This window comes from Spodoptera frugiperda, chromosome 21 (genome assembly GCF_023101765.2).
Source record: "Spodoptera frugiperda isolate SF20-4 chromosome 21, AGI-APGP_CSIRO_Sfru_2.0, whole genome shotgun sequence".
NCBI lineage: Eukaryota > Metazoa > Arthropoda > Insecta > Lepidoptera > Noctuidae > Spodoptera > Spodoptera frugiperda.
This window is the reverse complement of record NC_064232.1, coordinates 686,713-1,588,589: the sequence shown is the minus strand read 5'-3', so window position 1 is coordinate 1,588,589 and position 901,877 is coordinate 686,713. Positions and strand designations below refer to the sequence as shown.

General features: G+C 39.4%; 31 protein-coding genes and 13 long non-coding RNA genes across 66 annotated transcripts; 16 read left to right on the top strand and 28 right to left on the bottom strand.

Annotated features, from left to right (window-relative positions):
- Positions 1-4,830: 4,830 nt before the first annotated feature.
- On the bottom strand, positions 4,831-87,958 carry LOC126912046 (uncharacterized). The gene is made up of 3 exons (XR_007706663.1): positions 87,348-87,958; positions 51,692-51,790; positions 4,831-5,088 (listed from the first exon to the last, which is right to left on the bottom strand). It is a non-coding gene; the product is annotated as an uncharacterized LOC126912046 (long non-coding RNA).
- LOC118280312 (uncharacterized) lies at positions 7,286-17,648 on the top strand. Its single transcript, XM_050702172.1, has 12 exons — positions 7,286-7,448; positions 9,281-9,398; positions 9,725-9,806; positions 10,256-10,397; positions 10,645-10,818; positions 11,228-11,392; positions 11,780-11,989; positions 12,624-12,749; positions 13,234-13,404; positions 13,916-14,125; positions 14,857-14,972; positions 15,569-17,648. Exons 1-12 carry the CDS (start codon positions 7,364-7,366, stop codon positions 16,166-16,168), a joined length of 2,199 nt encoding a protein of 732 aa, XP_050558129.1. The 5' UTR covers positions 7,286-7,363; the 3' UTR covers positions 16,169-17,648.
- LOC118280489 (peroxisomal biogenesis factor 19-like) lies at positions 20,751-36,252 on the bottom strand. 3 transcript variants are annotated; one of them, XM_035600562.2, is made up of 9 exons: positions 36,100-36,252; positions 31,730-31,888; positions 26,259-26,417; positions 25,877-25,927; positions 25,334-25,434; positions 24,607-24,729; positions 23,414-23,568; positions 22,757-22,877; positions 20,751-22,071 (listed from the first exon to the last, which is right to left on the bottom strand). In XM_035600562.2, exons 1-9 carry the CDS (start codon positions 36,161-36,163, stop codon positions 21,964-21,966), a joined length of 1,041 nt encoding a protein of 346 aa, XP_035456455.2. In that variant the 5' UTR covers positions 36,164-36,252; the 3' UTR covers positions 20,751-21,963. The 3 variants fall into 3 exon arrangements, with proteins under 3 accessions (XP_035456455.2, XP_050558165.1, XP_050558166.1); XM_050702208.1 differs by lacking the exon at positions 26,259-26,417; XM_050702209.1 differs by lacking the exon at positions 31,730-31,888.
- On the top strand, positions 41,971-101,534 carry LOC118280361 (uncharacterized). 2 transcript variants are annotated; one of them, XM_050702094.1, is made up of 50 exons: positions 41,971-42,117; positions 42,760-42,888; positions 43,547-43,638; positions 43,879-43,929; positions 44,860-44,962; positions 45,307-45,433; positions 45,833-45,973; positions 46,849-46,942; positions 47,511-47,660; positions 48,094-48,235; positions 48,499-48,672; positions 49,381-49,513; positions 50,248-50,373; positions 51,104-51,205; positions 51,948-52,075; positions 53,103-53,246; positions 54,378-54,513; positions 60,020-60,115; positions 60,707-60,817; positions 61,783-61,872; positions 62,286-62,460; positions 62,887-63,050; positions 63,905-64,077; positions 64,617-64,675; positions 65,506-65,676; positions 68,634-68,821; positions 69,940-70,044; positions 74,475-74,589; positions 75,238-75,401; positions 75,924-75,996; positions 83,484-83,663; positions 84,502-84,594; positions 86,447-86,548; positions 87,092-87,238; positions 87,965-88,110; positions 88,784-88,975; positions 89,533-89,637; positions 91,215-91,432; positions 92,265-92,438; positions 93,240-93,438; positions 94,195-94,298; positions 95,153-95,306; positions 96,237-96,292; positions 98,417-98,573; positions 98,879-99,005; positions 99,296-99,405; positions 99,711-99,872; positions 100,029-100,127; positions 100,748-100,835; positions 101,383-101,534. In XM_050702094.1, the coding sequence occupies exons 2-50, from the start codon at positions 42,869-42,871 to the stop codon at positions 101,517-101,519; spliced, it is 6,297 nt and encodes a 2,098-aa protein (XP_050558051.1). In that variant the 5' UTR covers positions 41,971-42,117; positions 42,760-42,868; the 3' UTR covers positions 101,520-101,534. The 2 variants fall into 2 exon arrangements, with proteins under 2 accessions (XP_050558051.1, XP_050558050.1); XM_050702093.1 differs by having other exon boundaries at positions 44,857-44,962.
- LOC126912034 (uncharacterized) lies at positions 56,135-59,795 on the bottom strand. The gene is made up of 2 exons (XM_050702207.1): positions 58,435-59,795; positions 56,135-58,143 (listed from the first exon to the last, which is right to left on the bottom strand). Exons 1-2 carry the CDS (start codon positions 58,618-58,620, stop codon positions 57,085-57,087), a joined length of 1,245 nt encoding a protein of 414 aa, XP_050558164.1. The 5' UTR covers positions 58,621-59,795; the 3' UTR covers positions 56,135-57,084.
- LOC118280253 (uncharacterized) lies at positions 69,207-173,369 on the top strand. Of its 7 annotated transcripts, XM_050702200.1 has the most exons (13): positions 159,147-159,939; positions 160,274-160,409; positions 161,493-161,603; positions 162,185-162,274; positions 162,817-162,924; positions 164,348-164,494; positions 164,678-164,758; positions 167,590-167,694; positions 168,217-168,393; positions 170,427-170,507; positions 170,923-171,162; positions 171,923-172,026; positions 172,864-173,369. In XM_050702200.1, the coding sequence occupies exons 3-13, from the start codon at positions 161,549-161,551 to the stop codon at positions 172,972-172,974; spliced, it is 1,299 nt and encodes a 432-aa protein (XP_050558157.1). In that variant the 5' UTR covers positions 159,147-159,939; positions 160,274-160,409; positions 161,493-161,548; the 3' UTR covers positions 172,975-173,369. The 7 variants fall into 7 exon arrangements, with proteins under 7 accessions (XP_050558160.1, XP_050558158.1, XP_050558157.1 ...); XM_050702203.1 differs by lacking the exons at positions 159,147-159,939; positions 160,274-160,409 and adding an exon at positions 69,207-69,227; XM_050702201.1 differs by lacking the exons at positions 159,147-159,939; positions 160,274-160,409 and adding an exon at positions 125,425-125,571.
- LOC118280243 (uncharacterized) lies at positions 110,801-127,379 on the bottom strand. The gene is made up of 7 exons (XM_050702215.1): positions 127,313-127,379; positions 123,789-123,893; positions 123,084-123,260; positions 115,369-115,449; positions 114,759-114,962; positions 113,864-113,967; positions 110,801-113,033 (listed from the first exon to the last, which is right to left on the bottom strand). The coding sequence occupies exons 2-7, from the start codon at positions 123,799-123,801 to the stop codon at positions 112,923-112,925; spliced, it is 690 nt and encodes a 229-aa protein (XP_050558172.1). The 5' UTR covers positions 123,802-123,893; positions 127,313-127,379; the 3' UTR covers positions 110,801-112,922.
- LOC126912041 (uncharacterized) lies at positions 131,629-139,302 on the bottom strand. Its single transcript, XR_007706657.1, has 4 exons — positions 138,889-139,302; positions 136,934-136,996; positions 132,852-133,007; positions 131,629-131,782 (listed from the first exon to the last, which is right to left on the bottom strand). It is a non-coding gene; the product is annotated as an uncharacterized LOC126912041 (long non-coding RNA).
- LOC118280255 (uncharacterized) lies at positions 141,022-155,182 on the top strand. 2 transcript variants are annotated; one of them, XM_050702210.1, is made up of 7 exons: positions 141,022-141,157; positions 148,473-148,568; positions 149,405-149,599; positions 150,108-150,200; positions 151,190-151,399; positions 153,456-153,692; positions 154,187-155,146. In XM_050702210.1, the coding sequence occupies exons 1-7, from the start codon at positions 141,094-141,096 to the stop codon at positions 154,327-154,329; spliced, it is 1,038 nt and encodes a 345-aa protein (XP_050558167.1). In that variant the 5' UTR covers positions 141,022-141,093; the 3' UTR covers positions 154,330-155,146. The 2 variants fall into 2 exon arrangements, with proteins under 2 accessions (XP_050558167.1, XP_050558168.1); XM_050702211.1 differs by lacking the exon at positions 148,473-148,568 and having other exon boundaries at positions 141,025-141,157; positions 154,187-155,182.
- LOC118280547 (fatty acyl-CoA reductase wat-like) lies at positions 147,739-286,566 on the top strand. 3 transcript variants are annotated; one of them, XM_050702184.1, is made up of 11 exons: positions 147,739-147,754; positions 277,761-277,961; positions 278,533-278,623; positions 279,377-279,499; positions 280,067-280,191; positions 280,726-280,884; positions 281,666-281,775; positions 282,889-282,956; positions 283,876-284,074; positions 284,399-284,582; positions 286,136-286,566. In XM_050702184.1, exons 2-11 carry the CDS (start codon positions 277,774-277,776, stop codon positions 286,515-286,517), a joined length of 1,629 nt encoding a protein of 542 aa, XP_050558141.1. In that variant the 5' UTR covers positions 147,739-147,754; positions 277,761-277,773; the 3' UTR covers positions 286,518-286,566. The 3 variants fall into 3 exon arrangements, with proteins under 3 accessions (XP_050558141.1, XP_050558140.1, XP_050558139.1); XM_050702183.1 differs by lacking the exon at positions 147,739-147,754 and adding an exon at positions 274,982-275,107; XM_050702182.1 differs by lacking the exon at positions 147,739-147,754 and adding an exon at positions 275,332-275,352.
- On the bottom strand, positions 179,670-245,157 carry LOC118280191 (uncharacterized). The gene is given in 54 exon segments (XM_050702217.1): positions 179,670-180,474; positions 181,617-181,667; positions 182,974-183,045; positions 186,279-186,379; positions 188,544-188,631; positions 189,255-189,353; positions 189,872-190,033; positions 190,327-190,436; positions 190,915-191,041; positions 192,006-192,162; positions 198,055-198,110; positions 198,610-198,763; positions 199,237-199,340; positions 200,343-200,419; positions 200,422-200,540; positions 201,644-201,817; positions 203,407-203,624; positions 205,269-205,373; positions 205,941-206,132; positions 207,153-207,298; positions 208,031-208,177; positions 208,873-208,974; positions 211,985-212,077; positions 213,132-213,311; positions 213,791-213,863; positions 214,509-214,672; positions 215,217-215,331; positions 219,378-219,482; positions 220,213-220,400; positions 223,170-223,340; positions 223,944-224,002; positions 224,697-224,869; positions 225,238-225,401; positions 226,190-226,364; positions 226,841-226,930; positions 230,220-230,330; positions 230,762-230,857; positions 231,419-231,554; positions 232,133-232,276; positions 232,748-232,875; positions 233,906-234,007; positions 234,808-234,933; positions 236,243-236,375; positions 236,833-237,006; positions 237,614-237,755; positions 238,261-238,410; positions 239,382-239,475; positions 239,815-239,955; positions 240,463-240,589; positions 240,945-241,050; positions 242,122-242,172; positions 242,542-242,615; positions 243,612-243,740; positions 244,994-245,157. Coding segments are annotated over 53 exon segments (6,450 nt in total). The 5' UTR covers positions 243,632-243,740; positions 244,994-245,157; the 3' UTR covers positions 179,670-180,390.
- LOC126912050 (uncharacterized) lies at positions 193,027-197,761 on the bottom strand. Its single transcript, XR_007706667.1, has 2 exons — positions 197,721-197,761; positions 193,027-193,164 (listed from the first exon to the last, which is right to left on the bottom strand). It is a non-coding gene; the product is annotated as an uncharacterized LOC126912050 (long non-coding RNA).
- Positions 209,010-211,268, bottom strand: LOC126912037 (uncharacterized). 3 transcript variants are annotated; one of them, XR_007706651.1, is made up of 4 exons: positions 211,237-211,266; positions 210,763-210,841; positions 210,210-210,446; positions 209,010-209,261 (listed from the first exon to the last, which is right to left on the bottom strand). It is a non-coding gene; the product is annotated as an uncharacterized LOC126912037 (long non-coding RNA). The 3 variants fall into 3 exon arrangements; XR_007706650.1 differs by lacking the exon at positions 210,763-210,841 and having other exon boundaries at positions 210,210-210,525; positions 211,237-211,268; XR_007706652.1 differs by lacking the exon at positions 210,763-210,841 and having other exon boundaries at positions 211,237-211,268.
- On the bottom strand, positions 235,512-236,153 carry LOC126912044 (uncharacterized). Its single transcript, XR_007706660.1, has 2 exons — positions 235,848-236,153; positions 235,512-235,705 (listed from the first exon to the last, which is right to left on the bottom strand). It is a non-coding gene; the product is annotated as an uncharacterized LOC126912044 (long non-coding RNA).
- LOC118280299 (peroxisomal biogenesis factor 19-like) lies at positions 249,287-263,922 on the top strand. Of its 2 annotated transcripts, XR_007706647.1 has the most exons (9): positions 249,287-249,476; positions 253,685-253,843; positions 254,534-254,584; positions 255,214-255,314; positions 256,219-256,341; positions 256,951-257,105; positions 258,598-258,718; positions 259,576-260,744; positions 260,961-263,922. XR_007706647.1 is itself a non-coding variant. In XM_050702214.1 (8 exons), exons 1-8 carry the CDS (start codon positions 249,413-249,415, stop codon positions 259,681-259,683), a joined length of 882 nt encoding a protein of 293 aa, XP_050558171.1. In that variant the 5' UTR covers positions 249,287-249,412; the 3' UTR covers positions 259,684-263,922. The 2 variants fall into 2 exon arrangements, 1 of the variants encoding a protein (XP_050558171.1); XM_050702214.1 differs by having other exon boundaries at positions 259,576-263,922.
- On the bottom strand, positions 264,664-421,757 carry LOC118280546 (pseudouridine-5'-phosphatase-like). The gene is made up of 8 exons (XM_050702216.1): positions 421,747-421,757; positions 269,719-270,039; positions 269,110-269,192; positions 268,338-268,473; positions 267,300-267,430; positions 266,445-266,543; positions 265,781-265,840; positions 264,664-265,404 (listed from the first exon to the last, which is right to left on the bottom strand). The coding sequence occupies exons 2-8, from the start codon at positions 269,735-269,737 to the stop codon at positions 265,258-265,260; spliced, it is 675 nt and encodes a 224-aa protein (XP_050558173.1). The 5' UTR covers positions 269,738-270,039; positions 421,747-421,757; the 3' UTR covers positions 264,664-265,257.
- LOC126912047 (uncharacterized) lies at positions 285,202-285,811 on the top strand. The gene is made up of 2 exons (XR_007706664.1): positions 285,202-285,237; positions 285,408-285,811. It is a non-coding gene; the product is annotated as an uncharacterized LOC126912047 (long non-coding RNA).
- Positions 290,577-310,627, bottom strand: LOC118280548 (uncharacterized). Its single transcript, XM_035600637.2, has 3 exons — positions 308,381-310,627; positions 292,748-292,869; positions 290,577-291,647 (listed from the first exon to the last, which is right to left on the bottom strand). The coding sequence occupies exons 1-3, from the start codon at positions 310,226-310,228 to the stop codon at positions 291,278-291,280; spliced, it is 2,340 nt and encodes a 779-aa protein (XP_035456530.2). The 5' UTR covers positions 310,229-310,627; the 3' UTR covers positions 290,577-291,277.
- On the bottom strand, positions 311,693-331,697 carry LOC118280549 (putative fatty acyl-CoA reductase CG5065). Its single transcript, XM_050702188.1, has 13 exons — positions 331,553-331,697; positions 321,909-321,991; positions 321,060-321,176; positions 320,513-320,670; positions 319,737-319,827; positions 319,031-319,176; positions 318,356-318,465; positions 317,549-317,632; positions 316,771-316,879; positions 315,919-315,995; positions 314,214-314,376; positions 313,365-313,622; positions 311,693-312,883 (listed from the first exon to the last, which is right to left on the bottom strand). Exons 2-13 carry the CDS (start codon positions 321,981-321,983, stop codon positions 312,709-312,711), a joined length of 1,563 nt encoding a protein of 520 aa, XP_050558145.1. The 5' UTR covers positions 321,984-321,991; positions 331,553-331,697; the 3' UTR covers positions 311,693-312,708.
- On the bottom strand, positions 343,008-370,152 carry LOC118280550 (putative fatty acyl-CoA reductase CG5065). Its single transcript, XM_050702197.1, has 13 exons — positions 369,892-370,152; positions 354,474-354,674; positions 353,932-354,089; positions 353,291-353,381; positions 352,329-352,474; positions 351,651-351,760; positions 351,107-351,190; positions 350,079-350,187; positions 349,421-349,497; positions 348,537-348,699; positions 347,748-347,898; positions 346,501-346,607; positions 343,008-345,687 (listed from the first exon to the last, which is right to left on the bottom strand). The coding sequence occupies exons 2-13, from the start codon at positions 354,669-354,671 to the stop codon at positions 345,585-345,587; spliced, it is 1,497 nt and encodes a 498-aa protein (XP_050558154.1). The 5' UTR covers positions 354,672-354,674; positions 369,892-370,152; the 3' UTR covers positions 343,008-345,584.
- On the top strand, positions 393,457-409,931 carry LOC118280293 (putative fatty acyl-CoA reductase CG5065). The gene is made up of 12 exons (XM_035600257.2): positions 393,457-393,604; positions 396,799-396,875; positions 397,266-397,545; positions 397,975-398,220; positions 398,724-398,876; positions 399,407-399,506; positions 404,601-404,660; positions 404,934-405,066; positions 405,703-405,810; positions 406,392-406,523; positions 407,800-408,060; positions 408,506-409,931. The coding sequence occupies exons 2-12, from the start codon at positions 396,832-396,834 to the stop codon at positions 408,582-408,584; spliced, it is 1,596 nt and encodes a 531-aa protein (XP_035456150.2). The 5' UTR covers positions 393,457-393,604; positions 396,799-396,831; the 3' UTR covers positions 408,585-409,931.
- Positions 410,341-448,011, bottom strand: LOC118280282 (fatty acyl-CoA reductase 1). The gene is made up of 14 exons (XM_050702186.1): positions 447,800-448,011; positions 428,148-428,288; positions 427,453-427,546; positions 422,732-422,898; positions 421,616-421,706; positions 420,684-420,829; positions 417,214-417,329; positions 416,158-416,229; positions 415,360-415,480; positions 413,934-414,056; positions 413,356-413,475; positions 412,555-412,706; positions 411,731-411,836; positions 410,341-411,393 (listed from the first exon to the last, which is right to left on the bottom strand). The coding sequence occupies exons 2-14, from the start codon at positions 428,282-428,284 to the stop codon at positions 411,258-411,260; spliced, it is 1,581 nt and encodes a 526-aa protein (XP_050558143.1). The 5' UTR covers positions 428,285-428,288; positions 447,800-448,011; the 3' UTR covers positions 410,341-411,257.
- A 5,891-nt stretch (positions 448,012-453,902) lies between these two features.
- Positions 453,903-461,029, bottom strand: LOC118280294 (BLOC-1-related complex subunit 5). The gene is made up of 8 exons (XM_050702226.1): positions 461,021-461,029; positions 460,544-460,583; positions 459,872-459,985; positions 459,072-459,241; positions 457,899-457,974; positions 456,288-456,400; positions 455,109-455,243; positions 453,903-454,121 (listed from the first exon to the last, which is right to left on the bottom strand). Exons 1-8 carry the CDS (start codon positions 461,027-461,029, stop codon positions 454,041-454,043), a joined length of 738 nt encoding a protein of 245 aa, XP_050558183.1. The 3' UTR covers positions 453,903-454,040.
- An 896-nt stretch (positions 461,030-461,925) lies between these two features.
- Positions 461,926-465,454, top strand: LOC118280305 (ubiquitin-fold modifier-conjugating enzyme 1). Its single transcript, XM_035600268.2, has 4 exons — positions 461,926-462,188; positions 463,379-463,510; positions 464,422-464,589; positions 465,283-465,454. The coding sequence occupies exons 1-4, from the start codon at positions 462,066-462,068 to the stop codon at positions 465,367-465,369; spliced, it is 510 nt and encodes a 169-aa protein (XP_035456161.1). The 5' UTR covers positions 461,926-462,065; the 3' UTR covers positions 465,370-465,454.
- A 736-nt stretch (positions 465,455-466,190) lies between these two features.
- LOC118280514 (uncharacterized) lies at positions 466,191-468,812 on the bottom strand. Its single transcript, XM_035600593.2, has 2 exons — positions 468,458-468,812; positions 466,191-467,917 (listed from the first exon to the last, which is right to left on the bottom strand). Exons 1-2 carry the CDS (start codon positions 468,708-468,710, stop codon positions 466,227-466,229), a joined length of 1,944 nt encoding a protein of 647 aa, XP_035456486.2. The 5' UTR covers positions 468,711-468,812; the 3' UTR covers positions 466,191-466,226.
- A 2,032-nt stretch (positions 468,813-470,844) lies between these two features.
- On the bottom strand, positions 470,845-505,263 carry LOC118280370 (fatty acyl-CoA reductase wat-like). Its single transcript, XM_050702218.1, has 12 exons — positions 505,104-505,263; positions 491,986-492,181; positions 478,727-478,820; positions 477,930-478,052; positions 476,278-476,432; positions 475,638-475,754; positions 475,066-475,072; positions 474,582-474,684; positions 473,731-473,792; positions 472,877-473,096; positions 471,880-472,060; positions 470,845-471,323 (listed from the first exon to the last, which is right to left on the bottom strand). The coding sequence occupies exons 2-12, from the start codon at positions 492,177-492,179 to the stop codon at positions 470,972-470,974; spliced, it is 1,608 nt and encodes a 535-aa protein (XP_050558175.1). The 5' UTR covers positions 492,180-492,181; positions 505,104-505,263; the 3' UTR covers positions 470,845-470,971.
- Positions 505,264-509,219: 3,956 nt separating this feature from the next.
- LOC126912049 (uncharacterized) lies at positions 509,220-509,696 on the bottom strand. Its single transcript, XR_007706666.1, has 2 exons — positions 509,556-509,696; positions 509,220-509,525 (listed from the first exon to the last, which is right to left on the bottom strand). It is a non-coding gene; the product is annotated as an uncharacterized LOC126912049 (long non-coding RNA).
- A 4,753-nt stretch (positions 509,697-514,449) lies between these two features.
- On the bottom strand, positions 514,450-518,976 carry LOC126912045 (uncharacterized). The gene is made up of 2 exons (XR_007706662.1): positions 518,850-518,976; positions 514,450-514,482 (listed from the first exon to the last, which is right to left on the bottom strand). It is a non-coding gene; the product is annotated as an uncharacterized LOC126912045 (long non-coding RNA).
- Positions 518,682-705,221, top strand: LOC126912042 (uncharacterized). Its single transcript, XR_007706658.1, has 2 exons — positions 518,682-518,878; positions 705,159-705,221. It is a non-coding gene; the product is annotated as an uncharacterized LOC126912042 (long non-coding RNA).
- LOC118280458 (fatty acyl-CoA reductase wat-like) lies at positions 525,329-532,934 on the bottom strand. Its single transcript, XM_050702219.1, has 10 exons — positions 532,763-532,934; positions 532,169-532,259; positions 531,219-531,341; positions 530,439-530,563; positions 529,590-529,748; positions 528,690-528,799; positions 528,122-528,189; positions 527,337-527,526; positions 526,633-526,813; positions 525,329-525,724 (listed from the first exon to the last, which is right to left on the bottom strand). The coding sequence occupies exons 1-10, from the start codon at positions 532,930-532,932 to the stop codon at positions 525,361-525,363; spliced, it is 1,581 nt and encodes a 526-aa protein (XP_050558176.1). The 5' UTR covers positions 532,933-532,934; the 3' UTR covers positions 525,329-525,360.
- Positions 544,717-557,283, bottom strand: LOC118280456 (fatty acyl-CoA reductase wat). The gene is made up of 12 exons (XM_035600495.2): positions 557,163-557,283; positions 555,326-555,506; positions 554,526-554,616; positions 553,260-553,382; positions 552,563-552,687; positions 551,930-552,088; positions 551,169-551,278; positions 550,188-550,258; positions 549,660-549,855; positions 546,656-546,851; positions 545,772-545,972; positions 544,717-544,899 (listed from the first exon to the last, which is right to left on the bottom strand). The coding sequence occupies exons 1-12, from the start codon at positions 557,164-557,166 to the stop codon at positions 544,740-544,742; spliced, it is 1,617 nt and encodes a 538-aa protein (XP_035456388.2). The 5' UTR covers positions 557,167-557,283; the 3' UTR covers positions 544,717-544,739.
- Positions 559,948-560,777, top strand: LOC126912039 (uncharacterized). The gene is made up of 3 exons (XR_007706654.1): positions 559,948-560,024; positions 560,187-560,502; positions 560,582-560,777. It is a non-coding gene; the product is annotated as an uncharacterized LOC126912039 (long non-coding RNA).
- LOC126912036 (uncharacterized) lies at positions 566,217-634,880 on the bottom strand. 2 transcript variants are annotated; one of them, XR_007706649.1, is made up of 3 exons: positions 634,503-634,880; positions 634,187-634,423; positions 566,217-566,285 (listed from the first exon to the last, which is right to left on the bottom strand). It is a non-coding gene; the product is annotated as an uncharacterized LOC126912036 (long non-coding RNA). The 2 variants fall into 2 exon arrangements; XR_007706648.1 differs by lacking the exon at positions 566,217-566,285 and adding an exon at positions 566,350-566,364.
- Positions 567,413-579,797, top strand: LOC118280298 (fatty acyl-CoA reductase wat-like). Its single transcript, XM_050702185.1, has 10 exons — positions 567,413-567,658; positions 568,722-568,812; positions 569,499-569,621; positions 573,240-573,364; positions 574,041-574,199; positions 575,371-575,480; positions 576,307-576,374; positions 576,827-577,019; positions 578,137-578,332; positions 579,283-579,797. Exons 1-10 carry the CDS (start codon positions 567,489-567,491, stop codon positions 579,638-579,640), a joined length of 1,593 nt encoding a protein of 530 aa, XP_050558142.1. The 5' UTR covers positions 567,413-567,488; the 3' UTR covers positions 579,641-579,797.
- LOC118280192 (fatty acyl-CoA reductase wat-like) lies at positions 585,706-594,544 on the top strand. Its single transcript, XM_050702187.1, has 10 exons — positions 585,706-585,937; positions 586,904-586,994; positions 587,782-587,904; positions 588,496-588,620; positions 589,303-589,461; positions 590,306-590,415; positions 591,006-591,073; positions 592,709-592,886; positions 593,319-593,502; positions 594,142-594,544. The coding sequence occupies exons 1-10, from the start codon at positions 585,768-585,770 to the stop codon at positions 594,503-594,505; spliced, it is 1,572 nt and encodes a 523-aa protein (XP_050558144.1). The 5' UTR covers positions 585,706-585,767; the 3' UTR covers positions 594,506-594,544.
- On the bottom strand, positions 624,192-650,083 carry LOC118280507 (extracellular serine/threonine protein kinase four-jointed). Its single transcript, XM_035600586.2, has 2 exons — positions 649,868-650,083; positions 624,192-627,491 (listed from the first exon to the last, which is right to left on the bottom strand). The coding sequence occupies exon 2, from the start codon at positions 627,414-627,416 to the stop codon at positions 625,851-625,853; it is 1,566 nt and encodes a 521-aa protein (XP_035456479.2). The 5' UTR covers positions 627,417-627,491; positions 649,868-650,083; the 3' UTR covers positions 624,192-625,850.
- Positions 628,896-631,160, top strand: LOC118271364 (uncharacterized). The gene is made up of 3 exons (XM_035587442.2): positions 628,896-629,704; positions 629,826-630,054; positions 630,345-631,160. The coding sequence occupies exons 1-3, from the start codon at positions 629,324-629,326 to the stop codon at positions 631,136-631,138; spliced, it is 1,404 nt and encodes a 467-aa protein (XP_035443335.2). The 5' UTR covers positions 628,896-629,323; the 3' UTR covers positions 631,139-631,160.
- Positions 682,531-733,217, bottom strand: LOC118280449 (uncharacterized). Of its 3 annotated transcripts, XR_007706646.1 has the most exons (10): positions 732,758-733,217; positions 697,054-697,189; positions 695,314-695,410; positions 693,062-693,677; positions 691,563-691,658; positions 690,172-690,240; positions 688,905-688,988; positions 688,143-688,222; positions 686,908-687,494; positions 682,531-682,786 (listed from the first exon to the last, which is right to left on the bottom strand). XR_007706646.1 is itself a non-coding variant. In XM_050702198.1 (9 exons), exons 1-9 carry the CDS (start codon positions 732,966-732,968, stop codon positions 687,471-687,473), a joined length of 1,413 nt encoding a protein of 470 aa, XP_050558155.1. In that variant the 5' UTR covers positions 732,969-733,217; the 3' UTR covers positions 686,544-687,470. The 3 variants fall into 3 exon arrangements, 2 of the variants coding, with proteins under 2 accessions (XP_050558155.1, XP_050558156.1); XM_050702198.1 differs by lacking the exon at positions 682,531-682,786 and having other exon boundaries at positions 686,544-687,494; XM_050702199.1 differs by lacking the exon at positions 682,531-682,786 and having other exon boundaries at positions 686,544-687,494; positions 732,770-733,217.
- A 277-nt stretch (positions 733,218-733,494) lies between these two features.
- LOC118280499 (uncharacterized) lies at positions 733,495-742,851 on the top strand. Its single transcript, XM_035600571.2, has 4 exons — positions 733,495-733,852; positions 734,988-735,115; positions 736,151-736,256; positions 736,759-742,851. Exons 1-4 carry the CDS (start codon positions 733,642-733,644, stop codon positions 737,217-737,219), a joined length of 906 nt encoding a protein of 301 aa, XP_035456464.2. The 5' UTR covers positions 733,495-733,641; the 3' UTR covers positions 737,220-742,851.
- A 7,511-nt stretch (positions 742,852-750,362) lies between these two features.
- On the top strand, positions 750,363-772,465 carry LOC118280388 (uncharacterized). Of its 3 annotated transcripts, none has more exons than XM_050702175.1 (7): positions 750,363-751,605; positions 756,037-756,142; positions 762,538-762,713; positions 764,393-764,505; positions 768,665-768,820; positions 770,603-771,404; positions 771,621-772,465. In XM_050702175.1, the coding sequence occupies exons 1-6, from the start codon at positions 750,560-750,562 to the stop codon at positions 771,175-771,177; spliced, it is 2,172 nt and encodes a 723-aa protein (XP_050558132.1). In that variant the 5' UTR covers positions 750,363-750,559; the 3' UTR covers positions 771,178-771,404; positions 771,621-772,465. The 3 variants fall into 3 exon arrangements, with proteins under 3 accessions (XP_050558132.1, XP_050558130.1, XP_050558133.1); XM_050702173.1 differs by having other exon boundaries at positions 770,603-771,434; positions 771,651-772,465; XM_050702176.1 differs by having other exon boundaries at positions 770,603-771,542; positions 771,651-772,465.
- An 8,051-nt stretch (positions 772,466-780,516) lies between these two features.
- On the bottom strand, positions 780,517-874,753 carry LOC118280284 (scavenger receptor class B member 1). 2 transcript variants are annotated; one of them, XM_035600250.2, is made up of 12 exons: positions 874,495-874,753; positions 840,435-840,737; positions 816,494-816,585; positions 807,495-807,655; positions 806,355-806,496; positions 791,592-791,798; positions 790,338-790,564; positions 788,490-788,644; positions 787,836-787,957; positions 786,620-786,745; positions 785,621-785,763; positions 780,517-785,114 (listed from the first exon to the last, which is right to left on the bottom strand). In XM_035600250.2, exons 2-12 carry the CDS (start codon positions 840,490-840,492, stop codon positions 785,003-785,005), a joined length of 1,545 nt encoding a protein of 514 aa, XP_035456143.1. In that variant the 5' UTR covers positions 840,493-840,737; positions 874,495-874,753; the 3' UTR covers positions 780,517-785,002. The 2 variants fall into 2 exon arrangements, with proteins under 2 accessions (XP_035456143.1, XP_035456144.1); XM_035600251.2 differs by lacking the exons at positions 840,435-840,737; positions 874,495-874,753 and adding an exon at positions 827,793-827,954.
- Positions 874,754-875,340: 587 nt separating this feature from the next.
- On the bottom strand, positions 875,341-876,360 carry LOC126912040 (uncharacterized). Of its 2 annotated transcripts, none has more exons than XR_007706655.1 (3): positions 876,072-876,360; positions 875,598-875,676; positions 875,341-875,439 (listed from the first exon to the last, which is right to left on the bottom strand). It is a non-coding gene; the product is annotated as an uncharacterized LOC126912040 (long non-coding RNA). The 2 variants fall into 2 exon arrangements; XR_007706656.1 differs by having other exon boundaries at positions 875,598-875,755; positions 876,151-876,360.
- Positions 876,361-879,415: 3,055 nt separating this feature from the next.
- On the bottom strand, positions 879,416-885,728 carry LOC118280454 (zinc finger protein 729-like). Its single transcript, XM_050702179.1, has 7 exons — positions 885,496-885,728; positions 884,366-884,492; positions 883,979-884,068; positions 883,366-883,428; positions 882,693-882,743; positions 882,175-882,357; positions 879,416-881,348 (listed from the first exon to the last, which is right to left on the bottom strand). The coding sequence occupies exons 1-7, from the start codon at positions 885,634-885,636 to the stop codon at positions 880,129-880,131; spliced, it is 1,875 nt and encodes a 624-aa protein (XP_050558136.1). The 5' UTR covers positions 885,637-885,728; the 3' UTR covers positions 879,416-880,128.
- An 11,615-nt stretch (positions 885,729-897,343) lies between these two features.
- On the bottom strand, positions 897,344-898,448 carry LOC126912051 (uncharacterized). Its single transcript, XR_007706668.1, has 2 exons — positions 897,945-898,448; positions 897,344-897,836 (listed from the first exon to the last, which is right to left on the bottom strand). It is a non-coding gene; the product is annotated as an uncharacterized LOC126912051 (long non-coding RNA).
- Positions 898,449-901,877: the final 3,429 nt, after the last annotated feature.

Sequence of the window (901,877 nt, the reverse complement as noted above, 5' to 3'; positions counted from 1 at the left end):
GACCTTAAATAACTAAGTTTTAAATTATTAGTATCCAACAGGATTGCAATAAAACGTAATAAGTAAATCATTAGGTACGTAGTGTTATGAATCAGCTGATACCTACGTTTTCTTTGAAGATACGAGTACTACTTTTTTATTGATTGTTTCTGCACTCTAAGATTATTGAAAATGTGTTAACAATCAAATCATTAATAAATGTTGGTGATTATTTTTCTTTTCGCTTTCTAACTGCCTACTCGCGCGGCGTCTCGCGTAGCCCCGCCCACTGACCTTCGACGCTGTCTTGTTACGCTGTGTGCGTGACATGTTGGCCGATTCTGAAATATTCAGAATCGCCGGTGACGAATTATTCTGAAAGACGGCCAATCTTAAATAATTTATTATAGCTGTGTTTTTAACTATTGGCCAGAAACCTTATTTTAAATTGAACATTTTTTACTTCCGTAACATGCTCCCGAGTTCTGTCATGGTTTCAAATCTGCACCCTGTATATAATTTTAATGCGTTGCAAATTATTAATAATTACAAAATTTATCCTGTTTCGAAAATGGCTATCAGAAATGGCGTCGTCTCTGAAACCGTGTCATAATAAGGCAAATTGTTATATTAAAATATTTTCTGTACCTATTTATAGGTATATTATTAGTACTGGTGACGGGATATTTACCATGTTTATTAATTTCTATGAGTTTCCAATATTTCGACTCAATTCATCACGAATAAATTCCTATTATGTACCTAACTATTGATACTCAATATCTTTTGCGTATATATGTATAACATTCCACTTTATTCTATTTTCAATTCTATTCTGAATAGAAAAACATTACAAAAAATAAAATAACCTACTTCACTGAAGAAAGACTGCCTCGTTGGTCGAGTGGTCGCAAGTGCGACTGCCGAACAAGGGGTCTCGGGTTCGATTCCCGGGTCGGGCAAAGTATTACAGGGCTTTTTTCGGATTTTCGAAAAAATTCTCGGTAGTAGCACGGAGTCTGGAATTGTGTCCAGGATATGGCAATAGGCTCACCACCTATTACATGGGACTTATAACACAAATGGTGAAAAGTGGGTGTACATTGTATAGCGGCATTACGTGCCGTAATGTGCACTTCTGCCTACCCCTTCGGGGATAAAAGGCGTGAAGTTGTGTGTGTGTGTGTGTGTTCACTGAAGAAAGACATTGAAAGGATCAAATTGACTTTGATTTCGAAAGTTGAGGTTTCTCATTATTGTTTGTTTCTTATTTAACACTGACCTCCGAAATAAAAGTTATTTTGACCATTTTAGTGTTCTTTTTAACCGATTTTCTTCAGTGGAGTTAGTTATTTTTTTTTTTTTTGTAAAATATTTTTTTTACTTTTTGAATGATACCTAATACGCAGAAAAAAAATTACTGGTGATTAAAAAATCAGGCTGTATACAGGGAGTTTGGCGCATGGACTGAGACTTTTTTCAGTGATTTGGTAGATCTTTAGCTACCTTGGTTGTTGGTGTACTAAGGAGTCAAAGTCAAAGTCAAAATTATTTATTTCAATTAGACCAGGAAGGCACTTTTGAACGTCAAAGCAATTATAATAATATTAATAACATCTGTCTGTCAGTCAGTCCTCTAGTGAAGCTATTTGCTCGTTCCAAAGTGTAGATTCCTATAGGGATGATGTCGGGGTTGGTTTTTAGTATTTAAAAGTTTGACACTCCCTCTTACTTCGCCTAAGGCGAGAGAAGTAATTGGATGACTTTCCCCCCTTAAAATATATTTTATTTTATAAAAAATCTAAATCCAGGATTTTGGTTTTTGATGTTAGAAATCGTTATTCTACGCGGACGAAGTCGCAGGCAACAGCTAGTCAAACATATAATTAACTTCTTATAGAGATGATGTCGGGGTATGAAAATTAAAAATCTAATTAGTCCGTCAGTTCGGTAATGAAAAAACTTAATCAAAATTCCAAAATTTAATAATTTCTACGATAGCATTGATTTGAAACATTGTGTTTTTTATGGAATAGGGGGCAAACGAGCAGACGTGTCACCAGATGGTAAGCGATACGCACCACCTATGGACACCCGCAACACCAGAGGAGTCACAGGTGCGTAGCCGGCCTTTTAAAAAGGAGTACGCTCTTTCCTTGAAGGCGTAATGATACGATTTACATTTACAAAGTAATCTACAAGACGGACATTAAAAAAAATATATTCTACCATATTCCGGCTTATGTGACCACTGAAAACAGTCATAAAAATAATTTCCCTTTAAAAAGTAAAAAATAATAAAAGAAACCTAATCTTAAGGTACCTAAGAATGTACTAATAATTCTAAGAAAAAAATACGTCGCGTTAGGGGACCGCTCCTAATTATTTCTTACCTACTTCTCTAAGATTTTTTCATAAGTATCACATGCTTGGTGTTAACATTAAAGTAAATTGATGTTTAAGTACTTAATTATAACGCAGAAAATAGAAATACAGCGGCGCGGGCGGCGGTGTGCAGTCCGTATTCTTGTGGTCCCCCAACGCGACGTATTTTTTTCTTAGAATTAAGTACATTCTTAGGTACCTTAAGATTAGGTTTCTTTTATTATTTTTTACTTTTTAAGGGAAATTAAGTTTTTGTGTCGGGGGTTTTTTAAATTTTTAATTTAATTTTTTATTTCATACTTTTTATAGGTATTACATATACTTACTATAATTTCAATCCTGGTTAAGGTAAAGATTACATTCAAGGTCAAGCTCGTTTGCTTTGATTTTTTTTCCCTTATTAATTACTAGTTTTTGTTTTTATAAGTAGGCTAAAGATTACATTGGTGCAGGTTTTATATTTATGTATTTTATAAAATTTCTGATTTTATTTTTAATTTTTTAAATATTTTTATAGTTTTTTTATTTTTTTTATTTTTTTTTATTTTTGTTAATACGAAAAAAATATATCTTTCAATATTTTCTTTCAGTGCGGTTTCATTTGAGACCCCATCCCAGTATATTTGCAGACCTTCGGTTAATCTCCCGCTTACGTTACTTTCACCGCCCATAACTTTAAAACGGCTCAACCGATTTTCATCAAACATGTCTAAAAACACTCGCACATAAGTCCCCTTTAATACGAAAAAAACTAAATTGAAATCACTGCATCCGTTCGGGAGTTATGATGCCACAGACAGACAGACAGACAGACAGACAGACAGACAGACAGACAGACACGTCAAACTTATAACACCCCTCTTTTTGCGTCGGGGGTTAAAAAAATTCGTCTTGTCATATTTTACTGTCTCATTGGTCGAGTGGTTGCAAGTGCGACTGTCGGGAAATTATCACAGAGAAAGGAGGATGCAAATCCTGGTCCCACCTTCCAATAGTGGATTGGAAATTTATGTTCGGGAATAGGGGATTGGGAAGATTGGGAAGGGGGGTAATTGGGCCTCTGGTAACCTCACTCACACAACGAAACACAACGCCAGCTTTGTTTTACGTCAGTTTTCTGTGAAGCCTCACTCAGGCCCATTCGTGCCGAAGCATGACTCTCCCACACTTATATGTTTGTTATCATTTGTACTATCTCGTGATTAACTATTTTAGTAGTTAAATTACATAGTGAGACAGCGGAAAGGATTGGGCTTTTTCTAACATCATTAACAATATAAAACACAACGCAAGTGTTATTTCACGCCAGTTTTCTGTAAGACCGTTGTATCACTCCGGTCGAAATGATGCATACGTGTCAAGCATGCCTAATTGCCTATCCCTACGAGAAAAGAGTTTTCGATCACCCAATGTTTTTGGGAAATATATTGTAATATAGCTACATTAAATGAGTATTGAGCATAAGGATAAATCAAATTATTCCTAGTATATGAATAATGCTTTGATATCAATATTGGAACCATGAGAATTGGTAGAATCAGGACAGTCTCCACTACATAGTATAAAACAAAGTCGTTTTCTCTGTCCCTATTTTCCTTTGTATGCTTAAATCTTTAAAACTATGCAACGGATTTTGATGCGGTTATTTTAGTAGATACAGTGATTCAAGAGGAAGGTTTATATGTATAATGCATGCGTAATGTATCACCATTGCACCAATGCGAAACTGGGGCAGGTCGCTAGTTTCTAAATAAATCACTGAGCCACACTTGAAAATGATAATGATAATTAGAAATTAATTAATTCTGCCAATGGCTTCATAGCCAAAAGCCTCGACCAACACCTGAGTAGGCTAACGTTAGACGGTTGGATCAAGAGCCTGATGCAGTGATGCAGAAGGCAGTACTTCTGGACACGGCGCGTATTGTCCAGAAATTCCTCTCTCTTGAGCCCTGACCGCCGGTAGCTTGGATTTCTCCCGTTATTGGTGGGCTACTGCTTTTACGAAAAAATAAAATATCTTGACTTGGCTCTTGTGGTTGTCGACATGTGGAATGTGGATTCGGCTATCATTGTGCCGATAGCCGTGTCGGCCAATGGGTTAATACCCAACAGCCTCGACCACCACCTTAGGAAGCTGGCTTTGGGCAGATGGATCAAGGGCCTGATGCAGAAGGCAGTACTCCTCGAAACGGCACGTATTGTGAGGAGGTTTCTGTCTCTGGAGCCCTAACCACCGGTAGCTTGGACCATACTCCCGCTACCGGTCGGCTCCTACTTTCATATATTTTATACAGTAGTATTTAAAAAATGAAATTTTAGAGAATTTTAAATAAATATAATATGTTAATTAGACAGAGCGTGTGTCGCGGAATGCTGCTCATGAATATTAGCCTCTAACATGGCTTGAAACTAGTCGAGTTCCTCGTCAAACAGTTACGTGAGTAAGCCGGTAACATAAAAAAAGGTAATTTAAAAAACTAAAAAACCCGACTGCGTTTCTTTATAATATGAAAATGAAAAAACCCTAAAACAAGAAAATCATCGTAAAATTGAAGCAGTCGGGACCCATTCTAAATATGAAGACTTAGTGAGGGCACATATGGCTGGCTTTCTAGAATGGGTCCCGACTGCTTCAATTTTACGATGATTTTCTTGTTTTAGGGTTTTTTCATTTTCATATTATAAAGAAACGCAGTCGGGTTTTTTAGTTTTTTAAATTACCTTTTTTATTTTATTTTCTTTTAGTTTTATTATTTTTATATTTTAATATATCTAGTGTCACTCTCACAGTAAATACGAATCAAACGACCCCTATCAAGCTGAAATCCATCGAGCCGTTCAGGCTAGAGAGTGAGCAATATTCGAATTTGGCGCCAAAAATCCGCCATTTTGTTTTTTTATTATTTTGATATATCTAGTGTTACTCTCACAGTAAATACCAATCTAATGACACCTCTCAAGCCAAAATCCATCAAGCCGTTCAGGCTAGAGAGTGAGCAATATTCGAATTTGGCGCCAAAAATCCGCCATTTTGTTTTTTTTATTATTTTGATATATCCAGTGTCACTCTCACAGTAAATACGAATCCAACGACACCTCTCAAGCCAAAATCCATCAAGCCGTTTAGGCTGCAGAGCGTGCCAAACAATTATACATACATACATACATACATACATACATACATACATACATACATACATACATACCTACATACATACATACATACACTCGAAAAACATAACCCTCCTTCTGGCGCAGTCGGGTAAAAATTAACTTGTGGTATGTCTCACGAAAGTTATAATAAATATAATATACAACGTGTAACAAAATACCCATATACATCAAGAAGGGCTGATGAATACAGGTTGAATAGAATCTCTACACGAAGTTTCAGCTTAAAATACGTTTAAAAAAAATAGTACCAAATACTTGGTATCGCATGGTTCTTGATTTTAAATCATACAAACGTGTCACAACACTACAGAGGTCACTCGCTAATATTACGAAACATTTCTTCTATAAATCTGGTCGCCTAGTACCTGTCTACCTAATTTTGAATCACGCGGCGGCGCGATTTGAAAAAATCATAACTTGGTACCATCAAAACATGAGCTTAAATAAAAAAAGTAATTTAAAAAACTAAAAAACCCGACTGCGTTTCTTTATAACATGAAAATGAAAAAACCCTAAAACAAGAATACAAGAAAAATTTAAGCAGTCGGGACCCATTCTAAATATTATGAAGACTTAGTGAGGGCACACACGGCTGGCTTTCTAGAATGGGTCCCGACTGCTTAAATTTTTCTTGTATTCTTGTTTTAGGGTTTTTTCATTTTCATGTTATAAAGAAACGCAGTCGGGTTTTTTAGTTTTTAAATTACTTTTTTTATTTTATTTTCTTTTAGTTTTATTATTTATTATATTTTGATATATCTAGTGTCACTCTCACAGTAAATACGAATTAAACGAACCCCTATCAAGCGGAAATCCATCGAGTCGTTCAGGCTAGAGAGTGAGCAATACTCGAATTTGGCGCCAAAAATCCGCCATTTTATATTTTTATCATTTTGATATATCCAGTGTCACTCTCACAGTAAATACGAATCAAACGACACCTCTCAAGCCAAAATCCATCGAGTCGTTTAGGCTGCAGGGCGTGCCAAACAATTATACATACATACATACATACTTACATACATACAAACATACATACATACTTACATACATACATACTCTCGAAAAACATAACCCTCCTTCTGGCGCAGTCGGGTAAAAACCCTTCCCGTATCGTTTGTTATGTTATCTAGAAGTCGTGCACTTGATATGTATACCCCCTTTTTGTTACACGTTGTATAATAAGAAATTGTAAACTCATGTTGTTTTCTTACACCGTATGTAATTGGTGCATTTTAATAATCTATATATTAATACGTGATGCAAAAACTTTATATTCCTTTTTACGAAAATTGCGCGGACGTAGGAGCATAAAATTTGGTACACTTATAGTTTATGTGTAGGAGAAGTACAGAACGCTAATATTTTTCAATAATAATGCTTATAAAGTACATTAAATCAATAAATAAAACATTACACACACATGCATAGTATCTGATCGTATCTGACAAAACGTCAAAATTGACAGACATTGCGATGATATTCTCACGTCTCATATGAAAAGAGGTTTTTCATTGAAGGAGGTTTGGTTATTCATGATGCGTTATAAAAGAGTTTGTTTGAGTTTGAGTTAAATAAAAATTATCCTTGAACGTATGTTAAGTGGTATTGTAAATTAAATCGTATATGGTCGAATTTCGACCACTAGGCGACCACTAGTCTTAATAAGTAAGTAAAACTATTGTTAATATATCAATATTACCAGGAAAGACCGATGTAAATGTTTTAACATTTTGTCCTGTTTACATATTTGTTAATTATGGTGTCTGTATTTCAGTAATTTATATCATTCCGCCATTAATCGTTGACGCGTAATGCCAGTATGAGGTGTAAAATTAATAATTGTGTGAAAGTATTGATTTATTTCGTAATATCAATATTACAATGTGAAGCTTTTGATACTACAGGTATGTTAATCTTTTTAATTAATTTAAAATAAATAAATAATAGTTTAAAAAAACTAAACAACACGCTTTTATATGCAACCGAACTAAAAATTAGAAAATAATTTTTCATTACAAAGAGTTTGTCACTTCAGAGTAAAAAGCGTGGGGTGCATTTTACTATTTTTTCATAACTTTTCCCTCATAGATAGCAAATAGAATAATTATAACATTTAATATATTAAGCACCCCACAGTGACAAACTCTTTCTAATGAAAAATTATTTTCTAATTTTTAGTTCGGTTGCATATAAAAGCGTGTTTTTTTTAGTTTTTTTAAACTATTATTTATTTTTAATTTTTTAGTTCGATATACCAATTAGTTTTCTGCGGACATGTGATATTGAAATGTTTTACGAACTATTTCGTAATCTCATCATTTCATTTAAAGCTTCACTGTTGCATGGAAATATGTATGTATGTATATTTATATGTATGTATGTATGTGTGTATGTATGCATGCATGTATGTATGTAAGTATGCATCTATCCATCTATGTATGTATGTAGTCGCTATAAAAGTTTCACCCTCACGCATATATCCAACCAACGCGAAAAGTCAGTGTCAAACTTGCGCTATATTACATTCGCTTAGGCGGCGGCGGATAGTTCGCAACCGCATCCTGGCGGTCCTAATCAGGATAACGGGATACCGTTTTCAAATTATAGCATTGTCATCGGTCCTTGATACGTGTGCAAAGTTTCAAAGAAATCGAATCGCTGGAAGTTGGTGAAAATTAAGCTTAAAGATTCCGTTACATAGATACATACATAAATACATAGTTACAACCCAAGCTAATAAAAGCGTGTTAAAAAAGCCACGGTTGCGTTGTGTTTCGTTGTGTAAGTGAGGTTATCGGAGGCTCAATTACCACCTTCCCAATCTTCCAAATTCCCATTCCCAAACAACCCTTAAATTACTAACCATCAAAATGCCGTCAACGCACTTGTAACGCCTCTGACGTTTCGGGTGTCAATGGGCGGCGGCCCTCGGCTCAACCGAATTTGATACGATTTTCAGGGAAAGTATTTGTTACGCTTAAAGTTTTAATAAGTACTAGCAAACCCAGCGAACTCCGTTTCGCCACCAATGATGTACCCTGTTTTCCTGCTTTTCTCTTGAATTTTTCCTATACTTATATTGCTATAAACCGCACGGAGCCCGAGACATTTCAAACGAATGCAAAACCGTGGAAATTTGTTCGTGTGTTCTGGTGTTATAGCGTCAGGGAGGAAAACCCGACTTATTTTTATATTATAGAAGATAATATTAACCCATTTATTATTAACAAGTTTCGAAAAACAATTGAGGCTGAACGCTATGGCTGAGAACTTAGCTAAGTAAGCTCTTTTGAACGTAATATTATACAATACAAATATTACTACCCCTACTCTTCCAACGGCTATCGTAAGAGCCGACTAAGTACTTTCTGATAAACCTGAACCTTTTATACTGGGATCTCCAACCGATCTACCGAGCAAGATTATGGCAAACTTATCTCAAGTAGAGGAAGTCTGTAGTCCAGCAGTGGACTGTTCGGGCTGTTATACAACTAGCTGCAGTTTTGTCCGCGTGATATTCAATAGGTTTTTCTAAAGTAGGTCCTGATTCTGTAGGAATATCAAGGTACAACGTACCCCGTTACTTCTCGAAGTGAACTTTCCGATGATCGCAGGATTTTTCAAATCAAGCCCAGGGTTCTGGAGACTTTTCAAGAAAACAAACATAGAAGATAAAGAATATACTGCTGCTAATTCCTAGATGAATAGTACATTAATTAATTTTGTGTATTTTCAGAGAATCCAGTGATAACGCTAGAATACGGGAAGGATATAAACAACATAAATACGTACTACGTTGAACAAAATAAAAGTTTACAAATAATATTTAAAAACAGCCACGCTGGTTATGTAAGGTTTGTAATGTGCGATGCCCTGGGTGAGGCGGGAGGGAGTGCTGTTACTGAGTAAACACCACCCGTTCCTACTCCTGCTTTAAACCGGACCACTGGCTGGACATCGGTCCCGCCTGTAGTGGTCTGAAAGCTTAGTACGAGTTTGTTTTACGTTAACTTGATACCAACTAACAAGAACAAGAACGAAAGAAACCAACCAATTAGATATGTTCCGATGTCGTTAAACTTACTAAAACTTGTACTAAGCCTTGTGATGGCTCTTTGAGACGCGCGGTCCGGGTCTGTTTTTGACTGGACGATTAATAAAACACTTTTAAAATTTTCAGGTGTTATGATTTTAAAATAAATCATGTAACCACGTTTATAAAAAAGGAATTTCCAAATTACGATAAGGACAGTGTCATTAACGTAAGTATATTATTGTAGGCAGTAAAGCAATAAGTAGGATACTTGTATCTGATTTGTTCAGTTTTATGTATACTTACAGTAATGCTTTCTTTTATTCTACACATATTATTTTATATTATGGTTAAAAATTTAACTTCTTCATGCCTCATGTTATACTTTTATAGTATAGCATGGCAAACCAGCAGACGAATCACCTGCCGGTAAGCATCCCATGGGCGCTTGTAACACTGAAGAAGTTACAAGTAAATTGGCGGCCCTTTAGAAATTGGGAAATTGGGGATTTGGCTTCCAGTAACCTAACTCACAGGACAAAACACAACATAAACGTTGTTACACCCCAGTTTCCTGTCAGGCGGTGGTATTACTCCGATCGAGGCGGTCCATTCGTGCCACAGCACGGCTCTCCTCCTACGTTTAATATTTTAATAAGTAACATTGTTTTGTTTTAGATTACAAGTGTAACTCCTGACATGAGCACAAGATGGGCATGCGTAATTCTACAGAAATATCATGGAGGTGCAAGGGAAGTGTATAAGTCGGCAGAGCACACAGCTGTCCAATATTATATTCATGTCCATGTGAAAGGAGCTCGTAAGGATATATTTACTTTCTTTCCCAGACATTCCTTGCTTGTAAATAAAGATTTTTAATCCTGATATGCTTTACACTTTTTTTCATAAACATACAATTTCACATACACATGTCACCTAGACCCGAAACAGCAATTTGTGGATCACACAAAGAGTTGCTCCGGGCGGGAATCGAACCCGCTACACGTTGCGCGGCAGCTGGTTGTCCAGTCACCGCTCGACACCTTAACTTCGCAATTCATTTTCAGGATCTGTAAATGTATCAATAAACGGAGACTCCCTGAATTTCACTAAAACGGGTTTAAATGTGCAACACGATGGCGAGACCTTCTTTTCCTTCATTGAACATCAAAATATTGAACTCGTATGCGCCAATATTGACGAAGAATGTAAAGTGTCGTTGGAATATTTTAACCAAAACGGTAAAATAAAATTATGTTACTTTTAATATTTCCGAAGCATGGAATTAGTTAAGGTCACAGGCAGCAACTGGATGCAGGTTGCTTCCAACCAGCCTATGTGGAAGTCATTGGGGGAGGTCTATGTACAGCAGTGGATGTCTTGTGACTGATATGATGACGAAGGTGATGATGAAGCATGGAGCTTAACCATAGACTAAGGCTTACTGTCCAAGACGCGTTAAATGACGAATGCATGCAACCTACAAATGGTGAGAAGCGGATTTGAATGAGTATGATAACGCGACGTTGCCGCTTCGTGGACACAATATTCAATGTTTCTATGCAAGATGCAAGCATTCGTCTTGCAATCGACGAAAGCGTGCGCTTTAAGAGCAGTAGATAAAAATTGGTGTAATACTTTTGTTTTCAGGAGAAAAGATATTGGAAATACCACCAAGAGGTAAAACGAGTATATTGTTCCGAACCAGACTAACTTCGAAACAAGACAAGTTTTATATAGACTGTATTTGTCACACAAACAATAAATATCGATACAGAACTTACTTTTATAAACAAGAATTGCACTACAACCCAGGTAATCAATCACTGTCACTTTATCATACTCGTAGTATAGAACAATATATTTCATTCAGCTGTCTGTCGCTGTGTATGCTTAGATCTTTAAAAGTACCGTACGCAATAGATTTCGATGTGGTTTTCTGAATACATACTATGAGTCAAGAGTATAATGTTCACATGTAAACAGCAGCTCATGTAGTGTAGATGTCCAGTCAACAAGGATGTAGCGAGGTTGACTGTCCAGGCGACACACGTACTTAGGTATCGTCATGAGCTAATGTTCACATGTAAACAGCAGCTCATGTAGTGTAGATGTCCAGTCAACAAGGATGTAGCGAGGTTGACTGTCCAGGCGACACACGTACTTAGGTATCGTCATTTATGCTTATTTTTCTATTTCTAGATAAACAAGACAATATATTGATAGTAACAGTGAACGGATTGTTGGAACGCTACGTAAGAAGAAATGGTTTATATTTTGACTATCCGATATTCAAATATGTAGACGGAGAAATGATCATCGTCACTTGCGAAGCTAAACGACCGTATTCAAGTATTCCATTACAGTTTTATTTTGACATTAACCAAGTAACTTTGTACCATAGAATCAAAGGTTAGTATTAATATAACATCATCAAAGACGGAAACATACGTACGTACCGTGGCACGTCAGGAGCATATTGGTTTCATAAAACTATGGTTGAGTTAGACACACGTGCAATTATTGTGTTGGTATTAGATGAGATGAGCATGCAGTATTAGGCTGCAATCGACGCGGTCTGATGATGGAATTGGAAGAGAGAAGACTGCCTCGTTGGTCGTGTGGTCGGAAGTGCGACTAAGGCGATTAGGGGATACCCCTTATCCGGCAGCAGGCCTTATCGATTCTCGGGTCGGGCAAAGAATTGCTGGTCTTTTTTCGGTATTTCGAAAATTTCTCAGTAATAGCACGGAGTCTGGAATTGTGCCCAGTATATGGCAATAGGCTCACCCGCTATTTCATGAGACTTATAACACTAATGTTGAAAAGTAGGTGTACATTGTATAGCGGCATTGCATGCCGTAATGTGCAACTTTGCCTATTCCTTCGCGGATAAAATGCGTGACACTGTGTGTGTAAACATATAGACTAATATAGAGTTTGGGCTCATTAGATCGACCCGTTTCTCCTGATTATCAGGACGTATAACTAAAAGCTTATTTTGCACATTTGTAACTAATTTCATAAATTAAAATTTCACTTGCAGTTAAGGACATTGATGACAAAATAGTTGGTACTATAAATTCATCTGCTGTTACCCTGAACAAGAAAACTCTTTCGTGTGGATTTAAGGAAGAATATGCTAGGATGACATTCGAGTCTGATGTTGCAGGTTTGTAAATTATATTAGTAAGTGTGGGAGAGCCATGTTTCAGTACGAATAGGCTCTACCGGACCGATGCCACGGCCTCACAGAACACGGGCGGTACCGATTGCTTACCATCAGGTATTCCTACTGCTCGTTTGCCGGCTTATCCCATAAAAAGTAAGGGTGTATACTATTGACTAGTCGCGTTTTTTTTTTAATATCTGATGGGTATCTCGCCTTATGGTAAGCTATAATGCAGCCTACGATGGAGCACGTCTACCTATAAGCAATTTATTCATTCGGGCCTTGAGGACACTCAGGTTACTATATACCCTTCAGGAAACACAGGCTCTGGCAAATATCTCTGACGGTGGATGAGGGAACATCTTGGTTCTTCTCAGTCAACGCTCTTAGCAGAGCGGTCATGGTCATGACCACGAAAAGCTTCGTACCTCTGCATAAAATAAAAATATTGAAATGTTTGCTTATTTGAATTTTTCTATATCAGATCACACGGTACGGGTGTTCGGTCTGGCCAGACCAAATATTCTGTACCAGTACCGCAGCGGTGACGTTTGGACAACCGTCTACCAATACTCGGTAAACGAAACTATAAGCTTGGGGTGTGTTCTGAATATCGTACCCTTAGAAAACTATAAATTGAAATGGAATTTTAATGGTAAGTTGTAACAAAATAATATAATCAATGTTTAAATGAGTATTCTTCTTCATAACAATCCTATCGGTTTTTGTCTATCCACGAATTTATTTTGATGGAGATTACTTATACCTATAATTATAATTATTATTTCAATGAAAACAGTGAATTTTAAAAATATTAATAAAATAAATTATTAAATAAATCAAGTATTAAATTCTGTGTGAACAGCTCCATGTTCCTTGACATGTTTTCCTTGTAACTCTTCTGTGGATCAAACAAAATGTAACTCTTCACGGATGTCCGCAACATAGGAATGTTACAGACATGTGGCGCAGCTGTAATGCCGTATTTGTAAAGAGTTTGCAAATGAGTTTAAAGAGAAAAATGCACTTTGTGGCTTAACTACTGGGTATTTAGCTCATTTTGCGTATATTATCAGCCAATATGATAACAAATCTATCCTCTCTTAGTACTTCCGTACTCCCCACAACGAGCAGCATGTATAGCCTTTTTTAATTTATTTTTACAGGAGAAGAGTCATCTAGAAATGGTTATAGAGTATCGGGCATGATGAAATATGCAGATGAAAATTTTACAAAAACTTTAACTGAACACGATGATAAAAAAATTATCAAATGCATTGCTTCTGAAAACTACAAAATATTGAATTTTGCTGAAGTACGATTACAACTGAAAGAGATATCAAACTCGGAGAATTTTGCGGATGAAATTAATCCACGTAAGTAAATGACGGGACAACAGGAGTGTTCACATTTTAACATATTGTCTATCTAAACAGTATGGAGATCACTCATATGATTTAAATGAAACTATAAGTAGTCGTCTATAGAAGCATAATACAACTAAATATTTCAACGAAAACCGAAAAGCGAGCAGACGGATCTTCTGATGGTAAGCAATCGCCGCCAGTCATGTACATCCGAAACACCAGAGGCGTTACAAGTGCGTTACCGCCCTTTTGGGGGTTAGGAATTTGAGGATTCTCAGGGAATCGGGGTTTGGGAAGGGGGGAAATTGGGCCTCTGGTAATTTCACTCACACAACGAAAGAAAGCAAGCGTTGTTTTACGTCAGTTTTCTGTGAGGCCTCACTCAGGCCCATTCGTGCCGAAGCATGACTCTCCCACACTTATATGTTTGTTATCATTGGTACTATCTCGAAAAAAATTAAATAGTTAAAGCACGAGAAACGTAAATTTAACATAGGTCTCGGGTTCGATTCCCGGGTCGGGCGAAGTAATGCTGGACATTTTTCGGTTTTTCGAAAATTTCTCCGTAGTAGCACGGTGTCTGGAATTGTGTCCGGTATATGTCAATAGGCTCACCCTCTATTACATGGGACTTACAACATAAATTGTGAAAAGTGGGTGTACATTATAAATATGTATCGATTATAATATTATGTACTTACATCCAATTTTTTTTTTTGATATTTTTTTTTTATTTACAGATACGACCATGCCATTTATACTACTTTACGTAGTAGTCAGCGTGGCTGTCGTTGCTTTCTTGATATGCATCCTTATTTTCTGGTACAAAAGGTTCAAAACGGCGAAACTACTTAAAGTAAGTTATAACTCTATGCTACTTGCTGACGTAGGAGGTTCTAGTATCATTGTTGAGTATAGAAAAATATTAAAAATAATGTGATAGGGGTGGGACTTCTAACCCGTTAAGGCTGAGTACTACATCTAATTTTATCGACAAAAAAAAATATGGGGTGTTGGTTGCGTTGCGGTCGTTTCACGTCAGTTTTCTGTGAGGCCTTAGTATCACTCCGATAGAACCGACCGAGCAGTGCCGAAGCATGGCTCTCCCACATGTTAGACCGCAAACATATGTAATTTAACAAAACCAAAGTAAGTGATGGTGATCACTTACTTAGTAATACTTAAACACACTACATCATTACTTAATAATAATACATACTCTTAGTACGAGTTTACTTTACGTTGAACGAAAACGAAACAAGAAAGATTTCGGCGTTCTGATTGGTATATTTACGCTGGCCAATCAGAGCGCCGAACGCGCTCTCGTTTCGTTTTCGTTCAATGTCAATGAAACTTATACTAAGGGTATAGGTGACAAGATTGCTCATTTACTCTTTAAATTAAAAAATAAAAATAGTGCTTTATAATTAAATTAGTTAAATAAAATTTCAGAACCGTTACAACAACATTTCAAATCAAAAGGAAAGTCCGATACCACCTTTTCCGGCGCAGTGGGATGAAAACAATCATTACGAGAAAACCGACGAAGGTGTTACACAAGAGAATTACTCATACGCATATAGTAACAAGATACCCAAATATCCAAACCTAAGACAGAGTCATGCTCCATCAGAAAATCACTATACAGAAATTGATGATTACAATAAATCAACGAGCAATGATGCCTACCAAGTAGTAAATGTTAATAAGAATAGTACCCCGGCTACTAAAGATGCTAAACCTAATGAAGACACATATGATAAACTTATACGTGATGGTAAACCAAAGAAACGAAATACTGGCAAACCTGATATTTATGCAGCAGTAGATGCAAAGCATAATAGACCTGAACAGCAAGATTACAAGAATGTTAATGCTATGGCAGATATAAATGATAGTGCCTACGCTTATGCTTATGATACACGACCTGTTGCTGCTAAATGGCAGGATAAGGACAGAAGTGCTTTGGATTATGATGTCCCATATGCTACAAGCGGAGTTAGTAGGGAAAACGACTGTTATGTAGGCCTAGACACACTTGAAAAAAAATGATCGATATACCGGCTGTAACAAAATACTCATATACATCAAGAAGCACTGAAGAATACAGGTTGAATAGAATCTGTACACAAAGTTTCAGCTTAAAATAGGTTAAAAAAAATTGATACCAAATTGGTGTCGCATGGTTCTTGATTTTAAATCATCATACAAACGTATCACAACACTACAGGGGTCACTCGCTAATTACGAAACAATTCTTCAGTAAATCTGATCGCTTAGTACCTGTATCTGCCTAGTTTTGATGTTCGGTTTCTTTATTGTATATATTGGAAAAATTCATAACTTCAACTATGAAAACATGAGTTTAAAAAACCCTTCCCATATCGTTTGTTATGCTGTTTAGAACAAGTGCACTTGATATGTATACCCCCTTTTTGTTACACCGTGTATATTTACTTTTATATCTATATGCTTTAAATTAAGATATTTTAGAGAATATGTTCTCAGTAACTATAGACAGAAATGTGTGTCTTCTACTGAAGTATTACTACCTATACCAGGTATGGCGAACGTTTACATATTGTCGTGCCAATAACTTTGAAGAAATGTGTATTGAGGTTGTAGGTCTGCCATCAAATAAAATTTACTTTTTATACTACCTACTTATTATCAGTAGTAAAAAAGTCTGAAGTTAGTCTGATTGTAAGCAGTCTTCGCATCGTTAGATTATCTACGATACTAGATGGCAATACTTGGTACAAATGAATTGAAAAAATGAAAAATATTTATTAGTTCATAAAGGATTGTACAAAAAAGATTGTGATTGGAGCCTCCCGTTAAGCATAGACAGCCTGTATTTGGAGACACCGCTTTTCCATAACTTATTAATATTATTATGCTTAGAACTAATAAACTTGTTTATTAATTATTATGTTATCGGCTTACTCACGCAAGGGTCATACACATATGGGTTTTCAGATAAAATAACTTGAAAATGTATGTCCATATTTGAATATTTTTATTTTTTAGCTAAATTATAGTCACTCTTCTATTTACTCATAATGTTTCTAGCTAAGAAATGATATTTTTTTATACTAAAAATAAAATGTTTCAAAAGTCTCGTCGTGTGGACTGTTCGGATTCGTGGTATGTGTGTTTAGATAGATGTAGGGAATTATTTTGTCATGTATTTATAAAAATGACTGTTGTATTAAACTAATATATAATGAACATTATATTTTTTACTAGATAGTTGTAAATAATTGCAGAAGATATTTTTTTTTATTTCCAATAAACATGGTGTTATAGGAATTTAGGTCATTTTGGTGGACCTAAAAACCCACTAAATGTTTGTGTCTACTAATGCTACCTACTCCTACTGCTAAAATGAGCTACTAAAGCTAAATGAATATTTTTTTAATTGACAAAACCAGATAGCCGTCGTTTTTTGGAGTCGTTATAAGTACAACCACGGATTATTTTCTAACTTACGAAGTTTTAAAATAAAATAAAGTTTTTTTGTCCAAGATCATTGCGTCTTTTCTGTTCAGGTTGTATTTTGGAAAGTTATTATTTAATATTTTAGTAAATATTTTGCCGATATGTCTTGTGAGGAGTAGTTTGAAAATGTCTTTTGTTTCTCTTCTAACCTTAAAAACAAAATTTAAAATCTCTCTTTGGTGGTCATTTTTCCTGTGATTTTAAGTGTCCATAGGAAAGAGGCACGTCCAGAAAAAATAAAATTTTCACTGGTTTTCGTGCTAACAAAGCTACAATGTTGTTCAAACAAACGGATAAGTGGTGTAGCATGATTTAAATACTGCATTATTGGTATCGACGCCCAAAACAAGTGCTTGATTTATGTTTTTCTAAATGTAGGGCGCTTAGCATGGTGTGGTTTGTTTTAGGTATAATGGCTCGATTAAACCGAACTAGATCCTTAACTGAAGAAGAAAAACAACTACACAATCTCGTTCTTATTTACGTAAATCTGACGCCTATAATTGAAAAAAATTAAATAATCTCGCCACACTTAAAGGAATTACATATTTTAAGTGCCTGCAACACAATTTCGGAACAAAACTATGTTTCATATAATTTTAAGTTATGTAATCAAAATCTACAATGCAGAAAGGATCGTCTGGTCACGGTAGGGTAACATATAACAATTTTGTTTCCATAGAAAAGAGATCTAAAATATTGAAACTTATGTCAGTTGTTTGAAGGATAATTATGTAAAGTATTAAGTGTATAGTTATATACATTAGTAAATTATTCCTGTTGATGTTACCCATATTTCTGAAATACAATAAATAGCAAAAATAGCTAAATAAATAATAAAATATAAATCTAAATTAAAAAAATAAAAACAACCCTAGATGATTTATATATACCCATTTTAGGTAATTTAAATACCTATTTTTGTATTTGTTTAATTATATTTTAATTAGTTTGACGTTGTATTAATTAAGATTATGAGAAAAGACTAAAATTAAAAATAATCACAATATTTCGAATATTTTTAGTTAAAAACCTTGGTTTGACACAATATAATTTATTTATTTATTTAGGATCTCCATCAAAGTATATATACAGTTACAGTTACATGCACATTTTACATTAAAGTATATAGGGTACTTTGTAGGTGTACTTCTTCACTTATAGGAGACCACAGCATGCGCTAAGATTACAACTAAGATAAATTATAAATAATAACTAACTATCAAAGGAAATGTTAGATTTTTTGGTTTTATTTTCCAAAGTACTTATATAGGTACTAGGCTGAATAACTTTTGTTAATTATAACAAATTTAAAAAGCAAATAAATGACAAATCAGACAAATAACTTATCTTCTGTGGAAATGAATCTTTCCTGTGGACATATAAAAAATTAAAAGTCAAATAACTTGCTGAAATCTAAATAACGATCTGGTTTTTGACTTGCATCTTATTACTTGTAACATTACCTAAGAAATTAGACTATTTTGAACAAAAAATAACGATTTTTTATTTTTAATATTTTTTATGCCGTTTTGTGTATGACTCATTTGTTTTTACTTCTAGTGTTTATATTATGTATATCACAATACTTTTTGTAATAAATTAATGTTTTTGTGAGCATACACTACATTTTCATAAATGTATTGAGAGGGAACAGTCAATATATTAATTTCTTTAAATAGTTCCCTAAGAGAGTTAGGACTAAGATTTTAAATTGATCGAATGGCTCTTTTCTGCAGCACAAAGACAGACTGAATGTCAGCAGCATTTCTCCACAGGAGAATATCATATGACATGATACTATGAAAATAACTAAAGTATACTAGTCGCGCTGTATTTGCATCGGTAAAATTTCTAATTTTTTGCGGCATATGCTGCCGCACTGAGCGCTTTTCGACAACTTATCTACGGGAGCACAATGACCAGAACCTAACGTCGGTTGATTTTTACATGAAGACAGTTGAATCTACAGGGTCGAAATTGGCTCGTTAGTTAAACTTAAAAACATTTTCTTTAGATAATTTCAAGAAGAATGATTCTTTCAAACATATATTTTTGGTACCTTGAACCGTTTTCGCAGCACTGAGAATCAATGTATCCGACCATTGCTGCACAGTCTAAAACTACAAAATGAACCAGTATGTTTTTGATTTATTGATGTTTTTGTGATCAATTCACCAAAATTCAAAAATGTTGAATATTTTGTAAATAATTTTACGTTTCAAGGACCTAATAAACCAAGGAACCGGTTTAAAATAGTTTAATACCGGTTTATATCGATCCGAATTTTCTTAAGAATCGGTTTATTGACGAAATTAGTGACACAAAACGTTGAAAGAAATTATTGAATATAATCTGAACAACGAATAATATTTCTGCCATTATTAGTATTAACAAATTTAACTTATTGATTTAAACTGTTTAAAACTAAAAAACTAAATGAAAATACTGTTCCAAATACCGGTTTTTGTAAAAATCGGTTTCGCGAACGAAACCCAATGTAAAGGTTTTGCGTACAAGTACATAATAACTTTGAAAATTTAACCGCTATCCGAGCCTTGCTTAGGGCTAATTTTGTATGAAATTAGTTGTATTATCACCTCCCGAGAGGAATACGTCGAATGCAAAGTCACCCTGTATATTAGAGGGGACGAATAGGTACCTTAAAAATAATATTTTTAATTAAAATATTAATTGGTCCTCTACCAGGAGACCAATAGGCACCTATATAGGGGCCGAATCTACAACTGTTATGCTGGGGGACGAATTTTAGGGGACGAATGGGCTCTGACCCGCTATAAATAAGCTTTAGTTTTAAGATAAAACACTTATTTCAACATAATTTATCTTTTAAATAGAATTTACCTTCAATTTAATAAAGAAATGAATAACTAACATCCATAAAAACTCCTAAGGACATTAGCAAACACTCATAAATGTTAATACGTTGAAATAAATCCTTGTTGACTGGACATCTACACTACATGAGCTGCTGTTTACATGTGAACATTAGCTCATGACGATACCTAAGTACGTGTGACGCCTGGACAGTCAACCTCGCTACATCGTTGTTGAGTGAATCAATCGAAAAACTTTTTATTTTATTTAAAAATTATATTACAATGCTACTATATTGTGTGGCGACACTCTGACAAGTGACAAGTGACAAATGACAGATGACAGAAGTCGCACATAGACTATAGACGAGCAAATCAACGGATGACGTCACAAATATCCTGCATCGCACATACGAAGTTTACATGCGAATTAACACGGATAGAAAATCCCAACGAACAACAGTCGGGCAGAAAGCCCGCCAGGCTGATCACCTCGCCTGGTCGGAGGATCCTCCTTTTCTTAGGGAACTTTACTCTCTGTTCCCTAAAATTGTATACGGATTTTCTACGAACTAAAATAAGGCATTAACATTACATTGAACAAATCAAGTCTTACAAAAAAACATAACATTATCTTTTTTTGTATATATATATTTCATCATTTGTGTTATAAGTCCCATGTAATAGGGGGTGAGTTGTATTACCTACTGGAATTAACTAAAAATCAAGGTTTACTTTACATACATTAATAGAGAAAAGCTCTACTAGTTTCCAGTCACAGCTCGGCACAGCATATGAGCTTTGACGTTCAAAAGTGCCTTCTTGGTCTATTTGAAATAAATAATTTTGATTTTGACTTTGCAGCGTGCGCAGATGCGGCGACGTCGCGTAGCCTACTCGAAACTAGTAGAGCTTTTCTAGCATTAATGTATGTGAGTAAACCGTGATTTTTAGTTAATTCAGTATGTCTCACGATACGTTATTATAAAAAGATCTATATTTTCGGGTAATATTTCAAGCTCTCTTCTGTATTTTTATCGATAAAATGAACATAGAATATGCGATACAAAATGCATAAGAATGAATGTATCGGAAATTCGATACTTAATAAGTTTGTTAGATGTAGAAATTCCGAACGTCGTATCGTCACGCCTTTTATCCACGAAGGGGTAGGCTGAAGTGCACATTACGGCACGTAATGCCGCTATACAATGTACAACCACTTTTCACCATTTGTGTTATAAGTCCCATGTAATAGGGGCTGAGCCTATTGCCATATACTGGACACAATTCTAATTGCGGAAGAAATTCCGATACATCTTAAAAAAACATAATTGTTTACTTTACAAGCCATTTAGTATAATTAAGTAGTAGTTTCCATTCAAGAATTGGAAATTCGAGTCGCACCATACTCGGTATCGAAATTTCGATACATGTTCAAAAAATATGTCATTTTATAATTGTAATATAATTGATTGGTTCAATGTGATGTTACCAATGTGTGGTTTACTACATGATGTTGCATTGCGCCGCGTCTGGCACGGTCGGGGAAGCGAACCCCTGCGGGGGGTCCATGTCTCCTACTAGCTCAGTGGGGGGCTGGCCTAAGTCTTTCATCTGTGGAATGAAGATTTGAAGTCAGTTAACATATCTTTTTTTTAAGGGGGGAAAATCATCCAATGACTTCTTTCGCCAGGGCAAGGCGAGAGGGAGTGTCAGAATCTTACTGACTAAAAACTACCCCGTTCCTACTTTTGCCTGTCGAGCCGGAACCCTGGCAATCCGCAGCCCCGGATAAGACATCAGCCCTACTGGGCCCCATGTTTGGTGATCTGACCCAGCTCCGGAAACCTGCTCCGAATGGAGCGAATGGCCCGGCTCGACCGGAGTGATACCACGACCTCATAGAAAACCGACGTGAAACAACGCTTGCATTATGAGAGTGAGGTTACCGGAGACCCTTCCTAATTATCCTTCCTTCCTAATCCCCGATTCCCCAACAACCCTTACATTACTAACCCCCAAAAGGCCGCCAACTCACTTGTAACGCCTCTTATGTTTTAAGTGTCCATGGGCGGCGGACATTGCTTACCATCAGGTGATCCGTTTGCTCGTTTACGTGTTTCATAAAAAAAGCTACCGGTAGAAGCAAGAGTAACGATGGAGATTCTTGTTCGTTTTTCTCCATGTAGCTAGCTCTAGCTTCACTGACAGACAGACTGACATGCAATTCTATATAATTTTGTTGAAGTGAATGATTTAGGTAGTTGAAAAAAATATTTTTCTTTGACTTTTGACTTACTTTCTGCATCAGATCGAGTACGACTTTGAACCTCTTCCTCTTGACGTCGTCAGGGTCTGACTCCTGCTCCGGTTCCAGCTCAGCACACACCTGTTCCATTAGCTTCTGCTGCTTCTCAAACCTGGAAGTGGGATGAGGATTGATTAATATCTTATACTATATCTATATTACGATATATCGACTGGGCTTCTTCTCCCAGTTGTGGAGTCTCTTTGTGCCTTTAGACTTAAGCCATTCTGTCTCCTGCATTAAATTCACCGAGGGAAGTGGAAACTGTTGTGTTCTTCTCCTCTAATGACATCTTCTGATTTATTTCGTTGCGGGATCCAAGACAGTCATTCATGTCTCTGGGACGCGCCGGACTTCAATGTTCCGGTGTTTTCATGGTTGTATCTACTGTAGATCCTGGCGCACAGGAGTTGCAGCGGTATGAGAGGTAGTGGCGGGCTTATATACTGGACACAATTTCAGACACCATGCCACAATTGAGGTATTTTCTAAAAAAAAAAACAGTAATACTTTGCCCGAATCGGGAATCGAACGCGAGACCCCTTGTCCAGCTGTGTCTCCATTAATATACGTGAGTTAACCGTGATTTTTAATTAATTTAGCATATCTCACGATAGTTATTATAACCATAGGCTACTGATACCTCACCTCTCATATTCACTCTGGTCGATCTTGCCCTTGTTGTCAGCGAGCCACGCGGGGTACTTGTCCACCAGGTCCTTCAGGGAGGGATACAGCACCTCCTTGGAGAAGAGGGACTGCATCATGCCCTGCATGAACGGCACGAACATGTTGCCTTCTTGCTGGAATGGGAAACATAATAATATAATTACTACACCAAAACGGTCAAAAAGCTGCAAGTTTAAAATAGAACTGGGCTGGACATGTCTGCCGCATGTCGGACGAGCGGTGGACAAGACTCTCAACTGAGTGGAGCCCGCTCAACGTCAACAGACGTCGCGGCAGGCCCAGAAGGAGATGGCGGGACGAACTTGACACCTACGATAAGGATTGGCCGCAGAAAGCTCTGAACAGAGAGGAGTGGAAGGAGGGTAGGGAGGCCTTTGTCCTGCAGACTTAGAGAGACTGAGACACATCTTCAAAAGGCGCCTAGCTTTTTGTGGAGAAAGACTAGGGAGTGTGGGATTTTTACCTAAGTAAAATCACCGCGGTGGCCACCCTCAGCACCTGTTTAGGGGGCACCGGGTCCCGGAGTCCTCACGGTGCGACGCCTGTCTCGGCACATCCGAGTCTCCCTTAGAGAGACGCGACCCTTATATCTCGCTGCCGCTATCTGTTCTTTTCTTCTCCTTTAATAACATCTTCTGATTTGTTTCGTTGCGGGATCCAAGATAGTAATTAATTTCCCTGGGACGCGCCGGACTTCAGTGTTCCGGTGTTTTCATGGTTGTATCTACTGTAGATCCTGGCTTACGGGAGTTGCAGCGGTATGGGAGGTAGTGGAGGGCTTGCCGCTATCTGTCTCTTTGTATATTTATGGCTGTTTTCACCAACCACCCACTAAACCATCTCTTAATTAAAAGTTACCTGAGGAAGTACCTAAACTAACCTATTATCACTTAGGTTAGGGATTCCTACAAATTTAGGTTTCAGGGGTGGAAGTTTGTATGGAGCGTATCGGAATGTTTTGAGGCAGAAAGTAAAAAATTTGACGCGGATTTTTATTCTAAATGTTTATGAAATTAAAGTGACTAACAAAAATATATTGCCTATATTTTTGTAAATATACCCCTATCCCCTTAAAAGAGCGTAAGCGAAGGCGCGAGCAGAAGCTTGTATCAATAATATATAAAGATGTAACAAATATTCTCAGCACATACCTGGCCTTCACCGAGAGTGATGTTGTTAAACATACTGGCTAGATCCTGGTCGTTGAAAGGAGTATTCAGTGTTTCGGAGTTAGTGTTCAAGTTCTTCATAGTCTTTGATATCGCTGTTGATACCTGCAACGATATGGAATAACATCACGACTTTGGCATTTGTAAAAGTATCACCAAAAGCACGAGTTTGAAATATGGCAAGTACTAATATGACTGAGTGAAGTGTGGGAGAGCCATGCTTCGGCACGAATGGGTCGGCTCGACCGGAGTGATACCACTGCCTCACAGAAAACCGACGTGATACAACGGTTGCGTTGTGTGAGTGAGGTTACCAATCTTTCCAATCCCCGATTCCCCAACAGCCCTTAATTTCCAACCCCCAAAAGGCCGGTAACGCACTTGTAACGCCTCTGGTGTTTTAAGTGTCTACGGGCGGCGGCGATTGCTTAACATCAGGTGATCCGTGTGCTCGTTTACAGGCTTATAGCGTAAAAACACTTCCGAGTTATATGTACTATCTAAGATTATTTATTTTAGACACCACTGACAAACGGTGAAGGAAAACATCGTGCGGAAACCTGGGCTTATAATTTCTTATTACAAGTTTGAAATAGCCAACCCACATTGAGCAAGCGTGGTGATTAATGCTCAAACCTTCTCCGTGTGAGAAGAGGCCTTTGCTCAGCAGTGGACACTTATAGGTTGTTGATGTGAGGTGTTTGCTTACCTCATCTATATTCCCTTGGACCTCAGGGTCTACTGCCGCTACGGAAGGTACTCCAGCCTCCTCAGGAGCACCTTCAGGTTTTAGCACATGAGCTGCTGCCTCTGAAAACCAGATATTGATCATTATATATTATATAGGGTGAACGATATTTAAACACGTGATTGTACTCATGATTGCAAACAACTTTCCCAAAGAAACTTTTTTTGTATACTCATTAGTTGTTATTTTTATCACAATACAAAGTAAAGTTCCAAAATAAGTGTGGGAGAGCCATGCTTCGGCACGAATGGGCCGGCTCGATCGGAGTGATACCACGACAACACAGAAAACCGACGTGAAACAACACTTGCGTTGTGTGAGATCACCGGAGACCCAATTACCACCTTTCCCAATCCCCGATTCCCCAACAACCCTTAAATTCCTTGGCACGCAAAGGCCAGCAACGCACTTGTAACGCGTCTGGTGTTGCGGGTATCCGTCCGGCGGAGCAGCGAGTGAAACTGCGCGCATGTAGCTAGTATATTAAAAAAGTTACAAACATACCTGCCATTTTTGTGAACGTCTGTGCAATCTGCTCCTGTGTTATTTGGACCTCTGAAAAAAAAGAATAGGGGTAGATAACTAATTTTAATGTCCGTCTTGTAGATTCTTTTAAAACATTACACATGAATTCTTTCAAAGATAGTTATATCGATTTGAAATATCGCGTGATGTCACTTTTAGGTGCATTTTATACGTATCTTTACTTCCACTCCTAAACTTCTATTTGTTTTAACTTATCAGTACCATTGTCTTATATGACAAAATAAAATAATACTTGTGTAATATTTTTTTATTATCTAAGTGACGGACTAAATAGATTTTCAACTTAACACCCTGTCATCGTCCCTATTATGTTTTAGTGATGACATTTTACATTTCGTACCAGGCACGCCACTGAATCTGCTGAATATAGCCGACATGTTGCTCTCGAACTGTGCCGCAGCCTCTTTGATGAACTCCTCGCTCCACATGTTGGAGGGCACCTCGCCGGAGCCCTCCGCCGCAGCGCCCGCCTGCTTCTTCGTCATGTCTTGGAGAGCACCTGGAAACAATGTTACTTGGTGTTAATATCAGCACCTGCATGTGGCGTTGTCATTATTGATCTTCAAGGGCGTAGCGTTCCTTTGCGGTATAAAATTTTTTTGGGGGCCTTTTCTTCTTTTTTTGAGGGGGGAAAATTCTCCTATACCTTTTCCCGCCTTGTCTCCCAAGCTACAAAGAGTGGACCGATGCTATAATAATGTGCCCATGTTTGAGGGTCCTTACGAAAATGTTTTCTTTTCTAAAGCTGCTGCCAACTTTTGAATGCTTTCTAAAGGCCGGCGCCCACTGCCGGCACGGCACGGCATGGCACGGTACGGCATCCCGCGGCGTGCCGTAGCATGCTGCGGCATCGTGGTATCAAAATAAAGTAACATAAATTCTAAATTCATTGAAATAAGGTTCAAAATAACTTAATTTGTATTAAAATCCTTGGCCGTGCCATGCCGTGCCGTGCCGTGCAAAAAATAAATATTCCAAAACAAATTAATATGCACTAAAAAGTAAAAAAATTATTGCGAATTTTTCGACAACTTAATAATAGATCAACTAACTTTACTAACTCATCACACACATTATAATGTAAGTAGGTACAATTATTGTTACTTCTGGAGTCGGTGTCAGCCAACTAAGATGGGTTTGTTATTTACCTATTATCACAACAAAACATTACAGTTTTACACCAGTTGTAAGTAGGTAGTTAACCACCACTCCGCCCGTGCCGTGCTAGTTGTTGGCGTTTCCTAGGCTGACACAAACTCCAAAAATAACAATAATTGTACCTACTTACATTATAATGTGTGAGATGAGTTAGTAAAGTTAGTTGATCTATTAAGTTGTCGAAAAATACGCAATTATTTTTTTTACTTTTTAGTGCATATTAATTTGTTTTTTTTTTGTTAAAATTGTTTTTTGATTTTATTGTAACTTTCGTGAGACATACTAAATTAATTATTATGTTATCGGCTTACTCACGTAACGTTTTGACGAGGAACTCGACTAGTTTCAAGCCATGCTAGAGGCTCATATTCATGAGCAGCATTCCGCGACACACGACGCGGCGATTGTCGCGCTGCTACTGGCGATTCGAGGATCGCGCCCATCGCGCCCTCTGTCTGGAATCGCGCGCACTATCTGGCGCGCGCGACGATGTTGGCTCGTTAGACTCGTTCGCCGGCGGCTGCGCAGGTGTTAGATTCGATTCTCGGGTCGGTGCAAAAACGGTGCCACATACCGCGCTCACTGTGTCACACTCCAGACCCGCAACATTGTAGGTTGACGCAGATTGTAGACTCGGCTTCCAGGCAGGTGGTAATGCCCAGCCACCGTCTCTGTTGAAGTTGGGACGGCGACTTATTTCGATGGCCTCACGTACTTTCCGCGGTACAAAGTATTTCTCCCTCGCTAGTACGGAGACCTTGTCGAAGCGAAGGAAGTGAGCCGTACCCGCGCTACAAGCATGCTCGGCTACTGCCGATGTATGGGTGTCCCTGTTCTTCACACTGCGTATGTGTTCTTTGAGTCTGGTTGTGATGTTGCGGCGAGTTTCCCCGATGTAACTCGAGCCACAGTCGCACGGTATCATGTAAACTAGTCGAGTTCCTCGTCAAAACGTTACGTGAGTAAGCCGATAACATAATAAGTTTTTTATTTCTTGATTTTTAGTGAATTACTTATTTGAGTATGGGTAGACCTATTAAACGCGTTGCTCATATGAGACAGCGCCGTTTATATCAATAATATTAATATCTATCCATATTGACGCACAAGTAGGTACATTATTTTCAAATGTATATTAACCTGATACCTTTACTTATGATCTGCTGAGCCAACAGCTGACAGTAACCTGTTCATAAGCCACATACATAGTTAGTTGTCAAACACACAAACAGATTAGGTAGATACCTACATATACAGTCATGTAACTCAGACAGCACATCAAGCTACCCATCATTCTATACCAGATATACTACTATCTGTCCTGAATTTTATGGTTACTGAGAAAGATAAGCTAGTATGCATCACTTAAATGTAAACGCAGAGCTCATTCTGCTCATTTTTAAGGAGTTCCCTGGATTATCTTCCACATTTATAGTCAGACTTTGAAAACAATTATATGGGACCACACTGACATCGTACTCTTTCAAACACAAAAAGAATTTCTCAAATCGGACTATAACTGCCAGAGATATGCCTTTGTCAAACACAAACAGATTAGGTATTATGAAGATTTAAAGAGAAATTTATTAGGTATTTTACATAAGTGATTAAATTAATAGATAAAATTAAGTAGCTAGGAATAATTATTAATCTAAACTAAAACATTATTTACAACTTAAAAATACCAAAAAAATAAGGAAAATAAATCAAAATTATCAAAATTTCAGGAAATAGCTCCCAATATCAAAATTAAGGATAAAAATTCACTTCACCTCCTAGGTTCCCCAATATTCGATGAATGTTTTCCTTCATTCATCGAAGACAAAATAGAAAATTTCAATAATATTTCGGATAGACTACACAAAATCAACTCACATTCGGCTTTCACTCTGATTCGGTATTGTTGTTTTGGACCAAAATTTACTTATGTTCTCCGCGCATCTCATATATGGAAAAATTCACATATTTTGGAAAATGTAGACAAAATTATCAGACACACATTATCATTCATACTTAATGTGGCTTTGGATGACCGTGCTTGGCAACAAGCTACCCTTCCCATTCGCATGGGTGGGCTCGGCGTCCGCAAAATTTCAAGTATTAGCTTACCAGCATTTCTCTCATCGGTCCACAGTACCTCTGAATTAGTCAGGAAAATTCTTTCTCCATCAGGCTAGTTTTGAGGTGCCGTGTTTGACTGATGCAGTGGAAGCTTGGAAAATGGCCTGTCCACTTACTGATTTACCTGTTCACCCTTCTTCTCAGAGACAATGGGACGTGCCGCTGTGCAGTATTATTCGTGAGTCATTAATCAACTCTTCTTCTAATGCTGCAGAGCGAGCTCGCTTATTGGCTGTGGGAGAGTGGGAATCAGGTTTGTGGCTTCAGGCGCTCCCGTCACCCTACATAGGAACTATGTTGGATGACATTATGTTCCGGCTAGCTGTGTGCTTACGGTTGAGTGCTCCCTGTGTCTCTCCGCATTGTTGCCACTGTGGAGAAAGAGTCGATGGCTCGGGACACCATGGTCTTTCATGTCGTAGAAGTGCAGGCCGCATAAGTCGTCATGCCAGCATCAACGACATTATTCGTCGTGCTCTCGCCTCAGCCGGCGTACCAGCCGTATTAGACCTAATGGTTTGGTACGTGATGATGGCAAGAGACCAGATGGTATGTCGTTGCTGCCTTGGAAGATGGGTAGGCCTTTGGTGTGGGACGCTACGTGTGTAGACACCCTTGCGCCATCTCACCTTCTAAGTACTGCTGCATGCGCTGGTGCGGCTGCTTCCGCGGCAGAGGACCTCAAGCGGCGCAAATATTCTAACTTAGTTGGCAATTATTGTTTTGAGCCGTTTGGGGTCGAAACACTTGGGCCATGGGGTCCTGGTGCACATTCTCTATATAAAGAAATTGCACATAAGCTATTCGACTCTACGCGTGACCAGAAGGCTGGCTATTTCTTCGGTCAAAAGATAAGCATTGCCATACAACGTGGCAATGCGGCCAGTCTTCTGGGAACGTTCCCCAATGACAGCGATGCGGACGAGTACTTCGACGCCTAACCACACCTAACCACGCCTATTGCCTTTATTTTAGTTTTAAGTTAGTTTTTATTCCTTATTTTTTTGGTATTTTTAAGTTGTAAATAATGTTTTAGTTTAGATTAATGATTAGGTACCTACATACACATGTAAATCAGACAGCACATCAAGCTACCCATCATTCTATACCAGATATGCTACTATCTGTCCTGAATTTTATGGTTACTCAGAAAGATAAGCTAATATACATCACTTAAACTCAAACGCAGAGCACATTCTGTTCATTTTTGAGGAGTTCCCTGGATTATCTTCCACATTAATTTATGGTCAGACTTTAAAAAAAAAAATATGGGACCACACTGACATCTTATTCTTTCAAACACAAAAATCATTTCTCAAATCGGTCTATAACTGCCGGAGATATGGATTAACATACATGAAAAAAATACGGTCGAATTGAGAACCTCCTCCTTTTTTGAAGTCGGTTAAAAATGAGATACCACTTTGCACATTATGTCTTAAATTCGACACAAAAAAAAATTGTCGTGTACATGGTGTTAGGTAGTGATATAATAATAGTCTATCCCTAGTGAGGTTAGCTGCGGACTACCTAGCGGGTTTACCGGGGCTCCGGCTCGAAAAGCAGGAGAAGAAACGGGGTGGTTTTTAGTCAGTAAGAGTCTGACACTCCCTCTCGCCTCGCCCAAGGCGGGAGAAGTCATTGGATGATTTCCACCCTCAAAAAAAAAAAGGAGCTATTACTAGAAAATAAACCACACGACGATAGATCGTTGCAGGAAATGACACGACTACGAAATCTGTCTTTTAGTAGTACATAAGTTATACCTTTTTTTTTTACACCTTTTTTTTATTACGAGGCAAATCATCCAATGAGTCCTCCCACCCTGGGTGGAGCGGGAGGGACTGCCAGACTTATACTGACAGTCATACTCATCCACAGTGTTCCTTCAATAGCCCTTTACGTTTTCAGGGTCACGGTTACCCAGGGACAGTACCGCGACCACGGTTCAGCTAACGTAATTAGGACTTTAGGACGCATGAAATTTAAAGAGTTTTGTTCATGTAACCGAATATCTCATCAGAACTATCTAATTATGTTTATTTTAGTTTCAGTATTGAGTTTTTTGTAAAACGTTGTAAATGGCCTTGAAAAATTTTTTTTTCGAAATAGTTTTTATAACCTTTGTAGTGAGTACAGGCGTGATTTATGTTGTGTGATGGCGTAAACAATGCTTAGATATGCTATAGCAACAATCACGGCTAATCTGCTGTTATTTATTGAAGAGTTCCCCCGATTTCTACAAGATTCCATCATCAGATATTGAAATGGTGATAATGAGACCATACGGGAAGCACCAGCTTTCAAATAAAAGAATCATGAAAATCGGTGCACCCAGTCGCAAGTTACGAGGTAACAAACATAAAAAAAAATACAGTCGAATTGAGAACCTCCTCCTTTTTTCGAAGTCGGTAAAAATAATACTTGTGTAATATTTTTTCATTATCTAAGTGACGGACTAAATAGATTTTCAACTTAACACCCTGTCATCGTCCCTATTATGTTTTAGTGATGACATTTTACATTTCCTACCAGGCACGCCACTGAATCTGCTGAATATGGCCGACATGTTGCTCTCGAACTGTGCCGCAGCCTCTTTGATGAACTCCTCGCTCCACATGTTGGAGGGCACCTCGCCGGAGCCCTCCGCCGCAGCGCCCGCCTGCTTCTTCGTCATGTCTTGGAGAGCACCTGGAAACAATGTTACTTGGTGTTAATATCAGCACCTGCATGTGGCCTTTTCTTCTTTTTTTCACCACTGACTTAAGTGGTAAGTAAACTAAGTGGCCACTGCTGACCAAAGCCTCGTCTCACACGGAGAAGGTTTGAGCATTAATCACCACGCTTGCTTAATGCAAGTTCGATATTTCAAACCTATAATTAAGAAATTATAAGCCCTGGTTTACTCACGATATTTAATGTTAAATCTTCCTAATATTATAAATGTGAAGGTTTGTAAGTTTGTCTGTAAGTTTGTTATTCAATCACATCAAAACAGCTGAAGGTATTGGGATGAAAGGAGATTGACCAATTTGTATGGGACTTTGGCTATTTTTGAACAAACAGTTCAGCTAATAATATATGTTTGATTTAATAGTTCATATCAGTAAGAATAGAAGATAAAGAACTTTTTATTAATTTGCGGGTATCCGCTGGCAGAAGCTAGTATAGCATAATTACAGTGTTATAAGTCTCAAACGAGACATAGGAAATGTAAATATAGAAAATTACAGCTTTTTTCAGAATTTTTGTAAGACCATGTAGATTTTTCCATTCAGTAAACTATAACATCAATTTGACTTAAATTATGGGCTAATGTTTACTCCATGGCGATTTTATGGCAAAGAGGTCTTGGCCTAAGGAGGCTTTACGCAAAATTTCAACTTGCGGAAACGCTTGTTTTGCTGAAAAACCAAATAATAGTCAAAATTATTCGTGCACAGTACAATCTACTGTTACAGGTATTTAAGCGTTTCCACTCGTAGTCAGTTGCAGCAGATATTAAAGATTAATAAAAACCCTGGAATTCAGAACTGTTATTTTCGCATATAATATATTGCAAAATTATGTTTTTCTACTAATGTCGTCTACTATGTATTTTCCCACGCACATAAACTGCAGTTGACTGAATGGGGACCGGGAAACCTTCCATTGAAGAGAATAAAAGCTACGTTTTGATATTGCACTATTTTTTTATTGAATTAAATTGCAAGTCAGTGTAGGCACAACGGCAAGTTAAGACAAGTCAAGTCAAGACTTGACGCGCAAACACTGGCTTCGTGGGGGAGAATAATAGCGCACTTAGTTTTTTGGACAATTTTTGTGATTCAGATAATCGGCGATTCGAAGACTTAGAAAAATTGGAGTTCTACTGCATAATGCAAAAGAACAAAGCGAATAATATCTGTCATTTTGACGAAAAACACAACAGATTGACAGCACTGAAGTCAAATTCAAAGTCAACTTACTTGGTTATCATAACAAATACTAAAATAAATGTGATTTTTTATACTGCTAATTGATACAAAGTTATTAGGATCAGACATTGAAGAGAATAAAAGCTACGTTTTGATATTGCACTATTTTTTTATTGAATTAAATTGCGGGGGTAAGTCAGTGTAGGCACAACGGCAAGTTAAGACAAGTCAAGTCAAGACTTGACGCGCAAACACTGGCTTCGTGGGGGAGAATAATAGCGCACTTAGACTTTTTTGGACAATTTTTGTGATTCGGATAATCGGCGATTCGGATAGTCGGAGTTCGGATAATTGGAGTTCTACTGCATAATTATACCAAGTTTCATTGAAATCGAACCGTTAGTTTTCACATGATGCCTTAACATACAGACAGACAGACAGACAGACAGACAGCTAAAAATTTTTAATCACATATTTGGGTTTGGTACCGATCCAGTAACACCCCCTGCTTTTTTTTTTTTTTTTATTTATTAATCTGTTACACATATAATAATATATGTTACGGTAAGAGTGAATAATTGAAAATTATTAATAATTATCTACTATTATTAATAATTACCGAAACTCGAGGTAAATAATGTGATAAATTAATCACATTTGTCGCTTATTATTAATAATTTTACCCTAGTAGTAATAAATGTAATAAGTGGCCAAGATGTTATTTTTATTTAAATTTAAACGGCATATTTATATATTTATTTGTACGGGTTGACGTCCATACTTTGGTTTAGCCACAGCAAATATTTGTTGAATTCTATGATAATACTTTTAAAATTTTAATTTGATGCATTTATAGGAGCTACAGAAGATTTACAGGCAAACCAAAAATGATTGTTGATGATTGCTTTTAGGATTCGTGTTGATTTAGTTAATGAAACAATAATTGTTTAATTTTATTTTAGTTACAATTTTATGTACCATGATAGACTTTTTTGCATAAGTTTGAAGGTAGATTAGATTTTTAAAAGGTTTTTATTGTTAATTTTGTGATAAATGTGCCCTTTTTGGCGAGGCGAGAGGGAGTGTCAGACTTTTACTAACTAAAAACCACCCCGTTCCTACTCCTGCTTTTCGAGCCGGAGCCCCGGTAAACCCGCTAGGTAGTCCGCAGCTGTCCGTTGACAACAACGGTTTAAAGCAAGTACAAGTAACCTTGTTTGTGTGATCTCTAATTAATATAATCGTAAAGTGATTAATATTATAAATAAATACATGCTGGTCAAAAAACATTGGGTTTATATAAATTTTATTACTTTCACCAATATGTGTCGTGAATTATTAATAATTACTACTAAAAGTAATAAATTTCGATCGATTATTCACATTTACCAAAACGCGAGGTTATTATTAATAATTTTGTAAGATTTTCTATTAATCAGATTTACCGTAACATATATATATATGTATAGATGCACAAATAATATTAGGTATATTTTCGAAAATGGGTGTAAATTTAAATTAATTTTTTCATTGAAATAACCTTTCAATTTTAATTTAGTTTCGCGATGTGAAATTGCAGAGCAACGAAACGTAATTTACGACGCCATTTTCATTGTTATTGTTTACCAATTTATTGTTTACCAAACTTGACAAATTTTGACAACCATGGCGCCTAAGAAGCCCCAGTGTTCCAATTCCGCTTCATTGAGGAGGAAATATAACTGGGGCAGCCATATCGAGGTTCACTGGATTATAGGCATGCTGGATATTGATGATTTAAGACTAGAGGTGTGTCCGGATAATCAAAGGTCAATTGTACTGTTAATACCATTAATTGAAAAACATGTAGAGGTAGGCTCAGTAATCCACACAGATTATTGGGGAGCCTTTTTTTTTTGAGGGGGGAAAATCATCCAATGACTTCTCCCGCCCTGGGTGAGGCGGGAGGGAGTGTCAGACTCTTACTGACTAAACACCACCCCGTTCCTTCTCCTGCTTTGAGCCGGAGCCCCGGTAACCTTTTACGTTGTCCGCAGCTCCGGATCAGGCATCAGCCCTACTGGGCCCCATCTGATTGGAGAACCTACCTTAGTCTTCCAGAACATGGATATATACTCAAAAGAGTGAACCACAGCGATCCAGAGCAACGCTTTATTGCAGGTGACGGTACACAACACACATACTCAGCGAATCGGGAGCCAGTGGAGAGGTTTAAATAAAGCATTCAGACATTAATAAATAAAAAAACTTTTTTTTCTTTTGTTTTATTATTTTGAAATATCCAGTGTCACTCTCACAGTAAATACGAATCTAACGACACCTCTCAAGCCAAATACATCAAGCCGTTTAGGCTGTAGAGCGTGTCAAACAATTATACAAACATACATACATACATACATACTCTCGAAAAACATAACCCTCCTTCTGGCGCAGTCGGGTAAAAATAAAGAGGACTTTACTGACTGGCTCACTGGCGTATACATTTATTAATAGAATATTGATTACCAAAAAAATTTTAATAGAATTATTAAATTTTAGGTCAAATTTAGTCACAAAACCGAATCAGTCTACCCCGACTCCCACGTGGGGCTGTCTGTGACACCCCTAGAGTGTTTTTATAAAATCGGAGGCGCGGAGGGAGAGCCCTCGCCCGCTGTAACAAAGTAGAGGTGCATGTGAGAGCCGGAGCGGCTGAGGCGACCGTATGCACCTCTACTTTGTTACGCAAGGGCGAAAGGGCTGCACTTCCCGCAGCGCCGGAGCAGTCACAATAAGAAATGATTTTTTTACAAACTTTTTACTTAAATCTTTATTATTGTAGTACATCTGAGTCAATATAAACTCAAAATTTTTATTTTCGAATTTCTCAAAAGCTACGGGCCGTCGCACCCCCCCCCCCCATTTACAGGGGGTTCCTAACCCTCCCCCCTCAATTCAACGGTCCAAGAAGTAAATTTTTACCTTTACGAAAATAAACCAACTTACTTTCAAGTAAATCGTCCAATTCCGGGTCGACATTAGATTTGTCAACTTCCTTGTTATCCGACATGTTTAATTTGTTAATTAAAGGATTATAATATACAATTAAAATAATATAAAATATCACGTTCTTTTATATATTTTTGTGACAGTACTGTCCATAGATTATACACTTATACGGGAATAGATACGCAACTCTAGGATTCAAAAATAAGTTTCTAGACCTTGAGCACCAGGTGGCGTGGCTGTCGTTTAGTACCAATAAAATACGCCAGACTACAGACTACTTTTTGTTGCTTTTTAACTTATTTAATCTTGAATAATACTACATTGACTGAAATTTATATTCTAACTATAAATCAGAGTTAGAATATTTATTTCAATCAATGTAGTATTATATCAAGTAATTTTATATTATACTGGTACTATTTTTTAATAAAACAACGTAATTGATTTAATTATTTATTAACGATTTATTATATTTATTATTTATTTGCGATGCGGACGAGTACTTCGACGCCTAACCACGCCTAACGCCTTTATTTTAGTTTTAAGTTAGTTTTTATTCCTTTTTTTTGGTATTATTAAGTTGTAAATAATGTGTTAGTTTAGATGAATAATATAATATTGTAAATTAAAAAGATTATTTATTGGTTTCTTTTTAAGTAATCATAAGCTTGCTGTTTGACATGGTCATTCTTATCGAATGTCATTATTTTGCCCTTTAAAATTCTGTTTACCCCTGTAACCAACTGTGTATAATCAACTTGATTGCAATATTGTTAATAAAGTCAATCAACAACTCTTTGTGTTTTATACAGGTTATTATATTATAATCACATGCACCATGTTTTTTTTCTTTTAAAAAACTTTGCCCCACATTAGGATTTTCTCCTGTGTCGTGGGTGCGTTTAAAAACATACAATTTCACATGCACATGACACCCAGACCCGAAACAACAATTTTTGGATCATACAAAGAGTTGCTCCGTGCGGGAATCAAACCCGCTACCCGTTGCGCGGCAGCCAGTTACCCAGCAACCGCACCAACCGTGCAGTCAAATACAATACAATTAATTAGTACAATTAATCATAAACTTTATTTTTTTATATAATACATTTGATTCTGGGCCATCACGTAAGCATGCTACAATCAAATGATAAATATCTGCCATTAAATTGTGGAAATTATCGTTGGGATGAAATAATGATTTTTTGTATAATCAACTTCATAATTGAAAGATTGCATATCAACTTCTGAACTACATAAATCACGCATGCAAGTCTTACACGTCCTGAAAATGTTAGCTTTAATTTTTTTTTATTATGTACCCCGCTACATATTTTTTTGATTCATTATAAATCAATGAATCATTTATTTTAATTTCATTCATCACTATTAATAGTGCATCAATATCACATGCAAAATCATCATTATCTGGCTAATCAGGTTTATTAGCAATCAAATTAAAAATGATTTATTGAAATGATTTATTGAAATCGTCCTCACAATAAAATTGGCTCTAACAGAATGAACAGAATTAAAATTATTAATCAGCAATATTTTATAAGCATTCATAAATTGAATACAATTGGGATTAATATTACGTACACCATTACTTCTAATACCACTAAAAAAGTTTTCCAAAGGATCCTGATTAAAGTTTCTAGTAAGATTTATTTTATAATCAACATACAACCACATTTCCTTAAGTTTTTATATTATGAATCCAATTTTCGATTGAAGGAATAGACTCATGCTTAATCAATACAGAATCATTTCTTCTAACTACGCGGTCTCCACTCCAGGACTCGCTTACCCCAACGGTTGTCGGTCCTGCGGCTAATATGGCCGGCCCACTGCCACTTCAGCTTGCTGATCCGGTGGGCTATGTCGATCACCTTGGTTCTCTGCCGAATCACTCAGGTGAATATAATTTCAAAAAAGAATAAGCCAAGTAACATAACAAATGTCAACGATTTTATATTATTCATCACAGCCTTTCTCCACGGTACACAATGGTACTAATAAAGAAAGAAAATATAATATAAGAAATAATATAATAATATAAAATAAAATCTATACTAATATTATAAAGCTGAAGAGTTTGTTTGTTTGTTTGAACGCGCTAATCTCCGGAACTACTGGTCCGATTTCAATAATTCTTATTGTGTTGAATAGTGCATTTATCGAGGAAGGTTATAGGCTATAAAACATCAAAGCTATGACTAATATAGCCATTCCCCTGCAGAACGGGTGATCGTTTTGTACCGCGCGGAAGTAGCTTATATAATATACTTATATAATATAAGAAAGAAAAGAGAATATGAAGGTGTAGATACTAACTTGACAAAAATCTCAAGGCACTAGACACTCTCTGGCTGTACACTTGTGCCGCAAACTTGAATTTCATTTTGGGTATTTTGTTTTTATCGACATGTATTTCTGTGAGTTTATTGACTAATCAAATTTCGTCATCCCCATCATCAATACCTAATAACATTTTTAGATGTTCCCACTTAGTCCATTTGACTTCACCATTTTGAACAAATTTGGCATTTTTACTTAATAAATTGTTTCTCTCACATTATCCTCTATTTCATTGTCTGGACTTTAAAAGAGACTATGACCTCTGAGTTTGTTTCGGCATTTCTTCTCAGAGTAGTCGGATAGGAAATGTCGGCCTCATCTAGCTATTTGAAATATTGACGTGTAAAAGTGTTATTTTATAACCTATTTACAGAAATAAATATCATTTATCTGACTCCTTTGAGAAGGTGCGGGGTTTCGAACAGGGGAAATATTTTTTGACCATTAATTTCAAAGGCTTGACTATTATAACTATTCCCCTGTCGTACATATCTTTCTCTTGTATCGCTTTGTAGCTCCCGCACCACTCTTACATTTGTTGTGGCATAATAATAATTTATAGCATATGATTTATTCTCACGTATTAAGCTGTATATTTACAAAGTTTCATCACAATCTATTCGGTAGCTTTTGCGTGACCGATTACTACACAACTTAACTATAGATAGGATGTACCTAAACCTTTTCGTTGTACATTAATTTACAAAGTAGCACTTCAATCGTGATTTATTAGGCATGGTTATCGAGTAACAACTCCAAAATCGTGAGCAGCCAGTATTCCGGATATCTTGCCAAGCTATCGCGAAAGCAGTTATCAAAATCCAAATTCGAAGCCAAGTAGTATCAGGTGTGGTAGAAATTCAAAATCCGTAGGAAGATAGCCAAGTCGTCAAAAAAATTAATAAAAAAGCACAATTATAACACCAGCGAAACGTTCAGAAATAAAAATAAATTAATTAAAAAAATTAAAAAACCCGAGCAAAGAAAATTGTTCTGAAAGTTTTGAAAACAAAATGGCACTTCAAATCCCCAACCATAGACACTCCAGCACATAAACTATATCCGTGACTATAACTATTAAAATAATTTGTTTTTATTAAAATGACTAGACGTGATACTTTAAAATCATATTTTATTTATTATTTACATAAACAAACATAATTATTATATTGTTGTTTTTTACAATGTTTGTATTAAGTCTATAAATATATTTGAAATAATGCCATCTATTGAGAAAAAAAAGCAAAATCTAAAATGTATTGTTGCCCTTAACCACGAGATGACGCTAGTTTCTATGAACATTTTTGTAACTGTCATTTTTGTATAGGAGTTTCACCCCCCGGTACTGTCAATTATTAAACTGTCATGCGTTTTAGGAATTTCTTTTCTTTGATGTATGAATGGAGCGCATGACAGGAAGGTGACAGTGTTGCTATTTATCAAAAACAAAATTACCGATTGATATTAAACAGAAAAGTAGATTTTCCTTATTACTCTTTCATTATAGAGAAAAACTACCTACTGAATCCGCTTAATTTTGAAAATGATAAAGATTAACTTTAAATGGTTGCAACAGTTACTTATTTTTTTTACTTTTTTTTTTTATGAGACATGCCGGTAATCGAGCAGACGTATTACCTGATGGTAAGCAATCGCCGCCGCCCATGGACACTTGAAACACCAGAGGCTTTACAAGTGCGTTACCAGCTTTTTGGGAGTAAGGAATTTAAGGGTTGTTGTTCGGGAATGGGGATGGGGAAGATTGGAAAGGGGAATTGGGCCTCCGGTAACCACACTCACACAACGAAACACAACGAAACACAACGCAAGCGTTGTTTCACGTCGGTTTTCTGTGAGGTCGTGGTATTACTCCGGTCGAGCCGGCCCATTCGTGCCGAAGCATGGCTCTCCCACACTTAGTTTGAAATTGAATGATACTATTTGAAATGTAATGGTTAGACTTAACTGTTGTTTTTTATTTAGATATGCACGTGACTACGTTTAAAGATCTAGGTAATATCCAGTTAATCCAGTATAAACTACTGATCTTTGCATTTGTGTAAGTTCGTACAAAGCGAGACTAAAATAAACTTGTACTCTTTGTCTAGCCGTATGTACTTAAACATTATTGTTCTAATATTATTCTTAAGTGCACTAAAACGTTAATTTAAATATTGGTACAAATTAAAATAAATGATGACATTTTTGTTCAAAATCAAAATATATTACCACTTATATTCGAAATATTTCAACGTTGGCAACACAAAAATGTATGAATGAAGGTCAGGTGACTTTACGTTTCGTTATTGATCAGAGTTATTTTCCAGTTTAAATATTTTATTAATGAAAATAATTTATAAAGAGAGAATTATTGATCTATGATTACTGATATAGCGACATAATAAGTTACAACGAAATTTAAACTAACAAGAAAAGAAAATATATCTATAAGTAGATCTCATACATTATGTCTCAGGGAAATAACAAAATCAGAGATTTCACGAAATCCCGACACTTTTTTTATGAAATAGGGGGCAAACGAGCAGACGGGTCACCTGATGGTAAGCGATCAGCGCCGCCCATGGACACGAAACAGGAATGGGGAATTTTGTTAAGAGTTGTCGAATATTGTTGTTCATTACACTTTCTCACCAGAAACTAACTATTGAAATAATTAAAAATAAAGAATAGGTAGGTACTGTAATTGATGAATAGAATGAAGTAGGTACTCGACTCGACTGCACGGTTGGTGCGGTGGCTGGGCAACTGGCTGCCGCGCAACGGGTAGCGGGTTCGATTCCCGCACGGAGCAACACTTTGTGTGATCCACAAATTATTGTTTCGGGTCTGGGTGTCACGTGCATGTGAACTTGTATGTTTGTAAACGCACCCACGACACAGGAGAAAATCCTAATGTGGGGCAACATTTTTTTAAAAGAATAAAAAAAAACTTAATTAATTTATGAAATAAAATAATAATTGCAAAGTTACTGGTTCTAGTAAAATGTCTGGCCTTTGTTTAGTTGTGGACATCTTCCATGAACTGATTCTTAGATGAGCAATCACGCTCTTGGGTGTTTTGCTTTTAACCTTATGATAATGACGATGAGGATAAAACTGGATGGGTCACAGATAGGTAGGTGGTTCGACTAAGTGGTTTTCGTAGGTAGGTACTTACTAACTTAAAATATCTCGATAAAACATCATCAGCGCTGGTCGTTTAACATCAGGTGATCCATTTACTCGGTTACCATATTCCTTAAGAAAAAATCTGTGTGGGAGATATTTCTTTAATTAAAAATATAAATCCATAAAAAATTATCCAACTTGAGCCTACACTAATACACAGCTAAAAAATCAGGGATTTCGTAAAATCACTGAAGTAAGATACCAGATTCTACGAAATTGCAGTGATTTTACGAAATCCCTGATTCCATAATCTTGCTACAACATAAACATATACAAACTATTGGCTTCACAAAAAAGTATTTGGCACATAATCTATATAAAAAAACGAAATAAAATCGAACGAGAAAATTACGAAGACAAAAATAACTGTTGATCCATGGACAAGAAAATAAAGAAATGTGGTGATGTTGTATAAAAAGAAAGCTTTTTCGTAAAAAATACAAAACATAAAAAAATCGTATAAAGGTGAGTTGAATAATGTGCTAATTTAAATTTATTATTTTACGTAGGAATATTTATAGGAAACTAGCAAACCCGGCGAACTCCGTTTCGCCACCAATGATTTTCCCTGATTTTCTGCTTTTCTTTTAAATTTTTTCAAACGCTTGCGTTGTGAGTGAGGTTTTAGGAGGCCAAATTACTCCCCGTCCCAATCTTCCCAATCCTCGATTCCCCGACAACCTTTAAATTCCTAACCCCCAAAAGGCCGGTAACGCACTTGTATTGTAACGCCTCTGGTGTTTCAAATGCCCATGGGCAGCGGCCCCGAAGGCTACCCACTGACCGGCGATTGCTTACCATCAGGTGATCCGTCTGCTCGTTTACCGGCTTACACCATAAATTATGGTGATGACGATGTCCATATCTTGCGTTGCAAATTATCACTACATAGTATAAAACAAAGTCGCTTTCTATGTCCCTATGTCCCTTTATATAATTAAATGTTTCAAACTGCGCAACGGATTTTGATGCGTTTTTTTTAATAGATAGAGTGATTCAAGAGGAAGGTTTATATGTATAATACATGCATAATATATCATCATTGCATCCATGCGAAGCTGGAGCGGGTCGCTAGTACAAAATAAACTTTTATCCGTTTGTTCACAGATTAGAAAAATCAAGGAAAAAACAGATAATCCAATAAGAAGGATAGATGTCGCTTTAAGTATATACAGTTGGAAGTTAATCCAGTGTGTTGGTCCAATCTATGTGAACCATGAGTACTAACAAGAAACAGTAAGAAACAAATTGTTTTTAATACTTAACATTTATTTTATGACGTTGCCCCACACTAGGATTTTCTCCTGTGTCGTGGGTGCGTTTACAAACATACAAGTTCGCAATGTAATGTATGTAGGCATTGCCGATGATGCGGTCCGTACGTTGCGGATCAGTGGACGCAGTTGTATGAGTTTCTATACAAGATAAACTAAAATCCGTTGCGTGCGATGCGATGCGGGCCTGTGGATACGTACCTTTAGCCGGCCAGTCGACTGCCAGGCATCCAGTGAAACTGTATATTACAAACAATATTTTTATCTTTTTAAACTGACATGGTCACTAACACTATTATTAGAACTTATAACGGGATATTTACCATGTTTATTCATTTTATCTTAACACTATTCGGCCCGTACCGGTTCGCGATATAAGTTTTTAAACTGACATGGTCACTAACACTATTATTAGAACTTATAACGGGATATTTACCATGTTTATTCATTTTATCGAGTTTCCGATATTTCGGCACTGTTGCAAGCGCCATGTTCACGGATTAACTCTTGCAACAGTGCCGAAATATCGGAAACTCGATAAAATAAATAAACATGGTAAATATCCCGTTATAAGTTCTAATAATAATATTTTTATCTACTTACTACCCTTCCACTTTCAGAACAGCAAGCGGACAGAAACAGCAAACAGCAAGCGGGGATGGACCCGCAGATAAAAAGAAGGATAAACATGAAAAAGATCTGAAGGAAAAAGGTAAAATAAATTATAAAAAATTATAGGCCAAATTAAAAGTACCCTTAATCGACGAGCATGCGTGAAAAGACTGATGACTGTTGATGAAGCAAAAGTGGTGTGTAAGAATCGTAGCAATTAGCTGCCTACCCCCATGGGATGTATAGAGGCATTACGTGCCGTAATGTTCACCTCTGCCTACCCCTTCGGTGATAAAAGTCGTGGCGTTGTTGTTATGACCGATGTTTCTGTTCATTTTAGGGACCAAATCTTCGAATCTAGATGCCTATTCGAGAATGATGTCAGATCGAGGTGAGTACCAACCATTATGTGCCCTCGGGTGCTAGGTACCCAGCGGCAAGAGTGTGTAAGATGCTTTTATCAGGTCGACCTGTAACGAACTATGTAATAAAATCTAAGAATCTGAATTACACACACTTGTAATTGTTGTATCATCATGAAACTTGGCAGTTGTATGTAGATTGGATGACAATACAATATTATGGTACCATCGAGCTGGTCTGATGGTGGAATTGGAAGGTGGCTGATGGAACCTTAGACCTTGCCTACTAGTATAGGGTGACTGGTAATTAGTGAACGATATTTAAACACGTGATTGTATTCATGATTACAAACAACTTTCCCAAAGAAACTTGTTTTGTATACTCATTAGTTTTGTTTTTATCACAATAACAAAATAACAAAATTTTGCCCGCGTATGCTTTGACATGATCTGCTGTTAGCAGGCGAGACGCCCGCGCCCGCGGTATCGGAAGAATAGTAACTAGGCAGGTATTTTGCAACTTTACACGCGCTTGCCTATGAAATTTTGTTGTTTTGTTAATATAAATGATATTTATTTTTGCGAATAGGTTACAATGTAATAATGTAACACGTAAATCTCTTAAATAACTAGATGAGGCCGGCATTTCCTATTGGATTACTCCGAGAAGAAATGCCGAAACAAATTCAGAGGTCATATTCTCTTTTTAAACACCAGATTTGTGATATTGTAATAAAAATAAAACTAATGAGTATAAAAAAAATTTTCTTTGGAAAAGTTGTTTATAATCATGAGTACAATCACGTGTTTAAATATCGTTCACTAATTATTTATCAGTCACCTTACATAATGCCGATTTTTCCTGATAACGATGACATTTCAATCAGAAGCATATTTTAGGTTTTTATTTTTAACTATGAATTTATCACATATGTTAATATTTTCTTCATTTAAAGAAGGCAAAAACAAAGTTGAAGCATCGAAGTCAAGGATGGCCAAAGAAGAGCCCCCGCCAGTCTCGGAGATAAAGATTGTGAACACACCGTCTCAGATTGCTAGGCAGTAAGTATACGAGACAAGCTCTACTAGTTTCAGAACACACCGGGTCTCATGAGCAGCGTGCGCGGTTATGTCGCGTGGCAAATCTTATTCATTAATTTGTAGGGTAATTAGTGAACGATATTTAAACACGTGATTGTACTCATGATTACGAACAACTTTCCCAAAGAAACTTTTTTGTATAAGTACTCATTAGTTTTATTTTTATCATAATCATCAAGTTTTTTCTTTTTAAAGCGTTAGGCAAAGACATCATTCAGTTCAACGGTTCAACGCCCACTTTTAACCATTTATATTATAAGGCAGATACAATTCAAATCCGTGTTCAATTCATTCTTCTCGTCTAGCGATGCAGAACTCAGAGCAATACGTAGGAAACAACGCTTCAAACGTCGCTGGCCGGAGGTCACCAAGGTGATATTCAAGACTAAACCCTGGCATCCACCTCCACCACCTCAAAAACCACCTCCAGTGGTAAGTAGACCACCAGCTGGTCCGAAAACAGCAGCTCATGTAGTGTAGATGTCCAGTCAACAAGGATGTAGCGAGGTTGACTGTCCAGGCGACACACGTACTTAGGTATCGTCATGAGCTAATGTTCACATGTAAACAGCAGCTCATGTAGTGTAGATGTCCAGTCAACAAGGATGTAGCGAGGTTGACTGTCCAGGCGACACACGTACTTAGGTATCGTCATGAGCTAATGTTCACATGTAAACAGCAGCTCATGTAGTGTAGATGTCCAGTCAACAAGGATGTAGCGAGGTTGACTGTCCAGGCGACACACGTACTTAGGTATCGTCATGAGCTAATGTTCACATGTAAACAGCAGCTCATGTAGTGTAGACCCCTGAGCGATCTTCTTGATTCTAGGTGATAGAACGTCCTGATTTCCTCACTCGCACCTGGGTACCGCCTTATGCGAGGAGAAGGCGGCCCAGAGCCAAGTTGCCGAGGATACCACCAGAGCAAGTCACACAGCCATTGCCTTTAGCACCTTCCAAGTTGAGAAAGGTTAGTTCCAAGATCATGATTATCAATTTAATAAGAGTTAGTTAAGGCTGTATCATTACCAGAGAAAATAATACATTTGGCACCATCTCTACTCTTCCCGCGGGTGTCGTATACCCAACTAAGGTACTATACATTTGACAGAGACCGGGCAGTAGCGCTCTCTGATAAACCTGAACCTTTTAAACATCCAACCCCTTTAAGCGAGAAGATAATGGCTCTTATGTAGAGGCGGCGCATAGTCCAGTAGTGGACTATCATGGAGTAATGATGATGAAGAGGCGTTTGGTTTGGTTGATTAATTTTCTGTTTAGTAAACGAACAAACGGAGCATCTGATGGTAAGCAATTGTTATCTTCCGAGGACACCCGAAACACCAGAGGCGTTACCAATGTCTTTTGGGGGTCATGAATTTGAGGATTCAAGATTTTATTGAGGAGGGGGTATTTTTTTTTTTAAACATTGCCTCACATTAGGATTTTCTCCTGTGTCGGGGGTGCGTTTACACATATTAAGGTCACATACACATCACGCCCAGACCCGGAACAACAATCTGTGGATCACACAGAGAGTTGTTCCGTGCGGGAATCGAACCCGCGATACGTTGCACGGCAACCGTGCAGTCAAAATTGGGCCTCACCTCACTCATACGACGACTCACGTCGGTTTTCTGTGAGACCGTATCATTTCCGTCGAGCCGGCCCATTCGTGCCGAAGCATGGCTCTCCCACACTTCTTATGGGCACAAGCTGTATGTTAACCAGCATTCATGTAATCGGCCATTGACCAGTCTCCAAGGAAAGGCGAAAATACCAGACCAGAAATACTATGTCAAGAACTTGGATCCTTACTAATGTGATATCTACTCCTGAATCCAGATCTGGCACAACTTCAGCCAGGTGGACAAGAACAAGATGATATTGCAGGGACGGCTCGGATGCAACTCCAAGAAGTACTCTTCAACTCATTGTGGTTAGTGGTTTACGTCTTATTATCCACTTCTAGTCTTGCTAGCTTGGGGTCTTGTTGGTCACCAGATTGCGCAATTTTTCGAGCAGATGTATCACCTGATGGTAAGCAATCGCCGCCATCCATGGACACTTGAAACACCAGAGGCGTTACAAGTGCGTTGCCGGCCTTTTGGGGTTAGGAATTTAAGGGTTGTTGGTGAATCGGGGATTGAGAAGATTGGATGGGGGGAATTATAGCTCTGGTAACCTCACGCACACAACGTAAGCGTTGTTTCACGTCGGATTTCGGTGAGGTCGTGGTATCAATCAGATCGAACCGGCCCATTCGTGCCGAAGCATGGCTTTCCCACACTTGAACTTGTCACTTGTCCAATCACTGCAGTTGTTAAATATTGAACGTCTAATATTGGAAGTAGATCGAGAAGTTCACACTAGTGCCAGTAGAAGTAAGGGGGAATTCCTGAAGTAAAGGCAATTAGGCTGTTCGAAATATTCGCTATGGATACAACAAAACTTAGAAAATGTCACAACGTTCTTGATTCTACTCTAAACCAGTCTCCTCTCTCTAGGTGCCCAAACTGGATGCATAGCAGTGGTCTGTCGCGCCCTCCTGGATGAGAAGACTCCAGCAGAGTTTGTGAGGAGCGACGTGGATGAACTCATTGATGCTGGTGACAGATACTACAAGCAGTGCATGATTGCACTCAAATGTTATAAAGGTAATTTTGGCAATATTTTTGAGCCTGCCTCGTTGGCCGAGTGGTTGCAAGTGCGAAGGCCGGGCAAGGGGGCTCGGAGTTTCCCGGGTCGGGTGAAGTATTACTGGGCAATTTTCGATTTTTAGAAAATTTCCAGTGGTAGCACAGAGTCTGGAAATGTGCCCGGTATATGGCAATAGGCTCACCACCTATTATATGGGACTTACAACATAAATTGTAAAAAGTGGGTGTATGTACATTGTACAGTGGAATTACGTGCCATAATGTGCACCTCTGCCTACACCTTCGGGGATTAAAGGCGTGACGATATGTATGTATATGTAGACGCGGCCAAACGTCGACCCATCAAATGAATGGTTGAAAAAAAATGGTTGTGGCGGGCCAATAGCTACCACAATATCTGTCTCTCAATTTCTTTACAAATCTCCTCCAGGGAAACCAGCTCTTCAGTTAAACCAGCTCCTGACGTCATTCTACCTCCACGACACCAAGTATACAGTCAAACTACTGGAGATGGACAAGGGTCTTCTGGCGAAGCACCCTGATAATATTCAAGCTGATCAAGACTTTATGGCGTGAGACTTAAAATTGAATTTTGCTTGTAACATAGTTTGTTGTTAGGATGAATTTTGCTCTTCAGGCAGATTAGCTGTATGGTGACGGCTGAGTAGAATATTTTTAGGTACTCACCCCACGCTATTTACTCTAAAGTGACAAACTCTTTGTAATGAAAAAATATTTTCTAATTTTTAGTTCGGTTGCATATAAAAGCGTGTTGTTTAGTTTTTTTAAACTATTATTTATTAATTAATTCAAATTCATTATCTTTCCTTCCCAGCCTGATGGAAAAGAAAGTAGGTACCCAGTACATGCTGATCCTGTCTATCGGTGGTGACCGTCACTTCTTGATCTGGGGCCATCCACCAGACCCTGAAGTTGGCAGCCAAGCGAAGACCATCTGCTATATCTTCGATCCTCACATGCTGAATGATTTGGGACAAGTGGACAAGCTGTAAGTAGACTTCAGTAGACCTGGGGCCTTAGTCTGCTATTACAATTGTGTCATAATGTTCGATCATTGAGCAGTGCAAGAGGGACGGAGCTATGTAGGTTGTATAGCCCCTGTTCTGTGGTAAGTAGGTTTATGAAACAATCTTTGAAGATATTGTGATTTTTGATGTTCATAGATATTTTATGGTATTAGCCGATAAACGAGCTGACGGATCACCTGATGGTAAGCAATTATCACTGGATCTTGGACACTCGAAACACCAGAAGCGTTACAAGTACGTTGCCGACCTTTTGGGGGTTAGGAATTTAAGAGGATTGCGAAGATTGGGAAGGTATTTCTCCGGTCGAGCCGACCCATTCGTGCCGAAGCCTGGCTCTTCCAAACTTGTCTGTGACCGAATCATTAGTCGAGGATTATAGTTATAATTATAAAAAATGATTTGGTTAATGCAACTTTACACTTACAAACAAAAGTTAGTAGGTATCTAAATCTCAAAATCATTCAAGGAATGAATCCTAAATAGCTTTAAAATTGTCATCATCATACAATCAGCCACGTACCGTCCACTGCCCCCCACAGTCCTCCCCCAATGACTACACATCGCGAGGTTGGAAGCGACCTGCTTACAGCGAATGTCTACGACTTCTACAAGGTCATCTCTCCACCTCGTTCAAGAACCTTCATTACTTCTGTATTTTCCATCATCAGGTCTGGAGCTGGCGCCTTCCTTCGTTACGCAGGCATCACATCCTTCGTCCTAGATTTCTTGTCTAACTATGGCGATTTGGATGCTGCGAAGAAGGGAAACCCGAAGCCACCCATCACCCTCACCAGTGTTGAGGTAAGATAAACAGCAGCTCATGTAGTGTAGATGTCCAGTCAACAAGGATGTAGCGAGGTTGACTGTCCAGGCGACACACGTACTTAGGTATCGTCATGAGCTAATGTTCACATGTAAACAACAGCTCATGTAGTGTAGATGTCCAGTCAACAAGGATGTAGCGAGGTTGATTGTCCAGGCGACACACGTACTTAGGTATCGTCATGAGCTAATGTTCACATGTAAACAGCAGCTCATGTAGTGTAGATGTCCAGTCAACAAGGATGTAGCGAGGTTGATTGTCCAGGCGACACACGTACTTAGGTATCGTCATGAGCTAATGTTCACATGTAAACAGCAGCTCATGTAGTGTAGATGTCCAGTCAACAAGGATGTAGCGAAGTTGACTGTCGTGTTACTTCTTACTAGTATTATAATTACGAAAGTTTCTGTATTTGTGTGTATGTTTGTTACTCAATCTCGTCAAAATTGCTTGGGATGGGGATAAAATTTGCATAGGTGTAGTTTATGGTCTAGAATAACATAGGTTTTTTATCCTACTGGAACGCAGGCGAAGCTGCGAGCAGAAGCTAGTAGATACTCACATCAACCGTCCCTTTGGATTCAAAAGCCAGTAGCAGCGTGACAATCGCCGCGTTATGTGTCGCGGGATGCTGCTCATGAATATGAGCCTCTAGCATGGTTTGAAACTAGTCGAGTTCCTCGTCAAACAGTTATATGAGTTCTTCTGATAGATCGTTCAACGTGAGCCATTGATTCGGGAGCCGACGTACGAGTTGGACCTCAAAGCCCTGAAGGTGCACTGTCGGAGTGAATGGGACAGCCTGAACATCAACGCGCTCATTGAGAAGAAGAGAGAGGTAACCTTGGACACATTAAGCTATGCACAACCAGTGTAAACTGACCGTTGAATAACAGCTCACGCATAGGGCCCACTTAGTTTTAAGTCAAATTTCCGTGGTGCTTGGCGACTGGGCTTCTTCCAGTTGTGCAGTCTCTTTTGTGCCTTTAGGCTTAAGTCATTCTGTCTCCAGCTGTGACACTGCTCTCAACCAATCCAATAAAAATAGGATGATAATAAGCTACCGCGATGTTTAATGATTCGTTAAAAAAAATAACGTTTTTTGAAAAATCACCCTCCTGCATTAAATTCACAGAGCGAAGTGGAAATTATTGTTTTCTTTTTCTTCTCCTCTAATAATATCTTCTGATTTATTTCGTTGCGGGATCCAAGACAGTCATTCTTTCCCTGGGACGCGCCGGTCTTCAGTGTTCCGGTGTTTTCATGGTTGTATCTACTGTAGATCCTGGTGCACAGGAGTTGCAGCGGTATGGGAGATGGGAAAGGTAATACAAAGCGAGGTGACACTAACGACGACGACGACTAAGTGACATTAACAGCAGTGCAAAGGAGCCTAACTCCGTCCCTCTTGCACTGCTCAATGATCGACCATTCTGACACAATTATAATAGCGGACTAAGGCCCCTGGTTGTGTATAGCTCGTAATGAGTACCTGTGTATAGGTTATAATATATTAGAGATGCCTATTAGATTTCAAGTTGCCATGGTTTGGTTTCCCTTAATTTCAGGGGCAGTATCCGCTTGCATCGCTCAGTGCAGTCAGTCTGGCCACGTCCAGGGCGACGCCGAGGAGGAAAATCAGGGAATTCTATCAGAAGATGCCTAAAGACGTAAGTGGAAGTCATTTTAATAAGAAATTTGAGTTACAAATTTGAATTTTGAGTTCCGTGCTCGATTTCTCGGTGCCCTAAAGAAAAAAGGTGTCAAATATTATATTTTTGAAAAAAAAAATGGTGCAGTAGCTAGCCAACATATCGTCAGTCCGATTCCTGAACGGGAAAATACTGTTCAGAAATTTAATGCATGAAATATTATGTTTGCAAATGCACTCACGATGACGAGCGGTGGGCAAAACTTACTACTGAGTGGAGTCCACTCAACGTCCACAGACGTCGCCGCCCAAAAGGAGATGGCGGGACGAACTCGACATCTATGACAAGGATTGGCCGCAAAAAACTTTAAACAGAGAGGAGTGGAAGGAGGGTAGGGAGGCCTTTGCCCTGCAATGAGACGATCATGGCTGAAATCTAAATCTAAATGCACACACGACACAAGACAAAATTCTACTGCACCAATGTTTAAAAAAGTAGCCTCACATTTTTTTTTACATTTGATGGGTCGACGTTTGGCCGCTATCTCACCTGATGGTAAGTGATGATGCGGCCTACGATGGAGCACGTCTGCCCATAAGCAACCTATTCATTCGGGCTTTAAAGACACCCAGATTATACCCATCAGGAAACACAGGAGTCCGGCAAGAAGTTCCACTCCCTAGCAGTTCGCACAAGGAAGTTTGAAGCGAAGCGCTTCTCTTTTTATTTTCCCTATTTCATCTATTTTCATGTCTTCTAGCCTCCTCCTATCTTGCCCATGAATCCGGACAGAGCCCCTCAGAACCCCACCAACGAGCAGATTATGTCACTCCGAGGTGAGAACTTCTTCCTCTACTCCCCAAGACTGGATGGACATACCTTCGGAAGGTGAGGAGTTTTAATCACTACATAGTATAAAACAAAGTCGCTTTCTCTGTCCCTATGTCCCTTTGTATGCTTAAATCTTTAAAACTACGCAACGGATTTTGATGCGGTTTTTTAATAGATAGAGTGATTCAAGAGAAAGGTTTATATGTATAATACATGCATAATATATCATCATTGCACCCATGCGAAGCTGGGGCGGGTCGCTAGTAAATGATAAATTATATTTATTTTTGCAAATAGTAACATATGATAACACTTTTACACGTCTATCTCTAAAATAACTAGATGAGGCCGGACAGATTTCCTATCGGACTACTCTGAGAAGAAATGCCGAAACAAACTCAGATGTCATAGTCTCTTTTAAAGTCCAGACAATGACATAGAAGATAATGTGAGAGAACCGTGCAAGTTGATTCTGTAGTGGCCTTACAGGAAAGAACCACAGCAGTGGTCTTGTTCAGATGGCAGTACGCATGTGTCAGTTTACAATCAGCTCAGCTAACGGCTGTTGCTGAATGATCCGACGAACAATATCAACGAAAAGAACATCTGGGTAGGTCTCATAAATGCTCACACTGTCAGAATATAATTAACTAAAAGTGAAATGACTAAGCAAACTCTCGCACGGTCCTCAAACTAACAATTTCAAAAATAAAATGTTAAAGAAAATATATCGAATGATATTAATGTATATCATGTCAAATTGTATAAAAATGTAAGAACCACAGCAGTATACACGGACCTGTTCACATAGCAGCACGCATTAATTTGACTGCACAGTTGGCGCGGTGCCTGGGCAACTGGCTGCCGCGTAACTTGTAGCGGGTTCGATTTCGGCGCGGAGCAACTCTTTGTGTGATCCACAAATTGTTGTTCTGTCTGGGTGTCATGCGTATGTGAACTCGTATGTTTGTAAACGCACCATCTCTATCTCTATCTCTATTTCTATCTGTAATCTCTTGGTCATGACAAGCTTACACTTCTTTCAGAGCCCCCTTAAAATCAAATGTCTTCTTTCTACCTTTAGGGATGACATGATCCCACTACCAAAGTCGGAGACAGTTCTCCACAGCCCAGTGGAGATAGCTGACCAGAATTATCACTCGCAGTACGTTCAGCTCGATGTGGAGAAGTGGATCCTGAGGGGTACCAGGCATATGGCCAGTCATAGGTGAGTATTTTTTTTATGAGCAGATGTATCACCTGATGGTAAGCAATCGCCGCCGCCCATGGACACCTGAAGCACCAGAAGCGTTACAAGTGCGTTGTGGCCTTTTGGGGGTTAGGAATTTAAGGGCTGTTGGGGAATCGGGGATTGGGAAGATTGGGCAGGGGGGAATTGGGCCTCCGGTAACCTCACTCACACAATGAAACACAATGCAAGCGTTGTTTTACGTCGGTTTTTATGTAAGGTATAGGCGGTTCGTTTTTATGGTATAAGCGACAAACGAACAGACGGATTCCCTGATGGAAATCTGGTGGTATATGGCAAAGGAAAAACATCACCTGATGGTAAGCAATCAGCGTCGCTCATGGACATTCACAACACCAAAGGAGATGTAAAGGTGCTTTTCCACCAGAGATGTGCTATGCTATTTTGCTGTGGATGCGTTTGGCTTCCACCAATCATAGCAATATTTTTCATGGTATAGTGGGCAAATGAGCAGACGGTTTTTTTTTTTTTAAAATCATTTATTTATTAAAGTTTACATATTTAACTTTTACATCAAAAATCGCCAAACTGTATTACAGTTTGTTGGCGATAGTGGCGCTCTTATACTTATACAATATTATTACTTATTACTACTATTTATGGTTACAGAATATATATCTTTATATTATATCTAAAACAATGAACTTTAATTTTAAACAGGTACTTCTGTGTTTAACATATTTATAAATTCCTTCTTCAGTCTTTTCTTTAAGGATAATTTGTTTACCTGATGATAAGCTATCAACTGTTGCGTTGCCAGCCGAATGTTGAATGTCGTATCGGTTCGAAAATACCGCCGACGTCAGCTCATTCTACAGTTTAGCTGTGCGAGGCAGAAAGCTTCGTGAAAAACGCACATTTGTATCACTACATAGTATAAAACAAAGTCGCTTTCTCTGTCCCTATGTCCCTTTGTATGCTTAAATCTTTAAAACTACGCAACGGATTTTGTTACGGTATTTAAATAGATAGACTGATTCAAGAGGAAGGTTTATATGTATAATATAATATCACCATTGCGCCCATGCGAAGCTGGGCAGGGTCGCTAGTATTATATTTTTTTTAAATATATGTGTGTCCTTTTCAAAGGTACCAGGTCTTCAAGACGTTTACTGGCATTGCTTGCTGTGTGGCAGCATTGGGCATGCTGAGACGGTACCGCGCCAGGGCGTGGAACGAAGACATGTTCGATGAAACGCTCGATATTGGGTTTAATATGTTTAGGGTACGTATATACCTATATTATGCCTTTTTATTATGCATCATCATCATCAGCCGAGAGATGTCCACTGCTAAACAAAGGCCTCCCTTTTATAAAACGTTTTTATTTAGTTTGTTCCTATTTGTTGGTCGAGTGTTCGCAAGTGCAACTGCCGGACAAGGGATTTCGGGTTCGATTCCCGAGTTGGGCAAAGTATTACTGGGCTTTTTTCGATTTTTCGAAAATGTTTCAGTGGTATCACGGAGTCTGGAATTGTGTCCAGTATATGGCAATAGTCTCACCCCCTATTACATGGGACTTATAAACACAAATGGTGAAGAGTGGGTGTACATTGTATAGCGGTATTAATGAGCACCTCTACCTACCCCATCGGGGAAAAAAGGCGTGACGTTGCATATTCTATTTGTTGGTTTGTTTGAGTCTTCAGTAATTGGAATTCCACTCCCTTCTTGACGACATATCGATCTGATATTTGGTACACACTTTTAATCTTGATGACGCGTCAAAGTGGCATCTGGCTAGAGGGACTTTTTTTAAGGGGCGAAAATCATCTATTGACTTTTCTTGCTTTGCGTGAGGCGAAAGGGAGTGTGACTCTTACTAACTAAAAACACCCTGTTCCTACTGAGCTGAACTGCTCTTTGAGCCGGAGCCCTGGTTAACCGGCTAGGTAGTCTGAAGCTTCGGAATGTCAGCTTTACAGGGCCTCATCTGTGGTGGTCTGATGGCTCTTTGAAGCGCACGCAGAACGCAACGCGCCGTACTACCGGGTAGGTTAGAGGCACTAGATCATATCTTTCGTTATACAATTTGGTAGTATCCTCGATCAAAAATAAATTATTACAACTTTTCAATACAATAAAATACTGAAAAATAATCACACTCTCGTTCATAAAGGACCATGCCCATATTAGTATGGAGCTAAAAGTCAGCACTGTCATGCGATGCCCAAATTGCAGCCCTATGTCATATGATAGCCTTTTAATAGTATTTTTATAATATCTAGATTTTATGTCATTTAAAGCACCGATTCACAAGTAATTCTATATTAAACATGATAACTTACTACTGATATTTTATATGCATTGTATCGTTTACGGACAGCAATGCTATTAGTTTTTTATTAGGAACTTCATGATCATCACTTATATTTAAGTATAAAAGGACACTGATCTGGCCTACGTCTACCTACTAGTCTTGTTTCCATAGTATAGTGTCAATATAAATGTGAAAACGATTAGGTTCGATGCAAAACTTGTACTCGAGTAAACAGAACTCAATATGGAAAGAGACTAATGACTCACAACAAATGGGTATTTTTGATGAGATTATAAAAGCATATTGTGATAAAATAGAACGGGTTGTATTAAACTATATTTTTATATTTGACATCAATTAACTGCTTGACTTAAAGGCAAATAAAAATACCAACATTTGTATTAGGTAGGTACTGTCTGATCTGTAAGCATTTACAATAATAATTTTATTAACAGATCTAATACTTAGGTTGTTTCAATTAAATGGGGTAAAATAATGTTCTCTGACTGATAAAATACTGATCTATTGCTGCATTCAAGGTTTGTGGCGATTGAGTACAAGTTTCGAATAAAATAAAAAAGCAGTATAAGTGTTAAATGTTTTATTCTTCAATTACAAGTAATATATTGTCTAAGAATGATGCTGGCGGCGATATATTGTCTTGGTGTCTAGCCCAACCCAAATACCATATTATGGCCATAACGTGGCAACAGCATCCCACTGTTCTGTTACCCACGAGACAGTTGCAACAGTAACCTAATATTGCATCTAAGCAATTACTACTCGAGGGCTGAGTGTCAATTAAAATATACGTAAAATATTTACGCCGACCAACATGGCGCGACTGGATTCGACCCCTTAATAAATAAGGTCTATTTCCTCCAACGGCCGCAACCATTTCTTCAGAGTGTTCCAGCTCAGGACATATTTCAATTTCATACAAGCCATTTTGTCGAACATGTTCGCCATAATATGATCGTGCTTGTTTTACCTGATATGGGCCCAATGCGAAAATAATCAATTCTGAGTAACTAAATACGGGAAATATATTTAATTGAGGAAACCTGCCGTCTATGCGTCTAAACATAACCGATCGCCTGTTTAAATTATAATTTGTTACAAATTCTGCTAAGTAATTAGGAGTATGTTGATACCTCAAGGCTCTTTCTATAATAAGAGAAGCATCTGGCCGATCTTGAAGCGTGGGGTGAAATCTGTTAATTAATGAAGCTGCAATTTTAAAATCACTCATTAAATGTGCATGAGCTCTATTAAAAAATCCTGGCGAAATAATTTAAAGTCCCTTTTAAATCGTCCGTTGACTACTTCCACTACCCATCGACATAATGTCACTAATCGACTTTTGTTTGCCTGAATAGTTGTTAGTTGTCGTTCTCCCTCGTTTAACGACTCAGGCTTCTGCACATTATAATTACAGGCCTCCAACAGTGGGATCGCATCTCTGAATCCTCGGTCGAGTATAAATACATCTCCCTCTCTGTAAAATGATCGCATGGGTCCAGATTCATCAGTAAATTAATCTTTCATTATTTCTGCATCGGTTTGAGTGGCAGCATAAGGGCCGATCACATCAATAATGTGCCCGTCTGTACACACACAAAGAAATGGTTTAACGAGGTTCACATATTTGTGTAAACTATAAGTTTCCTTTTGATAGAAATAATTGGAACTCTTTTCAATATATATGTAAGTGCCATCACATATTGTGATTGCAGGTCTGGTTTGATCAGAGCCATTTGGATTGCCAAACAAAGCATTTGGAATACTCAGATTTCTTCTTATGACATCTTCTCTATTAAGATGCTGCAATCCAATATGTAATGGTACAAAATGTTCCATAAAACATAAGCGTACAATGTTCATGTGCCTCTCCATAGTTGATCGAGGTATGTTAAATAATGAAGACAATCTCTTGTTACTGTCCCCTGTCCTCATTTTAATTAAAAAGATAGCCAAAGCAGATTTTGGTGATGGTACCTGATTAGCTAAAGGTAACTCATTAAATAAAATAATGAATTCAGACACTTCCAGTCCAGTCCAATAATGGCATATGTGGTTGGGCATTTCTTCAACACATTCAAAATTAAATGTGACAGTTTTTTGTTTTGCCATATTAACTAAATCTTCTATTTGATTTATACTAAAACTTGATATTGAAGATGATTGTTCTGGTAATTCACGCCAAGTATTAGAATACAAATGGTGATGGCAAACACGTGAATACCGGGGCACATAATAGTTGTAATCTACAATTAACATATTTTTAATAAATGTTGGTATTAAATGCATAGGTACATAACCGCAGTCGGAATAAATGCAGTGTCTTGATGTACTAGCAGCTCTCTTGTAATGAAGTAAATTGACCATTCCAACTGATCTCTGGCCCAGCTGAGAGGCAGAAGCAGGTGCAGGTGCCGGGACAGGGGCAGGTGCCGGAGCAGGGGCAGGTGCTGGAGCAGGGGCAGGTACAGGTGGCAATTGTGGTATAGCCATTTCTCGTTGAGAATCTTGTTCAAATTGTCGGCTAGCTCGCCGCCAGCAATTATGACAAACAGCATAGCTATCTCTTCCATTCTGAAAATATTTATGATTGTTAAAAATAAAGCAGTGTTAAAAAATATAAAATACACAATCTCTTGATTTACTAAGTTGAATAAACAATATAATGCAAATTAAGAGAGCTCTGACATTTATCATACTTGAATATATTAAAAAAATGCATAAAATGATTGTCATTGTAAAAACTATTACCACTGATATAGTTATAAGGATTATTTTCCAAATTGTTATAATTATGTGTCATTACCATTAATCATATTCAATGTAAGTAGTACTTAATAGGTGTTTAAGGATTTAGATAAATACCTGTACTGATCTAATCCATGGAAAAAAATCATATAATGGTCCATTTTCTTCGAGAGAATGAAGTCTAGCTTCATTCAAAGAACAGCCACAGCCAGCACAGATATTAGTATGACCTAATATTCTAGGTGTGTTTACATCAGCATTTTGTAAGAATACATAACATGCATGACATATTACAACTTCCATAGGGAGCTGAAAACAAAACAGTCGGTGTTAGTAGGTCTCACATACCATAAGAAATGATTAACTAAGAAAACAAAAAAAATATTTTACACGTCCACGATAAGAGTTGAAGTTCGACTGTATTAAGTAATATATTTTTCTCGCAGTCACGTTTCAAGTTATCGTGCATGCATACTCTATACAAGGTATAGTTTTGAAGTTGCACGATATTTCAGAAGGTAATTATGTTAGTTATTCTGAAAATCAGTTAAAATTAGAAAAATAAAATAACAAGTATTATAAAGTATTATTGATTTTTGACGAAGTATCGTATTTTTACATAATTATTTATGAGTTTTATTATAATCTTCTGATATATTGTAGTTTCAAAACTACACCGTGTATAACCGTCCTGCAGATTCTGAATGTATATAATAATGATACTTACATATTCAATTCTCAGCCAAATAGACAAGATAATTAGCAACTCTTGAGGAAAAGTTGTAACAACATGCCTCTGTATGCGTTGAACGCGTAACCCACAGTTCAAGCAACGCAACATTTTGTGTCACAAACGAAAAGTCCAAATCACAAAACACAACGAAGTCCGTATAAGAAAAGCCGAAGTCACTGAATAAAACGACACTATCAATATCCATAAAACGTAGCCGAAGTAGATTTTAAATTGAACGGAAAAGCACAATCGGAGTAAACGTAAACACAGCAGCAGACGCAGAGTGAATGAATGAATCAGTGTTGCCAGTCTTAAAAGATGTTAAAAAAAATAACGTTTCATATTTTTTACTAGTAAGATAATTTACATGCGGTTACTTATTATGAAGTTAATCTTACCGATAGTATCATTAATATACAAATAAAACAGCAACACTATAATACTAGTTTATCATTATTCAAAATAATTTGTAAAAACACAACGAGTGAATAAACCGGCCAAAAGACATGATTCCAGACCGTGATAAATGCAAAAAGCATGAATGAAACATTATTCTGTCAAAAGCCCCGATCGGTGGTCAACAAAAAGTCGTATTTTTTTATTTTTATCCAGTGCTTCTTAGGACTTAAAATTAACAATTTAATTCAAATTTTTATTTATTACCTCAATCTTGTAATTTACTTTATCTGGGCGTTTCTGGGGCAAAAATGGGCATGGTCCTTTGATGAACTGCTTAATTTTTTCTTGCTAATTTTCTAGAAATAAGTCTCCTATTTGACGTGTAAAAATCTGATGACGTCATAACGCACTATTTCATACAAAATTCATGGAAAATATCGTTTTTGACGTTTCGAAAAAAGTATTGAATTTGACTAGTAGGAAACTAGCCTATTTGGTAACAAGAGTTCTAGCTTTTTGCCTTTATGTAAAATTATTTAAGGTTTCTATTTTTGTTTGTACTTTGTAAAGGAGTCGCTGGTAGAACGCGGTGGTCCCATCCGAAGGTTGGTACTTGGAGAGCTGAAGGATACCTTCAGGATCCGAGATCGGGAGTATAAGCATAAGGTCAGTGCTTCTTAAGGAGTTTGATCATTGTGTTACAAAAAAGACTTCTTATGAATCTGAATTACACACACTTGTAATTGTTGTATCATCATAAAACTTGACAGTTGTAAGTAGATTAGATGACAATACTTGAGATATTGAGCTGGTCTGATGATGGAATTGAAAATTAGTAAGCATATCGCGTGTGGCCATTCGGTTTTTATAGAATAAGCCGGTAAACGAGCAGATAGATTCCTTGATAGTAAGCAATTGCCGCTGCCCATGGACGCCCGAAACACCAAAGGCGTTACAATTGCGTTGTCGGCCTTTTGGGGGTTAGGAATTAAAGGGTTGTTGGTAATCGGGGATTAGGAAGATTAGGAAGAGGGTTTTTGGGCCTCCGGTAACCTCACTCACACAATGAAACACAACGCAAGCGTTGTTTCACGTCGGTTTCTTGTGAGGCCGTGGTATCACTCCGGTCGAGCCCGCCAATTTGTACCGAAGCATGGCTTTTCGACATTTGAAATGATTATATCCATTTCTCCTGATGACGAGATCATTATGATTAAGAGCATGTTTTTAGTTTTTTAATTTATATTTTTTGTTTAGATTCGAGGTATCGCCGTGTGGGGCAAGTTGTTATCAAATAACCCGAAAGTGTTTGATCTCTGTAGAGGGCTCGAACACTTCTTCAAGGAGTCTGACTCGGGGGTCCTACAAGTAAGTGGATTTCTAAGAACTTTAATAATGTGCCTTCAAGATTTTGTCTTGGTGGGCGCAATTACGTGCATCGTGTATTTTTTAAGGCTAAAAAGAGAAATGTATAGGTCAAATGTAGAGCCATTAACAATGAAAACGGGCAAAGTAAAAAAAAACAACGTCATGAAAGGACAATTTAAAAAACCATTTAAAAGACCATCCGCAAATGATAACGTAAAAGAAGGCAACGTCAGGAAAGCAACGTGAAAAAGTGCAACGTTGACTAAATGCAACTTCAAAACAGGCAATGAAAAAACGGATAAGGTAAAAGAGAGGCAATGTCAAAAAACGTGAAGATAAAAATGGCAATGTCAAAAAGTATAACCAACATTTAGGCCAAATAATGCAGCGTCTAAGTTCAAGTTGAATTCAATATCAAAGTCGTTGTCAAAGTCAATTCGCTTATTTTCACTTGTACCTCTACTTCGGGGTTTACTGATCTGAGGGCATAGAAGAAGTTTAAATGAAAACAAGTGATTTTGTTTTAAATTGTACGAGTTTGGAATGAGACCGCGTTCGGCGGTCTGATTGACCACCAGAGTAACACGGTCTTGTTTCAATTTCGTTAACGTTTATGAAACAAGCCGGTAATCGAGCAGACGTATTACCTGATGGTAAGCAATCGCCGCCGCCCATGGACACTTGAAACACCAGAGACGTTACAAGTGCGTTGCCGGCTTTTTGGGAGTTAGGAATTTAAGGGTTGTTGTTCGGGAATCGGGGATGGGGAAGATTGGGAAGGGGGGAATTGGGCCTCCGGTAACCTCACACAACGAAACACAACGCAAGCGTTGTTTCACGTCGGTTTTCTGTGAGGCCGTGGTATCGTAAAACAAATTACAATTTATGTAAAAACTTTGAATAAAATTATAAAAAAAAAAAAAAATTCGCCCTCTAAACTAACCACTCTGTCCATTAATTGCCAGGTGCCTGGAGAATACGAGACGGCGATCTGGTTCGAGGGTGGCAAGTATTACCTGTATCACCCGTGGCCAGCTGACAGATATGGCACTAGGGTAAGTTGCATTTGGCCTTTGGTTAACAGTGGCTAATAAGGGTACGCGTCCACAGACCTGCATCGTACGCACTGCCCAAACGCATTCGTGCTAATAATTTTTTTATTCTATTCTTTTTTAAAAACTTTGCCCCACATTAGGATTTTCTCCTGTGTCGTGGGTGCGATTACAAACATACAAGTTCACATACACATCACGCCCAGACCTGGAACAACAATCTGTGGATCACACAAAGAGTTGTTCCGTGCGGGAATCGAACCCGCGACACGTTGCACGGCAGCCAGTTGCCCAGCCACCGCGCCAACCGTGCAGTTATTTCCTTCGTCGACTCGTCGATTCGTCATACGGAATGCGTACGATGCGTGTGATGCGTACCTTTATAGACTGTTGATGTGATGTGACCTTGATACTAGGTGGGGCTTCAAGACGGAGGCAAAGGCTGCGTGATGTACTTCCCGAGGGTGTCTCGTCTCTGCGAGCACTTCATGGACAACGTGGCCAACATGAAGCGGAAGCCGTTCAGCATCAGCGACGTCGCTGTCACCCAGCAGAGCGTTGACATGCCTGAGCCTGTCAATAAGATGAAGCGTGAGTGCCATATGTTCTTTAGACATGTTGTTTTTATGCTGGTATTGGGAGTGACCGCACAAGAGGTTTTGGCTTCGATTTTCGAGCAAAGTATTATAAGGGGTCAGACAACGTAAAAGGTTACCGGTTTTTAGTCAGTAGGAGTCTGACAGTCCCTTTCGCCTCACCCAAGGCGAGAGAAGTACATACATAGTATTGTTAGCATCTCCATCTACCCTTTCGCGTAGAAAAGGCGTGACGCTACAAAAAAAAATGGTAACAAAAAATAAAGCTTACGATCCGGTTGACAGTAAGTGGATCCGTACCTAAGTAAATCTAAAGTTGCAAAACCAGATACCGGGACTACGGATGACCAGTTAGTTTGACACTTCCTCACGCCTCACCCAAGAGCCATTTAATGACCCCTCTTCGTTTCCCCCACCACAGCGGTGGCTCCAGGTCGTTGGATAATCCGCGGCAGTTTCCACGAGGCTGACGCCCGCTTCCCTGAGGAGCACCGCGGTAGACAGGCCACACCTGTCTCCATCGCAGCCCTCGCCATGACGCAAGTTGTAGATCCTGCTGACTGGACCTCTGATGATGTTGATGAGGTGAGATAGAAGGAGGATAACATGCTTGTCACGTTTAAGGTAAGCGTTCACAGGCACGCATCGTACGCATCGGACGGATCGCATCAAACGGATTAATTTTTTAGACTGCGTCCACTGTATTGGCAGCGGTCGGATTGCCGACGCGAGTATTAGTTATCGGATTGCTGATACCACTTTAAATCGGATCGTTATTGGCATCGCATTGCCGATGATGCGGTCCGTACGATGTGGATCAGTGGACGCTGTTGTATGAGTTTCTATACAAGACAAACTAAAATCCGTTGCGTGCGATGCGTCCGATGCGTAACGATACGGGCCTGTAGACGCGTGCCTTTATTTAAGCCTACATATCTCTGCATCACCCTATGGTTAACCGACAGTGTAGGCCATTTGGAATTAAAGACTGAAATTAATTTTCTATCTAAATCCAAAATCTGTGGTAAAGATCAATTTTTAACTGAAACTCCATATAACTAAAGTATTATGGGTCATGGTTTTAAACTTAAACCCATCACTACGTCACTACATAGTATAAAACAAAGTCACTTTCTCTGTCCCTTTGTATGCTTAAATCTTTAAAACTACGCAACGGATTTTGATGCGGTTTTTTTAATAGATAGAGTGATTCAAGAGGATGTTATCATTTCAACAAAGCGAAGCTGAGGCGGGTCGCTAGTTATAAATAAAAATTGAAGTAACCATGGTCTGGAGTTTCTTGCACGTTCTTCTCCATAGGAATCTACATTTTAGCAAATAGCTTCACTAGAGGACTGACTGATAGACTGACATTTTTATTTTAATTTAACATTTCCTTAATCTTCAAATATATAATTTTACTTCTGATTTTGCCTTAGACCCTCGTGCGTGGAGATATCCTATACCAAAGCACGATGGAACATCTTGAGAAGATGGGCATCAGCTTGGACTCTCCGAAGTCCTTCGAGGAAGGTGGCCCTGAGGAGGAAGACGCTGGGTCTGGCGAAGCCTCCTCTGGTGGTACCTTGGCCGCAGCTGATGTTCTGAACAGGTGATGTTTTAAACTCTAGTGCTCATCAACCTCTCCCAAGGATCATTTAAGGAAAAAGAAACCCTTTAAATTTAGGGGAATAAGTCACGTTTGTAAACATTTTGGTTTTCTCCTATGAATAAGTGTCACCTATTAGTACAAGTAAGAGGCCACCGTAAGTGCGGGTCTGCGGACGACGAGCAAGGGTAGCTCGCCGCCCGACCAGAACCAGACCAGTGCGTACGGCGCGTAGCGTTCCGCGCGCGTTTCAAAGAGCCATCAGACCACCCAGTCGGGCTGATGCCTGATCCGGAACTGCGGGCTACCTAGCGGGTTTACCGGGGCTCCAGCTAGAAAAGCAGAAGTAGGAACGGGGTGGTTTTTAGTCAGTAAGAGTCTGACACTCCCTCTCGCCTCGCCTAATTAACCCATCAAATGTAAAAAAAAAGGATTAGTTTAGGTGCTACGTCACACTAAGTTACTTTAGTTGAAATGATTTAGTTGTTATGAAGTAGTTGGTAAAAATTGAAGATTTGATAAATATTTTTTTTCCATTTCAGATTCAAAGTATCAGAATACGACTGCATAGAGACCGAAGTTATGGACAGTGCGTTTAATGGTAAACAGGCTTTTCTAAAACTGAGTTTCTTTTGTGAACGTTATATTAATTTAAGTGTAGGAAAGCTTTGCTTCGGCACGAATGAGTCGGATCGACCAGAGTGATACCACGGCCTCACAGAAAACCAACGTGAAACAACACTCGGTGTCCGTGGGTGGCGACGGTCCATGCTTAGGTCTTTAAAACTATTGAATGTATTTTGATGCGTTTTTTTTTTTATTGATTGAAGAGGAAAGTTTATATAAGACTGATTAATGCGTGCAAAGCCGCGGGCAAATGCTAGTAAAAAATGCTAGTATTTTTTTTATGACGACTGGAAACCTTCAAAAGGCGGGTAGCTTTTTGGGAAAAATACTAGGTAGTGTGGGATTTTTACCTCACTAAAACCTCCCCAGTGGCCACCATCTGCACCTAAAGGAGGCACCGGGTCCTCTTAGTAGACCAACTCCGGAGACTCAGTGGTGAAACGCCGGTTATGGTAGTGCCCGATTCGATGCTCTCTGTGCAGTGTAGTGCGCTTCATCATCATCACACTAGCCATAAGATGTCCAAGGATACAGGTCGCTTCCAACCGGCATATGTGGAAGTACCTGCTTAAGTAAGCTTTGACTGCACGGTTGGCGCGGTGGCTGGGCAACTAGCTGCCGAGTAACGTGTAGAGGGTGCGATTCCCGCACAGAGCATCTCTTTGTGTGATTCACAAATTGTTGTTTCGGGTCTGGGTGTCATGTGTATGTGAACATGTATGTTTGTAAACACCCCCACGACACAGGACAAAATTCTAGAGTGAGGCAATGTTTAATAATGTACCCTTTATCCTTATTTACCAGGTACTCTAAACCCTGACGCCGGAGCCGGTGCACCAGTTCTGAAGGACGTGCTGAAGCAGTTCTTCAAGGAACACACGCACGGAGTGTTCACGGCACGAGGTGGTTCCACGGCTATATGGAAGCACGATGGACACTTCTACTTCTTCGATCCTCATGGGTGCGATGAGAATGGTGAGTGTCTAGAGTAGGTGCATCGACACAGGACAAGTGACAGATGACAGAAGTCGCACATTGAGTATGGACGAGCAAATCAACGGATGACGTCATAAGGTTGATGACTGCACGGTTTGCGCGGTGGTTGGGCAACTGGCTGCCGTGCGACGTGTAGCGGGTTCGATTTCCGCTCGGAGCAACTCTTTGTGTGATCCACAAATTGTTGTTTCGGGTCTGGGTGTCATGTGTATGTGAACTTGTATGTTTGTAAACGCACTTACGACACAGGAGAAAATCCTAATGTGGGGTAAAAAAAATGTAAGCGTCCACGGGCCCGCATTGTACGCATTCCGTATGACGTCATTCGGTATTGCTGATGACGTCATACGGAATGCGTACGAAGCGTGTGATGCGTACGATACGGATATGTGGACGCTTACCTATAAAAATCCTACATCGTACATAATATATGAAGTTTACATGCGAATAAACATGGATAGAAAATCCCAACGAACAATAGTTGGCCAAAAATCCCGCCAGGCACGATCACCTCGCCTGGTCGGAGGATCCTCCTTTTCTTAGGGAACTTTACTCTCTGTTCCCTAAATAGGTACTTTTTGATTCTTGTGTTGAGATAAAATTGCTGGAACTGCGACGACTTTAAACCGCGTAACATATATTTGTATTGAAATATGGTACTGCCTCGTTGGCCTATTACGATGCTTTTACACCAGAGATGTGCTATGTTACGTTACTGTGGATGTGTTTGACTTCGACTAATCATAATCATTGGTGCACATAGCTTAGCGCTGGTGGAAACGAATTCGGCTAAGCCACAGAATAGAGAAGAAGAGATAGAAATAGTATACCGCTTGTGTTAGTATCAGAACCAGCGTGGCATTTTTTCTGAAGCCACGCCCAAATTAACACATCTGCAGGATAATCATAACATGTCACACTACAAAATCTTTCTGTGACTGGGCCGTGTTAAATAGCCTTTAAATCAGCCGTCACCACTTTGAAAAAAACACATTAATTACATATTAATAGAGTTCACTCTTGTCTACTAATTTTAAAATAAAGAATCTTCTTTTTCAATGCAACATAATTTCAAACAAGTTCTGCTACTCGACGCTAGATGTCACTATCATAAATGCATTCAATTACGCTGTATTGCTATCATGTTAAGGTTGACATTTGTTTAACGAGCTACTTTATTGCTTGTATTTTCTCTAGTGATGTTCCGATATCGAAAGCTTACTTATCGATATAATTAAAATGTTCAACACATTTTAATACTCGTATACATTATAATATTTTATCAGATTTCTATAGGAATAAACATCTTTTCTTGTAAAACTGTAAATATATATTTTTTTCTTTTCTAAACTTTAATTTTAAAGAGATAATAATTGAAGGATTTAGATTTGTTAGTACACAAAATAATAAAGTAAAATACATGTATTTGAAGTAAGCAGCGTCCTCTGATGAACTAATGTAGAAAAGGTGTACTAGTTTCAAGTCACATCGGGCGCAGCAAACTGAAACTGGACTGAAAAAGAAGTACTTAGTATCTATCTATCTATCTATCATCATCATCATCAATAGCCTATAAGTGGCCACTGCTAACCAAAGGCCTCTTCACGCACGGAGAAAGTTTGAGCATTGATTACCACGCTTGCCAAATGCGGGTTGTCGATTTCAAACTTATAATAGGTAATTAGAAAATAATAAGCCCAGGTTTCCTCACGATGTTTTCCTTCACCATTTGTCAGTGGTGTCTTAATGATCTTAGTTAAGTACATATAACTCGGAAAGAGTCACATGCCGTTCGTAGTATTCTAACAAAATTTGTATTGCAAAAATAAAAAATCATATTTTATATATAAAGTATTTTTTATTACGGTCGTATGTTACAAAAAATAGAAAATAAAACTGAACATTAAACAAAGTTAAACAAATATAACGTGATTAGGTATTTCTGCCTGCACAATCTGGAAATTTAACTGATTAAATAGTCAAAAATTGCGCATTTTTTTTTCGGTTATACTCATAATATAATATCTTGTTGTACAACATGGTCCAAACAAATTGTACTAGTTAGTGGGAGGAAACCAATTTTGTCTTCCAGTCATCTCGATCCATTTTCCTTTTATTTCTGGATCCTTCGGAAATCTAAAACAACATAATTAATGTTTAATAGTTACTTATTATCCATTTTTTTTTGTATTTTTCTATATTCGTTATAAACAGTTTTAATTATATCGACAGCTTGTTATCGATAATGTCAATCCCTAAACGAGTAGCAAAATTTTAGATGTCACGAATGAAATCTTCTAGAACATCAGGTTTGCGTTTGAAAGAAAGTAGACCCTATCATCTTAGACATAAACTTATATTTAGTTTGTAGATTTAAAAAAATATATGTCACTAGTTTCAAGCCAAATATAAATTAAAATAAAATAAAATAGCACTTACCGATGATACGATATACCACTACAAGGCACATTTTTGTCATGGCTTTCATCTTTTCACTATAAAATAGCACATTTCGTCATTTTTATATTTTTTTTCGATTTTTGACGGTTTTTTCCAAGTCTAGTTGACGTTATGCAGTCCAACGAAGACTGATATGCGTACAAACGTCTAAATGACGAACATAAGCATATCTGTACTTATCAGGGGCTACGCGTGCCCCGCCTACATACTACTTCTACTTCTTTTTCTCTGTTCTGTGGGCTAAGCTATTTTTTTATATGGAAAGATGCTATGGATGTGTGGTTTCCCTACTATCGATATATCGCATACTGAAGCTGCGCATTTTCCTCGCACAGCTACATAACTTAGTATCACAGTTTAGCTATTACATCTTCGTAGCATACCTACACAGCACATCTCTGGTAGCACAGGAGACAAATACTAGCGTGGGTACATTTAAAAAGACAGTTATTAAGGGATTTATCACGTCTCCACAGGTCTACCATCAGAGGAGCCCCGTGCCACAGCCTGCCTCGTCCGTATAAAAGGCAAGGAGAGTGAACTAGCCGACGTGCTGCTGAGCAACCTCGCGCCAGGCAGCGACGACAGCTTCAACATATCGCCCGTGGCCATCACTGCAACTAAACTCAATATGGAAATCGGAGCTCCGGAGACTAAGCTAGAAGTGAGTATCAATATTAATGTATAGAAATAAGTGTGGGAGAGCCATGCTTCGGCACGAATGGGCCGGCTCGACCGGAGTGATACCACGGCCTCACAGAAAACTGACGTGAAATAACGCTTGCGTTGTGTGAGTGAGGTCACCGGAGGCCCAATTCCTCCCTTGCCAATTTTCCCAATCCCCTGTTCCCCAGCAACCCTTAAATTTCTAACCCCCAAAAGGTCGGCAACGCACTTTTTTAATCACGCCTGTCTCCCATGGACGTAAGCAGAGACAATTTTTTTTTTTTTTTTTTTTGAGGGGGAAAAATCCAATGACTTCTCCCGCCTTGGGCGAGGCGAGAGGTGTCAGACTCTTACTGACTAAAAACCACCCCGTTCCTTCTCCTGCTTTTCGAGCCGGAGCCCCGGTAAACCCGCTAGGTAGTCCGCAGCTCCGGATCAGGCATCAGCCCTACTGGGCCCCATCTGTGGTGGTCTGATGGCTCTTTGAGGCGCGCGCGGAACGCGACGCGCCGCACAATAAAGGTTCTGTTCGGGCGATGAGCTACCCTTGCTCACCGTCCGCAGAGCCAAACTAACGGTGGCCGGAGATCGTCACGCGATCCCCGACGCCCAGAGTGTCTCTCGCGACGGCTGGGGCGTGAGGAGGTTTGTTTAACCCTCACGCGCCCCGCCTCCTCCTTAGCTAGCATGACTGCTTCGCAGAAGGAGTGTGACGGCATCCCAGTCCCTCTCGCTCCGCACCATGGCTTGAACCAGTGCCGGGCGCGAGAGGTCGCCGTCGCCGACCACATCCCTGAGGACTTGGCGGTGCTCAGCCCACGCAGGGCACACCGCCACTGTATGTTCTACAGTGTCCTCCGGGCGGTCCTCGCAGTGATGACACCCGGGCGTTTCCTCCCGCCCAATAAGGAACAGGAACCTACCGAAACTAAGCAGAGACAATGGAACGCCAATTGATACGATTCTTACATACCTCTTTTGCTTCATCAACAGTCATCAGTCTATTCATGCATGCTCGTCGGTTAAAGTTATTTTTAATTTGGCCCTTCTTTAATAGTGTGTATGGTGTGGGTTCATAATAATTTATATCTAATTAAAGATGTAATTTGTTTTCAGAGCAAGGCCTTTGAATGGATCAACAAGGGGACGGCCGCCATCATGATGGGACCTCGAGGTGAGAACGCAGCCATCGGCAAAGCGGCTGAGAAAGCCGGCATCAATGTAAGTACCTACAAACACTACATAGTATGAAACAAAGTCGCTTTCTCTGTCCCTGTGTCCCTTTGTACGCTTAAATCTTTAAAACTACGCAACGGATTTTGATGCCGTTTTTTTAATAGATAGAGTGATTCAAGAGGAACTTTTATATGTATATGTATGTATGTATATAATACATGCGTAATATATCACCATTCGGGGAGCCAGTGGATGCAGGTGGCGGCTTGTCGTTCTACGTGGAGGACCAAGGGGGAGGCCTTTGTTCAGCAGTGGACGTCTCTCGGCTGATGATGATGATGATGATATCACCATTGCACTGATGCCGCCCATGGACACTTGAAACACCAGAGGCGTTACAAGTGCGTTGCCGGCCTTTTGGGGGGGTTAGGAATTTAAGGGTTGTTGGGGAATGGGGGAATGTGGCCTTCGTGGAATATATATATTATGCTACTTGTACTTATGTGAACGTTTCCACTGATACTAAGCTATGTAGCTGTGCGAGGAAGATACGCAGCTCCAGTATGCGATGTATCGATAGTAGGGAAGCCATCCATAGCACGCATCTTTCCATATAGAAAACATATCTTAGTTGAAACCGTTTCCACCAGTGCTAAGCTATGTGTACCAATGAATATGATTGGTGGAAGCCAAACGCATCCACAGCAACGTAGCATAGCACATCTCTGGTGGAAAAAAGCTATAGTCCAATCAGCAGAACTGCCACGATTTAAATGACTGATGATTTGACATTATCGTTATCGACAATGATTTACCCCCTTAAAAAAATCCTGCCTCGTTGGTCGAGTGGACGCAAGAGCGACTGGCGAACATGGGGTCTCGGGTTCGATTCCCGGGTCGAGTAAAGTATTACTGGGCTTTTTTTCGGTTTTCCGAAAATTTCTTAGTACTAGCACGGATTCTGAAAGGAAAAAGTTGTAATGGTGAAAAGTTTTTGTACATTGTATAGTAGCATTATGCGCTTTAATGCAGGTACTTCTCAGCCTACCTCTTCGAGGATAAATGGCTTGACGTTGCATTTACAGACTGACTGGTGAGATACGTTCAATATTTGAGGACGTGATAGTATGCGAACATATATTATAAAATAAAATGTCATAAAAATAAAATATTAAATAACCTCTTAGTAAACTTCATACACAGTACACCGAGAGTCCAGTATTTATTCATTTAACTGCGGAATACTTGGACACCGCGCGGACGCACGGGTCGCGCAGCGCGCTATCAACACAGAATACATAGGTACATACACTGTACAGCTGTTGCCTACCTACATCGAGACGTATCCAAATTTCACTTATTTTTAGAGAAATTTCGATAAAAAATTAAGCACCTATTTTTATATCAAGTTAACGAGAATCGAGTACCGAGTACTCTCCAAACTCTTCATAAGTATTGAACGTATTTCACCAGTCATCTCCGGGCGTCGGGGATCGCGCGACGATCTCCGGCCACCGTAAGTGCGGGTCAGCGAGCAAGGGTAGCTCGCCGCCCGACCAGAACCAGACCCGTGCGTGCGGCGCGTCGTGTTCCGCGCCTCAAAGAGCCATCAGACCACCACAGACGGGGCCCAGTAGGGCTGATGCCTGATCCGGAACTGCGGACTACCTAGCGAGTTTACCGGGGCTCCGGCTCGAAAGGCAGGATAAGGAACGGGGTGGTTTTTAGTCAGTAAGAGTCTGACACTCCCTCTTGCCTCGCCCAAGGCGAGAAAAGTCATTGGATGATTTTCGCCCCTCAAAAAAAAAAAAAATCTCACCAGTCATACTGTAAAAAAATCCTTTTCGACAACAGACCCTGTGCTACATGCCCAAATCCCTTATTTAGTAAGATATCCATATTTCCCAGAAAGCAGTGGCACCGTTCGGGGCGAGTGCGTGAGTTTATTTTTAATGACACTGTTTCAATTTTATTTTTGGTTTTTTATTTCGGCAGTCATGATAGGCTCGCCGCTATAATTAGTTAACTGGGAATTAGCGATTACAACTTAGACTAAGTATTTTTTAGGCTTATCTATATTATAAAAATAAGTCAGGTTTTCCTTCCTGACGCTATAACTCCAGAACGCACGAACCGATTTCCACGGTTTTGCATTCGTTGGAAAGTTCTCGGGCTCAATGAGATTTATAATAAAGAAAATTCAGTAAGAATTAAAGAAAAATGCAGAAATACGGGGAAAAGCATTGGTGGCGAAACGGAGTTCGCCGAGTTTGCTAGTGACCATATCTTTAATAACTTGAAACATACTAAATTAACTAAAAGCCTCATTCCTTATTCTCATTCAAAATTACGTTCTTATTTATTTATCGAGTACCTACATAGTAGCTATCTAGACATTGGTAAATAAACCCTAAATATTTTATAAATTCTATATCTCAAAAGCCAGATAGGTTATACACGATTTTAATCAAAATTCCAAATTATGTTTCATACAATTTATGGCATTTTATTCAAGCGGGATTCGAACTTTGGCACCTCCCATTGGTGATTTAACAGTGCTATGAACCAAATCGTCGGGGAGGTAAGTGCAAAACCGCAGATCTACCATTGGTAAACGCCGCGTATCTGCATTTGATCTAATTTAATACAGGGGCAGATTAAAACTCCTTTATATCGTTACTTTAAGGGCAAATGGCCTCGTTTTTACATGAAAAGTTAGTAAAATTTATATTTTCTTTGTATTTTCACCAAAGAGTTAGCCAATCGGGTTATTACGTGGAATGCCCGCTAAATTGAAAATTGGCTACATTTGTCAGATACGCGGAATTATCCAAAGCTGGTTATGCGTATTTGCACTATCCCCGACGTAATGCCATTTTACCCTTTAAGTGCCCAGTTAAAAGAATATAAATTATCGTGTCACTAGCGCTCGGCTATAAATCGAAAAAAATATATCTTCACTAAATAAGGAGGAGCAATCGTGTGCATAGAACGAAAAAATCATGCATGTTGTACTCTGTCGCAACAACACGACAGGAGCGGTTGGGACACGAAAGCAGTTAATGCGTTAAATGATTATATTATCTACCGAGACAGTAGAAAACTCTATATAAATGTAAGCGTCCACAAAGCCGCATCGGACGCATCGCACGCAACGGATTTTAGTTTGTCTTGTATGAATTCTCATAGAATTCTGCGTCCACTGATCCGCATCGTACGGACCGCATCATAGGCAATGCCTACATGCGATGCGTACTGATGACGTCATACGGAATGCCGATGTCAAAAAAATCGAGTGAATGGTATCGGCAATCCGATCGCTGTCGATACGGTGGACGCAGTCTGAAAAAATATTCCGTTTGATGTGATCCGTCCGATGCGTGCGATGCGGGTCTGTCGACGCTTACCTTTAATATGGAATTGATGTAAATTTTGACTTTTGTCACTGGTATTTGGTTCATAGCAACTGGTTCGAATGCCGCTTGAGTAATTTTTTTTTCGAATTGTATTAATCGGTCATCTGTCTCTCCCACAGTTTGCCGGGTTTTGGACAGACAGTTGGCTTTACGAGGTCGCGCAGAGAGATGGCATTTACCAGGCAAATGTCGTTTGCTTCAACGATGAACATAGGCTCTTCCAACGATTCAGGAGTTAGTACTTTTATCATCATACCCAACACATAAGTTATAATCAGAGATAGGAATTATGTAGGTAGCTGCGGACTACCTAGCGGGTTTACCGGGGCTCCGGCTTGAAAAGCAGGAGAAGGAACGGGGTGGTTTTTAGTCAATAAGAGTCTGACACTCTTTCTTACCTCGCCCAAGACGAGAGAAGTCATTAGATAATTTCCTTCTTCTTTGTGATGTTTTTTTTTTTATATGGAAAGATGCGTGCTATGTATGGCTTCCCTACTATCGATACATCGCAAACTCGAGCTGCGTATCTTCCTCGCACAGTTACATAGCTTAGTATCAGTGGAAACGGTCACATAGTTTCGTAGCCGACACCGCCACTGTATGTTCTACAGTGTCCTCCGGGCGGTCCTCGCAGTGATGACACCCGGGCGTAGCTATTACATCTTCGTACCGTAAAACGGGGTGAATAGAAACAAATCTGGGGTGGATAGGAACAACATTTTGTTGTGTTTTCACGTAATTTAGAACTGTTTACACCATTAAAATATTTTTTAATAATTCAATATTAAAACCAAAACTGTTCTATTAAAACCAAAAATATGAAAACAAACTAATAATCCTAATAAAAAAAAAAGCTGCGTATCTTCCTCGCACATCTACATAGCTTATTCACCCCCTGAGTTTCTATTCACCCCATTTTACGATAGCATAACTACATAACACATTTCTGCTCAAAAACACCCTAATACAGTTTTAGTTCTAAGATTTTTATGTTTTTGATATGTGTTCGAGCTTACAACTCACATTATTATTAAACATTTTAAAAATGTTTGTCCACAGGCCGATGATATGGCTGGAAGGACGATCGGCCTGCCTGCTGCAGCTGCCTTCGCGGCTGCCACCGAGTCTGTGCCTCCACCTCACATGCACCAAGACCATATGTTTAATTTCCTCGGTAAGTCAACGTCTCCAGCATGAGACAAAATTGTTCAGGTAGAGATTCAAACACGGTAATCACACCTACATGCTTTTTTTGGAAAACGTGAACGAGCAAACGTTTCACCTGATGGTAAGTAATCGCCGTCGCCCAAGTGCGTTGCCGGCGTTTTGGGGCTTAGGAACTTAAGGGTTGTTAGGGAATCGGAGATTAGGAAGATTGGAAAGTGGGAATTAGGCCTCCGGTAACCTCACTCACACAACGCAGGAGTTGTTTCGCGTAGGTTTTCTGTGAGGTCGTGGTACCGCTCGGTCGAGCCGGCCCATTCGTGTCGAAGCATGGCTCTCATTCATACTCGTGTGTATGTACTCTATAAATAAAACATTATAAATTGACCTACAAATTAGCCATTTCTCAGTACCTACATAACATTCACGAAAATCAGCGCTCCGATTACAACATTGCACTCATCCAACATTAAAATCAATATTTATTTATTTATTAATAAAGGTTTACCAACAGCTTCTGTATACATAATATTAAGTGTAGTAAATACATATTAGTTTTGGACTTATACAGTCGCCAATTATAGGTTAATCAGCATTTAATATCACACAAAAACCTTGAAAATCCCCACACTCTTCAATGCACTCCTTTCGCCCACAGACGCCGGAGCAGACTACTATCTGAACCACATAAAGAAGACCGGTCGCAACACTATCGAGCCGGAAGATCTGACTGAGAAGTTTGAGATGGGCGCCAACACTTTCTCCATAGAGCTCGGTGAGGCTGTGAGACTGCCGCTGCGATTGCCGGACGAGACGCCAGGAGTGAGTCGTTTGTGGCATTACGTTGTTTAAGCTTCTGCTAACGGTCTTTGCCCGCGTTGCCGTGGGATAAAAATTATCCTATCATCCAAGTCAGCTCAGCTATATCTGTATACCAAATTTTGTCAAAATCCGTTTAGTTGTTTTAGCGTGATTGACGGACATACAATCATATTTCCAAACAAACAAACATCCACATTTATAATATTAGTTTGACAAGCAGACCGGATTATCTAACCTAACGCCTGATGGTAAGCAATCGTCGCCCTCCATGGACAGTTGAAACACCAGAGGCGTTACAAGTGCGTTGCCGGCCTTTTGGGGGTTAGGAATTTAAGGCAGGGTTGTTGGGGAAGCGGAGATTGGGAAGATTCAGAAGGGGAGAATTGGGCCTCTGGTAACCTCACTTACACAAGCGTTGTTTCACGTCGGTTTTCTGCTCGGCGTGGTATCACTCCGGTCGAGCCGGCCCATTGGTGCCGAAGTATAACACTCCTTATTGATGATGACGATGTATTTGTGTAGGAAGGCGAAGGTGGTGGCGGCGGCAAAGAAGGCTTAGGAGAAGGAGAAGAAGAAGAGAAAGAAGAGATGAAACGTGAGTTGTAAAGATAATCTATTATTTAACTAGACTTATATTATCAGTAGCATCACAGTGTGTAAGAGATAAGCGGACATCGTATAATGTAGCCTGACGCGACGTCTAGCGATAGCGATCTAGAAGCAAACGCGACGCGCTGCGGTGACAAAAATAAATAAGGTTTAGTGCCTACGTGCCATGGAGCTGCTTGTGGTAAATGTATCGTGTGCCAACTCTTTGCACAATTTATTAAAATCTTTACTCATTAGCAAAGAAGCTCTTTTGGACGACAAACAAAAATGTTAGCTAATATTAAAAATGTATGTGTAGCTATTACACATCACACATCAACAGCCGATAACTGGCCACTACTGATCAAAGGCCTCTTCTCACACGGAGTAGGTTTGAGCATTATTCACCACGCCTGCTCAATGCGGGTTGGCGATTTCAAACTTGTATTATAAATTATAAGCCAAGGTTTTCTCACGATGTTTTTCTGCTCCGTTGGTCAGTGGTGTCTAAATAATATAATGTTAGAAAGTACATGTAAGTGAAACTATTTGCTCGTTCCAAAGTGTAGATTCCTATAATGGAGAAGAACGAGCAAGAATCTCCATAGGTTACTGTGCACGACAGCAATGGAAAGTAACGAGCCACCCGCGACGTGTTACAAACATGATCGTTCCTGTTAAAAAGCATGTCTAAACACGAATATCAAAGGTGAGCGGCGGCAATCCTTTGTTCCGCGCCGCCGCTGTCTGGTTTAGACATGCTCCTGGGCTTGTACGAACTTGTCGGTAACGCGGCAACGCCCGCGACGTGCACCCAGGACAGGAACGATCTTGTTTGCGCGGCCCGCTTATAAAAAGACGGCTCCTCGAGAGACGTCGCTTAGTTGTAATTGAACCTTTGTTACGTCACGTACTTATTATATTCGTCAGAGTGTGTTAATGTTAAGTTAATTGAGTAGTCGCATAAATCCACTTTGTGTTAATATCGTTTTTTGTAAAATCAGTTCATTAAAGTATTGTGCTAAATCAGTATGTAGGCTACACACACACACATTGTACTTTGGACATAAGTATAAAATTAAGTATATATGTATGTGTAACTTACAGCGTGCGGCTGCGCCGCAGTGATGTAATACTCAGTCGCCAATATACCGTGATCACTTTCGGATGTTTTATTTTCCTCGACACCTTTCTGATATTACGTAGTTGGATATAGCATGTGAAAGACTCTATTCATATTAGCTAAAGTGGTGACCCCGATCAGAACTATTGACTATTGGTGTTAAAAACATTGTGTGTATTTTACGAGGAAATACGGAAGATGAATCCGCAGTCCCCCGTTGTATGTAAAAGCGACGAAAATGTCGAAAGCGGTGAAAAGGCGTTAGCGAGTATCACTGTAGCTTCGCGGATACCGGAATTTTGGGCGGATCAAACGCGACTCTGGTTCGTTCAATTTGAGGCCGCCGTGGAGAACCAGCGATTGAGTGATGCAGCTAAGCAAAACCTGGTGGTAACAAAGCTCAGTAAGAGTGCGATACAGCAGGTTAGCGATCTCATACTAGCCCCACCGGAAGCAAGAAAATATCAAACTTTAAAGGAGAGATTGTTACAAGTTTTCGAAGAGTCCGAGACGCGAAAACTGCAAAAATTAATTGGAGAAATGGAGCTTGGAGACCAGCGTCCATCACAATTGTTGCGGCGAATGCGGGAGCTGGCTAGAGGAAAGGTACCGGACGATACTCTGAGACTGATGTGGCAGTCCCATCTACCGACTGCAGTTCGAGCTATATTGACGGTGACGGACTCAAAGGACCTGACGGTGCTCGCAGCAGTAGCGGACAAGGTGCTGGAAAGCACAGGGTCAAACACAGGTCAGATTGCCGAAGTCAAAACTACAACGTCACAGGAACAGACACCAGCGGATGGAGCGGACTACAACCGGATAATGCGAGAAATAGCCAAAATTAACAAGCGGCTTGACGGGTTGGAGCGTGGCAGGTCTACGCAGCGTCAGGGTAATAGGCAGCATTCTAAATCAGGATCAAGAATGCGTAGCAAGTCACATTCAAGAAAAGGCTCAAATTGGTTGTGCTTTTACCATTTCCGTTATAGGGAAAAGGCGACCAAGTGCGTGAAACCCTGTAACTGGAGCGACGGCCAGGCGCAACCGACGGAAAACTAGGTGTCGTGCAGCAGCTGGCGGGATCCTGTGCGAACCATAACCGCCTAACTATATGCGATAAGAGTTCAGGTATGAGATTTTTAATAGATACGGGAGCTAACGTGTCTGTAATTCCTGTTAATAAACATAGTTTGCGTAGGACCAATAGCGATAAAAGTAACTATAATTTATACGCCGCAAATGGGTCAGTAATTAAAACATTTGGTTTAAAAACTTTAGTGCTAAATTTAGGTTTAAGGCGTCCATATACGTGGAATTTTATTGTGGCGGACGTTAAACAACCCATTATCGGTGCAGATTTTTTATTAAAGCATAAATTGTTAGTAGACTTAAGTGGGCATAGATTGTTAGATCAAGTTACTAGTATAAGTGTTATAGGAGCAACTGTTAAGTGGAATGGATCATCGTTAACTACTATCGATAATAATAACCCCTACTCTGATTTACTTTCGTTGTTTCCTGAAATTACAAAACCTGTCTCATTTAAGGAAGACCCTCCTATTGCAGTGTTTCATCATATTGAAACATCCGGCCCTCCGGTAGTTGCGCGGGCTAGGCCGTTGGCGCCCGAGAGATATACCAGGGTTATGGAGGAATTTGAACGCATGCAGAATCTAGGCATTTGTAGGCCATCTAAGAGTCCTTGGGCGAGCCCACTTCATGTGGTACCCAAAAAAGATGGCAACCTACGACCGTGTGGAGATTATAGGGCCTTAAACGCTGTTACTAAGCCGGATAGGTACCCCATACCACGAATTATCGATTTTACATATATTTTAGGAAACAAACGGATATTTTCACGGCTCGATTTAAACCGTGCTTACCATAACATATTAGTGGCACCGAAAGACATAGAAAAAACCGCAATAGCTACACCATTCGGTTTATATGAGTTTATGCGTATGACGTTCGGGTTGCGAAACGCAGCTCAAACATTTCAACGTTACATGACTAATTCAGTTATGCAGGGCTTAGAAACGCAATTTAAAATGGAAGGCACAGAGGTAGATCCTGGCTTCTGTTTCTGGTATATTGATGACGTAATAGTGGCAAGCGAAACACCGGAAATGCATAGGCTACATTTAAAGGCAATTTTCGAGAGGTTAGATAGATTCGGTATTACTATAAATTTAGCTAAATGTTGCTTTGGCAAAGAGAAAATAGACTTTTTGGGGTATGAAGTAACATCAGAAGGTATCAGACCATTGCCAGAGAAAGTGCAAGCTATTATCGATTTCCCGAAACCCACAACTGTAGATCAGCTAAGGCGTTTCTTGGGAATGGTTAACTTTTATAGAGCCAGTTTACCAAAAGCGGCCGATGATCAAGCAGAATTAAATAAATATTTAAAAGCGGCTAAAAAGAAAGACAAAACAGTCATACACTGGTCCCAAGAGGCGGATGCTGCGTTCGCGAAATGCAAAACGAACCTACAGAACGCTGCTATGTTATGTTATCCAGTTAAAAATGCTGAACTTGCTATTATGGCTGACGCGTCGAATAACTGTGTAGGTGGTGTGTTACAAATAAAGGTTGATTCACACTGGAGACCTTTAGGTTATTTCTCAAAGAAATTTAATGAGGTACAATTAAGGGTAGTTCTTCAGAGACAAAATTTTCGATGTCTTTGGGAATATTTTTGAAACCAACTAACAAAACGGCATGTAATATTTTTTTTAGTATAGTTTAGCTATATCAGTTACTAGGACAAATAATATTTTTTAAATAATTGCAGTCTAGGTACAAAATAAATTTTTTTAAAGCTTGTTCTTCTGATTCATATGGTGTGTCCGTTTGCCATTTTCCGGAACAAAGTAGTTGATTTCGCATTTTCCCTTTGATACTTCAATATAAAGTATAATTACAACGAAAGGAGATGAGTTGTCCTCTTCAAAAAAAAATATGCATTCGTTATAACTATGTTAGTATGATTATAAATAAATAAATAAGAAGTGTCCGGCGTATAATACTGATTAATATGGCGTAAGCTACGAATGACCATACTTAGTCGGGTATTAATAATGAGAGTCTGGCTTCCTGTGCGGAGGGAAACCAGGCGTGCAACGGACAAGCTAGGAGGCGGACGTGCGGCTGGTTGGCTTAGATCCAGGTGTTACTAAGGTAAATATCTGATTCATCTGTGTTTGGTTTACATGGCATCCTGATTACAATGCCTATTTTATAAAATTTACTTTACAGTTTTAAAACTTCTATCTATGTTTTGTGTGAAGCTTTTTGGTTATACATTCGTGTAGCAAAATGATAAGAATGATGTCTGTATATACGATGAGTTATGCATGATTGTAAGCAAAATCCTGATTCATCTGTGCCTGATTCGTATGGTCAAAACCGCATATAAATCATAAAATAATGCTCTTGTTGCGTTGTCCATTTTTTTACTAGTCTTATTTTTAAATTAACTTAGCTATAAATGTTATAGGTACAATTTAAAAACTTTTTTTTGAGGAATGTAATTAATATGAGTCTGAAATTGCTAATCCGCCCTGAGCAAGCGTGATGATGAATGCTCGTGACTTCTCTGTGCGAAAGTACTCGAAAATGGTATGCTAACAATTAAAATAAGTACAGAGCTCATTTACATACAATTTTCAATTGTTCAACAGATTCATCTGTAACAATTTCTGATTCATCTGGGCAGAAAATATTCAAACGTCGATATCTCGAAAACTATTTTTTTAAAACGAGTCCCTCATTCGAATATACGTTATTTGGTATAACTATTTTTATATGAACACGTGTTACAGATCTTAAAGTGGAATTAAATTTTGGCCATATGAATCAGTCGAAGAATCAAATTTCGAAGAACTACCCTTAAAATATAGTACGTACGATAGAGAGCTGTTAGCAGTATATTTATCCGTACAACATTTTAGATATATGGTGGAAGGTAGACCTTTTGTAATTTATACTGATCACAAACCTTTAGTGTATGCTTTTTCAAAAAAACCTAGCGATAACGAGACACCGCGGCGCATTAGACAGCTTATGTTTATTAGCGAGTTTACGACAGATATTAGACATATCAACGGTAGCGATAATATCCCCGCGGACACTCTCTCGCGTGTGGACGCGATCTTATGTCCAACAGCGTTAGATTTCGCAGAATTAGCAGCGGCACAACAGACAGACGACGAGTTGGCTAAGTTGTTATCGCAAAGTAACGAGCGATTGCAATTCAAGCAAATTGTTTTACCCGACTGCAAAAAGGAGGTAACGTGTGAAGTTTCTACTAAGACGATATGACCATACTTGCCTGTAGGATTTAGAAAAAAAGCATTCCATGCAGTGCACGATTTGTCACATCCCGGTAATCGAACTACTAGAAAATTAGTTGCGGCTAAATACTTTTGGCCGAATATGAATACAGATGTCAGGAATTGGGCCAAAACCTGTATTCAATGCCAAAAGTCAAAAGTAATTAGGCACACCGTGTCAGGGCTAGGTCGTTTTGAAACCTGTGATAGGTTTGAACATTTACATGTCGACTTGGTGGGACCGTTACCGACCTCGTCGGACGGCTATAGGTATTGTCTAACCGTGATAGACCGAGCCACGGGCTGGCCGGAAGTGTTTGCGTTGAAGGACATTAACGCTGTAACAGTAGCCAGGGCACTCTACGAAGGATGGATTACCCGTTATGGTTGTCCTGTTAGGATCACAACCGATCAGGGCAGGCAGTTTGAGAGTGGTCTGTTTAGCGAGTTAATGACATATTTAGGCGTAAACAAATTAAGGACTACAGCTTATCACCCTCAAGGAAACGGCGCAGTGGAACGATTTCATCGAGTGTTGAAAGCATCTCTTATGGCTCGGAGAGTAAAGGGTACCTGGGTCGAAGAGTTGCATACCGTTTTGTTAGGGTTACGTGCGACACCTCGGAGTGACACTGGAGTGAGTGCGGCTGAGTTGGTATTCGGCAAAACACTTAGGTTACCTGGAGATTTTTACGGAGGTACAAGCGTAAACGTTAGCGATTCAAACGAATACGTAGGGCAAGTTAGAGAGAATATTAAAAACCTTATACCAAGACCGACAAAGCAACGAGACCCACGTAGTGTCTTTGTACACACAGATTTACGTACTTGTTCACATGTTTTTGTACGGGTTGATTTAGTTAAGAAGTCATTGCAACCACCCTATGAAGGACCATATATGGTCTTAGATAGGCGGGAAAAGTACTTTAAATTGCAAATGCAGGATAAGCAGGTGAATGTCTCTATAGACAGACTTAAACCCGCGTATGTACTTAACCATGATCCAATTTCACTAAACCCGCCAGTGGAAACTAGAGACTATAGTAATAGAAGTATGACACATGATAGTGATAAGTTTAGAAATAAGCCGACTAGCAAAACTATAGCTAAGACCACCCGGAGTGGTAGGACGGTCAACCGACCGATAAGATTCATGTAATTATTTATTGTAATCAGATACCAATGTTTGTGTTAGACACCATACTTAACGTTTGCATCTGAAGATATACTTAGGTTGATTGATAGAATAAGTTTAATATACTTTTGTTTTTCTTTAATTTCGTAATCAATAGTAATGTATAGAAGCATTTTATGAGTAATGTATGTCATGCAACGTGACAAAATTTGTTATTGTAAGTACAACGTAGAATTAAGTTACAAATTGTGTTGGAAAATACATATTATTTTTTATTTTTGGAATGTCATAATTACTTATAGTTAATAATTTATTATTCATAACTGTGTCGTAGCGAACAGTAGACTATTGTTTGTAATAAAATGGGTTAATGTTATATTTCAAGCAATACTTCAGTAAACCTGTATTAATTTTGCGAATGTAATGTATACTAATGTTCAATAAACATTTTTTTCTTAAGGGGGAGGTTACTGTAGGCTACGCACACACACATTGTACTTTGGACATAAGTATAAAATTAAGTATATATGTATGTGTAACTTACAGCGTGCGGCTGCGCCGCAGTGATGTAATACTCAGTCGCCAATATACCGTGATCACTTTCGGATGTTTTATTTTCCTCGACACCTTTCTGATATTACGTAGTTGGATATAGCATGTGAAAGACTCTATTCATATTAGCTAAAAGTACAAGAGTTATTTCTCCACCACCATCATACAGTCCACTGGCTCCCTGACCACATCGCGGGTACGTCGAGGAAACGATCCACACCCTGATCCCTCCGACCCGCACAGTTACTCTGTCTCAGTCAGATTCACAATACAATAAAATTCTTGGTTACATTGTTGCTAATTTTTTCCCCACCTCACTTACACCCAATTAATTTCCATTTATTTAGACATGAAGGATCTGCTCTTCAAAATGTGGTATGACACCACGAAACCCACGACCATATCGTTGCTTGTCGGCGACTACCACCAGCTCGGGCTGTGGATGGCAGCCGGTGGTAAAGTGGTGGCCTTCGACCCTGCACCTACACTGGTCAAAGGGCTGCTGACCACACAGAGGATTAAGAAAGGTAAGATGTGAGCTGACCAATAGGGCTACTCCGGTTCTCGAATGCGAAGTTTCGTTCAATCTTCGGCCGTAGGTTTTATTGGTGTACTAATAGAATTACTTAAAATAATGTTTTATTTTTTTTTAATTTCAATTCAAAACCTATTTATTTATCTTCGTTTCATTCGTTAATTTTTGTTCACAAAAATTATCTGAAGTTTCGGATGAAACTTCGTTTTCGTTGAATTAGAGTAGGACTGCAGGGGTGTATGACTGAAGAAAATGGGGTCATTTTAAAATAGCATTGTTTTGTTTTAGATAGTTAGATTGTGGAGACTTCCGTACTAAGATACATTAAATGATTTACATCATTATCAATCACATCAACAACCTATTAAGTGGCCACTGCTGACCAAAGGCCTCTTCTCGCACTGAGAAAGTTTGAGCATTAATCACCACGTTTGCTCAATCCGGGTTGGCCACTTCAAACTTATAATAAGAAATTATAAGTCTAGGTTTCTTTACGATATTTTCCTTCAGTCAGTGGTGTTTAAATAATCTTAGAATGTACATATAACAGTCACATTGGTACTTGCCGTTAAGTTTCGAAACTGCACACTCATAAATGAGAAGCGGGCGACTTAAATCTCTGGGCCACCACGACTTTCTTATTTAATGATTGCCTTAAACTATTCCTCAGTAACGATTTTGTCCCAAAAAATGGACTGGGTTATGTAACCATTAAACTGAGTACGGATGTAAGGAGCAAATCAAAGGCCGTAGCCAAACAATCAGTTACTTCCATAGCCAGCAATGAGGAGTTAAAATCAAAGATCAACTGACTAGCTGAATGTTACCAGGTGATGAGCTGAGGCTGCAGCGACTGAAGGATGAGATGACTGGCGAGAGCGCTGGCGACGCAGGAGAGGAAGACGATGAAGAAGCCGGCGGTGGTAAGTATACCATCAGATGTATGAATGTGATGGAAGCTAAAGAAGTATGTAAGGAGCGTAGTAGGTGGCGCTCTGTAGTTTCTGTATACCATCAGATGTATGAATGTGATGGAAGCTAAAGAAGTATGTAAGGAGCGCAGTAGGTGGCGCTCTGTAGTTTCTGTATACCATCAGATGTATGAATGTGATGGAAGCTAAAGAAGTATGTAAGGAGCGCAGTAGGTGGCGCTCTGTAGTTTCTGTATACCATCAGATGTATGAATGTGATGGAAGCTAAAGAAGTATGTAAGGAGCGCAGTAGGTGGCGCTCTGTAGTTTCTGTATACCATCAGATGTATGAATGTGATGGAAGCTAAAGAAGTATGTAAGGAGCGCAGTAGGTGGCGCTCTGTAGTTTCTGTATACCATCAGATGTATGAATGTGATGGAAGCTAAAGAAGTATGTAAGGAGCGTAGGAGGTGGCGCTCTGTAGTTTCTGTATACCATCAGATGTATGAATGTGATGGAAGCTAAAGAAGTATGTAAGGAGCGCAGTAGGTGGCGCTCTGTAGTTTCTGTATACCATCAGATGTATGAATGTGATGGAAGCTAAAGAAGTATGTAAGGAGCGCAGTAGGTGGCGCTCTGTAGTTTCTGTATACCATCAGATGTATGAATGTGATGGAAGCTAAAGAAGTATGTAAGGAGCGTAGGAGGTGGCGCTCTGTAGTTTCTGTATACCATCAGATGTATGAATGTGATGGAAGCTAAAGAAGTATGTAAGGAGCGCAGTAGGTGGCGCTCTGTAGTTTCTGTATACCATCAGATGTATGAATGTGATGGAAGCTAAAGAAGTATGTAAGGAGCGCAGTAGGTGGCGCTCTGTAGTTTCTGTATACCATCAGATGTATGAATGTGATGGAAGCTAAAGAAGTATGTAAGGAGCGCAGTAGGTGGCGCTCTGTAGTTTCTGTATACCATCAGATGTATGAATGTGATGGAAGCTAAAGAAGTATGTAAGGAGCGCAGTAGGTGGCGCTCTGTAGTTTCTGTATACCATCAGATGTATGAATGTGATGGAAGCTAAAGAAGTATGTAAGGAGCGTAGGAGGTGGCGCTCTGTAGTTTCTGTATACCATCAGATGTATGAATGTGATGGAAGCTAAAGAAGTATGTAAGGAGCGTAGGAGGTGGCGCTCTGTAGTTTCTGTATACCATCAGATGTATGAATGTGATGGAAGCTAAAGAAGTATGTAAGGAGCGCAGTAGGTGGCGCTCTGTAGTTTCTGTATACCATCAGATGTATGAATGTGATGGAAGCTAAAGAAGTATGTAAGGAGCGCAGTAGGTGGCGCTCTGTAGTTTCTGTATACCATCAGATGTATGAATGTGATGGAAGCTAAAGAAGTATGTAAGGAGCGCAGTAGGTGGCGCTCTGTAGTTTCTGTATACCATCAGATGTATGAATGTGATGGAAGCTAAAGAAGTATGTAAGGAGCGCAGTAGGTGGCGCTCTGTAGTTTCTGTATACCATCAGATGTATGAATGTGATGGAAGCTAAAGAAGTATGTAAGGAGCGCAGTAGGTGGCGATCTGTAGTTTCTGTATACCATCAGATGTATGAATGTGATGGAAGCTAAAGAAGTATGTAAGGAGCGCAGTAGGTGGCGCTCTGTAGTTTCTGTATACGATCAGATGTATGAATGTGATGGAAGCTAAAGAAGTATGTAAGGAGCGCAGTAGGTGGCGCTCTGTAGGTTCTGTATACCATCAGATGTATGAATGTGATGGAAGCTAAAGAAGTATGTAAGGAGCGCAGTAGGTGGCGCTCTGTAGTTTCTGAAACTGTGTGAGTTTATGTATGTATTTCAGAGGGTGAAGAGAAACCAGAGCCAGAGCCAGAAGCGGTGCCGCCGGAGTCATGTCCAGTGCTCATTGTGGCCGCCAGTCCCGGAGAGTTTATCGATAAACTCAGTAAGTATTAGGTCTATATTCTAGACAAACCACTCTAACAAAATACTATTTATTTATGTCTTTCTTTAAAAGCTATCTTTTATTATAATACTTATGGATTTTTTTATGGTCTAAGCCGCTAAACGAGCAGACAGATCACCTGATGGTAAGCAGTCGCCTTCACCGATGGAAACTCGAAAGACCAGACGCGTTACAAGTGCGTTGCCGGCCTTTTGGGGGTTAGGAATTTAAGGGTTATTGGGAAATCTGGGATTGGGAACATTGGGAATGGGGATAATAGGGCCTCCGGTAGCCTCAATCATACAACGCAAGCGTTATTACACGTCTGTTTTCTGTGAGACCGTAGTATCATTTCGGTCGAGCCGGCCCATTCGTGCCGAGGCATGGCTCTACCGCTGTTAAAAAAATACAGCAGTGGACCTGATGAAGGTCACAGGTCGCTTCCAACCTAGCGATTTATTCGGGCTAGTCATTGGTATGAGGCAGTAGACATCTTGTAGCCTGAGTTACATGATGGCCATGTAATCTTGACATTCCAAACAGCTCGTCAAGGAGGTCTGGACCCGAAGCAGTGTATAGCACCATACAAGCTGTACCCAGTGAAAGTCATCAATGAGCTGACTACAGTCCTGCGCGAAAAGAGGGGAGGACCTCCCAAGGAGAAGGCAGAAGGTGAAGAGGAAGGTGGAGGTAAGCGAAGACTTTTTTTTACATTTGATGGGTCGACGTTTGGCCGCTATCTCACCTGATGGTAAGTGATGATGCGGCCTACGATGGGGCATGTCTGCGCATAAGCAACCTATTCACTCGGGCTTTGAAGACATCCAGGTTATACGTATCTTGAAATATCTTGAAGCGAAGCGCTTCGTGCGAGTGGGTTGGATGGTGGTGGGTCTACCATGAAGCAGTAGCGCTTCGCCGATTATCTTGGAAAGGACTAAGGGGAATCGAGCTGTGCAATTCCCCCGCACTAATCAAATCACCTTTGAATTAATTTGTTGTTTTATAAGGACTCATCGTCAACATCGCCTGTAACTATGCCATTGCTGAAAAAACGGTATCTTCTTACACGGAGAAGAAATAACTGTTATGTTCTATGAAGAGTCATCATCATCATCGTCATCCTATAATCTTCCACTGCTGAGGAAAGGCCTCTTCTCACAAGGAGAAGGAGTGAAGGAATGACGATAAACGACGAAAGAAGAAAAATTAACGGGATCTGGCTTTAAAAGCAGGAGTAGGAACGGGGTTTAGTCAGTAAGAGTCTGACACTCCCTTGGATGATTTTCCCTCAGATAATTGGTTTCTAGTATCTATTCACCCCTCTACCTCTCTATCCCTCTATCTCTCTATCCCTCTCGATTCCTATCCTGACACCACAAGCTTCTATGTCCCATATCTTCCTATTAAATACAGCGGCAGAAGAAGTGCTGGTTCCGGCACTGGAAGACGCTGCGATGGGCAAGTACATGGATCGCCTGTCTCGGTCCACTGCATCGGTCAGAGCCAGGCTGGCACAGAACGAGAACTACTTCATGGATCAGCCTAACAGGGACAATCAGGTAAGCGACAGTTTTGTAGCTTTCTACAATTTTTATAGAGTCGATGCCCGACCAGTAGGCCTACTCCAATTCAACGAAAAACGCAGTTTCGTCCGAAACTTCACAGATTTCATACTGCAATTCAATTTACTGCGAACTTTCGTGAACAAAAATGAACGAATGAAATGAAGATAAATAAACAGGTTTAGATTTGAAATTAAAAGTAATTTTAGTAGTAAATCAATAAAACCTATCAACGCTTACGTTCGAAGATTAATAGAAATTTTGCATTCGAGAACCGGAGTAGACCTGATCTGTGGACGACTTAGCGCATTACCGGCTTCAATTCAAAGCAGCAGTAGGAACGGGATGGTGTTCAGTACAAGTGCGACTGCCGGACAAGGGGTCTCGGGTTCGATTCCCGGATCAGGCAAAGTATTACTGGCCTTTTTTAATTTTTTCGAAAATTTCTCAGTGGTAGCACGGAGTCTGGAAATGTGCCCGGTATATGGCAATAGGCTCACCACCTATTATCTGGGATTTACAACATAAATGGTGAAAAGAAATGTACACCCTACATTGCTTACCGGCATTACGTGTCGTAATGTGCACCTCTGCCTACCCCTTCGGGGATAAAAGGCGTGACGTTGCTTGGCTATTCCCCCTTAACCTACCACTTAACATTTGTTCTCAGGACGCAGCGAACGCAGTGATGGGTATTGTGGTACACCACATAGAGCCCTATACGTTCTGGAAACCAGAACTCTTGGATGCTGTATTGAAGTATGGAGACAGGCTGTACACCATGTCCATAGGGAACGCATCGGCACCACCACAGCTGAAGCCCAAGGAAATGGTGTCACAATTCCATGTCACCAATTTCAATGTAAGTTTGGTTTTTTTTTTGGTGATCATCATCATCTTCATCATCGCTTGAGTCAAGAGAAATCCACTGCTGGATATACGTCTCCCAATCTGTAATATAAAAATAAGTCGGGTTTTCCTTCCTGACGCTATAACTCCAGAACGCACGAACCGATTTCCACGGTTTTGCATTTGTTGGAAAGGTCTCGGGCTCCGTGAGGTTTATAGCAAAGAAAATTCAGGAAAACAAGAGAAAAGCAGGAAAACATGGAACATCATTGGTGACGAAACGGAGTTCGCTGAGTTTGCTAGTTACTTATATTATTTTTATTGTTTGAAACCAATAGGAATTTTAAAAAAAATTTACTTACCACCATACTTGAGAGTCATTTAATGGTTACTTAACCAAGTCCTTAGCAATTGTTTTCGGAACAAAATCATTACTAAGGATTAGTTTAAGTAATCATTAAATATCTCTGAGTACGGCAGTTTGAATATCTGTCATCACCTTTTAAATCGATCTTCCTTCAACATCATCAAAATTCTTAAGTCATCAATGTAACCAGTTTTGTTCTACAGGTGAAATTGGAGATAGAAGGTGATGTGATCGGAGGCGACATCAAGGCGGGCGAGACGGGCAGTGTGAACAGTCTGAAGAAAGCTATCACCAGTTTCTTTACTTCGGTACGTTTTCCCATCACCATACATGTATACATATGTACATCATCATCAATGGAAGTCATCATCATCACTGCTGAGCAATACCCTCGCGGTTTCATCTGTTGCTTGGGCTCGGTGGCAAAGGAAGGTTTCTCAGTAGTAGCACGGAGTCTATAATTGTGCCCAGTATATAGCAATAGGCTCACCTCCTATTACATGGGACTTACAACACAAATGGTGAAAAGTGACTGTACATTGTACAGTGGCATTACTTGCCGTAATATGCACTTCATCCTACCTCAATAATTGGCCTATCAAACACAAAAATAATCATCCAATTCATACCAGTAGTTCCAGAGATAAGCGCCATAAACAAACTCCTTAATATTAGAACTTACGACGGGATATTTACCATGTTTATTTATTTATATCTATGAGTTTCCGATATTTCGGCGATCAGGGGTCTTAGTCTGCTATAATGCCCGGTTTACATTATTTCAGTCCAGCGATCCAGTCCAGTACTGGATCGCTTACTGGACTGGATCTGTTACGTCTATATTATTCCAGTTATTTAGAAGCCGTTGAAGTGTGAACACTACAGTGACAATGATTTCAAGAAGAGATCAGTTTCGAAAATGTTTTAAACGTGCTCAATCACTCTTGCTACAAGAAGTTATTAATGAGGTTGATAAGGAACTAAAAAAAAGGAACGGATTTGGGTGAGAAATTGGATCAGCGAAAGAGATCAAAAAGGAGGGTCAGTAATGCTTTTGCAACAACTGAAGGTAGAAGATCCCAATGAATATAGACTGGCATTGAGAATGACAGCAGAAAACTTTGAAGAACTGTTATCATTAGTTTCTATTAATATCCAGTGCAAGAATACGTTGTTCAGAGATGCTATACCCGCAAAAATAAAATTAGAAGTCACTCTTTCTTTTTTAACTACTGGAGATAGTTACAGAAGCCTCAGTCGTATGTTTCGATTGCCAAAACTTCTGATAACTTCTTCACCATTGTTAAATCCTTTTTCTTCGCAAAAAAGTCCGCAAAAACAACCAACACGTGTGTACTTCGTCAGCACTGGAATGGCACTGGATTGGCCGTCTACATTATTCCAGTTGCACTGGATTGATCGCACTGGACCGAAAAGTAGACCGTGAATCCAGTTACTGGACTGGAATGCTTATGGATTCAGTTCATTCCAGTGTCGGTTTCCATTTTTCCAGTGCAATCCAGTAATGTGCACCTCTGCGTACCTCAATAATTGGCCTATCAAACAGAAAAATAATCATCCCATTCGTAACAGTAGTTCTGGAGTTAACCGACATAAACAAATTCCTTAAAAACATTAAAACTTAAGACGGGATATTTATCATGTTTATTTATTTCTATGAGTTTCCGATATTTCGGCTCATTAGTTCATCCGTGATCATGGCGCTTGCAACAGTGCCGAAATATCGGAAACTCACAGACATAAATAAACATGGTAAATATCCCGTCTCAAATTCTAATGTTAGTGTTAGTGACTATGTCAGTTTAAAAACGTATACATATAACTAACTCCTTTATTCAGCTTCATAGATAATTCCACGTTTCAGCAAAAATACGGTGTTCTATGCGCGAAAGGTTACTGCGTCGGTATATGGAAGGGAGCTGATGATAAATCCTTCGTTATGCTGGAGCCTCACGCCGTGGGTCCGGCTGGGAAGACATCGCCAGCTGGAGCAGCGACCCTGGTGGTGTACTCCAACGTCGATGAGCTGGCGGACACCTTCAGAGCCAACGTTGAAGGTCACATGAGACCTGGAGATAACAAGTAAGTAGATATAATACCTGCCTTTGTTTTGTTTCGTTGCGGGATCCAAGACAGTCATTTATTTCCCTAGGACGCGCCGGACTTTAGTGTGCCAGTGTTTTCATGGTTGTATCTACTGTAGATCCTGGCTTACAGGAGGTGCAGCGGTATGGGAGGCTGTGGCAGGCTTGTCCTATAAAAAAAAATAACTGCCAAGGAACATAGCCAGTCGTAGTGTGTTGTTTTATAGCATAGCTATCTGTGTTTCCTGATGGGTATAACCTGGGTGTCTTCAAAGCCCGAGTGAATATTTGTCTAATAATGTTTTATAAAGCATATATAAAAATCAGCCATCAGAATTTAAGTTTAGTCCTATTTTTACTTACCTTTCTCACCTGATACCTGTAAATCGGCCGTCTATCCAACTTACCAGGTAGTCCAGGTACATATAAAAGCTACTCGGTATCCCACGTTTTGTCTTTCAGAAAATAATTTATGTCTGGCAGACCTGGGCTCTTACTCTATTAGTAGTGGGAGCAAATACGTCATTTCTACGTATAAAATGTACCTAGAAGTGACATCACGCGATATTTCAAATCGATATGACTTCTAAAGTATTGGTTTCCGTAAGAAAAAAAAAATAACGTGTCTAATGTTTTAAAATAATCTACAAGACGGACATTGAAATAAAAATTAGTCATCTACCCTATTCAAGGGGTCCCCCTTGAATAGGGTAGATGACAAATTTTAGACAGACGAAGTGGGGAACGAATAGTGAGCCAATGTTTAAATTCCAAACCCACAACTCCTCTGGTGTTGCGGGTGTCAATGAGCATTTTCCCTTCATCTCCAGGTTCTCGATATCATCAGTAAAAGTATTCTGGGAGTTTTCGAAGCTGGCAAGTCCTGTCACTCCTCAAGGAGCCGTGCCTGATGAGGGATACGAGTGGAAGGTCCTCACTGCTTATGTGGAGACGGCCAGAGGGAGGACCATATTGAGAGGGACCAGACCTCCTGATCTCATGAAGTAAGTTTTTTGATCTTATGGCGGAGATACCTATCGGTAGGTAGATTTTTAATGTTTATTCTATTTTCTACCAGCTATGTTATGAGACCCATGTAATGGAAAATGAACTTTTTGTGTTACAACATGCAACGTCACGCCTTTTATCCCCGAAGGGGTAGGTAGAGGTTTTGTTTAGTTAATTTAGTATGTCTCATAATAGTTATTATAAAAACTTTGCCCTATGGTAAATGGACTATCTGACACAAAAAAAAAAATCCGGAGCTGCGGACTACCTAGCGGGTTTTAAAAAGCAGGAATAGGAACGAGGTGGTGTTTAGTCAGTAAGAGTCTGACACTCCCTCTCGCCTCGCCCTTTTTTTTTGAGAGGTGAAAATCATCTAATGGCTTTCTCGCCTTGGGCGAGGCGAAAGGGAGTGTCTGACTCTTACTGACTAAAAACCACCTCGTTTCTACTCCTGCTTTTCAAACCGGAGCCCCGGTAAACCCGCTAGGTAGTCGGCAGCTCCGGATCAGGCATCAGCCCTACTGGGCCCCATCTGTGGTGGTCTGATGGCTCTTTGAGGCGCGCGCAGAACGCGACGCGCCGCACGCACGGGTCTGGTTCTGTTCGGGCGGCGAGCTAACCTTGCTCGCCGTCCACAGGCCCGCACTTACGGTGGCCGGAGATCTCGCCTCGCCCTGGCGAGAGAAGACATTGGATGATTTTCCCCCTTAAAAAAAAAGAATTATTCAATTCGAAACAATAGTTCCAGAGTTTACTATGGTCATACAAACTCTTTAGCTTTACTTTGTCGTACCCAGGTTCACAAGAGATGCGCTGCTTCAATCAGCGTGTGCGGCAATAGTTGGCGCGGCCATGTCTCACGTCCGACGTCCCCACCTTTGGACCAGGAAGACAGTGGACGAAGTCATCTCCGTGGCCTGCCAGCTATTCACGGCGTCTCTCGGATCCCTTGGCTATGAGTTCCGACCTGGTGAAGATGTTTTGTTACCATTGCAGGTTAGTAGGTTAGGTTTTAATGGATCTAGAGGAGAGGATCTATTCTACTAATCAAACCGTTTTGTTTGATATCCATAATGGAGGTAGTTGTGGAGAAATTCGATTGTAATATTGTATTGTGAACAAGATTAAAAGTGTGTACCGAATATCAAATCGATCTGTCGGCAGGAAGGGAGTAAAATTTCAATTACTAAATTTGACCCAAAGAAACAGACGAGGTAAGATTAATGAAGCCATGTAATACGAGTAATCATCACTAACCATTAGGCGCTAGATAGCAGCGAAATGTTGGAACATTAGGTACTTACATGATGAAAAATTGCTGTTTCTTTTCGGCAAGCGAGCAGAGGGATCGCCTGATGGTAAGCAATCAGCGCCGTCCATGGACAACCGCGACACGAGAAGTCACAAGTACGTCGCTGGCTTATGGAGAGTAAAGTAGTAAGTTGCGTTATGTTTCTTTGTATGAGTGAGGTTACCGGAGGCCCAATTCCCCCCTTCCCAATCTTCCCAATCTCCGATTCCCGAACAACAACCCTTTAATTCCTAACCCCCCAAAGGCAACGCACTGGTAACGCCTCTGGTGTTTTAAGTGTCCAAGGGCGGCGGCGATTGCTTACCATCAGGTGACACGTCAGCTCGTTTACCGGCTTATACCATAGAAAAAAAGGGTCGAGCCGACAATCTAACTCACACAGCTGCACACAACACACAATCAACGTTCTTTTTGATGATGATGATGAATTTACTTCGTAGGTGCTAAAACGATTCGTCCTTGGAGTGAACTACGTCCGCTACAACCTCGAGGAAGTCTTCTCAGGGAAGTTGGAACAGAAGGAACCGACACAAATGACTGTCAGGTATGTAAGCCTCTTAAAAAGGGACATTAAACCACCACACAGTACAGTAGGGGCCTTAGTCTGCTATTACAATTAAAGTGCAAGGGGGATGGAGCTATACAACCTACATAGCTCCGTCCCTCTTGCACTGCTCAATGATCGACCATTCTGACCCAATTTTATTGTAATAGCAGACTAAGGCCCTAGGACTGATGTCCAATACGGGTCCGCGGCAGACTTAACGGGTTCCAGCTCGAAGTAAGAGTAGGACCGGGCTGTGTTTCAGTCAGTAAAAGTCTGACACTTCCTCTCGCTCCACGTAGGACGCCGCTTTTTCTCCTCTAAAAAATATTTTTATTTATTTAACTTTTTGCAACTTTATTGTACATCGTGTTGGTTTAATGCCATAGGCATTCTTGTGTTAATGTGTCAGGTTTTAATATATCTTCTTAAGTGTTGCTTCTTATAGACACCACCATGGGCGGAGCTGACTGCTTACCATCAGTAGATTTTATGAAACACGCCGGTAATCGAGCAGACGTATTACCTGATGGTAAGCAATTGCCGCCGCCCATGGACACTTGAAACACCGGTTACAAGTGCGTTGCCGGCTTTTTGGGAGTTAGGAATTTAAGGGTTGTTGTTCGGGAATCGGGGATGGGGAAGATTGGAAAGGGGGGAATTGGGCCTCCAGTAACCTCACTCACACAACGAAACACAACGCAAGCGTTGTTACACGTCGGTTTTCTACTCGGCCGTGGTATCACTCCGGTCGAGCCGGCCCAGCAGGGCCGAAGCATGGTTCTCCCACACTTAAAATAAAGATCCATGTGACGCTTGAAATAAAGCAATAATTTTATTGTTTATTGGTACAGATGTGCTCTGGAGCGCTTCTTCGAGTCACATACCCATGGGATACTGTGGTCAGTGCCCCATGCAGTATGTGTGTGGAGGGTGGCTGGAGCCCCGGCGTTCTACATGTTCGAGCCCCATGCCTGTGGACCGACCGGACTGCGAGTCGACGCCATGGTCAGTAACTCCTCATCTAGTTAGATATCAGGTAGTAAACAGCAGCTCGTGTAGTGTAGATGTCCAGTCAACAAGGATGTAGCGAGGTTGACTGTCCAGGCGACACACGTACTTAGGTATCGTCATGAGCTAATGTTCACATGTAAACAACAGCTCATGTAGTGTAGATGTCCAGTCAACAAGGATGTAGCGAGGTTAACTGGGCAACCAGAAAATAGTTTATCACTGGACGCTGCTTAGTAAAAGTTGAAATATCCAAGCTTGGGTCTGCCAAGCAGCCATGCAGCAGTGCTCTCTGATAAACCTGCTAGACAACGCGGAGATTATGGCAAACCCATCTCATGTAGTGGAAGGCATACAGGCTTATACATGATCATCATGGTGGCTGGTTGAAGCTTACTGTTCTGAAAGGTCCAGGTTTATCAGAGAGCGCTGCTGCCCGGTCTCTGTCAAATGTGAAGTCCCTTATGGTCAAATACTCAAATATCACTCAACTTTAAGACGCTCTCAGAAATAGTTCTGTCACTATAATTTTTTCTATAAAATGACAGAGGCAGCACGAGGTTTAACTTTTTTTTTAACAAAATCATTTCCCCACACTATGATTTTCTCCTGTGTCATGTGTGCGTTTACAAATACACAAGTTCACATATAGATGACACGCAGACCCGAAACAACAATTTGTGAATCACACAAAGAATTGCTCCGTGCAGGAATCAAACCCACTACACGTTGCACGGCAGCCGGTTGCTCAGCCACCGCACCAATCGTGCAGTCAAACAACAACTGCGACTTTAAATTGAGTAGCGTTTCAGTATTCGGGCTTTTGTCGGGTATATGACACCCGCGGGAAGAGCGTCCAATATGCCGTTACCAATCGACTGTATATTTTATCTTGTAAACCTTCTTCTAATTAGTGTGTTGTCGTAGGATGACGGTGCTGCCTGCGTTCTCACTTTCACATCTCCGAAGTTGATGGCTTTTGCGTTAGTATTCCAAACAGTATATAGTAATAGTATTGTAGTCTCCAGCACAACTAGTAGCCAGAATTTTCTTAAAGGAAGGGAAACACTGGCTATTGTTTAGTGCCTTAGATTTATCATGATATGATAAATAATCTAAAGCTTTAGCTTCCATCACATTCATACATCTGATGGTATACAGAAACTACAGAGCGCCACCTACTACGCTCCTTACATAATTCTTTAGCTTCCATCACATTCATACATCTGATGGTATACAGAAACTACAGAGCGCCACCTAAAACGCTCCTTACATACTTCTTTAGCTTCCATCACATTCATACATCTGATGGTATACAGAAACTACAGAGCGCCACCTACTGCGCTCCTTACATACTTCTTTAGCTTCCATCACATTCAACAAACACGTTGTTAACAGTAGGTAGTCTGCATCTCTCTGCAAAGTCTTGGACCTTACCAATCATCATCATCACCACTCATCATTCATCTTGTATGTTGAGAGTTCTTCCACTTCGTGCAGTCTATAATTCTGTCTTTTTCTAGCAAACGAAAGGGATGATGACGGGGTATGAAAAAAAATCTATTTAGTCCGTCAGTTAGGTAATGAAAAAATATTAGACACGTATTTTTTTTATTTTGTCGTATAAGATAACAATGCTTAGATGAAACGAAACAAAACTTAGGAGTAGTAGCAAATACGTAATTTCTACGTATAATATGCCTAGAAGTGACGTCAAGCGATATTTCAAATCAATATATCTTCGAAAATATTTGTTTCCATAAGAAAATAAAAAATACGTATCTAATGTTTTAAAATAATCTACAAGACGGACATTAAAATAAGAATAAGTCATCTACTCTGTTGATTCTATAACTATAATATTGGAATTTTGAACAGCATTCTTGCTTTCCCAATTTGTGATAGGGTAAATATTTTATAGGAAACTGATGTATAGACCATTAGATCACACACACACACACACACAACGTCACGCCTTTTATCCCCGAAGGGGTAGACAGAGGTGCACATTACGACACGTAATGCTGATGTGCAATGTACACACACTTTTCAACATTTGTGTTATAAGTCCCATGTAATAGGGGGTGAGCCTATTGCCATATCCTGGACACAATTCCAGACTTCGTGCTACTACCGAAAAATTTTCGAAAATCCGAAAAAAGCCCAGTAATACTTTGCCCGACCCGGGAATCGAACCCGAGACCCCTTGTTCGGCAGTCGCACTTGCGACCACTCGACTAACGAGGCAGTCAGAACGAGGCCATAAGATCATATACCCTGGGGCCTTAGTCTGCTATTACATTTGTGTCAGAATGGTCGATCACTGATCAGTGCAAGAGGGACGGAGCTATGTAGGTTGTATAGCTCCATCCCTCTTGCTTATTGCTTATTACCCGACTGCGCCAGAAGGAGGGTTATGTTTTTCGAGTGTATGTATGTATGTATGTATGTATGTATGTATGTATGTATGTATGTATGTATGTATGTATGTATGTATGTATGTATGTATGTATGTATGTATGTATGTATGTATGTATGTATGTATGTATAATTGTTTGTCACGCTCTGCAGCCTAAACGGCTTGATGGATTTTGACTTGAGAGGTATCGTTGGATTCGTATTTACTGTGAGAGTGACACTGGATATATCAAAATATTAAAAAAACAAAATGGCGGATTTTTGGCGCCAAATTCGAATATTTCTCACTCTCTAGCCTGAACGACTCGATGGATTTCCGCTCGATAGGGGTCGTTTGATTCGTATTTACTGTGAGAGTGACACTAGATATATCAAAATAATAAAACTAAAAAAATAATAAATAAAAAAAGGTAATTTAAAAAACTAAAAAACCCGACTGCGTTTCTTTATTATAATATTAATTGAAAAAACCCTAAAACAAGTTTTAAAGTCATCGTAAAATTTAAGCAGTCGGGACCCATTCTAAATATAAAGACTTCGTGAGGGCACATACGGCTGGCTTTCTAGAATGGGTCCCGACTGCTTAAATTTTACGATGACTTTCTTGTTTTAGGTTTTTTCAATTAATATTATAATAAAGAAACGCAGTCGAGATTTTTAGTTTTTTAAATTACCTTTTTTTGATTTAGGTATCTTCAAAATGTACCGGTGGTGGAACGGCCCAAGCACGATTTCCAACTGTACGCCATGTCGATCACTGTGCAGCCGATTAAGAAATTGGGAGGAGTCGAGCCTCCCATAGTGAGGGCACCGCCTGGAGTCAAACTTGTGCCTGCTACTAGTAAAGTAAGTTCACTTCTCTGTCTTACAGTTTATTTAAGAAGAAAAACTGCTTTTAAAACACCTACTTCTTTCTTTGTTTACTATGTAGTGATGACTATGACATATTGTGTGTAAAGTCAAAGTCAAATCATTTATTCCAATTAAACCATACATGAAGACTTTTGAAACGTCAACAAAGAAAGAAAGAAATAAACAATAGTCTGTCAGTCTGTCCGTCAGTGAAGCTAGGTGCTCGTTCCAAAGCGTAGCTTCGAATGGAGAAGAACGAGCAAGAAATTCCATTCGTTAGTCTTTTATCTTTATCCCAGGTGGGTATAGATGGCAGCAAGCGTAGGGCCGAGGAGAAGGATCGCAAGCATCCGCCAGGGAGCGCCACTTGCATGGATGCTCAGCGCGCCGCGGAGAAGGCAGACAAGGAACAAACCAAACTGAAAGGTTTGCATGACCATCAGCATATCATTCATCCGTAGATATCCTTCATCAAGTGTAGGAGAGCCATGCTTCGGCACGAATAGGACGGTAAATAAAACGTTATTTGTTTTATTTTTAATTTCATATCAAGACCTATTTATTTATCTTTATTTAATTCGTAAATTTTTGTTCACGAAAGTTCGTAATAAATAGAATTGTAGTATGCAATCTGCGAAGTTTATTCTTATCTATCTTCGAAGTTCGTTCGTTCGTTGAATTAGAGCAGGCCCTCTGATGATGACTTAATTTCGCAGGTCAGCGAAACACCAGCGGCTGGCTGGTCCTCAACGATGGTACTCAGTTCATGTCTGCCATGCACTCGATTGCCTGCAGGAAGTTCTCTTGCGCTTCTAGAGGATGCCAGGTAATATTGGCTAGGCATGGTTTCTTTTACAGTTGTATAGTGGAGTGCCTGGGGGTTTTCACCTCGGACCTTTTAATCTCCCCATAACGCGGCCGCGGGCGCCTCGCTGCTAACAGCTGATAATGCGAAAGGACGCGCGCGCGAAATTCTGTTATTTTGTTATTATGATAAAACTAAAACTAATGAGTATACAAAAAAAGTTTCTTTGGGAAAGTTGTTTGTAATCACGTGTTTAAATATCGTTCACTAATTACCAGTCACCCTATATACAAATTGCGTCAAATTAATGTATATCCTAATTTCAGGCTTTAGCATGCTCAGTAATGGCAGTGGCCATGTCCCGAGTCGAGGACGTGTGCCGCTGGTGCTCCTCCACCCTCGACCAGATCCTGGAGAGCGGAGACCAGCTCTACCAGGACAGCTACCTACACTTCCATCCAGAAACTAAGATCTTAAACATTGAACAGGTAAGCAGCTCATGTAGTGTAGATGTCCAGTCAACAAGGATGTAGCGAGGTTGACTGTTCAGGTGACACACGTACTTAGGTGTTGTAAAACATTAATTTAATATGACACGAGAGATATTATGATACTTACAAGGGATTATTCTTCCAATTATACAGATTCTTCGTAAGTTCTATACTCCTGGGAATTGTGTGTGTCGTGTGGTTGTCTACAAGTCCAGACACAGGGGCGTCGTCGATGTCAACTTGGTTGAGCAGGTATTTCAATCCTATCTATTTTTCTTACATATATTGTGGTAGAAGCTAAACAGCTCTCCTTGGTCGCGCGGTTCGGAGCGTTTCAATGGCACCCTTATAGGGTTTGAATATGACTTATGTACTTTTTGATTTTTTAAGTTTTTTAACCATAGTTTTGACAAATTTTATTTAGTTTAAGCTTTTGGGGAATCAACTTTTACAAAATATTGCCTTAGTTTTTTATTTAATCAATCGCTATGGCCGCGGTCGAAGCGGACACTTGGATTTCTGTACCGTTCTGTTCAATAAAATAAATAATGTTAATATTTAATATCTGGACTGCCTCGTTGGCCGAGTGGTTGCAAGTGCGACTACCGGGCAAGGGGTCTCGGGTTCCATTCCCGGGTCGGGCGAAGTATTACTGGGAATGGTCGGTTCTTCGAAAATTTCTCAGTGATAGCGCGAAGTCTAGAAATGTGCCCGGTATATGGCAATAGGCTCACCACCTATTACACGGGACTTACAACATAAATAAAATTGTGAAATGTGGGTATACATTGGCATTACGTGCCATAATGTGCACCTTTGCCGTACGTCTTCGGGGATTAAAGGCGTGATGTTATATTTATTTAATATCTTAGATAGGAGAATTCTTCAGAGAAGAGAGAGCGGGCGTCTTCGTCGCCGGTAAGGGAGACTTTGCCGTGGCGCTGTTCAGGACGCCGCGCGGTAAGTGATGCACCTACCTTTACAATAAAACTTGCTACTCTGCTGCATGAGCAATTATTTGCATTTTAAATATTAATTGCGGGCGGGAGGGCGGTGCTGCACGCCGTATGTTAAAAAATACATTGTATTAGCGGAATTAATACTAAAAATCTTACTGTATTGTTAGTGTAGCATGAATTTCCGCAAAGTAGTAGTAAGCCTGAATCTATTCTATTTAATAAAACATGTTTTAAAATATTACGTTGATGGGATGGGAGGAGGTATAGAAGTGTCGGGCCTCTGATTAACAATCTATAATACAAAAATAAGTCGGGTTTTCCTTCCTGACGCTATAACTCCAGAACGCACGAACCGATTTCCACGGTTTTGCATTCGTTGGAAAGCTCTCGGGCTCCGTGAGGTTTATAGCAAAGAAGATTCAGAAAAAAATAATAAAAAAGGCAGAGAATCAAGGAAAATCATTGGTGTAACTGACGGATTAATTAGATTTTTAATTTCCATACATCGTCATCATCCCTATTGCCTTGTACCTATATTCTGTTTGCAGGGTATTACATGTTTGATCCGTCTGACCGAGACCGCTACGGGCGCGCAGTGGCGCCCCCTTGCATCGGCCGAGCTAGAGCCTGCTTCTCGCAGTATCCTAACGTAAGAATCCAACATACTACATACATACATACATAACCTCACGCCTGTTTCCAATGCGGATAGGCAAACACAATGGAACGCCAATTGCCACGGTTCTTACACACTTCTTTCGCTTCATCAACAGTCATCAGTCTTTTCACGCATGCTCGTCGGTTAAAGGTACTTTTAATTTGGCCCTTTTTTATTATATCACCACTCTGGTCGCTATATGTCCGTCTGGGGCGCCCTCTACCGACGGTCCCACTCATATTCGCCTTGTATATTTCTTTCGTGAATCTGCTTTCCTTTCTTGGCAGTATGTCCATCCAACATACTGCCAAATTCAATTACTAGACTATCTGTAGAATTACTTAGTCATATTATTATAACTTTTGTGAGACATACTAAATTAATTATCATGTTATTGACTTACTCACGTAACTGTTTGACGAGGAACTCGACTAGTTTCAAGCCATGCTAGAGGCTCATATTCATGAGCAGCATTCCGCGACACACGACGCGGCGACTGTTGCGCGTTAGAATGCACGGTTGGTGCGGTCGCTGGGCAACTGGCTGCCGCGCAACGTGTAGCGGGTTCGAGTCCCGCACGGAGCAACTCTTTGTGTGATCCACAAATTGTTGTTTCGGGTCTGGGTGTCATATGCATGTATGTTTGTAAACGCACCCACGACACGGGAGAATATCCTAGTGCAGGGCAATGTTAAAAAAAAAAATTTACTCGTCATCATCAACAGCCTAAAAATGCCCACTGCTGAGCCTCTTCTCATACGGAGACGGTTTGAGTATTAATCACCTCGCTTGCTCAAGGCGGATTGACGATTTCAATTTTATAGTTACAAGTCCAGGTTTCCTCACGATGTTTTTCTTCACCGTCGTCGTTCGTCTATATAATCTTAACAACAGATCTGTATATCGTACACCTAGTAATATATTGGCACATTTACGGTTTAGTTTTAAGTTTACTGACCAATGAACGGTTGTTTTACGTGTGCGTGAAGGGGGAACTACAATAATGGTATAATGACACTTACGACCTTTCTCGATGAATTAAGTGTGGGAGAGCCATGCTTCGGCACGAATGGGCCGGCTCGACCGGAGTAATACCACGGCCGAGCAGAAAACCGACGTGAAACAACGCTTGCGTTGTGTTTCGTTGTGTGAGTGTTACCGGAGGCCCAATTCCCCCCTTCCCAATCTTCCCCATCCCCATTCCCGAACAACAACCCTTAAATTTCTAACTCCCAAAAAGCCGGTAACGCACTTGTAAAGCCTCTGGTGTTTCAAGTGTCCATGGGCGGCGGCGATTGCTTACCATCAGGTAATACGTCAGCTCGATTACCGGCAAGTCCCATAAAAAAAATGAATATGGAAATAAATAGATTAATATGCACTTTTTAACACGTATAAGCCATATAAAGTCAATTTCTTTTTAGCAGATGTGCCAATATATTACTAGGTGAGCGATATCTGAACCGGAGTAGACCTCTACTCCGGTTCTCGAATCCGAAATTTTGTTTAATCTTCGGCCGTAGGTTTTATTGATTTACTAATGAAATTACTTAACAATAGATCTGTTATTTTTAATTTCTAATCAATATATTGGCACATTCACGGTTTAGTCTTCAGTTTACTGACCAATGAACGGTTCATTTTACGTTCACGTGAAGGGGGCAACTACAATGGAATTGTATAATGAAACTTGCGAAGTTTCGAACGATGACTTTCGTTTTTCGTTGAATTAGAGTAGGCCTCCTGATTTCATTCAGGACAGTAGTCCCACGTGAAACAACGCTTGCGTTGTGTATGCCAGACGGCACTAGGGTGGACCTCCCATTCTTCGTCCAATTCTCGAATTAGCTAGTGTCACACCAATGGATGTTCATTAGTTAACATGCTGCAATGATTGTGACGCTTCACGCCATCTGGTGATTGAAAACGGTAGCCCCCATTGGACAATTGTACCTGGTTTTTTATGGAATGATCCGGTAAACGAGCAATCGTATAAACTGATGGTAAGCAATCGCCGCCGCCCGATTTCGTTGACATTTGAAACACCAGAGGCGTTACAACTACGTTGTCTTCTTTTGGTAAGTGTGATGTTTGGGCCTTCACGGTCACACCCCTGTATATTCAGCGTTATCGTATATGACGCCGATGTACTGTAAGGCTGCGGTTCCACTGACGCGGAGCGAGGCGGAGAGGAGCTTAGTGTGTTTGCGGTGCACGAATTAACCAATCACTATGCTCGAAATCTCCGCACCGCTTCAATGGAAACAGCATGAGCGGGGCGGAGCAGAGCTGAGCGGATATTCATACAAATATATAGCGAGACGATGCGGTGCGGAGTACAGCGGGGCGGTGCTGTGCGTAGGACAGCGGGGCGGTGCGGAGCAGCGCGGTGCGGAGCGGACTGTACTTAAGACAGGAATAGTGACATTAACACGACGCCAATGCTAACGTGTGACAGAGACATAACCGAGTACCGAGTATTGCCGAATAAGCACGAAGATTCACGAAGTAACCAAAAAGGGATGTCCAAGTAGCGTGTGTGAGGGTGTTGTTTAATCGATTTTCTTAAAATCGATTACTACGAAATAAATTACTTATCAAACAAAAATATATTTATTTTCAATGTTATATTGATGTTTTAAATATTCTTAAACAGTCGTTACTCAAATAGTCGTTAATGATAATTGATATTCAAGTAAATCATAACTTTCAATTGAGAAAATACTTTCTTTTAGTTTTATTTTACATGTCGAAATATCGTTTATTAATGACAAAATTAACTATATTTTTAAATTTTATTTCGTTTAATATATCATATAAAAAACAATAAACTCTAAATAAAAATATCGATTGCGATATTTGATCGATAAAGGGTCTTTTGTATTTAGACATGGTCACACAGCTTGCTACGCGCAATAAGATTCCAAAAGCTGTGTACAGTCTGTCACTCTTTCGGCACTCCCCTACACTCCCCTAGTACGCTACATGTCACACAGCTTGCTACGCGCAGTAGTTACAGCTGTGTACAGTCTGTCACTCTCTCAGCACTCCCCTACACTCCCCTAGCGCGCTACATGTCACACAGCTTGCTACGCGCAGTAGTTACAGCTGTGTACAGTCTGTCACTCTCTCAGCCACTTTTATAAAGTAACCTATGCCCATAATTCCATTCGCAAAGTCCTGTAGTTTTGTATCTTGTTTGCAAAATTCCATCTAAACAGGATAGGATATGATAGAAAACGATTGAAGAGACTTGAGTTAAACAATTTAAAATGATTTTGTTCACAGCCAAGAAGAATTAGTAAGCAATTGGAACCTGTAAGTGAAGATGAAAAGGAGGTTAGTATACTTCTACCAATATATGTATATATGGCACTAAAGTACTAATCACATCACATCAATAAAGGTACGCGTCCAAAGGCCCGCATCGTACGCATCGGTCGCATCGCACGCAACGGATTTTAGTTGTAGGTCTAGGAACCCACTACTTGGATCATCCTACATACCATATGACGTCATCGGTACGCATCGCATGCAGGCATTGCCGATGATGCGGATCAGTGCACGCAGTTGTATGAGTTTCTATACAAACTAAAATCCGTTGCGTGCGATGCGTACGATACGAGCCTGTGGACACTTAATAAGAACAGTCGCCCAATGAGCTGCCGTATATTTAATACCATACCTGAAATCATTAAAAACCTAAAATTAAGCAATAATTTTAATTTTTAATGTATAACTGAGGGAAAAGATTTCTACTCGGTAAATTACACATTTAATAAAAAAGGTAATTTAACAGTAACAGCCTCGACAACCACCTTAGAAGGCTGGGGTTGGGCGGATGGATCAAGGGCCTGATGCAGAAGGCAGTACTCCTCGAAACGGCACGTATTGTGAGGAGGTTTCTGTCTTTGGAGCCCTAACCACCGGTAGCTTGGACCTATGCTCCCGCTAATTCGGCTTCGCAATAGTCCTGTAGTTATTTTGTATCTTAATAAGTAATGTTTAAAAATATAATTTTAGAGTGTTATAAATAAATAAATATACTAAGGTAATTTAAAAAACTAAAAAACCCGACTGCGTTTCTTTATAATATGAAAATGAAAAAGTTCTAAAAACAAGAAAGTCATCGTAAAATTGAAGCAGTCGGGACCCATTCTAAATATGAAGACTTAGTGAGGGCACATACGGCTGGTTTTCTAAACCGGCAATTCTGATTGGTTGGTTCGTTAAAGCAAACTCTTACCTACTTAGAATACAGAATGCCACACTTGGTTATTGTTTGGATTTCGTTAAACTTAAAAAAAAAAAAACTTCGTATCGCTTTGTTTCATTTATTGGCATCGACATACCATATGACGTCATCAGTACGCATCGCATGTCACTAACACTAGGCATTGCCGATGATGCGGTCCGTACGATGCGGATATTTACCATGTTGTATCAATTTTAGAGTTTCCGATATTTCGACAAACTAAAATCCGTTGCAAGTACCACGATGCGATAAACTGCGGGCCTGTTAGTCTGCTATTACAATTGTGTCAGAATGGTCGATCACTGAGCAGTGCGAGAGGGACGGAGCTATACAACCTTCATAGTACATGACACAATTGTAATAGCAGACTAAGGCCCCAGTTTATCCGTGATCGTGGTGCTTGCAACAGTGTCGAAATATCGGAAACTCACTAAAATTGAAAAACATGGTAAATATCCCGTTTTAATTTCCAATTCTAGCATCAATATTTTGTTTATTTTTCAGGTGAAATTCACGGAACCAACGTCGTTTTCGATTTACGGTATGGATGTAACCAGTTTACGTAGACTGAATCAACACGAGCGATAGAGCGACAACTAGGCGCTGCCCTACGGTCAGATTCAATACCTGTAATCTATTATTTAAAAATAAGACGGGTTTTCCTGACGCTATAACTCCAGAACGCACGAACCGATTTCCACGGTTTTGCATTCGTTAGAAAGGTCTAGAGTCCGTGAGGTTTATACCAAACAAAATTTTGGAAAATGGAAATTTTGACATGAGCTCTTATACATAATGCATCAACATTCCGTTTCTAGTAAGAAAATCTATGTATATAAATAGGTATAGGTTATTGAAAACGGCCGTAAATTGCGAATAGGTATAAAACACCCGAAAAATGGTGTCACGTCACCACTACGCAAAGCGGCTTCGTACCGCGTCGTAGTCCTGGCGTTCCCAACCGAATTGTTTTGTTATTGTCGTTTTCACACTAGCTCTTAACTACGAAAGTCTAACGTAAACTGGAATACAATCATACGCTGTATCGGAACTACGCCGTTCTGAATTGTGCCAATAGTACGCCGATTTGAAATGTTCTCTTGCAATACTCAGATATGAATATCTACTGCATGAAAAACAAGATTATGGCTTTAATTATTTTTTTATAACTTTTCTAGTTTGTAAGTGATTTTGTTTGTTAAGGACGCGTGTGAAAGGGACAAGTATAATATAAATTGTGAGTGTACTGTTCTAGTCCCGCCACACTTCATAAGAACGCTTTTTTAATAAAATAAGTTTTTAAAATCATTTGGTTTCATTTTGTGTCGTTCATACTTTAAAAAAAATTAAGTATAGGTATATATATGTCGGGATCGAGGGTAGAATTGGAACACTAGCGCCCCTCTCGGGGCTCGACGGAGTCAAGGATTCATCGGCTGAGCGGCGTGTTGATCACTTCTCGTGCAGCAGCCGACCAGGGGCCTTAGTCTGCTATTACAATTGTGTCAGAATGGTCGTATATGAATGTTGTATAGCTCCGTCCCTCTCGCACTGCTCAGTGATCAACCATTCTGACACAATTGTAATAGCAGACTAAGGCCCCAGTGCGGTCGAATATTGAACCGTCGCGTGTTTCAACTGTATACCTAGTCTGTAACCTGTTAGTTTGATATTGTAACAGTTAATTATCTTTCATGTACTTTGTAACCATGTTTGCACTTTGCCAGTGACTGAGACCTCTGAGTTTGTTTCGGCATTTCTTCTCTGAGTAGTCGGTAGGAAATGCCGGCCCCATCAGTAGCTTAAGTAAAGTAACAGTGCAATGTACAGAATTAAACAATAGTTCCATATCGAAGACTTTATTATTTTACTGCTACCTACGTCATAATGCCCTCATGTATTCCTGACATCAGAAGAGATTCTCCTATCTCCGACACTTACATACACAAGGTGACTTTGAATTCGACGTATTCCTCTCGGGAGGCGATAATACAACTAATTTCCTACAAAATTAGCCCTTGGGCGGAAAGTGGCTAGTTTCCGAGATATTCAACATTTTTGGTTTTGGTAAAAAAATCCCGAATTGATTACAAAAACATTGATAAATAAAAAAATACTGGTTGGATTTTAGTTAAGTACTTTAGTTTTCATCAGTTGCCAATACATCAGTAATTATTTATAAATACAGTAAAACGGGGTGAATAGGGATCGAGAGGTGAATAGGGACAGAAGAGGGGTGAATAGATACTATGAAGAATTTCCCTATACCTATTCACCTCTCGATCACTATTCACCCCGTTTTACGGTACTAATAATGGCAGAAATATCATTCGTTTTAAAATAGCAAGTAATTTCTTATCAAATTTTGCTAAAGAGAAAAAGGCAATTTCATATTTTGCAAAATTTTGTTCAAAGTGATCTCCCCTACGACGAATACACGCCTAAACACACTACCTTATCTCTATGACGTTCACTCTTGGGCTGAATATGCGTCTTATTTCGTCAAATATGTTTCGGAGAACATCGATGCACGGCCAATTCCCTCTGTATAAACAAGGGACTTCATGTAAAAATCAACCAGCGTTAGATTCTGGACACCGCGCTTGCCATGGAGTCCGACCCCCGTGCCAACATAGCGCCTGGGACCCGAGGTATCCAACCATTGCCCCACAGTAGTTCGATAATGCACTTGACAATCGTCGTGTGGAATAAATTCGTCAATCAAATTAATAAATTAATTCAATAAGTTAATTCATCTTGTTTCTAAATTAAAATTTAAAACAATGACCCTAGCTCATTCCTTAAAAATTCTTCGGTTAGTTACAAATCGGTTATTTTAACATTTTGGTGTGTTTCCTGATCTCATGAAGAATAGTAAAATAATTCCGTTATTTAAATCGGGTAGTACTTCTGACCCCACTAACTTTAGACCTATTTCAGTACTACCTACATTCAGTAAAATTTTTGAAAAAATTATTCTACATCAGTTGCAAAGATTCTTTAATAGAAATAAATTATTACATGGAAATCAGTTTGGTTTTACAAGGGGTCGTTCAACAACTGATGCCGGTGTTGAACTTCTTAATCACATTTATGATGCATGGGAGGACTCGGCCGACGCATTGGGTATTTTTTATGACTTATCCAAGGCGTTCGATTGTGTCCCTCATGAAACACTGATCAGGAAGCTATCCCATTATGGAATACGGGGCAGCTCTCTGGATCTTCTTAACTCATACTTGAGTGATAGGATTCAGAGAGTCGACATTAACGGAAAAGTTTCCTCCGGGTCTATTGTTAGGATGGGTGTTCCGCAGGGGTCAATTCTCGGCCCGTTTCTCTTTCTTATCTATATTAATGATTTACCTTACCTTGTGAAGGATAACCATGGGATAGTACTGTTTGCTGATGATACATCTTTATTGTTTACAATTAGTCAGTGATCATGTAAATAGTGCTCTCTCAAAAATAGTACGCTGGTTTGGTGCCAATAATTTGTTACTTAATGAATCAAAAACTAAATGCATTAGATTCACAACACCAAATGTTAGACATGTGAAAACCAGCGTGCTAATCAAGGGCGAGGAGTTGGACCCTGTAGATTCAACTGTCTTTTTAGGTATAACCCTGGACGCTAAGCTACAGTGGGCTCCACACGTAGATAAGTTATCGAAAAGGCTCAGCTCTGCAGCATATGCCGTTAAAAAAATTAGAAATTTGACCGATGTAAATACAGCGCGATTAGTATACTTTAGTTATTTTCATAGTATCATGTCATATGGTATTCTCCTGTGGGGAAATGCTGCTGACATTCAGTCTGTCTTTGTGCTGCAGAAAAGAGCCATTCGATCAATTTATAATCTTAGTCCGAGGCACTCTCTTAGGGAACTATTTAAAGAAATTAATATATTGACTGTTCCCTCTCAATACATTTATGAAAATGTAGTGTATGCTCACAAAAACATTAATTTATTCTTCTTAAATATTCTTATATACATAATATAAACACTAGAAGTAAAAACAAATATATAGTTCCCACTACTAGACTTAAGAAAATAAGTGGTTCGTTTAGATGTCAATGTATACGCTTTTACAATAAAATTCCCAGTGATATTCAAAGTTTGAGCCTGAATAAATTTAAAAATGTTATTAAAGAAAAACTGTATAGTAAAGCTTTTTATAAAATTAAAGACTACTTAGATGATAGTCAGGCTTGGGAGTGAGCCGTTATAATGTCCACACAGGTCATGTTGACATGTTTGTAACACAAGTTACATTTTTATACAATTTGACATGATATACATTAATATCATTCGATATTTTTTATTTTTATTTTTAACATAGGTATTATTTTTAAAATTGTTAGTCTGAGGACCGTGTGAGAGTTTGCTTAGTTATTTCACTTTTAGTTAATTATATTCTGACAGTGTGAGCATTTACGAGACCTACCCAAATGTTCTTTTGGTTGGTATTGTTCGTCGGATCATTCAGCAACAGCCGTTAGCTGAGCTGATTGTAAACTGACACATGCGTACGGCCATCTGAACAGGTCCGCTCATACTGTTGTGGTTCTTTCCTCTAAAGACCACTACAGAACCAACTTGCACGGTTCTCTCACATTATCCTCTATTTCATTGTCTGGACTTTAAAAGAGACTATGACCTCTGAGTTTGTTTCGGCATTTCTTCTCAGAGTAGTCAGATAGGAAATGCCGGCCTCATCTAGCTATTTGAAATATTGACGTGTAAAAGTGTTATTTTATGACCTATTTACAGAAATAAATATCATTTATCATTTAACATGTATTATGAAAAATAGGATATCAAAATAGCATAATATATGTATGTGTTTTATGGGCTTCGTGGAGCTGCGGACTACCTAGCGGGTTTACCGGGGCTCCGATTCGAAAAGCAGGAGTAGGAACGGGGTGGTTTTTAGTCAGTAAGAGTCTGACACTCCCTCTCGCTTTGCCCTGGCGAGAGAAGTCATCGGATGATTTTCCCCCCTGAAAAAAAAAAAAAAAAAGGGCCGAAGGTTGAAATTAAACTCAAACTTAAACTCAAAATATTTATTTGCACGTTAAGGTAGGTATTACAGGTCTTAATTTAAATGTTATGTACAGCTTAACTGCCTTTTTCAGGCGTTGCAAATTTGAGGGCTATCACTAACTTATCCTAGACTACATTTACTTAACCTAGGACTTAATACAAACTTAATATACACACACAACGTCACGCCTTTTATCCCCGAAGGGGTAGGCAGAGGTGCACATTACGACACTTAATGCCGCTATACAATGTACACCCACTTTTCACCATTTGTGTTATAAGTTTATTATTGAATACAGACTTGCGTATGTCATAGATGTATATGGATGGTAGTGTTAAAAGATTGTATTTGATGAAATAGGGCCTGCAGGGGTTCCCCTACCTGGCAGAATTTTAATGCTCCGAAATTTGTTTGGCATAACACACTTGGCAGAATCTTTTTTAAACGAACATACATATGGCATAAAAATCATTTAATATAATTATTGTGTTGCCGAATGTTTAAATATGTCCGAATTTACAAAGGCATACTTTTAAGATGGTAGAATTTTATTTAGCATAATTACGTTTGGCAAAGCTTAATTTTCCATATTTTTTTTCACATAACGTTTATTTAGAGCGACGATTGTCATAATGCATAATTTCACTTGGCATATTAAGAAGATGGTAGAATAAAAGTTAGTGAAGTGACAGAACCGAATCTTAGTCTTGTCTGCCCTACCCCTAGAGTGCAATTTAAAATCGCGTAGGCGCGGAGGGGCGAGGCGGCCCGCGGGCTGAGGAGCAGGCGGCTACGAGCGAGCCGCCGCTGCTGAGGCTGGCCAAGCTGAGCCGAAGCTGCGGTGGTGAGCGAAAGCCGTCTGCGACGATTCTCCGGGGACCTCCGGAGCCCCGCAGCTCCGGAGCCGTTACAGAAACCATGCTTGCTTGCTTGCATGCTGCATGCTTGCTTGCACGCTGCATGCTTGTTTGCTTGCTTGCATGCTGCATGCTTGCGTGATAGATGAGTCTTTCAATTATTATGGATATGAAATTTATGCCAAAAGATGATTCTGACAGTGAACTTTCTGCAATATGATGGTTCTACTCTTTAATTATTATGGGTATCAATATATGCCTAAAGATGAATCTGACTTACAAAATTATGCGTTTAAATGTATTACAAATCGACACCAGCAATTTATACTACGCTAACTCGATTTGGAAAAAACGTTTTTTTATGCCAAGTTGCTTAAAATGTGTGTTTACATACGTCATAAAAAAATTGAGAAGAAATATGCAAAAATAAGAAAGTTACAAATCTTATAAAACGCTAAGTAAAGGTACTTTTTGAAATACTCGATTTATATTACGCCATACGCATGCGAAGTAAGCTGATAGTGCTGTTTCAATATTAGTACTGCATTTAATTTGAAAAAGAGCGTATGTGAATTTTGATAATTTTGATTTTATATGGTCTATGTGGGTTTTCCAATTTATATGGGTGTCTATATTAGCTAGGACCGTTAATATAAATGCAAAAGTTGGTTGAGTTTGTGTGTAAGTTTGTTACTCAACCACGTCAAAACGGCTAATGGGATCGGGGCGAAATTTGGAACAGGGGTAGATTATGTTCTGGAATAAATCATAGGATACTTTATCCGACGGAATCGCAGACGAAGCCGCTGGCAGAAACAATATTTCTAATATATATGTATATAATAATAAAAGTGGTACAAGCATAATTACCAAGTAGACTGATACAAGTGACTTTAATTAAAATAAAAACGTTCTGGCCATTACAACGCCCACGATGGACGGGTAGCCAAGACCGGCGCGAAGCACCAGACGACCTCACACGTAAAGATAGCCATGAACACCTTCCGAGTTACCACAGCCACGACGACTCACAAGTGGATAGTACAGCGGTTCTAAAATATAATCAACTATTCTACGTACTTAGGTACATTACCTGCGTCTTACAATACTAACGTTACAGCAACTGATTAACACAAGCAAATATTAAAATTGGCATTCTAGATTTCTTACAAGTCTAAAGCATTGGACCTAAAACTACATAAAATTACATCTGTTTAGTCGTCGCAAAATAAGATGTCTTCGCGAGGTGTTACCAAATGTCGTGTAAGCCTATGATACTTGTTCGTATTCAGGATCATTATTTTCTGGAAGAATATAAATTCCTCTGTTTGGTTCCCTTGGGAAGATTTGGTTACCGTAATATGGCTGCGACGTAGGAACCTGAAAATAAACAAAAAATCCAAAATATTAGACAGATCTAGCTTGATACTCTGTGTACACTAGGGTCCGCTGAATATTCAATGAGTCACGACTTAGTATCTGATTACTAACTGTTAGCAGAGCCGTATTATCGCTGTTAAGGCCAACTAGCCAACTGCCCAGGGCGCCAGGTCACAGAGGGGCGCCGCGGACGCGCGTGCCAACTGCACATAGTGGTGGCGAAGCCAAAATCAGTCCGGGGCGCCCATGAGCTGCTTGCCTAGGGCGCTCCCTAGGTTTCATCCGGCTCTGCCTACTATTCCTATAATCTCCAGGAAATAATTTACAATCAATTTCAACAGCCTGGTATTGTCATTTTGTTATTTGCCGTTTTCAGTAAATTCTCAGCTGTAGCAGTGCTAACTTTTGGACTCAAGCAATGTGTTTGTGTGTAAATGTTAGACAGTATTGAAGTACGGTAGTATGTAGCTGCTTTATACAAGTTGAACGTGTCGGCTCGACCTTACAGCAGGGGCGGCGTAGCATTCGTTTGTTGGTCGAATTGTACATTTAGTGAGGAATTACTTAGTGTTGTGCTACAATAGTTAGTGGCAGAACAGAATGGGGCTGCCATATTTTTGGCCACCAGATGGAGCACATGTAGCAAGAGGAGATTTCGGCTAATTACTGCAGAAACGGATTTCTGTAAGGTTTAACGCAATGGTCGTCCACGGTAGAAGGTTTAAGTATATGGTGTTGCAAGTTAGGCAGAGTGTCCGCTTGCCACGAGGCGGGCCGTAAGATTTATTGCTACCAAAGAAATACAAAAATGTTGGTAGGGAGATACTTACGGTGGGGTTTGGCAGCGGTTTCTTTTTGCGGCAAACGTAAACAACTGCTACGAATGCGGCAGCCAGCAGTACTGTTGGTATCGCCACGTACAGTCCCAGGTAACCTGTAGTGAAAGGGTGTGAGAACCAGACCGAATGCTTGGAACAGCCAGACCAAGCGGACGGGTGTCTCGTCTTAGGAAGAGAATAATATTCTTTACTGACGCAGGTAACAATTATCCCCTCCCCTAATACCACTCCCAAGCGTTTCCCCCCAGCGATGCCGTATCGACTAGAGATCCATCGAGGTGCTGAAGTGTTTGTAAAGAGATCACGAAATCAATCCAATTGTAGCAAGATGTAAAACAGAGAGACGGAATTTCCCTGAAACTGTTCTGTTTTCTTAGCTCTGAGCTGGCCCGACTGACTGCCGCGGCCCGGGCATCAATATCGGTGGCGAACTCATCACACACCTCCGCTTCGCCAATGATATAGTTAGCATGGCAGTCTTTGGAGGACTTGAACACCATGCTCAGCGACCTCAATACCGTCTCCCAAATGGTGGGTCTTAAAATTCGAATTCAAATTCGTCCAAAAATGTTAAAATAATCGATGTACAACAGTACAAAACTACAAAGTATCGGGGAAATGAAATCGTTCAATTTCAATAGGCAATCTAACTCAAGGGCCCCCGTTCGTAATTGCTACGGGCCCGCGGCACTGTGTAGGTGGCATCATTGTTTACCATCAGGCGTGATAATGGACAAACGTTACCCATTTCATGTATGTATACAAATATGTAGTTGTGGCCACAAAGAAACAGATCAATGTCGCTGATAGACGCAGTCGAGTGAAAACAAATTGTTAACTAAACATTTCAATTACCTCTACGCGTAGCCTGTTTCAGTTTCATTACCTTTCATTTCGTCCTTCTTGTACAGCAATAAGGTTTTATTTGCAATGACCCGAGTGATATCTGCAGTTACGTCTGAGTCCACTTTATAATATATACAACACAGCATACTTCCATTTTTACTAACATCAAGTAGCTCGTTGTATGAAGTTCCTTCTACCGTCTCTATCTTGTACCCACTACTGTCAATCAAACCAACCGATGAATCTGTAAAATAATAATAACTTGATTATTGTATTGTGATAATAAGTAACATGATCGACTGCACGGTTGGCGCAGTGGCTGGGCAACTGACGGCGCTACGTGTCGCGGGTTCGATTCCCACACGGAACAATTCTGTGATCTTTGTGTGATCCACAAAATATGTTTATTCCGGGTTTGGGTGCGGTTTTAACCGCATATTTTTAATGCAAGCGGCTGCACTTGCGATTTGTTCCGCGACTGATTTTCATCCAATCACATGTTACGCGGTTAACAACCGATGCGGTTCCACTCCAGTGCGGCCGGCGCCTTGAGTACAGGAGACTATCGTAGGGTATTGACCATGAATACACAAGTGAAATTAAATAAAATCTGGCAATAATACAATTAACTTGAAAACATAGCTACTTACTTTGGCCTATATATTGCTCACAGGAAAATATTACACGTTCCGTATCCGAATAACTCATTACGGCGTAGTTGTGGTCTTTAACTGAAAAATATTCATCATCATCATCATTAGCCGAGAGACATCCACTGCTGAACAAAGGCCTCCCCCTTAGTCCTCCACGTAGAACGAAAATAGATATAGATAATATTATAGATTATAGGTATAGTATATTTAGGGATACTAGTGGTCGCCTAGTGGTTGAAATTCAACCATATACGATTTAATTTATAATACCACTTAACATATGGTACGAGAGCTAGCAACGTCGAAAAAACAAGCATTTCAAGAAGGCCAGTTTTTAGATATATTATGTCTCTCAGTCTCCCAGACATCATACGGGCTATCTGGCACCTGGTAGTCGTTGCGTTCATCAGTGCGCATCGCATTTGTACAGGTAAAATTTCAATTTTTCAAACCATTTTAAGAAGTTATTTTTTATTATTATTATTTTTATTGAACTTATAGTAACATGAATCTCTTATTGCCAGGCATTTTTCATGTTGTTTAAGGTCTGCCAGGCGCCAATTTTGAATTAAAAAAAATTTTTTTTCAAATCATTTTAGTATGGCTGAAATTTTAGTATGATGTTATTTAAGTAAGAAAAGACCCAAAATTAATTTGCCAAGCAGTTATTCGGTTGTTAACCTTCAGCCAGACCGATCTAAAACTGAAAAATGATGTAGTATCATTTCGCTTGGTCTAGAAATATTTGTCGAAAGAATTACAGAGAAAGGGATTAAACAACCGGCCAAGTGCGAGTCGGACTCGCCCATGAAGGGTTCCGTAGCAGCAAGTAGATGACTAAATAAAAAAGTTATAAAATAACTTGGTTTTACATAGTGTTTTTATGAACGACAAAGTTATATTTGTGTTTTGGAAAATGTTTTATTTCCTAAAAACTAATAATGGTATCTCGTTCAAACCAATTTTAGTTGAAACATTTTATTGAAATGTATAGCATATATTTTTTTTAATTTCCTCACTCTCTTATTTTAAAAGTTAGAGGGGGGTACACTCATTTTTCCACTTTGGAAGCGTCTAACTTTCAAACGATTGATTTTGACGAAAAATGGCTTTAGGAACCTTAATGTCTTTTTTAAAGACCTATCCATAGACACCCATCACGGATATGTTAGCTGAAAAATATTTTTTTAAACCAGTTCCATGTATGGAGTGGCCCCCTTAAATTTATTAATTTTTATTCAAAATTCGAATAGCGGTTACCGAAACACATCAACCTACAAAGTTTCAAATTTGTAGGCCCAACAGTTTGGGAAATAAATGGCTGTGACATACGGACGGACGGACAGACAGACGGACAGACAAACAGACATGACGAATCTATAAGGGTTCCGTTTTTTGCCATTTGGCTACGGAACCCTCATCGCAATGTCTATCGATTTTGACGTTTTGTCAAATACGATCAGATACAATGCATGTGTGTGTAATGTTTTATTTATTGATTTAATGTACTTTATAAGCATTATTTTTGAAAAATATTAGCGTTCTGTACTTCTCCTACACATAAACTATAAGTGTACCAAATTTTATGCTCCTACGTCCGAGCAATTTTCGTAATAAGCGGTCCAAAGTTTTTGCATCACGTATTAATATATAGATTATACCTATAATCCCTAGGTATAGTATTAGTCCATTGAAATGTTACAATTTGAGGGCCGAATAATGCATTTTTAGAGGACGCAATTTTATTTTTTGATCATGTTGGGGCGCGTTCTCCGCCCTCTATCTCGAAAACGCTTCACCGTATAAAAAAAAACTTAGTCAAATTTGTAGAGAATTTTGTATTCTACAATATTAATAGTGAATACAAATACCAAAAACCCATAGGAAATGCAATATTTCCAAAAAACCGCAAAAAACGATTTTTGGGACCTTTGATCCTGAATTTTAAGAGTTGCTTACACCCTACCATATATACCATGGTTTTGAGACAAGTTTTAGGCGGTCAATATACAAGTATATACAAATTTACAGCTGGGTATCTCGCATTCCGAGATTCTTACCTAATTTAACCTTATTTGACTGGACTAATTTGACGAACCCGGTTAACTTCGGAGCGCTGTAACTGAGTTTCTAATGAATGAAATTGAAAACAGTTGTAGAGAAAATTTTTCTCGAAAAATATTCTACAAGATTGGTCTGAAGCCATTTATTTATAAAATGTAAAAAAAAAGTTATAGAGCAAAAAAGAAAATTTTATTAAAAAAAATCACTTTTTTACTTATAACTTCTTTAATTGTTAATTTTGGGCAAAAAGGTATATAACATATTTGTAGGCAAAATAATTTTCTACAAATTATGATTTTAAAAATTTTATTACGATGTATAGTTTCCGAGATATAGCAAAAAAAGTGTTTCCACCCCTTTTTCCAAGATGGCGGCCGGGGGACAAGGGTGGCGACCCCACAAACTTCAAGTTAAGCTTCTATTGACCCCCCCTACATGTTCAAAAAATAAAATTGCGTCCTCTAAAAAATGTAAAGCTCATGTAACATTTCAATGGACTATACAATGTGATAGGCGTGGGACTTCTAACCCGTTAAGGCTGAGTACTACATCTAATTTTATCGACAAAAAAAATAATATGGGGGGTTGAATCCCTAATTGAAAATATAGGAAAATAGTGATTTTTTCGGTAAGAATAAGTCACAAATGATTTTTTTTCTCACCAAAACATTATCAAACATATGAAAAAAGTAATGAATTAGTTAGCCAAGGTTATTAGCTACCGTTTGTCGTCTTTTTTTTGTTTCTACGACGCATACAACCTTTGATATCAAAAAAAGTAATAAAAATATTAAAATAGCCATAATTTTTAGGGGGAGAGGATTCGACCCCTTCGACCCAGGACTTTTGTCGATAAAATTAGATGTAGTATTCAGCCTTAACGGGTTAGAAGTCTCGCCCCTATCACATTGTATAGTATATTTATAGTATATTTAGGTATACTATACCTATATTCCCCCTCACATTCTGATAATAAATCTTTAAGTGCTCTAAACCCTTAACATTCCTATTCCTTATCATACATAATGTTACACAGCTCACTGCAAGTTGTATAACGAGCCGGTATCTCTGATATATACAATGTGATAGGGGTGAGACTTCTAACCCGTTAAGGCTGAGTACTACATCTAATTTTATCGACAAAAGTCGGGGGTCGAAGTGGTCGAATCCCCTCCCTCTAAAAATTATGGCCATTTTAATATTTTTTTTTACTTTTTTTGATATCAAAGGTTGTATGCATCGTAGAAACAAAAAAAAAACGACAAACGGTAGCTAATAACCTTGGCTAACTAGTTCATTACTTTTTTCATATGTTTGATAATGTTTTGGTGAGAAAAAAATCAGTTTTGAATTATTTTTACCGAAAAAATCGTTTTTTTTTCAATGTTTTCAATTGGGGGTTTAACACCCCATATTTTTTTTTTGTCGATAAAATTAGATGTAGTTCTCACTCAGCCTTAACGGGTTAGAAGTCCCACCCCTATCACATTGTATATATATACTCTGCACCATCATCTTTCCCAACAAAAATCTTGCCGCCACGGACCCACACATATTTGTAGCCTAGACTCTTCGCTTTAATCCTGGTGGCAGCATGCAGTGCCTTGTTAGGGGGTGATAAATGTTCAACTATATAGACATTTTCTTTTTTACCGCCAATCCCAACAGAACGGAGAACAGTGTTGAGTTTCTCTTCAGAAGTTTTATTTCTATTAAACTTGATAGAGGCCGCCAGAAAGTGGTCGCAAACCCGTGGACTGCTAAACTGGACAACGTTAGACTTCGGTCGATGACTAGATGGGGTTTGCTTTGCAATTCTTGTAACATAATGTATGTTGTTCTCATTTAAGTTGCTAGAGATTTTCTCACTAATATTTAAGACAGTTGATACAAGATTTTCATTGGTGTTTTCTGGAAGACATTGAATTTCAACATTTGTAGAGCGTGATTGTTGTTCTAACTGCGTTAGTCTCACGCCTTGGTCATTAACAATAGCTTTGAGCTGCTCATTTTCCTTTTTAAGATCGTTGACAACTCTAGTGCTCAAAGAAAACTCATTCTTCATTTCTTCAAATTTTGCGTTCATAAATTCCATTGATGTATTGATGTATTGAGACCTTCTAATTTATCCGTGATCGCCTTCAACTGCGTGTTAACGTAGTTCGCCAAAGTTTGATTGAGATGCCGCATAAGTTCGTCTATCTGTTTTTCCATGATACGAGACATTTCGCCAGAAGTAACAGGAGCTTCATCGTTAAGGATAGTTACCGAAGGCTCTTTCTTCCTATGCGTTACATTGCTCGACTGCTGCGCACTGGGGTATTATCTCCGTTTCGGTTCTTCGACTTGCATGTCGGACATAACCAATTTTGCAAATCAGTTTGTTGGAAGTCACAACCCAACTGCGTAAGGCAGGAATGGTGGTAGGATCCCTGGCACGATTAGCATTTAACAATTAAATAGACTAAAAAAACGTAAAGTTACTGGTTTTGCATTCGATGAAGCATTGATTGCGTTTAGAGTTGCCAGGTCACGCTATAGGGCTTCAGTGCAGAAAGCTACGGGTAACCTGTTGCGGAGAGTAGTGCAGAGGCTGGATAGCGAGGGTCCGTGGTCGCCTCTGTACCATGAGTTCAAAGCCAACAGATCCGTCGATCTGGCGTTCGTACAGAACATTAAAGTCAACAATATTCACACCACTGGTATTGAGGAGACAACGGAAGTTCTACTCGATGAACTCATCCCTGACGATGTATCCGAGACAGATAGCGATTATCATCAACAGATTAGGTCGTGGGCAGCTATACCGCCCGATTCACCGGTGTCTGATCTACCTTCCATCAATGAGCTCGTAACTGTTATTAAAACGTTGCCTTTGAATAAATCGTCTGGTGAGGATAAAGTTTCAAATAAAATGATAATAGAAGCGTGCAAATCTGCGACTGATGCGATCCTGTCTGTCTTTACTCGTTGTATAGCGGAGGGCGTCTTTCCTCGTATATGGCGACGTGGATTCATTCTCAGCTCAGCTCAGCTCAGCTCTCTCTGTCCGAACCACGGTGACTTCATCTGAGCACAAATATGTAGTAGGCATTTCCGGTGCCTTTGATAACGCGTGGTGGCCAATGCTACTCCTTAAACTGAAAGGTCGTGGTTGCTTTAGTAACGTATACAAACTATTATACACTTATTTTCTTTCACGGTTCTGTAAAACTGAAACTTGGTAATTTTTCTCGGTCGAAGTCGTTGTCAATGGGATGTCCTCAGGGCTCGGTTATTGGCCCGTATCTGTTTAATTTAGGGTTTGATGATTTGCTCGCGATCCCCCTTCCTTCTGGTTGTACATTGACTGGACATGCGGATGATGGCCTTTTGTTAATACAATCAAATACCCGCGCCGGACTGGAGAATTTAGCTAAAGACTGCCTCAGTGAGATCTCGCGATGGGGCGAACGTAATCGATTAACTTTTGCCCCACATAAAACCTATCAGCTATTGCTTAGTTTTTAAGTTATTTTTTATATAAAAAATGTATTAGTATATAGTTCAATTGTATGTAATATCTATGAATAGTATTTTTCTATGGGCCTTAGATGCCTGAAGTAAATAAATAAATAAATTAAAGGAAATTTAAAATCATGGCCGTCTATTAAATTCAATAACGTTCCCGTCAAACGAAAGAAGTCGGTCTGCTATCTCGGTCTAGTCTTAGAAAAAAATTTTCTTTCATTGAACACATCAAAGCTATTGCGAAAGCAAAAAAAAATTTCTATGCGCTCACGCGAATTTCAAAGGCTACCTGGGGTCTCTCTTTTCTTACGCTCAGGACCATATACGGAACAACCTATCTGGGCGGATAGGGCCACAGTGGGCGCGGTGCGGTGGAAACTTCTCCAAGGTCAGCGTCTAGCCTTGATCTTTCTGTGTAAAGCGTATAAGACGGTTAGCACAGAGGCCCTACTTGTGCTCGCGGGACTACTTCCAGTCGATCTTGAGGTGCAGCGACGTGCTGCCATGTTACTATAATGCGAGACCTAACTTTACAGCAAACTTTCTAGCACAACGTGATCGAAGCAAAATTGCTAGATTGCTTAAGCCATTAACGGACGTCTGGGATGAACTTCTGACTGAGTGGCAGTGTAGATGGGAATCTTCTACCAAGGGCCGCCACCTCTATCAGTTCTTTCCATCCGTGCATAAGCGACTGGAGAGGACATGGTTGGAGGTGGATCACTGTGTTGCCCAATTTCTTACTGGCATGGCAACTTTAAAAACGAATTGTTCTCATTTAAACTCGTTGAGTCACCATGGTGCCAATGTTCGACAGCGGAGTTGCAACATGAGCAATCCGCCCATCACATACTCTGGGAGTGTGGTCTCCGGCAATCTGAGCGTAACACTATGTTAGATAATTTAATTGTTTCATCAGGCGTAGTTTATTACACGGACCTTGTGGAGTCTCGAGCAAATTTCCGTGCGTTTAGGCGTTTTTGCCATACCTATTATTGGAAGCAAGTATAACAGCTCACGCATAGGACCCATTTAAGTATTTAGTTTTAAGTAAAATTTCCGTGGTGCTTGGCGACCGGGCTTCTCCCAGTTGTGCAGTCTCTTTTGTGCCTTAAGGCTTAAGTCATTCTGTCTCCTGCATTAAATTCACCGAGGGAAGTGGAAACTATCGTTTTCTTTTTCTTCTCCTCCAATAACATCTTCTGGTTTGTTTCGTTGCGGGATCCAAGACAGTCATTCATTTCCTTGGGACGTAGGACTTCAGTGTTCCGGTGTTTTCATGTTTTGTATCTACTGTAGATCCTGGCTTACAGGAGTTGCAGCGGTATGGGAGGTTGTGGCGGGCTTGTCCCATATTTAAAAGACAATATTTTAATTTACGATTAAGAATATGATTACACACTATAAAAAGGACAATAATTATGACTAATAAAATTATTCCAAATGATATTCTACCATCTTCTTAATATGCCCAAGTGAAATTATGCCAAATAAACGTCGTTCTAAATAAACGTTATGTGAAATGAAATTATGTAAAATTAAGCTTTGCCAAACGTAATTATGCCAAATTAAATTCTGCCATCTTAAAAGTATGCCTTTGTAAATTCGGGCATATTTAAACATTTGGCAAAACAATTATTAAATGATTTTTATGCCATATGTATATTAATTTAAAGAAGATTCTGCTAAGTGTGTTCTGCCAAACTTTCGGAGTATTAATATTCTGCCAGATAGAGGGAACCCATTATTTTTAGTCACTATTTGGTTAATTTGAGTAAATCGCATTAAATTAATAAAGTTTCTCGTGTATTAACGTTGATATATCAAAGTTCATAAGAATTTGTACACGGCACTGACTATTTTATAGTTTTTTAATTACTTAGACGGAACAAATTAGTACAGGTAGTACTTGCGCTCCGTCGACTTCCAATGGTAGATATTATTAATATCCAATATAGGTAGATATTATGTCGTTAGATACGTACTCAGTAACCCGAGTGTCGTATCCCACGATTCTGACATACCTCTCTCGCTACATCTACATTCATCAATCTCTTCATGCATGCTCCTCGATTAATTTAAACACCTTATGTTTAAAATAATAGTTAATTATAGTTATTACCCATATCTTTTCTTACCGATATCTCTTTCGCCGATGTTATTAAGATCATGTAAAAGTTTTTTATTGTCGTCTTTGTACTGGTGCAGGCGTGCAACAATTGTACTATTGAAATCAAATCGTTCTATTTCGATGGTAAATACAATTGTTTGTGCATAATGTATAATTTGCAAAACAATACCAATGGTTATATTAGCTGAAAAAATAAAATTGTTTGAAAAACAGAATCCGATTGACGCAATTTGTGGATTATCGTTTGGTGTAATGAACTAAGCAGAGCCAGACAGTATCACTAAAGCAAACTAGGCAAGTCCCTGGGCGCCAGGTTATAGAGGGGCGCCGCGAGACGCGCGTGCCCAACTGTCCATAGAGCGGCGGCGGGGACAAACAAAATTTAGGGCGCCTGTGAGGTGCTCGCCTAGAGCGCTTTCTAGGTTTAGTCCGCCGCTGGAACTAAGGAAGTCTAAGGAAGGTTCAGCAGTGGAAGTCTTCCTATTTACGATGACGATAGAAGATCTTGTGGCTCATTGACAGTTAGCCGATAGAAATACAGCATCATTTGTTAGTAAAACTACTTCATCAGAAACAAGCATTTATGGTCATGCAAACTAAATGTGTATACAAAATATCAGCTCAATCGGTTGACGACTTACATACACAAATACACACACACATACACACATTGCGTGTTAAATAAAAGCTTGTATAAGAATGAGGTACTTACTTGTTGAATACATTTGGTGTATTGTATACGAACTTAAGTTTGGAAGTTGGTTGTTAAATGTACAAACATATTTACTCGACTCGGTGATCTTGCATTCCAACTTTGCTGAAGGTGAAACATTAACTATTAGTAGACTACACTGTATAATATACTTGTGTAAACATATACCTACATGTCATAAGTGCGTTAGTAAACAGGGTATGAAAATAAAATATCAATTTAGCCCGTCAGTTGGGTGATTCATCAACTCGTCGCACGTTACTTTTTGGGTGGGATTTTAAACTTTATAATCGTTTGGTATAGTCAGTTAGACAAGATAATTTTAATAATATTTTATAGTTAAGTATATTTAGTTTCGTTTTGTTCATAGATTGTTCAATAAAATACTAATGAGTACTACTATACGAAGTGGTTTTATTAATATTTTACATCAAGTTCTCGAGTTTCACATTTACAAGCGATTTTCTAAATAAAACAAACCGCCACTCTAACAAATATACACATATTAATAGGTCTATTCATCAGCATCATAAAACAATCTGCACGGATCTTGAGCGCGTCCTTAATTTTTTTTATTAGTATAGATTTTACACTAATTCTTCTGCTACTGATTGTACCTTTCTCAATTTGAAAGTAACGTGGGACGAGTTGCAGAATGAAAATAATATTTATTTTGATTTTCTGCAAGTTGCCGCAAATGGACCATAGGCATGTGGGACGAGTTGATGACTTACCCCGTCATTTAGATACATTTACAGATATATTAGACACATATTTATTATTTTGGTATAAGGTATCGTGTATTACAATACTCTGATAAAACGGAGTTAAGTTTGGACGTGGAAGGCCCCTATACTTATTATACTCTTTGGTGGGAGGTCGTTACGTCACGTTACGCTATAAAATGTAGCACACTTATAAACCGCTCCTTTCATCTCACATTACAAGTTACATCACGTCAGTGTGTACGCGACGTTACAATAAAGTGTCCCGCGACGGGCAGTCGACATTGTTTCTGCGTACATTACAAACGGGCTTACTGTATATCGTTACGGGTGCGCATTGTGCTGCTTTAACCTCGCCACGGCCCAATCGTCGCGGGAGACAACCACTTCGGGTCTCGGGGATCGCGGGACCATCGTACTGCACGGGCAGCTCGCGGACCGTGCGCGCCTCAAAGAGCCATCAGACCATCACAAATGGTGCCCAGTAGGGCTAATGGCCTATACAAAGCTCCAGAAGACTTCGTAGGAACGGAATGGTTAAACCTCTCGTATGGCGTATATAAGACAACAATAGAAAACACATTGTGTCTCGCGTGGATCCACGCTCCAAACATACGAAGGGTTTAAGTCAGAGAAATGGTTTTAGTGACACCTCTTTCGCCTCAAACAACTAACAAGCCTGAAGAAGTCTTAACCTTTTCACCGCCAACGACTTCTATAGAAGTGCATTGTATCTACCTACTATAAAAAATACTTGTTATAACATATTATAGTTGTAATTTTGTAAGATGGACACGAGTGAAATCCTATGTATTATAATATTTTCTCATGCACAACTGGCTATTTTCTGTTTTAAAATGGTAAAACATAAAAGGTCTCAAATACTTTAATATCCCGCACGCCAACGACTTCATGTCAAGTAGGCTTTTTTTTTTTTTTTGAGGGGGGAAAATCATCCACTGACTTCTCCCGCCTTGGGCGAGGCGAGAGGGAGTGTCAGACTCTTACTGACTAAAAACCACCCCGTTCCTTCTCCTGCTTTTCGAGCCGGAGCCCCGGTAAACCCGCTAGGTAGTCCGCAGCTCCGGAATGTCAAGTAGGCTAGTGATGTGACGCGAAAGTTGCATTCATTAGAATCTACCATATTTTTGAGCGTTTTCGGTATTCAATAAACTAAAAACAAAAACAAACAAAACTCTATAGAAAGTAAGAAAAGCATAGACAACTCTATTCCTTACGAAATTTATCGTGCTATGAATGCCAATGACTTGATGTGAAGTCAACAGACTACGTTATGAAATGAATAATGAAGTGGCTAATGTTACGCCTTATTATTACTATCTCTAGCAACTCTACGCATGTATCTTTCTCTCCGATAACGGATACTTATTTTTCTTACTATAAATGTTCGTAAAATAAAACAAACTAGTGGTCGCCTAGTGGTCGAAATTCGACCATATACGATTTAATTTACAATACCACTTTCCATACGTTCAAGGATAATTTTTATTTAACAAATTGCTATTAGTTTTGTGAAATTCAAATTAATATATTCCGGCGGATCATGAATAACCAAACCTCCTTCAATGAGAAACCTCTTTTCATATGAGACGTGAGAATATCATCGCAATGTCTGTCAATTTTGACGTTTTGTCAAATACGATGCTATGTATGGTAGTGTGTGTAATGTTTTATTTATTGATTTAATGTACTTTATAAGCATTATTTTTGAAAAATATTAGCATTTCACTTCTCCTACACATAAACTATAAGTGTACCAAATGTTTATGCTCCTACGTCCGCGCAATTTTCGTAATATGGTTCCGAAAGTTTTTGCATCACGTATTAATATATAGATTACCATTATAATTTAACAGTTTGTATTTTTACCCGTCTGCGCCAGAAGGAGGGTTATGTTTTTCGAGAGTATGTATGAATAATTGTTTGGCACGCTCTGCAGCCTAAACGGCTTGACGGATTTTGGCTTGAGAGGTGACGTTGGATTCGTATTTACTGTGAGAGTGACACTGGATATATCAAAATAATAAAAAAATAAAATGGCGGATTTTTTGCGCCAAATTCGAATATAGTTCACGCTCTAGCCTGAACAACTCGATGGATTTCAGCTTGATAGGGGTCGTTTGATTCGTATTTACTGTGAGAATGACACTAGATACCTATAATTATCAAAATATAAAAATAATAAAACTAAAAGAAAGTAAAATAAAATAAGGTAATTTAAAAAACTAAAAAACCCGACTGCGTTACTTCATAATATGAAAATGAAAAAGCCCTAAAACAAGAAAGTCATCGTAAAATTTAAGCAGTCGGGACCCATACCAGTAAGCCAGCAGTTTGCACCCTCAGTAAGTCTTCATATTTAGAATGTACCAATTGTACCAAGTTTCGTTGAAATCTGTCGAGTGGTGTCTATAACGAACATACAGACAGACAAATTTTTATGACTGCATTTTTGGCGTCAGTGTCGATCACTAATCACCCGCTGATAGTTATTTTGGAAATATATTTCATGCACAGAATTGACCTCTCTACAGATTTATTATAAGTATAGATATAGATTTATACGTTGGCGTAGGTACAGCGACACATGGTGTTTAGTATAGCTGGGCGGTGATAAGGTTAAAAAACTCTTAAAATTTGGTTGTTTTGAAATACATTTTCAGCTTATTCTATTCAAAATAAAGTAAACTTTGTATCTGGTAGTGGCTGGTCGTAGTTTCAAGACACATCTGGATGCTTGCGTCAGGGACAGTCAAACAATTAATAACAAATACTTACCATCGCATGGCTTTTGAAGGTCTACCACCAGTGTATAGGAGTAATTCTTCCGAGTTGACCCTGGAATACATAATACAATTATTTAGTCTCCTCTCGCCTGTGGTGCAGATTTTTTCTATTTTATGAGTAATTTAAATACGCGAGATCTGTATAGTTTAGTAAAGACTAGCTTTTGCCGTCAGCTTCACCCGTGTTCCCTGCGATAAAAAGTGCCTTATGTGTTATTCCAAACCAGGGATCACTGGGTGGCGGACTTGGACGGCTCGGTGACCATCATCTCGTCGGCCGCCGCCGGTACCTCGACTCTCGAGAACGCTCAGAGAGGCCGGGGCTGTGTCGCAGCACGGTTCGGAGAGATAGCTGTGGTGGGGGTGTATTTCTCTCCGAACCGAACTCTCGTCGAGTTCCACAACTCCCTGAGGGAGTTGGTCGCCGTCGTCGTCGGGTTCCGTTCCCTCCCCGTACTTGTTACTTCCGTCCTCGGGGACTTCAATGCTAAAAACTTAGCTTGGGGTTCCCGGTTCACTGACGTTCGGGGTAGGATGGTGGAAGACTGGGCTCTGGAGACAGGCCTAGTCGTCCTGAACCGGGGTTCTGTCCCCACGTGCGTGCGGATGCAGGGCGAATCGGTGGTGGACATATCGTTCGCCAGCCCCGCTCTGTCACCTCGTGTCGTTGACTGGCGCGTTATGGAGGAGGTGGAGACGTTCTCGGACCACCGGTACATCCGGTTTGACGTCTCCGTCGAGGCCGCGAACCCGCCAGTCAGACAGGCCCCATGTGGCCCACGTTGGGCGCTGAGACAACTGGACCGGGAGCTTTTCCTGGAAGCCGCAATCGTGCAGGCCTGGGTGATACCACCGAACAGGCCTGCCAACATTGACGAGGAGGCAAGTTGGCTCCAGGACGCCATGTCCAGAATATGTGACGTGGCAATGCCCCGGGTCCGGCCAGGTCAGCGCAAGCGCCAGGTATACTGGTGGTCGCAAGAGCTGGCTGCTCTGCGCAATGCGGCACCTAGGCACCGCAGGCTCCGTATCCGCCCTCCAGACACGGAGGTTAGAGAGGCGGAGTTGTACGAGGGGTACAAGGCGGCAAAGGCCGCCCTCAAAGCGGGGATCTGGCGGGCTAAGGAGGAAGCCCGTCGGGAGATGCTGGAGACTCTGAACAGAGACCCATGGGGGCGCCCCTATCGAATGGTGCGTGATAAGCTCCGCACTTGGGCTCCCCCACTGACTCAGAGTCTCCGGCCAGAGGTCGTGGAGGAAGTGGTCGGCGCCTTGTTCCCCCGACTACGGAGGGGTTTCACCCCTCCATCCATGACTCCGCCCCCTGCGGTGCCCAATGCGGGCCACAGCGACGACGACGACGACATCGTTCCGGAGGTGACCGAGGCAGAACTGAGAGCGGCGGTGCGCCGGATGGGCGCCAAGAACACCGCCCCAGGACCCGATGGCCTGCATGGCAAGGCGTGGGTCCTGGCCTCAGAGGCTCTCGGGCCTCGATTAATAGGTCTCTACATGTTACATGTTTGGAGAGGGGCCAGTTTCCACTTCAGTGGAAGACGGGGAAACTGGTCCTCGTGAAGAAGCCAGGGCGCCCTGCGGACTCTCCGTCCGCGTACCGGCCCATTGTGTTGCTCGACGAGGTGGGAAAAGTTTTCGAAAGGATCATTTCGAACCGCCTCGTCGCGCACTTGTCCGGATTTGGGCCGGATCTCGCGGATGGCCAGTTCGGCTTCCGCAGAGACGGTCACGACGGGGGCTGCAGTGTCCAGGGGTAAGGTCGACGTACCACCGGATGCCTACCTACCTTCGTCGTGTAATCGAGGCTTACCTATCGGATAGGTACGTTACCTACCCCGGGAACCGACGAGAGATGTCGCGCGGTGTTCCACAGGGTTCGGTTTTAGGGCCGCTCCTGTGGAACATCGGTTACGACTGGGTGCTGCGCACCGACCTCCCGAACGGCGTTAGCGTAGTCTGTTACGCCGACGACACGCTGGTGCTAGCGCAAGGGAGGTCGCACCAGGCGGCGGCCAATTTAATGACGAGAGCGGTTGCGATAGTCGTTGCAAGGATCCGGCAATTGGGACTCGAGGTGGCGCTCCACAAGTCCGAGGCCATGTGTTTTCATGGCCGCGGGAACGCGCCACCTCCGGATGGGGTCCCAAATAACGGCAGGAGGGGTTACCATCGGCGTCGAGACGACGATGAAGTACCTAGGACTCGTCCTCGACAGTCGATGGAACTTTGTGGAACACTTCCGACGTTTGGCTTCTAAGTTGGAACGGACGGGGGCTGCGCTTAAGCGGCTCCTGCCCAAACTCGGAGGGCCAAATGCCTCCTGCCGGAGGTTGTATGTATGCGGTCCATGGCCCTTTACGGCGCCCCTGTGTGGGCGCCGAACTTCGCGCCAACGCCAACTCGGACGCTGCTCACGTCCCAAGAGGGTCATGGCCATCCGGGTGATCCGTGGATATCGCACGATCTCCGGGGAGGCGGCGAACCTCCTTGCCGGATTACTGCCGTAGGATTTGGAGGCGAAAGTGCTCGCGCGCGACTTTAGTTTGCGCGCCGACGCGCGTCGCCGGGGCGAAACTCCGCTGCCGCGCCATAATCTGGCGCGGCAGCGGAGTTTGCGTGGCGGGACGAGCTCCGGCGCGATCTCATGGCGGATTGGCAGCAACGACCGTCACAACCGAGGGCTGGGCTCCTGTCATTGCAGCGGTAAGTCCCCTCTTTGAGGAGTGGCTAGAGAGGCGCCATGGCATCCTCACCTACCGCCTGACGCAGGTGCTTACCGGACATGGGAGTTTTGGTAGGTTCCTGTTTTTGATTGGGCGGGAGGCAACGCCCGGGTGTCATCACTGCGAAGACCGCCCAGAGGACACGGTGGAACACACGGTTGCGGTCTGCCCTGCGTGGGCCGAACACCGCCGTGCCCTCAGGGAAATGATCGGCGACGGCGACCTCTCGCGTCCGGCTTTGGTTCAGGCCATGGTGCGGAGCGAGGGGGACTGGGATGCCGTCTCCTACTTCTGCGAAGCAGTCATGCTAGCTAAGGAGGAGGCGGGACGCGTGAGGGAACGAACCTCCTCACGCCCCAGCCGACGCGAAGGACACTCCGGGCGTCGGGGATCGCGTGACGATCTCCGGCCACCGTAAGTGCGGGTCTGCGGACGGCGAGCAAGGGTCGCTCGCCGCCCGACCAGAACCAGACCCGTGCGTGCGGCGCGTTGCGTTCCGCGCGCGCCTCAAAGAGCCATCAGACCACCACAGATGGGGCCCAATAGGGCTGATGCTTAATCCGGAGCTGCGGACCACCTAGCGGGTTTACCGGGGCTCCGGCTCGACAAGCAGGTGAAGGAACGGGGTGGTTTTTAGTCAGTAAGAGTCTGACACTCCCTCTCGCCTCGCCCAAGGCGGTAGATGTCAATGGATGATTTTCCCCCTGAATAAAAAAAACCCGTGTTCCATTCATCATTGGGTAACAAACATATCCACAAACTCTCGCATTTGTAATATTATTAAGATATCTTGTCTTGCCTGCCCTTTTAATTAAAATAAGCATTGATACTATTTGTTTCATGCCTGCAAAGATAAATAATCATAAATGATCGTCTGATGTGTAAAATTAGGTTTGGAAACCCTGTTCTCGGCGTCCAGGTAGTATATTATATTATGTACATATGTTACCGGCCAAACCCAATTTCAGGACCAAGTTTTACCTAGGCAAAACTAGTTCTTCCTATACGCGATAGGATTAACTAGTACAGCCTAGTATAAACTAACTTGTCCTTAGCTCGATAGGATAGACCAGTTTAGGCTAGGACAAACCAGTTGATCGTGATATAAATACGCACACTCTTTTCTTCTCAGGGTAGTCGGTAGGAAACGCTGGCCCCAGCAGTAGCTTCATTAAAGTAACAGTACGATGTACCATTTCTGTACATTACAACAATTTCATATCGAAATCTTTCAGGTCATGACTTTGACTTTGACTATTACTGCTACCTCGCCTACATGTATTCCTGATATCAGAAGAGATTCTCCTTTCACCGACATATCGAAAGTGAGATATCTCCTATCTCCGACATGCATAAGTTATTTATTCTCTAAACTCCCACACCCCACAAGAAAGCAACCCTTACCATGATACACTACAAACATTTTATTCTTATGTCCTCACAATTTCACTTCTGTCCGCCGTGGGTTTTCCCATACTATTTGCCCATAAAAAAAAATATTTTAAAGTTTTTGTATTAAGATTAATTATTGTACTATATTAATTACTTACAAAAATTATATTTTTTACTTGCTGATCCTTTCACCAGGTTGTACCTACATATTGTGGTACTATTATAGATTATATGCATGCCAATATTTATATAAGAGTCCGTTAGCTGATAAGTTTTGTAGTCAGTAGAGTCAATCAGTTCCTTCAAGTTTGTACAATGTGGATACAATCCTGTAAAAGTGTAAAACATTAGGTACCTATATATACTCAATACTCAATTTTATTCTTTATTGCATTCCACAATGTAGGCTTAGGTGGTAAACATTTGGTAGGTAACAATAGTGGACCCTGTCGGGCACAGCAAAATAAAACTATGGATATAATAGTAGATATACAGTATGGAGATCACTCATATGACTAAAATGACCACAAGACTACAAGTATTATTAGTCCACAGAACCATAATTCCACTAAATATTTTAAGCAAAACCCGAAATTAATCAATTGAAATTTTCAAACTACATAAATAATTAAATTAATCAAGTCTCAAATTCTGAGGAACTGTAATGTTGTAGGTTGCCTAGGAATGTTACGGGCCTGTGGTGCGGCTGTTGCTATGCCGTATTTGTCAAAGTAAGTCAACGGCAAAAATGCAAGTTTTGGCTTATTTTTGCCTATTTGGCTCATTTTTCGTATATTGTCAGCCAAGATGATTAAAAATATGTGGTTTAAATTAAGTCATAAGAGGTTTCCCATTACGGTATACGGTCGACGCTCGATAATTAAAACCTTCGATAATAATTCGAGCCTCTTGGTAATTCGAAGTTACCGCGAGGTCTCTAGAAAATATCTATACATTTCCACCTAAATCAATCATTTTTTGTGCACTTAATTCGAATTCATCGGCGTCAAACTCTCGATAGTTCAAAGTTGGAAAGAGAATGGGACAAAGATCTCAAGTTCAAATTTCAGACCCTGAAGTCTATATTACAACAGTAATTATCAGAAAAATATATTGAAAAATTCTAAGTCTTAAATCATTTTTCCAATTATATTGATTAATGTGTCATCCACAAAGAAGTACACCGCCACCTATGGATGTAGGCAGCGGACTGCAACTCTGGTAACGTCACGCATACGTCGACAAACGTTGTTTCACATAGTTTCCTATGAAGCCGTGGTATCACTCCGTCCGAGCCGGTCCATTCGTACTAAAGCGTGGATTACCACGTGTTAAATGTTATAGAATGAAATGTTTAAAAAGTAATCAATATAACTAGAAGCTTTATCATTCTCTTACCATTGCTGTAAAACTTGACGATGGCGTTATCACTGTGATATGGTACGTTTGTCGGGGCGACGTTTATATATAAATTATCCCCCTGATTATATGTAAATCGATCATGTGGTATATAATACTCAGGAGGTTTAGCACTGGACTCAATGTTTGAAGAACCTAAACGCAAAATAAAAATAAAATGCTAAATTAAAACACAAACACATTAATACAACAATGTTATTTATAATTATCAGGGGAAACAAAAAATATTGCACGATATGAATAAAATAATATAAAAGTAAAACTATAAAAATATCGCATGCAAAAACAAGGTGGCGATGTGCCCAAGCCCAAAGGGTTGCCACCTCAGTATGAGCTGGGCACCGAGAGAACTCTGTTGAACGTACTGTTGAAATAGCCTGTGTGGAATTAGAGCGGTTTATTGTTTTGAGTGTGTATAGACCACCTACTGGTTTGTATGACTGTTTTGAAACAGTATTAGATGAAGTGTTAAATAAACTCAGTAGTTCAAATAAATTCATTATTACTTGTGGCGATTTTAATGTAAATTTGTTAGAAAATTCTAGTTTAAGTACAAAAATTGTAAGTTTATTTGCCTCATTTAACCTCACGAACCTGTTTCTGGAGCCCACTAGGATAACTCCTACTAGTGCCACTTGCCTAGATAATATTTATACTGACATTGTACCAACTAATAAACAAATTATATCATTGCTTGATTCAGATCATTGTGGACAATTAATTTCAATAACAAATAAAGTAAATAAAGTGTCGAAACCACATATTATTGTTAACCCAAAGACTGAAAGACGCATTGAAACTTTCAAATCTAAACTCACTGACAAAATACCTTTATTATTAAGGAATAAAAATTCTAATAACTTGTGTGATGAATTTTTTAACATTTACCATACCGAGTTTAAGTCCACCTTCACACCTAAAACCATACCAGCTCATGGCAATGCGTCTTTCAATCAATGGGCAACTACTGGTATCTATAAGAGTAGGAAACGCCTATATGAGCTTTATAACGAGAGGACATATATTAATACAACTGAATTTAGTGAATATGTAAAGAAATATTCTAAATTATTTAAAAAAGTTTGCTCAATTGCAAAATCGTTATACTTGAGCTCTAAAATAAAAAACAGTGACAATGTAATTAAAGCGACCTGGAGTATTATTAACAGTGAAACAGGGAGGTCTAAAGAGAGGAGTAGTGAATTTAGTCTTGTAATTGATAATAATGTAATTAAATCAGATGCAGAAGTCGCAGCTGCATTTGAAAACTTCTTTTCGGACGTTCCTGTATCCACTACTAAGTCTTTGAACTCATCTCCCACAGTTGCAGAATCTTTACTAAAAGAAAATGTTGCAGCTTGCAATTTAGGCTTCTCTTTCGAACACATAGATTATACAGATATAGTCAAAACGTTCCATACCTTGAACAAGAAAAAGACTGCAGATCTGTGGGGTAATTCTGTGTACATTACCGGCTCTGTAATAGATATTGTAGCACCCGTATTAGCTCTAATCTTTAATAACTGTGTCGATCGTGGTGTGTTTCCTGATCTCATGAAGAATAGTAAAATAACTCCGTTATTTAAATCGGGTAGTACTTCTGACCCCACTAACTTTAGACCTATTTCAGTACTACCTACATTCAGTAAAATTTTTGAAAAAATTATTCTACATCAGTTGCAAAGATTCTTTAATAGAAATAAATTATTACATGGAAATCAGTTTGGTTTTACAAGGGGTCGTTCAACAACTGATGCCGGTGTTGAACTTCTTAATCACATTTATGATGCATGGGAGAACTCGGCCGACGCATTGGGTATTTTTTGTGACTTATCCAAGGCGTTCGATTGTGTCCCTCATGAAACACTGATCAGGAAGCTATCCCATTATGGAATACGGGGCAGCTCTCTGGATCTTCTTAACTCATACTTGAGTAATAGGATTCAGAGAGTCGACATTAACGGAAAAGTTTCCTCCGGGTCTATTGTTAGGATGGGTGTTCCGCAGGGGTCAATTCTCGGCCCGTTTCTCTTTCTTATTTATATTAATGATTTACCTTACCTTGTGAAGGATAACCATGGGATAGTACTGTTTGCTGATGATACATCTTTATTGTTTAAACTCAAACGTGGACAATTAGTCAGTGATCATGTAAATAGTGCTCTCTCAAAAATAGTTAGCTGGTTTGGTGCCAATAATTTGTTACTTAATGAATCAAAAACTAAATGCATTAGATTCACAACACCAAATGTTAGACATGTGAAAACCAGCGTGCTAATCAAGGGCGGGGAGTTGGACCCTGTAGATTCAGCTGTCTTTTTAGGTATAACCCTGGACGCTAAGCTACAGTGGGCTCCACACGTAGATAAGTTATCGAAAAGGCTCAGCTCTGCAGCATATGCCGTTAAAAAAATTAGAAATTTGACCGATGTAAATACAGCGCGATTAGTATACTTTAGTTATTTTCATAGTATCATGTCATATGGTATTCTCCTGTGGGGAAATGCTGCTGACATTCAGTCTGTCTTTGTGCTGCAGAAAAGAGCCATTCGATCAATTTATACTCTTAGTCCGAGGCACTCTCTTAGGGAACTATTTAAAGAAATTAATATATTGACTGTTCCCTCTCAATACATTTATGAAAATGTAGTGTATGCTCACAAAAACATTAATTTATTCAAAAAGTATTGTGATATACATAATATAAACACTAGAAGTAAAAACAAATATATAGTTCCCACTACTAGACTTAAGAAAATAAGTGGTTCGTTCAGATGTCAATGTATACGCTTTTACAATAAAATTCCCAGCGATATTCAAAGTTTGAGCCTGAATAAATTTAAAAATGTTATTAAAGAAAAACTGTATAGTAAAGCTTTTTATAAAATTAAAGACTACTTAGATGATAGTCAGGCTTGGGAGTGAGCCGTTATAATGTCCACACAGGTCATGTTGACATGTTTGTAACACAAGTTACATTTTTATACAATTTGACATGATATACATTAATATCATTCGATATTTTTTATTTTTATTTTTATCATATTATTTTTAAAATTGTTAGTCTGAGGACCGTGTGAGAGTTTGCTTAGTTATTTCACTTTTAGTTAATTATATTCTGACAGTGTGAGCATTTACGAGACCTACCCAAATGTTCTTTTGGTTGGTATTGTTCGTCGGATCATTCAGCAACAGCCGTTAGCTGAGCTGATTGTAAACTGACACATGCGTACGGCCATCTGAACAGGTCCGCTCATACTGTTGTGGTTCTTTCCTCTAAAGACCACTACAGAACCAACTTGCACGGTTCTCTCACATTATCCTCTATTTCATTGTCTGGACTTTAAAAGAGACTGTGACCTCTGAGTTTGTTTCGGCATTTCTTCTCAGAGTAGTCAGATAGGAAATGCCGGCCTCATCTAGCTATTTGAAATATTGACGTGTAAAAGTGTTATTTTATGACCTATTTACAGAAATAAATATCATTTATCATTTATCATTTATCATTTAGAGTACCCAGCACTGGTTTTCAGTTGGCACCCATTGTACTGACCCACGGATGGAGACAATGTAACATATGGCGACAGAAAAGTAACACTATAAAATAAAAAATGGCGAATATTTAAATAAACATACATACTTACATATTTTGAAATAGATAATTCATTGTGTACCGACAACAAGTGAAAGAAAATAATAATTAATTAATTTAATAATTTTGTAGTCGTGGGTTTGCCCTGCAGCATAAGGATATCATCAACACATTATTACATTACTAGCTTCTACCAGCGGCTCCGCCCGCGATCCCGTGGGGTAAAAAGTAGCCTATGTGTTATTCCAGACCATAATCTAATCGTTTCAAATGTAATCCCGATCCCTTCAGCCGGTTTGATGTTCACATAAAATTAAGTAGGATATACTAATGTTAGCTACTCCCGCGCGGTTTCACCCGCTCTGCTTGGCTCCTATTGATCGTAGCGTGATGTGGGACTGTCCAACACAACAACCTCTTTAGCTGTATGTATTAGTATATATATGTAGGTATAGATAAATGTAATTACCTGCGACACCAGTCAACTGCATCGACATGTAGCTTGCGACAACATACGCGAGCAAACTCATTTCTAAAACAAAAGAGGACGTCATAACATTCAGGTATACAGAGTTTTTAGCGTATGGAGTCAGTGTAGTCAATGAAAAAAGTTATTACAAAAAGCCGACTTTAAAAACAAAAATTAAAATCTTTGAAAAGGTAAAAACTAAAAAGCAAATTGTATCCGACAATTATCAGAACCTTAAATGATAAATGATATTTATTTTTGCAAATAGGTTACAATGTAACTCTTTTACACGTCAAATCGGTCTCATCTAGTTATTTACTCTTAAATAAATAAATAATACTGAGTATCGCAACTAAAAAGTGTGAAGTAAAATATTTTATGATGAGAGGTAAGTTCGGAATACTATTCATTCGGGTTCTCAACTTGGGTCATATTATATCGTTTTAAGTTTGACATAACAAATTAAAATGATACCTAAAACATTAATATTGTTGAGGTTATTTCTGTTTATGTAATTAAAAGGACTGTACCTAAATATTTTAGGAAGTAATTAGATTCAGAGCTGGGCACCGCTAATCGTTAATCTGAATAATGATTATGTTCCTTTGGGAAAGTGGTGTAGTTTTTACACATATTAATATGACCAATTCCTAAATTTGCTCTTTTCTTTAGAATATCCGGAATTTCATATTTGTTTTTTTACTTAATGTTTTAATTGATATACATTTAGTTGGCTTTGGGTTTAAATTTAAATATTGGTTACAGATTAATTATGCCACGAAAATATTTTAAAAAATCGCTTCGTGCCACCAATTACACTCAGGAAGATTTAAATGCTGCCTTAAAAAACATTGCAAAAGGGGAAAGAAGCCAATATGCTGCTGCAAAACATTACAGAATACCAGTATCGACACTCAATGACATGAGCCGTTTATAATATTTTTGTAATGTTGTATCTTTCTGTAAGTATCTTGCACAACTATTATGATATAAAAACAGTTGAGAACCTCTGTCTGAATTTGGTAGAAGTGAGGAAAGACCGGATTATAAAATTCATTATTTTACAATATTTAATGCTTTTTTTACTTTAAAATACTTTGATAAAGAAACACGTATACTTTTACTCGTTGTACACAATTTGTCAGAGAACCCGGGGAGCTAGAACAAAAATTTAAAGAAATCCCACCAATTGCCGGTCTTCCCCCCTACATTACGATCTTTACCCGTTTTCATTATTTTCGTTTGTGTGTATATTTTTATTAATATATAAGAAAAATGATTCTCAGTCTGGTGTAAAGTAAAGTACCTACAATATGTGGGTTCTATTGAAAGTTTTATAATTTGCTGCTAAATCATGTGTTTCGGAGCCATATAGATGCTTAAAAAAATATACCTCATCTCATCAAAATCGCGTCCGATGTTGCCCCGATCCACCTTAGTATGATTTCTAGTTAAAAATAATTGATACACTTATTGACAAGATAATATTGCCTACTCAAAAGGTACCGTAGATATTTTTCATGAAAAGCAACTAGTATAGGTGGTGCCAATCAGAGTTCAGTATTTTAATAACTCGTGTCCTTTATACTTACTGGACCCAATGACAGAATCAATGGCATGCTAAAGTAAACTGACTTTTTAGACAGACTCTATTATAAAAATATTTAAAGGCCTTTCGCACGGAGAAGGTTTGAGCATTAATCACCGCGCCCGCTCAATGCGGGTTGGCGATTTCAAAGTTATGATCAGAAATTATAAGCCCAGGTTTCCTAACGATGTTTTCCTTCACCGTTTGTCCGTTTGTAGTATTAGTGATTACTATTAGTGAACTTGTATACCTTACTATTAGTGATTAGGATGGGCCTTTACAGTACCTACCGAATCATGTCAAATCTCCATTATTCCAAATAATGAACAAAGAAAATGTCTTAAAATTTAAAATAAAAACAACTCACCGCTTGTTTCAAGGAATAACAAACATCTCCCGAATTACTGCACCGAATCGGATGCGATATTTAGTATCGGATGGTCGGAACAAGATTTTATAATAGAAGGAATTTTAAATTAATCTGGAAAGTTAGAAAAAAGAACTTGTACGATACCGTGCGGATTATATATGTATATTCACGACCGACAGAAACCTTGCTATATATAGTTCGAGTTAGAGCCAGTCCACACGGCGCGTTGCGTTGCGTTGCGTCGTCGCAGCGCTGTCCTTGCGTTGTTTTACATACAAATAACCAAGGTGTTCGCACGGCACACATGACGGACAGCAGCCCCCGAGACGAAGCGAGAGGGGGTGTACTCGTGCGACGTCTACGTTTTTGTATTTAAGACGTGAAGACTGCGTCATAGTAACGCACCGCAACGCGCCGTGTGGACTGGCTCTTAAGTTATAAAATTAAGTGAACATTAAATAATAATTTTCCTTTAAACCAATCTGCGCATATAGTAGGTACCAGGGAGGAAAATGTTTATGCAGAAATGATAGCGGAGTGAGTTAAATGTAAGCGTCTACGTAAACCTTAAAATTAAACCGTAATTAGTACCTACAGGAAAGTCGTGTTAATTACACCATTTATGACTCAAGAACAGCTAAAACGTTTGGCTAAACGTTGGTGAGGAGGTAGCATAGAACCATGAGCCGGACATCATAGAAAGTTTCCCCCGCGGTACTTAAACCTTCACCAATTATATTTATTCAGCTCTTTGAACAATAAATCCGTTCCGTAGTTATTGAGTTCACCCCGCACTAGACGCGGTGCTGAATACGTTCGATAATGCGTATATCCCTGGCCACATTATTAGACGCACTCTTGTGTTTTGTTCCATTTGTAATTTCATTGAGACGATTTTACTCTTTATGTTGTCTGTTTATGTATGTTGTGCATGCAATGCATGTTTATGTATGCAAATACAAATGTGACATTTTCCGAGTTACATGTATTTTCTAAGATTATTTAGACACCACTGACAAACGGTGAAAGAAAACATCAACATGGGCTTAATTTTTAATTATAAGTTTGTAATCGCCAACCCGCTTTAAGCCAGCGTGGTGATTAATCACCACGTGGTACGCTCGGTACTTTCTCCATTTGAGAAGAGGCTTTTGTAGCATAAGTGGTGTTGTGGAAATGTATTGTATTTTTTGGATTTGTATTTACTTTATAAATATAGAATTACAGTGTTTATTAATTCATATATCTTTACTACATAATTATAAAATGGAAATCTCTTCTATTCTAATGCGATCATCTGCGGAAGCACTGGTTCCAATTAAACTACATTTTTGTCGAGGATAGTCCATTTGTCAAGGAAGGTTATGCGATATAACATCATCACGCCATGCTTTAATAGAACCTCTAAACTTTTAAATATTTAATTACCAACTCGAAATGCTGGTGCGTCATGAATGTATAAAACAAAACCGTCCACATGGAATGACAGCTACATGTGCACTTTTCAAACAGTCGCATCAAACAAAATGCCGAAATGTTTTCTGAAGAATTGTATGATGCCGCAAAATATCATTGCCGCTTTTTCAATATAAGAACGATTCATTAGGTTTCCTTTTATTATAGTCGCATAATATATAATATATTAAAGTCGATTTTCTTTAATTAGTAGGATATCAAGATTGTTGCGTACTTTGTGTGTCACTAATGGCGCAACACTTCACAATAATTGTGAACTGCATGAAAACTTGTGTATTTTAGGTTTTCTTCTTTTCTCATCAAATGTATTTGGCGGCGTTTGTTCAAAGCAGTTTTTGGACAAAGATTGGTCATTAAATGGACAACAGAACATAATTTCATGCACATGTTATTTGTGATAATTCCTTTTTTTATGTTTCATTGATATACATAATGCCTTGACCAACTAGCCAGCGTCAATAACAAATACATTTTTATTGTTTTTCGTATGATTTATTCTAATAACAATTTCAATTGTGCATCTTGGGTTTCATAAATCAATGATTTGCGTCTATGCTGTAATGTGGCCAGCGACTGTGAGTAACTATAATGTATAAATATTATTGCGTCGTGGAAAACGAATTGTTTTTTCCTTATAGAACTTTTTAAGATAATCTATATATAATTATTTTATATTGTTTACATAGAATAGTTCATTGTGCGCTGAAGTGAGGTGAAGACGACATTATGTTGATTGGTCTTATATATATCCTGATTTTAATTATACAAACATACGCAGGGATAGTCAAAGGCAAGTACCTAGTGAATTTCAATATTTATTTTAGAAATTGCAAACGTTTCGAACGAGGATAAAACCATTTTTTAACAATATTATTTTAACAATATAAACCTTAATAATTTGTTTGTTTATTTATTTAATCTCTGTTTGAATAATTCTGTTTAAAAAATATCACGCTACGACCCACAGGAGCCGTACAGCGGATGAATTGAAAGGAATAGCTAGTATTAAATTTTAATACTTATTGTTGTATTAACACACTTAACTAGAGTATACATACAATAAAACTGTAGAAGTGTCAATTCTCTTCATTGAATACTGTGATTCAATATACATATATACGTCATCGGAAAATAACAAGATCCGTAAGTTTATCAATTTACTAGGAAGTTTATAAACTTTCGTAGGATTCTAAACGGGCGATAAATTGTAATATTCTACGTCCACATTTTCATAAATTTGTCATACGGTAAAGGAGATGGCTAAATGACTGACCCAGGCATAATAACAAGAATACGAATTTCACGCTAACCCGTATCATTTAAATATTCACTTATGAATTATTTTGTGTTTAACTAATTCTTATAACTTGGTGAACAAAAATTAACAAAAATTAAGTTTCATAATTGATTTTTTTCTGTTGTGGTTTGACATGACAACACGGAAGTAGGTACTGCAAGCTATTATTAGGACATTAGTTTCCCCGAAAATCAAATCGAAATAATTAAACGAACATCAATTTTTAATAACGGTAATATAATGACTTTTTTCTGAAACCAAATAATTGTAAATGTTTTGATCGACACAAAATATATATTTTGTATAAGATTGCACAATCTTACTATATATTTTGTGTCTGTCCTTGGTTACTTTGTGTTCATTATCTAGTATAAGCAGAATTGTTTACCTATCTACCTCATATATAAATAACTTTCGGCTCAGGTTCATCAAAACGCCTTGGTAAAAGTTCACAGCAATGTTATATTTTGAAGTTTTTGTAACGTTGTTTGACGTAGGAGCGCTACTTTATTTTCAGGATTGCGCAGGTATGCCAAGTTTCTGGACCTTCTTAACTACAAAATATCAATTTTTAATTATGCGGCTTTATTTATTGCTAGGTACCATATTTATACAATATTTATTTGTACGGGTTACGACGTCCATACTTTGGTTTAGCCATGTCCTTTATAAACTAAACTTTTATACATGTTTCGGTGACATATATAAAAATTGGTGTTTTGCGTTGCTGTACGCAAAAGCCAAAAATATTGTTAAAAGTATTTTTTGTCTGTCTATCTGTCAGTGCGCGGTGACACTTCCTGCATTTGTCGTTCTGTATAGTGGGATCTTTGAGTATATATTTTTTATAATTCCGTGTATTAATGACTTGGTCTTGGATGGCTATCATAAAACCTTCAGTCTCGGGGAAAAGTGAACCTGTTATATGTATGTTAGCCATTTATTCGAGGCGTCCATATCTACGTGGGGTTGCTCCAAGTCATGCAGGTGTCTTCCGTGTAGTTCCTTGGAGCGCCATCTATTCATCTTCTCAGTGGTATGGGTTTGCGGGGTTTTGAAACTAATAGTATTGTTAGATAAATTAAGTGGGGTACAATTTTTGTCGAGTTCAACTATCGCTGAGTGAATGTTACTAGTGGTGATTTTACCGAAGAAGAAATTTCGAAGGTTTTGAATTTGACCTTGCCACAATACGTTTAAATCTATGAGACCTCTTCCTCCCTTTTCTCGATTTATTGAAATTCTCTCAATGGCTGACTTCGGGTGTAGATAATTATGTTTTGTTAGTGTGGTCCGGATTTTGATTTCTAAACTGCGGATATCTGTGCGTATCTAGACACACGGCAGTGTGTCCGCCAAGTTCGAGCAAAAAACCGACACACCGGCCGTGGGTTATATTACACGAACCATTTCGGGCCAAGTTCGACCCACCTATAACTCAAAATCTATTTTATCTACGCATATGAAATTTCTAGTATCTGTCGAGATCTACTTACTTATCTAAAATACAAAATTTCATTAATGTACCTATTGTAGGTCTTGAGATATTGACGTCAGAAAATCGCTATTTTTACTATACACTCACTGACTGACTGACTCACTCACTCACTCACTCATCAAAAACCTAGACCACTTCCAATGGTCGTATTGACTTGAAATTTGGCATGGAGGTAGGTCTTTAGGTCAAGGTAAAGGAAAAAATCTGAAAATGGCCAAGTGTGAGTCGGTTTTAAAAATAATGAAGGTGTAAATTCATACCCCTAAGGAACTAAAACAAAAAAATTATCTATATCTTCCAATGGTCGTACCGACCTAAAATTCGTTACGAAGGTTTGTATTTAGTCAAAGTAAAGTAAAATAAGAAAAAAATAAAATAAACCTTACAAAAATAAATGAAATCCCACCCAAAACATAAATGTGAAAGGCTGCCAAGTTCGATAATATTGGAATGCTTCGCCTATAAAAGAAGTGAGATATAAATAAGTACCAAGTTCCATACACAGACCTCAGTTAAAAATGATATAACTTGGCAAGTTTTAATAGAAAATTATATACTTGACTCATTGCGTTTAGTAGGTTTATAACAAAGTGTGTGAAAACTTGCCAACTTGTTATATCATTTTTAACTGAGGTCTGTGTATGGAACTTGGTACTTATTTATATCTCACTTCTTTTATAGGCGAAGCATTCCAATATTATCGAACTTGGCAGCCTTTCACATTTATGTTTTGGGTGGGATCCATTTTACTATACCAAATGAGAATGTTAATACGGGAATTGCAAAAGTATTGATTGCTTTGAAAAGATGTTTTGAGTGAAGTTGTTTTTTACATAATAAATTCAATCGATGTGTGAACTGTGCAGATAAATCCTTTTTAATTTTAATGTGATCTATAATGTTAGACTGATGGACACCTAAGTATTTATAAGTATCAGTAGGCCCCATAGATTCAAACGCAGCAGGAGGTTCGTCTGTATTATTAAGAGTACTAATTAATTTACCTTTTTGAATGTGTAGTGTGCGGCATTTATCTAGACCAAATGACATATTAATATCTCTAATTAATAATAATTTATTATTTATTGTTGTTTATACTTGGATGTTTTCCTCGTAAATTATAAAATTAATTCTAAATTGTTTTCATTTCTAATAATATAATAATAATAGCCAGTTATGAATCACACGCAAATGAACAAAGGGGGTTTGAATCTTATTTGGTTTAGTTGGTTTCGTAGATGACGCATGGACAAAGACAAGATGCCATAATGGGATTGTGGACTGTGACATGACAAATGGGTCCTGCCCAATGTTATATACCTATTATAAGTAAATAAACAGTACTCCGGTTCTCGAATGCGAAGTTTCGTTTAATCTTCGGACGTAGGTTTTATTGATTTTCTAATGAAAATACTTAAAATAACGTTTTATTTTTTATTTCAAATGAAAATCTATTTATTTTCATTTCATTTGTTGATTTTTGTTCAAGAGAGTTCGCAATAAATGGAATTGTAGTACGAAATTTGCGAAGTTTCGGACGAAACTTCGTTTTTCGTTGAATTAGAGTAGGTTTCCAGGTTTAGATCGGTAATAAGCGCTCAGAAAGTGGCATACACGTGGCACATTAAAATGTGGCCAATTGATTGCATGTGCGCCCGTCATTGGTCGAGATTATTCTCACAGCCAATGACGTGGCGGGTCGCGATCGAGTTTGGCTGCTCGGTCAAGCTTGCCTACGAGTATCTAATTAGGTATAGGTGTTACGGTAAATCTGATTAATTGAAAATTATTAATAATTTTACAAAATTATTAATAATAACCAAACGTTTTGGTAAATGTGAATAATCGATCGTAATTTATTACTTTTAGTAGTAATTATTAATAATTCACGACACATACTGGTGAAAGTAATAAAATTAATATAAACCCAATGTTTTTTGACCAGCAGGTACCTATTTATTTATAATATTAAACATCGTCTTACGATTATATTAATTAGAGATCACACAAACAAGGTTACTTGTACTTGCTTCAAACCGAAAGGACAACAAATTCACATATTCTGAACTTGAATATTAAATAGTGCCTTCTAGGGCACATTTATCTGGGCTCGCTGTCATTGCAGCGGTAAGTCCCCTGTTTGAGGAGTGGCTAGAGAGGCGCCATGGTGTCCTCTCCTACCGCCTGACAAGGTGCTTACCGGACATGGGAGTTTGGGTAGGTTCCTGTTTCTGATTGGGTGGGAGAAAACGCACTGCGAGGACCGCCCGGAGGACACGGTGGAGCATACGGTGGCTTAGTGCCCTACATGGGCTGAAAATCGCCGTGTCCTCAGGGATGTGGTCGGTGACGGCAACCTCTCGCGCCCGGCATTGGTTCAGGCCACGGTATGAAGCGAGAGGGACTGGGATGCCGTCTCCTCCTTTTGCGAAGCAGTCATGCTAGCTAAGGAGGAGGAGGAGGCGGGGCGTTTATCACAATATTAACAATAAATTTCTTTTAAAAATCTAATCTACCATCAAACTTATGCAAGAAAGTCTATCGTGGTACATAAAATTGAAACAAAAATAAAATTAAACAATTATTGTTTCATTAACAAAATCAACACGAATCCTAAAAGCAATCATCAACTATATGTAGCACCTATAAATGCAACAAATTAAAATTTTAAAAATATTGTCATAGAATTCAACAAATACATATTTGTTGTGCAAGTACAATATATTGCCGTTTAAATTGAAATAAAAATAACATCACTTATTACCACTTATTACATTTATCACTACTAGGGTAAAATTATTAATAATAAGCGACAAATGTGATAAATTTATCACTTTTACCTCGAGTTTCGGTAATTATTAATAACTAGCTTTTGCCCGCGACTTCGTTCGCGTGGAATAGTGACTTCTGGCAAAGGAGATTGTCCAAAACTGGCTATTTTTGAACAGGCTGCTCAACAAAAATGTAATTTACCAATAATTTTATTTGTATTTTAGTAAATGTCTGATCCTAATAACTTTGTATCAATTAGCAGTATAAAAAATCACATTTATTTTAGTATAGCTTTTGCCCGCGACTTCGTTCGCGTGGAATAGTGACTTCCGGCAAATTTTTGGTTTTAACCACATAGTTCCCGATCTCGCGGGATCTCTTCAAAAATGAGATGTGGAAGATATTCCAGGGAACTCTTCAAAAATCAACATAATGAGCTCTGCGTTTGAATTTAATAGATGTATACTCACTAGGGCATTGAAAAAATAGTTTAAAAACGGACTTAAACTAACTTAAAACTAAAGAAAGCTACGAATTACGAATTTATAACAATTAAAAAAGAAACTATATTACAACCTATCCTCTATGCTATAATAACCAAGCTTAAACTAAATAATTTAAAAGAAACGACTTAAATCTAATCTAATTAAAAAAAAAATTAGACTTACAATTTTATTAAAAAAACTAACTACAGTAACTACTAATAATCGATATCAAACTAAACCTACGTTAAATAGTTTAACCAAAAAACCAGGAAAACCCAACAAATAAACTTATTAATTGACAAATACAACGAAACCAATTTAGAATATACGAAACAGCAGGACCACTACAGACAAATAATAATACGACTGATAATACACTTTTTCTACGATAGTACCGAAGCGCTCGGCCGATACCCAACCAAATGAATGTAACGAAACCATAGCGCGATCTATTTCGATCCCAACGCCATCTATCGATGATAAAGACAACTTGGATTATTTATTTATACTCCGTTCGGGCATTTTCTTTGTACTAAAAGTTTAATTATATTGATATTATTTTTTTCATACCTTTTTACTATTTATTTACTTTTTTTCGATGAATTAAAACAATAACATGAACCGAAGTCGTGTAACGATCGACATAGAATTATCTATACTCCGTTAGAGCATTTTCTTTGTACTAAATGTTTTATTATTATATTGATATTATTTTTTTCATACCTTTTTACTATTTATTTACTTTTTTTCGATAAATTAAAATAATAACATGAACCGAAGTCGTGTAACGATCGACATAGAATTATTTATAAATAATTTATTTCTTATTTTTATTTTTTGATTTTTGAAATAAAAATATATCTATGTCCTTTCTAAGGTTCTAAACTATATCTGTACCAAATTTCAACCAAATCCGTCAAATAGTTGCGGAGATTAATGGTATAAGCATAGAATGTTCGACGTGATTCTTTAATTTGACATAACTTTTTTATTTATGAACCGATTGACATGAAACAAACACTAAATGTAAATTTAAGCATCCCACAATATATTCGTGAAAACCGCATCCAACTCGGATCAGCCGTTTCTGAGATTAGCGCGCACAGACGAACAGACAAACAGACAAACAGACAAACAGACAAACAGACAAACAGACAAACAGACAAAAAAAGTTAATTACATTTTTGGGTTCGACATCGACATAACAATAACCCCTGCTATTTTTTTTATTTTTATTTTCAATGTACAGACAGCACTTTTCTACGATTTTATTATATGTATAGATAGTAGATAATTATTAATAATTTTCAATTATTCACTCTTACCGTAACATAGGTACGTCCAAGCGTGCGAATGTCAATCGTGTCACCTGTTTACCAAAATCTTTTCTGGGGATACCTGCATCATAGAAGCTTTATGCATGCAAATTCTCAGCCTGATCGGTTTAAAATTGACGTAGTTTCATCTATTTTATCCCCTTGAGGGCACAATTAATGAAAACCCTTTGTTAGCGTATGCCTACGTTATAGCATTTACCTGCATGCCAAATTTCAACCCGATCCATCTAGTGGATGTGGCTGTCCGTTGATAGATCACTATGTTGGGGTTGAACCCTCAATTGAAAATATTGAAAAATAGCGATATTTTTGGTAGAAATAATTCAGAAATGTTGTTTTTTCTCACCAAAACATTATCTAACATATGAAAAAAGTAATGAATTAGTTAGCCGAGGTTATTAGCTACCGTTTTTTTTGTTTCTACGACGCATACAACGTTGAATATCACATACATTAAAAAAAATATTAAAATAGCCATAATTTTTAGGGGGAGGGGGTTAAACCCCCCCCCCCCATATTATTTTTTTTGGTCGATAAAATTAGATGTAGTACTCAGCCTTAACGGGTTAGAAGTCTCACCCCTATCACATTGTATATATTTAGAAGATAGATATCAGTCAGAATCAAAGGCAAATATGGCGCACAGCGCGCTTTTGTGCGGCATACGAACTCGTTGGCAGAAGCTGGTAAATTTTAAGACATGTTATAATTTTCAGGCCCTGATTCAACCCTCATTATATCAAGGGTGTTATCGTTATCTACCAAAGTCGACACGATTGGACCCCATCAGTGGCATCACAATTATGATATAGGTAAGCAAACACATTAGTGGTCTTTTTTTATGGACGGATCACCTGACGGTAAGCAATCGCCGCTGCCCATGGACACTCGAAACACCAGAGGCGTTTTTAACACACATAGCTATTGGAAGTGGGACCAGATTTCATAGAAACTCTGGCATCCTCCTTTATAATTAGAAATTATAATAAGCCCAGGTTCCCTCACGATCCGGACCTGGGGACTACCTCAGGAGCTGCGGATTACTTAGCGGGATTACCGAGGCTCCGGCTCGAAAAGCAGGAGTAGGAACGGGGTGGTTTTTAGTCAGTAACAGTCTGACACTGCCTCTTGCCTCGCTTAATGCAAGAGAAGCCAGTGGATGATTTCCCCCCTTAAAAAAAGTTTCGTCACGACGATTTCCTTCGCCGTTTAGTCTGTGTCTAAATTATCTTAGAAAGTACATATAACTCGGAAAAAGTCGCATTAGTAGATGCTTGCTGTTGGTAGGTTTCGAACCCGCACGCTCATGCCCTCATGCGTGAGAAGCGGGCGTCTTAAACCTCCAGGCCAAGACGACGTCAATTATAAAACATTCCATGTATATTATGGACACTGTTTTGTGCTTATGACGATAAGATATTATTCACCATTCTACCACCGGCTTCATCAGCGTTCCCGTGGGATATAAAGTAGCCTATGTGTTATTTCAGACGATAATCTACCCCTCTTCCAAATTACATCCTGGTCCCTTCAGTCGTTTTGACGTGTTTGGGTAATCAATAACATATACATACTTTACGTATTTTCGCATTTATAATATTATTAAGACAGTAAGAAGTGAGATAGTAATATAAGATTTTTGTTCAAGGTAATGTTACTGATCTCATGCCAGTCGTCAATGGAACGAAAAGTACGTATAAGTTTGATATTGAGAAATTTGATAATGGATCCAACTTGTACTGCAAGCACGTTGACGGTGGTTTCACTGTCAATATCAGAAACGATCTTTTCTCCAACTGCGGAGTGCAACCAATGAAGCTGCTTTTAGTCGATGATGGTTATTGTAAGTACTTATATGGAATCTGTGTCTATTTTTATGTAATTAGTTACTTTAATTTATTTAAGTTTTAAGGAAGATGCAAGCTTTGTTATTTGTAGCTCGCTTATTGTCAGTACTACATTTGAGAGCGTCTTAAAATTGAGTAGCGTTTGAGTATTCGGGCATAAGTGACATTCGTGAGTAGCGATGTTGTCACGCTTGAAGTGAATGCGCCACGGCATCGCTTCAAAAAGTCAAAATGAATGCCCTAAGCTACACGCTTGCTACCTCTCTACAAGGGATTGCAATTGCTGGATCTAGCGAGCCGTGCTAGATCAAACATGTGACAAGTGCGATTGAACGTTATTTTAAGTCAATTATTTTAATTTTGGCGTACCCATTTATTTATTTTGATTCCATTTTTTTGACCTAGTTAGATTCAGACTAATATTGCAAAAATCCAGCTGGATTGCAATCCCTACTTTTTATTAACAGATTTCATTCAAATTTATTAAGTTTGGTTTATTTCCAGATGAGGACAGAGTAGATAAAATTTATGAATATCACGAGAACGAACAAATCGTATTTGACTGTGTCCAGCATCCTTTGGCTCCCAGTGCTTCAAGTACGTACCGACCGTTTCCCCCACTCCTGGACATAGACCTTTAGCACGCTGTGGAGCGCAACGTGTAGTGGTTTCGATTCCCGCACGGAGCAACCCTTTGTGTAATTGGTTTCTGGTCTAGGTTTTATGTGTATGTGAACTTGTATGTTTGGAAACGCACCCACGACACAAGAGAAACTCCTAGAGTGGGTCGTATTTAAGCGGCGCTTTATTTAAAAAAAAAATCGTAATTTTTTAGGATTGCGTCACGTCGCGCCGTAATCATCACTCACATTATAGGACACCTATTTTTTATGGGATGGGCCAGTAAACGAGCGGACGGTGATCCGTCTGCTCGTGATTACTTACCATCAGGTGATACTGATGGTAAGTTATCGGTCACTAGAGGCGTTACAAGTGCGTTGCCGGCCTTTTGGGTATTAGGAAATTGTTGGGAATTGGGGTAATTGGGCTTCCGGTAACCTCACTCACACGGTGGAACAACGCAAGCGTTGTTTCACGTCGGTGTTCTGTAAGGTCGTGGTATCACTCTGGTTAAGTCATACTTAAAATAAATAACCAAAATTATTATGTGGAAATGAAAATTGTGCGGTTGAGGAAAAACACACACATAAGACGTGTCGACAATCACAGTGATAGAAAATTATAAACACTTCGATCAACTCGAGCTCCTAACATCTACGAGGAAACTAGTCTACCTTATTATATAAGTGTATCTAATAGTCAATATGATATGTTTTTATATTTATGTCCGTCTTGTAGATTTTAAAACGTTAGACACGCCACAAACACAACACGACATAAAAAAATACGTGTTTAATATTTTATCATTACCTAACTGACGGACTAAATAGATTTTTAATGTTCATACCCCGTCATAATTCCTATTGTAACGAAAAATAAAGAATAAAAAGTATAATATCCGCTTAATATTTCTCCTACTAATTTCTACTAGGAAGTCTGACACAATCATGACAAGTGTGCTTCAGTTTCAGATGTTTTTATCGGTTGGATTTACCCGGAATCAGGGAAAATATCACTGCACGGCAAGAACCGAGGAGCTATGAAAGGAATAGTAACGCTTAACAAAGAATATAATTCTAGCGTTATATGTTGTGTGTACTATATTACGACGGAATCCAGCTCACACACACAAATACTGCGTTACGTTACTAATAAAACTCGTTTAATATGGAAAGGTAGGCCAATATGTTATATATTTCTGTCAGTTTACTTAACAGCAGCTCACGTAGTGTAGATGTCAGAAGAATGACCAGGCGACACACGTACTTAGGTATCGTCATGAGCTAATGTTCACATGTAAACAGCAGCTCATGTAGTGTAGATGTCCAGTCAACAAGGATGTAGCGAGGTTGACTGTCCAGGCGACACACGTACTTAGGTATCGTCATGAGCTAATGTTCACATGTAAACAGCAGCTCATGTAGTGTAGATGTCCAGTCAACAAGGATGTAGCGAGGTTGACTGTCCAGGCGACACACGTACTTAGGTATCGTCATGAGCATGTGTCCAGGCGACACACGTACTTAGGTATCGTCATGAGCATGTGTCCAGGCGACACACGTACTTAGGTATCGTCATGAGCTAATGTTCACATGTAAACAGCAGCTCATGTAGTGTAGATGTCCAGTCAACAAGGATGTAGCGAGATTGACTGTCCAGGCGACACACGTACTTAGGTATCGTCATGAGCTAATGTTCACATGTAAACAGCAGCTCATGTAGTGTAGATGTCCAGTCAACAAGGATGTAGCGAGGTTGACTGTCCAGGCGACACACGTACTTAGGTATCGTCATGAGCATGTGTCCAGGCGACACACGTACTTAGGTATCGTCATGAGCTAATGTTCACATGTAAACAGCAGCTCATGTAGTGTAGATGTCCAGTCAACAAGGATGTAGCGAGATTGACTGTCCAGGCGACACACGTACTTAGGTATCGTCATGAGCTAATGTTCACATGTAAACAGCAGCTCATGTAGTGTAGATGTCCAGTCAACAAGGATGTAGCGAGGTTGACTGTCCAGGCGACACACGTACTTAGGTATCGTCATGAGCTAATGTTCACATGTAAACAGCAGCTCATGTAGTGTAGATGTCCAGTCAACAAGGATGTAGCGAGGTTGACTGTCCAGGCGACACACGTACTTAGGTATCGTCATGAGCTAATGTTCACATGTAAACAGCAGCTCATGTAGTGTAGATGTCCAGTCAACAAGGATGTAGCGAGGTTGACTGTCCAGGCGACACACGTACTTAGGTATCGTCATGAGCATGTGTCCAGGCGACACACGTACTTAGGTATCGTCATGAGCTAATGTTCACATGTAAACAGCAGCTCATGTAGTGTAGATGTCCAGTCAACAAGGATGTAGCGAGATTGACTGTCCAGGCGACACACGTACTTAGGTATCGTCATGAGCTAATGTTCACATGTAAACAGCAGCTCATGTAGTGTAGATGTCCAGTCAACAAGGATGTAGCGAGGTTGACTGTCCAGGCGACACACGTACTTAGGTATCGTCATGAGCTAATGTTCACATGTAAACAGCAGCTCATGTAGTGTAGATGTCCAGTCAACAAGGATGTAGCGAGGTTGACTGTCCAGGCGACACACGTACTTAGGTATCGTCATGAGCTAATGTTCACATGTAAACAGCAGCTCATGTAGTGTAGATGTCCAGTCAACAAGGATGTAGCGAGGTTGACTGTCCAGGCGACACACGTACTTAGGTATCGTCATGAGCATGTGTCCAGGCGACACACGTACTTAGGTATCGTCATGAGCTAATGTTCACATGTAAACAGCAGCTCATGTAGTGTAGATGTCCAGTCAACAAGGATGTAGCGAGATTGACTGTCCAGGCGACACACGTACTTAGGTATCGTCATGAGCTAATGTTCACATGTAAACAGCAGCTCATGTAGTGTAGATGTCCAGTCAACAAGGATGTAGCGAGGTTGACTGTCCAGGCGACACACGTACTTAGGTATCGTCATGAGCTAATGTTCACATGTAAACAGCAGCTCATGTAGTGTAGATGTCCAGTCAACAAGGATGTAGCGAGGTTGACTGTCCAGGCGACACACGTACTTAGGTATCGTCATGAGCTAATGTTCACATGTAAACAGCAGCTCATGTAGTGTAGATGTCCAGTCAACAAGGATGTAGCGAGGTTGACTGTCCAGGCGACACACGTACTTAGGCTAATTTTCACATTGATACTATTTCAGATAATAGTGAGTCTCAAGTGGAAACCATTTCTACGAGTACTGCTGTAAATACTGAAATAGAAGTGGGATCAACTGAGAGAGATCAAATTTTCAAAGAAAACGTTACAAAATATTCGCCAGATACTCCAGAGAGAAATAAACTTTTGAGAGGCAAATCGACATTAAATGGAAATAAGAATAACGTCTTCCTTAAACAAAACATTTCCGACACGCCTAATGACACACACGAAACTAAAGGTTGGTATGTAAAGCCATCGATCGTCTAAAGTAGTCTAAAAGATGAGCAAGTTCGTGTGCACAGGGGCCTTATCTGCTATTACAATTGTGTCAGAATGGTCGATCACTGAGCAGTGCGAGAGGGACGGAGCTATACAACCTACATAGCTCCGTCCCTCTCGCACTGCTCAGTGATCGACCATTCTGACACAATTGTAATAGCAGACTAAGGCCCCAGGTTTAATGTAGGCTACACAAAGTGTATCCAAGCCCTGTATGCTGCGACGAGATCGCCGAATTTCTACATCCAGAGTATAAACCCTGGATTGGATGTAGAAGCCCTTTGCGCCCGATCTTGGGCCGGGGAAGACTTCTCGGGTTGCCGGCGCTCCGGGGTTGTTTTTAGTCGATAAGAGTCCGATTCACTCTGTAGCCTCACCCAAGGCGAGAGGAGTAATTCTACATTCTAGTACAGAATTATAATGTTTTTGTGTACATATCCTTGTTTCTTTCAGTTAATAACTCTCTGATAATTGGTGTCGGTTCCGCTGTATTCGTTCTTACAATTATTGTACTAGCGGTGCTGGTGATGGTCAAAAAACACAGCAGTACTTATGCAAGTGGAAGTCCACGACTGGATCAGAAAAACGTGAGTTAACAGCGTCTTATATTATAAATGCGAAAGTGTATCTTTGTTACTCAATCACATGAAACGGCTTAAAGGATTTGGATGAAATTGACATTGAATGATACTGGCTACTTTTTATTCCACGGGAACGTAGGCGAAGCCGCTGGCAAAAGCCAGTGACGATATCATGTAGCATAGCGTAGTCTAGCAGTGTTGTTGACCAATGAAATCAATCGAAGGTGAGACGGTACTTCACACCGAAACACCTGCTGAGCCTGTACCAAGCGCAGGTTCGGTCATGTATGGAGTGCTGTTCTCACCTTTGGGACGGCTCGGCTAAATACCAGCTGGATGCCCTCGAACACATTGAAAGGCGTGCCAAGAAGCTCATCAATGATGATGCGCTTGTGCAGGCCCGACTTCAAAACCTTGAACACAGGCGCAAGGTGGCAAGCCTTTCCGTTTTTTACCGGATACATTTCGGAGAGTGTGCGGGGGAATTGCACAACTTGATTCCTCCTAGTCCTTTCCATCATCGAACCACAAGACAATTGGCGAGGCGTCACCGTTTCATGGTGGATATCCCACCCACACGCACGAAGCGCTTCGCTTCAAGCTTCCTTGTGCGAACTGCTAGGGAGTGGAACTCCTTTCAGGAGTCTGTGTTTCCTGATGGGTATAACCTGGGTGTCTTCAAAGCCCGAGTGAATAGGTTGCTTATGGGCAGACGTGCTCCACCGTAGGCCGCATCATCACTTACCATCAGGCGAGATAGTGGCCAAACGTCGACCCATTTAACATTAAAAAAAAAATATTACATCTTGCTTAGACACAGTGAAAACTCCACAAAGCGGCAATGTTAAATCCGCAAATGATTTTTGAAAAATGACAAATGTCACATCATGGGCTGTAGTTTTGAAAAGGGATGTAAGTCTAAAAATGCAACTTTACAGGAGACGCAAAAAACGCTCCGCGCGATGTTTCAATATTTGTAGCGGTCAAACTGCTGCCGAATTAAATACATGTGATGTGTTTTATAGGTAAACGATGTATGCTCTTTCCTTTTATGTAGTTATTTTTTATGTAAACTTAGTAGTTTCCGAAATAGTGACTTATACCAACCACAAAATGAAAGCCTCAAGGGTATAAAATAAGTTATACCCCTTTACATTTAAATCAAAAGTTCATTTACACAAGTGAAAAAGGATACGCATTTGGAATAATTTTTATGATAACTAAGTAATGCAATGGATTAATAAGTGTTTAACTATCAGAAACACGTGTATTCTTAATAAACTTACCATCAACATGATTAAAATTTAAAAAATATGAAAAATTATTATTTGTCCCCTTTTTCACATTGATTATAGACAAGTTAAGGGGGACATAAAGACTTATGTGAATCATTTTGTGTAACTTATATCCCACCCAAAACATAAATGTGAAAGGCTGCCAAGTTCGATAATATTGGAATGCTTCGCCTATAAAAGAAGTCAGTTAAAAATGATATAACAAGTTGGCAAGTTTTCACACACTTTGTTATAAACCTACTAAACGCAATGAGTCAAGTATATAATTTTCTATTAAAACTTGCCAAGTTATATCATTTTTAACTGAGGTCTGTGTATGGAACTTGGTACTTATTTAGATCTCACTTCTTTTATAGGCGAAGCATTCCAATATTATCGAACTTGGCAGCCTTTCACATTTAGGTTTGGGTGGGACATTTTTTATTTTTGTAAGGTTTATTTTCTTTTTTTCTTATTTTACTTTACTTTGATAAATACAAATTTCGTAACGAATTTTAGGTCGGTACGACCATTGAAGATATAGAAGTTTTGTTTTAGTTCCTTAGGGGGACATAAAGAAAACCGACTCACACTTATGTTGACCTAAAGACCTAATCATTTTCAAGTCAATACGACCATTGGAAGTGGTCTAGGTTTTTGATGAGTGAGTGAGTAACTATAGTAAAAATAGCGATTTTCTGACGTCAATATCTCAAGACCTACAATAGGTACATCTTTTGTATTTTAGATAAGTAAGTAGATCTCTACAGATACTAGAAATTTCATATGCGTAGATAAAATAGATTTTGAGTTATAGGTGGGTCGAACTTGGCCCGAAATGGTTCGTGTAATATAACCCACGGCCGGTGTGTCGGTTTTTTTGCTCGAACTTGGCGGACACACTGCCGTGTGTCTAGATCTATTTTTTAACACAAGTAAAAGTAATAAATTACTTTATAGTGTTTTTTATTATGAAAATAATTTATAAAATCAATTAAAAAATAAAAAGTGTCATTCACACATAGCCCTTGGAGAATAGCTTTCGGAACACGGTGGTATAGATTCGTCAGTAACCCAATCATCTTCGGTCATCATTGCCATATCTTTGTGAACAAGATCTATCAAACGATTAATGCGACCGCGATCAGCAATTCAAAAACAAAATATTATTTACTTTAAAAAAATACCCCTGGGAAACGCTGCAAAAACCTTTGGCGTATAAAGTGGCTGTAAGTACGAAATCGAAAAGGAAAATTGGTGTACTTATACAACTTAGGCAGATTCCATAGCACGGTTCTAAACCTTAGTGGTTTTTTGGTTGCTATTTGTTATTTATTGTATTATTGTTTTGTGTAAATAATAAATAAAGTAAAAAAAAAACTAATACTGAGTCATTCCCGCTCGTCCACACCCTGTCACCTCACGTCTAGTCTAAGAGTTAATAAAGAAAATATGAAAATTACTTTAAAAGTACATACCTACTAATTCTAAAGTATTCTTTGCGTATTTTATATTAAATGTATAGCATAAAATGTTTCACATTTTAATTTTACACACTGAGTATTGTATCAATATGAGTTTAAATACAATTAATATATAAAAAGTTTTAAAAGATACAATCTCCTGGATATACTAATATTTATAATAAAAAATGTAAAATGAAAATGTGACACATTTTTATGTTATACATTTAGTAGGTATAAAATACGCAAAAAAATCTTTAGATTTATTAGAGAAATGTAGTTTTAAACTAATTTTCATATTTTCTTGATTAATTCTTAGACTACACGTGAGATGACGGGGTGCGGACGACTAGGAACAATGCATTCTATACGTCCACAGAGTAGATGAACAGAACGCAACATTCCCAGTCGTCCGCAGTGGGGACGAGCGGGAATGACTCCTAATACTTAGTGATAACAATAATAACATAAAATAGGTCCGCAAGGCAGCTTGTGGCGAGCTGTTGGGCAGTGGCGACCCCACGGACCTGACTCCCGAGAGAGGCCCTATTTTTCGACTCCGGTTAGTACCTGCGACTAACCGGAGAGGCCTCTCCTACCTCATTCTTGCCTTAACCGGCTGGTTTGAGTGGAGATTCGCAAGAGTGGAGTTGCCTTCAACTCCAACTCGGGGGAAGGATGTATCCCAGTAAGATGCTGGTACCAGCATCTTACCTTGACCGTACTTCCGGGATTGCTCTAACAGCCGTGGGATGCCTCTACTTCCTCAAGCAGCTCAACGTATGTTGCCCCCTTGTCGCTACATGCTAGCGGTCGTTTCCGGGGTTCCACTATTGAGTTTGCGAGTCACCCCCTGCCTGTTTATCCGTATGTATCAATATTGGTCAGGGGCAGGGGCCATAGTACCCCCCCATAGTTAACCGGTTAACTATTCCACAGCCACCCACACCCATATCCCTATCATTTCTTTTTACCATATCTCACAATAGTTCTGCATCAACCGGGGATTGTCCTTTGGTGTACTTCCATAGTGCATACAGGGATTCATATCGCCTTCAGGGATAATCGCCGGCTGATGTCCCATTACATTTAGATTAAAAATTTTCAACGGGCCTCTGCGAGTTGGCTTCGGCTCCTCGTATGCCTTCCAAAGGTCCGGGACCCTGTGGTCCCGAGATAGGAAAATAACAAACATAAAATAGTAACAATTAATAAACGGAATAACAAAAAAAGCACCGAGTAGTAAGTAGAATAACCTATGTCAACAAGTTACGACTCTTTACAGGAATAAACACTTATCATTCGTATTTAATTTTATTATTGTAGGAAATATTATTAGAACAGAGACTAGAAACTCAGTGTAAAACGGTACATGTTGACTAAAATCCATAAAATTTTATGATAACATTGAAATAATCGACTAAAATAAGTGGAAAAGGATACAACTCACTCGCGTAATTATCGATTTTCAAAAATAATAATCAATAAACGGAATAACAATAACAGCTTTGGTTTAGCAAAAAATGCATCGAGTAAATCGAGTTGCAGCGCGCTCCCCACCCACCCGCACTGTACCCCGAGTCGTACATTCGTAACTTTTTTCACGTAAAATGAAACATACTCGTAGGATACAAATACAGTTAAATCGATTTAAATTTATTAATTTCAATATTAAAAACGTGAAAACAGATGTCAACAGACTTGTTTTTGATTTTTCTGTTTTATGTAGGTGAAAAGAGATTTATGTCTAGTAAAACCATTATTCACTAAACATTTTTTAAAGAACAAGTACACTTAAGCCGTTTTACGCCAAATAAAACGAAACGCTGGAAATCTATAATTAGTTAAATTCCTACTCACAAAGTAAAGATGTCATAGTTCTGTATAAAGAAATTTGAATATACTTATACCCGAACTTTCAATTTTTTTTTGTTTGAATTAAACCCTTTTGCACACAGTAACTTCTTTATTTTTAGAGATAGGTTAGATCCGTTTTCACCAATCGATAGAGCATTTTTTTCTGAACACTTTGGTGTACTTAACTCATTTTCGGCAAAATCGGACTTATACCCCTTTTCACTAGGGCCACAGACCACTTAAAGCCTCCTGTTCCGCCCGAACCCCCACTGCACCAAAGGATGGAATTTGGAACATATTATGGTTTGGAATAACACATAGCTCATTCTACCTAGAGGACTAAGGGGGAGGGGGGGTTGTTCAGCAGTGGACGTCTCTCGGCTGATGATAATCATGATGATGATAGTTCACTTTTCATCCCACGGTGACACGGGCCGTGACACCAGTAACATATATATTAACGTACCTACATTAGAAATAATAATAATATATTTGAGTCATGCGGTCAAACCCGATGAATAAGTAAATGACAACTTGCATGTGTCATTACTAATTATTATTTTTCATAATTTATGTGACTAATTTTTGTCATTATTATTTGGAAAAGGGATAATTTGTCATGTACCAGTATTTTTAATATATCATATATACAGGTGTCCCTAAAGTTGACGTCCAAGTGACATCAGGTGATCGGCAAGATTCCAACTACAACCATACGACTTCACATACACCGGTGGTGTAGCTGACCAAATGCCTTGCTTGCTCAGTGTGGGCAAACGCTACTAGGATATATTCTATTTCAGGACTCGCATAGGAAGGGGAACTGTTTAATAAACCTTGGGACTCTATCTTTTAAACTACTGAAACTGTTTGGGCGATGGGTAAATGGATGACTTTCCTCCTTCAAAAAAAGTACCTATCAATAGAAGTGATTCTGATGACACACTCGTAAAATGCATATTGGCAAGGGCGAAAATCCCAAATTCGGCCGGCAGGCACAATTCCACGCAATGACGCGGACGAATATGCAGGTATAGGTTGTACCTAATATTTTGCAATATAATATTACCTAATATATTATGTAGGATAAATAAAACATGAAACGATTTGAATAATTCAGTAGTGGGATGTCGTTTTGGTGAGTCTTGACGCTTTTACACTTATAATGTGCATATGTAGACTCCGAAAGTAAATTAGTATTCATTGTATAATATTTAAATTGTTACTCGTTCAACTTTAATAATTTTTTGATTAGAGAGAGGGTAAGTACGCATTAAGAATTTTAATGGTCTATTCATGTTAAAATGTGAAGCAAATACAGTCATATAGAATAGACAATAGTGTAACTATTTTCTCTCGTTTTAGAACGAGAATAAAATTCATTTGACAATCATCCGATGACTTCTCTAGCCTTGGGCGAGGCGCGAGGGAGTGTCAGACTCAGGCTAACTAAAAACCATCCCGTTCCAAAGCAGGAGTAGCTTTTCGAGCCGGAGCCCCGGTAAGCCCGCTAGGTAGTCCGCAGCTGCTTAATTCATTCGACCTTAACAATCCATTAACGTTTTGGCTTTGCTAGCAATTTTAATAATTTCTTGCGTCTGTGCCGCTCTGTCGAGCGAGGAGTGGATAGGTATACTACCGGGCCGGGATATTATTAGCCCAAATATGAGGAAAAATTAGTTAGTTGACAACGGCTTGATTTTGTTCACATATTTTGATGGGTTTGCGCGCATGATGGCATAGTCTATTTATACACATGTTTTAACGACCTATAGGTAATTAGGTATTAAGTAGCGGGCCACTTGATTGACTGATCAAACTATTTCCAGCTTTGTGTTCCATTTTACTTTGTATATAATACTAGCTTCTGCCAGTAAATTCGCCCGCGTTCTCGCACCCTGCGACCTTGCGTTATTTTTTCTCTGCATCGTGAATGGGCCCATTCACGATGTACTAGGAGTTTTAACAAATTAAATATACGATAGTCGTATTTATTTAATTCTTTATTAACTGAATTCTTTTTTACTTATTGACAACTTGAGTAACATCAATCAGTCTTTTATTCAGAGTAGTCGTAAGATTAAGAAACATAACACAAACACAATATTCCTAATTAAATGAAACTCTCAGGAAAGGCACAGGTTCCACGACCCCTAAAAGTCAACTACAATTATTTCAACTTTGTTATCATTTTCTGAACTTAACTAACAGCAATTGCAAGTAATGTTGTGGACAAATCTTCGCGTAAGTGTCGTCTTTGGTAGGTACTCCATAATTCCTGCTTGCCTCATGCCGATCAATGTCTTGTTTGCCTAAAGCTTGTAATGCCAGTTCCATGCTTTCTTCATTCCATGCGTGTTTTCGTGTGAACGTTAGCTCATGACGATATCTAAAAACGTGTGTCGCCTGGACAGTCAACCTCGCTACATCCTTGTTGACTGGACATCTACACTGCATGAGCTGCTGTTTACATGTGAACATTAGCTCATGACGATACCTAAGTACGTGTTTCGCCTGGACAATCAACCTCGCTATATCCTTGTTGACTGACAACATTAACTTATGACGATACCTTTTCCCGCAGATATGCCTGCCATTACTGCCAGCTAGAACGTCTTCAGACAAAGCAAGTTATTAAAGATGATCAGTTTTCAACTAGTTTTCTTCACAACACTGGCGGTGAATGTATATGGCCGTAAGTATCTGTGTGTCTGATACATAATGATAGCCACTAAGGTCGACGTCTCTCACTCAGCTAGTTTAGTTAAATATGAAGAATTAGTGAGGGCACATACGGCTTGCTTTCTAGAATGAGTCCCGACTGCTTTAATTTTACGATGACTTTCTTGTTTTAGGGTTTTTTCATTTCCGTATTATGAAGAAACGCAGTCGGGTTTTTTTAGTTTTTTAAATTACCTTATCTTATTTATGGAACGATCACTTCACTTCACGATTTCTGATTACTCCTCGCTGAGATACTATAAGGTAGTGGTACCAGAATGATTTCTAACAGCCAAATTGAGTTACCAGTCTCAATCCAAAATCTGCGTGTTAGATCGAATTTGACATGAGTTGTATGTTTTATATTAAATGTAAGGTCAAGTCGGAGATTTTGAATTTCAATTGTTCATTTCTCCTGTTGTCTTTATGTTTTCCATTCTCTCGACAGTAATACGTTTTTAGTTCATTATTACGGATTGCCCCAACGGCCGAGTGGTCGCATGGGACAATGTTACGCAAAGGTCAAAAATATAAATGAAGTGTTAATATTTTCAGGACGATCTGAATTCCGGGAACAATGTCTGAATCCTTTTGGTAAAAACTATTGTTCAATAAAAGTAGATTTCAAGAACAGATGCGAAGACGGTATGTATATTCTATTACCATTTACAACCACATTTTCTGTGCAAACCCTGAATTCGTTTGTTCAGAATAAGCAGCGGGCAGTGGGCTGGGTTTGAAGTATTCAATTCTGTCCCAAACGTCAATGAAAATTAAAATGTGACATTTTGGACACAGGGCCAAACTCTTGGTCATGGATTTCGATGCATATTTATTACATAAGTCAAACGAGAATATGGACTTTAGATTGCACCAGTAACGAAACCTTTTAGCTTTAACTGAAAGAAACTACAAGCCAAAGCTATGGGGAATGATCCAGAAGTTGATAACTTGAAAATAATAATAATTTTACATAAGCCATAACATATGGCTTATGTAAAATTGTGTCCAGCATGAATCTCCTATCTTTGAGGCTTTGCTGTTGATACCTCTCCAGTAGGTTTTCGGAAGTGCACGGCCTTTAAAAACTTTCTTGTAGTGTCATGTCATGTTATGAGTTTTCTCCATACAGTATAAGGACAGACTGGGAAAGTGACTGTTTTACTTGAGGCTTTTTGTAATTACAGATTCAAGTTTGGAATGTCATGTGAAAGATGAGACTTTGACCAGTTTCTCTGGTAACAATGGCCACTCCGAGGTGACAGCATGGTCTCAGCATTACATAGCTCGCAAAGGTAGTAATATACATAACTATTAACTGCTTCATTGAACTTGCTTTTAAACTGTTTCATTTAGCTTGGCCCGTTTGTGTGTTTGGGTTGGCAAAGTTTGTAATTGGACCTTTATCCCGACAGATCGGTCTGATATTTGGTACAATAATAATTTATTCGTTCCACAACTATCCCCATCACGGATATCAAACGAAAGGCACTCATTGGTAGCACAGAAATCATTAAAGCCGTTTAACATAAAAATATATTCCGTAATAGCTTCCGCCCGCGACTCCGTCCGCGCCGTCCGGTCTTCGCGTGGAAGTTTTACTTCTCCATTTTGAGTAACTGAGACAATGACATCTTATAAATATCTATTGGATCCAAATACGGCAAGGCCCATAATAATTAAGGAGATCCCTCTATTGAGCTACTGCTGTTGAGCTCGCGTTCTGTAGGGCGTGGCGTCGTGCGGCCGGTGTGTGCCGCAAACGGTTCAAGCCAAATCTGACTTTCGGCGCTACAGGTTACGGCGCGGTTTTACAGGACAACGTCTATGGATAAAACTGAAAAATTAAGATTTTTTTCTACGTATTTTTCCAGGATAAAAAGTATCTCATTTTATGCCCAGGATCAGCATAATAATAATTATTATACCTTATTATCCGATTTCGATGAAACTTGGTATAATAATTCGTTTAGTCCACTTTCGGACCCTCGGCCCCTAAAAAAAGATTTGCTCATTGGTATCAACTCGTCCGCTAAACATAGTCCACACTCGACCCCCGTGGGACGAGAGTGGATTTTCATAGAAAAGACATTGAAACTTCGTCCACTCTTGTCCCCTAGTCAGAAAAATAAATTTTTCTTCTTCTTCTTTGACAGCCAGACACTAGGGCTGTATTTCTTTTTATTTAATAACTAGCTTTTGCCTATAAAAAGTAAAAAAAAAACGGTTTTGTCCGCCACTTTATCCACGTGGAATACTGAATTCTGGCATCATTTGGCCATACAAATATTTTTCGTTTAAAGTGGAGGACTGAGGGACAGGCCCTCACTGCTAACAGCCGTTCATGTGAAGCTTATATTCACGAAGGTTGGTATTACACTGAAGTAACACCACATACAAATTATAGTCAGGGTATTTTAATAAATAGTATGGAATACCAAGTTTCATCGGATAACGAACCGTTAGTTTTCACGTGATGCCTGAACGTACAGACAGACAGACAAAAAATTTAATCATATATTTGGGTTTGGTATCGATCCAGTAACACCCCCTGCTATTTATTTTTTCAATATTTTCAATGTACAGAATTGACCTTTCTACAGATTTATTAGGTATAAGTATATACAGGGTGTAAGCGGAACGCTCCCGAAAAGCGCCACAAATTGTTTATGTTTTTATAATTTTAATCGTTTTTGTGTTATTATTTTTGTTTTACAGAATACAATGTTGCACCTTTGACTAAAGTAAAAGGAAACAGCTACATGAAAATGAAAATGTATAAATTTAAAAACAACACTCAGCTATCGATGAAAACAGAATTTTCAAAGAAGTATTACAATGTGTCAGTACCCTTGGATAAAGCAGGTCAGTTAATAGTTAAAAAGTTATTAATAAAATAAACCTCTCCTAAATTTTAAGGAGCCCCTTAGCTACGATAGGTTACAGCTTATCGACTTCAAAAGAGGAGAAGGTACTTTGTTCCGATGTTTGTTTCTTTTTTTTTATTTGTTCACCAATTATGAATCGATTTTGAAAATAACTTTTTAGGTTATACCATCGAGAGGGTCCCATTCACCAGGTCAGAATCTGATGAAATCCTAAGGAACGCGAGAGGAACTTTTGAAAATGGTAAGGACGAGTAAAGCGTTTGTTATGTTTTTCAATAAATATGTTTTTTTTACAACTACATTCTACTAACTAATAGGGGTCTGAGTTCGGCCCAATGTTGGCGCCGACTTACAGTCATAGGAAGTCCTCAACGGCTTACAGCTTAGACCTATGTGCATTGTAAGTGGTAAAACGATAAATTTACAATAGTTGTAATCAGGTTTTGAAGACAAAAGTATAAATACAGTCAACGTCTGGGGACCCTGAGCTCCGGTTTAGTTGGTCCATTAAACTATGTATATTTAAATAAGCTTAGCGGGGTTTATATACAGTGGACCAAGTAAGAATAGTGGACCAATTTATACAAATAGGTGGGTAACCCACTCATGGCCCTGTGAGGCCTTTAACTGGTAAGTATGTATAAGTCTTACGTATACAGTAGAAGCTCTTTATTCGCGGGGTATGCGTTCCGTAAATATGCCGCGAATACAGAAACCGTGAATATGGAATGGCAATTTGTATGGGGTTATAGGGGATACGTTCCTAGATGACGAAATCAAGAAGCAAATTGTAAATAAAAAAATATTTAATTGAACTTTCTGATCATACAGATTGATGAATTACATAATATTGTCATCAAGTTTAGGTCACACTAGGTTTAGGCAGAAGTTACAATCTAGATGTAGTTGTAATGAGGCTATTTTATTTTTTTATCCTTCTACTGACGCGTTGACCAAGGATAGCAAATGTATTTTTTTAGGTAGGTACATGCACGCACCGATATTCCGATTCGATCCGCGAATAAAGAAATCTTGACCGCGAATATAGGAATTGGGTCGCATTTTTTCAATCCGCGAATAGTGAAAACGCGAATGAAGGAAGCGCGAATAAGGAGCTTCTACTGTATTCTGTTTGCTGGATCTCAAGTAACATTAATCGCGTGGCGGGGCTCGTGTGTAATAGCTCGTTAGTACCCATGGCTTCACAGAAGACTGGGAAGTCACGGCACTGGAATGTCTGACTGTGAATGGTTGAGACATATCTTAAAAAATAACTATAGTCGGCACAACCTGAGAGGTCTGCTCCGACGTTTGTGTGTCATGTACAGCTACAACTTGTTATGATCGTTTTGGACCTTTATTATCTCGATATTATATCCGTAAAAATTCGAATTCAACAGCAGGCAGGTTACGTCGTTCTGTGTCACGTGGTTGGGTGGGGTGTAAAAATAAGAATTTCTTATTAGATTTTTGTAAATATTCATTATAAATATTCAAGTTTTTAACGTCATAATTAACGTATATAGCTTTTACCAACACTTTATTTTTCATACAGTCAAATAGTCTATTTCAAACCTTCAGGTTGGTTATCATAGCGACGTTTGTCCGATTTCAGATCTTTGATACTGTGTACAATGGTGCGGATCTTTCAAAATCTTTTTGTCTTGATGTCATTGATTCGTCAGTGCTCTACGCAATCTCATGCTTTTGGAGATTTAGCTAATATGAATATTGTCTGTTCACAAGTTATATCCAACTACGTCAATCACGTCGGGGTCACCTAATATGAATATTGTCTGTTCACAAGTTATATCCAACTACGTCAGAAGGGTGTCGAGGAAAAAAACATCCGAAAGCGATCACGGTATATTGGCGACTGAAACAATTACATCAACTCGGGCGCAGCCGCCTCGCTGTACAGTTACACATACATATATACTTAATTTTATACTTAGGTCCAAAGTACAATGTGTGTGTGCGTAGCCTACAGAGATATTATCATATTTTACTAATTCAGCGATTAGAAACTCTAATTATTTTTACTCGATGGCTATGGCTTAGAATTCGGTCATAAACAGAAATAGACCTCTCCCTACATGGCAGTCAGGTAACCAATATATTTTAGACATTCGCGAATGCGAATACGAATATCGACTTAAGCATTTGGACCAATTTATGTATTGTTTATTTTGACAGTTTACTTGACGCGCGAGTCGTAGCACACATTTGTAATTGTTTGCGTCTACTTCTACTGTGGGCAAAGTAGGAAAGAGCCAAACATTGGTGGAGACCTTAACTTATCCATTAACAAATATAAAGAGTTTAATAGGTAGACGATTTTAAGATCTCCGTCTGCCTGCACCTCTGCCTACACCCCTTCGGGGATAAAAGGCGTGACGTTGCATACAATTTTAAGACCTACAACTTTGCTTTACTTTATGATAATATGACATTTTATTCCTAACCTAACCTAACTCGAAGGAACCAACATGTCTCTTACCAAGTTTTTATTGTTCTGTTGGATATTTTACTCAGTCAATAATAAATAACGTCGACTGTTCCATACCTGCCATGCAACGTCCAAAAATAATTGCACTTTCATTACTTAATTCTTTGCTCAATACATAAAAGTAGTTTTTGTATTTTTCTCACACTTTTTTTTCACGAATATGTCACTTGCCCCAAAATATGATGACGTCATTAAATTGTATTTCATCAAAAAAACATAAAAATCTGTTGTTGATATATTTTTATAAAAGTATTGAATTCGATGGTTTTATAATAGTCTGTAGTCATCTGCGGGTAACCTGACATTCGACAAACTTATATTTGCGTTTGGCACAGTCGTGTCTAGGGGGCGAGCCGCACTTATCTAAATAAAGAGTAGGGAGAGTAGTGTCCTGCCCAGGATGATAAAGTATTATGTGATGGTTTTGCGTGATGCGTGGACATATAGACAGACAGACTGACAGCCAAAATATTACATGTTGTAAATATCTGTCCAGTATAAACACTTCTACAGTTACAATAATTTAAGTGTAGATATAGATACAATTCCTTCCTTCCTTTCAGCAAAGTTGGAATGTAAGATCACCGAGTCGAGTAAATATGTTTGTACATTTAACACACAACTTCCAAATATATATTCGTATACAATACACCAAATGTATTCAACAAGTAAGTACCTCATTCTTATACAAGCTTTTATTTAACATGCAATGTGTGTATGTGTGTGTGTATTTGTGTATGTAAGTCTTCAACCGATTGAGCTGATATTTTGTATACACGTTTAGTTTGCATGACCATAAATGCTTGTTTCTGATGATGTTGTTTTACTAACAAATGATGCTGTATTTCTATCGGCTAACTGTCAATGAGCCACAAGATCTTCTATCGTCATCGGAAATAGGAAGACTTCCACTGCTGAACCAAGACTTCCTTAGTTCCAGCGGCGAATTAAACCTAGAGGCCGCCCTAGGCAAGCACCTCACAGGCGCCCTTAATTTTGTTTGTCCCGCCGCCACTCTATGGACAGTTGGGCACGCGCGTCTCGCGGCGCCCCTCTATAACCTGGCGCCCAGGAACTTGCCTAGTTTGCTTTAGTGATACTGTCTGGCTCTGCTTAGTTCATTACACCAAACGATAATCCACAAATTGCATCAATCGGTTTCTGTTTTTCAAACAATTTTATTTTTTCAGCTAATAATACTATTGGTCGTTCTATTAGAAGTGTATATTATCCACCTACAACTGTACTTACCATCAAAATAGAACGATTTGATTTCAATAGTACAATTGTTGCACACCTGAAAAAGTACAAAGACAAAAATGAAGATTTTTTACAATTTGATCTTAAGATCGCCGAAAGAGATATCGGTAAGAAAAGATATGGGTAATTACTATAATTAACTATTATTTTAAACACCTTAATCAAGATTTGAGTCAAAAGACTGGCCCAGGTGTACTTTATCGTGGATAACACATAAGTCCCTGTAATTTAAAAACTGTAGGACTTAGATTTTTTTTACATTTTTCTGATAACAGTCGGAACCTTGCCAATCACCTGGTTCTATTTTCACGTCGACTTATGGGACACTTTGTATTTACGCATAATATAGGCATACTTACTTTAAGCATAATCTAACCATAATAATGATTAAGCGTAATATCCAAAAGCATACGTTTATTAAGCATGCAGCAAACAAGTAAACTTACAGCAGGCAGGGTTTCTGTCACGGCTCCGGTGCTGCGGGCCTCCGGTGGCTCAACGTGTGCCAACCGTCGCACACGACTTTCGCTCACCTCCGCAGCTTTGGCTTGTTGGCCGGTTTGGCCGGCCAGTCTCAGCCGTGACGGCTCACTCGCAGCCAGCTAGGCGCGTAGGCCGACGCGATTTTAAATTAAACTAGCCACGCATCGCACGCAACGGATTTTAGTTTGTCTTGTATAGAAACTCATACAACTAGTTGTATGACTGCGTCCACTGATCCGCATCGTACGAACCGCATCATCGGCAATGCCTGCATACATGCGATGCGTACCGATGACGTCATACGGAATGCCGATGCCTACTCGATAGTATACCTAGATACATATCGATACAGTGGACGCTCGAGTCTGAAAAATTCATCCGTTACATCCGATGCGTGCGATCTGTCCGATGCGGGTCGGAGGACGCTTACCATGATACAAATTGTATGGGATTTTTTTTTTTTTTTTAGGTTGGAAAATCATCCAATGACTTCTCCCGCCTTGGGCGAGGCGAGAGGGAGTGTCAGACTCTTACTGACTAAAAACCACCCCGTTCCTACTCCTGCCCGTCGAGCCGGAGCCCCGGTAAACCCGCTAGGTTGTCCGCAGCTCCGGATTAGGCATCAGCCCTACTGGGCCCCATCTGTGGTGGTCTGATGGCTCTTTGAGGCGCGCACAGAACGCGACGCGCCGCACGCACGGGTCTGGTTCTGGTCGGGCGGCGAGCTACCCTTGCTCGTCGTCCGCAGACCCGCACTTACGGTGGCCGGAGATCGTCGCGCGATCCCCGACGCCCGGAGTGTCTCTCGCGACGGCTGGGGCGTGAAGAGGTTCGTTCTCTCACGCGCCCCGCCGCCTCCTTAGCTAGCATGACTGCTTCGCAGAAGGAGGAGACGGCATCCCAGTCCCCCTCGCTCCGCACCATGGCTTGTATCAGTGCCGGACGCGAGAGGGCGCCGTCGCCGACCGGCGGTGCTCAGCCCACGCAGGGCAGACCGCAAGCGTATGTTCCACCGTGTCCTCCGGACGGTCTTCGCAGTGATGACACCCGGGCGTTTCCTCCCGCCCAATCAGAAACAGGAACCTACCGAAGCTTCCATGTCCGGTAAGCACCTGCGTCAGGCGGTAGGTGAGGACGCCGTGGCGCCTCTCTAGCCACTCCTCAAAGAGGGGACTTACCGCTGCAATGACAGCAAGCCCAGCCCTCGGTTGCGACAGTCGTTGCTGCCATTCCGCCATGAGATCGCGCCGGAGCTCGTCCCGCCACGCACTAATCTGGCGCGGCAGTGGAGTTTCGCCCCGGCGACGCGCGTCGGCGCGCAAACTAAAGACGCGCGCGAGCACCTTCGCCTCCAAATCCCACGGCGGGAGTCCGGCAAGGAGGTTAGCCGCCTCTCCGGAGATCGTGCGATATCCGCGGATCACTCGAATGGCCATGACCCTCTGGGACGTAAATTCTATGGGATAGACGAACATTTTGCCACTTGCTTGTCCCCATACATTGAGTTTTCTATTCTCTCGGTAGACAAGCGCTTGGCATCGGCATTTGGCAATAGCACTATGTTCCAACTGACTAGCGGTAATGTATTCGGCTGATTACACAATCCAACTACGACATACACACAAACTGCTGTTTTTTACATTTTGATATTTTTCAGTTAAAGACCACAACTACGCCATAATGAGTTATTCCGACACGGCACGTGTAAGATTTTCCTGTGAGCAATATATAAACAAAGGTATGTTTTCAGATTATGTTTTTGTATTATTGCCAAATTTTATTTAACTTCACTTGTGTATTCAATAGCATGCGATAGTCCACTGCTGGACTATGAACCTCCTGTACACAAGGCGCCGGCCGCACTGGAGTGGAACCGCGGCAGATTATAACCGCGTAACATATGATTGGATAAAAGTCATTCGCGGAACAAACCGCAAGTGCAGCCGCTTGCATTAAAAATATGCGGTTAAAACCGCACCCAAACTCGGAATAAAAATATTTTGTGGATCACACAAAGATCACAGAATTGTTCCGTGTGGGAATCGAACCCGCGACGCGTAGCGCCGTCAGTTGCCCAGCCACTGCGCCAACCATGCAGTCGATCATGTTACTTATTATCACAATACAATAATCAAGTTATTATTATTTTACAGATCCATCGGTTGGTTTGATTGACAGTAGTGGGTACAAGATAGAGACGGTAGAACGAACTACATACAACGAGCTACTTGATGTTAGTAAAAATGGAAGTATGCTGTGTTGTATATATTACGAAGTGAATTACTCTCACATAACTAGATATATCACTCGGATCATTGAAAAAAAAACCTTATTGCTGTACAAGAAGGACGAAATGAAAGTTAATGAAACTGAAACTGAGGCTACGCGTAGAGGTAATTGAAATGTTTAGTTAACAATTTGTTTTCACTCGACTGCGTCTATCAGCGACATTGATCTGTTTCTTTGTGGCCACAACTACATATTTGTATACATATATGAAATGGGTAACGTTTGTCCACTATCACGCCTGATGGTAAGCAATGATGCCACCTACACAGTGCCGCCGGGCCCGTAGCAATTACGAACGGGGGCCCTTGAGTTAGATTGCCTATTGAAATTGAACGATTTCATTTCCCCGATACTTTGTAGTTTTGTACCGTTGTACAACGATTATTTTAACATTTCTGGACGAATTTGAATTCGAATTTTAAGACCCACCATTTGGGAGACGGTATTGAGGTCGCTGAGCATGGTGTTCAAGTCCTCCAAAGACTGCCATGCTAACTATATCATTGGCGAAGCGGAGGTGTGTGATGAGTTCGCCACCGATATTGATGCCCGGGCCGCGGCAGTCAGTCGGGCCAGCTCAGAGCTAAGAAAACAGAACAGTTTCAGGGAAATTCCGTCTCCCTGTTTTACATCTTGCTACAATTGGATTGATTTCGTGATCTCTTTACAAACACTTCAGCACCTCGATGGATCTCTAGTCGATACGGCATCGCTGGGGGAAACGCTTGGGAGTGGTATTAGGGGAGGGGATAATTGTTACCTGCGTCAGTAAAGAATATTATTCTCTTCCTAAGACGAGACACCCGTCCGCTTGGTCTGGCTGTTCCAAGCATTCGGTCTGGTTCTCACACCCTTTCACTACAGGTTACCTGGGACTGTACGTGGCGATACCAACAGTACTGCTGGCTGCCGCATTCGTAGCAGTTGTTTACGTTTGCCGCAAAAAGAAACCGCTGCCAAACCCCACCGTAAGTATCTCCCTACCAACATTTTTGTATTTCTTTGGTAGCAATAAATCTTACGGCCCGCCTCGTGGCAAGCGGACACTCTGCCTAACTTGCAACACCATATACTTAAACCTTCTACCGTGGACCTTACAGAAATCCGTTTCTGCAGTAATTAGCCGAAATTTCCTCTTGCTACATGTGCTCCATCTGGTGGCCAAAAATATGGCAGCCCCATTCTGTTCTGCCACTAACTATTGTAGCACAACACTAAGTAATTCCTCACTAAATGTACAATTCGACCAACAAACGAATGCTACGCCGCCCCTGCTGTAAGGTCGAGCCGACACGTTCAACTTGTATAAAGCAGCTACATACTACCGTACTTCAATACTGTCTAACATTTACACACACAAACACATTGCTTGAGTCCAAAAGTTAGCACTGCTACAGCTGAGAATTTACTGAAAACGGCAAATAGCAAAATGACAATACCGCCAGATTCAATAGTCTACCAGGCTGTTGAAATTGATTGTAAATTATTTCCTGGAGATTATAGGAATAGTAGGCAGAGCCGGATGAAACCTAGGGAGCGCCCTAGGCAAGCAGCTCATGGGCGCCCCGGACTGATTTTGGCTTCGCCACCACTATGTGCAGTTGGGCACGCGCGTCCGCGGCGCCCCTCTGTGACCTGGCGCCCTGGGCAGTTGGCTAGTTGGCCTTAACAGCGATAATACGGCTCTGCTAACAGTTAGTAATCAGATACTAAGTCGTGACTCATTGAATATTCAGCGGACCCTAGTGTACACAGAGTATCAAGCTAGATCTGTCTAATATTTTGGATTTTTTGTTTATTTTCAGGTTCCTACGTCGCAGCCATATTACGGTAACCAAATCTTCCCAAGGGAACCAAACAGAGGAATTTATATTCTTCCAGAAAATAATGATCCTGAATACGAACAAGTATCATAGGCTTACACGACATTTGGTAACACCTCGCGAAGACATCTTATTTTGCGACGACTAAACAGATGTAATTTTATATAGTTTTAGTTCCAATGCTTTAGACTTGTAAGAAATCTAGAATGCCAATTTTAATATTTGCTTGTGTTAATCAGTTGCTGTAACGTTAGTATTGTAAGACGCAGGTAATGTACCTAAGTACGTAGAATAGTTGATTATATTTTAGAACCGCTGTACTATCCACTTGTGAGTTGTCGTGGCTGTGGTAACTCGGAAGGTGTTCATGGCTATCTTTACGTGTGAGGTCGTCTGGTGCTTCGCGCCGGTCTTGGCTACCCGTCCATCGTGGGCGTTGTAATGGCCAGAACGTTTTTATTTTAATTAAAGTCACTTGTATCAGTCTACTTGGTAATTATGCTGTACCACTTTTATTATTATATACATATATATTAGATATATTGCTTCTGCCAGCGGCTTCGTCTGCGATTCCGTCGGATAAAGTATCCTATGATTTATTCCAGAACATAATCTACCCCTGTTCCAAATTTCGCCCCGATCCCATTAGCCGTTTTGACGTGGTTGAGTAACAAACTTACACACAAACTCAACCAACTTTTGCATTTATATTAACGGTCCTAGCTAATATAGACACCCATATAAATTGGAAAACCCACATAGACCATATAAAATCAAAATTATCAAAATTCACATACGCTCTTTTTCAAATTAAATGCAGTACTAATATTGAAACAGCACTATCAGCTTACTTCGCATGCGTACTCCTGGTTGAGATACGGCGTTATGTTATGGGGAGATAGTGTAAATATTCACGACCTATTTATATTTCAAAAAAAAAAAATGCGTACGAATCATAACCAAATAAAAAACCAAGATAGCTGCAGGCCGGGTCTACCTTTATTAGTAGAATTTTTTGGTCATAATTTTATTTTGCATAACAACGCATGGCAGAAACTTCATTTCGCAGAAAATCATTTGGTATACCATCATTTGTAATACATTAAAACGCATAATTTTGCAAGTCAGAATCATCTTTAGGCATAAATTGATACGCATAATATTGAAAGGTAGAACCATCATATTGCAGAATGTTCACTGTCAGAATCGTCTTTTAGCATAAATTTCATAACCATAATAATTGAAAGACTCATCTATCACGCAAGCATGCAGCATGCAAGCAAGCATGCAGCATGCAAGCAAGCAAACAAGCATGCAGCGTGCAAGCAAGCATGCAGCATGCAAGCAAGCAAGCATGGTTTCTGTAACGGCTCCGGAGCTGCGGGGCTCCGGAGGTCCCCAATTTAACGGAGAATCGTCGCAGACGGCTTTCGCTCACCACCGCAGCTTCGGCTCAGCTTGGCCAGCCTCAGCAGCGGCGGCTCGCTCGTAGCCGCCTGCTCCTCAGCCCGCGGGCCGCCTCGCCCCTCCGCGCCTACGCGATTTTAAATTGCACTCTAGGGGTAGGGCAGACAAGACTACGTGCAGTCGGTTTTGCAGCGATTCGGTTCTGTCACTTCACTAACTTTTATTCTACCATCTTCTTAATATGCCAAGTGAAATTATGCCAAACAATCGTCGCTCTAAATAAACGTTATGTGAAAAAAAAAAATGGAAAATTAAGCTTTGCCAAACGTAATTATGCTAAATAAAATTCTACCATCTTAAAAGTATGCCTTTGTAAATTCGGACATATTTAAACATTCGGCAAAACAATAATGATATTAAATGATTTTTATGCCATATGTACGTTCGTTTAAAAAAGATTCTGCCAAGTGTGTCATGCCAAACAAATTTCGGAGCATTAAAATTCTGCCAGGTAGGGGAACCCCTGCAGGCCCTATTTCATCAAATACAATCTTTTAACACTACCATCCATATACATCTATGACATACGCAAGTCTGTATTCAATAATAAACTTATAACACAAACGGTGAAAAGTGGGTGTACATTGTATAGCGGCATTAAGTGTCGTAATGTGCACCTCTGCCTACCCCTTCGTGGATAAAAGGCGTGACGTTGTGTGTGTATATTAAGTTTGTATTAAGTCCTAGGTTAAGTTAATGTGTTAGTTTAGATTAATAATTATTCCTAGCTACTTAATTCTATGAAATTTGAAAATTAAATATGTAGTCTAGGATAAGTTAGTGATAGCCCTCAAATTTGCAACGCCTGAAAAAGGCAGTTAAGATGTACTTTAAATTTAAATTAAGACCTGTAATACCTACCTTAACATGCAAATAAATATTTTGAGTTTGAGTTTGAGTTTAATTTCAACCTTCGGCCCTACGAAGCCCATAAAACCACATATATTATGCTATTTTGATATCCTATTTTTCATAATACATGTTAAAATAACCGATTTGTAACTAACCGAAGAATTTTTAAGGAATGAGCTAGGGTCATTGTTTTAAAGGGGATTGACCAATTTGTATGGGACTTTGGCTATTTTTGAACAAGCACTTCAGCTAATAATATATGTTTGATTTATTAGTTCATATCAGTAAGAATGAAGATACAAACTTAGTTTTGTATCCAGATTTATATTTAGATATTTTTTTACATTTTATTGAAACTGGTTATGCATGAAATAAAACTTTTTTTTCTATTAAAATGCATTATTAATCCGATTCATATGTAATTAAAATATGGTCAAGGAACTCGGCAGGTGGATTCATAATTTTCTGGTACCTTGCCCAGCTTAAAAACCAAATAATAGTTATTATATGTGCACATCAACCTACTGTTCTATGACCCACCATGCAGTTGCAGCAATAATGTTTTATGGCTGTCCTGCCTTTAGTGTTATTTTCATATAATATATATACGAAATATGTTTTCCTACTTTGTATTTTCGCACGCAATAAATTGGAGTTTCAACACTCACAATGCAAAAGAACAAAGCGAATAATATCTGTCATTTTGACGAAAAACACAACAGATTGACAGCAGATTGGCAGCACTAAAGTCAAATTCAAAGCCAACTACTATAAATACTTGGTCTTATCATAACAAATACCAATAAAAATCGATTTTTTTAAAGTACAAATTGATACAAAGTTATTAGCGTCAGACATTTACTAAAATATAAATAAAATTATTGGTAAATTACATTTTTGTTGAGCAGCCTGTTCAAAAATAGCCAGATTTGGACAATCTCCTTTTAATTTAGAAACAAGATGAATTAACTTATTGAATTAATTTATTAATTTGATTGACGAATTTATTCCACACGACGATTGTCAAGTGCATTATCGAACTACTGTGGGGCAATGGTTGGATACCTCGGGTCCCAGGCGCTATGTTGGCACGGGGGTCGGACTCCATGGCAAGCACGGTGTCCAGAATCTAACGCTGGTTGATTTTTACATGAAGTCCCTTGTTTATACAGAGGGAATTGGCCGTGCATCGATGTTCTCCGAAACATATTTGACGAAATAAGACGCATATTCAGCCCAAGAGTGAACGTCATAGAGATAAGGTAGTGTGTTTAGGCGTGTATTCGTCGTAGGGGAGATCACTTTGAACAAAATTTTGCAAAATATGAAATTGCCCTTTTCTCTTTACACTCTACTTATCATCATTTAATTCATTTGTTTTTGAGAATTTTCTAAATAATTTAACGTTTCTGTTTATAGTGGAGTGCCTGGAGCATTCAAAACCGTAAAACCTCGGATTAGAGTTACAGTGAATGAATTAATATGATGGATGTGGGATATTGTTTTTTAAACTATAAATTGCAATGTTTACCCAAAATTTTTTTGTGCACTCCATTTTTTTATTGTTTAAACAAATTATTATAAAAAATTAATGTTTGACATATATTTTCACTTTAAACAGTATTTTTTTTTATTTATATGTTAAATCTTACCTGAGTAGACATATAGGCACATTTTTCAAAGATACCTGTGTATAAAAATAGCAGTATCTCGAACAGGTAGAAAAACGTGGAGGGGAGAGCGGAGCGACAGCTGCTATGTACAATGGAACTTCTTGGCCAGTTTAATTATAAATGAAACGCACTCTATTGTGTACATTTAAAAAAATAAGGTAATTAATTATGACTAATGAAAAGAAAAAAAAATATTAGTACAAAATCTGTTTATAAATATATTACATTGTTGTCTACATCAAATATTTTCTTCTACTTCACCTATCTGTATAATAGGTGAAGTATTGGAACAACTATTTCCGCTGCACTGTAAACATGATACACTGCAGTATAAACTACACTCGCGAGCAACCAAATCGACTCAACCTACATGTGCGCATTCGAAGATGTTTTCTTAAAAATATACTGAATTGCTTTTAAAAAGATATACCATTAGAAAGCTTAAACTTCAGCTTTATATTGGTACCATTATTATAAAAATTGTATCAGTACTTTTTAAAATATTTAACTTAATTTAGCGGACTAGAGTATTTGCTCACTACGACTCCAACAAGTTATAACACAAACTACCCCTATAAAACCTCCACATTACCTTAATGTTTAAACTTTATCTGTGGCTTATCGAAAGTTGATCGTAACATCTCCCCAAAAACGCTTCATAAATTTATTTTCCAAAAATTTTGGATACGACACCAGAAGAATTCAAGTCGTTGCTCTACTGGAACAAGGATTAAGTCAGCTAAGAGTTGCTGCTCATCTGAGTTTGAGCCAATCTGCAGTATCAAGCGGGTACAGGTAGTATCAAGATACTAGTGCTTTCAATCGAAGACCAAGAATAAGCCGCCACCGGTCCACCTCGGAGAGAGTGAGAGTTCTCGGGCAAATTGAATGCGCGCTTGCCGATGGCGGGTCGTCAATTTCGGGCCTGTGGCAGGCCGTTTAGGGGTGAGGTTGGCTTCCTCCAACCATCTCCGTACTGTCCACTCGCTGACAGCCACTCTTCGAACTCTTCTGAGTTCCTGTTGAACATCGACACCGGGTAAGTGACGATTTCGTAGCGAAGTTGAAACAATAAAACGGTCGTCTCTCTCCGAGGTGGACCGGTGGCGGCTTATTCTTGGTCTTCGATTGAAGGCACTAGTATCTTGATACTACCTGTACCCTCTTGATACTGCAGATTGGCTCAAACTCAGATGAGCAGCAACTCTTCGCTGACTTAGTCCTTGTTCCAGTAGAGCAACGACTTGAGCGGCTTCTTCTGGTGTCGTATCAAAAATTTTTGGAAATAAAATGAAGCGTTTTTGCGGAGATGTGTACGATCAACTTTCGATAAGCCACAGATAAAGTTTAAACATTAAGGTAATGTGGAGGTTTTATAGGGGTAGTTTGTGTTATAACTTGTTGGAGTCATAGTGAGCAAATACTCTAGTCCGCTAAATTAAGTTAAATATTTTAAAAAGTACTGATACAATTTGTATAATAATGGTACCAATATAAAGCTGAAGTTGTAAGCTTTCTAATGGTATATCGGTTTTTAAAAGCAATTCAGTATATTTTTAAGAAAACATCTTCGATTGCGCACATGTAGGTTGAGTCGATTTGGTTGCTCGCGAGTGTAGTTTATACTGCAGTGTATCATGTTTACAGTGCAGCGGAAATAGTTGTTCCAATACTTCACCTATTATACAGATAGATGAAGTAGAAGAAAATATTTGATGTAGACAACCATGTAATATATTTAAATAAACAGATTTTGTACAAATTTTTTTTTCTTTTCATTAGTCATAATTAATTACCGTATTTTTTTCAATGTACACAATAAAGTGCGTTTCATTTATAATTAAACTGGCCAAGAAGTTCCATTGTACATAGCAGCTGTCGCTCCGCTCTCCCTCCACGTTTTTCTACCTGTTCGAGATACTGCTATTTTTATACACAGGTATCTTTGAAAAATGTGCCTATATGTCTACTCAGGTAAGATTTAACATATAAATAAAAAAAAAAAACTGTTTAAAGTGAAAATATATGGTCAAACATTAATTTTTTATAATAATTTGTTTAAACAATAAAAAAATGGAGTGCACAAAAAAATTTTGGGTAAACATTGCAATTTATAGTTTAAAAAACAATATCCCACATCGATCATATTAATTCATTCACTGTAACTCTAATCCGAGGTGAAAACCCCCAGGCGCTCCACTATTAGGTAATAAACCAAGGAAGTTTTTCTAATAGTTTGTACGCATGGTGTCATATATTTTTTTATTTTTATTTAGGAGATATCTCACTTTCGATATGTCAGTGAAAGGAGAATCTCTTCTGATGTCAGGAATCCTTGTGGGCGTTATGACGTAGGTAGCAGTAAAATAATAAAGTTTTCGATATGGAACTATTGTTTAATTCTATACATTGCACTGTTACTTTACTTAAGCTACTGATTGGGCCGGTATTTCCAACCAACTCAGAGAAGAAATGCCGAAACAAACTCAGAGGTCTCAGTCACTCTCAAAGTGCAAACATGGTTACAAAGTACATGAAAGATAATTAACTGTTACAATATCAAACTAACAGGTTACAGACTAGGTATACAGTTGAAACACGCGACGGTTCAATATTCGACCGCACTGGTCGGCTGCTGCACGAGAAGTGATCGACACGCCGCTCAGCCGATGAATCCTTGACTCCGTCGAGCGCCTAGGGGGGCGCTAGTGTTCCAATTCTACCCTCGATCCCGACATATGTATACCTATATTTAATTTTTTTAAAGTATGAACGATACAAAATGAAACCAAATGATTTTAAAAACTTATTTTATTAAAAAAGCGTTCTTATGAAGTGTGGCGGGACTAGAACAATACACTCACAATTTATATTATACTTGTCCCTTTCACACGCGTCCTTAACAAACAAAATCACTTACAAACTAGAAAAGTTACAAAAAAATAATTATAGCCATAATCTTGTTTTTCATGCAGTAGATATTCATATCTGAGTATTGCAAGAGAACATTTCAAATCGGCGTACTATTAGCACAATTCAGAACGGCGTAGTTCCGATACAGCGTATGATTGTATTCCAGTTTACGTTAGACTTTCGTAGTTAAGAGCTAGTGTGAAAACGACAATAACAAAACAATTCGGTTGGGAACGCCAGGACTACGACGCGGTACGAAGCCGCTTTGCGTAGTGGTGACGTGACACCATTTTTCGGGTGTTTTATACCTATTCGCAATTTACGGCCGTTTTCAATAACCTATACCTATTTATATACATAGATTTTCTTACTAGAAACGGAATGTTGATGCATTATGTATAAGAGCTTATGTCAAAATTTCCATTTTCCAAAATTTTCTTTGCTATAAACCTCACGGACTCCAGACGTTTCCAACGAATGCAAAACCGTGGAAATCGGTTCGTGCGTTCTGAAGTTATAGCGTCAGGAAGGAAAACCTGACTTAGTTTTATATTATAGAATACAGGTATTGAATCTGACCGTAGGGCAGCGCCTAGTTGTCGCTCTATCGCTCGTGTTGATTCAGTCTACGTAAACTGGTTACATCCATACCGTAAATCGAAAACGACGTTGGTTCCGTGAATTTCACCTGAAAAATAAACAAAATATTGATGCTAGAATTGGAACTTAAAACGGGATATTTACCATGTTTTTCAATTTTAGTGAGTTTCCGATATTTCGGCACTGTTGCAAGCGCCATGATCACGGATAAACTGGGGCCTTAGTCTGCTATTACAATTGTGTCATGTACTATGAAGGTTGTATAGCTCCGTCCCTCTCGCACTGCTCAGTGATCGACCATTCTGACACAATTGTAATAGCAGACTAAGGCCCCAGTTTATCCGTGATCATGGTGCTTGCAACAGTGTCGAAATATCGGAAACTCACTAAAATTGAAAAACATGGTAAATATCCCGATTTAAGTTCCAATTCTAGTGTTAGTGACCATGTCAGATTAAAAAAAAAATTGATGTGAAGATAGTTTGTGGGAATAAATGAAACAAAGCGATACGAAGTTTGCTTTTTTAAGTTTAACGAAATCCAAACATAACTACGTATGGCGTTTTGTATTCTAAGTAGGTACGAGTTTGGTTTAACGGACCAACCAATCAGAATTGCCGGTTTAGAAAACCAGCCGTATGTGCCCTCACTAAGTCTTCATATTTAGAATGGGTCCCGACTGCTTCAATTATACGATGACATGCTTGTTTTAGGGTATTTTCATTTTCAAATTATAAAGAAACGCAGTCGGGTTTTTTAGTTTTTTAAATTATGTACCTTTTTCTTATTAAATGTGTCATTTACCGAGTAGAAATTCTTTTCCATCAGTTATACTTTAAAAAAGACATTTTGAGAATTTGCTTAATGTTAGGTTTTTAATGATTTCAGGTATGGTATTAAATATAATTGGGCGACTGTTCTTATTAAATGTCCACAGGCCCGCATCGCACGCAACGGATTTTAGTTTGTCTTGTATAGAAACTCATACAACTGCGTCCACTGATCCGCATCGTACGGACCGCATCATCGGCAATGCCTACATGCGATGCGTACCGATGACGTCATATGGTATGTCGATGCCAAAAATCCGAGTGAAAGTGGAATCCTAGATCTACAACTAAAATCCGTTGCGTGCGATGCGACCGATGCGTACGATACGGGCCTTTGGACGCGTACCTTTATTGATGTGATTAGTACATTAGTACCATATATTGGTAGAAGTATACTAACCTCCTTTTCATCTTCACTTACAGGTTCCAATTGCTTACTAATTCTTCTTGGCTGTGAACAAAATCATTTTAAATTGTTTAACTCAAGTCTCTTCTATCGTTTTCTATCATATCCTATCCTGTTTAGATGGAATTTTGCAAACAAGATACAAAACTACAGGACTTTGCGAAGGGAATTATGGGCACAGGTTACTTTATGAAAGTGGCTGAGAGAGTGACAGACTGTACACAGCTGTAACTACTGCGCGTAGCAAGCTGTGTGACATGTAGCGCGCTAGGGGAGTGTAGGGGAGTGCTGAGAGAGTGACAGACTGTACACAGCCGTAACTACTGCGCGTAGCAAGCTGTGTGACATGTAGCGTACTAGGGGAGTGTAGGGGAGTGCTGAGAGAGTGACAGACTGTACACAGCAGTAACTACTGCGCGTAGCAAGCTGTGTGACATGTAGCGCGCTAGGGGAGTGTAGGGGAGTGCTGAGAGAGTGACAGACTGTACACAGCCGTAACTACTGCGCGTAGCAAGCTGTGTGACATGTAGCGCGCTAGGGGAGTGTAGGGGAGTGCTGAGAGAGTGACAGACTGTACACAGCTGTAACTACTGCGCGTAGCAAGCTGTGTGACATGTAGCGCGCTAGGGGAGTGTAGGGGAGTGCTGAGAGAGTGACAGACTGTACACAGCTGTAACTACTGCGTGTAGCAAGCTGTGTGACATGTAGCGCGCTAGGGGAGTGTAGGGGAGTGCTGAGAGAGTGACAGACTGTACACAGCCGTAACTACTGCGCGTAGCAAGCTGTGTGACATGTAGCGCGCTAGGGGAGTGTAGGGGAGTGCTGAGAGAGTGACAGACTGTACACAGCCGTAACTACTGCGCGTAGCAAGCTGTGTGACATGTAGCGCGCTAGGGGAGTGTAGGGGAGTGCTGAGAGAGTGACAGACTGTACACAGCCGTAACTACTGCGCGTAGCAAGCTGTGTGACATGTAGCGCGCTAGGGGAGTGTAGGGGAGTGCTGAGAGAGTGACAGACTGTACACAGCTGTAACTACTGCGCGTAGCAAGCTGTGTGACATGTAGCGCGCTAGGGGAGTGTAGGGGAGTGCTGAGAGAGTGACAGACTGTACACAGCCGTAACTACTGCGCGTAGCAAGCTGTGTGACATGTAGCGCGCTAGGGGAGTGTAGGGGAGTGCTGAGAGAGTGACAGACTGTACACAGCTGTAACTACTGCGCGTAGCAAGCTGTGTGACATGTAGCGTACTAGGGGAGTGTAGGGGAGTGCTGAGAGAGTGACAGACTGTACACAGCTGTAACTATTGCGCGTTCACGAAACCTCCTTATCTACGTAGTCCAATTATTACTTACTGTTTCTTCCAAATTCTCAACTTCAACCGTGGGCGGGATGTTTGGACCGAGCTTCTCAGCAAGGCATTGTACCTGTAAATTATCGAAGCGGTATAAATTTACGTGGGAGAGCCATGCTTCGGCACAAATGGGTCGGTTCGACCGGAGTGATACGACGTCCTCACAGTACATGGGCGATAAACGATAACGCTGTATACAGGGGCGTGAGTGAAGGCCCAAACATCACACTTACCAAAAGAAGACAACGTAGTTGTAACGCCTCTGGTGTTTCAAATATCCATGGGCGGCGGTGATTGCTTACCATCAGTTTATACGATTGCTCGTTTACCGGATCATCCATAAAAAACCAGGTACAATTGTCCAATGGGGGCTACCGTTTTCAATCACCAGATGGCGTGAAGCGTCCAATCATTGCAGCTGTTAACTAATGAAAATCCATTGGTGTGACACTAGCTAATTCCCTATTGGACGAAGAATGGGAGGTCCACCCTAGTGCCGTCTGGCAAACCCCATTTCAATAGAAGTTGGACAGGATAGAATAGTGGGACTACTGCCCTGAATGAAATCAGGAGGCCTACTCTTATTCAACGAAAAACGAAGTTTCGTTCGAAACTTCGCAGATTTCGTTCTACAATTCCATTTATTGCGAACTTTCGTGAACAAAATGAACAAAGTGAAATGAAGATAAATGAATGGGTTTTGATTAGAAATTAAAAATAAAAGGTGTATGTTTAAGTAATTTCATTAGTAAATCAATAAAACCTACGGCCGAAGATGTAAACAAAATTTCGGATTCGAGAACCGGAGTAGAGTGTCTACTCCGATTCAGATATCGCTCACCTAGTAATATCTGCAAAAAACTGTATACATTGACTTTATATGGCTTATACGTGTTAAATGTAGCGCGCATATTTGTACCTAATGCGCTCTAACAAGGTGCGGCTGACAGATTCAGTAACGATTCGTATCACTCTTGACAGTTGCTGCGATTTAAAAATTATGCTTTAATATTTTAGCTGTATCACATTCGTATTATGTTAAATCATTCGGATGCGTAGTTAATTAAATTAAAACCAACCGGAATGTTCTAGTATTCAATTAAAATCTAATGAAATGAAAAATAAAGTAAAGTGTTATGCGTATAACGTAAAGCCATAGTCGTGTTTAGTGATGGGATGTACGGCTACGATGGATAGGTAGTCGATGTTTTTTGCGAATAAAAAACGAAAATCGTGCGTCGTTCAATTATCATTCTTAAAAAACCTTTAATTATGTGGGTAAATCCACTGTAGACGCGGCTTCTCTGCCCAAACCACAGTGACATTATCTGAGCAGAAATATGTAGTAGGCATTTTTCTAGACATTTCCGGCGCCATTGATAATGCGTGGTGGTACTTAATCTAACATATGGGTGAATATCCCAAATGACTTTTTTTTGTCGTTAGTGAAGGCCCAATTCGTATTTGAAAAAAGAAATATTGTTCTGGATTATTTTTTTTCAAATTCAATAGGCAGTTATTGGGTTGTGGCAAAAATATAATTTGCCTAGGACTATTTAAGGGTAGAATTCCATACATAAACCTCAATTTTTCTCATATCGGTGGCTACCCTTTTTTTTTACTGATCAAAAATGCTTATACACTTGTCCAAATAATTGAGTTTAAGTGATGTAACTCTATTAGTTTTATTATTAACATAGAGCATATTTTAATACATAACCGACGTTTATAATTACTGAGAGGCCAAACATACTTGTCTCGAAAAATGCTCTCATATAGGTGGCCAAAAGTAATTTAAACCTAACTTTACATCGGCGGGTCCGTAATCGGTGGCATTTTTTACCACCGATATGATAATTTACACCGAAATGATAAGAAAATTCAATCGGTGTCCTAGGTTATCATATCGGTGTTATGGACGTACAGTTTCTTTCACATCGGTGTATGCTTTATCATATCGGTGGATTGTTTTATCATATCGGTGGATTGCTTTATCATAACGGTGGATTGTTTTATCATCTCGGTGTCTTTTTATGCATATCGGTAGATCCTGTGTAATTTCGTGCGGTGCTCTCGGCGCCAGCGATGGAGCGATGTTGATGTATGCGGTTATTATAAAAACTTACTATATAATACTAATAATGTTTATTAGTATTGGGTTATTGGTAAAACACTAACAACCTCTCAGGACTATATTAGTGACACCATAAACAACAACTTTTGTTTTATGACTTTTTACAAAACGTTATTATGATGTTGTTATGATTTTTTATTTATCTTTGTGCTTCATTTTAATAAAGACATTGGTAATACAAATGTATATTCTTTATTAAAACTCTAAGAACCTTAGTAAAATTTAAAAAGAAAAAGTAGAAAGTAAATATAATAAAATAGTATAATTTATTTTTAAATCAATTCTCGTTGGATGTAGTCTTCTTTCATGAGACCAGACAGTTCAGGTCTTCAGTTCTTCACCCTTGTAAAAATATATAGGCACCTATACTAACTATATTTCAAAGATAGATAGATTATCATATCGCTGGATATGTTATCATTTCGGTGGATAAGTTTATCATTTCGGTGGATAAATTTATCATATAGGTAGATAACCTTTTCATAGGTGTACATAAAAAAAAATCGGTGACGGTTTATCATATCGGTGGAAACCAGAATTCAAACCTTTAAGTTTTACATGATATGTTGATGATGTTAAATTTGGGAATATATACTATCCTAAAGATTACATAAAACCTAAAAAATAAGCAAAATATGTACATAAACAAAAAAAGCACCGATATGATAAAAAAAAGATGGCATTTGTTGAAATTCACCCATATACAAACTAATATATCCTTGTTTTCTTCACGGTTTTGTAAAACTGTAACTCTGAAACACCTCAGGGCTCGGTCATAAAATATTTATTTTGACAAGTATATACACGTAGTTAGACTGCACGACTAAATAACACACACATTTAATAAAAAAATTAAAGAGAATTAAATGTATGCTGCGAGTATCGATAGCGATAAAAAAAGATTTTTCTAATGTCCATCCCTAAAGAGAGACGTCAACGTCATACTGGCATCTGTCAGCCGCACCTTGTTATAGCGCAAAGGGTATAAAAAGGGCCAAATTAAAAGTACCTTTAACCGACGAGCATGCATGAAAAGACTGATGACTGTTGATGAAGCGAAAGAGGTGTGTAAGAGCCGTGGCAATTGGCGTTCCATTGTGTTTGCCTATCCGCATTGGAAACAGGCGTGAGGTTATGTATGTATGTAGGTATGTAGTATGTTGGATTCTTACGTTAGGATACTGTGAGAAGCAGGCTCTAGCTCGGCCGATGCAAGGGGGCGCCACTGCGCGCCCGTAGCGGTCTCGGTCAGACGGATCAAACATGTAATACCCTGCAAACAGAATATAGGTACAAGGCAATAGGGATGATGACGATGTATGGAAATTAAAAATCTAATTAATCCGTCAGTTACACCAATGATTTTCACTGATTCTCTACCTTTTTTTTCTGAATCTTTGCTATAAACCTCACGGAGCCCGAGACCTTTCCAACGAATACAAAACCGTGGAAATCAGTTCTTGTGTTCTGGAGTTATAGCGTCAGGAAGGAAAACCCGACTTATTTTTATATTATAGAATGTTGATCAGAGGCCCGACACTTCTATACCTCCTCCCATCCCATCAACGTAATATTTTAAAAACATGTTTTATTAAATAGAATAGAATCAGGCGTTACTTTGCGGAAATCCATGCTACACTAACAATACAGTAAGATTTTTAGTATTAATTCCGCTTATACATGTACTAGCTACTTCCGCGCGGTTTTACCCATTCTACTTGGCTCCTACTGGCCATAGCGTGATGTTTTATAGCCTATAGCCTTACTGGATAAAAGCGCTATCTAACACAAAAATAATTATTCAAATCGGACCAGTAGTTTTGGAGATTAGCGCGTTCAAACAAACAAACAAACAAACAATCAAACAAACAAACTCTTCAGCTTTATAATATTAGTATAGATTTTTTAACAAGTAGGAGGCAGCACCGCCCTCTCGCCCGCAATTAAATGCTCATGCAGCAGCTCATCTATACTAATATCAAGTCCGGACTTATGCAATTATGCAAGTATACTGTATCGTGTGTTGGAAGATAATTGTGCAAATTATTCACTTGCACAAGTTCATTAAAAAGTTCAAAATTTCAATTCCCAACTTGTGCAAATTTGCGTTTGTGCAAGTTTACATGAACTTATGCAATTATGCAAGGATACTGTATCGTGAGTTGGAAGATAATTGTGCAAATTATTCACTTGCACAAGTTCATTAAAAAGTTCAAAATTTCAATTCCCAACTTGTGCAAATTTGCGTTTGTGCAAGTTTACATGAACTTATGCAATTATGCAAGGATACTGTATCGTGAGTTGGAAGATAATTGTGCAAATTATTCACTTGCACAAGTTCATTAAAAAGTTCAAAATTTCAATTCCCAACTTGTGCAAATTTGCGTTTGTGCAAGTTTACATGAACTTATGCAATTATGCAAGTATACTGTATCGTGAGTTGGAAGATAATTGTGCAAATTATTCACTTGCACAAGTTCATTAAAAAGTTCAAAATTTCAATTCCCATCTTGTGCAAATTTGCGTTTGTGCAAGTTTACATGAACTTATGCAATTATGCAAGGATACTGTATCGTGAGTTGGAAGATAATTGTGCAAATTATTCACTTGCACAAGTTCATTAAAAAGTTCAAAATTTCAATTCCCAACTTGTGCAAATTTGCGTTTGTGCAAGTTTACATGAACTTATGCAATTATGCAAGGATACTGTATCGTGAGTTGGAAGATAATTGTGCAAATTATTCACTTGCACAAGTTCATTAAAAAGTTCAAAATTTCAATTCCCAACTTGTGCAAATTTGCGTTTGTGCAAGTTTACATGAACTTATGCAATTATGCAAGGATACTGTATCGTGAGTTGGAAGATAATTGTGCAAATTATTCACTTGCACAAGTTCATTAAAAAGTTCAAAATTTCAATTCCCAACTTGTGCAAATTTGCGTTTGTGCAAGTTTACATGAACGTGTGTGGGAGCGCGCGCAAGTTTCAGTCTGTTCTAGCCACCGTAGGCACGCACGTCGTTTAATGGTTATTAATACCTAATGTTTAATATTAATGGTTATAATGGTTGCTTTTTATTAACCAGTCTTTAGTTCATACTTTTCGATTTCTCTTGTGAGTTTTCAGTTTTTTCGTAGCTATAATAAAGCCAATTTGTGCTACTGCATCATCCATAGCACAAAACAACGCAACCAGGTAGTTCAATTTCAAGAATAATGATATTGTTTTAAAATTTAAATGGAGCAGGTACGCACGCTTGTACGAATATCAGTGAAATGATATTTGTGCAAGCATGCTTGAGCCGTTTGTGGTCGGCTCCGAAATACGTGAATTTGTACAAGTCCAAGCTTGCGCAAGTATACTGTATCGTGTGTGGCTGCCATTACTGTATTGTTAGTGTAACATGTTTTATTGTAAAGGTAGGTACATCACTTACCGCGCGGCGTCCTGAACAGCGCCACGGCAAAGTCTCCCTTACCGGCGACGAAGACGCCCGCTCTCTCTTCTCTGAAGAATTCTCCTATCTAAGGTATTAAATAAATATAACATCACGCCTTCAATCCCCGAAGACGTACGGCAAAGGTGCACATTATGGCACGTAATGCCAATGTACACCCACATTTCACAATTTATGTTGTAAGTCCCGTGTAATAGGTGGTGAGCCTATTGCCATATACCGGGCACATTTCCAGACTCCGTGCTACCACTGAGAAATTTTCGAAAAACCGAAAATTCCCAGTAATACTTAGCCCGACCCGGGAATCGAATCCGAGACCCCTTGCCCGGCAGTCGCACTTGCAACCACTCGACCAACGAGGCAGTCATAAAATATTAAATATTAACATTATTTATTTTATTGAACAGAACGGTACAAAAAACCAAGTGTCCGCTTCGAACGCGCGGCCATAGCGATTTATTAAATAAAAAACTATCCCAAAACATTGTAATAATTTGTAAAAGTTGATTCCCCAAAAGCTTAAATTTGTCAAAACTATGGTTAAAAAGTAAACTTAAAAAATCAAAAAGTACATAAGTCATATTCAAACCCTATAAGGGTGCCATTGAAACGCTCCGAACCGTGCGGCCAAGGAAATCTCTTTGGCTTCGACCACATTCATACGTAAGAAAAATAGATAGAAATACATACCTGCTCAACCAGGTTGACATCGACGACGCCTCTGTGTCTGGACTTGTAGACAACCACACGACACACACAATTCCCAGGAGTATAGAACTTACGAAGAATCTGTATAATAGTAAGGACAATTCCTTGTATCATAATATCTCTCGTGTCATATTAAATTAATGTTTTACAACTAAAGTACGTGTGTCGCCTGGACAGTCTTTCTGGTCAGTTTTTTTAATGGGACAAGCCCGCCACAACCTCCCATACCGCTGCAACTCCTGTAAGCCAGGATCTACAGTAGATACAACCATGAAAACACCGGAACATTGAAGTCCGGCGCGTCTCAGGGACATGAATGACTGTCTTGGATCCCGCAACGAAATAAATCAGAAGATATTATTAGAGGAGAAGAAAAGAAAACGATAGTTTCCACTTCCCTCGGTGAATTTAATGCAGGAGACAGAATGACTTAAGCCTTAAGGCACAAAGAGACTCCACAACTGGGAGAAGCCCAGTCGCCAAGCACCACGGAAATTTGACTTAAAACTAAGTGGGTCCTATGTGTGAGCTGTTATACTTGCTTCCAATAATCGCTACATCCTTGTTGACTGGACATCTACACTACATGAGCTGCTTACCTGTTCAATGTTTAAGATCTTAGTTTCTGGATGGAAGTGTAGGTAGCTGTCCTGGTAGAGCTGGTCTCCGCTCTCCAGGATCTGGTCGAGGGTGGAGGAGCACCAGCGGCACACGTCCTCGACTCGGGACATGGCCACTGCCATTACTGAGCATGCTAAAGCCTGAAATTAGGATATTTTTGTATATAAGTTGACTGGTAATTAGTGAACGATATTTAAACACGTGATTGTACTCATGATAACAAACAACTTTCCCAAAGAAACTTTTTTTGTATACTCATTAGTTTTAGTTTTATCACAATAACAAAACAACAGAATTTCGCGCGCGCGTGCTTTCGCATCATCAGCTGTTAGCGCTCGCGGCCGCATTATCGGAAGATTAAAAGGTCCGAGGTGAAAACCCCCAGGCACTCCACTATACAACTGTAAAAGAAACCATGCCTAGCCAATATTACCTGGCATCCTCTAGAAGCGCAAGAGAACTTCCTGCAGGCAATCGAGTGCATGGCAGACATGAATTGAGTACCATCATTGAGAACTAGCCAGCCGCTGGTGTTTCGCTGACCTGAGAAATAAAATCATCATCAGCCTACTCTAATTCAACGAGCGAACGAACGAACGGATAAACTTCGCAGATTATTCGTTCGTTCGTTCCATTATTCGTTCGTCCGTTCATCCGTTCATTGTATTAAGTCCTAGGTTAAGTAAATGTAATCTAGGATAAGTTAGCCCTCAAATTTGCAACGCCTGAAAAGGCAGTTAAGATGTACATAACATTTAAATTAAAACCTGTAATACCTACCTTAACGTGCAAATAAATATTTTGAGTTTGAGTTTGATTGCATACTACAATTCTATTTATTGCGAACTTTCGTGAACAAAAATTTACGAATTAAATGAAGATAAATAAATAGGTCTTGATATGAAATTAAAAATAAAACAAATAACGTTTTATTTACCGTCCTATTCGTGCCGAAGCATGGCTCTCCTACACTTGATGAATGATATCTACGGATGAATGATATGCTGATGGTCATGCAAACCTTTCAGCTTGGTTTGTTCCTTGTCTGCCTTCTCCGCGGCGCGCTGAGCATCCATGCAAGTGGCGCTCCCTGGCGGATGCTTGCGATCCTTCTCCTCGGCCCTACGCTTGCTGCCATCTATACCCACCTGTGTCAAAAGATAAAAGAGTAACGATGGAGTTTCTTGCTCGTTCTTCTCCATTCGAAGCTACATTTTGAAACGAGCACCTAACTAAAGCTTCATTGACGGACAGAATGACAGACTATTGTTTATTTCGTTCTTTGTTGACATTTTAAAAGCCTACGTATATGCCTATATGGTTTAACTGGAATAAAAGATTTGACTTTGACTTTGACTTCACACACACTTTGTCATAGTCATCACTACATAGTAAACAAAGAAAGAAGTAAACAAAGTCGCTTTCTGTTCTGTCTGTCTTCTATGTATACTGAACTGGCAACCCGTTCGGGTAGGGCACGTTGTCACCTTGTTTTTGTATTTAATATTTTTATAGACTTATAATGATTATACTTTGAACTAGGTATCTTTTTTCCTGATTTTTATAAAAATACTACCTGACCCGGCAAACTTCGTACCGCCTCAGACATTTTTTTTTTTCACCTTTTAAACCTTATCTGGATTTTCCCGGACATCTGCTTTAATAATGTTTAGAAATACTATAAATATACCTATATTTCGACACCAGCAATAAATAATTCAAGAGCAAAATACGCCAAATTGGTCCAGTCGTTCTCGAGTTTTAGCAAGACTGACGAACACCAATTGATTTTTATATAATTATAAAGATTTTTATTGTGTCAATGTCAAAGACAAACTACATTACAGCTCTTTTGTGGTCAACAAGCATTAAGCATAATTATTTATTTTGTTTGAAAATTTCAATTTTTAATTTTCAGGTTTCGTTGAAATATTTATTTGTATTATGCTTTTGTGGACGAGTACTACTTGTAGTTTCATTTAAATCATATGAGTGATCTCCGTCGGTGGGTAACCTATCATTAGTAATTTTTTTGCTTTTTATTTGTTTTTAGTTATTGGTTTTTGAAATTTTTCTTCTTAAAGAAACTGTAAGACATAGAAGTGATCTTACTTTACTAGTAGCAGGCACAAGTTTGACTCCCGGCGGGGCCCTCACTATGGGAGGCTCGACTCCTCCCAGTTTCTTAATCGGCTGCACAGTGATCGACATGGCATACAGTTGGAAATCATGCTTGGGCCGTTCGACCACCGGTACATTTTGAAGATACCTAAATCAAATAATAGGGTCTTATTCTAATGTCCGTCTTGTAGATTATTTTAAAACATTAGACACGTATCTTTTATTAGGCGGTCCTCTGTAGGTTCTGTATACCATCAGTGATAATGGGTGATTTTTTAAGTGGTTAGGATTTGATTTAAAAAAAAACACAAAATTAATTAAAAACTTGATGAAACCTTTATTGGAATCGGTAGAACGATCAATATAATTTAATGTTTAATGATGATTTCATCCAAATGCGGTCCCATTCGCAATACACACTCTCTCCAACATACCAGCCGGTATATCACGAATAAATGCTTCAATATTGGCTCCCAGTGCGTCAATAGTTGCTGGTTTATCCCTGTAGACATGAGTGTTAACATGAAACAAACAAGAAATAGTCCAAAGGCGTTAGATCACACGATATAGGCGGCCAATTGACGGGCCCAAACTGTTTACCGAAGGCGGCTCTCATTGTTTCGCGTATCGTGTGGCATGTGGCCCCGTCTTGTTGAAACCACATGTCAGGCATATCCAATTCTTGCATTTTGACCAAAAAAAAATTGCCAATCATCACACGGTAGCGTGCGCCATTCACAGTAACGTTTCGGCCATTGTTGTTGGGCCTTGTGAATGGGCCATCTAAACGGCCAGCATTTGGATGAAATAATCATTAAATATTAAATTATATTGATCGTTCTATTGATTCCAATAAAGATTTCATCAAATTTTTCATTATTTTTGTGTTTTTTTTGAAAATCAAATCCTAACCACTTAAAAAATCACCCGTTATAAATGTGATGGAAGCTAAAGAAGTATGTTTAGAGGGTGGTAGTGTGTGATCTGAGGTGTAGACCAAATGAAAGACCGATGACGACTGAAAGTATATTGTTCCTTAATAAGACGGATACACAGTGCGCGTGTTCACATAATGAACAATGAAATAAATAAACAATACCTATAATTTATTACATCCGAAATATAAACTGTAACTTTGTTTACGTTGCAACTTGACACGCCTTAAGTAGTACTTATACGCTATGCCGCTACACTACTCCCCCTTTTTAAAAGAAACACTTTAACAAAACAAAGCGGGGTATTGATTTAACAATCACTTAAAACAATATTATAGCTAAAACTAACAAACTAACAATAAGTATATTTATTATCAAGTACACTCTAGTTTAACAATTAACAATGGTTCGAAATTTAATAGGTTTATACAAATACACTTAAATCACTAATAAATCTTAACTCTAAATTAGACAGGAAATACAAATAACATTAACTTATTACTATAATATGTTTACTTAAAAATTAAAACGTACAGGTTTTTTACTGACTCGGCCGCTGCGCGTTGTAAGCAAAGGCGCAGATTCATTAGCGAGCGCGGAACGATTATCGCTAATCGCTGTTGCCGGACCTGTACTTATATCTATATTCTTATTATCTAACTTATTTTTATTACTAACTATGTTACTTGTCGATTCTTTACACATGTAAGCAGGTTTGAGTCGATCAATGGATATGTATGCCGTACGGCCAGAGAAATCTATTAAATAAGTCTTATCTTTTCTACCTATCACTCTAAAGGGACCATCGTAAGGAGGTTCTAGAGGTCTCCTTACTCTATCAGATCGTACAAACACATGCGTGCACTTGTCTAAATCCGGGTATACAAATAATGTGCGGGCGTCCTTATGTCGCATCGGCTTCGGTTTTAAGTTTTTAATGATATTTTGTAATTTCTGTACATATTGGCAATTATCTAAAATTTTAGTGTCTGTATCGTTATAGAAATCGCCAGGTAAACGTAAAGGTGTTGCGTAAGTTAACTCTGCAGCACTAACACCTGTATCATCGCGATTGGCGGCACGTAAACCTAACAAAACTATTGGTAGCTCGTCTACCCAAGTCGTTGAATTTAGCCTCGCCATTAGAGCTGCTTTTAAAGAACGGTGCCAACGCTCGATCATCCCGTTCGACTGAGGATGGTAAGGCGTTGTTCTTTTCTTATCGATGCCTAAATATCGCATAAGTTCTTTAAAAACACTGCTTTCGAATTGTCTACCCTGGTCGCTTGTCAGCTTAACAGGGCATCCAAAACGTGCAATCCATCCTTCGAATATTACTTTGGCTACAGTCTCTGCTGTGATATCCTTTATAGGATAAGCTTCGAGCCAACCCGTTTGGCGATCTATTATTGTGACTAAATATCTATAATCTTGTATGGAGGTAGGTAAAGGGCCTACTATATCGACATGGATATGAGAAAATCGCTCTGCTAGTGAAAAATGTCCTAATTCAGTTTTTACATGTCTGGATACTTTTGCACGCTGACATTTAATGCAACTTTTTGTCCATTTGCCTATGTCACTATTCATTCCTTCCCAGAAAAATCTTTCCTTGATTAATTTTCGCGAAGTACGGATTCCTGGGTGACTCAAGTTATGTACTGATTCGAACGCTTGTTTCCTAAAGTTTAGCGGTATATACGGGCGAATCTTATTTGTTGACGTTTCACACGTTACCGGAAGGTGGCTTGTCGGTATCGCTATGTCTTTGAAAATTAAATTACGTTTGTTATCGTTACATTGATTACGCAATAACTTTAAGTTCGTATCGTCTACTTGAGCTTGGGCAATCGCGGCGTAATCTAATACTGTAGCGCATGTTATTGTTTCAACTCGTGATAATGTGTCGGCTACGACGTTTTTGTCGCCATCTATATGTCTTATGTCGGTAGAAAATTCGCTTATATAGAGAATTTGTCTAATGCGACGCGGTAATTCATTATCAGAATTGGATTTTTTGAACATAAACGTTAATGGTTTATGGTCCGTATAAATAATCAAATGTCTTCCTTCTACCATGTTCTGAAAATATTTTATGGCTAAATAAATTGCTAAAAGTTCTCTATCGAAAGTACTATATTTAGTTTGCGGAGTCGACATTTTCTTTGAAAAATAGCCTAAAGGTATCCATTTATTGTTTATAAATTGTTGAAGAACGGCTCCTACGTAAGTGTTCGACGCGTCAGTCATGAGTGCTAAAGGAGTATCAGGTTGTGGATACGATAACGTCACCGCGCTTTGTAGCGCAGCTTTACACCGTAAGAATGCCTCGTTTGCGCTCTCTGTCCATTCTATTTTTGTTTTATCTTTTTTCTTTGATTTTACTAGATATTGGTTTAAATGACTTTGATATTCTACCGCATGAGGTAAATGTAAACGATAGAAATTTACCATTCCTAAAAATCGTCTGAGCTGTTCGACAGTTGTTGGTTTAGGAAAATTATTTATAGCGTCCATTTTCTCTTGTAGAGGTCGAATGCCTTCCGTGGAAACTTCGTAACCTAAAAACTCGATTTTTGATTTACCAAATTCACATTTTTCGAGATTAATTGTTAAGCCAAATTTACTTAAACGACTAAAAACTTCTCGTAAATGCTGTTCATGTTCAATTTTATTTTTACTAAATATTGCGACGTCATCGATGTAGCAGTAAACGTAATCTAAACCAGATAGGACTGTGTGGTTCATAAACCGCTGGAAGGTTTGCGCTGCGTTCTTAAGTCCAAATGTCATTCGGGGAAACTCGAATAAGCCGAAAGGTGTGATAATTGCCGTCTTTTCCACATCGGCAGGATTAACCGAAATAAAATGATATGCACGACAAATATCAACACGTGAAAATATTTTTGCGTTAGCTAGCGAGTATGTAAAATCATGTATTCGCGGGATAGGATAGCGATCGGCCTTTGTAATTGCGTTAAGCGCTCTATAGTCACCACAAGGACGTAACTGACCATTTTTCTTACTAACAATATGTAAAGGACTTGCCCATGCACTTTTTGACGGTCTGCAAATTCCTAATTCCTGCATTAACCTAAATTCTTCTCTTACCTTAGCGTAGCGATGAGGCGGCAGCGGTCTGCATCGTGCGTATACCGGCGGGCCGCTGGTTTCGATGTAATGTAATACAGAATGTTTCGGTGGCTCTTTAAACGAAACAGGTTTAGTTATATCAGGGAATTCAGCGAGCAGATCATAATAAGGGTGACTTATATCAACGGTTTTGATCGACGACTCATTACTACTTACAATGGAAGCTAAAACCTTTAAGTTTGTGACTTCGTCAATTAATCTACGGGCACTTATATCCACTAAAAGCTTAAAGTTCGCTAAAAAATCGGCACCTAAAATAGGCGCATTCACGTCGGCTATCACAAATGTCCACCGTAATGCGCGACGTAAACCTAGATCTAACACTAAACTTTTGACACCATAAGTCTTTATTTTAGTTCCGTTGGCGGCAAATAGGTAATAGTCTTGACACTCACTATTTTTATTGTTTTTTAACACTAACTTACTAGGTAGCACTGAAATGTCAGCACCGGTGTCCACTAAAAAACATAAGCCACTGTTGCGATCCGTGACTCGTAGGCGGTGACTAGGTACGATGGTACAAACCTCCGCCGCAGTTGGTACCTGAGCTAGTTTTCCGGGGACGATTTCCAGGAACAAGGCTCATTGCATTTCTTTGCCTTTGTTCTGAACCGATAATGATAATAACACAACCAGTCAGGGCTCTCAGGAGTTCTTCGTGACGCAGATCGTGCTCGGCTACCGGTTCTGGATGCTGATCTCGAACGATTCCAATTCCGTTGCTGCGGTCTCGATCTAGCGTTTGATCTTTCTAGTTGCTCCACCTTCATCGTAAGTTTGGCTATTTCAGCCATGATGAGGTCTGTTTCCTTGGACGTGCTTGGCTGCTGTTGGCTCACTTCGCTTACGTGTGTTGCGCGCGTGGTCTCAAATACATTGTCTGCAAGGACGGCCAAGCTATCTAGATCTTTTAATTCCGTGGCCGCTAAGACTGCACGTAACGGAGAAGGTAGATGACCTTGCCACAGCATTCTTAAGGTGTCGTCGGGAATCTTTTCTTTCGCCAACTCTCGCATGCGACGCAAAAGTTGCGAAGGTTTTTGGTCTCCCAGGTCCATCTCGCTTATCAACTTTTGTAGTTGTCTGTTTTTAGATTCCTCGTAAATAGAGAGAAGTCGTGTCTTTAGCGATTCAAACTTTTTACCTTCGGGTGGATCCATTAGAAGGTCTGTGACTTGCTGGATGGCCTCCTTGGTTAATTTCGACACGACAATGTCGAAACGCGAGTCGTCTGATAATTTTTGCGGTGCCAGCATGGCCTCTATTCGATAAAACCAAACGCGGGGCGAGTCGACCCAAAATTCAGGGATCTTCGATGTAAGTGTAATTGCTGCGAGATCCACTGATGACTCTACTGTACTTTTAGCCATTTTGCGCACTGTTTACACTATCACAACTACAGAAAAATAATCACGTCGGGTACACCAATTTAGAGGGTGGTAGTGTGTGATCTGAGGTGTAGACCAAATGAAAGACCGATGACGACTGAAAGTATATTGTTCCTTAATAAGACGGATACACAGTGCGCGTGTTCACATAATGAACAATGAAATAAATAAACAATACCTATAATTTATTACATCCGAAATATAAACTGTAACTTTGTTTACGTTGCAACTTGACACGCCTTAAGTAGTACTTATACGCTATGCCGCTACATATGTATGGAGCGTAGTAGGTGGCGCTCTGTAGTTTCTGTATACCATCAGATGTATGAATGTGATGGAAGCTAAAGAAGTGTGTAAGGAGCGCAGTAGGTGGCGCTCTGTAGTTTCTGTATACCATCAGATGTATGAATGTGATGGAAGCTAAAGCTTTAGATTATTTATCATATTATGATTAATCTAAAGCACTAAACAATAGCCAGTGTTTTCCTTCCTTTAAGAAAATTCTGGCTACTAGTTGTGCTGGAGACTACAATACTATTACTATATACTGTTTGGAATACTAACGCAAAAGCCATCAACTTCGGAGATGTGAAAGTGAGAACGCAGGCAGCACCGTCATCCTACGACAACACACTAATTAGAAGAAGGTTTACAAGATAAAATATACCGGCGATTGGTGACGGCATATTGGACGCTCTTTCAGCGGGTGTCATATACTTACCCGACAAAAGGCCGAATACTGAAACGCTACTCAATTTAAAGTTGCAGCTAAACATCGCGTTGCTTCTCTCATTTTATTAAAAACTAGCAAACCTGGCGAACTCCCTGTATTCCTGCTTTTCTTGTACATTTATTTTCCTGAATTTTCTATCGCTATAAACCTCACGGAGCCCGAGACCTTTCGTGGGTCGCCTGGACAGTCAACGTCACTACATCCTTGTTGACTGGACATCTACACTACATGAGCTGCTGTTTACATGTGAACATTAGCTCATGACGATACCTAAGTACGTGTGTCGCCTGGACAGTCAACCTCGCTACATCCTTGTTGTCTGGACATCTACACTACATGAGCTGCTGTTTACTACCTGATATCTAACTAGATGAGGAGTTACTGACCATGGCGTCGACTCGCAGTCCGGTCGGTCCACAGGCATGGGGCTCGAACATGTAGAACGCCGGGGCTCCAGCCACCCTCCACACACATACTGCATGGGGCACTGACCATAGTATTCCATGGGTATGGGACTCGAAGAAGCGCTCCAGAGCACATCTGTACCAATACACAATAAAATTATTGCTTTATTTCAAGCGTCACATGGATCTTTATTTTAAGTGTGGGAGAACCATGCTTCGGCCCTGCTGGGCCGGCTCGACCGGAGTGATACCACGGCCTCACAGAAAACCGACGTGAAACAACGGTTGCGTTGTGTTTCGTTGTGTGAGTGAGGTTACCGGAGACCCAATTCCCCCATTCCCAATCTTCCTCATCCCCGATTCCCGAACAACAACCCTTAAATTCCTAGCCCCCAAAAGGCCGGCAACGCACTTGTAACCTTTGGTGTTTCAAGTGTCCATGGGCGGCGGCGATTGCTAACCATCCGGTGATAATCATCAATTCCATAAAAAAAAACTAAACACAGCCCGATCCCAACCCATTAAGTCTGCCGCGGCTCCATATCGAACATCAGTCCCACTGTGCCCCATCTGTGATGGTTTAATGTCTCTTTGAAGAGACTTCCATACCTGACAGTCATTTGTGTCGGTTCCTTCTGTTCCAACTTCCCTGAGAACACTTCCTCGAGGTCGTAGCGGACGTAGTTCACTCCAAGGACGAATCGTTTTAGTACCTGCGAGGGAAATTCATCATCATCGTCATTATCATCATCAAAGAGAACGTTGACTGCGTGTTGTGTGCAGCTGTGTGAGTTCATTTTTTTTTTAACACGTTGCCTCACATTAGGATTTTCTCCTGTGTCGTGGGTGCGTTTACAAACATACAAGTTCACATGCAAATGACACCCAGTCCCGAAACAACAATTTGTGGATCACACAAAGAGTTGCTCCGTGCGGGAATCGAACCCGCTACCCGTTGCGCGGCAGCCAGTTGCCCAGCCACCGCACCAACCGTGCAGTCATTGTCGGCTCGACCCTTTTTTTTCTATGGTATAAGCCGGTAAACGAGCTGACGTATCACCTGATGGTAAGCAATCGCCACCGCCCATGGGCACGCGAAACACCAGAGGCGTTACAAGTGCGTTGCCTGCCTTTTGGGAGTGAGGAATTTAAGGGTTGTTGGGGAATCGGGGATTGGGAAGATTGGGAAGGGGGGAATTGGGAAACATAACGCAAGCGTTGTTTCACGAATCCCCCCCTCAAATCCTTTACCCTCCATAAGCCAACGACGCACTTGTAACTCCTCTCGTGTCGCGGCTCGGTCGCTGATTGCTTACCATCAGGAGATTAGTCTACTTGCTTGCCGAAAATAAAAAGAAATTATTGTGTAATGTTCCGAATTTTCGCCGCTATCTAGTGCCTATGGTAAGTGATGATTACTCGTATTAAACGGTTTTAATAACCACTTGTATGCCGGTATAATATAAGACACAATAGAAAACACATTGTGTCTCGCGTAGATCTGCGTTCCGACAGACAACGGGTTAATCTTACCTCGATTGTTTATTTGGGTCTTTAGTAATTGGAATTTTACTCCCTTCCTGGCGATAGATCGATCTGGGGGCCTACTCCGGTTCTCGAATTTTTTTCGACCGAAGTTTCGTTTAATTTTCTTAGATATAAAACAAAACGGTTTGATTAGTAGAATAGATCTCATTAAAACCTAACCTACTAACCTGCAATGGTAACAAAACATCTTCACCAGGTCGGAACTCATAGCCAAGGGATCCGAGAGACGCCGTGAAGAGCGGCAGGCCACGGAGATGACTTCGTCCACTGTCTTCCTGGTCCAAAGGTGGGGACGTCGGACGTGAGACATGGCCGCGCCAACTATGGCCGCACACGCTGATTGAAGCAGCGCATCTCTTGTGAACCTGGGCACGATGAAGTAAAGCTAAAGAGTTTGTTTGACCGGGTTAAACTCTGGAACTATTAAGTTCGAATTGAATAATTCTTTTTTTTTAAAGGGGGAAATCATCCAATGTCTTCTCTGCGTAAGTGTAAGTGCGGGTCTGAGGACGACGCGCAAGGTGGAATGCCGCCCGAACAGATCCAGACACGTGCGTGCGGCGCGTCGCGAAGGTGCGGACGTCTCAAAGAGCCATGGACGCACCACAGATGGGGCCCAGTAGGGCTGATGCCTGAAGCGGAGCGCCGACTCTTAACGTGTTTACCGGGGCTCCGGTTCGAAAAGCAAGAGTAGGAAGAGGTGGCTTTTAGTCCGTAGATAGATAGATAGATAGATAGATAAAACATTTATTCAGTACAAACAACAGACACAAAGAAATTGACAGACACAAAAAAAGGCGATAATAAAAAATAAGTGGGTACACAATACAATTTACAGTACGGTAGGAGCAACACAAAGGAAAAGGAGAAAAAAATAAAAAATTAACGGCGCGGTTCAGTGTGTCTCTCAGTTTGCACCGAATGGGGCCCAGTAGGGTTGATGCCTGATCCGGAACTGCGGACTACCTTGCGGGTTTACCGGGGCTCCGGTTTGAAAAGCAGGAGTGGGAACGGGATGGTTTTTAGTCAGTAAGAGTCTGACACTCCCTCTCGCCTCGCCCAAGCGAGAGAAGCCATTGGATGATTTTCACCTCTCAAAAAAGGGGGCGAGGCGAGAGGGAGTGTTAGACTCTTACTGAGTAAACACCACCTCTTTCCTATTCCTGCTTTTTGAAACCCGCTAGGTAGTCCGCAGTTCCGTCCGTAGCTCCAGAATCCTTTTTGTGTTAGATAGTCTATTTATCATAGAGGTTTTTTTTTATAATAACTATTAATTATGAGACATACTAAATTAACTAAACAAAACCTTTACCTATCTCTTCTTGGATAAAAGGCGTGACGTTGCATGTTGTAGCACAAAAAGCTCATTTTCTATTACATAGGTCTCATAATATAGCTGGTAGAAAATAGAATAAACATTAAAAATCTACCTACCTATCTAACTCCTTAATAAGATCAAGAAACTTACTTCATGAGATCAGGAGGTCTGGTCCCTCTCAATATGGTCCTCCCTCTGGCCGTCTCCACATAAGCAGTGAGGACCTTCCACTCGTATCCCTCATCAGGCACGGCTCCTTGAGGAGTGACAGGACTCGCCAGCTTCGAAAACTCCCAGAATACTTTTACTGATGATATCGAGAACCTGGGAATGAAGGGAATATGCTCATTGACACCCGCAACACCAGAGGAGTTAGGGATTTAAAGATTGGCTCACTATTCGTTCCCCACTTCTTCTGTATCTGTTCCCCCTTGAATAGGGTAGATGACAAATTTTTATTTTAATGTCCGTCTTGTAGATTATTTTAAAATATTAGACACGTATTTTTTGTTTTGTTACGGAAACCAATACTTTCGAAAATATCGATTTGAAATATCGCGTGATGTCACTTCTAGGTACATTTTATACGTAGAAATGATGAACCCACTCCTAAACTTTGATTCCTTTTATCTTAGTTTTGTTATCTTATATGACAAAAAAAGCTATCTCACCTGATGGTAAGTGATGATGCGGCCTACGATGGAGCACGTCTGCTCATAAGCAACCTATTCACTCGGGCTTTGAAGACACCCAGGTTATACCCATCAGGAAACACAGATAGCTATGCTATAAAACAACACGCTACGACTGGCTATGTTCCTTGGCAGGATTTTTTTTTATGGGACAAGCCCGCCACAACCTCCCACACCGCTGCAACTCCTGTGCACCAGGATCTACAGTAGAAACAACCATGTAAACACCGGAACACTGAAGTCCAACGTCCCAGGGACATGAATGACTGTCTTGGATCCCGCAACGAAACAAAACAAAGGCAGGTGGCAGGTATTATACTTTGGCCGTTCAGAGAATGCGTTCCTGACACCTATCAGTTCACCTATCAGTTATCACATAACACTGAGTTCGTTACCGTTCCTCCAAAATGAACCGCCGCATTATTTTAAGATTATTTTCGCTTTAAATTCGGCGGAATCATTTAAAATTTATATTTTAGTTATTTAAGTGGAGACCAAAAATATATAATAAAATTGTTATTTTGTGTTGTAAATACATATATATTCATACTAGCAAACCTGGCGAACTCCGTTTCGCCACTAATGATTTTCCCTGTTTTCCTTGAATTTTTCATATTTTTTCTTTGCTATAAACCTCACGGAGCCCAAGACCTTTCCAACGAATGCAAAACCGTGGAAATCGGTTCGTGCGTTCTGGTGTTATAGCGTCAGGAAGGAAAACCCGACTTATTTTTATATAATAGATAATACAATTATTCTTTGTTACCAAGTTACAATCTGTATTTGTATGCAATAAAGTAAGTATATTGAATTGAATGTGCGTACAGAATATTAATCAGACTCCGATCCGATCCAATCCGATTCCTGTATAAGAACAGATTACGATACTTGCCTGTTTTTTTAGCACAGCACTACAAAATATAAAGCGCTGACATAACCTTGTAATAGCGCAGTATAGATTTAGAAAAATATTGTTTACCAAGTTATTTGACACTCAGTTTGGCACAAAATTATAACATTCATTGATTATTGATATAATAATGTTGTTTTAATACTCGTTAAAACGGTAAACAACCAGCAAAAATATTTTTATCGTAACTGCAACGCCATTACAAAGTTACGTCGTCGTGTGTCAGGAACGCATTCTCTGAACGGCCGAACTTTATGTTATAAAACAACACACTACGACTGGCTTTCGTGTCTGGTATAATATCTACTTACTTGTTATCTCCAGGTCTCATGTGACCTTCAACGTTGGCTCTGAAGGTGTCTGCCAGTTCATCGACGTTGGAGTAGACCACCAGGGTCGCTGCTCCAGCTGGCGATGTCTTCCCAGCAGGACCCACGGCGTGAGGCTCCAGCATAACGAAGGATTTGTCATCAGCTCCCTTCCATATACCGACGCAGTAACCTTTCGCGCATAGAACACCGTATTTTTGCTGAAAGGTGGAATTATCTATGAAGCTGAATAAAGGAGTTAGTTATATTATCCTCTATTTCATTGTCTGGACTTTAAAAGAGACTATGACCTCTGAGTTTGTTTCGGCATTTCTTCTCAGAGTAGTCGGATAGGAAATGCCGGCCTCATCTAGCTATTTGAAATATTGACGTGTAAAAGTGTTATTTTGTAACCTATTTACAGAAATAAATATCATTTATCATTTATGTATCCGTTTTTAAACTGACATGGTCACTAAAACTAACATTAGAACTTAAGACGGTATATTTACCATGTTTATTTATGTCTATGAGTTTCCGATATTTCGGCACTGTTGCAAGCGCCATGATCACGGATGAACTGAAATATCGGAAACTTATAGACATAAATAAACATGGTAAATATCCCGTCTCAAGTTCTAATATTAAGGAGTTTGTTTATAGCTGTTATCTCTGGAACTACTAGTATGAATTGGATGATTCTTTTTGTATTTGATAGACAAATTACTGAGGTACGCAGAGGTGCATATTACGGCACGTAATGCCACTGTACAATGTACACCCACTTTTCACCATTTGTGTTATAAGTCCCATGTAATATGAGGTGAGCCTATTGCCATATCCTGGGCACGGTTTAAGACTCCGTACTATTACTGAGAAACCTTCCTTTGCCACCGAGCCCAAGCAACGAATGAAACCGCAAGGGTATAGTTGTATGTTATAATAGTCGCAAGATTTTCGATTTTAGCCTTTTTCAAAGGAGTAATCATTGGAAGGAACCCCTCCTAAGACTACTCCTTTGGGTGACGCGAAAGTATCAGACTCTTACTTTTTTTTTTTATAAAACGTTGCCCCACATTAGGATTTTCTCCTGTGTCGTGGGTGCGTTTACAAACGTACAATTTCATATGCACATGACACCCAGACCCGAAACAACAATCTGTGGATCACACAAAGAGTTGTTCCGTGCGGGAATTGAACCCGCGACACGTTGCACGGCAGCCAGTTGCCCAGCCACCGCGCCGACCGTGCAGTCAAAAGTTACTGACTAAGTAAGTTACTGACTAAACACCACTCCGTTCCTAATCCTCCTTCGAGTTCGCCACAGTAAGCTTGTTATGTCTGCAGCTCTGAATCGGGTATCAGCCCTATTTATAGGTTGGTCACGTAGGCCACAATAGATTTTGACAATGTTATTTTCGCGCCGCGCCGTACCTTATCACCTTCGTGGCTAGGCACCGCATCGCCGTCGCACCTAGATCGCGTACGACGCGACGTCGCATTAGGGGCCTTTGTTCAGCAGTGGACGTCTCTCGGCTGATGATGATGATGAGACCACTACATATGTGTAGTGTGACCTGTCCAAAGTATGCCTTGGACAGGTCATTCAGCTAGGTAAGATGTACGTAGCTCAATCTTCGAAAAACAGGTCGCCCGAAGAATACTATTCGGATGGGCAGCGTTCGGAAAGCAAAGTCTTCTCGTCGAATATCCCCAGGGTGGCTAAAGGCCAAGATTCTCCAAGGAAGTTGCAATGGACAGGCCACATCACTCGAAGAACTGACGGCAGATGCGCCAAGAAAATGCTCGAGTGAAGACTGATGAGGGTGATGAATGTCTACATGTATGGTGATGGAAAAACGTACCGATGTAAAGAAACTGGTGATAGCTTTCTTCAGACTGTTCACACTGCCCGTCTCGCCCGCCTTGATGTCGCCTCCGATCACATCACCTTCTATCTCCAATTTCACCTGTAGGACAAAACTGGTTACATTGATGACTTAAGAATTGATGCTATTGAAGATCTGAAGATTGAGTTTAAAACGTGATGACAGAGATTCAAACTGCCGTATTGAGAGATATTTAATGATAGCTTAAACTTATCCTTAGTAATGATTTTGTTAAGAAAACAATTGCTAAGGACTGGGTTAAGTAAGCATTAAATGACTCTCAAGTATGGTGGTAAGTAAATTTTTTTTTTTGAAAATTCCTATTGCATTCAAACAATAAAAATAATATAAGTAACTAGCAAACCCGGCGAACTCCGTTTCGCCACCAATGATGTTCCCTGTTTTCCTGCTTTTCTCTTGAAATTTTTCCTGAATTTTCTTTGCTATAAACCTCACGGAGCCCGAGATCTTTCCAACAAATGCAAAACCGTGGAAATCGGTTCGTGCGTTCTGGAGTTATAGCGTCAGGAAGGAAAACCCGACTTATTTTTATATTATAGGTTGGGAGACGTATATCCAGCAGTGGATTTCTCTTGACTCAAGCGATGATGAAGATGATGATGATCACCAAAAAAAAAACAAACTTACATTGAAATTGGTGACATGGAATTCCGACACCATTTCTTTGGGCTTCAGCTGAGGTGGTGATGATGCGTTCCCTATGGACATGGTGTACAGCCTGTCTCCATACTTCAATACAGCATCCAAGAGCTCTGGTTTCCAGAACGTATAGGGCTCTATGTGGTGTACCACAATACCCATCACTGCATTCGCTGCGTCCTGAGAACAAATGTTAAGTGGCAGGTTAAAGGGGAATAGCCAAGCAACGTCACGCCTTTTATCCCCGAAGAGGTTGGCAGAGGTGCTCATTACGACACGTAATGCCGGTACGCAATGTACACCCACTTTTCACCATTTGTGTTATAAGTCCCATGTAATAGGTGGTGAGCCTATTGCCATATACCGGGCACATTTCCAGACTCCGTGCTACCACTGAGAAATTTTCGAAAAAATTAAAAAAGCCCAGTAATACTTTGCCCGATCCGGGAATCGAACCCGAGACCCCTTGTCCGGCAGTCGCACTTGCGACCACTCGACCAACGAGGCAGCCCCTTAAAGAGGAATATACAGGGTTAATTTTAAAACACCAACAACCTCTTAGGACTATGTTACTAACATCATAAACAACAACTTTTGTTCTATGACTTTTTACAAAACTTCCTAATCCCATAAATCTTGAAAAAATATTGACAACGCAATTGCAGTGTTGCGGACGTCCATAATAGGCCTCAATTGCTTACCATCAGGTGATTCGTCTGCTGGTTTGCCGACCTACTTTGAGGGAGAAAACCATCGAACGTCTCCTTTAGTCATGAGTGAGGCGAGAGGCAGTGTCAGACTCTTACTGACTAAACACCACCCCGTTCCTACTCCTGCTTTGAACTGAAACCCCGGTAATGTGCTAAGTCATCCACAGGCCTGTAGGTCTACTCCGGTTCTCGAATGCGAAATTTCTATTAATCTTCGAACGTAAGCGTTGATAGGTTTTATTGATTTACTACTAAAATTACTTAAAATAACGTTTTTTTTTTCATTTCAATTTCAAATCTAAACCTATTTATTAATCTTCATTTCATTCGTTCATTTTTGTTCACGAAAGTTCGCAGTAAATTGAATTGCAGTATGAAATCTGCGAAGTTTCGGACGAAACTGCGTTTTTCGTTGAATTGGAGTAGGCCTACTGGTCGGGCATCGACTCTATAAAAATTGTAGTTTTGTAGCTACAAAACTGTCGCTTACCTGGTTGTCCCTGTTAGGCTGATCCATGAAGTAGTTCTCGTTCTGTGCCAGCCTGGCTCTGACTGATGCAGTGGACCGAGACAGACGATCCATGTACTTGCCCATCGCAGCGTCTTCCAGTGCAGGAACCAGCACTTCTTCTGCCGCTGTATTTAATAAGAAGACAAGTGAGGTGTGAGGATAGGAATCGAGAGGCGATAGAGGGATAGAGAGGTAGAAGGGTAGAGGGGTACAAGAATACAAAAGTTGTTTAGGAAACCAGTTGCGAAACCCCGGTTTCTTAGCAAATTATCTTTTAGACCATTTTATTTTGTGATGGTAAAATCATCCAATGTCAGACACTTACTGACTAAAAACCACTCCGTTCTTACTTCTGCTTTTCGAGCCGGAGAACCTTAGTTCTTCCTACTGGGTAATCCTAATTCCCGATTGGGCTGTCTAAATTTATATACACCACAGACATACGGTGTAAGAAACATTGTGAGGAAACCTGGACTTATAATTTCTAATTTAGTAGAAGAGGCTTTCCTCAGGAACAGCTATACAGAACTTAACGGTCATTTCTTCTCCGTGTGCGAAGAGGCCGTTTTTCAGCAAATTACAGATACTTTATAAAACACCAAATTAATTCTAACGTGAAACAACGCTTGCGTTGTGTGAGTAAGGTTATCGGAGGCCCCATTACCCCCTTACCAATCTTCCCAATCCCCGATTCCCCAACAACCCTTAAATTCCTAATCCCAAAAGGCCGGCAACGCACTTGTAACGCCTCTGGTGTTTTAAGTGTCCATGGGCGGCGATTGCTTACCATCCGGTGATACGTCTGCTTGTTTACCGACTTAAACCATAAAAACCTGATTTGATTAGTCTTCGCTTACCTCCACCTTCCTCTTCGCCTTCTGCCTTCTCCTTGGGAGGTCCTCCCCTCTTTTCGCGCAGGACTGTAGTCAGCTCATTGATGACTTTCACCGGGTACAGCTTGTATGGTGCTATACACTGCTTCGGGTCCAGACCTCCTTGACGAGCTGTTTGGAACGTCAAGCATATATCATGGCCGTCATGTAACATGGGCTACAAGCTGTCTACTGCCCCATAGCAATGACTGCACGGTTGGTGCGGTGGCTGGGCAACTGGCTGCCGCGCAACGGGCGGCGGGTTCGATTCCCGCACGGAGCAACTCTTTGTGTGATCCACAAATTGTTGTTTCGGGTCTGGGTGTCATGTGTATGTGAACTTGTATGTTTGTAAACGCACCCACGACACGGGAGAAAATACTAGTGTGGGGCAATTTAAAAAAAAATTACTAGCCCGAATGCATCGCTAGGTTGGAAGCGACCTGCGACCTTCATCAGATCAACTGCTGTATTATTTTAAGAGCGGGAGAGCCATGCTTCCGCGCGAATGGGCCGGCTCGACCGAAATGATACTACGGCGTTGTGTGATTGAGGTTACCGGAGGCCCTATTATCCCCATTCCCAATGTTCCCAATCCCAGATTTCCCAATAACCCTTAAATTCCTAACCCCCAAAAGGCGTCTGGTCTTTCGAGTTTCCATCGGCGAAGGCGATTGCTTACCATCAGGTGATCCGTCTGCTCGTTTAGCGGCTTAGACCATAAAAAAATCCATAGGTATTATAATAAAAGATAGTTTTTCAAGAAAGACATAAATAAATAGTATTTTGTCAGAGTGGTTTGTCTAGAATATAGACCTAATACTTACTGAGCTTATCGATAAACTCTCCAGGACTGGCGGCCACAATGAGCACTGGACATGACTCCGGCGGCACCGCTTCTGGCTCTGGCTCTGGTTTCTCTTCACCCTCTGAAATACATACATAAACTCACACCTTTTCAGAAACTACAGAGCGCCACCTACTACGCTCCTTACATACTTCTTTAGCTTCCATCACATTCATACATCTGATGGTATACAGAAACTACAGAGCGCCACCTACTGCGCTCCTTACATACTTCTTTAGCTTCCACCACATTCATACATCTGATGGTATACAGAAACTACAGAGCGCCACCTACTACGCTCCTTACATACTTCTTTAGCTTCCATCACATTCATACATCTGATGGTATACAGAAACTACAGAGCGCCACCTACTGCGCTCCTTACATACTTCTTTAGCTTCCATCACATTCATACATCTGATGGTATACAGAAACTACAGAGCGCCACCTACTGCGCTCCTTACATACTTCTTTAGCTTCCATCACATTCATACATCTGATGGTATACAGAAACTACAGAGCGCCACCTACTGCGCTCCTTACATACTTCTTTAGCTTCCATCACATTCATACATCTGATGGTATACAGAAACTACAGAGCGCCACCTACTGCGCTCCTTACATACTTCTTTAGCTTCCATCACATTCATACATCTGATGGTATACAGAAACTACAGAGCGCCACCTACTGCGCTCCTTACATACTTCTTTAGCTTCCATCACATTCATACATCTGATGGTATACAGAAACTACAGAGCGCCACCTACTGCGCTCCTTACATACTTCTTTAGCTTCCATCACATTCATACATCTGATGGTATACAGAAACTACAGAGCGCCACCTACTGCGCTCCTTACATACTTCTTTAGCTTCCATCACATTCATACATCTGATGGTATACAGAAACTACAGAGCGCCACCTACTGCGCTCCTTACATACTTCTTTAGCTTCCATCACATTCATACATCTGATGGTATACAGAAACTACAGAGCGCCACCTACTGCGCTCCTTACATACTTCTTTAGCTTCCATCACATTCATACATCTGATGGTATACAGAAACTACAGAGCGCCACCTACTGCGCTCCTTACATACTTCTTTAGCTTCCATCACATTCATACATCTGATGGTATACAGAAACTACAGAGCGCCACCTACTGCGCTCCTTACATACTTCTTTAGCTTCCATCACATTCATACATCTGATGGTATACAGAAACTACAGAGCGCCACCTACTGCGCTCCTTACATACTTCTTTAGCTTCCATCACATTCATACATCTGATGGTATACAGAAACTACAGAGCGCCACCTACTACGCTCCTTACATACTTCTTTAGCTTCCATCACATTCATACATCTGATGGTATACAGAAACTACAGAGCGCCACCTACTGCGCTCCTTACATACTTCTTTAGCTTCCATCACATTCATACATCTGATGGTATACAGAAACTACAGAGCGCCACCTACTACGCTCCTTACATACTTCTTTAGCTTCCATCACATTCATACATCTGATGGTATACAGAAACTACAGAGCGCCACCTACTGCGCTCCTTACATACTTCTTTAGCTTCCATCACATTCATACATCTGATGGTATACAGAAACTACAGAGCGCCACCTACTGCGCTCCTTACATACTTCTTTAGCTTCCATCACATTCATACATCTGATGGTATACAGAAACTACAGAGCGCCACCTACTGCGCTCCTTACATACTTCTTTAGCTTCCATCACATTCATACATCTGATGGTATACAGAAACTACAGAGCGCCACCTACTGCGCTCCTTACATACTTCTTTAGCTTCCATCACATTCATACATCTGATGGTATACAGAAACTACAGAGCGCCACCTACTGCGCTCCTTACATACTTGTTTAGCTTCCATCACATTCATACATCTGATGGTATACAGAAACTACAGAGCGCCACCTACTGCGCTCCTTACATACTTCTTTAGCTTCCATCACATTCATACATCTGATGGTATACAGAAACTACAGAGCGCCACCTACTGCGCTCCTTACATACTTCTTTAGCTTCCATCACATTCATACATCTGATGGTATACAGAAACTACAGAGCGCCACCTACTACGCTCCTTACATACTTCTTTAGCTTCCATCACATTCATACATCTGATGGTATACAGAAACTACAGAGCGCCACCTACTACGCTCCTTACATACTTCTTTAGCTTCCATCACATTCATACATCTGATGGTATACAGAAACTACAGAGCGCCACCTACTACGCTCCTTACATACTTCTTTAGCTTCCATCACATTCATACATCTGATGGTATACAGAAACTACAGAGCGCCACCTACTACGCTCCTTACATACTTCTTTAGCTCCTTACATACTTCTCCTTAGCTTCCATCACATTCATACATCTGATGGTATACAGAAACTACAGAGCGCCACCTACTGCGCTCCTTACATACTTGTTTAGCTTCCATCACATTCATACATCTGATGGTATACAGAAACTACAGAGCGCCACCTACTGCGCTCCTTACATACTTCTTTAGCTTCCATCACATTCATACATCTGATGGTATACAGAAACTACAGAGCGCCACCTACTGCGCTCCTTACATACTTGTTTAGCTTCCATCACATTCATACATCTGATGGTATACAGAAACTACAGAGCGCCACCTACTGCGCTCCTTACATACTTCTTTAGCTTCCATCACATTCATACATCTGATGGTATACAGAAACTACAGAGCGCCACCTACTGCGCTCCTTACATACTTCTTTAGCTTCCATCACATTCATACATCTGATGGTATACAGAAACTACAGAGCGCCACCTACTGCGCTCCTTACATACTTCTTTAGCTTCCATCACATTCATACATCTGATGGTATACAGAAACTACAGAGCGCCACCTACTGCGCTCCTTACATACTTCTTTAGCTTCCATCACATTCATACATCTGATGGTATACAGAAACTACAGAGCGCCACCTACTCTGATGGTATACAGAAACTACAGAGCGCCACGCTCCTTACATACTTCTTTAGCTTCCATCACATTCATACATCTGATGGTATAACTTACCACCGCCGGCTTCTTCATCGTCTTCCTCTCCTGCGTCGCCAGCGCTCTCGCCAGTCATCTCATCCTTCAGTCGCTGCAGCCTCAGCTCATCACCTGGTAACATTCAGCTAATCAGTTGATCTTTCATTTTAACTCCTCATTGCTGGCTATGGAAGTAATGATTGTTTGGATACGGCCTTTGATTTGCTCCTTACATCCGTACTCAGTTTTATGGTTACATAACCCAGTCTTTATATTTGAAACAAAATCGTTATTGAGGAATAGTTTAAAGTAATCATTAAATGAGAAGACATAAAAGAGAAGAAAGAAAGTCGTGGTGGAGCGGAGATTTAAGACGCCCACTCCTCATATATGAGTGTCCGAAACCTACCAACGGCACGTACCAATGTGACGTTTTCCGAGTTGTACACATGACATGTACTTTCTAAGATTATTTAGACACCACTGACTGATGGAAAATATCGTGAACAAACCTAGACTTATAATTTCTAATTATAAGTTTGAAATGGCCAACCCGGATTGAGCAAGCGTGGTGATTAATGCTCAAACTTTCTCCGTGCGAGAAGAGGCTTTTTTTCAGCAGTGGCAAATTTATGGGCTGTCGATTTGATTGATGATTATGTAAATCATAAATATTTCTTAGTACGGAAGTCTCCAATATCTAACTATCTAAAACAAAACAATGCTATTTTAAAATGACCCCATTTTCTTCAATCATACACTCCTGGAGTCCTACTCTAATTCAACGAAAAACGAAGATTCATCCGAAACTTCACAAGTTTCGTACTACAATAAAATTCCATTTATCGCGAACATTTGTAAACAAAAATGAACGAATGAAACGAAGATAAATAAATAGGTTTTGATTTGAAATAAAAAATAAAACATTATTTTAAGTAATTTTATTAGTACCTACATCAATAAATTCTACGGCCGAAGATTAAACGCAACAACCCTTAAATTCCTAATTCCCAAAATGCCGGTAACGCACTTGTAAAGCCTCTAGTGTTTCAAGTGTCCATGGGCGGCGGCGATTGCTTACCATCAGGTAATACGTCTGCTCGATTACCGGCATGTCTCATAAAAAAAAAACGGAAACTTCGCATTCGAGAACCGGAGTAGCCCTACTGATCAGCTCACATCTTACCTTTCTTAATCCTCTGTGTGGTCAGCAGCCCTTTGACCAGTGTAGGTGCAGGGTCGAAGGCCACCACTTTACCACCGGCTGCCATCCACAGCCCGAGCTGGTGGTAGTCGCCAACGAGCAACGATATGGTCGTGGGTTTCGTGGTGTCATACCACATTTTGAAGAGCAGATCCTTCATGTCTGTATAATTAATAAAATATTGGGTGTAAGTGAGGTCACTAATACTATTATTAGAACTTGAGACGGGATATTTACCATGTTTATTTGTGTCTAAGAGTTTCCGATATTTCGGCACTAATAAAATATTATTATTTTTTCATTAAAAACTTTAAAACTCTATTGTATTTTGGTGGCATATTTAATAATATAAGTGCCATAATTAATTGCAAACTTAAACACTAAACAAAATACTTAAAAACTTAACCATAAAAATTAACAACAGTAACTAAGAATTGGGTAGTTTCCTAGGTCAAAAATTAATTATTTTGACTTTTCAATACAATAGAATATCTCAATATAATCGTACTTTCATTCATTAATTTGGCGACATACATACTCAATTTTTTAATTTTTTCTTGCAATTTTTTGCGAAACGAGTATGCTATTTGACGTAAAATAGTATATGTCTAGTTAAATAATAGATTATCTTTACAACTCACGTTTCATCTCTTCTTTCTCTTCTTCTTCTCCTTCTCCTAAGCCTTCTTTGCCGCCGCCACCACCTTCGCCTTCCTATGCAAATACATCGTCATCATCAATAAGGAGTGTTATACTTCGGCACCAATGGGCGGACTTGACCGGAGTGATACCACGGCCGAGCAGAAAACCGATGTGAAACAACACTTGTGTTGTGTTTCGTTGTGTGAGTGAGGTTACCGTAAGCCCAATTACCCCCCTTTCCAATCTCCGATTCCCCAACAACCCTTAAATTCATGACCCCCTAACGACCGACTCGAACGACGAATTTGTTTGTTTAGATATTTTTCCGTCAATCACGATAAAACTACTAAACGGGTTATAAGCTAACTTAGATGATAGAATACTTTTTTATCCCATAGAAACGCGGGCAAAGCCGGTAGCCATAGGCGTAGCCGAGGGGGGGGTCGATATCCCCCCCCCGAAAATGCGTACCTAGGCATTACAGAGCGTTATTTTTCTAGTTAGCATAGTACATCCCCTGTTTGGCAAAGGTCTCTATGACTACCTATGAATCTGTTTATTACATAAATTCCTTTTCTCATTCTCATGTATGAAGGTTTTTTTTTTTGGTCACACATTTAATGGGTCGACTTTCTTGAACCCCTCCTGATACTAAAACCTGGCTACGCCTATGCCGGTAGCAGAAGCTTAAGCAACGTAATGCCACAAACGACTCACTCCTGGCGTCTCGTCCGGCAATCGCAGCGGCAGTCTCACAGCCTCACCGAGCTCTATGGAGAAAGTGTTGGCGCCCATCTCAAACTTCTCAGTCAGATCTTCCGGCTCGATAGTGTTGCGACCGGTCTTCTTTATGTGGTTCAGATAGTAGTCTGCTCCGGCGTCTGTGGGAGAAAGCGGTGCATTGAAGAGTGAGAGGAAGATTTTCGGTGTGATCTCAAATACTACATTTATCTGTGTTTTCTGATGGGTATAACCTGGGTGTCTTTAAGGCCCGAGTGAATAGGTTGCTTATGGCAACTACTATGCGGCCTACGATGGAGCACGTGCAGACGTGCATCATCACTTACCATCAGGCGAGATAGCGGCCAAACGTCGACTCATTAAATGTAAAAAAAAAAACGTCATTCCTTTTATCTCCGAAGGAGTAGGCAGAGGTGCACATTACGGCACGTAATGCTGCTATACAATGTACACCCAATTTTCAACATTTGTGTTATGCATAAGTCCTATGTAATAGGGGGTTAATTTATAACACTAAAATTATAAATGTGAAAGTTCCTCTGTTGGAATGTTTGTCCGTCAATCACGCTGAAACTACTGAACGGATTTTGATGTAATTTGGTATACAGACACGCCCTTAAAGGGTTAAAATCCTGTTATGACATCTGCTCTTGTAGTTGCTACATACTGTAGATGATAACTTACCGAGGAAATTAAACATATGGTCTTGGTGCATGTGAGGTGGAGGCACAGACTCGGTGGCAGCCGCGAAGGCAGCTGCAGCAGGCAGGCCGATCGTCCTTCCAGCCATATCATCGGCCTGTGGACAAACATTTTTAAAATGTTTAATTATTGTGGGTTGTAAGCTCGAACGCATATCAAAAACATAAAAATCTTAGAACTAAAACTGCATTAGGATGTTTTTGAGCAGAATTAGGCTATGTAGCTATATTATGAAGATGTAATAGTTAAGCTATGAAACTATGTGACTGTTTCCATTGATACTAAGCTATGTAGCTGTGCGAGGAAGATGCGCAGCTCGAGTTTGCAATGTATCGTTAGTAGGAAAGCCATCCACTGCACGTATATTTCCATACAAAAAAAAAAAACTGTTATGTACACGTCAATGAAAGGCAGAGATCTGGTAACGACTGCTTTATTAGAAAATATAGTTTACCCACATACATATTAATATTTGGTATTATTCAGATACCGACATAACAAAACATATCAAATGTATAAAAAAAGGGAGAAATTATCCAATGATTTCTCCCGCCTCGGATGACGCGAGAGGGGAGTGTCAGACTCTTACCGACTAAAAACCACCCCGTTCCTACTCCTACGCTTCAACCCGCTAGGTAGTCCGCAACTATCTATTAGACTATAGATCTTAGATCTTAATACTGGTTAATCCTGATACCTGATTGGGTTGTGTAAGATTATATAGACACCGCAGACTTACGGTATAAACATTGTGAGGAAACCTTTTTTATTTTAGTGGGCGGGGGGAATCATCAAATGACTTCTCCAGCCTTGGTTGAGGCGGGAGAGAGTGTCAGACTCTTACTGACTAAAACTACCCCGTTCCTACTCCTGCTTTTCGAGCCGGAGCCCCGGTAAACCCGCTAGGTAGTCCGCAGCTACCTACATAATTCCTATCTCTGATTATAACTTATGTGTTGGGTATGATGATAAAAGTACTAACTCCTGAATCGTCGGAAAAGCCTATGTTCATCGTTGAAGCAAACGACATTTGCCTGGTAAGTGCCATCTCTCTGCGCGACCTCGTAAAGCCAACTGTCTGTCCAAAGCCCGGTAAACTGTGGGAGAGACAGATGACCGATTAATACAATTCGAAAAAAAAATTACTCAAGCGGCATTCGAACCTGTTGCTATGAACCAAGTGTCATTAAGCGTTTGTCTAGTGACTAATGTCAATATTTACGTTAATCCCATATTAAAGGTAAGCGTCGACAGACCTGCATCGTCCGCATCGTACGCATCGTCCGCATTCCGTATGACGTCATCAGTACGCATCGCATGTAGGTATTGCTGATGACGTACGATGCGTACGATGCGGGCATGTGAACGCTTACCTTGAAAGACCATTGGTTTGCTTTTGGCTCATAGCACTCTTAAGGCAGTTGTCCCACCGGCAACGATGAACGAGTAACGAGTAGAGCTAGAACTAGAAACGAGTTAAGCGAGACGTGGCGAGCGAGTGTGTAGTTCTGATATTTGTGTAGCTCGGCTATAAGCGAGTGTGCGAGTGAGGCGGGCGATTACACGCACTACGATACGCACTGTAGAGAAATGACCACTGGTTGCTCGCTCGGCGTGAGTTTTAATCGCTTGGCGAGTGTCGCCGAGCGAGTGTTATCTTTCATAGCTCTTGTCGCTCAGCGACAAACTAGTGAAGCGAGCACTCGCCGGCAGTGTGAACAGTCAGCGATCAACTATTTGTATATGCATCTCTTTTGTTTACACGGAAAGTATATCTATTGTACGTTTCTTGAGCGAGAAAATAGCCGATAGTCAGTCGTTCACTCGCCGTTGGTGGGACAACTGCCTAAATTACAATTTGGCAATGAAATAGCCAAAGTTCGAATCCCGCTTGAATAGAATGTCATTTATTCTATGAATTAATTATAATTTGGAATTTTGATTTAAATCGTGCATAACTTATTTGGCTTTTGAGATTTAGTTTTTTTTTTAATATTTAGGGCCTATTTCCATTGGGAAATGTGATAGGCATTGGACTAGATAGCCTCTATGTACTTGATAAAGAAGAAAGAACGTAATTTGTATCAACTATCTGTCACATAAATTCATCGGGTACTTATATGGAGATTGTAAAACAGCCGTGGCGGTAGACTTTTGTCAAAATGTTCTATACAGCTACATTCTAAAGCCTAAACTCTAAAGATGGTCATATTGGTCATAACCTAACTAAAAATTCACGGTTTACTTACGTAAATGAATGGAGTAAAGCTCTACTAGTTTGGGGTCAAAAAGTAGGCTACGCGACGCTGCGCGTCTGTGCACGCTGTTTATGATGAAGAGTCCCTCTGTGACTCGAAACTAGTAGAGCTTTTCTCCATTTACCTCTGGTCTGCGGGTATAATTACGTGAGACAATACAATAGGCATGTTTCCTACTAGTCAAATTCAATACTTTTTTCGAAACGTCAAAAACGATATTTTTCTATGAACTTTGTATGAAATACTCTATTATGACGTCATAAGATTTTGACGTCAAATAGCAGACTTGTTTCTAAAAATTTAGCTAGAAAAAAATCGAAAACGAAGTAGTTCATCAAATTCATAAATGAGATTATTTTTGAATATTTTATTGTATTAAAAAGTTGTAATAATTTATTTTTGACCCAGTCATCATCCCTATTGTCTCGCGCAGATTTGCACTTCAGCATACTACGGGTTAATGTACGTGAGTAAACTGTGATTTTTAGTTAATTTAGTATGTCTCATCATTATAAAATATGGTAATAAGCCTAAAAACACTTAGTTATAATCACCAATTACCAGTTAATTGGGGGCGAGCCTATCATGACTACCAAAATAAAAAACCAAAAATAAAATTTAAACATAGTCATTAAAAATAAACTCACGCACTCGCCCCGAACGGTGCAACTGCTTTCTGGGAAATACGGATATCGTACTAAGTAAGGTAGTATTGCAACGCTAAAGGAAGTCGTGTAGCAAAGGGTCTATTGCCTTTTATCCCCGAAGAGGCAGGCAGAGATGTATATTAGGGCGCGTAATGCCGCAATACAATGTACACCCACTATCACTATTTATGTTATAAGTCCCATGTAATAGGGGGTGAGCCTATTGCCATATACTGGACACAAATCCAGACTCCGTGCTACTACTGAGAATTATTCGGAAAACTGAAAAAAAGCCCAGTAACACTTTGCCCGATCCGGAAATCGAACCCGAGACCCCTTGTCCGGCACTCTACCAGCTAGGATTATTTTATAATCATTGTCGACAACGATAATGTCAAATCATCAGTCATTTAAATTGTAGCAGTTCTGCTGATTGGACTATAGCTGGTTTTCCACCAAAGATGTGCTATGCTACGTTGCTGTGGATGCGTTTGGCTTCCACCAATCATATTCATTGGTACACATAGCTTAGCACTGGTGGAAACGGTTTCAACTAAGATATGTTTTTTATATAGAAAGATGCGTGCTATGGATGGCTTCCCTACTATCGATACATCGCATACTGGAGCTGCGTATCTTCCTTGCACAGCTACATAGCGCAGCATCAGTGGAAACGGTCACATAGTTTTCCAGATTAGCTACATCTATGGTAGCATAGAAATTATTTTTTGTAAAAGTACCATATACATTCCACGGAGGCCCAATTCCCCTCTTCCCAATCTTCCCAATCCCCGATTCCCAAACAACCCTTAAATTCCTAACCACCAAAAGGCAACGCACTTGTAAAGCCTCTGGTGTTTCAAGTGTCCATGGGCGGCGGCGATTGCTTACCATCAGGTGATACGTCTGCTCGTTTAATACACTGTCCATCCTTTTAACTATCTTCACTTAAAAAATCACGTTAATTCGTCGCTCCATTTTGTCTTGAAAGACGGACAAACAGACAAACTCTTCAGCTTTATATAAGTACTAGCAAACACGCCCCAGTTTCGCATGGGTGCAATGATGATAAATTACGAATGTATTATACATATAAACCGTGCTCTTGAATCACTCTATCTATTAAAAAAACCGCATCAAAGTCCGTTGCGTAGTTTTAAAGATTTAAGCGTACAAAGGGACACAGGGACAGAGAAAGCGACTTTGTTTTATACTATGTAGTGTTTGTAGGTACTTACATTGATGCCGGCTTTCTCAGCCGCTTTGCCGATGGCTGCGTTCTCACCTCGAGGTCCCATCATGATGGCGGCCGTCCCCTTGTTGATCCATTCAAAGGCCTTGCTCTGAAAACAAATTACATCTTTAATTTTAGGTACGGATTATGAACCCACACCATACACACTACTAAAGAAGGACCAAATTAAAAGTATCTACCCTTAACTGACGAGCATGCATGAAAAGACTGATGACTGTTGATGAAGCGAAAGAGGTGTGGAAGATTCGTAGCAATTGGCGGTCCATTGTCTCTGCCTACCCCCATAGAAGACAGGCGTGAGGTTATGTATATATGTACTACAGACACCAGCATCTTATAAATGGCCACTGCTGACAATAGGGCTCTACTCACACAAAGAAGGTTTGAACATTAATTACCACGCTTGCTTGTAATCAAAAATTATAATATCCACAAGTTGTTTTCCTTCTCCGTTTGTCAGTGGTGTCTAAACAATCTTAGAAAATAGATATAACTTCGAAAATTGAAGCATGAGGAGCAGATGTAGTTGTTTCACGCCAGTGTCATGGTTGAATTTGTAGGTTCAAAACCTACGAACGGCAAGTGCTAATGTGACTTTTCCGAGTTATATGTATTTTGAGGTCGAACATAGATATCACTTCGGTCGAGCCGGCCCATTCGTGCCGAGAATAATACTTCCCGCCCTGGGTGAGGCGAGAGGGAATGTCAGACACTTACTGACTAAACCACAGCGACACTTTAAGTCTTTCGCAGTTCCAAGGCAGGCTTTAGCCCTAGCCCCTTCTGTGGTGGTCAAATGTCTTGATATTGATACTCACTTCTAGCTTAGTCTCCGGAGCTCCGATCTCCATATTGAGTTTAGTTGCAGTGATGGCGACAGGCGATATGTTGAAGCTGTCGTCGCTGCCTGGCGCGAGGTTGCTCAGCAGCACGTCGGCTAGTTCACTCTCCTTGCCTTTTATACGGACGAGGCAGGCTGTGGCACGGGGCTCCTCTGATGGTAGACCTGTGGAGACGTGATAAACCCCTTAATAACTCAAAGTCAAAGTCAAAATTATTTATTTCAATTAGACCAGAAAGGCACTTTTGAACGTCAAAGCAAATATAATAATATTAATAACGTCAGTCTGTCGGTCAGTCCTCTAGTGAAGCTATTTGTTCGTTCCAAAGTGTAGATTCCTATGGAGAAAAACGAGCAAGAAACTCCATAGGTTACTCTTTTCCAATCAGATTCACAACACAATTCTTGGTTACATTGTTTCGATTGCTTCGACTGTTTTTTTTTTAAACGTACCCACGCTAGTATTTGTCTCCTGTGCTACCAGAGATGTGCTGTGTAGGTATGCTACGAAGATGTAATAGCTAAACTGCGATACTAAGTTATGTAGCTGTGCGAGGAAAATGCGCACCTTCAGTATGCGATGTATCGATAGTAGGGAAACCATCCATAGCACGCATCTATACCACGCATCAATAGCACACGTCTTTCCATATAAAAAACAAGCTTAGCCGAGTCCGTTTCCACCAGTGCTAAGCTATGTGTACCAATGAATATGATTGGTGGAAGCCAAACGCATCCACAGCAACGTAACATAGCACATCTTTGAGGGAAAAGCGCTCTAATAGGCCAATGACGCAGTCCCATGTTTCAATATAAATAAATGTTACACGGTTAAAAACCGTTGCGGTTTCACAATTTTCTCGACACAAAATCAAAGATTTTAGAGAACAGAGAGTAAAGTTTTCTAAGAAAAGGAGGATCCTCCGACCAGGCGAGGTGATCGTGCCTGGCGGGATTTTTGCACAACTGTTGTTTATTGAGATTGTCTATCCATGTTTATTCGTATGTAAACTTCATAATAGGGAAGATGCAAAAATAATATTTATGAAAATTTTGTTATTAAAATGCTAAAAAAGAATAAAAGAAGGGCCATAGCAAGGTTTTCATTTTATTTAATGTTGATTTTTATCATAAATTATGAATAAAAAGTTACATGTAAAGAAACGTATTTCAAAACACCAATCAGTGTTTAGTGACGTTACTCCTGCTATGTCAACTATTGACAACTTTGAGTTGTGAACATTTTAAGCGAAAATTATTTTGCATTTATCGGCTAAAAATGGAAGCTGGGTTTATCAAAGCAGATTCTAGGAATCTACCAAAAGTTAGCGTAGACATGGTTGTAACTTTTTTATGGAAAGTGCGGAGTTTTCGAGTGTAGAAATAATATGGCGATAACCCAATCGGCTATGTTCAAATCAAAAGAGTTGGAGAATTATGTATAGTAAAAAGTCGAGTTACGCCGGAGCATGAAATACGTAAAGAAGGTTATCGTGTTACAGCCATTATAAATGAAACGCAAAGCTTGGTTCAGTCCTGCCAATGCGAAGATTGTGCGGCTTCTGAAGGTAAACATTTCAGGTTATTTTAAATAGTTAATCTGTAGCATGGATAATTTAGACTAAAATCTATTTCCAGGTGGGTGTAAGCATGCTGCTGCACTATTGCTATGGTTACACAGAAGATCTGAGGAGCCTCCGATAACGTCCATAACATGTTATTGGAAAAAGACAAAATTATCTATATGTACTTCTAGAAAATCATTTATAAAAGCGATACAATGCTTTTATAAATGAAGTTATGAATGCTGCAAAGAAAGTCTGGATAGATGCTGTGTTTCCAAAATTAAAAGATATTAATTACATGTTTTTTCTGTAACCATTTTGTAGATATTTTAAATAAAACTTTGTTTTTTAAATACTTTTTTTTTATTCAATTTTAATTAAAGGTGATTGCAAATTGACAAGCGCACAACAAATGATTATACTATAGTCTAAATGGGGAATTAGGAAATGATAAACACAGGAATGTGGCTTCAAAAAGCAAACTCACACAGTCTTCTGATCACTCTTTCAATATGAATTCGCAGGCTTGCAATTTTCTTTGACCTTAGTACATCATCTCTTGAACTTTTCTTAGTGTTGCTAACACTAGGTGGTCTTATTAACTGAAATTGCTTGTGCAAATGTGCTTGAAGCCTCTGTCTGCCATGATACAAGCTCCAGGTGGTAAAATGTCTATACATTTTTAGCTTGGAACCACTTTTTTCTCAGTTTGGGATTAGAAGGCCTAGTTAAAAACAATTTATTAGGAAATTTGGTTGAAGTTGATGGACACAATGGCACGAAACATGAGTCAATACGGCTTTTTTTGGTGCTGTTGTTGTAATAACCAGATGTTGATGGGATGTCCATTTTTAGTTTTATCAAAATATATCTTGAAAATAGAGGAAATTTTGAAAAAAGCCAGCGACGGTAACAAACAGTGAACAGTGACAGACATCGACAAACAGGTATGACGTCATCGGAACTATAGGTCCGTTTCCGCGCGAAAATTTAAACTGTCAGTTTCAAAACGCATTTTTTTGCAATAAATTAGGGTTTTTTTTAATTTTTAATATACTTGTGGTCTATTCTACATGGAATGCTTTACAATGAAAACATAAATAAAAATATTGCATCTTCCCTATTATGTACGATGTAGGATCTTTATACGGAAGCGTCCACATATCCGCATCATACGCATCGTACGCATTCCGTAAGACGTCATCAGCAATGCGATTCGTACTGATGACGTCATACAGAATGCGTACGATGCGGGCCTGTGGACGCTTACCTTATAACGTCATCCGTTGACTTGCTCGTCAAGAGTCTAAGTGCGACTTCTGTCATCTGTCACTTGTCCTGTGTCGACACACCTACTCTAGACACTCACCATTCTCATCGCACCCATGAGGATCGAAGAAGTAGAAGTGTCCATCGTGCTTCCATATAGCCGTGGAACCGCCTCGCGCCGTGAACACTCCGTGCGTGTGCTCCTTGAAGAACTGCTTCAGCACGTCCTTCAGAACTGGTGCACCGGCTCCGGCGTCAGGGTTTAGAGTACCTGGACAGTAAGGACATAGGATACATAAATGTTCAATGAATTTTCCACTAAGCACTTTTTTTTTAATACGTTACCCCACATTAGAATTTTCTCCTGTGTCGTGGGTGCGTTTACACACATACAAGTTCACATACACATGACACCCACACCCAAAACAACAATCTGTGAATCACACAAAGAGTTGCTCCGTGGATCCGTGTTTCGGGAATCGAACCCGCTACACGTTACACGGCAGCCAGTTGCCAGCCATAGCGCCAACCGTGCAGTCTAATAAATTTTCCACTAGGTAAGTAGTTACTTCCAGATAGGCTGGTTGGAAGCCACTTGCAGCCTTGGACGTCTTGTGGCTGATATGATGATGTTGAAGCGAACTACATTGCACAGAGAGGTATAAGCATAATTACCCCCTTCCGAATCTTCCCAATCCACAATTCCCCAACAACCCTTAAATTCCTAACCCCAAAATGCCGGTAACGCACTTGTAACGTCTCTGGTGTTTCAAGTGTCCATGTGCGGCGGTGATTGCTTACCATCAGGTGATACGTCTACCCGTTTAAAACTGTGTTCCATAAAAAAACCTCAGTTTTAGAAAAGCCTGCTTACCATTGAACGCACTGTCCATAACTTCGGTCTCTATGCAGTCGTATTCTGATACTTTGAATCTGAAATCGAAAATATTTTTTTATCAAACGGTCTTCCATTTTTATCTACACATAAATAATTTCACCTAAAGTTACTTAGTGTGACGTTTCACGTAAACTATCTCCTTACTTGTAGTAATAGGTGACACTTATTGATTGGTGAAAACCAAAATGTCTACAAATGTGACTTACTTCCATACTCAAAATCATTTAATGATTACTCAAACTATTCTTTAGTAACAATTTTGTTCCGAAAACAATTGCTAAGGACTGGGTTAAGGGTAAGTATCATTAAATGACTCTGAGTGCGGCAGTTACGCCCGAATACTCAAACGCTACTCAATTTTAACACGCTCTCAAATGTAGTTCTATCACTTTCATCTATTATATAAAAATAAGTCGGGTTTTCCTTCCTGATGCTATAACTCGAGAACGCACGAACCGATTTCCATGGTTTTGCATTCGTTGGAAAGGTCTCGGGCTCCGTGAGGTTTATAGCAAAAGAAAAGCAGAAAAACAGGAAACACAGGCGAAACAGAGTTCGCCAGGTTTGCTAGTTCTTTATAAAATGACAGAGATAGCACGATATTTAAGTACAACTAAAAATTGAGTAGCATTTGAGTATTCGGGCATTAGTTCCCTAAATTTCAAAGGTTTCCTTATCCTTAAAAGTTCCTTAGGAGAAGTTGATGAGCACTAAAGTTTAAAACATCACCTGTTCAGGACATCAGCTGCGGCCAAGGTACCACCAGAGGAGGCTTCGCCAGACCCAGCGTCTTCCTCCTCAGGGCCACCTTCCTCGAAGGACTTCGGAGAGTCCAAGCTGATGCCCATCTTCTCAAGATGTTCCATCGTGCTTTGGTATAAGATATCTCCGCGCACGAGGGTCTATGGCAAAATCAGAAGTCAAATTATATATTTGAAGATCAAGGAAAAGCAACGTCACGCCTTTTATCCCCGAAGGGGTAGGCAGAGGTGCTCATTACGACACGTAATGCCGCTATACAATGTACACCCACATTTCACAATTTATGCTGTAAGTCCCATAAAATAGGGGGTGAGCCTATTGCCATATACCGGGCACATTTCCAGACTCCGTGCTACTACTGAGAAATTTTCGAAAGACCGAAAAAAGTTCAGTAATACTTTGCCCGACCCGGGAATCGAACCCGAGACCCCTTGTTCGGCAGTCGCACTTGCAACCACTCGGCCAACGAGGCAGTCGAGTCAAGCGTGTTCTCCTCCTTCTATCTCACCTCATCAACATCATCAGAGGTCCAGTCAGCAGGATCTACAACTTGCGTCATGGCGAGGGCTGCGATGGAGACAGGTGTGGCCTGTCTACCGCGGTGCTCCTCAGGGAACCGAGCGTCAGCCTCGTGGAAACTGCCGCGGACTATCCAACGACCTGGAGCCACCGCTGTGGTGGGGAAACGAAGAGTGTTAGTTTTCTGGGGTTTTATTGATCATAAAATGAATTCTGGGTGAGGCGTGTGGAAGTGTCAAACTAAGTGGTCATCCGTAGCTCTGGTATTTATCGTAGCCGTTTTTTATGGGGGAACATCATCCAATGACTTCTCCCGCCTTGGACGACGCGAGAGGGGGAGTGTTAGACTCTTACTGACTAATAACCACCCGGTTTCTGCTGCTGCCTTTCGCGCCGGAGCCCCGATAAACCCGCTGGGTAGTCCGCAGCTCCGGATCTTGTAGTACCCTTGGATTAGCAACTTTTCAGGTTTACTTAGGCTACGGTATCCGCTTACTGTCAATCGGATCGTAAACTTTAATTTTTGCTATCAATATTTTTATCCGCTTTGGGGTAGGTAGAGATGCTAAAAATACAATGTTCGCCCACTTTTCATCAGTTATGTTATAAGTTCCATATGCCAGAGAGTGAGCCTATTACCGTATACCAGACACAATTCCAGACTTTGTTCTACTACTAAATAATTTCGGAAAAACCGAATAAACCCCTATACTTTACTCTAAAATCAACCCAAGACCTCTTGTGCGGCCACTCCCAATACCATCATAAAAACACAATGTAAAAGGGTGTCTAAACAACATCTAGCACTTACGCGGTTCGAAAAGCAGGAGTAGGAACGGGGTGGTTTTTAGTCAGTAAGAGTCTGACACTCCCTCTCGCCTCGTCCAAAGCGAGAGAAGTCATTGGACGATTTTGCCCCCTCAAAAAAAAAAAACACTCACGCTTCATCTTATTGACAGGCTCAGGCATGTCAACGCTCTGCTGGGTGACAGCGACGTCGCTGATGCTGAACGGTTTCCGCTTCATGTTGGCCACGTTGTCCATGAAGTGCTCGCAGAGACGAGACACCCTCGGGAAGTACATCACGCAGCCTTTGCCTCCGTCTTGAAGCCCCACCTAGTATCAAGGTCACATCACATCACACCAGGATCTACAGTAGATACAACCATGCAAACACCGGAACACTGAAGTCTAACGTCCCAGGGACATGAATGACTGTCTTGGATCCCGCAACGTAATAAATCAGAAGATATTATTAGAGGAGAAGAAGAAATATGCAACGTCACACCTTTTATCCCCGAAGGGGTAGGCAGAGGTGCACATTACGGCACGTAATGCCGCTATACAATGTACACCCACTTTTCGCCATTTGTGTTGTAAGTCCCATGTAATAGGGGGTGAGCCTATTGCCATATAGGTACTGCCGTACTGGGCACAATTTCATTATTGAGAAATTTTTCGAAAAACCGAAAAAAGCTCAGTAATACTTTGTCCGACCCGAACACCTTTATCCGGCAGTCGCAGTAGCGACCACACAACCATATAGAGGCAGTAGAAGAAAAAACTAAATACTTAGTTAAAATGCAACTTACCCTAGTGCCATATCTGTCAGCTGGCCACGGGTGGTACAGGTAATACTTGCCACCCTCGAACCAGATCGCCGTCTCGTATTCTCCAGGAACCTGGCAATTAATGGATACAGAGCTTAGTTTAGAGGGTTTTGAGTTAGAGAGAATTTGTTTCATGTTGGCCAGCTCTTATGAATGAACCAATCAGAGCGAGCGAGATCTCGATTCAATCTCATTCAAATAGTGAGAGAGGTTACCCGAAGACCAATTTCCCGCCTTCGGAATCTTCCCAATCCCCGATTCCCCAACAACCCTTAAATTCTTAACGCCTCTGGACTCCATGGGCGGTAGCGATTGCTCACCATCAGGGGCCTTAGTCTGCTATTACAATTGTGTCAGAATGGTCGATCACTGATCAGTGCAAGAGGGACGGAGCTATGTAGGTTGTATAGCTCTTGCTAGATCAGTGATCGACCATTCTGACACAATTGTAATAGCAGACTAAGGCCCCAGGTCGTCTGTCTGCTCGTTTGCCGGCTTATGTCATATAGAGGTATAAAATTAATATAAGTGACTTGACTTTGAGAATAACTTTGATATTGAATTCAATTTGAACTTTGACGTTGCATTATTTGGCCTATTGACTTTTTTACTTTGTCCGATTTAAGGCGCTGTGCATAGTCAAAATAGGATTGATTTAACAGTGTTTTTGCCCAATGTTTACATGTCAGAGCAACAAAAAAAATATATGTTAATCTTGATCATTTTTATAAATGGACCACCTTCTTCAAAACACGTTTTCTATAAATTTTCTCGATAGAAAAAAATCATAAACTAACCATTTAAATTTAAATTCTAGCCATTGTAACTATATTATTTATGAACATATCTTAATAAAATTAATAACAGTGACGTAATTTAAAATAATAAAAGGATCTGCCGCATTTATTTATCGATTGAAATGAGATATTTGTAAGGATTAATATAATTCATGATAAATAACTCAGAACGAATCGAACAAAATGTCGTCCGATCATGACATCTATTCGTTTCTCTTTCATTCCAACGCGGACCGGCAGTGACCGCTAAGGCGCGCTGCTTGGTGGACCTATGTCAGTTTGTGTCAATCGCCGCTCAGAAAATAATCATTCACTAACATATCTTTTTGCTGTTTGTAATATTTTATTTTGTAATTAGCATTTTCTAAGTTGGGTTGTCAGTATATTTTTTTGTACGAAATCAATTTGAATTATAAGTTGTGTAAATACAATTAATTTTTTCTTATACTATTACCGCGTAGCATGGTGCAGATGACACATTCAGTAACGTTCCGTATCATTCTTAAAAGGAGAAGGGGACTTTTGGGCCCAGCAGTTAACTAGTTGAAATGTATATTAAAAAAAACCGTCATATTTTTCTAAGGGAAATCACAAAATATGGTACCTTGTTTCTATCTAGGAAGCGAGAAAACTTAAATTAAGTTGTGTAATAATGTATGTAAAATAATGTATGTATAACGTACTCTTTGATTTAAACTTCTTAAAACACTTCTGTCTGACTTCAGTCAGTCACCGATTGACAGATGACACTTTCCCTATACTTATTATACTCTTTGGATGACACTCGTTCGTTGTGTTTCGTTCTAAGTGCGCACGTATTTTCCATGTTTTATTGTTTAACCCCACGACCTCGGCTTTATAAAGGACTTTTGACGGATCTTGAATCTATAAATTACCTGACTCGCTATTTTGGACAACTGCAACAAGCCTATCAATCGAATATTGACGACATAGATCGCTGTGTAAATTGTACGATTGCGACTGGTCGCTGTAACTCTATTGGCAGAAGAGTCTTGGAAGATGAGGCGACTTTATCAGTTATTCGTCAGTGGCGTGCATCTCAGCCTGTATAATATGGTATCTCAGTTGGGAAAGATACCAAGAAAATATACGTACCCCGAACCCCTACACAATTCTAAGATGACATTCTCCTAATTATTCAAGATGATTAATACATATTTTATACTAATATTGGTGTTTTATTTATATATCCTCCTGTCCCTTTTTTAGTTTTTAAAAGGTTAGTGCCTACCTACTGCTTCTAAGGGCCTATGCACACCACGTTTTTTAAACGCGCCGGGGCCGCGCATTTGTATCGATACAAACGACAACAAACTGCTCTGTAGGAGAAAAACGCACCGTCGACGCGTGTTTGTAGCGATACAGTCGCGATGCAAACGCGCGTGTGTAGTGACACAGACACGCGTGTGTAGCAATGCAAACGCGCGTGTTATCGATCCACACGCGCTAGTGCCGCGCGTTTGCATCGATACAAACGACAACAAACTGCACTACAGGAGAAGAGAACGGCCGGCGACGCGCGCCCCTAAGTGCAGAATATTGAATGTAAAAACTTGTATTCGACTGTAGCGACTGTTCGGGGCGCTGAAGAGCCAAACGTGTCAGATCTTCGACACGTCACACACGCTCCTTGCTTACAACCATAACACAACCAAAATTATTCAAAAGTATTTCGTAAAAAACACAAAAAATGATATAATATAACCTCACTTTTACTACATTAGGTACATATAACTTGATTCAACTAACACATATTGAAAGCAAATTCAATGTACGCTGCGAGTATCGATAGCGATAAAAAAGATCTTTCTAATGTCCATCCCTAATCATGTGGTACTGAGAGACGTCAACGTCATACAGGCAACTGTCACTAGCGCAAAAACTATAGTAGTAGTAAGTTTATGTAAATTATTGTTCGATTTCGGTTTTAGTCATAAAAAAAACAAAATAAAAAAATAAATAAAAATAAAATAAAAATGTATACAACATAATAATTGAAAAAATAAGAAAACAAAAACTAATACGAGTAATGAGATTCGATCTTAAGGATCACGGAACGCGATTCTAGACAGCAACGCATTGGGCCAATCGTCCATGAAACTATGGAAGCGAAATTACGCTCCTAAATAAAATGGAATACGCGTATCAATGACATTTGCGCGGTGCACCCCTCAGTACACGAGACCCACTTCACCTGCTTCACCCCCTCAAATACATAAAAGTCGTCTATTCACCGCGCCTTAACGTCTCCCGTTCTGAATTTGCTTTAATTTATTCAACGTTGCACTTTTTCACGTTGCTTTTTCCTGACGTTGCTATTTCTTACTCTACCGTTTGCGGACATTGTCCTTTTGAAATCATCTTTTATGACGTTTGTATTTTACTTAAGTTCGCTTTTTTGTTTTTTTTTTTTTTTATTGATATCTACATCCCATACTTTGCTCTTTTTGGCGTTGAAAAAAATACAGTACAATGCGCGAAATTACGCCCACCACGACAAAATCTAGAACAGCTACATCTACAGTTCTTAGAAATCCACTTACTTGTAAGACCCCCGAGTCAGACTCCTTGAAGAAGTGTTCGAGCCCTCTACAGAGATCAAATACTTTCGGGTTATTGGATAACAACTTGCCCCAGACGGCGATACCTCGAATCTAAACAAAATATATACATTAAAAAATCTAAAACATGCTCTTAATCATTAATGTTTTCGTCATCAGGAGAAATTGATATAATCATTTCAAATGTCGGAAACGCGCTACAAACCTTTAATTCCTAACCCCCAAAAGGCTGACAACGCACTTGTAACGCTTTTGGTGATTCGGGCGTCCATGGGCGGCGGCAATTGCTTACTATCAAGTTATCTATCTGTTCGTTTACCGGCTTATTCTATAAAAACCGAATGCCCACACGCGATATGCTTACTAATTTTCAATTGCATCATCAAACCAGCTCAATATCTCAAGTATTGTCATCTAATCTACTTACAACTGTCAAGTTGTATGATGATACAACAATTACAAGTGTGTGTAATTCAGATTCATAAGTAGTAACACAATGATCAAACTCCTAAATAACCACTGACCTTATGCTTATACTCCCGATCTCGGATCCTGAAGGTATCCTTCAGCTCTCCAAGTACCAACCTTCGGATGGGACCACCTCGTTCTACCAGCGACTCCTGTACAGATGAAAATAGAAACCTTTAATCATTTTTTAAAAGTGTGTACCAAATAATGAGATCGATCTGTCGTCAGGAATCTCTTTCAGCTCGACCGGAGTGATACCACGGCCTCACCGAAACCCGACGTGAAACAACGTTTGCGTTGTGTTTCGTTGTGTGAGTGAGGTTACCGGAGGCCCGATTCCCCCTTTCCCAATCTTCCCAATTCCCGATTCCCCAACAACCCTTAAACTCCTAAAAGCCCGGCAACGCATCAGGTGATACGGGCATCGGAATGGGTATACAATGTACACCCACATTTCACCATTTGTGTTGTAAGTCCCATGTAATAGGGGGTGAGCCTATTGCCATATACTGGGCACAATTCCAAACTCTGTGCTACTACTGAGAAATTTTCGAAAACCACTCGACCAACAAATATAAGACAAACTAAATAAACCCTTTTAACAAATTAAACGCCGTGGTGGTCACCGGTGACCGACGTTAGCGGAGGATTTGCCTTCAACAGTTTTCTATTGGCAGTCAAAGACTTAATGATAAAAATGAATTTATACGTACCCTAAACATATTAAACCCAATATCGAGCGTTTCATCGAACATGTCTTCGTTCCACGCCCTGGCGCGGTACCGTCTCAGCATGCCCAATGCTGCCACACAGCATGCTATGCCAGTAAACGTCTTGAAGACCTGGTACCTTTGAAAAGGACACACATACGTATAATACTAGCGACCCGCCCCAGCTTCGCATGGGTGCAATGGTGATATATTATGCATGTATTATACATAAAAAGCTTCCTCTTGAATCACTCTATCTATTAAAAAATACGCATCGAAATCCGCTGCGCAGTTTTAAAGATTTAAGCATACGAAGGGACATAGGACAAGGTAAAAAGAACCCTTACAACTCCTTTGGTGTTGTGAGAGTCCATGAGCGACACTGATTGCTTACTATGAGGTGATTCGTTTCCTTTGCCATATACCACCAACTTATTGTCAGGTAATCCGTCTGCTCGTTTGTCGCTTATACCATAAAAACTAACCGCCTGTACCGTAGATAAAAACCGACGTGAAACAACGCTTGCATTGTGTGAGTGAGGTTACCGGAGGCCTAATTACCCCCTTCTCAATCTTCCCAATCCCCGATTCCCCAACAACTCTTAAATTCCTAACCCCCAAAACACCGGCAACGCACTTGTAACGCCTCTGGTGTTTCAAGTGTCCATGGGCGGCGGCGATTGCTTACCATCAGGTGTTCATAAAAAAAAGACTCACCTATGACTGGCCATATGCCTGGTTCCCCTGAGGATCCACTTCTCCACATCGAGCTGAACGTACTGCGAGTGATAATTCTGGTCAGCTATCTCCACAGGGCTGTGGAGAACTGTCTCCGACTTTGGTAGTGGTATCATGTCATCCCTAGGTGAAAAGAAGACATTTAATTTTAAGGGGGGGGGGGCTATGAAAGAAGATTAATGTTGTTATGACCAAGAGAATAGAGATAGAGATAGAGATATAGATAGATAAATGTTTAGGGTAGCGAGTTCGATTTCCGCATATAGGAATGGGGCGGGCGCCCCAGCAACGCTGAAACAACGCTTGCGTTGTGTTTCGTTGTGTGAGTGAGGTTACCGGAGGCCCAATTCCCCCCTTCCCAATCTTCCCCATCCCCATTCCCATTCCCGAACAACAACCCTTAAATTCCTAACTCCCAAAAAGCCGGTAACGCACTTGTAAAGCCTCTGGTGTTTCAAGTGTCCATGGGCGGCGGCGATTGCTTACCATCAGGTAATACGTCTGCTCGATTACCGGCATGTCCCATAAAAATAAAAATATAGGGACAGAGAAAGCGACTTTGTTTTATACTATGTAGTGATTAAAACTCCTCACCTTCCGAAGGTATGTCCATCCAGCCTGGGGGAGTAGAGGAAGAAGTTCTCACCTCGGAGTGACATAATCTGCTCGTTGGTGGGGTTCTGAGGGGCTCTGTCCGGATTCATGGGCAAGATAGGAGGAGGCTAGAAGACATGAAAATAGATGAAATAGAGAAAGTAAAAAGAGAAGCGCTTCGCTTCAAGCTTCAATTCTGCGAATTGCTAGTGAGTGGAACGCCTTGCCGGAGTCTGTGTTTCCTGATGGGTATAACATGGGTGTCTTCAAAGCCCGAATGAATAAGTTGCTTATGGGCAGACGTGCTCCATCGTAGGCCGCGTCATCACTAACCATCAGGCGAGATAGCGGCCAAACGTCGACCCATCAAATGTAAAAAAAATGTGAGGCTTCTTTTTTAAACATTGGTGCAGTAGGATTTTCTTTTGCATCGTGACTGCATTTAGATTTAGATTTCAGCCATGATCGTCCCACTGCAGGGCAAAGGCCTCCCTACCCTCCTTCCACTCCTCTCTGTTTAAAGCTTTTTGCGGCCAATCCTTGTCATAGATGTCGAGTTCGTCCCGCCATCTCCTTTTGGGCCTGCCGCGACGTCTGTGGACGTTGAGCGGGCTCCACTCAGTAGTAAGAAAAAACTAACTAACTAACAGAAACTTCTACGGTTCGGACTAAGCGTTTTGCTTCGTCGTTTATTCCGCGTACATCGAGGGACTGGAACAATCTGCCTGCTGCGGTTTTTCCATCGGACTACAATGTGGGTGTCTTCAAGTCTAGAGTGAATAGGCTCTTAAGAAACTAGTGCGCCTCACCATCAACGATTACATCACTACTTACCATCGGGTGGGATTGTAGTCAAGCATTAGTATTTGTCGAATAAAAAAAAAAAAAGTTTAGCCCACCGCTCGTCGGCGTGAGTGCATTTGCAAACATAATATTTCATGCATTCAATTTCTGGACAGTATTTTCCCGTTCTGGAATCGGACCCACGATATGTTGCCCAGCTAGTGCACAAATTATACACCGTATAACGACCCAAAGTTCTTTTTTTTCAAAAATATAATATTCGACACCTTTTTTCTTCAGGGCATCGCGTAATCGAGCACGGAACTCAAAATTCTTTGTAACTCAAATTTCTTATCTAAAATGATTTCCACTTACATCTTTAGGCATCTTCTGATAGAATTCCCTGATTTTCCTCCGCGGCGTCGCCCTGGACGTGGCCAAACTGACTGCACTGAGCGATGCAAGCGGATACTGACCCTGAAATTAAGGGAAACCAAACCATGGCAACTTGAAATCTAATAGGCATCTCTAATATAACCTATACACAGGTACTCATTTCGAGCTATACACAACCAGTTGATGTCGCTAAGTCGTCGTCGTTAGAGTCACCTTGTATTACCTTTCCTATCTCCCATACCGCTGCAACTCCTATAAGCCAGGATCTTTAATTGATTTTGTCTGGACTTTAAAAGAGACTACGACCTCTGAGTTTGTTTCGGCATTTCTTCCCAGAGTAGTCCTATAGGAAATGCCGGCCTCATCTAGTTATTTAAGAGATTGACGTGTAAAATAGTTACATTGTAACCTATTTGCAAAATAAATATCATTTATCATTTACAGTATACATATACAACCGTGAAAACACCGGAACACTGAAGTCCGGCGCGTCCCAGGGACATGAATGATTGTCTTGGATCCCGCAACGAAATAAATCAGAAGATGTTATTAGAGGAGAAGAAAAAGAAAACAATAGTTTTCACTTCCCTCGGTGAATTTAATGAAGGAGAAAGAATGACTTAAGCCTTAAGGCACAAAAGAGACTGCACAACTGGGAGAAGCCCAGTCGTCAAGCACCACGGAAATTTGACTTAAAACTAAGTGGGTCCTATGCGTAAGCTGTTATTCAAGTAACGCTTCACTGACGGACAGACTGACGGACAATTCAATTTGACGTTTCAAAAGTGCCTCATTTAGGATTAATTGAAATAAATGCTTTGACTTTGACTTCGACGGTCAGTTTATACTGGTTGTGCATAGCTTAATGTGTCCAAGGTTACCTCTCTCTTCTTCTCAATGAGCGCGTTGATGTTCAGGCTGTCCCATTCACTCCGGCAGTGCGCCTTCAGGGCTTTGAGGTCCAACTCGTACGTCGGCTCCCGAATCAATGGTTCTCGTTGAACGACCTATCAGAACAATTTTTAATCATTATGTTATTGGCTTATTCACGTAACTGTTTGGCGAGGAACTCGACTAGTTTCAAGCCATGCTAGAGGGTCATGTTAATGAGCAGCATTCCGCGGCACACGACGCGGCGATTGTCGCGCTGTTACTGACTTTTAAATCCAAAGGGACTGTTGATATGAGTACTAGCTTGTGCCTTCGGCTTCGTCCGCTTTCCAGTAGGATAAAAAACCTATGTTATTCTAGACCATAATCTATACCTATACAAATTTTATCCCCATCCCAAGCACTTTTGACGTGATTGAGGAACAAAGTTTGTGTTGCGCAATTATAATTTTAATTATAATATTAAAATGAAAAAACCCTAAAACAAGAAAGACATCGTAAAATTTAAGCAGTCGGGACCCATTCTAGAAAGCCAGCCGTATGTATCCATATTTAGAATGGGTCCCGACTGCTTAAATTTTACGATGACTTTCTTGTTTTAGGATTTTTTCATTTTAATATTATAAAGAAACGCAGTCGGGTTTTTTAGTTTTTTAAATTACCTTTTTTTATTTAATATTTTTTAGTTTTATTATTTTTGTATTTTGATATATCTAGTGTCACTCTCACAGTCAATACGAATCAAACGACCCCTATCAAGCGGAAATCCATCCAAGCTAGAGAGTGAGAAATATTCGAATTTGGCGCCAAAAATCCGCCATTTTGTTTTTTTTTATTATTTTGATATATTCAGTGTCACTCTCACAGTAAATACGAATCTAACGACACCTCTCAAGTCAAAATCCATCAAGTCGTTTAGGCTCGAGAGTGAGAAATATTCGAATTTGGCGCCAAAAATCCGCCATTTTGTTTTTTTATTATTTTGATATACACAGTGTCACTCTCACAGTAAATACGAGTCTAACGACACCTCTCAAGTCAAAATCCATCAAGACGTTTAGGCTAGAGAGTGAGAAATATTCGAATTTGGCGCCAAAAATCCGCCATTTTGTTTTTTTATTATTTTGATATACCCAGTGTCACTCTCACAGTAAATACGAATCTAACGACACCTCTCAAGTCAAAATCCATCAAGCCGTTTAGGCTGTAGAGCGTGCCAAACAATTATACATACATACATACATACATACATACATACATACATACGTACATACATACATACATACATACATACATACACTCGAAAAACATAACCCTCCTTCTGGCGCAGTCGGGTAATAAGAAGTAACGCATGCAGGCAGTAACTAGTTTCTGAATTTCTTCTTGACTGGACATCTACACTACATGAGCTGCTGTTTATCTTACCTCAACACTGGTGAGGGTGATGGGTGGCTTCGGGTTTCCCTTTTTCGCAGCATCCAAATCGCCATAGTTAGACAAGAAATCTAGGACGAAGGATGTGATGCCTGCGTATCGAAGGAAGGCGCCAGCTCCAGACCTGATGATGGAAAATACAGAAGTAATGAAGGTAGAGATATCACCTGGTAAAAGTCTGCGACAGTCAGTTTCAGCACGAATGGGCCGGCTCGACCCTTGCATTATCTTTCATTGGGTGCGTGAGGTTACCGGAAGCCCAATTACTCCCCTTCCCAATATTCTTAATCTCCGATTCCCCAACAACCCTTAAATTCCTAACCCCAAAAAGGCCGGCAACGCACTTGTAACGCCTTTAGTGTTTCGTGTGTCCAAAGCCGGCGGCTATTGCTTACCATCAGGTGCTCAGTCTACTCGTTTACCGGCTTATACCACAAAAAATAACATACATAGTTGAAAATTCTGAGGTACGAAGAGAAAATATCCCAAATCATCTGTGAACACCAGAAAACCCAATTTCTTCAAAAATTGTTCATAAAACTGACTACTACCGAATACCTGGTCTACTGAATTCTACTTACAGCTTATCCACTTGTCCCAAATCGTTCAGCATGTGAGGATCGAAGATATAGCAGATGGTCTTCGCTTGGCTGCCAACTTCAGGGTCTGGCGGGTGGCCCCAGATCAAGAAGTGACGGTCACCACCGATGGACAGGATCAGCATGTACTGGGTACCTACTTTCTTTTCCATCAAGCTGGGAAGGAAAGATAAAAGATTTTGGATTTGAATTGACAAAAAATTACGGGTTACCCATATTAATATCTAGAGAAAAGCTCTACTAGTTTCGAGTCACAAAGTGGCTCTACATCGTGAGACGACGTCGCGCATCGATTTTTTTCCAGATATTTTACGTGAGATAATTATTATAGAAATATATGGTGTAATATGGTTCAATCAGCTTAAAAGGTTCAGGTTTATCAGAGAGCGCTCGGTCTAAATGAGCACTGGTGGAAAGAGACTCAGCTAAGCTATGTTTTTTACATGGTTTCCCATGTGCTATGGATGGCTTCCCTACTATCGATATATCGCATACTCGAGCTGCGCATCTTCCTCGCACAGCTACATAGCTTAGCTTCGGTATAAACAGTCATATAGTTACACAGCTTAGCTATCACATCTTCGTAGCATAGCTACATAGCATATCTCTGGGGGGAAATCCTTTAGTCGGGTATACTACACCCGCGGGAAGAGTACCTACAAATATTCTACTCAGCCGTCTTCATACGGCTAATCTGAATGCCGAGCAAAATTCGTCCTAACGACATACAAAGTTACAAACAAAATTCAATTTTAAGTCTCACGCCATAAAATCTTGATCAGCTTGTATATTGTCAGGGTGCTTCGCCAGAAGACCCTTGTCCATCTCCAGTAGTTTGACTGTATACTTGGTGTCGTGGAGGTAGAATGACGTCAGGAGCTGGTTTAACTGAAGAGCTGGTTTGCCTGGAGTGACAAATAGATATTGCGGTATCTATTCTAAAAGGCCGCCCCAACCTTTTTTTACATTTGATGGGTCGACGTTTCGCCGCGTATACATAAACATACATATCGTCACGCCTTTAACCCCCGAAGGGGTCGGCAGAGGTGCACATTATGGCACGTAATTCCACTGTACAATGTACATACACCCACTTTTCACAATTATCTTGTAAGTCCCATATAATAGGTGGAGAGCCTATTGCCATATACCGGGCACATTTCCAGACTCCGTGCTACCACTGAGAAATCGAAAAATCGAACAAAGCCCAGTATAATACTTCGACCGACCCGGAAAACCCCGAGCACCCTTGCCCAGCCGTCGCATTTGCAACTACTCGGCCAACGAGACAGGCTCAAAAATATTTGCAATTTTTTATTTTATGTTTAATGGGTCGACGTTTGGCCACTATCTCGCCTGATGGTAAGTGATGATGCGGCCTACGATGGAGCACGTCTGCCCATAAATTACCTTTATAACACTTGAGTGCAATCATGCACTGCTTGTAATATCTATCACCAGCTTCAATGAGTTCATCCACATCGCTCCTCACAAACTCTGCTGGAGTCTTCTCATCCAGGAGGGCGCGACAGGCCACTGCTATGCATCCAGTTTGGGCACCTAGAGAGAGGAGACTGGTTTAGAGTAGAATCAAGAACGTTGCGACATTTTCTAAGTCTTGTTGTATCCATTGCGAATATTTCGGACAGCCTAATCTCTTTTACTTCAGGAATGGGGGAAACCTATTTTTACTAAAAAGACCCGCATCGTACGCATCGCACGCATCACATGTATCGTACGTATCGGACGCATTGCACGCAACAGATTTTAGTTAAACGCGGATAAACTCCGTGATCATGGCGCTTGCAACAGTGCCGAAATATCGGAAACTCATTAAAATTGAAAAGCATGGTAAATATCCCGTTGTAACATCCAATTCTAGATTTTAGTTCGTCTTGTATAGAAACTCATACAACTGCGTCCACTGATCCGCATCGTACGGACCGCTCATCGGCAATGCCTATTAATGCGATACGTACCGATGACGTCATTTGGAATACCGATGCCAAAAATCCGAGTGAAAGTGGTATCGGCAATCCTGTGGACGCTTACCTTAATAGAGAATTAACTAGCGTCACACCACTGGATGTTTAATATTTGATAGCTACAGTAATTGGACAAAAAACTTCTTGTGCTACATTTGCTTTACTTGCTTTAAGTGTGGGAGAGCCATGCTTCCATACGAATGGGACGGCTCGAAAGGAGTGATACCACGGCCCCACAGAAAACCGGCGTAAAACAACGCTTGCGTTGTGTGAATGAGGTTACCGGAGGCCCAATTCCCCCCTTCCCAATCTTCCCAATCCCCGATTCTCCAACAATCCTCAAATTCCTAACTCCCAAAAGGCGGGTAACACACTTGTAACATCTCTGGTGTTTCAAGTGTACATGGGTGGCAGCGATTGCTTACCATCAGGTGATACATCTGCTCGATTACTGGCGTGTTCCACAAAAAAATTGCGCAATCTAGAGACCAAAAAGTCTCCAAGCTAGCAAGACTTGAACTGGATAATAAGACCTAAACGACTAACCACAATGAGTTGAAGAGTACTTCTTGGAGTTGCATCCGAGCCGTCCCTGTAATATCATCTTGTTCTTGTCCACCTGGCTGAAGTTGTGCCAGATCTGGAAGCAGGAGTAGATAGCACATCAGTAAGGCTCTAGACAGACGGACTGCATAACAACTGCAATCCAACTGCAAATTGCAGTTCTAGGGCAGTTTGAATGCAGTTGACACGACTGCAATAGGACTGCAAATCAAACGTGACGGCCGCATCCAGTTCGCGCGAAAATATCAAGCCAACCGATTGCGTTCACTTCGCTACTAGATCACTCACGTAGGCCGTCGCCTAAGAGACAACACTCAAGGAAAGAGAAGAGCTGGAGACTAATAATATATTCTTCTCTTACGACAGAGCATTAACAAACACTTATTTAATTGATAATCATGATCTTGGAACTAACCTTTCTCAACTTGGAAGGTGCTAAAGGCAACGGCTGTGTGACTTGCTCTGGTGGTATCCTCAGCAACTTGGCTCTGGGCCGCCTTCTCCTCGCATAAGGCGGTACCCAGGTACGAGTGAGGAAATCAGGACGTTCTATCACCTAGAATCAAGAAGATCACTCAGGGGTCTACACTACATGAGCTGCTGTTTACATGTGAGCGTTAGCTCATGACGATACCTAAGTACGTGTGTCGCCTGGACAGTCAACCTCGCTACATCCTTGTTGACTGGACATCTACACTACATGAGCTGCTGTTTACATGTGAACATTAGCTCATGACGATACCTAAGTACGTGTGTCGCCTGGACAGTCAACCTTGCTACATCCTTGTTGACTGGACATCTACACTACATGAGCTGCTGTTTACATGTGAACATTAGCTCATGACGATACCTAAGTACGTGTGTCGCCTGGACAGTCAACCTCGCTACATCCTTGTTGACTGGACATCTACACTACATGAGCTGCTGTTTACATGTGAACATTAGCTCATGACGATACCTAAGTACGTGTGTCGCCTGGACAGTCAACCTCGCTACATCCTTGTTGACTGGACATCTACACTACATGAGCTGGTGTTTACAGACCAGCTGGTGGTCTACTTACCACTGGAGGTGGTTTTTGAGGTGGTGGAGGTGGATGCCAGGGTTTAGTCTTGAATATCACCTTGGTGACCTCCGGCCAGCGACGTTTGAAGCGTTGTTTCCTACGTATTGCTCGGAGCTCTGCATCGCTATTCGAGAAGAATGAATTTAATATGGATTTTAAAATCTTATTATAATAAGATTTTTAATATAAATGGTTAAAAGTGGTCTTTGAACCGTTAAACTGAATGACGTTGAACCGTTAAACTGAATGATGTCTCTGCCTAACGCTTTAAAAAGAAAAAAAAAATGAGTGTGATAAAAATATAACTAATGAGTATACAAAAACGTTTCTTTGGGAAAGTTGTTCGTAATCATGAGTACAATCACGTGTTTAAATATCGTTCACTAATTATTATAGATTTGCTACGCGACGTAACCGCGCACGCTGCTCTTGAGTCCCGTTGTGATCTGAAACTAGTAGAGCTCTCCTCGGATACTTACTGCCTAGCAATCTGAGACGGTGTGTTCACAATCTCTATCTCCGAAACTGGCGGGGGCTCTTCTTTGGCCATCCTTGATTTCGATGCTTCGACTTTGTTTTTACCCTCTATAAATGAAAAAAATATTAACATTTGTGACAAATTCATAGTTAAAAATAAAAACCTACAACATGTTTCTGATCATAATGCCATCGTTATCAGGAAAAACCGGCCAAGTGCGAGTCGGACTCGCCCATGAAGGGTTCCGTAGCAGCAAGTAGATGACATAATACAAAAGTTGTAAAATAACTTGGTTTTACATAGTGTTTGTATGAACGACAAAGTTATATATGCGGTTATTGAAATACACCATTCTACAAAGTTTCAACTATGTAGGCCCAACAGTTTCAGAAATAAACGGCTGTGACATACGTCCGTATGTCACAGCCGTTTATGGACGGACGGACGGACGGGCAGACAGACAGACAGACATGACGAATCTATAAGGGTTCCGTTTTTTGCCATTTGGCTACGGAACCCTAAAAATGGCCATTATGTAAGGTGACTGGTAATTAGTGAACGATATTTAAACACGTGATTGTACTCATGATTACAAACAACTTTCCCAAAGAAACTTTTTTGTTTACTCATTTGTTTTTATCTTTATTACAATAACAAAACAACAAAATTTCAATGGCACGCGCGCGCAATATTCCAGAATACCTACCTACTAGTCTCCGATAACGCGGGCGCGGGCCCCTCGCTGCTAACAGCTGTTCATGCGAAAGCACGGGCGCGCGAAAATTTTGTTGTTTTGTTATTGTGATAAAAATATAACTAATGAATATACAAACAAAGCTTCTTTGGGAAAGATGTTTGCAATCATGAATACAATCACGTGTTTAAATATCGGTCACTAATTACCAGTCACCTTATACTAGTAGGCAAGGTCTAAGGTTCCATCAGCCACCTTCCAATTCCATCATCAGACCAGCTCGATGGTACCATAATATTGTATTGTCATTTAATCTACATACAACTGCCAAGTTTCATGATGATACAACAATTACAAGTGTGTGTAATTCAGATTCTTAGATTTTATTACATAGTTCGTTACAGGTCGACCTGATAAAAGCATCTTACACACTCTTGCCGCTGGGTACCTAGCACCCGGGGGCACGTAAATGATTGGTACTCACCTCGATCTGACATCACTCTCGAATAGGCATCTAGGTTCGAAGATTTGGTCCCTAGAAAGAACAGAAACAATTGTTAGGTTATCGGCTTACTCACGTAACTGTTTGACGAGGAACAATCGTCACCTCATGATATTCATGCCTCAGGCAGCCTCAAGCATAGCATACATTTTATACGTAGAAATGACACTACTAAAGTTTGATTCGTTTCATCTAAGTATCAGTATATATAAGTATCTTATACGGTCACGCCTATCTCCCATGGGGATAGGCAAAGACAATGGAATGCCAATTGCTACACACGTAGCGTAGCCCTTACACACCTTTTTCGCTCCATCAACAGTCATCAGTCTTTTCATGCATGCTCGTCGGTTAAAGGTAGTTTTAATTTTGCCTATATTTTTTAATAATATATTTTTTTACCTTTTTCCTTCAGATCTTTTTCATGTTTGTCCTTCTTTTTACCTGCGGGTCCATCCCCGCTCGCTGTTCGGGTTCTGAAAGTGGAAGGGTAGTAAGTAGATAAAAATATATTCTGTAATATACAGTTTCACTGGATGCCTGGCAGTCCACTGGTTGGCTATATGTATGGCACGTATTCCGTATGACGTCATCAGTACGCATCGCATGTAGGCATTGTCGATGATGCGGTCCGTACGATGCGGATCAGTGGACGCAGTTGTATGAGTTTCTATACAAGACAAACTATAAAATCTGTTACGTGCGATGCGTACAATGCGGGCCTGTGGACGCGTACCTTAAAATTTCATATTACATATTTTATGTGCTGCGGACAATTTAACGGGTTACCGGAGCTCTGGCTCGAAGCAGAAGAACGTACAGAGTGGTGTTTAGTCAGTAAGTATGTTCTTAATCCATGCAGCCAGGGAATGGAACAATCTGCCGGCTTATATTTTTCCTGACAAATACGACCCGGGTCTTTTTAAGGTCAGAGTAAATAGGTACTTATTAAGTCTGTGTACTCCATCCTAGGCCACATCTTCGCTTCGCTGTCCTGGCAGAAAGCGAGTTGGTGCCCAAAAGCAAACCCATAAAAGCTAAAAAAAAAAGAGTCTGATACTCTGATGCGTCAGAATATTTCCCTAAAAATTTAAATACTGTAACGTGTACCCTTTTTTTGAGCGGCAAAAATCATCTCTCTCGCCTTGGGCGAGGCGAGAGGGAGTGTCAGACTCTTACTGACTAAAAACCACCCAACCAGAGCCCCGGTAAACCCGCTAGGTAGTCCGCAGCTCCGGACTACCTATCAGCTCTACTGGGCCCCATCTGTGGTGGTCTGTTGGCTCTTTGCGGCGCGCGCGGAAAGGGACGCGCCGCAACGTGCACCCCTTAGAGAATAAAAAAAGAGTATTGCCGAAGTCTATGTTGGTTGCTCTTAGGAAGGTCTCCATCGTCAAAAACATCATTGCTTACCACCAGGCGAGATGGTGGCCAAGTGCCATCCTGTTAAATATAAAAATTATGTTTCTTACTTTTTCTTGTTAGTACTCATGGTTCACATAGATTGGACCAACACACTGGATTAACTTCCAACTGTATATTCTTAAAGCGACATCTATCCTTCTTATTGAATTATCTGTATTTTCCTTGATTTTTATAATCTGTGAACAAAAGGATACACGGATACATACATATTGTGAATTTGCAACGCAAGATGTGGATATCTATTATAATATCAATAATGGGCAGACCTCCCACTAGGTGGACCGACGACATCGTTAGAGTGGCGGGGAGCCGGTGGATGCAGGTGGCGGCTTGTCATTCTACGTGGAGGACTAAGGGAGAGGCCTTCATATGAATATCGCCATCACCATAATTTTTTTATGGTATAAGCCGGTAAACGGGCAAACGGATCACCTCATGTGAGAAATCGCTGCCGCTCATGGACACCCGAAACACCAGAGGCGTTACAAATGCGTTGCCGGCCTTTTCAGGGTTAGGAATTTAAGGGTTGTTGGGAAATCGAGGATTGGAAAAATGGGAAGGAGGGTTATGTGGCCTCCGGTAACCTCACACAACGCAAGCGTCGTTTCACGTCAGTTTTCTGTGAGGCCGTGGTATCACTCCGGTCGAAGAAGTTTTGAAATCGATCGATAAGTACATACTTGGACCTATTTAATGCAGATAAACCAAAAATTTGTGATTTACAAAAAAAAATTAAAAAGTAACATTAATTTACGACTAATTAATCAACCACTAGACGGTATTGTTATTAATCTATTATATAAAAATAAGTCGAGTTTTCCTTCCTGACGCTATAACTCCAGAACGCACGAACCGATTTCCACGGTTTTGCATTCGTTGGAAAGGTCTCGGGTTCCGTGAGGTTTATAGCAAAGAAAATTCAGGAAAAAATCAAGAGAAAATCAGGAAAACAGGGAAAATCATTAGTAGCGAAACGGAGTTCGCCGGGTTTGCTAGTTTCTTATAAATATTTCTACGAAATTTTTAATTAACACATTTTTCACGTCAACAGAGGTCGCGGTAGGCCTAGAAGGCGATGGCGGGACGAACTTGACACCTACGATAAGGAATGGCCGCAGAAAGCTCTGCACAGCGAGGAGTGGAAGGAGGGATGGGAGGCCTTTGCGCTGCAGTAGGATGACCACGGCCAAAAATAATCTATTATATAAAAATAAGTCGAGTTTTCCTTCCTGACGCTATAACTCCAGAACGCACGAACCGATTTCCACGGTTTTGCTTTCGTTGGAAAGGTCTCGAGCTCCGTAAGGTTTATAGCAAAGAAAATTCAGGAAAATTTAAAAAAAAAGAAGGAAAACAGGGAAAATCATCGGTGGCGAAACGGAGTTCGCCGGGTTTGCTAGTATAAATAAAATAACATTATTCAACTTACCTTTATACGATTTTTTTATGTTTTGTATTTTTTACGAAAAAAATTCTTTTTATACAACATCACCATATTTCTTTATTTTCTTGTCCATGGATCAACAGTTATTTTTGTCTTCATAATTTTCTCGTTCGATTTTATTTCGTTTTTTTTATATAGATTATGTGCCAAATACTTTTTTCGTGAAGCCAATAGTTTGTATATGTTTATGTTGTAGCAAGGTTATGGAATTATGGATTGCGTAAAATTATTGATTTCTTTAAACGTGTAGACTCAAGTTGGATTATTTATTTATTTTTTATTATTATTTTCACGAAGGTAGCTAAATTTATTAAATTTTTTTTTTTTTAACGCGATGGAAATCCTCATGGACTTCCCACGCCGTGGGGACGACGGGGGGTGTGCCGGACTCTTACCGGCTAAAACCACCGCGGTGTTCCTCCACTGCCTGTGGCCGTGATCCGGGCTGCCCTCGCGGATTCACCGCACCCGGCAGGCTTCGACCTACCGCTACGTTTGCGGCAGGTCCCGCCACGTTAGCGGCCCTGGGAGGCTGCTTCCCTTCCTCGAGTAGCGCGCGTGGAACACTACGCTAACGCCTACTCTCGCCTATACAGCGGACGTCTGACTCCCCCAGTCAGTCGCAGGCCTCTTTTATGGAGGTTGTAGATCGGCTGCCGCCTCACGGCGCTGACGATCGGCGCGTCTACGGCGGGCGGGAAGAGATATTGATTCCCTCTCCCTTTCAGCCGCTTCCTTTGTCAACATGACTTGTTCACAGAAGGAAGCGACTCCGTCCCATGCACTCTCACTGTCAACCATAGCTTGTATAACAGTCGACAGTGAGAGGTCTCTACCGCCGAGTACTGCAATGAGTTCACGGCGCGGCTCTGCCCATGCAGAACATTCTTCGAGCGTATGCCGCGCCGTATCCTCCAAACCACCATCACAGTGATGACACACCGATGTCTGCTCCCGGCCTATGCGACACAAGTACTTTCCAAAGCAGCCATGTCCGGAAAGTACCTGTGTTAACCGGAAGGTTAGGACACCATGCCCTCTGCCGATCCACGCCTCCATGACGGGACTTACTGCCGCTATAATGGCGTGCCCTGCACTAGGTTGCGCAAGTCGTGTTTTCCACTCCGTTATTGTGTCACGACGGAGTTCAGTCCTTCGTGCCTCAAGAACTCGAGGTGGGTATCGCTCGCCCCGGGCAGCCAGCTCCCCGCGCCACCTATATAGTGATGCGAGAGCCTTTGCTTCCAAGTCCCAGGGTGGGGATCCAGCTAAGAGGCTTGCAGCCTCGAAAGAGATCGTGCGGTAACCCCTTATCACTCTGATGGCCATCGCGCGCTGCGAACTTCGCAGTAAAGCGATATTGGGCGCCGTCAGTCCATCCGCCCAAACTGGTGACCCGTAGAGGGCCATTGACCGCACGATCCCCATGTATAGCCACCGGCAAGATGTATTGGGATTCCCCAAATTGGGAAGCAACCGCGAAAGCGCCGCTGCTGCTCCCCTCAATTTGGGAACCAGTTGCCGGAGGTGGGGTCCGAAGCTCCAACGACTGTCGAGGACCAGACCAAGGTATTTCATAGTCGAATTGACTGCGATATGAACCCCTCCAACCACAATGTGTGAACCTGCCGGTGGACCCCGCCGAGCCCCATGGAAGCAAATGGCCTCGGATTTATTAAGAGCCACCTCCAGCCCCAGACGCCGGATCCTTGACACGACTTGCGCAACACCTGCCGTCGCCAGTAGCGCAGCTTCACGGTAACTCTTTCCGCGTGCTGTTACCAGTGTATCGTCCGCATAGCAGGTAACTACAACGCCGTGCAGAAGAGCACCACGAAGTACCCAGTCATACCCGATGTTCCACAGGAGCGGTCCCAGGACCGATCCCTGTGGAACACCGGTCGATACCTCTCGCCGACCCCATGTTTGAGCACCCGGGTAGATTATTGCCCTCTCCGATAGGTAGGCCTCGACTGTGCAGCGCAGGTAGGTAGGCACTCCATGATACCGGAGTGCCTCCTTGATACAGTTCCAGGGCAAGGTGTTAAATGCATTAGCGATGTCTAAAGACACCGCCAAGACCACCTCACCCACGGGACACAGCTTCATTCGCTAAGGTCTTCACTTGCATAATGGCATCCACAGTCGAGCGCCCTTGACGGAATCCAAACTGGTTGTCTGCCAAATCTGGCCCTTCTGATGACAGGTGTTTGACGAGGCGGTCAGTGATGATTCGCTCGAACAACTTGCCTACCTCGTCCAGCAGTACGATGGGCCGATAGGCAGACGGAGAATCAGCCGGGCGTCCTGCTTTCCTGATCAGAACCAACTTTCCAGATTTCCATTGCTGTGGAAACCGTCCCTGTTCCAGGCATGCGCTCATTAGACTTCGCAGTCGAGGCCCGAGTGCCTCCATTGCCAGAACCCATGCCCGACCAGGAATTCCGTCAGGCCCAGGGGCGGTATTTTTGGCCTTGAGTCGAAGCACTGCCGTTCTTAGTTCGACCTGGGTAACCTCGGGTATTTCGACATCTCTCACGATGGGTGCCGACGGCGGAGCCATAGGTGGTGGTATGTGAGCTTCTCCTGCCGGAAAAAGGGCACTCACAATATTTTGCAATAGCTCAGGCCGCAAACTCTGGGTTAATGGAGGCGCCCAAGGGCGAAGCTTACCCCGGACAGCGAGGTATGGGCGTCCCCACGGGTCCCGATTCAGTGCAGCAAGCTGCTGCTTGCGGGCCTCGGCCTTGGCCCGCACAATGGCAATTTTGAGTTCCTTTTTCGCCGCCCTATAGGCGTCATAAAGATTCGCCTAAATAATAACTATGGCTTAATTGTTTACAACTTAAAAAGTTATAAAAACTAACTAAAAACTAAAATAAAATTAAAATAAAAATTATTTATTTGGATGACATTTTTAAAGAAAATCTCTCAGATACAGATTTTTTATGGAATAGGAGGCAAACAAGCAGACGGATCACCTAATGGTAAGCGATCAGCACCATATTTCATCGAGATATTTAAGTACCTTCAACCTGCCAATGAAAAACCCTTAGTCGAAGTATCTAGGTACCTAATTGCCTTGTGAAAACTTAACATATAACTTGGGTCACCTTGACATATTTGGTTAGATCTGCGACCCATCCAATTTTATCCTCATCATCATAAGGTTAAAAGCTAAAAGACCCAAGAGCGTGGATTGCTCATCTAAGAACCAGTTTTTCATCATCAGCCTGAAGATGTCCACAGCTGAACTACTTTTATTTTACAAATTACCTACTTCTACTCTATATATTATTTACAGTATTATTGTTTTTTAGTTATTTCAATAATTACTCCTGGTGAGAAAATATTATAAAAAAATATTCGACAACTCCTAACAATATTCCTTTGGCGTTCCGTGTGTCCATGGGCGGCGCTGATCGCTTACCATCAGGTGATCCGTCTGCTTGTTTACCCCCAATTTGGTAAAAAAAACTGCCGGGATTTCGTGAAATCCAATTTTGTTATTTCCCTGCGACATAATGTATGAGCTCTACTTATAGATATATTTTCTCTTCATGTTATTTTAAAGTAAGTTGTAACTTGTTATGTCGCTATATCAGTAATCATAGATCAATAATTTCCTCTTTATAAATTATTTTAATTAATAAAATATTTAAACTGGAAAATAACTCTGATCAATAACGAAACGTAAAGTCACCTGACCTTCATTCATAAATTTAATGTTGCTAACGTTAAAATTTTTCGAATATAAGTGGTAAAATATTATGATTTTCAACAAAAATGGCGTCTTTTATTTTAACTTGTCCTAATATTAAATTAACATTTTAGTGCACTTAAGAATAACATTAGAACAATATGTTTAAGTACACACGGCTAGACAAAGAGTACAAGTTTATTTTAGTCTCGCTTTGTACGAACTTACACAAATGCAAAGATCAGTAGTTTATACTGGATTAACTGGATATTACCTAGATCTTTAAACGTAGTCACGTGTATATCTAAATAAAAAACAACAGTTAAGTCTAACCATTACATTTCAAATAGTAGGTATCATTCAATTTCAAACTAAGCAAATGTTGCAACCATTTAAAGTTAATCTTTATCATTTTCAAAATTAAGCGGATTCAGTAGGTAGTTTTTCTCTATAATGAAAGAGTAATAAGTATAGTATAATGAAAGAGTAATAAGGGAAATCTACTTTTCTGTTTAATATCAATCGGTAATTTTGTTTTCAACAAATAGCAACACTGCAACCTTCCTGTCATGCGCTCCATTCATTCATCAAAGAAAAGCAATTCCTAAAACGCATGACAGTTAGACTTGACAGTGCTGTCACAAAAATATATAAAATAACGTGATATTTTAATTGTAAATAATCCTTTAATTAACAAATTAAACATGTCGGATAACAAGGAAGTTGACAAATCTAATGTCGACCCGGAATTGGACGATTTACTTGAAAGTAAGTTGGTTTATTTTCGTATAATTATAATCACGGTCGTATTACACAATCATAACCTGGGTTTCTTATTAGAATGTAAATAATATAGTATTAATTGCTTTCAAGGACGATACGGAGCATTAAGTATGCGTTTTACACGTTCTTCTAACTACTAGGCCTTAATAAATACGCAATTAGGAATTTTATACTGATGAAATTGTCGACATGATTGCCTATTTTAAGAATGCTAGAAAAAAATATATTTCCTTAGTAACTAAGGTAGTTTTTATACGTATTTTCGCTACTTTAAGTAGCATAATTTAAGTCCAATTGATGTTATAATTTATTGAATTGAAAAATGGGCATGGTTTTGCTAAAATTCTGAAAAAAACATCTTAATTTTATATTCTATATTTACACTTTCATCATGTGATTTGAGACTAATAACACTGTAATTATGTTATACTAGCTTCTGCCAGTGACTTCACCCGTGGTCCAGATTGATAAAAAATGTCCTATGTTTTATTCCAGACCATACTACCAAATTTACCTGCACTTGTACCAAATATCATCCTAATCCCTTCAGCCGTTTTGATGTGATTGAGTAATAAACATACAAACAGACTTACAAATCTTCTCATTTATAATATTAGTAATATTTAACATCATGACAAATCCCGAGCTTATAATTTCTAATTATAAGTTAGAAATCGTCAACCCGCATTGAGCAAGTGTGGTGATTAATGTTCAAACCTTCTCCGCGTGAGAAGAGGCCTTTGCTCAGCAGTGGCCACTTAGTTTACTTACCACTTTAGTCAGTGGTGTCTAAATAATCTTAGAAAGAATAACTATGTATAACTCAGAAAAAGTCACATTCGTACTTTGCTATTAGTCGCTTTCAAATCAGCACCCTCATTAGCCTTCGGGCCTCTACAACAGTCTGTTCTCACCTTGAAAAAATAAAATATTAATGTGATGTTATGTTAAAAACATATAATGTTGTTTAATATAACAACTTGACGTTATGTTAACATTGATTTGTTATATGACCTTTGGACCGTTCTACCATTCCTACGTTTGTGCGTAATTTACATTTGAATAGATGCATATATTGTTAATCAATATATTTATTTGTTTATTTAGAGGTCACTAAGTTAATTATTTAGTGTCATTTGTGAATAAAAGTGTTATTAAATAGCTATTAAAATTTCATAATTAAATAAAAATCTATTGCTGTTCATCAGTCTCGCAAAAACTCGAGAACGGCTAGCCTGATTATGACTGATAATGGTCTTGAAGGAAAATGGATATGTTACGGTAAGAGTGAATAATTGAAAATTATTAATAATTATCTACTATTATTAATAATTACCGAAACTCGAGGTAAATGTGATAAATTAATCACATTTGTCGGTTATTATTAATAATTTTACCCCAGTAGTGATAAATGCAATAAGTGGCCATTTTTATTTCAATTTAAACGGCAATATATTTTACTTGCATAACAAATATTTGTTGAATTCTATGATAATACTTTTAAAATTTTAATTTGTTGCATTTATAGGTGCTACGGAAGATTTACAGGCAAACCAAATATGATTGTCGATGATTGCTTTAAGGATTCATGTTGATTTTGTTAATGAAACAATAATTGTTTAATTTTATTTTTATTACAATTTTATGTTCCACGGAAGACTTTCTTGCATAAGTTTGATGGTAGATGTAATCTTTAAAAGATTTTTATTGTTAATTTTGTTATAAATGTGCCAATGTGTTTTGAGGGGGAAAATCATCCAATGACTTCTCCCACGTTGGGCGAGGCAAGAGGGAGGTCTCTTTTACTGACTCAAAACCACCCCGTTCCTACTTCGCTTTTCGAGCCGGAGCTCCGGTAAACCCGCTAAGTAGTCCGCAGCTACGGATCAGGCATCATCCCTACTTAATATAATTGTAAGACTGTGTTTAATATTATAAATAAATACCTGCTGCCCAGCAAACATTTTTGTCATATAATCAAACATTTATATAACTTTGAGTCGTATTAAAGTTATTTTACAGTAGTTTTTATAACTCTTTGTCGTTTACTGGTGCCTTATCTGACCGAATAGTCATATACATTTTTGGTCGTATTATAATGTCATATAGACGTTATTACGACTTTTTTATACAATCATCGTATAATAGTGTCTACGACGACATCTTTATAACTTACATACACAACTGTTTCGTCGTGTAAACGTTTTCGTAGTATAAACGTCGAAATACTGACAATTTTGTCATATAATTACCTTTTACACGACTGCTATACGGATAATTGTTGTTTAAACGTAGTATTAGTAACCATCACATATAAGTCGAATATTAGTCTTAAGAACGACCTCTATACGTCCTAAAGTATCACAAACATGATAATACGACTGCTATATAATTAATAGTCATGTTAAAGGTTTATAATAACCTTGTATCCCACTTCCACCATTTTTAAATCAAATTTATAATATTTATTTACAATGAACTCGCAGCTTATTGGTCGGGAAGTTATATAGTTGTCATATAACGCAGTCACATAGTAAATTATTCATAAAAATATGTGATAACATTAAAATTTTGAAGGCGCATTAAAAATTTGTTAAAAACTAACTTCACATTAATCAGTAAACTTGATTGCCCAATGGTTTACAACTGATGGAATGGTTTTATCACCTCAAATAACAAGAAAAAAAAACAAAATAAATACCGCTGTCAAAAACACTACTCCATTAAAATAATATTTTATAATATTCGTTCTTAATATAATCTTTAAACGACCATTACATACCGATTACATCATATAAAAATCATATTTGTGACATTAAGTCGAATACACGTCGCACCAGCTACCACTACACGACATGTAGTCAAATCGCCGACGCGTATATGACTACTATGCGACTAATTAGGTGTTTTATATGACTGCTATACGAAACTCTTAGCGCCTTAAGTTATATAAAATGGGCCCAAATGCCGTCGAGTAAACGTCCTTATGACGTTTATACGACTAGACTAAATAACATTAAGTTGTTACCAAAACGTCTACTCGACGTCTTAAATGTTTCTTGTCCATGGACAAGAAACATTGGGTTTTTATTACTTTCACCAATATATGTCGTGAATTATTAATAATTACTACGTAATAAATTCCGATCGATTATTCACATTTACCAAAACGTGTGGTTATTATTAATAATTATGTAAAATTATTAATAATTTTCAATTAATCAGATTTACCGTAACGGATACACCTGATTTATTAGAAAATACCTCCCACCTGCTTTCCATGCATAATTATATTGAAATAGCAACTCTAGCGCGGTTTTACCCGTTCTGCTTGGGTCCTATTAATCGTAGCGTGATGTTATATAGCCTATAGCCTTCCTCAATAAATGCACTACGCAACACAAAAAGAATTATTCCATTTGAATCACTAGTTTCGAAGATTAGCGGATTCAAACAAACAAAGAAAGATAATTTATAGATAGTGAATTGAAGATAGTGTATTGTATATAGAATGTAGATCCTTACTAATAAACAGGGGCGTAACAAAAACAGCGCTTGTTTTGCCGTTTTAATTATATGGGGTCTCTAAGACACGGGCAAAAAATTAAAACTTCCCAATTTTTTTTTCATTTTAAAAATTACAAAAGTTCATTAATCAATTCCTTCTTCTTCGCGTAAGGGCCCACTGCCGGCACGGCACGGCATGGCACGGCTAAGGATTTTAATACAAATTAAGTTATTTTGAACCTTATTTCAATGAATTTAGATTTATGTTACTTTATTTTGATACCACGATGCCACGGCACACCGCGGGATGCCGTACTGTGCCAACTGTGTAAAGGTATAGGATTACTAGCTACTTCCACGCGGTTTCACCCGCTCTGCTCGGTTCCTATTGATCGTAGCGTGATGATTTATAGTCTATTATAACCTTCCTCGATAATTGCGCTATCCAACACAAAAATAATTATTCAAATCAGACCAGTAGTTCCTGAGATTAGCGCGTTCAAACAAACAAACAAACAAACTCTTCAGCTTTATAATATTAGTATAGATTTTCCCCCTAAAAAAAGGAAAAGAAAGGGGCCCTCCCCAAAAACATATTTATATGGGGAATGCTACGTCCCTGAAGATTAAGGATGACAACGCTACATGCAGGTGCTGATATTAACACCAAGTAACATTGTTTCCAGGTGCTCTCCAAGACATGACGAAGAAGCAGGCGGGCGCTGCGGCGGAGGGCTCCGGCGAGGTGCCCTCCAACATGTGGAGCGAGGAGTTCATCAAAGAGGCTGCGGCACAGTTCGAGAGCAACATGTCGGCTATACTCAGCAGTTTCAGTGGCGTGCCTGGTACGAAAATATACTTTACTAGCTACTTCCGCGCGGTTACACCCGCTCTGCTTGGCTGCTAGTTATTGGTCATAGCGTGATGTTTTATAGCCTATAGCCTTCCTCGATAAATGCACTATTCAACACAAAAAGAATTATTCAAATCCGACCAGTAGTTCCGGAGATTAACGCGTTCAAACAAACAAACAAACTTACAATCAAACAAACAAACTCTACAGTTTTATAATATTAGTATATACTTTATTTATATACTTCTTCTTTTTTATTACAACGTCTCTCCTTTTTATCTCCGAAGGGGTAGGCAGAGGTACACATTACGGCACGTAATGCCGCTATACAATGTACACCCAGTTTCCACCATTTGTGTTGTAAGTCCCATGTAATAATAGGTGGTGAGCCTATCGCCATATACTGGGCACAATTCCAGACTCCGACCTACTAAGGAGAAATTTTCGAAAAACCGAAAAATGGCCAGTAGTACTTTGCCTGACTCGGGAATCGAACCCGGAACGAAACGAAACGCGACCAGATTTTACACCACTTTAACGTAATGAAGTCGAACAAACGTTAGATAGATCGCCCTCTACCATTCTGAATTCTGATGCGTGTCCCAGTACGATACGTAGAGTGTACTACTTGTAGTTTCATTTAAATCATATGTATGATGTATTTTTTTTATTTTTTTTACAGAGGACCAAATAACACAGGAGCAGATTGCACAGACGTTCACAAAAATGGCAGGTATGGCTGTAACTTTTTTAATATACTAGCTACATGCGCGCAGTTTCACTCGCTGCTCGGCTCCTATTAATCGTAACGTGGTGTTTTATAGCCTATAACTTTCCACGATAAATGGTCTATCCAACATAAAAATAATTATTCAATTCGAACTAGCAGTTTCGGTAGTTTTTATGATAGTATAAGCCGGTAAACGAGCAGACGGATTACCTGATGATGAACAGTCCTCACCGCTCATGGACACCCGCAACACCAGACGCGTTACAAGTGCGTTGCCGGCCTTTGCGTGCGTAAGGAATTTAAGGGTTGTTGGGGAATCGGGGATTGGGAAGGGTGGGTAATTGGGTCTCCGGTAACCTCACACAACGCAAGCGTTGTTTCTCGTCGGTTTTCTGTGAGGCCGTGGTATCACTCCGGTCGAGCCGGCCCATTCGTGCCGAAGCATGGCTCTTCCACACTTATTTTGGAACTATACTCACTTTACTTTGTTATTGTGATAAAAATAAAACTAATGAGTATACAAAAAAAGTTTCTTTGGGAAAGTTGTTTGTAATCATGAGTACAATCACGTGTTTAAATATCGTTCACTAATTACCAGTCACCCTATATAATGATCAATATCTGGTTTTCAGAGGCAGCAGCTCATGTGCTAAAACCTGAAGGTGCTCCTGAGGAGGCTGGAGTGCCTTCCGTAGCGGCAGTAGACCCTGAAGTCCAAGGGAATATAGATGAGGTAAGCAAACATCACCACATCACATCATCAACCTTTAAGTGGCAACAGCCTATAACAACGCTTGCGTTGTGTTGTAAATGAGGTTACCGGAGGTTCAATTACCCTCTTCCCAATCTTTTAATCCCGAATTCCCCAACAACCTTTAAATTCCTAACCCCCAAAAGGCCAGCAACCCACTTATAACGCCTCTGGTGTTTCGGGTGTCCATGGGCGGCGGCTATTGCTTACCATAAGGTGATCCTACTGCTCGTTTACCGGCTTATACTATAAAAAAACTCACGTAAACTGAGGAAAGCTTTGCTAATTTCAAGTCACAACATTATCAACAGCCTTTTGGTGGCCACTGCTGACCAAAGGCCTCTTCTCACACGGAGAAGGTTTGAACATTAATCACCACGTTTACTCAATGCGGGTTGGCGATATCAAACTTATAATTAGAAATTATAAGCCCAGGTTTCCTCACGATGTTTTCCTTCACCGTTTATCAGTGGTGTCTAAATAATCTTAGAAAGTACATATAGCTCGGAAGAAGTTTTTTTTATGCTATAAGCCGGTAAACGAGCAGACGGATCAACTGATGGTAAGCAATCGTCACCGCCCATGGACACTTGAAACACCAGAGGCGTTACAAGTGCGTTGCCGGCCTTTTGGGGGTTGGAAATTAAGGGTTGTTGGGGAATCGGGGATTGGGAAGATTGGGCAACCTCACACAACGCAAGCGTTGTTTCACGTCGGTTTTCTGCTCGGCCGTGGTATCACTCCGGTCGAGCCGGCCCATTCGTGCCGAAGCATGGCTCTCCCACACTTCACACAGTTACATTAATACTTGCCATATTTCAAACTCATGCTTTCGAAGACCCTTTTACAAGTGCTATAGTCGTGATGTTATTCCATATCGTTACAGGTATCAGCAGCGATATCACAGACTCTGAAGAACTTGAACACGAATTCCGAAACACTGAATACTCCGTTCAACGACCAAGACTTAGCCAGTATGTTTAACAACATCACTCTCGGTGAAGGCCAGGTATGTGTGTAGAATATTTATATTGATACATAGTACATTGGATGCCATTTTCGCATTGTACGCATCGCACGCAACGGATTTTAGTTTGTCTTGTATAGAAACTCATACAATTGCGTCCACTGATCCGCATCGTACGGACCGTATCATCGGCAATGCCCATATGCGATGCGTACCGATGACATCATACGGAATGCCGATGCCAAAAATCCGAGTGAAAGTGGTATCGGCAATTCGATTGCTGAAACTCGCGTCGGCAATCCGATCGCTGTCGATATATGTAGTGGACGCAGTCTGAAAAATTCATCCGTTTGATGCGGTCTGTCCGATGCGTGCGATGCGGTCCTGTGGACGCTTACATTAAAGTTTCCTAAGAAAAGGAGTATCCTCCGACCAGGCGAAGTGATAATGCCTGGCGGACTTTCTGCCCAACTGTAGTTCGTTGGGATTTTCTATTAGTGTTTATTCGCATGTAAACTTCACATGTGCGATGTAGGATTTTTATGACATAATCCGTCGATTTGAACGTCGATAGTCTACGTGCGACTTCTGTCATCTGTCACTTGTCATGTGTCACTACAATATAAGTATGTATTATTTTCCCCATTCCAGCAAGAAGGCAACATGTTCGTGCCGTTCATGCAAGGCATGATGCAGTCCCTCCTCTCCAAGGAGGTGCTGTATCCCTCCCTGAAGGACCTGGTGGACAAGTACCCCGCGTGGCTCGCTGACAACAAGGGCAAGATCGAACAGAGTGAATATGAGAGGTGAGGTAGTTTATATTACTGTTATCTATACTAATACTATAAAGCTGAAGAGTTTAATTAGAACTTATGACGGGATATTTACCATGTTTATTGAATTTGGTGAGTTTCCGATATTTCGGCACTGTTGCAAGCGCCATGATCACGGATTAACTGGAGTAAATGCGGGTGGGTGTTCACGAGCAGACAAATCGGTCTACCCGCTTTCTCGTTCGTTTCTTGCTGACGTCACTAACACCACTACCATTGTCACTTGTATCTCGGTTTAACTCTCGACACACAAAACTCACTGTGTCCGCTCGCGAACTTTTTTCTTTCTTGGCACTTTTGCGGGTTTTACACAGTTGGACCACTGGATTCCAAGCCCTCGACAGTTGAAACCCATCCTCCATCCTCGTCATAAGTTCTAATTATAGTGTTAGTGACCATGTCAGTTTAAAAAGCTGAAGAGTTTGTTTGATTGTTTGTTTGTCTGACCGCGCTAATCTCCGGAACTACTGGTCCGATTTGAATAATTCTTTTTGTATTGAATAGCGCATTTATCGAGGAAGGCTATAGGCTATAAAACATCACGCTATGACTGATAGGAGCCAAGCAGAGCGGGTGAAACCGCCCGGAAGTAGCTAGTATTTTATATTACTGGTATTATTCGACTGCACGGTTGGTGCGGTGGCTAGGCAACTGGCTGCCGTGCAACGTGTAGCGGTTTCGATTCTCGCACGGAGCAACTCTTTGTGTGATCCACAAATTGTTTTTTCGGGTCTGGGTGTGATGTGTATGTGAACTTGTATGTTTGTAAACGCACCCACGACACGGGAGGAAAACCTAATGTGGGGCAACGTTTAAAAAAAAATTGGGCAAAGTATTACTGGGCTTTTTTCGGATTTTCGAAAACTTTTTTTTTAACATTGATAAGTCTGCGTTTGGCCACCAACCCGCTTACTGCCAGGACGGCGAAGCGAAGATGTGGCCGAAGATGGAGCACACAGTCTTAGAAAGTACTTATTCACTCTGACCTTGAAAAGACTCGGGTTGTAATTCTTAGGAAAGATAGTAATATAATTTCTCGGTAGTAGCACGGAGTCTGTAATTGTGCCCAGTATATGGCAATAGGCTCACCCCCTATTACATGGGACTTATAACACAAATGGTGAAAAGTATGTGTACATTGTATAGCGGTATTACGTGCCGTAATGTGCACCTCTGTCTACCCCATCGGTGATAATAATAAGCGTGACGTTGAGTTGCGTTGCGTTACCTATCTATACTATAATATTATAAAGCTGGAGAGTTCGTTTGTTTGAACGCGCTAATCTCCGGTACTACTGGTCCGATTTGAATTATTCTTTTTGTTCTGGGTAGTGCATTTATCGAGGAAGGCTATAGGCTATAAAACATCACGCTATGACCAATAGGAGCCAAGCAGAGCGGGTGAAACAGCTCGGAAGTAGCTAGTATAGTATAAGATATTAATCAATCCTCATCCCACTTCCAGGTTTGAGAAGCAGCAGAAGCTAATGGAACAGGTGTGTGCTGAGCTGGAGCCGGAGCAAGAGTCAGACCCTGACGACATCAAGAGGAAGAGGTTCGAAGTCGTACTCGATCTGATGCAGAAAGTAAGTCTAACACCGGAATACTCAAACGCTATTCAATTTTAAGTTGTACTTAAATATCGTGCTATCTCTGTCATTTTATAAAGAACTAGCAAACCTGGCGAACTCCGTTTCGCCACAACTGAGTTTCCCAGTATTCCTGATTTTGTCTTGAAATATTTCCTGAATTTTCTTTTCTATAAACCTCACGGAGCCCGAGACCTTTCCAACGAATGCAAAACCGTGGAAATCGGTTCGTGCGTTCTGGAGTTATAGCGTCAGGAAGGAAAACCCGACTTATTTTTATATTATAGATTGATAGTGACAGAACTACATTTGAGAGCGTCTTAAAATTGAGTAGCGTTTGAGTATTCGGGCATAAGTATATCTTTTTATGGTATAAGCCGGTAAACGAGCAGACGTATCACCTGATGGTAAGCAATCGCCGCCGCACTTGGACACTTGAAACACTAGAGGCGTTACAAGTGCGTTACCGGCCTATTGGGGGTTAGGAATTTAAGGGTTGTTGGGGAATCGGGGATTGAAAAGTCCTCACTCACACCGCAAAACACAACGCAAGCGTTGTTTCACGTCGGTTTTCTGCTCGGCCGTGGTATCACTACGGTCGAGCCGGTCCAGTCATGATGAAGCATGGCTCTCCCATACTTATTACACTTAGGGAGCAGGTTTCCGGAGCTGCGGACTACATAGCGGGTTTACCGGGGCTCTGGCTCGACAGGCAAGAGTAGGAACGGGGTGGTTTTTAGTCAGTAAGAGTCTGACACTCCCTCTTGCTTCGCCCTGGCGAGAGAAGTCCTTGGGTGATCCCCCCCCCCCCTTAAAAAAAGTGTATTAATGGACTTCAAATCATTCTTCAACAGATGCAAGACCTAGGCCAGCCCCCCACTGAGCTAGTAGGGGACATGGGCCCCCCGCAGGGGTTCGCTTCCCCGGCCGTGCCAGACGCGGCGCAATGCAACATCATGTAGTAAACCACACATTGGTAACATCACATTGAACCAATCAATTATATTACAATTATAAAATGACATATTTTCTGAACATGTATCGAAATTTCGATACCGAGTATGGTGCGACTCGAATTTCCAATTCTTGAATGGAAACTACTTAATTATGCTAAATGGCTTATAAACTAAACAAATATATGTGTAAAATGTTTTTAAAGATGTATCGGATTTTTTTCCGGAAATGGAATTGTGCCCAGTATATGGCAATAGGCTCACCCCTATTACATGGGACTTATAACACAAATGGTGAAAAGTGTGTGTACATTGTATAGCGTCATTACGTGCCGTAATGTGCACCTCTGCCTACCCCTTCGGGGATAAAAGGCGTGACGATATGACTATCAGAATTTCTATATTAACTTATTAAGTATCGAATTTCCGATACATTTTTATGCATTTTGTATCGATAAAAATACAGAAGAGTGCTCGAAGTATTACTCGAAAAATAGATCTTTTTATAAAATCTATCGTGAGACATACTGAATTAACTAAAAATCACGGTTTACTCACTTACATTAATGGAGAAAAGCTCTACTAGTTTCGAGTAGGCTACGCGACGTCGCAGCGTCTGCGCACGCTGCAAAGTCAAAGTCAAAGTCAAAATTATTTATTTCAAATAGACCAGGAAGGCACTTTTGAACGTCAAAGCTCATGCTGCTTATGATGAAGAGTCCCTCTGTGACTCGAAACTAGTAGAGCTTTTTTCTATTAATTTACGTGAGTAAATCGTGATTTTTACTTCATTCAGTAGGTAATACGACTCACCCCCTATTACATGGGACTTATAACATAAATGGTGAAAAAAATATCAAAAAAAACTAAATGCAATGTTATGTTTTTTTGTAAGAATTTGATTTGTTCAATGTAATGTTAGAGCCTTATTTTAGTTCGTAGAAAATCAGTATACAATATAGTAGCATTGTAATATATAGAATTTTTAAAATAAAATAAAAAAAGTTTTCGATTGATCCAGTCAACAAGGATGTAGCGAGGTTGACTGTCCAGGCGACACACGTACTTAGGTATCGTCATGAGCTAATGTTCACATGTAAACAGCAGCTCATGTAGTGTAGATGTCCAGTCAACAAGGATGTAGCGAGGTTGACTGTCCAGGCGACACACGTACTTAGGTATCGTCATGAGCTAATGTTCACATGTAAACAGCAGCTCATGTAGTGTAGATGTCCAGTCAACAAGGATGTAGCGAGGTTGACTGTCCAGGCGACACACGTACTTAGGTATCGTCATGAGCTAATGTTCACATGTAAACAGCAGCTCATGTAGTGTAGATGTCCAGTCAACAAGGATTTATTTCAACGTATTAACATTTATGAGTGTTTGCTAATGTCCTTAGGAGTTTTTATTGATGTTAGTTATTCATTTCTTTATTAAATTGAAGGTAAATTCTATTTAAAAGACAAATTATGTTGAAATAAGTGTTTTATCTTAAAAACTAAAGCGTATTTATAGCTTCTACCAAGGCTTTGCCCGCGTTACTGTCATAAAAAGTACCCTATATGTTATTCTGGACTATAAACCTATCTGTTTTTATTATAACTTTCATAAGACATACTATTTTTTTTTAACCTTGCCCGCACGGAGCAACTGTTTGTGTGATCCACAATTGTTGTTCCGGGTCTGGGTGTCATGTGTATGTGAACTTGTATGTTTGTAAACGCACCCACGACACAGGAGAAAATCCTAATGTGGGCCAACGTTTTATAAAAAAATATCACATAGTCTGGAATTGTATATGGCAATAGACTCACCCCCCTATTACATGGGACTTATAACATAAGTGGTGCAAAAGTTTTTAAGGTAAAACACTTATATTTACATATGAATTGTATATATTATATAATGCTCATTATATTTCTTGAAAAATACTTGATTTTGTCGATTGTACAGTGATATACAGAAACTACAGAGCGCCACCTACTACGCTCCTTACATACTTCTTTAGCTTTTATCACATGGATCGACGAAATCAATTATTTTGATACAACCAAAAATTCATTTTTAAATACTTTTAACTCACAATAGTTTTAAAAAGGTATAAACATAATATATTATGTATGAATTATATAGAATCGAAAAGAACATGTGCATTTTTATACTAAACGTAGTATTTTAAATAATTGGTGATGAATTTTTAAACATAGGATTTTGACAAAAAATATCAAAATATTTAATCGGCTCTTTGAGTGCCAAATATTTTCTTTAACATGTAGTAATGCTGCTTAGCTCCTATTGGTCGTAGCGTAATGTGCGCGGATAAAAAGTATCCTATGTTATATTCCAGATCATAATCTACCCCTGTTCCAAATTTCATCTCGATCCCTTCAGTCGTTTTGACATGATTGAGTAATAAACTTTCGCATTTATAAAATATTAGTTAGGAAACTCATTACTATGTGTTAAATTGAATTAATTTAAAGAAATACATTTTAAAAGAACGATAAAATTATGTTAATGAATGGGATACGCCCAAAGGCAAGCGTCCACAGGCCCGCATCGTACGCATCGCACGCAACGGATTTTAGTTTGTCTTGTATAGAAACTCATACAACTGCGTCCACTGATCCGCATCGTACGGACCGCATCATCGGCAATGCCTACATGCGATGCGTACTGATGACGTCATACGGAATGCGTGCGATGCGGGCCTGTGGACGTTTACCTTAATATCGGTGACCAGAATTAAGCCTTTTAAATATGGTTGGCGGCTATTTTAATATTATAATTTAAATTAAATATGTATTACCTATACCACATTGGTCCAGTTGTTGCAAGCACGACTATCGTTCACGATATCCAAGGTACTATTCCCGGATCAGTATCCTTAGTTATTTTTTGCTTTACGTTTAAAATCGAAACTAGAGTGCGTTCGGCGTTCTGATTGGTTAGTTCATTCGCTGGCCAATCAGAGCGCCGAACGCGGTCTCGTTTCGTTTTCGTTCAACGTAAAGCAAAACTCATACAAAGGGTACAGAGACTCATTTGTGAAATTCTCAGTAATAGCGCAGATTCTGGGATAATACCGTGTTTATATAAAATGAAAAAATATATCTAAAGATAAAAAACATTGACATTTGGTTCCTAATAAATGAGTGTAAAAGTAAGAAGCATAATTAATTAATGTATTTATTTAATATCCTCTTAAAATTACATTTTTAAATACATACGTACATAAGCTCACGCCTGTCTCCCATGGGGGTAGGCAGAGACAATGGACGCCAATTGCTAGGTACTTCAGGCGCAAAATTGCAAGCCTTTCCGTTTTTTACCGGATACATTTCGGAGAGTGTGCGGGGGAATTGCACAACTTGATTCCCCCTAGTCCTTTCCATCATCGAACCACAAGACAATCGGCGAGGCGTCACCGTTTCATGGTAGATATCCCACCCACTCGCACGAAGCGCTTCGCTTCAAGCTTCCTTGTGCGAACTGCTAGGGAGTGGAACTCCTTGCCGGAGTCTGTGTTTCCTGATGGCTATAACATGGGTGTCTTCAAAGCCCGAGTGAATAGGTTGCTTATGGGCAGACGTGCTCCATCGTAGGCCGCATCATTACTTACCATCAGGCGAGATAGCGGCCAAACGTCGACCCTTCAAATGTAAAAAAAGAGCCGTCGGGGTTGCTAGTGACTATCGACAAATACTATTGCTTCAAACTCATGGTACAGGTACTAGTTTATCTCTATACAGCGTGTAACAAAATACCCATATACATCAAAAAGCCCTGATGAATACAGGTTGAATAGAATCTCTAAACAAAGTTTCAGCTTAAAACTAGTACCAAATACTTGGTGTCGCATGGTTCTTGATTTCAATTCATACAAACGTGTCACAACACTACAGGGATCACTCGCTAATATTACGAAACATTTCTTCTGTCAATTTGAAAAATTCATAATTTGGTACCATGAAAACATGAGTTTAAAAAGCCCTTCCCGTATCGTTTGTTATGTTATCTAGAAACCGTGCAATTGATATGTATACCCCCTTTTTGTTACAGATTGTAGATGCTTCATACTTTTATACTCTAAAGATTTAATTTTGCACAAAAATACCTATTATATTTGTAAGAGCTCTGCTTACCTCGAGTAAGGATATTATAATTTGTGTAATTATTATTTAATTATTGTTTGATTATTATTATTTATTGTTTCTTAGTTAAATAAAAACCTTGAGTTATTAATTTTTGTCTTGTTATTTCTACTCGTTTTGAGAGTAAAGTTTCCTAAGAAAAGGAGGATCCTCAGGAGGTACTAATGACCTAAGACCTAGGAAATAGGTAACTTAACGAAGGCACCATTATATTTATAACCTACCGATCTTTCAAATCTTCATCTAGCTAATCTATCTCAATACAAAATCTTATTAAAGGTCCACAGGTCCGCATCCCACGCATCGGTCGGATAGCACGGATCGGTCGGATCATACGTTTCGGACGGATCGCACGTATCGGATGGATCGCACGCATCGGATGGATCGGACGGATCGCACGCATCGGACAGATCACACGTATCGGACAGATCACGTTTCGGACATATCACACGTATCGGATGGGTCGATCGCATCGGTCGGATCGCACGCATCCGACAGATCGCACGCATCAGTCGGATCGCACGCATCGGTCGGATCGCACGCATCGGTCGGATCGGACGCATCAGTCGGATCGCACGGATCGGTCGGATCGCACGGATCGCACGCATCGCACGGATCGGTCGGATCGCACGCATCGGTCGGATCGCACGCATCGCACGGATCGGTCGTATCGCACGCAACGAATTCTAGTTTGTCTTGAAATGAATTCGATTGATGCGATCCGTCCAATCCGTGCGATGCGTACATTACGATGCCGGCCTGTGGACGCTTACCTTTTAAAATCGCTTCAGTACTTCACTAGTAGATTTACAAAAACAATACAAACAAAAAATGTTTGAAAGCAAGTTTATTTGGTTCAAACTTGATAATAAAATTATTATAAAATTCACCGTTGTATATTTAAAAAGCTACTTGAAAATTTCATTTGAACAACGAGTCCGCTACAGTGAAATAATAAAATGTATTAAGCATAACTTGAAAACCGATCAATACAATTTTGATTGGTAAATATTTTAGCAAAACGTAAAGCGTGCGCGGTCTACTTAAAGCTAAGTAGAGAATTTCATTATACCAAAAACGTGGCAACACCAACATAGTTTCAAATGGCAACCCTGTAGCGCAAAGCCAACAGATTTTTATTATTTACTTATTAAGGCAACACTTGTAATTTTAATCATTTTTGAACTTTGCGCAAAGGATTATAATTTTAAAGATTTTTGATGAAATGCTGTAAAATATAGCATCTTGGCAAGCGTCAAAAACGCCTTCAAAATATAGTACTTGCGCAAAATTGTTTTTCAGCAAATCAGCTTCGAGAAATGTTCTTTAAAACTCTAGAAGTTTGCGCAACACGTTTTTCCACTTGCGCAAAATGTCTACCGGTCTCCAAAAGTTACGTAAATCCATATCCAACTCTTATATGTTCTTATATGAGCGTTGGTCTTCTCTTGATATCGTCCTGAAATGGAGGGAGCCCAAAGTATTCTGGTCTGAAGTCCTGAAGTGATTTTAAGACTAGAGTAGCTTTGCGGTACTGCTGCGGCGGTATATGCTTAGGTGGTGTCATTACAACCTGTTGGGTAAAAGATGAATTGATAACTAATTGAATGTCATGTAGAAGAGCCATGCCAAGCCCAATTTCCCAATCCCCGATTTCCAAACAACCCTTAAATTCCTAACCTCCAAAAATCCGCCAACGCACTTGTAACGCCTCTGGTGTTTTGGATGTCCATGGGCGACGGCGATTGCTTACCATCAGGTGATACGTCTGCTCGTTTACCGGCTTATACCATAAAACACAACGCAAGCGTTGTTTCACATCGGTTTTCTGCTTGGTCGTGGTATCACTCCAGTCGAGCCGGCCCATTCGTGCCGAAGCATGGCTCTCCCACACTTATACATATGTTTTTTTATTTAGTAGCAGTGTAGCAGAGTTACACAGATATTACCTGCATGCCGGCTGCTAGTCCTGCCTCCAAGCCGACCACTGAATCTTCGAATACGAGGCACTGAAAAAAATATTAGATATAAGGAGCTTTAAAAGTATCTGCCACGGCTTTAATGGGACGTAGTGTTGTGTTTGAAGATTACAATTCTAAATATAAATGATTGATACATATTTTTTTCGTACAAAAAATCTACGTAGGTATGAGTTTTTTTATGAAAGAGATACCTCTTTCACTGTCTCTGTCGCTTCGTCAATAAAAATAATTGATAGCAATTGCGAATGACGCATCGTGCTTATTTGTGAACCACTTTATGCAGAGTAGAGTCAATGTTTATTTAACTTTATTATGTTCTCAAATTGAATTAACTGGTCTGGGGTACGAATTTTTTTCAGTGCTAAGCTATGTGTACCAATGAATATGATTGGTGGAAGTCAAACGCATACAAAGCAACGTAGCATAGCACATCTCTGGTGGAAAAGCACCGAAAGCCTTCGGAAAATTTACCGGGGCTCCGGCTCAAAGCAGGAGTAGGAACGGGGCGGTTTTTAGTCAGTAAGAGTCTGATACTCACTCTCGCCTCACCCAGGGCGGGGGTAGTCATAAGATGAATTTCCCCCCTCAAAAAAAAAGCCTTCCAGGATATAAAAAATATGATGATCAATACCTTCACTGGCTTTGGTTTGTCAGGAAACTTGGCTGCAGCCATCAGGTAGATGTCAGGGTGTGGTTTCCCTCGGTCTACCTCAGGATCGCCAGCACAAACCTGGACAAATTAACGTAGCTACACTCACCAGCTTCTTACGTACAGGTTCGAAACCTAGGGGGCCTACTCTAATTCAAAGAAAAAAGTTTCGTCCTAAACTTCGCAGATTGCATACTACAATTCTATTTATTGCGCACTTTTGTGAATAAAAGTTATCGAATGAAATGAAGATAAATAAATAGGTTTTGATACGAAATTAAAAATAAAACGTTATTTCAAGTAATTCTATTAGTAAATCAATAAAACCTACGGCGTAGGCGAGTAGACCCCCTGGTAAGTATCAATGTGATATAAACTTAACAGAGGTAGATACCATTGCTATACAATGAAGGAAGGAAACTTAGACTTATTCAAATTATAAGTTTGAAATCACCAACCCGCATTGAGCAAGCGTGGTGATTAATGCTCAAACCTCCGTGTAAGAAGAGGGCTTTGGTCAACAGTGGCCACTTATAGGCTGTTGATGTGATGTTGTGACTTGAAATTAGTAGAGCTTTCCTCAGTTTACGTGAGTAAACGAGCAGATGGATCACCTTATGGTAAGCAATAGCCACCACCCATAGATACCCGACACTCCAGAAGCATTGCAAGTGAGATTCGGAATGGAGGTAATTAGGCCTCTGGTAACCTCACTGACACAACGCAAGCGTAGTTTCACGTCGGTTTTCTGCTCGGCCGTGTTATCACTCCGGTCGAGCCGGCCCATTGGTGCCGAAGCATGGTTCTCCCACACTTTTTGAGATGGTTAAAACATACCATATGATGAAACATAGCGAACAGTTTCGGTTTCGCTGCGACATGGAGCCGCACAGCTTTCCGCGTAGAGTTCGTAGCTAAGGCGAATGAAATGCCATTATCACGGAGATGTTTCAGCAGGCGTTCAGCTCCTGAAATAATAAAAAACAGGGTATATTATTCAATGGGACTGCATTGCACAGCTGGGCCAAAAAAGTGATCGAGTGGCGACCGCGGACCGAAAGACGTAACATGGGCAGACTTCCCACTAGGTAGACCAACGCCGGAGCTGCGGACTACCTAGCGGGTTTACCGGGGCTCTGACGCAGAAAGCAGGAGTAGGAACGGGGTGGTTTTTAGTCAGTAAGAGTCTGACACTCCCTCTCGTCTTGCCCAAGAAGTCATTGGATGATTTTTCCCACTTAAAAAAAAAAGGTGGACCGACGACATCGTCAGAGTGGCGGAGAGCCAGTGGATGCAGGTGGCGGCTTGTCGTTCTACGTGGAAGACTTAATGACGTCTTCTGGCTGATGATGATGATTCAATGTGAGAACCTCCCAGAACCTCAGCAACTCCTATACACCAGGATTTACAGTAGATACAACCATGCAAACCGGAACACTGAAGTCCAACGTCTCAGGGACATGAATGACTGTCTTGTATCATGTAACGAAATTAAGTCCATGTATGTATGTTAAAATTTAGGTATGCGTGTGAATTGAAATCTTTTAACATAATATTTAAGCAGATATTTTTGACCGATTAAGCTGAAATTTTGTATACACGTTAAGAAGTCGATTAAAAACATTACGTTATACCAAAGTAAAAGTCAAAATTATTTATTTCAAATAGATCGAGAAGGCACTTTTGAACGTCAAAGCAAATATTACAATACAAAGAAAACAAAATGTCTTTCTGTCGGTCAGTCCTCTAATTGCTCTATTTGCTCGTCCCAAAGTGTAGATTCCTATGTAGAAGAACGAGCAAGAAACTTCATAGGTTACTCTTTTTCAATCAGGTTCACAATAGAATACTTGGTTACATTGTTTCGTTGGCTACCTTTCGACAGTGGCGCGAGAGGCAGCTTGATCCTACATAGCTCCCGTAGCTCGGACTCCAGTTGGTCTGCCGAGCAGTTCATGTGCAGGTCCTTCACCAGGCCCGTGCATATCTCTTGGTCCGTGCCTCCCATGTACTGGAAAGTGAGCATAAACTTAAATTCCCAAAATATGTACTGCAGTTGCTAATTTTCTGAATTATGAAAATCAAAATACAAGGTATATTTTACTCGCGTTCCGCGCGCGCCTCAAAGAGCCTGATTCGGGGTTGCGGACAACGTAAAAGGTTACCGGGGCTCCGGCTCAAATCAGGAGAAGAAACGGGGTGGTTTTTAGTCAGTAAGAGTCTGACGCTCCCTCTCGTCTCACCCAAGGCGAAAGAAGTCATTGGATCATTTTCCCCTTTAAAAATAAAGGTAGATATATTTTACAATTATCTGCCACGGCTTTGATGGGAGGTAGTGTTCTATTTGAAGATAACAGAGAAATAATTTAGTTAATCAAGTATTAAGTACCTTATTGACCACAGAAGAGCTGTAATGTTGTAGATTGTCTAGAAATGTTACGGACATGCGACGCGGCTGTTATAACTTATAATGCCGTATTTGTAAAGAGTGTACAAATTACCTCAAAGAGAATAATGCATAATGCTTTTTGGCTTACTGAGCCTATTGCGCTCATTTTCCGTGTATCGTCAGCCAAGATGATAACAAATATGTGGTTTACATTAAGTCATAAGAGGTTTCCCCATACGGTATATGAATGACACTCACTTTGGCTTCCAGATCCGGCGTATACTTCTTGCCATGTCTAGCACAGATCTCCTTCAGCATCACAGCATACTGTGACTCCGAGTCTGCAGACAAAATTAACATGTAGTAGAACTTGGAACTGCAGATGACCTAGCGAGTTACCGGGGCTCCAGCTCGAAGCAGGAGTAGGAACGGGGTGGTATTTAGGCAGTAAGAGTCTGACGGTGCTTTTCCACCAGAGATGTGCTATGCTACGTTGCTGTGGATGCGTTTGGCGTCCACCAATCTTATTCATTGGTACACATGCTTAGCACTGGTGGAAACGGACTCAGTTAAGCTATGTTTTTTATATGCGTGCTATGGATGCGCGTTTTGGATGGCTTCCCTACTATCGATACATCGCATACTCGAGCTGCGTATCTTCCTCGCACAGCTACATAACTTAGTATCAGTGGAAACGGTCACATAGTTTCACAGCTTAACTGTTACATGTCCGTAGCATAGCTACATAGAACATCTCTGGTGGAAAAACCCAGACACTTCTCTCGCCTTAGCCACGGCAGAAGAATGTTCACATATAAACAGCAGCTCATATAGTGTAGATGTCCAGTCAACAACTTCCTTACTTACCGATAATGGTGCCATCCATGTCAAACAGGCAGTGGGTTACTTTTTTAAAGTTCCTCGCTCGATGTGAAGACCGCGCCGACTGAAGAGGGAAGAACTGCCTTTGGCAGTCAAATATACGCGTCGCCAAGAAAGGTACATCATTGCAGCGGTAGCGTAAGGTATAGATTTTCGACGAAATTTTCGCGAAAAATAATCTTTACGTTTGCACGAAAAATTTATCAAAAAATTGGTCTCAAATTACACTTGTACGCTTTTTCCTAACTGTTCCTGTTAAAGGTTTTATGAAAAATGGTCTTATTGAAACGAAAATTTGTTTGTTGACTTATAAAAGTACGCTTTCGAAAAAAATTTTAACGTGAATTTTTGTGATGTTGTTTTTTTGGCTGTCACATTTTGAAAGCGGTTGTCAGATGATTTAAAAAAGATTGTGTAGTTACATATTTATGCTTAGTTGCACGAGTTTCAGTTAAACTGTTGGTGCACTATGATTTTTAAATTGTGTGTCTGTTACAGAATAAGAAACACCACGCTATCATAAAGCCGCCATCTTGAAATGGAACTGGGCTGGTGACGTCTGCCGCATGTCGGACGAGCGGTGGGCAAAACTCACTACTGAGTGGAGCCCACTCAACGTCCACAGACATCGCGGCAGGCCCAAAAGGAGCTGGCGGGACGAACTCGACATCTATGACAAGGATTGGCCGCAAAAAGCTTTAAACAGAGAGGAGTGGAAGGAGGGTAGGGAGGCCTTTGCCCTACACTGGGACGATCATAGATGAAATCCTGGTTGAAATCGTGTCTGTTGTTTCTTTCTTCATTTTACTAAAATAATTGAAGGGGGAAAACCGTGCTTGATGCATGACTTTTCTCGCCTTGGGTGAAGTGAGAGAAACTGTCAAAATACTATACTTAACACCACTAACACAAAATAGATTTGAACCATTGGTGACCCATTTTTAACAAGTTCAATGGTATCGCTACGTATCGATACACTACATATGCATAACTGAAATGTACTTACGTTATTGCTACATAATAAAGCGATACAAATCCAGTTTATCATCGTCTTTTTTTATTTCTTTTAAGGGGAAAAGTCGTCCAATGGCTTCCCCCTCCCTTCTTGGGCGAGAGGGAGTGTCAGACTCTTACTGACTAAAAACCACCCCGTTCCTAACCTTGCTTTTCGAGCCGGAGCCTCGGTAAACCCGCTAGGTAGTTTTCATGATCTGTTTGTATGATCTTTCAGCACATTCGACGGTCAATGTTTATCTGTCTGTTTGTTCTGGCTTAATATCTAAAATGGCTGGACCTATTTTGACGGGATTTGGCACGTAGCTGATGTACTAAGGAGTAACTGGGGCTACATTTATTTAAGAAAAAAATTGAATTTTTTATGAAATAAAATATAAAAGCGAGTCATTATTTTACGCGGACGAAGTCGCGGGCAACAGCTAGTTGACATATAAAAGTAAAACACGTGTTTAAATATCAATTAGCACACGTTTTTGACCAAACGTTAAACGTAAACTTAAACTTCAGTCAACTACTTAAGTTTAAGGTTAAGTGGTGTCAAAAGATACATAATATATCGACAGAATTAGAGAAACAAAATAAATTAACAATTTCTTCTAGAAATGCGTTGGATGGACGTTTTTTTTTCTTGGGGAAAATCATCCAATGACTTCTCCCGCGCGTGAGGGAACGATCCTCGTCACACCCCAGCCGCCGCAGAAGACACTCCGGGCGTCGGGGATCGCGGGACGATCTCCGGCCACCGTAAGTGCGGGCCTGCGGACGGCGAGTAGGGGTAGCTCGCCGCCCGACCAGAACCAGACCCGTGCGTGCGGCGCGTCGCGTTCTACGCGCGCCTTAAAGAGCCATTAGACCACCACAGATGGGTGTCCTACCGGAGCTGCGGACAACGTAAAAGGTTACCGGGGCTCCGGCTCGACAGGCAGGAGTAGGAACGGGGTGGTTTTTAGTCAGTAAGAGTCTGACACTCCCTCTCGCCTCGCCCAAGGCGAGAGAAGTCATTGGATGATTTTCCCCCCACAAAAAAAGCCATTACCAAAATCCCTGACGCATTTACAACGAAACTTCAAAACTAAAAACAAAATATTTTTACATAATAGTCCATTGAAATGTTACATGAGCTTTACATTTTTTAGAGGACGCAATTTTATTTTTTGATCATGTAGGGGGTGTCAATAGAAGCTTAACTTGAAGTTTGTGGGGTCGCCACCCTTGTCCCTCGGCCGCCATCTTGGAAAAAGGGATGGAAACACTTTTTTTGCTATATCTCGGAAACTATGCATCGTAATAAAATTTTTAAAATCATAATTTGTAGAAAATTATTTTGCCTACAAATATGTTTAATAACTTTTTACCCTAAATTAACAATTAAAGAAGTTATAAGTAAAAAAAGTGAAATTTTGTTAATAAAATTTTCTCTTTTGCTATATCACAGAATTTTTACATTTTATAAATAAATGGCTTCAGACCAATCTTGTAGAATATTTTTGCCGTGCGTTCTCCGCCCTCTAACTTGACAACGGTTCACCATGTAAAAAAAAATTTAGACAAAAGTTGTAGAGAATTTTGTATTCTACAATATTGATAATGAATACAAATACCAAAAACCCATAGAAAATGAGATATTTCCAAAAACCGCAAAAGAACGATTTTTGGGACCTTTGACCCTGAATTTTAAGAGTTGCTTACACCCTACCATATATACCATGGTTTTGAGACAAGTTTTAGGCGGTCAATATACAAGTATATACAAATTTACAGCTGGGTATCTCGCATTCCGAGATTCTTACCTAATTTAACCTTATTTGACTGGACTAATTTGACGAACCCGGTTAACTTCGGAGCGCTGTAACTGAGTTTCTAATGAATGAAATTGAAAACAGTTGTAGGGAAAAATTTTTCTCGAAAAATATTCTACAAGATTGGCCTGAAGTCATTTATTTATAAAATGTAAAAAAAGTTATACAGCAAAAAAGAAAATTTTATTAAAAAAAATATCACTTTTTTTACTTATAACTTCTTTAATTGTTAATTTAGGGCAAAAAGGTATATAAACATATTTGTAGGCAAAATATTTTTTTACAAATTATGATTTTAAAAATTTTATTACGATGCATAGTTTCCGAGATATAGCAAAAAGTGTTTCCATCCCTTTTTCCAAGATGGCGGCCGAGGGACAAGGGTGGCGACCCCACAAACTTCAAGTTAAGCTTCTATTGACCCCCCCTACATGATCAAAAAATAAAATTGCGTCCTCTAAAATGCATAATTCGGCCCTCAAATTGTAACATTTCAATGGACTATAAGGAAACTAGAACGCAGTGGCCTATGAATATTCACAGTACCAGTACATACTAAAAAAAAACAAGTGCCTAAATAGATATTGACCTAAACCCCGGTCAATAATAGGCGCAGTGACGTCATACTTGCATGTGGTTTCAAGTATTCCGTATGACGTCATCAGTACGCATCGCATGTAGGCATTGCCGATGATGCGGTCCGTACGATGCGGATCAGTGGACGCAGTTGTATGACCTTTTCATTTCCCTTTTCATCATAGAACCACAAGACAATCGGCGAGGCGTCACCGCTTCATGGTAGATATCCCATCCACTCGCACGAAGCGCTTCGCTTCAAGCTTCCTTGTGCGAACTGCTAGGGAGTGGAACTCCTTGCCGGAGTCTGTGTTTCCTGATGGGTATAACTTGGGTGTCTTCAAGGCCCGAGTGAATAGGTTGCTTATGGGCAGACGTGCTCCACCGTAGGCCGCATCATCACTTACCATCAGGTGAGATAGCGGCCAAAGGTCGACCCATTAAATGTAAAAAAAAAACGTTTTTTTTTTTGTGCGGGGAAAATCATCCATTGTCAATTTTCCGGCTTTGGGTGAGGTGAAAGGGAGTGTCAGACTCTTACTGACTAAAAAGCTCCGGATCAGGCATCAGCCCTACTGGGCCCCATCTGTGGTGGTCTGTTGCTCGCCGTCTGCAGCCCCTCAAATTTCAGTGTTTACCGTGTAATTCCATGACGTTTCTAGTAATAGCGGTACAAAGACAAACGTCCCTATTGACCTCTTAAATTGTGCCGACTTACCGTTACCTTTTGATTGAAAATTAGACGTTATACTCCAAATTTTAAGTCACAAAATACAAAAGGTGAATCACCTTTAATGTAAAAAAAAATTGATTATTCAAATTATCACACTAATTTCTAGTTATTTACTAAAACTTATTTGTTCTAGACTTAGGTAAAATGTACAACATAACATTGTGTCTTAACAGACAGTAGGGATATTCTGCATTTTTAGTACGAGTTTGCTTTACGTCACACCTTTTATCCCTGAAGGGGTAGGCAGAGGTGCACATTACGGCACGTATTGCCGCTATACAATGTACACTCACTTTTCACCATTTGTGTTATAAGTCCCATGTAATAGGGAGTGAGCCTATTGCCATATATTGGGCACAATTCCAGAATCCGTGTTACTTTACTGGGAAAATTTCGAAAAACCGATAAAAGCCCAGTAATTCCCGACCCGGGAATCGAACACGGGACCCCTTGTCTGGCAGTTGCATAAGCTACCAATCGACCAACGAGATAGACAAGGAGACCGCGTTCGGCGCTCTGATTGGCCAGCTCAAATAAACCAACCAATCAGAGCGCCGAACGCAGTTTCGTTTTAATCTACTTTACGTAAAGCTAACTCGTAATAAGGCCACTGTAATAACATTTACATTAAAACTAAATAATTTCGTTCAAAACATTTGCAAAAGGAAATGTAATATGTAGGTAGGTCAACAAGGAAGTAGACAGGGTATGCACATTAAAAATTTATATTTAGTCCATCAGTTATATAATGAAAATTATTAGATACGTATTTTTTTTATTTTGATGACAAAATACAATAAAGTTACAATAATACAAAACGGAGTACCTACATATAAAACGGAGTTTAGTTTACCAGTCGTTACGTGTTGTTGTTTGACACGTTACCCCTTTTTTTGAGGGGGAAGATCATCCGATGACTTCTCCCGCCCTGGGAGAGGCGAGCGGGAGTGTCACACTCTTACTGACTAAAAACCACCGCGTTCCTACTCCGCGCTTTTCGAGCCGGAGCCCCGGTAAACCCGCTAGATAGTCCGCAGTTCCGATTCTCTCTGTGAGCTGAAGCCTAACGGCTATACTTACTAAACTTACTACCATTTAATTGCAGAATGCCCCAGGAATAATGATTTTTTCTAACCATGAATAAAGATGATTTGAACCCAATTAATACAATATATTATGTAGTCGTCTGCTCGACAGTTTCAGTGACCAGTTGTTTGGTAGTTACTTGTGACAGTGCGCCGTAACATAGGTAAGTTTAACTTTAAACATTTCATTTACATTATTTAAGTTTTTTTCACCGACTTCTCGAAAAACAGGAGGTATTTGTCTTATAACTTTATCGTCAGTGATTTCTTAACCGATTTTCCAAAAGGAGATATATTTTCTTATACTTTTATCAGTCAGTGATTTTTAACAAACTTTCCGAAAACAGGAGATATTTTCTTATAACTTTATCAGTCAGTGATTTTTTAACCGACTTCCCAAAAATATGAGGTATGTTCTTTACAACTTTATCAGTCAGTGATGTTTAACAAACTTCCCAAAAAGGGTGGAGGATCTTTCTTATATGTCAGTGATTATGTTCGGTGGAATTTTGGCAAAAATTGTAAGTCGCGGGTGTAATAGGAACCAACTAGTGGTCTACAGATTTTTGACAAAAAAAAACAAGCTGCAGCGATCTCTAAAAACCTGTACTAGTTACTAAACCTCCTCCTTTCCCCCTATTTCCTCGATGCTGATTTCTGCATCACCTAGTACTAAAGATTTCATCATCATCCTAGTACTAAAACTGGCGATTTCGTCATCATCATCATATCAGCCATAAAAAGTCCACAGCTGAACATAGGCCACCCCCAATGGCAGAAACTGAACCCAATGAATAAATCTCGCGATTCATCTCAATAAAATAAATTAAATATTGTCAGCACGACTGCTGGAGATTATGGCAAAACCCTCTTATGTAGAGGAGGCTCATAGTTCAGAAACAGTGGCAAATATAAATATTTTCAGACTTCAGGAAGTCTAGAATTGTGCCTAATCACCTATATGAATCACTCGTCATTTCATCAACAGCCTATAAGTGGCCACTGCTGACCAAAGGCCTCATTCTCACACGGAGAAGGTTTCAGCATTAATCACCACGCTTGCTCAATGCGGGTTGGCGAATTCAAACTTATAATTTGAAATTTTAAGCCCAGGTTTCCGCACGATGTTTTCCTTCACCGTTTGTCAGTGGTGTCTAAATAATCTTAGAAAGCACATAATATATACGTTTTTAAAAAAAATAAAAATAAAAAATAAATAAAATATAACTCGGAAAAAGTCACATTAGTACTTGTCAGGTCTTGGATAGCACGACAGGTTTTATGACGCACATAAGCAATCAATGCGTTTGTATGATTACAAACTATTACATTATGTGTAATGATGTAATCTTTAATTTACTATGTATAACATACGTACATAACCTCACGCCTGCCTCGTTGGTCAAGTGGTCGCAAGTGCAACTGCCGGATAAGAGGTCTCGGGTTCGATTCCCGGGTCGGGCAAAGTATTACTGGGCTTTTTTCGTTTTTTTTTAAATTTCTCAGTAGTAGCACGGAGTCTGGGTATGTGGCTATAGGCTCACCCCCTATTACATGGGACTTATAACACAAATGGTGAAAAGTGGGAATACATTGTACCACGGCATTACGTGCCGTAATATCCACCTGTGCCTAGCCTTTTGGGGATAAAAGGCATGACGTTGGACACAAAAACACGCCTGTCTCCCATAGGTAAAGGCAGAGACTATGTAACGCCAATTGCTACGAATCTTACACACCTCTTTCGCTTCATCAACAGTCTTTTCATGCATGCTCGTCGGTTAAGGGTACTTTTAATTTGGCCCTTATTTGAATTATGTATCATTATGTGAACAATTAAATAATGAATATGCATTGTTGTGATTGTTTGTGACAAAATAAACCATACGGAGGTCAGTGGTGTCAGTTTATTGAATAACACATTAGGTATACAATAAAGTAACTATTTGTTTCCTTGTCAGAATATTTTTTTGTTTCAAATACTGTTACAATACGGTTTTATTTAACTGTATTATGTGTACCGTTCGTTCGTTTGTTTTGGGTCACATTTAGTTTTTAAAAGGCGTATGTTAGTTTCTATGAAATCTGGTCCCTACTTCCAATAGCTATGTGTGTTACATCATTGGATAGGTAATTTTGAGCTGTTTTTTGTTATGGAACACGGCCGAGAGATGTGCTATGTAGCTATGCTACAAAGATGTAATAGCTAAGCTTTGAAACTATGTGACCGTTTCCGTCGACCACCGATACTAAGCTATGTAGCCGTGCGAGTAAATTGTGCTATGAAGATGCGCCGCCGCAAAGTAGCTGTGCGACGAACATAGCACGCATCTTTTTATGTCAAAAACATAGCTCCGTTGAGTCCGTTTCCACCAATGCTAGCTACTACTTCTACTGCTAGCTATATATACGAATGAATATCATTATGGGAAGCCAAACACATCCACAGCAACGTAGCATAGCACATCTCTGGTGGAAAGCAACCCAACTCTAAACTAAACCAGTTTTGATACCTCGAGTCGAGTGGTATATTGCATATCGTGTGTGTGTTTTATGTTGCACCTCTGCTGCATGAGCATTTAGTAAAAATACATCTATATTAGGAATGTAAACTAAAAATCTATTATATTGTTAGTGTAGCATGTATGGAGAGTGCGGATTACTTAGCGAAGCTCCAGCTCAACAAGCAGGAGTAAAAACGGGGTGGATTTTAGTCAGTAACACTGACACTTCCTCTCACCTCGCCCAAAACGAGAGAAGTCATTGGATGATTTTCTCCCCTTATTCCTTGTTCTATTCTATTATGATACTCTCCAGGTCTCCAACAAACATGGGTGAAACAGAAGCCTTGGACCCCGCACAGGAGTTGGAGCTGAACTTCCTGGCGCGCCAGAAGCCGATGCATGAAGCGACTGCCCGAGGAAACTCAGCCATACAGCAGTTCTATAATGGGCAGAATGTGTTCGTTACTGGAGGCACCGGGTTCCTGGGGAAGCAGCTCATTGAGAAAATGTTCAGGTAATTAGAAGACTTCATATCTTTAAGTCTTTGACTGCCAATAGAAAACTGTTGAAGGCAAATCCTCCGCTAACGTCGCCGGTGACCACCACGGCGTCCAATGTGTTAAGCAATATTTTTTATAGGATTTGAAACGATTGGATTCCTTAGCGCTTCGCTTCAAGCTTCCTTGTGCGAATTGCTAAGGAGTGGAATCCTTTGCCGAAGTCTGTGTTTCCTGATGGGTATAACCTGGGTGTCTTCAAGGCCCAAGTTCCTTATGGGCAGACGTGCTCCACCGTGTTCCGCATCATCACTTACCACCAGGCCAGATAGCGGCTAAACGTCGACCCATCAAATATAAAAAAGCGAGCAGACAAATCACCTGATGGTAAGCTATCGGCGCCGTCCATGGTCAATGGCAACGCCTTACTTATGTAACCGTGACGCCGCGCACGCTGCTCATGAATAAGAGTTCCTTTGTGACTTGTAACTGGTAGAGCACTTTGCAGTCATTCCACTTACGAAGCCCAAACTGGTGAAGAGGGAGTTTACCCGACTTAAACGTTTTATTTTGTATGTTTATTTGCAGGGCAACAAATGTGTCAAAGGTCTTCGTCTTACTAAGACCAAAGAAGGGGAAGGCTGTGGAGCTGAGAATCAATGAACTACTACAGGATCCGGTAAGTAGCAATTTGATGGTGTGACAAACGAGTAGACGGATCACCTGATGGTAAGCAATCGGCGCCGTCCATAGACACCCGCAACACCAGAGGAGTTTCAAGAACAAATTAAACAAAATTTCGCGCGCGCGTGTTTTCGCATGATCAACTGTTAAGGTAGGCGTCCACAGGCCCGCATTATACGCATTCCGTATGAAGTCAACAGTACGTACCGCATGTAGGCATTGCGGATGATGCGGTCCGTACGATGTGGATCAGTGGACGCAGTTGTATGAGTTTCTATACAAGACATACTAAAATCCGTTGCGTGCGATGTGTGCTTTTGGACGCGTACTTTTAGCAGCAGTTATAATGACGCGCGTGCTAATGAAATTATGTTGTTTTGTTATTGTGATAAAAATAAAACTAATGAGTATACAAGAAAAGTTTCTTCGGGAAAGTTGTTTGTAATCATGAGTACAATCACGTGTTTTAATATCGTTCACTAATTACCAGTCACCCTATATAATTAAACTAGCTACTTCCGCGCGGTTTCAAACGCTCTGCTCGGTTCATATTGATCGTAGCGTGATGTTATATAGCCTATAACCTTTCTCGATAAATGGGCTATCCAACACAAAAATAATTATTGAAATCGGACCAGTAATTCCGAATTTTAGCGCGTTCAAACAAACAAACAAACAACCAAACAAACTCTTTAGCTTTATAATATGTATTAGTATATATTAGTATAGATTTTCTCTTCTTCTTCAGGTTTTCGACTGGGTCAAAGAGCATAAGCCCAAAGCCTTGAATAAGATCGTGCCCATAGCTGGTGATGTGGCTGAGATGAGGCTGGGGATTAGTGACAAGGATTGGAAGATGCTTGCTGAAGAGGTACTTTGAGTTAGCTTTATGGTGACAGCAAAGTAGTAGTATAAATATATTTATCAACACCCCTACTCTTGCCGTGGGTGTCGTATACCCGATTAAGGGGCTTTCCCCTTCAGGGTGCTCTACCACTAGAGATGTGCTATGTAACTGTGCTACGAAGATGTTATAAGCTATGATATAATAAGTCAACTTAGCTGTGAAACTATGTGACTGTTTCCACTGTTACTAAGCTAAGCTGTGCAAGGCAGATGCGCAGCTCGTGTATGCAATGTATCGATAGTATATCCATCTATCAGCCATCCATAGCACGCAAAAATATAGCTTTACAGAAATAAATACTTACAAAGATACATCGTTTTGAAATATCGCGTGACGTCACTATTAGATCCATTTTATATGTAGAAATGACGTAACTAGCTCCCACTTCTTTGGACTTTGATTCGTTTTATCTATGTATTGTTATGTTATATGACAAAATAAAAAAAATACGTGTCTAATATTTTTTCATTATCTAACTGACGGACTAAATAGATTTTTAATTTTCTTACCCCGTCATCATCCCTATTGCAGATAAACATAATATTCCACATGGCAGCCACGACCAGATTCGATGAGACACTTCGTGTAGCTACTATGATCAATGTGCGAGGCGCCAGGGAAGCTCTCATACTCGGCAAGGCTTGTAAACAACTGAAGTAAGTTTGTTTCTTTCATTTTAAAAACATGGACTAGTTTCAAGGCACACTGTGCTGTAGCAAAAGTTTTTTTATGAGATGAAGGTAAACGAGCAGATAGTTCATCTGATGGTAAGCAATCGGCGTCACCTAAAGACAATATTTTACTGCCTTAATGAAAATTATTGATAACAATTGTTTTCATTGACGAAGTGACGCATCGTGCGTATTTGTGAACGACTAATGTCCGTAAGGATTGAGGAGCCACATCTCTTTCACTGTCTCTGTCGCTTCGTCAATAAAAACAATTGCTATCAATTCTTTACAAGCGACGCTTCGTGCGTATTTGTGAACTACTCTATACAGAGTAGAATCAATTTTTATTTAACTTCATTATGTTCTCAAATTGAATTAACTGGTTCGTGGTACGAAATTTCTTCACTATTGTAATGTTCAAACACAACACTACCTCCCATTAAAGCCGTGGCAGATACTTTTAGAACATTTTATAGGTATATCGGACCAAGACGTGAGTTTTGTATTGCTTGTTTTCAGGTCCTATGTCCACGTGTCAACTGCATATTCCTACGCCTGTGACAACCTGATAGATACAGAGGTTTTGGAAGATTTCTACAAATCCCCTATAGATCCTGATACGCTGATCAAAATGACTGAAACCGTTGACGAAACCAGACTGAACAGTATTACTCCTAGGTAAGCTAAACAGGGATGGTGACGGGGTATGAAAGTTAAAAATGTATTTAGTCCGTCAGTTAGGCAATGAAAAAATATTAGACACGTATTTTTTATTTTGTCATATAAGATAACAATATTAATACTGCCTCTTTGGCTGAGTGATTGCAAGGGGCAAGGGGTCTCGGGTTCGATTCTCGAGTCGGGTGAAGTATTGATGGGCATTTTCGGTTTGTCGAAAATTTTTCAGTAGTATCACGGAGTCTGGAAATATGCCCGGTATATGGCAATAGGCTCACCCCCATGTCCCATATAGGACTTACAACATGAATTGTGAAAAGTGCGTGTACATTGTATAGCGGCATTACGTGCCATATTGTGCACCTCTGCCTATCCCTTTGGGGATAAAAGGCTTGAAGATGAAAAAGAAGAAGAATATTTAGATAAAACGAATCAAAGTTTAGGAGTGGGAGCAAACATGTCTTTTCTGCGTATAAAATGGAGTCTGAAATTCATTTCCGGGTGGGATTTCTATAATATAAAAATAAGTCGGGTTTTCCTTCCTGACGCTATAACTACACAACGTACGAACCGATTTCCACGGTTTTGCATTCGTTGGAAAGGTTTCGGGTTCCGTGAGGTTTATAGCAAAGAAAATTCAGGAAAAAACGCAAGGAACGGACCATTTTTCGCGTACAGCGCCATGTCCGATACAAAAATAAGCGAATTTATCTGATGGCGAAACGGAGTTCGCCGGGTTTGCTAGTTTGTAATAAAACATGTGTTTGTTATGTTTTTCCAGTTTGATTAAGAACTGGCCAAATACATATTCGTTTGGGAAGGCGGTTGCTGAGGAGACTGTGAAGAATATGTGTGAAGGCTTACCCCTATGTGTGGTCAGACCAGCAATAGGTAAGGCATTATTCAAAGTCAAAATTATTTATTTCAAATAGACCAGGAAGGCACTTTTGAACGTCAAAGCAAATACAATAATATTAATAACGTCTGTCTGTCGGTCAGTCCTCTAGTTGCTCTATTTGCTCGTTCCAAAGTGTAGATTCCTATGGAGAAGAACGAGCAAGAAACTTCATAGGTTACTCTTTTTCAATCATATTAACTAGTTTAAGTGTGGGAGAGCCACGAATGGGCTGGCTCGATCGGAGTGATACCACGGCCGAGCAGAACACCGACGTGAAACAACGCTTGCGTTGTGTGAGCGAGGTTACCGGAGGCCCAATTATTCCTCTTCCCAATCCCCGATTTCCTAACAATGCCTAACCCCCAAAAGGCCGGCAACGCACTTGTAACGCCCCTGGTGTTTCAAGTATCCACGGGCGGAGGCGATTGCTCACCATCAGGTGATCTGTCAGTTCGTTTACCGGCCAATATGATTTACCGATGCTCCGGCTCGATAACCGGGGCTCCGGCTCGAAAAGCAGGAGTAGGAACGGGGTTGTTTTTAGTCAGTTAGAATCTGACACTCCCTCTCGCCTCACCCAAAGCGATAGAAGACATTGGATAATTTTCCCCACACAATGAAGTACCTATATGATTTTTTCAGACATGTGGCGACCTATTATTATTAAACTCTTTGGAGTTGCGACTCCTGTCAATTGACTTGATTTAATAAAAGAAAATAAAAAGTGACAGGTGTCGAGAGTCGCACGTAGGCCATCAGCGAGTTGCGTTTGTGTGTTAGACTTCTAGTTACTCGGATTTAATTAAAGAGTTTTACTCCGATTCAATTTCGTCGCGCTTTTATATATGTTTTCCTAACTATCGTTTTCATCTATCCGTTCTCATCTAATATTTCACTCCTTCTGTAAACTATACTTGTGTTGTGCTGAACTCTTGTGACTTCTGTATATAAAAATAAATTATATATTTCTACCGTGAGAGACTTTTAATATCTATCTTCTAATTCTTCAATCTTCACAATCCACAACCTACAGACATATAATGTATTGTCTTTAGGTTATTTAAACATCTAGACAATCTAGATATAATGATTTTTCAAATTTTCAGTAATATGTGCTATGAAGGAGCCGATGCCGGGATGGTTGGATATGTCCAATGTTTATGGAGCCAGTGGAGTGAGTATACTTACTACTTATATGCAACGGAAGGGGTAGGCAAAGGTGCACATTACGGCACGTAATGCCGCTATACAATGTACATCCACTTTTCACCATTTGTGTTATAAGTCCCATGTAATAGGGGGTGAGCCTATTGCCATATACTGGGCACAATTCTAGACTCCGTGCTATTATTGAGAAATTTTCGAAAACCAAAAAAAGTCCAGTAATACTTTACCCGACTAGGGATTACCGTATTTTTAATTTTCTTACTAAAACAAATAGGTGCTTTCGAAAATATATCGATTTTAAATATCGCGTGACGTCACTTTAAAGTACGTTTTATACTCAATAGTGATGTAGTAAGCTGTCACTCTTTTTGATTTTATCTAAGTATTGTTGTCTTAAATGACAAAATAAAAAAATACATGTCAAATATTTTTTCATTACCTAACTGACGGACTGAATAGATTTTTAATTTTCTTACCCCGTCATCATCCCTATTTAAGTAAATACAGGCTGTAACAAAATACCCATATACATCAAGGAGCACTGAAGAATACGCAGCTTAAAATACGTTGTAAAAAAATTGGTACCAAAAACTTGGTGTCGGATGGTTCTTAATTTTAAAACATATAAACGTTTAACATATCACAACACTAGGTTGAGGGATCACTTGCTAATATCACGAAAACATTACGCTAACATTTCTTCTGTAAATCTGATCGCCTGGTACGAGTATCTACCTAATTTTGATGTTCGATTTCTGGAATTTTATGTATTGAAAAAATTCATAACTTCGTTCCATGAAAACATGAGTTTAAAAAACCCTCAGGAACCCGTATCGTTTGTTATGTTATCTAGAAACCGTGCACTTGATATGTATACCCCTTTTTGTTACACCGTGTATAGAATTATATGTTAATCTTCCTTCCAGATCGTCCTAGGTCCAGGTATAGGTCTGATGCACTCGTTCATGGCCCGTGATGATGTCCACATCGGTTTGGTGCCAGTAGACTATGTGAATAACGCTATCCTGGCCGCCGCATGGGAGACTGCGAAGAGAGTGGCAGCCGGGCAGACCGCACCGAAGATATACTCCGTCACTGCTTCCACGAGGAACCCTACGCGATGGGGTGAGTTCTTTTAAGAGAAGATGGGTTACCTGATGGTAAGCAATTTGTGCCGCCCATGGCTAATGGTAATACTGGAAGAGGTAAGTGCTTTACGGTACTACTTGACTACATGATTGGCGCGGGTACAAAGTGTAGCGGTTTCGATTCCCGCACGGAGTAACTCTTAGTGTGATCCACAAAACGCACTCACGACACTGGAGAAAAGACTAATGTGGGACAGAAGAGAGAGAAAGAGAGAGAGAGAGAGAGAGAGAGAGAGAGAGAGAGAGAGATAGTTAGAGAGGGAGAGAGGTATTAAAAAAAGTATTGTTGTTTTCTTTCCAGACAACTTAGTAAATATAAACACATCAGAAGTTAGGACAAACTACCCTACGCCCGCAGCAATAGGGTGGAGTTTCGTTTGGCAGACCCAATACCCTTTGGTATTCCTGATCTATTCATGGTTCTTGCATTTCATACCTGGACACGTTGTGGACGGAATATGCGCTTTACTTGGGAAGGAGAGGAGGTAAGAATACCAACATATTTTTTAATTTTAATTTCCAATCCACCCAATTCCCCCCATCCCAATCTTCCCCATCCCCATTCCCGAACAACAACCCATAAATTCCTAACTCCCAAAAAGCCGGTAACGCACTTGTAAAGCCTCTGGTGTTTCAAGTGTCCATGGGCGGCGGCGATTGCTTACCATCAGGTAATACGTCTGTTCGATTACCGGCATGTCCCATAAAAAATATACAACGTGTAACAAAATACCCATATACATCAAGAAGCGCTGATGAATATAGGTTGAATAGAGTCTCTACACGAAGTTTCAACTTAAAATACGTTTAAAAAATTTTTTGTACCAAATACGTGATATCGCATGGTTCTTGATTTTAAATCATAAAAACGTGTTACAACACTACAGGGATCACTCGCAAATATTACGTAACATTTCTTCTGTCAATCTGATCGCCTAGTACCTGTCTACCTAATTTTGAACCACGCGGCGGCGCGATTTGAAAAATTCATAACTTGATACCATGAAAAAATTAGTTTAAAAAACCCTTACCGTATCGTTTGTTATGTTATCTAGAAGCCGTGTACCCCCTTTTTGTTACACGTTGTATATATATATATTTTGTACTAGCGACCCGCCCCAGCTTCGCATGGGTGCAATGGTGATATATTCATCCGGAGCTGCGGAATACCTAGCGGGTTACCGGGGCTCCGGCTCGAAAAGCAGGAGTAAGAACGGGGTGGTTTTTAGTCAGTAACAGTCTGACACTCCCTCCCGCCTCGCCCAAGGCGGGAGAAGTCATTAGATGATTATCCCCCTCAAAAAAAAAAGGTGATATATTATGAATGTATTATACATATAAACCTTCCTCTTGAATCACTCTATCTATTAAAAAAACCGCATCAAAATCCGTTGCGTAGTTTTAAAGATTTAAGCATACAAAGGGACATAGGGACAGAGAATGCGACTTTGTTTTATACTATGTAGTGATGTAAGTAGATGATGCGGCCTACGATGGCGCAAGTCTACATAAGGGTGCTTTTCCTCCAGAGATATGCAATGTGTGTCGTTTTCTTTTCTTCTCCTCTAATAATATCTTCTGATTTATTTCGTTGCGGGATCCAAGACAGTCATTCATGTCCCTGGGACGTTGGACTTCAGTGTTCCGATGTTTTCATGGTTGTATCTACTGTAGATCCTGGTGCACAGGAGTTGCAGCGGTATGGGAGGTTGTGGCGGGCTTGTCCCATTAAAAAAAAAAAATATGCTATGTAGCTATTCTACGAAGATGTAATAGCTAAGCTGTGAAACTATGTGACTGTTTCCACTGATACTAAACTATGTAGCTCTGCGAGTAAGATGCGCAGCTCGAGTATGCGATGTATCGATAGTAGGAAAACCCTCAAAATGCAAACTCACTTATTTCTATCTGGTATATTTTGTAAGAATGCGTCAGAATAAGTCCACTTTAGTTAAAATCGCATTTAGGAATTTTTTGCAGTTAATGTTTTCTTGCAATAAGCCAACGATTTATGAACGACTGATTTTTTCTATTCCAGATTCCTGAAAATCTACCAAAAGATGTACAACATGTGTTCAGCACTATCCTATTTCACGACAAACAATTGGAGATTCGTTGACGACAACACTGCAGCACTATACAACAGCTTATCTACAATTGACAAAGAAATATTTGACTTTGACGTTTGTAAGATCAATTGGCGCGAATACATGTACATTTGGTGTATAGGTTTAAGAAAATATATAATAAAAGATGGTTTGAAAAACACAGTTTATGCTCGCAGAAAGCAATTTGTGTTCAAAATATTAACTTGTATGTTTATGCCGCTATATGTCTACGCATTGTATAAAGTCTTCAGCTTTTTCGTCCTAACATTGTTTTCATTTTTAGGTTATATCTTGCATGCGTTAGGTTTTTAGGTTATGTATTTGTAGATTTGTAAGTTTAATAAATTAATTTTAAATGGTATTTTATATTAGATTTTTTTATATTATGGAACCTGAATTATTAAATCTTCCTTTTTTATGGTATTAGCCGGTAAACGAGCAGGCGAATCACCTGATGGTAAGCAATCACCGCACATGGACAACTGAAACACCAGAGGCGTTACGAGGGCATTGCCAGCCTTTTGGGAGTTAGGAATTTAAGGGCTCATGGGGAATCGGGGATTGGAAAGGGGAGTAATTGGGCCTCCAGACTCCTATCTCCTTTAGACAAAAATGATATAAACAGTTAAATCAAATAAATAAGTATACCTACTAATATTACTTATTTAAATAATTTGTCGGATGTCAGTATCAATCCTATCTTTTTGTTATAACGAATCATCCAATGACTTCTCCCGCCTTGGGCGAGGCGAGGAGTGTCAGACTCTTACTGACTAAAAACCACCCCGTTCCTACTCCTGCTTTTCAAGCCGGAGCCCCGGTAATCCACTAGGCAGTCCGCAGCTCCGGACTGCACGTAGGCTACGATTTCACGAAATTTTGTCGAAAATGGGTATTTTACGAAATAAAATAACCAAATACGTTACATACAATATATTTACGAACACCAAAACCTTTATACAATAACAAACTAGCACAATTTAAAGTTTAAATCAATTGAAAATTATACAATATCACTATAAAGTGGCAACACTACCTACAACAATTTGTGTGATGGCAACACATGTTGTTTAACGGTAAAAAAGAGATATTTTGACATTGGAACACGACAAAAATTAAACATATAACTTTGTGAATTTGATTTTATACACACTTTTTTCAAAATATCTTTTTTTTGGTACGTATAAAAGATAAAAGTAAGCGTCCACAGGCCCGCATCGTACGCATCGCACGCAACGGATTTTAGTTTGTCTTGTATAGAAACTCATACAACTGCGTCCACTGATCCGCATCGTACGGACCGCATCATCGGCAATGCCTACATGCGATGCGTACCGATGACGTCATACGATGCGAGCGATGCGTACGACACGGGCCTGTAGACGCTTACCTAAAGTGACAAAATACAATTACCAATCAAATTAGACATAATTATACGAACTATTTTGGTACATTAATGTAGGAAGGTACAATTATATACAAAATAATATAAAAGTCAAAGTGTTTCAAAGCGAAATATTTCAGCGATTTTACATGCTAACTACAGCAATATAAAGCTTATTTTCACATGACAAGAGTCTCTATATAAAGACTATGTGTTACTGTACAATTTAATATTTTAAAACCCGTATTAAAAAAACAAGCATATTATTATTTTGAGCTGTTTTTGAGCCGACGTCATTATCGGGTGACCTCGTATACTTTCGAGCTTGTTTGAGAGTGCTTAAATTAGTCTCGAAAATAGGCAGACATATGCGAAACCATTTTCGAGTGGCGTCGAACATAATCGATCTCGGAGAGAGTCGAAAGATCATGGTTTTTTTAAGCTCAAAAGTGTTCGAGCATTTATACATAGTATTCATAGACGAATCAAAACACAAAAGTAATATACATCGCTTATAGATTTCGCTCAAGTGTAGTAAACATATTTTTTATTTATTAATTATTAATAACAAATCTTGATGTGAAAACATTAATTTTGCCCATGAAACATGGACAAATAGACAGAACAGATTAGGATCAAATAATATCTTTTCTCATCGATTATACGCCAAACGCCGCTGTGGGCTAGGCATATAGTATTAAGTCCAATATAGAATAGGGATGATGACGGGGTATTAAAATTAAAAATCTATTTAGTCCGTCAGTTAGGTAATTAAAAAATATTAGACACGTATTTTTTATTTTGTCATATAAGATAACAATGCTTACATAAAACGTGTCAAAGTTTAGGAGTGGGAGCTAACTACGTCACTATTGAGTATAAAACGTACTCAAAAGTGACGTCACGCGATATTTCAAATCGATATATCTTCGAAAGTATTTGTTTCCGTAAGAAAATAAAAAACACGTGTCTAATATTTTAAAGTCATCTACAAGAAGAACATTAACATAAAAATTTGGATTTTTGAAAATACTCCCATATGAGGCTCAAAATTTTGAGTTTTAAAACGACAAGTTATAGGATAGAGAAAAGAATCAGGCATTAATTTGCTGACCGCTCACGCTTGGCAAAATATAGAAAAAATATTTTTTCTCTATACAGTAGAACTCCAATTATCCGAATTAATGGGGACCGGGACCCATTCGGATAATCAAATATTCGGATAATCGGATTTTTTAAAAAAAATTGCCATTGGAGAGAATAAAAGCTACGTTTTGATGATTTGATTTGATTTTTTGCACTATTTTTTATTGAATTAATGAAAGAAACATGATATTTTCAAGAAGACAAGTCAAGTCAAGACTTGACGCGCAAACACTGGCTTCGCGGGGGGGAGAATAATAGCGCACTTAGACTTATTTCGACATTTTTTTGTGATTCGGATAATCGGCGATTCGGTCTAGATCGCTCACGCTTGGCAAAATATAGAAAAAATACAATATTTTTCTCATATTTATGAATTCATGCTATACATATAAATGCTTTTCCTTCATTTAACTCCAATATTTAATCATTTAAAATGAAGTTTAGAATTCGGTATTACATTTCAAACCGAGTCGTGATTTAAAAAATTATTTTTTATGTAATACACAAACGATAGAGCGAACATTTTTATACATATATACGTATGTATAACAATTTATACAATGTTTTATTTATTCTTTATATAATTATATTTACATTTAAAGAAACATATAAATGGTAGTTACATTTGCAAAATATATATTTTTTTGTTTGTATTTTAATGAACTTTCTTATTTTTTTATATTAAAGAAATGAATTGTCAGTACAGTGGTTGGATGACTTGTTGCAGGTTCGATTGAGGCGTCAGGTAAAAAGCCTAATGACTTTTTTAACTAAAATAACGTAAGAAACATGGTCACGTCGAGCTTATGATTAAGAGCCCCGGTGTAGTTCGAAATTAGTCGGACATACCCGACACATGTAATAACACAAAATAATTTGTATCATGACAAATAAAATTACTTTTAGACACCTAATCTAAAGTTCTGAAGATATTAGAAACGGTCACCCATCCAAAAACCAACCTGGACTAATGTAGCTTAACCTCGATTTGGTTAGTTTAATATTAAAAAAAACATGTTTTAAATAAGAAAATTCATTAAAAAAATATACTAAAACAGTGATTTAGGTGCAAATGAAAATATAAACCCCTAAGAATAATGTTTAAGTTACAATATACACATTAAAAAAGTACCGCCAAAGCTAAACCAATGAGACGAATTGTATTCTGAACCTTATACTTGAAGAAATAAGAACCAATTACCAATATAAGTAACATTTTTAATACAAAATCAACTGAGTTTACTAGAGTATAAGGTATAAATTTGCTTGTAAATTGAATTTATATATAAAATTTCACCACTGCTGGATTGTGGACCTCACCAAAAGAGGGGTTTGCTATCTCCACATTTGGCAGGCAAGGTTGGAGATCTCTCAGTTACTCTCTCGGGTATGAGACACCCACATGAAGAGTAGAGGTGGTGAAAAGTAATATATCTAAAATTTCGTATTTCTCGTCTCATTGGATAAGCTTGGAATAAATAACTTCGGTACTTTAGTTAGCTATTGATATCATCAGTCTCTTTATGTGAAAAAGGCACCGGACAGAGTGACTCGAGTTCTATTTAAATAAAATATTGGGTAGCTCTAGCTTTTTTTTTAATTTCACGACATAATAAAGCTGTAAAATTTATTTGAACGCACTAATCTCCGAAACTACTAGTTCGAATCGGATAAATTTTTAACCGATTTTTAATAAAGAAGGAGGTTCTCTGTGTGCGATTATCCCGCGATTTTCTAAACCAATTTCGATGCGACTTTCATAAAAGTGTTTGTTACACTTAAGAGCAAGATTTATTATACTAACCGACTTCAAAAATAAGGAGATTGGATATTGAAGTCGGTTTTACATTTCATGGGTGGACGTTTAGCCACTATCTCGCCTGGTGGTAAGTTATGATGCGGCCTACGATGAAGCACGTCTGCCCATAAGCAACCTATTCACTCGGGCTTTGAAGACACCCAGGTTATACCCATCAGGAAACACAGACTCCGGCAAGGAGTTCCACTCCCTAGCAGTTCGCACAAAGAAGCTTGAAGCTAGTTTTTATTTATACAGATATAAGATATGAAATATTATTTGGGTATCAATATGAATAAAACATAATTTAAGCAACGCAAGCCTGTCATTGCTAGACACGCTTACACCTACTTAAACTACAGAATTACTCTTTACCCAACTCATATTACAAATGCAAAAGTTTGTGTGTATGTATGTTTGTTACTCAATCACGTCAAAACGACTGAAGGGATCGGAATGAAATTTGGAACAGGGGTAGATTATGATCTGGAATAACACATAAGCTACTTTTTTACCCACAGGAACGCGAGCAAAGCTAGAGGATACAATATGTCGTGAAACCAAGCGTGTCAAAAATATTTTTTTTATTTTTTTCCAATTCCCACATCAATTTAAAAGTATACTTTTTTTAAACAGAAAAAAAGTATACCTAAATACACCAATCGTAATAGAGTTTTATCCTTTTTAAAACCAGAGCTACCCAACACCATAATAGGCTTAAACAAAAGCAAATAGTCACATTTGTCAAGTCTGAACGGCCGGCACTTTATAATCTGAGGCCAAATCCAAAATCTTTCCATTAACCGGTACAATTTGGTAACTATTAACATTATCAATTTTAACATTATTCTTATTATTCTCTTCTTGAACGGAGATAGGACATTGTGGTTGCTTCTCTTCTTGACCGTCACCTTCTGAAACGGCATCACGATTACCTGATTCAAGTTTCTCCAATTCTTCTTTTCTGGCTTTCTCTAAAGCTTCTTGTTCCTTCTTTTCGGCAAGTTCTTTACGCTTTAAAGCGTTCCACCAAGGCATGAAGCGTTGGAACATGACTCTAGAACGGTGTTGTGGTTTGAGGACCCAGGAGACTGCCATGTCTACGTCTGCAATCCTGGAATTTGAGAATTTCATGTTAAACTTCTACACTAATATTTAAGTTGGAAAGTTTGTTTGAAGGCTTGACTGGAGTGATAACGCGGCCTCAGAAAACCAACGTAAAACAACGCTTGCGTTGTGTTTGTGTTGTCTGAGTGAGGTTACCGGAGGCCCTATTACCAGCCCTTCCCAATCTTCTTAATCATCGATTTCCTAACAACCCTTAAGTTCCTAACCCAAAAAAGGCCGGCAACGCACTTGTAACGCCTCTGGTGTTTCAAGTGTCCATGGGCGGCGGCGATTGCTTACCATTAGGTGATCTGTCTGCTCGTTTATCGGCATATGCCATAAAATAACTATTTAAATAGCTTGTAACCTATTTACGATAGTGAATAGGGTTAAACAATTAAGTACATAACATAATTAACTAACAAAAATAAGGTAATGGGCCATCCTTAATTATAATGTAAACATCGATTATTGCACCATTTTAAAGTTATTATCTATGCGGGCTAAAAATTCCGAGATCCGACGTTTCCACTGTAGCTGACCAAAGGCCTCTTCTCACACGGAGAAGGTTTGAGCATTAATCACCACGCTTGCTCAATGCGGGTCGACCCAGGGATTCAAACCAACATAATTGCACTTTGTAATGTAAGCTGATGCAATTTGCGAGTGAACTTGTGTACAGTATGGTCTGCCAAGCGTGGAGATTACGGCGAAACTGTCCTATCTAGAGGAGGCCTTAGGTTTTAGTTTTTTTATGGTATAAGCCGATAAACGAGCAGACGGGTCACCCAAAACACCAGAAGCGATACAAGTGCGTTGCCGGCCATTTAGGACTTTAAGGGTTGTTCGGGAATCAGGGAAAATTGGGAAAGAAGTGTAATTGTGCCTTCGGTAACCTCACTTATACAACGCAAGCGTTGTTTCACGTCGGTTTTCTGCTCGGCCGTGGTATCACTCCGGTCGAGCCGGCCCAGCAGTGCCGAAGCATGGGTCTCCCACACTTAAATGTCAACAACTTAGTCCAGCTGTCGACTGTCCCGGATTATATGAATCAGATTGCCATTGGCCCTCTAAAACTAGCTAAATGTGATAATAAAGTTTACGTACCGTCGCTTGAATCTATCCCGATCTAAGGCGAATCTCTCCCAATGACCGGCTCTGGCCTGCCGAGCCGCGAACGACCAGACTCTCATCACGTGGACCTTCGGGGGCTGTTCCGAGAAGTGGACCTGGAAACGAAGGAAACACAACGTTAGTATGAATAAAAATATGTGTCACCGGTGTGACACTACCAAAGCGTTATGTGAGTGAGGTTACTGAATCCAAATACAATCCCTCCGAACGTCAAAATGTTACGTACATAATAATTAATTTTAGTATGTCTCACGAAAATTATAATGAAACTAGCTTTTGCTGGCGACTTCGACGGCGAAAAATTTTAAAAATTTAGGGTTGTACCCCTAACATTTAGGGGGATGAAAAATAGATGTTGGCCGATTCCTATAGATACTGGATAAGCACAAAAAATTTCATCAAAATCGGTCAAGCCGTTTCGGAGGAGTACCTATGGCAACGAATTTTACTATGACACGAGAATTTTATATATTAGATTATAACTTAAGCAGCACCTTTAGTTCACACGACCTACATATACAGTCAAAAACACACCTACAAAGGTTCCTTAACCCCATAGCCCGAATCATTGAATCGACTTACAAACGGTACCTATTTTTTATCGACCGCGCGATCATAGTTAAAAATATGAATCATCCCACGTGTGGTTACTTCTCCGTCTTGTATGATGACGTTATAAATGAGATGGGATTTTAAAATAAACATCAGTGGTCATTGGAGAATCATTTTTCATGAACACGTATGTACAGTCCCTTATTAGGTTTGGTAGAAGCATTCTCTATGTAAGGGGGAGGCCTTTGTTCAGCAGTGGACGTCTCTCGGCTGATGTGATGATGATGATTCTCTATTGACGCAATACAACGTCACGCCTTTTATCCCTGAAGGGGTAGGCAGAGGTGGATATTACGGCACGTAATGCCGCTATACAATGTACACCCACTTTTCACTATTTGTGTTATAAGTCCCATGTAATAGGGTGTAAGCTTGTTGCCATATACTGGGCACAATTCCAGACTCCGTCTTACTACTGAAAAATTTACGAAAAACAGAAAAAAGCCCAGTAATACTTAGTGAAATTATTTTACCGTTTCTACTGATACTAAGCTATGTAGCTGTGCGAGGAAGATGCGCAGCTCGAGTATGCAATGTATCGATAGTAGGGGAGCCATCCATAGCACACATTCATAGCTTAGCTAAGTCCGTTTCCACCACTGCTAACCTATGAGTAGCACATGACTGATGGAAAAGCACCATAAGTCGGCTCTTACAACACCCATAGAAAAAGCATGTTACTCAAAATGCACTGTGTATTTATTATTGCATACATATTTTAAAGTGGGTTAGTGGCACTAGCATAACACTGACCACCGAAAGAGAAAACTGTCGTAATATTACAAGTAAATACGTAACCTTGCGGACATTTTCTAACCAATTAACATTTGCCTTCACGCTATTTAATTTGGGAGGGGGTCAACATGGACAGTAGGTGGCGCTCTGTAGTTTCTGTATACCATCAGATGTATGAATGTGATGGAAGCTAAAGAAGTATGTAAGGAGCGTAGTAGGTGGCGCTCTGTAGTTTCTGTATACCATCAGATGTATGAATGTGATGGAAGCTAACCCCAATTGGTAATTCCAGAGAAATTTACCAGGAATGTTGGGAAATGAGACGCGTGCAAAGAGGCGCGTCGGTCAGCGAGCTTGAAATAAATAAACAAATGACGAAATGATTCGTCAGAGCCGTGGACGATGAGTCATCATTATGACGATGTATCAAGAGTCATCAGCTAACTTCGTAGTTAGTATTTAGTTTAATCAACTTTGGAGTGTGGGAGTTTCCTGATTTATGTACTTAGTAATGACATTGCTCATTAATTAGGGGGGACATTTCCTACATTTATTATAGTGAGGTAATTTCGGTTATTCCTCTTTTAGTGTTACCCTTCTGATGCTTAAGAAAATCTATACAAACGTGAAATCCTATATTAGTTATTATAATACATTACGATGGGGATCAGTGGACGCAGTTGTATGAGTTTCTATACAAGACAAACTAAAATCCGTTGCGAGCGATGCGGGCCTGTGGATGACTACATTAAGTCCCATGTATGGAAATTTAAAGTAAATGTCCTATCATTTTAGTCACTTATTCTAGTGCCTATATCACTATAATTTTATAAGATCAATTAATAGCATAAAACCAGTATATCGTGCGACACGGAATAATATCTATACGGCAATATACTGACAAGGTTAGCAGGTTTGAAAACTAGTTATTGTTGATCAATAATAGTTAACATTAATTTAGTTTAGACACTGCTTGAATGAATACTGTATCACTACATAGTATAAAACAAAGTCGCTTTCTCTATCCCTTTGTATGCTTAAATCTTTAAAACTACGCAACGGATTTTAATGCGGTTTTTTAATAGATAGAGCGATTCAAGAGGAAGGTTTATATGTATAATACATGCATAATATATCACCATTGCACCCATGCGAAGCTGGGGCGGTTTGCTGACTGCTCAGCTTCTATTGACCGTAGCGTGATGTTTTATATCGATAAATGGGCTATCGAACACAAAAAATAATGATTCAATTCGATATATAGTAGTTCCGGAGATTATCGCGTTAAAAAAAAAACAAACAAACTCGTCAGCTTTACTAGTAACTAGTTATAGAAGATTTAACACAAAATTGAGATGACAATCTATACAAATATCAGGACAAAAGCATGAGTTATAGTTATGCCTAAAATGTTTAATGGTATAAGCCGGTAAACGAGCAGACGAAACACCTGATGGTAATCAATCGCCGCCGCCCATGGACATTCGCAACACCAGAGCTACAAGAGCTTTGTTTTGGCATTCCGGTAACCTCAGTCACACAACGCAAATGTTGTTTCACGTCGGTTTCCTGTGAGGCCGTTGAGAAAGGCCCCGGCGACCCTATTACGCGACCGTGAAATAAAAATTTTACGCGGAAAATAAACAGCTGAATACTATTTGCGTAGCGCAGACGATCAGATCAGAGTTTTAAATTAAATCATTCGTCGGCTGAGCGTCGATATATTTTTTGTGGAGTAGACAACACTAGGATTTACTTTTACTTTATCTATCTATACTTACTAATATTATAAAGCTGAAGAGTTTGTTTTTGTTTAAACGCGCTAATCTCCGGAACTACTGGTCCGATTTGAATAATTCTTTTTGTGTTGGGTAAAACATTTATCGAGGAAGGCTATAGGCTATAAAACATCACGCTATGACCAATAGGAGCCAAGCAGAGCGGGTGGAACCGCGTGGAAGTAGCTAGTAAATTCATATACACATTACATTCGAACCCGAAACGACCGTGTGCTATAAGATGGCAAACGACTCTTCTCGCACGGGATTTAGCTTTACTGACAGACAGACTGACGGACGCGAATTTGACGTTTCCAAAGTGCCTAATTTACAATTTATTTATGTGTTTATTTACCTCTCTTACACTACCCTTACAGATTAATTGAAATAAATGCTTTGACTTTGGGAGCATATAGCATGATTAATGCTCTAATCAACACGCTTGCTGAGGACTGATTGTCCAAGTTTCGTCACGAAGTTGTCCTTCATTCTCAACAGCAGTTTACATAAACTAAAGAAAGTACATATAACTTCAATAAAACATACATTAGCACTTGCCAAATACCAATCTATTACGTCTAATCAAGCTCATTCGCTACCAAATCAATTTACGTCCAAAATGTGTTCACTCGGGCATCTTCGGCTCGCGTTCGTCAATCTTCGGTAAAAAAATGGCGTACTTGAAACAATGAGGAATGTATTCTACTATGTAGACAATGTGTTGGATTGATTCCAACGAGCTTGGCCAAGGTTGGAACCATTGTCCACCTAATTAGGCGTCATCGGTCATATAGGAGAACCCCTAATGTATTTTTTACCTTATATCAGACTTTTATTTGCCCTTTGTTTGTAGGACAACGGATAAATAACTAACCGCCGTACTTTTCTTTTCCTCTAATAATATCTTCTGATTTATTTCGTTGCGGGATCCAAGACAGTCATTAATGTCCCTGGGACGCGCCGGATTTCAATGTTCCGGTGTTTTCATGGTTGTATCTACTGTAGATCCTAGCTTACAGGAGTTGCAGCGGTATGGGAGGTTGTGGCGGGCTTATCCCATTAAAAAAAGCAAAATAACCGCCGTACTTAAGAGTCATTTAATGGTTACTTAACCCAGTCCTTAGCAATTGTTTTCAGAACAAAATCGTTACTAAGGAATAGTTTAAGTATTTATTAAATGACTCTAAATGCGGCAGTAAAAGTGATGTTTAACTACTACGGTCCTTTTAAATTACAGTGGCGCCATCTGCTCTTGGAGGAAATAGCAATTTTATTATATGTAATAATGACTGTTGTCATTGAAATTAAGTAGTTTTTCCTCGTAAAGTATTTTATTTCATTCATCGGACGGATCACGAGCTAGTTTACTAACACAGAAATATAACAAATACCTATCATAGTGACTATACTATCAATGGCGTAGCTACAATAAAAACTAAATGAATATTAATTAAGACATACAACACGACTGTATAGGTTAATGCCCTTACCCCTAATACTCTATACCGTTCAAAGATCACGTGAATTATATATTTTATACTACTGTCAGTAACAACAAAGCTTACAGTTAACCAGAGTGGTTACTCTTTAATCAAATTCCGATCGATCGATATTGATATTGTGAAATTTCATACTCTTGAGATGCAATCCTAGCGCCCATTGCACCCGTATTGCGTGGATATTGAATGAACAAAATGGTATTGAGTTTGGCTTTATATTCCGTACTCTGGATGCTATTTTAACAGCTACGATTGGGGTTGTATAGTTTTGACATTATGCTTTTAAAAACGTTTTAGGATTTTCTCCTGTGTCGTGGGTTCGTTTACAAACATACAAGTTCACATGCACATGACACCCAGACCCGAAACAACAATTTGTGGATCACACAAAGGCTGCTCCATGCGGGAATCGAACACGCTACACGTTGCACGGCAGACAAGTGCCCAGCCATCGTACCAATCGTGCAGTCAAATGAAATCATAATTGATATTTTATTGGATTGAAATAAAAAGGGCTAATTGGGCCTCCGGTAACTTCACTCACACAACGCAAGCGTTGTTTCTCGTCGGTTTTCTGTGAGGCGGTGGTATCACTCCGGTCGAGCCGAGCCGATTCGTGCTGACGCATGACACTCCCACACTTCTATTGTTGATTATGTAGAAAACTGCCTTTATTTTCGTAAAGATGATGAAATAATGTTACTCCTTATATTAGTAATCAAGTATTGTATAGATAGTTATACTATTGTCTATTATATTGTTTATATGGAACAAAGATAACTGATTATGAACAATGATGTTTCCACAAAACGCGTAGTAGTAGATTCATAGATTCAATCGCATTTAAGACATACTGACGTGAAACATAAACTCCTTTGTCTAATATTGTACTCACTACGCTCCATACATACTTCTTTAGCTTCCACCACATTCATACATCTGATGGTATACAGAAACTACAGAGCGCCACCTACTACGCTCCTTACATACTTCTTTAGCTTCCATCACATTCATACATCTGATGGTATACAGAAACTACAGAGCGCCACCTACTACGCTCCTTACATACTTCTTTAGCTTCCATCACATTCATACATCTGATGGTATACAGAAACTACAGAGCGCCACCTACTACGCTCCTTACATACTTCTTTAGCTTCCATCACATTCATACATCTGATGGTATACAGAAACTACAGAGCGCCACCTACTACGCTCCTTACATACTTCTTTAGCTTCCATCACATTCATACCTAGTTAATCCTTTTTCGAAAATATCTCCAATGAGGAGCATTACAATCTCCAGACTCTACCTGCATATTAGTAAGTCCAAAAACAAAAACAGATCCGTCAATATATTACCCGCATAACTCCGAAACAACTGCATCGAATCGGATCCCTTTTTTTGTTAGAAACGAAAAAAGAATTGGCAACCATTTTGTAAATTGACTAAGGAATGGTCAAGCGAAACAAGGTTGGGGCAGCTATTATATTAAAGTTACAAATTACCAAACTGCCAAAATTGATTTATGGTCAGACCTTTTCTACATGACAAGGCCTTAATACCCAGCTGTAAAACAGCTGACGTTAAGCTACATTTACTTTTAGAATTGGTCCCTTGTAAAGGGTCTATTTTGACAAAAAATTGAACCTTTTCTATTGTTATATTCTTAGATAAAAACTCAGGTAGTTAAACCAGGTAAAAGAGAGGCAATTGCGCCTTATTTTGTAGCTGTGAATGCTTGATGTTATAAATGGACGCTCTGTAGAATTTGTGGACGAAATACGACTGTGTTTGGCACAAAGACTTACGTTATTAAATTCATACTTTCATTTGATTTATGGTGTTTTTCCTCCAGGCATGTGCTAAAGCTACGTTGCCGTGGATGCGTTTGGCTTCTACGAATCATATTCATTGTTACACATAGCTTAGCACTGGTAGAAATGGACTCGGCTAAGCTGTTTTTTTATATAGAAAGATGCGTTCTATGTATGTGCGCTATTGATGGTCGCTATGTACAGAGCAAAGTACGTAGGTACTCTGCAGAAGTTAATTTGCGGCGACGCATCTTCATAGCACATATTAATCGCAGAGCTACATAGTTTAGTATCAGTGGACACGGTCACATAGTTTCACAGCTTAGTTATTAAATCTTCGCAACATAGCTACATAGCACCTATAGCTATACTGATAGAGTTAAGTCGTCAAACTATTTCATACCCAGTAAAGTTATATTAAGAATGTTGTTTTTTACTCAAAACAAATTTAACCTTCCTCCGTAAACTTTACCTGAGCCAAATTTTACAACCTCTCTCTCCGTGAATTATCACAAAAACGGCAACAATTCTCATGTTTTTACATTCCACAATCCTTACCCATTTCCTTTGTTGCCGGTGCACTTACTCAGACAACAAAGAAACGCCCTTTTTTCAAGTTTTAGTATTTTTCCACTACGAAGTAATAGCTAAGCCGTGAAACTGTGTGACCGTTTCCACTGATACTAAGCTACGTAGCTGTGCGAGGAAGATGCAGCTCGAGTATACGATGTATCGATAGTAGGAAAGCCATCCATAGCACGCATCTTTCCATATAAAAAACATAGCTTAACTGAGTCCTTTTCCACCAGTGCTAAGCTATGTGTACCAATGAATATGATTGGTGGAAGCCAAACGCATTCACAGCAACGTAGCATAGCACATCTCTGGTGGAAAAGCAGTCTAATCCACCAGTAGCTTGCCACTACTACGACAATCTTCATGTAGATACAATAGAGAACAAAAATTTCAAAAAACTCACAGTGACTAATCACCTATCATCAAAACTTTTTACGTTACCTAAAAATTACAAGTCACCCTGAAGGCGACCAAATCATTACCTGCTGATTATTCTATTCCCAATCAAATTGCATCAGACTTTCCTTTCTTAGTGATACGAGTGATGTTATTGCTGTGTATATTGACAAAAATATACAGAGAAAACGTAAACATTGATGTTTGTTTGTTATCTGTTACGCTTCAACTGGAAAACAGCTGAAATTGATTTGATGAAGTGTTACACAGAGATAGAGAGATAAATGAGATAAAGATTTAGAGATTTTGGGTATCCCTAGATGCTTGATCTCATTGGAGAGATCATACAAAAAGATTAATTGCAGAAGTCTTCTTTGTCCTCACAAAAATTCATAGAAATCTCTCTGGTCCACTAAACTCTTCAAGACAGTTACAAATATTTTATCAATTCTGTCACATGTCATGCCAGGTTGATAACAACCAAATCATAGATAAACTACACAAATGTAAGATTTCAACCAAAACAAACCATCCACCAATGGGATTGCTTACATTAATTGCCGCTGCAAATTGAGTGATGTGATTGGCTGATTTTTGTATCGTGAAAGATGATTAAATAGCATATCTTTTTAAATCACAAAGTGGCAATATCAGCAGTAAGTTCTCTTTCTTGTAAGTTCTATTTGGGAGAGCCATGCTTCGGCACAAATGGGCCGGCTCGACCGGAGTGATACCACAGCCTCACAGAAAACTGACAAGAAACAACTATTATGATATTTCGCCGTGTAAGTGAGGTTACCGGAGGCGCAACCAGCCCACTCATCTCCATAAGACTAGTAAAAACTCCTCTAGTGTTTCAGGTAACTATCCATGATCTAACCCATGACTGACCGTCGAATGTGTGGACAGACCGTACAAAGCTAGACCATGATAAACCGGATTAATATTATTATGTGTAGACTTGTGGAGGTGAAAGGAAAGCTCAATAGGACCGCTTTTCTATTTAGAATGGACCTAACTACATTAAAACGCACCTATTTTCTATTAGAACTAGTTTTGTGCAGAGATCAGTACCCTTAGTGCGAGTTTGCTTTAACTACGTTTAAAGTAATTATCGAAACGAGAACGCGTTTGGAGCTCTGATTGGCCGGCCCGAATAAACTAACCAATCAAAGTACTATGTAGCTATGCTACGAAGATGTTATAGCTAAACTGTGAAACTATGTGAGCGTTTCTACTGATACTAAGCTATTTAGTTCTACGAATAAAATGGGATATGAATGATCGATAGTAAGGAAGCCATCCGTAGCATGTAAGATGCATGCATCCATATAAAAAAACATAGCTTAGCTAAGTCCTTCTGAGACCTATGTGTACCAATGAATATGATTGGTGAAAACCAAACGCATCCACAGCAACGTAGCATAGCACATCTCTGGTGGAAAATCACCCTTTAGTACCGAGACGTAGTTAAATGTCATTCGGGAAATAACCGCTGTAATTATTACGTAATATTACAATAAACTACCTATTGACATTAACTATAAATAAACTTGTTAGTAAACACGATTACTCATCAAACAAATACAAAGTACAAAAATGAAAATCTGCTTAAAATTACTCAAGCAATTTCCGAGTAATTGGGTAACAAACGGACAAATGAATACCTTGGAAGCGTTGTGTACGAATACGTGGCGAATCGCCATTGATAGCGGTAGAGAAATAATGCATTTTCATTGTGTAACTAGTAGTTAGTTCATAAGTTAAATATTTCTCTGTATTGTTTCATTCATTGACGTTTTGTGTTGCAAGATATCATAGATAAATATTGACATACCGGCTTTCGTCAACCAAGGAAATAGTATTACTACTATAAGTTGCTGTTTACATGTGAACATTAGCTCATGACGATACCTAAGTACGTGTGTCGCCTGGACAGTCAACCTCGCTACATCCTTGTTGACTGGACATCTACACTACATGAGCTGCTGTTTACATGTGAATAGCTCATGACGATACCTAAGTACGTGTGTCGCCTGGACAGTCAACCTCGCTACATCCTTGTTGACTGGACATCTACACTACATGAGCTGCTGTTTACATGTGAACATTAGCTCATGACGATACCTAAGTACGTGTGTCGCCTGGACAGTCAACCTCGCTACATCCTTGTTGACTGGACATCTACACTACATGAGCTGCTGTTTACATGTGAACATTAGCTCATGACGATACCTAAGTACGTGTGTCGCCTGGACAGTCAACCTCGCTGCATCCTTGATGACTGGACAAAGACTATGACATAAGAATTATTAGGAATTGCATGATAGTTATTGTATTTCACAGTTTAATAGCAAAGGTCGCCGTATTTAGATCATAAACAACAGCTGTGCTATATGATAAAATAATTTGACCCAGATCGAGAATGAGTGAAGCCAAGATATGAAATTGTGAAAGCAGATTGAAGGAATGAGGGCAGGTGTAAGGTAACGTGTTCAGTACTGCTTTTATCCAAGGTAAGTCTTGACAAGATATGTGGTGGTGGTGGTTTAAAGCTTCTGGCGTTTCTTCTACCAACGGCAAGTACCAATGTGACATTTTCCGAGTTATATGTACTTTCTAAGCATATTTAGACACCACTAACAAACGGTAAAGGAAAACATCGTGAGGAAATCTGGGCTTATAATTTCTAATTATAAGTTTGAAATCGCCAACCCGCATTGAGCAAGCGTGGTGATTAATGTTCAAACCTTCTCCGTGCGAGAAAAGGCCTTTAGTCAGCAGTGGCCACTTATAGGCTGTTCATGTGTGATGATGTGAAGACTTGACCGCACTCTAAAATGTTACCGAGGCTCCGGTTCGAATCAGGAGTAGGAACGGGGTGGTGTTTAGTCAGTAAGAGTCTGACACTCCCTCTCGTCTCATTCAAGGCGGGAGGAGTCATCGGATGATTGTCCATTCTCAAAAAACAAAGCCTCTTGACTGCACCACGGTTAAAATGCAGCCGTTTTTAAACATGTCATATTTTTTGTTTTAAAACGGTGAAACAATAAAGACAAACGGCATTGTTTCGATTTTTGCTTTTGATATGAGTAATTCGCGCTTTCATTGTTCGCCAAAATCTCGAAAACTACTAAACGAATTTAAATAAATTTTCACCAGTAACGAAATAAATTGATTCTTGACGAAGGCTTAAGTACCTATCTATAAATAATAGCAGTTTTAAGTATCACAATGAAGCTACGGGCGGAAAACCTAAATTACATAAAACAGTACGGGGAAACCCGGTGTGACGTAACATTAATGCACTAAACACAAAACCTCTTTTATTTACAATCGGGTAAATGCAACGTCGGTATAAATTGTATCATGGTATGAGTCACTCGTTCCCATATAGTGTTTACACATAACAAAATAGTATTTCATATTGTTTTAATACACATGAATCATTGTTTATCATGCGTAGGTTAAGCATTTCATTCATAATTTTTCACAGGGTAAAAATAACCGTGAGAATTTCGAGAAATCCTCTCTCAGCATTCCTCTAGCGCGCTATATGTCACACAGCTTGCTACGCGCAGTAGTTACAGCTGTGTACAGTCTGTCACTCTCTCAGCACTCCCTTTTTTAAGGGGGGACAATCATCCAATGCCTTCTCTCGCCTTGGGCGACGCGAGAGGGAGTGTCAGACTCTTACTGACTAAAAACCACCCCGTTCCTACTCCTGTTTTTCGAGCCGGAGCCCCGGCAAACTCGCTAAGTAGTCCGCAGCTCCGGGCAGTCCTCCCCCAATGACTACACATAGCGAGGTTGATTTTCTTCGACTTTACAAGTGTTAGGATGATTTTCCTCCCTTAAAAAAAGGGAGGACAGTGGGAGGTAGTGGACAGTACGTGTCTGATATGTGCATGAAGATTGCAACATAAATAACACAAATACAACTTTGTTTGATAACATTAAAGACCATTTCCTCATAACAGCGCCGTTCAAGGTAACGACGTGGTTGCACTATCAATGAGATCCTTACATGAACGGATATAAGGTACAAATTGCCGTGGCACGGTAGAACCTTGTATGCGCAATACCTACTTATCATTTGATATTTGATTTACTACGTATTAATTTTAAACGCATTAAGGTCGAATTTCGATCGCTTTTGTTACAAATTCCCTTTGAAAATCCCCATATTATTCTCCTTAGTTATGGTCGTCATGATTTCTACTTTTTAAGGAATTAACGAGCAGACGGATCACCTGCTGGTAAGCAATCACCGCCGCCCGTAAAACACCCGAAACAACAGAGGTTTCAAGTGCGTTGCCAGCCTTTTAGGGGTAAGGAATTGTCGGGGAAACGGGGATAGGGAATTTTGAAATTGGGTCTCCAGTAACCTCACTCATACAACGAAACACAACGCAAGCGTTGTTTCACGTCGGTTTTCTGAGAGACCAATTCAATCGAACCGGCCCATTCGTGCCGAAGCATAGCTCTTCCACACTTAAAATTCCCTACTTCCATTCTCCCCTATCAGACGTCATCACATCACAAACACGTCATTTCTACGTATAAAGCGTACTCAAAAGTGACGTCACGCGATATTTCGAATCAATATCTTCGAAAGTACAATTGTTTGCATAAGAAAATAAAAAATACGCATCCAATATTTTAAAACAATCTACAAGACTGACATTGAAATAAAAATTACTCATCTACCCTACCCTATTGTATTTTTATCAGTCTTTGTCTATTAAAAAAACATTTGAATAGCGGTTAAATCTTTCTGAATGCAATTAGCATTCATTATAGTATATTTATGTATATAAAGTCCAATTGTTTTTTAATTAGACTTGGCATCGTAAAACAATAGGTATTCGGTAGTCGATGAGAGAATGTTTTAAACTATCCAATAGGTAAGAATTTAGATAGGTTACTGATATTGTTATATCGATAAAAGAGTGTGGCTATGGAGTTTCTTGGTCGTTCTTATGCTTAATCTATACTTTGGATTAGTTACCGGAGCTGCAGACTACCTAGTTTACCGGGGCTCCGGCTCGAAAAGCAGGAGTAGGAACGGGGTGGTTTTTAGTCAGTAAGACTCTGACTCTCCCTATCGCCTCGACCAAGGCGGGAGAAGTCATTGGATGATTTTCACCCCTCAAAAAATAAAATACTTAGGATTAAAAATAAAATGATATTTTTACGTCGTTAAGGAAATTGTGCTAGTTCAAAAACTCATCAAGGTTTTTCAGAAAGGTTTAGGCATAACTACAGATAGACAAGCAAACAGATGGCCTGATGATAAGCAGTTAACGCCACCCAAATATTTTAAAGGATGAGCCATTTGAAACTTTAAAATCTTTTAATCGCAACTCATATTATAATCAGTGACAGCATATCAAAACATTCGTTGATATATCGTATCACATATCAGCACATTTCGAGTTAAAACATTATCAAGTAAATACCCAATTTCGAAAATTATCAACCACTACGTCATAAAATATGTTTCGAGTCTCGAAAGTTATTACTAAGAATTTTTAATACGACAATAATTAGGTATTTAGAAGAACGGGGAATTTATTTTTCCCCGAGGGAAAGTCATCCAATGACTTCTCTCGCCTTGGGTGACTAAAAACCACTCCGTTCCTAACTAACTAGTGTACATTAATGTGGGGAAGAACGAATAAATAACTTTACGGTTATATTTTATCGACACAATGATACCTAACTACTTTAAATAATTTACAGTGGAGGACTAAGGAGAAACCTTTGTTCAGCAGTGGACGTCTCTCGGCTGATGATGATGACGATGATGATACTTTATGAGATATTTGGGTTACGAAAAGTGGTCCTATGTCTTATGCAATAGAGGTTAAACTGATGTCAAATTGCAACTACGGCCTTGTATTTGTTGACTGTGTAAAAGTGCAGATAAAAATTAATATGTTCAGTTAACTATCACACGATAAGTGAGATCGATAAGCTACTAGTGCATGTGATAATAAAGTGCAAATAGTAATCATAACTAAGTAGGTGTGTGTCGCCTGGACAGTCAACCTCGCTACATCCTTGTTGACTGGACATCTACACTACATGAGCTGCTGTTTACATGTGAACATTAGATCATGACGATACCTAAGTACGTGTGTCGCCTGGACAGTCAACCTCGCTACATTCTTGTTGACTGGACATCTACACTACATGAGCTGCTGTTTACATGTGAACATTAGCTCATGACGATACCTAAGTACGTGTGTCGCCTGGACAGTCAACCTCGCTACATCCTTGTTGACTGGACATCTACACTGCTGTTTCCTTATAACGCCAGTGAATTGGTGACGTTATTTCTATTTACATATGGTTGATAATGCTACAACGAGGTAAATAACCGCAGAATGGTTAGACGCAGAATATTTAGGTAGGTCTGATAAGGTTTCGATAGAGGAAAAACAGTTACAAACTTAGCACAAGGTTTTCCTTATCACATGTTATGTTTTTGACCTCAAAACGATAGGTTACGAAGGAAGAGTACTACATATAAATCAATAATTATAATCAAACTGATTGAAATGCATGCATGAACCATGAACTGTTTGAAAAAACCAAACTAGTTAGTTTTAAACCACACTGGGACTCATAAATATGAAATGTATTTAGTGTAGGTATGTACTTAGGAATGTATGAATGTAATTGAAGCTAAAGAAGTATGTAAGGAGTGTAGTAGGTGGCGCTCTGTAGTTTCTGTATACCAGCAGATGTATGAATGTGATGGAAGCTAAAGAAGTATGTAAGGAGCGTAAGCATATACCATAGAACAAAGGCGTTTATGCTTTAAACATAGGTACAAACAGTTTTTAAAAATGCGACACTAACAAAATTATCTTCAAGATAAATAATTTGTTTGAACTAGTATTATTCATCACTCAAAAATAACAAAAAAGTAAATAAGGATAACATTGTATTTACTTGTAAAAACAGTTATTTACCAAATACCCACTTATTATCTTTGTTAGGTACATATTTTTTGTAGGTAAATAGTATTTTTAGATGCCAGAGTAATGTCGAAAGGGAAATGACTTTTAAGTCATGTTTTTAAAGGTCGACTAATTGTTGAATTCTAGGCAAATAGGTATATTGTATATTGCTATGTAAACGTCAAGATTTCTGAGAGTATTCGAAGATTACAGGACACAGGCTCCCCACACAGACGCGTTATTATCGGTCGATAATATCGCATGCATAACGCATAGATGATAGTTACCTATCTGTTTTCAGTACATTTTGTATTAGGATGGTCATGTAGTTACACATTGCTGCGATAATAACGCCGCAATGGAAGTAGGATGTTGCGTTTCTTCGACCTGTGATATTCCGATATGAGTTCTAGAATGTTTTGTATCAGGACGCAAACGACCGTACACACGATAATAACGCGCTCTCTCGTAAGAAATATATCGGACGATAAAAACGCAGCTGTGTGCAAGGAATCGGGACGCACTATCGCAATAACGCAGGCATTAATACATTGTCCGTCTTAGGAATTGAAGATGAAAGAAAACAAAGAATTATTTTATTGATTACCTTATCTGAAACAGATAGGGGAACCAATATGAATAGTATGATGCAATTTTGGTAGTATTTATCAAATATTTTGAGAAATTGTATTTATTTACTTGTTACATTCACATCAGATGAAGGCAGAATGCATTTGCCACAAACCCTACTCTAACCGCGGGTGTCGCGCAAAGTGCAATGCATTTTATTATACTACCCCACAAATGCAAATAATAGTTAGGTAGTTCTACACTTTTGCAGCTCATAATCTTACTACCTTCATAATCTTAAATGCTTTAGGCAGATTACAGACAATTTATCATCAGTAAAAGGCCGATTCTTCAAAAACAAAATCACAAAAAGTTAACGGCGTCATTATCCTCAACCAAAAGTTAACAATTCTGCCGATTGAAACACATTAGGTTTCAATAAATTAAGCTGTGACACTGCTCTCAACCAATCCAATAAAAATAAGGATGATAATAAGCTACCATGATGCTTAATAACGCAGGAGGATAATGATTTGTTAAATAAAAGTTACAGTTTTTGCAGAAGATTAAAAAACAAGGTAAAATATCTAAAACTGTAGCACCAACAATATTTTCCTGTAAAATTAAAAGAAAATAAACAAAAAAACTCACCTTCTTTGCTGGTAAAGCTCTTCGCAACTTCTTCTTTGTCTCATCCAGCAGTAGACCGCTGGATTTCTCACTCTCCAACTCCGCTACCTCACCGACACCCACTCTATCACACAATGTCACATTAGCACAGTCCACCTCATCCTCTGCATCACTTTCTTCGACATACAGGCTGTCATCCGCTAGATTATTAACACTTTTAGACAACTGAGAAGCCGCCAATGAGAAATTTCCACATCCAGAGTCACTCATGTCATCCGAATCACTGTCGTACTCCTCCGAGTCACTGGAATCTCCAAATACATCGTTCGATGTGTAACAGCTGTCCGGTGAATCCTCGAACACAATGAAAGAGTCTTCTGACTCGCAGTCCGATGTTCTACGTAACTTAGGACCGTCATTGAACACAATTTGGAAGGAATCCTCGCTTTCTGGCAGCGAACTTGGTTTGAAACGACCAGAGACTTCGTCGAAATAATCTTTGTCCGGTTCTGTGGGTGTTGGGATGTATTTATCGAAGGTAACAGGGTGAAAGGATGGGGAGCTTTCAGGGGTGGCGATTTCATCGACGGAGATCTCATTTGCAAATTGTAAGTCATCCAGGATGCTCTTCTTCATTTTAGACTTTGTTCTCTTACTGCAAGTGCGGTTAGGGTTCTTAAACCTTTTGTCCCTTACTTTAGTAGGTGTTTTAGGCTTTGGAAGATCAATCTTTTCTGTAACCTTGACTGGTTCAGGTTTTGGAGGGTCAATATGCTCCGTAACCTTCACTGGTTCAGGCTCCGGAGTAGGAATCGGTGATTTGGACTTCTTCTTCCTCTCCTGCATCAAAGCCTTCAGCTTGCTGAGCTTGTCTTCACAAGAGGCGACCAATTCTTGCTTTGTATCATTCACTAACTTACTATCATTGGTAGTTTCAATTTCAGGTACATTTTTAACGATTTCCGTGGTCTCAATGATTTGTGGAGGCTCCGGGATTGGTTGAGGAGGGTCTGTTGTGACTGGAGGAGGCTTTTCAATCTCTGTTTTGACTGGAGGAGGCTTCCCAATCTCTGTTTTGACTGGAGGAGGCTTTCCAATCTCTGTTTTGACTTTAGGGGCGTCAATCTCATGGAAAGCGTTGTCATGGTAACAGATAGGACTGGAGTATTCAAGGTAGGAGTTTTTGGCGATGTTTTCGAAGTCTTCTGGCGAGAAGGCATCCTCGAAACAGTCTTCTACAGAGCTGGCTTCCACGAACACTCGTTTGGGGCGTCTCCGAGTCCAGGTGTTGCATGGTACAGGCTTGGTACCGAGTAATAGGCGGACCTGGTCGAGTTTGCTCTGACAATGGGCCACCGCCTTCTTACAATCGGTCATTTCTGAGGCCGCAAGCTCACTAGACTTATCACCCGAACGATTTTCATCCTGAATAATTTTATTTTCATCCAAAACTTTGGCGGGATGCCACATCGCCGGTGCCGCCATCTGGGGGACCGGGGGCGCAACGAAATCAGCTTGTTTCCGCTTACTAAACATCGCACTGGTGATTACGTTCATGACGCCAGTGAAAAAACTTGTGATGCCTGATAAAGGGGAGTATTCAGGTTCAATGTGCATTTCTTCTTCTGTTTTCACATCAATTTTGCTATTTAATTTTGATTTAGGCGCCATTTTTTCCTCTGTAATGATGGTGTCAGCCAAATTCTTCATCAAAGGATCGGGAATTAGATGAAGGTTGTTTGGTACTAAGAAAATGTCCTCGGCAAACGAATGCCTCATTTCCTTCTTTGTGTCTGTACTGTAGTTGGCGATGGAATACGGAGGGGTGAAAACGGCGCGTCTATCGGGGCGATTAGCAGCAAAATTCATCTTTGTTATTTTTTTTATATATTTTTTACACTATTTCCTATACACTTGTAACTAAATCACAGTTAGGGCATTTTCACTCACGCGCACATTGTTGAGACTCTACAATCTTGAACAATGTCCGGAGAAGGCCTATGCACGAATCTGCAGCACTTGCTGATGTTTTCTACAGAGTGTAAAGGATAATCTTGAGGGGAAATCCACACGCGTTCACGAAACGAAATCACTTCGGGTGTACACACTGATGTAGATTTAACTCCGCAAATCAACACGTCTGTTGTCGAAATATTAGATAAACACTTGTTTTTGTTGGTATATTGAACGTTATTTAGCTCCATTATGACGAATATAACTTTAGTACGCGTCTCTATAGTGCAGCCATTTTGTAAGAAATAAAGGAATGACAGATAAAAATATTACTTATGTTGTCTTTGTTCGAGTAGTGATGCGAGTAGTCCAACCAAAATTCGATTCTAAATAATCGATTTGATACACGATTTACAAATATTATTGTTTATGTTTTTAGGTTTTTAGCTAAAGTATTATTTAATGTACTTTAATGCATGAAAATACTTTTGTTCTAATAACTACTCAGATTTATCTGAAGGGTCCATAAATTAGGTTGATTTTTGTTGTTACTTTGAAGAAATAATAAAAGTATTTTCTTCAGTAAATAGAAAAAAAAATACTCTTAAAGATAAAGATATTTTTATTTGCATTAATTTAATAAAATCTTACTAAAGTTTGGTTAGATGTACAAATGTAGATATTAAATTTCTTTCTATCATTCAAAACTTTTTTGAAAAGAAAACAATCATTCGATTCGATTAATAAGTTCCTCAAAAACAAAGTAAATTTGAACTATTGTTTTAGCCATATTTTCTCCTTTTTTTTATAAAGTCAGCACAGGTACTCGACCTTTAATATTCCTATTGTAATTCAAAATCAGTCATAACACTAATCGATTCTACAGTCTATCCGATTTGTATAATCGATTCCAGCGAGGAATAGACAATATAGAGGTCCTTGAGAATTTTCTGATGCAATAGTATGTTTTCGATGACGCATGGTCTGTTCTCGTTGAGTCATAAGATTATTTTGATTGGTGTAGAAAAAGCATAACAAAGTGCGTCATTGGGTAAAAATACATTGTACCGTATGATTGGTTGTTAGAGTATAAGGCCAATGCGTAGTGAAGAGACGAGGTCATTGTTTGTTCCGTTGAATGTCATGTTTCTGGAAATTCTGCATTCTTTACTGGATTATCAATTTTATGCTTAAAGAGATAAGAATTAAAATGTATTACCTACATTGGGATAGTTTGACGTGCTTGTGACGACAGAATGTCCGACAGTAATCTCGAAATTACCAGAACATAAAATAAAGTAAGTAGACTTATTTTGTTCAAAGGGGAATTTTGGAATTGAAAAGTTTAATGAATGGGCATGGAACAAAATAAAGAAGTCATAAAGTAAAATATTTTTATTTATTTACACTCTTACATCACAGACAAAAATAAAACACACCTGATACTCAAACAAAAATTGACAAGCAATTAAACGCCTAAATGAGGATTGCTATGAAATTTTGATCAGGCGTTTAATTTTTTCGAAAACGTTTTTTCATTTATTTAGATACTTAATTGTTTATTTACACTAAAACCCGACATAAACGTAACAAAAACATATTATGATAAGTACATAACAAGCTGATTTTGTCAAAAGACATTGTGAATATTTTCAAAAACAAAACAGTTAAAAAAACAAAAGAGTAGACAGTATCTTTGGTAAAAATTACAGAAAGACTAAAGAAAAAAATGGTAACTACATATTCTATAGTGTAAATATCAAACGAGACATAGTATCACGCCTTTTTCCACAAAGATGAGGCAGAGACGTAATATTCAAACATAATTATTAAACGTATCACCCACTTTTCGCCAGTTACAATTATGAAATTATATCAATAATTATAACTACCTAAATCTACATTATTAATTTGCATTCTGTGAGCATTAAATTTTAACTTTCAAACAAATTGAGATAAACATTTCAAACAAGTTTACAAGAGGAAATGATGACACTATTCGCCGCTAGATGTCGGGATTGTCAAATATTTTATGCAAAATGTATAACTTTTGAGTAGGTCTATAGTTCAGGAGTGGACTGTGGAAAGTCCTGGGCATTGTCCATTATTCTTTTTATTGGCACTATTTTGTGATCTTATGCTCAATACCTCAAGCAAACTTAAACAATAAGATTTTTTTTTCTATATTACAAAACGCAAAAGAAATATGTTTACAATAACAACTCTAACACAAAAACTACTGAGCAGATTGCGATGAAATTTAGCATACGTATAGACCAAGACCTGATTGAACACATAGGACAACATTTATCTCGAAAACACGGACAGAACCGTTGGTATAAGCTACTTTAAGTTAGTTATTTTAAACATTATGTCTAAAAACGAGCTAGCGAGGTTTAAAGTGCTATATTCGGTATTTCTTCGGCGTTTGCTTGGTTCATGAGAGGTAGACTCTTCAGGCTGTTGTCCAGGAGTTCTACTGATGATGTGAAGACGTTGGAGTTGCTGTACAGGGTCCAGAGGACGAGTATGATGAAGAGTAACTTGAATAAGCGGTCTGCAAAGTAACGACTGGAAAGAAAGATAAATAATTAATTTTATAATGTGCATTAGAAAGATATATTAAACAAGGGCCAAATTAAAAGTATCTTTAACCGACGAGCATGCATGAAAAGACTGATGACTGTTGATGAAGCGAAAGAGGTGTGTAAGATTCGTAGCAATTGATTCGATTCCTGCACGGAGCAACTCTTTGTGTGATCCACAAATTGTTGTTTCGGGTATGGGTGTCATGTGTATGTGAACTTGTATGTTTGTAAACGCACCCACGACACAGGAGACAATCCTAGTATAGAGTAAAGTTTTTAGAAAAAAAAAACAAACAGAAAAGTACAACAGTTTCCACTCGGCGAATTTAATGCAGGAGACAGAAAGGCTTAATAAGCCTAAAGGCACAAAAGAGACTGCACAACTGGGAGAAGCCAAGTCAGCGAGCGTCACAGAAATTGGAATTAAAAGTAAACTGGTCAGGTTAACGTCTGATGGTACTTACATTCGATGCAATTTTCTGGCTCTCGGAAGATTAGCAGGGTCCTCATGGCAGCAGAACTTCCTGGTACCAAGCACGTAATTCTTCAGGTATTCATCAGGGTTCAGGGTCGAGGCGTCAGTGTAGAACTCCTCATTATCTTCAGGAGATACTCTGGTCCTCAAAGCTTTGTAGTTGTTGTTTCTGAAGTGCCATTCTTTGGTTGTGTAGTATTGGAGCACGTTGAGGCCGTGGCTGATCCGTTTTTGAAGGTTGATCATGCTGGAAATGGTGGTAAGGCATTAGTTTTCAGTGTGGGAGAGCCATGTTTCGGCACGAATGGGTCGGCTCGACCGGAGTATTACCATGGCCTAGCAGAAAGCGACGTAAAACAACGTTTGCGTTGTCAAATCCCCGATTCTCCAACAACCCCTAAGTTCCTCATCTCCAAAAGGCAACGTACTTGTAACGCCTCTGCTCTTTGAGGTGTCTATGGGGGACTGCGATTGCTTACCATCTGGTGATACGTCGGCTCGTTTACCGACTAGGCGACGTGCCCGCGCCCGCGTTAACGGAAGGCTAGTAACTAGGTAGGTATTTTTGAACTTTACTTACTTTATTTTACTTTGTTATTGCGATAAAAATAAAACTAATGAGTATACAATAAAAGTTTCTTTGGGAAAGTTGTTTATAATCATGAGTACAATTTTATTATACCTGTTTAAATATCCTTGACTAATTACCATTCATTACCATTCATCCTATATATGGAAAAATATATCTCGAAAAATAGAAATCTTCCTTATAAAGTCACTTAAAAAAAAGAAATAGATCCACTATTTCTTTTTTTTAAATACTACTCTGAATACTCACAAGGTTTTCTTCCCCAGTAGAAACAGTAGAGCATCCACCAGGTACGCTGGCACCAGATGACTGAAGAACTTGTCAATCTGGTGGGTGAAGTTATAGGACTTGATGCTGCCGCCAGGGTACCAGAGAGCCATAGTGTAAGGGTACTCATTTACCCATTTTTCTCCTGTAAAGAATATAAAATAGAACGTTAGGCTTGGCACAACGCGCGCGCCTCAAAGAGCCATCAGACCACCACAGATGGGGCCCAGTAGGGCTGACGCCTGATCCGGAGCTGCCGACTACCTATGGTGAAACGCGCGCTCTTCAAAGAGCCATCAGACCACCACAGATGGGGCCCAGTAGGGCTGATGCTTGATTCGGAGCTGCGGACTGCCTAGTGGGTTTACCGGGGCTCCGGCTCGAAAAGCAGGAGTAGGATTGGGTGGTTTTTAGTAAGTACTAGCTGGTGCCCGCGAACTCCGTTTCGCCAAGAGATGTTAATGCGCCAACAGAAGATAAAAAACTATTATAATAGAGTCATTTCCGTATGTTGATCAGGACACTTTGTACTTCCACCATACCGAACGTCGAAATACATCGCCGTTAATTTTCATCGATTTAGCTTCAAAATTAACGGAGTTTCATGGAAACTTACCCCCCCTTTTTCAGCCCCTATTAGGCATATTTTCCAAAAATCCTCATTGCATCATTCTTAATTTGTAACCAAATAGCCGAATATTAATTTTAATCGAATTAGCTTTAAAACTGACGGAGTTTCATACAAACTTACTCCTCCCCTTTTTACCCCCTTAAAGGGCGAATTTCCAAAAAAAGGATAGCCTATATGTTAGCGAGGACTAATAACTATATAACAAAAAAAGTTTCATCAAAATCCGTCCAGTAGTTTTTGCGTGAAAAGCGAACAACAAACAGACAGACAGACAGACAGACAAAAATTTTTTAAATCATGTTTTTCGCTTCTATTGGTTGAATAAAGATCCCCCATCTTATTTTTTCTTAAATATCTGTAATGTACAGACATGGAGTTGTTATAATTTTATTATATGTATAGAAGAGTCTTACAATGTCTCTCACGACGCCCAAGGCGGGAGTTCCAGATCTTCGATTCCCCAACAACTCTTAAATTCCTAACCCCCAAAAGGCAGGCAATGCACTTATAACGCCCCTGGTGTTGCGTGTGTCCATGGGCGCATTGCGGATTGCTTACCACCAGGTGATCGGTCTGCTCGTTTACCGGCTTTTTTTTACCCCAAGGTGGGATATCCTCATAGATCCCCGTCGTCTGAGGAGGACGAAAGGGACTGTCAGACTCTTATGCCCGAATACTCAAACGTTACTCAATTTAAGACGCTCTCAAATGTAGTTCTGTCACTATCAATTCTTTATAAAATGACAGAGATAGCACGATATTTAAGTACAACTTAAAATTGAGTAGCGTTTAAGTATTCGGGCGTTACTGACTAAAACCCACCCCGGTGTCCCGTATCACCGGCTAATCCGCAAAAGTATACTCTGTGTGTTGACAGTTGAAGAAAAGGAACTCTGTCAGAGTCTGTGTTTCCTGATGGGTATAACCTGGGTATCTTCCAAGCCCGAGTGAATAGGTTGCTTATGTAGGCGTGCTCTATCGTAGGCCGCATCATCGTGCACCACCAGGCGTACATAACCAAACAAAACATATATGTATTAAGTGTTATTTACTTACCTAATTTTATGATTTCCTGCCACGTCAGACTAATAACACCGGATAGAGTAAGGTTATACACTTGGGTTTCTTTTGGCCTGAAACAAAACAAAATAATACATTATCATCATCATCATGCAATCAGCCACGTACCGTCCACTACCCCCCACAGTCCTCCCCCAATGACTACACATCGCGAAGTTGGAAGCGACCTGGGGGCCTACTCCGGTTCTCAAATCCGAAGTTTCGTTTAATTTTCGGCCGTAGGTTTTATTGATTTACTAATAAAATTACTTAAAATAACGTTTTATTTTTAATTTCATATCAAAACCTATTTATTTATCTTCATTTCATTCGTTCATTTTTGTTCACGAAAGTTCGCAATAAATGGAATTGTAGTATGCAATCTGCGAAGTTTTTTCGTTTGTTGAATTAGAGTAGGCCACCTGCATACAGCGACTGTCGCAGACCTTTACGAGGCCTTTTAGATCAGGGAAAGGTTGATAATTTCTCGTCTACATCCCCAATTCCCAATCTCCAATCTCCAATCACCAATCCATAATCCCCAATCCCCAATCCCAATCTCCAATCTCAAATCCCCAACCCCCAATCCTAAATCTCGAATCCCCAATCCCCAATCTCTAAAATACCCATTCTCTAATGCCAAATACCCATTTTTCTAAAAGCCAGGCAACGCACTTATTACTCCTCTGGTGTTGCGAGTGTCATGGGCGGGGCGATTGCTTACCATCAGGTGATCCATCTGTAACTTCTCTAATGTAGCGAGTATCCATGGACGGCGCCGATTGCTTACCATCAGGAGATCTGTCAGCTCGTACCCATAAAAAGAAATATTAAAATGGGTTAACTTACTTGTCCAATCCCGTAACGTAAGCTATCAGGATGCAAGCGTTGGCGACGACGTCCACTGAAATGGCGTCCGCTTTGTATGATGGTTCACAATGCATTGTGCGGATCACTCCTGTGAACATGAAAAACATTTGATACAGAAGAGATGAAGCCAAACAACGGCGAGTTTCCATCTGGGAGAGCCATGCTTCGGCACGAATGGGCCGGCTCGACCGGAGTGATACCACGGCCGAGCAGAAAACCGACGTGAAACAACGTTTGCGTTCTACTAGTTACAGAGGGACTCTTCAGATGCGGTGACGTCGCATCCGCGTGTGCAGAGTAAGGTCTGCAGGCTAATGAAGAGTCCCTCTGTGACTCGAAACTAGTAGAGCTTTTCTCCATTAATGTACGGGAATAAACAGTGATTTTTAGTAAAAATTCTCTACTTTATACGTCGAAGTACTCGTTCGCATCGCTGTCACTGGGGAACGTGAACGTTCCCAGAAGACTGGTCGCATTGCCACGTTGAATGGCAATGCCATTCAGCCGGCCTTTTGGTCACGTGTAGTGCATTGTCAGTAATTTTTAGTTAATTTAGTTTGTTTCTCGATAGTTATTATAAATTATATAAGTAGCGCTCGTGAGACATACCGGAGGCTCAATTCCTCCTCTTTCCAATTTCCCCGATCCTTAAACCCCCAATTTTCAACCCTCAAAAGACTGGCAATGCACTTTTTGTAATTAGAAAGAAAACTAGCGAGGGAAACACCAGGAAAAGTTAAAATGGGATGTTTGTTACCTTTGCCGCTGCCGATGACGATGCCCGTTGGTCCATTCAGGTTGTCCACCCACCCAGGGATAGGCTCTTTCCAAGCAGCAGTTACTGTGAACAATTATCACATCACACACATTACTAATGTGAAAGTGTGGGAGAGCCATGCTTCGGCACGAATAGGTCGGCTCGACCGGAGTGATACCACGGCCTCACAGAAAACCGACGTAAAACAACGCTTGCGTTGTGTTTCGTTGTGTGAGTGAGGTTACCGGAGACCCAATTACCCCCCTTCCTAATCTTTCCAATCCCCGATTCCCCAACAACCCTTAAATTCCTAACCCCCAAAAAGCCGGCAACGCACTTTTAACGCCTCTGGTGTTTCGGTTGTCCATGGGCGGCAGCAATTGCTTACCATCAGGTGATACGTCTGCTCGTTTACCGGCTTATACCATAAAAAAATGTATAGAGAAGGCCTATAGTCTAACAAACTGTCACGTGCTGTTGATAGAAGTTATACAGAAGTTTAGTACAACTTGAGACGGGATATTTACCATGTTTATTGCCGAAAGTATAAGATTTTTTTTGTACATTTAATGGGTCGACGTTTGGCCGCTATCTCACCTGATGGTAAGTGATGATGCGGCCTACGATGGAGCACGTCTGCCCATAAGCAACCTATTCACTCGGGCTTTGAAGACACCCAGGTTATACCCATCAGGAAACACAGACTCCGGCAAAGAGTTCCACTCCCTAGCAGTTCGCACAAGGACATTAAGTTCTAATATTAGTGTTAGTGACCATGTCAGTTTAAAAACTTATATAAGTACATACCAATGGAAGGCCTGGCGATGGCAATCGGGAACTTTCCTGAATATTCGTTGACCAAGTCTTCCGTGATCGCCTTTGTGTAGGAATATGTGTTGGGCTCCGATTCAATTATCCTGGAATACAAAACGATATGTCAGTGATGGTAAACAAAACAGGTGAAGCTACGACTTTGGTGGACACGATTAGAAAGGTATTAATTTAGCTTACTGCCAAATATTTTATCTGGTCTGCGAACAGAACCAGACCCGTGCATACGGCAGCGTCGTATTCCGCGCGCAGACACTTAAAGAGCCTTCAGACCATTACAGATAGGGCCCTGTAGGGCTGATGCCTACCTGGAGGTGCGGACTATCAAGTGGGTTAACGGTCCAAAACCAGGAGTAGGAACAAAATGTTTTTAAGTCAGTAAGAGTCTGACACTTCTTCTCGTCTCGCCCAAGGCAAGGAGAAGAAATTGGGTGATTTTCCCCCTCAAAAAATAAAACAACATTGCCCAAACTTCTGCAGGAATTCGCTCTTAAATCTAATCCTCAAATCTCTAACCACTAAAAAGCCGGCAACAGGAACGCGCATGTAACTCCTCCGGTGTTGTAGGTCACCATTAGCGGCGCCGACTGCTCACCATCAGGTGATCCGCCTACTCTTTTATTGTCCTGTACCATAAAAAATTCTGCTTACTTAGGTTCTAAATGGTCCAAAGTGTCATTGTCCATCCACTCCACGATGTCCATGATCTTGCGTGGTTTGTGGACAGCAGCGTAGACCTTCTCCTCAAGCACATCTAAATCGCAACGGCAGTATGCTGTTGATAGATGAACAAATACCTGGAGAAATGGGAGAAAAGTTAACCAATCTTCAATAATTCAGTATAAGGATATGTAAATTGTAAACACGTGATTGTACTCATGATTACAAACAACTTTCTCAAAGACACTTTTTTTGTATACTCATTCGTTTAATTTTTATCATAATAACAAAACAACAAAATTTCACGCGCGCGTGCTTTCGCATGATCAGCAGGTGATCATGTGAGCTTTCACATGATCACCCACAGGTTCACACGTGCTTACTTCTTCTCAAACTCTTCTCCTCGCTTCTAACAGCAGCTGTTAGAAGCGAGGCGCGGTTATCGGAAGACTAGTAGGTATTTTGAAACTATACACGCGCGTGCTAATGAAATTTGTAGCCACCCCAGAAGTCAGAAGGCACCCCCTTCTACTGGAGCTCATGAGCATGAATTTATCTACTTGATCCGATCAACCATTTTGTAGGGAACAGGGTCTTTTTACTTGTCAGTAAGAGTCTGACACTCCCTCTCGCCACACCAATGAAGAGATCATTTGGTGATTTCATTTCGTCAAAAAAACTACCTTGGGATACTGACCTCTAAATTCTGCATAGATTCAGCAAGGGTCAACATCCTCAGGGTACCAGAAGTGTTCATGTTGACCGCATCTTTCAGTTTCTGGTCAAATCTGAAAGAGACACAAGATATAATGGAGTTTGTCGAATTTCTTGATTGAATGGTGAAAAATGTGACATGATTTCATCTGTTTTGATACTACTCGTACTGCTACTAATGTGACCATAGGACCTGGGAGCCACTTAATGAGTTACTACGGCTCCAGCCACCACGAGGTGGCCCAGAAGTTAAAATTGCCCGCTTCTTATGCGTGATAGTGCGGATTCTACCAACAGCAAGTTCCAAAACTTTTGACGAGTTATATGTACTTTCTAAGATTATTTAGACACCATTGCCAAACGGTGAAGGAAAACATTATGAGGAAACCTGAGCTTATAATTTCTAATTATAAGTTTAAAATCGCCATTCCGCATTAAGGGATGTGCATTAATGCTCAAACCTTCTCCATGTGAGAAGAGGCTTTTAGTCAGCAGTGACCACTTATAGGCTGTTGATGTTGATAATGATCACCAGAGAGGGCAAAGATTTATTGAGTATTTTGGGTTTCGGAACTTCTGATCTATAACATAATAATTCATAACTTTTTCCTTCATAACGCCGACTTACTATTTCGGCTATGAAACGTCCAGCCTATGATACATTTAAGAATAATAGCGAAAAAAGTGGCGTTCTATAGTTTCTTTATGCCATGGGACAAAAGCGTCAGTATATTGTATATATGTAAAAGTGACTCTCACCGCACACATGCAGCACTATGGAATATAATATTGCACTCCTTCTGCAGTAGTCTCACATCTTCTTCGGATATACCAAGACCAGGCTCTGTAATATCTCCATTTATAATCCTCAGCTTCTTGAATCCACTAGGATTCTTCTCTCTGACCATATCAAAAACCTGAAAGAATAATACAGAAGTTTGAAAAAAGCAGCTCATGTAGTGTAGATGTCCAGTCAACAAGGATGTAGCGAGGTTGACTGTCCAGGCGACACACGTACTTAGGTATCGTCATGAGCTAATGTTCACATGTAAACAGCAGCTCATGTAGTGTAGATGTCCAGTCAACAAGGATGTAGCGAGGTTGACTGTCCAGGCGACACACGTACTTAGGTATCGTCATGAGCTAATGTTCACATGTAAACAGCAGCTCATGTAGTGTAGATGTCCAGTCAACAAGGATGTAGCGAGGTTGACTGTCCAGTCGACACACGTACTTAGGTATCGTCATGAGCTAATGTTCACATGTAAACAGCAGTTCATGTAGTGTAGATGTCCAGTCCACTTACCGGTTTGCTGCAAAGGTCTTTGAGTCTCTCCTCAGTACTGACTCCCTTCTTCTGTCTCATTAGTAAGTAGATAGCATTCACTTCTGAGCAGCTTCGAAGTAGTTTCTCCACAAGGGCCTGTAATGAAAAGCATTTTTTTATAGTCAGAGCAATAATCGTCTTATTATCTTCTTCCCAATCCCCGATTCCCCAACAACCCTTAAATTCCTAACCCCCAAAAGCCGGTAACGCACTTGTAACGCCTCTGGTGTTTCAAGTGTCCATGTGCGGCGGCAATTGCTTACGATCAGGTGAAGTAGTCATACAAAACTCATCAATAAATAGTTGGTCATGACACGATTTAGTCATCCGTGACACAGTAATCGAACCTGTATACAGACGGTGATTTAACTAACAATACAGTATACTAACTTTCACCAGTTGTAGCATGTTAAGTAAATAATAGCTAAATTGGTATCGGAAACCTTAATAGCACTTTGACCATTTAAGTGGGAGAGCCATGCTTCGGCACGAATGGGCCGGCTCCACCGGAGTGATACCACGGCCTCATAGAAAACCGACGTGAAACAACGCTTGCGTTGTGTGAGTGAGGTTACCGGAGGCCCAATTACCCCCTTCCCAATTCCTGATTCCCCAACAACCCTTAAATTCCTAACCCCCAAAAGGCCGGCAACGCACTTGTAACGCCTCTGATATTTCGGGTGTCCATGGGCGGCGGCGATTGCTTACCATCAGGTGATCAGACATCGGGAGACAGCTGTCTTTTTGATGGCATGACTGACTGAAACGGAAACTGGAAATATGCGAAGCTGGAAGAGGAGTGTATTACTGAATATAATTTTTCCTCACCTTCCCGACGAAGCCTGTACCTCCGGTTATAAAAATGTTCTTGCCCCGGTAGTACTCCAGTACATTTGGCGCCATGGTTACTCCTGAAACAAAAACCATCAAATTATTATTTAACTAAATTAAGGAAATCCTACTAATTTCATTAACATAATAGTTTTATTGTAACTTTCGTGAGACATACTAAATTAATTATTATGTTATCGGCTTACTCACTGAATATGCTCATGAATATGAGCCTCTAGCATGGCTTGAAACTAGTCGAGTTCCTCGTCAAAACATTACGTGAGTAAGCCGATAACATAATAATTAACATAAAAGTTAGTTACTTTTTTACGCAAAAACTATTGAACGGACCCGAATGAAATTTTAGACAGAGATAGATTATAATCTGGAATAACACATGCTTTCTCTATAGATAAAAGATCTCTTTCAAATGTGTAGTCTCTTAGCTGGGTATACGACACCCGTGGGAAGAGTAGGAACCACACACACATCACATCAACAGTCTATAAGTGGCTACTGCTGACCAAACGCACACCGTCGCAACCCGAAACACTAGAGGTGTTACAAGTGCGTTGTCGGCCTTTTGGGGGTTAGGAATTTAAAGGTTGTTCGGGAATCGGGGATTGGGAAGATTGGGAAGGGGGTAATTGGGCCTCCGGTAACCTCACTCACACAACGAAACACTATGCAAGCGTTGTTTCACGTCGGTTTTCGGTGAGGCCGTGGTATCACTCCATGTATCACAATATATTATAATAGTCATAAAGACATTCAGTTAAAACAATACTAGTTAAAAATAACTACAATAAGTTACTAGTTCAATGTATACACGGCCGCATATCAAGTTATGACAAACCAGTATATCATGGTCTCGCTTTGTATGATTCTTCAGCACATTCGACGGTCAGTTTATACTGGAAATGTATAAGTCAAAGTCAAAGTCAAAATTATTTATTTTAAATAGACCGAGAAGGCACTTTTGAACGTCAAAGCAAATATTAATACAATATAAAAAAAAAACTAAATGTCTGTCTGTCAGTCCTCTAGTTGCTCTATTTGCTCGTTATAAAGTGTGAAGATTCCTATGGAGAAGAACGAACAAGAAACTCCATAGGTTACGCTTTTTCAATCAAGTTCACAATACAATTATAGCTTGATGCGTACAAAAACTCGGTAACAGTATAACTGTTACGGTCAAATTACGTAAACTACAGTTAGTGGTTAGTGTAGGTATCATAACTGGACCGTTAACGCAGTGGTTTGGTGATTGGCAGTCTAATTTTTTTATTGATAACTAATTTGATAGTCGTTATGTATAAAGATAAATAAAATAGAAAGATATTATTATTAAAAAATTATATTATTATTAATACTGCCTCGTTGGTCAAGTGGTTGCAAGTGCGACTGCCGGGCAATGGGTTTCGGGTTTAATTTCCGAATCGGGCAAAGAATTGCTGGGATGTTTTCGGTTTTTCCAAAAATGTCTCTATAGTAGCACGAAGTCTGGAAATGTGCCCAGTATATGGCAATAGGCCACCTATTACATGGTACTTTTTTTTAAGGGGGAAAATCATTGGCCGGAGATCGTCACGCAATCTCCGAAGCCTGGAGTGTCTCCTGCGGCGGCTGGGGCGTGAGGAGGATCGTTCCCTCACGCGCTCCGTCTCCTCCTTAGCTAGCATGACTGCTTCGCAGAAGGAGGAGACGACATCCCATTCCCCCTCGCTCCGCACCATGGCCTGAACCAGAGCCGGACGCGAGAGGTCACCGTCGCCGATCACATCCCTAAGGACACGGCGGTGTTCAGCCCATGCAGGGCACACCGCTACTGTATGCTCCACCGTGTCCTCCGGGCGGTCCTCGCAATGACGACACCCGGGCGTTTCCTCTCGCCGATCGCAGGCAAACCTTGAGTGTGGACTTCTGATATTTTGCTGCCATATTGCCAAATTAATTATGCCCTTGAAAACTTGAACAGAGCCATTCGCCAGCTATGTTATAACTATGAGTCCCATGCAATATATTGCTACATATAGCTATGTACAATCACAATTATGGTGACCCCTTGCCTAAGAATTATGACATAGTATGTTTTGAAGATTCTTACATTACGTTCATATACATATATGTATAAGGTGTTCTAAAAGTATCTGCCACGGCTTTAATGGGAGGTAGTGTTTGTTTGAAATTATTGATTATGAGTATTTTTTTCATACAAAAATATCTACGTATGAGTTTGTTATGAAAGAGCTATCTCTTTCACTGTCTCTGTCGCTTCGTCAATGAAAATAATTGATAGCAATTGTTTTCATCGCATCGTGCGTATTTGTGAACCACTTTATGCAGAGTAGAGTCAATGTTTATTTAACTTCTTTATGTTCTCAAATTGAATTAACTGGTCCGGGGTACGAAATTTCTTCACTATTGTAATCTTCAAACACAACACTACATCTGCGGACAACCTAGCGGGTTACCGGGTCTCCGGCTCAAAAAACAGGAGTAGGAACGGGGTGGTTTTTAGTCAGTAAGATTCTGCCACTCCCTCTCGCCTCAACCAAGGCCCTACCAAAGATATTGGATGATTTACCCCCTTTAAAAAAAATCCTCCCATTAAAGCCGTGGCAGATACTTTTAGAACACCTTATATACAGTTGTAATCGCTTCATACAACAGTTTGATGTTAATATAAAAAGTAAATAATCAAAAATTGCATAACATATACTTGTCTACGTTTTGAGGTTACGCTGTCTTCTGTAAGATTAGCACATAAATGGGTACATATCTAGCTATGTATAGCCACTGGCACTTGCCATTGGTAACTTTCGAACCCGCACACTCGTACATAAGAAACGGGCATCTTAAACCATCGGGCCACCAGTAATTGAATTTACGATAATTTTGTTTTAATTTTCATATTTGCGACTGCCTCGTTGGTCGAGTGGTCGCAAGTGCGACTGCCGGACAAAGGGTCTCGGGTTCGATTCAAAGTATTACTAGGCTTTTTTCGGTTTTTCGAAAATTTCTCAGTAGTAGCACGGAGTCTGGAAATGTGCCCGGTATATGGCAATAGGCTCACTACCTATTACATGGGACTTACAACATAAATAGTGAAAAGTGGGTGTACATTGTGCACCTCTGCCTACCCCTTAGGGGATTAAAGGCGTGACGATATGTATGTACATTTTGAGCTAACTGGCTTAATTTAGACTTCAGGAACAACCAGTATATAGGTATTGTATAAATTATGTATTTTTTTCTTTTCATTGTTATATAATGTATTGAGTAGTGTAATAATTAGTTTTACGTACATACCATTCAATTCAATTAAATAATTAAATAAAGAAAAAAAACCACGATGAATTTGTAAAAAAAAAATACAACAAAACCGCTGTCCATTTGATTTTAAACCTTATATTGTAGATGATAATGTACATTTTACGTTAATCACTCTAACAAATACATAAAACATAGGTACCTACGTTCGATTGTGCTAATCAATATTCCTGAAAGGTCGTTTTCAGGTTCAATTCATTTGCAAAAGTTTCTAGAGTATATAATAATATGTAATATGTATATAGATAGGATGACTAGTAAAAAACACTGTCTTTGTCCGTGGAGTAAAGATTAATTAACAAGGTCTCGGTGTCGATTCCCGGGTCGAGCTAAATTTACTAAAAACTAATCGAGTTTTAAGTGTGGGAGAGCCATGCTTCGGCACGAATGGGCCGGCTCGACCGGAGTGATACCACGGCCGAGCAGAAAACTGATGTGAAACAACGCTTGCGTTGTGTGAGTGAGGTTACCGGAAGCCCAATTACCCCCCTTCCTAATCTTTCCAACCCCCGATTCCCCAACAACCCTTAAGATAGTTAAGAACTTAAGATACTTAGTTAAAAAAATTATAGTGCAATGGTGATATATTACGTATATATATAGTATACATAATATAAACCTTCCTCTTGAATCACTCTATCTACTAAAAAAACCGCATCAAAATTCGTTGCGTAGTTTTAAAGATTTAAGCATACAAAGGGACATAGGGACAGAGAAAGCGACTTTGTTTTTTTTTATACTATATAGTGATGTAGTTGTGTACAGGTCGATCTAATAATAAGCATGCTGAAAATCATTGACGTAAGTAAATAAATTTAAATACTAATTATTAATTAAAAAACTAAAAAACCCGCCTGCGTTTCTTTATAATATGCAAATGAAAAAACCCTAAAACAAGAAAGTCATTGTAAAATTGAAGCAGTCGGGACCCATTCTAAATATGAAGACTTAGTAAGGGCACATACGGCTTGCTTTCTAGAATGGGTCCCGATTTTATTTTCTTTTAGTTTTATTATTTTTATATTTTGATATATCTAGTGCCACTCTCACAGTAAATACGAATCTAACGACCCCTATCAAGCTGAAATCCATCGAGTCGTTCAGGCTAGAGAGTGAGCAATATTCGAATTTGGCGCCAAAATCCGCTATTTTGTATTTTTTTTATACTTGGATATATCTAGTGTTACTCTCACAGTAAATACGAATCAATCAACCCCTATCAAGCTAAAATCCATCGCGTCGTTCAGGCTAGAGAGTGAGTAATATTCGAATTTGACGCTTAAAATCCGTCATTTTGTTTTTTTATTATTTTGATATATCCAGTGTCACTCTCACAGTAAATACGAATCTAACGACACCTCTCAAGTCAAAATCCATCAAGCCGTTTAGGCTGCAGAGCGTGCCAAACAAAATTACAAACACATACGGTAAAATGGGGTGAATAGAAACTCAGGGGGTGAATAGAAAAAAAATATTAGGATTATTAGTTTGTTTTCATGTTTTTGGTTTTAATAATGAATTAATAAAAAATATTAAAATGGTGTAAACAGTTCTAAATTACGTGAAAACACAACAAAATGTTGTTCCTATTCACCCCTGATTTGTTTCTATTCACCCCGTTTTACGGTACATACATACTCTCGAAAAACATAACCCTCCTTCTGGCGCAGTCGGGTAAAAAAACATAATGTACCTATTAATAAATCGGTAACGACAATTAATTAATTTGTTAGGCATACTTTTAATACCTAAACTAAATTTAATTTACCAAAATGTATGCGCGCCTATTACTCATAAACGGCTTAACCGAATTTGGTAATACTTTTTTTGTGTGAAGTTCATTACATTATCGTTGCGACAACGACCTTTTGTATAAGTATGTTTATTTTGGACATAGTTTTTTTTTATTATATTATAAATGTGAAAGTTTGTTTGTTTAGATATTTAGATGTTTGTAGGTCAATCACGCTGAAACTACTGAACGGATTTCGATGAAATTTGGTATACAGACAGGGTATAAGCTGACTTGGGTGATAGGATACTTTTTATCCCATGGGAACGCGGGCGAAGCTGGCAAAAGATTAAGAATAGTTTTTAATGATCACCAGCTAAAATAGAATATCGTGTAATTGCCTTAACTACTTTAGAGGCTCAATTACTCCCTTTCCTAAGCTTAACCTCCAAAAGGCCGGCAACGCACTTGTAACACTTCTGGTGTTTTGGGTGTCCATGGGCGGCGGCGATTGCTTACCATCAGGTGATCCGTCTGCTCGATTTCTGGCCTATACCATAAAACAATGACCCTCCTCTACATAAGAGGGGTTTGCCATAATCTCCACAAGCAGCATGAAGATCTCAGTTTAAAAGGTTCAGGTTTATCAGAGCGCTAGTCAGACATGTAATCCCTTAATCGGGTATAAGACACCCACATGAAGAGTAGGGGTGGTAGCAAAAGTCTTCAACTCTGACATCACCATTACCTGCTTCTATTATGTATATACATACTTTGTATGACATTATGTATGTATGTAATTAGAATGTTGATGAGGGCGTATGGTCTCTGTGACCTAAAGTGGCTGTAGGTCTTTGGTTTATAAATCATTATGTATGATGCCTAGTACTTTACAGTAAAGTAAAGTGTGGGAGAGCCATGCTTCGACACTACTGGGCCGGCTCGACCGGAGTGATACCACGGCCGAGCAGAAAACCGACGTGAAACAACGCTTGCGTTGTGTTTCGTTGTCTGAGTGAGGTTACCGGAGGCCCAATTCCCCCCTTCCCAATCTTCCCCATCCCCATTCCCAAACAACAACCCTTAAATTCCTGACTCCCAAAAAGCCGGTAACGCACTTGTAAAGCCTCTGGTGTTTCAAGTGTCCACGGGCGGCGGCGATTGCTTACCATCAGGTAATACGTCTGCTCGATTACCGGACGTTTCATAAAAAAAAAAAAACAGTAGCTATGCTTTCATACAAATGCCAATATACTAGCAAACCCGGCGAACTCCGTTTCGCCACCAATGATTTTCCCTGTTTTCCTGCTTTACTCTTGAAATTTTTCCTAAATTTTCTTTGCTATAAACCTCACGGAGCCCGAGACCTTTCCATCGAATGCAAAACCGTGGAAATCGGTTCGTGCGTTCTGGAGTTATAGCGTCAGGAAGGAAAACCCGACTTATTTTTATATTATAGAAGATATAAAAATAAGTAGATTATAGAAGAGTTTGTTTGTGTGTTAGTTTGATCACGCTAATTTTCTGGAATTACTGGTCCGAATTCAATAGTTCGACAACGCAGTCCAATTTTAATTATTAATTGAAAATTGGGAGACCGTAATTTTCCGTTTCGTGAAACAAATTACTAAAATATTTGCTTATCATATTACACTAACGAGACAATTTCTTCGAGTCTGGTTTGTAATTATTATCGCATTAGATATCAACATTTGATTTTAATTGTACATTAAGTACTCAACACAATAAAATAATAATAATTTTATGACTTTTTTTTGAGGGGGCTGCTACCGCCTTAGGCGAGACAAGAGGGAGTGTCCGACTCTTACTGACTAAAAACTACTCCATCCCTACTCCTGCTTTTCAAACCGGAGCCTCAGTAAACCCGCTAGGTAGTCCGCAGCTGGATGTCTGCAGCACATGACACCCAGACCTGAAACAACAATTTTTGGATCACACAAAGAGTTGCTCCGTCCGCTACACGTTGCGCGGCAGTCGGTTGCCCAGCCACCGCAACAACCGTGCAGTCAATTACATTTTTTCACACACACACACAACGTCACGCCTTTTATCCCCGAAGGGGTAGGCAGAAGTGCACATTGTACACCCACTTTTCACCATTTGTGTTATAAGTCTCATGTAATAGGGGGTGAGCCTATTGCCATATACTGGGCACAATTCCAGACTCCGTACTACTACTGAGAAATTTTCTAAAAACCAAAAAATGCTTTAATACTTTGCCCGACCCGGGAATCGAACCCGAGACCCCTTGTTCGGCAGTCGCACTTCCGACCACTCGACCAACGAGGCAGTCAATTATATTTTTCCACACAGAAAATAGTATCGGTAGCAAAAAAAGGCTCCGTTTTCTCAATGTCCTGTATCGCGTCGCAATTTAGAATTACTAATACATTAGATATTGCTATCATATCCTTTGTTTCATCAATCACCGATCCAAATTACAAACAGCCGGTGAAGCACTTAATAACCGGAGTTGATATACTGGCAAACTAAGTGATTATAATCAGACAATAAGACAGACAGAAATATACATGTTTTGTAACCTATAGTCACTTTTAGGCGATCCCCAACCAATTTTATTTATGGGCAAAAAGGCCAGCCCGCTACAACCTCCCGAAAATCTGCAACTTGATTAGCGACCCGCCCCATTATATATATAAAAGTTCCTCTTGAATCACTCTATCTATTAAAAAAAAAACGCATCAAAAATCTGTTGCGTAGTACAAAGGGATATAGGGACAGTAAAAGCGACTTTGTTTTATGCTATGTAGTGATAATATGAAAACACTGAAGTCCCAGGGACATGAATGACTGTCTTGGATCCCGCAACGAAATAAATCAGAAGATATTATTAGAGGAGAAGAAAAATAAAACGATAGTTTCCATTTCACTTTGTGACATTTAACGCAGGCGACGCTTTTAGGGATATTAACTAAAAACCTTTAAAAAAAAACTATTAATCTTTCTTTGAGAAGGGAAAGTCATCCAATGTTTTCTCCCGCCTTGGGCGAAGCGAAAGAGTGTCAAACTTTTACTGACTAAAAACTTCCCCGTTCCTACTCCTGCTTTTCGAGCCGGAGCCCCGGTAACTCGCTAGGTAGTCCGCAGCTCCGGAATAAACTACTCAATTGGCAAGAGATTTTAATATTACACCGATTATGGTATTTCGATCTAATATGTATAGTAAGGTAATAAATAATATTTGTCATCTAATATACTTGTGATCACTTATTTACTTAAAGAGTAAATAGGTTTTATTTACTTTTGTAATTAGCGAAGATCATATTTATATTCTATAGCTGTTGCCCGCGACTTCGTCCGCGTTTTTTTTTTCCTATGACATAAGCCGGTAAACGAGCAGACGGATCACCTGATGGTAAGCAATCACCGCCGTCCACGGACACTTGAAACACCAGACGCGTTAGTTACAAGTGCGTTGCCGACTTTTTGAGGGTTTGGGTATTTAAGGGTTGTTGGGAAATCCAGGAAGTGGGAAGACTAGGAAGAGGCAATTGGGCCTCCGGTAACCTCACTCACACAATGAAACACACAAGCGTTTCCTGCTCGGCCGTGGTATCACTCCGGTCGAGCCGGCCCATTCGTGCCGAAGCATGGCTCTCCCACCAAAAATAATTCTAGATCATTCGAAACTTAGGTTTCAAATTAGGTTACGCTTTGCTAAAGATGCACTAGACCAGATATATTTTAAAAAATGTTTATTTAAAATTGAAATTATAATATTGCACATCAGTTTTTTGTTTTATTTTTTACTTTAGATTCAACTCGCTATTTTGAGTTCCTACTTTACGTAATTAATTAAAATAATTAGATTTTGCTTTTTTGAAAATTATAATAATATTCATTAAAATAAGTAATATATGAATAATTTAACTTCAAGTAATATCCTGATAATAAATACATATGCAACGTCACGCCTTTAATCCCCGAAGGGGTAGGCAGAGGTGCACATTACGGCACGTAATGCCGCTGTACAATGTACATCCACTTTTCACCATTTGTGTTATAAGTCCCATGTCATAGGGGGTGAGTCTATTGCCATATACTGGGCACAATTCCAGACTCCGTGATACTACTGAGAAATTTTCGATAAACCGAAAATCCCCAGCAATACTTTCCTCGACCCGGGAATCGAACTCGATACCCCTTGTCCGGCAGTCGCACTTGCGACCACTCGACCAACGAGGCAGTCAATCTGATAATAACGAGCACATAAAAAAAAGAATTATCCAATTTGGTGCATTCGTTTAGTAGTTATACACTTACATATATTTTCGTAATAATGTTTTTTGCGATACTAAAATCTTCACGAATTACGAATACACTTAAATCTTCTTCAACAATCAATCACTCTATAGATCCATTAGCGGAAAATCGTATCAAAATCCGTTCAGTAGTTTTTGAGTTATATTGCTAACAGATAAACCATTGTTTTACTTTGATTTCTATTTAACAATTATTTTAAATATTTTTCTCCAATTTTTTTTATTACCAATTACTCCAATTACAATTTAATTAAATAAAAAATATAACTTACCTATTTTTTTATCACAAAATCACAAACACGACTTTTCACTTTGGCTACTAAATTCCGACTGTCCGTTAAATCGTTTGATACGTCAACGCGATGCGCACAGGCATGCCTCTAGCGTACTAATAAATCAATTCGTCTGACCATACGTACGTATGGCGGAGTATATACAGACAAAATTAAATATACACGGTGTAACAAAAAGGGGGTATACATATCAAGTGCACGGTTTCTAGATAACATAACAAACGATACGGGAAGGGTTTTTTAAACTCAAGTTTTTATGGAACGAAGTTATGAATATATAAAATTCCAGAAATCGAACATCAAAATTAAGTAGATAGGTACTAGGCGATCAGAATTACAAAAGAAATGTTTCGTAATTAGCAAGTGACCCCTGTAGTGTTGTGACACGTTTGTATGATTTAAAATCAAGAACCATACGATACCAAGTATTTGGTACCAATTTCTTTTTAAACGTATTTTAAGCTGAAACTTTGTGTAGAGATTCTATTCAACCTGTATTCATCAGTGCTTCTTGATGTATATGGGTATTTTGTTACACGCTGTATATGATCAAATAAGCACCTTGAATTTAGAGTCAATTGTAATTTGTATTGAGTAATGATTATAATTATACAAAAATTATACAAATTATTGAATTTATTTTTATTGTTTCGTTTCTTTTGGTATATTATGCTATGTGGATGCATCTCATTAATATTATAAATGGAAAATTTTATTAGTTTGTCTGTTTTTGTGTGTGTGGGAGAGCCATGCTTCGGCACGACTGGGCCGGCTAGACCGGAGTGATACCACGGCCTCACAGAACCGACGTGAAACAACGGTTACGAGTGAGGTTACCGGAAGCCCAATTAGTTGGAATGCCGGTATTGGGAAGATTGGGGCCAATTCCCTCTCAATACCGGCATCCCAACTACCCTTAAATTCCTAATTATTTCATGGGCGGCGACGATTGCTTACCATCAGGTGATCCGTCTGCTTGTTTACCGTTCTATAGCGTAAAAAAAACTTTTCTAAACATTATTTTCTAAGATAAGTGATCTACATTTTCCTGTGGCTACCCGCAACACCAGAGGTGTCGCTATTTAAGAAGTAGAATAGAAGAAGTATACTCGTTTTTAGTAAATACTCTCCATAGGGATCTGTAAAAGAACTCAAAGGTATTTCAATAGTAACTCTACTTCTAGTTTTTTTCAGGTTTTTTCAGGAATATTCAATAGTTTTAATTAGTATGTTTTATGAACAAAGTCGGTAGCTAAATATATAGTTTACGTACTATTAATTTCTTCTACGCTCTATATTTACTAAATATACAAAACTTAAGAGTTTGTTTGTTTGAACGTGTTCATCTCCGAAACTACTAGTCTGATTTGAATACCTATTATTTGTGTTGCATAGTCCATTTTTCGATGAAGGATATAGGCTATAAAACATCACGCTACAATAATTAAGAGCTGAGCAGAGCGGGTGAAACCGCGGGAGTAGCTAGTATATTATATTGTTATCAGATAATTATATTGGAAAGGAATTTTAACGATTTAACATATAATATAATAATTAATGAAGGAACAACACAATTAAATTTCACTTGTAATTATAAATACCTCATTATCACGCCATTTATTCTCCGAAGAATAAACAGAAGTGTAGGTATACAATGTAACACCCAATTTTCACCAGTTATCGAGTGGTCGCAAATGTGATTACCGGGCAAGGGGTCTTGAGTTTGATTCTCGCATCGGGCAAAATGTAACTGGACTGTTTTGGGTTTTTCAAGTCTGAATAGTAACGTAGAGTCTGGAATTGTGCCCGGTATATTGCGATAGGTTCACTCCCTATTACATGGGACTTATGACACAAATGGTGAATAGCGGGTGTACATTGTATAGCGGCATTACGTGCCGTAATGTGCACCTCTGCCTATTATTTCGGGGATAAAAGGCGTGACGTTACTGACTGACTGTTAGACTGCGTAGTTCCTACTGAGAAATTTTCGAAAAATCCGAAAAAAGCCCAGTAACACTTAGCCCGACCCGGGAATCGAATCCGAGACCCCTTGCCCGGCAGTCGCACTTGCAATCACTCGACCAACGAGGCAGTATAATAATATAAAACAAAATCAAATAATACTAGCCTCAGACCCCGACTTCTCTCATCGTGTACAAAGTCGATATAAATATTTGTTTCATAACAACCTTGAACCAATAACGTAAACGACAGACAGAATTATCCAATTCGGTGCAGTCGTTCCTGAGTTAAGTGCGCACATACATACATACATATATTTCGATGATTCATTTTTATTAGCTAACTAGCGACCCGCCCCAGCTTCGCATGGGTGCAATGGTGATATATTATGCATGTATTTTACATATAAACCTTCCTCTTGAATCACTCTATCTATTAAAAAAACCGCATCAAAATCCGTTGCGTAGTTTTAAAGATTTAAGCATACAAAGGGATATAGGGACAGAGAAAGCGACTTTGTTTTATATTATGTAGTGAAGTATCTACTATGTCATCATAGAAAATATATATAACTCAAAGGTGACTGATTGACTGACTGACATAGCGTTCTATTAACGCACAGCCCAAATTACTGGACGGAATGGACTGTGAAAGGATTTTGATCAATTCTACCCCCAAGGGTATAAAATAAGGGATGAAAGTTTGTATTACCGGAGGCCTAATTCCCTCCTTCCCAATCTTCCCAATCTCCAATTCCCCAACAACCTTTAAATTCCTAACCCCCAAAAGGTCGGCAACGCACTTATTATAACGCCTCAGATGTTTCGGGTGTATTTTCTTTTATATTGAGCTCGCCGATAAACGAGCATATGTATCGCCTGATGGTAAGCTATCGCCGCCGCCCATGGACACTTGAAACACCAGAGGCGTTACAAGTGCGTTACCGGCCTTTTGGCGGTTAGGAATTTAAGGGTTGCTGGGGAATCGGGGATTGGGAAGATTGGGAAGGGGGATAATTGGGCCTTCGGTAACCTCACTCACACAACGAAACACAACGCAAGCGTTGTTTCACGTCGATCCATATCCATGAGCGGCGGCGTTTGCTTACCATCAGGTGATCCGTCTGCTCGTTTACCGGCTTATTACATAAAAAATAAAAGTAGTTTACCGGGTTATTATTTGCATTTTTTATAAAAATAGGTCACTCTTTTGTTTTGTTCTATTTTTGGTAGGAATCTTCACCTCTGTGTTGACAATGACATTTAGTATTGACATCAATACATTTCTTAAATTAATTAGTTTATTTATAGTCCGGTCAAATTAGACCGAAAAATCAGGAAACTCACGACAAATTCACACCTAGCTGAAAATTGGTACAATTAATGTTCAAATCACAATCATAAATATTGTGTCAAAAGTCCCAATTGGTCCCGTTTAAGGAATTACTTCAAAATTACTTCAGACAAAATTTGTAGATCAGAAAATTTCCTATAAAAAGGTATATTTTTATCAATAAAATTTTCCACTTTGAAAGCGTCTAACTTTCAAACGATTGATTTTGACGAAAAATGGTTTTAGAAACCTCAATGTCTTTTGTAAAGTCCTATCCATAGATTTATTTTTTTTTTCAGCTGGGAAAATCATCCATGTATGCATAAATCTTTAAAACTACGCCACGGATTTTAATGCGATATTTTTTGATAGATAGAGTGATTCAAGAGGAAGGTTTATATGTATAATACATGCATAATATATCACCATTGCACCCATGCGAAGCTGGGGCACTAGTCTTCTATATATTTCTACAATATACGAATTTGTTCTAAAATATATTATGTATAACGAACAAAAGACGCCCTAATTTGGAGTCTAAATAAGTCTACAATGACCTTGAAATGGTCTCAAACTATTAAACTCTGCACAATACATTGACGTGATTAGAATATTAAATTATATAGGTATGTACATAATATACAATACATATATACAGCTTCATATAAAGGTATACAAAACCAGTTTACATTGACCCCGCTTTGTATGATTCTTCAGTACATTCGACGGTCAAGTTATACTGGTTTATCATAGAGGTATACGAAAACCAGTTTACATTGATCCCGCTTTGTATGATCTTTCTTACATTCGGCGGTCAAGTTATACTGGTTTGAAATAGAGGTATACATAACCAGTTTACATTGACCCCGCTTTGTATGATTCTTCAGTACATTCGACGGTCAAGTTATACTGGTTTATACACAGCGATATCACGGCTTCATATAAACTTAAACATAACCAGTTTATCATGGCCTCGCTTTATATGATTCTTCAGTACATTCGACGGTCAGTTTATACTGGTTATACATAGCCATACTTTGGCTGCTCTTAAAGGTAAACATAACCAGTTTATCTTGGCCCCACTTTATATGATTCTTCAGTACATTCGACGATCAGTTTATACTGGTTTCACATTGGATGATGTGTACCTATCATCGATTTTATTAATTTAGTTGCCTAGCAACGCTATGTAAGTTATCAAACTAAATAATGGTCCGAGATCCCAGAGCTGTCAGACATATCTTATTTTTACAAGCATTTAACCTTCGGCTTACAGTAGTCTTGTATGTACTTTTTAATGCCTGAATGTTTGTAAAGCTTGCCGAGTGACACCAGCGCAGGTACCAGGTGAGAAAGGTAACTAAAAATTAGACTCACTTAACGTAAATTTTTATGTCTGATTTTTATATATGTTTTGTAGAATATAATTACTTTGAAATCATATAAAAAAAATCAGACACTTTCCATGGACCAAAACTTTTATCAGACGGCTTAAAGCTCTATATGGTGCCCCTGTAATGCAAAACAGTAGTACAAATCATCATAGTTTTACCAGATAATTTGCACGAACGTCATTACCATCGTGAATGTTACAAATGTGCTACTGCTTTGCCGAAAAGATATTTCTCTCCAACCTCACATATATTGCTATTACAATTTTGTAAGGCGCACTATTTTTTAGAGCTTTAAAGCGTCTGATAAAAGTTTTGGTCCATGGAAAATGTCTGATTTTTTTAATATGATTTCAGAGTAATATTCTACAAAACATATATAAAAATCAGACATAAAAATGTAAGTTAAGTGAGTCTAATTTTTAGTTACCTTTCTCACCTGGTACCTGCGCAGGTGTCACTCGGCAAGCTTTACAAACATTAAGGCATTAAAAAGTATATACAAGACTACTGTAAGCCGAAGGATAAATGCTTGTAAAAATAAGATATGTCTGACAGCTCTGGGATCTCGCTCTATAAGGTTACGGACATGTATTCAATGTCATTATGGCAAACCCCTCTTATGTAGAGGAGGCTCAGGATGCTTTTCCACCAGAGATGTACTATGTAGCTATACTACGAAGATGGAACAGCTAAATTGTGACTGTGTGCTGTGTTGTACTAAGCTATGTAGCTGTGCGAGGAAGTTGCGCAAGTCTAGTATGCGATGTATCGATAGTAGGGAAGCTATCCATAACACGCATCTACAGCACACATCTTTCCGTATAAAAAACATAGCTTGGCTGGATCTGTTTCCACCAATGCTAAACTATGTGTACCATTGAATATGATTAGTGGAAGCCTAATGCATCCACAGCAACGTAGCATCGAACATCTCTGGTGGAACAACACCTTGATAGTCTAGGGGCCTTAGTCTGCTATTACAATTGTGTCAGAATGGTCGATCATTAAGCAGTGCGAGAGAGACGGAGCTATGTAGGTTGTATAGCTCCATCCCTCTCGCGGCAGACTAAGGCCCCTGCTGTGGACTGTCGCTGTTTTTTTAATCAAGTATTGAAACGTTGCCATTCACCTCTTTAAGCGTCTACAGACCCGCATCGCACGCATCGGACGGATCGCATCAAACGGATTAAAATCATCGGTACGCATCGCGTGTACATTGCCGTAGGCATTGCCGATGATGCGGTCCGTACGATGCGGATCAGTATACGCAGTTGTATGAGTTTCTATACAAGACAAACTAAAATCTGTTGCGTGCGATACGTACGATGCGGATCAGTGGACGCAGTTGTATGAGTTTCTATACAAGACAAACTAAAATCTGTTGCGTGCGATACGTACGATGCGGATCAGTGGACGCAGTTGTATGAGTTTCTATACAAGACAAACTAAAATCCGTTGCGTGTGATGCGTACGATGCGGGCCTGTGGATGGACCTTTATGTAGAGGAGACCCATTCTCCAGCCTGCAGTAGACTGTCACAGACTGTTTGATGTGTGATTTTTTTTTTAAACCAAGCATTATGTCTTTAGGGAACAGAGAGTAAAGTTGCCTAAGAAAAGGAGGATCCTCCGACCAGGCGAGGTGATCAGCCTGGCGGGCTTTCTGCCCAACTGTTGTTCGTTGGGATTTTCAATCCGTGTTAATTCGCATGTAAACTTCACATGTGCGATGCAGGATATTTGTGACGTCATCCGTTGATTTGCTCGTCGATAGTCTATGTGCGACTTCTGTCATCTGTCACTTGTCAGGTGTCGCCACATATCGTTTCCATTCAACTCTTTAATACAAGCTTGGTACAAATTCGTTAATCAATAATTTCATTTCATTAACTTAATTAAGAATCTGTAATGATTGACGTAAATTCCATTCCATGTGTTCGTATTTGTTGGTCAAAGTTCGAAACTAGACATGCGCACTTTGGTTACATAAGCCAATTGGGAGAGCCATGCTTCGGCACGAATGGGCCGGCTCGACCGGAGTGATACCACGGCCGAGCAGAAAACCGACGTGAAACAACGCTTGCGTTGTGTGAGTGAGGTTACCGGAGGCCCAATTACCCCCCATTCCAATCTTCTCAATCCCTGATTCCCCGACAACCCTTAAATTCCTAACCCCTAAAAGGCCGGCAACGTACTTGTAACGTCTCTGGTGTTTCAAGTGTCCATGGGCGGCGGCGATTGCTTACCATCAACTGATCTGTCTGCTCGTTTACCGGCTTATACCATAACAAAAGACCAGTTTAGTAAGAAAAAGTAAACAAAAATTTCAACGGAACTTTAAAAATTGAATTTAAAATCTAAAATGTTGAGAATTGGAAAATAATTATACCTAATTGTAGGCATAATATCGCTGAAGTCAATGGCTGAACCAAATTCATTCACATATGTATAGGTATATATTTTTTTTCAAAATTTTTCTTTTTATATTGTAGGTACCTATTCCTTTAATTTGATTGTGTCTCCTGTTTTAATTAATGATTAAATTAACGTTTAATTATACATACTTAATTATACTTACATGAGTTCCTGAAAAAACGTGTTTCAGCATGATATAACACAAAGGAACGTGATGACGATTTAGTTTTTTTTATGGAACGTAAATGAGCAGACGTATCACCTGATAGTAAGCAATCGCTACCACACATGGACACTTGAAACACCAGAGGCGTTACAAGTGCGTTGCCGGCCTTTTGGGGGTTAGGAATTTAAGGGTTGTTGGGGAATTGGGGATTGGGAAGATTGGGGGTAATTGGGCCTCCGGTAACCTCACTTACGCAAGCGTTGTTTCACTTCGGTTTTCTGTGACGCCGTGGTATCGCTCCGGTCGAGCCGACCCATTCCCTGTCCCACCCTTAAATTCCTAACCCCAAAGGGCCGGCAACGCACTTGCAACACCTCTGGAGTTTCTTGTGTCCATGGGTGGCGACGATAGCTTTCCCTCAGGTGATCTGTCTGCTCGTTTACCGGCTTATACCATAAAAAAGCTGCTTTAAAATATGCCAACTTGATCAACAAACGTGCTGAATAAACAAGCATTAAGGCTCTGCTATAAATGTTACGCTTTTCCCTATTAGATAGGTTATAAAATGCTGTAAGATTTTACTCCAATTACTTTATTATTGATTTCAAATAATTTAGTTAAGTAATCTTATAAATATCTAGATTTACTAACATCCTATGGTTTCTATAATACCTTTAAGAATTTTGGTAAATCCTGTGCTATCTATTCGAGATCCATTTCGATAGCCCATCTTTTATGACGGAGAAAAATCATCCAATGATTTCTCTCGCCTTGACTGAGGCGAGTGAGTGTCAGACTCTTACTGACTAAAAACCACCGCGTTCCTACTCCTGCTTTGAGCTAGAGCCCCGGTAACCTGTTACGTTGTCCGCAGCTCCGGATCGGGCATCAGCTCTGCTGGGCCCCATCTGTGGTGGTCTGGCCCTTTGAGGGGCGCGTGGAACGCGACGCGCATGGGTCTGGTTCTGGTCGGGCGGCAAACTACACATGCTCGCCGTCCGCAGCCCCGCACTAACGATGACCGGAGATCGTCACGCGATCCTCGACGCCCGGAGTGTCTCCTGAGGCGGTTGGGCCGTGAGGAGGGTCATTTTGATAGCCCTGATGGCTTTATTTCACTGAAACGTAAGCTATTACGGACTACTAGACATCATCCCGATACCAGAGTCGCCACACCACACTTCATTTTTAAGTGGAGAAAATTATCCTATGACTTCTCCCGCCTTGGGCAAGGCGAAAGGGAGTGTCAGACTCTTACTGACTAAAAACCACCCCGTTTATACTCCTGCTTTTCGAGCCGCAGCCCCGGTAAACCCGCTAGGTAGTCTTCATTATTCGCAGTGGAACCGATATTCAGTCAAAAAATAGAAAAAGAAAATAACCTTGAGGACAACAAAATTAGTAGACAAGACAAATTAACAATTTTATCTGACGGTATAACATTACCGCGGTGTATGTAAAAAACTAGATACGAATACGTAATGGAAATTAATTAATTATGTAAATTGTCGTGAAAACAATATGTATACCTACACATGTAGAGTAGTGAATGACGTATTTTTTTCCGTTAAACGGCAATACAAATTAGTCTGAATTGACTATGTAGGAATAGGTTAAACTTCACTATTAATAACTATTACTAATTGTTTACTATTACTCTATTTATTTATACTATTAACTGTTTACTATATAAATAAACTGATTGCCTCATTGGTCGAGTGGTCGCAAGTGCGACTGCCGGACAAGGGTTCTCAGGTTCGATTCCTGGATCGGGCAATGTATTACTGGGCTTTCGGTATTCGGAATTCGGAACACAATTCCATACTACATAGTCTGGAATTGTGTCCAGTATATGGGAATAGGCTCACCCCCTATTACATGGGACTTATAACACAAATGGTGAAAAGCGTGTGTACATTGTATAGCGGCATTACGTGCCGTAATGTGCACCTTTGCCTACCCCTCCGGGGATAAAAGGCGTGACGTTGTTGTTGTTGTATATAAATAAAAGTGTGAGAAGCCATGCCTCGGCACCACGGCCTCACGGAAAACCCACATGAAACAACTTGTATTTCGTGGTGTGATTGAGGTTACCGGAGGCTCACACAACACTTTAATTCCTAACCCCCAAAAGGCCCGCAACACATTTGTCGCCTCTGGTGTTTCAAGTATCCATGGGCGGCGGCGATTGCTTACCATCAGGTGATACGTCTGCTCGTTTACCCGACGTGGTCCAGAAAAAAAAAATCCAAAATTAAATATGATATCATTTTGTCTCATCATTGACTTTGTTGATGCAGTTTTAGTATTGTAAAATAATAAAATGATAAACCACATAAATTTTATAAACCATCAAATTCTTTGTTTTCTTCATAACTTTGGGTGCAAATTAACAACAAAACAACTATGAAATATATTGACATATTGTATCACATATTACTTACATCTACTAAGGGTATTGAACCTTTTAAACTGCGACATCCAACTTAGCTTAGCTGCGGCAGGTTATACAGAAGACCGAGGAGTATAACTTGCCACTATGCTTGGCGTTTGTGGACTATGAGAAAGCCTTCGACGATGACATAGTCGTAATGGCAGAGTCGCTGGAAGAGCTGAACACCATGCTCAGCGACCTCAATACCGTTTCCCAACAGGTGGGCCTTAAAATGAACATGGACAAGACGAAAATCATGTCAAATGTCCATGTTGCACCTATACCGTGTTTCTTATTCTGACCGATAGTCGAAATTTTTTTTTAAACTTTGCGCCACCAGCTAGGTATTTTCTCGCTGTGTCCAACTCGGATGGGCGCATTTACAAAGTTGCATACAAGTCTCACATACACATGACACCCAGTGTCGAAGACGATGTACAATTTGTGGTGTATGCAGTGAGACGTTACGGTCCGTGACGGGAATCCCTAACGCGCTATCCGTTGTGCGGCAGCCAGTTGCCCAGCGCCGCTATGGAGACCGTGCAGTGCTCGGAGTACTGCGCTCCATGGCATCGCTGGCAAACTTTAAGTTTGTCAAACGAGTACAGTAGCTCTCAAAATCTTGGCAGGTCTGAACAACGTGCAGAAGTCGCTGTGCAGGATAAGTCTTTTGGGCCAAAGGTGACATGAGGCGAGGTGCGGGACGGCGTGCGATCTAGGTAGAGATTGACCATTTCTAAAGTACAATTGACCCTTTACACTTATTGGCGGCTTTCGTTCTACGTAGTTCAGGGGGAGGCCTTTGCCAAGATCCGTTGAGACGTCTCTGTAGACATTATTGCTGATCCAACTTGTGTCAGAGGGTAGCCCTTAGTCCAATGATCATCCAGTCACAAGAGTCTGACACTCTCACGCCTCACACATTAGCACATCTCTGGTGGAAAAGCAAGCTCAGTCAGTCAGTTAAGGGTAATTTTAATTGAACCGATTCTGGATGATTTCTCCTTCTCAAAAAAGACTGTGGATTATAATTGTGAGGTTTCACGATAAGTAAGCCAACATTGGCTATAAGTATATACGAGTATAAAAACAATATAGAATCGAATGCAAGTTACTTAACCTAGTTGTATGAGTAACTGATTATTTAACAGCAGTTTTATTACGGTTCAATTAAAACCAGTAAATATTACGATGCTACTATTACTGACTTGACTGCATGGCACGAATGGGCCGGCTCGACCGGAGTGATACCACGGCCTGACAGAAAACTGACGTGAAACAACGCTTGTGTTGTGTGAGTGAGGTTACCGGAGGCCCAATTACTCCTCTTCCTAATCTTCCCAATCCCCGATTCCCCAACAACACTTAAATTCCTAACCCCCAAAAGGCCGGCAACGAACTTGTAACGCCTCTGGTGTTTCTCTCTCTCTGATTGCTTACCATGTCTGCTCGTTTACCGGCTCATAAATGAATTGCTTACCATCAGGTGATACGTCAGCTCATTTGTCCCCTTATCCCATAAAAAAAGAACTATTAAGCTCTATTTAAATCGATCATCAAGCCTTTAACCCGCTCCGGCTCGAAGCAGGAGTAGGAACGGGGTGGTGTTTAGTCAGTAAGAGTCTGACACTCCCTCTCGCCTCACCCAAAGTAATTGGATGTTCATGCGTCTTAAAAATGGGTTATTAACCTTTTGTAATAACAAAGGGTGAAGAATAAAAAGAAAGAATTTTTTAAAGATTTTTTTATTTAATTTAATACATTTTTCAGTTAATAATAATTAATGAATTACAAACTACAATTTACAAATTTTATCATAATTATTTATTGAGGTAAACAATTAAAAATACCTACATATTTATTATTATTAAACTTTACATAACATCACGCTTTTTAAATTCCATAGGGGATAGCCAGAAGTATATACATTGTAACATACACTTTTCACCAATTATGTTTTGAGTCCCATGTAATAGGGGGTGAGTTTATTTGTCATACACCAGACATAGTTTTTAGACTCCGTATTTTTGTTAAAACATTTTAATACAGTATGGAGATCACTCATATGACTTAAACGAAACTACAAGTAGTACTCGTCCACAGAAGCATAATACAACTAAATATTTCAACAAAAACCGAAAATGAAACATTCAACTTTTCAAACAAAGTGAATAATTAAATTAATCAAATTGTATTAAATTCAGTTTTAACAGCTCCATGTTCCTTGATCACAGAAGAGCTGTAATGTTGTAGGTTGTCTAGGAATGTTACGGTCATGTGGCGCGGCTGTTTTAAAGCCGTATTTGTAAATAGTGTTCAAATTTGCTCAAAGAGAAAAAAGCGTCATAACTAATACTAGTGGTCGCCTAGTGGTCGAAATTCGACCATATACGATTTAATTTACAATACCACTTAACATACGTTCAAGGATAATTTTTATTTAACGAATTGCTATTAGTTTTGTAAAATTAAAATTAATATATTCCGGCGTATCATGAACAGGAAAACTCTATTCTTGAGACGTGAGAATATTATCGCAATGTCTGTCGATTTTGACGTTTTGTCAAATACGATCAGATAATATGCATGGTAGTGTGTGTAATGTTTTATTTATTGATTTAATGTACTTTACAAGCATTATTTTTGAAAAATATTAGTGTTCTGCACTTCTCCTACACATTAACTATAAGTGTACCAAATTGTATGCTCCTATGTCCGCGCAATTTTCGTAAAAAGGGGTCCAAAGTTTTTGCATCACGTATTAATATATAGATGTTGTTTAAATTAAGTCATAAGAGGTTTCTCCATAAGGTATATTTTATTACAATGCTAGTCCTTTCCCATTGACTACACATCGCGAGGGTGGAAGCGACCTGCATACAGCGACTGTCGCAGACCTTCACCAGGTCATCAGCCCACCTTGTGGGTAGACATCCTGCGCTGGACTTGCCGATACTTTTTTACGCAACGTCACGCCTTTTATCCCCGAAAGGGTAGGCAGAGGTGCTCATTACGACACGTAATGCCGCTATACAATGTGCACTCACTTTTCACCATTTGTGTGTTATTAGTCCCATGTAAGGGTGAGTCTATTGCCATATACTGTACATAATTCCAGACGCCGTGCTACTACTGAGAAATTTTCGAAAAAAGTCCAGTAATACTTTGTCCGACCCGGGAATCGAACCCGAGACCCCTTGTCCGGCAGTCGCACTTGCGACCACTTGACCAACGAGGCAGTCACGATACTTTTTTAATATTAAATAATTCTAAATATAACTAAAAGAGTATTACAGGCTGCTTTATAATAACTATAAAAGGTATATAGGAGGTTAAGTTAAATAAGAAACGTAATCAAGAATTATGTTTAGTTCGAATAGGGTAGATGACTAATTTTTATTTCAATGTCCGTCTTGTAGATTATTTTAAAACATTAGACACGTATTTTTTATTTTCTTACGGAAGCAAATACTTTCGAAGATATATCGATTTGAAATATCGCGTAACGTCACTTCAAGGTACCTACGTTTTATAGAAATGACGTATTTGCTCCCACTCCTAAACTTTGATTCGTATTATCTAAGTATTGTTATCTTATATGACAAAATAAAAAATACGTGTCTAATATTATTTCATTACCTAACTGACGGACTGAATAGATTTTTAACTTTCATACCCCGTCATCATCCCTATTAGAAGTATTTGTATATGCATACTTTTATCATATATTTGATTAAGAAGACATATTATGCCAACCACAAGTAAATTGAGATAAGAATAGATAGAAAGAAAGAGATAGATATATGTATATAGAACAGCAAAAAGTTTTTGTTTCGGGTCTGGGTGTCATGTGTATGTGAACTTGTATGTTTGTAAACGCACACACGACACAGGAGAAAATCCTATTGTAGGGCACCGTTTTTAAAAGAGAAAAGGACATCTCTTATTTAACCTAATCACCTATTTTGAATCTCAAAGTATATTCAGATGGGGTGAGCAGTGAAATTTTATTTCACCAGTTGTGTTATAAGTCCCATGTAATAGGGGGTATATAAGTCTTAAATAATAATGTTTCATAATATAATACATTTTCAAAAAAGGGGGCTTATTGCCTACTAAAATTAGTCTAAAATTGGCATTTAATTAATATAAATTCACATTTCAAACTAGATTTCAATATAAATTGACTGGACATCTACACTACATGAGCTGCTGTTTACTCCAACAGTTTTTTTTAATGAATATTTATATGTATAGTATTGTTTTCTTACTTAATATTAATTAATATTTAAATTAATCACATATATTATGAACTGATCACAGAATATAACATGTTAAAATAATAATAAATGAAGTATGAAACTAGTAATCCCACCATGATTTGCACGGCTTTGTCCAAGTAGTATAACCTGTGAACAAAACAGAAAGAAATTAAATATTTTGAAAAAAGTTAACTTAATATAAACTTTCGTGAGACATACTAAACTCACGTAACTGTTTGACGAGGAACTCGACTAGTTTCAAGCCATGCTAGAGGCTCATATTCATGAGCACGAGTCACGATGACTATCGCCGCGTTTTGTGATCTCTAGCATGGCTTGAAACTAGTCGAGTTCCTCGTCAAACAGTTACGTGAGTAAGCCGACAACATGATAATTAATTGAAAAATGTCTTTGACTAAACTATCGTGAACATCGGAACACTGAAGTCCGACGTCCCAGGAACATGAACAACTGTCTTGGATCCCGCAACGAAACAAATCAGAAGAGACAGTAGCAGCGCGACAATCTTCGCATCGTGTGTCGTGGAATGCTGATCATGAATATAAGCCAATGAACATGATTGAATAGGGCTCGGAGCGTACCACTTTTGTGGTCCAGGCTGAACAAGTTTGATGAAAGCCTAAATGTCTTTAAGTGTCACCTTAAGGGTTCCTTAAAATTAAGACAGGCTTTAACATAAGGAAGAAGGACTTTTTTTTTGAGGTGGGAAAATCATCCAATGACTTCTCCCGCCTTGGGCGAGGCGAGAGGGAGTGTCAGACTCTTACTGACTAAAAACCACCCCGTTCCTTCTCCTGCTTTTCGAGCCGGAGCCCCGGTAAACCCGCTAGGTAGTCCGCAGCTCCGGATCAGGCATCAGCCCTACTGGGCCCCATCAGTGGTAAGGAAGAAGGCCTAGGTCTGTAAAACTACCCAAGAAACGTAAAAAAAACTACTTACTGTTTCTGTAGCCGCCTCGCTGCGGGCAGAGTGGAGGGGTCCTCCTTGCAGCAGTACTCCCGAGCTCCTTTGATGTAGTTCCTGATGTACTGGCTCCAGTCCATCTCCTGAAACATTGAAATGTCGTTTTTAACATGAAGCAACAAATGTAGGCTTACGGTGAGATAAGAAGGGTTTATAAGTGTGGGAGAGCCATGCTTCGGCACGAATGGGCCGGCACGAGCGGAGTGATACCACGGCCGCACAGAAAACCGATGTGAAACAACGCTTGCGTTGTGTTTCGTTGTGTGAGTGAGGTTACCAATTACCCCTCTTACCAATCTTCCCAAGCCCAACCACTCTTAAATTCTTAACCCCCGAAAGCGTGCGACGCCACCCTGCTCTTGATGAAGAGTACCTCTATTACTCGAAACTAGTAAAGCTTTTCTCTATTATTTATTTATTATATAAAATAACGCATTCAATATTATCGACTTATAGTTTTTAGAAAATTTCAGTGGTAGCTCGGAGTCTGGAATTGTGTCTAGTATGGCAATAGGCTCACCCCCTATTGCATGGTATTTATAACACAAATGGCAATGAAAAACAATTTTAACAAAAAAAAACCGACTTCAAAAAATAAATATTCCAAAACAAATTAATATGCACTAAAAAGTAAAAGAAATAATTGCGTATTTTTCAACAACTTAATAGATCAACTAACTTTATTAACTCATCACACACATTATAATGTAAGTAGGTACAATTATTGTTATTTCTGGAGTCGGTGACAGCCTAGGATGTACCTACATACACATGTAAATCAGACAGCACATCAAGCTACCCATCATTCTATACCAGATATGCTACTATCTGTCCTGAATTTTATGGTTACTCAGAAAGATAAGCTAATATACATCACTTAAACTCAAACGCAGAGCACATTCTGTTAATTTTTGAGGAGTTCCCTGGATTATCTTCCACATTTATGGTCAGACTTTAAAAAAAAAATATGGGACCAGACTGACATCGTACTTTTTCAAATACAAAAAGAATTTCTCAAATGGTCTATAATTGCCGGAGATATGGATTAAGATACATAAAAAAAAATACGGTCGAATTGAGAACCTCCTCCTTTTTTGAAGTCGGTTAAAAAGTGGGTGCCACTATCCCACTGATAAAAAGGCGGGAGGTTGTGTGTGTGTATAATAACGCGTCTATGCCCAGAGCTTTTACTCCTATTAAAATAAAACTCATAACAATCTCACCTTCATATTAGTATAGAAGACCTGGTTGTCTCGTTCGGAGATCCGGTTCTGCAGCGAGACGAAGTAGTCGTTGGTGAAGTGCCACTCCTTGGTGGTGTAGTACTGCAGCACCTCCAGACCGTAGTTGATGCGCTTCTGGATCTTTATCATGCTGGAACAGGTGTATTTTAATATTAGTGATTGCTGTAGGAGGTAGGAACAGGTACTATGTCTGTTGGATGATAAAAAGAAAAAGTTTTTTGAATTCTCTTCCACATACTATACGCGAGAGCTCATCATTAGATATCTTCAGGAGACGAATTAAAGTCGTTTTTTGTCAACATGATCATATATGATTTTATTGTAACTTTCGTGAGACATACTAAATTAATTATTATGTTATCGGCTTACTCACGTACTGTTTTGACGAGGAACTCGACTAGTTTCAAGCCATGTTAGAGGCTCATATTCATGAGTAGAAATAGTAGTTTAAACATATAACTCCACATACATATCAAACCCAGACCCTAAACAATAATTTGTGGATCACACAAATAGTAGCTCCATGCGGGTATCGAACACCGCTACACATTGCGCGGCAGCTGGTTTCCCAGCCACCGCGCAAACTGTGCAGTCGTGTTGGTTATCAAAACTATCATTAAAAGCAGAATCTAAAATTGTGAATAGTCAAATACAAATAGAATAGAGAAATAACCGCTATTTATTACATGAGACTCATAATAACTACAAAAATTAGTTATCTGCCTACAAAAATCTTCAATCAATAACCGACTCTACAAAAACACTTACAAAGTCTTTTTTCCCATGAGGAACATGAGAAGATCCACAAAGTATGCTGGTAGCATGTGTGTGAAGAACAGTGCGAACTGGTGGGCGATCCAGGAGCTCTTTGCAGACCCACCAGGGTACCAGAGGCAGACGGTGAATGGAAACTCTTGGACATGGACCCTGCCTGCAAAGGAAAACAAAAACACTGTTTTAGTCAAAGTGAAAGTCAAAGCATTTATTTCAATTAATCCTAAATTAGGTTAAGGTGAAGCTCGGTGCTCGTTCCAAAGTGCAGCTTCGAATGGAGAAGAACGAGTAATATAGGCATACGAGCAGACGGGTCACCTGATGGTAAGCAATCAGTATCACCCATGGACATCCGAAACACTAAAGGAGTTACAAGTAGATACGCCACCGCTTCATGGTAGATATCCCACCCACTTGCACGAAGCGCTTTGCTTCAAGCTTCCTTATGCGAACTGCTAGGGAGTGGAACTCCTTGCCGGAGTCTGTGTTTCCTGATGGGTATAACCTGGATGTCTTCAAGGCCCGAGTGAATAGGTTGCTTATAGGCAGACGTGCTCCATCGTAGTCCGCATCATAGCGTACCATCAGGCGAGATAGCGGCCAAACGTCGACTCATCAAATATATGTTTAAAAGCCTGCATTGTGGAGATACCTAGTTTGGTTTAACTATAATACGGCTCTGGTTACTATATATTTTTTTAACATTGATAAGTCTGCGTTTGGCCTCCAACCCGCTTACTGCCAGGACGGCGAAGCGAAGATGTGGCCGAAGATGGAGCACACAGACTTAGAAAGTACCTATTCACTCTGACCTTGAAAAGACCCGGGTTGTATTTCTCAGGAAAAATAGAATAATTAAAAGAAAAGTAATAACTTACCCATATCCAAAGCTTGGCCCCAAGTGATGGGGTTGATTTGTGACTGTGTGATGTTACAGAAGTTTATCTTCTTGGGCCTGGAAAAGGAAATAAGGGTGTAAAAATAATTATGTGATTAAAAATCGGGATCCATACGACATGGGACTCATAATAACATAATGGTATTTTGTAAGTTCCTACGTGTACGCATAGTTATTTAGCGAACGTTTGTTCGTTTGTGGATCTAGTAATTTTTATTCGATCTCGCAAATAAACCCCGAGCATAGCTCTTTCCATAGTGCTCTGAGCCACCCTGAGCTTAACAAAAGATATGATTTATTTAAAAACCATAAAATGAATAAGAAGGTACTGTCTCTGTACTGAATCAATCAATCAATCACTGAAACTGATCAGTAGTGATAGTACGAGTTTGCTTTACATTGTATTACATACATTACATAGTAATCTAAATGAGAGCGCATTTGGCGCTGTGATTGGTAGGTTTATTAGCTATCTGCTCCCTATCAGGCATCATCCCTATCAAATTTTATTAGCTCGCCGGACGCGCTCTCATATCGATTACTTTAAACGTAAAGCAAATTTATACTAAGGTTACAAGCTGTACATGTATGAGGTTTCAAAAATGCTTTCGTTATATGAAACAATGACTTAAACTTACCGTTCCATGCCCGTTAGGTATCCTAGGATGATGCAGGCGTTCACCGTCACATCGACAGGCACCACATCAGCTTCGTAGTTCTCATTGCAATGCATTGTTCGAATTACACCTGGAAATAAATTGAATATTTTTTTTATAACGTCACGCCTTTAATCCCCAAAGGTGTAGGCAAAGGTGCACTTTACGGCACGTAATGCCAATGTACACTCACATTTCAAAATTTATGTTGTAAGTCTCATGTAATAGGTGGTGAGCCTATTGCCATATACTGGGAACATTTCCAGACTCCAGGCTACTACTGAGAAATTTTCTAAAAACCGTTAAATGCACAGTAATACTCTGCCCAACCCCGGAATCGAACCCGAGACTTCTTGTCTGGTAGTCCCTCTTGCGACTACTCGACCAACGAGGCAGTCAGCTAATTTAATATATTAGTGCTATAGTGGTGACAGCAGAGTAGAATATACATGTTACCACCGCCACACTTCCCGCGGGTGTCGTATACCATCAAAGTCACAAACAACAAAATTTCGCGCGTGTGTTATCGAAAGACTAATAGGTAATTTGGAACTCTACGCGCGCGTGCTAAGTCATATAAAAATAAAACTAATGAGTACCTATACAAAAAAGTTTGTATGGGAAAGTTGTTTGTAATCATGAGTACAATCACGTGTTTAAATATCTTTTACTTTCCTTTAACCTTTCCCTCTATCTATTAAAAAAACCGCATCAAAACCCGTTGCGTAGTTTTAAAGATTCAGCCATACAAAGGGACATAGAGACAGAGAAAGCGAGTTTGTTTTATACTAAGTGACTAGCGACCCGCCCCAGCTTCGCATGGGTGTAATGGTAATATATTATGCATGTATTATACATATAAACCTTCCTCTTGAATCACTCTGTCTATTAAAGAAAACCGCGTCAAAATCCGTTGAGTAGTTTTAAAGATTTAAGCGTACAAAGGGACATAGGGACAGAGAAAGCGACTTTGTTTTATACTATGTAGTGATGATGAGTGAAGACTGTACCTTTGCCAGCTCCCACCAGTAGACCGGTGGGTCCATTCAGGTTGTCCACCCAGCCTGGTAGAGGTTCCTTGTATGCTGCAGCCACTGGGGATAGGAAAACGAGAAATAAATGAAAATGTTTGATGAATGGATCTTTTCTGGAAGTACAAGCTTTACCTATCAGTTTGGGTTTCTGATATAAATAATATGAAACATGTAATTATTTAAATAAAATATTTGGGTCATTATTAAATCAAATTGAACAAAATCTTAATAAATGTGTCCTAATTCTAAATCTTTTCCCTTAAATTCGTAACCTCCAAGAGGCTGGCAACGCACTTGTAAAACAGAATAATAAGTAACGCTTCTGGTGTTTCGGGTATCCATGGGCGGCGGCGATTGCTTATCATCAGGTGATCCGTCTGCTCGTTTACCAGCTTATGCCATAAAAAATAACCCAACCATTACCTAGTCGCGAAAAAAAAAAATACCTAGTCGCGAATAAAGAAAAAAGGCAACCTCCTCCATTTCAAAGTCGGTTAAAAACATTAGTTCCGCTACTCACCGATAGATGGCCTTGCGATCACGATGGGGAACTTGCCCTCGTACTGTGATACCAGGTCTTCAGTCAGAGACTTGGTGTAGGCATACGTGTTGGGTTGCGGTTCGATTATTCTGGAAACATAATACATAAGGTTATATTGAAACTATAAACAGTTCCTACTTATCACAGATAATTATAATATCACCTTACTCGATATTATATAGACCTTAAATTAATTGAGTATAGATAACTAACTTATGCCAGTGGTTTAATTTGCGATCTCGCGGGATAAAAAGTAGCCTATGTTCAGGGGTAGATTATACCAGACCATAATCTACCCCTGTTCTGAATTTCATGCTGATCTCTTCAGCCGTTTTGACGTTATATATAATGACGCAACAAAAATACACACAAACTTTCGTATCCTCTCAAAAATCAATTGCTGTTCGTTAGTCTCACTAAAACGAAGTTTGCTGGGCCAGCTCTATGCTAATATTATAAAGCTAATGAGTTTGTTTGTTTGAACGCGCTAATCTTTCTACTGGTCCGATTTGAATAATTCTTTTTGTGTTAGATGGCGCATTTATCGAGGAAGGTATCAACAAACATCACGCTATGACCAATACGAGCCGAGCAGAGCGGGTGAAACCGCGCGGAAGTAGCTAGTTTATAATATTAGAAAGATTCCAAACTCCTTACTTCGGCTGCAGATGCCCGAGGAGCTCGTCATCCATCCAGTTGACGCAGTGCATCACGTGCTCAGGTCTGTGCTTCGAGGGGTACAGCTTTTCCTCGAAGAGTGGCAGCTCGCAGCGGCAGTACGAGGTAGACACGTGCACGAAGGCCTGGTGGTGGAAAACAGGTGTTTGGGTGAAGAGGAATAAGGGTTACCGGTGACCGACGCGCGTTAGCGGAGGATTTGCCTTCAACAGTTTTCTATTGGCAGTCAAAGATTTAAGAGAATAATTATTATTTTACAGCATTGCTACAGACTAGGATTTTCTCTTGTGTCGTAGGTGGCCCACTTTTCACCATTTCTTTATAAGATCTAATAGCTTCTACCAGTGGTTTTGCCCACGTTTTCGTAGGATAATAAGTAAGTAAGTATCACTCAAGTCAGCTCATACCCTGTCTGTATACCATATTTTATCAAAATTCGTGCAGTAGATTCAGCGTAATTGAAGGACAAACAAGCAAACAAACAATCTTTCAACTTATGTATAGAAAACCAATAGATAGACATAATTAATAAACTGCAGGACTGGCGCAGTGACTGGGCAATTGGCTGCTGTGCAACATATTGCTGTTACGATTCTTACAAATTGTTGTTTTGGGTCTGTGTGTCATGTGTATGTGAACTTGTATGTTTGTAAACGCACCCACGACACAGGAGATAACCCTAGTAAGGAGCCAAATTTATTTTAACAAATGCTATTGAAAGGCCAATGCTATTGCTATTAAAAGTACCTTTAACCGACGAGCATGCATAAAAAGACTGATGACTGTTGATGAAGCTAAAGAGGTATGTAAGAGTCGTAGCAATTGGCGTTCCATTGTATTTACCTATCCCCATGGGAGACAGGCGTGAAGTCATGTATGTATGTTAGAGAGGCCAATGAGTAAAAAATTACTGATGATAATGATGAGATGGATATCCATACCTCTAAATTCTTGACTCCCTCAGCCAGCTCCAGCACCTTCTTGGTACCCATGGTGTTCATCTTTACAGCATCACGGAGGAACATGTCGAATCTGGAAGTAAATATAATGTTCTGTTAGAAACAGCATCGATTTAAGTGTGAGAGAGCCATGCTTCGGCACTGCTGGGCCGGCTCAACCGGAATGATACCTGGCTGCACAGAAAACCGACGTGAAACAACTCTTGCGTTGTGTGAGTGAGGTTACCGGAGGCCCAATTCCCCCCTTCCCAATCCTAAATTCTCTGACAACCCTTAAATTCCTAACCATCAAAGGGCCGGCAACGCACTTGTAACGCCTCTGGTGTTTGGGGAGTCCATGGGCGGTGGCGATTGCTTGATTGCTTACCATCAGGTGATCCGTCTACTCATTTATCGGCTTCAGTACATAGTATAAACAAAGTTTCTTCCTCTGTCCCTATGTTCCTTTGTATGCTTAATTTTTTTAAAACTACGCAACGGATTTTGATGCGGTTTTTTTTTTAATAAATAGATAGAGTGATTCAAGAGGAAGGTTTATATGTATAATACATGCGTAATGTATCACCATTGCACCCATGCGAAGCTGGGGCGGGTCGCTAGTATAACATAAAAAAAAAACTAACCTCACGCAAGCAGCACAATGGAATATGATCTGCGCTTCTTCTTGTATCAGAAGACGGTCTTCTGCCGATAGACCGAGGTCTTCTGACAATATGTCTCCAGCCACTACTTGTAACTTCTCGAACAGTTTCGGGTTTTCAGCTTTTAGGCGATCGAATATCTGAAAATTGAGTTTGGAAATGTTATATTTAATTTTTTTATCGGTATTAGTGCAGTATCTAAGTGAATATGCTTTAGAAATGTTTGTTTTATAAACCTTTAATAAAATGAGGAGCTGATGTATTAAAGTTTGTTTATAAGGTAATATATTTTCAAAATGCTTAGAGGTGGCTTTACGGTTTAAAATAATCGAACGGGGCTCAAATTTATTAAAAAAAAATTGGTAATCAAACCCAAACAGTTTTAAGTTTATTAAAATTATTTGAATCTTGATATTTTCCAAGGATTGATTTCCATAAATTCACATTAAAAAGAAAAAAATAATAATCGTAGAATCTTTAAACTAAACTAGTTCCGCTACTCGATACTAGATGGCGTTAATCACCTTAAAATTTAAAAGTTCGTCCAATCTCTCTTTACTGCTGTGCCCCTTCTTAGGTCTCATGAGTAGATACATCTTCTTGACATCAGAACAGTCCCTCAGGAGTTTCTCTACCATCACCTTCCCCATGAAACCAGTGGCTCCAGTGATGAAGAGCGTTTTGCCTGCGTAGTACTCTGCTATGCTCATAGATGGCGCCATGGTCTGTGAAAAATGAAATAAGATTGTCATTAATTTTATTTTTGTTATTAGTAGGTATTAAGGCATATCAACAGAATAAACATGATCTTGTGTCTTCATCTTGTTTTTTTATTACACAAGACACAAGATCATTTGTGTTTATGCCAATTATAGACATGCACCACATTCACAGTGTTAACACAGTTAGATATAATTAAGAATACAATGCAATTAACAATATTTTGTACTTAAGTCTAATAGGAACTTATAAATAATATTTTAAAATAACATAATAACAGGAAAGTTCAAATAAATATAAAATTACCAAAAAATATAACAACAGTAGGTAATAAACAACAATTGTTAATATTATGTAAGTTGTTAGGAAAAGAAGTATTGTGACTTTTATTACGTCGATAGGATGGGCAGAGATGCAAAATTAAAATTATAACTTAAATTTTAATATATTCATAATTTTATTATTTTATATATTTAATAAATTATGATTATTTATAATAAATTTTAATACTTAATTATTTACTTTTTATTTTAATTTATTTTTCATTGTATTAGTTTTAAGTTTATTAGTTAGCATTAGTTTTTATCAAATAAAAATAAGTTATAGTATTATTAATTTTATTTTTCTTTATTTTAGTTTTAAGTTATATTTATTAATTACTTATTTAAATTTATATTTCCTGTAATTAAATAAATGTATAATTACAGGATGAGTATTATTATTTGTCTATTAAAATACAACTCAGTAAATAATACAAGAAATACATATTAAAAAGAGAATAAAAGAGTAACCTATGGAGTTTCTCGCTCGTTCTTCTCCATAGGAATCTACACTTTTAAACGAGCAAATAGAGGACTGACCGACAGACAGATGCTTTTTTTGATATTATTATATTTGCTTCGTTCAAAAGTGCTTTCCCGGTCTATTTGATATAAATAATTTTGACTTTGACTTTATTACTACCAAGTCTACCAATCTACTAGAGAACTAGAAACGTGCTCATTTAATTATCTATTAATTAATTTACTTAGAATACAATAGAATTGTGTACCTATATAACGTGCAATTCTAACTACTGATACTTATAGGTTTTTTATGGGCAGACGGATCACTTGATGGTTAGCAATCGCCGCCGCCTATGGACACTCGAAACACCAGAGGCGTTACAAGTGCGTTGCCGGCCTTTTGGGGGTTAGGAATTTAAGGGTTAGTGGGGAATCGCGATGGGGAAGATTGGGAACCACCGGTAACCTCTCTCACACAACGAAACACAACACAAGCGTTGTTTCACGTTGGTTTTCTGCTCGGCCGTGGTATCACTCCAGTCGAACCGGCTCATTCGTGGCAAAGCATGGCTCTCCTTTACTTAAAAGTTTTGTTATATAACTTTACCAACAACGCAGACAAAGTCACAGGTTCCAACTAGTAAATAATAAACCGATTTATATTCCGTCTAAACAAAGTAACACGCATTACATTGAAGGCTGTGCTCTGCGCGGGCGCAGCGTTGCGTAACTACACCATCGATGTAATTAATTATTGTTAATTAGTCTGCGGACGTGTCGCAAATTTATTATTATTATGGGAATAGGTTGCAACAGGATTATAAGTATTGTTTAGTGTGGGAGAGCCATGCTTCGGCACGAATGGGCCGGCTCGACCGGAGTGTTACCACGGCCGAGCAGAAAACCGACGTGAAACATCGCTTGTGTTTCGTTGTGTGAGTGAGGTTACCGGAGGCCCAATTACCCAATATTCCAATTTCCCGATTCCCCAACAACCCTTAAATTCCTAACCCCCAAAAGGCCGGTAACACACTTGTAACGCCTCTGGTGTTTCAAGTGTCCATGGGCGGCGGCGATAGCTTACCATCAGGTGATACGTCTGCTCGTTTACCGGCTTATACCATAACAGTACATAGTACTGTTTTAGGTGAAAATATTAAATTTGACATATCTTAGTATGTCTGGGAAATCCCATATATTACGTAATGTTACATTTATAGTTGTGATAAAATAGTTAATGTCATTAATCTGTATGTCTGTCACGATAGAACCTTGGCAGCTAACGCGCGAACGAACACAGCATACTAACTTTTTGTCAAGTCGGGGAAGCATTTGTTTTGGATTAGTTTATCGTAATAAATTAGGCATTTTAGGTTTAATCCGACAAAGGATTTGCATTAAATGCGTTATTTAACACATTGAACGGCGCGTCGCGTTCCGCGCGCGCCTCAAAGAGCCATCAGACCACCACAGATGGGGCCCAGTAGGGCTGATGCCTGATCCGGAGCTGCGTAGGTACTACCTAACGGGTTTACCGGGGCTCCAGTTAGAAAAGCAGGAGTAGAAACGGGGTGGTTTTTAGCCAGTAAGAGTCTGACACTCCCTCTCGCCTCGCCCAAGCTGAGAAAAGTCATTGGATGATTATCACCCCTCAAAAAAAGTGTAACCCGGATCTCGGTCACAGGCAGTGGAGGAACACCGTGATGGTTTTAGCTGGCACGCCCCCCCCTCCTGTCGTACCCACGACATGGGAAGTCCATGAGGATTTCCATCGCGTTACAAAAAAAGGTTTGATGTTGACAGTTGTAGAAGGCAACGCAACTTAATCTTTTTTTTATGGTATAAAGCCGGTAAACGAGCAGACGGGTCACCTGATGGTAAGCAAGGACGCTCGAAACACCAAAAGTGTTATAATTGCGCGTGGTAGTGACACACCGCATGTTGAAAATTCATCTACCTACAAGCGGAATCATAACTCCGGAGCTGCGGACAACGTAACAGGTTACCGGGGCTCCGGCTCAAAGCAGGAGTAGGAACGGGGTGGTTTTTAATTAGTAAGAGTCTGACACTCCCTCTCGCCTCACCCAAGGTGGGAGAAGTCATTGGATGATTTTGCCCCCTCAAAAAAAAGTGGAATTAAAACTATAAATCTATTGTATTGTTAGTGTAGCATGGATTTCCGCAAAGTAACGCCTGATTCTATTCTATGTAAAGATTATATATATATACTTAAAATTATTTAAATAAACGTACAATACTAGTGTTTCTTATTAAAATAAATCAGTTCATACAATAGGAAATGATTTGTTTGTCACGCTGTGTCTGAGTTTAAACTAGATACGTGATGTTTGTTTTATTTAATATTTAATATGTGGTAATAAAAGTGTGGGAGAGCCATGCTTCGGCACGAATGGGCCGGCTCGACCGGAGTGATACCACGACCGAGCAGAAAACCGACGTGAAATAACGCTTTCGTTGTGTGAGTGAGGTTACCGGAAGCCCAATTATTCCCCTTCCCAATCCCTGATTCCTAACAACCCTAAAATTCCTAACCCCAAAAGGCGGGCAACGCACGTGGTACGCCTCTGGTGTTTCAGGTGTCCATGGCCGGCAGCGATTGGTTACCATTATGGCTTATTCCATAAAAAACGAATGTACTGGCTCGACCGGTGTGATACCACGGCTTTACAGAATACTTTGCTTTGATTTTCTAAACTGCCTTCGCGGTCTATTTGAAATAAATAATTTTTAGATAGATAGATAGATAGATAGATAAAACATTTATTCAGTACAAACAACAGACACAAAGAAATTGACAGACACAAAAAAAAATATAATAAAAAATAAGTGGGTACACAAATACAATTTACAGTACGGTAGGAGCAACACAAAGAAAAAGGAGAAAAAAAAATAAAAAAAATACTTTGACTTAAGCATAGAACATTATATTTGCAAGTAACATAATATTATGTTAATTTTTATTCTGTAAAAATACAAAGTGATGATTTAATCGTCGGAATGGCGATTCATGGTATAATGATAGATCATTGCAGTGATGATACGTCATCTCAATAGATGACTTGCATAGAACATGCGATGATCAGCGGTTAGTCACTAATGGGTTAATCTGGGTTAAACACTAGTTAATTTTCCATGAGATGTAGGTAAAAAACTTGGTTACAATTTAAGGTAATTTGTAGACATGGACTGTCTCGTTGTTCAAGTAGGCGCGAGTGCGACTGCCGGGCAAGAGGTCTCGGGTTCTATTCCGGGGTCGGGCACAGTAGTACTGGACTTTTTTCAGTGTTTGAAAAATTTCTCTGTAGTAGCACGAAGTCTAGTATTGTGCCCAGTAAATGGCAAAGGGCTCACCCTCTATTACAGGCATTACGTGCCGTAATTTGCACCTCTGCCTACGCCTTCTAGATAAAAGGCGTGACGTTGCGTGTAGATATAGATAGATAGCTTGATATTTTGTTATGATTTTTTTTAAGGGCGGAATTATCCAATGACTTTGTCGCTAAAGGCGAGAGGGAGTGTCACACTCTTACTGACTAAAAACCACCCCGTTCCTACTCCTGCTTTTCGAGCCAGAGCCCCGGTAACCTGTTTGGTAGTTCGCAGCTCCGGAATTTTGTTACGACACGACATACATGTGATATTGTATGTTATATAACATAATAATACTTAGATAAAACGAAACAAAGTTTGCGTGTGCGAGCAAATACGTCACTTCTACGTATAAAACGTACCTAGAAGTAAATCACACGATATTTCAAATAATATATCTTCGAAAGTATTATCGACAAAAATAACTGTCTAATATTTTAAAACAATCTACAAGACGGACATTGAAATAAAAATTAGCCATCTACATCTACACTATTATTAAATCTTAAACTCCTTGCTTAGAGCTATTGTATTGCAATTGCTGGGTCACTGACGTTGATACCACAAAAAAAGAACGGGATTTTTATACATATTATAACTGAGGTTTATGACCTCAATTAAGTACCAATATTAATAGGGGAAAACCGGATAAGTCGGACTTGCACACTGAGAGTTCCGTAAAAACCTTTAAGTAAGAATTCAAAAGAAAGAAAAAAGAAAAAAAAAGCGAAATAGGACCAGTAGGTAGGCAAAAAGTGCATTATTCTCTTTGAGCTAATTTGAACACTGTTTACAAATACGGCATTATAACAGCCGCGCCGCATGTCCGTAACATTCCTAGACAACCTTTTTTTTTTTTTTTTGAGGGGGAAAATCATCCAATGACTTCTCCCGCCTTGGGTGAGGCGGGAGGGAGTGTCAGACTCTTACTGACTAAAAACCACCCCGTTCCTTCTCCTACTTTGAGCCGGAGCCCCGGTAACCTTTTACGTTGTCCGCAGCTCCGGATCAGGCATCAGCCCTACTGGGCCCCATCTGTGGTGGTCTGGCTCTTTGAGGCGCGCGCGGAACGCGACGCGCCGTACGCACGGGTCTGGATCTGGTCGGGCGGCGAGCTACCCTTGCTCGCCGTCCGCAGACCCGCACTTACGGTGGCCGGAGATCGTCCCGCGATCCCCGACGCCTGGAGTGTCTTCTGCAGCGGCTGGGGCGTGAGAAGGATCGTTCCCTCACGCGCTCCGCCTCCTCCTTAGCTAATTCCTAGACAACCTACAACATTACAGCTCTTCTGTGGTCAAGGAACATGGAACTGTTCACACAGAATTTAATACTTGATTATTTTCATTTGTTAGAATTAACAATTTTTAATTTCGGTTTTCGTTGAAATATTTAGTTGTATTATGCTTCTGTGGACAACTACTACTTGTAGTTTCATTTAAATCATATGAGTGATGTCCATACTGTATTTTATATATTCAATTAAAAAAGATTTATTCAAATCGAAACAGTAATTCCTGAGATAAACACGTTCAAACAAACTCATCAGCTTTATGATATTAAGTACCGTAAAACAGGGTGAATAGAATACAATATCTCTGCGTAGTGCAGTAAGACAAACTGACCGCTCATTTCTTACCTTAATACTAAATAACTTGGTTGAATGTACACTCATACAAGTACATTGATAATTACAGTAATCACAGTTTTATTCCACCATCTTTCATGCAAATCATTTCATTGAGTGTAGCAGTAGCTATGATTCATTACGGAGTTTACGTTTTGCGTAAAAAAGTTATTGTTTATACATACATAATATGTATATTATACTACGCGCAGTAGTTACATCTGTGTGAAGTTATGTAAAAGACTACCTAGCGACTTTACCGGGGCTCCGGCTCGAAAAGCAGGAGTAGGAACGGGGTGGTTTTTAGTCAGTAAGAGTTTGACACTCCCTCTCACCTCGCTCAAAGCGGGAGAAGTCATTGGATGATTTCCCCCCTCAAAAAAAAGCGTGGAGATTATAACTCGCTCTGCTCAGCCCCTATTGGTTATAGCGTGATGTTTTAACCTATAGCCTTCCTCGATCTATTACATGGGACTTACAACATATATTGTGAAAAGTAGGTATACATTGTACAGTGGCATTACGTGCCATAATGTGCACCTCTGCCTACCCCTTCGGGGATTAAAGTCGTGACGACGACCTTCCTCGATATTTTTTTTCGAAGTCTAATATTTCAAAATAATCTACAAGACGGACATTAAAATGAAATTTAGTCATCTACCCTATAGTCATAGTCACCCATCCACTTTCTGACCTCGGCGACCATAGCTTAACTTCTAAGAACGCGAATGATTCAATATTTGCCGTGCGCATTGCGAAAATATGACGAGATAGCGCGCATAGTTGCGTCGATTAAAACTTTTAGGAAGGATAACCTTCGGATTCGCGACGTTTCGAAATGAAATGTGAAAGATTACGAATATACTATTTTTACCCAAGAATACGGAATTAAAATATTCAATTTTTTTGGCTACATGTTGGTCGTGGTTGAATCGTAGAATTCATCAGTGGTGAGGTCAGAGTATAAAATATAGGTCACCAACCCCTACTCTTCCCGTGGGTGTCGTATACCCAATTAAGGTACTGCAGTATTTATTTATCTTATATTTATAAACCCAACATTAATAAAAAAAAAACAAGAGAAGAACGGGCGATAGCGGTTTCTGATAAGCCTGTTGGTTTAGATTGATATCTCAAATCCCCTTGCCAAGTTTGCTAACATAGCTTAGCTGAGTCCGTTTCCACCAGTGCTAAGCTATGTGTAACAATGAATATGATTGGTGGAAGCCAAACGCATCCACACCAACGTAGCATAGCACATCTCTGGTGGAAAAACAACCTCAGTATTTTACACGATTCTGAATCTTAATTTAGGAATTGAAAGGTCAATATGAATATTAAAATATTTACCTATTAAGCAAAAAATCTAATATTTCCGGGGTTTCCAAACAGAGCGTCTACCAATATAAACTGACCTGTGGGAGAGAGACCGGAGTGATACCACGGCCGAGCAGAAAACCGAAGTGAAACAACGCTTGCGTTGTGTTTCGTTGTGTGAGTGAGGTTACCGGAGGCCCAATTAACCCCCTTCCCAATGTTCAAATAACTCTTAAATTCCTAACTCCCAAAAGGCCGGCAACGCACTTGTAACGCCTCTGGTGTTTCAAGTGTCCATGGGTGGCGGCGATTGCTTACCATCAGGTGATACGTCTACTCGTTTACCGACTTATACAAAAAAACATCACATTGTAAGGACTTCCTGAAGAATTATAGACCAAATTATATTGGTATTTTTTGATTTAGGTATTTCAATGTTAAATAATAAGTATTGTGAATCATATGACTTTGGTATGTAAAGTTCAAAGTCATTTAATTATACTATTTATAAAACTTCCGTCATCTATACCGGTGGCATTTTGGATGTTTTTACCAACGACCCCATTTTTTGAGGGGGGAAAATCCAATACAAAAAGTCAAAAATATTTATTTCAAATAGACCAGGAAGGCACTTTTGAACGTCAAAGCAAATATAATAATATTAATAACGTCTGTCTGTCGGTCAGTCCTCTAGTTGCTCTATTTGCTCGTTCCAAAGTGTAGATTCCTATGGAGAAGAACGAGCAAGAAACTCCATAGGTTACTCTTTTTCAATCAGATTCACAGATCGATAGCCGATAGATACCATCGGTCGATGGCGGAATGGATTGGTCGACGTCGTACAATTACGAGTTTTTTATTTGGTATAAGCCGGTAAACGAGCAGACGGATCACCTGATGGTAAACAATCGCCGCCGCCCATGGACACTTGAAACACCAGAGCCGTTACAAGTGCGTTGCCAGCCTTTTGGGGTTAAGAATTTAAGGGTTGTTGGAGAATCGAGGATTGGGAAGATTGGGAAGGGTAGTAATTGGGCCTCCGGTAACCTCACTCACACAACGAAACACAACGCAAGCGTTGTAGTCTATAATATAAAAATAAGTCAGGTTTTCCTTCCTGACGCTATAACTCCCAACGCCCGATTTCCACGGTTTTGCATTCGACGGAAAGGTCTCGTGCTCCGTGAGGTTTATAGCAAAGGAAATTCAGGAAAAAAATCAAGAGATAAGCAGGTAAGTTAAGTGTGGGAGAGCCAAGCTTCGACACGAATGGGCCGGCTCGACCGGAGTGATACCACGGCCTCACAGAAAACCGACGTGAAACGACGCTTGCGTTGTGTTTCATTGTGTGAGTGAGGTTACCGGAGGCCTAATTTTTTAATTCCCAATCTTCCCCATCCCCGATTCCCGAAAAACAACCCTTAAATTCCTAACTCCCAAAAATCCGGCAACGCACTTGTAATTGGTGGCGAAACGGAGTTCGCCGGGTTTGCTAATAGCTCATATAACAAAGGTTTATTATCATCCAAGTATTATGAAAAGCATATTTATGCGAAATCATGTGTCAAACATTATTTCGATGTAACAGCACTATTAAAATTTATATGTGCTGTCAACTTTCATACATAAGTGTCAAGTCATAGTTATAAAATTGTACAATGAAACTGCACATTTATTTTTAAAGTGAAATAAAGTGCATTTTGGATTGAATAGGTTATCTAGACTACCTAGTTTTCACTGGGCTGTTTCTTAGATTTACCTAAAAATATGTTTTTTCATATACTGATGCTACAAACTATGAAGCAAGTACAAAAAGGAGATATAATCTACTCCTGTTTTGACTTAATTAAGTTACAAACATACACAAAATAAAAACTTTTTTTTACATTTAATGGGTCGACGTTTGGCCACTATCTCGCCTGATGGTAAATGATGATGCGGCCTACGGTGGAGCACGTCTGCCCATAAGCAACCTATTCACTCGGGCTTTGAAGACACCCAGGTTATACCCATCAGGAAACACAGACTCCGGCAAGCAGTTCCACTCCCTAACAGTTCGCACAAGGAAGCTTGAAGCGAAGCGCTTCGTGCGAGTGGGTGGGATATCTACCATCTAGCACTTTCGCATTTATTATATAAAAATATACCGTAAAAAGAAAACACATATGACTTAATTTAAGTCACATATTTGTTATCAATCAAGTTCCAGCAAGGCAAGCGTAGTGTAGGGCGCCCTTCAGATAGGTGGAGTGACGATATCCGCAAGGTGGCTGGTAGTGGTTGGATGCGTAGAGCTGAAGATCGAGCTCAGTGGCGTGCCATTGGAGAGGCCTATGTCCAGCAGTGGACGAAAATAGGCTGATGATGATGATGATGACGATTTGTTATCATCTTGGCTGACAGTGTATTGTAGTTTTATTTAATTCATTACGAGTGATCTACGAATACCTTTAGAAGTAAGATTCTATACCCACGGAAAGAAAAAGGGTGATACTACAAGTAATATACTCTAACTAACAAACAGATTACACTATCTCTGCCTACCCCTTCAAGGAATAATCAAGCATTATATAACATCAATCTAAATAAACTATCTGTGAGAAAAATCTATGCGTTCTAGCATTCTTACATCACATCACACAAAGAAATGAAATTAAGCCGTGTGACTCGAGACAAACTTCTTGTAACTATTTTAAAACCTTAGTTTAATGACACGTACGGTAATTGTTTTATCTACGTGAGCTATTTTCTATTGAGGCCGTGTTCTCTAAAATGCACATTGATAAGTAGGTTATAAATATAAATAATAATTATTCATTTAAGTGTGGGAGAGCCATGCTTCTACTCGACCGGAGTGATACCACGGCCTTACAGAAAACCGACGTGAAACAACGCTTGTGTTGTGTGAGTGAGGTTACTGGAGGCCAAATACTCCCTTCATAATCTTTCCAATCCCCGATTCCCCGACTACACTTAAATTCATAACTCCCAAAAAGCCGGCAATGAACTTGTAACGCTTTTGGTGTTTCAAGTGTCCACGACGGCGATTGCTTACCATCAGGTGATCCATATCCTCCTTTACCAGCTTATTCCATAAAAAAAACTTAGGTACTAAAGTATTTATAAATGCTCAGCCTACACCCTTGACTACAACGCGCAGATCAGCTGATGTTTATATTAGAAAACGTTGTAAGTTCACACAGGCCGACTATAAAATTTCACAACAGACTCCAGTACGCAAATCTCTGAGACATTGGCCTCGATTTTAATCATAACCTCTTAAGAAACACCCAAACTGGTTTTTGAACCACATCATGTATAGAAAGAAGGTTTAATTTTTTAATCATACTATTTATTACGAACTAGCGACACGCCCCAGCTTCGTTCGGTGCAATGGTGATGTATTATGCATGTATTATACATATAAACCTTCCTCTTGAATCACTCTATCTATTAAAAAAACTGTATCAAAATCCGTTGCGTAGTTTTAAAGATTTAAACATACAAAGGGACATAGGGACAGAGAAAGCGACTTTATTTTATGCTATGTAGTGAATACTAGTTTATGCCAGTGGCTTCGCCCGCATTCCCGTGGGATAATATGTGTCTTATGTGTTATTTTACACCATAATCTACCCCTGTTCCAAACATTTCAATTCCTTCAGCCGTTTTGACGTGATTGAGTAACAAAAATACGTACAAAAGCATAAACTTTCGCATTTATAATGTGTTAGTAATATTGGCCGCAGCTCGGCTCCTATTGGTCGTAGCGTGATGGTATATCGCCTATAGCCTTCCTCGATAAATGGACTATACAACATAAAAAGAATTATCCAATTCGAACCAGTAGTTCCGGAGATTAATGCTCATATCTTCTCCGTGTGAGAAGAGGCCTTTGCTGGTGGCCACTTATAAGCTTTTTTCGGAGGGGGAGAATCATCCAATGACTTCTCCCGCCTTGGACGAGGCGAGAGGGAGTGTCAGACTCTTACTGAGTAAAAGCCACCCCGTTCCTACTCCTGCTTTTCGAGCCGAAGCCTCGGTAAACCCGCTGAGAATATCGCAGCCCCGGGGTATGGATACAGTACACTTTTACCATAGTAGCAGTGTCATGTGTTCGATTTCCGAAGAGCAACTATTGCTAAGCAGTCCACAGCTTCGGATCAGGTATCTGCCCTACTGGGCCCCATCTGTGGTGGTCTGATAGCTCATTCAGGCACGCTAAACGCAACACACCGTAGGCACAGGACTGGTTCTGATCAGGCGGCGCAGTTACGCACATTAAGGCACAGTTGAAACCAGTATTTTCATCCACTAACTCCTAAATAATAGTCTGAATTGAATTAAAAACTTTAATCCCAAAAAAAACTTAAGTCTATTGAACTCAAACAAAACTTTATTATTGTGTTTTCCCATATATACGGTGCAAAGTTCTTTAAGTTCAAAAATAGTTTTTTACTACTAGGATCAATGTCCAAATCTATTTAAGGATATATGAGTAATTTTAATGCGTAGATAATATTATTACCATTGAATTTTTATGGTTTAATTGACCAGCCATTATAACGTTACCAAGATTATGTGATGACGTCAGTGTAGAATACCATTGTCACTAGCCCTAGTCTTCCCGTGGGTGTCGTATACATGAATATTTTTATGATATGTCAATGACAAAGACTAATTTATGAAGTTCACGACCAACTTTCAGTAATGAAGTGGTAACACAAGAAGAACCGGAGCTGCGGACTACCTAGCGGGTTTACCGGGGCTCCGGCTCGAAAAGCAGGAGTAGAAACGGGGTGGTTTTTAGTCAGTAAGAGTCTGACACTCCCTCTCATCTTGCCCAAGGTGGTGGCGAACTCATGGCGAAGTCATTGCATGATTTTCCCCCTTAAAAGGAGGGAGTTTCGGTACTCGGAGTTGATTTCCGGATCAGGATATTTTCCTTTTGGAATGTTACATATTGATATTGGACTTTTAGATTTTCTTGCTCACGGTCTCGATATTGTCCCGGCTTCAATTCTCAAGTTTAGCAGTGTTACATTAGTAAATATGCACGTACTACATATTTCAGAGAAAATAATAATAAATCACGATTTAACAATACCTAATCAAAAATGCGGTGTTGCACATTTTAATTTGAAATTATAACATTTCTTGTGTTGTCATGTTTCACATTGTGAAATTAATTCGACCGCTAAAATATCTAAGTGTTTGCTCATTTCTTACATACAGACGGATTTTGGTATTTAATTATTACATTATATAAAGTTTATTAGCCGTATCTGCCGGAGCTGCGGACTACCTAGCGGGTTACCGGGGCTCCGGCTCGAAAAGCAGGAGTAGGAACGGGGTGGTTTTTAGTCAGTAAGAGTCTGATACTCCCTCTCGTCTCGCCCTGGTGAGAGAAGTCATTGGATGATTTCCCCCCCTAAAAAAACCCTATTGCAAAATGTTAAATGCTAATTAAGTTTTTTTTTTTATTATAACCCAATTAGTAGAACTCGTTGCTTAACAAAATGGCGTAATATTACAATTAATAATAAAATAGTTTAATGTAATAATATACATAGTAATAATTGTGTAGGTATAAACAATGTAATAAAAATGTTACTAAAAACATTTTAATTTACGCTGTGTCGTTTGTCGAGTTTCCGCAGTCATAACTGCTGCCTAAGTCGTCTTGGGTTTGATTTCCGGGAAAGTACCCATAATTGGAATTTTAAGTTTAAGTATTTCTTTTTAATAGTATTGAATTTATAGGCTAAAGATATAACATGAAAGAAAGAAGAAAGAAAAACAGTTTATTTGCACCGAATACAAAAATAATAAACAAACAAATTGATAAAATAAAAATAAAATTATTCACGCTAACATAACATCAAGCTATAATACTTACGTACTAAGCAGGAAGATGTAACAATGCGTACTATTTATTAAACTTTTTCCTTTCATTATTATTGACATTGAAATCGATTAGACAATGGAACATTATCCTTCTACCTACCCTCCTAGACATAACATATCTTCACGACATTTTCCTTAAAGGTAAGACAGAGATGCACATTACATATATGTATGTAACACCCACTTTTCACCACTTATGTTATCATTTACGTAAAGTATTAATAAGTAAGTATTAGTTTAGTTATTAATAAATATAAGTATTTACATACATACATAACTTCACGCCTTTAATCCCCGAAGGGGTAGGCAGAGGTGCACATTATGGCACATAATGCCAATGTACACCCACATTTCACAATTTATGTTGTAAGTCCCATGTAATAGGTGGTGAGCCTATTGCCATATACTGGACACATTTCCAGACTCCGTGCTACCACTGAGAAATTTTCGAAAAACCTAACTATAATATAGGTTTTTAATTATGGTATCATATATTTATGTGGTATATGGATCATTTGATGGTATGTTATCGGCGATACTGGAGATCTTACAATTCGAACAAAGTGCCGGGCAATGTGTAGCGGGTTCGATTCCCGCACAGAGCAACTTTTTATGTGATCCACAAATTTTTGTTTCAGGCCTGGTATTTTTTTTTTTTTTGAGGGTGGAAAGATCATCCAATGACTTCTCCCGCCTTGAGCGATGCGGGAGGGAGTGTCAGACTCTTACTGATTAAAAACCACCCCATTCCTACTCCTGCTTTTCGAGCCGGAGCCCCGGTAAACCCGTTAGGTAGTCCGCAGCTCCGTTCGGGTCTGAGTGTCATGTGTATGTGAACTTATATGTTTGTAAACGCACCCACGACACGGGAGAAAATCCCAGTGTAAGGCAAATTTTTTTTCAAAAAATCGTATACAAGACTGTGTTACCGGTCTTAGTAACACGTATATTATTTTTACATAACATACTAGCATCTGCCCGCGACTCCGTCCGCGGAAAATTAAAAAAAAAATAGGGTTGTACTACCCCTAACATTTAGGGGGATGAAAAATAGATGTTGGCCGATTCTCATAGATACCGGATAAGCACAAAAATTTTCATCAAAATCGGTCAAGCCGTTTCGGAGGAGTATGGCAACGAAAACTGTGACACGAGAATTTTATATATTAGATATAATATGCATATAAACATACATATATACCTACTAGTTTGTTTACAAATATATATATTTTAATGCGTTGTATATATTTGGATAGTCAGGAAGTTTCCGTACGTGCTTATATATAAAAAATAAACGTATAGGTACATAAACCTACTTTAATATTATGTATAATACTGCACGGTTGGCGCGGTGGCTGGGCAACTGGCTGCCGCGTAAACTGTAGCGGGTTCGATTCCTGCACGGAGCAACTCTTTGTGTGGTCCACAAATTGTTGTTTCGGGTCTGGGTGTCATGTGTATGTGAAATTGTATGTTTGTAAATATAACACAGATACAGGAGAAAATCCTAGTGTGGGGTAAGGTATAAAAAAATACTTACTTAATACCTATACAATACATATATACCTAATTTAAAAAACTATGTTTGTATGTTTGTTTCATCGCCATGTATTTCAAAACTAGTGAGTGCAGAGTAGAATACACTCGTCACCACCACTACTCTTCCTGTGGGTGTAACATACCCGACAAAGGAAATACTTTTTTTCGCATTGAATTGGACCTTTCATCTTTATATTGGAACTGATAATTAAATATAAGTAATTGGTAAAAATAGGTTTTTTAAGTACTTTTCTGCTTACTACCTAATGATGTTATGGTATCTCATTTTATCTACCTATTCAAATACTATCTACAAAATAAATATAGGTATATTTGATTTTGTCATACCTAAATACCAATGTTTATATTCAATTTAGGTATTAACTCAGAAACCACTGAACTGATTTAGATAAAAAATTGTTTACTGATAGATCATAAATCCTAGATTGATATATAAAAAAATATCGTATATACAGACAACTGCGCATAATAGATTTTATTTAAATTATGTGTAAACAAAGAATCAGTAAAAATATGTTAAACATTTTTAAAAATACCCGCAGTAAGCAAGTATTATAAAAATATTGAGACAGTTCTATAAATAAAACACAGAAAATAAACTAAAAATTATAAAATAATAACTAAAAAAAAAACACTCACCGAAAATTAATAAATAAATTATGGCACGATAAAAGTAAAAATCCAATAAAAAAATCCAACACGCAACACTAAAAAATCACTTTTATTTTAATAAACACATTCGAATTTCGAATATTTTACTTTAACTAAAACTCTGATAAATAAATATTATTATTTAAAAATAAAATATTTAACGTGTTTTTATTTTATTTTAGTATTATACTTTTAGTTTTATTTTTTAACGCGTCCGTCCGTTTGCTTCGAATGCACACAACGGAATGCCAATGGGCCAATTGTACCAATGTATCATTATCGATCATCGAGCGATGTTGTTGTGCTTATTATGATTCTAGGGTTAACCCCGCGCCTACTCACGGGGTTTAAGGGTCCAATTAAAGCCGTTTTTTCATAACCTTTTACAAAAAAATATTGTTTTGATTATTTTTTTAGGTCTATGAGTTAAAAACAACTATTGTTTTTCAAGGCTGTTTATTATCAACACAGCAGTTTATTTTAACAAGTTTTATTCCATAGATTATTGAATGATAATTAACTGAAATGATATGATGACTGTTGATGAAGCGAATCGTAGCAATTGGAGTTTCTTGCTCGTTCTTCTCCATAGGAATCTACACTTTGGAACGAGCAAATAGAGCAACTAGAGGACTGACCGACAGACAGACGTTATTAATATTATTATATTTGCTTTGACGTTCAAAAGTGCCTTCCTGGTCTATTTGAAATAAATAATTTTGACTTTGACTTTGAAAATTGGCGGTCCATTGCCTCTGCCTACCCCCATGGAAGACAGGCCTGAAGTTATGTATGTATGTATGAATATTGATTTCTGTATAGCTTCGTTCGCATCACGAAGCAAGTACAAAGAGGAGATGCCATAATATGATTGTGCACTGTGACACAAAAAATGGCCCTGCCTAATGATATTATTAGTAAAAAGGTGTAGATAGGTTATAAGCGCTCAGAAAGTGACACATTAAAATGTGGACAATTGGCAACGTGTTTGTAGTATGGGACCGCTAGATGGAACATAGAGAGGGGCGTGGTTTGTAACGTCCCGCGCTCCCCGTAAAGTGTCACGTATTATGTTAAAGGGAAATCCAGTTATGGCATCTCCTCTTTGTATTTGCTTCAAGGTACGTGTTATCGGGTTAAAATACATGCAAACATTGTTGGGAAGGGGGGGTAATTGAGACTTCGGTAACCTCACTCATACAACGCAATCGTTGTTTCACGTCGGTTTTCTGCTCGGCCGTGGTATCACTCCGGTCGAGCCGACCCATTCGTGCGGAACCATGGCTTACTCAATCACATAAAAACGGCTGAAGGGATCGGGATGAAATTTGGAACAGGGGTAGATTTTGGTCTGGAATAACACATAGGCTACTTTTTATCTCACAGAAACGCGGAAAGTCGCTGGCAGAAGCTAGAAGGCTATATTTTATCCCATTATTCCTACAGGATTGGGACCTACTTAAGAGTATTCACACACACAACGTCACGCCTTTTATCCCCGAAGGGGTAGGCAGAGGTGCACATTACGGCACGTAATGCCGCTATACAATGTACACCCACTTTACACCATTTGTGTTATAAGTCCCATGTAATAGGGGGTGAGCCTTTTGCCATATACCGGGCACAATTCCAGACTTCGTGCTACTATTGAGAATTTTTCGAAAAACCGAAAATACTTCTACTACCAGCAATACTTTGCCCGACCCGGGAATCGAACCCGAGACCCCTTGTTCGGTAGTCGCACTTGCGACCACTCGACCAACGAGGCAGTCAAGTTTGTTAAGAGTATTTATTTTCGAAATTTGACGCGAGTGAAACCAAGCGCAAAGCTAGTATGTTAAACTCGATTTTCGTAGTTGCAATGTGCCATACATGCAAACAACAGGTTTTATTGTATCGATGTCAAGGTCGCCGGTTCGATTCTCGGTTCGTGACAAAATATTTGTGTTGGTTATTTATATTATAATAGACTCAATTTTTGGAATTGGTTGCTGGGTTATAAGTTAAAGATAGGATTTTGGGTTCGGATCCCGGGTTGTGTAAAAAGTATGTACTAGGTACTTATGTATCAAAGTTTGTTTTTTTACTTATCCTACTATTATTATAAATGCGAAAGTTTGTATGTTTGTTTGTTACTCTTTTACGTCAAAACGGCTGAAGGGATCGAGATGAAATTTGGAACAGGGGTAGATTAGGTCTGGAATAATAGGTTTTGAGGGAGGAAAATCATCCAATGACTTATCCCACCTTGGGTGAGGTGCGAGGGAGTGTCACACTCTGACTATAGTAGCAGTGTCACAAGTTCGATTTCCGAAGACCAACAATTGCTTAACACACAATTTATTGTTCCGGGTCTGGGTGTGAGCAGTGAACTGGTATTTGTGTGAACACAACCACAACACATGAGTCATAAAAAAATCCTAGTAATGGGGCTATATCTGATGGTTAAAAAAACCAATGAATTTAATGGATGTTAGAAAAACATGTTTTGATTGGAATACCCCATTAATAGCTTCATTCATTATGTACGTAGAAGGCAAGATATCATGTTGACGCGGTGGCTGGGCAACTGGCTGCCACGCAATGGGTGGAGCAATTCTTTGTGTGATCCACAAATTGATGTTTGTAAACGGACCCACGATACGGTAGAAAATCTTAGTGCGGGGCAACGTTTAAAAAAAACAAAAGACGAAAAAGCAAACGAAAATGTTCATGACACTCCACTGCTGGACTATAAACCTCCTCTACATAAGAGGGGTTTGCCATAGGGGGTTGCCATAATCTCCGCAGGGTTGGAGATCGCAGTATAAATGGTTCAGGTATATCAGAGAGCGCTGCTGCCTGGTCTCTTTTTTATGGTATAAGTCGGTAAACGAGCAGACGAATCACCTGATGGTAATCAATCGCTGACGCCTATGGACACCCGAAACACTGGAGGCGTTACAGGTGCCTTGCCGGCCTTTTAGGGGTTAGGAATTTAAAGGTTATTGGGGAATCGGAGATTGGGAAGAGGGGTAATTGGGCCTCCGGTAACCTCACTCAACAAAACTAAACACAATGCAAGCGTTGTTTCACGACGGTTTTCTATGCGGTTGTGATATCACGCTGATCGAGCCGTTCCATTTGTGCCGAGGCATGGCAGTAACTGCTTACTTTCTGCAAGAGGAATAGTTTCCACTTCCGACGGTAAATTAATATGATGAATTCGATCTTCAGCTCATTGCATCCAACCACTGCCAGCATAAATCATAAATCATTACTTTATCAAAAGATTACCAAAGATGTAATGATTGCTTAAAGGCTCTATAATTTAATAGTTAGATGACAGTATAGTAAACTAACTTGTTTGCTTGTTAAATTGTAAGGAGCGAGGCTATTGCAAAACATTGGACATCAATTCAGACTACTATTGCATACAACATCAGTTGCAAAGTCGTATTATCCTTTTTTTTATCATCCAATGACTTCTCCCGCCTTGAGCGAGACGAAAGGGAGTGTCAGACTCTTACTGACTAGAAACCACCCCGTTCCTACTCCTGCTTTTTTTTTATTTAAACTTCATCACAAATACAGTGAAAGGCGGACTTAATGCCTTAAGGCAAGGCTTTTCGAGCTGGAGCCCTGGTAAACCCGCTAGGTAGTCCGTAGCTCCCGATCGCCGTATTATCCCTAAATCAAACTAGGCAAGTCCCTAGAGCGCCAGGTTATAGAGGGGCGCCGCGAGACGCGCGTGCCCAACTGACCAGAGAGTGGCGGCGGGGACAAACAAAATTAAGGGCGCCTGTGAGGTGCTTGCCTAGGGCGCTCTCTAGGTATAGGAACACTGAAGCCCTGTCTTGCATCCCGCAACGAAATAAATCAGAAGATATTATAAAACGATAGTTTCCACTTCCCTCGGTGACTTTAACGCAGGAGACAGAATAACTAAAGCCTGAAGGCACAAAAAGAGACTGCATAACTGGGAGAACCCCAGTCGCCAAGCACCACAGAAATTTTACTTAAAACTAAATGGGTCCTATGTGTGAGCTGTTATATTTGCTTCCAATAATAAGTATGGCAAAAACGCCTAAACGAAAATTTGTTCTAGACTCCACAAGGTCCGTATAATAAACTGCACAATATGATGAAACAATTAAATTAACTAAAATAGTGGGTTGTGATTGCCAAATGAGGTTCCTGTTTTCGAAAGAATGTGCCTGAAAGTGTTATAATACTTATAAAAATACCGCAAATTAATTAGTAACTGTTTTTAGTAATCATAACGATATAAATTAAATTTCAAAAAACCTAATTAACATTTTTTTGTAACTCGTTCTATTTAAGCAGGTAATTAGAAATCGACTCAATTACTGCTGAATTGCTGAAATTAAACTGCATGGTTGGTGCAGTTGCGTACGGTGCATCGTTAATGACCACCGAAGAGCTATCAGAACACCACAGATGGGGCCCAGTAGGGCTGATGCCTGATCCGGAGCTGCGGACTACCGGGGTTTACCGGGGCTCCGGCTCAAAAAGCAAGAGTAGGAACGGGGTGGTTTTTAGTCAGTAAGAGTCTGACATTCATGTCCCTATGGGACGCCGGACTTCAGTGTTCCGGGTTTTTCATGATTGTATCTACTGTAGATCCTGGTGTACAGGAGTTGCAGCGGTATGGGAGGTTGTGGCGGGCTTGTCCCATAAAAAAAGAGTCAGACACTCCCTCCCGCCTCGCGCAAGATGTGAGTTTTTCGAAGACTAGACGATTTTCCTCCCTCAAAATAGTGGAAACGGATAAGAGACTTCTGTTCACAGTCACGTGCAAAATCGTGCGAGCATTCAACTCAAATAAAAACAATTATATTATATTATAATCAAACGCCTACGTAAAATTGACAAAAAGTTATAATTAGGCGCAGTGAATAAGGTACAAAAAACTGATAAATACGTCAATTTCTTTGATACAATAATTTGTATAGAAAATCCCACGAAAACATGACGCAAATGAATACTCTGTTTGGTAAGCAGAGTTGTGGGATTTTCACAAATTAGAATATGATTGGGATGATCTCATGACTCGACTGCCTCGTTGGTCGAGTGGTCGCAAGTGCGACTGCCGGACAAAAGGTTCTCGGGTCGGGCAAAGTATTACTGAGCTTTTTTCGGGTTTTCGAAAATTTCTCAGTAGTAGCACGGAGTTTGGAATTGTGCCCAGTATATGGCAATTAAAAAAGTCAAAATTATTTATTTCCAATAGACCAGAAAGGCACTTTTGAACGTCAAAGCAAATAAAATACGGTAATATTAATAACGTCTGTCTGTCGGTCAGTCCTCTATTGAAGCTATTTGCTCGTTCCAAAGTGTAGATTCCTATGGAGAAGAACGAGCAAGAAACTCCATAGGTTACTCTTTTTCAATCAGATTCACAATACAATTCTTGGTTACAATAGGGTTACCTCCTATTACATGGGACTTATTGTATAGCAGCATTACGTGCCGTAATGTGTACCTCTGCGTACTCCTTCGGCAAAGCGCCACCACTTCATGCTAGATATCCCACCCACTCGCACGAAGCGCTTCGCTTCAAGCTTCCTTGTGCGAACTGCTAGGGAGTGGAACTCCTTGCCGGAGTCTGTGTTTCCTGATGGGTATAACCTGGGTGTCTTCAAAGCCCGAGTGAGTAGGTTGCTTATGGGCATCAAACGTAAAAAAATAAATAAATGGCGTGACGTCAATCTCACAACAATCTCATTTTATTGGGCCGATTTATCAATAACAATTCATGTATGCAAAATTTTTCCATTCATTTAGGTATTTTGGATTTTTGGTGCCAAAATTTTCCGTAGCGCTTAATTTTTAATGTGATCCTTTTTTATTGGAGTTGGGTCCAAACGAGCTGATGCATATATTATAACGACATTTATTTTCGGTGTCAAAATTTCCAAAGAATCTAATTTTGAATCAGATCTTTTTATTTGTGCAGTTGTTTTTATCGCATTAGGGGTAAACGAGCAGACGGTTCACCTGATGGTAAGCTTTTAGCACTGCTCATGGTGATCAGAAACGCGAAAAGACGGTTTTTTCGTTTAATAGGTATTTACATTTATATTTTTCTATCTTTTCCAGGATTTAAGTGTGAGAAAGATGTTTCAGCATGAACGGGTCGGCTCGACCGGAGTGATACCACGGCCTCACGGAAAACCGACGTGAAACAACGCTTGCGTTGTGTGAGTTAGGTTACCGGAGGCTCAATAATCACCTTTCGTAACCCCCTATTCCTTAATAACCCATACATTCCTAACCCCCAAGAGGCGGGTAACGCACTTGTAACGCCTCTGGCTGGTGTTTCATATGTTCATGGGCGGCGGGGATTACTTACAATCAGGTACAGCAGGACCTCTTTAATCCGAACTCTGAAAATTTTGCCCCCGTTCGGATTGGTGGAGCGTTCGGATTACAGGGATATAGATGATAAGGGTATTTTTTGCGAATAAAACTACATAATAGGTACATACATAATACAATATTTGTATTAATATATAAACGTTACATATTTTATTCAACATTTTTGAAGAAATCCCGTATTTTGACGTTCGGAAAGTAACTGGCGGGCGAGAGCGAGACAGCGCGGACTCGGGTCGGGGGTTCGGATTACAGAGGTGTTCGGACTAGAGGGGGTTCGGATTAAAGAGGTCCTGCTGTAATCTGTCTGCTCGTTTACCACTTGTTCCATTAAAAAAAGGATTCAGGATAGGACGTAAAACGCGGGTTTTTTCCCTGGGATGCGCCCGAAGAAGAAGACTGAAGTCCGGACTTCAGTGTTCCGGTGTTTGCATGGTTGTATCTACTGTAGATCCTGGTGCACAGGAGTTGCAGCGGTATGGGAGGTTGAGGCGGGCTTGCAATAATAAAGAAACCAGTATCGTCAGTGGTATTTCAAAACCAAAAATATCAACGGGTAGTGTTATAAATAGCCCAAAATTTAAATCGGATGGTATTTGAAAATGTTATCGTTTTTTTACTCGTGTCCGTTTGACCTTGGGGAGACATGTACGCAACTGTGGCTTCGGCCCGCGGTCACACAACTTGTACCTAACTGGGACAAACGAGAGAACTGGTCGAGCGTTAGTCGGGTGTTTAGGTGGGAGGTTCCGTATTCATAATAGTATATTAGTCTAGTTTGTCATAATTAATTATTATGTTATCGGCTTACTCACGTAATCTTTTGACGAGGAACTCGACTAGTTTCAAGCCATGCTAGAGGCTCATATTCATGAGCAGCATTACGCGACACTCGTCAAAACATTACGTGAGTAAGCCGATAACATAATAATTAATTTAGTATGTCTCACGAAAGTTACAATAAAATCATAGTTTGTCATAGTTTGTTTCGGCATTTCTTCTCAGAGTAGTGGGTAGTTCTTCAGAGACAAAATTTTCGATGTCTTTGGGAATATTTTTGAAACCAACTAACAAAACGACATGTAATATTTTTTTAGTATAGTTTAGCTATATCAGTTACTAGGACAAATAATATTTTTTAAATAATTGCAGTCTAGGTACAAAATAGATTTTTTAAAGCTTGTTCTTCTGATTCATATGGTGTGTCCGTTTGCCATTTTCCGGAACAAAGTAGTCGATTTCGCATTTACCCTTTGATACTTCAATATAAAGTATAATTACATCGAAAGGAGATGAGTTGTCCTCTCCTATGCATTCGTTATAACTATGTTAGTATGATTATAAATAAATAAATAAGAAGTGTCCGGCGTATAATACTGATTAATATGGCGTAAGCTACGAATGACCATAGTTAGTCGGGTATTAATAATGAGAGTCTGGCTTCCTGTGCGGAGGGAAACCAGGCGTACAACGGACAAGCTAGAAGGCGGACGTGCGGCTGGTTGGTTTAGATCCAGGTGTTACTAAGATAAATATCTGATTCATCTGTGTTTGGTTTACATGGCATCCTGATTACAATGCCTATTTTATAAAATTTACTTTACAGTTTATTCAAATGTTTCGTGTGATTTATTGGTTATGCTTCAACATTTAGTGCGTAAGAAATGATATAAATATAACACCTTCTTATAATATCAACATGATTACATACGTATGAATATTAGTTATGATTTCATCTGTTGAACATAAACTAGCTACTCGCGTCGGTCCAGTAACCACCAGATGCCCAATCATAAAATATGTCTCGCCCAAGGTCCAGAGGAAGTCATTAGTTGGTTAAATTCCCTTAGCTAAAATGTTAATCTACCCAAAAACTTTTTTTGACCAATGTTATATGAGTCTAAATGCTAATCCCATGAGCAAGCGTGAGATGGCTCGTGACTTCTTGTGCAAAGATACACATTGGCAGTAACAGTGCTAAAATAAAAAGAGCTCATCATCATCATCAGCAGATTCTTGTAACTGTCTGATTCACTGACCAAAAATATTCCGTCGATTCTCACAACTATTTTTTAAAAACGGTCCCTCATTCGAATATACGTTTTTTGAGCTATTTTCATATCACCACGCTTACAGATCAATGTGGGTTGGCGGTATTCAAACTTCAAATTTCGAAGATTATAGTCCCAAAGGAAATCCTCACGATGTTTTCCTTCACCGTTTGTCAGTGGTGTCTAAATAGTCCTAGAACGTACATAGGTACATATAACTCGGAAAATGTCACATTGGTACTTGCCAAGTTTCAAATCCCACGTGTAAATGGATTACATATTTTGATTGCGGACCCCTAAAAAATCTCGTAAATTTTGATTTATAATAAGACATTTTAGTTTTTGAAAGAGGTTATCCTTCTAATACTTCTCTGTGTAAGTAAAACTCGTGTGGTCAGCAATTTAAATGTCGTGAGATCACAGGTTTGACTCCCAAGTCGGGTAACAATAAATGTGTGGTTTGAAATTCTTAGTTATAATTTGTTGACATGTTGGTACCTGAACTTCTCTGTTTCAATTGGCAAAACCGGACCGGAGTGATACCACGGTCGAGCAGAAAACCGACGTGAAACAATGCTATATGTTGTGTTTCGTCTGTGAGTTTAGGTTACCGGATCATTGGCCCGATTCACTATACCTTCCCAATCTTCCCAATCCCCGATGCCCGAACCCCGAACAACAACCCTTAAATTCCTAACCTTAAAAAATGGAAGCCCTCTGCCCAACTAGGGGACATAGTTAATTAAGTCAAATTAAGTCACCAGTAAAACCATTACTATGATTATGGTTGTCTAGCCCGGTGTCTAACCGAGTAGTCTTCACCTTTCTCCAGCTTAAGAGGTAAAATCACTAAATAACTCCTCCCGTATTGGGTGAGGCGAGACTGTGACCACCACTTTCCTACTCCTGCTTTTCGAGCCGGAGCCCCGGTTAACCCGCTAGGTAGTCCGCAGCTGGGTCATTGAAGTCGCTGACTTAAATCAGTACTTACTAAGTGTTAGTGACCATGTCAGTTCAAAGTGAGCCATGCTTTGGCACGAATGGGGCGGTATGACCGGACTGATACCACGGCCGAGCAGAAAACCGACGTGAAACAACGCTTGCGTTGTGTTTTGTTATGTGAGTGAGGTTACCGGAGGCCCGATTTCCCAACAACCCTTAAATTCCTAACCCCGAAAATGCAGGCAACGCACTTGTAACGCCTCTGGTGTTTCGGGTGTCCATGAGCGGAGGCGAATGCTTACCATCTGGTGTTCTTATGAACTGTAAGAATTTCCGTTAGTTCAACACGAGAATCTAATAAAGCTCGTTTGATGGTACGACTCCTTTTTCATACTAACACAATACACATACTAAGTAGAGAGCTTTAGTCAGTACTTTACGCAGTCAGTTTAATCAGATAGATTCATAAACATACCCAATTATTATAATCACGTGTACCTCAAGCCTCAATGCTAACGAGTTGACTTAACTATCAAATATCACGTGTTTGAACTTCTTTATCAAATTAATTACAAAGCTTACAGCCAAGGACTTTGGGTCATGGTTGAGTTATAACCTTTCATGGTTTCAACTTTCAGCACATCGAAGCTTTTGTTTAGCTATGGCCGTAAGGATTTGTTTGAGGGGGAAAAATGATCTAATGACTCTTCCCGCTCTGGGTGAGGCGAGAGAGAGTGGCTTTGAGCTCTAATTCGTATGGTAGAGTACTTCGCAAGTATTACCGAAATAGGGTGAGATTCCCGGGTCGGGTAAAGAATTGCTGGACTTATTTCGGCTTTTCGAAAATATCTCAGTAGTAGCACGCACTTTGGAATTGTGTCCTGCATATGGCAATAGGCTCACCCCCTATCACATGGGACTTATTACACAAATGGTGTACATTGTACAGCGGCATTACGTGCCGTAATGTGCACCTCTGCATACCCCTTCGGGGATAAAATGTCGTAACGATACACTTTAGTTTATTTCATGTGTCGCAAATGTTGCAAATATAATCTGTCTATTTTTAGAACCTAATCAGAATATATAATAGATATCTTTCATGTATAAATAAATTATAAATAAGTATGAAAGTTTCGATGTATGTATGTATGTTTGTCCGGAGCTGCGGACTACCTAGCGGGTTTACCGAGGCTCCGGCTCGGAAAGCAGGAGTAGGAACGGGATGGTTTTTAGTCAGTAAGAGTCTGATACTCCCTCTCGCCTCACCTAAGGCGAAAAAAGTCAGTCGATGTTTTTCCCCTCTTAAAAAAAAACATAGGTATATATGTTGGTAACTCCAGAGCTGGTCTATCTTATTCATATTACCTATAAATGCGAAGGTTTGTGTGATTATGTGTATAAATGACAACACACTTGTGACTTCTCTGGTGTTGCAGGTGTCCATGGGCGGCGCTGATCGTTTATTTTATTTATTATTTTCAGCCATGATCATCTCTCTGCAGGGTAAAGGCCACCCTACCCTCTTTCCACTCGTGCCTTCGTTTGCCCCCCTACACCATAAAAAAAACGTTACTCACACGAAATTTGGTACAGAGGTAGATTTTGGTCTAGAAATACATAGGCTAATTTTTATCCCACGGTAACGCGGGCAAACCCGCTGGCAGACGCTAGTAAATTAAATAAACCTAGATACTCATTACACGCGAACACGTTTGCTATTATCTATCTTTATACAGTTTTCGCAATAATACAGCCCACGTCTATGGCCATAGGTACACGTTACACCCATGGTTTAGTAATACCGACCTTCATTTTACTCAAATAATCAAATTCGCGCCCGACTAAGCGTAGAATCGGACAAAGTGACGTAACAAATACGTCATAAAACTACTATTACGCAAATATAACACCACTATGTTTCATAACGGAATGTTTAAATTGATTATTTTGCAACTTCTGTTATTTATCTTGTGTTAGCGACATCTTGTGGGGAGTAGTTGAAGTTTTGAGTGTTGATAGTTCCGCTATTTGATCATAGATGGCGTTGAATAGTGTAGTTGAAGTTCTTGTGTAACAAACTAGATGGCGTTGTCATGCGGAAAATTGCTTCAAAAACATTGTGGCCAGCAGGTTAAACTTAAACTATTCTATTCTGTTAATCTTTTACATTAGATTTTTAATTTTACATCTAAACTATAGAAGTGAAAATCTAATTAAATTATAAGTTTTAACTACGGGTCATTGGACAAGGACCTGGTAAAATAGAACCGATTAACGGTAAACATGTAAGCAATCTCCGCCGCCCATGGATACCTGAAACACCAGAGGCGTTACAAGTACGTTGCCAACTTTTGGGGGTTAGGAATATAAGGGTGGTTGTGGAATCGGGAATTTCGAATATTGGACCTCCGGTAACCTCACTCACACAACGAAACACATCGCAAGCGTTGTTTTACGTCGGTTTTCTGCTCGGTCGTAGTATCACTCCGGTCGAACCGGCCCATTCGTGCCGAAGCATGGCTTACTTCCCATCTGTGGTGGCTCTTTCTAAACTAAACCTTAAGAATGAAATCCGTTTAACAAAATTCATTAAAGAGCTCCCTTTAACAGGATGATTGGATAAAGACAGTTGAACTCACACCACGGTTCAATCAATAAATAATTACTAGTTTAGTTAAATTGACCGACTCCACTAACTTGTTCCACTTTAACTTACATGCCCCAAATAACTGAAGCCGTGACTGAAATTACAGTGGTAGATATACATATAGGTACTTAATTAAAGAAATCAATACTTTCATTAGATGTAAGGTTTCCCTGATAAAAGTTATCTAAGAATGTAAGTGTATTATGTAGCATTTAAGTGAAAGAGAGATAAATAGGTCGGCTCGACTGAAGTGATACCACGGTTTCACAGAAAACCGACGTGAAACAACGTTGCATTATGTGAAAGAGGTTACTGGAGGCTCAATTACCTCCTACCCAACCTTTCCAATCCCCGATTCCCCAACAATCTTTAAATTCCTAACCCGAAAAAGCCGGCAACGCACTTGTAACGCCTCTGTTTTCGGGTGTCCATGGGCGGCGGCGATTGCTTAACATCAGGTGATCCGTCTGCTTGTCAGCTCATCGCTCGTGGAACTTAAGGGTTGTTAGGGAATCGGGGAAAGGGAGGATTGTGAAGGGGGGTAATTGGGCCTCCGGTAAACTCAGTCACACAACGAAACACAACGCAAGCGTTGTTTCACGTCGGTTTTCTGTGAGGCTGGTCGAACCGGCCCATTCGTGCCAAAGCATGGCTCTCCCACACTTAAAGCATGGCGCCACTCATAACATAACTGGTGAAAAGCGAGTTTAACATTGTGCTTCCCCGCACCTGTGCATATATGAGCACCTGACATCATGTTATGAACAAGAATGACTACTCTACAAGATCCTGGTCGTATTCGAGTCCGGGGTCACGGAAAAGAACTGGGTTTTACAATTCTGTAATACTTGATTCCTAGAATTATGTAAACAGCAGCTCATGTAGTGTAGATGTCCAGTCAACAAGGATGTAGCGAGGTTGACTGTCCAGGCGACACACGTACTTAGGTATCGTCATGAGCTAATGTTCACATGTAAACAGCAGCTCATGTAGTGTAGATGTCCAGTCAACAAGGATGGAGCGAGGTTGACTGTCCAGGCGACACACGTACTTAGGTATCGTCATGAGCTAATGTTCACATGTAAACAGCAGCTCATGTAGTGTAGATGTCCAGTCAACAAGGATGGAGCGAGGTTGACTGTCCAGGCGACACACGTACTTAGGTATCGTCATGAGCTAATGTTCACATGTAAACAGCAGCTCATGTAGTGTAGATGTCCAGTCAACAAGGATGGAGCGAGGTTGACTGTCCAGGCGACACACGTACTTAGGTATCGTCATGAGCTAATGTTCACATGTAAACAGCAGCTCATGTAGTGTAGATGTCCAGTCAACAAGGATGTAGCGAGGTTGACTGTCCAGGCGACACACGTACTTAGGTATCGTCATGAGCTAATGTTCACATGTAAACAGCAGCTCATGTAGTGTAGATGTCCAGTCAACAAGGATGTAGCGAGGTTGACTGTCCAGGCGACACACGTACTTAGGTATCGTCATGAGCTATTGTTCACATGTAAACAGCAGCTCATGTAGTGTAGATGTCCAGTCAACAAGGATGTAGCGAGGTTGACTGTCCAGGCGACACACGTACTTAGGTATCGTCATGAGCTAATGTTCACATGTAAACAGCAGCTCATGTAGTGTAGATGTCCAGTCAACAAGGATGTAGCGAGGTTGACTGTCCAGGCGACACACGTACTTAGGTATCGTCATGAGCTATTGTTCACATGTAAACAGCAGCTCATGTAGTGTAGATGTCCAGTCAACAAGGATGTAGCGAGGTTGACTGTCCAGGCGACACACGTACTTAGGTATCGTCATGAGCTAATGTTCACATGTAAACAGCAGCTCATGTAGTGTAGATGTCCAGTCAACAAGGATGTAGCGAGGTTGACTGTCCAGGCGACACACGTACTTAGGTATCGTCATGAGCTAATGTTCACATGTAAACAGCAGCTCATGTAGTGTAGATGTCCAGTCAACAAGGATGTAGCGAGTTGACTGTCCAGGCGACACGTGTAGATATATCTTGCACCACAATAGGTCTCGCTAATAGTAGGAGAACTGAGTAAACAATTTCACCACGCATTTCTCAATATGAATAGACCGACTTGAAAAAAAAATCGTGTAATGTATTACGAGGCGATGGCACGGGAGTGACGTAATGTTGCCTACATACATGATTATACCCCGGACCGGTTTGGATGTAGTGTTGTGCTGACATAGTTATCGATGTCGATAGATTATTAATAAAGTATTTTGTTACACAGTTTTTCTAAAAAGTGATGCGTTTTTTTATTGTATAAGCCGGTAAACGAGTTGACGGATCACCTGATGGCAAGCAATGGACACCCGAAACACCAAAGGCGTTACAAGTTCGTTGCTGGATTTCTGGTGGTTAGGAATTTAAGATTTGTTGGGGAATCGGGGTTTCGGAATATTGTGAAGGGGAGTAATTGGGCCCCCGGTAACCTCACTCACACTACGCAAGCGTTGTTTCACGTCGGTTTTCTGTGAGGCCGTGGTATCACTAGATGGTCGAGCCAGCGTTTTGACGTTTCAAAAGTGTCTAATTTAGGATTAATGGAAATAAATGCTTTGACTTTGACATATTTTGGTGGATATTTTGTATCTTAATTGTGTGGAATTCAGAATAGGATCAAAAGGACAAAAAAATGAGGTAAGTAATAATATTTAGTTTTCAAAAGAATACTAGGAATAAATAATTATTTTATACGGTAATCTAACCGCCACACTCAGAGTAATTTAATGGTTACTTAACCCAGTCCTTAGCAATGATTTTCGGAACAAAATCGTTAATAAGGAATAGTTTAAGTAATTATTAAATGTCTCTGAGTACATTAGTAAGTAGAAATTAAAAATGGATAACACTTATGGTTTTATTTTAGTAACAAAATTAATTCGATTTAAAATATTATTTGACTTTAAACACAAACACTTAATACTATACTTTCAAACAAATTAAATATTTACTGTTCCTATACAAAACGACACTCCACAAACCTATCGACTATCGACACAATTTCACAACGCGCTCACCAAAATATCGACATCAACAACAGTGTCCCAACACTAGTGTAATGAAGCGAGGTAACTTTCACTGCCCAGCGCAAGTTCCTACATAAACACATAATGTTCATTACCTACATTATTCGATACTACAGCAGTCCACTGCTGGACTGTGGCCTATAAGTGTGGGAGAGCCATGCTTCGGCACTGATGGGCCGGCTCGACCGGAGTGATACCACGGCCGAGCAGAAAACCAACGTGAAACAACGCTTGCGTTGTGTGAGTGAGGTTACCGGAGGCCCAATTGCGTAATTGGGTCAAGTGGGAAGATTGGGAAGGGGAGTCCCTAAAGTTAAATTCCTTACCCCCAAAAGGCCGGCAACGCACTTGTGTTTCAAGTGTCCATGGGCAGTGGCGATTGCTTACCATCCGTTTGCTCGTTTACCGGTTTATACCATAAGACATTTTTTAGTTGCTTGCTACGGTTAATCTCTGGCTCAAAAAGCAAGAGCAGGAACGGGGTGGTTTTTAGTACTAAAGGAACGGAGTCAGTACGAGTCTGACTCTCCCTTTCGCCTCGCTCAAGGCGGGGGAAGATAGTGGATGATTTTCCCCCTTAAAAAACAGGTTCGGAACTAACCAACAGCAAGGACCAATATGACTATTTTCCGAGTTATATGTACTTTCTAAGATTATTTAGACACCACTGACATATGGTGAAGGAAAACATCGTGAGGAAACCTGGGCTTATAATTTCTGATTATAAGTTTGAAATCGCCAACCCGCATTGAGCAAGCGTGGTGATTAATGCTCAAACCTCCGTGTGAGAAGAGGCCTTTGGTCAGCAGTGGCCACTTCAAAAAACATGTCAGTTTGTCGGTCAGTCCTCTAGTTGCTCTATTTGCTTGTTCCAAAGTGTAGATTCCTATGGAGAAGAAACTCCATAGGTTACACTTTTTCAATCAGGGTCACAATACAAGTCTTGGTTACATTGTTTCGTTGGTAAAATTATGTGAGAACAATGTAACACCAATATATTGTAACGATCGGATCGAATCGGCGAGGCGTCATCGCTTCATGGTAGATATCCCACCCACTCGCACGAAGCGCTTCGCTTCAAGCTTCCTTGTGCGAATGGCTAGGGAGTGGAACTCCTTGCCGGAGTCTGTGTTTCCTGATGGGTATAACCTGGGTGTCTTCAAAGCCCGAGTGAATAGGTTGCTTATGGACAGACGTGTTCCATCGTAGGCCGCATCATCACTTACCATCAGGCGAGATAGCGGCCAAACGTCGGCCCATTAAACATAAAAAAAAAAAACGATACACGTGACCATAACTATTGGAAATTACTAGTACACTATAATATGCTTAGATTAGTCGTACTATCACGTTTTTAGCCTAGTTTCAACCGTTATGTAATAAGTTTACTATGTACTACGGAAACTTGTTTATGTACAATTTCTTAATGTGAATTTTCTCTTGTTTTTAATGCGGTACTTAACACCGTTTATTTTTTAATCGGCTTATAAATAAGGAGGTTCTTACTACCTGTAATCCGGAGCTGCGGACTACCTAGCGGGTATACCGGGACTCGGCTCGAAGGGCAGGAGTAGGAACGGGGTGGTTTTTAGTCAGTAAGAGTCTGACACCTCTGGCCTCGCCCAAGGCGGGAGAAGACATTGGATGATTTAATCCCCTTAAAAAAAATATGCATGTTTGAGCGCGATTATCTCGCGTTTGGCTGAAGCCATTTTGATGCGGTTTTCGGCTTAGTTTTTTTTTCAGACTTAGAAGGTTTTTAGGAATATTACGGGGTTCCGCCTGCTAGTTTACAGTTTTATACCATAAAAAACCTATGGTTATCGAACTTACATACTCTTACTCGGCTATAATTGAGATCACTAGACCAAATAAAGCAAGAATTAATGAATTAATTTCCAAAAATTTGTATTCAAGAATTTTTAACTACCTATGTATATTTAAATATGTATGTATGTATATAAAAGTTACATAATCTACTGAGCACGTGTTTTCTGACCGAGTTATTTTATACATATATGTATATCTCATTCACTATGTCATACATAATACATACACATTAGATATATGACCGACAAATAGTAGGTCAGTTCGATACCCGTGCTATGTACACCAAGATGAGTGACAACAATAGAGTAGAGTACATGTTGTCACCACCCCTACTCTTCACGCGGGTGTCATATACCCGACTAAGTTACTACATGTTTAACAGAGACCGGGCAACAGCGCTCTCTGATAATCGTGATCGTGAGAGAGCCATGCTTCGGCACTTCTATGTCGGTTCAGCCGTGTGATACCACGGCGTCACAATACGCCGGTGTGAAACTACGCTTGTGTTTAGCCGTGTAAGTGAGGTTACTGGCCTAACCTCCCCCCTCCCTCCCTATCTCCAAAAGGCCAGCAATAGACTTGTATCTTCTCTAATATTCCGGGCTGCGGATTAGCCCCGCGCGCTTCAAAGAGCCATCAGACCACAACAGATGGGGCCCAGTAGGGCTGAGGTCGACCCGGAGCTGCGAACTACCTAGCGGGTTTACCGGGGTTCCAGCTCGAAAAGCAGGAGTAGGAACGGGGTGGCCGGCGTGAAACAACGCTTGCGTTGTGTTTAGTCGTGTAAATAAGGTTATTGAAGGCCTAATCCCTCCCTCCCTCCAATCTCTAAAAGTCTAGCAACGCATTTGTATCTCCTCTAGTGTTTCGGGTGTCCATGGGCGACGCCGATTACTGTCCATCAGGTGATCCGTCAACTCGTTTGCCGGTCTATACGAATAAAAAAATATATATTTAGGTCTTCCATTTCTGCCTGCCATTCTGCGACCTTCATCCGATGCGTTGGAGTTGCAATACTCGTATAAACCGCTCGAGAGCTAGGATCTTGTGAAATACTTTTGTTGGTAGATTCGTGAAATATGTTACAAAATACGAATCTAGTCTTGTTTAGTATCAACGAATGACTAGACAAATCTACTAACACAATCAACAGATTAAGTTACTTTAAGTGTGGGAGAGGCTCCGGTGCTGCGGACTACCTAGCGGGTTTACCGGGGCTACGGCTCGAAAAGCAGGAGTAGGAACGGGGTGGTTTTTAGTCAGTAAGAGTCTGACACTCCCTCTTGCCTAGCCCAGGGCGGGAGAAGTCATTGGATGATTTTCCCCTCTTAAAAAAAGTGTAGGAGAGCCATCCTTTGGCACAAATGGGCTGGCTCGACTGGAGTGATACCACGGCCTCACAGAACACCGACGTGAAAAAACGCTTGCGTTGTGTGAGTGAGGTTACCGGAGGCCTAATTAGTCCCCTTTCCAATCTTTCCAAGCCTCGTTTCCTCAACAACCCTTTAATTCTTAACCCCCAAAAGGTCGGTAACGCACTTGTAACGCTTCTGGTGTTTCGAGTGTTAATGGGCTGCTTCGAGCATAAAAAAACAATGTAACCATGAATTGTATTGTAAACCTGATGCAAAAAGAGTAACCTATGGAGTTTCTTGCTCGTTCTTCTCCATAGGAATCTACACTTTGGAACGAGCAAATAGAGGACTGACCGACAGACAGACATTTTTAATATATTCGCTTTGACGTTAAAAAAATATTTTGACTTTGACTTTAAATGTACACCCACTTTTCATTTCTATTATAAGACCCATCTAATAGGAGGTGAGCCTAAATGTAACATAGACTCAGGAATTTAGGCACAATACTTACCCAACTTTCAAAAAACAGAGAAGTTATGTTCAAAGTCAAAAGTCCAAACAGTTGTGTTGCGATGTTCACAAGCCGGGGTTCTGACCCACTGACCTCCAGACCATGTGTTACTCAACCGTTCAACAAACCCATAGGCAGTTTAACCGACTGTGAGATAATGAAAGTGCAGTTATGTGTTTTAGAAGCTATTGTACTTTGAAATGGTTTTTTTTATGAAACACGCCGCCGGTAAACGAGCAGACTTATCACCTGATGGTAAGCAATCGCCCCCACCCATGGACAGGTGAGCAGGCAACGCATTTGCGTTGCCGGCTTACTAGGGAAGATTGGGAAAAGGGGTAAATGGGCCTCCGGTAACCTCATTCACACAACGAAATACAACGCAAGCGTTGTTTCACGTCGGTTTTCTGCTCGTGATATCTCTCCGGTCGAGTCGGCCCATTCGTGCCGAAGCATGGCTCTCCCACACTTAGTCAGATAGACGAAACCCGCGAAAAGAGTAGACGTGGAACTGGTGACTGGTAAGATCGTGAGTGAGGGCAGAGTAGAATATTCTACTCTGCCCTCACTCACGATCTTAGATATTTAATCAAAATAAATGCAATACCTACATAATATTTATTTTGAGCTCAGTTTCTGTACAAGTCAAGGCCAAATATGATCGGTACTTTCATAATGAGTGGTCAGTGTCAATCTTACGAGTTGCTCATGTTTTTGTGTTTTATTTTTACTCTTTATAATGTCAGGTAATTTGATTAATGTAATTTGGTACATACTGTATCACTACATAGTATAAAACAAAGTCGCTTTCTCTGTCCCTATGTCCCCTTAAATCTTTAAAACTACGCAACGGATTTTGATGCGGTTTTTTTTATAGGTAGAGTGATTCAAGAGGAAGGTTTATATGTATAATACATGCATAATATATCACCATTGCACCCATGTGAAGCTGGGCTGGGTCGCCAGTTATTCAATAAACGGAGGAACGGCTCGACCGGAGTGATACCACGATCTCATAGAAAGCCAACGTGAAACAACGCTTGCGTTGTGTGAATAAGGTTACCGGAGATTCAATTACTATTTCTCAATCTTCCCAATCTCCGATTTCCTGACAACCCTTAAATGTGTTAGTTAATACCTATATTGAATTTTTTTATTTAGTAATTATCTGGTGTGTCACTCAAGGGCGAAAATAAACCCTTAAATTCCTAATCCTCAAAAGGCCGGCAACGCATTTGTAACGCCTCTGGTGTTTCGGGCGTCCATGGGCGGCGGCGATTGCTTACCATTAAGAGATCTGTCTGCTCGTTTACCGTTTTATACTTATCATAAAAAACATCATTAAAACTCTTTCGGGAGTGCTGAGAGATGTTTTTTATGGTCAGCTAACGACCAGACGAATCACCTGATGGTAAGCAATCGCCGACCATAGTCATTCACAACTTTAGAGGAGTAACATATGCATTATCGGACTTTTGGTGTTAAGCAATTGAGAAATTTCGCAAAATTCATAATGAATTAAGGAAAATATTGTATTTATATGAGTTGCAATTGAAACTGGTACCAACATATGAAACAGAGTCACGCTTGACTTCCTATTGGTTAATTTAAACCTGTTTGCAGTCACATATAGTAAATAGAACGAATCCATTTCTTTCAAACCACACATTGTTCCAATTTGGAAAGATAACTCGTTGTTCATTGGCCAATTAGTTATTAAAAGGTCAAATTCATTCATTGTGATTGGTCAGTTTTTGTTGTTTGTCAATCAAAATATTGTTTTTTTGATGGAACCCGCCGGTAAACGAGCAGACGGATCACCTGATGATAAGCAATCACCGCCGCCCATGGTCACCTGAAACACCAGAGGCGTTACAAGTGCGTTGCCAGCCTTTTGGGGGTTAGTAATTTAAGGGTTGTTTGGGAATTCGGGATTAGGAAGATTGGGAAGGGGTAATTGGGCCTCCGGTAACCTCACTCACACAACGAAACACAACGCAAGCGTTGTTTCACGTCGCTTTTCTGCTCGGCCGTGGTATCACTCCGGTCGAGCCGGTCCATCGGTGCCGAAGCATGGCTCTCCCACACTTAAAGGTTCGTGTAATTAATAAATCTCGAGATTTCGATCACGGTGGACAGTATGTCTAACTAGACTAGCCCACGATGCAGGAGATATTATAATGCACAAGTGTGTGCGCAAACACAGGTGCACTCTCTGTTCCCTCACTCTCTGGACGATGGGACGGCAGATCGACACGACAGGAGAAAGGTCAAACGCAGGACCAACGGCTTTACGTGCTTTCTGAGACACAGGGGTGAAACACCGCCTAACTTCTTAACTTCGGGCTAATAATGGTCATATTACTCAGAAAATACTACATTTGTCCGGCGCGGGAATCGAATTATATTAAACTAGCTTCTGCTAGCGGATTCATCCGCGTTCCAGTAGGATAAAAAAGTCAGCAAGTTAAAACGTATCCTATCACTTAAGTCAGCTCAAATCCGGTCTGTATACAAAATTTTATCAAAATTCATACAGTAGTTTCAGCGTGATTGACCGACAAACATTCAAATATTTAAAGTATGTATGAAAATGTATTACTTAATTTCACACTTATTATTTCAATATTAATGTACCAGTAGTTCCGGAGATCAGCGCGTTCAAACAAACAAATAAACTATTCCATTTTTTATATTAGTTTGTATAATAATTTATAACTCACAACAAAAAGGCAACGTCACGCCTTTTATCCCCGAAGGGGTAGGCAGAGGTACGCATTACGGCACGTAATGCCGCTATACAATATACACCCACTTTTCACCATTTGTGTTATAAGTACCATGTAATAGGGGGTGAACCTATTGTCATATAAGTACTGGGCACAATTCCAGACGCAGTGCTACGTTTACTACTACTAAATACAGAAAAATACCTAATAACTCTTTGCCCGACTCGGAAATCAAACCCGAGAGCCCTTGTCTGGCAGTCACACTTGCAACCACTCGACCAACGAGCCAGGGCAGCAAGTTAATTTGAGTAAATTATTAAAAAAATAACTAACTATATAAAAATTAACCCAACATTAGACGCGTATCGATTAAAACACAGAATCACATCGTTTTCTCCGAAACCAGGTTATGCCCAACAGTGGGCTACTTATGTCCACAAACCGGATATACAATTATTAATGACGTAAGGTTATGTCAAAATTGGAAATAGCCCTATGCGTTTTAATGAATGGGTATGAACGCAAGATACGCGTAATTTGAAAACATACGGGCGAGTAGTTGGAGCGGTTACGTTGTTGCGTTTTTCCTTGTGTAAGTACCTAATTCATTTCAATTCAATTCAATTCATTTATTTACTTCAGAACATGTTGATCCATATAGTGTTAGTAAAATCTTAACCTAATGTTAGTACATAGAAATAAAATAATTTAAACTAATTGGCGACATGTATGCCTGTACGCACAAGTTTACCCGCCCAGTGCCTAACAAATGGACCATCTATTTTGTCCGCCAGTGTAACCAAAATGTTGTTTGAATGAATGGTTCATCTCGACTTATTTAGTCTTTCACTCATTATATTATGTACAGTACCCTTAGTAGGAGTTTGTGTTACGTTAAACGAAAACTAACCGAGAGCGCGTTCAATCAATCATGTGATGGTAAAAATCGCCGCCGCCTATGGACAACGAAAATGCTGTGGGCTTGACAAGTGCATTGCCGGTCTTTTGGAGTTTAGGAATTTAAGGGTTGTTGGGGAATCAGGGATTGGGAAGGGGGTTATTGGGTAACTCCGGTAACATCATTCATAACGAAACACAACGTAAGCGTTCTTTCACGTCGGTTTTCTGGTATCACTCCGAAGCATGGCTCTCTCACAATTAGCACGTTTAACAAACGGATTATTTTTCATAGACAGTAACTAATGTCATGCATCATAATAATATCACCACACAAAAAGGTATGTAATACTTTCTTTCTACACCATACGGATTTACACTTATTAAAGTGAAACAGTGAATCTGTTTAAAAAAAAACAGAGTTGAACTGATAAAGCAATCTAGGTATATTCTAGCAAAATCCTACTTAACAATTAGAATAAAAAATATTTACTTATTAAAAAAAAAGGTATTTTCAAATAAATCGCTTGACATTGTGTACCGTCGTGTGAGTGAGGTTCTTATCCATTATTTATAATTCATCTCCCATCCGTAATCTTCAAATCCCTAATCCCTGAAAAGTCGGCAAAGTAAGTGTAATTTTTCTAGTGTTTCGGGTGTCTATGGGCGCCGCTGATCCCTTATCATCAGGTGATCCGTCTAATGATATTTCATACTAGCTTCTACCAGCGAGCGGTTTCATAAAAAGCGTTTCCATTCTATCACCTAAGTTAATTCAAAACCTGCCTGTATACCAAATTTCATCAAAATCCATTCAGTAGTTTCAGCGTAATTGACGGACAAACATTCAAACATGCAAACAAACAATCTTTCACATTTATAATATTAAGTGTGATACCTTAAAAATACCTTATACAAATCAATATCATTTATTTATTATTATTATTTATTTATTTAGTACAAAAAACATGCATAATTTTACAGCTTAAGGCAATACATTATACAGTTAAAGATAAAATAAAGTAGTATAATAATTTAATCATGTACATAGAAAAAACAGCTCCAAGTATCTTTACCGTCCACAATATACCACCGTGTGTATACTCTTTGATACAACTAGTATTACGTGAGTCCAAAGCCAGTGAAAGCCAGCCCGCCGCGCGAGGCAGTATACTGCTACGTCGGTACACACACTAAAAAAAAAATGATATAACGGACAAAAAAAATATTAAAAAAAAATATTCGAGTCCCATTCTTAGGACCGCGGCCGCTTCAATTTATTTTTGGTGAGTTTCATTCTTATTTTAATTTTTTTATTTTTATTTTTATGTGATTATTATTAGTTTTATTTTCCGGTGATTTTTCATTTTATTTTTATTTTATTTTTTGTTTTGTGTGTGTGTGTGTGGTTTAAGGGTTTGTTTTTCTTTTATTATTTATTTTTTTGGCTAAAAATGACAATCCTAATATTAGTTGTAATATTAAAATTAAGTGTTTTTAAAAAATATCTTAGTAGTAGCACGGAGTCTAGAATTATGCCCAGTATATGGCAATAGGCTCACCCCCTATTACATGGGATTTATAACACAAATGGTGAAAAGTGGGTGTACATTGTATAGCGGCATTATGTGCTGTAATATGCACCTCTGCCTATCCCTTCAGGGATAAAAGGCGTCGATACGACGATATTCAAATTATATATCAGTTTTTCATTTCTATTTTAAGTAACGGTAATTTCATTTTTGTACCTATGATAGTGGCTATTAGATTTTTGAAAAATTTACAATTATAATTTACTAGCGACCCGCCCCAGCTTCGCATGGGCGCAATGGTGATATATTATGCATGTACTATACATATAAACCTTCCTCTTGAATCACTCTATCTATTAAAAAAATCGCATCAAAATCCGTTGCGTAGTTTTAAAGATTTAAGCGTACAAAGGGACATAGGGACAGAAAAAGCGACTTTGTTTTATACTATGTAGTGATAACTATATTGCATACAAAATACATTTCTTACATTTTAAAGCTGTGTAACTAAATTACATAATTAACATTTTATGCCTCTGTGCGTAAGTACTTGGATTCGTTACCCAAGTCGAGCAAGGTATTATTTTGATTACGAAATGAATCAAATAGTAGCGTGTGGTTCAATTTTATTTGCCAGTGTATACCGCTATGCTCGTCCTATTTTAAAGCGTAAAATATTACATATACAACGTATAACAAAATACCCATATACATCAAGAAACACTGAAGAATACAGGTTGAATAGAATCTCTACACGAAGTTTCAGCTTAAAATACGTTTAAAAAAAATTGGTACCAAATACTTGATATCGCATGCTTCTTGATTTCAAATCATACAAACGTGTCACAACACTACAGGGATCACTCGCTAATATTACGAAACATTTCTTCTGTAAATCTGATCGCCTAGTACCTGTCTACCTAATTTTGATTCGCGCGGCGGCGGCGCGTGCGTAGGTATTGGAAAAATTCATAACTTGGTACCATGAAAACATGAGTTTAAAAAACCCTTCCCGTATCGTTTGTTATGTTATCTAGAAGCCGTGCACTTGATATGTATACCCCCTTTTTGGTACAGGTTGTATAATATATTAATATATATTAACATAGTAAGTTCTACCATCTGTGTTGCGCGTTGCAATGTCTCTGCATTGTTCTCACATATATGTACAATTACTGATTGGAAAAATGTATCAGAGAAATTGTAAACATATATTTTTTAAAAGAGTAACGAATGGAGTTTCTTGCTCGTTCTTCTCCATTCGAAGCTACACTATGGAAGCACCTAGCTTCGCTGACGGACAGACTGACAGACTATTGTTTATTTCTTTCTTTGTTGACGTTTCAAAAGTACCTAAGTACATATATGGTTTAATTGGAATAAATGGTTTGACTTTGACTTTGAAATGTGTTCATTAATTGTTAAATGAAATTGCAGACAAATGTACCTTATAATTATTATTTTATTAATTACATTAGATCTAGATTAGATTTCAGCCATGATCGTTCCACTGCAGGCTAAATGCCTCCCTACCCTCCTTCCACTCCTCTCTGTTTAAAGCTTTTTTCGGGCAATCCAACAATCGCTGTTGAGTTTGTCTCGCCATTTTTAATTACATAGCTGGGAATATTATTTACATACAAAAAAAATATTATAATAATTGCTTTTGTCTTAAAAACCCTTAAGCAATTAAATGATACATGTTTAAAAGCACTTAAGCTTTACATTTAAATAATACATGTATAATTTATTTATACTCCCAACAAAAGATTAATTAGGTAATAAATATTTATTATACTTCGTGTGTTCAGGCGTTCATCCTTGGTTAAGGCAAGAGGGAGTGTCAGACTCTTACTGACTAAAAACCACCCCGTTCCTACTCCTGCTTTTCGAGCCGGAGCCCCGGTAAACCCGCTAGGTAGTCCACAGCTCCAGATCAGGCATCAGCCCAATTGGGCCCCATCTGTGGTGGTCTGATGGCTCTTTAAGGCGCGCGCGGAACGCACGGGTCTGGTTCTGGTCGGGCGGCGAGCTACCCTTGCTCGCCGTCCGCAGACTCGGAAATTGGACTTTGAACTACCCAGCGGGCTTTCCGAGGCTCCGGCTCGAAAAGCAGGAGTAGGAACGGTGTGGTTTTTAGTCAGTAACACTCTGACACTCCCTCTCGCCTCACCCAAGGCGAGAGAAGTCATTGGATGATATTCTCTTTAAAAAAAAACCAACAAGAAGCTACATTACTGCAATATCACTAGTTAAATTCTTGCTTAACATCAACATCAAAAACGTTAATAAATACTGTCAATAAAGCGGTGGAAACCGCGTGAAACACTATGTTAATAAGTCCCAATAACCTCAATAGATATTATATGAAGCAACGCATATTTAGTTGTTATTTTTTTATATAAGAATTTTCGACACACGCCGCGTGGATTTACACGTGACTGCTTTAGGCAGTTCGATTCAGATTTAAGTAAAAGTACTTGATTGCACCGTTGGCACGGTGGCTGGGCGATCGACTGCCGTGTCGTGGGTCCGATGTAACGGAACAACTCTTTGTGTGATCCACAAATTGTTGTTTCGGATCTGGGTGTCATGTGTATGTGAACTTGTATGTTTGTAAACGCACCCACGACACAGGAGAAAATCCTAGTGTTTTATTTTCTTTTTAATAAACGGGGCAACGTTTTGTAAAAAAAAACTGTTTCATTATCAGTTTTTTCAGTTGCTCCACACTAGGATTTCCTCCTGTGTCGTGTGTGCGTTTACAAACATACAAGTTTACATACACATGACACCCAGACCCGGAACAACAATTTGTGGATCACACAAAGAGTTGTTCCGTGCGTCGAACCTGCTACACGTTGCACGGCAGCCAGTTGCCCAGCCACCGTGCAGTCAAGAGTGACGTGATTGAGGATGATGATGAGAAATAAGTATTTTTGTTGCAGATCATAATATTTTGGAAGTGACTTCTGTTCAGAATGGACTCAAAATTTATGTCATCGGATAAAATGGACGAATATCAGTAAGTACAGACATACATACATATTTGTAGGACCAAAGTTAGTAGTTAGTCGTTGGCGGTATTTCCAAACCGAGAGGATCTTCAAACTTTTAAGAAAAGAGCGTATTCCTTTTCTGCTGGCTGGCTGATGCATATCTGTGACTCCTCTAGTGTGGCGGGTGTCCATGGGCGGCAATTGCTTGCCATCAAGTGATTCGTCTGCTCGTTTCCCGGCTTATAACATAAGAAAACTCAAAGTATTCATGATTAAGAAAAAAATATAAAATTTCCAAATAAACTACTTTAATGGACTTGAGCCCCATTGAAGTGAAACCACGATCACTCATGAATCGAAATCACGACACCTTACCTACTAATCACACGTATCTAAAACCTCATCTCCCATTCTAGAAAACACATAGAAATGATGAACGGCAACGATTTGAACGTGCTGAACCTCAATTATGAGAGCCACATGAACATGGAACATCCTGACAAGACCTCGGAAGCCATTGCTGACTTCTACGAAGATTCCATAATCCTGGTCACAGGAGGAACTGGATTTGTTGGCAAAGCGCTCCTGGAGAAATTGTTGAGGAGTTGTGCTGGTATCAAGACTGTCTACGTCCTGATGAGACCGAAAAGGGGTCTGACAGTAGACCAGAGGTATAAGGAATTGCTTAAAAACCAGGTAAGTGTGATATTTCAGGGGTTTTCCGAAGGTACGTATATTTTTTTTTCTATGTTCTAAGTTATTTTGTATCTTTAAACTGTTTTGGGTAATGAGTGGTTGATGAGATGGATGTGGATGATCGTAAGGAAGATTGTATGTTATGTGTGTGTTTTATGTTGCATCTCTGCTGCATGAGCATTTAATTGCGAATGGGAGGGCGGTGCTGCACACCGCATGTTGAAAAATACATTGTACCTATAAGCGGAATTAAAAAAAAATCTTACTGTATTGTTAGTCTTTAAAAGTTTGCCTATTGGTCGTCGGGTTTCACCAAGAGAGATGACACAAAAAAACAAAAAAGCTATCCCAGGCTACTAAACTTTATAATGTCTTAATCCATCATACACACACAAAATACCAAAAAATCTAAGACCAGTTCCTCCCCAGGTCTTCGACCGCATCAGGGCAAAATGGCCAGAGCGGCTGGGCAAGCTCTACCCAATAACTGGAGACGTCTCCGCTCCAAACCTTGGAGTCAGTCCCGAACAGCGTGAGTTACTGGGCAAGGTGACTGCGGTGTTCCATTCTGCTGCAACCGTCAGGTTTACTGAACCGCTCCATGTGGCCACGACCCTCAATGTCCAAGGAACAGCTTCCCTGCTGAAGTTGGCTGAAGATATGCCTAAGTTGAAGGTAATTATGGTGTTTTCTTCTGAGCTGGGGGAGCTTCTTTTCGGGAGAAGATTTTGTAGTGTATTTGTTTGTTTTGACTGCACTGTTGACGCTGGCTGGACAACCGGCTGCCGTGCAACGGATAGCGGGTTCGAGTCCTCTTTGTGTGATCCACAAATATTGTTTCGGGTCTGGATGTCATGTATATTTTTGTAAATGCACCCGCAAAAGAAAATCCTGTTGTGGTGCAACATTAAAAAAAAAATGATATACTTTTATTACTTTTGAACATATTCAATTTATTAAATCTTTATTGAGCTTTGAAGGGGTAGACAGAAGAATAATAATAATTTACATAATTAATAATAGATATTAGTTTATCGGATTTTCGCTCTTCACATTAGTATTACCTACTTAAATAATCTAAGAATCTCTACATTAGAGCTCGCAAAAGCTCGCTTGTTATTTGACTGTTCACCTATATATACCTCATCATATTCTAATCTCCATCTCTCTCCCACCAGGCCCTGGTGCACGTGTCAACAGCGTACAGCAACGCCCCCAGGTCTCACATTGAAGAACGAGTCTACCCACCACCTTATGACCCTGACAGCATAGTGAGGTGCACCAAGATGCTGCCCCCAGAGACTGTGGAAGTCATTTCAGATACCCTGCAGGTTGGTCTTTTAGTCTTTCGGTCTTTTGGTCTACTGGTCTTTTGTTGAGTAGACCGTAGTGTTTTACTGGGAACAGTCATATTTAGTTCGTTGTGTAGAAGGTTAATTTAATAAGAAACTATTCCTTTTCTTCTCCTTTGATAATATCTTCTGATTTATTTTGTTGTGGGATTTAATAGGATGAATCACCTGAAAATGGTAAGCAATCGCCGCTGCCCATAGACACCCGCAACACGAGAGGCATTACAAGTGCGTTGCTGGCGTTTTAGGATTAGGAATTTAAGGGTTGTTGGGAATCAAGGGATTGATGCGATGCGTACCGGATGATGTCATACGGAATGCTGATGTCAAAAATCCGAGCGAAAGTGGTATCGGCAATCCGATCGCTGTCGATACAGTGGACGCAGTCTGAAAAAAATATCCGTTTGATGCGATCCGTCCGATGCGTACAATGCGGGCCTGTCGACGCTTACCTTACAAAGGATATTTATTTAACAGTTCCATAAATTAACGCCTTATTCATCTTGCAGGGTGAACATCCGAATCCCTACACACTGACGAAGGCGCTGGCAGAGTCCATAGTGTACGGGCACACCAACCTGCCAGTCTGCATCGTTAGACCTTCGATTGGTAAGTACATAATATAGCTTTATTGATTGTTAAGCAAAGGTATACTTCAACTAGAGCTGTGGACTACCTAGCAAGTTAATGGGGCTCCGGCTCGAAAAGCAGGAGTAGGAACGAGGTGGTGTTTAGTTATTAAGAGTCTGACACTTCCTCTCGTCTCACCCAAGGTGGGAAAAGTCATCGGATGATTTCAAAAATAAAGACTAAATATAAATTATAAATTTTCGAAATCTTGCAGAAATTTATAAAATAATTACTAGCTAATGACCGCGACTTCGCTCGCCTGGATTATGTACTTTGTGTTAAATAAAAGTAGCCTAAGTTACTCTTTTTAGTACATCAGCTTCCTAATAATAAAAGTCTCGTTAAAATCGGTCCAGCCATTTTAAAGATTAGCCAGAATGGATAGATGGACAGACAGACAGACAAAAATTAGAAAAATATTTTGGTAAAAATATATTTTATTACCCAAAGAGTTGCTCCGTGAGGAAATCGAACCACCACAATCGCACCATCAGACAAAAGATACATACGTACATATATAGATATATTATTTAACGCCACAAGTCAACCAATGATATCACAGATCGATATGACTTATGACTTATATATGAATGTCATGCGAAACGGGCGTACCAAGACAGCTTGTGGGACATTATACGCCTTAACAGATGGTGTTCCTATCGTTAATTCCCAGGGAAAAAGGGCCTGAATTTGTGCCTCAAAACTTTAAAGGTATATAATTAAAGTTTCACCTGGAAATGACCTGGTTCGGTATTGATTTTGTTTTTATCACACATAAATGGAATTCATTGATTCTATTCATCATCATCAACTGTCTATAAGTGGTCACTGCTGAGCAAAGGTCTCTTCTTACACAGATGGTTTTTATGGTATAAGCCGGTAACCGAGCTGACGGATCACCTGATAGTAAGTAATCACCGACGCCTATGGGCATCTAAAAAACCAGCCGCGTTACAAGTCGGCCTTTGAGGGGTTAGGAATTAAAGGGTTGTTGGGGTATCGGGGATTGCGAAGAGGGGTAATTGGATCTCCGGTAACCTCAATCATAACGAATCACAAAGCAAGCGTTGTTTCACGGCGGTTTTCTGTGAGGCCGTGGTACCACCGTATCACTCCGGTCGAGCCGGCCCATTTGTGCCGAAGGATGGTTCTCCCACACTTAAGCTGTTTGCGCATTGATCACCCCGCTTGCTCAATGCGGGTTGGTGATTTCAAACTAATAATTAGAAATTATAAGCCCATTTTTCTCACGATGTTTTCCTTCACCTTTTGTCAGTGGTGTCTAAACAATTTTAGGAAGTACTCAAAAAAATCACATTGGTACTTGCAGCCCTCACGCATGAGAAGAGGGCATTTTAAACCTCCAGACCACCACGACAAACAGACGCCTTAAAAATATATACCAGTAGATATATATCATAGTTTATAGTACATGTCATTGTTGCTATTAAAACTATGGTTAAGCACTCATTAACATACAACTTACATATATAGTGAGACAGACGGACAGCTGTGAATTATTTATGTAATAAAATCAGACGTTAGTAGCTTTGAAACGACTTAATAAAACTCAACTCGTTCAAAGCAGTAGTAGGAACGGGGTGGTGTTTAGTCAGTAAGAGTCTGACACTCTCGCCTCACTCAAGGCGGGAGAATGGATAATTTTCCTCTGTCGAAAAACTCCTCTTTGATTCTAAATTCGAAACTTTGACCTTTTAGAAGTCAAAGTAGTAATTTAACTAATTAGTACTAATTTTGTGGTTTTGTCGAAATCATTGACAATAATTATGAATTAGATATTTTTATGGTATAAGGCGGTGAACGAGCAGACGGATCACCTGATAGTAACCAATCTCCGTGCCCATGGACACTTGAAACACCAGAGGCGTTACAAGTGCATTGCCGGCCTTTTGTGAGTTAGGAATTTAAGGGTTGTTGGGGAATCAGGGATTGGGAAGGGGTAATTGGGCCTCCAGTAACCTCACTCACACAACGCAAGCGTAGTTTCACGTCGGTTTTCTGTGAGGCCGTGGTATCACTCCGGTCGAGCCGGCCCATTCGTGCCGAAGCATGGCTCTCCTACACTTAAAACTGCGACAACTTGACCATTGAGGCATTGTATTACGCACGTTTAAGAATACTTAGATTAAATTAATTAGTACTTGATTGTATGCTCATCACATATTTAATACATACATATATAGTCGTCATATATAATGTACATACCATATATATATGTACCTATGTGATGTCCTTCAGAAAGGTTTAAGGTCACTGAACGAACGAAGTTTCTTTAATTGATTTTTAATTCTATTTACAAAGCGATACGATTGAAATTTGGGATAGCTAAGTTTGCTAGTGACGTCGGTGTAAAATATATTTGTCACCACCGCTACTCTTCACGTGGGTGTCGTATACCCGACAAAGGGGTTATAAACACAGAGACCGGGCTGCGGCGCTCTCTGATAAACTTGAAACTTTTTGTACTATAATCTCCAACTTATTTGCCAAGTGTGAAGATTCTGGAAAATGGCAAACCCTTTTTAAATAGGAGTCTTAGACATGTCCAGCATTAGACTAACAACAGTCTCTTCCTTTTCATAAGTTACCCAATGATTTCTCCCGCCTTGCGAGAGGCGAGAGAAAGTATCAGACATTACTGACTTAACACCACCTCGTTCCTTTTCCTGCTTTGAGCCCGAGCCACGGTAATACTAGGCTATCCACAGCAGATAGGGTCTAGTAGGACTGATGCCTGATCCGGAGCTGCGGACTACCTAGCGGGTTTACTGGGGCTCCGGTTCAAAGCAGGAGTAGGAACGGGGTGGTTTTTAGTCAGTAAGAGTCTGACACTCCCTCTCGCCTCGCCCAAGACGAGAGAAGTCATTGTTTGAAGTCCCCCACTCCCAAAAAAAGGTTATCCGCAAATCTACCCAGAAAGGCTTTATTACATAATTAAATTACTATAATTTTATAGGTTAGGTTAGCTGGTAACAAGTACTATGGCCTATTACTCAATGGAGTTTATCTCGAAACCAGTTGCGAGAAAGCGACTAGAAGACATGTCAACATAGCTCTTATGTAATGCTTGTCATATCACCACGATGTCTTATCTGGCTGTGGTTAGGTGGTATTGAACAACTGATGCTATTTTAAAACTTTTTTTTTTATGACTGCACGGTTGGTGTGGTGGCTGGGGAACTGGCTGCCGCACAACGGGTAACGGGTTTGATTCCCGCAAAGAGCAACTCTTTGTGTCCACAAATTGTTGTTTCGGGTGTGGGTGTCATGTGCATGTGAACTTGTATGTTTGTAAACGCACCCACGACACAGGAGAAAATCCTAGCGTGGGGCAAAAAGAAAAAAATAATAATATAAAAAACGTTAGCCCACAAAAACTAAAACAGAAAAATAAATAATTAAATTAATCTATTATATAAAAATAAGTCGGGTTTTCCTTCCGTGACGCTATAACTCTCAGAACGCACGAACCGATTTCCATAGTGAAGCATTCGTTTGAAAGGTCTTGGGCTCCGTGAGGTTTATAGCAAATGAAAATTTAGGAAAATATTAAAAAAAAACTAATAAGTAGTATCATGGTCCACATAAACATAATACGCCTAAATATTTCTAGTCAAAAGTATAAAATTGAAAACAATTAATTAAATTAATCAACAACAACCTCACGTTTTATCCCCGGATGTTCCTTGACCAGAGAAGCACATACTCCACATTACGGCACGTAATGCCACTGTCTATTTGAAATAAACCCACTTTTCCCCCACTTGTGTTTTAAGTCCTGTGATAGTTGTAGGTGAGCCAATTGATGGCAATTGGCGCACCTCCTGTTGTAATTTGTTAAAGTATATGGATACTGAGCACACTTCTAAACTCCGCGATACTTAATACTCTTGACCGACCCGGGAATAAAACTAGCAACCCGTTGTCCGGCAGTCGCATTTACAACCACACTTGAGACGGGATATTTACCATGTTTATTTATGTCTATGAGTTTCCGATATTTCAGCACTGTTGCAAGCGCCATGATCACGGATGAACTGGAGTATATGCGGGTGGATGTTTAAGAGCAGACGAATCGGTCTACCCTTATACTCTTCCTATAACTCAGACATAAATAAACATGGTAAATATCCCGTCTCAAGTTCTAATGTTAGTGTTAGTGACCATGTCAGTTTAAAAAAAAACTTCCTAACATATTCGCGCGAAGGAAACGAGTGGTCTAACTCTGACCTCAAATACAAGGTTTAACTACTAGTATCTTATAACACCTGAAATCGATATTTCAGGCCTGAAAACTGAAGGGTATCATGAATTTTTAATTGAAATCGCTATTTCAGAATCGATACCGTGAAAATCGATACCAATGGCGTATTTTATAGTTCATGGTTAAAGCAAAGGAAAGGTCATTTATGGCACTTTCATCTATACTCTATATACTAAAATATATACTAATATTATAAAGCTGAAGAGTTTGTTTGTTTGAACGCGCTAATCTCCGGAACTACTGGTCCGATTTAAATAATTCTTTTTGTGTTGGATAGTAAATTGATCGAGGAAGGCTATATGCTATAAATCATCACGCTCTGATCAATAGGAGCCAAGAAGAGCGGGTGAAACCGCGCGGAAGTAGCTGGTAGAATATAATATAATGTTATGTGATTTTTATATTCAATTTGTGTGAGGGACTTTTTTTAAGGGGGAAAATCATTCAATTTCCTTTCCTTTCCTTTCCTTTCCATGCCTTCTCCCGCCTTGGGTGAGGCGAGAGGGAGTGTTAGACTTACTGACTAAAAACCACCCCGTTCCTACTACTGCTTGTCGAGCCGGAGCCCCGGTAAACCCGCTAGGTAGTCCGCAGCTCCGGATCAGGCATCAGTCCTACTGGGCCCCATCTGTTACTAGTACGTTCCCTGCCTTTTGGGGGTTAGGAATTTAAGTGTTGTTGGGGAATCGGGGATTGTGAATATTGGGAAAAGCACCTCTGTCTATCCGGACTATTCAGGATTGAACCTTATTACTTTAGTTAATAAAAGTTATTTTTCTTTATTCCAGTGACAGCTGCCCTGCAAGAACCTTATCCTGGATGGATAGACAACGTCTATGGAGTTACTGGTTAGTATAAAAACTATATGAATCATATTTTTCATATTTCCGATAAGACCTTCACAAACCTTTAAGATAAGAGGTTAGGTGTCCCGTCTACTCCTATAAAAAATACTGCTTTTAATTCATCGTTACTTGTGGTCATCACAATACGTCTCAGTCGGGTATACGATACCCACGTGAAGAGTCAGAGTGCTGAATTGTGACTTAGCCGTCACCATTCACCATATCTTTGTCCTCATTGACTCTGATGAATTAATCATCTACTGCTTCTTCTTCCAGGCATCATCATGGAGATGTCTCGTGGAACCTATCGCTCAGGGTACTGCCGGGAGCGGTACGTGGTGGACCTGGTGCCAGTCGACATGGTCGTCAACTCCTGCATCCTGGCTGCTTGGAGGCAAGGAGTTAAGCAGTGAGTATCAACAGATTTCAAATGATGATGCAACGTTTTTTCTCGTTACTATCGAGAGAGCCATGCTTCAGCACGAAAGGGCCAGATCGACCGTAGTGATACCACGGCCTCACAGAAAACCGACGTAAAACAACGCTTGCGTTGTGTGAGTGAGGTTCCGGAGGCCCAATAATCCAATCCGATGCCCCGAATAATCCTCCAATTCCTAACCCCCAAAAAGGTCGGCAACGCACTTGTAGCGCCTCTGGTGTTTCGGGCGTCTATGGACGGCGTTGATTGCTTACCATCAAGAGATTCGCCTGCTCTTTAATACCGACTTATCGCATAAAAAAAACCTAATCACCTTGAAGAAAAAGAGATTCAACGTTTCTGTAACCCTCAGACTCTCTGGGTGCACAAGTGCGGTTTTAATTGCTTACCATCAGGCGATTCATGTGTCTTGCTTGCCTCATATCACGTAAAAATATAACAGGTATTTAGAAAATTGCAATGATTATGAGAAAAAATTCTCACCGTTCGGATTCAAAACTAAACTTATATCATAATACTTTGCAAAAGTTGTATTCTGCACCACGAACTAGAATCGTACTTTTATTTTAAAATACAGTATTTTCAATAATATCTCAACATTTCCAGGCCGGGTCGCTGTCCAGTGTACAACGTGACCTCAGGGTCCATCAACCCCCTCCAATGGGGCCAGTTCACCAAGCTCTGCGTCAAATGGGCACTGGAAAACCCCACCAAGTAAGTTTCTTACTATCTTAGAATATAAATACAAAAGTTTGTGTGTATGTTTGTTACTCATTCACGTCAAAATGGCTGAAGGGATTGGGATGAAATTTGGTACAGGTGTAGATTATGGTCTGGAATAACACACAGGCTATATCTTATATACTTTTTATCCCACTAAGCTGGCAGAAACTAGTCTGGAGGCTTTCTCCAATTCAACGAAAAACAAAGTTTAGTTAGAAACTTAGCAGATTTAGTACTATAATTCCATTTATTGCGAACTTTCGTGAACAAAAATGAACGAATGAAATGAAGATAAATAAATAGATGGTATTGATATGAAATTAAAAAATAAAACGTTATTTCAAGTAATTCTATTAGTAAATCAATAAAACCTACGGCCAAAGATTAAACGAAACTTCGCATTCGAGAACCGGAGTAGGCCTACAGGTAGGTTAGGTTATTATGAATGGTAGGCGAAGGAACAAACGTGCCCTCTACCTTTTCAAAGCATATTCTTCCGCTCAGCCTTTTTGAGGGTTTTACGATCGGCGAAAATGTTGTGATGTAATAATAATGAAATGCTCTATTTCTAGATACGTGATGTGGTACCCGAACTTCGCGTTCACCGAGTCGAGGTTTATGAACACGTTCTGGGAGATCACGTGTCATTTCCTGCCTGCCTTCATGTACGACCTGCTGCTCAGGGCTCAGGGACGGAAGGCCATGTAAGTAGACCATTATTCATCATCATTTTAAGTGTGGGAGAGCCATGCTTCGGCACGAATGGGCCGGCTCGACCGGAGTGATACCACGGCCGAGCAGAAAACCGACGTGAAACAACAATTGCGTTGTGTTTCGTTGTGTGAGTGAGGTTACCGGAGGCCCAATTCCCCCTTCCCAATCTTCCCAATCGCCGATTCCCGAACAACGACCCTTAAATTCCTAACTCCCAAAAAGCCGGCACACGCCTCTGGTGTTTCAAGTGTCCATGGGCGGCGGTGATTGCTTACCATCAGGTAATACGTACGCTCGATTACCGGCTTGTTTCATAAAAAAAAATCATCACCATCCTGCAATCAGTCACGTACCGTCCACTACACATGGCGAGGTTGGAAAGCAGTTTGAGGGTGATTTTCATCCAGAGATGTGCTATGCTACGTTGCTGTGGGTGCGTTTGGCTTCTACTAATCATATTCATTGGCACACATAACTTAGTACTGGTAGAAACGGGCTCAGCTAAGCTATGTTTTTATATGGAAAGATGCGAGCTATCTTTCCATATAAAAATTTCGAGATGGATGGCTTCCCTACTATAGGTACATCGCATACTCGAGTATCTTTCTCGCACAGCTACATAGCTTAGTATCAGTGGAATCGGTCATCATAGTTTTCCAGATTAGCTATTACATCTGCGTAGCATAGTTACGTAGCACATATGTGGTGGGAAAGCACCATTATTTAACAATTTGTAATGAAAAGAAAAGAACTTAAGTCGAAGGACTTACAAGATTTTCCCGTTTTCATTTTCATTCACAATAAACAAAACCATAATTATTAATAATTATTATGTTATCGGCTTACTCATGTAACTGTTTGACGAGGAACTCGACTAGTTTCAAGCCGTGCTAGAGGCTCATATTCATGAGCAGCATTCCGCGACACACGACGCGGCGATTGTCGCGCTGCTACTAAGTAAGCCGATAACACGGTTGACTGCACGGTTGGTGCGGTGGCTGGGCAACTGGCTGCCGAGCAACGGGTAGCGGGTTCGATTCCCGCACGGAGCAACACTTTGTGTGATCCACAAATTGTTGTTTCGGGTCTGGGTGGCATGTGTATGTGAACTTGTATGTTTGTAAACGCACCCACGCCACAGGAGAAAATCCTAATGTAGGGCAACGTTTTTTTTTTAGAAAAAAAAAACATTGCCTATAATTAATTTAGTATGTCTCACGAAAGTTACAATAAAACCATAATTATTATTATTTATTAAACTTTCAGAATGATGAAACTGGCACGCCGTTTCAAAATGGCGGCTGCAACCGGAGAATATTTTGCCAACCACGAATGGCAGTTTGGCATCGCTGAGTTGACGGCGTTGCACGACGATGCCAGTTATGCCAGAGACTCTGGCGCCTTCCCCCACTGGCCGGCTGACTTTGACTGGGATTCTTATATAGGAGCATATATGTTTGGTATAAGGAGATATATACTGAAAGATACTGCGGAGTCTCTGCCAGTAGCGAGGACTAAGCTGAGGCGGTAAGTTTTCTTGAAATTGTTTTGTTAATTAATCATTTGACCTGACTTACATAAGCTCCATACAAAATGTGTCAAAATTCTATCTCTAGTAGGCAAATCTACAGATAGATAGGTTATTGAAACTGGCCGTTATAGTATGGGAGAGCCATGCTTCGGCATGAATGGGACGGCTCGACCGGAGTGATACCACGACCTCACAGAGAACCGATTTGAAACAACGCTTGCATTGTGTGAGTGAGGTTACCAGAGGCCCAATTACACCCTTCCCAATCTTCGATTGCTCAACCATCCTTAAATTCCTAACTCCCAAAAGGCCGGCAACGCACAGTACGCCTCTGGTGTTTCAGTGTCCATAGGCGGCGGCGATTGCTTACCATCAGGTGAACCGTCTGCTCGTTTACCGGCTTATACCATAAAAAAAACTTATTTTTAATGTCTTTTTCAGGCTATACTGGGTTCACAAGCTGTTCCAAGCGGCAACAGGATACTACATATTCAGATTTCTAGCCGGCCGCTTACGGTAAAATAAATTACAAGATGTATTTTGTAAATAAAATTAACCATTTCGTCCTCACTATTAAGTTTTAGCCTTTTGACCGCCAAGTCGCAAAAATGACAGATTTAAATCATGTCAAATGTCAGGTAAAATGTCAAGAGTTAGGAATAAAATGTCAAAAGTCAGATAAATTGTCAAATGACCACACAGAACTGTGTCATATTTGAATCGAAATATTTTTGAATGTCACCTTATGTAACTATGTATGTGAAAACAAAGAAAGAAATTAACTTCATATATAAATCATAATATTATTAAAGGAAATAAAAACTTTAGTTCATATGTCACTGTGGCGGTCAAAAAGCTAAACAAGATTTTAAATAAGGCTTTAAAATAATTATATTAAGCAAAGAAACCCTATGAAATACTCATATAATTTCTCAAACATTTGATAGACATAGAGGCTATCTATCTTTGAATATATATCAAAATAAAATATATTATAATTATTATATTTATGTCAAATGTCAGATGAAATAATGACACATTTCAATAATGTCAAATGTCAGGAAAAAATGTCAAAGCTCACATACAAAAATGTCAAAAGTCAGACAATCTGTTTGGACAGTTCACAGACTCAAAATTAATTTCTTTTTTTAATTTTCTGGTCATTTATGTGATGACACTTCTTATTATGTAATAGTTATTAAGTCATTTGAGTGTACCTGTACTGTTAGAAAAATATATATAAAAACTATATATATTTTAGCTTTTCTATAAAAACTGAAAAATTCACCAAATATCTTAATTTGTAATGGCTTTTTTTAATAATGATAGTTTTTCAATGAATTTCCTTAAAATACCATTACAAAATACCTCAAAATACAAAATAACTTTTTTATAAAAAAAGGAAACCGCTTTCGATTTTCTTTTACAACCTTCATTTGAAGTCGAGTAATATACCTAAAACTTTTTCCTAAGTCTGAAAAAATACTATGCTGAAAACCGCATCAAAATCAGTTCATCTAAAAGTGGGTTAATCACATATAAACATACATAGAGGTAAAACTAAGAACTTCCCGTATTTGAAGTCGGTTAAAAATGCGTAGTTTCACCATTTCAATAATTATTATTTACTAATTTTTCTTTTTATTTGGTTTTTCATTGAAAAACTATACATTGTAGACTTGTCAACATAATTATTTGTGTCATATTTTTATTACAAATATTTTGTACATCAGATATTATGTTTTTTATGAGATTTTATATTTAAGTTATTGAATACGTTTCTGTATAAGTGTCTACACTGATTAAGGTAAATAATTTTAATTATTAAATCAAAATAAATAATAAAAACTGTGCATAATTAGATGTCTATAGTTGTTTTTCTTATAATCCAATAGGGTTTTGAAAAATACTATGTAACGTCACGCCTTTTATCCCCGAAGGGGTAGGCAGAGGTGCACATTACGGCACGTAATGCCGCTATACAATGTACACCCACTTTTCACCATTTGTATAATAGGGGGTGAGCCTATTGCCATATACTGGGCACAATTCCAGACTCCGCGCTCCGAAATACCAAAAAAAGCTCGTTAATATTTTTCCCCGACCCAGGAATTGAACCCGAGACCCCTTGTCCAGTAGTCGCACTTGCGACCTACGAGGCAGTTGAAAAATACTAGACATGCATTTTAAAACAATACATTGACTCACGTAGGCTTACTTTTTATCTCACGGGAATGCGGACGAGTAAGTTAGTAATAAATAAAATAAACAATACGTATATTTCTTCACTCTCTTTATTTACAAAATAAGTATCCAATCTAGGTTAGGTACAAAAATCGTATACACACTTATATCTATATAAGACCTAAAATTCAGGTCTTTCAGAGTCTTATAACGCAGGTATTTAAAGGTACCTATTTTATATCTAAGAACTTAAATGTAATGCCTACACCTTAGGTATTTATACACATATAGTAACAATTTTTACAATAATTTTTGCATTGTAGAACTTCTTAGACGTTGACAATTTCCTGAGTTCGAAACCTGGGTAAATACCAATGTGTATTTTCAGTTCAAGTTCAATATTTCTTCATTTAGCTTTTTTGTACGTCAACGCCTTTTTATTCTCAAAGGGTAGGCAGAGGTGCACATTACGACATGTAATGCCTCTGTACAATGTACACACACTTTTCACCATTTGTATTATAAGTCCCATGTAATAGGGCGTGAGCCTATTGTCATATACTGGGCATATTTTAATTTCCATCTCTTCATTAATGTACGTGAGAAAACTGTGATTTTTAATTAGTTAAGTATGTCTCACGATAGTTATTATAAAAATAATGGCTGTTTATTGATATTATGGTTAATGAAGACTTAAAACTTACTTTAAAATTACAGACATGTTCCCTAACATTCTAGTATTGAGCTGAAAGTCTTGACAAAGTACTATATTCTACAAAATAAGTATCAAAACATTACATAACCAATAACATTCCTCCATTTTTTACATCTAATTACAATAAAACATGCATTACTACACTTCTTTAAAAACAACCAATAGCAACACTCAAGTTTAATAAAATAACTTGACAGATGTCAAAAGTGACGCGTGTCAAAAGTGACAGGTGTCAAAAGTGACAGATGTCATCAATGACAGCTGTCAAACTTCAAACATCCAAGATGGCGGTGTTTACGCGTCCATGGCTATGACGGTGGGTGTGGCGGTGTCTGGGACGATGGCTTTGGTCGTGGTCATCCATCCGCTGAGCCAGTACAGCAGGAAGCCCCAGAAAAGGCAGTTGACTATGACGTCGACCCAGTACATTCTGAAAATTAGGATTGGAGGTTAGGTCTTGGATTTTTAGGTGAAGATTGACTTGTTTTGTAAAGGAAAACAATTTGTGTATCATATAAATATTTTTTTTTGTGCGAATTAAGTCTACTCGTACTACATGTTGTATAGTAGCAGTTTCCCAACTACTGCATCGGCTACTGACTAATGTTATAGTCGCAAAACCCAATATGCAGTGTCTATTACTAGTACCAGTAGTAGTAGTATAGAGTGAACCGATAACATAATCATTAATTTATATACAACCATGCAAACATCGAAACACTGAAGTCTGTACTTCTGCCCCTCTTCTTTAAGAGATTTATACTCACATTCTCATATGCCTCCTAGCAGCCGGTAGAGTATCATCGTACTCCTTCAAAATGAAGATTCGAGCGGCTCTGATGCAGTCTTCAAAGTATTTTGAGATGTCCAGACCTGGGGAACATACATGATAAAAACATAAGCAAATGTACGCAGGTCGCTTCCAACCTCGCGATGTGTAGTCATTGGGGGAGGACTGTGGGGGGCAGTGGACAGTACGGGGCTGATTGCTTGATGGTGATGATGGTATTATATAAAGAAAAATCTTGTAAGCTGTTCTAGTGGTGATTGCTCACCATTTGTTACGTGGTGACAGTAGAAGGCTTTTTTTATTTTTTAAGGGGGATAATCATCAAATGAATTCTCCTGGCTTGCGCGAGGCGAGAGGGAGTAGTGTCAGACTCTTATTGACTAAAAACCGCCCGGTTCCTACTCCAGCTTTTCGAGACAGTGGAAGGCTTAGTACTAGTTTTGTTCTACGTATAAGAAGATCGAAATATAACTGCGTTCGGCGCTGTGATTGGTTGGTTCATTGGAGCAAGCCAATCAAAGCGCATAGCGCGGTAACGCTTCGATCTTGTTATACGTAAAAATTAAGAGGTCTGTAACATTAGTACGAGTTTGCTTTACGTTTAAAATTATCGAAACGAGAGCGCGTTCGGCGCTCTGATTGGTTGATTTATTCGAGCTGGCCAATCAGAGAACCGAGCAGAGAAAGCAATCTTATACTAAGGGTACTCTTCTCAGTAGTGTGTTGCTACAGACGATAGTGATTACGATTATAAAAATTAATGCTGAATTCTTTTTTTATTTATCTATCTATCTCACTCACCCACAGCGTCGACCTTATAGTCCCGTCTCTCTTTGGCATTGAGTTTCTGTCTCAACGTCTGAGCGATGTCCGATTTGAAGTCCCATTGGTTGTTTGTGTAGTATTCAAATACTTCGAAACCTTTGGTGATACGGCGTTGTACACGGCATAGTCTGGAAAAAGAAAAGATAATTCATATATTAACACGTTAAACGCCTAGGGGACGAATGCACTTGGGATGCGGTGAGCGAATTTGCGTGTCACCGCACCGCTTCGCATTCGCTTCTAGATCGCTCATACAAGACGTAGTGTAAGAGTCCTAGTGTAACTTAAAACCAATAAAGTTTTCCTCTTTTAGTTTATTCCAGTGATCATTATACATTTTCTTTGTCAAATCTGCATACCCATTGGGTTGAAGCATGCAGGAGTAGGAACGATGTGGCGTTTAGTCAGTAAGACTCTGACTCTCTCTCACCTCACCCAGGACGGGAGAAGAGACTGGATGATTTTCCTCAACAAAAAATTGGCTTTTAGTAAAAACTAGGTTACTTAATAATATAGTAAAAAAAAATATAGTGAGCAAGGGTAGCTCGCCACCCGACCAGATCCGTGGGTACAACACATCACCACAGTAAGGCTGATGCCTGACCCAGAGCTGAGGACTACCTAGCGGGTTACCGGGGCTCCGACTCTAAGAGCAGGAGTAGGAACGGGGTGGCAATTAGTCAGTTAGAGTCTGCCACTCCCTCTCACCGAGCCCAAGGTGAGACAAGTTTATGAGTTTCCTCCCTTAAAAAAAGGGGTACTTAATATCATACTTACACTGGCTTATATCCTAGACAGAAGAGAAGTGTGTCGATGATGAAGGCTGGAATCCAGTGGAAGAAGAACACGCAAATATTGTGGTACAGCCTAGAATGCTTCATTGAACCACCTGGATACCTGTAGCAATGGAAAATAATCCTTAGTATTAAAGTAATTGGGTTAATTATTGTATGACGACTATCGTAAGTTTTTTAGTTAACGAGCAGACGGATCATCTGATGGTAAGCAATCGTTACCGCTCATGGACACCCAAAACACCAGAGGCGTTACAAGTGCGTTGACGGTCTTTTGGGGGTAAGTAATTTGGGGATTAGGAACATTGGCAAGAGGGGTAATTTGGCCTCCGATAACCTCAATCACACAACGCAAACGGTGTTTCACGTCGGTTTTCTGTGAGGCCGTGGTATCACTCCGGTCGAGCCGGCCCAATCATGCCAAAGCATGGCTCTCCCACACTTATCTTTCCCCATTCTATTGGTGGAGGCTTCCCCCATTTTCTGCTATACTTCAGGTGATCCATACATCTCCTTCGCCCCCCAATACCCCTTAAAATGGACATATTCTTCTTTACTTACCACACTACTCCGTTCAAAGGTACTCTGTTCATGATGATCTCCCTGCCAGCATCTATCATCTCGGACCAGGTGACCTTAATCTCCGCTGATGATGTGAAGTTTATTATGTTGCATTTCGTGTCGCTGGAAATTAAAAAATATACATAATAACTATCGTGAGACATGACTAAATTGAGGTGAGGCATGGCTCTCCCACACTTACTTAAATGCTACATATACACTTATACATTTACAATTTGGTTAATAGAGAAATATGAGTAAGAAAGATAAGGCTCATAGTCCAGCAGTGGACTTGGTAGGTAGGATTGCCAGATTTGATGGTCGGGATTTTTGGGATTGTCCCAGAATGTTGTGTGCTGTCCCGTGTCCCAGTAATTTTACTTTGCTGTCCCGGAATTAAAAAATATTAGATTTTTTACAAAAATACAATACATTTTTTTGAGTGGTGAAAATTATCCGATGACTTCTCCCGCCTTGGGCTAAGCGAGAGGTAGTATCAGACTTTTACTGACTAAAAACCACCCCGTTCCTACTCCTGCTTTTCGAGCCGGAGCCCCGGTAAACCCGCTAGGTAGTCCGCAGCTCCGGAAAATACAATACTATGGCTGCAAAAGTCAAAACAAACGTTGTTTCGTGCTCGCAAAACGTGCTGCGTGATTTGAGGGGCAGGAACGGCGAGTTGTGGTACCTTCTTAATTCCTACTTTTACATTTTAGTCTCGAATAGGCCACAAAAACTTAGTTGATGTCTCTTCATTTGTCTCAACCAATGGCACGGTGGACTGGCGATCGAGTTCACTTCGATCTTTTGAATTGAACATTTCAGAATAGCCTTAGCAGGTTTGATTCCCGCTCTTGTAATTTTTTTCAAAACATACCTAAGATATTCTCTAAAATAATGTACAGTAATACCCCGACTTACGCTACCCCGTTTTACGCGAATTCGGAGATACGCGGTTTTTCATTTTGATTGCCGCGCGCATCGGCTCTCTCGCTCCGCGCACTCAGTGTTCAATTTGCGACAAGTTTAAACGTTCCGCGTGCAATTGTTTTACGTGCGCAGTGCGTTTTACTTATAATCTCTAATTATGTCATCTAAAAGAACGAAAAATGAGTCATTTGAACCTAATATTTTATATGCAACGTTGAACCCCGACTTACGCGACAACCGCTCGGGCCCACCTATCGCGTAACTCTGGGGTATTACTGTATTGTTTAAAAAAAAAGCGTTGTCTCACACTAGGATTTTCTCCTGTGTCGTGGGTGCGTTTACAAACATACAATTTCACATACACACGACACCCAGACCCGGAACAACAATCTGTGGATCACACAAAGAGTTGTTCCGTGCGGGAATCGAACCCGCGACACGTTACACGGCAGCCAGTTGCCCAATAAATAGGAATTGTAAGTATGTTTATACGTACCCATTCTTAATATAATTCCACGCGACAATCATGATGCCGTTTATAAATACGTCGACCGGCAGGTAGTCAGCATAGCTGTTGCTCTTGCAGTACATTGACCTGATCACTCCCTTGCCAGCTCCTGAAAATTAAGGTGAATGAGGTATGTCATATACTTATTGGCACCACCTTATAACGTCACGCCTTTAATCCCCGAAGGGGTAGGCAGAGGTGTACATTACGGCACATAATGCCAATGCACACCCACATTTCACAATTTATATGTTGTAAGTTTCATGTAATAGGTGGTGAGCCTATTGCCATATACCGGGCACATTTCCATACTCCGTGCTACCACTGAGAAATTTTCGAAAAACCGAAAAAAGCCCAGTAATACTTCGCTCGACCCGGGAATCGAACCCAAGACCCCTTGCCCGGCAGTCGCACTTGCAACCACTCGGCCAACGAGGCAAAATGGGTGTCATATAAGGGATTAAGGGACTTCACGTTTGATAAAGAGCAAGTAAGTATCTTGTGTCTTTGATAAATTCCGAGTTTCCAATCCCTAAAAGGTAAGCATCACACTTTTTTTACGTTTGATGGGTCGACGTTTGGCCGCTATCTCGTCTGATGGTAAGTGATGATGCGGCCTACGATGGAGCACGTCTGCCCATAAGCAACCTATTCACTCGGGCTTTGAAGACACCCAGGTTGTACCCATCAGGAAACACAGACTCCGGCAAGGAGTTCCACTCCCTAGCAGTTCGCACAAGGAAGCTTGAAGCGAAGCGCTTCGTGCGAGTATTATGGAAAACTTACCGATAAGCAATCCAGTGGGTCCGTTGATATTGTCAGTCCACCCAGGAACGGGCTCTTGCCAGATTGGAATTACTGGAAGAGAAGATATAAGTTATAATCACTACATTCAAACAAAGTCGCTTTCTCTGTCCCTTTGTCCCTTTGTATGCTTAAATCTTTAAAACTACGCAACGGATTTTGATGCGGTTTTTTTAATAGATATAGTGATTCAAGAGGAAGGTTTATATGTATAATACATGCATAATATAATATCACCATTGCACTTTTACGAAGCTGGGGCGGGTCGCAAGTAAATGATGATATAAATTATATTTATTTTTGCAAATAGGTTACAATGTAACTCTTTTACACGTCAATCTCTTAAATAACTAGGTGAGGCCGGCATTTCCTATAGGACTTTTTTTTTTTTTTTTTGAGGGGGGAAAATCATCCAATGTCTTCTCCCGCCTTGGGCGAGGCGAGAGGGAGTGTCAGACTCTTCTGACTACTCTGAGAAGAAATGCCGAAACTAAGTCAGAGGTAAAATAGACGTTAAATATTGCTTTGTTGGTTAAAACGTCCGGTAAACGAGAGTTTGTAGACTATTCATTATACATAGTTTTTTTTTTGTTGTATAGGAAGCGCAAAAGAGCAGACTCATCATCTGTAATCATCTGATGACAACAACAATCTGATGGCAACACCAGATGAGTCACAAGTGCATTGCCGGCCTTTTGACAATCGAGGATTTGAGGATTTAGTGATTGGGGAACGGGGATTGGGGATTGAAGATTGAGGATTGGTGTTTGGTGATTGGGATTGGGGATTAGGGATTGGCTATTAAGGATTGGGGATTGGGAATTGGGGATTGGAGATTGGTGATTAGACATTGGATATTAGTTATTGGAGATTAGTGATAGGTGATAGGTGATTGGAGATTGGGTATTGGAGATTGGAAATTATGAGGGAAGGGATAGAACCTCCAGTAACCTCACTCACACGGTGAACGCAAGCATTGTTTCAGACCGATTTTCTATGAAGCCGTAATCAGAATATATAAATTCAAAAGCTGCTTACCAATGGAAGGTCGGAGTACCATGGCTGGCAGGTTGGCTTTCTCCATGGCTTCCACGACTAGGGCTTCAGCGAGAGCCTTCGTGAAGGCATAGGAGTTGGGTAGCTTGTTCAGTAACCTGATAAAAAAACAACCCACTTTTTTATTTTTTAAAAAACGTTGCCCCACATTAGGATTTTCTCCTGTGTCGTGGGTGCGTTTACAAACATACAAGTTCACATATACATGACACTCAAACCCGGAACAACAATTTGTGGATCACACAAAGAGTTGCTCCGTGCGGGAATCGAACCCGCTACCCGTTGCGCGGCAGCCAGTTGCCCAGCCACCGCACCAACCGTGCAGTCGAACTGTCACCAGTTATGTTATAAGTCCCATGTAATAGGGAGTGAGCCTATGGTCGTATACCTTACGCAGGTCCAGAAAAAACAATAGGCTAGTTTCCTACTAGTCAAATTCAATACTTTTTTCGAAACGTCAAAAAACTATATTTTCTATGAACTTTGTATGAAATACTCTATTATGACGTCGAAAGTTTTTGACGTCAAATAGCAGATTTATTTTTAGAAATTTAGCTAGGAAAAATCGAAAATTAAGTTGTTGATGTTGTGTGATTATTTTTGAATATTTTATTGTATTGAAAAGTTGTAATAATTTATTTTTGACCCAGTCATCATCTCTATTGTATCTAAAAGTAAGCGTCCACAGGCCCGCATCGTACGCATCGCACGCAACGGATTTTAATTTGTCTTGTATAGAAACTCATACAACTGCGTCCACTGATCCGCATCGTACGGACCGCATCATCGGCAATGCCTACATGCGATGCGTACTGATGACGTCATACGGAATGCGTACGATGCGATGAAATTGGACGCGCAACACATTGCGTTACCCTGTTACCGTAATATTTCAAACATCACCATCATCAATAGCCTATTAATGACCACTGTTGACGAAGGTTTGAGCATTAATCACCACACTTGCACAATTTGAGTTGGCATGATATTTCAAACACATAAATTTAATTTGGCTATTTTTAAAACATACTACCTAAATATCACTACATAGTATAAAACAAAGTCGCTTTCTCTGTCCCGATGTCCCTTTGTACGCTTAAATCTTTAAAACTACGCAACGGATTTTGATGCGGTTTTTTTAATAGATAGAGTAATTCAAGAGGAAGGTTTATATGTATAATATATCACCATTGCACCCATGTGAAGCTGGGGCGGGTCGCTAGTTATTTATAACTATCTAACCCAATAATCTAGATTGGATACATTCATAAAAAAACCAAAAAGGATTAAACACTAGGTCAAGGTTTTAAGCACTAGTCTGCAATAATATGCCCTAGATAACAGAGGTTATTGACTTGTGTGCCAAGGCTATCTAACTACATATAAGGGTGCGGTTTTAGAGAAGCGGAGCGTTTTTATGGAATAGGGGGCAAACGAGCAGACGGGTCACCTGATGGTAAGCTATCACCACCGCTCATGGACACCCGCAACATCAGAGGAGTCACAGGTGCGTTGCCGGCCTTTTAAGAAGGAATACGCTCTTTTCTTGAAGATTTGAAGGTCGTATCGGTTCGGAGTTATGCCACGATTCACCAATCGCATTACATCAACAACCTATAAGTGGCCACTGCTGACCAAAGGCCTCTTCTCGCGCGGAGGTTTGAGCATTAATCACCACGCTTGCTCAATGCGGGTTGGCGATTTCAAACTTATAATCAGAAATTATAAGCCCAGGTTTCTTCACGATGTTTTCCTTCACCGTTTGTCAGTGGTGTTTAAATAATCTTAGAAAGTACATATAACTTTAAATTTGACTAAAGTCACATTGCTTCTCATACATGAGAGTGCGGGTTCGAAATCTACCAACGGCAAGTACCAATGTGACTTTTCCGAGTCATATGTACTTTCTAAGATTATTTAGACACCACTGACAAACGGTAAAGGAAAACATCGTGAGGAAACCTGGGCTTATAATTTCTAATTATAAGTTTGAAATCGCCAACCCACATTGAGTAAGCGTGGTGATTAATATAAGTTTTTAAACTGACATGGTCACTAACACTATTATTAGAACTTATTACGGGATATTTACCATGTTTATTAAATATCGGAAACTCATCAAAATTAATAAACATGGTAAATATCCCGTAATAAGTTCTAATAATAGTGGTGATTAATGCTCAAACCTCCGTGTGAGAAGAGGCCTTTGGTCAGCAGTGGCCACTTATAGGCTGTTGATGTGTTGATGTGAAAGTAGCTTCGCTCCGTCCCGCTCCGCTTCACTATAACCGCTATCTAATCGAACCGACAGCCGGCTAGTGAAAGGAAGTAGAATGCACGTAGCAATAATTGCATCATCTAAGTCATTTTTTTATGGGACGGTAAGCGAGCAGACGTATCACCTGATGGTTAGCAATCGCCGCCGCCCATGGACACTTGAAACACCAGAGGCGTTACAAGTGCATTGTCGGCCTTTTGGGGGTTAGGAATTTAAGGGTTGTTAGGGAATCGGAGATTGGGTAGATTAGGAAGGGGGTTTGGGCCTCCGGTAGCCTCACTCACACAACGCAAGCGTTGTTTCACGTCGGTTTTCTGCTCGGCCGTGGTATCACTCCGGTCGAGCCGGCCAATTCGTGACGAAGCATGGCTACTTATCTATATAAGTAGCCATGCTTCGTCACGAATGGGCGAATGAGGCGAATGGACGAATGGTAAACAAGTTTAAAGTACAACGTCTGACACTGTACCACATCTACTCTTGTCATGGGTGTCTTATACCCGACTAAAGCTATTGTATAGAAATTGTTTTGCACCTTTACTCTTGTTGTGGGTGTCTTATACTCCACCAAAAAGTGTCTAACTGAAATTAGGTTTAAGTTTGTAAACTGACATGGTCACTAACACTAGTATTAATCCGTGATCATGGCGCTTGCAACAGTGCCGAAATATCGGAAACTCACCAAATTCAATAAACATGGTAAATATCCCGTCGTAAGTTCTAATTATAGTGAAATTAGGTTGCACCTCTACTCTTTTCGTGGGTTTGTTATACCCAACTGAGAATATTTAACAGAAATCGGGTTTCAACAAATATAGTATGAAACTCATAAACATGGTAAATATCCCGTCTTAAGTTCAAATAATTATGATTGGTGGAAGCCAAACGCATCCACAGCTACGTAGCATAGCACATCTCTGGTGGAAAAGGAACCTTAAGGTAAGCGTCCACAGACCCACATCGTACGCATTCTGTATAACGTCATCAGTACGCATCGCATGTAGGCATTGCCGATGATGCGGTTCGTACGATGCGGATCAGTGGACGCAGTTGTATGAGTTTCTATACAAGACAAACTAAAATCCGTTGCGTGCGATGCGTGCGATGCGGTTCGAGTCCAGCAGTTTTGCCAACCCTTTATTTGCCGACCCTTACTTGGTTAAATCCAACTTACTTGGGCGTCATAGTAGCAATAGTCTCCTCGTCCATCCACTCCACTGCCTGGATGATCTGATGAGGGTCGGCTGGTGGGGGATACGCCTTCTCCTCCAGGAGTTTCTCGTGGAGGTGGCAGTATGCCGTCGATATGTGGATGAATACCTGCAAGATGATTTTATGGTAACTTTCGTGAGACATACTAAATTGATTATTATGTTATCGGCTTACTCACGTAATGTTTTGACGAGGAACTCGACTAGTTTCAAGCCATGCTAGAGGCTCATAGTAAGCCGATAACATAATAATTACCTACAAGATATTTAGATTTAGATTACAAGACTGATGACTGTTGATGAAGCGAAAGAAGTATGGAAGAGTCGTAGCAATTGGCGTTCAATTGTCTCTGCCTACCCCCATGGGAGACAGGCGTGAGGTTGTGTATGTATGTACATCTCCTCTATTGAAATATAAAATATAGCACTTTTAAAAATCAAACAAAATGTTCAATAAACGCTAAGAAATTTTGTGTAGTATTTTTTGCATAGAATCGGGAGCAAACTAACAGACAGGTCACCTGATGGTAAACCATCAGCATCCCGATGTTGCGAATTACCTAGCGCGTTAACGGGGCTTCAGTTCGAAGAACAGGAGTAGGAACGGGGTGGTTTTTAGTCAGTAAGAGTCTGACACTCCCTCTTGCCTCGCACAAGGCGAGAGAAACCATAGGACGATTGTACCACTCAAAAAAAAAATACTATCAGCATTGCCCATTGACATTCGCATTACTAGAGGAGTTGCCTTGTAACATGGCTCTCACACACTTAAGCTTCATCATCATCATCATCATCTTATCAGCCACAAGACGTCCACTACTGAACATGGGCCTCCCCCAATGACTTCCAGATAGGCCGGTTGGAAGCGACCTGCATCCAGCTTAAGTATACGTACCTTCAATTTCTTACAAGCCTTGCCCAGTTCCACCATCAGCTTGGTACCTCTCACGTTTAGAAGAACAGCCTTCTTCAGCTCTTCATCGAACCTGAAATACAGTTTTAATTAGTTACGACTTTGCACATTACTTTATAAAAGTTACTAAAGTATAATTTTAGATAGATAACAGCAGAATAGTAAGCCTTACTCTTCCCGTTGGTGCCATAAAACCCGACTAAGGGACTACACATTAGACAGAGACCGGGTAGCAGCGCTCTCTGATAAACCTGAATCTCATAAACTGCGATCTCCAACCGTTTTCACTTACCACCCAACGTGTTAAATTGTGAACTTGATTGAAAAAGAGTGACCTATGGAGTTTCTTGCTCGTTCTTCTCCATAGGAATCTACACTTTGGAACGAGTGAATAGCTTCACTAGAGACCGAATGAATGACCGACAGACAGATCTTTTAATTTTATTATGTTTGCTTCTACGTTCAAACGTGCCTTCCTGGTCTATTTGAACTAAATAATTTTGATTTTGACTTTGACACCCGTCTTCCAAGCGAAAAAGATCCAAAGATTATGGTATACCCGTTTATAATGTAGATAAGACCCATAGTCCAGCAGCAACCTATTATGGTCTGTTGAGGATGAGTGATTAAAGCCAGCATCATTTATTTCAATTAGACCAGGAAAGCACTTTTGAACGTTAAACAAAAAATTAAAGGTCTGTCGGTCAGTCCTCTAGTAGCTCTATTTGCTCGTTCCAAAGTGTAGATTCCTATGTAGAAGAACGAGCAAGAAACTCCATAGGTTACTCTTTTTCAATCAGGTTCACAATACAATACTTGGTTACATTGTTTCGTTGGTTCAATTATGTGAGAGAATGACTTCACATTAGTTCGTTGTGTGAGTGAGTTTACCGGAGGCCCAATTCCCCTCTTCCCAATCTTCCCCATCCCCGATTCCCGAACAACAACCCTTAAATTCCTAACTCCCAACGCCGGCAACGCACTTGTAACGCCTCTGGTGGTTCAAGTGTCCATGGGCGGCGGCGATTGCTTACCATCAGGTAATACGTCTGCTCGATTACCGGCTTGTTTCACAAAAAAAAAGCATGATTAGCTTACCTGATGGTAGCCGCAGCGTGAATGATGATGTCAACCTGGTCGATGATCATCTGCCTGTCTTCAGGACTCATGGCCAGGTCTGGTTCTGATACGTCTCCGTTGATGAGAGTCACCTTCTCCAGGAGTGGTTCTACTCCACCTCTCATCTCCCGAAGTTGGTCAAAGAGCTGCAAATAAGAAATGGATTGGATGCTTTCAAAGTCAAAGTCAAAATTATTTATTTCAAATAGACCAGGAAGGCACTTTTGAACGTCAAAGCAAATATGATAATATTAATAGCGTCTGTCTGTCGGTCAGTCCTCTAGTGAAGTTATTTTGATTGACTGCCTTGATTGTCTTTTTGTTTCTTGACGAGCAAGGAGCTATGTATGAGTCGGGCAAAATAAAATTGAAGGTTTATGACTCTTCAAAATTTACCAATACCACTATAGGGATGATGCCGGGGTATGAGATTTAAAAATCTATTTAACACATTGAACACCGTGGTGGTCACCGGTGACCTACGTTAGCGAGGATTTGCCTCCAACAGTTTTCTATTGGCAGTCAAAGACTTAATCCGTATATAAGTGTCTAATATTTTTTCATTACGTTAGGTAATGAAAAACGCCTTTTATCCAAGAAAAGGTAAGCAGAAGTGCATATTATGGCACGTAATGCCGCTATACAATGTACACCCACTTTTCAACATTTGTGTTATAAGTCCCATGTAATAAGGGATGAGTTTATTGCCATATACTGAGCAAAGTTCCAGACTCCGTGCTACTACTGAGAAATTTTCGAAAAACCGAAAAATGCTCAGCAATAGCTAGCCCAAGACGGAAGTCGAATTCGACACCCCATGTCCAGCAGTCGCACTTGCGACCACTCGACCAAAGACATCTTTAATTGATTTTGTCTGGACTTTAAAAGAGACTATAACTTACAATCTGAGTTTGTTTCGGCATTTCTTCTCAGAGTAGTCGGATAGGAAATGCCGGCCTCATCTAGCTATTTAAGAGATTGACGTGTAAAAGAGTTACATTGTACCCTATTTGCAAAATAAATATCATTTAACGAGACAGTCGATTTTAGTACAGAGATTTATTACCTCAAAAGACAAGAACATTATTTTTCACTATAAATAAAGTGTACAAACTACCAATTATACTTAAGTGAGAAACCCAGTTACAAGCAATCATTTCTTCAGTTCACGCTTACATAGTTAACTAATGCATTTTTTGTAAAAACTATTGCTACAGATGTAGAACAAACCGCTATATGACGTAACTGACAAGATACATACTACATGAGCTGCTGTCTACATGTGAACATTAGCTCATGACGATACCTAAGTACGTGTGTCACCTGGACAGTCAACCTCGCTACATCCTTGTTGACTGGACATCTACACTACATGAGCTGCTGTTTACGTGTGAACATTAGCTCATGGCGATACCTAAGTACGTGTGTCGCCTGGACAGTCAACCTCGCTACATCCTTGTTGACTGGACATCTACACTACATGAGCTGCTGTTTACGTGTGAACATTAGCTCATGACGATACCTAAGTACGTGTGTCGCCTGGACAGTCAACCTCGCTACATCCTTGTTGACTGGACATCTACACTACATGAGCTGCTGTTTACGTGTGAACATTAGCTCATGACGATACCTAAGTACGTGTGTCGCCTGGACAGTCAACCTCGCTACATCCTTGTTGACTGGACATCTACACTACATGAGCTGCTGTTTACATGTGAACATTAGCTCATGACGATACCTAAGTACGTGTGTCGCCTGGACAGTCAACCTCGCTACATCCTTGTTGACTGGACATCTACACTACATGAGCTGCTGTTTACATGTGAACATTAGCTCATGACGATACCTAAGTACGTGTGTCGCCTGGACAGTCAACCTCGCTACATCCTTGTTGACTGGACATCTACACTACATGAGCTGCTGTTTACATGTGAACATTAGCTCATGACGATTTCACTTTTTCAAAACCGCTGTGTAAATAGTCCATCATATTTGCGGTTATAAAATACCACAGCAGAAACCATAACCTCACCTTTATTAGACGCAGTCGGGTAATTGCAAGCGAAACAAATCGTCAGTCAATAACCTTGGCATCATAACCCGCTTGTCACATGTAAGTACGTTTGTAAGACGCATTCTCAGAAACTGCTGTGTCGATCTCAATGGAATTGTGTAATTTGAAAGTTTGTGTTTACTTTTGTTATGATGGTCGTGAGTTATGATATGTGAGTGTTGGTAAATTAATTTTTAGGAGTGTGTTTTTTTTGAACTAGTAATGTTTTACGGATTTGCTTGCTTTTACTTATATGATTTGTAATAGGAAATAACTTCTCTTAAATAAAGTTAAGTTGAGCAAATAGGTCTCGGGATCAGTTTTCATATTTTTGTTTTTTTTTCTTGTGGTATAGGTCGGTAAAGGCGCAGACGAATCACCTGATGGTAAGCAATCGCCGCCGCCCATGGACCCGAAACACCACAGGCGTTACAAGTGCGTTGCCGGGTTAGGAGTTTAAGTGTTTTTTTATCAAGAAAAAGAAGATTATTTTCCAGCGACTTCGCACACGTTTCCATGGAATAAAAAAGAAAAAAAAACTCTACTCTATCACCTCTATCAGATCATACGCTGTCTGTATACAAAATTTCATCAAAATCCGTTCAGTAGTTTCCGCATAAGGTTGGGTAGTATCCTCGGTCAAAAATAAATTATTATAACTTTTCAATACAATAAAATATTCAAAAATAATCACACTCTCATTCATAAATTTGATGAACTGCTTAATTTTCGATTTTTTCTAGCTAAATTTCTAGAAATTAGTCTGCTATTTGACGTAAAAATCTGATGACGTCATAATAGAGTATTTCATACAAAGTTCACAGAAAATATAGTATTTGACTAGTAGGAAACTAGCCCATTGACGGACAAACATCCATACACACAGACTTTCACATTTTTATAATAGTAGTGTGATCTATTCATTTCATACTGAATTATCTAACCATTGCAATTTCCAAACGTCTGTCGCGAACGTCTGAAATTCTACTACTACTAACCTACTTATTGTAAGTAGCGTCATAGTATTACTAAGTTACTGAGTAATTGTTAAGTAAGACTGCCTCGTTGGTCGAGTGGTCGCAAGTGCGACTGCTGTCGGGCAAAGTATTATTGGGCTTTTTTCGGGTTTTCGAAAACTTCTCAGTAGTAGCACGGAGTCTGGAATAGGCATGTTTCCTACTAATCAAATTCAATACTTTTTTCGAAACGTCAAAAACGATGTTTTCTATGAACTTTGTATGAAATACTCTATTATGACGTATTCCGATTTTTACCCGACTGCAGCCAGAAGGAGGGTTATGTTTTTTCGAGAGTGTTAGGGTTAAGTATGTATGTATGTTTGTATAATTGTTTGGCACGCTCTGCAGCCTAAACGGCTTGATGGATTTTGGCTTGAGAGGTGTCATTAGATTCGTATTTACTGAGAGAATGACAGTGGATATTATATCAAAATAATAAAAAAACAAAATGGCGGATTTTTGGTTTTAAATTCGAATATTGCTCACTCTCTAGCCTGAATGACTAGATGGATTTCAGCTTGATAGGGGTCGTTTGATTCGTATTTACTGTGAGAGTGACTATAAAAATAATAAAACTAAAATAAAATACAAACAAAAAATGTAATTTCAGTGTAATTTAAAAAACTAAAAAACCCGACTGCGTTTCTTTATAACATGAAAAAACCCTAAAACAAGAAAGTCGTTGTAAAATTTAAGCAGTCGGGACCCATTCTAAACATTTAGTGAGGGCACATAGCATATAGCTGGCTTTCTAGAATTTCTCAGTATTTTTTCATGTTATAAAGAAACGCAGTCGGGTTTTTTCTAGTTTTTTAAATTACATTTTTTATTACGTCAAAATAGCAGACTTATTTCTAGAAAAATTTGCGAGAAGAAATCGAAAATGAGTAGTTCATAAAATTTATGAATGTGATTATTTTTGAATATTTTATTGTATTGAAAAGTTGTAATAATTTATTTTTGACCAAGGATACTACCCAATTGTTTCCGGTAAGTAAATAGCAATAGGCTCACCCCCTATTACTTTGGAGATAAAAGACGTGACGTTGCATAATTATTAAGTAAGTTTAGGTAAGTATACAAAAAGTATCAACGTAAGATTTTGTTACAAAATTGTATTGGACTGTTCAAATTGATAGTTCAAGTGGGTTGAATGGTTGTTAGTGGTATCGTATTTTAAGAAAAGGTCTTGGGTTACTGTTCAAATATAATATTAAATACTGAAATTACTGTTAATCAAAAGAATATACCGTTTGAAGAAACCTCTTATGACTTAATGTAAACCACACATTTGGCTGACAATATACGAAAGATGAGCAAAATAGGCCCAGTAGGTAAGGCAAAAAGTGCATTTTTCTCTTTGAGGTAATTTGAACACTCTTTACAAATACGGCATTATAACAGCCGCGCCGCATGTCCGTAACATTCCTAGACAACCTACAACATTACAGCTCTTCTGTGGTCAAGGTACATGGAGCTGTTCATACAGAATTTTATACTTAATTTCATTATATATTTTGTTTAAAAATTTCATTCGTTGAAATGTTTAGTTGTATTATGTTTCTGTGAACAAGTACTATTTGTAGTTTGATTTAAGTCATATGAGTGATGTCCATATAGGTACTTACAGCACCACTGAAGATTTCTTCCAATCGTTGTTTTGGATTTTTGCCCTTCTTGGATCTCACGAACAGGAGTATCTGATCGATGTCTGGGCACTTTCTGAAATATTTACAAAGTTTCATATTAGAACTTCAAATATATTAAAAATAAAACGTTGCCCCACATTAAGATTTTCTCCTGTGTCGTGGGTGCGTTTACAAACATACAAGTTCACATACACATGACACCCAGACCCGGAACAACAATTTGTGGATCACACAAAGAGTTGCTCCGTGCGAGAATCGAACCCGCTACACGTTGCACAGCAGCCGGTTTCCCAGCCACCGCACCAACCGTGCATTCAATACCTTCACTACTACACACAAAGTTTGCGTCTTAAATCTCCGGGCCACCACGGAACACAGAAGCGAATCAAAGGGCGTTTAACCCTTTAACACGTTCAATGCCGCCGACACGCCAAGCGTGTTCTTGCGAATTTCTAACTACGCCTCGAACACGCCAAGTGTGTCCTAAATGTTTTAGTGATATTTCGAAAATTAGCCAAAATTGCCTTTTAGAATTCTCATTAAATAATCTGCTAGCAATAACCTAATGATTAAAGGGCGGCATCGCTATAATCATTAGGTTTTGACATCGCTATGAACTTCAAAAAAATAATGGTGGCAGTGAACGTGTTAAAAAGAAGTAAGCAAGGGTATACCTGAGCAGTTTCTCCACCAGGACCTTCCCCATGAAGCCAGTTCCTCCAGTGATGAGGACCTTCATTCCGGAGAAAGTGTCTGCGATGCGGTCAGGGAGATACTCGAGCTCTGCGCTCGATATAGTTTCTGATGCCATCGTGCTGTGAACAAAAGAATAACTTCAGTTTATTACTTTTGTAAAAATAACATTAAAGTTGTCTCTTTCCACTTCCCTAAAGTGGTAATTTATATAGAGCATTTTCTATTTCCAAGTTAGAAAGCTAAAAATTTAAACCTGTGCGGGCTATTTCGCGCCACAATGTCAGGTCATCATAAATGCGGGTCTGCAGACGGCGAGCACGGGTAACTCGCCGCCCGACCTAAACCAGACCCCTGCATACAGCGCGTCGCGCGCCTCAAAGAGCCATCAGACCACCTCAGATGGGGCCCAGTAGGGCTGATGCTTGATCCGGAGCTGCGGACTACCTAGCGGGTTTACCGAGGCTCCGGCTCAAAGCAGGAGTAGGAACGGGGTGGTTTTTAGTCAGTAAGAGTCTGACACTCTCCTCGCCTCGACCAAGGCGGGAGAAAAAAGAAAATACATTTATTTGGAGAAGTAATTGGATGATTCCCCACAAAAAGGAGTATTTGTTACTAATCAATAATTTTGCGTCATTTTATTTTTATAAATCCCTTAGAAGAACGTGAGCAAAGCCGCAGGCAAAGTTAGTACATAATATATGTTGGTCTATTTCGTACTATATGCTTCATATTCGCAATATCCGTAATTACTACACAGAAACAACTCTTGCGCATACTTGGCTAAAGTGACCTTGGCAAGCGCACAATGGATTTATAATGAAGAACATATTTTTGATTTGTACTTTTTTAATTTGGACATACGCTGTGTCGTAAGATATATTATGTCACCACTGTCATACTTTTCGTGGGTATCGTATGACTAAGGAAAAAAGTCATAGTCAAAATTATTTGTTTCAAATAGATTTGAAACAAATAATTTGTTTTTAAAGGCATTTTTGAACATCAAAGCAAATATTACAATAGAGCAAAAAAAAAAATCGGTCTGTCGGTCAGTCCTCTAGTTGCTCTATTTGCTCGTTCCAAAGTGTAAATTCCTATGGAGAAGAACGAGCAAGAAACTCCATAGGTTACTGTTTTTGCAATATACAATTATTGGTTACATTGTTTCGTTGGTTCAATTATGTGAGAACAATGTAACACCAATATTCAGTCAAAGGGATCAAAAAAGACAATAACAAAGGAGAATGGCAGGTTTGTATGGGAGTTTCGTACAGCAAAAAATTTTCGTGTTCCCGAATATTTTTGGGTTTAATTGGTAGTAAACATGATTGGAAAGCCCTATAAAAATTCTCAGATTTTTAGAAGTTGGGAGATAAGAGATATAGCCAGTTTTATGTTTGAGGTTAGGTTTGTCTATGGCCAATGGGAATATTCTGTAAATATGGATATTTTACAAGATTTTCATATTATTTATAAGGTAGAATAGTAGAATATACATATAATAGGTATGGGCTAGTAGAGAAGCTTGTTGTTAATAATATCAAAAGCACAGGTCAATCGCCAAGGTTAAGCAACCCTTGCCGACTTTGGTGTGTGGATGGGTGACCATCATAGAAAGTCTCCTTCGTGTTTCGGAAGGAGAAAGAGTAGGAAGATAAGAAATGACTTATGGAACATTTATTTATCCTATAATAAAGTAAGCTACTATCATCATTGTCAAGAGTTTGTTTCGCTTTGGCGTTGTATTTCGTTGAGTGAGTGAGGTTACCGGAGGCGCAATTACCCCTTCCCTAACAACCCTTAAATTCCGAACCCCCAAAAGGCCGGCAACGCACTTCTAACGCCTCAGGTGTACATGGGCGGCGGCGATTGCTTACCATCAGATGATCCGTCTGCTCGTTTACCAACTTATTGCATAAAAAAGGTTAATTGCTTAAGCTTAATTGTAGTACTTTAGTAAGTTTATTCAGTTTGAGAATATTTATCTATAGAAGGGTGTCTCATTACTATTGAGAGGTGGTCCCAACATTACCCTTTGTTCTTTATCATGTGTAAGCACTAAGCACATAAACATTGTTTAAATGAAAAAGAATATAGGAAGTTGATAAATTGACATGAGAATTTACCCATTCAGTAGGGTGCTTAAGGAGTGACCTATGTCCAGCAGCGGTCTACAATAAAAAAATAAAAAATAAATAAATAGTTTGATAAATAAAAAAATAAAAAATAGTTTGATAATGATTAAGTGCTGATGAAGTTTTCAGTGTAGGTAAATAAAACAACTTAGTTTTTGTAGGAATTTCATTTACTTTATTTTCTTATAATTACTTGATTGGTTCTTAATATTACTTCATCCAAGAAAGGGGCAGGTCGGCTCATACCCTCATGGCAAGCATAACTCAAATACCAAAGAATGCTCATAACATGTGAGCAGCATCCCACTGTTCTTAAACCTACAATACAATTACAGCAATCACTTTTGATTGTGTCCCGGCTATTCATATTTGTTTCTGCAACTATGAAAACAAAATAAGTTCTAGGAGAAGAGTGGCAGGACTTTATTTTAGCTTGAAGCAACATAGACTATCTGGAACACAGAAGTTCAAATTGCATACTTGGCCCCAGCAAACTTCACAAACTTCATTAATGGAAGGTGTCTGTAAATAAATAACATTCATGTAATTCAAAATTAAGCATTTACATATGATAGATATAAATTGCGCAAAACATGACCAGGCTAGAGAATAAATCTCGACACACAATGATTGGTTTTTACCGAAGACCTTTCCAAAAATACTAAATATATTTATTGTTCACTGGAGTAGAGAATGGAAAGACCAGTATCCTTTTGTTGTTGTTAGTAGAGCCAACATCATTAGTGTCTTACATTTAGCAACATAAAATTGTAATTGCTCTTTGGATTGCGTTTTTAGAAGCTAATTACTATAAATATGTTATTTCATATTATTATATACCTGCTGGTGCTCCAACAAACAAGCAGTGTTGTTGGGAGTAAGACTTTGACCACATGCAGCACACATCAGTTCAGAATTATCACTTTCCTGCTGATTAGGTTCAACGGGTTGAAAATCTTCATTTAGTAAAGTAGCCCTAGTTCTTCTAGCCTTCAACCAACACGGCACACAAGCTTCATCTTCAGGATGAAGCTAAAAGAAAAAATATAAATAAAGTAAAGCTTTTATTTAAACATGCACATTAGTAGGGACACACATATTAGTAGGAAATAATTTACATTGTTTTATATCTTAGTTTATTTCTAATGAATAAAATACAAAATAAGTTATAATATGTAACTACATGTTTTTATTTATACCTGTCGTGGTTATATCTAAGTAGCAATTGTATAAGCTGTTCTTTGTTCTTCTTCAATCAAAATTCTGCATTGCCTGATTCTTAGTATGGGTTGTCCACATACAACACAAACACCAATGTCCTATGTGTCTTCTCGGCATATTATCAGAAGAACATGAATGACTAGCTAGCTGCCAGCATTCATGGTAAACATGGTCATCTGGTGTTATCTAGAAATAATAAATGATTTTGAGTATGGCTCACCATTAAACAAAATAATAGGTACTAATAAATTATAACAGTGTTATGCAAACCAATGAAGGCAAGTAAATAATACATGTTACCGATTACTTATGTGTTTATTTAGTGTGATATCACACGTAAAAGTTATTGAAGTTCGTAACTATGGCCCATTCGTACACACAATGTTATGTGGAAACTACTTACATCTCTAAGATATGTCCACAGACGATTAGTGTTGACGATATCTTCACCGTCATTTGCTAAAGCGTGTCTTCTTCTTCGGGACAAGCGAACTTAGCAATTGATGCATTGCAAACTCGTAATTTTCAATAAAACACGTAACACACAACACAATTAATAAAGCGTCCTTTCGCGAAAGTAGTATCAACGATAGAGAACGGAGAAGCAGTTGCTCAACTCAACGTAAAAATGGCCAGATAATTGCTAAATTGAGATGAAGTTACAAACTACAATCCAAAACAAAACAACGGACAGACTTTGAAAGATTAGAGATTTTACGAACCTGTCAATAAATAATTGCCATTACAAAAAAAATACTGATGGCAAAAATAATTCCTATAAATATAAAGATTCTATGCATATATATGCATTAATTATATATTCTAAGGTATAACCTGTAATTGGTTAATTATATTTACTGTTATTTCTATTTCAAAATATTTATTTATCATTTCGATCCTTCTGATATTTTATTAATGGCAACTAACTAAACATGTCTTCTACGTTTCGTTTCATTATATTACGTTTCGTTACTAAAATCTTTTAATTGATATATTTGCTAAACCCCAGCTTCTAAAAATATTATTTTTACAAAAAAATGAATGGTTTAGTTCCCTCAATAAGTGGTACAAATTTTATCAGGGAACACCAAAAAAAGTATGCTGTACGAATTCTGCCATTCTCCTTTACGAATTTCCTTAAGAACTACAGTTTTAACAGATACTGAGCTATAGCGGCCTCTGAATACCATGACCCATTTAAACTGGTATCTCCAACCCGTCTGCCAGGCTTGCCTAAGCCTAACTAACACTTGCTGACTACCCACTGATAATTATTACCAAATTTCTATAATAACCAGTAGGTCTACTCCGGTTCTCGAATCCGAAATTTCGTTTAATTTTCGACCGTAAGTCTTATTGATTTACTAATAGAATAACTTAAAATAACGTTTTATTTTTAATTTCATATAAAAACCTATTTATTTATCTTCATTTCATTCGTTCATTTTTGTTCACGAAAGTTCGCAATAAATAGAATTGTAGTATGCAATCTGCGAAGTTTCGGACGAAACTTCATTTTTCGTTGAATTAGAGTAGGCCCCTAGTTGTCCTTGAGCTCATCACGACTCAGATTTATACACCATCAACAACAAAAACAAGTGTAGCTTAACCTACATCTCACGTCATAACTAGGATGTAAAATTGTAAAGTTCTATAATATATCAAATATCTAAGTTTTGTAACGTGGATAGTGAAAGTGTACTGCTTATACTGTGGCGACACATTGACAAAGTAACAAGTGACAGATGACAGAAGTCACAGACTATCGACGAGCAAATCAACGGATGACGTCACAAATATCCTGCATCGCACATACGATGTTTACATGCGAATTAACACGGATAGAAAATCCCAACGAACAACAGTTGGGCAGAAAGCCCGCCAGGCTGATCACCTCGCCTGGTCGGAGGATCCTCCTTTTCTTAGGGAACTTTACTCTCTCTGTTCCCTAAAGTGGTGACCCCGACGTGATTGAAACCAACCTTCACGGAGCAGATCAGCACCGTCATCCTTATCGCCATCTCCCTCACCCATCACTTCTCCGCTGAGCGGTAATCAAGTCGCAGCCATCCAGCATCCTCGGCCTCATCTGGGACCACCACACGCTACATCGAAGATATGCAGCCTGGTTCTTCCCTACGGCCTCATCAGCGTCTAGGCACAGCACTCTGCACACGGTCTGAGGACGCCTTCCTCCCGTCTACGCAGACGCCAACCACTACGCACCTACCCTCGCAGCATCAATTCCCCGACTCACCGTGGGACACTGCGAGCCTCACTACTCCGACTCACTGGAGTATCACCCTGCACCGCTCACCCGACTCACTGGGCATTCAGCGGCACAGTTCCGACTCACTGGAACTAGGGACATTCAACACTGGCTCTGGCACCGCTCATCTCAAGCATCGACAGCCGTCTCAACAGGATCGACCTCCGGTCTTGGGGGGGAGTGATGTGGCGACACTCTGACAAGTGACAGATGACAGAAGTCGCACATAGACTATCGACGAGCAAATCAACGGATGACGTCACAAATATCCTGCATCGCACATACGAAGTTTACATGCGAATTAACACGGATAGAAAATCCCAACGAACAACAGTTGGGCAGAAAGCCCGCCAGGCATGATCACCTCGCCTGGTCGGAGGATCCTCCTTTTCTTAGGGAACTTTACTCTCTGTTCCCTAAAGTGGTGACCCCGACGTGATTGAAACCAACCTTCACGGAGCAGATCAGCACCGTCATCCTTATCGCCATATCCCTCACCCACCCCACTTTAGGGAACAGAGAGTAAAGTTCCCTAAGAAAAGGAGGATCCTCCGACCAGGCGAGGTGATCATGCCTGGCGGGCTTTCTGCCCAACTGTTGTTCGTTGGGATTTTCTATCCGTGTTAATTCGCATGTAAACTTCGTATGTGCGATGCAGGATATTTGTGACGTCATCCGTTGATTTGCTCGTCGATAGTCTATGTGCGACTTCTGTCATCTGTCACTTGTCAGAGTGTCGCCACATCACATCACTTGGGGGGCCAAGACCGGAGGTCGATCCTGTTGAGACGGCTGTCGATGCTTGAGATGAGCGGTGCCAGAGCCAGTGTTGAATGTCCCTAGTTCCAGTGAGTCGGAACTGTGCCGCTGAATGCCCAGTGAGTCGGGTGAGCGGTGCAGGGTGATACTCCAGTGAGTCGGAGTAGTGAGGCTCGCAGTGTCCCACGGTGAGTCGGGGAATTGATGCTGCGAGGGTAGGTGCGTAGTGGTTGGCGTCTGCGTAGACGGGAGGAAGGCGTCCTCAGACCGTGTGCAGAGTGCTGTGCCTAGACGCTGATGAGGCCGTAGGGAAGAACCAGGCTGCATATCTTCGATGTAGCGTGTGGTGGTCCCAGATGAGGCCGAGGATGCTGGATGGCTGCGACTTGATTACCGCTCAGCGGAGAAGTGATGGGTGAGGGAGATGGCGATAAGGATGACGGTGCTGATCTGCTCCGTGAAGGTTGGTTTCAATCACGTCGGGGGTCACCACTTTAGGGAACAGAGAGAGTAAAGTTCCCTAAGCAAAGGAGGATCCTCCGACCAGGCGAGGTGATCAGCCTGGCGGGCTTTCTGCCCAACTGTTGTTCGTTGGGATTTTCTATCCGTGTTAATTCGCATGTAAACATCGTATGTGCGATGCAGGATATTTGTGACGTCATCCGTTGATTTGCTCGTCGATAGTCTGTGACTTCTGTCATCTGTCACTTGTTACTTTGTCAATGTGTCGCCACATCACTCCCCCCCAAGACCGGAGGTCGATCCTGTTGAGACGGCTGTCGATGCTTGAGATGAGCGGTGCCAGAGCCAGTGTTGAATGTCCCTAGTTCCAGTGAGTCGGAACTGTGCCGCTGAATGCCCAGTGAGTCGGGTGAGCGGTGCAGGGTGATACTCCAGTGAGTCGGAGTAGTGAGGCTCGCAGTGTCCCACGGTGAGTCGGGGAATTGATGCTGCGAGGGTAGGTGCGTAGTGGTTGGCGTCTGCGTAGACGGGAGGAAGGCGTCCTCAGACCGTGTGCAGAGTGCTGTGCCTAGACGCTGATAGTCCTTGAAGTTACATACATACATACAGTACCGCGTTGTTTATAACTTTATAAAGTCTTGGCTAATCTGTGGTTTAGAATGGACAAATTTACTGTTGGCGTGGTAAGCTGGGCAACTGGTTTCGAGTCCCACACGGAGTAACTCTTTTTTTATGGAACACGAGTAAACGAGCAGACGTATCACCTGATGGTAAGCAATCGCCGCCGCCCATGGACATTTGAAACACCAGAGGCGTTACAAGTGCGTTGCCGGCCTTTTGGGAGTTAGGAATTTAAGGGTTGTTGGGGAATCGGGGATTGGGAAGATTGGGAAGGAAGGAATTGGGCCTCCGGTAACCTCACTCACACAACGCAAGCGTTGTTTCACGTCGGTTTTCTGTGAGGCCGTGGTATCACTCCGGTCGAGCCGGCCCATTCGTGCCGAAGCATGGCTCTCCCACACTTAAAATGATAAATGACTGGTGTGATCCTAAAATTGTAGGGCAACGTTTTAAGCATGAATAGGAACGGGGTGGTGGTTAGTCAGTAAGAGTCTGACACTCCCTCTCACCCAAAGCGGGAGAAGTCATTAGACGATGATCCCCCCTCAAAAACAGTGACCTAACCGCATTAGGGGATTAAAACAATCTTCTTACAGTTGTGAGAAAACATTTATTCAAGCGACAATTTCTAATTTATGATAATCATGACATCTAAGACACTATATGTGTTCATAGTAGACATAATATGTATATACTCAATCCTTGAATCAATGTTATGTCGTCATAATCACGTAAACAAAGCTATTTCTCTGCTTATACCCACTCAGTAGTTTTCTATTTAACTTGCTTAATATTACATAAGCTAAGCCTATTTGCAAGTTTCCCTTTGGTGACGAAAACTGGTATGTTTACTGAACTTGTTAAAGGTGGGACTGACATACATAGGTACATACAAGGCGCTAATCTCAGGTACTACTGGTTCAAATAGGGTAGATGACGGCAATATTTCAAATCGATATATCTTTGAAAGTATTTGTTTCCGCATGAAAATAAAAAGTCTAATAAAAATTAGCTCATATCAATATAATATAACTAACTCACAAAATTGTTAAAATATAAAAATTTAACCTTAGTATATTATAGTGTTTATAAATCTTTATTGAAAAACATAATAGACGCATTACTCGCTCCTATAATTTTCCAAAGTTCCCCTCGGTTTCCTTAGGATTTCATCATCAGATCCTGACCTGGTGGAAATGGGACCCTCTCGGGAGTACCTATAACCTCTCCAACAAAAAAAGAATTCAAAAAATCGGTCCAGGATTGGCGGAGTAACAAAAAGAAACAAACGTCCGAATTGAGTACCTCCTTGTTTTTTAGAGTAGGTAATTATAAAATTTTAAAAGAATCTACAAGGCGTATAATAAAAATTAGTCATCTACGTTGTCTGTCCCTATGCATGCTTAAATCTTTAAAACTACGCAACGGATTTTGATGCGGTTTACTTTAATAGATAGAGTGATTCAATAAGAATGTCTAAAATACCATTGCGTGCAAACCCGCGGGCAGAAAGCTAGTGAATGATAGAGTAAAGTACATAGTGTAATGGTCAGGCGGTCAAGGCTATATATATCGTAATGATGACAATAATTGCGCTGACTATGGTTGCATAATGACTGCGTATGACGTCACATAGACGTAGACAACAAGAAAATCTCTACAAGATAATATTGTATACTAGTTTCTGCCCGCGGCTTTGCCCGTGTTCCCGTGTGTTAACCAATTGATTGACTGCACGGTTGGTGCGGTGGCTGGGCAACTGGCCGCCGTGCAACGTGTAGCGGGTTCGATTCCCGCACAGAGCATCTCTTTGAGTGACTTCACAAATTGTTGTTTCGGGTTTAGGTGTCATGTGTATGTGAACTTGTATGTTTGTAAACGCACCCACGACATAGGAAAAATCTTAGTGTGTGTGTATAGTTCACATTTTTTTTAAACGTGGTAACGGCATACAGCCTAAACTGGTCGAATTGAGAACCTCCTCCTTTTTGGGAAGTCGGTTAAAAAGTAGCGCAATATGATAATATGTATATTAATTTGCATAATATGACAGCTACAAGACTATTAAATACATATACTATATCTTACTAATAATATTATAATTGCGAAAGTTTGTGTGCATGTTTGTTACTCAATAAGAGCCAAGCTTCAGCACAAATGGGCCGGCTCGACCGGAGTGATACCACGGCCGAGCAGAAAACTGACGTGACACAACGTGTTTTGTTATGTGAGTGAGGTATGTCCAAAGATTAGCGCGTTCAAACAAACTCTTCAGCTTTTTAATCGTTTTTTTGATTTTTGTTTGTTTTTTTGTTAATTGTTTGTTTGTTTGAACGCTCTAATCTCCAGAACTACTGGTCCGAATTGAAAAAGTATTTTTGCGTTGAATAGTCCATTTATCGAGGAAGGCTACAGGCTATAAATCATCACGCCACGATCAATAGGAGCGAAGCAGAGCGCGTGAAACCGCGCGGAAGTAGCTAGTATTAGTATGCATGGTTGGCGCGTTGGCTAGGCAACTGGCTGCCGTGCAACATGTCGTGGGTTCGATTCCCGTACAGAACAATTGTTTGTGAGATCCACAGACTGTTGTTTCGGGTCTGGGTGTCATGTGTATGTGAAATTGTATGTTTGTAAACGCACTCACGACACAGGAGAAAATCCTATTGTGGGGCAACGTTTTAAAAAAAAAGTATAGAAAGTAAATCGCTTAAGTTTTGCTGTGTCTAAGGTAAAACAGTTTTGAAATATCATGTGCGCTGACGCGTCACGGAGCGGTTCTCTTACATCAGTCGACCTAGTTTCAAACCTGTCTAGATACAGAGATATATAGGACGCCTAGGTAATGCATTAGATCATGTTTTTTGGGTGATTTTCTACCAGAGATGTGCTATGTAGCTGTACGACGAAGATGTAATAGCTAAGCTGTGAAACTATGATGCGGCCCAGTAGGGCAAATGCCTGATCTGGAGCTGCGGACTATCTAGCGGGTTTATCGAGGCCCCGGCTCGAAAAGCAAGAGCTGAAACGGGGAGGTTTTTAGTCAGTAAGAGTCTGATATTCCCTCTCGCCTCGCCCAAGGCGGGAGAAATCATTAGATGATTTTCCCCCCTTAAAAAAAAGGCTATGAAATTATGTGACCGTTTCCACTGATACTAAACTATGTAGCTGTGCGAGGAAGATGCGCAGCTCGAGTATGCAATGTATCGATAATAGGGAAGCCATCCGTAGCACACATATTTCTGTATAAAAAAAATGCTTAGCTGAATCCGTTTTCATCAGTGCCAATGAATATCCATAACATGAACTTTTTAAACTGCAATCTCCAACTCAATAGTGAAACGTGGAGATTTACCATAATCTCCACGCTTGGTAAGCGATTGATTACATCTACGCTACCCTTAAAGTAATTAAGTTAATCTTACCTAAATTAAAATTAAATATTTACAAGTGTAAGGTCGTTTTTTAAGTTGCAATGTCAAAAACCTCATATTTTTTATTACTTTTGTAAACAACATTCATCAAATTCTCACATTAAATTAAAAATTTATGAAACAAGTATATGTATGTAGAACAGAAATCGTATAATCTGTTTGTTTATTTGTTTGTTTAAAAGATTAAAACGCAGGTTTTGATGTCTAGAATAGAGTAAAAGTGTTACATTATTAAGAAACTAAGTGTTGCCCGCGACTTTGTCAGAAATTGAGTAGGTTTGAACGTTAGTAGGGCCAGATGGTGGTCTTTCTTACAACAAAATATTCAAGTATTGTTGATTAAAAATCTCTTCTTTTATTTAGTACTTAAATTATTACCGCAAAAGAAATTAAGAGTATACTAAGGATAAAAACTATACTATAACATAGTAAAAATGTTCACTTGAATCCTACGTAACGTTTAGAGACGAGGTTGGGGTAAAAGTGGGGGACTTTTAGATATAAACTTCATATACCTAAGAAATAAAGTCAAAAATCGATCTAAAATAAAAAAAAAGTCTAAAATTTTGGTTGAAGTTATTAATTAATTTCGGCAGTTCAAAAAACATGATTCACCGCGGGCTAAGGATAATCAAATTAATCAAAATAACGATAATCGTTTGGCCGTAAAGGCTTCGATTATTTATATAAAATCACCAGTAAATTTCGATGGACACGCAACTTTTTAGTTGCGTGTTGGCAAGATTTATAAATTACTAGCTTCTATCTGCAGCTTGGACCGCGTTTCCAGTGGAATAAAAAGTAGCCTATGTGTATAAGCATAATCTACCCCTGTTTTAAATTTCATTCCGATCCCTTCAGTCGTTTTGACGTGATCGACTAACAAAGATATACACAAATTTACAAACTTTCGCATTTAAAATATTAATAAGACTTTGCCGAATAGAATACATGTGACGTGTCATGTCACATGTCACCATACCTAATCTTTGCAAGAGTGTCATGAGAAGCGATTAAGCAACTAAATGAAGAGTAAAATGACGTTAATTGGCACCTATATTAGCTTAATAGTTCCTTAAAATTAAAGAAAGATTGTTGGATACGGCAATTTGTTGCTCATCCGCGCAACTAAAAGTTGCTCGTCTACTAAGCCTGATAGCGAAGTAAATCGAATCGAAATAGAAATATATATATATATATATATATATTTGTTTCCAAATTCAGATTTGAATCGTTTTCTATTTATAAACACATAATTTATTTTTAGAATCGATAATATTTATGTAAGAAGTTATTTTAAAAAGCGAGCTTATACATATGAGCAGACTAACTTCTGCCAGCGGCTTTGTCCGCATTCCCGTGGGCTAAAAAGTAATCTATGTGTAATTTTAGACAGAAATCTACCCCTGTTCCAATGCGGGTCTGCACGGCGAGCAAGGGTAGCTCGCCGCCCGACCAGAACCAGACCCGTGCCTACGGCGCATCGGATTACAAGAGATGGGGCCCAGTAGGGCTGATGCCTGACCCGGAGCTGCCTCGCCCAATGCTGGAGAAATCATTGGATGATTTTCCCCCTTAAGAAACCCCCTGTTCCAAACGTCACCCCGATCCCCTCAGCCGTTTTGACATGAGTGAGTAACAAACACACTGCAAAACGTTGGCATTTATAATATGAGTAGTCATACATAACCTCCAGCCTGTCTCCTATAGGGGTAGGCAGAGACAATGTAACGCCAATTACTAAGAAGCTTACATAATCAATTTTTGGAAGTCGCGGGCTAAAGATAGTAATTCATATTTAAAATATTTGCAAGTGATGTTATCGTACCTATACACCAGTTTAGTAGAATAAAACGTGATCAACATAAGTTATGGAAAAACCCTATTATAACAAACATAATATTCTATCAACTATAATGACTAGATTGCAGCGGACATTTTACACGATTATATTCTTTTGAGACTAACTGACGTAATCAGAGACATTCATTAATTTTTAAAGTGTGGAAGAGCCATGCTTCGGCACGAATGGGCCGGCTCGACCGGAGTGATACCACGGCCTCACAGAAAACCGACGCTAAACAACGCTTGCGTTGTCAATAAACTCTCCCTCAATCTTCCTTTTTTGAGGGGGGAAAACAATCCATTAGCTTCTCCCGCCTTGGGCGATGCGACAGGGAGTGTCAGACTCTTACTGACTAAAAACCACCCCGTTCCTACTCCTGCTTTTCGAGCAGGAGCCCCGGTAACCAGCTAGGTAGTCCGCAGCTCCGGATTCCTCAATCTCCCTAATTCTCAAATCCCTAACCCGCATAGACAGTCAACGCACTTGTAACGCCTCTGGTGTTTCAAGTGTCCATGGGCGGCGGCGATTGCTTACCATCAGGTGATACGTCTACTCGTTTACCGGCTCATAATAAAGGTCAATGTGCAATATATATGTATCTGTATTTTAATAATATGACTTGTGTTCAAATTACATAGTTTTTGCTATGTGACGTACCTATTACGACATTTTGATTTAATGTATTATTTTTTGTTATATAATGCAAAATAAACTGGTTATATTTACTGCTGTACTCAGAGATGTTTAGAGTGTTTTTCCACCAGAGATGTGCTATGTAGCTATGCTACGAAGATTTAATAGCTTGAAACTATGTGAATATTTCCACAGATACTAAAGTATATAGCTGTGCGAGGAAGATGCGCAGCTCGAGTATGTGATGCATCTATGGCAGCAAAGCCATCCACACACGTCCGTAGCACACATCTTTCGAGCGGAGTGATACCACGGCCTCACAGAAAGCTGATATGAAACAACGCTTGCGCTGAATAAGTGAGGTTACCTGAGGCCCAATTAACTCCCTCCCCATTTTTCCTAATTTCCGATTCCCCAACGACCCTTAAGGCCGGCATCGCACTTGTAACGCCTCTGGTGTCTCAAGTGTCCATGGGCAGTGCCGATTCTTTAGTATCAGGTGATCCGTCTGCTTGTTTACCGGCTTATACCAAAAAAAAAAAAAACCATTTAAATGACTCTGAGTACGTCAGATAATGTTTGTCTTGTATTAGGTAAAATACCTATTACTGGGTTTTTGTGGACTTACGTAGATACATATAATAATATATTATTGTATTCAATTGTTTTGTTTTGTTTCGTCTAGTCTGGTTTTCTAGCCGAGTAGAATCTCGGAACGTTTGAGCAGACCGGATTGAATGGAAATTTAGTGTGGGAGAGCCATGCTTCGGCACGAATGGGCCGGCTCGACCGGAGTGATACCACAGTCGAACAGAAAACCGACATGAAACAACGCTTACCTTCAATCTATCCAATCCCGGCCGGCAACGCACTTATAACACCTTTGGTGTTTTGGGTGTCTCAAATCCTGTCTTTATTGGATTATTGGTGTTGCAAAAATTAAGTTAAACATAAGAGCATGTTTAAATGTGCTAATAGAACTACAGGTTCGAATTAAATATTTGTTTTTGTGTTGGATAATCGATTTATCGACGAAGGCTTTTTTTGAGGGAGGAAAAATCATCCAATGACTTCTCCCGCCTTGTATGGGGCGAGAGGGTGTGTCAGACTCTTACTGACTAAAAACCACCCCGTTCCTACTCCTGCTTTTCGAAACGGAACCCTGGTAATCCGTAGTTTCGGGTCTGGGTGTCATGTGTATGTAAACTTGTATGTTTGAAAACATACCCACGACACAGGAGACAATCCTAGTGTGGAGCAACGATTTAAAAAAAGTCTTGTTTACAAAACTACTTGTCTGTCAAATTGACAATACTCATCATACTAATTTCGCAACTAAATGAACATAAAAACAGATTTACAATAATTACCGAATAGAGGTATTTACGCATAAACCCATTGTTTCTAATTTCCGGGTCGGGTAAAGCCAAAATAAATGTATTATTAAGTGTTTTTTTTGTCACTAACCACATTTAGTATTCATGCCTATGACGGCAACGTTATGCTTAAATGATTTAACTGTTAATTAGTTAATTATGTTCATTAATTTCTAATTAAAATTAGCAATTAGTTACCTAAATTAAACCGTATATTAACGACAGAGTAGAATATGTTTGTCGAAACCGCTACTCTTACCCTGGGTGTCGTATACCCAACTAAGGGACTACATATTTAACAGAGACCGGGCAGCAGCGTTCTCTGATAAACCTGAACTTTTTAAACTGCAGTCTCATTGAAGCGTGGAGTCTACAATAAGACCCTCTTATGGAAAAGAGGCTCGTAGTTAGAAGATTCGATGCCCTGATCCCGGAGTCGCGTCCCGGGAACCCAGTCATACCCACCAGTTTTAGTCCCACAATTTTCGGGATTAAGTTTCATAAATTCCAAGATTTTCGGGATTCATACTTTCGGGAATCGACTTATACAAAATTATGGTCTACGAGTCGTAATCCACGTTTTTTGGGACAAGTCCGCCGCTCCCAAAACCGCTAATAATGAAAAAAATAGCAAATAATGTAGTGCGCAAAAACAAACTAATTAATTTATTTCACAGTTTGTTTTTAAGTCATAAAATAATGCATTATGTATGAGTAATTGCAAAAAATACGCAAACGGATCTGAACTTTGTCCCGCGCAGTAAACTGTCTGAATTAATGCATTTATAAATACGTAATTGTGTGTAAATGTAATCTTAAATGCAACGTCACGCCTTTTATCCTCGAAGAGGTAGGCAGAGGTGCACATTATAGCACGTAATGCCGCTATACAATGTACACCCACTTTTCACCATTTGTGTTATAAGTCCCATGTAATAGGGGGTGATACAATTCCAGACTCCGTGCCACCTACTGGCAAATCCTGGGCCGGCTTGACTGGAGTGATACCACGGCACACAGAAAACTGACGTGAAACAACGCTTGCGTTGTGTGAGTGAGGTTACTGGAGGCCCAATTACCCCCCTTCCCAATCTTCCCAATTCCCGATTCCCCAACAACCCTTAAATTCCTAACCCCCAAAAGGCCGGCAACGCACTTGTAACGCCTCTGGTGTTTCAAATATCCATGGGCGGCGGCGATTGCTTACCATCAGGTGAAGCTAAGTAGCTCAATAATGACCTTAATTCCAAACTACGTCATATTTTTTTTGTGTTTTTGAATCGAAAAACTCAATAATATTGTGCTCATGGTCGACCCAAGAACTGAACACTAAGACCTTTAGACTCTAGACCTTAAGAAAAAAATATTGTACTTTGGTAGTACAACAACAGATACATGGTAAGGTTTGTAGAAATCGTTGAATGAGTGATGACTTTTTGTGGGACACAGCCCGCCACAACCTCCCATACCGCTGCAACTCCTGTAAGCTAGGATCTACAGTAGATACTACCATGCCACCAGCCATGAGTGATGACTGGTGAAATCAAAAACATATTGGATATATTTTATGGTATAAGCCGGTAAACGAGCAGACGGATCACCTGATGGTAAGCAATCGCCGCCGCCCATGGACACCCGAAAAACCAAAGGCGTTACAAGTGCGTTGCCGGCTTTTGGGGGTTAGGAATTTAAGGGTTGTTGGGGAATCGGAGATTGGAAAGGAGTGTAGTTGTGCCTCCTTATACAACGAAACACAACACAAACTTTGTTTCACGTCGGTTTCCTGCTCGGCCGTGGTATCACTCCGGTCGAGCCGGCCCATTCGTGTCAAAGCATGGCTCTCCCACACTAAAATACGATAAATACTTACTGCGGGTATACGATACCCGACGGGAAGAGTAGCGTTGGTGACAAATATATTCTAATGCCGTCTCCATATAAGTTAATGGTATGTCTTTAAAAGGGTAAAAACCCAAATCTTATCTCGACCCGTACATGGTAATGTACGGAAATAATAATTTTAACCTTGGCATATGTACACAGATTAATGCTACATACATGAACAAAAACTATATAGCTATGTTTAGTTCTAAGAATAATATTATATGTAGCAAGAAAGAAGGCTAGATTTAGACTTAGTAAAAAAGTCTTAATCTTAATTATGTCTTAATCTATACTAATATTATAATCTATACTAATTATATCTATACTAATTATAAAGCTGAAGAGTTTGTTTGATTGTTTGTTTGTTTGTTTGTTTGAACGCGCTAATCTCCGAAACTACGGGTCCGAAGTGAATAATTCTTTTTGTGTTGAATAGTGCATTTATCGAGGAAGGCTATAGGCTATAAAACATCACGCTATGACCAATAGGAGCCGAGCAGAGCGGGTGAAACCGCGCGGAAGTAGCTTTTTTTTTTTTTTTTTTTTTTGAGGGGGGAAAATCATCCAATGACTTCTCCCGCCTTGGGCAAGGCGAAAGGGAGTGTCAGACTCTTACTGACTAAAAACCACCCCGTTCCTTCTCCTGCTTTTCGACCCGAAGCCCCGGTAAACCCGCTAGGTAGTCCGCAGCTCCGGATCAGGCATCAGCCCTACTGGACCCCATCTGTGGTGGTCTGATGGCTCTTTGAGGCGCGCGCGGAACGCGACGCGCCGTACGCACGGATCTGGATCTGGTCGGGCGGCGAGCTACCCTTGCTCGCCGTCCGCAGGCCCGCACTTACGGTGGCCGGAGATCGTCTCGCGATCCCCTACGCCCGGAGTGTCTCTCGCGACGGCTGGGGCGTGAGGAGGTTTGTTCTCTCACGCGCCCCGCCTCCTCCTTAGCTAGCATGCGCGGAAGTAGCTAGTTTCACTTAACATTAGATTTTAAATTTTAATCCCGCTTATAGATGTATTTGTTTGAGCTGCGAGGATGCTCCGTGGAGGAGCGAAACATATGTCGAGTGGTATGTTGCATGTTATGTGTGTGTTTTATGTTGCACCTCTGCTGCATGAGCATTTAATTGCGGGCGGGAGGGCGGTGCTGCACGCCGCGTGTTAAAAAAATACATCTACAAGCGGAATTAAAACAAAAAATCTATTGTATTGTTAGTATAGCATGAATTTCCGCAAAGTAACGCCTGAGTCTATTCTATCTAATTTATCTTAAACTTCATCTTCTGCCAACAGCTTCGCCCGCGTTCCCGTGGGATAAAAAGTAGTCTATGTGTTATTCCAGACCATAATCTACCCCTGTTCCAAATTTCATTCCAATCCCTTCAGCCGTTTTGACGTGATTGAGTAACAAACATACATACAAACTTTCGCATTTATAATACTACTAGTAGTAGGTAGGTAAGATCTATGTATATGCTATGTATATTATGTATATTGGTTATTGCCGTACTCAGAGCCATTTAATAGTAAACATAAATCAGTCCTTAGCTATTGTTTTCAAACTAAAAACATTAGTAAAGAATAATTTAAGTCAGAGATTCTCAATCTATTCCTTTCCTTAAGAACCACTTTTATAATTCTTGTTATGTTAGGGACCACTATTTCGTAGTTGTAATACCTAGCGGGTTTACCGGGGCTCCGGTTCGAAAAGCAGGAGTAGGAACGGGGTGGTTTTTAGTCAGTAAGAGTCTGACAGTCCCTCTCGCCTCGCCCAAGGCGGGAGAAGTCATAGAATGATATTCTACCTTAAAAAACGACATATAATAAATAATTATACTTATCTAATGATTGTCAGCGGTTTCTTTTGTTAGGAACACAGATAAATTAATATAAAACATGTATAATTTAATTCTTTAAGTGTTTTTTAAGACAAAAGTTAATTATTTTAATATAATAGCGTCTACTTTTTGTATATTATATATATGTAATATTCCCAGCTATATAGTTAATGTAGTGAATGAGATAATACATAATTATTATTAAGTACACACGTACTTATGCTTAATTTAATTTAACAATTGATGAACACATTTTAAGCTATCGTCTTATTTATATAAGACAACTTATTTCACGCGTTACAAAGCATATGTTTAACATAATTTTCATGAAAAAAAAGCATGTCTTGAAACTAGTCGAGTTCCTCGTCAAACAGTTACGTGAGTAAGCCGATAACATAATTCTATAATATAAAAATAAGTCGGGTTTTCCTTTCTGACGCTATAACTCCAGAACGCACGAACCGATTTCCACGGTTTTGCATTCGTTGGAAAGGTCTCTGGCTCCGTGAGGTTTATAGCAAAGAAAATTCAGAAAAATTCAAGAGAAAAGCAGGAAAACAGGGAAAATCATTGGTGGCGAAACGGAGTTCGCCGGATTTGCTAGTTTTCATGAAAAAATATATGACTTGAAACTAGTCGAGTTCCTCGTCAAACAGTTACGTGAGTAAACCGATAACATAATAATTAATGAAAAATAAAAACGATATATTATTTTGAAAACTCGAAAATCAAATGGAGAATGTTAACGTTTTTAGACATGTGTGTAACTATGAAGCCCTCGATGTAACGAATCGATCTGTATACTTAGTTTTGTCGTACAATCAAAACTGACCAAATTATATGCATCTAAGGTTTTGATGACTTGAATTTCTCATACAAAATTAACGTTGTACTGTGACGTCATAGTACAACGTCTCATATATTTTATTTTTTAATACTTATAACTAAGTAGTAGGTTATCACTTAATAATGTTTTAAAGCTATTTAAATATAAGAATGTGTAGGTATTTTTTAATTTACGTAATATTAACATTCTCCATTATATAGACACACATTTTTTTATATTTTTCTACATGACATGACATAGAGATGTTATTACCTACACAAAAAAATATTAAAAATAACAACTAGTAGATATAAGATAGAGTTACTTACTTGAAATATTTTTCTGTAGCTTTTTTTCAAAAAACTTTTAACTGTTTTTCTTTAACTTTCTTTAGTTTATCGATATGTATGTTGCACTGCACGACGAGTCACCTAAGGGACCAGCAGAGTACTGAGAGTCGGTACAGTAAAGATATTGCGATATTACACGAAGCGGATTGCGCTGCGACCGTGTTGCAGTCAATTTCACAACTGCGCCAAAGTACGGCTAGCTAGGTAGTAGGTACGATATTGTTTCGTGATGGCGATGTCACAAAAACTTAGATAGGTAGTCATTGTAAATAGATTTTTAGTAAGCTGCCTTGTTGGTCGAATGGTCGTATGTGCGGCTCGAAAAGGGATGTCGGGTTCCGGTGTCGGGTTAAGTATTACTGGTTTTTTTTCGGTTTTCGAAAATTTGTCAGTAGTAGCACGGAGTCTTTTTTTAAGGTGGGAAAATCATCCAATGACTTCTTCTGCCCTGGGTGAGGCGAGAGGGAGTGTCAGACTCTCACTGACTAAAAACCACCCCGTTCCTACTCCTGCTTTTCGAGCCAGAGCCCATAGTTTTTACCAGACTGCCTCGTTGGTTGAGTGGTCGCAAGTGCGATTTGGTCGAGAGGTCTCGGGTTTCCGGGTCGGATAAAGTTTTACTGGGCTTTTTTTGGAAAATTTATCAGTACTGCACGGAGTCTGGAATTGTGCCCAGTATATGGCAATAGGCTCACCCCCTATTACATGGGACTTATAAGACAAATGGTGAAAAGTGTGTGTACATTGTATTAGGTAATAACGTACCTAAATAGTTTCTACTAGACTGCCTCGTTGGTCGAGTTTCACAAGTGCGACTGCCGGACTAGGTCTCGGGTTCCCGGGTCGGGCAAAGTATTACTGGGCTTTTTTCGGTTATTCGGTGACCAATCCCAGTTGACAGCACCCATACACGATACACCTTAGTCATGTAGGTACTAAAGTTAAAATAGCGTCCTTAAAAAATAATAAAGTACTTATAATCAATTTCAAAATCCTCAATAATTATAGAATTGAAATTGCAAACTATGCTACGACTTACGTACGTTTTGTAATAAGTTATAAGCTATAACAATGGGTTTTACAACCTTTACTCAACAAAAGGCATCTTTGCTTTGCTGGGCGATTGGTGTTGGGTAAAGTGTGATTGAGTTTTTTTGCAACATCACGCCTTTTGTCCCCGAAGGGGTAAGCAGAGGTGGTACTAGGCATTTGCCAAGTTTGCATTTGCTAGGCATTTGCCAAGTTTGCATTTGCTAGGCATTTTCTAGGCATTTGCTTAGCGATATTACAGCTCTACTCATTCCTACATCATAATATATTTAGAAAAAGAGATATGCTTCAGCACCCATAGGCTAACTATACCGGAGTGATACCAAAGCTTCAGAAGCCTATCCACTCTCCGGAAGATTGCCCGGAGCTGCGGCCTGCCTAGCGGGTTACCAGGGCTATGCGGCTCGAAAAGCAGGAGTAGGAATGGGGTGGTTTTTAGTCAGTAAGAGTCTGACGCTCCCTCTCGCCTCGGCCAGGATGGGAGAAGTCATTGGATGATTGACAACGCATTTATAACTCCTCTGGTGATATTGACTGATTGCTTACCATCAGGTGATCCTTATACTCGTTTGCCTATCCTGTAAAAAATATAAAATGACTGCACGGTTTGCTGGGCAACCGGCTGCCTTGCAACGTTTATTCCCGCACGGAGCAACTCTTTGCCTACCATAAATTGTTGTTTCGGGTCTGGGTGTCATGTGTATGTGAACTTGTATGTTTGTAAACGCACCCACGACACAGGAAAATCCAACGTGTTAAAATAATAAACAATAAAAATTTAGTTTTCTAACAAAATTATTTAATGGATACTTTAGCTACCTAATGAAATGCAGTTTAGGTACCTACTTAAATAATAATTATACTTTTTCCAAATAACTTTTAATACTTATAACCAAACAATTAAAATATATTTGAAACCATTAGGTAACTGTTCATTATACCTAAATTAAAGGAAAATTTCCATCAGAGATGTGCTATGCTACGTTGCTGTGAATGCATTTGGCTTCCACCAATCATATTCATTGGTACATACACGTAGCTTAGCACTGGTGGAAACGGATTCAGCTAAGCTATGGTTTTTATATTGAAAGATGCGTGCTATGGATGGCTTCTCTACTATCGATACATCACATACTCGAGCTGCGCATGTTCCTCGCACAGCTACATAGCTTAGTATCGGTGGAAACGGTTAAATATTACATCTTCGTAGCATAGCTACGTAGCACATCTCTGGTGGAAAAACAGCCTAAATGATTTCTTTTCTAGCATAATAATCGTGTGTATCTATCAAAAATATGTTTTTGCTTACAACTTTGTAAATGAATAAAAAACTCAGTATTTTTCCAAACAAACATGATTATAACTAAGTAGCCGATGCCCGCGGCTTCGCTCGTATGGATTAAGGACTTTGTAACTAATAAAAGTTAACCTAAGCCTAAGTTATTCCTAAGTCAGACCTGTGCGTGCGGTGCGTCGCGTTCCTCGCGCGCCTCAAAGAGTTATCAGATGGGGCCCAATTAGTTTACCGGGGCTCCGGCTAGAAAAGTAGGAGTAGGACTGAACGGGGTGGTTTTTAGTCTGTACGAGATTCACACTCTCTCTCGCCGCGCCCAAGGCGAGAGAAGCCATCGGATGGTTATACCCCTTAAAAAAAGTTACTCCTTAGTACATTAGCTACCTGGCAATGAAAGTCCTGTCAAAATCGGTCCAGTCGTTTTAGAGGTTAGCCAGAACAAACAAATACCTACATAAAAATCATAAAAAAAATTTTTTAGTGTATGTAATATATCGTATGTATAATTCATATCATTTGTAGGTATGTAGTAAAAAGCGGTTATTTCAATATTACAAACAGACATTCCAGTTTTATTTATTCGTCTAGACTAGAAGAGATTAGTCTAGATAGGTATGGAATTAGGTTTTTTCTATTTTTATCTTATAATGTTTGGAAATACCAACAGATACAATCATAATAAACATTATTAACGTTTTTTTGTTTTTTTAATTCTATTTATGTTAGTTCTCCACGGACCGAGTCTGTGTCCCTGTCATACATTTATTATTACAATAAGTCTGTGTTTCCTGATAGGTATAACCTGGGTGTCTTCAAAGCCCGAGTGAATAGGATGCTTATGGGCAGACGTGCTCCATCGTGGGCCGCATCATCACTTACCATCAGGTGAGATAGCGGCCAAACGTCGACCCATTAAATGTAAAAAATAGTCTAATCAATATTTATAGTTTTTTTTATAATAACTATCGTGAGACAAAAACTACAAAATTAACTAAAAATCACGGTTTACTCGCGTATAATGGAGAAAAGCTCTACTAGTTTGGAGTCACAGAGAGACAGCTGCAGACTACTTAGCGGGCTTACTGAGGCTTCGGCTCGGAAAGCAGGAGTAGGAACGGGTGATTTTTAGTCAGTAAGAGATTTCCCCGATTCCCCAACAACCCTTAAATTCCTAATCCTCAAAAGACCAGCAATGCTCTTGTAACGCCTTTGGTGTTTCAATTGCTTACCATCAGGTAATACGTCTGCTCGTTTACTGGCGTGTTCCATAGTTACAAAAAAGATTAATGAAATAATGCCGACATAAATGAAAGATGCGTATAACATTACGCTTCGAAACCAGTCGTAAGATGGGCAGAGGTTTAGCCTTGACACAAAAACCGCAAATAAGCCTGCCCGTCATATAACCATTCGCAATACTTAAATATTTGACACTAATTACCTAACTAACAGTTATTTTTAACTCTAACAGTTAACTTGAAGTGGTAAGTTACGTAATGAAACTAGTTAGTCAATTGGTTACTGTAGGTCGAGTGGTTACAAACGCGACTGGCGAAGCTTATGTCGGGTAAAGTGTTATTGCGTGTTTCTTTATATCAGCAAAATTGTAAACGACCAGGTACCTATATGTATACCTATGATGGTAGATTAGAATTTATTATTCTCGTGGGTGTATGATACCCGTTAAGGAGCTTACCTTTTGTGTCATTGTACATAACTTATAATGTAATTGTTACCACCGCTACTCTTCTTGTGGGTGTATGATACCCGATAAGGAACTTATATTCTATGTCATTGTATATAGGTAATTAAAACATTTATTTGTTACCACTGCTAATCTTCTCGTGGGTGTATGATACGCAATAAGGAACATACCTTCACGCTTGATAAAGATATTCTAGTATTCGTATCCGAGGCCCTAATACCTTTTAAATGGTGATCTCCAACCCGCCTGCGAAGTGTGGAGATTATTGCAAACCCCTCTTATGTAGATGAAACTCGTAGTGTTTTTTATGGTATAAGGCGGTAAACGAACAGACGGATAACCTGATGGAAAGCAATCACCGCCACCCATGGACACCCGCAACACCAGAGGAGTCACAAGTGCGTTGACGGCGTTTTAAAAAGAATAGGTACGCTCTTTCCTTCAAGGTTTGGTGAAGCCGAAGAAGTTGTATTACAAGTGCTTTACTTGCCTTTTGGAGATTTGGGGAGAGGAGGATTGGGCCTCCAGTAACCTCACTTATAGGGTTTAAGGATAGAGGTAGGATTAGACCTCCGGTAACCTCACTCACACAACGAAACACAACGCAAGCGTTGTTTCACGTCGGTTTTCTGCTCGGCCGTGGTATCATTCCGGTCGAGCCGGCCCATTCGTGCCGAAGCATGGCTCTCCCAGATTAAAAATAAAACAACAGAAATACCTCTATATACAAATGAATCATTTATTTATTTATTAATTATAATACACTTATATATTAATATATTTGTGAGATCTTAGCTTATATTACATAAGAAATAAGAGCTATAATCGTGTAACAATTTTTCAAGAGCAACGTCACGCCTTTTATCCCTGAAGAGGTAGGCAGAGGTGCACATTACGGCACGTAATGCCGCTATACAATGTACACACACTTTTCACCATTTGTGTTATAAGTCCCATGTAATAGGGGATGAGCCTATTGCCATAATTATACTGGCCACAATTTCAGACTCCGTACTACTGAGAAATTTTCGAAAAACCGAAATAAGCCCAGTAATACTTTGGCTGACCCGGGAATCGACAGACCACTCGACCAACGAGGCAATTTATAAATAGCCTTAATTTATTATCGAATATACGTTTAAATACATATCCATATTATATGAAGAAATTTCTCCACATAATTGAGCCAACGAAACAATGTAACCAAGTATTGTATTGTGAACCTGATTGAAAAAGAGTAACCTATGAAGTTTCTTGCTCGTTCTTCTCCATAGGAATCTACACTTTGGAACGAGCAAATAGAGCAACTAGAGGACTGACTGACAGACAGACATTTTTTATTATCTTATTTGACGTTCAAAAGAGCCTTCTTTATATATTTTAAATATTAATGATTTTACTTTGACTTTGATTTCACTCTCCTGCACAGCTCCTAAGTATCATAGCGTGATGTTACATCTATACTAATATTATAAAGCTGAAGAGTTTGTTTGTTTGATTGTTTGTTTGAACGCGCTAATCTCAGGAACTGCTGGTCCGATTTGAATAATTCTTTTTGTGTTGAATAGTGCATTTATCGAGGAAGGCTATAAAACATCACGCTATGACCAATAGGAGCCAAGCAGAGCGGGTGAAACCACGCGGAAGTAGCTAGTACTCTATAATCTTCTTTAACAATAGCACTATCAGATACAAAAAGAATTATCCAAATCAGAACAGTATTTCTCGAGATATACGCTCTTAAACATAAAAACAAGCAAACAGACAAATTATGCTTTTTATAGCCAATCTATACTTAGGTATCGTCATGAGCTAATGTTCACATGTAAACAGCAGCTCATGTAGTGTAGATGTCCAGTCAACAAGGATGTAGCGAGGTTGACTGTCCAGGCGACACACGTACTTAGGTAACCTCATGAGCTAATGTTTACATTTGAACAGCAGCTCATGTATTGTAGATGCTCCAGTCAACAAGGATGGTAGCGAAGCGTTGATCTGTCCAGGAAGTACACAGCGTTAATTTCTTCTATGTCTTGTCATGAGCTAATGTTCACATGTAAACAGCAGCTCATGTAGTGTAGATGTCCAGTCAACAAGGATGTAGCGAGGTTGACTGTCCAGGCGACACACGTACTTAGGTATCCTAGATCTAGGTTTATATTTGACACCTATTATTCTGTGCTCCACACAAATGGTTCTAAGCGTTTATCTTCAGGAAGTAAAGCGTTAATTTCTTCTATGTCTTGTAGAGTCTGAAAGAAGAAAAAGAAGATATATAGTTAGCCAAATTTGTATGCAATTTTATGTACACAAACAATACATTCGATTTTAATTTTAATTTCGCTTATACATGTATCTTTCAACATACGGTATGGAACACCGCCGTCCCGCTCACAATTAAATGCTCATGCAGCAGAGGTGCAACATAAACACACACATAACATGCAATATACCACTCGACACAGGAGCCGTCGAGTCGACACGTCTACTGATTTTTTCCTATTATGTTCTCATGTAAGTGGCTTATTATTTCGTTTATGAGAATAAATGATTTAAACCTAATTTCACATGCACATAACATCCAGACCAGAAACAACAATTTGTGGATTACGGTATGAACGGTTTTAGGTATGAAAAATCTATTTAGTCCGTCAGACACGTATTTTTTTATTTTGTCATATAAGATACATAGATAAAACGAATCAACCATTTGGGAGTGGTAGCAAAAACGTAATTTCTGGTCGGCCTATAAAATGGGTAGAAGCGACGTCACTTTATTTCAAATCGATATATCTACGAAAGTATTTATTTCCGTAAGAAAACAAAAAATACGTGTCTAATGTTTTAAAATAATCTACAAGACGGACATTGAAATAAAAATAAGTCATCTACCCTTTTTTTTTGAGGGGTGAAAATCATCTAATGACTTCTCCCGCCTTGGGTGAGGCGAGAGGGAGTGTCAGACTCTTACTGACTAAACACCACCCCGTTCCTACTCCTGCTTTTCGAGCTATTAAAATGATGATGATATTATTACCTTATTATTAGAACTTATAACGGGATATTTATATAAAAACCATGTTTATTCATTTTAACGAGTTTCCGATATTTCGGCACTGTTGCAAGCGCCATGTTCACGGATTAACTGGAGAATTAAAAAACATGGAAAATGAATAAACATGGTAAAAATCCCGTTATAAGATCTAATAATAGTGTTAGTGACCATGTCGGTATATTACCTGTTGCAACAAAGAGTTGCATCTCGACAATTGGTGTGACACTTCATGGACCCTGGCTAGACGCTCCGCGTGGCGAGCGTTCGCCCTCTGCTTATCCACCATTTGGGAATACAAGCGTGATATTTCCTGGTCGGCCTGTTGGATAGAAAATGTAACATTATGACCTACAGTTACGGTGCTTTTCCACCAGAGATATGCTATGCTATCGTTGCTGTGGATGCGTTTGGCTTCCACCAAAAACATATTACGTACGTTTTTCCACCAGCTACGTTTTTTATGTGCGGGAGCTACATTTTGACTGTATCGTTGGTCGAAGTGACCATAAGCAAGTGCGACTACCGGACAAAGGGTCATAGGGTATTTGGATTTTCGAAAATTTTCTCAGTAGTAGCTCGGAGTCTAAAACTGTGCCCGTTATATGGCAAAGGCTCACCCCCTATTACATGGGACTTATAACTCAAATGGTGAAAAGCTGGTGTACATTGCTATAGCATTACGTGCTGTAATGTGCACCTCTGCCTATGCGATGTCGGGGATAAAAGGCGTGACAGTGCATATGTTATTCAAGTTTTTTATAGTATAAGCCGGTAAACGAGCAGACGGATCACCTGATGGTAAGCAATCGCTGCCGCCCATGGACACTTGAAACACCAGAGGCGTTTTGTCGATCTTTTAAGATTTATTTTACTCTTTGCCTATCTTACTTAAGATTATAAGCCCCGATTGCGCTTGAGACTAGTGAGCATTTTCAAACATTTTAGGTATGCTTTTCGACCAGAGATGTGCTATGTAGCTATGCTACGAAGATGTAATAGGTAAGCTGTGAAACTATGTGACCGTTTCCACTGATACTAAGCTATGTAGCTGTGCGAGGAAGATGCACAGCTCGAGTATGCGATGTATCGATAGTGGGGAAGCCATCCATAGCATGCAACTTTCCATATAAAAACATAGCTTAGTTGAGTCTGTTTCCACCATTGCTAAGCTATGTGTACCAATGAATATGATTGGTGGAAGCCAAACGCATCCACAGTAACGTAGCATAGCACATCTCTGGTGGAAAAGCACCATGAGTCTAGTCCGTCAGTCTGTCTGTCAGTGAAGCTATGTGTTCATTCCACAATGTAGATTTAATGCGAGAAACTCCATAATATAGATATAAATAAGAAATACAAATACCTCTTTTATTTTAGCCGCTAGCCCGCCCTCGATGGTCGCGAGTGGGTGAGCACATGCAGCGAGGTGCGCCTGCAGTCTGGTCGTTACTCGGACCCACGGTCTGTAGTCTAAACCTAGGCAAAAATATAGACATATTATACACTAGCTACTTCCACGCGGTTTCACCCGCTCTGCTTGGCTCCTATTGTTCATAGCTTGATGTTTTATAGCCTATAGCCTTCCTCAATAAATGCACTACATAATACAAAAAGAATTATTGAAATCGGGCCAGTAGTTCCGGAGATTAGCGCGTTCAAACAAACAAACAAACTCTTCAGCTTTATAATATTAGTATAGATAAGTAAAGTATAGTATAGATAGCTACTTCCGCGCGGTTTCACCCGCTCTGCTCGGTTCCTATTAATCTTAGCGTGATGTTTTATAGCCTATAGTCTTCCTCGATAAATGCTCTATCCAACACAAAAAGAGTTATTTAAATCGGACCTGTAGTTCCGGAGATTAGCGCGTTCAAACTAACAAAGAAACTCTTCAGCTTTATAATATTAAGTATAGATTTTACTAAGAAACTACTAGCTAGATGTTTCTTCAAAAAACTTAAAACTTTTATTTAACAAATCATTATTCTCCCGCGTTATTAAGCATCGTGGTAGCTTATTATCATCCTTATTTTTATTGGATTGGTTGAGAGCAGTGTCACAGCTTAATTTATTGAAACCAAATTTTGTGTTTCAATCGGCAGAATTGTTAACTTTTGGTTGAGGATAATGACGCCGTTAAGATTTTGTGATTTTGTTTTTTGGAGAATCACTCGCTACAACCTTGCGGTTTCATTCGCTGCTCGGCTCCTATTGATCGCAGCGTGATGTTTTTTAACCGTCCTCGATATGAGAATAGATATAAGAATTATTCAATTCGGAGTCCCAGAGATTGTTACGTTCGAACAAACAAACACTTCATATTTTTACAATAACTATCGCGAGACATACTAAATTAACTAAAAATCCCGGTTAACTCACGTACATTAATGGAGAAAAGCTCTACTAGTTTCAAGTCACAGAGGGACTCTTCATCATCGCAGCTTACTACACACAGTAGGTTGCGCGACGTCGCTGCATCGGCGCACGTTGTTCATGATGAAGAGTCCCTCTGTGACTCGAAATTAGTAAAGCTTTTCACCATTAATGTACGTGAGTAAACCGTAATTTTTAATTAAAACACTTAATAGCCTTATAATTTTAGAATACAAAGTAAATTACAGAAGTATACATATTAGTAGAACTCCAATTATCCGAACTCCAACTATCCGAATAGACCGATTATCCGAATCATAAAAATTGACAAAAAAAGTCTAAGTGTATTATTCAGAATTACCCCCCCCGCGAAAAAGTGTTTGTCAAGTCTTGACTTGTCTTAACTTGCCGTTGTGCCTATGCTGACTTCCCCCGCAATTTAATTCAATAAAAAAATAGTGCAATATCAAAACGTAGCATTTATTCTCTTCAATGGCAATTTTTTTGAAAAAATCCGATTATCCGAATATTTGATTATCCGAATGGGTCCCGGTCCCCATTAATTCGGATAATTGGAGTTCTACTGTAACAAAAAACTTACCTTCCAATACCTCTGGGTCTCTCGCACCCGGCAGACCGAGTGTACCTCTCATGATAGGTAGGAATGTTGGTATCTCCTGTAATAAATAAAATCACATTATAGTTTTACCCGAGCAGACGGATCACCTGATGGTAGGCAATTAGCGCCGCCTCTGGACACTTGAAACACTCGAGGTAGTTACAAATGCGTTGCCGGCTTTTAGGAATTAAAACAGATTAGACTGTGGAATAGAGCTGTCGTCTGTGGCCGAACCGATATGACCTTCAAGATAGGAGCGTATTCCTTTTTAAAAGGTTGAGAAAACCCGCAAATGAGGAAAACTCCTCTGGTGTTGCGGGTGTCTAATGGGTACTGACTAAAGGTAAGCGTCCACGGGTTCGCATCGTACGCATCGGACGGATCGCAAAACTTAATTTTGCACACTGTATCGGCAGCGTTCGTTGCGGGCGAGTATCAGCAATCGGATTACCGATGCCACTTTCACTCGGAATTGTTGGCAACGGCATTCCGTACGACGTCACAGTAAAAAATCCAATGTAGGCATTACTGATTTTAAAAAAAGCGGAAAAGTGGACGAAGTGTAAAGCAGTTTCTATACTAACGGTACTAATACTAATCCCTCCGTTGCGTGCGATGCGGACACAGCGGGCATGTTGTTTACAGTTAAGGCTACTAGACTTTCCCTCTGAAAAAGTACCGCACATAAAGTCGCTTTATTCATTAGGGGTCTGATAATACCTGTAATCTCTGGTCAGTCCTCATCACTGCTGCGGCATCGGTCGGGCTGACTGCTACTGATCCGGGCTGCGCTTGACTACTTAGCGGGTTGTACCGGGGCTCCGCTCGAAAAACAGGAGTAGGAACGTGGTGTCAGCAAAAGTCTGACTTCTTGCTTCGGCACTAAAGCTGGGAGTCATTCGCTGATGCTTTTGGTGAATCTTAAAAAAAAAGAATTCTAAAGTCCCCCCCCCCAAAAAAAGCTTGCTAAATAAATGCATTTTTTATTAAATAGACCAGAGAAGGGCTTCGGCACTTTTGAACGTCACTCGACCGGAGTGAAACGCCTATAATAATATTCAAGTGTCCACGTCGGCTGTCGGTCGAGCTAACCATCAGGTGAAGCTATCTGCTCGTTTACCAAAGTATAGTTCCTATAAAAAATCATAATAATACCTGTAATCTCTGTATATCTTCATCAAGCTGTACATCGGTCGCCTGCTTGACTACTACTATATCCCGGGCGCGCTTGTTCTTGCGAGCTTGTAGGCTCAGCTGCCGACGTTGCAGCATCGACTTCTTGCTGTCCGCACTACGCTGGGTCTTCGCTGAGGCCTTTGGTGAATCTGGGAATAAAAATACCATATACAATAGATATAGATATTAATATCATGCCTGCCTCTATCCCCATGGAGGAAGGCAGAGACAATGGAAAATTTTAATAAATAAGTAAACGAGCATATGGATTACATAATGATATGCAATCGCGCCGCCCATTGAAAGAAAGAAAGAAAGAACAGTTTATATGCAATTAAAAAAATCAATAAACATAAAAATTAATACTGACCCAGCAGACGCATACAAGTCTTTTGCTAGCCGTTTGGGGGTTAGGAGTTTAAAGGTTAACAACCCATAAATTACACAGCAGGGAAATCAATACATTCAGTAATTCCAGCGTGAATGACAGACAAACAAAGTGTGATGGGTCATAGTACATTGTTCTCACATAATTGAACCAACAAAACAATGTAACCAAGAATTGTATTGTAAACCTGATTGAGAAAGAGTAACCTATGGAGTTTCTTGCTCGTTCTTCTCCATAGGAATCTACAATTTGAAACAAGCAAATAGAGCAACTAGAGGACTGACCGACAGACAGACATTTTTTATAATAACATTTGCTTTGACTTTCAAAATGTCTTCCCATTTTATTTGAAATAAATAATTTTGACCATATAAAGACTACATGAACCTACCTCCTATAGGTCGATCCACAGTATATGATATGTATGGAAGCTCTGAATCTGAGCAGATACTGGTGCCTGGAGAGTTGTTGCCGCTGGCTGGCAGCTCATTGCTTCTTGAAGGATCTGGAAACAAGGAGAATAATATTATTTCATCATCATTATCAAAATTGAAGAATTAGGGTGCTTTTCCATGAGACATTTGCTATGTTACATTGATGACTTTGGCTTCCACCAATCATATTCATTGGAATTGCTTAGCATTGGTCAAAAACAGATCTATGTTATCTAAAGACAGTAGGCTGCGCAATGTCGCCGCATCTGCCCACACCGTTCATGATGAAGAGTCCATCTGTGACTCGAAACTAGTAGTGGTTTTGTTCATTAATGTATGTGAGTAAACTGTTATTTTTAGTTAATTTAGTATGTCACACGATAATTATTATAAAAATTCCCAAATCAATAATATGTCACTGCTCACACGAAGAAATCAATAAATAACTTTTATTCTGCAGACCCAGTATTACATTAAGAATTATTGAGAACCAATAATATATTGCTCAATCTAAGAATTGAATGTCAACAATCAACCTACAAGGTAAATTAGACAGTTTTGAAAATGTATTATAGGTACCTTTGTAGGCAGTCTAATTTGTAAATGTGATGATATAACTAGGTATTTACCTGATATATTAGGAACTGCAATGGTGTGCCCCTTATTTCTCTATTATACTGGTCTCTATTCAACATTGTAAAATTAGTAAGTAAGTGAGGGAAGTTGCGAGGCGACCCCATCACAAGTATTTTTATAACTTACTGGGGACGTCTCAATTTTGTGTATGCATGACAATGTTTGAGAAACAATAAAAATATTTTTATTTTTATTTATTATTTTATCTGATGTGAATTACTGATTGGAAAAATGTATCAGAGAAATTTTAAACATAATTATATATTTTTAAAAGAGTAACGAATGGAGTTTCTTGCTCGTTCTTCTCCATCTGAAGCTAGCATTAACGGTTTAATTAGGATAAAAGATTTGACTTTGACTTCGTAATTTTCAAACATAACACTACCACCCATTAAAGCCGTGGCAGACGTATAAAGCTTTAGAACAACTTTATTGAGGCATGATTACTGCGGTTGTCAATATCCTGTAACGTAACTCATCTTAAAGAGGAAAATTAAACCCAATATTATTTGTTTACCGTTACTATAATAATAATTATCGCCCAAATCAATAAAAAATTGTATCGCAGATTTTTCTTTTTGTAAAGAAAATTGTTTACTTACATGATTACACAATTCGACCAATATTCTAATACACTCGGTATTATACTTTTTCTTATTTATTGAAGTACCATATTTTTGCCAAAATGTAATATTTTATAGATAAAAATACGAAATCGCAAATCGCGTATTTATTTTCTTTAGACAGTGACAGTTTGACAGTTATAGTGTTGTACAAAATCATACTAAACTAAACATAAGTAGAATAGAATTGTTCGATTATCGAATAATTGGAATAATCAACTAAAAATCACAGTTTATTCACGTATTATTAATGGAGAAAAGCTCCATTAGTTACGAGCCATATCAAGATTCTTCGTTATGAACAACGTGCGCAGACGCAACGCCACGCAACGCTACCAGCGCCAACGCACGGTCTCCAGTAGGCTCCGCGACGTTGCTCCCGAGTTACCGTGATTTTTACAGTTCATTATTGAATAAAAATAATCGTTACAAATGTCTTAGTAAACATAAATTATGTGATTATGTATGTGATTTACGAAACATAATGTGATTACTGAAATAATAAATATCAATTGCTATTGCTGTTCTTAGTATTGCGCTGAAACTTGAGAACGGCTGAACCGATTTGGCTAATTTTATTTTTAAATTATTTGTCATAGTTTAAGGGCAGGTCTAAAAGGTGAGGAGGAGAAAATGTTTGAAGCGGTTCAAAGTTTGCCTGAAATAATTGTATTAGGGATATCTTTTAGTCGATTTTTCATTGCGCGATATAATATCACTACTCCACGTCACACTCGTTATGTCACTATGACATTTCACTTCAGGCCAGTGACAGCCCGAGGTACACACGTTTACATTACATAGTGGCAATATTTTGTAAATTATTACGCGAAACAACTTTCGTAACTTTCCAATTAGAATTAGAATGAAATAGTATAATTAAACAGTAATAATGGTAGATGAAGGTACTAGGAAAACGTTGAGCAGTATACCCTTGCTTCAAACTAAAGCTGGGCCCAGGGACAAGGAATTATGGACCACTAGGTTGAAAGAAGAATATCAGGCTCTTATTAAGGTAAGAAAAAAAAGTTTTACTTTCAATGTTAGATTATTGGAAAGACGACCTTATTTTTGTGGGTTGAGGGTTGATTTTTGTTTGTACCACAAGATGTAGATTGAAAAATTGGAAGAATTTTTGAGGACCCTTGAAAAATGTTGGTATGACATTTTATTTTTGCATAATTAATTTAATCGCTCCTAATAGTATACTCCAACTCCTAAAAATCCATCCCTATAACGACCCACTGACTAATTTATGTAGTAATTCACTATTAGGAAAGATTTTAAATATTATGTCTGAAACTATATTTATTTGTTTCTTTAAAAACATTACCCCACATTAGGATTTTCTCCTGTGTCATGGGTACAAACATACAAGTTCACATACACATGACACCCAGACCCGGAACAACAATTTGTGGATCACACAAAGAGTTGCTATGTGTGCGGATCGGACCCAATGCACATTGCACGGCAGACAGTTGCCCAGCCACCATGCCAACATTATTCATTAGTATTCATTATCCCGGAAATACCCAGTTTTTCACTAAATGTGTACAATTTCACGCATTTCCGTAAATTGTGGATGTTATCTAATATAAATCGACTTTCTATTCAATAGTATTACAGAACACACTACTAATTTCATTGTTATCTAATGACCTTTTGCAACACCAAGTCTATTAGTGGGCTTTACCACCAGAGATGTGCTATGTAGCTATGCTACGAAGATATAATAGCTGTGACACTATGTGACTGATTCCATTGATAGTTACTAAGCTATGTGAGCTGCAGTAGCTGTGCGAGGAAGATGCGCAGCTCTTGTATGCAATGTATTGACAGTAGCGAAGCCATCCATAGAATGCATCTTTCCATATAAAAACCATAGCTTAGCTGAATCTGTCTCCACCAATGCTAATCTATGTATACCAATGAATATGATTGGTGGAAGCCAAACGTATCCACAGCAACGTACCATAGCACATAGCTGAGGGAAAAACGCCATTACGCTTTGATAAATACCCAATAATTATATGAAATCACTAATTACATTATGGGTTAAGGAAAGGGGTGGTAAGTGGGCCTCTGAAAACTGACGGTTTTCTGTGAAGCTATGGTATCACTTCGGTTCAGCCGTACTTAAAACCTTTATCTCTCTATACCATAAAAATAATGATTAATTATTTGTTAATATTTCTTTTCCAGTACGTCCAAAACAACAAGGCAGCTGACAATGACTGGTTCAGGCTGGAGTCTGACAAAACCGGTACCAAGTGGTTCGGCAAGTGCTGGTACGTGCACAACCTGCTCAAGTATGAGTTCGATTTAGAGTTTGACGTAAGTTGGCTTTGGTTTTGTTGTTTATTTATAAGTAAATAGAAATATTATGTAAGTTTTTATTATAAATGACTGCCTTGTTAGTTAAGTGGTTGAAAGTGTGACTGCCGGACAAGGTGTCTCTGGTTCGATTACCGGGTTGGGCAAAGTACTACTGGGTTTTTTTCGGCAAAAATTTGGCAGTAGTAGCACGGAGTCTGGAATTGTGTCCAGTATATGGCAATAGGCTCACCCCTGTTACATGGGACTTATAACACAAATAGTGAAAAGTGGTTGTACATTGTATAGCGGCATTACGTGTCGTAATGTGCACCTCTGCCTACCCCTTCGGGGATAAAAGGCGTAACGTTGAACTAACAATATATTTTCTAAATTAATTATTATGCTATCGGCTTACTCACGTAACTGTTTGACGAGGAACTTGACTAGTTTCAAGCCATGCTAGAGGCTCATATTCATGAGCAGCATCATTGTCGCGCTGCTACTGTTTATTTTATTTATTTATTTATTTATTTCAGCCATGATCGTCCCACTGCAGGGCAAAGGCCTTCCTTTAATGCTGCTACTGTTAATGCTAATATATATATTTTTTTATAACGTCACGCCTTTAACCCCTGAAGGGGTAGGCAGAGGTACACATTATGGCACATAATGCCAATGTACACCCACATTTCACAATTTATGTTGTAAGTCCCATGTAATAGGTGGTGAGCCTATTGCCATATACCGGGCACATTTCCAGACTCCGTGCTACCACTGAGAAATATTCGAATAACCGAAAAAAGCCCAGTAATACTTCGCCCGACCCAGGAATCTAAGCTCTCAGCAGTCGCACTTGCTACCACTCGGCCAACAAGGCAATCAATGCTATAATAATATGATAATGCTAATATATTTTCTTTCAATTCCAGATTCCAATAACATACCCGACAACAGCTCCGGAGTTGGCATTACCCGGTTTGGACGGTAAAACAGCTAAGATGTACCGCGGAGGCAAGATATGCTTGACGGACCACTTCAAGCCGCTGTGGGCACGGAATGTGCCTAGATTTGGTATCGCACACGCCATGGCTTTGGGGGTAAGTCATATATAGAAATTTAGCTACATAGAGGGTGACTGATAATTAGGGAACGATATTTAAACACGTCATTGTACTCATGGTTACAAACTACTTTCCTAAAGAAACTTTTTTTGTATGCTCAACTACATAACAACTAAATTTCGCGCGCGTGTGCTTCGCATGATCAGCTGTTAGCAGCGAGTATACAATAAAAGATTCTTTGGGAAAGTTGTTTGTAATCATGAGTACCAATCATGTGTTTAAATGTCGTTCACAAATTACCAGTCACCCTATAATAATTATTATAGGGTGACTGGTAATAATTAGTTAGCTAATTATAATTATAGTAGTCCTATAGATTTACGACTGCCTCATTGGTAGTGGTCGCAAGTGCGACTGCCGGACAAGTGGTCTCGGGTTCGATTTCCGGGTCGGGCAAAGTATTACTGGGCTGTTTTTGGATTTTCGAAAATTTCTCAGTAGTAGCACGGATTCTGGAATTGTGTCCAGTATATGGCAATAGGCTCACCCCTTTTACATGGGACTTATAACACAAATGGTGAAAAGTGGATGTACATTGTATAGCGGCATTACGTGCCGTAATGAGCACCTCTGCCTACCCCTTCGGGGATAAAAGGCGTTGCTTTTTTCCCTATAGATTTAATGACTAAATATAACTGTTTTTTAATGTTTTCTTCATATTTTCTCCAGCTCGGACCCTGGTTAGCTGTGGAAATACCGGAGCTGATTGAGAAGGGAGTTGTAACATACCAAGAGAAATCCGAAGAAGCGAAGTAATAGAACAATATACATATATAATATAATACATTGTACATACACATATAAATATGATACAGAAATATATATTATGTTTTGATATAAATTACTTGTTTTATTTTATGGTATAAGCCGGTAAACGAGCAGACGTATTGCCTGATGGTAAGTAATCGCCGCCGCCCTAATGGACACTTGAAACACCAGAGGCGTTACAAGTGCATTGCCGGACTTTTGGGGGTTAGGTACTAAGGGTTGTTGGAAGGGGGGTAATTGGGCCTTCGGTAACCTCACTCACACAACGCAAGCGTAGTTTCACGTCGGTTTTCTGCTCGGCCGTGGTATCACTCCGATCGAGCCTGCCCATTCGTGCTGTAGCATGGCTCTCCCACGAGCTTCGCTGTTCAAAAGTCGTTAAATAAAGTGTCATAGTCTTATAATTTGGGTGTTTTTCCACCAGAGATGCTATGTAGCTATGCTAGATGTAATAGGTAAGCTGTGAAACTATGTGACCGTTTCCACCGATTCTAAGCTATGTAGCTGTGCGAAGAGCATGCGTGAAGGAAAACATCGTGAGGAAACCTGGGCTTATAATTTTCTAATTATAAATTTGAAATTGCCAACCCGCATTGAGCAAGCGTGGTGATTAATGCTCAAAACTTCTCCGTGTGAAAAAAGGCCTTTGGTCAGCAGTGGCCACTTATAGGCTGTTGATGTGTGAACCAAAAGGTGTTGAAACATTAAGTCTTTGACTGCCAATAGAAAACTGTTGAAGGCAAATCCTCCGCTAACGTCGGTCACCGGTGACCACCACGGCGTTCAATGTGAAAAAGAAAACTCCCAAAAATGAAAAATTACAACCTTTAATCTACAAAAGTATCCTAAAGCGAACTAGTCGAATCTTTAATCCTCTTCAAATCTTTACATATATCCGAATCATTACTAGACGAACACATCGATGCCCTGGAAATATGCAGTAGTTCTAAATCTAAGTCTGGTTTCGACTTGTTTAAACCTGGATCTGACGACGGCCCTTTAACTTTCCTCGATAGTAGAGAAATAACATTCTTTACAACATTATTCTTTGACGTTTTACTTGATTGCGAAGTTCCTGAGCTTTTCCCCGCACTTGAAACGCTGGTAAAAGAATATTTTGAAGCATTATCACCGATGAATATGACTCCTCTTTCTGACAAGAAGTCTTCTATAGAATCGTTTGAGAAGTAGGCTTGAGCACCCTGTTCTATGGAATCTCCTTTCTTCTCCGATTTGTATATGCCAAAACGTTTGTTCCCCCTTTTTTCATAACCCGTCAAGTTGGATCCAACATCATAATTGTAGCTATGACATCGGATCACTTTTTCGGACGAGTCACTCAATACGTCTTGGGTGTTCATTCTATTTTCTGGTTTTTTAGCATTACTCTTTACACTTCTCGATCTCTTGTCACGGATCTCCTCTTGGAAATTCACTTTTGTGTCCGTTGGCTTTCGACTGTCTATATTTAGGTCTTTTCTCTCCATTCCCTTTGGTTCTTCATCGTTCCTGACTTCAGGTATAGTCTCTGATCGTGGTAACCTATGCCAATCCCTCCTAGTTAGACATTTCGATAAAATATCATCAGACATGCTGAGTTTAATGTTATTTTTCCTCTCTTTCTGGCAAGCTTTGTAGCATTTTATCTTTTTATCTATATAGTTTGAGGATTCGCTCAAATACTGGTATTCTGTGGTTTCCGTGTCGATATTGCTAGTGCATATCAACGGTGTGGTGACAGACGCGTCCTGTCTGTAGTTGAAATACTTGTTTTCGACTTGTTTCTTCTTACGGCATCCGCAGTTCATCGTTAAACAGTAGATCAAGGTGAAGATGAGGCAACATTGGAGTAGGACTATAGCGCTTAGGACCATTATTGTATACTTGTGTTGGGTCATGTATCCCATAATACAGTCTATCGTTGAATTCCCTTGTTTGTAGTTCGGGATCGCAACCCGCGATTCTTTCTTCGCTGGTTGTTCAGTAGCCTTCGTATCCTCTTCTACCCTGGCGATGGTATTAAACTCATCATCAGCCGCATCACCAGCAGGAGCTGTCATATTCTTATCCATCATTTTAATAATGAGTATATCTTTAGTTTTCCTATTCCTGTCTCCAGTCAAAACTTTGATAAATTCAATGTCATCTTTACTTATTGCTGGCTTACTAACACATTGGTTTGCTGTTGGATTGTACGCTATTTTGGGTAGTTCTGCTTTTATGTTAGAAATGCACATTGGTACTTCAACGCATCGTTTTTTGACTACACTAAAAAACGATCTTTTGGTATTGTAATGAGTGTCACAGTTGACTGGTTTGCAGTCATTCAGGGGATCTTCGTCGACATGCTTACAGAGTTTAGCATCTTCAGGCAGTTTTGACTTGTGCAATGTTGTATCAAATTTGATTTTGATCGTGTCCCTTATGAAATTTTTCGGTTTTGTTTTTGATTTATAATCTACGTATATTGTACAGAATCCTTTTCGATCGTACGGGTCCAGGAGAGGTGCGACTAAATGGAGAGTCTTTGTTGTACCTTAAAATAAAAGTATAATATAGTTTAATTATTATGTTATCGGCTTACTAACGTAACTGTTTGACGAGGAACTCGACTAGTTTCAAGCCATGCTAGAGGCTCATTTACTTAGGTATCATGAGCTAATGTTCACATGTAAACAGCATCATGTAGTGTAGATGTCCAGTCAACAAGGATGTAGCGAGGTTGACTGTCCAGGCGACACACGTACTTAGGTATCGTGATGCTAATGTTCACATGTAAACAGCAGCTCATGTAGTGTAGATGTCCAGTCAACAAGGATGTAGCGAGGTTGACTGTCCAGGCGACACACGTACTTAGGTATCGTCATGAGCTAATGTTCACATGTAAACAGCAGCTCATGTAGTGTAGATGTCCAGTCAACAAGGATGTAGCGAGGTTGACTGTCCAGGCGACACACTTACTTAGGTATCGTCATGAGCTAATGTTCACATGTCCTACACTACACTGTCACACACTGTCCTAAGACTTGTTCATAAGTGTCATCAAGCGTTTTCATGTTAAGTAAAGGACTTTTACCTTCAGCTATACTATCAGTAGCGCTTCCAATGACTTCAACAATATTGCACTTCGCGTCATTCGCTTCTAAACAACATTCATCGGGATGGATTTCTACCATACAGTCATCACCACTGGTATTATTAATTTCGGCGAAAAACTTTAAACCAACTGAATATGGATTTATATGATCGAGACCGGATTTCGTGACAATATTTTTACTAAAAACACACATTACTATGTTAAATAATATAAAACTTATGTAAAAATTCATCGGAAATATTCAATAATGTCATCGTTTTAGACGTTTTGCGTCAAACAGTGAGAGCAAACTGTGTTTCCTGTCATTTGTCGTTCTGTCACAGTTGACGAGGCGACCATTGGCGAAAAATTTTGTAGAGTATTATTTTTTTGGAGAATAGAGTCTACCAGACAATATCTGTAGATGTTAAGTTTGACAGTAAACCTTTTTGGAGCAGTTAATTTAGCGCCTCTGGTGTTTCGGGTGTCCATGGGCGGCGGTGATTGCTTACCAACAGGTGATCAGTCCGATATGCATTTTTTTTTCAAAGGGATCACAATAAATTTTCTCTTTTGCCTATGATCTTTCTATAGTCAAGTAATATGCCTACCAAACCTCCTCAAGTCTTTCTCAGATTAAATACTATAAATCCTACTTTGCTGAAAGATCAAAATCAGTTCAGCCAAACGCGAGGTAATCGCGCAAAACATACACATACGGCGCCAACTGAGAACCTTCCTTAAGGTTTGAAGTCGGTTAAAAAGAAGAAAAAAAAACAACGACTATTATGATTTAAGCACTGTTTATTTATTTATTCTTATTATTATAAAATGGCATATTTACGTTTGTTTTTATTCACAAAATCCAATTATAATTACAATAATAATAGTATTTTATACATTTTGTAAGAAATATTTTGTTCGATGCACGAGGAGTGACGTCCGTGGTTTCGGCCACTTTCCCGTGGGACCAAAAGTAGCCTATGTTTTATGTGTGTACACTTTCAATGTCACTTGTTTATTTAGCGTGTAAATTAAATGTTTTTTCTTTCTTATTCCATAATCTTCCCCTGTGCCAAATTTTACCCCGGTCCCTACAGCCGTTTTGACGTGATTGCGTAACAAACACAAACTCACAAACTTTCGCATTTATAATATTTGTAAGATTTTAAATTGCGACAGTTTATGTGAATTAACATTTTCAGTACCCTTAGTACGAATTTGCTTTACGTTTAAAATAATCGAAACGAAAGCGTGTTCGGTTCTCTGATTGGTTGGTTTATTGCAGCTGGCCAATCACAGCGTTGAACGCACACTCGTTTCGATTCCTTTTTAATCGTAAAGCAAACTCGTACCAAGGGTACTGATCAAATATTACTGTATATAATATAGTGACAGATATATAATAATATTAATTACATTATATAAGTAGGTACATAATAATCTTACATACTAAGTACTGAGCAATTGTAAACCTTTATCACATTCACTTAAGAACTAAATTAAATATGTCAATAATATCTGATTATTGTCTTTCAACCAACCATGTTGTATGTAGTTTTCTATGAAATTATTAATTTTATCGATAGATGCTTTAAACTATAAAAGAGGAAAGATTATTTATATCCGATATCCCTTGTTCTTCCCCTGTAAAATATCTTCTGATTTATTTCGTTGCGGGATCCAAGACAGTATTCATGTCCCTGGGACGTTGGACTTCAGTGTTCCGGTGTTTTCATGGTTGTATCTACTGTAGATCCTGGTGCACAGGAGTTGCAGCGGTATGGGAGGTTGTGGCGGGCTTGTCCCATTAAAAATAGCCCCATAGTATCTGAGATTGTAGTTTGAGAGTGGAAAACACTATATACAATTGTGTAGGTACTTAGTACCTATCACATTTTCTAGCCAGACCCAAATATACTTAAAATCTAAACTTAAGTTATTAAAATAATAATAAGTACCTAATTATTGTGATACAATTTCATTTCCTAAGTTTAATAATTAATAGAATACCTACGTGTATTTATGTTTTGTATTGATAAATTAATTTATACAATCGGTGTTTTGCGTTGGGTAGGTGGCGCTGGCATCGAATTAGAGGTGCAAGGTTTTTATGTATATTTATTTAAAACACTCTAAAATTATATTTTTAAACATTACATTATTGATCGGATTGTTATTATATGGACTACATTGAAAAAAAATCTTCTCAGAGTCAGATTTTCGGTGATATTTTACTTAATTTGTCCAGTTTTAAAAGAAAACAATATATGTATTTATCATTTATCTCTTAACATCTTTAAAAAGGTTAAAAACGATAAAACAAGAAGCTTACAAATACCACCCAAAAGACACTACGAGAAAGTACATTTTTACTTTCGAATACCCCTAAACGCGACACCAGCGCCACCTACCCAACGCAAAAACTCAACGCAAACTACTGAAGCAGCAAAACAATGTAAATTTTCAAAACCATTTAGCTAATTCAATAACCATTTAAAATTTTGGTACAAATTAAAAACTAAATACACCACTAAGCATAGCCCATAATAGCCTTAGGAATAATAACCCTAAAATAGCGCAAAAGGTGTAGTGGAGATACTTTAACCTGTGCAGCTTTTTAATACCCTCCGGAACAGTTTCGACCGGGTCTTTTAGTAAGTAAACCCTAACGCCTCGAATATAATTGTAGAAGTACTCGTTCCACTTCAGAGCACTCATGTCGAAGTCAAATAGGTGTTTGTCGGCTGGGCACAATTCTTGGAAGAGTTGCTGAGTATTCGTGTTGTCAAACTTCCATTCTCGGGTCGCGAAATAAGCCATCACTTCGGAGAATTTCGTTATTTTCTTGTATGCTTTTCTTAACCTGTTGGGTAAGAGAAAGAGAATGAATATCATTGGTAATTAAGGTTTTTTTGAGGAGGATGATTTTGTATCGAAAACGATACGGTAGATCTTGACAGATTATTTTATTTTAATGTCCGTTTTCGATTAGAATTATTTTAAAACATTAGACATTCGAAGATTGTACATTTGAAATAACGCGTGACGTCACATCTAGGTACATTTTATACGTAGAAATGACGTATTTGCTTCCATTCCTAAACTTTGATTCGTTTTATCTAAGTATTGTTATCTTATATGACAAAATAAAAAAATACGTGTCTAATATTTTCTCATTACCTAACTGACGGACTAAATAGATTTTTTATTTTTTATACCCCGTAATCATCACTACATTAAGTATCTAACACTAACTGCCACACTCAGAGTCAGTTAATGGCTACTTAAGTCATTCCTTAGCAATTGTTTTCCATACAAAATCGTTACTAAGGAATAGTTTAAGTAAGCATTAAATGACTCTGAGTGTGGCAGTAAGTGTAATTTCTTATAATATAACAGAAATACAGAAAAATACTCACATAGGTTTCTTGCCAATGATCACGGCGACTCCGTCAATGATATAAGCAGGGATCCAGTGTAGCAAGAAGCAGTACAAGTTGTATAGAAACTTGGACGAAGTCAGGTGAAACAGGTAGTAATATATAGCTTGGACGGTCGGTACTTGGAAACCGTATACTTCGTTATAATTCATGAATTTCTCTGAAAAATAGAAAAAGATTATTAAACAAACATCAGTTTTTTTTATCCCCAAAGGCTTAAGCAGAGGTACACATTACGACACGTAATGCCGCTTTACAATGTACACCCACTTTCCACCATTTGTGTTATAAGTCCCATGTAATAGGGGTGAGTCTATTGCTATATACAGGGCACAATTGCAGACTCCGTGCTACTACTGAGAAAGTTTCAAAAATCCTAAAAAATGCTTCGTAATACTTTGCCCGATCCGGGAATCGAACCCGAGACCTCTTGAACGGCAGCCGCACTTACGACCACTAGGCCAATGAGACAGTCTGTGAAAAAACCTGGGCTTATAATTTCTAATTATAACTTTGAAATCGCCAACCTGCATTGAGCAAGCGTGGCGAGCCACCGCACCAACCGTTTATGCCCAAACCTTCTCCGCGTGAGAAGAGCCCTTTGCTCAGCAGAGACTTAAGTGTGGGAGAGCCATGCTTCGGTAGGAATGGATCGGCTCAACCGGAGTGACCACGGCCGAGCAAAAAACCGACGTGAAACAATGCATGCGTTGTGTTTCGTTGTGTGAGTGAAGTTACTGAAGGCCCAATTCCTCCCTTGCCAATCTTCCCAATCCTCGATTCCCGAACAACAACCCTTAAATCCCTAACCCCCAAAAAGCCGGCAACGCACTTGTAACACCTCTGATGTTTCAAGTGTCCATGGGCGGCGGCGATTGCTTACCATCAGGTGATACGTCTGCTCGTTTACCGTGTTTCATAAAAAAAAGACTTATAGGCTGTTGATGATGATGGGTTTTGGTGATCTTTAACTCACCCCAAGTCAAAGGCCTCTGTTCAGAAGACACGTAGTTGTAAACAGGAGGAGTCAGGTCTGGAGGAGGAGCATCCTCGTGGTTACTGGGATACTCCTTCGCCGTCTTCCAGGCTGTGGCGATGCAGGCGTTCACCACCATGTCTCCTGGCACCAGGTCAGCTTTGACTTTGGGGTTGCAGTTTAACACGTGGAGGAGACCTACCGCTGCTCCGACTACCACCTGCAAAGATGCGAAGGTAAAATTAAAGATCTAATTCTTATACGGGACTTAACAACAGAAATTGTAAAAAGTGAGTGTACACAGTGGCATTACGTTCCATATTGTGGACTTCTGCCTACCCCTTCGGGGATTAAAGGCGTGACGATATGTATGTATGTTTCTTATACGCTCGCACGAAGCGCTTCACTTCAAGCTTCCTTATAGGAACTGCTAAGGAGTGGAATTCTTTGCCGGAGTTTGTGTTTCCTGATAGGTATAACCTGGGTGTCTTCAAAGCCCGAGTGAATAGGTTGCTTATGGGCAGACGTGCTCCATCGTAGGCCGCATCATCACTTACTATCAGGTGAGATAGCGGCCACACGTCGCTAGCGACTCTTTAGCGGTTCAGACAAGGAAACTCCAAGTGTTTTTAAAGTTGGTTTATTTTATTGAAATCACACTAATTTTATTTTATTTATAAATGTGAAACTTTGTTTTTTTTTTTAGACAATTGTTCGTCAATCAAACTGAAACTACAGCACAGTTTTTGATGTTTGATAAAGGTACAGCCTTGATTTGGGTGATAGGATACTTTTTATCCCTCGGGAATACTGGCGAAACCGCTGACAGAAGCTAGTTTATTTATAATACTTACACCAGTAGGTCCGTACACATTGTCTATCCATCCAGACACTGGTTCCTTAGATGTCCCAATAACTGCAAAGAAAAAAAAACAAATTAAACTATATTTATGCTCATCCGCTGCGTCCAACTGCGTCCACTGATCCGCGTCGTACCCACCGCATCGTCGGCAATGCCTACATGCGATGCGGACCGATGACGTCATACGGAATGCGTACGATGCGAGTGATGCGTACGCATGGACGCTTAACTTTAGCTCGCTTTACTCTAACGCTTTTTCACTTAACTCTACCGTATTACAAAGACGAGCGATGTATAATTTGTAACTTAAGGTACGTTCGTTTACAGGTACGCTCCATCAGTACGCATCGCATGTAGGTATTGCTGATGACATCATGCGGAATGCGTACGATGCGTACGATACAGGACCTGTGGACACGTACCTTTAGAAGGTACCATGTTTCTACCATAATTACAAAGACGAGCATTACTCACATAAGGCCTGAAACCTGTTAAGGTTCGCGTCCAAAGGACGTCATCAGTACGCATCGCATGTAGGTGTTGCTCCCAGATGAAAATAGTAAAGGAAATATTAAAAACGGTTTTTCCTTCAGATAGGGCGAAAGAGAGTGAGTAATCGGGCGTTCAATGAGTGTTTGTCAAAAAATCAAAATCATTTAATTCGATTAGAACAGGACGATTTCTGAACGTCAAACAAAAATTTTAAAATGTCTATCTGTGGTCAGTCATGTTGAACTATTTGCGCTCTAAAGTGTAGATTCCTTTAGAAGGTAAGAAACGCCAGTTTCTATCCATAAAAGGCTATTCTAGAAAAAATCCAGTAAGTGGTCGTGAATTACTCACCAATAGAAGGCCTGAATAATGCCACTGGTAGACCCTTGGAGTACTCCTTGACAATATTCTCAGCTACAGCCTTCGTGTAGGCATAGGTGTTGGGGAAATCTCCCTTGCTTCCTATAACAATAAGTTTTTTATGAGGGGAGAGAGAAATCATCCAATGACTTCGGCTATTTTGGGTGAGATGAGAGGGAGTGTCGGACTTTTACTAACTAAACAGCACCCATTCCTACTCCTGCTTTGAGCCAGAACCCCGGCAACCCATAAGGTCATTCGCAGGCCCGGTATATTATAATGATAAGATAAGATTTTATGTTAAATGGGCTGACGTTTGGCCGCTATCTCGCCTGATGGTAAGTGATGATGCGGCCTACGATGGAGCACGTCTGCCCATAAGCAACCTATTCACTCGGGCTTTGAAGACGATCTCAGGTTATACCCATACCCACACAGACTCCGGCAAGGAGTTCCACTCCCTAGCAGTTCGCACAAGGAAGCTTGAACGCGAAGCGCTTCGTGACGTAGTGGGTGGGATATCCACCATGAAACGGTGACGCCTCGCCGATTGTTTTCGTGCCGTTCCGATGATGGAAAGGACTAGGAACGGAATCAAGTTCCAATTCCCCCGCACCTCTCCGAAGATGTATGCCGGTAAAAAACAGAAAGGCTTGCAACCTTGCGCCTGTGTTCACAGGCATTTGAAGAAATTGGCAAAGAGACTCCATCTAGTTCATTACTCCTCCCCTATCACCAAATAGTCAAACATGAATCTTACCCAGGAGTAGATAGATTATTGGACCTTCTCTTCCATGGTTTCCACCAGGTCGATCGCTCCCGCAGGACGCCGCGTTAGACCAGAAAGTTAAATAAAAAAAAGAAAATTAAAGTGTCTGTTGTTTACTGCGTCATCTTACGATGACTTTTTTCTTGAATTTTAGGGCTTTTTCATTTCCATATTATGAAGAAACGCAGTCGGGTTTTTCTGGAGTTTTTCAAATTACCTTATTTTATTAACTGTCGGTCTGTCGGTCAGTCTTCAGCAAATACCAGTACTGAACTTACCCAGGAGTGATGTTATTGATGACCTTCTCTTCCATGGTCTCCACCAGGTCGATCAGCTTGTCTCCCGGCAGGGGGCTCTCGTAGAACTTCTCGCCGATCATATTTTGAGGGCAGTTACTGGGAATTGAGAGATAATTTCATTACATATTGTAAAAATATAAAGTTTTTTTAATGGTATTTAAGCCGGTAAACGAAACTAGACGGATCTCCTGATGGCATTAAGAGTCGCTGGATTTAAGAGTTATTTTGAATAACACCCACTTTTCACCGTTACGAATTATAAGTCCCATGTAATAGGGGAATTGGAGCCTATTGCCATATACTGGGAAGGCGGCTGATTCCAGACTCCGTGCTAACTTCTGAGAAATTTTCGCAAAACCGAAACATAACCCAAGTATTTACTTTTTCCGACCCGACCCTTTGCGAGTAATACTTGTCCGGCAGTCGCAAATGCGACCACTCGACCGAAGCGATGGCAGTCACTAATGACATTAAAACTGATAGTTTAGTTTTGCAAATAGGTTACAGAAAATAACTCTTTTACACGTCAATACTCTTAAATAACCCAGGAATCGAAACCAAGCATTTCTTATCTGGCACTCGCACTCTGAGAAGAAATTCTGAAACAAACTTTAATTACCTGTAAGCAGTAGAAATATGAACAAATGCCTTCAGCTTGCTGCATCCCCTGGCCAGCTTGAACATCTCCCTGGTCCCTCGCACGTTGATCTCCACAGCGGTCTTCAGGGGCTCGTCGAACCTGACTGTTGCTGCTCCATGGAAGATCACTTCCACCTGGTGGAAGAAGGGGCGAATTAAAAGTTAAACTTCATACATACATACATATCGTCACGTCTTTAATCCCCGAAGGGGTAGGCAGAGGTGTACATTATTACACGTAATGCCACTGTGTATACCCACTTTTTACAATTTACGTTGTAAGTCCTATGTAATTGGGGATAAGCCTATTACCATATACTGGACACATTTCTAGAATCCGTGCTACTACTGAGAAATTTTCGAGTTAAACTTCAACCTTTCCTAAACTATAAGCAACCTAAGGCTAAGATAGTTGACATTTAATGATATGTTAGATTTTACCAATCTATAAATGACACCTTTTTTGAAGGGAGAAAATCATTTAATGACTTCTCCCGCCTTGGGCGAGGCGAGGGGGAGTGTCAGACTCTTACTGACTAAAAACCACCCCATTCCTACTTCTGCTCTTTAAGCCGGAGCTCCGGTAAACCTGCTAGGTAGTGCGCAGATCCGGGTTATTTTGCCGCTCCATAAGTAAATGCTTTTGCACCACTCAAAAAAAAGTCCGGCAAACGAGCAAACGTATCACCTGATGGTAAGCAATCAGCACCGCCCATGGACACCCGCAACACTAGAGGAGTTACAAGTGCTTTGAAAGATATTTATAATTATCACCGATCACGTTGTATCACGTGATTTTGTGACGAAAAAACCCATGTTTTTTGTCCAACCCAAGTATCGAAGCTACTCGACTTAAAATACCTTCTTGTGACAATATTTGCTTAACCATCAGAGTTCAAGTGTAACTCCTCAATAAACAAACGTACAAACCAGTCTTAAGTTAGATACAGATAATTTGCAATCGATTTTAATCCTTATGTAAAAAGATGTTAAAGATGAAAATGTGTTTGAAAGGCTGATGTGGTACTCAGATAATTTGCAATCGATTTTAATCCTTATGTAAAAAGAAGTTAAAGATGAAAATGGATTGAAAGGCAGATGTGGTACTTGAATACTTGTTATTTTATCGTAATGCTCGCAAAATGTTGTCATTTCGCGATGGTAATGTGGTTTTGTATTAGCCTTTTTATGGTGTAAGGTAAGTATACGGATCAAAGTCAAAGTCAAAGATTATTTATTTCAAATAGACCAGTAAGGCGGTTTTGAACGTTAAATTAAAACGCACGAAGGGCTTCGCTTCAAGCTTCCTTGTGCGAACTGCTAGGCAGTGGAACTCCTTGCCGGAGTCTGTGTTTCCTGATGGGTATAACCTGGGTGTCTTCAAAGCCCGAGTGAATAGGTTGCTTATGGGCAGACGTGCTCCATCGTAGGCCGCATCATCACTTACCATCAGGTGAGATAGCGGCCAAACGTCGACCCATCAAAAAAAAGTGCGATGCTTACCTTTTAAGGATTGGAAACTCGGTATTTATCAAAGACGAAAGCTTCTTAGTCAAATATGAAGTCCCTTAGCCGGGTATACGACACCCACATGAAGAGTAGCGGTGGTGACATAATGTATATAATACATACCTCATTCATAATTTTGATCCTGTCTTCAGGGCACATCCCCAGGTCCAGCTGCCCTACATCACCTTCCACAATGCTGATCTTATTGATGAAGTCTGGACATTCCTTGCGCAGTCTATCGTAGAGCTGGAAAAGAATTAAAAAGAAAGATGTTAGACATGACAACATTTTTGTATGGACCACGATCAAACGTATCACCTGATGGTAAGCAATCGCCTCTGCCCATGGACATTTAAAACACCAGAAGCGTTACAAGTACGTTGCCGTCCCGTTGCCGGCACGTTTTGGGGTTTATTATTTAAGGGTTTCCTGTAACCTCACTTACACAACGAAACCCAACGCAAGTATTGTTTCACGTCGATGAACATGATATCTTTAAAGCATTAACTGCCGAAAGAAAACTGTTGACCTCCGTTAACCGTCGTCGGTAACTAGTGTTCGACGTGGCGGTTAACGGGACCTCCCACATATTTTTTGATGGGTGAATATCATACAATGTCTTATCCCATTGTAGGTAAGGCATTAGACTCTTTACTGACTAAACACCACCCCGTCCCTTCCGGAAAAAGTCATTAGATTTATCCCATCAAAAAAAGGATATTTGACGACGCTAAAACCAGAGTGATCTAAGTATATTAAATTGAAGGAAATTGAATATACAGCTCATACGTTTCCAACAATAACGCTTAACGCATTTCCTCAATTTTCTCAGAAACATATTTTTGTGCCCAAGATCACTCTGGTTTTAGCATCGTCATTTACGCTTAAAAATAAAATCTTTTGATCCCTAAAAAACTTACCACATCATCAAATTGTTCTTGTAATCTTTTCGTGATGGTCTTATTCTTCTTCGGTCTTGCTAGAAGGAAGATCTTCTTTAAGTCTGGACAGGATCTGAAATAGAATAAAAGAAGAATTAGCAATATTTTCAACAAACAACGCAAGCATTGTTTCACGCCGGTGCAAGGGCATAAGCCAGTAAACGAGCAGACGGGTCACCTAATGGTAACCAATCGCCGCCGTCCATAGGAACCCGAACACCAGAGGTGTTACAAGTGCGTTGCCGGCCTTTTGGGGTTGGGAATTTAAGAGTTTTTGGGTAATCGGGGAATTAGGAAGATTGGAAAGGGGGAATTGGACCTCCAGTAACGTCACTCACACAACGCAAGCGTTATTTCACGTCACGTTTTTGTTTGGCCGAGGATGTGGGTAACGGTCACATAATTTCACAACTTAGCTATTATATCTACGTAGTTTACGTACATTGTTCGATCTCGATAATAGGAACCCTAAGGTTAGCTATTTATTTAGTCAGTAAGAGTCTAACACTCCCTCTTGCCTCACCCAGGGCGGAAAGACTCATTTGATGATTACAAAACATAAAGAGCTTCAATGCATATATGTTGTTTTGTTTATAAATGCAAAATGCGTATACTATGATTACGTAGTAACTTCTAAAGGACATGTCACACTTTAACAACGCCGTTACATCCAGCAATTAACTTGAACATTAAATCTTATATCGTATGCAACGTCATGCCTTTTATCCCCGAAGGGGTAGACAGAGGTGCACTCACTTTTCACCATTTGTGTTATAAGTCCCATGTAATAGGGGGTGAGCCTATTGCCATACACCGGTCACAATTCCAGACTCTTTGCCCCACCCGGGAATCGAACCCAACACCCCTTGCCAGGCAATCGCATTTGCGACCACTCGATCAACGAGGCAGTCGTGTCATATAATGGTCGTTACTTCATAAAGTCAATACAAAAAAGCTGCAAGCAAGAGACCCGCGAGCTGACAGCGCGCTTACAACATTTTCGTATAGCAAAAAACGCCGTGCCGTATGTGTGTAATGACCTGTACTTGTTTAATATTCCACCATCGTATGCATGTGATAGACAGTTCGGTGTCTCCGACTGTGTGATGATTAACCAACATGCATTACTAAGTAGTATTGCTTTGTAACGGAGAGGTTCCAAGGCGAGGTTGAAAAGAAAAGCATACTTATTGGTCAGGCTTTTAATTACTATTTTTGTTTACGTTGCTCCACAGTGAGTTTTTCTCCTGTGTCATGGGTGCGTTTACAAACATACACATCACACCCAGACCCGAAACAATAATTTGTGTGCAGTCACTCTATCTCGGCTGGTGCTGCACGATGATGCGGCCTACGATGGAGCACGTCTGCCCATAAGCAACCTATTCACTCGGGCTTTGAAGACACCCAGGTTATACCCATCAGGAAACACTGACTCCGGCAAGGAGTTCCACTCCCTAGCAGTTCGCACAAGGAAGCTTGAAGCGAAGAATTCACTGTAATCCCCACGCTTGACAATAAGTATGGAGATCACAGTTAAACCGCAGAGTAAGTCAATACCAACAATTCCCACGGATGTTTTTAAAAAACAAATCACGATCACCATAAGTATATTTTTATTAGTAAGTAATGTTACATTTGCTGTCCGTCAGTCTGTTTGTCATTCAAAACAGGTTTCTTAGTACCTTTTAGTAGTACTTCGAGTGCAAAGCTGCGGTTTTCTAGATTACAATCAGACCTGGGTTTATTCCCCACTGTGAGAACAATAAGAAGTAGATTTAGTTTAACATTCATCGCTACTGTTAAGGAAAACCACAGTTTATGAAATTAGCGAGGTTGACTGTCCAGGCGACACACGTACTTAGGTATCGTCATGAGCTAATGTTCACATGTAAACAGCAGCTCATGTAGTGTAGATGTCCAGTCAACAAGGATGTAGCGAGGTTGACTGTCCAGGCGACACACGTACTTAGGTATCGTCTTGAGCTAATGTTCACATGTAAACAGCAGCTCATGTAGTGTAGATGTCCAGTCAACAAGGATGTAGCGAGGTTGACTGTCCAGGCGACACACGTACTTAGGTATCGTCATGAGCTAATGTTCACATGTAAACAGCAGCTCATGTAGTGTAGATGTCCAGTCAACAAGGATGTAGCGAGGTTGACTGTCCAGGCGACACACGTACTTAGGTATCGTCATGAGCTAATGTTCACATGTAAACAGCAGCTCATGTAGTGTAGATGTCCAGTCAACAAGGATGTAGCGAGGTTGACTGTCCAGGCGACACACGTACTTAGGTATCGTCATGAGCTAATGTTCACATGTAAACAGCAGCTCATGTAGTGTAGATGTCCAGTCAACAAGGATGTAGCGAGGTTGACTGTCCAGGCGACACACGTACTTAGGTATCGTCATGAGCTAATGTTCACATGTAAACAGCAGCTCATGTAGTGTAGATGTCCAGTCAACAAGGATGTAGCGAGGTTGACTGTCCAGGCGACACACGTACTTAGGTATCGTCATGAGCTAATGTTCACATGTAAACAGCAGCTCATGTAGTGTAGATGTCCAGTCAACAAGGATGTAGCGAGGTTGACTGTCCAGGCGACACACGTACTTAGGTATCGTCATGAGCTAATGTTCACATGTAAACAGCAGCTCATGTAGTGTAGATGTCCAGTCAACAAGGATGTAGCGAGGTTGACTGTCCAGGCGACACACGTACTTAGGTATCGTCATGAGCTAATGTTCACATGTAAACAGCAGCTCATGTAGTGTAGATGTCCAGTCAACAAGGATGTAGCGAGGTTGACTGTCCAGGCGACACACGTACTTAGGTATCGTCATGAGCTAATGTTCACATGTAAACAGCAGCTCATGTAGTGTAGATGTCCAGTCAACAAGGATGTAGCGAGGTTGACTGTCCAGGCGACACACGTACTTAGGTATCGTCATGAGCTAATGTTCACATGTAAACAGCAGCTCATGTAGTGTAGATGTCCAGTCAACAAGGATGTAGCGAGGTTGACTGTCCAGGCGACACACGTACTTAGGTATCGTCATGAGCTAATGTTCACATGTAAACAGCAGCTCATGTAGTGTAGATGTCCAGTCAACAAGGATGTAGCGAGGTTGACTGTCCAGGCGACACACGTACTTAGGTATCGTCATGAGCTAATGTTCACATGTAAACAGCAGCTCATGTAGTGTAGATGTCCAGTCAACAAGGATGTAGCGAGGTTGACTGTCCAGGCGACACACGTACTTAGGTATCGTCATGAGCTAATGTTCACATGTAAACAGCAGCTCATGTAGTGTAGATGTCCAGTCAACAAGGATGTAGCGAGGTTGACTGTCCAGGCGACACACGTACTTAGGTATCGTCATGAGCTAATGTTCACATGTAAACAGCAGCTCATGTAGTGTAGATGTCCAGTCAACAAGGATGTAGCGAGGTTGACTGTCCAGGCGACACACGTACTTAGGTATCGTCATGAGCTAATGTTCACATGTAAACAGCAGCTCATGTAGTGTAGATGTCCAGTCAACAAGGATGTAGCGAGGTTGACTGTCCAGGCGACACACGTACTTAGGTATCGTCATGAGCTAATGTTCACATGTAAACAGCAGCTCATGTAGTGTAGATGTCCAGTCAACAAGGATGTAGCGAGGTTGACTGTCCAGGCGACACACGTACTTAGGTATCGTCATGAGCTAATGTTCACATGTAAACAGCAGCTCATGTAGTGTAGATGTCCAGTCAACAAGGATGTAGCGAGGTTGACTGTCCAGGCGACACACGTACTTAGGTATCGTCATGAGCTAATGTTCACATGTAAACAGCAGCTCATGTAGTGTAGATGTCCAGTCAACAAGGATGTAGCGAGGTTGACTGTCCAGGCGACACACGTACTTAGGTATCGTCATGAGCTAATGTTCACATGTAAACAGCAGCTCATGTAGTGTAGATGTCCAGTCAACAAGGATGTAGCGAGGTTGACTGTCCAGGCGACGCACGTACTTAGGTATCGTCATGAGCTAATGTTCACATGTAAACAGCAGCTCATGTAGTGTAGATGTCCAGTCAACAAGGATGTAGCGAGGTTGACTGTCCAGGCGACACACGTACTTAGGTATCGTCATGAGCTAATGTTCACATGTAAACAGCAGCTCATGTAGTGTAGATGTCCAGTCAACAAGGATGTAGCGAGGTTGACTGTCCAGGCGACGCACGTACTTAGGTATCGTCATGAGCTAATGTTCACATGTAAACAGCAGCTCATGTAGTGTAGATGTCCAGTCAACAAGGATGTAGCGAGGTTGACTGTCCAGGCGACACACGTACTTAGGTATCGTCATGAGCTAATGTTCACATGTAAACAGCAGCTCATGTAGTGTAGATGTCCAGTCAACAAGGATGTAGCGAGGTTGACTGTCCAGGCGACACATATGACAAAATACCTACTAGTTTTCCGATAACTCGGGCGCCTCGCTGCTAACAGCTGATCATGCGAAAGCACGCAGGCGCGAAATTTTGTTGTTTAATTATTGCGCTAAAAATAAAACTAACGACTATACAAAAACCGTTTCTTCGGGAAACTTATTTGTAATCATGAGTACAATCACGTGTTTAAATATCGTTCACTAATTTTACCACTCCTATATACTAACTTATGTAGCTGTCGGAGTTGCAGACTACCTAACGGTTTACCAGGGGCCTTAGTCTGCTATTACAATTGTGTCAGAATGGTCGATCATTGAACAGTGCAAGAGGGACGGATATATACAACCTACATAGCTCCGTCCCTCTTGCACTGCTGCAGGGCTCTGGCTCGAAAAGCAGGAGTAGGAACGGGGTGGTTTTTAGTCAGTAAGAGTCTGACACTCTCTCTCGCCTCGCCCAAGGCGGGAGGAGTCATTGGATGATTTTCCCCCTCTCAAAAAAAAAAGGTGGGTGTGTACATAAGTTACGTATTGTTCACAATGATTTATATAATGTTGATTACAGACTAATCAGTAGTTTGCTAGCGTACGACCTTTTCACGTCGGTAGCGTCCTTGATTACGCAAGCCACTTTGCAATTGATGCGTACTGTCCACTTGTCCACTCGCATCAGATTGTTTCATAGTTCCTTTTTGTTACATACATACATATCGTCACGCCTTTAATCCCCGAAGAGGTAGGCAGAGGTGCACATTATGGCACGTAATGCCACTGTACAATGTACACCCACTTTTCACAATTTATGTTGTAAGTCCCATGTAATAGGTGGTGAGCCTATTGTCATATACTGGACACAATTCCAGACTCCGTGCTACTACTGAGGAATATCTTACGAAAAAAACCCAGCAGTACCTAATTTGTCCGTCCCGGGAATCGAACCCAATATCCCTTGCCCGGCCCGACTCGACCAACGATACAGTCAAAATATTTTTTTTTTCTTTTTATTGATTTTATTTATACTTAAATATGTATTATGTAACAGTAAAACGAATGAATACGTGCGTGATTTTATGTTAAGAGACACATTGTACTCAACACGCTATGGGGTCTTTGCCCGCTTGAGAATAGGTCGTAAGCAGAGAACGTAGTGTTAAAGAGGTCTTTCATAGTGTGAGGACACTTCACATAGCTTTACGATGTTTAAAGTCATACAACGTCACGCATTTTATCCCCGAAGAGGTAGGCAGAGGTGCACATTACGACACGTAATGCCGCTATATAATGTACAGTCACTTTTCACCATTTGTGTTATAAGTCCCATGTAATTGGGGGTGAGTCTATTGGCTTTTATTTTAAAGTTATACAGTATCTACTTATTATAAACGTCACGCCTTCTTATATGCGAAGGGATAGACAGAGGAGGACATTTAAGTGCGGGAGAGCCATGCTTCGGCACGAATGGGCCGGCTCGACCGGAGTGATACCACGGCCGAGCAGAAAACCGACTTGAAACAACGCTTGCGTTTTGTTTCGTTGTGTGAGTGAGGTTACCGTAAGTCCAAATCCCTATTCCCTAAAACGTTTAAATTCCTAACCCCCAAAAGGCCGGCAATGCACTTATAACGCTTCTGGTGTTTCGGGTATCCATGGGCGGCGGCGATTGCTTACCATCAGGTAGTCCGTCTGCTCGTTTAAATAGATAAAGTCAATGAATCAGTTTATCCAACCCGGGCATCGAACCCATAACCTCTCGTTGTGTAAATGTTATACTAACAGACTGATTTAACGTTTCTTTTAATTCAATATAGCACATTACATTTCGTAGAGTAGAAGGTGCAAGTAAACAGATTTATAAAAATTAAATACACATTGAATAAATTAGCAAAAATTAGCACATAGATAATATTTACTTATGGTATGGACAGTCGAATAAACCCAAAAGCATAGGTATCGAATGCTTAGTTTGCCCAGTAAATACAAAGGTTATTAACATTAACTTTACATTACTGTGCAAGTGCGACTGCCGTGCAAAGGGTCTCGGGATCGATTCCCGGTTCGGGCTAATTAATACATACCCCATGCTTACAGGTGTTACAAGCGCGTTTACGTTCTTTTGGGGGTTAGGAATTTAAGGGTTGTTGGGGAATCGGGGATTGGGAAGATCGGGAAGGGGTGTAATTAGGCCCCCGGTAACCTCACTCACACAACGCAAGCGTTGTTTTACGTTTTATCTAAAACTAGCGACCCGCCCCAGCTTCGCATGGGTGCAATGATGATATATTATACATGTATAATAAATATAAACCTTCCTGTTGAATCACTCTACCTCTAAAAAAAAACCGCATCAAAATCAGTTCCATAGTTTTAAAGATTTATACATAGGGACATAGGGACAGAGAAAGCGACTTTGTTTTATACTATGTAGTGATTAGTGATTCAGTAGGGCTACTGTCTATTTCCATACCCTTAAGTGGTAAGGGTTGTTCACCCTGATATATTTATTTAACTTTTTGACGAAATAATTTATATGGCAAAACAATATACTATGTAGTGACTATTTTATATTATATGTTATAAAGAGGTCAATAACACGACGTAGAAAAACAATTGGAATAATAATAAAAGGGAAACATTTAGGTTTTACTGTATAGAGAACCGTTTCTGAGATGTGCGCGGACGGAAAGCTAAACAGAATGGGTGGGGTGACCATGGTGTCATCACTACATAGTATAAAACAAAGTCGCTTTCTATCGTCTGTTTCTATGTATGCTTTTAGATTTTTAAAACTACTTATTTCGATGTAATTTCTTATTATAAATCCGAAAGTTTGTGTGTATTTTTGTCACTCAATCACGTCAAAACGGTTGAAGGTTTTTTTTTTTAAGATGGATAATCATCCAACGACTTCTCCCGCCTTGAGCGAAGCGGGGGGAGTGTGAGACTCTTACTGACTAAAACCACCCCGTTCCTACTCTTGCTATTCGAGCCGGAGTCCCGGTAACTTGCTAGGTAGTCCGCAGCGCCGGATCAGGCATCAGCCCTACTGGAACCTATTTGTGGCGTTCTAATGGCGTAGTCCGGGATTGTGCCCAATAGATGGCAATAGGCTCACCACCTATTACATGGGACTTATAACACAAATGGGGAAAAGTGGGTGTACATTGTACAGTGGCATTACGTGCCATAATGTAGACTTCTGCCTACCCTTTTGGGGATAAAAGGCGTAACGATACGTATCAATATATCAATAATTAGATAATTATAAAGTTGTGATAAAATAGGTGTGTTATATTATTGCATTGTTTTATGTAATATCTCTAATGTAATATCAAATATTGATAACAAGCGTTTTCTTATCTATTAACTAATAGATAATAGATATTGCAATAGGGATGATGACGGGGTATGAAAATTAAAAATCTATTTAGTCCGTCAGTTAGGTAATGAAACAATATTAGACACGTATTTTTTTATTTTGTCATATAAGATAACAATACTTAATTAAAAATAATCAAAGTTTAGGAGTGGGAGCAAATACGTCATTTCTACGTATAAAACGTACGTAGAAGTACGTAAATGTCACCGAAAAATAACAAGATTCGTAAGTTTATCAATCTACGAAAATGTGGACGTAAAATATAACAATTTATCTCCCGTTTCGAATTCTACGAAAGTTTATAAACTTCCTAGTAGATTGATAAACTTACGAATCTCGTTATTTTCCGGTGACATATATACGGGTAATTGGGCTTCCGGTAACCTCGCTCACACAACGAGCCACAACGACAACGCAAGCGATGTTTCACGTCGGTTTTCTGTTGGGCCGTGGTATCACTCCGGTCGAGCCGGACCATTTGTGCCGAAGCATGGCTCTCCCACACTTATAGCAAAATAGTGAAACAAAAATCTCAATAAAAACCAAAAATCATAGTCACCCTACAATCTAATACAACTAGGCATGACTAATACCACACACAACATACAAAATTCGACTTTAAACCATTTAGTATAGAGTATAAAATCGGTTACACTGATTTCCTAATCGATAGTCCAGTTGACAAAGCCATTTTAATTCGATCTTTATTCCTTTAAGTGTAAAGTTTAATTTCCTTTATTTGCAGTAGAAGGACAATGTACTTAGGTATTTGATGTCGCAATTGCATAAATAGACAATTTGTAAGCACTAGGAATTGTAAAATACCTAGATTGTTTCGTTCTGTCTAATATTTAGGTACTAGGTTCTATGTTTTGGGAGAGCCATGCTTCGGCACTGCTGGGTCGACTCGAACGGAAACCACGGACTACCTAGCGGGTTTACCGGGGCTCCGGCTCGAAAAGCAGGAGTAGGAACGGGGTGGTGTTTAGTCAGTAAGAGTCTGACACTCCCTCTCGCCTCGCCCAAGGCGGGAGAAGACATTGGATGATTTTTCCTCCCCTTAAAAAAAGGTGTTGCGGGTATCCACGGCGGAATTGCTTACCATCAGGTGATCCGTCTGCTCGTTTGCTGCCCTATGCTATAAAGTGAGGATGTGAGCTTATACACAGGACACATTGTTTTTTTAATTCTTTGAAGGGTTTTGTGTCTTGGAGACCACAGGGTACAATTTTGATAGCTGTGCTACTACTGAGAATACAACAAAATACCATTGCGGTCAAAAGTCGCCTTTACAGCCACTTGACCGAGTGAAAGCGAGACCCGGTTTAATGAAGTCGACATTTTTGAAAACTTTTGACCTAACTGTTTTGAACTCACTAGAGGACTGACCGACAGACAGACGTTATTAATATTGACTGCACGGTTGGTGCGGTGGCTGGGCAACTGGCTGCCGCGTAGCGGGTAGCGGGTTCGATTCCCGCACGGAGCAACTCTTTGTGTGATCCACAAATTGTTGTTCCGGGTCTGGGTGTCATGTGTATGTGAACTTGTATGTTTGTAAACGCACACACGACACAGGAGACAATCCTATTGTGGAGCAATGTTATTTAAAGAAAAAAAAAAATTATATGTATATTTGGTTTGACGTTCAAAAGTGCCTTTCTGGTCTAATTTAAATAAATAATTTTGACTTTGACTTTTAGTTTGGGCAGAGCCCATGTCATTGTCACAGTACACAATCACATTATGGCATCTCCTCTTTGTACTTGCTTCATACTATGTACTTACTTACATACAATTACTATTAAAATTCCTTTCTGTTTTAAAAGGAAATAATTTAAGAACACACACATTATATTAGCATACCCACGGTATACTATGCATATATATATTTACATTATGGGAGGCCAAAATACTATGATACTTACAAAAAATACAGAGACGGGGCAACAGTGTTTTCTGATAAACCTGAATCTTTTAAACTGCGATCTACAACCCGCCTGCCTACGGAGATTATGACTAACCGCTCTTACCTATGTATAGGAGGTTCATAGTCCAGCCGTGGACTGTCATGGACTGATGATGATGATGCTAAAATACAAGAATCTTTATCTAATTGGTGACGGTGACCTTTTACGTCCGGCATTGGTTCAGGCCATGGTGCGGAGCGAGGGGGCTGGGATGCCGTCTCCTCCTTCTGCGAAGCAGTCATGCTAGCTAAGGAGTTGGCGGGGGGTATGAGGCCGAATTTAAGTGTGGGAGAGCCATGCTTCGGCACGAATGGGCCGGCTCGACCGAAGTGATACCACGGCTGAGCAGAAAACCGACGTGAAACAACGCTTGCGTTGTGTTTCGTTGTGTAAGTGAGATCAGCGGAGGCCCAATTACCACCCTTCTCAATCTTCCCAATCCCCAACAACCCTTAAACTCCTAACCCCCAAAAGGCCGGCAACGCACTTGTAACGCTTCTGGTGTTTCAAGTGTCCATGGATTGCTGCGATTGCTTATCATCGGGTGATCCCTCTACTCGTCTACCAGTTTATATCATCATAAAAAAACCACCTTCTCACATCCTGGTCATCGCAAAAGACACTCACATGTAAACAGCAGCTCATGTAGTGTAGGAACTATGATCTATCTTAGATAAGTCTAAGCAGACTGCCTCGTTGGACGAGTGGTTGCAAGTGCGACTGCCGGGCAAGGGGTCTCGGGTTCGATTCCCGGGTCGGGCGAAGTATTACTAGGCTTTTTTCGGTTTTTCGAAAATTTCTCAGTGGTAGCACGGAGTCTGGAAATGTGCCCGGTATATGGCAATAGGCTCACCACCTATTACAAGGGACTTGCAACATAAATTGTGAAAAGTGGGTGTACACAGTGGCATTACGTGCCGTAATGTACACCTCTGTCTACTACTTCGGGGATTAAAGGCGTGATGATATGTATGTATGTATAAGTCTAAGACTATAATTATTCTCAATCCGATCTACTTCTAGATCCAATCTCCTGCAGTTATTATTAACATAAATCGCATACAACATACAAGTATTTGAATCGGAATGTTTTATAAAATCTACATTTTATGATCACATACAGCGATAGAGGACTATTATATCTGTTTGTACCGATAACTGGTTTAGTTTACATAATTATTTATTCCTAGTTTTTCCTTGAATTAGTACGTAGAGTAATATATTTGCATTACTTGTTGAGGGCGTTAAACTCGCGCCTTTGTCCCATGTGTTATATGTTTCTATCTATCTAACTAGACTAGCCTACAACGCAGATATTATCAAGTCAAGCCAAATTTATTTCCACAGATGGGGCCCAGTAGGGCTGATGCCTGATCCGGAGTTGCGGACTACCTGGCGGGTTTACCGGGGCTCCGGCTCGAAAAGCAGGAGTAGGAACGGGGTGGTTTTTAGTCAGTAAGAGTTTGACACTCCCTCTCGCCTCGCCCAAGGCGAGAGAAGTCATTGGATGGATTTACCCTCTTTAAAAAAAAGTCAATGTTTTTCACATAGATTAATGAACGAATTTTGTAAAATCAACCGCTCTGTTAAGTTTGTTGGGTCTAAGTGTGCTTTTACACTAAAGATGTGCTATATAACTATGCTACGAAGATGTAATAGTTAAGCTGTGAAACTATGTGATCGTTTCCACCGATACTAAACTATGTAGCGAGGAAGATACGTCATTAATCTTCAGCAGCGTCGTCAGCCATCCATAGCACGCATCCATAGCATACATCCATATCACGCATCTTTCGTTAGCTAAGTCCGTTTCCACCAGTGCCAAGCTGTGTGTACCAATAAATAAGATTCAAGGTGGAAGAGCACATCTCTGGTGGAAACTAGAAACCCTGGTGGACCCACGACAAGAGTAGGGCTGGTGACAAATGTTTTCTACTCTATCATCACCACTACACAGCCTTATCTAAGTAAACTGTATCATACAGATCTTAATCTAGTTTGACACAACTATAAAACAAACTTGACCACATTACTCCACATTTTGAACATGTCTACTTACCCCACTTTCTTTTGGTAATATATGTATAACATGAGTGTTATATAATGACTATGTTATGTGCATTATGTACAGTATGGAGATCACTCATATGACTTAAATGAAACTACAAGTAGTACTCGTCCACAGAAGCATAATACAACTAAATATTGTAACGGAAAATTTAAATTTTTAAACAAAATATACAATGTGATAGGGGTGAGACTTCTAACCAGTTAAGGCTGAGTACTACATCTAATTGTATCGACAAAAAAATAATAGGGGGGTTGAACCCCCTCCCCCTAAAAATTATGGCTATTTTAATATTTTTTTTACTTTATGTGATATCAAAGGTTGTATGCGTCGTAGAAACAAAAAAAAAACGACAAACGGTAGCTAATAACCTTGGCTAACTAATTCATTACTCTTTTCATATGTTTGATAATGTTTTGGTGAGAAAAAAATCATTCCGAAAAAATCACTATTTTTCAATATTTTCAATTCTGTCAGGTTTCAAACCCCATATTATTTTTTTTGTCGATAAAATTAGATGTAGTACTCAGCCTTAACGGGTTAGAAGTCTCACCCCTTTCACATTGTATAATTAAATTAATCAAGTACTAAATTCTGTGTGATCAGATCCATATTCCTTGACCACAGAAGAGCTGTAATGTTGTAGGTTGTCTAGGAATCTGTGGACGAGTACTACTTGTAGTTCTATTTAAATCATATGAGTTATGTGCATGTTTTCTCCATACGGTATAACTTTATGAAAGTTACGATAAACGAGTAATTTTAACAAAACCAGGTTAAAAAATGTGCGGTTACAGTATTATAAACCGGTTGCAATAATTTTGAACTCATAAAACATAACTATCTCGTTAGTCGAGTGGTCGCAAGTGCGACTGCCGGACAAAGCTTCTCGGGTTCGATTCCCGAGTCGGATTTCGGCTTTTCGAAAATTTCTCAGTAATAGCACGGAGTCTGGAATTGTGTCCAGTATATGGCAATAGGCTCACCCCCTATTACATGGGACTTATAAAACAAATGGTGAAAAGTGGGTGTACATTGTACAGCGGAAGTCTATTGTATATCGAAGAAGCGCAAGTCCAGCCGTAGCCTTCCATCTCTAGGGTAGCTGACACCCACGGAAAGAATAAAGACACCTCACGGCAACACTCCCTAATTAATATCTGACATTTTTTTAACGTTGCCCCCACACTAGGATTGTTTCCTGTGTCGTGGGTGCGTTTACAAACATACAAGTTCACATACACATGAAACCCAGACCCGAAACAACAATTTGTGGATCACACAAAGAGTTGCTCCGTGCGGGAATCGAACCCGCTACACTTTGCGCGGCAGCCGGTTGCCCAGCCATCGCGCCAACCGTGCAGTCAATTAAGGCACTTACCTCAACAATTTCTCCACGACCAGCTTTCCAAGGAAGCCGGTACCTCCAGTGAGGAGGACGGAGGATCCAGCGAAGAGTTTCTGTATCTGCGAGTCACCGAGAGGCTGGGACTCCTCAACCATGTCCATGTAGGTGATGTCTCCTCCTTGCTTCGGTTCAAACATCTGGGTTTCAGTGAGCGTTTCCACCGCCATGGCTGATGAAAGAGAAAATATTATGTTAAGTCTTTGACTGCCAATAGAAAACTGTTGAAGGCAAATCCTCCGCTAACGTCGGTCACCGGTGACCACCACGGCGTTCAATGTGTTAATAATAATTTAGCTGAAGAGTTTGTTTGTTTGTTTGAATTTACGTGCTAATCTCCAGAGATTTTTGAGGGGGTAAAATCATTCAATGACTTCTCCCGCCTTGGCAAGACGAATGGCGGCTGATGCCTGATCCGGAGCTACAGACTACCTAGCGGGTTTACCGGGGCTCCGGTTCGGAAAGCAGGAGTCAAAACGGGGTGGTTTTTAGTCAGTAAGAGTCTGACACTCTCTCTCTCACGCCTTGCCCAAGGCGGGAGAAGTCTTTGGATGATTTTCCCCCCTCAAAAAAAAAGTATCACCACGAAGTCAACAGAAGTATGTTAATTAACCATTAACATAATAATATAATATTGAACCATTGCAAATATTGTTTTTTTTAATCTGAAAATACATGTGTTATTGCACCTCACATATTTACCTAACTGCACTTGTTTAAACAATTCCTAGTTTAATCATCTAGACTACCTGTGCTGCTAACCAAATATTTAACTTAAATACTGACCGAAAAAAAAAATATGGTAAAGTCATTAAATCTTTGCTCTTTCGCAATGATATGTCGAACGCTTTTTTTAACCGCTGATGCCTGATCCGAAGCTGCGGACTACCTAGCGGGTTTACCGGGGCTCCGACTCGAAAAGCAGGAGTAGGAACGGGGTGGTTTTTAGTCAGTAAGAGTCTGACACTCCCTCTCGCCTCACTTAGGGCGGAAGCAGTTATTCGATGACTTTATCCCCTCAAAAAACGTTCAAAGACTTTGGATTAATTATCCATCCATCCATCAAAGGTACGCGTCCACAGGCACGAATCGCACGCATCGCACGCAACGGATTTTAGTTTGTCTTGTATAGAAACTCATACAACTGCGTCCACTGATCCGCATCGTACGGACCGCATCATCGGCAATGCCTACATGCGATGTGTACTGATGACGTCATACGGAATGCGTACGATGCGGGTCTGTGGACGCTTACCTTAACCGTGCAGTACTTTAATTCAATTTCAAAATCTTACCTTCACGCTTTTCGAGTAAATTGACGAAAGCAGTGTAGGTACTACCTTACCTAATTTCATTGCGTATATCAACATACTGATCATAGGTCTTAATTGCCTACCATTGCAATAGGCGACGCTTCTTGCCAAATACCGGACACAGTTCCATGCTGATAAACCTAATTTCGAAAATGATAATCTTCATAGACATTTTATTTTAAAGAAGGTAAAAGAATTCAGTCTATAGAACGTAGCACTTGTGTGGGAGAGCCATGCTTCGGCACGAATGGGCCGGCTCGACCGGAGTGATACCACGGCCGAGCAGAAAACCGACGTGAAACAACGCTTGCGTTGTGTGAGTGAGGTTACCGGAGGCCCAATTACCGCCCTTCCTAATCTTCCCAATCCCCGATTCCCCAACAACCCTTAAATTCCTTACTCCCAAAAGGCCGGCAACGCACTTGTAACGCCTCTGGTGTTTCAAGTGTCCATGGGCGGCGGCGATTGCTTGCCATCAGGTGATCCGTCTGCTCGTTTATCGGCTTATAACATAAAAAAAATGTAATACAAATATTCAGTCAAAGAGATCGAAAAAGAGAAAACACAGTCGGAAGTTGATAATCTTATTATTTAGTATTTAAAATTAATTAATGTAATTATGTAATGTTTTATTTATTACAGTCATTAAGGTAATCAGTTACCTAAATCTTAACTAAGGTTGTATATTATTACTAGTTAAAATGCCCGCTGCCTCGCTTACGATGATTAGGTTACGGACTAAGGATACGCCAAATTAAAGATCTTCCCAATGGGGATTCCCAATCCTTAACAACCCTTAAATTCCTAAACATAAAAGAGGCCGGCTACGCACTAGTAACGCCTTTGATATTTCGAGTGTCCATGGGCGGCGGCGATTGCTTACCATCAGGTGATCCGTCTGCTAATTGCTAAATGTGTAGTACATTAGACAGAGACCGGGCAGCAGCGCTCTCTGATAATCCTGAAACTTTATACTGCGATGTCCAACGTGCCTGCCTGCGGAGATTGTGGCAAACTCCTCTTATGTAGAGGAGGCTCATAGTCCAGCATTGGACTGTCACGGGAATTTGATTATGATGTTTTTAAGGGGGGAAAGTCATCCAATTACTTCTCCCACCTTGGGAAAGGCGAAAGTGAGTGTCAGACTCTTACTGACTAAAAACCACCCCGTTCCGACTCCAGCTTTTCGAGCCGGAGCCGCGGTAAGCCTGCTAGGTAAGTCCGCAACTCCGGATCGCATCAGCCTTACTGGACCCCAACTGTATTTAATTATGATGTAGTTAATTTTTTTTATGTAGGAAATCTTTATAGCTACTAAGAACCCGGTAGTTAGTATTTTAACACTTAATACTAACTTGTCACTCAGTTAAATTGAAATAATTAGCATAGGTTCATATCAAGTTATACATAACCAGTATAAACTGACCGTCGAATGTGCGGAAAGATCATACAAAGCGAGACCATGGTAAACTGGTTGTGTATAACTCCATGCATCTAGCTATGCACCACCGGTATAAATAGACCGTTGACTGTATCGAAAGATCATATAGAAAGAGGTCAAGATATACTGGTTTCTATCAAGCTATGCAAACCAGTATAAACTGACCGTCGAATGTGCGGAAAGATCGAACAAAGCGAGGTCATGAAATATTTGTTTTTATAACTCAATGTGTATCTACTTGTGAAAAATCACACTTGGATATTATTATTATATGCATTTGTCAAATAGATCGTCTGTTCACAGGATAAATAGTGATAAAATACAGAGTCAAAATTTTATAGGTCGGTTAATGAACAGACGGATCACCTAATGGTAAGCAATCGGCGCCGCTCATGGACACCCAATTTTTTTTTATGCAATAGGAGGCAAACGAGCGTACGATTCACCTGATGGTAAGCAATTAGCGCCCCCCATGGACACCCGCCACGTCAAAGGAGTCACATAAGAGAAAATCTATAGGTACCTACTGCTTGCCTTTGTATTCTCCTCAAATAACATCTTCTGATTTATTTCGTTGCGGGATCCAAGACAGTCATTCATGTCCCTGGGACGTTGGACTTCAGTGTTCCGATGTTTGCATGGTTGTATCTACTGTAGATCCTGGTGCACAAGAGTTGCAGCGGTATGGGAAGTTGAGGTGGGCTTTACGGATCACCTGATAGTAAGCAATCGACACCGCCCATGGATACTTGAAATACAAACGGTGTTACAAATGCGTTGCCGGCTTTTTGGGGGTTAGGAATTTAAGAATTGTTGGGGAATCGGGGATTGGGAAGATTGAAAACTGAGGCAATTTGGTCTCCAGTAACCTCACTCACACAACGCAAGCGTTGTTTCACGTCGGTTTTCTGCTCGGCCATGGTATCACTCCGGTCGAGCCGGCCCATTCGTGCCGAAGCATGGCTCTCCCACACTTAAATGAATCCATTTCTTTTTAAAACAACGGAAGCTTATTTAGTTCATCTCATTAAAGCAAATATTGGTTCATTAATTATTTAAGTTCTGCTACGTGTGTTAGTTACCATGTCCAACCTCCAAATATGAGTTGGTTACGTAGTTGTGTGCAAACAAACGACTGACGGACGTACGACGCTTGTGGTCAAATAATTACACAATTCAAGTTCAATGGGACCTTAGAATGAACTCGAAAAAAATAATTATAGTAAATAGTAGCTGCGTGGTGATGACAGAGTCGTGGGTATTAGTCACCACCACCACTCTTCCCGTGGGTGTCTTATACCCGACTACATGACGAGGAATTATAAAGGCAGATGGGTGCTTACTCTTGAAACCAATCTTAATGTCAATGCCATTACAATCCAATAAAATCTCAATAATGATTCAACGTCAAAACTATACAACCCCAATCGTCTCTCGCGTCCGTCATTGGTTCAGGCCATGTTGCAGAGTGAGGGGGACTGGAATACCGTCTCCTTCTGCGAAGCAATCATGCTAGCTAAGGAGGAGGCGGGGCGGGTGAGTGAACGAATCTCCTCACGCCCCACCCGTCGCGAGAGACACTCCGGGCGTCGAGGATCGCGCAACTACTACTGCTTTGAGCCGGAGCCCCTTTAATCCGTTACCTTGTACGCAGCCCTACTGGGCCCCATCTGTGGTGGTCTGGCTCTTTGAGGCGCACGAAGAACGCGACGCGCCTTACGCACGGGTCTGGTTCTGGTCGGGCGGCGAACTACCCTTGCTCGCCGTCCACAGACACGCACTTACGGTGGCCGGAGATCGTCACGCAAACCCTGACGCTCGGAGTGTCTTCTGTGACGGCTGGGGCGTGAGGAGGTCGTTCCCTCACGCGCTCCGTCTCCTCCTTAGCTAGCATGACGGCTTCGCAGAAGGAAGAATATTTCTAACAACGCAATCAAAATTATCATACACTAATATTAAAATAGTCTACGAAAAGTTAACTTAAATATCACTTGAAGCCAACTTGCGTCATATACACAGGAAAATCAAATATTGACTTAAACTTATTCGTACTTAAGTCGCACTAGCTAACACTTGAAAGACTTAACATTATTTGTCTTAAAAAATAACTTTATATTTCATGACAAGATCCGGTTTTACTCTCGCTTGAAAACGATTTTTCGAGCTGCTGTTTTATATGTGAACATTAGCTCATGACGATACCTAAGTACGTGTGTCGCCTGGACAGTCAACCTCGCTACATCCTTGTTGACTGGACATCTACACTACATGAGCTGCTGTTTACATGTGAACATTAGCTCATGACGATACCTAAGTACGTGTGTCGCCTGGACAGTCAACCTCGCTACATCCTTGTTGACTGGACATCTACACTACATGAGCTGCTGTTTACATGTGAACATTAGCTCATGACGATACCTAAGTACGTGTGTCGCCTGGACAGTCAACCTCGCTACATCCTTGTTGACTGGACATCTACACTACATGAGCTGCTGTTTACATGTGAACATTAGCTCATGACGATACCTAAGTACGTGTGTCGCCTGGACAGTCAACCTCGCTACATCCTTGTTGAATGGACATCTACACTACATGAGCTGCTGTTTACATGTGAACATTAGCTCATGACGATGCGTAAATCGCACTTTTTTTTAGGAATTCCTAAGACGCAATATGGAATTTAAAGCCTAAAAATACTTCTACATTTTGATGATTTAATACTGTTTAACCAGGCAATAAATACTATTCTCAATAGTAACGTATTAACGTCATACAATACTAATAAAGAAAAAATATTTGACAGTTTGTTTACATAGCAATAACTCCTAAACTACTGGACCGATTTTCAAAATTCTTTCACCATTGGAAAGCTCATTTTTCAAGGAGTTACACTGTATACATTTCAACCCATAAATCTAACAGGATCATGGCTTAATCTAGAGATTTTTAATCAGCCTCACACGAGTGAAGTCATAGGCGTTGTTTAAGTAAGTACAATTCTTAAAAAGCATTATAAAAGACGGTGATTTCGATAGTAAGTGCTAAATCAATTCACTGAGATGCGATAATTGACACTAATGTCCCACAAATACGTCTACGAAACATAATACAAGATAAATAAAGTATTTTGTGTGATCGATTGATCTAGAATTCTAGGTGCTACTAAGATTTTTTGATAAATCGAGAATGGCCCATTAATAGTTTGTGCACACCGGAAATCATGCCACAAGTAACATATTTGATGGAAATATTCTGTTTATATTGTTTGCAAATTGGTTGACGTAATTGGGCAAAAAGTGATAATGACAATTTCTTAGTAAAATATTCTCATTTATTTATTTACTATACTAGTTGATTACATTTTTAAATATTTAATTATAAAAAACATTTATGAATATATAAAGCAGTAGCCCACCAGTAACGGGATAAATCCAAGCTACCGGCGGTCAGGGCTCAAGAGAGAGGAATTTCCGGACAATACGCGCCGTGTCCAGAAGTACTGCCTTCTGCATCAGGCTCTTGATCCAACCATCTAACGTTAGCCTACTCAGGTGTTGGTCGAGGCTTTTGGCTATAAGGCCATTGGCAGATACGACTATCGGCACAATGATTGCTGAATCTACATCCCGTGGTACATGTCGACAACCTCATGAGCTAAATCAAGATATTTACTGGCTTAAAATTACCATTATTAACCAGGAGTCAGGGAGGTCGGCAGTGTTTCACCCCCGTGCCACATATTTGTACAATTATTGATTGGAAAAATGTTTTTTTTTTAAAGAGTAACGAATGGAGTTTCTTGCTCGTTTTTCTCCATTCGAAGCTACACTTTGGAACGAGCACCTAGTTTCACTGATAGACAGACTATTATTTCTTTATTTGTTGACATTTCAAAAGTACCTAAGTAACGGGTGATTTTTTAAGTGGTTAGGATTTGATTTTCAAGAAAAAAACGCAAAATTAATTAAAAACTTGATGAAATCTTTATTGGAATCGATAGAACAATCAATATAATTTAATGTTTAATGATGATTTCATCCAAATGCTGGCCGCGGCTCCGGTTTAGATGGCCCATTCTCTTAGAAAATCATTCTTTATATGGTTAAATTGGAATAAATTATTTGATTTTGACTTTGATTTTGGGCCACCGTGATCGAAATCGATCGGAAGATCTTTTTATTTACTTGTTTACAACACATCTGTACCTCCTCCTTGCATAATCAGCCGTAATGATATATAATTGAATGAACAATAGTAAGTATATAACAATCATAATATATAAACAATATGAAATGATGATTCAGCCGTATATGGCATTCAGTCATTAGAGATTGCTTAACAATGCTCAACATATAACTAAATATATGTGTTATATACTAATATATGTAACATATAGTACCGTGTGGTGACGGCTGTATAGACTACCATTCCGCTATTCTTCTGGTGGGTGTCATATACCTAAGGGTGCTTTTTTTACCAGAGAAGTACTATGTAGTAATGTACAAAAAGGTAATAGCCAAGCTGTGAAACTGTGTGACCGTTTCCATTAATACTAAGCTATGTGCAAGTAAGATGTGCTATGACGATACGCCGGCGCAAATTAGCTGTGCGAGGATGTAGGAAAGCCATCAATAGCACGCATCATTCCATATACAAATTTAGCTGAGTCCGTTTCCACCAGTGGTAAGCTATGTGTACCAATGAATATGATTGGTGGAAGCCAAACGCATCCACAGCAACGTAGCGTGGATGCGATTCTGTATTGCCGTAGCATAGCACATTTCTAACATAAATAACTAAATAACATATTCTTTTTAATGTATTTAAGTGTCTGTGACAAATATAGTATTAAGGAAGTGTCAGTTTCTTTTTTCTGTTGTTTAAAGTTTAGGCTAATAAGCACGATATATTCATATCTCTGTGATCAGCGCCGCTAATGGACACCGGCTACACTAAAAAAAATACAAGTACATTTGAAAAACAAATACGCAATTTTAATTCTCGATTTTTTTGTCTAATGACTTATTCTAAAGTTAGATACTAATAAATCAGCATAATGCATATTCATTGTATTAAAATGTTGCTTAAATAAATAATCCGTCTGGAACTCTAGACTAATAAATTAAATTTGGGTGTTTGTTTGTCTAATATTGATATTTAGCCGCTTTTTTCTAGATACATTTGATATACATTATGTATGATACATATACCAAAAATGCATATGCAAAGTGCATACGATACATAAACCAAAATAACATTTTTGTAAATTTTTGGCTGTCTGTCTGTTTTGGCTAATCTCTGAAAATGCTGAATCTATGATTGGTAGGTAGCTGATCAGGTGCTGCGGAATACCTAGCGGGTTTACCGGGGCTCCGGCTCGAAAAGCAGGAGTAGGAACGGGATGTTTTTTATTCAGTAAAAGTCGTGACACTCCCTTTTGCCCCACCCAAGGCAGGATCAGTCATTGGATAATTTACCCCCTTAAAAAGAGATAGCTAATGTTCCAAAGACTTAAATAAGGCTAATTTTATTTTAGAAAATAATCAAAATCTAAAATTCTATAGAAGTCATTTTTTTTTACATTTAATATGTCGACGTTTGGCCGCTATCTCACCTGATGGTAAGTGATGATGCGGCCTACGATGGAGCACGTCTGCCCATAAGCAACCTATTCACTCGGGCTTTGAAGACACCCAGGTTATACCCATCAGGAAACACAGACTCCGGCAAGGAGTTCCACTCCCTAGCAGTTCGCACAAGGAACCTTGAAGCGAAGCGCTTCGTGCGAGTGGGTGGGATATCTACCACGAAGTGCTGCTTCGCCGATTGTCAATATGTTACGCGGACATAGTCGCAGGCAACAGCAGGTTAGGTATCAATATGTATACTTCCGCCACTTAAAAGGCAATAATTCATTAAGTTGGTCTTAAACTTAACCTTACTTAGTTATAACCTCGGTGGCTAAGTGGTTGTAATAGCGACTGTTTAACGCAAGGTCATAGATTGCATTTGAGGAATGTATCTAGACCCATTTAGCATTTCTAATATAAGTCTGGTCTAGTTTTTTTTAATATCGTAGCTGCACTTTGGGATTTTCTTCCGTGTCGTGGGTGCGTTTACAAACATACAAGTTCACATACACATGACACCCAGACCCGAAACAACAATTTGTGAATCACACAAAGAGTAAATACACACACTTTTCACCATTTACGTTATAAGTCCCATGTAATAGGGGGTGAGCCTATTGCCATATACTGGACACAATTCCAGACTCCGTGCTACTACTGAGATATTTTCGAAAAACCGAAAAAAGCCCAGCAGTACTATTAACCGATCTATTGTTCGATCTGAAAATCGAACCCGAGACACCTTGACCGGCAGTCAAACTTGTGATCACTCAACCAACGAGGCAGTCATATGAAAAACATTTAATTAACATACTTTTAAATCAGGAAACGAATTATTTAGAAAAAATCAATTCATTGTTTTCAAAATTAGTTCAATTTGAATTTGAAATAAAATATATAAATAGGTTACGGTAGGCCGGTTATGTTATTTATAGGTAAATGAGGTAATACAAGAGACCAGGCAACAGCGCTCTCTGATAAACCTAAACCTTTTAAACTGCGATCTCCAACTATTTTTATAAGGACAACCATCAAATGACTTCTCCCAATCTGGGTGTTTTTATGGTACAAGCAGGTAAACGAGCAAACGGATCACCTGCTGATGGTAAGCTTTGTATGTGTTTCCCGAAAGCTATAACCCTGGAATCTTTAAATCAAGAGTGAATAGGTTACTTCTAGGTAAGCGCTTCCCATCAGGTGAGATAGTGGTCAAGCGTGAACCTATAGTTAATATAAAAAAAAGCAATCGCCGCCGCCCATGGACACTTGAAACACCAGAGGCGTTGCAAGTGCGTTCCCGGACTTTTCTAGGTTAGGAATTTAAGGGCTGTGGGGGAATCGTGGATTGGGAAGATTGGGAAGGGAGGTAATTGGGCCTCCGGTAAATTCACTCACACAACGAAACACAACGCAAGCGTTGTTTCACGTCGGTTTTCTGTGAGGCCTCCGGTCGAGCCGGCCCAGCAGTGCCGAAGTATGGTAAACTTGGCTCACATAGACAAGACCTTGAGAGCTTTGCCCTAAGTAAGTATACCGCGTCAAGCCACGGGCAAAATCCAGTTTGTTGTATTTACATAATGAAGTACATAAACCTTTATTTACCTAACAATATAATGGACAAACTGTTTGTCTTCTACTTTTGTTAAAATATACATACATGGCAAATATCATCGAAATATTTAACCTTGAGCCTAAATACATTGGAAACGCGGCCTATAATGACTATGGTGTGTTTCATCGCCCTCAATAGTGAGTGACAGTGACCGTCACGCCTTTTATCCCCGAAGTGGTAGGCAGAGGTGCACATTACAGCACGTAATGCCGCTATACAATGTACACCCATTTTTAAAATGGGGGCGAACCTATTGCCATATACTGGGCACAATTCCAGACGCCGTGCTACTACCGAGAATCCGAAAAAAACCCAGTAATACTTTGCCCGACCCGGGAATCGAACCCGAGACCCCTTGTTCGGCAGTGGCACTTGCGACCACTCGACCAACGAGGCAGTGACCTATCAGACCACCATAAATGGGGCCCATAAAAGGCGTTGCATCAAATCGTATTTGTTTCCGTGAGTAAATAAAGAAATACGTGTGTAATATTTTAAAATAATCTACAAGACGGGCATTAAAATAATAATTAGTCATCTACCCTATTCCAGAATGATCGTACGAAATAAACAATTGAGTCCATATTAAATTATTATTGGTTTAAAGTCGAAATTTTATTAAAGACTAATTATGCTTGGTCTGACCTGGGGATCAAATATGTAACATATATACATTATAATTATTTAATATTTATTTTCTTTGTTTCACTTTTAAATTATTTTAATATTTTATTACTTTTCTTTTATTTATTTATATGTAAGTGCTAGTTGGTCCGAGAAAGTCTATACTTGGCCTTAAACATTCTTTTTTCTCACCTTTTAAACCTTCCCTGGACTTCCACAAACAATTTAAGAGACAAAATTAGCTAAATCAGTCCAGCCGTTCTCGAGTTTTAGCGAGACTGACGAACAGCAATTGATTTATATATTATTATGTATACAGATTATGTTTAATTTAGTTTTATGTGACAAATTTTAAATTCAATAAATGTAGTAGTTACGTATATGCATTATATTTATTCATTTATAAATAATTATAATGTTATAAAATTAAATGTGAAGGTATGTTTGTCTGTTTGTCCTTTCCATGCGTCACAACGTTTCGAGGTTTTTTTAAGGGGGGAAAATCAGTCAATGACTTCTCCCACCTTGGGCGAGACAAGAGGGAGTGTCAGACTCTTACTGACTAAAAACCACCCCGTTCCTACTCCTGCTTTTCGAACCAGAGCCCCGGTAAACCCGCTAGGTAGTCCGTAGCTCCGGATAACGTTTCGAAGCTACGAAATGATTTGTTGTGTTAATTTAATTGGGGAGGTGGAAAGTGACATAGGCTGTATTTTGGTCTCTTTCTAAATCTCCCACTTTATTAAAAATAGGAGTGGAAGTTTGTATTCTTTTTTATGGAATTGATGACAAACGAGCAGACGAGTCACCTGATGGTAAGCAATTAGCGCCGCCCATGGACACTTGAAACACCAGAGGCGTTACAAGTGCGTTGCCGACATTTTGGGGGTTAGGAATTTAAGGGCTATTGGGGAATCGAGGATTGGGAAGGGGGAAATTCGGCCTCCGGTAACCTCACTCACACAACGCAATCGTTGTTTCACGTCGGTTTTCTGTGAGGCCGTGGTATCACTCCGGTCGAGCCGGCCCATTCGTGCCGAAGCATGGCTTACTTTCCTAAAATGGGGGGTGGAATTTTGTATGGAACATTCCAGAATTTCCAAGATACCTAATGCTGGTTGAAGCCCTAAGTACTACCTATACTATAAGCCATAAAATTTACCTTTATGTCTACAATGACATAGTAATAAAACATACTATGTTCTAAGTGTGTTGACAATCAACAATATTGAGTTTCTTAGAATATGACATTATATTATATATGTATACAATACATATGTACATACATACAAAGTAAATATAGGATTGGTGATAAACATTATAACTCCAACTTCCCACTAGGTGGACCGACGACATCGTCAGAGTGGCGGGGAGCCAGTGGATGCAGGTGGCGACTTGTCGTTCTACGTGGAGGACTAAGGGGGAGGCCTTTGTTCAGCAGTGGACGTCTCTCGGCTGATGATGATTTATTTAAGTCTTAAGCCAATACATTATACAGTTATAGTGATATAATGATACAATGATGATAAACATTATAACAGTCCACAGCACACTATGAGCCTCTACATAAGTGTGGGCTCGCCATGCTTCGGCACGAATGGGCCGGCTCGACCGGAGTGATACCACGACCGAGCAGAAAACCGACGTGAAACAACGCTTGCGTTGTGTGAGTGAGGTTACCGGAGGTCCAATTACCTCCTTTTCCAATCTTCCCTATCCCCATTTTCTCAATCACCCTTAACTTTCCAATCTTCCCAATCCCCGATTCCCCAACAACCCTTAAATTTCTAACCCACTCAGTTACACAATTACGTCAAAACGGCTGAAGGGATCGGGATGAAATTTAGAACAGGGGTAGATTATGGTCTAGAATAATACATAGGCTAGTTTTTATTCGACCGAAACCCGGAAAAGCCGCTGACAGAAGCTAGCAATTACTAAAGCACAAAAAGGATTATTTCTAAAAAAAAACATTTATAGCAATTTTCAACAATGTGTTGTAAGTTCGATTACTATAACACGGTACATAATGCTTTGTGGCGCGGTGGCTGGGCGGGTTCGATTCCCGCTCGGAACAACTCTTTGTGCGATCCACAAATTGTTGTTTCGGGTCTGGGTGTCATGTGTATGTGAACTTGTATGTTTGTAAACGCACCCACGACACAGGAGCAAAATAAAAGTGTGGGGCAACGCATTAAAAAAAAAATATTTGGGGTAACGTTTAAAAAATTTAATAAAAATTAATTTGGGACCCCAATTTTTTTTTAATTAATACCTATAATTCGTATATTTTTTGAATTAGTATAGTAGTGCGATAATATTTATTTTTTTGTGTATAAACATAATTGTGTTTACTAAATCATTACGACGACGACGAAATACGACTAGAAAATAATTTACTAACAAAACAAAACATTTTTTTTAAAATCCCTAAACCTAGATGTAAAAATAAACTAAAATTCAAAAAAACTCACCCCAATTTTTTCCAGCACCAATACAAAAAAAAAAAATAGTCCACACCAAAAAAAAAACCTATCACTATTTATTTTTTCAGTCCAAAAAAACAAAAAATCAACACCACTACGACAAAAAAATAAATGAGGTATTCAAATTGAATAAATTTTTATTCCCGACTGTTGTAATTGAGCACGCGTCCAAAGCCTTCGGCGGCGCGAACTATACTATATGCTGACAGGACATTTCACAATTGTACGTGAGATTCTGCGCTTGCGACGATGTCTTGCCCGTGTGACGTCACGATCGGAAAGCGCGTTCGGCACACATCGGCAGTTTCCGCCATATAGGGCTCTACTTTGTTATTATAATTATATTTTAGTACTTCAACTTCGCTTTTTTGGCTTTTAAAAAAAACTTTCACCTGTTTTTTTTTTGGTTGGTAGGCACTGCGTGTGTAGTGTCAGGTTTGATTACTGAGTAATGTTTTTTTTTAAAGTAAAATTACCTCTTGTATAAAAAGAAAAAATGTCGTGGTGACCCGGAGGTTTAAGACGCTTCTCATGCATGAGGGTATGGGTTCAAAACCTACCAACGGCAAGTACCAATGTGACTTTTTCTGAGTTACATGTACTTTCTAAGATTATTTAGACACCACTGACAAACGGTGAAGGAAAACATCGAGAGGAAACCTGGGCTTATAATTTCTGATTATAAGTTTGAAATCGCCAACCCGCATTGAGCAAACGTGGTGATTAATGCTCAAACCTTCTCCGTGCGAAAAGAGGCTTTTAGTCAGCAGTGGCCACTTATAGGCTGTTGATGTGTGATGTGTAACCTCTTGTGTCGTGGGTGTGTTTATAAGTACATAATTTCATATGCACCTCACGCCCAGACCCGGAACAACAATTTATGGATCACACAAAAAATTGCTTTGTTTCGCGATGCGGTAATCGAACCTGCGACACGTTGTATACTCATCCATTATGTTAACTGTGCTAATGAATAGTTTTTAGTTGTTTACTGTCTTTGTGATCTTCCTACCCGCCTGTTAAATCCGGAGCTGCGGACTACCTAGCGGGTTTACCGCGGCTCCGGCTCGAAAAACAGGAGTAGGAACGGGGTGGTTTTTAGTCAGTAAGAGTCTGACACTCCCTCTCGTCCAAGACGGGAGAAGTCATAGAATGATTATCCCACCTCAAAAAAAAGCACAGTGGTCACGTGTTGCCGTGTAATTTGCACAGAGACGCACGTCTCCCTAGGGATATGCCGTAACAGGCGTTGCACCATGGGGCTCCGGAGCAGGTCTATTAAGAGGCCTCGGTGCCCCTTACAGGTGTTGAGGGTGGCCACCGGGGTGGTTTTAGTGAGGTAAAAATCCCACACTCCCTAGTCTTTTATCCCCAGAAAGTTAGGCGCCTTTTGAAGGTTTCCCCCCATCATAAAAAAGGCAAATGTGATCAGCCCATATCCACTTTAACTTGTTAGCAAGCTATAGTGGCAAGTACTCAAAGGACTAATCCTTAGTCGATCATTTATAATCATGAATTAATGACCTTAAACCGGTTTGTACCTATGTATTATGTCACTATATGGTATATAGCACATATTTAAAAACAAGTTATTCAACTTTATAATGTAAAAGAGGTATTATTATTTTTTATGGTATATGAGTGTCACACCTTCCCGAATGCTGCAGCACCTGTAAGCCCGCAACGTTTTTGTATCTCCTCTGGTGTTGCGGGTGTCCATTGGGATCATCACCACATATTATAAAACAAAGTCGCTTTCTCTGTCCCTATGTCCCTTTGTACGCTTAAATCTTTAAAACTACGCAACGGATTTTTGGGGCGCTGGCGTTGCCGACCTTTTGGGGGTTAGAAATTTAAGGGTTTTTGGGGAATCGAGGATTGGGAAAATTGGAGAGGGTAATTGGGTCTCCGGTAACCTCACTCACACAACGCAAGCCTTGTTTTACGTCGGTTTTCTGTGAGGCCGTGGTATCACTTCGGTCGAGCCGGCCCATTCGTGCCGAAGCATGGCTCTGTAATATATGTATTCTATAATAATACTATTATGTTGTTCAAATGTTTATCTACACGTGCGACAGTCGAGCACGTGATTTCCAGTTCGATTCAAGAGTCGAGAGAAATATTAATTATTCATTATTTTATGGTATCAACATGAGCATCATCATTATCAGACTGCCTCGTTGGTCGAGTGATATTAATTGTGACTGCCGAATCATCCAATGACTTCTCCCGAGAGGGAGTGTCAGACTCTTACTGACTAAAAACCACCCCGTTCCTTCTCCTGCTTTGAGCCGGAGCCCTGGTAAAGCCGAGGCAGTCCGCAGCTCCTGGTCAGAAGGTTAGGTAATACTGATTGGCTTTACCGATTTTCACCAAATTTTATTTGCGTATTCAGTAGGTCTAAGAATCGGCTACTATCTATTTTCCATACCCGTAAGTGACACATTTTTTTTTTTTTTCATTTTTTGACGAAATATTTTATAAGACTGCCTCGTTGGTCGAGTGGTCGCAAGTGCGACTGCCTGACAAGGGGCTTAGGGTTTGATCCCGGTGGGGCGTAGTATTACTGGACTTTTTTCAGATTTTCGAGAATTTCTCAGTAGGAGCACAGAGTCTGGAACTGTGCCCGGTATATTGCAATAGACTTACCCCCTGCTACATGGGACTTATTATATTATACACATGTGGTGAAAAGTGGGTGTACATTGTATAGCGGTATTACTTGCCGTTATGTGCACCTCTGCCTACCCCTTCGGGGATAAAAGGCGTGACGTTGCGTATATTTTATAAGGCAAAACAACGTTTGTTGGGTCAGCTATTACTAGAATAACGGTACAGCCTTTGATGATGATGATGAAATAAGGATAATCTTTGTTATGTATCGATTCATAATTACCTATTTAGAAAACGCAATCTATTTCTATTTTTATGTTTCAAAGTCATCTTCAAGTTTCCTTATGCGAACTGCTAAATGACTAATTTTTATTTTAATGTCCGTCTTGTAGATTATTTTAATACGTATTTTTTATTTTCTTACGGAAACAAATACTTTCGAAGATTATATCGATTTGAAATATCGCGTGACGTTACTTCTAGGTACGTTTTATACGTAGAAATGACGTATTTTCTCTCATTCCTAAACTTTGATTCTTTTTTCACTGGCTTTACTCGGCTCCTATTAGTCATAGCGTGATGTTTTATAGCCTATACAGCCTTCCTCGATAAATGCACTATCCAACACAAAAATAATTATTCAATTCGGACCAGTTATTTCGGAGATTAGCGCGTTCAAACTAACAAATGGACTAACTCTTCAGCTTTATATACATATATATGTAATTAGTAAATATGTTGTGGTATACAGACAGGGTATGAACTGACTTGGGTGATATGATACTTTTTACCTCACGGGAACGCGGGCAAATCCGCTTGCAGAAGCTAGTATTAAAAATCTTATAATATTTTAAACTCTTGTAAATAAAATAAAACTAAGATATGTTGTATAACTAGTTAGCTTACTGGCGGGTCCAGGGTTCGATACCCGGGAGAAGCAGTGTTATTGACTTATCCTTAAAGCGGTCTAGGAACCCGTTCCCGTGGGTTTTACCCCCCATACATAGTTTTACTATGAAATGTATTTATAGCTATGAAACGGTACCTTATTGGCTTATCTATACTATACTAATATTATAAAGCTGAAGAGTTTGTTTGTTTGTTTGAACGCGCTAATCTCCAGAACTACTGGTCCGATTTGAATAATTCTTTTTGTGTTGGATAGTCAATTTATCGAGGAAGGCTATAGGCTATAAAACATCACGCTATGACCAATAGGAGCCAAGCAGAGCGGGTGAAACCGCGCGGAAGTAGCTAGTATATTATATGTCTACTTACTATGTGAATTGAATTTTAATACATAGATTAATGCATTAGTCATCACTTCAACAGGCGTTACTTCAAGGAAATCTTTTTTTTTTTGAGGAAGGATAATCATTTAATGACTTCTCCTGTCTAGGGCGAGGCGAATGGGAGTGTCAGACTCTTAATGACTAAAAACCACCCCGTTCCTTCTCCTGCTTTTCGAGCCGGAGCAACAAAAGCGAATCATTTTTATATACAGTGAAACTTGGTTAAGTGGCACCTGGATAAGTGAGAAACCTCCACAAATGGAACTCATAATGAGGTCCCTACCCATTGGCATTGAATTACCTCTATTAGTGGGACAAACAACCCTCTATATCTGGGATTCGTTCTTTCGATTTATCATCTTAGTTACCTCTATAACTGAGACAGCAAGTGAATTTTAATGCATAAACCTCAGTAACTGAGACAGCATCGTTTTGTTTGTTGATTTACTTATTCTTATTCATTTATAATGTGCACATAACACATTGTTTTATTTAAGAATCACACCTCTTTATCTGAAATAACCCGTATGTTCACCTCCATTAATGGAACCCTCTGTAAATGAGACAAATGTTTATTTATACCTGGTTATCTGAGACACTGGGTTAGTGGAATACCTCTATAAGTGATACCAATTTAAAGGTCCCTTGATGTCTCACTTAACGAGGTTTCACTGTACTACTAGCTACTTCCGCGCGGTTTCACCCGCTCTGCTCGGTTTCTATTAATCGTATCGTGATGTTTTATAGCCTATATCCTTCCTCGATAAATGTGCTATCCAACACAAGAATAATTATTCAAATCGAACCAGTAGTTCCGGAGATTAGCGCGTTCAAACAAACACACTCTTCAGCTTTATAATATTAGTAAGTAAGTAAGTATAGATAAATTATAAATATACTAGAAGTCATTCAACCAGTATTAAAATAAATAATCAACCGCATTTTTTCTCTTAAAATATACAGAAAAACCGGCCAAGTGCGAGTCGGACTCGCTCATGAAGGGTTCCGTAACAGCAAGTAGATGACATAATATAAAAGTTATAAAATAACTTGGTTTTACATAGTGTTTGTATGAACGACAAATAATTTTGCGGTTTTTGAAAATGTTTTATTTCTTAAAAACTAATAATGATATCTCGTTCAAACCAATTTTCGTTGTTAGTTTCCATTGAAATCTACAGCATATATTTTTTTCAGTTTTCTCACTCTCTTATTTTAAAAGTTAGAGGGGGGGACACACATTTTTCCACTTTGGAAGCGTCTAACTTTCAAACGATTGATTTTGACGAAAAGTGGTTTTAGGAACCTTAATGTCTTTTTTAAAGACCTATCCATAGACACCCATCACGGATATGTAAGCTGAAAAAAAATTTTTTTTTGAATCAGTTCCATGTATGGAGTGCCCCCCTTTAATTTTTAAATTTATTAATTTTTATTCAAAATTCTAATAGCGGTTACCGAAATACACCATCTTACAAAGTTTCAACTATGTAGGCCCAACAGATTCGGAAATAAATGGCTGTGACATACGGACGGACGGACGGACAGACAGACAGACAGACATGACGAATCTATAAGGGTTCCGTTTTTTGCCATTTGGCTACGGAACCCTAAAAAGGAATAAAACTAAAATACTTTTATAATTTTTTTAATCACCAAACCACTTTTTATGACAATGTCTGACATTTGACAATGACATTATAACTACTTTAATTATTAAAAGAAATAAAATCGTTTCAGTTTAGAGTGCTTTTCCACCAGAGATGTGCTATGCTACGTTGCTGTGGATGCGTTTGGCTTCCACCAATCATATTCATTGGTACACATAGCTTAGCACTGGTGGAAATGGACTCATAATTTATGTTAAGCTGTTTTTTATACGGAAAAGTGCTATGGATGGCTTCCCTACTATCGATACATCGTATACTCGAGTTGCGCATCTTCCTCGCACAGCTACATAGCTTAGTACCAGTGGAAACGGTCACATAGATTCACAACTTAGCTATTACATCTGCGTAGCATAGCTACATAGCACATCTCTGGTGGAAATGCACATTTAATATTTTTAGATACTTACATATCTAGTATTTAAAAAAGCTGAATATATTATAATCTATTTGTTTTGTAGAACGTAATTCGAATCACACTAATATTGTTTGTTTGTTTGGATGTTTGTCCGTCAATCATGTAAAACTACTGAACGGATTTTGATGAAATTTGGTATACAGACAGGGTTTTTTTTATGGAACATAGCCGGTAAACGAGCAGACGTATCACATGATAGTAAGCAATCGCCGCCGCCCATGGACACTTGAAACACCAGAGGCGTTACAAGTGCGTTGCCGGCCTTTTGGGGGTTAGGAATTTAAGGGCTGTTGGGGAATCGGAGATTGGGAAGATTGGAAAGGGGGAATTGGGCCTCCGGTAACCTCACTCACACAACGCAAGCGTTGATAACGCAAATGCAACGCAAGAGTATTAGCTGACTTGGGTGATAGGATACTTTTTATCCCACAGGAATGCGGGCAAAGCCACTTGCAGAAGCTAGTTTCCCCCAACATATTTAATGTGCTAATTTTTATATTTATTTACTAGCAAACTCGGTGAACTCCATTTCGCCAGTAAATTTCCCTTTTTCCTGCTTTTCTCTTGAAATTTTCCTGAAATTTCTTATTACTGACTTATTTTTATATTATAGATATCGTAATAAATATTTTACCTGCATATTACTTAAGACGGTCTCAATAATCGAAACTAGCTCCAATTTCGAGATAGAAAAACGCCAATTAACTTAAAAAAAGTACTTTAAAATCGTACGATCAAACATAAATAGAATTATTTATATAAAACAAGTTGAACAAAAAGATCACATGTGAAGTGATCCGGTATTACTATTGAGATACGCTTTATCACGTTTTTGTACTAAATAGTTCGAAATTTATGTATAACTAGCTATTTCCGCGCGGTTTCACCCGCTCTGCTCACCTCCTTTTGGTCATAGCGTGATGTTATATAGCCTACTAGCCGCCCCAACTTCGCATGAGTGCAATGGTGATATATTACGCATGTATTATACATATAAACCTTCCTCTTGATTCACTCTATCAGCAAAACGGCGTCAAAATCCGTTGCGTAGTTTTAAAGATTTAAGCGTACAAAGGGACATAGGGACAGAGAAAGCGACTTTGTTTTATACTATGTAGTGATAGCAACATCACTGCAACATCACGCCTTTTATCCCCGAAGGGGTAGGCAGAGGTACACATTACGGCACGTAATGCCGCTATACAATGTACACTCACTTTTCACCATTTGTATTATCAAGTCCCATGTAATAGTGGGTGAGCTTATTGTCTATAGCCTTCCTCGATAAATGCACTATCCAACACAAAAATAATTACTCAAATCGGATTAGCAATTCCGGAGATTAGCGCGTTTAAACAAACAAACTCTTCAGTTTTATATATTAAGTAAGTCTATACTTATAAATAAAACCACCTGATACATGGTGACGTCTATTTAAATAAGTAGGTAAATAAAAATAAATAATTCAAGAAATTTGTAAGTATTTAAATAAATTATGCTAAAGGCATACAAAACGATATTTACTTTGCAATAATATAAAACGAATTCGCTCGCGAATCGACTCTTAAACATATTAAGCTGTGTTACTCAAGGTTAAATTATGGATGGGTGCCCAAGTAACTATTAGGGTGTTTTTTTTACCAGAGATGTGCTATGTTACGTTGTTGTGGATGCGTTTGGCTTCCACCAATCATATTCATTGGTACACATAGCTTAGCACTGGTGGAAACGGAATCAGCTAAGCTATGAATAAATATTTCATTAGTATGTATAAACATACTTATTGTAATGTGGCTAATTTGCAAAATTTATTGTCAGTAAATAGAATTTAATTATTACAATTTATTTACAATAGGGTAGATGACAAATTTTCATTTTAATGTCCGTCTTGTAGATTATTTTAAAACATTAGACACGTATTTTTTATTTTCTTACGGAAATAAATACTTTCGAAGATATATTGATTTGAAATATCGCTTGACGTCACTTTTGAGTACGTTTTTTACAAAGAAATAACGTATTTGCTACCACTCCTAAACTTTGATTCGTTTTATGTAAGTATTGTTATCTTATATGACAAAATAAAAAAAATACGTGTCTAATATTTTTTCATTACCTAACTGACGGACTAATTAGATTTTTAATTTGCATACCCCGTCATCATCCCTATTAATGTGGTTACAAAGCATAACAGTTTCATATTTAATATAACTGCTGACCGTGACTTCGTCCGCGTAGAATAATAACTAGAAAAAAATGTTTGTTCTATAAATAAAAGTAGCCTAAGTTACTCCTAAGTGGGTAGCTCGCCGCCCGACCAGAACCAGACCCGTGCGTGCGGCGCGTCACGTTCCGCGCGCGCCTCAAAGAGCCATCAGACCACCACAGATGGGGCCCAGTAGGGCTGATGCCTGATCCGGAACTGCGGACTACCTAGCGGGTTTACCGGGGCTCTGGCTCGAAAAGTAGGAGTAGGAATGGGGTGGTTTTTAGTCAGTAAGAGTCTGACACTCCCACTCGCCTCGCCCAAGGCGAGAGAAGTCATTGAATGATTTTTCCCCCTCAAACAAAAAAAAAGTTACTCCTAAGTACATTAGCTATATCCAATAAAAGTCCTGTCAAAATCTGACCATCCATTTCAGAGATTAGCCGGAATAAACAATCAGACAGACAGAAAAATATTGTAAAAAATAATAGGTATTAAAAAAAATCATATGCATGTAGTAAAAAGCGGTTATTTCAATATTAGTGTAGATAAGTTAATTTAACACATTTTTTTTTTTATTAAAAATACGTTGCCCTACTTCAGAATTGTCTCCTGTGTCGTGGGTGCGTTTACAAACATACAAGTTCACATACACATGACACCCAGACCCGAAACAACAATTTGTGGATCACACAAAGAGTTGCTCCATATAGGAATCTGCTACACGTTGCACGGCAGCCGGTTGCCCAGCCACCGCACTAAGCGTGCAGTCAATTATTTTTTTAAATCAATGTCTTAGAACTATTACTTATTTATACACTTACTAGCAAACCGTGTGAATTCCGTTTCGCCACCAATGAATTTTCTTTGCTATAAACCTCACGGATCCCGAGACCTTTCCAACGAATGCAAAACTGTGGAAATCGGTTCGTGCGTTCTGGAGTTATAGCGTCAGGAAGGAAAACATTTCGGAGAGTGTGCGGGGGAATTGCACAACTTGATTCCTCCTAGTCCTTTCCATCATCGAACCACAAGACAATCGGCGAGGCGTCACCGCTTCATGGTAGATATCCCACCAACACGCACGAAGCGCTTCGCTTCAAGCTTCCTTGTGCGAACTGCTAGGGAGTGGAACTCCTTGCCGGAGTCTGTGTTTCCTGATGGGTATAACCTGAGTGTCTTCAAAGCCCGAGTGAATAGGTTGCTTATGGGCAGACGTGCTCCATCGTAGGCCGCATCATCACTTACCATCAGGCGAGATAGCGGCCAAACGTCGGCCCATTTAGCATAAAAAAACCCGACTTATTTTTTTATTATAGAAGAATTACTTTAGGAAAAATACCGGTAGGTAATAAAAAAAAACGAAAGCCGACTTTATTATCAAAGGAGTAAACTATAAATTCCTATTGACGTCACGTTTCATACCTATGACGTAGGACATGTTATTAATATCATAATAAGACTAAAAACAAAATATCTCAATCTATTTTTATCGAAACTTTCCGCTTTTATGGATTTTCCCACAAAACAAATACAAAGAGGAGATGCCATAACTGGATTTCCCTTTAACATAATGCGTGACACTTTACGGGGAGCGCGGGACGTTACAAACCACGCCCCTCTCTATGTTCCATCTAGCGGTCCCATACTACAAACACGTCGCCAATTGTCCACATTTTAATGTGACACTTTCTGAGCGCTTATAACCTATCTACACCGTTTTACCTTATAATGTCATAGACTAAAAACCACCCCGTTCCTACTCCTGCTTTTCGAGCCGGAGGTAAATACCCACTAGGTAGTCCGCAGCTCCGGGTTGAGTGTCACCACTATTGGCCCCATCTGTGGTGGTCTGATGGCTCTTTGAAGCTCATTCTGGTCGTCCGCAGACCTGCACACGAGTAACATATTAGTTGGTAAACACGAACTGAAGATACATCTCCGGAATTAAATGTTTGAATTGATTTTTTTTTCTTTTTCGATGTTCGTTAATCCATTCGTCGACGAAGGCTATTAAGTCATATTAATCATCACGCTACGGGAAACTGGAATTGAGAACTATCAACAGTCTTTGCTACGGATTGCCTATCGGTGCTTTAGCTCGGAAAGCAGGAGTAGGAACGGGGTGGTTTTTAGTCAGTAAGAGTCTAACACTCCCTCTCACCTTACCCATGGCAGGAAAAGATTTTGGATGATTTCCCTAAAAAGAATAGTCCTTGACAGTCCGCTGCTGAACTTAGAGGGTTCTGAATACAACCTTGGTAAGCAGTGTAGACCCTAGACTCGTAGTCGGGTATATAACACCCGCGGCAAGAGATGCGGTGGTGACAGAAGTATTGGACTCTGCCCTCACCACAGAGCTAATTATAGATTCTTTTGTTAGCTAAGTAGTAAGTTAATCAATTCATATTTGAATTATGGTTAAAACAAGTTTAAGTAAAATATGTTGACCACCTGCGTCAAAACTTATCGATCTTTATGGTAGAATAAATAAATCAAAGTACAGAATTTCAAGTTAAGCAAAGTTTGTTTAAGATCACCTCGGTGGCCGATGGTCGAGTGGTCGGAAACCAACTCTAGTGTTTCCTCGTTCCGGAGAACACTACCTGGCGGGTTTACCGGGGCTCCGGGTCGAAAAGCAGGAGTAGGAACGGTGTGGTTTTTAGTCAGTAAGAGTCTGACATTCCCTCTCGCCTCGCTCGAGGCGAGAGAAGTTAATAAATGATATTATTCTCACCTCAAAAAAAAGTGTTTTCTAGTATGCGTTCGGCGATGGTGACGGCGTGGGGGAACGAACCTACTCACGCCCCAGCCGTCGCACGAGACACTCCTGTCGTCAGGGATCACGTGACGATCTCCGACCACCGTAAATTATGTATGTGTGTGGACGGCGAGCAAAGGTAGCTCGCCGCCCGACCAAAACCAGACCCAGTGTATAAGCCGCGTCGAGTTCCACGCGCGCCTCAGAGAGCCATTAGACCACCACAGATGCGGCCCAGTAGGGCTGATGCCTGATCCGGAGCTGCGGACTACCTAGCGGGTTTACCGGGTCTCCGGCTCAAAAAAGCAGGAGTAAGAACGTGGTGGTTTTTAGTCAGTAAGAGTCTGACACTCCCTCTCCTCCCCCAAAAAGACCATGTTATTTGTTCAAAATTAGGCTTTCCAATAGAATGATTATTTCCCTCAACGGACTTTGCCATGTAACTCTTCCTAATCTTCTAACATTTATTCTTTCAATATACTTAACTAAAAGGTCAATAAAGAAGTACTTACTTACAAAATCTCGCTCTTTGTGCAAAACTCGTATGGTGTAAACTTGATTGTGATTCAATTCGGTCCAAGTCACGGATTTGAGATAACGGCGACAATACATACATATACCACAAGCGTCAAGGTCAAATTAATTTGTCAACTAATACTTGAGTTTAACACCAAGGTCAATCCATTATAATACATACCTACTTAAGTATAAGTGATGAGCAAGAACCAGTTATTTCTACCCTAAGCAGCTCATTTAGTGTAGATGTCCAGTCAACAAGGATGTAGCGAGGTTGACTGTCCAGGCGACACACGTACTTAGGTATCGTCATGAGCTAATGTTCACATGTAAACAGCAGCTCATGTAGTGCAGATGTCCAGTCAACAAGGATGTAGCGAGGTTCACTGTCCAGGAGACACACGTACTTTGGTATCGTCATGAGTTAATGTTCACATGTAAACAGCAGCTCATGTAGTGTAGATGTCCAGTCAACAAGGATGTAGCGAGGTTGACTGTCCAGGCGACACACGTACTTAGGTATCGTCATGAGCTAATGTTCACATGTAAACAGCAGCTCATGTAGTGTAGATGTCCAGTCAACAAGGATGTAGCGAGGTTGACTGTCCAGGCGACACACGTACTTAGGTATCGTCATGAGCTAATGTTCACATGTAAACAGCAGCTCATGTAGTATAGATGTCCAGTCAACAAGGATGTAGCGAGGTTGACTGTCCAGGCGACACACGTACTAAGGTATCGTTTCGTTGTGTGAGTAAGGTTACTGGAGGTCCAATTACCCCCCTTCCCAATCTTCCCAATCCCCAATTCCCAAACAACCCTTAAACTCCTAACCCCCAAAAGGCCAGCAACGCACTTGTAACGCCTCTGGTGTTATGTGTGTCCATGGGCGGCGTCGATTTACCATCAGGTGATTCGTCCTTTTTTTTGGGACACAACCTCCCATACCTCTGCAACTTCTGTGCACCAGGATCTACAGTACAAACATGAAATCACCGGAACACTGAAGTCCAGCGCGTCCCAGTGACGTGAATGACTGACTGTCATGGAAAACGATTGTTCCCTCGGTGAATTTAATGCAGGAGACAGAATGACTTAAGCCTTAAGGCACAAAAGAGACTGCACAACTGGGAGAAGCCCAGTCGCCAAGCACCACGGAAATTTTACTTAAAACTAAATACTACTACAGGTAATCCGTCTATAAAAAAAAGAAAAAAATCCTTAGTCGATTAATTTAGTAACTGCACTTTTGTCTTTTCTGAGAACTAAAAGCTTGACGTAATTAGCCATATCGGATTAGATGAAATTCTAAAATAAATATAAACTTCCTCTAATTTTCCTAAGAATCACCTAATCTTATGTTAATTACTTAATCTGAGGAAAAATCTTTAAAAACACAGCATTCAATAATTAGTATTGATTAAGGAAGGAAATTTTGATTCTTAGGAGAGCCATGCTTCGACACTGCTGGGTCGGTTTGACCGGAGTGATACTAAGACTACAAGCGAACAAAGCATTCATTGTTTTCGCCGTGTGAGTTTTGGCCGCTATCTCGCCTGATGGTAAGTGATGATGCGGCCTACGATGGAGCACGTATGCCCATAAGCAACCTATTGAATTAATGTTAACATTTACATTCTAACTATTGCCCGCAGCCTAGGTGCCAATTATGTAGATACTTCTATATAGCTTCTGCCACCGGCTTTGCCCGCGTTCCAGTGATATAAATGTCTATGTGTTAGTCCAGACTATAATCTACCCCTGTTCCAAATTTCATCTCAATCCCTTCAGCCGTTTTGACGTGAAGGAGTAACAAACAAATGAAAGTCATACTTATAAAAAAAAGCATTCATTATTTCGCCGTGTGAGTGAGGTTATCGGAGGACCAATCCCCTCCTCCTCCGTCTTCTACGTTCAAAGCTATACTTTGGAATGAGCACCTAGCTTCACTGACAGATGGACTGACGGACAATTCAATTTGACGTTTCAAAAGTGCCTAATTTAGGATTAATTGAAATAAATGCTTTGACTTTGACTTTGACCTCCCATTCCAAATCCCTAAAAGGCCGGCAACGCACTTACACAAATTGATTCCTCCTAGTCCTTTTCATTATCGAACCACAAGACAATCGGCGAGCCGTCACCGTTTCATGGTAGATATCCCACCCACACGCACGAAGCGCTTCGCTTCAAGCTTCCTTGTGCGAACTGCTAGGGAGTGGAACTCCTTGCCGGAGTCTGTGTTTCCTGATGGGTATAACCTGGGTGTCTTCAAAGCCCGAGTGAATAGGTTGCTTATGGGCAGACGTGCTCCACCGTAGGCCGCATCATCACTTACCATCAGGCGAGATAGCGGCCAAACGTCGGCCCATTTAACATAAAAAAACTTGTAACTCCTCTAATGTTGTGATTGTCCATGGACGGCGATTGCTTACCATCAGGTGATCAGTTTACCCGTTTGCAGGCTTTATCTACACTAATATTATAAAGAGGAAAACTTTGTTTGTTTGTTTGGTTGTAATGAATAGGCTCAAAAACTACTGGACCGATTTTAAAAATTCTTTCACCATTCGAAAGCTACATTATCCACGAGTAACATAGGCTATATTTCATTTTGGAAAAAATAGGGTTCCGTAAGATATTTGGATTTTTCGGACACAAACTGAAAAAAATCAACTAAAGAAGTTACTTATTTTGCGTACGCTGCCTAAACTACAAAAGATAGAACCATAAAATGTTATAATTAATTGTAGATCTTATAAATATCTACAAAAAAGTCCGCGACACACTATACCTATCTATGTCGAGTGAGGCACAACAACCACATTTTTATTTAAAAATTTAAATTTTTTTTTGGACTACATTTAAACGCGTTTATTTTACTCATGCTATTAATCCTAATCAAAATAAATTATTTCATATTGATGAAATCAGTAGTACTTATTGAAGTACAGTTTATGTTGATAATATTTGGTCTTTAAATGATTAAAATTGGACGTTTGGTTTTGAAGTTGTTTGTGGGGAAATTAAAATATTACGATTTCTGCTGCACGGCCCGCTGCGAAGTGGACGTCGCCAAGGCCAGGGGTGCGCGTGCGGGAGAGGGGTGTTTAGATCTATGAGTAAGGTACCCGCGCGGCTCATATTTAATATTATAAATATAAATGCGAAAGTAACTCTGTCTGTCTGTTACACTTACGCCGTTACGCCTAAACCAGTAAACCGAACATTTTGATGAAATTTGGTAAAGAGATAGAATAGACCCTGAAGAACTTTTAAAGCTGTAACATAGGGGAGATTGGGAAAAATAGGGGACGAATGGTTATATGGAAATACGTCATTTTTAAAGTTGTAACAGTGAAACTTTGTATTTAGACACTTAATGGGGAACGAAAGAACATAAGCTACTTTTTATAGCGAATAAAAAGGGTAGAAGGCGTTTTAAATTTGACCACCAACCACTAACACAACCACGCGGACGAAGTCGCGGGCAAAAGCTAGTGATTTTATATACAGACTGCACGGTTGGCATGGCGGTTGGGCGACCGGCTGTCGCGCAACGTGTAACGGGTTCGATTCGATTCAACTCTTTGTGTGACCCATAAATTATTGTTTCGGGTCTGGGTGTCATGTGTATGTGAACTTGTATGTTTGTAAACACACCCACGACACAGGACCTCCACGACACATGGCAAAGTAAAAGAAAAACAATATTTGTCTGGACTTTATAATAAACATAGGCACTCATCTGAGTTACTTTCGGCACATCTTCTCAGATTAGTTACGAAAACGCCGATCACATCTTAAATTTTTGATATGTAAAACTGTTGTTTTGTATGTAAAATTATTTTTCAATAGCTGGTACCTACTCTATAAAAACGGTACTGATATCACATATCCGATACTGCAGACCACTTAACGGGATACCTGACCCAAGGCGGGAGAAGTCATTGGATGACTTTCCCCCTCAAAAAACTAACTGTACCACATTTACCGCGGTTCTTTTAAAAAAAATATATTTAGAGTACCGTTTACCGTTTACATTTGAAGTGCATGATTATAACGCAAAAATATCCTGTTGAGGTCCCAAAAAGAATAAGATTATACCATCAAAAACATTCTGCAAAAAAGTCCAAGTCTCGCACCTCATCAGTTTTTCTATCGTAAAAAGTTTTGAGATCCATGTATAATACCAAGTCGGTTATTTTATTTAGTCCCTATTTAATTAAGGGTCCTTCTATCTGAAGTGATTATGTAAATTGTTATCATATCAATATTACGTTTTAAATAAAATAGATCGACTTGGCTATCCGAGAGCATAATAATTAGTTCACAAAAACTTATAATAACAAATGCGGTGGTGCGTCGATATTTTCTTTAAAAAAAACCTTTGTTCGTCCTAGAGTATCGAATTGGAATCCTCGAATCGAATTCACTATACTCAAGTTGTATGTAGCAAAACTTATAATATTACGATCGATCTAAAACCGCACTATGACGCAAATCAGTAGCCATTTAATGTAATCTTTATGTTTAACCACGAGGTTACAAACCACACGTATGGAAAGTTACAATTAAATAATCCACCCACTACAAACCATACTAAACCATAATAAAAATAACTTAAAAGGACATGCGACCATGACCTGATTAATTAATACCTACATACTTATATAGGCAACCAATTACCATCCTTGTTGACTGGACATCTACACTACATGAGCTGCTGTTTACATGTGAACATTAGCTCATGACGATACCTAAGTACGTGTGTCGCCTGGACAGCCAACCTCGCTACATCCTTGTTGACTGGACATCTACACTAAATGAGCTGCTGTTTACATGTGAACATTAGCTCATGACGATACCTAAGTACGTGTGTCGCCTGGACAGTCAACCTCGCTACATCCTTGTTGACTGGACATCTACACTACATGAGCTGCTGTTAAATTATTATTATTAAATGTCAATCACATAATATTCTCATTTTACAATAAAACAACAAGTTCTTTATAATCTGAGGCAATTTGATAGCGATTCAGAATCAAAACTGGTTTTTTTAATGACAATTATGTCAATATAAGTAATATGCAACTGGTATCATTAATGACACGTGTATCTTATAGTTTTCTTAGTATTGTGTTTTACCGCCGTATTAAATCATTAAAAGTAAGCGTCCACAGGTCCGCATCGTACGCATCGCACGTATCGGACGGATCGCATCAAACGGATTAATTTTTCAGACTGCGTCCACTGTATCGGCAGACCGCCACAGATGGGGCCTTGTTTTTAGGGACAATGATGTCAATACATATAATCCGCAGCTGGGATTACCATTAGCGACAAGTGTATCTACCGGGGTTCCGGCTTAGTATTGTAGTCTTAGGAACGGGGTGGTTTTTAGTCAGTAAGAGTCTGACACTACGCATCTCGCCTCGCCCAAGACGGAGAAGTCATTGGATGATATTCCCCCTCAAAAAAATAAAAAAGATGCATCGCACGTATCGGACAGATCGCATCAAACGGATTAATATTTCAGACTGCCCACTTAAAAAAAGCGTTCGGATTGCCGACGCAGGTATTAGCAATCGGATTGCCGATCCTACTATCACTCGGATTTTTGGCATCGGCATTCCGAATGACGTCATCGGTACGCATCGCATGTAGGCATTGCCAATGATGCGGTCCGTACGATGCGGATCAGTGGACGCAGTTGTATGAGTTTCTATACAAGACAAACTAAAATCCTTTGCGTGCGATGCGTACGATGCGGGCCTGTGGACGCATACTTTTAACTCTACGTACCTGTAACGGTTTTGCCACTCACGGGTAATCGAATAAATTAAAAGTATATGCAGCATGCAGTTAAATATATGTCGTATGTAATCACACTTAAAATAATTTCTTAAAACATCAGTTTTTTAAAAATTAAGGATGTAAGATTTTATGGATACTTAATTATATGGTAATCAATGAAACTGGTTCTTCGACATTTTTATTTCATTCTTATTGATTTTTGTTTAAGTGTGGGAGCCATGCTTCGGCACGAACGGGCCGGCTCGACCGGAGTGATACCACGGCCGAGCAGAAAACCGACGTGAAACAACGCTTGCGTTGTGTTTCGTTGTGTGAGTGAAGTTACCGGAGGTCCAATTACCCCCTTCCCAATGTTTCTAATCTAACAATTTCTAATTCCCGAACAACCCTTAAATTCCTAACCCCCAAAAGGCTGGCAACGCACTTGTAACGCCTCTGGTGTTTCAAGTGTTTCATTGGGCGGCAGCGATTGCTTACCATCTGGTGATCCGTCTGCTCGTTTCCTAAATATTACTTAAAGTTCATCACTGTTTCATTAGTCTAGATCGATATAGAATAGACAAGACTATCGCCCGTAGTACTCAAAATCATTTAATGGTTACTTAACCCAGTCCTTAGCTATTGTTTTCGGAACAAAATCGTTACTAAGGAATAGTTTAAGTAATCATTAATTATCTCTGAGTATGTCAGTATGTATATTAAGGTCAAAGGTTCCGTATCGTAGTCGAGCAAAAAGTTGTTGTGGCCTTTTTTCTATTGAAATTACCATAATTATCCTATCTTGAATAAACACGTGTTCCGATTCATACAACTGAGCTCTCTCTATACCTTTAGTACGAGTTTGATTTACTTTTAAAGAAATTGAACGTCGGCCCATTTAACATAAAAAAAAATTTAAACGAGAGCACAGCTAATTGACAGGCTTGAATAAACCAACCAATCAGTACACTTTTTTATGGGCAGCTGTATTAGCTTTATTGTAACTTTCGTGAGACATACTAAATTAATTATTATGTTATCGGCTTACTCACGTACTGTTTGACGAGGAACTCGACTAGTTTCAAGCCATGCTAGAGGCTCATATTCATGAGCAGCATTCCGCGACACACGACGCGGCGATTGTCGCGTTGCTACTGCGATGTATCAGCATTGTATCGTCCATGGGCAGTGCTGTTCACTTACCATCAGGTGACCCGTCTGCTCGCTTGATCTCCGAATATAGTATAAAATACTTAGCAATTCACTCTCATTTGAAGTCTTGCTGTGATAGTTATGACAGGCGCTATAAATATTTTTTAAAGAATAGTGTTTGGTGTGTTACTATATGGAAATCCATGCTACACTAATAATACAATGTTTTTATGTTTTTATTCCGCTTGTATATGTATTGTCAGCATGCGGTGTGCTACAGCCCTCCCCAGTACCGGCGTGAGGGCCACTGACACCCCGGGCGAAAATATTGTGGCGCCCACTTGAGGGAAGCAATATCAAGTGTTAGTAGTAGTTTTTCATTTTTTTGGCGCCCCTCTGAATTTGTCGCCCTGGACCATCGCCCCATCACGCCTCCCCCCTAACGCCGGCACTGGCCCTCCCGCCCGCAACTGAATGCTCATGCAGCACGAGGAGCAATGAAAAAATCGCATCTTCAGGAGTTGTTGACTCGGAGGCTCCCGCGACTCAAATACCAGGTGCTGCACAGTGCACACTGCATGTTAAATATGTATAAGCGGAATGAAATCTTCAAATCTATTGTATTGTTAGTGCAGCATTGTTTTTGGCAAAGTAACGCCTGACTGTGTTGTATTATGTTTGTGACAGGCGTTCATAAACTTATATTTTTTTTTTTACAAAACCATTCTTTAATGAATCAATACAAAAACAGTTATCATAATATAGGGACATCAAACTTTCTAACAGTATATTATAATGAGCATCCATTCATAAATTATAATACCTTCTTACTTAACTGTTAAAAAGGTGAACAGATCTTTAAGTGTCGCAAAAACGTGTGGTTTAAGTTTAAGTACTACACTATTCTTTAATCGAATATCAATTTTAATACTGACATTTAAGGTTTAAAATTCATTAAAGAACATTGACAGTTTTGGGTCAGCTTGACATGCTGTGTTTATGTTACAGTGAATCAATCAATTAATGAATTAATGTAATTGTTAAAAATCTTCCGTTACCACTGACTGACTGACAAACAACATATAACTCCCTATTATATGTATGTGACACAATTCATTGACACGTTGAGGGTGTTTTTCTACCAGAGATTTGCTTATACTACGTTGTTGGCTTCCACCAATCATATTCATTGGTACACATAGCTTAGCACTGGTAGAAACGGATTCAGTTAATCTATGTTTTTATATGGATAGATGCGTGTTATGAATACTTGCTATGTATGGTTCCCTACTATCGATACATCACATACTCGAGCTGCGCATCGTCCTCGCACAGTTACATAGCATAGTATCAGTAGAAACTGTCACATTTTCACAGCTGAGCTATTACATATTCGTATTATAGCTACATAGCACATCTCTGGTGAAGAAGCAGCCTTAAGGTTGGTTCACATCTGACGTATATAATAAAATATTTTGACGTTGAGCATTTATAAATAAACCTCCACAATCTATACTTCTACAGACCAAACTCTGTACCTTCAAGGAATTTGACGTGATAATCACACTATCTACTATTATCAATGTAAAAGTTTGTTTTTCTTGGATGTTTGTCCGTCTAACACGTTGAAACTACTAAACGGATTTTGATGAAATTTGGTATACAGTCGGGCATTAGCTGACGTGGGTAATAGGACACTTTTTGCCCCATGAAAACCACAGGCAGAAGTTATAAAGATGAGAAATAAAACAACACACATAAAAAATACCAAAAATTAATAAATCATATTTTAATTAATTAATTACAAACAAAAAAACTCAAATATCAAACAATTCCAAACAAACACAGAATTAAATAGCAAACAAAACACGCAACTTTAAACAAAACATACACATATAAACACGACACTACATAATGCAAATATTTCAACAGTACCTGCTTTCTTTTCGCGTATTCCGTATTTTTAATACCATCCTTCATCAAGTATTTTCGAAGCCCAACACACCATAGCGTAACAAATTCTGGTATATTAATGTCTGTGGTATCAAAATTGAATATTAGTCTGTCAGTTTTTGACAGACTGTTGAATAGTTTGTCAGAGTTTGTGTCGTTAAAGACCCATGTGTGTGTCGTAAAGTAGGATAGAGCGAGAGACGATCTGTTAACTCGGTTGTATAGTTTTATGAACCTGGAAATTGAGAAAATATAATCAATTTTTATAATAACTATCGTGAGACATACTAAATTAACTTAAAGACATATTTGCGCAGTCTAAGTGTCTAAGTCTGTAGGTTGTGCGAATATGTCTGGCTGTAGTCAGTCCATCTAATTTAGTCAGTTGGTCAAGTTGTAGTCAGTCGGTCTGACTGTAGTCTGTAGGTCTGGCTGTAGTCAGTAGGTCTGGCTGTAGTCAGTCGGTCTGATTGTAGTCAGTGGGTCAAGCTGTAGTCAGTTGGTCTGGCTGTAGTCAGTTGGTCTGATTGTAGTCAGTCGGTCTGACTGTAGTCGGCCCTGGCTAAACGCTGATTGCTTACCATCAGATGATCCGTCTGTTCGTTTACCGGGTAGGAACGGAGTGGTTTTTAGTCAGAAGGAGAGGGAGTGATTAGATGATTTTCTCCCACAAAAAAAATCTGATACAAAAAAAGTCAACTTACATGTCGTCAGTCGATCTGGCTGTCGTCAATGTCGTAAAAGCTGTAGTCAGTTGGTCAAGTGTAGTAGTCGGTCTGAATGTAGTCAGTCGGTTTGGCCGTAGTCAGAAGTCCACGTGTCTACGAGTGGCGCTGATTGCTTGCCATCAGGTGATCTCTGTCGTGTGCCGTTTACAAACATAAAGTGCGGTCTACCTACACATTATCGGGGCTCCGGCTCGAAAAGCAGGAGTTCAAAACGGATTGGTTTTTAGTCAGCAAGAGTCTGACACTCCCTCTCGCTTGATCCAAGACGGGAGAAGTCATGGAAAATTATCCCCCTTAAAATACTAAGTTTGTTGAGTTTCTGTGTTATCTAGATTCCCGCCTCGCCCAAGGCAGGAGAAGTAATTGGATGATTTTTCACCCTCAAAAAAATGCCATACAAAAAATATCAACTTACATTGTCGGTTTTCCAAGCAGTATGCAGCAAGCATCCAGTATGTAGCCGGGAATGTAATGCAACAGCCACGTTAGTAGGAAGAACAGGGGCTTGTTGGATGTGTTTACTATGAAGGTGTACCACACAGCTAGCGGGGTCGGCAGGACCTTGCCAATGTCGCGGATCTTTGAGGAAATCGGTTCTGAAAATACATTAAGTACAAAATGCAAAAGACAGCCTGTTTTTTTTAACACTTTAAAAATTAGTTTCAGATCTCAACTAGTTATCATTTTAAACACATCATTTTTGAATAAAAAAAAATTCCTGTTTAACAAAAAATCTGAAATACATTCCGACTTTACCAAGAAAGACGATTAAACAAACATGGATCAATGACATTTTTTTTATTTTGATCAGTGTGGAACACAATGACAGGAATCGAACCCGTTACAGTTGCGCGGTGCTCTGTTGCCAAGCACTAATTAACCGTACAGTCGTTATGCAGTAGACTAAGCACTTTTCTCTAATTATATCTCTTTTGTAGAATGTGATATTTTTTAGCTGGTGACATCAAATAAACATGTATGTAGCGACATCTGTTATTCATTGTGTGACCAATTGTCTGTGGTTTAACTACGACTCTTCAAAAAATGTAATTCTTGTCATCGGCAGTGATACTAAAAACGTCGTTTCCTTTCATACTCAAAGATACAAACATATACAACTTGTTGAATGAAACAAATTCCTGGCACTAGAAACTGAATATATCTGGACATCATTTGGTCTGTTAGTAGCTGTGTACCACCCAGCCACTAGTATAGCATTATTGACATAGTCTACTGGCACCAAACTAAACTTCACATCATTTGATGCATATATCGCATGGATCAGACCAGTTGCAGGACCTAGGATCAGCTGAAACAAGAAAAAGGATATTAGAATCAAGCTTCTTGACTGGACACCTACACTACATGAGCTGCTGTTTACATGTGAACATTAGCTCATGACGATACCTAAGTACGTGTGTCGCCTGGACAGTCAACCTCGCTACATACTTGTTGACTGGACATCTACACTACATGAGCTGCTGTTTACATGTGAACATTAGCTCATGACGATACCTAAGTACGTGTGTCGCCTGGACAGTCAACCTCGCTACATCCTTGTTGACTGGACATCTACACTACATGAGCTGCTGTTTACATGTGAACATTAGCTCATGACGATACCTAAGTACGTGTGTCGCCTGGACAGTCAACCTCGCTACATCCTTGTTGACTGGACATCTACACTACATGAGCTGCTGTTTACATGTGAACATTAGCTCATGACGATACCTAAGTACGTGTGTCGCCTGGACAGTCAACCTCGCTACATCCTTGTTGACTGGACATCTACACTACATGAGCTGCTGTTTACATGTGAACATTAGCTCATGACGATACCTAAGTACGTGTGTCGCCTGGACAGTCAACCTCGCTACATCCTTGTTGACTGGACATGTACTTACCCCACTAGCTCCGAAAGCACAGCTGGCATCTGCCCATCCTGGTACTGGTTCACGGTATGAAGATATGACTGGAATGACACAAAACATAAATTGTATCAAGATCTTCTTTTGTTCTTTTTTATGAGATAGTCGGCAAACGAGCAGACGGAGAAATGGTAAGCAATAGTAGGGGAGTTACAAGTGCGTTGCCAGTCTTTTGGGGGTTACGATCAAGTATGGGAGAGCCATGCTTCGGCACGAATGGGCCGGCTCGACCGGATTGATACCGCGGCCTCACAGAAAACCGACGTGAACGCTTTCATTGTGTTTCGTTGTGTGAGTAAGGTTACCAGAAGCCCAATTACCCCTGTTACCAATTCCCTGATTCCCCAAAAACCCTTAAATTCCTAACCTCCAAAAGGCCGGCAACACACTTGTAGCGCCTCTGGTGTTTCGGGTCTCCATGGGCAGCGCTGATGGCTTACCATCAGGCGATCTTCTTGTTTGCCGGCTTATACGATAAAAAATATAGGAATTTGAAAGATTTTAGGGGTCCTTCTATGTAATTTCGCTTTGGTTTTCCACTTACCCACTGCTGGTCTGATGATACAAGTAGGCATGTCACCAGCTCTGCTCCTCACCACTTCTTCAGCTATGGATTTTGTGAACGTGTAGGTGTTGGGATATCCTTTGATCAGGCTGAAAAAAAAACAAATTCAACATCACTATCAATTAGTAACGCAGTTTAAAAGGTTTAGGTTTATCAGAGAGTGCTGCTGCTCGGTGTCTGCCAAATTTGATATCTTAGTTGGGTATATGACACCCGCGGGAAGAGTGGCGCTTGTAAATGTATTCTCCCGTTGCCAGACAGCTTACATGTAATAATTTTTAAACTGACACCGTCACTAACACTATTATTTGAACTTATGACGGCATATTTGCCATGTTTATTCATTTTATCCGTGAACATGTAGCGCATGTGCACCAGTGCCGAACCACTTCTTCGGAAACTCGATAAAATGAATTACATGTGTTGGGATTCTTGATCAAAATTTTCGGAGAATAATCGTATCGAATGGTTACACCTTCTTATCCCCGAAGGGGCTAGTAGAGGCAGAGGTGCTCATTACGACACGTAATCACAGAATAATAAGTAAAACGTTATGCCGCTATACAATGTACACCTACTTTTCACCATTTGTGTTATAAGTCTCATGTAATAGGAGGTGAGCCTATTGCCATAATATATACTGGACACAATTGCCAGACTGGCAATGCGTTGTACTGCTTTTCAGAGTAATAAACGACTATATAAAAGTCAAAGTCAAAGTCAAAATTATTTATTTCAAATAACATTTCAGCATATATTTAATAACGTCTGTCTAAATAGGGGGTGAGTCTTATTGCCATAATTTATATGCTGGTTCACAATTCCAGACTCCGTACTACTACAACTTTTCAAAGACTTAAAAATCATAATAAGTCATACTTGGCCTCAATAGCATCCATCCTCTCATCATCGATGTTCTCAGCCATGTCCACCATCAGCTCTGGTGGCAGGGGGCAAGGGTAGAACCTCTCCATCACCTCCTTGTCCACATTGGCCTGGGTAGCCGTGGAGTATGTGGTGGATACGTAGACGAATGACCTGGAATATAGAAGACAAAGATTTTTATTACATTAGTCTTTAAATAGGCGCTTTTGACATCAAACCAGGACGGCCTCACAAAAAACCGACGTGAAATAACGCTTGCGTTGTGTGAGTGAGGTTACCGGAGACCCAAATAACCGCCTTCCAAATCTTCATTCATTTTAAGTCGCTTCGCACATCGCTTGCCTTGTGTTTCGTTGTGTGAGTGAGGTTACCGGAGGCCCAAATCCTGCCTTCCTAATACCCGATTCCCCAACAACCCTTAAATTCTTAACCCCCGACCGGCAAAGCAATTGTAACGCTTCTAGTGTTTCGGGTGTCCTTGGGCGGCAATCGCTTACCATCAAGTGATCCGTCTGCTCGTTTACCGGCTTATTCCATACAAAAAATAAAGAAACTCTATAGTCATTACAAATAGACTAAGTTCAGGATATTATCCATCTAAAAAAAATTCCCTATTTAATGAGTAATAATGATTCCCCAAATTTTGAAATATGTGGTATTGTTGATGATGTCCAACATCTAGTAGGAGATTGAAAAAATTATATAAAAGACAGTTTAAAAGGTTCAGGTTTATCAGAGAGCGCTGCTGCCTATTGCTGCCATGGGTCGGGTATACGACACCCACGGGAAGAGTGGAGGTGGTGACAAATTTATTTTACTCTGTCACTATTAGAGTATACATACTTGAGTTTCTGACAGTCTTTCCCCAACAGAACAGCCTCCCTGGTGCCTCTGATGTTGATCATGGTAGAGATTCGGAGAGCCTCGTCAAACCTGGTGGTAGCTGCCACATGGAATATGATGTCTACCTGAGGATTTAAGGAGAATCATTCATCATCATCAGCATCAATACTATTTCCCCCACTCTAGTATTTTCTCGGAATCGAAGTTGCAGTTGTAGGAATCGAACCCGGGACTTCTTGGGTACCAGCTGATCAATCGTTAAAATCAAAGTCAAAATCATTTATTTCAATTAGACCAGGAAGGCAGTTTTGAAAGAAAGAAATTAAAAACAAAAGAAAGTCTGTCGGTCAGTCCTCTAGTTGCTCTATTTGCTCGTTCCAAAGTGTAGATTCCTATGGAGAAGAACGAGCAAGAAACTCCATAGGTTACTCTTTTTCAATCAGGTTCACAATACAATACTTGGTTACATTGTTTCGTTGGTTCATATTTACAAGTCATATATTTTGGGCAAATAGTCATGTTTCCTATTAGTCAAATTCAATACTTTTTTCGAAACGTCAAAAACTATATTTTCTATGAACTTTGTATGAAATACTCTATTATGGCGTCATAAGTTTTTGACCTCAAATAGCAGACCAGATTACTAGAAATTTAACTAGAGAAAATCGAAAATTAAGCAGTTCATCAAATTTATGAATGAGAGTGTGATTATTTTTGAATATTTTATTGTATTGAAAAGTTGTAATAATTTATTTTTGACCCAGTCATCATCCGTATTACCTCATTAGTGATCATAGTCCAGTCCTCATCACTTAAGCCCAGCTTAATCTCAGCCACGTCACCTTTCACCGGCACTATGTTTTCTGCGAAGTTAGGTTTCTTCTTTTTTACCAGACTGAAGACCTAGGATTAAACAGAAGTATTTTTAATTCAACAATTAACATACTAATCTATAGTAATATAATTATAAAGCTGAAGAGTTTGTTTGTTAGAACGCGCTAATCTTTGGAACTACTGGTCCGATTTAAATAAATCCTTTTGTATTGGATAGTGCATTTATCGAGGAAGGCTATAAAATATCACGCTGAAACCAATACGAGCCGAGCAGAGCGGGTGAAACCGCGCGGAAGTAGCTAGTTTTCTATATTTATAATATTATAAGTTTCGTGAGACATACTAAATTAATTATTATGTTAGCAACGCGACTGTCGCCGCATCGTGTATCGCGGAATGCTGCTCATGAATATGAACCTCTAGCATGGCTTGCTAGCCAAGTGTGGGAGAGCCATGCTTCGGCACCAATGGGCCAGCTCGACCGGAGTGATACCACGGCCTCACAGAAAATCGATGTGAAACAACGCTTGCGTTGTGTGAGTGAGGTTACCGGAGACTCAATTACCCACCCTTCCCAATCTTTGATTCCCCTTTAACTCTTAAATTCCTAACCTCCGATATGACAGCAACGAATTTGTAACATCTCTGGTGTTTCGAATGTCCATGGGCGGCGGCGATTGCTTACCATCACATGATCTGACTGCTCGATATTACAAAGAATTAAAATAACATTTCTTTTCCCAAGTTACTAGTGGTCGTCACAACATGTCTCCTTCCATCCTCCCCTATCAGACGTCATCACATCACAAACTCCTTTCTCTTACATATCATTCCTCACACAATCTATACATCTTTGCTTTAATTAACTATAAAATCATTTAAAATGGTCTACTTACTGGATCTTGTAACATTTCCTCAAGTCTTTCTTGAATCGTCATATTTTTCTTCGGTCGAAGTAGAATGAAGATCTTTCGAATATTACAGGCCCTGAAATTATATCATATTTCAGTAAACAGCAGCTCATGTAGTGTAGATGTCCAGTCAACAAGGATGTAGCGAGGTTGACTGTCCAGGCGACACACGTACTTAGGTATCGTCACGAGCTAATGTTCACATGTAAACAGCAGCTCATGTAGTGTAGATGTCCAGTCAACAAGGATGTAGCGAGGTTGACTGTCCAGGCGACACACGTACTTAGGTATCGTCATGAGCTAATGTTCACATGTAAACAGCAGCTCATGTAGTGTAGATGTCCAGTCAACAAGGATGTAGCGAGGTTGACTGTCCAGGCGACACACGTACTTAGGTATCGTCATGAGCTAATGTTCACATGTAAACAGCAGCTCATGTAGTGTAGATGTCCAGTCAACAAGGATGTAGCGAGGTTGACTGTCCAGGCGACACTCGTACTTAGGTATCGTCATGAGCTAATGTTCACATGTAAACAGCAGCTCATGTAGTGTAGATGTCCAGTCAACAAGGATGCTTACCTGAAGAGTTTCTCCACGAGCTGCTTGCCCAGGAACCCTGAGGCTCCAGTCAGGAACACGGTGCTGTCTTTATAAAACTGCTGGACTGTGGAGTCTCCTCGTTCTGTTGCCTCAAACATGGCTTTCTGTCGAGACAGAGCCTCCATTTCCACTGCTAAAGCTGGATCCATGGTTTAAGGTCCTGAAGACAGAAATCAGTAGAATTTAGTAGCAGATCAGAGATCGGATCTTTTATTTATTTTATTTTGCAAATAGGTTACAATGTAACTCTTTTACACGTCAATCTCTTAAATAACTAGATGAGGCCGGCATTTCCTATCGGAATACTCTGAGAAGAAATGCCGAAACAAACTCAGAGGTCATAGTCTCTTTTAAAGTCCAGACAAATCAAATAAAGATGTCAGTGTCTTCTGATGGTAAGCAATCGGCGCCGCCCATGAATATCCGCAACACTAGAGGAGTTACAAGTGCGTTACCAGTATATTTGTAAATGCAATTACATCACACTCTCACATCAACAGCCTATAAGAAGCTACTGTTGACCAAAGGCCTCTTCTCACACAGAGAATACATGCAAGACGTAACATAAGGTATACCTATTATTTTCCAAGGTGTTACACAGAGGTCACTTATAGTACTTGGGTCTCACTTTAAACAGTAATGTTAACCAATTTCAATGTTAAAAAATATCAATAACAATTTTAACATTGAAATTATCAATAACATTGATATTTTTATAAATCTAAATACCTAAGATTTGAATGAGGTATTTTTCACAATTCTATCCAACTTATTTATGTTGTTACTGAAAACGTGAATTTAAAAACTTGATAAACTATAATACAAATAAATCGTAATTAATTTGATTAATACTTAATACCTTATTATTAATCACAAGGCGAAAGGCGAGACAGTGGACAAACGTCGACCCAATAAAATATAAACAAGTTCAAAATCATATCCGGAAATTAAGCCTACCACACCTAACTAAAATATTACATAGTATAGCCAATCAGACTATCACAGACACGAGGAAAAGGCAATAAATTATCACGACCCCAACCCAAAGCAGGAGTAGGAACGGGGTGGTGTTTAGTCAGTAAGAGTCTGACACTCCCTCTCATTTCACTGAAGACGGGAGAAATCATTTAATGATTTACCTTCACAAAAAAAAAATATACTTACTGTCACAAAAATCGAACACACACAACACTAATAAAAACACACAACAGTCAAAGTCAAATCAATTACTTTTGAAAGTCAATAATTATGAAATAATAAGTATAAATTAGACACGTATACTTTTCTCTCAATATTTTAATATTATTTTACCCACATACAATATAAACCACGTAGAAGTAAGATATGTGTATAACTGAGATATAACAAATGCGGGTATTGAGAAAAACATGTACTTACGTGTAGCAAGTAAGACTAGCTTCTGCCCGCGGCTTCACTTTTTTTTGATTAAAAACGTTGCCCCACATTAGGATTTTCTCCTGTGTCGTGGGTGCGTTTTACAAACATACAAGTTCAGATGCACATGACACCCAGACCCGAAACAACAATTTGTGGATCACACAAAGAGTTGCTCCGTGCGGGAATCGAACCCGCTACACGTTGCACGGCAGCCAGTTGCCCAGCCACCGCACCAATCGTGCAGTCAAAATGGTTAGGCCTTTTGTATGTACGGGTCTGTGGATGGCGAGCAAGTGTAGCTCGCCGCTCGACCAGAACCAGACACAGTGCGGTGCCTTTAAGGGCCATCAGACCACCACAGATGGGGCCCAGTAGGGCTGATGTCTGATCCAGAGCTGCGGACTACCTAGCGGGTTTACCGGGGCTCTGGCTCGAAGAGCAGAAGTAGGAACGGGGTGGTTTTTACTCAGTAAGAGTCTGACACTCCCTCTCGCCTCGCCCAAGGCGGGAGAAGCCATTGGATGATTATCCCCCCTTAAAAAAGTCTGAAAAATACTATGCTGATAATCGCAACAAAATCGGTTCAGTCAAAAGCAAGATTGCGCACACAAACATACATACATACATTCTTCTCCTTTTTAAAGTCGGTTAAAAATAACAATTCGTCTCTTCATTTTGCTGTAAAAGACGGATAAATAAACAGACACACATACTTTCACATTTTTATATTAGTACTGTAGTATTGATGGAAGGGTACAGATGACACACAGATTGAAAAGTGAATGGAGTGCTAATTTCAATGTGCGAAAGAGAGGTGTAAATAATGATAATCTATAATGTCAATTTGGGAAATTACTTCTTAAAGATTTGACTTTTGTATTGTAAGATAGCTTTTTTTATGTATATTTTTACTCGCGGCTTCACTTAAATGTAGCAACATCACGCCTTTTAGGGGTAGACAGAGGTGTACATTACGGCACGTAATGCCGCTGCACAATGTACACCCAATTTCACCATTTGTGTTATAAGTCCCATGTAATAGGGGGTGAGCCTATTGCCATAAACTGGGCACGTTTTACAAGCTACTTAAAACCCAACCTTATAATCATTAAAACAAAGCATTACCAATTTTACTTATTTACACATATCTCCATCTCTTTCACACACCTCATTACCATAGCACTCCATTCAAAACTTATCCGTTACAAGTGACGTATTGATGTTCTTACAAAATGCAAGATTGCACATACATACATACATACTATGTTTATATATAACATATACAGCGTGTAACAAAATACCCATATACATCAAGAAGCACTGAAGAATACAGGTTGAATAGAATCTCTACACAAAGTTTCAGCTTAAAATACGTTTAAAAAAAAAATGGTACCAAATACTTAGTGTCGCATGGTTCTTGATTTTAAATCATACAAATTACAAACGTGTCACAACACTACAGGGGTTACTCGCTAATTACGAAACATTTCTTCTGTAAATCTGATCGCCTAGTATCTACCTAATTTTGATGTTCGATTTCTGGAATTTTATGTTTTTTTTTTTTTATGGAATAGGAGGCAAACGAGCAAACGAGTCACCCGATGGCAAGCGATCAGCGCCGCCCATGGACACCCGCAACACCAGAGGAGTCACAGGTGCGTTGCCGGCCTTTGTTTTTTAAAAAGGAGTATGCTCTTTTCTTGAAGGTTTGAAGGTCGTATCGGTTCGGAAATACCGCCGACGACAGCTCATTCCACAGTTTTGCTGTGCGAGGCAGAAAGTTGCGCGAGAAGCGCACAGTTGTGGCCTGCCAACCATCTATATGGTGGGGATGGAAATGCTGTCGTGTGGGTCGATGGCGAAAAGAAGCGGCAGGAATAAGACTAATCAATTCCTCAGAGCACTCCCCGTGGTATAAGCGATAGAAAATGCACAACGAAGCTACATCTCTACGCATTGCCAAAGTGTCAAGTCGGTTTGAAACTTCCTGACACTCAACAATCCGAACCGCACGCCGCTGAACGCGGTCCAGAGGATGAAGCTGGTACTGGGGTGCCCCCGCCCAAAGATGAGAGCAGTATTCCATATGGGGCCGAACTTGCGCCTTATATAGAAGCAGGCGATGGGCTGGAGTGAAATACTGCCTCGATCTGTTGAGCACACCAAGCTTTTTCGAGGCTAATTTAGCCTTATCCTCCAGATGACCACGGAACTGGACGTCGCTCGAAATGTTGATGCCAAGTATTCCAATACCGGCTGAGGCAGTCAGAGGGGTACTTTGAAACTGAGGTGAGATGACCAACGGTAGTTTCTTAGCGGTAAACACGCAGACCTGTGTCTTAGGAGGGTTAAACTGGACCAGATTAAGTTCACCCCAATTTGAGATTCTCTGCAAAGAAGTCTCGAAGTCTGTTTCGGTTCTCGATGACGTTTTCCCGAGAAATGTTAGCGCGGCCGGTATAATAGGCATCACCTGTACTGTCATCCGCATAACAATGAATGCCGCTGACTTGCAACATATCATTGATATGGATGAGGAACAGGGTGGGTGATAGCACGCAGCCTTGAGGGACACCTGCGTTCACAGACAGAGAGTCGGAGCATTCCCCGTCGACAACGACCTTAATGCTTCTGTCTGTAAGGAAGCAGGAGACCCATTCGCACAATTTCTCGGGAAGCCCATAGGAAGGAAGCTTCGAAAGAAGCGCTTTATGCCAAACCCGGTCGAAGGCTTTCGCCACGTCCAAGCTCACTGCCAACGCTTCCCCCTTAGACTCGATCGCCTGTGCCCAACGGTGTGTCAGGTAAACCAGAAGATCCCCAGCCGACCGACCTTTACGAAAACCGTATTGTCGGTCATTGAGTAGCTAGTGATCCTCTAGGTACCGCAAGAGCGGGCAGTTAATAATGGATTCCATTATTTTCGAGAAGAGGAAGTTATGGCTATCGGTCTGTAGTTGGACGGATTTGTTCGATCGCCTTTTTTAGGGATCGGGTGGACCAAGGCCGTCTTCCAGGATTTCGGTACTACGCCTAAAAAGTAAGAGAGCCGAAAAAGACGTGTTAGAACTGGTGCCAACTCCGGAGCGCACATTTTTAACACAAGGGGTGGAATCCCGTCGGGTCCACTCGACTTTTGGACATCAAGGGACAGGAGCGCCAAACGCACCGAACGCTGGTGGAATCGGATATCTGGCATATACCACCCACACCACGGCACGGCAGGCGGCCCACGCCCCCGTCATCCAGTGTCGAGTTGGCCGCAAAGATTTTACCCAAAAGTTGGGCTTTATCCCTTGCGCCATGAGCCAACGAATCCTCCCCCATGTGCAGAGGTGGAAATGACGGCCTGCAGAAATTGCCTTCAATAGCTTTGGCGAGCGACCAGAACGCACGAGTTCCCGAAGGAAGGCGTTCAAGCTTCTCGCCAATTCTACCGATGTACTGAGACTTAGCCCCTGCAATAACTCTTTTGAAGGACTTGGAAGCAAAGTTATACTCCTTTTTAAAAGTGCTGGTATTTACATCCCGTGCCATCACCGCATCGGCCCAGGCTCGATAGGCTTCACGCTTCCTGCGTGAGGCCTTTCTGGAAGACGAATCAAACCAGGGCCGATACCTGCCACCGACAGGGACCAGAGAGGACGGGACGAACAGCTCCATCCCCTGTAGCACCACATCGGCGACAGAATCGGCAGCGGCGTTGGGATCATCCTGCAAGAAGCAAACCTGTCTCCAAGGATAGGATGCAAAAAAGGACCGCATCCCATCCCAGTCTGCCGACCTATAGTGCCATACGCGGCGAAGACGTGCATCTTCTAGACGCGGCGAGCGCGTCCAAGATACAGAGCTCCGGACGAGACAATGGTCCGATGAGCCTAGGGGAGCAACAACGGACACACTGTAGCCGTCCGGGTGAGAGGTCAGTAGAAGGTCCAACAGTGAAGGCCTCTGGTCTTCCACATCTGGGATGCGCGTAGGCGCGGTAACCAGCTGTGTCAGGCCAGAAGCAAGGGCTAGGTCGTGGACAGATCTCCCCGCGTGGTCAGTTCTACTAGAACCAAGCCAGTCGGCGTGGTGGGCGTTAAAATCGTCAAGTAAAACGACTTCTGCAGAGGGTATCTGCCCTTGTACAGTCTACAGCCGTCTGGATGTGTTCCATGAGTCGGTCAGTCTCGCTATCACCACTATGGGACCTGTATAGGCACGCATAGACACGGGGGTGGTCGTCGTTATCTACACGCAGCCATAAGATGGAGAGGTCCCTACCTTCAAGATTTCTGAGGCGACGAAAGCTGATATCGTCTCTAATGTACACGCATACCCCGGCCCTAGGCAAGAAGGAATGCTCCAGTCCATACCCAGGGTAGGTGAGGTACGATGTGTCCAACGGAGACGATATCTGCGTCTCAGTTAAAAAGAGCAAGGCGGGCTTTGCTGTCTCAAGGTGGTGGTGGACAGCGTTAAGGTTGGAATGAATTCCCCTGATGTTGCAGAAGTCCACATTCAGCGTGGCAGGGGGTGCCGAAGTTGTTTTGCTCTTGCCTCGAGCTGTAATGCGCGCAGTTTTAGACGTCCACGCTCAGGGTGGTTAAGCTCTGAGTATGGACGTCCAGAGAGGGATTCTCCAATGTAGTTGGTACTCTCCTGGGGTAATCGAATTGAGTTGAACTGCGCCATTATGTAGGGGGAGGATGGGCCTCCGGTACCCTCACTCACTCACACGGTGAAACACAACGTGAACGTTGTTTCACACCGGTTTTCTGTGAGGCCGTGGTATTACTCCGGTCGAGCCGGCCCATTCGTGCCGAAGCATGGCTCTCCCACGGTGAATGTATTGGAAATATTCATAACTTGGTACCATGAAAACATGAGTTTACAAAGCCTTTCCCGTATCGTTTGTTGTGTTATCTAGAAACAGTGCACTTGATATTTTTACCCCCTTTTTGTTACACCGTGTATATGAAAACTGTATATTCAGCCAAAACTCCTAAGGTTAAAAATCACGTGCAAACTCGTCCTTAGAAAAATTTCACTGTTATTGGATTTAGAACTTTATTTATTTAAGTATAAGAGTGATATTTGTGTGTGTGTGAGTTTTGTTTACGATTGATTCGCACGTTCGGGTTTGTGTGGTCATCATATTTAGAATTAAATTAAGATATGTAACGTAATTGGTGAAAAGTGGGTGTTAAATTGAGTGAAGAGTAGATTACACGTGATACCACCGCTATTCTTCCCGCGGGTGTCATATACCCGACTAAAATGAAGGTGCAACGCCTTTTATCCCCGAAGGGGTTGGCATAGGTAGAGAATGCAAATCCGCCGTGTTTTGAAAATCCGGATTTTTAAGAACGGATTTTTGGTCCAATCCGGATTATCCGGATTTTACGGATTTTTCATGAAAATAAACAAATCTACTTATGTTAGTTTAATAATATGAAGTTTTTTATATCCAACATCAGAAATCGATGAAATATCCTGTGACTGTAATGAACCTGTACTTCTTAATACACCAGAAATAAATCCGTTAGCGTCCGATCCAATCGATGTACCAAACTTAGGAGATTTTGAAGAATCCAGTGTTTCTAGCAGTAATTAGGCAGAAAATTATTTTTGAGCAACAAATAAAAAACTAAATGACTGATTAGGAATTAATAAAATAACTAAGCATAAAAAATTTAATTTCCAAAAATTTATGTAAATAGCTGATTGAAAATTTTTAAATAGACCAGGGGGGCCTACTCCGGTTCTCGAATCCGAAATTTCGTTTAATCTTCGGCCGTAGGTTTTCTTGATTTACTAATAGAATTACTTGAAATAACGTTTTATTTTTAATTTCATATCAAAACCTATTTATTTATCTTCATTTCATTCGTTTATTTTGGTTCCCGAAAGTTCGCAATAAATAGAATAAAATTGTAGTACGAAATCTGCGAAGTTTTGGACAAAACTTCGTTTTCTTTGAATTAGAGTAGGTAGACCTACAGATTAGTTTTAAAGTGCACATTTATTTACTACTAGCTACTTCCGCGCGGTTTCACCCGCTCTGCTTGGCTCCTATTGGTCATAGCGTGATGTTTTATAGTCTATAGCCTTCCTCAATAAATGCACTATTCAACACAAAAATAATTATTCAAATCGGACCAGTAGTTCTGGAGATTAGCGCGTTCAAACAAACAAACAAACTCTTCATTCAGCTTTATAATATTATAGTATAGTTAGATAAAGAAAGATGATTGGGCTCGCTGTTATAGCAGCGGTAAGTCCCCTCTTTGAGGAGTGGCTAGAGAGGCGTCATGGCGTCCTCACCTACCGCCTGACGCAGGTGCTTACCGGACACGGAAGTTTCGGTAGGTACCTGTTTCGGATTCGGCGGGAGGAAACGCCCGGGTGTCGGCATTGCGAGGACCACCCAGAGGACACGGTGGAGCATACAGTAGCGGTGTGCCCTGCATGGGCTGAGCACCGCCGTGTCCTTAGGGATGTGATCGGCGACGGTGACCTCTCGCGTCCAGCTCTGGTTCAGGCCATGATGCGGAGCGATTTGGAATGGGACACCGTCTCCTCCTTTTGCAAAGCAGTCATGCTAGCTAAGGAGGAGACGGAGCGCGTGAGAGAACGATCCTCCTCACGTCCTAGCCGCCGCAGTAGACACTCCGGGCGTCGGGGATCGCGTGACGATCTCCGGCCACCGTAAGTGCGGGTCTGCGGACGGCGAGCAAGGGCAGCTCGCCGCCCGACCAGAACCAGACCCGCGCGCGCCTCAAAGAGCCAGACCACCACAGATGGGGCCCAGCAGGGCTGATGCCCGACCCGGAGCTGCGGACAACGTAAAAGGTTACCGGGGCTCCGGCTCAAAGCAGAAGAAGACACTCCCTCTCGCCTCACCTAGGGCGGGAGAAGTCATTGGATGATTTTCCCCCTCAAAAAAAAAAAAAAAAAAAAAAGAAAGATGATGAAAATTAAGTCTAATCTGACATTACTAAGCCTGAAAACCATGAAGGGAAGTTTCCAATCACTAAAATAACATTAACAGTATCTTCCATAGTTGGCTATTAATGACTATTAACTGTTTTTAATCGATTTATTAGCCGAATTATATTAAGCGGAATAACCAACACTACCTCTGGAGGACGCGAGCCGAACATACGCGTGATAATGTCATTGCGAATTACGATTTCTTATTATTCAGAAAATCCGCGGATTTGATTTTCGAATCCGGATTGACAACTCGAGTAAAAATGTACGGATATTCGGATTTTTCGGATTACGGATAGTCCGGATTGGATTCCCTAGGCATAGGTGCATGTTACGACATCCAAGATAACAGAGGGTGAACCTATTGCCGTATACTGGGCACAATTCCAGACTCCGTGCTACTACTGAGAACATTTCGAAAAGTCGAAAAATGCCCAATAGTACTTTGCCCGACCCGAGAACAGAACCCGAGACCCAATGCGTTACCGTGCTCCGACTCGAAGCAGGAACGTGATTGTTTTAGTCAGAAGAGTCTGACATTCCCTCTCGCCTCGCCAAAGACTGGAGTAGTCATTGGACGATTTTCCTCCGTCAAAAAAAATCACGATTCACCTAGCCTGACACATCGGGCAATCTTTTATTTTTTACGTAAAATTAAGGTGTGCCGTATCACCGGCAGATTGTATACTAATTAGTGACGAATATAGGTAGGTACCCATTTCTGGACCTTTAGTCACCCACCATGACCTTAGCTTTATGTCATTCCAATGGAATAAAGAACTTGACCGCATTAAATAATAATTAGTCACTTAATAGTAATAAGTGTGGGAGAGCCATGCTTCGGCACTGCTGGGCCGGCTCGACCGGTGTGATACCACGGCCGAGCAGAAAACCGACGTGAAACAACGCTTGTGTTGTGTTTCATTGTGTGAGTGAGGTTACCGGAGACCCAACTACCCCCTTCCCAATCATGCCCATCCCCGATTCCCCAACAACCCTTAAATTCCTAACCATCAAAAGGCCGGCAACGCACTTGTAACGCTTCTGAAAAGGCTGAAGATTTTGTTTGTTTGTTTGAACGTGAATCTCCGTAACTACTACTCCGATTTGAATAATTCTTTTTGTGTTGAATAGTCCATTTATTGGGGAAGGTTATAGGCTAAAAAACATTACGCTGCGATCAATAGGGACCGAGCAGAGTGAGTGAAACAGCGCGGAAGTAAATAATTATAATATAAATATAATCACTACATAGTATAAAACAAAGTCGCTTTCTCTGTCCCTATGTCCCTTTGTATGCTTAAATCTTTAAAACTACGCAACGGATTTTGATGCGGTTTTTTTAATAGATAGAGTGATTCAAGAGGATGGTTTATATGTATAATACATGCATAATATATCACCATTGCACCCATTTGAAGCTGGGGCGGGTCGCTAGTAAATATAATAAAGAATGATCTTATAACTTTTTTACACCAAACATTGAGAATATTCATAATAATCTACTTAACCAAACATAAACCCTTATTCTTCTTAAATACAATAAACAAACGACTCACCTATAGCTATATCACTTCACATAAGAGAGAATTCGAAAGTTAACAAAAAAAAACAAAAATATTAAGAAAAGTAATAAATTCACTACCTACATAAGATAAGTTATACTGCAGCTTGTCTGTCCGTCTGTTTACTGATTGCAATGAAGAGTCGACACAAAATGGATGCCACCTTGACACATTGTGCTACTTTTTACTCAATTTAGGGGTCCGTACGAGATGAGTCAAAGCCTTTAGGTATACGTAACCGACTTCCTAAAAAAGGAGGTGTTTTTTATGGTATAAGCCGGTAAATGAGCAGGTAAGCCTGTTTATTTTCGCCACCTATGGACACTTGAAACACCAGAGGCGTTACAAGTGTGTTGCCGGCCTTTTGGGGGTTAGGAATTTAAGGGTTGTTGAGGAATCAGGAATTAGGGAGATTGAAAAAGTAATTGAGCCTCCGGTAACCTCAAACGAAACACATCGCATTAGTACTGCATCTCCTCTTTGTACTTGCTTCATGGTTAATATACTAAAACCTGCTCCAAAGTGTATTAATTTCTTCTGAAAACTGCAACCAAACCGGTTCAGTCAATTACGAGATAATTGCGGGCAAACATACATACATACAGACATGTCAAATGCCTATTGCCATATATTGGGCACAATTCCAGACTCCATGCTACTACCTACTGAGAAATTTTCGAAAAACCGAAAAAAGCCCAGTAGGTAATACTTTGCCCGAAAATCGAACCCGAGATCCCTTGTCGGCAATCGCACTTGTGACCAGTTTTTAATAACAGTCAATATAAAGTTATGTATACGGAACCATTAAAAAACAAATACGATTCGCTCCGTAACTTTCATTAAAAAGTGCATGCTACCGGGGTCATGAGGCGTCCGGCAGGAATGTCGCCTGCCTGCCATATATCATCATCAGCCAGCAACACTCCACTGCTGCAATGGTCGGATATTTTGGTTCCCAGGTATTCCCCCCTCTGCTCCAGGGCAGGTCTATTAGAAGACCCGGTGCCCCTTACAGGTGTTGAGGATGGCCACCGAGGTGGTTTTAGTGAGGTAAAAATCCCAGACTTCTCGTCTTTCTCCCTGAAAAGCTAGGCGCCTTCTAAAGGTTCCCCCCCGTCAAAAAAAAACCCTGGTAGGTATGGGTCCAATTCCATGGCATGCACGGTATCCGGAACCTAACGCCGGCTGATTTTTAGATGACGTGTCTTGTTTATTATGTAGACAAAATTGGCCGTGTATCGAAATCTTTCTCGGAAACATAATTGAAAAGACTGCAGAAATAACATGCATATATTCAGTCAAAGAGGTAAGGAAACGTGTTCGGGCATGTATTCGTAGTAGGGGAGGTCACTTTGAACAAAATTTTGCTAATAAAGATGTTTTTGTAATTGCCCTTTTCTCTTTACACTTTACTTATCATCAAGTTATTAATTTGCTTTTGGGAATTTTATAAATTATTTAACGTTTTTGGGTAGGTAATAAAGCAAGGAAGTTATTCTAATAGTTTGTACGTGTTGTGTAGTATAATATGTTTTTTTTTCTATGGACCAAATAAGTGACGCAAAAGAAAATTCGATAAGAATTTTCTTGCTATTTTAAAACGAATGACATTTCTCTCACTATGAGTATTAATAAATATTTATTGATGTGTTAGCAAAGCTGGTAAAAACTAAAACAACTTAAATCAAATTATCAGTATTTATTGATATTTTTCTAGTCAATTCGGGATGTTTTTACCAAAACAAAAAATATTGAATATCTCAGAAAGTAGCCACTTTTGGAACGGGGACCTCAGGCAAATTTTGTAGGAAATTGGTTGTATTGTCACCTCCCGAGAGCAATCCGTCGAATTACAAGTCAAACTGTACATGAGTTAATTAAACATAGAATAAATTGGGCAAGGTTTCTTAGCAACGCAGTTGTTTCATGTTTGTTTATGTATATAGGATGTAAGAATATTCCAAAAATAAATAAAATAAAACAAAACTATAAGAATAACAATTTATTAACGCCTAAACCGGTACGATGACACAGAACGCCGAGTATATGGTGCGGAACACGCTGTATATCAGGTAGCTGTATAGCAGCACGCAGACCACGTGCACATACTTCAGGATCCTCATCTTCTTCTGGCCATACTCTGAGTCCTTGAGACCATCTTGCACGATAAACCTGAAAACATTGAAAAATAATGAATTTATACTGATAATATGACTGCCTTTGGTCGATGGTCGCAAGTGCGACTGCCGAACAAGGGGTCTTGGGTGATTCCCGGGTCGGGCAAAGTATTACTGGGCCTGCGGATTTTCGAAAAATTTCTCGGTAGTATCAGGTAGCTGTATTGTGCACACAGACCACGTGGACATACTCAGGATCCTCATCTGTCTTCTGGCCATATTCTGAGTCCTAATGAGACCATTTGCACGATAAACCTGGATAAAAGAAAAATAATGAAATTATACTGTTAATAAAATGTGAAGATTTTGTTTGTTTGTTTGTTGTAATCTCCGGTACTACTGGTTCGAATTGAATAATTCTTTTTATATTAGATAACTCATTAATTTAAGGAAAGCTCATAATACATCAGTGGAATTGAGTTATATTACAAACCATTTTTTGTGTGTATGTTTACTGTATTATCACTGAATTACGTCAAAACAGTTCAATTTTTTTAAACGTAGTGCCACACTCGATTTTTTTCCTTTATCGTAGGTACGTTTACAAACCTACCATTTAACATACACATGACACCTAGAGCTGAAACTACATTTTATGCATCACACAAATAGTTGTTCCACGGCAGTCAGTTGGCCAGCCACCGCATCAACCGTGCAGTCAATTAGTGTGTAATTCAGATTCTTAGATTTTATTACATAATTTATTACGATCCGTACCCTTAAAAACGAAACTAGAGTGTGTTCGGCGCTATGATTGGTTGGTTTATTCGGCTGGCCAATCACAGCACCGAATACGTTCTCATTTCGTTTACTTTAAACGTAAATCAAACTAGAAATACTGATACAAGCCTATTAAAAACTACATACCTTCGCAGCCCAACAGACATGGATAAGGCAATTCCTCTTTGGTCGATTTCTCTGACATTGCATCCGAATATGGCCTGGTCTGCCGGAGCCATCCTGTCCATCATGCTGACCAGGTTATCATCCCTGATCTTCCAATTATTGAAGAGGAAGTACTCATACACTTTGCATAATTTGTAGGTCTTTGAGTAGATCGATACTAGGCTGAAATAAATAAGGATTTGGTTACTACTATAAGTGTGGGAGAGCCATGCTTTGATATGACCGGAGTGATACCATGGCCTCAGAAGTAATTTGTGAGATACAATGCTTGCGTTGTGTGCAGCCGATGGGATTACGTTATTGGAGGAGCCATAGTCCCTCTTCAACCCCCAAATCTTCTGATCTCTTTACCCCCAAAATGCCAGAAATGCACTTGTAAGTGTCCTGCTAGTGTCTATGGACAGCGCCCAATTATCCCACCTTCAGGTAATTCCGTTTGAGGACTTATCCCATACAACCGTTAAGGCATTAAGTAAAACGTCCTGTATAACGAAAATAATTTAGCTAAGTAAGAAGCATCACTTGCCAAATAACGCTGGTCACAGTATTGCGAGTGAAAATACTATGGGCAGCTATTAAATTTTCATAAAATAACTAATCAATAACAGTCGATGTTACATCGCGTGAATCTCTGCCCTTTGGTGGAAATAGGTGATTTTGTTTTTCAAGGGGAATCATTAAATGACTCCAACTTATGGAGTTACCGGGTCCAGTTTCAAGTGTCAGGAGTGGGAACGGCGGTGATTGCTTAGTCAGTCAGTCTGACACTCCGTCTCGCCTCGTTTAAGGCGGGAGACGAAGAAGTCATTGGATGATATCCCCCTAAGAAAAAGAAAAATACTTACGATGGTAGCCCTTTCGGTCTGACTCCAAGAATGTTCACTATAGCATCTATGAAGTATCCAGGGATGTAGTGGAAGAGCCAGGTCAGGATCCAGAACACAACTGGATTCGACGTGTGGGCAGCACAAACGTAGTATAAAGCCTTAGGTGTAATAATTTTCACCAGCTCATCTGTCCTCAACGTGTTTAATAGGTTGTCTGTAAATAAACACATAATTTAACATTTTACCAACTGCCCAATTTCCCCCACCCCCATTCGTCTATAGGGATGATGACGGGGTATGAAAATTAAAAATATATTTAGTCCGTCAGTTAGGTAAAGAAAAAATATTAAACACGTATTTTTTATTTTGTCATATAAGATAACAATACTTAGATACAACGAATCAAAGTTTAGGAGTGGGAGCAAATATGTCATTTCTACACCATAAATATGGTTTTCAAAAAATCTACAAGACGGACAATAAAATTAAATAATATTCATCTTTCCTAATCCCCCCCCCCCCCCTCAAAGGCCAGAACCCTTGCAACTCCTCTAGTTTTAGGTAAACCATGAGCGGCGGCGATTGCTTACCATCAGGTGATCCGTCTAATCGTTTACCGGCTTATACCACAGCAAAAACCTTCTCCGTGTGAGAAGAGGCCTTTGCTCAGCAGTGGCCACTTATACGACGTGTAACAAAATACCTATACACATCTAGAAGCCCTGATGAATACAGGTTGAATAGAATCTCTACACAAAGTTTCAGAACAAAATACGGTTAAAAAAAAATTAGTACAAAATACTTGATACATACATGATGAAACATTCATAACTTGGTACCATGAAAACATGAGTTTAAAAAACCCTTCCCGTTTCCCAACTAACAATTTTGCCCTATAACCAAACCTTATATCTCAAAAAAGCTGGGTAAATGATGTATAAAGGTTTTGGTGGTGACTGATTGTTGTGTAAAAGCGTTTGACAACACAGTTTGGCTCTATAAGTTTGTATAGCAAAAACGACCTATTAATAGTTGATGTAAAGGTTTACTTCACGACTTTATATAGCTGTTATAGTCAGGCGTTATAGCAACCTCCATTGTTACTAGTATACAACAATTGAACTTCATAACAGTTTTGACTGTCACCCTAATGCGCCTAATTTGCGCAATAAAGGTTCGAAACGAACTCCTATGTGTCGTTTGTTAAAGTAGAGATGACAACTCAGGAATAGGACGATATTACGATATTGAGGGTTTTAAGATCATCGTTACAGTACACAGTAATATAGTGGGCACAAAAAGTCTACATCGGAGTGATTTGGTGATACAGCTGAGTTTCAAATTATATTTATATAGCTTAATTGTCTTATAAAGGGTTGTTAATGCCCATTATAGCTGTAGTGATAAACTTATATCACAAATACACTTTTTAGAAGCAGATTGTTTTTTTATAACTATTATAGTTCCTCTATTACGCAACAGTACTATAACGGAGATCTTATGTGTTTTAAAACATTATTATTGTGTATAAAGTTAGGCTAGCAATGCTTTTAAATGATAATTCCGTTTTGTAAAAGCACTTCTATCGCTCTTCTACAACAATATTGACATTTTGATTCAGTGTAATTAATGCGACAATATTTTTATCTATACTAATATTATAAAGCTGAAGAGTTTGTTTGTTTGTTTGTTTGAACGCGCTAATCTCCGGAACTACTGGACCGATTTGAATAATTCTTTTTGAAGACCCAATTATAGAAAATGGTTCCGTACAAAATACAGTTCACGTCAGTGATGAAATGGAGAATAATTCATTTGTGGACAGCGATTCCAGGTGTGACAGTTTTTCAGATTGTTTGATTGATTCAACTGAAAAAAAAAACCAGCAACTACGAGATGGTTTGAAGCATTGGGCTATTAATTATAATATTTCACACGAAGCAATAAAAAGTCTGCCTCGTTGGTCGAGTGGTCGAGCGAAGTATTGCTAAGCATTTTTCGGTATTTCGAAAATTTCTCAGTAGTAGCACGGAGTCTGGAAATGTGCCCGGTATATGGCAATAGGCTCACCACCTATTACATGGGACTTACAATATAAATAATTGTGAAATGTGGGTGTACACAGTGGCATTACGTGCCATAATGTGCACCTCTGCCTACCCCTTCGGGGATTAAAGGTGTGACGATATGTATGTACGTAGTTATACTTCTCTGACGTCATACGTAGTACCTACACAGATTTATAAACCATAACATTTATTCATTAACAAAAGTATTCATCATATTTATGGAATAAGGACAAAAAATAAAACAAAAAAAAAACAAGCTCAAAAGGAACCCTAATTTCATGTAATGGTGGATGTAATCTATCATAATGAGTACTATAGTAGAGTTAAGGAAGCTGGAACTATGTTTATAACTTAAAATAAGAAATTATTTTAGTAAAAGCTCATTAATTCGAAGGGGGCATTCAAATATGTCGTAAATCCATACATAGTTTATCAGTAAAATGACAGTCGCACAACATTTTCCTCGTAAGAGACGAATAATTCGATTAAGTACAAAATAATATCTTAGTCACCACGATACCCCGTCACTTTTCTTATTTTTTTATTTCTCTTCTAAAATACTGAGACACTGCAGCGACGTGAACGAATGTAAAATGAATGAATGATGAATTTTAGTGATGTAATGGAATCATGAACTCTTTTACAGTACCCAAAAACACTTTAGTAGTGCTGCGGTGGCTTATATATCACAAAATTGTCATGCCTGATACCCTTATAGTTCTACTTTAACACTGAATGGAGTTATAATTGCGCCACTTTCTTTGTAGATGCACCTTCTTTGGCCTTTTATTTGACCACCGTTTAGTTTTTACAAAACGTTCTATGGCCTTCTATAAAACTAACTTTTGTTGGTTGGGTTGTTATGTTATCTAGAAACCGTGCACTTGATATGTATACCCCCTTTTTGTTACACGTTGTAGACTAACGATAATGACGATGACGATGATACATACCCCACGTAAAGTTGCTGGTAGCAGTGCCGACAATGTAGATAGGAACTTCAGAGTCGATGGCTTTCCTATTCTGAACAGAATCCCACCCTGCAGCGAGGATAGCGTTGTTCGCATAGTCCACTGGTGTTATCACAAACTGATTGTCTCTCTTCAAATACAAGACATGCATCACGCCGATTCCACAGCCTAGAAGGAACTGAAAAATAAAGTAATATGATTTAGATTTTTTTTAAACGTTGCTCCACACTAGTATTTTCTCCTGTGTCGTGGGTGCGTTTACAAACATACAAGTTCACATACACATGACACCCAAACCAGAAACAACAATTTGTGGATCACACAAAGAATTGCTCCGTTCGGGAATCGAACCCGCTATACGTTGCACGGCAGCCAGTTGCCCAGCCATCGCGCCAACCGTGCAGTCTCCTCTAGTGTTTCGGGTGTCCATGGGCGGTGGTGATTGCTTACCATCAGGTGATCCGTCTGCTCGTTTGCCGACTCCATACCATAGTAAATCATATTACTTACTCCAACTGGCGACGCCATGACAGTTTGTTTGTCTATCCATCCAGGAGATGGTTCAGTGTATGATCCGAGGACTGGAAAATAAAAGAAGTATGTAAGTACCTTTATAGTTTTTGTATCTCTCTGTGTATGTACACAGGAGAAGTGAAACAAAATAGTAACAGACTGGTACGTTAGACATGGGAGAAGAAAGAGAGGAAGACAAGGCAAAAGATAGGAAGACGAACTAAAACTAACGGCTGGCCCAAAATGGAGCCATCAGACCACCACAGATGGGGCCCAGTAGGGCTGATGCCTGATCCGGAGCTGCCGACTACCTAGCGCCTTACAGTAAACCGGCATCAAACAACGCGAGCGTTGTGTTCCGACATGTGAATGAGGTAACCAGAGGTAAAAAAATAGACAACCATGTTATAAGGAAAGAAGAAAGCAGTTCAGGATAAGAGGCTTTTTAACTTCACTCCGCCTCATTCCCAATTGTCAAAACCTCCCACACATGTTGCATGTTACTTATCTAATGTTATGAAGTGCCGATGATCGATGCTGATTACTGACCATCATGGGACCCATCTGCTTGCTTGCCGTCTTTCAATACCGGTGACAATGTTATGACATCGTCAGAATGGCAGGAAGCCAATGAATGAGTGGGAAGTTTAAGTGTGGAAGAGTCAGGCTTTGGCACTGCTGGGTCGGCTCGACCGGAGTGATACCACGGCCGAGCAGAAAACCGACGTGAAACAACCACAACTTGCGTTGTGTTTCGTTGTGTGTGAGTGAGGTTTCCGGAGACCCAATTATCCCAATCTTCCCAATTCCTTATTCTCCAACAACCCTTAAATTCCTAACCTCCAAAAAGCCGGCAACGCACTTGTAACACCTCTGGTGTTTCGAGTGTCCATGGGCGGCGGCGATTGCTTACCATCAGGTGATCCGTCTGCTAGTTTACCGGCTTATACCATAATAACTGATGATGAGAGGACCTACCTACTGCTGGCTTGACTATACAAACTGGCAGTTCTCCAGCTCGTGTCCTCACCAGTTCCTCAGCGATAGCCTTTGTGAATGTGTATGTGTTGGGCCAGCCCTTGATTAAACTGGAAAAAGACAGGAAAGTAAATAAAATTGTCTCACTGGTTGACTGGTACCAAAGTATTAGTAGCCGCATTAACTACTACCGCACTGCTTCTAACATTAGGACTATCATAAGTGGCAAAGAGGTTGCTACATATTGCTGTATAACTCAACTTAGTTTATCTTTCAATATCTATCAATTTCGCTTTTATTTAGATTCACTCAATAGTTCTACCTAATAATGTACTCTAGATGTAGAAGCCCCCAAGTACAGGATTATCCTAGTTTGGGGGCTACCGATCACTTGATGACAACACCAAAATTAAACAAATTATTGTGATATAGTATAAGACCATAATGATTGTGAAGTTTGTAATTAAATTTATTTATTTTTATTTATTCTTATTTTTAAAGAGGCGCGTTGGGTTCCATGCACCTCAAAGACCCAGACTACCACTGATGGCAGACCCAGTGGTGGTTTTCCATTAGAACGTCACCTCTTAAGTTAGTAAGAGTTTGACACTCTCTCTCACTCACCCAAGGTGGGAGAAGTCATTGTATGATCTTAGCCCCTCAAAAAATGTGACGAAAAGTGAATATACAGTACCTACATTTTATTTTAGTACGTCATAATATGTTATTTCATGTCATGTCATGTTACGTTGACTACTCACCCAGGCGTGATTTCAGTCAATCGTTCTTCCTCCATATTTTCCACCAGGTCTATAAAGGTATCTGGCAGCACAGGAGTTGGGTAGAACTGTTCTCTCACTTCATTATTTATTCGACTCTTAGTGGTGTGAGCAAACGCTGTGGAAATATGATTGAAGATCCTGCAAGAGAAGAGTATACTTTAATATACCTACGTGTGTCGCCTGGACAGTCAACCTCGCTACATCCTTGTTGACTGGACATCTACACTACATGAGCTGCTGTTTACATGTGAACATTAGCTCATGACGATACCTAAGTACATGTGTCGCCTGGACAGTCAACCTCGCTACATCCTTGTTGACTGGACATCTACATTACATGAGCTGCTGTTTACATGTGAACATTAGCTCATGACGATACCTAAGTACGTGTGTCGCCTGGATAGTCAACCTCGCTACATCCTTGTTGACTGGACATCTACACTACATGAGCTGCTGTTTACATGTGAACATTAGCTCATGACGATACCTAAGTACGTGTGTCGCCTGGACAGTCAACCTCGCTACATCCTTGTTGACTGGACATCTACACTACATGAGCTGCTGTTTACATGTGAACATTAGCTCATGACGATACCTTACGTTAATACTTACTTGAGGTTCTTGCATTGTTTGCCTAACTCCAGCATTTCTCTGGTGCCTCTCACGTTGATGAGACCAGCCTTTTTAAGATGTTCATCAAACCTGACTGTTGCTGCTAGGTGGACGATCACATTTACCTGGAAAATAGGACATAGTTCTTCTAATCTTGTATTTCCTGAAGACTTAGGTATAGGGAGCAGAAATGTTACTATTCACATCAACAGCTTAAGGCAACTCCCAGCCAAACTAAGGGTCTCGCCTTCATTAGAAGTTTTTTTTTAATGGGACAAGCCCGCCATAGCCTTCCATACCGCTGCAACTCCTGTACACCAGGACTCCTCTACAGTAGATACAACCATGAAAACACCGGAACACTGAATTCCGGCGCGTCCCAGGGACATGAGTAACTGTTTTAGATCCCGCAATGAAATAAATCAAAAGATATTATTATAGAGGAGAAGAAAAGGAAATTAGAAGAAGCTTCAAGCTTCCTTGTGCGAACTGCTAGGGAGTGGAACTCCTTGCCGGAGTCTGTGTTTCCTGATGGGTATAACCTGGGTGTCTTCAAAGCCCGAATGAATAGGTTGCTTATGGGCAGACGTGATCCATCGTAGGCCGCATCATCACTTACCATCAGGTGAGATAGCGGCCAAATGTCAACCAATCAAATATATAAAAAAATCAGTATTGTTTTATTATAGGTGCTTACCTCTTTCGTCAGGGTATCCCAATCCTTGTCACTGAGGCCGAGCCTAACATCGGCCACATCGCCCTCAATCGGCACGATATCATTGGCGAAGTTAGGCTTCTTTTTACGGAGAGTTTCGTATAACTGAAATGCAGGAAAGTAAAATCTAAATCGGTATAGAAACACCAATCTATACTAATATTATAAAGCTTGTTTGTTTGTTTGAACGCGTTAATCTCCAGAACTACTGGTCCGATTCGAATAATTCTTTTTGTGTTGAATAGTGCATTTATTGAGAAAGGCTATAGGCTATAAAACATCACGCTATGACCAATAGAAGCCAATCAGAGCGGGTGAAATCGCGCAGAAATAGCTAGTGTTATATATTAAATACGCTAATAAGCCATCACGCGTGATTATTTTTGTGTAACGGAAGGAGTTACACGCGGATGGAGTCACGGGCACAACTATCTATACTTTTCTGCCTAAAAGTCACTATCTCACGCGGACAAAAACTAGTCATCAATATATTGATGGTAGAGCTTCAGCTTAGTTGCGTTCATCATCATCATCATAAACAACAGCAGCAGCAGCAGCCTAGTCAGTCCTCACTGACACTTACAGACGCTAAATTCTTTCTAATTTATGTATGTGAGAGCCATGCTTCAGTACAGATGGGTCAGCTTGACCGGAGTGATACCACGGCCTCACAGAAAACCGACGTGAAACAACGTTTGCGTTTTGTTTCGTTGTGTAAGTGAGGTTACCGGAGGCCTAATCACCCCCCTTCCCAATCTTCCCAATTCCCGATTCCCCAACAACCCTTAAATTCCTAACCCCCAAGAGGCCGGTAACACTAGTAACGCCTCTGGTGTTTTGAGTGTGAATGGGCGGCGGCGATTGCTTACCATCAGGTGATTCGTCTTCTCGTTTACCGGCTTATACCATAAAAAATTATGACATAATTTTCGGCGAGTATTGCAGAATGCTACTCATGAATATCAGCCTCTAGCATGGCTTGAAACTAGTCGAGTTCTTCGACAAACAGTTTTGTAAGTAAGCCGATAACATAATAATTAACTGTTAGCTTTGTTGCTCCGGAGCTGCGGACTACCTAGCGTTTTACCGGGGCTCCGGCTCGAAAAGCAGGGGGAGGAACGGGGTGGTACTTAATCAGTAAGAGTCTGACACTCCCTCTCGTCTCGCCAAAGGCGGGAGAAGAAAACTGATGATTTCCCCTCCTTAAAAAAATGTTTTGTTTGCTACTGATAGTAAATAAAATCTTACCGGGTCTTTTAAGATATATGTTAGGCGTTGTGCAATAGTTTTTCCTTTTTTAGGTCTCAGTAAAATGTAAATCCTCTCTATTTCACAGGATCTGTAACAAACAATAGTCATCATCAGGCAATCAGCTACGTACTTTCCACTCCCACAGTCCTCCCCCAATGACTACACATCGCGAGATTGGAAGCGACCTGGGGCCTTAGTCTGCTATTACAATTGTGTCAGAATGGTCGATCATTGATCAGTGCAAGAGGGACGGAGCTATGTAGGTTGTATAGCTCCATCCCTCTCGCACTGCTCAAGGCCCCTGCGTACAGCGACTGTTGCAGACCTTTATCAGGTCATCAGACCAAAGTTCCTAGGTGTATGATCGCTCTAGTCTTCAGAACTACTGGTCCGAATAAAATAATAGGGATGATGACGGGGTATAAAAATTAAAAATCTATTTAGTCCGTCAGTTAGGTAATGAAATAATATTAGACACGTTTTTTTTTTTATATCGTCACGCCTTTTATCGTCGTCATCTAGGGGTAGGCAGAGGTGCACATTATGGCACGTAATGCCACTGTACAATGAACACCCACTTTTCACAATTTATGTTGTAAGTCCCATGTAATAGGGGATGAGCCTATTGCCATATACCGGGTACATTTCCAAATTTTACTACTGAGAAATTTTCGACAAACCGAAAAAAGCCCAGCAATATTTCGCCCGACCCGGAAATCGAGACCCCTTGCCCGGCATTCGCACTAGCGACCTCAAGGCCAACGAGGCAAAACTATCGCCAATCGGCAGCTTCTTACCTGAAAATCTTTTCCATAAACTGCTTTCCCAGGAAACCAGACCCTCCCGTCAAGAAGATAGTGGTGCCTTTATAAAACTGCTGCACCGGAGAAGTTCCTAGGTCTATGACGGCATTCATAGGCCTCTGCTTCTCAAGAAGCGCTAACTCATGCCTCTCGGCGATGTCTAGAGTGTCCACTTCTGCAATAGAAGATAAATACAATTTAAAACAAATACTAGAAAGAAAGAAAGAAAAAATATTTATTTTGCACCGGGCACGATGAACAAAAAAAACAAATCGAAAATTAAAGCAAAAATAAAAGTAATATAAACAGGAAGAATAAAAATAATGCACAATATGAAAAAATAACATAAAAGTAAAACTATAAAACAAATAAACAAAAAAAAAACAAGGTGGCAACGTGGTGACGTGCCCAAGCCAAAAGGGTTGCCACCTCAGTATGAGCTGGGCACCGAACTACTAAGTGTGGGAGAGTCATGCTTCGGCACGAATGGGCCGGCTCGACCGGAGTGATACCACGGTCGAGCAGAAAACCGACGTGAAACAACGCTTGCGTTGTGTGAGTGAGGTTACCGGACGCCCAATCCCCGATTCCCACAACAAACCTTAAATTCCTAATCCCCAAAAGACCGGAAACGCACTTGTAACGCCTCTGGTGTTTGAAGTGTCCATGGGCGGCGGCGATTGCTTACCATCAGGTGATTCGTCTGCTTGTGTTCCATAGAAAAAATCCAAAAAAAAAAACAACTCCACGCTAGATATCTTCTATGTGGAAATGAAGTTTGCAAACACGTGTCATGTTTGAGCCCGAATGAACGATACACGAATCTATGATAGAAAAAAGAAGAGACAGAAAAAAAATATCAAGGCCCGAGTGAATAGGTTGCTTTGGGCAGACGTGCTCCACCGTAGACCGCATCATCACTTACTATCAGGCGAGATAGCGGCCAAACGTCGACCCATTAAATGTAAAAAAATATCTACACTTTTTTCAATATGGTGTAGAGTTTGATTGTTTGAACGCGGTAATCTCTGGAACTACTGGTTCGATTTGAATAAATCATTTTTGTGTCGGATAGTCCATTATTCGAAGTAGGCTATAGGCATAATAGGGGGTGCGCCTATTGCCATACACTGGGCATAATTCCAGACGCCGTGCTACTACTGAGAAATTGAAACGAAAATTTCTCTCTAAGAAACCGAAAAAATCACAGTAATACTTTGTCTGACCCGGGAATCGAACCCGAGACCTCTTGTCCGACAGTCGTACTTGCGACCACTCGACCAACGAGGCAGTCAGAGAACACGGACTCATAAAAAGAGACTTTGAATAATTTATAGTTCTATGGTTATGAGTTACGGCTATTGGTTCCTGCCGTCATGCTCAGTGATTGGTTTATAAAAAATTGTTAAATTAATTAGCGATGTCTACTGGAACTATTTTAAGTACATTATTAATATTTATTTTATCAATTTTTTGCAATCGTGAAGCTGTATTGTTATTATTTATTATGTTTTTGTAATAATATATATTATTTTAAGTGGCCTTGGCTGTGATTTCAGCTGAGTTAATCAATTACCGTGCCTCTAGTGTGCAGTTAAAATCGAAATTTTGACTGCACAGTTAGCGCGGTGGCTGGGAAATCGGCTACCGGACAGCGTGTAACGGGAACGATTCCCGCACAGTGCAATTCTTTGTATGATCCACAAATTGTTATTCCGAGTCTTGGTGTGATGTGCACCCACCACACAGGAGACAATTCGAAAAAAAATATTGTATCAGCCTACAAATTAATTGAAAAGAGAAATATTATTATATAAAAAATATAACTTACCCATAGTTCACACTTTATAATATCTTCAATTAAAAAAAAAATAACTGTTTAAAAACTTTTAACACTTCTTTTTCTCAACTATTATATAAGAAAATCAATATAAAAACTTGTATCTCATATATATATCTGAAGAAAAACTTATAAATTCCAATATATATATCCAAAAAAGCTATGTCGCTACATATATAAAAATTTTTGAAAAGGTGAAGCTACTGCTAGTACCATCAATATACTGAATTAAAACAACCTACCCAATCTATATACATGTTTACACATAATTTTAACTAACTACGTGTACAAAATGCCTAAACAAAAAAAAAATATGTATAAATAAACATATGTAGTTTAACTAACAAGTTTTACGCAAACTGAAATCGTATAAATTTTCATGTTATTATGCCGATTTATACTTGCCAAATACGAATCAAAATTTTGGCTTTGTCCAATATTATTGATTTCACTCGCATTTTGTCTATCGGCTCATATAGGCCTCCCCCAATCGGATGGTAAGCAAGGGTAGCTTGCTCGACCAGCACCAGACCCGTGTCGCGTTCCGCACGCGCCTCAAAGAGCCATCAGACCACCACAAATAGGGCCCAGTAAGGCTGATGCCTGATCCAGAGCTGCGGACTACCTAGCGGGTTTACCGGGGCTCCGGCTCGAAAAGCAGGAGTAGGAACGAAGTGGTTTTTAGTTAGTAAGAATCTGACACTCCTTCTCACCTTGTCCAGGGCGGGAGAGAGCATTGGATGATTTTTCCCCCTTAAAAATCCACCCCTAATTACTTTCACTTGGTTCAGTAAAACAAACATATGTTCAAAATTTAATTTTTAGCTTGTATTCAATTTGTATGCGAAGTAATTAGCATGTAGTATTAAACAATAAACGTATTATTATGTAGAACAGGTACTTGATGTTAATGTGAATCTTTAATTTTCCGCAAATTACGTTGCTAACCGCAAAATTCGAAAATGTTCTTTAGAAGCCCCTTTTCGTCCACTACTGGACATAGGCTCCTCAAATATTCCGCAACTGAGCTCGATCTCCAGCTCTTCGCATCATCATCAACAGAAAATCATCCAATAATTTCTCTCGCCTTTGGCGAGGCGAGAGTGTCAAACTCTTATTGACTAAAAAGCAGCCCGTTCCTACTCCTGCCTTTCGAGCCAGAGCCCCGGAAACCCGCTAGGTAGTCCGCAGCTCCGGATCCAGCATCAGCCCTTATGGACTCCATCTGTGGTGGTCTAATGTCTCTCTGAGCCACGTGCGGAACGCGACACGGCATACACACGGGTCTGGTTCTGGTTGAACGGCGAGCTACCCTTGCTCGCTCTCCGCAGAACCTGCACTTATTGTGGCCAGAGATCGTCAAATGTTATCATCAGTTGTTTTTCAAAAGATATGAACAGGCCACTGCGATTTGCATTTGTTCATGTTTTAGTCAGTCATTAGTCTTTTAGCTAACACAAGCCAGAGACCAGAAAGGAGCATATGGTCAAGTGCTGTGTTATACAGCGTCAAAAATTAAAATACATACTTTTTTATGTATAGAGACGAAATACACAGATCACCTGATGGTAAGCAATCGCCGCCGCCCATTTGCCAGCCTTTTGGGGTATAGGAATTTAAAAGTTGTTGGGGAATCGGAGATTGGGAAGATTGGGAAGGGAGGAATTGGACGAAAAAGGTACTTTTGAACGGCAAACAAAAAAGTGTCAGACAGTCGGTCAAGAGACACATAGCTAATATCCAGCTTTCTAGGTCCCATAGTTTTGACTGTACGTTGTCAGTCAGTCAGTCTGCCTGTCGGTCATTCAATATCGGTAATGTTTAATGAAATAAAGAAACATTGATTATAAATTGGTGTGCTTTGTAATCAAAACAAATGACAGTGCGAAATTTTTATTGAATATGAATAGCTTTTGTCCGCGACTTTGTCTGCCTGGATTTTTTTATGTATACAATACTATAGAGTAGCAAAATATTTTGTGGTATAAGCTGGTAAACGAGCAAACCTCACTCACAAAACGAAACACAACGCAAGTGTTGTTTCACGTCGGTTTTCTGTGAGGCCGTGGTATCACTCCTATAACCTTGGTATTACGCTTATAACCTTCCTCAAGAAATGGACTATATATCTATGCAAAACAAAAACAAATATTCAAATCGGTTCAGTGATTTAGGCGTAAACAAGAGACAGAGACTCGAGATACTTTCGTAGTCGTATAATTTTTCACTCACTGCTCGGCCCCTATGATATTGGTCATAGCATGATGTTTTAAAGTTAGAAACAGTTTAGAAAGGGCTTAAAATTTAAACCCTTTCTCGATAAATGCACTATTTAACACAGAATGTATTTATTTATATATTTAATTCAAAATTTACAATGGTAGACAACCAATTAAAGCAACTTACAAACATAATTAAACAGGAATTAACAGCATTCATAAGTCTAACCCTAAGAATTATTCAAATCAAACCAGTAGTCCTGGAGATTTGCGCGTTCAAACAAACAAACAAACGCTTTATAAATTAGTATAAAGAGTATATACGATGACGTTGGACGCATTAATATGCATTGGACAACTTCTGACGTAGAATTCATATTTGTAACGAAACAGCAGCAAATGCGTATGCAATTAATTAATTAAAAAAATAAACAATGTTTTGCTGAAGCTAAAGAAGTATGTAAGGAGCGTAGTAGGTGGCGCTCTGTAGTTTCTGTATACCATCAGATGTATGAATGTGATGGAAGCTAAAGAAGTATGTAAGGAGCGCAGTAGGCGGCGCTATGTAGTTTCTGTATACCGTCAGATGTATGAATGTGATGGAAGCTAAAGAAGTATGTAAGGAGCGCAGTAGGTGGCGCTCTGTAGTTTCTCTATCTATACCAACAGATATATTAATGTGATGCAAGCTAAAGAAGTATGTAAGGACCGTAGTAGGTGGCGCTCTGTAGTTTCTGTATGCCATCAGATGTATGAATGTGATGGAAGCTAAAGAAGTATGTAAGGAGCGTAGTAGGTGGCGCTCTGTAGTTTCTGTATACCATCAGATGTATGAATGTGATGGAAGCTAAAGAAGTATGTAAGGAGCGTAGTAGGTGGCGCTCTGTAGTTTCTGTATACCATCAGATGTATGAATGTGATGGAAGCTAAAGAAGTATGTAAGGAGCGTAGTAGGTGGCGCTCTGTAGTTTCTGTATACCATCAGATGTATGAATGTGATGGAAGCTAAAGAAGTATGTAAGGAGCGTAGTAGGTGGCGCTCTGTAGTTTCTGTATACCATCAGATGTATGAATGTGATGGAAGCTAAAGAAGTATGTAAGGAGCGTAGTAGGTGGCGCTCTGTAGTTTCTGTATACCATCAGATGTATGAATGTGATGGAAGCTAAAGAAATATGTAAGGAGCTCAGTAGGTGGCGCTCTGTAGTTTCTGTATACCATCAGATGTATGAATGTGATGGAAGCTAAAGAAGTATGTAAGGAGCGTAGTAGGTGGCGCTCTGTAGTTTCTGTATACCATCAGATGTATGAATGTGATGGAAGCTAAAGAAGTATGTAAGGAGCGTAGTAGGTGGCGCTCTGTAGTTTCTGTATACCATCAGATATATGAATGTGATGGCAGCTAAAGAAGTATGTAAGGAGCGTAGTTGGTGGCGCTCTGTAGTTTCAAAACCAAATCGTTGCATATAAGAACATACTATAAATACAATACTTACTTAAATGAATAGTCATGCTTAGTAGTCCCAAGCCTGTATATATAATTTATATTGGACAAAAACCATAATCTACTATAAATATCACTTATATATATCAAAGTCAAAGTCAAAATTATTTATTTCAAATAGACCGGGAAAGCACTTTTGAACGTCAAAGCAAATATTACAATATAAAGAAAACAAAATGTCTGTCTGTCGGTCAGTCCTCTAGTTGCTCTATTTGCTCGTTCCAAAGTGTAGATTCCTATGGAGAAGAACGAGCAAGAAACTCCATAGGTAACCCCTTTGCCAATCAGTATACATATACTTGCTTATAGTTTTGTGCACACGGGTTTATCTACTCGGAATAGGGTAGATGACTAATTTTTATTTCAATGTCCGTCTTGTAGATTGTTTTGAAGCGTTGAACATGTATTTTTTATTTTCTTACTGAAACAAATACTTTCGAAGATATATTGATTTGTAATATCGCATGTCGTTACTTCTAGATACGTTTTAAACGTAGGAATAATATACGTTGTTTATGTATAAATGACGTACTACTCTCACAACTTTGATTCGTTTTATGTAAGTATAGTATTTTGTTGTTGACAATAAAAAATTTCATTACCTCACTGACGTACTAATTAGATTTTTAATTTGCATACCCTGTCATCAACCGTATTAAAATATTCGCTTGATTGTTTTTCGAGAAGATATCGATTCAGGAGAAATATTAAGGAAAAATATCTAGATTTTTGCCAGAATTTATGTGGAAGGGTCATGCTTCAGTACTGCTGGGCCGGCTAGACAATGAGTGATACTATAGCTCAACAGTAACGGGCGCGAAAGAACGCTTGTCTTTAGTAGCAGTGCAACGTCGATAGCCATGGGCGGTGCTGACTGCTTGCCATCAGGTGATCCGTCTGCTTGTTGGCCGTCCTACCTCATATTTATTTTTCTTTTCTAGTTCTTTTATGATTCAAAGAGAGTGTTCAACTAGTGTTTAGCTTTATATTGTTATCAGCTCTTAGCAGCCGAGTCGACACCTCCTGAAGATGCTCCGTGGAGGAGCGAAATATATGTCGAGTGTATATGTTATGTGTACATATGTTGCGTGTCGTATGTGTTGTAGTGATGCACCACTGCTGCATGAGCATTTAAATGCGGACGGGAGGGCGGTGCTGCACACCGCATGGTGAAAACACATCTACAAACGGAATTAAAACTAAATTGTATTGTTAGTGTAGCATGGATTTCCACAAAGTAACGCCTGATTCTATTCTATATAATATATTAATATATACACATATATATGTATAATATACATTTATTTGCAGGAAGTGAGGTACATAATAATTACATATTCGTACCTAATTAGTTTCTATTGTTTTTATTACTACATAATATATGTTTGCAATAAATGTATCTATTGAATTGATTTGAATTGTTGAAATATTGAATTTATTAACAACATATGTATTTAAAACTGTAAAACGTAACGGACTTGTAACGTTGTATGTGTGAATTTACAAATTTGTAAATGAGTAGGAAAGCGGCGACTTGACCGTAGGCCTTTTTTAAAAGTCGATGTAAATGGTGTCCGAAATTCATGCAAGAAATGATTTTGATACAAAACACGCTTCTAGCGTTTAGAGTGTCTTTTTTATGTAAACGAGTAGACGTATCACCTGATGGTAAGCAATCGCCGCCGCCCATGGTCACTTGAAACACTAGAGGCGTTACAAGTGCGTTGCCTTTTGGGGGTTAGGAATTTAAGGGTTGTTGGGGAATCGGGGATTAGGAAGATTGGGAAGGGGAGTAATTGGGCCTCCGGTAACCTCATTCACACAACGCAAGTGTTGTTTCACGTCAGTTTTCTGTGAAGCCGTGGTATCACTCCGGTCGAGCCGGCCTCTTCGTGTCGAAGCATGACTGTCCAACATTTATAGAAGAACAGCTTTGGTCAGTAATGGCCACTTATAGACTGTTGTTGTGTTGATAACTGTAGGGCTACTTCGGTTTTCGGGTGCGAAGTTTCGTTTAATTTTCGGCCGTAGGTTTTATTTATTTACTAATAGAATTACTTGAAACAACGTTTAATTTTTAATTTCAAATCAAAACCTATTATTTATTTATCTTCATTACATTCCTTAATTTTTGTTCACGAAAGTTCGAAATCAATGGAATTGTAGTATGAAATTTGCTATGTTTCGGACGAAACTAAGTTTTTCATTGAATTAGAGTAGACCTCCTGATCTACTGAAAATTTTTGAAACATAAGAAATGCTTTGTTCAATTCAGACATCTTTGATCTGCCCCCTCCCCCTCTTCGGGGAATTAAGAGGCCTGATGCTATGTTTGTATGACAATTTATATTTAAAACAATTATGTTACTAGCTGACCCGGCAAACTTCGTACCGCCTCAATTTTTTTTTCTCACCTTTTAAACCTTCCCTGGACTTCCACAAATAATTCAAGACCAAAATTTGCCAAATTAGTCCAGCCATTCTCGAGTTTTGGCGAGACTAACGAACAGCAATTGATTTTTATATATAGAGATAACAAATTATATACGGTACTACTTTTATTTTATAAATGAACTGTTTGTTAGTATAAATTATAATTTTTTACTGAATATATTTTATAAATTAAAACTGTATAAAATAGAGTCAGGCGTTACTTTGCGAAAATCAATGCCACACTAATAACTATGAATTAATGAGCACGGCCTATATTAGCATATCAATTTTCCACAATTCATTGTATGTATATTTTATAAATAGACTTCGCAGTACCTACAGTAGACTGAACTGGTATAATCTTGACTAAGTTTGCGACTTTAGGTCAGACTAGTAGCGGTTTTAGCCGGTAAAAGTCCGGCATGCCTCTCCGCCTTTCCCCGGGCAAAGGACACTGGTAATCGAGCAGACATCACCTGATGGTAAGCAATCGCCGCCGCCCATGGACACTTGAAACACCAGAGGCGTTACAAGTGCGTTGCCGGCTTTTTGGGAGTTAGGAATTTAAGGGTTGTTGTTCGGGAATCGGGGATTGGGAAGATTGGGAAGGGGGAATTGGGCCTCTGGTAACCTTACTCACACAACGAAACACAACGCAAGCGTTATTTCACGTCAGTTTTCGGTAAGGCCGTAGTACCACTCCGGTCGAGCTGGCTCATTCGTGCAAATATGTTGTGAACTGCAATGCACAGCCAATTGACCAGAGTAAATAGAAAAACATCCTCAATACTGAAGGAATAATGAATATAAACAAAACAACAATTATGCTGAACTTGTCAACACGTGACCGACATGTACTACATGTACTTTATATGTTAAACTCCTACGTTATACATAGTGAGTTACAAACTGTGCATTGTAAATATTTTATTGTATAAGCCGGTAAAAGAGCACGAGCAAGACGGATGACCTGATGTTAAGCAATCGCCGCCGCCCATAGAAACACACTTGAAACACCAGCGGCGTTACAAGTGCGTTGCCGGCCTTTTGGGGGTTAGGAATTTTAGGATTGTTGGGGAATCAGTGAATGGGAAGATTAAGGATAGGGTTACTTGGTTATCCGGTAACCTCACTCATACAACGAAACACAACGCAAGCGTTGTTTCACGTCGGTTTTCTGTGAGGCCGTGGTATCACTCCGGTCGAGCCGGCCCAGCAGTGCCGAAGTATGGCTCTCTCACATTTACTATGTGAGAGGACTATGGGAGGCAGTGGACCGTGCGTGGCTGACATAATATGATTATAATGACGTCATGGACAAAATTAATTAGGTTATCTTTACATAACTGTTCAATAATAATTAATAATAATAAGGTCATTATGCCTTAATGACGTAACAGTAAATGCTATATAATTATAGCAATTAGGTTATAATAGCGATTAGTTTTTGTTTTCTAGAAATGTCAATCGTACGTTTGACCTTATTGGTCGGTCGATCGGCCGGTGCCATATTTATTTGCATCGAATTACTTTAAGGCGAAGTTTCAATAATAGCGTTTTACTCGCTCATGAAACCGATATAAATTAAAAATAAAATTATAAGTAACATAGTAGACTCTTTGGTCATGATATTTCGGGAATTCGATAGACGATTATTTAGACTTCACTGCATCCAAGTAAATCGCAAAGTCATGTGTAAGCAATCGCCGCCGCCCACACTTGAAACACCAGAGGCGTTACAAGTACGTTGCCGGCTTTTTGGGGGTTAAGAATTTAAGGGTTGTTATTTAGGAATCGGAGATCTTCCCAAGATTGGAAAGGGGGGAATTGGGCCTCCAGTAACCTCACTCACACAACACAACACAACGCTAGCGTTGTTTCACGTCGGTTTTCTGCTCGGCCGTGGTATCACTCCGGTCAAGCCGGCACATTCGTGCCGAAGCATGGCTCTCACACACTTAAATAATAGTTTTATTCGAGTTGTATTAGGATTTGAAAAATAAAACTTATATGATAATAAAGGTCGTAATAAATGTGTATTATCTCGGGTCACATAAAATAAATAACCATATGAAAACAAATATATCAACCAAAGTCAAGCATATTTCACTACCACAGATGGGGTCCAGTAGGGCTGATGCCTGATCCGGAGCTGCGAACTACCTAGCGGGTTTACCGGGGCTCCGGCTCGAAAAGCAGGAGTAGGAACGGGGTGGTTTTTAGTCAGTAAGAGTCTGACACTCCCTCTCGCCTCGCCCAAGGCGGTAGAAGCCATTGGATGATTTTCCCCCTAAAAAAAAGCTGTATTTCACTAGTTTGACCCGAGCGAGCCTACACGGCTGGTGTAACTTCGCCTTAAATATATATTAATGTATTGTTTTCAAAGGAAAACAAATGAATGCCCATTTATGTAATATGTATCGTAATTGTATGTATTGTAAAAAGTAATTTTACGTCTTATTTATATTAAAACAACGTCACACTTTTTTATCTCCGAAGGGGTTTTTTTAAGGGGGGAAAACATCCAATGGCTTCTCCCGCCCTGGGCGAGGCGAGAGGGAGTGTCAGACTCTTACTGACTAAAAACCACCCCATTCCTACTCCTGCTTGTCGAGCCAGAGCCCTGGTAAACCCGCTAGGTAGTCCGCAGCTCCGGATCCCCGAAGCGGTAAGCAGAGGTGCACATTACGGCACGTAATGCCGCTATACAATGTACCCAGTTTTCACCATTTGTGTTATAAGTCCCATGTAATAGGGGGTGAGGCTATTGCCATATACTGGATACAATTCCAGACTCCGGGCTACTACTGACAATTTTCGGAAATCGAAAAGTGCCCAGTAATTCGTTGCCCGACCCAGGAATCCAACTAAAGACCGCCACCTACTACGCTCCTTACATACTTCTTTAGCTTCCACCACATTCATACATCTGATGGTATACAGAAACTACAGAGCGCCACCTACTTCGCTCCTTACATACTTCTTTAGCTTCCATCACATTCATACATCTGATGGTATACAGAAACTACAGAGCGCCACCTACTACGCTCCTTACATACTTGTTTAGCTTCCATCACATTCATACATCTGATGGTATACAGAAACAGGCAATAACTAGTAACATTCCTAGACAACCTACAACATTACGGCTCTTCTGTGGTCAAGCTACATAGACTTATTCACACAGAATTGAATACTTTAATTTATTTAATTATTTAGTTTAAATAAATTTCAATATTGTATTATGCTTCTGTGGACGAGTTCTACTTTTAGATTCATTTAAATCATATGAGTGATCTCCATACTGTATAAAAAAACTGTTAAAGAAGTGTTAATTAATTCTGTATATTGTACATATATAGAAAAAATTAGTTTGTCTGTCTGTCTGTCTATAATAGACTAAATGACTAATTTTTATTACAATGTCTGTCTTGTAGATTATTTTGAAACATTAGACACGTATTTTTTATTTTCTTACGGAAACAAATACTTTCGGAGATATATTGATTTGAAATATCACGTGACGTCACTTCTAGGTACGTTTTTTTACGTAGAAATGACATATTTGCTCCCACTCCTAAACTTTGAATCGTTTTATCTAAGTATTGTTATCTTATATGACAAAATAAAAAATACGTGTCTAATATTTTTCGTTACCTAACTGACGGACTAAATAGATTTTTAATTTTCATACTCCGTCATCAGTCCATTTGTATCTACGTATAAAACGTACCTAATAATGACGTCACACGATATTTCAAACCAATATATCTATGTAAGTATTCGTTTCCGTAAGAAAATAAAAAATACGTGTTTAATATTTTAAAATAATCTACAAGACGGACATTAAAATAAAAATTACTCATCTACCCAATTCTCAAGATTGACAGCCAAAAATTTATACAAAAAAAAAACATGCATAATTTTTACGGCAACCTGCCCCCGACCCATTAATAAATAGCAGAACCGAACCAAAAAACTAGTATTATTATAATAATAGAAAAACAAATTAACTTCTACGTAATGGAAGGTTAATTTATCTAATTAAAAGCAATTAAATACTGAATTAAGCGGCCTCCATCGAAGTATCGTCACTTGATGAAGTCGCATTGGACGGAGAAGACTCGCTAGTCTTTACATGTCCATATTTCTCATTTTGAACCATGGATTTGGCTCAAGAATTTGAAAACAGGGCGCTGGCATCATACGAGCCTGTTGAAAAGCTGATGCAGAAGGGTACTTCGGATGTGCAAAAGTTTTATGCAAATGAAACTGTGTTTTTGACTGGTGGATCCGGATTTTTGGGAAAGCAGTTCATTGAGAAGATTTTCAGGTATGTTTTTGTACTTTAATACATTAATACTTTATGTTATATATAACTAGCGACCCGCCCCAGCTTCGCATGGGTGCAATGGTGATATATTATGCCTGTATTATACATATAAACCTTCCTCTTGAATCACTCTATCTATTAAAACAACCGCATCAAAATCCGTTGCGTAGTTTAAAGATTTACCGTTACAAATACAGTATTAAAGAAAAGAAAAGACCGTCCTTTTTAAAAGTCGGGCAACGCACTTGTAACGCCTCTGGTGTTTCGAGTGTCCATAGGCGGCGGCGATTGCTTACCATCAGGTGATACGTCAGCTCGTTTACCGGCTTATACCATAAAAAAATAGAACAATCCTTGAACCTGTAACTAAACTGCAACCACTCTGCAATTATAATGAATATGCTAATATGTTTATAAAAAACTTATAAATTATATTATAATAAAATTACTTCCTACTGATGACTGTTGATGAAGCTAAAGAGTTATGTAAGAATCGTAGCAATAGGGATGATGACGGGGTATGAAAATTAGTCCACAAATTGTTGTTTCGGGTCTGGGTGTCATGTGTATGTCAACTTGTATATTTGTAAACGCATCCACGACACAGGAGAAAATACTAGTGTGGGACGTTTTAAAAAAAGGAAATAATCTTTTTTTGTAATTGAATAATAAATATACACACAAATATATTATATATACTATATATTATAACTCAATTTCGCCATTTCTTTTCCACAAGATATGTTAATTTTTAGCTATGCTACGAAGATGTAAAAGCTATATTGTGCAACTTTGTGATCTTTTCCACTGATACTAAGCTGTTGTAGTTACGAGAAAGATGCGCAGCTCGAGTATACGATGTATCCATAGTACAGAAGTCATCCATTAGTGCTATCCTATATGTACCAATGAATATGATTGGTGGAAGCCAAAGGCATCCACAACAATGTAACATAACACATCTCTGGTGGAAAAGCTCACTTATATCCAAAGCTAGTGAAAATCTAGGGATGAGAAGAATTTTTGTTAGATTATAAATTTATTAATTTCTATTTATTTTCAGATCATGTGCCATCAAGAAGATGTACGTCCTCATCCGACCAAAGAAAGGCAAAACCATTCAAGACAGAATACAATTCATTTTGAGCGATCCTGTAAGTATTACACTCATTTTTATAATAACTATAGTGAGACATACTAAATTAATTATTATGTTATCGTCTTACTCACGTAACTGTTTGACGAGGTACTCGACTAGTTTCAAGCCAAGCTAGAGGCTCATATTCATGAGCAGCATTCCGAGTTCAAAGCATAGTAGCAGCGCGAAAATCGCTGCGCCGTGTGTCGCGGAATGCTGCTCATGATATGAAATGTCGAATTCCTCGTCAAACAGTCACGTGAGTAAGCCGATAACATAATACTAAATAATGAGTAGAGCTTTTTTTATTAGTATACGCGAGTATCACACTTATATTATAAACGTGAAAGTTTGTTTGTTTGAATGTTTGTCCGTCAATCACGCTGAAACTATTGAATGGATTGTAATAAAATTTAGTATAGAGATAGGATATGAGCTGACTTGGGTGATAGATACGATTTTTATCGCTCCTGGTCCGATCCCTGAAGGGGTAGGCAGAGTAGAGCAGATGCACATTACAACACGTAATGCTACTGTACAATGTACACCCACTTTTTACCATTTACTACATATGTTGTAAGTCCCGTGTAATAGGAGGTGAGCCTATTTGCCCGGTATTCGCGACCACTCAACCAACGAGGGAGTTGGGGTACACATAAGATTTTATTTAGGTTTTCATCTAAAAACTGTTCTTTTTTTCAGGTGTTTGACAAACTAAGGGCGGTGAAGCCTAACTTTGCAGAGCAGATTGTGCTTCTAGAGGGAGATGTGGCTGACATAAGGCTCGGTATAAGCGACAAAGAATGGGAGATGGTAGCTAAAGATGTAAGTTCTTTAATTTTTTTAAGAGATGTATTAATTATTATGTTATCGGCTTACTCACGTATTGTTTTGATGAGGAACTCGACTAGTTTCAAGCCATGTTAGAGGCTCATATTCATGAGCAGCATTCCGCGACACACACACGATACATTAAGAGATGAAGTTGTTCAATTCCTGCAAAAAGCTTTAAACAGAGAGGAGTGGAAGGAAGGTAGGGAGGCCTTTGCCCAGCAGTGGTGTCCCACTGCATGGCTAAAATTGAATTGAAATTGAAGTCGTTCAATGTCTTCACCAGCCCTGGGTGAAGGTGATTTTCTACCAGATATGTTCTATGTAGCTATGCTACGAAGATGTAATAGGTAAGCTGTGAAACTATGTGACTGTTTCCACTGATACTATAAGCTATGTTGCTGTGCGCGGAAGATGTGCAGCTCGACTATGCGATGTATCGATAGTAGGGGGGGCCTTAGCACGCATATTTCCATATAAAAAACATAGCTTAGCTGAGTTTGCACCAGTGCTAAGCAGCAATGAATGTAATTCGTGGCAACCAAACGCATCCACAGCAACGTAGCATAGCACATCTCTGGTGGAAAAACACCTTTATCCCTCGCAGTTTCACCCGCTGCTCGGCTCCTATTGATCGTAGCTTGATATTTTATAGCCAATAACCTTCCTCAATAAATAGACTATGCAAAACAAATATAATTATCAATTCGAATCAATAGTTTTAGACATTTAGTATAAGTATAGACAACTCGTAATCCACTATTTTATACTAGAAACACAAGTAGAACCTCTGTGAAAAGCTAGTACCTGTCACACACCATCAGTCTTTAAGTGGCCACTAACCAAAGGCCTCTTCTTACACGCAGAAGGTTAACCACGCTTACTCAATGCGGGTATGCGATTTCAAACATATAATCAGAAATTATAAGTCCAGGTTTCCTCACGATGTTTTCCTTCACCGTTTGTCACTGGTGTCTAAATAATCTTAGAAAGTACATATAACTCGGAAAACGTCACATTGGTACTTGCCGTTGGTAGGTTTGGAACCCGCACTCTCATGCATGAGAAGCGGGCGTCTTAAACCTCTACGCCACTACGACATCTAGTATTAATATTCATTATTCAAAAGCATGAAAAACTGTTGAAATAATAACTTAATTGATTTTCAATTAACATAAGTATTAGCACCACTTAATGTATATAAAAGAAATAAACAAATAGACTGTATAATTTGCATATATACATACATAACCTCACGCCTGTCTCCCATGAAGGTAGGCAGAGACAATGGAACGCCAATTGCCATGGATCTTACACATGTCTTTTGCTTCATCAATAGGCTCTTAAGAAACTAGTGCGCCTCACCATCAACGATTACATCACTACTTACCATCAGGTGGGATTGTAGTCAAGCATTAGTTTTTGTCGAATAAAAAAAAAAAAAAAAAGTCATCAGAATATTTTAATATTAAAAAAATTCAATTGTTTTATTTTTGAATGGTAATATTTTTTAGCATGTATGGATGCTATACTGACTCGATGGTCGAGTGGTCGCAAGTGCGACTGCCGTACAAAGGGTCTCGGGTTCAATTCCCGGGTCGGGCAAAGTATTACTAGGCCTTTTTCGGTTTTCCGAAAATTTCTCAGTAGTAGCACGGAGTCTGGAATTGTGTCCAGTATATGGCAATAGGCTCACCCCTATTACATGGGACTTATAACACAAATTGTGAAAAGTGGGTATACATTGTATAGCGACATTACGTGTCGTAATGTGCACCTCTGCCTACCCCTTCGGGGATAAAAGGCGTGACGTTGTTTTTGGATGCTATACTATTGCGGGTTAACAGGAACGCCCTCTGTTAGTTAACATATTTACTGTATAAATTATGTATAATTAAAACATCGACCTTCCTAACTGACGGTGGCTTGATGAAAATATATTAATTGAACATACATAATGTATTGCGCGACGTCATTATATATCATTATATACATAAAAGAAAGACGTCAAGGAAAGTTTTACATAGGCTACATGTTTTTGTTTAGTGTTTAAATTCAATATTTTTTTGCCTATGTCATCTTATGAGCATAATACCACGGCCTCACAGAAAACCGACGTGAAACAACGCTTGTGTTGTGTTTCGTTGTGTGAGTGAGGTTACCGGAGGCCCAATTAACCTTCTTCCCAATCCCCGATTCACCAACAACCCTTATTTTTCAAATTCCTAACCCTCAAAAGGCCGGCAATTCACTTGTAACGCCTCTGGTGTTTCAAGTGTCCATGGGCGGCGGTGATTACTTACCATCAGGTGATCCGTCTGCTCATTTACCGGCTTATACCTCATCAATAGAAGCCGAGCAGCGAGTGAAACCGCGGGAGTAGTTAGTTAATGATATTACGGTATCATTTAACAGTTACATAATTGAATAGAAAATTTAATATTAATTTTATTATAACTATTGTTGTTCATTAAATTAAAAATAGATTATTTATAAAAGTACAACATTACAATATTTATAAAAGTCACCGTTAATATTAATTAACAATTATTATAAATACATAATTTGTTATACAAATGATGTATCTATAATAATTGTATAATACATATGTATATTTACGAATAATAAGTATTATATACTTATGTATAATAATACAATAGGGTAGATGACTAATTTATATTTTAATGTCCGTCTAGTAGATTAATTTTTCTTCTAACAATACAATACATTTTTAGTTTTCATTCCGCTTGTAGATGTATTTTCGGCATGCGGTGTGCAGCACCGCCCTCCCGCCCGCAATTAAATGCTCATGCAGCAGAGGTGCAACATAAAACACACACATAACATGCAATATACCACTCGACATATCGCATCCTTAGAATGAAAGTGACTCAACTCAAAATTTCTGTAACATTCAATTATTATTATACAACTAGTGTTATAAAATATACTCTACAACCAAAGAACTATCTACTACTAAAATGTATTCAATACTATAATTTTCTGAGACTTTGTGGCTCGTTTCCCACAACTTGCAGTTTTTGGATTCGGTCACTTTCATTTTTTTTTTTATTGAGGGTGGAAAATCATCCAATTGCTTCTCCCGCCTTGGGCGAGCCGAGAGGGAGTGTCAGACTCTTACTGACTAAAAACCACCCCGTTCCTTCTCCTGCTTTTCGAGCTGGAGCCCCGGTAAACCCGCTAGGTAGTCCGCAGGTCACTTTCATTCTAAGGGTGCGATTTGTTTCGCTCCTCCCCGGAGCATCTTCAATAGTTGTCGACTCGGCGGCTCCCGCAGCTCGAATTCGAGTTACAAGTGGAATGATAGTGGAAATTATAGTTTTCTTTTTCTTCTCCTCTAATAACATCTTCTGATTTATTTCGTTGCGGGATCCAAGACAGTCATTCATGTCCCTGGGACGTTAGACTTCAGTGTTCCGGTGTTTGCATGGTTGTATCTACTGTAGATCCTGGTGCACAGGAGTTGCAGCGGTATGGGAGGTTGTGGCGGGCTTGTCCCATAAAAAAAGTGGAATGAAAACTAAAAATGTATTGTATTGTTAGTGTAGCATGAATTTCAGTAAAGTAACGCCTGACTCTTATTATTTTCAGACCAGCATCATTGTGCATATGGCTGCGACGATTCGCTTCGACTCTCCCATCCGGGATGCTGTGGTGACCAACGTCAGAGGCACCAGAGAAGTCATATCTCTAGCTAAGGACTGTAAGCATATCAAGTAAGTAGATCACATAATAATATGTATAATTTATCCCAGAAGGGTAGGCAGAGGTGCCCATTACGGCACTTAATGCCGCTATACAATGTACACCCACTTTTTACCCGACTGCCAAGGAAGGGTTATCACAATATGTGTTATATGTCCCATCAATAGAATAGGCTCACCTATTGCCATATACTGGGCACAATTCCAGACTCCGTGCTATTACTGAGAAATTTTCGAAAAACCGAAAAGGCCCAGTAATTCTTTTCGAACCCAAGACCCCTTGCCCTGTAGACACTCTCGCGTTCACTCGATCAAAGATGCAGTCTACTTAATCAAATTTATACTTACCCAACAATCTTCGTTGCCCCAAGTCCCCTAAAAATAATCAACCTTTTTTGAGAGTGAGAATCACCAATTATTCTCTCGCCTAAGGCGATGCGAGAGGGAATGTCAGACTCTTACCACCGTACTCAGAGTCATTTAATGGTTATACTTAACCCAATCCTTAGCAATTGTTTTCGATACAAAACCGTTACTAAGGAATAGTTTAAGTAATCATTAAATGTCTTTGAGTGCGGTAGTAACTGTGCAAACACCACCCCGTTCCTACTCCTGCATATACCCTGAGCCCCGGTAACCTTTAGTACTCCAAAACCCTTAATTCCATACATTTTATTTACTTTTTCAGATCCTTCGTCCACGTATCGACAGGTTTCACCCACGCCACTGCCAGCCGGATAGGAAAGGACCTCAGGGAAGAGTTCCACCCTTGTCCAATCTCTCCATCAGCCATCATAGGCATGGTAGAGACCATGGAAGACAGCAGACTGGACAACATAACTGCAGAGTACGTATCTCTTTCTCTTTCTCTTTCTCTTTCTCTTTCTCTTTCTCTTTCTCTTTCTCTTTCTCTTTCTCTTTCTCTTTCTCTTTCTCTTTCTCTTTCTCTTTCTCTTTCTCTTTCTCTTTCTCTTTCTCTTTCTCTTTCTCTTTCTCTTTCTCTTTCTCTTTCTCTTTCTCTTTCTCTTTCTCTTTCTCTTTCTCTTTCTCTTTCTCTTTCTCTTTCTCTTTCTCTTTCTCTTTCTCTTTCTCTTTATCTTTCTCTTTCTCTTTCTCTTTCTCTTTCTCTTTCTCTTTCTCTTTCTCTTTCTCTTTCTCTTTCTCTTTCTCTTTCTCTTTCTCTTTCTCTTTCTCTTTCTCTTCCTCTTCCTCTTCCTCTTCCTCTTCCTCTTCCTCTTCCTCTTTCTCTTTCTCTTTCTCTTTCTCTTTCTCTTTCTCTTTCTCTTTCTCTTTCTCTTTCTCTTTCTCTTTCTCTTTCTCTTTCTCTTTCTCTTTCTCTTTCTCTTTCTCTTTCTCTTTCTCTTTCTCTTTCTCTATCTCTATCTCTATCTCTATCTCTATCTCTATCTCTCTGCACGGTAGGCACGTAACGTGTAGCGGGTTCCAATTCCCGCACGGAGCAACTCTTTGTGTGATCCACAAATTGTTGTTTCGGGTCTGAGTGTCATGTGTATGTGAACTTGTATGTTTGTAAACGCACCCACGATACAGGAGAAAATGTTAGTGTTTAGAAAAAGACTTTTATCACCATCTTCACTGTTTCCACGGGTGTTGTATAACCGGCTAAGGTGGCTTCATCATCATTATGAACAGCCCGTGTTCCCCCCCTTCCCAATCTTTCCAATAACCCTTAAATTCATCAGGCGATATGTCTGCTCGTTCACCGGCTTATACCATAAAAAAGGGTTGATAACAAATGTATTCTACTCTGCCAACACCACAGTGCTATAAGCATTTTTTTATGGGACAAGCCCGCCACAACCTCCCATACCGCTGCAACTCCTGTACACCAGGATCTACAGTAGATACAACCATGCAAACACCGGAACACTGAAGTCCAACGTCTCAGGGACATGAATGACTGTCTTGGATCCCGCAACGAAATGTTATTAGAAGAGAAGAAAAAGAAAACGATAGTTTCCAATTCCTTTGCTATAAGCATATAATTTTCTTTTCAGATTGATCAAGGATTGGCCGAACACGTACACCTTCACGAAAGCCATTGCTGAGGAGCTGGTCAGGACTACCGCTGCTGATCTTCCTGTAGCCATTGTCAAGCCACCTTTAGGTAAACTTCATTTTATTTCACTAGAAATCACTGTTTACTCACTTACATTAATGGAGAAAAGCTCATGAGCAGCATGCGTAGGCACGGCGACGTCGCGCAGCCTGATAATCTTAATTTTAGATTTCTTATCAAACCATTTTTGGATGATTTTATTGTAACTTTCGTGAGACATACTAAATTAATTATTATGTTCTCGGCTTACTCACGTAACTGTTTGACGAGGAACTCGACTAGTTTCAACTTTTCAAGCCATGCTATGCGATTGTCGCGCTGCCAATCGCCGCGTCGAGTCTCTAGCATGGCTTGAGACTAGTCGAGTTCCTCGTCAAAACGTCGCGTGAGTAAGCCGATAACATAATTAATTTTTGGATGATAAGTGTGGTATCGGATTCAGAAATATAATATGGCTTATAATTTCTAATTACATTATAATTAGTTTGAAATTGCCAACCCGCATTGAGCAAGCGTGGTGATTACCTAATGTTTAAACCTTCTCCAGGCGAGAAAAAGCCTTTGGTCAGCAGTGGCCACTTAATAGGCTGTTGATGTGATGTGATGATGTTCCGTCAAATATAAACCTTCCCTAAAGCAAAAATCTTTGAATTGTTCTAGGTTTTTGACTATCAAAAATTTATCTTAATCCAAATTGTAACAAGAACATCAAGCGAAATGTGAAAGCCAAATGGCAAAAAACGGAACCCTTATAGATTCGACATGTCTATCTGTCTGTCTGTCCGTCCGTATGTCACAGCCATTTATTTCCGAAACTGTCGGGCCTACATAGTTGAAACTTTGTTTTAATGTGTATTTACTTTTATTTTTCCAGTTTTGACCTCCTACATCGAGCCGTCTCCAGGCTGGGCAGACACCAGCATCATGACAGGACCTTGTGGTGTAAGTACTTAATATTTTCTCAATGGACGAGGAAATATATCACCTGATGGTAAGCAATCGCCGCCGCCCATGGACACCTGAAACACCAGAGGCGTTACAAGTACGTTACCGGCCTTTTGGGGGTTAGGAATTTAGGAATTTAAGGGTTGCAGGGGAATTGGGGATTGGGAATATTGGGATGTGGACGAGCAAACATATCACCTGATGGTAAGCAATCGCCGCCGCCCATGGACACTTGAAGGAGTCTATGGAAGCCATGTCTCTCGAAGGAGGAATTTAAGGGTTGTTGGGGAATTGGGGATTGGGAAGGGGGGTAATTGGGCCTCCGGTAACCTCACTCACACAACGCAAGCGTTGTTTCACGTCAGTTTTCTGTGAGGCCTTAGTATCACCGCTGTATGCCGAAGCATGGCTCTCCCACACTTCACTCCATATTTTATTTAACCCCACAGGTCCTAATAGGAGTAGGCCTAGGTCTTCTAAGAGTGTTCTACTTGAAAAGCGACCTGAATCTGAACATAGCTCCAGTAGACATGGTGAATAATGCCATCATCGCAGCGGGATGGGACTCCGTCGCCAATAGACCAGCTAGTGATGGTATACCTATCTACACCGTCAGCTCTACCAAATGTGGAATACCTTGGAGTAAGTATTTCTACTAGTGGTCGCCTAGTGGTCGAAATTCGACCATATACGATTTAATTTACAATACCACTTAACATACGTTCAAGGATAATTTTTAGTTAACTCAAACTAAAACAAACTCTTTTATAAAACTCTATTCATGTAAGACGTGAGAATATCATCGCAATGTCTGTCAATTTTGACGTTTTGTCAAATACGATCAGATACTATGCATGTGTGTGTAATGTTTTATTTATTGATTTAATGTATTTTATAAGCATTATTTTTGAAAAATATTGGCGTTTTGCACTTCTCCTACACATAAACTATAAGTGTACCAAATTTTATGCTCCTACGTTCGCGCAATTTTCGTAAAAATGGCTATAAAGTTTTTGCATCACGTATTAATATATAGATTCAATCTACAAGTCACCAGCGTTACTCTTCACGTGGGTGTCATATACCCGATGAAGGTCTTAAGCGTTTTCAACTGTGATAATGTAGCCTGTGACATTGTGACATATTATTTTACTGTCCTTAAGGTTATTGTCTTTTTCGATCCCTTTGGCTGAATATTGGTGTTACATTGTTCTCACATAATTGAACCAACGAAACAATGTAACCAAGTATTGTATTGTGAATCTGATTGAAAAAGAGTAACCTATGGAGTTTCTTGTTCGTTCTTCTCCATAGGAATCTACACTTTGGAACGAGCACCTAGCTTTGCTGACAGACAGACTATTGTTTATTTCTTTCTTTGTTGGCGTTTCAAAAGTACCTAAGTACATATTATATGGTACATGTTTTTTTATGGAACACGCCCGTAAAGAAGCGGACCTATCACCTGATGGTAAGCAATCGCCTGTGCGTTGCCGGCCTTTTGGAGGTAAGGAAAAGGTTGTTGGGGAACCGGGGATTAGAAAGATTGGGAAGGAGGTAATTGGGCTTCCGGTAACCTCACTCACACAACGAAACACAACGCAAGCGTTGTTTAACGTCGGTTTTCTGCTCGGCCGTGGTATCACTCCGGTCGAGCCGGCCCATTCGTGCCGAAGCATGGCTCTCCCACACTTAACTTAATGTATATGGTTTAATTGGAATAAATGATTAGACTTTAACTCTTTCTTCTGTTTTGCAGATTATTTCGGGAGTTTGGTACGATCAGAAGAATTTAAACATTTGGCTTGTCCCAAAGCAGTGTGGTACTGCTATTTAATAGAGACAACAAACAACTTATTGTATCTATTCCTATTCTGGTTCCTGCATTATATACCCGCCTATGTAATCGATGGTATATGCTATGTGATGAAGATTAAAATCAAGGGGATTCCATCGTAAGTACACTTTAAATTTTTTGTATGGTATAAGCCGGTAATCGAGCAGACGGATCACCTGATGGTAAGCAATCGCCGCCGCTAATGGACACTTGAAACACCAGAGGTGTTACAAGTGCGTTGCCGGTCTTTTGGGGGTTAGGAATTTAAGGGTTGTTGGGGACTCGGGATTGGGAAGATTGGGAAGGCCACTTTTCAACAGTTTTGTTGAGCCCTAGGCAGGCAACTCATATTCGGAGCTACGGACTGCCTAGCGGTTTACCGGGACTCCGGCTCTAAAAGCAGGAGTAGGAACGGGGTGGTTTTTAGTCAGTAAGAGTCTGACACTCCCTCTCGCCTCGCTCAAAGCGAGAGAAGACATTGTATGATTTTCCCCTCTCAAAAAAAAGGCATGCACCTCATAGGCACTTGCGTAAACAAGCAGACGGATCACCTGATGGTAAGCAATCAGCGCCGCTCTTGGACACCCGCAACACTAGAGGAGTTACAAGTGCTTTGCTGGCATTTTGGAGATTTCACAAATGGGGAGGATATTGACATGACCAATTAATTAACACTTTAAACGCCGTGGTGGTCACCGGTGACCAACGTTAGCGGAGGATTTGCCTTCAACAGTTTTCTATTGGCAGTCAAAGACTTAATAGATTAATACATTCAGAGAGTCCACGTAAATTTAATTCCAGAACCGTAGAGTCGCACCCTCTATGCAATTCTTTAGATTAGGGTATCTTTAGTCTTCAGTATTATTTTAAGCAGAAAATACACCATGCATTTTGGAAAGAAAGAGCAAAAACATTGAACTCGCTGGGCGAGTCGACGGCACTGGAATAAAATTGACATGGACTCTCCGGGCGAGTCGGTGGCACTGAATGTGTTAAAGATGATATGTAGGGAGGATGTTAACATGACCAATTTATTAGTTAATATTTATTATTTTCTTTCTATTGCAGAGCAACAAAAGTCTACGAAAAGATATACAAAGTATCGAAAGTATTTGGTTACTTCATGACGAATGAGTGGCATTTCAAAGACGATAATTTGGTAGCCATGATCAATCGTATGTCTGAAACAGACAAAACCATATACAACTGTGATGTCGCCAGTATTAATTATAAAGAGTTCCTTATTCGTATGATCGTTGGTTTGCGAAAATTCATAGTGAAAGATGGACTTATAGATTCCGAAAAGGCTTATAGGAAACAGAAACGGTTGTTTTATGCAAATTTGGTCTTTATGACGTTGTATATTTATGTTTGGGTTATGATTGCTTTCTATATGTTTAAGGGTATCAAATATATTGTTTATTAAGGCGATTTTTGTGTGGCTCATGTCTGGAATGAAAGTGTTGTGTGTAGGAGACATACGAATATTAATTATTATGTTATCGGCTTACTCACGTAACTGTTTGACGAGGAACTCGACTAGTTTCAAGCCATGCTAGAGGCTCATATTCATGAGCAGCATTTACACACGACGCGGCGACTATCGCGCTGCTACTGAGCTTCTAGCATGGCTTGAAACTAGTCGAGTTCCTCGTCAAACAGTACGTGAGTAAGCCGATAACATAATAATTAATTTAGTATGTCTCACGAAAGTTATAATAAAATCATACAATGATTACTTAAACTATTACTTAGTAACGATTTTGTATCGAAAACAATTGCTAAGGTCTGGGTTAAGTAACCATTAAATGACTCTGAGTACGGCTATTACAGTGGCAGTTTTTAATTACAATAGGGATGATGACGGGGTATGAAAATTTAAAATCTATTTAGTCCGTCAGTTAGGTAATGAAAAAATATTAGACACGTATTTTTTTATTCTGTCATATAAGATAACAATACTTAGATAAAAACGAATCAAAGTTTAGGAGTTTCAAATACGTTATTTCTTACGTATAAAATGTACCTAGAATTGACGTCACGCGATATTTCAATTCAATATTATAATTATCTTCGAAGTACCTATTTCTGTAAGAAAATAAAAAATACGTGTGTAATGTTTTAAAATAATCTACAAGACGGACATTAAAATAAAAATTAGTCATCTACCCTATTGATTCTATAATATTAGAATTGTAAACAGCATTCTTGCTTTTCAAATTTGTGATAGGGCAAAAATGTTATACCTACAAATTTATGTGTAGACCCTAAGTTTATAGACCATTTAAGGTACGCGTCCACAGGCCCGCATCGTACGCATCGCACGCAACGGATTTTAGTTTGTCTTGTATAGAAACTCATACAACCGCGTCCACTGATCCGCATCGTACGGACCACATCATCGGCAATGCCTACATGCGATGCGTACCGATGACGTCATACGGAATGCGTGCGATGCGTACGATGCGGGCCTGTGGACGCTTACCTATTAGTAGCTATTTAGTTTTGTTATTTTTATAAGGTATTATAATTTTTAATGGCACTGGGCGATGTTATCTCTGAGAGACTAAAGTCCTTTATTAAATTAAAAAGATAAATCGTCTTTTGTTGGTTTTATTTACATCTGTTTTTCGAGGTATTCCTCGAAGCGCAACTGTTTTGAAGCGCACCTCTCCAAGCGCACCTATTTTATTCCTCGAAGCGCACCCGTTAGTTGCGCTTCAAGGAACTATTAAAAATATTAATTTTTATTTCCTCGAAGCGCACCTATGTTTTATTTTCGACTAGAGAGGGGATGCTAACTGAAACTATCGATAATAAGATATCGATAATCTGATACACGTAGCGCTATCTATGAGCAAATAAGGTTAAACCTTTAAAAATAGTTTTTTGTCATGTGTGTATGACATCGCAAAATGAAATGTTCCGCTTGAAACCGCCAATCAACGACTTTTATTAGTTATTTTATACAATACGTCGACCATAGATTGTATTTTTTTTAATAATGATCCTAATGAGTGGACAAAGACCTCAGCCGAAAGTATTAGTATAATACGTACACTTTTTAATTTGTGACAATAGATGCGCGTGGCGCAGGAGCAGTGTACACATATGCGCGCACGCACACACAGACAAATAGACAGACAGACAAGCCGTAGCCATTTTGTGCGGGAACTGGTGGATGATATTCATGAAGAATCCATGTCTACCTTGGACCCTCTCCCCGAGCTTTATAAAAGAAAATTGAACAATTTACTTAATATAAACGGAATAAAAGTCTTGGAGTTCAACGTTTGTTTGGGAAATGTCCAACAGATGTTCAAGTAAGTAATAATAATTATACGTATGTCCGCAAGGCAGCTTGTGGCGAGCTGTTGGGCAGTGGCGACCCTACCGACCTGACTCCCGGGATGACTCCTATTTCTTAATTCTGGTTAGTACTCGTGACTATCCGGAGTGGCCTCTCCTGCCTCATTCTTGCCTTAACCGGCTGGTTTGAGTGGATATTCGCAAGAGTGGAGTTGCCTTCAGCTCCACTTGGGGGAAGGATGTATCCCAGTAAGATGCTGGTAGGGGTCTTGACCGTACTTCCGGGATGGCTCTGATAGCCATGGGATGCCTCTCCTTTTTCAAGCAGCTTAACGTATGCTGCCCCCTTGTCGCTACATGCTAGCGGCCGTTTTCGGGGGCCCAGTAATTGAGTTTGCTAGTCACCCCCTGCCTGTTTATCCGTATGTATCAATATTGGTCAGGGGCAGGGGCCATAGTACCCATCGTTAACCGGTTAACTATTCCACAGCCACCCACACCCATATCCCTATCATTTCTTTTTACCATATCTCACAATAGTCCTGCATCAGCCGGGGATTGTCCTTTGGTGTACTTCCATAGTGCATACAGGGATAATCGCCGGCTGATGTCCCATTACATTTAGATTAAAATTGTTCAACGGGCCTCTGCGAGTTGGCTTCGGCTCCTCATATGCCTTCCAAAGGTCCGGGACCCTGTGGTCCCGTGCAAGGAAAGGACAAACATAATTATACGTATTATACTAATACTTTCGGCTGAGGTCTTTGTCCACTCATTAGGATCATTATTAAAAAAAATACAATCTATGGTCGACGAGTACAGAGTTCTTAAATATTGTATAAAATAACTAATAAAAGTCGTTGATTGGCGGTTTCAAGCGGAACATTTCATTTTGCGATGTCATACACACATGACAAAAAACTATTTTTAAAGGTTTAACCTTATTTGCTCATAGATAGCGCTACGTGTATCAGATTATCGATATCTTATTATCGATAGTTTCAGTTAGCATCCCCTCTCTAGTCGAAAATAAAACATATGTGCGCTTCGAGGAAATAAAAATTAATATTTTTAATAGTTCCTTGAAGCGCAACTAACGGGTGCGCTTCGAGGAATAAAATAGGTGCGCTTGGAGAGGTGCGCTTCAAAACAGTTGCGCTTCGAGGAATACCTCGTTTTTCTGAAGAGAAGTTTAGCGTTTTAAAAATCCCTGACCTGTTTTTTTCATAGATAATATTTTTTTTTTTTATTCTCCAATGGGGTAGACAGAGGTACACTTTATGAGCTGTGGGCAACGTAAAAGGTTACCGGGGCTCCGGCTCAAAGCAGGAGAAGGAACAGGGTGGAAAAAGAGGTGCACATTACGGCACGTAATGCAATTTTCACCATTTGTGTTTAGTTCCATGCAATAGGGGTTAGAAAAAAAAAGTTTATTAAAGCAATAGTTTTTTCATAAAGCCTAAGAAGCTTCAACGGACTAGACAGTTCTTAATGTTTGAGAATTTTCGAAATTTCGAAGCCGTGTATTATCCCGAAACTAAAGTTTTGTGACATATTTAACTAACCCGAGATCTTGTGATCTCGACGGCAGAAGGCTCGCAAGAAACCGCTGTATGCAGGTCGCTTCCAACCTCGCGATGTGTAGTCATTGGGGGAGGATTGTGGGGGGTAGTGGACACGCCAGCTTATAAGTGTCCACTGCTGACCAAGACTGACTTCTCACACGGAGAAGGTTTGAGCATTAATCACCACGCTTGCTCAATGTGGGTTGGCGATTTCAAACTTATAATTAGAAATTATAAGTCCAGGTTTCCTCACGATGTTTTTCGGAACCGTTTGACAGTAGTGTCTAAAAAGTTACATTGGTACTTGTTGGTAGGTATTTTTATACTATAAACCGATTTAAACGAGCAGACGGCTCACCTGATAGTAAGCAATCGCCGCCGCCCATGGACATCCGAAACACCAGAGGCGTTACAAGTGCGTTGCCGACCTTTTGGGTTAAGCATAAATTCCTTTAATATACATATTCAATTATTTAGTTTTTACAGTACACAAAATGAACAATCGGCTGCCGCGCAACGTGTAACGGGTTCGATTCCCGCACGGAGCAACTTATTGTATGATCCACAAATTGTTGTTTCGGGTCTGGGTGTCATGTGTATGTGAACTTGTATGTTTGTAAACGCATCCACTACACAGGAGAAAATCCTGGTGTGAGCAACGATTAAAAAAAATAATCTTATTATAGTTTGTTCATTACTTATTCACGTCAAAATCACTGAAGGGATCGGGATAAAATTTGAAACAGAAATACCTAGATTATGGTCTAGTAAAACAAGTAAGCTAAGCTTTTTGTCCCACGGGAACGCGGGCAAAGCCATTTGCAGAATCTAGTAGTATCTAGTCTTTTTAAACGTTACCCCACACTAGGACTTTCTCCTGTATCGTGGGTCATTTACAAACATACAAGTTCACATACACATGACACCCAGACCAGAAACAACAATTTGAGGGTCACACAAACAGTTGTTCCGTGCGACGATCCAACCCGCTACACGTTGCACGGCAGTCAGTTGCCCAGCCACCGCGCCAACCGTGCAATCAATACATAACACGGCTTTAATGTCATATGGCATACATTTACATAATATATGTATGTTAGGGATTCATAAACAGGTCTCCTAAGTACTAACCTAAGTCCTAACAACGCAATAACTAAAGGTGAAGTTCAAGAGTGAACCAGTGGCGTAGAGCTAGCCAAGATAGGCGGGGCCCGTACAAAAATTAGCTGATTCCCCCTAGTCCTTTCCATCATCGAACCACAAGACAATCGGCGAGGCGTCACCGTATCATGGTAGATATCCCACCCACTCGCACGAAGCGCTTCGCTTCAAGCTTCTACTACTGCTAGAGAGTGGAATTCTTGGCCGGAGTCTGTGTTTCCTGATGGGTATAACCTGGGTGTCTTCAAAGCCCGAGTGAATAAGTTGCTTATGGGCAGACGTGTTCCATCGTAGACCGCATCATCACTTACCATCAGGTGAGATAGCGGCCAAACGTCGACCCATCAAATGTAAAAAAAAGTTTGGGGCCCTTTTTTATTTTTTAGTGGGGAGAAAATCATCCAATGACTTTTCCCGCACCTTGGACGAGACGAGAGAGAGTGTCAGACTCTTACTGACTAACAGGTATCTGCCGAAACTTCCGTGTCTGGTAAGCACCGGTGTCAAGAAGTAGGCAAGGTCTCTCAAGCCATGTTTAGGGCCCTGGGGCCCGTATAATTGATACGGCAGATACGGCGCTAGCTACGCCCCTGAATTGAACCCTAATCCAATATGCATGAGGTCTACTTTATATAAAACGGTTCAAAAAGAAGTAACGATTTGCCCAGTCACCCTATATACTGCGTTGTTATTAAAATTGTGCGTAAAATATTAAAAAAAAAGTAAATAAAATAATATAATTACGTGTGAAATAACGAGAAACTGAATTTCCGATAGGTTTTTTAACACTAAAGCACTTCTTTAACTATCGTGAAACATACTAAATTAACTAAAAATCACGGTTTACTCACGTACATTAATGGAGAAAAGCTCTACTAGTTGCAAGTCACAGAGGGACTCTTCATCTTGAGCAGGGTGCGAAAATCATCCAATGACTTCACCCGCTTTGGCCGAGGCGAGGTGTGTCGTACTGACAAAAAACCACCCCGTTCCTACTCCTGCTTTTCGAGCCGGAGCCCCGGTAAACCCGCTAGGTAGTCCGCAGCTCCGAATCAGAACCTACTGGGCCCAATCTGTGATGTTCTGATGGCTCTTGAGGCGTCACGCAGAATACCTAGTAGAGCTTTTCTCCATTAAATTATACGTGAGTAGACCGCAATTTTCAGTTAATTTAGAAGTGAGTTGTTTTAAAAGCATACAATTTTATTCAAAAGATTATAATAACTAATGGAGTCGTCTATTTAAGGTAAGGTAAGTCCACAGACCCGCATCGTACGCTGCGGACGGATTGGATCAAACGGATTAATTTTTTTGGACTGCGTCCACTGTATTGACAAACAGAAAGAAGTAAGGTAAAAGGAGGATCTTTTGGAATCTCATTTAATAATAAAAATAGTACAATAATCAAACTGATTTAAAAAACCTTCAAAAAGCAGAATCAACCAAATCATTCCAGCCATTTTCAACTACAAACCCGACTATCAAACACAAACATACTAAACACCGAATCAAATTACCATGGATGCGGCAGAAGAAGTGATTTTAAAAGCCCTGGACTGCCAAAAAGACACAAAAAGTGTGATAGACCGAGGAGACTCCACAGTCCAGCAGTTTTATAAGGACAGCACCGTGTTCCTGACTGGAGCATCAGGGTTCCTGGGCAAGCAGCTCGTGGAGAAACTCTTCAGGTAAGGAAACCACAACTACCAGGATCTTGAAAAGGGTATTTTTATGGTATAAGCCGGTAAACGAGCAGACAGATCATTTGATGGTAAGCAATTTTACGAACAATAACCGTTAAATTCCTAACCCCTAAAATACGGCAACGCATTTGTAACGCCTCTGGTGTTTCAAGTGTCTATGGGCAGCGACAATTGCTTACCATCAGGTGATACGTCAGCTAGTGTTTAATAAAAAAAACTAATACCACCACCTATGGACACCCGAAACACCAGAGGCGTTACAAGTGCGTTGCCGATCTTTTAGGGGTTAGGAATTTAAGGGATATTGGGGAATCGAGGATTGGGAAGGGGGTAATTGGGCCTCCGGTAACCTCACTCATACAATGAAACACAACGCAAACGTTGTTTCACGTCAGTTTTCTGCTCGGCCGTGGTATCACTGCGGCCGAGCCGACCCATGCGTGCCAAAGCATAGCTCTCCCACACTTAAAAGTAATAACGGGGTGTTGTTTAGTCAGTAAGAGTCTGACACTCCCTCTCAAATTTCCCAACCACCGATAGCCCGTCAGGTAGTCCGCAACTCAGGATATACTGTTCTCTGCTTTTATGACTTCTGAATATTGTAATTGTTAATTATTACCGAAGTAATTGTTGACCTAATGTAGCTACTAATAGGTTTGAAATTCAAATTAAACTACATATTTAGTGCTTGAACTGCTGGTTATTATATTTGATCTCCTTCGATCTCAACACGACAACACATAACAAAAAAAATCACACTCTTATGTAAATCCTTGTAACGAAACCATAGCTCGCTTTTAATTGCGGCAACGCCATCTAGTTATAAAATTTGAACTAAAATTAATGTATATGAATATTATGGTTTCGTTACTTCGTGTTAGGCTTTGGTCATCAACAGTAAATGACCAAATATTGTATCAAATAATTTAAATTATAACGCATTTATTTCAGGACTTGTAAACTGAAGAAAGTATATGTTTTGATGCGACCTAAGAAAGGAAAATCAGTCGAAGAAAGAATTGATGAAATATTACTAGACCCTGTAAGTTTATACATACATATATACATACATAACCTCACGCCTGTCTCCCATGGAGGTAGGCAGAGACGATGCAACGCCAATAGCTACGAATCATACACACTTCTTTCGCTTAATCAACAGTCATCAGTCTTTTCATGCTTGAAACAAATACTTCCGAAGATCGGTTTCAAATATCGCGTGCGATCACTTCTAGGTATATTTAATACGTAAAAAATTACGTATTTGCTCCCACTCCAAAACTTTGATTCGTTTTATCTAAGTATTGTTATCTTATATTATGACAAAATAAAAAAATACGTGTCTAATATTTTTTCATTGCCTAACTGACGGACTAAACAGATTTTTAATTTTCATACCCCGTCATCATCCCTTTTTGTTTTCGGAACAAATTCATTACTAAGGACGACTGCCTCGTTGGTCTAGTGGTGGCAAGTGCGTCTGCCGGATACGGGGGTCTCGGGTTCGATTCCCGGGTCGGGCAAAGTATTACTGGGCTTTTTTCGGTTTTTCGGAAATTTCTCAGTAGTAGCACGGAGTCTGGAATTGTGTCCAGTATATGGCAATAGGCTCACCCCCTATTACATGGGACTTATAACACAAATGGTGAAAAGTGGGTGTACATTGTAAAGCGGCATTACGTGTCGTAATGAGCACCTCTGTCTACCCCGCCTGGGATAAAAGGCGTGACGTTGCTTTTCATTACTAAAGAATAGTTTAAGAGTAATCATTAAAATGTTTAAAGACATTTTAATGATACGGCAGTTAGCAAGCATTTTATTCATTTCAGCTATACGACATACTTCGGAAAGAGAAACCAGATTTCACAAGAAGAATAATTCCCATAATAGGAGAACTAGCTGAGAAGAATCTGGCCATCAGTGAAGCTGACAGAAGAATTATTATCAAAGAGGTACCTACATATAAAATGATGTACATAACATTACACAACACGAAGATTTCCTTTATCCAATAATCGAAACCTGAATCTTATGTTTAGTAACTGCTGAACCAAAAATGTCTGCCGGTAAACGAGCAGACGGATCACCTGATGGTAAGCAATAACCGCCACTCATAGATACCCGAAACATCAGAGGCATTACAAGTGCGTTGCCAGCCTTTTAGGACTAAGGACTAGGACTTGACTAATTCTTGTATTTTTCAAGTGTGGGAGAGCCATGCTTCGCCACGAATGGGCCGGCTCCACCGGAGTAATACCGCGGCCTCATGGTCGTGTGAGTGAGGTTACCGGAGCCCCAACTACCCGCCCTTCCCAATCTCCGATTCCTCAACAACCCTTAAATTCTTAACCCCTGCCAGATCGGCAAAGCACTTGTAACGCCTCTGGCGATTCGGATGTCCATGGACGACAGCGATTGCTTACCATCAGGTGACCTATCAGCTCGTTAACCGGCTACACCATAAAAAAAAACTCAAAGACATACAAATCTAACTCCATACATCATGATCATCCTCTTATTAATTTACCTGTTGAAATATCCAGGTGGACATCATATTCCACGTAGCAGCCACCATATCCTTCCAAGAACCACTCCGGTCTGCTGCTCTGGTCAACGTCAGAGGTACGAAGGAGATGATCGTGGTGGCTAAACAATGCAGGAGATTGAGGTGAGTCATCATGTTTATCCGGAGCTGCGGACCACGTAACAGGTTACCGGGGCTCTGGCTCAAAGCAGGAGAAGAAACGGGGTGGTTTTTAGTCAGTAAGAGTCTGACACTCCCTCTCGCCTCGTCCAAGGCGGGAGAAGTCATTGGGTGATTTTCCCCCTCAAAAAAGTCATCATGTTTAGTCTAAGTAATTTCTTTTTTAACTGACTGCCTCGTTGGTCGAGTGGTCGCAAGTGCGACTGCCGAACAAGGGGTCTCGGGTTCGATTCCCGGGTTGGGCAAAGTATTACTGGGATTTTTTCGGATTTTAGAAAATTTCTCGGTAGTAGCACGGAGTCTGGAATTGTGTCCAGTATATGGCAATAGCCTCACCCCCAATTACACGGGACTTATAACACAAAATGGTGAAAATATGGGTGTACATTGTATAGCGGCATTACGTGCCGTAATGTGCACGTGCACCTCTGCCTACCCCTTCGGGGATAAAAGACGTGACGTTGTGTGTGTGTGTGTGGGACCGTGTTTTTGTGCCACAATTGTGCACTGGCACAATCACATTATGGCATCTCCTCTTTTTACTCATTCCATGTTACTGAAGCATTCAAAATCAAATCCTTGAACTTTAACTTAGGATCATGTTTTCTCTTTAAAACTATATGACGTAATTCTCTATTTTCTCCAGGTCTTTCGTCTACATGTCGACAGCATACTCCCACGCTACCTACAGCAGGGGGGGTACTGAAATCATGGAGGAGTTCTACACCAGTCCCATGTGCCCTGAACTGATGATTGAACTGGCCGAGTCTTTGGAAGAGGAGCGGCTGAACAGGATTAAGGATGAGTGAGTTTCTTTGTAAAGAAGTACTATATTTGTCTTATCAAATTCTTAGGAAATGAATTTATCAGTGATTGAAAACGACCTTGTGTAATTACCTCATACATACATACATATATATCGTCACGCCTTTAATCCCCGAAGGGGTAACGCAGAGGTGCACATTATGGCGAGGAATGCCAGTGTACACCCACATTTCACAATTCGTGGTAAGTCCCTGTAATAGGTGGTGGGCCTATTGCCATATTCCGGGCACATTTCCAGACTCCGTGCTACCACTGAGAAATTTTCGAATATCCGAAAAAAGCCCAGTAATACTTTGCCCGGCCCGGGAATCGAGCCGTCTCCCCTTGCCCGGCAGTCGCATTGCAAGCACTCAGGAACGAGGCAGTCAAAGAAGAATACGCTACTCTTTCCGCGGGTGCTGTAAAAAGGATAAAGACAACTTGATTCCACCGTCGTAGTCCTTTCCATCTTCGAACCACAAGACAATCGGCGAAGCGGTCACCGTTTCATGGTGGATATCCCACCCCTCGCACGAAGCGCTTCGCTTCAAGCCGCCTTACGCGAACTGCTATGGAGTCGAATTCTTTGCCGGAGTCTGTGTTTCCTGCATAACCTCCAAGATTAGTTATTATGATAAAAATAAAACTAATGAGTTGAGTATACAAAAAAGTTTCTTTGGAAAGTTGTTTGTAAAGCATGAGTACAATCACGTGTTTTTATCGTCAGTAATCTGACAATCACCTATATAAAGAGTTTCCTCTTTATTCAAGGAGCTTTAAAAGTATTACCGTTTTATCACTCACCAGCTGATATAATGATAATGTACTGATGAAATTGATTTCAGACTCATCAAAGACTGGCCCAACACTTATTCTTTCACGAAGGCGCTCGCAGAAGAGTTACTAAGGATCAACTCCAAAGAATTACCTGTTTCTGTGATCAGACCAGCTGTTGGTAAGTCCTTAAATAAGAGAGAGAACAGTTTTATTTTAAGAATTATGAAACAAGTAGCAAACTGTATTTTTACGGTATAAACCGTGTAAACGAGCAGACAGATCACCTGATGGCAAGCAATCGCCGTCGCCCATGGACACTCGAAACACCAGAGGCGTTACAAGTGTATCGACGGCCTTTTGGGCTGGCAGGAATTTAAGGGAGTTGGCTGAATCGGGATTGGGAAGGGAGGTAATTGGGCCTCCAGTAACCTCACTCATACTATGTAAAGTTGTAGGAGTCTAGGTGGGTGCTGTAGGGGAATAAATGGCTTATCATTTAAATTGAAAACCCAGAAACAGCGCTTTACTGAAAATTCCTGAACTCATTAAATAGCGTGGTGGCTGGGCAACTGGCAGCCGTGCAATGTGAAGCCGGTTCGTATCTTGCACGGAGCAACTCTTTGTGTGATCCATAATTTGTTGTTTCGGGTCTGGGTGTCATGTGTATGTGAACTTGTATGTTTGTAAACGCACCCACGACACAGGAGAATTCCTAGAGTAGGGCAACTTTAAAAAAAAAATGTTATGTGATATTCTTCTGTATTGCAGTGGTATGTGCAAGAAGAGAACCCTACGCCGGCTGGATAGACCTCAGCAGCGTTTTTGGACCAAGTGGGGTAAAGGAAAATGAATTATTTCACTTTAAATCTGTTTGTAACTAAAACAATTTGACGATCTCTCGGAGATTTTTTTTCAATTGAGATTATCTTTTTCGACTGGTTCTTTTCAAAAATGATAATCCATCGGCGTAATAACTTTTAATATGGTATAAGCTGGTAAACGAGCAGACGTATGTTGATGTTGTAAACATTGCACTGCCCATGGACACCTGAAACACCAGAACGTTAAGTGCTTTGCACGGACTTTTGGGCGTCGAGAAGAATTTTTAAGGATTCAAGATCGGAAAGATGGGGTAGGGGTTTAATTAACTTAAGACTACTGATTTAAGACACACATTATCATCCATACTTAATTGGCTTTAGATGACCGTGCTTGGCAACAAGTACCCTTCCCATTCGCATGGGTGAGCTCGGCGTCCGCAAAATAAGTATTAGCCGCCAGCATTTCTCTCATGGTCCACAGTACCTCTGAATTAGTCAGGAAAATTCGTTCTCCATCACTGGCTAGTTTTGAGGTGCCGTGTTTGACTGATGCAGTGGAAGCTTGGAAAATGGCCTGTCCACTTACTGAACCTGTTCATTCTTCTCATGACAATGGGACGTGCCGCTGTGCAGTATTATTCGTGAGTCATAATCAACTCTTCTTCTAATGCTGCAGAGCGAGCTCGCTTATTGGCTGTGGGAGAGTTAATCATTGAAAACCCAGGCGCTCCCGTCACCCTACATAGGAACTATTTGGATGACATTACTTCCGGCTAGCTGTGTGCTTACGGTTGGCTGCTCCCTGTGTCTCTAGCGCATTGTTGTCACTGTGGAGAAAGAGTCGATGGCTCGGGACACCATGGTCTTTCATTCGTAGAAGTGCTGGCCGCATAAGTCGTATGCCAGCAAACGACATTATTCGTCGTGCTCTCGCCTCCCACGTACACAGCCGAATTAGAACCTAGGTTTGGTACGTTAAAAAGAGACCAGATGGTATGTCGTTGCTGCCTTGGAAGATGGTATGGTGTGGGAACGTGTGTAGAACCCTACGCCATCTCACCTTCTAGACTGCTGCATGCGCTTTGCGGACTGCTTCCGCGGCAAGGACCTCAAGCGAAATATTCTAACTTAGTTGGCAATTATTGTTTTGAGCCGTTTGGGGTCGAAACACTTGGGCCATGGGGTCCTGGTGCACATTCTCTATATAAAGAAATTGCACATAAGCTATTCGACTCTACGCGTGAAGAAGGCTGGCTATTTCACGGCCAAAAGATAAGCATTGCCATACAACGTGGCAATGCGGCCAGTCTTCTGGGAACTTCCCCAATGACAGCGATGCGGACGAGACTTCGACGCCTAACCACAAACCACGCCTATTGCCTTTATTTTAGTTTTAAGTTAGTTTTTAAAACTTATTTTTTTGGTATTTTTCGTTGTAAATAATGTGTTAGTTTAGATTAATAATTATTCTTAGCTATTTTCCCGCAAGCGACATAATGCCTAACCTTATTAATAATTATTTCAAATATTTTTTCCTCAGACTTTCAGACTCTTTTGCACCATAATATTGTATCCGCTAAACCTAGGCGTTTAGGTGTCATAATTGGGCAATAAGAAAAAAAAACTAAAAAGTAAATTTCCCTCTTCCAGATCACCCTAGGCTGCATGATGGGAGTGATCCACTCCCTCCAGTCAGTCCAGGACATCAGGATAGACTTCGTACCAGTGGACTATGTGAACAACACTGCCATAGTAGCTGCTGCAGCCTCCAAGGGAGCTACCAAGATCTACCACGTCGCTACTAGCAAGAGGAATCATCTGACTTGGGGTATGTAAAAGGAGGTGTGGGAGAGCCATGCTTCGGCACGAATGGGCCGGCTCGACCGGAGTGATACCACGGCCGAGCAGAAGACCGACGTGAAACAACGCTTGGGTTGTGTGAGTGTGGTTACCGGAGACCCAATCTACAGTCATCGTTCAAACCACGCTCCGTCCTTTTATTTCAATAATTAATCCTTAATAACTAGTCAATCCATAATCATCCAATAGTTTCATCAGGTTTTATTGATTTACTAATAGAATTACTTGAAATAATGTTTTATTTTTAATTTCCTATCAAAACCTATTTATTTCATTTGTTCATTTTTGTTCACAAAGGTTCGCAATAAATAGAATTGTAGTATGCAATCTGCGAAGATTCGGACGAAACTTCGTTTTTCGTTGAATTAGAGTAGATCCCCTGATCACCATTTTCTTCCAGGTGGTCTAACCAACATCCTAAATAACGTAGCTCGAAGAACTATAGTATCTCCCCACGCTATCTGGTACTGCTTCGTGGTCCAGTCTCCTTACCTGTGGCTGCATCAGCTCGTCAGCTTCCTGCTGCACACCATACCTGCTAACCTGGCTGATGGTGCCTGTGTCCTGATGAAGAAACCGCCCAGGTATTTGGTTTTGGCTGCTGTCTGATGAAATAGTGGTTATTGCTTTTGCATCTATCTTGTTTATAAAGTTGGGGAGTTTTGGTAGTTATGTCATAAATGAGCAGCGTCATGCCTTTTCATCCCCGAAGGGGTAGGCAGAGGTGCACATTACGGCACGTACCTAATTCCGCTATACAATTTTCACCATTTGTGTTGTAAGTCCCATGTAATAGGAAGCCTATTACCATGTACTGGGCACAATTCCAGATTCCGTGCTACTACTGAGAAATTTTCGAAAAAAGCCCAGCCGATTCGGGGATCGAACCCGAGACCCTATTGTCGCACTTACGAGTACTCGACCAACGAGGCAGTTATGTCACTTGCGGAAAATTTATCGCATTGCTGTTAGTAGCTAGGTTTCGAACATGCGCTCACATGTATAAGAAGCGGATATCTAAAACCTCTAGGTTTAGTTTACTGGCCACCCCGACCAGTAACCTTAGTACGAGTTTGAAACGAAACGAGAGCGGGTTCGGCGCTCTGATGACCAAACAAACCAATCAGAGCGCCGAACGCACTCGTTTCGTTTTCGTTCAACGTAAAGCAAACTCGTACTAAGGGTCCAGACCTTTATTAAATAAGTTATATTTAATTTCACAGATTGAAGAAGATATACACAACGGTGACAAAAATGGCGTCGACGATAGCATTCTACTCAAATCATGGATGGATATTTAACGACACAAACGCCTTGCAATTGTTTCAGAGTTTGTCAAAATCTGACAGAGTTATTTACCATTGTGATGTCTCAGATTTGGAGTGGACAGATCTCATTGTTTTATGGTGTGTCGGTCTACGCAAATATATTGTGAAAGATGGTCTTAATACGACACAAAAAGGAATGAAAAAACAGCTAATATTTCGTATCACAACCTATGTCATAAGTTTCGTGTTTTTCGCAGTTATTTTACTACTTTTCTATTGTTTATTTAAGTTATTATTTAGTTTCGTTTTTGGTTTTTAATATAATTTTGTAGTTGAGTAATAAATAACAGTGTTTTTGTAATAATTTTCTTTGTTTTATTTTACGTGCATGTGCTGCCATCTAGTTTTGAGCGCTGTTACTAACAAGTTATAACTTCGCGTTCTGAAGTTGAAATGTTTAAAGTCGCTGTTAATGCGTCTTCAAACTCATAGATGTCGCTACTGTCTATATTGCAAAATATTTGTAAATTATCAGTAGTATTCTAAAAAAACTGTCATATCCACATTATTTTCTAGACATTTTAAAATCGATTACTCAAGAATTAAAATCAAGATAGCATGGTCAATGTACAAAATTGCTAAAGATTTTAACTAATGTCGATTACCTCAAGTCGTATATCTACTTGTGAATTGAACTTCTTATTGTATAAGCCGGTAAACGAGCAGACGGATCACCTGATGGTAATCAATAAGCGTTGCCCATGGATACCCGCAACACCAGTGGCGTTACAAGTGCGTTACTGGTTTTTTGCCGGTTATGTATGTCTGTTGCTTTTCCACAATTGACATGATATGTCTGCTATGCTTACCAAGGATGTAATAGCATAAGCTGTGACACTATATGACCGTTTCTGTCATTGATTAGTATCATAGTTACAGCCAGTAGATTTTAAGGATAAGGTACACCAAAAAAATTTTGTTTCTGTCAAAAAATTAAGACTAATCCAAAGACTTTGGTTTAAAATCAGTTATAAATAATAATAAAATTACGTTTATTATCACAAGTTATTGGAACAGTTATTTTCTATGAACATAAGTACAATATAATCAAATTTTTCCCACAACTACCTCGATGGAAATCAAACATAAACCCATTGATTGGTATCCTACAGCTCATTAAAACGGTTTCACAAGAAAAATATAACTTGCACATTACCTGTTAACTTTAAAAAAACATGGATTAATGCGGTATTTAATTATTTATCTTGTGTTTTCCCTGCTATTACTGGTATTCATCGGAAATGTCGTGTTAGTTTGCTTGTTCGTACTTGTTAATTACATTTAGCTGTAAACTAACGGTATTTGGATAGTAATTCAAGGGTTAGTATGAAGTATTAAACCATTTTTATAGTTATATGTATACAGCGAGTAACAAAATACCCATATACATCAAGAAGCGCTGATGAATACCTACAGGTTGAATAGAATCTCTACACAAAGTTTCAGCTTGAAATACGTTTAAAAAAAATTGGTACCAAATACTTGGTACCGCATGGTTCTTGATTTCAAATCATACAAAAGTGACACAACACTACAGGGATCACTCGAAAGTGCGTTACCGGCAATTTGGCGGTTAGGAATTTAAGGATTATTTTGATATTGGGGATTAGGAAGATTGGGAAAGGGTGTAATTGTGCCTCACTCACAAAACGCAAGCGTTGTTTCACGTCAATTTTCTGCTCGGCCGTGGTACCACTCCGGTCGAGCCGGCCCATTTGTGGCGAATCATGACTCCCCCACACCATAGAACTATTGTCAAAAATCGATTAATCTAAAGATTTTGGATTGACATCGGGTATTTTTCAGTACAAGCCCGCCACAACCTCATAAGCCGCTGCTACTCCTGTGCACCAGGATCTACAGTAGATACAACCATGAAAACACCGGAACACTGAAGTCCGGCGCGTCTCAGGGACATTAATGATTGTCTTGGATCCCGCAACGAAATAAATCAGAAGATATTATTAGAGGGGAAAAATATATTGAGATCGGTTATTGAAATCGCTAGCAAGAGTATTTACTAAATATCACATCGATCTTTTGTTAGGATGAGGGAAATTCCAATTACTGAACATGCTAAACCAAAAGGGGCAAGCTTAATCAAAACGTTTAAAGATAAATAACCTCTAGAAAAACTAGGTGCATACCTAACATTCCAAGGACCCTGATCCGGAGCTGCGGACTACCTAGCGGGTTTACCAGGGCTCCAGCTCGAAAAGCAGGAGTAGGAACGGTGTGGCTTTTAGTCAGTAAGAGTCTGACACTCCCTCTCGCCTCGCCCAAAGCGGGAGAAAGCGCTGGACAGAGTAAGCAAAGATAATATACATACTTAATTTCACGCCTGTCTTCCATGGGGGTAGGCAGAGACAATGGAACTCCAATTGCTACGACTCTTATATATCTCTTTCAAAGATACTATAAAAAAAAGCAACGTCACGCGTTTTATCCCCGAAGGGGTAGGCAGTGGTGCACATTACGGCACGTACCTAATGCTGCTATACAATGTACACCCACTTTTCACCATTTGTGTTATAAGTATAAGCAAAGATACTATACTACATACAAAAAAAAAAATACATTTCTTACTACAGACATATGTATTTTGACAAAAAAAAAACGCAAGACACAATTTTCGACAACCAGAAAATGAACTCGGGACGACATGCCGCTCATTCTTATAATACCCATAGATCAAATGAGTGGGTATCCGAGCAATTTTCTCAAATCATTAGCCAACAGGAGCGGGCATCATTTTAAAAATTATTTATTTAGTTAATTAACTTCTAAGAACATTTGAGTGCGCATACGCATAAAAAACCGCGTTGTTGTCATCGTATCGTCTCGACCAATGAGAGGCGAGCGCGGGAAAAAACGTTGTAATTAAAAATTCAGAAGCCAAAATGGTGGATAATGTGATGTCGACTGGCGAGTTTTTCGGACACCGACGTTGTCAGGCGACACACGTACTTAGCAGCTCATGTAGTGTAGATGTCCAGTCAACGAGGATGTAGCCAGGTTGACTGTTCAGGCGACACACGTGGTATCGTCATGAGCTAATGTTCACATGTAAACAGCAGCTCATGTAGTGTAGATGTCCAGTCAACAAGGATGTAGCGAGGTTGACTGTCCAGGCGACACACGTACTTAGGTATCGTCATGAGCTAATGTTCACATGTAAACAGCAGCTCATGTAGTGTAGATGTCCAGTCAACAAGGATGTAGCGAGGTTGACTGTCCAGGCGACACACGTACTTAGGTATCGTCATGAGCTAATGTTCACATGTAAACAGCAGCTCATGTAGTGTAGATGTCCAGTCAACAAGGATGTAGCGAGGTTGACTGTCCAGGCGACACACGTACTTAGGTATCGTCATGAGCTAATGTTCACATGTAAACAGCAGCTCATGTAGTGTAGATGTCCAGTCAACAAGGATGTAGCGAGGTTGACTGTCCAGGCGACACACGTACTTAGGTATCGTCATGAGCTAATGTTCACATGTAAACAGCAGCTCATCTAATGTAGATGTCCAGTCAACAAGGATGTAGCGAGGTTGACAGTCCAGGCGACACACGTACTTAGGTATCGTCATGAGCTAATGTTCACATGTAAACAGCAGCTCATGTAGTGTAGATGTCCAGTCAACAAGGATGTAGCGAGGTTGACTGTCCAGGCGACACACGTACTTAGGTATCGTCATGAGCTAATGTTCACATGTAAACAGCAGCTCATGTAGTGTAGATGTCCGTTTTGTTCCTGAGTGTGAGGTCTTACTAATTATTATGTACAGAGCCCCCTGCTGACAGTTTTTGTGACTACAATTTGGCCACGATTGGACATGTCGGTCGGTAAATGATTTTGACAGATCGGAGATATTTTAACAATACAGAGTTTGTGATCCGACATCACTTGGCAGACAGGAAGAACGTTGCATAACATTATTGATATCAATCGTTTTAAATAAATGATGCAATAGGGATGGATGGCTATAGACCTATGACTTCTTAGTAAGAGGCGGTAGCTTGGCAGGTGGATTAGGTTTCTGGTATAACTGTGACCGCGATTTTTCTCGGTCTTTGTAAAATTTTGTACTATGTATAGTTCCTTAGTCAGTTCTTAGGACAAATGCGGTAAGAGTAGAGAAGGTAAAACTAATGCTTTGCATTCTGCCTTTTTGATTTGGACAAATTATTATTTTGACTCGTGGCTAAACTATTGACAAAATTTTTGGAGGTAACGCGTATTATAAAATGTAATAAAAAAAAAATCATATAAGCCGGTAAAGGAGCTAACGGATTACCTGATGGTTAGCAATCGCTGCCGTCCATGGACACTTGGAACACCAAAGGCGCTACAAGTGCGTTGCCGGCCTTTTAGGGATTAGGAATTTAAAGGTTGTTTAAATGGTTATAGGGAAGATCGGGAAGGGGTGTAATTGAGCTTCCGGTAACCACACTCACACAGCGCAAGCGTTGTTTAACGTCGGTTTTCTGCTCGGCCGTGGTATCACTCCGGTCGAGCCGGCCCATTCGTGCCGAAGCATGGCTCTCACACTTACAATAAGATTAGTAAAATCTTCAACACACACAGCACTTTCTTTACAAAGAATTTACAAAATCCAAAAACCTTTACTAACTTAAACTAGACCGGGAATCGATTCAAAACCCCCGTGTTAAATACAAAACCGATAAATACGAATACATCGATAGTATCGGCGCTCTGACAAAAGGGTCGCTTGACAATGCCTGCCTTAGTTTTGACAAAAAACTATTTTGCGATTTCCTGCCCTTACATTCCTTTCTCCATGTTGGGTGTGTGCTGTATTGGTAGCTATGCTTTAATATTGAATAGATTCTATGGCAGCGAATTTAGTGTTAAAACCATATATTTATTTTGTCTGACAATATACAAAAAAAAAAAAAGCGAAATACGCCCAGTAGGTAAGCCAAAAAGTGCATTAGTTATTCTCTTTGAGCTAATTTGAACACTCTTTACAAATACGACATTATAACAGCCGCGCCGCATGTCCGTAAAATTCCTAGACAACCTACACATGAAGCTGATCTCACAGAATTTAATGACTGATTAATTTAATTTTTTATTTTGTTTGAAAATTGCTGGTGCTATTTGGCAGATTTTGGTCTTGAATTATTTGTGCAGGTTCAGAGAAGGTAAAAGGTGAGAAAAAATGTTGGAGGTAGTACGAAGTATGCTGGGCCTACTAGTGTTAGATAGCCGTAATATTATAAAATTATCTACAAGACGGACATTAAAATAAAAATTAGTCATCTACCTTATCACTAAACTTATTCCATCATCAATATTACAAAATGAAAGCTATATTTTATAACTTCTAACATCATAGCTATCACTACAAAACAGTCCCAACCCAAAATGTGACTAACTAGATTTATGACTAAGCTTGCAACCCGGATACGGTCGCTTTTAACTTTTCAATCAAAAGACACTCTTTTCAAAAATGGCTGTTCCATTCAAAAATGTGTGAATGACATTAAAAGGATACGTTTTGTTACAAAATTCTAGTGTGAATGATTTATTGACGACATTTTAAAATTGATTTGGCAAAGTCATTGCAAACTAACTTCTTGCATCGGCTTTGTGCGTATTCCTGTGGGATAAAAAGTAGCTTATGTGTTATTTCAGACTATAATCTATCCCTGTTCCAAATTTTATCTCGATCCTTTCAGCCGTTTTGACGTGATTGAGTAACAAACATACACACAAGCGTTCGTATTATTTATAATTTTAGATCATAGGTAATTTTTTTCTTTAATTTTGGTTGTCAGAATTTTAAGGATTGTTGGGGACTCGGGGATTGAGGTTAGGGGATGTAATATTATGTACTCCGGTAACCTCACTCACACTTACAGGGTCAACGTAAGCGTTGTTTCACGTCGGTTCTTTCTGCTCGGCCGTGAAATCACTTTCGGTCGGGCCGGCCCAGCAGTGCCGAAGCATGGACTCTCCCACACTTTACAATGTGACTGAAATGACTTCTTCTAGTTTCTCTATTTCATGGTTGGAGATCACAAGTTTATCAGAGAGCGCTGCTGTCTGTCAAATGTGTAGTCCCTTAGTCTGCTTTTCTACCAGATATGTGCTATGTAGCTATGCTACGAAAATATAATAGGTAAGCTGTAAAACTATGTGACCGTTTCTACTAATACTAAGCTATGTAGCTATGTGAGTAAGATGAGCAGTTCGAGTAGGCGATGTATCGGTAGTAGGGATGACATTCACAGCACGCATCTTTCCATATAAAAACATAACTTAGTTGAGTCCGTTTCCACCAGTGCTAAGCTATGTGTACCAATGAATATGATTGGTGGATACCAAACGCATCCACAACAACGTAGCATAGCACATCTCTGGTAGAAAAGCACCCTAAGTCGGGTATATGACACCCACGAGAAGAATAGAGGTGGTGATAAATATAATCTACTCTTTTCTTTTGCTTACCATACATTGGACACAAAACCCAAAACCCCAATAACACTTTACCCGACCCGGATATCGATCCCACGGCCGCTGTACACCAACGAGTCGGTCAAAAGTAAATATTATAATGATTATTGACTTAACACAAATTCACAGGATATAAAGAATAGATGTGATGTTCGTTTTTTTTTCCAAGATGGCCGCTCATTTAGTACGTATTGTTGAGAGAGCCGTGTTTCTTGATCGGCCACTGGCGAGTCGAACGGACGTTTTTTTGGCTTGTCGATTTAATTTAATTAAGTTAGGATGTATTTTTTAAGTAATTTTATTGTAACTTTCGTGAGACATACTAAATTAATTATTATGTTATCGGCTTACTCACGTAACTGTTTGACGAGGAACTCGACTAGTTTCAAGCCATGCTAAAGGCTCATATTCATGAGCAGCATTCCGCGACACAAAGACGCGGCGATTGTCGCGCTGCTACTCTTATTTTTTAAGTATTGGTTAAGTTAGATAATAGATATTACTGTGGTCCTGTGGGTACTGTGGTCTAATAAGATTTTTTTTTTTTTTAGAAATATGTACAATGATGAATTGCATTTCTACCGTTTTCATTGGTGCCTGAGCAACTGGCTTTCGTGCAAAGCGAAGTGAGTTCGATTCTCGCACGGAGTAACTCTTTGTGTGATCCACAAATTGAGGTTTCGGGTCTGGGTGTCATATGCATGTAGAATAGGCTAGTTTCCTACTAGTCAAATTATATACTTTTATTAAAACGTCAAAAATGATATTTCCTAAAAATTTTGTATTAAATAGTGTCTTATGACGTCATCAGATTATCACGTCAAATGGCAGAATTATTTGGCCAGAATAAATCGAAATTAAGGTGATCATTAAATCTATGAATGAAAGTGTGATTTTCATTGTATTGAAAAGTCGAAATATTTTGTCAGTCAGTTTGTAGTACATTTTTGTTACTAGAGTCTGTTAAGAAATTGCTGAAGTCCCCGAGAAATGACATGTATTTATAGAACTATGCTTAAATAGCTTGTATATGTATGGGTGGTAAAAAAAGAAAGGTTCTTAGTTTGACCTGTATGTATGTTTACGCTTATGCACTATTATGTCGCGTTTAGCTGAACCGATTTTAATGCAGTTTTCACAGCATAATATTTTTCAAACTTAAGAGAACTCATCAAATAAATTCGTCTACTCGTTTGCCTCTTATTCCATTAATAAATAAAAGTCAAATGTCCATTTAACTCGCCAGTAGACGTATGTGGGTATGTTTATTCAACGAGTCACTGTGTATGAGAGCAGATGACAGCTAAACCGTCAGATGACTTCATACTAAGGAAATAGAAGCTGTTTCACTGTCAAAGTCGAAGTCTAAAGGTAAGCTTTCCATATAATCTAATCCGGGGCTGCGAACTACCTAGCGGGTTTACCGGGACTCCGGCTTGAAAAGCAGGAGTAGGAACGGGGTGGTTTTTACTTAGTAAGAGTCTGACACTCCCACTCGCCTCTCCCAAGGCGAGAAAAGTCATTGGATGATTTTACCCCCTCAAAAAAAAAGGGAGCTTTGCCACCAGAGATGTGCTATGTAACTATGCTGCGAAGATGTAATAGCTAAGCTGTGAAACTATGTGACCGTTTCCAGTGATACTAAGCTATGTAGCTGTGCGAGGAATTAATAGAAGCTATTTCACTGTCAAAATCCAAGTCTATGGGTGCTTCTCCACCAGAGATGTGCTATGCTACGTTTTTTTATTATGGAATAGGAGGCAAACGAGCAAACGAGTCACCTGATGGTAAGCGATCAGCGCCGCCCATGGACACCCGCAACACCAGAGGAGTCACAGGTGCGTTGCCGGGATGCTGTGGATGCATTTGGCTTCCGCCAATCATATTCATTATTACACATAGCTTAGCACTGGTGGAAACAGATTTAGATCAGCTACGTTTTTATATGGAAAGATGCGTGCTATGGATGGCGTCCCTACTATCGATACATCGCATACTCGAGCTGCGCATCTTTCTCGCACAGGTCAGTTACTTTGCGGCTGTGCATCTTTATAACACATCTTACTCGCACAGCTACATAGTTCAGTATAAGTGGAAACGGTCGCACAGTTTCACACCTTAGCTATTACATCTTGGTGGCATAGTTACAAAGCACCATTAGGAGGGTATACGACACCCACGGGAAGAGTAGGGGCGATACATGTATTCTACTCTACTGTCATCATACGAGTATTGCATCTTGCTTACTTGTTTTTTGAAAAACAAAAATTGATCCCAAGAACACAATTAGTCGGCGAAAAATGAAAAGATTTTTGTAATTTTTCAAAATGGCTGCCTTAAAAACATACAAGTATTGAGACCACGAACATTAATCCAAAATACAACCTTATAACTATTTAAAACAAAGCACATTTTACTTTAACAAAAAGAAAATATCAGAGGGCATATTTCGCGATTTAGTCGGCAGTCGATTTTAAAACGTATGTAGTGGAAAATAAAGTTGGTTTTTCAGCGACTTGGTATGGTATGAACAAAATTTTTAACCGGAGAATCAATTAAAAAAGTCCTCCAATGAAAAAAGTTTAAGTTTCAGTTTTAACTATAGTCTTTGCACCAGAGTTTGTCTGAATTTCTTATCTATATTTTGATTATAGGTACTTAAAAACATTGTAAAATAAACAACCGATCTAAATATGATTTATAATTTAAGTGTGGGAGACCCATGCTTCGGCACGAATGGGCCGGCTCGACCGGAGTGATATCACGGCCGAGCAGAAAACCGACGTGAAATAACGCTTGCGTTGTGTTTCGTTGTGTGAGTGAGGTCACCGGCGGCCGAATCACCCTCCTTCCCAATTTGGCCCTTCCGAATCTTCCCAATCCCCGAGCCTTAAATCCCTAACCCCCAAAAAGCCAGCAACGCACTTGTAACGCGATAGCTTACCATCGTACTGCAGACTAGCTAGCGGGTTTACTGGGGCTCCGTGTCAAAAAGCAGGAGTAGGAACTGGGTGGTTTTTAGTCTGTACGAGCCTGACACTCCCTCTCGCCTCGCCCAAGGGCGGGAGAATCATTGGATGATTTCCCCCTTAAAACACAGCTTACCATCAGCTCATCCGTCTACCCCATCCTTATCCAATAAAAAGACAGACAAACAGACAAGTTTATACTATAATACAACGATTTGAGGCATACACATTGACATACCGAGCCCTTGTATTAAAACATAGCGCGAATATATGACATACTATGACGGACGCGCGGGTTCGCCCGCAAATTATAATTGCTAGCGATACTTTTAAAAAGGGGGTGCCATAGATTATTTTTGCAGAAGGTATAGACTTATGACAAAATATTAGGTGATCCAACTAGCGTAATTTTTACATCTACACTTGTATTTAAAGCTGAAGATTTTATTCTTTGTTTGGCCGCACTAATCTCAGGAACTACTGGTCTGATTATGAATAATTATTTTTGACGTTCGTTAGTCCATTTATCGAGGAAGGCTATAGGCTTTTATTTAACATCACGCTACGATCAATAGGAGCCGAGCAGTGCGCGTGAAATCATGCCGGAGTAGCTAAGTAGTTACCTATGTATGTCATATTCCTCAAGGTTAATGATAGATCTCAATACAAAATCTGTGAATAAAAATCGTTTTTTGTCATTCTTATGTGTAGTTTCTGTTAAAAACAAATTGATACAGAGATTTTGGACTAAAATCTGTTTTTAAATTCGACTGTAAAGGACTACACATTAGACAGAGACCGGGCAGCAGCGTTCTCTGATAAACCTGAACCTTTTATACTGCGATCTCCAACCCGCCTGCCTGCGGAGATTATGGCAAACCCTCTTATGTAGAGGAGGCTCATAGTCCAGCAGTGGACTGTCACGGACTGATGATGATGATGAAGACACATGATGTCAGAAATCGCAGTATAAAAGGTTCAGGTTTAATCAGAGAGCGCTGCTTTCCTCAATTTAAATTTGGTCTCTGTCTAATGTGTAGTCCCTTAGTCGGGTATACGACATCCGCGGTAAGAGTAGATTTTTTTTTGATGTGGGAAAATCATCCAATGACTTCTCCCGCCTTGGGCGAGGCGAGAGGGAGTGTCAGACTCTTACTGACAAAAACCACCCCGTTCCTACTCCTGCTTTTCGAGCCGGAGCCCCGGTAAACCCGCTAGGTAGTCCGCAGCTCCGGAACAACAAGAGTAGATGTTAGTGACAAATGTCTTCTACCCTGACATCACCACATACTTAATCTTTGACGATATCTAAAAGAATTTGACATATTGCGCGCCCTGTGTCCGCTTGTCATTAGCGGTCGAGACGGGACTGAAGCAAGATTCGTGATATGCCTTAAACAAAGAATTTGGAATCCTTGTATCTTCAAAAGAGAAAAGGTAAGCAAGGCTTTAAGTGTGGGAGAGCCATGCATCGGCACGAATGGGCCGACTCGACCGGAGTGATACCACGGCCGAGCAGAAAACTAACGTGAAACAACACTTACATTGTGTGAGTGAGGTTACCGGAAGCCTAATCCAATCTCGCGATTGTATTCATAGGGAGGACTCTGTGAGGTAGTATATATGTCATTGACCCGTAGGCTTAAGACTCCCGCTTCTCATGCAATGCGGGTTCGAAAGTACTACCAACGGCGAAGTAGCAATGTGACTTTTTCCGAGTTATATGCACTTTCTAAGATGATTTAGACACCACTGACAAACGGTAAAAAAACATCGTAGGAAACCTGGGCTTATCATTTCTGATTATAAGTTTGAAATCGCCAACCCGCATTAAGTAAGCGTGTTCACTGTTGACCAAAGGCCTCATCTCACATAGAAAAGATTTGAGCATTAATCACTACGCTTGTTCAATGATTACCGGCGATTTCAGACTTATAAATCAGAAATTATAAGCCTTTTTTTCCTCACGATGTTTTCCTTCGCCTTCTGTCAGTGGTCTCTAAATAATCTTAGAAAGTACATGTAACTCGGATCAAAGTCACATTGGTACTTTGCCATTGGTAGCTTTCCAACCCTTACGCATGAGAAGCGGGTGTGTTTAAACCTCCGATGATGACCGGGATATTATAAAAAAAAACCCTCATTAATATTTTGCCCGACCCGGGAGTCAAACACAAGACGCGTTGTAAAACAATCCTTTTGATTACCGGCACCTCCCACTAAATAAATATTGGAACAAAATTAATAAAGCCTTTTTGTTACCTGTTAGACAAATACTGCCCATCCCTTTCAAATAAGAGGTACATGTTGTTTAAATAAATCATTATTATACAATCATCATAATTTGTCGTTTGTATGTTTGTATGTGTGGGGAAAACACTGCTGAGTAATTCGTTTGGTCTCAGGTTCGATTACCAAGTCCGAAAATGTTTTTGAGGTGTTAGATTTTTGACTAGCTATAGGTATTAGTCTTCGTTGCATAGACAATAGTAACATTACGGTGAAAAAGCTCCGGCTTAAAGCTTATAGTAAACGGGGTGGTGTATTTGGGGTGGCTTTCCCCAGGGCGGTCAAGAAGTCATTGGAAATGATCCCCCCTCAAAAAGTTCAGGAATAAGTTTTACGAGTTGAACCCCAAACAATCTAGTATCACAAAACTAGTAATAGCTAAAAAAACGTCTAAAAATCTACAAGACGTTCGGTTCCGTTTTCTATGTTATTTTTATTGTTACTCTTAACACACATTACTTATGAATAAACTGTAGTCCTTTCCTTCTTTCTTTATTTTAACGCAAAAAATCAAAGCAAAGCCGGGTTCCTAAACTAGTATACTCAAACGAAGCTATCAACATAATTATACAGTGTGTAACCACAGATTATAAAGCGGAATGCGCAAAGACAAACACTCTGTAGATTATGATTGTTGAAACAAAAAAAAACCGACCACCAACATGCAGGTGATAACTTATATAGGGTGTTACTGTTATGGTATAAGCCGGTAAACGAGCAGACGGATCACCTGATGGTAAGCAATCGCCGCCGCCTATGGACACTTGAAACACCAGAGGCGTTACAAGTGCGTTGCCGGCCTTTTGGGAGTTAGGAATTTAAAAAATGTTGGGGAATCGGGGATTGGGAAGATTGGAAAGGGGGAAATTGGGCCTCCGGTAACATTTCCAGGAGTTTTTTAATGGAAAAATCTCCTACATCCCAAAATCAACAAGCAATCATCGCTGCCCGTGAACACCTACACACCCGAGTTAAGAGATTTTTTGTGTGGATAAATCATCCAATGACTTCTCCCGGCCTGAGTGAGGTGAGAGGGAGTGCCAAATTGTTACTGACTAAAACCCACTCCGTTCCTACTCATGCAAAGAGCCCATTATTGTATTACTGTTGTAATTCGCTTAAGCCGCATAGCCGCATCGTAAGTCATAAAACTAAGACAATAAGTTTTGGAAATCAATATTTTTTTTGCATAGGGTCTGGTGATGATTAGGAATGGGTAGGCAGAAGTGCACATAGTGTGCATCCACTTTTCACAATTTGTGTTATAAGTCCCATGTAAGAGGGGGTGAGCCTATTGCCATATACCGGTCACAATTCCAGACTCTGTGCTACTACTAAGAAATTTTCGAAAAACCGAAAAAAGCAATACTTTGTTCAATAAAATCTCTCAAAATTAAAATCACCCTATACCCAAATAAGGCTACGTTTACACTGTCGATCGTCGACTGTGACATTTCACGTCAAATAGTGACATTTACGGGGAAACCAGGGCAGGTACTAATTGATAGACACAATATAGTGACAGCACCGATATCGTAGGTACCACTCTGACACTATAGTGCCATTGTGTGATTGGTTTGTGAATTAGGTAGGTACTTTGCATAGTTTTGATTTGAGAGAAAGGAAATGTACACTTATTGAATTAATAAAAACATTGTCACAATTAGGGGTCTCGTGTTCGATTCCCGTGTCGGGCCAAGTATTACTGTGCTCTTTTCGATTTTTCGAAAATTTCTCAGTAGTGGGTAATTGGGCCTCCGGTAACCTCACTCACACAACGACACATGTCCCTTAGTCTGTTATAAGACACCCACAGGTAGCAGAAAATTATGAAATAACGTAATTTGAGTCGAAATGTAATGTTAAGAAACGAGAAGCCATTTTGTATTTTTTTTTCGCATTCGCAAATAAAAGGCGCGAACAGATTAGATTTGCCATAAACTAAAACATCTGCTATTTTTTTTTCTTTTATCTAATTTGAAATTCGAATTTCAAAAGTATAAAGTTACCATAGAGTATAGAGCGACGCCGATTTACAAAAGAAACTTTTGTTTGAAAATGGAACTATTCTCTGCGGATTAAAAATTGAAGGAACCATACATAACCAATTTTTCAAGACACCTATCTATACTATTTTTCAAACAAATATGAACTCTATTTTCTAAGTGTTAAGAGTGAAACACATTTTGATTGACGGTTCAAAGTAAATTGGTTGTATCCTCTTCAATAGAATTCTAAAGATTTTCGGTATTAGAATTACAAATTTAATTTTGCAGTTTAATTTCTTTATTTGTATTCAATTTTCAACTTTATTGTTAACAAAATAAAGTGTTTAATAAATTATTTTATTGGCAAAGTTAAGTTTGTATACAACCGCAAATTCTAACAGATGTATGTATTTGTCGTTCCAAATCCAAATTGGTTTTGACACAACTACCTAAATACGAAGAAATTTGAAATTGGAACACCGCGTTCGATTTTTAAACATGGAATTAGGTAACTGTCAAACCTATTCACGAATTAGGAAGCAGATTATAAATTAAAAAAAAAATGTCGTCCAAAATAAATAGCACCCTTAGAATGAAAGTGACTTAACTCAAAATTTCTATAAGATTTGATTTTATCATAAACTGGCGTCATAAATTTTTTTTTATAACGCCACGCCTTTAATCCCCGATGAGGTAGGCAGACTTGCACTTTATGGTATATAATGCCAATGTACACCCACATTTCACAATTTATGTTGTAAGTCCCATGTAATAGGTGGTGAGCCTATTGCCATATACCGGGCACATTTCCAGACTCCGTGCTACTACTGAGAAATTTCCGAAAAATTTTCCGAAAAGCTCCCAGTAATACTTCGCCCGACCGAAAATCGCCACCGCCCATGGACACCCGAAACGTCAGAGGCGTTACCGGAGTGATACCACGTTGCCGAGTCTTTTAACCGACGTGTAACAGACGTTTAAGGGTGTGTTTCGTGTGATATGTGAGGTTACCGAAAGCCCAATTTTCCGAGCCCCCCTTCCCAATCCCCGATTCCCCAACAACCCTTAAATTCCTAACTCCCAAAAGACCGGCAACACACTTGTAACGCCTCTAGTGTTTCGGGTGTCCATGGGCGGCGGCGATTGCTTACCATCAGGTGATCCGTCTGCTCCGTTTCACTTCGGTTTTCTGCTCGGCCGTGGTATCACTCCGTTCATGCCGAAGCATGGCTCTCCCACACTTAAAACTTATTTATAAATGAACTGTTAAATTAAGTGTCGTTAGTCAATTAATTGGCTAATATCTCATTTACCTAATTTAACGGGAACTTCGATATTTTTTTTACAATTACTAAACACTTCTGCCTACCCAATTTTGGTTAAATAGCGGAAACCCGAGACCCCATGGAACGCGCTCATATTCAACTGAACTTACCACATTTTTTTCCAACTTATTATAATCTAAAACCAACATTAGAAGACCTTTGAACCAAAAATATTTGTTCTACACCAAAGCTCAAGTAAACTGGTCATTATTCAAACTTATGAACGAAAAAACCAAATTAAAAATGCTCCGAATCTATTCAATTATGTATGTAAAGAGAGCTCTCTTAATTTTGGTCGGCTAACATATGAGACAACCAGTACGCATGACCTGTGTTCGCATTAACAAACAGTCAGTCTAGAGGTCTACTTATACTGGTTCGTTCGATTTTAAATTGACCTCTATTTGAGTGGATTTGTAAAGAATTGGAGCTCTATCTAAATTGGTCGCCAATCTGGTATTTCTTTTACAAGCCCGTTTTTGTATAGATTTTGACAAAAGATTTTTGAATTCAGTTAGTTAGAGCAGTCAAAGTAATTCTTTTTTGAGTTTATTATTGAACCATTGGTTCACCCGGGAATGTGGTTAACTATTCAAAGTTAAAAGTTGAACCCAATACAAATAAATATTAAAAATCCAAGGATGACTTTTTAAATAGCGGCTCATGTAGTGTAGATGTCCAGTCAACAAGGATGTAGCGAGGTTGACTGTCCAGGCGACACACGTACTTAGGTATCGTCATGAGCTAATGTTCACATGTAAACAGCAGCTCATGTAGTGTAGATGTCCAGTCAACAAGGATGTAGCGAGGTTGACTGTCCAGGCGACACACGTACTTAGGTATCGTCATGAGCTAATGTTCACATGTAAACAGCAGCTCATGTAGTGTAGATGTCCAGTCAACAAGGATGTAGCGAGGTTGACTGTCCAGGCGACACACGTACTTAGGTATCGTCATGAGCTAATGTTCACATGTAAACAGCAGCTCATGTAGTGTAGATGTCCAGTCAACAAGGATGTAGCGAGGTTGACTGTCCAGGCGACACACTTAGGGATCGTTCTCTTGCTCTCATATATAATAGTATGTATTACATTTGATGAATGGCATTATTAAACACAAATACATGTGACGGAAAGTTTGTAATCTTTACATTAATAACTGTTAAGAGAGAGCTTCAATGATTATTCAATTAATTTGGTTCCGTACATCAATATTTACTTTTAAAGTATCGGGTCTGTCTGTCCGCGATAAACTTAAAAACTCCTGAACGGATTTTGATATAGTTTTTAAAAGTGGAAAATATTAATCTTGTATGAATAGGATTTAGAATTCTTTGATAAAGGCTACATAACTTCAGTTCTCTCTAATTTTACAGTAAAAAAGTTTTAGGATTTTCTTTAAAAGCAGCTAAAAATATGAAAAGATGCGTGCTATAGATATGTGCAATTTTTTTTTAAACGTATCACTTGAATTTAATCAATCGGCGTTAAAAGTGCGTTGCCAGCCTTGAAGGGGTTAGGAATTTAAGGGTTGTTGGGTAAACGGGGATTAGGAAGATTGAAAAGGGGGTAATTGGGGGTAATTTTTTGATTTTTCTTTGAAATGAATGAATTTAGGTGACACATGAAGCAGGTACAAAGACCAGATGCCATAATGTGATTGTGCACTGTGACAAAACACGGTCCTGTCCAATGATATTATAAATAAACAGGTGTAGATAGGCCAATAAAAAGGTGTAGATTGGTTATAAGCTCAGAAAGTGACACATTACAATGTGGACAATTGGCAACGTGTTTGTAATGTGAGACCGCTAAATGGTAAATAGAGAGTGGCGATTGTAGTCAAAACCAAAAATAAACAATTAATAGATCACACGCATATTTCTAGCGGGCCCCTAAAATAGTTTAGGAAAATAAAAGCGAGGCATCGCAGTGCCCGCTGCGCTATGCCTGGAGCCGTCATATTACTTACTTACGGATGATTAATCAATATAAATAATAACTATACTGTACAGCGAGCTAATGGTCTTGGTACTTTAAGGCCTATTTAACTGACTTCAAAAAGAGGAGGTTCTTAATTTGACCTGTTGATGTGTACGTTTGTGCGCGATAATGTCGTGTTTAGCAGGAACTATTTTCGAAAGTTTTATTGTTATATCGGGGCCTCGGGTTCAATTCCCGGGTCGAGCGAAATATTGCTGAATTTCTTTCGGTTTTTAGAAAATTTCTCAGCAGCGCGAAGTCTGGAATTGTGCCCAGTGTATGGCAATAGGCTCACCCCCTATTACATGGGACTTATAACACAAATGGTAAAAAGTGTGTGTACATTGTATAGCGGCATTACGTGTCGTAATGTGCACTTCTGCCTACCCCTTCGGGGATAAAATGTTTGACCATACAACGATACTTTAACGCCTCTTTAACTGAATTCGAAAAAAGGAGGTTCTCAATTTGACCTGTAGGTATGTATGTCGGAGCTGCGGACTACCTAGCGGGTTTACCGGGGCTCCGGCTCGAAAAGCAGGAGTAGGAACGGGGTGGTGTTTAGTCAGTAAGAGTCTGATACTCTTCTCGCCTCGCCCAAGGCGAGAGAAGTATTAAGATGATTTTTCTCGTCAAAAAAAGGTGTATATTTTATATATACCTCGCGTTTAACTGAAGCGATTTTGATGCAGTTTTCAGTGTAGTATTTTTCAGATTGATGAAAAGAGTTTTAAGGACATTACCTAACTTAAAAAAATATGGAGGCGGTAAAGAAAATAGCAAACGTTTTGAAGAACAACCAAAATCGCTATCAAAAGCTAGTATTGTAAATATTTAGTTAAAGTATCAAAACCACTAGCTCTAACTACACGTCACTTAATGTAACTAAACCGTGGTTAAACGTTGTTTCGTTTAAACTGCCATATTGGTCTAGTAGTTACACGCACGGCTGCTCAGTGTGAGATCCCTGGTTCGAATCCCAGCGCAAATACAAAACATCACATGAATCGCATCTTTTATCTATAACTAGCTACTTCCGCGCGGTTTCACCCGCTCTGCTTGGCTCCTATTGGTCATAGCGTGATGTTTTATAGCCTATAGCCTTTCTTGATAAATGCACTATCCAACACAAAAAGTATTATTCAAATCGGACCAGTAGTTCCGGAGATTAGCGCGTTCAAACAAACAAACTCTTCAGCTTTATAATATTAGTATTAGTATAGATATAAAAATAAGTCGGGTTTTCCTTCCTGACACTATAACTCCAGAACGCAAGAACCGATTTCCACGGTTTTGCATTCGTTGGAAAGGTCTCGGGCTCCGTGAGATTTATAGTAAAGAAAATTCAGGAAAAAAGTCAAGAGTGAGGTTTATAGCAAAGAAGATTCAAGTCACTGGTGAAAATCATTGGTGGCGAAACGGAGTTCGCCGGGTTTGCTAGTAAGTAACATAATAAAAGAGAATTTTACTAAATTAATTATTATGTTAGCGGCTTACTCACGTAACTGTTTGACAACGAACTCGACTAGTTTCAAGCCATGCTAGAGGCTTATAGTCAGTAGCAGCGCGACAATCGCCGCGTCGTTTGTCGCGGAATGCTGCTCATGAGCATCATTAATTTAGTATGTCTCACGAAAGTTATAATAGAATTTTACTTGTTATAAGTCGCATGTAATAAGGGGTGAGCCTATTGCCATATACTGGAAACAATTCCAGACTCCATACTAATACTGAGACAAAAAATATACAATAATCTCATCATTCTTCATCATCAGTCCGTGACAGTCCACTGCTGGACTATGAGCCTCCTCTACATAAGAGGGGTATGCCATAATCTCCGCAGGCAGGCGGGTTGGAGATCGCAGTGTAAAAGGTTCAGGTTTATCAGAGAGCGCTGCTGCCCGGTCTCTGTCTAATGTGTAGTCCCTTAGTCGGGTATACGACACCCACGGGAAGAGTAGCGGTGGTGACAAATATATTCTACTCTGACGTCATCATATGAGTTATAATTTAATCAGTATAATTTGTTGATTCGGAAACGTTATAATTGAATCCGCTTACCTCACTTCCAAGACCAGTTTTACAACTCCTGTACCATAGGGGGTCTCGAGAAATTAAGTCGGTCATAAAAAATATTTAATGTATAACATAAAATAGTTTAACTTTATTATTTTAGTTTATGAATTAAACTATGTGTAACAATTTATTCATTCAAAATCTTTTTGTTCAAAGTCAAAGCATTTATTTCAATTAATCCTAAATTAGGCACTTTTGAAACGTCAAATTGAACCGCTTGTTCCAAAGTATATCTTCGAATGCAGAAGAACGAGCAAAAATCCATTCGTTACTCTTTTAGAAAAAGTGTTTTCTATCTCACTGATACATTATTTGATCCTTTACCGATCCTACCCTACTCTCCGGCAAGGAGTTCCACTCCCTAGCAGTTCGCACAAGGAAGCTTGAAGCGAAGCGCTTCGTGCGAGTGGGTGGGATATCCACCATGAAGCGGTGACGCCTCGCCGATTGTCTTGTGGTTCGATGATGGAAAGGATTCCATCCTCCCCTATCAGACGTCATCACATCACAAACTCCTTTCTCTTACATATCATTCCTCACACAATCTATATATGTATACATCTTTGCTTCGATCATCGTCTACTTTAACATTTTTATATTTAGACAAATATTTGATTAATTTATTATATGTATTCTATAAAATATAACAAAAAAATATAATCATAACAATAAAATTTATTAATAAATTATTCATTACAATACAAAAAATAAATACAATTTGTATTATATATAATTTAATGAATAAATATTATAAAATTCTTAGTAATTTGTCTATTTTTAGTGTTTGTTTAATATCTATACCTAGCTACCTAGCTACTAATAAAGACTAAAGATTTGTTTGTTTATTTGCATTGAATAAACTCCGAAACTACTGGACCGCTTTGATAAATTCTTTCACCATTGGAAAGCTGCCTCGTTGGTCGAGTGGTCGCAAGTGTGACTGCCGGACAAGAGGTCTCGAATTCGATTCCCTGGTCAGGCAAAGTATTACTGGGCTTTTTTCGGTTTTTCGAAAATTTCTCAGTAGTAGCACTGAGTCTGGAATTGTGCCCGGTATATGGCAATAGGCTCACCCCCTATTACATGGGACTTATAACATAAATGGTAAAAAGTGGATGTACATTGTATAGCGGCATTACGTGCCGTAATGTGCACCTCTGCCTACCCCTTCGGGGATAAAAGACGTGCCATTGGAAAGTAAACTTTTTAGAGAGTAACATAGAACACTTTTTATCCTGATAACCTTGCAGGTTCTCATGTCCCATCAGATGAAATATGAAATCCAGCGAAGGGAAGAACCCTGCTGCCCAGTCTCTGTTAAATATGTAGTCCCTTAGTCGGGTATGCTACACCCACGGAAAGAATAGTGGTGGTGAAACTTGTATTCTACTCCACTATCACAGCACGCCAACGTAACTCAGGAATCAAACCCAAACTCAACCAGCAAAGTAAAAAATAAAAAAAGTAAATTTTAAAATTCACAATTTTTATGGCATATCGTAAAGAAGGCGGTGGACATGTTTATGTTTCCGAGGTCAGAGGGGACAGACGGACATACGTCTTGTTGATTTTTAGACTTTTTTTAGGTATTACTAGTTTTTTTGATACTAGAATTTTTAGGGTTCAGCTTGTAAATTGTCTTTTTTTGGGAAATGACTTCTCCCGCCCTGGGCGAGGTGAGAGCGAGTGTCAGACTCTTACTAACTAAAAACCTCCCTGTTTATTCTCCTGTTTCGAGCCGGAACCCCGGTAAAACCAGAAAGCCAGACCACCACAGTTGGGGCCCAGAAGGGCTGATGCCCGATCCGGAGTTGCGGACAACGATTTTTTTTTTTTGATGGGTCGACGTTTGACCGCTATCTCACCTGATGGTAAGTGACGATGCGGCCTACGATGGAGCACGTCTGCATAAACAACCGATTCACTTGGGCCTTGGAGACACCCAAGTTATACCCATCAGGAAACACAGACTCCGGTAAAGAATTTCATTCCGTAGCAGTTCGCACAAGAAAGCTTGAAGCGAAGCGCTTCGTGCGAGTGGGTGGGATATCTACCATGAAACGGTGACGCTTCGCCGTTTGTCTTGTGATGGAACAGGTTACCGGAACTCCGGTTCGAAAAGCAGTAGTAGGAACGGGGTGGTTTTTAGTCAGTAAGAGTCTGACACTCCCTCTTACCCAAAGCGAGAGAGAGGTCATTGGATAAATAATTTTACCCCCTTAAAAAAATTACATATATGTCAATCAAACAAACAAACCAAATATTCTTTATTATAATATAACAGATATAGATATTATGTATATTTGTACGTTTGTCTGTCACACCACCAAATCTCAGAAACAAGTTTATTCATTGATTTCTATAATAAATAATTATCTCATTTGAATAATTCTGCAGTTAGCCGGTGACTCTACTAATATTAGATTTTAAACATACAGCCGTAAATCTTTTTGGATACGGTATATTATACCTACTTACAATTAATTTGTCTAACAATTTACTCTTTTTTTTACATTTGATGGGTCGACGTTTGGCCGCTATCTCGCCTGATAGTAAGTGATGATGCGGCCTACGATGGAGCACGTCTGCCCATAAGCAACCTATTCACTCGGGCTTTGAAGACACCCAGGTTATACCAAATAAAGTTTTACAATTGATTCTGTAATCTAATCGATTAAAATCTTCAATTGAAGCCGCATTATTAATATTATGTACATTGACTGCACGGCTGGCGTGGTGGCAGAACAACCGGCTGCCGCGCAACATATAACTGGTTCAAGTGCACATCACGGAACAACTCTTTGTATGATGTTGTTTCGAGTCTGGGTGTCATGTGTATACATGTGAACTCGTATGTTTGTAAACGCACCCATGACGACACAGGAGACAATCCTAGTGTTGGTCCACTTTAAAAAAAAGATCGCTATGTAAATAAAAGGTTCATGTTTATTATAAAGCTCTAGTCCCCAGTCTTTATTCAATATCTTATTCCCACACTACACAGCAACTCTACAATAAATGCCACATCCATCCATAACTTAAAACTCTCTTCTTACCTCCATGTCAAGTGATTTGTCAAAATGGCCGTCCATCCGCCATTTTGGTTTGAATTATGTGTTACTTGCAACCGTTTGACTGTGCCATTTATTATAAATACGTTATATCACCTATATGGTGTAAGCAGGGAACTGTACACCTTCTGCCAGACACTTATAACTACCTTTTAAGTGTGGGAGAGCCATGCTTCGGCACGAATGGGCCGGCTTGACCGGAGTGATACCACGGCCGAGCAGAAAACCGACGTGAAACAACGTTTGCGTTGTGTGAGTGAGTTTACCAGGGGCCCAATTACTCCTCCTTCCCATTCCCAGATTCCCCAACAACCCTTAAATTCCTAATCCCCAAAAGGCCGGCAACGCAATTATAACGCCTGTGGTTAGTCCTTAAAAATCTTATGGATTTTAACGTCCCGTTTCCTTTACCGCACCACTTAACCGTACCGTACCTCTTTTAAATTAATTCAAACCACATATTTGTTATCATCTTGGCTGATGATATACGGAAAATGAGCGAAATAGGCCCATTAGGTAAGCCTAAAGGGCATTTTGCTCTTTGAGCTAATTTGAACACTCTTTACAAATACAGCATTATAACAGCCGCGCCGCATGTCCGTAACATTCCTAGACAACCTACAACATTACAGCTCTTCTGTGGTCAAGGAACATGGAGCTGTTCACATAGAATTTAATACTTGGTTAATTAATTATTAGGTATATTTTATTTGGTTAGAAAATTTCAATTTTTAATATTCGGTTTTCATTGAAATATTTAGTTGTATTATGCTTCTGTGGACGAGTACTACTTGTAGTTTCATTTAAATCATATGAATGATCTCCATACTGTATAGGTCGCTACAAGGTTGGTACGGGAATCGATCTCGAATACCTCTTGAACTAGCTACCACTCTGTTATTATCAATAGGAGGTAAGCAGAGCTGTAAGTGTCGCAGTGCCGGGTGGCAGTAAGCCGTAGTGACAAGCTGACGGGAGTGGCTGAGACCTCCCGGGGCCGAGGGTATGAGGGCACAGAGTAGGGAAATGGGGAGATGGGACTGAGGAACGGAGACTTAGGTTTCTGAGTGATATTTAAAAGTGTATTATTATTATTATATTATATTTTAAGTCTATATGAATTATAGTAAAAGTAAAAACTAATTTCAATTCTGGTCTTTCTCGAGAATTTGACATTAATATCTGCATAGTTGGGGCGGTGGCAGGACAACCAGGTACCTCACGCCCTGTAGCGGGTTCGATTCCCGCACGGAGCAATCTATTAACATTTTAAGTGTAGGAGGGCCATGATTCGCGTGTGAGTGAGGTTAACGGAGACCCAATTACTCCCATTCCCAATCTTCCCAATCTTCGATTCCCCAACAACCCTTCAATTCCTAACCCCCAAAGGGCTAACACCGCACTTGTAACGCCTCTGGCTTTTCGGGTGTCCATGCGCGGCGGCGATTGCTTACCATCAGGTGACACACCTGCTCGTTTGTCTCCTATTCCATAAAAAAGCTTATCAGAGAACTTTGCTGCCCGGTCTTTCTCAAATGTGTACCTAGTCCTTTACGACAGAAATTAATAAATCTGATCTTTGAAATGAAACCAATTTTGTACTTGCACTTGAGTTCCTAATTTCTATAAAAATTGTTGGATAAAATCGGTTTATTATTTCAACCATAGTTGTTTGTTATGACACCCACGAGAATAGTAACGGTGGTCGCAAACATATTCTACTTACTTTAACGACACAAGACAACATTTTAAAAATGTCCACTCTACATTAAAAACTCTTTGGTTATACATTATCAAAAGTTTTAAGATACAGATACGGCATGATTCATATACGCGTCGTTTTTTGTTTAATGTGAACACCATTAGGCCGTGTCCTAGTGGCCGGTCTTAGGGGCCCGTCCAAGTGATGGGGGACCCTTTACATCCTTTTTCTTACATCTTTTAAAATGTTTTTATATTAAACTTGATTACAACTTTCGTGAAGAGGCTGTCATGTTCCTATTAGGAAAAAAGCCCTAATAAAAATTTAGATTAAAAAAAAGCTTTCGTGAAACATACTAAATTAATTATTATCCTATCTATTTTTAACCCCCAACGCAAAAAGAGGGGTGTTATTAATATTTCTTTATCTATCTTTCAAGCCATGCTAGAGGCACATATTCATGAACAGCATTCCTTGACAATCGCTAACAATTGCGTGTCAATATTAATAAACTTTTTGAAATTGTAGGAGTGTTTTCATGGTTGTAGATCCTGGTGTATGGACATATCTTGCCCATATTAGTATTTCCTCCTGTGTCTTGGATGCGTCTACAAACATATAAGTTCACATGCACATGACACCGAGACCCAAAACAACAATTTGTGGATTACAGTTGCTCCTTACGGAAATCGGACCCGCGACACATTACACGGCAGCCAGTTGCCCAGCTACCAAGCCAACTGTGCAGTCGCTTGTCCCATAAAAAAAATACCTTGCTCGATGTGGGAATCGAACCCGTGACTCCTTGTCAGGCAGTCGCACTTGTAACCACTCGACCAACGAGACAGTCTTGTCAGAAAATATTTTACCCTACAGAACCCTCAAAACAAAAACCGTCTCGCGGCCTCCACAAATACTGCCACAATCGGGCATCGAACCGCTAAGTGGACATAGTGGGGTATATTACCGACCGTCTATAAGGATATAAGTACAGAACTTTTATCAAAATCTGTACGTTTGTGTATCACCTCTATACTACAAAATAAACGAGAGCGCTTAAAATATTTCTTTCTTTTTTTATGAAACACAAAGCGCTTCGCTTCAAGCTTCCTTGTGCGAACTGCTAGGGAGTGGAACTCCTTGCCGGAGTCTGTGTTTCCTGATGGGTATAACCTGGGTGTCTTCAAGGCCCGAGTGAATAGGTTGCTTATGGGCAGACGTGCTCCATCGTAGGCCGCATCATCACTTACCATCAGACAAGATAGAGGCTAAACGTTGACCCATCAAATGTTAATAAAGAACAACCCGGTAAACGAGCAGATGCTTGCTTGATGACTGCGGTGTGATGACTGCGGTGATTGCTTACCATCAGGTAAGCAATCACCGCCGCCCATGGACACTTGAAACACCAGAGGCGTTACAAGTGCGTTGCCGGCCTTTTGGGGGTTAGGAATTTAAGGGTTGTTGGGGAATCGGGGATTGAGAAGATTGGGAAGGGTAATTGGGCCTCCGGTAACCTCACTCACACAACGCAAGCATTGTTTCACGTCGGTGTTCTGCTCGGCCGTGGTATCACTCCGGTCGAGCCGGCCCATTCGTGCCGAAGCATGGCTCTCCCACACTTAAAAGGTAGGCATACATAACTTATCTCAAGAATGTGAGTAAAGCATTTTAATTTCTCGATTTCGATTTTTGGCAAAAAGGTTGTATGTAGGTTGTTTTATTTTGCATCGCTGAGGTTAAACATGAGTGTTTTGTTTTTTTAAAGGATATACGGGCAAATGAGCAGACGGATCACAAAACATGATGTTTAGAGAACTCTTCCACCAGAGATGTGCTATGCTACGTTGTTGTGGATGCGTTTGGCTTCCACCAATCATATTCATTGGTACACATAACGGACTCAGCTATGTTTTTTTTATTTAGAAAGATGCGTGCTATAGATGTATGCTATAGATGGATGTGTGCTACGGATGGCTTCCCTATTCCCTACTTATTCGGTCTAATTTAATACTTACTCTGTCCTATTATTGATCCTAGCGTGATGTTATATAGCCCATAGCCTTCCTCGATCCGGAGCTACGAACTACCTAGCGGTTTTACCAGGGTTCCGACTTGAAAAGCAGGAGTATGAACGGGATTGTTTTTAGTCAGTAAGAGTCTGTTTATTTAACCTTCTTTATGTTCTCAAATTGAGTAAACTGGTCCAGGGTACGAAATTTCTTTACTATTGTAATCTTCAAACAAACACTTCCTCCCATAAAACCGTGGCAGAACTTTTAGAACACACTAGTATCGCTCACATAGTAATATATTGGCACATCTGCAAAAAATGCGAAATTGACTTTATATGGTTTACGTGTTTAAAAGTGCATATTAATCTATTTATTTCCATATTCATCGAGAGAGGTGGTAAGTGTCATTATACCATTATTGTAGTTTCCTCCCTCACGCACGAAAAACAACGGTTCATTGGTCAGTAAGCTAAAAACTAAACAAGTTCAGGTAAACTTGATAACCGTAAAAGTGCCAATATATTACTAGGGTGCGATATGTGAATATAGAACTACAGATTATGTATAACTCCTGTATACCTATTTATTTAAACAGCAAATCTTTTTTTACTGAGACACAAATAATTCTCAGAAGTCGGTAATAAGGAAAGATAATAATGTTTTGACACACGTCTGACAGATGTCAAATATTATTCTTTAATGCCAAATGATCACGGTAGCGGGATTTGATGTATTTTAAGATTAAATTATTTGTTTTCATGTATGTATGTATATACACGGTGTAACAAAAAGGGGGTTTAAAAATCAGGTGCACGGTTTTTAGACAAATAACAAACGATACTGGAAGGGTTTTCGCTAAACTCATGTTTTTATTTTCGAAGTTCCATGACTCACGAATTTTTCTTATACATAAAATTCCAGAAACCGAACATCAAAATTGCAGTAGATACAGGTACTACATGCCGATCAGAATTACACTCATTTATCACAATTTTTTTAAAAGTATTTTTATGAAACTAGGTGTAGTGATTCTATTCAATATACCTGTATTCTTCAGGACTGCTTCTTGATGTATATGGGTATTTTGTTACACGCTGTTTGTCTATAAACCGAAAATACCTCGCTAAATGTGTTATTAAGTGCGGGAATCTCCAGAACAGCTGGACCCCTTTCGCAGTCGCACTTAAAAGTAGGTACCTACCACCAACGGAGTTGCAGTTGTAATTTTTATTTAAATGTCCACCTATACATTGCTTAAAAGCATGACTCCTTTTAGTTACACGTAGAAATGACGTATTTGCTCCTGCACTCCTAAACTTTGATTTGTTTTATCTAAGTATTGTTGTCCGACATGGGATATGACAAAATAAAACAATACGTATCTAATATATTTTCATTATCTATAACTGCCTTAAAATAGATTTTTAATCTTCTCATCCTGTCAACAGTCCCATGTAAAAAGGACGCAATTTATATATCCTTTACAATTATTGAGAATACTCAATACTCAATAGTATTGCGTGTGACCCGGGAATTGAACCCAACATCCTTTTCTCAGAACTGGGCCACAACGGTAAGCTATGTAGCTTCATCAGCATGTTTCCGTTTACAGTGGCATTTTTTATATTAAAAGCTATGTAAGTAGTAGTGTTTTCTTCTCCTCTAATAATATCTTCTGATTTATTTCGTTGCGGGATCCAAGACAGTCATTCATGTCCCTAAGACGTCGGACTTCAGTGTTTGCATAGTTGAAACCGACGTGAAACAACGTTTGCGTTGTGTGAGTGAAGTTACCGGAGGCCCAATTACCCCTCTCCCTAATTTTCCCAATCCCCGATTCTCCAACAACCCTTATATTCCTAACCCCCAAAAGGCTGACAAGGCACTTGTAACGCCTCTGGTGTTACAAGTGTCCATGGGCGGCGGCGATTGCTTACCATCAGGTGATCGGTGACTTGGTTTACCGGGTTATTCCATAAAATAATGTGTTTTCTTCTCCTCTAATAATATCTTCTGATTTATTTCGTTGCGGGATCCAAGACAGTCATTCGTGTCCCTGAGACGTTGGACTTCAATGTTCCGGTGTTTACATGGTTGTATCTACTGTAGATCCTGGTGTACAGGAGTTGCAGCGGTATGGGAGGTTGAGGCAGTGATGTAGCGTGTCCTGGTGGGGCCCGTATAAAATATTTTTGGAGGCCCGTTTTTTGTTTATTTGGTGGGTTCAGCGAATGACTCAAAGACGGGACTTATTTATGTAAAACCTTACTTCTTAAAAACATATCAGTAATACTTTGATCGACCCGGGAATCGAACCCGAGACCCCCTTGTCCGGCAGTTGCACTTGCGACCACTCTAAGTATGTATCGTGTAATTGAGTTAATAACTTGCTTTTTTCTTACGTACAGTACCCGGCGATAAATATTGCACATCGACTGTTGGAAAGACAATCGGCCAAGTCAACGTGTGTACTGCTCATGATTATATAAAGCTAAAACTAGTCGAATTAAAAGTAGGTACCCTTAACCGACGAGCATGCATGAAAAGACTAATGACTGTTGATGAAGCGAAAGAAGTATGTAAGAATCGTAGCAATTGGCGTTACATTGTCTCTTTCTACCGCCTTGGGAGACAGTATGTATGTATGTATGTAGTCGAGCACTCTCCTCGGAGCATAGAAAAATGAAATGTGGGAGAGTCATGCTTCGGCACGAATGGGCCGGCTCGACCACGGCCGAGCAGAAAACTGAAACTGTGAAACAATACTTGTGCTGTGTGAGTGAGGTTATCGGAGGCCTAATTATCCCCCTTCCCAATCTTCCTTTGGGTGTCCATGGGCGGCGGCGCCTGGTTATCACCAGGTTATCTGTCTGCTCGTTTACTGGCTTATACCATAAATATGCGTGGAGAAGGCTGCGCGAAGTCGCCGCATCTGCGCACGCTGCTCATGATGAAGAGTTCCTCTGTGACTCGAAACTAGTATAGCTTTTCTCTATTAATGTACGTCAGTAAAGTGTTACAGGCCGGTTCGACTGGAGTGATATTACGCATTGTACACCCACTTTTCACCATTTGTGTTAAAAGTCCCAGGTAATAGGGGATGAGCCTATTGCTATGTACTGGGACTGGGTACAATTCCAGCTCCATACTACTAATGTGAAATTTTCGAAAAATCTAAAAAGGTCTAGTAATACTTTGCTGAACACGGGAATCGAACCCGAGACCCCTTGACTGGCAGTCCCACGTGCAACCACTCGACAGACGGGCATTCAATAGTATGTATACATACAAGTAAAATAGTGTAATTCCATAAGTGGTTGTGCTATATCTATCGCCGGGTACTTTATATATAATTTTATTACTGTTGAAGTTCCGCTAAAAACTCATAAATTTAATTTAGTAATGTCGCGTTAGTTATGCTTGTTCGACCCAGGTATCGAACCTGGAATCTTGTGTTATTACTAGCTTTACATATTAATTAATAGACTAACGGACTAAATAGGGATGATGACGGGGTATGAAAATTAAAAATCTATTTAGTCCGTCAGTTAGGTAATGAAAAATATTAGACACATATTTTTTTATTTTGTCATATAAGATAACAAATACTTAGATAAAATGAATCAAAGTTTAGGAGTGGGAGCAAATACGTAATTTCTACGTACCTATAAAACGTACCTAGAAGTGACGTCACGCGATATTTCAAATCGATATATCTTCAAATAGAAAAATACGTGTTTAACGTCTTATTCCCCCAAAACGCCGGCAACGCACTTGTAACGTTTCCGATATTTCGGGTTTCCATGGGCAGCTGCGATTGCTTACCATCAGATGACCCGTCTGTTCGCTTACCGGCTTAAATAAGAATCATTGCGGGCCCCAAGACAGTCATTCATGTCCCTGGGACGCTGGACTTCAGTGTTCCGGTGTTTACATGGTTGTATCTACTGTAGATCCTGGTGCACAGGAGTTGCAGCGGTTTTGGGAGGATGTGGCGGGTTTGTCCCTAACATGTATTTTCAGATTAATAAAATAAACAACAAGTAATTTGAATTTCTTTTTATTTTTGTTTTTTTATACATAGGTACATTTTTTACAGGTTTATTTACAAAAATTGTTCATTTTTTAAAGCTTGTCCTAATATAAACAAATTGAATATTTTTTTAGAGGTTTTGAGCTAGACACCGTCACATCAAGATACACCAAACAGTTTTTAAAAGAATTTATACTTTATAGACTTCATTATAAGGATGAAAATCGAATAAAAATATAACAAAATAGGGTAGCTAGATGTGCTGCACAATAATTGGTACAGAAATTTCTCAGAAAAAAAATGTTTTACAAATAGAGGAGAATAGACACATAGTAAATGTTTTTTTACAAAGAATAGTCATGAAATAAATTATAGTTTATAATATAGATATCACTTAAAAATAAAATTGTATTATATTACAAAAACATATTATTTATCTACCTACATATAGGAAATATCACTTCGTTTCATTGTGAGGTCGAAAATATTGTGACAGACAGACAGACAGCAAATTACTACATAGTATAAAACAAAGTCGCTTTCTCTGTCCCTATGTCCCTTTGTATGTTTAAATCTTTAAAACTACGCAACGGATTTTGATGCAGTTTTTTTAATAGATAGAGTGATTCAAAAGGAAGGTTTATATGTATAATACATGCATAATATATCACCATTGCATCCATGCGAAGCTGGGGCGGGTCGCTAGTATAAAATATTTTAACTTAGTGAGGAAACATGGGCTTATAATTTCTAATTATAAGTTTGAAATCGCCAACCCGCATTGAGCAAGCGTGGTGATTATTGCTCAAACCTTCTCCGTGTGAGAAGAGGCTTTTGGTCAGCAGTGGTCACTTATAAGCTGTTGATGTGTATGTTTGAACAAAGCCAACTCCTACTCTTCCCACGGGTGTCGTATACCCGATTAAGACATTACACATTTGACAGAGACCGGGCAGCAGCGCTCTCTGATAAACCTGACCCTTTTATACTGCGATCTCCAACCCATTTGCGAAGCGTGGAGATTATGTGAAACCTGATAGATGATCCAATCATAATTTTATCGACCTCACAACTATTATAGTAAACTGGCACATTTATTTATTAATAATACTAAATAATAGTACAGTTTTTACAATAAATAATAATTATTATTTGGCATCAAATACATATCACTCTTTTACTTGCACTTTTTTTAAATTATTATACAGCTTAAGTATTATTTTATGTGTTTAATAGATATTATTTAGACCAAACACTATTTTTAACATTTAAAAACAATATTAGTTCTCAAAAGAGCCTTTTTTTGTATGACAAAATACAAAATAGTATTAAGTTTATAAAAAAAAACAGTTTCAACCTATTTCTAAGTCACTGAGCTTTGCCAATTTGAGAACACCTAATATTGTATAAATCACCTATTTGACCTAAGTTTTTTATATGGAAAGATGCGTGCTATGGATGGCTTCCCTACTATCAATACATCGCATACATCGAACTGCGCATCTTCCTCACACAGCTACATAGCTTAGTATCAGTGGAAACGGTCACATAGTTTCACAGCTTAGCTATTACATCTACATAGCACATCTCTGGTGGAAAATCACCATTAATGGGTGCAATAATTAAATACAATGTATAAAAAAGTGCAAGTTAACAAAAAGAGATCGTAATCATCTAGAATTCACTTCACATTTTTCCACCTGACTCAAAACCTTACCTATCCTTTCGATTAAAATTTTCGCATTCTTCTCCGGCAAAGAAGGTAAAATATCCCTAATAACTATCGAGTTCTTCTTATGAAACATATCACTTAATAAGGAACCAACAGATTTGGACTTAAATAGCTTTTGCAGAGCGTCTATAGTCCTTCGTCTGAACACACACAAATTATCCAGCATTAAACTATGATACACATTGTATTTTTTCAAAAGTCTGTAACCGTGTAACAATCCCGATTCATTGTCTAGGAATATTAAGAGTCCACTGTCCATTTTTTTAGCCAGATTATGAGCTGGTCCATCCATTATATTCACATTCCACTGATAATTAAATAAGTTGTTCACTATCCTATCCAAATTTGCTGTTAAATAGTCAAATATTATCAAATCCGACCACTGAGCTAACTCCAAAAATTTGTCAATTGTCTTTTTGTTTAATTTCGCGTTTATATAAGTAAAGTTCTTCATTTCAGATTTTGATTTTATGTCCTTAATTCGTAGTTTATCTATTAAGATGTGTTTGCTTTCCGTATCATTCTCTTTTAAAGACATTTTTAGTATATCATACTTGTTCAAATGTCTTGTTGTGGGTCGAAAAATATCGGGTATAGATGCTGATTCTAAACTTGGTATATATTGCGTTAGTACGACCGCTCTATTCGATCCCCATTGTGCAGCACCTATATCATTAGCCACATTCTTCCATAGCTTATCTTTCAAATCAACTATTCTGACTACAGAAGGGGCAAGATTAGTCAAATTAAGCAACCTGCCGACGTAGAAACTGAATATCTCTCCTTGAATTTGGTCTGTGTTTTGTCTGTATCTAACACAAGCTTGAAGCCCATCTTTGAAAGTCACTAGACGGTTTTGCATCCTTCCACACCCTGCCTCCATTTTAACCACCTCTGCATCATTGATGTACTGCTCCCATATCTTAGCTGAACCTTCTCCGTAACCTTGAGGCATGGCATCCTCAATTTGAGGTCCCCAATATATATTATCGTATAGAACTGTAGTGCTATCTGGGGTGAAAGTCTTATTTAGGATTATAGCATGTCTATTATCGCTTTTGGTGTCTTTTAGTATATCTTTCATATCTTCTGTTAGGCCTTTTGGATATATATCCTTATTATATTTATTCTCTTGGCCAGTGAATGATACTGCTTTGAATTCATTACTTGGCTCAACTTTAGCTACTGTTTTCACTACAGCTATATGTACCGGCTTTGTTTTAGCATGCTTTGCTATAGTTTCAGTATATTGTCCACTCATTATAACTATGCCAATGGCTAGTCCAAATATGAAACTTATAATGACACTTATAAAGCAATAAGTTAGATTTTCGTTTCTAGTTTTCTTGTTTATATTCGTATAATCGTTGTATAGTATGTATGGGTCTCGGAAATTTATAGTCATTGCTGTTTTTTGAGCATTATTCTGTTTGATTTCTTTTAAAGTTGGTATTCTGGTTGGTAAAGCTGGGTTTGGTGGGTTATCTTTTCCTTTAGTATCCATGTTTGTATCTTTATCTTTATTTGTCTTTCTTTGATGTTATTCTTCAACTGGTGTCATTGTTTTTCAACTGGAATTCTGTAACAAAAGATAAAAAAATTCTTAGTTTTTTGTAAATATTTATAAGTTGTATCCCTGAAAAGAAAACATAAGTACATTGTTATAAAGAGCAGAGCAGGTGACTTTAATCCCATTTTAATCCCTACTAGTGTATTTTTTTTTGTCAAAAACATTCATCGTCAGATATTTTTTCAACGTCAAACTCAAAAAATGCATCAATATTTGAATGCACGGTTGGCGCTGTTGCTGAGCAATCGGCTGCTGCGTAACGTGTAGCGGTTTCCATTCCCGCACGAAGCAACACTTTGTGTGATCCACAAATTGTTATTTCTGGTTTGAGTGTCATGTGTATGTGAACTTGTATGTTTGTAAACGCACCCACGACACAGGAGGAAATCCGAGTAAAATATAGGGCATATAGGACAACGTTTTTATGAAAAAAAAAATACTTAAACATAAACACACACACTCTTAAACAACCACCATGACTAAATACATGCCTAAATTACCCTATTACACGCACAAAAAAAATACATTCCTCGCCCAAGAACCGAACCCGAGACACTTTAAACAAACGACATAACAATAGGGTTCTGGATAATTGTGGGTTTGTTATGAACCCGCCCACTGATCAGTAGAACGCCCACAGTTTAACCAGTAAGTTACTGGTAACAGTAATCAGTCAATTAAGGTTTAAAAGTTTATTTTTTTGTTTAACTGATGTGTTTATATCTTTATAACTATTTTTTTTTTGTTTTTAAATATAGGTTGTTGTAGTATTATTAAGCTACTGTTTAAGGTTTTTTTTGAGGTTTAGGTTTTTTTTTTATTATTGACGGAAAATAGTAGTTTTTAGGTTTGATAGTGTCAATTGTAGGTATTGTTTTTTTTTGTGTTTTATAATGCCTTTTTTATTACACAGTTGGTGCCGTGGCTAGGTATTGCGTCCGATTCCCGCACGGAGCAACTCTTTGTGTGATCCACAAATTGTCGTTTCGAGTCTGAATGTCATATGTATGTGAACTTGTATGTTTGTAAATGCACCCACGACACAGGAGAAAATTCTAGTGTGGGGCAACATTTCTGAAACTACTGATAGGATTTTGATGAAATTTGGTATACAGACATGGTATGAGCTGACTTGGGCGATAGGGTGTCAGAGATGTGCTGTGCTACGTTGCTGTGGATGCGTTTAATTTCCACTAATCATATTCATTTTCACACATAGTTAGCTTAGCACTGGTGGAATCAGACTCAGTTACGCTATTTTTTTATATGGAACGATGCGTGCTATGCGCTATGGTTTCCCTACTATCGATACATCGAACACTTGAGCTGTGCATCTTCCTCACACAGCTATACAGCTCTGCATTAGTGGAAACGGTCACATAGTTTCACAGCTTAGCTATTGCATCTACGTAGCATAGCTATAGTCGTATTTTTAATTAGACGAAGTCAATTGACAATAGCTAATGTCAAATTGTAAAATAATGTTGCCACAATAAAAGTAATAGTGATGCTTTCAGATCTCATTCAATCAAATGAATGAACTATGAGTGTGAAATTTATTTCAAAATATAAAAGAATATTATTTCTATTTAACAATAAAATTGTATCAGTTTTTTGACGGCTTATTACAAAGCGCGGTGCGGCGAATACTGACAACACTGATCGACACCGAGCGCGTCGGTCGCCATTTTGTTTGTTATTCGGCTTCTAACCTCCGGTCTGATAGCACGTATATTTTTTCTGCGCTCACGTTGTTTTGTTATTGTTTTTGTTAAGTTTTTCGTTACGTTGTGTTTGTTATTTGTGTGATAGTGGTTACTATATTGTTTCGTACAGACAATATGGATCCTCAGCCAAGCACGTCAAGCCAAAGCTTGTCTCCGAGAAAAAAAAGACCACGGGTTGCTTTAAGCGTTACTGAAAAAGTGATGATACAGAACGTGTACAAACACGTATTTGAGGAGAAAGCTGCTACATTATTACCTTTCGAGACTCCTGAAAAACAGGAATGTGTTTCAAAAACAGCAGATATTTTGGGAATTGGTGTGACCTCGGTGTACAGCGTATTAAAAGAATACAAAGAAAATGAACAATTTAAGTCTCCAGAAAAACGTGGTCCGAAACATAATTTCAAAGACAAATTAGACGACTTCACTTTTACAGCTATAAGGCGAAAAGTGCATCAGTTTTTTTATGCTAATGAGCCACCCACCATTGCAAAGGTAACTTGAACTTTATTTCTTCTACTGCATTATATTTATGTCTACCATAACGTTCTTTGTAAAATCAAAGTATTAGATTGCATAAACTTTCTAACTCAAAAAAAAAATTATTACTTTACAGGTTCTGAAGGTTGTCAATGAAGACACCGACTTGCCCAATTTTTCTTGGAGTACGTTAAGAAAAATAATGAAACATTTAAATTTTAAATATGCCACCAAATCAAGGCAAAGTATTTTAATTGACCGACAAGACATTATTTTATGGCGCCAACGATACCTTCGACAAATTAAAGAGTATCGAAGAGAAGGAAGGTATATTTATTACCAAGATGAGACCTGGATCAACGAAGGTAATTATAATTTTCTGTTTTTACTACTTTAAATTGTACTTTCTGTAGGTTTTGTGGATTAGAAATAAAAACTCTTCCGACACTTAATAATTGTATCAGGTTAATGTTTTCGAAATTCCTATAATTAGTTACCGACACTGTATTTAACGGATTACACGTGTTTCTTATAAGACTATAAATTCTGATGTGTGAAAATAATATAGTGAAGTAGGAATAGTATTATGTGACGAACCACGCACATAAACGTGTACATGTATACACTTTCAATAATATTTTTTTCTCAATTTAAGGTCATGCACCAAAGAAGGCATGGATTGACCAGACAGTGCTATCGTCCCGCCAGGCCTTCTTAGATGGCTTGACCACTGGATTGAAACAGCCTTCAGGAAAGGGCAAACGTTTAATCATAGGCCATATAGGCGGAGAAGAAGGATTCGTAGAAGACAGCCTATTGATTTTTGAATCTGTAAAAAACAAAGACGATTACCACCAGGAAATGAATGCTGATGCCTTTGAGAAGTGGTTTAGTGAAGTCTTGCCAAAATTAAAACCAAATTCAGTAGTGGTTATAGATAATGCCCCCTATCACTCCAGGAAACTCGAATCGTTTCCTACAATGTCCTGGACTAAGTCTAGAATTCAAGAGTGGCTAACGAGCAAAAATATATCATTTGAAACCACGATGATTAAAGCTACACTGATAGAAATTGTACGGCAACATAAACACCAACACGGTGAAAAGTTTGTTGTGGACGAGATGGCGGCGCAGCATGGTATAACCGTATTACGCCTGCCCCCATACCACTGTGAGCTCAACCCCATTGAGTTGGTATGGGCGCAGGCTAAAGGGTATGTGGCAAGGAAAAACAAAACATTTAAAATGCAGGAAGTGAAAAATCTTTTTGAAGAAGGACTTAACCTTGTCACAGCAGGAAAATGGAAAAGCTGCGTGTCCCACGTCATAAAAGAAGAAGAAAAAATGTACGGTCTCGACCACATAATTGACAACATTTCAGATAGATTTATTATTAATGTGACCGAAAGTGATAGTGACGATTTTGTATCGGAGGATGAAGATGAATAAAAATAAATGATTTTATAAGCAATGTTTTTATTTTTATATTATTATCTCTAATGCAACTACATATAGGGCAGTTTCAAAAGTTGCAACGCAAAATAAATTCCTTAATGTTTAGGTAGATACTATGTATAGAAACATGGTCAATGAAAACCTATTGGTATGTATTCTGATTAAAATTCGTACCCCGTACCCGATATGGGCAGTTCGAATCACTAACTATACACTGGACAATTGAGGCAATTTCATTCATTTAATTGTTTTTTCAATCATTCACTATTTCGCAACACTATTTCTATTTCATCAAAAACTGACAACACAGTAAACGTCAATCGACTTCGTCTAATTAAAAATACGACTATACATAGCACATCTCTGGTGGAAAAGTACCCATAGGATACGTATTTATCCAGAACGCAAACGAAACTGCTGATAGAAGCTAGTTTTGATGACTTAAATATGAAATTAAAGACATGAAATAATTCTCACACATACATAAACCAAATATTACACATACGACACATACAACATATAATAAGAAGAAAAAATCACATTCTTAAGATGCAACGATAATGTATGAATGACATTGACAACCACCTTGTTTTTTTTGCAAACAAAATGGCGACCAATCAATATTTTTTATGACATTAACGTATTATGGATAAAAAAGCAAGCTACTGGAACATTTTTGATGGAGACAAATTGAATCTTAATGCGGTTGGAATAAAGGTGAAATTGTGAAATTGTTGGTGCAGTTTTTTTTTTTATTAATTTGTTTGGTGAGGTAATTTGAATCTTGTTGCAGATGAAATAAAGCTGAAATTTTAATGATTTAGTGTTGCTTTTTTGAGAATAAATTGTGAAGGTGATCGATTATAAATTTTTATAAGGGAATGTTTAAAAGGTTTGATTGAAAGGTTTTAAAAGTAATTTTGAGATTTGATGTCCAATTCTTTGTATTGTCCTGAAATAGCATATCAAGTTATCCCCAATTTATTAATTGACTAGCAAACCCGGCGAACTCCGTTTCGCCACCAATAATTTTCCCTGTTTTCCTGCTTTTCTCTTTAAAAAAATCCTGAATTTTCTTGTTGCTATAAACCTCACGGAGCCCGAGACCTTTCCAACGAATGCAAAACCGTTGAAATCGGTTCGTACGTTCTGGAGTTATAGCGTCAGGAAGGAAAACCCGACTTATTTTTATATCTATATATTAATACGTGATGCAAAAACTTTGGACCGCTATTTACGAAAATTGCGCGGACGTAGGAGCATAAAATTTGGTACACTTATAGTTTATGTGTAGGAGAAGTGCAGGACGCTAATATTTTTCAAAAATAATGCTTATAAAGTACATTAAATCAATAAATAAAACATTACACACACATGCATAGTATCTGATCGTATTCGTAAAAACGTCAAAATCGATAGACATTGCGATGATATTGACGTCTCATATGAATAGATTTTTATAAAAGAGTTTGTTTGAGTTTGAGTTAAATAAAAATTATCCTTGAACGTATGTTAAGTGGTATTGTAAATTAAATCGTATATGGTTGAATTTCAACCACTAGGCGACCACTAGTAATAGATTAATGTTTGACTTTATAAGAGTTCAAAATGAATTGTTAACGTGTACAAAAATGAATTCCAGCCTTTTTGCCTGAGAAATATCAATCAGCACTTAGCTGATTAAGAAAAACCCTTAAAAAAGAACGCGAACAAATAAACTAATAACCTAAAAAAAACCCTAAATCTGACATATGTCACTGTCATTTTTAAGAAACGTCAAATTGAGCGGCAAAGCGTGCATGTTTTCGTTCGAAATCGGTAAGGCAACGAGTAATTTTGTAGTTTCGTTCTTTTTATTTTGATTTTTTTATATTTTTTTGACAAATTTTAGTGTTGTCCCGGAGTTGTGTTTAACAAAATTCTTACAATCGGTCGAGGAGAAAAAATGTTGAACGAGTTGTCAAGTGTTACATTTTTTTGGAGTATGTGGGTTCTGTATATTTCATTTAATTGGTATTTTTTTTAATGAATTAGAGGCAAACGAGCATACGGATTACCTGATGGTAAGCAATCGCCGCTGCCTATGGACACCCGAAACAGCAGAGGCGTTACAAGTGCGTTGCTGGCCTTTTGGCGGTTAGGAATTTAAGGGTTGTTGGGGAATTAGAGATTGGGAAGGGGGTTAATTGGGCCTCCGGTAACCTCACTCACACAACACAAGAGTTGTTTCACGTCGGTTTTCTGCTCGGCCGTGGTATCACTCCAATTGAGCCGGCCCATACGTGCCTAAGCATGGCTGTCTCACACTTAAAAAACACTATATTTTTATGGACACATATTTGCAAAAACCAAAAATCCTGTCCAATTAAAAAAAAATCACACATAATCATATCACTACAATCCCCCAACACTAACTTCAAAACCCCCCAATTACCAAAATCCAATCAAAATACCTACTTTTAAAAACCGCAAAATTAAATAACTCTCTCTATTAAAGAAAAAAAACAGAGCAGAACAAACCGAATAACACAAACAAGGTGTAACAAATTAATATTAACCAAACTAACTAGGGGACCCCTAATTCCGACCGGCCGTAAAAAAGCGACCAAAAAAACGACCACCTTTGGTCGCCTGCCCACAAAAAAAAACTTGTTTAGCATGCTAAGGACGCCGGCACAACAAGCTATACTTTACACTCCACACCTCCATTCCATATCCACCCTTATATCTTTAAGTTAAGGTTGATAATTGGATAAGTTTTTTTGGTGATTTGGTGTACCTTGATCTGCGGTCACACGTCTATGCATATGTATCGTGTATTTGACTTTAGTTTCCGATTCCCGCTGATTTAGGAATGTCATATTGGTCTATGCTCGACTCGCCTCGTTTGTGATAGCTACTGAGCGGTGTCGGGTTCGATTTTTGAGGTAATTTTTTGTCATTTTTTGATGTAGTAATTGGAGAATTGTGTGTATAATTGTAAGCTTTTTAATTGCAGAAATATACTCTGATACATGGTATACAGAAACTACAGAGCGCCACCTACTGCGCTCCTTACATACTTCTTTAGCTTCCATCACATTCATACATCTGATGGTATACAGAAACTACAGAGCGCCACCTACTACGCTCCTTACATACTTCTTTAGCTTCCATCACATTCATACATCTGATGGTATACAGAAACTACAGAGCGCCACCTACTACGCTCCTTACATACTTCTTTAGCTTCCACCACATTCATACATCTGATGGTATACAGAAACTACAGAGCGCCACCTACTACGCTCCTTGCATACTTCTTTAGCTTCCATCACATTCATACATCTGATGGTATACAGAAACTACAGAGCGCCACCTACTACGCTCCTTACATACTTCTTTAGCTTCCATCACATTCATACATCTGATGGTATACAGAAACTACAGAGCGCCACCTACTACGCTCCTTACATACTTCTTTAGCTTCCATCACATTCATACATCTGATGGTATACAGAAACTACAGAGCGCCACCTACTACGCTCCTTACATACTTCTTTAGCTTCCATCACATTCATACATCTGATGGTATACAGAAACTACAGAGCGCCACCTACTGCGCTCCTTACATACTTCTTTAGCTTCCATCACATTCATACATCTGATGGTATACAGAAACTACAGAGCGCCACCTACTACGCTCCTTACATACTTCTTTAGCTTCCATCACATTCATACATTGTTTATTGATTATTTCACTCTAAGTTTTATTTATGAAAAACTATTTTAAACATAGCAAGATAAATACGTAAATCGTGAACAATGAAACAAAATAAAGATTTGATCAGAAATGGTGCAGTCGACAGCGAATCAACAGTATCGATCAATCGTTTCAACCGATTACAATACATCGATACATCTCGCTTTGATTCTGTATCGATACTAAATCATATTGTGCAGGGTTTTGTAGAAGTACTAGTCTACACAGAAGAAGTTATAAGTTTTTAAACTGACATGGTCACTAACACTATCATTAGAACTTGAGACGGGATATTTACCATGTTTATTTATGTCTATGAGTTTCCGATATTTCGGCACTGTTGCAAGCGCTATGATCACGGATGAACTGTGGAGTTCATCCGCGATATGTCTTCTTCTATTCTCCCCTATCAGACGTCTTCAAGTGTGGAAGAGCCAGTCAGCTTCTGTACGAATGGGCCGGCTCAACCGAAGTAACACCATGACCTCACAAAAAAGAAAATAGGCGTGAAACAACGCATACGTTGTGTGAGGTTACCGAAGACCTACTTACCCCTCTTCCCAATCCCCGATACCCCAACAACCCTTAAAATTCTTAACCCGCAATAATCTGGTGTTTCAGGTTTTTTTATGGAACACACCGGTAAACGAGCAGACGGGTCACCTGATGGTAAGTAATCGCCGCCGCCCATGGACACCCGAAACATCAGAAGTGTTACAAGTGCGTTGTCGGCTTTTTGGGAGTTAGGAATTTAAAGGGTTATTGAGGAATCGGAGATTGGGAAGATTGGGAAGGGGAGTTAATTGGCCAAGTCGATCTATTTTATTTAAAACGTAAAATAAATGTAATATTGATATTATAACAATTTACATAATAACTTAAGACAGAAAGTCTCTTAAGTAGGGACTAAATAAAATAACCGACTTGGTATTACATGGATCTCACAACTTTTTACGGTAGAAAAACTGATGAGGTGCGAGACTTGGATTTTTTTACAGAATGTTTTTGATGGTATTAATAATATTTAAATTTTATTGAAATGGGTTAATTATCAAAAATGTGTCAGTCAAGCCAACTGGAACTTAAGGATTAGCGGGGCTCCCACTCTTTGCAAAAGTAGGAACGGGGTGGTGTTTAGTCAGTAAGAGTCTGACTCTCCCTCTCGCCCAGGGCGGTCAAAGAAGTCATTTGATGACTTTCCTTTCTCAAATAATTAAATTCTAAATTGACAATGGGACTTCTAACTTAGTTGCTAAACATCACAAAGTATAAGATAGTTAAACATGATAGTAGATCGTGCTCATAAAATGTTATTGTTTGCTCGGAAACTTATATCCGGGTCTCGGGTTATCGGGTCAAGCGACAGTCGGTAAGGACTGGATTTTGATTGGTGTGCGTTTTAGGAAAACTTTAATGGGTTGACTGGCTTGTGAGCCGAGTGGTTGCAAAGTACGACTGTGGTGCAAAGGGTCTTGTATTCGATTCTCAGGTTTAATAAAAAAATTTAAAAAAGTCCACCAACGGTAAGTCCCAATGTGACTTTTTCCGAGTTATATGTACTTTCTAAGATTATTTAGACACCACTGACTAACGGTGAAGGAAACCTAGGCTTATAATTTCTGATTACAAGTTTGAAATCGCCAACCCGCATTGAGCAACCGTGGTGATTAATGCTCAAACCTTCTCCGTGTGAGAAGAGGCCTTTGGTCAGCAGTGGCCATTTATAGGCTGATGATGTAACTTTTCAATATTAGGGTGCTTTTCCACCAGAGATGTGCTATGTAGCTATACTACGGAGATGTAATAGCATGAAACTATGTGACCGTTTCACTTGATATTAAAGATATGTAGCTGTGCGAGGAAGATGCGCGGCTTCAGTATACGATGTACTTATCGATAGAAAGCCATCCATAGCACGCATCTTTCCATAATATAAAAAACATAGCTTAACTGAGTCTGTTTCCACCAGTGCTAAGCTACGTGTACCAATGAATATGATTGGTGGAAGCCAAACGCATCCACAGCAACGTAGCATAGCACATCTCTGGTGGAAAATCACCCTTAGGGCATTAAAAAACAGTTATTTCTAAGAAACTGCATGATTGAAAAGTCAAATACTACTTTACCCAACACGACATGACTCCAAACAGAGTCTACCACCAAAACCTTTTCAAAAAAACTACCGAAACGCTGTTATTATTAATAATCACAGTTTCCTCACGTAAATTAATAGAGAAAGGCTCTACTAGTTTCGAGTCACAGAGGGACTCTTCATCATGAGCAGCGTGCGCAGACGGCGATGACTGATCCGGAGCTGCGGACTACCTAGCGGGTTTACCGGGGCTCCGGATCGAAAAGCAGGAGAAGGAACGGGGTGGTTTTTAGTCAGTAAGGGTCTGACACTCCCTCTCGCCTCACCCAAGGCGGGAGAAGTCATTGGATGATTTTCCCCCTCAAAAAACAAAAAAAAACCTACTAATTCGAAACTAGTAGAGCTTTTTTTCCATTAACTTTACGTGACTTAACCATGATTTTTAGTTAATTTAGTATGTCTCACGATTGATAACGGAATTCATTAATTAATAAAACTCAAATATCAAAACTCAAAACTACAAATATTTAATAATTATTTTTAATTGCTCTTCTCTTTTTTTCTATAATAAGTATTCACTATTGCCCACCAACTTAACTTTCTCCCAATTAATTCTGATGACATGATGATTTTGATTATAATTATAAATTATAATTATCAACATATTGGTGGATATTGAAGTAAGTACCTATCTAAATAAATATTATAAGTAGTCGAGTAATGATTGACCATCGACCGGAGTGATACCACGACGGAGCAGACAACCGACGTGAAACAACGCTTGCTACGTTGTGTGAGTGAGGTTACCGGAGACCTAATTCTCTCTTCCCAATCCCCAATTCCCCAACAACCCTTAAATTCCTAACCCAAAAGGCCGGTAACGCACTTGTAACGCCTCTGATGTTTCGGGCGGCGATTGCTTACCATCAGGTGATCCGTCTACTCCAAAAAGTCCATGATAAAGGTCCAGTCTATAAGTCACTGCTATGGACTATCCGGAGCTGCGGACTACCTAGCGGGTTTACCGGGGCTCCGGCTCGAAAAGCAGGAGTAAGAACGGGGTGGTTTTTAGTCAGTAAGAGTCTGACACTCCCTCCAGCACACTCACCCGAGGCGGGAGAAGTCATTGAATGATTTTACTCCCCCATAAAAAAATTGTTATGGACTATCACAAGCATTTAGATACGACAATTCCACATATTATATTAAATGAAAATACAATATTTAGTCAGTAAACAATGAATTTTCGTAAAATCAGGAAGCGCATTGGATACTCCCAAGTATTTACGACTCTAAACCAAACGTGGGTGGACAGAGCACTTACAAGGAACTATTGGATGCAATAATGATAATATTATATTGAATGAGTATCAGTTTTGTCTAAATTATTGGCTAGATCTCTCTGTTTTCGTTCTATCTAGGTTTTTGGGTGACTAACTAGCTATTTCAGTAGTTTCACCCACTCTGCTCGCCTCCTATTGATTGTAGCGTGATGTTTTATAGCCTATAGCTTTCCTAAATAAATTGACTATAGAATACAAAAAGTTGCACACTTTTCACCATTCATGTTATAAGTCCCATGTAATAGGGGGTAAGCCTATTGCCATATACTGGGTACAATTCCAGACTCCGTGCTACTATTAAGAAATTTTCGAAATGCCGAAAAAAGCCCAGCAATAGGTACCTACCATGCCCGACTCGGGAATCGAACCCGAGTCCCTTTGTCTGGTAGTCGCACTTGCGACCACTCAACTAACTGGGCAGTTGTAACGAAGCTAAATCTTTTATAACTATTGGTCGGCACAGTAGCTACAAAAGTAGAATTGAGCAGATTTCCCAAAACCCACCTGCCTGACACAAAAATCGAGTCTATAGTTAAATCAGTCACGCTAACTTCAAATAGACTTAACACACCCGCCCAATATAACTAACTTTAAACGAATCCGAAATAACATTGAACGAGATTCGTTCGGATTTTCGGAATGACAAACAGAATCATTGTTGATCCCGTATGTTCACGATGATTGCGCAACATAGACAAGTTTAAATCAAAATGATTAATGATAGCGATCCAAGTCAGACTAACTAGCTGATATAAAAACCATTTCATTCAACCCATGTAGTGTAGATGTCCAGTCAACAAGGATGTAGCGAGGTTGACTGTCCAGGCGACACACGTACTTAGGTATCGTCATACGCTAATGTTCACATGTAAACAGCAGCTCATGTAGTGTAGATGTCCAGTCAACAAGGATGTAGCGAGGTTGACTGTCCAGGCGACACACGTACTTAGGTATCGTCATGAGCTAATGTTCACATGTAAACAGCAGCTCATGTAGTGTAGATGTCCAGTCAACAAGGTTGTAGCGAGGTTGACTGTCCAGGCGACACACGTACTTAGGTATCGTCATGAGCTAATGTTCACATGTAAACAGCAGCTCATGTAGTGTAGATGTCCAGTCAACAAGGATGTAGCGAGGTTGACTGTCCAGGCGACACACGTACTTAGGTATCGTCATGAGCTAATGTTCACATGTAAACAGCAGCTCATGTAGTGTAGATGTCCAGTCAACAAGGATGTAGCGAGGTTGACTGTCCAGGCGACACACGTACTTAGGTATCGTCATGAGCTAATGTTCACATGTAGACAGCAGCTCATGTAGTGTAGATGTCCAGTCAACAAGGATGTAGCGAGGTTGACTGTCCAGGCGACACACGTACTTAGGTATCGTCATGAGCTAATGTTCACATGTAAACAGCAGCTCATGTAGTGTAGATGTCCAGTATTTTTTTCTTTATGTCAAATCTGTTACTATTAATCTTTGTCATTCTTTCTATGGTTCAGGATACCGTAGATAAATATCATTGTTCGATGCTATCCTTTTTGTTGGAATCCATCTTTTTTTGTTCAGCCCTTTCTGAGGTGAACTTTTGTGTGTTGAACATATGTGTTTGGTTGTATGAATGATGGCTTTAAATGTCATTTATTCGTTAAAAGTTGAAGAATTGGATTTTTTAGGATGTAAGGATGTAGGTATGTTTGTTACTCCTTTACACAAAAACTACTGAACGGATCCGAATTAAATTATCATGAAACATATCCGAATTAATAATTGGATCAACGAAACAACGTAACCAATAATTGTATTGTGAACCTGATTAAAAAAGAGTAACCTATGGAGTTTCTTGCTCGTTCTTCTCCATAGGAATCTATACTTTGGAACGAGCAAATAGCACTACTAGACGACCGACAGACAGACATTTTGTTTTCTTTATATTTTAATATTTGCTTTGACGTTCAAAAGTGTCTTCCCGGTCTATTTGAAATAAATAATTTTGAATTTGACTTTGATTAAGAACCGAGATAGATTATAGTCCAGAATAACATATAGGCTACGTTTTATCTTGGAAACACGAGTAAAGTCATATGAAAAAGCTAGTCAATACAAAATTGAATACCGTTACAAAAATTCGCTTCAGTAAAAAAGGTTTTTCTTAGTATTCCCATACAAATCATACGATCTTTGAATTTTATATGAAAGCTATAACTATATGTTTTATATATAAATATATGTTATTATGTATAAACTTACATGTTCCCAGTAAATGTTCCAGTTTTTTTTTTCAAAACAGTGTAGATCAAAAGACAGTAGGTCAAAATCAAAATATTTGGAAAATAAATACAGCTGGTTTTTTTATGGTATAAGTCGGTAATAGACCAGACGTATCACCTGATAGTAAGCAATCGCCGCCCATGGACACTTAAAACACCAGAGGCGTTACAAGTACGTTGCCGCCTTTTTGGGGGTTAGGTTTTATTGGGTTATATTTGGAGAATCATATACCACTCATATACCAATACCAATCATATACCATAAAAAAACATTAAATTACTCTCAGTATAACAGCTAGGTTTATTAGCTAGATAGGTCATTGTTTCAATCTAGATTTCTAGGGATCCTAGCTTCTTCAACTTCATCAGCCTATAAGCGGTCACACGGAGACGGTTTGAGCATTAATCACCACGCTTGCTCAATGCGGGTTGGCGATTTCAAACTTATAATCAGACATTACAAGCCCCAGGTTTCCTCACGATGTTTTCCTTCACCGTTTGTCAATGGTGTCTAATTAATATTAGACATCCTAGCACATCTGTGTTATTAATATTTTATACTCTGTGGTCCGAACACGGCACAAGGCTGTATATTAGCGCCTTAGCTCAAGGCAGTGGACAGAAAATAAAAAAAATAAGAACACAGGTACCCATGAATGATATGGGGCTTGACGCATTTTTTGGTAGCGATAGCAGAAGAAAAATATGAAAATTATTTTATTGGGCATTAAAATTAATGGCACATTAGATTTATTGTTTAATCTAGTTTTAAAGTAATAAATAAAACTGGTGTGTCTGTTTGTAATACTTATTGAAATAACTGCATTTTACTACATGCATATTTCATTAGCGCCATGCCAATGAGAAATTTCTAACTAAAAACTTACTCGACCTAGAAATCGTACCCAGAATTTTATGTAAAATATACTATATTTTTTATTTTAATTAAACACAAATACACATGTTCCACACTGTCTATTTAATCATTATTGATTATTATAATTAATTATAAATAAACTAGCGACCCGCCCCAGCTTCGCATGGGTGCAATAGTGATATATTACACATGTATTATACCTACATATAAACCTTCCTCTTGAATCACTCTACCATTAAAAAAAACCGCATCAAAATCCGTTGCGTAGTTTTAAAGATTTAAGCGTACAAAGGGACATAGGGACAGTGAAAGCGACTTTGTTTTATACTATGTAGTGATATTTTAACATCCAAACATCCTGACTTGTTTTGCTACCACTACTCAGTATCTCAGTCAGAAATTTTTCGAATAACTCGCCGGCCGCGATGTTATCAGTACGGTGTATACCGGGTTCGATTCCCGACCGGTGTTTTAGATGTCTCTATACAGTATAATACAGTTTCTGATACAAAATATTATAAACGAAACTGTTTTTCGTTAAAAGTTTAATTTTTATTCCCTGAAGGGGTAGGCAGAAGTGTTAATTTACAATGTACACCCACGTTTCACCATTTGTGTTATAAGTCCCATGTAATAAGGGGTGATACTATTGCCAAATACCGGGCACAATTCCAGACTCCGTGTTACTACTTGTAGTTATTAAGAATAAGGATGATGACAGTGTATGAAAATTAAAAATCTATTTAGTCCGTCAGTTAGGTAATGAAAAAATATTAGCCACGTATTTTTTATTTTGTCATATAAGATAACAATACTTAGATAAAACGAATCAAAGTTTAGGAATGGGAGCAAATAGGTACGTCATTTCTACGTATAAAATATACCTAGAAATGACGTCACGCGATATTTCAAATCGATATATCTTCGAAAGTATTTGTTCCCGTAAGAAAATAAAAAATACGTGTCTAATATTTTAAAATAATCTACAAGACGGACAATATTAAAATAAAAATTAGTCATCTACCCTATTATCGACACGACCCAAGAATACTATTTGTCCGACCCAGTAATTAAACCTTATACTATAGGTAAACTACTTTGCAAAAACGACAAAAAATATTGCACTACCAAGGTATCAAACCCCAGTACATCCGAGCTGGTTTTTTTTACCCTACAGTTAAGTAACCGCTTTGTTTTAAAACCACAGTAACTTAATATTTCCTAAGGGGTAAACTACAATGTAATTTTAGACCCCTGCCTACCCCGGAGCTGCGGACTACCTAGCGGGTTTACCGGGGCTCCGGTTCGAATAGCAGGAGTAGGAACGGGGTGGTTTTAGTCAGTAAGAGTCTGACACTCCCTCTCGTCCCTCAACTCAATGGATGATAAGTTTATTATTTAAAAACTATAGTATACTTTTTTACCACCAAGTTTTATTTTAAAAAGCAACGTCACGCCTTTTATCCCTGAAAGGGTAGGCAGAGGTGCTCATTACGATACGTAATGCCGCTATACATACAATATACACCAACTTTTCACCATTTGTGTTATAAGTCCCATGTAATAGGAGGTGAGCTTATTGCCTACCCCTTCGGGGATTAAAGGCGTGACGTTATGTATGTATGTATAAGTTTAAGTTGAAATAAGCAAGAAGTGAGTATTCTATGTATTTAAGTATAAGAGTCGGATGTCTGTATGCTCAGTGGCAAAAACGTCGGCACCCGCTAATGACTAAGGAATCCCTTTTGTTCATGTCATCGTTTCTTGGAAAGCGATCCGTCGAACAATTATGCGTTTTGTGCGCAACCCGGACCACGAACCTTGGACTCCGCGAAATTTTCATTGTTACTTTTTAATTGATCGGAATTATTTGAGGTTTGGGTCTTTTTTGGGGGGATTTAGGTTTTGTTGCGGTTAGGGTTTTCTGAATCTAGGATTTGGTTTTGTGTGATTGTCTGAGCTGCGGATTACCTAGCGGGTTTAGCTCGAAAAGCAGGAATAGGAACGGGGTGTTTGATAGTCAGTAAAAGTATGACACGTAAATTAGTAGACAGATCACCTGAAGGTAAGCAATCGCCGCTGCCCATGGACCGTGAAACACCCGAGGCGTTACAAGTGCGTTACCGGCCTTTTGAGGGTTAGGAATTTAAGGGTTATTGGATAATCGGAGATTGGGAAGGGGAGCAATTGGGCCTCCAGTAACCTCACTCATACAACGCAAGCTTTTGTTTCTCGTCGGTTTTCTGTGACGCCGTGGTATCACTCCGGTCGAGCCGGCCCATTCGTGCTGAAGCATGGCTCTCCCACACTTATCTATCCCGTAGGATAGACAAGTGTATTCTATCTATCTGTCTAAGGGGAGAAAATCATCCAATGACTTCTTCCGCCTTGGACAAGGTGAGAGGGAGTGTCAGACTCTTACTGACTAAAAACCACCCCGTTCCTACTCCTGCTTGCTAACAGAAGCTGGATCAACTATTAAAGCGAACAAAATCACAATTAAAATCTATTTAACTAAGAAACAAATCAAATCTTTGAAGTTTAAATATGTTTAAAAGAGTTTTTGACATATACAAAACCAGTTTTTTTACATATATTTAAACAGTGATATATATCTACGCATCATAAATAAGATATATAACATATTATGAGACGAAATAGCGTGACCGAATGAGATATAAAATTAGACATTAGTTTAAACGACTTATAGTAAACTGGATGAGTGACCGGCTATCGCGCAACGCGTAACGGGTATGATTCCCCCACGAAGCACCTCTTTGTGTGATCCACAAATTGTTGTTCCAGATCTAGGTGTCATGTGTATGTGAACTTGTGTAAGCTGGTATGTGTAATTTTATGGTAAAAGACGGTAAACGAGCAGACGGATCATCTGATGGTAAACTATCGGAGCCGCCTATGGATATCTGAAACACCAGAGGCGTTACAAGTGCGTTACCGGCCTTTTGGGGGATAGGAATTTAAGGGGAAATCGGGGATTGGGAAGATTGGGATGGGGGTTATTGGACCTCCGGTAACCTCACTCACACAACGCAAGCGATATTTCACGTCAATTTTCTGTGAGGCCGTAGTATCACTCCGGTCGAGCCGGCCCATTTGTCCCAAAGCATGGCTCTCCCAAATTCAATTTATATTGAATTTAATGCATTCCAAAGCCTATAGGTTGATAAACTATAACCTCTGCTGTACCCACAAAGTAAATACACCGTGAAGTTATGCTTTCAACACGAAAAAACTTCATTCAACTGCATTGAAAGAGAAACACGATTTTCTTTTTTTTTCTGGAGCTTCAAAAATAATCAATGGGTTTAGAAATTGACCCTTTAGTACGGAGATGTGATGTCGTGACTCCTTACCTATGAACCTTAAAATTTAAGGGCACGGAACCTTAAAACGTGAGTCAAAGGCCATTGTAACCATCACTTTTTACCAAAACTTAGATGACACGGTCAAAGATAGGAATTTCTCGTCTAAAAACCGATACCTAAGTACGTGTGTCGCCTGGACAGTCTACGCTACATCCTTGTTGACTGGACATCTACACTGCATGAGCTGCTGTTTACATGTGAACATTAGCTCATGACGATACCTAAGTACGTGTGTCGCCTGGACAGTCAACCTCGCTACATCCTTGTTGACTGGACATCTACACTACATGAGCTGCTGTTTACATGTGAACATTAGCTCATGACGATACCTAAGTACGTGTGTCGCCTGGACAGTCAACCTCGCTACATCCTTGTTGACTGGACATCTACACTACATGAGCTGCTGTTTACATGTGAATACTAGTTCACATTAATTTATACAAAATCTATACCATATTTTACGCCTATTAAGTTTTTGGGCAAAAAAACATGGATTTTTTGTCAATACTTGTCAAGTTTAATGTAGTTAAAGTCATAGGAATCACCGAATTTTAATATGAATCCGTCGATATTTTAGACTCGTTTAGTAAACTTGTTCTAGTGATGGGAAATACATGCCTAATTTAGCAACAAGGCCGAGTTTTAATCGGCTTAACGTTTGTCATTTGCAATACTGAAAACTTTTATGAATAGTAAGCTAGGTATATGGATACCGGAGCTGCGGACTACCTAGCGGGTTACCGGGACTCCGGCTCGAAAAGCAGGAGTAGGAACGGGGTGGTTTTTAGTCAGTAAGAGTCTGACACTCCCTCTCGCCTCGCCCAAGACGGGAGAAGCCACTAGATAACATATGTAATCCAGCAGCGGATATTTTTAATGATTTGTTTTCTTTAAAATAGTACTAATTAGCATCTACCAGCGGTTTTACTCGCGTTCCAGATAAAAAGCCTATATGTGTTATTCCAAACCATAATACACTCCTATTCCACATTTCATCCCGATCCCTTGATCCGTTTTCACGTGATTGAGAAACCAACATACAGACACACAAACTTTCGTATTTATCTATACTAATATTATAAAGCTGAAGAGTTTGTTTGTTGGTTTGTTTGAACGCGCTAATCTCCAGAACTACTGGTCCGATTTGAATAATTCTTTTGTGTTCAATAGTACATTTTATCGAAGAAGGTTATATGCTATAAAACATCACGCTATGACCAATAGGAGCCAAGCAGAGCGGGTGAAACCGCGTGGGAGTAGCTCGTAGATAATATTAGTAAGATTCGTCTTTCATTTCATCTCTCGGCTTTCGGCCTTCAACTATTCGGCTTGTACCCAACACTATCAATAAAGAGCCAACTATATAGACATGTCAATTTGTACACACAACACCATTTCCTTCGAATATTTAATAAATACATTCATTTTAAATTAAATTATGATTCGACCGTTATCTTTAAAACATAATCATTATGACTGTTTGCTTTCAAAGGGGTAAGCAGAGGTGACAGTTTAATAAACATACTTACTTACATACATAGATAACCTCACGCCTGTCTCCCATGGAGGTAGACAGAGACAATGGAACGCCAATTGCTACGATTCTTACATACCTCTTTCGCTTCATCAACAGTCATCAGTCTTTTCATGCATGCTCGTCAGTTAAAGGTACTTTTAATTTGGCCCTTCTTTAGTATATCGCCAATCTGGTCGCTATATGTCCGTCTGGGGCGCCCTGTCCCATTTATATCTGCTCTGGACATTAATAATTACTTAGCGAGGGGTCATCTAAACGAACATCTTACTTGTACTTAGGTGTCACTTATGTCGTACACACAAAATGTCATTAAATGCCACCTATCTTAAGTGTGGGAGAGCCATGCTTCGGCACGAATGGATCGGCTCGACCGGAGTGATACCACGGCCGAGCAGAAAACCGACGAGAAACAATGCTTGCGTTGTGTTTTGTTGTGTGAATGAGGTTACCGGAGGCCCAATTACACCCCTTCCCAATCTTTCTCAATCCCCGATTCCCCAACAATCCTTAAATTCCTAACTACCAAAAGACCGGCAACACAGTTGTACAGCCTCTGGTGTTTCGGGTGTCCATTGGCGGTGGCGATTGCTTACCATCAGGTGATCTATCGTTCACCGACTTAACTATACCATAAAACAAATTACAGGAGAAAATTCTACTGTAAGGCCACATTGAAATAAAAGAATTAAGATAAATTTTCAATAACAACTTACAAGACACATAAAGAAACATTTTTACCCGACCCAACGCCACAGGATACATAAAATACCTCACTTATGAAAATAAAACAACGTAAACACGAAAAACATAAGAATAAACGATTTTAATAAACTTAAAACTACAAATTGTCCCAAACATTGAGATCTTAAGATAACATCACTTCGTCATTATTAATAAAAATTTGGTAATAATCATGTTTTAGCTAATCACTTTAATTTTTACAACTTATTTTAAGGTTATAAAGTATAATATGACTAATATCGCACCTTTTATGAATTGAAATGTACCTATAAAAGATATACTAAAATACTTATAATATATTAAGCTGAAGAGTTTGTTTGTTTGAATGTGCCAATCTCCGAAATTACTGGTCCGATTTGAATAATTATTTTTGTGTTGTATCCAACTGTGCATTTGTGCAAAAATTTTATAAATACCAAAATATGTAACTCACGTCTCTGTCTCTTTTTTACGCCTAAACGACTGAACCGATTTTAATAATTATTTTTGTGTTGGATAGTCCATTTGTTCAAGACGATTATAGGCTATATTATTATAACATTACGCTACGATCAATAGGAGCCGAGCGGAGCGGGTGAAAGATTGTATTTAATTCATGAATGGTGATTTTCCACCAGAGTTGTGCTATGTAGCGCTGCGAAAATGTAATAGCTAAGCTGTGAAACTATGTGAACTTTTCCACTGATACTACCTACCACTGAAGCTACGTAGCTGTGCGAGGAAGATGCGCAGCTCGAGTATGCGATGTATCGATAGTAGGAGAGCCATTCATTATAGCACGCATCTTTCCATATAAAAACATAGCTTAGCTGTTCCACTTTGTGTCCAATTCCACCAATGCTAAACTATGTATACCAATGAATATGATTGGTGGAAGCCAAACGCATCCACAGCAACGTAGCATAGCACATTTCTGGTGGAAAAGCACACTTAGTCGGGTATACGACACCAACGGGAAGAATGAAGGTGGTGACAAAATGTATTCTATTCTACCATTAGTCAGTTACAAAATTCAAAAGCTAGACTTTAGGCATTAGTCAAAACTATTGTGTAACAGCTATTGTGAGTAATCCGTAAGGAATCTAGCCTCAGTTGTTACCTAACCTAAGTCTTAGACTAGACTTTCAAAATATGCCTGAGTTATCGATCCTAGTGGGCGATATCGATTTATTGTTCGTTTCTTATACTTATCGATTGTCTTAGTGAACTAGTTGTTGCGAATGCGGCTGTTGAGTTAAAGGTCTCGAGTTTGATTCTTTGATTAAAGCCCATTTTCAAAAATGTATCTTAAATTTTAAGAAACTTTTGATTCTGACTAACTTTTAATGCTTATTTTAAAAAACATCTCTCTAAAGGAACTTCTGTTTTTTTGTATACTATGGTATAAGTCGGTAAACGAGCAGACGGATCACCTGATGGTAAGCAATCGCCATGGACACCAGAGGCGTTATAAGTGCGTTGCCGGTCTTTTGGGGTTTAGGAATTTAAGGGTTGTTGGGGAATCGGGGATTGGGTAGGTGGTAATTGCTCACTCACTCACACAACGAAACATAACGCAAGCGTTGTTTCACGTCAGTTTTCTGCTCGGCCGTGGTATCACTCCGGTCGAGCCGGCCCATTCGTGCCGAAGCATGACTCTCCCACATTGCGACCGTAAATCGTGGTAATTTTTAGCAGACCACTTCCAATTAGAAATACGTTTTGTTCTCTATTACATGGAACTTATAACTGGTGTAAAAGTGGGTGTTACATTATTAAATCTGATCTGAAAGTCATTGGGAGAGGACTGTGTGAGACAGGGGTCAGAGTGTGTCTGTAGTATTAGAACTTAAGACGGGATATTTACCATGTTTATTTATGTCTATGAGTTCATCCGTGATCATGGCGCTTGCAACAGTGCCGAAATATCGGAAACTCATAGACATAAATATAGACATAGTGGGAAGACACAGGCAGTACAATAAACAATAGTTATTTTTTGGTTTTTAGTTTAAGGATTTTAGTTTATGGATGTCGATTTTTTGAAACGTAGTTTTAGTTTATGTCGATTTTTTAAATCTAAACTAGTTGACCCGGCAAACTTCGTACCGTCTACAAACATTTTTTTATCCCTTTTAAACCTTCTCTGGTCTTAAATAATTCAAGACCAAAGTTTGCCAAATCTGTCTAGCCGTTTTCGAGTTTTAGCGAGACTAACAAACAGCAATTCATGTTTATATTATTATAGATAGATTTGAATTGTTTTCCTACATCCAAAATTAGAAGTTATTTAAAACATAATAATCTTTTAAAATTGTGTGTAGATTTAACTAAAAAAATCCTCTATTTTAGAAGCTTTTTCTTAATTTTCCAGTGTTAATAAAATATCTTTCACGTTGCAAACAATAAATTTGTTAGATAAACCAAAGTTTTCAACACGATTTATGACTGTTTTAAAGCTCTATAGAAATGTTTGCAATTTCATTAATCTATCATTAATCACTACTTATCACGATTTATGACTGTTTTAATCTATCATTAATGAAATTGCAAACAGTGCAATTTCATTAATCTATCATTAAAAGTTCTATAGAGCTTTAAAACAGTCATAAATCGTGTTGAAAACTTTGGTTTAGTTAAATATGATGTATATTTCATCACACGAAACGCACGTGCAAACAGCCCCATAATAAATTACAAAAATGTTAAAAAACCACGATTAATCTAAGAAAAAATAAGAAAATTTATGAACAAACCTTTCAAAAACAGTAATTCCATGTCAACTCCATTGGGAAAATAGTTAAAATCATTCGCAATGTCACCTCTTACACACACAACACATAAGTTTACGAAAAAAACACGAAAAAACTACGAAAAAAAATTGTTCTTTTCAACAAATTTTAACAAAAAATTCGAGAAAAATCGAACGCGTCCGTTACCGACCGACGGTCGTTTCAAACTGAGAACACTCCATCGCGACATCGAATAAAGACGTATACCTGTCCTTGTCTAATGATCGAGAATGCAAGTGTGAGAGAGAGATAGCAATAATGGCATGCATTATGGTATGGTAGACTAAGGCAGTTTTTTTTTTAATTTCTTTGAAAAGAGGTCCCATAGTCGTGAGTTATGCTTTTTGGTACATATCCATTGACTTATAATATTTATAGGTTTTATTGATTTTTTATACAGAAAATGTTTGTTTTTCTGTCTATTTGTTAATTTTAGTGTAAAATTGATTCGGCAAAGTAAATTAATTACTGTATACTTGTAATTAGGAGTTGTTTAATGATATATATCGATGGTAAAGCTATTTAGTTATTTTATTGCTTTCCTGGGCGTCTGTGTTTGTTTTATGGCCGAGTTACAGACGATGACTAACCGATTACAGGTTAAGCTACTCGTGCTAAGGTTAAATTGTGGATGGGTTGGCGTTTTGTGTTACTTTTTGTCATATTTCTGTATTGTAGGCGTTTTTTAAAGTGACCGTTTATGAGATATCAGATTTAATTCCTGATAGAGATGTTCCTAGATTATACACAATGTTACACCTTTTTATCCCCGAAGGGGTAGACAGAGGACTATACAATGTACACTCACTTTTCACAATTTGTGTTATAAGTCTCTTGTAATAGGGAGTGAACCTATTACCATATACCGGGCACATTTCCAGACTCCGTGCTACTACTGAGAAATTTTTGAAAATCCGGAATAAGCCCAATAATACTTTGACCGACCCGGGAATCGTATTTTTGAATGTGGTTTCTAGTTCGATTCCCGATAAAAAACTTGTGACATTAGGTTGCTCTTGCATATTTTTCTCTTGTTTTTTTTTAGTTTAAGATTGTTGATATTTTTGACTATGACTTAAAAGTAACTGCTTCACATAAAGATCATAGGTTCGATTCTCAGAGAAACTGCACCCATTTTTCATTACTTAATTATCTTATATTTATTTTTCAAAAATATAACAGTACCTTACCGAACACCAAACTACCACTTTCGAAATCAAAACTCCCAATAACCACTTTACCCGACTCGAACATCGAACTTAAACACGCTCGTTCGGCAGCCTTGCGACCACTCAATCAACGGGCATTCAATATTTATTTTAATAATAAATTCTTTGACTCTTGAGTAAATGTTATTTCATTCATAGAAAGAGAAATAAAAATTGAATTGAAAAAGTACAAGTAAGCACAGAACTGTTTTAAAGCTTTATAGTCACGCCTTTTATCCCCGAAGGGGTAGGCAGAGGTGCATATTACAGCACGTAATGCCGCTATACAATGTACACCCACTTTTCACCATTTGTGTTATAAGTCCCATGTAATAGGAGGTGAGCCTATTGCCATACTCGTATACTGGGCACAATTCCAGACTCCGTGCTACCACTGAGAAATTTTCGAAAAACCCAGTAATACTTTTGGGACTGCATCAATTAAACTATTAATAAGTTTCTTTTAAAATATAAAGAAATAAAATAGTCTGTCAGTCTGTCCGTCAGTGAAGCTAGGTGCTCGTTCCAAAGTGTAGCTTCGAATGGAGAAGAACGAGTAAGAAACTCCATTCGTTACTCTTTTAAAAAATATATGTTTACAATTTCTCTGATAATTATGTGATTAAATCTCGTTACAAAGTAAATAAACAATTTAACCTATGCTGATGATGATGTAACATAAATACTCCATTCTCCTGGACAGATCTGAACAAAAAGTACAGAGATAGACGGAGTTGCGGACAACGTAAAAGGTTACCGGGGCTGCAGCACAAAGCAGGAGTAGGAACGGTGTGGTTTTTAGTCAGTAAGAGTATGACACTCCCTCTCGCCTCGCCCAAGGCGGGAGAAGTCATCGGATGATTTTCCCCCCTTAAAAAAAGAAGGGTACAAAGATAGATTAGATAGATTATAGAAAAAAATTGCACATTTATGCTACTTTTAAGAATTTATAGGGCCCTTAACACATTGAACGCCGTGGTGGTCACCGGTGTCCGACGTTAGCGGAGGATTTGCCTTCACCAGTTTTCTATTGGCAGTCAGACTTAATAATGTAAAGGAATCATGAATCGTACCTTTACAAAGAGAAAATAAATAAAAAAAAACAAAACACATTCATCAAAAACATTCAACAAAATTTTGATTTCCAACACCTGGTCTTTTTGGCATACCTACCATAAAGTTTAATTTAAAAATTTTAAAAAGTACCTTACTACGCATAACCAAGTAATTAATATTCGCATAATTCACTGCAGCGCGGTAATAATGCGAAAATAAGATACCTACATAATTAATCAAAATAATAATTATATTATTATTAAAAATACTGCAATTTTTTTATTATTAATGTCCATCAAAGTGAATCATTAATAACGGTCAAAGACTACAATAAGACGCCATGTTGCTTTTTATTTTTTCGCGCCAAATGTAATTATATCAATGGATTGGGATACGCGGCCATGATTGATGAACAAAGCTTGGTGCACACGCGATAGCTAATTTTGGCAAAATACGCAACGCAAAATATTTTGGACTAGCTACTTCCGCGCGGTTTCACCCGCTCTGCTTGGCTCCTATTGGTCATAGCGTGATGTTTTATAGCCTATAGCCTTCCTCGATAAATGCACTATTCAACACAAAAAGAATTATTCAAATCGGACCAGCAGTTCCTGAGATTAGCGCGTTCAAACAAACAAACAATCAAACAAACAAACAATCAAACAAACAAACTCTTCGGCTTTATAATATTAGTATATTTTGGATAAATCACTAACTCACGCACTCAGAGTCATTTAATGGTTACTTAATCCAGTCCTTAGCAATCGTTCTCCATACAAAATCGTTACTAAAGAATAGTTTAAGTAAGCATTAAATGACTCTGAGTGTGGCAGTAAGTACTTTGCCTCGACAGTCGAGTGATTGCAAGTGAAACTCCCGGACAAGGAGTCTGCAAAGGGACTGCGAACAACGTGGCAGGTTACCGGGGCTCCGGCTCGAAAAGCAGGAGAAGGAACGGGGTGGTTTTTAGTCAGTAAGAGTCTGACACTGCCTCTCGCCTCGCTCAAAGCGGGAGAAGTCATTGGATGACTTTCCCTCCTCAAAAAAGGGGGTCTCTGGTTGGATGGATTGGATTCCCGGATCGGGCAAAGTATTACTGGGTTTTTTCGGGTTTTCGAAAAAAAATCTCAGTAGTAGCACGGAGCCTGGAATTGGGTCCAGTATATTTTTTTGGGACTAGCCCGCCACAACCTCCCATACCGCTGCAACTCCTGTGCGTGCACCAGGATCTACAGTAGATACAAACATGAAAACAACGGAACATTGAAGTCTGGCGCGTCCCAGGGAAATGAATGATTGTCTTGGATCGCGCAACAAATAAATCAGAAGATGTTATTAGAGGAGAAGAAAAAGAAAACGATAGTTTCCACTGTGTGTGCAGTATATGGCAATAGGTACACCCTCTATTACATGGGACTTATAACACAAATGGTGAAAAGTGGGTGTACATTGTGTAGCGGTATTACGTGCCCCATTTTCCCCCTTAAAAAAAAACTGCTGCGCAACATCGCCGCGTCTGCGCACGTTGCTCATGATGAAGAGTCCCTCTGTGACTCGAAACTAGTAGAGCTTTTCTCCATTAATTATACGTGAGTAAACCGTGATTTTTAGTTAACACCATTATGAACAAAGCCTAAGTTCCCAGGTGTAAGATTCATCACGCCTGTTGATAATTTGACACCAGCAGAGCGCTTCGAAATTGGGAACGTAATGAGTCGTCTCTTAATGACGACATTCTTTCATAATCATAGTAGTCTTGTTCATATATCTATATTTTTTATAAAATATATTAATGTATAAAGCTGAAAAGTTTATTTGCGTGTTTGTTTGAATGTTTGTCGAAACGTCAAAAACGATATTTTCCATGAACTTTGTATGAAATACTCTATTGTCATAATAGAGTATTTGAGCCATCAGATTTTTGACGTCAAATAGCAGACTTATTTCTAGAAATTTTGCTAGAAAAAATCGAAAATTAAGTAGTTCATCAAATTTTTGAATATTTTATTGTATAGAAAAGTTGTAATAATTTATTGTCGACCTAGGATACTACCCAATTAGACGGATTACTTACTTATAAAAAGTTTACAATTGCATACCACTTGCAAACAAAAATATTTTTTTTTTAAGAGGGGAATATCATCCAATGACTTCTCCCGCCTTGGGCGATGCGAGAGGGAGTGTCAAACTCTTACTGACTAAACACCACCCCGTTCCTACTCCTGCTTTTCGAGCCGGAGTAGGAGCATCTGCCCTACTGAGCCCCATCTGTGGTGGTCTGATGGCCCTTTATGCCGTAAGCATGGGCCTGGTTTCTGGTCGGGCGGCGAGCTACCCTTGCTCGCCGTTTACAGACCCGTACTTACGGTGGCCGGAGCTAAATAAATAAATATACATGTGCTACTAATTTCTCATGATAAACATCTGAACAACGATCCCTTACTGACGTTGTTTTTTTTTTGACATTTCCGAAATGAATAATGTTGAAGCGCGGGCTCTATGTATGAGCTACCTCTGTGGAATGTCGGTAAAGATTAGTAAAGGTTTTTGTAAAGTTAAAACTATTGGTTGTTGGTTAAAGTTGTATTGAAGTTCACACAGTAGATAAGTGTGGGAGAGCCATGCTTCGGCACGAATGGGCCGGCTCGACCGGAGTGATACCACGGCCGAGCAGAATACCGACGTGAAACAACGCTTGCGTTGTGTTTCGTTGTGTGAGTGAGGTTACTGGAAGCCCAATTACCTACCTTCTCAATCTTCGCAATCCCCGATTCCCCAACAACCCTTAAATTCCTAACCCCCAAAAAGCCAGCAACGCACTTGCAACGCCTATGGTGTTTCGGGTATCCATGGGCGGCGGCGATTGCTTACCATCAGGTGATCCGTCTCGATTACCGGGTCAATTCATAAAAAATGCGGGTTTGCGATTTCAAACTTATAATTAGAAATTGTAAGCCCAGATTTGATGTTTAATTTTGTCTATGAGTTCCAGTTCATCCGTGATCATGGCGCGTGCCAAAATATCGGAAACACATAGACATAAATAAACATGGTAAATATACCGTCTCAAGTTCTAATGTTAGTGTTAGTGACCATGTCAGTTTAAAATATAATAAAATCTTAACACTTTTGTAGCTAACAGTACAAATCGAAGATTTTTATTTATTTAATCTGTGAATGACTCACACTAAAGTAACTTGTGTCAATAAGTAAATGTTACTATCACGCTAACTCCGTTAGGGGGACGGCAGATGGCAAGCCTATGTCACTCTAGCTCCTCCCGCGCTGTTTCCCCCGCTACTCGGCTCCTATATATACAACGTGTAACAAAATACCCATATACATCAAGAAGCACTGAAGAATACAGGTTGAATAGAATCTCTACACAAAGTTTCAGCTCAAAATACGTTTAAAAAAAATTGGTACCAAATACTTGGTGTCGCATGGTTCTTGATTTTAAATCATACAATCGTATCACAACACTACAGGGGTCACTCGCTAATATTACGAAACATTTCTTCTGTAAATCTGATCGCCTAGTACCTATCTCACAAATTTTAATTCGCGTGAAAAAAAAAACTTTGAAAATTCATATTTTCGTTCCATGAAAACATGAGTTTAAAAAACCCTTCCCGTATCGTTTGTTATGTTATCTAGAAACCGTGCACTTGTTACACTTGTTACACCGTGTTACTTTGTTACACCGTGTATATCGAAGCGTGATGTTTTACCCGCGCGTACGGCGCGTCGTGTCCCGCGCGCGCCTCAAAGAACCATCAGACCACCACAGATGGGGCCCAGTAGGGCTGATGCCTGATCCGGAGCTGCGGACTACCTAGCGGGTTTACCGGGGCTCCGGCTCAAAAAGCAGGAGTAAGAACAGGGTGGTTTTTAGTCAGTAAGAGTCTGACACTGTTTCGAGTGTCCATGTGCGGCGGCGATTGCTTACCATTAGGTGATCCGTCTGCTCGTTTGCCGCCGTATTCCATAAAAAAAAACATAGATTTTTCTACTAACTAGAAAACCAAATGACGTCACGGCTTCTTTGATAGAAATGGGTAGACAGAACTGTAAAAAAAACAGTACTTTTCGGCATAAATAACTGAATGATGAGTCCCATATAATAGAAAGTAACCTTAACTTTGCTACTACTGAGAATAAAAAAAAAAACTTTTATGCAAGACTTTTACGATGACAGTTTGGAAAATGACTCATTTCGTACACAAAACAAAAGACGTCCCTTTTTACATCAGCCGGGATGTGAATGCGGACCGCTACAGTCGTAAAACCTTAACGGCTCTCTGTAGAACAAGGTGTAATTGTTTGTATATTTGTTTGTTTGTAAAGATTATAATTAAAGTATTGTTTGTGTAAATAGGAGAAAAATTATTGTGTTGTTAACTTAACATTGTTTGAAAACGTCTTGGGTTCGAATACCGCTATAGTACAACTGTAAATATTAGAGCTGCGGACTACCTAGCGGGTTTACTTTGGCTCCGGCTCGAAAAGCAGGAGTAGAAACGGGGTGGTGTTTAGTCAGTAAGAGTCTGACACGCCTCGCCTCGCTTAAGGCGGGAGATGTCATTGGATGATTTTAAACCTTAAAAAAAATGTTAATATTATACTGTAGGAACTATCCTAGATAATTTTGAGGGAGAATCATCCAATGACTTCTCACGCTTTGGGTAAGGCGAGTTGGATAGTCAGACTCTTACTGACTAAACACCACCCCGTTCCTACTCCTGCTTCGAGCCGGAGCCCCGGTAAACCCGCTAGGTCTTCTAAATATCCTAAACTATAAAATACTAGCAAACTCGGCGAACTCCGTTTCGCCACCAATGATTTTCCCTGTTTTCCTGCTTTTCTCTTATTTTTTTCCTGAATTTTCTTTGCTATAAACCTCACGGAGCTCGAGACCTTTCCAACGAATGCAAAACCGTGCAAATCGGTTCGTGCGTTCTGGAGTTATAGCGTCAGGAAGGAAAACCCGACTTATTTTTAACCCCCGACGCAAAAAGAGGGGTGTTATAAGTTTGTTATACAATAGATTTAAATCAATCTTAATGGAAACACTGTGGATCGAAAAAAAAATACAAATATGTATTGTAAACTATATATTATAGCTTCTGCCAGCGGCTTCGCCCGCATTCCCGTGGGATAAAGAGTATCCTATCACCCAAATCAGCTCATACCCTGTCTGTATACCAAATTCCATCAAAATCTGTTCAGTAGTTTCAGCGTGTTTGGCGGACAAACATCCAAACAAACAAACTTTCACATTTTAAATATTAATGTAATAAAAAGGTAATGCCTTATTATTACTGAAAATTAAAAATGGTCTGAAAAAAACTACACTACTTTGCCTAACCCGAGAATCAAACCCTAGACACCTTGCTAAGTAACCACTAACACTCACTGCACCAACGAGGAAATACACATTCTATCAAAAAATCGCTTCAACACTGAAAATCGCTCCCGCTAATCGCTCGCTCGTGCCCAGCGTGCTACCTTACAATAGTGTCCTCTTTTAAAGCATTCTTTCATTTTGTCGTTTATCATAATATAGCAGTTATCTATACGGAACCCCTCCGGCTTTGTGACTCATCCGTTTTAGGGGTCCGTGAGAGTATTTTAAAAACCTTTGGAGAGTTACGTAATTAATAATGTAATTTTAACGAAAGTCGAAACGTCAGCCTTTCTAACTGCCTCGTTGGTCCAGTGTTTGCAAGTGTGACTTTTGGACCCAGAGTCGCGGGTTTGATTTCCGGGTTGGGCAAAGTAGTACTGGGCTCTTTTCGGTTTTACGTCAATTTCTCAGTAGTAGCACTGAGTCTGGAATTGTACCGTTAATTGTATTTACATGGAACTTATAACGCAAATGGCGTAAAGTGGATGTACATTGTATAGCTGCATTACGTGCCGTCATGTGCAGAGGTGCCTACCCCTTCGGGTATAAAAGCGTGAAGATACAGACTTTACAGAATAATATTTTTTACTTTAATCTAACAATTGCATTGAAACGAAAAAAATCTTTTGTTTGTTCATACTTATAGGTACAAAAATACTACTGCTACTAACGACACTAATTAAAAAAAACTAATAGCTATCGTAAACGTAAAAACTTCAATACTTTTAAGCTCTTTTAAGTTGAAAATGAAATTGGTAATAAACATTTTAAACGTCATAGAAAATAATATAAGAAACAAAAAACATAGACGGAACCCAACCATTAAAAACTACTTTGGACAAACACAAAAACATTTTTTGTAAAAGATTGGGACAGGTCAGTTTCCGATAATACTTTTGTTCCATGTTTTTTTTTACTTTTAAACTTTATAATCTGCTCTGTGACATGGTTTACTAATGTCCCGACATTTGTAAACGCATATTTGACCACTTTATTATACCCAGAGTAAATATTTTATATAATAATGTAGCGAGGTTGACTGTCCAGGCGACACACGTACTTAGGTATCGTCATGAGCTAATGTTCACATGTAAACAGCAGCTCATGTAGTGTAGATGTCCAGTCAACAAGGATGTAGCGAGGTTGACTGTCCAGGCGACACACGTACTTAGGTATCGTCATGAGCTAATGTTCACATGTAAACAGCAGCTCATGTAGTGTAGATGTCCAGTCAACAAGGATGTAGCGAGGTTGACTGTGCAGGCGACACACGTACTTAGTTTATTGGCGCCTAGAAAATGTTCCTATATTTTAGACTTCAATTGTGGTTAGCCACATTTGTCTCCCTCATAGATAAATCTTCGAAATTGTATTCATGTATAAACATGGAATTTATCTTGAAGGCCTAAAGGTTTAAGACGCCCACTTCTCATCTATGAGGATGCGGGTTCGAAACCTACCAACGGCAAGTACCAATGTGACTTTTTCCGAGTTATGCGTACTTTCTAAGATTATTTAGACACCACTGACAAACGGTGAAGGAAAACATCGTGAGGAAACCTGGGTTTATAATTTCTGATTATAAGTTTAAAATTGCCAACCCGCATTAAGCAAGCGTGGTGATTAATACTCAAACCTTCTCCGTGTGAGAAGAGGCCTTTGGTCAGCAGTGGCCACTTATAGGCTGTTGTTGCTGATGTTGATGGAATTTATATGGTATCTATGTATGTACTCATCCATAGGAATGAGTAATAGAAACAAAATGCAATGAATTTACTGTTTATAGAATACTAGCTTTTGCAAGCCGCTTCACCTGTGTTCCCGTGGAATAAAAATATAGCCTATGTGTTATTCCAGACTAATCTATCTATCCCTGTCCTAAATTAATCCTGCAATTAACCTAAACTGGTACCTAACCTAAATGTAATATTTTGTTCTTAGATTTATATAGAAACCGCAAGGTCTAAAGGATTTTAATCCTGTCTTTAGTTATCACTAATAGAGCAGCAATAGAATGCTACATTTGGCTTGTCTGTACACTATATTTTTTGGTGGGGCAAAGCTCTATAGAGATTCTGGCATTGTCATTTCATCTTTCAGCCGTTTTGTCGTGAAGTGTTAACAAAGAAACAAACATACAAACTTTAGCATTTATAATTTCTACAACTAGAAGTTTAGTTCTATTTCTGTCTCGCGGGTGAATCTATTGCCTACTACCTACTTTTTTGGGACAATCCCGCCACAGCCTCCCACACCGCTGCAACTCCTGTGCACCAGGATCTACAGTAGATACAACCAGGACACTGAAGTCCAACGTCCCAGGGACATGAAATACCTGTCTTGGATCCTGCAAAGAAATAAATCAGAAGATATTATTAGAGGAGATGAAATAGAAACCTACTACCTACTGCTACTCTACTGCTACTACTATCTACTAAATACTGAGGAATATTTTGAAAATTTACTAAAATCCTAACAATGTCATGATTGACTCAGAAATCGAACCCAAGACCTTTCACTCGAAGAATTACTTGGGACCAATAAGGCAGTCATAACAAGCCAAAAATATCTAATAAAAAAAAACAAAGATTCACCTAATCCTCTTTAGTCAAAACAGTGTAATATAACGACACTCAATAAATACATAAAATATGTGTATTGAAATATAAAATTCCATCATAATCAGTCGAGCAGTTTAGGAGCACTGGACATAAAAACTCACGAACTCTTATTATTACTTAGTCAGAAATTGTTTATGGTAAAAGTACAATCGGCAAAATTACTAGTAGGCAACACAGGTTTTGATTGAGCTGCGGACTACCTAGCGGGTTTACCGGGGCTCCGGCTAGAAAAGCAGGAGTAGGAACGGGGTGGTTTTTAGTCAGTAAGAGTCTGATACGCAAACGAGCAGACGGATCACCTGAAGGTAAGCAATTGCCGCCGTCCATGGACACCCGCAACACCAGAGACGTTACAACTTATAAGTGCGTTGCCGGCTTTTTGGGTCTCTGGTGTTTCAAGCGTCCATGGGCGGCGGCGATTGCTTACCATCAGGTGATACGCCTGCTCGTTTACGTGTTCAATAAAAAATGTTTTGTTGTGTGAGTGAAGTTACCGCAGGCCCAATTGGAAAGATTGGGATTGGGCTTCCCAATCTTCCCAATCCCCGATTCCCCACCAACCCTTAAATTCCTAACTCCCAAAAGGCCGACGCACTTGTAACGCCTCTAGTGTTTCAAGTGTCCATGGGCGGCAGCGATTGCTTACCATCAGGTGATCCGTCTGCTCGTTTATCGGCTTATACCATAAAAATTGTGTGTATGTATGAATATTTTTTATGTGTTTTTCTGTGTATTTCTTATTTTTGTGCCATGGTCACCCAAAACATGAGTCGATAGTACATTTTTATATCACCGCAGATCGAGACCGCAGCACCTCGACAGGGCTCCGGTAAGGGACCCGCATTGTACAACACTGTTTTATACCAGAAATAAAAGAAAAAAACTAACTTTTTTATGCACTTTTTCCTCACTTACCTTGTTAAGGGAAAATAAGTCTTAGTTGTAGGATGTTAGAGCTGGTTTTTCTTTGGCAGTTATCATAGAAATTATAGGTAGTTTTTTTGACAATTTTTTTCATCACTTATCAAGCGAAAATAAGTCTTAGTTGTAGGAGGTTAGAGCTGCTTTTGTTTTGGCAGTTTTAGTGGAAATAAGATTTTTTAGCGATGTTTTTTTCATCATGTACCCTTGCTATATGAAAATGAGTCTTAGCTCCTAAGATTACAGAGTCAGTTTTACATTGGCAGTTTTACTAGGAATGGCCATATATTTAAAATATTTTTCCTACTTATTTAGATGAATAAATGATGAAAAAGAAAGATGAAAAAATAAGCTTTGCCTTTATAACGTTGAAGTACGTTTTACATTAATATAAATAAATCTCCATAAAATGACTAAATTTTAATGCATATTTTCTTCGCACTTATCTTTTCATTCGAAAATGATATTTAAACTAATGACATTAAAGTTGATTTTCCCTTACAAAAAGTCCTTTTAACATTTCCCATAAAAAAATAAAAATTTAGCCTTTCATTGGATTAGTATGGACACAGTTTTCGATCGCCAAAATGTTGCCAGTGACAATAAAAAAAGACTTTAAAAATAAAATATTTTATTGGCAACAAATATTTTTATGTTTTGACCCTTATTTTATAGTTTTTCGTTCACTCAATGGTGTGAACAGAAATATTAATAATATTGTCAGCGAGATTTAATTTTAAACTTTGATATTACAATTACTCTTCACGCGGGTATGATATACCCGACTAACGAAATGCACATCAATATCATCATATAAACCATAAGGCCTCCTTCTATGACTTCCAGATAGGCCAGTTGAAAATGACTTAAGAGACTTGCCGAAATGGGCTGGCCCAACCGGAGCGATACCACGGCCTCACAGGCGCGAGACAAAGCAAGCGTTGTTTCACGTTTTTTTGTGAGACCGTGGTATCATATCCCCGAAGGGGTAGGCAGAGGTGCACATTACGGCACGTAATTCCGCTATACAATGTACACCCAATTTTCACCATTTGTGTTATAAGTCCCATGTAACAGGGGGTGAGCCTATTGCCATATACCGGACATAATTCCAGACTCCGTGCTACTACTGAGAAATTTTCGAAAAACCGAAAAAAGCCCAGTAATACTTTGCCCGACCCTTGTTCGGCAGTCGTACTTGCGACCAACGAGGCAAACGAAAAAGTAAATTTCCCATAAAAAGGTAGACAAAGTCACGAGCACTAACTAGTATAAGACAAAATCCTCTCACGTACTTAACAAATAACAATTATACCAAGTAATGCCATTACAACCACTTCTGCCTACCCCCTTCTACGTATAAGCATCCCATGAGGAATTCTCCATGTCTTACTTAAAGGGAAGGGATTCCTAGTCACCATGGGGAGTCAAATATCTCTGTGGTAGGCGCAAGTATGACTATATGGTGTTTTTATGGTATAAGCCGGTAAACGAGCAGACGGATCACCTGATGGTAAGCAATCGCCGCCATGGACACTCGAAACACTAGAGGCGTTACAAATGCGTTGCTGGACTTTTGGGGGGTTAGGAATTTACAGGTAGTTGGGAATTGGGAAGATTGGGAAGGGGTGTAATTGTGCCTTCGGTAACCTCACTCACACAACTTAAGCGTTGTTTGACGTCAGTTTTCTGCTCGGTCGTGGTACTACTCCGGTCGAGCCGGCCCATTCGTGCTGAAGCATGGCTCTCCCACACTTAAAGTATTACAACAAAATGTTTTTTATTGGTATAAGCCGGTAAACGAGCAGACGGATCACCTTATGATAAACAATGGACGCATATTTATTTATATATGCTTTATTGTTTACATTCAAGTAGCCTAGGTTACATAATTTTTTAGTAGAATGCGTATAATGGGCATATGGACACCCACAACACTAGAGGAGTTACTAAGTGCGTTGCCGATGGATTCTTGGGAAGGATTGAGTAAGGTTGCTGAACCTTTCTCACCCGGTAATGCATCACAGGCGTTCGTTTTCCCGATACGGAGCCGTGGAAGGCTTAACAGGTTACCGAGACTCCGGCTCAAAGCAGGAGTAGGAACAGGGTGATGTTTAGTCAGTAAGAGTCTGACACTTCTTCTCGCCTCACCCAAGGCAGGTGAAGTCTTTGGATGATTTTCCTCCCAAAAGAAACACAAACGGTCTGACACTCTCTCTCGTTTACCCAGAGAAGGATGACTCACTCCATTTATCACTCTTAATATACGTGAGTAAACCGTGATTTTTATAGTTAATTTAGTATGTCTCACGATAGTTATAATAAAAACCTTTAGATTCTTACTAATTATATGGGAAAAGTAATAAAATGTCTTTAGCTATCTTAAGTACCTTTCTGCTTACACTATTTTAATTCGCGAAGGAAGCAGCGCTTCGCAATGTCAGTCAGAAAATGCGGATGTAGCAGTTCTTGACTAATATAGTAATATGTATGTTCTTAGGAGGTAAACAGGGGTGTACTTGGAGATCTCACAAATTTTTGAGACGGCTCGACGGGAGCGATACCACGGCCGAGCAGAAAACCGACGCGCGACGTGAAACAACGCTTCCGTTGTGTGAGTGAGGTTACCGGAAACCAAATTATAAAAGCTCCCTTCCCAATCTTCCTAATCGCCGATTCGTCAACAACCCTTAAATTTCTAACCCCCAAAAGGCCGGCAACGCATGTTTCAAGTGTCAATGGGCGGCGGTGATTTCTTACCATCGGGTGATTCATCTGCTCGTTTACCGTATTCCATAAAAAACATGATTTATTGGATACGTGACAACCTCCCAAACCGCTGCAACTCCTATGCACCAGGATCTACAGTAGATACAACCATGTAAACACCGGAACACTGAAGTCTTCCGCGTGCTAGGGACATGAACAACTGTCTTAGATCCAAAGGCTTCTTCTCACACAGCGAAGGTTTGAGCATTAATTACCACGCTTGCTCAATGCGGGTTGGCGACTTCAAACTTATAATTAGAAATTATAAGCCCAGGTTTCCTCACGATGTTTTCCTTCACCGTTTGTCAGTGGTGTCTAAATAATCTTAGAAAGTACATGTAACTCGGAAAAAGACACATTGATACTTGCCGTTGGTAGGTTTCAAACCCTCATGCATGAGAAGCGGAGAGGACGACCAAAGCAAAGCTGTATAAATTGTGTGAGGAATGATATGTAAGAGAAAGGAGTTTGTGATGTGATGACGTCTGATAGGGGGGGATGGAAGGAGACATGTTGTGACGACCGTTTTTATGAGAGGGAGAAATCTTTCAATGACTTTTCCAGTCTTGGGTGAGGCGAGAGGGAGTGTCAGACTCTTACTGACTAAACACCACCCTGTCCCTACTCCTGCTTTGAGCCGGAGTCCCGGTAAACCCGCTAGGTAGTCCGTAGCTCCGGACACCACAAGTAACATGGTATAAAAATACTCAACCTAGATCCATCCCTGTGCCTTCTTAATAAAAACTAAACCGTACATTACCTTAAATGGCAACACTGGGAACCGCTGTGAACTGGCAACAGTAATATTGTTTCTTTAGAAAAATGTTGCCAGTGCAAAAAATATTCACATATGCTAAACGATGCCACGGTATAAAATGGTATTTAAAATATTTTCTAAGAGATTTCCTTAGTTTGTGTTTAATGGTAATTAGATGTAATTAGTAATGTTAATAGTTGCTTTTCTGGTTGAGTGAGTGACAGAGTGACTATTGGGGCTATACCTAGCAGGTTTACCGGGGCTCCGGCCCGAAAAACAGAAGTAGGAATGGGGTGTTTTTAGTCAGTAAGAGTCCGCTACTCCCTCTCGCCTCGCCCAAGGCGAGAGTAGTCATAAGATGATTTTCCCCACTTAAAAAAAATACGTTAAAACCGCTGAAGGGATCGGGTTAATACTTGGAACAAGGGTAGATTATGGACTGAAATAACACATCCATAAGCTACTTTTTATCGCACGGCAACGCGGAAGCCGCGGGCAGAAACTAGTACTTAGAAAAAACGAATCGAAGTTTAGAAGTTGGATTTTTTTTTATGGAGTAGGAGGCAAACGAGCAAACGAGTCACCTGATGGTCAAGTTATCCTATAAAATGTAGTAATTAATCATGAATGACGTCACACGACATTTCAACTTAATGTATCCCCAAAAAAATATAATAAAACAAAAACACTTAAAAATATATTTTTAGCGACATAACTGTCGAAAACTGTTACATTTAAATTTATAATTATGCGTATTCTACCTCTGCCTACCCCTCCAAGTAATAAAAAAGCGTGAAAACCAATAAAACAAGATCCACGTTAATCGTTCAATATCTTCAAAGGACATTAAAATAAAGAATCGATACCTTACAAGTATGCGCGTGTCCACATCTCCACGACACGGCGTCGTCAACGTGGAACGGTGAACGTGAGACGGTATGTTGACGTGTCGTTCAAAGGAGGATGCCAGAGTTTCTATGAAATCTGGTCCCACCTTCCAATAGCTATGTGTGTTACATCATTTTTTTTTTTTTATTTTTTTTTTTTTTCTTTAAAAAAACGTTGCCCCACATTAGGATTTTCTCCTGTGTCGTGGGTGCGTTTACAAACATACAAGTTCACATACACATGACACCCAGACCCGAAACAACAATTTGTGGATCACACAAAGAGTTGCTCCGTGCGGGAATCGAACCCGCTACCCGTTGCGCGGCAGTCAGTTGCCCAGCCACCGAGCCAACCGTGCAGTCAAATTTTAGTCATTGGATAGGTAATTTTGAGCTGAATAAAAGTTACTATGGCGCCAAGTTCCAAATCTTAGTCCGTTCAGAGTTATTCTTTATTAAACATGGTAGTTTTGTCAGTAGCCAAGTAATGCTATTTTTGCGTCATAATTGCATTTGTGCTTTATACACGTAGTGTCGATTCTAGGAGATGTGGACACGCGCTTCCACAGCGACACAACGATCTATACAAAGCCAGTATATCATGGCCTCGCTTTGTATGATCTTTCCGCACATTCGATGGTCATTTTATACTGGTTGGATAACTTGATGCATGGAGTTATAAATGTCCAGTTTAACCTGGTCTCCCTTTGTTTGATCTTTCCACACTTTCCGGGGTCAGTATATACTGGTAATTTATTGAGCTATACATAACTAATTTACCATGGTCTCGCTTTATATGATCTTTCCACACATTCGACGATCGGTTTATACTAGTTATGTGTAGCCGTGCAGATACCTAATTGAATATTATTTCACGAATTCAAAAAGATAAATTATAATTTTTGTATGTATGTCTGTCGCAAAATTATGGGCCGTTCTCGGAAACTGCGTGCGATATTTTGATTATGTTCGATGTTTCGTATAAGCGGTAATGTTCAGATTTAAAAATGTGCATCGCTATTTGTTTGTGATTTCAAGCTCGAGGCTGTATTTGCAGTTACTGAGAATTTTTCGAAACGGAATAAGTAAGTAATATATTATTATTAAAAAATATTAAAATGAATGAGTATTTTTCACGTGGGAGAGCCATGCTTCTGCACGAATGGGCCGGCTCGACCGGAGTGATACCACGGCCGAGCAGAAAACCGACGTGAAACAACGCTTGCGTTGTGTGAGTGAGGTTACCGGAGGCTAAATTATCCCCAATCTTCCCAATCCCCGATTCCAACAACCGTTAAATCCTAACCTCCAAAATGCTGGTAACGCACTTGTAACGCCTCTGGTGTTTCCAGTGTCCATGGGCGGCAGCGATTGCTTACCATCAGCCGATCCGTCTGCTCATTTACCCGCCCATCCCAAAAAAACTTGTAAATCTTCAAGATCAGAGATCGAACCCAAAACTTCCTACACAGAAGTCATACATCCACCCACATGACCACAAGACAAACTGAATTACACAAAAACAGACAAAAAAACCCGAGTCATATTTATTTATCATATTAACTTTGTCCCCGATCCACAGGGGTTATAAAAACAATGTAAGAAACGCATCTCCTAAACAAAATGTCTTATAAATATTATGATTTTATTATTACTGCCCTCACAGTTGGATAAAAATATGAAATACCACGTGGGCAGACACATCCTTGTTGACTGGACATCTACACTACATGAGCTGCTGTTTACATGTGAACATTAGCTCATGACGATACCTAAGTACGTGTGTCGCCTGGACAGTCAACCTCGCTACATCCTTGTTGACTGGACATCTACACTACATGAGCCGCTGTTTACATGTGAACATTAGCTCATGACGATACCTAAGTACGTGTGTCGCCTGGACAGTCAACCTCGCTACATCCTTGTTGACTGGACATCTACACTACATGAGCCGCTGTTTACATGTGAACATTAGCTCATGACGATACCTAAGTACGTGTGTCGCCTGGACAGTCAACCTCGCTACATCCTTGTTAGAGAATACAATCCCGGGATCCCGAATCTCGGGATCCCGGGATCCCGGCCGTTTTCTTGTCCCGAAAATCCCGGGACTGTACTTGGCTAATCTCGGGATTTTTAGGATTGACATTAAAGGAAAAGTTACAGCTGGAAATTGATAAGAGTATGAATTCCCCAGATCCTAAAGTACAAATACAAAATGAATCAGGGTTGGCAAATAGTATTAGACGTGAAATGAGCCTGTTCGAAAATGGAGGAACTCGTGGATATCACTTAGAAATAGCAAATAAATATCTAATGTCTATTCCTCCAACCAGCGTAGAACCTGAGCGAGCGTTTTCAGCTGCTGCTTATATTGGCAATAAACTACGAAGCAGGCTTGGAAGTGAAACGTTGGATGCTTTGATATTCCTGCGATTGTATTTTCGAAATTCTAATTAGTTTTGTTGTGTTGTCTTTTAAATTTCTTGCAAAAGTATTTTGATTGTTTTGTCAATTTTCGTTTCGTACTGTATTGTGTTGTGATGTGATTTATATTGTGCAACGATATTAAAATCATTTTTTTTAAATAACTCAAGTTCTGTTTTCATTTGAGCCCAATTAGAAACCACAAAGTCTAATCCCGGGATAGCCCCGGGATCCCGGGATTACACATTTAAAATCCCGTAATCCCGGGATTGAAAAACATGCTCGGGATTGTATTCTCTAATCCTTGTTGACTGGACATCTACACTACATGAGCTGCTGTTTACATGTGAACATTAGCCCATGACGATACCTAAGTACGTGTGTCGCCTGGACAGTCAACCTCGCTACATCCTTGTTGACTGGACATCTACACTACATGAGCTGCTGTTTACATGTGAACATTAGCCCATGACGATACCTAAGTACGTGTGTCGCCTGGACAGTCAACCTCGCTACATCCTTGTTGACTGGACATCTACACTACAAGAGCTGCTGTTTACATGTGAACATTAGCTCATGACGATGCCTAAGTACGTGTGTCGCCTGGACAGTCCTGTATACTGAAATGTTCCCAGAGATAAAATTAATTTTGACGTTTAGAAAGTCGCCGGGGGTCGTGTTCAATCAATAAATTATAACTAAACTATTCCGGACTGCTATATTTATTCAAAAAACAGATAGGATCGATAGTGGAGGAGTTTTTTTTTAAAGGGACACAGATGTCAAATGGAATGATTCGATGGATTTTTGTTTTTTATTTATTTTTTGTTGGACTTCGAGTCTATGAATGAGTTTTTATTGGGGACTCCTAGTTATTTCGGTGTGAGGTTCCGTAGGTATTATGTTCATTTTTAACCGACTTCAAAGAAAGGAGGAGGTGCGATGTTCGGATGTTTGTCTTTTTCCAATTTGGGCACCGATGACTCCGTCATTTATGGGCATATAAACTACAGGTTAGTACGTATAAATCATCAAATTATGCTTTTTAATTTTAACTATACCACGGGGAGTGCTTTGAGGAATTGTTTTGGTCTTATACCCGCCGCTTCGTTTCGCCATCAACCCACACGACAGCACTTCCATCCCCACCATATAGATGGTTGGCAGGCCACAACTGTGCGCTTCTCGCGAAACTTTCTGCCTCGCACAGCAAAACTGTGGAATGAGCTGTCGTCGGCGGTATTTCCGAACCGATACGACCTTCAAGAAAAGAGCATACTCCTTTTTAAAAGGCCGGCAACGCACCTGTGACTCCTCTGGTGTTGCGGGTGTCCATGGGCGGCGCTGATCGCTTACCATCAGATAACCCGTCTGCTCCTTTTCCCCCCTATTCCATAAAAAAGAACCATCTCCGAAATCCCATAACAAAAACATCTAAGGATCTCTAAAATAAAATATTTTCAAACGTATCAAAGTAAACATTCAAAATATTCAACTAATATTCATTTTTATACATTTACGATGCACAGGACATGTTTAAAAAAAGAATGTGGTTACCTCTCTGTCTAATTCCTTAGGAGAGAAAGAGATAGTATCGACGCAGGCGCAAAGGGCAGAAACAAAACGGTGATCGTTCGTTTTTTTCTAGGGTACCGCGAGAGGAATGTAAAAATGGTTCGCTTTGTAAGAGTTTATTTAAAACTAGCTACTTCCGCGCGGTTTCACCCGCTCTGCTCGGCTCCTATTGGTCATAGCGTGATGTTTTATAGCCTATAGCCTTCCTTGATAAATGCACTATTCAACACAAAATGAATTATTCAAATCGGACCAGTAGTTCTGGAGATTAGCGCGTTCAAACAAACAAACAATCAAACAAACAAACTCTTCAGCTTTATAATATTAGTATAGATTGTTTTAAACGGGATATCAGTAGTCTTTGCTTGTGGTAGTAGGTTTTAGTGCGGTAAAAATCCCACACTCCCTAGTTTTTTCCCCAAAAAGCTAGGCACCTTTTGAAGGTTTCCCCCCGTCAACAAAAAAAGGCTACTTTTATCCCACGGAAACGCAAGTGAAGCCGCAGGCAGTAGCTAATTTTTTTTAATAGAAATAGGTGGCAAATGAGCAGACTGGTCACCTGATGGTAAGCGATCAGTACCGACCATGGACACCGGCGACACCAGAGGAGTCACAGGTGCGTTGCCGGCCTTTTAAAAAGGAATACGCTCTTTTAATTTTTTATCGGAAATACCGCCGACGACAGCTCATTCTACAGTTTTGCTGTGCGAAGCAGAAAGTTGCGCGAGAAGCGCACAGTTGTGGCCTACCAACTATCTATATGATGGGGATGGAAGTGCTTTCTTTTAGGTCGATGGCGATAAGAACAGGCAGTGGAAGAATATATACGGAACCTTAAGAAAAATAATAAAAAATATCCATAGTGTAACGTTTTTTATGTAATTTAGTGGGTAATATAAATAAAGCCGGCACGCCACTGCGAGAGTAATGTCGCCCGGTGAATGGCTCGCCTTATGTCCTGTACATTGTACAGTTGTACACTATCACTTATTTTATTACGGTCGGGGAGTAAGCAGAGATGTAGGTTCGTGTTGTGTCACTTTGATTCGTCGTTGTGTCCTTAATTAAGTTATAGAATTTGTTCTTGATAGGCGAGATGAACTATTTTAATTATTATGTTATCGGCTTACTCACGTAACTGTTTAAATCACAATTATATTTATTTTTGCAAATAGGTTACAATGTAACTTACACGTCAATCTCTTAAATAACTAGATGAGGCCGGCATTTCCTATCGTACTACTCTGAGAAGAAATGCCGAAATAAACTCAGAGGTCATTGTCTCTTTTAAAGTCCAGACCAATCAAATAAGGATGTCGGAGTTTGACGAGGAACTCGACTAGTTTCAAGCCATGCTAAAGGCTTATATTCATAAGCAGCATTCCGCGACACACGACGCGGCGATTGTCGCGGAATGCTGCTAATGAATATGAGCCTCTAGCATGGTTACCATAATAATTAGATTTAGTAGGTCTCACGAAAGTTATAATCAAATCAAGGTTGTACTATTATCAGTAGTAAGAACGCTTACATTTGTCCTGGTGGCAAGCAAATACCATAGTCTAAGTATACCTTTTTTTTTGAGGGTAGAAAATATAGACTCCCGCAACACCAGAGGAGTCACAGGTGCGTTGCCGGCCTTTTAAAAAGGAGTATGCTCTTTTCTTGAAGGTTTGAAGGTCGTATCGGTTCGGAAATACCGCCGACGACAGCTCATTCCTTAACAAAGCAAAATCGACATTCATTAATGTCGATTTCTTACATTAATTGACGGGAAATGTTGGCTTAGGATTGGTTATAAGGTAATTGTAACATCACCCGCGGAAAGATTTTAAATGATAATATCAATCTTTCTAAATTAATTATTATGTTATCGGCTTACTCACGTACTGTTTTGACGAGGAACTCGACTAGTTTCAAGCCATGCTAGAGGCTCATATTCATGAGCAGCATTCCGCGACACACGACGCGGCGATTGTCGCGCTGCTACTACATGAGTAAGCCGATAACATAATAATTAATTTAGTATGTCTCACGAAAGTTACAATAAAATCAATCTTTATATCTGATAACGATTAATTATTTAGGTAATAATGTTTCTTTGTGGTTAGGCCAAATTCCCCCTTTCCTATCTTCCCAATCCTCGATTCCCGAACAACAACCCTTAAATTCCTAACCCCATTAATTGTATAGAATGGAGTTTCTAACGCAAAATCTAGATCGCCTCTGGATGTTTCAAGTTAAGTCCGATGAGCTAGGTATCAGTAATTGTTATGACCATCAGGTGATATGTAGCTGGCTAAGTACCTCTGTCCCATACATAGTGTTTCATAAAACATTACACTTCTATGAGATAGAAACATATCAGATTACGCCTATTAATCCCCGAATGTGAAGGTTTGTTTGTTTGCACATTATGACACGTACAGTAGCATTACAACTATACTACTGAAAGGATTTTGACTAAATTATGGTATAAGTCCCATGTAATAGGTGGTGAGCCTGATTGCCATATACTTGGGTGATTACACACCTCTTTCACTTCATCAACAATCATCAGTCTTTTCATGCATGCTCGTCGGTACATAGAAAAACTCAACAACATTTTGCCCGACCCAGCTATCGAACCCACAATCCTAATACCCAACAGCTGCCCTCACCGCCACTCAACCTGAACACTCATACGAATGACTAATTACCTCCCAGACCCTCTTTTTCGAAAACCACAAAAATATAATTCCGAAAATATTTTCGAACCGAATCAGATGTTATCGAAGCGGACAAACAAACTTTAAAAAAAGAAAAAACGACAAAACACAGATTTAGTTTTTGAGATACGGGCTCACAAAACGACAGACATTGATAATACATAACTTCGCTTTTTTTTGTTGGTCGGTTAAGATATTTGGTGTATGGAGCCCTATAGTCATTAATAATGTTAAGCTATGCGCGGTTTAGACGTCACGGGACGGATACGATACGACTATTGGTTTGCTTACATACATACATAAATATTTAGGGAACAGAGAGTAAAGTTCCCTAAGTAAAGCAGTATCCTCCGACCAGGCGGTGATCGTGTCTGGCGGCTTTCTGCCCAACTGTAGTTCGTTGGGATTGTCTATCCATGTTTATTCGCATGTAAACTTCACATGTGCGATGCAGGATATTTATGACGTCATCCGTTGATTTGCTCGTCGATAGTCTATGTGCGACTTCTGTCATCTGTCACTTGTCACTTGTCAGAGTGTTGCCATACATACATATCGTCACGCCTTTAATCCCCGAAGGGGTAGGCAGCGGTGCACATTATGACACGTAATGCCACTGTACAACGTACACCCACTTTTCACAATTTATGTTGTAAGTCCCATGTAATAGGTGGTGAGCCTATTGCCATATACCGGGCACATTTCCAGACTCCGTGCTACTACTGAGAAATTTTTCGAAAATCTGAAAAAAGCCCAGTAATACTTTGCCCGACCCGGGAATCGAATCCGAGACCTCTTATCCGGCAGTCGCACTTGCGACCACTCGACCAAAGAGACAGTCAGCAGGCTGGGTGCTTATCGCCCCTAAATCACCGATTTTTATGCAGTCATTGGGGGAGGACTGTGGGGGGCAGTGGACAATACGGGGCTGATTGTATGATGTTTTTTTTTCTAGTTTTTTAAACGTTGTCCTACACTAGGATTTTCTCCTGTGTCGTGGGTGCGTTTACAAACATACAAGTTCACATACACATGACACCCAGACCCGGAACAATAATGTAGCCATTTGCCCAGCCACCTCACCAACAGTGCAGTGTAATTAACGAGACTGCCTTTTGGTTTCGAGTGCTGCGACTTTTAAGCAAAGTGCTACAGGCAATTAGCTTCAATACCCAGTTATGACATGAAATATTGAAACGCTGTGAGCCTGTCAAGTTTTCCAAAACTCTTATAGTAGCATACAGAACTGCAGTAGTCTGGAACTTTACTTTACCCTTCTGAATCTGCCCAATCCCAGATTCCCAAAACACCATTAAAGGTTAGGAATCTGCAAAAGGCCGGCAGCGCACTAATAACGCCTCTGGTGTTTTGGGTGTCCATCGACAGCGGCGATTGCTTACCATCAGGAGATCCATCTGCTCGTCTACCGACTTATACCATAAAAAACTCACATGTTCCTAGAAAAAAGTCGTTGTCGTATCGTATCCGTCTCGTGACATATAAACAACGTTTAAAAGCTTAAAATAACATGCATTCAGTCTTGTTAGGCGGCACTTTTTATAACAACGACAGCTCATGTGCAGGGGGTAGGCAGACATTGTAGGTCTATGCATATCTACTCCACATTGTTCAAATTGTCAATGGTTTTGTTGGTTTTCGGTTCGATTATTGGGTTAGGTAGTGTGTGTAGTCTTGTTAATGGTCCTGGGTTTGATTTTAAGTAAAATGTATCAAAATCTAGAAATAATATTATGTGGGTGCGGCGCCAGTGTTCAAAAAGTACTTTTAAGTGTGTGAGAGCCATGCTTCAGCACTGCTGGGCCGGCTCGACCGGAGTGATACCACGGCCGAACAGAAAACCGACGTGACACGACGCTTGCGCTGTGTGAGTGTGGTTATTGGAGGCCTAATTACCCTTAAATTCCTAATCCCCAGAAGGCCGGCGACACACTTATAACACCTCTGGTGTTTCGGGTGTCCATGGACGGCGGCGACTGCTTACCATCAGGTGATCCGTCTGCTCGTTTACCGGCTTAACATTAACAAAAGTACTGTCTCCTTGTTTGAATGCGAAGGGGTTTGATGCTCAGGTTAAGCATAGTATTATGGGTGTTTTTGTCGGCACCTATTCCAAAGAGAGACACCGTGTATCGTGAGACATACTAAATTAACGGTTTACTCACGTACATTAATGGAGAAAAGCTCTACTAGTTTCAAGTCACAGAAGGACTCTTCATCATGGGCAGCGTGCGCAGACGCGGCGATGTCGCGCAACCTACACTTGCCTTTTTAGTTATTTAACAGAATATTGCCCAACCTGGGAACCAAACTCAAAGTTCCTTACACAGCAACCACATCTCCACTCGACTAACATAAAAAAAAAATCGCCTACCATAATTTTATTACCAAAAGTTAAATAAAAAAAAGGAAGGAAAATATTTGCAAACAATATTTTTGTATGGCAACATTGAGTTATAAATTACTTGACAAATGACATAGCTGTGTCCCGCGGCGTCGCGCGATTCCTTTTAAATGACATACATGGTGTTCGTAACTCGTTTTGAATTTATAATGTGAGGTGCAACACCCTGTGGATATACTTGGTCCATTTTAATTGGGGTACTTTGTTAGGTACTTGAGTTTGTCTAATGGTTAAGGATGAGGTGTTAGGTTCGATTTTATAAAGTGATTTTTTACTATTATTATAGTTTTTGACTGCCTTGTTAGTCGAGTGATCGCAAGTAAGACTGCCGGACAAGACAGGTTCGACGACGCACCTAGCTTCACAGACAAAAGTGCCTAATTTAGAATTAACTGAAATAAATGCTTTGACTTTGAGTTTAAAAAGGGGTTTCGGGTTTGATTTCCGAGTCGGGCAAAGTATTGCTGGGCTCTCAGTTTTTAGAACATTTCTCAGTAGTAGCACAGCGTCTGGAATTGTGCCCAGTATATGGCAATAGGCTCACCCCCTATTACATGGGACTTATAACACAATTTGTGAAAAGTGGGTGTACATTGTATAGCGGCATTACGTACCGTAATGTGCACCTCTGCTTATCCCTTCGGGGATAAAAGGCGTGTGACAAGGTGTGTGTGTGTGTGTTTAGGTGAATATGACGACCTGAAAAAGGTCTGATCCGATTCCCCAACAACCCTTTAATTCCTAACCCCCAAAAGGCCGGCAGCGCATGAGCGACAGCGATTGCTTACCATCAGGTGATCCGTACGCTCGATTACCAGCGAATTCCGTAAAAAAATCCAAAATATTACATTTTTGATTTCTTTCTTTTAGTCGATTTTTTCATTTAAATTGTTTTAGTCGATTTTGCCGCGTCCCAAACCTATAACCATTGTCTTTGACATTTTAATATTATTTATGGATTTTGTTTTTCTTAAATGGCAACCGTTTAGTAAATTAATATTTGCGCGCCAAATTGTAAACGTCATTGCTTTGGAATGTCAAAATTTGGTTTTGATTTTTCCTTTTTAAAAATGCTAATTTATGATCATAATTTAGTATAAATAGAGGTCGTTTTAATTAATTTATTCTTAGTTTACAATGATATTATGATATCATGCTATTATGCCAAGGATACTCATACTATGAAGCTACATACCGCGTTGCCAGCCTTCTGGGGTTAGGAATTTAAGGGTTATTGAAGAAACGGGGATGTGGAAGATTGGGAAGGAGGTACTCGTAATTGGGGCTCCGGTAACCTCACACACATAACAAAACACAGAGGCCGATTCTGTGAGCCCGTGGTATCGAGCCGGTCCATTCGTGTAGAAACACTTAAAAAATATATCAGGAAAAAATATCAAGAAATGAAAAAAAAATTCGCTAATGGCTTCGTTTCTTTCACAGGTTTCTTTGCTCACAAGTGTATATTCTGTTCAGCTATAGTCAAGGCATATTTTGATAGGCAAGCCTTCTTAAACCGATTATTAAACACCATACCCAATTTAAAAACTCCGTGATATACCGTAATTACAATTACGCGAAAACATAAAAATCCCACTAGTTACATTACATGCAGCATCAGACGGTATGTAGTTATGTACCAAAAAATATCAACTTACTTATGTTTCGAAAGAAAAATACTCGCAACCCGTTCTTTGGGGCAGATACGTGAAATTTTCTGAAGAGCTACGAAATGTATGGAGTGGGTAATATGGTTGAACTAGCTACTTTCACGTGGTTTCACCCGCCCTGCTCGGCTCCTATTAATCGTAGCGTGATGTTTTATAGCCTATAACCTTCCTCGATAAATGCGCTATCCAACACAAAAAGAATTATTTAAATCGGACTAGTAGTTCTGGTGATTAGCGCGTTCAAACAAACAAACAAACACTTCAGGTTTATAATATTATATATATTATATAGTATAGATTTGCACCTACCAGAGTCTGCCTCGTTGGTCGAGTGGTTGCAAGTGCGACTGCCGGACAAAGGGTCTCGGGTCCTGCAAAGCGCTACTGGGCTTTTTTCGGTTTTTCTAAAATGCCTCAGTGGTAAAATGATAATGATAAATGATATTTATTTTGCAAATAGGTTATAAAATAACACTTTTACACGTCAATCTCTTAAATAACTAGATGAGGCCGGCCGGTAGCAGGGAGTTCGAAGTTGTGCCCAATATATGGCAATACGCTCACCGGCCCAATTTCTCCCTCCCTCATTTGGGGATATGGGGGACATATCATCAAATCCTCAAATTCTAAACTACCAAAAAGCCGGCAACGCACTTTTTAGAGAGGTTACAGGCGTAATTCCTCTGGTTATGTTAAGGTTCCCGGGGCTCTGGCTCAAAGCGGGAGTAAGAACGGCGTGGTTTTTAGTCAGTAAGAGTCTGACACTCCTCAACTCGCCCAAGGCGGGAGAAGTAATTGGAGGATTTTCCCAACTAAAAAAAAAAGATGTGGATATTATGGGTCTCTTCTACTAAAGATGGGATTGCCCTACCTGCACTTTTTGGTAGACGATGCCCATAATCGAGTGGACTATCACGGCTTGTTGATATAAAGCATGAAAATACTAACATTAGAACTTTACATGGGATATTTACCATGTTTATTTATGTCTATGAGTTTCCGATATTTCGGCACTGTTGCAAGCGCCATGATCACGGATCAACTGGAGTATATGCGGGATGTTTAAGAGCAGACAAATCATGGCGGAAACTCATAGACATAAATAAACATGGTAAATATCCCGTCTCAGTTCTAATGTGTGTTACTGACCATCCCAGTAGGGCTGATGGCTGATCCGGAGCTGTGGACTATCTAGCGGGTTTACCGGGGCTCCGGTACGAAAAGCAGGAGAAAGAACGGGGAGGTTTTTAGTCAGTAAGAGTCTAACACTCCCTCTCGCCTTGCCCAAGGCGGGAGAAATCATTGGATGATTTTCCCCCTCAATAAAAAAAAAATGTCAGTGACCATGTCAGTTTAAAAACTTCTATCAAAAATATCTTCGAAGCTCTCGAATCGGAAAAATATTTGCGTCCAAACAAAAAGCTAACCGCACGAAATAATCCGAACAAAAACATATAAACGTTTACATTGAACAAGAAGTTGCCTAATTACTTATAATAACCAGAATTTGGCCTCCCATATTTCAAAAAACACGCCAAAACCAACCTTATCACAAAGACATAAGGATAATTTATACCTTGTTAAGAGTTCAGTGTAAACTGGTTTCAACGCTCAGCTCCAAAATATAGTTTTTTGTGTTAAAATGAGTCATGTAGGCGGTTGCAATGCAAGCCACACCCAAATAATTACATAGTACCAAATTTTGGGGGCTTGTGTTATCTGGGGCGGGAGTTAAGCCATTTTTAAGGATGGGTGACCGTAAATGATAAGTTTGTATGATAGATAATGTTTATGAGTTGGTTATTGGACGAAATTTTGGTTATAACTGATAATTGGTATCATTATATCATTCATATCAATGATTAATTGAATTATAAATATGTAGATGTAATATAAACTTTACACACTTTAAGTGTAGTACAATACAGTAGAAGGTCCTTATTCGCGCTTCCTTCATTCGCGTTTTCACTATTCGCGGATTGAAAAAATGCGATCCAATTCCTATATTCGCGGTCTAAGATTTCTTTATTCGCGGATCGAATCGAAATATCGGTGCATAACCTAAAAAAATACATTCGCTATCCTTTGTCAACGCGTCAGTAGAAGGATAAAAAAATAAAATAGACCTTATTACAACTACGTGAATTGTGACTTCTGCCTAAACGTAGTGTGACCTAAATCTGATGATAATAATATTATCATCAGGCAATCTGTATGATCAGAAAGTTCAATTAAACATTTTCATTCGACCGAAGTGATACCACGGCCGAGCAGAAAACCGACGTGAAATAACGCTTGCGTTGTGTGAGTAAGGTTACCGGAGGCCTAATTACCCCTTCCCAATCCCCGATTCCCCAACAACCCTTAAATTCCTAAGCCCTAAAAGGCCGGCAATGCACTTGTAACGCCTCTGGTGTTTCGAATGTCCATGGGCGGCGGCGATTGCTTACCATCAGGTGATACGTCTGCTCGTTCATAAAAAAAAAGATAAGTGCATACGATGAAGGTAAACATCGTGAGGAAACCTGCACTTATAATAGGTATAATTTCTAATTATAAGTTTGAAATCGCCAACCCGCATTGAGCTAGCGTGGTAATTAATGCTCAAACCTTCTCCGTGTGTGAAGAGGCCTTTGGTCGGCAGTGGCCACTTATAGACTGTTGATTCCGTTGTCGTGTTAGTTATTCGTAGGAAAAAGCTAAAGTTTTAAAATCTTCAAGGGACGCATGCGGATTAGCATTGATTTACCGGTGAATCGGGGATTTGCTTCAACAGTTATTGTTTTAATATAAGGTACTATTTTGTACTGGAAAAGCTGAGTGGTGAAAACAGAGTAGAACACATTAGTCAAGTGTAAATAGATCCGGAGCTGCGGACTACCTAGCGGTTTACCGGGGCTCCAGCTCGAAAAGCAGGAGTAGGAACGGGGTGGTTTTTAGTCAGTAAGAGTCTGACACTCCCTTTCGCCTCGCGTAAGGCGGGAGAAGTCATTGGGTGATTTTACCCCTCAAAAAAAAGTGTAAGGAGAATGAACATTTAAGTCAAATCTTCCACTAACTATCCTATATAGTCACGCCTTTTATATCTGAAGGGGTAAGGCAGAGGTGCACATTACAGCATGTAATGCCACTTCTTCCACTAACTATAGCTACAAGATATCCGAGCATCTCTCAAAACTGTCGTTTCTTCACCTCTAAATCTCTAAAAATATCTTCTGATTTATTTTGTTGCGGGATCCAAGACAGTCATTCATGTCCCTGGGACGTTGGACTTCAGTGTTCCGGTGTTTGCATGGTTGTATCTACTGTAGATCCTGGTGTACAGGAGTTGCAGCGGTTTTGGGAGGTTGTGGCGGGCTTGTCCAAAAAAATGTCAGGGATAAGCCACATAAAGGGTTAAGGGACTTCAAATTTGACAGAGACCGGGCAGCAGCGCTCTCTGATAAACCTGAACCTTTTATACTGCTATCTTCAAGAGTAGACATTCCGGCCTATCCTGACACTATGTAGAGGAGACTTATAATCATGTTTATGATGACAATAATTTCACTACATGAAGTTACTTGCTCGTTCTTCTCCATAGGAATCTACACTTTGGAACGATCCTGTCTCCTGCACCGAGGGAAGTGGAAACTATCGTTTTCTTTTCTTCTCCTCTAATAACATCTTCTGATTTGTTTCGTTGCGGGAAATAGAGCAACTAGAGGACTGACTGGCAGACGCTTTAAAATTTATTGTTTAACATTCAAAAGTGCCTTCATTTGAATTCAATTATGATTTTGACTTTGATTTACATGCAATCTTAACAATTAGTTTCTTCAAGAATGCAAAGAGCTGAAGATCGAGCTTAGTGGTGAGATATTGGAGGTCTATTTAGCAGTGGACGGAAACTGATGACGTGGTGGTCGGGAATTAGGATTTTGTGAGGGAGTAAAAAAATAACAATGATATACATATTTGTGTAAAAGCATACTTTATTCTTAATCTTACTCAACGTTTTTTACATTATTTCACAGCTTTGGTCTATGTAGCGCGCTTCAAAAATATAACATTTCAAACATCGCCTCCATTAAAAAAAAATATCCAAAATTTTCGACCGAAAACAATAATTATATTAATATCAGAACAAAAAAACAACACAAAAATATAAAATTTTCGCGCATTCCCTAACTTTATCCCACATTCCTTACTTTAAAAACTTAAGCTACGTAAATAAAAGTTTTTTTTTTACATTCAAAAAATTTCAAACAAAATTATATAAAAAAAAATCTAGCGATTTCTCTACTGTGCGTTGACCAAGACAATTTAAAGAAATTGTACTCACATTCTTAGAAAAAAAATGCAAAAAATAATTTTGGAAAATTTTTTTCGAGCACCAAAAAAAATATGGAAAAAAAGTTATAAGTCATGTGAAGTGCCCCTGCGCCCATAACTTTAGACTTAAAAACTACGAAAAATTTCTTAAAAAAAATGACTATTGATCACCTATTTATTTATTTATATAAACAATCAAAAAAAAACAAGAAAAAAAAAACAAAACTTTGGCAAGACTTCTTTCTCAACGAAAATTTAAATTTCCTTGTGACCAAAAACATACAATTTAAAAATTTAAACTTTTAGAATTTAAAAAATTTAAAATTTTCTGACTTATAACCTAAATTTTTTTACAATTTCTTCATCATCATCATTTTCATAATTATTCTTTTTTTTATTCAATGCCACGTAAATTCGATAAATTATCACTTTTTAAAAAATATTTTATTCTTTTCACAAAATATAATTTCTTTTAGAAAGTTCCCCCTTTTTTTCAATAATATTGACCAATAGTACAAAAAAAAACTAGAAAATATGGACTCACGAATGGATATTTCGTATGTTTTCTATACATTTTAAGGACTGGTAAGAAAACAAAAATATGTAGATTCAGTACAGAGACAGTAACCATTGGTTTACGTTATACATTTACGTTTGTTACTGATATGACATAACATCATTAGAACTCAAAACGGGATATTGCTAGAGAGCCATGCTAGAGGCTCATATTCACCAGTAGCAACGCGACAATCGCCGCGTTGTGTGTCGCAGAATGCTGCTCATGAATATGAGCCTCTAGCATGGCTTGAAACTAGTCGAGTTCCTCGTCAAACAGTTACGTGAGTAAGCCGATAACATAACAATTTATAGCTACTGTCTCTGTACTGAATCTATGTTTATTTTTTTAACTTGACTTGCTTCAATAAACATATATTATTGCAGATTAGATGTTTGCCAGATAAATTATCAATTTGTTTCTACAAAAGAAACTGAAAAGAAAATGTAAGAAAACATACAATTAAACACACATTCGCAAGTTGGAAACAACTGACCGCCAGTTTCAATGACTTATCTATCTGTAGATTTGCTTACTAGACATACTTTTATCACATTTTGTATGGAGCTTATGTATTTCTAAAGGTGAAGTTATTGAATGATTTTCTCCCCTCAAAAAAATTAAACAAATATGCAATGTAGCAATGGCATTACTGTATCGCTACAAAAAGCCACCGTGGAAGAAGACCCTTTTTTGAGGGAGGAAAATCATCCAATGACTTCTCCCGTCTTGGGCGAGGAGAGAGAGAGTGTCAGACTCTTACTGACTAAAAACCACCCCGTTCCTACTCCTGCTTCGAGCCGGAGCCCCGGTAACCCGCTAGGTAGTCCGCAGCTCCAAAGACTCTTAATAAGCAAATCCTAATGGGACTGCGATCAACCTTGCTTGAATTACCAAGCCTTTAGCTCGACGCAGGAGTAGGGACGGGGTGGTTTTTGGTCAGTAAGATTCTAACACTCCCCCTCGCCTCACTCAGGGCGAGAGGAGTCATTCAACGATCCCCCTTACCCCCAAAAAGTATACAAATCTACAGCTACATGTATAGTTTTTTGAAACTGACTATAAGATGTTATTATAGTGGTATTATAAATGACCTACATTAGCGTAACAATTGCTTTCTAACATCCTTGAACCCAAAGCTGTAATTATCCATTCAGGCGGTGTTTTGACTAAACATTAGTTTATAGTTAACTATTAAAACTATGTATAGTTAACTGGTAACTGTAGTTGACTATATATTTAGTTGGTAACGAGGTGGTGAGCAAATTTTGTTGACTGTCTTTAAAAGAAGTATGTAATAAAATCTAAGAATCTGAATAGGGTAGATGATTAATTTTTATTTTAATGTCCGTCTTGTAGATTATTTTAAAACATTAGACACGTATTTTTTATTTTCTTACGGAAACAAATACTTTCGATGATATATATATCGATTTAAAATGTCGCGTGACCTCACCTTCTAGGTACATTTTATACGTAGAAATGACGTATTTGCTCCCACTCTTAAACTTTGATTCGTTTTAAGCAAGTATTGTTATCTTATATGACAAAATAAAAAAATACGTGTCTAATATTTTTCCATTACCTAACTGACGGACTAAATATATTTTAAATTTTCATACCCCGTCATCATCCCTATTGTATGTAGATTAGATGACAATTTTAATAGATTAACTAGACCAGTCAAAAAACTTTGAACACACAAAAAAAATGAGTTAAATTATCTAATGGATTAACTTTTGTTACTTTGTATGTACTTATTCTTTAACCGACTACAAAAAAAATATCAATTCGACATGTATGTATAATATCTATGGTTAGATAAATAAAGTTTGTATAACGTATTCATGTATTCAAGGGCCCCGGTGTAGTTTGAAACTAATCGGGCGCCCTCGAAATATGTAGAATACGTGATTTAGATATTTATAAAGTAAATGTAAGTTTAAAAATAATTAAATACCTTGATCAATTTTTGATTAAATAAAAACATTAATTATTATGTTATCGGCTTACTCACGTAACTGTTTGACGAGGAACTCGACTAGTTTCGACTGCTCATGAATATGAGCCTCTAGCATGGCTTGAAACTAGTCGAGTTCCTCGTCAAACAGTTACGTGAGTAAGCCGATAAAATAATAATTAAATTAGTATGTCTCACAAAAAATAAAAACATGATTAAAATTCGATTTTAACACTATTAAAACTAGACAAAAACAGATATTATTATACATAACGAATTTAATAACAATTATATTTCTTTTAAACGTTTCAAAACACCGCCCGATACCTTTTATTTTATTTTAAAACGAATAATAAAAAAAATATACAAAAAAAGAGCTTAAAAAATGGCATAAAACATGTACGGATCCTGGTAACTATATGTCAATTATTTAATATTTAATAAATCGATTAAAAACTATTCACTTCTATATGTTTCTCTTTTAAAAATTACAAAAAAAAAGTAATAATATCAAACTCTCGACTCTTAAGGTTTTGAAGTGATTTAAAATATGTATTTTTTTTTAACTAATATTTTTTTGTAAAGACGTCTTTTTAAAAAATATCAGATTTAATAATAATATAGAAAAATCAATGTATAGGATTGAAAAATTATGTAAAATCCATACATTGAGTTTTTTATTTTATAAGCCGGTAAACGAGCAGACAGATCACCTGATGGTAAGCAATCGCCGCCGTACATGGACACACCCGCAACACCAGAGGTGTTACAAGTGCGTTACCAATTTTAGGGAGAATTGATATTTTGACCGACATTTACGTCATTATAAAAAAAAATATTAGTTTCCAAAAAAAAACACTTATTTAAAATCATCTTCATACCTAGAATCGTTCCTTAGTTTACTATGTGTGAAATGTTATAGAATTATAATTTATAATATAATTATAACATATAAAAAGGAGTTAGGGACCAGCCTATTATCCTTTTAAAACAGCCATAATATCTACAAACCGACTTTCAAACATGATTTTAGAAAAATATACTTTTAAAGTAACTAACATTAGTACGAGTTTGCTTTGCGTTGAACGAAATCGAAACGAAACCGCGTTCGGCGCTCTGATTGGTCTGTCCATTTGCGTCGGCCAATCAGAGCGCCGAACGCGGTCTCGTTTCGTTTTCGTTTAACGAAAAACAAACTCGTACTAAGGGTACTGTTAAACAGACAATATTATTTATCTTTCAATAGTTAAATTGAAATAAATGCTTAGATTTAGAGATAAATTTCGAAAATCCTACAAAATCCCACACACAGTTTAAAAAAAAAACATTAAATCACGTTAAACAAGAAATACTACTTAAAAAATAAATATGTTTATATATTATAAATATATTTATACATAATCTATATTAGATTCATAATAATTAACAAACAAAGAAATTAAAATTCTACAAAATAAAAGAAAACAACTTGAAAATCAGATTTCAGAGATATTTGTTTTTAAAAATTAAAAGTTATACACCTAATATTAATTAAAATTTCGCATAAATAAAAAAAATAGATGTATTATTATATAAATATAAAGTTTATAATTATAATATATATTTTTGACTTAAGCAGAGGTCGAAATTAGGTAGAGTTATTCATGTACTTACACTGATTTTATACAGCGAAACAATAAAGTGGATATGCCTCAAAACCCGAGATTAATTTTAAAGAGCAGAAAAAATCCCGTGATTTTTTAAATAAAAAGTTATTTACTTTTACACAATTTAAACTACTTTTACACGACGTTGCCAAACTTACATCAATGACATCGGACGTCCAAAGATGTTGCCACATTTGTAGTTATGTCTATCTCTGACGTTTTTATTATTATTTAGTTGTAATATTGTTGGCCACACAGAATTGTTCATTAGAAATCTCAGGAAGGTCCACATTAATATCAACATTTCGATGCAAGTACATAAATAACTCTACCTAATTCCGACCAATGCTTATAAGTTATATATATAAATTAAACAAGTATATTGGCAACTTTAGAAATTGTTGAAATATTGTTTTATAACAAATTATGAAGCAAATACAAAGAGGAGATGCCATAACTGGATTTCCCTTTAACATAATACGTGACACTTTACGGGGAGCGCGGGACGTTACAAACCGCGCCCCTCTCTATGTTCCATCTAGCGGTCCCATACTACAAACACTGCGCCAATAGGCTAGTTTCCTACTAGTCAAATTCAATACTTTTTTCGAAACGTCAAAAACTATATTTTCTATGAACTTTGTACGAAATACTCTATTATGACGTCATAAGTTTTTGACGTCAAATAGCAGACTTGTTTCTAGAAATTTAGCTAGGAAAAATCAAAAATTAAAAAGTTCATCATATTTATGAATGAGAGTGTGATTATTTTTGAATATTTTATTGTATTGGAAAAGTTGTAATAATTTATTTTTGACCCAGTCATCATCCCTATTGTCCATATTTTAATGTGACACTTTCTGAGCGCTTATAACCTATCTACACCTTTTTACTTATAATATCATTGGACAGGACCGTGTTTTGTGTCACAGTGCACAATCACATTATGGCATCTCCTCTTTGTACTTGCTTTATGCAAAAAAACTATGGTATTTCAACCATAAAAGATATCAGGAACTAATTGAGAACTAGAAACATACGTTTGTGTCATTTTTCGAAAACTATTCAGTATTTTAACGTTAAAATTTGAGATTTACAAACACACAAACAGACTGAAATAAATATATGTATGTGCAACGTCACGCCTTTTATCCCCGAAGGGGTAGGCAGAGGTGCACATTAAATACGGCATATACGAAATAAATATAATTTGAAAAGAAGCATATTATACTGATATATATGTATATAATTACATAATTTGTACAAATCCTTGTTTAATTTTATATTTATATGTATTATTAATTATTTATAAGATACAATTATTATAATTAATTACTATGTTAATAATTATCTGTGATTAGTATTAAATGGGACAATTAATTATTTAATTTTTGATAAAGATATTGGTGAAAGAATAATTCTTTTTTTTAACTCTTTATTTAGGAACTAGCGACCCGCCCCAGCTTCGCATGTGTGCAATGGTGATATATTATGCATGTATTATACATATAAACCTTCCTCTTGAATCACTATCTATTAAAAAACCGCATCAAAATCCGTTGCGTAGTTTTAAAGATTTAAGCATACAAAGAGACATAGAGACAGAGAAAGCGACTTTGTTTTATACTATGTAGTGATAAGTTTGGCAAGTTTTTGTATGTATTTTGACTAGAGACGGGAGTTCCCGTGTTTCATTAAAGAGAAGCAGGAATTTCCAAAGATTTTTAATCACTACATAGTATAAAACAAAGTCACTTTCTCTGTCCCTATGTCCCTTTGTACGCTTAAATCTTTAAAACTACGCAACGGATTTTGATGCGGATTTTTTAATAGATAGAGTGATTCAAGAGGAAGGTTTATATGTACAATACATGCGTAATATATCACCATTGCACCCATGCGAAGCTGAGGCGGGTCGCTAGTATAGATTATACACGAAATTTTTTAACAAAGAGATACAAGTGACATTGTGACAATGGGTTATAGGTTCTAGTAAAAAAAAAAAACATGAGAATTCCCAAAATTCCTGTTCAGTGTCTCTGCCTACCCCCATGGGAGACAGGCGTGAAGTTATGTATGTACGTAATATTTTTCCATTACCTAACTGACGGACTAAATAGATTTTTAATTTCCATACCCCATCATCATCCCTATTCCTTTTAAAACTAACTAGTCCTGAGTAAAAAATGTCTACTATTTTATTCTTTCACGAAATCAAAAATTTTAATATATTTCTTATATAAAAACGAAAAATCTAAAATATACTCCCATTTAATACTAATAACAAACATATATATCACAAGTAGCATAGTAATTTAACGTTTGGTCCCTTACAAATATAAAATAAAAATAAAAAATAATAATAAGAATAAAAAATAACAAAAATAAATATACGATCTATTTATTTATAATTTATAATATTCAACTACAAAGGGACCGCGCGCTAAAAAGAAATAAAACTTATAATTTATTTAAAAATAATAATAAAAAATATATTATTATTAATAGGTAATAATTAATTATTAACTATTATTTATTATTTAAAAAATAAAACGATATAGAGATTATCGTCGCGAAGAGAATTATTTTGTTTTTTATACAATATACCTTTTTTATTTCTTCATTAATTTTAGGTTTTTTCTGCGAAACTTTGGAATGTTTCATCACTGAAGTATTCTTGGGATGTCCTGAAACAAAAGAAAAAGATTTTATTCCAGTAATTCACGTGATTTCAGGTTTGATTCGGGGCTCGGGCAATAACATTACTTTTTACGAAATTCCCAGTAAAGGCACAAGATTTGTTTTAAAAAATACTTTGGCCGGCACTAATATTTTCTCATGTCGTAGGTGCGTTTACAAACATACAAGTATAAGAATACACATGACACCCAGACCCGGAATGACATTTTGTGGAATACACAAAGAGTTGCTCCGAACAGGTATCGAACCCGCTACACGTTGCACGGCAGCCAGTTGCCCAGCCGCCGTCCCACTGTGTAATCCAATGAAAACTATTTTTTCAGTGAGTCACGGGGTTGCTAGGTAGGATTCGCGTGTCAGTCAGTAATAATTTTACTTAAAAAATTCCCAGAAATATTACTAGAAATATAAATTACCCCCGGGGTATAGTGTACATTTTATGCAATGGATAACCATTGTGTTTGTTTATTTATTTAATAAAAAGAAACTCGGAAGAATCTAGTGTTATGTCCAATAAAACTATACATAATACATAGTTTCACTGTTGAATCTTATTATTGTTTGTTTGTTGGAACGGGCTAATCTCCAAAATTACTGGTTCGAATCGAATAATGATTTGTATGGAGCCTGCTTACCTCGTATCTGTGTAGGATCGGCGTGGTGTTGTAGTGCGGACTTTCACTGTAGAAGAATGGCCGCTTCATTGTGTTTTGCCCTGTACACAAACAAACATCATTATTATACTATATTTTATATTCCGAATGCGCTCTCGTTTCGATCTCGTTCAACGTAAAGCAATCTCGAACTAAGGGTAGGTACTGTAAAAACAAGTCAAAATATTTATTTCAGTTAATCCTCAAAAAAGGTACTTTTGGAACGTCAAAATAGAATCAGTGAAGCTAGGTGCCTGTTCCAAAATGTAGAGTTGTGCTAGTTAAGTTTGTGGAAGCTGTTGACCAAAGAAATCCTAAGGTCTAAAAAAGTCAAAGCGTATAAGGTGAAATCCTCTTCTCACTCGGAGAAGGTTTGAGCACCACGCTTGCTCAAAACTTCTCGCTTGCGCTGTGTGAGTGAGGTTACCGGAGGCCCAATTACCCCTCTTCCCAATCCCCAATCCCCTAATCCCCCAACAACACTTACAATTCCTAACCCCCAAAACGTTACCGGCCGGCAACGCACTTGTAACGCCTCTGGTGTTTCAAGTATCCATGGACGGCGGCGATTGCTTACCATCAGGTGATCCGCTTCTTCGTTTATCGGCTAATACCATAAGAAATAAGATGACGATGAGTGAGTGAGTGTAGTGAGTGTAGTGAGTGTAGTGAGTGTAGTGAGTGTAGTGAGTGTAGTGAGTATAGTGAGTGAGTGAGTGTAGTGAGTGTAGTGAGTATACTCACATAGCTGCGTGTGCGCGGCGAGTGCGTTCTGTTTGGCGATGAGCATCTCCGGACCCGGCCGGGGTACCTGCTCGTAGTAACCGCCTGTAACATACGGACATACATATTTAATACTATTTATACTACTATATCTATACTAATATACAGTAATTACGTCACACGTTAAGGGGGGAGGGAGTCGTTCAAGTCTTGCCCGAGTCTGTGTTTCCTGATGGGTATATAACCTGGGTGTCTTCAAAGCCCGAGTGAATAGGTTGCTTATGGGCAGACGTGCTCCACCGTAGGCCGCATCATCACTTACCATCAAGCGAGATAGCGGCCAAACGTCGTCCCATTAAATGTAAAAAAAAAAAAAAAAAAGTGTGGCTTTATGTGACAAGGGGGCGGGAGGGGTCTGAAATTCCGTGACGTCACATTACAATTATTATAATCCAACTGTTAAAACACAAGCTTGGAACTAGAGATTATCGAAACACTCAAAAAATTCTAGATGTAAAATTATAAAATGTGACGTCACACTAGGGAGGGGGGGTCTCACAAATGTGACCAATTGTGACAAGGACGGGGGAGGGGGTCAAAAATCATGAAATTCGTATGACGTAATTTATGGATGGTCCCGTACGAGGAAACCTCTTATGACTATTAATTTAAACAACATATTTGTTATCATCTTGGCTGACAATATACAAAAATGAGCGAAATAGGCCCTTAAGATAAGCCAAAAAGTGCATTTTTCCTTTGAGTTAATTTGAGCAGTCTTTACAAATACGGCATTATAACAGCCGCGCCGCATGTCCGTAACATTCCTAGACAACCTACAACATTACAGCTCTTCTGTGGTCAAGGAATATGGAGCTGTTCATACAGAATTTAATACTTGATTAACTTAATTATTTATTTTATTTAAAATTAATATTTTTCGCAGTATCTGTTTTCATTGAAATATTTAGTTGTGTAATGTGTTATGTTTCTGTGGACGAGTACTACTTGTAGTTTCATTTAAGTCATATCTCTCGGAGTGATCTCCATCTATACTAATATAATAAAGCTGGAGAGTTTGATTGTTTGTCTGTTTGAACGCGCTAATCTCCGGTACTACTGGTCCGATTTAAATAATTCTTTTTGTGTTGTACAGTGCATTTATCGAGGAAGGCTTATAGGCTATAAAACATCACGCTATGACCTATAGCAGCCAAGCAGAGCGGGTGAAACCGCGAGGAAGTAGCTACTACTGTATAATAGTATTATATGACTGGGTGTGACATACCCGTGACGTTGTTGTGGTTGTTGGTCGGGTAGTACGGACTGCCCTGTGGCTGCATCACGTTCTCACATCCTGGAACACATATATTATTATTTATTAGTTATTTTATAAATATTAAAGTTAGGTACGTTTTGATAATCAGTTTAATAAAAGAAAAGTAAAGAAAAGAGATATTGTGTTATTTAAGTCTTTGACTGGCAATAGAAAACTGTTGAAGGCAAATCCTCCGCTAACGTCGGTCACCGATGATCACCACGGCGATCAATGTGTTAAATTATAAGACTGATTTTAGTCGACTACAGATTCAGTATTTCACCATCTCCACATTTCTGGAGCTCTCTACTGTGGCTCTCCAGTGTCTCTTGCGACGGCTGGGACGTGAGGAGGATCATTCCCTCACGCGCCCCGCTTCCTCCTTAGTTAGCATAACTGCTTTGCAAAAGGAGACGGCATCCCAGTCCCCCCGCTCCGCACCATGGCCTGAATCAATGCCGGACGCGAGAGGTCGCCGTCACCGACCAAATATCCCGCCACTGAGCTCAATCTTCAGCTCTACGCATTCAACCACTGTTAGTCATTCCTCTAGTGTTGCGGATGTTAGGAGGCCCAATTACTTCCCCCTTTCCAATCTTCCCAATCCCCGATTCTCCAACAACCCTTAAATTCCTAACCCCCAAAAGGCCGGCAACGCACTTGTAACGCCTCTGATGTTTCAAGTGTCCATGGGCGGCGGCGATTGCTTACCATCAGGTGATCCATCTGCTCGTTTACCGGCTTATATCATAACAAATTCATTATTCATTATTATCATCATCATCAATAGCCTTTAAGTGGCAAAAGCTGAATAAAAGCTTGTTTACCGGCTTATACCATAACAATGAACAAGTTTTGCCTCACCATTAGGAGTGTCTTTCCATGGGCGTTTCCAGAGTGTCCATGGGCAGCGGCGATTGCTTACCATCAGGTGACCCATCTGCTCGTTTACCGGCTTATACGATAACAATGAATAAGTATCCCTAACCCCCAAAATACCGGCAATGCAGTTTTAACACCTCTGGTGTTTCAAGTGTCCATGGACGGCGGCGATTGCTTACCATCAGGTGATACGTCTGCTCGTTTACCGGCTTATACTGTGGCGACACTCTGACAAGTGACAGATGACAGAAGCCACACACAGACTATCGACGTGCAAATCAATGGATGACGTCACAAATATCCTGCATCGCACATACGAAGTTTACATGCGAATTAACACGGATAGAAAATCCCAACGAACAACAGTTGGGCAGAAAGCCCGCCAGGCATGATCACCTCGCCTGGTCGGAGGATCCTCCTTTGCTTAGGGAACTTTACTCTCTGTTCCCTAAAATACCATAAAAATAATGAAGCCTTACCATTAGGAGTGTCTGGCTCCTGTTTGACCTGGTGCTGTATCTGTTCTAGGATGGCGCGCTGCTGCTCCAGTCTCCTTGAAGTATACATGTCTGCGTCTGCAAGTAATGATAGAACAACTCAATCGGGAATCGAACTCGGATACACATGAGGACAAGTATTATCACACATCAACAGCCTATAAGTGGCTACTGTTGACCAAATGCTGTGGAAGAGCCATGCTTCCCCCCTTCCCAATCTTCCCAATCCCTGATTCCCCAACTACCCTTAAATTCCTAACCCCCAAAAAGCCGGTCAACGCACTTATAACGCCTCTGGTGTTTCAAGTGTCCATGGGCGGCGGCGATTGCCTCTTCTCAGTCGGAGAAGGTTTGGGCATTAATCACCACGCTTGCTCAATGCGAGTTGGAGATTATCATAAAAATACGAATCAAAACTGAGTTTGTAATGTATTAAAAAGCTGAACAGTTTGTTTGATCGCATTAATAGCCGGAACAACTGGTCCGAATTTAATAATACTTATGTGTTGAATAGTCCATTTATCGAGGAAGGCTGTAAAACTTCACGCTACAATCAATAGGAGCCGAGCAGCTAGTGAAACTACGGAAGTAGCTACTGTAGGATAGGTCCTTAGGATAGGTCCCACTTAAATACCATCATTATCCTAACCGGGTATACGACACCCACGACAAGATTAGCGGTGCTAAATCATTCTACTCTGGCGTAACGCCGACATATTTTGAAAACACGATCCCAAGTATATAGTACATATATGATGAAAAATACACAATTCTCATGTAGTAGTACTATTACTATTATAGTAAAAGGCACATATAGTCATAATACGTGTGTTTTAAAACATATACTATATATGAATAATATTATGGGAACCAACTATGCGATTGACATAATTGTTTAAAAGAAAAATCCATTTATTTGTAAAATAATAGCTTCGAGTCGTTTTAAGTGCGATTGTAGTAATACTAGGATTAAGGGTCTATTTTTTTTCAGTCATTCATTTTAATTAAACCTTATTAGGCACTTGTGAAACGTTAAATTGAACTGTCAAAGTCATCATTATTCTGTTTATTTATGTCTATGAGTTTCCATAAATAAACATGGTAAATATCCCGTCTTAAGTTCTAATGTTAGTGTTAGTGACCATATCAGTTTAAAAACTTGTACATTGTATAGCGGCATTATATGACTGCACAGTTGGCGATGTGGCTGGGCAACTGGCTGCCGTGCAACGTGTCGTAGGTTCGATTCCGGCACGGAACAACACTTTGTGTGATCCACAAATTGTTGTTCCGGATCTGGGTGTCATGTGTATGTGAACTTGTATGTTTGTAAACGCACACACGACACAGGAGAAAATACTAATATGGGGCAACGTTTTTAAAAAAATTACGTGCCGTAATGTGCACCTCTGCCTACCTCTTCGGAGATAAAAGGCGTTAATTGACGCTGTATTTCTTTAAAACTAAATAAAAAGACTTACCAAGTTGTTCCTTACTCCTTTCATAAGCGAATTTGTCATCATCCACATTAATGTCAATCTCTTGCTTTATATGACTTTCGTTAAAGAAATTCTGGTTTTCATTGATCCTGTGTTGCTCTTGAAGCATTTGCAAATTATGCTGTTGATTCCTCAGAATCTCCACACTATCCTGATAATTTTGGAACCCGTAATCGGGACGAAACGGTTTCTCGAAGCTCGGATACGCGTCCAATTTCGGATAACCGTCGACTTGCTTCGGAAAATCAACTGGTTTCTCGTATCCGTTTAGAGATTTTCTTTCTAAAGCGTATTTCTCAGCTTCTTTATTATATTCCTCGTTTGTTTGCGGGATGTAATCGTCTGGTTTGTTCGTGTAGTCTTTAGCTTCATATTTTTTGTCGTATGCCTGTTCTTTTTGGTAGGTTTGATAGTCGATTTCTGGATATTTCTCTGATACTTCGCTGTAACTGTTGTTCGGTTGTGAGTCGTCATCTTCTGACTGCACTGGATCGGTTTGCATGAATGCATCCTGTTTCTTCGGCTTCATAGAGGGATGGGGGTTTGTTATTTGAGGGGATAGATTCATTGTGTTTAATGTGGGGTAGCGGTATGAGAGCTGAAATGGAGAAGATTGTTTTTATTTTAAGAGTCTAATTTCGTAATAAAATTGATAGAAAGATAGATGGCTAACGCCCGAATACTCATGCTCGAATTTTAAGTTGTATTTAACTATCGTGCTATATCTGTCATTTTATAAAGAACTGATAGTGGCAGAACTACATTTGAGAACGTCTTAGAATTGAGTAGGGTTTGAGTATTCGGGCATAATTTTTTCAATTTTCATTGAAATGACGGTTTTGTAGATTATTTTAAAATATTAGACGCGTATTTTTTATTTTCTTACGGAAACAAATACTTTCGAAGATATATCGATTTGAAATGTCACGTGACGTCACTTCTAAGTACGTTTTATACGTAGGTATGTCGCATTTGCTATTTATAATATATTATCTTATATGACAAAATAAAAAAATACGTGTCTAATATTTTTCCATTACCTAACTGACAGACTAAATAGATTTTTAATTTTCATACCCTGTCATCATTCCTATTGTAAGATAGAGGCCACTTAACGATATTTTGGCTTTAACCAACTAAGAAGTGACACCAAAAGGATTAGTTAAGATTCTTCCATCTAAATAAACTAGTCAAGAGATGAATAGAGAAGCTATTGGATGATTAGGGGCCATCAATAAATTACGTCACACGAATTTCATGATTTTTGACCCCCTCCCCCGTCCTTGTCACAATTGGTCACATTTGTGAGACCACCCCCTCCCTAGTGTGACGTCACATTTTATAATTTTACCTACATCTAGAAATAATGTTTTAATTAAAACAGCATTTCCGAAATTTGTTTTATTTCAATTACTTTTTTTTAGTAAAATTAACATAACATGACATGAGTTTTTCGATAATAGTTCCAAGTTCGTGTTTTAAGGAGTTAGATTATAATAATTGAAATGTGACGTCACAAAATTTAGGACCCCTCCCACCCCCTTGTCACACAATGTCACACTTCGTCGACCCCCTCCCTCCCCCTTAACGTGTGACGTAATTTATGGATGGCCCCTTATCCAAAAAAAAAGCCAGTCAAACAGCGGATATCATTGCTGTGCCCGACAGGGTCCATAATTGTGACTAAATACTGTATATTTCCAACACCTGTGTAAACTCAGGCTCAAAATATTTATTTGCATGTTAAAGTCTTAATTTAAATGTTATGTACAGCTTAACGGACTTTTTTTTATATTAAATGGGCCGACGTTTGGACGCTATCTCGCCTGATGGTAAGTATGACTTTTTCAGGCGTTGCAATTTTTTTCAAAATGTGTACATTATGGATGCAATAAATACTTGAATACATGAATCATCACTCCACCTAGCTGGAGTAACCCTACACTACATTTACCAAGATTTTAAGAGGATTAGAAAACTATGTTAAAACGTCCTTCAGAATTATAACCCGTGCGCGACAAGATGAGACCTCTGTGCGAATATGTTATATTAAAAAATATGAAATAAATAATAATAATGCTAGTTTGTCGATGTGTATGTAATATTTAAATGTCAATTTATACTAATTGTCGACATTATTTGTATTATTAATTAATTATGAACAAAAATTATTTTGTTACACATTCCAGAGAGGTCTCAACTTGTAGCGAACAGGTAATACGATATTAACTCACATTATTGTCCTGTGGGTCACAGACCATGTGTGGGTCGGTTGTGGTCTGCAGCACACTGTGGGGTCCAAGGTTCATTGGCCATTTGTCTGTCTTCTCTCTGAAACGTTATGAAACAAATATAAGTGAGTGCGGTTAATGGAGGCCCAATTATTCCACCCTCCAATCTTCCCAATCCCCGATTCCCCCTTCCAAATCTTCCCAATCCCCGATTCCCCCTTCCAAATCTTCCCAATCCCCAATTCCCCAACAATACTTAAATTCCTAACCCCCAAAAAGCGGTAACGCACTTGTAACGCCTGTTTCAAGTCTCCATGGGCGGCCCAATTCCCCCCTTCCCAATCTTCCCAATCCCCGATTCCCCAACAATCCTTAAATTTCTAACCCCAAAAAGCCGGCAATGCGCTTGTAACGCCTCTGGTGTTTTAAGTGTCCATGGGCGGCAGCGATTGCTTACCATCAGGTGATCCGTCTGCTCGTTTACCGGCTTGTTACATAAAAAAAATTAAAGCCAAGGTTCACACCTGGGCTGGGGTATGCTAGTAGAGTCGCTATAAGTTACCACGGCTCTGACTCTAACCAGGAGTAAGAACAGGGTGGTGTTTAGTCAGTAAGAGTCTGACACTTTTTCTTCTCCTATAATAATATCTTCTGATTTATTTCGTTGCGGGATCCAAGACAGTCATTCATGTCCCTGGGACGTTGGACTTCAGTGATTCCGGTGTTTGCATGGTTGTATCTACCGTAGATCCTGGTACACAGGATGCATCGGTACGGGAGGTTGTGGCGGTCTGACACTCTCTCGCCTCACCCAGGGCGGGAGAAGTCATATGATTTTTTCGTTTTCCCCATCAAAAAAATTGCCAGTAGGGACTATTTTGATGCGTTTCAAGTGAATGAATTAAGATATCTGTCAGTTGCGTCATAAAACAACCAAAACTACAAAAGTTTACAGGAAAAGAAACTAAAAATTAGACGCAGTTTCGTGAGGAAAACTGCCCAAAAAATATCCTGTAAACCTAATCTACTGTTTGATCACGTTTGCCACTCTCCATAAAAAGATTGATGATATCAGAAGCGAGAAGAGGTATTTTATTGAAACACGCCTCCTCGTCACGCCTTTTTATCACCGAAGGAATAGGCAGAGAATGCACATTACGGCATGTAATGCCGCTATACAATGTACAACCACTTTTCACCATTTGTGTTATAAGTCCCATGTAATAGGGGGTGAGCCTATTGCCATATACTGGACACAATTCCAGACTCCGTGCTACTACCGAGAAATTTTGGAAAAACCGAAAGAAACCCCCAATAATACTTTGCTCGACCCGTGAATCGAACCCAAGCCTCTTTTTTTGGGACAAGCCCGCCACTACCTCCCATACAGCTGCAACTCCTGTGCACCAGGATCTACAGTAGATACAACCATGGAAACACCGGAACACTGATGTCCTGTGTCCCAGGGACATGAATAACTGTCTTGGATCCAGCAACGAAATAAAACAGAAGATGATTTTATTGTAACTTTCGTGAGACATACTAAATTAATTTTATTATGTTATCGGCTTACTCACGTAATGTTTGACGAGGAAGTCGACTGAGCCTCTAGCATGGCTTGAAACTAGTCGAGTTCCTCGTCAAAACAATACGTAAGCCGATAACATAATAAAATTAAATCAGAAGATGTTATTAGAGAAGCCCCCTTGTCGACTGACGAGGCAGTAATGTCTGTGTACTCACCCATGAATATCATCCTTCTTTCCTTCCCTGTATTTGACAGTGCGACTCTTCCTGATAACCATGACTGTGCCGTCAGGGTTCAGCTTTGGCAAGTTCTGGGAGGGCACGGCATCTTTGCTTAACGTCTTCCATTGCCCTGCAAAATAAGAGATCCGTTTAGTACTTATATCGTTATCACTAATTAACCTCTCATATACCGCATATGAGATAACAATAGAAAACACATTGTGTCTCGCGTAGATCCACGTTCCAAACATACTAAGGTTTAAGTGTGGGAGAGCCATGCTTCGGCACGAATGGGCCTGCTCGACCGGAGTGATACCACGGCCGAGCAGAATACCGACGTGTAACAACGCTTGCGTTGTGTGAGTGAGGTTAGCGGATGCCCAATTACCCCCTTTCCCAATCCCTGATTTCCCCAACAAATCTTGAATTCCTTAAATTCCTAACCCCCAAAAACCGGCAACGCACTTGTAACGCCTCTGGTGTTTCAAGTGTCCATAGGCGGCGGCGATTGCTCACCATCAGGTGATCCGTCTGCTCGTTTACCGGCTTATACCATAAAAAGAATCGGAAGTACGTTTGGTCACGAAATTCTGACACCACATATCTAATTGATATGTCCTTGTGCTATCGACATAGGGTTCAAAATACAAAGGCTTATAATTAACATATTGTTGTAAAAATGAACTTTGATACCCTACATGAGTCATTGTGATTGTTAGTGGAATATTGTACTGTAGTCAAAGTCAAAGTTATTAATTTCAAATAGACCGGGAAGGCACTTTTGAACGTCAAAGCAAATATTACAATATAAAGAAAACAAAATGTTTGTCTGTCGGTCAGTCCTCTAGTTGCTCTATTTGCTCGTTCCAAAGTGTAGATTCCTATGGAGAAGAACGAGCAAGAAACTCCATAGGTTACTCTTTTTCAATCAGTACCCTTAATGAATCATTGTCATTCTTAGTGCAATAATGCATAGTAGTGTCATCATAAGTTTATGTCACCGGGGCTCCGGCTCGAAGCAGGAGTAGGAATGGGGTGGTGTTTAGTCAGTAAGAGTCTGGCACTCCCTCTCGCCTCACCCAGCGGCGAGAGGCGAAATTTTGATAATTTTCATCGTTTACCGACTTTTGTTTTGAGGTGGGAAAAATCATCCAATGACTTCTCCCGCCTTGGACGAAGCGAGAGGGATTGTCAGACTCTTACTGACTAAAAACCACCCCGTTCCTTCTGCTTTGAGCCGGAGCCCCGGTAACCATTTACGTTGTCCGCAACTCCGGATATCGTTTACCGACATATACCGTAAAAACTATTATTCCTACTTGCCTACGCTGAGTCATACAACCATAGGTATATAGAGATTAAATTCAAAACATTTTTAAATAGGTATCTTAACAGGGGACTGTGTTATCGATACGATTAGGTACTAGGCATCCGTTTAGGCGGTTGTATTTGTACCTAATACTTATTAAAATCAGATTAAAATGTGTGTTACTTAGGCACTAATTGCTTTGAAAAGGTACCTAAAGATTTACTAATAATAATTGTATAATACAACTAACTAGCTAGGCTTTCCGGAGCTGCGGACTACCTAGCGGGTTTACCGCGGCTCCGGCTCGAAAAGCAAGAGTAGGAACAGGGTGGTTTTTAGTCAGTAAGAGTCTGACGCTCCCTCTCGCCTCGCCTAAGGCCATTGGATGATTTTCCCCCATTAAAAAACGCCCGCAGCTTCTTACGCATAATTGTACATTATTATTACAACTTTCCTCTTGAATCACTCATCACTCTATCGTATTTAAAAAAATAACAGCAACAAAATCCGTTGCGTAGTTTTAAAGATCTAAGCATACATAGGGACAGATAGCGGAAAGCGACTTTGTTTTATACTATGTAGTGATGAAACAAAAGTTTGTATGTATATCCATCGTTTTGTTAAAGCAAAACGACTAAATGGATCTTCTTCGTGAAATACATAGGGCAAACGAGCAGACGGATCATCTGATGGTAAGCGATCAACCGACCTTTGGTGGTAAGGGATTTAAGGAATGGGGGTAAAAGGATTGGAGAAGGTGATATATGGGCCTCAGATAACCTCACTCACACGACGAAACACAACGCTGTAGTTGTTTCACGTCGGTGTACTGTGAGACCGTGATACTCCGATCAAGCCAAGCAATTCGTGTCGAAGCAAGATTCTACAGACACTTAAAAATATAATTCTAATGGGACAAGCCCACCACAATCTCCTATACCGCTGCAACTCCTGTAAGCCAGTATCTACAGTAGATACAACCATAAAAACACTGGAACACTTGAAGTCCAACGTCCCAGGGACATGTTATTAGAGGAGAAGAAAAAGAAAACCATAGTTTCCATTTCCCTCGGTGAATTTAATACAGGAGACAGAATGACTGCACAACTGGGAGAAGCCCAGTCGCCAAACACCACGGATACTTAAAACATGATTTATTTCCATGCAATTCTAAGTAACACATTAATATAATAACATGAGTTAGAATATTACAGAATTAATTTATTTATTACTTTTACTTTATCCTTGTAACCGGTTGACTCATTGCTCGAAGTTCAGCTTTGATGTTCATGTGTATACGTGCGCAAATATCGGCTATAGTCACGCTCGATTGACTTAGGTTTTTAGTCTTTAGATATAAGGATAAAAACAAAACGCGTATGAATCAAATAAGTGTGGGAGAGCCATGCTTCGGCACGAATGGGCCGACTCGACCGGAGTGATACCACGGCCGAGCAGAAAACCGACGTTAAACAACGCTTGCGTTGTGTGAGTGAGGTTACCGGAGGCCCAATTACCCCCATTCCCAATATCCCCAACAACCCTAACATTCCTAACCCCCAAAAGGCCGGCAACGCAATTGTAACGCCTCTGGTGTTTCAAGTGTCCATGGGCGGCGGCGATTGCTTACCATCAGGTGACCCGTCTGCTCGTTTACCGGCTTATTTCATAAAAAAGTGAATAAGAATCGAATGCTTAGTGCTGAAGGGTAGCTCGCCGTCCAACCAGTACCCTTAGTACAAGTTTGCTTTACTTTTAAAGTAATCGAAACGAGAACGTATTCGGCGCTCTGATTGGCCGGCTCGAATGAACCAATCTTGTTTTGATCACGTTAAGCGTAAAACAAACTCGTACTAGGCTTTCAGAACCAGACGCGTGCGTGCGTCGCGTTGCGTTCCGCGCGCGCCTCAAAGAGCTATCAGACCACCACAGATGGGGCCCAGTAAGGCTGACGCCCGATCGGGAGCTGCGGTCTACCTATCTCTATTTTGCCTTAACGATTAACTAACATACATTCCCGAGCCCGTGTTTAGACAAACAGATACAACATGCGTATTTTCCTATCCATCTTTCCTGTGATGTATAGGAAAAAATACGAATACTTTCACATTTAAATCGGAAACAACCATTTTTAGATCACACGAATAGAATCACATCAGATCTATACTAATATTATAAAGCTGAAGAGTTTGTTTGTTTAAACGCGCTAATCTCCAGAACTACTGGTCCGATTTGAATAATTCTTTTTGAATTGGGTAGTGCATTTATCGAGGAAGGCTATATGCTATAAAACATCACGCTATGACCAATAGCAGCCGAGCAGAGCGGGTGAAACCGCGCGTAAGTAGCTAGTCAATCATAAATGTATAATAGCATGTTACACATTTTAATTTTGCACACTGGTTAGTATAAAATACGCAAAAAAGACTTTAGATTTACTGGGTATGTACTATTAAAGTATTTGCCTTACTAAAGTAATAAAGCTAAGTAGGTACATAATATTTTATCCGGAGCTGCGGACTACCTAGCGGATTTACCGGGTCTCCGGCTCGAAAAACAGGAGTAGGAACGGGGTGGTTTTAGTCAGTAAGAGTCTGACACTCCCTCTCGCCTCGCCCAAGGCGAGAAAAGTCATTGGATGATTTTCCCCGATCAATAAAAAAAGGAAATAATATTTTACAAGTTATTTTCTTTATGAACTCCTAAACTAGACGTGAGATGACGGGGTGCGGACGACGTGGTGTGGACGAACAGGAATGACTCAGAAAAGCTCAACTAGTTTCAAGTCACAGAAGGACCCTTCATCATGGATTGATCAAAATTAAAAAAGAAACTCATTACATAATACATTAACAAGTCAAGGTCGATCAACAACAAAGAAATATAGATTTAATTCCTTTATCAATGACGCAATGGGTCTTTCCCGCATAACCACATCCCGTGTAACCACAAAATGACCATATTGGAACATTCGCCGTTGTCCTTAATATATTTGTAACAGTATATACATTATACTATATTATATTTTGTAAAAACTCGATAATATAATTAACATGTTACATTTAAATGAATCGCGAAACTTCTTATTGTTCAGTTTTTTTTAATAAATAAACGGGCAAACGTATCACCTGATGGTAAGCAATCGCCGCCGCCCATGGACACTTGAAACACCAGAGGCGTTACAAGTGCGTTGCCGGCCTTTTCGGGGTTAGAAATTTAAGGGTTGTTGGGGAATCGGAGATTGTGAAGATTGGGAAGGGGGGAATTGGGCCTCCGGTAACTTCACTCACATAACGCAAGCGTTGTTTCACGGTTTTCTGTGAGGCCGTGGTATCACTCCGGTCGAACCGGCCCATTCGTGCTGAAGCATTACTCTCCTACACTTTATTTGTAATTGGTTAAAGTGTTTCAGCATTGGCAGATCATAAGGGTGTTTTTCCCCCAGAAATGTGTTATGCTACGTTGCTGTGGATGCGTTTGGCTTCCACCAATCATATTCATTAACTAGTACAAATAGATTAGCACTGGTAGAAACGGACTCAGCTAAGCTATGTTTTGAATGGAAATGTGTGTGTTATGGAACACACCGCATCAGTACTCTTAGTACGAGTTTACTTTACGTTTTAAGTAATCGAAACGAGAGAGCGTTTGATGGTCTGATTGGCCGGCGCGAATGAACCAACCAATCAGTACCCTTAGTACGAGTTTGTTTTACGTTTAAAGTAAACGAAACGAGAGCGCGTTCGACGCTCTGATTGGCCGGCTTCAATATTGCTTTCAACCGAATGTCACTAATGTCACATGTGGAAGTCACTAGAAGAGACCTATTTAGAGAAGACCTATGAGAGGCAGTAGACAGAAACGTGCTGATGATGATGATGATGATGATCCAATCTTCACAAAAATAATCGTTTACCAATTCCGACAAGGACGTATAGGTCAGAAACCATTAAATATTTGGATGACGTAATTTTTAAATGTGATTAGATCATTAGTTTCGCTCTTTATATACAAAACTAAGCTGAGAAAATTATCCGGAGCTGTGGAATACCTAGCGGGTTATCGGGGCTCCGGCTCGAAAAGCAGGAGTAGGAACGGGGTGGTTTTTAGTCAGTAAGAGTCTGACACTTCCTCTCGCCTCGCTCAAGGCGGGAGAAGTAGGAACTGGAGGAAGATCACTAGAGAACTGGAGTCATGGGGACCCATTAGGTCATCCGCAGCTCCGGAATGCAACTTAGTAATTGCCTTTATAATGGCTAGACGGAGAACAGACAAGACTTCAAAATAGCCAAAAAAAAGAGTGATATAACCAGTTTTTGATGTAAATTAGTCATTCAGACATGCAACTCCACAAATATTTAAATAAATTTATTATTTGAATTAATATCTTTGTGTCTCGTGTCGGGAAAATACTGGTATTATTATTAAAAAAGCATATATTTATCACCAATGCTGATCTTCCCTTGGGTGCCTTATACCCGAATAAGGAACAAGACAATTTACAAAGATCGGGAACATACGCTCTCTGATAAAACTGAACCTTTTAAACTGCGATCTTGAACTTGCCTGCAAGTGCGGAGATTATGTCAAACGCCTCTTATGTAGAGGAGGCTTATAGTCCAGCAGTGAACTGTCATGTTCATTGATAAAATACAGCTTACCGTCGACGAAAACTACCAACGATTGAAAATAATAAGCGAACTCAGTTCCAAAATTGTTGTTGAGGTTGATTTTTGACATTGGACTGGATATACCTATGGAGTTTCCGTCAAAAATAGAGTACGATTCAGATATTTTGGATAAATAGCAACATTAATTTTGAAGCTATGAGCGAAAACCAGCGTAGGATGTCCACCCACAAGGTGGACAGACGACCTGATGAAGGTCGCAGGGAGCAGCTGGATGCAGGTCGCTTTCAACCTAGCTCCACTGACAGACTGACTGACGGAAAATTCAATTTGACGATTCAAAAGTGCCTAATTTAGTATTGATTATTATTAGAACTTATTATTCACGGATTAACTAGTTAATCCGTGATCATGGCGCTTGCAACAGTGCCGAAATATTGGAAACTCATTGAAGTGAATAAACATGGTAAATATCCCGTCATAAGTTCTAATAATAGTGTTAGTGACCATGTCACTTTAAAAACTTAGTAGGTATTGATTGAAATAAATGCTTTGACTTTGAACCGGCCTGTCTGGAAGTCATTAGAGGAGGCCTATGTTCAGCAGTGAACGTCTTGTGGCTAATAAGATGATAATGAAGAGTGAAAAGCTAGTTCACACAATTTTCAGCGCTGACTACGTCGCGGGCACGTCTAGTATAACATATGCAAACAAAAGACGTTTCATCATCATCATCAACAGCCAAGAGGCGTCCACTGCTGAACAAAGGCCTCCCCCTTAGTCCTCCACGTAGAACGACAAGCCGCCACCTGCATCCACTGGCTCCCCGCCACTCTGACGATGTCGTCGGTCCACAAAAGACATTTTAAAGATATAAAAATTTAAACACATATACATATATACCTAACATACAATTCCGTGTTAGATACATATATATGATAACTGCAACGCGATAGTTATCACAAAAACCGGCTCTTATCACACAATTATATATCACAAGTCAATTATTACAGAAATCTTAATCGTAAGTCATAATATTATGAAACTTATATATCAATACATATATTTTTATTTTACTGACTGCCTCGTTGGCCGAGTGGTTGCAATTGCGACTGCCGGGCAAAGGGTCTCGTCACTAGTCGGGTTGGGCGAGGTATTGCTGGGCTTTTTTCGGTTTTTTCGAAAATTTCTCAGTAGTAGCACGGAGTCTGGAAATGTGCCCGGTATATGGCAATAGTCTCACCTCCTATTACATGGGACTTATAACATTGATTGTGAAATGTGGGGGTAAATTGGCATTATGTGCCATAATGTGCACCTCTGCCTACCCCTTCGGTAAATAAGGCCTGACGTTATAAAAAAATAAAAATAAAAAAAATATATTTTTATTTGTACTGATCGCTTTGACTATTCTTGAGAGCTTTTTATAAGAGGGGAGATCATCGAATGTCGTCTACCGCCCTGGGCGAGGTGTGATGGGAGTGTCAGACTCTTACTGACTAAACACGACCCCGTTCCTACTCCTTCGAGCCGGCTCAAGGTAAATTATTGCGCTTTACCCGTCAATAGGGTAGATGACTAAATCTATTTTAATGTCCATCTTGATTGTTTTAAAACATTAGACGCGTATTTTTTATTTTCTTACTGAAACCAATACCTTCGAAGATGTATTAATTTGAAATATCGCGTATCGTCACTAGAAGGTACGTTTTATACGTAGAAATGACGTATTTGCTCCCACTCCTAAACTTTGATTAGTTTTATCTAAGTATTGTTATCTTAAATGACAAAATAAAAAAATCACACCCGCGGGTAGAGTAGAGGTGGTGACAAATCATCATAATATAAGTCCAAAATAAATTGGAAACGGACATCACTACATAGTATAAAACAAAGTCGCTTTCTCTGTCCCTATGTCTCTTTGTATGCTTAAATCTTTAAAACTACGCAATGGATTTTGATGCGGTTTTTTAATAGATAGAGTGATTCAAGAGGAAGGTTTATATGTATAATACATGCATAATATATCACCATTGCACCCATGCGAGCTGGGGCGGGTCGCTAGTAAACTATAATACATCGTGTATTTTCATAAACTCCTTGCCGGAGTCTGTGTTTCCTGATGGGTATAACCTGGGTGTCTTCAAGGCCCGAGTGAATAGGTTGCTTATGGGCAGACGTGCTCCATCGTAGGCCGCATCATCACTTACCATCAGGCGAGATAGCGGCCAAACGTCGACCCATTAAAAGTAAAAAAATAAAAAATAAATAAACAGACTCAGAGCAACTACTGAGAATTGCAGTTCCATTTAAAAAACCCGACAAAAATAACGTTTTTCCGCGATCACGTATAGGTCAGTAAACGCGAGCATAACTGCTAACCTCAAGGTCGTAGTTTGATTCTCGGGTCAAGCTACTGTTATTGGGGATTCCCAGATTGAAGAAATGCTTATCGGAGGTCGTATCAAATAAAGTACATAGTTCATATCACAATAAACCAATATCTGTCAAATGGGTTGAAAACAAATGACATCATGACCCGAAGGTTTAAAATGCCCGCTTCTCATGCATGATAGTGCGGGTCCGAAACCTACCAACAGCAACTTCCAATGTGACTTTTTTATGGAATAGGTGGCAAACGAGCAAATGAGTCACCTGATGGTAAGCGATCAGCGCTGTCCATGGACACCCGCAACACCAGAGGACATGAGACTCTTTCCAAGTTACATGTACTTTCTAAGTTAATTTAGACACCACTGACAAACTGTGAAGTAAAATATCGTGAGGAAACCTGGGTTTAAAATTCCTTATTATAAATTTTGAAATCGCCAACCCGCATTGCAAGAAAAATCGACAAAGGGTAGCTTATAACCTTGGCTAACTAATTCATTACTTTTTTCATATGTTTGCCCGCCCCATATATTTTTTTTGTCGACAAAATTAGATGTAGTACTCAGCCTTAATGGGTTAGAAGTCCTACGCCTTTCATATTGTACAGAGGTGGTGAAAAGATGCTTAATATGTTCTACCTCTGTATACCACCTCATTGAAACAAAACCCGTAATAATTACAAATACTACGACACAGAACGCGACGTAATTTCGCTCCTATCACTGATATGATAACGCCACTTAATATAAAATTATACGTCCATTTTTATACATTGTTTTATTATAAACATATTTGACCTATGGCTCATTGGTCTGAAGTGTAATAACTTATGCAGATATGCTGTTCACTTATAAAAAAGATATCTTAAATTCAAACATTAATTTGAGTCACTAGTTTTCCGCTTGGCCCGTCTCCCGATGAAGTGGATCTTAGGAGATTTCTCTCAATAAGGTCCTGGGGGCCTACTCCGGTTCTCGAATCCGAAGATTCGTTTAATCTTCCGCCGTAGGCTTTACTGATTTACTAATAGAATTACTTGAAATAACGTTTTATTTTTAATTTCATATCAAAATCTATTTATTTATCTTCATTATATTCGTTCATTTTTGTTCATAAAAGTTCGCAATAAATAGAATTGTAGTATGCAATCTGCGAAATTTTTTCGTTCGTTCGTTGAATTAGAGTAGGCGCCCTGATCGTATAGTAATATCGGGATATATATCTCGCCCCAGCTTCGCATGTGTGCAATGGTGATATATTATGCATGTATTACACATATAAACCTTCCTCTTGAATCACTCTATCTATTAAAATGCATCAAAATCCGTTGCGCAGTTTTAGGATTTAAGCGTACATAGGGACATAGGGACAGAGAAGGCGGCGGCGGCGAGACGAGAGGGAGTGACAGACTCTTACTGACTAAAAACCTACTACCTTCCTACTGCTGTTTTTCGAACCGGAGCCCCGGTAATCCCGCTAGGTAGTTGGCAGCTCCGGTAGTATAACACATTGGCACATTTTTCATCACACGGGAACCGGGTGAAGCCGCCGGCAGCAGCTAGTATTAGAATAAATTACTCTCAGAATAAATTCGTCTGCATTTACTAGCTGCCCGTGGTAATAAATTCTTTTAAACCTAAATTAAGAATCGCTCTATCCCCTAACGAAAATCGCATAAAAATACGTTCAGTAGTTTTCAACTTAACCGCAAACAGACAAACTCAGTACACAACTTTTATTTTATTAGTCATGTTTAATAAGGATAATAAATAATTTTACATACGCATTTTACTACAAAAGTATTAATTGGGACTTATAATTCCCAATAAAATGATTTTAAAATAAAATGGCAAATGGTAGCACGATTATTTTTTCCAAATATGGTCATAATTGGCTAAAACTCACCTTTTACTGGACTGAGTGAGTGAGTGAGTGAGTAAGTGAGTGACAGACTTGTGACGACACATGACAAATGACAGATGACAGAAGTCGCACATAGACGATCGACGAACAAATCAACGGATGACGTCATAAATCCTACATCACACATGTGAAGTTTACATGCGAATAAACATGGATAGAAAAGAAAATCTTAACGAACAACAGTTGGGTAGAAAGCCCGCCAGTCACAATCACCTTGCCTAGTCGGAGTATCCTACTTTTCTTAGGGAACCCCATAATTAATTGAGGATTACATACATAATCCTCAATTATTTTTTTTTTCTTTTTTTTTAAAAAACGTTGCCCCACACTAGGATTTTCTCCTGTGTCGTGGGTGCGTTTACAAACATACAAGTTCACATACACATCACACCCAGACCCGAAACAACAATTTGTGGATCACACAAAGAGTTGCTCCGTGCGGGAATCGAACCCGCTACCCGTTGCGCGGCAGCCAGTTGCCCAGCCACCGCACCAACCGTGCAGTCAATTATTATGATTTGATTGAAGAAAAAGACAGAAAACGATAAAAATATGGGAAATCTTTTTTTTTGATGGAATAAGCCGGCAAACGAGCAGACGGATCACTTGTTGGTAAGCAATCGCCGCCGCCCATGGACACTTGAAACACCAGAGGCGTTACAAATGCATTACCGGCCTTTTGGGGGTTAGGAAATTAAGGGTTGTTAAAGAATCGGGAATTGGGAAGATTGGAAAGGGTAATTGGGCCTCCGGTAACTTCACTCACACAACGAAAACGTTGCTTCACTTCAGTTTCTATGAAGCCGTGGTCGAGCCGGCCCATTCGTGCCGAAGCATGGCTCTCCCACACTTTTTTTGAAAGTTTCGCTGCCAAAACAAAGTGATACTACTGGGACATCCCTGTTCTTTGGTCTTATCGGTCATAATATTATAATATGACTACGTTTATAACGTCGTATATGTTTTTAAAACACGTGATTTCAAACGTGACGCATACAAAACAACGGTTGATTCATAAACCGCCTCCCTCAGGAAAATCGGTCAGTTTTGATTAAAAGAAAACTGTTTTGTGTGTGTGTCAAAAAATTATTCATCAATGGCTATCACCGGCGTGCGGTTTCACCAGGGGCCTTAGTCAGCTATGAAGGTTGTATAGCTCCTTCCCACTTGCACTGCTCAATGATCGACCATTCTGACACAATTGTAATAGCAGACTAAGGCCCCAGCTCAAAGAGGCCGACAACCACAGATGGGGTCCAGTAGGGCTGATGCCCGATCCGGAGCCGCGGACTACGTAAAAGGTTACCGGGGCTCCGGCTCAAAGCAGGAGAAGGAACGGCGTGGTTTTTAGTCAGTAAGAGTCTGACACTCCCTTCCGCTCAAGGCGGGAGAAGCCAATGGATGATTTTCCACTATCAAAAAAAAAAATCTAAGGCCCCAGCTCTTTGGCTTGTATTAGACGTTGATCGTAGCATCTCCTATCGATCGTAGCGTAATATTTTATAGCCTTACTCCTTCCTCCATAAATGTTACATTTGAATATATGCATAGTTCTGGAGATCAGCATTCAAACAGATATATATAAGTGTGGGAGAGCCATGCTTCGACACGAATGGGCCGGCCCGACCAGAGTGGTACCACGGCTCCACGGAAAACCGACGTGAAAAAACGCTTGCGTTGTGTGAGGTTACTGGAGGCCCAATTACCCCTTCCCAATCTTTCCAATCCCCGGTTCCCCAACAACCTTTAACTTCCTAACTCCCCAAAAAAATGCGTGAGTAACCCGTGATTCTTTAGTGTGACATGTAGCGCGCTAGGGGAGTGTAGGGGAGTGCTGAGAGAGTGACAGACTGTACACAGCTGTAACTACTGCGCGTAGCAAGCTGTGTGACATGCAGAGCGCTAGGGGATTGTAGGGGAGTGCTGAGAGAGTGACAGACTGTACACAGCTGTAACCACTGCACGTAGCAAGCTGTGTGACATGTAGCTTGCTAGGGAAGTGTAGGGGAGTGCTGAGAGAATGACAGATTGTACACAGCTGTAACCACTGCGTGTAGCAAGCTGTGTAACACTAGGGGAGTGTAGGGGAGTGCTGAGAGAGTGACAGACTGTACACAGCTGTAACCACTGCACGTAGCAAGCTGTGTAACACTAGGGGAGTGTAGGGGAGTGCTGAGAGAAGAATGGTAAAGACTACAAGATACTAGCAAATACTTAAAACCTTTGACTAATACAAATAATTATTTAATATTTAGTAATACTATACTTAAGGAAATAAGACATAATATGTACGAATTACGTCAGACCACCCACATGTTTAAGCTTTCGTTTATTTAAACACACTCATCTCAGGAAATACTGGCCCGATTTGAGTGATACTTTTTGCATCTACAGTCCTATCCTTTACGAAGGTCATATGCTCACGCTAAGCCAATTAGGAACAGAGCAGGAGAGTGAAAAAAGACGTTATTCATGCCTCATTAGAATATGTTAGGTGTGTGGCCATTTTCCTTAATTCTTTCTAAATGATGTAATATATTTAAAATGCGCCATTTTCCTCGAAACGTATATTATAAATGAATCCTTCATATTATAATGTTTATACGAAAGTTCTTCAACTAATCCGTTAGTTTGTCTACAAGCATGCATAAAGAGAATTAAATCGGAATGTAGATCAAGCGAAAGAGGCCAGGGGGCCTACTCTAATTCAAAGAAAAACGAAGTTTCGTCCGAAACTTCGCAGATTGCATACTACAATTCTATTTATTGCGAACTTTCGTGAACAAAAATGAACGAATAAAATGAAGATAAATAAATAGGTTTTGATATGAAATTAAAAATAAAACGTTATTTTAAGTGATTAAAGTAAAACGAAACTTCGGATTCGAGAACCAGGGTAGGCCCATAGAATTGTAGCATTTGACCGAATCAAAGTCAAAGTCAAAATTATTTATTTCAATTAGACCAGAAAGGCACTTTTGAACGTCAAAGCAAATATAATAATATTAATAACGTCAGTCTGTCGGTCAGTCCTCTAGTTGCTCTATTTGCTCGTTCCAAAGTGTAGATTCCTATGGAGAAGAACGAGCAAGAAACTCCATAGGTTACTCTTTCCAATCAGATTCACAATACAATACATGGTTACATTGTTTCGATTGCTTCAACTATGTGAGAATGGAATCGAATGGAAGAGGGCTGTCCCTATATATCATCATACAATCAGCCACGTACTGTCCACTGCCCCCCACAGTCCTCCCCCAATGACTACACATCGCGAGGTTGGAAGCGAAACTGCACCAAAATTAATTCACGTGAAATGATGCAAAGCTGTTCTTATACTAAGCTATGTAGTTGTGCGAGGAAGATGCGAAGCTCGAGTTTGCGATGTATCGATAGTAGGGAAGCCATCAATAGCACGCATCTTTCCATATAAAAAACATAGCTTAGCTGAGTCCGTTTCCACTAGTGCTATGTTACGTGTACCAAAGAATAAGATTGGAGGAAGCCAAACGCATCGACGGCAATTGAGCATAGCACAATTCTGGTGTAAAAATACCCTCAAGCATCTCAAAATTACTTTACCCCTGCTTATAGACATGCATGTACAAGAACATTTCGTTTTCATTGAATTTGCCTTAAAATTGTGTTATCCATATCACAAACGGCAGTTGCGCTTAGCTCCATATTATAATACGCTAGTTTCCTACTAGTCAAATTCAATACCTTTTTTGGAACATCAAAAACTATATTTTTTATGAACTTTGTATGAAATACTCTATTATGACGTCATCAGATTTTTTCGTCAAATAGCAGACTCAGCATTTCTAGAAATTTAACTAGAAAAAATCGAAAATAAAGTAAATTATCAAATCTATGAATGAGAGTGTGATTATTTTCGAATATTTTATTGTATTGAGAAGTTGTAATAATTTATTTTTGATCGAGGATACTACCCAATTATTTCTAAAACCGTTAATGATTTAAAGATCATCATTAAATTCTTCATATTGTCACATTAATTGGATCGCAAAATTAATTTCATTGACGTCGATTTTAAACTGGTATTTCCCATAGATAAACGGACTAACAATAACATACATATATCACAACAACAGGAAACTTCGAATGTTATATTTTTATAAATAAATCATATAATTATAGAGATGGAGGCGCAATTCCCCCCTTCCCAATCTTCCCTATCCCCGATTCCCCAACAACCCTTAAATTCCTAACCACCAAAAGACCGGCAACGCACTTGTAACGCCTCTGGTGTTTCTAGTGTCCGGTGGTGTTTACCATCAGGTGATACGTATGCGAGCATACGTGTGTTCCATAAAAAAAATAATAAAGATACTGTGGTCTGTTACATTGCCAATTACCACTCTCTACCGGCGGGATGTCTGATAAACTTTTTTTTTTTTTAAACATGGGACAACCACACTTGAATTTTCTCCTGTGTCGTGGGTGCATTTACAAACATACAAGTTCACATACACATGACACCTAGACTGGCTGTCATGCAACGTGTAGCGACTGTGATTCCCGCACGGAGCAACTCTTTTTGTGATCCATAAATTGTTTTTTCGGGTCGGGGTGACAAGTGTATGTGAACTTGTATCTTTGTAAACGCACCCACCCAGGAAAAATATCGTAGTGTGGGGCAACATTTTATTTTTAAATAGAGTATTATTTTCTCCAAAACCGATTAATAATTATTTGAAAGTTAGCTATTTAATATGTCACACAACAAAATAGATTTTTCAAAATAACAGACTTTTTTACTAAAAATTTGAATGAACTAAAAAGATACAGAATTCATTGACAATTTCAGCATGACTAACACGAATGGTAGGTTAAAATAATTAAATTTATTTTGCCTAAAGAACAGGATACAAATAAAGAGAGATAAGTTAACGTTTTTCAATGCGTAACAATTATTTAATCAATAATCGTAATAGGTAGTAGGCACCACCAACGAAGGCTATCTAAATAGGTATCCTAATACTAAGAATTTCATTAAAAAATATTATTTTGTGCAGGGGAAATTCCCCTAAAAAGATTAAGGGGGATAGATTATGTTTGAGAACTTTTTGTTTATTTATTTATTATACTTGTTACATTATTACATTTTTAAATATTAAATTAAAAAGAAAAAAACATTTAAAAATATAAAAAGCAATAGCCAAAGTAGATAAATCCAAGCTACCGGCGGTCAGGGCTCAAGAGAGAAGAGTTTCTGGACAATACGCGCCGTGTCCAGAAATACTGCCTTCTGCATCAGGCCCTCGACTCAACCATCTAAAGTTAGCCTACTCAGGTGTTGGTCGAGGCTTTTGGCTATGAAGCCATTGGCAGATACGACTATCGGCACAATGATTGCTGAATCTACATCCCACATGTCGACAATCTCATGAGCTAAATCAAGATATTTACTGGCTTTATCTTTTTCAGCTTTCACAAGATTATTTTTAGCTTTCACAAGATTCTTTGGCAACTTATTATTAAGAAGTAAGTTTAAAATGTATTGAGAATATGAAAGAATTGAGTAGGGTGATTTTGTAGGGTTTAAAAACACGATTTTTCTAATGACGATTGAAAGAATGCAGATATGTCTGTATGGTCATAACTCCGTAACAACTACACCGAATTTGAACATTGACAAGTTTAGTTAAGTAAGTTAAGCTACATTTTTAAGATAAGTCAAATCTTTTCTTTGTTTTTCTTTAAAAAAAACAACGTGGCTCCACACTAGGATTTACTCCTGTATCGTAGCTGCGTTTACAGATATTCAAGTTCACATACACATGACAGTCAGACTCGAAACAACTATTTCTGAATCACACAAAAGGTTGTTCCGTGCGGAAATCGAACCGTAAACAAAATGTTGCAGACTGAAAAGGCAAGCGAAACCGCATGTAAAAGTAACACACACACTACGCCTTTTATCCCCGAAGGGGTAGGCAGAGGTTCACATTACGGCACGTAATGCCGCTATACAATGTACACCCACTTTTCACCATTCGTGTTATAAGTCCCATGTAATAGGTGGTGAGCCTATTGCCATATCCTGGACACAATTCCAGACTCCGTGCTACTACCGAGATTTTTTTCGAAAATCCGAAAAAAACCCAGTTATACTTTGCCCGACCCGGGAATCGAACCCGAGACCCCTTGTTCGGCAGTCGCACTTGCGACCACTCGACCAACAAGGCAGTCAGTACGTCAAAGGCAATAAGTTTTTGAAATGTCAACAAATAAATAATAGTCTGTCCGACAGAAGCAGAAGCTAGGTTCGTTCCAAAGTGTAGTGACAAAATTGACATTCTCAGCAGTATACGAACCGAATTTTCTAAGATGTTGATACATAAAACAAATTCCTTGAATTGAAGCTGACAAAAGAATAAAATTAGGTACGAAACCGAATTTTCCTTTTTTTTAAATAATTATTTACTTTTGTCAACATCACAAACGTGACTTCTCCCGCCTTGGGTGAGGCGAGAGGGAGTGTCAGACTCTTACTGACTAAAAACCACCCCGTTCCTACTCCTGCCCGTTGAGCCGGAGCCCCGGTAAACCCGCTAGGTAGTCCGCAGCTCCGGATCAAACAGCACCTAAGACAACGTTGCAGACTGAAAAGGCAAGCGAAACCGCAGGCAAAAGTTAGTATTGATATAAAAAAGGCTGAAGGCGTTTATTTACATGACTGCGTTTATCTCTGATACGGCTCGTCAGTAAATGATACGTTTTGTGTTCCAAATTGTAATATCTATTGTATGTCGAATCTGATGATAAACCTATCATCATCATCATCAGCCTGTTCTCGTCCACTGCTGGACATAGGCCATATCATCACTCCGGGCGTCGGGGATCGCGGGACGATCTCCGGCCACCGTAAGTGCGGGTCTGCGGACGGCGAGCAAGGGTAGCTCGCCGCCCGACCAGAACCAGACCCGTGCGTGCGGCCCATCTTCAAGGCAGAGCCATCAGACCACCACAGATAGGGCCCATTAGGATTGATGCCTGATCCAGAGCTGCGGAATACCTAGCGGGTTCACCGGGGCTCCGGCTCAAAAAGCAGAAGGAACGGGGTGGTTTTTAGTCAGTAAAATTTTGACACTCCCTCTCGCCTCGCCCAAGGCAAAAGAAATCATTAGACGATTTTCGCCCCTCAAAAAACTAATCATAATGTCTATCTGCTTTACTGCGCAACCAATCAGGTAATGGGGGATTATAATGAAATATAAGTTTTAAATATATCAATGTTTTGTAGGAGATAAGACGTCTATGTATATCGAGGCCCTATCATAACATATGAGGTAACGGGTGACTCAGAGAACCACCTGTGCGTTTATTTTCGTCACAATATTACAACTGATAACAGACAAGATTTATTTAAGTGGCTTTTTATATTGATAAAACCAATTTTTTGTATGCTTTATCCTGTTACTCTAATATGTCTAGTAAGCATGACTGAAAAAGAGATTATAGTCAGTCTAGGCTGTAAAATATAAAGGTGGTAGACAGTTGACTGTCCATGCGACACACGTACTTAGGTGAGCTGCTGTTCACATGTAAACAGCAGCTCATGTAGTGTAGATGTCCAGTCAACTGATGTAGCGAGGTTGACTGTCCAGGCGACACACGTACTTAGGTATCGTCATGAGCTAATGTTCACATGTAAACAGCAGCTCATGTAGTGTAGATGTCCAGTCAACTGATGGTAGCGAGGTTGACTGTCCAGGCGACACACGTACTTAGGTACCGTCATGAGCTAATGTTCACATGTAAACAGCAGCTCATGTAGTGTAGATGTCCAGTCAACAAGGATGTAGCGAGGTTGACTGTCCAGGCGACACACGTACTTAGGTATCGTCATGAGCTAATGTTCACATGTAAACAGCAGCTCATGTAATGTAGATGTCTAGTCAACAAGGATGTAGCGAAGTTGACTGTCCAGGCGATACACGTATTTAGGTATCGTCATGAGATAATGTTCACTTGTAAACAGCGGCTCATGTAGTGTAGATGTCCAGTCAACAAGGATGTAGTAAGGTTGACTGTCCAGGCGACACACGTACTTAGGTATCGTCATGAGCTAATGTTCACATGTAAACAGCGGCTCATGTAGTGTAGATGTCCAGTCAACAAGGATGTAGTGAGGTTGACTGTCCAGGCGACACACGTACTTAGGTATCGTCATGAGTTAATGTTCACATGTAAACAGCAGCTCATGTAGTGTAGATGTCCAGTCAACAAGGATGTAGCGAGGTTGACTGTCCAGGCGACACACGTACTTAGGTATCGTCATGAGCTAATGTTCACATGTAAACAGCAGCTCATGTAGTGTAGATGTCCAGTCAACAAGGATGTAGCGAGGTTGACTGTCCAGGCGACACACGTACTTAGGTATCGTCATGAGCTAATGTTCACATGTAAACAGCAGCTCATGTAGTGTAGATGTCCAGTCAACAAGGATGTAGCGAGCTTGACTGTCCAGGCGACAGACGTACTTAGGTATCGTCATGAGCTAATGTTCACATGTAAACAGCAGCTCATGTAGTGTAGATGTCCAGTCAACAAGGATGTAGCGAGCTTGACTGTCCAGGCGACATACGTACTTAGGTACCGTCATGAGCTAATGTTCACATGTAAACAGCAGCTCATGTAGTGTAGATGTCCAGTCAACAAGGATGTAGCGAGGTTGACTGTCCAGGCGACACACGTATTTAGGTATCGTCATGAGCTAATGTTCACATGTAAACAGCAGCTCATGTAGTGTAGATGTCCAGTCATTATATGTTCCAAAAATCAGCCAATCAGTGTCAATTCACTGTTATTGACATGGGTTTTCACAGCGAACAATATTGGACGAGGAAAATATAACCGAAGTATAGTGAAATTACACTAACGAATTCATATCAGGATAAACTAAACTTACTAGTTTTTTCCGGTGACGGAGCTCGTCAACATCAACATAATATATTTCGCGAATCATTTCTGTCATTTCCTTGTAAATTCTCCTTGGATACTTGGAAATGTTCTTAAAGGTTAAGCTTCATGAGAATAACGCCCGAATACTGAAATGCTACTCAATTTTAAGTTGTACTTAAATATTGTGCTATCTCTGTCATTTTATAAAGAATTGATAGTGACAGAACTACATTTGAAAGGATCTTAAAATTGAGTAGCGTTGATGTTATTGATACCCTATCAATACATAATACAAAAACTTCGAACTTCAATGTTCCGGTGTTTTCATGGTTGTATCAACTGTAGATAGGACAGGTGGCGGGCTTATCCCATAAAAAAATACAAAATCTTACTCTTACTATATTATAAATGCCAAAGTTTATGAGTATGGGTGTTACTCATAAACTTTGGCATTTATAATACTCTTTCACGCAAAAACTACTGAAGGGATCGGAATGAAATTTGGAATAGGGGTAGATTACGGTTTGGAATAACACATAAGACACTTTTACTTCCACGGGAACGCGGGCAAAGTCTCTAATAGGGGACTTGTACATCTTGAATTTAACAAAACTAAATTAGCTACAAAGAATATCAACTTAAAGATAAGACATACACATCAATATTTTACATAGTTACATACAAATACATAATGATTTTGTATATAATGTCATAACTCAATCGTAACGGAAGATAAGGAGCTTATCTACATGAATAATACAATATTATAAGTTCAAATTATCGCATATATACGGAAGGCAAGCAATTCTTGTGATTTTAAGCAGCGGACTACCTAGCGGGTTTACCGGCTCGAAAAGTAGGAGTAGGAACGGGGTGGTTTTTAGTCAGTAAGAGTCTGACACTCCCTCGCGCCTTGCCCAAGGCGGGAGAAGTCATCGGATGATTAGCCCCTCTTAAAAAAAAGCAATCCCTATGTATTATAGCTTCTACCAGGGGCTTCGTGGGATAAAGAGACCTGTGTGTAATTTCAGACCATAATCTACCCCTGTTCCAAATTTCATCTCGATCTCTTCAACCGTTTGACGTGAAGGAGTAACAAATGGGCACAAGTAATACTAGAGGAGATATAAGTGCGATGCCAACCTTTTGGAAAATTTACGATTTCACGAAGAGAGAGAATTGGGCCTACGAGGAGAGTGCTCGACTAGTTCTAGCTTGACATAATCATGAGCAATATACACATTGACTTGGCCGATTGTCGATTGTCTTTCCAAAGGTCGATGTGCAATATTTATCGTCAGGTACTGCACGTGACGTATTACTGCATGGTTTTCATCAACAGATAGTGTGATTACTGAGGATGAATAAGGTTTGAACGAAAAGAATTACTCAAATCGGATTTCTACTTCGAGCGATTAGAGCGCTAATCGCTCTAATTCTTTTTATATTTGACAGTACAATAAATACAGTTAAAGAGAATTATAGTCATACAACATCACCTACAATACTTTTTTGAGGGAAGAACATCAGCTAATGACTTCTCCCGCCTTGGGCGAAGCGAGAGGGAGTGTCAGACTCTTACTGACTACAAACTACCCCGTAGACTAGATAGATAGATTAGAAAAGCGAAAAGGCAAAAAAAAATTGTATACTTTACTAAGCCAATCGGCTCAAAACCGGCGAGAGCGCCCTCTATGAACCGCGATTTTCTCTTACAAAACCTTTATCAACCATTTCTTTTTCTGTAAAACCGGGTCATATGGTGATAGTAGATACAATATACATATTACACAACATTGTACATCTCTGTGTTGCTAACTCGAAAACAGCTGTGCTCTAAACGAACAAACTCGATAAAAGTATAGATAAAAAATTGCATGAGTAACCCGCGATTAGAAATATATCACGACTTATCAATTCAGATGTTTAGATGTACAACATATATATATTTGTATAAAGGTAATATGAATGAGTCACCGTTATCACGAGAAATATAATCTAATCTTACTTTTTGAATACAAACAACAATATTTTAAGTTGCTGTGTCTGAAACTACAGTTATGTTTTGATTCTACCTATTGTTACGCCGTGCGAGTGCGGTTTCATGTCCGTCTTGACATAATATGATGACGTTAATTGCATAAAAGATGCACTAACCGAACTTATTTACAGATGGGGCCGAGTAGGGCAGATGCCTGATCCGGAGCTGCGGACTACCCAGCAGGGCTCCGGCTCGAAAAGCAGGAGTAGGAACGGGGTGGTTTTTAGTCAATAAGAGTCTGACACTCCCTCCCGCCTCGCCTAAGGCGTGAGAAGTCATTGGATGATTTCCCCCCTCAAAAAAACCGAACTTATTTGTACATACATACATAACCTGACGCCTATTTTCTATGGGGGTAGGCAGAGACAATGAAACGCCAATTGCTACGATTCTGCCATTGATTCGCCATTTGCTACACATCTCTTTCGCTTCATCAACTTATTTGTACATAAGGAACTCAAAAATCGATCATCGAAAAAAACTATGTTTTCCATCAGCCACCTTCCAATTCCACCATTGTCCCAGTTCGATGGTACCATAATATTGTATTGTCATCTAATCTAAATCATAATCTTTGTTCAATAATGTAAATGGACATAAAATAAACAATAAAATCGTTTCAAAAGTGCCTAATTTAGGATTAATTGAAATAAATGCTTTGACTTTTGACAAAAATATTCCTCAAGTAAGCAGATCGCACATAATATAACTTACACCAGGGTCGTAGCTAGCCCCGTATCTGCCGTATCAATTAAACGTAGCCCAAGGGCAACGTGAGTAAGCAAAAAAATCATTTAAAAAATTAACAACAGTCCAAATAATCAGTTTTATTTTTCGCATGAAGCATGCGTTCAAAATTTGGCAGCAACTTTAAGTAAATTAATGTCATCATAAGGTCCCCAAACATAGGCTCACTGTTATAGCAGCAGTAGTCTTTGAGGCTTGAGAGACGGGTAGGGAAAAGCCATTGGATGATTTTCCACCTCAAAGAAATATGAAAACAGGGAGCCCCAAACAATTTTTTTATACGGGGCCAAGGCACGCTACGCTACAGTTACTGATCTACTAACTACACATACTTAAATGCAATTTTTCATGACGATACAACAATTAGAAGTGTGTGTAATTCAGATTCTTAGATTTTATAACATAGTCGTTACAGTTCGACCTGGTAAAAAGCTTATATTTTCATGAACGAAATACAAAAGACGACTTAATTAAATACATATAGCAAAAAGTTAATTGACGTTTGTGCGTACAGCGGTAACGTGGCAAGTAAATCCCTGTTAAATTAACTAAATATGACAAGCAAATCCAACATTAATACTTAGTAATTTACTTATTACGTAGTAATCATGATTTACTTTGAAATTGAAGATTATTTATGAATTTTAGCAATGTCGGCAGTGCTGCAGAAAGCTCCCGCTTTCTGTGTTATTGGGACCGAACAGCAGCGCTCTCTGATAAACCTGAACCTTTTAAATTGCGGACTCCAAACCTACCAAGCGTGAACATGGCTAGCCCCTCTTATGTAGAAGAGGCCCATAGTCCAGCAATGGACTGTCACGAACTGTTAATAATTGATGACAACGACGACTTAGGAGTAAATAATACTATAGTTAGGGTTTTTAGGGTAAAATTATAGATGGACTCGTCCCATCCTGAGTGATGCGAGAGGGAGTGTCAGACTCTTACTGACTATTACTAAAAACAACCCCGTTCCTACTCTTGCTTCCACCCCTACACTCGCACGAAGCGCTTCGCTTCAAGCTTCCTTGTGCGAACTGCTAGGGAGTGGAACTCCTTGCCGGAGTCTGTGTTTCCTGATGGGTATAACCTGGGTGTCTTCAAAGCCCGAGTGAATAAGTTGCTTATGGGCAGACGTGCTCCATCGTAGGCCGCATTACCATCATGCGAGATAGCGGCCAAACGTCGGCCCATTTAACATAAAAAACCCGCACCGCATTCCGCACATGCTTCAAAGATCCATCAGACCACCCAATAGGGCTGATACCGACCCGGAGCTGCGGACTGCCTAGCTGGTTACCGGGGCTCCGGCTCGAAAAGCAGGAGTAGGAACGGGGTGGTTTTTAGTCAGTAAGAGTCTGACACTCGCCTCGTCCAAGGCGGGAGAAGTCATTGGATGACTTTTCCCCCCTCAAAAAGCCTCGGGAATCCTTCTAAGATGATCGCAGAATGCTGTAGTTTCGTTTTATTTTTAAACAGACAGGCATTAACTGAGAAATTGTCAGCCCGACAATATTGAATAACAATTCTAATTTTAATAACAATAATATTACATTCAATAATTAATTTCTGCGAAATGTAATGATACACAGGAGCAGGTAAATTAAATCATAAACATAAACACTAATATGTAATTAAAATTAACAGAACAGAATTTCCAAATTATAATTATTACCAAGAATAGAGTTTGTTTCCATGAATTAATTGCAGGAAAAAATAATTTTTAATTAATTATATCAATCGTGGCTTGTATGCATAATTTTATAAATTATAAGTTACAAGAAGACTGATTTTTCAACATCCAAACTCATGTGTACCAGAATCTACAGAGTAAAATGTTGGAGAGCCATGCTTCGGCACGAATGGGTCGGCTCGACCGGAGTGATACCACGGCCTCACAGAAAACCGACGTGAAACAATGCTTGCGTTGTATTTCGTTGTTCACACAACGTGAGGTTACCGGAGGCCTAATTAACCCCCTTCCCAATCTTCCTAAAACCCGATTTCCAACAACCCTTAAATTCCTAACTCCCAAAAGCTGGCTTGTAACTTGTAACGCCTCTGGCTTTTCGGGTGTCCATGGGGATTGGGCAGTTTGGAAAGGAAACACAACGAAACACAACGCAAGCGTTGTTTCACGTAGGTTTTCTGTGAGGCCGTGGTATCACTCCGGTCGAGCCGACCACAACACCCAAATAAATCTGAATAGTTTGTTTGAACGCACTTAACTATGGAATTACTGATTCGAATTAAATAATTATTTTTGCGTCGGATAGTCTGTTATTTGAGGAAGGCTATTGGCCATTGCGCTACGACCAATAGGAGTCGAGCAGCAAATGAAACTGCGCGGGAGTAACTAATATAAAACAAACGATTTTAAGGAATTCCCCTGTTATTATCCAATTCCATTCATTTTCAAAAAACAATGGCTAACCATATAATTGATATGACTATTACTAATAGTAATAAAACATAATACAAATAATTAATAATTCATGAATCAGGTTGATAAGGCTATGCAACAATACATTTGCAATTTTCATAAAGTATGATATAAAATATATTATTTTATATAAATCATTTTCCTTGCATTTTAGTACGCAAAATAAAATAAAATTAAAACGTGCTATAAGTGATTCATATAGTACTTTAATTCAATAAAAAATGACACTAAAAACCTTTTCTCTACATCCTGTATCTAAGACATTTTTCCTAAGTGTGTGAGAGTCATGCTTCGACACGAATGGGCCGGCTCGACCGGAGTGATACCACGGCCTCATAGAAAAACCGACGTGAAACAACGCTTGCGTTGTGTGAGTTAGGTTAGCGGAGGCCCAATTACCCCCCTTCCCAATTCCCCAAAAACCCTTAAATTCCTAACCCCCAAAAGGCCGGTAACGCACTTGTAACGCCTCTGGTGTTTCAAGTATCCATGGGCGGCGGCGATTGTTTACCAGCTTATTACCATAAAAAAAACACTATCTAATTATTTGACAAACCGCATCAAAATCCGTTGCGTAGTTTTAAAGATCTAAGCATACATAGGGACAGACAGCGGAAAGCGACTTTGTTTTATACTATGTAGGTACATATACAATGTGATAGGCGTGGGACTTCTAACCCGTTAAGGTTGAGTACTACATCTAATTTTATCGACAAAAATAATAATATGGGGGTTGAACCCCTAATTGAAAATATTGAAAAATAGTGATTTTTTCGGTAAAAATAATTCACAAATGATTTTTTTTCTCACCAAAACATTATCAAACATATGAAAAAAGTAATGAATTAGTTAGCCAAGGTTATTAGGTACCGTTAGTCGTTTTTTTTTGTTTCTACGACGCATACAACCATTGATATTAAAAAAAGTAAAAAAAATATTAAAATAGCCATAACTTTTAGGGGAGGGGATTCGACCATTTCGACCCCCGACTTTTGTTGATAAAATTAGGTGTAGAACTCAGCCTTAACGGGTTAGAAGTCTCGCCCCTATCACATTGTATAATGAAGTAGGTACTATGATAATTATTATACCTACATATAAATATATTCAAGCTTAAAAGTATAGTGACCTAGTTTCAAATAGATATGTTTAACTTTGAAGGTAGTAGGTATTTATAATATATCGATGCTTCCGATTACAAAAACTAAACTACCTACATAACAGATAATAAACGAATCAATTTGAAAAAGTAGGTCAAACAAAGTATGTCAAATGTATGGGAATTACTTTTTTAAAGATAGGGCGGCAAACGAGTATTCGGATCACCTGATGGTAAGTAGTCAATTTAAGTGTGGGAGAGCTATGCTTCGGTGCGAATTGGCCGACTAGACCGCAGTGATACCACGGCGTCACAGAAAACCGACATGAAACAGCGCTTGCGTTGTGTTTCGTTGTGTGACTGAGGTTACCGGACGCCTAATTACCCTCTACCCAATATTCCCAGATTCCCCAACATCCCTTAAGTTCCTAACCCCCCAAAAGGACGACAACGCACTTATAACCCTTCTGGTGTTATGGGTGTCCATAGGCGGCGGCGATTGTGTACCATCAGGTGATAAATCTGCTCGTTTACCGGCTTATATCATAAAAAGGCGCAGCCTACAGACACTCGCAATACTAAAGCAGTTACAAGTGCGTTGCTGGCCTTTGGAAATGCTAGCATTGACATTTCTGTTACCTCAATCATACGATGAAACACACACATCACATCAACAGCCTGTAAGTGACCACTGCTGACCAAATGCCTCTTTTCGGACGGAAAGGTTTGAGTATTAATCACCACGCTTGCTCAATGCAGGTTGGCGATTTCAAACTTATAATTATAAGCCTAGGTTTCCTCACGATCCGCTCCGGCTCAAAGCTGGAGTAGGAACGGGGTGGTTTTTAGTCAGTAAGAGTCTGACACTCCGTCCCGCCTCAACCAAGGCGCGAGAAGTCATTGGATGAATTTCCCCCATCAAAAAAAAAATACGTTTCCTCACGATGTTTTTCTTCACCGTTTGTCAGTGGTGTCTAAATAATCTTAGAAAGTACATATAACTCGAAAAACGTCACATTGGTACTTGCCGTTGGTAGGTTTTAAACCTGCACGGTCAGTGCGGTGGCTGGGCAACCGGCTGCCACGCAACGTGTAGCGGGTTCGATTCCCGCACGGAACAACTCTTTGTGTGATCCGTATGTGAACTTGTATGTTTGTAAACGCACCCACGACACAGGAGAAAATCCTAGTGTGGGGCAACGTTTTATAAAAAAAGAAAGAGATAGCACGATTGTGTTACCGACCGGGTAGGAAACTGGGGCCTTAGTCTGCTATTACAATTGTGTCAGAATGGTCGATCATTGAGCAGTGCAAGAGGGACGAAGCTATACAACCTACATAGCCGTCCCTGTTCAATCGCGTCATTACTCATTATATTTCTGGGAATCTCCATAAAGAGATCGCCATATAAAATGGGTTGGAGTTCCGGATGCAAAACTCTTGTTTATCGGACTGCACGCATTTATATGACGTCATCAATTCGCGCTGCTACGCTGTGAGAGGGTGGTACTTCCCCGGCCGAAGCAACACAGCTGTGTTGCAACTTGTGTATTATGTACTAGCTACTTCCGCGCGGTTTCACCCACTCTGCTTGGCTTCTATTGGTCATAGCGTGATGTTTTATAGCCTATAGTCTTCTTCGATAAATGCACTAACCAACACAAAAAGAATTATTCAAATCGGACCGGTAGTTCCGAAGATTAGCACGTTCAAACAAACAAACAGATATTATTATAGATACCAGTTAAAATGCAGTGTATTTTTGAGACAAGGAAAAGTCTACAATTATTCATTTAAAATAAAGAGTAAGTAGTCAACTCGGACCACATGCCTACGGCCCATTTGGGACGAGTTGGGGAAATTAAAAATAAATTAAGTTTTTAGTGGTCAACTCGTCCCACTATTTTTTTTGTATGGATTTTTAAACTTTATCAATGTTTGGTACAGTTAGCAACACAAGATTAAAAATATGTTTTTATAGTCTTTTTCTTTACTTTCGTTTTGTTCATAGATTATTTCATATTAAAAAATCCTGATTAAGTAAGAACCTCTTTTTTAGTGTCGGTTAAATAATTTGTTACCTACTTTTTTTTAGCAATCGCACAAATTCATGTGTTTACCAAAATTACTAAGAATAGTAAACATGTGTGGCTTAAACTATGGTCACTTATGAAGTAAATGATAACATAGATAGAATGAAGTTCCTAGAAAATCTTTTGTTTTCAACAAAGTAATAGAACTTTATTATTTCCACAGTAACCCTTTTGCTACTGACTGTACCTTATCTCATTGTGGTAGTGACGTGGGACGAGTTGACCACTAAAAATATTATTTTATTTTATTTTCCCCAACTCGTCCCAAATGGGCCGTAGGCATGTGGTCCGAGTTGACTACTTACTCAAAATAAACCAGGAAGACACTTTTGAACGTGAAAGTAAATAAAATAATTTTAAAAATGTCTGTCTATTGGTCAATCCTCTAGTTGCTCTATTTGCTCGTTCCAAAGTGTAGATTCCAATGGAGAAGGACGAGCAAGAAACTCCATAGGTTACTATTTTTCAATCAGGTTCACAATACAATTCTTGGTTACATTGTTTATATATTATATAAGAAAATAAATCATAGTTGCTGTCAAACTGAACTAACGGAAGGTTTACCGGGATTTTAGATCTATACAGGAGTTAGAACGTGGTGGTGTTTAGTCAGTAAGAGTCTGACACTCCCTCTCGCTTCAAAAGGGCGAGAGAAGTCATTGGACGATTATGTCACCTCAATCAAACACCCAAAAATATAATTCAGTCATCAGTCACTGACTCAGCTGCAGATAAATAAACCTTAAATCGAAGCAATAAGATATAAAAATAGACTATTTAGCATTTTGGATTTTCCGTACCATTTGTTGTGGCTCACTTAAGGAAGATAACGTAGCTTTGGGCGTTTTTTTTTTTTTTTGACGAAAATTTATTCGCGTCCTTTTGACCTCAATCTTGCCTGATGGGAAGCAACGATGAGATTTAAGGTGGTGTACGCAAGCTCAAATAATGCCTGTTCACCCTTTGCTTTGAAAGTCCCTATACGGTAAAATGGGGTGAATAGAAACTCAGGGGATGAATAGAAACAATTTTTTATTAGGATTATTAGTTTGTTTTCATGTTTTTGGTTTTAATAGATCATTTTTGGTTTTAATAATGAATTAATAAAAAATATTAAAATGGTGTAAATAGTTCTAAATAAATTACGTGAAAACACAACAAAATGTTAATATTCACCCCTGATTTGTTTCTATTCACCCCGTTTTACGGTAGTGTACGAATCGGGAAAGCGATGCGGGGAGGGAATTCCATTCCTTAGCTGTTCGCAATATGAAAGATGAAGCGAAACGGGAAGTGCGGTGAGGAAGAATATCAACCACATATGGATGGAATCACGGAATGTAACAGGAGGAACCAAATTATGCAATTCCAGAGCACACTCCCCGAAATTTAGCCTGTAAAAGACAGATAGACTCGCCACTAGGCGACGGTGTTCAAGGCGTTTGTATGACTGATAATCGTATAGCCTAAAGTTCGAACTTTATAGAAAAGTAGTTTCTTTAGAATAGTTAGGGATTATATGGGATAAAACAGTAATCGAGCAGACTTATCATCTGATGGTAAGCAATCGGCCTCGCCAATGGACACCCGTACAGCTAGAGATATCGTGCTCCGGAATTCTCACTCACACGGTTTCAATCATGTCCGTCGATGTTAAATCCATTAAACTTAAAGCATTTGACACTTAAACTTTATTTATATTCAGCAAAAATTGCGATTTTGAAATAAAAACGAATAAAATTTGCATTTTTGGCCAAAACCTGACGTCATCATAACATTTTCGTTTTAAAATCTTGTCTTGTGTGAGAAAAGAATTGTCACTGACGACCTCTGATAGGGGAGAATGGACAGATACACATTGTGCCGACCACAAGTAACTTGGAATAAGGGCAAGAAGAAAAAAACTAACTTCAGACTAATTTAACACATTGAAGGATTTGCCTTCAACAGTTTTCTATTGGCAGTGAAAGACTTAAACTATGACCGAGACGAGTGCTTCGCCATACTTGGAAGTATGTTCGAATATCGCCACGAATGGTTCGACCATAATGAAAGCATGGCCTCACAGGACACAGTCGTGAAACTACGCTTGCGTTGTTACTATAACGCATTTGTACCTCCTCTGGTATTGCGAATATCAATGGGCGGCGCTTGTTGTTTACAATCAAGTGATTCGTCTGCTCGTTTACCGACGGCTCGAAAAGCAGCAGTTGGAACGAAGTGGTTTGTAGTCAGTAAGTCTGATACTCACTCTCGCCTCGCCCAAGACGGAAGAAGCCATTGGATGGTATTCCCCACTCAATAAAATACCCGGATTTTCTGTATATCCTTAAAAAGCAGGTGTTTACAAAATAAAAGCTTACAGTTTAGACTGTTATCAAATATAAATATCACCCATGTGACAATCTTAGTATCTTTCCTTGATTCCGATAAGATTATTGAAAAGATGACTCAATATATAATTCAATGTTATATATATTCTGTTCACGTGGTTTAGAAATATACATTGGTGACGTAATATCGGATTAAGGAACTACTAAGTCTACTCTAATTCAACGAAAAAGTACGAAAAGTACGAAATCTGAAAAAAAAGATTTCGTACTACAATTCCATTTATTGCGAACTTTCGTGAACAAAAATTAACGAATGAATTGAAAATAAATAAATAGGTTTTGATTTGAAGTAATTTCATTAGTAAATCAATAAAACCTACGGCCGAAGATTAAACGAAACTTCGCATTCGAGAACCGGAGTAGACCTACTGAACTTTTTAAACTGCAATCTTCAACCCGCTTTCCATGCGTGGAAAATGGCAGACCCCTTTTATGTCGAGGAGGTTCATAGTCCAGCAGTGGACTGTCAGGGGCTGCTGATGATTCAAGTATTTTATATACCAGAAATCACTTTAGTCTACATGACATTAACTATTGAGGATTTCTGAAATTGACAAGGAGCTGTAGACGACCTAGCGAATTATCGAGGCTCCAGCTCAAAGCAGGAGTAGGAACGGGGTGGTGTTTACTCAATTAGAGTCTGACACTACTTCTCACCTCACCTAAGGCGGAAGAAGTCATGTTTTTTTTTATGATATAAGCCGGTAAACGAGCAGACGGATCACCTGATGGTAATCAATCGCCGCCGCCCATGTACACCCGAAACACCAGAAGTGTTACAAATGCGTTGCCGGCCTTTTGGAGGTTAGGAATTTAAGGGTTGTTGGGGAATCGGGGATTGGTTAGGGAGTAATTGGGCCTCCAGTAACCTCACTCACACAACGTAAGCGTTGTTTTACGTCGTCACCAGATAACCCCCCCCCCCTTAAAAAAAAATTCTCGGAAATCATGAATCCTCTTGTTCGGCGGTTGCATTTTATGAGCCGTAGACTAATGGACGATAAATTCAATCATATTTTATTACCATATGAATATTTATATTTACATATAAACTATAGAATATAATGATAATTGAATTTATGCGTTTTATACGTGTAAATTATCTTTAACATATAATATAATTTTGTTTGCATTGAGTATATACGCTCTGAAACTACTAAACAGATTTGGAAAAATCTTTCACCATTGGAAAGTATACTTTTCAGGGAGTAAGATAGAGTACTTTTTATACAGGATTGGGATCAAATCAAGAGATTTTTTTAATTGTGGTGAAGATGTTTTTGTTCTTTGTTCATATATTAATAGGTATAAAATAGATATGTATATAATTTAGAGCGCTATTCCCGCCGTCAAACTGTCTTAACAGTTTGGTGGGATTATGTAATGTTTAATTTTGTAAAAAACAAATAAAGGTTTTTTATTTTTGTTATGTGTATCGTGCAGCACGCTAGGGAAGTGTAGGGGAGTGCTGAGAGAGTGACAGACTGTACTGTCTACCTATAGAAATGAGATAACATGGGTCGTTTGTTTATACGTATGAAATTGCAGGTTCCATATTAAATGTGTAATAAGACATATTAGGGTAATACGCTTAATAATAAGCGAACGAAAACGGGCACAAAAGCTAGTCGAATAATAAATACAATTATTTATTTATTGCTCAATTTAATGAGCTGAATAGCGCGTCATACGTGTGTATACAAGTTGGAACTTGTCTCATCCTATCCGCCATTTTATTAAATAAAATATTGCATCAGAAAATTTTAACAGGAAAAAATAAATAAGTTCGAAAACATCTCTGGTGGGAAAAGCAGTCTAATGATGGATTGATACATCAATAGGGTAGTTTCCTAGGTCAAAAATAAGCTATTATTTTGACATTTCAATATAATTTCATTAGGTAGGTACTTTCTAAGTCTCTGTGATCCATCTTCGGCGACATCATCGCTTCGCCGTCCTGGCAGTAAGCGGGTTGGTGGCCAAACGCAGACTTAACAACGTTAAAAAAATATCCCAAAATAATCGTACTTTCATTCATTAATTTGACGATATAGGTACTTATTTATTTAATTTTTCTAGCTAATTTTAGAGAATTAAGTATGCTATTTGACGCAAAAAAATATGACGTCATAAGTTGCGATTTCCTACAAAATTCAGTCATTCAATTATATTGTCTAACTGACTTACCAAACGATTTAATAAAGTTTAAAATCCCACCCAAAAAGTAACGTGAGGCGAGATAGCGGCCAAACGTCGGCCCATTTAACATAAAAAAAAAAGTCGTGAGACAAGTTGAAGAATGAAAATAATATTTATTTCGATTTTGCTGCAAGTCGTCCCAAAAAGGTGGTAGGCACATGGGACGAGTTGATGAATCACCAAAAATTCATAGTTTTTTTTTTTGTTTTTGAGGGGGAAAGTCATCCAATGACTTCTCCCGCCTTGGGCGAGGCGAGAGGGGTATCAGACTTTTAGTGACTACTTATCCTGGTTTTCAAGCCGGAGCCCCGGTAAGCCCGCTATAACATCGTTTTTTACGTTTCGAAAAAAGTATTGAATTTGACTAACTAGAAAACTACCGTATTGATGATGTTATCACATTAATTACACATATATTATCTCAGTCAGTATATCATGATATGCTACCGTTTAAAACAATATCTATAGCTCTTTCTTTCAACCGGATGGCGAGCAAATATCTTTGCACACTTGTTTCAATACGTAAATAAAAAAAAAAACGCCTCATTGTCCGAGTGGTTACAAGTGCGACTGCCGGGCAAGGGGTCTCGGGTTCGATTCCCGGGTTGGGCGAAGTATTTTTTCGGTTTTTCGAAAAATTTCTCAGTGGTAGCACGGTGTCTGGAAATGTGCCCGGTATATGGCAATAGGCTCACCACCTACACACCACATGGGACTTACAACATAAAATTGTGAAATGTGGGTACATGGGCATTATGTGCCATAATGTGCACTTCTGCCTACCCCATCGAGGGTAAAAGGCGCGACGTTATAAAAAAAAACGCTGATATGTTTACGTTTACGCTTTATCATAGTGCCATAATGATACACAATACTTTAAGAAGTATGAAAGAGATTAGAAACTAGTTAATTAATAATTGTATTACGTACGAAATATTATATCAGTACTATTTACACAGGTGTATGAAATTAATTTTTCGATCATGTTATCATGTGTCTAGCTACGCTATTTTTATGGTATAAGCCGGTAAACGAGCAGACGGATCAACTGATGGTAAGCAATCACCGCCGCCTATGGATACTTGAAACACCAGAGGCGTTACAAGTGCGTTGCCGGCCTTTTGGGGGTTAGAAATTTAAGGCTTGTTGGGGAATCGGGGATTGGGAAGATTGGGAAGGGGGTAAATGGGCCTCCGGTAAAACTCACACAACGGGACACAACGCAAGCGTTGTTTCACGTCGATTTTCTGTGAAGCTGTCCCATTCGTGCCGATACTCCCACGCGTTTTCATTCGCAGCTCGGCTCGTATTGTTAGAAGCGTGATGTTTTATAGCCTATAGCCTTCCTCAATAAATGGACTAACCAACACAAAGACACAGTAGCTATGTTCAAACAAACTTCTTCTTTCTTCAACTTAGAGTTGCACACACAGGAAAGAATCCTAGTGGTACGACTTATTTAAAAAAGAGGTTCTATCCATTGCTGAACTTGAAGAAGTTCCTTATTAGAATAAATGACATCTGTTTGTTTGGATGTTTGATAGTCAATCACGCTGAAACTACTGAGTAGATTTTTATGAATTTTTTTATACAGATAGTAGGTATGAGTTGACTTGGGTGACAGGATACTTTATATCCCAAGAACCTGGCAGAAACTAGTATTGAAAATATGAGAAATTATTCACCAATTAGAATAATGGAAACTTAACTGAAAGTAGTAAATTGGGATTTCGGACTGATTAGAATCTGCCAGACGAGTAATTCTAATCAGAACTGTTAAAAATAAAATACAGACTGTTTAGAATATTGCGTTTTAATACTTAAATAAGAAGTGAATTAGGCTTTTTAGTAAGGCGAGAGGGAGTGCCAGACTCTTACTAACTATAAACCACTCCATTCCTATTTCTGCTTTTCGAGTCCAAGCCACAGTGAACCGGAGCCACGCTAAGCAGTCTGCAGAAAACATGTAGTGCACATTCATCTCATCTGGTCGGAGGATCTTCCTTTCCTTAGGGAACTTTTCTCTAAACATTTAGTTTTGACTGTAGTTAACTGCAGAACTGTCATGCAAACTTAGCATGTATGGCCACTATTAGACTAGTTAGATAACATAGAACAAAAAAAAAGGGGGACTATGAGAATATTATATTTAAATATTCTGATTGGATTTACAAAGAGCCTTATTAGTCTAAGGACTTGTTTCACAATATTTGGATAGCCGCTATGTATCAGATTAACTTTGAATTAAAAACATAATTTGTATGCACTATCTGTCACATAAGTTTATCAGGAACTTATATGAAGGTGGTGAAACAGGAGCTAATTGATTCCAATAATTTGAGTTTAAGAAAATCTTTTTTTACTACTTAATTAGAATAAACGATAATTCATTTCCATAGTAGTTTTTAAATTTAGTTTCCAAGAAAATTTGAATTCTCAACAAGCAAACAAACCATAAAAGACAAAAATAACATAATTATTGTAATTTTTTTTTCAATTTTGACTTTGAGTACTTACAACGTAATAAAACGGACACATTAAAAATTTTAATTAGGGTCGGACAGAGTATTGGGCTTTTTTCGGTCATTCGAAAATTTTTCAGTATTAGCACGGAGTCTGGAATTGTATCCAGTATATGGCAATAGCTTTACCCCCTATTACAAGGGACTTATAAACACAAATGGTGAAAAGTTGGTGTACATTGTATAGCGGCATTACATGCCGTAATGTACACCTCTACCTACCCTTTCAAGGTTAAAAGGTGTGATGTTGACATTGAAAATTCGATTTAAATTAACAGAATGATAAAACTATGAATAGGTGATATTTATTTTATCAATTATTTAAGTTATACCATGTAGGAAATCAATTACAATTGGCTACCTAGTTGTAATTTCATACAGGAAGTAGTCTTAGTCATATAAAATACCCGTTTTATAAAATAATGGACATTTTATGTGGTAGTTTTTGGTCAAAAACATATTCTTTGGGTATGAGAATAATTTCGAAAAAAGCCTTTGTCTTTTAAACGTAAAAATAAAACCTATTAGTCATGTTTATGTCATACTTAATGTAAACTGTACATGCAGTGTGTTACTGGGTTAGTAGATATTATTTACAAACATGTCTAGCGTCTAGGTTAAACATTAAGCAACAATATTCCAATAAGAATCCAATTAGAATAACCGAATAACATTTTAAATCGAAAAATTTACATTTCACATTACGTTTTTTTACTTAAAATCAAAGACAACAGATCTCAGGTCAAATGACCACATCATTTTTCATTGTCCGCCAAAAATTATGCAAAAAAAAAACAATTGCGATAATGATCACGCCACAAACAGAAATTCGAAACACAAAAGTATGGTTAATGACACTATGGAAATGCATTGAGACCCTTTTAAAAGAAGCAAAACAAATAAACTGGTGAAACTTATGAGTCATCGGCCAAGGAAATATTATTAATGTTGTTAGCAGAGATGGAAAAACCCGAAATACCTTTATTCTTACCCATAGTTGTGACGTTATAATCAGCCTGGGTGAAATGTAGACTGCAAACTTTTGAATACTTCGTATACGGCTTGCCTCGCTTCAGAATCAAGTTCCATTTGTCTGCCATAGTCACGTCACGAGGAAACCGATGAAATTTCACGTTTTTCGTCTTGCCGGCGAGCGACGTGCATTGCGGGACCGTGCAATAATATCCCATCTTCCTTTCTTACTTGGTTCCCCAAACTTTTGAATGTTTACAGTCGGCGAAACGAACACAACACATCGAATTGGATTGTAACCTCTAGTCCCGGACACTACTATGTTATTTATTTTATTTGTTGAAAACGTTATCACGTTGCTTTGGAAAAAAATGGAATCATCACACTGTAGCCTTGAAATATTTGACATCTATTTTTCCCTTCCCACTTTTTTTTTCAAAAAAAAATGGCCACTTTTATGGACCATAGACTTTGTTTTGACGTCGTTTCTTTTGATGCAGATTTATATATCCTAATCGATTTGCCTTTTAATAATCGCCTAAAAGCGTTACAAACCCTCATAATTTTAAATTAGTATTACTTATTTCTATAACATTTTGATTAAAATTAACTTCTCAAGCGATTTCAAAATATGAACAGTCAATAATATCAAAAAAATGCAATACAATTGATATCGATTTAAATTATTTAGTCGATTATCAGCCATAGACAAACAAACTCAGCATACAAGCTGGCAACATTCCAATCGTTCCTTCAACTATGATTAAATGTCGCAGCTTGGTGTTTATGCGCGAAGTTTTGTTTGTTTTTCTATAAAAATCAACTGTTTTAATAACAGTATAATTGCTAAGTTATGTTAATTCGTGTATGAACTAGTTTCGGTGTAAAAAGATGCCTTACTACTGCACAGTGCCGCGTTGTACGTCAATGGCAGGAAAGGTGAAAAATGTATCATTCCACCAATTTCCCAGGGACGAAGAGCTTGCAAAACTGTGGAACGATATATTGAAACGCGGCAAACCTTATACGAAGTACTCTAAAGTATGTAGTCTCCATTTTAAACAAGAAGATTACACAATAACAAGCGCAGGCAAGAATAAAGGTAAGATAAGTTATATACACGTTTGATTTTCACTACCTATACCTAGACGCATAACATACCTATTAATTATGTTTACCTACTTCTATGTTGATATTTGCTTTACGATTCACGAATGTAATTAATAGTACTATCATTTTAAACGCCCTGACCTTATTTATTTTGTTGTTTTCAAGTGTTTTATCAACGAAATTTAATCTGTTATCTTTTCGTGGTAATAGTAGTTTGTGAATATATAATTACGTGTTTATTATCTACGTCCTTAGTGTTTAATTATGCTAGGCGTCGATGTTTTGCTTGTTATGAAGATGTGCATGTTGATTTATTTGTTTATAGTTGTTATTATAGCTAAAAATGGTATATGGTCTGGTAATGTTTTCAAAAGAGGTCTTATTTAGTGTCTAAGTTAGCTTCTAGTAAACAACTTGTGCTGCATGTGATTTTTATACCACAGGGACTTACATTTCAAAGAAGGTGAATGAAAAATAAGAAGTCATAAGAAATTCCATGTCTTATACAGTACCTGAAACAATTATACTTTATTAAAAAAAGCTGTAATTTTTTATGCTATAAGAAACAAACAATCAGATCACCATATAATAAGCAACCGCCACTACCCATGGACATAAGAATCATCAGGGGTGTTATAAGTGTGTTGCCGGCCTTTTAGGGCTTAGCAATTTAAGGGTTGTTGGGGAATCGGTAATTGGGAAAATTGGGCAATGGGGGTAATTGGACCTCTAACCTCACCCACACAAGTTTTGCGTTGATAAGTCTGCGTTGGGCCACCAACCCGCTTACTAATAGGACGGCAAAGTAAAGATGTGGCTGAAGATGGAGCACACAGACTAGATAGTACCTATTCACTCTGACCTTGAAAAGACCCGGGTCGAATTTGTCAGGAAAAATATACATACACTAGCTACTTCCGCGCGGTTTCACCCGCTCTGCTCGGCTCCTATTAGTCATAGCGTGATGTTTTATAGCCTATAGCCTTCCTCGATAAATGGACTATCCAACACAAAAAGAATTATTCAAATCGGACCAGTAGTTCTGGAGATTAGCGCGTTCAAACAAACAAACTCTTCAGCTTTATAATATTAGTATAGATACTAACATGATTTACTAAAATTTCCAGGTCAATGGAGGACCCTCCGCAAAGATGCTATACCCTCTCAGAACCTGCCCTCGGATGGACCGGCTCCATACCCCAGAAGACAGACAGGCTCCTGGGTACCCAACAATGTACCTGCTATAGACCCACAGGTAAAAAGAAACACACACACACAACGTCACGCCTTTTATCCCCGAAGGGGTAGACAGAGGTGCACATTACGGCATGTAATGCCACTATACAATGTACACCCACTTTTCACCATTTGTGTTATAAGTCCCATGTAATAGGGGGTGAGCCTATTGCCATATACTGGACACAATTCCAGACTCCGTGCTACTACCGAGTAAAAAGAAATTGCTAGCGAATTTGAGTATTTTTGTATAGTTCTTTTTTTGAGGGGAGAAAATCATCCAATGACCTCTCCAGTCTTGGGCGAGGCGAGAGGGAGTGTCAGACTCTTACTGACTAAACACCACCCCGTTGCTACTCCTGCTTTTCGAGCCAAAGCCCTGGTAACCCGCTAGGCAGTCTGCATGTCCAATAGGCAGCCATACTGGGCCCCATCTGTGGTTGTCTGATCTTTGAGGCGCGCGCGGAAAATGACGCGCCGTACGCACGGGTCTGGTTCTGTTCGGCTTGCTCGCAAACCTACACTGATTGATGCCCTCATCAATGTGTTTTTTTTTATGCATGCAAAGGGATGCACAAACCCCAGAAGTATGGCAGAAAAAGAGAGAGGTAGTGGGTGAACCTGGACAGAAAAAATTATGGTATACACATTTATAGTTACTCTAAAAATACCACTATATGATGAATCCATGACGCTTGCTCAAGACTAATTAGAGATTTCAAACTCATAATTGTAAGTCCCATGCAATAGCCTAATAGGTAAGCCTATTGCCATATTCAACTGGGAAGAACTCCAGACTAGTTACTCAGGCTACTTCTGAGAAATTTTCATAATACATAGTATATGTAATGTTATTATGTAGGTATATTATGTTTTATTTTCCACTTGAGCTTTCTTGATTTGCTTGCTTCATGCACCTACCACTGGTTTCTCATTGCATCACCTGAAGGTTTGGCTGATAGAAAATGCCTAAGGCATTAAGCCCACCTAATGTACAAATGTAATTCTTGTGCACAAAGAATAAATAAATAATACCTGTTTATTCTAATTCCAGATCCACCAGCAAGCGCAACAGCTGGCTCAAGCTATATATATGCAGACCATGCTAGCAATGCAAGCTGCAAGCGTGCAGGATGCCATGGCTAATGGATTTTCTAATGGTAATACATGTACACTAATGATTATAAACTTTATTGTATATTTTTATGGTATAAGCCGGTAAACAAGCAGAATGATCACCTGATGGTAAGTAATCGGCGCCCATGGACACCCGCAACGCTAAAGGAGTAACTAGTGCATTGCTGGGTATTTGGATATGATGAGAGAAAGGATTGAAAGAACTTCTGCCTACAAGAAGTAGCAGGATTCTTTAAAGTTTATAAAATACTGCTATATGGCGAGTATAGAGACAAAATTGTCAGTAACCTAACCGTGATCCCCAAGTTAACTAATCAAGCAGAAGGATTAGGACTTTTCCACCATAGATGTGCTACTTTGCTGTGGATTCATTTGGCTTACTTAGCTTGGCACAGGTGGAACTTACTCAACTAAGCTATGTTTTGTATATGGAAAGCAACCTTATGGCATCCTCTCTTATCTCAAAGACCATTTATCATTAAACTCATACACTGAAATTAATCTCTCTCTCATCTCATTTTCCAGGCCTCCCAACACTCCCCCCGCCTTACGACACAAAGTCCTCAACATCGCCCACACAAGAGGAACCAGACTTAAAACCACCTACCCAAGCACCAAGCCCGCTCAGAACAGACTTGGATCACACATCATCATACAAATGTACGGAGTGCTCAAAGTGTTTTAAGGACCCAGATGTCTTTTTACTCCATAAGCGGACACATAAAGATACCCAACCGACAAACGGTAAGGAAAACTTAGATCTTAATGCTATAAAACCAGAAATGCTTAGAGCGAATCCGATTCTGGCTAATTTATTAAAAAATTCAGTAGAAAAAGACATTTTCACTGCTAATATGTTAGAAAAACAATTAATGCTCAGTTTTTCCAATATGGAGAATTATTTTAAGAGTGTATCCAAGTTTAATAATTGTAATAGTTCGGCTTTAGATGATAGTCAATTGGTTATTGATGAAAATGTAGCTTAAGATTTGATTTTTACTGCTGGGAATTTCTTTTAGAGTCTAAAAAGTATTAATTTTGTTGAAAAACTTCTTATAAATGTTTTACGAGGTGATTCGAGTAATTTCGGGCCTCGCCTGGGGCCTATAAGTCTTGGAACTTGAATTGGCACTCCAAAAAATGATAATTTTGTTGAAACACTTCTTATAAATGTTTTACGAGGTGATTCAACGAGTTTCGAGCCTCGGCCGGGGCCTATAAGTTTTGAAATTTGGATTCTAAATTAATGAATATGTTTTAAATCTTAAAAAGATTTTGATATTTTTGGTGTATTTTATTCTTCATATTAATTTGTTTGTATTTGGAGGTAAGGCAGAGATGTTAGTTACATCTACTTTTCACCAATTATGTTATATAACCTTATACATCATACAAAACTTCCATGCTATTATAGGGAATTTTGATAATCGAAAACACAATAATATTTTACTCAACCTGAGTATTGAACTAAGATCTTAGCGTAGCAATCAATCTTGCTAACTGAAAGTCGAAATTTCGATTCCGAAATTCTCTTTAGTAGCATAAGTGCCTTAATATAATTAAAATAGGTCCCTATTACATGGGACTTATAACATAAATGGTGAAAAGTGGGTGTCACATTGTATAGCGGCATTACGTGCCGTAATGTGCACCTCTGCCTACAATGCAACTGGTAAAAGGCGTGATGATATTTGTTTTTTATTAAATGTAACCAAAAATAAAGAAATTTCCAGCAGAAATTCAAGTATATAAGTATTAATATAAGACTGTACCTTTTTTATAATAATAATTACACTTTTAAAATGGCAGATTTTGTATCCAGACAATATTTTTGGGCTATTTTTAAACTAGGTCTTATAATCTACAATCATATTTCTTGAGATCTTATAAAGCAGCTTTTTTATAACTATGTTAAAAACAGCGCAATTACTATTGTCTTGTAACTAAGTAAAAGTATTTAAAACACCTGAATATATTAAGTTTAAACTTACAATTTTAATCTGTTGTATCGTCATGAGCTAATGTTCACATGTAAACAGCAGCTCATGTAGTGTAGATGTCCAGTCTATAGTTGACATACTTAGGTATCGTCCTATTTTTTATACATACCAATTAGCATGATCTAATTATACAGTGTACTTTAGTATGCAGGGAGACAGGTTAAACAATGTATACAGACAACAGATTATAATTTTTGTTTATATACTTAAAAAGCTGAAATTGATAGCCAATCTTAATTCAAAATTTTCGAAATTTCGACCCTGAAGTGTAGGAGAATGATACTTCGGCTCGACCGGAGTGATACCACGGCCTCACAGAAAACCGACGTGAAACAACGCGTGCGTTGTGTGAGTGAGGTTACCGGAGACCCAATTACCCCCCTCCCCAATCCCCAAATCCCCAACAATCCTCAACTTCCCAACCCCCAAAAAGCCAACAACGATACTTGTAACGCCTCTGGTGTTTCAAGTGTCCATGAGCGGCGGCGATTGCTTACCATCAAGTGATCCGTCTGCTCGTTTACCGGCTTATACCATAACAAAACTGGTTCTATTAAATTATCAAAGATTTTGCATTAAGATGGCTATGAATTTCAGCTATATATCTGCCATTAAAATTTGTAAATAACCCACCTTTAGCATTAACATATAACATATATTAAAATATTGTATATTTTTGTACCTTCTCACATAATCTTTACATAGTATATATATGTAGATGAGTTAGAATGTCCCTATGTAATTTTAATTACTGCAATATAATGCAACTAGCCTTATTTTTATAACATAAGTGGGGATAAGTGGTTGATACATTTTATATGTATATTCATTTAAATACAGCCTTTATTTTTTACCACCATTCAAATTTTTTCTAAGATAGGCATCATTCAAACAAAATTTTTAAATAAAAATACTTTTTACTATAGGAAATAACTGACTTCACTGAAGAAAATCGGTTTAAAAGAACACTGAAATGGTCAAAATAACTTTTATTTCGGAGGTCGGTGTTAAATAAGAAACAAACAATAATGAGAAACACCGATTTTCGAAATCAAAGTCAATTTGATCCTTTTAATGTTTTTTTTAACCGTCTTTCTTCAGTGAAGTCGGTTTTTTTTAAAGTTTTATTCATAAAGTATTAACACATTGAACGCCGTGGTTGTCACCGGTGACCGACGTTAGCGGAGGATTTGCCTTCAACAGTTTTCTATTGGCAGTCAAAGATTTTAAAATGTAATGTTTGAATTATACCTAACTCTCAGAAAAAAATAGGCTGTATAAGGGACAGAAACATATTGAAAATCATGTATTCTCAACTTCTATAACAATTTTAACAGTATTATTTTAAGACACTATAGGAATTTGTGCGATTTAAACATGTACAGTGTGTTTCGGATCGGATTTTCGATACATTGCCAACGTATTGTACCTATTTTAAATTTTTACTAAATCACTCTTACTTGGAACCGTTTTTAAAATTTGAAAGAATAACTGCTTATAAAATATTGCAGGCAAGAAGAAAATAATTTAAAAGTAGATAAATAAGCAACATAGCTTGAAATGGTCAATTATTAATTTGATTTCTTTTCTAAATGCATTATAATTATCACAATAGCTATTCTTTTATTAGGTACCTAATATATTTCAAAAAATAAATACATACCGGCAAAATTGAGAACCTCCTTTTTTGGGAAGACGGTTAATAAGCTAAAATGGTTGTTAGTCGCTTCGTTTATTCTAGTTTTGTTAAATTTACTCAAAGATACACCGATCTACACGGGTTGTTATCAATAAAATTTTAATGTATCGAAATTTCGATCCCTTTAACATTGTACACTTTTTTTTAAGAAAAAAAAATGCAAAGCGAAGTTTTTTACGAAACTATACTACAGTATGATTATTTATGTATGTATGTATGTGATGGAAATGAAGAAAATACATACAGAAACGAATTTAAAAAAGACTGTTTACCACCGATTTTTTAATGGGCGATACCATTTTATTGGTATATACCAATTTTTTTAAACTAAATTATGTATAGGAGTTAGTTTTTAGCGGATATATTAGTGCCTTAGCATAGTTCTATCTCGTATAAAATTAGTTTATAATATCAATGAAGGATAAATAAGTCTTTTGTATAAAAAAACTAATATTTTTTAATAATTTTCCGCGGATTTTAGAAGATTTTTTACCGATGATCCGGTGTGAAAGTTGAGTGTTGTTTTTGTGAAAATAACGAGATTTTTTGTTCGGGAAATTACTTGTTTTTATGTTCATGTCGAATTTATGGGTTTTTTTGTTTATGAAACAATGGATTTGTTATACTACAGTTTGTTCATTTTGTTATTAATTTTATTATCATTCGAAACTTTTGTATGGTCCAACCCATATTGGATGACATCATGTTTTTAGAAATAATTCGAGCATTTTAGTCATTCTTTTAATTTTGTGTTAATCACTTCATAACCTTAAATTCTTGAAACAATATGTAATTTTACTTTTTTAACTTTTAAATTAAAACATTGCCACACTAGGATTTTCTCCTGTGTCGTGGGGCCGTATGTACCGAACTTGTATGTTTGTAAATGCATCCACGACACGGGAGACAATCCTAGTGTGGAGTAACGTTTTAAAAATAATCAATAATTATGCACTTTTGATCCAAAAACAAGATAAATAGTGTCTGTCTATCAGTCAGTCCTCTAGTTGCTCTATTTGCTCGTTCCAAAGTGTAGATTCCTATGGAGAAGAACGAGCAAGAAACTCCATAGGTTACTCTTTTTATATGTATATTGATTTGAAAGTGCGAATCCATTGTTTCTATATTATAATACATATATATACACTATCATTTTATTTATTAGGGGGAAAAGCAGAGTTGATAAAATTGTGAAAGAAAAATGGTGTATCATACTTTTTGTATTATTTTGATAATAATGTGTTAAGTAAAGGTATTGTTATTATGTAATATTTATATAAAGATTTTAAGTGTGGGAGAGCAATGCTTCGGCACTGCTGGGCCGGCTCGACCGGAGTGATACCACGGCTTCACAGAAAACCGACGTGAAACAACGCTTGCGTTGTGTGAGTGAGGTTACCGGAGCCCCAATTACCTTCCCTATCCCCGATTCCCCAACAACCCTTAAATTCCTAACCCCCAAAAGACTGAAAACACACTTTTATGTAACGCCTCTGGTGTTTGCTTACCAGGCGGCGATTGCTTACCATCAGGTGATCTGTCTGCTCGTTTACCGGCTTGTACCATTAAATTTTCCTATACAATAGGTACATATAGAAAGGTGACTATTTAACCAACTTACAAAATTAGGTTAATTCCCTAACAAAAAGTGCATTATGCAATACTTATACAATTTTTTATACTACGGGACTTTTTGTTTACAAACAATAGGTAGTTGTTTATATTTTCGTATAGAAGAATAATAAAAAGGGTTTTATTATATTTTGTTACAATGATGTCATTTAGGTTTTCCCCTAAGGTTAGGTAAAGGTCGTTTGGTTGTCACCAGTCAATTACAATACGGTTGTTTCCAACTAGTCAAATTCAATACTTTTATAGAAATGTCAAAAACCGATATCTTTCTATGAATTTTGTAGGATTGCAAATTATGACGTCATACATTTTTTGTGTAATACTTCACAAAATATATCAAGAAAAATTAAAAAATTGAGCATTCAATGCAAGCATATTGCTGAGCTGCTTTCCGAAAATTTCTCAGTAGTAGCACGGAGTCTGGAAATGTGTCTGGTATATTGCGTTAGGCTTCACCACATAAATTGTGAAAAGTGGGTGTACATTTTACAGTGGCATTACGTGCCGTAATGTGCATCTCTGCCTACCCCTTCGGGGATAAAGGGAGTGACGATATTTCAGATATTTCAAAATAATCTATACTTATAATAATGATACCTTTATTAATGTATCTATGTATGTATGTATGGGTGTTTCTTCAAAAAACTTGCAACTTTTATTTAACAAACCATTATTCTCCCGCGTTATTAAGCATCGCGGTAGCTTATTATCATTCTTATTTTTATTGGATTGGTTGAGAGCAGTGTCACAGCTTAATTTATTGAAACCAAATTTTGTGTTTCAATCGGCAGAATTGTTAACTTTTGGTTGAGGATAATGACGCCGTTAACACATTTAGTGCCACCGACTCGCCCGGAGAGTCCATGTAAATTTTATTCCAGTGCCGTAGACTCGCCCAGCGAGTTCAATGTTTTTGCTCTTTTTTTCCAAAATGCATGGTGTATTTTTTACTTAAAATAATACTGAAGACCCCTAATCCCTAAAGATACCCTAATCTAAAGAATTGCATAGAGGGTGCGACGCTACGGTTCTGGAATTAAATTTACGTGGACTCTCTGGGCGTGTTGGTGGCACTGAATGTGTTAACTTATAGTGTTTTTTTTTTTGAAGAATCACCCTTAGACACCTCGATATCTGCTTTCCCCCTAAGTTATATATTATATCGACTGATTTACCCACAGTATTGTATAAAAGACTGTTCGTATCGTATGCTCTGATCTCTTAAATAAAAAATGGAAATAATTTGAGATAAATAAATAAACGAGTATTATTAATTCTTTAGTAAAATTGTTTTATTTCATACTAGCAAACCTTTTTTAGGGGGGAAAAATCACCCAATGACTTCTCCCGCCTTGGGCGAGGTGGGATCCCTCCCACCTCGCCCAAGGTTATTTATATATGAGGTAGATAGGTAAACAATTCTGCTTATACTAGATAATGAACACAAAGTAACCAAGGACAGACACAAAATATATAGTAAGATTGTGCAATCTTATACAAAATATATATTTTGTGTCGATCAAAACATTTTCAATTATTTGGTTTCAGAAAAAAGTCATTATATTACCGTTATTAAAAATTGATGTTCGTTTAATTATTTCGATTTGATTTTCGGGGAAACTAATGTCCTAATAATAGCTTGCAGTACCTACTTCCGTGTTGTCATGTCAAACCACAACAGAAAAAATCAATTATGAAACTTATTTTTGTTAATTTTTGTTCACCAAGTTATAAGAATTAGTTAAACATAAAATAATTCATAAGTGAATATTTAAATGATACGGGTTAGCGTGAAATTCGTATTCTTGTTATTATGCCTGGGTCAGTCATTTAGCCATCTCCTTTCATCAAGTTATATTTAGTATTATATTTATTGGCAAATCAACAACCAACCAATACATAATTCCAACTAAAATACCGTTTCTCAGAACAGTGGATATCTCACATAATGACTTCTTGCAATAAGCCATGTGAGGTAAGCTGGGTGTCATGTGTATATCGTCATATACATGACACCCAGAGCCGACATAATTTGTGGATCACACAAAGATTTATATAGTAAAATGCGTGTTACGGATGTATTTACGGTAGGTAATCTCCAGTTCAGACTCAAATATCACATGATGATGTATGGGCAAGGAGTCTCGGGTTCAATTCCCTGCTCGAGGAGTCTGTGTGTGTCTGTGTGTATGGAGTTTTGCATTTATAATAATGACTTAGATAACAGAAAGTACTAGTTAACTAAAAGATTGATCTGCTTTCGCAATAACATAAACAATAGTTGTGATAACACAATGACCTCTAAAATAACACTCAGCTATTTGTTATCTTTGCCTTTTTATCTAGTAGATATATCAATTATTATATTAACTTCCACTATACTAGTTTTCGCCTGTGGCTTCTTTTGAAGGGGTAAAATTATCCAATGGCTTCTTGAGGCGAGGCGAGAGAGTGTCAGACTCTTACTGACTAAAAACCACCCCGTTTCTACTCCTGCTTGTCGAGCCGGAGCCCCGGTAACCCGATAGGTAGTTCGCAGCTCCGGTGCCGAGATCAGCACTTCTGGGCCTCATGCTGTGGTGGTCTGATGGCTCTTTGAACGCGACGCGCCGCACGCTTGGGTCTGGTTCTGGTCGGGTGGCGAGCTACCCTTGCTCGCTTCCTTTTTTAAAGAATATGTGGTAAACGAGAAGACACAACACCTGATGGTAAGCGATCAGCGCCACCCATGGACTACCGCAACACCAGAGGAGTTGCCGGCCTTTTAAAAAGGAGTAAGCTCTTTTCTTGAAGATTTGAAGGTCGTATCGGTTCGGAAATACCGCCGACGACAGCTCATTCCAAAGTTTTGCTGTGCGAGGCAGAAAGTTTCGCGAGAAGCGCACAGTTGTGGCCTGCCAACCATCTATATGATGGGGATGCAAGTGCTGTCGTGTAGGTTGATGGCGAAAAGACGCGGCAAGTATTAGACCAAAATATGTTTTTTTATGCATTTCTTCTCAGAGTAGTCGGATAGGAAATGCCGGCCTCATCTAGCTATTTGAAATATTGACGTGTAAAAGTGTTATTTTATAATCTATTTACAGAAATAAATATCATTTATCATTTATCATTTATGACCTAACTGACAACTAAATTGATTTTTAATTTTCATACCCCGTCATTATCCCTATTCGAATCAATAGTTCCGGAGATTAGCGGGTTTAAAAAAAATAAACTGTTCAGCTTTATAATAAGTACCTAACGTTAAATAAAATTATCCTAAACTACTTCTCAATAAGCTTTTTAATATTAAAAGATTTTTTAATACAATCAAACAACCAAATCTCTCATCTAAAATCTTATATTATCTACTTATTGATAAACAAACAGGTTCCTATGTCTATCTCACTCTCTCTTGAACTAAACAGTTATATTTCTGTCCTTGTCACTCTCAGTATATGATCAGGGAAACCACTGCACCATAGACTAACATTCTACAATTGCCCTATTGCCAACACTTTTACCTACTGATTTTTATTTATAGTAAAGAATTTTTGTTATAAATAATTTTGTTTGTTTGTCTAACTGCCATATTGAGACATTTAATGATTACTTAAACTATTCCTTAGTAACGATTTTGTTCCGAAAACAATTGCTAAGGACTGGGTTAAGTAACCATTAAATGACTCTGAGTGTGGCGGTAAGAGTTTACAAATGTAAGAAGCATTTTCTACTGATAAATTGTGTAAGTTGACTGATCATGGCTTTTTTTTAAACATTGCCCCACACTAGGATTGTCTCCTGTGTCGTGGGTGCGTTTACAAACATACAAGTTCACATACACATGACACTCAGACCCGGAACAACAATTTGTGAATCAGGCATTGTGCGAGAATCGAAACCGCTACACGTGACGCGGAAGTCGGTTGCCCAGCCACAACGCCAATCGTACCGATTGTGTATAATAATAATTATATTGTATTATGTAAGTTAAGTTAGTAAGCTTACATCCGTACCTACTCAGAATAATTAGCAATTGTTTTCGATACAAAATCGTTACTAAGGAATAGTTTAAGTAATGATTACTTAAACTATTGTCTGACTAAATGTCTCTGAGTGCGGCACTTAGCTGAGTCCGTTTCCACCAGTGCTAAGCTATGTGCACCAATGAATATGATTGGTGGAAGCCAAACGCATCCACAGTAACGTAGCATAGCACATCTCTGGTGGAAAAGCATCCTTAATCACGAGTGTATGTTTTAGTGCTGATGCTTTAGTGATAATGATTCTACCATTTCATTCGTTTTCCTTTATCATGCCCTGCTATTAAAAATGTGAAAATTTCATACGGATAGATAGTTTGTCATCCTTTCGCAAAAACACATATCTGGTGGAAATGTACACTAATATGTACTCCTTTCCTCATAGCTTTAAGTATCTGTCCAAAATTACAATTAAGACTGAATCTTTTCTTTTTTTATGTAACTTCATATTTTTATTTAAGTGTGAGAGAGCCATTATTTGCCACGAATGGGCCGGCTCGAACGGAGTGACACGGCTTCACAGAAAACCGACGTGAAACAACGCTTACATTGTGTGAGTGAGGTTACCGGAAGCCCAATTCCCCTCTTCCCAATCTTCTCCATCCCCGATTCCCGAACAATAACCCTTAAATTCCTAACTCCCAAAAAGCCGGCAACGCACTTGTAACGCCTCTGGTGTTCAAGTGTCCATGAGCGGCGGCGATTGGTAATACGTCTGCGCGATTACCGGCGTGTTTCATAAAAAAATATTTACCAATAAATCTAAATCGAAATCTACGGTAAAATCATACAAAGCGAGACCACGACCTACTGGACATTGTTGATGGCCGGGGGACAAGGGGTGGCCACCCATAAAATTGAAGTTAATCTTCTAATGCACGCCAAAAATAAAATTGTATCCACCAAAAAATGCAAAGTTCATGTAACTAACACATTTTCAATTGATATTTTTTACAAAAAATCTACAGTGTGGATATCACTCATAATAGGTACTACATATATCACTCATCATAATACATACGACTTAAATGAAACTACAAGTAGTACTCGTCCACAGAAACATAATACTACTAAATATTGCAACCAAAACCAAACTCCTACTACAACTTCTACTCCTTTTAGTAACGCACCTGTAACTCCACTGGTGTTGCGGGTATCCATGAGTAGCGCTGATCGCTTACCATCAGGAGACCCATCTGCTTGTTTCATAAAAAAGAAATATTCCATAGTCTAAGTCAAAGCATTTAATCCTAAATTAGGCACTTTTGAAAATAGTTTGAAACATTAAAATTGGTCATGCAATTTACTATGTAAAGCAATGCATTGGATGGGAGAGCCATGCTTCGGCACTGTTGGGCCGGCTCGACCGGAGTGATACCACGGCCGAGCAGTACAACGACGTGAAACAACGCTTGCGTTGTGTTTCGTTGTGTGAGTGAGGTTACCGGAGGCCCATTTCCTCCCTTCCCAATTTTCCCAATCCCCGATTCCCCAACAACCCTTAAATTCCTAACCCCCAAAACGCCAGCAACGCACTTGTAACACCTCTGGTGTTTCAAGTGTCCATGGGCGGCGGCGATTGCTTACCATCAGGTGATACGTCAGCTCGTTTACGGCGTGTTCCATAAAAAAATTGCGTTGATGGGTTGGCCTGGAGATCTGTAAGACAGGTTTCACCTACAACAGATACAAGTCTCAAGTTTGTTAAGTGATAATAAATGAATATTATAATAATTAAAGGCAAATTAAAAGAAAAAAAAATGTTTATAAAAGATCTAGAATTATTTGGTGCCGCTTCGTTTCGCCATCGACCTACACGACAGCACTTCCATCCCCATCATATAGATGGTTGGCAGGCCACAACTGTGCGCTTCTCGCGCAACTTTCTGCCTCGCACAAGGAATGAGCTGTCGTCGGCGGTATTTCCGAACCGATACGACCTTCAAACCTTCAAGAAAAGAGCATACTCCTTTTTAAAAGGCCGGCAACACACCTGTGACTCCTCTGGTGTTGCGGGTGTACATGGGCGGCGCTGATCGCTTACCATCAGGTGACCGATCTGATCATTTCTTAAAAAAATCTATATTCCATAGTCATAATCATTCAAAGTCAAAGCATTTATTTCAATTAAACCTAAATTAAGCACTTTTGAAAAATCTAAATAGAAAAAAACCCAAAAAATAATGTTTAAAAAAATCAAAATGTATCTTCCAATCTAAAATATACTAAGTAAGAATCTATTTACAAAGACCAGAAACCTTCTTCATATATTACATGTTCTACAACCATAGGTCTTGGTAGGGGCTTCCCCTAGCTTGAGAAATGGTTTTGACGCAGACATTGGCAAAGCGTTCGAATACCTGAGTTATTTTTACAAGCTAATATTTAACTTGCAATGTGTTTGTGTGTAGAGAAATCTTGCTACATCATTTTGAAGCAGATATCTTCAACCAATTGAGTTGATATTTTGTATACAATGTTTAGTTTACATAACTATAATTGCTAAGCTACATAAGTTTCTATTAATATAGTTAAATTTAGTGATTTTTGTTGTTATTTTACACCTATTAATGTTTATAGGATTGGTATATAGAATAATAAGTAGATTTCTATGAAATTAATTTAAAAGGAGTGTTTTTTAAGTATTATTTGGTAAATTAAAGTTTTAAAAGACTTGTAAAGGTAGTTTTTATTTGATTTTGTACAGTTATCAAGTTATTTTATGTATTTTTTTACGGTATTTGTATTTAATTTTAATTTTTTTTTATTGAAATTGACTCTGTAATATGTTAAAATCTTTTTAATGCTTGTTTTAAAATGTTATTTTGGTAACAAATGAAACTACGTTTATTTATATTTTAGACATAAATGAATGTCGAAATAAGATATTTATTGATCGCGCTGAAAAGTGATTTTGTTTTTTATTTTAGGCACCTAACTTAACCTATAAAAACCTTCATAAAAGAAACTAAAGTATAACACTGTAAATAACTTATTTATGTATAAAGATAATATTTAACTGCATAGTTCCTGTGATATTTTGAAGTTCTTTTTATGCATTTTCATTCAAGAAACTTGTTATGGTTAGTGGGTCGTTTCAGGGGCGAATTTTTGGTAAAACTTTTAGATAAAACAATGTACTTAACCTTTCTATTTCTGTATTTGATTAAAATACAACGTAGTAATGTGTATTTTCCTTCAAAAAACATAATTAATCATTTTATTTGTTGTAATTGACCTATTGAAAAATGTATTTATTTATTTAGTAATCGGACAAACTGACAAACTTTATCAAACATCAAATTTCGAAGGCTAAGATCGAATACTCGTAGAGCAATAAAATATACTTACAGAAACGAAACAAACAATAAATTATAAATGACCATGATTGAGATTTCATGAAATAAACTAATCATCATTTATTATTTTTGTTTATTTTTCAATAACAAGTAGACTAAATTGTCCTCCTAAACACTTGGTATTTTTTAAATTATTTCGAGAAATGCTTCTATTTTAATGAAACAATCAGATCTAAGCTGTATCAAAATCAAATAATAAATTTAAACAAAATCAATGAAATATAAAAATTAAATCTAAATAAATTAAATAAAATCTATCTTTTTACGAACTTAGTATTCTGAACGCACTTCAAAACAAGTACCAAGGCCGAGGTCAAAGCTCTTATACGTTCCTTTGCAAGCAAGAATCATAAATGTCATAATGTAATATACAGTGAAATTAAATATAAATAAAATAAATCTCAACATAAATATCTTTTCAATAGATTTATAATATATTTAATGTATTTTTGGTTTATGAAAAATGAAATAATTTAATTATTTTATTTCGTAATTTCCGAAAATAGGTCAAGGAGACTTAGTTGGAACGGAACGTTCTGGGGAATGCCGCAGCATGGAAAGTTCTGGGGTATTTTATACATTGCGATACGGGTCCGATACGACATGACTACGATATCGTAACGTGTTCTGATTATTATTATAAATAATTCAAGAAACATGTGTATTGTGGTATTTTTAATGCTAATATTGATATAAATTGTAGTTGACAATAAGTTATATCTACGTACTTAAAAGATTCATAAACGATTCAAGTCGTTAACCATTAATGCTTATCATTTCACAATCGTAAAAAAGTTATTAGGTATAATTATTGTTAATTAGATAAACATTATGACTTAAATTAATACGAATGAAGACAGGGCAGGGCAAACTATCTCCAATTTAATTATGCGCATTATGAAAGCAGAACCTCGAGCTAAAAGTTTATGCTGCTGCATTGGAAACTTACTCAAAAACGATTTAGTCTTTTAAAGTCAGAGTCAAAGTCAAATAATTTATTCCAATTAAATAAAAAATAAGTTCTTTTGAAACGTCAACGAATAAAGAAATAATAGGTATAGTCAGTCTGTCAGTGAAGCTAGGTGCTCGTTCCAAAGCGTTGTTTCAATATTTCGTATTTTATTGAACGAGAAAGAAACTCCATTCGTTAAAGCTAGGTGGTCGTTCCAAAGTGTAGTTTCGATATTTTGTATTTTATCGAACGAGAAAGAAACTCCATTCGTTACTCTTTTGCAAAATACGTCTTTACTCCCCAATACGTCTTCAAAACATTATGATGTCAAAATAATAATATGATAATATGAAAAGCATATAAAAACAGAATACAACAAAACAGATGACGTCATTCCAACGGTTTTTTAGTAAACAAGTCGTATCGTATCGTAGTCGTGAAGCGTGATGTAACCTCAAAACATACCTATCTTTCTTGTCTTGTTTTACGAAACGTCACATTCGGGGGGTTACCCCGATGTATAAACTTGTTATTTTATTCAAAAAACCATGAATATGGCTCGTACAGCGTACAATTGCGCATTTAAACTCTCGTGCTAACGATAACAAACAGTGACGACATAAAATAAGTGCTTAAAACAATAAAAAACAGTGTTCACAATGGCTACCGAAGACGCGAAACCTATAACTGTGAAAAAGTTACCTCTAATACTGAACAGGAAGATAATAATTAAAAAAGGTATCAAGCCATTAGGAAAGAATATTAAAGTGGTCAAATCATTGCAAAATTCGTTTCAAGAGGATGTGATTTATACGTCTAAAGAAGGTGATTTCATGTCGGGGGAAGCCCGAAGTATGACTATTGTAAACCGTCTAAATATATTGACTAAGGCTTGTAAGACCATTGCGAGGTGTCAAAGCCACACAGGACAGTTGTACGAGAAGACCTCCGAAGAAATAACAAAGTTAATCGGTCAGAATAATTACGATTTATTATTCAGTTCTTTATGTTCAATCATTAGCCAAGAATTGAAGATACGTAGTTTGTATTCCTTGTTAACTGTTCCTAAAACTACAAACGCGACGGCTTGCCAAACTGAGTTTAGTGAATTGAGTTTAATAGTGAATAAAAATTGTGTGGAAACTGTATCGCAGACACAAGAAACTTGTTTAAGTGGTTTCGTTAAAAAGACAAATAAACGACGTACAAGAAGACAGAATTTAGCCCCTCAAGTGGTCACAGATGCACCGAAGGAAGTCAAAAAGCCACGTCGCATAGTCATATCTCCGGATAAGTTTGCGGATTTCACAGAAGAGGTTGTTAAAAAGGAGTCTACGCCTGAAAGTAATTTACCAGAACTCGGGTCCGTGTTTGACGAAGATTCTGATTCCAACAACAGTATGGGACGGTTTTCTTCGTTGTCAATTAAAACTACATCGGATTTAATGGATAATCCGTTGAATATAATTAGTAACGTTGATCGACATACGAGGGATATTAATAATGAGAGTAAACCGTTTAATGTCGTGGAACCGTACAGAATATGTAACTTAAATTCTCCGGAGAGTCCAGGGGTTGAACAGTTACCGTTTAACTTGAAAGAAATGTTGCGTCACGTGCCACCGGAACAACGGATGAAGCTGCTACTCCGTCAAGGTTTAACGGACTGGAAATATTGTCTAACGATAGACCAAGAGGGGCATTTGTAAGTATTGTTTAAGTAATTTAACTTAATTAAGTATTTAAAGTTATGTATGCTTGTATGAGCAGATGTATGAATGTGATGGAATACAGATATTTCATACTATACCTACTTTTCAGTTTTTTTTGTGTGTTTTCTATAGTTTTCATTTTCACAGATAAATTTGTGTGATATTTAATGATTATTGGGGTTTTATACTCTCAGTAGTTACTTCACTCACACAATGAGTCTGTTATCTGTGAGGCCATGGTATCACTCTGGTTAAGCATGCCCATTTGTGCTGAAGCATGGCTCTCCCACACTTAACTTTGTTGGTAACAGACGCAGGTGAAAAGTGGACAAAACTTTGTATAGTTACTTAATGTTATGCAATTTTAATTTTTTATTTTATTTACTTATTAGGGACAAAAAACAGTTACATGTTATAATAGTACAATACAATTATCTTAAAATATAAATAAATTGGTAAACATATAACCCTCACCAATGTCCAGAGTGTGACTATACAGCACTTTTACTTAAGTTTACGGAAAGAAGAAAAATCGCTACTGTTTACTCTAAGCCAAGTTGTCTAGGAGTTCAATGGCCATTACTTTAAATTTTTGATGGGAAAGTGAAAAGATGTCTATGTCCATGAAATGTGTGTTATAGGTTTCCATTAAGCGCCGGCGAGGCACTCGTGGCCCGGCATTAGTTTTACACATGTCTGTAAATAACTCTACCACTCTTTCCTATCTTAATATTATAAAAAATCCCGGAAAACTGTTCCTACCAAGAAGATAACTAAACACGGACAAACTCTAGTAAAAAGATAAGGAAATTTATTTATTTAGTTATCTAAAAATCTATTTATAATATTTTTTAAAATTTTTACCTCATTGCCGTACCATATGTGTAGAAGCCGTCTGTTATTTTATCTTTCTTAAAAAAAAAGATAAACCATTGTCTAATCTTTAGTTATTATCAATGAATTGACCATCCTGTGGTAGGCTACTGCTGGACTAAATATATTTTTATACCACTACAGTGGCAATAAAGCCCACGGCCCACCTGATGGTAAATGGTTACCGTGGCCTATGAACGCTTGCAACACTCTTTTTTTAAATGTTGCCTCACACTAGGATTTTCTCCTGTGTCGTGTGTGCGTTTACAAACATACAAGTTCACATACACATGACACCCAGACCCGAAATAACAACTTGAAACACCAGAGGCGTTACAAGTGCGTTGCCGGCTTTTTGGGGGTTAGGAATTTAAGGGTTCGGGAATCGGGGATTGGGACTGTAAGGCCGTGGTATCAATTCAGGACATTTGTAGGTCAAGTTCACCTTCGTAGATTATAATGATAATCATTATAACTAATCTGCATATCAGTCACGTACCGTCCAATCAGTACCGGCGTTAGGGGGGGGCCTGGTGGGGCGATGGCCCAGGGCGACAAATTCTGGGGGGCGCCAAGGTCTGAAGTTGGAGTCTATTGCCTCTCCTGGTGCAAACCCACAGAACTGTGCTCTACGCTCTGTGCATATGCATATTTTCTACTAGCTACTTTCGCGCGGTTTCACCCGCTCTGCTCGGCTCCTATTGGTCCTAGCGTGATGTTTTATAGCCTATAGCCTTCCTCGATAAATGCACTATTCAACACAAAAAGAATTATTCAAATCGGACCAGTAGTTCTGGAGATTAGCGCGTTCAAACAAACAAACTAACAAACTCTTCAGCTTTATAATATTAGTCTACACTTCTACACTAATATTATAAAGAGGAAAACTTTGTTTGTTTGTTTGTTTGTTTGTTTGGTTGTAACGAATAGGCTCAAAAACTACTGGACCGATTTTAAAAATTCTTTCACCATTCGAAAGCTACATTATCCACGAGTAACGAGGCGAGAGGGAGTGTCAGACTCTTATTGACTAAAAACCACCCCGTTCCTACTCCTGCTTTTTCAGTCGGAGCCCCGGTAAGCCCGCTAGGTAGTCCGCAGCTTCGGACTGTAAGGCCGTGGTATCACTTCAGGACATTTGTAGGTCAAGTTCACCTTCGTAGATTATAATAATAATCATCATAACTAATCTGCATATCAGTCACGTACTGTCCACTACCTCCCACAGTCCTCCCCCAATGACTACACATCGTGAGTTTTTTTTCAGGGGGGAAAATCATCAAATTTCGCCGGAGACCCAATTCCCCTCTTCCCAATCTTTCCAATCCACGATTCCCGAACAACATACGTTAAATTCATAACCCCCAAAAAGCCGGCAACGCACTTGGTGTTTCAAGTGTCCGGCGGCGGCAATTGCTTACCATCAGGTGATACGCCCGCTCGTTTACGGTTAAGTTACGTTTACGGCGTGTTCCATAAAAAATCCAATGACTTCTCTCGCCCTGGGCGAGGCGGGAGGGAGTGTCAGACTCTTACTGACTAAACACCACCCTGTTCCTACTCTTTGTCACCTTTATCAGGTCATCAGACCACCTTATACCTACGGGGAATTACACCTGGTCTGATAATATTATGTAATTCAATATTTCATTATCAGTCACATTACAAAACAATGGAAATTATCAGTTTTGAGTCACCGACATATATTTATCGATATTGTTTTAGCGGGCATTGAATTTTTATGTTAACTAGCAAACCCGGCGAACTCCGTTTCGCCACCAATGATTTTCCCTGTTTTCCTGCTTTTCTCTTGAATTTTTTCTTTGCTATAAACCTCACGGAGCCCGAGACCTTTCCAACGAATGCAAAACCGTGGAAATCGGTTCGTTCGTTCTGGAGTTATAGCGTCAGGAAGGAAAATCCGACTTATTTTTATATTATGTTATTACTGAAAAGCACTCTTAGTCGGCTCTTTTACATAGGATGATTCTTTAGAATCTTTACGTAGGAGAGCCATGCTTCGGCACTGCTGTGTCTTTTCGACCGGAGTGATACCACGGCCTCACACTACAGGCGTGATATCACCACAGCGTTGTGTCGAACTATGTGTTAAGGATACTGAAGGCCTAATATCTTTCCTAAAGAGCCAACCACGCACTTGTAACTCCTCTAGAGTAGTGAATGTACCCGTGCGTACGGCGCGCCTCAAAGAGCCATCAGACCACCACAGATGGGGCCCAGTAAGGCTGATGCCTGATCCGGAGCTGCGGACTACCTAGCGGGTTTACCGGGGCTCCGGTTCGAAAAGCAAGAGTAGGAACGGGGTGGTTTTTATTCAGTAAGAGTCTGACACTCCCTCTCGCCTCGCCCAAAGGCGGGAGAAGTCATTGGATGATTTTATCCCCTCAAAAAAATACCTGTGAATGTCAATAGTCAGTGCCGATTGCTTACCATCAGGTGATAATATATGTCAGCTCGTGCCGGCTTATCTCTTAAAAAATTCCATTACATACCTATCTGGTCAATTGGAATTACAATTTTGACATTGAATGCCATTTTTACGTAATACAAAATTACATTTAACATTGTAAAGATCAATTGGATTTCTGTTTCCTTGATACAAATGATAATTGTAAAGTTTTTGATAAATAAAACATCGCCGTTATGTGTGATAGACAATAAATTCTTGTTTATTTACAAAGTAACTATTTCTTTAATTTGTAAATAATTAACTCCTTATGCGAACTGCTAGGGAGTGGAACTCCTTGCCGGAGTCTGTGTTTCCTGATGGGTATAACCTGGGTGTCTTCAAGGCCCGAGTGAATAGGTTGCTTATGAGCAGACGTGCTCCATCGTAGGCCGCATCATCACTTACCACCAGGCGAGATAGCGGCTAAACATCGACCCATCATATATAATAAAAACCGGCCAAGTGCGAGTCGGACTCGCCCAGTTCCGTAGCAGCAAGTAGATGACATAATATCAAAGTTATAAAATAACTTGGTTTTGCATAGTGTTTGTATGAACGACAAAGTTACATTTGCGGTTTTTGAAAATGTTTTATTTCTTAAAAACTAATAATGATATCTCGTTCAAACCAATTTTCGTTGGTAGTTTCCATTGAAATCTATAGCATATATTTTTTTTAGATTCCTCACTCTCTTATTTTAAAAGTTAGAGGGGGGGGACAGACATGACGAATCTATAAGGGTTCCGTTTTTTGCCATTTGGCTACGGAACCCTAATAAAAAAACAGATGTAACTATCATTAACGCGTTCCCCCAAATGTAGAGATTATAAGAGACACTTTAGGCTGCTTTTCCACCAGAGATGTGCTATGCTACGTTAGGAATTTAAGGGTTGTTGTTCGGGAATCGGGGATTGGGAAGATTGGGAAGGGGGAAATGGGCCTCCGGTAACCTCACTCACACAACGCAAGCGTTGTTTCACGTCGGTTTTCTGCTCGGCCGTGGAATCACTCCGGTCGAGCCGGCCTAGCAGTGCCGAAGCATGGCTCTCCCACACTTGATGATGATGATGTTTTTTTCTAGACCTATCCACGTGGCTGTGTTGACGAGTGACGTCGACCTGCTGAGACGACAGTGCTTAGTGCTGAAGATGAGAGGATCCACGGTAGATCTGCTAGCTGATGGAATGGTGAGTAAATTAATTTTATTATAGAATAGTTACTGACTTCTGCCAGCGGCTTGGGCCGTGATAAAAGGCCTATGTGTTATTCCAGACCATAATCTACCCCTGTTCCAAATTTCATCCCGATCCCTTTAGCCATTTTGACGTGATTGGGTAACAAACATACACACAAACCAGCATTAATCACCACGCTTGCTCAATGCGGGTTGGCGATTTCAAACTAATAATTTGAACATTAACACTAACATTAGAACTTAAGACGGGATATTTACCATGTTTAAGTGTGGGAGAGCCATGCTTCGGCACGAATGGGCCGACTCGACCGGAGTGATACCACGGCCGAGCAGAAAACCGACGTGAAACAAGTTGTGTTTCGTTGTGTGAGTGAGGTTACCGGAGGCCCAATTACCTCCCGTACCAATCTTCCCCATCCCTGATTCCCGAACAACAACCCTTAAATTCCTAACTCCAAAAAAGCCGGCAACGCACTTGTAACGCCTCTGGTGTTTCAAGTGTCCATGGGCGGCGGCGATTACTTACCATCAGGTAATACGTCTGCTCGATTACCGGCGTGTTTCATAAAAAAAATGTTCATTTATGTCGATGATTTAATTTGATTATAATTCGAAATTATAAGCCCAGGTTTCCTCACGATGTTTTCCTTCACCGTTTTACAGTGGTGTCTAAATAATGTTAGAATGTGATGTCAGCATGGTGATGAAACAATATCGTCATAATGACATCATAATTTATGTCTAAACTAGCTTCTACCAGCCGCTTCACCTGCGTTTCTATGGGATAAAAAGTAGCCTATGTGTATTCCAGACCATAATCTATCCCTGTTTCAAATTTCATCAAGATCCCTTCAGCTGTTTTGACGTGATTGAGTAACAAACTCACAAACTTTAAATTTCTATTTTTTTAAAAAAAAACGTTGCCCCACTTTTGCTTTTCTTCCTGTGTCGTGGGTGCGTTTACAAGCATACAATTTCACATACACATGACACCCAGACCAGAAACAACAATCTGTGGATCACGCAAAGAGTGGTTCCGTAGTGGGAATCGAACCCGCGATACGTTGCACATTTGACTGCACGGTTGGCGCGGTGGCTGGGTGTCAACTGTTTGCCGTGCAACGGGTAGCGGGTATGTTTGTAAACGCACCCACGACACAGGAATAAAAACTAATGTGGGGCAATGTGGGTAAAAAAAGTGAAAGTTTGTTTGTTTGGATATTTGTCCATCGATCACGCTGAAACTACTGAACGGATTTTGATGAAATTTGGTATACGGACAGGGTATGAGCTGACTTAGGCGATAGGATACTTTTTATTCAACAGAGACGCGAGGAAAGCCACTGGCAGAAGCTAGTTTATGATATTACTAAGATATACAAGTGGATTGGAAAACCCGTTATTCTAAATAAGTTTATATAAGATAACTGGCGTAAAGTGGGTGTATTGTACATTATTTATAACGCTTTGGGAAAATCCAAGTGTACTAAACATAACGTCACTCTTTCTTTAATAACAGAAGACGATTTGTATTGGAAACCAGCTTTTCTAATTCGAAAACTTCTCAGTAGTAGCACGGAGTCTGGAATTGTGCCCGGTATATGGCAATAGACTCACCCCCTATTACATGGGACTTACAACATAAATTGTGAAAAGTGGGTGTACATTGTACAGTGGCATTACGTGCCATAATGTGCATCTCTGCCTACACCTTCGGGGATAAAAGGCGTGACGATAAAAATAATATGTAGCTATTCTCTCGGTTTTACCCGGTCTGCTCGGCTCCTATTAGTCGTGGCGTGATTTTATATAGCCTATAGTCTTCCTCAACAAATTGACTATCTAACACGAAAAGAATTATTCAAATCGGACCTGTAGTTTTTATAAGTATAATCATATTAACAATGTCTGTCTGTCGGTCAGTCCTCTAGTTGCTCTATTTGCTCGTTCCAAAGTGTAGATTCCTATGGAGAAGAACGAGCAAGAAACTCCATAGGTTACTCGCTACTAGTAATTTAGTACTATGTGTGTTCTACTTCTCGTGATCTTAATCAGATGCGCAATTGTCTAGTTTAGTCAGTAAATAAAGTAATGTATTCTGCAACGCAATAGTAGCATATTATGCGTTGTCTTATCAAGTGCAGTCCCCTTCGCACGAGTTTATTTTACATTTAAAGTAATTTGACTGCACGGTTGGCGCGGTGGCTGGGCAATCGACTGCCGTGCAACGTGTAGCAAAAAAAATTAAAATAAAAAAAGTAATTTAAAAAACTAAAAAACCCGGCGCTCAATACGGATGATGACAGGGTCAAAAAATGGTCAAAAATAAATTATTACAACTTTTTAATACAATGAAATATTGAAAAATAATCACACTGTCATTCATAAATTTGATCAAGTACTTTATTTTCAATTAAATAAGTCTGCTATTTGACGTCAAAAACTTATGACGTCATAATAGAGTATTTCATACAAAGTTCATAGAAAATATAGTTTTTGACGTTTCGGAAAAAGTATTGAATTCGATTAGAAGGAAACATACACTGAGCAACTCTTTGTGTGATCCACAAATTGTTGTTTCGGGTCTGAGTGTCATGTGTATGTGAACTTGTATGTTTGTAAACGTACCCACGACACAGGAGAAAATCCCAGTGTGGGGCAGGGTTTAAAAAAAATATCGATACGAGAGCGCGTTTGGTGCTCTGATTGGCTGGCTCGAATAAACCAATCAGGGGGTCTACTCCGGTTCTCGAATGCGAAGTTTCGTTTAATCTTCGGCCGTAGGTTTTATTGATTTACTTATGAAATTACTTGAAATAACGTTTTCTTTTTAATTTCATATTAAAACCTATTTATTTATCTTCATTTCATTCGTTCATTTTTGTTCACAAAGGTTCGCAATAAATGTAATTGTAGTACGAAATTCCCGAAGTTTCGGACGAAACTTCGTTTTTCGTTGAATTAGAGTAGAACCCCAGAGCGCGAACGATTACTTTAATCGTAAAATAAACTCATACTAAGGGTACTGTGCAATAGGTTAATAATTAACCTAACTAATTAAAATAAAGTATTAATTGTGACTGAGGAAAAGATATATACATATAATCAATATGTATTGTATATATAAAAGTTATAGGTACAGGGGATTTACAGGGCTATAGGTTACTCATTAAAAGGTGCTAGCTAATCGCAATCGAAACAATGTAACCAAGTATTGTATTGTGAATCTGATTGAAAAAGAGTAACCTATTGAGTTTCTTGCTCGTTCTTTTCCATAGGAATCTACACTTTGGAACGAGCAAATAGAGCAACTAGAGGACTGATCGACAGACAGACGTTATTAATATTATTATATTTGCTTTGACGTTCAAAAGTGCCTTTCTGGTCTATTTGAAATAAATAATTTTGACTTTGACTTCGCACATAGTTTCAATCGATGCACAGCTTCTAAAGATCGTAGGGTGATGTTTTATAGCCTGTTTTATATAGTACGCTTATTTATATAGTATACTAGCTACTTTCGCGCGGTTTCACCCGCTCTGCTTGGCTCCTATTGGTCATAGCGTGATGTTTTATAGCCTATAGCCTTCCTCGATAAATGCACTAACAAACACAAAAAGAATTATTCAAATCGGACCAGTAGTCCCGGAGATTAGCGCGTTCAAACAAACAAACAAACAAACAATCAAACAAACTCTTCAGCTTTATAATATTAGTATAGATATAACCTGATGGTAAGCAATAGCCGCTGCCCATGGACATCCGAAACACCATTACAAGTACGTTACCGGCGGGTTACGGATTAACTAGTTTTAGGATAATAGTTCATCCGTGATCATGGCGCTTGCAACAGTGCCGAAATATCGGAAACTCATAAAAGTGAATAAACATGGTAAATATCCCGTTTCAAGTTCTAATTCTAGTGTTAGTGACCATGTCAGTTTAAAAACTTATACTTAATACATATTAAACTTAATATACCTAATCCCCTATTACATGGGACTTATAACACAAATGATGAAAAGTGGGTGTACATTGTATAGCGGCATTACGTGCCGTAATGTGCATCTCTGCCTACCGCTTCGGGGATAAAAGGCGTGACATTGCATTATATGTATACCTAACTGGAGAAAACTAAACCGTTTATACTCGGGGGAATAACCTCGAATTATGTGCAAAGGTCACGAGAGGAAAGTTATATATGTATATTATTATATGCTTATCTCATGCATATACATATATGTATGTAACTAAGGAAAAGACCACAAGGAAACCTGGACTTATAATTAAGAATTATAAGCTTGAAATCGCTGGTGATTAATGCTCAAACCGTTTCCGTGTGAGAAGAGGTCTTTGGTCAGCTTTGGCCACTTGAAAGTCAAAGCATTTATTTCAATTAATCCTTAATAAGGCACTTTTGAAACGTCAAATTGAATTGTCCGTCAGTCTGTCAGTCAATGAAGCTAGGTGCTCGTTCCAAAGTGTAGCTTCGAATGGAGAAGAACGAGAAAGAAACTCCATAGGTAATTCTTTGTCAATCAGGTTCACAATGCAATTCATGGTTACTTTGTTTTGTTGATAAACAAGAAAGTCATCGTAAAATTGAAGCATTCGGGACCCATTCTAAATATGAAGACTTAGCGAGGGCACATACGGCTGGCTTTCTAAAATAAATAAATTACCTTTTTTATTTTATTTTCTTTTAGTTTTATTATCTTCTCACAAGAAAAACGAATCCAACGACACCTCTCAAGCCAAAATCCATCAAGCCGTTTAGGCTGCAGAGCGTGCCAAACAATTATACATACCCTCCTTCTGGCGCAGTCGGGTAAAAATAAAAATATATCACACCCAGACTCGGTAAAACAATATGTGGATCAAGTAGTGCATTTGATAACGGCATTAACTAATGAAACCTCTATATCAGTAATAATGTTTCATTCAATGCAACTTTAGTCAGCTATTCGACCAGGGGCATTCCCTTTACCAGTTGTAAACAATATGTTGTTCAAATAGGTATAAATTCCAACAAGTCACAATGTGAGGAAACAAACTATATAGGGACATTACTACAACACAATTCTAAGAAAAATCCCTCGTTTACAAACAGGAGGTTAAGGAAATACTCTCTAATTACTCCTCTACACTGCTCAAGGAATAAACATGCTAAGTTTCAACTTCCTAGGTCCAATAGTTCGTCTTTTTTTCTTTTTGAAGCAGGAAAGTCATCCATTGACTTCTCCCGCCTTGGCCGAGGGAGTGTCAGACTCTTACTGACTAAAAACTACTCCGTTCCTATTCCTGCTTTTCGAGCTGGAGCCCCGATAACCCGCTTGGTAGTTCGTCTACTAACAGGACCCAGTGCCTCCTTTAGGTGCTGGTGATGTGAGTACACATAAAAATTCCACACTCCTGCTCCCTCCCACTCGTCTTATTCACAAACAGTTAGTCGGTTTTTGAAAGTTTACCTCCGTCAAAAAAAAAGGTCCAGTATTTCGACTAGGGAAAACGAGTATCACATATTTGTGCGTACAAAGTCGCTGGCAGAAGCTAGTTTTACATAATAAACCTTCCTTTTGAATCACTCTATCTATTAAAAAAACCGCATCAAAATCCGTTGCGTAGTTTTAAAGATTTAAGCATACAAAGAAAGGGACATAGGGACAGAGAAAGCGACTTTGTTTTATACTATGTAGTGAAGCCCTAAAAATAATAATTATTATGTTATATGTATTATCGATTAGGGAAAAACGTATTATAAAATATTAAATTATCATATCGATACCCACTCGACTCGACTTGAGGAAATAGCGTGAATTGATGCATAATCACGTTACGTTTGGTTGTCCATTTCTCAGAAACGGATGAATCGATTTTGATGCGATGGTATTTCGGCGTAACATTGTGACACAGATTTTATTCCTTGAAAGGTTATACATTGTGCAATGTTTTTTTATGGAAAGGAGGTAAAAGAGAGTTGGGTATTAGAATATTTGAGTGTAAGTGAAGTGTCGCAACGTCACGCCAACTTTTTATTCCCGAAGGGGTAGGCAGAGGTGCACATTACGGCACGTAATACCGCTATACAATGTACACCCAATTTTTTACAATTTATGTTATAAGTCCCATGTAATAGAGGGTGAGCCTATTGCCATATACTGGGCACAATTCCAGACTCCGTGCTACTGCTGAGAAATTTTCGAAAAACCGAAAACAATGTAATACTTTGCCCAACCCGGGAATCGAACCCGAGACCTCTTGTCCGGCAGTCACGCAGCGGCTATATACGACCTTTGTTCAATTACACAATTCGATCCAGCCGTTCCAGAGATTAGTGTGTCCAAACAAACTAACAAAAAAAAACAGTAAATCTTATTTTTTTTACAGACACCACTACGAATGGCCCTGTTCCAAGAGAATCCTGAACTGACTTCAGTACTCCTGAACGCCGGAGCTGATCCCTTCGATCCTGATGATGAGGACAGGACTCCATTCCACATAGCAGCCGACATGAACACTGAACACCTGCCCGTATTGCTGAACTACTGCCAAATGAATGCTAGGTGAGTCTTATAGGTATTTTTTGCAAACATTTCCCCACACTAGGATTGTCTCCTGTGTCGTGGGTGCGTTTACAAACATACAAGTTCACATACACATGACACACAGACCCGAAACAACAATTTGTGGATCACACAAAGAGTTAAAGAAGAGAGAAGGCGCCTCCGAGGCGTGTAATTATGAAATGAGGACTAACGTGCTTGCAGTCACCAAGTGGCGTTCGTGTAACGCGAAGTCCTATTTGTCCAATAGGCAATAGGGATGATGATGGGGTATGAAAATTTAAAATCTATTTAGTCCGTCAGTTAGGTAATGAAAAAATATTAGACACGTTTTTTTTTTATTTTGTCATATAAGATAACAATACTTAGATAAAACGAATCAAAGTTTAGGAGTGGGAGCTAATACGTCATTTCTACGTATAAAACGTACCTAGAAGTGACGTCACGCGATATTTCAAATCGATATATCTTCGAAACTATTTGTTTCCGTAAGAAAATAAAAAATACGTGTCTAATGTTTTAAAATAATCTACAAGACATACATTGAATTAAAAAAATAGTCATCTACTCTATTACAATCGAAACAATGTAACCAAGAATTGTATTGTGAATCTGATTAGTGACCTACGGAGTTTCTTGCTCGTTCTTCTCCATAGGAATCTACACTTTGGAACGAGCAAATAGAGCAACTAGAGGACTGACCAACGGACAGACGTTATTGATATTATTATATTTGCTTTGACGTTCAAAAGTGCCCTCCTGGTCTATTTACCCGACTGCGCCAGAAGGAGGGTTATGTTTTTCGAGTGTATGTATGTATGTATGTATGTATGTATGTATGTATGTATGTATGTATGTATGTATGTATGTATGTATAATTGTTTGGCACGCTCTGCAGCCTAAACGGCTTGATGGATTTTGACTTGAGAGGTGTCGTTAGATTCGTATTTACTGTGAGAGTGACACTGGATATATCAAAATAATAAAAAAACAAAATGGCGGATTTTTGGCGCCAAATTCGAATATTTCTCACTCTCTAGCCTAAACGGCTTGATGGATTTTGACTTGAGAGGTGTCGTTGGATTCGTATTTACTGTGAGAGTGACACTGGATATATCAAAAATAATAAAAAAACAAAATGGCGGATTTTTAGCGCCAAATTCGAATATTTCTCACTCTCTAGCCTGAACGACTCGATGGATTTCCGCTCGATAGGGGTCGTTTGATTCGTATTTACTATGAGAGTGACCCTAGATATATCAAATAAAAAAAATAAAACTAAAAGAAATAAAATAAAAAAAGTAATTTAAAAAACTAAAAAACCCGACTGCGTTTCTTTATAATATTAAAATGAAAAAACCCTTAAACAAGAAAGTCATCGTAAAATTTAAGCAGTCGGGACCCATTCTAGAAAGCCAGCCGTATGTCCCCTCACAAAGTCTTTATATTTAGAATGGGTCCCGACTGCTTAAATTTTACGATGACTTTCTTGTTTAAGGGTTTTTTCATTTTAATATTATAAAGAAACGCAGTCGAGTTTTTTTATAGTTTTTAAATTACTTTTTTATTGAAATAAATAATTTTGACTTTGACTTTGACTGTGATTGGTCAAATAGGACTTTACGTTACGCCCCACTGGTGGTCACAAGCACGTTAGTCCTCATTGTATGATATTTCAGGAAACTATTGCACGAAAATGAGGAACTATGGAAGCCTAGCTTTGAGAATAAAACCGATGAAGAATTAATGCCGATACTCATGATGCATATCAACAAGCAATATGATAATCAGGGTGAGTACAATTTGTATTTTTTTTATATATATTTTTTTTTTTTTTTTTTTTTTTTATTGTTAAATGGGACGACGTTTGGCCGCTATCTCACCTGATGGTAAGTGATGATGTGGCCTACGATGGAGCACGTCTGCCCATTAGCAACCTATTCACTCGGGCTTTGAAGACACCCAGGTTATACCCATCAGGAAACACAGACTCCGGCAAGGAGTTCCACTCCCTAGCAGTTCGCACAAGGAAGCTTGAAGCGAAGCGCTTCGTGCGTGTGGGTGGGATATCCACCATGAATCGGTGACGCCTCGCCGATTGTCTTGTGGTTCGATGATGGAAAGGACTAGGAGGAATCAAGTTGTGCAATTCCCCCGCACACTCTCCGAAATGTATCCGGTAAAAAACGGAAAGGCTTGCGACCTTGCGCCTGTGTTCAAGGCTTTGAAGCCGGGCCTCCACAAGCGCATCATCGTTGATGAGCTTCTTGGCACGCCTTTCAATGTGTTCGAGCGCATCCAGCTGGCATTTAGCCGAGCCGTCCCAAAGGTGAGAACAGTACTCCATACATGACCGAACCTGCGCTTGGTACAGGCTCAGCAGTTGTTCTGGTGTGAAGTACCGTCTCACCTTCGAGAGGATACCCAATTTCCTACCAGCCAGATGCGCCTTCGACTCTATATATGAGCCGAAGTTTAGCGTTGGCGATAGAGTTACGCCAAGAAGCTCTAGATGATCCGATACTGGAACAGATACATTTCGGAAAGTAGGAGCCAGCGGAAATTGACTCCGTTTGGCGGAGAATAGACACGCCTGGGTTTTGGTAGCGTTGAACTTGACCAAGTTGGCGTCTCCCCAATCGGAGACCGCCTTCAAGGACGAGTTCAACCGTTCGACCATGGATTCTCTTAGAGACTGGATCTGTGTTCCGCTAGTCCGCGCATCGGACACATACCTTTCAACAACTGTGCTGTCATCTGCATACCCAAAGATACCGGGCTTAAGCAGGTCGTTGATGTGCAGCAAAAAGAGCGTTGCTGAAAGTACTGACCCCTGAGGAACTCCGGCGTTGATGCCAAATTGGTCAGACGAGCAGCCATCGATGACTACTCGAATTGACCGATCCCTCAGGAAGTCTGCAATCCATTTGCACAGATCAGTGGGAAGTCCATATGCAGGAAGCTTGCCGATAAGGCTGTCGTGCCACACCCTATCAAAGGCCTTTGATATATCGAGCGAGACCGCTAATGCCTCCCCGTGCTTCTCGATGGCCTCGCTCCAGATGTGAGTGGCATACGCAAGAAGGTCCCCAGTAGATCGGTTGCGGCGAAACCCATATTGCCGATCGCTGAGGAGGTCGTTACCTTCAAGGTATGCCAGGAGCCTGTTGTTAAGTACACGTTCCATACTCTTGCAGAGTATGGACGTGACCGAGATAGGTCGGTAATTATTAGGGTCGGCACGACTACCTTTTTGGGCACAGGCTGCACGTTGGCCAGCTTCCATGCAACCGGCACTTGACCCGTCTCCAAGGAAAGGCGAAACAGACGTGTCAGGACTGGAGACAACTCAGGCGCACAGGTTTTTAAAACTACGGCTGGGATTCCGTCGGGTCCACTGGCCTTGTTCACGTCGAGATTACGCAACGTCTTATACACCTCCTTCTGTCGGATGCGAATTTTGGACATTTTCGTCTCGCATACGTTATGTAGAGAAGGAGGTATAGCGCCACCAGTATCAAGACGTGAAGACTCCGCAAATAGAGAAGCAAACAAGTTCGCTTTCTCTACTGCGGTGTGAGCCAGCGTCCCGTCAGACCCCAGGAGAGGCGGTAGTGAGGGGCGGCAGAAGTTCGATTCAACCGCCTTGGCCAGGGACCAGAACGCTTTACTGCCCGCTGGGTAGGAAGCCAGTTTGTTCCCTATTCGGCCAATGTGGTTGAACCGAGCCATCCGCAATGCCTTTTTGCACGACTTGGCAGCCCGGTTGAAGGCTCTCTTCTTCTGAGGAGTGTCGCCAGCCTTACGGCGCCTGGCATCCGCCCATGCCAAGTATGCCGCATGCTTTCGCGCCTCAGCACGTCCGCAGTCGGCATCAAACCATGGACGAGTGCCACCGATAGATGGTGCGTCCGAGAATGGGATGTAGTATTCCATGCCCTGACGCACCACCCCGGCTACGGCATCCGCACAAGCTGACGGGTCACTGGATGAGAAGCAAACAGGCCGCCAAGGATAGGATGCAAAGAAAGATCGCATCCCATCCCAATCTGCTGACTTGTACCGCCACATCCGCCGAGATCCTCTGGGACTGGGATCCTGCGGGGAGTGTGTGGATACAGATTTCACCAGACAGTGGTCAGAACTACCCAGGGGTGATGAAACTGACACTGAGTAGCTGTCTGGATCAGTTGTCAGCAGAAGGTCTAAGCAGTTGGCAGTTTGCGTATCGACATCAGGCACCCTTGTGGCCTCATGGACCAGCTGGGTCAGGCCAAGCGTCAGCGCAAGCTTACGCATCTCCCTCCCAGCATGGTCAGTGCACTGGTATGGGAACAGCCACTCCTGGTGATGGGCGTTAAAGTCCCCCAGTAACACGAACTGGGCCGAAGGGTACCTCCGCCGAGCCGTATCCGCCGCCTCCTCAAGGTATTGCGCTAATCTGGTCGTCTCCAAATCTCCGCTGTGCGACCGATAGACACAGGCATAGAGAATTTTCTCCATGCCTGTGTCCACCAGTATCCACAATGTAGAGTAACTGGGGTCTTCAAAGTCTCGGAGACGCCGGTAACAGACGCCGTCCTGGACGTACAGGCATACGCCTGCACGGGCAACAAAATTGTGCTCCAGGGTAAAACCTGGGTAGTTTAGGTACGAAGCGTCGGACGGACATCTGATCTGGGTCTCCGAGAGAAACAAGAGCGTGGGGTTCTCGGTCTCAAGATGGTGATGGACCGCATTGAGATTGGAGTGCAAGCCTCGGATATTAGAGAGGTGCACTTTGAGGGAGAGGAGTGCAGCCGCTGTTTAACCCTTTTCTTAGCTCTTGTTTTCATTAAGGAGTGTGAGGTTGCTGAGAGGATGGCAGTGAAATGTTCCTCCACACAGGCGACCCCAGACGCGCACTGCAGTTAGCTACATCAATGGGAGGCCAGCCTGGAGACTGCGGGGACGCCCGAGCCCCCCATGAATATCCATCGGGCCCTCTCGTCCGGTCGCCAACCGGCACGATGGCGTATCCATGGGATTTTTCGCTAGATGGCGGGGCAGCCTTTCACGTGTGGCTAGCACGCTAATTGGGCCCCCAACTATCTGCGGTCGGCCAGCGGTGCACCGTGCCTCGGATCCCGCTACCCTCCGCGACTGGCCACCCGATGCAGCCACACCAGCGCGCGCCAGATCGGTCTACCCATAGTGGAACAAACATTTCGACCCATCCTCTCATACGGCGGCACCGAGCATCGTGGCGGAACACGGCTAGGCCGCTTGGCGACACGGTTTTGCTCGGTGGGTGGTCATAATGCCGTCGGCCGAAGCCTACCACCAAAGTGTCACCTGGTTAGCACCACCCAGAGGCCACGTGTAGGGATTCATTTTTATGGGTGCTCTCCTACGGACGAGGGTGACTCAGCCTCCTAATATATATCGTCACGCCTTTGATCCCCGAAGGGGTAGGCAGAGGTGCACATTACGGCACGTAATGCCGCTGTACGATATGCACCACCCATTTATCGCAGTTTATGTTGTAAGTCCCATGTAATAGGTAAGCTTATGGCAATATATTGGGCACATTTCTAGACTTCATGCTACTACTGAGAATTTTTTTGAAAAAGCGAAAAATGCCTAGGAATACGCCCGACCCGGGATTCGAACCCAACACCCCTTGTCCGGTAGTCGCGAAGTGTTTCGCTTCAAGGTTCCTTATGCGAACTGCTAGGGAGTGGAACTCCTTGCCGGAGTCTGTGTTTCCTGATGGGTATAACCTGGGTGTCTGCAAAGCCCGAGTGAATAGGTTGCTTATGGGCAGACGTGCTCCATCGTAGGCCGCATCATCACTTACCATCAGGTGAGATAGCGGCCAAATGTCGTCCCATCATATACGTATATAAAAAAATGCTAAAATAAATCATACCAAAAACACTTATTTCATATAATGAAATATTTAATTACAGGCTACACTCCGCTCATGTTGGCGAGTAAATCCGGGCGCTACAACAATGTGTTGGCCTTAGTGGAGAGTTGTAGGGCCACGGTAAACATGTGCACGCCCAACAGTGGGAATACAGCGCTCTACCTCGCTGTAAGCGAAGCGTGCATGGATGCTGCAGGTATCTATATTAATCTATACTAATATTATAAAGCTGAAGAGTTTTTTTGTTTGTTTGTTTGAACGCGCTAATCTCCGGAACTACTGGTCCTATTTGAATAATTCTTTTTGTGTTGGATAGTGCATATATCGAGGAAGGCTATAGGCTATAAAACATCACGCTATGACCAATAGGAGCCGAGCAGAGCAGGAGAAACCACGCGAAAATAGCTAGTGTGAAATAAACTTTCTTTCTTTTATGGTATAAGCCGGTAAACGAGCTGACGTATCACCTAATTGTAAGCAATCGCCGCCGCCCATGGACACCTGAAACACTAGAGGCGTTACAAGTGCGTTGCTGGACTTTTGGGGTTAGGAACTTTAGCGACACGCCTCAGCTTTGCATGGGTGCAATCCACGTTGTCGCGGTGGCTGAGTAACTGGCTGCCGTACAACGTGTAGCGGGTTCGATTCCCGCACGGAGTAACTCTTTGTGTGGTCTGGATGTCAGTTGCATGTGAACTTGTATGTTTGTAAACGCACCCACGACACAGGAGAAAATCATAGTGTCATCGTTTACAAAAAAAAAACATGCATGTATTATACATACAGGGTTAAAGGGTAAGTCGACCTAAATCCTTTAAGACGTGATAGTTTACATCATTCCTGACTGATTTGACCATGGGACCCCATATCCCAAACTTAACCGTTTTCAAATTATCGGCATTTTAACTTTTTTGATAAAATTTCCCATTTTTTTGGCTATTTCTCCCTTGTTTTGTCTTTGGTGGCTAAATTTTGTTTTGTTTTTGCTTTTTGTGTAGTAGATTAGTTGCTTTATTATTTAGAAAACTAAAACTGTAAATAACTGTACCAACTGAGTCGTAGCAGACGATCGAATGTTAAAAAAAGTAAATAAATTTGTGATAAGTTGTTTTTCTTTGTAAGATATTTAAAAAAAAGTCTATGACAACTGTTCTGCAAATGTGCGTTAAAATATCTACAATTCTTCAGCTTTCTGATAAGGTATAACATGATAGGGAATAATTTGAATTCTTTGCCAACACATCGATGAAGTACTACAAGGTAGTAATAAGAATATCGATATTTAAGCTTCAAATTTAACTTGAGTCAGATAACAAAATAAAACAAACTGGTTCACTTCACTTCAGAAGGAGTGTCAGGGAGTGGCTTTTTTTTTGAGTGGAGAAAATCATCCAATGTCTTCTCCCACCTTGGGCGAGGCGAGAGGGAGTGTCAGACTCTTACTGACTAAAAACCACCCTGTTCCTTCTCCTGCTTTTCGAGCCGGAGCCCCGGTAAACCCGCTAGATAGTCCGCAGCTCCGGATCAGGCATCAGCCCTACTGGGCCCCATCTGTGGTGGTCTGATGGTTCTTTTCTTTTTCTAAATAATAAAGCAACTAATCTACTACACAAAAAAGCAAAAACAAAACAAAATTTAGCCACCAAAGACAAAACAAGGGAGAAATAGCCAAAAAAATGGGAAATTTTATCAAAAAAGTTAAAATGCCGATAATTTGAAAACGGTTAAGTTTGGGATATGGGGTCCCATGGTCAAATCAGTTAGGAATGATGTAAACTATCACGTCTTAAAGGATTTAGGTCGACTTACTCTTTAACCCTGTATAAACCTTCCTCTTGAATCACTCTACCTATTAAAAAAGCCGCATCAAAATCCGTTGCGTAGTTTTAAAGATTTAAGCGTACAGAGGGACATAGGGACAGAGATAGCGACTTTGTTTTATACTATTGATAATAATTATATGTCTTTTCTTTTCCAGAACGAGGAAACAAAACTAAAATAGTGGATCATTATAAAAGGACTATAGAGATCTTAGTAGAGAATGGCGCAGACCCTAATATTAATAACTTCGCGGGTTCAAGCGTGAACGATCTTCTAGCTGAGTTTAGTATAGCTGAGTTATCGATGCTAATAGCTAATAAACTGACTTCGGTACGCTATTTCGATAATGCGCTACCAAACGGTAGTAAAGGCAGCGATTTCATGCTCTTCAAAGATGATAAAGGGGAGGTTAATATTAAAGAAGTAAAAGAAAAGAAACCTACCACACCGCCGGCCAAAATCCCCCCTAAAAACTTGAAAACATCACCAGTTATTCTAGAAAATATTACCATCAAAAGTCCCGTTGTAGGCGCTTCTCCCAATCTTCTAAAGCCTATCAAACTCGGCCCCCTTACCCCCTTACCCAAAAAACAAGATAACCCCCCTCAATTCACGCCTATAGTACAAAAATTTAAACTAAATAAACCTATTATAATGTCGGAAATAGGGGATAAGAGGAAATTGGAAATCGTAAGCCCAAATGTCATAAAGAGAATAAAAAAGAATGATTAAAAATGTAATTTTTTTATCCGAGGTTTTTTAATCTCGAGACTTGGATGTGAAAAATCAATAAAAAAAAAAGAAGAGAAACACGGTTTGACAAGTAGAAGATATGGTATGTCATCTTGACCGTATCGAGAAGAAAAATGGGAGATCCAAAATGGAGATCATAAGAGATTGAGCTCATGTAAACAGCAGCTCATGTAGTGTAGATGTCCAGTCAACAAGGATGTAGCGAGGTTGACTGTGCAGGCGACACACGTACTTAGGTATCGTCATGAGCTAATGTTCACATGTAAACAGCAGCTCATGTAGTGTAGATGTCCAGTCAACAAGGATGTAGCGAGGTTGACTGTCCAGGCGACACACGTACTTAGGTATCGCCATGAGCTAATGTCCACATGTAAACAGCAGCTCATGTAGTGTAGATGTCCAGTCAACAAGGATGTAGCGAGGTTGACTGTCCAGGCGACACACGTACTTAGGTATCGTCAAAATGAGAAATGGACGATTGAACAAGAGGTAAGGAGAAAACAATATATTGTTGTCCTTTTCTAATTGATGGCCTATTTTTGACATATTCTTGAGACGAAAGGTTTCAAAATTAGATTCCCGGACAAGACGATTTTTATTGAGATTTTTATTTTCGAAATTCTCAATAATATAGTTTAGTAAAAGAGTGCTTTTTGTTCAGTTTTTTTAAATACTAGATTATTGCAACAATGTGAGAAATAAAATGTATGTTGTTAGGGAATATGGATTTTTTTGTTTTTATTTTTGTTCTTATGTTTAGAAAAAACTCGAATGATTTTTTTTTATGGAGTGTTTGCAAACAAAATCTAAAACCTATTTTTTTAGGTTTACTAAAATTGTACAATGCTTTAAAAGCTGAATTTATTTATAAAAAAGTTAAACAAAAATGCAATTTTCTACTATTTTAGCAACTATCAACAAGGATTGACTGTTATTAATTGACTCAAAAATAATATTTTTTGAGTCTAAATAAGATGTTTTAAATCTATTATATTGTGTTGTAACATAACAATGACAGACAGAGGGCCTACTCCGGTTCTCGAATCTGAAGTTTCGTTTAATCTTCAGCCGTAGATTTTATCGATTTACTAATAGAATTACTTGAAATAACGTTTTATTTTTAATTTCATATCAAAAGCTATTTATTTATCTTAATTTCATTCGTTCATTTTTGTTCACGAAAGTTCGCAATAAATAGAATTGTAGTATGCAATCTGCGAAGTTTCGGACGAAATTTCGTTTTTCGTTGAATTAGAGTAGGCCTCCTGGATATAAACAAAACGGGTATTAAGAAGAATTAATTAGGAAAATTAATAAAATTATGTTTAAGATAAAATTTTAACGTAAGGATCTTTAAATTTAATATTAGGTCTATTTTAAGAGGGTGTAAAATTACTAATATTTGGGTTGCTTTTACAATTTGTTTTTTGGTGTGGCAACATTTTCATATACCGTATGGAGAGACCTCTTATGACTTAATTTAAACCACATATTTGTTATCATCTTGGCTGGCAGCATACGAAAAATTTGCAAAATAGGTTCAGCAGGTAAGGAATAAAGTGGATTTTTCTTTGAGCTAATTTGAACACTCTTTACAAATACGGCATTATAACAGCCGCGCCGCATGTCCGTAACATTCCTAGACAACCTACAACATTACAGCTGATAATTTCGTATTTGTAAAGAGTGTTCAAATTAGCTCAAAGAGAATAATGTACTTTTTGCGTACAATTTAGTATAACAATAGCTACTGTCTTTGTACTGAATCTACCTTTATTTTCTTACTTGCACACTATACAGGGTGTCGTTTTGAAGCCGAGAAACATTCAAGGAGGTAACTCGGCTATCGATTCTCAGTCCAAATCAATAAAAAAATGGAGGGCATTTTTTTTGTAAAATACGGAAATCCGTAAGTGAGAACTACGCCTATCACATTTCGAACGTTATGTAACTAGCTTAAAACGCGGCATTACACACACAAACTCAAACACGTATTTGATATTATTACCAATTCCCTAAAAACCTTTTTTTGACGGATTATTCTGAAATACTGCCAAACTTAAATAATTTATTATAGCCGTGTTTTTACCTATTGACCAGAAACCTTATTTTAAATCGAACATTTATGACTACTGTGACATGCCCCTGAGTTTTGTTGTGGTTTCAAAACTACACCCTGTATACATAGTCTGGTTTTACTCTCGAGTGTCCCTATACATCACAATTTAATGATTACTTAACCCAGTCCTTAGCAATAGGCATGATGACGGGGTATGGAAATTACATCTAACTAGTCCGTCAGTGGTAATGAAAAAATATTAGACACGTATTTTTTATTTTGTCATATAAGATAACAATACTTAGATAAAACTAATCAAAGTTTAGGAGTGGGAGCTAAATAAGTCACTATTGAGTATTAACCTACTCTAAAGTGACGTCACGCGATATTTCAAATCGATATATCTTCGAAAGTATTTGTTTCCGTAGGAAAATAAAAAATACGTGTCTAATGTTTTAAAATTATTTACAAGACGGACATTAAAATAAAAATTAGTCATCTACCCTATTGTTTTCGGAACAAAATCGTTACTAAGGAATAGTTTAAGTAATCACTAAATGTCTCTGAGTACGGCACCTAATGTTACTATTCTACCAAGTCCCTTAATGTAACAGCGTTATAGTAAGACTGTTGAAGTGTTCATTTATTGTCAATATATCCTAAAAGGGGTAGGCAGAGGTGAACTTTAGTGTAAATATTTCTTTAAATTAGTGAATGTCATTTAAATACGTGATTGTACTCATGATTCCAAACAACTTTCCCGAAGAAACTTTTTTGTATACTCATTAGTTTTATTTTTATCACAATAACAAAATTTCATTAGCACGCGTACGTAAAGTTCCAAAATACGTAGTCTTCCGATAACGCGGGTTACTTACCATCAGCTGCTAACAGCTGATCGTGTGAAAATACCGACGCGCGAATATTTTGAAGTTGGATATTTGTTATTGTGATAAAAATAAAACTAGTATACAAAAATAAAGTTTATTTGGGAAAGTTGTTTGTAATCATGAGTACAATCACGTGTTTAAATATCGTTCACTAATTACCAGTCACCCAAAATATGTTGAGTCTATTGCCATACATTGGCTTAAATTCTAAGCTTCATATTAGTCCTGGTTTGATTCCTGATTAAGCCGGCAACGCACTTGTAACTCCTCTAGTGTTGCGGGTGTCCATGGGCGACTGATTGCTTACCATCAGGTGATCCGTCATCTCGTTTACCGGCCAAGAATAATATGAAGTTGGATATTATGCTTAAGTTGATTATGGCACATAGACTCACCCCTTATTAAAGCGAAAGCGTCCACAGGCTCGCATCGTACGCATCGCACACATTCCGTATGACGTCATCAGTACGCATCGCATGTAGGCATTGCCGATGATGCGGTCCGTACGATGCGGATCAGTGGACGCAGTTGTATGAGTTTCTATACAAGACAAACTAAAATCCGTTGCGTGCGATGCGTGCGATGCGGGGCTGTAGACGCTTACCTTAAATGGGACTTATAACATAATTGGTAAACAGTGTCTATAGTTTATCTCTGCCTACCCTTTCAATTATATACAAGGTATAATGTTATTATATAATCTTAGGATTGATTAAGGTAGATGATTCAAGGTAGCTTGCGAAATGGGGATGCCAGAGTTTCTATGGAATCTGGTCCTACCTTCCAATAGCTATGTGTGTTACATCATTGGATAGGTAATTTTGAGCTGAATAAAAGTTACTATGGCGCCAAGTTCCAAATCTTAGTCTGTTCAGAGTTATTCTTTTTTAAACATGGTAGTTTTATCAGTAGCTAAGTAATAATATTTTTGCGTTATAATTACATTTTTGCTTTATACATAGTAGTGTGGATTCTAGGCAACTTTTTGTCATTAGGTAACAAAGTAAGGCTTATATGAAAAATAGTTTTACTTGACCCCGGGTATCACTTGGATTTTTTGGTACTTTTTTATCCCATGGTGATAGGACATTTTTTTATCTGTTATACAGTATGTTAACTAACGGAGGGCGTTCCTGTTAACCCGCAATAGTATAGCATCCATACTTGCTAAAAAAATAATACGATTTAAAAAAAAAATATTAAAATATTCACCAAAAATTTTAAATAGATACGTAAAAGAAACACTCTGTGCACGCGTAGTTGAAGGAAGGCAACGTTGCAATTTATTGCTTATTTTTCTATGCTGATATTTTAATTTTAATCTATTAATGATATAGATATTATTTTTATTGTCCTCTAGGTTATTTTCTTTTTCTATCGCTTTGACTGTATATTAGTTTTACATTGTTCTTACATAATTGAAGCAATGGAAATCCCATGGTAACCAAGACATTGTATTGTAAATGTGTTATACAGTATGTAACTAACAGAGGGCGTTTCTGTTAACCCGCAATAGTATAGCATCCATACATGCTAAAAAATAGGAATTACATTTGTAACAAAACAAATTTTTTTTTACTTAAAATATTCACCAAAACAAATCGATATTAAAAGAAACACTCTGTGCACGCTTAGTTGAAGGAAGGCAACGTTGCAATTTATTGCTTATTGGTCTATGTTGATATTTTTGATTTTAATCTAGTAATGATATAGATTAACGAATTTAAGGAACGCCCTCTGTTAGTTAATATACTGTATTTAAAAAAAAAAAACTATATATTTTTAAATTTCGCAAGCTACCCTGTAATGTTCACCTTAAACAATTTTGTTTTATTTATATTTAATCTAATATTAACTATATTATACATTTTAAAAGTATATTACATATGAAGTTTGTCCGCAGCATATGAAGCTACACTTTTCCAAACGATTTTCGCCTTTATTTCAAGTTGTATTCAGTTGAAAATGTATTTAACAAAGGTGTAGCTTGATCTGCTGTTCCTATGTACTAGTATTTTTAAGTTATATGGATTGATTTAAGTTTGTATGTTATTATGTATAAGTTATGTATTTTAGTTTGTAACTAATGTTTTCATGCAGCTAAGTTAAAATAAAATTTATTAAACTTAAATCGTTTTTGGTTTTATTTTAAATGACTTTTTTATGGTATAAGCCGGTAAACGAGCACACATTACCTGATGGTATCTTCACCGCCCATGGACACTTGAAACACCAGAGGCATTACAAGTGGGTTGCCGGCCTAGTAGCGGTTAGGAATTAAAGGGTTGTAGGAAAATCAGGGTTTGCAAAGATTGGGGAGGGAGGAAATTGGGCCTCCGGTAATCTCACTCACACAATGAAGCACAACGCAAGCGTTGTTTCATGTTGGTTTTCTGTGAGGCCGTGGTATCACTCCGGTCGAGGCATCGCTCTCCAAGACATATAATTTCAGGAAATAGGTTTTGTATTTATAAAAGAGATATTGTCAAGAAAACGGATGACACTTCAGGGGACTTAGGGTGCCTTTCCACCAGAGATGTGCTATGCTACGTTTCTGTGGATGCGTTTGGCTTCCACCAATCACATTCATTGGTACACATAGCTTAGCACTGGTGGAAACGGACTCAGCTAAGCTGTGTTTTTTTATATGGAAATATGCGTGTTATGGATGGCTTCCCAACTATCGATACATCGCATACTCAAGCTGCGCATCTTCCTCGCACAGCTACATAGCTTAGTATCGGTGGAAACGGTCACATACTTTCACAGCCTTTCTATTACATATTTTGTAGCATAGATACTTACATAACACATCTCTGGTGGAAAAACACCTAGGAGATTTCCTAGGGACTACCTATCTAGGGACAATCGACTAAAGAAAACGGTTTCCCGAGTTCGAGCCCTATGTCACGCGTTCCAGAAATATCCCACACCATTCGGCATTCTCTATCGACTAATGAAATTGCACCATAAGTATTGCCATTCGTCGAGACAATGCTGCCAGTCTTTACAGCACCCTACCTCACTATCTTTTATTTATTTGGATAGCAATGAAAAAAATATTTTCTCGAAACATATGTCAGTTAGGAGGTGCCTTCTAACGTATTGGTATTTCGTCGTCGATATAGCCTTTTCAAGCCTTTTAACCCCTTGTCTGTCGGTATATAAGACACAATAGAAAACACATTGTGTCTCGCGTAGATCTGCGTTCCGACAGACAACGGGTTAATAGGCTAAGAACTCACGGAGCGTGTTTCACCCGCGCCCGCCACGGTTGCGGGCCCGCAGCTTCCGTAGAGTGCAGATATACATGTAAAAAATTAAAGCACATTTCACGACGCGGTTTACGCCCGCAGTCTGCGCGGTTGTTTGCGGGTCCCGCTGCACCGGCGGGCAGCTAGTAGAATCTTGAATTTGACTGCACGGTTGGTGCGGTGGCTGCGCAACTGGCTGCCGCGCAACGGGTAGCGGGTTCCATTCCCGCACGGAGCAACTCTTTGTGTGATCCACAAATTGTTGTTCCGGGTCTGGGTGTCATGTGCATGTGAACTTGTATGTTTGTAAACGCACCCACGACACAGGAGAAAATCCTAGTGTGGGGCAACGGTTTTTTAAAAAAAATAAAAAATAGAATCGCGTGGGCCGCGGTCACCCGCAGCCTCGACGGGTTGCGCCCGCGCGCTCTGCGGGCGATCCCAGTGGCGCAGGTGCGGCGGGCGGCGGGGCGGGGGTACAGAAATCCAACGCCATTTTGCACCAATGACCTGCGACTGCTAACATTTCCTCCGGTGATATAGGATCTCGCATATTAGTATGTTGTTTTTGAAGAGCAGTTTCCATTTTTTTTTTAAGTTCTAAATAACTAGGGACGGACATTCGAAAATAATTGAAGAATTTTTCTTCGTCCTTCTTTAATTCACTAATAAGGGTAACATAATCCATAACGACCTCTATCCTGAATCATCAATGGATGCACGCAGACCTTTTGGGTTTTTTTTTTAATTCTTCTGTGAAGTAAGTATCCCACAAAAACATTTCATGTTAAATGTTGCCAAGACGAGACCATATAGCTCGCACTGTCAAAAAGTAATCAGATCCCGTGTAGAGCCAAGTTTCTAACCCTATACTTTTGAACTGGCGAGTCGGACGCACGGACTTTTTGCTATTCGTCATATGGGCTTGAGCTTAAAAATCTATTCAATCTTCTAAACTCTTTCCGTGCGGCCAACTCGCCAGTTCAAAAGTATAGGGTTAGAAACTTGGCTCTACACGGGATCTGATTACTTTTTGACAGTGCGAGCTATATGGTCTCGTCTTGGCAACATTTAACATGAAATGTTTTTGTGGGATTTCATTTCTTTTTGTAGGTTGCTTATGATAGAAAGATAAAATGAGCGACAAATTCACCTACTAAACTACTAAATTTATAAGAAAATTGGAAACGTAATCCTAATACTTTTTATCAATGAAAATTAAAACACTAGTATCTAAACCTTTACCTACTAAACTACTAACAATTAAATATTAGGCAAATGGTTTTTTTCTCCGCGATAGCAAACTTTTAAATCACCGAAATATTCCGAAAACTTTTCATTCAACGAGACAACCGTCAACGACGTCTGCCCTCGCGCGTCTGCCCGCGTTCGGGTGCCGCGCTCGCTGACGGGCCGATTATTTTTAGCTACTGCGCGGGGACGAGGGGGCAGGCGGCGGGCGTTGGCGCATACTATACTTACGATGCTTATGTTCAAAAGTATAGGTTGATTAATAAACACTTACCGAAGTGAAGTGTAGTAATATTATTCATATCTAAGTACTTATGGGTAGGATAATGTTTTGATTTGATGAAAAGTTTGTGTTCTATGTACTTGTGTATAATTTTCAGATCTCAAGCAGGAAATAGGGAATTAAGTTTCCCTATTTCAGATTTTTACCCCTCCGCGGCCGCATTCAGACCTCTAGCGTCAAAAGTTGCGGAAGTCTCGAACAAACTTTTACCCCCTAGTTTAAGGGGTTGGGGGGTAAAAGTTCCAAGTTTTAGGATTTTTTTGTTGTTTGGGTAGTAATACTAGCTTACATACCAAATTTCAGTTTTCTAGGACTTCAGGAAGTACCTTAAGAATTTTGATGATCATCAGTGAGTGAGTGAGTGAGTGACGAAATCGGGGTATTTTAGATATCAATAAAATCTAAAGTATAAGAGCTATGCAATTGAAACTTTAGAGGTTTATTAAGTCTACCACTGACATTATATCCTGAAAATTTTGTTTATCTGGTATAACCCAAACTCAAGTTATGAAGGTTCAAAAATACGACGAAGCGCTTCGAGAAAAGGTAGGTAGTGCCCTTGCGCTTCGCTTGGCTCGTCTTGGCGGGGCACTACCGTGCCCCCAGATAACGCAACAGCTCGTTTATGATGTGTGTCCATGGCGGTCTGGGGCCTTAGTCTGCTATTACAATTGTGTCAGAATGGTCGGAGCTATACAACCTACATAGCTCCGTCCCTCTCGCACTGCTCAGTGATCGACCATTCTGACACAATTGTAATAGCAGACTAAGGCCCCTGGACTTCAACTGATCGTTAACTGCCCGTCAGTCTTGCGATCATCGACCGCCACGTTTGCGGGCGATAATCGCAACCGCGGCGGCTGTGTAACCGCGCAAACAACCGGTCTCGTGAGTTTGGAAATAAAACCGCAGTTCCGCCACCGCGGCGGGCGCGGCCCGCGGGTGAAAATCGCTTCATGAGTACTTAGTCTATCTCAATTGTATTTCTTTTTGTGAAACACGTTGCCGACAATTTGTGGAACACACAAAGTGTTGCTCCGTGCGGGAATCGCACGTCTGTTGCACAGCAGCCAGTTGCCCAGTCACCGCGTCAACCGTCCGTCCACCGTCAATATATTATGTAGGCGTGCTCCATCGTAGGCCGCATTATCAAGCACCACCAGACGAGATAGACAAATAGTTGTGCATTTGCTATCGCCTATACCACGGGGAGTGCTCTGAGGAATTGTTTGGTCTGATACCTGCCGCGTCTTTTCGCCATCAACCTACACGACAGCACTTCCATCCCCATCATATAGATGGTTGGCAGGCCACAACTGTGCGCTTCTCACGAAACTTTCTGCCTTGCAAGGAATGAGCTGTCGTCGGCGGTATTTCCGAACCGATATGACCTTCAAACCTTCAAGAAAAGAGCATACTCCTTTTTAAAAAGACCGGCAACGCGCCTGTGTCTCCTCTGGTGTGGCGGGTGTCCATGGGCGGCGCAGATCGCTTACCATCAGGTGACACGTTTGCTCGTTTGCCTCCTATTACATAATAAAAAAAATCGTGGAAAAAGGGTTTTAGAAATCAAACAACAACTATCTTACACCTTCATTTTATTTACAATTTACGAACGAATTTAACATTAAAAAATATATTTAAGTGATGTTCTAAAATTACTGAATTTGAGCAAAAAATCGCCGACTTGGCCCCAATATTTTAACTTGGCCAAGTTTTTAAAAATATACATTAACTTGGCTGACATTTCTGGCCAAGATTACATAAAATGGATACGTTGTAAAAGTTAAAAAAATATTGGCCAAGAATTTTGCACTTGGCCACATTTTCGAGTCCGACTCAAACGCTACTCAATTTTAAGTTGTACTTAAATATCGTGCTATCTCTGTCACTTTATAAAGCGTTGATAGTGACAGAACTACATTTGAGAGCGTCTTAAAATTGAGTAGCGTTTGAGTATTCGGGCATTAGTCAAGTCATAATTAAGTCTTTTTAAATGGCTGCCATTTAAAAAGACTTAATTTACACCACTCGTCCTAAGTTAAGTTACAAAAATACTTATTTAATAATTCCACAACGATTTTCGATCGATCTACAAAGTTTTAAGCACCAATATAATAAAATCCCATTCATACTTTAACATTTAATTTTTAGTAAATCGAAATAAGTGTGGAAAGTAAAAACGTATTTTTTTCTTTATATAAAAATGTCGAAATTGAACAATTCAAATGCCTTTACTAGAAAATATGGTAAATATTTTAGCTTTGAAAGTGAGTATTTGAGCAATGGACTTTAAAAAAGTACTTCATTTAAAATTATTGGAATGTTTAAATCTTTATTGAGTTACTAGTAATTTTTGATTGCACTAAAACTTCGAAAAACCTATTATTACCTTTAAGAAACTTAGTTAAAACTTTAAATTAGCTACCGACGAAGTTTCCCGTCAACAGATATTATTGAGAGTAAGCAAAAGGCGAAAACCGAACAGTCCAGTGAAAATTAATCAATAATTTTGTAGGTATTAAAAAAGATTTTCTACTGAATTTTAGTGGCATTTCAATGTCAAACGTCAGTGTCGGGTTTTGTCAGGTTTTGTCATGTCATGTGTCATCGTCTATATAATAATGACTACCTTTTGCGAAGGTAGGCGTTACCTTTTTAAAATGGTAGACTCGTCATGACGTATAAGTGAGCACAGTTTTAAATTGTAGCACGTTTCTTTGATATTAGCGCCTTCTTAATAGTTTAAATTAGCACTAGCATAGCTACATAGCACATCTCTGGTGGAAAAGCACCCTAAGGCTGTCTTTTATGAAGTTAAGTAGGTATTTCAAAAAATTGTTATTCATTCATATTTTCTCATTGAAAAAATCTGAGTTAGCAAAATACAAACTTGGCCGTCTTAGCCAAGTATTTAGAAATAATTTGATCCCATTTTTAATAATTTTAATTCACTTTTTTCAGTTTTCTTGGCCAAACACAGTCACAAAAAACTTGGCCAAATATTTTTCATAATTTCTTAGACACAATACATTTGCTCACACAGGAAAAAAATCTTAGAAAAATACATAGAAACCGCTCCTCTTTATATTTATATAAAAACTACAAGAAACTTTAATATTGGTAAAAAATACACTATAAACTAAAAATCTATGGACGGACCACGAGTAATAGACTAGCAACTATCGGTAAATTAGTTTTTTTTATTAAAAAAATATATTTTTCTCTACACCTCTACACTTCCGATTTTATCGATACAATCGACTATTTTTCGTATGGACAAACGCATATCAACCTACCCTTAACCATTCAATACATTTTCAACTCTAATTTATTAAGAATAAGATTGAAACTCCATTGAATAATTTTGAGAGTTTAGTATAGTTTGACATGCTGATGTCAAGGTAAGGAATTTCAAAATATCGATTTTAATAGTCGATTATAAATGTATCGATAACTTCGTAGTTACAAACATAAACACCTGTCTTATTTTTAAACCGATACATAAGATTTCTAATGGCAACCCAACGCCCAGAGGATTAAAAAATAAAATTAAAATGTCAATTTACTTTTCAGCTATGATTATGGCTATTAATTATTTATTTTAAAAGACCAGTCAAAATATTATAAAAGCAACGTCACGCCTTTCACCCCCGAAAGGGGAGGCAGAGGTGCACATTACGGCACGTAATACCGCTATACAATGTACACCCACTTTTCACCATTTGTGTTATAAGTCCCATGTAATAGCGGGTGAGCCTATTGCCATATACTGGGCACAATTCCAGACTCCGTGCTACTACAGAGAAATTTTCGAAAAAACTGTTAAAATAATTATTGTTAACATACAAAAATTCCAATAAATTGTAGATTACTTAAAATGAATAGCAAAAATGGTTGATAAACAGAAATAATCCATAAATAAATTTAACAGCCACAAATCATAACCTAAGCAAACTTCACCGATGAATATTTACAGTTAAAAAAAAATACAGTCAAAATCGAATGTCAACAAAACACTTTAAAATATTCTCAATAATTATAAAAAAATATAATATGTCAATCAATTGTAAAATAATTATCAAGTCAATATGGGATCGATCCTACACGGTCATTTTGATCCAATCTTTCAACCAATGAAAAATTAATACACGCTTTGTTCTGATTTACTATTGGTTATCTAGGATCAAAATGACCGCGTTAGGAACAAAATCAAGCCGGGGTTGGATCAAAATGACATCGTTAGGATCAAAATCAAGCCGGGGTTTGGATCAAAATGACCATATAGGATCAAAATAATCCCAACTTAGCCGGTAATTTAAAAATGTTTTGTTCAATATTTTACTAATTTATTTTAATTAATAATTATTGTAAAAAAAAATAATAAAACTTGGAATATTGCTTATCACAATTGAAGACTAATGTGTAGCCATATAAAAGTTACAAAAAAAAAACATTTAGAATTGAAGGCATAATGCTTTATAAGTATGTATTTAAAAAAATTAAATTGAAACAACGATATAATATTTGATCGATTAAAACTGTGTTGCTTGAAGTGAATATAATTCGTAAATCGGTATAAATAATTATGTTTAATTATGAAATTTAGAATCGAAACTAATGCTATTTTATTTATTTTCATAGAATTTTACAAAATACACGATTTTTGTCACAAAATGACTGTCAAATAGTATATAAAATGCCTTCAATTCAAAATATCTAACTTACGAGATAAGGTGGTATAAAAGTAACCGCAAATGCTCCATAAAAACTACAAAATAAACATATTTCCGAACGCAGACCACGCACTTGCGACTAAAACGCGCGACTAATCGCAAAGTCATTAAAAAAACGAAACGAAGAAAAATTATACATTTCAAAAATATTTACAGTTGAATAAAGAATTAGGATAAAAAAAAATGTCGAAATCGCGCGATCGAGTCGCAAGTGCGTGCGTGCTTTGATAACAGTGTTGCTAAATGAAAAAAAAGTACGTAAAATTAAATTATACAGTAATATTGTCTATTCGATGTCGGTACATAACCATTACTTTGTAGTCTTTTTAGGATGAATAGAATTCTTTAATATTGTAAATAATTATGTCTTTTTTACGGTATAAGCCGGTAAACGAGCAGACGGATCACCTGATGGTAAGCAATCGCCGCCGCCCATGGACACTTGAAACACCAGAGGCGTTACAAGTGCGTTGCCGGTATTTTGGGGGTTAGGAATTTAGGGTTGTTGGGGAATCGGGGATTGGGAAGATTGGGAAGGAGAGTAATTGGGCCTCCGGTAACCTCATTCACACAACGCAAGCGTTGTTTCACGTCGGTTTTCTGTGAGGCCGTGGTATCACTCCGGTCGAGCCGGCCCAGCAGTGTCGAAGCATGGCTCTCCCACACTTATTAATTATTTACAATATTAAACAAAACAATACAAGAACTACAAAAGCAATGGCATTTCATAAAGTAACTGCCTTAAGACCGGAAGTTGCCATATTGAAATAGTTTTTGGCCTGGCAACACTCTGTAATATAGATTAAAAATACTTTGTGACTACAGATTATAAAATCTAAAAATAAAAACTAAGTAAGTAGGTATTTTAGCTAAACCTTTTATATTCGTGTATAAAAATCATTTTTTTAATCACCCCCATTTTAAATGAGATTCGATTCTAGAGTAAGACAAAAAATATGATTTAAGGCACGAATATAAAACAAAACTTAAGTCTTAAGACAGTTTTCTTTTAAACAGAATTTCTAATAAGCTGATAACAGTCGGCACCACAGTAGAATACCAGTCAAAAATAAGTCAAAAATTAAAAAATAAAATACCATACACAAGTTATACAACCAATACCTTCGACTCTTTACATAAAAAAAAACAAACTTCAAATTTCCACACAACCTTTTGACATCTGACAGTTGTGACAGCTGTCAAACCTGACAGTTGACAGTTATGACAGCTGTCAAACCTGACAGTTGACATTAATGACGTATTTACCGAGCTGATCAGAAATTCTTGTAACATTACAAAGTAGGTAATTAACAGATTGCTTAGATTATAGATTATCTCCGGCTATTTAGCTCATAGCCGTTGTCTTTGCTCGGGGTCTTGGCGGGCGGCGGTTTCGCTACCACGTGCCCTTCTAGTCTTAACGTACTTTGGCGGTGGGAGGATCTGTGAAAGGGGGAGATATTGTATTAAAAATAGGAGTAAAGTAATATTAAAGCAACGTCACGCCTTTTATCCCCGAAGGGTAGGCAAAGGTGCACATTACAGCACGTAATACCAATGTACACCCACTTTTCACCATTTGTGTTATAAATCCCATGTAATAGGGGTGAGCCTATTGCCATATACTAGACACAATTCCAGACACCGTGCTACCACTGAGAAATTTTCGGAAAACCGAAAAAAGCCCAGTAATACTTCGCCCGACCCGGGAATCGAACCCAAGATGTTCTCTCCGGCAATCGCACTTGCGACCACTCGACAAACAATACATTCTCAGTCAGTCTCTTTCTCCTTTACTCTCTAATAAAGGAATATATTTTTAAACAATAATCTGTGGATCACACAAAGAGGTGCTCCGTGCGGGAATCGAACCCGCTGCACGTTGGGCGGCAGCCGGATGCCCAGCCACCGCACCCACTGTCGTATATTATATAATAAATACAGGTTACCTGATGAGGCAGGTGACAGCGAGCAGTATGAGCAGTAGTCCGAGCGCGGACAGTCCCCAGCCGAGCGCGCTGCGCGCCAGGGGGGGGACCTGCGTCGCCAGGCGGAGCAGGGAGCGGACCTGCTCGGGCAGCTCGTCGATACCCTGGGGGGGAGAGGTAGGGGTTAGTGGAAGACACATAGAAATATAATCTATAATATGAAAATAAGCCTTCCTGACGCTATAACTCCAGAACGCACGACCGATTTCCACGGTTTTGCATTTGTTGGAAAGGCCTCGGGCTCCGTGAGGTTTATAGCAAAAAAAGTCAGGAAAAATTTAAGAGAAAAGCAGAAAAACAGAGAAAATCATTGGTGGCGAAACGGAGTTCGCCCAGTTTGCTAGTTAAACATAAATAGCTAAGGATAACAGTATTATTAGTGGTCGAAAAAGATAGTGGAATTGGCAAAGAAAGAATGCTCATGACGAAATAATGAAAGTCATCACATTTGGGCAAAGCGATGTACTGGGTTAATTCGGGTTATTTTAATCCATTGGGGTAACTTTGATCCAAACCCTATAATCAATAGGAATCAAGAACAAACCGTATATTAGTTTTTATTTGAGCTAAAAGTTTAGGTCAAAATTACCATTCAGTGGTGTCTAAATAATCTACGAAAGTTCGTATAACTCGGAAAAAGTCACATTGGTACTTGCCGTGGAGAAGTTTCGAAACTGTGACCTCATATATGAACAGTCTTAGACCACTGCGCAACCAAAATTCATAATAAAAAAAATAAAAAACTGGCACTAACTATACAAAATTTATCCGATGGTGAACAAAAACAAACACAGATATATAACAAATCAAAGCTATAAAATGCAATGTCTGTGTAATTTGTGACACCTCGCGCCTATAAGTACAGTAAGTTAGTCGTATAAGGAGACTCAATTAAAGGTATTCATAACATCAACACGTCTCATTAATTGCTCCCGAAGCCACGTCATTGCATCTGCTTACCTCTTCGAACCACAGGATGGGGAACACGATGTCGGGGAAGTTGGCGACCTGCTTGATGTCCACCACCTGCGACACAGCCAGGTTGATCTGGATGCGGGCGCGAGCGCGCATGGCGATACCCATCTCCTGGAAAAGGGAAAATTCTCATCATTAGCTTAATTCTAAACTTGTAATTATGATTGGAGTGAATTTTCTTTAATATTTATTTAAGTCTTTGACTGCCAATAGAAAACTGTTGAAGACAAATCCTCTGCTAACGTCGGTCACCGGTGACCACCACGGCTTTCAATGTGTTAAGAAAAACTTAGCTTGGCTTAAACTTGGCCCTATACTATGATAGTCTCGTGTGTCGTGTGTGCGTTTACAAATATACAAACTCACATACACATGACACCCAGATGAGGAACAACAATTTGTGGATCACATTAAGTCTTATATTATTATAACTTACGTGAGACATACTACATTAATTATTATTTTATCCGCTTACTCACATAACTGTTTGACAGAACTGTAGCAGCGCGACAATCGCCGCGTCGTGTGTCGCGGAATGCTGCTCATGAATATGAGCCTCTAGCAAGGCTTGAAACTATTCGAGTTCCTCGTCAAACAGTTACGTGAGTAAGCCGATAACATAACAATGAATTCATATTGAATGTTGTTCCGTGCGGAAATCGAATCCGCAACATGTTGCACAGCAGCCGGTTGCCCAAACTTTGAACCAACCGTGAACTTTAATAACCTTGAGTCTCGCGAATATTTTTCTCAGTAATGTTTATAATAAACGTAAATTTATATACAATTCCGGGTATTCTTACAATGTTAAATAACGCCAGGAACCATTATATGCATACCTGTCATACAATTAGTTAGTTCAGTGTGGGAATTGAACTCATGACAATGCAACATTTAATTACCTATTCAATTTTATTTAAAGACGGTGAACATTGTAGAATAGTATTATTCGACTCTACGAAAGCGTTTGATATTATCACTATCTCAATATATACCAATTATCTTTAGTTAAGGTAAATAATTCAGTATTTTGTAATTAAATTAAATTAATTCAAGTCCTACCAATTGACAATTACCATAGCATATTCGCAAAACTCTGCTTTAGTACTCACAAAACACTACATATGTAGGAGTGCCACAGGGCAGTATTCTCGGTCCATTCACATTTACAAAAGAAATAGTTAATTTGTCAAACACTTACCGGTTGTACATCGATGAAAAGTCTGTGTTTCTCTGGGATGGGCGGGCTGATGCCCTCCACTGCCTCGCGGAGGCTGGGGTCAGCCAGGTAGAAGTGGGGGAACGATAGCATGATGGGTGAGTCTGGAAAAAACCGGTTAAATTTTTGTTTAATAGTTGCTTTGTTAGATTAGGCGCGTATTACACACGACTCATTTGGAAAAAAGAAAAACTAACAACTGTGCCAAATTACGGCATACACACCTTTAGTCATTTGATCTTTAAACGATAAATCATAAATGATTTTATTTCTATAAGTAGGTTATAAAATAACACTTTTACACGTCAATAATTCAAATAGCTAGATGAGGCCTTTAGTTAAGATATTAGCGTAGAGATTATTATATGTAGAATGAAATTCTTATTCAACAATATGCTTTAGCAAGAACAAGCCGGCACGATCAAAGCATCATAGAAAAACCTGTTCAACAAAATAGCGCTTGCGTGTGAGCTTTGTGCTTCCCCAACAACTCTTTAATTCCTAACCCCCAAAAGGCCGGCAACGCACTTGTAACGCCTCTGGTGTTTCATGTGTCCGTGGGTAGCGGCGATTGCTTACCATCAGGAGATACGTCTGCTCATTTGTTCCAAAAAAAAAAAAAATATACAAACTTACCATATTGACAGAGCGATACGTTGAAGAGTCCGTTGGGCGCGCAGGGAGGGCCGGCGGGACAGAAGCAGCGGTTGTGCTCATCATTCGCGAAAACATCCTCGGGAGGAGTGTACCTGTAGCCCTGGATGCCGTCTATTGTCACTTCCTCGAGGAACCTGGAAAGATATGGAAAGATATTTGTTAAAAATGCATAGGTGTAGACATAAAACAAACTGACTAGCACCATTCTATATGTAACTAGCAAACTCGGCGAATTCCGTTTTGCCACCAATGATTTTTCCAGTTTTTCAGATTCTTTTCCTATATTTTCTTTGCTATAAATATCACGGAGCCTAAGACCTATCCAACGAATGCAAACGTGCGTTCTGGAATTATAACGTCAGGAAGGAAAATCCGACTTATTTTTATATTGTAGATTATTATAAGTAGAGAGACATCTATATGTTAATGTTGAAATTATATATTTTGCACCGTCTTTTAATAAAAAGCCAATCGTTCATGTGCCTCTGAAAAAACTGCTGTTTTATTTTATTCTATTAATATTCTTAAAGAACTTATACGTATGAATGACTTCTCCTACCCTGGGTGACGCGAAAGGAAGTGTCAGACTCTCACTGACTAAACACCACTCTGTTCTACCGATTTATAGGCTGTTGTGTTGATGTGATGTGGTGTGAAATAACGTTACTATAGCCCAAAAATTTACCTACCATTATTAGGGCCATAATAACATAACACTACAAAAAAATCCATACAACAATTACCAAGTTATAACCCAACGCTATGTCTCTACAGACAATCATCCACAGTCAACCACGCATTGTTTAAACTCACAACTGTCGTTATATATCCAAAACAATTGCATGTGACGGTCACATTATATACACACAGACATATGACTGTCCATTGCATAACATAGCGCCACGCAAAGTTATACAGAACCAGTATAAACTGAACTTGCAATGTACTGAAGGGTCTTACAAAGCGAGACCAAGATATATTGGTTGTGTGTAGCTTGACTTGCAGATATGGAATCAATCGGTTTGATATTTTATTATGATATGACTATGACATAGTTTCTAGAATGAGTTCAATGTTAAGAAGTTAAATGTTTTGACATTTTATATTAATAGCCCTTGACACTATAATCCACTGCTGGACTATGAGCCTCCTCTACATAAGAGGGGTTTGCCATAATCTCCGCAGGCAGGCGGGTTGGAGATCGCAGTATAAAAGGTTCAGGTTTATCAGAGAGCGCTGTACGTGTATGTTTTAGTAGATAAGCACAATAATTAATTAGAGTCACCCTCTAAAACATGGGACTCATTTAGCATTTCAAGTGTGGGAGAGCGGCTCGACCGAAGTGATACCACGGCCTCACGACGATGTTAAACATCGCTTGCGTTGTGTGAGTGAGGTTACCAGAGGCCCAATTACCCCCTTTCCAATTTTCCCTATCTCCGATTCCCCAAATCCTCGATTCCCCAACAATCCTTAAATTCCTAACCCTAAAATGCCGGCAAAGCACTTGTAACGCCTCTGGTGTTTCAGGTGTGCTTGGGCGGCGGCGATTGTTTACCATAAGGTGATACGCCAGCTTGTTACCGGCTTATACCACAAAAAAAACTCTGATTGATCGATTCTAATATTAAAAGGGTGATCAGTGTTACAGTGTCAACAGAAGGCGGGATGTTGAAGAGGAAGAGGAAGAGGAAAACTAGTCGAGTTCCTCGTCAAAACATTACGTGAGTAAGCCGATAACATAATAATTAAGAGGAAGAGGCTTATATCCAGTAGTGGACTTCAATAAACGGATGATTATGACAGAAAAATTACACAAAAACTCACTTCAAAGGCAGCAATCGACAGAGATCCTTATCATAAACAGCGAGGGTATCATTCATGGTGATGTGGGGGGGAAAGATGGATCCATCAGACCCTGCGATGCTGTTGCAGGCGTCACTGGTCCAGTGCTGCAGCCTGTCGCGCATGTTGTAGTGGCTAATGATGCCGTAGGTCGTCATGTCGTTGGCTCCGGAGAACATCGTCACTACATCGTTGCTGGTGCCGTTTTTCTGTGGATTGTAGAGGGTTTGGGGGTTAGGGTGTGATGATATATTGAATTTATAAGGGGTATTAAATATCGTTAATGTATAGGGAGGTTCTTGTTGTATACTCTCTGTCATAAATGGATTGGTTTGACGCTATCCAATTCTCTATTGATGACCCGGCCAATCGGAGCTCCGAACGTGCTCTCGTTTCGATTACTTTAAACGTAAAACAGAATGAATTTTGGTATTATATTGTTCTCACATAGTTGAAGCAATAACCAAGAATCCTATGCAGTTTCTTGCTCGTTCTTCTCCATAGGAATATACACTTTGGAACGAGCAAATAGTCCGCAAATAGACCGACAGACAGATATTGTTAATATTATTATATTTGATTTGAAGTTCAAAATTGTACTTCAACTGGTCTATTTCCACATGTAAATAATTTTCGACTTATGACTGTTGTACTTTTTAATCATGAGTTTAAACATCGTCAAGCCGACATTTTTATTTTGAATTTAATTTACATCGTCAGGAAAGTTGGACTTATAATATACAACCAATTGCAAGTAACTTATGTAAGCATTGAGCAAGCGTGGTCATTAACGCTCATTGCTTCTTCCTGAACAGAAAAGGTCTGTTGCCCAGCAAGCGAACTAGTTACAATACAAACTAACTAATGACACAACCCTTAAATTCCCAACCCCCAAAAAACTGGCAACGCACTTGTAACACCTCTAGTGTTTCGAGTGTCCATTAGCGGCGGCGATTGCTTACCATCAGCTGATCCATCAGCTCGTTTACCAGCTTATACCATAAAAAATATGATAGATACTTATGTAATGCCTCTAGTGTGAACCCATGGGCGACACCAATTGCTTACCGTCAGCTGATCCGTCTGCTCGTTTACCAGCTTATACTATAAAAAATATGATAGATACTTATGTAACGCCTCTAGTGTGAACCCATGGGCGGCAACAATTGCTTACCATCAGCTGATCCGTGTGCTCGTTTACCGGCTTATACCATAAAACATTTAATAAGTACTTACACCATAGAACAGCCCAAACTCTTCATAAGGCAGTTTCTGTTCCTTCGGCACCACATCCTTGGCTAGCTTCAGGAGAGGATCTTCATAGCCCCACAGGAGCTGACCGACGGACACTTCGACGAACGGCTTGATCTTGAGGATGTCCATGATAGAGGCCATGGCTAGTCGGAGGAACCGAGCAGCGTGCTTCGATTGAGAGGTCGCACTCTGAAATAGAGGGGGTTTTTGAGGTTAGTGTTTTGTGTGGTTGTTTTTAAAGGTCGTATGGTAATTAGATCAGTGTGAGGAAGTTTTGTAAATAAAGGGTTTACATATCGTCACGCCTTTAATCGCCGAAGGAGTAGGAAGAGGTGCACATTACGGCACGTAATGCCGCTATAGAATGTAGATACACTTTTCACTATTTGTATTATAAGTCCCATATAATAGGGAGTGAGCTTATTGCTATACACCGGGCACAATTCCGTGCTACTACGGAAAAATTTTCGAAATACCGAAAAACATGCCCAGTTATACTTTGCCAGACCCGGGAATCGAACCGGAAACCCTTTGTCCGGCCATCGCACTTGCGACCACTCGACCAACGAAGCTGTCTATCCTCACTATAATTTTTGCTACTATTAAGACTTTCAAAAACAGTAAAAGCTCAATAATACTTATTACTTAACTCTTGATTTGACGCTAGAAAAACAAAAAAAAAAACAATTTACTTACAAACGAAACCAAAGTAAATCCACTTAAATAACAAGACAAATCTAAATATTTTGACGAATAACTCAACTCGTTAACCGTCAAACAAAAATTGACCATACCGAGAACAATATAAAGTTTATTTTGTATTGTCCTTACTCACACACAGATTATACGGTTAATTTGAACGTAAGTAGGTATATGTTAATACAATATGTGTTCAACCTTCGGTTAGCAGTTAGCTGAGCGACATAACCAAGGTTCTTACTGCAGGAAGATCTGAACTGGTTAACCTTACACTAACTATAGTCTTAAGAGTATCTTTAACTGACTTATTTAATGGTTCAGTAGTTATAAAATAGCAAGATTTTAAGTGTGGGAAAATCATGCTTCGGCACGAATAGGCCGGCTCTATAGGAGTGATACCACGGCCCGGCCTCACAGAAAACGACAATTGATGATTTTCCATCTTCTATCTATCTGACTACAAAAATGTTATAATGTATAAGTCGGTAAACGAGCAGACGAATCACCTGATGGTAAGCAATTGCCGCCACCCATGGACACTCGAAACACCAGAGGCGTTACAAGTGCGTTGCCGGCCTTTTGGGGGTTAGGAATTTAAGGGTTGTTGGGGAATCGGGGATTGGGAAGATTGGGGAGGGGGTAAATGGGCCTCCGGTAACCTCACTCACAACGAAACACAACGCAAGCGTTGTTTCACGTTTTCTGCTCGGCCTAGCCGAACCATTCGTGCCGAATCATGGCTCTCCACTCACTTTAAGTCCCATGTAATAGGGGACGATCTTATTGCCATACACCGCACAAAATTCCAAATTCCTTATTAAAACCAACTATTTCAAAGAGCCTACTAAAATGTTTTCCACAATACATTTAATTAAAATTACTATCGCAGATTACTTCTCATTAAAAGAAACATAATAAGTTGTCACGGTCACGTCAACTTCCTCGTTTAAAATAACTGAAGAATTCGCATTTATCAAGACCTTATTATGAACAGGGTTCAAGTTTAACTATAGACTTATAATTGAGGTTCAAAGTGCGAGGTATTTCCACAATAAACCTATAATTTACCGTATTGAATGTTGTCTGTAAGTAGGCGGTAGTTACCGTACTCAAGAGACATTTAATGATTACTTAAACTATTCCTTAGTAACGATTTTTGTTCCGAAAACAATTGCTAAGGACTGGGTTAAATCCGGAGCTGCGGACTGCCTAGCGGGTTTACCGGGGCTCCAGCTCGAAAAGCAGGAGTAGGAACGGGGTGGTTTTTAGTCAGTAAGAGTCTAACGCCCTCTCTTGCGTTGACGGTCTTATAAAAAGGAATACGCTCTTTCTTTATTCGTTGACATTTCAAAAATTACCTATTTAACACTTTAAACGCCACGGGGGTCACCGGTGACCGACGTTAGCGGAGGATTTGCCTTCAACAGTTTTCTATTGGCAGGCAAAGACAAAAATCGTATTTCGCCACATCATCTATATTAGATTTCAGTCATGATCGTCCCACCCTCCAAAGCCACAGACCAAAGGCCTCCCTACCTTCCTTCCACTCCTCTCTATTTAAATCATTTTACGTCTATAAATATGAACAACAAAAATTCGCAGTTTTATTTATTTATTTATTTTAGAAAGCCAGCCGTATGTGCCCTCACTAAGTCTTTATATTTAGAATGGGTCTCGACTGTTTCAATCAGGTGAGATGACATTTTTGTTTTAGGGTTTCTTCATTTGCATATTATAAAGAAACGCAGTTGGGTTTTTTAGTTTTTAAATTACCTTTTTTTATTTATTTAGAAGAACGAGCAAGAAACACCTTTAAATTACTCTTTATAAAACCTGCCAACTTTTTGCTATTATTACGCGTCTAATTCTCGTTAGGTATACGATACAACCATTTAGCAAGTCCGCCATGTTTCTCATATTGACACAGTCGACGTCGGAATGACGTCAGTGAGCACATGTTTGTCATTTGCGATCTAAACAACGTTTCGAGCTATGATCCTTATAATAGCAGCTCATGTAGTGTAGATGTCCAGTCAGATAGGCTATTTTTTGAGGTGGCAAATCATCCAATATCATCTCCCGGTGTGGAGGATTGGGTATGGCGCGAGGGAGTGACAGACTCTTGCTGATTAAACTAAACTGTACCCCGTTCCTACTGCAGCTTCGAGTCGGAGCCGCGGTAACCCGCTTTTTTGAGGGGAGAAAATCATGCAATGACTTCTCCCGGCTTGGGTGAGGCTAAAGGGAGTGTCAGATTTTTGCTGATTAAACTAAACACCACCCAGTTCCTACTCCTGGAGCTGGAGCCGCGGTAAACCGCTTTTTAGGGGGATGGTCATCCAAAGACTTCTCCCGTCCTAGGCGCGGCGAGAGGGAATGTCTGACTCTTACTGATTAAACACCACCCCGTTCCTACACTTACTTCGAGTAACCCGCTAGGTAGTTCACAGCTCCGAATCCGGCATCAATCCTACTGGGTCCCATCTGTGGTGGTCTGATGGTTCTGGCGTGCATTATTATTAAACCTAGTGCCTAATTCATCTAGATATAATAAAACTATAGTTATTATACTAGATTCTAAATGTCATTGGTCGGTCGGATAGAAAATATTCGCAAATAATAGCTGAAATACCAGTTCAATATAATAAAAAATAATGATAATATGGTTAGAGGTCAAAAAATAGAAATGTTGCATAATATAACGCTTTTTAATCCAATGAGGATTGCACAAAGGACAGCAATGTAAACCGTCCTATGACATTTAAAAAAAATAGTAGTAAATACTTAGTATCGCATGGTTCTTGTTTTCAAATCATACAAACGTGTCACAACATTACAGGGATCACTCGCTAATATTACGAAACATTTCTTCTGTAAATCTGATCGCCTAGTACCTATATCTACCTAATTTTGAATCACGCGGCGGCGCGATTTGAAAAATTCATAACTTCGTTTCATAAAACCATGAGTTTAAAAAACCCTTCCCGTATCGTTTGTTACGTTATCTAGAAACCGTGCACTTGATATGCATACCTCTTTTTTGTTACAGGTTGTATAGAGAATGCCTATAAGTCCAGTGGTAGACTGTCACCTGACCGTTGAAGATGATAGCAATGTTCTTAACACCCATTCTTGCCCAGAAATATAAAAAAATCCATGCAATAGGGGCCAAAACTCCAGACTCCGTGCTAAAATGACCTAGACAAATAAGGCATCAATCAGATAATGAACCTACATACCTAAGAAGGCGAGTCATTAACCCATTGGTCCATTGGTCAATACTATGACACCCACACAGAATGAATAACGGTACAAAGCTAAGAATTTGCATATTATACCGGTAAAACTTTAAAATAAACATTTTGTATAAGATTAATGATTTTCATTGGTTATTTGTAGCACGGAGTCTGGTATTACCCGTGTGGGATATATTCGCTTATAACATGGAGTTATAAGCTAGTCCCTTTGTGAAGCAGTCATGCTAGCTAAGGAGGAGATGGGGCGCGTGAGGGAACGAACTTCCTCACGCCCCAGCCGTCGCGAGAGACACTCCGGGCGTCGGGGATCGCGTGACGATCTCCGGCCACCGTAAGTGCGGGTCTGCAAGTAAGGTAGCTCGTCGTCCAAAGACCTGTGCGTACGGCGCATCAAACAGACATCAGACCACCACAGATGAGGCCCAGTAGGGCTGATGCTTAATCCGAAGCTGCGGACTACTTAGGTAGCTGGTTTACCGGGGCTCCGGCTCGATAAGCAGGAGTAGGAACGGGGTGGTTTTAGTCAGTAAGAGTCTGACACTCTAATGTTTTAAATAATAAATCAATATTAACAGCGGGTGACATTTCACTTATGGACTATAAGCCTCCTACATTTAGAAGGGTTTGGTATAATCAGATAAGCTTCACCCTCTCTTGGCTTGCTTGGAGATCGCAGTATAAAAGGTTCAGGTTTATCAAAGAGCGCTGCTGCTCGGTCTGTCTTAAATATAAATGATAAATGATAAATGATATTTATTTCTGTAAATAGGTCATAAAATAACACTTTTACACGTCAATATCAACTCTGCCCACCCACTTTTTAGGGGTCATAAAATACATGTCCTAACACCAACAGCTATTTAATTCTAGACTTTCAGTCGTGAGCCTAGATATCGATATCAGTTACTAAAGACCTACTTCCCTGCCCACCCCAGATGTGATAAAAGCGTATCGAATGCTTCGTTTAATGGAAATGTGTCGATTTGTCACAGCCGGTCAAGCGCGAGTCGGTTTCACCTTTCTATAATACAAACATACATCTCTACGGACGCTTCGTTGGTCGAGTGGTAACAAGTGCGACTGCTGGGCCAAGGGTCTCGGGTTCGATTCTTGGGCCGGTCAAAGTATTACTGGCCTTTTTTTCGGGTTTTCATTTTTTTTAACTAGTAGCACGGAGTTTGGAAACTTTGTGAGTGTGTGTGTGCTTGTTACACAGTTACATCAAAACGGTTGAAGGGATCGGGATAAATTTGGTACAGGGATAGATAATGGTTATTATAATACTTTTTATCCCACGAGAATACGAGCGAAGCCGTGGGAAGAAGCTAGTACGGTATAATACAAAGTCGCTATCTGCTGTCTGTCCCTATGTGTGCCTAGATCTTTAAAACTACTGAACGCATTTTGATGAAATTTGAATCTTATGCATGATAGGATACTTTTTATCTCACGGAAACGCGGGCGAAGCCGCTGGCAGAAGCTAGTCCATACAAGTAGAAGATTATTGGTTATATAGTTAAATAATTATCTTTGTATTGGATAGTCCATTTATCAAGGAAGGCTATAAGCTATAAAACATCACGCTACGATCAATAGGAGTCGAGCAGAGCGAGTGAAACCGCGGTAGTAACTAGTACCATATAAAAATCCTCTTAGTTACTCATCTGCAACTATGCAACTAAATTGCAATTGACAACTATCGTAACACGCTGTATAATGAAATATGCAAACACGCTGTATACATAGACCATGACCGGCCATTCAACTCTACGGAGACAATGCAACAAAGGAATAAGCACTTTAATACCTTAATTATTAAGATCATTTTTGTTTAATAGAGTTTGTTTATTCTTTGTGATTTTGTGTCGTGTAAGGGAATTTGTGCTTTATGTTATATGGGATTAATGGTGATTTTTGATTGAGTTTTATATCATAATATAATGATTATGACAGTGCTTTGCTATTGGAGTATAAGCAGGATATAAGGCAGAAAAAGCAAAGTCATTTTAAAAAATCATCATTGCACGATTCGGGAATCGAATACGAAACCGCCAGGTTACAATAAAATTTTAAATTTGACTGACCCGGGAAACAAACCCACCTAACCCAGGCAGTCAAACAACCCAACAACAAAAACTTAACTTTTACTTTCATACCCAAAACGGTAATCGAACCCAAACACAACCAAATAGTCAACATACAAAGCAAACATGAAGTAAAGCTACAGCGAGATGTAATACCGTCATCATTACGCCTATGAGAGAAAGTATGTCACCGACAGAATGACTAGTCAGCCTCGCATTGTGTGTGGCATAACACTGCTATTATAACACCCAGCTATAATATTTGTCTCATTGAAAAAACTAATTCTACTAACATAATAAAAAAAAAAAATAGTTAATCCGTGATCATGGCGCTTGCAACAGTGCCGAAATATTGGAAACTCATCAAAATTAATAAACATGGTAAATATCCCGTCATAAGTTCTAATAATAAAAAAAAACTACTATATACACTAAGCCCAATTTTTTTTAAAGGGGGGAAAATCATCCAATGACTTCTCCCGCCTTGAACGAGGCGAGAGGGAGTGTCAGACTCTTACTGACTAAACACCACCCCGTTCCTACTACTGCTTTTCGAGCCGGTAAACCCGCTGGGTAGCTCGCAACTCCGGATCAGGTATTAGCCCTACTGGGCCCCATCTGTGGTGGTCTGATGTCTCTTTGAGGCACGTACGAATGGGTCGGTACGACCGGAGTGATACCACGACCGAGCAGAAGACCGACGTCACGAAAACGCTTGCGTTGTGTGTTTCGTTGTGTGAGTGAGGTTACCGGAGACCCAATTACCCCTCTTCCCAATCTTTCTAATCCCCGATTCCCCAACAACCCTTAAATTCCTAACCCCCAAAAGGCCGGCAACGCATTTGTAACGCCTCTGGTGTTTCAAGTGTCCATGGGCGGCGGTGATTGCTTACCATCAGGTGATCCATCTGCTCACTTACCGGCTTATATTCATATGTAGTTTGCGATAAATAATCTCCACGCCTAGCAGGCAGGTTGGGGAATAAGGATTAATTTTATGACTGACAATGCCAATCCAAAAGTTTATCAGAGAGCACTGCTGCACGGTCTCTATAAAAAATCCAATTCGACCATTCACCGGGGCAAACCGCTACGCTATGATGAAGTAACATACAAAAAAATATATAATGTAATGAATGAGTCTACTTACTTTTAATTAAGGGCGCGCGTATTGCCATACAAAAAGTGAATTAAAACATTTTAACTGACCAATTTGTAATAGTTATGAAATAAGAAACAAACGCTCGCATTGAACATTTGAACCTTGGAGTAACTGACGCAGTTTCTGTTAACAGTTATACCAGTAACTGTTTGGTTCCAATACAATGGTTTCCATCCAATGAATGCACAATGCACATATTGCTTATATCGTATTTGTATGTTTTGCTTCATATAACATTGCGACTTTTGTTTTAATAAAATGGTATGGGACCCAGTAGGGCTGATGCCCGATCCGGAGCTGCGGACAATGTAACAGGTTACTGAGGCTTCGGCTGGACGCCAGAGTAGGAACGGGGTGGTTTTTAGTCAGTAAGAGTCTGACACTGCCTTTCGCCTCGCTCAAGGCGGAAGGAGTCATTCGATGATTTTCCCCCTCAAAAAAAAGGCAGACATCGTCCGCGTTCTCGGGTGATAAAAAGTATTTGATCACCCAAATCAGCTCATACTCTGTCTATATACCAAATTTCATCAAAATCCGTTCAGTAATTTCAGCGAGATTGTTTGACAAACATCCAAACAAAGTTTTACAAGTCTAAACAAGGAGACGGATTACCTGATGGTAAGCAACCGGCGCCGCCCATGGACACTTGAAACACCAGAGGCGTTACATGTGCGTTAAGCTGCTTTTCTACCAGAGATGTGCTATGTAGCTATGCTACGAAGATGTAATAGCTAAGCTGTGAAACTACCTGACCGTTTCCACTGATACTAAGCTCTGTAGCTGTGCGAAGGAAGATGCGCAGCTCGAGTATTGCGTATGTATAGACAGTAGGGAAGCCATCCATAGCACTTTTTGTTGATGCGGCAATCGAAACCCTCGTCGGGTATAGGAAACCCGCGGGAAGACTAACGGTGGTAACAAATGTATCACACGGCTATTTGAAGAGCTATCACTAAACATGTTCAAACGATACGAGTTCGAGTCTCGGCCGGTGTACGACACACACACAGACACACACATGCACGGTCTATTTACCACACTAGTAAGGAGATTGGCAGTAAATCATCTTGTTTTAGTGCATTTCTTCGTGAACGCGTTCATTAGCGATGATATTTCATCAATTCCAATGGTATTTGCTTTCATTCGTGATTGATGTGGTATCAGTGTGATGATGGTAGCGAGAATATGTTTGACCAACGCTAGTCTTGTTGTGGGTGTCGTATACCCGACTAGGACTGAACTTCAGCCTCTACTACATAAAAGACACTATAATCTACAGGCTTCTCAGAGTTTTGTTTTTTAAGGGTAGAAAATCATCCAATGGCTTCTCCCGCCATGGGCGAGGCGAGAGGGAGTGTCAGACTCTTACTGACTAAAATCCACGCTGTTAATACTCCTGCTTTTCTGATATATAGCCTATAGTCTTCCTTGATACATGGACTATCATAATCAATTAAATACAAAATAACGATACAGCTGTTGCGGAGATTGAAGGTTTCAAACAAATGTCTCCAGCTTTATAAAATACTGCAGCCGACCTTGCAAGTTACCGAGGCTCCGGCTAAAAGCAGGAGTAGGAGCGGGGTGGTGTTTAGTCAGTAAGAGTCTGACACTCCCTCTCGTCTCGCCCAAGGGAGAAGTCGTTGGAAGATTTTCCCTACCATAATCTACACGTTTGGCAGGACTAGAGATCGAACTAAAAAGTTTATTTTATCAAAGAGCGCTGTTCGCCTCCTACTGATAGTAGCGTGATGATTTTATAACCTACATTCTTCCTCGATAAAATAAATGGACTATCCAATCCAATTCAATACACAAGAATGATCCAGCTGTTCCGAAGATTAGCGCGTTCAACCAAATGTTCAAGCTTCATAATATACTGCGGATGAGTTTGGAGGTTACCGGGGCTCCGGCTCGAAAAGCAGGAGTAGGAACAGGGTGGTGTGTTCCTCGCCCAAGACGGAAGAAGTCAATGGCTGATTTTCCCCCCATAAAAAAAGGTTTGACTGTAACTATAACGCGAACGTTTTTTATGACACCTCTGCCCACCCACTTATGTTTATAGTAGGTGTGTATATTATAATAGATTCGTCAGAATCAGAGCGTGGCGGTTTTCTCTACACCGGCGCTGATTACGCGGGCATTCCGATTAGTAACTGCTATATATCTTTAATCTACAATACTTATGTTATTTTAAGTGTGGGAGAGCCATGCGACGCGGCTTAACATCAGCTGATCCGTCTGCTCGTTTACCGGCTTATATACTATAAAAAAAGGTATGAGTTGCACTCCAAAAAAGCATCTATATTTAAAACCGAGGAGTTTGTTTCTTTGAACGCGCTAATTTCCAGAACTACTGGTCCGATTTGAATAATTCTTTTTGTAGACGATAGTCCATTTATCGAGGAAGGTTGCAGGTTTTAAAACATTAGGCTATGTGCTTTGTAGCTATGCTGCGAGGATGTAATAGCTAAGCTGTGAAACTATGTGACCGTTTCCACTGATACTAAGCTATGTAGAAGCGCCGCCGCAAAGTAGCTGGGAAGATGTGCAGCCTGAGTATGCAATGTATCGATAGTAGGGAAACCATCTATAGCTCACATCTTAAGGACGCATCTAAAAAACATAGCTTAACTGAGTCCGTTTCCACCAGTGCTAAGCTACGTGTACCAATGAATATAATAGGTGGAAGCCAAACGCATCCACAGCAACGTAGCATAGCACATCTCTGGTGGAAAAGCACGCTTAATCCGCTAACCTCCGCTTCAACCACTTTCTCCGAAAAGGGTATAAGCAGGGATGCAATAGATAAAACCTTACAAAATTATTTACAATTGTAGAAAAAACTATCTTACTTATGATTTCAAGGCTTGCTTTGCATACTTTGCGTAACGTTAGATAGCTAGCTAGGTGATTAGGTAATCGAAGTTAAGCAACGGTCGACGCGGCCGCGAAATGGAAGGTGACCACTGGTAATTACTCCGCGCAGTTACTACTGAGTTTACTTAACTTGTACTGTGTATCTTTGCTTTCATAAATAAATTTGGTAGATATTGTTCGTCGGTTCATTCAGCAACAGCCGTCAGCTGAGCTGATTGTAAACTGACACATGCGTACGGCCATCTGAACAGGTCCGCTCATACTATTGTGGTTCTTTCCTCTAAAGACCACTACAGAACCAACTTGCACGGTTCTCTCACATTATTCTGGACTTTAAAAGAGACTATGACCTTTGAGTTTGTTTCGGCATTTCTTCTCAGAGTAGTCGGATAGGAAATGCCGGCCTCATCTAGCTATTTGAAATATTGACGTGTAAAAGTGTTATTTTATAACCTATTTACAGAAATAAATATCATTTATCATCATTTATTATTTAAAATAATAGCAAACCAGGTGAACTCTATAAGTTTTTAAACTGACATGGTCACTAACACTAGTTGTTTGTTGCAAGCGCTATGATCAACAGTGCCGAAATATCGGAAACTCATAGAAATAGAAAAACATGGTAAATATCCCGTTTCAAGTTCTAATAACAGGCGAACTCCGTTTCGCCGCCAATGATTTTCCCCGATTCCCTGCTTTTCTCTTGAATTTTTCCTAAATTTTCTTTGCTATAAACCTCACGGAGTACGAGACCTTTCCAACGAATGTAAAACCGTGGAAATCGGTTCGTGCATTCTGGAGTTATAGCTTCAGAAAGGAAAACCTGACTTATTTTTAACTTAAAATATTAGATTTCTGATCTGTTTTTATGGGATAGGAGGCAAATGAGCATACGTATCACCTGATGGTAAGCGATTAGCACCGCCCATGGACACCCACAACACCAGAGGAGTTACAGGTGCGTTGCCGGCATTTTAAAAAGGAGTACGCTCTTTTCTTGAAGATTTGAAGGTCGTATCGGTTCGGAAATACCTAATATTACCAAATAATTCGTGAAAGTTTGTTTGTTTGGAAGCGCTTATCTTCGGAACTACTGGTTCGAATTGAATAATTCTTACTGTGTTGGATAGTCTATTTATAGAAGACGACCAAAGCAAAGCTGTATAGATTGTGTGAGGAATGATATGTAAGAGAAAGGAGTTTGTGATGTGATGACGTCTGATAGGGGAGAATGGAAGGAGACATGTTGTGACGACCACAAGTAACTTGGGTTAAGGGGGAAAGATTATGGATAAAATTGAACCAACGAAACAATGTAACCAAGAATTGTATTGTGAATCTGATTGAAAAAGAGTAACCTATGGAGTTTCTTGCTCGTTCTTCTCCATAGGAATCTACACTTTGGAACGAGCAAATAGAGCAACTAGAGGACTGACCGACAGACAGACATTTTGTTTTCTTTATATTGTAATATTTGCTTTGACTTTCAAAAGTGCCTTTCCGGTCTATTTGAAATAAAGAATTTTGAAAAGAATGATATATGTATATAGGTAGAGAAATCATGCAATTAAGACAATTAGTATAAATTATATATTCTTTTAAATTGCCTGACGGTGCATAAAAACTTGAACAGGTTTAATAATAATAATTATATTTTTAATATTTCCTCATTATCTGCAGTTGCGTTTACTGAAATTACCATAATAAGTGTGTCATGAGATAAATAACACAACATATAATCATATGTATGTGTATGTATTTAGCTTAAAAATTATAATTACATAATACTTTTTTTAAAAGAAGACCTTATTGGGTCTTTTTTTAATGGGACAAGCCCGCCACAATCTCCCATACCGCTGCAACTCCTCTAACCCAGGATACAACCATGAAAACACCGGAACAATGGAGTCCTTTTTTTTGGGACAAGCCCTCCACAACCTCCCATACCGCTGCAACTCCTGTGCACCAGGATCTACAGTAGATACAACCATGGAAACACCGGAACACTGAAGTCCAACGTCCCAGGGACATGAATGACTGTCTTGGATCCCGCAACGAAATAAATCAGAAGATGTTATTAGAGGAGAAGATAAAATAATATTTTTCGCTTCTGTCTATCTGTCTGTTATGACCGCAATAAGCTCAAAAACTACTGGACGGATTTTCGTACGGTCTTATCCAACAGATAGTGTAATTTCCTGGAAGGTTTAGGTCTTATTATGATTTTTTGACCACGTGGTTATATTTGAGAGTAAAAGGCTGAATCAGAAAACTGGTTGATCAGCTGGCCCATTCCGTAGTTGCAACGGTACGCCTTTTATCCCCGAAGGGGTAGGCAGAGGTGTACATTACAACGTACACCCACTTTTCATCATTTGTGTTATTACAATATACTGGGCACAATTCCAGTCTCCGTGCTACTACTGAGAAATTTTCGAATAACCGAAAAAAGCTCAGTGATACTTTGTTCGGCCCAGGAATCGAATCTAAGATTCCTTGTCCGTCAGTGGCACTTGCGACCACTCGACCACTGAGGCAATTCTATAGTGTAGATTCCTATGGAGAAGAACGAGCAAGAAACTCCATAGGAAACTCTTTGTCAATCAGTTTCACAAGACAAGGCAGGTCCCTGCTAAATACAATATAACCTTGAGGCCAAGTTAATTACACAGTAAACGGTGAGTGTCACGCCGACACGCGGCACTTAAATCAAATTACTAGTTTTTACGCAAAGATATTACATATACTCATCTCCATTACTTGTCATTATGTTAAACAAGGAAAAACTATTAAATAAATCATGTTTTCATGATTGATTTGATTGGTGTATAATTAGTTAGTTATCAAAGTCAAAGTCCGCCCTGCTACCGATCCCCAAAAAGGTAGGCAGAGGTGCACATTACGGCACGTAATGCTGCTATACAATGTATACCAACTTTTCACCATTTGTGTTATAAGTCCCATGTAATAGGGAGTGAGCCTATTGCCGTATTACACTGGGCACAATTTCAGACTCCGTGCTACTACTGAGATATTTTTGAAAAACCCAGTAATACCGACACGGGAATCGAACCGAAATAGGAACAGGGTGTTGTTTAGTCAGTAAGAGTCTGACACTCCCTCTCACCTCACCCAAGGCGAGAGAAGTCATTGGATGATTGTTCCCCCTTAAAAAAAGGCCTTCAAAAATTAAAATTCGTGAAGATATCATGACGCAAGACGAACAAAGACAAAACATACTAATTTATCTCAACCAATGTTTAATAAAAGATCAATTCACATAAGCTGGGTACAATGTCAACGACACCGCCTTGAACCGACTTGACGACCTTACAGAAAAAAAAACATTTTAAATATGCAACGAGGTAGCGGAAGAGTAGAGGCAAAAAAAACCTTGTTTCTCAAAATTCTCCGCCCTTTATTGGGGACATAAATAACTATAAGGAACTTAAGTAAAGTATTATTGAGTTTTTCGGTCATAAAAATCCATCATTGTTTACCTACAAGGATAAGTTGATTATCCTCACAATACTTAGGTATCGTCATGAGCTAATGTTCACATGTAAACAGCAGCTCATGTAGTGTAGATGTCCAGTCAACAAGGATGTAGCGAGGTTGACTGTCCAGGCGATACACGTACTTAGGTATCGTCATGAGCTAATGTTCACATGTAAACAGCAGCTCATGTAGTGTAGATGTCCAGTCAACAAGGATGTAGCGAGGTTGACTGTCCAGGCGACACACGTACTTAGGTATCGTCATGAGCTAATGTTCACAAGTAAACAGCAGCTCATGTAGTGTAGATGTCCAGTCAACAAGGATGTAGTGTAGACTGTCCAGACGACACACGTACTTAGGTATCGTCATGAGCTAATGTTCACATGTAAACAGCAGCTCATGTAGTGTAGATGTCCAGTCAACAAGGATGTAGCGAGGTTGACTGTCCAGGCGACACACGTACTTAGGTATCGTCATGAGCTAATGTTCACATGTAAACAGCAGCTCATGTAGTGTAGATGTCCAGTCAACAAGGATGTAGCGAGGTTGACTGTCCAGGCGACACACGTACTTAGGTATCGTCATGAGCTAATGTTCACATGTAAACAGCAGCTCATGTAGTGTAGATGTCCAGTCAACAAGGATGTAGCGTAGTGTCCAGGTACTTAGGCATCGTCATGAGCTAATGTTCACATGTAAACAGCAGCTCATGTAGTGTAGATGTCCAGTCAACAAGGATGTAGCGAGGTTGACTGTCCAGGCGACACACGTACTTAGGTATCGTCATGAGCTAATGTTCACATGTAAACAGCAGCTCATGTAGTGTAGATGTCCAGTCAACAAGGATGTAGCGAGGTTGACTGTCCAGGCGACACACGTACTTAGGTATCGTCATGAGCTAATGTTCACATGTAAACAGCAGCTCATGTAGTGTAGATGTCCAGTCAACAAGGATGTAGCGAGGTTGACTGTCCAGGCGACACACGTACTTAGGTATCGTCATGAGCTAATGTCCACATGTAAACAGCAGCTCATGTAGTGTAGATGTCCAGTCAACAAGGATGTAGCGAGGTTGACTGTCCAGGCGACACACGTACTTAGGTATCGTCATGAGCTAATGTTCACATGTAAACAGCAGCTCGTGTAGTGTAGATGTACTTACCAACATGGGTATGTTCGGGACCACCACAGCATCATCGTCCATTCCCCTGCTGAGCTCTGGTTGGAAGGTGTATGTCCTCTTGTAGTGGAACGACAGGGTTCCATTCTCGTTGTCCGTGATATTCACTTTCTCCCATTCTTCCCTGGAAAGGAGAAGAGAGTTTGAGATGGTGCTACCATTTTATTGTGTCATAAGTTTCAGAATGGCTATCCTACAAAAAGATGGTAAAATTAATCAGTTTCCTACATAGAATGCACTCGGGATACCTCTGGTGTCCTCATACCTTGTAATCTGTTTATAAAATAAATTAATTTCATTTTATCACCATCATTCCCACTATAAGCTTCCCAATCACTGATTCCCCAACAACCCTTGAATTCCTATACCCCAAAAAACTGGTAAGATACTTGCAACACCTCTGGTGTTTCAAGTGTCCATAGACGGCGACGATTGCTTACCATCAGATCCGTCTGATCATTTACCAGCTTATACTTCCATAAAAAACAAGTAAGTATCTGACATTCCCTCTCATCTCACCCAGAATCGAGAGGAGTCTTTCAATGATTTTCCTGCCTTAAAAATGCTTGGGTCCTTATAATTTCTATAACCGGCTTATACCACAAGAAAGTAAATGTCTGAAATTCTCTCTCTCCTCACTCTTTCGATGATACATTAAAAATGCTTTGCACCTGTTAATAGGCGTAGCCAGGGGGCCTGGGGGCTCAACCCCCCCCCCCGAAAAATGCGTACCTACATCAGAGCGTTACGTTTGTAGTAAGCAGTGTACATCCCCTGTTTGGCAAAGGTTGTATGACTACCTATGAATAATTTTTTCTTGTAGTAGGCTTGTGTTAACTGTCACACATACCAAAGTCAAAAAAAGTCAAAATCATTTATTTCAAATAGACCAGGTAGGCACTTTTGAACGTCAAAGCAAATATACCTAATAATATTAATAACGTCTGTCTGTCGGTCAGCCTCTAGTTGCTCTGCTCGTTCCAAAGTGTAGATTCCTATGGATCGAGCAAGTATAGGTTACTCTTTTTCAATCAGATTCACAATACAATACTTGGTTACGGGTCGACTTTCTTAGAACCCCTAAACTAAAACCTGGCTACGCCTATGATCAGCTTGCATTACGAGTAGACATAAGGCCCCAGCTCATCCAAGATCGGCTTGGAGCCGTTATTGAGGAACTCGTCAGCATTCGTCACGTTGTACACGTAGACCTTCACGAAGGGCCGCACCGGGGGCCGCGCCCACCACTCGAACGTCATCGAGCCGGGGCGCAGGACCAGCTCCTGAGGGGGGGGAGGACAATTGGTTAATGAGGGTTTTGTAAAAAATAATAGTTTTTTTTTTTTTTAAAGAAAACGTTGCCCCACACTAGGATTTTCTCCTGTGTCGTGGGTGCGTTTACAAACATACATGTTCACATACACATGACACCCAGACCCGAAACATCAATTTGTGGGTCACACAAAGAGTTGCTCCGTGCGGGAATCGAACCCGCTACCCGTTGCGTGGCAGCCAGTTGCCCAGCCACCGCACCAACCGTGCAGTCTTCTTGAAGTATGTCAGGTTTACCTTACATGGTATCTAAGGAAACTGGAGTAGAAGACAAAAAAGATCGTACTATACAATATACACACTAGTTTTCACCATGTGTGTTATAAGTCCCATGTAATAGGTTGTGAGCCTATTGCCATATATACTGGGCACATTTCCAGATTCCGTGCTACTATTGAGAAATTCTCGAAAAACAGAAAACAAGTAGTTAATACTTTACTCGACCCGGGAATCGAACCCGAGACCCCTTGCCCGGCAGTCGCACTTGCAACCACTCGGCCAACGAGGCAGTCAACAAAAAAAGAAAAGCACTCAAAAGCCTTATTACCTAACTATATTATATTATATTAAACACGTTTCTTTGCTCAAAACTAGCCATTTTAAGTTGAACAATCACTAAAATGGTGCTTGCAACTTGGTTTCCTCTCGCTCGCGGTGAAGGCGAGGCAGCCACTCACTAGTCCTTCAATGACATCGCGTTTAAAGCTTAACTTGCCATCAGTAAGTACATGTTTTAGTTAAATTTTAAACCTTAACGCCGTACTCAGAGTAATTTTACATCACATCAACATTAACAGTCTATACAACGTGTAACAAAATACCCATATACATCAAGAAGCACTGAAGAATACAGGTTGAATAGAATCTCTACACAAAGTTTCAGCTTAAAATACGTTTAAAAAAATTGGTACCAAATACTTGGTATCGCATGGTTCTTGATTTCAAATCATACAAACGTGTCACAACACTACAGGGGTCACTCGCTTATTACGAAACATTTCTTCTGTAAATCTGATCGCCTAGTACCTGTATCTACCTAATTTTAATTCGTCTTTGTCATGTTATCTAGAAACCGTGCACTTGATATGTATACCCCCTTACACCGTTTATAAGTGGCCACTGCTGACCAAAGGCCTCTTCTCACACGGAGAAGGTTTGAGCATTAATCTCTACGCTTGCTCAATGCAAGTTGGCGAGTCATTTAATGGTTACTCAAGCCGGCCTTTAGCAATACCTAGGGATGATGACGGGGTATGAAAATTAAAAATCTAATTGGTCCGTCAGTTAGGTAATGAAAAAATATTAGACACGTATTTTTTTATTTTGTCATATAAGATAACAATATTTAGATGAAACGAATCAAAGTTTAGTAGTGGGAGCAAATACGTCATTTCTACGTATAAAATGTACCTAGACCCGAAACACCAGAGGCGTTACAAGTGCGTGGCTGGCCTTTTGGTGGTTGGCAATTTAAGGGTTGTTGGGGAATCGGGGATTGGGAAGATTGGGAAGGGAGGTAATTGGGCCTCCGGTAACCTCACTCACACAACGAAACACAACGCAAGCGTTGTATTCACGTCAGTTTTCTGCTCGGCCGTGGTATTACTCCGGTCGAGCCGACCTAGCAGTGCCGAAGCATGGCTCTCCCACACTTAAACCCCTATAAGTATAGAAGGCCCATATTCCAACAATATACTGCTATAATCAATCAGCCAATCAGTCCAGGCACCGCTAAGGCCAAAGATTTATTTATTTTATATTTATTTAAAACAAATAAACGTTAGAAAATCGCGTGTTACCTCAAAATACTGACTCAAGATTACCGTTTCATACATTTTGTCTATATGCATGCATGTATGTATGTATGTTTATACGGCTAATTACATTATTATTCGCGTGGGAACCCCGTTCGCATGTATGATTAATTAACTACATACAATTTGCATGAAATCACATACAATTTTAGTATTATTATTATAGCGTTAAGGAGAATATTTGCAAAACTGTTTTTTTCTGTGTTGATAGTGGAACTCCTTGCCGGAGTCTGTGTTCCCTGATGGGTATAACCTGGGTGTCTTCAAAGCCCGAGTGAATATGTTGCTTATGGGCAGACGTGCTCCATCGTAGGCCGCATCATCACTTACCATCAGGCGAGATAGTGGACAAACGTCGGCCCATTTAACATTAAAAAAAGATGGGGCTGTATTCGAAAATTGTCTTCTAGAGTGTCTTCCATGCACAATGCACATATCAGCCTCGTAATTTTCTTTTGGGACAAGCTCGCCATAACCTCCCCTACCGATGCAACTCCTGTGCACCAGGATCTACAGTAGATACAACCATGCAAACACCGGAACACTGAAGTCCAACGTCCCAGGGATATGAATGACTGTCTTGGATCCCGCAACGAAATGTATCAGGAGATATTATTAGAGGAGAAGAAAAAGAAAACGAGATATTTTCCACGTACTGTCCACTGCCTCCCACAGTCCTCCCCCAATGCCTATCGTGAGGTTAAATTGATTAAGAGTGCATTTAAATAAAATAACACCTGTTATACTAAGTAGTAGTGTGAGTGAGATTACCGGAGGCCCAATTACCCATCTTCCCAATTTTCCCAATCCCGGATTCTCCAACAACCCTTAAATTCCTAACCCCTAAAAGGCCGGCAACGCACTTGTAACGCCTCCAGTGTTTCAAGGGCGACGGCGATTGATTGCCATCAGGTGATCCGTCTGCTCGTTTACTGGCTTATACCATAAAAAATAGGTCTTGTTTGGTTTAATATCTAGCCATGTATTATTGGTAGGTATTATAGGTAAACGCAATACTCTTACAACACGACGGATACCATTGAGGTGCTTTAAAGGAAATGGGTAGGCAGGAAGTGTGCTCAGTATGAACTAATATTAACTTACCTACATACATACATAGTTGCTATATGTTTGTCTGTTCGTACTAAGAAAATATGACATAACATCTCGATTATTCTACGAAGATGACAGCAGGGTACAATACTCGTTTTTTTTAAAGAAACTCGAAACACCAGAGGCGTTACAAAACGCCTCTGGTGTTTCGGGTGTCCATGGGCGGCGGCAATTTCTTACCATCAGGTGATCCGTCTGCTCGTTTACCGGCTTAAACCACGAAAAAAAACTGTAGCTGTGCCATGCACTTGTGTGCATTACCGGCCTTTGGAGATTAAGAATTTAAGGGTTGTTGGGGAATTGGAGATTGGGAAGGGGGGTAATTGAGCCATAGCTTAGTATCAGTGGAAACGGTAACATAGTTTCATAACTTGGCTATTACATTTTTGTATGGAATAGGTGGCAAACGAGTAATCGAGTCACCTGATGGTATTACATCTTCATAGCATATCTACATAGCACATCTCTGGTGGAAAAGCACCATAAATCAAAATATTTTGATTTTATTATCGTAGTTCTACCACGGTGTAATAGTATTAGACACAATAGCGGTATTCCGGTCAAGGTACGCGGGTTCGATCCCACGGTGTTGCAACACAGTGCCTGTGTATGTCGATACACAGATACACAATGCAACTTCTATTATACATTAATATTACGCTAATTTACCCTGGAGAGGTAAGCAGAGGAAGTTTTTACTAGTTATGCTATGACTCCTAGCCCTTATTGAAAAGTTTCCAAAGAAATCTTTAATAATACCTTGCCTGACTCGGGAATCGAACCCGAAACCTCTTGTTCGGCAGTGGCAAGTGCGAACACTTGATGGCTTTTTTTACATTTGATGGGTCGACGTTTGGCCGCTATCTCACCTGATGGTAAGTGATGATGCGGCCTACGGTGGAGCACGTCTGCCCATAAGCAACCTATTCACTCGGGCTTTGAAGACACCCAGGTTGTACCCATCAGGAAACACAGACTCCGGCAAGGAGTTCCACTCCCTAGCAGTTCGCACAAGGAAGCTTGAAGCGAAGCGCTTCGTGCGAGTGGTTACGTGGCAATTCTATTCTAACTAGTTATTTTATTCTGTTAACATTTTAGCAACTAAATAGCAACCTGTACTGTTCTTATTAAGGCTTACAACATAATCATGATTGACTGCAGTGGCTGGGCAACTGGCTGCCGCGCAACGTGTAGCGGGTTGGATCTCCGCACGGAGCAACTCTTTGTGTGATCCACAAATTATTGTTCCGGGTCTGGGTGTCATGTGTATGTGAACTTGTATGTTTGTAAACGCACCCACGACACAGGAGAAAATCCTAGTGTGGGGCAATATTTTTGTTAGTGTTGCCCAGAAATAATCTTGCAAGTCTCGCATTTACCAATTATCCAACTTTATTTTTTTATACGATTATGATTTAACTGTAGTATTAACTGTATTGTGCAGATTTAACTATACAGTTGTATTGTAAGGTGTGGCCGCTATTAAACAACCTCAAAATATAGTATACTAGCTACTCTGTTTCGTCATTGTAAGATCAAAAGCACCTAACATGTAAAAAATAGCATTAGGTTAATATGTATTTGCGAATCGACTTATTTGACTGCACGGTTGGTGCGGTGGCTGGGCAACTGGCTGCCGCGCAACGGGTAGCGGGTTCGATTCCTGCACGGAGCAACTCTTTGTATGATCCACAAATTGTTGTTTCGGGTCTGGGTGTCATGTGTATGTGAACTTGTATGTTTGTAAACCCACCCACGACACAGGAGAAAATCCTAGAGTAGGGCAATGTCTTGCAATTCTCGCATTTACCAATTAGCCAACTTTATTTTTTTTTATACGATTATGATTTAACTGTAGTATTAACAGTATTGTGCAGATTTAACTATACAGTTATATTGTAAGGTGTGGCCGCTATTAAACAATCTCAAAATATAGTATACTAGCTATAGTCCAGTCATTTGGTAGTTTTACCTGGAAAGTTTTCCGGGAGTTTTGAAAATTGGTGAATTTATAGATTTGGGTATGCTCTTTTCGAATTTCAACTTTGCCACCTCGTACAACCGCCGCTCGCGCCGCCATATTGAAAAAATGGCGCCTAAAAACGGTTTTTTATTAATATCTCCGTTCCGACGCATTTTACGAAAAAATATTTATCTACAAAATTAAACTAGAAAAAATTTCCTACAATTTATGTATTGATAACTTTTTCATAAAATCAATAGTTTTTGGCGTACGAGCGCCGCAAAGTATTATTTATCTGCACCACCACGTGTACAAAAAATGTGTGTTGTGTAGCAACGCCTGTCGCAACCGAGGGCTGGGCTCGCTGTCATTGCAGAGGTAAGTTCCCTGTTTGAGGAGTGGCTAGAGAGGCGCCAGGGCGTCCTCACCTACCGCCTGACGCAGGTGCTTACCGGACACAGGAATTTCGGTAGGATCCTGTTTTTGATTGGGCGGGAGGAAACGCCCGGGTGTCATCACTGCGAAGACCGCCCGGAGGACACGGTGGAACATATAACATAACACATATAACATCAGAAACAGGAACCTACCGAAACTAACCTGTTTGTACAACACACATTGTTTGTAAACGGTTTTTTATTAATATCTCTGTTCCGACGCATTTTACGAAAAAATATTTATCTACAAAATTAAACTAGAAAAAATTTCCTACAATTTATGTATTGATAACTTTTTCATAAAATCAATAGTTTTTGGCGTACGAGCGCCGCAAAGTATTATTCATCTGCACCACCACGTGTACAAACAATGTGTTTTTTTTAAATGTATCAATTCTTAAAAACTAATTATGATATCTCGTTCAAACCAATTTTCTTTGAAAGTTTCCATTAAAATCTACAGCATATATTTTTTTTAGTTTTCTTACTCACTTATTTTAAAAGTTAGAGGGCAGGACACATTCGATAGACCTCATTTTTCCACTTTGGAAGTGTCTATCTTTCAAATAATTGATTTTGACGAAAAATGGTTTTAGGAACCATGACGTATTTTTAATGGCCTATCCATAGACAACCATCACGGATAGGTTAGACGAAAAAAAAATTTTTGAAGAGGTGCAGTGACCGCGCGCTCTCCCCCCTCTATCTCGGAAACGGTGCACCGTATAAAAAAAAGTTTAGACAAAAGTTGTAGAGAATTTTGTATTCTACAATATTGGTATTGAATACAAATACCAAAAACCCATAGGAAAAGAGATATTTCGAAAAAACCGCAAAAACATTATTTTTGGGACCTTTGACCCTGAATTTTAAGGGTTGCTTACACCCTACCATATGTAGGTTTTGAGACAAGTTTCAGGCAGTCAATATACAAGTATATACAAAATTACAGCTGGGTATCTCAAATTCCGAGGTGAAATCCTAATTTGACTGGACTAATAATACTTTGCGGCGCTCGTACGCCAAAAACTATTGATTTTATGAAAAAGTTATCAATACATAAATTGTAGGAAATTTTTTCTAGTTTAATTTTGTAGATAAATATTTTTTCGTAAAATGCGTCGGAACGGAGATATTAATAAAAAACCGTTTTTAGGCGCCATTTTTTCAATATGGCGGCGCGAGCGGCGGCTGTACGAGGTGGCAAAGTTGAAATTCGAAAAGAGCATACCCAAATCTATAAATTCACCAATTTTCAAAACTCCCGGAAAACATTCCAGGTAACCCCTTTTTATCTACCAAATGACTGGACTACTACTCAGGTAAAAATAACTGAGGTAAAAATAAGTTAGCTATACCGCAATTCCGATTGTCCAAAGTGCAGAAATCCTTCATGGGATTTTGTGTTAAGTGTTACAATAAACTACCAACCACCATACTGAATCTGAACGAGAAAAAATTTAAATCTTGTATAAAGCGTGAACTGTGTAAACAGGCATATTATAAACTGTCAGATTATATTGAAGATAAAAATGTGTGGCAGCATGTTGGTCCGGCTCCACTGGACACTCGCTCACACTAGACAATGCTCTAATACGATCACTAGTTACACGTTAAATTAAAGTAGTAATTTATTCCAATGTAGTCTAGGGATCCTGTGGCATCAAGCAGTTATTTATTATTTTTTTATTTGAAAAATTAAATTAAAGATTATTTTTTATTTGTATAGAAGCATTATTTCAAAATTGTAAGTGTACATATGTGGGCACTATGTTTGAAACAACCCGCTTTTTTAATTTATATTCTTTACAAATTGGTTTTATTGTCCCATAGTTCTGACGTCGTATTGTCGTTACATTGTTCCTACATATATAGACAATAGGTAAATGATCAAATAATGTATCAGAGATATTGTAAAAAACATTTTTTGAAAAGAGTAACGATGGAGTTTCTTGCTCGTTCTTCTCCATTCGAAGCAACACTTTGGAACGAGCGCCTAGCTTCACTGACAGACAGACTGACGGACAATTCAATTTGACGTTTCAAAAGTGCCTAATTTAGGATTAATTGAAATAAATGCTTTGACTTTGACTTTGACTTCAGTTTCGTCATTGTAAGATCAAAAGCACCTAACATATAAAAATGAGCATTAGGCTAATATGTATTTGTGAATCGACTTATTTGACTGCACGGTTGGTGCGGTGGCTGGGCAACTGGCTGCCGCGCAACGGGTAGCGGGTTCGATTCCTGCACGGAGCAACTCTTTGTGTGATCCACAAATTGTTGTTTCGGGTCTAGGTGTCATGTGTATGTGAAATTGTATGTTTGTAAACGCACACACGACACAGGAGACAATACTTGTGTGGGGCAACTATCTTCTTCTATACTTATAATAAATCTGTAGAGAGGTCAATTCTGTACATGAAATATATTTCCAAAATATCTATCAGTGGGTGATTAGTGATCCATACTGACGCCAAAAATGCAATCAGAAAAATTTTTGTCTGTCTGTCTGTCTGTCTGTCTGTCTGTCTGTCTGTCTGTCTGTCTGTCTGTCTGTCTGTATGTTCTTTATAGAAACAAAAACCACTCAACAGATTTCAACGAAACTTGGTACAATTGTTCTTCATACTCCTGGGCAGGTTATAGTATACTTTTCATCACGCTACGATCAATAGGAGCAGAGCAGTGAAGGGAAATGTTGGGAAAACAGGAGAACTTACTCCATTTTTTAAGCTTCCGTCGCGTGTGCAGCCTTAATGGCTACAGCTACACAGAAATCATGTATGACGGAAATGTTCTCCTTAAGATAGTTTAAAAAATATTCCACGACAGCAAATGTCTATTTTTTATGGTTGACTCACAATAACACGTATAACTCCCGATAACTTAGCAGTTTGGAGCTTTCTGATTATATTTGTCTACTTTTACGTTTATAACACTCTCAATCATTCATTCATTCATTTATTCATTCATTCATATGATAAGAAATCTGTAGAAGGATCAATTCTGTACATTGAAAATATTGAAAGAATTAATAGGGTGTTACTGGATCGATACCAAACCCAAATATGTGATTAAAAATGTTTTTATCTGTCTGTCTGTATGTTGAGGCATCACGTGAAAACTAACGGTTCGATATCGATGAAACTTGGTATAATTATACTCTATTATCCTGGGCAAAAAATAAGATACTTTTTATCCTGGAAAAATACGAAGAAGAAAAAAAAACTTTATTTTTCAGTTTTATTCTATAGAACGCGAACTCAACAGCAGTAGCTCAAAAGAGGGATCTCCTTAATTATTATGGGCCTTATTTGGGTCCAATAGATATTTATAAGATGTCATTGTCAGAATTACTCAAAATGGAGAAATAAAACTTCCACGCGAAGACCGACATCCGCGCGGACGGAGTCGCGGGCGGAAGCTAGTATAAAATATAATAGATGGATATATACTCACATGATCTATGAACATCCGGACCCAGGATCCGAAGAATATGGCACAGACAATGCCCAGTAGCAGTAACACTACTGCGGAGGCCAACACGAACCCTGCAACAAATGGGAGAGCACTTAATATCGGACACAACACATACAAACACACACGTTTTGGAACAAATTCTTAGTCAAAAAACTAATAAATATAGAAAAAAATATATAAACTAAAAAAAAATCAAAAAGTCAGAGTCACTAAACCATAAATAGTTACACATATAAAGAAATAATAGTCTCTCAGTCTGTTTATCAGTGAAGCTAGGTGCTACAAGACATACAAACACATTTTGGAGCAAATTCATAGTCGAGAAAAGTAATAAATTATGGTTAAAAAACCGACTTAGTATCCTAAAACTGCTTTTGAGTATAAAATCACTTCGAAGCTGCGGACTACCTGACGGGGTTACCGGGGTTTCGGCTCGAAAAGCAGGAGTAGGAACGGGGTGGTTTTTAGTCAGTAAGAGTCTGACACTACCTCTGGGCGGGAGAAGTCATTGGATGATTCTCCCCCTCAAATACAAGAGGAGGTTTTGGCAGCGGGTGCCACTTATAGGCTGTTGATGTGATCATCTGATGGTAAGCAATCGACGCCCATAGACATTCGCAACAATAGAGGAGTTATAAGTGTATTGATCTAATTTGAACACTCTTTACAAATACGGCATTATAACAGCCGCGCTGTATGTCCGTAACATTCCTAGACAACCTACAACATTACAGCTCTTCTGTGGTCAAGAAACATGGAGCTGTTCACACAGAATTTAATACTTGATTAATTTTATTTTCAGTTTTCGTTGAATTATTTAGTTGTATTATGCTTCTGTGGACGAGTACTACTTGTAGTTTCATTTAAGTCATATGAGTGATCTCCATTCTACAATGTGATAGGGGTGGGACTTCTAACCCGTTAATGCTGAATACTTCATCTAATTTTATCGACAAAAAAAAAATAATATGGTGGTTGAACCCCCAACTGAAAATATTGAAAAATAGCGTCTTTTTCGGTAAAAATAATACATATATATTTTTTTTCTTACTAAAACATTATCAAACATATGAAAAAAATAATGAAATAGTTAGCCAAGGTTATTAGCTACCGTTTGCCGTTTTTTTTGTTTCTACGACGCATGCAACATTTGTAAAAAAAAGTAAAAAAAATATTAAAATAGCCATAACTTTTAGGGGGAGGGGATTCGACCCCTTCGACCCCCGACTTTTGTCGATAAAATTAGATGTAGTACTCAGCCTTAACGGGTTAGAAGTCTCACACCTATCACATTGTATATACCTACCATGGGACAAAAGCGTGACTATGTAAAGAAGTATATAATAATCATGATGAATTTATGTAATGAACATAAGTAGGTATATAAAAACCTATGTATATATAAAATTTTCATAACCCAAGGACAAGAAAGTCATATATTAGTATTTCTTCATAAATATGTATTGATTTGTACATAAACATATTTAAGTACATAAGTAGGTACATAGGTATTATTTATTACATAATTTGTGGTATTTTTTATATGTTTGTCAATTTTTAACACGTGTTTACAATATTTCGTAATTTCACATAATGTCAGGCTTTTTATGCCCGAAGGGGTAAGCAGAGGTGCACATATAGGGTGACTGGTAATTAGTGAACGATATTTAAACACGTGATTGTACTCATGATTACAAACAACTTTCCCAAAGAAACGTTTTTTGTATACTCATTAGTTTTATCGAAAACCTTCAATATTAGTTTTTGTATTTATAATTTTGTCAATATTGAACAATGATTTCTGATATCGAGCACTTGCATGAAACAATATCATTCACAAGAAAAAAATACTTTAGCTTTGTCTCTGCTTAACCTTTTACAAAAAAAAAAAAAACACAAACAACAACCAACAACACAAAAAAAAAACAATTAACCCAAAAACCTTGACAAGACACAATCACACTATCAAACAAACTCAATCTATATTTTTAATCGATCTCATCAAATTCGCCACAGCTGTTTCGTAGTACACAGCGGACACGCAAACACTTTCACAATTTAAGTATGATTTAAGTGAATGAATAAGCAATAAGTTGAAATTACAAGGTCGTCGTTTATGTAATACTAAAACCTACTTTATTTTATTGTCTATGTACTTAGAATTTTTTATAACATTAGTATGTACCTAGCCGTATGGTAGGGGCAGTGTAGAATACACTGATCACCGCTACTCTTCACGCGGGTGTCGCATACCCGACTAAGGGGACTTCATATTTAACAGAGCCCGGATAGCAGCGTTGTCTTTTAAACCTGTTTTAAACTGCGATCTCCAATCTCCAACCCGTATGTCAAGTGTGGAGATTATGGCAAACCCTCCCATTTAAGAGGAGGGCTGTTGATGAAGGCTAGCCTTGCCTGAATCGGGAATCAAACAAGTCGCTTATGGTCACTCGACAAAAAAGCTACCCGGTAATATTGTTCCGCGGTAACGCTCGCATTCTTATGGAATAAAAAGTAGCCTACTATATTACCATTACAACGGTTTTGTAGGGCTTAGTCTATAATAATGTTACCTACCTGTGTGGAAATTAAATAAATAAATAATATATTAGTCTAGACCATAATCTACCCCTGATCAAAATCCCATCCCGATCCCTTCAGCCGTTTCGAAGTGATTGAGTAACAAACATACACACAAACTTTCGCATTTACAATATTAATAAGATTTACTAGTAAATTCTTACATGTATAGTATAAAACTATACAGAAATGCTAGACTGCCTTGTAGGTCGAATGGTCGCAAGTGTGACTGCCGGACAAGGGGTCTCGGTTTCGATTCCTGAGTCGGGCAAAGTACTATTGGGTTTTTTAGGGTTTTTCGAAAATTTCTCAGTAGTAGCACGGAGTCTGGAATTGTGTCCAGTATATGGCAATAGGCTCACCCCCTATTACACGGGACTTATAACACAAATTGTGAAAAGTGTGTGTACATTGTATAGCGGCATTACGTGCCGTAATGTGCACCTCTGCCTACCCCTTCGGTGATAAAAGGCGTGACGTTGCTATTTAAGTAACACTAGATTCTTATACAATATGACATTTAACAATTATTATGAAACTACATAAGCGGGTCACTTTCGAGCGGCGAGCAGTTTACGAGATTAGACCGTGGCAGACACGCAGACATATTACTGTTTCGTGCGTATAATGAATTATTTATATACCTACACGTATTGTTTTTGAGTCTATTTTGAGATTTTTTTTGAAGATTCATGTGTATGTACAACTTTCATTTTTGGAAGCACTGGCTTCCCCGAAAGTAATCTATACTAATATTATAAAGTTTGTTTGAACGCGCTAATCTTTGGAACTACTGGTCCGAATTGAATAATTCTTTTTGTGTTGGATAGCGCATTTATCGAGGAAGGCTATAGGCTATAAAACATCAGGCTATGACCAAAAGAAGCCGAGCAGAGCGGGTGAAACCGCGCGGAAGTAGCTAGTCTATACTAATACTAGCTTCAAATCGGACCAGTACCTCCGGAGATTAGCGCGTTCAAACAAACAATCAAACAAACTCTTTAGCTTTATAATATTAGTATAGATATACATAATAACGTATGTATGTATGTATGTACCTACGTTTACCCAGCAGTGTCATGTACCCTGTAATATCAACACCAGCTCACTGGCTGTCCAAACATGGCGCGTCGACGTCGAGAGTTTTCAAAACAAGCTCCTCTCGTTACCTGAACACGATGGTCCTTTTATAAACACGCTTGTACACCGAAGGGGTAGGCAGAAGTGGTTCATTAACATCGTGCTCCATCGTAGGCGGCCAATGAACTTGTTCTTTTTAAAAGGCCGACAACGCACCTGTGACCTCTCTGGTGTTGCGGGTGTCTAAATACAAAGAGATGTTATAACTTGATTTCTCCTTTAACATAACGCGTGACACTTTACGGGGAGCGCGGGACGTTACAAACCGCGCCCCTCTCTATGTTCCATCTAGCGGTCCCATACTACACACACGTTGCCAATTGTCCACATTTTAATGTGACACTTTCTGAGCGCTTATAACCTATCTACACCTGTTTACTTATAATATCATTGGACAGGGCCGTGTTTGTGTCACAGTGCACAATCACATTATGGCATCTCCTCTTTGTACTTGCTTCATGCTACTGTCCCACTAAATGAAAATTAGCTTGAACATAAGCAGAACGTTTACGTAAAGTTTACATTGTACATAAGTGTGAATATAGGGTTAGCAGGAATATACATATGCAACGTCACGCCTTTTGTACGTTAGTACTACGTTGCCTGACACAGGAATCGAATTTGGTAGTTACTAAATAATTGGCAGGAACAAAATACATAATTATAGTTTATTTATTACTAGCGACCCGCCCCATGCTTCACATGGGCGCAATGGTGCACGTATATATTACGCATGTATTATACATATAAACCTTCACTCTTGAATCACTCTATCTTTAAAAAAACCGCAACAAAATCCGTTGCGTAGTTTTAAAGTTTATTGCATATACACAATGCCAGACAGCTAGAGAAAATTTTGATTATCCGAAAGCCCAGTAGGTACTTAATACTTTATACGGGAATCGTAGTTACTAAATACTGATTGCTAGGAAGTTACACAAATATAGTTAACTAACTTATTTAATTTAAAAAAAAATTAACCGAACAGTGAACGCACCAGTAAAAACAAAATTTAGAAAAAAATATCAATATTTTTTAAAGGTTGACCCGAGAATCGAAATCACAACCTTTAATTTTCAACTCAAGTTACTTTTTGAGTTAAAATTACCTAAATTAAAGTGGTCATGCTTGCCATCCCTAGTTTAAACTAGATTGCAGTGAATGGGACCTAATGAATGCCCTAGATTTCTTAGCAGCTAACTTAGAACCTAGGTTGTACTTAGACCGGTTTCTTAGCTCTATATTCAAGCTATAGCTTTAGAGATCTAAGCTGTTATGTAGGTAATATCACAATAATATTATGTGTTCTAAAAGTATCTGCCACGGCTTTAATGGGAGGTAGTGTTGTGTTTGAAGATTACAATAGTGAAAAATATCAACGACTGATAATGAGTTTCTGTTTCATACAAAAAAATCTACGTACGAGTTTCTTATGAAAGATCTATCTCTTTTACCGTTTCTGTCGCTTTATGCGTATTTGTAAAACCACTTTATGCAGAGTATAGTCAATGTTTATTTAACTTCTTTATGTTCTCAAATTGAATTAACTGGTCCGGGGTACGTTTGGCTTCCTCAATCATATTCATTGGTACACATAGCTTAGCACTGGTGGAACGGACTCAACTAACCTATGTTTATTAAATGGAAAGAAGCGTGCTATAGATGGCTTGCACTATCGATACATCGCATACTCGACCTCGGGTATATGACACCAAGAGTAGGAGTGGTGACAATTTTTTTTTTTTTTTTTTTTTTTTTTTTCTTAAATAAAACGTTGCCCCACATTAGGATTTTCTCCTGTGTCGTGGGTGCGTTTACAAACATACAAGTTCACATACACATCACGCCCAGACCCGGAACAACAATCTGTGGATCACACAAAGAGTTGTTCCGTGCGGGAATCGAACCCGCGACACGTTGCACGGCAGCCAGTTGACCAGCCACCGCGCCAACCGTGCAGTCATTCACAATTATGACCAACTTTGCGGCAAAGAAAACCAATTTTCATATAACCATAACGACACCATTAGCATACCATAAGGCCAACCACGCAGAACCATAATGTTGCAATGACAAAAAAAAGAGAAATTGACCAAATTTATTTTTAATAATAGCAACATTAACGTTTGTGAACTACTTATGAAGGTACGTAGCTATTATGTCATACAATCTTTGTGATAAAAAAAACTGGTTTAAGTCTTTGACTGCCAATAGAAAACTGTTGAAGGCAAATCCTCCGCTAACGTCGGTCACCGGTGACCATCACGGCGTTCAATGTGTTAAGTATGAGTTGAGTTTAACGATTTTAATAAATATACTGCCTCGTTAGTCGAGTGGTTGCAAGTGTGACAGCCGGGCAAGGCGTCTCGAATTCGATTCCCGGGTCGGGCAAAGTATTACTGGATTTTTTTCGAAAATTTCTCAGTAGTAGCACGGAGTCTGGAATTGTGCCCAGTATATGGCAATAGGCTCACCACCTATTACATGGGACTTATAACACAAATAGTGAAAAGTGTTTATACATTGTATAGCGGCATTACGTGCCGTAATGTGCACCTCTACCTTCAGGGACAAAAGGCGAGACAACCGCTTTACTAACGACAAAAATAAATACTTTTGTTACAAACGTTTATTGTACAAATTAACAGACAGATTAAAGTTTTTAATTTTGGCCAAACAAGCACAGAATTGTGTCCAAGGTTAGTTCTAACAGTGTCAATGTCGCCCAGTGGCCCAGAATAACGATTTGATGATAAAAACTATTGTTTCATATTAAACCATTAATATTTACGCTCCAGAGAGTATTTAGGATTCTGCCTACACACCGTATACACTGCATATCATCAAGACGTTGTAGATACGAATATTTTTACCACTGCTCGGCTCCTAGCGAGCGTAGCGTGATGTTTTGTAATCTATAGCCTTGCTCGATAAATGGACTATTCGACATAAAAAGAATTCGGAGCTGCGGACTGCCTAGCGGGTTCGAGGCTCCGGCTCGAAAAGCAGGAGTAGGAACGGGGTGGTTTTTAGTCAGTAATAGTCTGACACTGCTTCTCGCCTCGCCCAAGGCAGGATAAGTCATTGGATGATATTACACTCTCAAAAATAAAAATAGTTTGGATGACTAATTTTTGTTGTGATGTCCGTCTTGTAGACTATTTTAAAATATTAGACACGTAGTTTTTAGTTTTCTAGGTAGCTGTACATTTTATACGTAGAAATGATGACTGCCTCGTTGGTCGAGTGGTCACAAGGCAGGAAAAGTTTTTTCGGTTCTGGCCTTTTTCGGTTTTTTGAAAATTTCCTTGTAGTATCACGGTGTCTGTGAATTGTGTACAGTATAAGGTAATTAGCTCACCCCCTATTACATGGGTCTTTTAACACAAATGAAGAAAAGTGGATGTACGATTATATGTATACACACAAAAAGAATTATTCAAACCAGTACAATTGTACGACCAAATATATATTTCCTCATTACTTAGTGACTAGTGTAGATGTCCGCGAGTATGTTTGTTTGTTTAATATATATATGTACGAGTACGTGACATATAGATTTGACGTGTTTCTATTAATAACATAACATAACTTGTTTACATGTTATGTATCTATGTATGTAACAAACTTGAAGTTCTTCAAACAGTATTCAATTTTGTAATGTTACTAATATAATAAATGCGAAAGTTTTAATTTGTGTATGTAGGTATGTTTTTATGGCATAAACCGGGGTAAACGAGCATATGGGTCACCTGATGGTAAGTAATCGCCGCTGCCCATGGACACTCGAAACACCAGCGGCGGTACAAGAGTGTTGCCGGCCTTTTAGGTGTTAGGAATTTAAGGGTTGTTTTGGGAATCGGGGATTGGGAAGGTTGGGGTGACAAAAACGAAATAACTACCTAACACAAACAGTCAGTTTAGTGATTTAAGTGTAAAGTAGAGACAGAGACGCGAGTTACTTGCGTTTTCACATAATTTTCCAGTTACTGCTCAGTTCCTATTAGTCATAGCGTGATGATTTATACCTTAAAACCTTCCTTGATAAACTCACTAACGAACACAAAAACAATCATTCAAATCGGACTAGTACTTCCAGAGATAAACGCGTTAAAACAACCAAACAAACAAAGCTTTATATATTAGTAAGTAAAGTATAAGTATAGATACAGATTAGCCACACTTTCATAACTAACTCGAAGTTACGTGGTGAGAAAATAAGTTTTATTTTAATTAGTTAATTAGGCTGACTGGTACATTTACCGAGCACGCCATTAAAGTTACGTAACTTGAGAGAAAATTGTGAGATTTTTTACTTAAAGTTTACATTAACTGTGAGTAAATGTTATAATGTCATTATTTTAAGTAATATTACGGTGCTTTTCCACCAGAGATGTGCTATGTAGCTATGCTACGAAGATGTAATAGCTAAGCTGAGAAACTATGTCACCGTTTCCATTGATTCTGATACTAAGCTATGTAGCTGAGTGACGAAGATACGCAGCTCGAGTATGCGATGTATCGATAGTAGGGTAGCCATCCATAGCACGCATCTTTCCATATAAAAAACAAATCTTAGCTGAGTCCGTTTCCATCAGTGCTAAGCTGTGTGTACCAATGAATATGATTGGTGGAAACCAAACGCATCCACAGCAACGTAGCATAGCACATGTCTGGTGGAAAAGCACCCTAAATCATTTACAAACGCAAAAGTTTTAGTTTGTATGTATGTTTGTTACTCAACCACGTCAAAACAGCTGAAGGGATTGGTATGAAATTTGGAACAGGGGTAGATTATGGTCTGGAATAACACATAGGTAGGCTACTTTATATCTCACGAAGTGGCTCGTTGGCAGAAAGCTAGTCTTTTATATTATGTATACAACGCGCTTGAAGGCGGACATAGTCAATAGGTAATTATATGTTATGTATTGAAAATTACTAAGGCATGATGTTTATGACGAAAACATAAACTCAGTCATGTATTAACATTAACTACTGGTTTTCCTCTGACTCACATACTTAGGTAAAATATTGTTATTTAACTTCCAATTTCTTAGAAATCGCACTGAGTCGCGAATTGAACCTACGTTATGGCATCACTAGTTTCTGTCAGTGGCCTCATCTGCGTTTCCGTGGTATAAGAAGTAAGTAACCTTTGTGTTATAAACTACCCGTGATCCAAATTTCATCCCGATACCTTCAGCCGTTTTGACATGGTTGAGTAACAAACATACACACAAACTTTCGCATTTATAATATTAGTTAGAAGTAAGATACCTGTTCTATTTACTTACATGGAAGTAATATTAATATACCTAATTTGTGAAAAGTGGGTGTGTTATGTGATAAGGAGTTTCTTGCTCGTTCTTCTCCATAGGAATCTACACTTTGGAACGAGCAAATAGAGCAACTAGAGGACTGAGCGACAGATATTTTAATATTAAACCTACTCCTACGATATTTCAACCGCTGCTTGGCTCTTAGTGATCATAGCGTGATGTTTTATAGCCTATAACCTTCCTCGATAAATGGACTATCCAACATAAAAAGAATTATCGAATTCGAACCAGTAATTTCGGAGATTAGCGCGTTCAAACAAACATATTACTAACTAGTAGATATTATTACAATTTTAGTCAAAGCAACTTAGTTAAAGGCACTTGTCTGTCTACCTATTTCTATAATAAGAGTCGTGATGTTAAATTATATTTATAAAGTTATTTAACTAACTCCGTTTGTCCGTCAGTCAGCCTTTTACTTCTTTGAACACGTTTTAGCGGAAATTATTAACAAACTAGGTCATTGCTTGCCTAGGTTCGATTCTCGGCGTTGTACGTGATATATTATGTTTTATTGTATTTTTGCGAGTTTTATATAACAAATAACAGTTTAAAGGGTACTTTTCCACCAGAGATGTGCTATGCTACGTTGCTGTGGATGCGTTTGGCTTCCACCAATCATATTCATTGGTACACATAGCTTAGTACTGGTGGAAACAAACTCAACTAAGATATGTTTTTTTATATGGAAAGATGCGTGCTATGGATACGTGCTATAGACGTCTACTGTGCTGTAGATGTGTGCTATGGCTTCCCTACTATCGAAGAGTCTTGTGAGGAACAGGAAACCGTTACATTTACCTAGTTAAAGAAATTAATATTCAACTAATTTTAAGACATTTCTCAGAACACGTTTCAATTTAAAAGAAAAACATCTTGAATACATCTCAAAAGAATACCTACTTAACATTCAATTTATCTGACTCAAACGTCAAACCAACTATACCATACTTCACAGTCTTCACAAAGACCAAGAAACAAGTAAAACATAGGTATTCCAAGTAAATACTAAAAAGCAGGTTTTGTTTAACGGTAACAAACCGGACAGTTACAGGTTCGAAACCGGTTTCAGTACTTATAAATAGAATCAAATGGTTACCAAAAGTACCACATTTTGCCCAAAAAAAAAGAAACTATCTTTAGTAAATAAATTAAAAGCAAACATGTGTTGAACATTTACATTGCTATCTCAAAAACTACTGAACCAATTTTGATAACATACCTAGTCTTTAAAGTATTTCTTTTTGAAGGGGGAAAATCATCCAATGACTTCTCCCGCTTTGAGCGAAGCGAGAGGGAGTGTCAGACTCTTACTGACTAAAAACCACCTCGTTCCTACTCCTGCTTTTCGAGCCGGAGCTCCGGTAAACCCGCTAGGCAGTTCGCGGTTATATAAAATAGGTACTACTCCTTTAATTCCAAAAAGAGGTTAAGGTAAAATTGCACTTATTATATTAAATTTTCACCAAACAATAAGTCACTAAAGTAATACCAAATCCAATTACTTAACATCAGACACAAATTCCACGTAAACACTAAAAAAGCCTAAAATTTTAAAACGTCCAAACTGATTTAGGAATCATTATTTCAACTAAACACGACACCACTCTTTTAAAAACGAAAAACCTTCTCTTTTTTTTAATTTTCAATACTTAAAAACTAACATATTAAACCTTCCAATATGACTTTTAGAATCATACATAAGACAAAACACGACCACTAGATAAAAAACAAAAGAACGAAAACCTCTTTCTTACTTTCATTAAACTTTGAACACTGAAAAAATCCAAAAAGTTATAATTTTTTTCTTCCCATTTGACTCAAGAAATTTGAGACGAAACACACGACTGCTCAATGAAAGAATAATCTTTATTTAAACTCAACATTAGGTAAATAATTTGAAGCCTAAAATGATATTCTAGACCGGACAGAGCTAGTCTAGAAATCTTAGCTAACTGCACTGAAACTGGGTCAACGGTAAGCCAAGTAGAAAAACTTAACTATCTAGTTAAAGCAAACAAAGAAATATTTAACTGAGTAAAACATTGCATTACGAAAACATTTGTTTAAAAACCGAAATTTTTTCATATCCCAAAAAAAACCTTTCAAAAAAACATCCGAATTTCACCACTATCACACACGAAAATTTCGAAAAAATTTCACATAAAAATATCACTTTTTTTTCGTCGTATAAAATATAAAAAATAAACACTCACTGATTTTTCTATTACACTTCACATAGTCGATCATTCGACTGATCGATCTCATCGCCATTTTTAAAACAACGGAAATTATTTGAAAAACGAATTTCGCTCAGTTTGCTAATGGAACGCGCATCACGCGACGTTGTACCGAATGCGCAAGAGTGACTGACTCGGCTCGCTCGAAAACGTCGGCATTTTACGTTCGGAAACATTACTTTTGTTATATTTTTTTTTGTTCACCAACTTGACTGAGTTACGTTCCAATGACCGTTTTACTGGAGTGCGGTTGAGTAAAGATTCTTGGGTCGGGCAAAGTTATATTTGCTGTTTAAGTGATTAAAATTGTTAGGTATGTAGTCTAGAATTGTTAGTTTTTGGTAATGGCATTGCCCTTTATTTTGACAGGTAAAACGTAATTTATTGGTAAAAAGAGGACGCAACACTATCGACTGATTTGGAGCTGCGAACTGCGGATTACGGATTACCGGGGCTTCGGTTCGAAAAGCAGGAGTAGGAACGGGATGGTGTTAAGTCAGTAAGAGTCTGACACTCCCTCTCGCCTCACCCAAGGCGAAAAAACACTATTGATAATTTTTTAATCTTTTCGTTACTGACGACGCAATGGCAAATGCTGAGAGAGAATTTTCTAGGACATTAATTAATTCTAAAAACTCAATAACGACTTTTCCTAACCCAGGCATCACTTCAAAACACCTCATACACCAAAAACGCTTACAACACCCCATTCAAAAACCCATTCTCAATTACAATCCATTCAATATGCTCCTACGCAAGTTTTATGGACATTTTACACGAATCACTAGCCTCCATTTCTACGCGTACAATACATAGGTAATTACACTCCGCTACACTCGAGTGTTGCATCAAAACATTGCGCAACACACCCTTGACGGAATTGCGTTACTAACTATACGTATAATTGAACTATGTCATGGTGTAAGTCAATATACTGACTTACTATGATGTCCAGTCAACAAGGATGTAGCGAGGTTGACTGTCCAGGCGACACACGTACTTAGGTATCGTCATGAGCTAATGTTCACATGTAAACAGCAGCTCATGTAGTGTAGATGTCCAGTCAACAAGGATGTAGCGAGGTTGACTGTCCAGGCGACACACGTACTTAGGTATCGTCATGAGCTAATGTTCACATGTAAACAGCAGCTCATGTAGTGTAGATGTCCAGTCAACAAGGATGTAGCGAGGTTGACTGTCCAGGCGACACACGTACTTAGGTATCGTCATGAGCTAATGTTCACATGTAAACAGCAGCTCATGTAGTGTAGATGTCCAGTCAACAAGGATGTAGCGAGGTTGACTGTCCAGGCGACACACGTACTTAGGTATCGTCATGAGCTAATGTTCACATGTAAACAGCAGCTCATGTAGTGTAGATGTCCAGTCAACAAGGATGTAGCGAGGTTGTCTGTCCAGGCGACACACGTACTTAGGCCTGCTTTATTTATGGTTTTATTTCTTGGAATATATAAGACAATAATGCATTGTCTCCCAAGTTTTGTTTTGGTTTTAAGAACATAACAATAGGTTTAAGTGTGAATTATCGTTTAGCTACTGGTATAATTCTCAGGTATAATCACGTTTGCTCTTCCTAAAATTAGACAGCCTTCCTGAAGCCCTATAGCCACGGAAGAGTAGAAGATATTTGTCAGCAACTCTACTCTTCCCGTCGGATATCGTATACCCGACTAAGGGACTACACATTTGACAGAGACCGGGCAACCACACATACATCAACAGCCTATAAGTGTCCACTGCTGACCAAAGGCCTCTTCTCACACGGAGAAGGTTTGAGCATTAATCACCACGCTTACTCAATGCGAGTTGGCGATTTCAAACTTATAATCAGAAATTATAAGCCCAGGTTTCCTCACGATGTTTTCCTTCACCGTTTGTCAGTGGTGTCTAAATAATCTTAGAAAGTACATGTAACTAGGAAAAAGTCACATTGGTACCATTAAACCTAAACTTTTTACTCTGGGATTTCACACCTGGGGCCTTAGTCTGCTATTACAATTGTGTCAGAATGGTCGATCACTGAGCAGTGCAAGAGGGACGGAGCTATGTAGGTTGTATAGCTCTGTCCCTCTTGCACTGAGGCCCCTGCCTGCTTAGCATGGAAATTATGGCAAACCTCTTTACTTCTGTAGTTAGTTAGAACTTCTTTACTTCGGAAGCTCATAGTCAAGCAATGGACTGTCACTAAATTCAATGTAGCCGATGACGCAATTCGACCAAGAAATCTAATAATCCACGATTATTATATTATTTTCACTAAAATCTAATCTATTATTTGCATAACAATCTTCACGCTCGATCCGTTCCGAGGTGGGTAGAGGTGTACATTTCATCACAAAGTTGATAATCTCTGTGGTCTGATAACAAAAAAATGTTGAGCCGAAGCAATTCTACGACCTTTAGTTAAAAAAAAAAATAGTTTAAAAACAATAGCAAAGAAACGTGTGTCAAGGCTATAGGGTTTAGCTATGCGTAGCTTCACGCCTATTTCTAGAATTGGGTAGGCAGAGATGCTGTGTTTACGTGTTGTTTCTTGTGTATTGTTTTGATTGTAAGTGGATGAGTGGACACAATATTTTTTATGGTATAAGCCGGTAAACGAGTAGATGGATCACCTGATGGTAAGCAATCAAACCGCCCATGGATAATTGAAACAACAGAGGAATTCTTTACAAGTGTATTGCCAACCTTTAAGTGTGGGAGAGCCATGCTTCGGCACTGCTGGGCCGGCTCGACCGGAGTGATACCACGGCCGAGCAGAAAACCGACGTGAAACAACGCTTGCGTTGTGTGAGTGAGGTTACCGGATGCCCTATTACTCCCCTTCCCAATCTTCCCAATCCCCGATACCCCAACAACCCTTAAATTCCTAACCCGCAAAAGGCCAACAACGCACTTGTAACGCCTCTGGTGTTTCAAGTGTCCATGGGCGGCGGTGATTGCTTCCCATCAGGTGATCCGTCTGCTCGTTTACCGGCTTATACCATAATATAAAAAACAACATCTTTGCCTTGGTCGTCCTCTTCCTATTCATCTACCTATATACATGTTTTATTTCGTCACACATGACTTTCATATGTGTATTTTTCTCGGTTAAAAACACCTGCGTAAGACAATGTGTTAAGTTAAATATTTAGTTTAAACTAAATACACATAAAATTGTATTCATTTGGAGCATTCATTACAGTTTTATGGTAGAAATGAATTATCGTTACATTGTTATTGGTAGTAGCACGGAGTCTGGAATTGTGCCCGGTATATGGCAATAGGTTCACCCGCTATTACATGGGACTTATAACACAAATGGTGAAAAGTGGGTGTACATTGTATAGCGGCATTTCGTGCCGTAATGTGCACCTCTGCCTACCCCTTTAGGGATAAAAGGCGTGACGTTGTGTGTGTTATTGGTTTTATAAAGTTTTTTAGCTATTGGAGGCTCTATGCCCAATTGCCTATAGCTAAAAGGCCGGTAACGCACTTTTTTTAAGGGATTAAAATCATTCAATGACTTCTCTCGCCTTGGGCAAAGCGAGCGGAAGTGTCCTGATTAGCTGACTCGATTGAATCAACCAATCAGAGCGCCAATGGCAAACTCATATTAAAGGTACAGAGCACCGTCAATCGTGGTCGATGCGGCGATGCGCACTTGGCATCATTTACTTTCCTTTCATACATACATACATACAAAATGCCATATATATAACTTAGCACATAGTTTATGTTAATCAACATTAAGTAAGCTACAGCCTTGAGTCATAGCGGATTGTGACGAAAACACAGCACTTCTCTCTCCGGTCGGTCGGTTAGCAAAACATTGCTTCGTGTATTTGTAAATAGAGACAAGAGTTTCTATAAACCCTCTGTATTTATATTTAGGTAAGTTTTGCGTCGTAACTAACTTTATCTACATTTCATTTTCACTTAAAAAGCCTCCATTTCTCTCGTTCCTGTATCTAAGACTAGAAGATGATAACAAATCCTTTCTCGGCTTATACCGTAAAAACCAAAAAGCGTTTATTTGACACTAACTTACCTACTAATAAATAATTTTGTGTAATATTTCCTTAGATTTCTAGTTTAAAACAACATCTTCGTCTACCTAGAATTACCTAAAAAACACAGACGTAGCACTATTATATTATTATTGTTTAAAATAACTTTCCGAAGCAACACACAGAGATTATCTAAACGACTCGTAATTAAGACTAATGGCTGCATGCCACGGCGATATGTTTTTGTTTTAAAACTAAAATGGAGGATAAAACTCAAAGAGTTCACGTCATCCAATGATTTCTTCCGCCTTGGGCGAGGCTAGAGGGAATGTCAAACTCTTACTGACTAAACACCACCCCGTTCCTACTCCTGCTTTTCGAGCCGGAGCCCCGGTAAACCCGCTAGGTAGTCCGCAGCTCCGTAAGCAAATAAAACCTTAGAAAATCTATAAATTAATTCGTTTTTTATCTATTTCGCATCGTGCCTTTATTCAAAACCTCTGCAATGACCTTAATTAACATTAACATACTCTTTGTAATTCTACTTTCATTCAATATCTCAAACATAACCAACGAAAATAAAGAAAACATGTTAAAAAGTATAACAAACAATAAATTCGTACATCAAAAACGCCTACAAAAATAAATTAGCAATAAAAATTTGTGCTCAAATAAAATTCTTTGCTTTTATTGTTGATGAAGGCGGCGAGCGTGACCGCTGCCGGTAAAAAAGTGTTTTTATTTATTTATGATAAATCTGTTTGTTGAATGTTTTTACTTTTTAGAAACTTGATAGGTAAATAAATAATCATTATCACGCTTAGTGCAACGTGTCTTTCAAGGTTTAGAATGTTTTTCCACTTTGCACATGCTACGAAGATGTAATAGCTAAACTGTGAAACTATGTGATCGTTTCCACTGATACTAAGCTATGTAGCTGTGCGAGGAAGATGCACAGCTCGGGTATGCGATGTATCGATAGTAGGAAAGCCGTCTATAGCAAGCATATTTCCATATAAAGAACATAGCTTAACTGAGTCAGTTTTCAGCAGTGCCTACTAATGAATATGATTGGTGGAAGCCAAACGCATCCATATCAACGTACCATAGCACATCTCTGGTGGTGGTGGAAAAGCAGCCTCAAGGTGGCTCTAGTCGTTCTTTTTCTCATACAAATTTCAGGGTGGTTTTCCCACCACTGTTTAGCATCGTACATTCAAAATTAAACATAATATAGTTTTTTCTTATCATTAACTTTGTCAGTGCGGTTTTAGAATTGTAAAATAATAAACAACTAAAAAGTTATAAGCCGTCAAAGTCTTAGTTTTTTTGATAATTTTAGCGCAACTTTGGTTGCAAATTAATAAGAAAACAACCATTAAATCTTTAAAACAAAAACGGTACCGACAAAGTTCGATTAATAATGAGTTTAATTAACTTTACTTTTAGTTAATTGAAGCAGCAGTTTTTTCTTAAAACCTAATCTTCGAAAGAGCAAATCGTATTTTAACGCGGCCATTTTACTATGAATTAATTATTATGTTATCGGCTTACTCACGTATTGTTTTGACGAGGAACTCGACTAGTTTCAAGCCATGCTAGAGGCTCATATTCATGAGCAGCATTCCGAGTAAGCCGATAACATAATAATTAATTTAGTATGTCTCACGAAAGTTACTATGAATTGACCATATTTTCCGGTCTCGCTTTCCCCCGCGGAGAAAAATATCCTCATACTGCTATTTAATGAGTATGTCTCACTTGCACACTAGGGGTTTTTAAGAGGGCAAACTTAGGAACTAATTTCTATCTTAATGACCGTCTTTTAGATTAAGTATTTTAAAACATTACACACGTATTTTTTTATTTTCTTACGTAAACCATTACTTTCAAAGATTTATCGATTTGAAACATTGCGTGACGTCACTTCTATGTTTTATACGTAGAAATGACATCTTCGGTTCCACTCCTAAACTTTGATTCGTCTTATCTAAGTATTGTTATCTTATACGACAAAATAAAAAAAAACGTATCCAATATTTTTTCCTTAATACCTAACTGACGGACTAAATAGATTTTTAATTTTCATACCCCGTCATCATCCCTATAATAAAATATCACGTTTAAACATTAAGAATCAGCTCAGTTACCACAAATTATAGGAACATTTACAAGTTAGGATAAACCGTCTAAAAACAGAATAATCTACCAAATTAATTGTCAAATCGATGTGTTTAGTTAATCGATTATAAATTGGTTTAAATCGAATGGGCGCAGCGTGGTCGTTAAATAATAATTAAATAATTGATTGGAATGTGTTTCATATTGCTTTTGTATTAGTTTTTAATGTAAGTCCAGTGTTTCGCAGCGTGACTATTATTACGCACTTTTAAATTCTAGAGAGGCATAAGCCGGTAAACGAGCAGAAGGATCACCTGATGGTAAGTAATCGCCGCCGCCCATGGACACTTGAAACACCAGAGGCGTTATAAGTGCGTTACCTTTTGGGGATTAGGAATTTAAGGGTTGTTGGGATTGGGAAGATTGGGAAAGGCGGTAAATGGGTCTCCGGTAACCTAACTCACACAAGGAAACACAAGCGTTGTGTGAACAAGGTTACCGGAGGCCCAATTCCCCCTCTTCCCAATCTTCCCAATCCCCGATACCTAACAACCTTAAATCACTACCCCCTAAAAGGCCGGTAACACGTTGTAACGTCTCTGGTGTTTCGAGTGTGGCGATTGCTTACCATCAGGTGATCTGTCTGCTCGTTTACAACAAAGTTACATACTTCCGACGCCACAATTCTAATGTTTGTTGTTTTTTATTTAATTTCGCAACTTCCCGTGAGATTATACTGGCTGCATTCCATCGCCTCTTCCCATCGTTATGTGGCAGCAACACAATGGATGCTGTGTAAAAAAGCTAACACTATGACGCAAGAACAAAGTCTTGTCACAATATTATTATGAATTCACTTTCATATTGAATGGTAGAGGCAACACACTTATAACGCTTCTGGTGTTTTGGGTGTCTATATGGGCGGCGGCGATTGCTTACCATCAGGTGATCCGTCTGCTCGTTTACCGGCTTATACCATAAAAAAAAACATATTATATAGCGCGTGTTATACACTGTCACAAGTATTATGATACATGCTCATGTTTGTTAAGGTTTTATTTTTTTCACAATAACTGACTAACTGGCGAAACTGGTTTCTCTATTTTTTCTCCGTCACATCGTCAGGAAGTATGCTTAGCGTTCAAAGTTCGTTTGCGTAATCAGTTTGCAAACATCTCGTCAGGTAACTATGGCTTGTTAGGATTCTTGGAACACGCTCTGTCATTCGCAAGTTAGTTATTTTTTTTACGAGCAGACGTATCACCTGATGGTAAGCAATCGCTGCCGCCCATGGACACTTGAAACACCAGAGGCGTTACAAGTGCGTTGCCGGCAGTTTGGGGGTTAAGAATTTAAGGGTTGTTGGGGAATCGAGGATTGGGAAGGGAGGTAATAATTACCCCATGAGTTATTCCAGACCATAATCTACCCCTGTTAATACAAATTTCATCCCGATCCCTTCAGCCGTTTTGACGTGATTGAGTAACAAACACACAAACTTACAAACTTTAAGATTTATAATATTAGGAAGACATAAGATAGGTACTTATATTATAAAGAGCAAACATTTGATTGTGTACTTGTTTGCATTCAATAAACTTCAAAACTACTGGACCGATTTGGAAAAATCTTTCACCATAGGGAAGCTTACGCTTATCTCAATATCCCTACAAGATCAGGACCTTCTTGAAAGAACTCTTTTAAATTCCATGCGGGCAAAACCAAACCGGAAAGGTAGTATACTATGATATATTATAATCTCGTTTATTTTGTGATTAATATCAAGTATTTAACCTTATCCGACCTCCAGATTATGTTAATTCGTGGTGAACTTGAGTTTAAGTCGGAGACCCATGTAGCATTAAACTATTAATATCTGACACAACTACTAGAACAAAAGCTTCGCGTAGCAACGGGGTATGAAAATGAAAAATCTATTTAGTCCGTCAGTAATGAAAAATACGTATTTTTATATTTTGTCATATAAGATAACAATACTTAGATAAAACGAATCAAAGTTTAGAAGTAACGTCACGCGATATTTCAATACAAAATATCTTCGAAAGTATTTGTATACGGCTTTTTGGGGTTAGGCATTTAAGGGTTGTTGAGGAATCAGGGACTCAATTGGTTAGGGAAGATTGGGAATTGGGGTCATTGGCCTCCAATAACCTCACTCACACAACAAAACACAACGCAAGCGTTGTTTCACGTCGATTTTCTGCTCGGCCGTGGTATCACTCCGGTCGAGCCGGCCCATTCGTGCCGAAGCATGGCTCTCCCATAATCTATGTTTATGTCATAAGGGTAAAGCGTGATGCTATGTTACAAGACCTTGACAAATGAGGTCGTATATGAGCTTCAGAATGCTTATGTAATTGGCCTTCGACCCTATTTAAGTGGCTTTACAATTAGTTTACATGGCCTTACTATGATCTTCAAGTTGTTTGTTCAACTCAAAACCAGTTAAATTCGATTTAGAATTATTATAATTAAATCAGAAAATCTTCCGTTAACCGGTGACTGAGTTACTGAGAAGCGGTGAGAAAGGATTTTTTTTGGAACAAGTCCGCCTCAACAGCCCAATACCGCTGCAACTCCTGTGCACCAGGATCTACAGTAGATACAACCATGCAAACACCGGAACACTGAAGTCCAACGTCCCAGGGACATGAATGACTGTCTTAGATCCCGCAACGAAATAAATCAGAAGATATTTTTAGAAGAGAAGAAAAAGAAAACGATAGTTTCCACTTCCCTCGGTGAATTTAATGCAGAAGACAGAATTAATAAGCCAGGGCACAACTGGAATAAAAAAAGTAATTTAAAAAACTAAAAAACCCTAGCTCTCTAGAACAGGTTCTGACTGCTTCAATTTTACGATGACTTTCTTGTTTTAGGGTTTTTGGGGATTTTCATATTATAAAGAAACGTAATCGGGTTTTTTAGTTTTTTAAATTACTTTTTTTATTTTATTTTCTTTACCCGTACAGTAAGAAAATACACAAATGTTTTAATTTCAACATTAACATTTTGACATTAGGCGCAGTCAAAAATCAATCTTAATCCAAAGATTTTAGATAGGAAATCGGTTATTAATATCAGCCGTTAGAAGAAAAAAAAAATACTAAGTTAATTTCCAAGATCATCAGCTATTAATATCACGTTACTTTATATCAATATAACAATATAAAAACAAGCGAACAATGGCGACCAAACAAAACAAAACAATTGTTTAATATCTACTTCGAACAAAAAACAAAAGTCTTGCAAAAAGTTTCAAGTCCGTTACTAAGACAATCCTTATATTATAATAAAAAAAAAGTATCTGTCTGTCTGTTTGCTATAAAAACTATGTAACGTTATGATAATTTTATGCCTCGAAGGGATAGAAAGATATACAAAGTTCTATGTATTATCGTCACGCCTTTTATCCCCGAAGGGGTAGGCAGAGGTGCACGTTACGACATGTAATGCCACTGTACAATGTAGGTACACCCGCTTTTCGCAATTTATGTTGTAAGTTCCATATAATAGGTGGTGAGGCTATTGCCATTATACTGGGCATATTTCCAGACTCCGTGCTACTACTGAGAAAAATTTCGAAGAACCGGAAAAAGACCAGTAATTCTTTGACAATGTTATATTATTGACATGTAAAAGTGTTATCTTGTAACCTATTTGCAAAAATATATATCATTTATTAATGTATAGCCACTTTTCACCATTAGTGTTATAAGTCCCATGTAATAGAGAGTGAGCCTATTGCCATATACTGGACACAATTCCAGACTCCGTGCTACTAGTGAGAAATTTTCGAAACATTTTTTTTTTTGATCGAGGAATATCATCAAATGACTTCCCTGGATAAGGCGCGACGTCTGTGCACGCTGCTCATGATGAAGAGTCCCTCTGTGACTACCGAAAGTAGTAGAGCTTTTCTCCATTAATGTACGTGACTAAACCGTGATTTTTAGTTAATTTAGTATGTCTCACGATAGTTATTATAAAAATATATATGTATGTAGGTATGTTTGTTTATACGTACATATTTAGTAAGTGTAAGATCGTCACTATGTAACACAGATAGATAAGGATCTATTTTATTAGCATACTGCTATAAAAGGAGTCTGTCTGTCTGTCTGTATGTATGTAAGTGAAAATCAGTGTAACTTGAACATATAAAATATATAAAACCAAAAAGCTAAATATTATTTAATACTAGACTACTGTTCCACAGTAGACCTTTAGTAAATTTGAATATATATGTATACAACGTCACGTCTTTTATCCCCGAAGGGGTAGGCAGAGGTGCACATTACGGCACGTAATACCGCTATACAATGTACACCCACATTTCACCATTTGTGTTATAAGTCATACACTGAGCACAATTACAGACTGCGTGCCACCACTGAGAAATTTTTGAAAAACCGAATACACACGCATAGAAAGCTTTGTCTACATAAAGTTTATAGTAACATATAATAACTATTTAAAAAAAAAGGAAAATTCTTCGACTTTGACTCACAACATGAACGGATCTAAGTAATTAAGAATTCCATACACGATCACACATACACACACACATGTACAATGCCTGGCGATAAATACTGCACATCGACCTTTGTAAAGACAATCGACAATCGGCCAAGTCAATGTGTATATTGCTCATGATTATGTCAAGCTAAAACTAGTCGAGCACTCTCCTCGGATCATAGAAGGAACAAATTAATTATTATGTTATCGACTTACTGGCGTAACTGTTTGACGAGGAACTTGACTAGTTTCAAGCCATGCTAAAGACTCATATTCACATCCAGCATTCTGCGACAGTAGCAGCGCAACAATCGCCGTATCGTGTGTCATGGAATACTGAATATGAGCCTCTAGGTACTAGAGGCCTTACTTGTAAGGCCTCTGGTGTTTCGGGTAGTAAGTTGCCAGGGCATTTTTGGGGTTAGGAATTTAAGAGTTGTTGAAGAATCGGGGATTGGGAAGATTGAGAAAGGAGGGTAATTAGGTCTCCGGTAACTTCACTCACACAACGAAACACAACGCAAGCGTTGTTTCACGTCGGTTTTCTGTCAGCAGTGCCGAAGAATGGCTCTCCCACACATTCACACAAAATTGTCCCTTTCCAAAAGTTAATGTGCAATATTTATTGGAAGGTACTGTACATACATACATACATATTTTAATGTATGTTAATACCGTACTGACATTCCATGGAACTACTCAGAAACACTCATAAATTGAGTAACGATATACATAATAAGGTATTATTACTTAGAAGGGGTAAGCAGAGGTGTACATAGACTTTGGAACGAGCACCTAGCTTCACTGACTGACAGACTGATAGACTATTATTTATATTGGTGACATTTAAAAATTAAAGTAAGTGTGGAAGAGCCATGCTTCGGCTCGACCGGAGTGATACCACGGCCTCACAGAAAACCGACGTGAAATAACGCTTGCATTGTGTGAGTGAGGTTACTGGAGGCGCAATTACCCCCCTTCCCAATCCCCGATTCCACGAAAACCCTTAAATTTCTAACCCCTATAAGGCCGACAACGCTTTGTGTGACCAACAAATTGTTGTTTCGGGTTTCGGTGCATGTGAATGTGGACTTGTATGTTTGTAAATGCACACACGACACAGGGGAAAATCCTAGTGTAAAGAGGCAAGTATAAAAAAAATGTAAATCCCTTTAACACTTTTGCACAACTCAAGATTCAAACTCAATGCCATTTACATAATAACCCATGCAACACACATTTAAACTTGACACTATAATCTACCTAGATATAAAAAAACAAAATCAAGTTTTCTTTTTTTCTCAAAAACCCCAATCCGACATTTTATAAACAGGTTATATACTTATTACTATTCACCTATTCAACTATTAAAAAAAACCTTGTTTTACAAAACAAAGTATAAATAACAATATATGTACTTAGCGCAAACAGGTAATTTAAACATTTATTACGCGAGTTGAAGATATTTTTCACCACCTCTACTCTTCCCGCGAGTGTAGCATACCCGACTAAGGGACTTGAAGATAGTCACCGACGACACAGGACAAAATCCTAGTGTGAAAGAAATTCTAGGTTCAATTTCAAACTCCATACATACAACAGATAAAGAAATTCAATTAAAAAAAATACCATATACTTAATTCTTTACTCAACCCGAACATCGAACTTAAAGACTCCTCAATCAGGTTACTAACGACCATTTAATATAGTACCTAACTATCAATAAAGATATAGGTACAAATATAATATTTAAAATCAAAAATAAAGTGTCTACTGCCACACTCAAAGACATTTAATGATTACTTAAACTATTCCTTAGTAACCATTTTATACTGAAAACAATTGCTAAGAACCAAATTAAGTAACCATTAAATGACTCTGAGTGCAGCGGTAAGTACTAATAACCTATGGGTAAGAATAAAAAAAAATATGAATAGCTACTTACACCATTTCCTTAGAAACGCACTTGTAAGCTTCGCACACAATTTATCACGCCCTTGCATTTTGTTTAAATTATAATTTTATAAAAAAACAAACTTAAAAAAAAATGAAAATTAATTTTCTATTTTAATAATAAATTGCACTCCACTGCTCACTATTGCATCACTGCACTTCACTATTTATCCATTGATTTTTTGAAAAAAAAAATTGAGAATTTTAATTGCGTAACGCACGTCTGTCCCGCGCGCCGCCCAGGTCTCGACTGATGCTCTTGCAAAGAGCGTCGCGATACGTGCGTATGCGCAACCTGTGGACAAGAAAATATGTTATTAAGAAAACTATAATACTATGACGCGGCTTTGCTTGCAGGGTCATCAGAGTAATTAGTAAAAGTCGATGATATTATTATAATTAGTTTCAACTTCCGTTTCCGTCCGCCATTTTGGTGATCGCCTTCACATTAGAGCTTTATGTCAAGGTTTTAGGTTCCGTATGTAACCTTTTTGGAGATCAAAAAGAAATGCTTTGAGGAAATTCCGGTACAGAGAAATGTGAATGAGAGAATTATGGACATGCCATTTTTTTTTATTGAATACGCAGTAAACGAGCAGACGGATCACCTGATGGTAAGCAATCGCCGCTGTCCATGGACACTTGAAATACCAGAGGCGTTACAAGTGCGTTGCCGGCCTTTTGGGGTTAGGAATTTAAGGGTTGTTGGGGAATCGAGAATTGGGAAGATTGAGAAGGGGTGAATTGGGCCTCCGGTAACCTCACTCACACAACGAAACTCAACGCAAGCGTTGTTTCACGTCGGTTTTCTGCTCGGCCGTGGTATCACTCCGGTCGAGCCGGCCGATTCGTGCCGAAGCATGGCTCTCCCACACTTAAATTACCTAAATTTACAGACATGTTATTAGAAGACTACTCACATAAAAATATTATTTAACGATAGTTCATCGACCTATAGGCACGTAGGAGTAAGCACCTACTAGTGTGAGCATAAACATGAGCAATAGAACCAATCAGTGGCGCTAACTGAGAGTACAGTTAGTTTCAAACTGACTGGTCATTGTAGGTAAAGAAAATAACTTCTGATGGCGAAAATTTGAGAATTTTTTTCGTATATTTTATAGGATAAACGAGCACCTGATGGTAAGCAATCATCACCAACTATGAGCATTGGCAACACCAGAGGCGTTACAAATGTGTTGCCAGCCTTTTGGAGGTTTAATGGAAGGCAGATTGAAGGGTTTTTTGGGAATCGAGGTTTGGAAAGGGGGGGATAGTTGGGCTTCCAGTAACCTCACTCACACGGCAGCAAAACAACGCAAGCGTTCTTTCACGCCAGTTTTCTGTGATGCCGTGGTTTCACTCCGATCTATGTCGATATTGGCATAAAACATCGTCATATTACATACAAAATACATTATTTTTCATCCAATTTCAAATCAATAATAAAAAAATATAATATATCCGTCTATAACTATCCTTCTTATATTCCTAATACCTATCTCAAAATCTGTTCTCTCTCTCTCTCTCTCTCTATCTCTTCTCTCTTCTATACCTAAGTCAAAATTCATCAAAATCGGTTCACCAATTTAAGAGTTAAAGCGTGACAAACAAACAACCACATTAAATATACGAGTACCGATTATATTATATAAAATACATAATCTACTTTTATATAATAATTATAAATCGATATATAAGTCTTAGACACCAAGGTCCATTGGCAAACAGGTTAGCTTTTTTATAAAAAAACCTTGATGGGTTTTTACTGTAGGTATTTGAAAATTATAATTTATGAATTTCAATTGATCACAGTTAATTATTAAATATGTGAGGCTGTTTGTTGTGCTATAACTCATAAATTGATGGACGAATTCCGATAGAATTTTGGTTTCGTTTTCCGCTGTCTGTCCCTATGAATGCTTAGATCTTTAAAACTACGAAACGGATTTTGATGCGGTTTTTTTGATGAGATGTACATTGATGCACAGGAAGGTATATATAACCGACTTCAAAAAAGAAGGAGATTCTCTGTTTGACCTGTATGTATGTATATACGCGATTATCTCACGATTGGCCGAACCTATTTTGATGCGGTTTTCAGAAAAGTATTTGTTACATTTAGGTTTTACTACATTAACCGACTTCAAAAACAGAAAATTTAAGTCGGTTTCTTTAAACGTAGTTTTCTAAAAAATATAATTTAACGCATGCAAATCCGAATGCAAAAGCTAGCTATTAACAATTTAAAATCTGACATTTTAATACATAAGTAATTACATAAAATGTATTTACTTCCTCACTTTAGAGGTCAAAGTTGCAAATATATATTTTGAACTTGTATATAATGTAATTGCATGGTCAAAATTATGGGTTTGAGAATTTCAAAAGTAATTGGACAGGCTTTGAAGGGCAAATTAAAAGCATTTTTTTGAGGGGGAAAATCATCCAATGTCTTCTCCCGGCTTGGGCGAGGCGAGAGGGAGTGTCAGACTCTTACTGACTAAACATCACCCCGTTCCTACTCCTGCTTTTCGAGCCGGAGCCCCGGTAAACCCGTTAGGTAGTCCGCAGCTCCGGATCGGGCATCAGTCCTACTGAGCCCCAGCTATGGTAAGCTAAAAGCATAGAATACAATGTAACACCCACTTTCCCATGTAATAACTAATAGGGGGTGTGTATATTGCCAATTTGCCACACACCGAGCAAAATTATAAATGACGGAAGAAGCTAAGGTAAGAAATCCAAAAATATCGACAGTTTAGAATACTATGATTCGCAATATACGTAAACGTTTTCGCCCATTTTTATAGTACGGGCCGGTGATCAAGCGGCCGGATCACGGATCACCTGATGATAAGCAATCGATGTCTTTGATTTGACTGCACGGTTGGTGCGGTGGCTGGGCAACTGGCTGCCGTGCAACGGGTAGCGGGTTCGATTCCCGCACGGAGCAACTTTTTGTGTGATCCACAAATTGTTGTTTCATGTGAAATGTCATATGCATGTGAAGTTGTATGTTTGTAAACGCACACACGACACTGGAGGAAATCCTAGTGGGGGCAAAGTTTTTTAAAGCTATAGAACTCACTATTACATTACCAGCCTTTTAAAAAAGCAACACAGCATTTTCTATGCTTATTCATGTAAACACATGACACTAAACAAAACCAGTATATCATGACCTCTCTTTATATAACCTTTCCCCACATTCGACGGTCAATTTACACTGGTTCTGTATAGCTGAAGCTGGTAGCGAGTAGTTGGCATTGTAGATGTCACCTTGGATACAGACAGCGACCAGTTTTAGCCAAAAACCTGATTTTCAAAGAAAAAACACTATAAACGTGATTGTAATTAGACTGGGAGTCGTAATTATGACGTCTTTTGAAGCATCTATGTAGATATTTTTGGTTTTTAAAACGTGATTTTTAAAAGTAGCTTTTTTTAAGGGGGGAAATGATCCAATGTCTTCTCCCGCCTTGGGCGAGGCGAGAGTTTCTGTCTCAAGCCCGCCACAACCTCCCATACCGCTACAACTCCTGTGCACCAGGATCTACAGTAGATACAACCATGCAAACACCGGAACACTGAAGTCCGGCGCGTCCCAGGGACATCCCGCAACGAAATAAATCAGAATATATTATTAGAGGAGAAGAAAAGAAAACGATAGTTTCCACTGCCCTCGCTGAATTTAATGCAAAAGACAGAATGATTTATTGAGTTTGTGTCAGACTCTTACTGACTAAGTTTTAACCACCCCGTTCCTACTTCTGCCCTTCGAGCCGAAGCCCCTGTAAAACTGCTAGGTAGTCCGCAGCTCCGATTAAGTATAAGGTACCTACATCATCATCATGCATCAACAGCCTATAAGTGGCCACTGCTGACTAAAAGCCTCTTCTCGCACGAAGGTTTGAACATTAACCACCACGCTTGCACAATGCGGGTTGGCGATTACAAACTTATAATTAGAAATTATAAGCCCAGGTTTCCTCACGATGTTTTCCTTCACAGTGGTGTCTAAATAATCTTAGAAAGTACATATAACTCGGAAAATGTCACATTGGTACTTGCCGTTGGTAGGTTTCAAACCCACACCCTCATGTATGAGAAGCAGGCGTCTTTGGCCTCTGGACTACCACAACACTAAAGGTAGATTACATAAAGATTCATTATCAACATCAATAGTCCACTGCTGGAGTATAAGGTTGCTTTTCCACCAGAGATGTGCTATGCTACGTTGCTGTGGATGCGTTTGGCTTCCACTGATTATATTCATTGGTATATATAGCACCGGTGGAAACAGACTCAGGTTAGCTATGTTTTTTATGGAAAGATGGAGTCCGGTATGCGACACCCGCTGGAAGAGTAGCCATGGCGACAATTATATTCTACTCTTACATCACCTTTGGGCTTATATTATGTTAAACTATTAATTAATTAGTTTTAAATTTCCAACCTGCCTTGAGAGATACCATCAGAATAAAATATAAATATTTAAAATGGAAACATTTCTGTGGAATTCTGATTTAAAACAATGTGACGATTATATCGGTGTTATTTAAGATGTTTTTGTAATAGAAACTAGCTTTGAATTCACCTATGTCCTTCTCTATACTTAGAACTATATTATGTTTGCAAAATTACAAGATTGGCTGAGAAAATAAAGCAAAGATATTATGTATTTATTAAAAAAAAATGGTTCTGCCCTTATTCCAAGTTACTTTGCAGGTCTGCGGACGGTGAGCTAGGGTAGCTCGCCGCTCGACCAGAACCAGACCCGTGCGTTCCGCGCGCGCCTCAAAGAGCCATAAGACCACAACAGATAGGGCCTAGGAGGGCTGATGCCGATACGGAGCTGCGGACTACCTAGCGGGTTACCGGAACTCTGGCTCGAAAAGCTGGAGCAGAATCGGGGTGGTTTTTAGTCAGTAAGAGTCTGACACTCCCTCTCGCCTCAACCAAGCCGGGAAAAGACACTAGATGATTTTCCCCCTCAAAAAAAATCCCAAGTTACTTGTGGTCGTCACAACATGTCTCCTTCCATCCTCCCCTATCAGACGTCATCACATCACAAACTCCTCTCTCTAACATATCATTCCTCACACAATGTATACATCTTTGCTTGGGCCAATTTACTTTTTTCCAAAACTTATCGCCTTTCTTAAAAAAATCAAAATTGAATTATTCTTTTTCATCCAGCCGTTTCTGAGATTAGTACAGCCCATAAAGGAACCATACAACCAAAAACAAGATATTTGGTGGAAAGTCCCCGCTTCGAATCCCAGTTGTGTACATTTCACATACCGTATGTGTTGGAGTGGCACTTTCTACGGTGGTCATTCATATTCTAAAATCGATGGTCGAGAACTTTCTATTATGGCTGACTCATACATTACGGCTTTATATTGTTATGTGGCTAGCAGAGGTATATTTTATGGTGTAGATGGCAAACGAGCAGACCGATCACCTGATGGTAAGCAATCAGCGCTGCCCATGGACACACAAGAGGAGTTGCAAGTGTGATAGCTGGCTGTGGAAGACTTGACGGGTTACCAGGGATCTGGCTCGAAAAGCAGGAGTAGGAACGAGATGGTTTTTAGTCAGTAAGAGTCTGACACTCCCTCTCGCTTTCTAAAGCGGGAGAAGTCGGGCCCAGTAGGGCTGATGCCTGATCCGGAGCTGCGGACTACCTAGCGGGTTTACCAGGGCTCTGGCTCGAAGAGCAGGAGTAGGAACGGGGTGGTTTTTAGTTAGTAAGAGTCTGACACTCCCGCTCGCCTCGCCCTGGCGAGAGAAGTCATTGAATGATTCTCGCCCCCAAAAAAGTGCGTTACCTGTTTTGGGGGTCAAGGGTACCCTTTCTCACGTCGGTTTTCTGCTCGGCCGTGGTATCACTCCGGTCGAGCCGACACAGCAGTGCCGAAGCATGGCTCTAACACGTGTGATTTTAGATTTTAAATAGTCACCTAGACATTAGTCTAATGAAAGACCTGACTCATTCAATCATAATCATTAAAATGAAATTATGTCATAATATTAATTAACTAAACCTGTAATTATAATTCACTTCCATACTTGCGAAATAGTATTTGTTATGGTATAAGCCGGTAAACGAGCAGACGGATCACCTGATGGTAAGCTATCGCCGCCGCCCATGGACACCCGAAACACCAGAAGCGTTACAAACGCGTTGCCAGCCTTTTGGGGGTTAGGAATTTAAGGGTTGTTGGGGAATCGGAATTGAGAAGATTGAGGAGGAGGGTAATTGGGCCTCCGGTAACCTCACTCACACAACGAAACACAACGCAAGCGTTGTTTCACGTCGGTGAGTATTGTGAAATAGCGTAATGGATTCATTACAATTAATTTATGATTAATAAATAAATCACTTTCATTAGACATTATGAGGTAACATGGACTTGTAATTTCTAATTATAAGTTTGAATTCACCAACCCGCATTGAGCAAGCGTGGTGATTAATGCTCAAACCTTCTCCGTGTGAGATGAGGCTTTTGGTCAATGGGATGATGAGTATGAGGGTGAGCCTATTGCCATATACTGGACACAATTCCAGATTCCGTGCTGCTATTAAGAAAGTTTCGAAAAACCGAAAAATGTCCAGCAATACTTAATATTATATGGGACTTAAAATGCATGGTGAAAAGTGGGTGCACATCGGTATTACGTGCCGTAATGTGCACCTCTGCCTACCCATTGTGTAATTGCATAATTTTCAAGCACGTCTGTTGGTAATTTCCGTAAAAAAATACTAAATATATTTCGATAAAATTTGGCATAAGGGTGCTTTTCCACCAGAGATGTGCTATGTAGCTATGCTACGAAGATGTAACAGCTAAGCTGTGAAACTATGTGACCGTTATAAGTTTTTAAACTGACACGGTCACTGACACTAGAATTGGAACTTAAAACAGGAAATTTAGGTACTATATTTTCCAATTTTCACACATCCACCCGCATTTACTCCAGTTTATCAGTCATTAAATTGAAAAACATGGTAAATATCCCATTTTAAGTTCAAATTCTAGTATGTGACCGTTTCCACTGATACTAAGTTATGCAGCTATGCGAGGAAGATGTGCTATGAAGATGCGCCGCCGCAAAGATTTCATAATATTAAATTACAATCAGTTATCATGGCCAAATAATATCGTGTTACTTAAAAAAACATGTTTTTCTCAAATATTATTTATTAATTTGTTATTTCCTGTATTAAATAAATATTAAAACAAAAAAACAACAGCCAAAGTCGATCCGATGATTTTTTTTGTTTATTAAATTAACATAAACACCATAATATAATTTGTTAATTATAAACAATATATTAATTGGCGAGTTTATGTCAAAACAACATTTTTAATTAGAGGAAAATAATCCAATGACTCCTCCCGCCTTGGGCGAGGCGAGAGGGAGTGTCAGACTCTTACTGACTAAAAACCACCCCGTTCCTACTCCTGCTTCGAACCGGGGTAAAACAATATACTAACATCATGCCTTGTATTTCTCTAGGAGGTAAACAGAATAACATGTCCAACATTACGCTTTTTATCCTCGAAGGGTAGGCAGCGTAGCATCGGCATGTAACTTTTATCACTTTTCACCATTTGTGTTATAAGTCCCATGTAATAGGGGGTGAGCCTATTGCCATATACTGGACACAATTCCAAACTCCGTGCTAGTACTGAGAATTTATCGATAAATCGAAAAATGTATTGCCTTGCCCGACACAAGAATCGAACCACTCGAGCAACAAGGCAGTTTCCAATAGTTCTGAATCAGCAACAGCGGGTGACAGTCCACTGCTGGACTATGAGCCTCCTCTACATAAGAGGGGTTTGCCATAATCTCCGCAGGCAGGCGGGTTGGAGATCGCAGTGTAAAAGGTTCAGGTTTATCACAAAGCAGTGCTGCCTTGCTTCTGTCAAATATGGTAGTCCCTTAGTCGGGTATACGACACCCGACGGGAAGAGTAGAGGTGGTAACAAATATATTCTAAGTCTATCAAAAACCAGCTTTTAAACGAAGTCAAATTCAATGTAATGTCCCAGTTTTCATACATACATACATACATACATACAAGCCGGCGTAAATTGTATGACTCGGGTCTTATGTCATATGCCGACATAATCAAGGCATGTGAAAGTTGGTACCGGTTTGATTCCCGTGCCGTGCAATTGTCGCCTTTATTGCTAAGACATTAAGGGTTTTACGTCTTATGGCATGGTTATGAGACCATTATCTTTACGCTTTTTAGTTTTTTGGGGCTAAGCAGAGATGTAATCGTTTTGTTCTTAGTTTATAGAATTATTCATTCATTCTTGTATTAATTTCTTCATTCATAGAATTCTGATTAAATAAAACTGTCACCCGACCCGCTTTCTTGAGAAATCGACTTAATAAGTTACCAATACCGTTCTGCACAGTCAACCTCGCTACATCCTTGTTGACTGGACATCTACACTACATGAGCTGCTGTTTACATGTGAACATTAGCTCATGACGATACCTAAGTACGTGTGTCGCCTGGATAGTCAACCTCGCTACATCCTTGTTGACTGGACATCTACACTACATGAGCTGCTGTTTACATGTGAACATTAGCTCATGACGATACCTAAGTACGTGTGTCGCCTGGATAGTCAACCTCGCTACATCCTTGTTGACTGGACATCTACACTACATGAGCTGCTGTTTACATGTGAACATTAGCTCATGACGATATCTAAGTACGTGTGTCGCCTGGACAGTCAACCTCGCTACATCCTTGTTGACTGGACATCTACACTACATGAGCTGCTGTTTACATGTGAACATTAGCTCATGACGATACCTAAGTACGTGTGTCGCCTGGATAGTCAACCTCGCTACATCCTTGTTGACTGGACATCTACACTACATGAGCTGCTGTTTACATGTGAACATTAGCTCATGACGATACCTAAGTACGTGTGTCGCCTACTTACTAGTGATAAAGATATGTTCCGTAAAATTATTGTGTTTACGAAATCCGACCTTTTGCGTTCAGGAATAACGCAAGATATTGCTAAACGCTACCAATAATTAAGAATTAATTGCTTCTTGTCCGGTTCTTGAGGAATACAACTTCCTTATGGTGAAATAAATGACGTATTCCAGTCGGTACAGTATCCTTAGTACGAGTTTATTTTACGAGAGCGCGCTCGGCCGCTCGGCGCTCTGATTGGCCGGTACGAATGAATCAACCAATCAGTTGGGCTACTCCGGTTTTCGAATGCGAAGTTTCGTTTAATCTTTGGCCGTAGGTTTTATTGATTTACTAATAGAATTACTTGAAATAACGTTTTATTTTTAATTTCATATCAAAACCTAATCTTCATTTAATTCGTTCAGTTTTGTTCACAAAAGTTTGCAATAAATAGAATTTTATTGTAGTATGCAATCTGCGAAGTTTCGGATGAAACTTCGTTTTTCATTGAATAGGCATGTTTCCTACTAGATACTTTTTTCGAAACGTCAAAAACGATATTTTCTATGAACTTTGTATGAAATACTCTATTACTTCTAGAACTCTACTGACTTATTTCTAGAAATTTAGCTAGAAAAAAATCGAAAATTAAGTAGTTCATAAAATCTATGAATGAGAGTGTGATTATTTTTGAACATTTTATTGTATTGAAATGTTGTAATAATTTATTTTTGACTGAGGATACTACCCAATTAGAATAGTACGCGGAGCGCGCTCTAGTTTCGACTTCAAAGTCAAAGTCAAAGTCAAAATTATTTTTTTCAAATAGACCAGGTAGGCACTTTTGACGTCAAAGCAAAGATAATAATATTAATAACGTCTGTCTGTCGGTCAGTCCTCTAGTTGCTCTATTTGCTCGTTCCAAAGTGTAGATTCCTATGGAGAAGAACGAGCAAGAAACTCCATAGGTTACTGTTTTTCAATCAAGCTCATACCAAGCCTTCATTTTGATATGACCTTGCATTTATGTGGCTGAGATATTGGAGTGACACAAGCACGGTCCACTTTATGTAAGTCGGTTAAGAACTTATGACATAACGAATCTACATTTTGGAACGAGCAACTGGCTTCATTGGCGGACGATTCTAATTTAACGTTTCAAAAATTGTTGTTTAAGCATTCATTTTAATAAATGGTTTGGCTTTAGATTAGGACCTCACAGAAAACTAGTGTGAAAGGACATTTACGGAGTTATTGGAGGCCTAATTACCCCCATTAATTCCCTAATCCTCAAATCCCCATTCCACAATCTTTAAACCCCCAAAAAGCTGGCAACGCACTGGTAACTTCTCTAGTGTTACGGGTGTCCATTGTTAAGTGTGGGAGAGCCATGCTTCGGCACAGTTGGGCTGACTCGACCGGAGTAATACCACGGCCGAGCAGAAAACCGACGTGAAAAAACGCCTGCATTGTATTTCATAGTGTAAGTGAGGTTACCGGAAGCCCAATCTTCCTAATCACTGATTCCCTAACAGCCCTTAATATCCTAACCCCCAAATGCCGGCAACGTACTTGTAACGCCTCTAGTGTAACGGGCGCAGATTGCTTGTTATCAGGTGATCTGTCAGCTCGTTAACTAACCTATACACAGACCAATGAATGCACTGGAACTTAAAACAAAATTCTTATATAAAAAAACAAGTCGATTGACGTAATATTCTAATGTTTATAACTAAAGGAATAATGAGACGTAAATGCGGCCTTTGACTCGACTTTACACTAATGAACAATAACTTATTGTCGATCTGAACTTAGCTTACTTTTATTAATGAAATTAACATCAATAGCCATTCTATGGGTGTAAAGAAACCCACTGCATTAATATAACAGTGACCGCATCTACAGGCTATATGCATTCACTGTTCACAACGGATAAAAACAAAAATAAACTAGAAATTGTTTTTTATGGTAGAAGCCGGTAAACGAGCAGACGGATCACCTGATGGTAAGCAATCGCCGCCGCTGATAGACACCTGAAACACCAGAGGCGTGCGTTGCCAGTCTTTTGGGGGTTAGGAATTTAAGGGTTGTTGGGGAATCGGGGAAAAACCTCGGGAGGAAACCTAGGCTTATCATTGCTATAATATATAAGGTTGAAATCGTGAATGCTCAAACCTTCTCCGTATTGAGAATAGACCTTTGGTCAGCAGTGGCCATTTTCACTGACACTAAGCTATGTAGCTGTGCGCCCGAACAGAACCAGCTCGAGTATGCGATGCGTCAATTCCGCGCGCGCCATCAAAGAGCATCATCAGACCACCACAGATGGGGCCCAGCAGGGCTGATGCCTGATCTGGACGGACCTAGCGGGTTTACCGGGGCTCCGGCTCGACAGCAACGAGAAGGAACGGGGTGGTTTTTAGTCATCGTAAGAGTCTGACACTAGCAGTGAACAGTCTCGCCTCGTCCAAGGCGGTAAAAGCAATTGGATGACTTTTCCCCCTCAAAAAAAAAAAAAAAACAATGACATGTAGCTGTGCGAGGAAGATGAATAGCTCGAGTATGCGATGTATCAATAGTAGGAAAACCATCCATAGCACGCATATTTTCATAACAAAACATAGCTTAGCCGTGTCCGTTTCCATCAGTGCTATATGTACCAATGAATATGATTGGTGGAAGCCAAATGCATCCACAGCAACGTAGCATAGCACATCTCTGGTGGAAAAGGCCTATAGGCCAGCAGTGGACTGTCTCGGGCTGTCAATGTGACGTGACTGCACAAAAGAATCAGATTTGACCCTGTGGCCTTGAAGAATGACTAAAGACAATGACATTGTCACGATGTTAAATGCATTGTGTTAAACAAAAGATTGTTTGGGGAAATACCAGAGAATCATCATTAAATGTTCGTTCGACTCTTGGGTCAGACAAAGTAAAGATGTCATTGTTTTTCTCTTAAACTAGTGAACTTTTGAAATCTTACTAAGTACTGAATTCTTTCACTATTGGAAAGTTTGAGTCTGTTTATAGGAGTTACAGTTTGGATTATGTTACTTGAGCGGGATGATTATCCATTATAATATTGAAATAACCGCCTTTTCCTACATACATAATATGAATATACATATGCTACATAATAATATTTTTTTCAATTTTTGTCTATCTGTCTGTTTGTTCTGGCTAATCTTTGAAATGGATGGACCGATTTTGATTTGGGGATTTTAGGCCTAGGAAATAAAAAAGAAAATATGTATGTATGTCAATTTATAGGTTTGATATGAGCTTTCTATTCAATCAATTGAATAGCACAGTCGTCTATGCAATTTGACATAAAACACTGCACTGACAAACGATCGAGTGACTGCACAGTACCTAGGTAGCTGTATAATTACAAGTACGTATAGATGCGCGCGCGCCGCTCCACTGGTCGCGTTCCAAATTGGAACGTACGCGTCATTGGTCCATTTGTTTTAGGGTACCGTCTGTGATGTAATAAAACCATTCGACAATTTAAGTTTTTAAACTGACATGGTCACTAACACTAGTATTAGATCATAAAAATGGAAAAACATGGTAAATATCCCGTTTCGATCCCCGTTCTAATACTAGTATTAAAAGAACATGTTCCTTGGCTCTACATAGACATAATCAAATGCTACAATTCCAATGTTACTTATTTCACTTAAAGTAAAGTAAAGTTAAATAATCTTACTAGTAATACTATTAATGCAAAACTTTGTGAGTTTGTGTGTATGTTTGCTACTCAACCACGTCAAAATGGCTGAAGGGATCGAGATGAAATTTGGAACAGGGGCAGATTATGGTCTGGAATAACACATAGTTTACAATTTACATCTCACGGGAATGCGGCTGAAGACGCTGGCAGAAGCTAGAATTAATAATATGTAGAACATATAAGTTTTTAAACTGACATGGTAACAAATTACAAACAATATCATTATAAACATCCACCCGCAATACTCCAGTTCTTGGGTGATCATGGCGCTTGCAACAGTGCCGAAATATCGGAAACTCATTAAAATTGAAAAACATGGTAAATGTCCCGATCTAAGTTCTAATGATATAAAATATATACGGAACCTCCACAACACAGATCCCCCGTCCCATACATATATGAGTGTACTGCGAGGTGGTCAAGCGAATCGTCTCATTTGATTGAAACTGGAGCCACCAGACCCGACGGACTAGCATTTTTATAACATTACTTCAAAGAAACTCTGCATAATATCTAGGCATACACGCTTGTAGTCAGGCATTTAATGGTTACTTAACCCAGTCCTTAGTTAATGTTTTTGGGAGAAAATGGTCACTAAGGAATAGTTCAAGTAATCATTAAATGTCTTTGAGTACACATATAAACTTATGGTTTCTTCCATTTTTGACAAAAACTACAGAAAGCCATTAACTACAGTGCCTGAATTTTTATGAAAAGATTTCAAAAAGTTTTGATGATATGCACGTAGAAGAGCCATGCTTCGGCACGAATGGGCCGGCCGACGATAAACTAGCAGACGGATCACCTGATGGTAAGCTATCGCCGCCGCTTATGGACACACAAAACACCAGAGGCGTTACAAGTGCGTTGCCGGCCTTTTGGGAGTTAGGAATTTAAGGGTTGTTAGGGAATCGAAGATTAGGAAGATTGGGAAGGGGAGTAATTGGGCCTCCGGTAACCTCACTCACACAACGCAAGCGTTGTTCACGTCGGTTTTCTGCTCGGCCGTGGTATCACTCCGGTCGAGCCGGCCCATTCGTGCCGAAGCATGGCTCTCCCACACTTAAAGAACTTGGTAAGACTACTATCATTTCTTAGGCTATACCTTTGACTATAGTAGTGACTCATGACCTATTTAATGAAAGGTTTCAAGTATGTATTTGTAATTAAATTAGAAGAGGAAGCAATAAAGTGTTTCCTTCAATTACTTCACCTGGGGACGTAATTATATACATATATACGATACGATATGCTCTATTAGTTGCATACATTATATGTTACTGCCTCGTTGGCCGGTTGCAAGTGCGACTGCCAGGCAAGGGGTCTCGGGTTCGATTCCCGGGTCGGGCGAAGTATTACTGGGCTTTTTTCGGTATTTCGAAAAAAATCTCAGTGGTAGCACGGAGTCTGGAATTGTGTCCAGTATATGGCAATAGGCTCACCACCTATTACATGGGACTTACAACATGAATTGTGAAATGTGGGTGTATGACCTATTGGGGTACCAGTAACTGGGGGAATGACTTCTCCCGCCTTGTGGGAGGCCAGAGGGAGTGTCAGACTTTTATTGACTAAAAATCCTTCCGTTCTTACTCCTGCTTTTCGAGCCGGAGCCCGGTGACCCGCTAGGTAGTCCGTTTTCTAATAACCGAAAAAGGTCCAGTAATACTTTGCCCGACCCGGGTACCGAACCCGAGACTCCGTTACCCGACAGTCGCACTTACAACCATTCTACAAAAGACACAGATATACAATAAAATAAAATTTGTCCAACATAGTAATCGAATCGCAACCGCCGAGGCATTAACAGAGAAACATTAAGAACAATGGCCCGAAGTAATTAAACAAACAATGAAAGATCACACGGTTGTAATCAATTTATGTTGTAGCGATCTGCGGGTTAAGCAACCGGCGGCGAGGTTGCATACTGGATGGGTTCGCAATCACATGTCAAATGAAAGTTTTTGAAGGTCAATTATGCATAGTATGTCTGTCGATGAGGAGTTTAAGTGTTAGTTGTTAGTTAACCAATATCTCTATATATAAAAATCAATTGCTGTTCGTTAGTCTCGCTAAAACTCGAGAACGGCTGGGCCGATTTGGCAAATTTTGGTCTTGAATTATTTGTGCAAGTTCAGGGCAGGTCTAAAAGGTAAAAAAATGTTTAAGGCGGTACGAAGTTTGCCGGATCAGCTAATATATCAATAATATATCTATATTAATACACCTTCTTTTGTGGGGGAAAAAATATCCAATGACTTCTCCCGCCTAGGTTGAGGCGAGAGGGAGTGTCAGACTCTTACGTCTCTTACTGATTAAAAACCACCCCGGTCCTACTCCTGCTGTACAAGCCGGAACCCCGGTAAACCCGCTAGGTAGTCCGCAGCTTCGGATCTAATAACATTTACACTTTTGAGCAAGGAAACAGAGCCACCAGCGTTTTATCTTTTTAATTTCTTGATAAATATATTTTCTGATACAAATATTTTATAATGCGTCGTTGGTCGAGTCGCAAATGCGACTGCTGGACAAGGTGTCTCGGGTTCAATTCCTGGATCGGGTAAAGAGTTACTGGGCTTTTTTCGGTTTTAACATGCGCTCTCTGATAAACCTGAACCTTTTAAACTGCCAAATATGGAGTGGAGATTATGGCATACCCCGTCATATGTAGAGGAGGCTCATAGTCCAGCAGTGGACTGTCACCCGCTGTTGGTGTACATATTGCTTAGACTATGATACTCTGCGAACTTCTGCCTACAAGCCTACATCTTCCGGGAATCAAACGCGTTATGTATGTAAATACAAAACACACAAATTACCTACTTCCTATTTCTATTCTACTAACAATCGGTTTTTTTTTTAATAAAATTATGTGAGAACTTGCAAAATGTACGATGAATAGGTATTTCGTATATTTCCTTCAATTAAATTATTATAGAATTTACATTTATGCAGTTTAGGCATGTTTACTTGTTTAGGCAGTTTGCATCTCAAGAACGGCTGAACAAAATTTCATTATGTTTGCTTTGAGCGATTTGTGTCAAACAAAGTATATTAAATTATTATCAGTCGGAAATATCGGACTACATTCACTATGTCATTTTACAGCTGGTAAAAAAGCAACGTCACGCCTTTTATCCCCGAAGGGGTAGACAGAGGTGCACATTACGGCACGTAATGTCGCTATACAATGTACTCCCACTTTTCACCATTTGTGTTATAAGTCCCATGTAATAGGGGGTGAGCCTATTGCTATATACTGGGCACAATTCCAGTTTCTGTGCTATTATACGTTTTTAAACTGACATGGCAACTAATAATATCATTAGAACTTAAGACGGGATATTTACCATTTATTAAATTTACTGTTGCAAGCCCCAGTTCATCCGTGATCATGGCGCTTGCAACAGTGCCGAAATATCGGAAACTCATATACATAAATAAACATGGTAAATATCCCGTCTTAAGTTCTAATGATATCCGTGCTACTAATAGAAAAGAAGAAAGAATCCAATAATACTTTGCTCAACTCGCGACAAATTTATGCACATCGGATAATGATTATTACCTTGGTCCTATAACAATGGCCCTGTAATATAAGAAGCTAATATAATGCTGTATAATGCTCAGGCTATAGTAAGTGGCCATTGTCAGACGCTAAGGATCATAATACGATGGTATATAACATGGTTTATGACGTCATTGATTGGCTAACGGGGTAGGTTCGAACGAGGCATATTTAAAAGGCACCTAGGTTTTGGTTAGATAGATTTGTTTTATGGTATAAGCCGATAAACGGGCAACCGGATCACCTGATGGTAAGCAATCGCCGCTGCCCATGGACACCTGAAACACCAGGCGCATTACAGGGTCAGGAATTTAAGGGTTGTTGCAGAAGCGAGGATTGGAAAAATTGGGAAGGGCGGTAATTAGGCATCCGGACTCACACAACGAAACACAACGCAAGCGTTGTTTCACGTCGGTTTTCTGCTCAGTCGTGGTATCACTCCGGTCGACCCGGTTATTCGTGCCAAAGCATGGCTCTCCCACACTTGTGTTTTTGCTTAGTTCTTCTGAGAATATAGGTAAGTTTTTAATTTGCATATAAATTAACTGGCTATGACGCAAAGGATTAAGTATCAAAGTCGGAGATATTTCAATAGTAGTTTGCTTCAAAACAGAGCCATCTGTTATCAGCAACGAGAAGTACAATTACACCTACAGACTCTTCGCTTGAGTGACTGACAGACAACTACAGCAGGGTAAACGAGCGGACGGATCACCTGATGGTAAGCAATCGCCGCCGCCCATAGACACTTGAAACACCAGAGGCGTTACAAGTGCGTTGCCGGCCTTTTGAGGGTTAGGAATTTAAGGATTGTTGGAGAATCGAGGATTAGGAAGATTGAGAAAGGGGTAATTGGGCCTCCGGTAACCTCACTCACACAACGAAACACAACGCAAGCGTTGTTTCACGTCGGTTTTCTGTGAGGCCGTGGTATCACTTCAGTCGAGCCGGCCCACTTACATCTTGCTTAGCGCTCGCCCTTGCGACTCGAGAATCAAGTTCCTCCATTGCATACACATAAAAATTCTATTCTAAGCCATCCAAAGTCCATCTCACTGAGCAGCGAGCAAGTAAAACCAATAAACTAGCCATAACCGGTCCAAACAGGTTTCGCAATGTACTTGCAATGAAACAGAACCATCACCGTTATTTGTAAACATTTGACCAATTATGAAACACTTTTGTAATACAATTATAACTAAGAAAGAATAGTTGCCAATCAGAAGGCTAAACTCATTAACAGGAACTCATATTAGAGAGAGGTTGACTGTCCAGGCGACACACGTACTTAGGTATCGTCACGAGCTAATGTTCACATGTAAACAGCAGCTCATGTAGTGTAGATGTCCAGTCAACAAGGATGTAGCGAGGTTGACTGTCCAGGCGACACACGTACTTAGGCATCGTCATGAGCTAATGTTCACATGTAAACAGCAGCTCATGTAGTGTAGATGTCCAGTCAACAAGGATGTAGCGAGGTTGACTGTCCAGGCGACACACGTACTTAGGCATCGTCATGAGCTAATGTTCACATGTAAACAGCAGCTCATGTAGTGTAGATGTCCAGTCAACAAGGATGTAGCGAGGTTGACTGTCCAGGCGACACACGTACTTAGGTATCGTCATGAGCTAATGTTCACATGTAAACAGCAGCTCATGTAGTGTAGATGTCCAGTCAACAAGCATGTAGCGAGGTTGACTGTCCAGGCGACACACGTACTTAGGTATCGTCATGAGCTAATGTTTACATGTAAACAGCAGCTCATGTAGTGTAGATGTCCAGGCAACAAGGATGTAGCGAGGTTGACTGTCCAGGCGACACACGTACTTAGGTATCGTCATGAGCTAATGTTCACATGTAAACAGCAGCTCATGTAGTGTAGATGTCCAGTCAACAAGGATGTAGCGAGGTTGACTGTCCAGGCGACACACGTACTTAGGTATCGTCATGAGCTAATGTTCACATGTAAACAGCAGCTCATGTAGTGTAGATGTCCAGTCAACAAGGATGTAGCGAGGTTGACTGTCCAGGCGACACACGTACTTAGGTATCGTCATGAGCTAATGTTCACATGTAAACAGCAGCTCATGTAGTCAAGATATTATTACCAAATGTTACCATTTCTAGAATAAAGCCGGCTCCAATGGCCTTGGCTTTTAAAATTATTATTCTGATTATATAGGAAACTTCGTTATAGTTACAAGTGTAGAAATGTTATTTTGTAACTATGAATAATCAATTAAAAAAGCGGGCCATCTTGCGAATACTTCGCTAATATTTCGCTTTTAAAAATTGTCGGTCAAATGATCACAAGCGTGTTTACTGAGCAGAACATTTTTTTTGATGGGTCATCATCCAATGACTTCTCCCGCCTTGGGCGAGGCGAGAGGGAGTGTCAGACTCTTACTGACTAAAAGCCACTCCGTTCTTACTCCTGCTTTTCGAGCCGAAGCCCCGGTAAACCCGCTAGGTAGTCCGCAGCTCCGGAACTAACTATAGCTTCTAAACTAATTTTATTACCTAATGATTATTACGTCATCAGAAAAAAAACTATCGCTATCTTTTGTTTTTCTTTTATTCTGTGCTACTTAGTCTGCTTATACCCTTTTTATGTAGAATACCGTTATGGTCCGTGAGTGCTAATTTTAACTAACTTGAATAAAGACTAGCATTTGCAAGTCCTCTTTTTTAAGTGGGCAAAATCATCCAATGACTTCTCCCTCCTTGAGTGAGGCGAGAGAGAGTGTCAGACTCTTACTGACTAAACGCCACCCCGTTCCTACTCCTGCTTTTCGAGCCGGAGTCCCGGTAATTATCCCCAAAGGGGTAGACAGAGGTGCACATTACGGCACGTAATGCCGTTATACAATGTACACCCACTTTTCACCATTTGTGTTATAAATCCCATGTAATAGGGGGTGAGCCTATTGCCATATACTGGACACAATTCCAGACTCCGTGTTACTACAGAGAAATTTTTGAAAAACCGAAAAAAAAACCCGAAACCCTTTGTTTGACAGTCGCACTTGCGACCACTCGACCAACGGGAGAAATTACTGTATAATTTTCGCCACTCAAAAAAAAAACCCGTACAGTTAGGTAAAAAAAAACACTAACACATCTACTATCATCAAAAATTACAATTTTCCTCAACCCGAGCACCAAACCTGCACCATTTTATAATCGCTTACACCCATTCCTATCAAAAAAACACTACTTACTTACTTACTTATAAAAAAACAAGTCTCACTCGAACTAAAAACATGATAAGTATAAAAAGACTTTCGTCCGAAACTTCGCAGACTGCATACTACAATTCTATTTATTGCGAACTTTCGTGAACAAAAATGAACGAATGAAATGAAGATAAATAAATAGGATTTGATATGAAATTAAAAACAAAACGTTATTTCAAGTAATTATATACTGCACGGTTGGCGCGGTGGCTGGGCAACTGGCTGCCGTGCAACGGGTAGCGGGTTCGATTCCCGCATGGAGCAACTCTTTGTGTGATCCACAAATTGTTGTTTCGGGTCTGGGTGTCATGTGCATGTGAACTTGTATGTTTGTAAACGCACCCACGACACAGGAGAAAATCCTAATGTGGGGCAAGGTTTTTTAAAACCTACGGCCGAAGATTAAACGAAACTTCGCATTCGAGAACCGGAGTAGGCCCCTTGGTTTACTACTTACCCACAAAATTTCATTGTTTCCATTTTACCACAGCAACGGACAATGGACGAATGTAGAGCAACGGAGTAAAGTAGTTTAAGTTCGAATCTTATGTTTACTGAATAACAAAATAGTAAGGTGTTTTTGGTGTTTGGCATGAGAGGTAGCGGGTGATAAAATAGCTTTTTTAATAGGATATGAGGTTAATGAGCTGACGGATCACCTAATACTATTAGTATTAGAATTTAAGACGGGATATTTACCATGTTTATTTATGTCTATGAGGTTTTTTGTGTGTCAGTGAATCGAGTTACAAGTGACAGTGGTAGCGGTGTCAGCAAAAACCGAACGAGAAAGAGGTGAGGCCGATTTGTCTGCTCTTAAACATCCACCCAAGCATGATCACGGAGGAACTGTAGTATATGCATACTACAGTTCATCCGTGATCATGGCGCTTGCAACAGTGCCGAAATATCGGAAACTCATAGACATAAATAAACATGGTAAATATCCCGTCTCAAGTTCAAATGTTAGTGTTAGTGACCATGTCAGTTTAAAAACTTGGATCACCTAATGGTACCTAAGTAATCAGCGCTGCCTATGGACACCCGAAACACCAGAGGCGTTACAAGTGCGTTGCCGGCCGTTTGATGGATAGGTATTTCACAATTGGGGATTACGTCTTTGTTATGGTATAGTTAAGCCGGTAAACGAGCAGACGGATCACCTGATGGTAAGCAATCGATGCCCAACGCGACACCAGAGGAGCGAACTTATAAGTGCGTTACCATTTGGGGGTTAGGAATTTGAGGTTTTTTAATGAATCGGGGATTGGGAAGATTAGGGAAAAGCGTAATTGGGCCTCCGGAAACCTCACTCTCACAACGAAACACAACGCAAGCGTTATTATTATTTAATGCCGTGAAAAATACCTTCCATTTTCAACCTTATTGCCTAATTTCTAAGATCGAATATTAGTTTATAAGCTGCTGACGCATGCAGGTCAAGCTACCCTTTTCTTTATTAGATTTTCAACTTTACTCTATCGATGATAAAGACCAAAATCCAATGACAAAAATCGACAGGTCAGATGATACTGTACATAGTAATTCACGAGTCACGCTTGACATCTTTTAATAAACTAAATATACATAAATATGCATGTAGGTATGTATATCAAACGTATTAATGCAAATTTTACTATGTATTTCCCGTTAAATTATACATTTTTAGTTAACTTTCGCTATTTCTAAGGCGATCGGACTTTTCTGTGTCAATCTAAAATTTAACTTAGGAAAGTTGATTTTGATTAAAAATATTTTTATGGGATGGGCCAAACGAGCAGCCGGATCACCTGATGGTAAGCAATCGCCGCCGCCCATGGACACCCGCAACACTATGTGTACTGTGAATGCGTTTGGCCTCCAACAATCGTATTCGTTGGTGCACATAGCTTAGCACTGGTGGAAACAGACTCCACTTAGCTATGTTTTTATATCTAAAAGTGCGTGCTATGGATGAATTCCTACTATCGATATATCGCAAACTCGAGCTGCGCATCTTCCTCGCACAGCTAGATAGCTTAGTATTCATGGAAACAGTCTTAGCTATTATATCTATGCTAGCACATCTCTGGAGGTAAAGCACCCTCACCTTGTGTACTATGATGCCGTGGTATCACTCCTGTCAAGCCGACCCAACAAAGCCAAAGCATGAAAAGTAATGAGAAAAAGCCAACACAGGTTTCCAGAGCTGCGGACTACCTAGCGGGTTTACCGGGGCTCCGGCTCAAAAGGCAGAAGTAGGAACGGGGTGGTTTTTAGTCAGTAAGAGTCTGGTACTCCCTCTCGCCTCGCCCAAGACGGGAGAAGTAATTGGATGATTTTCTCCCCTCAAAAAAAAGGTAGTAGTATTTTTATTCAATCGCTTATGACTTGTACCACAGTATAAAAATTCGCTTTCTCCGTTTGTTAACGACGACACAATGGTCAGACTCATCGCTTTCTTGTCAATATTCCGTAACCATAGCAACGGGTGAACTGACCAGGACAGTATGAAGACAGGAGAAGTGTGGGAGAGCCATGCTTCGGCACGAATGGGCCGGCTCGACCGGAGCGATACCACGGCCGAGCAGAAAACCGACGTGAAACAACGCTTGCGTTGTGTTTCGTTGTGTGAGTGAGGTTACCGGAGGCCCAATTCCCCCCTTCCCAATCTTCCCAATCTTCCCAATCTCCGATTCCCCAACAACCCTTAAATTCCTAACCCCCAAAAGGCCGGCAACGCACTTGTAACGCCTCTGGTGTTTCGAGTGTCCCTGTCCATCATGATAAGTCTGCTCGTCTGCCCATTCCATAAAAAAAATGTTAACCACAGATGGGGCCCAGTAGGGCTGATGTCTGATCCGGAGCTGCGGACTACCTAGCGAGTTTACCAGGGCTCTGGCTCGAAAAGCAGGAGTAGGAACGGGGTGGTTTTTAGTCAGTAAGAGTCTGTCACGCCCTCTCGCCTCGCCGAAGGCGGAGAAGCCATTGGATGACTTTCCCCCTCAAAAAAAGGACAATGTTAAAAAAAAAGAACAGTTTTTGAAGATCAACACACATTTTATATTAAAGAATGAATCACCATCTTCAACAGCAATCAGCCAGAATTCCATAGTCGAATACTTTAGGAGTTACTAACACAATTTAAGAGGAAAAAATATTTTGGATCGATTACCAAAACAGACAAAGTATTGTACTATTTCGATAGGTATGGAATTTACAGTATTATTGTATTCTGTTTTAGGCGCGTACCTTATTAGGCACATTAAAGAATGCTAAGATAATTTTAGTCACGAGATTTTTTTATGTTATAAGCCGTTAAACGAGCAGACAGATCACCTGATGGTAAGCAATCATCGTCGCCCATGGACACCCGAAACACCAGAGGCATTACAAGTGCATTGCCGGCCTTTTGGGGTTAGGAATTTAAGAGTTGTTGGGGAATCGGGGATTGGGAAGATTAGGAAGGTAATCGGGCCTCCGGTAACCTCACTCACACAACGAAACACAACGCAAGCGTTGTTTCTGTGAGACCGGTCACAGAAACAACGCGTATCACTCCGGTCGAGCCGGCTTATTCGTGACGAAGCATGGCTTTTCCACACTTAAACCTTTATGGAGTCGCACCTGATGGTAAGCAATGGGTGACCATGGACATCAGCAACACTAGAGGTACGAGTGCGTTGTCGGCCTTAAAAAGAGATCTGTCCTAGAGAGAAGTAACTAGGGACAAAGGTACCGGAGCTGCAGACTACCTTACAGGTTACCAGGGCTCCGGTTCGACGAACAGGAGTGGGTACGGGGTGGTTTTTAGTCAGTAAGAATCTGACACTCCCTCTCGACTCGCCCAGGGCGGGAGAAGTCATTGATGGATGATCCCCCTAAAAAAAGGGACAAAGGTAATAAATTAGTCAATATTCAAGAATGCAAAGTTAATTCACACGGAAGAATAAAACAATAATGAAATAAATAATTCCGTGTAGTTTCGTAATGAATCATTGCTTGTTAATTATTCATTTAATATGCTAAACGGACAGACAAACAGATGACACATTGTTGCTGCATCGTTGTGGTTATAACTTCTCATTTTCTTTGTAAAAACATTTGTCTAACCGCATCATAGCAATTAATTAATAAATGTAAGAAATCTGTGGTTCAGAGACAATATTGTTCGAATTTTCGTCAATAGATGGCGTTTTTTTTATTTGAGACCGTTTTCTGAATCGCGGTGTTGAGATTCTCCGTCAATACCTATTATAGGTATTCTAAGGATTTATGTTTAGGTTAATCCTGGTAACCCACTCAATCACGTCGAAAGGCTAAAAAGAATCGGTATGACATTTGGAACAGACATAAATTACGGTCTTCTTAAAAACACATAATATGCTACTTTTTATCGCACGGGAACGTGAGCGAAGCCACGGGCAAAGACTTGTTATATAATATTAATGTTTCTATGTCTTTCCTTCCGACGATTTAACTCGTGGTGGCCGGAACGAAGATCTACGCGAGACACAATGAGTTTTTTATTGTATTTCATATACCGACAAACAAGAGGTTAAAGACTATTTATATTTTGGCCAAAACTTACTACCCAATCACAACACACCACTCAAAACCGACCACATACCTCCAAAAACCATTCACAAACCTATCCAACGGAACCTCCCATCACCTTCCTAGCACATTACCCTACGCTACACGCTCAGCATATCATACCGGCTCGTATTTTCCCTCCGAGCCTCACACCGCCTCGTATTTTCCCTCCGTGCCTCACTTGACACGCTCCTCACGTCCCACCCGAGGTGAGATCACGCAACCACGACCTCTGGCGGCCATCGCGAACCTTATTATATGTGTTACAACATAGTCAAGGAGAATCGGAGTTTTGAGGCATAGTTTTATAGTTGAGACATGCTTTTGATCATACTTTTTTATGGTATAAGCCGGTAAACGAGCTGACGAATCACCTGATGGTAAGGTAAGCAATTGTCGACGCCAATGGACAAAACACCAGAGGCGTTACAAGTGCGTTTCTGGCATTTTGGAGGTTAGGAATTTAAGGGTTTTTTTGTTGGGGAATCGGGGATTACCAAGGGGGCTAATTGGGCGTCCGGTAACCTCACTCACACATCGAAACACAACGCAATTCACGTCGGTTTTCTGTGAGGCCGTTGTATCACTTCGGTCGAGCCGATCCATTCGTACCGAAGCATGGCTCTCCCACACATAAATGTATGTGGCACATGGAAGACATCCATTACTGAACAAAGGCCTCCTCCAATGACTTTGTAGACATCAACAGCCTATATGTAACCACTACTGACCAAGGGACTCTTCTCACGGAGAAGGTTTGAGCATTAATCACCACGCTTGCTCAATACGGGTTGGTGATTTCAAACTTATAATTAGAAATTATAAGCCCATCTTTGCTTTACCATCAACATTAAAACTCTTCTCTTTTAAATTATCTTCATGATTGCATCATTAGACGCGAGTACCATACAACTACTGATCACGAGGCGGTCAAGGGCGGTAGGGCAAAGTATTATTAAGTTTTCCGTTTTCGCAATACTTCGCTATTAGCATGGAGGCTTGATTAGTGACGGATGTTAGGCAATTGACTCGGTTCTGTTATGTGGAACGCATAATATTCGCGAAACGTTATTTTATATAATCGGTAGGCGTTTAGCCACTATCTCGCCTGTCGTACTATGATGGAGCACGCCTTTTTTAAGGGGCGAGAGGGGCTGCAGACTCTTACTGACTAAAACACCCCCGTTCCTACACCTGCTTTTCGAGTCTGAGCCCCGGTAAACCCGCTACGTAGTCCGTAGCTCCGAAAAAAAAAACTTCGCAGATTGCATACTACTATTCTATTTATTGCAAACTTTCGTCAACAAAAATGAACAATTGAAACGAAGATAAATAAATATGTTTTGATATTAAATTTATTTCAAGTAACTCTATTAGTAAATCAATAAAACCTACGGTCGAAGATTAAACGAAACTTCGCATTCGAGAACCGGAGTAGGCCTACAGGCGTCAGCCCTACTGGGTCCCATTTGTGGTGATCTGATGGCTCTGCAAGCCTACATAAGCAACCTATTCACTCGGGATTTGAAGACGCCCAGGAGCAAAGAGTTTCACATAGGTTTGTAACATGAAGCCGGGGTTTGCATTGCTTCACGATCTAGTAGGTAACCAAAATCAGTTAGGACACCTTAATATAATTATCCTCAAACAATTTTCCTCCTCCATATACAAAAGTGTTGAAATTTTATCACAAAAATGGTCGTCCCTTGGCCATCGGACATTCCCTCTGTCGGTACCATATTTTTATGATAATCAATCGTATCTCAGATGGTATTGCCGATTATGTACCATCAGGTGATCCGTCTGCTTGTTTACCGGCTTATACTATAAAAATAAAGGAGGTTTACTCGCTTATACCATAAAAAATATAGGAGGTTTACTCGCTTATACCACACAAAAACTGTCAAAATTCAAAGACACATGCCGTACGCTATCTCACACAGAACTATATTTTACAAAAGGTAATTTAAAAAACTAAAAATCCCGACGGTGTTTCTTTGTAACATGAAACTGAAAAAAAGGTAATTTAAAAAACCCGACTGCGTTTCTTTGTAATATGAAAAAACCCTAAAACATGAAAGTCATCGTAAAATTGAAGCAGTCGGGACCCATTGTAGAAAGCCAGCAGTATGTGCCTTCACTAAGTCTTCATATTTAGAATTCATTTTCTTTTAGTTTTATTATTTTTTAGTCACTCTCACAGTAAATACGAATCAAACGACACCTCTCAAGCCAAAATCCATCAAGCCGTTTAGGCTGCAGAGCGTGCCAAACAATTATACATACATACATACATACTCTCGAAAAACATAACCCTCCTTCTGGCGCAGTCGGGTAAAAACAACCTCGACATTTGGATTAAATTATAAAATTACAATGTTGAGAGTCACGAGAGGCGATAATATCCTATCTGTTACGTTATAATTCGCCATGGGCTTCAAAGAACGAGTTTTCACTGACCTTGTGTCTATTTCAAACGAAATACTTGAGTTACGCACAAAAAGATTGTGATCGGTAAAAGTTGCTTCATCTGCTAGTAGCTGGTTCAAATTCGCAAATGATGCTACGTTGCTATCCGAGTTACTAAGTAAATAAATACGAGATACCCACTGAGGTATACCTAATCTTACGACAATGATTGGAATAATTGAATGGACTTTGATTTTGACACGAAACATGTACTTATACAAAATTTCAGCAATCGATTGAGGGTATCTGCTTCAAAATTTTGTTGAAAGATTCCACTACAAATGTATCTTTCTTGATTCTATTGTTAAATATATCTTTTAAATATATCTTGTCTTGACAATAATGGATTCAGAAAAAAAGAATAATACCATTTAGTACAGTTGTTCGGGAGATAATTATGTATATATGTCTAGTAGCAAACAATTTAAAGTTCACGTGAGATAAATAGCCTTAGATGTGTTATTAAAGACTATAATCTACCCCTGTTCCAAATTTCATACCGATCCCTTCAGCCATTTTGACGTGGTTGAGTAACAAACATACACACAAACATTCGCATTTATGCTGATGCTCCGAAAAAAAAAATACAAAATGACGCTGACACTTACATTAATTGTCAAAAAACTAATAAAACATGTTTGCAAAAACATCGATAATATCCCCCAAACGTCTTTACGCATTACCAGCGCCACCTACTTAACGCAAAATAACTTCACTAAAGTACTAACTGAAAGACTATTTTAATATTTCATTTGACGTTCAAAAGTGCCTTCCTGGTCTAACTGAAATGAATTATTTTGACAAACACGAAAACCCTTCGTGATAAAACTTTTGGAAAACAACAAAAATACCCATTAGTATTGGATAGTTTCCTAGGTCAAAAATAAATTATTTTGATATTTCAATATAATAAAATATCCCAAAATAATCGTATTTTCATTCATTCATTTGACGATTTACTTATTTATTAAATTTTTCTTGCTATTTTTTGCGTAATAAGTATGCTATTTGACGCAAAAAAAATTATGACGTCATAATTTGCAATGTCATACAAAATTCATAGAAAAGTAACGTTTTTGACATTTCGATAAAAGTATTGAATTTGACTAGTAGGATAATACCCTATTAGAACTCGAAACGGGATATTTACCATGTTTTCTATTTTAATGAGTTTCCAAAAAGACCCATGTCTACCATCATCGCATCACACATTATTGTATAGCAGAATTCATAATTGAAATCTTGAGAGATGGGCAGCACGCAACGTGGCCATTACAGAGAGAATCAGAGCAGAACTGGTCGCATTTCCATTTTACACGCGTTTTCTTCACAAACTGATGGCTTATGGGTATTTTTATAGGGTGGGAGGATCCCCCATACATATTCATGGGTGCAATGGTGATATATTCTGATCCGGAGCTGCGGACTACCTAGCGGGTTTACCGGAGCTCCGGCTCGAAAAGCAGGAGTAGGAACGGGGTGGTTTTTAGTCAGTAAGAGTCTGACACGCCCTCTCGCCTCGCCCAAGGCGGGAGAAGTCATTGGATGATTTTCCTCCCACAAAAAAAAAGAAAATGGTGATATATTATACATGTATTATACATATAAACCTTCCTCTTCAATCACTATCTATTAAAAAAAGTAGTTTTAAAGATTTAAGCATACAAAGGACATAGGGACAGAGAAAGCGACTTTGTTTTATACTATGTAGTGAAGCCGGTAAACGAGCAGACGTATCACCTGATGGTAAGCAATCGCTGCCGCCCATGGACACTTGAAACACCTGGCGTTACAAGTGCGTTGCCGGCCTTTTGGGGGTTAGGAATGTAAAGCTTTTTGGGAAAAAGGGGATTGAGAAGATTGGGAAAAGGGGTAATTGGGCCTCCGAAAACCTCACTCACACAACGCAAGCGTTGTTTCACGTCGGTTTTCTGCTCGGCCGTGGTATCACGCCGGTCGAGCCGGCCCATTCGTGCCGAAGCATGGCTCTCCTACACTTAAAGCCAGCTCCTGTCTAGTCTCCCTTAATCGATGACAATTGCAGGAAGAGTGAGAGTGACAACAAATATGAATACATTAATTGTTATGTTATCGGCTTACTCACGTAACTGTTTGACGAAGAACTCGACTAGTTTCAAGCCATGCTAGAGGCTCGTATTCATGAGCAGCATTCCGCGACACACGACGCGGCGATTGTCGCGCTGCTACTACTATTTCAATAACTTCACGTGACTTGAGTCGAGTCGAGTCGAGTTCCTCGTCAAACAGTTACGTGAGTAAGCCGATAACATAACAATTAATTTAGTATGTCTCACGAAAGTTATAATAAAATATGAATACATATTTGAGCAAATCTTTTTAAAGTCCCAATTTAATAAAAAGAACCAAGCCAATTATCGTACCTTTGACAAAACTCCAGACAAACTAACAAGCATGTTCATAATAGGATCTGATTGCAAAAAACTATACGTTTTTCCTTGAAATTCTTTGCGTGTCTATAAATACCTTAATAGATGCTGTGGCCGGGTAGAAAAATAGGTATTTTATACGTATATACTTTATGTAAGTATGGTATCATTATAACTTTGACTCGCATGAATTATTTTTGAACTTTGACTGTCAAGAATAAAAATGATTATAATCTATTTAATTGCCTAGATCCTAGTATTAGTTGTGGTGATTATAAAAGTGCTTTTCCACCAGAGATGTGCTATGCTACGTTGCTGTGGATGCGTTTGGCTTCCACCAATCATATTCATTGGTACACATAACTTAGCTCACACCGATGTAAATAGACTCAGTTAAGCTATGATTTTTATATGAAAAGATGTGTGCTATGGATAGCTTCCCTACTATCGATACATTGCATACTCTAGCTACGCATCTTCCTAGCTACGTAGTTTAGTATCAGTGGAAACGATCACATAGTTTCATATCTTTTTTAAGTGGGAAAAATCATCAATTGACTTATCTCGCCTCAGACGAGGCGAGAGGGAGTATCAGACTCTTACTGACTAAAACCCACCCCGTTCCTACTCCTGCTTTTCAAACCGGAGCCCCGGTAAACCCGCTAGGTAGTCCGCAGCTCCGGATCATCAACCCAGCTATTAAATCTTCGTAGCATAGCTACATAGCACATCTCTGGTGGAAAGGCACGCTTAATACCACTTGACCACAACATCAAGTATTGGCAGCCATTAAAATAACACACACATTGGTAAAGCCAGCTAAAGGAGGACATTTGCTTAAACGAAATATTACATGACACTTACTATCGCCTATGTATGTTACATATACTACATATATACAGTGATGTAACCACTGCCGGTAACCGTTTCGTCATGAAATGGAAGGAGGGGGGATTTGAAGCATCGATTAATGTGTTAATGGTTGAGTAGAATACATTTTGTTTTTGTTATCGCTATTCTTGTCGTGGGTATTTTGCACCTGGTTAAGGCTGTGGATGCGTTTGGCTTCCAACATAAATATTTATTGGTACACATAGCTTAGCACTGGTGGAAATGGACTCAGCTAAACTATATTTTTGGACCGACGACAAATGCCAATGTGACTTTTTTACATTTAATGGGTCGACGTTTGGCCGCTATCTCGCCTGATGGTAAGTGATGATACGGCCTACGATGGAGCACGTCTGCCCATAAGCAACCTATTCATTTGGGCTTTGAAGACACCCAGGTTATACCCATCAGGAAACACAGACTTTCGGAGGAGTTCCACTCCCTAGCAGTAAAAATAACTAACTAATATGTATGAAAAATCGTTTAGCAATTTTTGAGTTTATCACGAACAGACTGTATAATAAAATGTATACTGGTTTAATAATTCATCACGGTATACATCTATAGGCCTATATCTACCATTTATCAAAAAAAACTTGTCTAACTAGTTAAAAAACTCACATAGTTACCTACCTCCATACATAATATACCACAGCTCACGTTTTTAATATATAATTGGATAAAAAACGTGTAAAAACAAGTGTTTTTTTTAATGTTATTAAATTAAAAACACGTGAGCTGTCAACATATTATATTAACATAGTATATTTATTATTTAAAAACTATAGCTCAAGGCACACACAACATATATGTAAGGTTATCATATTTATCCGGAGCTGCGGACTACCTAGCGGGTTTACCAGGGCTCCGGCTCAAAAAGCAGGAGTAGGAACGAGGTGGTTTTTAGTCAGTAAGAGTCTGACACTCCCTCTCGCCTCGCCCAAGGCTGAGAAGTCACAGGATGATATTCCTTCCTCAAAAAAAAAAAATAAATGCCACTGATAGGTAGTATGAGCCGTGTGTCGTGGAATGCTGCTCATGAATATGAGCCTCTAACATGGTTTGAAACTAGTCGAGTTCCTCGTCAAACAGTAATGTGAGTAAGCCGATAACATAATAATTAATTTAGTATATCTCACGAAAGTTATAATAAAATTATAATTAACTTGCCACAAACTAAAGCTAGTCTAGCAAAATATTTCTACAAGCATAAAAAAAACCCATAATATTATATGTTTATGTTGAATTCTTGTTGGTAGAGGTTGTCGCCTCAGCTCAGTGGCTACTGAGCTATAAATAGAACCAGCCAGGATCATCAACCTGTATCCCATACGTAACTAGCTGTAGGTTGTAGACACAGCGTCATATGGGCATACAGTGCGCGCCGATAAATATTGCACGTCGACTTTTTTATTGTATAAGCCGGTAAACGAGCAGACGGATCACCTGATGGTAAGCAATCGCCGCCGCCCATGGACCATAACACCTTTGGTGTTTCAAGTGCATTGCCGGCCTTTTGGAGGTTAGGAATTTAAGGGTTGTTGGGGAATCGGGGATTGGGAAGATTGGAGGTAATTGGGGCTCCGGTAACCTCACTCACACAACGAAACACACGTCAGTTTTCTGCTCGGCCGTGGTATTACTCCGGTCGAGCCGGCCCATTCGTGTCAAAGCATGACTTCTTCACGAAAATACTACATAACTGTAAATTGACGTAAACATCAAATAATTCTTTACCCTCCCAAGACCAAAATAAAACCATTCAAAAAATAGTTCACACAGCCAAAATAAAGCTTTTAAAAAACACAGAATTTCTCATACACCTAGTCTTTTAAGTTTAACTCGAGTTGCGCAATAACAAGCGCTGCCTGTCCGTGTGTCCTTTCAAATCTCATGAACAATGAGACAGATATCATTGAAACTTTTACTCGTATACAGTTCACATAGTTTTAACTTTAGAATCGAACCTTGAACTGTCTTTATAACTCACATGTGCTGTGTAGTGACGGTAAAGTAGACTATATAAGTCACCAACGCTACCCTTCCCGCGGGTGTGGTATACCCGAATAAATTCTTCAAAGCCCGAGTGAATAGGTTGCTTATGGGCAGACGTGCTCCATCGTAGGCCGTATCATCACTTACCATCAGGCGAGATAGCGGCCAAACGTCGACACGTGCCCGTTTGTATGCATTGTCAATTACATATTTGACAAAGCTGGTGGAAACACTCTGATAAATCTGACTATCTGGCTATCTCCAACATGACTGCCAAGCATGGAGATGGAAGGCTTAATCGACGTAACCAGTGGACACCCACAACACTAGAGATGCTTCAACTTTGCTGAAGGATTTAGCCTTATAACGATAGGGTTACATACATCACCATCGCGTTGATACCTAATCCGGAGCTGCGGACTAGGTAGCGGGTTTACCGGGGCTCCGGCTCGAAAAGCAGGAGTAGGAACGGACGTATTTAGTCAGTAAGAGTCTGACACTCCTCTCGTCTCGCCCTGGCGAGAGTAGACCTTGGTTGAAGGAAAACATCGTGAGGAAACCTGGGTTTATAATTTCTAATTAAAAATTTGAAATCGCCAACCCGCATTGAGCAAGCGTGGTGATTAATGCTCAAACCTTCTCCGTGTGAGAAGAGGCCTTTGGTCAGCACTGGCTCACTTAGTGCCGGCGTAAGGGCTACTGATACCCCGTGTGAAAATGTTGTGTGAAGCAATATCAAGTGTTCGTTTTTTGGCGGAAAATTATGCATATGCACATAGCTTAGAGCACAGTTCTGGCGGGCGAGAGAGGTCCGACTCTTACTGACTAAAAACTACCCCGTTCCTACTCCTGCTTTTCGAGCCGGAGCCCCGGTAAACCCGCTAGGTAGTCCGCAGCTCCGGGGGCTGTTGATGTGTGTGTGATGTTTTATTTCAACGGCCTATGTATCTATTATATTATGTATTATATAAGTACTATGGCATGCCAACATATGTGTGACTAATACAATAATTAAACGATTATTCTCAACATAACAGTATTATTATAGCAAAGCGATTGCTGCCGAACAAACGAGCAGACGGATCACCTGATGGTAAGCAATCGCCGCCGCACATGGACACTCGAAACACTAGAGGAGTTACACGTTCGTTGCCGACATTTTGGGGAGTGAAGGATTAGATTTTTGATAACAGTGATGGCTAAACTATCTTTGTAAATAATAGGTAACTATCGTGAGATTTTTTTTGGTATAAGCCGGTAAACGAGCTGACGGATCACTTGATGGTAAGCAATCGCCGCCGCCTATGGACACTCGAAACACCAGAGGCGTTACAAGTGCGTTGCCTTTTGGGGGTTAGGAATTTAAGGGTTGTTAGAGAATCGCCAACTTTCATTGATCAAGCGTGGTGATTAATGCTCAAACCTTCTCCGTGCGAGAAGAGGCCTTTGGTCAGCAGTGGACACTTATAGGCTGTTGATGTGATATTAAAAAGCTTAACACATTTTGTTAATGTTTTAAAAACGATTTTATTTTACCAATCTAAAACATGACGCGAAAGTTTGCAAATAGGTATATAGATTCTGATGTGTCATTATTACGCATACGCGTCGTATACGCAAGAACTGCTGTTCGAAATATGATGAAGTTTTGACATAGATATAGTTTGTATCCTTGTATCCTTCAGATACATTAGAGATACAGGTATTTTTGTATAAAATTGTATTTAATTTTCGATTATACAATAAGAGATTATCATGTTTATTTCAAATCTGGTTTTAGTAAAGTAAGTCATGTTTTAATAGTCGTATGTATAAAAAAATATAGTTTTACATATAAGTCATAATACCTAGTCCCTCAAAAACACATTTAAATATGTTTTTATGTAATATAGAAAGCAAAAAGCACAATTACATAAAATGTATGTCAAAGTAGGTAGTTTTATGTATACATAAAGAACCTACCTTGTTTTTAACACAAATTCTTTTCATATACAGAGAAAATACGAAAAAACATAAGTTTTAAACTAAAAAAATAATAATTTCACAATCGAATCTTAGTCTTAGACGGTCCTACTTTTAAGTATTGTAGATTTTATGACGAAAGCAAGCAAAACCGGTCGGCATAGTTGTTAAAATGAGCACACACAAATATATTTAGTATTCTTGTCACTAGAATCGACGCAAATTATAGGGGAATCGACTCACCTGCTTGTCCAACTCGTTCACACCAAGAATTAACTTTAAAATCCAAAGTTTAAACTTCCACAGTAAATAACTGATAGTATTTTTTTTAACTATATTTTTTACATTTAAATATCAAACACTAGTCCATTAACGCACTCGGAACAAATTTTGACATCTGTCAAAATGTAACCACTATGAGTCTGTTATTTTTTTTAAGTTGTTTTTTTTTCTCGTCGATGGTGGCAAAGACGCGTGCTGCGGCGCGGCCGAGTAGCCGTACTAAACGCTTGTCCACTTTCGAATCTTACGATGCAATGTAGAACAAACTTGTTTAACTAACCCGAAAAATACTTTCCCTACCTTATCCCAACGCTACAAAGTCCACAATCGCATAAAAAATCAATTTCTTAACTGTTTTCATTAACATTGTATGGTTTTAATAACAACTTTCAATGCGTACAGCATATAGTACCTTTTGTTTAGACTCTTAAGGTTAATTATTGTCTGTGAATCTATGTGGGGAGTACATCCGCGAAGGTTTTGTAGTGGCATCGTTAACACAGTTATTTATAAGTTAAATTATGTGAACTACACTATGATATAAGTCTTAGTTACCGACTTACATAGTAAAACAGCAAAAAAAACTATAATTTCTTCACTATTTTCTAAGATTCCTCTTGAGTTTATCAAGTGTTTCATTCATCGAAAGGTTGTGTTGACAATAATGAGCACGTAAATAAAATAATCATACAATTCGATGCAGCCGTTCTTGAGTTACGCTTCAACAAACATTAGGAGTGATTCATTTTATTTCAATAACTAAACGACCGACTAGGTCGCCTAATAAAAACAAACTCATGCCTTTGTCCTATATAGAAGCTAGGTGCCTACTACGCTCCTTACATACTTCTTTAGCTTCCATCACATTCATACATCTGATGGTATACAGAAACTACAGAGCGCCACCTACTACGCTCCTTACATACTGCTTTAGCTTCCACCACATTCATACATCTGATGGTATACAGAAACTACAGAGCGCCACCTACTACGCTCCTTACATACTTCTTTAGCTTCCATCACATTCATACATCTGATGGTATACAGAAACTACAGAGCACCACCTACTACGCTCCTTACATACTTCTTTAGCTTCCATCACATTCATACATCTGATGGTATACAGAAACTACAGAGCGCCACCTACTACGCTCCTTACATACTTCTTTAGCTTCCACCACATTCATACATCTGATGGTATACAGAAACTACAGAGCACCACCTACTACGCTCCTTACATACTTCTTTAGCTTCCATCACATTCATACATCTGATGGTATGCAGAAACTACAGAGCGCCACCTACTACGCTCCTTACATACTGCTTTAGCTTCCACCACATTCATACATCTGATGGTATACAGAAACTACAGAGCACCACCTACTACGCTCCTTACATACTTCTTTAGCTTCCATCACATTCATACATCTGATGGTATGCAGAAACTACAGAGCGCCACCTACTACGCTCCTTACATACTGCTTTAGCTTCCACCACATTCATACATCTGATGGTATACAGAAACTACAGAGCACCACCTACTACGCTCCTTACATACTTCTTTAGCTTCCATCACATTCATACATCTGATGGTATACAGAAACTACAGAGCGCCACCTACTACGCTCCTTACATACTTCTTTAGCTTCCACCACATTCATACATCTGATGGTATACAGAAACTACAGAGCGCCGCCTACTACGCTCCTTACATACTTCTTTAGCTTCCACCACATTCATACATCTGATGGTATACAGAAACTACAGAGCGCCACCTACTACGCTCCTTACATACTTCTTTAGCTTCCATCACATTCATACAAGTACTTAGTAATTAGTTTTCTCATTAGCCAATCATTTCAGCCTACCCTCACTCATCAAAGAGGTTTGCTGCGGACAGATGTAAGTAGTCTTGTAGTTTGTTTACAAACAATTCAGATCGATATTGGCCTAAATATAAACTAACTGACGCAGGAGACATTACAATACACAACTATACGTAATGCGACGTGAAACAACGCTTGCGTTCTGTTTCGTTGTGTGAGTGAGGTTACCGGAGGCTGAATTACCCCCTTCCCAATCCCCCATTCCCCAACAATCCTTAAATTCCTAACCCCCAAAAGGCCGGCAACGCACTTGTAACGCGTCTAGTGTTTCAAGTTTGGTTTCTACTAATCATATTCATTGGTACACATAGCGTAGCACCGGTGGAAACGGACTCAGCTAAGCTATGATTTTTATATGGAAAGATGCGTGCTATGGATGGCTTCCCTACTATCGATACGAGCTGCGCATCTTCCTCGCGCAGCTACATAGCTTAGTATCAGTGGAAACGGTCACAAAGTTTCACAGCTTACCTATTACATCTTCGTAGCATAGCACATCTCTGGTGAAAAAGCGGATATAGTCGGATATACGACATCCGCAGTAAGAGTATAATAATATGTGGTGACAAATATATTCGACTGCCTCGTTGGTCGAGTGGTCGCAAGTGCGACTGCCGAACAAGGGATCTCGGGTTCGATTCCCGGGTCGGGTAAAGTATTACTGGGGTATTTTCGGTTTTTCGAAAATTTCTCAGTAGTAGCACGGAGTCTGGAATTGTGCCCAGTGTATGGCAATAGGCTCACCCCCTATTTTATGGGACTTATAACACAAATGGTGAAAAGTGGGTGTACATTGTATAGTGGCATTACGTGTTGTAATGAGCCTACCCCTTTGGGGATAAAAGGCGTGACGTTGCTATTGTTGCGTTGCTTTAAATGTATTCTACTCTGCTGTCACCAGACGGTAATTAAAAATATTATGTCTGTGTATGAGTAATAGGTAATATTTTATCATAAAATATCTAGCGAGCTATTTAACCTTGAATATCTTGGTCACTGCATGCTTATGTATCTACCTATTGTGTTGTAGTACCGTAGTTATTTACCTACGTGCTGTTACACTAACCTCTACAAAGGTTCCCTTAACCGACGAGCATGCAAGGAAAGACTGATGACTGTTGATGAAGCGAAAGAGAGAGAGTCGTAGCAATTGGCGTCCATTGTCTCTGCCTATCCCCATTAGAGACAGGCGTGAGGACCATGTATGTATGTATGTTTGTATTCTTACATTATTTAGGTAAGTATTTTCACCATAATTATGTCATTGTCCGTAGAAACGGTCACTGAAATAAAAACATCAAAAATCTTGAATAAGTTACTTACCTATTTATTTTTTGATCGCTAGCTACCTCACAATTGTGAGTCAAAGTTTAAAGAAATTAGGTATTTACTTCAATTATTTTTTTAATAGCGTTACCCCACTCTCGGTATTTTCTCCTGTGTTGTGTCTGCGTTTACAAACATACAAGTTCACACACCCACACCCAAAACAACAATTTGTAGATCACACAAATAGTTGCTCCGTGCGGGAATCAAACCCGCGACACATTGCACGGCAGCCAGTTGCCCAGCCACCACGTACTTTTGAACGTCTAAGCAAATATAATATTAAAAAATCTGTCTGTCTGTCGGTCAGTCCTTTAGTGAAGCTATTCAGCCAACAATATAATCAATTTCAACAAATCTTTCAATTAGGCACATACCTACTCTCAGAATGAGTCATTTCATGTTCCCACCATCGCCTTATCCCCCTACTGGTGACTAATAGGGGATTTTTGTATACAAATATTCTCCGTTATCCCTAATGGGGGCAGACAGGAAAAATAACGTAGGAGAGCCATGTTTAAACATTGCTCTGTCGTCTCGACCGGAGTGATACCACGGCCTCACAGTACACTGACGTGAAACAACCACAGCGTTGTGTGTAGTCGTGTGTGTGACCAGAGGGAGGCTCAATCTCCTCAGAGTATAATAAGTATAGGGCATAAGCAAAGCACTTTTCTAGTGTTGCCGGCGATTGCTTACCATCAGGTGATCTGTCTACTCGTTTGCCGGCTTATACCATAAAAAATTGATTCTCATATTTGATGCAGTTTGCTCAAGAACATATTCGAGTCTTGTGATAGCATCCAAAAAGAATAAATTCAATCATAATTTGGGTGATCCAGGAATCGAACCTGAGACCACTGGACCTTTATTTTTTTGGGTTAACTTAGGTTTAGGTAAACCTCCATAGACCCGAGGTGATAGCGTGCGCGGGTGTCGGCGCGCGCCTCCGAGACGATGCACGGGGTAGTCCAAACTTACCTACCCCGTGCAAGAGATGAGGTCAGGACGGACCTTGGGGCCTTAGTCTGCTATTACAATTGTGTCAGAATGGTCGATCACTGATCAGTGCAAGAGGGTCGGAGCTATACAAACTTCATAGCTCCGTCCCTCTCGCACTGCTCAATGATCGACCATTCTGACACAATAGGGTATTATCCTACTAGTCAAATTCAATACTTTTATCGAAATGTCAAAAACGTTACTTTTCTATGAATTTTGTATGACATTGCAAATTATGACGTCATAATTTTTTTGCGTCAAATAGCATACTTTTTACGCAAAAAATAGCAAGAAAAATTAAATAAATAAGTATATCGTCAAATGAATGAATGAAAATACGATTATTTTGGGATATTTTATTATATTGAAATATCAAAATAATTTATTTTTGACTTAGCTATGTAGGTATAGAGCTATGTAGGTTGTATAGCTCCGTCCCTCTTGCACTGATCAATGATCGACCATTCTGACACAATTGTAATAGCAGACTAAGGCCCCTGGCCGGCATGTGATGCGGGGCTGCGGAAGAATCTGGACCCTCGCGGGTTTTAGCCGGTAATAGTCCGGCATACCCCTCCGCCTTGCCCCGGGCGGAGGAAGTCCATGAGGATTCCCCCCGACAAAAAAAAAGGGTTTAGGTTAACCTATAGTAAAATAATACACAAAAATAACAGTCGAATAAAAGTTGCCGCATCATTTATTCACAGTAAGTACATACTTAAATCAATTAATTTATTAAAAAGCTACCTTAGTATACATTAGTCACATTTTTATGGAGGGCGCCTTGAGTGACTACATCTTCGTAGCATAGCTGCATAGCACATATCTAATGGAAAAGCTGCCAAAATCTTTCGAACTAAGCTTCAAAGCTGCGTATGAATAACAATAGCTGTCAACATCTAGCCTTTGGTTTAAGCTGGTTTTATTTTCATTCCTTTCAAAGTCTCGGAGCGGGAGAGTCATGTTTCGGCACGAATGGGCCGGCTCGATCGGAGTGATACCACGGCCGAGCAGAAAACCGACGTGAAACAACACTTGCGTTGTGTGAGTGAGGTTACCGGAAGCCTAATTACTCCCCTTCCCAATCTCCGATTCCCCAACAACCCTTAAATTCCTAACCCCCAAAAGGCCAGCAACGCACTTGTAACGCCTCTGGTGTTTCAAGTGTCCATGGGCGGCGGCGATTGCTTGTCATCAGGTGATCCGTCTACTCGTTTACCAGCTTATACATTTATATATAAGGTATATATCTATGGGCCATAGTTGCCTGATTATAAAGGTTTAAATAAATAAAATAAAATAAAAATTATACCATTTCAGTCTCCCATTTTGGGAAAACAGAATTTTCTGCTCATTTGAAATGTCTTTCTTTGTGACATTTTTAGCTAGAATCCCCACTATTTGTCTCCGTCTTTTCAATAACAATCCGTAGCTTATTTTCAACCTTAATCCCATGTACTTTAAACATATGAGTATTCAATTTGGATTTCTGCAAATACTTTTTATTGCAAATCTCGCAATAGAAAGATCTCCCAAAATGTTTTTGGGCTTTGTGGCGGTTTAGAGTGCTATTGCTAGCGTACGCTTGCCCACAAATCTCGCATTTAAAGTTCCTTACCCGATGCCTTTCCATATGAACCTCTATATTTTTGAAACTACGTTTGCAAATCTCGCATTTCGTTTTCACTATACTATCATTAGCTTTTGGGCCATGAAAGCGAATATTATGCCTAGTTAAGCCCGATCGCTGCGAGAATTTCATGCCGCAAATTTCGCAATCAAATTTCTTGATTCCATTATGTATCTCTACGTGTCTATCCAAACAAAATTGGCTGGACAGATCCAACCCACAAATGTTGCATTGGTATTTCGGAAAATGGCATTCCAAGACATGTTTTTTCCTAGAATTTATATCATTAAAAATCTCCGGACAGATTTTACACATGAATTTGTTTGAGTGTCTTAAAATGTGAACTTGCAACCTCTTTTCGTGGTGTGTTTTCCAACTACAAGTGTCACAGGCGTATAGTTTCTGTTTACCCGAATGTCTATTCACATGATCCCGAAAACTGCGTTTTGTTGGGTACGCCTTATTGCACAACTTACATTTAAAAGGCTTAAGTTTCAAATGTACGGTGTTAATATGAGCTTTCAAATTGGTTTTATCGTTGAATCCCCAACCGCAAATATCACATAGAACTTTCTTATTAGTCCCATAGTGTAGGTTAATGTGTATGGACAAAATCCTCTTGTTTTTAAATCTCTTTTTACAAATATCGCATACTGGATTCCTGCTGTGAGAAAAATGCAACTGCATATGTTCTCTAAAACTGTCTTTAGTAGTAAATTCTCTTGGACACCGAGGACACTCTTTCCTATAATTTTTCTTATTACCATGATTGTATACATGTTTTAGTAACGTTTCAAATGATTTTAGGACTTTGGGGCAGTATTCGCACTTGAATATGGCCTTATGGTCTTTGACCAAATGGTCACCTATGAGTTTTATAGTATTAAAAGATGCTCCGCATTCCTTGCAGGAGTATTTTGATAGTTTTCCTCTTTTCTCTTGAATGATGTATGGTCTATGTATAATAGTAGCTGGAAGATAAAGAAATAAATTAGTGTATGCAATATTCGGATGAGTCAAGGTTAAGGTAAACATTTTAAAGGCCGGCAACGCACCTGTGACTCCTCTGGTGTTGCGGGTGTCCATGGGCGGCGCTGATCGCTTACCATCAGGTGACTCGTTTGCTATCTATTCCATAAAAAAAGCGTCCACAGGCACGCATCGCACGCATCGGACGGATCGCATCAAACGGATTAATTTTTCAGACTGCGTCCACTGTATCGGCAGCGTTCGGATTGCCGACGCGAGTATCAGCAATCAGATTGCCGATACCACTTTCACTCAGATTTTTGGCATCGGCATTCCGTACGACGTCATCAGTACGCATCGCATGTAGGCATTGCTGATGATGCGGTCCGTACGATGCGGATCAGTGAACGCAGTTGTATGAGTTTCTATACAAGACAAACTAAAATCCGTTGCGTGCGATGCGTACGATGCGGGCCTGTGGACGCTTACCTTTATGACTACTGAACGGATTTTGATGAAATTTTGTATACAGACAGGGTTTGAGCTGACTTGGGTGATAGGATACTTTTTATCCCACGGGAATGCGGGCAAAACCGCTGGCGGAAGCTAGTATGATCTATACTAATATTATAAAGCTGAAGAGATTGTTTGTTTGTTTGAACGCGCTAATCTCCGGAACTACTGGTCCGATTTGAATAATTCTTTTTGTGTTGGGTAGTGCATTTATCGAGGAAGACTATAGGCTATAAAACATCACGCTATGACCAATAGGAGCCAAGTAGAGCGGGTGAAACCGCGCGGAAGTAGCTAGTATAAAATAAAACTCACCTTCATTTTTATTTCTAGTTTTCAGTTTTTTGACTGGTACTGTGTTTTTTAAAGCCTTATCGCCAACTTTTAAAGGTTTTTTACTTGCTGTACAATTTAACACCTTATCGTCTTTTACTAAAGGTTTATTATTTCCTGTATAACTGATTACTGGGACTTCAATATAAGTGTCACCGGGTTTTTCTGAAAAAAAAGACATACATGTGTAATACTCAGGTTTTTGCTCCATTTTATATGTAAAAGCTATATTTGATCAGTTGCTAATATACGTACTTTCATTTTATACGTAAAAGCTATATTTGATCAGTTGCTAATATACGTATAGGGTGACTGGTAATTAGTGAACGATATTTAAACACGTGATTGTACTCATGATTACAAACAACTTTCCCGAAGAAACTTTTTTTGTATACTCATTCGTTTTATTTTTATCACATAAACTAGTTTAGATAAAGCAAACTAAAATTAGTCGGGTGTTACAACACCCGCGGGAAGAGTGGGGTTGGTATTAAACTTACCTTCCTTAACTTCATCTACGTTATCACTGATATCAATCTCTATCATGTGTTCTGAAAAACAAAAATTTTAAAATAGTAAAAATCATCACATCACATCAACAGCCTATAAGTGGCCATTGCTGACCAAAGGCCTCTTCTCACACGGAGAAGGTTTGAGCATACTAATACATCGTGAGGAGACCTGGGCTTATACAAAATACAAGTTTGTAATTGCCAATTGTGCCTAATGAGCAAGTGGTGGTGATTGAGGCTTAAACAGTCCTTTGGTCAGCAGTGACCTCTTATACTTCGATTTCTTTCTTTCTTGAAATCGCCATATGTGACTTTAAAACTATATGGCATTAAGTTCGCTTTATGTACCACCATTTTATTGTTTTTTTTTTTTAACATTTATAGGGTCGACGTTTGGCCCCTATCTCGCTGGTGGTAAGTGATGATGCGGCCTACGATGGAGCACGTCGGCCCATGAGCAATCTATTCACTCGGGCTTTGAAGACAAGCAGGTTATACCCATCAGGAAACACAGACTCCGTGTGAGAAGAGGCCACTCCCTAGCAGTTCGCACAAGGAAGCTTGATAGCGAAGCGCTTCGTGCGAGTGGGTGGGATTATATTGTGTACATTAAAGATTGAGTAAATAAATACATTTCTTTTGGTGTACTGTACCTACTTACCCTTTTTAATGACTGGTGTTGGATTTTCAATAATGACTTTATATTCATCATCATCAGCATTGACTAAAACAAAAAAATATTACATACAACTCCTGAGTTAGACATATTCTAAGCTACAAGCGGGTGTTGCTAAAGCCGACAATGGGTGCTTTTTCACCAGAGATGTGCTATGTAGCTATGCTACGAAGATGTAATAGCTAAGCTGTGAAACTATGTGACCGTTTCCACTGATACTAAGCTATGTAGTTGTGCGAGAAAGATGCGTAGCTCGAGTATGCGATATATCGATAGTAGGGAAGCTATCCATAGCACGCATCCATAGCACACATCCATAGGACGCAACCATAGCACGCATCCATAGCACACATCCATAGCAAGCATCCAGAGCACACATCCATATTCCATATAAAAAACATAGCTTAACTGAGTCCATTTCCACCAGTGCTAAGCTATGTGTATCAATGAATATGATTGGTGGAAGCCAAACGCATCCACAGCAACGTAGCATAGCACATCTCTGGTGGGAAAGCACCCAAGTTTGACAGAGAAACCCGTCTTATGTAGAGGAGGCTCATAGTCCAGCAGTGGACTGTCATGGACTGCTGATACTTACAATGATTCTCATGATCATCGTTGCCATGGCAACTACTGGTTTCCGACTCAGCCTCTATCTTAACATCGGAGCGTGATACGAATTGTTCATCTGAAAAAAGTAATAAAATTTAAAATAAGTATATTATACCTTCTTAAAAATATATTCTTGTAACCAACCGGAGTGATACCACGGCCTCACAGAAAACCGACATGAAATAATGCTTGCATTATGTTTCATTATGTGAGGTTACCAAAGGACCAATTACCTCCCTTCCCAATCCCCGATTCTCCAACAACCCTTAATGCACTTGTAACGCCTTCAATTGTGTCGCGGGTGTCCACGGGCAGCGACGATTGCTTACCATCAGGTGATACCTCTGCCCGTTTACCGGCTACTACAACTTACTTTGACAATACTCCTTGAACTGTTGTTCACACGCCAGTACTTGTGTCTTGAAGTCCGTTGCATCTCTCAGTTTGACGATACAGTCATCACATATTGTATAACTTGCTTCTAATGGCGGTCTAGATACCTGAAATTATTAAGAATATGTTTTAATATAGTCAAAGTCAAAGACAAAATTATTTAACTATTTCAAATAGACCGGGAAGGCACTGTTGAATGTCAAAGCAAATATTACAATATAAAGATAACAAAATGTCCATCTGTCAGTCAGTCCTCTAGTTGGTCTATTTGCTCGTTCCAAAGTGTAGATTCCTATGGAGAAGAACGAGCAAGAAACTCCATAGGTTACTCTTTTCAATCAGGTACACAATACAATTCTTGGTTACATTGTTTCGTTGGTTCAATTATGTGAGAACAATGTAACACCAAAACTCAGTCACACTAATATTATAAATGTAAAAGTTTGTTTGTTTAGATGTTTATCTGTCAATCACGCTGAAACTACCAAATGAATTCAATGAAATTTGGTATACAGACAGGGTATGAGGTGACTTAGATGATTGGATACTTTTTATTTCACGGGAATGGTCCAGGAATGGACCAGATTGGCGATATATTAAAGAAGAGTCAAATTAAAAGTACCCTTAAGTCTTTGACTGCCAATAGAAAACTGTTGAAGGCGAATCCTCCGCTAATGTGGGTCACCGGTGACCCCCATGGCGTGATCACTGTTGATGAAGCGAAAGAGTTATGTAAGAGTCGTAGCAATTGGCTTTCCATTGTCTCTGCCTACCCCTATGGGAGACAGGCGTAAGATTATGCATGTAATAATGAATCTAGAGTAGGTAGATAAGTAAACATTACTAAATGACCTCTTAAATCATAAAATAATCCATCTATAATAAAGTAACTACTTTCTGTTATCGCAACAAAAACTAAACACAACTCTGACCTTTGATTCTATGCTCATAAAGTATTATTATCACATAAAATACCAAAATTATGGATATAATTCGGACGCTGAATAAAATCACGAAAAATTGTGTCAAGATTATATTTCGCAGTACTTGTAAGGCTCTTTATGTATAAGTTATAAGTTGTGTTATATAAAACATATAAATAATACTTACTGTAATCCCCAAAGTGTCCTTTAGCATATTTTCATATATTTCGACATTTGTTTTACCTTGGTACGGTAAATTTAGGCTCTTGAAGTGACCATCGGCGTGACAACAGCGGCATAACGTACTTAGATTCCATATTTCAGACATTTGTCATAGTTTTTATTGTATTTATTAAGGAATTAATTAATAATTTCTAATTTTTAAAAGCTATATTTACGTATTTTGACAACATTAAAGAAGAAATAGTGATGTGAAACGTGTGAAAATCATTGATGATTTTTATTACGTCAATGTTATGTCACTTCTCTCTCTAGTGATGGACACGTTTGGAAATAATCGAGTTTAATAATCGACTAAGCCAATGAAAATATGTTTGAGAATGGTGAGCGTGGTCGTATCGTTATGATGTGATTATGATCAAGAAACGTGATAGCAATAAAGATTAATTAATATCGTAATAGGTTTACTTACGCATCTTAGGTACACTTTTTTTAATACTTTCTACCGTTCATTTTACATTTGTTCACTACTGTTATATTGGTATTCCTGTCGCGCATGCGCGCTTGGTATTACTGCGCGCCCTTATGTTGGCATTACTGCGCGGGCTGCGTCCCGCGCATTCTATTCGATTTTAAAAATATTAAAGCAGTGTGCAACAAACTAGCGAGTTTGATTGACGAATGTCATTTCCCGATTTCCCGCGCAAATACTTAACAGTGGTGACGAGCGGATTTTACATTTGAAAATATGTCCACGGGAACAACTTATGGCGTTTTTACGACGTTTGATCACTCATCACAAGAGTGGAACAACTTTAAGTTGCGATTAGAACAATGGTTTATCGCTAACAACATTACTTTCGAAACCGACAAGGCAACAATCAAGCGTCGGGCGATACTTTTAACGTCATTATGTGAATCAACGTTCAAACTTGCATGCGATTTGGCGCTACCGAACAAGGTAGAAGAATTGGGTTACGAGGCGATCGTGAAACTCCTCGACAACCATTTTACTCCAAAAAGGTTCGGGTTTGCAGAGAAGTCAATCTTCTATGCAGCAACGCAGCGGCAAGACGAAACGCACACTAATGGGCCGCTAGGATTAGAGGTTTGGCAACTCACTGCGCATTCAAGAATTTGGAGGAAGCTCTGCTGGATAGGTTCATCATGGGCATGACACCGGGACGTGAGCGCGACAAGTTGTTCATGCAGGATCAGCGGGAGCTGACTCTTGCAAAAGCGATCGACTTGGCGGAAAGCGTGCGTTGCGCACGCCTGGCGTCGTCGACAGCGGGGGCGCAGGCGACCGCGGCGGCCGGTGCGGCCACAGCGGCCGCGGATAGCGTCTTCAATATCTCCAAGAAAGAGAAGTGCAGTGTGTGTGATTTCACCAACCATAAATCTAATCAGTGTCGGTATAAAAACTTCAAGTGTAAAAAGTGCAATAATAAAGGTCATTTGCGTAAAATGTGCCCTAACGAGGGAAAAGTGAAATACGTGGAGGAAGGTATGTTGGACTGCGGGGACGACGGTGAGTGTTTTTATAATATTCGGTGCCTAAAAGGGAAACCCATGACAGAGCGAGTGACGGTCAGTGGTCTAGCCTTAGAGTTCGAAATTGATAGCGGTTCAGCAGTTAGCGTAATCTCTAAAAGTACTTACAACTCGAATTTTAAGCGGTTGCCATTGTCAGTCACCAAAAAACGACTATTTAGTTATACAGGGAAAAACATCGAAACTATTGGAGTTGTTGCGTTACCTATATCATACCTAGGTCGCACACATACACTGGATGTGTACGTAGTACGCGCAGACGGGCCTCCGCTACTGGGCCGCGACTTTATTCGGGAATTTAATCTCGAGCTAGCGCCGGCAGCGGCGTCGGCGTCGGCGACGGCGGAGCCCACGAAGGCGCGCGTACACGTCGTGTATCAACACACACCTTGCGAGTCTGATACGAGTATCGGTAAAGAGCTTTGTAAAATGTTTCCTAAGGTTTTCTCAGGCAATCTCGGGGCGTTTAATAAATACAAAATTGATTTACATTTAAAACCCGATGCACAGCCGATTTTTTTTAAGGTGAGGCCTGTTCCATATGCTCTCAGGGGGAAACTAGACAAGGAGCTCGACCGGTTATTAACGTTAGGTATTTTGAAGCCCGTGGAACATTCAGACTACGCGTCGCCCGTGGTACCAGTATTAAAAAAAAACGGTAGCCTTAGACTATGTGCGGACTACTCAGTTACAATCAATAAACAGTTGATAATTGATCAATATCCTTTACCAACGGTGAATGATTTGTTGGCTAAGCTACACGGAGGCGTACAATTTAGTAAAATAGATTTATCTATGGCTTATAATCAATTTATTTTGAACGAAGAGTCGCAAAAACTAACGTGTATCAATACTCATCGCGGTCTTTTTAATTTCACCCGATTAGTGTTCGGATTGTCTAGCGCACCAGCTATTTTCCAACGCGCTATGGAATGTTTACTTTCGGGAATCGACGGAATTATCTTTCTATTAGACGATATTCTGATAACGGGCTCAAATAGACACGAACACAAACAAAGGCTCACTACAGTCTTACAACGTTTAAATGATGCAGGGTTAACAGTACAAATGAGTAAATGCGAATTTTTTAAAGATGAGATTGCATACCTTGGTCATGTCATAGATAAACACGGAGTCAGAAAATCGCCCGATAAAGTCAAAGCTATTTTACAAGCTCCTAAGCCAACAAATATAATTCAGTTACAGTCGTTTTTGGGTCTAACAAATTATTACCGGAACTTCGTGCCGGACGCGTCATCTATATTAAGTCCATTATATGATCTGTTAAATAAAAATAAAAAGTGGGAATGGACTCATAGGCACAATGACGCGTTTGTCCGAATAAAAAACATTTTAGCGTCCGATAGAACTTTGGCACATTTTGACCCGAATGCTAAATTAATATTAACGGTAGACGCCTCACCGACCGGGCTAGGTGCAGTACTATCGCAAATAGGTCCAGATAGATTGGAGCGGCCTATTTCGTACGCTTCCCGAACGCTCTCGCGGGCGAAAAAACTACGCACAGGTCCAAAAGGAGGCAACTGCAACCGTTTTTGGGGTTAAACGTTTCCATCAGTACTTGTATGGCCGTTCTCAGCCGTTTGTCCTTAGAATTGACCATAACCCCTGTTGGCTATATTTGGCCCTTATAAAGGTATTCCCGAGATATCCGCAAATCGCCTAGAAAGATACGCCATATTTTTAGCCGCGTATAATTACGTGATTGAATATATTAGTAGTAAACAAAATAGTTTTTTCTATAATGTATCTTATTTTAATTTTAATAATTATATAGAGAAGAAGCGGTGTATAGAGTTGCCTCCTGAAATCACTTTTTAGTGATCATTTTATGTTTTGTTCTCTTTAGGGTGAAAATAAAACCATGATTCATTTTAAAATTTGTTTTATTATAACTACACGCAAAAGCGATGTACATTCATTCTGCTTCGGACTTCGTTTTACAACGTTTAATTAACAGTACAACTGATTACAACGTAATAATATTTACAAATAACATCACGCAACGAAATCTAAACTCGACTATTAAACTTAGTCGATTTAACAAACAGATCCATGAGAAAAACATACATAATATAATAAAAATTCGTATTTATTGAAGAAATGTAATAAATATACTTAAAATTTAATTTAATTACACATTTTAAATGAGAAACAATTTTATTATAAGTAACACTAAACACAACATATTTAAAATCTTCGTAAATTTATGTTTTTGTAAATGCAACGTAACAATTCGATACATATTTTAGCTGCATTTTTATTTCTATACAATAATTGCGTTTTTCAAATAATCACATTCACTATTAAACCATAAAAGGCATGTTAGAGTGTGCTAAAATGTGACGTTTGATCATTCAACCTCGCTACATCCTTGTTGACTGGACATCTACACTACATGAGCTGCTGTTTACATGTGAACATTAGCTCATGACGATACCTAAGTACGTGTGTCGCCTGGACAGTCAACCTCGCTACATCCTTGTTGACTGGACATCTACACTACATGAGCTGTTTATTTGCACACTCGATAGCATACTGGATAATTTATTTATTTAATATTATTGTACTTAGTTTTTAAATTATATACAGTCTATTTACATAAATTTGGCAGTAATTTACAATAAATTCTAGGATTGCGATTTGGGGCATTGGGTGAGACGAGGGGCCATCCATTAATTACGTCACACGTTAGGGGGGGGAAGGGGATCGACGAAGTTTGACTTTATGTGACAAGGGGGAGGGAGGGGTCTTAAATTTCGTGACGTCTCATTTCAATTATTATAATTTAACTGTTAAAACACGATTTTGGAATTTATTAAGTATTATCGAAAAACTCAAAAAATGTTAGATGTAAAATTATAAAATTTGACGTCACACTAGGTAGGGGGAGGTCTCACAAATGTGACCAATTGTGACAAGGACGGGGGAGGGGTTCAAAAATCATGAAATTTGTGTGACGTAATTTATAGATGGCCCCCAAAAGCTACAATCACTCAAGTCTTAATATTTTCGTAATTTAGCATTTGTATTAAATTCCTTTAAGTAGTATCAATTCCTGAAATCATAATATATGTGAGACGGGATACTAGGGATGTTTTTGTAGTCTCACACAAAAGAGTGAGGTTGGAACAAAACATAATAATACGGTAGATGACTAATCTTTATTTTAATGCCCATCTTCTAAATTATTTTAAAACATTAGACGCGTATATTCCTACACAATTTTTCAAGATGCTATTCAAAAGAATTGAGCATTAACCAATTGACAATTCATTGTGCCTAAACATCTTAGTCGATTATCATTAATATTGGAAACGATTTAGTCGATTTTTCAACTCGATGTAGCATTCGATTATTTTGGACAAAAATTTTCAAATCTGTACCGAATATGCATTACTTATTTTTATTTTTTACATTTGATGGGTCGACGTTTGGCCGCTATCTCGCCTGATAGTAAGTGACGATGCGGCCTACGATGGAGCACGTCTGCCCATAAGCAACCTATTCACTCGGGCTTTGAAGACACCCAGGTTATACCCATCAGGAAACACAGACTCCGGAATATTTATTTATTTTCGAGTCCTATGTAAAAGAGGTTACCTAAAGTTGTTACCTAAATATAGCTAAAGAATTTCTAAGTCCAGCACTGGGCGTGGGATTACAATCTACACATATAAGGCAACTACATATTATCTTACATAATCGACTACTTTAAAAAACTGGTGTTCTTTTCAAAATGTATAGAAGAATTGGAAATATTATGAAAATTGTATTACATACTAATACCACGTCTCAAGAGACAGTCCACTGCTGGACTATGAGCCTCCCCTAAATAGGAGGGGTTTGCTATAATCCCCACACTTGTCAGACTGGTTGGGGATCGCAGTTTAAAAGGTTCATGTTTATCCAACCACCCTTTTGATATCATTGGTGATTAGTAGTAATACAATTTTCCAGATTGAATACAAATACACATTACTTAGTGGTTTTTGGCTAAAAATATATGCATCTCTTTCTAACGGTGGTAACGTGTCCTACGTACTACGCCCGGCACTTGTCTAGTTTTTCTTAGGGATAATACGACTCTGTCTCTTTCTTACTTTTACAAAATAATAATCAGAGGAAAAGAGATAGATATATTGTTTAGCCAAATCACCACAAATTTCAGGGATGATGATTTTTATATCTAGTAATTTCTCTGACAAAATCGGTGATTATTCATTATCTAATCACCATCCCCATTTTCCAAAAAAATGTCTACATACATACATACAACTACAAAATACAATAGCATTAAAATTATTTGTCATGGATTCTAAATCACGACTATCACCACATTTGGTTGGTAATCACCACTCTGCCAGTTGCGGTGATTAACGCGAAAACAACAACAATACGTTGTTATAAGCTAGGAAGACTATAATCAGTGCTTTGGACTGGCAAAGTGGTTAAATAACCAAGTATAAGGTGTTCTAAAAGTATCTGCCACGGCTTTAATGGGAGGTAGTGTTGTGTTTGAAGATTACAATAGTGAAGAAATTTCGTACCCCGGACCAGTTAACTCAATTTGAGAACATAAAGAAGTTAAATAAACATTGACTCTACTCTGCATAACGTGGTTCACAAATACGCACGATGCGACAGAGACAGTGAAAGAGATAGCTCTTTCATAACAAACTCATACGTAGATATTTTTGTATGAAAAACAAAATACTCATAATCAATCATTTATATTCACTATTGTAATCTTCAAACACAACACTACCTCCCATTAAAGCCGTGGCAGATACTTTTAAAACACCTTATAAATAGACAATTTGAGTTATTGGTGTTTTAACCAAGGCTAGCGATTATAAGTTTCACCTAGACTAGCTAGATAATATGTACTAAATACATATAAATGTACTCTTTCATCGTTTTTAAACATTTCAGCCATTATCGGTTATTATTTTATTAATCCCCATTTTGAAAATACACTTTGGAAGTCGACTTCAGGGACATGGTGTATAATTTCACGACTTTTTTTATTCCTTCAAGGAGTTAATCTAAAGTAATTTCCATTCACAAGCCCTATGATAACAATCACAGCCTTCATTCATCACCATGTATGGTTAAACCATTTTATTAGAGTTACTAGATATTTATTTTATTTTAATAAAGTAAAAACATGGCGAATATGAATCACCGATGGTCAGAACTTTTATAGTAACTATCGTGAGACATGCTAAATTAACTAAAAATCACAGTTTACTCTCATAAATTAATGGAGAAAAGCTCTACTAGTTTCGAGTACCAGTAGGCTGTGCAACGACGCTGCGTCTACGCACGCTGCTCATGATGAAGAGTCTGTGACTCGAAACTAGTAGAGCTTTTCTCCATTAATTTACGGGAGTAAATCGTGATTTTATAATGACAACAAATTTTAATCTAATGGTGATTAACACATTATACATATTAATCGAATAACCCATTTTGCGTTATAACACTAGAACCCATTGCATCCGCATTGCGTGGATATTGGATGAACTAAACGGTATTGAGTTTGGTTTTATATTCCGTACTCTGAATGCTATTGTAACAGCTACGATTGGGGTTGTATAGTTTTGACATTGAATAATTATTGAGATTTTATTGGATTGAAATTGACATTAGTTTCAAGAATAAACGCCTTGATACACATGGTGATTAATTCCACACAAAAAAAACACAAAGTGGTGATTAAAAATAAATAAATTTTACAAGCATGGTGATTAATGATTTATCCCTCTATCGGATCGGACGGATCATAGTCCATGTCTCCGCAGTATTCGGCTAGGAAGTCTAGGAATAGAGTGAACTTGCCTGTGGAGGATCGAGACCACCGCGCTGATACTGACTTCATACATGTTGATAGGCTCTCTAGGACGCTCTGTGGGAGAAAGAAACATATTTTTATAATCATCATCATTTGCGTGGTCGAGATAATTAAAGATTCCAGTTATTTTATAATTGTAGTATGAAACTTTACGCTATATATTTATTACTACGCTCTGCTCGACTCCTATTGATCTTATTAGTCGATAAATGCACTATTCAACACAAAAATAATAATTGTTCAAATCGGACCAGTAGTCCCAGTGATTAGCGCGTTCAAACAAACAAACAAACAAACTATTCAGTATTATTTAATATACCAAAGCTTAATAATATCCATGATAGGGTATCGAACCCAAGATGTTAATGCTCAGTAACTTAAAAAGGGACACTTGTGTTGTATCTTTGTTATAGTAAACTATCCCATTATCAGCCCTAATATAGTAAGTATTTGCACATGAAATAGTTCGAAGAATTGAATCAAAACATCACATAAAAAAATACAAAAAAATACGTACCTGAGACCAATCCTGTCTATACACAGCCAAGCACTGCTCAGTAAGCGAGTCTTCGCTCAAATAATCATGTTTCAACAGAAAAACTAAAACAGTAGCCATCGCCTCCCAAACATCGACACTCTTCCCATCACTGAGCAACATTATATTCCTCGGACACAAGATTCTATCGAAAAACTCCAAATTCACATCACTATCGTCACCCTCTTGGCCTTGGCTACCCGACTTTTGCGGCAAACTCTCCGAGTTTTGCTGCAATTTCTCCGAGTCTTGTAACAAACTCTCCGAGTTTAGTTGCACATTCTCCGAGTTTGGGTTTAGTATGACGATTTTAGTGGGGACTTCCTCGTCGCTTATGGGCGTTGGGGCGCGTTCTTCGTCTTCGAAATTTCGGAATTGTGGCGATAGTTCCTCTCGCCTCTCCGGGAGGGTTATTTCTTGAGGAGGAGACCTCTTTCTGTCCGGACAACACACGTTCCATATTGCGTGGAGTTTCAATAGAAATGACTCGTTGACTTCCTTCGGTTTTCTGCTTACTGTGGAAACAAATATATAGTTAATGTTAATATAATAGTAAGTAAATAATAATTACGCTACTGGTCGGCTCCTATTTTTATATTTTTAAATGTTATTTTTTTTTGTATTTTATAAGTAATAATTAAAAATATAATTTTAAATAAATATATGATTATAATAATGAATGTTCAACAAGTTTTAAAACTTACGAGTAGACATAGTTATATAACAAACTAGGTAAACGCGCTAGTCTCCGAAACTATCGAGGAAGTTGAAGGTTATAAAATATCACGCTACGATCAATGGGAGCCGAGCAGCGAGCAAGTATTGGATAATTTTATAAATGCGAAAGATTGTGAGGTATTGGTATGTATGTTTGTTACTCAATCACGTCAAAACGGCTGAAGAGATCGGGATGAAATTCGGAACAGGGGTAGATTATGGTCTGGCGATACCTATGGCAGAAGCTAGTTTAGATATAAATAATGAGACTATAAGTTTTTAAAGTAACATATTACTAGTGTAATATCATTAGAACGGGATATTTACCATGTTTATACTTACCATGTTTACCTTTTGCAAATATTATTTTATACATACTTATATATTACAAAAACTAATAAACATGGTAAATATCCCGTTTTATATTCTTTCTAATGATAAAACATTATTTAGACTCACCGAAGACGACACAGAGGTCGACACTGAGCTGCAGTATGGCGCGCTGCGTGGGGGGGCGGACGAACATGTTCCCCCCCCCGCACGCCGCCGCGCAGCTCGACAACACGAGGGGGAGGCAGGGGGACTCCGCCCCTTCTAGCAGGAGGCATACTTGCTCCTGGGGGGATACATTATCAGAATTATATGACGGGTTTGTTATAATCTTAGCAAGTGACAAGCATGGGGATTAATTCTGTGTCTTACGGCACCCGCAGGAAGAATGGGGATGAAGACCAGGCATCAACACGTGCACATTTGTCATCGTACGAAGATCTTGGTCACTCGTCCCGCAGATGTCGCAAGAAAATACTTAGTATAAGTTCACACTTGATACAGACAGATTTGGCAACTCTCTCTGACATCTCCAACCAGTTTGCCAAGTGTGGGGATTATTGCAAATCTTGTGTAAAGAAGGTCTATAACCCAGCAATGGATTGCCACGATATTCCCAACACGCCTGCTCAAAGTGGGGATTAAGACAAGTATGGGGATTATCATATTAATGATACATACCTTCAAATTAATGACACAGGCGGCCGCGCTAACATGCTGAGCCGAGAACTGAGCCCCCGGCGTGGTCATAGCGCTGACATCCACTGAGTTCTTGTGACACGTGGTGATTCCTAAATCACCGAGAGCGACCAGCGTCTTTACTTCAGATTCTATATCTTTGCAGAGGACCGCTGTGGAAGAAAATATTAAATTAACATTTTTAGAACAGAAAAATATATATATATATATATATATATATATATATATATTTTTAAAACGTTGCCTCACACTGAGATTTTCTCCTGTGTCGTGTGTGCGTTTCCAAACATACAAGTACACATGATACGCAGACCCGGAACAACAATTTGTGGATCACACAAAGAATTGCTCCGTGCGGGAATCGAACCCGCTACACGTTGCGTGGCAGCCGGTTGCCCAGCCACCACACCAACCGTGCAGTCAAATTAACATTAATTTTATCACCGAAAACTGCCTCGTTGGTCGAGTGGTTGTAAGTGCGATTGCCGGACAAGGGGTCTCGGGTTCGATTCCCGGGTCGGACAAAGTATTGCCGGGCTTTTTTCGGATTTTCGAAAATTTCTCAGTAGTAGCACGGAGTCTGGAATTGTGTCCAGTATATGGCAATAGGCTCACCCCCTATTACATGGGACTTATAACACAAATGGTGAAAAGTGTGTGTACATTGTATAGCAGCATTGTGTCGTAATGTGCACCTCTGCCTACCCCTTTTAAAAGGCGTGACGTTACTTTTTTTATTACTGACAGTTCGTAATATCTAAATCCAATCGTTAAAAGGGTTGACAATGCACTTGTAACGCCTCTAGTGTTGCGGGTGTACATGGGCGTCGTTTGCTTACCATCAGGTGATCCGTCTGCCCTTCCTAAATATTAATTATCTCAGTTAGTGTGAGTTTGCAAATGTTACGCAATCACCTCAAAACTACACTAACAATACATTAGATTTTTAGTTTTAATTCCGCTTATACATATATTTTTCCTCCACGGAGCATTCTCTCTCCTTTCTTCTTTATCTATAAGCGGAATTAAAACTAAACATCTAATGTATTGTTAGAGTTATAAGATTTTAAACTGACATGGTCACTAACACTATTATTAGAACTTATTACGGGATATTTACCATGTTTATTATTTTTGATGAGTTGAGATCACGGATTAACTGGTAAATATGTTGTAATAAGTTGTAATAATAGTATCGTTAGAGTATCCCCGGTCTCACCGTGCGTGGTCCAGTTGTCGTGCAGCCACTTGGCGAGTTTGGTGGTGGCGGCGCGCACCACCAGCGCCACCAGCGGGGGCGCCGCCGCCAGCAGCGCCGCCACGGCCGCCTCGCCGCGCCGCCGGGCGGAGCCGCGCCCGGCCTCCAGGGCCGCGCTCCGCAGGAGTTGCAGGTGCGCGGCGTATATCTGCTGCGCTGCCGGTACGAGACCCGCCTGGAACATATATATGTACTGACTGCCTCGTCGGTCGACTGGTCGCTAGTACAACTGCAAGGCAAGGAGACTCGAGTGCGATTCCCGTGATGTGAGAGAGCGGTTACAGGAAACCTAGAATCAGACAGCGAAAATGACAAGATTTGAAATTAATATTTTTGCTAAAGATTTCTGAAATTCTTGTCATAAGTTGTACCTTATTTTAAATATAGAGGAGAAGAGTATGGAGTATAAGTGTGGGAGAGCCATGCTTCGGCACGAATGGGCCGGCTCGACCGGAGTGATACCACGGCCGAGCAGGAAACCGACGTGAAACAACGCTCGCGTTGAGTGAGCGAAGTTACCGGAGGCTCTCATCACATTACAGGTTACCACTTCCCCTATCTTCCCAATCCCTGAATCCCCAACAATCCTTAAATTCCTTACCCTCATAGGTCCGGCGACGAACTTGTAACTCTTCTGGTGTCCACTGACGGTGGCGATTGCTTACCATCAGATGATACATCTGCTCGTTTACCGGCTTATACCATACAAAAAACAACTTGCTAAAGGTTTTTGAAATTCTTCTCACATAAGCCACTGTATTTTTGTTTTCTTTAATGTACTTTATTTTGATTAAACAGAATAGAGGAGGTTTCTAGAGCCACTTGAAACCACTTTTTAGTGATAGTTTTGTTTTGTTATCTTTCGGGTGAAAATAAAACCATGATTCATTTAAAATTTGTTTTATTATAACTACACGCAAAAGCGATGTACATTTATTCTGCTTCGGACTTCGTTTTACAACGTTTAATTAACAGTACAACTGATTACAACGTAATAATATTTACAAATAACATCACACAACGAAATCTAAAATCGACTATTAAACTTAGTCGATTTAACAAACAGATCCATGAGAAAAACATACATAATATAATAAAAATTCGTATTTATTCGAGAAATGTAATAAATATACTTAAAATTTAATTTAATTACACATTTTAAATGAGAAACAATTTTATTATAAGTAACACTAAACACAACATATTTAAAATCTTCGTAAATTTATGTTTTTGTAAATGCAACGTAACAATTCAATACATATTTTAGCTGCATTCTTATTTCTATACAATAATTGCGTTTTTCATATAATCACATTAACTATTAAAACATAAAAGGCATGTTAGAGTGTGCTAAAATGTGATGTTTGATCATTCAACCTCGCTACATCCTTGTTGACTGGACATCTACACTACATGAGCTGCTGTTTACATGTGAACATTAGCTCATGATGATACCTAAGTACGTGTGTCGCCTGGACAGTCAACCTCGCTACATCCTTGTTGACTGGACATCTACACTACATGAGCTGTTTATTTGCACACTCGATAGCATACTGGATAATTTATTTATTTAATATTATTGTACTTAGTTTTTAAATTATATACAGTCTATTTACATAAATTTGGCAGTAATTTACAATAAATTCTAGGATTGCGATTTGGGGCATTGGGTGAGACAGGGGGCCATCCATTAATTACGTCACACGTTAAGGGGGGGAGGGGATCGACGAAGTGTGACTTTATGTGACAAGGGGGCGGGAGGGGTCTTAAATTTCGTGACGTCACATTTCAATTATTATAATTTAACTGTTAAAACACGAACTTGGAATTTATTATTATCGAAAAACTCAAAAAATCCTAGATGTAAAATTATAAAATGTGACGTCACACTAGGGAGGGGGAGGTCTCACAAATGTGACCAATTGTGACAAGGACGGGGGAGGGGATCAAAAATCATGAAATTGGTGTGACGTAATTCATGTATGGCTCCAAAAACTACAAATCACTCAAGTCTTAATTTTTTCGTAATTTAGCATTTGTATTAAATTCCTTTAAGTAGTATCAATTCCTGGAATCATATATGTGTGAGACGGGAATACTAGGGATGTTTTCATAGTCTCACAAAAAAAGGTGAGCTTGGAACAAAAATAATAATAGGGTAGATGACTAATTTTTACTTTAATGTCCGTCTTGTAGTTTTATTGTAACTTTCGTTGAGACACACTAAATTAATTATTATGTAATCGACTTAATATCGGCTATAATATGAGCCTCTAGCAAGGCTTGAAACTAGTCGAGTTCCTCGTCAAAAACGTTACGTGAGTAAGCCGATAACATAATAATTAAGTCCGTCTTGTAGATTATTTTAAAATATTTGACACGTATTTTTAATTTTCTTACGGAAACAAATACTTTCGAAGATATATCGATTTGAAATATCGCGTGACGTCACTTTTAGGTACGTTTTATACGTAGAAATGACGTATTTGCTCCCACTCCTAAACTTTGATTCGTTTTATCTAAGTATTGTTATTTTATATGACAAAATAAAAAAATACGTGTCTAATATTTTTTCATTACCTAATTGACGGACTAAATAGATTTTTAATTTTCATACCCCGTCATCATCCCTATTATCTATCCAACAATATGTAGTTTGAAATATATTATGTACTATTTGTATATTTCTACACAATTTTTCAAGATGCTATTCAAAAGAATTGAGCATTAACCAATTGACAATTCATTGTGCCTAAACATCTTAGTCGATTATCATTAATATTGGAAACGATTTAGTCGATTTTCAACTCGATGTAGCATTCGATTATTTTGGACAAAAATTTCTAATCGAAACCGAATATGCATTACTTATTTTATTTTTTTTTACATTTGATGGGTCGACGTTTGGCCGCTATCTCGCCTGATGGTAAGTGATGATGCGGCCTACGATGGAGCACGTCTGCCCATAAGCAACCTATTCACTCGGGCTTTGAAGACACCCAGGTTATACCCATCAGGAAACACAGACTCCGGAATATTTATTTATTTTCGAGTCCTATGTAAAAGAGGATACCTAAAGTCGTTACCTAAATATACCTAACGAATTTCTAAGTCCAGCACTGGGCGTGGGATTACAATCTACACATATAAGGCAACTACATATTATCTTACATAATCGACTACATTAAAAACTGGTGTTCTTTTCAAATTGTATAGAAGAATTGGAAATATTATGAAAATTGTATTACATACTAATACCACGTCTCAAAAGACAGTCCACTGCTGGACTATGAGCCTCCTCTACATAAGAGGGGTTTGCTATAATCCCCACACTTGTCAGACGGGTTGGAAATCGCTGGTTAAAAAGTTTATGTTTATCCAACCACCCCTAAATCATTTCTCAACTAAGAATTACTTAGTATGAGGGGCACCTAAATTAAAGGCTTACTTATACTGTTAGGTGTCACTTATAGATTGGTGAAAACCAAAACGTCGTTAAGTGTCTCCTATCTTAACTTAGGGGTTGCTTAAAACTTAGGAGAGTTTGTTGAAAGCGGGCATTAATGTCTTTAACTATGTATGTATGTTGTGTAATGTATTTTGACTTTGACTTTGACTTACGTTAAAAGTACCCGTAATTTATGATTGTAAGCTCCAAAACAGGTTGAAACTAGACGAGAATGTATAGTTTTTGACACCATTGGTGATTAGTAGTAATACAATTTTCCAGATTGAATACAAATACACATTACTTAGTGGTTTTTGGCTAAAAATATATGCATCTCTTTCTAACGGTGGTAACGTGTCCTACGTTTATTAGGATAATACGACTCTGTCTCTTTCTTACTTTTACAAAATAATAATCAGAGGAAAAGAGATAGATATATTGTTTAGCCAAACCACAAATTTCAGGGATGATGATTTAATATATTTGGATATCTGGTAGTTTCTCTGACAAAATCGGTGATTATTCATGCCTAATCACCATCCCCATTTTCCAAAAAAATGTCTACATACATACATACAACTACAAAATACAATAGCATTAAAATTATTTGTCATGGATTCTAAATCACGACTATCACCACATTTGGTTGGTAATCACCACTCTGCCAGTTGCGGTGATTAACGCGAAAACAACAACAATACGTTGTTATAAGCTAGGAAGACTATAATCAGTGCTTTGGACTGGCAAAGTGGTTAAAAAACCAAATATAAGGTGTTCTAAAAGTATCTGCCACGGCTTTAATGGGAGGTAGTGTTGTGTTTGAAGATTACAATAGTGAAGAAATTTCGTACCCCGGACCAGTTAATTCAATTTGAGAACATAAAGAAGTTAAATAAACATTGACTCTACTCTGCATAAAGTGGTTCACAAATACGCACGATGCGACAGAGACAGTGAAAGATAGTTTTGTATGAAAAAGAAAAACTCATAATCAATAATTTATATTCACTACTGTAATCTTCAAACACAACACTACCTCCCATTAAAGCCACGGCAGATACTTTTAAAATACCTTATAAATGGACAATTAGAGTTTTTGGTGTTTTAACCAAGGCTAGCGATTACAAATTCCACCTAGACTAGCTAGATAATATGTACTAAATACATATAAATGTACTCTTTCATCGTTTTTAAGCATTTCAGCCATTTTCGGTTATTATTTTATTAATCTCCATTTTGAATATCGACTTCAGGGGCATGCTGTATAATTTCACGACATTTTTTATTCCTTCAAGGAGTAATCTAAAGTAATTTCCATTCACAAGCCCTATGATAACGATCACAGCCTTCATTCAATTTCATCATCATTAATCACCATGTATGGTTAAACCATTTTATTAGAATCACCACATATTTTTATAATAACTATCGTGAGGCATACTAAATTAACTAAAAATCACGGTTTACTCACGTATGGAGATAGAGAAAAGCTCTACTAGTTTCGAGTCACAGAGGGACTCTTCATCATGAGCAGTGTGCGCAGACGCGGCGAGAGTAGGCTGCGCGACATCGCCATAGGGTAAAAATTAGTAGAGCTTTCATTAATGTACATGAGTAAACCGTGATTATTTAAAAAAAGTAAAAATATGAATCACCAATGGTCAAAAAGTCACAAAACGCTACAACAGCTTTTAATCAAATGGTGATTAAAACATTCAGAATGGTGATTAACACATTTCACATATTAATCGAATAACCCATCTTGAGTTGCAATACTAGCGCCCATTGCATCCGTATTGCGTGGATATTGAATGAACTAAATGGTATTGAGTTTGGCTTTATATTCCGTACTCTGAATGCTATTGTAACAGCTACGATTTAATGTCAAAATTATACAACTCCAAGTTGTATAGTTTTGACATTAAATCATTATTAAATAGAAATTGCATTGACATTGATATTAGTTTCAA

Coding starts and splice junctions, on each gene's coding strand:
- LOC118280499 (XM_035600571.2), top strand. CDS start 733,642: ATGCCTTACTACTGCACAGTGCCGCGTTGTACGTCAATGGCAGGAAAG. Junction 733,853..734,987: donor AAGCGCAGGCAAGAATAAAG/GTAAGATAAGTT, acceptor TAAAATTTCCAG/GTCAATGGAGGACCCTCCGC. Junction 735,116..736,150: donor TACCTGCTATAGACCCACAG/GTAAAAAGAAAC, acceptor TTCTAATTCCAG/ATCCACCAGCAAGCGCAACA.
- LOC118280507 (XM_035600586.2), bottom strand. CDS start 627,416: ATGGATACTAAAGGAAAAGATAACCCACCAAACCCAGCTTTACCAACC.
- LOC118280305 (XM_035600268.2), top strand. CDS start 462,066: ATGGTAGATGAAGGTACTAGGAAAACGTTGAGCAGTATACCCTTGCTT. Junction 463,511..464,421: donor AGTTCGATTTAGAGTTTGAC/GTAAGTTGGCTT, acceptor TTTCAATTCCAG/ATTCCAATAACATACCCGAC. Junction 464,590..465,282: donor CACACGCCATGGCTTTGGGG/GTAAGTCATATA, acceptor TATTTTCTCCAG/CTCGGACCCTGGTTAGCTGT.
- LOC118280294 (XM_050702226.1), bottom strand. Junction 457,975..459,071: donor AAGATATACAGAGATTACAG/GTATTATTATGA, acceptor TATTTATTACAG/GAGATACCAACATTCCTACC. Junction 456,401..457,898: donor AGACCCAGAGGTATTGGAAG/GTAAGTTTTTTG, acceptor ATTTTTGCCTAG/GTTTAGACTACAGACCGTGG.
- LOC118280449 (XM_050702198.1), bottom strand. CDS start 732,968: ATGGGATATTATTGCACGGTCCCGCAATGCACGTCGCTCGCCGGCAAG. Junction 697,190..732,757: donor AACTATGGGTAAGAATAAAG/GTATTTCGGGTT, acceptor CTTATTTTGCAG/GGCAATGGAAGACGTTAAGC. Junction 691,659..693,061: donor AAGGAGTAAGGAACAACTTG/GTAAGTCTTTTT, acceptor CATTACTTGCAG/ACGCAGACATGTATACTTCA.
- LOC118280284 (XM_035600250.2), bottom strand. CDS start 840,492: ATGCAAGGGCGTGATAAATTGTGTGCGAAGCTTACAAGTGCGTTTCTA. Junction 806,497..807,494: donor CTGGGGCCTTATGTCTACTC/GTAATGCAAGCT, acceptor TCTCCTTTCCAG/GGAAGAATGGGAGAAAGTGA. Junction 786,746..787,835: donor TTTTCATCGATGTACAACCG/GTAAGTGTTTGA, acceptor TCCCTTTTCCAG/GAGATGGGTATCGCCATGCG.
- LOC118280546 (XM_050702216.1), bottom strand. Junction 265,841..266,444: donor ACAAACCAAAGCCAGTGAAG/GTATTGATCATC, acceptor TATTTTTTTCAG/TGCCTCGTATTCGAAGATTC. Junction 265,405..265,780: donor GACTAGCAGCCGGCATGCAG/GTAATATCTGTG, acceptor TTTACCCAACAG/GTTGTAATGACACCACCTAA.
- LOC118280361 (XM_050702093.1), top strand. CDS start 42,869: ATGAGTACTAACAAGAAACA. Junction 45,434..45,832: donor CTCAAAAACCACCTCCAGTG/GTAAGTAGACCA, acceptor TCTTGATTCTAG/GTGATAGAACGTCCTGATTT. Junction 60,818..61,782: donor CTGACTCGGGGGTCCTACAA/GTAAGTGGATTT, acceptor ATTAATTGCCAG/GTGCCTGGAGAATACGAGAC.
- LOC118280255 (XM_050702210.1), top strand. CDS start 141,094: ATGTTGATTGGTCTTATATATATCCTGATTTTAATTATACAAACATAC. Junction 141,158..148,472: donor ATACGCAGGGATAGTCAAAG/GCAAGTACCTAG, acceptor TATAATTTTCAG/GCCCTGATTCAACCCTCATT. Junction 151,400..153,455: donor AACTCGTTTAATATGGAAAG/GTAGGCCAATAT, acceptor ATACTATTTCAG/ATAATAGTGAGTCTCAAGTG.
- LOC118280282 (XM_050702186.1), bottom strand. CDS start 428,284: ATGGCATCAGAAACTATATCGAGCGCAGAGCTCGAGTATCTCCCTGAC. Junction 421,707..422,731: donor CACGCTGCGGCTACCATCAG/GTAAGCTAATCA, acceptor ACTGTATTTCAG/GTTCGATGAAGAGCTGAAGA. Junction 412,707..413,355: donor TGTCTAGGATATAAGCCAGT/GTAAGTATGATA, acceptor TTCTTTTTCCAG/ACTATGCCGTGTACAACGCC.
- LOC118280549 (XM_050702188.1), bottom strand. CDS start 321,983: ATGGCGCCAAATGTACTGGAGTACTACCGGGGCAAGAACATTTTTATA. Junction 321,177..321,908: donor GTACAGGCTTCGTCGGGAAG/GTGAGGAAAAAT, acceptor TTTTCATTACAG/GCCCTTGTGGAGAAACTACT. Junction 312,884..313,364: donor GCCAGAAAATTGCATCGAAT/GTAAGTACCATC, acceptor CTTTCTTTCCAG/TCGTTACTTTGCAGACCGCT.
- LOC118280454 (XM_050702179.1), bottom strand. CDS start 885,636: ATGTCTGAAATATGGAATCTAAGTACGTTATGCCGCTGTTGTCACGCC. Junction 884,069..884,365: donor GTTCAAGGAGTATTGTCAAA/GTAAGTTGTAGT, acceptor TACTTTTTTCAG/ATGAACAATTCGTATCACGC. Junction 881,349..882,174: donor AACTAGAAATAAAAATGAAG/GTGAGTTTTATT, acceptor TTTATCTTCCAG/CTACTATTATACATAGACCA.
- LOC118280458 (XM_050702219.1), bottom strand. CDS start 532,932: ATGGATCCAGCTTTAGCAGTGGAAATGGAGGCTCTGTCTCGACAGAAA. Junction 530,564..531,218: donor GGACTATGATCACTAATGAG/GTAATACGGATG, acceptor TTAAATCCTCAG/GTAGACATCATATTCCATGT. Junction 526,814..527,336: donor GAATTTGTTTCATTCAACAA/GTTGTATATGTT, acceptor ATGTATTTTCAG/AACCGATTTCCTCAAAGATC.
- LOC118280514 (XM_035600593.2), bottom strand. CDS start 468,710: ATGAATTTTTACATAAGTTTTATATTATTTAACATAGTAATGTGTGTT. Junction 467,918..468,457: donor TACTGATAGTATAGCTGAAG/GTAAAAGTCCTT, acceptor TTTTATTTTAAG/GTACAACAAAGACTCTCCAT.
- LOC118280312 (XM_050702172.1), top strand. CDS start 7,364: ATGAGGTGTAAAATTAATAATTGTGTGAAAGTATTGATTTATTTCGTA. Junction 7,449..9,280: donor TGAAGCTTTTGATACTACAG/GTATGTTAATCT, acceptor GTGTATTTTCAG/AGAATCCAGTGATAACGCTA. Junction 11,990..12,623: donor TTTGTACCATAGAATCAAAG/GTTAGTATTAAT, acceptor TTTCACTTGCAG/TTAAGGACATTGATGACAAA.
- LOC118280253 (XM_050702203.1), top strand. CDS start 161,549: ATGATCAGTTTTCAACTAGTTTTCTTCACAACACTGGCGGTGAATGTA. Junction 161,604..162,184: donor GGCGGTGAATGTATATGGCC/GTAAGTATCTGT, acceptor TAATATTTTCAG/GACGATCTGAATTCCGGGAA. Junction 162,925..164,347: donor GCATTACATAGCTCGCAAAG/GTAGTAATATAC, acceptor TTTGTTTTACAG/AATACAATGTTGCACCTTTG.
- LOC118280299 (XM_050702214.1), top strand. CDS start 249,413: ATGTCGGATAACAAGGAAGTTGACAAATCTAATGTCGACCCGGAATTG. Junction 249,477..253,684: donor ATTGGACGATTTACTTGAAA/GTAAGTTGGTTT, acceptor CATTGTTTCCAG/GTGCTCTCCAAGACATGACG. Junction 257,106..258,597: donor GAACAGAGTGAATATGAGAG/GTGAGGTAGTTT, acceptor TCCCACTTCCAG/GTTTGAGAAGCAGCAGAAGC.
- LOC118271364 (XM_035587442.2), top strand. CDS start 629,324: ATGGATCCTCAGCCAAGCACGTCAAGCCAAAGCTTGTCTCCGAGAAAA. Junction 629,705..629,825: donor AGCCACCCACCATTGCAAAG/GTAACTTGAACT, acceptor ATTACTTTACAG/GTTCTGAAGGTTGTCAATGA. Junction 630,055..630,344: donor TGAGACCTGGATCAACGAAG/GTAATTATAATT, acceptor TCTCAATTTAAG/GTCATGCACCAAAGAAGGCA.
- LOC118280370 (XM_050702218.1), bottom strand. CDS start 492,179: ATGGCGGTGGAAACGCTCACTGAAACCCAGATGTTTGAACCGAAGCAA. Junction 478,821..491,985: donor GTCGTGGAGAAATTGTTGAG/GTAAGTGCCTTA, acceptor ATTCTATTTCAG/ATCCTGTCCAGACTTAAAGA. Junction 472,061..472,876: donor ACAGAGGCCTTTGACTTGGG/GTGAGTTAAAGA, acceptor TCTATTTTTCAG/AGAAATTCATGAATTATAAC.
- LOC118280456 (XM_035600495.2), bottom strand. Junction 554,617..555,325: donor TTTATGGAAAAGATTTTCAG/GTAAGAAGCTGC, acceptor TGTTTGTTACAG/ATCCTGTGAAATAGAGAGGA. Junction 552,089..552,562: donor AAACAATGCAAGAACCTCAA/GTAAGTATTAAC, acceptor CTTCTCTTGCAG/GATCTTCAATCATATTTCCA.
- LOC118280388 (XM_050702175.1), top strand. CDS start 750,560: ATGGCTACCGAAGACGCGAAACCTATAACTGTGAAAAAGTTACCTCTA. Junction 756,143..762,537: donor ATCTGCTAGCTGATGGAATG/GTGAGTAAATTA, acceptor TTTTTTTTACAG/ACACCACTACGAATGGCCCT. Junction 762,714..764,392: donor TACTGCCAAATGAATGCTAG/GTGAGTCTTATA, acceptor ATGATATTTCAG/GAAACTATTGCACGAAAATG.
- LOC118280192 (XM_050702187.1), top strand. CDS start 585,768: ATGGATGCGGCAGAAGAAGTGATTTTAAAAGCCCTGGACTGCCAAAAA. Junction 587,905..588,495: donor GAAGAATTATTATCAAAGAG/GTACCTACATAT, acceptor TGAAATATCCAG/GTGGACATCATATTCCACGT. Junction 589,462..590,305: donor CTGAACAGGATTAAGGATGA/GTGAGTTTCTTT, acceptor AATTGATTTCAG/ACTCATCAAAGACTGGCCCA.
- LOC118280298 (XM_050702185.1), top strand. CDS start 567,489: ATGGATTTGGCTCAAGAATTTGAAAACAGGGCGCTGGCATCATACGAG. Junction 574,200..575,370: donor CTGGACAACATAACTGCAGA/GTACGTATCTCT, acceptor TTTTCTTTTCAG/ATTGATCAAGGATTGGCCGA. Junction 578,333..579,282: donor AAAATCAAGGGGATTCCATC/GTAAGTACACTT, acceptor TTTCTATTGCAG/AGCAACAAAAGTCTACGAAA.
- LOC118280293 (XM_035600257.2), top strand. CDS start 396,832: ATGGACTCAAAATTTATGTCATCGGATAAAATGGACGAATATCA. Junction 399,507..404,600: donor CATCGTTAGACCTTCGATTG/GTAAGTACATAA, acceptor TCTTTATTCCAG/TGACAGCTGCCCTGCAAGAA. Junction 404,661..404,933: donor CAACGTCTATGGAGTTACTG/GTTAGTATAAAA, acceptor TTCTTCTTCCAG/GCATCATCATGGAGATGTCT.
- LOC118280489 (XM_035600562.2), bottom strand. CDS start 36,163: ATGTCGGATAACAAGGAAGTTGACAAATCTAATGTCGACCCGGAATTG. Junction 31,889..36,099: donor ATTGGACGATTTACTTGAAA/GTAAGTTGGTTT, acceptor CATTGTTTCCAG/GTGCTCTCCAAGACATGACG. Junction 26,418..31,729: donor CAGATTCAGTGGCGTGCCTG/GTAGGAAATGTA, acceptor CATTGTTTCCAG/GTGCTCTCCAAGACATGACG.
- LOC118280548 (XM_035600637.2), bottom strand. CDS start 310,228: ATGAATTTTGCTGCTAATCGCCCCGATAGACGCGCCGTTTTCACCCCT. Junction 292,870..308,380: donor GAGCTTTACCAGCAAAGAAG/GTGAGTTTTTTT, acceptor CTTCGTTTCCAG/GTCCACTTCTCGGAACAGCC. Junction 291,648..292,747: donor CGGGATAGATTCAAGCGACG/GTACGTAAACTT, acceptor CTCAAATTCCAG/GATTGCAGACGTAGACATGG.
- LOC118280547 (XM_050702182.1), top strand. Junction 279,500..280,066: donor GGAAGATGCTTGCTGAAGAG/GTACTTTGAGTT, acceptor TCCCTATTGCAG/ATAAACATAATATTCCACAT. Junction 280,192..280,725: donor AAGGCTTGTAAACAACTGAA/GTAAGTTTGTTT, acceptor GCTTGTTTTCAG/GTCCTATGTCCACGTGTCAA.
- LOC126912034 (XM_050702207.1), bottom strand. CDS start 58,620: ATGGAAGTTGTAATATGTCATGCATGTTATGTATTCTTACAAAATGCT. Junction 58,144..58,434: donor CATGGATTAGATCAGTACAG/GTATTTATCTAA, acceptor AAATATTTTCAG/AATGGAAGAGATAGCTATGC.
- LOC118280550 (XM_050702197.1), bottom strand. CDS start 354,671: ATGGCGCCATCTATGAGCATAGCAGAGTACTACGCAGGCAAAACGCTC. Junction 352,475..353,290: donor AGGGAGTCAAGAATTTAGAG/GTATGGATATCC, acceptor TTCCACCACCAG/GCCTTCGTGCACGTGTCTAC. Junction 351,761..352,328: donor CTCGGGCATCTGCAGCCGAA/GTAAGGAGTTTG, acceptor TTATGTTTCCAG/AATAATCGAACCGCAACCCA.
- LOC118280243 (XM_050702215.1), bottom strand. Junction 115,450..123,083: donor CATCGGCGAAAGAGATATCG/GTAAGAAAAGAT, acceptor AATATTTTTCAG/TTAAAGACCACAACTACGCC. Junction 114,963..115,368: donor TGAGCAATATATAGGCCAAA/GTAAGTAGCTAT, acceptor ATTATTTTACAG/ATTCATCGGTTGGTTTGATT.